The 1,153,433-nt window shown below is 45.6% G+C and overlaps 10 protein-coding genes and 1 long non-coding RNA gene across 23 annotated transcripts in view; 6 read left to right on the plus strand and 5 right to left on the minus strand.

The window, feature by feature from the left end:
• The first annotated feature begins 223 nt into the window (after positions 1–223).
• Positions 224–63,414, plus strand: LOC126955551 (uncharacterized). The gene is made up of 3 exons (XR_007725976.1): positions 224–575; positions 14,380–14,505; positions 63,215–63,414. It is a non-coding gene; the product is annotated as an uncharacterized LOC126955551 (long non-coding RNA).
• A 21,782-nt stretch (positions 63,415–85,196) lies between these two features.
• Positions 85,197–344,619, minus strand: CYTL1 (cytokine like 1). The gene is made up of 5 exons (XM_050792231.1): positions 344,614–344,619; positions 89,812–90,047; positions 87,750–87,794; positions 87,452–87,580; positions 85,197–85,855 (listed from the first exon to the last, which is right to left on the minus strand). The coding sequence occupies exons 2-5, from the start codon at positions 89,962–89,964 to the stop codon at positions 85,772–85,774; spliced, it is 411 nt and encodes a 136-aa protein (XP_050648188.1). The 5' UTR covers positions 89,965–90,047; positions 344,614–344,619; the 3' UTR covers positions 85,197–85,771.
• On the plus strand, positions 123,427–534,518 carry STK32B (serine/threonine kinase 32B). 2 transcript variants are annotated; one of them, XM_050792141.1, is made up of 12 exons: positions 123,427–123,862; positions 210,711–210,766; positions 239,854–240,005; positions 381,665–381,838; positions 443,031–443,068; positions 461,215–461,304; positions 483,011–483,114; positions 493,138–493,254; positions 496,416–496,541; positions 503,913–504,044; positions 505,211–505,275; positions 532,510–534,518. In XM_050792141.1, exons 1-12 carry the CDS (start codon positions 123,811–123,813, stop codon positions 532,646–532,648), a joined length of 1,245 nt encoding a protein of 414 aa, XP_050648098.1. In that variant the 5' UTR covers positions 123,427–123,810; the 3' UTR covers positions 532,649–534,518. The 2 variants fall into 2 exon arrangements, with proteins under 2 accessions (XP_050648098.1, XP_050648099.1); XM_050792142.1 differs by lacking the exon at positions 461,215–461,304.
• A 26,666-nt stretch (positions 534,519–561,184) lies between these two features.
• LOC126955537 (uncharacterized protein encoded by LINC01587-like) lies at positions 561,185–562,436 on the plus strand. Its single transcript, XM_050792243.1, is given in 3 exon segments — positions 561,185–561,503; positions 561,505–561,599; positions 562,318–562,436. Coding segments are annotated over 3 exon segments (351 nt in total). The 5' UTR covers positions 561,185–561,366.
• EVC2 (EvC ciliary complex subunit 2) lies at positions 561,551–746,287 on the minus strand. 6 transcript variants are annotated; one of them, XR_007725944.1, is made up of 28 exons: positions 746,002–746,287; positions 734,947–735,001; positions 731,651–731,817; positions 728,875–728,943; positions 726,814–727,000; positions 723,048–723,157; positions 719,120–719,173; positions 702,188–702,322; positions 700,079–700,218; positions 676,847–677,171; positions 668,072–668,311; positions 664,831–665,006; positions 662,377–662,536; positions 657,804–658,258; positions 653,770–653,974; positions 650,771–650,893; positions 630,632–630,700; positions 624,323–624,550; positions 613,275–613,489; positions 611,759–611,846; positions 605,116–605,312; positions 601,775–601,876; positions 597,578–597,727; positions 596,552–597,166; positions 595,301–595,392; positions 592,054–592,204; positions 571,514–571,663; positions 561,551–561,703 (listed from the first exon to the last, which is right to left on the minus strand). XR_007725944.1 is itself a non-coding variant. In XM_050792075.1 (23 exons), exons 1-23 carry the CDS (start codon positions 746,227–746,229, stop codon positions 599,218–599,220), a joined length of 3,996 nt encoding a protein of 1,331 aa, XP_050648032.1. In that variant the 5' UTR covers positions 746,230–746,287; the 3' UTR covers positions 598,810–599,217. The 6 variants fall into 6 exon arrangements, 3 of the variants coding, with proteins under 3 accessions (XP_050648032.1, XP_050648033.1, XP_050648034.1); XR_007725942.1 differs by lacking the exons at positions 561,551–561,703; positions 571,514–571,663; positions 592,054–592,204; positions 595,301–595,392; positions 596,552–597,166 and adding an exon at positions 598,918–599,485 and having other exon boundaries at positions 597,638–597,909; XR_007725943.1 differs by lacking the exons at positions 561,551–561,703; positions 571,514–571,663; positions 592,054–592,204; positions 595,301–595,392; positions 596,552–597,166 and adding an exon at positions 598,918–599,485 and having other exon boundaries at positions 597,672–597,727.
• Positions 746,288–748,876: 2,589 nt separating this feature from the next.
• EVC (EvC ciliary complex subunit 1) lies at positions 748,877–846,477 on the plus strand. Of its 5 annotated transcripts, XM_050792091.1 has the most exons (22): positions 749,173–749,231; positions 750,013–750,217; positions 757,276–757,401; positions 765,665–765,748; positions 767,806–768,038; positions 769,714–769,798; positions 784,264–784,362; positions 787,692–787,829; positions 790,637–790,795; positions 795,379–795,595; positions 796,399–796,547; positions 799,095–799,193; positions 817,988–818,200; positions 828,126–828,235; positions 831,453–831,663; positions 833,620–833,826; positions 836,927–837,071; positions 839,740–839,851; positions 843,224–843,350; positions 844,562–844,655; positions 845,386–845,497; positions 846,032–846,477. In XM_050792091.1, exons 2-22 carry the CDS (start codon positions 750,137–750,139, stop codon positions 846,111–846,113), a joined length of 2,883 nt encoding a protein of 960 aa, XP_050648048.1. In that variant the 5' UTR covers positions 749,173–749,231; positions 750,013–750,136; the 3' UTR covers positions 846,114–846,477. The 5 variants fall into 5 exon arrangements, with proteins under 5 accessions (XP_050648047.1, XP_050648050.1, XP_050648051.1 ...); XM_050792090.1 differs by lacking the exon at positions 750,013–750,217 and having other exon boundaries at positions 748,877–749,231; XM_050792092.1 differs by lacking the exons at positions 750,013–750,217; positions 787,692–787,829 and having other exon boundaries at positions 748,892–749,231.
• A 92-nt stretch (positions 846,478–846,569) lies between these two features.
• On the plus strand, positions 846,570–852,791 carry LOC126955513 (uncharacterized). Its single transcript, XM_050792197.1, has 2 exons — positions 846,570–847,048; positions 847,107–852,791. Exons 1-2 carry the CDS (start codon positions 846,570–846,572, stop codon positions 847,567–847,569), a joined length of 942 nt encoding a protein of 313 aa, XP_050648154.1. The 3' UTR covers positions 847,570–852,791.
• A 2,570-nt stretch (positions 852,792–855,361) lies between these two features.
• On the minus strand, positions 855,362–927,389 carry CRMP1 (collapsin response mediator protein 1). Its single transcript, XM_050792120.1, has 14 exons — positions 926,812–927,389; positions 901,492–901,580; positions 895,922–896,106; positions 890,961–891,125; positions 886,465–886,526; positions 884,429–884,509; positions 878,110–878,178; positions 876,004–876,124; positions 874,182–874,338; positions 871,444–871,585; positions 870,288–870,458; positions 863,229–863,408; positions 860,133–860,298; positions 855,362–856,430 (listed from the first exon to the last, which is right to left on the minus strand). Exons 1-14 carry the CDS (start codon positions 927,190–927,192, stop codon positions 856,339–856,341), a joined length of 2,061 nt encoding a protein of 686 aa, XP_050648077.1. The 5' UTR covers positions 927,193–927,389; the 3' UTR covers positions 855,362–856,338.
• Positions 927,390–991,665: 64,276 nt separating this feature from the next.
• On the minus strand, positions 991,666–1,056,409 carry C5H4orf50 (chromosome 5 C4orf50 homolog). The gene is made up of 13 exons (XM_050792239.1): positions 1,055,578–1,056,409; positions 1,051,049–1,051,450; positions 1,045,080–1,045,218; positions 1,041,217–1,041,756; positions 1,029,210–1,029,339; positions 1,027,665–1,027,792; positions 1,023,228–1,025,699; positions 1,014,790–1,014,954; positions 1,010,455–1,010,511; positions 1,008,264–1,008,446; positions 1,002,013–1,002,061; positions 999,649–999,770; positions 991,666–994,178 (listed from the first exon to the last, which is right to left on the minus strand). Exons 2-13 carry the CDS (start codon positions 1,051,333–1,051,335, stop codon positions 993,933–993,935), a joined length of 4,518 nt encoding a protein of 1,505 aa, XP_050648196.1. The 5' UTR covers positions 1,051,336–1,051,450; positions 1,055,578–1,056,409; the 3' UTR covers positions 991,666–993,932.
• Positions 1,056,410–1,057,775: 1,366 nt separating this feature from the next.
• The window catches only part of JAKMIP1 (janus kinase and microtubule interacting protein 1), a 180,097-nt gene continuing 84,439 nt past the window's right edge, over positions 1,057,776–1,153,433 (minus strand). For 2 of the 3 annotated variants that reach the window (XM_050792100.1, XM_050792099.1), the window contains exons 2-22: positions 1,150,321–1,150,596; positions 1,143,098–1,143,592; positions 1,121,214–1,121,423; positions 1,120,615–1,120,734; positions 1,117,045–1,117,191; positions 1,115,620–1,115,760; positions 1,114,428–1,114,487; positions 1,099,562–1,099,690; positions 1,096,614–1,096,742; positions 1,094,706–1,094,789; positions 1,090,977–1,091,039; positions 1,088,633–1,088,731; positions 1,084,913–1,085,014; positions 1,084,150–1,084,203; positions 1,083,203–1,083,268; positions 1,076,500–1,076,568; positions 1,074,987–1,075,064; positions 1,070,982–1,071,185; positions 1,062,562–1,062,627; positions 1,059,090–1,059,165; positions 1,057,793–1,057,891 (exon numbers count right to left, since the gene is read on the minus strand). In XM_050792100.1, the coding sequence (XP_050648057.1) occupies positions 1,059,115–1,059,165; positions 1,062,562–1,062,627; positions 1,070,982–1,071,185; positions 1,074,987–1,075,064; positions 1,076,500–1,076,568; positions 1,083,203–1,083,268; positions 1,084,150–1,084,203; positions 1,084,913–1,085,014; positions 1,088,633–1,088,731; positions 1,090,977–1,091,039; positions 1,094,706–1,094,789; positions 1,096,614–1,096,742; positions 1,099,562–1,099,690; positions 1,114,428–1,114,487; positions 1,115,620–1,115,760; positions 1,117,045–1,117,191; positions 1,120,615–1,120,734; positions 1,121,214–1,121,423; positions 1,143,098–1,143,592; positions 1,150,321–1,150,449 (2,496 nt within the window). In that variant the 5' untranslated portion in view covers positions 1,150,450–1,150,596 and the 3' untranslated portion in view covers positions 1,057,793–1,057,891; positions 1,059,090–1,059,114. Of the gene's footprint in view, positions 1,057,892–1,059,089; positions 1,059,166–1,062,561; positions 1,062,628–1,070,981; positions 1,071,186–1,074,986; positions 1,075,065–1,076,499; positions 1,076,569–1,083,202; positions 1,083,269–1,084,149; positions 1,084,204–1,084,912; positions 1,085,015–1,088,632; positions 1,088,732–1,090,976; positions 1,091,040–1,094,705; positions 1,094,790–1,096,613; positions 1,096,743–1,099,561; positions 1,099,691–1,114,427; positions 1,114,488–1,115,619; positions 1,115,761–1,117,044; positions 1,117,192–1,120,614; positions 1,120,735–1,121,213; positions 1,121,424–1,143,097; positions 1,143,593–1,150,320; positions 1,150,597–1,153,433 lie in introns of all 3 variants that reach the window. The other variant, XM_050792098.1, reaches the window with a different exon arrangement.
• The window catches only part of MRFAP1 (Morf4 family associated protein 1), a 572,854-nt gene continuing 528,241 nt past the window's right edge, over positions 1,108,821–1,153,433 (plus strand). Inside the window, exon 1 of the mRNA XM_050792233.1 lies at positions 1,108,821–1,108,824. The gene's annotated coding sequence lies outside the window, so the exon portion shown is untranslated. The remainder of the gene's footprint in view (positions 1,108,825–1,153,433) is intronic.

Here is a 1,153,433-nt window from a genome sequence, read left to right on the forward strand (position 1 = left end):
CTCCCCCACGCCTCCCCATCTGTCACACCATTCACACATTCACACCAGCCACAGTTGGTGGGCATCCACGTTCTCTTGAGGGTCCACCTGCTCCTTCCCATCCTCTCTGTCTCCTCCCTCACCAAGATTTTCTTAATATTCTAGGCTCTAGAGTCCTAGAATGTTCCAGTTTCTAGCACTCTAGAACATTCTAGGCCCCACCAAGCATGTGCCTCTGTGTCTTTGCTCACTAGGTTCCCTCAGCCTTCAACACCTTGAGAGCTTCTTTGGAGGCCCTAGCAGAGGTGCACAGCTACTTATATACCCTTGGCTGAAGACCAGTCCTCTCTGTCGGAGATTGTCTTAAGTGCAGCTTTGGGAGGGACGCGCACGGAGTGGTGAGGGAGGAAGGGGACACCTGCCTAGCCAGCCAGATCAGCCGAATCAACTTTGGCCATCAGTGGGGTGACAGATGTCACAGCCAGATCACCCTCACATTCCCCTAGCCTTGAATACCTTTCCCCATCTTCTTCACCTGGCACTTTTTCTTGTGGCAGGAGATGGCAGGATGAGATTGTGGTCTTCCATCCACACAGGTAAGTGACAGTCCTCAGCTCAAATCGCCTCCTCTGTGAAGCCTTCCTAATCTCACCTCCCCAACCAGGTGGACTCCTGTGCCCCATGGAGAGGTAGACATCCACATCCCACAATGGCCCACCCCATTGCTCCGTGTTCACCTCCAATTTCCTCCCACATAGGAGCTCCTGCACAGTAGACAGCCACTGGGGCAGGCTTGTGGGGGCAACCTCCCACACTTTTTGAAAGACTAAATGAAGGACTAACAGGAGATGGGGAAAACGCTGGCTTGGCAATTAGGAGAGCAAAGCTTCCATGTTCTTCCACACCCCTAATCTTTGTCCCAGACCTTGTCAGGCCTTGCTTTCTATTTGAGGACCCCAGGACTCTGAGAAGACCCAAAGCCAACCTGCTCAGTTGCCAGCTGAAAACCTCAAACTATCAAGAACATTGACCATGGTCTCCTTGGGTACACTCAGGAGCTTTATGAATGCTCCAATTACCCTGTAGTCTCATGGTAGGAGAGAGAGATGGAATTGGGAAGAGACCTGAGAAAGTGTTTTTTTGTTTTTGTTTTTGTTTTTGTTTTGTTTTGTTTTGAGATGGAGTTTCGCTCTTGTTGCCCAGGCTGGAGTGCAATGGTGGGATTTCAGCTCACTGCAGCCTCCGTGTTCTGAGTTCGGGCGATTCTCCTGCCTCAGCCTCCCAGACAGCTGGGAATACAGGCACGCACCACCACGCCCAGCTAATTTTGTATTTTTAGTAGAGATGGGGTTTCATTATGTTGCCTAGGCTGGTCTCAAACTCCTGACCTCAGGTGATCCAACTGCCTGGGCCTCCCAAAGTTCTGGGATTACAGGTGTGAGCCATCATGCCTGGAAAGACCTGAGAAAGTTACCATCATATTTCAGTTAATGAAATCCTTTGACAGCTTTCTGTTTTGAGTCCACTACTGCATGTACATCTGTAGGGAGGCATGGAAGTGAGGTGAGTAGGGGATGTGGGGAGAGGTGGTGATATACCCAGATCCTTACAAACATCTAAAATTATTCAGGATTCATTTTTTAAAAGTTATCCAAAGATTAGATTCCCAGAAATGGGGAGAGAGTTCAGCCTCTGGAAGATTAACACTGTGCAGCTGATTTGTCCAAGTCCGACAGATTTTTCTCCCCGAAAGACTGCTGCACCTTGGGACCCTGTAATGATACTGCTGGGAGCCCCAGCCCTCTTGCTTCTATTTCCTTCTCTCCATTGTCTCCCGAATGTCCCAGCCTCTTCCTGGCTAGTAGATGCTGATGGCCCTGAGTGACCATCCAAGTGGCTCCAAGCCTTGGATTTCTCTCCTAGGAAACAGAGAATAATTTTTCTCTATCATGCTCATAGGGAAGATGAGGGCTGTGGAGACAAAACGGGCTCAAACATGAGAAATAACAAATTTCCTATTAAATGTAAAATGGTGAAGAGGAAAAGGAAGTGGGCAGAGAGCTGGGACTTGTGGATCTGAGCCGTGGCTTCCTCTAGTTCATGAAGGGATGGACCTTGTTTGAGTCACTCACCATCTGGGGACCCTGGTTTTCCTGATGTATAAATAAGTGTCTTGGATCTTCTCATTTGGGGGATGTGGCCAGCTTCCACCTTCCAATCTTGCATACCCCATTTCCTGTCCTAGCAGCCCTGGAGGAGAGGTTCCCATCAGGTTTGGTGAAAGTTTCTTTCCAAACGATATGGCCATGGAATGCTGGGTTGGGATCTACTCAGAGGCTGCGGCTCCCTCCATCTCCGAGACCACGCCAGCAGACTGGGTTCTCACATTTTGAAGCATGCTATGGAATCTGACCTGGCCTGGATTTCCCAGCAGTGGGGTTATGTCCTTCTGACTTGGCCATCTGAAGTAGGACCCCAGGCAAGAGGACACCTTCTCAGAAACTGCTTCTTGTTTATGAAAGTCATTCATCACTGTTCATGGCAGAATTTCCTCCAGGATTGGTTTCTCCAGCAGTGAGCTGTCACACCAATACCACGTAGAAAGCTTGGGGGTTGAGGGTGCTAGAGTCTTGGGCCAATCATGATGTAGATGCGGATATGAGCTCCAGTTCCTTCCTGGTTTTGCCACTTCCTAGCCATGTAGCCTCAGAGAAATCACTTGACATTCCAAGTGGGATGGGGGTGATTGGATCACGGGGGCCATTTCTCCCATGCTGTTCTCCTGAGAGTCAGTGAGTTCTCACAAGATCTGATGGTTTTATAAGTGTTTGGAAGTTCCCCTTTCGCTCTTCTCTCTACTGCTGCCTTGTGAAGAAGGTGCCTGCTTCCCCTTAGCCTTCTGCCATGATTGTAAGTTTTCTGTGGCCTCCCCAGCCATGTGGAACTGTGAGTCCATTAAATCTCTTTCCTTTATAAATTATCCAGTCTCGGACAGTTCTTTGTAGCACTGTGAAAACAGACTAATACACCCCCAAACCTGGCTACCCCATCCATCAAAGAGGGACAATAATAGTGTGGCCAATAATTAGATTGCATTCCCCCAAAGCAGATCCCAATACATGGATTTGATTAAAGTAATTCATTTGGTGATGACTCAGGAGTCAGGGGTCAGGACTGAGAAGTGAGACAGGAAGGGAGGTAAATTCATTCAAGTGGGAAGATGGGCAGGTCTTCACCAAGGGCAACCAGGCTTGATCCCCCTGGAGCCTCTGCAGGAGTACATGGCACACACCTCAGAGCTGCTCCACTGTGGGGTGAGGAACCTGGGTGTTTATCCATTATCTGTAGGCAGTTCTTAGGATGTTAGTGCCTCAGAACGCCCACCTACCTTGTGTGTGGACCAAGCACGCCCCTGTGACCAGAGAACACCCTCAGCCACAGAGATGCAGGAAGTCAAGGCTATGTTTGGGAAGTCTAGGGTAGGCAGAGGGGCATGGGCCAGGTGCTGATGGTGCCTGCTGTGCCAACTTGGTTGCTATGAGGGTGACGCTTACAACAGTGCCTGGCATGTGACCAGCTCCAAAGAACTCACTTATTATTACTATTAGCTATGCCCCAACTTCCTCCATTCCAAGTGAACCCAGAGTTTGTTTCAGCATCAACCTTTCTCCTCGTAGCCATGGGTTTCAACGGAGGCTGACTCCAGCCCAGCTCCATGGCTGGGGTCTTGGCCGGTATAAATCAATCGTGGCCCCCATCTATAGTACCTTTTCTAAAATTTTCCTCAGGAGAGGAACCAGAGCACAGGTTTACCTCCAGGATAAGCTTATCACCTTCTCACAGGGTCAATATCTGTGTTTCCTTCTTTAAGAGAACAAAAGTCTAGGTTGGGGAAGTTCTCCTGGATAATATACTGAAGAGTGTTTTCCAACTTGGTTCCATTCTCCCAGCCACTTTCAGGTACACCAATAAAATGTAGGTTTGGTATTTTCATGTAGTTCCATATTTCTTGGAGTCTTTGTTCATTATTTTTCATTCTTTTTTCTCTAATCTTGTCTTCACACTTAATTTCATTGATTTTCAATATCTGATATCCTTTCTTCTGCTTGATTGATTCAATTATTGATACCTGTGAATTCTTCATGAAGTTCTCATGCTGTGTTTTTCAGCTCCATCAGGTCATTTATGTTCTTCTCTAAACTTCTTATTCTAGTTAGCAATTCTGCTAATGTTTTTTCAAGGTTCTTAGCTTCCTTGCATTGGGTTAAAACATGCTCCTTTAGCTCAGAGGAGTTTGTTATTATCCACCTTCTGAAGCCTACTTCTGTTAATTCATCAAACTCATTCTCCATCCAGTTTTGTTCCCTTGCTTGCAAGAAGTTGTAATCCTTTGCAGAAGAAAAGGTATCTGGTTTTTGGAATTTTCAGCCTCTTTGCACTGGTTTTTCATCATTTTCATGGGTTTATCTGCCTTTGGTCTTTGATGTTGGTGACCTTCAAATGGGGTTTTCGTGTGGATATCCTTTTTGTTGATGTTGATGCTATTCCATTCTGTTTGTTAGTTTTCTCTCTAACAGTCAGGCCTCTCTGCTACAAGTCTTCCACTCTAGACCCTGCTTTCCTGGGTATCACCAGTGGAGGCTGCAGAACAGCAAAGATTGTGGCCTGTTACTTCCTCTGGAAGCTTCATCCAGAGGGGCACCTACCAGGTGCCAGCTGGAGCTCTCCAAGATACTCCTCAAGAAGAGCAACCCCAAGACACATAATCATCAGATTCACCAAGGTTGAAATGAAGGAAAAAAATGTTAAGGGCAGCCAGAGAGAAAGGTCGAGTTATCCACAAAGGGAAGCCCATACATTAACAGCGGATCTCTCTGCAGAAACCTTACAAGCCAGAAGAGAGTGGGGGTGAATATTCAACATTCTTAAAGAAAACAATTTTCTGTCATCCTGATACCAAAGCCTGGCAGAGACACAACAACAAAAAAAAGAGAATTTTAGACCAATATCCCTGATGAACATCGATGCAAAAATCCTCAATAAAATACTGGCAAACTGAATCCAGCAGCACATCAAAAAGCTTAGCCACCATGATCAAGTGGGCTTCATCCCTGGGATGCAAGGCTGGTTCAACATATGCAAATCAATAAACACAATCCAGCATATAAACAGAACCAAAGACAAAAATCACATGATTCTCTCAATAGATGCAGAAAAGACCTTTGACAAAATTCAACAGCCCTTCATGCTAAAAACTCTCAAAAAATTCGGTATTGATGGAATGTATCTCAAAATAATAAGAGCTATTTATGACAAACCCACAGACAATATCATACTGAATGGGCAAAAACTGGAAGCATTCCCCTTGAAAACTGGCACAAGACAGGGATGCCCTCTCTCACCACTCCTATTCAGCATAGTGTTAGAAGTTCTGGCCAGGGCAATAAGGCAGGAAAAAGAAGTAAAGGGTATTCAATTAGGAAAAGAGGAAGTCAAATTGTCCCTGTTTGCAAATGACATGATTGTATACTTAGAAAACCCCATCATCTCAGCCCAAAATCTCCTTAACCTGATAAGCAACTTCAGCAAAGTCTCAGGATACAAAATCAATGTGCAAAAATCACAAGCATTCTTATACACCAATAACAGACAAACAGACAGCCAAATCATGAGTGAACTCCCATTCACAATTGCTTCAGAGAGAATAAAATACCTAGGAATCCAACTTACAAGGGATGTAAAGGACCTCTTCAAGGAGAACTACAAACCACTGCTCAATGAAATACAAGAGGACACAAACAAATGGAAGAACATACCATTTACATGAACTGTAAACTAGTTCAACCATTGTGGAAAACAGTGTGGCGATTCCTCAAGGATCTAGAACTAGAAATACCATTTGATCCAGCCATCCCATTACAGGGTATATACCCAAAGGATTATAAATCATGCTGCTATAAAGACACATGCACACGTATGTTTATTGCAGCACTATTCACAATAGCAAAGACTTGGAACCAACCCAAATGTCCATCAATGACAGATTGGATTAAGAAAATGTGGCACATATACACCATAGAATACTATGTAGCCATAAAAAAGGATGTGTTCATGTCCTTTGTAGGGACATGGATGCAGTTGGAAACCATCATTCTCAGCAAACTATCACAAGAACAGAAAATCAAGCACCACATGTTCTCACTCATGGGTGGGAATTGAACAATGAGATCACTTGGACACAGGAAGGGGAACATCACACACTGGGGCATGTTGTGGGGTGGAGGGAGGGGGAAGGGATAGCATTAGGAGATATACCTAATGTAAATAACAAGTTAATGGGTGCAGCACACCAACATGGCACATGTATACATATGTGACAAACCTGCACATTGTGTGCATGTACCCTAAAACTTAAAGTATAATAAAAAATAAAAATAAAAATAAAAAAAGAAAACAATTTTCAACCCAGAATTTCATATCCAGCCAATCTAAGCTTCATAAGCGAAACAGAAATAAAATCCTTTACAGAGAAGCAAATGCTGAAGGATGTTGTCACCACCGGGCCTGCCTTACAAGAGCTCCTGAAGGAAGCACTAAGTATGAAAAGGAAAAACCAGTACCAGCCACTGCAAAAACATACCAAATTGTAAAGACCATCGACACTATGAAGAAACTCCATCAACTAACAGGCAAAATAACCAGCTAACATCATAATGACAGGATCAAAGTCACACATAACAATATTAATTTTTGCTGGGAATAGGCCCCCAAATCTGGCCATAAACTGGCCCCAAAACTGGCCATAAAGAAAATCTCTGCAGCACTGTGACATGTTCATGATGGCCATCACACCCACACTGAAGGTTTTGGGTTTACCAGAATGAAGGTAAGGAACACCTGGCCCACCCAGGACAGAAAGCTGCTTAAAGGCATTCCTAAGCCACAAACAATAGCATGAGCAATCTGTGCCTTAAGGACATGTTCCTGCTGCAGGTAACTAGCCAGAGCCCATCCCTTTATTTCAGCCTATCCTTTTGTTTCTCATAAGGAATACTTTTAGTTAATCTATAATCTATAGAAACAATGCTTATCACTGACTTGCTGTCAATAAATACGTGGGTAAATCTCTGTTCAGGGCTCTCAGCTCTGAAGGCTCTGAGTCCCCTGATTTCCCACTCCATATGCTATATTTCTGTGTGTGTGTCTTTAATTCCTCTAGTGCCACTGGGTTATGGTCTCCACGACTGAGCTGGTCTCGACAACTTTAAATGTGAACAGGCTAAATGTCCCAATTAAAAGACACAAACTGGCAAATTGGATAGAGTCAATACCCATCAGTATGCTGTATTCAGGATACCCATCTCACATGCAGAGACACACAAAGGCTCAAAATAAAGGGATAGAGTAATATTTACCAAGCAAATGGAAAGAAAAAAAAAAGAAAAAGAAAAAGAAAAAAAGCAGAGCTTGCAATTCTAGATACACAAAGGCTCAAAATAAAGGGATAGAGGAATATTTACCAAGCAAATGGAAAGCAAAAAAAGAAAAAAAAGAAAAAAAGCAGAACTTGCAATTCTCGTCTCTGATAAAACAGACTTTATACCAACAAAGATCAAAATAGACAAAGAAGGGCATTACATAATAGTAAAGGGATCAATGCAACAAGAAGAGCTAACTTTCCTAAATATATATGTACCCAATACAGGAGCACCCAGATTCATAAAGCAAATTCTTAGAGACCTGCAAAGAGACTTAGACTCCCACACAATAATAGTGGGAGACTTTAACACCCCACTTTCAATATTAGATAAATCCACGAGACAGAAAAATTAACAAGGATATTCAGGACTCGAACTCAGCTCTGGACCTAGCAGACCTAGTAGACATCTACAGAGCTCTCCACCCCAAATCAACAGCATATACATTCTTCTCAGCACCACATTGCACTTATTCTAAAATAGACCACATAATTGGAAGTAAAACAGTCCTCAGCAAATGCAGAAGCATGGAAATCATAGCAAACAGTCTTTCAGACCACAGTGCAATCAAATAAGAACTCAGAATTAAGAAACTCACTCAAAACCGCACAACTATATGGAAACTGAACAACCTGCTCCTGAATAACTACTGGGCAGAAACCAGGAAGTTCTTGGAAACCAATGAGAACAAAGGCACAACGTACCAGAATCTCTGGGACACAGCTAAACGAGTGTTTAGAGGGAAATTTATAGCTCTAAATGCCCACAGAAGAAAACAGGAAAGATCTAAAATTGACACCCTAACATCACAATTACAAGAGCTAGAGAAGCAAGGGCAAACAAATTTAAAAGCTACTAGAAGACAAGAAATAACTAAGATCAGAGCAGAACTGGAGGAGATAGAGACACAAACACACACACAAAAAAATACTTTCAAAAAATCAATGAATCCAGGAGCTGGTTTTTTGAAAACATTAACAAAATAGATAGATGACTAGCCAGGCTAATAAAGAAGAAATGAGAGAAAAATAAAATAGACACAATAAAAAATGATAAAGGGGATATCCTCACTAATCCCACAGAAATACAAACTACCAACAGAGAATACTGTAAACAGCTTTATGCAAATAAACTACAAAACCTAAAAGAAATGGATAAATCCCTGGACACATACAGCCTCCCAGGACTAAACCAGGAAGAAGTAGAATCCCTGAATAGACCAATAACGAGTTCTGAAATTGAGACAGTAATTAATAGCCTACCAACCAAAAAAAGCCCAGGACCAGATGGATTCACAGCCAAATTCTACCAGACATACAAAGAGGAGCTGGTACCATTTCCTCTGAAACTATGCCAAACAATCAAAGAAGAGGGACTCCTCCCTAACTCATTTTATGAGGCCAGCATCATCCTGATACCAAAACCTGGCAGAGACACAACAAAAAAAGAAGACTTCAGGCCAATATCCCTGATGAACATTGGTGTGAAAATCCTCAATAAAATACTGGCAAACCGAATCCAGTAGCAAGTCAAAAAGCTTATCCATCATGATCAAGTTAGCTTCATCCCTAGGATGCAAGGTTGGTTGAACACACGCAAATCAATAAACAGAACCAATGACAAAAAACACATGATTATCTCAATAGATGCAGAAAAGGCCTTTGATAAAATACAGCATCCCTTAATGTTAAAAACTTTCAATAAACTATATATTAATGGAATGTGTCTCAAAATAATAAGAGCTATTTTGACAAACCCACAGCTAATGTCATTCTGAATAGGCAAAACTCGAAACATTCCCTCTGAAAACCGGCACAAGACAAGGATGCCCTCTCTCACCACTGCTATTCGACATAGTATTGGAAGTTCTGGCCAGGGCAATTAGGTAAGAGAAAGGAATAAATGGTATTCAAATAGGAAGAGAGGAAGTCAAATTTTCTCTGGTTGCAGATGACATGATTATATATTTAGAAAACCCCATTGTCTCAGCCTAAAAACTTCCTAAGCTGATAAGCAATTTCAGCAAAGTCTCGGGATACAAAACCAATGTGAAAAACAACAAGCATTCCTATATGCCAATAATAGACAGAGAGCCAAATCATGAGTGAACTCCCATTCACAATAAAATATCTAGGAATACAGCTTACAAGGGATGTGAAGGACCTCTTCAAGGAGAACTACAAACCACTGCTCAAGGAAATAAGAGAGGACACAAACAAATGGAAAAACATTCTATGCTCATGGATAGGAAGAATCAATATCATGAAAATGGCCCTACTGCCCAAAGTAAATTATAGATTCAATGCTATCCCCATCAAACTACCATTGACTTTCTTCACAGAATAAGAAGAAACTACTTTAAATTTCATCTGGAACCAAAAAAGAGCCCGTATAGCCAAGACAATCCTAAGGAAAAAGAACAAAGCTGGAGGCATCACGCTACCTGACTTCAAACTATACTACAAGGCTACAGTAACCAAAACAGCATAGTACTGGTATTAAAACAAATATATAGACCAAAGGAACAGAACAGACACCTCAGAAGTAACGCCACACATCTACAAACATCAGATCTTTGACTAACCTGACAAAAACAAGCAATGGGGAAAGGATTCTCTATTTAATAAATGGTATTGGGAAAACTGGCTAGCCATACACAAAAAACTGAAACTGGACCCCTTCCTTACATCTTATACAAAAATTAACTCAAGATCAATTACAGATTTAAAGGTAAGACCTAAAACCATAAAAAGCCCAGTAGAAACCCTAGGCAATACCATCCAAAACATAGGTATGGGCAAAGACTTCATGACTAAAACACCAAAAGCAATAGCAACAAAAGTCAAAATTGACAAATAGGCTCTAAATAAACTAAAGAACTTCTGCACAGCAAAAGAAACTAGCATCAGAGTGAACAGGTAACCTACAGAATGGGAGAAAAATTTTGCAGCCTATCCATCTGACAAAGGGCTAATATCCAGAATCTACAAGGAACTTAAACAAATTTACAAGAAAAAACAAACAACCCCATCATAAAGTGAGCGAAGGATGTGAACAGACACTTCTCAAAAGAAGACATTTATGTGGCCAACAAACATGAAAAAAAGCTCATCATCACTGGTCATTAGAGAAATGCAAGTCAAAACCACAGTGAGAGAGTGTAAATTAGTTCAACCATTATGGAAGATATTGTGGCAATTTCTCAAGGATCTAGAACCAGAAATACCATGTGAACTAGCAACTCCATTACTGGATATATACCCAAAAGATTATAAATCATTCTACTATAAAGACACATGCACACATATGTTTATTGAAGCACTATTTACAATATCTAAGGCTTGGAACTGACCCAAATGCCCATCAATGATTAACTGGATAAAGAAAATGTGGTGCAGATACACCATGGAATACTATGTAGTCATAAAAAAGGATGAATTCATGTTCTTTGCAGGGACATGGATGAAGCTGGAAAGCATGATTCTCAGCAAACTAACACAGGAACAGAAAACCAACAACACATGTTCTCACTCATAAGTGGAAGCTGAATAATGAGAACACATGGACACAGAGAGGGGAACATCAGACACTGGGGCCTGTTGGGGGGTGTGGGGCTAGGGGAAGGATAGCATTAGGACAAATGCCTGATGCAGATGATGGGTTGATGGGTGCAGCAAACCACTATGGCAGGTGTATACCTATGTAACCTGCACGTTCTGCACGTGTATCCCAGAACTTAAAGTATAATAATAATAAAAAAAGAAAACAAAAGGCTTTGGCATTTTTCCTTTAGTACCCTCCCTGTCTTCACAAAGGTCTCGGGTTTGCAGTCAATGTGCCTGTTTCTTGTTCTGACGTCTGGAGGGCTGGGCCTAGAAAGGAGGAAGGCAGTCATTTGTGATGAAACTGAGAAAGTTGAATGAAGCTTCCACATTCTTGCAAATTCACACCTTCTCTGAGTGCTGCACTTAGCCACATGCTAAGTATTTTGGTGCCTTCTGGGGGCCTGGGAGGCTGGATGAAATTATTGAGTTATGAAGTAATTTTACTTGGAATGAATACTGAATTTTTTTCTTGCAACAAAGAGACACCAACATGTATCTGACTTTTTTTTTCTTGGTAATTAATTTTAGGAAGTACTTGTGAATGCAATCAAGATGAGGGTGGACAAAGTCATACTGGGCGTCGTCTCAGAGCTGTAGAGCCAAACAACAGCCTTAATGAACAAAGCCACGTGGTCTTGGGGTTGGAGGGAAGGTTAATAACTGACTCTAGGCCTCAGCAATGCTGGAGGGACACTGAGGGCTCACTCAGGCCCAGAGATGTGGGGAACCCTGGAGGCTGGGAGTCTCCTTGACCCCTGCATAGAAAAACAATGCATTAGGGAGAAAGTCCTTCACTTTTGCTGCTTTTTAATGGCCTGATAAGGCTGTGTGGATCCTTCTGGTAAATTGGGACATTGGCTATTATAAAAGAGGTGCCCAGGCAGTGAGGGGGAGAAGTTAATAATATTAATAATAATTCTGATGATTACTCTGCATGAGGCACTATTTCTATTCCCTATAGCTCTCCTGCAAGATAGACATTATTAGGCCCATTTTTATATGCAAGGAAATTGAGCCTCAGAGCATTAAGTGACTTGCCCTGGAGCATGTGTCTGGTAGCAGGGCAATCAACTGTCCCAATTTGCTTGGGACTGGTGTGGTTTCAGCACTGAAATTTCTGCATCTCTGGAAACCTTCTATTCTGGGCAAACTAGGACAGTTGGTCACCCTAGAGGAGTCAGGGCCTATGTGATGGCCAGGTTCACGTGGTTCCCAAGACTGTTGCTCTCAACACTGTGCCAGCCTCATACGTAAGGCAAAGCTCTTTCCTGTAAGGCCGCATGAATAGGAAGCTGCAGAGGAAGAATTTGAACCCAGGACTGTCTTCCTCCAGAGTGGGTGTTTTCTCACCAGGCCATCAAGACAGGAGCACCTGACTGTTGATACACAATGACAGAAGGTTCCAGAATGCCTTTAGCCCTGTGGTGCTGCTGTGAACCGATAGGTAGGCCTAGTAGTTATGCCTTTCTAGGGGGCGCACATATTCCTGGGGGAGAAGCTGGAGTCTTTGTAGCATCTGCATCCTGGTCCTGGCTTGGGGCCAGGCCTGGTGAAAGCAGGGATGTCCTAAAGCTTTGAGGAATGAAGGAGGGAGGAGATTGCACACAAGGTTGCTTTCATTTAAAGAGCAACACCAGGCTGGGCAAGGTGGCTCACGCCTGTAATTCCAGCACTTTGGGAGGTCAAGGAGGACAGATCACCTGAGGTCAGGAGTTTGAGACCAGCCTGGCCAACATGGTGAAACCCTATCTCTACTAAAAATAAAAATAAAAAATTGTCCGAGCATGGTGGCGGGTGCCTGTAATCCCAGTTACTTGAGAGGCTGAGGCAGGAGAATCACTTGAACTCAGGAGGCAGAGGTTGCAGTGAGTCGAGATTGTACCACTGCACTCCAGCCTGGGATGACAGAGAAAGAGCAAGACTCTGTCTCAAAAAATAAATAAATAAATAAACAAACAAACAAATAAAGAGCAGCACCAATGTTCAACCGCTCAATAATCAGCAGACACAAATACAGATATAAAATAAAGACCAATTTTAGTTGAGGTGTCACTTCTCTGTGTCTCTCTGTCTTTGTGTCTGTCTCTCTCTCTATATATATATATGTATAAATAATATATAACATATTCTGTCACCATATTTATATACTCACAAAAGTTTTTCAAGCTGTTTCTCCTTCCTTGAAGCTGTTTTGAATTTATGAGCAACTAGAGTGGAAAACTTGTTCTTCATTGTGGCTGGCATTAAACATCACATTTAGCTGCTTGTCCTAATTATCCCTAGATTTGTTTCCATGTTTTGCTACTCCCAGGAAACCCTGTCTTTCCAACCTTCCTGGTTCCAGGGCCCCTGTGTTCTCCTTCCTTGTAGCCAGAACAGAGCCCAGATGGAAAGATGTGCCAGCCGAGTCTATTTCAAGTGACTTTACACCTTGGCTGTTGGCACGCTGCTGGTGTGTTCTGATATCCGCTCTCCTCTCTTTCTATGGTAATACAAGCCTGACGTTTTGGCTGAGCCTACAGCCACCCCAAAGTAAAGACTACATTTAGCAGCATTCTTTGCAGCCAACTGTGGCTCTTTGAGTAAGTTTTGGCCAAAGGGTATGAGTGTGACTTATACAAGCTCTGAGTTATGCCCGTAAAGGGAGGCCTTGTACCCTCTCCAGCACCATTTCTTCTCTCCCTGCTAGTTGGAATACAAGTGTGTTGGTGAACTCTTTGGGAGAATTTCTCCATTTATTTAACTGGGATAATCCTGAATGAAAAAGCAAACAAAGAAATACGACTCCATGGTGGATAACCAGCAGAAATAAAAGACAATAGAAATAGACCTACAAAGATGTCAGATATTGGAATGGTCAGAGGCTGACCACAAAACAACATCATAGAGATGGCAGAACAACATCCTGGGAGAAGCTTGGGTTCCTGTTACCTTGGGGGCTGCCTGGCTAGCCTGCATATATAAGGGAGAAGTCAATGTCTACCTTGGGCCTCTGCTATGGTAACTGACTCCATATCCAAGTAGCATACTGCTTCTCTGTAGCAGCTAATTTCACTCCGGAGTCACTGTCTTCCAATCAATATGTTAGTAGATGCTATGGTTTGGACATGGCTTGTTTGGCCCTGCCAAGTCTCATGTTGGAATTCGATCCCCAGTGTTGAAAGTGGGGTCTTGTGGGAGGTGTTTGGGTTGTGGGGGCAGATCCCTCACGAATGACTTGGTGCCATTCTTGTGGGAGTAAGTGAGTTTTCATTCTTAATTCCTGCAATATCTGGTTGTTGAAAACAGCCTAGCACCTCTTTCCATCCCTCTCTCAGCTTCCCCTTCATCATGTGTTCTCCACATACCAGCTACCTTTTGCCTTCTGACATGAACGGTAGCAGCCTGCAGTCCTCACCAGAAGCAGATGCTGGTGCCATGCTTCTTGTACAGCCGGCAGAACTGTGAGCCAAATAAGCATCTTTTCTTTATAAATTACCCAGCTTTGGGTATTCCTTTGCAGCAACACGAGTGGACTAATAATAACGTATTTAGTAGCATGGCCATTTTCAGAAATAGCTTAGGCTGACACCAAACAGAATCTTCAACTTCTAGGGCTTTTTAAATCATAATTTTGGTGAGAACCTGACCATTCTTTTTTTAACAGACGGCAATTGCAAGGGTCCAGAAGGCTCTAGAATTGGTTGGAATTGGTAGAAAAAGAGAAGGAGATGATGATGGTGGAGGGCAAAGAGAAGGCATGATAGCATCTAACCTTTATTAAGCAATAACTATGCACCAACACTATGCTAAACACTTTACATGTATACTCCTGTGAATTATGCACTATTACAACTTCCACTTTATAAGTGAGGAAACTGAGACTTGCTATGCTCAGTCACACTGGCTTCCCTGCAGTTTCTCTCTAACATTGTGCTTCGTCCTATGATCATCACTTTGCATATGCTATTCCCTCTGTCCTGAATACCCTTTCTACCTCAGGTTGTCAGATACACAAACAAAACTCAATGAATAAACAAAAACAGGAGGTGCAGATAAATGCGGAATATCAGATCAACAATGAGTAAGGTTTTATTATAAACACATCTCATGCAATATAATAATGTTATGCTAAACATTATTTGTTGTCTATTTGAAATTCAAATTTTTTTTTTTTTTTTTTTTTTTTGAGACGGAGTCTCGCTCTGTAGCCCAGGCTGGAGTGCAGTGGCCAGATCTCAGCTCACTGCAAGCTCCGCCTCCCGGGTTCACGCCATTCTCCGGCCTCAGCCTCCCGAGTAGCTGGGACTACAGGCGCTGCCACCTCGCCCGGCTATTTTTTGTATTTCTTAGTAGAGACGGGGTTTCACCGTGTTAGCCAGGATGGTCTCGATCTCCTGACCTCGTGATCCACCCATCTCGGCCTCCCAAAGTGCTGGGATTACAGGCTTGAGCCACCGCGCCCGGCTGAAATTCAAATTTAACTGGGTGCCTGGGCAGCCCCATTTATTTTTATTTTTATTTTTTATTTTATTTATTTATTTATTTACTTACTTATTTATTTTTAGACAGAGTCTCGCTCTGTCACCAGGCTGCAGTGCAGTGGTGCAATCTTGTCTCACTGCAACCCCTGACTCCCTGGTTCAAGCAATTCTCCTACCTCAGCCTCCTGAGTAGCTGGGATTACAGGCACATGCCACCACGCCTAGCTAATTTTTGTATTTTTAATAGAGACCGGGTTTCACCATGTTAGCCAGGATGGTCTCGATCTCCTGACCCCGTGATCTGCCCGCCCTCGGCCTCCCAAAGTTCTGGGATTATAAGCATGAACCATCGCGCCCAACCCTGGGCAGCCCCATTTTTATCCCAACCCTCTTACCTTTTGTTTGTTTGTTTGTTTGTTTTGTTTTGTTTTGTTTTAAGAGGGACTCTTGCTCTTGCCCAGGCTGGAGTACAATGGTGTGATCTAGGCTCACTGCAACCTCTGTCTCCTGGGTTCAGGTAATTCTCATGCCTCAGCCTCCCAAGTACCTGGGACTACAGGTGTACACCACCACACCCAGCTAATTTTTTTGTATTTTCTGTAGAGACAGGGTTTCACCATGTTGGCCAGGTTGGTTTCAAACTCCCGACTTCAGATGATCCACTCACCTCAGACTCCCAAAGTGTTGGGATTACAGGCGTGGACCACTGTGCCCAGTCCCAATCCTCTTACTTTACCTGGTTATTTCCTGCCTACCCTTCCAATCTCAGCTTGAGTGCAACTTCCTTAGGGAAGCCTTCCCTGACTCATAGCCCAGAAGGAGCCCCTTGCATATAGCTTCTCCAGGACCGTGCATCTTGCCCTCACAGCCCTTATCTCCATTGGACTGTTTGATTAACTTGCTCTCCCTCAAGTGGACTGCAATGACCTTGATGGCAGGGTGCGCACCTGCTTTTGCTCTCCATTGCATGTCTCCCCCGCTCCTAGCACATGCCTGGCACATAGCACATACATGAAAAAAGAGTTGTGGAATGAAATAAAGGGCAGTGGAGTAACTGGCCTAAGACCCCCCACTTAGCAAGTAGGAGAATTCACAGTCGGTGCTAAGAAGCAAAGGCAAGAGATGTTTGAACGGAAAACCTCCCTCCTTAGCATGGCCTCTCGGGCCTGCCACCTGCCTCCGTGGCCCCTCTTGAGGAAGGCAGCTCCGTGGGTTAGTCACGGTCCCTGGAGCAAGACTGCCCGAGATGGAACCCAGGCTCCGCTGCTGAGTATCTGGATAGTCATGGGCTGCCACCTCACCTCCCTGGGTCTCAGCTTCTCTGTCTGTAAAATGGTGAGCAAAACCTCTCATAGGGCTTTTGAAAGGATTAAGCGAGCCAAGACCTATGAAGCCATAGAACAGCGCCTGGCACCTCCTATGTGCCCGGTAAATGTGAGCGACTGTGATGCCACCTCCACCTCGCTCGCTGTGTTCCAGCTGGGCCTGAAGAGTGCCTTCAGACCCTGGGGACTTTGCATGTGCTATTTCCTCTGCCGCTGAAGCACTTCTCATCTTTTTTTTTCCCCTGGTCAGCTCCTTCCCATTCTCTAGAGCTCATCTCTGCTCAGAAAGGTCTTTCTTTGGCCGGGCGTGGTGGCTCACACCTGTAATCCCAGCACTTTGGGAGGTGTAGGCAGGCAGATCGGGAGGTCAGGAGTTTGAGACGAGCCTGGCCAACACGATGAAACCTTGTCTCTAGTAAAACTACAAAAATTAGCCAGGCATGGTGGTGTGCACCTTTAATCCCAGCTGCTCAGAAGGCTGAGGCAGAACTGCTTGAACCCAGGAGGCGGAGGTTGCAGTGAGCCAAGATCACACCACTGCACTCCAGCCTGGGTGAGAGAACGAGGCTCTGTCTCAAAACAACAATAACAACAACAACAAAACCTTTCTTCTTCCCACCCACTGAAGGTTCATACTCTTTCCCTCCCCATCCTGTTTCACTGGAGCCCTGTGTGCAATATGTAACGAAACGAATATTTGGTGTGTATTTGTATAGGGTCTGTTTTCTTCTACCAAACTGTAAGTTCTACAAGGACAAGGACCTCTCCTGATTTGCTCCCCATGACATCCACAGTGGCCAGCATAGCACCGCACCAGTCATACAGTAGGCACTCATGGTGAACTAATACACAGTGACAAAACCTGCAGGACCTGGTGGCTGATGGCACGGAGTAGGGAGAAGAGAGGAAAAGGAGGGTCCTGAGAAGTGGGGGACAGCTTTGCCTTTAATGGAAGCAGGGCATGGGGAGGGCCCTGGATGCCGTTCAGTTCAGTAAATGTTTATTGAGTGTCTGCTAGTTGTTCTACTTCTTTCCCATCAGTTAATCACACAAGCTAAGTCAGAACATGGAAAATATCTCATGGGCCAAATAACGCAGATGAAAGCTCTATGACCTTGGAAGATACTCCCATAGCAGCCGCCTTGAGATCTCTATGTGTATCTAGGGACAGATGGAAATAAGAATCATAATTGATGCCAGGAATTGCCAATTTAAAAATACAAATGATATACAGTGATTTTTTAAAATCCCATAAGATACATATATTTTCCATTTTGCTGAAATGATAACTGAGTCTTAGAGGCAACAAGTGATTCGTCCAAAATCACAGAAAGTAGCAGGACTGTTGAGGTTTTACCCTTTGTCCATCTGGCTCTAATGCCTGTGCTGTTGCCCCATTTACCCTGCAGCCTCTGAAAAGCTGAACCTTGACATGATTGGTCTGGCTGCCAGTCCCAGCTTAGCTCGATACAACAGGAGCCAGAGGTCTCACGGTTCATGCATTCAGCGCTGACCAAGCACGCCCTCTAGGACCTACTGCTGGGGGAGCAAACTCAGCAGTCATTATTCTGATTTGCTATTCTTTCGTTAATTCTTTCACCTTTTGATTTACTGATTAATGCATTCATTCATTCATCAAAATGAATTGCACAGGCAGACATGTAAATAGGAAATCATAGCAAGATGTGATTACCTGGGAGTGGCAGTGCTGGAGCAAATTGGCCCTTGTGCTACCAAAGTTCCCAGGACTGGAGGACCAGACCCGTTCTTGAATCTCTAGGACGGGGTGCAGAAATGGAAATCCACTGGAGACATCAAGCATGGTGGCTCCTATTGGATCCCTGGGGAGCCTAGGCATATCTCATCTCTTGTTAATCCTCATGTCCTTGCTGCCTTAATCAAAAGCAATCACAGTATGTGTGACTTAAAAGGAATGGCCAAGAGGGATTTAATTCAAAACAGGCATGTCTAAAACTAAGCACACCACTGGATGGGAATCAAGTGATTATGTGAACAAAGAGAAGGTAGCAAGTCAGAGGCCATCTGTTCATTCACAGGCACTCCTCAAGGACTCCTCAGTGCCAGGGCCAGGGCTTCATGGGGCCTACAGTCTAGGGGGCAGAAGAACAATGAACAATGACCATGTGCAAGCCACGTGCTGGAAGGAGGGATAAACGCAGAGCTGTGAGCCTGGCAGTCTGTGGCTATAACTGTCCATCTCACCACTGTCCACACTCAGGACCTGGAGGGCAGAGTGTGCCTCTTCGTAGTGTCTGTCTCCCCAGGCAAGGCTGCTAGAGTGCAAAGTGAAAATGGTGGGCCCCTTTTTCAAACTGGAGAAAAGATGTTGACATAGATGTGGTGAAAAGGGAACACTTTTACATCGCTGGTAGGAATGTAAATTAGTTCAACCACCATGGAAAACAGTGTGGAGATTCCTTAAAGAACTAAAAGTAGAACTACCATTCAATCCAAAAATCCCATTACTGGGTATCTACGCAAAGGAAAAGAAGTCATTATATGAAAAATACGCTTGCACATGCAAGTTTATAGCAGCACAATTCACAATTGCAAAGATATGGAACCAACCTAAGTGCTCATTGACCAACGAGGGGATAAAGAAAATGTGGTATATATGCACCATGGAATACTACTCAGCCAAAAAAATGAACAAAATAATGTCTTTTGCAGCAATTGGACAGAGCTCGAGGCCTTTCTAAGTGAAGTAACTCAGGAATGGAAAGCCAAATATCATATATGCTCACCAATAAGTAGGAGCTAAGCCAAGAGGACATAAAGGCATAAGAGTGATCAGGGACTCGGAGGAAGTTGGGAGTGGGGTGAGGGATAAAAAACTACATATTAGGTACAGTGTAACTGCTCAGGTGACAGGTGTACGAAAATCTCAGAATCACCACTTAAGAACTTATCCACATAGCCCAAAACCACCAGTATCCCAAAAACTATTGGAAAAAAAAAAGTTACTGAAATATAAAGCATCTTTCCTTTTGTGGTTTTCTTCTTGCTCTGTGATAGTGTTTCTTTAAATTTACTATTAAACTGCAATCATGGCAGGGTGACGTGGCTCATGCCTGTAATCCCAGCACTTTGGGAAGCTGAAGTGTGCAGATCACCTGAGGTAAGGAGTTTGAGACCAGCCTGACCAACATGGTGAAATCCCATCTCTACTAAAAGTACAAAAATTAGCCGGGACTAGTGGTGGGCACCTGTGATCCCAGCTACTCAGAAAGTTGAGGCAGAAGAGTCACTTGAACCTGGGAAGTGGAGGTTGCAGTGAGCTGAGATCACACCATTGCACTCCAGCCTCAGCAACAGAGCGAGACTCCATCTCAAAGAAACAAAAACAACCAAACAAAAAACCCTGCAATCTAAGTTAAAATAAAACTAAAAATCATTAGCATGAATTTTATCACTTATCTTTATATTGTGTGATGCCAGTCTTCCATACAAATATGAGTGCATCGATCTCTTATATAGAATCTCAGGAATTACACATTCCTATTCTATCTTGTAGCTCCTCTAAGCACATGTATTTCATTCTTACCTAAACACTGGAAACAAGGCACAAAACAAACTCATTGGTTTTGGTTGCACCTCTGACACAGGCACATTCTACCAATGCTCTCTATCTGTGCCTTCCTGCTGAGTAAGGAAAGACTGGGCAAAAAGGGAATTGTGTCCTGCCCTGTCTTTCTTTCAATGCCATCATCTCCAGTGTTGGTGACTGGTTAATTCAGAGAAGCAACATCAGCACAAAAGGATTGGACAAGGTCCCTCCGTCATTCATGTTTCTTTGAACATCGTGGCCTTTTTTCTGCATTTTGACCCAAGTTTGGGTTGTAACAAAAAGCATGGGCTCCAGCAGCAGTCGGAGTCGCTGTTACTGAGATGGAGAGGCCTCATGCTTGCGGTGCAGTTGCTCTGGGTCGTGCTAAACGCTCATGCATCATGGATCCATCAGAATTCTGGACCTGCTGAGTGCTTCATGGAAACGGGGTGGCAGGGAATGGCGGGTACACTGCATGCTGTGGTGTCTCCTCTGCTCATGTGCAGGCTCTATTGTCCCATCAGACTTCACTCACAAAACACAAGTTCAAAGACAACGCCCTTAAGAATTTCAAGACTGTGATAGCAAAACATTAAACCAATCATGGGGCCCAAGGCCTTGGTAAACTTTTGCTGATGAAAGAAAACTTTCCCCAACGTGATCATATTTGACTTAGGATCAGTAGGTTAAATGGAAGTCTTCCAGGCAGGGAAGGGGGTAAGATAGGCCTAACTGGAGGCAGGAGAAAGTATAGCATGATGGGAAATTGTGGTCAAATTGGCAAGGCTGACAGGTCTTGTGCCTGGGAGGGAGGGGCACTTATGAGGCTGAATAGGAAAGCTAGAGCCAGATTGAAGCCATCTTTGTCTTCTAAACTAAGGACATTGGAACTCTACTCACTGTCAATGGGAAACTAGTGAAGATACCATTAGGTCTTGGGTTCAGAAAGAGGACTCCATTGCAGGGGAAGCTGAATTAGAGGAACTGGCAATGAGACTGATGCAAACAGTCACAGCCTAGGGCCATGGGGGCTGGACCTGGATGGCGCTTCAGGACTGGCAAGAGGGTTCCATTTGAGGGAGAATTCAGAGAGACAACCAAGAGAGGGGGTGAGTAGCCTGCAGGAGGCAGAGAGGCAGGTGGGAGCTGAGGGCAATCCATGGCTTGCTTTCCCATCTGGTCGGCTGCATTTTCTAACTTCTGAACTCAAGAGCTTGGAGACACTACAGGGTTGAGAGACCTCTGAAAATTCCCTTTGGATCCCACTGCCTGCAATTTCTTCCATTTACTGTTTTCTTCTGCTTAGGATGAGCGCATTTAAGCAAGGGAAGGAAAACATTGCACACGGCATGTTATTTTTTAGAAAACCCATGGCACAAATAAAAAATATAATATTTCAAGGCTCCGTTTATTTGCAAGGAAGAGACCGTGTCTGCCTATAGGTTCTGGATAGCGCCCCAAACCCCACTGGCCTCTGTAAACACTCTTGGATGGTAAATAATAGTAGCACCAGTGTTAAATCTATTCGTTAGGGTCTTGGCATGAGCATACCATGATTTCAGAAGTCCCTCTTGAATTCTAGGAAACAAAACTTACTGCTTGGGGTTTCTATGCAGAGTTACTGCTGGAGAAAGGTGGAAGGTCGTGTTCGTGCCAACGGAAACTTGCTATTTTTATTTACTTATTAGGTCATGAGCATCATCCATACCTTATGCTTGCAACATAAACTCTCTCATATATATAACTATATAGCATGAGAGTGAGATTTTCCTCACACTCCTAGGTTGGAGCCTGGGCCCCCCTCTCTTATATGAGAAAACAGGGGCTTCTGGAGGCTAGTGACTTGCCTAGCATCATACAGTTGGAAAACACTAGAACTTTCTCTCAGTGCTTCATGGTCCAAGTTTCCACTAAACCAGTGTTTCGTTTTTCCATGAAAACATTCCTGTTAAAGAGCAAGGCCGTTCTGAGGGTTCTGGGAGAAAAGTTTACAGTGGGTTCCTCTAATGAGAAAAATGTGATAAAAATCTAATACTTTATCTTCATTCATGCATACCTTCCGTCTTATTGTATACTACACCAAGTCTGTTTTTGACATACAAATAGTGCTTTGAATGACTTCTCAGAAGGATAAATGCTTAAGAACACATGTCACATTTATCTTGTGTCTTGGCCACTAGGTAAGTCCCTGCACTACTCAACCTCACACTGAGGTGAACTGCTCCATACTGTAGCTGCCACTGAGCCCTAAAAACAGGATGAGAAGATATATATCACCCACAATAACACTACCTAACCAACAAACCCAGAATCTCAGCAGCACACAACAATCAGCATTTATTTAGCTCAGAGGTCAGCTGGAGGGTGACTGATCTCGGCCCATGCTCAGCCAGGCTCCCCAGGGGCAGCCCAGCTCAGGCCCCACAGACCTCTCATCCTCCTCCAGAGACCAAGGCTCTAACCCAGGTGTGCTCTTCTCATGGCAATGGTACAAAAACCCAACCACCCAAACACATCCCGACCACTGGTCATGTCACACCTGTTAGCATTCCACTGAGCAAGGCAAGCAAGCTATGTGGCTGAACTCCAAGTCAATGGGTGGGGAAATAGTCTTGTTTGTTTGTTTGAAGAGATAAAACTGAAATAATAATATGGCAAAGAGTGTGGATACATGGAGGGGTGAGGATTTGGGGCTATTAATGAAATCTTCCATAATTGTGAGATAACTAGCCAGGTTATTATCTGACAGTCCTACTGACTTGTGTCAGGGACCGACATTTTAATGACAGCTCAGCTACTTTTTAGAAATGTGACCTTCTACAAGACCTTTTCTCTCTCTGAGCCTTAGTTTTCTCCTCTGTATAGAAGGAAAAATAGCTCTTTTTTAATAGAGGTCTTACCAGGATGAAGTAAATGATTTTATGGAAAAGCATATTATGAGAAAGCACTGTGAAGACATGCTTACTATTAACCCATGTCATAGGTTTCTTGAGTTGCTATACTTAGCTCCAAATAACTTCTGATGTTAAAAATAATCAAATCCAGACTATTGGCTGCTTTAGAACAGGGATATAATTATCAAAAGTAATGAAAGCAACAACTACAGCCTCCGTGACAAAATAACAATAGGAATACAGTTGGCCCTCTGCACCCACTGGGCATTGGGTCCAGGACCCCCGAGGATATCAAAATCCATGGATGCTCAAATACCTTCTAATCAGCTCTCAGTACCCATGGGTCCCATGTGGACACCGAGGGCTGGCTTTACTGTCATAAAAAGTAAATGTACTTTACTGTACTTTAATGTCGTATTTACAATTGTACTTCCTAGCGGTATCTCAACCACTAAGATGTAGTACTTATTCCAATGAGTGTTTGCTGGGTGAATGGATGGATGGATGGATGGATGGATGGATGGATGGATGGATGAATGAATTGGAAACAACAGTGATGCATTTGAGAAACATTTCTCTGGTTTTAAAATTGGCTTTCAAAGGGGAACTCTAGAAAAATATCTAGGTGAAGCACCCTGGGAAGCCAGAGTTTTACCTGCTTTGAGGAGTAATTACTCATCTCTATAGATAGATTGTAAAGGTTTTCTTCAAAAATCCCTAGCAGGCTTGCAGAGCCACACTTAGTGTTTGTCTTTTCCCTTCAGCCAAGTAAAACAGTTCTTCAAGCCAAAAGGTCTTATCTTTATTCTCTGTGACACGGTCAAGCCCCTAAACTTTGATAATTAGAGGAAAGAGAAATTGGCATATTATTGACAACCACAGATGTGTCCAGCATTTCCAAACGTCAATTCCTTGGTTCTCCCAAGCTCAGAGGGAAGCATTAGAATTCACAATTTACAGATGGGGCTCTGAGCTCAGCAAGATTGTGGAATTTGAACCCAGGGAACAGTTTAGGCTGGTTCTGGCTTTTTCCCTGGCCCACCATGGCACTAAATACTTGCTATTTGTTTGCTTATCAGTTAACTGAAGCTACTATTAAGGCAATAGCAATTTGGCATGGAACAAAATGATATAACACCTCTCAGCACCCCAGCTCTCATGGCAACATCCTGAACCCCACCAGGCTCGATGAATGTTGATTCTGACAATGGTGTGGTCCAAGCCCCTCATTTTCCAGATGAGAAAACTAAGCTCCAAAAATGAGTGACTTTTTAGGGTCACACAGCTAGTTAGTGGCAGAGCTTGAGTTTGCTGGAAAGTTCTCTCTCTCTCTCTCTCTCACACACACACACACACACACACACACACACACACACATAGCCAGGCTGAGGCAGGGGTTGTGGGGTGGGGGTGTGGTACCACCAGCTTCTTACTGTGAGGGACCAGGCCGCAAGCAATGCTTGTCATCCCCCCCTGCCTTTCAGAGTGGGGTTGAGAAACTGATGGAGGCTGAAGGCCTCTGCACCCTGGAGGACAGGGGAGTCTGTGGACACTGAACACATTTGAACGGCAGCCCCTCAGCCCGTACATTTGTGCAGTGCTCCCCGGGACTGATTTCCCCAACCGGATCTTTATCAAAAGCATGACTGAGCTTCAGAAGCAGCCCAGCTGGCAGAGGAGACTTGGGAAAGAGCAGTGGCACGGTGGATTGTAAGTTGTCAGAACAGGAAACAGATTCGCAATGGTGGTTTCAGGCTGGTTGACTCCGTGTGCGAGGGCACCAGTCCGTGACGTGAAGGTCTGTTTTGGCAGGCTGTGGGCAGCTGAGGCATTTCTATCACATGGGTTGGGGCCTTCAAATGGTCCGGCAGCTGCCCCTCTTTGCCTCTCAGAGTGAATGGCTGGGTAGATCTGACTCTGCATAAAGACCAGCTCTGCTTCCTGAGAGAAAGAGCTCTGCCCTGTGCCCTGTGCAGAGTTTCACCACTCTCCTGCTGTGTGAGCTTGACATATCACTTAGTCTCTCTGTGCCTCGGGCTCCTCCTCTTTCAGATGAGGGCAAGAGTAGTGGAGAGTAAATGAAATGCATAATTAAATGGTTCGTCCTCTAATATCATGGAGATTAAGTAATTTCAAAACCAGAACAATGCAAACAGAGGCGCTCAGCACATGTTGGTTAATGCTCTTACTGTTTCTGACCCTGTACCTTCTGATGCAGGCCAATGAGACAGAGTTTTGGCTACTTCAACTCTGCCTGGAGTCATCAACCCAAAGTTTTTGGACCTGAGCATTTATCCCTAAAATTAACATCAACCGCTCATTGAACAGCTCCGGTTTGCCTGGCACTGTTTTCGTCCCTGTATATAGCATCTCATTTAATTGAAACAACGAATCTGTGCACTAATCATACAATAAAAATAGCCAGTGAGCATTATTTGAACATTGAGGTGGACTTTTAAACACTTTGCATGTATTAACTCTATTAATTAAGTTTTAGGTCTTATTTCCCCAATTTTGCTCGTAGAGAAACTTGCAGCTTAGATAGCTGAACTGAACAGACCAGGTCTGGACACTGCAGATCACAGGGAGACTTAATTTCCTCTGGATAAAACCTCTCTCTCTCTCTCTCTGTCTCTCTCATACATCCCCGCCCCAGTGCCCCGCCTCCACACACACACTGTCACACATGTGTGCAACTGTGCATGGAAATAGTATTGTAATGATAGGGAAGGGGTTCCATGGGCTATCCAGGCAGCCTGCCTTGGCCTGTAATCTCACCTACCTGGAGCCCAGTGTAGGATGGAAGTGGCTGGGGGCCAGGAGAATGAGCTAAAGAGGCCCATGAGCAGCAGAGGCAGGGGCTGTGCCATAGCAGGGCAGGCTAGAAGCTGGAGCACAGTTGAAAGAGATGGTGTCCATTTTCACACTGCTGAAAAAGACATACCCGAGACTAGGTAATTTACAAAGAAAAAGAGGTTTAATGGACTCACAGTTCCATGTGGCTGGTGAGGCCTCACAGTCATGGCAGAAGGCAAAAGGCATGTGTTAAACATGGCGGCAGGCAAGAGAGAATGAGAGAACCAAGTGAAAGGGAAAACCTCTTATAAAACCATCAGATCTTGTGACTTATTCACTACCACAAGAACAGTGTGGGGGAACCACCCCCATGATTCAATTATCTTCCACTGGGTCCCCCCCACAGCACGTGGGAATTATGGGAGCTACAATTCAAGATGAGATTTGGGTGGGGACACAGCCAAACGGTATCTGATGGGATGGGGGCTGGATGTCCTGCTGGGCCCCGGCTTGCCAGTGTTTCTGGCATCAGGAGGATCTACAGGGGAGTCTAGATTTTCTGGCAAGCCAAAAAATAGCCATGTTTCATTGGCCCCCTCTACTCTGAATGCACTCATCCCTCCCACAGCCCAAGCTCTCCCTAGTGAGTGAACTTTTATTCATTATTTCAGATCAGTTTGGGGGTTCCTCCTTGACTGCCCGAGAGAGTGGTTCCCTGGGCTCCCATGGCATTTGGAACTTTCTTCCACCTGAGCATCTGCTTGTAGTCTGAGTTCTGCCTTGACTGAAGAAACCCTCAGGGCCATCTGGGTTCTGCCCAGCTTAGCACAGGGGCGTGGGACACAATGGGAGATGAATAAAAATTGGTTGACTGATGACAAATAGAAGCCTTGGGGAGCAGGATCCAAAAGGAGTTTTTAATTAAAAAGGGAGAAAGAGGAATGAATACAACAATCTCATCGTACAGATCAGAAGGCTGGGACTTGGCCAATATTATGGGGCTGAACTGTGTCCCCCCAAATCCATATGTTGAATTCCTAACCTCCAGGACCTCAAAATGTGACAGTATTTGGAGATAGAGGCTTTAAAGGTGTAATTAAGTAAAATGGGGTATTAGAGTGGCCCCTAATCCAATATGACTGGTGTCTTCACAAAAAGGGGAAATTAGACACAGAGGCACATACAGAGAGAAAACCACGTGAAGACACAGGGAGAAGACAGCCATCTAGAAGCCAAGGAGAGGGGCCTGGAACTGATCCTTCCCTCACAGCCCTCAGGAAGAACCAACCCTGCCCACACGCTGATCTTGGACTTCTGGTCTCCAGAACTGTGAGACAATACACTTCTGATGTTGAAGGCTTCAAGGCTGTGGTACTTTGTTACACAGCCCTAGCTGATTCATACAGTGAGTTGAAGGGACTTGTTTATTGCCACAGGTCTTGTGGTGGCAGAGCCAAGAGTTAAACCCAAGTCAGCTTACTCCAAGGCCCATTTGTTAATCTCCCCACTCTATGCATCTTTCTTAGGAGTTCTCCCAACTTCCTTTTGGGATAAGAACCGTTCTTGCATTTACCCAGCCTCTACTACTGGTACTCAAGTAAAACTCCATTTGATCAGGAGGAGAATGGTGATTCTGAAGCAGGATGGTGAATGGAAGAGTTAAATTCAATGGGCCGGGCATGGTGGTTCATGCCTGTAATCCCAGCACTTTGGGAGGCCAAGGCGGGTGGATTACCTGAGGTCAGGAGTTCAAGACCAGCCTGGCCAACATGGTGAAACCCCGTCTCTACTAAAAATACAAAAATTAGCCTGGTATGGTGGCATGTGTCTGTAATCCCAGCTACTTGGGAGGCTGAGGCAGGAGAATCACTGGAACCTGGGAGGCAGAGGTCTCAATGAGTTGAGATCACGCCATTTGCACTCCAGCCTGGGTGACAAGAGTGAAACGCCAGCTCAAAAACAAACAAAAAAATTCAATGAACAAAACATGTGCTTACTATTTTATCTTGATGAGATTTTTATTGTAAAGACCATCAACCTTTACATTGACCCTTTCTGTGCATCTTATCTCAGGAATGAAAGCTTTACAACTGTATTGAAACAAATGTGTCTGCGTTAAGTCCCTTCACATATGAACTAAAGAACACACAATGAGGGGGACATCAGTGGTGTCTCCAGGCCTGGGGCCCAGCATCTGGACCAGGATGGTTCAGAATGTGGACTAAGACATAGACTGTCTGGGTTCAAATCCTGCCGTTGCTGTTGTAACTTGAGGTAAGGCATTCAATCTCTCTATGTCTTAATTCCCTCCTCTTAAGCATAGGGGCAAAGCCAGTACCTACCTCAGACACTTCCTTTGTGTTCCCTGGGAGGATTGGCTGAGGTGGGTAGTGCATGCCCAGTGCTTACAATAGTGCCTGTTCTGCACTAAGTACTCTAGTAGGTGGGTTATTGCTATTGTTCTTACCATCATTGAGATCAGAGGTTCTTGAATGTCTCCACAGGTCAAAGGGGCTACGAGAAATATTAAAATAATTTAAAAATCAATTATGGGTCAATCACACAAACACACGTAAAGGTTTGATTTTGTATTTTGCTTCCAAACATGGCTGATATAGGAATGCAGACACTTTGTGAGGCTGGCTGCTCTCCCTATTATTACTACAAACACCTCCCTGTGCCTGGAGTTTTACTTGGCACCTTGCACATGTTGAAGCTTCCTTCTCAACTACCTAATTCTGTGTTACGTAGTACTGAAGTCCATTTCCCAGGGCAGAAAAGGCCAGGAGGCTTGCCTGATGCAGGACCTAGGGAAGAGGCAGATTCCAGATTCTAACCCAGTTCTATCTTACTCCAGAGCCCTTTTGGGGGGATTATTTCTATAGGGTCAGTTTCTAGGAGTAAACGACTTCTAATTCTCAGAGCCCATTTTCCAACCTCTTGGATCCCTCTTGGAGTGCTAAGAACGTTATAATTCCTCAAAAACCCAATGTCTGGATTGAATTAATGAGAAAAACAAAGCAACAAAGCAATGAGTTTAATTCATGCCCTGCCATGGGTTGGAATGTCGAGTTAGGCATCCTCATGCTTTTAATTACTCAGCCAAGTCGTGGTAGGTTCTGCATTCAGACTGAATGCCCTGGTCCTGTTCCTCTGTCTCCAGTGCACCAGGGGAATTTGGATTCCACCTTGGAAGGCTGTTGTTGGCACTTGGTTTGCAGAAAGGAGTCATGATTTTGCCTGTATCCAACAGTCATTGTGGAAGGGGGTGATGGGGTTCAGATGTTTCTGGTTTTTTCCCAAGAGTTTTCCTCCATCTCTGGTTGTCATTCGTTTCTGGTACTAAACATTCCATTTTCTAGGAACAGCTTGGGGATCTGACCATCTCCAGGAGCTGAGAGACAGAGAAATCGCGGATCCCTCAAGGATACCTTCAGGGGCAGGGAGAAGAGAGATGTATGAATTCCCCAGCCTCAGAGCTCCCAGGAATTGCAATGTGTTTCTCCTGGGAACAGTTTGAATAGTTAAATAAATACTGGCTGTTAAACCATTATGGAAACCAGGCAGTACTTGTCAATAATGGCAATTGCTAGGAATTGGAGGTGATGGCATGGGCTCAGAGAGATAATGGAGAAAGATGTAAAGAGCCATCGGTCTAAACGTAAGGAGCTGGATAATAATGATAAAACCAACAATAACTAGCAAGGCCAAATTGTCTCAGTCTTCCTGGAATTTCCCTGATTATAAAACCAAAAGTCCTGTGTCCCAGAAAGCCCCTAGGCTCTGGGCAAACCAGCACAATTGATGACCCTAATAATAATTAGTGTCTTAGATTACATGAGTTCATTCAAATAAAGAGATATATTTGCAACACCTTTTAAACAACAGCTAAAATGCATCATCCTGAAATGTCTCAGGAAAAGGCATTTTGCAGTCCTTGGTTGATAGTTCCACCATGAGCCCTGGAAAACCTCAGTTGCTTTCAGGCTCAGCATCTCAAAGCCAGCCTTCTCAGGACATTTAGCTCTGACCTATCCCCTGAGACCTCAGGACTCACCAGAAGACCTGAAACCGTCAACACAGCCCCTTGCAATCTGCAAAGGGATGTGTCACCCATTATTCTACATCAGTCTCCCAGCACCCCAGGAAAGCAGAAATAGTGGGCATGGCTGTTCCCATTTTTTAGATTAGCAAACTGAGATTCAGAAAGGTTTAGCCACTTGCCCAAGGTCACATAGCCAGTTGGTGACCAAGCCAGGATTGAAGGCCTGGTCTGGCTGACGCCAAAGTCTGGGGGCTTTTCACTGTGATATCTACAATTTCCCTGAGTTATTTCCTTCATGTGAAAAACCAAGATCTCATGCATCCAACAGACCAAGGCCAAAATTACCTCCACTCGAGGGAGTCTAGGGAGCACCTGGATGAGCCAAACCCCCACACTCCTGTGCCGGGCCATGGGGACAATGACACGTTTTCAGGAACCTCAGATCCTCCTGGGGCAGTCACATATGCTTAATGACACTGGCCAGCTGTGCATGGATGTAGCATTGGCTGCAGTGGATGGAGAGCGGCTTTGGAGTGAGATTAAGTGTGGTTTACACCCAGCTCCATCCCTTACTTGCTGGGAGCCTTTGATTCCCCATCTGTAAAATGGCATTATGGTAACTTTGCAAGGTGATGGTGAGAATTAAGTGGGAGGACTTTTGTCCACACAGGAGACGGGAGAGTTACCATTCACTGAGCACTACCCTCGTGCCAAACATGGTTCTAAGCACTTTGATGGATGAAATAATTTAATAGTCTCTGCAGAGATGGGTTAGGCTGGTATGTGAGTTAGATGCAGGTCAGCAGAAATGGTACTGGAGCTGGGACAGGCAGGAGCAGCAGCTGCATAGGGTTGCTAGACACAAGTTTTTAGTCTAAGTGTGCTCCATGCAATGTTTGGGACATACATAGATCGAATAAGTATATGAAATTCCAATTTAACTGGGTACCCTCTATTTTTATTTGCTAAATCTGGCAGCTTTAGGTCTGGACAACTGTCTCCAATAAAACCAAAGCATTTGTGGCTCACCTGCACTGTTCCTTGGGCACTAGAGAGTTAGAGGGGCATGCAGGGGGTCAGAAAGCCTTTTAAGCCTTAAATGTACCAAGTCAGGGCATCCCTGCAAGTAATTAATTTTGCCCATTTTCTCCAGCTTTCTACTCAGGCCAAGTGGATGATTTGTCAAACTCTCAGGTTTGTCTAACTTTCTTTTTTGGTGAAATCCATCATTCATCTGAATCCCCGTTTCTTTTCTTTCCTGATGCCAATCAAAATGATTTGTGTAGCTCCCCATTTTTCCTGCTGGTCCTTGCTTATACCCCACAATTATTTTGAGTGTGAATAAGGAAGGAAATATTCTCTCTCATGATCTTGTAAGAAATGTTTTAGGGTAGTGATTCTCAAAGTGTGGGCCTAGGACCACTGGCATCAGCATCACCCAGGAACTTGTTAGAAGTGCAAATTCATTGGAAACTCTGGGGTAGGGCCCAGCAATCTGTGTTTCCACAAGCCCACCAGGGCCTGCTGAGGCTCATTCAAATTTGAGAACCTCTGGTTTAGGGGAAGCACCTTGCATTAGGCAGCAGGAGAGTTTGGATACCAGTTCCATTCCTCCCAAGCTGATTCAGCTTATGAAAAGCACTCATTCTCCTACTCTGTTTCCTTCTGTTGAGAGCAATGGTGGAACCAGGGCTCCTATTTCCTTGCAGATGAAGGCGACATGCAGGGGATCCCTCAGCACTGTGTCTGGGAGGAGGAGCAGTCAGCTAGGTGGAGGCCCATGGTGCTTCTTGTCCAGACCTAGACACTGCCTGTTCCCTGCCACCCAGCCTGCAGATCCCCAGCCAAGAACAAAACGACGCGTGCTGCCAGTTGGCCTTGCAATGGGAGGTGGCCCAGCGCCAGCCCTTACTAATTGCTAATTTGCACTGAAACAGCAAACAAAGCCCTTCATGTGAATGCCCTGATTATTTGGCCAGTTCTCCCCCACCCAGGGGGCCGTCCCCCAAATCTGGAGCCATTCACCCCAGGATTCCAGGAGGCCACTTGCGCCGGGGGTTCTTCCCAGTTCCAAGAAAAGTCAGTTTCTCTCTGCAGCTAATTGAGATTGGGGAGGAGCTTGCTACTTTTCTGTTCTTTTTCTTTCCAATGTTTATGCTTCACCACAAATAAGAGAATATAATGATTTTTCCCCTGTGGGCAGAGCTTTGGAGACAAAGCAGAGAGGTAGGAAGAGCAAGATCCTCAGCTCATTCACATTCACGTTGTAGCCTTGTGAATTTCCAAGCTTTTCAGCCTTGCAGAGATTCACTTCCATACCTGTTTCAGGAGTGTCCATTGGTGCCTTCCCAGCACTGAGACCTAGGTAGGAATGCCTCCAACTGCAAGTCATGGTCCAAGGACCTCCAAGTCTCCCCAGTGAGTCTGTTAACCGTGGTTTCACTTTCTCATGGCTCAACTCCCACATCCTCATTCTCTTTCATTCTCCCCCATTACCCTGATGCACAAAGTGCAATTCCTTCACCAAGTCAGCAAGAAAAGAGGAATCCACAGGTTCCAAGCATTCTGCAATCTTGCAGAGACAGAAAACTGGCAGGGGTTGGAGAGGGTGGAGGAGTTGAGTCGGGTGGCATTTCCCACCCTCTGACTACCCAGCCCCTGCACCCAACCCTGTCACATGCAGCTCCCCCAGGTCTCTAGAATTTTCAGAGCTGATCAGGCCATTCTTCCAGCAAGGGTGACTGTGTTTCTCAGAGGAACTTGGTTCCAAGAGCATGAACTTTTCTTCATCTTGTTACATCTCATCAATGAGAGTGGACTAAGTCCCTTTCTTTTGAAAGCTTACGTTTTAGTGGAAGGAGAAGAAAAAAACCCACACAAATGAGTAATTATAGAATGTGTCAGGTGGCGATAAGAGCCAGTGAGTTTGGATTTGGACAGCCTTTCTTGTACTTTCTATTTTGCATGCCACTAGCATGAAAGCTACAGGAGACAATATTTTTTAAGAGTAGCTTTATTAAGTATGATGGAATATGATAAACTACACGTAAAGCATACAATTTGCTAAGTCCTGACAAATGTAGACACTTGTGAAGCCACCATCACCATGGAGTTAGTGAACGAATCCACTGCCCCAAGTTTCCTGTGCCCCCTTGTAAATCCCTCCTTTTGCTCCTCCCATCTCGTCCTCATTCCCTCTCATCCTCAGACAACCACTGATCTGTCTCTCACTGCAGATTGCTTTGCATCTTCTAGAATTTTATGTAAGTGGACTCATCTGGTGCATATTCATTTATGTCTGGCTTTCTTTTTAGCATGATTATTTCGATGTTCATCTCTGTTGATGCATTCATCATTAATCCATCTGTTTTTATTGCTAAATGTGTTCTATTTATGGGTATACCACTGTTTGTTTCTCCATTTACCTGTTGATTGACATTTGGATTGTATTATTATCATTACTTTGAAACAGGGTCTCACTCTGTCACCCAGGCTGGAGTGCAGTGGCACAATCACAGCTCACTGCAACCTCTGCCTCCCAGGCTCAAGTCATCCTCCTATCTCAGCCTCCTGAGTAGCTGGGACTACAGGAAAGCACCACCATACCCGGCTAATTTTTGTAGAGACAGGGTTTTACTATGTTGAGGAAGCTGGTTTCAAACTCCTGGGCTCAAGTAATCCTCCCACCTCAGCCTCACAAAGTGCTGGGATTACAGGCATGAGCCACCATGACCAGCCTATTTTTAAAGCTATTAAAAATAAAGCTGCTGTAAACATTTGTGCATAAATCTTTGCACAGATGCATATTTAATTTATCATGGTTAAATATCTAGGAGTGGAATGGCTGAATCATAGGGCAGATGTATGTCTAACTTTTAAAAAAATTTCTGTTTTCCAACGTAATTGTGCATTTTACATCTTCACCAGTGCTGTATGAGGGCTCCAGTTGCTGCATATTCTTGTCAAAATTTGCTATTAATCAATTTTTAAAGTTATAGACACTGTAATAGGCATGTAATAGTGTTTCGTTGTGATATAATTTGCATTTCATAATGACTAATCATGGTGAGCATCGTTTCTTGTTTATACCATCCAGATATCATCTTGGGCAAAGTGCCTGTTCAAATATTTTTCCAGTTTAAACAATTGGGTTGCTTTTCATAGTATTGTAAATGGACTTTTATTTCAATTTCTGATTGTTAATTGCTAATATTTAGAGATACAATTGAATTTTCTATATTGATCTTATATACTGCAAACTCAAAATAAACTCACTTTACTCCAGTAGTTTTTTCTCTTTTTTTTTTTTTTTTTTTTTTTTTTTTTGGTATATTGCATCAGATTTGCTACATAAGGGATCATGGCATTTGTGAATCAAAATATTTACTTCTTTTTTCCCCATTCGGGTATCTTTCTTTTTTCTTGCCTTATTAGAGTGGCTACAACCTCCAGTACAATGTTGAAGAGAAGAGATTATACCAGAAATCCTTTTCTTGCTCTTGGTCTTAGAAGGAAAACAGTGGATTATTCACCATTAATTATAATATTGGGTATAATTTTTTAATATGTTATCATTATCTATTGAAGAAGTTATCGTATGCTGACTTGCTGAGATTTTTAAAAATCAGCAATGAATGTTGGATTTTCTAAAATGTGTTTCTGCATTTGTAATGATATTTGTTTTTTCTGATTTGTTCCATTAATAATGTGAATTACATTGAGCAATTTTTAAATGTTTTGTTAGGCCATTTCTGCATTGCTATAGAATACCTGAGGCTGGGTAGTTTATAAAGAAAGAGGTTTAATTGGCTCACCGTTCTGCAATGTGTTATCTTTTTTTCTAATTTCTTAAGGTAGAAGTTGAAATCATTGATTTGAGGCCTTGCTTCTTTTTAAATACAGACATTTTACATTATACATATTCTTCTGAGATTGCTTTAGGTGAATCCTAGAACTTTTAATATGTTGTGTTCTCATTTTTATTCAATTCAAAATATTTCAAATATCTCTTTTGATTTCCTCTTTTACCCATGGGTTCTTTATCAGTGCATTATTTAGTTTCCAAGTGTTTGGGGATTTTAAAAGACACTTTTCAGTTATTGATTTCTAATTTCTATTTTAATTCTGTTATAGTGAGAGGGCATACTTTTTATGTTTTGAATGAGTTTAAATTTATATATTTATTTATTTTGAGACATGTTCTCACTCTGTTGCCCCGGTTGGAGTGTAGGCATGATCACAGCTCACTGCAGCCTTGACTTTTTAGGCTCAGGTGATTCTCCCATCTCAGTCTCCATAGTAGCTGGGATTACAGGCCTGTGCCATCACGCCTGGCTAATTTTTACTTTTTTTGTAGAGACAGGGTTTCACCATGTTGCCCAAGCTGGCCCCAAACTCCTGTACTCAACCAATCCACCTGCCTCAGTTGGCCAAAGTTCTGGGATTACAGACATGAATCACCATGCCCAGCCAAGTTTAAATTTATTGAGACTTGTTTCATGGCCAAGAATATGAACTACTTTGGTTAATATTTTATATGCACTTGAAGCACTTGAAGATAATGTGTTCTGCTGTCGGTAAGTAGGGTGTTCTCTAAATGTCAATTAGGCTAAGTTGGTTGACAGTATGGTTCAAGTAATAGCTATATCACTAATTTTCTGTTTACTTTTTCTATCAGTTATTGAGACAGGAGTGTTGAAATCTGACTATTATGGATTTCTCTAGTTGTCCATTTGTCCTTTTAGTCCTGTCAGTTTTTGCTTAATGTGTTTTGAAACTCTGAGATTATGGGTCCATAAATGCTTAGAAGTTTTGCGTCCTCTTAATGAATTTACTCCTTTATCATTATGAAATTACTCTATTTGTTCCTGGTAATCTTCTTTGCTGAAATCTACTTTGTCTGATGTTAATATAGCCACCCTAGTTTTCTTTGATTAGTATTAACATGGTGTATCTTTTTCTAATCTGCTACTTTTAACCCTATTGTGTTTTCATATTTAAATATTTTTTTTTTTTGAGTGGGTTATTTTTGGTTTTCTTTTTTTCTTTTCATTTTGGTGGTAGCATATAGTTAGGTCTTATTTTTTTCCTTATTTGATAATCACTCCCTTTTAACTAGTGTAGTAAATGTCATACATTTAAAAGCATTTGACATTTAATTTGTTTACTGCTATCACTGAGTTTAACTTGCTGCTCATTTGCTATTAGTTCCATCTGTTTATAGATCCTTTTGCCTGGTTTTGGATTAAATGAGTATTTTTACTGATCCCATTTAACCTCTTTTGTTTACGTATTAGATATCAGTATGTATGTAAATGTGTGCAAATGTGTATGTGTGTGTGTTTAGTGGTTGCTTTAGTTGTTTATATTATTTATCTTTAATAGATCAAAATTTACCTTGTAAGAACAGTACACCACTTTGTGTACAGCATAAAAACCTTACAACAGTATACTTCTATTTCTTTCCAGTCTTCATGCTATTGTTATTATACATTTGGCTTTTATATATGTTATTAATAAAAACACCACATTAATATCAGTTTTAATTGGAAGAGTTCATTCTTTTTAAAAAGAGATTTAAATCACAGGAGGAAAAACTTTTCCTGTTTATCTACATATTTATAATTTTGAGTGCTCTTCCTTTCTTTGCATAGCTTCAGACGTTACCTGATATTATTTTCTCTTTGTCCAAGGGACTTCCCTTAACATTTATTGTAGGGGAAGTCTGCTGTTGAGGGATTCTTTCAGCTTTTGTATGTTTAAAAATATTTCAATTTTATCTTCATTTTTTGAAAGATAGTTTTGCTGGGTATAGAATTCTAGGTTGACATTTCTCTTTTTTTTCTATACTCTAAAGATGTTGCTCCAGTGTCTTGTGGCTTCATTATTTCTGACTAATAGTCTGCTTGTAATCCTTATCATGTTTCCTGTATATATGACATGTGCTCTTTCCTCTGGTTGCTTTCAATGTCTTGTCTTTATCACTGTTATTTATGTATTTATTTATGTTATTTGAAAGTTTTTTGAGACAAGATCTTTCTTTATTACCCAGACTGGAGTGCGGTGGCAGGATCATGGCTCACTTTACCCTTGATCTCCTGGGATCAAGTGATCCTTTCACTTCGGCTTCCTGAGTAGCTGGGATTATAGCCATGTGCCATTATTAGTGACCAATTTCAAAGCAGAAGAGGGAGGTAGAAGCAGTATAATCAAAGATATGACAATATCTCACTATGTTGCCCAGGCTACTCTCAAACTCCTGGGCTTAAGCAAACCATCCTCTTTGGCCTCCCAAAGTGCTGGGATTACAGGTGTGAGCCACTGCACCTGGCCTATCACTGGTTTTGAGCAAGTAAGTTTATGATGTTTCTTAGTGTTGTTTTCTTCAGGATTTTTGTGCTTGTCCTGTGTTGAGCTTCTTGGATATGTGAGTTTATGGTTTTAACCAACTTTGGAAGTTTTTGGCTATTATTCCTTCAAATACTTTTTCTTCCCATTTTTTCTGTCTCCTTTGTTTCATGATTCCAGTTATGCATGTCTACTTTTTAGGGTAGAAGGGTTCTTTTACTCTACTTGTGTCCATTTAAATAGCTTCTGTTAAATCTTAAATTTAACAAATTATTTCTTCCATGGTATCAAATCTGTCCTTAATCCCATCCAGTGTACTTTTTATCTTAGAAGTACTTTTAACCCCCAGAAGTTCAATTTGGGTATTTTAAATATCTTTTGTGTTGCTTCTTAATATGCTCAATCTTTCATCTACATTTTGAATACATAAAATACAGTGAGAATAATTGTTTTGATGCCCTTGTCTACTAATTCTACAACTCATGTCATTTCTGGGTCCGTTTCTATTGATTGCTCTTTCTCTTCATTATATGTTATATTTTCCTACTTCTTTTCATGCCTGGTAACTTTTTAGTCAATGAAGGCATTGTAAATTTTACCTTGTTGGGTGCTAGATATTTTAGAATTGCTATATTTTTGTGCTTTCATTTGGGATACAGGCACGTTACTTGAAAACAGTTTAATTATTTTGGTTATTTCTTTTAAGCTTGTGAGGTGAGACCAGACCATCATTTAGCCTAGGATAAATTTCTCTCCACTACTGAAGTAATATGTTTCTGATTTTTCTACGGGATGTTCCACAAATAATAAGGTTTTTCACTCTGGCTGGAGGGAAGAGGAACTCTTCTCATACTTAAATAAGCTCCAGAGATTGTTCCCTCTAATGCTTTCTAGTGGTTCTTTCCCTAGTCTCAGGTATTTTTCTTTTATTCCCTACTTTTCCTTATTCCTCTTTTGTAATCTCCTTTGTGGATTCTACCTGCTTTAGTTTCCCTGGACTCTCAGCTCAATCACTTCCACTCAAGGCAATCCCTGGGCTCCATCTGGGCTACTGCTTTCCCTGTCACTTCATGGGAATTCTCTCCAGGCTGGGTGTGGTTGGCAGGAAAATGGCTGCCTAAAGATTTCCATGCAGTGAGGTGGTTTGAATTTGTATCCTCACTCAAATCTCATGTCACATTGGAGGAGGAGCCTGGTAGGAGGCGATTGGATCATTGGAGCAGATTTCCCCTTTGCTGTTCTCATGACAGTGAGTGAGTTCTTGGGAGATTTGATGGTTTAAAAGTGTGTGGTACTTTCCCCTTCATGCTCTCTCTGTCTCTTGCCACCACATAAAGAAGGCGCTTGCTTCCCCTTTGCCTGCTGCCGTGATTGTAAGTTTCCTGAGGACTCTTAGTCATGCTTTTTGTTAGGCCTGCAGAACTGTGAGTCAATTAAACCTCTTTTTGTCATAAATTGCCTAGTCTCAGGTAGTTCTTTATAGCAGTGTGAGGATGGACTAATAGAGATGGCAAAGGGGAATTAAGGTTGCAGATGGAACTAAAGTTCTAATCAGTTAACCGTAAAAAGAGAAGCTTATCCTAGTTTATTTGGGTGAGCCTTTGAATAATCACAAGGATTCTTCAAAGCAGAAGAGGGAGGCAGAAGCAGTATAATCAAAGATATGACAATATGAGAAGAACGTGGTCCAACATTACTGACTGAAGCTAGAGGTATAGGGCCACAAGCCAAGAAATATGGGCAGTCCCTAGAAATTGGAAAAAACAAGAAAATGATTCTCCTCTACAGCTTCTAGAAGGGAATGGAGTTCTGCCAACACCTTGGTTTTAGCCCAGTGAGATCCATTTGGATTTCTGACCTCCTAAACTGTAAGATAATCAATTTTGTTATTTATGCCATTAATATTGTGGTGATATGAGACACCAGCAATAGGAAACAATAATACATGTTTGGTACCACAAATGGGGTGCTGCTACAAGAAACACCTAAAAATGTGGAAGTCTCTTTGGAATTGGGCAATTGGTGGAGTTTGGAAGAATTTTCAGGAGCATGATAGATGAGGCCTGAATTGTGCTGAACCCACTCTCAATAGAAATAGGGGTGTTGAGAACTTGGCTGGTGAAGACTCAGGATCAAGTAAGGGGCACAGCAGGGAAAGCCTATATTGTCTTAGAGAATAACTAAATCATCATATATAGGCTGTTGGTAGATGGGTGCTGCTGGAGAAGACTCAAAAGGAAGTGAGGAGCATGTTATTGGGAACTGGAGTAAAGTGAGTCCTAGTTACAGAGCAGCAGAAGACTTAGTGGAATTGTGACCAACCATTATTTGGAAAGCAGAACTTGTAGACTATGAAAGTGGACATTTAGCTGACAAAATTCCAATCAGAGTTGAAAGTCTGGACATTACCCCCAACATATTCCCTCCCACCCCTTCCCCAATTGATCCCTGCCCCCACATCTGTAAAGGTAACGTCTGTTTCCTCAACAGTAGATTAGATTAACTTGTTTTAAAACTTTATATAAATGGAATCATCTAATATGTACTCTTGTGTAAGGCTTCTTTCACTCACATCATATTTTGGAGATTATCTGTGTTTGTGGGTGTATTGGCAGTTCATTTTTTTTTCTTGAGTAGTATATCATTGTTTAAATACCACAGCTTGTTTACCTGCTTTCCTATGAATGGACTGTTTCCAGTTTTGGCTATCATGAATAAAGCTGCTGTAAACATTCATGAGAATATGTTTTCATTTTTATTATTTCATCTTTAAGTTATGATGTTAATTGGGAAACAGCAGGGCCTTGAGAATTGGAAATGGACACATGGGCAGATTCCAATGACAATGAAAACTTTGAACTTCTAGACTTTGCCAAGCTTCCTTTGCCAGCAGAAGCAGCACTCCTCCCCTGTCTGAGGAGGTTCGCCTCCTGTTGCTTGCAACTCTAGTGAGATTCACTGAGGTTGTTGCTGATTGGGGGACTGCCAACCCTCCTCAAGACCTCCTGCAAAAACACTTCATTGCATCTAAGCCAATAACAACCCTCAAATTCTGTCATTATCCAGTGGGCCGGGGCAAATTGTGACCAGGGAGAAAGAATCACACATAACAAGACAAAGTCGAGGATGCTTCCAATGTATGTAAGAAACTCAAAACACATCACATTATTTTTGCACATTAAGGAATCAGTATAAATTTGGTATTAAGATAATTTGATATTTTAGAGTGGTAGTCTTTTGACTCCAATTAAATAAACAGTTCAATAATTGACTTATATTTGTGATTTTAAGTGGAAATCTTACTAGGCTTATATATATTATATATGTAAAATATATCTTATATAGATATAAGATATAGATCTTGTATCTGTAAGATGTAGATCTCATATCTTATAGATGTCATATCTATGATATAAGATATAGATCTCGTATCTTATATATCTCATATGTATATCATGTATATATACTTCACTATTTATGTAAGTTTATCTGATGTATAAGAAGTACTTCAGTATTGGGAAGAGTTGTCAGATCATTGAGATATTTAAAAGCAAATTGAGTGTAAGCAATTTATAAATGTAATTCAAAGTCTTGAAGATGTTCAATTTTTTGATTTGGTTAGTGGGATCCAGCATTATTTTTGGATCCCTTATAAGTGATTAATTGCTGGGCATAGAACCAGCTTTTAAAACACTAATAGAAAATGATAGTGGCTCATCAAAATCCGTGTCTTTTGCTCCTTGGTGGACACTGTGTTTCCCCATCTCGTGGCAGTGAAATTAGCCAAGTAACTGAGTTCTAGCCAAATGGAATTGAGCAGAAGTGATGTGGCCATTTTCCTTCTTGGCAGATGAAAACCTCTCACAGGCCTTCCTCCCTCCTACTGGCTGGAATGGAGATGATGGAGGCAACTTTGCCAGCAACTAGTTTGAGGGGGCAAAGCCTTGGTCAGCTTGGGTCCCTGAGTGGCTTCATCAAATAAGGGGCATTCCCACATCCATTTTTCACTTGTGCTATTTTGGCACCACTGTGGCTGTTACATAAGCAAGAAACACACTTCTATTGTGTTGGGCTACTCCACGTTTAAGACTCCTTGTTACCTAGCCTTCCCTGATGAATACATTAACAGAATACCAAAGCCTAAGAGACAATTAGGTGTTGGTGAGCCAAGCACTGCAGCACATGCCTATAGACTGAGGCAGAAGGATCTCTTGAGCCCAGGAGTTCGAGGCTATAGTGTACTATGAATGCATCTGTGAGTAGCCACTGCACTCCAGTCTGGGCAATATAGCAAGACACTATCTGCCTAAAAAAAAAGATTAGGTGTTAGAGTTTGTATCTTTGTAAAGAGCAAAGCAAACTTCTGCTCAGACTTTTCTTGGCACAAGAATTACCTTTTGCAAAGCTTCACGTTGGTAGTGATTTTTCACTTGGGAGCTCATATCTAACAGAGCTGTTGGGGAACGTCACTTTTTTCTTCCTCTGTAGTCTCACTTCTGATTTTCTCCCATGACAGATCTAAACCCTGTTGTAAGGGAGTTCGCAGATGAAGCGTAATGATGAGGAGAATGTTAAAATAAAATCTATTTCAATTTTTAAAAGTAATATGCACTCAAAACATTTGGAAAACATAGAAAAGTCAGAAAAATATCATAGAAAGTCAACCACTGACAATATTCCCGTACTCAATATTTCAAGTTATTTTTTATTTTACATAGTTGATATCATATTATATACAAAAGGTTATTCTTTTTTTTCTTTTTTATTTCTTTTTTTGAGACAGGGTCTCACACTGTTGCCCAGACTGGAGTGCAGTGGTGCAATCTCAGCTCATAGCAACCTCCAACTCCTAAACTCAAGCGACTCTCCTGCCTCAGCTTCCTGAGTAGTTGGGATTATAGGTGCATGCCACTACTGCCCAGCTAATTTTTGTATTTTTGGTAAAGATGGAGTTTCACCATGTTGGCTAGGTTGGTCTTGAACTCCTGACCTCAAATGATCCACCCACCTCAGCCTCCCAAAGTACTGGGATTACAGGCATGAGCCACCATGGCTGGCCCAAAAGGTTATTTTTATGTTGTGATTTAAGGAATTTAAAGTCTGGAAACAAGTTGGAAATCGATTCAGGAGTCAGACAGATCTTAGCTTCACTACTGGAGGGGAGAATTCAGCTTGATTTCGCCACCATACCCAGGCCTGCTGAGGCCTGCCTTAGGGCCCTCTATGGGGAGATTTTACCTATAGCAGGACATTCACCTGGCCAACTGCAAGGTGAATCACCACCTCACATACCTTGAAGCCTTCAGAGGTGAAAGAGAGATGGAAGACACGGGAAAGTAGTTTTTAACATATTAACATACCCACTTGAGAAAAGTAGATGAATGCATGGTAGCCTCTCACTGCTTAAAAAGTCTGCCTCTGCTGTTTTGGTTTTTTTTTTTTTTTTATGTTTGACTGATGACAGCTTTTAAGTCTCACCCACCCTTTCCTTATCTGGGCAAACTGATTTAAAAAAAAAAACTGGGTTCTCTCTCCATTGCCATTGGTGGGAGGTTTAACTAGGTAAACCCTTGCCCACAGTGCGCAGGAACCTTTACCCAGCCCAGCACCCTAGCCACAATGAAATCTCCAAGCTAGTCTCCTTTTTCCAGTCTCTCAAGCCATTTTTGGACCTGTTGGAGAGGCCTGTCTGGCTCTCCCCAGAGACATCCATGATGTCAGTAGCAAATCTTTTGATACCCTTGGGGCATTCATGTGACATCACCAGCCTTAACCTTTGACTCTCTTGGCTGGGGGCCCACGTGCTCTGCAGATGACCCTACAAGTGCCATCTCATCTATCAAATAAATCATTTCTGTGTATATCTGTATGCATGCACATTTATTTATTTTTCTAACTGACACTACCCTCAGCAATGCTGTGTATAAAGACATCTCTGGACCTGGAGTTATCCTGTTCCCTTAGGATAACTCATTAGAACAGGGAGTACATAGAGGAAAGGCTGTGCTCATTTTAAGTTTCCTGAGATGTATTGGCGAATAGCTTTTCAAAATGTTGAACCACATCTCAAGGGAACCGGACAGTATGGCAATCATGAGTGTGCTGTGAAGACCTCCAAGACAAGGAGCTATGGACCAAGGGCCCCAGCGGCTGCTCTCTGAGGGTTGGGAGAAACTGAAGTTCCCTGACAGTGACTTTGGTTTGAAGACGTGACAGTGGCTTTGCTCAACCCTCTCTAGGCTGCACCTCTAGGGTACTTCCACCAACCTCCCTTCCCTCTCTCCTTCATGGGGGCACCTGGCCATGTAGTTCCCCAGCCTTCCCTGTGTCCTCTTTCAGCTGTTTCCCCTAACAAAAGAGGAAGATGTTTCCCCTTTGCACATTTCATCCCACCTGGGCATCTGCTTCTTAGAGTATCTGGACTGACACAGAGGGAGGAGTGGGCAGAGTAGCAGCTCAGAATCTGAACTCATGAGTCCCAGGCCCAGTTCTGCTCCTCCCTAGCTGTGGGAATGTGGCCAGTTGACCTTCCCTCTGAGTTCTTCTCAGTTCCTACCTCTGAAGGATAGGGATTCATGAAACATGTTTGACAATGTCGCTGTGAAAACAGTGAAACTCTGAATATGCAATGCACACACACGGCCACCTTTTCGTTCCTTTCACATTTCATAGAAAATCTGGCCTCTTTATTTATTTATTTATTTATTTTATTTTATTTTTATTTTTTTTTTTGAGACGGAGTCTCGCTGTGTCGCCCAGGCTGGAGTGCAGTGGCCGGATCTCAGCTCACTGCAAGCTCTGCCTCCCGGGTTTTTACGCCATTCTCCTGCCTCAGCCTCCCGAGTAGCCGGGACTACAGGCGCCCGCCACCTCGCCCGGCTAGTTTTTTGTATTTTTTAGTAGAGACGGGGTTTCACCGTGTTAGCCAGGATGGTCTCGAACTCCTGACCTCGTGATCCGCCCGTCTCGGCCTCCCAAAGTGCTGGGATTACAGGCTTGAGCCACCGCGCCCGGCTATCTGGCCTCTTTAAACATGTACAAAGGTATACATGGCACAGAGGCACCCATGTGCCCAAGATTCAGTGTGAACCTGAGCTGTCACTGCAGGCACCTCCTGATGGGAAACTGTAGAATGTCGCCTTCCAAGTGTCAACCTTGGCCCATGCTTTAGTGACTCATGGGAACTCAGGCCAGACTCCGCCCTGGGCGCCTGGTCTGCGTGAGTCAGGAACACAGATCTTAGCCCATGGCCTTTGCCTCATATCTGGACAGCTGACCTAGGGTGGGGTTTCTAGGAGAGATTGTTTGGAAGACAAGACCACATGGCGAGAAGATTCGGCAAGTCCCTGAAATCTGAACAAACACAGTCAGGCTAACAGAATCTGTACTGGAGGTAGGGCAGGGACCTATCCCGAAGAATTATTCCAATGACTCTAAATCTCAGGCTGGGAGGCTTTTGGCAAGTCACTCTGAAGCTTGAGTTTTAAGTCTGTGGCCAGAGACGTATTCACTGCTGCTTGTTCTCCATTGGTCATCTTTTCATATTTAAGACGTCCTGGGTTTGACCTCCAGCTTAAGAAAGAAAGGTCATGAATGAAGAAAGTCCTTAGGGCACTTGATTTTCCTCTTCATATTTGGTAAATATTGGGGATAAGAGATAACTAGTGTAATAATGCTCACAGTCAGAAGGCTGTAGCGTTTGCTGGGATTGCGATGAACCAGAGCTCAGTCCATTCAATTCTCACCAGTCCTGTGAGGCAGATGCTCCATCGTCCTCATATTACAGATGAGGAAACCGAGGCTTAGAGAGGGGAAACAAACAGAACCAAGTGTCAAGGTGAACTTTCGTGAATCTCTCTAACTGGACCTGGGGCGCCTCTTGGTTTCGTTCCCTGGGGCTTTAGGCTTCCTGCTGGGACTGAGGGAGGCTGCAAAATGTTCCAGAGAGAAATCTTGGATCCTACTGAGGATAGAAGCCTTTCTTTTATTTTGCTCTTGATTTAAATGTTCAAACACAAAAACAATTACTGAGGGCAACATAACAAAGACCCATGCTCCACAACCAAGATTTCCTAATGTTAATATTTTCTCCTATTTGCTCAAATTTTTATTTTCAAAAGAAATTAAGCACTGTAGACATAGCTGGAGTCCCATCTCTGCCCTCCTCTGGGCCCAGTCTCTCTGTGGTATCTCAGAGACAACTATTTTCTGAATATGAGGGTGACTTTCCTATCCAGGTTTTCATGTTTTTACAGTATATGCATGTGATCATAAAGAATACTGCATATAATATTGTTTTCTGGGCTTCAAATTTTACAGATGTTTCTTACTGTACATATTTTTGCACAGCTTATCTTTTTCCTACTTGATCTTCTTCCCACTCTCTAACCTTGCTGATCCAAACAGATCTGGCTAGTGCATTTTAACTATTATGTGGCATTCGGTCATATAACTATAGTACCACTGATCTTTCCATTTCCATATTGATTGGTGTAGATGTTGCTGTCAATTCTTTGACATTATAAACAGCACTGAAGGAAACATCTTTATTTGTGTTTTCTTGTGCATAAGTTCTTCTAGCATATAGACCAAGGACTGTACCTATTGAGTCATAGAGAATATGCATTTTCCTTTCTCCATCTCTCCCTCTCCTGTTGTTTCTTTCTTCTTTTATTACTGCACAAAACTAAACTATTTATCATTCTTGATTCAACAAACTCTCATTAGTGATCTATGCATGGCTCACTTATTTGCTCTATCTATCTATCTGTGTATCTATCTATCTACCTATCTCTCTCTCTCATCTCTCTGTCTCTTTATGTATATATCTATCAATGTAGGTCCAAATGTATCCCCAAAAATTTATATGTTGAAACTTAATCTCAGTGTGATAGTAGTAAGAGGTGAGACAGTTAGTAGGTGATTAAGTCATGCAGGTGAAAGCTTTTGGGTGGGATTAAGGCTCTGTGAATATGGGAATAAACAAACTCACTTTCTCTTAATAAATTCTCGCAACATATTTCTGTCACTAGATATGTGGGGTTTTTCCTTCCACACATCAAAAAAGCAGTCAGTTCTGTAGTGGACACCAGCAAAGTGTCCTGTAATTCAGTTCGGTTCTGACATTGTCCACCTGGAAACAGTGTCAGATCCCACAGGTTGAGGGCTCAGTCCCACAAGGCTGCCTCCGACTTCAGATGCCAATCACAAGCTCCAGATTGCCTTATCTGTGCTTCTGACCCACTGGCTATAAATTAGGATTCCCAAGACCCTGTCTTTGGGTTGAATTAATTTGCTAGAGTGGCTCAAAGATCTCAGGGAGATGCCTACTTACATTTACTGGTTTGTTATAAAGGATATTACAAAGGATACAGGTGAAGAGATGCATAGGCTGAGATATGGGGAAAGGGGCCCAGAGCTTCCATGCCCTCACCAGGTGCATCACCCTTCAGGGACCTCTATGTGTTCAACTCTCCTGAAGCTCTCCTAACTCAGTCCTTTTGTTTTTTTATGGAAGCTTCATTACATAGCCATGGTTGATTAAATCATTAGTCATTGGTGATTAAGATAACTTTTAACCCCTCTCTCCTTTCTGGAGGTGGGGGTTGGGGGGCTGAAAGATCCAATCTTCTAATCTTGCCTTGGTCTTTCCAACCCCTGATTTGAAGCAACCTAGGGTTGCCAGCCATCAGTCAACTCATTAGTATACAAAAAGGCACATCACTTTGAAGATTCTAAGGATTCTAGGAGTTGGATGCCAGGACACTGGGATGAAGACCAACAGCAAATACATATTTTACAACATCACAAGGGACCTTATAAAAGGGCTTGAGAGCATGGGATCTCTTCTGCCCATGTGAGGACAGCATCTATCCCTTTTGCCCTTCCACCCTGTGTGGACACAACAACAGGGCGCCATCTTGGAAGCAGGGAATAGACTCTCAGCAGATGCTGAATCTACCAGCATCTTGATCTTGGATTTCCCAGCCTCCAGAATTGTGAGAATACATTCTATTGTTTATAAATTACCCAGTCTCAGGTATTTTGTTATAGCAGAACAAACAGACTAAGACACTATCATCTATCTTTTAATTATTTTTAATAACTTAATAAGAAATTTGAAATCCATCACTGAAACAAAATCTAACCTATATCTAACACGTTTCTGTCTCCTCCTGCCTTAAACATCCAGCCAGCCAGAGACAGAGGGACTTCATGGTTTTCTTTTTGGTGCTTTTAGGCATCACAAGGGATCTGAGAGTGGCTATAATGTAGCTGTTAGATGGCTCTGTAGGTACAGTTATATATTTTTGGTACAAAGTCTTTGTCAGTGATGCATATTTCAACTAAATATTTCAACTTCTTCAAATTGTGTGCATTTTCCATTTTGCTGAATATTGCCAGTTGCTCTCAAGTCACTGCATAGGCATACCTTTCTGGAATTGTGCAGAAGTTCCCATCTGCAAACATCCCATCCATACTACTGTTATCAGGCTTAATATTGTTTGCCTGTCTGGTGACACTAGTATGGTATTGTCATTGCTTGATCTTGTGGTTTTATGATTCCTAGCAAGAACGAGCATGTTTTTATATGTTTATACACCATTTGGACTTTCTGTTCTGTGGATTGTCTCTCATATATTTTGTCCATTTATTTTCTATTATGCTGTCTGTCTTATTCTCAAGGGCTTAAAAGCATTTTAATTTGTTGCCTATTCTAAAGGTTGCTAATATGTTCTCTCAAGCTGTCTTTTACATTTTTGTGGTGCTTTTTGTCTTACATGCATTAAACGTCCATGTAGTCAGTTATTCATATGTTTGTGATTTGTGGTTTTTATTGTTATAAAATACACATCACATAAGACTTACCATTTTAAACATTTTAAAGTCTATAGTTCTGTGCCATTAAGTATATTCACGTTCCTGTGTAACCATCACCACCATCCATCTCCAGAACTTTTTCATCCTCCCCAGTTGAAACTCTTTCCCCATTAAATGCTGACTCCCCATTCCCCTTCCCCTATCCCCAGTACCCACCATTCTACTTTTTGTCTCTATGAACTGACTATTTTATGTACCTCATTTAAAAGTGGAATTATAAAATATTTATCTTTTTTAATTGGCTTATTTAACTGAGCATAAGGTCTTCACAGTTCATTTATGTTGTAATGTATATCAAAATTTCCCTTCTTTTTAAGACTGAGTAATCTTTTAGTGTGTGTGTATGTGTGTGTGTGTTTGTGTGTGTGTACCACATTTTGTTTATCCCTCATCCATTGATAGACAGCTAATATAGTTTGGTGTCCCCATCCAAATTTCATGTTGAACTGTAATCCCCAGATGTTGAAGGAAGGCCTGGTAGGAGGTGATTGATTCATGGGGGCAGACATCCCCCTTACTGTTCCAGTGAGTGAGTTCTCATGAGATCTAGTTGTTCAAAAGTTTGTAGCACTCCCCTTATCTCTCTCTTTCCCCTGCTGCCATGTGAAAAAGGTGCTTCCTCCTTGCTTTCCACCTTGATTATAAGCTTCCTGAGGCCTCCTAGCCATACTTCTTGTTAAGCCTATGGAACTGTGAGCCAATTAAACCTCTTTTCTTGATAAATTACCCAGTCTCAGGTAGTTCTTTATAGCTGTGTGAGAACGGACTAATACAGAAAATTGGTACCAGGAAAGTGGGGCATTGCTATAAAGATACCTGAAAATGTGGAAGTGACTTTGGAACTGGGTAGTGGGGAGAGGTTGGAACAGTATGGAGGGGCCAGAAGAAATGGGAAGATGTGGGAAAGTTCGGAACTTTCTAGAGACTTGTTGAATGGTTGTGACCAAAATGCTGATAGTGATATGGACAATGAAGTCCAGGCTGAGGTGGTCTCAGATGGAGATGAGGAACTTATTGGGAACTGGAGAAAAGGTCACTCTAGCTATTCTTCAGCAAAGAGACTGCCAGCATTTTCCCCCGTCCTAGAGATCTGTGATACTTTGAACTTGAGACAGATGATTTAGCATATCTGTCAGAAGAAATTTCTAAGCAGCAAAGCATTCAAGAGGTGACCTGGCTTTTTCTAAAAGTATACGCTCATATGCGTTCACAGAGGTAGTCTAAAATTGGAACTTCTGTTTAAAAGGGAAGCATAGGGTAAAAGTTTGGAAAATTTGAGGCCTAACCATGTGCTAGAAAAGAAAAATCCATTTTGCAGGGAGAAATTCAAGCTGCTGGCTGCAGAAATTTGCATAAATAAAGAGAAGCTGAATGTTAATCACCAAGACAATGGGGAAAATGTATACAGGGCATTTCAGAGACCTTCAGGGCAGCCCCTCTCATCACAGACCTGAAGGCCTAAGAAGGAAAAATGGTTTTGTGGGCTGGGCTCAGGGCCCTGCATCTCTGTGCAGCCTCAGGATATGGCATCCTGCATCCCAGTGCTCCAGTTCCAGCTGTGGCTAAAAGGGGTCAAGGTACAGCTCAGGCTATTGCTTCAAAACGTTTAAGCCCCAAGCTTTGGCAACTTCCATGTGGTGTTGGGCCTGTGGGGGCACAGAAGGCAAGAGTTGAGGTTGGGAATCTCTGCCTAGATTTTGGAAGATGTATGGAAATGCCTCAATGTCCAGGCAGAAGTCTGCTGCAGGAGTGGAGCCCTCTTGGATAACCTCTGGTAGGACAGTGTCAGGGGGTGCAGGCGGGGAAATGCAGGGTTGGAGCCCCCACAGAGAGTGCCCACTGGGGCACTGCCTAGTGGAGCTGTAAGAAGAGGGCCCTCATCCTCCAGATCCCAGAATGCTAGATCCACTGACGGCTTGCACCACGCTCCTGGAAAAGCTGCAGGCACTCCGCACCAGCCTGTAAAAACAGCCATGGGGGCTGTACCCTGCAGAGCCACAGAAGTGGAGCTGCCCAAGGCCTTGGGAGCTCACTCCTAGCATTAACATGCCCTGGATGTGAGACATGGAGTCAAAGAAGATTTTGGAGCTTTACAATTTAATGACTACCCTGCTGGGTTTTGGACTTGCATGGGGCCTGTAGTCCCTTTGCTTCAGTCAATTTCTCCTATTTGGAGAAGAAATATTCACCCAACACCTGTAATCTGTATTTATGCAATGTCTGTACCCAATTATATCTTGGAAGTAACTGACTTGTTTTAGATTTTATGGACTCATAGGCAAAACGTACTTGCCTTGTCTCAGATGAGACTTTAACTTGGAATTTTAAGTTAATGCTGGAATGAGTTAAGATTTTGGGGGACTGTTGGGAAGGCAGGATTGGTTTTGAAATGTGAGAAGGGCATGAGATTTGGGAGGGGCTGGGGTGGAATGATAAGGTTTAGCTCTGTGTTCCCACCAAAATCTCACATTGAACTGTAATCCCCATGTGTCAAAGGAGGGCCTGGGGGGAGGTATTGATTCATGGGGGCAGACTTCCCCCTTGCTATTCTAGTGAATGAATTCTCATGAGATCTGATTGTTTCTTCTCAAAAAGGAGGTTGTTTAAAAGTCTGTAGCACTTTTCCCATCTCTCTATATCTCCTGCTGCCATATGAATAAGTTGTTTGCTTCTCCTTTGTCTTTAGCCATGATTGTAAGTTTCCTCAGGCCTCCCAGCCATTTTTTCCTGCAGAACTGTGTGTCAATTAAACCTCTTTTCTTCATGAATTACCCAGTCTCAGGTAGTTCTTTATAGCAGTGTGAGAATGGACTCATGCAACAGTTGAGTTACTTCCAACATTTTGGCTATTGGGAATAATGCTGCTCTAAGCATAGGTGTACAAATATCTGTTTGAGTCCCTGCTTTCGCCTCTTTTAGATGTAAACCCAGAAGTGGAATTGCTGGATCATATTTTTAATTTTTGGGGGTAATTTCTATTATGTTTTCCACAGTGGCTGTATCATTTCACATTCTTATCAATAATATACAAGGGTTCCAATTTCTCCACTTTCTCACCAACACTTGATTTTTCTGTTTTTATTTTTTTTAAATAATAATCATCCTAATGGGTGTGCAGTGGTATCCTGGTTTTGATTTGCATTTCCCTAATGATTAGTGATGTTGAGTATCTTTTCATATGTTTATTGGCCATTTGTATATCTTTTTGTGAGAAATGTCTATTCAAGTCCTTTGCCCATTTTTGAATCGTACTGTTTCTTTTTTGTTGTTTTTGAGTTCTAGGAGTTCTTTATTCTGGATTTAAATCCCTTATCAGATTCATAATTTGCAAATTTTTTCTCCCATTTTATGAGCCACCTTTTTACTCTGTTGATAGTGCTCTTTGATACACAAAAGCTTTTAATTTTGATGAAATCCTGCTTATCTATTTGTTTCTTTTTTAGATTGTGCTTTGGAGTTCATATCCAAGAAATCGTTGCCAAATTCAATGTCATGAACTCTCCTACTCCTTTTTTGCATTTTAAGGTATCTTTGCCTTCAATAAACTTTTATTTTAAAGTGTCTTTTTTATATTTAATCTTTTGTTGAGGAGAAGTATATTTTTGTGAATGAAATGAGTAAGGGATCCAATGTATTTAATTTCATAAGGCTTCCTGATTATTACAAACCATTTCTTGAATAATAGTTTTTCTCCAAAATTTGTAATGCTATCTTTGTACCTATATGTGGGAGTGGGGAAGTCTACCTCTCTCATGCTCTTTATTCAGTTTTACTAATCTACATCTTACCCCTGGGTCAACACTACACTGTCATTAATACAGTATATAATAAGTTTTGCTCTCTGGTCAGACCTGTTCCCCTTTGTGGAGAAAAGAGCTCATATAGCAGGCCTGACACTGCTCTCTTTAGAAAGTCCTGCTTACAAAGTTGGTCCTAGAATGATGTCTGGGAACCTGGATTTGGGGATGGTTGCCACCATTTCCAGAACTGATAAGAGTGGCTCACTGTGCCTAAACCATTTGTGCAAACACTAGGTTCATGTTGGCCACCTGCTTTACTTCCAGGAGTCTGGAAGTTCGGTGCATGTCAGGCAGAGGGGGCCCATGTATCCAGGCTGCAGTAAAAACCCTAGATGATGAGTCTCAGTGGCCTTCCCTGATAGATGTGCTGTCATAGCTCATTGCTGGAAGAATCAAGTGAGTCCCATGAGACTCTACTGGGAGAGGACCCTTAGAAGCTTGCACCCAGTTTCCTCTGGACTTTGCCCCTGTGCCTTTTCCCTTTGATAATTTTACTTTGCATCCTTAACTGTCATAAGTTATAGCTATGAGGGTGACCACATGTCAAGTCCTGTGAGTCTCCTGGTGAATCATTAAACCTGGGGTGGTCTTGGGACACCCTTTCTCCTTCTCTGGTGCCTCTTTCTTCTTCCTTTTATTCAACAATATCTTGGTTATCCTCACATCTTCATTCGTTTTTATGACTCTTACAATTCTCAAGGATTCAGTTGACATCTCATTGCATTTGCCGATAAATCTGGGGGTGGAAGGAGATCAATATCTATGTCTATGCCAAATATTGTGTGTTCATTCTCACTACCAGCCTCACCATCCTGAGCTCTTCCCTGTGCCTCTGGATCACGGAGCCTGAAAACTACGTTTCCCAGACTCTGTTGTTCATGGGCCCAGTGAGAGTCCATCATGCGAGGCACTGGCATGAGGTTGGAGGGAGGAAGTGAAAGCCTCTTTCTTCTCTCTGGGACTCTGTGTGTATTGCAAAGCACAGACATGGAATTTTGACCACAACTTTGAGCATCTTTTTGAGAAGCACTCACATTAGGCTCCAGCATCTGCCCTGTGATTCCAGAAACCTCAGAATTCCTGACCATGCCCTTCCTGGGTTTTGCTCCTTCAGCTTTCCAAAGACTATGAAAACCTCTACTTCTGTATCATATCTCTTCATCCTTAGAGTTCCCAGAATGGTTTCTCTTTCCCTGGCCAGACCTTAACTAATATTGTTAAATCAAGTTTAGCCTAAAGTTGCCTCCTTATATACTTTAAGTTCAGTCTAAAGGTTTCTCTGTATATAATAAACTGCAACTGAATCAACTGAATTGGATGTGTAAACAGACTAACCTACTCTAGTGCCAGTCACTGTGTTTGGGCGAATTAAAGACAGCCAACTGTTCAAACTGTTCAAATAAGGCAAATGCCAAGCTATAACCAATCTAGCTGTTTCTGTGCCTCAATTCTATTTTCTGTAGGTCACTTTCCTTTTTCTGACCATAAATGTTCTTCCACCACATGGCTGCACTGGAGTCTCTGAGCCTACTGTGGTTCGGAAGGTTGCCTGATTTGCAAATCATTCTTTGTTCAATTAAACTCTTTCAATTGTCTACAGTTTTGCTTTTAACAGTATAACACCAGCTGGGCACAGTGGCTCATGCCTGTAATCCAAGCACTTTGAGAGGCTGAGATGGGTGGATCACTTGAGGTCAGGAGTTCGAGACCAGCCTGGCCAACACGGCGAAACCCCATCTCTACTAAAAATACAAAAATTAGCCAGGCGTGGTGGCACCTGCTTGTAATTCCAGCTACCTGGGAAGCTGAGACAGGAGACTTGCTTAAACTCAGGAGGCAGGGCTTGCAGTGAGCTGAGATCCCAACATTGCACTCTATCCTGGGCAACAAGAGCAAGACTCCATCTCAAAAACAAAAACACAAAAGCAAAAAACAATATAATACCATTCTGGTTCTTCCGTGCTCCATCATTTCATTTATTTAGGTCTTTTTTATATCCTCGATAGTTTTATAAATTTCTCTATAAAGTCCGCCAGCAGAATTGAGCTCCCTTTGCCCACAGCAGCATTCATGGTAACTGTTATGATCTGAATGTTTGTATCTTTTCAAATTCATGTGTTGAAACCTAATCACCAATATTATAGTATCAGAGGGTGGGGTCTCTGGGAGATGATTAGATCATGGGGGTAGAGACCTCATGACTGGGACAAATGAGGCCCAGAGAGCTCCCTTGCCCCTTCCACAATGTGAAGATGCAGCAAGAAGGCCTCATCTAGAAACCATAAGAAGGCCTCATCTAGAAATCATAAGAAGGCCTTATCTGGAAACTATAAAGCAGGCTTCTCAAGACACTGAATCTGCAGTGCTTTGGTCTTGGACTTGCCAGCCTCCAGAACTGTAAGGGATAAATGTCTGTTGTTTATAAGCCACCCAGTTTATAGAGTTTTGTTATAGCAGCGTGAATGGACTGAGACAACAGCAAACCCTCACACTGGTTTCCTTTTCTGCTTTCCTATCTCACTCGCCTTGTTCCCCTACTCCTGCTTCCTGGGATCATCTTCCTTAATAAGGGACGTGTTTAAGTCCATTCTCACACTGCTCTAAAGAAATACCTGAGACTGTCATTTATAAGGAAAAAGTTTAATTGGCTCACAGTTCCATGGGCTGTACAGGAAGCATGGCTCTGGCACCTGCTCAGCTTCTGGGGAGGTCCCAGAAAGCTTACAATCATGGTGGAAGGCAAACGGGGATCGAGGCATCTCACAAGACAGGAGCAGGAGCAAGAGAGAGAGGGAGGAGGTGCTCCACACTTTTAAACAACCAGATCTTGTGATAACTCACTCACTGTCATAAGAGCAGCACCAAGGGGATAGTGCTAAACCATTCATGAAGGACCACCCCCACGATCCAATCACCTCCCACAGGGCCCCACTTCCAACTTTGGGGATTAGAATTTGACAAGAGATTTTGGTGGGGACACAGATCCCAAACATATCACTGCTTATGCCTAAATCCCTGTCTTGGCTTGAAAGAAACCCACACTAAAATATGCATTTACTCAGAAGCCATAATAACAATAGCTACTACTACTGGATGGGCATGTGGTTATGCTGAACAAACAGTATCTCCCTTAATTCTCCCAGAATTCCCATGGTGCACTTACTTTATGAACAAGGAAACCAAAGCACAGAGAGCTGAAATAACTTGCTTGAAGTCAGAAAGCAAGGATCTGGCAGATCCTGGGTTTTAACCCAGGACCCTCCAACTCCAAATTTTTGAACTTGCCCCACCCCTACTCTGATGTCAAAATCCAGATCCTTCCACGAGTGTGTTGTATGACTTTGGTTACGTCATTTTAAATCTCTGAACTCGCCTGGGTCTGAACTGGATGATCTCAAAATCTCTTTCTACCATTAGCAGATGATAGCCCCGTGACACCAGGATGCAGATCACCTTCCAAGTGACCCTTCCGCAGTGGTTTGCATGGAACAGAGGACACAGTTTCACCTCCAGCTCTACAGTCCTTGCAGATCCCCTACACCAGGGCTGTCTCACTGATAAAGGCCAGAGCCCAAGTCTGGAAATCCACAATCCACGCAGAAAGATGGAAGGAGCCTGGGAAGAGGGAATGAGCTCCCTCCATGAGGCCCAGGGGCACGAGGAGCCCCTTACTGTTCCAGCCCCACAAGGGATGGCTTTATGCTTCCTGCAGAGGGTAGCCTTGCAATGTGCATAAATTAAGCACGGTTCAGTCTTTATTGCCATGCAAAGCCTTGGGAGGACTGTTTTATATGTCTCTGTTTGCATGGCGTTAGCATCATATAGGCTGAAATTAATTCCACCAGACGGGCTGCTCACAAGCAGAGCCAAGAATTTCCTGGGAAGGAGTTAGGTCTGACTTTGGCAGCCGCTGTGTGCAGTGATAAAGGCCTCTCAGACGGTCTCACACAGCCGGGGCATCCAAGGGTATTATATTCTTTGGCCCCCGAGGGCTATTTCTCCCTCTTCCAGAAAACTGGGTGTGGAGTATGGACTTGGAGTCAAGGCTGATCACAGATGGGAAATGGACCCTGGCATTCTCCCTCATCCCCTGGATCATTTGATCGATGAGGCTAGCGAATCCCAAACAGGCCAGTCATCGCCCCTGTCTCAGAGCGCCAGAGCCATTGGGTCTGACTTCTGGGCTGGCTCCCCTCCCCTGAAACCAGACCATTGCCCACAGGAGATGGTTCCCTGAGCCCTGTGGCCTTGTTTCTGCCTTGTGTTGTGTTGATCCTTTGTTTTGCAAAGAACTTCTAATATGTTGTCCTATTTGAGGCCCCCCAGAGGTGGGGAAGTAGGGGAGGTGATGTTATTAGGCATGCTAATCATCATTATGATAATCACCACCATTTACCAAGCATTTCCCTCTGTACCAGCCCCCTTGGAAGCACTTTACATCCATGAACACGTTGCTCTGCAGAGAGACCCAGAGAGGAGAATGAAATGACCGAGGGCAGAGACACTCCCAGGGAATCTGCTCTGTGCCAGCCTCCTCCCCAGAAATTTCACAATCCAGAACTGTTGCTTGCAGCTTGCCAAACATACTGTGTTAATCTCCATCCCTTTGCTTGTGCTCTTCCATTTATGTGTCTAGCATTCCCTGGAAAATGCCTATTCATCCCTCAAAACCCAGCTCAGGATGCGTTTCCTTCTGCAAGCCCTGTTGATCCCCAGGCTGATTGCATTTCCATTCAGCTAGCATGTATTGGGAAGATTTCAAAAAGAGTAAAAAACTGTTGTCTGCACAGGAGCTTAGTTTAGCGGCTGCTGAGTCTAGTCCCTCTTCAGAGCCACTGAAGAGGGCTCTGGGAGCCACCCTCCCTGACTGTCCCAGCCATCTTCCTCACTCTCCATATTCCTGTTGGGTTTGGCCAAGGGGCGACATCCGCAGATCTGAGTGGGGGAGAAGGGTGGGGGTGGATATTGGTTCCCCTAGCTCCCTCTCTGTGTGGTGTATGCACTAGGTGTTTTGTTTTCTGTATTCAGATTATTTGACCTCTGAGGCCTTGCTAATTCTGAAGGGTCTGCCCCTACCAGGGCAGGCTGATCTAGAAATGGTCAACAATTCATTCACTCAAGAGTGTGCTTTACAAATGCCATCCCACAGATCCAGAACCCACATCCTCCACCTCCTCCCCTGTGGAGCTGTCACACTCCACCTGCCCTGATCACCCCAGGGTTGGGAACCAGACGATGCAGGGCAGTAACTCTGCACCCCAGATCAGCTAAAATTATTCAAACCAGCAATCCTAAGCCTGCCTGCCCTGTCTCTTTTTTCCTTCCCATCAAAACCTCAATGGAGGCTCTTGCCTACCATCTCCCCTCCCTGTCTCCTGACCCACTCAGATGTTTCCCCTGTGGATCTTCATAGCATGGTGAGCCCTTTCTCATTGGGAACTCTAAAGGACAAATGATCTTTTCAGTGCCAGTCCTCTCCCAATCTGCTGGCCTTTTCATGCCTAAATAATAATACTATGGCCGGGTGCAGTGGCTCACGCCCATAATGCCAGCACTTTGGGAGCCCAAGGCAGGCGGATCACCTGAGGTCGGGAGTTTGAGACCAGCCTGACCAACATGGAGAAACCCTGTCTCTATTAAAATACAAAATTAGCTGAGCATGGTAGCATGTAATCCCAAATACTTGGGAGGCTGAGGCAGGAGAATCGCTTGAACCCAGGAGGTGGAGGTTGTGATGAGTCGGGATCTCCCACTGCATTCTAGCCTGGGCAACAAGAGCAAAACTCTGTCTCAAAATAATAATAGTAATAATAATACGTACATACATACATGAACACTTGAGGTTGCTTAGGGCTGGCTGCTTCTGTCTGCTGGAACCCCACTGCTCTGGCCCGTTGCTCCCACCTTGTTCTTTTGTCTCTGTTCCAGTGACCACCCCTTCACTCCCCATCAGGCCTAGGAGCAGTGACACCACCCCTCTTAGCTCTTGGGTTCTGCACTGTCTCTTGCTGGTCACCCAAACCTTGTTCACAACTTGATGAGTAGTCTTTGTATTAAAGTCATCTCAGTTACACAGTTTGAGAGTCTCTGTTTCTAGGAAGAGATGGAGCCATGAGCAGACCAGCTGAATACCCTCCTCTCCATCTATCCAACCACCTTCACTTGCTTGTCTCAAAATCTGCCTCCTGCAGGAATCTTGAGTCCAGCCTCTGCTTCCCGCATCTTGGTGTCCCTGCACAGCAAAGCAATCCCCATCCTGCAAGGAGCTGAGACAAGCAGCAGGATGGGAGGACAGCATTTGGTGGTTGGTCCAATGGCGGGATTGATGGAGGAGTCACAGAGGATGCCCTAGCCTCCAGTGTCACCAGTGGTGGGGCCAGACAGAGAATAGGCTTGTCAGGGAAAGGGATGAATTCATTCATGGTGTACTGAGCTGGAGGGGCCTATGGCATCCACGTGGCCAGGCCAGTGAGCCAGGGAAGAGGGGAGTCATGGTGTGGAGAAACCCCCCAGGAACCATGCAGAGAGGAATGAGAGTGGGTCTAGGGGAGCCAGGCTGGCATGTGGAAGCAGCAAGAAGCCACTGCTGGGGCAAAAGGCAGAGAGAGAAGAGGAGAGAAAAGGAGAGGAGAGGAGAGGGCAGAGTCCAAGGGCCAGGCAAGGCAGGCTCTCATGGCGAAGTCCCAGGGCCGTGGGCTGAGAGGAGCCTTTAGATTTGCCAGCTGAAACATCATGTGGGCCTGTGGTTTTTGCAGCAAGGAGGAGGGGGCAGAGATGCGTTTGAGCAGGCGAGGATGACCGTCGAAGGTGAGTGAGTCCTGACATGGACGTGCTCAGAGGATAGCCTCGGATATGCGCAGGTGCGTGAGAAGTGTTGAAGGAAAACAAACACAGGCAGGAGGTGTATTGGGGGCTAAATTATGTCCCCCTCACCCACATTCACATGTGGAAGCCCTAAACCCCATACTTCAGAGTGTGATTATCATTGGAGACAGGGCCTTTAGGGAGGTGATTAAGGTGAAATGAGACCATCAGCTTGGGGCCCCAATCTGGTACAGTTGGTGTCCTCATAAGGAGAGGAAGAGACACCAGAGCCCTCTCCCCTTGAGCATCCACACAGGAAAGGCTGTGTGAGGACACAGCAAGAAGGCGGCAGTCTACAAACCAGGTAGAGAGGCCTTACCAGGAACCAACCCTGTTGCACCTTTATCCTGGACTTCCAGCCTGCCGAACTGTGAGAAAAGAAACTCCTGTTCTTTAAGCTGCCTGGTCTGTAGTGTTCTGTTAGAGCAGCCTGAGCTGACTAATACGAGAGGTACGGCCACCTGGCCTGATCGGGGGCAGGTGGGGGAAGGACAGGAAATGGAGACAGCTGAAGGATGGGCAAAGTCAAGTGGCTGAAAGGGTGGGGAACAGCATTTCATGCAGAGGGAATTGCATGTCCAAAGCCAGGCATGGAGCAAGCATGGCTCATTGGAATAATCAAAAAACAAGTCATTTTTAAAGTAGGATTTGCCTCTCTCTCTCTGTCTCTGTGTGTGTGTGTGTGTGTGTATGTGTCTGTATTTAGTTTTTCCTTATGTTTTATTTCTTATGGGGCCTCAGATGCAGAGGGTTGTGGTGATCGTTTCCTGACCTCATCCCCATCTAGTGGGAGAAAGCCTTTATTTTCACTGACTTCTTCTCTCTTAGCTCCATACCCCAGCTCTGTTCCTCCCATAGTCAACCGTTCTACAGTTTTGACATGTACTTTTCAATTATAAAATATGTGCTGCTATTTGTATACATATATATTTTTTGTAGGATATATTGGGTCCCATATCTCGATTTCTCCCTGTCTTTTTTCTTTCCTCCTGTCCTTTCTTCCTTCTCAGGCTTGTGTGAGGTCTTAAGATCCATCATGCTGCTGTGAAGTGGTGAAATCTGTCACTTACATGCCAGGGCATTGCATCCTCTCCATTTTCCCCATAATGGACACACAGGGTGTTTTCCTCTCCTTGTCCTAGGGTAGAGATTTGCAGAGTGTCTGATGAAGGAGGGAGCGAGACAGGAGGCCAGGAGCCCCAGGGATGGCAGGATGGGGAGGGTCTAGTTCAGGACAAGGGAGAAGAAGGAGGTCCTATGCCCTTGTGTGATTTCTCCAGGGACAGTGTGAGTGGATGGATTTGCCCAGGGTCGGAAATGGCTGGGACCCACGAAATGACAGGGAAGGGAGCAGATGCCGGCACCTTCCAGAACACCCTTTCATTTCACCCAGTGAGTAGGGGAGGCCCAACTGAGACTGGCTAGTTGCTCTGGGAGGTGGACCAGCTGGCATCCTTTCAACAGATTGTCTTTAAATACTTGTGGAACGCTTATTTGGAGGGGTGCAGAGAGGAACTTATTTTTATTAATAAAAATTGCATGCCTCTCTATGCTCAAAATAAGAGATTTATTATGTGCATTTATTATAGGTGATTTTCCAAACCAGACAGCATCTTGGGAGGCATATTAAAGAGTCTAAAATGTAGATAATAAAATAAAGCCCTCATCTGGGGTCAACAGCCCTACATAATACCTCGTTCTGTTTCTGAATCTCAGCTGGCTGTGATTTGCAACTTCACATTCCCTCTTGATGGCTGCAGCCAAGTGGATACAGCTTGCAGAGCCTGGCACAGAAATCTACGGCTGAGGTGGGTCATCCAGGGAATAGCGTGGTTTAATTTCCATTCCAGGCAGCGTCCACACTAGCAGGACCAGGGTTCAACCTCCCATTTGGCCAACTCTGTAAGCTATCGTGACTGGAGACCTGCGCTAACTGGAGCTGGATTTCTGATTTATGCCAGTGATGTTTTCATGCCCTTACTGAGCCATGTCCCAGGCAGAGGCCTGGCTGGCCACTCTTGACACACCACTAGAGGTAGCTGCTGTAGTCCTCATTTTACAGCCGATAGCACAGGGACCAGAATGGCTAAGTGACTTGCTAAAAGCCACATAACAAGACTGTGCATGGTGGTTCATGCCTGTAATCCCAGCACTTTGGGAGACTGAGCTGGGAGGACTGCTTGAGTCCAGGAGTTCAAGATCAGCCTGGGCAACAAAGTGAGACCCCCGTCTCTACAAAAATAAAAAAGAATTAGCCAAGCGTGATGGTACATACCAGCTACATGAGAAGCTGAGGTGGGAGGATTGCTTGAGCCTGGGAAATTAAGGCTGCAGTGAGCTGTGATCACACCACTGCACTCCATCCTGGGTGACAGAATGAGACCCTAATTCAAAAAATGAAAATTAAAAAATGAAAAGCCACCAACACGAAAGCAATGAAACTGAGATTTGAATTCAGCTGATCTCAGAGCCCTGTTAATGCACTGGGCCTCATAGTATATAAACCATGTCTTTTATTTTCTGTATTCTGATGCTTTCATGTCTGGGACCTTGCAGACCGTAGAGAGACTGCCCCTTGCCAGGGCTAGCCAATTTCTATAGATTGGAAACCACTCCTGTGAGTGTGACTTTCAGATGTAAACCAACCAGTCCAGATCCCACACCCCAACCACCTCCTCCATTGAGCTCTCAGTCAGGACCACTGTTCCCCTCTATGCCCCTAGACAACTCAGTGTAGCTACACTGCCTTGTCCATTCCTTCCCATGGAAACCACAGCAAAGGCTCTTACCCACGTGTTTCTGCCCCCTCTGCCTCCTGACTGACCCTGGTGACTTGCAGGGAGAGCTGTGCCTCTCATTTCTAGGGATCTGTGAGATAAAAACTTTTTCATTCATGACAGTCACTTCTTTGGGTCTTACCATAGTTGATTAAAACAAATCCTGGATCACCTTAAGAATGCATGCATTTTCTAACAATCAATATCCTGTTGATGCCAGGTACCTGGCTCAGAGCTTTCACCCTCCCTTTTTCTTTTTGGGTATAATCACATATAGTAAAATGCCACCCATCTTATCTTCATCAACCCCAGCACCACCTCCTATCGTCCCCAGTTTACCCACAAGGAAACTGGATGGCAGAGAGGTTCAGTAATTTGTTGGACATGCAGAATAAACCAGCAGCTGAGAAGGAATCAAGTCAATGTCTCATCAATTCATCTGACTCTCTAACGACAGGGTTGGAAAATAGCCTCCCATTACTTCTCCTTGTGCACCTGACTGAGCCCTCTCTAAATTCTACAAGAATCACTCACTCATTCATTGTCTCACGTGCTCATTCACTGTCAGTGACTCTGCCTAGCCCTACTCAAGGCACTTGGGCAATAGAGAAATGATTCCAGTGTGGTCCTTGTTTTCAAGGCCCTGCAGGCCAGCTGGGGTCAGGCACACACAGAGAAGTTGGGGAGGCTCAGTGGAGTTGGCGCTGGACTGGGGGAAGCAGAAGCATCTGGGGGCCTCCCTGGCCCCGCACGATAGAGGGAACGTGCAGCCCACAAGCCCCGGGCTGACTGGGCTCTGCCCGTGCCCTTGAGATCAGAGCCCTCCATTTCCTCTCTTGTTTTAACAAGCAGGGAATTTCCGCATCTTCTATGACCTGAAAGCAAATTCCACCAGCCCCTCTGCCCGCCGCTTTTCCCTTCTCTTCCCGCAAACCCCTTCTGTCTTTCCTATCTGATCCTGAGGGCTGTATGATGTTGTCTTTTTCCTGCAAATGATGATGTGAACCTTAGTGATGAGGGTATCCAATGCCACCTTCTAAACTCATCACAAATATCAGCTTATCCCCTTATCTGCAGGGGTATGTTCCAAGACCTGCCGTGGATGCCTGAAACCTCAGACAGTACCAAACCCTAAATGCGCTATGTCTTTTCCTATATGCACGTACCTATGATAGAGTTTAATTTATAAATTAGGCATGATAAGAGATTGACAACATTAATAATCCAATAGAACAATCATAACAATCTACTGTAATAGAACAATTATAACAATCTACTGTTATTATAACAATCTACTGTAATAACAATTATAGCAATCTATTATAATAAAAGGTGAACATGGTTCACCTCTCTTTCAAAATATCTTACTGTACTGTACTCAGCTATTTCCAGAGCTCAGTTGATCATGGATAACTGACACAAGGAAAGTGAAAGTGGGTGAGAGACGCCTGCTGAATTGGGACATTGTTAGACAACATTCTGCAGTGGCTGAACAGTGGAACACCATGTTGTCATTTCAGTGCTATACAAGAATATTAACTGATGTGGAAAGCTGTCCATTATAATAAAGTTCAAAAAGAACTTGCAAAATACAAGATGCATTATGATCCCATTTGGTATAAATATTAGAAATATATGCATCAGTGTCTAAGGATTGGGATTCAGGAGGTTTTCCTTTTCTCCCAGCTCATTTGTGGTATTCTCTATTTCCGTAAGAACAGGTATTGTGTAAAACAAAAACATTTGCATTTACTATGGCCCCTCCCTGCTTTCTACCAAGTCTGTGTTACTGGGCACAGAGACGGTCCTGGAAGAAGAGAGATCTTGGGAAGGAATGGGCCTGTTCCAGGAGCCGGGAATGTGATTGTCTGCCCTTTTGCCCCACAGTGATCCCTCCAGGTCCCCAGGTCAGGTTAAGAGCCCTGTCACAGCAACCTTTGGGCTGTTGTCCACCCCCATGTCAGGCACTAGAAGGTTCATCTGTAAAGTAGAAATAATTGCCTCCACTCTCCCTGTTGGAAATTGAATGGCTTTATGCACATAAAGCACCCCGAGGCCTGGTACACACTAAGTGCTCAGTAAAAGCCCAGCCATGGGCACCCTACCTTGTGCTCTTCTCTCAGCTGTCTTTGTGCTTCTCTGCTTCCATTCCTTATTCCTCCTCACTCCATCTTTTCTCACCCTCTGTCTCTAGTCCTTACTCCCATAATCCCTTCTTTGTTTTGCTATCTCAGCAGGACAGGAGTGTCAAGACCAAGTTTTTTCCCAATGGTGTTATCTCATGGAAGCCTCATAACCTTGCAGTCAAATCAGTGGTGTTATGCCCATTTTATAGAAAAAGAAACTGAGGCCCTGCATGATGCACTGTCCATTGGGATTGGTTTTTGGATGGCTGTCCCAAGTCTCCAACAATCCTGTAAGCACTCAGGGTAAAGACTGCGTCCCCTTCAACCTCTGTATCCCACACCCCCTACCCTGCACCCATTTTGTGAAGCCAAAATAGGTGGGGCCTAGGTGAGCAGGAAGGACCTAGTATGATGGTGGTGGTGAAAGGATTATGCCACAGTGTAGACAGAGTAGTTAGATTTAGACTCTTACCTCCTGTTCGGGAGGCTTCAAGCCGATAGCTAATTTTTCTAAGCCCGGTTTCCTCATCTGTAAACCAGAGATAATAGCAGTCCCCACTCTCTATGGGCTGCTGTGATGATTAAATAAGAAATACACATAAAACTCCTAATAGGAGAGCTGGGTGGGCCATGTGTGTGCAGGACAGGTCAGCCGGGTGGCGCTGTGCTCTGGACTGAAGGCGGGGCGGGGTCAGGTCTTCCGCTTCCTTACCTGAGGCAACGACTGTGCCCCAGCCTTACCAGCCTGGTGTTCTGGGGGCTACTGGAGTGGGGGTGGCACTCAACTGAGGGTTGGGGGCTTCACAGCAAATTCATTTCCACTCGCCCAGACCATCCCCTGCCCGCTTTCTTACCAGGACTCATGAAAACCTGGTCGCATTTTCCTTTAGCTCTTGATGAACCAATAACCTTGGACATCTGAAAATAAAACGTCTCTGGCCCCCACAGCCTACCGAGGTTGTATGGCTCTGCAGACATTATAAAACATCAAATTAGATGGAAAATTGCCCAGGGTCCCTGTAAATGAAAATTACTCTTTTTTATAGGGGGAAAAAATGACCCTTAAAATCGCAACAAACAATTCCGGGCTCTTCCTTTTATTAGCCGGCTCACATGGCAAGCAGTATTTTCTCATTCCACCACTTTGGCTCCAGCCCATGTTTTTACCACATTTTGCTTTGCACATTTTCACAGTGTTGTAACGTGAAAATGAGGTTCTGCCCTCGTCTTGAGTTCCTGTTGGAAGGGGATGTTTTGCCTCTGCAAAGTTTTTGCCTCCTGGTGGGTGCTGGCTGGGTCCAGGCTTGGCGTAGGGTATGAAAGAGCACTGGATGAAGGGTTAGATGACTAAGCCTGCTGTGTGACTTCCAGCTAGTTGCTTAACCTCTCTGGGCTGCACTTTCTTCTTCCACGATAGGAGAGGGCTGGATTGGGTTAGGGATGGCACAGTCAATGCCTCTAGGTGCCAGCAAGGTGATGTCCATGTGTGATGGCCTCCACCTCCATGGGGTCATGCCAGGGCTTGTGGCCTCCCATTCATGTCCAAATCCCAACATAAAAACTCAGACATATTTTCTTTTTTTCCTGCAGAACCTCACAAGAAAATTTGGGAAACAAGGCAAAGAGGGAAGATGCTGTTGGCTCTAGTTCAGAGCTTCTCAACACAGGGCTGATTTGGGCCCTGATTTGGCCACGTCTGGGGCGTTTTTGGCTGTCATGACTGGGCCATCATCTGGTGATGCTGCTGACATCCTGTGGGTGGAGGCCAGGGCTGTGGCTAAACACCCCACAGTGCACAGCCCTGCCACTGACAAAGGACTAGGTGGCCCCAAACGCCCCCAGTGCCCAAGGCTGAGAGCCCTGCAGCAGGGCGGGGTTGGGTTGGATTTGGGAGTGGAGACTAGCTGGCCTGGGTGGGTCCCTGCCACTGGCTTGACACCCTGTGAGGCAAAGCAGTGCCCGTGGAGCCTTGGATGGCTGAGTCAAGGCCCACATGAGTCAGCAGGGCCCGAGCACAGCCTCCGCACTCTCTGGCTGTGATGGGCCTGCAGACTGACCTTTGTCAGGGGCTGGAGAACCTCAGACGCCTGCCACCAAACCCCAGGCGGGGCCTAAAGATTTGCCAGGGGTGGGGGTGGGGGACCAAAGATATTGGTTAAGTGTTGAGGAGTGAGGAAGCCACAGTGACTAAGCCGGGCCTGGGCGTCGCGGGCTGATCCTAATGAAGCCCAGCCAGTCTCTCCTTCACAGTTTTGACACAGTTAGAAAAACTTTCTCTTGTTTAACTGGAAACAGCCACCCACACTCACCCTCTCACATACCGGTTGCCTTCTTGCCGATCATAGGAAATAAACGGACCTTTTAAAAAATCACAAGTGAAATGTAAGGAAACAGACTGAGCGGGGGCGTTAGGGGTCTTGAATTCGGCCCCCTGGGCAGGAGAGAGCAGGAGTGAGATATGTGAGGCTGTGTGAGTCCATCCTGCCTCCACTCTGTGCTCCAGTCTGGAATGGGGCGGTGGACACGGGCTCCTCAAGCCTGCTGGCTCTCTCGGTTTAGGTTTCTCCCGATGGGAGTGGGAATCCGGGGAGGGGCTGCTTCTCAGGGCCTTCTCACGGCTCCCTTCTCGGGACATTTCAGTCACAGATTTGTGAACCTGCAGTTTTGGGAGGATGCCTACAGGTCACCTTGTCCAACCTCAAATGCAGATGCGCCCTCTACTTTCTTCCGAAGAGGTCACATTGTCTCTGCTTGGCCGCTCCTGGGATGAGGGGCTTACTCCTATGCCCAGGCCAGCCAATTTCATTCCCGGACACCCCTGGACAGCTCTGGCTTCCATGTGTGCTTTTTTTTTTTTTTTTTTTTTTTTCAGACGGAGTCTCTCTTGCTAGGCTGGAGTGCAGTGGTGTGATCTCGGCTCACTGCAACCTCCGCCTCCTGAGTTCAAGCGATTTTCCCGCCTCAGCCTCCCGAGTAGCTGGGACTACAGGCACATGCTACCACCCCCAGCTAAGTTTTTTGTATTTTTAGTAGAGACGGGGTTTCATCGTGTTAGACAGGATGGTCTCCATCTCCTGACCTCGTGATCAGCCTGCCTTGGCCTCCCAAAGTGCTGGGATCACAGATGTGAGCCACTGTGCCCAGCCTACCCAAGCTTTTGAATGCAGAGCTTGTTTTTAATGTGAAGTCACATGCCAAGTGGCCACCTGCCCTCCTCCTCCTTTTCTCTTCTGGGTCCCTGGACTCCCACATCCTTGGTCCCAGCCACCCTGGTGACCCTGCTCCCTTTCCGGGCACCTTTCTGTGACTTCTACACTTGCTGCTTCCTGGCTTGGACATCTACCTCACCCAGGAAAGCTCCTATTTATTTTGAATCCCAGTTTCTATGTCCTTCTGTCCCCCACCCCAAGAGCCTTGCTGAGGTTAGGAAACTATGAGAAAGGGATTTATGTGCCCCACAGCAGTGAGGACACCCCCTCTTGGTCATTTCATATTCGACGTTAGCTCAGATAAACAATACTAGAAGATAACGTTTGCCAACCCCCCCAAGATTCACTCGCTGATACTAATCCAAACTTGTTCACTCATGTATTTGTTTGTTTAATTAACAAATATTTATCCAGCACCTGCAACGACTTATGTACTACAATAGATGCCAGGGCACAGCCAGGGATGAAACAGACAGAAGTCCTTGTCTCCGTGGAGGTGACATTCTGGTTGGGGGAGGCAGCTGTTAGGTGAAATGAATAAGTAAACTGTACACTGTAATAGCAATAGGTGTGGCGGAGAGGAATGAAGTGCAGATGGTGGTGTCTGGTGACAGCTGCAATTTGAAATCGAAAGTCCAGGGAGGACACACAGAGGGAAAATCTGGAGGTGAGGACGTCAGGTGAGCTGCTACCTGGAGGCTGGGCACTCCCCGGGAAGGCTCGTGTGTTCCAGGACAGGCAGCGGGCGCTGTGTGACTGCAGTGTGGTGGGCTGGGGAGAGGTAGGTCCTGAGATCTGAGAGGTGATGGCCCAAATCCTGTAGAATCCCAGAGGCCATGGCTGGGACTCGGCTTTTCCTCCAGGCGGGGTGGAAAGCACTGGTGGGTGGTGGACAGAGGATGGTGTGGTCCGATTGCAGCGGGATTCCGTGCATCCTCTGGCTGCTGTGTGCAGAAGGAACAGTGAGGGGCAAGGCGGGAGCCGGGAAACAGGGAGAGAGGCTGGAGGCTTGGTCCAGGCTGGGGGCAGCGGGAACAGCGAGCAGGGGCTGGATCTGGGACATAGTCATGGTTATCAGCTGCTGCAAGGAAGTCATTTTATTTTTAGCCCGGTTATAACGATGAAGTAGAAATGCAGAAAGATTAAGGTCACATTGCTAAAAGGCACTATGAGTGGTGCCCACCCCACCCATGCACCTGTCCCTCTCCAGGAGTGAGCTTCCCATGGGCAGGCATGTGCCCCTCACTGGGCACATTGGGTCCTGACACGCAGTGGGGACTCAGGGCTGTTAAATGTGGATTTCACTGAACCCCATAGCGAGCCCTTTAGGACCTCTGCCCAAGGTCATTCTGGCCAAAGGCCGCTAGAGGGCAGCGGTGCTTTTCCCGCTGCATGAAGTTTGGGACAACATCAGCAGTCAGCCTCGTCTTGTCCCAGGTCACCACTGAGGGCCAAGGAACTTAGGGAGCAGGAACACGATCGATGAGCACCCCACCGCCAACCCCAACACTAACTCTTTGCCCAAGCCAGAGGAAAGGAACTCGTTCGAGGACCCAGGAGGGAGGGCTGGATAGGGCCGTGGAGAACCACAGCATGATCCCCTCCTGGACCCCCTTCTTACACCTGGAAAAGCAGGCAAAGAAGAAGGAAAGGGTTTGCCAAGGTTACTCGGGACTTGCTGCTAGACCCACACTAGCCCTTCTCCCAGGCCACCTTTCCTGTGATCCCAGCGACTTCCATCAGCACAGCTGATCCCGGAAGGCTATGGGGTTGGGTGTGCTGGGTGCACCAGGTTAGATCAGTGTCCTGAGAAGGTCCCTCTGGATGGTGGAGAGGTGGGTGCAGGGGCCCTGAACAGTCGGAGAGGAACCCGACTGGAGCAGCCTGCTGGCAGGTCCTGGCCTGCATTTTATGCCCAGACTGGATGACAATAATTGTGAAAGGCAAACAATGTTAAGTTTCTCAGCTTCAGTTATTGGTGGCATTAACGAGCCTGGATCGATTTTTAAGAATCTACATACCACTGCAACTTGACCTTGGAGAATCGTCAATCACTTTAGAAATGCACATAGAGAGTCACACTGATGCGTTGTGTAAAAACTCCCTGCCTAAATAGTTGCTAGCAGAGAACCTCATTTGCAAGTGTAAATCTGTTTATAATTAATCACTTTTGGCAGGGCTCCCCTCCACAGCCTGGCTGGCTTCGGGGGCTCTGGCTTTTGCTGTCGATGCTCCATGTATCCAGGCCAAGCTTTCACTCTTCCCCTGACTACATTCTCCCTGACCCTTTTCCTGTCCAGGCCCTGCTCAGGCTCCTTGATCTGTCTGCCGCCAGCTTTGTCTCCCTGCTTCCTGGGGGCACTCTCCTGAGGACAGTTGCTACCATAGGCGGTGAGCCATTGATGTGTGCCAGCCTCTTCTCCAAATGTTCTCCACGAAATAACTCACACAACTCTTCACACAACTCTATTCAGTAGGTATTATTATTAACCCCATTTTACAGTGGAAACTGAAGCCAAGAGATGCTTCGAGGAGTCAGCATCAGTATTTAAACCTAGACTTCTGGTTCAATTTATACCTAGTCTTCTGGCATTTTTTGTTTGTTTGTTTGTTTTATTTTATTTTACTTTAAGGTCCAAGATACATGTTCAGAATGTGCAGGTTTGTTACACAGGTATACATATGCCATGGTGGTTTACTGCACTTATCAACCTGTCATCTAGGTTTTAAACCGTGCATGCATTAGCTATTTGTCCTAATGTTCTCCCTCCCCTTGCCCCCGACCCCCAACAGGCCCCAGGCCCCAGCGTGTGATGTTCCTCTCCCTGGTGTCCATGTGTTCTCATTGTTCAACTCCCACTTATGAGTGAGAACATGTGCTGTTTGGTTTTCTGTTCCTGTGTTAGTATGCTGAGGGTGATGGCTTCCAGCTTCATCCATGTCCCTGCAAAGGACATGAACTCACTCTTTTTTATGGCTGCATAGGATTCCACGGTGTATATGTGTACATTTGCTTTATCCAGTCTATCATTGATGGGCATTTGGGTTGGTTCCAAGTCTTTGCTATTGTAAATAGTGCTGCAATAAACATACATGTGCTGTGTCTTTATAGTGGAATGATTTATAATTCTTTGGGTATATATCCAGTAATGTGATTGCTGGGCCAAATGGTATTTTTAGTTCTAGATCCTTGAGGAATCGCCACACTGTCTTCCACAATGGTTGAACTAATTTACACTCCCACCAGCAGTGTAAAAGTGTTCTTATTTCTCCACAGCCTCTCCAGCATCTGTTGTTTCCTGACTTTTTAATAATCGCCATTCTGACTGGCTTGAGATGGTATCTCATTGTGGCTTTGATTTGCATTTCTCAGTGATGATGAGCTTTTCTTCATATCTTTCTTGGTCACATAAATGGCTTCTTTTGAGAAGTGCCTGCTCATATCCTTTGCTCACATTTTGATATTTGTTTTTCTTGTACATTTGTTTAAGCTCCTTGTAGACTCTGGATGTTAGACCTTTGTCAGATGGGTGGATTGCAAAATTTTTCTGCCATTCTGCAGGTTGCCTTTTCACTCTGATGCTAGTTTCTGTTGCTGTCCAAAAGCTCTTTAGTTTAATTAGATCCCATTTGTCAATTTTGGCTTTTGTTGCAATTGCTTTTGGTGTGTCAGTCATGAATTCTTTGCCCATGTCTATGTCCTGAATGGTATTGCCTAGGTTTTCTTCAAGGGTTTTTATGATTTTTAGTTTTACATTTAAGTCCTTAACCCATCTCAAGTTAATTTTTGTATAAGGTGTAAGGAAGGGGTCCAGTTTCAGTTTTCTGCATATGGCTAGCCAGTTTTCCCAGCATCATTTATTAAATAGGGAATCCTTTCCCCATTGCTTCTTTTTGTCAGGTTTGTTGAAGATCAGATGCTTGTAGATGTGAGGTGTTAATTCTGAGGTATCTATTCTGTTTCATTGGTCTATATGTCTCTTTTGGTACCAATACCATGCTGTTTTGGTTACTGTAGTCTTATAGTATAATTTGAAGTCAGGTAGCGTGATGCCTCCAGCTTTATTCTTTTGGCTTAGGATTGTCTTAGCAATGCAGGCTCTTTTTTGGTTCCATATGAACTTTAAAGTAGTTTTTCCAATTCTGTGAAGAAAGTCATTGGGGATGGCATTGAATCTATAAATTACCTTGGGCAGTATGGCCATTTCATGATATTGATTCTTCCTATCCATGAGCATGGATATGTTCTTCCATTGTTTGTGTCCTCTTTTATTTCATTGAGCAGTGGTCTGTAGTTCTCTTTTTCTCCAATCTTGTCTGCACGCCTTATTTCAGCAAGGTGGTCTTCAATCTCTGATATCCTTTCTTCTGCTTGATTGATTCAGCTACTGGCACTTGTGTTTGCTTCAGGAAATTATCATGCTGTGTTTTTCAGCTCCATCAGGTCATCTGGTTATTCTAGTTAGCAGTTCCTATAACCTTTTATCAAGGTTCTTAGCTCCCTTGCATGGATTAGAACATGCTCCTTTAGCTCAGAGGAGTTCATTATTACCCACCTTCTGAAGTCTACTTCTGTCAATTCATCAATTTCATTCTCTGTCCAGTTTTGCGCCCTTGCTGGAGAGGAGTTGCGATCATTTGGAGGAGAAGAGGCATTCTGGCTTTTGGAATTTTCAGCATTTTTGCACTGGTTTTTCTTCATCATGGATTTATCTACCTTTGATCTTGGAGGCTGATGACCTTTGGATGGGGTTTTTGTGTGTGAATCTTTTTGGTTAATGTTGTTGTTGCTTTCTTCTGTTAGTTTTTCTTCTAATGGTCAGGCCCCTCTTCTGCAGGCCTGCTGCAGTTTGCTGGAGGTCCACTCCAGACCCTGTTGGCCTGGATATCACCAATGGCAGCCGCAAAACCACAAAGATTGCTGCTTGCTCCTTCCTCTGGAAGCTTTGTCCCAGAGGGGCACCAGCCTGATGCCAGCTGGAACTCTCCTGTATAAGGTGTCTGTCAACCCCTGTTGGGAGGTCTCTCCCAGTTAGCAGGCACAGGGCTCAGGGACCCACTTGAGGAGGCACTCTGACCTTAGCAGAGCTGTTGCGCTGTGCAGGGAGAATCCCCTTTGGCAGGATCAGCTGCTCTCCTCAGAGCCAGCAGGCAGGAAAGATTAAGTCCGCTGAAGTGCATCTGCAGCTGCCCATCCTCCCAGGTGCTCTGTCCCAGGGAGATGGGGGTTTTATCTATAAGCCCCTGACTGAGGCTGCTGCCTTTCTTTCAGAGATGCCCTGCCCAATGAGGAGGAATCTAGAGAAACAGTCTGGCCACTGCCGCTTTGTCATGCTGGGGTGAATTCCACCCAGTCCAAACCTCCCAGTCTCCTTAGCAGGGAGGGAGTGCATCTTCTTAGTCTGGATCCTGTCCTGTGCCCAGCACTAAGCCATGTGATAGCCTTCTGGACCCTCGGGCTGGCTCACCCTGCCATGCCATCCGTCCCCCATGCCCTTCCTGCCCCTCTTTTCATTGTCTGGCAATTCAGGGTGTCTTCTTATGTCCTCCCCTCCAGGAAGTCTTCCCGCATCAGGCCCCTTGTTGGTAACTGTCGGGAGTTCTGTGCTCATGGTTCATCCAGCCGAGGAAGATAGCTTCCCACACCGCTCTCTGCGGAACAGCTGCGTCCCTTCCCAGGCCCACCGCGGGCCTTCGCTCCACTCTGTGAGTCCTGACGTGTGTCCACTTCTTGATACCACTGTCCCCTATGTGATACCAGTGCACAGTCCATGGGTTGTCAAATTTGTTTTGTTTTTGTTTTTTGACCAAGAAGCAGCCAGTAGGTTGGAAGACTTCAAGGTCAAAACAATCCTCACTCCATGCAGCTGGACGCCTCCTGTGGAACCCCAAGAAGTATCCCCAGCTCCCCTCTGCCTCCTGCCCCAGCCACCCACCCACCTAGGGGTGGCAGCATTTAACCATCTCACTCCCGAAACACAGGACACAAGAGAACTTTGTAATACAATCTTTGAAAACATAGAGGCAGGGCCAGGCGCGGTGGCTCACATTATAATCCCAACACTTTGGGAGGCCGAGGCAGGCAGATCGCTGAGGCCAGGGGTTCGAGACCAGCCTGCCCAACATAGCAAAATCCTATCTCTCTAAAAACACAAAAATTAGCCGGGTATGGTGGCATGCATCTGTAATCCAGCTATTCGGGAGGCGGAGGCACGAGAATTGCTTGAACTCGGGAGGCAGAGGTTGCAGTGAGCCGAGATTGTGACACTGCACTCCAGCCTGGGCAACAGAGTGAGACTCTGTCTCAAAAAAGAGAAGAGAAAACATGGAGGTAGGAGGGAGTGGGGTTATTCTACAGCTGAGAGGCCAAGGCGCTTGGTGGGAAGAGCCTTGTGTTCAAACTAGAGGAACTGGCCCAAAGCCTGCTTCTGCCAGACACCTGTGCCTTCAGGTGAGCCACATCACTGTCTAAAAATCCCATTTCATCATCATCTTTCGAATGGGAGATATCCACTGTGTTCTGAACACATCTCTCATTCATTTTGCATTTTGAAACACAAGGTGTAACATCAGCCACCGTGTCTGTCCATGTTCTGTAAACTGCAGAGCATTAGAGAAAAAAATAGAGGTGCAGTGAGGATGGGGGTGGCCCACAGGTTTGAGGCTGGACTGGGGAGGGGCGGCAGCTCCTTCCTCTAATGGATCCCCGCTCTGAAGGGGACACTTATTCCTAGGGCCCAGTCTCCTTGGAGGAAGCACCACCTGTGGCCAGAGATAAGCAGAAGCTATAAATTCATTTTACAGAGGTCACTCAGACAGCAAGTGTGGCTTTATGGCATCTGGAACCCTCCTCCCAAGCCAGGCTGCAGTGCAAGAGAGGCCAGGCCAGATGTGAGAGGCTTATCAGTGATTTCAGGTGGTCTGCAACACTGATAAGAGGCTCACGACACCACAGGGGCTGGCGGTGGGGAGCCACGGAGGGCCGGGAAGTGAGACAAGGCTGTGCTGGCCAAGGTCTCAGCTCAGCAGACCAACAGAAGTGGAGGGCGTCCTCTCCCTGGTGGCCCATAACCCTCTGCGCTGATCCTCCTCAGAACAGGTTTTCAATTTGTCACCAGGGTACTATGGCTCCAGATAAATTCTCCAGCGTCAAAACTGTGCTTACAAATTAATTTTCTTTGCTAGATAAGTGTCTTACCCATGATATTATGCCTTCATAAGAGTTACTGTATTTGAATAATTTTACAGTAAACGATTCCTTGTTTTCCCACTTTTAATCAAAACAACACTTAAAAAAATAAAATACACTGCTTGAGGGTGTGAACTTGCGGAACGATTGCAGACCTTTCCACGTGCAGTTCAGCAGAGGAGAGGTGGTTTGGGAGGGAAGCATGGGGGGTCAGGTGCTGGGGGTTTGGAAAATGTACGAAGCAGAGCCTTGGAGAGCTCGTGGATACACAGGGGTGGAACTCAGAGGGTTGGTCCAGAATTTACGGACTTGCACATGGAGAGGGGAGGAAAGAGGAAGGACGGAGGGAGGAGAAGGTGGCAGACTTGTCTGGTGGGAACAGCCCATTGAGTCCGTGGCTGGGGAAGGGAATTCTCACAAGTGGCTGAAGACGTGAACACAAAGGGAACACAGAGTGAAAGTCCACACCCAACAGCAAAGGATAAAGAGCCAGGGGTCCGCAGGGACAGCCAAACCAGCAGGGATGACTGGATAATCATTTCGAGGCCTGGGATCCTTCGACCTTTTTTTTTTTTTCTCCTTTCCTCAGGGAGGTAGGATGCCAGGCTGTGACGTGGGTCTGCTGTAGATGATGAGGCGCTGTGAGGAAGGCAGGGAATGTTCTTCCCACAGGAGGTGAGGAAGGGCGTCTCTCACTCCCACAACTTCTTCTGGTACTTCCTGGTAGATGAGCCCAAGACCCCCGCTTTGGCCCAGTGGGTGAGTGGATGGCCAGCAGGGGAAGGGTGGGCCCGGGAGGCCACCGACTATCCCAACACACCTTGAGGAGGGGTGGGAGTTGTGGGGCACCATATCCTCTTCCCTACTCTGCAGAAGCAACTGGTTTCACGCATGTGATGTGTTTCCAGTCCATTCGCCCAATGGACATACAATTTTGCAACTGGTTTTCTTATTAGGCAAAGGTTTTTAAGATCAATGCAAATTGAATCTTGGGCATCTGATTCATTTTCTCCCATTCTGCAGGTTGTCTCTTCACTCCTGATGGTTTCCTGTGGTGTGCAGAAGCTTTTGAGTTTGATGCCATCCCATTTGTCTATTTTTGCTTTCATTGCCTGTGCTTTTTGGATAATACTCAAGATATTGCCCAGACCAACTTACAGCATCAGCCTAAGTTCTCCATGGACAGAGGATAGATAAAAAAATGTAATATATTGGCCGAGGGCCAACCTCCCCGATAGCACTTGGGTTTTCCTGTCCAGAGGTGGGACTGGGAGACAAGACTTGCTGTCTAGATTTCACAGGCCGACTAAGAATCCCTAAGCCTAGCTGGGAAGGTGACCACTTCCACCTTTAAACAAGGGGCTTGCAACTTAGCTCACACCCGACCAACCAGATAGTAGCTCACTAAAATGCTAATTAGGCAAAAACAGGAGGTAAAGAAATAGTCAATCATCTATTGCCTGAGAGCACAGCGGGAGGGACAATGGTCGGGACATAAACCCAGGCACTGGAGCCGGCAATGGCTACCTTCTTTGGGCCCCCTCCCTTTGTATGGGAGCTCTGTTTTCACTCTATTAAATCTTGCAACTGCAAAAAAAAAAAAAAAAAAAAAAAAAAAAATTTAAAAAGTCTAATATATGTACACAATGGAATACTATTCAGCCAAAAAGGGGGAAAAACCTTTCATTTGTGACAGGAGGGATGAACTTCAGGGACATGATGCCAAGAGAAATAAGCCAGACACAGAAAGACAAATGCCATGTGATCTCACTCAAACGTGGACGCTGAAAACACTGATCTCATAGAAATAGAGTAGGATGGTGGTACCAGAGGTTGGTGTGGGGGGCTGCATAGACATTGATCCAAAGATACAAAATTTCATTTAGACAAGAGATCTATTGTATTGTATACTTGAAAACTGTGAAAAGAGTGGATTTTACATGTTTTGCCACAAAAAATAAGTGTGTTAGGTAATGGATACGTTAATTACTCTGATTTAGTCATTCCACAATGTACACATATTCCAAAACATCATGTAGTACACCATAAATAAATTTAATTTTTATTTGTCAACCTAAAAAAAAATAAAATTTAAAAAAGAATTTGTATCAATTTACTATGTCAAAAGCAGCTTATGAGAGTTTCTGTTTTTCTTATCTGCACTAACAGTTGATATTATCAGACTGTATGTTTTTCTCCCTATTTGATGGGTGTAAAACTTTATCACATAGTTTTAATATGTCTCTCTCTGGTTACTAGAAAGGTTCAACCTCTTTTCATATATTTAAACAGCCATACAATTTATTCTTCTAGATGGGGCAGTCTGTATCCTGGCCATTTTTTTTCTCTCTTCCTTATTGATTTGTAGGCAATTTGGATAAATAGAGTTGTGAATTAACACATTACCTTTCTAATTTCTGTTTTCTTTTCCTTAGCTTTTCTTATTGTGCCTTTCAAACGTTTTTATACTGTCTTTTTATACCGTCTTCTCAGTGTTTTTCTTTCGTGGGTGTACTGTTTATGTCTTGTTTAAGGATTTTTTCCTTATCTTAATACACAAAGATATTGTCTTGTGTGTTATATGATACTATTGTTTTACTTGTTAACTCTGTCATCACTCTCAAATTTATTTTTGTTTATTGTGTGAGGAAGAGATATGATAAATTTTTTTAAGTGGATAGCCTATTGTCGTAACACTGTTTATTGTATTGTTTATTATATTCCCTCTGACTGGTCTTGTATTCTCAGCAATTTACCGAATTTCTATGGGTCTGTTTCTGGGATCTCTCTTCTGTTTCACTGGTTACTTACTATCTTTGCATCAATACCTTATTTGGTTAATTTCTATAACTTTATAAGGAATCATGATACCTTATAGGGAAATTCCTTTCCCTCCCATTCGTCTTTTCAAAACTTACTGATCTTTTACATTTGTCTGTAAATTTTAGAGTACATCAAGACCCATCCTGTTGGGATGTCCACTGGATACACAGAATTTATGTTAATTTGAGATTCATAAACATGACTATCATTTTAGTTATAGAGGATATTTTTAATGTCCTTTAACAAAGTTTTATCACTTTCTCCATAAAGTTTGTATACATATTTTCTTATATTTATTGCTAGGTACCTTATTTTTTCTGCTATTATAAATAAGATTAATTTTAAAATTGAATTTTCCGATTAGTTTTTAATACTTTATGTGAATACCATTCATTTTTATTATAAAATATTAATTAAATAATTAAATAAATGTATAAATGTGTATGTATATATATGAATGGTAAAACAGTGACCCATTGTGTACCTACTACTCTGCTTAAGAATAAAGAATTGCTATTAATTTTAAAGTCCTTCTTTAATATTATTGTTCTCCTCTATCCCATCCTCTTCCTCTGCTCTTCAGGTGGATTCTGTCCTCAAATTTGTTTTAATCACTCTCTTTAATTTCTTTGAAGTTTTAACCCACATATTTCTAGCCCCAAAATATATATTTTATACTTTTCCTGTATTTGATCTGTATATCTTCTTCTGCTGCTTGTATTTTCTTCCTCACTTTATGTACCTGAGATTCAGCCATATCATTACATGTTATTGTAATGTATTAATTATCATTATCATTGTATGACTCGACACCAATTTATATATCTGCTCTATCATTGATGGGCATTTGGGTTGTTTCCAGTCATTCGCTATTATAAACATTCTGCCATGAGCATCCTTAGACATATTTGCTGGTCCATAGGTAAAATAATTTATCTAGGGTACATTTTAGGGTTACAGCTTGCTGGGGTATAGGATATGCACATTTCTAAATTTTCTAGGTAACAAGAAATTGCTTTTCCATGTAGCCGTATTACTAGCAGTATGTCTGTCCAGAGGACATGTTGCCTTATGTCCTCATCAACACTTGATATTGTCAGATTTTGGATTTTTAAGCATGTTTGTAGCTATAAAAGGATATTTACTTAAAACTTCACTTTTAAATCTAAAGATAGAGACAAACTGTCCTAATCCACTCATTCTAACTTCAGACCCTTCCTCTCCACAGGAGAATAATTTCTAAACTCAGAATATGTACAACTGCCCAGGCCAGAGGAAGGACGCCGGCTGCTGAGAAAGTGCCAAAAACTTGAGCCCATGTTCTGACTTAGGAATGCCTTGAGCTGGATTGAGGCAGCAGAAGTGGGATCGGAATCAAATGAATTAAGAAGCAATGACTCTGGAGAAAGTTTCCTTGTCTTTGTGTGGCAGCCAGGAAATTATCAAAAAAATAAGTAGACTTGCAATTCAGGAATTTGATTGCAAACATTTTAGAATGCATATCAAGTGCCCATATAATGCCTGGGATGCCTTCACCATGAAGAAACATAATCTAAGTTATGACTCTGCTGACTTGAACATTTTCCACATAATTGTACTCTATTTTTTTTTTAATCTTCTCTCCTCTAACCCTTAATTGATGTCAGGACAGTCCCTTCCTCTATCCTGTGCATTCTTGATCTGACAATCTACAGAACTGAACATTCTGTAAATGCAGAAGGGGATTTTGCTTTTTTAGCACTTTTGCAAATCAACTAGGCTTAAATGATGAGAATTTTTGCCTAATAATTCTCAGTTGGTTTAAATTGCCCCTGGGTGTGAAGGTGCAATACTGATTTCAGCAGTCAAAGGACATGATCTGCCTTCCATTTTAATGGCTCACCTTGACCACTGTGCTGAGAATAAGCTGTGTTGGGGCAAAGACGGAAGCAGAGAAACCATCTAGGTAGCCACTGCAGTCATCTGGGGAAACAAATTTGAGTGAACTTGGATCAGGTGGGCAGCTGGGGAAATGCTAAGAATTGGTCACATTCTGGGTTATTTAGGTATTAGAGAGAGCAGGATTTCTGATGCCTTGGAAGTAAGTTATGGGAGAAAGAAAGGAGCCAAATTTAGCACCACGCTTTGTGGTACAGGCACAAAGATAGTCTCTAAAGCCACGAAGCATGAGATCCCAAAGAGTGTAAAGAGCACGCAGAGGAAAGGAAGGGAGTGAGGGCTGAGCTTGGATCACCCCAATGCCGAGAGGTCATGGGAAGAGAGGACCTAGAAACAGAGGTGGAGAAGAAGTAGCCAGTGGGGTGGGAAGAATTGGAGAGGTGGGGCCCTGGACGCCAAGTGAGAAAAGTACATCAAGGAGGAGGAAGTGATCAGCTGGGGCAGGTTTGATGATGAGTATGATGAACATACAAGGATGAAATAAGTACAAGAGAGAAAGGTAGTCCAGAAAAGAGAGTTGTTCCTTCTATCAGGGATTCTGCAAAAGTTTCAGGGTGCAAATTACACTTGAGCAGTTGAAAGACTGTAGGGGTTTCCAAGGGTATGGGAGGTGGGAAGGCAGCCCGGCATGTGCTTAGACATGGAGGTAATGCTACATTCAGAAAACACTTTGTTGTGAGGAGTGGGCATGTGTGTGGGTGTAGGGGGGAATTAGCAGTGGGTGAGATCAGGGAAGGCCAAGGCCAGATGAGGTGAGTCTTAGGGGAGCAACTGGTGGGCATGAAGCAGAGGAATATTGGAAGCAGATCTGCACCATAGGAAGATTGCTCTGGTTTGTGGGTGGAGGGTGGATTTGGAGGGAGGGAGGAAGACATGAGGACATACAGCAGGGAGCTGTTGCTGTTGTCCAGGTAGGAGGCTGGAACAAGGGTTTATGTTCAACTGTGCTCTTATCTTGGAAAAGGGAGTGCATGAACTTTTGTACTGCAGGTGCTCTCATCCAAGAGTAACCTTGGACTCTTCAGCAACTACTGTGTTGGCGTTTGATGGTAATTAGAGCTGATTAGAACTCTTATTTCCATCAGATCCTATAAGTGCTTGAAATGTGTCAATTCATGTCACCTCCCAAATAAGCCTATGACATTTGTATTATTGTCATCCTCACTTCTCAGAGGAGAAAACTGAAGCACAAAGATGCTAAGTAAATTGTGCACCTGCACATAGCTAAGCAGCAGCAGAGCTGGACGAAAGCTCTGCACTCACCACTTCCGTGGCTCTGCTTTGTTTCACGAGGTGAGGCAAATCAGCTGAGAAAGTAGAACACAGGCCCTAAAGACTGACAAGCCCATGAGAAGCAAGTCCCCTTTCTGATGGGGAAGCCTCAGGGGAGAAGGACCAGTGATTGGCAGACCCTCACTTGGGACAAGAACTAATCGTGGGGTAAGACCCACCAGAGGATTGAGTCCTGAGCACAGACACAACCCGGTGTTTGCTCTGAGAAGCTTCTGAACTAACGTTGAGTCAGAACAAGCCAATGGAGAAGTCAAGAGATACAGAGGAAACAGGGATAACCAGCTGGTTGTGGAAGAAGCTGGAGAAGGAGTCCAGGGTGGTGGCCATGGGCTGGGACACAGAGGGAGGAGCAGTGTCCTTGTTTTGTTACTGTTTTAACCCAAATCAACACCCCTTCAGGAAGTGACAGCCTCCAACCATGTCCAATCTTTCTGCCCAGAAAAGGATTCTTCTTTACGTGACCCTGGTCATGCAACTAGTGATGGGGTAGGGATGCACTGCATGTCAGGCTTTACTGCAAGTAAAACCATTTACATTCGGATCCCTCTACATTTTCAGCTCCACTTCTCGACCTCCCTAACCACACAATGGCATCCAAACCATGCCATTCACCTCCCCTGGAAGATTCCATGCCTGTGGCGATACTATAGCTCCTGCCTCCACCCCTTTTCAGCTCAACAAGCTCCCCGTTGCATTGCATGTCCTTGCCCAAATTGCAGATCCTCTAAGAAATCTTTCTGCCCGTTATTTGTGCCTTCCTGTGCTGTCTTTCAGATTTTGCATTTGTCTCCCTTGGTAACCTAAAAAGAGAAATTCTTTACTTTTCATCTCAGTGTTTGTTGAGTTCATAGTAAGTACTTGGTAAATACTGAAGAAGTGAACAAACAAATAAATGTCCTTTGAAGGAATACAGATGGAGCTGGAGGCCATTATCCTTAGCAAAGTAATGCAGGAAGAGAAAACCAAATATTGCGTGCTCTCATTTGTAAGTGGGAACTAAATAATAAGAACATATAAACACTTAGGGAGGAGCAACAGACACAGGGGCCTACCGGAGGGTGGAAGGTGGGAGGAGGGAAAGGATCCAGAAAAATAAAATAGACACTAGGCTTAATACCCGGTGGCAAAACAATCTTTACAACGAATCAGCATGACGAGAGTTTGCCTATATAAAAAACCTGCACAGGTACCCTGAACTTGAAAGTTAAAAAAAATTTTTTTAAAACCACAAATAAATCCCTGAAATGCTTTAATTAGTTCTTGTCTTCACCGGTTTGCTTTTACCGCCTGAACCTAGTAAAGGGTTAGCAGAACTATGAAATGACTGTGGCACTTGCCTGTTTGTCTGGAATCCCTTCACCACCATGTATTAGCTGTCTGGAGAAATAACTTAACCTTTGAACCCCATTGTGTTTCCTTCACTGTAAATCAGGGCTTATAGCCCCCATCCTGCAGCATCTTTGTGAAGAATCAGTAGGCTAAGGAATGCTGTGTGCTGAGTTCCATGCCGCCATATTCGGTATCAGCCAGGAAGTGGCAGATGACAGCGGCGGTGGTGATTAACAAAAGAGTCAGTCTGTTGTGTTATTTTCCTTTGCGAAAAGGTTATTTACTGAAAGAGTGACTGTTGTGGGTTGAATTGTGTCTCCCAGAAAGATGTTGAGTCTTAACCCTCTGTACCTGTTAACGTGACCTCATTTGGAAATAGGGTCCTTGTAGATGTTATCAGATTAGGATGGGATTATATTGGATTAGAGTGGCTCCTAATCTAATAACTACTCTTTTTATAAGAAGAAACCATTTTGAACAAAGAGACACAGACACACGGAGAACACCAGATGTTGAGGGGGCAGAAACTGAAGGGATGCATCTAAAAGCCAAGGCATGGTGAAGACTGCCACCAACAACCCTAAGCCAGGAAGAGATGAGGAAGAATCCTGTCCTGAAATCGTCAGAGGGAGTGTGTCCCCAATGAAGCCTTGATTTCAGAACTTCTAGCCTCCAGAACTATGAGACAATACATTTCTCTACTTTCAAGCAACATAGTTTGTGGTCCCGTATTACGGCAGCCCCAGAAACTAATAATTCTGTGGACTTGCGCTTCTAAATAGAGAATAAAAACTTATAAATCTTTCTCATATATCATTTGAGAAGTTAGAGGCATCGAGGATTAAGGTGGAAAAGCCTGGCCTATATGTAGAGAAAAGAGGAAAAGAAGCCTAGCCATATGTAGAAAGCTGAAACTGGATCCCTTCCTTCACCTTATACAAAAATTAATTCAAGATGGATTAAAGACTTAAATGTTAGGCCTAAAACCATAAAAACCCTAGAAGAAAACCTAGGCAATACCATTCAGGACATCGTCATGGGCAAGGACTTCATGTCTAAAACACCAAAAGCAATGGCAACAAAAGCCAAAATTGACAAATGGGATCTAATAAAACTGAAGAGCTTCTGCACAGCAAAAGAAACTACCATCAGAGTGAACAGGCAACCTACAGAATGGGAGAAAATGTTTGCAATCTACTCATCTGACAAAGGGCTAATATCCAGAATCTACAAAGAACTCAAACAAACTTACAAGAAAAAAACAAACAACCCCATTGAAAAGTGGGCAAAGGATACGAACAGACACTTCTCAAAAGAAGACATTTGTACAGCCAACAGACACATGAAAAAATGCTCATCATCACTGACCATCAGAGAAATGCAAATCAAAACCACAATGAGATACCATCTCACACCAGTTAGAATGGTGATTATTAAAAAGTCAGGAAACAACAGGTGCTGGAGAGGATGTGGAGAAATATGAAAACTTTTACACTGTTGGTGGGACTGTAAACTAGTTCAACCATTGTGGAAGACAGTGTGGTGATTCCTCAGGGATCTAGAACTGGAAACATCATTTGACCCAGCCATCCCATTACTGGGTATATACCCAAAGGATTATAAATCATGCTGCTACAAAGACACATGCACATGTATGTTTATTGCGGCACTATTCACAATAGCAAAGACTTGGAACCAACCCAAACGTTCATCAATGATAGATTGGATTAAGAAAATGTGGCACATATACACCATGGAATACTATGCAGCCATAAAAATGGATGAGTTCATGTCCTTTGTAGGGACATGGATGAAGCTGGAAACCACCATTCTCAGCAAACTAACACAAGGACAAAAAAACCAAACACCGCATGTTCTCACTCATAGGTGGGAATTGAACAATGAGAACACTTGGACACAGGAAGGGGAACATCATGCACCGGGGCCTGTCATGGGGTGGAGGGAGTGAGGAGGGATAGCATTAGGAGATATACCTAATGTAAATGACGAGTTAATGGGTGCAGCACACCAGCATGGCATATGTATACATATGTAGCAAACCTGCACATTGTGCACATATACCCTAGAACTTAAAGTATAATTAAAAAAAAAAAAAAACTAGAAAAAAAAAAAAGAACCAAAAGTAGAACTGCCATTTGATCCAGCAATCCCACCACTGGGTATCTACCTAGTAGAAAAGAAGTCATTATACAAAAAAGATACTTGCACACGCATGTTATAGCTTCACAGTTCACAACTGCAAAATCGTGGATGCCAGTTGAGGGAATAAACTGTAGTGTGTATATATATACACATATATATATGTGTGTGTGTGTGTATGTATGTGTGTGTGTATATGTATGTGTGTATATATATATGTGTATATATCTGTATATATGTGTATATGTATATATGTGTGTGTGTGTATATATATATATATATATATGTGACGGAATACTACTCAGCCATAAAAAGGAATGAATTAATGGTATTTGCAGTGACTTGGATGAGAATGGATACTATTATTCTAGGTGAAGAACTCAGGAATGGAAAACCAAACCAAAAGACCAAGAACTGTATGTTCTCACTGATATGTGGGAGCTAGGCTATGAGGACACAAAGGCATTAAGAATAATACAATGGACTTTGGGGACTTCAGGGGAAGGGTCGGGGGGGGTGAGGGATAAAAGACTACAAATAGGGTGCCGTGTATATTGCTCAGGTGATGGGTGCACCAAAATCTCACAAATCACCATTAAATAACTTACTCCACTAAATAACTTACTCATGTAACCAAACACCACCTGTACCCCAATAACCTATGGAAAATAAAAAATAATTAAAAAAAATAAAAATTAAAATAAAAAAGAGGAAAAGAAGCCAAAAGACTCCAATATAACATGTGGAATTTAGCAAAGTCAACATTTGAGATATTTTTTCAACAATCCCGTTTCTTAACTGAGATTTTATTGTTGGGTTCATAAATTAATTTAACAAGCATGTTTCACCTGCAGCGAGCTGGGGTGGCTACACTGCGAAGGGCATGGGCTTTGGAGTTATACAGGCTTGGGTTCAACCCAGGCTTCCTCACTTAGCAGCCAGTGGCCTCGGACAAGTTACTTGACCTACATGAGCCTCAGCCTCCTTCCATGCCCATCTCCATGTTTGCTGTGTGGAGTCAATAGCTGATATTCGTGATAAGTGCAGCAAAGCACTGCCTGTGGGTATGATGCAATCTGCCCCCAATGTAGATCCCCCAAAGGAAACAGCTGTCCTCCACAGAAATCAGCATCCCCAACACTTAAAGAGCAGACATTCATGCAGGTGGATGAAGCAGAACCAGAGACACCTGAATCTGACTGAAAGCGGGAGAAAGTTGCATCATGCTTAGAGCAGGAGTTTTCAAGAGAAGTGTGAAAAAAACACAACCCTGACACCCACCTTGGACAGATACAGCAGGACACGTGTTTCTCATTGTGAAGAGATTTTTTTTATTTGATTTTCATCACCTTTCAATGAAAGAGTGAGTCCTGTCAGTACTACATAAAAAACTTGCAAATATATCTTAAGAGCATTAATTTCTTTTTAAATGAAAGAAAATGAAGAAAGTTTGTGTTAGAAAAAGGCATAAGAGAAGCTTGGTTAAATGTAAGCAGGTTTCTATCAAGAAAGACTAAAAGTACCATTACTCCATTAAACCAGTAAAAAAACATACTATTTTGTGTGTTCTCAAGATAGTTGCTTATAAAAGAGAAGCTTGTTAGTCCTTTTCTTCTTTTTAGTGACCAAATCAACACACTGTGTATCTAACCATCCTGGCAAGACATGAGTCAAGGGAATGAGAAGCATGGTTGCTAACTCTATGCTCAAAGGAGGTTTCTGGGTAGGAATACCACCCCTATTTTCCAGAAGGTAGAGAGACACAAAACAGTTTCAGATACAACTAACACAAGACCTGTGGGGGTCATGGCTCTGGCCCATTAAGTCTGAGTAGTTGACATAACTTCAGTTCTCTTGGGTTCTTTCTCCAGTCTGGGCTGCCTTAGCGCTGATGATCTGGCAGGACTGTAGTCACTGGAATTGGGTATTCCAAGGCATTGCAGTCATCTAACAGGAAGACCAAGTCCTGAAAAAGATGTGCAATGAGCAGGAAAATTACTGAAGGTGGCCACGGAGTCCATATGCAGCTGTAGGGCTCTTGGTTATCCTCAAAGGTCGTTCAGTTGTTCCCCTTTGTGTGAAAACTTCCCATCCCTTACTCTCCCCAAAAAGAGCTAGTCACTTCTTGCTTCACATTCTAATAGAATTTCATGTTTTTTAAAATTGTTATCACTTACGGAATTCACACATACATTGGTTGACCAGATGGATAGATGAATAGGTGAGGGAGGGAATAAATGAATGAACCTTAGTTGCTGAGCAGCATCCTGGGCCAGGAATTGGAATGACCAGGAAGATCAGGCCAGCTCTCACCTCCCCTCACTTCAGTCAATAACACTACTCATCACACTGTTATCATAATTGTATCAGCTTCCTATCTTCCCCCACAAACCAAAAGGAGCAGGGAGGAGGAGGAAACTGGGTGTGGGCATGGGGGAAAATTCATAACACATCTTTCATATAGGATCAAGAAATTATAACTTAATAGCTAATTACTACGGTTTCCAGAGGAGCTTACTCTGGGCTAAGCATGGTGCTAGGAATTCCGTATTTAGTCACCCTACTAGGCTTCTTAGGATCAAGGGAGTTACTGCAGAGCCCACACAAGATATGGGTGTAGTTATTATCATCCATCTCATGAGATGGCACTACTGTGTCCTCAGTTCAGGACTGAGGAAACTTTGCCTCAGAGGAGTGAAGGGACACTGCTGTGATTTGAATGTGGTCCCAAAAGTTTATGTGTTGGAAACTTAAACCCTCTGCCTTTGTACATGAACTAATGTAGGCTTTGACTTAATGACTGGATTAATGAGGGCTCTGCTCTTATGAATGGATTAATGTCACTACCTTGAGAGAGGGTTGCTTATTGCAAGGGTGGCTTTGTTAAAAAAGTGAACTCTCTCTGGCTCTTACCCTCTTGCTGTGTGATGACATCTGCCATGGTATCACGCAGCAAGAAGGCCCTCACCAGATGCCAGCACCATGCTCTTAGACTCTACACCAACCTCCACCATAAGCTAAACAAACTTCTTTTTTAAAAAATAAAGTACCCAATCTGTGGTGTTATGTTATAGCAGCAGAAACAGACTAAGACAGGCACTCCCACTTGGGAAGCAGGGAGATACAGACTCAAGTTCAGGGCTCTCTGATGCTGAATTCTGCGCCCTGCAATCACATGCCTCTACTTTTCACATTTCAACTATTGCTGATTTTCTGTCCTTTCTCCTCTCCTACCAGAATCCTCTTATCAGAGCACACCTGAACCCCCTCCTGCAGGGTCTCCTCTAACCTGCCTCACTTGGCTCCTGGCAGAGTCTATCCATGTGGCTGGGGTCTGGTCCTGGGGTGTAACCCCTGCATCAGTGTGCAGCTCATGGAGACAAAGGGCCTTGTCCTGAACCCCATCAACAAGGCAACCACGGTTGAGAAAGGGCTTTGTGAACTGAAAGCATCTGCGAAACATCTCTGCTCCTCTTCCTTGTCCCTGTCTCCTCCCAACCCTCCTCTTTGAAAAGTTCTTTGATAGCAAGTAGAAAATGGATTTTCAATGGCATCCACTTACCCTCCTGCAGAACGAGTTCATGATGGTGTACAGCTTCCGTGCTTTGTCCTTCAAGGAATCCACCTGGGCCACTTTCCAACACTGGGGCGAGGCCACAAAGTCCCGCAGCTTGTCCAGCACACAGTAATTCTGGGAGTGGGCAACGGGGAGGGGGCTTGTGGGAGAAGTTAGTAGCAAGAGGGACGGGGCTGAGCTGCGTAAGATCTCTCCCTGACTCTGTGCCACACAGCCAGCAGCAGAGGTTCAGACCTGAGTCCCTCAGCCCCAGACTTCCCTCCCCCAGGGAGAGCCCTCTTACGTGTATGTCCAGGTACAGCCTGGGCAGGTATCTCACACACGGCTCCTGTGGAAAGGGATAAGGGGTTCTGGGATGCCTACAGGGGCACACCTGGTCACAAAAGTCTCCATGGTGGTCCTCTCAACAGCCAGACCAGCCCAGATCCTTGGGGCCCTCCCTCATGCTATGACATGCACGGTACTTTCTTGTGCCATATGTCACTCCTCCAGAAATGGGCGACTGCGCTTCCAGAATTAGACTTTTAGAATACAACCTTTATATCATTTGCTATGAATTAGGGAGATGTTTTCTATGCATACCCATTCAGAAATATACATACACGTATATACATAAAAGCAGTCCCATAACTGTAATATAGAAATAGTAATATAATACAGGAATACAAGTATATATACACAGTATATATGTACATCTATAAAACAGTTCTATAACTATTTAGTTACATAACAGTTGTATAACTGCATGTAATTATAGACATTACATATACTTACATAAGATATATGTAATTATATGTATTAGTTATGTAGGCATTCTATAGCTAATATATTGTTGTATATAGTGTATAATATAGTAATATCAAAGTGCATATATATGCATACTTTTATATTTCTATATTGGGCTTCCATTTTCGTGCAGGGCTGAAGGGCAAAAGCCCTCGTGCTCTGCCCTCTCAGTAATCCCCGTGTGACCATGGGCAAGTGCCTTCCTTCAGTTCTCAGTTGTGAAATTAGAGAGTTAGAATGCATAATCTTTCTACTTTCTTCCCGCTCCGCAATTCAGAGCCTCTGGATTTTTTAAACCTTTTAAAATCAGATTCCTTTACAAGATGATTGCTGTCTATATTCGATAACAAGAAACTTGTGGGTAAATTGTGGTGAAACTGTACAACAAAATGTTAAAACAAAAATTAACTTATTTGATAGTGTCATTAAAAAGTAAGTGGCAAAACTGCTTGTGCTGTTTGACCCAAATTTTGTTTACACACACACACAACACACACGTATTTGAATACCTATATGCAGACAGAAAGCTGAAATATGATCCTCCAGAACGCTACAGCAGCAGCTACCTCTAGCTGGTAGAATTACAAGCAAGATTGATTTTCTTCTTTGTACTTTGTACATTTTCCAACTGTTCTACAAAGTACAATACTTTTACAATTAGGAAAAAAAATACATGTTATTTAACTTTTAAAAAGAAAATACCAAGAAGGTGTTACCTAGGGCATTGTAAACCCCAACATCTGAGAAACATTATGTTTTGTTTGAAGCATTTGCAAGTGATTAAAAGACACTTTTAAACTTTACCAAAGCTTTTAATGAAGTTTAATGCATTTTGTTTCGATGGAGAAGCAGGCAGAGGCCTGGGTTCTAGTCCCCAACAGCCCTTCTGGGACTTCCCCTCTCTGAGTCCCCAGGTCTCCCTCTGAAGATCGTGATCACATCAGCTGGCATCTGTTGAGTACTTGTTCCTGTAGGCTTGGCTCTGTGACCCGTGCCTGGGTTCACATCTGCCTTTGATTGTCAAAGGCACGCTAAACGTAGGGGTGCTACTGTCATCCCATTTTACAGACAAGAAAACTGAGAGGCAGAGGCTGAGGAATTTGCCCGGGTCCCTCAGCAGATGAGGGGTGGAAGCCAATTCTGTGCCACCTCTTCGGGCACACTCCTCACCAGGCTAACGAAAGGAATACACAAGTTTCATTCCTCCGTTCTCCTTAACTCTGATGTTCCAGACTCTATGGGGAGCTGTTTTTCTCCCCCTCCTCCCACTCCTTTTTTTTTTGTTTTTTACATTTTACAACAGATCCTTTGATATTTGCTAGTAAGTTTCAAAAATTGTGATGTCTTTACTTTTTCTTGTGTTTTGAAGAAAGCAAACCATTGGTACCATATTTAATAGGAGATGAATAAAACACAAACACTCCTGAGATTTACATTTACTAGAAAAGAAAAATATCCTTCTCTCTGTCTTTTTTTAATTTTTTTTTTTTGGTCTAAAGGCAAGGGTTTAAGAACTGAATGGGTCATGCACCCCTGTCCTGGGCGCGCGGGGGACTCACCGAGGGCTCCGAGCTCTGCAGGAGCTGGAAGTCGCGGGTGATCTCCTGGCTCAGGGCCCGCATGCGGGAGTAGCAGGTCGGGGGAGTGGGCCGCGCGGCGGGAATGCCCGCCAGGAGCAGCAGCAGCACGGGCAGAGGCCCAGGCGTCCTCATGGTGCCAGGCGCTAGTGCAGCCTCGCTGCCCGCCCCTTTATGCAGGCTGGGGGTGGTCCAGCGCGGCTCCACGCCTCCACTTCCTGTGGGGCCAGCGCAGGCTGCCGTCCATCCAGGGTGGGAGAGAGGAAGCCAGCACGCCCACCGGGCAGGGCAGGGAGAGGAATCCTCTGAGACACGAAAGCCCCAGGTTAAGAGGAGGGGCTGCCTGGAGGAGGGGGTGACAAAGGGTGGCTTTGCCTGCCCTGCACTTTCAGCAAGAAATTTCTCTCTCCACAGGGACTTTTCCTGAAATGGCGGGAACAGCAGATGGAGAGGGGTGGGGGATAAGAGGAGGACAGAGATGGAAGGAGGGGAGGGTCGGGGTAGAGGAGTGGGCACCAGGCCTGGGTTTGAATGGCACCGTTTGTCAAAACGGATATAGTGCCAGGAGGGAAAGGGACTAGAGGGGATGACTGGGCATCACTCCCTCCAGGCAGCCCGCAGTAGAGCAGGGATGCAGGGCTGAGGTCAGGCCACCGGTGTTGGGGTCCATCAATCACTAACCAGGTAGGTGAGCCTTGGGCCAGGCGCCCCCCACCCCCCCAACCCCACCAGCCTCTGAGAAGCCATGTGTGTGACTCTCGGTCTGAAGAACAGTCTCACTCAGCGACTGTATGTGTGGGAGTGTGAGTATCCCCACCCTCTTCCACCTCAAGCTGCTAGCACAGGCCCGGATGGAGAGCAGTCCCTCAGGAAGGGTTAGTTTTCAAGAAGTGCGTCTCCCTCAGGGCTGCCCTTCCAAGACAGTGGTAGGTAAAGGTCTAGGCTCTCCACTTAGACGCCCTGGGTGCAAAGCAGGGTCACTCCCTTCTGGCTTTGACCTTGGGCAGATTTCTTCAGTGTTTCCTCCATCTCCTTATCTGTGAGATGAGGATGGTAAGAATGGCTCACTCAAAAGGCCATAGTGAGGAATCAGCGGGAGACGGCATGACTAAGCAAGCCTCATGCCAGGCTCATTGTGTATTTCCAAGGGATTGGAGCTAAAAGCATTGTCTCCGTTAAATCCAGCAGTGTCTCTGTGAGGTAGGTGTCACAGAAAAGAGTCCCATTTTCCAGGTGGGAAAACTGAGGCTCAAAGAGTGCCAGCAACTTGCTGGAGGTCACAAAGCTGGAGGCATATGGGTTGGGATGAGACTTCATGCTCTGTCCTCCTGCCATTCTTCCACCCCACAGTGCAGAATGGGTGAGGAGCAGGACTCTTGCAGGCGGAGATGAGCTGGGGTCCTCGGGCTGCGCAAGATCAGGTAACAAGCAAGAAGGAACTGTCAAAAGGGAGAAGAAGATTCTTCCTTAACACTGAATGTGACTTCCATACCAGCAGCCACCAGGCCAGCTGCCATCGGGAATGCCATGAGCCTCACAGCCAGCCAATGAAGTGAATGGGGTTATTCCCATTTCCCAGGTGAGGAAACTGAGGGCCTCAGGGGATATGAAGCTGGGAAGAGTAGTGGAGCCCTAGAACTATGTCTGGACCTTCCTGTCCCCAAAGTTTCCTCCAGCAAGGGAGGAAAGGGGAGTGTCCTGGGCAAGCTGCACATTCCTAGAACAAAACAACCAAAGACGCAGCCCACAGAGATGGGTGAACCAGAGCATGGCATCCTGGACACAGGGCTGGACTGAGGATCAACCATAGGGATGAAGCCCGGCTCCAGCTTGTCCCCACTGTATTTGCCAGGAGAAATCCTTTCTCGACCTGGCCTCCATTCCCTGTCCGTAAACAGGATAGCATCACCCTGGGTGATGTCTGAAGTTCCTTCCAGTCCCAATGTTTTATTTATCTACTTTCTGGTGGTAAAAGCCCTGGGCAGGGACTGTAAGCTGTGCCTTCCTGTTTTGTAGGTGAGAATGTGTTCTGCAAACACCTTTAGCAAGATGACACACGGACTGCGGCTCTCAGGGCAGAACTGTGTGTGCTTGGAGGTGGCAAGTGGAGGCACAGATGTGTTTTCTTCTGGGTGAATGAGTCTCCACACTCCGTCCATGGTAGTGCCTGGGGCATAGGCCTCCCTGGCAGACTAGCTGGCCCCAGCTGGGGACTTTAGGTCTGCCGTAAAATGCTCCAGGGCTTCTGGATGTGCTCATGGAATGGGCTTAAATTCAGAGCAAGGAAGAAAAACAAGCCCATGGACCAAATAAGTCCGTTTGATCAAGGAGACATTGCTGTGCTGGAAAACAGGAGTCGTCTGTGAGTCCGAAGTTGGGATAAATGTGCTGCTGGGAGATTTGACCTTGTTCCACCCGCAATACCGTGTGCAGTTATTCATGGGACTTCTTGGGTAAATCAGCTGAGTTCAGAGCTGCAAGGAGGCTTATAGGCCTTCCCGTTGAGCATGAGAATGAATGAGTGACTGACTGTAGCCATCTGCTGTCACTGGTACCAACTGAGACATAGTGGATGCTGGGCCCCTGAGGGGTCACAATCAGTGGGGAGACAAGGAATGAGGCTGCTGTGCACTGGGCCAGGTGCAAGAAAATCGCCACCTCTCACTCTGCCAAGCCGGGAGTGGGGTGAACAGGAAGCACCCCAGAGGAGAGCGTGCCTCGTGCTGATTCCCAGGGCAGATGGAGACGAGGAGGATTAGCCTGTGCCGAGCCCAACATGCACAAGTTTGCATGCCAAGCCCAATGCGTGCCAGTGTGCATCCGGGAATTCTGTCTGCTTTCTGGCCCTTTCCAGGGCTCCCCCCGCATCCTGAGCATGATACATTGACTTTCCCCCAGCATCTGTCTCCTTTAATGACCATGCCCTTCTCCAGGAGAGAGGAATAGTCTTCCTCCGCACCCAGCACACAGCCAGGTAGAGCGGATGAACAGTACGGTGTAACTGAATGGACTTGGTGACTACTCATGTTACTCAGAGATTAAGGCACAAGCCCACTAAGAAACCTACGCAGGACAGCCTGTCGTGGTTCCCCACCATGAGCTCCCTGTGAGACGCTGCACTGGATACAGGCTGGTGGAGCCCCACACGTGTGTTCTGTTCTCAAATGTCTCCTTTACCACGAGTCACCTGAATCCTCCCACCAGCTCTTTCTCTGCCCCCTTCTGAGGCTCCTTCAGCAGTTGCCTGCTCTGAGTGTTAAAAATCCAGGCAGGAATTTTCCCACATATCAGGCAAACCCTTGTCTCTGCCAAGAGGTCTCTTCTGGTTTTCTTAATGTCTTAGATCGGGCATAGACCCCATCATGCCAGAAGAGCTGAAGAGTCAGAGTTAACGAGCAGGTGAACATCTCTCAGGTAGATATTGGCCATTGTCTTTGGATGGATTCTTCATTTGCCAGATGTGTGTCTATTTATCGAGAGTCTATTGTGTGCCAGGCACTGAGAAGGGTGAAAAGACAGTGAATGACAGAGACAGAGTTGCTGTCCTCTCGGAGGAGACTGACACTCTGGGTAAGTGGTGTGACGGCAGAAATCCTGGTGTTTCTGGAGCCCCTAACCCATCACTGGGAGCTGCTCCCTGTCAGGTGAGAGCTGAAAGATGAGGAATGCAGCGGGCAAGTGGAGTGGGTATGAAGGACTGTGTGTGTGTGTGTGTGTGTTTTGTGTGTGTATATGTCTCTGTGAAAGACAGAGAATGAGGGAGATTGTAAGATACTGTGCTGCTGGCTTTGAAGATGGAAGAAGAAGCCACAAGCCAAGGAATTCAGGAGGCCTTGAGAAGCAGAGAATGCAAAGAAAGATTCCTGCCTAGGGCCTCCAGAAGGGGCCCCGTTAGACCCCTCTGAGCCCACAATTGTAAGATCATAAATTCGTGATGCTTGCAGCCCCTCGGTTTGTGGTGATTTGTTATGGCATCCACAGGAAACAAGCACACCATCTCTCTGGGGTTTGGTAGAATAACAGAAATTAATGTGGGAACCTAGAAATTATCCAGATCTACCTACCTCCTGCTTATCCTTCCTTTACAGCCTCCCTGTCAAGTGCTTGTCCAGAGTCTGCTTGCATCCCTCCCTGGACAGGGAGCTCTTTGCCTCTTACGACTTCCCTCCAGTCTCTGGGCAGCTCCAACTTCTTCCCAGGGTGGAGATGAGATGTGATGACACCCTGGCGCAGGCCTTCAAGTCCTGTACCTTCTTACACAGAACAGAAGTGTGGTGATGTTAAAACCATCTCATTCTTCAGTGTCTCTACCTCCACTCCTCCCTGCCCCTCAAAACAGAGTCAACTCTCTTTTGGAGCTACCATCCCCACTTCTTGAACCCTTTTAATGAGAAGTGGCCTCAAGATCCTTCAACTACATCACGATTAACGCCTCTCTGCCTAGACCCCTATCTCCTCCCAGTGGCCATTTCTAAAGCAGAAATTCAATCTTGCCCCTCCTTGTTTCAAAGTCTCCCCGACTCCCAGACAAAAACCCTGTCAATGAGTCTTACACTATATGGGACCCAGACTGGAACACAACCCTTCTTGGGAGATCTGATCAGAATGAAACTATCACCTCCTTGTTTTGAGCCTTTCCTATGTCAGTTAGGACTGTAGGTTGCATGTTACAGAAAATTCAGCATGAGACACCAAAGTCTGGGTTTTCTAGAAAGTGCAATTTGAAAATACAGCGGGAGTGTGGAGCTCAGGAATGGTTTGATCCAGGAACTCAATGAAGTCACTAAGAAATTCTCTCTCTTTCTTTGTTCTATATTGTGATAGTGTTTCCATGGGTCATCTTGACTAGGCTACCATCCTCAGTTATTCTAACACTAATCCAGTGTTACTGTGATAGTGTTTGTAGATGTGATTAGAGTCCTTATGCAATAAGCTCTATGTAAGGGAGATGATTTCAGATACTCTGGGTGTGCCTGATTTAATCAGTTGGAAGGTCTTAAGAGCAGAGCCAAGGCTTCCCTGAGGAAGAAAGAGTTCTGCTTGTGGAGTAGCTTTGCCTGTTCCAGTGACTTCCAGCTTGCACTTCCTGAAAGCCTACCCTACAACAATTTTGTACTTGGCCAATGTCCACAATCATGCAGGCCAATTCCTTGTAATAAATCTCTTAATGTCTTTCTTCTACTGGTCATGCTTCTTGGGTTGAACTCTAACTGACACATATACCATTAGCTCCATCCCAAAGCCAGGCCCTGTCCTGAGAAGTAGGGTCTCCCTTGTGACCACTGAAGAAAGTCCTGAGCTTTGTGCTGGAAGCAGAGCCTGCCTATGCCCTGTCCAAGCCTCCTCAGCCCCGACATTTAAGGGCAGTTGGGCTAGGCTTCACCTGCCAGCACCACCCTCTGCCTCAGGCCTTCCTCTAGCCATAGGTGCCTGCTCTGCCCACATTAGAGCAAGCCAGAGTATTGGGGACTCTTAATGCCCCCGAGAAGTAGCCCTCACCCGATGATTCACGAAAGTTGGGAAGAGTCTGGCTTCTGGTTAAAAACCTATGTGTCATCCATGGGCAGTTACAACGGCTTTACACAGTGGGCCCCCAAGGGGATCGGGGGAGCTGCCCTCCCAACCCCAGGCTTGGGACAGAGCCAGAGCTTTGCATGCAATCTCTGAAGGGGGTTGCTATAAAACACTCAGGTCCCCAGGCTGGCCAAGCCCTTTACCTATTTACCTGGCACCTTCATTCATGGGTCTCTTTATCTGAGGACTTGGGCCAGGTCCTTCCCAGGCGCCTCTGCAGAGATCTCCGAGTATGGGAGGGGGAATCCTTGACACCATTTCCCCCTATTCTGACTCAAGACCCAGCACTTTTCTACTCGGGGCCCTTTCCCTGCCTCCCACTACCATGGGGTCCATAGACCAGCAGGAACCTTTGGCTGGGGCTCCTTCAACAGTGAGACGACCCCCACTTCCACATCTGGTCCACTTGATCCCCCATAGTGATGTGAGGATGTGAGGATGCACCAGTCCAGGGGGTAGATGGAACGGGGGAGCTGAGCTTCCTCTGGTTTGGCCTCTTCCTTAAACAATTGCAGTGAGTGACCAAAGGCTAACCTCTCATTTTTGGCTGTTGCTTTAACTTGGCTGCTCAGACACCTGCAGCTCAGCTCTGTCTCAGCTCAGCTGAGCTCCTGACTCATTGGTGTATAAATATCCCTACTCTTTTGCCCTGTTGGTGGGATAACTCTGAGGTGAGTTCTACAGGGTCTCCCAAAGTCCCCCAGCAGGATCAAGCTCCAGGGGTCCATGGTAAAAATTTGCTTGGTGGTAATCCATGGATGTATTGGCTTTCTGCCCTTCTGTGCCTCACGTTCCCACTTCTCTACAGGTGTTTTCTGGGCTCACTCTCAAAGAAACCTCTTGCACTCAAATCCTTGTCTCAGAGTCAGCTTTTGGGAAAACCCAAACTGAGACTATGGTACTGGCGCAACAGAGGAGCCCTCCCCCCCAAACTAGGGCAAGACCAATGTGATCACACATATTGGCCTAGCCCACTAATGGGCCATGAAGGTGAGATACCCTGGGATGGGGTGAGTTAGGGGCAGAAACATCACCACAATTTCAAGTACGCTTGTCTTTCTCTAACACAGCGCAGGATGGTCCAAGACACCATGTCCCATGACTGACACCTCTCTTAAGCCGCCTCCCTTCCAGGCCTCCACAACTCCCTCCCAGTGCAGGCCTTATCCCAGCAACAGACATACATAGTATAAGGAGATCCTTCTAGCAGGTACCAAACCTCAGCTCACCGTTGCTTAATTATGTTCTGTTTTCTTCTTGTGATCTAGTATTTTCAGGATCTGAGACTTTTAAAAATCATTTCAGGAGAAAGAGTATTTAACCCTTTCCTGCTAGCTGTTCAGACAGGCATATTCCAATAAGTGATACAGGTAACCAGGGAAATACTCTTGGTTTTCAGTCCTGAGGGTTTGTGGGATGTTCCTCAGTTGTATTAGTCCATTCTCATGATGCTATGAATGAATACCCAAGACTGGGTAATTTATAAGAAAACAGGTTTAATTGATTCACAGTTCTGCATGGCTGGGGAGGCCTCAGGAAACTTACAATCATGGCAGGAGGCATCTCTTAGCAGGGTGGCAGGAGAGAGACTAAGAACTGAGCAAAGGGGGAATCCCCTTATAAAACCATCAGATCTTGTGAGAGCTCACCCACTATCACAAGAACAGTATAAGGGAAACCACTCCCATGATTCAATTATCTCCACCTGTTCATGCCCTTGACACATGGGGATTATTACAATTCAAGGGGAGATTTGGGTGGGGACAGAGAGCCAAACCATATCACCAATGAACTGTAAGAAACAGCAACCTGCTGTTGGCTCTGGCCTCTTGTGACATGGCTGGAACACAGAATATCACCTGTCCTGCCTGCTCCCTGTGTTCCCATCCTGTGCCCACTTGTGATGGAAACCCAGGCTGAAATGGACATCCCCAATCTCAAATGGCCTCTGTTGCCCAACCTGCAGCCAATAGCTATCTTTGACAAGGATTAGAAGAGTGCAGCAGCAGCTTCCATTGCACTAGACCACACGAAGAGTCTGAGTGCTAAGGTAAGAGCCTAGCATTGAACACATCAATGCTTGCAAAGGGTTACTTCTTGTCCCCTTACTTCTGCCTGCATTTGAGGTCAGGAGCCACTAATCAAGCTGACAGCCAGGAGGTGTTGGGATTGGGGTAGACTGAGTGCCTAGCTGGACATTGCCTCTGGTGTTCCTGTTGATATTGGTATTCCTTTGGTTAAAAGCAACACATCTTCCCCTGTTTATGTGATGTGTTTTTGAGCTTGTTGCTTTTGCTCTTGGCAAACCCAGGTGGAAAGTTGGCCCACACGGCCCAGAGTGAAGGAATGAACACAAACACCAAGGCTGGGCTTTGCTTTTGGGCAGCGATTATGAAAAGCGATTCATGTTTTAGAAGAGAGATTCCTTCATAAGCCCCCAAAACATGGACTTGAACTTTAACGAGAAACAGCAGGCAGGAGGAGCTGTGTCCCAAACATTCCCCCAGGCCTGGTACACAGAAAGGACTCAGAGTCCTTCAAGAAGAATCCCAGCTTGTCCTAGGAGAAAGACTACAGGCTTTGGAGTAATACAGACTTCAATTTAGATCTCGTTTCTCTTACCATGCAGCTGTGCAAATGTGGCCATTACTCATGCTCCTTTGATGTGGGGTTTATAACACTTAATTGCAGTTTTTGTGAAGAAGAAATAAACATGAAAAGCTGGAGTGACTGTGGTTTTTGTTTTTGTTCTTTCTGGTTATCTGTTCCATAATCCCATCCTGGTCTATTTCCTCCGTCCTGCTACAGGAGTGACGACGGGCCCGTGGTCCAGGAGGGACTAATCAGTGTCTCTACCTGGGGTTGAAAGATGCACACAGGATGAGAGCTGCCCTCTCATGCCACTACCGTGGCTATGCTGTGGTTGCCAGCAGTTAAGTCTTCTGCCCTGGAGTGTGCAAGACCAGGAGGTACACAAACAGAGCTGGGAGGTGGATGGAGGAAGAGGATCTGAACGGGCTGCATCCCTGCTTCCAGACCCAGAGCCTGAGACCTGCGTCTCCTTCTTGGACATCATCAGCTGCCCTGTGGTCATTTCTGGCTACAGAGCAGGGTTCCTTCAGCTTGAGCTGATTTCAGTGAGGTTTCTTTCTGTCCCTCGCAAATGAAAGAGTCTGACCAATACAGCACCCAGCAGAGGGCTTGGCGTGGAACTGGAGTTCTTACAGCAGTTACTTTGTTTTTAGAAACAGGGCCTCCTTCCGTCACCCAGGCTGGAGTGCAGTGGAGCGATCTTAGCTCACTGCAGCCTCAACCTCATGAGGTTAAGCCTCCTTTTGCCTCAGGAGGATCTGGGACTATAGGAGTACAGGTGCTCACCACCTCGCCCAGCTAACTTAGTTACTTTTCTTGGATGATTTTCTATTTGTGCGAATCCTCAGTGCTGGTCATCAAATATGTTCCGTCCTCTCTTTCCTGGACCCAGGCCAGGATTGAGTTTCCCTGTCCCCTTGAAGTTACATAGAGTCACATAGGTTATTTTATACGAAGCAATGTAAGAGAAAGTGATGGGTTTACTTCCAGGTGGCAGCTGTAAGAGCCTGTGCTTCCTTTTCTACATGCTCTACAATGCTATTGCTTTCTCTCTGTCATGGGACCACCCAAGTTTTGCTTGGGCTTTGCTTTTGGGCAGAGATTATGAAAAGCAATTCATGTGGTGGATGCTCTATCAGCCTCAAACTGTGGTGGAGAAGACCCAGAGTGATGCCCCAGTCAATCTGTGGTAAGGACTAGGAGTTGTTTGTTACAGCAGTGTAATCTAGCCCATCCTGACTGTGGCAGGCAGAATTCTACAATGATCCCTGTACTAGTTCATTCTCATACTACCATAAAGAAATACCTGAGACTAGGTAATTTATAAAGGAAAGAGGCTTAATTGGCTCATGGTTCTGTAAGCTATACAGGAAGCATGATGCTGGCATCTGCTCAGCCTCAGGAAACTTACAATCAGGGTGGGAGGTAAAGGGGGCACCAGCACATCCCATGGCTGGAACAAGAGGCAGGAGGTGCCACACACTTTTAACCAACCAGGTCTCAGGAGTACTCACTATCATGATGACAACATCAAGGGAGATGGTGCTAAACCATTCAGGAGAAACCATCCCCATGATCCAATCCCTTTCCACCAGTCCCCACCTCCAACATTGGGGATTACAACTGAACATGAGATTTGGGTGGAGACACAGATCCTAACCATATCATCCCCAATGACCCTTGCAGAACCCCCTCCACTGAGTGTGAGGAGTCCTATGAATAGAATGAGATCTCTCCTGTGGTTAGGTTAGTTACATGACAAAGGGATCTTGCAGTTGTAATAAAAGTCACTTAGAGTTAATCAAAAGAGAGATAAGCCAGGTGATGCTAATGCAACCACATAACCCCTTTTAAAACAGTAAGTTTTGCAGGTTGGTAGCAGATGAGGGAGTCAGAAATTTCAGGTGTGGAAAACATTCAACCCAGTGTTGCGGGCTTGACAGTGGAGGGAGACACAAGAGAAGGGATGCTGGCGGACCCCAGAAGTAGACAGTTGCCCCTGGTTGACACTGGCAAGGAAATGGGAACCTGAGGCCTGTGGCTGTAAATATTGGGGCTCTGTTAACAATCTGACACACCCAGGAAAGGTCTGTTAACAATCCCTGGAAGCGGGTCCTCCATGACAGCTCCTGCAGAGGAGCCCAGGCTGGCTGACACCTTGATTTTGGCCTTGTGAGAGCCAGAGCAGGGAACTCAGCAGACTCCCACCCAGACACCCATCTCCAGAGCTGCAAGCTGATAAATGGTGTTGTTTAAGCCTTCAAGTTGGTGGTCATTTGTTACACAGTAATATAGTTAGGTTTTGTGTTCCCACCCAAATCTTATCTTGAATTGTAATCCCCATAATCTCCACATGTCCAGGAAGAGACCAGGTGGAGGTAACTGACTTATGGGAGTGGTTTCCCCAAGCTATTCTCATGATAGTGAATGAGTTTTCATGAGATCTGATGGTTTTGTAAGGGGCTCTTCCCCCTTTGCTCAGCACTCTCTTTTCTGTGTCCTTGTGAAGAAGGTGCCTTGCTTCCCCTTCACCTTCTGCCATGATTGTAAGTTTCCTGAAGTCTTCCCAGCCATGCTGAACTGTGAGTCAATTAAACCTCTTTCCTTTATAAATTACCCAGTCTTGAGCAGTTCTTTATAGCAGTGTGAAAATGGAGTAATACACACAGCAACTCATTAGAAAACCAATACATGGACCAATGCATTATTATTCGAAGTTATTTACTGAGGTTGATGATTTTTCAAGCTAGTAACACATGTGCCATATTACCCATGCTGCCTTCTAAGGATGTGTCAATTTCTTTATCAGATTTGGGTTTTCCTGATAGCAGGAGCTGAGCTGGTCTTCTCCGAATCCCCTAGACCTAGCATGGATACTGAATGGAATACTTTTAGAAGATGTGAGTGGCATCTGGCAACATTGTGAAGTTGATGAAACTTTTCTGCCATGTTGTCATATCCTGGCATGATGGTCTGGGTGCCTGGAAATGAACAATAGTTAATGTGGATACAGTGTGAGCTGGGTGTCTGGTGCTTTTCGTAGGGCATTAGGCACTTTAACCAAAGCAGTCCTCATAAAATCCTTACAAGGTAGGAGTTGGTATTATCACAGCCCCACCTCACAGAAGAGGAACCAGAGGGTGGGAAGTTAAGTAACTTACTCAAGGTCATACCATTAACTAATAGTGGAGCCCAGGTTCAAATCTAGACAGCTAGGTTCAATCTGTGTTCCTAACCACCACATCATCCTGCCACTTAAGATGAGGGACTCAATACGTATTCACTGAAGGGTGGAGAGAAGGCAAGAAGGAAAAAGGTAATTTACATGAATGCTAACAAGCTATGTGTATTAGGTTCTCCTGAGGAAGAGAATGTGTGCGTGTATACACACATGCACACACACACATCTATACATATACATGGAGAGAGAGAGAGAAGGCTGATTTTAAATAATTGAGTCACATGATTGTGGAAGCTCAGCAAATCCAAATTTTGCAGGGCAGACTGACAGGCTGGAGACCCAGGGGAGAGGTGATGTTGAAGCTCTAGTCTGAAGGTCATCCAGAGGCTGAATTCTCTTGCTCTTGGTGGGTCTTAGACTTTTTCTGGGCCTTCAACTGATTGGATGAGGCCCACCCACATTATGGAGTATCATCTGCTTTAATTAAGATCTACTGATTTAAATGTTCATCTGATGTTAAAAACACCTTCACAGAAACGTCCTGAATAATGCTTGATAAATAATAAAGATATTTCTCTTGAGTACTGTGACCCAGTCAAGTTGACACATGTAATTAACCATCACACTGTCGGACTCTGGGCAAGTCCCTCACGTATCTTTGAACTTTACTTTTCCATGGAAAATGAGGGATGACTTTATTTAGAGAGTTTGAGGCCAGTCTGGGCAACACAGTAAGACATTGTCTCTGTTAAAACAAAACAAAACTTAGCTGGCTATGGTGGCACATGCCTGCGGTCCTAGCTACTGGGGATGCTGAGGCAGGAGGATCACCTGAATCCAAGAGGTCGAGGCTGGAGTGAGCAGTGATTGCATCACTGCACTCCAGTCTAGAAGACTCTGTCTCCAAAAAAAAAAAAAAGAAAAAAAGAAAAGAGATAAAGATGTTTGGGGTCTGTTCTCCATTATAAATTTGGTGATTCATTGCTTTTAAGGGGCCAATCATGAGAATGCCAAGTCCTCTTTGCACAGGGACATATGAAGCTGCACACTACAGTGGCCTGAGTGTGGGTTCATGGGCAGGGCAGGGTCCCATTTAGCAGGCCTGCAATATCGAGAAGGTGCTTGACACCAGGGCCGCAGTGCCCTCCTCAGATCCCTCGCCCAGCTGTGGGTGTGAGGATTTCAGTGGAGGCCCAGTTTCAGACAGACAGGGGCTGCTTTCTCAAAGCTGGTTGCTCTCCCCAGATCTGTGACTCTGGAGCACTTAGAAAATTCCCCAACTGGGAGCAGATTCCACTTTGCATTCCAGACTGCATGTTTTCCCCACTTTGTTTTGCTGATAGAATGCTGAATGGTTCACCTAGCAGATTTTTTAAAACAAATTAACAGAATTGACTTAGCTAAACAAATATGTTTTCTGTATCAGTTGCACATACAACGTATATAGGTCCTTTGAAATTAGAACTTGAGACCAGTAGCCAGTTATGACTCCTGAGCTCCTAGAAAGAAAAAAAACAAAAAAAACCTGGCTGGGCGCGGTGGCTCACGCCTGTAATCCCAGCACTTTGGGAGGCCAAGACTGGCGGATCACTTGAGGTCAGGAGTTCGAGAGCAGTCTGGCCAACGTGGTGAAACCCCGTCTCTACTAAAAATACAAAAATTAGCTGGGCGTGGTGGTGCACAACTGTAGTCCCAGCTACTCGGAAGGCTGAGGTGGGAGAATTGCTTCAACCCAGGAGGCAGAGGTTGCAGTGAGCCGAGATTGTGCCATTGCACTCCAGCCTGGGCGACAAAGCAAGACTCTGTCTCAAAAAAAAAAAAAAAAAAGAAAAAGAAAAAAGAAAAAAACCCCTACACTGCATTTTCCACCTTTAATGATTTCTGTTATAATGAAAGATGACCAATTTCTAGAGCTATATTATTTTCCCTCTGTACCTATGAAAAAACATTATTGTAGTAAAATATGCATAGTATAAAATTTATCATTTTGACAATTTTTACAATTTGGTGTTAAATACACTCATGTTATTGTACAACCATCACCACCATCTATCTCTAGAACTTTCTCATCTTCCCAAACTGAAACTCTGTCCCCATTAAACATTAACTCCCCACTCGCCGCTCCCTCTAGACCCTGGCAACCACCCTTCTACTTTCTGTCCTTTAGAGGCCCAGTTTGATTTAAAGATTGAAACTCAAACCAGAGAGTTGAACTCTCTGAGCTCACAAAGCAGCTCTTTCCATTCCCAGCTGTGTGGCTTTATCTCATTTCTTCATCTATAAAATGGAGGCCACACTTTTACCTCTCACACGGGGCTGAGAGAGGATTAAATGGCCAATATATACAAAGGCATGAGGCTACTGCTGGTGTAAGGTAAGTACTGGAGATTTGCTATTATTATTTATGTAACTTCCAGCCCCACAGACACAGTCCGCAACCACCAAACACCCCACACACTGGCCTATGAGGGCCCCAGGGTCAGGGTCCTCGTGGGAGGAAAAGAATGCTGGCGGAATGAGGGAATGAATGATGCCCTTGGTTGCCTTTCCACTTACAACATGGTAGGTGACATGGCATCCGCAGCTGCAGCACGGTCACCATAAACAAGCATTTCCCTAGCTGGGCCATGGCCCCTGGAAACCCTGCTTCTCCCTCCAGGTTCCTGTGGACTCCAGCTTCTGGGAAGGTAAGGCTTCCTCCCTCGGGAAGCATTTTGAGTGTTTTGGCCTGTGTCCTTTCAGGAAGCCCCGTAGCCAACACATACCCCAGGGCAGGAAGTGGGCGAGAACAACTTAAACCTTGGACAGAAAGCAATTCAGAAACTGGCTCAGCCTATTCTCGTTGCTGGCACGGCAAGCGGTGTTAAGTGTGAGCAACTTTTTTTTCTTTTGAATTTGAATGGTCCCTTTTTTTCCTTCGTGAGGAGGCCATAGTTTCTGAGAGTGGGGCTTGCATGTGGCAAAGAATAACGACGACAAGAAGGGCGGAAGCACCCCTGAGCACTGTAGCTGTTACTTCCGGTGCACTCTGTTTACAACCACCCTGAGAGATGAGAAGAAAACCTTCAGATTATACTTGAAACGCTGAGGCTGGAAGAGGTGACAAGACATGGCAAAGTCACACAGCTGCCAACTGATGGCCTGGCCTGCTGGATCCCAGAGCCAATGTTCTTTGTGGTAGGGGAGGTGTCTAAACCATCTTCATTTGCTGGGGGCACGCAAAAAAATGGAAACTCACATCGGCTATGTACTTCTCACAAACTTTCAAAAGGTGCTTTGTGAATTGAGCTAAATTCACTGCTGTGCAGGAGATGTGAGGCCCTAAACATGGTATAAAATTCTGTAATGGACACTTTACAAAGAAGAAGAAGAGGGAAAAAAAGCAGATTGAGGAATGTCGCATACGTTTCCAGGCAGGGACGTGGATTTCATGCTGTTACACCGCTTTCCTAATTCCATTTCACCTAGCTGGAGCTTTGGACTCTTACGTAGAAAGTTGCTTATTCATTTGTTCAGCAGAGATTTATTAAGCAGCCACTGCGACTCTTGCAACTACGGAATTAAGTCTTTTGAAAAATGAACCAGAAAATGTATGGAAATTAATCCGGCCTTTCTCACCAAACACACTGTAGTGATAACCTCTCTCTTATATGTGGCGTCAGATGTTTACAAAACTTGTGCCTTCCATCTGTCACTTTCCTGCTGGCCGCTGGGCCTCTGCACACACAGTTCCCCTGCCTGCCTGCAGCACTCCAAAAATATTCTACGTGCTCCCCTCCCTACAAATATTTGATGAAGGAATAGCAGAAAGAACACAGTCTTTCCATGGTTTATATAAGCACCACACTCCTGCAGGGCTATCTGTCTCGGCTTTTTCCTTTTCACGATGAATAGTACCACAGTTTGTGCCTGATGCTCTGCAAAAATTGATCTTAACACTTAAAAACAACTTTGCCTGTTGGGTACGTGTCAGATGTTTTACAGAGTAATCTTCACATTTTCCTGCTTGAGCGATAGATTCAGACATCCCCACACTCATTCAGCTGATGAGAATGTTGGTCTCAGCCCTGGAACAAATCCATCAGGTAGGCGGGAGGGGTATCTTGGATTCTTCTCCAGGCTCCATCGTCAGACACTGGTTCTAAATGAATGTTCATGGCAGCCTGGTCATAGAAGTCCTGGAGTAATGTCAGTAGCACTGGATTTACTGGGCTTTTCCCTGCTGGGGTCTGCTCCCAGCCACTCCACTGGCCATCAATGACTTCCTTCGAATGGTGCTAACAATGCATTTTCACAGTTAGATGTAAATTTTTTTCTGGAGTCCCAGAAGTACCTCCCTGATGTCTGGAAACCTGTGCCCCATGGATTGACTCCAATGGGGAGATATTTTAGAGGAATGTGGAGCCCTGCAGGCCTTGGTTCGATATGCTTGGTCTAGCCACTTACCAGCGACAGAACTTCAGCACCACGTTGCTTCACAGCATCATGAAGTTGTTAAGCACCACACACCTTTTCCTTTTTATTTTATCCCCAACACCTGTCAGTGCCGGTTTCATAGTCTGCATATACATTCATTGAAGACATGAATCTGTGAATCAACTTCTTAGCCTTATTCTCACATATTATAATGGAAAAATAATCTTTCTAGCTTGAGTAAATGATTAAATTAAGAAGATGTTTGCAACATGCTTAATTATAGTACTTGATACATAGCAATTGCTCAATGAGTGGGTAATGGGCTGGCACACCACACAGCACCTTCGAATATCTTGGTCTGAAGCCCAGGTTGGATGCAGTGTGATGTGTATCACGTGCTCACTGCAACCTTCTACCCCATGCACCCCCAGGTTACAGCGATTCCCCTGCCACAGCCTCGTCCGATAAAGCTGGGGTATACAAGTGTTGCCACCAACCCAACCCGGCTAATCTTTGTATTTTTAGTAGAAACCTAGTATTTTTGGCCATGTTGGTTAGGCTGGTTATGAACTCCTGAACCCCCCCTCAGGTGATCTTTCCGGCCTCCAACTCTCCCCAAATCCAGGATTATTACAGGCATGAGCCCATTGTGCCTGCAACAATAAGCATAAATTTAATGCTTTTAAATCCTAATTAAATTTTAGCTCAAAAAGTGTAACTTCCTTAACACCATGCACCCAATTACCCACCAACTCCTGCCTTAAGCCGAGGGCAAGATGAGTTGTGTAAAGGAGAGAATAATACTAGTAATGGGCTAAACCAATCCGAAAAGCTGCTGGGTAGCAGGTGTGGACACAGGGACCTCCTGCACCTTGTTTTGTCAAACCAGCCTGAGCAGTAGCTGAGTATAGCAGAGGCCCCCTTCCCCCCCCCCCCCCCCCCCCCCCCCCCCCCCCCCCCCCCCCCCCCCCCCCCCCCCCCCCCCCCCCCCCCCCCCCCCCCCCCCCCCCCCCCCCCCCCCCCCCCCCCCCCCCCCCCCCCCCCCCCCCCCCCCCCCCCCCCCCCCCCCCCCCCCCCCCCCCCCCCCCCCCCCCCCCCCCCCCCCCCCCCCCCCCCCCCCCCCCCCCCCCCCCCCCCCCCCCCCCCCCCCCCCCCCCCCCCCCCCCCCCCCCCCCCCCCCCCCCCCCCCCCCCCCCCCCCCCCCCCCCCCCCCCCCCCCCCCCCCCCCCCCCCCCCCCCCCCCCCCCCCCCCCCCCCCCCCCCCCCCCCCCCCCCCCCCCCCCCCCCCCCCCCCCCCCCCCCCCCCCCCCCCCCCCCCCCCCCCCCCCCCCCCCCCCCCCCCCCCCCCCCCCCCCCCCCCCCCCCCCCCCCCCCCCCCCCCCCCCCCCCCCCCCCCCCCCCCCCCCCCCCCCCCCCCCCCCCCCCCCCCCCCCCCCCCCCCCCCCCCCCCCCCCCCCCCCCCCCCCCCCCCCCCCCCCCCCCCCCCCCCCCCCCCCCCCCCCCCCCCCCCCCCCCCCCCCCCCCCCCCCCCCCCCCCCCCCCCCCCCCCCCCCCCCCCCCCCCCCCCCCCCCCCCCCCCCCCCCCCCCCCCCCCCCCCCCCCCCCCCCCCCCCCCCCCCCCCCCCCCCCCCCCCCCCCCCCCCCCCCCCCCCCCCCCCCCCCCCCCCCCCCCCCCCCCCCCCCCCCCCCCCCCCCCCCCCCCCCCCCCCCCCCCCCCCCCCCCCCCCCCCCCCCCCCCCCCCCCCCCCCCCCCCCCCCCCCCCCCCCCCCCCCCCCCCCCCCCCCCCCCCCCCCCCCCCCCCCCCCCCCCCCCCCCCCCCCCCCCCCCCCCCCCCCCCCCCCCCCCCCCCCCAGGGATGAAAGGAGGACAATATGCTAGACTATGTCTGGCTCCTCAATATTTTGGGTGAAGGCCCCCACCCACAGCTGTGCCTGCACCTAACCATAGGCTGCCCAAAGTGCTGTCCTGGCAGGAGAGGCACTCTGCTCTTTGTCAGAGTCAGGGATCAGGGTGGAGTCACTTCCAGACGAGGAGATGGTGGAGACTGACATTGGAGGCTGGGCGACGGACTTCCCAGCAGAGACGTGCATGCATACTCGAGCTGAAGGATCTTTTTAAACATTTGTATTCAAAGTCTGTACAATGAGAATGTATTTTCATCAGAAATACAAATTAAAGGATCTATAAATGTTATTTTATTTGTTTATTTATTTATTTGAGACGAAGTCTCGCTGTCGCCCAGGTTGGAGTGCAGTGGTGTGATCTCGGCTCACTGCAACCTCTGCCTCCCAGGTTCCAGCGATTCTCCTGCCTCAGCCTCTCGAGAAGCTGGGGTTACAAGTGTGTGCCACCACACCCGGCTAATTTTTGTATTTTTAGTAGAAACAGGATTTTGCCATGTTGGTTAGGCTGGTTTTGAACTCCTGACCTCAGGTGATCTGCCGGCCTCAGCCTCCCAAAATGCTGGGATTACAGGCATGAGCCATTGTGCCTGGCAAAAAAAAAATTTTAATGCTTTTTAATCTATGTTTTCAAAAAGTGTAACTTCCTTACCTTTAACAAATACCACTCCTGCCTAGCTCAAAGTTTGTGTAAAGAGAGAATAATACTATAGATGCTAAACCAATCCGAAAGCTGCTGGGTGCAGTGTGCACAGGGACTATGCTTGTTTTGTCCCCCACTGAGTACCCAGCACTGAGCAGAGCCCTGACATGTAGTAGGTGCTCAGGAAAAAATACTTCAATCATCACATTTGCACTGGAAATCATCATCCTCGACACAGCAGGCCCCTTTTGGTTCTGATTATGCAAATTGGGTCCAGGTATCTCTCTGAAGTCAGAAAATAAACTCCACATTGCAGGCCAGAGTAGAAAATGCTGCTGCTTCTTGCTGAGTCATCAAGGAGGCCTAAGAAGTTAAGATTAAGTTCTGCCAGCAACAGTTCACATATAGCTATAAGGAACTAAAGCTGTGTCACTGGTATGTTGAGGCAAAAGCTTCCAAAATTCCAGTTGAAAGGCACAGAAACACTGTTTTATAATTATATATTAAATACCAAGGCAAGGGTGGAATCTTTTTTTTTTTTTTTCCGAGGAGTCTTGCTCTGTCATCCAGGCTGGAGTGCAGTGGTGTGATCTTGGCTCACTGCAACCTCCGCCTCCTGGGTTCAAGCAATTCCCCTGCCTCAGCCTCCCGAGTAGCTGAGATTACAGGTGCCTGCCACCATACCCGGCTAATTTTTGTATTTTTAGTAGAGACGGGGTTTCACCATGTTGGCCAGGCTGGTCTTGAACTCCTGACCTCGTGATCTGCCCACCTTGGCCTCCCAAAGTGCTAGGATTGTAGGCGTGAGCCACCGCGCCTGGCCAAGGGTAGAATTTAAAATTGCACACAACAGCTCTCTAGCAAGAGTGTAGATGCATCTTGTGGAAATTGGCATTTTTGAGGGTCTGGAGCAGGGTGTCTGAGCTATTGACCCTATGGACACTTTGGGAGGGATATTCATTTGTTGTAGGTGGCTGTCCAGTGCACTGTAGGATGCTAAGCAGCATCCCTGGTCTCTATCCACTAGGGCCAGTAGCACCACTTCACGCCATCCTAGTCATGACAATCAAAAATGTCCCCAGACATTGCCAAATGTTTCCTGGGTGGGGGATCACCCCTGTTGAGAAGTCCTGGGCAACAGCAATATTTCTCATGCTAACAAATCAGCACCCATTCATTTTTATTAAGCCCCTGGTAGGTGACAAACACTCTATTGGGTACTTAGATTCAAAGCTCACAAAGATAGGAAAAATTGTCCCCACTTTACAAATGTAGACACTGAAAGAAAGTAACTGTTCAAGTTGAGTGACTGAATAAATTAATGGGTGTCCGACAGCTACTGTGGTCTTGGTCACAACCAACTCTTCTGATTCCCTAGCTGGAACCCTGAGCCCTCCAGAACTCCCGGTTCACTGCTAATAAATGTCAATTACTCCACAGACAAAGGAAGTGGATTTGGACTGAGGGTGCCTGGAGGACTCCAAGAAAGGGTTCTGACAAATGAACTTCCCTAAAGCAAACCCTCTTTCCCGTCTGTGTTAAAGTTGAAGATAAAGATGGTTTCCTAGATAGTGCCTCTGGGGACACATTGAAGACTCAGAGATTAAAATGTCACCATGTTTCAGCCTGTTTCAGCTTCTACTCAGCGATGGCACTGCTTTTATTTACCACTGCACTGTTTTCCTCACTGGGCTGTGAGGGTGGGCATGAGGACCTATTATTCATTTGTATTCCCACTGGTGCCTGGCATGTAATGGGCACATGTTTGTTGGGTGAATGAATGGAAAACTGAAGGAACAGAAAGGGGAGGGAGTGTGTGTTACCTTTCTTTGCTCCCTCTAAGACCTCCCCACCCATCCATCTTTGCTTTGCCAGACCCTTGGCTAAGAAAATGCCAGCCAACACTGTGTTCTCAAGTGACTCTCAGTTCTTAGAAACAAAATGATGGAATTTCAGTATTGGAAAAATGCTTAGACATGACCTCATCCCTACCCAAGCTAGTTCATGAATCATCCCCATAAAATTCCTGGCATGCCAATTAACACCATTCAGCTGTTCATTCATTCTTTCATTTTGCTGAACATTTGTTATGTACCTACATCGTTCTGGATGTAAGGAAGGATGATGATGACAATGATGACCTTGGCCTCATTGAATCTGCATTTGTTTAGATATGGATTAAGCTGATGAACCAAAGGAATCCCCAAATTCAAAACATAGTCATGCATTGCTTAATGACGGGGATACATTCTGAGAAACGTGTGTCGGGCAATTTCAGCATTGTGCAAACATTGCTGCACAAAGCATAAAGCACACTTACACAACCCTAGGTGGTGGAGCCTACTATACGCCTAGGCTACATGGTCTAGCCTACTGCTGCTGGGCTACAAACCTGTGCAGCATGCTACTATACTGGACACCATAGGCAACTGTAACACAATGCATTTGTTAACATAAAGTATTCATGTATCTAAATCTATCTAAATACAGAAAAGACTATAAAAATAAGGTATAAAAGAAACAATGCTAAACTTGGATAGTACTTACAATGAATGGAGCTTGCAGGACTGGAAGTTGCTCTGGGTGAGTGAGTAAAGTGGTAAGTGAATGGGAAGGCCTAGGACATGACCGTACTGTACTTTAGATTTCATAAACTCTACACTTTGGCTACACTCAATTTATAAAAACATGTTTTTCTTTCTTTAATAGTAAATTAACCTTAACTTACTGTAACTTTTTTATTTCATAAACTTTTTAAATATTTTTAAACTTTTTGACTCTTTTATAATAACATAGCATAAAACACAAACATATTGTACAGCTGTACAAAATTTCTTTTCGTTTTTTTTTTTGAGATGGGATCTTGCTCTGCTGCCCAGGCTGGAGTGCAGTGGCATGGTCATAGCTCACAGTAGTCTCCAACTCCTGGGCTCAAGTAATCTTCCCACTTCAGCCTTCTGAATGGCTGGGATGGCAGGCATATGCCATCATGCCCAGATTTTTTTTTTTTTTTTTTTTTGGGTAGAGATGGGGTCTTGCTATGTTGCTCAGGCTAGTCTTAAACTCCCAGACTCAAGTGATCCTCTTGTGTACCTCAGCCTTCCAAAGTGTTGGGATTACAGGCATGGGCCACCACACTTGGCCACTTTCTGTCTTTATAACCTGAATCTATAAGCATTTTTCTACTTAAAAAAATTTTAGAACTTTGTGTTAAAAACTAAGACACAAATACACATATTAGCCTAAGTCTCACAGGGTCGGGATCATCAACTTCTGCTTCCACATCTGGCTCACTGGACAGTCTTAGGGGCAATGACATGCATGGAGCTGTCATCTCCTAAGATAACAATGCCTTCTTCCAGAATCCCTCCTGGGGGACCTGCCTGAGCCTGCTTCATAACTAACTTTTTTCTTCATAAATAGGAGGCACACATTTTAAAATAATGATAAAAGAATAGTAAGTACATAAACTGGTAACATAGTCATTTATTATAATTATCAGGTGTTAGGTACTGTATGTAATTCTATGTGCTAAATTCTATGATTGACAGTGCAGGAGGTGTGTTTACACCAGTACCACTGCAAACACGTGAGGAATGCATTGTGCTACGAAGTCTTGATGGCCGCCATGTCACCAGGCAATAGGAATGTTGAGCTCTGTGATAATCTTATCGTACATGTGGTCCATTGCTGCCCAAAATGTCATGATGCCGCACACGACTGTTAAGTGGCATCACCAAGACAGTGTTTATCCTCTCTTAACAGTCCAGAGGCAGGTAGGCGGTCCAGGTCAGGTAGTCCCTTCTGCTACATGAGGCTGTCCCAGACTACGGCTACTTCCGTCTGGTTCCTCTGTTATTCCCTGGAGTGCCGTCCTCCCCAGCAGGTGTTCAGGTGGTCATCACAGCCTGCAGGAGTGGGAGGAGATGCAGTGGGTACACATGTCATTTCCTACATCCTGTTGGCTGGAACTTAGTCCCATGGCCACTCCCACCTGCAAAGGCAATTGGAACATGTGGTCTCTAGCCCAGTGGCCATGTGCTCAGCTAACGCTGGGGGTGTAGGTTCTATTTGTAAAAAGAAAGAAGGGGTAAGTGGATACCACGAACAAGTAGGTGTCTCTGCCACACTGCCCAACTCCTTCATTTTACAGATGGGGAAAATGAGGCCTGTAGAGGGGAAGTGACTTCTCTCAGGGCACATGATGAGGCGGTGGCAGTAGAACTTTTTTTTTTTTTTGAGACGAAGCCTCGTTCTGTCGCCAGGCTAGAGCGCAGTGGCGCGATCTTGGCTCACTGCAACATCTGCCTCCTGGGTTCAAGCGATTCTCCTACCTCAGCCTCCTGAGTAGCTGGGACTATGGGCACCTGCCACCACGCCCAGCTAATTTTTGTATTTTTAGTAGAGATGGGGTTTCACCATGTTGGCCAGGATGGTCTCAATCTTTTAATCTCGTGATCTACCCGCCTCAGCCTCCGAAAGTGCTGGGATTACAGGCACCACTGTGCTTGGCCAAGCAGTAGAACTTTTAAGGCCTGTCTCCTGCCTTGTAGGCCACACACTGGTGTTGTTTCACCATGGGACATGGTCTGAGATATGCGTTGTCGGGGGATTTCATCATTGTGTGAACATCATAGAGTGTATTCCACATGCCAAGATGGTACAGTTGACTACACGCCCCGACTATGTGGTGTAATCACTAGCTCCTAGGCTCCAAACCTGTGCAGCATGAATACCGTAGGCAACTGTGAACTGTGACACAATGGCAAGTATTTGTGTATGCACACACAGAAAAGGTACAGAAAAATACAGTATTCTCATCTCCTGGGACCACTATTGGGCGTGTGGCCCATCCTTGATGGAAACGTCGTTATGTGTCATGTGACTGTGTCTAGTGCCTTTTAGTAAGTCATTGTTATCACTTCTGCTACGTGTGTTTCCTGCCTTCTGAAAGATGAGTCTCTTCTCGTTGATATAAACGATTCTTTACATCAGTGCTTCTGAGTCCTTTTCTTCAGGGAAATGGGTGGGTTCATGGAGCCTTTTTAAAGAGCTGTGACAGATTTTGACTCTCTTCCTATAAAAATACTTAAATACGTGCAAGCAGACAACACATGCACACACACACAAGTTCAAGTACAGTTTCAGAGTGTTCATGACGACTCCCTTAAGCCCCTAAGAATCCCTATAAACCCAGGCAAGAATACAATGAAATACATTGCATGGATGTTGCGTTTGGCAGCTACGGAGCCTTCCTTCTGACACAGCCTGGTTCACATTACAGCTAGAATTCTCCACAAACACTTAATTTGAGGTCACCATGGAGCTACTATGCAAATCGTTTTAATGTAAGAACAAGAAGCTCAGAATTGCTGGGCTACCAAGTTCCCAACTATGAAAATGCCTCTAGGGAAGTTTTATAATGCCAAGAAATGCAGACACACCACATTAGTAGCAATTTATAGACCCCTATTTTGAGTGAGCATTCATGCACACACACACACACACACACACACACACGACTCTTAACAATAAGATTGCTCTTGAAATTATTTTTAAGTCATTATGGATAATTTGCTATCTGAGTGAGATGATTTTCAACAACAGTACTGGATGTGCAAACTATTTCTTATCTTGGTGTGCCACAAAACAGCCTTTATCTTTTTTTTTCTTTACAATGTACAATGCTGCCAAACAGAACATATTGAAATTGAGTGCAAGCAGACGGTATTTACTCTAAGCAAACCAGACTCAAGTTTTAAATAAAATAGGCTTAACATAAACGATAACAAAATCTGATATAGCAGACTCTACAAAATGGCTTGGCACAGAAGACACCCTGCTCCAGGGAATCACATTAGCTTCTACAGCACGATCGTGTTACGTAAAATTAAATGTTACGGTTTTAGGGTTTATGGCTCCAAATGCAAGTATGGTGATTACTTGATTGTGTTCTCAGCGATAGGAATAGCAGCCACAAGACTCTACTCATGTACATGTAAGTCAGGAAAAGAATCCCAGTTCATATTTCTGTGCCTACATTTGGGATTTGAGAAGTAACAAGAGTCATGTGCTCATCCCCTTGTTAGAGTCACAGAACTCTTAAACCATAATTTCCACGATCTTTCCATAGTCAGCGTTCCAGGAAAGCCAAGCAGACTTAGCACAGATAAGTAGTTGCTTTATATTTTATTGTTTTGCACAGAATTAGAAGAACCTTATAAAACTTCATCCATCTGTGAGCCAGGCAAGAGGGCAAGACCTGGAGCCGACTTCATCTGGAGCACAGCGGACCCTCAAGTTCCGCCATTCTCTCTTGCGGAGACTGGATGGCACTTAACATTATGTAAGAAGTAGAAGGAATGTGCTTACTTCAAAATAATTCATCCAGATCATGTCAGTGTTAGGTGACCAATTCCTTCAGCCATGAAGAGCCATGGCTCGCATTTCTGGGGGCTTACACCCTCTGCTGTCTGCTAAGGAGACCAAAGGTAAGCGAGGTAGAGTTTCACTTGTCATCCTTTGCATGAACCTGGAGGCTTCTTGATTGAAAATGAGCCTTGCAGGGGGCTGGGAGGAAGTCCAGTTTAGGGTGGCCAGGTTAAACGCATGATCCCATCCCTGACAAAAAGCAATAGAGTAGCCAATAGCTACGAGGCTACAAACCTGTGCAGCATGAATACCCTAGGCAATACCTGAGTCTTCGCTCAGATACCAGGAGAAGGGAGCTCTCATCTGCCTTCTTTTAGCAGCAGGCTTTGGATTTCAAATGTTCATTGAGTCTCCCTTGTCTCAATCCTTTCCAATAATACCTGGAAAATTTATTTCTGTGGATATTAGAGCTCTACTTGCAAAAGTTAAGAACCGGACTCTCTATTTGGAATGAAAATGCATACATTTACTTAGTTTTCAAGCATATTTATTATGTATTATTCTGGACTGTGCATATAGTTTTGCTTATATCTCTCATAAATCTAGCTATATGTCTCATAGTCCTTGCAACAAATGATTCCTTTAAATAGGACTGGACACCCAGAACACCTGTAAAGCTCCTGCTTTGCTTCCATGACATCTTAGCAGCCTGCTCTCTTAGGAGGTGGTGTATATACTTACTCCAGGCCAGGTAGGCCATTTTGCTACATGAGGTTGTCCCAGACCATAGCTACTTCTGTCTGGTTCCTCTGTTACTCCTTGGAGTGCCGTCCTCTCCAGCAGGGCTTCAGGTGGGCATCACAGCCTACAGGGGCTGAAGGAGAAGCAGCCAGTGCACACATCATTTCTCACATCCTGTTGGCTGGAACTTAGTCCTATGGCCATTCCCACCTGCAAAGGCAGTTGGAACATGTAGTCCCTATTCCAGTAGGGCTACCTGTCTTCTTGGGCTCCCAGCCCAGTGTCTGACACATAACACAAGCTCAGGGCATGTTGGCTGAAGGAAGAAATGAGAATAAGGAAGCCTTTCCCAGGCAGCAGTCTAGCCATTGCCACTGCGTAGGTTTTTATCAGATTCATTTCTTGAGTTGTCTTCATGGACAATAACAAACACATACTGATGGTTTACAATTTACCAGGTGCTGGTAATCTTTCTAGGCATTTAATTCTCACAGCTATTTTCCGAGGCAGGTGATCCAGCTCTCTCTCAAGCCCTGCCTCTATGAGGGCTCTTTCTTCCTGTCCCTCTCTGTCCAAGCTGGCTGCCTTCTCCATCTCCCCAGCGTCTTCCTGTTGGAGTTCTAGGGTTGATCCTTGCATCTCCAAGACAGTCTCCTCCAATCTCTTGGCGTTAAACATCATCAATATGCTCAGGGCTCCCAAATTGTAATTCCTATTGTCAACTTACCTCCTAAACCTCAGATACATCTGCCCAGGGACTGCTACACACCCACCACAGACCCTTTAAATTTAGTAAGTCCCAGATGGGACTCCCAATCTCCACCTCCCCTCCCTCTGCCCTGCCACACCAAAACACAGGGATCCAGTCCCACCCTCAGCCTCCCCTGTCTTCATCCTTCCAGTTGTTCAAGCCAAAAGCTTTGAGCCATCTTTGACTTGTCTTTTTCCTGCCTCCTTCAACCAACCACCAGGAAATCCCATTAGGTTTTCCTCTATCCAAAATATGTTCAGGACTGTTTGGGCATGTCAACTCATGCTTCATTTCAGCACTTTGGGAGGCCCAAGGCTGGAGGATTTCTTGAGTCCAGGAGTTTCAGAGCAGCCTGGGCAACATAGTGAGACCGGTCTCTACAAAATAAAAATAAAAAGTCAGCCAGGTGCGGTGGTACACACCTGTAGTACCAGCAGCTGAGGTGAGAGGATCTCTTGATCCTGGGAGGCTGAGGCTGCAGTGAGCCACGATTGTGCCACTGCACTCCAGCCTGAGTGACAGAGTGAGACCCTGTCTCAAAACAAACAAAATCAAAAAACCAAAAGCCCAAAATAAGTCCAGGACTAGCCACTTCTCCCTACCACCCCAACTCCCATTGTGCTGATGCCACCAGCATCTCTTGCCTGGATTATTGCAGTAGCCTCAAAGCAAGGGTTCCCATTCATACCTTTGCCTTGCCTCAGTCTACTCTCAGCAGAGTTGGAGGGGTCCTTTGAAATGATGTCAATCATACTGCTCTGTTCAAAGCCCTCCAGTGTGTGCCCCTTTCATTCAGAAGAAAGCCCCGAGTCTTTGAGACACCTGCCAGGCTCTGCCTGAGCAGGCTCTGTACCTCTCATCTCTTTCATCTGCTCCATCTCCTTCTGCTTCACACATTCCAGCCTCCGTGGTCCCTTGCAGTTCCCAGAGGAAGTATGTGCCCCCCTGCCTTGGGGTTTTTTGCACTCACTGCTTCCTCTGTCTGCAATACTTTCATTCCTGACATCTGCACAGTCAACTTCCTCACTGCCTTTTGGAGTTCCTTCTGGTGTCAGCTCAGTGAAGCTTCCCTGACCACTCTGCTTAAAAGTCCAGAGGCAGTTTGACAGAAATAATATTGAATCTATAGATTATTTTGGGCAGTATGGCCATTTTCATAATATTGATTCTTCCTATCCATGATGGTGGAATGTTTTTCCATTTGTTTGTGTCTTCTCTTATTTCCTTGAGCAGTGGTTTGTAGTTCTCCTTGAAGAGATCCTTCATATCCCTTGTTAACTGTATTCCTAGGTACTCTTTGTAGCGATTGTGAATGGGAGTTAATTCATGATTTAGCTCTCTGTGTGCCTATTGTTGGTGTAAAGGAATGCTTATGATTTTTGCACATTGATTTTGTATCCTGAGATTTTGTTGAAGTTGCTTATCAGCTTAAGGAGTTTTGGGGCTGAGATGATGGGGTTTTCTAAATATACAATCATGTCATCTGCAAGCAGAGACAATTTGACTTCCTCTCTTCCTATTTGAATACTCCTTATTTCTTTCTCTTGCTTGATTGCCCTGGCCAGAACTTCCAATACTATGTTGAATAGGAGTGGTGAGCTATTCCCATGAAACTACCATTAACATTCTTAACAGAATTAGAAAAAACTACTTTAAATATCACATGACATCAAAGAAGACCCTGTATGGCCAAGACAATCATAAGCAAAAAGAACAAAGCTGGAGACATCATGCTACCTGACTTCAAACTATACTACAAGGCTACAGTAACCAAAACAGCATGGTACTGGTACCAAAACAGACATATAGATCAATGGAACAGAAGAAAGACCTCAGAAATAACACCACACATCTACAACCATCTAATTTTCAACAAACCTGACAAAAACAAGCAATGGGGAAAGGATCTCCTATTCAATAGATGGTGCTGAGAAAAGTGGCTAGCTATATGCAGAAAACTGAAATTGGACTCATTCCATACACCTTATACAAAAATTAACTCAAGATGGATTAAAGATTTAAATGTAAAATCCCAAACCATAAAAACCCTAGAAGAAAACATAGGCTATACCATTCAGGACATAAGCATGGGCAAAGATTTCATGTCTAAAACAACAAAAGCAATTGCAACAAAAGCCAAAATTGACAAATGGGATCTAATTAAACTAGCATCAGAGTAAACAGGCAACCTAGAGAATGGGAGAACATTTTTGCAATCTACTCATCTGACAAAAGTCTAATATCCAGAATTTATAAGGAACTTAAATAAACTCACAAGAAAAAACAAACAACCACATAAAAAGTGGGCAAAGGATATGAACTGACACTTCTCAAAAGAAGACATTTATGCAGCCATCAAACACATGAAAAAGAGCTCAACATCACTGATTATTAGAGAAATGCAAATCAAAACCACAAAGAGATACCATCTCACACCAATCAGAATGGTGATTATTAAAAAGTCAAGAAACAATAGATGCTGGCAAGGCTGTGGAGAAGTAGGAGCACTTTTACACTGTTGGTGGGAATGTAAATTTGTTCAACCACTGTGGAAGACAGTATGGTGATTTCTCAAGGATCTAGAATGAGAAATACCATTTGACCCAGCAGTCAAATTACTGGGTATAACCCAAAGGAATATAAATCATTCTACTATAAAGACACATGCACACATACGTTTATTGCAGCACTGTTTACAATAGCAAAGTTGTGGAACCAACTCAAATGCCCATCAATGATAAACCGGATAAAGAAAATGTGGTACATATACACCATGGAATACTGTGCAGCCATAAAAAGGAATGAGATCATGTCCTTTGCAGGGACATGGATGAAGCTGGAAGTCATCATTCTCAGCAAACTAACACAGGAACAGAAAACTAAACACCACATGTTCTCACTCATAAGTGGGAGTTGAACAATGAGACCACATGGACACAGGAAGAAGAACAACATACACCAGGGCCTGTTGAGGGGTGAGGAACGAGGGGAGAGAACTTAGAGGAGGGGTCAATAGGTGCAGCAAACCACCACGGCACATGTATACCTATGTAACAAACCTACACATTCTGCACATGCATCCCATAACCTAAAGTAAAAATAAAATAAAATAAAAGTCCGGAGGTCCAATTGGTGGTGAACAGAGAGGTGGATTTCACAACATTTCTTTTTTTTTTTTTTTTTTTTTTTTTTTTTTTGAGACGGAGTCTCGCTCTGTAGCCCAGGCTGGAGTGCAGTGGCCGGATCTCAGCTCACTGCAAGCTCCGCCTCCCGGGTTCACGCCATTCTCCGGCCTCAGCCTCCCGAGTAGCTGGGACTACAGGCGCCCGCCACCTCGCCCGGCTAGTTTTTTGTATTTCTTAGTAGAGACGGGGTTTCACCGTGTTATCCAGGATGGTCTCGATCTCCTGACCTCGTGATCCACCCATCTCGGCCTCCCAAAGTGCTGGGATTACAGGCTTGAGCCACCGCGCCCGGCCTTGATTTCACAACATTTCTCACAAAATCTCCATTTCAACACATCTGAAACCATCCTCATTCACTCATTCCATCAACATATATTTGTGAAGCATCAACTCTGTACCAGTGCTGAGCAAGACCCTGGGGGCACACAGCTCTGGCTGCCCTGAAGGGCTCCTGGATGACGGGAAAGCCAGGTAGAAATCAGGGAGCAGTGCCAGGTGGTGAGTCAACGCATGACCTTGAGACAGCAGCTTAGCCCTGGGTAGATGTAGGGGTTGAACAGTGGCCCCCACTAGAACATGTTGAAGTCCTAACCCCTGGAACTGTATGTGTGATCTTATCTGGAAAAACAGTCTTTGCAAATGGTTAAGGATCTTGAGAAGAGATCATGCTGGATTATCAGAGTAGGTCCTCAATCCAGTAAGTATCTTTACAAGAGACAGAGAAGAAACGATGCAGGGCGAGAGGAGGTGGCCATGTGAAGATGGTGGCAGAGACCAGCATTCTCCAGCCTCCACCCATGGAAAGTCTGGAGCCACCAGAAGCTAGAAGAAGCATGGAGCCTCTAGAGCTTGATTTTGACTTCTGGCCTCCAGAACAGTGAGGGAATAACATTCTGGTTTTTTACTTGTTTGTTTTTTGAGACGGAGTCTCACTCTGTTGCCAGGCTGGAGTGCAGTGACGCAATCTTGGCTCACTGCAACCTCTACCTTCCAGGTTCAAGACATTCTCCTGCCTCAGTCTCCTGAGTAGCTGGGATTACAGGCATACACCACCATGCTTGCTAATTTTTTTTTTTCTTTTTTTTTGAGATGGAGCCTGGGCTAGAGTGCTATGGCGCAATCTCAGCTTACTGCAACTTCTGCCTCCCAGATTTCAGCAATTCTCCTGCCTCAGCCTCCCAAGCAGCTGAGGTCACAGGTGCCTGCCACCATGCCTGGCTAATTTTTGTATTTTTAGTAGAGACAGGGTTTCACCGTGTTGGCCAAGCTGGTCTCAAACTCCTGACCTTAGGTGATCCACCTACCCTGGCCTCCCAAAGTTCTGGGATTACAGGTGTGAGCCACCATGCTTGGCCTACCTTTTGTATTTTTAGTAGAGACAGGGTTTCACCACGTTGGCCAGTCTCGAACTCCTGACCTCAAGTGATCCGCCCACCTAGGCCTCCCAAAGTGCTGGGATTACAGGTGTGAAACACCACACCTGGCCAGTTTCTGCATTTAAATCTTAGGTCTTTGCACTTCTCAACCATTTGAGTTGGCTTAGCCTATTTGTGCCCCAGTCTCCTCCAAAGCGGGGATGGTGACACACCTACCTCTCAGGGTTGCTGTGAGAAAGAAAATATCCATGCAGAGCGCTTGAAGTAGCAGAGCCTGGCATATTCTCTATGGATGGGGAGCAGAGGAGTGAAGCGGTTGCTGGAGGTCCTAGTATCCTGCAAAGAGTTAGCACAAAGCTGGACATACAGAGAGTTCTCAATACACATGCACACTGTCACTGAACACTGCACTCCAAGACTGATTCCAGCCGTGTGGAACATCTCCCAGCTTCTGCAAAAGGTCCCGCTCTCTAGGCCTGGAGAACTTTGCACCGGCAGCCATCTTTCTTCTTCCTACCCGGTTGATTCCTTGCCCTTCCAGTCTCAGCTCCAGCACCCTCTCTGCCCAGTGCCTTTTTTTTCTTTTCTTTTCTTTTCTTTTTTTTTTTGAGACAGAGTCTCACTCTGTCGCCCAGGATGGAGTGCAGTGGCACAATCTCAGCTCACTGCAACCTCCGCCTCCCAGGTTCAAGGGATTCTCCCACCTCAGCCTCCTGAGTAGCTGGGATTACAGGTGCGTGATATCACTGTCATGCATGTCCATGTGAAGAGACCACCAAACAGGCTTTGTGTGAGCAATAAAGCTTTTTAATCACCTCGGTGCAGGCGGGCTGAGTCCGAAAAGAGAGTCAGCGAAGGGAGACAGGAGTGTGGCAGTTTTACGGGATTTGGGTAGGTAACAGAAAATTAAAGTCAAAAGGGTTGTTCTCTGGCAGGCAGGGGCGAGGGTCACAAGGTGCTCAGTTGGGGAGCTTCTGAGCCAGGAGAAGGAATTTCACAAGGTAATGTCATCAGTTAGGGCAGGAACAGACCATTTCCACTTCTTTTGTGATTCCTCAGTTGCTTCAGGCCATGTGGATGTATACGTGCAGGTCACAAGGGATATGATGGCTTAGCTTGGGCTCAGAGGCCTGACAATCACACTCAGCTAAGTTTTGTTTTTTTTTTAAATAGAGATGAGGTTTTTCCATGTTGGTCAGGCTAGTCTCAAACTCTTGACTTCAGGTGATCCACTCGCCTCAGCCTCCCAAAGTGCTGGGATTACAGGTGTGAGCCCCCACGCCCGGCCTAGCACCAATATCAATTCATATATTCCTCATAACAACGTTAGGAAGGGAAAGTACTCTTATTAGCACCATCTGGACTCAGATGAAGAAACTGAGTCCAGAACAGGTTAAGTAATTTATCCAAGTTAACTGGCTAATGAGGGGCAAAGCAGAATGAAACCTGGGTAGAATGAGCCCAGAGCCCATGCCTGTCCACATTCCTCCCTCTGCTCCTTGAGCCAGGGGCCAGCTCTGTGTTCAGGGCATTGCCTGCTGCACACTGGCCACTCAGTGTATGCTTGTTGGTGGAAAGAAAGGCAATAAATATTTATTCATCATTTATTATATGCCAGGCACTGTTGCCTGCTTTTATAAATATTACCTGATATAATTCTCACAGCCAGCCCAGGGAGTTAATATCAATCAGCCCACTTTGCACATGAGAACTCCAAGGTGGGACACATTGCCAGGAAATGGTAGAGCCAGCTCTGGGTCATAGTGGGTGGGCCTGCCTCAGAACTTCTCAGTTCTTTCTCATTGCCTTTAGGAGTTTTTTTGTTTTGTTTTGTTTTCTGTGTTAGGCTCCCCGGCTACCCTCACCCTTCCTCCAAGAAAAAGAAAGAAGGGGAGAGAACTGGAGAGAAAGACCAGGTAGGGGATGGGGACTGGGGGACGAGATAGGACGAAGAGACTCACAAAGAACCCCTGTTTTCTAACAAAGCGCGGACAGTGGTTCCAGGCGCCCAGCAGAGGGCAGGATGTGGCCAAAGATTCCCTGCAGTCTAGAGAGCTGGGCCCGCAGGACTGCAAGGCAGGGGGACCTGCCTGTCCCTCAGGGAGAGTCCTGGGAACCCGCGCTCACCCTACAAGCTTCGGGGCGCATCTGCTGCACCCATTACTTAGGCACCCGCAACTGTGGCGTGTATCTCCCCATCCAGGCTCCCCAGCTCCCGCCGCGGAAGCCCAGGGATTCTGATGCTAGCCTTGCCCCTAAATCGGACGCCGCTGCTGCCCAATTTGGGGGGAATCCCGAGACTCATGCCCTGCCATTCCCAGGGATAATGGTTTGGGGCAAACTACGGTTGTCTTGGGCCTCAGTTTCCCCATGTACAATGAAGGGGTCAGATTAGTCCCAGAAGGTCTAGATACTTTCATTCATTAAACACTGAGAAAAATCTTAAGAGGAACAGCGTCAGTTGGAGAGCCAGCAGACACTCCATTGCCCGTCCCAATACGAATGGGCAAATACAGCCTAGCGGGGAGTCCTGGGACTCACTTCGCAGCCAGGGCCGACTAACCACAGACCTAAGAGCCCCTTTACTTCTGGACCTCCGTCTACCGCGCTCTAAAATATGAACGATGCTTTCTTACTGCTGGGTTGTTGGAGGCGGATGTGGGATGGTGCTAACAAAGCGCGTAGCCGGGGCCTGGCCATAGTGGGTGCTGACAAACCGCTTACTGCCTGGAGGGACTGAGTTCCCTACCGACGGAGGGCCGAGCAGGGATTCAGATTCCTCTGGGCCGATCCCTTTCTCAGCTCCTTCCGCCCTGCCACCGCCCACTGCGTGCTGCTTTCGCCCGTCCCCTCCTCCCCCGCTCCTTCCCCTCCTTCCCCTCCTTCCGCGCCGCCTCGCGTCTCCCGCCCGCTGTAGCCGGCGAGGAGCGCCGCACGTTGGCCCCGGCGCCAGGAGCTCCCAGGTTCCCGGGCGGGCACCGGAGTAAGGACCTGCGAGCGCACCCCGAGGCGGGGCACGGCAGAGGACGCGGCGGGCGCGGGGTCCCGGCGAGCGCATTCCGAGGGGCGCCCAGGAGAAGGGGAACGCAGTCCCCGCCCCTGCACAGCGCTCGGCCCCCTCGGGCTCCGCGCGCGGCTACAACCTGGACTGGGCGCGCCCCCGGCATCCCGCATCTCTGCGCGCGTCCCACATCCCGCATCCGGCTTCCCAGCGGCCGGGCATGTAGCAGCGGTAGCAACGGCGGAATATGGGCGGGAACCACTCCCACAAGCCCCCAGTGTTTGACGAGAATGAGGAAGGTAAGAGGGCCAGGGGTGCGACTTCCCGCCTCGCGCCGCCCCGCTCGGGCAGGGGCCAGGCATCCCCTCCCTCCACCACACTCGGCCGAGCCCTGCGGGGCACCGCATGCTGCCCGGCGCGGGGACCCAGGCACGGCCACTTCGCCCAGCGAAGGCAGTGTGTGCCCGACCCCGTGCCAGGCGTGGCGCTTCTGCTGAGGCAACTCCTAGGTACCTCGTGCCGTTTAGTGGTCGGGACGGTGCCTTAGCGCGGGACTGGGGAGGCGGCTTCAGAGTTGAACCGGAAACCTGCACTTGGGGGTGTGGAAGGGAGGAGTTGACTTCGGAGACTAGTCTGATGTTTCTAGGCTCGGGCTCCCCAGGAAACCGAGATTTCTTTGAGAGCCTGAGGCTGACGGAGGTGGCCTGGGGGAGCGGATTGCACCGTGTGTGTGTGTGTGTGTGTGTGTGTGTGTGTGTGTGTGTGTGTGTGCGCGCGCGCGCGCCCACGACGTATTTGGTCTCGTGCAAGGGCCTGTTGGATGCAGCTCTCTTCAGTCTACCCAGGACAGCCCAGGGAAACTTTGCTAAACTCTGTGGTTCCGTCCTGCTCTGGGCAGCCTCCCTGGCGCAGAAGTGGTGTAGGCTCTCCAACCGCATCTCAACTTCCTGGCTGGGGCCTTGCAGTTCAGGTCGATAGAGCTCAGTATTGGACTAGCAGAACCCTCTTTTCAGTGCAGCGTGTCCCTGGAAAACTTACTTCACCTCTCTGAAACATTAGTCCCCTCATCTATGAAATGTAAGTTATGATACCACTTGCTACTTTATAGGGTTGTTTGAAGCTTAACCACTAGTAATCCACGTGAAAATTGCCTTATAAATGCAAGCAGTACCGAGCTGTGCCGTTATCTGTTAAGAGCCCTCTGCCTCTCAAAGCTGGTTTCCTACTGTGCTGACTCGCCAGTCTCCACTGTGCCCCAGATAAGAGCTGAGACATAGCACTTACTATGTTCCAGCCATGCTAGCACGCAGTGTTCACTCAGTCCTTTTCATGCCCCTTGAGGTGGCTGCCTTAGAAAGGGGGCTGTCCTGGTCACTGCTGGTAAGAAGTAGAGCTGGGCTTGAGGCAGGACAGTCTGCTTTGAAAGCTGTGCGTGTCATCATTACCCAGGGCATTGGCTATGTGCGTACATCATGGATGGCTTCTAGAACTCCCAGGGCTGTCAGTGCTACTCATGTGCCTGCTTGGAGAACCCTTCTCAAAAAGATAGATGAACACAGTCAAGGTTAAGGGAGCACCTGCTGTGTCAGGCCCAAGAGAGCCTTCCTTAAAGGAATTCCTAGGCGAATGGCCCTGAATGACCATCCATGGTGATAAGGGCTTTGAGAAACCAGTGCAGGGTCTTGGGGGCACTGAGAGGCCCCAGCTTTTCCTGGTCTTTAGTCTGGAGCACATGCAGGTAAGGAGCCAGTTTTGGACAGAGGAGAGGTGGGCACAAAGGTGATGGAGGCTCTTGCATGTCGCAATAAGAGTTTGAACACTATGCAGCATCACCCTCAATTGCAGGGGTTTGTGGTTCTAGCCTGGGTCAAAAGTCATGCTTTTGCTAATTTTCCCAGCATCTTTCTCTTTTATTTATAGAGGAAATTTGCCACCCTTATATTGAAAACCGTCTTTGTCTTTTATCCCCAGAAAATATTCATTGGCAAAATAGTTATCTCTGGTGTAGCCAACCTTTTGATTTTCCTGTTCCTTATTCTATAAGCAGATCGGGCCTAAGGTTAACTGCCTATTTTGGTGCTTGTTAAAATACAAGGTTAGGAGGCCGGGCATGGTGGCTCACGCATGTAATCCCAGCACTTTGGGAGGCTGAGGTGGGCAGATCACCTGAGGTCAGGAGAGGCCTGCCTGACCAACATGGTGAAACCCTGTCTCTACTAAAAATCAAAAATTAGCCGGGCATGTTGGCAGGAACCTGTAATCCCAGCTTCTTGGGAGGCTGAGGCAGGAGAATTCCTTGAACCCGGGGGGCGGAGGTTGTAGTGAACTGAGATCGCACCATTGCACTCTAGCCTGGGCACCAAGAATTAAGCTCTGTCTCAAAAAAAAAAAAAAAAAAAAAAAAAAAAAAATATATATATATATATATATATATATATATATAAGGTTAGGGCTCTCCTCATTTTGCCATCTTCCAGCCCAATGAAACATTAACTTGTTTGATTTTGCCAGTATATTTCTCACACATTTCCTTGTACAGGTAAAACAGTATTACTTGCCACCAACCGACTCATTTATTTAGTAGGCATTTACTGTTCATATTTTCTGCACCCACCCCTGTGCTGGGGACTAGGAATATGAGGAGAATGAAGGCAAGTGTTAACTTGTTAACAAATTGTTAGCAATTTGTTAACAATTTGCTCCCAGCGCAAGTAAACCACCAGGACAACACAGGGTGTGTAAGTGCCCTGACATGGGTGAGCTCAGGTGATGCTGATATCCTGGAGGAGGGTCCCTAACTCAGAGTGGGGAGGAGGGATCTGAAAAGGCCTCCTCTTTTAGACTGGCATCTTGCAGAAATGGCAGGAGTTACCTGGGGGGAAGAAGTGGCTGATAGAAGGAGGAAGGACGTTTCAGAGAAAGGGAAGAGTATGTGCAAAGGCAGATGGTAAAGAGTAAGCCTGGCTCATGTAGGGGCATTGAGGGAGCTTAGTACTCCTGCACTGTGGAGTATGAAGCTGGAAGGCATAAAAAATGAACCCTGAATGCCTGGCCGGCCTTAAAGGGCCCAGTGGCCATGGTCAGGTGTTTGGACTTGATCTTATAGGCATTTTGGAGTCACTGAAGGGTTTTAAGCAGGGAGTGACATGGTCCAGTGAACAAACAAGCTCTCCCAAACCTAGTCATTGCGTGGTTGAAGGTTGAAGATGTAAACACCTGCCTGACCAGAACAAGTCTGATTTAAATACTTTGAAGCTAAACCACAGCTAAATATTTGCCATTGTGTAATTGTGACAGGACCATCATCCACATTCTTTAGGCTAAAGTTTAATTCATTGTGTGCAAGTGGTCACAGCTGTTCACGCTCACATGATATATAATAAACAGAGACAGGATCATGCCACAGATTAATTGGCAGAGTTGCTTTTCTTCAAAGTGTTGCATAAAATAATGGTGGCTTTACTGTGGATGTCGTCTAAGATTTGGTGAAATAGGGCATGTTAGCTGAGCCTCCTCCAGTTGCAAATGATGGAAAAGCAACATTAAGTGCTTTTGTTGTTTTTTAAAAAACAAAAGGTCTCACTCTGTCACTCAGGCTGGAGGGCAGTGGTGGGATCTTAGCTCACTGCAGCCTCAACTTCCCAGGCTCAAGGAGTCCTTCCGTCTCAGTCTCCCAAGTAGCTGGGACAATAGGCTTGTACCATTATGCCTGGCTAATTTTTAATTTTTTTTAAATTTTTTTATTTTTAGAGTCAAGGTCTCACTCTGTTGCCCGAGCTGACAAAGTGCTTTTAGGGGAATAAATTGGCTCTGGCCATTTCTTGCCTTCTCCATCATTACCATTCTTGTCCAAGCCGTGGTCATAGCTCTTGTTTGGATTATTATAGTCACCTCCCTAAGTCCTTAAATGGTCTGTCCTTACTCCTGTCACTGTCTCCTCAATGCAGCAGACAGATTGATCCTGTTAAAATATGCCATGGGCCAGATCAGTCCTCTGCTCTGCTCAGTCCACCCTCAAATCCTCCTTCCAGCCCTAGGCACAATTTGCATCATTGAGAAAATAAAAGCTGAAGTCCTTATGGATGCCCACCACGGCTACCCTCTGAGACTGCACCTTCCTCTGTCTCTCCCGGCTCACCTGCCTCCTTCCTGTTTGTCCAACATGCCCTGCATCCTCACACCATAGCCCTGGCACCTGCCCCTCTTGCCCGAGGGCATCTCCCTGACAGTCCACTCTCGTTTCCTTTAGGTCTCCAGGAAAATGTTATTGACTCATTAGACCCTCATCGATCACCCTACTTAAAATGTCATTCCAAATCCTTTTCCTTGCTGTATTTTTTTTTTTTGGTGGCAATTATCACCATCTATCATAATATTTATTTTACTTATTTTCTTGGTTATTGTCTGTTTTTCTCCACTCAGTGCAAGTACCTTAAATCAGGGATCCCCAACCCCTGGGCCACAGACTGGTATCAGTCCGTGGTCTGTAGGAACTGGGCCGTCAGCAGGAGGTGAGTGGCGAGTGAGGGAGCATTAACCCCTGAGTTCTGCCTCCTATCAGATCAGCAGCAGCATTAGGTTCTGGTGGGAGTGCAAATCCTACTGTGAACTGCGCATGTGAGGGATCTAGGTTGTGCACTCCTTACGAGAATCTAACCAGTGCCTGATGATCTCAGGTGGAACGGTTTCGTCCTGAAACTGTCCTCCCTCTGTCCATAGAAAATTTGTCTTCCATGAAACTGATCCCTGGTGCCAAAAAGGTTGAGGACCACTGCCTTCAGTAGAGGGATCTTATGTGATTGTTTCTTCCTAAGGAATTGCAAGCTCCTTGAGGTAGGGGTTTTACATAGTTTATTCACTTCTATATCCCTAAGGCCTAAAATAACACCTGTAACATAACAGATGTCTGGTAATTTTTTGTTGAATAAATGAATGAGTGAATGAATGAAGGTGTCGATCTCGTCAGCCAAGGCTGGAACCAGGCTCCCTATAATATCAAGAATCTTCATTCCTGGATTCTGTGCTTTATTCTCAGGCAGACTGTCTCTTCACGGGGCTCCCACAGCCTCCATGTCGATAGCTCCAGAACTCTGAGTATGGAAAAGAGAGTATCTTTCTCGTAGTAGTTGCAGAAAATGTCCCATTTTCTATTGCAGAAAAATAGAGCCTTTGATGGGCTCTAATTGAGCCTTGGGTATTCTTGAATCAGTTACTGTGAGTAGGGAGATTTGAGGCTCTAATCAGCTGGACTGGGTCACATGCCTACTTTTAGATTCAGGCGGTAGCGTCAGCTCCACTTGAGGCATTTGGAATAAGGGTCTATGTGAAGAATTTTCCCAAGGGATATTGGAGTATCAACGGAAAAAGGGCAAGTGGATGCTGGGCAGGCAGATAGAAAGAAAAAACATTCATCCCCCACACCTGTTGTTATTGTGTTCCTTGGAGCACAGGCTGGGACCCTTTGGCGTATCCTACTTAATCATTTGATTCCACGTCCACCTTTTGCACTAGACTACAACCTCCTAAAGAACAGCACTCAGTTGTTTTCCACCTTTGTATCTGCAAGGCCTAGAATAAGGCCAACGAGGGCATAGAGCGGCCATCTGTTGAATGGAAGATGAAAACAGTCACTTATTGGGGGCCAATTTCTTGCATTCCTTTGGGTTCTGAAGCTGTTGAGAAACAAACTGATTTATTTTCAGTAAAGTCATTGGAGACTATGCCTTGGATTTGAGACCAGAATGGCCTTCCTACTCTTGTCCTTCAATTTTGACCCTGAGACTTGCTTGAGCAGAGAACTGGTTTTTCAGAGTGGACCCTACACTGCCAGTAGCTTGGTGGCTCTTAATCATGGTGCACAGAGAACTCATAAGAAATTCCCAAAAAGAGATAGGACACAGCTAAATGGCAGCCCGTGATGATTTCTGACTGTTGCATATCATGACTCGGGATGTCACCTCTCTTCCCAGTGAGAGAGAAGGCAAAGCTTTTGCCTGCTCCTTTCTAGGTAAGACAAAATTCCTGCTTTGTGGGATCGCAAAGGGGCCTAGAGCTCGGGGGTTGGCTTTTCGACAGTATGAGCTGAAGTGAATAGGTGTTAGGATAGAGGCAGGATTTATGTTGAGTCTTGAGGGAAGGGTTTAAATGCCTCAAGAGATAAAGGATAGTATTTTAGCAGGATCAAACAGCATAATCTGGTGCTGAGCCTAGGCATTTTTCCGGGAGAATGGGAAGAAACAGATATTCTTAGCATTACACCCTTAGCTAAAATCTGGACTTTGAGAAATGGCAGACTGAGATGAAGAAACTGTTCTACAAGGAACGTTGAGGGTCCTAACACCCTAAAAGGATATTCTAGTTTAGAGAACAGTGAGGACACATAGTTTAGGATACCAGAGGAGAATTTCTGGTTAAGGCAGACCTGAATTACCTAAGAAGAGAAAAACAGACTCTGTTAGACTGAGGTCATTCCCTTAGCTGGAGCCAACCAAGGAAAACATGGATGTCAATGTTGTTAGCAGTCCTGGAGTCTTCCTCTTCTCAGTCCTTGATTTTTGTGACCTCCTCGGAGTACCCTTATACATTGAAGATTTTGGCCTCTGCTTCATCTCCCACAAGTGCTCCATCTGTGAAGTCATCAATATAAATATCTCATTCTTTCAAGGCAGGACATTATCCTGTTTGAATGTGGGAACATTATCACTGTTCACCAACATCCTGTTCCCCTGTACTTTCATACACACACACAAAATTATACCTCCTTGTCCCCTTGAAGTTATGTGAGACCATGTGACTTGTTTTGGTCCATTTGAGTAGAGATGATATGTGTCATGTCTTGGAGAAAGTATTGAGGACCTAGTGAGTGTCACTTTATATCACTCTGTCTTGGAGCAACCACAGTGATCTACATGGTGGAACTTATCTCAGTCTGGTTCCCAGAGTGAGAACATGGATCAGAGATCACACTCACTACTAGCCAGCCTGCAGTGAGATATGGCATGAGTGGGACAGACTCTTTTGCCATCTTTTTTTTGTTTTGTTTTGTTGTTTGTTTTTGAGACAGGGTCTCAGTCTGGTGCCCAGCTGGAGTGCAGTGGTGTGATCGTGACTCACTGCAGCCCCAACCTCCACGGCTCAAGCAGTCCTCCCATGTCAGCCTACAAAGTAGACCACAGGAACGCACTACCATGCCCTGCTGGTTTATTTATTTATTTTTAATTTATTTTATTTATTTATTTTTTGATACAGAGTCTCTCTCTCTCTCTGTCTCCCAGGCTGGAGTGCAGTGGCGTGGTAGCAGCTCACTGCAACCTCTGCCTCCCAGGTTCAAGTGATTCTCGTGCCTCAGCCTCTCCAGTACCTGGGATTACAGGGAGGTGCCACCATGCCCAGATAATTTTTGTATTTTTGGTAGAGATGGGGTTTCACCATGTTGGCCAGGCTGGTCTCGAACTCCTGACCTCAGGTAATCTGCCCACCTTGGCCTCTCAAAGTTCTGGGATTACAGGCATGAGCCACCATGCCCAGCTGCTAATTGTAGAGCTGGGGTTTTGGGGTTTATGTTGCCCATGCTGATCTTGGATTCCTGTGTGCAAGCAGTCCTCCCACCTCAGCCTACCAAAGTGCTGAGATTACAGGTGTGAGCTACTGCTTTTTGCTATCTTAAGTCACTGAGATTTGGGGCTGCTCATTACCACCGTGTACCCACGCCTATCCTGACTGGTACACCTACCCAAACCAGCCCAACCTCAAGGAGAAAGCATTCGCTATTTTACAATTAAGTATTATATTGGCTGCATTGTTATTGTAGATACCCTTTATCACACTGAAGATGTTTCCTTCTATCCTGATTTGCTGACAGTTTTTATTGGTAATGGCAGTTGAATGTAAACAAATGCCCTTTTCTGCATCTATTGAGACAATATGTGACCTTTCTCCTTTTTCTGATCAGACAAGAATTATACTGATTGATTTGTAAATGTTAAATCAACTTTTCATTCTTGGGGTAAACACCACTTCATCATGATGTGATATATTCTTGGATTTGATTTGCCAATATTTTGTCTATAACTTTTTAATAAGAAGATATTATAAACTTTATGCCAATACATTTGAAGTGGACAAAATAACTACTCTATAAAAACACAACTTGCTGAAAATAATACAGGGGAAATTTAAATATCAGAATAGAACTAAATCTGTAATAAAACTTTCACGTGAAGAAAAGTCTAGGCTCAGATGTCTTCATAGGTAAAGTCTTCCAAACATTAGAAATAATAATAATATTCTACAAACACTATCAGAGAATAGGAAGGAAGAGACATTTTTTAATGACTTTATGAAGTTTTTGTATCAGTGTTATACTGATCTCATTAAAAGAATTAGGAAGTATACCAAACTTTGGGATAATTTGTGAAGGACTGTTGTTATTATTATTATTTTGAGACAGAGTTTCGTTCTTGTTGGCCAGGCTGGAGTGCGAAGGTGTGATCTCAGCTCACTGCAACCTCTGTCTTCCGGGTTCAAGTAATTCTCCTGCCTCAGCCTCCCAAGTAGCTGAGATTACAGGCATGTGCCACTATGCCCAGCTATGTTTGTATTTGTAGTAGAGACAGAGTTTCTCCATGTTAGTCAGGCTGGTCTCAAACTCCCAATCTCAGGTGATCCACCTGCCTCCGCCTCCGTAAGTACTGGGATAACAGGTGTGAACCACTGCACCTGGCCAGGACTGTTATTATTGGTAAGTTTCAAGTTTATTGACATAACGTTATTCACAATATCATCTTACTATCTTTTCCAGTGTTTGTAGGATCTGTAGTGATATCTCCTTTTTCAATTCTGATTTTGGTAATTTGTGCTTTCTTTTTCACTTTTTTTAATTGGCCTTTCTTGGTTTATCAGTTTTTAAATTTAAAAATAACTTTTGGTTTAATTTTTATTTGTTTTCTTTTTGATTCACTGATTTTTTAAAAATAGTTTTCTTCTGTATACTTTTTGGTTTAATTTACTGTTCTTTTTCTAGGTTTTTGATATAGAGCCTTAGATCATTGATTATATTTACTCACGTATTCTATACTTTATTTTTTATTTCACTTAGGAGTTTCTGATGGAATTAATTTCCTTTGATGAAGTATTCTCTTCATCATTTCTTTTATTGCATGCTTTGTAGTGACAAATTTTCTCACTTTGTACTTGTCTGAAAATGTCTTTATTTAGACCTTACTTATGAGTGATTCTTTTGCCGGTTATCAAATTCTATGTCAGTAGGTTTTTTCTTCAGCATTTTGAATATGTGGTTTATTGTCTTTTGCCCTCCATTGTTTCTGAGCAAAAGACAGCTGCCAGTTCTATTTTTCCTCCTTTTAAGCTTGTACGTTTTTCTTGCCAAACTGCTTTTAAGAGTTTATATTCCCATTCAGAAACCTAACGATGGTGTGCATAGGTATAATGATCTGGCCATCTCTGCTTGTTGTGAGTGCTTCTTGGATTTGTATCTTAGGGGCTTTGTTAGTTTTGGAGGATTTTAATTTTGTCATTTAACATTGGTTGTGACATTTTCCCCTTCTTACATGATCAAACTCAAATTGCAAAGGCATTAGACCTTATCACTATGCCCCATCTGGGTTTGACAATACTTCTGTGTCTTTTGTTCTTTTTTCTCTCCTTGTTTTTAGTCTGAATATTTTCTTCTGTCCTCTTTTTTAGTCACTTCAGGTCTGTCTGCTATTAAGTACAGCCATTAACTTCTTAATATTATTTATTGTGTTTTTTAGTTCTAGAATTATCAGTGGGTTCTCTTTTATGTCTTTCAAATCTCTGCTGAAATTCTCAAAACTTGTCTTTTGTGTCTTAAACGTATTACCCAAGTTCATTTAGAAGGTGTGTTTGGTAACTCCATTATTTAGTAACCCTGTGGGTCTATTTCCATTGTCTATTGTTTCATTTTAAACCTATCTTGTCCTCTAATTTGCCTTTTTGTAAAAAAATTACATGCTGGGTATTATATAGGAAATAGTATAGAGAGAATTTGAGGCTTTGGACGATATTATATTTCCTAGAAAGATTTTCCTTCGGGTCTTTGCAGGCATCTGTGCTAGAGGTGATAGGAATCATGCGTCATCTTAAATCCTCACAGAGACTCAAATGGTTTGAAGTCCTGTGAGGGCTGGTCTATATTTCACACTTACTGCTAGAATGTAGCTCTGTGGTGTTCTTACCAAAGCCTGGGTGTTTACCAATCCTCCTCCTCTTTGGTAGTTTCCGATGTTCAGTGTTTGTCCCCCGCCTGAAGCCTGCGAGTGCTTCCAAAGTAGCGCCTCACCTTCTTGGAATCTGCTTGCCTGATTGGCAGATTCCACTTGCTGTGCCCATTTCTTTGAATTTTCCTTTCTCCCAGATATTTGTCCTGAAGTTCTTTCTTCCTTTGATAGTTCTATAACTCCTCCAAACAGATTTTTCAAAAGTGTATTTTGTGCAGTTATATGTAGTTTTACTTAGCAGGAAGGTTGACCGAAAATATTCCAGTCCACCAGAAGCAGAGCTCCTCTCCTCAGTATTTATCTGTACACAAGCGCCTTCTGTTTTAAAGATAAGCTCTCCCTAATCCCTGTGCTACCTCAGATCTACTACCTAACTGTCCTCACTCTCATAACAGAGCTTCGTGAAAAAGCAGTCCACACTTGGTGTCTTCACTTTCTTAGTGATAACATATTCCTCACGTCACTACATCTAGCTTTTCCTCATTTGCATTAAGCAGCTCTGACTAGGAGCTTTTTGTTTTTGAAGGCAGCAGGTAACTGTAAGTCGTGTCTTTTTGGGACACAAAAAATGAGCCAACTCATGAACCTCACCATCCAGCGGAAGAAATAGAGCATGTACAGTTCCCCTGAAGCTCCTTGAATGTGCTCCGCTCCCTTTACCGTTTTTGAACTCCTATACAATACAGTGTTTAGTTTGTTTTTTGTTTGTTTGTTTGTTTTTTGAGGCAGAGTCTTGCTCTGTCACCCAGGCTGGAGTGCAGTGGTGCGATCTCAGCTCACTGCAAGCTCCGCCTCCCAGGTTCAGGCCATTCTCCTGCCTCAGCCTCCCGAGTAGCTGGGACTACAGGCGCCCGCCACCACGCCTGGCTAATTTTTTGTATTTTTAGTAGAGACGGGATTTCACTGTGTTAGACAGGATGGTCTCGATCTCCTGATCTCGTGATTCACCTGCCTCGGCCTCCCAAAGTGCTGAGATTACAGCGTGAGCCACCACACCCGGCCAGTTTTTGTTATTTTTGAAATTTATAAAAGTGGTAGCATGTTTAATGTGGTTTTGTATAGTTTGCTGTTTTCACTCAAGATTGCACTTCTAGAATTCATCCATGCTGCTGTGAGTAGCTGCCATCTATTCATTTTCATTACTATTCCATTCAGTTACTGTAGCATAACTCATTTATTTTTTCTTTGGACCCTGATTGTACTGTACTGCTTCTGGTTTTTTACTATTATGAACCATACAGCTGTGAACAATTTTGTGTATGTCTCCTGTTGCACATATATCAGATTTTCTCTAGGATGAATGCCACAGGAGAGCTGCTAGGTCATAGTATAGTTGTGTGTCCAAATTTTATAAGATGATGGCAAATTGTTTACCAACGTGATCATATTAATTTATACTCTGACAAGCCATGCGTAGGCATTTCCATTGCTCTACATCAGCACTGTTCTATGGAAATGTGACTCAGTCAACAAATGGGAACCACATATGTCATTTTTAATAATACATTTTATTTAACCGAACATACCCCAAATATTACCTTTCTTTCTTTTTTTTTTTTTTTCCTTGAGAGAGTCTCACTGTGTCACCCAGGCTGGAGTGCAGTGGCGCAATCTTGCTCACTGCAAGCTCCACCTTCTGGGTTCACGCCATTCTCCTGCCTCATCCTCCCGAGTAGCTGGGACTACAGGTGCCCACCACCACGCCCGGCTAATTTTCGTATTTTCAGTAGAGACGGGGTTTCACCATGTTGGCCAGACTAGTCTCGAACTCCTGACCTCAAGTGATCCACCTGCCTTGACCAGTGCTGGCCAAATATTATCATTTCATTGTGTAATAAACCTCAACATTGTTGAGATATTTTACATTAGTTTATTCACACTGTGTCTTTGAAATTGAGTGCATATTTTACACTTGCAGCATGTCTTAATCTGGGTTAGCTACATTTAAAGTGTTCCAAAGTCACATGTGGCTATTAGCTAACTTATCAAACAGCATACGTTTATTTTCTTGCCAATATTTACTACTGTTGACTTTTCATATTTGTCAGTTGATTGAGCAGGCAGTAGTATTTCATTGTTTTTAATTGCATTTTGTCACTATTGAGGTTGAAGTGTCTTTATATATTAAGTTTCCAGTCATGTTTCTGGTTTTGTGACGTTCCTGTTCATAACTTTGTTATTTTTTAAATTAGAAGTCTGTCTTCTTTGATTGACTTGTAGCTCTTTATACAGTCTACGTGACATTTCCTTGTCAGTTATGTGTTGCAAATATTTTATTCTATTTTGCAATTTCACTTTTCAAGCCCTTTATCATATCTGTTGACATCATAAATGTCTTCATTTTAATTTAGTAATACCCATTAAACTTTCCTTGTTTATATTTTGTGTATAAATATGTATATGCATAAATATGTATATTTATACACAAAATATATAATGTATAAAAATATTATATATGATACATTTATTATATTACATAAAATATATTTATATATTATATATTTATATAATATGATAATATAATTATATATAATATATAAAAATCTATTTCTCCATAAGAAAACCTTCTCCACCTTAAGATTTATGCATATTTTTTATTGATGCAATATTTCCTCTAGTTTTGGTGACATTACTCCCTCCAAAGTTTCCCCCTGCTTTTCTGGCTGTTCCTTCGCCTTCTTTGCAAGGCTGGCTTCCTCTCACTTGCAATGAAGGCTGGAGTTCCTCAAGGTTGAGCAGTTGGACCTCTTAGCTTTCTGTACTATCTCCCTAGGTGATCTTGTCAACCTCTGCCTGTTCAGTCACTCTGTATCAGTCAGGGTGCAGTCAGGACTCAGAACCTATACCAGTTTTCAAAAAGGGAAAATGTAATTCCAAGAACTGTCAACCGATAAAAAGGTTAACTACTAAGTAGAGTCAAAGAGGGCTCTAGGAGGTATAGAAGCAGCAACTTAAGCAAAACACCTAGTCTCTCTAGGGCTGAGGAAGAGTGAACACGTAAAAGAACTCAGAAACTTAGAAGGTGGCCCCCTTCTCCACGAAGTCTGTGATTCAGATGTCTCTGGAGAAGGCATTGTTGCCGGAATAGGCAGCCTATTGGCAATGCCTAACACGAGGCCAGCTGGAAAATGTCTAGAAATGTCTACAGGGTCCAGCTCCGATATCACAAATCTGATTTGGAGCTGAGAGTCAATAAATTAATAACTGTCATATATTTCTATATGACAGTGACTCAGTAATTTTTTTTTTTTTTTGGAGACAGAGTCTTGCTCTGTTGCCCAGGTTGGAGAGCAGTGGTGTGATCTTGGCTCACTGCAACCTTTGCCTCCTGGTTTCAAGCAATTCTCCTGCCTCAGCCTCCCAAATAGCTGGGATTACAGGCATGCACCACCACACCTATCTAATTCTTGTATTTTTAGTAGTGACGGGGTTTCACTATGTGGGCCAGGCTAGTCTCAAACTCCTGGCCTCAAGTGATCTGCCCACCTCGGCCTCCCAAAGTGCTGGGATTACAGGTGTGAGCCACCATGCCCGGCCAGACTCAATAATTTTTTACCTTAATTCATATTTCTCCTCTGATTTCCAAACTTCCAGTTTCCTATTTATAATTCCATTTGGATATCTCAAAATAATTATTATCTCAAATTCAACATGACTTCACTGAACTAATTTTCTTCCAGAATTTCCTAGTTTTGTGTATAGTGTCATTATCCATTCAGTTACAGAAGCCAACGTCTCAGGTTTTTCCCTTATCCCCCTAAATCCAATTAAGCACCTGGCTATGTCGATTTTGTCTCCTGAATAGCTCACAAATCTGCCCGTCTTTCCAGCCACACCATCCTCAATTCAAACATCACGTTTCATGTGGACTTCCCTGGGCTTCCTGACTGGCCTCCCTGTCTTCTCTTGCACTTTCAGAATATCCCCCACCCAACAGCTAGAAAATAGCTTCAAATCGCAAGTATGATCGTGTCAGTTCCTTGCTTAACATTTTTCAATGGCTTCCATTGCTCTCCGGACAAAGATTATAACCTGTAATACATCCTTCAAAACCCTGTGTAGTCTAAAACCTGCCCAGCTCTCCCACCTCACCGCAAGCTGTGTTCCCCTTCACTGCGCATGTTCAATTAGTCACTGTACTTAAAGTTTTCAGCCAAATCTCTCGCAGATGACAACTGTCCCATAAATTTAGCTATTTCTTACTCTTATAATCAATGTCGTTATTCATACTCTTCAACCACACAGCCATTCTTTCAGTTTTTAAAAAGTTTACTCCTGCCCCAGGACCTTACTCTGTGTCGTTCTCTCTACCTGAAACACTCTCCATCTTACCCCATTTGACTCGGTCATCTCCCTCTTATCTTTCTTCAAGATGCCTTATCTGCTTCCTAGACTGAGTAATTCCTCCTAGAAGTCCCCCTGAAATTATCGCATGCTCATTCATAGCATTGAACACAGTTGTAATTCTGCATTTACTCTTGTGGCTATTTCATTAAGTCAGTATATTAGTCTGTTTTCACACTGCTGATAAAGACATACCTGAGACTGGGTAATTATTAACGGAAGAAGCTTAATGGACTCACAGTTCCATGTGGCTGAGAAAACCTCACAATCGTGGTGGAAGGCAAAAGGCACATCTTGCATGGCAGCAGGCAAGAGAGAATGAGAACCAAGTGAAAGGCTTTCCCTTATGAAACATCAGATCTCATGAGACTTATTCCCTACCATGAGAACAGTATGGGGGAACTGCCCTCATGATTCAGTTATCTCCCACTGGGTCCCTCCCACAACACGTGGGAATTATGGGAGCTACAATTCAAGATGAGATTTGGGTGGGGACACAGCCAAACCATATCAGTCAGTCACCCCCACAAGACTGTAATCGCCACAAGGACTGGGTCTATGGCTCTTGAGGTGTCTCCTGTGGGCCCCACTGCTTTAGAAAGTGTCTATCATTGTAGCTGCTGGTTCTTGAGTATCAGAAAAGGCTAAGAAAAATCACTGTGTAACCTTATAAAGGTTACAGGTTCCTTCCCAGTATTTAAAGGAGAAAGCCTAGGGAAAGGGAAAATAAAATTATATTTAACAAACACCTACCATGGGCCAAACATTTTTTATACATAACATTATATGATCTTTATTTTTATTTTTATTTCAATAGCTTTAAGGGTACAAGTGTGTATTAGTCCATTCGCACATTACTATAAAGAAATACCTGAGACTGGGTAATTTATAAATAAAAGAGGTCTAATTGGCTCATGGTTCTGCAGGCTGTATAGGAAGCATGATGGCTTCTAGGGAGGCCTCAGGAAACTTAACAATCATGGCGGAAGGCGAAGTGGAAGCAGGCACATCTTCCATGGCTGGAGCAGGAGGATAAGAGAGAGGGAGGAGGTGCCACACATTTTTAAACAACCAGGTCTCATGAGAACTCTATCATGTGAACAGCACCGAGTGGGAAGTCCTCCCTCATGATCCAGTCACCTCCCACCAGATCCCACCTCCAACACTGGGGATTATAATTCAGCATGAGATTTGGGCAGGGACACAAATCCAAACCATATCAAAGTGGATGAATTGTGTAGATTACTTTCAGTGGCAAAAACCACAGTAACTTTTGCACCAACCTATACAATTCATCCATTGTAAGTTAACTTTCAATGGCAATAACTTTGCACCAACCTAATATAATGGTGAAGTCTGAAATTTTAGTGCACCAGTCACTGAGGTAGCATACATTGTACCCAGTATGTAGTTTTTCATCCTTCACTCCTTTCCCATTCTCCCTCCATCTGAGTCTCATGTTCATTATACCACTCTGGAAGCCTTTGCATACCTGAGCTCCCACTTACAAGTGAGAACATACAACATTTGGTTTTCCACTCCTGAGTTACTTAGAATAATGGCCTCCAGTTCCAGCCAAGTTGCTGTTATCTAATGTTTAGAATAACAGTGTGAGAGAGGTTTTGTTCGCTCCATTTTATACCTGGAGATATTGGGATTTCCAAGAGGTTAACTAAGTTGTCTCAGGTGATGTAATTGTGGTGCTTGGTCTCACTTCTTTCTGTATAACTGAAAAGCTCTTCCCTCAAGTTGGCCTTTCCCAAAACTCAATAATTTGCATCCCACCTGCAGAATTATTATTATTATTTTTTACCATAGCCATGTACTACCTGTACTATTGTTTAATACTTTTGTCTATCTTGACCATGACTTTAATGGAAATTTTTTGCAAGGAAACTTTGTTTCTTTCTACTTTCTACTAAATTGGAGCCAGATTGTGACTACTATAAATGGAAAATGAAATAAAATAAAAATTAAGATGGATGCAAAACAATGATATTCAGTGTAGTAAGATTTTTTTCATTAACATATTCATTATTTGCATAGTTACCTATTGTGTGTGCATATGTATGTGGCAAGAACACGTAAGACCTACTCCCTTAGCAGATTTCCAGTATATAGTATGTTATTATTAACAACAGCCACGATGATATTGTTAACCTTTTGTAGACCTTTAGTTTGTGACTTGTTCCATGGATAATTTTGCAATGGATTTGTAAATGTCTGAATGAGCAGTAGTGCTGCATGGCAGTTGTACAGATGCAGCGTTGGAGCTGTGGAGAGGTCTGCAAGGTATGCCAAGCTTAAGGGTTTGTGTTTAGTTCAAGGTAATGACAGGTTTTTTTTTTTCTTCTTTTTTTTTTGGAGACGGAGCCTCGCTCTGTCGCCCAGGCTGGAGTGCAGTGGCATGATCTCGGCTCACTGCAAACTCCGCCTCCCAGGTTCACAACGTCAGGTTCTTGAGGGAGTTTGAGGGAGTTTGAGCCCCACACTTTCTTTTCGACACTGGAGTTGCAGCATGTGCTCTTTTAGGCAGCTCTCTCTAAACTACGTTCCACCTTCCAGCCCAGCTTAGAGATAGGCTATGGGCCTTGTGCTTATGTGTATCTGTGATGTACCAGGACCCCTGTCCAGGTCCATCATGGAATCTTTCAGCAGGGATGCCCCTGACATAGCGTAGTGGTTAAGAGCACGGACTCTGGAGCTGGATTGCCTGGTGTTGAAAGCTGCCTCCGGCCGGGCGCGGTGGCTCAAGCCTGGAATCCCAGCACTTTGGGAGGCTGAGACGTGCGGATCACGAGGTCAGGAGATCGAGACCATCCTGGCTAACACGGTGAAACCCCGTCTCCACTAAAAAATACAAAAAACTAGCCGGGCGAGGTGGCGGGCGCCTGTAGTCCCAGCTACTCGGGAGGCTGAGGCAGGAGAATGGCTTGAACCCGGGAGGCAGAGCTTGCAGTGAGCTGAGATCCGGCCACTGCACTCCAGCCTGGGCGACAGAGCGAGACTCCGTCTCAAAAAAAAAAAAAAAAAAAAAAAAAAAAAAAGGAAAGCTGCCTCTGCTACTTCCTAGCTGAGTGATCTGTGTAAGTTTCTTCACCTCTCTGACCCTCAGTCTCCTCATCTGTAAAATGAGGGTTAAATGGTACTTCATGCATTGGTGGCAGTACTAAATGAGTTAATGCACGTAAAGTGCTTACACAGTCTGGCAGTAATAAATACTATATAAGGTTTATTAAAATTTTATGACTGAAGATTCTATGTGGAGGTCAAAGGCACAGATTTTGGGATCACGCAAGTCTGGGTTCAAATCCTGCCTTTTCTGTGTGTTGGCTATGTCACCTTGGACCAACTACTTATCCTCTCCAAGCCTCAGTTTCTTTTGCTGAAGAATGGGGATGCACTCTGACATGGTCCTTGTGAGGATGGAGTAAGGTAACCATTTGTCGATGGCTTCATCATACAGTGTGCAGCACTTAGGAGGATGCCTTACTCAACACAGGAGGCACAAAACATGGAGAGAAGGCAGGCAGGGGGCTGCTGTTTATTCAGCCAGAAGAAGGTGGCTCTGGCTTCCTCCCAGCTCACATTCCATCCCAGCTGTCAGACAGTTCTTCCTCATTTCCATTCTCCTAGGAAACAGCACATTCCGATGGACTCTGCCCTCAAAGCTTCTTTGGCTGAACCCTCATGCTACCTGTCAGGAAGGCGGAGGCCCGTTCTTAGAAGCCTGACTCTGGCAAGTCGTGTGGAACCGGTGGTTGGGGAGCAGCGTCCTCTTGTCATGTTGTTGCTGCTGATGTGGATCAAGCTGACTTTTGTGTCGTGGAGTGTTGTTTTTGCTGTATTTTCCCCTATGGAGAGACTGGGGGCTGGAATGGGGGCTTAGGGAGGATTAGATAATGAGCCCCTGTCCTTTAGAAAATGTCTGTCATTTTAGGTGCTTAAGGGGAAAACAAGGAAAGTCCTTGGATGCCTAATGCTCTATGTTCAATTGTGTCTCCCAAAATAAGACATGTAGAAGCCCAAACCCTCATGACTTCAGAAGTGATCTTACTTGGAGATACAGGATAATCAAATTAAAATGAAGTCGTTAGGGTGAGCCCAATACAGTCCAAGTGGTGTCCTTGTGAAGAGGTGGAATTTGGACACAAAGACACGAATAAGAAAGGATATGGTAGAGTTCTTTGGCGGTTCCATTCTCTCAGAGCACCATTGCTCCCTTTCTGTGTTTGAAGCAAGTTATTCTGGTTGGAACAGAACATGCAACCTTTTAGAGCCGTCAGTATCCCGAGCTGTAGATAAAACCCACTCATTTTGCACTCCCTTTGGATCCGACAGAACCTCCTGAGTCCACAGAAGGCCGTCCCACAAGAAGGCGTTCCTAGGCATGCAAATGGAGGAATGGTTGATGGGTGCACTGAGCATATAACCTCTGCTTCTGTGCATGCTCCATGGTAATCGCTTCCAGAGCAAAATCTCAAAGACAGAAGAGCAACAGCAGATCATTAAAACAAGCACCGGGCCCTCCTGAGCGCAGAATGCTGTGTGCACAGGTTGCAGGTCCCTGAAGCTGGCTTTGTTAGTAGAAAATGAGGAGACACTTAATGGTTTTTAATATGGCGAGTGATGTGACCAGGTTTTCAGTTTGGAATGATCACGCTAGGTGCAGACTGAGGATGGTTTGGCAGGGGAAGAAATCGGTCACCAGGAAAACATGTTAGCTCCGCAAGAAAGAGGAGGGCCACAAACGCCCGTACTGTTGGCTATGTTTGCATATATGTATACAGTTATTTTTAACCACTGTATGTTGATGTACATATGAACAAAAAATATGCCTACAGATGCTTTACAAGCCTTCTATCTCCTTGATCCTGTGGAAAATGCCGGTGAGTTCTCACTTATAGGAAATAAATCTTTTCAGACTCAACATAATTGTGCTGCAGCAGAATCCTCTACCGTTCATTTAAGTGGTATAAGATATTTATAAATTCCATTTAAAATGTAATTATTTTTAAGCACACTTTCCAAACAAAATCGAAAAGTCATTGCATGTCATATTTAATAAGTTTCAACACAGTTTCTTAACCCTTCTCTCCAGAGTATAATTACGCCATCAATCTTCCCGGAGAATCAAAGGAGCTTAGCAGAACACACCTTTCATGCATTAAGCAGAATTATGCTTGCTTAGGATTTGCATTTGAAAGTGATTTGCATTGGCATTTTATTTCTTCCAGAAAATAACAAATGTTTCTGATCTTTCTGAGGTATCATGGTCTTAAACTGTGGCTATAAATCTTTCAGAACTTACATTTTACCAGTTCCTTTAATTTCTGTGATGTGATGGGTAGGAAGAGAAACAAAACTATAATTTAGAAACATTTTTTTTTCTTAGGCAGAAAACAAAACAAAAGATCAGGCCCTGGCCTGCAGGTTGCCAATTTGATTTGTTTCTTGTCTTACACCCCCTAGTGACCCTTGTGTGAGATGCCCCGACTCCTCATCTTTCTGGATGCATTTATCTGTTTGTAATTAATGGGAATACAGTCTGTTTGTAATTAATGGGAACACGGTGTTAGATTCTGATGTAAATTTATGGCTGAAACCTATAGGACAGAGGTTCTCAAATAGGGTGTTAGTTTGGGATGAGTTTAAAGTAATAGTTTTTTCAAATACCACTAGTATATTCTACGCTGACAACTCTCTCTGTGTTGTTGTTTGTTTGTTTGCAGGCTCAACTTTTCCCTGCAGACTCAAAATTTTAATTGGCAATCCCACATTTTTACATGGGAATCTAGTAGAAGCCTCCAATTGCACTCTTTGCTTCTCTTCCTATCCCTAAATGTACCCCTTCCTCAGTCTTTTCTACTTCAGCAAGTAGAGATTACATTCCTTCAGTTCCTCAGGCTCACACTTTAGAGTCTTTCTTGACTCTTTTCTCTTCTTTGCACATTGCAAAAAACCCCTTACCTGTGCTCTTGTCATTCATGTCCCTTCACTCTCCTCTTTCAACCTCATCATTTCAACACCAAGACACTGAGAAATCTAGAACAGGAGTCCAGACAGACTCACTGCTGTCATTTGTCTCAGGCTTCCACTCCCAATTCTGTTTATTTGCAATCATTTGGAATTTATTCAGACTTATAACTCAGCATTTGATCTCCCTTGGCAAACATGCCATCTTTACTTGAAAGAAATATATATCCTATAGCTTGTGTAGTGTTTCATAAATCTCACTTAGGGTAAGTCTCCCATATCCTTACGGAGTTTTTTTGCTTTTTAAAAAGATAATTACTGAGAAAAAGGTGTTAACATATTTATGTATGATTGTGAATTTTCTATTATATTTAATTTTGTCAGTGATTATGTATTTTCAAATTCTGTTAATAATTATATGCACATTTAGGATTACTGTGTTCCTGATGAATTGACCCTTTTATCATTATAAAGTATTTTCTTTATCTCTGAAAATACTGCTTGTTTTGAATTTGACATGGCTGCTATTAATGTGATCACAGCAGCTTTTAAATTTGCTTGTATCTTTGAATACAAGCATTACTTTAAATAGCATATAGTTGGATCTTCCTTTTGTATTTTGCCTGGAAACCTCTGCCTTTTAATTAGAGTATTTGGTTTATTTATATTTAATATGATTATTGATGTGGTTGGATTTAATTCTACCACCTTGCTCTCTGTTTTCTATTTGTTTTCTGTGTTCTTTGCTCTATTTTTCCTTTTCGTATTTTTTGTTAATCTAATGATTTTTAAAAATTCGATCACAACTATTGGCTTTTAAGCTGAAGATGCTATAGGGATTTACAACATACATCTTTAATTTATCACAGCCTTACTTGCCTTATTATGCTACTATAAATGAAAGTTTAAGAACTTATATTTTCACATTTGTTTTCTTATTTTGTAATATATTTTTATTTCTACATGTAATATAAAACTCATCATATGTGATTGTTATTTTTTCTTTAAGTACCAGGTTTTTCTTTAAGAAAAGAAAAATGTTTTGTATCTACCCACATATATAACGTTTCCAGTGCTCTTAATTTCTTCCTATGGATTCAAAATTTTACCGTATATTATTTGTCTTCAGCCTGAATAATTTCTGTTACTATTTCAGATAGTACAGGCCTGCTAGGATCAAATATTTTCAGCTTTTATTTAATTAAACATCTTTATTTTACTGTCATTTTTGAAGAATATTTTCACTGGACGTAGAATTCTCGGTTGATTTTTTTGTTTTGGCAATTTGAAGGTATCATTCCATTATCTCCTTGACTTTGTTTTTTCTGATAAGTCAACCATCATTCAAATAGTTGTTCTTCTGTAGGTAATGTGTTTTTTTATTCCTGAATATTTCTTTATCTTTTATCAGTTTGCCTATGATATATCAAGATGTGGTTTTCTTTGCTATTCTTCTTCTTAGGGTTTGCAGAGCCTTTTGGATTGTGGACTGATATTTTAAATCAAATTTGGAAGATTTTCAGCCAATATTTTTTCTATTTTCTGCCACATTCTCTCTCTCGTCTCACACATCCCCCACCCTTTTATTTGTCTCTCTCTTCCTTTTAGAACTTCAGTAACATGTATTTCAGACCACTTGATAGCATTCCATAGACTCCTGGAGATTCTGTTCATTTGTGTGTGTACATGTGTATATGTGTGTGCATGAAATATATTTTCTTATTCGGCTTCAGTTTGGATACAGTTTTGATTGATCTATCAAGTTCACAGATCCCTTCTTCATTGTCCACCCTTCTCTTTCTAGTCAATGAATTTTAAAATTTGAGATATTATATTTTCTAGTTCTAAGACTTGCATTTTTCCCCCAAAATTTCTATATCTCTGCTGAAATTCCTCATGCCTTTGTCCACTGTATTTATTTTTTTCCTACAAATTCTTTAAAAATTCTGCTAATTTCAACATCTTAATCATGTTGGGTCTCTTTCTATGGATGTTGTTTTCTTTACCATGAAACACATTCTTCTGTTTCTTTACATACCTAATACTTTTATTTGTATGCTAGATATTGTAGATGGTATATTATAGATGATAGCATGTGTAAAGCATTAAACATATGTCTGGCACAATAAATATTAGCTAGCATTATCATTTCAGAATGTTTTAATGAATACTACACTATTTTATTCAATGAACTTTTTATTTCAGATATTGTATCTCTCAGTTATGTGATTTCTACTAGATTATCTTCCTCTGAAGAGTGTTCAGTTTTATTCTACTAGGAAATCAATTTCTGGAAGTTCATTTTGATCTTTAGATACGTGGTTTTAGGCTTTGTTAGAATGGGTCTCTTTTGGTTTTGCTTTTCATTCTAGAGTATATCCTTCTCTTCTGGGACTTGGTACTTACTCTTACTACACTTAATTTGAACTTAAAACTCTATGTCTGCAACATTGGGCAGCTACTGAAATCTCTACTAAGCTCTTTCAATTTTTCACCCGTTGTTTCACTGGGCTCCTTGGAGTTTCACCCCATGCATACCTATTTCAAGAGACCACCAGGGATTTGAGGGGAGCTTTTATGCACATTTTGGGCACTGAAATTAATTTTTGTGTATTGTTATTTCTTTAGTATGAATTCCCAACAATGTGATTATTGGAATAAAGGGTATAAATGTATTTATAATTTATAGCTCATAAGACATTGGCATTCCATTTTTCTTAAGTTTTGTTGCTACCAGTACAGCACAAGTGTGATCATTCTGCCATAACTTCTCGTCAAAAAAATTTTAACATTGTTGAATTTGTTTTCTTAATTTGGTGGATTTGAAATGAAACCTGAAGGTTTTATTAATGTCCATGACGTTGATTCCTTGACAATGTCACTTTTATTCACTTTTTTATATGTCTTGTGTGAAAATCGCCTTATAAATGTTTCTCAATCTTTTTGCTGTGTTTTTGATTTCTTAAAAATATATCTAAGTATGTTCATAATTCATTTCAGCCATTAACCCTTGTGTCCATCTTGTGTACAATTTTATTTTCTCCTCCTTTTAATATTAGTTTATCTTTGGATAAATTGAATCTTAACCAAATTTAGTTTTGGTGCAGCATTTTGATTCTTTATATTAAAATACATGCTTATTATAAAAAAAATTGAAAAATTTAGGAAACCTGAAAATGGTCATTTTGATAGATTTCTTATTGCTCTCTTTTCAAGCACAGGTTTTTTTTCTTTATTCTGCAAATTCACTTTTTATTCCATTTTCCACTTAACAATGTCATGTAAACATTCTCCTGTTCTTTCATTAAATATGTATTACTTTGTCTCTACCTTGCACAGTGCAAGGGTCCATGTAATTACATGTTTGCCTGATTGTTTCAGTCAGTTTTTGCTGCATAACATACCAGCCCAAAATTCATTAGCATATAGCAATAAGCATTTATTTGTTGCTCATGCATCTATGGGACTGTAGCCCTGGCTGGAAATGCAAAATTAACATGGACTAAGTGCTCCTCATGGCAATGGCAGAAGTGCTAAGAGGATAAGCCCAGCTGTACGGGACATTTCACATTTCTGCTTGTATCATGTCTGTTACCATTTCATTGGCTGAAGAAAGTCACATGACCAAGAGAACCCAAAGTCAAGGGTGGGGAAGCATATTGTGCTGACCAAGAGTTGACAGCATCCATGTGAATGTAGAGTACGACTACGGAGAAGTGAAGAATTGGAAGAAATAATCCAATCTACCCCAATAATAGATTAATGTTCTATTTTAACAATTGCATATTATCCTAAGGAGGTACTGTAATTTTCTTCACTTGTCCCCTATTTTGGGGGCATTTAGCTTATTCCTAGTTCCTCTTTCTCATAAATGATGCAAAATTTTTTACCTTGCATTCATGATAATTTCCTTACAGTTATCAATTCCCCAGAGTGGAATTACTAGACAAAAGCATAGGGGCATTTTTAATGTCTTCTGAATCACAATTTGTTGCTCTTTATTGCTGGCAAGCATTTTTTCTACATTGTTTTTTCATTGGCTAGTAAATACTGCATATTCACAGGACTGATCTATACCGACATAACCTGCATTTCGCTTCTTTTCAGCGAATGCTGTGGAAAAGGTACTAAAAATATGTTGAATTTTAAGTTGATGAACTCTGCGTGGTAATTACAGGTTGAAAAATGGAAATGCTGATAAACTTCGCATGCATAAATCTTTGCCACAGTTACAGTGGCCACAATTTTGAGAGCAGATACTGATATCATAGGATCCTTGGACTTTTTTTATAACTAAGTCTGGATCAAAAGAGAAATATTTATTCCATCATTGTAAAATTTTACTAGGCAGTGAATTTTCTTCCTTTGTATTGTTATGGAAAGTTTAGGTCACTGGGGGAAGAAGTTCAAAGAGGAGAGACAAAGGGAGGCTTCCTTGGTTCAGGCCTCATCTGTAGTGATAGCCTCTCAACAGACTATGCTTTTATGTGGAGGACTCCAGATTACCTGAGATACATCCCAGAACTGTAAGCGCCATGTGGGCAAGAACCTTTTCTGCCACTTTTCTTTCTGTACATGCAGCAACTAGAAAACTGTGTGGCAGTCATTCCTTTTTATGTAATATTTGTTGAATGAATAAACGAGTCTGCTAGTGTACTGTACATTTAACATGGTCTCCCATGTCAGTTTACCAAAGAGAGACAAAGTGGAATATCAGCAGAAATATTATCTTACTACCTTGTCCATCTCCCTGCTGCATGGAGGCATTTCCTTTTTCAGTTCAACCCTCTTGATGGTGCTTCCTTATCCCCCAGTCTCACCCTAGGCATTCAGATGTCACTGCCGTTGCCACAGTTTCCCCAACGAGCTGTGAGGGCAGACACCCACTGAACTCAAAACAGCTTTGGAGTTCTCTTTAAGACACTTCCAGGAAGCTTCTCTGCAGCAGTCAGAATGGGTGCTTGAGGTAGAGCCTCTCCCTCGCTGACCCCATTGCACAGCCTTCCTGTGGGTACACCTCCCCAGCCGTTTTCCCCAATCTCTTCTCTTCTCCCTTGCAGCCAAGGTTAGATGCTCAAAATACCTCTTATCTATTTCCTAGCCTAAGACACCTGGCAGCTTTATATAACAACTCCAATACCATGCAATCCATAGCAAAGAGGCAGCGGGGGAAGGCAGGAAATCAGGTTTCCCTTATGACATCAGGGAGTCTTAGAGCCCTGGAGAATCCCAAACATTTTAACAGTTTCAAGCCTATTTTAGGGCAGACTCTATGGCAGGAGCTCCTATCCTGTAGGATGCTTTTGTTTTCAGGTAATAAAAAAGGCAACAGATAATAACTTAAATTGTGAGGATATTTCTTGTGTAATTAACAAGAAGTCCAGAAGGAAGTGGCCCAGAATGCAATAATGTCATTGAAAACTCTGGTTCTTTCTGTCCTGCTGCACTGTTGTCTGATTGTGGGTTTTTTCACGTATCTCTTCTCTCAACATCTCAACATGGCTGCCACAGCCCCCACAAATCCCCACATGACAGTGTCCAGAGCAGGAAGAGCTGAAAGGAGGAAAGGGGCCTTTTCTTCTCTTGCCTCTTTTATCAGGGGGCACAATACTTCCTGGAAGCTAGGTGCAGACTTACCCTTGCAACTCATTGGTCATAAGTAGGTCATGTGTCCACAGTCTGGACCAATCACTGGCCAGAATGTACTGGACTTCCATATTTGTCCTGAATCAACAAGGATTCACTCTCTAGAACTTTGTCAAAGAAAACCAGGAAGAAATTAGAATGGCTTTAGGGTAGAAAAACTAGGGTCTGTTAGCCTGAAAAAACAAAACAAACAAAGACTAAAACAAAACAAACTGACATGGTATGAAAAGAGAAAGCTAAAAATTCAGGTAAAATGCAAGGCCACATTATTGTGAAGTTAATATGTGCAAGGTGGATCTTTCCCAATAGCCAAATATTGATAAATTCTGGGGGTCTAGAATATTAGGGATTCAACTACGTCCGAACCTGTTTGAGCTCTGCATTCTGTCTGGCATCTCCTGGTGGCATTTGTTCACTCTGATTTAAGTATTACTTGGGATGCCTCCTTGTTGGATTCAGAGAGAATTTTGGAGACTGATGGAGCACCCTCCACCTACCTGCTTCCCAAGTCAAGGTTGCCAGAGTTTCCCTGCCTGGCCTTGGCCTCCCCTTTTCTCCCCTGCCCACCTTTCCCAGAAGACCCCCTCCACCCTCTGTTACTCCTCTCCCAGAAGATCAAACTCTGCCTTTGAGAAGGGGGCCAGCGCAGGGAAAAGAGTGTCATAGTGAAACTGATGCTAGCACAGGTTTTAGAGTTTTTCAGTTTCTGTCACAACCACTCATGAAATTAGAATAACTATCTCTGTTAAAAGTAAAATTTTTTTTAATATAAAATGAAAGTAAAAATGTTGACAACGCTGCAGTTAGAAGAAAAAAGCATTCTCACCACCCAGAGACAATTGTTATGCCTTAGCAATTCCTCTCCAAACTTTTTTTAGTCAACTTTTTTTGTATTCTAGTCACACTGCATTACATTTTGTATTGCCCGAATATGTTTTAAACTCTTAAAAATGTGTAATGGCTGCAGAATACTCCATCGTTGGGGCATACAGTAATTTATTTAACTATATTCCTGTTGTTGGATGTTTGGGTTCTTTCCAGTGTTTTATTTTTAGAACTAAGAATGTATAAATTGTATACATAAAACTTTGCACTTTTTGCTGTTTTCTTAGTATAAATTTATTGAAGGGAAATTTACAAGGTGAAATTTATAAGCATTTTTCTAACAGTCTTGACTTTATTCCCAAATTATTATTCATAAAATTTATGCCAGTGCTTGGTTTACCACATCCTAGCCAGCAAAGAGACATATTTTAAAGTTTGGCTCATTAAGAAGGCAAAATTTCAATCTCATTGGTTTAAATGAGAGTTTTGTTGCTTAGAGAGTTAGAAAATTTTCATACATGGTTATTACTATGTGTCTAAAACTGAAATCTTTACCTTCACCCTTAAACAGCTGCTGCCTGCAGTTAATGGAAACTCCGTCTTTCCAGAGGCCCAGGTCAAAATTTTGGGGTCATCCTTGATGCTTTGATTTCTCTTCCACCCCTCATTTCTCACTCAGTCTATGACGAATCCCTCTGCATGACCCCCACTGTTCCCAGCCGGGCCAGGCCATTGTGCTGTTTTGTGTGAGTCACTGCTGTAGTTTCCTGATTGGTTGCCCCACAGCCAGGTCTCAGCACAGCAGCCAGGGTCTTCTCATTACACCGTAACTAAGATCATGTTACTCCAGTGCACAGAACCCTCTGTGGCTCCCTATTACTCTCAGTGAAGAAGCCCAGGGATCAAATTCTCTAAGGCCCTTTATGATCAAGCCCCTGCCACCTCTCAGACACCATTGTCTTCTACTTTCCCCGTCACTCTCTTGCTGGACCTTGTATATACCAAGGCCGTACCTCCCTCAGGACTTTTGATCTCATTGTCTGCTGCTGTCACATTTGCTTTCTTGCTGTTCTTTGAACACTCAGGTGCTGCCTCAGGACATTTGCACTTGCTTCTCCTCCACCTGCCTGAAAGTATCTTTCCCAGATACTTGCATGACTAGTTCTTCCTTGCTTTTTTTAGATCTTTTCTGAAACGTCATTTTCTCAAGGACCCCTTCTCTGGTTTTCCTTTCTCAGCTTTTCACTCTTGCTGATATTTCACTTTGCACCTAACTAATATATGCTTTTTTTATTATTCTTAATTGTCATTTACAACCCCACTAAAATTAAGCTATTATAAGGCAGATATTTTTTCCAACTTTATTGAGATAATTGACAAATAAAAATTGTACATATTTAAGGTGTACAATGTGATATTGCAATATACATACACACTGTGAAATGATTATCATAATCAAATTAATTAACATATATATCACCTTACATAGTTACCTTTTTTGTGTATATGGTGGGAAAACTTGAGATCTACTCACTTAGGAAATTTCAAGCCTACAATACATTATTAGTAACTCTATTCACTATGCTGTACCAATAGATTTCCAGAATGGTTTGATCTTATGTGGGAAAGTCTGTACCGTTTAGCCAACAGCCCCTATATTCCCCAACCCCCAACCCCTGTTAACTACTATCCTACTGTCTGTTTTTTTGTTTGTTTGTTTCTGGCACCCTTGGCTTTCTGTCTTTGCATTTGAAAAAGCAGCCCCTCCCAATTTTTAATGTCTCATTTTAGCAGAGAAACACCTGCACTAGTCAGCCCAGCTATGAGTTTTTAGGCTTTCTTAGACCTCTTATATACAGGTCTACCTGCTCTACATATTTTTTTTTCTCCCTTGGAGGGATTTCTTAAGATTGTGTTCTTAATCCTGCAGATTCAGGCCAGGTACTGAGAGCCTCCCATTTGTTGTCCCAAAGGAGGTATCCTGACATTCTTAAGTTTTTGTGACTTTTCTCAATCCTACAGAGTCAGGTCAGCTGTCTGCATGTGCTCATGAGTCTTCTGCAGAGGTTCACACTTGCGCAAGTTCATGGAGGTGCATGCAGATGGCCAACCTCAGGCCAGGGAGACAGGGATGAGGCAGATGGAGCATTGTAGGTATTCATGTGCTAATTAAGGAATCCACAGGTGAAGTATTCCAAACAGCCTATGAAAAGACTTTTTTTATGAAGTCTGTGAAGCAGTTAGTAGGAATTGCAGTCCTTTGTTGAGGAAAGAGCCCTGTTTTCATGGGGATTTTTGTCTATCTGATTCATTCCTATATCCCTAGCTATTACCTGCTGGAAATGTAATGACATCAAAAAATGACATGTAACTTTTTGACAATGAGTGAATATGTGTGCATTTGCTTTTCAGTGCATTGTCTACCTAGGTTCTTTGTGTTTTTGTTGTTTGGAATACTCATTAAGTTTTCTTCTGTCATGAAAGTAGTACATGTTCATAGTAAAAAAAAATTGGAAAACGTCCCAAAATCACAAAGTAAAAAACTCGACTACTCTAGTCTTAACTTTGAGTGGGAACCAATGTTAAATTTTGCTTTATTTCCCAGGAAATTTTTTTTTCTCTCCTATGCATAGATATTTTGAAAATGTGTTCATTGTGCAATGCAATTTCACATTCCACTTTTCAACTTTCCATTGATTGGTATGTATTTTCCATGAACAATAGCAATTTTTACATAGTTTTTTAGTGATTTCAAAATATTACAACAAATGAACACTTTATTTTACCTAGTTTTTATTGTTGGCTCTGTTATTTCCATTTTGTTTGCCACTGTAAGTAGTGTGATAAACATTCTAGTGCATATCACTGCCTCTGTCTTTCAGATAATTTTCTTGAACTTGATTTTCTAAAGTAGAAAATGATTATGAGCAGTTTTAAGGCTCTAACATTTTTTCAACTTTAAGACTTTGTTTGGAGAGACCTTGGGGTGACTAAAGTTTAGCTTTAATTAATAGTTCCTTTTCAAAATGGATTTGGTTCATGTTGTTTGGGAGATGTTTTCATTTTGGTTTATGGAGTGTGTTGAACAAAGTTCACTTGATTGTGGAAGGAAACAGACTCTTGACTGAGTTGTATTTTCATCTTTGGCTCATTCACATGTTTCTGAAAGACCTTGGGCAAGTTACTCAACTTTTGAGCCCAATTTTCTGAATGTGTCACTTGTTTATAATTACATCTGCTTTGTTGTGAAGATTAAATCAGATGGACTTCATATAGCCCCTTACACAGAGACTGGCAAATAGTACATGCTCAATAAAGGGACATGGACTTTACTGCTATTTTAAACTATTAAAGGCTAGAATTATTCCCAGTATTCAGTATGTACATAAGTAATAACTGGGCCACTCTTTATTCACGTGTGTTTAAATGACAAAAGGAAGAGATAGTATCTGTTTTGCTTCCTTAGGTATAGACTACTCTTCTTTTACCTATTTTTCTTTTCTTTTTTTTTTTTTTGAAACAGAGTCTCATTGTGTTGCCCAGGCTGGAGTACAGTGGCATGATCTCAGCTCACTGCAACCTCTGACTCCCTCCTGGGTTCAAGCGATTCTGCTGCGTTGGCCTCCCCGAGTACTGAGGTTAAAAGTGTCCACCACCACATCTGGCTAATTTTTGTATTTTTTAGTAGAGATCGGGTTTTACCTTGTTGGCCAGGCTAGTCTTGAACTCCTGACCTCAGGTGATCCTCCGGCCTCAGCCTCCCAGTGTGCTGGGATTGCAGGTGTGAGCCACAATGCCCAACCTATTACCTGATTTGTTATACTTTCTATGTCTGTTTCTCTCTGCAACACTACTTTTTAGTAATTGCTGTCCCTCCAACCTCTGTATTTAAATCCTTGTAGTTTTCTTGGATATCTCATATTTTAGATATAATTTGCTTTGGTGAATTTTTGAATTTCTTTAGTATTTCCACAAACCTCTCTATATCATATTTACCCCATTTTGACTTCCCTTCTTTGCATTGGAGAACTGGCTGCCACATGTAGCCTTGTCGACTGACATCTCTGTGTGTTTGGCTGAGCGCCTTCTGCCAAACTTCTGTATTACAAAAGACGACAGCATTATTTACAGCAGTGAAAGATGGTTAATAAACTGGATAGTTAACATGAGTGGAAATATTCAGTAAATTATGATCATTCCCTAAAATGGAATATTTTGAAGACATGAAAAAAATGATATTTATGAAGAATTTGTAATGGTGATACGTTGATTATAATAAAAATATTTATGACAAGATTCCAAGTATGAAAAGAAAATAAGATCTTCAGAATGCTTGAGTTATGGTAACAGAAACTGGCTCTGAATGCAAGGTGTTAAGATTTTTGTTTTATATTTCTTTAAATATTTTTATTTTCAAATATTTCTGTGCTAAGAACAATTGTTTTTTCTTTTGTTGGAAAAAGTAACTTCCGTAAAAAATTGAGGAAAACAAATCTGTAAGATGAACTTAGTCCACTTAGTTTTTGTATTGTTTCATAAATTAAAATTATCTTTTTAAACTGTCTCAGAGTAGAATTTTTTTTTAAAGACAACTTTTAATGCTTATGCCAGAGAAGACACTAAAATATAGAAGCTCCTTTGTAATGATAATCTGTAGGTTGAACAACTCCATGCCCCATTTTTCAATCAATATTTAATGTTGTAGCAAGGGCCTCTGGCATGATTCATGACAGTAAAAGTGTTGAGAAAGCACAAATCAGTTCCCCAGTTATTAACTGTGCTTTAACTCAGCATTTTCCAGAATGTACTCTGAGACACATTGACTTTCAAGATTCTCTGAACAAATGTTTCTGTGGTCAAATTAAGTTAGGGAAATCCTGCACTATGACTTATAGGACAGCCTGGAAGCTAATTGATTGAATTTCTGTCTCTGGAAATTACCAGTTGTAAATTTTTACTTAAAATTTCTATGCCTCCATTTCTTTGTCTATAAAATGGGAAATATGTTGTATGCTGGTATGAATAACAAATGATATAATAAATATAAAATGCCTGGCACAGTGCCTGGCCCACAGTTATCTATGGTAATTATCTTTATACTCTTTCCTCTTCTTGAAGCTGCATAGGATTGACAATATAGCATATTAAGGATTCTGATAAATTGTACAGTAAGGAGACATGTTTAACTTTATTTAAGGTTAATGTCACAAACATTTCGCCACGGGATGCGGTACTGGTTATTTCCCCATGGAACTGATGTTCTAGAAAACACACATTGGTAGCATGGCTCTGGATGGTTCTAAGGAAGCACCCAATAACATGCAGGTGCATTCTCTACTATGTTCAAAACAAACACCAACAGGTCATTAGTGAAAATGGTAGAGTAAAGAACTCTGAAATTTCCATAGTTTCATAAAAGCAATAAAAAAGCATTGATAAAATTGTTAGAAGTAACTTTTTTGGAACTCTGGAGATTAACTAAAAGCTTAGACAAGCCAAGAGGCACTTATTCAAGAAAAGCAGCTGAACTTTGTTGAGAACATCAAGCTTTGTGGTATTTAACTTACCCTAGTCTCATTCCCCATTTACTAGCTCAGCATTAGCCTTGAAAATAACAACCTATGTGCCTTGTACCAGAGACAGCAGAAGAGACCTTTTTCACACAGAATTATAATTACTTGGTATGTTTGTTAGCTCTCTGGAAGAAGACTAGCTGGAATCTAGTAAAATCTTTATTTTACTCAACTTGGAACTTTCCCATGCTACTTGGGAGGAGAAGGGTAATTGTCTAAAACATTTACAGGAAAATATTTCAGTCACTATTGCATGAAGTGATAGATAATAGTTGGTGCAAACAATAGACTAAAAAGCTTTAGAAGAAATTCTGGGAAATGAGATACTTAGGGAAATAGGGCTCAAAAGCTTCTCTCTATTTCTGGGAATCTATAGGTTCATGTGCATGCCAAGGGTTGTGTACCTGCCTCAAGAAGGACTTGAGGAAGTCCCAGACTTTCACCTCTGCCTAACTTTGAGGGTCTGTGCCAGCAGGAAGTGAAGGCTAAGGCAGAGCTGTCAACTATCTGGCTGAGTGTTGAGGGTGTGCTCTCACAGACCCAAAGCTCTTCTGCAAATGCTGGAAGATTTCTTGGTTCTAAGAGTTTAAGGAAATCTCTTTATAGTTGTTAGATGACCGCTAAAGCTAATGGAACAGAAATAAAAGAATGAAGAGAAATGAACAATGTCTTAGAGACACGTGAAGTGGCATCAAGTGTCGCAACCATAATGGCAACCCCAGAAGTAGAAGAGAAAGAGAAAAGAGAAAAAATAATGTTTGAAGATAATAATGGTAAAAAGTAATCCAAATGTGACAAAAAACAATAAGCTATACTTCCAAGAAGCTCAGTGAATCCCTAGTAAGATAAACTAAAAAAGAACCACACCAAGATTAATTAAACTGTCACAGTTAAACACAGAGAGAATTTTGAAAGCAGCAAGGGAGAAGTGACTCATCATGTGTAGTAAGATTAACAGCTGATTTCCCATCAGACTCTGTGGAGGCCAGTGAGATGACGTACTCAAAGTGCTGAAAAAAATCTACTGTCAATCAAGAATTGTGTATCTGAAAAACTATCTTTAAAAATGAAGAATAAATTAAGACATTTCCAGATAAACAAAAATTGACTTTGTCACTAGCAGACTTGTCTTGCAACAGATAGTAAAGAGAATCATTCAGAAATGAAATGTAAGGATAGTATAGAGTAACTCAAAGCTGCATGAAGAAATTAAGAACACCAGTAAAGTTAACTACATGGATAAATGAGACACAGCGTAAATGTATTTTTGTTTGCAATTCTTTTTATTCCATGTGTTTTTAAAATTGTATAAAGCTATTAAATCTATATTGATAGGCACATAATAAATCTATAATGTGTTGTAAAAACAGCATAAAGGGGATGAATGAAGAGATATAGTAGTATAGATTTTGTATATGTTTGAAATTAAGTAGTAGTAATAGAAACTGGATTATTATAAATTGAGATGCTAATTATAATACCCAGGGCAATCACTACAAAAAATAATAGTGTATATAAAGAGAAACAAGAAATAAATTACTAATGGTGCACTATAAAACATCTATTTAACAAAAAGAAGGCAGTAATACAGGAATTGATAAATAAAATGTTATGAGTTATAGAAAGCAAATAAAAATAGTAAAAGTAAATTCTTCCTTATCAGTAATTACATTAAATGTAAATGGATTAAACTCTCCAATTAAGAGGTAGATATTGGCAGAATGGATGAAAAACAACTATATGCTATCTAGAAGAAACTCATTTTAAATTCCAAGGGACAAATAATTTGAAAGTCAAATGATAGAAAAAGATATTCCATGCAAATAATAAATAAAATAGAAGCAAAGTGGCTAGACTAATATCAAACATAATAGACTTTAAGAAAAAATAATTACTAGAGTAAATAAGGATATTATATAATAATAAGGTCAACTCACCAAGAGGACATAATAATTACAAATATTTATGCATCTCATAATAGAGCCCCAAGATGTATGAAGCAAAAAGCAACAGAATTGAGGGTGGAAATGACATGTGAACAATAATAGTTGGAGACTTAAATACTCTACTTTCAAAAATGAAAAGAACAACTAGACAGAATATCATCAAGGAAATAAAAGACTTGAACAATATAAATGAACTATACCTGATGGACATGTATGTAACAGTCCACCTAACAACAGCAAAATGCACATTCTACTTAAACGCTCATGAAACATTTTCCAAGATAGACCAAATGTTTGACCATAAAACTGTCTAAATTTAAAAATATTTAAATTATACAATGTATGCCTGTGATCTCAACAGAAAAAAGTTAGGAATCAATAATAAAAGGAAAGCTGGAAAATTCACCAATATGTGGAAATTAAACAGCGCATTCCTAAATAACCAAAACTAGAAAATAGTTTGAGGTGAATAAAAATGAAAACACAGTGTATCAAAACTCATGGTATGCATTTATCATAGATTTGTGGGATCTAAAAATCAAAACAATTGAATTCATGGACATAGTAGAAGGGTGGTTACCAGAGGATAATGAATGGGTACAAAAAAATAGTTAGAAAGAATGAATGAGGCCTACTATTTGACAGCACAGCAGGGTGACTGTAATCAGTAATAATTGTATGTTTTAAAATAACTAAAAGAATATAATTGGATTTTTAGTAACTCAAAGGATAAATACTTGAGAGGATGGATATCCCATTCTCCATGATGTGATTATTAATACCTAGTATTTGATCATACAACAGGGTGAGTGCAGTCAAAATAAGTTTAACTATACATTTTAAAATAACTAAAATAGGCCGGGCGCGGTGGCTCAAGCCTGTAATCCCAGCACTTTGGGAGGCTGAGGCGGGTGGATCACGAGGTCAGGAGATCGAGACCATCCTGGCTAACATGGTGAAACCCTGTCTCTACTAAAAATACAAAAAAACTAGCTGGGCGCGGTGGCGGGCGCCTGTAGTCCCAGCTACTCGGAGGCTGAGGCGGGAGAATGGCGTGAACCCGGGAGGCGGAGCTTGCAGTGAGCCGAGATCGCGCCACTGCACTCCAGCCTGGGTGACAGAGCGAGACTCTGTCTCAAAAACAAAACAAAACAAAACAAAAAAAAAACTAAAATAGTATAATTGGATTGTTTGTAACACAAAGGATAATTGTTTGAGGGGATGGATACTTCATTTTCCGTGATGTGATTATTATGCATTGCAGCCTGTATCAAGGCATCTCATGTACCCCATAAACACACAAACCTGCTATGTACCCATAAAAAATAAAAATTAAAAAAACCATGTTATAGTATACAGTGAAAGCAGTGGTCAGAGGGAAATTTATAGTTGAATGTTTACATTAAAAAAAACAAGGAAGATCTCAAATCAATAACCTAATCTTTCACTGTAAGAATCTAGACAAAGAAGAACAAACTAAATCCAACACAAGCAGAAGAAAGGAAATACTATGAATTAGAATGGAAATAAAGGAACTAGAGAAGGTTAAACATAGAGACAATCAATGAAGCCAAAAGTTTGCTCTTGGAAGAGATCTACAAAATTGTCAAGCCTTTACCTAGACTGATTGAGAAAGAAAGATGACTCAAAGTACTAAAAATAGGAATAAAAGTGGGGACATTTCTACTAACCTTACAGAAATAAAAAGGATTGTAAGAGAATATTGTGAATAATTGTATGCCAATAAATTAGATAACCTAGATCAAATAGATGGATTTCTTTTTTTTTTCTTTATTTCTTCTATAAAAAAAAAAGGTATACATGTGCAGAGCATGCAGGTTTGTCACATATGTATACATGTGCCATGGTGGTTTGCTGCACCTATTGACCCGTCCTCTAAGTTCCCTCCCTTCAACCCCACCCCACAACAGGCCCTGGTGTGTGTTGTTCCCTTCTCTGTGTCCATGTGTTCTCATTGTTCAACTCCCACTTGTGAGTGAAAACGTGCGGTGTTGGTTTTCTGTTCTTGTGTTAGTTTGCTGAGGATGATAGCTTCTAGCTTCATCCATGTCCCTGCAAAGGACATGATCTTACTCTTTTTTATGGTTGCATAGTATTTCATGGTGTATGTACCACATTTTCTTTATTCAGTCTATCATTGATGGGCATTTGGGTTGGTTCCATGTCTTTGGTATTGTAGCTAGTGCTGCAATAAATATATGTGTGCATGTGTCTTTATAGCAGAATGATTTATATTCCTTTGGGTATATACCCAGTAATGGGATTGCTGGGTCAAATGGTGTTTTTGGTTCCAGATCCTTAAGGAATCACCACCCACTGTCTTCTACTAATGGTTGAACTAATTTGCATTCCCACCAAAAGTATAAAAGCATTCCTATTTCTCCACAACCTCATCTATTTCTCCACAGCATCTATTGTTTCCTGACTTTTTAGTAATCGCCATTCTGACTGACATGAGATGGTATCTCATTGTGGTTTTGATTTGCATTTCTCTGATGATCATGATGTTCAGCTTTTTTTCATATGTTTGGTGACTGCATAAATGTCTTCTTTTGAGAAGTGTCTGTTCATATCCTTTGCCCACTTTTTGATGGGGTTGTTTTTTCTTGTAAATATGTTTAAGTTCCTTGTAAATTCTGGATATTAGACCTTTGTCAGATAGGTAGGTTGCAAAAATTTTCTTCCATTCTGTAGGTTGCCGGTTCACTCTGATGCTAGTTTCTTTTGCTGTGCAGAAGCTCTTTAGTTTAATTAGATCCCATTTGTCAATTTTGGCTTTTGTTACAATTGCTTTTGGCATTTTCATCATGAAGTCTTTGCCCATGACTATGTCCTGAATAGTATTGCCTAGGTTTTCTTCCAGGGCTTTTATGGTTTTGGGTTTTACATTTAAGTCTTTAATCCATCTTTTTTTTTTTTTTTTTTTTTTTTTTTTTTTGAGATGGAGTCTCGCTGTGTCGCCCAGGCTAGAGTGCAGTGGCGCTATCTCGGCTTACTACAAGCTCCACCTCCCGGGTTCACACTATTCTCCTGCCTCAGCCTCTTGAGTAGCTGGGACTACAGGTGCCCGCCACCTCGCCCGGCTAATTTTTTGTATTTTTAGTAGAGACGGGGTTTCACTGTGTTAGCCAGGATGGTCTCGATCTCCTGACCTTGTGATCCACCGTCTCGGCCTCCCAAAGTGCTGGGATTACAGGTGTGAGCCACCACTCCCGGCCTTTAATCCATTGTGAGTTAATTTTTGTATAAGGTGTAAGGAAAGGGTCCAATTTCAGTTTTCTGCAGATGGCTAGCCACTTTTCCCAGCACCATTTGCTGAATAGGAGATCCTTTCCCCATTGCTTGTTTTTGTCAGGTTCGTGGAGGATCAGATGGTTGTAGATGTCTGGTGTTATTTCTGAGGTCTCTGTTGTGCTCTATTGGTCTATATGAAATTTCTAGAAACACAAACACTACCAAAACTTATTTAAGGACAAATAGAAAATCTAGATAGACTTATAACAAGTAAAAAGGTTTTGATAATTTTAGAACTTTTAACAAAGAAAAATTCAGGGCCAGATGGTTTCTTGCATAAATTCTACAAATATTTAAATGAAAATTAACACCATTCGTTTTCAAAGTCTTTGAAAAATATAAAAGGAGGAAACACATCCTAACTTATTCTGTGATGCCAGTATTCCCCTGATACCAATGCCAGATTTCGCCTTGGGCAAGTGCTTCTTACAGTTGACTCCAACAACACAGTAACAAAAAAGTAAAAATAAAAAATATAAATTAGATTTCTTCAAAATTAAATATTTTTATGCATCAAAGGACACTATCAAGAAAGGGTAAAAACAACCCATAGAAGGGGAGAAGCGATGTAAAAATCATGTATTTGATAAAGACCTAATAAACAGAATGCATAAAGAACTCTTATAATTCAACAATAAAAGGGCAACTCAATTTTAAAATGAAAAGAGGATTTGAATAAATGTTTCTCAAAAGAATATATACAGATGGTCAATAAACACATGAAAAGATGCTCAGCGTTATTAGTAATTACAAAAATGTAAATCAAACCCACAATGGTACACTACTTCATACTCAATAGGACGGAATAATAAAACAGAGTAGCAGATATTGGCAGTAATGTGGAAATATTGGAATCTTTACACATTGCTAGTGGGAATGTATAATGGTGCAGGGGCTGTGGAAACAGCTTGACAGTCCCTAAAAATTAAAGATAGAGGCCGGGCGCGGTGGCTGAAGCCTGTAATCCCAGCACTTTGGGAGGCCGAGACGGGTGGATCACGAGGTCAGGAGATCGAGACCATCCTGGCTAACACGGTGAAACACCGTCTCTACTAAAAATACAAAAAACTAGCCGGGCGAGGTGGCGGGCGCCTGTAGTCCCAGCTACTCGGGAGGCTGAGGCAGGAGAATGGCATAAACCCGGGAGGCGGAGCTTGCAGTGAGCTGAGATCCGGCCACTGCATTCCAGCCTGGGCGACAGAGCAAGACTCCGTCTGAAAAAAAAAAAAAAAAAAAAAAATTAAAGATAGAATTACAGTATGATCTAGCAAATCTACTCTTAGGTATACATGCTGAAGAGAATTGAAAACAAGTATTCACATAAAAACATGCAGAATGATTCATAATAGCCAACAAGAAGGAGTAAGGCAAATGTTGATCAGCTGATGAATGGATAAACATAATGTGGTATATCCTTAAATGGAATATTTTTGAGCCATAAGAGGAATGAAGTACTGATACATACAGCAATATGGATGAACTTTTAAAACTTTATGTTAAGTGAAAGAAGTCTGTCAGAAAAGGTCACATATTGTATGATTTCATTTATATGGACTGTCTAGAATAAACAAATCCATAGATATGGAAAGTAGATTACTGGCTGGAGAAGGGAGTGGAATTGAGAGTGACTGCTAACAGGTACAGTGCTTCTTGCTGGAGTGATGAAAACGTTCTGGAATTAGATAGAGGTATGGTTGCCCAGTATTGTGAATATGCTCAAGTTCAATGAATTGTACACTTTAAAATGGTATACTAGTTTATTCTCACACTGCTATAAAGAAATACCAGAGGCTGGGTGCAGTGGCTCATGCCTGTAATCCCAGCACCTCTGGAGGCCGAGGTGGGCGGATCCGAAGTCAAGAGTTTGAGACCAGCCTGGCCAACATGGTGAAACCCTGTCTTTACTAAAAATACAAAAATTAGCCTGGTGTGGTGGCGGACACCTGTAGTCCCAGCTACTCCGGAGGCTGAGGCCGGAGAATGTCGTGAACCGGGGAGGCGGAGCTTGCAGTGAGCGGAGATTGCGCCACTGCACTCCAGCCTGGGCGACAGAGCGAACCTCCGTCAAAAAAAAAAAAAAAAAAAAAGAAAAACAAAGAAAGAAAGAAGGAAAGAAGGAAGGAAGAAGGGAGGGAGGAAGGAAGGAAGGGAGGGAGGGAGGAAGGAAGGAAGGAAGGAAGAAAGGAAAACCTGAAACTGGGTAATTTATAAAGAGGACAGGTTTAATTGGCTCATGGTTCTGCAGGCTCCACAGGAGACATAGCGGCTTCGGCTTCTGCTTCTGAGGAGTCCTCAGGAAGATGTCTCATCTGGCGAGAGCAGCAGCAAGGGATGGTGGGGGGTGCTACACACTTTTAAATGACCGGATCTCGTGAGAAGTCACTATCCCGAGAACAGCACCAAGTAGACGGTGCTAAACCATTCATGAGAAACCACCCTCATGGTCCAGTCACCTCCCACCCGGTCTCACCTCCAGCAATAGGAATTTCAATTTGACATGCGATTTGGGTGAAGGACACAGATCCAAGCTGTATCATATCTTGAATTTATATTATGTGAATTATATCTCAATAAAAATATTGGAAAAATAATAAAAAGAGGGCAAAGGAAAGAACAAATGTAAACAAACACCATATATGGTTGATCCTTGAACAACATGGGTTTGAGTTATGCAGGTCCTCTCACATGTAGGTATTTTTCAATAAATATATTGGAAAAAATTTTGGAGATTTTCAACAATTTGAAGAAAGCTTGCAGAAGAAAAACTTGTGTGGCCTAAAAATACTGAAAAAATTAAGAAAAAGATATTTCATGAATACCTAAAATATATGTAGAGACTAATCATTTACTACCATAAAATATATACAAATCTATTATAAAATGTTAACGTTTATTAAAACACACACAAACACAGACTATATATGGTGCCATTTGAAGTCAAAAGAAACGTAAACAAATATGAAGATGCTGTATTCAATTGTAGCTGCATGAAACTTAGTATATATTGTACTACTGTAAAAATTTCATAGCCACCTCCTATTGCCGTTGTGAGCTCAAGTTTTTCGAGTATCTGCTTAAAATGCCATGTGATGCTAATAATCTCCGGGTGAGCAGCTTGTTGCCCTACTAAATGTGTATCACCCGTGAATAGTGATCTCTTGCAGTTCTGGGATATTTTTCATCATGTTTAGTGCAATACTTTGAAAAACACCATGAGACCTACACAAAGTGCTAAGAGTGATGCTGGAAGTGCTTCCAAGAAGCAGAGAAAAGTTCTGACATTACAAAGTTGAATTGCTTGATATGTACTTTAGATTGAGGTCTGCAGGGCAGTTGGTTGCCTGCCATTTCAAGAAAAAGGACCAATGTAAAAAGAGGGAGTTTTGTGAAGCCATTGGTGTAGCTACACCAGCAGGCATGAAAACCTTGCACTTTTTGTGAAATACCTTTTATCTCACATTGAAAGTGCAGCTGTTATATGGGTGCAGGATTGCCACAAGGAAGGCATACCCATAGCATGTAATGAATCAAGAAAAAGCAGTCACTATATGAAAACTAAAGCAAAAGGAAGGTGAAGGATCTAAAACTGAAGAATATAACGCCAGCAAAGAATGGTTTGACAATTTCAGAAAGAGGTTTAGCTTTAAACATGTCAAGTTAACAGGAGAAGCGCTTCTGCCAACCAAGAGCCAGCAGGTGAGTTTCCAGACACCATTAAGAAAATCACTGGTTGGCATGGTAGCTCATGCCTGTAATCCTAGCATTTTGAGAGGTTTAGGTGGGAGGTTTGAGCCCAGGAGTTCAAAGTCAGCCTGAGCAACATAGCCAGATATTGTCTCTACAGAATATTTTAAAAACTTGTTGGGCATGGTGGTGTGCACCTGCAGTCCCAGCTACTCGGGAGGCTGAGACAGGAGGATTGCTTGAGCCTGGGAGTTCAGGGCTACAGTGAGCTGTGTTTGCGTCACTGCACTCCAGCCTAGGTGACCGAGAGAGACCCTGTTGCTATAAAAGAATACACTATACAATACTTATAACATACAAAATATGTGTTAATCTATGGTTTATGTTATTGGTAAGGCTGCCAGTCAACAGTAGGCTACTAGTAGTCAAGTTTTTGGGCAGTCAAATTTGTACACAGACTTCTGAGTGCATAGGGAGTTAGCACCCCTAACTCCCACATTGTTCAAAGGCGTATATGTTTTCTGCCCTCAGTGATGTCTGATTCAACAGTGCAATCTTAGGGCGAGTATAGCATTTCATTAATTCATCCAGCCTGCATTACTGCACACTACTAGTTGCCAGGCCCTGCTCTGGGCACTGTGGGCTCAGAGAGGAATGACACTGGACTCAGAGAGGAATGAGATGCAGGCTCTTCCTTGAAGAGCTCACTGCCTGGCAGGTGAGTGACGTAAGGTGGTGCTAATGGCACTGAGACCAGGTGCTCCTTTAGGGATGAATTCAGGGGGGCAGCTACAGCTCTGACTGGCAGGAGAGGGCTGTAGGAATGAGGGCTAAGGACATTTTCATGAGGATATATTTATGGCTGGGGTTCAGGTTCGGGTGGGTAAGGGCAGGCTGGGAAGAGATCACCCAGCCTGGGGTGGGCGAGGTGGGTAGATCACTTGAGGCCAGAAGTTCAAGATCAGTCTGGCCAACACAGCGAAACTCCGTCTTTACTAAAACTACAAAAACCAGCTGAGCATGGTGGTGCACACCTGTAGTCCCAGCTACTTGGGAGGCTGAGGCAGGAGAATCGCTGGAATCTGGGAGGTAGAGGTTGCAGTGAGCCGAGATTGTGCCACTGCACTCCAGCCTGGGTGACACAGCTTGACTCAGTATGAAAAACCAGCAAACAAACTGTAACAGGGTTCATTTATTAAAACAATATATACTGGTCTCTTCTGAGTTCCAGACCTTGTACTTGACTTTGGGTAAATGGTGGTGAGTAAAAGAGACATGTCACCACCTGCATGACCGACCCTTTGATTGCGTGATTAGAAGTCTCTGTGGCAGCATGGCTCACAATGAGTAATATACATGATGTGTTTCAGTAGCCAATGCCAATGGAATGGTTAAGTCATTTGGGGACATAGTATGATGGAACGTTATTAATAATTCAAAGTAGTGTTCATTGACAATTTTGATGTCATATGTTCAAGATTTAAGTGAAAAAGCTGGTTACATACGAAGTGGAAAAAATTGCTACTGGATATTATATTAGTGATTTCATGGGGTGTGTAATTATGAAGATTTTCATTGTCTTCTGTGTCTTTTTCTGTATTTTCTATTAGAGAAATATTTTTCTACAATGAGCATACTCTGTAATAGTAAAAAATTGTTGAAAACATTCTAAGAATATTTTCCACAGTGAGCATGTGCTGTAACATAGTAAAAATGTTGTTTAAAACATCATTCTAAGACAGCTAAAACTTTGGCTTTACCCTAAAATATCCTTTTAGAATTTTCAGACAGCTAGGATGAAGTGTAAAGGGAGTAGTATCGCAGTGCTTCAGATTTTTTGCACTTTCCTGTTAAAAATACTAATAAAACATTCTCTCCTCTCCCAGCATGATAGGCTGTTGGTAATGTTGCACAAGCCAGCAGGCGGTCAGCATTTCTGCATCCCCACTGTTGGGAGTGGCCCTGCGAGCCAAGGAAATTGATCTGCATGTTTCCCATACTCCAGATGGCCTTTTGACAACAAAAAGCAAACATTCCAACAGTCACCATGCACATCCTCTCAATTAGACTCCCTCCTCCCACCCTGGGTCTGTTGGAGGGGCTGCATTATTTCTAGATCTTTACTTTGAATTTGAGGTGTGCCTTTGGCCAGCGACAATCTTAGTGGTGTTTTTTGTTTGGTAATTCTTAGGACCTTGGCATCTATGGCACCTACCGGAGCCAGTCGGGAACACCCTGAGGCTTGCCTGAGCTTGTGGGAAGGGGGAGGGTGGCGTTTACATTTGTCAGCCCATCTTCAGAGACCCCCAGCCCACTTTGCAGATGGGCACTTCTGTGCCACCAAAGGAAGAGCCTGGGTGACTGCCAACAGGCAAAAAGGAAGGAGCAGATATTAACACTTGTAGTAACTAAGATTGATTTCCAAGGTGTTGGCCATTTGTAAAGGGAGGAAAACACCAACATTTATGGAGCTCCTGCTAAGTGCCAGGCACTCCACATGGAAGCCCATTCAATCATCACAGTGTCCCTACGAGGTAAGACTATTTATTCTTCCTCTACAGAAGAGGAAATTGAAGCTGAGAAAATAAGAAACTATCCACTGGCCAAGTGGCAGAGGTAGGATTTGCACCCCAACTGGTCCAATTCTTCTTCTTGTCCCAACTATTGCTTTATGAATGTGAAAAGTTGTTTATTTAAATTACTTTCTTGCCCATGGTATTTTTATTGTGGAATGGAAAAGGGAATGTAAAAGTGGCCATTAACTAACTAGGGAAGCCTGTCTGCTTTCTGCCGTAAATGGACGTGGACATGCTTCGTTCGTGTTTGTTGAGTGAATGAATGATACACTTCTAATGCATATAACTTGAAAATGGCACAAGTGACTCTTCTTGTTATTCCTTGTATAGAGTTTACTCTTTGTTCACAGTTTGCTGAATTTAAATGAATCCATCCAATTTCTTTCTTGCTCAAGAGAACACATTAGCTTCATTTAGAAGGATGCTGTTTCACCAGAAATGTCTACACAACAAGAAAGAAAGAGCCCTTACTTGTTCCTTGGCAGATTGCTAGGATCTTACCAAACATCTCCTCTCTCTCTCATGTGTTGTCCTTGATGTTTTCACTTCCAGACACTGGATAGCCAAGAAGGGGAGGTCAGGAGCTTGGTTCTTTTCATGAAGTGACATACGAATCTTAGTCTCTAACTTGGATGACTCCAATCCAGACTCTTCAGAAGGGCTTTTTTTTTATGGTTTCTGAAAGACTTAAATGTTAACAGGACCCTGATCACTAACTCATTAATCATGTCAACATGTGATTTAGATGTTGCTTCAGTCACTAAGTAAGGAGGGCAGTGTATCAGTTAGCTATTGCTGCATAACAAATTGCCCTGAAAACCAATGGCTTAAAACAATAACCTTTTTTTTTTTTTTTTTTTTTTTTTTTTTGAGACGGAGTCTCACGCTGTTGCCCAGGCTGGAGTGCAGTGGCGCGATCTCGGCTCACTGCAAGCTCCGCCTCCCGGGTTCCCGCCATTCTCCTGCCTCAGCCTCCTGAGTAGCTGGGACTACAGGCGCCCACCACCGCGCCCGGCTAATTTTTTGTATTTTTAGTAGAGACGGGGTTTCACTGTGGTCTCGATCTCCTGACCTTGTGATCCGCCCGCCTCGGCCTCTACTTAATGTGTCTACAAGTCAGCTGGGGAGTTCTGCTAACCTGGGGTAGGGTTAGATCATCTCAGAGGGGTTCACTCATGTCTCTGCAGTCAGCTGGTTGTTCAGCTAGGTACTGGCCAGTCTATAATGGTCTTGGCTGGGATGTATCATCTATTCCACATGATCTCTTATCTGCTAACAGGCTAACCTGTGCTTGGTCGTCGATAGTGGCAGGGTTCCAAGAAACATCACTCCCATTATATTTTATTGGTCAAATCAGGTCTCCAATTCAGCCTGAATGCAAGTAATGCAGAAATAGACTCCATGTCTTGATGTGAGGACCTGAAAAGCTGCATTGCACATAGTGTGGTATGGAAAGCAGTGAAAAGTGTTAAAGACAGTGATTTGGAGCAGAAGGAGTTATGTTTAGTTATGTTTACAGTACTACAGGAAAGTAGTTGGGCTCTGTATGTATTATTCATGTAACAGGAGGACCCTGGGAACGAGTATGCCCTGGGGCTAATCACCACCCCAGCATCTCTTGGCTGAGAATGAAAGTTATTTCCTTGGTTACAAAACCCACTATCAGCAGCAGAGAGTGAGTAGAAATGCTGTCCTAGGAGTTTCATCATGAGTATGTGGTATGCATGTGTGTGCTAAGCATTTGAAATAAATCTCATGACCGCATGCTTGAAGTGTACCAGTTCCTTCTCATAAGAGTTCTGTAAGGAAGTACTGCTAGCTCCACTTTGTAGGTGAGTAGATTGAGACTTCTCAAGGTGAAATCACTACTTAAGGTCACCATAGCTAAGTGTAGTCCATGATTCTAACTTCCAGTTTCTGAAGCCAAAGACTCTTCCCTCTTCCTGTCTCCCAGCTGTTCTATCTTTTGCAAGCTGCTTTGTTAGTAGGAATGCAGTCATGTACCCTAGTAACTCAACGGCATGGGGTGACATATATAACACAGCCTTGCCCTGATGTGATTATGGGACCCAGGGAAAGAAGATGCTATCAGATTCAGCATCCATTGGAATATGTTCAGCACTACTGTATGGAAAGAGGGAATATCAGTATCCTATTGCTGCCATAACAAACTACCATCTCCAGTGGCTTAAAACAACACACATTTATTTTCTTGCAGTTCTGGAGGTCAGATGTCTTTTGTCTACAGTGTGTTTCACTAGGCTAATAACAAGGTGTCAGAAGGGATAGTTCTTTCTCGAGGCTGTAGGGGAGAACCTATTCATTGCTTTCTCCAGTTTCTAGAGATGCCCATATTTCCGGGCTCATGACCTCCTGTCTTCAAAGCCAGCAATGGCTGTTTGAGTTCTTCTCACACCCCATCACGCTGACTCAGTCCCTTACGATTACATGGGGTCCACTCAAATAATCCAGGATAATCTCCGCATCTGGAGGTCAGAGATTGACAGCCTCAATTCCATCTACAACCTTAAGTCCCCTTTCCCAGGTTCTAGGAAGTAGAATGTGGGCATCTGTGGGGACCTTATTCTGCCCACCATAGAGAGATTGTGCTAAACCGACAAACATAGATGAATTGAAGCATCTATCAGCAAGACTTCTGCAGTCGTGTGTGTGTGTGTGTGTGTATGTGTGTGCCCGTGCACATGCACATATGTGATGTGTTCACAACTAAGTGGAGTAAAAGGCTGCCTGTGAAAAGTGGTGTGGCAGGGTTATGCCCAGGAGTTAGGGGAGGGTCATGGAAGAATATTGCTTCAAATTTTGAGTGGTGGGAAGGTAGACAGAAGCTTTGTGATGGAGGTGGTCTATGAACTTGGCCTTGAAGGACAGATAGGATTTGAATAAATTTGGTTGGGAGAACATTCTAGGCAAAGGAAATATCCCAGAAGCACAGTTCCTACCAACAGAATGAGTGTTGTACTGTAGGTATATGTGGTGATACCCAGCTTGGCTGCCTTCTAGGGACAGCAGGCACATGAATGAGAGGAGTGCCTGTTCTGCTCATGAGCTCCCGGGTTTCCAAGTGGGACCTGTCTGAGCCAGGGTGGGCAGCCAGCACCCAGCTGTTGTCCTGCAGGAACCTGAGCCAGGAGTGACCAGATGCTTGGTTTTCTGAAGAAGCCAGAAATCTGCATCTTTATTTGAAATGTTCAGATTTTAAAAGTTTATGTTTAATTCAGTTCTTAAAAAAAAATAAAGAAAACACTGAATAGGTCAAATAGAAATCAGAGGGTCTCCATTTGTAACCTCTGAAATGAGGCACAGAGAGGTGGAATGACTTGTCAAGGCCACACAGCTGAGAAGTGATAGAGCCAGCACAGTGAGCAATCCCTCTTGATGCTGCTGCAGATTCCACGGCCACCGTGAGCCTCCTCTCAGAGATGGATGGGCTGTCGTCTCTGGGCCGCAGGAGGTGTTCAGACCAAGAGAGGGTGGCCACTGGCTAGAGAGGCAGTACTATAGGAGCACTGCTGCGGAAGGACAAGGTTACCCCTCCCTCCCTCCCTCCCTTCATTCCTTCCTTCCTTCCTTCCTCCCTCTCTCCTTGCCTTCCTTCCCTCCTTCCTCCCTTCTTCCTTCCTTCCCTTCCTTTCTCCTTCCTTCCTTCCCTCACTCCCTCCCTCCTTCCTTCCTTCCTCCCTCCCTCCTCCTTCCTTCCCTCCTTCCTCCTTTCTTCCTTCCTTCTCTTCCTTCCTCCTTCCTTCCTTCTTTCCTTCCTTCCTTCTTTCTTTCCTTCCTTGCCTGCTCTTTCTTTTCTCTCTCTCTTTCTTTCCCTTTCTTTCTTTCTTTCTTTCTTTCTTTCTTTCTTTCTTTCTTTCTTTCTTTCTTTCTTTCTTTCTTTCTCTTGTCTTTCTGTCTTTCTCTCTCTTTTTTCCTTTCCTTCTTCCTTCCTTCCCTCTTTTCCTTTCTTTCTTTTCTTCCATTCTTTCTTTCCCTTCCTCCCTTCCTCCCTTCCTCCCTTCCTCTCCTTTCCTCTCCTTTCCTCTCCTCTCCTTTCCTCTCCTCTCCTCTCCTCTCCTCTCCTCTCCTCTCCTCTCCTCTCCTCTCCTCTCCTCTCCTTTCCTTTCCTTTCCTTTCCTTTCTCCTTTCCTTTCTCCTTTCCTTTCTCCTTTCCTTTCTCCTTTCCTTTCTCCTTTCCTTTCATTTCTTGGATCTCACTCTGTCCCCCAGGCTGGAGTGCAGTGGCACAATCATAGCTCACTGCAGCCTCGAACTCGTGGGCTCAACTAATCCACCTGCCTCAGCCTCCTGAATAGCTGGGGCTCTCAGCTAATTAAAAACATTTGATTGTAGAGCTGGGGTTCTCACTGTGTTGCCCAGGCTGCTCTTGAACTCCTGCCCTCAAGCAGTGCTCCTGCCTCTGCCTCCCAAGTTGTTGGAACTGATGGCATGAGCCACCATGCCTGATTCCAGAGGACAAGAATTTTTTCAGCCCTCAGAGATGCTGTCATTGCAGGAATATTTGGGGCACACACAGTGGCTTCCCGGGAGGGTCTGCACTGTTCCACATCATGACATCGGGGACGTTCATTTAGGAATGGGATGTACTCTAGTTGTTTATCTGAAAGAAAGAGAGGAGAGACAAAAGAAAGGACAAAGAGGGGAAGAGGCAGGAGAAGAAGAAGAAAAATAAAAGAAAATTACTTCTTTTGTCAATGCCTAAAGAAAAGGCATTTGGCTCACAAGAAGGGGATGGGTAATTAAGACCATCATTGCTATGAAAGTTCACTGGAAGTGCTGTTATTTTTTCAAGAATGGAATGATAGAAATTATTCCTTTATCATTTTTTCTGATACAATAGAAATTTTATTCCATCTTGTACCCCAATTACAGGCTATAATGACTTAGGCTTCTGAAAGAGTTTTCTTTCTTTATTATTTTTTTAAATTCAAAGCATTTCTTTAATTTGCATTTCCACCCTCTGGGCTGTGTGATGATAAAACTGCAACCAGAATTCCTGTCCAATGTGAATTGTAGATTAACACTTAGAAGCTTGGCTTTTAAGCAAACACATCCTGTCAGTAAAATTCAGTTTTGTAAATATGCCTTGCTCAATGGCATGTGGTAGTTAAAATCCTTCAAGTAAGACAGGCCTGAGTTAATTCATTCAACAGACATTTATTTATAAAGTAACCTTCCATCCTGGTTTGCCTAGGACCATCCTGTTTGTCCAGTGTCCCCTCAGGTTCGTGTCCTCTTCTGTTCTCACTTGTGTCCTGGTTCAAACAATAAAGTGTGTGGTCATGCTGATTATGGTGGCATGGCTCTCAGTCCAGAGATAAGGAGTGAACTAGTCAGATGATCCCTGTCCTTTCCTGGTAGAAAGAAAGAGAGAGAAAGAAAAGGAAGGAAGGAAAGAAAGAGCTTTGTAGTCTCACAGCAGTGCTCCTCTCTAGCCAGTGCCAGAGCAGGGCCGCCTCCCGAGCCAGTGGCCACCCTCTCTTGGTTTGAACACCTCCCGTGGTCCAGAGGAGCTCATGGTGGCCATGGAATCAGCAGGATCATCAAGAGCCCAGGATTGTTTACTGTGCTTGTTCTGCCACATCCCAGATATAACTACCTGCATTTTACAAATGAGGAAACTGAGGCACAGTGATGCGAAGTAACTTGCCCAGGGTCAGAGGGCTATATGAGGGGGTTCTACCAAACCATTCTCCTGCCTCAGCCTCCCAAGTAGGTGGGATTACAAGCATGCGCCACCACACCTGGCTAATGTTTTTTAAAAAAAAATTTTAGTAGAGATGGGGTTTTACCATTTTGGCCAGGCTGGTCTCGAACTCCTGACCTCAAATGGTCTGCCCACCTCGGCCTCCCAAAGTGCTGGGATTACAGGCAGGAGCCACCACGCTCGACCTCTCTCCTCCCCCTCCCTCCCTTCCTTCCTTCCTTCCTTCCCTCCTTCCTCCCCTTCCCTCCTTCCTCCCCTTCCCTCCTTTCTCCTCCCCTCCCTTCTCCCCTCCCCTCTCCTCCCCTCCCCCTCCTCTCTCCTCTCCTTTTTTCCCCTTTCCTTTCCTTTTCTTTCTTTCTGCCAGCATCCATGTACTGGCTGCTTTGACCAGCTCATAGGAGGAGAAATGTTCAAATGTACCACTCCAAATGTCTTTACATTTGTGGGGAAATTGTGAGACCTCCGGTGTGATCAAGTAAAATTGCCTTTAGAATCCTTCATGGATTTGGGGATCCACGAGTAAGATTACTGTTTTGTAAAAGATTTTAAAAATGAAATGTGTCAAACACACAGACGAGTATAGAAATAATATAACACACACCCGTGTACCCTGCCCTTATCTTACGAAGTGAAACATAGACATGGTTAAAGGCCCATGTTTGCCACATCCGAATGCTTCTCCCTTCCCAGAGCTTACCTTGAGCATTTCCATGCAGGTTTTTATTTTTCTGTCTAATGTTATATAACCCAGAGGGATATGTCTTATTTTTAAACTCTACCGAACTGAAATTAGATCATTTTGAATCTTGTTTTTCTCCCCATTATTTTTAATGTTTACTCATATGATGCAGTTCATTTAATTTAACTGCTCTACAGTATCACCTGTGATTATGGCATAATTTATTGACTCATTCTCTTATTGACACTGGATGGGAACATTGTTGTTTGGGTTTCCTTGTGCACATCCGTGGGAGTTTCTGTAGGGTGCATACTGTAGGATACACTCTGAGAAATGGTAGAATTCCTGGGCCACAGAGTTTGCCCATCTTGGAATTATTTGTTAATTACAAGATATTAACAAATTACTCCATAGTGTGGTAATTTGCATGTCCACCTACAATTTTAGTAGCTGTCGTTTACACAGATGTAGCCCACATGTGAATGATTTAGGACTTCAATTGTTTTTGCCAGTACGACGAGTATGAAATGGTGTCTCATTAATTGCATTTCCTAATACTAGTGAAATTGAGCCTCTTGTGAAATAGTGTTCACTCAGATACCTCAAGTGGCAAAGGATATTGACCATATGCTTGCCCATGTTTTTCTAATAGGTTGAATCGTTGAGTAGCATCTATAATAAAAGACATCTTTGTCTTATTCCTGACTTTGGTGGAAATGCCTCGAACGTTTTAACATTAAGAATGATGTTGATTGTAAGTTTTTGATATTAACTATTGATATGGTTTGCCTGTATCCCCACCCAAATTTCATCTTGAATTATAGCTCCCATAATCCCCGCATGTCGTGGGAGGGGCCAGATGGAGATAATTGAATCATGGGGGTGTTTTCCCCCGTCCTGTTCTCATGATAGTGAGTAAGTCTCACGAGATCTGATGGTTTTATGAAAGGGAGTTTTCCCTGAACAAACTCTCTGTCTGCCGCCATGTAAGACATCCCTTTGCTCTTCCGTCATCTTCCACCATGATTGTGAGGCCTCCCCAGCCATGTGGAACTATGAGTCCATTAAACCTCTTTCTTTTGAAAATTACGCAGTCTCAGGTGTGTCTTTATTAGCAGCATGAGAACAGACTAATACAATTATTATGAGGTTAAGGAAGTTAACTCTGTTTCTAGTTTGCTAAGTGTTTCATAAAGCATTATCATGGATACTAATTCCAACTTTTAAATAAAATATTACATACAGAAAAGTACATAAGGCATAAATATAAAGCTTGATACATTTTCAGAAAGTGAATATATACATGTAAGCAGCAGCCAATCAAAGTACAGAACATTAACAGTATAATTCAGAAGTCCCTTTCATGACTCTGTCTTCTTCTCTGAGGTCATTCTTATCACAAATTGTAACACTACTGCTTAGTTTTGCCTGTTTTTGAACTTTATATAAATAGAATTATGAATGCATATTAGTTTGTGCCTTGCTTTGTTTCTTCAACATGTTTATAATGTTCATGCATGTTGCATGTAGCTTTAGTTTGTTTATTTCCATTGGAGTTCCATTGTAGGACTATACTACAGTATATTTTTCTATTCTGCTCTCAGTATGTATTTGATAATAGAACAGCACTCGTTGTTTGAGTATATGCCTAAGAGTGAAATTTCTAGGTCATAGAGTATGCCTGTGCTCAATTATCTAAAGCATTTGCAGGAATTTACATTTTTGCTTGTGGCATAAGAGGGATCCCTTTGCTCCATATCCTTACTGACAATTGTTGTTGTCTGACATTTTAAATTTTAGCTACTGGTAGGTGTGTAGTGACATCTCATTGCAGTTTTGATTTACATTTTCTATCATTAATGATGTTGAAGCCTGGGTGCAGTGGCTCATGCCTGTAATCCCAACACTTTGGGAGGCTGAGGTGGGAGGATTACATGAGGCCAGAAGTTCAATACCAGCCTGGATACCAGAGCAAGACCCCGTCTCTACAAAAGTAAAAACTAAAAAACTAAAAAATGATTTTAAAATAATATTGAATAGCTTTTTATATGATTATTTGCATTTAGATGTCCTCTTTAGTGAAATACCTGTTTAGTCTTTTTTCCAATTTTTCTATTGAGTTTATCTTTCTTATTGATGAATAGGAGTCCTCTGTATACTCTGGCTGTAACTTCTATCACTGAGATCTTGGCTCTATGATATAAATATCTCCTCCTATTCTATATTGTGCATTTTTACTCTCGCTGGTGTCTTTTGACGAACAGATGTTCTTTAAGTTAATCTAATGAATTAATTTTTTCCTTAATGGTTGCTTTGCCTCCTCTAACGTTGTGAAGATATCACAGATAACAGAAGTATAGCCTTTTTGTATTAATTGCCCATTTTCCCCAATAGATTGAATGTTGAGTAGCATCAATCATAGAGGACATCCTTGGCCAGGTCTGGTGGCTCATTCCCCTAATCCCAGCACTTTGGGAGGCCGAGGTGGGGGGATCACTTGAGATCAAGAGTTTGAGCCCAGGCTACCCAACATGATGAAACCCCATCTCTACTAAAAAAAAAAAGAAAAAAAGAAAAAATAAAAACCTGGGCATAGTGGTGTGTGCCTGTGATCCTAGCTACTTGGGAGGCTGAGGCAGGAGAATCACTTGAACTTGGAGGCAGAGCTTGCAGTGAGCCGAGATCACACCACTGCACTCCAGCCTGGGTGACAGAGCGAGACTCTGTTTCAAAAAAACCTTTTTTTTTTTTTAAATCATAGAGGACATCTTTGTCTTATTCTTTATGAAAATGCTTCTAAAGTTTTAACATTTGCAATGATGTTTAAAGTTTTTTTTTATTTTATTGCCAACTATTACCGTGTTAAGGAAGTTTACTATATTCTCGGTATTCCCCTAGAAGACTTTGGTTTTAACATTTATACTCAGATCTATAACCTACTTGGAATAGATTTTTGCAGAGGTGTAAAATAGAGGTCTTTATCATACTTAATAAAATAAACAATAGTTACTTCATGTCATTCAGTCCATATTCAGATTTCCTCCATTGCCTAAAATATGCCATTTATAGACTGTTTATTGAAATCAAGTCCAAACGTAGGTCCATTCATTCTGTTTCTTAGATCCTGCTCCTTAAGTTTCATTGTCTCTTTTAATCTGTAATAGTTGTCTCTCTTTAAATATTACTTTTCCATATTTACTTGTGTAGAGGGCCAGTTGTCCTGAAAAATGTTTCATTTACTAGATTTTATTATTGCTTCCTTGTGGTGTCTTTTAACTTGTTCCCCTGGCCCTTAAATGTCCTGTTGAATCTAAATTATATATAAAGTGTGGATTTGATTTAAATTGAATATTTTTCAGCACGAATTCCTCACTTGTGCTATACATCGTATCCAGTGTTGAGTTGTATCACTTTTCGTGATCCTAAAGCAGGGTTCCGCAACCCCCAGGAACCCGGCTGCACAGCAGGAAGTGAGAGGCAGGTGACGCTTCCTCTGTATTTACAGCTGCTCCCCATGACTCTCACATTATCACCTGAGTTCTGCCTCCCGTCAGATTAGCTTCTGCATTAGATTCTCATAGGAGCACAAACCCTATTGTGAACTGTGCATGCGAGAGATCCAGGTTGCGTGCTCCTTATGAGAATCTAATGCCTGATGTTCTGTCACTGTCTCCCATCACCCCTAAATGAGACCATCTAGTTGCAGGAAAATAAGCTCAGGACTCCCACTGATTCTACATTATGGTGAGTTGTGTAATTATTTCATTATATATTACAGTGTAATAATAATAGAAATAAAGTGCACAATAAATGTAATGTGCTTGAGTCATTCCGAAATCATCCTCCCCTTCCCCCGTCTGTGGAAATTGTCTTCCACAAAACTGGTCCCTGGTGCTAAAAGGTCGGGGACCACTGCGCTGAGGGCTTGATCAGGGAATTAGGTAGAGACAATCTTATGAGGGTAAAATCCCTTATCAACTTTCCACCTAGTAGTTTTACCAGGCATCAGTGACCATTGCTAGAATTGATTATTAACAAGAATTACAAAATGGTAACATTTAATATATCATTCTTTCTATATTTTGTAAGTGAAAGAACTTTACCTCATCGTCTGCTATTTGGTTCCCTGAAATAAAATTCATCCCAGAATGGCAGAATAAATGTTTAAGTATTTCCCTTTATTGATGAAATTTCAAAGAAGTTGGTATCTTTACAAATTCCAGTGTTATCCCGTGAGTTTTTTTCTCCTGTTTTATAATTGAGGCTCATGTGAACTCATTTTTTTGTAAATTCCATGTATTTTAATAAATTGCAATCTTATTTTTATATAAATGTTTATTGAAGCATAGCAAACACACAGATGACTGCACAAATTATTAATCTACAACCTGAGGTAGTCCTCAGGGTGAACACACCTTTATAATCACTGCTCATATCAATAAATGCAACATTACCAGGCCACAAGAAGTCCCTCTCATACTCTTTTCCACGTAGCCACTCCTGAGGTAACCACTGCCCTGATTTTACCACCATTATTTAGTAATTTTCTGGTTTGGAACTTTATAAATGGAAACTTGCGCTGTGTCACTCTTTTGTATCTTACATGTTTCTGGTGATGATGACCTGTACTGATTCACAAAGTTGTAGACTGTTTTGGCTGCTACATTGTATACCAGTCAGTGTTTGAATATATTGCAGTCTGTCCATTTTGCTTCTGAGGCAATTTGGATTGTTTCCAGTTTGAGGCTGGAATCAATCTTGTATATGTCCTGCACGTGCTCTTTGCTGTACCCACAATTTTTTGGATATTCATTTTGGAGGGGAATCGCCAGCTCATGTGTACATTCTCAGTCTTGGTTGGCGCTGTTAAATGGTTTTCTAAAGTGCCCTTCTCATGTTTGGGTGTTGAGGTTATGCTGATCTCATAAAACACGTTGGGAAATATTCCCCCTTTCTGTTTTCTGGAAGAGTTTACTTAATGTTGTTGTTTTTTATATTTCCATGAAAGAGTTCTCCATGGAGGCCATCAGAACCTAAAGATTTATTTGTGGCAATATAGTTAATTTTAGATTCAACTTCCAGGTAGAGGATTATTCATATTTTCTACATTTTTTTTTTGTTAAGTGGTCCAGTGACTTGCAGAGTGGGTGGTTCAAGTTCATGTGGTATTCCAAATGTCTTAGACTTCAGGATCTCCTGAAAGCCTGAAATCTGCCAATGCTGTGAGTCTGTTGACTCCACAAAGTAGGCTGTTTTTCTACCCTCTAAAATCACAAGTAGAAATCATGAGCAAAAACAGGAGAGTGGCTAAAACAATAATTAGGGAAGAATAGTTATGTTAAATCTGCAGCACTCATTAGTCTTGAATAATGCAAACCTTAAATGGCAATTTCTATGCAAACACGCCCAAGGCTGGAGCTGCGTAAGGCTGCACTCTGTTACTGACCTGCCAAAGACCACTGCTGAGGAGGATTTTTCTCTTTCCTTCTTAATTGCCATGGTCTCCCCAGCTTCCTTGTCCAATTAATGCAGACTAAAGCCACATTCTTATCCAGAGCCTTGTCCAGCAACAAAACTATGTGCTTTATTATCCTGTGAGCCCTGACATCTCAGAATCTCAGGATACAAGACCCAGAAGCAACTTTCCAGGTGTCATGCACAGCTGCCTCATTTTTCTAATGAAAAAACTGACTTAAGAGAAGGGAAAGGCAAATGGAGAGGACTAGTTAGCTATTCATTCATTCATTCATTTATTCATTCATGTATTCATCTGATATTTATTGAACAACTATTTTATGGTAGGCACAAAGGACACAAACAGGGACGAATGCTTTTGCTAAAGACCATGAGCTAACAAATGAATACATAAAAAATTAGCAAACATAATATGTACTAGGAAAGAAAAATACAGAATGCTGTGATAGAAAATGATGTGCATGTCCACATGACCAGAATTAGGAGCAAGGACCATATATGATCGTCTCAGTAGGTACAAAAAAAGCAGATTGATAAAAAGCTGGATTTTATAAAATCCAGCAATCCTTCATGATAAGAGCCCTCAATAGGCTAGATATAGATGGAACATACCTCAGGATAATGAGAGCCATGTATGGTGAACCCACAGCCAGCATGAGGAAAAGTTGAAAGCATTTTCCCTAGAGACTGGAATAAGGCAAGTTCCGCTATTCAACATAGTACTAGCAGTCCTAGCTAGAGCAGTCAGGCAGGAAAGAGAGATAAAAGGTATCCAAATTGGAAAAGATGAAGTCAAATTATCTCAGTTCTCTGATAACATGATCGTATACCTAGAAAACCTTGAAGACTCCTCTAGAAGACTCCTAAACCTGATTAGCGACTTCAGTAAAGTCTCAGGATACAAAATTAATGTATGAAAATCAGTAGCCCATTTCTGTATATCAATAACTTTCATACTGAGAACCAATCCCATTTACAATAGCCACAAAAAATAAATACCTGGGAATACATTTAATCAAGGAGGTGAAAGAGCTCTATAAGGAGAACTGCAAAATACTGATGAAAGAAATTGTAGACAATAAAAACAAATGAAAAAAACATCCTATGCTCATGAATTGGAAGGATCAATATCATTAAAATGAACATATAGCTCAAAGTGATCTACAGATGAAATTCATTTCCTATTAAATTACCAGTGTCATTTTTCACAAAATAAAAAAAAAAAATCCTAAAATTCATATGGAACCAAAAAAAAAAAAAAAAGAAAAAAAGCACAAATAACCAAAACACTCCTGAGCAAAATGAACAGATCTAGAGACATCACATTGCTTGACTTCAAATTATACTACTAGGCCATGGTAACAAAAACATCATGGTACTGGCCACAAATAGACACATGTATCCGTGGTACGGAATGGAGAACTCAGAAATAAAGCCACATACCTGCAACCAACTTATCTTGGACAAAGTCGACAAAAATAAAAAATGGGAAAAAGACATCCTATTCAATAAATGGTACTGGGAAAACTGGCTGATCTTAACTGGAAGAGTGAGGCTGGACCCCATCTCTTACCACATACAAAAGTTAAGTCAACATGAATTATAGACCTAAATGTAAGACCTGAAACTGTATAAATCCTAGAAGAAAACCTAGGGAAATGCTCTTCTGGATATCAGCCTAGGCAAATAATTTATGACAAAGACCCCAAAAGTAAATGTTACAAAACAAAAAATAGATAAATGGGACTTAATTAAACTAAAAAGCTTATGCATAGCAAAAAAAATAGTCAACAGAATAAACAGACAACCTACAGAATGGGAGAAAATATTTACAAATTATGCCCCCAACAAAGGATTAATATCCAGAATCTACAAGGAACTCAAGCAACTCAACAGGAATAAAACAACACCATTAAAAGCTGAGCAAAAGACATGAAAATACATTTTTGGAAAAAAAAAAAAGCTTCCACAAACACATAAAAATGCTTAACATCACTAATCATCAGAGAAATACAAATTAAGACCACATTGAGATATCATCTTACATCAGTCAGCATGGCTTTTATTAAAAAGTCAAAAACAACAGATGTTGATGTGGATGTGGAGAAAAGCAAATGCTCATCCACTGTTGATAGGAATTCAAATTAGTTCCACCCTTATGGGAAACAGTATGAAGATTTCTCAAAGAACTAAAAATAGAATGACCATTTGACTCAACAGCCCCACTGCTGGGTATCTGCTCAAAGGAAAATAAATTATTACACAAAAAAGACACCTGCACTTATAGGTTTAGTGCAACACTATTTATAATAGCAAAGCCACAGAACCAATGTAAGTGTCCATCAGCAGTTAATCAGATAAAGAAAATGTGGTGTGTGTGTATATACACACACTATGGAATACTATACAGCCATGAAAAGGAAAAAAAAAAAAACACACACATTATGTCCTTTGCAGCCACATAGATGGACCTGGAGGCTATTATCCTACATGAACTAACACAGAAACAGAAAATTAAATATAACTATTACATGTTCTCATAAGTGGGAGCTAAGTGAAGGCTACGCCTGGACATAAAGATGGAGAGAATGGACTCTGGAGACTCCAAAAGGGGTTGGGAAAGGGTTGAAAAATTTTCTATTGAGTAGAACATCCAATATATGGATGATGGATACACTGGAAGCCCAACCCCGTCATTATGCATCTAATACCCATGTAACAAACAAGCACATGTACCCCCGAATCTAAAATTAAAAAAAGAAAGAAAGAAAACAATGTGCATGGACCTCCTTGATGATTGTTTCTCCGTTTGGGTTTCCTTACGAGCAGATTCTGAGACAAGGATCCATGTGCAAATAGTTTGTTTAAGATGTGTGGTCCCAGGAAACATATGTAGGAAGAGAAGTGAGACAGGGAAGGGAAAGCAGCAAATAAAGGAGGTGTTATCATGCAGGTACCACTGTGGGCATGTACAGACTTTAGTAAGCAGTGCACAACAGGTCTTTAAATCATCCCAACCTTTGTTTAAGAGACTTGGGACATTGACCCACCCATGTCCATCAGTCACCAGGTAAGAGCTACTCTCAGAGTATTTGAATCCCAGACATTTCTCACCTGCTGTGCAGTGCAGAAGTGGTTCTCACTACAAGATAATGACCTACAGCAAAGAGAGAGGCAGATACTTGCAGTGTGTGGATTGAAACAGTAAGGACAGAGGGGAGATGGGTGGGGGTGTCTGCTGTGAGATTGTATTTGTCAGCATTCTCCAGAGAAACAGTCAATGGAATGTAGATCTGTATAGAAAGAGATTTATTATGAGGAATTGATTCATGTGTTCAGGAGACGAAGACATCCCAAGGTCTGCAGTCGGCAAGCTGGAGAGCCAGGGTGGCTGCTGGGGTAGGTCCAGTCTGAAAGCCTCCAGGCTTGAGACCCAAGAAGAGCTGACATTTCAAAGCTGAGTCCAAAGAGGGTTGATGTCCTGGCTCAATGCAGTCAGGCAGGAGTCACCTTTTACTGAAGGAAGGGTCAGCCTTTAGTTGTCTTCAGACTTTTAGCTGATTGGAAGAGGGCCACCCACATAGGGAGTCAGTCTACCAATTCAAATGTTAATCTCATTTCCAAACACCTTCATTGACACACTCAAGATAATGTTTGATGAAATATCTGAGCCCCCCACGTCCCAGTCAAATGGGTGTACAAGTGAACCATCACAAAGCTCATCCAAGAAAGCTTCTCTGTGAAGGAAAAATCTAAGCTGATATTGGAAAAATGAACCACAGTGGGTTCACAAAGAGCTGGTGAAGAACATTTCAAAAGAAAGGAAGAGAAGAGTGATATGATCAGTTTTGCCATTTAACAACATAGGTCATTAGTCAGTATGGCTAGGTTATGCTATGCAGTAAACAAACCCAAAACCTTAATAGCTTATAATGAGAAATACTTATTCTTCACCCATACTATGTGTCCACACAGATCAACAAGCAGCTCTGTGTGCTGCATTCATGCAGTGTCTTCGTCCATTTGCACTGCTATAACAAAATATAGCAGTATAGGTGAAGAACATTTCAAAAGAAGGGAAGAGAAGAGCTTGGCTTGCTCTGGAGGTTGACAGACGAGTGTGACGGACCAAAGTGAACAAGATTCATGTATTCAAAAGATATTATTGAATACTGACACTGTACCAGACACTGGGGATAAAGAATGAACCAAACAGGCAAATATGCTACTTCTTAAGGGAAGAGACTGACAATAACCAAAGAAGGAAAATGTATAGTAGATGAGATGGAGCCTCTGTCAGCTGGGGTCCTGAGTGCTGTCATCTGAATGTCTGTATTCCCCCCAAATTCTTACATTGAAACCTAATCCCCAGTGTGATGGTGTTAGGAGGTGGGGTCTTTTGAGAGGTGCTTAGGTCTTGAGGGTGGAAACCTCATGAATAGGATTAGTGTGCTTATAAGAGAGGCCCCAGATAGACCCCTCGTCCCTTCCACCATGTGAGGACACAGCAAGAAGTTGGCTATTTATGAACCAGGAAGCAAGCCCTCATAAGACGTTGAATCTGCCATACCTTGATCTTGGATTCCCCAGTCTCTAGACTGTGAGAAATAAACTTCTGTTGTTTATAAGCCGCCCAGTCTATGATATTTTGTTACAGCAGTGCAAATGGACTAAGACGCTGTGTGAATGCAGCACACAGAGCTGCTTGTTGATCTGTGTAGACACGTAGTACGGGTGAAGAATAAGTATTTCTCATTGTAATCTATTAAGGTTTTGGGTTTGTTTGTTACATAGCATAACCTAGCCATACTGACTGATGACCTATGTTGTTAAATGGCAAAACTGATCATATCACTCCATTTCTTTAATGTACACACACTTTCTTCTACTACTAAAAACCCTGTAGGGTTCAACATTGCCCTCAATATAAGAAATAACATGCTTATCAAAGCCTGCACAGCCCCGCATGGTCTACTCCTGCCTACCTGTACTAATCTATTTTCATGCTGCTGATAAAGATATACCCAAGACTGGCCAATTTATAAAAGAAAGAGGTTTAATGGACTTACAGTTCCACATGGCCAGGGAGGCCTCACAATCATGGCGGAAGGCAAGGAGGATCAAATCACATCTTACGTGGATGGTAGCAGGCAAAAAGGAAGAGAGCTTATGCAGGGAAACCCCCCTTTTTAAAAAACCATCAGGTCTCTTGAGACTTACAATCACGAGAATAGCATGAGAAAGACTCGCTCCCATGATTCACTGCCACTAATTCACTCCCACAACACATTGGAATTGTGAAGGATACCATTCAAGATGAGATTTGGGTGGGGACACAGCCAAGCCATATCACTACCTCATCAGCATCATGTCTTTGACCACTCCCATTCTCTCCAGGCCAGTCCCACCTGAACCTGTCACTCTCCTTCCCATCTCAGTGTCTTTGAACTTGCTATTCCTGCTGCTTGGAATAGATTCTCATACTTTCCCCAGTTCCACCCCTCCTGCCCTTCATTCTGACTACTTTGCCCAACTCCTACACATCCTTCTGGTCTCAGCTTAAAGTTCACTTCTTCAAGGAGCCTTCCTGGACCCAGATATATTTCCTCCCGTAAAACATCTTCTTATAGCACCCCTTCTCCAAATCTCAGGTGAAATTCCTGTTTAGTGTCAGGCGTCCTCTTAGCTATCGGGCTCACCAAAGCCAGAGATGATGTCTGTCTTATTTCTCCTGGTGTCCCCAGAACGTAGCACTGACAGTGACAAAGAGTGAGCTCCCAGTAAATATCCGTTAAATGAATAAATAAAAGGTTCTTCTGGCACTTTCCCACTAGACTTTTAATTAAATGCCAGGTTTTCTTTTAAAGGGAGTCTTGAGCAGAGACATATAACTTACTTTTGTTCAGTTCAGATCTTTTCAAACAACTCGCTCCCGTCTTCCAATAAAAGGGAGACGTTCATATCCAAGCAGTACATCTCCAGAACGTGCCATTCCTCCCGCAGAGGCCATGTAACTGTTCAGGAAGCCATGTAGTGCTCTAACCGGGAGAGCCCAGGCTCGTTATTCCACGGGGTGGTGCCCTGCTGCATGTCACAGGTTGGAGCCTGTCATTCGTTCCTCAGCACCCTGCAGCCCAAGCCTCTTCCCATACCCTGACCCCATATGATGAACAAGAGCGGGGAGAGAGCCACTGTTCAAACAACTTTGTAAAGTTACGGGCTGCAAGAAAACCTGCTCGACGTGGGGGAGGGCCCCTGGAGACATTCTCTCAGACTCTGTCATCTGTTTGCAAAGATAATAGTGAAATTATGACTTATTTTGTTGGAAGCTAAGGGATTTGGGCAATTCTCTGTGAGTGTGAGATCTCAAGCTGTCCTGCATTTTTGGTTGAGTTTACTGTGTTGGCTTATCATCCAAATGTGATTGTCACTCTCTAGATGGGAGGAACTCAGTCTCCAACTCGTTGGAACTCTCTGATGCCCAAAGGACCTCACACAATGATTTGCACACATTGGATTAAGCCCAAGCCCAGTTCTAATCTCTGCATCAGTATGCTTCCCAGAGCCCCTGCCCTGGGGAAAAAAAAAAAAAAATCAGAGTTTGTGGGGTAGACACGCATGTGTGAGCTTGAAAAATTGCTTTCCTACAGCATTACAGGAAACATTTGAATTGGCTCGGTAGGCACTTTAAGTATAACAGGATGGCACATATGAGCATCTGAACAAAGACAAAGGAGAAAAACAAAGACAGAAATGTGTCAGGGGCAAAGCTTGAAATGTGCATGTTAAAAGCCTTCTCCCAGATTTGAGCTTCCTTGAGGGCAACTGGGAAAGTGCAGCCTGGGCCGTTATCCACACAGGGAAACCAGTCCCAGCGTAGAGCAGTGCCTGACCCCTGCCGAGGGAGGAGTTTCTCCTAGGGGTGCCACAGGACACGTCCTCAGGAGAGCTGGTGCTTTGCTGGTGGTGGAAACTTGGCAATTCATTTGACTCCTCATTAAATCAAGGACAAGCATCTCTGCTCTTTTCCCCTCCCAGGGCTGCCATGAAGGTCAAATAAAGGTGAAAATGCTTTCTGAATCAGAGAGAACGACACCAGCATGAAACATTATTATCTCTATGAAATTGATAGTATTAATTAACCTTTCCGAGCTTCAGTCATCTTAACTGTAAAATTGAGGGTAATCAAAACCTCACCAGGGTTTTGTAAGAATGTAAATCTTCTGCTACATGGCAGGACTGCTACTAACTTTAATTCTCTCCCTCCTTGGCTTTCTTTCCTTCATTAAGCGGGAGAGTCGGACCCTTAGACTAGGGAGGGTGAGTGGATCCAAATTAGAGTAACATGGTTTCCATTTATTGACTCTATTAAACACCGCTCGTGCATCAGTTGCTCTATATACTCACTCAGATGTTTGTGTGCGTGCACACACGGGATGTTTTCCTACATTACCTGCAAGCAAGGCCAGCTTTATGGTGTGTGACCTGGGCAGTCACACAGGCTCTGTAGTTAGAACGGCCCCATGCTTGGTTTAATGCTCTGTCATCACCATCTTACACTTTGTAATAATTTTTTGTTGTTGTACATTTTATTTTTATTTGAAAATAAAATTTGTATATATTTACAGTCTATGGCGTGATGTTTTGATGTACATATATCTGTGGAATAGCTCAGTCAAGCTAATTAATATACCTATCAACTTATATACTTATTTTGGGGGTTAGAACACTTAATATCTACTCTTAGCATTTTTCAAATATAGAATATATTGTTTAACCATAGTTGCCATGATGTATAATGGATCCCTTGAACCCATTTTGCCTCTCTCTCCATTGACCAACACATCTCCATTGCACCCTCCCCACGACTCTCCCCTTAGTCTCTGGCAACCACCATCTACTCTCTGCTTCTGTGAGTTCAGCTTTTTACAAGATGCCACATATAGGTGAAAAATTTGTCTTTCTCTGTCTGCCTTATTTCAATTAACATAATATCCTCCAGGTTCATCCATGTTGTTGCAAATGATAGGATTTCTCTCTCTTTAAAGCTGAATAATATTCCACTGTGTATATACACCACGTTTTCTTTGTCCATTCACCTCTTGATGGACACCTAGGTTGATTCTGTATCCTGGCTATTGTGAATAAGGCTGCAGTGAACATGGGAGTGCAGCTACCTCTTTAATATACGGAAATGATCTCATTTCCTTTGGATGTAATACTCAGAAATAGAACTGGTGGATTATATGGTTGATCAGTTTTTCTTTTTTTTTTTTTTTTTTTTGAGGAAACTCTATGCTCTTTTCCATAATGGTGGACTAATTTACTTTCCCATCAACAGTAGGTAAGGATTCTCTTTTCTCCATATCCTTGTCATCTTGCTACCTTTCCTCTTTTTGACAATAGCCATCCAAACGAATGTACGGTAATATCTCATCATGGTTTTAATTTGCATTTTCTTGATGATTAGCTGTGGTAATCATCATTTTTGTTTGTACCTATTGGCCATTTATACGCCTTCTTTTGAGAAATGTCTATTCAGGCCCTTTGCCCATATTTTTAATTGTGTTATTTGTTTCCTTGGCTGTTGACTTGTTTGAGTTCTTTATGTATTTTGGATATTAATCCCTTATTAGATGCATGGCTTGCAAATATTTCTGCCAGTATACAGGTTGTCTCCTCACTTTGTTGATTGCTTCCTTTGCTGTGCAGGAGCTTTTTAGTTTGATGTAATTCCATTTGTGTATTTTTGCTTTTGTTTCCTGGGCTTTTGGTGTCATGTCCAAAAACTCATTGCCAAGTCTAATTCCAATGAGTTTTCTGCCTATGTTTTCTTCTAGAAGCTTTATGGTTTCAGAGCTTACATTTAAGTCTTTAGTTCAAGTTAATCTTTGCATATTGTGTAAGACAAGGGTCCAATTTCATTATTCTGCATGTGGATATGCAGTTTTCCCATCACTATTTATTGAGGAGACTGTCCTTTCCCCATTATGTGATCTTCATCTTTGTTGAAGATTATTTGACCATAAAATCATAGATTTATTTCTGGTCTATTTTGTTTCACTGATCTATGTGCTTTTTTTTTTTTTTTTGCCAGTACCATCCTATTTTGATTTCTTTGTTGAGGATTTTTGGAATTTTTAGGGGAATTTTTTTCTTCCCGATTCAGTCTTTCTACTTGTTACTGGTTTGTTCAGATTTTTTTTCTTTATGACTCAGTCTTGGGAGATAGTATGCTTTTAGGCCACCATGCCCGGCTAGTTTTTTGTATTTTTAGTAGAGACGGGGTTTCACCATGCTAGCCAGGATGGTCTCGATCTCCTGATCTCGTGATCCGCCCGTCTCAGCTTCCCAAAGTGCTGGGATTACAGGCTTGAGCCACCGCGCCTGGCCCAGACTCACTTCTAGTATTCATTTCTTCTAGGTTATCCAGTTTTGACTGGCATGTAAGTCTTCATAGTAGTCTCTTATGATCCTTTGTATTTCTGTGGCATCAGTTGTAATGTAGATACACAAACCTTTTCTTGGATTCTCAAAAATACTGAACTCACTCCTGCCTCAGGCCTTTGCCCGTGCAGTTTTCTGTGCTAAACATGAATGAGCTTCTTATCAAGCATGGCTGGGGGCTCCTCTCCTTCTAGGTCTTGTTTCAGAAGCCACATGCTCAGAGAGTCCTGTCCCGGCCACCTGTGGTAAGCCACCTCCCTTGCATGACTCACTGACACCACCGCCACTTTGTCTCCCTCTGCGGAGAGTTGCCACACACAATTGTCCCTCTTATTTGCTCCCTTGCTCTTTGTCTTCCTGCTCAGAAGGTAAATTCCACAGGGAACTGGGGATCTGGTCAACCCTGGTCACTGCTCTTTCCCCAGCACCTATCCCATGTCTAACACAGGTGGGCTCTCCATTATGGCAAGTACCTGTTCACCAGTAACTATGGAGACTTCACCCACATTTGGCCAAGGGGCAGCAGAAGACCGTGTGTTGTGCTGTCTTCCTCCTGTGCCAGCCTCAGCACCATAGACTAGTGCTTCTCAGCCCTTCTTTCCTTACCACTCCCACCCCACACCCAGGAGCCTTTTTAGACATTTTATTTTCCTAATTGTCTTCCCTACCTACTGTGAAATTTTGATGCCATAGATATACTACCTATCTGTTTATGTAATCTGTATGTATCTGTGTTTTCCACATAAAAGGGTAAGGTTATTGTGTCCCCCAAAGCCAGCCTTCACCTTGCTGGGAAGGCAGGCTGCAGGCTCTCCTGATGGCTAGCAGATCCCGCACCCTCACAGGCTGGTGGTTTGGCATAATTCCCACAGCGTTTAGCCAGCACTTTCTGTGCCTTGTCCTGTGTATGAAATTCTACGGCTACTAGACGAGAGAAGCTTGGTATTCTCTTAACTAGAAGGGCTCAAGGCAGGAGCAAGAGCACCTCCCACCAATGGGGCTTTAGAAACATTTTAGTACCGGGCCAGAACATTTTCCGTTTCCACATGGAGAAGAGGGAAATAGTTTGGCCTTTCTCTTAGCAACCTTCTGAAAATGAATGCCTGGGAGCTGTGCTTGACAGTAGGAAGCACGAGAATTCCAGAAAGCTTTCATGTCATATTTTTTCCCTCTCAAATATTGTCAGTATCTCCAGGCTTCTGTTCTCAGGGTTTATCTCCTTCCAAGAATCTGACAAAACCTGAGCATACGCTCAGCAATTTGTGTTAGGACTTGTGCAAAGCGTTCTGCTTCTTTTCCCTTCTGCTTCTAAAATCAATTAAATCAGGACGTTTTCAGTTCTGAAGGAATGCAGCCAGCTTATCAACATGAGGGAGGACATCGTATGTGAGCAACCTAAATCTCAGATGACATGCTTTCATGTTCTGAAGCTAATGTGCTGACTGGAGCTACAAAAGTTGCTATTTTTTTTTTTGCATAAACTCCATTTTTTAAAAGTTGTAATAATTTTTCTCTTTTCTACATGCATTTATTTCAATATGCAATCTACGCATAGGCATTCAGGACTCAGGTACGGTAGTCCCCCTTATCTGTGGTTTCACTTTTCTCGGTTTCAGTGAACCTCGGTCAACCATGGTCTCAAATATTAAATGGAAAATTTCAGAAATGAACAATTTTTAAGTTTTAAATTGCATGCCCTTCTTCTAAGTAGCATGATGAAATCTCATGCTGTCCTTCTCAGTTCCACCCAGGACATGAATCTCCCTTTGTCCAGTGGATCCACGCTATAGACACTGCGCCAATGACACTGGTAATCATTGACATAATCTGCTCCTGACATCTGGCCATCAGCATCGTCATGGCTTGATGATCCAGGATCGCCTGAATCAGATTGATCGATACAGCAGAAGGCAATAGTAGCCTAATGCTCTGTCACAATGCCTGTGGCATTCACTTCCCTCATCACGTAGACATTGTATCATCTCATATTGTCACAAGAAAGGAAAGGGGGAGTGCAGTACAAGAAGATATTTTGAAAGAAGGAGAAAGCGTACACACAACTTTTATTACTGTACACTGTTATAATTTTTCTATATTTAGTTATTGTTAATCTCTTACTGTGCTTAACTTATAAATTAAACTTTTTCATAGGGAGGTACGTTATAGGAAAAAAATAGTATACGTAGGATTCAGTACTATCCAAAGTTTCAGGCATCCAGTGGGAATCTTGGAACGTATCTCCCTTGGATAAGGCGGAAATACTGTACAAAATACTTGTGGAGTGAATGTAATGTTTAGAGATGATGTGTGTAATCATGAGAATTTTTGAGATTTCCTGTGTTAGTGACAAATTACAACTAAAAGCCTAATGACTGATTGAGAAAGTATCTGATGCCAAGCTTTTTTCTAAGCACTTTACATATATGTATGAAATATATATAGAAAATATGTATAGAAAAATAAACATAATTTCTATATATTATAAAATAATATAACATTTCGTTTAAGAAATTATATTATAAAATTATAATACATATTTCATTTAAGAATATTTGGTTTTATTTCTTCTTTTTGTTTCAGTAGTTTTTGGGGTACAGGTGGATTTTGGTTACATGGATAAGTTCTTCAGTGGTGATTTCTGAGATTTTAGTGCACCCATCACCCCAGCAGTGCACATTCAATCTAGTCATTTACCCAATATCTAGTCTTTTATCCCTCCCCACTTCCAACCTCCTCAAAGTCCATTATGTCACTCTTATGCCTTTGCGTCCTCAGAGCTTAGCTCCCATTTATAAGTGAGAACAAATGATATTTGGTTTTCCATTCCTGAATTACTTCAAATAATGGCCTCCAGCTCCATCCAAGTTGCTGCAAAATACATTTTGTTCCCTTCTATGGCTGAGTAGTATTACATGGTGTATATATACCACATTTTCTTTATTCACTCCTTGGTCAATGGGCACTTAGGTTGGTTTCTTGCAATGGCAAATTGTAAGCACTTTACATGTATTAAAGAATTTGGTCCCACAACGACCCTGTTATATAGCTGTTGTTACAATTCTTCTATTAAGGATTAGGAAACAGGTCATAAAACTAGTGAAAGAGGAAAAGCTAGCTCCAATTCTGGCTGTGCAATCAGGTCATTAGAATACTATTAATGAGAATAGGACCAACCAGCAGTAATCATAATTATGATAGAATAACACCAAGGGCAAAGGATAACAGCAGGCATAATTTGTTGAGCAGGTTTGATCCGCCAGGTAGTGTACTGGACTGGGTGTTAATGACTTCTGAAGGTGAGATGTATTATTGTTTCCACTTCACAGAAATGGAAACAAAGCCTCAGGTTCTAGTGGGTGGAAGAGATGAGGCTGGAGTGGGGCCTGCCTGGCACCAAAGTCTGTATTCAGTCTCACTGTTACAGCTAAGGAGACTGCTGCTCCCAGGGACAGGCCGGGGACAGTCATCGTGTAAAAGAGACTTGTCCTGGGCACCACTTGGCTGCCAGCCACAATTGAGGGGCCAGAAAAGTTGAGGAGAACACAGCCCAGGCCTGTGATCCCACTGTCGGTGGGAAATAGGGACAGAGGGGATCAGCCTCCACAGAACCATGCAAGAGTGATTGTGTGTTCACAGTGTTCACCCATTCACTCACTCATTCATTCACTCATTGACTCACTCATTCATTCACTAATTCACATACTCATTCTCCCACTCATTTACTCACTCATTCACTTACTCAGTCACTCACCCATTCATTCACTCATTCACTCATGCACTCATTCTTTCACTCCTTCACTCACTGCTTCACTCATTCTTTTACTGATTCACTTGCTTAGTCACTCATTCATTCACTCACATTTGCTCACTCATTTACTCATTAATTCACTCATTCATTCATTCACTCACCCATTCATGCATTCACTCACCCATTCATGCATTCACTTATTCACTCACTCGTTCACTTGCTCACTCATTCATTCACTCGTTAACTCACTTCACTCATTAAATCACTCATTCACTCACTTATCCATTCACTTATTAACTCACTCCTTCACTCATTCACTCATTCACACACTCATTCACTCATTCACACACTCATTCACTCATTCACACACTCATTCACTCATTCACACACTCATTCACTCATTCACTTGCTCATTCATTCACTCATTATGTTACTCATTCATTCACTCACTCACTTGCTCATTCACTCACTCATTCACCCACCCATTCATTCACTTGCTCACTCATTCACCCACCCATTCATTCACTTGCTCATTCACTCACTCATTCACCCACCCACTCACTCACTCATTTGTTCCTGACTCATTCACTCATTCATTCACTCAACTCATTCATTTACTCATTCACTCATTTACTCACTCAGCTGTTCCTTTGCCAATGCTTGGAGGACTTCCTATGCACAGGTCCTAGCTCTCACTGGGGTTGCTGGGCTGACTGCATCTGGTGTTGGCCTTGCTGGACCCCTCCCTTGCTGCACTCTCCTGCCTGGGTTCCATGATATTCTCCCTGGTTCTCTCCCACCTCTCTGTGCACCCCTTCTCCGCCTGAGTCCCTTCTCCACCTACTTCAGCTGTTGGTGCTCTTCCACCCTCGGCCCCTGCCTTGACTCTCTATTTGCTCCACCTGCACCAGCTCATGCATTTCCTCCCGTGGCTGCAGATCCCAAATCCCAGCTCCCTTCCTCGTTTCTTACTGCTGGGTCTCCTTCTTTATCACCACAGCTGCCTCAAACTTAACAGGCCCCAAGCCAACTTGCCCCACCTCCCCCCAGAGTGGTTCTTCTGTCTCCTGTGGGCTCTGCTCCCTGAGGACTAGCTGTCCATGCCTCACCCATGCCCCAAGCTGTGGAGCCAGAAGGTGTTGCCCCACGCTTCTCTGGCCATGTCCCGTGGTCTTGCTGGTCAGTTTCCCGTGTGTCTCTCAAGTTTCCCTCATTTCTTCACTGCCTGGATCCTACATGCCTCCCGGCTGCTCTCTTTGCTCCCAGCCTCATCTTCGTTGGAGCCTCATGCAGCCGGCATAAATGAGGATTGAAGGAGGAGTTTTCCTCCATAACCCAGGGTCCTGATGACACCCAGCGCTGTGCTTTTTCAATCACAACGCCAGCATCGTTGTTATCATATTTGCGTGCTGAGACTGCTGTAACAAAGTGTCACAGCCTGGGGGGCTTCAACAGCCAACGTTTATTTCTTGTAGTTCTGGATGCAAGAAGTCTGAGATCAAGGCGTGAGCAGGGTTGGTTTCTTCCAGGGCCTCTCTCCTTGGCTTTATACGGCCACCTTCCCTCTGTGTCCTCCACGTGGCCACCCTGGGTGCGTCTGTGTTCTTATCACCTCTTTTTACAAGGACACCAGTCATATTGGATTAGGACCCCACCCTTTTGACCCATTTAACCTTAATTACCTCCTTAAAGACCACATATGCAAATCCAGTCACATTCTGAGGTACTGGGGGTTAGGATTCAGCACATGAGTTTTGCGGGGGATACGATTTGATCCGTAACAACTGTGATTACCACCACCGCCACCATCAACCTCCTCATCCTCCTATCATTTCACCTTTTCACCATCCTCCCTCCTGCCTTTTATTGATCACTTAGTATGTGTGGGGCTCAGATCAAAGCCTGTTAACTTTTTCATGTGTGGTCTTATTTAATTTTCACAACACACCTGTGACCTCTATTTTATAGGAGCAGAGGAGAAGAGAGGTAAGGTAAATTCTCACATCATCTGTTCAAAAAAGTAGGTTTCTCATGCCCTGGTTCTGCCAAAATGTCACCATCCTCCCAGTTTTTTGGCCAGGGGAAGTATCACAAACCCCATCAGCTTGTAAAGTTGAACTCATTTCCTCAAATTACATAATTTTGCTCTCTCACAGAGAAAAAGTCCCGAAATCTCTGGCTGTTCTAAGTTCATCAGATGTCTGAGTGAGCAGAAGGCTTCACTGTGTTTCTGAGAGCTATGTGCTTTCTACTCCTCTCTGTAAAACCATCGGCATTTTCTTAGTTCTGAAGCCTCCCTGACTCTCCTGGAGGTGGGTGGACATTCCCTTCTTGGCCCCCAGCCCGTTGCCTCCTGAGGATTTCTCTCTTTTCGCATATCTCATGCAGGGTTTCCTAATCCACCAGAAAGTGAGGGCTTGGGTGGCCAGGACTGAGTTTGGTTTGTTCCTGTCTCAGGGCCTGGAATAGAGCCAGATCCTCATGGAAGGTCAGAAAGGAAATGCAAAATACATAGAAGATCTTAACTCTACAGGGACACCACAGGCCATAGATAGAAATGGTCTCAATGAGGCTTCCCATTTTATTATTCCAGTTTGTGTTAGGCTAGTAAGGAAACAAGACTGCGTGTATGTGTGCACACATGTGTACATATGTGTGTGTGCATGCACCTGTATGCATGTGTGTGTTTACGTGTGAGCATGCATATAGGTGCACGTGTGTGTTTCAGGGGACATCCTTACTCTTTGGCTGTTCATAACAAAGAATTCAACACTTACTGGGTAATGTAGGAGGCAGAATGTTAAGATGGCCCATCATGAACCTTCCCCTCCAGCCTTATTCCTGGGTCATGTTCCATTACATTGTGAAGAGGATATTATGCAGATGGACCTAACCTAATGACAGGAACTCTCTCAAAGCAGACAGATTTCTTCAACTAGTAGCAGAAAGGAAAGTAAGGAAGATTTGAAGCAGAAGAGGGATTTGTTGCACTATACTAGACAAGCCTCTAGGTGCTGAGAAGACTTCCAGATCACAGCCAGCAAAGACACAGGGACCTTAGTCCTATAGCTGCAGGGAACAGAATCCTGCTAATTATCTTAATGAGCTGGGAAGCAGATTCTTCCCCAGGATATCCAACAAGAGCAGCTTGGTCAACACCTTGATGCTGGCCTTCTGATATCTTAAACAGAGAACCCCATTGATCTGCTCCGATTTCTGACGTACAGAACCATGAGCTAGTAGATGCATGTTGCTGAGAGCTGCTGAATTTGTGATAATTTATTTTGTAGCATAGAAAACTAATACAAGGCTTTCCTATGTGTGGCCTCGGGCTAGGAACTGAGAATGTAGAAATTAATGTGACAGGTCCCTCCAGCCCCCTCCCTGAGCAGCTTATGGTTAGAGACAGGAATCAAGGGATTCAGGCAGAGTCATGGGGGCAGCTGCAGCAGCACCTGGTGTGGTGGACATGGTGGACCAGAGCTGCCTTACTTGGCCTGAGGCCAGCGATGCAGGAAGATGGCCAGCAGGCTGAGCCTGCTGCTGCACCCAATGTGGGCTTTTGGAAGCTATCGGACCACATGCATATGTCTGGGCTCCAGGTTCATCCGGGACACCTCTCCCTGGCTTTCCTCTCTACTGTCGTCCCCGCACCTCTATTCTCTCTCTCTCCATCTGCTTCTGCTTTCATCAAGGGGTCTGCTTCCTCCTTCACAGTGAACATAGCTACTCCCCAACTCCTTGCTTCAGATCAGTGACTTCACTGCGTCTGTAACTCTGCCTCCTGTGGACCTCCCTCTCCCACAGACCCCCACGAAGGGACTGCCTCTCATTCCCATCTAGGAGAATTGTTCAGTGATCTGCCCCCAACAGATCTACCGGAGGCCCTTGCCTCAGCCTAGGTTGAGCTTCACGTTGGCTTGTGGTTGTCCAGTTGCCCTGGCACCATTTGTTGAGAGGCCGTCCTCCCTCCACTGAATTGCTTCTGTACCTCGATCAAAAGCCAGTTGGGCATATCAAGTGGGTCTGCTTCTGGGTTCTCCATTATGTTCCATTCCTCCATCTGTCTGTTTGTCTTCTCATATCACCCAGTCTTGAGTACTGGAGCTACAGAGAAGGCCTTACTATTGGATAGAGTGGGTCCTCCACTTCTTTGTTAAAATTGTTTTAGTTCTCCTGTAGCTAAAATACCTGGCTCCTCTTAGGATAGTCCTCATGCCCTTTAGCTCCATCCCTTGTTGTCGTTTTTCTTCTCTCCCTCCATCCCTCCCTTGTTCTCTCCACCTGCTTGTCAGTAATACTACTTAGCAGCCACTCCAGCAAGCCTTCAGCACCCCACTGCTTTGCAGGCCAGCCCTGCTGAGCTTGGCTGGGCTCATTCACTTATCTGGGGGTTGGCTGGTTGTCAGATAGTCTAGGGTGTCTTCACCAGGATGGCTGCGCTACTAACACTGCCCAGTGTCTCACTGTCTAGTGCTGCCTGGGCGTGTTCTCATGGCAAACTAGATGTGCACCTGTGTATGTTGGAGTTGTAGAAATAAAAAGATATTTTGGAAACAAAATGTTGTCATTTAGCTCTTCATTCTGGTAGAGTCGAGTCAGAGCTGACAGTGCCAGGTGAGATAGCTTTAGTTGCTTAGGCCTTAAACCAACCTTCAGCAGTGCAACTTAGGACAAATCAGGTGAACAGAAAGTATCATGACTATATCACCTGTAAAAGCCACCTATCTCTGAACAAATGATTTGAAGGGCAGCTCTGCAATATCTACAGCATGGCCATTTCTACTGAAAACCCAGTTTTCAATTTCCTGATCTTTTTAGGGAAAGAATAATACAGGGTCTGGGACCTAATTGTGGTTTAGAGTCCACTGATGTTTTTCAGCTCGATACTGAGCAGCAGAAAAAGGGGAGTGGTGATAGGTAATAGTTGGGATAATGTCTAGTCCTCCTTTTGCACAGATGACAGCATTACTCACATAATGCTCAGAATGCTCAATGCTGAGATAAAGGTGCCATGGACATTGGTGCTGCCTAAGCGCTTTATTCATGAGCCATGAAGGGAGTTTAACCAGATGAAAATAAACAAACTAGGATCTTGATGCCGATGATTACATTTTTACTTATCTTTCCAGTAAACATAAGCAAACATCCTCCATTAGCTGCCATACAATTGGGCGTCCCAGAAAATTTAAATGTCCTCATTGTGTAGAATGGATATTAACCACATTAAGTACTTAAACAACTGACTGCTGGGAACCCAATCTTTCCTGATGAAGTTGGCCTTGTGTAAGGGTCTGATAACCAGGCAGCTCTTAAGTGCAGGGGGCAGAGGGAAGAGTTCGGGGCTGTGGTTAATTGACAGTATTAATTGCCCTGATTCTTCATAGGTGGCACAGATGTAGTTCATTCAGTTACATCCAGTCATCATTTATTGAACCTCTTATTTATGTCAGGTGCTATTTTAGGTGAGCAATTCTCTCAAAATTATGCCCACCCAGAAACTCAGAATGCGACCGTATTTGGAAATAGGGTCTTTGTATACGTAATTAGTTGAGAATCTTGAGATAAAATCCTGGATTTAAAATAGGACTTATAAGAAGAGAAAACAGAGACAGGCACACAAAGGGGAAGGCCATGTGAGGACAGAAGCAGAGGTTGGAGTGATGCAGCTGCAAGCCAGGGAAGGCCAAGGATGGCTGATGATATGGTTTGGCTGTGTCCCCAGCCAAATCTCATCTTGAATTATATCTCCCATAATTCCCACGTGCTGTGGGAGGGACTTTGTGGGAGGTAATTGAATCATGGGGGTGGGTTTTTCCCATACTGTTCTCGTGATAGTCAATAAGTCTCACGAGATCCGATGGTTTTACAAGGGAGAGTTCCCCTACACAAGCGCTCTTGCCTGTCGCCATATAAGACGCGACTTTGCTCCTCATTCACCTTCCACCATGATTGTGAGGCCTCCCCAGCCATGTGGAACTGTGAGTCGATTAAACTTCTTTCCTTTATAAATTACCCAGTCTCAGGTATGTGTTTATTAGCAGCGTGAAAACAGACTAATACAGCTGGCAACTCCCAGAAGCCAGAAGAGACAAGGACAGATCCTCCCCTAGCACCTTCGCAGGGAGCATGGTCCTGAGGACACCTTCCTTTTGGACTTCTGGCCTCCAGAACTGTGGGGCAATGAATTTCTGTTGTTTTAAACCGTGTAGTTGGTGGTAACTTGTTACAACTGTCCTAGGAAACATACACATTGGGAATGCAGGAAGGAGGTATGCATAAGACCGTCTTTGCTTTCGAGTAATCGATAGTTTAATTCTTATTGTCTCTCAAACATGTGTTTGATTCTTTTCTTATCCTGAATTCCACATTTCCACCAGCATCCAAATTATCTTCTGTCCTGAGGTTATTGCTGTGTAATATTTTCCTGTATGAATTCCTGAATGCTTATAGATTCAGTGTTTTTGCTGATAAAGAGTGTGGAGGGAGGGGTAAAAAGAGGTTTTAAGGCTTCACGAAGCACATTAATCAACTAGAAAACAAAACAATTTTTAATGAGGCAACAAGAGGTGGTTGCAGCTCAGCTTAGCAAATACGGCTGTCTACTTTGTGCCAGGCAGTGCCTCAGGCACATGGGGAGTAAACGGGAAGTGGAGGAAAAGTTCCTTCTGAACAACTGGTCGGCTACTGGCCCTGGCCAGCCAGAATGGACACTGGCCAGGAGCTGAGTCTCGCTCTGGCTGCTATCCACTCAGGATATGAATGTGAATGAGGTGAGAAATGGAGGCTGTGTGCAGACTGCCGTAATCAGGGCCATGAATGTTAGGATTGGCCTGTAAACAGGGTGTAGTTGGAATTTCTGGGGTGAAACATCACCTTCAGCGTTTGGAGCGAAGGACATACACATAGTTTCTCAGTGCATATTGCCTGGAGAGCTGTCGATTCCAGCCCTTGTGTAGCCTGTGTGGCTGTGGCCTTGAACTAATAGATTATCTGCTGAGAGGCAAAATGACACACCTAAATAGTTGTCTCCATGAGTTATGGAGAAGGGAAGAGACTGATATTTATTCAATGCTTTTCATGTTAGGCAGTGAGCTTTATGGCTTTTATGTTGTTACAAGTAACTCCGACCACTCAGGAATTTATTTTGGAGTCTAGTGAAAGGAGAGACACTCATTTTATTTTATTTTTCCCCCATAGCTAGCCAGTTCTTCTTGCCCTGCTCACTGAATAACTCTTCTCTTTTTTATTCGAGTCCAACCTAGGTCTGTTAACCTCCAAAGCTGTGTTCTTCCCTTCACACCTTCCTCAAGCTCTGGTGGACATTTTTGTGACTTGGTTTCTGGTAGAACACATATCACTAGAGGTTCTGTCTCTTTTGTTCATTGTAGGTGTCTTATCCTGTGCAATGATTATTTGTTGAATGAATAAACTATGTATTCTTATATCTGGTAGGATGAAACTTTTCAAAACTTATTTGGCAGAACATTTGACCTATTCTCACCTATTTATTCTCCTAAGAATAATTTTGTCAATTTTGGGGAACAACCTTGATTATAATTATGTTCAATGTGAACACGAACTTGAGAGGTACTGACATCTCTCTCTTTTTGTGTGCCTCAACCTTTAGTATCTTACCCCATTAATCACCTTAACGACCCTAAGAAGTAGGTATCATTGTGCCTATTTTTATCAATGACTATGGTGAGATACTTCCAAAGATATCCTTTCGCCCGCTAGGCAGAAGTGACCCTCTCATTGCAAATATGTACAGCCAGCACTCCTTTGGATTTCTTCCATTCAATATTTGTTCATTCACTTGTTCTTTCTTTTTTTTAATTCAATAAATATTTATTGAGTGCCTATTGTATGCCAGGCACTGTTCTAGGTGCTTGGGATGCTGAAATGAATGAACCAGGCAAAACTCATAGTCCTCAAGGAGCTGACATCCCGAAAGAGAGGTGCAGACAATAAACTAGTCAACAGGAGAACAGTAAATGTTTCTGTTCATGACATTTCCTAAAACAGAAGTAAAAAATACAAAAGAAACTGCAGTGAGGTAGGGAATACTGAGGGAGGTGACCCAGATGGGGTGGTCAGGGAAGACCTCTCACCTTCTCCAGGGGAGGGAGGCCTGGGGGATGGGAAGGAGTCAGCACTGGGGCACCAGGGCCAGGCGTTCCAGGCAGAGGAACATCAGGGCAAAGGCTCTATGATAGTAGAGTGCCTGAGCTGTGGGGCACAGCTAGGAACCATATGTGGTTGACACACACTGTGGTGAGGGCAAGGAGAGTGACGGTAGGGAGGTTTGGTGGGAGGGGTGACTGGGATTCTTCTGGGCCATGGTGAGGAGCATGGATCTTATTTCATGCACAATGCGATGCTACTGAAGAATCTAAACCGGGCTTGGGCTGTCGACTTTGAGAAGATAGGCAAAAGGAGAAGAAAGTAATCTCTTGGCCTTGGACCTGTGAACAAACTCAGCACCCTGGAACCAATAGGTTCACACCAAGGGGACACCTACCTGAGAACTGCAGTGGTCTAATCTGTTGTCCAAAATCACCCCTTTCCAAAACCTGAAGTCCCTGGGAGGCCAAATCAGGCATTGGAGGGAAACTTGGTAAACAAAGGGAGGTAGGGCCCCTTGAGCAATGGTTTTTTAAGACTCTGCTGAGGCCTGACCCACTCCTGCCCAAGGAAATGTCTACCAATCCAGTGGGTTAAGCCTTCCTCCACCCTGCCCCACTCATCCCTTCCACTCATACTTCTGTCTTGCTGTTCATGGAACTCATTCTGCTCTTTCATGCGACTGCTGAAGATTTCTGAAATCCTTTCTTCTCCTCATACCCTGGGGAATTCTTGTTGTTCCTCATATCTATGCTCAGTGTCTTGTGCTTTTCAAAACTTTCCCTGATGGTCCCAACAGGATGGAGTGGATTCTTCTCCCTGACCTTGTGCCTGACTCTGCTGCTGCACCCATCACCCCCTTTTGATGTCTGCCAGGACCTGGGCATGCCTCTGCTAGGCAGAGGGTCCTTGGGAGCAGATCCGTCACACCAGAAGTCCTCCACTCCTGTCAGGGAACTCAGAAAATTTGAGGAGAACAGACCTAAATCGAGTAATGGAATGTCCCTGTCACTGCTTCCCACGTGTGCACAGGCTGCACCAGCACTGCCAAGGGCTTGCTCTGCCTCCCCCTTTTCTGGGCTGATGTCTGACCACTCACCCCATGTTTTCAATCAGCTTTCATCAGGCAGGATGAGATTGCTGTACAATCACTGAGATCCTGCTTCCTTAGTTACCGTCATGTGGCAATTTTATCTCTACTGGATTATATCTAAGATGCTTTGATTGAAGTTTGGATATTTCCAAACAGCTTAAACAAACATCGACAAACCACATTTTTCTTTCTCCTCTTCAGAACCCTGTAGTACCTTTTCATCGTGTTTGAAAAACTTCCCAGAGCCCTTACCCCAGCCTGTGAAGCCCCCAGCTCATGACCTCTCCTCTGACCCTGGCTTGCCCACTTTCTCTCCTTCCTATACAGCAGTCCAGCCATCCTTGCCTGCCTGCTACTTCTAGGGACTGTGGTGCATGTTTTTGCCAAGGGCCTTTGCACATGCTGTTCTCTCTGCCTGAAATAACCATCCCCCTCATATCAGCATGGCATCTTCTGTCACTTTATTTACGGATCTGCTCTATTATCCTCTTTTTAGAAAGGGTTGCCCTTACCACCCTGTCTAAAATTGCAGCTCCTGTCCCCAACACAATCACTATCACCTTACCTGACGTTTTAGGAAGAATAACTGCCCCTGAAATGTAACTATGTCTTAAATGTTGAACTCTGTATATATTACATGGCAAAAGGGACTTTTTAGATGAGATTAACTTAAGGATTTGAGACGGAGGAGAGCATCCTGCATTATCCAGGTGGCCTTAAATGTAATCAGAGTCCTCACAAGAGGGAGGCATTTGGTTTTCTGTTCCTGTGTTAGTTTGCATGGGGTAATGGCCTCCAGCTCCATCCATGTTGCTGCAAAGAACATGATCTTCCTCTTTTTATGGCTGTGTAGTATTCCATGGTGTATATGTACTACATTTTCTTTATCCATTCTATTGTTGATGGGCATTTAGGTTGGTTCTATGTCTTTGCTATTGTGAATAGTGCTGCAATGGACATCTGTGTGCATATGTCTTTATAGTATGATTTATATTTCTTTGGATATCACTTATAAGTGGGAGCTGAACAATAAGAACACAGGGGCACAGAAAGGGGAACAACAAACACTGGTTGGAGGGAGAGGATAAAAAAACTACCTATTAGGAACTATGCTTACTACCTGGGTGATGACATAATCTGTACCCCAGTGCCCTGTGACATGCAGTTTACCTAAGTAACAAACCTGAACATGCACCCCTGAACCTAAAACAAAAGTTAAATAAATAAAAGGGAATGCATAAGGGTGAGAGAAGATGTGACAACCGAAGCAGAAGTCACAGTGATATGGGATCACAAGCTGAGGAATGCAGACACCTCTAGAAGCTGAAAAGACAAGGAGACAGATTCTCCCTAAGATCCTCCAGAAGAAACACATATCCTGCTGACAGCAGGATTTCAGTCCAGGGAGACTTCCAGGACTGTAAGATAATAAGTTGGTATTATTTAACCTACGAAGTATGTGGCCATTTGTTATAGCAGCACCTGGAAACTCATACACCTGGATTTACTTTCATTCATAGAATTTACCACTTCTTTTTTTTGGGAGGGGGGAGGGGACAGAGTCTTGCTCTGTTGCCCAGGCTGGAGTGGAGTGCAGTGGTGTGATCTTGGCTCATTGCAACCGCTGCCTTCTGGGTTCAAGTGATTCTCCTGCCTCAGCCTCCCAAGTAGCTGGGATTATAGGCATGCACCACCACTCCTGGATAATTTTTGTATTTTTAGTAGAGATGGGGTTTTGCCATGTTGGCCAGGCTGGCTCAAACCCCTGACCTCAAGTGATCCGCCCACCTCAGCCTCCCAGAGTGCTGGGATTACAGGCTTGAGCCACCATACCTGGCCAGAATTTACCACTTTCTATCATTGAACTGCAGATTTGTCTCCTTGCACCAGAAGGTCAGCTCCCCAGATGTAGGTCCATTGTGTGTTTTGTTCACTGTTGGTTTCCAGTACGTAGTACAGGACCTGGAAGACGGCATACACTCAGTCATCATTTCAACAAGTGTTTACCCACTCACTAAAAATGCATTTATTCTCCCCCAAATATTTTTTGAATGAGTGACTAATGGAAGCTTTTCATGGTAGATGCCTGCCGCAGCTTGGTCAGCCCCCTTTCTGTGTAAACTTCCACAATTTCCTGTAGAGAGGGTGATCTCGTTTCCCACTCCCTGGGAGATCCCCCTCCCCATTCTTCTACTACCCAATGTAGGTCATTCATTCATGCGTATGTGTCATTATCTTGACTGAGTACTTAACATAGCACCACCTGCCTGGCACCTGGGGTCAGCAGTGAACAGGACTGTGGCCCTTTCTTAAGGGGTCACCTGGTTATCTGGATTATTTCTGTACTAAGGAGAGACAAAAACAAATAATCATCATCATTATGTGCTGATTGTATAATAGTCTTATTCCAAGAAAAATCTTAGCAGAGAGGTGTTAACCTCATTTTACAGATGAAGAAACTGAGATTCTGAGATGTTAAGTGACTATATTGAAGGCCCATAGCTGGACCAGGGGATTGGGTGGCCACTCTTCAGTGGCTTCTGTTTGCTGAGTTGGCCTTTTGCTATGTCACTGTCTGTGGCCCTCACCCTGACTTGTGGATGCAGGCATCACTACCCCCATTTTATTAAATGGAAAATGAAGGCTTGGAAGTTAACTTATGTACTCAGGTTCACACTGACTCAAATAGTGGGACTGGGTTTAAACCTTTGTTTAAACCTTTGTCCAGGAACACCAAACCCTCCTTTTCATCCATGACCCGACTCTCTCCCCATCAACAGATAGGACCTCTCTCTGCTACAGCCCAACAACCCATACCTCAGATGCTTACAGAATCAGGCAGGAAACAGAGATGCATAAACTGGGCCAGGTGTGACAGTGGTGAATCAGAGAGAATGTTGTGGAAGGGCATCATCGGCCCACTTTTTTTTTTTTTGCAAATCTTCCAATTTCTTGTGGTTTTAATGTGTTCCCCAAAGTTTATGTGTTGGAAACTAAATCTCCAATGAAACAGTGTTGAGAGGAGGGGCCTAACAAAAGGTGATTAGGCCATGAAATCTCTCCCCTCATGAAGGGACTGCTGTCATTATCCTGCGAGTGGATTAGTTATCACGAGAGTGGAGTTACAAAAGCAAGCTCAGCCCCCTCTTGCTTGTTTGCTGTCTTGTACTCTCCTGCCCTTCACCTGTGGGATGATGCAGAAACAAGGCCTTCATCAGATACCAGCACCTTAATTTTGGACTTTTTAGCCTCCAGAACTGTGAAAAATAATTAAAAAAAATAAATTACCCGGTCTGTGGCATTGTGATAGCAACACGAAACAGACTAAGACATGTCAGAAACAAGAATTTTGGGGTGACATTTTTATAACTTTTAAATACTGTAACTTACTCAAAACAATTTTAATCAATGGACTAGCTAAACACACGCATGACCCACCCATGTGCAATCCTGTGCCCAGCATCAATTCTGCAAGAAATGAGCTGCAGGTTTCAGGTTTTTAGGAGGGCAGGAACGGGATGTTTGCTTACTTTTCTTGCTTGATACACACAGTGCTTGAATGCATGTGTTTGTACAGGATGTGGACTGTGGTTTACTTTCCATTAGAGATTGTTTGAAAGAATTACTAGCCATCTTGAAAATTCACTCTTGGCTGTTTGAATAAACAGCTTCATGAATATTGCAGTGTTGAAAGCGTGCTATGAAATTCATTAGAAATAACTGGTCTAGTGGAAATGAGAAAAGAGCCCACTGGCATGTAAAGTAGGACAACCAGAGTTACCCAGCGTGATCAGTCACGATCAATAACTAATTGGCACTAATATACTTCTAGATTTATCAGTCGTGGAATATTTGGTCATGATTTAATCAGACAACTGTTGTATCACAAGGGTGAAATATGAGGAAAAGCCACTAATATGGAATAATATTCATAGTAATACCTAATACTTGTAGTCATTAGTTCATGCTTGGTACTATTCTAAATGTTTAACCTATATTAGTTAACACACCGTGTACAACACCATAAGGTAGGTGTTTTATTATATCCATCATATAAGTGTGGAGGCTGATGCACAGAGAGCGTAAGTGGCTTCCCCAGCATCACCCAGCCACTGAGTGTTGGAGTGAGAATTCAAATCCAGGCAGCCTGGCTCCTATGTTGTTGTCCCAGATAACTCTTGTTCTTTGGCATCTTAGTAAAATCTCAGTAAGCCTGGAAATTTAACAATAAAATAGCATTTACTAAGCCACTGCTATGTGCCTGGCTTTGAGTATCAGAAAAGAATGTTTCTGGCTTCTAATAGTAGCCAGCCTGACCCACTGAACAAATATAATTGTTTTGTTATTTTTTCTAATATATTAAGTCCCAAGGTAAGTGGTTGCTGGCACGTGTTCAGAGGCTCACAAGGAGGAGTGGCTTCCCTGCATCTGTGTTGGTCTTTTGCTCATGTTTTTGGCTTTATAGTCACAAGATGGCTGTTGCAGCTCCAGATATCACGTCCACATTGAAGGCAGGAAGAAGCGGGAGGGTGGAAGGGCTGCTCCAGCTCAATGTGCCCCTTTCGTCACATACACAAAAAATACTTTCCCAAAAATGTCTCCATCTCATTGATTAGATCTCATTGATTCGATCTGGATCACAAGGTCACTGCTGGCTGCACAGTGGCTGGAAAAGTGGGGAATGCAATTGTCCAGCTTAATTAGATCGGTAGTTCCCAAAGCGCAGCCACAGAACCCTCAGCGTCACCTAGAAACTTCTTAGAAATGCAGATTCTCTAATGCCTTCTTAGAAATTCAGGAGCCGAATTCAGGAGGTGGTACCCACTGATCTCTTAACAAGGTTCCAGGTGATTCTGAAAACGCCACTGGATTTGATCAATTATGACTTTATTGGGGATGGGCAGCTTATCATTCATTGCCTGGGGCTGGCCACAGTGATCCCTAAGGAGAGCTGGGGTTTTGTTATCAAGAAAGAAGGGAGAATGGAGCCTGGCTGAGCAAATAATGCCCCCAATGTGTTGTTCCATTTTCTTCATGATGCCTGGCAAGGCAGGTGCCACTGTCCTTGTGTTTTTGGCAAGGACACTGACACTCCTTGTCTTTGCCTTTGCAGCAATTTGTTGCCCATTTCTATCCTAGTGGTACACTTTTAGTGGTGTCACCCTTTGCAACTCTCTCTGAGTCTGGTGGTGAGACACCACTTTTCAAGAATATACTTCACCTTCAGTCCAGTCACTCTGCCAGCCCAAGCAGTACTTGTGGCTTCCTCAGATGGAATGGGTTCATGATAAGAAACCAAGGGTGCCAAACTAGTTTTCCCCAGACTGGGTAGTTTTCAAGGACACAGAAATTCCCATGCTAAAACCAGGAAGATTCCAAGGAAACCAGGATAAGATGGTCACCCAAAGAAAACATTCTTCAACCCTCTCACACCCCCGGCTAATTCTTCCTACTCTGAGCAGGCAACCTCACGTGACAGTGTGATTCTAGGACCCATTATTGGCTTGGCATTTTCATTGACTGAAGCCGTTTTAATCTGTTTATCAGCCAAGTGTTAACTTGCCACTTATTCGAAGTATCTTTTAGACACTATTATGTAAGTATCAGTGTAGTACACTCCAGGGAGATGCCAAATAAATAGGAACCACAGGCTGTGTGCTCAAAGTCATCTAGAACCAATCTAGTCCAATAAGCAGACAAGCATTCATTAAGTGCCTTTTGTGCCCCATACATTGTTAGTTTCCCCAAAGGAGCCCACAATTTTGTAGGGGATATGGATGACATGGGTGAGTGGGAACATTTACAATGTTATCACACTAATTGTTAATAATGGCCTTTGGCGTTTGACCATTTGCCCAGTAATTAACACCTCCCTCCAGTTAGGAGATAAGACAGAAGAGGAGGTTGATAGAGAACCAGCTCTCACCTCTACAGCAATAAAGCTGCAGCCAAGGAATGTAAGGGAGGCAGTAATCATGTGCTCCCTAATGCTGAAGCCCAGAATTAGCTGGACTTTCCCACCTGGCCAGTGCTGGATCTGGACCCCACAGACCTCTCCACATGACAGCTGGTCCTGAAAAGCTTCTGGCAAGAAGGAGCAGAAGAGAGGCTGCTCTCTAAAGTCAGACAGACTCCACAGAGAGGGCACCGTGAGCATCCATATGGTGGTGCCATTCCTTTTCCAATTCACCACTCGGATAACTTGCACCACCTTGGATGGGAGAAGAGGCCACGGATGTGTGGGGCAATATCCCAACTGCAAGAAACCAGAAAAGAGGGCGGGGATTACTCCTCACCCGCTAACACAGAGCTAGCACTTTTTGAAAGCTTGTGGTATGCCAGGCATGATTCTGAGCTCTTTATGGAAGGTAGGCCGCATTTTCTCTATTTTACAAATGAGATAACTGAGGCACACAGAGGTTAGATGATGCGGCTAAGGACACACTGAGTAGAACTGTGTTGAGGACCTGAGCAGTCTGACTCCAGGGAATGTTCTCCCAGACTGTTAGATGTCTACAGAAGGTTCAGAGTTACCTCTAAGGAAAAAAATCGTTAGTTGGGTGTTGGGGAAAAGCTTCCCAAGAGAGCAAGCGCATGAGCTGCATGTCAAAGGCCAATGAAAAGTTTTCCCCAAAATAAGGGGTGTTGGTTCATGGTCTTGCAGGCAAGGGAAACAGCAGCATGAAGATATGGCAGCGCGCCGCAGCATGGTGCCTTCAGGGAACCTGTGATGCTCATTGCTGATTTGAGGACCCGACAGTGGTACCTGCCCTGTGGGGACCTCAGGAGCTTCTCGACAGGACATCTGCATTTCCCAGCATGCTGCTGGTTACATAACAAGCTGCAGTGCAAGCTCATTGCTTTTTTTTCCTCTTCTCTGACCTTTGGTAAATGAGTAAGAGGTGAAAATATGGAATCTCTTTCTTGGCAAGTTATCCTGAAAGGAAATAAATCTAAGTCAAAGAACCAAGGTTTTAGTAAATTAACCATTAACTCCGTCTCTCTATTCTAAGCACGTTAGGCATTCGACCACATGCTGTATTCTGACTTTGGCTTGGCAGGGACACAACTCAACATAATTATCCTCCATTGCATAAGTTTAATATACAAGGAACTAATTGTATTCATTTACTTCCTCACATCCTTGCTTCCGTTATGTGGTGAACTAATCAATTCACTTCATTTTTTTTTTTTTTGTAAATAACATGTCTTTTCTAGTTATTGGAAACTGGCTGTAATTCAATCTAATTCAAAAATATTTACCGAACACTTATTATGTACCAGGAGTTGTGTTTGGCACTGTGAATATGGAGATTAGTTCATTCAATCATTCCTTCTGTTAATGAATATTTATTGAACACTAACTGTGTACTAAACACTGTGCTGAGTGCTAAGGGTACAATAGAAAAAAATAAACATGGCCCTTGAACTCAGGGAGCTTAGAGTCTAATAGGGAAAAGTGAACTTAATGAAATATACAAAGGTAAAATTATACAAAGTGATGTATTTTGGGGAAAGTTCCACAGTGCCATGAAAGTGTATCGTCGGGAGCCAGACCTAGTCTGGAGGGTGAGGGCAGCCTTCTGGGGATGTAGAGAGAACAAGGGTAGGGCAAGGAGGAGAGCACTCAAGGCCTGGGAGTGGCTGTTGTCACATGTCTGGCATTCAGTAGGTGATGGGAGTGAGCAGGGAGGGGAGGCAGGAGAAGCAGCTGAAGCCCTGCAGCCCTGGGGAAGGATTTCCTTTTTCCACTGAGAGCAATGGAGGGGACATCGGAGGGGAGGAAGCAGAGGACAAGCAAGATCACTCAGCTCCTCACACATTTCCCTGAGTGGAAGAGTCAGGTGAGGATATTGGGAGGCCACCATAGGGGTCCAGGAGACAGAAGATGGTGGATTAGACCAGAAAAGTGGCCGTACGGCGGACAGGTATGAGATACTGTGCAGAGACAACATGGAGCTACCCGATGAAAGATCGGACATGGGGTAAGGGGAGAAAGGAGTCAAGGATGAGTCCCAGGTTTTGCACATATAGTGCCCGTGAATGTTGAGACCACTCATCCTGCATTCTGCTTTGGATCTGTTGAGTTCACGGTGGCTTTGGAACCTCCATGAGGACCTGTGGCAGGCACTGACACATACAGTCAAGGCTAGAGACACCTTGGAGAGCCACTGCCAATTAGATGGTCATTGCAGCCTTTGGAGCCCATGACAAGAGAACGGTTGTAGGACAAAGGCTTGACAGACTCTAGTATTTAATGCCCGGGAGGACAGGACTGAGTGTGCATAAGAAAGTGAAGCATGAAAGGGATAATTGAGAGAGTGGACAAGTCAAAGGAGGGGAGGATGTCCATGGGATTTACTGGCAAGGCCATGCATTGTTGACCTGTCTTGGTGTAGGGAAGCATGTAGAAGCCAGGCGGAAGTGGGGTGGAGAGTGAAGCAGCAAGACTGCAGAGCCCCATCAAGAAGTGTGGTGTGAAGGGAAGGCTTCAGATGGACAATATGTGTGCTGGGGAAAAAATGGAATGTGCTGCAAATTCCCTTGTGGATCCCTTCAAGGGTGGACAGCTGCTCTGGCAAGTATAGCGCACCTGACCCAGGAGCCTTTGGAATAGGTGGGTAGGTACATAGGTAAGGATATTCAAGGAGCAATACCAGGTTTAGCAAATCTGACTTGTTTCCTTTTTTTTTTTTTCTTTTGCAGTCAACTTTGACCATTTTCAGATTCTGCGGGCCATTGGTAAAGGGAGTTTTGGAAAGGTAAGAATATAAATGTCTAGACCACTGGGCTTAAGTATGTGTGTATATTTGTGCGTCTGTGTGTTGGTTGCTGGGCACTGGGAATGTTCTGTTTGGCAGTAAGATTTCGACTTGACAAATTTGAAATGTGAAAGGAAGTCTGAATAGTTTCCTTTGGATCTGGTGTAATTTTTTTCTGAAAATTAAATTACCACAACAGCCCTGGTTTAGGTGAATTACAGTGGTAATTATTTCAAGATTGCCAATGCCATTTGTTCCTTGAGAATCTAAATGAGGAAAGTTGAAAAAAGCCCATAAACATCACAAAGGCAGCTGTTTCCAGCAACATAGACATTTGTTGTTTTGGAAAGTTCATATTTGTGATCTTTGACTGTTTTTTTTGAAAGGGTATAAAAGACTAGGAGAAGATGGCAGGAGTTTTTAGAAAACAAAAATGCTCCCCCAGTCAAGCCCCAGTCTGTTCCCACATATTCAGAAATTTTTTTGGGTAATAATTTCTTTGAGTACCTATTGAATGCCAGATATTCTGTTATGTTTTTTTCATAGCTGTTGTTATTTCCATTTTACAGATGGAAAAGCTTAGATGTAAAACGTAGTCTCTATAACTCAGAAAGATGGAGCAGGTTACCCTTGACCGCATAGGCAGGAAGTATCAGAACTGGGATTTGAACTGAAGGCTGACCAGGGACCTCCTGTTTCAGCAACCCACACTCTTGATTAGACTATTTAAAACTCATAGAGCTAAACTGAGGCATGTGACTTAAGAAGTTAGATAGACCCAGACAACTTCCCTCCGTCCTTCCCTGCTTCTATTAATCCAATCCATGCATACTAATTGAATGCAAACCCTGTACCAGGCACTATTTTAGACTCTCTTGATCAGTAGTAACCAAAACAGACCCAAGTGTCTTTTCTCCTAGGGCTTACATTTAAAAAAGTGAGAAAGATGAGAAACAGATAATCATATACCTTTACGGTACATTAGATAATGATAAGTACATTAAAATACAGTAAGGTAAGGGGACTACGGAGTTATAGGAGAGCGGCAGGGAGAAGTTGCTGTTTTGTAGAGCCGAGCTATCATTAGGGTGGCCACTAACCACATGTGGATATTTAAATTTAAATTAATTAACATTACGTAAAATGATAACAATTCAGTCCGCAGCACACTAACTGCATTTTAAATGCTCAGTAGCCACGTGTAGCCAGTGGCTACTGTATTGGAAGCTCAGGTTATAGAGCATTTCCGTATCATAGACAGTTCTGCAGGACAGTGCTCTCATACAGGGTGTCAGGGACATCCTTGATAATAAGATGACATGTGAGCAGGGCCCTGAAGGAAGTGAAGGAGGAAGACAGGCAAGTTCCAGGCAGAGGGAACCTCAAGTGTACATTCCGTGGAAGGGAGTGTGCTCTGTGTCTTTGAGGGGTTTCCAGGCAATGGGAGTGGTACAAGGTAAGGTCAGTGAAGTCGGCAAGGCCCAGGTCTTAGAGGACTTCATCCATGTGGTAAAGGCTTTGGTCATTTCATGGAGTGAGAAGAGACGGTTGGGAGGTTCTGGGGGAGGAGTTGCATGATCTGTTTGTAGAAGTTCATAGAAGTTCACTTTGGCTGCCTTGTGGAGAACAGCCTGGGAGTGGCCACAGCAGTAGCAGGGAGCCCTGTGGGGGGAGGAGGTGGTGGCCTGGGGCATGTGGCGGTGCTGGGGGTGGTAAGAAAGAGTCAGATTTTGGATATATTTTGAAAGTGTCCCCAAATCAAGTGGTCAATAGGTAGGGGGTCTCTGCAGTAGCTCAGAGGCTGTCTGATGTCATCACAGGTCTGGACACTTTTCATCCACGCCCTCCACCTTCCTCAGTGAGATGAGACTTTCTCCTCAGGTTTCCTATCTAATGGTTTAGAGGTTGCCGAGTTCTGTGTATCACATCTTCACACAACTGCTCCTCACTTGTGCGACTTTGTTAGAGAAGGACTTCCCTCCTGGAAACCTCCCAGCCAACCCTTGTTTCGTTGGCTGTAATTGGTCACATGACCACCGCTTGCTACTGAGGGAAGCATCTTCCATTTTCAGCCTGTAGCTGGGAGACGAGCTCTTCCAGTAGAGAAGGGCAGGAGGATAGTTTGGGTGGACACAGAAAAGTGCCCTTGGGAATGTCTGATATACTAACTATCCTTGTGCCCGCTGCTTGGGGAGCAAAGTTGAGTAAGACGTGGTCCCGACTGACCAGAAACTCGTCGTTTGATGGGGTAGACAGTTGTGTGGACCAATATGTTCAATGGTCAACTCTATTCCTGGGAAAAATCTCTTCTTCCGTGGGGAATATTTTCTGATGATTTCTGCTTCTCTTTTGCTTATGTGGACCTTCTTACAGAAGCCTCTCCAAACATGACACATTTGGGGTTAATTCACTAACCAGAATGGTATTGAGTTGTGCTGCGTTCTGCAACTTTAATTTGTCTTTTCCACACAATCCGGACTTCACCGTAGGCACATAGACGCACCACAGAGCTTCCTGCCTTTTCAGAATCTCATTCCTGAGTTCCTCTACGTGCACATTTAACAGTGTTGGTCATTCATGTTGTCAGGTGAATCGGGTCACTGGATAATTTAACAGACATTCACTGGGCCACCGAAGGGGCCATGTGCTGCATTAGACTCTGTTTTCCTGGCAAGACTTGGAACTTGCTGAGGGCAGAAATCTTGTTTAAAAATCAGACATAAAAAACAGTAAATTTTGTTACAGTATATGATGGTTAATTTTATGTATCAACTTGGCTAGGCCATGGTGCCCAGATGTTTGCTCAAACCTCGATGTAGATGTCACTGCGAAGGTGTTTTTTTAGATGAGATTAACGTTTAAATCAGTAGACTTTAAGTAAAGAAGTTGACTCTCCACAATGTGGATGGGCCTCATCCAACCAGTTGAAGACCTTAGGAGAGAAAGGCTGACTTCCCTTGATGAAGGAGGAATTCTGCCTCCTGGTGGCCTTCGGAAGGGAGTTGCAGTATCAGCTTTTTTCTGAATTTCCAGCCTGCCAGCATGCCCCGTAAAAGTCAGAAGTCAGATTTGCAAGCCCCTACAACTGTGTGAACCAGTTCTTTAAAATAAATGTGTCTTTGTCTGTCTGTCTATCCATCCATATTCTGTTGATTCTGTATTCTGGAGAACCCTGACTGACACATGGCATGCTAGTGGGACAACAAGAGCATGTGCAGGCTCCAGCCCAGGTAGGGAAAAGGAGGATTCTAGAAAGAGCCAAAGAGAAAAGAGTTCACATGTACAGCAAACTGTATGAGTTTAAACCTCTTGTCTCCTTGGTGCTTTTGACTCTCTGCAAGTGATTATTCAGAAATCGTGTTGTATATCTGACAGGTGCCCCTTTGGATCCTGGTGAGCTTCCCATGCCTGCTTTTATTCTGGAGCCCATGCATCACACCAGCCCCTCACTTCCTCCTTCTCACACTTCCTCATGGGTCAGGAAGGGAGGATGTTCAGTTCTCCAGCCCTGGATTGTATGGTGAAGAGTTGAAGTTTCCCTTGTATGGTGAGAGGAGCCACGTAGTCCTGCAGACTGATAAACCAATCTCAGGACCAGTTCACAGACATACCTCTCAGCCCTTCCTCCTGCCTCCACTATGTTCCCATAGGCATTTGCTCCCAGCCTACTGTCCTGTCTGCTTGGCACTCACACTATCCCTGAGAATTCCCTGCCTCCGGCCAGGCGCAGTGGCTCACGCCTGTAATCCCAGCACTTTGGGAGGCCGAGGTGGGCGGATCACGAGGTCAGGAGATTGAGACCATCCTGGCTAACACGGTGAAACCCTGTCTCTACTAAAAATACAAAAAAAAAAAAAAAAAAAAAATTAGCCGGGTGTGGTTGGGGGGGGCGCCTGTATTCCCAGCTACTCGGGAGGTTGAGGCAGGAGAATGGTGTGAACCCAGGAAGCAGAGCTTGCAGTGAGCCGAGATCACACCACTGCACTCCACGCTGGGCAACAGAGCGAGACTCTGTCTCAAAAAAAAAAAAAAAAAAAAAAAAAAAAATTCCCTGCCTCCAAACTGGCCAGCATGAGGACCCGGACTCTAGGTCTCCTATTTCCTTTCTTACCTGCACTTCCTAAGTGGAAGGAAGTGCCAGGCAAAGTCAGGACCAAGCTCCCAGAATCCCTAGAACTCCAGGACCCTGAGGCTGCCCAGTGGTCCCTGCTGCCCTCCCAAAGGGGGACCCAGGTGCTCCCACTGCCTTCTTTTTCTCCAGAAGGTGGATCTTAGCAAAGCTTCCCCTTACTTTGTCTGACCTTCCGTCATTCATGCTGGCTTCTTCCTCCATTAGCACCCGTCTAAAAATGTGTCTCCAGTGAGTAACTTGTATTTTGAATGTCCACTCCAGCCTCCACCAGCCAAGATGTTGTGATGTCAATGACATTTTCCCTCTTGAAGCAAGTTTGCCATCTGTACCTCCACCTACTCCCCTGACCCAGCTGGAATTAGGCCTCTACCTTCAGAGTGGTTTCCAGAGGAGTGATCGGTTAGTCAGTGTTTAAAAGGAGTAGCTCATTCTTACATAATATCTTGGGCAGACACAAATTTCCCCTGGGATAGTTACCACCACTGGGAAGTCAGCTCAGCAAGTGTTTATGAGAGTGCAAGGCAGTGTGGCATAGCACAGGGAGCAAGCAGTTTGAAAACTAGACAAACAAGGATTCAAATGCCATTCATGCACGCACTTTGAGCCTATGCGTCTTCACATGTAAAATAGGCATATTGATGTCTTCTATATAGGGCTGTTGTGAGAGGTTAATGAGATGGTATAGTAGAATGCCTAGCACAGAGTCCAACCTGATATTCAATAAATATTGATTCTCTTGTTGCTTAAGGCTCTTTTTCCCCTACGCAGCAGGGATTGAGGAAGGGAGACTAACTGAATGTGCTTTTTGGCAGTTTGTGGCGTGAAGAGTTCTTGCTTGGAGGGGCACTTGTCTGGACACAAATATGGTACTGGGACAGGCAGAGCTGTTGTGTATACTTAAGTTCCCAGAATATCTCACCATGTGACATATGTCACTGCTGATAAACGGTGGGATAAGGCCTAACAAGACTCATGATCTTGCATGATACTCATTCTTCTTGGAAACTGTACAGCTCTGGGCTTAGCACTGACATTGTCTTTGTATTTTCTCTAAGTCTGTGTCTTTTCTGGTTATTGGAAATTTGTGTGGAGTTGATATAAAATCAGGCAGCTTAGGTTCATTTGTTAATTCACTCATTCACTCATTCATCCATCCATCCATCCATCCAACATACGGAGGACCAAGTTGCTCTGGGCCCTATTCTAGGTACTGAGGTTACAAAAATGAACCAGATATGATGCCTGCCTTTGAGGATCTCTCAGATACATGCAGGAGGCAGAGAAATAAACAGTTAACTGTAGTCCACTCTGAAAAGCATGGTAGGGGAGGAACGCTTATGGTTTATGGGTGTACAGGGTTGGAATGGAGGATGCCTAATTCAAACTTCAAAAGCTGTGATGCCCTTGCTGTCAAGGGCAGGGTTGACTGGATACCCATATGATTTTTTCCCATCATTTTAGTATGAAAATGTGCAAACACACAGTGAAGGTGAAAGAATTTTACAGTAAGCACCAGTGTCTTCCACCTACATTCCCAATTAACATTCTCCCAAACTTATTTTATGAAATACCTGTCCTTCTACCCACACATCAATCCATCTTATTTTTTGATGCATTTAATAGTAAATTGCAAATATTTGTACATTTCGCCTTAAATATTTCAGCGTAGAGATTTACCTATAGTTTTTCTTTTGATGTAAAATGTACATACAACAGAATGCACACATCTTAAACTTAAATTTGTTGACTTTTGAGAAATGCATGCATCTGAGTAACCTAAACCCATACCAAAATATAGAATGTCACCATCCAAAAGTTCCCTCTTGACCCTTTACAGTCAAAACCTATCCCAAACTCAACTATTCCATCCATTAAGATTAGAGTTGACTGTTTTAAAATTTTGTATAAAATGAGATCATACAATATATAGTCTTTTGTTTAAAGCTTCATAATGTTTTACATTTTATATAATTTTTTTCAGCATAATGTTTTTGAGATTCATTTGTGTTGCTTTGTATCAGTATTTTGCCCTTATTGAGAAATAGTATTCAATCCCATTAATATATCACAGTTGGTTAATCCATTTTCATCATAATAGATTCCAGGTCTGCTTCCAGTTTTGACTATTTTGCAAAATGTTGCTATGAAAATTTGTATAGAAATCTTTTTGTGGACATATGATTTTATTTCTTTGGGGTAAATGTCTAGGATTGGAATTTCTGGGACATAGGATAGATGTGTATTTAATTTTATACAAAAATGCCAGAAGATTTTCCAACGTGTCTGTACCATTTTATTCTCCTACTAAGAGTTCCATTGTTTCATATCCTTGCCAACATATCATACTATCAATATTTTTAACTTTAGCTATTCTGATGAGTGTTTCGTAGTATCTCAATGTGATTTTAACTTACATTTCCCTGATGACTTATGACAATAAGCATTTTTCCATATGCTTAATGACCAGTTATATATCTTAATGGCCAATTACAGAAATTTGGTAAACTGCCTGTTCAAAACTTTTTGCTATTTTTAAAAAAATGGGTTGTTTGTCTTGTTATTTAATTGTGGGATACATATCTGGATACATTCTGTCAGATATGAGACTATTTTCAACAAGACTGGTTTACCTGTTAATTTTATTAGTGGTGAGTTTTGATACATGAAAGTTTTCCATTTTGGTAAAATCTAATTTGTAGAGTGTTTTTGCTTTTAGGGTCATTGTTTTATGCAATTTGTATAAGAAAACCTGGCTCACCAAAACATATTCAATTCACAAAGATATTTTTCTGTGTTTACTTTCTAAAAGTTTTATAGTTTTAGCTTATAAATGTGTTTCTATAATTCATTTTGATTTGGTTTTTTGTGTGGTGTGAGGTAGGGTCAAGTTTTTTTTTTTTTTTTTCTTTTTTTTCCCCCCTAGTGTGGACGTCACTTTCTTGAAAAGGATTTTTTTTGTTTATTGGATTGTGTACTAGGGTTCTCTAGAGGGACAGAACTAATAGGATATATGTATATATGAAGGGGAGTTTATTAAGGAGAATTGCCTCCCATGATCACAAGGTGAAGCCCCACGATAGCCCATCTGAAAGTTAAGGAGCAAGGAAGACAATAGTGGCTCAGTTCAAGCCCCAAAACCTCAAAACTAGGGAAACCGACAATGCAGCCTTCAGTCTGTGACTGAAAGCCTGGGAGCCCCTGGCAAACCACTGGTGTAAGTCCAAGAATCCAAGAGCCGAAGAATTTGAAGTCTGATGTTGTAGGACAGAAAGCATATCCAGCACAGGAGGAAGATGAAGGCTGGAAGACTCAGCAAGTCAGTTTCTTGCACCTTCTTCTGCCTGCTTTTTCTAGCTGGACTGGCAGCTGATTGGATGGTGCCCACCCATGCTGTAGGTGGGTCTTCCTGAGGGGGGTCTTCCTCTCCCAGTCCACTGACTCAAATGTCGGTCTCTTATGGCAACACCCTCACAGACGTACCCAGATACATCCAGAACCAATACTTTGCATCCTTCAATCCGATCAAGTTGACATTTAGTATTAACCATCACAGATAGCTTTGGGGTTCATATGAAAAAATTAGATGATTTGTATGTCTTCTTCTGTACTCTGAATTTTGTTCATTTGACCTACTTGTTGATCCTTATGCAAGTACTAGTCTGTCTTAATTACTGCAGGTTTCTGGTGTGTCTTAAAATCAAGTAGTATAAGTCCTCCACATTTATTATTTTTCAGGATTGTTTTGGATATTCTAGATCATTGATTTTCATACAAATTTTGGAGTTGCTTATCAATTCTACAAAAAATCTGTGGAATTAAATTGGTACATTAAACCTGCACATCAATTTGGAAATAATTATATCTTAAGAGTAGGGAGTCTTCTAATCCATGGACACGGCATATCTCTTTATTTCTATTTATCTCTATTTTTATTAGGTATTTAAAATTCTATTTTAGTGATGTTTTGTAATTTTTAGGGTAGAGGTTTTGCCCTTTTTTGCACTAGTGTTTTTCTCAAATAGTTCATGAATTTTTTTGTGGGGGGACAGGGGAAGACATTATTGTAATGAAATTGTTTTTAATTGTTTACTACTAGATAGAAAAATACAATAAAATTTTTGTATCCTAATCTCATGCCCTGAGACCTTGTTAATTAAATAATTAGTTGTGATAGTTGTTTTATAGTGTTTTGGAGATTTTCTATGTCAACAATCATTCCATTTGCTAATAAAAGGTTTACCTATTTTCTCCTTTATTTATGCTTTTTAAATCTTTATTGCAGTAGCTAAAACCTTCAGTACAATATTGAGGAGAAGTGATGGGAGCAAGCATCATTGTTTTGTTCTTAATTTTAGGGCAAAAAGTGCTCAGTCTTTCACCACTAAAAACATGTTTATTTCTAAGTTTTTCAGAGATACAATTTATCAAATTGAGCAACTCTTTTTAGTTGTAGTTTTCTGGAACCATTTATCATGTTTTGTTGTTGAATTCTATCAAATACTTTTTCTACATAGATTGAAATGATCATATTTTTTCTCCATATTTTGTTACTATGCTAAATTACATTGATTAATTTCCAAATTTTAAACCAACTATATATTACTGAGATAAATCCTACTTGAATATGATACCTTATTCTTTCTATGTATTGTTGAATTTGATTTGCTAATATCTTATTAGAGAATTTTACATCTACATTCATAAGGAATATTAGTCTGCTTTTTTGGTAATATCTTCGTCAAATTTGTCTTCAGGGTTATAGTAGTCTCTAAGATGAGTTCAGTCATTTTCTTTCTCTATTTTCTGAAAGCACTTGTGTAAAGTTGGTGTTACTTCTTTAAATGTTTGGTAGGATTTACAAATGAAATTATCTGGGTATAGAGTTTTCTTTCTAGTAAGGCTTTTGACTACAAAATTACCTTCTTTAGTAGATATAAGGCACTCAGATGTTGTGTTTTTTCATATCCAACTTTTGGTAAGTTATATTTTTCAAGAAATTAGTTTTCTCTATGTTGGCAAATTTGTTGGCACAAAGTAATTCATGATGTTCTCATACGATCTTTTTAATTGTTGTAGTGTCTGTGGTTGTAACTCCTTTCATTTCTGATACTAGCAGTTTGCCTTCTTTCTCTTATTTTCTTGTTCAGTTTATAATCTTAACTCTTCAAGATAGAACCTTAGGTCATTGATTTTAGACATTTTATTCTAATATAAGCATTTTAAGCTATAAATTTTCCTCTAAGGATTGCTTTAGTTACACCCCCAAATTTGATATGTTGTATTTTGATTATTATTTAGTTAATATTTTCTAATTCCCCTTGTGATTGCTTCTTTGACCCATGAATTATTTAGTTATGTGTTGTTTAACTTCCAAATATTTGGTCTTCCTCGAAGCTTTTTATTGTTACTGGTTCTAATATTTTTCACTGTGGTCCAAGAACATACTCTACAATTTCAATTCATTTATATTAATTGAGACTCATTTTATGCCCAGCTTATGATCTACCTTTGTAAACACACTATGCCCACTTGAAAATAATGTGTATTTAAAAGTTGTTGGCTGTAAGATTCAGTAGATATTAGTCCAGTCAAAGTGGTTAATATTATTCAGAGCTTCCATGTCATTGCTGATTTTTAAAATCTAGTTTTATTAGTTTCTGGACGGTTGTGTGAAATATCCAACTAAGGTTGTGGAATTATTTCTTCTTCTTTTAATTCTGTCAATGTTTGCTTCTTATACTTTGAGATATGTTGTTAGAGGCATGCGTATTTATGATTATTTCCTTATGATGAATTGTCCCTATTATTATAAAATATCCTTCTCTTTTTCTTCTAGTACTCTTTATTTTGAAACTTATTTTGAGATCAGAGTACCCATTCTAACCTACTTATGATTACCACTATGATCACTACTTATGCTTATTGAGTTCAGACATTTTTCTTCTTTATTTTCTTAAAGTGCTTGTGTAAAGTTGGTGTTACTTTTTAAAATGTTTGATAGGATTTACAATGAATTTATATAGCCATTCTAACCTACTTATGCTTACTGTTTCCATGACATATATTTTTCTCTGCATTTATTTTCATTCTTTGTTTTTATATTTAACATTAATTTCTTGAGGATAGTGTATAGTTAGGTCTTGCTTTAAAAAAAATCCATTCTGACAATCTCTGCTTTTTAATTGTATTGTTGAGTTCATGCACAGTTCATGTAATAATTGATACGGTTAGACTTAGGCCTATTGTTATTTTATTTGCTTTCTTCTTACCTCTTCTTTTTTTCTTGTCTCTGTTTCTTCTTTCCTGTATTGTGGATTAGTTGAATATTTAAAACTATCTTTTAATTTATCTATTGACTGTAAGTGTACATTCCAGTATTATGTTTTTAAAATGTTTCTCTAAAGGATTATACTGTACATTCTTGATTTATTTCACAGTCTGTTGAGGGTTAATATTTTACACTTTACATAAAATGTGAAAACCTTACAACTGTAGAGGCCCATCTACCACCCTGTCTGCCTTATAGTATAGGTGTCAAATGTATTGCAGCTTCTTAAATTCTAAGTCTCTAACACAATGTTATAGTTTTTGCTTTAAAAATATATATGTATAATTAAATAGAAATAGCTAGAATATATTGTTATTAGGTATAAGATTTTGCTTTTAAAAATTAGGAGGAAAATAGTTTTTGATATTTATCCATATTTTTAAGGAAAATCTAAGTTTCTTTCTGGTATCATTTCCATTCAGCCTGAGGAATTTCCTTTAGTATTTTATGTGGGACATGTCTCCTCTTAATTTATTCTCTTTATTTTATCTGAAATGTATTTATTTCACCTTCTTTCTTTTTTTTTATTATTATTATACTTTAAGTTCTAGGGTACACGTGCACGATGTGCAGGTTTGTTACATAGGTATACATGTGCCATGTTGGTGTGCTGCACTCATTAACTTCTTTCTTGAATAATGTTTCTACTGGATACAGATTTTTAGGTTGACAGGTGTTTTTCCTTCCATTACTTTAAAGATTTTGTCTCATTGTCATCTAACTTTCATAATTTCTAATGAGAAATCATCAAAGTTTGAATTGTTATTGTCCAGTATGTAATGTGTCACTTTTGTCTCCCTCCTTTCAAAAAGTCCCTTAAAATTTGACTTTTAGAAGTTTACCTATGATATGCATAGGTGGAAACTCTTGACTTAAAAAATAGTTTTTCTTGCTTTGTTTAGATTTCCTATCTTTTCCTTTATTTCAGTCATATTGCCCTTTATATCATGTAGCATAGTCATAGCAACTGCTTTATTGTCCTTTTGCTAATTACAACATCTGGGTCATCTTAAGATTTGCCTCCATTGATTATCTGTTCTGTAGAGAATGGGTCACATTTTCCTGGTTCTATATGTCAAGTAGTTTTGTCTTACATCCTGGACATTGTGAGTGTTATTTGGTAGAAACTTTGAATTCCATCGTATTTTTTGAAAACATATTTTTAACAAGCAGTTAACTTGGTTGGACTTATATTGCATATTCTGCCTCTTGGGCAGGCATATAAATCTCAGACCATTTTTTTTTTTACTTAACTGAACTGCTTTCAGCTTGTTCTATGTCTGTAATCTTTAGGAGTCAGCAGTAGATTTGGTCAGAGGTTATTTACCACATTTGAGGCTCCTCTTGGATTTCTCCTCTTGGATCCTCTTGGATTTCTCAGAAAAAGTTGTGGCCCAGTGAAGTTAGGAGGTTTGACCATAATCTCATGAACAGTGACTGAACTTAAACAACAGCAAGAAAAACAAAAATATTTTAGAGTAGTGTCTCATCTTAATGTGTAGAATTCATGGCTTTAGGACAATTGAAGCATTCCTTTTCAACCCATGACCCAGTTAACATCACAAAGAGGCATACCACTTTCCCCCCATGTCATTGAGAGTTTTGTTCCTGAACCTTTTGTACTCCTTCATGACATACGACCAAATCTGTTAGTGTGTGGCCTCAAGATTTTCAAATTGACTGTAGCCTGTCATCATCCCTTGAAAATGGAATGGATCTTTTGAGAAATGTAAGCTTTCTAGAAGGTCTATTTCTAAGTTGCTTTTGGGTGGTAGCAATTTCTTGATGACACGCACATTTATATAGAATGTCCACAAATGTCCAGTATTCAGCATGAGGTTAGCCTACTTTAAGGGAATAAAGCATAGCTTTACTCTGGTCAAAATGCTAAATAATCCCTGCCTTTCATAATAAATGCAGGTGAAGTCTACATGACTATCATTCAAGTTAAGGTGGAGGGGGCTGGCATAAGATGAAGAAAGCCATCCTCCTCATATTGAATAAATATTTTGGCTTTGCCGTCTGCCTTTGGCAGTTTTGATATCTGGCATTTATTAAGAGTTTTCCAAAGACATTTCATTGTTAAACTATGACAGTAGCCTTGGTTATCAGGAAAGAACACATGTGAATTCACAGAAATCTCATTTTACTGTCATGCTGGGAGAAGTTGTGCCTCCCAATATAGCACCAAAGTAAACAACTGCTGGCAATCCATTGATTTTTAGCAATAATTTACTCACATTTTAAATAACCATTTTATGACTAAATTCTGGGACAGTTGAGGCACACCAGATTAATTTGTGTATAACCAGTGGAAATGGTTTAGATTTTGGAGTCAGGCCAATGCTGATATGTGTTAGTGGTGGGTACCTAGGAAAGCAAATTAACTTCTCTGCAGCTTAGTGTTCTCATCTGTAAAATGGAAAGGGAATGGAGAACCGTAGTACACTGGAGTGGCTGTTTTTGACTCTCCAGCATGCTTCTGGATCCCTTTTTCTTATTATAATAACATTCCTTCCCTTTGGAGAACACCTGCTCTCCATGTCACTGTGGTCCCCCATTCATGTTGACTGTGTGATGTGCCTGTGCCAGCCACATGGACCATATTCAGCCAGACATAGTGCCTGGTCCAAGGTGTGGCCGTGTGATCCAAGCCCAACCATTCAGAAACCTTCTGTGGAATCAGAGGTGAAAAACTTGCTCTCAGTTATCATGCGCTGTAAGAAAACAGGTCTGCATTTTTTTGGTCGTTGTCCTTAGCAGTTGGTGAAGATGAAGGTTTACCTGTAGAAGAAAAGAATGAAGCTTAAAGCAAACAGAAACAGATGTACGAGGTGGGTGAAGAGATGGCGTTGTTGGTGAGGGTTGAGATTAAGGTGAGGCAAGTAAGTTAAACATGTACCTTGCTTTCTTAAATTTTGCAAACGCAGGCTTGGCACTTGCTTCCTTAAATTTTGCACCCTGGGCACATCACTGGCCTCACCCTGGTCCTGGCTCTGCTGATGACTGTCCTCACCTGGATTCCTCCAGAAGTTGATTTTGAGAGAAAGAATTTAGTGCAAGCTGTTTGTTCAAAGATGATCCCAGGAAACATTTGTGAGAGAGTAGCGAGACAGAGGAAGGAAGGCAGTCAATAAAGGGTTTTTGATCAAGCCACTCACCCCCGTGGGCTTCTGGAGCTTACTTTCATGGAGGGTGTCAGGAAACAGTGCAGAGTGTGTGGCTGGTGGCCGCAGATGAGAAGCTAATGCATGGATGCGCAATTTTCATTCAGTGACAGTGGAGGGCTGCCCGTGCAGCATTGCCTCTCCTGACCTTTGGCTTGCTCTTTGTGGGCCATTGCAGGTGTCACAGTAAGCCTGAGGTGTGTGGATGTGATGAGAGGGACCTGGGTGGACACAGCAGCGCTGCCACCTTCTCATTTTCCTGTTCCCGTGAGTTACTCACTGTCCTTACCAGCTACAGGAACTAACAACCTTTTCTGCTCAAGTGAGATCATGTTGGGCTTCCAGTGTTTGCCACCTAAAGAGTCCTGACTAATCAGGAACTAATAATGATGGTCCTGGCAACTGGAGACCCATTGTCTCCCTCATCCCACTAATAGCCCAGTATGCTGGATGTTATTATCTCCGTTTTACAGATGATGAATCCGAGGCCTGGAGAGGACCCCTCCGCCATGCACAACCCATTTTATTTTCACATGTCCCTCTCAGATGCAGAAGTGACATTGAAACTGGCTTCTATCACAGGCACATCTGCTGGAAACCAGTGGGGTCAGGAGGAAAACGTCCATCAGTGTCCAATGACAGACATTTGGTTTTGGATGCAACAGGGCGTAGAGGAAAGGGTACAGGCTTCCAGATGGGGGAGGTCTGGCTCTGGGTCAGAGCATGCTTCTTCCAGTCATGGAAACTTGGACCATGTGGCTCCTGCAACCCTCCCTTTTGTCTTCTGAGGAAAAGTAATGATTATAATGGACTTCAGGTTCTTATGTGAGAATAAGGGGGCAAGCAATGTTCAGCCCTCAGCATGGTACCTGGTGTGTGGATGGCCTTTTTCTTTTTTTTGTTTGTTTGTTTTTGTTTTTTTAATTTGGTAAAATTCAGCCTTCATTGATGAAAAAAACAAAAAACAAAAACAAACAAACTGTAAGGAAAGTAGGGCCTAGAAGGAACACTCTCAACCTGATAAAAAGCGTTTACCAAAAACATACAAAAACATTTTATATGATGCTGAAAGATCAAATGCTTTTCCAAAGTAGAAACAAGGCAAAGATATGACTCTTGCCACACCTATACCCATCAACAAATGTCCTAGCTATTACAAAAGAAAATAAATAAAATCATACAGATTTACTATGAATAAACAGAACTGTCTCTATTCTTAGACTCATGTTTTTTCTACATGGAAAATATCAAAGAAACTACAAAATGTGTACTAGAATGAAAATATGAGTATAGCAAGCTTGAAGAATACAAAGTCAATATACAAAACTATGTTTATGCTTTGGAATATTTATTAAGATAGCAATTCTCTACAAACTTATATACTTACAGATTTGATTTTGATTCTGTAATCAAAGTCACAGAAGATTTTTTATAGTTGTCAGTAATAGATTCTAAAATTTCTGTTGAAAGTAAGGGACCTAGAAGAGCTAAAACAATTTTGTAAAACAAGATCAAAGTTATAGAGGTATATTACCCAATATCAAGATTTACTGTGAACCTACAATGATTGAGACAGCATGTTATTGATGAAAGAATAAGCACAAATAATAATGGAATTTGAGAGTCCTACTAATCTATGGCTGGGTGGCCTTTTTCAAATGCCTTCCATCTTCTTTTATTATTTTTTTGTGACTGAGTTTCGCTCTTGTTGCCCAGGCTAGAGTGCAGTGGCACAATCTTGGTTCATTGCCACCTCTACCTCCCCGGTTCAAGCGATTCTGCTGCCTCAGCCTCCCAAGTAGCTGAGATTACAGGCACGTGCCACCAGGCCCAGTTAATTTTGTATTTTTAGTAGAGATGGGGTTTCACCATGTTGGTCAGGCTGATCTCGAACTCCTGACCTCAGGTGATCCACCAGCCTCGGCCTCCCAAAGTGCTGGGATTACAGGCATGAGCCACTGTGCCTGGCTGCCTTCCATGTCTTCTTGAAGCCAGCATGGCTAGGATTTTACTTGGCTTGGGGGTTCTAGAAGGATTTGGGTATCCACATGGAGGAACATTCCAGGGAGAAGACCTGGGACTGAGGCCCTTCCTGTGTCTGGTGCTCCTAGTATTGTCCTCACCATCTCTGCCACACAGCAGCGCCAGGCTGCTGATCTGCCATCCCTATATGACTGAGATTCCCAAGGGGCTGGGACCTGGTCATGCCCATCCACACTTAGCTTGGTGTCCAATGTGCGGTAAAGGCTCAGTAAGTGCTGGTTTAGTGAGTGCTCGGGTGAGAGAGGGAAGAGGATAGCAAGTCTTGGTCTAGATAGCAGCCAGGGATGTGTGCAAATCGTGAATTAGCTTGCCTGGTTGCTGCCTCCCTCCCACTTGGGATATGCGCCAGTCCCTCCATGCCAGCCCACGAGGTCATGCAATCTGGCTTGTGCCTGTTTTTCTGACTCTGCTTTCTATCCCCTCTGTCTTCCTGCTCATTCTGCTCCAGCCCTTCAAGTCTCTTGACCATACTGGAGTTATTTCTAACTCAGAACCTTCACACTTGCTCTTTTCTCTACCTCAGTCACCTTTTCCCCAGGTGTTTGCAAGGCTCACTTATAGCATACAGGGCTCTGCTCAGATGTCCACTCTGCGGCGCCTTCCCAGAATGCCCACCCTCTTCGTCTCCACCTCAGCCTTCCATGTTTCCTTGCCCTTCTCTTCCCCTTTTCTTTATAGTACCTATAACTACCTGTGATTCTATTATGTGTTTATGTCCTCTTGGTTATGGGTCTCATGCATCAGAACATAAGCTCTTTGGAGGCAGCAATGTTTCCTCTTGTTCCCTGTTTTATCCCTAGTTCCTGGTAAGCAGTATATATGCACACACACGCACATATATGTACATATACACACCTGTCAAACAGTTCATAGAGACACACATATGTATATGCATATACATATTGACATATCCGCTGATATGGTTTGGCTCTGTGTCCCCACCCAAATCTCGTCTCGAATTGTAATCCCCACATGTCAAGCGAGGGGCCTGGTGGGAGGTGATTGGGTCATGGGGGCGGTTTCCCCCATGCTGTTCTCATGATAGTGAGTTCTCACGAGAGCTGATGGTTTTAAAGTGTGGCACTACCTTGCTCTTTCTCCTCCTGCCTTGTGAAGAAGGTGCCTGCCTGCCCTTTGCCTTTTGCCATGATTGTAAGTTTCCTGAGACCTCCCTGGCCAAACGGAACTGTGCATCAATTAAACCTCTTTTCTTTATAAACTACCCAGTCTCAGGTAGTATCTTTATAGCAGTGTGAGAACAGACTAATATATCCACCAAACAGTTCACATATATATACAGTGTCTAAGCAATATATACACATGTGCATATACATATACATATATACCTCTCTACATGATATATACAACCACTAAACAGTATATATGTACATATACATATAGATCCACCACAAAACATACAGTACACATATTCATACATACACATACATGTATATGCACACATATATACACTCACATGTATGTATATAACTATACATATATACATACACCATTAAAGTGGTCTATGTGTACACACGTACACATATAGCATATATGCACATATATGTATCTATGATACAGATAACATATATAATGTAAATGAATGAATATTATAGAAATAAATAACTATAAATGAATGAAGAACTTAACAATTAACCAGTCAACAGATACGATTTTCACAAATGGTTTATATTGATTTGCTCAGGGTTAGTACCCAGAGGTGAGTTTCTCCCACTCCTCTGCATGCAAATTCATTTCTCACAGACACTCCTCTTATTTCCACTCGCCCTCCTCCAGCCCCTACTCTCCACGCTCCATCGGCTCCTCTTGACCTGTTTGATGGCTGAGCCAGCAGGAGCGTCCAGGGTGAAGTGCTCCACTTTGAGTTAACTGTGTGGCCAGCAGGCCTTCTTTATTTCCGAGGGACGGAGGAGGATACCTTTGGGAGGACTCTGAGGAGTGTGCTTCAAAAGTGTCTTCTTGGATTGGCACGTGGGCCTTCTGCTTGAAGAGCTGCAGGGTCAAGTGAAGTAAACATGGAGTTAATTAAAATTCATGGGATAGCTGGAGGTAGTCTGCACATAAAATGGCAGAAAGTGGCACAGTGTTATATGATAATAGCTCTTTATGCCCTTCAAAGGAAGATTCTGGATAAACTTGAGCAAGAGTTGCACAAATGATAATTCCAGACTCTATACTGCCTTATTATGCAATGATGATCATTTCCAGACCCAAGCATATTATTACTTGTCTCATTCCACATGAGAATGAGGAAAGCCTCATTCCAGGCTCTCGCAGCTGCATGTGAATTCAGAGTGTGGAAAAAAAAGATTTGATTAATAGCAGACTAACCAACTTAGTGCTCAGACTGCAACAAATCCATTTGGGAATTAAGCAGGGATTCGATTTTAGATATATGTTTGTAAGTTTCAATGTTCAAAAGCATTTGGCTTATCAGGGTTTTTTTCCCTTAGAAATGTATTCTTTTAGAATCTTTTTGATCTTTCAAGGTACTGGGTCTCCAAGATAATGGCAGCATGCTGGAATGCACAGCAGGATACTGAGTTCAACAGTAAATGTTCACGGATCACTGCTCTGCCCTAGCCTTATTTTAGCTACCTGTGAGGATGTGGCAAAAAAAAAAAAAAAAAAAGCTGAACAAGGTTCCTGACACTGAAGAATTGACAGTTTCATAGAAGCAGCAGACCAACATACAAACAATAAATAAGCATGATGATTTACATTGATGATAGCTGCTCTGCAGAAAACGTGTAGTGCAGTGACCTGGGAGGGTGGGACTGCTTCATGGGGGTGAGGGCAACAGAGACAGCCTCTCTCAAAGGAGAAATTTGAGCTAAGATCCAACTGCTGAGAAGGAAATGGGCCACGTGGGGATCTGGGGAAAAGGTCATCACAGACCAAAAGAGCAGCAGATGCAAAGGTCCTGAGGCAGCAACAGAGTTAGCAATGGAGCATGTAGCAGCCTGGGTATCTCCAATGCCCGGCACTGTGTCTGCCACAAGTGAAGACTCAGAATGTTTGGTTGCTCTTTGTAGTGAGCTGAATGAGTTAATTAGCTAAGAGCCTATTAGTTAAACAGTTTTGACTGCAAAGGTTGACAGAACCAAGTTGAAATTCTGGCCCAGCCACGTGACTCTGGTCAAGTTGCCTAACTTCTCTGAGCCTTGAGTTAGCTGCTATTCCTATGTAGGAATCGTCTTTAGAATTCTTAACAATGATGCGTTTACTAGAAGCCTTCATTGTTCGTGCAGACATCTTCATGAAGGATGGAATCCATTTCTTTTTAATGAAATATTTATTCATTTCATATTAATTAGGTTGTGTTTGGCTTGAGGCATACTTTGGAGGAATGTGTCAGCTCCTGGGGATCACTTTATTAGGAGCTAAATTTTACAGGAAATGCAGACACTTGCAAATGCTTGCAGACATCGGCCAGAGCAGATGATCCATTACTGACCAGCTTGGTGGACCTCGTTGCTCATCTGCACTTCTTAGCATCTTCTCATAATGACGTCTCCTTCCGTCCAGCAGCCAAGCGTTCTCAGGCCTTTGTCCATCTACAGAGTGTTTCCCAGCTCCCTTTACCCTGAGGGCACCAAGGGTGCCAGTGGCACAGCGCTGGTCCTGGGGTCCCTGTACCCTGCTTTGCTGTGAAGTTTCCTGACACTGTGATGTCCTCCAGTGTGTGTGAGCAGGGGCATTCACTTATTTTTATTTTTATTTTTTATTTTTATTATACTTTAAGTTCTAGGGTACCTGTGTACAACATGCAGGTTTGTTATGTATGTGTACATGTGCCATGTTGGTTTGCTGCATCCATTAACTCTTCATTTACATTAGGTATTTCTCCTAATGCTATCCCTCCCCGCTCTCTCCCCCACCCCACAACAGGGCCTGGTGTGTGATTGCAAGGACAGAAAACCAAACACGGCATTCACTTATTTTTAAAGCACACTATCACCTCTCTTTGTTCCCCTCCACCTGCCGCCAGAAAGAGCTCCCCACCCCCAAGCCAAATTCTCCACGTAGTTTGTTTATTCCCTTATTCATTCATAATTGTATACTTAGGATCCTCTTTTAAGACAGCTCCCCAGTGCTCTCAGAACAAAAGTCAATGGTGTTAGTCTGCTGGAGCTGCCACAACAAAGGACTACACAGTGGGGGGGCTGAACAACAACATGGAGTTTTCACAGGTCCGGAGGCTGAAGTCCGAGTCAAGGAATTGGCAGGGTTGGCTTCTTCCAAGGCCTCTTTCCTTGCCTTGCAGATGCCCATGTCTTCTCCCTGTATCCTCACATGGTCAGCCCTCTGTGTGTGTGTCTGTCCTGATCCCTCTTCTTACAAGACACAGTCATATTGGATTGGGGCCCACCCAAAGACCTCGTTTTACCTTAATTACCTCTTTAAAGCCTCCATGTCCAAATACAGTCACATCCTGAGGTGCTAGGGGTTAGGACGGCAGCATACGAACTTGGGGGACATACAGTTTAGCCCATGGCACCAACCCTTTAAACATGTCATTCAAGCCATCTGTCACCTCCCCCATCACTCACCTCTGTCATCTCATCTCAGTGATGTCAGTTGTACAATGTTGCAGGTGAATACCAGCAAGCTTTGGCCAACACGGGCTGGAACTCACTGATAAGGGGCAGGAGGATACTGCTTCTCAGCTCTCCATGGGCGGGCCTGCTTTGCTGGAACACGGTTCGGACACTGTAGGGCTGTACTTACCAAAGGGGTGCCCCATGGTGCAGTCTCTCTGTGTACGCTGACTGAGGAAAACGTATTTTGGAACCAAGTAACAAGCTGTTTGAGCTTTGTGTGCTTACTCTTTAAGGGACTATGGAGAAATGCCAAATGCCAGTACTCATGGCTACAGTGGCTCTCTAGGCTGGTAGGAAGTTGAATTCAGGTGCTGAATTCTGATACCGGCTGTCTCATTACCAGATGTTTTACTCGAGGTTCTCTAGTGAAACAGAACCGATGGGGTGTAACTATAAGTTATTGGAGTTTGATTGATTTCATTGATTATATGATTATGAAAGCTGCCAAATCCAAATCTTTAGGATAAACAGTCAGGCTGGAGACTCAGGAAGAAGCTGAGGCTACAGATCAAGTCTGAAGGGCATCTGCTGCAGAATCCCTCTCATAGGAAGTCAGTCTTTTACTTCATTCAGGCCTTCAACAGATTGAGGAAGTCCACCCATCTTACAGAGGGCAATCCTGTCTTCAAAGTCCACCAGTTTAATATCAACCTCACCCCAAAACACCTGCACAGACACATTCAGAATCATGTTTGACAAAAAAAATCTCGGCAGCATGGCGCCGCCCAGTTGACACAGAAAACTATCCGTCACACCAGACAAGCACGAACTCATTCCTGAAGCCCTTCTTGGGCCACTTTGCGCATCTCCACAATGGCCTGTGTTCCTCAGAAGAGAGATGGATGCCGATCACACACACCCGTGATGAGCAGCATACTCAGTGCTTACCATGGAGTCTTTATAACTGCCCATTAAGGCAAATACCACTCATCCCCACTGTACAGATGGGAAGTTGAGAAAATGACCAATGTGTGAACATGTGCCACGGCACGTCTCATCTCTCTGAACTTCCACAGAGGCTGTGCCCTCTCCTGGTAACCCCCTTCCTTCTCCCCCTCCCCATACCTCTGTCCTCATGAGACCAACCCTTGCTGACTATGCTAAGGTTCAAATGCTACCTTTTCCAGATTGCCTTTCCTAAATCCCACATCTGGTTTAGGATCCCCCTTCTGGGGTCCCTTAGCCCCATGTACTCACCTCTCCCATGTGTTTTCTAAATAGTAATGACTCTTTCATTCATTCAGCCACAATTATCAGCTAGGTGCCTGCTGTGTGCCAGACGCTGAGGATGATACAGTGAACATAAGAGAAAAATCCCTGTTGTCATAGGGTTCACAACTCAGTAGGGGAAGTGAACAATGTATGAATGAAGCAGGAAGCATGTCTTGTGATGGGAGCGCAGCAGAGAGGGAGGCTGGGGTGCTGGGGAGGGCTTTGCCCCTTTGCACAGGGAGGTCAGAGGTGGCTTAGCTGGTAACATGACCAGTGAGCAGAGCCTGAAGAAGACAAGGGCCCAAGACCTGTGGATGCCTGAGAAGAGCATGGTGGGTACAGGGAAGGAGCAGAAGTCACTGTGGGAAGTAGGAGGGGAACTAGGACCAGGCCACTTAGGGCCTGGGGATCCACAGTGAAGGACTTTGGCCTTTATTCCTGCATATTGTCTGATTATCCCATTATTCCTCGGGTTCCCAGGGGAGAGTGATATCCTCATGGCTGACATGGTACCAGGCCCATGGCACGTACTTAATATATGTTTATTGAGTGACATGTTCATCCAAATAAGTATTTTTCTTGAGACCAACTTTTGATCCCTCCGATGAGACTACCATTGATCAGAGCCCACATGGGATTTATGTGCTGTGAAAAGTCATAATTTGTGTATTATTTGTGGTGGACTCAGCAGCAAGGAACGAAAAAACCTGCCTCATGGTGGCTTAAACAAAGAGGGGTTTATTTTTCCCACATAACAAGAAATCTGAAGGCAGGAGGCTCCATGATAGCAAATTCAGCGTCTCTGAGACTTTCTTGGCCTCATGGTCACAAGGGGCTGCTGCTGTTCCAGACATTACATCTGTGTTCAAGGTAGGAAGGACAGGAAGAAAGCTGGAGAAGAGAAAAAGGTGAGACCGTCTGTAGTTACTCTCTTTTATGCAGAAAGCAGGACTTCCCCTAGAAACCTCTAGCAAACTAACATGTCCTTGGTTAGAACAGTGGCTGTTGCTGGCTGTAAGTGCGTGTAGAACAGATCACATTGCTTTCTTGAAGTAAATGGTCCTGCTGTAAAGGAGAAAAGGGGAGGTTGCATATTAAGTAGTAAAAAGCTTCATCTGCCAAAGATAGTCGTCTTTTAGTGAATTATTTGAGCAATAGTAGCCAGCTTGATTATCTCTTTAGTAATCATGTTTAATTCTGTTTTTCTTACCCCCCACCCACCCCAAATTGGTCATTTCCCAGAATCTTGTCCCTGCAAGCACAACCAGAGTCTTTTAATATCACACTGTAGTGGTTTATTCATTCAACAGTTTTTGCTGTGCGCTACTCAAGCTGGGGGATGGTAGAGGTGGGCAGCACAGAGAAGAACTAGCCCAGTGTCTGCCTCAGGTCCCGTTGATGGGGTAGAGTCAGACCCACAGCTGGCCAGCAAGCAAGATGAGAAGAGGGCAGCCCAGGCTTACTATGAAAGGATCCTTGAGACTTTGTATCCCATAGTCCTGGGTTTCCGGCACAGCTCTAGCCTCTCTGTTGTGTACTCGTCTGTCGGCCTGGAGCTTGGGTTGCCTGAGCTGCTAACCAGGGATTAGAGTCCTGACCATAAAGGATGCTGTGAAGACACCAAGCAAGGACTTTATTGAAGATTCGAATAAAATCATTCTCAACTCGGACTGTACTTCAGCCTTCGCTGGGGCACATCTAAAAATTGCAAAATCCCAGGGCCTCCCAGAGCTTTGGGTGTGCTGCAGAATCAACATCGTCAGCGCCCCGAATATACTGTAAAGTCAGGACTGTGACCACCGCGTTGCAGGTTCTCAGTACGCTCCAGCCGCCTTCTCCACTGACTCAGGATCCATTCCCAAATTTCTGATGCTCAGTGTGCTTGGCATGCCTTTCCTACAGCAAATCAGCTGAAATCCGTGCTAGCTAGCATTTATCTATCTGTCCCATTAAGTCGTAATTAATAATGATGACATCAGATCCTAATTGAATTAGACTAATGAGGAATGTTAATTGGGTGCTTGCCTTTCAGTAGTAGCTTGGGTGGCTTTGGCCAAATTGCTTGTTCTCACCTCATTAACTGTGATTTCCTGTAGAAGAGGGCTCTGGGCAGCCCTGCCAAGGACCCCAAACTTGGGCGAGGTGCCACTCGAGATGTAGCTCTTCTATTTTGAAGTTGAAGGTTCCCAGGACCTGGATAGAGTCTGCCGTTGGTGACAAGTGTTCAGCTTCCTTCTAGGGCACCTGTTGTGAGCTCTGAGGCCAAAATGCAATATCAGTTTCAGCAGATCCCTCAATCACATGGTTGTCATGGGATTTGGGGCAGGGACGTATGGAAGCCTCTCTTCCTACACTGTAAATATGGAGTCACTGAGGACCGCTGACCTGCTCTGGGCCATGTGGGACATAGTAGACCAGTGTGTATGAAATTCAGCTGCTTTGAGGATTCAGACTTGGAGGTCAGGGCCAGGGAAGCATTGAGGTCAGTCAATGGCAGGCAAGGAGTGAGGCAGGAGAAGGCTTGCAGGGAGGGTATTCCAGGCAGAGTAAGTGAAATATGCTAATGCAGAAAGGTGACACTTTCACACGTGTGAGCCCCTGAACAGGAACTGAGTTGACATGGCCTCTGTCTTCAGGGTGCTTGGAGTCTGACTGCCAGATGATAACAGGGTTTTATAATACAGTATGTCAAGCCTTACAGTAGAAACAGGGCTTATGGCAGCTCGGTGGGAAGGGCAGCACATACAGCTTCTAGGATTAAAGGGAAGGTTCCGGAAGATGTAACGTCTGGGCAGAGATGGAGCTAGCCAGTCTGGCAAGGCCAGATTGGGTGGCAGTAGGTCAGGGAAGGAGGTAACAAGGGCAGGAGAGGTTGGTACTAGAGACAATCTACAAAGAAATTCTAAAGAGTTTGAGATAGAGTGAAGGGGGGTGTGTGTGTGTATGTGAGAGAGAGAGAGAGAGAAATACGTTGGAGGGGACAAAGTCTTTGAATGCCAAGACCTTGACCTCGAACATTTTCTGAAGGCAAAAGAAGGCCCTTGCAGGCTTTAAGTCTTTGATTTTTCAGACATTCTCATCAGGCAAAAGGACATCTACAGAGACCAGAGCAGAGGTGGGGTGGCCAGTTTGGAAGCTATCAGTGAATTCTCCGTATTTCTGAAATTCCAAACATTAAGCCTTAAAATACCAGAAATCACTCTAGTTACAAGGAACCCATGGAGAGAGGACACTTTGCCAGAGGCTCCGGCATCAGTCCGCCCCTTACTCCACCAGCCTGTGTTTTCTGCTGCTTCACATGGGCCACATGCTGTGGCTGGCTCTTGCCACTCTGTCCCATGGAGACCTGACTGTGGACCTGGGAGGGGTGGCTCTGTAGACCCATTTCACAGTGGAGGAGACTGAGGACCACAGAGTGTTTGGTCAGGTTATTTAGCCACTAGTGGGTGGCAGTGGTGGACACTTATAGATTGTGATAGCTTCTTAAACCAGGTGGCTTAAAACAATGGAAATTTATTACCTTACAGTTTTGAAGGCCAGAAGTCTTGAATCCAGCTGTGGGCAGGATAGTTTCCTTCTAGAGACTCCGAAGGTGGATCTGTCCCATGCTGTCACCCAGCTTCTGGTGCTGCTGGCCAGCCTTGGCATTCCTTGGCTTGTAGATTTATCACTCCAGCCTCTGCATCCGTCCTCACGTAGCCTTCCCCCTGGATGTGTCTCCTCCCCTTCCCTTATAAGGACACTTGTCATTTAATTTGGGCCCATCCTAATCCAGGATGATCTCATCCTGAGATCCTTAACTATTACATCTGCAAAGACCCTTATCCAAATAAGGGCACTGTCTTGGTCTGCCTGGGCTGCTGTCACACATGCCATAGACTGGGTGTCTGAAAGAACAGAGATTTATTTCTCCCGTTTCTAGAGGCTGCAAGTCCCAGATTAAGGCAGCAGCACGGTCAGATTCTGGAGTGGGGCCTTTTCCAGGCTACAGGCTGCAGGCTGCTAGCTTCACACCATATTAGCACAGGGTGAACAGCAGGAGCTCTGATGAGCAGAATGAGGCTCAGAGACGGTAGGCGACTCGCCTGTGGTCACACGGCAAAGAGCTGGAATTTAAGCCCTGCTCAGAGTAGCCCCTGAGCTCAAACTCTCTGTGACTTTGACTCCCAGGAAGACCCTTGTCTCCACTCAGTGCATTGGATATAACTTGGCTCTTTTTTTTTTTTTTTTTTTTTAAGCCTTTATCTCCTGGTCAGGTTAAGTCAGTTGTTGTTACCAGCCCTTCTTGGTCAGTGAGGAAGCAAGTCCAGAGGGGCCAGGATTTGTGTACAGCCCCACTCATAGTCTGCAAGAGGGCTAGGTTCAGAGCCCAGCTCTCCTGACCCCTGGTCTAGCCCTCTTTGCTCTGTGTTCCTGAGAAACGGAATGCTTCTGAGGTGCCCTAGAGAGCATGTGGTCTTAGCCCTCAATTTACCGGGGAGGTCGCCAAGGTCCAGATGATTAATGGATCCCAGCCGCACTCAGAGCTCTGCATCCAGCTGGCCAAGACCCCTGATCCTTGGTCTTTCTTATTTGCAAATCAGAACTTCCAGACTGCATCCAATATCCTGTACCAACCGCCTGCTTTTGCTTGAATTGAAAAGTCAAACTTCCAAGCTCTATTGAAATCATTAGTTCTTCTTTGAAAGGCAGTTTTAATTTTGGAGAATCTCTTCGAGTTCCTAAAATGTCTCTGAGCTGAGGTGAGAGCCATCCCTTGAAACCCAGGAGCGCCATGGATGTCTTTATCTGAAGGGACGCGGTCCCCGGGGGCGCTGCGCAGACCCTCATTCCAGTCTAAGCTTTTCACAGTGATGCAGCCAGCTGACAGTCAGGCCCCGGCCCCGCAGAGGCAGTGCCCGCCGTCTCTTCTGAGAAGGCAAATGAGAAGTGAGAGAGAGTGACAAATTCTAATTAGTGGGATTATCCTCCCACGACATGTCTGGCTTCAGATGTGGGTCTCAGGGCCTGGTGCCCGGGCCTCCAGAAGTCCTTGCTTGGATTCCCACAAAGCCAGGACCCCTGAGGGTACATTTGTACATCATACCTTTGCCTCCTTGCATTTTATATTCTCATGTTCACTACTGGAAATGGGTGTTCCGTGGGCCTTCGACCTCATGCTGCAAATTGTACTCTGGAAAGACCATCTTTTTGCAGATTTCATGAAACATGCTATTTAATTGAGATGCAGTTGACATTTATCATCCCACAGTGCCGCCTGGCACTCCCACTTCCCGGTCCTGTTTAGTTTCACCCCAGTGGTGCCGGGTGGGTTTTGCTGACTCAGTTCAGACATATGCTGAGACTGAGGCCAAGAGAGGCAGCAAGAACCAAAGCCAGAGTCGGAATTCAGGCTTCTGCCATCGTACTGTATCTGCCTCGAATAGATTTGCAACGTGTCAGAGCTGAATGGGGTCCAGTTTTCAACAGAAGAGTGGCTGTGATGCCAGGAGAAAAGCCTGAACTCCTTCGCTGGGTCCTCAGGCCGACGGTGTTATTGCTGGCGTTTTCCAGCATGTCCCATTTCTCAGGGAGGCCGCGCTGTGGTTGAAAAGTGAGAGCTGGGGAAGCAGAGAGCCCAGGTTGGAGTTGAGCCTTCAGAAAGCACTAAAACCTTTCTAGGCCTCACTTTCCTTTCTCTGTAAAGCAGGGATAGTTAATAGTCATTGTCCTTGATGGAACGGTGTCCCACTCCCTCCAAATTCAAGTCCTCTTGGAACCTCAGAATGTGGCCTTATTTGGCAGTGATATCATTGTAAGTCTAATTAGTTAAGATGAAGTCATACTAGATTAGGGTAGACCCTAAGTCCACACTGACTGGTGTCCTTATGAGAAGATGAATGACGCAGAGACGTAGGGGAGGATGCCATGTGACAACGGAGGCTAGGACGGAAGTGCTGCAGCTGTAAGCCAAGGGCAGCTGTAAGCACCAGGGGTTGCTGGAGCTGCTCCACTCTGGAAGAGGCAAGGGAGGATCCCCCCAGGAGCCTTCAGAGGGGGCAGGGCCCTGCTTACACCTGGTTTTGGACTTTAGCCCTCAGAACTATGAGCCAATAAATTTCTGTTATTTAAGCCCCCCAGTTTGAGGTACTGTTATAGCAACCTGAGGAACCGACACCATCCCTCCTCGAGGTGTTGGAAAGATTAACTCACACAATCCTTGCTAACTGTCCAGGGAACCAATACAGTCCTTCCTTGGGGTGTTGGGAAGACTAGCTCATACAATCCTTGTTAACTGTCCATGCCACGTGGTGCGTGTCAGCCCTGCTCACTTTTCCTGCCATGCTTGCTGTGTCTCCTTGGCTCCACGCCCTCCTTTACAGGGTTCCCTTTCCTTCGAAGCCTCTTCCTTCACCCTTACCGTCTTCCCATCCTTTAGAGCTTACCCCCCCGGTTTTGATCCTGCGGAGAGCCTTCTCTGACAGCTCCCATCTTCCCACCCTGCCCCCAACTGCCCCCAGGTAAGGCAGTCACTCAAAAGTCCAGGCCTTATGGATTTGAACCCCCACCCTGCCACTTGGTGGTTTGTTGAACTCTGAACAAGTTAATTAGTACACTTGGGGCTACAGCTTCCTCATGCCTTATCCATAAGGTTCTTAGAGGGATTCAGTGAGATGATTAAGGAGATAATTTGCTCAGTGTCTGGCCTGCAGTAGAGTGTTCAATACAGGACCACTGTCGTCATAGCTGTCCCCAGCTTCTCCTGTGCTCCCCCAGAACCCATGTGCCTGAGTTTGGGTTTCTCCAGAATCAGGCTCCAAGGCAAGGATTTGAGGACAGGGCATGGGAGAGGCAAAGAGAACACAGGGAAGGATAGGAAGGGAGACAGCCAGGAAAGGGTGTGCTGTCAAGCCTGTTACCCCACTGCGGGGCTGGGCAGACTTACAAACTCCGGGAGCCAGTGTAAAACACCGGCTTCAGCCTCATCCCAGGTGACGGGCAAGGGAGAGGGGGTGCTGATACTCCAGTTTCTAACAGTCGTGGATTGAGTGTTGCTCTGAGGACATTAATTCCCTGGCTTGGCTGGTCTGCTGCATGGGCAACAAAGTGGGCCCTACTGGCAAAAGAGAGTCCTCAGGGAGAGAAATGCAGGACTGGTGGATGGAAGTCAGGCAGGTGGGTGCAGAAGTAGGAAAGGTGAGGAGATTTCAGGTGGGCACAGAAGTCTGCAACACTTGTGCATGCCACACATCTCAGGGTTATAGTCACTGGTGCTTTTTGCTTTTATCTATTTTCTTCATGGGCTGTGAGCCTCTTGAGGGCAGGCCTGCTTCTTCCGTCTTCTGTGTTTGCATCTCCTCTTTCAGCACTTAGTACCTGGCCAGTGCTCATGTAAATATTTAATAAACCGATGAATCTGGTCCAACTCCTCCATTTTGCAGATGCAGAGAGGTTGTGGCTCACTTAACAGAGCTGCTCCGCTAGCAGATTTTAAGAACAGGGACGTGAATCCAGAAGTAAAAATGCAGTGCGGGGTGGCTTTTCTCCTTTGTCTTCCTTTTCTATTGTTGGCCTGAATGTTCTCCCCTTTGGCTGTTACTCAGGTATGCATCGTGCAGAAGCGAGACACTAAGAAAATGTATGCAATGAAGTACATGAACAAGCAGAAGTGCATCGAGAGGGATGAGGTTCGGAATGTCTTCCGGGAGCTGCAGATCATGCAAGGGCTGGAGCACCCCTTCCTGGTCAATCTATGGTGAGTGTGGCTCTATCCAGGGCTCCTATGGGGAGCCAAATGCAAATTTGAAGGACTCTTCTGCATGGTAAAGAGAAAGGGATGAAATGTTCTGGGTTCAGTTATTCTTAACTATTTTGTAGAATACGTTTTCTGATGAAGTCTATAGGCATATGTTTCATTTTCATTTTAATTCTGTCCTCTTATCTGATGAATCGGAGTGGAAAATAAATGGAGAAAGGTTTTGTGTATTTGAGAAGATATGTGGAACGTTATAAGAGAATGCCAAGGATAGGCTACTAAAGGGAGTGGGGAGCTCAGTGTTTCAGAAAGTCACAGCCGTAGAGCTGATGGCAGGAAGGGCCACTGGGAACCAGTATTCTACTTCAGTACAGATGGCTGCCCATCATGGAAGTACCAAATTCGGAATTCTCAATCCAGCCCCCAAAACCTGCCATGACCCATGTTTCAGAACTTTCACTCCAGCCCATCCTTGGCTATTATCTTCACTTTAAATTTGCATCCTAGAAACACAGCCTGTTGGTGGTTCCCTGCCTCTGTGCTTTTGCGTGTGAAACCTCTTCCTAAAACACTCACGTCCCCGTCTCCAGCGTCCCCTAACCAACACTTGTGCGTTCCTGGCACCCACCTTAGGAAACCCTTAGGTTCCTAAGAGCCCTTGAAGACCCACAGGCCAGCTGAGTGCCCCTTACGACCTGTCTTGTCCTGTGTTTGACCTAACACCATCTTTATCACAGTGAACCCAGATTATTGCATTACTTATCTGTCCTCACACAGAAATTGCTTGTTTCTGGGAGTCTAACACAGTATCTGACACATTGGAGGGACTTAGCAAGTGTTTCCTAAGCTGGGTTGTGTTGAAGGGGAGAGAGAGAACAGGCTGCTTTAGGAAACGAATTCTGACCGTTTCATTCAGCGGCTCAGTTGACCCACTGACCTTAAGAGCTGGGACGGCCACCCTGGAGGGGTGAGTCTAGCTTTGCACGTACTTTACCACCACTGATTTCGGTTGCTCTGCACACTTAGAAGCACTTTGAACATTGAATGATAGCAGAACAAAGAGGAACACAGATTGTCCCATTTGAGAAAATCAAGGTGTGAGTACCAGGTGCCACAGACGTGGGCATTGCCATGGAGAAAACCCAAACCAAGTCTTGTCTGCCAGAGTCTCAGTATCCACTCAGAGTTCCTTGTGTCTCTACACAGTGATCTAAACACTTTGATTGTTTGGGATAAATAAACCCCTTTGTGTTTTGATTGCTATGCAAGGGAATTTTCTAAAGTGAATCTTTAATCCAAACAGCAACATATGTTCCTGGCAAAATATAGAGAATAAAATACATAAGAAAACAATAATTACCCAGCATCTCTTTGGGTTCAGATTAAAATTTCATGTGTAATTATTTTTATACTCCTTTTCTTGTATTTTTTCATATAAATGACATATAACTGTATGTGTTATTGATATATAAACATTCAGCTAAATTTTGTATTTTTTTTTTCTGAATTAATATCTGGCAGGAGCACTATCTCCTTATTACTGCAAACTTTTTGTAAATCATTTTTAATGGCTACATAATATTCCACTAAGGGAAAGCACAATAAACCATCTAATCAAACCTTCATTCTGTCACGTAGGTTACTTGGGCTGTTTCTAATTATTTTGCCAATGAAAATACTTCTGAGAGGAATATCTCTGAACCTGAAGTTTTTCAGGTGGGACACCTTTAGGTGGACTAAGAAAATCAGATGCCTAGTGGAGCTTGTATGATGTGTGTTAAAGGAGAGGAATGTGTTGGAGCAGCCTTTTCTTAGGCACCATTTTTTTTTTTTTGAGGTGAAGTTTTACTCTTGTCACCCAGGCTGGAGTGCAATCGTGCAATCTCAGCTCACTGCAATCTCCGCCTCCAAGGTTTAAGTGATTCTCCTGCCTCAGACTCCAAAGTAGCTGGGATTACAAGCTCCCGCCACCACACCTGGCTAATTTTTATATTCTTAGTAGAGATAGGATTTCACCACATTGGCCAGGCTGGTCTCGAACTCCTGACCTCAGGTGATCTGCCCACCTCAGTCTCCCAAAGTACTGGGATTACAGACATAAGCCACTGCGCCCAGTCTTAGACACCATTTCTTGATCCTCTGTTCATGGTCTAGCAACAGATGCCCTTTGGTTACATGACAGGGCTGGGTATATAAGAAAATTATCTGCAAATGTCAGCCTTTGGTGGCTTTGTATTTTATTTCCATCATAAGCAAGAAAGGGGTGAGCCTACTGCTTGACTTTGGAGTCACCCCTCAGACTCTGGGCCTCAGCTTCCTCACTTGTCATAATTACGTAATAATGCCTTGTTTACCACTAGGACTGTTTTGAGAATTAACTGAAAAGAAGACATGAAAGTATATTTTCTGTAAGTAAAACTGTTGTTCACTGTAAGAGTTATATATGTGTGTATGTGTATTAGTTCACTCTCCTACTGCTATAAAGAACTGCCCAAACTAGGTAATTTATAAAGGAAAGTTTAATTGACTCACAGTTTCACATGACTGGGGAGGCCTCGGGAAACTTACAGTCAGGGCAGAAGGCAAAGGAGAAGCAGGCACCTTCTTCACAGGGCAGCAGGATGGAGTGAGTGCCAGTGGGGAAAATGCCAGACACTTATAGAACTATCAGATCTTGTGTGAACTCAGTATCACCAGAACAGCATGGGGGAAACCACCCTCATGATTTAATTACCTTCCACCAGGTCCCTCCCATGACATGTGGGCATTATAGGGATTACAGTTCAAGATGAGACTTGGGTGAGGACACAGCCAAACCATATCATTCTGCCCCTGGTTGCTCTCAGATTTCATGTCCTCACATTTCAAAACACAATCAAACCTTCCCAACAGTCCCCCAAAGTCTTAACTTATTCCAGCCTTAACCCAAAAGTCCAAGTGCAAAGTCTCATCGGAGACAAGACAAGTCCCTTCCACCTGTGAGCCTGTAAAATAAAAAGCAAGTTAGTTACTTCCTAGATACAATGAGGGTACAGGCGTTAGGTAAATATACCCATTCCAAATGGGAGAACTTGGCCAAAACAAGGGGGCTACAGACCCCACACAAGTCCAAAATCCAACAGGGAGTCATTCCAAAATGATCTCCTTTGACTTTATGCCTAACATCCAGGTCACGATGATGCAAGAGTTGGGCTCCCCAGGGCTTGGGCAGCTCTGCCTCTGTGGCTTTGCAGGGTACGGCCTCCTTCCCAGCTGCTTTCACAGATGGCATTGAGTATCTGTGATTTTCCAGGTGCATGGTGCAAGTTGTCAGTGTATCTGTCATTCTGGAGTCTGGAGGACAGTGGCTGTCTTCTCACAACTCCACTAGGCAGTGTCCCAGTGGGGACTCTGTGTGGAGGCTCTGCTCCCTCATATCCCTCCTGCACTGCCCTAGCAGAGGTTCTCCATGAGGGCTCTGCCCTGCAGCAGACTTCTGCTTGGACATCCAGGTGTTTCTGTACATCCTGTGAAATCTAGGCAGAGGTTCACAAACCTCAATTCTTGATTTCTATGCATCTGTAGGCCCAACACGACATGTAAGCCACCAAGGTTTGCGGCTTGCACCCTCTGAAGCAACAGCCTGAGCTGAACTTTGGCCTTTTATAGCTACAGCTGGGACACAGGGCACCAACTTTCAAGACTGCACAAAAAGTAAGGCCCTGGGCCTGGCCCATGAAACCATTTTTCCCTTCTAGGCCTCTGGGCCTGTGATGGGAGGGGCTGCTGTGAAGGTTTCTGACATGTCCTGGAGACATTTTCCCCATTGTCTTGGTGATCAGCATTTGTCTCCTCATTACTTATGCAAATTTCTACAGCCGGGTTGAATTTCTTCCCAGAAAATGGGTTTTTCTTTTCTATCATGTTGTCAGTCTGCAAATTTTCCAAACATTTATGCTCTGCATCCTCTTGAACATTTTGCTGTTTAGAAATTTATTCCACCAGATACCCTAAATCATCTCTCCCAAGTTCAAAGTTCCACAGATCTCTAGGGCAGGGGCAACATGCTGACCGTCTCTTTGCTAAAGCATAGCAAGAGTGACCTTTACTCCAGTTCCCAACAGGTCCCTCATCTCCATCTAAGACTACCTCAGCCTGGACTTAATTGCCCATAACAGTATCAGCATTTTGGACAAAACCAACAAGTCTCTAGGAGTTTCCAACTTTCCCACATCTTTCTGTCTTCTTCTGAGCTCTCCAATCTGTTGCAACCTCTGCCTGTTACCCAGTTACAAAGTTGCTTCCACATTTTTGGGTGTCCGTATAGCAGCGCCCTACTAGCTTGGTACCAATGTACTGTATTCATCAATTCTCTAATGCTGCTGTGAAGAAATATCTGAGACTGAATAATTTATAAAGAAAAGAGGTTTAACTTATAGTTCTGTATTGCTGGGGAAGCCTCAGGAAACTTACAATCATGGCAGAAGGCAAAGAAGAAGCAGGCACCTTCTTCACAGGGCAGCAGGATGGAGTGAGTGCCAGTGGGGAAAATGCCAGATGCTGATAAAACCATCAGGTCTTATGAGAGCTCACTCACTCACTATGACAAGAACAGCATGGGGGAAGTTGCCCCATGATTCAAATACATTTCACTGGGTTCCTCCCATGATGCATGGGGATTGTGGGGATTATAATTCAAGATGAGATTTGGGTGGGGACACAGCCAAACCATATCAGCCATATCAGATAAATAGGTGTATCTATCACTTATTTATATAGTATCCACCTATTATCGTATATACATGCCTATATGTATGATGCATAGATGATAGATAAGTACATAGATGATAGACAAACAATAGATGGATATATTAGATAGATGATAGATAAATGATAGGCTAGATTAACAGATGATAGAGATGGTAGATGATAAATAAATGAATAGATGATAGATAAATAGATAGATGATTGATAGGTAGATTGATAGACAATGGCCCTTCAAGCTACAAGTTAAAAGGAGAAAGGTCACCAGATCATTGGTCAGTGCTCAGAACTTTGCACACGACAGGGGTCAGGATTTATTTTGTCATGAAGGAGAAAAACCTAAACTTGCGTAAGCACAAAAGAGAATTGGCTTTCATAACTAAAACGTTTAGACTGAGAGCTGATGTTGGTCTTGCACTGCCTTCTTTTGCTTTCCCCTGTGTTAGCTTTATTTTCAGAGCCACGAGTCACGCTGAGTCCTGGCAAGTCCCATTTCTCCTGCCAGCTGAACAGCCGCAGCAGAGGCTGAGGCTTGTGGGCAGTGACAGACCTGGCTTGGGTCACACGCCCATTCCTGACACAGCGGAGGACGGTGCAGGAGGTTTGTCCCATTGAGTCTTATGGACAGGTAGTGAGGGAAGGAGCTCTCCAGAGGGAAATTCAGAGCTGTTTCCAGAAGAAAACAAGTAGAGTCTGTGCGGCTCCCGAACTGGTGCCTGCTACCCACATGTGCGTGTCCTTATCCAGGAGACTCCATATCAGCCCTGCTCATTTCTCAGAGACAGAAAGCAGGGCCCCAAGCAGTTCACTATCTTGCCTGAACCATGTGATTTGCAATTCAGACTCAGACAGACCCACCATGCCTTAATGCTTCCAGTTCTTACAGGTAGCTGACCACTAACATCTCCTGGGCACTTGATATGTGTCTTACTGAACTTCTTCAATTCTCCCCACAGCTCTTTTCATTTCCTACTATTATCCCACTATTTTTGGTCCCATTTTACAGATGGGGCAACTGAGTCATGCCACTAGTAAGTGGAGGAGATGGGACATGAAGCCAGGCTGTCTGGTTTCATGGCCCACTCTGGTCACCTCCCTACCACAGCTGCTGTGATGGGGCCCTGGCCCCTCCCTGCTTGGCACCGCACCCTACCTCTTCCCTGATGGATGTCTTCCAGCTGTGCTAGTCTTTGGTGGCCTCTCTCACCCCTAGTGGAAGAGGACACAGTGTGGAATTGCCTGTCGGGGTCATAAGGACACCACCACTTCATATTAATGATACATCAGCTTTTCATCACTTTACATGGAGGGTGAATTATTGCAGCCTTGGAAATCCTGACTGTGCACCTTCTCATTATTCTTTTTTGCTGACATGCTCCGTAACTGGCAGAGGCAAAGGCCTGCATTGATTAATTTTCATAGCAGTTTTGCCTCTAAAGAATGAATGATTTGTGCTCCTAAGCCTGTGATGACCCAAGTGGAGTTGTCACGTGCAATATTTTCACTTGTTCTAATGCAAAGCTGTTTTACCCTCTTGGGTTTAAGACAACGAAGGCAAAGGAGAGAGGAAAAGCAAAGCCATGCCCCAGAGAGTGAGGGTGGCCCAGTAGTGGGAGCCCTGGTGGGATGGGTGTGGCAGAGGAGGAACGCTGAGGGAAGAAAAGCAGCGTGAGTGTTTCATCACTTTGGCTGTAAGGTCTGACCTCCCAGGTTCTCATCCTAGCTCTACCTCTTGATGGCTATGATGCTGCTATGCACCAAATTGTGTCCCCCTGCCTCAAATTCGTATGTTGAAACCCTAGCCCCCAATGTCTGTATCTGGAGATAGGGTCTTTAAGAGGTAATTACAGCTAAATGAAGTCGTAACAGTGAGGCATTAATCTGATAGGACTGTGGTCTTATAAAAAGAAGAGAGAAAGATGGATAGTGAGAGAGAGACATACACACAGAGAGAGAGATCTCATTAAGGATGCAGCAAGAAAGTTGCCCCTGCTGGCACCCTGAGCTCAGATATCCAGCTTTTAGAACTGTGAGAAATAAATTTCTATTGCTGGAGGCCCCCAATCTATGGTTTTTTGTATGGTAACCTAAGGTGACTAATAAAGGTCTCTGCTGTTACTGCCATTACAGGCATATGTCGGAAATATTGCAGGTTCAGTATCAGACCACAGTGAAGCAAATGTCACAATAAAGAAAGTCACACAATTTTTTGGTTTTCAGTGCATATAAAAGTTGTTTATACTGTAGTCGATTAAGTGTGCAATAGAATTATGTCTAAAAAACAATGTACATGCCATAATTTAAAAATACTTTATTGCTAAAAATACTAATGATTATCTGAGTCTTCAACAAGTTTTAATCTTTTTGCTGGTGGAGTGTCTCGCCTTGATGTTGACGGCTGCTGACTGATCAGAGCGGTGATTGCTGTGGCAACTTCCTAAATTAAGACAACAATGAAGTGTGCCAAAATGATTAACTCTTCCTTTGACGGAAGATTTCTTTGTAGCATGAGATGCTATTTGATGGCATTTTACCTATGGTAGAACTTCTTTCAAAAATAGAGTCAATCGTTTAAAATCCTTTAAAACTCTGCTGCTGATTTCTCAACGAAGTTTATGTGATATTCTAAATCCTTTGAATTGGTTCAGAAATATTCATGGCATCTTCATATGGAATAGGTTCCATCTTCGGAAACTACTTTCTTTGTTCATTCATAAGAATCAGCTCCTCACCCGTTCAAGTTTGGTCATGAGATTGCAACAGTTCAGTGATATCTTCTGGCTCTACTTCTAATTCTGGTTCTCTTGCTACTTCCACCACATCTGCAGTAACTCCCTCCACTGAAATCTTGAACCTCTCAAAGTCACCCATGAAGGTTGGAATCGGTTTCTTCTAAACTCCTGTTAATGGTGATATTTTGACCTCCCATGAATCACAGATGTTCTTATGGCATCTAGAATGGCAAATTCTTTCCAGAAGATTTTCAATTTACTTTGCCCAGATCCATCAGCAGAATCATGATCACTGGCAGCTCTAGCCTTACAAAATATCCTTTTTTTTTTCCCTTTTTTTTTTTTTGAGACGGAGTCTTGCCCTGTCACTCAGGGTGGAGTGCAGTGGCGTGATCTCAGCTCACTGCAACCTCTGCCTCCCGGGTTCAAGTTATTCTCCTGCCTTAGCCTCCTGAGTAACTGGGACTACAGGTGGCCGCCACCATGCCCAGCTATTTGTATTTTTAGTAGAGACGGGGTTTCACCACATTGGCCAGGCTGGTCTTGAACTCCTGACCTCAGGTAATCTGCCTGCCTCGACCTCTCAAAGTGCTAGGATTACAGATGTCAGCCACCGCGCCCAGCCCCAAAATGTGCTTCTTAAATAATAAGATGTGAAGGTCAAGGTTACTCCTTGATCCACGGACTGCAGGTTAGATGTTATGTTGGCAGGCATGGAAACAGCATTCATGTCCTTGTACATCTCCATTAGAGCTCTTGAGTGACCAGGTGTATTGTCAACAAGCAGTAATATTTTGAAAGGAATCTTGCTTTCTGAGCAGTGGTATTGTTTTCTCAATAATGAGCTTAAAATATTTAGAAAACCATTCTGTAATCAGATGTGCTGTCTTCCAGGCTTTGTTGTTCCATTTATAGAACACAAGCAGAATACATTTAGCAGAATTCTTAAGGGCCCTGGGATTTTTGGAATGGTAAGTGAGCATTGGCTTCAACTTAAAGTCACCAACTGCATTAGCCCCTCGCAAGAGTCAGCCTGTTTTTTTGAAGTTTAAAAACCAGGCATTGGCCGGGCATGGTGGCTCATGCCTGTAATCCCAGCACATTGGGAACCTGAGGCGGGCAGATCACCTGAGGTCAGGAGTTCAAGACCAGCCTGACCAGCATGGAGAAACCCCGTCTCTACTAAAAATACAAAATTAGCCGGGCATGGTGGTGCTTGCCTGTAATCCCAGCTACTGGGGAGGCTGAGGCAGGAGAATCGCTTGAACTCAGGAAGCAGAGGTTGTGGTCAGCTGAGATCGTGCCACTGCACTCCAGCCTGGGCAACAAGAGCAAAACTCCATCTCAAAAAAAAAAAAAAAAATTAAATTATAAAATAAAACCAGCCATTGACTTCTTTATAGATGTAAAAGTCCTAGATGGCATCTACCTCCAGTACTTTTATGAAGTGAGATGGTGGGTGGCCAGTGATTTGGAGCATTCAGAACACACACAACAGTTATTAAGTTCGCCTTCTTATATAAGTATAAGGTTGTTTTGTTTAATTGAAAAAGCTCTTGTTTGGTGTAGCCACCTTTGTCAATGACCTTAGCAAGATATTCTAGGTAACTTGGGACAGCTTCTCCATCAGCACTTCCTGCTTCACTGTGCGTTTTTATGTACCGGAAACAGCTTTTTTCCTCTTTAAATCTCCTGAACCAAGCTCTGCTGCCTTTCAGCTTTTCTTCTGCAGCTTCCTCACCTCTCTCAGCCTTCATAAAATTGAAGAGAGTTAGAAACTTGCTCTGGATTAGGCTTTTGGCTTAAGGGGATGTTGTGGCGAGTTTGGTTTTGTATCCAGACCACTCCAGCTTTCTCCATATCAGTAATAAGACCGTTTCTCTTCTTTATCATTGGTGTGTTCACTGGAGTAGCACTTTTAACTTCTTTCAGTAACTTTTTCTCTGCATTCAAAACTTGGCTAACTGCTCGGCAAAAGAGTCCCAGCTTTTAGCCTATCTTGGCTTTTGACATGCCTTCCTTACTAAGCTTAATCGTTTCTAGCTTTGATTTAAATTGAGAGACACGGGAATCTTCCTTTCACTTGACCACTCAGAGGCCATTGTAGTGTTATTACTTGGCCTAATTTCAGTATTGTGTCTCGGGGAACAGGGAGACCCAAGGGGTGGGAGAGAGATAGGGGAACAACCAGTGATGGAGCATTCAGAACATGCACAATATTTATTGATTACATTTACCTTCTTATATGGGTGCAGCTCATGATGCCCCAAAACAATCACAGTAGTAATATCAAAGATCATTGATCACTTTGGGAGGCTGAGGTGGGCGGATCACTTGAGGTCAGGAGTTCCAAAACAGTTTGGCCAACATGGTGAAACCCCGTCTCTACCAAAAATACAAAAATTAGCTGGGCATGGTGGCGCACGCCTGTAATCCCATTTACTCTCGGGAGGCTGAGGCAAGAGAATTGCTTGAACCCAGGAGGCGGAGGTTGCCATGAGCCAAGATTGCAGCGCTGCACTCCAGCCTGGCGACAGAGCGAGACTCCGTCTCAAAAAAAAAAAAAAAAAAAGAAAAAGAAAACAAAGATCACTGCCACAACAAATATCATAATAATGAAAAAGGTCAGAATATTCCAGGAATTATCAAAATGTGGCAGAGACACAGAGTGAGCATGTGCTGTTGGAAAACATGGCACCGATGGACGTGCTTGATGCAGGGTTACCACGCACCTCCGCTTTGTAAAATACGCAGTATCTGCTAAGTGCTGTCAAGAGAAGCACAGGAAAATGAGGTGTGCCTGTACTGGCACTTGTCCATTGAAGCTGGCTTCTGGCTGGTTGAGCACCTGAAGTGAGGTTGCTCCACGTTTCCGTGTGACTATGTGTTCTCTCCTCCCCCTCCAGCATCAGACGTGGGGACACGGACTTTTGGAAAATGTGTCTTGCGTTTTTAGCGTTAGACTGTTATCCTGATTGAATGTTAATGGGTCAGTAGTTCATTCATATGTTTGGAACATATTTTCAAATTCCGTTTCTACTTATCTAATTGACTGTATTTACTAGACTCACTGTTAATCTGTTTTGTTTAAAATTGGAGGGGGAAGGCATCTGTCCCTGTCTACTGCCTAAACAACCGAGAGAATGAATGAACGTTCTCAGGATGAGAACAGATGTCAGAACTTAGTTTAAATGGCTCTCAGGGCAATGTAGGTTTCTAGAATCATCTTTGAGTAGCAATGGACTGAGTCCATACACGGATATCTACATGCCAGTCTAAGCCAAGAAACAATCACTTAAAGGCTACATTTTAAGTGTTGAGAACTTTGATTAAAATAAAACTATATTAATTATTTGAAGGCAGAGCCGATCTGGCTGAAGCAGTGGAGGGCAGGAAAAGGGACTTGGGGGAGGACAGAGACTGGAAGGCCCCAGGGAAACCTTTGACAAAGCGTCTCAGCCTTACAGACAATTTCTCCATGCTGAGCAGTGCCATTTCCACGGAAGCAATTGTGCCTAGCCTGAACTGTTGTTATAGGCTCCTAACTAGTGTTTCAATGCCCAGCCAGTTACCCATCACCCATGTGCCCTTCACAGGACAGGTCGTGTCAAAGCGTAAGTCTGTGCTTACTATGTCTCTGCATAAAATACCACAGTGGCTCCCGAAGCCCTCAGAATAAATGTCTTTCTCTGACCTAGCTTGTAGCACTATGTCCAGTCTCATCCCCTGACACCCACCCCTACTACCATCTTGGGCCATTTTTGTTCTCATCCACTAACTGGTTTGTGGTGATCTGTAATACATCCTGCTGTTCTCATCTCTCAGGCCTCCGCACAGGCTGTGCCTTCTGCCTGGAACACCGTCTCCTCTTCGTTCACTGTGAGAACTCCTGCTCATCCTCCACAGGAATTCATTCATTAAGTCGATACTCACTGGGCTCTTACTGGGTACCAGGCACTCTTCTAATTTCTAAGGGTGCTGTGGTGAAGACAGTCAGTATGGCTCCTGTCCTCTTGGAGTTCATAGTCCAGGCCTCACCTCCTCGCATCAGCCCTCCTCGAGGCACCAGCCCCAGACAGTGGTGCTTTCTCCCAGATCCTGTTATGGCACAAAGGCAGCTCTGTCATGATTATCTGCTGGGGGGTGTGTTTCCTCCATGAGCAGTGGGCTGCTTGAGGACGGAGACCATGCCTTATTCATCTCTGTCTCCCCAGCAACTGACGTTTAGTAGATTAATTCATGCAGTGCTGTTAAGGGCCCCTGACATGCCAAATGCTGTGCTAGACCCTGGTGGCAACACTGTGAGGAAGACAGTTCCTCCCTGTCTTACAAGTGAGAGAAGACAGATGCTAACCGGCAGTCACTTGTCTTGCTTGCTCTCTTCCCTCCATACTGGGTGGTTATCGTGCTTTGGTGTCCTGGGGTAACTTAAAAACTATAGAGGTTTCAAACACCCACCATGTCCTGGAGGGTTAAGTGATATCCTGGTCCATCCCCGACACACAGAGACGGAGAATGTCCCTGGGGTTTTCCCAGTTCCAATTAGTGATGTCTTCGTCAGTCTCCAGTGCCTCCCAGACACTCCCATCACCATGGTAACATCCATAAATAGAGGGGTAAGAGGTGATGCTCTCCTGTCTGGAGTCCCTCTCTCATTCTTGACTGTTCCAGCATTTGTAGCACCATGGAAACTTCATCTTATGCTTTAAAAATACCAGATGTGTAATGTTTTCTTTGTAAGCGACATGAGTTTGTTACTCTTCAGGGGGCAGGATTGGAGGCTGTGAGTGTGGGTCACAGGATACACCTGACTGCACTCTGACACTCGGGCCTGTGCTGAGCTGTTTAGAGGGCTGTATGAGGAGCCAGAGGACACGCAGTGCAAAAACAGGAATTGGGGAAATCACAGCTGGGCTTGGGGGATTGGCTCTGGTGTGTCAGGCAGTTCCTGCAGGTGAGTGACGGAATCTGTCCAGTGGTCAGAGAAGCCATGGGGTTTACCCAGGGTCATGCGGAAGAGCCAGGACTCTTCCAGACCTGTGAACCGTGTGTGGGGTACTCTGCTTCTCCGTCACCACAACACAGCACCTTCTTGTCCCCATTTTCCTGACTGCTCTTCAGGCTTTCCCAAGGGTCTTCTGAACCAGAACTCTCTTGGTTCATGGGGAATTATTAAATTTATTCCACACCTATTTGGTAATAGTAGTACCAGTACCATTTATCTATCACCTACAGTGCATAGCTCTTTTCATATTTTATCTTGATTAATCCTCAGAACCATCATGCAAGGTGGATGTTACTATCTCTAGTTTACAGCTGGAAAAGCTGGAGACTAGTAGATTATTTGTGCAAAATATATAGCCAACAAGTGTCAGTACTGGGATTAAAAACAATGGTGTGCTGGTAAATGCTTAACAACCAGCTCTCCAGGATGGAGTGTGTTGGGGCCGGGAGGCGGAGGAGGTGGTAGGGACAAGCCCTGTTTGCCAATTTCCATGGTGTAAATAGTTTTTCATAATGGTTGATTTCAAACTAACAACGTGGTGTTAGACAGCCTGCAACATTTCTGAAGATTTAGCATTTGATCATGATGAGCTAGTATAAGCCGGCTCCAGCACAACCCTGCCAGACTCAGATCTAACACCAAAGCCTATCCTCTTTCTAAAGCCAACTTCTGAGAGTTAGGCCCAAAGCTAAGCCTTAAAAATAAAAAGATGAGTAAGTGTAAGTGATGGATCCCACTCTGAGGGAGAGGAAGGAAGCATGGTGATTATATACTCAACAATGTAGTAGACGTGGAAAATGGCCATTCCTCTTCCTAGGTGTGAAAGCCTCAGTTTCCTTGTGTAGGACACACCTACAGCTCCCTCCCTTTCATGCTTTGTGAGCTTCAAACTAAATGAGACCCCGTGGATGGAAGCCCTGTGGAAAAGATGATTTGCTGGAGCAGTGTACATTATTATTCTTCCTTCTGAGAAAATCCAAAGTGTGAATAATACCCTATAATTTTGCTGGAGAGTTCATGTGCATGAAATTGCTAGTGGGAGGTGGCGACTGTGCAGACAGAGGCCACGGTGGTCGATGACCGAGCAATTTTATGTGAAGCTCACATCCCAAAGAGCGGCAGAAATAGCATTTGAATGTAATACATTTTAATGGAAAGTATTCGCCTGCTGTAGCGAGCTTAATTAAATTGGAAACGGTGCCGCCCTTGATCCTCAAGTGTTTGAAAGTCACATGGCAGCTCCCCACAGTTTCCCTGACATCAGGCACACATGTCCCTTCTCCGACCCACCCCCCACCCCTGCCAGGTTTTTGCACTCACTGTGCTGTCTGGCTGGATGATTTTGTCTGGAAATCTGCAAGACATACCCCTTCACTTCCTTCAGCTCTCTGTCTGCTGTCACCTTACATTTCAGGTCTTTTTCAGACCTCTCAACTAAAATTGTAAGCTGCTCCCCACCTTGGCTGTCCCTAACCCACTTCCTGTGTGGCTACACTTTCACCTGGGAACACATTATGCATTTTACTTATCTTGTTTATTTTCTATGCCCCTTTCTCCTCCCACACACAACTAGAAGAAAGATATCTCTCCATGAGGATAACTGCCATTTTTTTTTTTTTTTTTTACTAAAAAGACTGTATTTAAGAAAAACAGGTATAACATGGATACAAGGCAGGGAACATCACACACTGGGGCCTGTCATGGGGAGGGGCTGGAGTGGGATAGCATTAGGAGAAATACTAACGTAAATGACGAGCTGACGAGTGCAGCAAACCAACATGGCACATGTATACCTGCACATTGTGCACATATACTCTGGAACTTAAAGTATAATAACAAAAAAAAAAAAAAAAAGAAAGATGTAAAAGTTCACAGCAAAATTAAGAAGAGATTTCCCATGCACCTGCTGCCCCCACCCATGCAGCACCTTCCCCACCACAGTGGTATAATTTTTACCTTTGATGAACCTATGGTGGTACATCATTATCACAGAGTCCACCCTTGGTGTTATACATTCTGTAGGTTTGGACAAATGTATAATGACGTGTATTCACCACCGTAGTGACATACGGAGCAATGTCACTGCCCTGAAACCCTCTGTGATCCGCTGATTCATCCCTCGCTCCCCTCCACCCTGGCAACCACTGATCTTTTCACTGTTTTCAGAGTTGTGCCTTGTCCAGAATGTCACCCAGTTGATATCATACAGTGTGTAGACTTTCCAGATTGGCTTCTTTCACTTAGCAATATGCATTTTAGTTTCCTCTATGTCTTTTCATGGCTTGATAACTCATTTCTTTTTAGTGCCAAGTAATATTCCCTTATCTATACACACTGCAATTTATTTACCCGGTAACCTACCGAAGGATGTCTTAGTTGCTTTCATGTTTTTGGCAATTGTGAATAAAGCTGCTCTAAACGTCTGTGTGCAAGTTTTTCTGCAGACGGACATTTTCAACTCCTTTGGATAAATACTAAGGAAAGTGATTGCTGGATTGTGTAGTAAGAGCAGGCTTAGTTTTGTAAGACATTGCCAATCTGTTTTTCCCCACCAGTGAGGAATGAGAGTTCCTGTTGCTCCCTCCACGTCCTCACCAGCACTTGGAGTTGTCAGTGTTCTGGATTTTGTTCACTCTAATAGGTGTGTAGTGGTATTCCATTGTTTTAATTTGCATGTCGTCTACATTTTTACCACTCTATTCCCAGCATTCAGAACCATGGCTGGCATCTAGTAGTTGCTCAGTAAGTAGTTGTTGAATGAACCAGTTGAAAGAACAAATGTCCTTGTCTTCCCCACAAGTCATATGCGGAGAGCTGTACACGGTCAGCTCACTTGGTTCCTCACTCACATGGACCCACACTGAACTGGAAACCAGAATCAGAATAGAACACTTTAGTCCTCTAAACCCAACAGAAATGCTTTTGCTAGCCTGTACATTGACTGAAAAACTGGGATTTCAGCCTCCACACCTCTGATTCGGGGTAAGTTTGTGAAGGGAAGGAAGGGAGGTAACCTTGTATATGTTGGTGGGTAATGGTGACAATTTTCATAGCTAACATTTGTTAAGCACTTACGGGGTACCTGGCACTCTGTCAACATTTCACAGGCATCATCTCATTCATTCTTCACCAGACCTCTGTTAGGCTGGAACTTTGCTTCTCCATTTTGCAGAGGAGATAATTGAGGCAGAGGGAGGTTAGAAAACCTGTAAAGGAGTGGGCCACGTGCTTGACTAGTGCGATCAGAGTGCCCTTTGCCAGGATGCCACACTGCATTTGGTGTCATGGCTTCATTTATTCCACATATTAAGCACCTACTGTGTACCGGGCACTGTCCTAAGTACTGGTGACATAGGCAGAGGAAAAGAGTCATGGCTCACCCTGAAGAGTGCCCGCTTTCTCATTCTGGACAGGGAGATTGGCAAAACTCAAACCATTATAAACAGAGCTAGAATTCAGAATTCCGGCTGGTGTGAGTAAGGATGCTCACAGGAAGCTTTGAGACTGTGAAGTAAAATGAACCTTGTCATCCCTTGCAGACATCAGGGGCGGCTCCTGGAAGAAGTAGCACCTCTTGGGTTTTGTGACATTGGACACTCGGAGCAGGTCTCCAAGGCAGGTGCTATTACAGATGGGGAAACTGAGGCTCAGAGAAGCGAAATGATTGTCCAGGGCCACATAGTTAGCAGGAAGCGGGCCTGCGATTCATAGCCAGCCTTTGTGACTCCAGAGCCTGCACTCTCTACAACATAACACTGCCTGCACTGTTCTTCCTGATGCAATAAAAGTTGTTTGAAATTGTGAGGAATTTCAGAGGGAAAACTGAGCCCAGCTAGTGGCCTCTTATCTGCTAACTCGAATTTTGAGACCTTTTCCTTCTCTGGGCCTCCTTTTTCTCTGCTGTGAAATAAAAACCTTAAACTCTGGTTTTCCCTGGTTCCCACGGTGCCATAGGGGGTCCAGGAAGTTCCTTAGGGTCACTTGGGGGCCAATGGGGTTGAGTTTGTGGACCAGGCCTCTGCTGTGTCTTATCCTGCATTCCTTTTTTAACCTGTTGGTGTTCTACATTTGATTTCATTTAAGGAAGGTTTCTGCTGCTCAAACATTTTGGCAGCTGGTAGCCTAGTCTGTCCTGCTCAGCGAGTCTGAAAGTTGACCACCCACAGCCTGCTTCGTGGGCTGAGAATTGGGCCCAAGCGTAGCCGATTTTGATGAGTGGAGATAGATGACTCAGACTATGTGATCAAATCAAAAAAAGACTTACAGGCTTGACAAAATAAATTGCAATTTGTAAAATTGAAGGCAACACATGAATGGTTAAAGAAAAGGGTCCTATTCCAAATCCATATTAACTACTGTGCTCCCCGGTCAGTGACCGGCACAGGCTGAGGGAGGGGGGAATACAACAGGGGCATGGCACGTGCTCCCTGCAACCCCACACACCTTCCCTGTCCAACCAGAGGCCGTGCAGTGCCTCAGGGCATCAGGACCCATGTCCAACTGTAGAGACATAGAAAATAGCACGGAGTGAACGTCTGCTGCCAGGGAGGCATGCTTCACTAATAAATGGCCACCTGGGCTTCTATTGTGTAGAACACTTTGAGATGCCAGCACTGAATGACAGCATCCGTTTAAGGTTCACATTGGAAGGTCCTGAGTCCAAAATGATGATGTTTTCTTAGAAAACCCATCACAAGGGAATGTTGTGGATTCAAGACATTCCTCGTGTTACTGAATTCCCAGCAAGACCCCTGCTGTGTGCAACTCCAGGACACCTCATGCAACACAGCAGCCTGGTCCTCGGGGCCCTGGAAGATCAAGCTCAAGACTTTTCCACCTTAAAGTAATAATGGTGCTTTATTAATAAAAACATAGCAGAAGGTGCAATTTATTTAGAAGACACTAGCCCCAGGCTGTTCTGAGTTCATAACATTTACACACACACACGACAGAAAGTCAAATCACTAAGGGAAATAATGAAGCTGACTCACAGCGTAAGTTTAAACATGATCACAATAGGACATTTTTAAATGAAACAATTTTTCTTCCAGCTTTATTAACGTAGGATTGGCCAATAAACGTTGTATATATTTATGGCATCCACCGTGATGTTTGGATATGTGTACACACTATGAAATCATTACTACGCTCAAGCTGATTAACCCATCCATCACCTCACACAGTCCCCTTTTTTGTGTGTGGTGAGAACACCAAGTTCTACTCTCTTGGCAAATTTCGAGTACACAACTCATTCTTATCAGCTGTAGTCACCATGCTGTACTTTAGAGCCCAGGGCCTGCTCCTCCTATAACCGACAGTTTATAGTACCCTTTGACCGGCATCTCCCCTCCACCCAGCCCCTGGCACCCTCCGTTCCACTCTCTGCTTCTGTGAGTGTAACGTTTTTAGGAACACACATAGGTGGAAGTGCCCAGTCCAGCCTTTGGATCGCCTCTTCTTCCTCCTGTCGGCTATGGGGGGATGGTCCCCAGTGCCTCCCAATGCCTTCCCTCCCTGTGGCCCATGAAGAAGAGGAACCCCCGGCCACAGAACTTTCTAAGGCTTGGCTGCCCATCCCTGGGGGAGCAAGGGCAGAGAGTAGGGTGACGAGGTGATAGGTATAGGGTGGGCCACTGTCCCCTCGTGCCTCCTGATGCTGTCTCTGAACCTGACCCTTAAGAGCACGTTGGAATCCGCTCTCAGCTTGTGTCACTGCTGCTCTGCAGGACTGGACCTCATCTCCTCTCCCTCGCCCCTCATCCTCCTCCCTCAGCAGATCATGAACCTTCTTCCCCTGCAAATGTGAATGAAAGGGAATGCTGTGAACAGGTAGCTCAGCTTAGTAGATGAAAGACTGAGGCCTCAAAAGGTGGAGTACTTCCCCCAGGGTCCTCAGGCCTTTATGCAGAGGAGTCAGTATTTCAACCCATGTCTGTCTGACTCCAAGCTTGAGCATTTCCCACCACAGACCTTGCCTCCCGGGCGCCATGGAAGCCTCTGCGTCATGCAGCCTGCAGAGATGGTCAGCGGGAATAACAGGTGTGCCCGTTGCTTCTCCTCCAGCTGTGCTTCTGCATCCTGGCAGAGTCAGTGCCAGTGTCCTGGCCCCTGCTCTTGCAGAACAGCCCATAGCCGTAGGGGCTTCTTCACAAGTGAGATTGGGTTTTTATTTCCAGCCACATGTGTGAAACTAGAAGAAATATCTTGGAAGGTGATGACACGAGGGCCCTTGTTCCCAACAAATGTGCAAGGATTTCAGAGCGTTTGCTGATTCAGAACACAAGTGCGTTTATGGGATGGTGGACACAATGAACTGAAAGCTTACAGAGACTGCTGCATTCGGGAACCCACATGCTTCAGAGACACCTGTGCTGGGCACCTCCTTCCAGAAGCAGAAATCCTTTCCCTACCCTGCTGTCTTGGCAGGGCGCACGTCTCATGCCCCTGCACCTCTCAGGCTCTGCTTTGCACGTGTTCTATCTGATCATCCTTAAAGAGGGTTCACAGTTTGTTCATTTCAGGGAGGCCGTCCCAAACCATCTGGCCTTGTCCACTCATAGGCATTCTCCCTCTCTCACCTGCCTGTTTGATTTCAGCACAGCCCCTTTTTGTCTCTGAGGTTGTGTTTTCTTACTTCTTTGCAGAAATTTTTTCCATCCCCAGAAAAAAATGTGAGCTTTCTGAGACCAATGGTCCTGTGTATATTGTTTTCTGCTGTGTTCCCCTAAACAGTATCTGGCACATGTAAGCATTTGATCATATGTTTGTTATGTTGAAGTAGATATTTGTACTTGGTCCATAGCTTGGGACCTAGTATGTTCAGAAGTTCAGAAAGAATAGGGTGGAAGAAATGATGAGGAGCCACCTGTCCTCCCGTTGGGCAGAGATTCTCAAGGGTGGAGACCTTGCCCTTTGCTCATCCTTATCCTCAGATCCCAACACAAGACAGTGCCCTTTGCATGGGTGATAAATTACCCCACAGCATGCTGAGTTTACTGTGAAAATGTATGTGCCAGAGCAGTTGAAAGATGAACTTCAATGCATCTTGATCTCAGGAATTCTCCTTAGTTTTTATTTTTAATTATATTCTCTATAATTCGTACTGGAAGTGTGTATCGGGCATTTCTCGCACTACTGTAAAGAAATACCCGAGACTGGGTAATTTATAAACAAAAGAGGTTTAATTGGCTCATAGTTCTGCAGACTGTACAGAAACCGTAGCTGCTGCTGGTTCTGTGGAGGCCTCAGGAAATTTACAATCATGGTGGAAGGCGAAGCGTTACTAAAAATGTCTTACATGGCAGGAGCAGGATGAAGGAGGAGAAGTACTACACACTTTTAAACAATCAGATTTCAAGATAACTCATTCACTCACTATCACAAGGACAGCATCTAGGGGGTGGTGCTAACCCATTCATGAGAAACCACCCTCATGATCCAATCACCTCCCACCATGCCCTGCCTCCAACATTGGGGATTATAATTGAACATGAGATTTGGATGGGGACACAGATCCAAACCATATCAAAGTGTGTGTGTGTGTGTGTGTGTTTTTTCTTTTTGGGGTGGTTTGCTTTTATAGACGAGGTTGTCTCTGTTTTTTTTGGGCTGGAATGCATTCGTACAATCATAGCTCAACTGCAGCCTCCAACTCCTGGGCTCAAGCAGTCCTCCGGCCTCAGCCTGTATTTTCTTTTTGATTGGCAGGACATGTACCTTTGATTTGCCAATATATTCTTCAAGATAGGGCTGTGGCTGTTTGCTCACATAGAAGTAGGGATATGAGGCATTTATAAAATGTACTGGATTTGTTCTTGCTACCTCTTCCCCTTCCTCCTTCTTAGGCCAACAACCTGCTACTCCTGGGCACTTTTCAACCAGTAAAAGAATATTGGAATGGGGTGGTTGCAGTGGCTCACACCTGTAATCCCAGCACTTTGGGAGGCTGAGGCAGGTGGATCACCTGAGATAACGAGTTTGAGACCAGCCTGGGTAACATGGTGAAACCTTGTCTCTACTAAAAATACAAAAAATTAGCCGGACTTGGTGGTGGCCACCTGTAATCCCAGCTACTTGGGAGGCTGAGGCAGGAGAATTGCTTGAACCTGGGAGGCAGAGGTTGCAGTGAGCCAAGATCACGCCACTGCACTCCAACCTGGTGACAGAGTGAGACTCCATCTCAAAAAACAAAAACAAAAACAAAAAAACAAACAAACAAAAAAAAACAAAGAATATTGGAATGACCCTCCAAAGTTATTATTATGTTCCAGATGATAATTGATTCTGTGACGTCCTGGAAAAGAAAGCAATTCTCATGCCTCAGTCTCCTGAGTAGCTGGGATTATAGGCGCATGCTACCATGCCCAGCTAATTTTTGTATTTTTAGATGAGATGGGATTTCACCATGTTGGTCAGGCTGGTCTCAAACTCCAGTGACCTCACTTGGTCATATATATACCACCTTCCTGTCTGAGAACCACCTGCACTATTAGGGACTTGACCTTTTTATCAGCTTACTTGAACTGGATTCTTAAAACTTGGTATTACCAATGTAAGTAAAAAACAATCTTCAGTTGTCTTACATAGATGGAAACCCTAAACATACATATATATATATGAAACTTATATGGCATCATTAAATTCTAACCTTACACTGTTACCTACCAAAGTTCTGGCCTGAGACCGGGCCTTTCATTGTTTAAAATGGAGATTGACAGGGAGAAGGAAAGTGTTAAAGACAGGCTAGCTTTAAACTGAGACTTTCTCCTCCATATGATCAAGATGGAAATGCAGGTGGAGAGGGAGGGAGTGGTGTTTTTGCTCTGCGTTCCGCAGGCACCTGGGATCATCTCATGGGTAGCGCAGGTGGTGCACAACCTACATCCTCAATGACACTGAATGCTGACAGCCTACATGGGCTGATGCCACCCCACGAGGTTCTTTTCTTCTTCCTTTTCCCTCTCTTTCCTCCCCTCTCTTCTTTCTTCAGTTTTTTTTTTTTTTTTTTTTTTTTTGGAGGGGGGCCCACCTCAGTTTTGTTCTGAACATACTTAAAACCACTAACAGAAATATTTAAAAATTCAAGATAAGGGCCGGGTGTGTTGACTCACGCCTGTAATTCCAGCACTTTAGGAGGCTGAGGTGATCAGATCACGAGGTCAGGAGTTTGAGACCAGCCTGACCAACATGGTGAATCCCCATCTCTTCTAAAAATACAAAAATTAGCTGGGCATGGTGGCGCATGCCTATAATCCCAGCTACTCAGGAGGCTGAGGTAGGAGAATTGGTTGAACCCGGGAGGCGGAGGTTGCAGTGAACTGAGATCGTACCACTGCACTCCAGCCTTGGCGACAGAGCGAGACTCTGTCTCAAAAAAAAAAAAAAAAAAAAAAAAAAAAAAAAAAAAGATAAGAAATATTACTCCTAAGTGAGAAAACAAAAGGAAGAACACATGTAGGGGATGAAAATTCAGCCAGGAATAAATCCAGGTCCAGGTGAGCGCAGCACTCCACAGCCCTGGACGGCTGCAGCGTTGCTGCTGGTCACGACCATCTGTGATACAGTTAGGGTGGGTGCCATGGCAGATACGATGCCCCATCCTCTCCTCTCAAATCTCTAGAAGCATCAGGTATCCACCCTGCCAGGACTTAAGTTGGTTTCCTCCCACGAGCAGGTGGGCTTTAGAAATGGTCTTCACCTTCAGGTCTTTAGGCCCAAGAGATGTACCAAATTGTGACTCAAAAACTCAGATGTCTGTAGGGGCAGGCAGGTGACAAATGAATGAAGAAGGACAATAGGAAGGGACAATAAGGAGTGGTGGAGACTGCGGCTAGCAAAGAGCTCACCTTGGCACATCATCACTCTTTGGGAAGCGTTCAGGGTGGGGTTTGGTGTGGAGCTGGTCGGAGGTGCCCAGCTCTGTAGATCACTCATGTCTTGGTGACTCTGTGCTAACTTGTCATCCTCTTGGAACCACTTTGCTACATAGCATGACTGAGTTGACTGATAGTTTTCAAGCTGAACTCGATTGGAGTTCCTTTAGCTGCTGCAGCAGGAGTCAGGGAGCATATGCAGTGGGGAGCTCTTATGGCCACCCAGTCCTTCAGTCTGTTCCTCATCACTCTGTGTCAGTTTTTTCAGATCGTATGTTACCATGGGAAATTATCTTGTTCATTTGTTTGGTTAGTTCCTTATTTATTTCCACCAAAACGAATGCACTATTTCTGGGCTGCCAGATTTCATCACAAAGAATTCATTCAAGAAATATTGGTAGAAGGCGTGAATAATTGCATGAATAGTTGAACATAGTCTGCTTTTGCAAGTTATACCTCTTAACTAGTTCCCTTGTTTGGTGCATGGATAATCTTTGGATGCTATCCTTTCAATCTTGTTTTCTTAAGAGATTTTTATCTTTGGAACTGATTTTGAATTTTATCAGAAGCTTTTTGAAAAATTATAAAAATGCTCAGATGTTTAGGTTCCTTGCTCTTCAATTATGGTTAATGACAGTATTCAATTTATCAATAGTGAGCCATCCTGCCTGGAATAAGCCCCATTTATGTTTCATGGTAAAACATGCTTCCTCCCCCGCCCCACAAATAATAATGATAATAATGAAAATATCTAGAATTCACTGCATTTTTTTCTGCATGTTAGTTTTTCTTCAAAATGCTTGAAATGTGCTATCTCATGCCATACAAACTACACCCTTGAAGAACTGTTCTTACTTCACCAGAGTAGGGGCTTCACAAAATCTATATAAAGTGAGGGCATGTTGCCTAATAATGGATACTTCTCAAAGTTAGCTATTACTATGATGATCAAACTTTGTCTGCATCCCTGATTATCTGCACAGAACATAAACGTCTAGATGTCAGCCAACACTCTTGTCAAAAAGCTTTTGAAACATACTGCGAAACTGCATTTCAGAATTTATACCACTTGACACGCCACCTGTGGAAAGGCCTCTTTCACCGCCTTCTCACCAACTAATTTGTAATTTGATGGGGCATGTTGGTGGGAAGGTGGTAGCTTATACTTGTTTTAATACATGTGCCTTTGATTCCCAGTAATACTAATAATTTTTTTCGGAGGATTAATGGCTATTTGTTCAACCAATGCTTTCTGCATGAAAGTTTGAGTTGGGTACTGAAGGACAAGGGGGAGAAAGCTGCTATGCTTCTCCATCTGGGGGAGTTGGTCTGTCTGGTAGGAGTGAAGGGTAGAAATGGACCTCTCCCACTCTCTCTGCAGCATATTTAGGCCCAAGGCCCACCTGGAATCCCGATGATCCATGGGGTGGTGATGCCACACTCTCTCTTAAAAGAGGCAGGGTTTCAAGAGGCAGATAAAGGAGAAAGGCGGCACCTGGCAGAGGACTCGACATGCACAAAGGTCTGGGAGCTTGGCCTTCATTCTCTGCTGCATCCAAACATTGTGTCCTCGTGTCACTTTTCAGTGGCACTGCTTGTGTGGGAGTCACATGGTAGTTCTTTGTGTCAGGCTGGCTTAAAATCCCTGCTGTGCACAGTGTTTATACAGAGGTGGCTGATCCTGTCTTTCCTTCCTAATTATGCACTTTTGTATGAGGTGCAGTGAAAGGAAAAATCAACCTAAGCCACTCTGACAATTTCCATTTTGTCCACACCTTTCAGGTCTGTACTGAGAGTAATGAGATTTCTGATGAAGCACAACCCGTTCCCAGGTTTTGCGTCTGGCGGTTAATCTCAGGGAGTCCAGGGCATTACAGAGATCCTTTACAGGACATTATAGAGATCCTTTACAGGACATTATAAAGCAGATTGGTGACCGAGGCTGCCTTTCTCAGTCACAATTCCAGCTAAAGGTACACATAAAATGAGTATTACTTTAATTAAAGATGCAAGGTGGTTGTTTGGACAGAAGCAAGCCAAGCAAGGCAGGCTTGTGCATCAACATTGTACAGAAAGTAGAAAGACTAATAAGGCGTACCTAGGAGTGGTACCACAGGACCACAGGGACCTGTTGTAATGAATATGTTAAGTGCTTATCATTAGCATATCTTTGTTGCTGTGTGACCATGCATTCCTGAATATTTGAAAACCTATTGGTGCCTTATGTGACTTTGAACTGCTGCCTCCAATCTTGCTTACGTTATAAATTAGCTTTGTGAATGCTTTTTTTTTTTTTACATCTCTGAATCACTGCATGTTCCACATTAGTGAAGCCCACCTTAATAAGATTGTATTCTATGTCTTTAAATTAAATTTTCTTTTCACTTCTCTTTGGTTTTCTAATTTGACTAAGGTTTAAAATGCTATTAGTTAACCTCACTTTGTGCTTCATAAACTTTGACCTTTTTGTAGCCTCCAACACCAGATGGTTTCTTTTAATTGTCCAGGTCTTTAAATGTGCCGTACATTTTCCTAAATGCTCTCCCACTCCTGCCCACCTGGTGAACTCCCACTTATGCCACAAAACGCTGCCCTCTGCCCATCTGTGACGAAGCCTTCCCCACCCCCACCTGAGGAATGCCATTTTTGAATCGAGTGATTGAGGGAAATACTGCTTTTCCTGGGGAACTGGAATGCTTCATCCTTTCTGATAATGAATATGTTTGTGTCTGGCTATGTCAGTCTTCTTCCCTCTAGTTGAAGGGAAGCTCAGGGCTAAACCACTTAAGCAAGGTCTTGAGGTGCCATAGGAACAAAGGCCCCACCACAGGCAGCCTGAATGTGACTCTCGGGTCACCAGCTGCCAGGCTTCAGACAATCTGTTAAGTCTCAGTTTTATCATCTGTAAAATGGGAATAACGTCCAGTTCTTACACTCAAAATGTGTGTTATCGAATCAAGCAATGCCCAGTTACTCTTAACAGGTTGAAGTGTCTCAGTATATACACTGCCTGCTTTGTTTTTGATCTGCACTCCTCTGCTTTTTTTTTTTTTATTGCCTTGCTCTCTACTTGACATTATAATTCCTTGGTCCAAAATCTCTATTCCTATTTTTATAATTATTTTGTTTTCTACATTTACAGTATAAGCCACCTAAAGTCATTTGGTGAACTGGCCGAGATACACTGAAGTAAGTGATTCTGTTTTTAAAATGGTTGGAAGTCCCCAGTGTTGTTTGCCAGGAAGTCGTGGCGCCCAGTTCCTCCCACTTGCTCCCCTTCTCCTCCAGGTTCAGGACAGTAGAGCAGGCCCACAGGGATCCTGCAGCAGATGGGAGAGCATGGCTTTATTAGTATACTGGCAAAACTCTCATGCCTCATTGCACTGTTCTGCCAAAAGCAGGTTTGAAAAACATGGCTTAGGCTCAAGGCCAAAATGGAAACTTCTTCCTCCAGCTTAAATCTAGTTGCAGGGATCCAGGGAACCAGATGTAGCTATGGAGATAGGAAAAGCCATGGCAAGTGGCCGCTGAATGTACTCGTCCAAACAGATTTCACCAAGCATCACATCAATGGGGAAGCCTTACAGACTCCAGGTCATGGGTCCCCATTCCACAGGTTTCCGTGAATCTGAGACTAAGGTTCAGGTATCAGCAATTGGAAAGCTCCCTGGATAGTTCCATGGTGTAGCCAGGGTTGAAACCACTAAGCCACTGAGCCCCTCAGCAGGCAGGTGGTACATACTGGATCGGCAGAGGAAGTAGAGGCCAGGCCTCTCAGAACCCTGTAAATGAAGAAATAGCTGGCAAGAAAATGCACCAACAAATGGATTTTTGAAGCAGTTGCCCCACTCAATAGTAAAACGTGGCTCAGCAATGGAAAGTCAGGCACTTATCAGTGGAACGGGTCTCTCTTCCTTTGTTTTGGGAGATGTGAGTGAATGGGAAGGAGAGAGATCAATTATGTGCTTAGCAGTATTCTGGAGTGAGGAGGGGCATGAGATCTCTCCTGTGCCGAAAGTCAGTGTTGCTCACAGAGAGGCCTGTGTCCTTGTCCCTGCTTCTGTTTCTGGGGATGTAGTGAGCATCCTGCAGCTCCATTTGCCCTGGGAGACCTCAGCACTGCAGGTTGCCATGGGGCCTGACAGGTTCGTACAGGACTGCCACAGTATAGGCACAACTGTGGAAGCTTCCAGCTCAGTGTCTTGATTCAGGAAATGTTTCTTTTGATATCCATACTCAGATCAGTGATTGAGGGATGAGTTGCACTCCCCAGTTTATTGTATCCCACTCCTAAAGAATGGAGAAGAGCAGAAAAAGGAAGCAAAGTGCTCCGGTTCAGGACATGTATTAGCCCATTCTCATACTGCTATAAGGAGCTACCTGAGATTGGGTCATTTATAAAGGAAAGAAGTTTAATTGACTCACAGTTACACATGGCTGGGGAGGCATCAGGAAACTTACAATCATGGCAGAAGGTGAAGGGGGAGCAAGGCACATCTTGCATGGTGGCAGTAGGAGAGAGAGCCAAACACTTTTAAACCATCAGATCTCCTGAGAACTCACTCGCTGTCTCGAAAACAGAATGGAGTAAACTGGTCCCATGATCAAATCACCTCCCACCAGCTCCCTCTGTCAAAACGTGGGGATTACAATTTGAGATGATATTTGGGTGGGGTCACAGAGCCAAACCATGTCATTCTGGCCCTGGCCCCTCCCAAATCTTATGTTTTTCTCACATTTCAAAACACAGTCATGTCTTCCCCACAGTCCCCCAAAGTCTTAACTCATTCCAGCATTAACCCAAAAGTCCGAGTCCAAATTCTCGTCTGAGACAAGGCAAGTCCCTTCTGTCTATGAGCCTGTAAAATCAAAAGCAAGTTAGTTACTTCCAAGATAAAATGGGGGTATAGGCATTGGGTAGATGCTCCCATTCCAAATAGGAGAAAATGGCTAAAACAAATGGTCAATAAGCCCCATGCAAGTCTGAAACCCAGCAGGGCAACCATTAAATCTTAAAGCTTCAACATAGTCTCCTTTGACTCTGTGTCTCACATCCAAGGCATGCTGTCGCAAAGGTTGGGCTCCCAAGGCCTTGGGCAGCTCTGCCCCTGTGGCTTTGCAGGGTATAGTCCCCATGTGACCCCACCCAAATATGATGGCTGCTTTCACAGGCTGGTATTGAGTGCCTGCAGCTTTTCCAGGTGCACGGTGCAGGCTGTCAGTCGATCTGTCATTCTGGGGTCTGGAGGAAAGTGGCCCTTTCTCACAGCTCTGCTAGGCAGTGCCCCAGTGGGGACTCTGAGAGAGGGTCCCAACCCCATGTTTCTTCTCTGCATTGATTGCCCTAGTAGAGGTTCTCCATGAGGGCCCCACCTCTGCAGCAGACTTCTTTCTGGACACCCAGGCATTTCCATACATCCTCTGAAATCTAGAGACAGGTTCCCAAACCTCAACTCTTACCTTCTGCACACCTAAAGGCCCAATGACACATATAAGCTGCCAAAGCTTGGGGCTGTCACCCTCTAAAGCTGCATGGCAGTCCCAGGTGTCATTGGTTCCATCTCCTCGTGTCTGTAATTTCAGGAGTCCCCTCTGGGAACTTTGGGTAAAATGTAACTATTGATGTGCATCCTGGAAGTAGATGACTGGGCATGGTGTCACATAAACATGGTGGGTGTCAACAGAAATAGCTTATTTATTAATATTAACCTCAGCATAGAACACCTCCTGTGGGCCACAATACCTTGGTTTGGGAAGCAAATTCACAGTGTGGAATTGTGGAAAGGGCTTGGATGTTGCCAAATGGGAAACCTGAAATGAAATCCCAGCTCTTCAGCTTGGCAGCTGTGTAATCTTGGGCAAGTTAGCCAACCTCTCTGACTTCAATTTCACTCTTCTCTAAAAAGATGAAGGTATTTCTTGTTGCTGTAACGAGTAAATAAAATAATGTATAAATAGTGCAGCCTACTTAGGACACGAGTGCTGAACAAAAGATCATCTCCCATCTCATCTTTCTCAAATGCACCTTTTTAGATTTTCTTTTGATGATTTTCCCCTGGAGGAAGTAAATTACCGAAATTATTGTTTCTGACATTCATTCATTCATCTTCTCATTCATTCATTTAATAAACAATTTGCATATTCTATTCCCCCGTCCCTCAAACGCAGCTCTTTCCCCTCCACACCTACTGTATCTATGTCTCCTTTAGACGTCTCTTTTTTCAAAATCAGCTGACAACCCGTTTCCTGGCCCCACCTCTCCCACATTCTTCTAGCACATGCTCCTGTCTCCCTTGTAGTGCTGAGCACTGTTGTGACAGTACAGGGGTTGGGTCCTGCTTTTGATTAGTGCCTGCTTCTCATGGTGAGTTCCATGAGGACAACAACAAGTTCCTTTTGCTCTGTTATTTCTTCAGTGCCTACCATACTGCCTGGCACACAGTACCCAATCATTATTCACTACAGCCTAGAAGTTCTCATTCCTAATTTTGTTGTCATTCCTAATTTTTCTATTCCAACCCAGATCCCTCAGATCATTCCTTTGCTTCCATGTGCTCACCTTCCCCAGCCTCATTATGCATCACCTCCAAGAGCGATCACTTAAACCTACTTCAGGGGGCCGCCCTTGCACTCCTGCAGAGATGCAAGTGCCTGGGAATTCACACACCCCTCCCAGGTGGCCCCATAGCTAGTGACTGGTGGGCCCAGAACTGTGAGAGCCCAGCTGTCTTGCATTGAGGTGCAAAGTCGTAATGCATTCTCCATAACACATTCTCCATAACGCATTCTCCAGAGAACCTGGTTTGATCAGGCTGAAGCTGGGTCTTACTTACACCACACTGTAGCTTCTTTTCTCTACTGGTCTCCAGGAAGCACTCCTTAATAAATCACTTGCAGATGAAGCCTCATCTCAAGGTCTGCATCTGGAAGAACCCAACTAAGAAAGTTACGTATTTGAAAGAGCAGAATCATGGGCAGAATTGTATTAACAGATATCTCGAGTTGGCTGGAGTCCTACAGGTTAACTAGAGATCTCCATAGTTCATTTATTGAACATGTGTTCTGTGCTGGGCTGCAGATGGGGAAACTGAGGCTCAGATAAGGGAAGTGGTTTGTCTGGGGTCACAGAACACGTGAGTGTTAGTGACAAGACAACAGAGTGTCCTGGGGTTTTTTGTTTGTTTGTTTTTTATTTTTTGTTTTTTGTTTTTTTGAGATGGAGTCTCACTCTATTGCCCAGGCTGGAGTGCAGTGGCGTGATCTCGGCTCACTGCAACCTCTGCCTCCTGGGTTCAAGTGATTCTTCTACCTCAACCTCCCGAGTAGCTGGGACTATAGGTGCCTGCCACCACGCCTGGCTAATTTTTGTGTTTTTAGGAGAGATGGGGTTTCACCTTATTGGCTAGGCTGGTCTTGAACTCGTGACCTTGTGATCCGCCCGCCTCAGCCTCCAAAAGTGCTGGGATTACAGGTGTGAGCCACTGCTCCTGGCGTGTCCTGGGTTTTAAGCAAAATATAGTCTCAGCTCCGGTTCTTCATACTCCTTTATGGACCACTCGTAGGGAGGTGCTCTCAGGACTCCTGCCTCTTTGCCTCTTGATGGCTAATTTTTTCTGTCAACTTGAGTGGTCTACAGTTTGCTGCAATAGCTGGAAAAATCATTTCTGGGTGTGTCTGTGAGGGTGTTTCCAGAGCAGATTAGCATTTGAATCAGTAGACTAAGTAAACAAGATTATTCTCCCCAGTGTGGGAAGTCATCATCCAACCCCTGGAGGGCCTGAGCAGAGGAAGAGCACATTTTCCCTCTCTTCTAGAGCAGGGACATCCACCTTCTTCTGCCCTTGGACTCTCAGAGCTCCAGGTCCTCAGACCTTGGGACTGGGACCTATATCATTGCCTCTCCTGGTCCTCAGGCCTTTGGACACCACTGGGACTTATGTCGTTGCCTCTCCTTTGCCCTCAGACTGAATCACAACACTAGCTTTTCTGGTGTCCAGCTTGCAGATGACAACAGTAGGACTATGGATGCAATACAATCTCCATAATCCTGTGAGCCAATGTCTATAATTGATCTCTTGTATCTGCAAATCTCTTATTGTTTCTGGTTCTCTGAAGGACCCTAACTAATACACCTCCCCTCCCTCATTCTCTCCAAAGACTTGGCAAGGTTCAGGGCACACAGAGACAGGGAGGAGGGGTTGCTCCAGTTATCACTGACAGCACTGTGGGTGTGTGGAGCCTGAGGGCCTCCCTGGCTGGCTTCTCTCGGTCTTCCCAATCTCTGGCTATCGCAGATACGGTTTTCCATCTCTGTTGAGCTGTAATTTCAGAGATTTGGGGCTGCAGAGGTAGAGGTGACAGAGGAGTGAGTGAGGTGTTAGCAGTGACAGTTCTAGACCAGGCGTGTGTGTGTGTGTGTGTGTGTGTGTGTGTGCACATTTAGTGTTGTTTGAACTGTGTAAGCCTGAGATTGGGCAGTGCCCATGTTCTATACTCTGGGCCTTGGGGAGATACCCGTTCTTGCCTTGGAGGAATTCTCTTTTGCTGATTCTCATCTCCCTTCCTCCTTCCATCTCGTTACTGGGACAAAAAGTGAGGGCAGGATCCTGGGCCAAAGGAATGGAAGAGGCTTTAATTAGCCTACTTGGGCTACCTCTACCAAGGTCAAAAGGAATATTCCGCGCACCAGGTGCCCTAGCCCAGTCCAGTCAATGTGGGACCAATACTTTCTAGTTGGAGGTTGAACCAAAAAGCTTTCTAGTACTACACCAACAGATTTGGTCTAGAGTGTCCCCTTTGCTATTTCCTTCTCAAGCCTGTGACAGTGATAGAGAAGTAGTTATGGGTCACAGTCAAATATCTTTCTATGTCATCATACCCAGCAAAAAAGCAGAAACCACAAATAACCCTTAGAAGCTAATGAAAGTGATGACTTTCTTCTCTTAGGGTAATTAATCAGAATCTTCCTTTTCACTCCTGATTCCCCTCCACAGTAGGATGGTCCTAGGACAGGCAGTGGCTTCCATGGGAGGGTATTTGCAGGAATATCCCACTCAATATTCAACTTTAAATATGCTCCAATGTTTCCCACTGCTCTGGAGAGCCTCCGTACCCCTCAGAAACAATAACGTGGTCAAGAGTTTACGACGGTTATTGCTTGGAGAGATCACAGCAATTCCCCAGTCTTGAGCTAATGACAGAGGCGTGACTTCTCCCAACAACAGTCAATTACCTCTCAGTAGTGGTGGCTGGTGGCTGGCGAGAGAGTGCCTGGCAGATGGATAGGCTGGTGAATGGAGGCCTCAGTAATTGAAATGACGAATGGTGAGTCATGCACACACAAGCAGAGTGGGAGTAGCTGCGGAGGGGCATATGAAAAGGCCCATCTGCAAAACATTTCCATAAACCCAGATCTGTTTCTGCTGAAGTGAGGCAGCATCTGCCAGAACCATTCTGCACCCACGAAGACAAAGACACATCCAAGAAGGAGTCTGCCCCTGGGTCTCGGAGAGAACAAGCTCAAGGGCTGGGGTTTGGGTCTGGAACGCCTCCATCTTCTCTCCTACTTATGCAAATCATTATTTTCTCTTTAACTCCTTCTGTATTATTCTTCCCACCCAAAGTGCCATTCCACACCAACCCGTTCTTGACCCAATTGTTTCTGAAGTGCTTTAGATGCTTCTGGACTTTGTTAGTCTTAGTGAGGTCAGCAAACTATGGCTCAAGGGGCAAATCTGGAGTGCTATACATTTTAGTAAGTGGAGTCCTGTTGGAACACAGTCACATGCCTTCATTTATGTATCCTGTGTGGCTGCTTCTATGCTGCCATGGTGGTGCAGAACAGCTGGGACAGAGACAGGATGACCCAAGAGCCTGAACCAATTCCTTCTGAACTGTATTACTCTGGATCCACCCTAGCCCTGTGATATGGTGGCTGTGTCCCCACCCAAATCTCATCTTGAATTGTAGCTCCCATAATCCCCATGTGTCATGAGAGGGACTCAGTGGGAGGTAATTTAATCATGGAGGCGGGTTTTCCCATGCCGTTCTCATGATACTGAATAAGTTTCATGAGATCTGGTGGTTTTATGGTTTTATAAAAGGCAGTTCCCTTGCACATGCTCTCTTGCCTGCCACCATGTAAGACGTGACTTTGCTCCTTCTTCGCCTTCTGCCATGATTGTGAGGCCTCTCCAGCCATGTGGAACTGTGAGTCCATTAAACTTCTTTTTCTTTATCAATTACCCAGTCTCAGGTATTTCTTCATAGCAGTATGAAAATGGACTAATACACCCTGGGACACTTGTCCCAGCCCAGGAGAGTGACAGAGACCAGAGAGGGAAAATACTATTTTCTCAAAAATGCAGTCTCACATGCAGTCTCAGACACTTTCTTAATGCTCCAGCATTGTTTTTAAAGAAAGTGTTTGAGACTGCAGCTGAAAAGAAGAAGCGTCCCTCATTGGGAAAGAGGACTGTGATCACTTTTTGCTGCCTGCTCTGGGAGTTCCAAGATGGAGTTGCATGACCTGTGTCATATGTTTGTTTTTTATCTTCTGGACATTTAATTTTATTACTTTTCTTTTGCTTGTCCTCTACTTTTAAAATCCCTGCTTCCTTCTCTATACATTTATTCACAAAGGAAGCATTTTCTGGGTTGATGTTATGGTACAGGCATGGCTGTATCTATCAGTCAGGATGGGCTAAGCTATGCCGCAGTAAAAAACAACCCCCAATTTTCAATGGCTTAAAAGAACAGAGGTCTCTTTCTTGTTGGATATACTACAGTATGTCCAACCTGGCCTGGGAGAAGGCCCTGCTCACCAGGTGATTCAGGAATGTAGATTGATGGTACCTCTTGAGCCCTGACCATGTGAGGGCCTGAGGGAAAGGGAACTCAGCCCAGAAGTGGCCCACACCCATTTATTTTCCCCATTAGTTGGTTTACATGGCTTCCTCCAGCCACAGGGAGTCAGAAAATAAATTTATACCCCTTGCCTAGAAAGGAGGGAGCGCCAGATATTGCTGAGTAGAATGATTGATCGTCAAACACTGGTGCTGTGGAAGTAAATAAGAACAAACCATGGTCTGGGCTCTGGAGGAGAACCGAGTCTCATACATGATTTATTGAGTTCTCATGGCATGTACAACACTTTGTAGTTGTTATGGCATTTGATCTTCACATTAGTCATGAGAAGTTTTCTAACTTCAATTTCAGGGCAGAAAACCTAGTCCCGGCAAAACTAAATGACTTTATTAACATCACTCAGCTGGTAGAACTTGAAGGCAAATTCTGGCTTCAGAATATGAGCTCTGTGTGGTGCCCCAAGGACTCATGTCTCCCTACTTGAACGTTGGATTTCCACCCATGACATCCTGAATGCTGCTGATTGACACGGTAGTCTCGGGGTCTCTTAGATATTCTGGGTAGGGGAGAATTCAGTGATCACCCCATGGTGGGAAGGGAAAAGATCAGAGATTAATTTAGGTAAATCCATTCTGGCTTGATTCACCCAAATCAAGCCCATCTGGTAAATATGATTGTTTTGTCTTGTGTCAGATAAATGATCACAATGCCTCACAAGCAATCTTCATAAAATTTCATTCTTTATAAACCTTTTCCCTGCTCAGTGGGCTTCATCAGTGATTCCTCATTGCCTTCAGGAAGAAGTCTAGTTTTCTTTGATTTTCAAAGTCCTGCCCAGTTGGGCACATGCCCCTCTCATGGCCCCTTTTCCTTGTCCAGTGTGCTCTGTCTGGAGCTTCCAACCCAGCTGCCTCCCCTCAGCACTTTTGCATATGGAGAGATTTAGGTAACAGAAAATTGTGAGTCTGGACTAACATATTAACAGTAGGGTGGATGGAGGGGGAGAGATATTGGGAGACTTATGTGTCAGGAAATAGAGTTTACATTTCTTTTTTTTCTTTCGAGACAGGGTCTTGCTCTGTCATTCACGCTGGAGTGCAGTGGCACAATCACAGCTCTCTGCAGCCTCAAAATCGCAGGTTCAAGTAATCCTCCCACCTCAGCCTTTCAGGTAGCTGGGACCACAGGCATGTGCCACCATGCCTGGCTAATTTTTTTGTATTTTTGTAGAGATGGGGTCTTGCTGTGTTGCCCAAGCTGTTCTCAAATACTTAGGCTAAAGCGATCTTCCTACCCTGGTCTCCCAGAGTGCTGGGATTATAGGCGAGAGCCACTGTGCCCAGCCTAGAGCTTGCAATTTCTTGATTGGGGCAACCAGTGGTCAAAATTCTGAAGACAGTGAAAGGAAGAAGAGTGGGCAAGAGAGTATCTCCATGAAATTGCTTTATCCCCTCAACTGAACTGAATTGATAATGATGATGTTAGAATCCCAGCACCTGCCATCTACACCAAACACCTCTGTGCTGGTCTCTGTGTTAGATCCCTCATCAACATTATCTCACCTAATTATCATAAAGTGCCGGGGCCTAGGAAGTGTTTATAATACTGCTGTTGACATTTGAGAAAGTAGGTTGGATACTTTAACAACCTTGTCCAAAGCTGCAACATTGAAAAGAAACAGAATCAGGATGTGGCCCCCCAACTGTCTACTTCCAAAGCCTAGGCCATTTCCTCTATATCACTGCATCTTCAAGGGCAATAGATTTCCTGTTGCTGACACAGGGATTTAGGTCAAATATGTGAATTTGTAGAGTCCAACTGCCTGATTTGGATGTACCAGCACAATTCCTGGAAGGCTTAAATTATGCGTCATTGAAGCTCTTCCATTGGAAAGTTGAAATGTCAGACACCCACAGCTCAGCACATATGCAATTCAGGAGCCATTTCCTTGAAATTAGCATCTTGTTACAAAGGCATAATGTTGAAGACTGAATCTCCAGCCTGTGTGTGCTATGTGTCCTCTTCCCCTTGTCTTTCTCCTCCTCCTCCTCCTCTTTCTTCTTCTTCTTCTTCTCCTCCTCCTCCTGTTTTCCTCCTCCTCAAGGCTTTCCATATGAGGTCTTTCACCCACTGTTCATACCTTGCCCACCTGACCTTCTGCCCTTCCCCCTCTCCTCTGCCATGCACAACAGCCTGGGCCTGGTGTTCCCAGTCTTCTTGCACTTCTTTGTCACTTTTCCTCCATCCCTCTCTGCACATTCGCAGCATAGCTAGTCTTTCATCAGTATCACAGATAATTCCCTTTCCATGAAGACTTTTCTTGTCCTGCCCTCACCCAAGACAAACCTGCACTGTTGTACTGTTGTGCCCTCTTATGGTGTGCATTATGAACTCTACTTGTGGGCTGTGTCCGTGATTCCCTTACTAGACTTCAGATTCCATGAAGGCAGGGACCAGGTGTGAAGTCCACTGTTATGAGCCTTGCCCTACAGAAGGCATTGTCAGGCATTCAAATTCAAAAACAGATAAATGGGCATTTAATCCATTTTAAAATCTATTCCTTGGAACACTTATAGTTGCAAAAGTGTTTTTTATCCAAATATTGGTGAAATAAAGTAAGTTTTAGAAATACTTTTTTTTTTTTTTTTTGAGACAAAGTCTCCCTCTATGCCGCAGGCTGGAATGCAGTGACGTAATCACAACTCACTGCAGCTTTGACCTCCTGTGCTCAAGTGATCCTCCCACCTCAGCCCCATGAGTAGCTGGGACTACAGGTATGCACCATCATGCCTAGCTAATTTTTAAATTTGTGTAGAGATGAGGTCTAACTAAGTTGCCCAGGCTGGTCTCAAACTCTTGAGTTCAATCTATCCTCCCACTTTAGCCTCCTAAAGTGCTGGTATTACAGGTGTGAGCTACCATGCCCTGCCAGAAATACTTCTTATATCCCCTGTCTTGAAGAGTCCCATGAATAGTGGCATACCAAAGGCTCTGAGAATTCCTTCAGTGAAGAACTTCATTTTCACTTTTTAAACTAGTAAAAAACAAACTTATTTGTCTATTGGCCTGCTTTTCCATACATACACATTACTCCTCAGAACTCTTCTCTAGGTATGCTGTAAGAATGTAAGAAGACAAGGCCTTCTTGGTCCAAGGCTAATGGAAAAGATTTGTAATTCTGGGAGAGAGGAATAGATAAAGAATAGGAGCTTCAGCTTCCTGGCAGTACAGCTGCCACATGGGAGAAATGGCAGTTTCAGGAGCCCCCAGAGGTAGTCTTGTCAACAATGGAATGACCAGAAGAGTTACTTCTCCAAGGAAAGAGCCAAACCACTGGAGGTTCCCAGGAGGATGAGGGAGAAAGCACCCGTGTGTGAGTCTGGACTCTTTCCAGGGAGGTAGGACTAGGGGAGGGTGGGGACGGAGGCTTATTTGCTTGGGGAATAAGAGGCTGTGAAATATGGCCCATCTCCTCCATGCCAACCTTCTCTCTTGTGTTAACTCATCATGCGCAATGACCTCATGAGGTCAGTATCATCCTCTCCGGGGAGAAAGAACAAACACAAACAAGCAAACAAACAATCATGCTTCACAGTGTAGAATACACATTTGTTCAATTGAAAAGTAAACAAACTTGCATTTTACACTGTGAATCACACAAGCTCTAAAATGATCAAGGGACAAGTCTCTCTGATTTTGTTTTTACTTCAGTAAATGGGGCTTTTACAGTTCATTTTTTTTACAGTTCATTTATTTATTGGGTATTTGCCATAGTATTTTATCTTCATGACAACATTGAGAGTTAAGACTCACCAATGAAAACTGACGCTGAGGGCGTAATGGTAATTCATTCAACACTCGTACAGCAAATAATTGTTTAGCTACTACTGTGTGCCAGGTGCTAGTACAGAGCAGGACACAGGTGATTTTATTTAATGGTCTTATTACCTACTAATCTTTGTTAAGCATTTACTGTGTGTCAGGGACCGCTCTGATGTTTAATAGAGGCCATCATTTTTAATCCTCACAATTAATAAGCAAGTAGATGTGATTATTATAGACATTTAGAAGGTGGGGAAACAGAGGCATAGCATGCAGAAAAACACATCTAACATGACACAGCTGCCATAGGTCAGAACCAGGATTCAGACCTGAGCAGTCAGGGTTATTTGTGCAAGTAATGCTCAGATGGGACATCTCTCAAAACAAGTAATTTTTCCCTACAGCCTGTGGCCTTACTGTCAGCCTTTTAAAGAGCTCTGAAAATGTAAGTCATGATTTTCTGCACCGAAGTAACTATGTGGATCATGTGAAGGGTACGAAAATTGGGGATGAACCGCCGTCCCCACAAAGGTTTTCCTGCAGAAGCCCCCCCCATGACTGTTTAATCAAAGTAAACTGGCACCTCATGAAGTCAGAATGCCCTCCACATCCTGTGATTTCATCCAAACTTTCCAATTTTGTTATCTTAGCAAAGGCCACCAGGCAATTTCTCCCACATTTGTCATAGTCCCTTAAAACATTATATAATTGGAAGTTGCTGTGTTGGTGAGGGTAGGATGACATTTTATGTGCATTGAATTTGGACATAAATGTCATATTTGCACAAGGTTGGGGCTGCTGGCTGTAAGAATAAAATTTCATAAGTGATGAGTTGGCCTGCAAGAGATCTCGATGAGTGAGACAAAACACGCTTTTTATGACCCTGGCAGAGAGAAATCAATGATCGCAGGCAGAAAGTTGGCGTTGTTTTTTTAAAATCAAGTGTCTACTTTCTTTGCACTTTCTAATTCTGTCTCTACAGAATATATTCTCTGCATCCTCTATTCTAAACTCAGATAAAACCTGATCAGCACGAATTCACTTAAATAGTTGTATTTAAATAATATATATGTACATATAGATAATCTTGAGGAGCTGTTGTGCATTAGCACTGATCCTCAAGATTTTTTAAGACACTTTTAACCCATTATTTCTTTTCACTGTGATTTAATTCTGGGGCTGCTCTTTGATTCCTTCTTTTCCCTCATCCATCACCTCATTCAGTCCAAGAGCAAATACTATTGGCCCTGACAGCTTCTGATTCTTCTACTCCTGCCACCAAGCTGCCATCAACCCTGTCCTGGGTTAAGGTGGAAGCCAACTAATGATCATTTTGCTTTCATCCTTGTTTCATACAGTCTATTCTCCATACAGCTGCCGGGCTGAACTTCAAACAAGCTTGAGTCAGACCATGCCCCACTTGTTCAAAACCATCCAGAATGAAATCCAGATTCCTTTCTGTTGGGATTGGAGCCTCATAAATAAAACCGCACTTCCTTTTAGCTTCTCCAGCTTAGACACAGTTGATAAATAAGACTAGAAGTGAAGCAGATAGAGATCAATGTATCATGTTTATTACTGGTGAAGAGGTTATTGATGAACATGGCTTGGGTCTGCTTAGGAAATGGATTTCTTATATGCATCTTGATTAAACTTTCTCCGCTTTAGTAAAAACCTGCTTCTTTAAAATCACAAATGCTTCCTTCTTAGAGAAGCTTCTTGTCTCATTTCTGATTGCAGCCCTCCCACCTATACTTAAGGTGTTTGCTTCTTTTTAAGAAGGCTGCCTTTTTCCTTGTTGATTTATGGGGGGATTTATATGTGATGAATATCTTCTTGTAGTTTATAGCTTGTATTTATACTTTATGATGACTTTTGGTTAAAAAAGTTTTAATGAGATTAAATTGCCAATTAAATTAAAGATAGTGATTTTATGTCTGCTTTGAAAAACCACTCCCAATCTTGAGGTCACAGTGATATTTTCCTAAATTTTCTTTGAACAGTTTGAAGCTTGGCTTTCACCTATTTAAATTCAGGATTCTGTGCATGGTATGAGGTGCTGATTTTTGTTTATGGTGATTGATATGGTTTGGCTCTGTGACCCCACCCAAATCTCATGTCGAATTGTAATTCTCATGTTGGGGGAGAGACCTAGTGGGAGGTGATTGGATCATGGGGGCGGATTTCACCCTTGCTGTTCTCATGATAGTGAGTGAGTTCTCATGATATCTGGTTGTCTGAAAGTGTGTAATGCTTCCCCCTTGGCTGTCTCTCCCCTGCCGCCATGTGAAGATGTGCTTGCTTCTCCTTTGCCTTCTGCCATGATTGTAAGTTTCCTGAGGCCTCCCCAGCCATGCCTCCTGTAACAGCTTGTGGAACTGTGAGTCAATTAAACCTTTTTTCTTTATAAATTACCCAGTCTCAGGTAGTTCTTTATAGCAGTGTGAGAACAGACTAATACAGTAATGTGTAGGTCCAGGTTCATTTGTTACTTATAGACAACTCACTATTCCAGCATTATTTATTATAGACATTCATGGTCTCCAGGCACCTGCAGTGCCATCTGTCATTTCCTTCTCTGGGTGGGTTTTTGTCTGTTCTGTTCCAGTGCTCTATTTGTCCAACCCTGCACTACACGCACAGTATCTTAATTATTACAACTTGACAATAACACAAGACACTTAAGACGAAGTTAAAAATCACTCATGATCTCATAATCTAAAGACTATCTCTGTCTCAATTTCTTTGACATTTCCTTTTGGTCTTTTGCTTATTTTCAGACGATACTGTATATACAGATTTGAATTTTCATTTTTCCTTAACATTATGTGTTGTCACATATTGCCAAATGCTCCAAATTTTTGTTTTATTGTGAGAGAGGTATGAACAAAGTGTTAAAGTTTTAAGAGGAAGCAAGAGAGCATTTTTATCTTGGGAGAAATCGGAGAAGATTTTATGTCTCCAGACTATATAGTTACATAGGTATTTTCTTCTTGATAAATGAGCTGTGACAATACATGAAAAGAGATGGATCATTGATGTTAAAAAACAACACAAAGACATTGGGAACTGATGGATATACTGAAAATCTAAACATTGCTTTTCAAGTTTTTTAGATGGGAGCAAGCCATTTGCTAAATGGGATCTTCATTGAACTATTTCTTTGGGAACAAACAATGACACAAAAATATGTGGAATCCTTTCCCTTCTGCAGTGGGCCCAGAGCTCTGAGAACATAGTGTTTTAACTGGGTTCGAAGTCAGAAAGGAAATTTCTTGGAATCTGCAGGGACAGTGATGTGAACTGCAGTTCTCAACAGGTAGTTGATGTATTGATTATGGTTGGTTGGGAATTTAAAGATCTTTAGTCACTGCAATCAGATATCACATCTGATTTTTATCCCTAATTTTACTGCAGGACTTCCCACATCGTTTTGCCTCCAAATGAACCTATTCAGTCAGCTTCAGTTAAGAACTAGAGGGTAAATGCAGAAGGGGCACCTTTCACGTGAGAACAGTTTTCCTTTTGATTTCCAATAGAGGCAGTTTCTCCTCTTCAAGTCTCCTGGAGACAGGGGCTTCTTTGTTCTGTCAAATGGCTTCCTATTTGCATTTAACTGAGTTTTTTATTTACAGTCATTTATAAAATCCTTATTGCTTGGCTTCTGCTGGGATGAGATGGGGGAGTGTTAATGGTTTTTGTCATATTTATGCAACATTAGATGTTTAAACCAAAGCTACTCTGTACTTTATTACAATCCTTTAAACCCTCAGAGCAGGCACAATTGTGGCATCTCTAAGAGTCTTAGAGATGGATGGGAACTTAGACACAGCTCACCTTGCCTGACTCAGGACTCCCTTCTTTGGTGTTCAATCAATATCCATCGAGTGCTGCCTCTAGGCCAGAAGATGGACCTGCACAATTAGGTGCCCGTTGTGGTCTGCTCACTTTACTCAGTCTGTTTTGTTATAGATTTTTTTTAATTGTGAGAAAATCCTGCCTGTCCCTTGTCCAAAGTTGGCCTGCAAAGAATGTCTACCCATTGGTTCTAGTTTTGCTTTTTGTGATTGCAGAGTGAAAGTCTTGTCCATTAGACTATGAGTGCCTTGATATTCTAGACTAGTGGTTCTCAAACCTCAGTGTGCATGAGAATCACCTGGAATGCTTGTTAAAGACCAGATCACTGGACCCCACCTCAGAGTTCCTGATTTAGTGGATCTCGGTTTGGAACTAGTGGACTTGCATTTCTAACAAGTCTCTAGGAAATGCTGTTGTTGCTGGTTTGGGGAGCTGCACTTTAAGAACTGCTTTTTTGTTTGTTTGTTTGTTTGTTTTTTGAAACGGAGTCTCGCTCTGTCACCCAGGCTGGAGTGCAGTGGCCGGATCTCAGCTCACTGCAAGCTCCGCCCCCCGGGTTTACGCCATTCTCTTGCCTCAGCCTCCCGAGTAGCTGGGACTACAGGCGCCCGCCACCTCGCCCGGCTAGTTTTTTGTATTTTTTAGTAGAGACGGGGTTTCACCGTGTTAGCCAGGATAGTCTCGATCTCCTGACCTCATGATCCACCCGTCTCGGCCTCCCAAAGTGCTAGGATTACAGGCTTGAGCCATGGCGCCTGGCCAAGAACTGCTTTTAAAGACCAAGGTAATCCCTTTATCTTGGTACCAGGCACTTTGTTAGGGGCCAAGGATGAAGCAACAGACACAGCAGACACAGTGCGTACCCTCACGGAGCGTATGGTCCAGTGGAACTTACTGGACATATAAACCATAAAGTGAAGTGTTTGTTATAACAAGCAGCAGTTGAGAAGCTCTGAGAATATAAAGTAGGAGAACTTATCTGGCATCAGGGTCTGAGTCAGGGAAGCTTTCTTGCAGAAACCTGAAAAATAGATAGGAGATGTTTGTACGACTGAAAAGAGGAAGGTGGGGAGGGAGAAAAAGAAGCTCTAATGTGAACAGCATGGATGAGGGCACAGCAGAGGGAAGATAGACAGTGCAGTCTGTACAAGGCACAGAAAGACAGCCAGTGCGATGGATGTGCAGAACACAGCGGGGAAGGCTGAAGGAGCTGGAGGTGCCTTCTGAACTAGCTTAAGAGGGTTAGGTTTGTACTTCAAGGTTAATGGGAAGCCATGAAAACCCCACCAGGCTTTAAACCAGGTGTGGTGGGTGTGATAGGAACAGATTTGTTACTTTATGAAATAAAGTCTTATTTGGCTCTGTTTCCAGTGCCTACCATTGTAAGTATAAGTGCATGGAGGAGCTTAAGTGCTCTTTGCCTTGTGTATAGTGAGCGCTCGATAAATATTAATCACCTCACATGGTGTGTATGTGAGTGTGTGTTGAACAAGGCAGCATTTTAGGCATCCATGTGTAGTTGTATGCCAGTGACACAGGAAATAAATACCTTAGGCTCAGCAAAATTGAACTTATGTGGTAGCATGGACTGCCAATGCTCAGCTTCCTTGAGGCTGATTATGCATTGCCTTGTGGGTAACACCATGGCTCTGGGCCTCTTATACAACACATAACTTGAATTATAGATTTAAATGATTTAGAGGAGGCATAATCTTTCATTATTTCAGGCTTAGAGGTAGGATTATGATTGACTGATATAATTTAAAGTCCATAAAAATACTGTTGACCTGTAGAACTGAAATATTTTCAGTTCTTCCTTGCCAGGAGGTCATTCTGCATTTTATGAGAAAGAAAGTCTGAAGAGCAACGAAGGTGAAGGCGGCAGTGGGGGAGGAAGCATTAAAAATGACATTGACCACAGATTTTGCTGTTACTGAAGTGATACAGGAATGCCAGTGTCCTTTTACCTCATTGGCAGTTTTTGGAGAACATTGAGATTTGGAAAGAGAGAATGTACAAGTGTGTTTAGGGCATTGGTTAATATATGGCTTCAATTACAAGATTCGGCCCTTGCACTTATGGGGAGTTTCTTAGGGCAGAACAAATATCATAGTCATACAAAGTGGCATCCAAGAGCCATCTGACTTATTGTTTTAATAATTTGGAGAACATAAGATCTTACCAACAATGGGACTTGTCTCTTGAGTCTAATGTCTGAACTTGGGGAAGAACATTTGTCAGAGTCCCCAATAGAAAGGGAGGAGGACTTGGAGATTTCTCATTCAGGAAGAGACAGTGGAAGGAACAAAAGTGTCAGCTTCAGGTAGCCCTTCATTTGAATGCTGGCTCTTGTTTATTGAGAAAATTAGTCTACCAGCACTATAGTATTCTCATGCGGTGAAAGTACTATGAACCTGACACATAATGAAAATTATACATAGAAGGTCTCAGGGTTTCTAAGAATTCTTCTTAAAAGCTGTTATTATTATTATTATTACTGTTGCTGTTTTTTTTCCTGTGTGATGTATCAGTGGGTCAAGTGCCTCATTACCAACCTTTCAGGACTCTTTAAATTGCTTACATGTATACACCTGCCATTCAAGACCCAGTCCTGGAAGTTACACAGAGACACTTCTGCTGCATCCCACTGGTAACACAGGCCACTGGACCAGCCAGACTCAAAAGGAAAGTAAATTGATTCCACTTCTTGATGTGAGTAGTGGCAAAGAATCTTGGGGCCATCTTTCATCCACCAAGCTGATTTGTAGTTTTAAAAGATCACTCTGACTGTTATGTGGAAGATGGATTGAGATATGAAAGCAAGTAGCCTATTTAGGAAGTTTCAGTGATGGCGCAGGAAAGAATACCATCTTGAAATAGGCTTGTAATGAAGAAATGGAAAGTAGATATATTGAAATATATTTTAGATATATTTAGAGCTAACTAATAGATTGGTTCTTGAGGGTAAGACTGCAAATTCCTTTGGCCAATTCCTGTAGTTAGGACTGTAACCTGAAAGGGAGAGGACATGGCTCCAGGACCTTACCCTCAAACTGCGTCCTTGGCTGGTTCTCATTCCAGACATGCTGGCCTCCCCATTCAAGTGCTAATTCCTTTTACAACTTCGTAGGAGAGGTGAGGTGAGGTGGATTCCTTTAGCACCCCTTCTTGCTAGTCAGCCTTTCTCTGGAAAAGTTCTAAAAAACTTAAAGCAGTAACGCATTCTTTTTCTTTTTAAATGCAGAGTAGAAAGCAGTTTCCTTGCTGGGCCAAGAAAACGGTCAAGTATTCTCCTGCTCCTGCCAGGCACGTGGCTCCAGGCTCTCCTGGCTGGCCTGGCCACTGGGACTGGGCACCACCTGCTCCCCTTTGTCTGCCTGGCCCCAGCCGGGCCACAGGTGGTGCGGGCCCGCCGAACTCCAAGCTTGTTTTATCAGCCAGGCAAGGAGGCTCATATTCCCAATGCTGCCCTCGGTACTCCAGACTAGCCCCAAATTGTGGTGCCTGGAAAGCCCCCGGTTCACTCGGGTCCATTGATGGTGGACCCCACTGCTGTGTCTGTTGGCTCTGTGCCTTGTGAATGCTGTGTCTTTTTTCTGATGTCACTTAGAAAGCTTCTCCAAGGTGGAGTCTGACCAATGTTTCAACCCACAAGGGCTCTCAGCAGTCTGACTGAAGAATGGTTTTCCCCCTACACCCGGGAGGGGCCACAGTCCTGGGGCAGGTGCTGGCCTCTGGAGGCCCCGGGTGGCCAGGCCCCCTCATGGGAAAGGACTGGGCATCCCTTTGGTGTGTGGAATTGGGACCTTCCAGCTCCTTCCTGTGGAGGAACCCAGCAAACATGGGCCTGACAACAGTACTTTCTTTTTCGGGTTATCAGTTTTAAAAGTTGGAAGCCCAGGAAAAGTGAAGAGCTTTGAGGAAGGTCAAGCTTTCCGTGTTGTGATTTGCATGTTACTTAATTCACTCAGCTTGCTGAAGTTGGTCGTGTGTGTGAAGACAGACAGCAGAGGGTCACAGAGGTTGAGAACGTCACCAAGGTCACACAGCAGTGCATGAGTATCAGGACAGTCGGCCTGACTTCCAAGCTGGTCCTCTGGGTGCCCTCCTCAGGGCAGTGCCTTTCAGGCCCTATGACCTTGACTTGCAGTAAGAAGTCCCTGTTAGGGCTGGACTGGACCAGCACCTGCCTGTGTACTTGTCATTGACAGTGGGTCTTCAGGAAGCAACCCCAGCTCACTGCTCCACTGTGTGCACTGCCCTGAGATGCTGTCTTGTCTAATTCATTTGTCAGCATATGTTGGCCCTCAGGATCTGCATTTCTGTCACTAGCTGCTTTTTGGAGATTGTTGCTTTGGTGCGGGCCTGATAGGGAGCGGACCCTCTGGAACAGGACAGTGGTTGAAAGAATAAATATGTCTGCAGGATAATTCATAGCTAAAGGCAGTATGGGAATGCACCCAAGTTTCAGGTTGTACACATGTGCTGTAATTATAAGGCTGTGGACAAGTCCAATTTTATTCCACACACTAAGGCTTTTAATTTTGTTTAAAAGGAAGAAAAGACTACAAATTCCAGTCTAAAGGATTTGAGAGCTCTCTAATATAAGTTTAGAGTCCCAACAAGAAGATGTACACCGAGTGTGTGTAGTAACCATTAGAGCCATGGCATGCCCAGGAACTATCCAGGGTCCTGAAGCATTCACTCCGCTTTACCCATTCATCCATCCAGCAGTCTCTGGCTTTGTGCCAGGCATGGTAATACGTACTAGGAGTGTAAAGACCAGTAGGACAGGGTCCCAGCTCTCAATGAGCTCACAGTTCTTTCGTGATGATTGGCAAGAAATCCCAGGACAGTGCAAGGAGTACTAAGATAGAGAGTAAACAAAGGGGACACCTAGGCCAGCATGAAGAGTTCAGATAGGGTTTTTGGATGAAGTTGACCTTTGAACTGAATACTGAAGGATTAACGACAGATGTCCAGGTTATAAAGAGGCAGGGGGAAGGTATTTCATACACAAACAGCTTGCAGTAACAAAATTATAAGATGCAAAAGGTTAAATGACTAGAATTGAGGCTGGAAAGGCAGGGAGAATGTCACCAAGGACCTTGTATGTGAGACTTGGGAATTTAGATTTCATCCTGCAGGCAATGAGGAGGCACAGAAGAGTTTGAAGTAGGGAGAAAGACATGGGATGATGTCTACCATGTTAGCTAGATCTCCGTGTCAGCATAGAATTGAGTGGAGGCAGAAAGAACAGAGGCGGGGAGATCTCTATTGCAGTAATCAACTAAGGTGGTGGCAGTTGGGATGGAAAGTATGAGGAGGATTATTTTCTCCCTTTCCTCTTTATCAAGTTGACTGCTCAAGAATTTATGCTGATAATTCTATTAAGGAACTTATTGGGGAAAGTTGCTGCCATCTCTTTCTACCTCTTGTAGCCTTATTGGGTTTCTGAGTGATTGAGTATCTAACATAACTTAGGTGTCCTTTCCCTTTTGGAGATAATTGTCATATTGAAGTTGAGTGTTCCTCTGAGGGTGCCTGGCCGTCTCAGTTCTTCAGAGACTGGAAGCAGTTGATGTTCTTCTCTCTGTTGCTTCCTCCCTTCCCTAAATTGATGGGTTAAGAATCTGCTCTATAGATCCAACTCTTTTAATGTTCCCACATCCATTTTTGGAAGGCAGTAATAGGAGGCACCTCTACCTTCACAAATAGAATGAACTGTATTCTTCACACCAATTTTACAGCAATAAAATGCACTCAGCATTTTTAATGGACGTGCATTCCTGAGATGTCAAGGAAACAAAATTAGCAGGAGTTGGTGGCCAAGTTCCTATAGGATATAGGATATAGAAGATAGAGAAGAGATGGACTCTTAGATAATACCTGTGTTTAAGGCTTAGAATGATGTTATCGTTTGCTGGGATGGATAATACAGATGCTAATAAAGATAATCTGTCTTTTCAGGGAAGACATATTTAGGTGGGACAGAAATAACTAACCTCAGATGTGAAATGGGGATATAGCAGATGCTCTCATGCTTCATGTCCATGTTCATGGTTGCTTTGATTCCTACTATGGTTTTAGTGTGTGTCCTCAAAAATTCAGGTGTTGTTTGAGACCATCCTAGCCAACATGGTGAAACCCCGTCTCTACTAAAAATACTAAAACTTGCCAGGTGTGGTTGCGCATGCCTGTAGTCCCAGCTACTCAGGAGACTGAGGCAGGAGAATCGCTTGAACCGGGGAGGCAGAGGTTGCAGTGAGCCGAGATCGCACCACTGCACTGCAGCCTGGAGACAGAGCGAGACTCAGTCTCAAAAAAAAAAAAAAATTCAGGTGTAGTTAATGTGATAGTATTAAGTGGAGCCTTTAAGAGATGATTAGGCCATCAGGACTCCTCCATCACAAATAGGATTAAGGCCCTTATGAAAGAGGTTTCACACAGTGTTCAGCTAGCTTGAACTTCAGCCTTCTGCTATTTAAGGACCTAGTATTCCACCCCTCTGGAGGATGTAGCATCAAAGTGCCATCTTGTATGCAGAGAGCAGTCCTGACCAGACAAACGAACCTGCCAGTGCCTTGGTCTTGGACTTCACAGCCTCCAGAACTGTGGCAAAACTAATTTCAGTGTTTCTGAACCACCAAGGCTCAGGTATTTTGTTATAGCAGCATAAACAGACCAAGACAGAAATTGGTACCAGGAGTGGGGTGTTACTATGCCAAATACCTAAAAATGTGGAAGTAGCTTTCAAACTGGGTAATGGGTACAGGCTGAAACAGTTTTGAAGTGAATACTGTAGAAATTCTACAATGTCCAGAATTGACCATTAAGGGCAATTCTAGGGAGGGCTCAGAATAAGAGAAAAGCTGTAGTGACAGCTTCAGTCTTTATAGTGGTTACCTAAGTGGTCATGATCCGAATGTTGGTAGAAATATGGAGAGTAAAGACTGTTCTGATGAGCTCTTAAGTGTAAATGAGCAATATCTTATTGAAAACTGAAGGAAAGACAACCTTTGTTACACAATGACAAAGAACTTGGCTGAATTGTGTCTGTTCCCTGGGACTTCGGGAAAAACACACCTTAAGAGTGATGAACTAGAATATTTGCTGGAAGAAATCTCTAAGCATCAAAGTGTTCAGAGTACAGGTAACTTCTCTTAGTTGATTACAATAAAATGCAAAAAGAGAGAACCTATTTAAGGATAGAATTTATAATCAAAATGAAAGCAGAATGTAAAGATTTGGAAAATTCTCAGCCTGGCCATGTATACAGTAAAAAAGTGTGGTTAGGAGAACAAAATCAGGGGAATGGTCAAGTGATCATTTGATAAGAAGGTTAGTATGGATATAAGGGAACCAGATATTATTCACAAAGATAATAGAAAAGTGACCCAGAGATCTTTTGGGCAGCCATGCCCATCACAGGCACAGACTTCCAGGGCCTTGAGGCATAGTGGTTTTGAGGGAGAGTCCCAAGGCCCATGTGAGGTCTTAGAGCTCAGGACCATCTCAAGTCTCTGGTTCCCCACATTCTTGTACAGCAGTCTTTGGCTACCATAGCCATAGCTTAAGAAGACCCAGATGCAGCTTGGACTGCTTCTCCCGAGGGTGCAGATGGTAAGCCTTGGTAGCATCCATGTGGTGCTAATTCTGCAGGTTTGCAGAGTGAACAAGCTATGGAGGCATGACTTTTTCCACCTAGATTTCAAAGAATGTCTCAGAGTCCTGAGACTCATGCAAAGATCTGCTGCAGGGGCAGAACTGCTGCACACTGGCACAAAATGGCAGCCTGGGAGAGCTGTAGACTCCAACCTGTAAGATCTGGGGCATGGGTTGTGCCCAGCAAAGCTATGGGGCGGGGTCCCCTGTAGCCAGTATGTACAGAAGGAGGACAGGGAGTCAAAGAAGATTATTCTCAGCTGGGCACAGTGGCTTATGCTTGTAATCCCAGCACTTTGGGAGGCCGAGGTGGGCGGATCCCGAGGTCAGGAGATCGAGACCATCCTGGCTAACACGGTGAAACCCTGTCTCTACCAAAAATACAAAAACAAAATTAGCCGAGCATGGTGGCAGGCGCCTGTAGTCCCAGCTGCTCGGGAGGCTGAGGCAGGAGAATGGCGTGAACCCGGGAGGCGGAGCTTGCAGTGAGCTGAGATCTCGCCACTGCACTCCAGCCTGGGCGACAGTGCAAGACTCTGTCTCAAAAAAATAAACAAATAAAAATAAATAAATAAATATAAAATTATTCTCCAACTTTAAGATTTAATGTTGTTTACCTTTTGAGTTTTGGACTTTTGAGACCTGTTATCCCTTTCCTGTTGCCTATTTCTTCCTTTTGGAATGGGAATGTCTAGCCTATACCTGTCCCACCATTGAATTTTGTAAGCACATACTTGTGTGATTTCACAGGCTCACAGCTAGAGGAGAATTTGCTTCAGAGTAAATCTCACCTTTGAATCTCCCCCATGTCTTATTTAGATGATATCTAGATGAGATTCATGACTTTAGACTTTAAAGTTGATTCTGGGATGAATTAAGATTTTGAGGGGCTATTGGGATGAAATGATTACATTTTGTATGTGAGAAGAATATGAATTGTGGAGCCCCAGGGGTGGAATATCGTGGTTGAATGTGTTCTTTCCAAAATTCAGTTGCTGCCAATGTGATGATATTAAGAGGTGATTAAGGGCTTACATGAGGGCTCCTCATGTAACCTCCCAATGCACTTAGCTCCAGCTTGTCAGAACCTGCATATCTTTTTTGGAGGGCTTCTCTTAGACTACTAGAACGTTCTTTGATGCATAAAAAGCTGGAATTGCCTCTGGAGATACTTGAGTATAAATTTGTAACTCCTCCAGCTCCCTTGTAGCCCAATCAAGGAGCCTCTGAGAAGTGACTCGCTGTCCCCAGTCTCTCCCTTGGGATTTCGCTGGAGACTCGGCTTGATATCACATATTTGCTGCTGGTCTTTTCCTTCTTGGTTCCACTTCTCTACTCCCTGGTGGTTTTCCCAGGAGAGCTTACTAATAACTACTGTCAGACGAATCTCAGGCCTGCTACTAGGGAATCAAAACAAAGACTGGGAATATCACTAATGTTAATTAATATGATATTAATTATATCAATTCATCATTAATTAATATTAATGACAAATAATAGTGATGTATTAATCATATCAACTCTGAGTATAAATCATATTAACTTATAGAGTTGATATGATTAATTAATAATACTTATAGAGTTGTCAGGATTAAATACAATCATGCTTACAAAGCATTTGATTACAATACTTGGCACATAGTAAAAATTCAGGAATTGTTAGCTAATTTTTATTAAAGTGAGATTTTAGGAATGCCTATTTGAAGTGTTCGTGGTCATTCATGCAGACATGAAATAGGCATTTTAGAGCAGTGGTTTTCAAAATGTTTGTTCCGAGTACCTCTTATGCTGTTAAAAATTATTGAGGACCTCGAAGAGATTGTTTTTGTAGAATATATCTGCCGATAATTACAGTTTTATAAATATATAAAAACTGGGCCAGTCACAGTGGCTCACGCCTGTAATCCCAGCACTTTGGGAGGCCAAGACAGGTGGATCACTTGAGGTCAGGAGTTCAAGACCAGCCTGGCCAACTTGGCAAAACCCCATCTCTACTAAAATTACAAAAATTAGCTGGATGCCTATAATCCCAGCTACTCGGGAGGCTGAGGCAGGAGAATTGCTTGAACCCAGGAGGTGGAAGTTGCAGTGAGCTGAGATCACGCCATTGCACTCCAGCCTGGGTGACGGAGTGATACATCTCGAAAAAAAATAATAATAATAAAAATAAAATAAAGCAAATAAATAAAAACAGGAATTTTGAGAAAATATTGATTTATAAATGCATTTTAAAATAGCTTCCCCTTATCAGCAGTTTCACTTTACATGGTTCCAGTTACCTGCAGTCAGCCAGTCTTTATCTTCTGGTTGGGAAGGAGGGCTGTAGGCACCCCCGGTGGCTGACAGGTTCAGAACCTTAGAGGGTTGGTGATTTGGTGCCATTTTCGCAGCCTTTAGCCAGCACTTTCTGTGCTTTGTCCTGTGCATAAAATTCTGTGGACATTAGACGGGAGAAGCTTCATATCCTCTTTGTTGGAAGGGCTCAAGGAAGGAACAAGAGCATCTCTAACCAACGGAGTTTTAGAAGCATTTTAGCACTAAGCCAGAACATTTTCCATTTCCACGTGGAAGAGGGTAATAGTTTGGTCTTTTGCTTAGTAACTCTCAAAATGAGTGCTTAGGAGCCGCACTTGACAGTGGGAAGCATGAGAATTTATCCAAAAAGCTTTTGGTCCTTGTTTTTCCCTCTCAAATATTGTCTGTTTCTTCAGACTTCTGTTCTCAAGGTTTGTCTCCTTTCAAGAATCTGATAAAACCCAGTGCTCAGCACTGTGTGTGATAACTCGAACATTGTTACAAAATATTCTGCTTTTAAAATCGATTAAATAAGGACATTTTCAGTTGTGAGGGAATGTACTCAGGTTCTAAATGTGAGGAAGGAATATCACATGTAAGCAAACCAGTTCTTAAATGACATGCTTTTATGTTCTGAAGCTAATGTGCTGACTAGAGCTACAAAAGTTATTTTTTGCAGATGCCATTATTTTCTTAAAGTTTTAATAATTTTTCTTTCCTCCCCATTGCATTTGTTTTAATATGCAATCATTGTAAAATCCTTACACATGGACATCCAGGACGCAAGTATAGTAGTCCCTCATTTTTGCATGGTTTCATTTTCCATGGTGTCAGTTACCCACAGTCAACCATGGTCCAAAAATATTAAATGAAAAATTTCAGAAGTAAACGATTCATAGGTTTTAAATTGCCCACCGTTCTGAAAAGCATGATGAAATCTCATGCCTTCCCCATCCATCCCACCTGGGACATGAACTATCCCTTTGCCCACTGTATCTATGCCATCTGCGCTATCTGCTCGTTAGTCACTTAGGAGCAGTCTTGGTTAGCAGATCAAGTGTCACAGTTTTTCAATCCTTGTTTTCAAGTAGCCCTTACTTTACCTAATAACGTCCCCAAAGCACAAGAGAAGTGAAGTTGGCAATTTGGATATGCCAAAAAGAAGCCAAATATATGCCGAAGAGAAATTGTTAATCTCTTACTGGTTCTAATTTATAATGTACACTTTACCAGAGGTATGTATGTATAGAAAGAAACCTGGTATATATGGGGTTTGGTAATATCTGTGGTTTCAGGCATACAGTGGGGGTCTTGGAACATATCCCCCCCATGGATAAGGTTGGACTACTGTAACATAATGTTAACATAAATAACATTTTAACTAAAAATACTTATTTTTTTCAAAATGAAAATACAGTGAGGAAATGCCATTGTTTGCATTCTTGCAAATCTTTTTAATATCTGTTTTTATTGAAACCAGTAGTCTTATGTCTGCTTCATCATGTATTCAATTGCAATGTCATGTTTTAGTTGAAATATATGAAGAAAACTCAACTTCTGCCAGATATGTAGTTGAAGAAGTGAGAAATATTTTAATAGTTTCTTTTTCCAGGTCATTTTGAATATTCTTTGATACCATGCCAAAACCCAACAAGCAGTGTTTTCTTAAAGATTATTTGAGATGCAGAATCCGAAATCATGTCAATGAGATTTTCATTCTCTCTCACATTAAAATCCTTTATTCCATCTTGAAATTTAAGTGGTTCTTTTACCCACGCATGATTTTTGTAATACAATATATTGTTAATTTGGAAAATAGTCACTGACTTATTTAGACTTTCCACGTATTGGCATATTCCATTATAAAAATTTTAAAATTTAATTTATTAATACCACCACCGAACTCATTAGGAAAGTCTTTAAATAACTGAAAAGCTGTCTAATTCATATGACAGACACACATTTTCTAAAAGATGAATTGTCACTTGAAAACTCAAATATTATTGGCAACAAATACATTCAGATGTTTTTCTTGAAATGACAGGCTTCTTTCAGTCATACTCAGGTTTGCAGGTCACACATTCTGTGAAGTAAAAATAATGTACCATGCAAAAAGTGTCAGTTCAGCTTACAACTCAATTGCAAAAGTGCTTTCTTCTCCCCTGGAGAGAAGTACTTTATATGTACTTTCTGTTTTGTCAGACAGAATATTAAAAAGCATACTCAAGGATGAAAATTCAGTAATTTTTTATCCTGATTCATCCGTGCCATTCTTAAGTGAAATTGGCTTTTATTTATGAATTTGAGGTAGTGAGAAATCCAATGACTACCTGGAAAGTAGTTTGGTACCACTGCTTGAATTTGTGCAAAGGAACCAGCAGTTTTGCCCCATCACTGAGTTCACAGTATCTGGGAGAATATTTGTTTTATCATTTATTCTTGGAATAAATGAGATCCAGTATCTGGGAGAATATTTGTTTTATCACTTATTCTTGGAATATTCATGAATATACAAGAATAAATGATAACCTTGAGAATAAAAGGTTATTCAGCACCTTGAATATTTCAGCACTGCTGTGTTTGTGCAAGGTATTCACGTAAAAGGTCTTTGGTGACTAGTTGTTGCTGATACCAGACAACTGCAAGCAAAACTGCGAGTCCAGTCAAATCTGTAGACTTGTCCGTTTGTAAGACAAGAGTGAAATTCTACAGTGAGCGATTGAGTCAGTCTTCATGTTTGCAATTAAATCTTTAATTGGAAGGGTTGCTATATGTCAATATCACTGGAAACTGGCCATGCTGCGATTTCTTCTGCTGACTTTTGACCCAACAGGGACACCCACGTAAGCCTTCATCAGCCTCTGAGCCACCCTTTGAGCTTCTTCAGCCAGTGCACTGGATAGCTTATCCTGTAATATGCTTCAGTGGCTTCTTCATTTATGGTTTGAAAAGCTGTAATAAATTTTTTTTTGTCTTTTATGGATCTTTTTTTTTCTGTATTTAACATAGAGACATGCCTTGGAGATAGTGCAGTTCAGTTCCAGACCACTGCAATAAAGTGAATATCACAATAAAGAGAGTCACAATAGTTCTTTGGTTTCTCAGGGCATATAAAAGTTATGTTTAGGCCGGGTGCAGTGGCTCACACCTGTAATCCCAGCACTTTGGGAGGCCGAAAAGGGTGGATCTCCTGAGGTCAGGAGTTTGAGACCAGCCTGGCCAACATGGTGAAACCCCATCTCTACTAAAAATACAAAAATTAGCTGGGCATGGTGGTGAGTGCCTGTAATCCCAGCTACTCGGGAGGCTGAGGCAGGAGAATTGCTTGAATCCAGGAGTCAGAGGGTGCAGTGAGCCGAGATCCAACCATTGCACTCCAGCCTGGGTGACGAGCGAAACTCTGTCTCAAAAGAAAAAAAGAGTTATGTTTACACTATATTGTAGTATATTAAGTGTGCAACAGCATTGTGTCTAAAATACCAATGTATATACCTTAATTAAAAATACTTTTTTGCTAAAATATACTAACAAAGTCAGCACATGTCTTTGGAAAAATGACGCTGATAGACTTGCTTGACACAGGGTTGCCAAATACTTTCAATTTGCAAAAAAATGCAGTATCTGCAAAGAACAATAAAATGAAGTATGCCTTTATTAATTTTTTTTTTCTTTTAAACTCTGAAAAAATTGGCCTCAAAATGATGCCACAACTTAAGTAGTACCACAGTATTATTCTAAAATGAGCTGTTTGGGTTATAGCTACACTAGAAGCCCAGACCTCACCACTACATAATGTATCCATGTCACAAAACTGCATTGGTACCTCTTAAATCTACATAAAAATTCAATGAGAAAAATTATTAGTATCTATGATGATGGAGGAAAGAAAGTATTTTTCTTCATTTTCTGACCTGGTTTCTTTGGCATAGCTTCCTCTACTCCAAAATCAGAACTCCCTGATATGTCAGTTTTACCTTTTCCAGCACGGTTAGACATGTATGATACAGCTTTGGGCTGAGGAAGCATGTATTTTAGATTTTCTAAAGCTAATGAACTATCCTTCAAGATAAGAAAAATACACTGTAAATAAATGTTTATTTATTTTAAAGTAAAATTTATTAAATTATAGAATAATGGTTTTAGGCAAATTGAAAATTATATATATATATATATAATTTTCTGGAAGTTATCTTAAAATTATTTCCTAAACATTGACAAAATGAAATGGTAAAATGCATTTCATGTTTGTGTTTCTAAGTGAGTATAAGGAAAATTTTAGAATTTCATATGAACAATTTTGGGAGATGATAATGAGGTTACAGAGATCAAGTAGTTACACTGAAGATGGCTAATAAGGACACAGTAGAAGTTCTGAGAACAATTGGAGATCATTTTTGAATATGCACATTTATGCCCCAAATCTACTACTTTATCTTATTTTATTATATTTTAAGATGGAGTCTCGTTTTTGTCGCCCAGGCTGGAGTGCAATGGCACGATCTTGGCTCACTGCAACCTCCACCTCCCAGGCTCAAGTGATTCTCCTGCCTCAGCCTCCCAAAACCTACTACTTTAGAAAACTCTAGCAAACAGAAGAACACTCAAGCATGCATTCCACTTTTTTTTTTTTTTTTTTTTCAGTGTAGTCTTGCTCTGTCGCCCAGGCTGGAGTGCAGTGGCATGATCTTGGCTCACTGCAACCTCCGCCTCCTGGGTTCAAGCAATTCTCTTGTCTCAGCCTCCAGAGTAGCTGGGACTACAGGCGCCTGCCACCACGGTCGGTTAATTTTTGTATTTTTAGTAGAGATGAGGTTTCACCATATTGGTCAGGCTGGTCTCGAACTCCTCACCTCAGGTGATCCACCTGCCTTGGCCTCCCAAAGTGCTGGCATTACAGACATGAGCCACCACGTCCAGCCACATTCCACTTTTACAGGACATTGTCCTATGTCATGTAGCCTCAGGAGAACTCCATAATACACTCACGAAGACTATGAAGCTTTGGGCAAATAAAGTATTTTTATTATGAAAATCATTTTGAACTTCTAGACACCCTGGAAAGGTCTGGTGCAGCCCCAAAAGCCACATTTTGAGTGCTGATATTACCACACTTTGGGCTGGAGATGTGGTGTTGAAGCAGCACCTGTGTGCATGTATATGTGGAAAACGCTCGGTGCAGATGCTGGCATAGAGCACTCAGGAAACCTTAGCTGCGACCATTACAGAGGGGAGATGTATCCACAGAAAATTTCCCTAGAACAAGATGGGGATAAGAGAGCATAAGATGAGAAAAGTGTTCTGAATGGAACCTTCAGGACCTTCACTATTTATGGAATGAATTGGGTGTTCCAGAGATGGGTGTGAAATTGCCAACAGACAATTGAGAGTCTGTGGAAAAGGATATGGACACTGCAGACAGTGACAAGGAAGCAAGTGATAACCTGCAGATGTAGGTACAGCTCAGGTGCCCCAGAGTTCCCCATGGGGTTGTGTGCAGTGGCTCACGTCACCTGCCAGAGTGAGGACCCCACTGCGTGTGAGGAACTCCACTGTCACTCTCACAAGGATTTTATACCCTCCTTTGACACCTTTCATCATACTTGATATTACTTGTTTGATGTCTGCTTCCTGGAGCTCCAAGAGGGAAGAGCCCATACATGTCTTCTTCCCTGCTCTGGCTGCCTCGCCTCCAGGCAGCAAGCACTCAATAAATATCATTTGGCCAAATGAATGGATGGACTTGACCTTAGAAAGAGTAGTTCTTAGCCAGGCACGATGGCACATGCCTGTAATCTCATCACTTTGGGAGGCCGAGGTGGGAAGATCACTTGAGGGTGGGAGTTTGAGACCAGCCTGGCTGACATAGTGAAACCCCATCTCTACTAAAAATACAAAAATTAGCTGGGCGTGGTGGCGCACACCTGTAATCTCACTACTTGGGAGGCTGAGGCACAAGAATCGCTTGTACCTGGGAGGCAGAGGTTGCAGTGAGCTGGGATTGTACCACTGCACTCCAGCCTGGGTGATAGAGTAAGCCTCTGTCAAAAAATCAAGAAGAAAAGAAAAGAGAAAAGAAAGGGGAAGGAGAAGGGGAAGGGGAAAGGAAAGGGGAGGGACGGGAGTTCTCAGTGAAATAGATGGAATAGTTGCGGTTGGAAAAGAAAAAACAGATGACCAAGGGCTGAGGACCGATGGTCAGGGAGGAAGCAGAGGATACAAGGGTGACAAATCTTCTAAGAAACCTGATAGTGAAGAGTTGAAAAGAAAGAGACAAATAGCCCATGAGGATCAAAGGACCACAGTGGGTATTTTTTGAGGTGGGGAGGAAGGATTAGCAGAGCCTTGTGCTGAGATGAAAGAGCCAATAGAGAAAGAGAGAACAAAGATACACAGAAGAAAGGATCCCATAATTAATGGTAAAAATTGCTTCCTTCATTCAGAACATACTAGCCAAGTGCCTGTCATGTGCCAGGGCTTGTGATGGTTACTTGGGGTGGAGTGGTGAAGAATAGAGGCACGTCCCTTCCTTCACTGAGCTGACAGCCCAGCCCAGACATTTCTAAAGAGGTGTGTCCTGGACCTTTTTGATAGTCTAGGGAAGGCTATGGGGTCCTCTCTCAGAATAATGCTTTTAATTCTATATAATAGAATGCACAGAATTACAAAGAAAATTGATGACGGTCTATTAGATAAAATTATTGAAATATTTAAAAATAAATTTGTGATTTAATAATATATGGACTTTGATTAATGTATTAAATAAGATCTAAGAGCATGGCAAACTAGTGATGACATATTTAGAAATATGTGCAATAACTATCATGTGATATGAAAATATCTGCACTTTGAACTCTACAGAACATAGACACTGCTAATGCAACTGTGATTTGTTTCTTTCACAATTGAAGGATATGATAATTTCAGTCAGATGTGAAAAAATACATCTTTATATTCACTGAATTCCAAGTTAAGGGACTCCTTAAATTCTGTCTAAATACCTAAGGACTCCAGGTCTAGAATTCCAGATGGAATATTGGATGTACTGCATGTGTTCCCCGGGCCTGGAAGGGAGACCCTTCAGGATGGTCAGGGGTGGTGTCAATGGTCGGTAAGTTAGGAAGCAGTGAGTGGGAGCATTTCCATGTGAAGCTGGAGATGAAGCCATTTGCTGAGTGTTTGCATGGCAGGGATGGCCTGCGTGCTGGACAGCTCTCCTTTGCCCCTTTAGGTCCACTCTCCACCTGCCTCCTTCCTGCCCTGTGCCCGACACCAATAGGCTCTGTTTATACCTCCTTCTGTTTGGGACAGGCCAGTGGGAATACCAGCAGGAGATGAAGTAGATGAAGAATTCCAAAGTGTAGCCAAGGTAGTGGATAGTTGGAGTGAAGGAGAGAAGTTATCACTGGGGATGGGGACATCTAGTAAGCCAGAGGCCAGAGAGGTGGACAAGCCATTCACATGGAGGCTGGGGTCACCCATGCTGGAGGAGGGACTTGGAATAGAGAGGAAAGCTGAGATCAGGAGGTGAGGTCTGTGGGCACAACATGGAGGTTGGTAAGTGGCAGAAACAAGAAGTGATAACAGATGGTGCTGCCAAGCAGTAAGGTCTCCAAGAAAAAGAGTCTTTATCAAGAAGGTGGAGCAATATCTGGAAATGAGATGGCCAGAGTGTGCACAAGTGCCCCCTTCTCTGGACCCGATCTGACCTGTGTCTTGCTCTCTGGACCTCCCTGGGACTCCCTCTTGCCCTGACCTGGATCTGCCCTGACTCCAGCTAAGTCTAGCCTGACTTAGCTGACCTCATGTGATCTGATGAGGTTTGTTCTGTTCTGGACTATCTATCATCCAGGTTCTTGACCTGGTTCATTTACAAACATAAATCGTACTTCATTAGGAAATGAGGTTAGATTACTGGAAGCATTGGGTAGTACAAGTGGCCACTCTTTTGAATCAACTCTGCTACTATCTAGCTTATGTACAAGTTAGATACTCTTACTGCTCTTGTTTTTTCTCATCCGTAAATAGGTATAATAAATAATAAGCATGTCTGAAATGAGCTATTATATACCAAGTGCACATTGCACTTTGCCTGGCATGTAGGAAAAGTTTGGTAAAATGGAAGCTGTTTCTTAACCCCACATCTTTTACAGATACTGGCCTAGACAAGGTTAAGTAGCCTTCATGAGGATGGAGACTTGTCTCTCTTGGTCACTGCTCTATTTCCTAGCTCAGTGCCTGGCACATAGAAGGGGCCCAATAGAAGATATTAATTAAATCTGTACCAATCAAAGCTCATAAAATAACTGTATAGGCTTATGAACTCCTTCCTTTTTATTTCTGTATTATAAGTGGAAAGGACAGATATGGAATCTTTTCACTCTTATAGACTTTGTTGTTTATTTTTTCCAAGCACTTTTACCTGTGCTTTGGTGTTGGGGCCACAGCAGTCCAATGACTTAGCCAGAGAGTATATTCCTATCATCTTTGAATGGGAAGAAATTGGAACAGAAAAACTACATTTCTTGTCCACAGGCACTCAAAGCATAAATGGCTGAGTTGGGTCTCCCAGCTGGGATACATTTTTCTAAGAAATCTTTATGCCCAACAAGTTTGAAATAATTTAGAAATACTTTCAAGCCACAGATTGAATCAAAAGAATGAATGTTAACAACACATAATTAGAAGGAAAGAGGTGCCTTTCCTGAGAACTTCCCATAAACCAAGCACAGTGCCAGGAATTTTTACATATAGCAATTGAGTTCATTGTGGTGTTAAGTAAACCAGAACATTTCGTTTCTCAAGCAGTCTTGCCATAGAGTGGGAAATGTGTGGATTTGGAGATAAGATAGACTTAGATTCATCCTTTACTAATGGGTCACCTTGGGCGAGAAGCTTAATGTCTATAAACTTAAGTTTTCTGGCCTATAAAATGGGTATTGTGCTGCCTGTTGCACATGGTGGTTGTGCAAAATGCTGTGTACACTCTACATGTGTGTACGCAGCGGGCACTGGGCAGCAGAGTGTGGTGGTCAAGAGCATGTTCTCAGGACTCTCAAGAGCATGTTTTCAGGAATACATGATTTTGAATCTCAGCTCCATCATTTACTGGCTGTGGGACCAGGGGTAAGTTACCCAGCCGCACAGTCTTCCATTTCCTTACTTTGGAAAGAGAATGACAACGGGATGCCACTCCTACTGCTTTGTTGACGATGAAATGTGTTAATATATGGCAAGCACTTAGAATAGTACAAGGTACACAGATTATCCAAGATAGCCTATCGAATTAGCAACTTTATCTGAGAATTTCAGATAAATAGAAGGTTATACCTTAGCCAAATATATCCGAAATTTGCCTATCCTTAAAAAATTGGCATCCTACTCTAATAAATCCAAGTTACACAACGACTTGTTAAAGTACTTGTCATTGTGGAATGGAGTCTGCTCAAAGCAGTCTGTTCCAGCCTCATTTTGCTAAAAATAGAGTCTTCAATTTGAACCTTTGAACCCAGCAGCACTTCAGATGCTTAACAAGGCTAATAACGCTTAACAAGTTCTCCTGCACAACTTTCTCCTCCTGAAAGTAGGGATGCAGAAGTGAGGACAGAGAAGCCTGTAGACACATAGGAGAGGAGATGGTCTTTCCAGGGGGCAGTAGCTTCCTGCCTGTCGCATACAAAGTCTTTAAAGTAAGCAGGGAAAACTGAGCTTTCCACATGGGGGACCAGCAGGAGGGGATGGGAGGGGATTAGACTTCAGGACAACAAGCTCTGACACAGCAGGAGCAGCCAGGAGGGGTGGGTGCCTGCAGGGGCAGTGTCTGGGAGCATCTGGACTCTTACTGGCATGTCAGTTATGGTGCATTGGTGGCAGAGCTGCCTCTCAAAGTAGCATAGCTTCCACAGGGAAAAGTCCTAATTCTCAAAAAGCTCACCCTACACTGAGCTCCATGTGTCTCCCAGTCACTCTCACCATGTTCCACCTTTACTTTTCTGAACTTCACACCTTCCACCTGGCACTCACTCAGATATGTAAAGACCTACAGTCATGCCTCCCCTCCAAGACTCTCCTTTTCCCCAGTGAATAGCCTTTGTTCTTTAAAAAAAAAAAAAAAAGCAAAAAAACTTACTTAAAAAACTTAAATACATACAGAAAAGTGCACTTATGATAAGTGTACAGCTTAAAGAATTTTCAGACATTGAACACACTCACGCACAAACGGGAACAAGAATCAGAACATATCGGCACCCTAAGAAACCACTTCTAGGCTGTATTGCCAAAAAATTGCTACTATTGTGACTTCCAACCACATCAATTAGCTTTGCCTGCCTTTGTACTTTATATATATGCAATCATACAGCAGGTCTGAGACGTATGTAAAGTACACACAGCGCCATGCCTGGCACATGGCACAAAGTGACAAGGGTCTTTGTGTCTGGCTTACTTTGTTCAACAGTGTGTCTGTGAAATTCATCCGGACTGTCACAGGCAGCTGTAGATTGCTCCCATGCATTGCTATATGGTATGGTGTAGCATGAATACACCACAATTTATTTATTCATTCTACTGTTGATGGGCTTTTGAGTTATTTCCAGTTGGGAGCTATTAAAATTACTGCTGCTAGGGACATTCTAGTATGCTTTTTGGTGCAAACATGTACACCCTTCTATTGGATTTACACCCAAATGTAGAATTACTGGGTGGTAGGCTGTGCTTATGTATAGTTTGAACACATGCTGTCAAACAGTTTGCCAAAGCAAATGTACCAACATCCACTGTTCTTTTCACCATTTGTCACTGATTTTGCTGCACAGGAAGCTCTCTGATGAACTTGGTTTGTAGGAGGAGAAGTGGGGCACACAGAGAGAAAAGATAATCTGGAACTTCCAGGAGTTTGCCAGGTAGGAGGCTGAAATCCAGCTGGAATTAAGGTGCAACCCCTGAAAGTCCTGAAAAGATTGGCTAGGCTTGGTCATGCACCTATCCCTGAGCCACTCCCTGTGTTGGGAGGGAGTCACCATCTGATTGGCCAGCTCAGCTCACGCCAGATTCCTACTTCTCTTCCTGGGTGGGACATTGTGATTGACAGCTGCCTGCAGGGGACTGTTGGGCACATCAGATGAGGGCTTGGATGTGAAAATGCTCAGTGAACAAGGAAAACACTACAGATGTTCATTATTACTGTCCTGCTTCCATCTCATTTATTATTGTGAAGAGTTTTCATACTCGGGAGATTAATGAGAAAGAAACCCAGCTTTTTCAATGAGGTCTCCAGGCCCAGCTGGGTTTTATTGTTGGGAAATAAAGAACTGGCAGATGTTTTCTCTGAGTCTTGATCAGAAATATGAAGACAACAAATCTAGGATGAGGGAAACGACTTCTTAAAAAGAGAAATGGAAATCTGTGCAGGAAATGAATGTGAGGCTTGATGAGAATGGATCATTGCAAGGTGGTGTGTGCCCACAGAGATGCAGATAGCCAGTGCCTTTTCATCAAGAACACGCCATGAGAAAGCAGCCTCCCTCCATGATGGCCGTCTCTTTGTGTGGCACAGAGTCTGTGTTGGATGTCTCTACTGCCAGGCGTCATGTGTGAGGATGCTGGAGATTGACAGTGAGTTTTCTGGTAAAGGACCTAGGACTCTCCTTTTTCCCATATGACTCATATTTTTCAATATTTATTTGGATGGATAAAATTGAAACAATCAGAATACCTTGGCCTGGATCACAGTTGGAGGCCTTTCTTCCCCACTCTAGACTGTAGTTTTCTTATTTGAAAACGAGAGAGTCTGATTTAAAAATATCCATGATTGCTCTTACGCTCACATCCTGTGATTGTGATTCCTTAATGAACACATAGGAAGCATGAAAAGTTGTGTTTGTTTCCTAGGACTGCCATAACAGATGACCACAAACTGGATGTCTTCAAATAACATAAATGTATTCGCTCATGGTTCTGGAGACCAGAAGTCTGAAACCATGGTGTCAGCAGAGCTGTGCTTTCTCTGAAAGCTGTGGGAGAGGCTCCTTCCTTGCCTTCTTCAGCTTCTAATGGGTGGTTCTAGGAATTCCTTCGCCTGTGATGGGATCACTCTAATCTCTGCCTCCTTCTTCATAAGGCCTCTCTGTTTCTTCTCCTTTTTTTTTTTTTTTTGTCCCTTTTAAGGACACATCTTAGAATCAGGGCCCACCCGAATTCAGAATGATCTCCTCTCAAGATCCTTAATTCCATCTGCAAAAAAAAAGAGTGCAAAGACTCTTTTTAAATTTTTCAAATAAATTCACATTCTCAGATTCCACATGAACGTGACCTCCAGGGAGTCGGCGTTCAACCTGCTACAGAAGGTGTAAGTGGCATCCTCTTAAAGGGATGGTTTAGACTGTGGATGGAAAAAATCCATTTGTATCTGTTCTGGCTTAAATTCCAGGTTGAAAATTGGCAATTTAAAATTTGCTTTTTGTTTTTTTTGTTTTTTTTTTTTTGAGACGGAGTCTCACTCTGTCGCCCAGGCTGGAGTGCAGTGGCCGGATCTCAGCTCACTGCAAGCTCTGCCTCCCAGGTTCACGCCATTCTCCTGCCTCAGCCTCCCGAGTAGCTGGGACTACAGGCGCCCGCCACCTCGCCCGGCTAGTTTTTTGTATTTTTTAGTAGAGACGGGGTTTCACCGTGTTAGCCAGGATGGTCTCGATCTCCTGACCTCGTGATCCGCCCGTCTCGGCCTCCCAAAGTGCTGGGGATTACAGGCTTGAGCCACCGCGCCTGGCCGGCAATTTAAAATTTAGTTGTGAAAAATATAAAAGTCAGCATTTAGAATCAAGTATGGTAGGTGGGACATGATAAATTTTTCATTCAGTCATTCATCATTCAACAATTGTGTTCTCAGAGTCTACTGCGTGTCAGCACCACAAAGCATAGATAAGCATATGCCAGTGTTTCTGTACTCAAGGAGTTTAAAGCCCAGTGGGAATATGGATGAGAAAACAATTTAAAAGTAATACATTGAGTTATGTAACAGCAATTAAAAGAAGTACAATGGAAAGTACAAGAGGAATTGCTTAATGCTTTTGGAGAGATTTGGGAGGTGTCCAGAAGACATGACATTTATCTTACATTTTGAAGGATGAAGGAGTAGGGATTAATCAGAAAAGCCCTTTTGGTGTGGAGATGCATTCCATGCTGCAGGAGCAGTGCATGAGAAGCCCTGAGGTGAGAGCGTAGTGAAGGTTGGTGTTACTGGAGCCCGGCGTTTGAGAGGAGGAGAGTGGGACAGGAGACAGAGAGAGGTGAACAGGGGTGGGTGTTTGGGTTTCATTCTGGGAGGCCACTGGAGGGTTTGAACTAGCACAGAGAGATATTTTGTAAAGATTTCTCTGGCTGCTGGGCAAATAATGCATGGGTGAGAGTGAGGTTATCCCAGTGGGGGACCTCTAGGGGAAGCCACACGGTCATTAGAATTGGAGGCAGGCAGGAGGCCAGCACCATGTCTGTCTAGGTGATTTGTTCTCTACCTGCAGACCCCTGCTTGTAGCCTGAAGGTGAGGGGACAGTTGCAGGGACCAGGATTCAGCCCCTTGGTGGCAGTGTGGCTACAGTGAGGTACTGGGCTCTGGCTCTCCCTAAGCGTGTGGGAGATTCTAGGTCTGGAGAGTGAGGCTTACTTCCAGGGCACCCCAGATACTGGCACTGAGCGTGCACCAACTGATGCTGGGCGGGGCTGAGCCAAAGGTGGCTGCATTCTCAGGAAGTCCAGAGGCATGAGAGGGGTTGTGGAAAGAGACTCAGAGGCAAGTTTACAAGATGGGTGTTCGCTGGCAGCTTTAATTATTTATATGGCTATACTAAATAACAGTTAGAATTTTTTTTCTGGAATGAATGACTACAGGTTAAAATCTGGTCCCTGGTCTCCAACGTCATCCCCCAGCTTTACATCTGGGCCCCAGTAATATGAACTACTTGATCGGTTCCAAATGCATCTTGCACACTCTCCACCTTATCTCTGCTGTTCCCTCGGCCTGGGATTCCCCATCCTCCTCAAGGTTAACTCACCTGGCCAATCATACAAGGGTTAAATTAACTGTACCTGTCATTCTTTCCCGTCTTTCTCTCTCCCCTTTTTTTTTCTCTTTCCCCCCTTCATTTCTCTTCTCTCTCTCTCTCTATCCACCCCCCCGTATCTCATATTTTTCTCTTTATCTTTGGATTTGACATGTTTGATTTCCATGTGCCTAAATATGATTTCTCTGTATTTATTCTCCTTGGGGTTCATGGAATTTTTTTACTCATCTCTTCAAATAGTTCTTCTGTAGAATTCTGGCCATCGATTGCTATTACTCAAATATAAGAGATATATAGAACGGGATTCAGAGAAGTTAATTTTATTAAGGTCGCACAACTAAGAAGGCTCAAAGTTGAGTGTCAAAAATCTTGTTAAATACATAGATTAGTGAATGGATTATGACACGGGATCTGATGTCTGCCTGTCTTTCCTTCCTTCCTTCCTTCCTTCCTTCCTTCCTTCCTTCCTCCCTCCCTCCCTCCCTCCCTCCCTCCCTCCCTCCATTCCTTCCTCCCTTCCTCCCTCCCTCTCTCCCTCCCTCTGTAACTTCCTTACAGATCCTGGATATTAGACCTTTGTCAGATGCATAGTTTGCAAATATTTTCTCTCATTATGTAGGTTGTCTTTTTACTCTGTTGATAGCCTCTTTTGTGGTGCAGAAGCTCTTTAGTTTAATTAGGTTCCTTTTGTCAATTTTGGTTTTGTTGCGATTGCTTTTGGCATCTTCACCATGAAACCTTTACTAGGGCCTATGTCTAGAATGCTACTTCCTAGGTTTTCTTCAAAGGCTTTTACAGTTTTAAGCTTTATATTTAAGTCTTTAATCCATCTTGTGTTGGTTTTTGTATATGGTGTAAGGAAAGAGTCCAGTTTTAGTCTTTCTGAAAAGGGTCCAGTTTCAATCTTCTGCATATGGCTAGTTATCCCAGCACCGTTTGCTGAATAGGGAATCCTTTCCTTATTGCTTGTTTTTGTTGACTTTGTTGAAGATCAGATGGTTGTTGCTGTGCAGTTTTATTTCTGGGTTCTCTATTCTGTTCCATTGATCTAGTATTTTTGTACCAGTACCATGCCGTTTTGGTTACTGTAGCCCTTTAGTATAGTTTGAAGAGTCTCACTCTGTCGCTCAGGCTGGAATGCAGTGACGTGATCTTGGCTCACTGCAAGCTTCACCTCCCGGGTTCACGCCATTCTCCTGTCTCAGCCTCCCAAGTAACTGGGACTGCAGGCACCCGCCACCACGCCTGGCTAATTTTTTGTATTTTTAGTAGAGACAGGGTTTCACCATGTTAGCCAGGATGGTCTCGATCTCCTGACCTCGTGATCTTCCCACCTCAGCCTCCCAATGTGCTGGTATTACAGGCGTGAGCCACTGCACCCAGCCTTCAGGCTCTCTTTTGGTTCCATATGAATTTTAGAATTTTTTTTTAATTCCATGAGGAATGTCATTGGTAGTTTGATAGGAATAGCTTTGAATCTGTAAACTTTTGAGCAGTATGGTCATTTTAACAATATTGATTCTTCCTATCCACGAGCATGGAATGTTTGTCCATTTGTTCATGTCATCTTTGATTTCTTTCAGCAGTGTTTTGTAATTCATGTTATACAGATCTTTCACCCCCCTGGTCAGCTGTATTTCTAGGTATTTTATTTTATTTTAGTTTATTTTTTCTTAATTTGTTTTGTAACATTTAATAACATGTCAAACTGCATCTGGGCACCAATTTCTTCATCTTGAAGATGACAGTTCTGTCCTTGCTGCTTCTCAGCAGGTAATGCAGAGGTAGAACAATGTCCATGAAAGCAACTTGAGAAGGTATAGTTGTAACTGGATATGTTTAAGGATTATGTTAAGTTCACATTCCTTGAACTTTTCCAACCTGAAGATCCCCAACTAGTCTTTGAAGAAATCCAGCTCAGGCAGCAACAACCCCCCATCAGATGTCTCAGTTGAGGCGCTCCTAGGAAGAAAATTTAAAAAGAATAGTTTCTGTGATTAGATACCTTTTCTATACTCAGAGTCGCTACTTTTTATCCCCTTCCCTACATATAAATACTTGCCAAAGATTTGTCATTATTGGCCATAAAAACATTATTCGGTGACTGTCTGCCATGTGTCAGGGCCAGTGCTAGACACATTGAATAAAGACCCTCCAGTTCTTATAAGAACATTGTAAGATCAATTTCAGTGTTCCTGTTTTACAAGAAAATAAAGCTAAAGCTCATGGCACAATGTCCCATTAGTTGTTCCCATTGAAAGAAGCTGGACCATCAGTGGCACCCACTGGAAATGATTGCCAGTGCTGCTGTACATCATCCCAGAGTATATTACTGGGAAGGTAGATGATGAGTGGCACCATCTGCAAGTCTTTGTTTCTGTGTCCTCCTCTTGTCCCTTGCAATTTGGTCAATCTGTTTTCCAACCTGTCCACTCTATTACACTCAGCCATCCCCTCTACCCTAGGCTGTCATGGTCACTTACCTGCTTTTAGGAGAATGAAAAAGAGTAAGGAGAAAGAGCCTGTGCTGTTTGAAGTCACACCTGGACACAAATCCCAGTAGTACCACTTCTAACCTGTGTGGTCTTAGGCAATCATTTTAGCCTATGCTTGGGTTTCCCTACCTGCAGACCGGAGGCAGTAATACCGTAGAATCAGCATGAGGGTTACATGCAGTGATTCATAAAGTGCCTGGTGTGTTGCCTGCCATTTAGTAAGGGCTGAGTATACGCGAGATTCTTTCCTCTTGTCTCACCAGGATTGTTGTAACCCGCTCTCTGTGCACCGTGTCTCCATTGTATTTGTCTATTTGTCTCTTCTAATCCTTCTGCCACCACTGCCAACTGACTCTTCCTAAGGGCTTATCCTTGCTCTTCTTTGTGGCCCCAGAAGATCTACTAAAATAATTCCAGACTTTTCATCCTAGGTTGTCAGGATTTACAAAATTTGGCCTCAACTCTTTCCAATGCTGTCTTCAGGAAGCCTCTGGGAAGCCCTCCAGCAGCATTGGGTTGATCCACATGCCCTGTTGCTTCCTGGGTACAGCTTACGTTGCTCCCTCTGTCTAGAGGGAGTTTCTTTCAACTCTGGGGGTTTTACCATGTTGGGCAGGCTGGTCTCGAACTCCTAACCTCAGGTGATCCACCTGCGTCAGCCTCCAAAGTGCTTGGATTACAGGCATGAGCCACCACGCCTGGCCTCCAGAGTTTCAGTTTTGCATGAAGGAAAAGCTCTGGAGATCTGTGGCACAATGTACATAGAGTTAACACTACTGAACAATTATATGTTTTTGCCACAGCTAAAAAGAAAAAGTTTTACTGGGGATGGATAATAGTATCTACTCTAAAGTGTTTGTTATGAGCATTACATGAAATAATATGTGTAAAGTGCCAGGCAACAGGTCCCAAACAAGGAACTGCTCAAAAAATTATAGCCACCGTGCCCAGCTAATTTTTGTATTTTTAGTAGAGACAGGGTTTCACCATGTTGGCCAGGCTGGTCTTGAACTCCTGACCTCGTGATCCACCTGCCTTGGCCTCCCAAAGTGTTGGGATTACAGGCGTGAGCCACCATGCCCAGCTGAATCATTTTTATAGGTATAGGACTACCTGGATATTCTATTTTTGCCCATGTTAGTTTTGGTAAGCTATGTTTTTCTAGAATTTTAAAATTTATCTATGTTTGTAAATTTATACCTCTTTACTATATGTTTAATGTCTGTAGGCTCTGTAATGTACCTTTTTTCATTCCTAGTGTTATTTATGTCTTTTTCCTATTTTCTTTATCAGTGTTACTACGGGTTTACCAATTTTATTGGTGGTTTTCAAGAATTTGCTTTTGGGTTTATTGGTCTTCTATATTGTATATTTGTTTCTATTTCATTGATCCCACCCCTTAAAAAATTATGTCCTAACTTGTCATTTTTAATATTCTTTTCCTAATTTATGTATATACATGCTTACATTCATACATCACTGATTTTCAGCATTTTTTTCTAACAATGCACTTAAGGTGATAATTTTCTTCCCAGCATTGTTTTATATCAGTCACATAAGTTTTAATATGTCATATATTCATTATAGGTGAGTTCAGATGATTTTCCAATTTCTGTCTTAATTTCCACTTCTACTAATTTTTGAGAAGTGTGTGATAAAAGTTCCAGACATTTGGAGATTGTTTTGTTTTTTCTTGAATTCCAGCTTAATTTAACTGTAACCAGATTGTAAACTGTACGGATATAGTGGACTTGGCCAGAGTCAGGTCTTGTTTTCTGGCCTCACAGGTGCTATGTTCTTTGACACAGGATTTTAGGTTTTACCCGTACATTTTGTAAGGTTATAAAAAATAGAATAAAGGAGGATACTCATGAAATAAAGTAGATGTTCTTTGTTTTTCTTTTGAGTTATCCTCAAGCCTCAATAAACTTTCCATATATAGGATTCTTAGCTTATTACTAGTTGATATCTTTCACTAAAATATATATATATATGTTTATTGAGCATCTTATGCCCATGAGGCATTTAACTAGATATTGGGTATTTCACAGTGATTAAAATCAGACACCACCCCAGACCTCACAGCCCAGTAGGGCAGACTGATAGTAATCAATTGAACAGCAGAATGGTGTGTTTATAAACTAAGATGAATAGTGTGTTACTTTAAACTAAGATGAATGCTTTAAAGAAAATGAACGTGCTTCTCTGAAAACATATAGCAAATGAATCTTGCCTGCTTGTTCAGGGTTGTAGGGGGACAGGAGGGCAATTCTCTTACCTATGTATTAAGTTGTCATTGTATGTAGAAAATTTAAAGAGATTTGATGTCTAAAAAGATTAATTGCTTGCATGTTGCAAAGCTCTTGTATTATTTTTAGATCATCACAACCATTTGATTTTCTCCTACTGATTAATATTTATCTCATAGGTTCTTTAAAATTTATTTTTTATTGAGGTAACATACATACAGCAAAGTGAATTAATCTTAACCAGACAGCTCAACTCATTTCTTACATACATATGCACGTCAGTGACAACCACACAAATCAAGATACGGAGCATTGTCAGAGGGCCCCTTATGATGCCTCATTCCCAGTCAGTGCCCCACCAAGAGGCTACTACTGCTATTCCAATCTCTAACACAAGCCATTTGTGTAATATCTTTTTAACTTAATGTGAATGGGATCATATAATAACTATTGTTTTATGTTTGGCTCCGTTCACTTAACATAATGTCTTTGAGATTCATAATGTCATTGATATACTATTGTATATAAGTTTATTCTTTTCCGTTATTGCCTACTATTCTGCTATATGAATATAATCTAATTTATTTAATCATTCTACTGTTGAGGGACAGTGGGGTTGGTATAATTGGGGGATTCTATGAATAAAGCTGCTATGCACATTCTTGTCCGTGGTGAACATGTGCATGCATGTCCCTTGAGTATTTTATACCTCATAAAGTTGTTGCATGGAGTGACACACACAAAGCCCATAGCATGTGTGAAGCTGTCACATGCCCCAAAGCACTGTATTGACTATACTGAATGTAAATGGTGACTTTGGTTGTCTAATACTCTGAGATTAGAAGAAGGAAATTGTGGGACCTGAGCTGTGGGGGTGATGTTTAATCTCATCACACCTTCCCATCCATGTTAGAGAGGCAGATGCTGAACCCAGAGAGAGGACATGCCCTTCCCGGGACCACACAGTCATCAGTGGCCTCTGATCACCACATGGGACTTGCAGATGTTTCATCTCACAAGCTTAGTGTCTTTTAAGCCCGAGACCATCTTTCATAGATGTGTGAAATTTACTTCACAGAAAATTTTATCTTGGACTAAAACCTATCAACAGAGTGTTCAAGCTTGGGCTCCCAGGAGAAGGGCTGGAGGTCATCTAAGGAAGTCGTGGTTGCAGGGTATGGATCTGGAAGAAGTTTGATACTTAAAAGAACACACCCACAGCAAGCATTCTTCAAATAATTCTTCCCTGGCCCTAGCTTTCCACTTTCCCACTGCCTCCCTGGGTGAGTAAATGAGCTATATCCATCAGTGTAAACTCAGAACAGTACTTGCCCTCTGAACCCTCAGCCAGGTTTAAGCACCAGCTGCCCTGTCTAAATGCTCCTCCACTGCTTTTCTAGCCTTAAGGCCTGAGTCAGACATCCTGTCCCCTGGGAAGTCTTCTCCTGCCTCCTGTCTGAGCCTGAGTGACTGACTCTCTCTGTGTTCCTGAAGCCTTTTATTAGCTGACCTTAGCTCTGGGCACAAGATGGACTAGGCTTCTTGGATATATGCTCCATGGAACCCTGAACTTCTTAAAAATGAACTGTGTCAGGTGTATTTCTTGTCTCTTTTCCTGGTGAGATGGAGCTGTGAGGATGGATATTGGGGATGCCTTGACTCCACTAGCTCCTTGACAACTAGCACAGAGCAGGTACCCAGTGAATGAGTGAGTGGATGAATAAGTGAGTGAGTGGATGAATAAGTGAGTGAGTGGATGAATAAGTGAAAGTGGATGAATAAGTGAATGAGTGAATGAATACATGAATGAGTAAATAAATGAATGAGTGAATGAATGAATGAGTGGACAAGTGAACATGAGGGTGAATGAGTGAATGAGTGAGCGAGTGAATGAATAAGTGGCAACTGAGTGAGTGAATGAGAGGGTGAACGAGTGAGTGAATGAGTGAGTGAGCAAGTGATTATGTGAGTGAATGATTGAGTGAATGAATGAGTGAATGATTAAGTGAGTGAATGAATGAATAAATGAGTGAGCAAGTAAGTGGGTGAGTGAATGAGTAAGTGAATGAGTGAGTGAATGAATGATTAAGTGAGTGAATGAATGAGTAAATGAGTGAGCAAGTGAATGAGTGAGCAAGTAAGTGGGTGAGTGAACGAGTAAGTGAATGAGTGAGTGAATGAATGAGTAAATGAGTGAACAAGTGAATGAATGAGCAAGTAAGTGGGTGAGTGAATGAGTAAGTGAATGAGTGAGTGAATGATTAAGTGAGTGAGTGAATGAGTGAGTGAGTGGGTGGATACAGAGCACTGTTCAGAACATGGCAGCTCCTCCCCACTCCGCCATAACCATCTCAGCAGCCACCATCATCAGCCCTATAGGTCTTCTTGCTTCTACCCTTGGGCTCCTGCATCCTCTGCTCGCAGCAGCTAAGGAGACCCGTTTCCATCGTATCACACTACTCTTCTGCCCTGATCCCTTCAGTAACTCCCACTTCACTTAAACAATACAGCGGGGGCTGGGCATGGTGGCTCACGCCTGTGTAATCCCAGCACTTTGGGAGGCCAAGGTGGGTGGACCAAATGAGGTCAGGAGTTTGAGACCAGCCTGGCCAACATGGAGAAACTCGGTCTCTACTAAAAATACAAAAATTAGCTGGATATGGTGGCAGGCACCTGTAGTCCCAGCTACTCAGGAGGCTGAAGTAGGAGAATAGTTTGAGCCTGAGAGGCGGAAGTTTCAGTGAGCCAAGATTGTGCCACTGCACTCCAGCCTGAGAGACAGAGCAAGACTCCGTCTCGAAAAAGAAAAACAAAACAAAACAAAAAACAAAAAACAATACAATATGGAAAATGTGAGCTGTGGTTAGATTTCCCGAGTTCAAATCTCAGTCCTTTGTGTGACTTGGCTCAGTTCCTTCACTCTCTGTGTCTGTGGATGGTGCATGGAATGTTATGTGGCTCAATTCATAGGAAACCCTGAAAACAGCACCTAGCGGATAGTCAGGGACTTCATCACTCTTCATTATCAGTGTTGTGAGAATCAAGTTCAGAATAAAACAAAAAATTATAGTGATATTGAGAAGTGACACATCTGAGTTAAGCGTCCAGGGGGACAGTGCCTGGGTTCAAGCCCCAACGTGTCACTTACTGCTCATGTGCCCTTACGGTACATTGGGGTGATAATAGTTTGTGCCTCACAGGTTTTCAGATAATTATGAGATTGAAAGTATGAACATAACTTGAACAGTACCTAACATACCCCCAGTTCTCAATAAATGTTGCTGGTGAATGTTCATTTCATTAGGCTCCACGGCCTCTCAGGGCTCAGACAGCCTGTGCCCCGCCTCCCTGTCGCAAGCTTTCTGTGCATAAAGCTAAGCTCTTGGCTGCTCCCAGAACTGCTCCATTCTCCCCTGTGTGAGCCCTCAAACATCAGTGATCTGTGATTATCCTCTTCCTTTCCCACCCCACATCTAATCCATGAGGAAATCTTGTCTCCTCCTTCAGCACACCCGGGATCCAGCCACTTCTCAGCACCTCCCCAGCGTCCACCCTGGTTCAAGTCACCATCACCTCTACCCTTGGTGATTGTGACAGCTTCATGCCTGGTTACCCCAATTGTCCCTTTGCCCCTGTTAGTCAATTGCCAGTGCAGCTGTGGGGGATCCTATTAAAACCTCAGCCAGGTCATGTCGTTCCTCTCTACTCAACCAGCCCAAGGTTCCCCATCTCACTTGGAGGTAAAGCTAAATTGCAGGTAATTGTCTACAAGGCTCCATGTGGTCCAGTGCCCGTTATCTCTCAAGCCTCATCTGCTTGCCTCACTTCTTTCCAGGCTTGTGAAAGCCTGTTTTTCAGGCACCTGCCTTTGAGCTTATTGCACCTTCTTCCTAGAATGCTGTGTCCCAGAGTTTTACATGACAACCTCCCTGTCTCCTCCAGTCTACTCAACACCACCTTCTCAAGAAAGCCTTTCCTGGCAACCTCGTCTAAAATTGCCACCCTCAAAAATTACCCACACGCCTCCTATATTTTTTTCTATAGCAAAAATCAACATGATGTATTGATACTTATGTTTACCTTTTTATTTACTGGCTACCTCATTTAGAGTGTAAGCTCCATGAGGACAGGAATTCTTATGTCTGTTTCTTCTCCAAAATGTTCTCAGCACCTAGAGCTATGCTTGGCACACATTAGGTGCTCAGAAAGTTCACATCACTTGGTGGATATTCACAGAATGCAGCCAGAGGCAGGGTAGCTTTGTGATTTAGAGCCCAGGCTCTGGCATTCGACTGCTAGAATTTGATCATGGTTCTACCACCTATTGACTATGGATTTCCGTTAAGTTACTCAACATCTTTGGACCTCAGTTTCCTTATTCTGTCTTTATAAAGCAGAGAGAATAACAGTACTATGTCACCCAGTTACATAAAAATTTAATGAGTTAACATTCATGAAGCTCTCATAATATTGCCAGACACACAGTAAATGCTCAGTGAGTGTTACCTTCACTATAATTTTAAAAACCTGTTTCCTTCCTCATTCTTTCTAATAGCCTTTAGGATGCCAGGCAGAAACCACGTACTGGGATGAGAGATCTGAGGCCCGACTCTTCCTTTAAGAGGATGCACTCTAGTCAGGGACACGGATGCACCAGACTATTTTAATGCAAAATAATAAGGGGTATATTTAGGAGGGTCTCAGAACACAGAGTTTGGAGCTTATAATCCTGCTCACAGAGGTCAGGAAGGGTTACTGGAGAAGATGCCATCTGAACAAGACCTGGGAGTGTGGTGGGTGGGGATGGGGCAAGAGTTTCCACACTGAGGAGCCTAAGTGTGCGGAGCTAGGGGAATCCACTTGGAGGGGGCTCAAGTCATGCTGACCTGCTTCTTATCATTCTTATCCTCCAATGTGGAAACCATATGCAAACATATACACACATGCACGCACACACACACACACACACACACACACACACACACACACGGAGCCATACACACTAAAATTTACAGCTTCACGAGATTTTTTGCAAGATTATATTAAGTGAAAAAGGGAGGAAGCTACCAAATGCTTCATGCTCTGAGTTTTCCCAACATTGCAAATTAGCGACACCCTTACCGAATGTCCATGAAGTTCCCAGCATTGGTTATGGCAAGATTTTCATACATTAAAGAGAAATTTTCTAAGCTTCTGACATGTACCAGACCCCAGCTGAGCGCTGAGATGATTGAGATGGGGCCAGAAGGAGCGTACAGCTGATAGCTAAACAGGAGATGACAATACAGTAAGATCAGTGCTCACAGAGACACAGACAGGCCCCTCAGGACACAAAGGACCCAGCCTTTAACTCTGCCTGCAGTGATCAGGGAGGCTTCCTGGAGGAGGCGCCATTTGATCTAAAACTTGCTGGGGGAATAGGAGTACACTAGGCTACTAACTTGGAAAGGGCCTTCTGGAAAGGGAGAGAAACACAAGTAAAGACAGGGACCTGAGAAGTGAATGGCCTCTTGGGGAAGGAAAGACATCTGGCACATGTCAGATGGGAGAGGTGGGATACCAATCTGGAGAAGTAGCCTGTGTTGCATGTTGGTTTCTCAGGAAGCAGACTCTGAGGTGAAAATTAGCAAGAAGGAGGTCTACTAGGGGGTGCCTAATTAGGAGGTGCCCTAGGGACCAACATTTGGGGAAGGCAACAGAAGGGAAGGAGGGAGAGTTGTTTAGAGGCAGTAGCTGGCCTTGGTGCAGTCTCAGTGAGGCTTCAGTGGACCCCAGGGTGGTCTGAAGCTGGATGGCTCTTCAGAGTTGTCCTGAGTTGGGGTGAGGGGGCAAGGCTTTTATGCACCCATGTCAATCAGCCAATCACTGTGGGCTGCCCAAGGAAGGGGGACACGTTGGTCAAGGTGGTTCTTTAGCAGAGACAACTCCAAACATGGCTGATAGCTGAAGGCTGTCTCCTCTCAGTACATCCAGCAGCTGGGGGGCGAGCCTGCAGTCCTATAAGGGGGTCCGGGTAGCACATCATGGCATCCTTCACTAGAGCCTGGCCCTGCTCATGAAGGTGGCTGCTCATGAAGGCTTTGTGCACCAATTATGAGGCTTGCAACTTATCCTGAGGCTGCAGACAGCCATCAAAATTCTATGACCATGGAAAATATATGCATCCAGATTTGTTTATTAGAAAGACTTGCTGTGTGTCAGCTGGAGGAGAGAGGAAGGAGACAGCAATACCTGTTAGGAAGTTATTGTGTCAGTCTAGGTGAATGGTGGTGAGGCCCTTAGCAAAGATAGTGGCAATGGGGACATAGAGGATTTGTGGGTAAAGGAAAGTAATGGCAATCATGATTGATTAAGACCCTGTCACACATCAGACTCTTTAACCTATTGTTTCTAACCTGCCCAATTGTTCTGCAAAGTTTACATTTTTACACATAAATTGAAGATCAGAGAGGTTTAATAACTTGCCTACAATTACACAGTAGTAAGGAACAGAGCTCGGAATAAGCCCCAATTCCATTTTTAAAATTCTGTGCTATTTCTTATGAACTAGCACCTAGGACAGCTCCCCCAAACACCGGACACTCAGAACAGTAGTTCTTATTACTATTGTTATTATTACTATGACTACTACTATTGCCAACATTATCTGAATAAAATCAAGGCCCCAGTACCAGATCTGCATTTATTAAGCACTGAGGATTGCTGACGGCTAATGATGATCTTGACAGTATTAGCAGCAGAAATATTCAAATGCAATTAAAAACTGCAAATATAATAATCAAATGTAAATGAGCGGCAGCCAACAATTACTGGTGCATATACAATTAGCACATATGGTAATTTAGCAGGAGGCATAACTCGCTCCATTTCATTGCTTCTAACAAATTGCTAATTCTCCACCCTCCCCTTCCTCCTTCCCCTCCTCTTTGCTGCGAACAGTTTCCTCCCCATGTTTGTCCACTCTCTCTGTTGGCAGACACAAGTCTAATTAACTGGACTCTCTTGGAGCCAAGATGCATCCAGTTGCAGCTCAGCAGAAGGGCAGGTCCCATTGCCTGTCTGGAGCTGGCAGGCGGGCATAATTTGAGAATGTAGCATCCTCTCTCCCTTGCTGAAAAATAGCTAAGCTTATAAAATAGCTTCCAGTGTGGAATTCTACACAGCCATTAAAAATGGCAGTGTGGACTCATACAGACATGAAGAGATAGCCACAATTTATGGTTGAGTATTAACCAGTTTTTTAAAAGCATATGAAAACAGCATGTAAATGTGATCTCATTTTCATATTAAATACATAGAGAGCACTTTGCTGGCAGGAAAGACACCATTATAATCATTGCAGTGATAACTTGTTGGTTGATGTTCATTTAATACTCAGTGCTTTTTTTCTATTTTATGTGTATTTTTCACAGTAAACATTTATTACATTAATAATCAAAGACAAGTCATTGAGTTCGTTAACACCCACATGGAAGAAGACTTAGCTCAAATATCGACTATCCCCTGAAGGCTTCCCTGATCACCCTCCCAGCCATCCCAAAGACTTGAGCGTCTCTTGCCCATACCTCTATTTTAGCATCTTATTTTATTGAGTTGGTTTGTAGAGCTCTCTTTCCACTAGACTGTGAGCTCCTAAAAGACAGCAGGGGCTTAGATAATGTTTGTGGATATGAATTGGTGCTCTCTAAGATAGTGAAAAAAGAGGGACCTCTCACTGGAGGATGGCCCATGTGTGTCAGTGCAGTCCCATATAATTCATATGTATCATCAGTGCAGTCCCATGTAATTCATATGTATCATCAGTGCAGTCCCATGTAATTCATATGTATCACCAGTGCAGCCCCATGTAATTCATATGTATCATCAGTGCAGTCCCATGTAATTCATATGTATCATCAGTGCAGTCCCATGTAATTCATATGTATCATCAGTGCAGTCCCATGTAATTCATATGTATCATCAGGGTGTGTCTGAGGCTTGATTTGGTTTTCACTGGGCCAGTGGTCCCAGCTGATGATAAGATCACATTCTGCCCAGTCTCCTAAAGCCACAGCAGTGGTGTCATCCCATGTGTTCCCATTAGCCTCTCCCTGCAGAACTCTGTGAAATGTTGACAGTTTGTTGGAGCATTGATGTCCATCTCTGTAGTGAAAGGCAGAGGATGTCCTACTTATTATCCCCAAAATACAACTGCCACAGAACTCACCTCCATCCACCTATGCAAAATCACCTGGCCTGGAAAATCGTCACAGTGGCTAAGAGTGATCAGGAAAGCATGTCCTTGTGTTGGATGGCTTCATTTTTTTCTTTTCCCTAAACAGTATTTTACATATTATGACATGCAGATATCTTAGCGTCCTGTTTGATTTTGACGTATGTATTCGTTTGATCAGTTTTGACAAAGGACCAGTTTTGACAAAGGTACTCTTGTAACTCACACTCACTTTATAGAGTATTTCTATCATCCCCCAAATGTCTTTGATGTAGCCTCCTTGTTCGCTATCACTGTTATCACTGCCTTCCGGGAAACCACTGTGCTTATTTCTATCACTATACATTGGTTTTGCCTATTCCAGAATTTTATATGAATGAAAATATTGTGGGCCTGGCTTCTTTCACAAGCATAATGTTTTTGAGATTCGAGTATATCATTGTATATAGGAGCAGTTTATTTCATTTTATTGTGTAGAATCCCACTGTATGAAAATACTGCAATTTGATAATTCATTCTTCGATAGATACACATTTGGGTTGTTTTGGGTTTGGACTATTATAAATAAGTCTGCTGTGAGCATTCCTATGTAAGTGATTTTGTGAACATATGCTTTCATTTCTCTTCAGTAAATACTTAGGAGTGGAATTGTTTGGGTGTACAGTAAGCATATTTTTAGCTTTTAACTGACAAAGAGTTTTCCAAAAGTCATCATAAAATTTTACTGGAGTTTTGGTTACTCCATATCCTTATCAACATTTGCAGTTGTCAGTTTTCTTAATTATAGCCATTCTAGGCAGTGTGCATTGGTATTTCTTTGTGGTTTTAATTTCCTTTTCTCCAATGACTAGTGATATTGGGTACTTTTAATCTAATTATTAGTATTATGTATCTTCCTTTGTGAAGTATATGTCTAAGTATTTTGCCTATTTTTAAAACTTTTAAAAAAATTGCTGTGTTGTGCAAGTCCTTTATACATTCCTGATGAAAGTTCTTTGTCATGAATGTATTTTGTGATTTCTTTATCTCAACATATGGCTTGCTTTTTATTTTATTAGTGATGTCTTGATGCCATTATGAATAATATTTAATATTTGGATGAACTGCCATTTTTCTTCTTTATGTTCATTGCTTCCTATCCCCTAATAATTATTACCTACCTCATATCACAAAGGTAGTCTTCTGTGTTCCTTCTAGAAAATATACTTAACTAATAGATCCATTATTGATCTCACATTATTTTTGTGTATGGTGTGAAGTAGCCATTGATATTTTTCATCCCATATAATCCGTTGTTCCAGTCCTAAATGTCAGAAAATCTTTTTCTAATGAATTTCTCTGGTCCTTCGTTAGAATCTGGACAATGGTGCAAAGCACCCACCTCAGAATTACAGCACCTGACACGTGAGAATGCATGGGTGTTTCTACAACTCCTGAGAGTAGCTGAAGGCTGCTCCTTGGAAAGCGTTAATTCTTTGTTCCTTTTAACCTGCTGCATACATGGGCTTCTGCAGGCCCAGATAAATTTTCTCAGACAGAGAAATGTGGTACCCATGTGGAAGAAGACTTGGCTCAAATATCAACTACGCCCCGAAGCTTTGCCTGAGCACTGCCCCCTTTCGTCCACCTCCAGTTGGAAGCACCTCAGAGCTAATTGAAATGATGGGGTCCCAGGTATATGGACAGGCAGTGACATATTTGCTATAGAGAACTACTAATGTAAATATTCCAAGCCACACCAAGAACGTCGAGATGTTTCTAAAATATTTTGAGTTATGGTAGTCTCACTTTTATTTGTTGCATATTTATTAACTTAAAATTAAACATGCTAATAAACCTTTCCACATCTTGTAATTCAAAATTGACTGTTTTCATTTTTTCCCTGTCATTTCAGTCTTCGGCCTACTTTTATGTACTCTAGTTGTTGTAAACTTTACATTTTTTATCCTCTTTATTTTTGGCTTGATATTCTAAGTGTTTTCCTTGTCATAGCATAGTGTTGATTTTAATAGCACATGATATTCCATAATTTGGATGTACTAAAATGTATTTACTCACTGTCCTACTTTTAGATAATAGGATTAGGTACGTTTAATATTTGGTAATATATTAAATGATGAGCATCTTTGTACATAAAAATGTTCAGTTATTTAGTTTCAGTTCTTTAAGGAAACTTTCTAGGTGTCGGCTTCCTGGATGTAAGGGATAGTATACATTTAGCCTCTTAATATACATGTAGTTTCCCAATAATCAAATTCATTAGTAAGTTTAGGATTTAAGCCACGAATGCTACAGTGAATTTTATCAAGGATTTCTCTTATTACCCAAAAATAATAACAATAGCATCACTATCATTCGGACACAATGTCTTTGTTGGGATTTTGACAAACAGGCTCGCAATCTGTCCCTAGAGAAATCAGCTTTTTAAGATAGTGCAGTTATAAAACTCACTCTGCAAACTGAGCATATAATGTGGGATTAAAATATACCGCTCTCTTCAGAGCTGCACAAATGTCTCCGGGGAGTGACTGGGGGTAAAAGGGTTAGGTCTGGTTTCAAAAACAATATACAGAGATCTTAATTAATGCTCTGGGAGATCTCGCAACAATAGCTGGTTAATTAAATTCACAGATGGGACTCCACTGAGAGGTGGTGTGAACTCCGGGAAAAGGTGAGGAAATTAGAGAAGGAACTCTGTGAAGTGGCCAAGGAACATACAGTGAATCTGAAGATGTGTGGTTTTCTGAATCAAAATTTTTTAGTCTCGTATTAATTCAGTGTTTTACCTCAACCGCTCGTCCCTCTTAGCTTGGCTTGTTTAAAGGACCACTGAGTATGGGTGGGAATCTGGGTGGGGGTTCCTTCCTTTCATCTTGATGATGTTTAGCAATTCCCCTTGGCCTCTTTGAGATCCAGGTTCTTGTGTCTTTGCGGAGAATAATAGTTACATTTACTTTGCAAAGTTAAATGAGAGCAAGAGTAGGTAAATGCCTGGTCAACTCCAGCATTAGTTTAAAGTTGCTCATAATTCTTTTTCAACTCAAGCATCTTTTGCCTGAACTTTGATCATATACTTTAAAATATATATTTTTGCCCACTGCAGTGCAGGTTAAATAAAGGCCAACCAGAGGGCTCCCCATCTCAAACATCTATACTTTTTGGGGTCTATGGACCAAGATAGGACCTGGGAGGTGAATTCCTGAATCCTAAAACCAGGGTGGCATGCAGTGCTTGGATGGAGGACATTGTACTAAAAATGTCATCGTTTGCAAAAGAGAAAACCACATTTGCAGTCATCTTGTTGAAACTGTGAGTGAGGAGGATCTGAAAGATTCCCAGTGAGCAACGGGTATTAACTGGGAAAGAACTGTCCAGTGTCCATTATAGCTGAGTCAGGCTGGGTGCAGTGCCACTGACATGCTCTTAAATTCAGTTCAGTCTTTATAGTTTGAAAATTGAATAAAAGGAAAAACATTTATTAGTCTGTGACCTTGATGCTTTTACCCGCCCCTTCCTGCTTTCCCTGAGTTTCTCAGCTCAGTGCCTAATTTTCTTACACGGAGGTTTGTTTGTACCTAAGCCTTGTATCTGGGTAGGGAGGGACTCCTGTGTTATCAATCTGAGTAACAGCAGCTCCCCTGGGAGAGTGTAGGAAGATGAGAGCATTCTCACATCTCAGGAAAAGAAATGAAAGCTCCAGTACATTAAATGACTCGCCCAGGGTCACGCAGCAAGTCTGGCACACAGCAAGTCAGTTGCACAGCTGGGATGAAAATCAAGTTTATTCATATATTCTGGTTATGCAAGTCTCCTGATGTCTCATCCAGTCTCACAGCCAAAGAGTAGAGAGAGAACAAATTACACGAGAGTGCGGGGGAAGGAAACTGAAAAATGGTCCCATTTATTATTGTAAATGGCAACCCACTTTAAAGAGACGCTGCCTGTACCGTATTTTCTAATGAAAAGAGAATCTGTGAATCCTTCATCTGTTCCTCAGCTCCACCATCTCTGGAAGCTGCTCAGAAGCCGACAGCTCTGCTGCCTGTCTTTGGGGGATAGAGAGTGGGGAGGATGGTTACCGACTCTGAGAAGGGCTTGCCAGCGATGCTTGGGGCATGCTCTTGGGAGGTTGCGTTGGACAAGGTACAAGAATAGTTACAGGACAGCAGTTGGTTCAGGAGCCATTCCATTCTGCTTGCCAACAGCCTGTAGGCTGAAAATGCTCTGCTGTTGCAAGGAAAGGTAAGCCAACTTCTCTGAGGTTTGTTGAGCATCATTTTAGGGAGAGGAATGTAAAGAAAGTCTCACTTTGATATTTCTTTGTGTTTTGGGGCACAGTTCTACCACACTCCACTGCATACCTTTTTCTCTGATGTGGAAAGTTCAAGCAATCTAACCCCTGCTTCTCTCACCACATGCCAGCCTCTCTGGCCTCATTATATGCTGCACATGTGCTAATCTCATTCCCTACTCAGGACTGTAGTGTTTGCAAATTTATCTGCTTCGACTGCTCTGCCCCAGGACCTTTGCATAGCCACCTTCTCCTCCTCATGCAGCTCAAATCCTTCCTTATCAGATACACATTCCTTGATTAATGTTTGTCCAGCTGCTTTCCCAGCTCCTTTGGTCACTCTCATTACCCTAATTTACTAAGCACTATTTGAAGTTGCTGTGTGTGTGTGTGTGTGTGTGTGTGTGTGTATGTGTGTGTGTGTAGCAAATACATATGCTTTATGTTGCTTGGCTTTATGTTTTGCTTTATGCTGGTTGACTGCCACTAGACTGTAATCTCCAAGAGTGAAGGGACCTTCTGTCCTGTTCACGATATATTCCTGCACTTGCACATGACACAGTTGTCAATTTTATTAACATTCCTTTGAAAAGTCTCCTCTGTAGCAGAAAGCAGGCTAAGGGCTTCTGCTTCTGGTTGAAATGGGATAACAGGGACCAAATTTACCCTCCTACCTTAAACAAACAAAAAAGGGGGAAAAACAATAAGCAATAATTTGGAAGACACTGGACTGGACATCAAGCAACAGAGAACAGTGATCCCTGAGGGATCCGAAGTAAAAGACAGGAGCTTTAGGATGACCCCACATTACTGACTTGAGGGAGTTTCCAGGCTGTGACTCTGGAAGCAGGAACTGAGGAAGATCCCAGAGTTCTCTCTGAGTAGAAGAGACGGAATTGAGAGTCTAGAAAGACCAAGGCGGCTAGAGTTCATAGATCAGCGTACCAGAGAGCAGAGCATGTACAGAGACCTTGAGAGAGATGAAGATGGCCTGCCTCGAGTATTCAAGTGAGTGCTGATCAGTGGATGTGAGGACCATCCAAAAGAATTAGTTATAAATGGGCTGAGAAAAGTGCCCGTGCCCACCAGCCAGACCGGAAAACCTCAGAATTCAAGAGGGATCGAGTAGAGAACATAGAAGGGTCTCAGGAGTAGGGCATACTAAGCTTTAGATTAAGTATTATTCCTGCAGTCCTCTCTAACAAAAAGCAAGACTTACAAAGATCAAACTATTTCCAACTAAATAAACTGCCCTTCAAATTAAGGCTCAAGATTAGGAACACAAAAAGGTAATATATACAATGTTTGGCATGCATGGAAGCAAGGCAGTGTGAGGCATTGTGAGGTAATACAGCAATCAGCTGAAACAGACCATTCGTTAGAATTAGCAGACAAGGGCGGTTAAGTGGCGGTTATGACCGTATTCCTCATGTTCAAAATAGATGGATGTTATTTAAAAAAGGCCTAAATCATTCTTCTAGAGATTAAAACTGCAATATTTGTGCTGAAAAACACACTGTATAGAATTTACAGCATATTACACATTACAGAAAAAAATTAATGAACTTAAACATAGAGCAATAAAGGAAATACACCGCAGTTCATTCTATGAGTCTAACATTATGTGATATGAAAACCAGACAAAGATATAAGAAAACTGTAGGCGGATATTCCTCAGGAACAGATACAAAAATTCTTTACAGTATTTTAGAAATTCAAATTCAACCATATATAAAAGAATAATAGTGAGATTCATACCAAAAATTTAAGGTTAGTTTAACATTTGAAACACAGTCAGTGTAATTCAGTATATATACAAACTGAAAGACAAAAGGCACGTGATCATCTCTATAGAAGCAGAAGAAACATTTGACAAAATCTAACATTCATTCCTGGTAACAGAAAAAAAAAAAAAACCTCAACAAATTTGGAATAGAAGGGAACTTCCTCAACACAGTTTGGGGCATTGTATTAGTCAGGCTTCTCTAGAAGGACAGAATGAATAGGATAGATATATATATAAAGAGGAGTTTATTAAGGAGTGTTGACTCACACGATCACAGGTGAGGTCCCACAATAGTCTGTCTGCAAGCTGAGGAGCAGGGAAGCCCGTTCGAGTCCCAAAGCTGAAGAACTTGGAGTCTGATGCTCGAAGGCAGGAAGCATCCAGCATGGGAGAAAGATGGAGGCCAGAAGACGAAGCTAGCCTAGTCTTTCCATGTTTTCTGCCTGCTTTTATTCAGCACCGGTAGCTGATTAGATGGTGCCCACCCAGATTGAGGGTGGGTCTGCCTTTCCCAGTCCACTGACTGAAATGTTAATCTCCTTTGGCAGCACCCTCACAGACACACCCAGGCACACCCAGGAACAGTACTTTGCATTCTTCAATCCAATCAAGTTGACACTCAATACTGACTATCATGGGCGCCTACAGAAAAAGTACAGCTATCATGATACTTAATGAGGAACAATTGAATGCATTCCCCTTGAGATCTGGAACAAATATCCGCTCTCACTACTCTCAGTAAACATTGTACTGGAGGGCATAGCTATTTCTGTAAGGCAAGAAAAAGAAATAAAAAGCATTAAGATGGGAAAGGATGAATAAAACTTTATTTGCTGGCAAATGATATGCTTATGTCATTTATCTGAAAAATCAGAGTTTACCAAAAAGGTGGTAAAACTAATAAGTGAGTTCATCAGGGTTGCAGACAAGATCAATATATAAAATTCAATTCTATTTCCATATAGTGGCAACATAATCAGAAATTGAATTTTCTTAACTCTGCCCCCCCACCTCCCTGCCCAGAGACAGAGTGCTTGGTCACCCAGGCTGGAGTGCAGTGATGCGATCTTGGCCCACTGCATCCTCAGCCTCCCAGATTCAAGCAATTCTCCTGCCTTGGCCTCCCAGGTAGCTGGGACTACAGGCGCATGCCACCATGCCCAGCTAATTTTTGTATTTTTAGTAGAGATGGGGTTTCACCATGTTGGCCAAGCACGTCTCAAACTCCTGACCTCGTGATCCACCCACCTCAGCCTCCCAAAGTGCTGAGATTACAGGTGTGAGTCACCACACCCAGCCTGAATTTTTTAAATATCTTTATAATAACAACAGAAATATGAAATAGGGATAGATCTGGATAAACATGTAAAAAAAAAAAAAAACCTGTACACTGAATACCACAAAACATTACTAATAGAAGGCTTAAATAAGTGGAGATGGATGCCTTATTGATGGGTCTTAAGACTCAATATTGCTAAGCTGTCAGTTCTTCGCAAATTTATCTATATATTCCACACAATCTCAATCAAAATCCCAGCAAGATTTTATGTAGAAATCGACAAACTATTTCAAAAATGTATGTGGAAATGCAAAAGACCTGGAATAGCTAAAACAACTTTAAAAAGTGAACAGAGTTACAAAATTAACCACTTAATTTCAAGTTTTATTATAAATAAATCGAGACAGTATAGTATTGGTGCCGAGATATACAAATAGATCAATAGAACAGAATAGAATTTTAAAATAGAACTACAAAGATGTGATCAATTGATTTTTGACAATGTCTCTGCCCTCATGAAGCTGCCCTTTTAATGGTAGGGGGTAGGGTGGGGCAGACCATATTGAGATAAACAAACTGAGAGACAGGACTAGCTGGATTTCCTAGGCCAACTAAGAATCCCTAAGCCTAGCTGGGAAGGTGACCACATCCACCTTTAAACATGGGGCTTGCAACTTAGCTCACACCCAGCCAATCAGAGAGCTCACTAAAATGCTAATTAGGCAAAAACAGGAGGTAAAGAAATAGTCAATCATCTATGGCCTGAGAGCATAGCGGGAGGGACAATGATTGGGATATAAACCCAGGCATTCCAGCCGGCAACAGCTACCCTCTTTGGGTCCCCTCCCTTTGTATGGGAGCTCTGTTTTCACTCTATTTCACTCTCTTAAATCTTGCAACTGCACTCTCGTCTGGTCCGTGTTTGTTACCACTCAAGCTGAGCTTTGGCTGCACTACTGTTTGCCGCTGTCGCAGACCCGCCACTGACTTTCATCCCTCCGGATCTGGCAGGGTGTCTGCTGTACTCCTAATCCAGTGAGACGCCCATTGCCACTCCTGATCGGGCTAAAGGCTTGCCATTGTTCCTGCACGGCTAAGTGCCTGGGTTCGTCCTAATCGAGCTGAACACTAGCCACTGGTTTCCTTGGTTCTCTTCCGTGGCTCGTGGCTTCTAATAGAGCTGTAACACTCACTGCATGGCCCAAGATTCCGTTCCTTGGAATCAGTGAGGCCAAGAACCCCAGGTCAGAGAACACGAGGCTTGCCACCATCTTGGAAGTGGCCCCCCGCCATTTTGGAAGTGGCCAGCCACCATCTTGGGAGCTCTGGGAGCAAAGACCCTCAGCAACAAAACCAATTATATAATATTAAGAGATGATGTAGGTTCAACTTAGTCACATCCTGTCTGGCCTTTTTGTTCTGTTATCACAGAGAAAGAGAACGAATTGATTTTGTTCCAGTTTGGCAGATCTTATTTTATGGTAGATAATTCTTTTCCAGTCGTGATTTTAAGAATCTGTTGTGTTCATTTTATTTAAAACTGCTGCTAATCAATTTTGATGCAAATATCTGTTTATCATGGTTCATGTCTGGGCGCTCTCTCACCCAGACTGGGAGGAGAAGGAGAAGAAGCTCTCTCAGAGGAGGTGCACCGTCTTTCAGGATCATTTCATGTCTTCACCATCCCGTCGAACCCTCTGTAAATCCGTTGCTTGCTAACTCCTGTTCATGCCTCAGATCTTGGCTTTGATGTTGTGTCCATGATTACCTTCATGCCACCCCCATCAGTTTCCACAGCATGTGGTGTGTAGTGGGTGCTTTGGACACCTCGGAAGAATGGATGGAGGAATGAATTGGGATTGAAGTCTGAGTTAAAGACGTTCTGGAAGGGTCCTCTGTGAGCAGAACCACCCTGAGAGTGGCCCACACTGAGTAATGCTGGTGGTGCTGAGGTCACTGGTGGGGTGAGGAGGAAGAAGTGGGGGCCAGTGACCTCTCATGTAAGATTTGTAGTATTTTAAATAGGACCTATTTTGGAGCCATGCATCCAGTTACCTGCTAGGAGACCTGCTAGTAGAGACTCCAAGTCATCTCTTTTTGTCAAAGAACAAAATGAGAGCACAGCCAGCTATATATTAAAAGATATTTAGGCTGAGTGTGGTGGCTCATGCCTGTAACCCCAGCACTTTGGGAGGCCAAGGCAGGCGGATCACCTGAGGTCAGGAGTTCAATACTAGCCTGGCCAACTTGGTGAAACCTCATCTCTACTAAAAACACAAAAATTAGTTGGGTGTGGTGGTGCATGCCTGTAGTCCCAGCTACTTGGGAGTCTGAGGGAGGAGAATCGCTTGAACCCAGGAGGCAGAGGTTTCAGTGAGCCAAGATTGCACCACTGCACTCCAGCCTGGGCAGCACAGCGAGACTCCATCTCAAAAAAAAAAAAATACATTTAACCAGTTTTATTACATTTTCCTGTCTTTTAAAAAATTATCCAGACTCGTTAAAATGTGCATCCTACTTTGGGGAGGTCAGCGAGGGGCCCTCTCCTAATATACCACCCTTACCATGCAAGGGTTTCATTCTAGACACTTCTTGGGGCTGTGACTTCGAGATAGAAAATGTGATGTTTCCAGTGCCTCTTATGTGAAATCCTGAAGGAACTCAAACAAAAGGGTTGTTATACATTATGTTGCAGCTTCCTTGCTGACAAGAAAACCAAAGGACTGAAAACAAGCAGATTCTTTTTTTTATTTTAATGGAATAGTAATTGCGTCTGTTTTTCATAAGGCGTCATGTGTTACAAACTGCTGCCACGTGCATCTTTTCATCAGCTTTTCATCACGAGGCTGAGATTTGTTATAATTTTTACAATAATCGTATTACCAAGAGGGGAAATGCAGCTCAGAAACATGATGTGCTTGCCCAGAGAGGCACAGCTGGCCAATGGTAGGGTGCGGTTTCCACTTCTACGCTGTCCAAATGCCCAGCCCTTGTTTTTTGTCTCAGCACTGAATTGCCTCCCAGTGAGAAAAAGAGCCTACAGGCTTTTCCAATTTCCTCATTAATTGAGTCATATAGAGGACACTCTATAAATACTTGTTTAATGCCATTCATTTGGACTGGTTTCCGCTGAAGATGAATGCCAGACTTTGGAATGGGCACCGATTTCTCCAGATAAACTTTTGTCTTATGGAGTTTGTTCTCCCTGACTCCAAATCCTTATAATACATGTGGGGCATTCGAAAGACAACAGGTTGATTTGTTTGGGTTTTTTTCTTTGTTTGTTTTCAAAATAGGACATAACAAGCTTGTTTAACTGTCTGTTTTAGGAAGACAGTGCTGTGGACAGAATGGTGCAGAGAGTCATGAGCATTCTGGCATTGGCTTCAACATGCCTCCTTCATTGGAATCATTGTTTGTGCAAGTGCATAACTCACTCTTTCTTTTCAGCAAGGACAATGGAGAAGCTATTAGAGAACAGGTCATTTCCAGAACAAGAAAGCTGTCTGGAGTATTTTTTTTTTTCAGCCAGCCAATTCATTCTTTTTAAATTGCCGTAGAAGCGTTAGAACATGATAGTCAGACAGTAGCAATTTTACTGGGGTTTCAGTGGATCAACTAAAATAGACATTGAGAAGCTGAAGTGTCTGATTCTTTGTTTGCTTATGAATGCTCTCTTGGACTCATTGTCTCCATCTGTAACATGTGGATAAAAATCTCTTTTCACCTGCCTACTCTACTGTGATGTGAAAATTAATAGGATGTGTTTTACTCACTAAAAAAAAAATTAAAAGATATTAAAAGCTGCACTTCCTCATTTATAGCTGTGCAGTTCATCTTTGTATGGTTTCCGTAGTGTTCAGATTGCCAGATTCTTTAAGAGCCTTTACATTTTATTTTTCTTTCATATCTGAAATGGTTACATTGACAGATATGGATTTTTTTTTAAATGATATGTTCCTGGCAGCCTATAATCTGGTCCTTTGGAATATGTCTTTGACCATCCATAAGAATATTTTGACCCACACTAAACCTGGCCTGTCATTCAGCAGGTGTTCATTATCATTTGTTCAATGAATAAATGAGTGAGTGACCTAGAAACGAAACTGTTTTTAAGGCTACATGCGACACTTTACCACGTAGCCACCATAAGGCTGCCTAAATGAAAGCAGTTGATCAGGAAGACACACTTTGTTGTACTTATCACTGGCAGTCAGTGATGAGGTGACTCAGGTGACTAAAGACAGGCCCCAGGGGTGGCAGGTAGAAGATGATGTGGGAGGTTTTGACTTCTGGAAAGTGATGGGCTAGTCTATGACATGAAGAGCCTGTCAGTAAAAATGCTGAGGAATGGTGGACAAAATACATTTAAAAATTAAGCACAGAACTGAGCTTGAAAGGAAAAATCTTCATGCACCAGGAAGGAAGGAGGCTTCTGAAAACCAGAGCATTAAGGGTCTGAGCCCATGCTGTAGCTACCCAGGGGGCAGGTCAAGGAGCTGAGCTGGTCTCAGTTATGTTGGGAGTTGGGGTTCAGCACATATGTGGGTGTAGGAGATGAGACCTTGGGCCCTTGTGAGACAGGGAGTATGAACTGAGATTGCTACATAAACTGAGGACCTGCCAAAGACTGTGCTTTCATTAAAGAGCCAACTAGAACAACAACAAAAATCTGTCCATCAGCATAAGAGACAACAAGAAGTCTCTAATGGACTCTAGTAAGAAAAGAAAATTCACTTGTGAATTTGGAAACCTAGGCATATATCTCATAAGCACTGAGGCCTGAATCTATATTACCAATATTGTTATAGAGAATAACACTACTACTATAAAGACATACCTGAGACTGGGTAATTTATGGAGAAAAGAGGTTTAATTGACTCGCAGTTCCACAGGCTGTACAGGAACCATGGCTGGGAAGACCTCAGAAAACTTACAATTATGGCAGAAGGGGAAGCAGGAACAATCTTCACACAGTGGAGCAGGGAACAGAGCAAATGGGGAAGTGCTACACACTTTTAAACAACCAGATCTCATGAGAACCCACTCACTATCATGAGAACAGCAAGAAGGAAATCTGCCCTCATGATCCAGTCACCTCCCACTAGGTCCCTACCCCAACACTGATGATTACAATTTGACATGAGATTTGGGTGGGGACGCAGAGCCAAACCATATCATTCTGCCCTTGACCCCTCCCAAATCTCATATCCTTCTCACATTTCAAAACCTTCCCATGCCCTCCCAACAGTCCCCCGAAGTCTTAACTCATTCCAGCACTAACTTGAATGTCCAAGTCCAAAGTCTCATCTAAGACAAGGCAAGTCCCTTCCACCTATAAGCCTGTGAAATCAAAAACAAGTTAGTTACTTCCAAGATACAATGGGGGTACAGGCGTTGGGTAAATGCCCCTATTCCAAAAGGTAGAAGTTGGCTAAAACAAAGGGCTACAGGCACCAGGCCAGTTTGAAACCCAGTAGGGCAGTCATTAAATTTTAAAGCTCCAAAATAATCTTCCTTGACCCCATAATTCACGTCCAGGCCACACTGGTGCAACGGATGGGCTTCCAAGGCTTTGAGCAGCTCTGCTCTATGGCTATGGAGGGTACAACCCCCACAGTTGCATCCACAGACTGGCATTGAGTGCCTATGGCTTTTCCAGGTACACAGTGCAAGCTGCCAGTGATCAACCATTCTGGGGTCTGGAGGATGTTAGCTTTTTTCTCACAGCTCCACTAGGCAGTGCCCCAGTAGGGACTCTGTATTGGAGATCCAACCCCACATATCCTATCTGGACTGCCCTAATAGAGGTTCTCCATGAGGGCTTTGCCAGGTGTTTCCATACTTTTTCTGAAATCTGGGCAGAGGCTCCTAAAGCTCAACTCTTGTGTTCTGTGCACTCGCAGACTCAACACCACATGGAAGCCACCAAGACTTGGGACTTGCACCCTCTGAAGCAACAGCCCAAGCTGTACCTTGGCCCCTTTTAGTCACAGCTGGAGCTGGAGTGCCCAGAATACAGGGCGCCAAGTCCCAAGGCTGCACAAAGCAGCAAGGCCTTGGGCCTCACCCACAAAACCATATTTTCCTTCTAGGCCTCCAGGCTTGTGATGAGAGGGGCTGCTGCGAAGGTCTCTGAAGTGTCCTGGAGGCATTTTCCTCATGGTCTTGGCTATGAACATTTGTTCTTCTTTACTTATGCACATTTCGGAGCCTTGATTTCCTCCCCAGAAAATGGGTTTTCTTTTCTACCACAAGGTCAGGCTGTAAATTTTCCAAACTTTTATGCTCTGTTTCCCTTTTAAATATAAGTTCTAGTTTCTGGTCATTTTTTTGTTCAACATTTCTCTCAAGTTCAAAGTTCCACAAATCTCTAGGGCAGGGTACAATACTACCAGTGTCTTTGCTAAAGCATAGCAAGAATGACCTTTACTCCAGTTCCCAGTAAGTTCCTCATCTCCATCTGAGACCTCCTCAGCCTGGACTTCACTCTCCATATGACTATCAGCATTCTGGTCACAAGCATTCAACGAGTCTCTAGGAAGTTCCAAACTTTCCCTCATCTTCCTGGCTCTCCCTCTTCTCCCTGTCTTCTTCTGATCCCTCCAAACTGTTCCGAACTCTTCCCATTATGCAGTTCCATACCTGCTTCCACATTTTCAGGTATCTTTATAGAAATGACCCACTTTTTTGGTACCAATTTTCTGTATTAGTCTATTCTCGTACTGCTATAAAGACATACCTGGCTGGGCGCGGTGGCTCATGCCTGTAATTCTAGCACCTTGGGAGGCCGAGATAGGTGGGTCACATGAGGTCAGGAGTTCGAAACCAGCCTGGCCAACATGGTAGAACCCCATCTCTACTAAAAATACAAAAAAAAAAAAAATTAGCCAGGCATGGTAGTGAGCGCCTGTAATCCCAGCCACTTGGGAGACTGAGGCAGGAGAATCACTTGAACCCGGAAGGCAGAGGTTTCAGTGAGTCGACATCGCGCCACTGCACTCCAGCCTGGGGGACAGAGCGAGACTCCATCTCAATTAAAAAAAGAAAAAGAACCATACACACACAGACATACCTGAGACTGGGTAATTCATGGAAAAAACAGGTTTAATTGACTCACAGTTCTGAAAGCTGTACAGGAGGCACGGCTGGGGATGCCTCAGGAAACTTACAATCATGGTGGAAGGGGAAGGAGAAGCAGACGCAGACATAATCTTCACATGACAGAGCAGGAGAGAGAGAGGGCAAAGGGGGAAGGGCTGCACACTTAACCAGATCTCATGAGAACTCACTCACTGTCATGAGAACAGCAAGGGGGAAATCTGTCCCCATGATCCAGTCACATCCCACCAGGTCCCTCCCCCAATATTGGGAATTACAATTTGGCATGAGATTTTGGTGGGGACACAACCAAGCCATACCAGTCACTATGGTATAATAATAACATGATGTCCATTCTCAGCAAACTAACACAGGAACAGAAAACTGAACACTGCATGTTCTCACTCATAAGTGGTAGTTGAACAATGAGAATACATGGACAAAGGGAGGGGAACACCATGCACCAGGGCCTGTTAGGGGTTGGGGGTCAACGGGAGGGAGAGCATTAGGACAAATAACTGATGCATGCAGGGCTTAAAACCTAGATTACAGGTTGATGGGTGCAGCAAACCACCATAGCACATGTATATCTATGTGACAAACCTGCATGTTCTGCACATGTATCCCAGAACTTAAGGCAAAATTTTAAAAAGAAGAAATATAATAAGCAAATAAATAATAATACCATGATGTAAATTTTAAATCATGCTAAACTCAGCAATAAAATTGAGAGATATGCACTGTTGTGTTAATGCTTTAAAAAGGCAAGACAAGAATAAATGCAAAACTCAAATTAGTGTTTCCATCTGGGGGATGGAAGAGGACATAATTGAGATGAAACACACAAGGTTTAGGTACCATTGGACAGGTTCTGTTTCTTAAGTTGGATAATGGCTATACCATTTATGTAATTATATTTACAAATCACAGATATATATGTTACATAGTTTATTCTTTGAAATATATTTTTAAAAAATTGATTTACCTATTTTTAATTCATTAATATTGTTTTTTATTGACAATTCATAATTACATATACTTATGGGTTATAATGTGAGGTTTTGATATACATATACAATATTGAATAACTAAATTAAGCTAAGTAACATATCCATCACCTCACTTACCTATCATTTGATGATGAGACATTTGAAATTTACTCTCTTAGTTAGTATAAAACAGTCCCACTTATCCGTGAGGGATACGTTCCAAAACCCCTAGCAGATACCCGAAACTGCAGATAGTTCCAAATCTTATATATATCATGTTTTTTACCTATACATTAAACTGGCCCTCTGCATCTGCAGAGGATTGATTCCAGGACTCTTTACAGATGCCAGAATCTACAGATTCTCAAGTCCCTTATACAAAATGCCACAGGATAGTTAGCCTTCCATATCTATGGGTTCTGCATCTGTGGATACAGAGGGCCTACTATATATACTTATCATGAAGTTTAATTTATAAATTAGGCACAGTAAGACATTAACAGTAATAACTAACACTAAGAACAGTTATACAATCTACTGTAATAAAAGTTATGTGGATGTGATATTTCTCAAAATATCTTACTGCGCTGTACTAATGCTGCTTCTTGTGGTGATGTGAGATGATACAAAGTTTATGTGATGAGATGAAGTGAGGGGACTGACACAGGCATTGTGAGGTAGCATTTGGCTATTATTGACCTACTGATGAGACAGAAGAAGAATCCTCTGCTTCAGGTGATCCCGGATTATCAAGCCATGACAATGTCAATGACCAGTGGCTGGGTAGCATATACAGCATAGATACACTGGGCAAAGGGATAATTTGTGTCCTGGGCAGGACAGAGCAAGATACTATGAGATTTCATCACATTACTCAGAACAGCACTCAACTTAGAACTTATGAGTTGTTTATTCCTGGAATTTTCCATTTAATATTTGCAGACCACAGTTGACTGTGGGTAACTGAAACCACAGAAAGCAAAATCATGGAGAAGAGGGGAACTACTGTATACAATACATTATTATTTACTATAGTACCCTGCTGTTCCATGGGTCTCAAAACCTATCCTTCCTGTTTATTTGAAACTTCATACCCTTAGATGAACAACTCCCCATCTCCTTCCCTGACCACCCCTCCCTAGCCTCTGATAACCACTCTGTACTTCTATGAGTTCATCTTTATTAGATTCCACATATAAATGAGATCATGTGGTATTTCCCGCCCTGTGCCTGGCTTATTTCGCTGAGCATAATGTGCTCCAGAGTCATTAGTGTGTCACAAATGATAGGATTTCCTTCTTTTCATTAAAGGCTAAATAGTATTCCATTGTTTATATTACCCAGTCAGCAGAACAAAAAGGAAAAAAAGAATAAAAAAGAACAAAGAAAGCCTATGGGAATTATGAGACACTATCAAGATGTTCCTGAAAGAGAAGAAAGAGAAAAAGTCTGAGAAAGCGTATTTAAGGAAATAATGGCCCCCATATTTCCCAAATCTAGGGAACGACAACAAAAACATCCAGGTACAGGAAACTCAGGTTGCCAATCAAGTTTAATCCAAAGAGGAATTCACCAAGAAACTGCATAATCAAATTGTCAAAAATTAAAGACAAAGAATACTGAAAGCAGCAGGTCATAAGAAACAAATCACATTCAAGGGAGCCCCAAGATGGCTTTCAGCAGATTTCTCAGCAGAAACCCTGCAAGCCAGGAGAGAGCGGGATGATATATTCAACATGCTGAAAGAAACACAAATGTAAATCAGAAATATTTTACCTGGCAAAGTTGTTCTTCAGAAATAAGGGAGAAGTAAAAATTCCTGGACAGACAAAAGCTAAAGGAGTTCATCACCATTAGACCTGCAGAAATTGCTAAAGGGTGTTTTTTGTTGTTTTTGTTTTTGTTTTTTAAGCTGAAACAAAAGGCCACTAATAACAAAAAAATATGAAAGTAAAAAAAAAAAAAAAAACTCAGTGGTATAAGTAATATACTGCCATACTCAGAATTTTCTAATTGTACTCTAAGAGTGGTGTGTAAAAGCAATTTTATTCCTACTCGGAGGGTTAAAACACAAAACTATTCAAAAATTGTCTAGGGATACAAATTACAAAAACAAATGTAAATTTTGAAATCAAAATCATAAAAGAGGGAGAGGGAGTGAATGCATAGAGCTTTTGTATGTGATTTAATTTATCTTAAATTAGGTTGTTATAAGGATAAAATATTTTATGTAAGCCTCATGGCACCCAAAAAGCAAAAAAAAACTATAGTAGTTGCGTAAAACACAAGAAGAGAAAACCATCAAACCTCAAAAGAAGACAGCAAAAAAAGAAGGAAATAGTTTTAAATGGCAACAAGTAAATTGAACAAGATTAAGACAAAAGTAAACTTTAACTCTAAAAACTAGGTTTAAGAGACGACTTAGGCAGTAATAATAGAAGGGATAGAATACAATAGTAATAGAAGGGATAGAATAATAGAAGGGGTGATATAGTAAAACTACTCGAGGGTTCTTATGGTTTATTTGGCCTTATCAATTACTATGCTAAAATGTACATTAATCTATTATAAAAAGTTAAAATGTATTCAAACTTACACACAGACCTTTACAGACCATACAGGGGGACATTCGAAGTCGATAGACATGTAAACAAATGTAGAGATGTAGTGTGAAATCGTAACTGCATAAAACTCACTGTAGCACATACAGTACGACTGTAATAATTTTACAGCCACCTTCTGTTGCCAATGCAGTGAGCTCAAGTGTTGCTTCTGCTTAAAACATCATATGATACTAATCATCTCCACGTGAGCCGTTCATCTTTCCAGTCAATTGCATATCACAGAAAAAGTGATTTATCTCTCGCAGTTCTTGTGTATTTTTTCATCAAGTTTAGTGCAATACTATAAACCTTGAATAACACCGTGGAACCCATACAAAGTGCCACTTGTGATGCTAGAAACACTCCCAAGAAACAGAAAAGTCATGATATTACACGAAAAAGTTGAATTGCTTGATATGTACCACAGCGGCAGCAGTGGTTGCCCATCATTTTAAACAAATTGTTCATCTTATAAACAGAGATGTAAACTTATAGTATCAATATACAGTACAGTATTATAAATATATTTTCTCTTAAGATTGTCATAATAGCATTTTAATTTCTTTCTTTCTTTTTTTTTTTTTTGAGATGGCGTCTCGCCCAGGCTGGAGTGCAGTGGCCGGATCTCAGCTCACTGCAAGCTCCGCCTCCCGGGTTCAGGCCATTCTCCTGCCTCAGCCTCCCAAGTAGCTGGGACTACAGGCGCCCGCCACCTCGCCTGGCTAATTTTTTGCATTTTTAGTAGAGACGGGGTTTCACCATGTTAGCCAGGATGGTCTTGATCTCCTGACCTCGTGTGATCCACCCGCCTCGGCCTCCCAAAGTGCTGGGATTACAGGCGTGAGCCACCGTGCCCGGCAATAGCATTTTAATTTCTCTAGCTTACTTTATCGTAAGACTACAGCACATAATACATATTACATACAAAATATGTGTTAATCAACTGCTCATGTCCTTGGTAAGGCTACTGGTCGACAGTAGGCTATTAGTAAACTCTTAAGACAATCAAAAATTACACATAGATTTTTTAGTGTTGTGGGGGTTGATACCTTTAACCCCCATGTGGTTCAGGGTCAACTTTATATAAAATGATAAAAATATATCTGTGACCACAATAGTTATAAACATTCTGAACTTACTAAAGAATACCCAAACTCTCAGTCTGAATATTTTAAAAACCTATGTGTAGCCTGTTTACAAGCATCATGATGAAAAGCATGAAGATAGTGAAAGACTGGACATAATGGGATAGAAAAACATAAACCAAGAAAAGAATTATAGTACAAATCGACTGCACTGCAAAAGGAATTTTTTAGGATCCTGAGAATAACTGCGGCAATGATAAGAACGATTCACATTTCTGAACTTGTATGATCCTCACATAAAATTGAGAAATATATGAAGGAAAAATTGCCAGAATTACAAGGAAGAGTAAGAAATCTAATATTTGGTAAGAGATTTTTAACACACCTCCCTTATTGGCAGATAGATCAAATGGTAAGTAGCGCACAATTTAAAACTTCAAGCTAATGGATGGAAATACAACTCTGCATGACACAGTAAAACTGCATGTCAGTAGACATCAGGCTCACTCTGAATTGCGTTCTCCCCAAAATTCTCATGATAAATTGCTAACCCCCTGTACCTCAGAATATGACTGTATTTGGAGACAGGTTCTTTAAAGACATAATTTAATTAGATCCCATTTGTCAATTTTGGCTTTTGCTGCCGTTGCTTTTGGTGTTTTAGACATGAAGTCTTTGCCCATGCCTATGTCCTGAATGGTACTACCTAGGTTTTCCTCTAGGATTTTTATGGTATTAGGTCTAACATTTAAGTCTCTAATCCATCTTGAATTAATTTTCGTATAAGGAGTAAGGAAAGGATCCAGTTTCAGCTTTCTACTTATGGCTAGCCAATTTTCCCAGCACCATTTATTAAATAGGGAATCCTTTCCCCATTTCTTGTTTCTCTCAGGTTTGTCAAAGATCAGATGGCTGTAGATGTGTGGTATTATTTCTGAGGACTCTGTTCTGTTCCATTGGTCTATATCTCTGTTTTGGTACCAGTACCATGCTGTTTTGGTTACTATAGCCTTGTAGTATAGTTTGAAGTCAGGTAGCATGATGCCTCCAGCTTTGTTCTTTTGACTTAGGATTGTCTTGGAGATGCGGGCTCTTTTTTGGTTCCATATGAACTTTAAAGCAGTTTTTTCCAATTCTGTGAAGAAACTCATTGGTAGCTTGATGGGGATGGCATTGAATCTATAAATTACCTTGGGCAGTATGGCCATTTTCACGATATTGAACTAAAGAGCTTCTGCACAGCAAAAGAAACTACCATCAGAGTGAACAGGCAGCCTACAGAATGAGAGAAAATTTTTGCAATCTACTCATCTGACAAAGGGCTAATATCCAGAACCTACAAAGAACTCAAACAAATTTACAAGAAAAAAACAAACAACCCCATCAAAAAGTGGGCAAAGGATATGAACAGACATTTCTCAAAAGAAGACATTCATACAGCCAACAGACACATGAAAAAATGCTCATCATCACTGGCCATCAGAGAAATGCAAATCAAAACCACAATGAGATACCATCTCACACCAGTTAGAATGGCGATCATTAAAAAGTCAGGAAACAACAGGTGCTGGAGAGGATGTGGAGAAATAGGAACACTTTTACACTGTTGGTGGGATTGTAAACTAGTTCAACCATTATGGAAAACAGTATGGCGATTCCTCAAGGATCTAGAACTAGATGTACCATATGACCCAGCCATCCCATTACTGGGTATATACCCAAAGGATTATAAATTATGCTGCTATAAAGACACATGCACACGTATGTTTATTGCGGCACTATTCACAATAGCAAAGACTTGGAATCAACCCAAATGTCCATTAGTGACAGATTGGATTAAGAAAATGTGGCACATATACACCATGGAATACTATGCAGCCATCAAAAAGGATGAGTTTGTGTCCTTTGTAGGGACATAGATGCAGCTGGAAACCATCATTCTTAGCAAACTATCACAAGAACAGAAAACCAAACACCGCATGTTCTCACTCATAGGTGGGAACTGAACAATGAGGTCACTTGGACTCGGGAAGGGGAACATCACACACCGGGGCCTATCATGGGGAGGGGGGAGGGGGGAGGGATTGCATTGGGAGTTATACCTGATGTAAATGACGAGTTGATGGGTGCTGACGAGTTGATGGGTGCAGCACACCAACATGGCACAAGTATACATATGTAACAAACCTGCACGTTATGCACATGTACCCTAGAACTTAAAGTATAATAATAATAAATAAATTTTTTTAAAAAAAGACATAATTAAGTTAAAATGAGGTCACGAGGACCCCCATCCAATATGACTGATGTCCTTATAGAAACAGGAGATTAGGACCCACAGAAACCCAGAGGGAGGATCATGTGATTACATGGTGAGAAGACGAGCCATCAAGGAGAGAGGTCATTCAAACCAACCCTGCCAGTGCCTTGATCTTGCACTTCCAGCCTGCAGAACTATGAGAAAATAAATTTCTGTTGTTTAAGTCACCTGGCTGTGGTACTTTGTTATGGCAGTTCTAGCAAACTAATATACTCTAATCAAAGAAACTCAAATTGAAACTACATTAAAAACCATTTTACACCCAACAGATGAGCCACAAAACTAGACTTCTCAATAACATGTGATCTATAAGATGTGATGAGTCAGATACTTTAATATAAGTTTTATGGAAGTATGGATCTATGGAAAATTACACAAACGACTGAGTGTACATATTGAGTTTCACCTGGGAACACCCTAAGTGTTCTCCATGTAGATCAGTGGCACTTCAAAGTCCTCTTGCCCCCTTCCAATTACTATCCTCTTCCTCCAGGACAAACACTGTAGTGATTTTTAATGTCAAAACTTAGTTGTGCTTAGTTTTGAATTTTCTATCAAGAGAATCATGTAATGACTTTATCTGGCTTGTTTGTTTCCCTTAATGTAATACCTGTGAGATCTATCCATTTTGTTGCATGTAGCACTAGTTTTCATTGTATAATTATAGCACAATTTATTTTTGATTCTTCCGTTAATGAACTTTTAATCTGTTGGAATTCAAAATAGGACTGTTTTTGCATTGTTGACCTGTACAAATAATTTTGCTGTGAACATTTTTGCATATGTATTTTGGTAAATACAGGTGAACTTTTTTTTTTTTTTCTTTTTGAGATGGTGTTTCGCTCTTTCACCCAGGCTGGAGTGCAGTGGAGTGATCTTGGCTCACTGCAGCCTCTGCCTTCCAGTTTCAAGCGATTCTCCTGCCTTAGCTTCCTGAGTAGCTGGGATTACAGGCACCCGCCACCGCACCGGGCTAATTTTTTGTATTTTTAGTAGAGACGGGGTTTCACCATATTGGCCAGGCTGGTCTCTAACTCCTGACCTCGTGTTCCGCCCACCTTGACCTCCCAAAGTGCTGGGATTACAGGTGTGAGCCACTGTGCCCGGCCAGGTGTACATTTTTGTTGGGTATATTCTAAGGAGTGAAATTGTTGGATCTCTGGGCTTGTATATGTTCAGCTTTAGTAGATACTGCCAAGTCATTTCCCAAAGGGTTTGTACCCGTTTACATTCCAGTCAGCAGTGAATGAGGGAACAGAATTGATCTTCATCTTTAGCAACTCTTAATATCGTCAGTCACTCTTTCTTTAGCATTTTTGTTGGGTGTAAAGAGGTATCACATTTTCATTTTAATTTGCACTTCTTTGATGTCTAATGAGGCTGGAACACCTCTTTATATATTTATTGGCCAATTGTACATCCGTTTTAAAAGAACCTCTTCAAGCCTCTTGCCCATTTTTTCAGTTTAAATGGATGAATATAATTCTAAAGTTTTTTTATTTTTGAATAGATACATTTATATGGTTCACAATTTAAAAGATGGACATGAGTGTACAGTGAAATGTCTCTCTTTCATCTTTGAAACCAGGCCATCTAGTGTCGTTCCCACTCCAATCAGTTTCATGAATTTACTTCAAGACATTTTATGTACATGTAAATAATACATATGTTTTTTTCTCCTTTTTGTAAAATTTTTTTTTTACACAAATGGTAGTATATTAAACATTGTTGTGCATATTGCTTTGTGGGGTAGGTAAAAGTTTTATTGAGGCATAAATTCACATGCCATAAAATTCATTGTTTTAAAATGTACAATTCAGGAGTTTTTAATATATTCAGTTGTGCAATCATTACCGCTGTCTAACTTCAGAATATTTTTATCTGCCCTAAAAGAAATCTGATCTCCATTAGTAGTTACTGTTGATTCCCTGCCCCTCCCAGCCCCCAGAAACTACTAACCTACTCTTTGTTTCCATAGATTTGCTTGTTCCATAAAAATTGAATCATATAACATATAACCTATCAAAACTGATTTCTTTCATTCATCATGATGTTTAAAAGATTCACCCATGTTGTAGCATGTATCAGTACTTCAATTCTTTTATATGGTCAAATAATCTTCCGTTTTATGGATCTACCACACTTTATACTTGATGGAGTGTTTCAATTGTTTCCCTATTGTGAGTAATGCTACTAGGAATATTCGTGTCCAGGTTTTTGTGTGGGCATGTGTTTCACTTCTCTTAGGTATATATCTAGGAGTGGAAGTGAAGGATGGTATAGTAACTCTTTGTTTAACATGAAGACTCGCCAGACTTTTCTGACTGTGTTTACAGTGGTTAACCATTTTACAGTCCCATCAGCAACGCATGGAGGTTCAGATCCTATGTGCACCTGTGTCATTGTCCATCTTTTTCATTTTTGCCCTCTTAGTGGGTATAAATGATGTCTTATTGTGGTTTCGTGTTAAGTATCCCTGATGATTAATGATGTTGAACATCTTTTCATGGGTTTATTGGCTATTTTGGTATATTTTCATTGGGAAAATGTCTTTTCAAATTGTTTGCCTATTTTTAAAATTGGGTTATTTGTCTTTTTATTATTAAGTTGTAAGTTTTTAAATCTAATTCTGGATAAACATCTCTTATCAGATATGTAATTTGCAGGTGAGGTTTTTCATTCTCTGGATTTTCCACTTTCTTGATAGTGTCCTTTGGAACACAAAAGTTTTTAATTTTAATGACAACCAACTTTCTATTTTTTTCTTTTATCATTTGTGCTTTTGGTGTCCTATCCAAGGTCTTGGAAACCTACACCTATGTTTGGTTCTGAAAGAATCTCTCAGTACAAAACAACTATGTTTTAAAGTTTTAGCTTTACGTTTAGGTCTATGATTTATCTTGAGTTTAAAGCAAGTTTTTGTATGGTGGCAGCTAAGAATTCACCTTCGTTCTTTGCAAGTGAATAAATGGTGTTTCTGCACCATTTGTTGAAATAGCAGTCATATGTCGCTTGATAGGGATACATTCTGAGAAAGATTTCATTGGGCTGTTTGAGCACTGTGTGAACATCATAGAGTATACTTGCACAAATCTTGATGATATAGGGTACTACACACCTAGGCTATATGGTATAACCTATTACTTCTAGGTTACAGATATATGTACGATGTTACTGTACTAAATACCATAGGCAGTTGTAACACGATGGGAAGTATTTATGTATCTAACATAGAAAAAGCATAAGTGTGGTATAAGAGATGAAAAATGGCACACCTGTATAAGTCACTTACCATGAATGGAGCTTGCAGGCCTGGAAGTTGCTCTGGGTGAGTCAGTGAGTGAGTGGTGAGTGAATGTGATGGTCAAGGACATTATTGTACACTTGGACACTACTGCAGACATTATAAACACTGTACACTTAGGCTACACTAAATTTATTTTCTTTTCTTTTTAGAGCTTTGATTTTCGGTTCAGGGATACATGTGCAGGTTTGTTGTATGGTAAATTGTGTGTCATGGGGTTTTGTTGTACTGATTATTTCATCACCCAGCTAATAAGCATAGTACCCAATAGGTAGTCTTTCAATCTTCACCCTCCTCCCAAACTCGGCCCTCAAGTAGCCCCCCGTGTCTGTTGTTCCCTCCTTTGTGTTCATATGTACTAATTGTTTAGCTCCCACTAACAAGTGAGAACATGCAGTATTTGGTTTTCTGTTCCTGGGTTAGTTTCCCGTTGCAGTGGAGCCCAGCCACGGACGCCCATCTTCCAAGGCTCACCTTGCTCCCCTAAATTTATTTTAAAATGTTTTTCTTTCTTCAATAATAAATTAACCTTAGCATACTGTAACTTTTTTAACTTTATAAACTTTTAAATATTTTAAATTTTTTGACTCTTTTCTAATAACAACGTAAAACACAAACACATTGTACAGCTATACAAAAATATTTTATTCCTTTATATGCTTATTCTATAATATTTTTTCTATTTCTGCATGCATTTTTTTCTATTTCTGCATACTTTGTCGTTAAATACCAAGACACAAACACAAACATTAGCCTAGGCCTGCACAGGGCCAAGATCATCAAGTTACCACTGGCTGATAATACTCTTTAGCTCCATTATAATCTTGTGGGACCACCGTTGTGTATGCAGTCCATTGTTGACTGAAACGTTACACAGTGAGTGACCGCATTCTTGAATTAATTACTTAATTTTAAAAAAAATTTACTTTAGGTTTATACATGTGAACTTTACTTTTACTTTAAGGATACATGTGCTGAATGTGCAGGTTATAAATAAATTTAGCAAAAGGAGTATAAGACATTTACACTGAAAACTATAAAACATCATTAAAAAATTAAATAAGATATACATAAATGAAAATATTCATGGATCAAAAGATTAAATATTAGGAATGCAGTACTCTTGAAACTGATGTACAGGTTCAACACAATTATTTTTAAAATTTAAGCTATAATATTTGCCAATATTGCAAGCTGATATTAAAATTCATATGGAAATGCAAGAGATACGTAATAACCAAAATAATCTAGACTACATTCTTTCTCCTATTCATTTGTCTTAGCACTCTGGTCAAAATCAATTCATCATAAAGATGTTTGTGTCTGGACTCAATTTTGTTCTAATGATCAATTTTCCTATCCTTATTTACGCCAGTGCCACACTGTCTTGCTTACTATAACATTGTAATAAGTTTGAAAGTTTTGCCATTTTTTGAAGGATTGTTTTGGTTATTATGTATCTCTTGCATGTCTATAGGAATTTTAATACCAGCTGGAAATTTTGGCAAAACTTACAGCTGAAATTTTGAAAATAAGTGTGTTGAATCTGTAGATCAATTTTAAGAGTATTGCATTCCTAATATTTAATCTTTTGATCCATGAATATTTTCATTTGTATATATCTTATTTAATTTTTTAATGATGTTTTGTAGTTTTCAGTGTAAAAGTCTTGTACTCCTTTCACCAAATTTATTTATAAGAATTTGAAGGGGCGGAGCAAGATGGCCGAATAGGAACAGCTCCAGTCTCCAACTCCCAGCACGAGTGACACAGAAGACCGGTGATTTCTGCATTTTCAACTGAGGTACTGGGTTCATCTCACTGGGGAGTGCCGGACGATCGGTGCTGGTCAGCTGCTGCAGCCCGACCAGCGAGAGCTGAAGCAGGGCGAGGCATTGCCTCACCTGGGAAGCGCAAGGGGGAAGGGAATCCCTTTTCTTAGCCAGGGGAACTGAGACACACAACACCTGGAAAATCGGGTAACTCCCCCCCCAATACTGCGCTTTAAGCAAACAGGCACACCAGGAGATCATATCCCACACCTGGCCGGGAGGGTCCCACACCCACGGAGCCTCCCTCATTGCTAGCACAGCAGTCTGTGATCTACCGGCAAGGCAGCAGCGAGGCTGGGGGAGGGGCGCCCGCCATTGCTGAGGCTTAAGTAGGTAAACAAAGCTGCTGGGAAGCTCGAACTGGGTGGAGCTCACAGCAGCTCAAGGAAACCTGCCTGTCTCTGTAGACTCCACCTCTGGGGACAGGGCAATAACAAACACAGCCGAAACCTCTGCAGACGCAAACGACTCTGTCTGACAGCTTTGAAGAGAGCAGTGGATCTCCCAACACGGAGGTTGAGATCTGAGAAGGGACAGACTCCCTGCTCAAGTGGGTCCCTGACCCCTGAGTAGCCTAACTGGGAGACATCCCCCACTAGGGGCAGTCTGACACCCCACACCTCACAGGGTGGAGTACACCCCTGAGAGGAAGCTTCCAAAGCAAGAATCAGACAGGTACACTCGCTGTTCAGAAATATTCTATCTTCTGCAGCCTCTGCTGCTGATACCCAGGCAAACAGGGTCTGGAGTGGACTTCAAGCAATCTCCAACAGACCTACAGCTGAGGGTCCTGACTGTTAGAAGGAAAACTATCAAACAGAAAGGACACCTACACCAAAACCCCATCAGTACATCACCATCATCAAAGACCAGAGGCAGATAAAACCACAAAGATGGGGAAAAAGCAGGGCAGAAAAGCTGGAAATTCAAAAAATAAGAGCGCATCTCCCCCGGCAAAGGAGCGCAGCTCATCACCAGCAACGGATCAAAGCTGGACGGAGAATGACTTTGACGAGATGAGAGAAGAAGGCTTCAGTCCATCAAAGTTCTCAGAGCTAAAGGAGGAATTACGTACCCAGCGCAAAGAAACTAAAAATCTTGAAAAAAAAGTGGAAGAATTGATGGCTAGAGTAATTAATGCCGAGAAGGTCATAAACGAAATGAAAGAGATGAAAACCATGACACGAGAAATATGTGACAAATGCACAAGCTTCAGTAACCGACTCGATCAACTGGAAGAAAGAGTATCTGCGATTGAGGATCAAATGAATGAAATGAAGCGAGAAGAGAAACCAAAAGAAAAAAGAAGAAAAAGAAATGAACAAAGCCTGCAAGAAGTATGGGATTATGTAAAAAGAGCAAATCTACGTCTGATTGGGGTGCCTGAAAGTGAGGGGGAAAATGGAACCAAGTTGGAAAACACTCTTCAGGATATCATCCAGGAGAACTTCCCCAACCTAGTAGGGCAGGCCAACATTCAAATCCAGGAAATACAGAGAACGCCACAAAGATACTCCTCGAGAAGAGCAACTCCAAGACACATAATTGCCAGATTCACCAAAGTTGAAATGAAGGAAAAAATCTTAAGGGCAGCCAGAGAGAAAGGTCGGGTTACCCACAAAGGGAAGCCCATCAGACTAACAGCAGATCTCTCGGCAGAAACTCTCCAAGCCAGAAGAGAGTGGGGGCCAATATTCAACATTCTTAAAGAAAAGAATTTTAAACCCAGAATTTCATATCCAGCCAAACTAAGTTTCATAAGTGAAGGAGAAATAAAATCCTTTACAGATAAGCAAATGCTTAGAGATTTTGTCACCACTAGGCCTGCCTTACAAGAGACCCTGAAGGAAGCACTAAACATGGAAAGGAACAACCGGTACCAGCCATTGCAAAAACATGCCAAAATGTAAAGACCATTGAGGCTAGGAAGAAACTGCATCAACTAACGAGCAAAATAACCAGTTAATATCATAATGGCAGGATCAAGTTCACACGTAACAATCTTAACCTTAAATGTAAATGGACTAAATGCTCCAATTAAAAGACACAGACTGGCAAACTGGATCAAGAGTCAAGACCCATCAGTCTGCTGTATTCAGGAGACCCATCTCACACGCAGAGACATACATAGGCTCAAAATAAAGGGATGGAGGAAGATTTACCAAGCAAATGGAGAACAAAAAAAAGCGGGGGTTGCAATACTAGTCTCTGATAAAACAGACTTTAAACCATCAAAGATCAAAAGAGACAAAGAAGGCCATTACATAATGGTAAAGGGATCAATTCAACAGGAAGAGCTAACTATCCTAAATATATATGCACCCAATACAGGAGCACCCAGATTCATAAAGCAAGTCCTTAGAGACTTACAAAGAGACTTAGACTCCCATACAATAATAATGGGAGACTTCAACACTCCACTGTCAACATTAGACAGATCAACGAGACAGAAAGTTAATAAGGATATCCAGGAATTGAACTCAACTCTGCACCAAGGGGACCTAATAGACATCTACAGAACTCTCCACCCCAAATCAACAGAATATACATTCTTCTCAGCACCACATCGTACTTACTCCAAAATCGACCACGTAATTGGAAGTAAAGCACTCCTCAGCAAATGTACAAGAACAGAAATTATAACAAACTGTCTCTCAGACCACAGTGCAATCAAATTAGAACTCAGGACTAAGAAACTCAATCAAAACCGCTCAACTACATGGAAACTGAACAACCTGCTCCTGAATGCCTACTGGGTACATCACGAAATGAAGGCAGAAATAAAGATGTTCTTTGAAACCAATGAGAACAAAGATACAACATACCAGAATCTCTGGGACACATTTAAAGCAGTGTGTAGAGGGAAATTTATAGCACTAAATGCCCACAAGAGAAAGCAGGAAAGATCTAAAATTGACACTCTAACATCGCAATTAAAAGAACTAGAGAAGCAAGAGCAAACACATTCGAAAGCTAGCAGAAGGCTAGAAATAACTAAGATCAGAGCAGAACTGAAGGAGATAGAGACACAAAAAACCCTCCAAAAAATCAATGAATCCAGGAGTTGGTTTTTTGAAAAGATCAACAAAATTGACAGACCACTAGCCAGACTAATAAAGAAGAAAAGAAAGAAGAATCAAATCGACGCAATTAAAAAGGATAAAGGGGATATCACCACCGACCCCACAGAAATACAAACTACCATCAGAGAATGCTATAAACACCTCTACGCAAATAAACTGGAAAATCTAGAAGATATGGATAATTTCCTGGACACTTACACTCTTCCAAGACTAAACCAGGAAGAAGTTGAATCCCTGAATAGACCAATAGCAGGCTCTGAAATTGAGGCAATAATTAATAGCCTACCAACCAAAAAAAGTCCAGGACCAGATGGATTCACAGCTGAATTCTACCAGAGGTACAAGGAGGAGTTGGTACCATTCCTTCTGAAACTATTCCAATCAATAGAAAAAGAGGGAATCCTCCCTAACTCATTTTATGAGGCCAACATCATCCTGATACCAAAGCCTGGCAGAGACACAACAAAAAAAGAGAATTTTAGACCAATATCCCTGATGAACATCGATGCAAAAATCCTCAATAAAATACTGGCAAACCGGATTCAGCAACACATCAAAAAGGTTATCCACCATGATCAAGTGGGCTTCATCCCTGGGATGCAAGGCTGGTTCAACATTCGCAAATCAATTAACATAATCCAGCATATAAACAGAACCAAAGGCAAGAACCACATGATTATCTCAATAGATGCAGAAAAGGCTTTTGACAAAATTTAACAGCCCTTCATGCTAGAAACGCGCAATAAATTCGGTATTGATGGAACGTACCTCAAAATAATAAGAGCTATTTATGACAAACCCACAGCCAATATCATACTGAATGGGCAAAAACTGGAAAAATTCCCTTTGAAAACTGGCACAAGACAGGGATGCCCTCTCTCACCACTCCTATTCAACATAGTGTTGGAAGTTCTGGCTAGGGCAATCAGGCAAGAGAAAGAAATCAAGGGTATTCAGTTAGGAAAAGAAGAAGTCAAACTGTCCCTGTTTGCAGATGACATGATTGTATATTTAGAAAACCCCATTGTCTCAGCCCAAAATCTCCTTAAGCTGATAAGCAACTTCAGCAAAGTCTCAGGATACAAAATTAATGTGCAAAAATCACAAGCATTCTTATACACCAGTAACAGACAAACAGAGAGCCAAATCAGGAATGAACTTCCATTCACAATTGCTTCAAAGAGAATAAAATACCTAGGAATCCAACTTACAAGGGATGTAAAGGACCTCTTCAAGGAGAACTACAAACCACTGCTCAGTGAAATCAAAGAGGACACAAACAAATGGAAGAACATACCATGCTCATGGATAGGAAGAATCAATATCGTGAAAATGGCCATACTGCCCAAGGTAATTTATAGATTCAATGCCATCCCCATCAAGCTACCAATGAGTTTCTTCACAGAATTGGAAAAAACTGCTTTAAAGTTCATATGGAACCAAAAAAGAGCCCGCATCTCCAAGACAATCCTAAGTGAAAAGAACAAAGCTGGAGGCATCACGCTACCTGACTTCAAACTATACTACAAGGCTACAGTAACCAAAACAGCATGGTACTGGTACCAAAACAGAGATATAGACCAATGGAACAGAACAGAGTCCTCAGAAATAATACCACACATCTACCGCCATCTGATCTTTGACAAACCTGAGAGAAACAAGAAATGGGGAAAGGATTCCCTATTTAATAAATGGTGCTGGGAAAATTGGCTAGCCATAAGTAGAAAGCTGAAACTGGATCCTTTCCTTACTCCTTATACAAAAATTAATTCAAGATGGATTAGAGACTTAAATGTTAGACCTAATACCATAAAAATCCTAGAGGAAAACCTAGGTAGTACCATTCAGGACACAGGCATGGGCAAAGACTTCACGTCTAAAACACCAAAAGCAACGGCAGCAAAAGCCAAAATTGACAAATGGGATCTCATTAAACTAAAGAGCTTCTGCACAGCAAAAGAAACTACCATCAGAGTGAACAGGCAACCTACAGAATGAGAGAAAATTTTTGCAATCTACTCATCTGACAAAGGGCTAATATCCAGAACCTACAAAGAACCCAAACAAATTTACAAGAAAAAAACAAACAACCCCATCAAAAAGTGGGCAAAGGATATGAACAGACATTTCTCAAAAGAAGACATTCATACAGCCAACAGACACATGAAAAAATGCTCATCATCACTGGCCATCAGAGAAATGCAAATCAAAACCACAATGAGATACCATCTCACACCAGTTAGAATGGCGATCATTAAAAAGTTAGGAAACAACAGGTGCTGGAGAGGATGTGGAGAAATAGGAACACTTTTACACTGTTGGTGGGATTGTAAACTAGTTCAACCATTATGGAAAACAGTATGGCAATTCCTCAAGGATCTAGAACTAGATGTACCATATGACCCAGCCATCCCATTACTGGGTATATACCCAAAGGATTATAAATTATGCTGCTATAAAGACACATGCACTCGTATGTTTATTGCAGCACTATTCACAATAGCAAAGACTTGGAATCAACCCAAATGTCCATCAGTGACAGATTGGATTAAGAAAATGTGGCACATATACACCATAGAATACTATGCAGCCATCAAAAAGGATGAGTTTGTGTCCTTTGTAGGGACATGGATGCAGCTGGAAACCATCATTCTTAGCAATCTATCACAAGAACAGAAAACCAAACACCGCATGTTCTCACTCATAGGTGGGAACTGAACAATGAGATCACTCGGACTCGGGAAGGGGAACATCACACATCTTCTGCAGGTCTGCTGGAGTTTGCTGGAGGTCCACTTCTGACCCCGTTTGCCTGCGTATCACCAGCGGAGGCTGCAGAACAGCAAAGATTGCTGCCTGCTCCTTGCCCTGGAAGCTTCCTTCCAGAGGGCCACCTGCAAGATGCCAGCTGGAGCTTTCCTGTATAAGGTTTCTGTCGACCCCTGCTGGGAAGTATCTCCCAGTCAGGAGGCACAGGGGTTAGGGACTCACTTGAGAAGGCAGTCTGTTCCTTAGCAGAGCTCGAGCACTGTGCTGGAAGATCTGCTGCTGTCTTCAGAGCTGGCAGGCAGGAATGTTTAAGTTTGCTGAAGCTGCTCCCACAGCCACCCCTTCCGCCATGTGCTCTGTCCCAGGGAGATGGGAGTTTTATCTATAAGCCCCTGACTGGAGCTGCTGCCTTTCTTTCAGAGATGCCCTGCCCAATGAGGAAGAATCTAGAGAGTCAGTCTGGCTTCAGCAGCTTTGCTGCACTGCAGTGGGTTCCGCTCAGTCTGAACTTTCCTGTGACTTTGTTTACACTGTGAGGGGAAAACTGCCTACCCAAGCCTCAGTAATGGCAGATGCCCCCCACCTTAACCAAGCTTGAGCATCCCAGGTTGACTTCAGACTGCCGTGCTGGTGGCAAGGATTTCAAGCCAGTGGATCTTAGCTTGCTGGGCTTTGCACGGGCGGGACCCACTGAACAAGACCACTTTGCTCCCTCGCTTCAGCCCCCTTTCCAGGGGAGTGAATAGTTCTGTCTTGCTAGGGTTCCAGGTGCCACTGGGGTACAAAAAAGAAAAAAAAAAATCTGCTGCGGCTAACTCAGTGTCTGCCCAAACAACCACCCAGTTTTGTGCATGAAACCCAGGGCTCTGGTGGTGTAAGCACCTGAGGGAATCTCCTGGCCTGTGGGTTGGAAAACCATGGGAAAAGCGTAGTATCTGGGCCAGATAGCACTGTCTCTTATGGCACAGTCCCTCATGGCTTCCCTTGGCTAGGGGAGGGAGGTCCCAAGCCCTTTCTGCTTCCGGAGTGAGGCAACATCCCACCCTGCTTCTGCTCGCCCTCCATGGGCTGCACCCACTGTCTAACCAGTCCCAGTGAGAAGAACTGGGTACCTCCATTGGAAATGCAGAAATCACCCACCTTTTGCATTGGTCTCACTGGGAGCTGCAGACCAGAGCTGTTCCTATTCAGCCATCTTGCCAGATCCTTCTTTTTCTCTTTTTTAAAAATCATCTTTTAACATTGAAAAGGGGGAGGAAACAAGAAGCACAAAGGAATTTCCTTCTCTCTTCATGGGCCCAGGGCCAGTCCCAAGCAAAGTGCTGCAGTAGTGCCCTAGGATTTTTATAGTTTGAGGTCTTACATTTAAGCTTTAATCCATCTTTAGTTAATTTTATGTATTGTGAGACAGGTCAAGTTTTATTCTTCTGCATATGGCTACCCAGTTTATCCAGCGCCATTTATTGAATAAGGTGTCCTTTCCCCATTGTTTATTTTTGCCTGCTTTGCCAAAGATCAGTTGGTTTTAGGCAAGTGACTTTATTTCTGAATTCCCTAGTCTCTTCCATTGGTCTGCGTATCTATTTTTGTACCAGAATCATGCTGCTTTTGTTACTGTAGCCTTGTGCTATAGTTTGAAGTCAGGTAATGTGATGTTTCTTGCTTTGTTCTTTTTGCTTAGGATTGCTTTAGCTATCCATTCTTTTTTTGGCTCCATATAATATGTTATGAAATTGGATCAGTAATTTTAAAAACCTGTCAACCCAAAAAAGCTTTGGACCAGATGGATTAACAGCCAAATTCTACCAGATGTATGAAGAAGAGCTGGTACCAATCCACTGAAACTATTCCAAAAATTAAGGAGGATGGTTTCCTGACTAACTCATTCTATGAAACCAGTATCATTCTGATAACAAAATTCAGCAAAGACATAACAAAAAAAGAAAGCTACAGGCCAGTATCTCAGATAGACATACATGCCAATATCCTCAAGGAAGTACTAACAAACCAAATCCAGCAGTGCATCAAAAAGTTAATTGACCATGATCAAATAGGCTTTATTGATGGGATGCATAGATGATATGCAAATCAATAAATGTGATTCATCACATAAACAGAATTAAAAAATAAACCATATGATCATCTCAATCGATGCAGAAAAAGTATCCAATAAAATTCAACATCCCTTCATGATAAAAACCCTCAACTAACTAGCCATGGAAAGAACACACCTCAAAGTAATAGGAGCAATCTATGACAGATCTACAGCCAACTTCATACTGAGCAGGCAAAAGCTGAAAGCATGAACTGGAATAAGACAAGAATGCCGACTGTCACCACTGCTATTCCACGTAGTACTGGAAGTCCCAGCCAGAGCAATCAGGCAAGAGAATGAAAGAAAAATGCATCCATATAGAAAAAGAGGAAGTCAAATTATCTCTCTTTACAGACCACATTATTCTATACTTAGAAAACCCTAAAGATTCTTCCAAAAGACCCATAACCCTGATAAATGACTTCAGTAATGTTTCAGGATACAAAATAAATGTAAATGTACAAAAATCAGTAGCATTTCTGTCCACTAATAACATTCCAGATGAAAACCAAATCAAGAATGCAATTTCATTTACAATAACCACAAAAAGAATAAAATACCTAAGAATACATCTAACCAAGGAGACGAAAGATTTCTACAAGGAGAAGTACAAAACATTGCTGAAAGAAATCATAGATGGCACGAACAAATGGAAAAACATTCCATGCTCATGGATTGGAAGAGTCAATATTGTTAAAATGTCCATACTGCCCAAAGCAATTTGTAGATTCACTGCAATTTCTATTAAATTACCAACATCATTCTTCACAAAATTAGGGGGACACCTCCTTCCATTCCTAGTTTGTTGAATATTTTTATCATGAAAGGGTACTGAATTTTATCAAATGCTTTTTCTGAATATATTAAGATGATCATATAGGTTTTATCTTTTATTCTATTAATATTATATTTTAGATTGATTTTTGTTGTGTTAGACCAACCTTGCATTCCTGGCATAAATCCTACTTGGTCATGATGTATAATGCTTGTATATGTTGCTGGATTCTGTTCCTAGCGTTTTGTTGAGGATTTCTGTGTCTGTATTTATGAAGGATATTGATATGTAGTTTTCTTTCTTATGATGTCATTGGTTTTGGTGTCAGGTTAATGCTTGCTAGAAAGCATTGGAAAGCGTTTCCCTCTATTCTGTCTTTTGGAAGAGTTTGCAAAAGATTATTATTAGCCCTTCTCTGAATGGTAGAATTAATCAGTGAAGCCATCTGAGTCTGGGCTTTACTTTGTGAGTATTTTTTAAATTATTATTTACATTACTAATTCAATCTTTTCACTTATGAAAGTCCTTTTCAGATTTTCTATTTCCTCTTGAATAGTGTTGATAATTTACATAATTCTACGAATTTGTCTGTTTCATCTAGAATATCTAATTTGTTGGCATAAAATTCGTTATACTATTTTTTTATAATCCTTTTATTTCTGTAAAGTTGGTAGTAGTGTTTTCTTTTTCATTTCGAATTTAATAATTTGAGTTTCTTTTTTTTTTTTTTTTTTGGACAATCTAGCTAAAGTTTTGTAATTTTTTTCACTTTTCCAAAGAACCAGATTTCAATTCCATTAGTGTTTTTTGTTTTGTCTTGTGTTTTTTTTTTTTTGGAAAGCCATTAGTTTATTTCAACGAAGTAGAAAATACTCTAATCTTTATCATTTCCTTTGTTTGCGTTTAGTTAATTTTTTTTTTCTAGTTTCTTAAAGTAGAAGTTATTAAGATGTGTCTTCCTTTTAATTGTAGTGTTTAGTCCATTTGTATTATGTAGTCACTGATAAGGTATTATTTATGTAGCTACTTTGTGATTTTTTTCTATATGTCTTGTGGGTTCCCCCCATTATTCCTCCATTACTTCTATCCTTTGTGTAATAAAAACATTTTCTAGTATACTATTTTAATTACTTTGTTCTTTATTTTACTGTATTTTTAAGTTATCGTCTTACTGGTCACTTTGAGAATAACATTTTTAAGTTAAAACAGTCTGATGTATGTGTGTATGTGTTTTAGCAACTTTTTATTTCCATATAATTTCAAAATTACAAAAATTGTAAAAAAAAATAAAGAATTATATATGCTTTCAGTGTACCCCCAGATTAATTTTTCCTCATTTGCTTTACATTCTGTGTATGTTTTCAGAACTAAAATTCCTAATTTTAATCAAGTTTAACATATTCTTATTATTAGTTCTTTTAACATCCTGTTTAGAAATCTGTCTACCCTAAAGTCATAAAGATTTTATTTTATGATTTTTCTAGAAGGTTTATTGTTTTACATTGTACATTTAGATCTACAAGTCATCTGAAATCATCTGCATATAATTTGTAGTTTGTACCAAAATTTATTTTTCCCTGTATGGATACCCAATTAATACAGAACCATTTGCTGAAAAGATCAACATTTGCCATTGGTTAATATATTCCTTTCCCCTTTGTTTTATTAAATTTTAATTGGTTTTGAGGAAACAGTTAGTATTTGGTTAGATTAAGTTCTTTAGTGGCGATTTCCGAGATTCTGGTGCACCCATCACCCGAGCAGTGTACGCTGTACCCAATATGTAGTCTTTTATTTCTCACCCCCTCTCACCCTTCCCCCAAAGCCCCCAAAGTCCACTGTATCATTCTTACTCCTTTGCATCCTCATAGCTTAGCTCCCACTAATGAGTGAGAACCTATGAAGTTTGGTATTCCACTCCTGAGTTACTTCATTTAGAATAATGGTCTCCAGTACCATCCAGGTTGCTGCAAATGCCATTATTCCATTTCTTTTTATGGCTGAGTAGTATTCTATGATATATGTGTGTGTGTCTGTGTGTCTGTGTATATGTATATGTGTGTATCTGTGTATGTATATCACATTTTTTTATTCACTAGTTGATTGATGGGCATTTGGGCTGGTTCCATATTTTCGCAATTGCGAATTATGCTGCTATAAACATGTGTTTGCAGCTATCTTTTTTGTATAATGACTTCTTTTTCTCTGGGTAGATACCCAGGAGGGGCATTGCTGGATCAAATGGTAGATCTGCTTTTAGTTCTTTAAGGAATCTCTGTGCTGTTTTCCATAGTGGTTGTAGTAGTTTTCATTCCCCAACAGTGTAAAAGTGTTTCATTTACACCACTTCCATTCCAACATCTATTATTTTTTGATTTTTTGATTATGGCCATTCCTACAGGAGTGATGTGGTATGGCATTATGGTTTTTATTTACACTTCCCTGATAATTAGTGATGTTGAGCATTTTTTCACATGTTTGTTGGTCATTTGTATATTATCTCTTTATAATTGTCTATTCGTGTCCTCAGCCCACTTTTTGGTGGGAGTGTTTGTTTTGTTCTTGCTAATTTGTTTTGAGTTCCTTGTAGATTCTGGATATTAGTCCTTTGTCAGATGTATACATCGCGAAGATTTTCTCTCTCTGGGTTGTCTGTTTAATCTTCGGATTATTTCTTTTGCTGTGCAGCAGCTTTTAGTTTAATTAATTCCCATTTATTTATGTCTGTTTTTATTGCATTTGCCTTTGGGGTTTTGGTCATGAAGTCTTTGCCTAAGCCAGTGTCTAGAAGGGATTTTCCAGTGTTATCTTCTAGAATTTTTATGGTTTCAGGTCTTAGATTTAAGTCTTTTATCAATCTTGTGTTGATTTTTGTATAGGGTGAGAGATGAAGATCCAGTTTCATTCTTTTACATGTGACTTGCCAATTATCCCAGTACCATTTGTTGAATAGGGTGTCCTTTCCCCACTTTGTGTTTTTGTTTGCCTTGTCAAAGATCAGTTGGCTATAAGTATTTAGCTTTATTTTTGAGTTCTCTATTCTGTTCCATAGGTCTGTGTGCCTATTTTTATACCAGTATGATGCTGTTTTGGTGACTATGGCCTTACAGTATAGTATGAAGTCAGGTAATGCAGTGCCTCCAGATTTGTTCTTTTTGCTTAGTCTTGCTATGGCTATACAGGCTCTTTTTTGATTACATATGAATTTTAGGATTGTTTTCTCTAGTTCTCTGAAAAATGATGGTGGTATTTTGAGGGGAATTGCATTGAATTTGTACATTGCTTTTGGCAGTGTGATCATTTTCACAATATTGATTCTACCCATCTATGAGCATGGGATGTGTTTCCATTTGTTTATGTCGTCTATGATTTCTTTCGGAAGTGTTTTTACTTTTCCTTGTAGAGCTCTTTCAGCTCCTTGGCTAGGTATAGTCCTAAGTATTTTATAGTGTTTTTTTGTTTGTTTGTTTGTTTTTTGCAGCTATTATAACAGGGATTGAGTTCTCGATTTGATTCTTGGCTTGGTTGCTATTGGTGTATAACAGAGCTACTGATTTATGTACGTTGATTTTGTATTCAGAAACTTTGCTGGATTCATTTACCAGTTCTAGGAGCTTTTTTCAATTAGTCTTTAGGGTTTTTCTAAGCATACAATCATGTCATCAGCAAACAGCAACAGTTTGACTTCCTCATTACCAATTTGGATGCCCTTTATTTTTTTTTTCTTGTCTGATTGCTCTGGCTAAGACTTCTAGTACTATGTTGAATAGAAGTGGTGGTGAAAGTGGGCATCCTTCTCTTGTTCCAGTTGTCAGTGTGGGTGCTTTCAACTTTTTTCCCATTCAGTAGAATGTTGGCTGTGGGTTTGTCATAGATGGCTTTTATTACCTTAAGGTATGTCCCTTCTATGCCGATTTTGCTGAGAGTTTTAATCATAAAGCAATGCTGGATTTTGTCAAATGCTTTTTCTGCATCTATTGAGATGATCATGTGGTTTTTGTTTTTAATTCTGTTTATGTGGTGTATCACATTTATTGACTTACGTATGTTAAATCATCCCTGCATCCCTGTTATGAAACTCACTTGATAATGGTGGATTTTTTTTTTTTTTAATATGCTGTTGGATTCCCTTAGATAGTATTTTGTTGAGGATTTTTGCATCTAGTTCATCAGGGATATTTGTCTGTAGTTTTCTTTTTTTGTGATGTCCTTTTCTCGTTTTGGTATTAGCATGATACTGGCTTCATAGACTGTTTTCGGGAAGATTCCCTGTTTCTTTATATATATATATATATATATATATATATATATATTTTTTTTTTTTTTTTTTTTTTTTTTTTTTTTTTGAGACAGAGTCTCGCTCTGTCGCCCAGGCTGGAGTGCAGTGGCCGGATCTCAGCTCACTGCAAGCTCCGCCTCCCGGGTTTACGCCATTCTCCTGCCTCAGCCTCCCGAGTAGCTGGGACTACAGGCGCCCGCCACCTCGCCCGGCTAGTTTTTTGTATTTTTTTAGTAGAGACGGGGTTTCACCGGGTTAGCCAGGATGGTCTCGATCTCCTGACCTTGTGATCCGCCCGTCTTGGCCTCCCAAAGTGCTGGGATTACAGGCTTGAGCCACCCCCCCGGCTGTTTCTTTATATTTTGGAATAGTGTCTCAATAGGATTGGTCCCAATTCTTCTTTAAATGTCTGATAGAATTCAGCTGTGAATTCATCTGGCCCTGCACATTTTTTTTATTGGTAACTTTTTAATAACCATTTCAATCTCACTATGTGTTATCGCTTTGTTCAGGGTTTCTATTTCTTCCTGGTTTAATCTAGGAAGGTTGTGTATTTCCAGGAATTTATCTGTCTCCTCTAGGTTTTCTAGTTTATGTGTGTAAAAGTGTTCATAGCATCCTTGAATGATCTTTTGTATTTCTGTGGTATCAGTTGTAATACCTCCCATTTAGTTTCTAATTGAGCTTATTTGGATCTTCTCTTTTCTTTTTGTCGTTAATCACACTAATGGTCTATCAATTTTATTTATCTTTTCAAAGAACCAGCTTTTAGTTTCATTTATATTTTATATTTTTTTTGTTTGTTTCCATTGTATTTTGTTCTGCTCGAATCTTGGCTATTTGTTTTCCTCTGCTGGGTGTAGGTTTGGTTTTTTCTTATTTCTCTAGCTCCTTCACATGTGACCTTGGATTGTCCACCTGTGCTCTTTCAGACTTTCTGATATAGGCATTTAATGCTATGAACTTTCCTCTTAGTACTACTCTTGCTGTATCTCAAAGGTTTTGATATGTTGTATCACTACTATTGTTCAGTTCAAATAATTTTTTAAACTTCCATCTTGATTTCATTGTTGATCTGATGATCATTCAGGAGCAGGTTATTTAATTTCCACGTATTTGCGTGGTTTTGAGGGTTCCTTTTGGAGTTGATTTCCAATTTTATTCCACTGTGAACTGAGAGAGTGCTTGCTATAATTTTGATTTTCTTAAATTTGTTGAGGCTTGTTTGTGGCCTATCATATGGTCCCTCTTGGAGAATGTTCCATGTGCTCATGAAAAGAATGTATATTCTGCAGTTGTTTGGGTGGAATGTTCTGTAAATATTTGTTAAGTCCTAGGGTATAGTTTAAGTTCATTGTTTCTTTTCTGTCTTGATGACCTGTCTAGTGCTGTCAGTGGAACATTGAAGTCCCCCATTATTATTGCATTGCTGTCTATCTCATTTCTTAGGTCCAGTAGTAATTATTTCATGATTTTGGGAGCTCCAGTGTTATGTGCATATATATTTGGATATGTGATGTTTTCCTGTTGGACTAGTCCTTTTATTATTAAATAATGTCCCTCTTTGACTTTTTTAACTGTTGTAGCTTTAATCTTTGTCCACCCCTTTACCTTAAGTTTATGAGAGTCCTTATGTGTCAAATGATTCTCTTGAAGAGAGCAGATACTTGGTTGGTGAGTTCTTACCTATTCTGCCATTCTGTATATTTTAAGTGGAGCATTTAGGCCATTTATATTCATCATTAGTATGAAGACGTGAGGTACTGTTTTATTCATTGTGCTGTTTGTTGCCTGAATACCTTGCTTTTTTGTGTATTATTGTTTTATAGGTCCTGTGAGATTTATGCTTTAAGGAGATTCCATTTTGTTGTGTTTTGAGGATTTGTTTCAAGATTTAGAGCTTCTTTTAGCAGTTCTTCTAATGCTGGCTTGGTAGTGGCAAATTCTCTCAGCATTTGTTTGTCTGAAAAAGACTGTACCTTTCCTTCATTTATGAAGCTTAGTTTTGCTGCACACAAAATTCTTGGCTGAAAACGGTTTTGTTTAAGGAGGCTAAAGATAGGACCCCAATCCCTTCTAGCTTGTATGATTTTGGCTGAGAAATCTGCTGTTATTCTGATAGGTTTTCCTTTATAGGTTACCTGATGCTCTTGCCTCACAACTCTTAAGATGATTTTCTTTGTCCTGACTTTAAATAGCCTGATGATTATGTGCCTAGGTGATGATCTTTTTGTGATGAATTTTCCAGGTGTTTTTTGAACTTGTATTTGAATGTCTAGATCTTTAACAAGTCCAGGGAAGTTTTCCTTGATTATTGCCTCAAATATGTTTTCCAGACTTCTAGATTTCACTTCTTCAGAAACACGAATTGTTCTTAAGTTTGGTTATTTAACATAATCCCAAACTTCTTGGAGGCTTTGTTCGTTTTTTAAATTCTTTGTTCTTTGTCTTTGTCAGATTGATTTAATTTGAGAACCCTGTCTTCAGTCTCTGAAGTCCTTTCTTCTACTTGTTTGATTCTATTTCTGAGACTTTCCAGTGCATTTTGCATTTCTCTACATGTGTTCTTGATTTCCAGAAGTTGTGATTGTTTTTTATTTATGCTGTCTGTTTCACTGGAGAGTTTCCATTCCTGTTCTCTTTTTTTTTATTTTTTTAAGCTGGACTTCACCTTTCTCTGGTGTCTCCTTGATTACTTAATAATTGACCTCCTGAATCCTTCTTCTGGCAATTCACAGATTTTGTCTTCATTTGGATCTATTGCTGGTTATCTAGTATGATCTTTTGGGGGTATTAGAGAACCTTGTTTTGTCATATTGCCAGAATTACCATATTTTCTGGTTCCTTCTCATTTGGGTAGAGTGTGTCAGAGGGAAGATATGGGACTTAAGGGCTGCTGTTCAGATTCTTTTGTCCCGTGGGGTACTCCCTTGATGGGGTGCTCACCCCTTTCCCCTAGGGATGGGGCTTCTTGAGAACCAAACTGCAGTGATTGTTATTTCTCCTCGGGATCTAGCCACCCAGCAGAGCTACCAGGCTCTGGGCTGGTATTGGAGAGTATCTGCAAAGACACTTGTGATCCATCTTCAGGTCTCTCAACCATGGACATGAGCACCTACTCCAGTGGGGGTGGCAGGGGAGTGAAGTGAACTCTGTGAGGGTCCTCAGTTGTGTTTTTGTTAAGTGTGCTGGTTTTGTGTTGGTTGGCCTCCAGCCAAGAGGTGTCACTTTCAAGAGTGCATCAGCTGTAACTGTATGGAGAGGATGAGGAGATGGGCGGGGCCATAGAGCTCCCAAGACATTATGTCCTTTGTCTTCAGAGTTCTTGGCTGTCCCACAGAGCCTGCAGCATCAGTCCACTTCCTTCAAAAGGTCTTTGGATTCTTTTGGCTTTCTTGGTATGTTTCTCCAATAGTTCTTGGAACAAGAGTTCACGAGTGGTTCTCCACATGCTACTCTGTCCATCCAAGTGAAAGCTGCAAGTTAGTCCTGACTCCTATCCACCATTTTTCCCAAGTAGGTGACTTTAAGTAATCTACACTCTTCCAACGCCTCAGTTTCTTCCTTAGTAAAATACGTATTTTTGTGTATTCCTCTAGAGTTACTATAAAGATTATAGGAGTAAGTACATGCTATGTGTCAATCACTCTGTGTGCTTAGCATCGGAAAGTTAGTGTCATTCATTTAGTCACTCATTCATATGTGCCAGGTGCCTTCTTCTTATCAGGTAACACCATGGAGGCAGGGACATGATTCCTTTTACTTAATATTGTATCCAGAACACCTAAACCAGTGCCTAGCGTGTAGTTGGTATTCAATGAATATTTGTTTAATAAATTATCTTGTATATCTCAACAAAATGAAGGCTATACATAACAAACCCATAGTCAACATCATACTGAGCAAGGAAAAGTGTAAAGCTTTCCTCTAATATCTGGAACCAGACAAGGATGCTCACTTTCACCATTGTTATTCAGCTTAGTACTAAATGTCCTAGACAGAACAATTATGCAAGAGAAAAAAAAAAATAAAGGGCATCCAAATTGAAAAGGAAGAATCAGATTGTCTCTGCTTGCAGACGACATGATCTTATATATAGAAAACCCTAAAAGCTCCACAAAAAAACTCTTAGGAGTGATAAATGAATTCAGTAAAGTTGCAGGTAAAAACTGACATACAAATGTAACAGCATTTCTATACACCCACAAAAAACTAGTGGGAAAAGAAATTAAGAAAACAATTTCATTTACAATAGCTACAAAATAATACATATAAATAAATTTAACCAAGGAGGTAAAAGATCTCTACAAGGGAAACTATAAAACAGGGGCGAAAGAAAATGAAGAAGACACAGAAAATTGGAAAGTTTTCTCATGCTCATGGATTAGAAGAAGTAATATTGTGAAAATGACTATACTACAAAAAGTGACCTAAAATGGAATCCTTATCAAAATACTAATGACATTCATCACAGAAATAGAAAAAAAATCCTGAGATTTTTATGAAACTAGAAAAGATGCAGAATAACCAAAGCAATCCTGAGCAAAAAGAACAAGGTTGGAGGTATCACACTACCAGACTTCAAAATGTACCGTAAAACTATAGTAGCCAAAACAGTATGGTATTGACATGAAAACACATAGACCAATGGAACAGAATAGAGAATCTAGAAATAAATCCACATATCTACAACCAACAAACTTTTGGCAAAGGTACCAATAACATTTACTGGGGAAAAGGACAGTCCCTTTAATGAATGGTGCCAGAAAAACTGAATATTTTAATGCAGAAAATGAACCTAGACACCTATCTCTCATTATATAAAAAACAACTTAAAAGGGATTAAGGATTTAAATGTAATACCTGAATCTATGAAACTTCTGGAAGAAAATATAGGGGAAATGCTTCAGGACATTGGTCTGAACAATGATTTTTATGGAGAGGACCTCAAAAGCACAGACAGCAAAAGCAAAAATAGAAAAAATGGGGCCGGGCACAGTGGCTCACGCTTGTAATCCCAGCACTTTGGGAGGCCAAGGCAGGTGGATCACCTGAGGTCAGGAGTTTGAGACTAGCCTGGCCAACATGGTGAATCCCCATCTCTACTAAAAATACAAAAATTAGCCGGGCGTGGTGGCAAGCTGCTGTAGTCCCAGCTACTCGGGAGGCTGAGGCAGAAGAATCGCTTGAACCCAGGAGGTGGAGGTTACAGTGAGCCTAGATCACATTACTGCACTCCAACCTGGGCAACAGAGCAAGACTCCATCTCAGAAATCAAAAAAGAAAAATAGGATTATGTCAACCTAAACACCTTCTGCACATCAAAGGAAACAATCAACAGAGTGAATAAACAACCTTCAGAATGGGAGAAAATATTTGCAAATTATTCAACTGGCAAGGGATTAATATTCAGAACATAAAAGTAACTGAAGCAACTCAACAGCAAAAAACAAGCAAATAATCTGATTTTAAAATGGGCAAACGAACTTAATAGACATTTGTCAAAAGAAGTCATACAAATGGCAAGCGTATGTGGAAAAAAATGTTCATCATCACTAATCATGAGGGAAATGTAAATGAAAACCACAATGACATATCATCTCACCCCAATTAGAATGGCTATTACCAAAAAGACAAAGATAACAAATGCTGGCAAGGATGTGGAGAAAAGGGAACTTTTGCACACTGTAGGTGGGAATGTAAATTAGTATAGCCATTATGGAAAAACAGTATGGAGCGTCCTAAAAAAATAGAAATAAAATGAACTATCATACTACCCAACAATCCCACTACTAGGTATATATCCAAAGTAAAAGAAATCAATATGCAGAAGAAGTATCTGCACTCCCACATTTATTGCAGCACTATTCCTAATAGCCAAGATATGGAATCACCTTAGGTGTCCGCAAATAGATGAATGGATACAGAAAACGTGGTATATGTACATGATAGAGTACTGTTTAGCCATAAAAAAGAATGAAATTCTGTCATTCATGGCAACATGGATGAGCTTGGTGAACATTATGTTAGATAAAACAAGCCAGGCACAGAAAAGAAAATGTCTCATATTCTCTCTCATGTGTAAGAACTAAACATTTGATCTCATAGAAGTAGAGAGTAAAATAGTGGTTACTAATGGTGGGGAAAAGTGGCAGGGAAAATAAGCATGGAGGGAGGATAGCCAAAGCTTGGTTAACAGATATAAAAATACATCTGCCTAGGAGAAAAAAGTCCTATGTAGATGTGGTATAGAAAAAATCCTGTACCACTATAAAATTACTTTAGTTAACAACAATTTATTGTATATTTTCACATACCTAGAAGAGCAGATTTTGAATGTTTCCAACACAAAGAAGTGATAAACATTTGAGATGATGCTTATGCTAATTACTCTGATTTTTATCATCATACATTGCATACATGTATCAAAATATCACACAGTACTTCGTAAATACGTACAACTATTATGGGTCAATTAAACATAATAATAAAAATTTAAAAGAGCAAAATAAACCCAAGGCAAGCGGAAAGAATGAAATAATAAACAGTAGAAATCAATGACATTGAAAACAGGAAAGCAATAGAGAAAATCAATGAAAGGATAAGCTGATTCTTCAAAAATATTTAAGAAAGTTGATCAAGCTCTAGCAAGACTGGCAAACATTAAATGAAAGAAGAACAAATAATGAAAACCAGGAATTAAACAGAGGCTGCCAATACAGATTCTGCAGCCATTGAAAAGATAAGGAGAATATTGTGAACACATTTTTACTTATAATTTTGACAGCTTAAAAGACATGGACCAATTCCTCAAAAAGCACAAACTACCAAAATTCAACCAAGGAAAAAATAAACACTCCTATATCTGTTAAATAAATTAAATTCACAGTAGCTCCTGAAAATTAAATCAGGTTCAGATGGTTTCATGAGAGAATTCTATCAAATGTTTAAGGAAGAATTAGCACCAGTTTTACACAATTTCTTCTGGAAGATGGAAGAGAAGTGCATACTTTTAAATTCATTTTATGAAACTTGTATTATCCTGATAACAAAAGCAGATGAAGACAGTATGATAAAAGAAAGACCAACATAGCTCTTGAATATAGATACAAAAATCTAAACCAAAATATTATTAGGTTGGAGCAAAAGTAACTGTTTTTTTGCAAAAACCACAGTTACTTTTGCTCCAACCTATTATCGAGTAGAATCTACCAATGTGCAAAAAGAATTACACACCACAACAAATTGGGATTCACTGTAGACATGCAATGCTAGTTCAATATTTTTAAAGCAGTCGATGTAATCTACCATGTTCAACAAGCTAACGAAAAAATCCTATTGTTATATCAATTGATGCAGAAAGAGCATTTCTGCATCTAACATCTGTGGTAAACATTCATGATAAAAACTCTCAGGCAACTAGAAATAGAGGGTAACTTTTTCAATTTATAAGGAACATCATGGTGACAGACTGAATGCCTTCCCCCTAAGACTGGGCATGAGATAAGGATTTTTGCTTTTACTACTCTTATTTAGTAAACTACTGGAAGTTCTAGCCACTGCAGTAAGTCAAGAGAAAAATAAGGCATATAAATTAGAAAAAAGAAAATAAAACTGTCTCTATTTTCAGATGGCATCGTTGTTTACATTAAAAAATAACAACAAATTTATTAAAATTAAAATATCCTGGAACTAAGAAGTATGTATGTGTGTGTGTGTACAATTGTGACAGCAAGGTTGTGCTCTACAACATTCATGCATAAAGATCAACTTAGAACTGTGACAACAACGTTACAGTATACAGCATTAACATCTAAAGATTAATCACACTTCTATATACTAACAACAAACATGCGGAAAGCAACAATTTAAAAATCCCATTTACAGTCATTGCATAGATAATAAACTACCTAGATATAAATGTAACAAAAACATTTACACTATTTATATGCTGAAAATGATAAAATGCTGATTAGAGAAATCAAAGAAGACCTAAATAAGTGTGGAAACACACCATGTTCATAGATTCAACATAGTAAAGATAACAATTCTCCTCCAAGTGATTTAATGCAGTTGCTATCAAAGTCCAAGAAAAGTTTTTTGCAGACATGGACAAACTTATTTTAAAATTAATGTGAAATGTCACAGGGTCTATAATAGCTAAGTGATTTTGAAAAAGAAAAATAAAGCAGAAGGAGTCAGCCTACTCAATGTTAAGTGTTATTATGTAACTACAGTAATCAAGACAATGTGGTATTAGCATAGGAACAGACACATAGATCAATGAAACAGAATTTGAACCACACAAATATGCCCAACTGCAAAATTTCAAAAGCAATATCATGAAGGAAGGATACCTTCTTCAACAAATAGTAACTGGACGACTGTAAGCAGAAGAATGAACCATACCCAAACCTCATGCCTTACGTATTTTGAAACAACTCAGCTGGGCGCTGTGGCTCACGCCTGTAATCCCAGCACTTTAGGAGGCCGAGGCGGGTGGATCACCTGAGGTCAACAGTTCAAGACCAGCCTGGGCAACATGGTGAAACCCTGTCTCTGCTAAAACTACAAAAATTAGCTGGGCATGGTGACAGACGCCTGTAATCCCAGCTACTCAGGAGGCTGAGGCAGGAGAATCGCTTGAACCCAGGAGGCGGAGGTTGTAGTGAGCCAAAATCAAGCCATTGCACTCTAGTCTGGGTGACAAAAGCAAGACTCCGTCTTAAACAAAAACAAAAACTTAAAATGGATCATGGATTGAAGTGTAAAGTGTAAAACTGTAAAATTTTGAGAAAAAATATCATAGGAGAAAATAGAACCAGTCACATAGCCAACAAAGTAGCAAAACGGGCTGGGAAATTTGCAGGGTATTTTAAAACTTTCTATTAAATAAAGGAGATAAAATAAAAATACAAAGTTTGTTTTAAAAATTTGACATTGATAGAAAAAGTGAAGAGTGAAGAGCTAAGTGAAGAGTCTTCAGACTTGCTTCAGACCAAAAGCATGTTACATAAAGGTAAAAATTCATAAACTGGACCTCATTAAAATTGAAGATTTATGCTCGGCAGAAGACTCTGTGAAGAAGGATTAAAAAACAAACTACAGAGTAGAAGAAAATATTTGCAAACCACGTATTTGACAAAGGACTTGTATCTAGACTATATAATGAGTTATCAAATCTTAACAGTAAATTTTTTTAATCCAATTAAAAATGAGCAAAAGACATGAACAGACATTTCACAGAAGAGGACATACAAATAAACACATGAAACAGTGTTCATCTTCCTACGCCTTTAGTGAAATGCACATTAAAATGCAAAATGTCCATTAGGGAAATGCAAATGAGATGTGACCACACACCTGTCAGAATGGCTAGCTTAAAAATAGTGATAACATCAAGCGAAACAAACAGATCTATATGTATCTTGGATAAATTTTACAAGAATTTCTTTAAGAGGGAAGATAAGCCACAAAACAGTAACAATAATACTCAGCAATGCTTACTGAGTATTTAATTATATGTCAAACACTGCTTCAAGTAATTAATATGCATAAACTCAATATTATCTAAAACCATATATTATGTTTATCTGTTTCACAATTTTCTATGATTTATGGATGCATATATTGTAGTAAAAGTAAAAAGAAATAAGGAATATCTCAACATCAAGTACTAATTGTTAATACCTCTGGAAAGAGTAGATGAAGGAAGGAACGGATGGAGTAAGCCAATTCTTGAGTGTTTTTTTGTTTTTTTGTTTTTTTGAGACGGAGTCGCCCAGACTGCAGTTTCCCCTGAGACTCCAGCACCCAGGCTGCAGTGCAGTGGTGCGATCTCAGCTCACTGTGACCTCTGCCTCCTGGGTTCAAGCTATTCTCCTGCCTCAGCCTCCTGAGTAGCTGGAATGACAGGTGCATGCCACCACGCCCAGCTAATGTTTGTTTTTTTAGTAAAAGTGGGGTTTTGACCTCTTGGCCAAGCTGATCTCGAACTCCTGACCTCAGTTGATCTGCCCGCCTCGACCTCCCAAAGTGCTGGGATTATAGGTGTGAGCCAGCGGGCCCGGCTGAGTATTTTATTTTTTAAAGAGAGCTGACATTAATAAGGCAAAATGTAACGTCTGCTTAGTTTTGATGGAGAATATGTATGTGTCTGTTATGCTACTTTCTGTATAAATATGTTTATATATTTTTCAAGTTATAGATATATAAGTTGAAAAAAAAATTTGTAAGGAGGACATTAGGCTTAACCACTGAAGCAACACTCAGTGAACACTCCTGCCCTGGACCAGGCCCTGAGTGGATACTGGAGGATTCCAGGGAGGTCAGACAAGGTGCCATCTGCAAAGAGCTCCTATTCTTGTTTGGGAGGCTTCTTGGAGAAGGTGACAAGTGATTTCCTTATTTGAAGGATAAACGAATAGATAAGAGTTATTGACTTAAAAATCTATTGATGAGCTTCTGTGTTCATTAGGAATTCATCTGAGTGTTCTGGATAGAACTGTGAAAAATGTAGCTCAGCACTTCTCAAAGTGCTGTCCCCGTACCAACGGGATCAACATCACCTGAAGATCTGTATGTATAGAGTTGCCAAATTTCAGGTTTTATCCCAGGCCTACCAAGTCAGCAACTCTGAGGTGGGGCCAGCAATCTGTGTTTTCACAAGGCCCCCAGGTGCTTCTGAATGCCTGCTGAAGTTTGAGAACCACTGGTAGAGAAAGCCTTGGCTCTCAGGGCTTGCATTTGTGTGTACTTGTGCACATGCGTGTGTGTGTGTGTGCGTGCATGTGTGCGCACGCTTGTGTAAATGCATCCGTGTGTGTGTGTGCTTGTGTGAATGCATGCACGTGTATATGTGTGTGTAGGGGGAAAGGGCAGACAGGACACAACGAAACAGGTGAGTAAATGAGATTATTTTGCGTAGGGATAAATGTTATGAAGAAAGGTTTAAAGGGGCTTAGAGAAAATTATAGGATGTCAGAAAGAAGTGGGGCTTCTAAAAATAGGCTGTGAACGAAGGCCTGCCTGAGGAGTTGTCTTAGGAACTAAGACTAAATGATGAGAAGGAATGATAGGAAGATGGAGCAGGGGTAAGAACTGCAGGCAGAGAGACCAGCAAGTGCGAAGATCTCAACCCTGGAACAGAAAGAAGAATGAAAGTCAAAATAAATAGATGAAGAAAACAAAGTCAGGAGCAAGATAAAATGAGATTGGAGAGTCCTGATCACACAGAGCTTTGTAGGCTGTTAAGGGATCCTGAATTTATTCCAGGTATATTGGGACATCACTGCAGTGATTTAAATGGTGAATTGGCTAGGCCCAGAATCACAGGGTAGGTACTTTCAGACAAAGGAACAGCATAAGAAAAGGTACAAAGGTATGAGAGAGAGAGCATATTTGACTAACTCCAAGTCCTTCAGGGTGACCGGAGCAGAGTTCATCCTGAAGAAGGATGCAGTAGGCTGGATTCATGGGAAAGCTCTTGAGAATAATAAAAATAGCAAAGTTTTTTTTTTTTTTTTTTTTTTTTTTGAGATGGAGTCTCGCTCTGTCACCCAGACTGGAACGCAGTGGCGTGATCTCTGCTCACTGCAAGCTCTGCCCCCCGAGTTCACGCCATTCTCCTGCCTCAACCTCCCAAGTAGCTGGGACTACAGGCACCTACCACCACACCCGGCTAATATTTATTTATTTATTTATTTATTTATTTTTGTATTTTTAGTAGAGATGGGGTTTCACCATGTTCACCAGGATGGTCTCGATCTCCTGACTTCATGATCCGCCCACCTTGGCCTCCCAAAGTGCTGGGATTACAGGCGTGAGCCACCGCGCCTGCCCAAAAATAGCAAGTATTTTTCAAGCACTCATTATATGTCAGTCAGTTTTCCAGTCCCTTGACTCATAATAACTCATGAAATCTTTGCAGCACCAGGACGTAAACACCACGATAATCCCTGTATGACTAATGAGGATATGGGGCCCAGAACCTAGGACTTTGCCTCCAGAGTCTGTACACTTCAATAGGGTTTGTGTACTCGGCTGAATGGGGCTCATCACTGCTTACCAATGAAGCAATAATGACTCAACTGCTCTCCTGCCTAAAGCAAAAGTCCTCCGACTAATCGGATATGTAGCCGCCAGAGCAGCTGTTCCAAAACTCAGATCTGACCAGGACTTTCTCCTGTTTCCAACTCCTTCGTAGCTTCCCCTTGTGCAAGAATAAAGTCCAAACTTCTCATCATGACGTACAAAGCCCTTCTTGAAGGGTCTCCTCCTCACTCCCATCTTACCCCTCTCCAGCACTCACCCCAGCCATCCAGAGCTTGAACCCATGCTCACTATTCCTCTCAGCCTTTGTTCATGCTGTTCCTTATTTCCGGACTATTGTCTCTGCTCTCTGCTCTTCTCTGGTTGTAGCAACCAGGGCTCAGCTTCAAGGAAGAGAATACAGTCTAGTTAGTTCAGAGAAAGGGATTTGTTACAGGGTATGAAATGTCTTCTCAGAATCCCTGGGAGGCAGAAGAACTGACTCTGGGCTGAAACTCAGAGCTCTGCCCCAAGTCACAGGGAGAACTGACCTGCAGAGGATGTGGCTGCCCCTGCTGCAGCTGAGAAGCTGCCTCCCAGAATGAGACCTCAGACATCGCCCCACTTTGCTGAGTCTTACGTGGATGCAACTTACTGAGAAACCTACATCATGAAGGAGCTCTAGCTGCATGGAGTCTGGGAAATGAGCTTGGCAGATTTCTAGCCTTTGCAGTTACAGGAAGACACTCTTGCAGGAGGGTGGAACAGACATTGATGAGCCAATTCAAGTCTCCACTCTACCTAGACGTCTCTTCCCTTTCAGAATCCCTCGCCTTTTTTGATAGGTCCCTCCCCTATGTGTTTCTACGCTACCTTGTCCTTCCCCTCCTAGAGTACAGTGAGCACCTTGAGTAGAGCGACCACATCTGGTTGATGAATGATTCCCCCTCCCATGATAGGGCCTGGTACATAGCAGGTGTTCAGCAAACGTTCAGGCATACTCACCCTGCAGAACGCCTCTGCAGTTAACATTTTCCTGGTCCAGTGCCTCTTGATTTTTATTACTAAGGCTGTGTGGACTGTATTAGATTGAACCATATGAAATTTACTTCTGTGGTCAAAACTGGGTAAACACTGGCAATTTCACATGACTCAACCCTGGATGTATCTATCAATACTTTTTCAGCTATTGTTTATATGGAAAAAATTAGATTTACAGTCCTGAAACTCAATATAACATTTTTACAATGTGATATCAGGGCAAGTCTCAAGTTACATTTCAGGTACAGCTAGTGAAACGTCAGCACCAAGTGTAGTCAGTTTGAAAAATCATATTAAGTATCTATCGCCACAGGGATGTGGGTCTCAGACACTGCTGAGGGTAAACAAGACCCTGTTACTGCAAAAACCCAAAACTAAAACATCATTCACTATATTTAGTGTTTGATCATGAGGATGGAATGGAAACACTTGACATATTAGCAGATGGATCTCCTGTCTATTTTGTTGTGTTTACCTTGTGTTTGAAGAAATTGGTTGAGAAATTTGGTTTGAAGAGCGATGCATTGTAATTTTTCCCACTTAAAGTAGTGGGAAATATATTTTCAGTGTCTTCAAACAGAATGACTGGTTTTTAGGAACAGGTTGATTATATTCAACAAACGATGCATGTGTCCTGAATGCTGAAAAGTTCATCACTGTAGACTCAGAAGGGTGTGTACTGTGTGGCTGAAGGGAAGGGTCTTTGAGAGAGTATAAAAGGGCTTTGAAGGTGTGGTTGGCAAAAGGATTTCAGAGGGAGGGGGTTGGAGCAAAGCTGAGTGCAACACTAGGCAAGTTACTCAGCTTCTCCGAACCTCAGTTCTGTCACCTCTAAAATGGCCATAATAATGCCTGCACTAAAGCATTGGAAGATTAAGTGACATCTCCAATGTAAAAAGCTCACATAGAGCCAGGAGCCTCCGTCAATGGTATTATAAAAAGCACTTAGGACCATGGCTAGTACATAGGAAGCACTCAGCGTGTGTGAGTTATCATTATTCCTTCCCCATTCTTTCATTCAATGCCCCTTGTAAGAGAATGCAAGTTATAAATTTCTTTTGGAATTTGGCCCAAGAACAGCAGTTTGGCTTCATCTTATTTAATCAAGTGGTGAGAGCTGCATTGGTCATTCTGCATTGCCCTTTGCTTTCTTTCCACTGCTAAGGGAGCTGGAGCTACTGTTTCAGGCTCACTGTCCCCGTGAACAGTATGTATGCCTCTCCTTTGTTGTGCATTTATCCCACTGTCTCCTCTATCAAAAGCCCCTGGTGCCTGTTTCAAAGCCCCTCCATGGAGTGGGACGGGGGCAACGTGGACCTGTAGCCTGCCTTCGCCTCATCACACAATCGCTTCTGCCCCAAACTGCCTCTGCCTGGAAGTGCTGGATGGCTTTGAGAGGTTCCTATGTTGTTGCCTTGGTATACGGGAGGCAGTTGGAAGCTAACCAGCTTCCTTCGGCTTCCTGGAAAGGAGATAGGAGGTGAGAATCAGTCCGGTGTGAAGAACGATGAGAGCTATCATGTTTGAGTGGCTTTAAGACTCTTGCACCTCAAGTCAAATTTAAAAAAAGGTGGGTGGGGGGGAACGGGGGGCTGGCTGAACACAGTGGCTCACACCTGTAATCCCAGCACTTTGGGAGGCCAAGGCAAGAGGATTGGTTGAGGACAGGAGTTCAAGACCAGCCTGGGCAATACAGCAAGACCTTGTCTATAAAAAAAATAATAAAAACCTTATCATTGTGAATGTTATTAAAGACATGTATCAAGCACAAGTCAGGCTTGATAAGCTCTTTTTTCCTTGTACAATATGAGCTGTCAGAAAGCCCAGCGCTCCATAGTTGGATTTCTGTAGCCTGTGAGGCTATTCTTAGCTCCTCTCTTGCTGGCTGTTACATTTTTAAGAATCGCTAGAGGTGAGCATAGTGGGTGAGACCTCCCCTCCATCTGCTCCCCTCAGTGGTCAGATGGAATGGAAAGTGGCCTGAGGAGATGCCCAGCTCATTGCTCCTGCAGATGCCACCCAGTAAAAACACAGGAGATGAGTGTTGTAGACATGTGGCTTTTCCTGGCTGCACAGATTTTCTGAACCCCACAGAATCATCTCTGGGCACCCAGTGACTTTTGCCTCAGGAAGAAGAAGAAAGGTACCTGTTTCAAATAGTTCAAGTGGCATCATGCTGCCTGGAGACTAAAAAGGTTTAGGGTTTTCTCCAGACTCTTCCTTTCCCTTTCCACTTCCCCTACCTTTAACAACTGCGTAAGTTTTGTGGATGCTCCACTGTTGGCCAGGCCCTGGGCAAGGTGAGATGGAGAGTCAGTCCCTCATCAGGTAAGAGGAGGAGCTGAACCAAGCTGTTCCAACTCCAGATTTCCCCCAGCAACAGGCACTACCTCCCTCATACGTGTTCACGTGTATTTCCTGTGTTATTAGCATGGCTGACCTTTAGTTTGTAAGCAGCCTTCGAGGCTGATGATGACATGCTTTCCAAGAAAACTGACCTAGGGACCTTGGACCAGTTAACCTCTCCTGGACTTGGTTTCCTCCATTGGGCAATTGAGGGTGATAATGCCCACGTCCCATGGTTAGATGGGACAAGTGTTAAGGGATGAGCAGGGGGTCTATGAAGAAAACCTCTTCTCCCTTCTTGATTTTAGGACTAACAGAGAGACCAGAGTCTGACAGGTAGAGGTGGAAGTATCCAATTCATGCTAACGTCAATCAGAGCAACCCACTGTAGATCAGCAGCCGAAACGGCTTGCTAACTCTTGAGTTCTGAAATGGAATCACCTCTGAGGCACAGGAAACGGTGGTCACCTGCAAGTCCCCCTCCACTAGCCAGGCCCTGGCTGTTGGAGAGAGCAGGCAGGAGTATAAGCCCTCTGTGGGCAGGTCCTGAAGCAGAAGGGGAGCCCGAGGGAGCTGTGCTGAGCACGGCTGCTGCTTCTAGACTCACTCATCAGATCTATCACTTCTGCACCCTGCAAGGGAGGGAGAAGGCTATGGAGAGAGACCGGTGAGTCACTCAGGCTAATGGGAGTTCCTGTCTATGTGACAACAAGAGACCAGAGAAAAAGCAGGTTCCTGTAGGCAGTGACATAAACAGCAGGGCCTAGCACCCTTCCTTCGCCATCAACCCTCTACCCTCTGTCTTTTTTCTGTACAATGCCCCACTTTTGTGTAGACATCATTGACTGACCCAGTGTGCCCCACAGAATGTGGGTGCTTCAGGTGTTTGTGGCCCATTCATTCCGGAGTGTGTGGGATGCTCCTGGCTATGTGCTAAATGCAGGGGATGGTGCTGAATTAGCTAGGTCCCTGCACTCAGAGTTCACTGGCTGGTGGGGAAAAGAGACCAGGAGAGCGATGGTGACTTGGCCGCAAGGAAAGTGCTATAGGGCATCAAGCACAGAGTCTGGGTTCTGGACATGGACTATCTTGGCTCAGTCCCAGCTCTGCCATTCCCTGGCTGCCATCTTGGACATGTTACTTAATCTCTCTCAACCTCAAGGTCTTGAGCTGTCCAAGGTAGTTTGTAATAACTCCTACCTCAAAGGATTGTTGGGAGCATTAAATGAGTGCATATACATAAAGCACTTAGGCTGGGCATGGTGGCTCACCCCTGTAATCCCAGCACTTTGGGAGGCCAAGGCAGGCAGATCACTTGAGATAAGGAGTTCAAGACCAGTCTGGCCAACATGGTGAAACCTTGTCGCTATTAAAAATATGAAAACTGGCTGGGCGCGGTGGCTCAAGCCTGTAATCCCAGCACTTTGGGAGGCCGAGACGGGCGGATCACGAGGTCAGGAGATCGAGACCATCCTGGCTAACATGGTGAAACCCCGTCTCTACTAAAAAATACAAAAAACTAGCCGGGCGAGGTGGCGGGCGCCTGTAGTCCCAGCTACTTGGGAGGCTGAGGCAGGAGAATGGCTTGAACCCGGGAGGTGGAGCTTGCAGTGAGCTGAGATCCAGCCACTGCACTGCAGCCTGGGCGACAGAGTGAGACTCCGACTCAAAAATATATATGTGTGTGTTTGTGTGTGTGTGTGTGTGTGTGTGTATGTGTGTGTATATATGTGTGTGTGTATATATATATATCTATAAACTAGTCAGGCATGGTGACACGCACCTGTAATCCCAGCTACTGGGGAGGGTGAGGCAGGATAATCGCTTGAACCCAGGAGGCAGAGGTTGCAGTGAGCCAAGATCGTACCACTGCATCCCAGCCTGGGCAACAGAGGGAGACTGCATCTCAAAAAATAAAAATAAGAAAATAAGGCACTTAGAATGGTGTCTGGCAGAGAGTATGCATCACATCACTGTTAACTGTTATTATCATAAGGGACTAGGGGGTTGCCCGCCTCAGTTTCCAGAGTTAGGGAAGGCTTAAAGAAGGGAGCATCAGTCTTAACCAGGGTTTTTCAACCTCAGCGCTGTTGCCATTTTGTAGTAGGTAACTGTGGTGGAGGCTGTCCTGTGCATTGTAGGATATTTAGCAGCATCCCTGGCCCCAACTCACTAGATGACAGCAGCACCCCTCCCAAATGTGACAACCAAAACTGTCTCCACACATTGTCCAGTGTCCCCAGGGGAGCAAAACTGCTCTGGGTTTGGGAACCCTGCACTAACCTGAGAAGTGAGTGATGGACAAGAGGACAGAGGTGGTGCTCCAGGAATAAGGAATATTGTGGGTGAACGTGTAGAATTGTGAGAGTGTGGGTCCATCCAGGGACTTGTCCTAACATGACAGCTCCCTTATTGAAGATCTTAAGCCCAGTTAAGCACTCAAGTGCTGACTTCTCCCACTAAATCCTTGGCTTCTGGCAAGAGCCAAATGCATAGGAGAAGCCTACTGAGTACTTGCTGCTGTGTGTGTGAGCCCGTCTTTGTGAAGTCGTCCCTGAAGAACATTCACCTCATGCTCTGCTCTAAATTTATCCTGTTCTGAAGAAAGTTCATCCGTGAGCATGATGCACAGTCTCATTGCTTTGCCCCATGTAGCAGTGCTTCTATGAAATTGGATTTTTAATGCCTTCAGCCTACCTTGAAGCACATCATGCAAAAAATTCCTGTTCCACTTATTACTGTGTTTAGAGTTATTTTATGTGGACCCATAGTTCACCACATTACAGAACACTATCTTCATAAGAATCCAGTGGAAGAAATTTCCCGCTGATTTCAGTACCAGGACAAAAATCTTGCTTTTCCTAAACAATTGGTTTTTTTCCACATCAGCTCTGAATCATGTGGCAGATCGCGTTTCTCTTTTTACTCTGTGTGCTGGGGAGATTTGAGGCACATTGATGGCCCATTTCAGGCAAGCACACAGGATCTTGAGGCATAAATTGGGGTATTTTTTCCTGATTCTATTTTCTTGGTTTCCTTTTTTTCTGTGAGTTGATCTTTGTCTTCCTTATTTTTAATTCCATTATGTTATATACATTTCACAAGTCACCTGAATCCTTTCTGGAATAAGGTAGGAAATTAATAATTTTTTTAAAAATAAAACATGGAAAATCGCATTCTTTATGTTGTTCTATTGCAATAGCCAGGCAAGGATTTATGCCTTCACAGCACACAATTTTCTTTGCTCTTGCAAAGAGAGCCTAATTATCCAGATTTTTCCATTAGGTCAGAGTTACTGTGATAGAGCTTAGCTCTCTTATTTGTGATCTCCATCATTTCCATGACAATGTTCAGCACTATTATGAGAATATAATTATAATTCTAATACGAGAAGAAGCAAAAGGGACAATGTCACAAAGCTGTGGAATAGTGCAAAACTACAGAGAGAGAAATGAAAGGTCATTCTCTGTTCTCCAGTAATAATATTGAGTCTCCTGGGGAATGTAGGGTCTGTGGCCTGGGGCAGAATGTGGATCTGCAGTGAGAAAAAGCTACAACCTGAATTATTGCTTAAATTATTGTTCTCTTTGCATTTTGGTTTTCCTCTTTAGGATTCATTCCAGTGTGCAAGTTTCCCTCTGAAAATTCATGTTGCTCCTTCAGAGAGTTCTGATGGAATACTGAATGAGATACCCTTTGACAGTTTAGCTGTGACTTGAGAGTACAGAACTCACTGGTTATTAATGTAATGTTTCAACAGTCCATCAGCTATTAGAATACAAAATTGCACATCTGTAGGAGGCATATTATATTTGATTCCTGTGGTTTCTTTTGGGGCATCTATATTCTTCTATCCAGTAGCAAATACATGAAAATTTGTATCAGGTAACTGAGTTCCAAGTCACAGAAACTCAAAGTAAAGTAACTTAACTTTTTAAAAAAACAGTCATTGCTCATGTAAATATGAAGTTTAGGGATAGGTCTTTCTTCTGACGAGGTGGGAGCCAGTACCTCCAACAGTGCCTCTTTCTGCATTTAGCTCCCAGCCCTGCTTCCCTCTCTGCAGGTTCTCTCCCCAGTCAGGTCTTATTGACATTCTTTTTTGTTTCCTAGTGCCTATAAAAGTTATGTTTATACGATACTGTACTCTATTCAGTGTGCAACAGCATTATGTCTAACAAGTATACATAGCTTCATCTGAAAATACTTGATAGGTACAATGCTAACACTCATCTGAGTCTTCCTTCAACAAATCACAGTCTTTTTGCTGGTGGAGGGTCTTTCCTCAATGTTGATGGCTGCTTACTGATCAGGGTGGTGGTTGCTGAGGGTTGGGGTGACTGAAAATTTCTTAAAATAAGACAACAATGAAGCTTGCCACAGTGATGAACTCTCCACTTCATGAAATATTTCTCTGTAGCCAGTGGTGCTGTTTGTTTGCATTTTGTACACAGTAGAACTTCTTTCAAAAGTGGAGACAGTCCTCTCAAATCCTACAGCCCCTTTATCAACTAAGTTTATGTAATATTCTAAACCTCTTGTGTCATTTTAACAATGTGTACAGCACCTTCATCAGGAGCAGATTCCATCTCAAGAAGCTAGTTTCTTCACTTATCCATAGGAGAAGCAGCTCCTCATCTTTTAACATTTTATCATGAGATGGCAGCAGTTCAGTCACATTTTCAGGTTCTACTTCTGATTCTAGTTTTTCTGCTACTTTTACCATATCTGCAGTGCCTTCCTCCACTGAAGTCTCGAACCCACGACTTCATCCATGAGGGTTAGAATCCACTTCTTCCAAACTCCTGTTAATGTTAGTACTTTGACCTTTTCTCATGAATCACGAATGTTCTTAATGACATCTAGAATGGTGAATCCTTTCCAGAAGATTTTCAATTTACTTTGCCCTGATCCATCAAAGGAATCACTATCTATGGCAGTTATAGTCTTTCAAAATGTATTTCTTAAATAATGAGTCTCAAAGGTCAAAGTTACTCCTTCATCCATTAGCTGCAGGATGGATGTTGTTTTATCATGAGCTCTTGGGTGACTAACAGTGGTAATATTTTGAAAGGAATTTTTTTTTCGAGAAGTAGGTCTCAACATTGGGCTGAAAATATTTGGTAAATTTTGCTGTAAACTGGTGTGCTGTCATCTGGGGTTTTTTATTCTACTTACAGAGCACAGGCAGAATAGATTTAGCGTAATTCTTAAGGGCCCTGGTATTTTCAAAATGGTAAATGAGCATTGACTTCAACTTGAAGTGACCAGCTGCTGAAACAAGAGAGCCTCCCTAACAAGAGAGCCTGCCTTTGAACCTTTGAAGCCAGGCATTGACTTCTCCTCTCCAGCTATGAAAGTCCTAAATGGCATCTACTTCCAATATAAAGCTATTTGCTATTTTTTTTTCTACTTTGCAAATCTCCTGTTTGGTGTATTCACCTTCACCAATGATCTGAGCTAAATCATCTGGGTAACTTGCTGCAGCTTCTCCATCAACACCTGCTGCTTCACCTTGTGCTTTTATGTCCTGGAGATGGCTTCTTTTCTTAAACCTCATGAACCAACCTTTGCTAGCTTCCAGCTCTTTTTCTGCAACTCCCTCACCTCTCTCAGCCTTTACAGAATTGAAGAGAGTTAAGGCCTTGCTCTGGATTAGGATTTGGCTTAAGGGAATGTTGTAGCTGATTTGATCTTCTATCTAGACCACTAAAATTTCCTCCATATCAGCAATAAGGCTGTTTGGCTTTCATGTCTTACATGCGTACATTGGAGTAGCAATTTTTATTTCCTTCAATAACATTTCCTTTGCATTTATAACTTGGCTAACTTTATGGCGTTAAGAGTCTAGCTTTCAGCCTGTCTTGGCATTTGGCATGTCTTTCTCATTAGGCTTAATCATTTCTAATATTTGATGTAAAGTGAGAGATGTGCGATTCTTCCATTCACTTGAACACTTAGAGGTCTTTGTAGAGTTATTAACTGGCCTAATTTCAATGTCGTTGTGCCTCAGGGAATAGAAAGGCCCAAGGAGAAAGTGAGAGATGGGAAACTACTGGTCAATGGAGCATGAGAACACATCCAACATTCATCCATGAAGCTTTGGGTGCTATACGGATGCCATTTGCAGTGCGTCAAAACAATTGTAATAGTGACATCAAAGACCATTTATCATCGATCACTATAGCAGATATAATACTGTTTGAAATATTGCAAGAATTACCAAAATGTGACACAGAGATACAAATTGAGCAGGTGCTATTGGAAAATTGACCCTGATAGACTTACTGGAGGCAGGGTTGCCACAAACCTTTAATTTGTAAGAAAGTGAAGTACAGTAAAACAAGGTAGTCCTGTGCTTCCCAGCGAGACTGTCACTTACGCGCTCCTCTTTGTTGAGGGGAAGGAGCATGAATGAGGTTATACTGGCCCTGAAACAGATCTAAAGTCCAGCTGGTGGCCGGGCTCGGTGGCTCATCCCTATAATCCCAGCACTTTGGGAGGCCGAGAGTGAGAGTGAGAATAATAATTAGTAATATCAACAGTAATAAAAGCTTTCTGGGCAAACAAAAATATTTTCACTGAAACTTCTAGAAATAGTGCCTTGAAACTATGACAGAAATATTGGGAACGTCTGGGCAGCAGTGAGGCTTTGGGCTGCCCCTGGGTACTCTGGGTGCCTCTGCCCAGAAAGGCAGAAGGGCCTCTCAGCACGGGACAGCCTGGGAGAAAGACGGCAGCTTCAGCCCTGCCCCCTCCACCCTCGCAGCACTTCCTGTGAGTCTCTGACCCTACACACTTCATTCCATCTCTGAGGTTTGTTCCGGTCTCTAATTCCATGAGGAGCAGGGACTGTATCTTACTCCACTCCTGCTCATCCATGTCACCACGGTGACTCCCAAAGGTGGCCCTCCACTGTTTGTGCAGGTTGTGGGTACTAGGCCATGATCCAGCCTCCCACCATGGATCACGCTGTTTCCCTCTCTGTCTGAGTCACACAGCCTGTGTGTTCCTGACCCGGTAAACCCCTTATGGGCAATGACTTTCCCAATTCCTCCCGCCCACCTTCGCCTCCTGGAGCACTGGCCTCCTCCCTTCCCACACTCCCCCGCACCCTGGAAAGACTCCTAGAATGCCCACCCGTGCATTGTCAGTGACTGTCTGCCTGGCCCCTCCCAGGGCACTGTGCACTCCTCCAGGGCAAAGACAGTTTCTTTGTCCCAGTGTCCCCAGCACATAACCCAGTGCCTATCAGACAGTAGGTGTTCCGTAAGCACCTGGTAAATTCATGATCTGGGGACACAATAAATAGCCCCCTTCCTTGCCTTAATTTCTGAACAATTATAAACAATGGGTAAGACACACAAAGAGGATAGATACGACTTGTGTCCAGCCATCTCCTCTCGCCTGGACCCCAATCTCTGCAACAGGAGCTGAAGAGGATTAGAGGTCCTTCCAACCCTGGAATTCCCTGTCCTGTAAGCATGCAGTTCTGTTGCCTGTCCTGGGACCAAATCATACATCAGGCTCCCTCCCCAGGGCTGCACACCCAGGATACTGGAACACAGTGGGGGTGCATTACAGCAATATCCCAACAGTGTATGGTCATCAGGGCACTGCAGCGAGTGAGAGCCAGGGGATTTGGGTTCTTGTCCCCATACCTACACTGACTCACCAAGTCCCTTCTTCCCTCTGGGCCTCAGTTTCCTGTTCTGTTAAGTGAGGGGAAGGACCTAACTGATTCGGACTAATATCTAAGGATCTAAGACACAGATCTAAGCTTCCATGATTATATTCTGCAATTCTGTGATTATGTTACATGATTCCATTATTATACCCCATGAATCTACAAGGAACTTGACAACATCTTGTGATGTGATGCTATCCTACAATTGTTTAACAACAGTCTCAGATTCTATATGTTGGCTCTTCAGTCCTTAGAAAGCCCAAGTGCATTTTTTAAAAATGAATTTGGTACTGTATCAATTTTCTACTGTTTCAAAAACAAAACAGAATACCACCCTAAAACTTAATGGTGTAAAAACACCACCATTTAATCATCTCATGTTTTGTGGGGTAACTGGGCTCAGCTGGACTGTTCTTCTGCTCCACATGCTGTCTGGGGCTGCAGTGGAATATCAAAATGCTCAAGGCGGCTGACTTGTGTGGCGGCCAGTGGCTCTGGCTGTCACTGGGAACTCAGCTGGGGATTCGGTTTTCCTTCTTTTGTCCTCTTCATGTGGCTTGGATCTGGCTGGGTTCCAAGAGGCAAGAATTAGAAACTGCCCATTCCCTTAAGGCCTAGACTTGGATGTCCCGTAACACCACTGCGTTCAAGAGCTGCAGAAACAAGCTCCACGTGGGGAGCAGCATGCATGTGCAGGGAATGGAGGGAGTGTTTGGGAGGGGAGTGTGTCTTTGGAGGCTAGCTCCTGCAAACAACTGACACCATCTCATTAAAGCACCTGCTAAAAACAGATGAAGAAACATGCTGGAGTCCTGTCGTAGTTGAACTATCATCTGTCTGCCAGAGCTTGGGAACTAATGCTGGATACTCCTGCTTGCCTTTGCTATGTAAGAAGTGAGGAAACCCCAACAAATGTGGAGGCAGCCTGAGAATTAAAAGCCTTTGCCCCTTCCCCTGCACTCCCATAGCACCATGACTCAGGCAACTCAGTGCCTGTCTCTGAGCCTCAGTTTGCTCTTCTGTAAAATGGGGGCATTGGTCTTGAGGGTGCTGAAGGTGCCTCCACCCCTAATGTTCTCTGTCCCTCTGTGCTCCTAGGTACTCCTTCCAGGACGAGGAGGACATGTTCATGGTGGTGGACCTGCTCCTGGGAGGAGACCTGCGCTACCATCTGCAGCAGAATGTGCATTTCACAGAGGGGACTGTGAAACTCTACATCTGTGAGCTGGCACTGGCCCTGGAGTATCTTCAGAGGTACCACATCATCCACAGGTAACTGGGCTGCTGGCGGGATGCCTGGGACAGAGGCACCATGGGCTAGGGTGTCATGAGCAGTCTGCGGTAGTAGGGGGAGAATTTTGTCTTTGACATGGTTTAAAAGTGGTAGTGCATCAGGGAAAGAAAAGCAGAACACTTTTATTCCTATTTTTTTTATGTTCTTTACAACCAGCACGTATACCTCCCATCCTGTACCCATACACTACTGCTTAGAGATGTAACTGGTGGCTGGCCTTATCTTCTCTGCTCCAGTATGCCTGGGGAAGCTGGAACATTCTGTCCCCCTTGTCTCAAGTCAGAAAAGTTATAGTAGCATTATTATACTAGTGAGTTGGGAGTGTGAGGGATTCTACTCTCTTTTTTTCCGTACTTAGAAATCAGTGCTGTGCATTGTGGAGGATTTCTTTCTCTTGGGAAGCCTCAGTGCTGGCTCTGGGCTTTGCATAAAAGCTCTGAGTTTCTGCAGCCTCCTCAGGGACCTTGCTTCTCCCTGCTATGCACAGCAGTGCCGTGTCCTACACAGATGAGCAAAGTGACTTTGTCTGCAGAAGCTGGAACTCAATGAAAGGCTTTGGAAAGTGATGGTGTCATTCATAACTCTTCTCACTGACCCCAGAAGAGGTAGCTGGTGTGAGGGGCTCCAAATTGGTTTACCCATGGTCTTGCGCTGTGCTTAGTTGATCTCCTTGTAACTTAACTAATTTTGGAAGATTTGGAAAAGATGAGGACTTGAACTTCTAGGTAAAGATGACAGATTAAGCACATATGTCTACATTTTACCCTTCTTAAACTCCATTAAATGACAGTAAGGAATATTTTAAAAGTGATAAAGTTATGAAGATAGGGAACACTGGAAGGGGGCCTCAGTGAAAACAGTGGGGAAAGGTGGAAAGAAAGATGTAAAGTGATCGATGACTTAGGATACCAGAAATTGAATTTAATGTTGCTGCTGAGAGTGTCAAGAACTAATAGATACTAAAGAATTCCCCCAAAGCTCAGGAATTGGCAGCACCTGGTTATCTATGGGATGGGGGCAGTTGGTGAAAAGAGGCTATAATAAGGTGAATTGTTGAAAACTTCTTAAGTAGTATTGAGAAACACAGACCTGTTTCCCAACTCCACAGAGCTGGGCGGTTGCCCGCTTCCTTACCCAAAAGAGAAAACTAAATGTGAGTCTGCTAATGAGGGTAAAATGGAGAGTGTCTGGGCTAAGTGACATCAAGCCTGCCTGGGTTGGGATACTGTACTAACAATGGCAAGATTATCTGAACATATATGTACTACATACTGAAATGACAGCACCCTCCCCCCCACACACAACTGAGAGAATGGTGCCTTTATGCCTTCATTGGCTACGCAGGGAACTCAAGTGATTTCAGTGGAAATGTGACTGAGCCCAAAGGAAAGAGATTGTGCCAACAAAGGTTTTCCAGGACACCTTAGAGTATAGGTTATAGTAAACAAGTGCCATTTATTCATTATCAGCTCCCAATTAAGTTAATGACAGCATGGGATTATCAGACATCCAAGGAAATCATCTAACTTGAACATCAAGATCCAATCAACAAAATGGGAAAAAAATAATAAAGCTTAGGCTAAACAGCGACTCTGGAAACATCAGAATAACTGATCAGTATTTTCAGAGGATAAAAGAAGAATTTTGCATGTGTGAAACAAGAAATAGCAGTTTTTTTTTTAAATTCAGGGAACAAACATCAGAGCTCTTATAAATCAAAATTGTAACAGCAGAAATTTAAAGAATTCAAAATATATGTTGGAAGATAAAATCTTTATACTTTTCTATAAAGTAGAGTAAAAAGGCAAAGAAAAAATATGAGAGAAAACATAACAAAGTTAAAGAATCACAGGTTTCAACACAAGAAATAATAAAGACAAAACATAAAGGAAGAAATCATCAATGAAACGATTAAAGAACCATCTCCCAGACTTGAAATACATGATTTTCCATATTGAGAGAGCCTACCAAGTGCACAGAGTAATGGCTAGAAACAGACACATACCAAAACAAATGTCAGATCTGATCAGCTTCCAGAGAAGAGCCACATGTCATAGAGGCTGAAGAATCAGGATAGTTTCAAATTTTTTTTGTTTCTGTTTTTGTTTTCTGTTTCTTGAGACAGGGTTTTGCTGTCATTCAGGCTGGGGTGCACTGGTACGATCGTGGCTCACTGCAGCCTCAGCCTCCTGGGCTCAAGTGATCCTCCCACCTTGCCCTCCTAAGTAGCTGGGACCACAAGCACACACCACCAGCCCTGTCCAATTTTGGGGGGTATTTTTTTTGTAAAAACAGGTTTTCAGCACGTTGCCCAGGGTGCTCTCAAACTGCTGAGCTCAAGCAATCCACCCACCTTGGCCTCTCAAAGTGCTAGGATTACAGGTGTGAGCCACAGCACCCAGCCAGTTTAGAGTTTCTTAAATGCTCAAAGGCAGTGCAGACCTGCTACTCAACCATGTGTGAGGGTATACATTTTTCCCAGTTCCAGGTTTCAAAAAGCGGTCCTCCCATATACCTTTTCTCAAGTACTAGGAAAATGAGATGGACTCCAAAATGAATGAATGAATCAAAGAGGACAAAGACATGGAATGCAGAAAGCTGGAACTCCAGCCAATCAGGTAGGCATAGGAAGTCTCCAGGATGATGCTGACGGGGTGTCAGTTGTGCCTCACATGTATGCCATGACCAGTTCTGATTAGTGTGGATCAGAGACCCTGGGAGGGACTTATTCAGGAAAAGTGAACTGATAGAATTCCTGATGCACCTGGCCCTGAGAGATTTATTTAGCTAGCTGGGAAAGAATCTGAAGTGGAGTTATGAGAGGTTCGGGGGAAAAAACTCAGTAAAAATAACATCATTAATTTTAGGGAAGGAAAATGTTGCACATGACAACATCTGCATAGAGTACAGCTTACTAAATGGGTCAGCCCTGGATATAATACCTAGTCCTATCACCTAAACCCTGAAAATCTAACCAAAAACTCAATGATACTCCATTGAGAAACTGGGGAAATGGGAAGGATGACTGAGTCTCCTGGGATTAGAGAAAGACGGCTAAATCTTTATCTTCCCTAGTAGGAAGTCCAGTCTCCAGGGAGAGCCTGGAGTTAAAAAGTGAAGGAGTCATTAGAAGTCTGTCATTTAGAGATAAGGAGTTAGATACCAAAATTATAACCTGGAAGAGATGAGTGGATAGAGGATAAATGGGGGAGAAAGTGATAGGATTAATGCTATTGTGACAAAATGTGTTTGTAACAGAAAGTGATAGGGATTGTTGTATTGTAACAAAACTTGCAAAACGATTGGCTCTTTGAACAATTTGCATATAACATTGATACAAATAACAGTAGCAAACGCAGCAAAATGAAAAGGAGGAGAAGGAGAATAGTAGTAGTAAAGATATTGTTCAGCGTAATACACAACTGTTCATTCACTCAGTCATTCACTAGCTTTTGAATAAATGCAGGCATTCTGGTTGTGGAATCTGTGCGTGTCAGTGTGATGCTGTACTTCCTAAAGAAGGTCACACCATGGTAGAGTATGCTTCTGTTCCTTGATGGGGCTTCTTTCAAGGTGCCGAAAGAGTTCTTTACAGATCAGTTGTATATGTGTCATTCATGAATTACTGTAGCCATTCATGAACTAGAGTGCAATAGATAGATGATCCATGTGTCCAAATTCCCTGAGACACTAAGTCATGTGGACATTGGTGAAATAAATGCCAGTGTTCCAGAGCTGAGCTGGATGAACAAGGCAGGAAATGGAACCATTGCATGACAGCATGGCTGGCTGGAGCCATTTCATTATGATTCACCAGATTTCAGAAAAAGTTTTAAGTCATTCTCAAATATTCCTCTGGTAGAGGTCATCTGCTCTTAGATTCCAGATCTACCCTGGGGAAAGGAGCTGTCCGGTAATTTATGGGAATGTTTTAAAGTTTACTAAGCAAATATGTAATGATTAATTTTCTATGTCAATTCGACTGGGCTAAAGGATGCCCAGAGAGCTGGTAAAACACTACTTCTGAGTGTGTCTGTGAGGATGCTTCCAAAGGAGATCAGCATTTGAATAAGTAAACTGCATGAAGCAGATGGCCCTCCCCAGTGTGGTGGGCATCAGCGATTCCTCGGAGGGCCTGAATAGAATGAAAAATTGGAGCCATTCACTCTTCCTACTTGAGCTGAATCATCCGTCTTCTCCTGTCTTCAGTCATCACTGTTCCAGGTTTTTGGGCTCTCAGGCTTAGACTGGGACTTACACTCACAGCCTCCAAATTCTCAGGCCTTCATGCTTGAACTGAATGGCACCGCTTGCTATCCTGGGTCTCCAGCTTGCAGATGCAGATCCCAGGACTTCTCAGCCTCCAAAACCAGCCGATTCCCATAATAAATCTCTGTTATATATGTTTATCTATATTCCATTTCTTTTGTTTTTCTCGGAGAACGCTGACTACTGCAGTTGAATTACCTTCCCAATTCTAAAATTATAAACTTGGCAAGGCTTTGAATCAGTCTTTTTTACCCCCTTCCATATGGTTCCTAAATCCCCCTTTCAATGTGTGTATGTGTAGATTTGAAACTGTGTATCTGAACACAACCATGTGTAAGGATGTATGGAAATGCTGTGCGATGTTTTGCATTAATTCAACAGCTAAATTGTTGAATCCTCTACTGCGTCTGTACCAGACACTTTCAATGCCATATTTATACCCTCAGATGAGTGTTGCTTCTTTCAAAGTAGCCACACTTGGAAGTGGAGGAATTATCCCACAAATGCAAGCCTGGGTTGGATTGCCAAGGATATTTATCTTCCATCTTATTGGACTTAGACGGGCTACCAAACTCTGCTCAACTTTTTGGACCTCGATTTTCTAATCTGAAAAATGCTCCTGGCCGGGCGCGGTGGCTCAAGCCTGTAATCCCAGCACTTTGGGAGGCCGAGATGGGCGGATCACGAGGTCAGGAGATCGAGAGACGATCCCGGCTAACACGGTGAAACCCCGTCTCTACTAAAAAATACAAAAAAATAGCGGGGCGAGGTGGCGGGCGCCTGTAGTCCCAGCTACTCGGGAGGCTGAGGCAGGAGAATGGCGTAAACCTGGGAGGCGGAGCTTGCAGTGAGCTGAGATCCAGCCACTGCACTCCAGCCTGGGTGACAGAGCAAGACTCCGTCTCAAAAAAAAAAAAAAAAAAAAAAAAATGCTCCTAATTAAACCTACTTCTTGGGCTGTTATGCAAATTTTATGAGAAAATGTTCATAAAGAATTTATCTATGCCTGGCTTCTTTTAGATGCCTCATTCTTATTTCCTCTGTCTGGGGGAACTGGACTTGAAATCTGATGTTCAATCTTTCCTATATACTCTGTGTGACAAAACTCCACCCTTTGAGGGTGGTGTTATAGACCTTTAGAAAATAAAAGATATTTTACGGCATAGCCCAGTGACTTTGATAGTGCCCAAGCAGGGAAATACCACTATCAGTCCCAAACAAATTGTTTTAAAGCAATGAGAAGATTTACTTTTCATAGCATTTGAATTGGCCCTTCATTCTTTAAATACCCATCTGGGCAAGGCTGTGTACCAGCTCCCAGGAAGAAAATGATGAATGGGACTCAACTTTCTGGGTAGAACAGGCACCCCCACAAATGATTGCAGCCAAGGCTGCTGACCATGACAGAACACTACACAGCACCAGTGGGAGCTTCAAGGAGGGGCGCCCAGCCAGCCTGAGTTGGGGAGTGGGGCAGGGGCTGAGTTGGCAGAGAAGGCTTCCTCTGCCATACTCCGTCTGTGATTTGTGGGATAATTAGGAATTAGAACTGAGAAAAGGAATGCAGAAAGTACTGGGCAGAAGGGCCCAAACTTGAGAGGCCCCAGGTGGGTGGACCCTGTATTGCAAGGCTCAAGGGTGGTAGGGAGCACACCCTAACAGGCCCTGCTTTTCTCATTTATTGATGGGTTGAAGCTTGGGAGTGACATGGTCTAACTTGTCATTGAGAATAATCTTTCTGAAGGCCCTAGAAGTGCATCCCAAGGTGGATCTTCATCCAAGGCAGGACTCCTTGGCTACGTATCCAGGGTATACAAAACTAAATAAATAACAGCAGTGACAATGAATCAAGTTTATTAAGCAATGAATCAAGTTTATTAAAATGTGTTGACACTACTTTAAACTATATACGTATACATATGTGTGTTTGCATATGTGTATATATGCACATGGGGTATATACATGTGTATGTACACACATCGTATATATAAATATTTATAAACACCCATACATATATAATACACACACCCACATACATGTACACACACAAATATCTTATTTAATCCTTACAGCAATGAAATGAGCTAGGTAGTATAATGACCCCATTTTGCAGAGAGATTGGGTGATTTGCCCCAGGACACACAGCTGGCGGGTCATGGAACCCTGGCTTTGAAACAAGGCTTTCAAACCCCAGATCTCAGGCTGATGACCACTGAGCACACAGCTCCCTTGTTCCAATTGCACTGAACTGTTTACAAAATGCTCATAGGAGTGAGTGCCTGCATATATTAACATACAAATGAGCACATATGGATTTCATCGACTCCTCACATCCGCCCCAGAGGAAGGCACTGTTCCCATGGTGTGGATGAGGCAGCAGGCATTTCTGGGAGCTAAGCCTCTAACCCGGGGTCACACAGCTAGTTAGCAGTGGAATTGGAGCTTTTAACTGGAACATGACTTGTAGTCAAAGGCTCTCTGCACTACACCTTGTTGCCTCCCCAGATGCAAAAGCAAAGCTAAGGTTATGTCCTGTTCACAGTCACATCAGCTAATTGTTCATAGATACCCAAAACAGGAACCAGATGCTCGCTTCTTCACGGAGTGTTCCTGACCACATTTTATCTAGCTAGGTTCTCACTTTATTGCTCACCACATACTTTCCCAAAGCACTTTGTCTACTTTCTTCCTGGCATGTAATCCTAATTGATAATGATTTAGGCAATAACTTACTTCTAGGCATCCAAGGAATAAATTTGCTATATTAGGCTGTTCTTGCATTGCTATAAAGAAATACATGAGACCGAGTAATTTATAAAGAAAAGAAGTTCATAAAGAAAAGAGGCTTAAGTAGCTCATGGTTCTGCGGGCTGCACAGGAAGCATGGTGCTGGCATCTGTTCAGTTTCTGGGGAGGCCTCAGGAAACTTGCAATCATGGTAGAAGGCAAAGGGGGAGCAGGCACATCACATGGCCAGAGCAGGAGCAAGGGAGAGAGGGGAGGTGCCATACACTTTTTAAAATATACTTTAAGTTCTAGGGTACATGTGCACAATGTGCAGGTTTGTTACATATGTATACATGTGCCATGTTGGTGTGCTGCACCCATTAACTCATCATTTACATTAGGTATATCTCCTAATGCTATCCCTCCCCCTCTCCCCACCCTATAATAGGACCCAGTGTATGATGCCAACAGTCAGGAACAACAAGTGTTGGAGAGGATGTGGAGAAATAGGAACACTTTTACACTGTTGGTGGGAGTGTAAACTAGTTCAACCATTATGGAAGACAGTGTGGCAATTCCTCAAGGATCTAGAACTAGAAATACCATTTGACCCAGCAATCCCATTACTGGGTATATACCCAAAGGATTATAAATCATGCTACTATAAAAATACATGCACACATTTGTTTATTGCGGCACTATTCACAATAACAAAGACTTGGAACCAACCCAAATGCCCATCAGTGATAGACTGGATTAAGAAAATGTGGCACATATACACCACGGAATACTATGCAGCCATAAAAAAGAATGAGTTCATGTCCTTTGTAGAGACATGGATGAAGCTGGAAACTATCATTCTGAGCAAACTGTCTCAAGGACAGAAAACCAAACACCGTATGTTCTCATTCATAGGTGGAAATTGAACAATGAGAACAGCCATACACTTTTAAACAAGCAGGTCTCGTGATAATTTCCTCACTATCAAAAGGACAGCACCAAGGAGATGGTGCTAAACCATTCATGAGAAATCTCTCCCCAGGATCCAGTCACTTCCCAGCAGGCCCCACCTCCAACATTGGTAATTACATATCAACATGGAATTTGGGCGGGGATGCACATCCAAACTATATCACCTGCCTAGTCTGTAAATTCTCTAAGGGCACACAATTTTTCTGCCTTGTTCATCTTCATATCTTCAACACCTAATATAATGCCTGGCACATAGTAAGTGCTTTAGAACTATTTGTTAAATCAGTGAAGAAATAATAAAGAAAGTAAGAGCCTACCTTACTTGAAGTTGCTTGACAATAGAAGTTCACATTTAATAAATCAATATCGATATCCTGAACTGCTTTCTAGAACTTTTCTAACCAAATATTCTTTGATATATGAGAAGCTAGCTCCTGAAAAGTTTGTGAGGGAGGGGTGCAAAGTAGCCTATCACAAGTATGACATTCCTTTGAAGTCTTAGATATTATGTTTAAAATTTCTCTAAGTTTTGCATTCTGCTCTATGATGTAGTCATGATTCTTTTAATATACAAAGTAGTGCTTTAAGCTATGATTCATATGAAAATAGAGAAAATGAACAATGAAGGCTGTTCAGAGTCTCCACCATCCATAGGCAGTGCTGTTGCATTGCGTCCATCAATTTGGGGAAGGTGAGCTGATTTGAAGAGAACTCATGCCTCATGTGAAGTGCAGGACCCCGGTAATTCTCTCCTTTCTCTGGCCTCTTAAAAATCCAATTCAGAGTCACATAAATATGAAGCTATGAACAGCAACCATTTGTTCACTGTTTTGAACAGAGCACTGATCTAAATACTAATCAAAGTGGGTTTGGTACATTTTCAGGCTTTTTTTGGTGAAAATTTTTACCAGTAGGGTTACCTACATGAAATCGTGTCTGAAATGCCTGAAACCTATTGCGTAGTGTCTCTTACTATCTTGGGAAACATCTTCCAGCGAAGTCCAATGACCTATGATGCACTGCGTTTTTCTCCTGACCCTGAATTTGCATCCCATATAAATTAACTAACAGTCTCAGTACTGATGACCCACTCACTTCATCAGACTCACAGTCTCTTTTTACAAGGGAGGAACCTTGACATGTATAAGAAAACCTTTGCCTTGGAGTTGCTGATTCCAGTCTTGGGAAAATATCTGCTTATTAAATTAAATATTTGTGAAGGCTTCTTTATTGAGTGAACTATGAATCTTATCTGAGTTTTTTCTTTTTTCCATTTTTTCTTTTTGGCAAACTTTGTCAGAGATCTTTTTCTTTTTTTTGTCTTTTAATTATTAAGAGCAGTAATAGATTACTTCTGAAACACTCTCCAACACCTTTCTTTAGTTAAAACAGTATTATCTATGCAAGCATGCAAAGACACTTCACATTTCTCAAGGCCAAGTGCGGTGGCTTACACTTTGGGAGGCCAAGGCAGGAGGATTACTCAAACCCAGAAGTTCAAGAGCAGCCTAGGCAACATGGCAAAATCCCCTCTCTACAAGGCTACTTGGGAGGCTGAGATGGGAGGATCACCTGAGCCTGGGAGGTCGAAGCTGCAGTGAGCCATGATAGTGTTGCTGCACTCTAGCCTGGGCGACAGTTGAAAAAGATTAAATAATTAAAAATAATACTTAAAAAAAAGAAAAATGCTTCCTGTTTCTCTGCAAAATTACCTAAAAGATAAGTATAGAAATGCTAACTTTTATACAATTTATCATTTTTATCATCTTATTGAATTCAACAGGAACATTTTAAAGTAAATTCTTTTTTTTTTTTTTTTTTTTTTGCTATGACAGTGTAACTGGGTTTAAGCCCAGATCTTATTTTAAATAGATAATATGTGTACATATTATAAAATTTAAAAGATTCAAATGGTATCAATGAAAAATAAGTTATAATTCTCACTTTTTTTTTGCATTTTCATGAATTTACAGCAGATGCTTCAAACTCTGTCTTTAAATTCCTCTTTCCTGTTCCCATAGACCACTTAATTTTAAAATGTTAACACATTAAGGCAAATAAAGGATACACTAAAAGCACATGCATGTTTGAGATATGTTATTGGAAATTAGAAAAAAAAAATTGTTTATGAGACATTAGACCATAATGACAACCAACATTTCTGAGCATTTTGCAACTGGTTCTGTGTTAAATGTTCTGCAGGTGTGAGTTCACCTAGTCCTATTAGTAGTCCCATTTTACAGGTGAGACCACTGTGTCTCGTGGAGGGTGAATAACTCACCTAAGGGCAAACAGGAAGTGACCACCCCAAGTCACCAAGCTTGAGAGCCTAAGCCCATACTGTCTCTAGTCTGATAACCTATGGTAATCAAGTTGTCCAACAACACGTATCCATAGAAGTGATCTGATATCCAAGCTTTCATGACGGAAACGTCACATGGATGACCCTCATGGAAAAATGAAATTCTTTTCTTTTGCTTGTGCGTGAAACTAAATATGTATTTTAAGTGACACTATTCAGCGTCCTCCCTCCCTGAAATTCTTGGCATTCCCTGTCATATTGTGGGACAGTGGTCCTTTCCCGTTGAGTTTGCATGAACTGACAGGAATATCATTTGTGTTCCTACATTGAAATGCTTGTGGGTGTATGGTTGTTATTTTCACATACGGATTTTGAGCTTGTGCCTCGTGAGTTCTGGAAGGCAAACTATCTTGACTCCTGATATTTTGGCAAAATTTTCTGTGTCTGTCTTAGAAAACTAATTGCAGGATGAGGCTGGGGTAGTGGCTCCCATTTGCGAATACTACCTTACTGAGAAGTCAAGTGTGTTTAAGCTGTGGGGACAAGAATTATACCAAGTAGCAAGTATGATCAGGCTTCTGGTCCCATGACCTTTTTGGCAAAGGCTCATGACTCATTTAATAGCAGTATACGTGAAGAAGATTCCAGGTTTTCCCAAACAGTGGCTTTAGTGGCTTAAATTGGGCCTTGGGCAGTATCCTGCCCTCTCTGGGTCCAAGTCTGGGTTCCTTCTGATGAGCAGTGGAGTTTGTAAACAAACAAACCCAAACCTCTGACTTAGTTCCCAAAATAATGGGACACAGGAGCAAGACTGTGAAGTGGACAAAACCCAAATTGCATAACTGACGCAGGGAGGGATTGGGGTTACCCTTTGTGTAGACAGGGTCCAGGCCTGGCCACTCACCACTGTAAAGAGTAGTGCTAAGAGCCTTTACATGTTGTTCTAGCTCAGAGACCATGGGTAAGTCAATGACTGCTCTGGACATGATTTTGCTCCTATTAACAAGGAGGAGTGCTCACCTCCCACAGAGTTGTTGAGGGATTGAATAAACTGAATTGAGTGTCAGTCACTGCCTTAGTTGATTTTCACACTGTAATAAAGAAATATCCAAGACTCAATAATTTATAAAGAAAGAAGGTTTAATTGACTCACGGTTCTTCATGGCTGGGTAGGCCTTAGGAAACTTACAATCATGGTGGAAGGGGAAGCAAGCATGTCTTACATGGTGGCAAGTGAGAGAGAGCGCATGTGAAGGAGGAACTGTCAAACACTTATAAAACCATCAGATCCTGTGAGAACTCACACACTATCATGAGAACAGCATGAGGGAAACTGCCCCTATGATCTGGTCACCTCCCTCTAGGTCCATCCCTAGACATGTGGGGATTATGGGGATTACAATGTGAGGACATGAGATTTGGGTGTGGATACAGAGCCAAACCATATCAGTCACCATAAAAAGTGTTCACCAAGTGCAGCTCATTTGTCTTGGGGAGCTAGAAGGGAGCTAGAAAACTCTACAGTTAGAAACTGGATTCAGCTAAGAACAGAGTGTGACTCTTAGATTTCGCTAAAGACAGCTGACACCTTTGTTGTGAGTTCAGGCACATCATCTAATCTCCCTGAAGCTTTGGTTTATTTTCTAAGGTTAAAAATACTATCTACAGTGAATGTAAACATGATCTCCCCAAAATATCCACATTTTAATACCTAGAACCTGGGAATATGCTATGTTATACAGCAAAGGGGAATTGTGGTGCAGATTGAATTAGGGTGGCTCATCTGCCATTATTGAGATGGAGGAGATTGTCCTGGATTATTTAGTAGAGCTTATTTACTCAAAGAGCCTTAAAACTGAAAGGGGGTGTTTCAAGATTGCTGACTACATACATCTGGTAGTCACTTCATCCATGGAGAGTGATATGGCTTGACTCTGTGTCCCCACCCAAATCTCATCTTGAATTGTAATCCCCACATGTCAGAGGAGGGGCCTGGTGGGAGATGATTGGATCATGGGGGTGGATTTCCTCCTTGCTGTTCTCATGATACTGAGTGAGTTCTCACAAGATCTGATAGTTTAAAAGTGTTTGGCACTTCCCTCTTTGCTGTCTTTCTCCGGCTCTGCCATGGTAAGACATGCCTTGCTTTCCCTCACCTTCCACCATGATTGTAAGTTTCCTAAGGCCTCCCCAGCCATGCAGAACTATGAGTCAATTAAGCCTCTTAAAAAAAAAAAAATAAATTACCCAGTCTTAGGTAGTTCTTTATAGCAGTGTGATAATGGACTAATACAGAGAGGAAACAAAATAATGAGTAGATAATCACTCTTTCAGTAGATCATCTAAGAGAGAACACAGGAGTTCAACAGAAAAGTAATGGGAAGCACCAAAAGCAAGGAAGGAGAGGGAAGCAGGGCAACCCATTTGGCTGGGATAGGCTGTTAGGAGAGGTTCCCTAATGCTGGAAAATAAAGAGACCCCTGAGGGGTCCAGATTCCCACAGCAGATTCCTACAATCCTAGGCATGGGAGAGCCCCTTAACCTTTCTGGCCCCTGAGACTAACACAAGGAACTGCATGGAGACTGTGGGAAGGCACTGCTCCAGAGAGGGAGTCCATTCTGTGTCCCACACCTTCTCCCCAGTCCTACGCAGCTGCAGCAGGCTGCCGTTTTGAGAGCCCAGCCACACCAGACTGCATGCTTCCCTGGGACCCAACACCCCTTGCACTTTTGCATCTCTGGAATCCCCTGGACATTCCGCACCCATAGCCTTTGCTGTAGGAACCAAGGAGGGAGCAACAACTGGCAGTGACATCACCCGACCTCCAGTGAGGGGTGGCTGCGCATTTTTTTGTGTGTTGAGGACAAATCCCCACCTACTGCTGCAGGGTGCTGTGGGGCTGAGGTGAAAGCAAAGTGCACACCCCCAAGTTGCCTGCTTACAGCTGCTCCCACTAACAGCATCCCCACACTACTCAGTAACAGAGCTTCGGCACAGCCACTGCCACCTTCACCTGAGCATTCCATCAGAGGCCTGAGGATCACCACAACCCTACCTACAATAGGCAGCGTCTGCATGCACCATCGAGGGGCCTGAGGGCAGTTCTGCCTTTCCCAGCTTCATCCCTCACCAGTACCTGAGTATGCAGTTGAGGGGCCTGGGGGAATCATCTAACCCAGTCCACCACTGATGGCACCTTAACACTCCTCCCAGAGTCTGAGGTCAGGCCCAGTCGGCCTGCCACTACCGTCACAGCAGGTACCTACCCACATGTGCCACCTGTAGGTCTGAGGGCTGGCCTGCCCAGCCCATCATTGCCACTACAAATACCAGCATGGACTGCTTGGGTTCCAAAGGGTTGTTCTACCATTGCTACTGCCCATCATTCATATCATGCCTGCTGCCCAGGAGCTTGAGAACCCGCCAAACTTACTGGCCCACTACTGCCATTCTCGGCACCTGAGAAAGCCACCTAGAGGCCCAAGAGCTGGCCTGCCTGGAACAAATAAAACCAATGCCAGTATATGCCACCCTTGGGCCCAAGGACGGGCACACACACTGCATCACTGTCACCAGTGTGACCCAAAGACTGGCCCACCTTGTATCCCAGTGCCCAACAGAACTTCAGCAACAACATGCTAAGCCACAAAGGAAACAACAGACACTATCAGTGCTGTTTCATACCTGAAGAAACCATACAGAGACTACACTGCTGCACCCACCCAGAATCAAAGCCAAAGTTCTCTACACTGCCAACACAATATACACATCTTTAGGAGAAAGTCTTCCCCTATGAAAGATGCCAGATGCACAGATAACAATGTAAGGACACAGGAAATATGAAAAAGCAAGGAACTATGACACCCCAAATGAACAGAATAATTCTCTGGCAACACAGATCCCAATCAAAAACAAATGTATTGAATCCTAAAAAAAGAATTCAAAATATTGATACTAAAGTTCAGTGAGATATAAGAGAATATTGAAAAGCAACGCAAAGAAATCAGAAAAGCAACTCAGGATATGCATGAGAAATCTACCAAAGAGATAGATATAAAAAACAACGAAGCAGAAATTCTGGAACTGGAGAATTCATTTAATAAAATACAAAATACATTAGAAGGCTTCAGTAATAGACTAGATCAAGAAGGGGAAAGAACTTGAGACAGATCTTTTGAAATAAACTACTTAGACAAAAATAAAGAGAAAAGAATAAAAAATAATGAGCAAAGCCTATTGACATGTGGGACACCATAAATCAATTGGATATTCAAATTTTCAGTTTCCCAGAAGGGGAATAGAGAATGAAAGGGAAATAAAACCTATTTAATGAAAATTCTTCAAGTCTAGCAAGACATTTAGACATCCAGATACAAGAAGTTCAAAGTTCCCAGCATAGATACAATTCAGAAAGGTTTACTCCATGGCACATTATAGTCAAAATGTTAAAAGTCAAAGATAAAAATTAAAAACAGCAATAGAAAAGCATCTAGTCACTCATAAAGGACTTCCCATCAGGTTAATAGCAGATTCTTCAGGGAAAAAATTAAAACTGCAAGTCAAGGATGCTACACTCAAAGTTATCTTTCATAAATAAAGGAGAAATAAAGTCTTTCCCAGACAAGCAAAAGCTGAGATAATTCATCACCACTAGACCAGCCCTACAAGAAATGCTTGAGGGAACCCTACCCCTGGGAGTGAAAGAATCATAACTCCCACCATGAAAACACACAAAAATATTAAAACCACTGGTAGAACAAGACACAAACAAACAAAAAAAAAAAAGGGAAAAACTCAAATGTTACCACTAGAGAATACCACCAAAATGCAATGATAAACAGTAAAAGAGAAAGGAACAAAGGATGTACAAAACAACTAGAAATCAATTGAATGACAGGAATAAACCCTCACATATCAATAATAACCTTGAATTTAAATGGATTAAACTTTCTACTTAAAACATATAGACTGGCTGAGTGAATTTAAAAGCATGACCCAACTATATCCTGCCTGCTAGAAACTTATCTCATCTGTAAAGACATATATAGACTGAAAGTAAAAGGATAGAAAAAGATACTCCATGCAAATAAAAACCAAAAATAAGCAGGAGTAGCTCTACTATATCAGATAAAACAGACTTTAAGTGAAAAATGTAAAAATAGATAAAGAAGGTCATATAATGATAAAGGGCATAATATAAAAATATATGTACCCAGTAGTGGAGCACCCAGATACATAAAGCAAATTTTATTAGCTCTAAAGGGAGAGATAGACTCCAGTACAATAATAGTTGGGGAATTTAACAACCCACTCTCAGCATTAGACATATCACTTAGAATAAAATTAACAACAACAACAACAAACACATTGGATTTATGCTCCACATAAGACTAAAAGGACCTACCAGACATTTAAGACCATTTCAACCAACAGCTACAGAATACATCAGCACATGGAATATTCTCTAGGCTAGACCATATGTTAGGACACAAAACAAGTCTCAACAAATTTTTAAAAATTGAAATTATGTCGAATGTCTTCTTAAGGCATCAATGGAATAAAACTAGAAATCAATACCAAGAGGAACTTTGGAAACTATACAAACACATGGAAATTAAACAACATGCCCCCTGAATAACAACTAGATCAAGAAAGAAGTTAAGGAGAAAGTCAAAATATTCTTAAAAGAAAATCAAAACACACATGCCAAAACGAACATTAAAAGCAGTGCTAAAAGGGAAGTTTATAACAATAAATATCTGCCTACATCAAAAGAGTAGAAATATTTCAAATAAACAGTCAAATGATTTACCTCAAGGAATTAGAAAAAAAAGAACAAACCAAATTCAAACTTAATTAAAGGACAAAATAATAAAGATCAGAGCAGAGCTAAATAAATGAAATAGGGACAAAACAAATACAAATGATCAACAAAAAGAAAAGTTGGTTTTTTGAAAAGATGAAATTGATATATCACTAGCTTGACTAAGTAAGAAAAAAGAGAGAAACCCAAATAAAATCAGAAATGACGAAGAAGACATTACAAGTGGTAACAGAAATATGAAAGATCATCAGATACCATGATGAACAATTATGCACTAACAAACTGAAAAACCTAAAGGAGATAAATTTCTGAACACATACAACCTACCAAGATTAAATCAGGAAGAAATAGAAAACCTGGGCAGACAAACAGCAAGTAATGATACTGAACTAATAATAAAAAGTCTCTCAAAAAAGAAAAGTCCAGGACCAGATGGCTTCACTGCCAAATTATACCAAACTTTCAAAGAACTATCACAGTTTTCCTTAAACTATTCTAGAAAAGTGAAGAGGAAGAAGCTCTCCCTAACACATTCTATGAGGCCAGCATTACCTTGATACCAAAACCAGGCAAGGATGCAACAACAAAACAGAATTATAGGCCAATATTCCTGATGAACTTAGACATAAAAATTCTCAACAAAATACTTACAAACCAAATCCAGCAACACATCAAAAAATTAATACACATGATCAAGTAGAATTTACCTCAGGAACACAAGGATGGTTCAACACATGCAAATCAGTAAATATACTACATCACATCAACAAAATTAAGGGCGAGAAACAAATGATCATCTAAATAGATGCAGGAAAAGCATTTGATAAAATTCAACATCCCTTCATGATAAAATCTCTCCATAGACTAGGCATAGAAGAAACATCCCTCAACAAAATAAAGGCCATATATGACAGAACCCCAGCTAACATCATACTGCATGGGGAAAAGCTGAAATCCTTTCCTCTAGGAACTGGAATGAGACAAGGATGCCACTTTTTCTGCTCTTATTCAACATAGTACTGAAAATCATGGCCAAAGCAATCAGAAAAGAGAAGGAAATTAAAAAAAAAAAATCCAGACTAAAGAAGAAGAAGTCATTTGTCCCTCTTTGCTGATGATATTATGTGATATCTAGAAAAACCAAAAGACTGCACCAAAATACTCTTAGATCTGATAAATAAATCTAGTAAAGTGGCTAGATACAAAATCATATAAAAATCATCAGCGTTTCTATTCACCAATAATTAACTAACTAATATTGTTAAAATGACCATACTACCCAAAGCAATCTACAGATTCACGGCAATCTGTGTCAAAATACCGACATCGTTTTTCACAGAAATAGAAAAAACAATCCAAAAATTCATAGGGAACCACAGAAGAGCCCAAATAGCCAAAGCAATCCTGACCAAAAAAGACAAAGCTGGAGACATCAAAATAACTGACTTCAGAATATCGTAAAGCTATTATAACCAAAACAGCAGATTATTGGTATGAAAATAGACACGCAGATCAATGGAAAAAAATAGAAAATCCAGAAATAAATCCACATATTTAAGGTAACTGATGTTTGCACAAGATGCCTGGGGAAACAACACCCTCTTCAATAAATGATGCTGGGAGAATTGATATCATATGCAGAAGAATGAAACTGGACTCATCTCTCACCACATACAAAAAACAACTCAAGATAGATTAAAGACTTATATGTCAGACAAGAAACTATAAAACTACTGGAAGAAAACAAGGAAAACCCTTCAGGACATTGCTGTAGGCAAAGATTTTGTGGCTAAGACCTCAAAGCCTAGACAATGGAAGTGAAAATAGACTAATGGGACTATATTAAAATAAAAAGCTTCTTCACAACAAAGGAAGCAGTTAATACAGAGAAGAGGCAACATTTTGAATGGGAGAAAATATTTGTAAACTATTCATCTGACAAGGGCCTAATATCCAGAATATACAGGGAACACAACAGTAAAAAAATAAAAATAAAAAGTGGGCAAATGACATGAGCAGATATTTCGCAAAAGAAGACATAAAAATGACCAACAGGTATATGAAAAACTGCTCAACATCACTAATCATCAGGGAAATGAAAATCAAAAGCACAAGAAGATATTATGTTACCCCAATTAGAATGACGACTACTAAAAGGACAAAATAATAACAGATGCTGGTGAGGATGTAAAGAAAAGAGACCTCATACACTATTGGTGGGAATGTAATTTAGCACTACTACTATGGAAAACAGTATGGAGATTTCCAAAAAACTAGAAGTAAAACTACCATCCGATCCAGGAATCCCACTGCTGAGTGTTTATGAAAAGGAAACGAATCAGTGTATCAAAGGGATACCTGTGTGCTGATGTTTATTGTCACGCTATTCACAATTGCGAAGATACGGAATCAACCTAAGTGTCCATCGGCAGACAAATGTATAAAGAAAATGTGGTACATAGACACATTGCAATTCTATTCAGCTGTGAAACAGAATGAAATCATGTCATTTGTAGCAACATGGATGGAACTGGAAGTCATTATGTTAAGTGAAGTAAGTCAGACACACAAGGACAAATTGTGTGTTCTTACTCATGTGCAAGGCCGAAAAATGTTGATCCCATGGAGGTTGAAAGTAGAATGGTAGATACCAGAGGCTGGGGAGGGTGTGTAGATTGCAGGGGATGAAGTAAATTTGATCTCTGTGTACAATTTTAGATGGAGTCTCACTCTGTGGCCCAGGCTGGACTGCAATGGCACCATCTAGGCTCACTGCAACCTCCATCTCCTGGGTTCAAGGGATTCTCCTGCCTCATCCTCCCGAGTAGCTGGGATTACAGGCATGTGCCACTATGTCCTGCTAATTTTTATGTTTTTAGTACAGACAAGGTTTTGCCATGTTGGTCAGGCTGGTCTTGAACCCCTGACTTCAGGTGATCCGCCTGCCTCGACCTCTCAAAGTGCTGGGATTACCAGCACGCCTGGCCCCAATGGAAGGCATAAGTTCTAATGTTCCATAGCAGAGAAGGGTGACTCATTAGCAATATTATATTGTATATTTCAAAGTAGCTAGGAGCCTGAACTTAAGTTGTTCCCTTAAAACTTAAAATACTTAAAATACTTTGTATTTATGATAAATATGATATGATAAAATACTTCTATGATAAAATACTTCATATTTATCATAGACATGATAAATACTCAAGGTGATAGATATCCCAAATATTCTGACTTAAACATTACACATTCTATGCACCCCAAATATTCTGACTTGAACATTACACATTCTGTGCACCCCATAGGTCAAATATGTATCAATTAGTTTTTTAAAAATTAATATAAAAACTAAAAAATAAAGTGAAAGAGGGAGGCAGAAGAGGGTGTCAAATTGATGCGACATGAGAAGGACTCAAACCTTAACCCACTATACCTGGCTTTGATGATTTCATGAGCCAAGAAATGCCGACAGTTCTAGAACCTGGAAGAGGGAGGAAAACATTCTCCCTGAGAGCCTCCAGAAGGGAGACGGCCCTGACAACACCTTGACTTCCCATGCTGGTCTTCTGACCTCCAGATACATTTTGTTGTTTCAGTCCACAAAGTTTGGAGTAATTTGTTAAAGCAACAACAGGAAACGAATCCTCTACGTCACAGGGATGTTGAGAAAACAAACTGAAATAATGTGTGCTGCATATTTAAGCTTAGTACCTAGTGAGTGATCAACAAATGTGAGCCACTGTGAAAATGCTCACTGCTGTTATCGTTAGAATATATGAGGACCTTATATATAAGCCTGCCATGCCCATCTCTCCAGACTTGACTCTTGCAACCATTGTCTGGCTCCATGCACAGACCCTAGTAGTCTCCATGCCAGGACTACCTACATTTCTTTCAAGTTCACGTGTTTTCTACCTCTCTTCTTCCTTTGCATGATTATCTCTCTTTAAGACATGCTTTTATTTGTCCTATCCACCTGATTAACTTTTTCTTATCTGTCAGAACTTATGATGAGATTCTGAAGGCACTGGCAGAATTTCTCAACCTTGGCATTATTGATATTTTGGACCAGACAATTCCTTGTCATGGGGGCCTGTCCTGTGCACTGTGGGATGTTTAGATGGGGCAGTGGCTTCCCTACCCTAGATGCCTGAAGCGTCTCCCACTCCTTTCCCCCAAGCTGTGATAATCAAATATGTCTACACACATCATCGAATGTGCACCAGCGAGTGACATCACCCCTGGAGGAGAATCACTACATTAGGAGGATATGATACCTGAATCCTTCCCTGAACCACAGCTATGCAACCTCTCAACTTCCTTGAGGAACACGATCTTCCAGAAACTTCAAGTGCCACTTTATTTATCGCTGGACTGGAGCTCCAAACCTTGATGAAGACATTTCTAGTAGCAGCAGTGGAGGACAGGAAACCTCATTCTGCTGAGCTGGTTAGGACTGAGCACCTTCAGACCAGAGGCCAAATGTACCCAGGAGGATGCCACTGAGAGAGGCAGGCACTGGGATTGGTTGGTCCCATGGCAAGCGCAGAGCAGATCCATACCCTGGCTGCAGCCACCTCCCTGGGCAGGGCTGCAATGTGAGAAATAGATCATGGAGGAGGTGGCTTTATATCTGACTGCATGGGAGGAAGAGACAGATGAGAGACTCCTTTCTTGCCTTCTGGTAACATTCCTCAGCCTGTGGCAGCATCAGTCTGATTTCTACCTCCATCCTCACATGACCACATCCTCCCTGTCTTCCTGTCTCAAATCTCTCTTTCCCTTAAAACAGCACCAGTCATTGGGTTTAAGACCCACCCTAAATCCAGGATGATTTCATCTCCAGATACCTAATTTAATTACATCTTCAAATACCCTATGTCCAAATAAGGTCACATTGAGAGTCATCAGGGTTAGGACTGGGACATAGATTTGAGAAGACACAATTCCACCCACTACAATCATGTTCTGACTCCAGGACTGCTGCTTTGGGAAGACTCCCAACTGCCTCAAGAAGAATTGGGTGGACCCCTCTTTGAGCCTCTTTATGAGCTACACTAACCCCTTCACTAGGGCTTCCCTGCAGTCGCTTATTGTGTATATGAGACATCCAAATTTGCAACCAGGCAGTCCTTCTGGAATTACCTCTATTTCCTGGTTACCTATTGTAGGTCTCAGCACATGGTAGGTGTTTAATAAGTGTATATTGCTGGGCGTGATGGCTCACGCCTGTAATCCCAGCACTTTGGGAAGCTGAGGCAGGTGTATCACCTGGGGTCAGGAGTTCGAGACCAGCCTGGCCAACATGGTGACAGCCTGTCTCTACTGAAAATACAAAAAATTAGCCAGACATGGTGGTGCACACCTGTAGTCCCAGGTACTCAGGAGGCTGAGGCAGGGGAATCGCTTGAACCCGAGAGGTGGAGGCTGCAGTGAGCCGAGATTGTGCCATTGCACTCCAGCCTGGGCAACAACAGTGAAACTCAATCAATCGTTAAATCAATCAATCAATGTATATGCCTTGAGTGAAGGCTTGAGGCCCCAGGAATTGAAAGGATTTGCTCACACAGTGAGTTCTTTCTGCCCTGGCAGGCTCTGAAATAAACCAAATGGCAGGTTCACATTCAGTCAGTCACATTTAATTGGCACATACTGTGTTCCAAACAGTGCAGTAGAAACTACAATGCATAAATACACTGTCCCTTTCTTCAAAACCCAGACGCTCTGTGAGTGTGCATTGAGCACCTACCATGTGCCTGCCATAGGGCTCGCAGTTGGCCTGGGGGGCAGGTGTGTGATGACAACTTCAGTTGATTTGGGAGGTGCTAGGTCAGAGTATGGAACATGAAGGAGCAAGGATAAATTGTGGCATCAAGGATCAACCGGGCTTTTAGGAGATGATGACCCAGATTGGGTTTTGCATTTTGAGGGAAGGGGATGTTTCCTAAGACAAAGCATTCTGGAAAAAAAAAAAAATTCTCTGGGCAGTCTGAATGTATATTTACTAATGGCAGTGGAAACTGTTACAACCCTTTTGGAATAGTATCTGGCAATAAGAATCAAGTACTTTTTAAATATTCACACACTTTGACCTGCTAGTTTCACTTTCTGGTGCTTTCCGGTGTTACCAGCAGTGAATCCGTCCAGGTCTGCAGCAACCTCAATTCTTTGCTTCCCCAGAAGAAAGAATTTAACCAAGGAGGCAGAAGGCAGAAGGAGAGACTGAGGCAAGTTTTAGAGCAGGAGTGAAAGTTCATTGAAAAGCTTTAGAGCAGGAATGAAAGGAAGTAAAGTACTCCTGGAGGAGAGCCACGCAGGTGACCTGAGAGATCAGGTGTGCGGCTTGGTCTTTTGACTTGGGGTTTTATACATTGGCATACTTCTGGGGTCTTGCATTGCTTCTCCCTGAATCAGATTCTTCCTTTGGGGTGGGCTGTCTGCATGTGCATGCTGGAGCCAGCTTGCCCCTCTCCTGAGATCCTATCAGAAAACTGCTGATCACCCGTTTCAGGTGTTTTCTATTAGGAGACGGCCTTTCTCTGGCACCAGCCATGACCAATTATTATTTTAGAGACTGTTAACAACTGCCTGATCATCACCTGATGGTTGCCTGACATTACTGACGTGTATGTGTAGGTGGGGTGAGCCCTCTTCTGCCCTGCTTATGCCTAACTACCTACTGTAACACTGGAATGTATCAAACGGCTCCAGTCTGGCCTGCACAGAAAGTTTTGAGCATGAGGATATTTATGACAGTATTGTTTGTGATAACCAGTAATCTTGAAATAAGCTAAAGGAAAGGAGTTTGCTTAATAAGTCATATACATCCTTTTAAGCAACTATGAGACTGTGACGCATCCTTATCTAACGCTTACTATGAAAATCCTGCAATATTGAAAAAGGTTATTTTTACAATCTTGAGAGAAAATTATAGCTTATAAAATGTGTGACTGTGTAAGGAAATGTCTGCTTATTAAACCAAAAAAGACGAAGAAGCAGTTTCGCAATTGCATTTGGGTAAAAGGGAGATTCCATGTAATTTCCCTTGTCTTCTTTTTTATTTATTTCTAAGGTTTTTTTTTTTTTAATAAGCATGTCATCCTTTTAACAAAGAAAATCAAAGTATGATTAACTTTCTCCCTAAAGGGAAGGTGTTTATCAAGCATGAGTTTTAGATTAGACAACCTGGATTGCAATCCTGGCGCCACCACTTAAGCCAGCTGTGAAAGCTCAGGAAAGCGAATCTCATTATGCCTCAGTTTTGTCATCTTTGAAATGGGCTATGTGAGAGTTGAATGAAATGATTCATGTGGAACTCATAGCACAATTTTGTCTATCACATACTGAGCCTCAATAAGATCAATAATGAGATAGTGATAATTAATAAACGGGGGAAAAACGGGTATAACCTATTTTTGTATCCCAGATAGCTCCCCACCACACCTCCCATCACTGTACCAAAAATAAATTGCCAATTGTCATCTGGTTAAAGAACTACTTAAGCAGTGCTCTTTCATTACCCTGTGGTTCAGGAGTCATATCAGCTAGAAAGAAATATTCAGACAAAAAAAGATTGAAGACATGCAGATGTGTCATTTAGGATGAAAATTCCAATTCAATTTAAGGCACAACTTTGTCATTTCTGGACACAGAGCTTTGGTTTCCCTTATGTTGCAGGCTAGCATTTTCAGAATTTATGGTTTTGTGATGATAGAAAAGTGAGATACAAGAGAATCCAATTTATTCCTTAAAGGGATTGTTCCATCTCCTAGGTATAAATTGCACCCGCAATTGGGTGGAGAGTGTTTACGTTAGATAATAAATTTTGGAAATAGGGACTTGGGTCTTAAGTTAACGTCAAAGAAACTGGAATGAAATCTGAGAGTAGAATATGAAAGCAGGAAACAAATCTTTAAAAGGATCCAATAAATTAGAAGCTGTTTTACAGGAGATGTTCAAAAGCAAGACGATGAATGTGGCATCAGGAAATTGGGTCAGCGTTTTCGAAATGTCAGCATGCAGTCAGAACAGTAAGATTGTTAAAGCTTTATTCCCGTGTTCTCCCCGCCGCCCTTCCCCAAGTGGAATCTTTCATTCATTAATCCAGGCACTCAATACACAATAATGGGGACGTTTCAAAGCTTGAGCATTAAGAACAAAGACATTAAGATGGAAAAAAACCCCAAAAAACTCTACCCTTGAGAGGCTTCAAACCTTGTGGAAGGAGACTATTGGATATTAATAATAACAGATAACATATTTGGGCTGTTACCTCCAGGAGATGCCAGGACACATTCACACACACACACACACACACACACACACACAAATTGCACACAGTTGCACATATTTATATCTTATTACTATCCAGTGCAGTCTCCCTTTCCCCATCTTGAAAGTGAGGAAAATGTAGGGCTAGAAAAGGTATGATTCATAACAGAGACAGGTAGTGACAAAGTGCTCTGAGACTTCTAAGAAATGGGGTAACGCATATGCTTTATGTTTTCCCTGGGCTCATACAGAAGCTGAACGTTGAAGTCTGAATAGGATGTTGACAGGCACAGATGGTGGAGAACATTTTTTCAGGAGGAGAAATTAACACAGGAAAGGGGTTGGCAGATTCATTGACCAGCAAATGTTCTACGTGGGCTCACTTTAAGTCTTCTTGTGCAGGATCTTGAGTGCACAGTTATTAAACGTGGGCTTTATCTAGTAACAATTGCCACAAGGATTTTTGAAATCATTCCTTAAAGTCAGATTGTGGTTAAGAACAGGAAATAAAAGAGGAAAATGCTGTATATTTTCCATATTTATAGGTTGGTGATACTAACCATGGAACTTGCTGTTGTCTTCCTCATGCTCAACCTGACAGCTTGTGCAGTCTTGAAAATGCGGAGCTATTCATTCATCCACTCACTCATCTACCCATCCATCCACCCATCCACTCATCCACCCACTCATCCATCATCCCTCCCTCCCTCCCTCCCTCCATCCATCCACCTGTGCACTCAATAGTGACGTACCAAGCACCTACATCGTGCCAGTCTCATGATGCAGCAGTGAACTACTGATCACGTTTCTGCCATCTTAGTGCATGTGTTCTAGTGGAGGGAGGCAAACAACAAAAAAAATCTGTGTATATAGCATGTCAGGCAGTGATAAGTGCTGTGAAATGTTACAGCAGCATAAGAGGACCACAGGAGGGGGTCTGTTTTGCTGCTGTCTTACAGAGACCAGAGAAAGACCTCTCTGATACAGGGACATGTGAGTAAAGAGCTGGAGGAAGTGAGGGATGAGATGTGACAATTCAGGGCAACATTTCCAGGCACAGGTATGGAGGGTCCAAACGGAAGTGTGCTTGGATGCCTCAGGAACAGTGAGCAGACCAGTGCACCTAGAGCAACGTGAATATTGGGAGAGTGGTAGGAGGCCAGGCCAGGGGGAAAGGTGAGACATGAGGTAATAGGGACTCATCAGCGTCTGTTTTTACTCTGAGAGAGTGGAAAGCTATTGCCGGTTTTCAGCAGTGGAGAAACATGATTTGATCTGTGCTTTTGATAGAGCACACTGGCTGCTTTTTGGAGGGTCATTCAGGCTGCTGTGTGGAAGATGGACTACAGGCAGGAGGGGGGCGAAGCAGCCTTTCTACCTACAGGTGATGAGAAGGCAAGGCTCTTGCTGGAGATCAGAGGAATATCCCAATGGAAGCTCAGATAACCCGCCGTGTACATCTTTTGGCCAAACTAGCCATAGTTCAGTTGCTTGGAAGGACAGACTCAAAGAACACTTGTCCATTTCAAAAATTCCATTGTGAAGTGCCAGACCCAGTGCCACATTCTGGGATGACAGAATTAGGGCACAACCATGCCAACTTGAAAAACACTCCATGGGGGCAGAACCATGCCGGCCTTCAAAGTACTCCATGCCCAGCAGGGAAAAGACTAGATGCGCTCACAGATTACAATAACAATGAAGACAGTGCCAAGTGCTTTGAGAGAGAAAGCCCTATGTCAAGAGAATGTCACTGGACCAGCCAGAGGAGGGAGTGCAGGTGAGATCAGACAACCCTTTGTGAAATAGACCGTGTGTGTGCTCTACTGTGAGGGGCTGGTTGTTGTCTGATAATCGGAGATGTGGGGTGTTGGGGGCATTACTGATGCAAGAGGCTCATAGCATGTTTGATAGTTTTATAGCTGGGAAAGAATGAAGCTGGAAAGCTGGAATAAAGATGTGGGTTTTTTTTAAATTAGCTGTGCATGGTGGCACATGCCTTTAATCCCAGCTACTCGGGAGGCTGAGGCAGGAGAATCGCTTGAACCGGGGAGGTGGAGGTTGCAGTGAGCCGAGATTGTGCCATTGCACTCCAGCCTGGGAGCAAGAGCAAAACTCTATCTCAGACAAACAAACAACAACAACAAAGCTGTGGTAAAATACACATAACAGATAATTTACCACCTTAACAGTTTTTAAGAGTATTGTTAAGTCCATTCACAATGGTGTGCAACCAATTTCCAGAACTCCTCATTTTGCAAAACCAAAATTCTGTACCCACTAAAAAACTCACCCCTCCCCCCAGTCCCTGGTAACCACCATTCTACTCCGTCCCTATGATTTTGACTATGGGTACTAGGTACTTCATATAAGTAGAATCATACAGTCTTTGTCCTTTTGTGACTGGCTTCTTTCACTTAACGTAATATCTGCAAGGTTCATCTATGTTGTAGCATGTGTCAAGATTTCCTTCCTTTCTAAGGCTTAATGATATTGCGTTGTATGGATGTATCGTATTTTGTTTATCCATTCATTGGCCAATGGACACTTGGCTTGCTTCCACCTTTTAGCTATTGTGAATAATACTGCTATAAACTTAAATGTACAGATGTCTCTTTGACACCCTGCTTTCAGTTATTCTGGGTATATACTCACAAGTGGAACTGCTGGATCATATAGTAAATCTATTTTAAATTTCTATTTTTATTTTTCATTTTATTTACTGTGTCATCCAGGCTGGAGCACAATGGCATGATTGTGGCTCACTGCAGCCTCGACCTCCCAGTCTTAGGCGACGCCCCACCCCACCTCAGCATCCCGAGTATCTGGGACCATAGGTGTGTGCTATCATGCCCAGTTAATTTTTCTATAGAGATGGGGTCTGACTATATTGCCCAGGCTGGTCTCAAACTCCTGTGCTCAAGTGATCCTCCGACTTCAGCCTCCTAATGTACTAGGATTACAGGCATAAGCCATTGTACTTGGCCTATTTCAAATTTTTGAAGAAGGGGCTTAGTTGACTGTCTGTGGTTTATTTGTGCCTTCATATCTGCAATTCCAACTTTAAATCGAAGAACACAAGTATATTTTCTATTTTCAGCACCACGGAGAGTTCCTCAGCATAGAATGCTGACAATGAAAGTATACAAATTTTATAAATACGTCTTTTAGATAGATGTTTCAATAGTTTGAATTTAACTTTAAAGGGTCTCGCATCATTTAATTTAATTTATGCACCTATTATTTTACTAGAATTCTGTAATAAAGAGCTTAAACTGCTGGACTAAGGAATTCTGATTTTATTACATAGGCCATGGGAAGGCAATGGTGTACTCTGGGCAGACACACATAGCGGGTATTCTAGGAGGGTAAAAGTTTAGGTCGGGGTAGAGCATTAGGAGATGGCTACAAATATTAATATCATGTGATATATAAAACAATGTCAAAATCAGCATTGCATTGTTAATTCTAATGCTCACCATTAGAATTAACCTGTCATATTCATAATAATTGAGATTGCTTCCTTTTTTCACCACCATGAAACGGACTTGCAAATTATAAATGTTTTGGTGCAGAAACTAAATTTATCTCTGGAATAATAAACAAGATTACTTTAATGTATGAAAGACTTCATGATCATCAAGATGTATAGAACACTTTTTTTAAGCAATAAAAATTGTATGTTGGGAGCAAGGAACTCTCCGTGGTGCTGAAAATAGAAATTTTACTTGTGTTCTTCGATTTAAAGTTGGAATTGCAGATATGAAGGCACAAATAAATCACAGACAGTCAACTAAGCCCCAGGCATTGAATGAATAAATTTCAGCCTTTATGCACTCATGATCTATTTGCAAATTGTCAGGTGCCCCAATTCTTCCTCTCCCATTCCAACATCCACTGAAATTCAAAACCCTCCTGTTTCAATTCTCTGCCTCAATGCATCACCATCTCTCATTTGGGCTAATTGATTGGCCTTTGGATAGCTAAGGGTACAGGTAGATGATAGAAACCACATGAGTCTTTCAAACAGAGGGCACTTTGTACAAGAAATTAGTGACACAGATGCCTTTCTTCTGTATTGTGGAGCAAATGGGATGATGGAACAACCCCAAGATTAGCAGCAGCCAGGTCCCTGCAATGGAAACTACACCTTCAGAAGACCTGCTCGGTGAAAGCTGGGCAGCCACCACAGAAGCAGGGGCTGTGTGACAAAAGCTGTAAAAACAGCAGTGGAAGAGTTACAGTTCTTCCAGAGGCATACCCAAAGAAGGCTGGGGTGAATACCCTGAATCCTCCCCAATTTTCACTCTCTAGTCGTCCATCTGTGCCTTCTCTGTGGCAAAGGCACCTGGACACTGGAGATCTGATCACTACCAGGCACATGACTAGTATAACCTTGACTCTATGGTTATACTTAGCACTTTCACCAATTCAGCTTCCATACTGCCTGCCTGGGTGATTTCCCAAAAACATTGTTGTTATGTTGTCACTCCAAACTCAGGCACTATGCCTTCCATGACAGCTACCATGACTTCACAGGAAACACATTGGGGATCTCAGTGTTTTTCCCTCTCTGCTGCCAAAGCAGGTGGAGGTCTACCAACAACCACATTCCTGCAGTCTTCACTTAACACATTTCTCCCACTAGGTTTCTGTCCCATGTTCTCATCATGATTATATCCCCAAGCCTAACACGGTGTCTATCAGGAAAGTTTAAAGGGTGAGCATAGAATGCTGTCATGAAAGTATACAAATTTTATACATACGTCTTTTATATAGATGTTTCAATAGTTTGAATTTTAACTTTAAAGGGTCTCGCATCATTTAATTTAATTTATGCACCTATTATTTCACTTTGGCTCTATTTTATGATTCCACTTTTTTTTTAGGGGTGTAGAAAATAAAGACTCAGAAGCTATGACTTGCCAAGGCCACAGGGTGATCCAGGGTTGGCACCAGATCCTGCCACTGGTGTGTGACTGAGAGTCCAAAGCCTTGATGAGCTGTGTCCTGTGGGTTCTGGGCATGTTTTAACCATTAAAGGCAGACTGCAGACTTGGTGCTAGGTTCATGCCTTAGCCCAATTACTAAGCCTGACATTGCTTTTTTTAGAAATTACAGAGCTTTTAGGCCACAATAGAATGACTTCTAGATCAGGACTAAGAAGATCAGCTGGAGAAAACATGCTCTCATCAGCCAAAGAATTATGGGTGGAGAAAAGCATTTATGAGCCTTCCTATTGTGACTATTTTTTGTTTTCTTTATTAATTGATGTGCTTGCTAATTGTGACACATGTCCTCTTACCTATGGGGGTTCTGCTGGGTGAGAGATTTTCCTTTGAAGTGTTACCCATTATTTACCATAGAAGAATCCAGTTTTCATTGCTAATGAAATAATCTTAGTTACTGAGAAGGAAAACTGCCTCCTGGCATATTCAGATGAAATTAGCAGTTTCAGAATATGTATTCTCTCTCTATCCCTACTAAGTAGGTTGAGGCTCTGTCAATATTTACATGAACTGATGAATTATGAGAGATATATTGATCCATCCCCCTGCTGGAGACATCCTTTTGAAACAAAATCAGACCATATCACTTTGCTTCTTAAAAACATTCACTGACTCCCCATTGTCCACAGGACAAAGTCTTAATGCCTCAGCCCTGTCATTGAAATCCTTCAAGATTTCACTCCCTTAATTCTCATCTTTCCCTCTGGTGCTTTAAGCTACCAGGGTACAGCATCTTGTCATAATTGTTTGCACAAATTCAGAATGATAGAAACCCAAATCAAGCCAGCTTAAGAAAAAAGAATTTTATTTTAAAAATAAAGTTCAGCATATCTGATATTATTATTATTGGGCCTCAGTGAAAGAGACAGAGAGAGAGAGAGAGAGAGAGAGAGAGAGAGAGAGAGAGAGATCCTGCTTTGCAGGTCCCTGCTAGCTTCATTTGTCAAGCATGCACTCTTCAGTGGGCTGGCAACATGCCTGCCAGCAAATCCACACTGCCTGTGTCCAGCTGGGCTGTTACAGTGGAAGGGGGTTTCTCTTTCACCAAATTCATATACCAACCCAACAGAAGACTCTGATTGGTTATTTTTGAGTCACACAACTAGCCTAGAGAAAATTCTGATTGGTTCTGCCTGAGTCACGTGACTGTCCCTGAATGAGTTGAACCACGTACCACCTCTCTAGTGGGCTGTGCCCCAGGGACAGCCCCTCTGGAATTATATTCAGTAGGGAGAGGGCTCCCCAAAGGAGCTAGAAGAAGAGAACAGGAAATCATGCTAAGCAGAAAAACATGCTACTCCAGCCCCAACCCACACATATACCTTCAGGCCTCCTTGTGTTCACAATGATCTTTCAGCCTGAATGTCTCACTTCTAGCATTCTAGCAACCCTGTCTGGAAAAAATATATTATTATTATTATTATTATTATTAGACAGAGTGTTCGCTCTTGTTGCCCAGGCTGGAGTGCAATGGTACGATCTCGGCTTACTGCTACGTCTATCTCCTGGATTCAAGCAATTCTCTTGCCTCAGCATCCCGAGTAGCTGGGATTACAGGCATCCACCACCACCACGCCTGGCTAACTTTTGTACTTTTAGTAGAGAAGGGGTTTCACCATGTTGGCCTGGCTGGTCTCAAACTCCTGATCTCAGGTGATCCACCTGCCTTGGCCTCCCAAAGTGCTGGGATTACAGGCGTGAGCCACAGCATCTGGCAAAAAAAAATATTATCTCTTTAGGAAGCCTTACCAAATTCTACTGAACAATGTAATTACTTCCCCTTCTATGTTTCCACAGAACTTTTGCATACTTCTGTAACAGAAAAGATTTATTTACATATCTGCCTCCTCCACCAGATCAAGGGTTTATTCACTTGAACTGTTTGGCACATTTTGCTCTCTTCAGTGTGTCACACAGTGCCTGGCACACAGTAGGTTCTTGATATGTCTAGAGGAAGTGAGGGAATTGAGCAATTAGAACCTTTAACGTTTCTCTAAAGGAAACTAAATATAACCTCTTTTTATTCTTATTTTAGAAGTCTGTCAATGTTCTCACCATTCATTCTGTTCACCTGCATTCTTAAAAAGCTGCATATCAAATAGCATTCTGTTTTACAGCAGTGAAATTAGAGTCTGGGCTGGAGAGGAAACTTTCATGTTTGCAAACCTTCAACCCCACCAATTGCATGAAAGTACAAAGAATTTCTATTGAACGTGGAAGCAGGTGGCATTCTCAACATTTTAACACCCATTTTCCCATGGAGCATTGAAAAGTTAACTTGGGAGCTTGTCTTTGCCGTTGATGTTACTCATTCTTCAAAAGGAACTGATGAGTGAGTCACTAGGAAGAGGAAGTTACAAACGCGAGCGCGTGTGTGTTTGCATGTCACAAAGGTGTGCTGGCAAGAGTCAGACCGCCGAGGGTGTGGGATTTTAAAGGGCAGCCTGAGAAAGGACTTGATTTAGAAATTGTGACTCAGCACTCCACACTCCTTAGTGTTTACAGATGTGCCTGAAGAGTTGATGGGCAACTCACAGTTGTGCAGACTCTGGATACATTCTCCTGCCCTGTATTTATTTCTGTAGGATGCATGCCTACCTGGAACCTACTTACAAAAGAAACTAGGCCAACCTGTCAATGGAAAGAGAGCAGGAGAGGTGGTGAGCCAAGGACCCTTGATCCCCCACCTGTTGACTGTGCTCCTAGTGGAAAGTGGCCTCAATCCCTTGGCCCTTGATAGAGTTGTCATCCCTAAAAATGGGGATGGGGATGACAGCCTCAGAAATGCCATGAGGATTAAAGCGATAAAGGAAAAGAGTGCTGAGACTCAGGTGTGTCCTGTCACAGCTCAGTCTGTTTGCTCGCACCTCCCTCCTCTTAGCTTCCCAAAGGGTTTGACAAGGAGGAAAAATTAAAACAGAGTGGAATATTTATTAAGTAAAGCTTGAACTTGGAGCTTGGCTCTGCCACTTGGTCTCTGAGTCACAGGAACAAGCTTATTAATCTCCTGGATACTCATTTTTTTTCCATTGCTGACAGTGGAGATGAGACAAGATAACACAGAAGATTCTGGGTGCTTTGGAGGTGCCAAAGCAACACCCGTGAGGGAAAAATGTGCACAGCATCCCCACCAAGGGGGGGAAAGAGGCACAGGTGGCCCAGTCACCCGGCCCAGGCGATGACTGAAATGGCTTATTAATGGGCTCTTTGCAAACATCACATTGAGTGGAAGCCCTGGGCATTTCACAAAGACAGACATGGGTCAAAATCCTGACCTTGTCTTTGTTGAACTTGATGCCAGATTCCTTGACTACTGAGTTTGGAAAGCAAATCCGAGTGAACGATATCAGTAGTGGCCCTGATGGTAGCTGCCATCTGTTGCATACCCAGTGCGTTACAGGGGTCTACTGGGTGCATCCTGTGTACCTTCTCATATAATCCCCACAACTACCTGGTTTGTTAGCATTCTTAGCCACACCCTCCCATTTTGCAGCTGTGAGCATTAAGGCCCAGAAAAGTTAAGTCGGTTGTAGAAGATTAAAACAATAGTAAGTAGTGAAGGGAGTTTAAACTCACATCTGCCAACTCCAGTGTCTTCCACTTCCCTTCTCTCCACGTTTAGATTTTAATTGCAGAAGAAAAAAAAGAAAGACTTCTTTTTCTCCTGGAAAGAATTCACATTTCCCCCTAGAACTAAGCTAAAATAGAAACGTAACACATGGGCCTTTTGTAAGGTATTGAAGTTGCTCTTGTTACTGTCCAGTGAAATGTTGGTTGGCCCCATGGTTTGGAAATACCACAAGGCAGCTCCAGGATAGTTCTTTATGCCTTTTGATTTGTCAAACAGAAAAGGAAAGGTGCTTAAATGTGTGGTTACACAGATAGAACTGGAGCGAAAGGGTGAATGTGATGGGGGTGCTGGGTGGACTCTGCATCAGGTAGAGCAGGGTTTCGAGCTGTCCATCCCTGTGGCCAACACTCTTTTGAGACTGCAGCTTGCTCCTCATTGACTGCATGTCATTGGAGGCTGGTGGGGTCACTGAGTAGGATGCTGTAGAAAGGACGGATACATGGATGGAGCACAGGGCTGGAAGGCCAGCAGACTCAGTTGCCTCAATGCTAAAGCTCCCTCTGGCTCGTTGATACCAACCCAGTCAAGCCACCCATAGGGCTACTAAACCCAGCTGAGTACAGGTCAACTTTTAAAAGAAAAATGTGAGCATGGCCAGTTTATTATGTGATCTCTGCCACTGGGCTATTTAAATAAAATAGTCTTTACTTTCCTTGTATCCTTTCCCATTTGTGCCATAGAAAATGTCGTTTCTCTGCTGGATAGCAGAGCCCATCTTGGGTAGATCCCATCATATCCCAGAAAACTTTAGTAATTACAAGTCCAATCTAGTCCAGTTTAAAACTCCAATCTCATATAAGATTCAGACCTCTCCCCACCCACATTGCTGCCCAGGTGTGGCTTAAGGAACCTGAGGTGGGGAGGGGGCTTCCCTGCTCTGTCATTTCTTTTCCCTCTGTCTGTCACTTTGAAATGTGAGTGTGGAGGTCAGGGTCTGCCTCTGAGATACCCACCCCCAATTTCTACCTCTTCTGGGTTTCTTGGATCTCTAATGTGTAAATCGAAATGGGGAGAGATGGAAAGGAAATGGAAAGCACAAAGTCCTTTTGCTGTGGGATGACTGGATTTTGACATCCTCTACCTGGAGGTGTCCCAGTAATAATCACAACAGCACATTCACCACTTGCTGGGTCTGCTTCTAAGGGCTTTGCTTTCAATAACTCACTAATCCTACAACAACCTCATGAGTTAGGTCTACTATTATTCCTAATTATAAACGAGAGCACTCAGGTACAGAGAGGCACTGCAGTGTGCCCAAAGTCATATGGGATGTAAACCCAGGTAGCCTTGGTGGGTGATGGACCCTCCATCTTCCACCTTCCTGCAGTTCCTGTCCTCTGAAAAGCACCCCAGAAATCCACTGCTCGTGTCCTCTTGCCTGGGGACACTGCAAGCCCAGCTAAGTGCTTTCATATGCTCCGCAGGAAGCTCATGCATCCTTGCCATGCCAGATGCTGGGGCAGAGGAGGGGTTGCCTTCCCACTCTCCTCTTCCTCTTCCCTACTGTGGCAAAGATGGCGACTGTCCTCCAGCAGCTGTCCTTCCCATGGTGTGTAGTATAAGAATTGTAGCTGGGCACGTGGACACACAGCTGTCCACAATGCACCCCACACTCCCTGCCTCCCTTGCATTAGCTGTGATGGTGTGACTGGGTTCTAGCCAATGAGATGGGAGCAGAAACATGGCAAGGCAGCTTCCAAGAACTTCTTGAAGATCCGGCTGACACTTACTCTTTGCCTCTCCTCCCGCCCTTCTTCCATCTCGCTGCTTGGATTAGTGATATGAGTCCTGGAGCTTCATCCTAGTGGGTAGAGAACCACACCCTAAGGATGACAGAGTGAGCCTTGTTCCCCGAAAGATTTCACAGTGCCCAGCTGCTGGACCAGCTCCAAATCAGCTACCTCTAGATTTCTACATGAGAGAGACATAAACTTCTTCCTTTAGTTAAGCCACAATTATCTAGGAGTCAAAACTAATTCTTGCTCATCTGTCTACATCTCATTTTCATTCTTTCTTCTGCTGCTTAGATCAGCAGAGGGCAGGCAGCAGGCTCACTGCGCAAGCAACCATGCAGCCAGGGGACAGAATGCAACTCATCAGTTCTTGCAGGCAGCTCTGATACCTACCTGTGGGACCCTTTAGTCCCTCTCTTGGCTTCAGAAGGTGGGCGTCCTCATGGGCAGGGGAAGAAAAGGTATAGCTCCTTCTCCATGCTGGCACATTATGACTGCTGGTTTCTGCTCTACCCTCATGGTCTTTGTATTAATACATGAGAGTTTGGGGTGAGGGGTGAATGGTTGCCGGGAGTCAGACCAATTGTGCCAAGATTTGACGCGTCCCTTCCTTGAGCCTGGTGGCCAATTCTTAGGCAACATGAGGATTTCAATTATGATCCTATTAGGTGCAGTTTCTAGATATGGGCCAAGATTAATCATCAAGGTAGCTATGAAAGAGTACATTAAGCAGAATTATATGGAGCAGTTCACCAGGCTGCAAGGTCCTTACAGACATCTTGTTCACTGTGGTATTTCATTGCCGATTTGGTACCTGCCACATTGGAGCTGCACCATATTTGTGAATGAATAAACAAAGGAATGAATGAATTCTTTAGAAACTCTTTGGAGAGAGACAAATCCTAAAGAGTGACTAATGACACCAGTGGGTAAAGATGGTTGTGAAGAGACTGAGTCAGAGGTTTGTTTACACTTCTGTCATGATGAACAATCTTACTCAAGCAAATGGAAGCCCCAAATTCAAGCCCAGCCTTCAGTGTGTAAAAGAAGCTTCTGGGCTTGGATGCTTCCAAGAAGCAGGTGACACAGAGCAAAGTCACTGTGCTTCACTGCCACAGAATCTGGGTTGGAGCCCTGGTGTTGCTATATACTGGCCATGAGACCTCAGATGAGGTTTTCACCTCATCTGTTAAAAAAAAATTGTTTAAAAAAATTATTCTGACAACCGGGCATGGTGGCTTTTGCCTGTAATCCCAGCACTCTGGGAGGCTGAGGTAGGTGGATTGCTTGAGGCCAGGAGTAATCCTATCTCTACAAAAAATAAAAATAAAAATAAATACAAAAATTAGCCAGAGGTGGTGGCACATGCCTGTAGTCCAGCTACTCAGGAGGCTGAGTTGGATAGATCACTTGAGCCTAGGTGGTCGAGGCTACAGTAAGCCATAGTCATGCCACTGCACTCCAGCCTAGGTGACAAAGCAAGACACTACCTAAAACATATATATATTTATGTTTATTCTAAAACACACACACATATATATATATGTATATTCTAACACTTGTTAAAATGGTAGGGAAGACTTTATTCAGGACTATTACAGTGAGTATGAAGATTATCACAGTATCGCAGAGAGATGGAGTTTAACTCAGAACCACAGCAAAGACAGCTGGGATTCCAGGCAATGAGCAGAAGGAGTGATCAGTAGAAGGAAAATGACTAAGAGGAGACATCAAGGTAGGGAGCTTCTTGATAAACTGATTTAACAGGATTCCTGCTAAAGACAGGCCAAGGGCTTATACATCAAAGGTGGGGGAGAGGAATTTGATCAGGTATGGAGGGTGATCCAGTATCAAAGGTGAGGGCCTCTTGCTGAAGCGACTTAGCGGGAATCTTGCTAAAACTGGATTTAGCAAACCAAAGATGGGTCTCGAGGATGAGGCCTAGGAGAAAAGCAGGTTCAGGGGAGCCTCTCTAAAGTTTGGTCAAGGAGAGTCTTTGTCATTCCCGAGCCTGATTCTTGTCGTATTTCCCTCACGCGGTTGTTGTAAAAACAACACCAGGCCCAGCTGGCTGAAGGGGAGCTGGGAGGCTGGAATCCAGCTCTGGCTGTGCTCTGCATGCCAAGCAAACATTTGCCAAAGGGGCCAGATCATAAATACTTCAGGCTTGCAGACCATAGGGTCTTTGTCACAATTACTCAACCCTGCCACTGCAACAAGAAAGCAGCCCTAATAAACAATGCATCTGTGAACAGCATTGACTGAGTTCTAATGAAACTGTATTTCCAAAAGCAAGACTTGAGCCCCAGGACAGAGTTTGCTGACCTCTCTCTCTGGAGGGAGACTTTTGCCAATTCAGACAAAAGTACTGTGTAAGCCCATTCCCCGGGTGGTGGCAATACCCCATGGGGCTGAAAACACTTCCATGCAGAACACACACAGATGACTGCAGAGATGTCCTTCTGGGCACAAGCCACTTATCTTCAGCCCTGGAAACAGGCCAGGATATGGGCTGCATTGGTCACACTCACGCCTGCAGGCAGGCAAGCAGATACAGCAGATGGCACAGAAGGAACGAACACTTAGCCAACAGCTGAGCAGCCCCTTGGAGGAGAATGCATACCAGCAGTCAGAGGGGCGTACATATGAGGAAGTAAAGTCAAAGGATTGGGAACCGTGGCAGGCAGCAACAGCACAGTAAATGTGGAAGCAGAGGGTCAGTTGCAGATTCTGGTGAACGTCTGAACCATGAGTGAAGGAGGAGCAGCACCTTTTGAATCATGCTGCAGCCCTGGGTACTCCCCTGGGTCCTGCCACCTCTATCCAGCCGGGCTGTAGGTGGACTTGGTTAACTTACCAAAAATACCATGTTGGTGCTGTCATTCGTTTTGCAGGAGCCCTGAAGCTTCAGGTAGCCCAGGACTCCCGACCTCTCACTCCCTTAGCACGCATTCGAGACACGGCCATTACTATTCAATATTACCATCCTATTAAGGAATGTGTCAGTAATCTAATATTTCATCCTACACTAGACCAAATTTCAGAATGTTTGAAAAGGAGAAGATGACAACTCTGTTCCCATCTTTTCTGGGTCAGTGGACTATTTAATAAAATTTCAGCTTTACCTCTATCATTACAGTAATAACTGCATCTACACACTTTAAGCTTATGGCCTCAGCAGGAGAAGGAGGGGCATTATTTCAGACTAATAGGCCCAGCTCTTCCTTTCTGCCACGCATCTGTATTTCTTTCTTGAATTCAGATTGATTTTTGCAAGGGATTTTATGCTATGGAGCATGAAAGCCTAGATTTCTGCCATGAGCCCCAATAAAGTTTATGATTGGGTTCAGCATGGTTGAGCCTCTTCAAGACATAAGACCTATGACCCAAATGAGGAATCCTCATTTCATTCATCTGAAGTCAATAAAGATTGAATATTGAATATACGTCAAGCATTTCATTCACAGCAGTTGGGAGATGTGATTGGAATTGCTGTGGGGTCAGCCTATAAAGCCAGAAAAAGCTTTGTTGGAGGGTGGGGAGGGGAGAAAACTTTGAAACTGTGATTTGGCCACAGCCTATAAAGCCAGAAAAAGCTTTGTAGAGGGTGGGGAGGGGAGAAAGCTTTGAAACTGTGATTTGGCCACAGCCTATAAAGCCAGAAAAAGCTTTGTAGAGGGTGGGGAGGGGAGAAAGCTTTGAAACTGTGATTTGGCCACAAGTGGGACTCAAACCGAAAACAGTAAGGAAAAGATGCTCCGGTTTCTAGGCACTCACGCGTATAGTTTGCCCGTCTATATCAGGATTCTCCAGAGAAACAGAACCAATAGGATGCGTGTGTAGGGAGAAAGGTTTATCATGAGGAATTGGCTCAGATGACTGTGGAGACTGGCAAGTCCCAAGATCCGCAGTGGAAGCTAGCAGGTTCAACATCCATGTGAGCCGATGGTGTTGTTTCTGCCTGAAAGCTGGCAGATTCAAGACCCAAGAGAAACCCGCATGTTTCAGTTTGAGTCTGAAGGTAGTAAAAAGCCGATATCTCAGTTTTAAGGCAGTCAGGCAGAAAAACTCCCTCTTTCTCAGGGGAAGATCAGACCTTTTGTTCTAGCCAGACCTTCAACTGATCGGACAAGGCCCACCCCCTCTTAAGGGGGGCAGCCTGTTTTACCCAGTCCACCAATGTAATTATGAATCTCATCCAAACACCTGGCAATCACTGGGACCAGACATCTGCATAGCAGCCCACACACCTTTGTGCCCTCCTTATCTCCCATCTGCGGGGCCCCTAGGAAATATCTCAGGAATCTGCCTCTCTCCCCATCTCACCAATCTTGTCCCAGATCTTGACTGATGCAGTCTTCCCTGCCATTCTCACTCCACACAGCAAAATGCTGAGTCTGCAATCTGAGCATGTGGGTCGCTCATAATCATGCTTCCAAGATGGTTTCAACCTTTATGATTTTTGCTCTAGCTACACATCATCAAATATTACGTACTGTAATTGAATCGTGTTCCCCCAAAAGTAATGTCCACCTGAGACTTCAAAATGCAACCTTAATTGAAAATAGGATCTTTGCAGGTAAGAATGAGGATGAGGTCATACTGGATTACAGTGAGCCCTAAATCCGATGACTGGTGTCCTTGTAAGAGACAGAAAAGGAAATGCAGAGGGGAGAAGGCTGTGTGAAATGGAGGCAGGGAAGTGAGTGATGCAGCCACAAGCCAAGGAATGCCAGAAACTGAAAGAGGCAAGAAGAGTTCTCCCCTAGAACTTCAGGCTAACACCTTGACTTTGAAATTCTGGCCTTTGTACTTTGAAACCACTCAGTCATGGTCATTTGTTACAGAAGCCCTAGGAAACTGATACTGTATCTTCATGATTTTTACTTTATCTGGAAACTGTCTGTACTACTATTTGAATAACATTCTATAATAGACAAAATGCTTTTTGCTAAGATAAGTGTGTTTCAGAAAAGACGCTTCATATCAGTCCCTTAAAGAGGAAAGAGGTTTGTCATAAATATAAACACTAATAATAGAATAGATTGATGTCTTAGCCCATTCAGGCTGCTATAACACAATACCTTAGACTGGGTCATTGATAAACAGCAGAAATCTATTTTTCAGAGCTGTGGAGGGAGGAAGTCCAAGACTGAGGTGCCAGCAGAATCGGTGTCTGGTGAGGGCCTGCTCCCCACAGAAGATGCTTCTGTGTGTCCTCACATGGTAGAAAGGACAAGGCAGCTCCCTTCTGTCTCTTTTATAAGGGTATTAATCCATTCACAAGGGTGGAGTCTTCACAGCTTAATCATCTCCTAAAGGTTCCACCTCTTATACTGTTGCATTGAGGCTCATGTTTCAGCATATGAATATTGGCGGGGGGGAACACCAATGTCCAAACCACAGCAGTGACCCTAAAAATAAATACAGCGAGACCAGAAAGATGCTCTTAAGTGCCAGCTAACACCACTGCCTGCCAAGGGTGCTAATCCTCATAATGTCTGTTTTTTCTTCCCTAAAAGGGGAGGTTAGCAAGCATCCAAAGTTAAGGAGATACTAGAATCCAAATGAGACTCCTCTTTGAGGTAATTAGAAGGACTGAGTAGGAATTTCTAGAGAAGAACCTTCTCCTCCCATGACCCTATGAACCAATGAACCTGAGTGAAGTCAATGTGAGCGCCTGTAAGTCACTTCCCACCCCTGGTGGTCTCACCCCCTGGCTTCTGAAACTCCAGGTGCCCAGCCTGCCATGCACGGCCTTCCGTGATCTCGCCGCCCCCACTGCTGCCCAGCTTCCTCCCCTACTGTCTCTGCTGGTTCCACCCCTCAGTCCGTCCAGCTCACTTGCAATTTCACAGCCATGCCCTTCTGCTATTCCCCACCATGTCTGTGCACAGCCTGCTCCTAGAACCCCCACACTGACCCAGGAACACACAGACCCCTCTGCTTCCATGGTGCTCTCTGCCCCAAACTCCTATTATTTGGACAGTGGACTGGTTGATAAATCTGTTATTTTTCTTTCTCATTTTTCTCTTATTTTTCCATCTCTGGGACTTTTTATCCTACTTTCTGAGAAATTTTCTTGACTTCATCTTCCAAACATTTCTATGGAATTTTTTTTTCAGTTCACATATACTTCATTGCCAAGAGCTCTTTCTTGTCCTAAAATTACTTCTTTTTCATCACATCTTCTGTGTTTTATGAACACAATATCTTCTCCTACCTCTTTGAGGATATTAATTTGAGTTATTATGAAACTTCCTCTTTGCTGCCTTTGTTTCTGTTTCCTCTGAGGTCCTTTTCTCCCTTTGTTTTGGCCTCTGTTTTTTGAAGGCTTTCCTCAAACGTCTACTGATCACCGATGACTGTTCCTCAATATTTAAAAATGAGACAGTAAAAAGTTGATTGCTCAGTCCGGGTTGGAGAGTTCTCCACAATGGAGAATCAAGCAGCAAGAGCCTGGAGGGTGGTTCCTCCGTGGGATGATGAGGAGGGCAGGGAAGGAAGTAGGGGTTGGAAGCACTACTCACAGTTCAGACCTTGGTTTACTCCCCTACCCATTTTCAGCCTATGCCCACCTCCACCCTCATCTCTGCATGGCCCAGCACCACAGGACTGCAGAGTAGATTTATGAGTCCAACACTCTGGACGCAGAGTTCCCACTATCCATCCCCCAGTGCACCCCATCTTCAGTGGTCCCCTCCCCTTCCAGGTCTGGAGATTTTCCAAGGTCCTGTGGGGGTGCTCTGCTTTGCTGGGATCCCCTCTCAGAGCCCAGAAATAGTTCTTCCACTCTGCCGGACCGGATTCTCCACCTGCTTTTGCTTTTTAAACACGTGCTATAGGAGTTTGTCCTTTGTCCCTGTGGATTTATACTTCCTTTATTCTTTTACAGTCTTGCTAGGGGACTCATTCATCGCCAAATAAATATTTACTGTATGACAGGTGCTCAGATAGCATTGAGCAAAAATACAAAAATCTCTGCCTGCCAGGACTCTCTCTCTCTCAGTCTCTCTCTCACTCTCTCTCTCTCTCTGCGTCTGTCTCTGTGTGTGTGTGTGTGTGTGTCTCTCTGTCTCTCTCTCTCTCTCTCTCTCTCTCTCTCTCTCTCTCTCTCTCTCTCTCCCCCTCCCCCCCCCCCCCCCCCCCCCCCCGCCGTTATTGCTCCCCTTTTGGCCTAGGCTTCCACCTGACAGACAGCAGGTTAGAGAGGGATCCACTCAGAGCACTGGCAAGACCCAGGGACCAGGGACCCTACCCATCTTAGAAAGGCCAACACTTGGTGAGATTTACCTCTTTCCTCCTCCGTAAGGGCACATGGATCCCTGGGAACTATCACAAATAGGCGATTTGTCAGCATCAGGATGATGAAAATGAGGCTGGAGGGAGCAGAGGACCCCCAGGATATTAAGCCCCTTTTCAGGTCATTGGTCAGACTTCGTGTCCACGCCTCCACCCCACACTTTCCAATGCCAAATAGACAGGTCACCGCCATGTTAGAAATTCTCCAGTGGCTCCTCTTCAAAAAGCCTAGCCTCCTGGGTCAGTTCTCCCCACACCCTCTCTGGCCCCATGCTCTGCCCTCGGCCTGCCCCAGCCTCCACCTCTGCCATACCCACCTGCTCTCCTGTTTGATGGTGCTCTGCAGTCTGCCCAGAGTCTCTGCCCCTGCTTCGATTTCTGGTTAGTTCCCAGCTCTAGGAAGTCCCCTCTGAGCCCTCCCCACCAAGAAGGGCCTGAGTGCCACACCCCTGCCCCCAGCTCTCCCCATAGCCACCAGAGATTCCTGGCGGCTCTCTGCACTTCATCCTGAGGACTGCAGTGCTCTATCTATGGCCAAAGGAGTCTTGATTCTAGAGGGGGTCATTGGACTTCTATATGGTGTGGTGTGATGTATGTAGAAATATTCTCCAATTTAAAAATTCCCAGCCCCAATGCTAACATTTCTCCCTTAAAAATGCACACTTTTTAATTGAGGCAGAGCAAAGAGTCTCAAATTAAAAATAACAGCAAAAGGGATGAAATATTAAGAACTTACTTTCAAAGGGATTAGATTCCCACGTTGTGTTCTAGGCTGGCAGACGGTTAGAGAAATGGTTCCCAATTTCAGATTCAGGAAACTCTTTCTCAATGTCTGTCTTATCACAACACCTATAAGCACCTTCTTACTTTTTTTGTCAATTCTTTTTCTTTCACTTAATGCACTTATTTTAAAGGAGAACATTATGTCAGTATCCTCAATGGCAAACCAACCTCACTTACTTTCCACAGAAGATATCCAGTGATATGGTTTTCCTTTATGTCCCCACCCTAGTCTCATCTTAAATCATAATCTCCATAATCCCCACATGTCAAGGGAGGGCCCAGGTAAGAGGTGATTGGATCATGGGGGTGTTTTACCCCATGTTACTCTGGTGATAGTGAGTGAGTTCTCATGAGATCTGATGTTTTATAAGGCAGTTTTCCTTGCTCTGGCTCACTCTCTCTTGCCTGCCGCCATGTAAGACATGCCTCTTCCCTGTCTGCCATGATTGTCAGTTTCCTGAGGCTTCCCCAGCCATTTGGAGCTGTGAGTCAATTAAACCTCTTTTCTTTATAAATTACCCAGTCTTGGGTATGTCTTCATAGCAGTGTGAAAATAGACTAATACAACCATAAAAAATAAATAAAAACAAAATAGTAGTACCAAATTCTGATTAGATCCCACCAAGGATTTGAGGCTGGATTCTACTCTCTATGTTAAAAAGGGTAATGGGAATTAGCAAATGTTATTGAGATGTTAAAGACGTAGTAGTACCAAGTTGAGACATTCTTCCTGACATAATTAGGAAAATTAAAAATAACTGGAAAAGGAGTAACTGCCTCCTCATCTGCCTGAGTGCTTATTCATGTCCTGTCCAGTAGCGCCCACTGGTGACAGCAGGCATTCTATGAAAGACAGGCATTAGAGGGGAGGAGGGAACTGATGAGAGGGGATGAGGATGACAGTCCATGGTGATGGTTTTCACACTTAAGGCTGCAGATCCATCACTTGGAACCTTCTTTAAACAAAAGGCAGACCAATAGCCAAGCTCCTAGAGATTCTAAAGCCCTGTGCCTGGGTCGTAGCCCCGGACTCTGCATTTTATTTTATTTTTTTCCTTTATTATGTCAGTTAAATCATTTACATTTATCATGATTCCTGATACATTTGGACTTGTTTTTTTTCTAATTCCTATGCCCTTTGTCTTTATGTTTTCTTCTTTTTTGCATTCTATAGTATTGATAGTGTTTGTTATACCCCTTGTCTTCTCCGCTGGTTTGGAAGTCCATTTCTAATTTTTATGGGTATGTAGTAGGTGTGTATATATATGTATGGGGTACATGAGATGTTTTGATACAGATACGCGATGTGAAATAAGCACATCGTGGAGAATGGACTCTGCATTTTAGTCAGCACCCTGCTGCTGGCTGGTGGAAACTTCTTTGAGAAACGCTGGCTGGGTAGATGAGTTTGTGATGGGGAAGGTCTCTTGGAGCCCCATCCCAAAGCCCCAGGCTTCACTGCTGACTGGGGCTTGTTACCCTGGCACACTGCTGCCATCCTTGCAACATTAAAGGCGTCATCTGCCAAAGGGGTGACGATTCTACCCTGCCTCTGTGAGACCCCAGGAGATGGCTGACAGAAAGCTCTGTGGAGAGAGGTCAGGCCCTGGCTGTGCTGATGGTGAGCTCTGAAAGAGATTCCAGGGTCAACACTAAGGTCAGGGAGAAGGGAACACCAAGGAAAGAAGTTCCAGAATTTAGCCCTGAACCAGGCTGCCCCCTCCCTACCTGCTGGTCAGTGGTAATGTTGAGGTTGGTAGTAGCAAATGATTGGGCATCTACTGTATTCCTTATGAGATTGTTGGCGGAGCTGGACTGGAACCCACGTCTCCAAAGCCTGTGGCATCGGCCTTTGTGCTACCCCTGGCTGCCCTTCCCCACGTTCCCTTTCTTTCCAGAACGTTCACCAGGGCCCCCTTGTATCCAGCGCATGGTCCACACTCTCCAACAGCCTTGTCTTTGTGCTGACTACACACTCTGCTCCTTGATTTCAGGAAACACAGCTCCTCCTGGGCTCTCTATTCCTCAGGAGGTGTCCAGAGCAGGAGGCCCCCCGACCCTGGTACCCTATGGTCCATGGGGTTCCCATCTCTCCACATAAAAGTCCTATGAGAGAGTGCTATGAGATGGATTGTGCCCACACCCCCCCCAATTCATACATTGAAGCCCTAACCCCCAGTACCCCAGAATGTGATTGTATTTGGAAACAGGTCTTTACAAAGGTGCTTAAGTTAAAGTGAGGTCATTAGGACGGGCCCTAATACATGCAATATGCCTGGTGTCCTTATAACAAGAGGCCATTAGAACACAGACAGGCACAAAGGGAAGACCGTGGGAGGACACAAGGTGAAGATGGCCGCCTGCAGTCAAGGAGAAGGGCCTCAGAAGGAACCAATCCTGCGGACACCTTCATCATGGACTTTTGGACTCTAGAATGGTGAGAAAGAAAAGTCTGTTGTTCAAGACCCCTGGTCCGTGGTGTTTTGATATGGCAGCGTTCTGTTCTCCTCCTGCTGCACATGATAAAACTTTGGGATCACCTCGCTTTGGGATCACCTTAGGGATGACTGCCCAGCTGGGGACAGTTCAGAACAGCTCCGGGCTATGGCACTGTGACTCCCAGGGTTGCAGCTGGAGCCACCACCGTCAGAGACAGGTCCTGAGGAAAGCCACTGCCTGGATCACAGGGCCATGCTCACTGCGCAGAGCATCTGCCCAGCCCACTGCTTGCTTCTCAGGGACAATTTGAATATGTTTATTATTCTGGTGAAGCCGCTCCTAACCAGACCCATCCTGCAGCTGGCTGCGAGCTATTTCATTATCTCTTCACTTAGCAGATAATAAAGAAAATGGAACTGAACATGCTATGTCAGAGCAACCCCATCCCCATGGCCACGCACACCCTGGTCTGTCTAATCCAGGCCCTCGCTTCCTTCCCAGCCTTCCTCCCGAGCCTTTCCAGCGCTACCCAAGAGAATGCAAGAGGTCAGCCTTCTTAGAAGAGCGTTACTCTGAAGAGGTACAGGAATTTTACTGCTGCCATATCTAATTTTGTGAACAGATATTTTGTAAAGTAACTTGGGCAAGAATCCTGTCCAAGCAACACACTAATGGGATCTTGAGCCAGCGACTTCTCGCTAAGCCCCTGATGGTGTGCAAAGCAGGAAGTGCAAGTCCCACCCCACAGGAGCAGCCGGGACTGAGCACCCATGACACACAGATGCCTTCACCAGGGTGGCTGGTGACACAGGGCCCCACACGCAGAAGCGTCCGTGCTTGGTTTAATGCCCATCTCTTGCCATCTTGAAATCCTTAAAGCTTTGAGCAAATGGTCCTGCATTTTCTTTTTGCACTGGACTCCACCCGTTATGTAGCTGACCCTGCTGTTACCTGCAATCATGCAATCCTTAAAACAGCCTACAAGGTAGAGCTCAGATCTTCATGGTGTGGTAAAGAAATTGAGACTCAGAAGAGGAAAGGCGCCCGTACAAGGTCCTGCAGCTCATCATGGTTGTCGGTGCCAAGGTCATCGTCATCCTCTCCAGCAGCCTGCCCCTCCTCCCAGCGCTCTGGCCCACCCCCTGGGAAGCAATTTGCAGAGCAGTTACACAGCGTAAATGATGATGCTGATCATTTGTTTTTCTCCCATTCCTTGTCTTTCCCTATTGGAATGTAATCTCCATGTGAGTAAGAACTTGCCTGAGTTTTGTCCACTGTATTTTGAGTAGACAGTAGTGCCTGGCACACAGTAAGCTCTGAATACGTGCTAGAATGAATGGAAATAGATGATTTCCCAAGACTCCCTGGTTAGGAACTAGGCTGTGACCTTGGGTCCTTTATCTTCATTATTCTCCAGGTCGACACCTCAAGGAAGAACTGTTGTCCCTGTTTGATGGATGAGGAAGCCAGACTTAGAGAATTTAAGTCTCCAGGTCAGATTGTTAACAAGAGGCAGAGCCAGGCTTAGAACCCAGGTCTCTGATGCTGTCGGAGGGAGCGTCTGCTCGTGGTGTCTTCAGCCGAGCACCAAGCAAGACAGCAGCAGCCCTCTCATCTGCAGTACTAGCACAGTGGCAATCCCCACAGCCCCAAGGGGCTTTAGAGTGAATGAGATTATGCCTGTGCAGTAGCCAGTTCAGTGTGGCATGGAAAATGTGGTCAACGCATGCTGGGGGCTGGCCACCTTTGTCCCTGTGCCACCTCCACCATCCTATATGGAACTCTGTTTCCTTCTTGCCTTCCCTACCCAGAGATGTGGATTCAGGAAATGGCCCATGGATTATTTGTAATACAATTCTTTTTTGGAAAGTGGCTCTGCCATGTCTGCCCCCACCTTGCTCCCACCCTGTGTCCTTGGGGCCCCGTAAAGATGGTAATGGGCATGGGTTCTGGGAGCAGCTGTCTGGATTTTTAATCCTGGCTCTTCCAGCACTTACTAGTTGGGTGTGGTAGTCAAGATTCTCCAGAGAAACAGAACCAACAGGATGTGTGCATATGAAGGAGGGAGGAAAGGAGGGAGGGAGAGAGATTTATTTTAAGAAATTGGCTTATGCGATCATGGAGGTATAAGTTCAAACTCTGCAGGCAGGCCAGCCAGCAGGAGACTCAGGAAAGAGCTGATGTTGCAGTTCAAATCCAAAGGCCATCTGCTGGCATGATTCCCCCTTGCTTGCGAGAGGCCAGTTTCTTTTCTGTTAAGGCCTCTGACTGGTTGGATGAGCCTGCCCGCATTATGGAGGGCAATGTGCTTTACTCAAAGTCAACTGACTTAAATGTTAATCCCACCCAAAAATACTCCCACTGAAACATGCAGAAGAATGTTTGCACGAATATCTGGGTACTGTGGCCCTGTCAAGTTAACTCATAAAATAAAGCATCCCTCTGGTGACCCTGGGAAAGTCACTCAAATTCCTTGAGCATAAGACTCCTTCTCTGTAAAATAAATAAAATGAGTCAGCATATCCTATACCACACAAAACTGCTATGAGAATCAAATGAAATAATACATGTAAAGTGCCGTGAATGGTGCCAGACAATATAGCCATAGTGTCGCTGTGGAGTCATCTGCATTCCTCCACGGGCACTTGGCTCCTTCCCTCTCATCTGTGCCCTCCTGCCCCTTGGGTGGCAGGAATGCAGGAATGAGATGGTCCCCTGGTCCCTCTCTGTGGTCTTCCTAAAGGGAAAAATTCCCAAGAGTTCTCAGTAAAAAGACCCCAGCTTGTATCCCAGTCTCAGTTTTACTGCTTTCTGTAAGACTCTGTCTGGCATTTTTCTTCTCCCAAGCAAGGTTTTCTTGTTTGGAAATTGAACATGTTTAAATGTTTGATGTATTCATTAAGCTCTCACCATATGCCAAGCCTGGACTCATTCTTTTGTATGCATCATTCCTTTTCATTCTCACAACAGCCGATACAGATGGACATAATTAGCTCACTTTACAGATGAAGAAACTGAGGTTCACAGAGGTCAGGGACCCGGGGCTCTTGCTTCAGAAAGAGTTAGGGTCCCTTCCAGTGTCGGCAGCCAGGGCTCTCTGACTCTTATGCGCTTTGGCAGTATGTCCCCTTGGAGGATACTCACGGAGAGACTGGGCCCTAAAAATAGCAATTCTTAAAATATTAATTCACTGGAAGGTCTCCACGTCGACTCTGCTTTCAAACCAGGGCTCACATTTCTAGTAAAATCAGGAAAAAGAAATCTCTGGTTTTGTGAGGCCACCCTGGGCCCTGCAGTCAGCTGTGGGTGGGTGAGTGTGTGTGTCCAGAGCTGGAGGGTGCATATTTTTCCACTGATCTGTGCCCACCGCACCAGCTTGTCTGACTCCTACACGCATATTCATGCTGTGCCTCAAGAGGTGATGCTCCGGCCCTCCCCCATCACACGAGTCAAACTGAACATGCCAGACTCCTGCTCCACCTACCTGTGGGATTCAACAACTATGACAGTCATCCCAACCGGCTCCCAGAGGAATCCGAGCTGACCACTGGAGCCTCATGGTTTAATGAGGCGATGCCTATGTGCTGGGTGTTGGAGACTAAGAATTCCAAAAAAGTGGTCCCCTGAACGAGCCCAGGACTCGTGGCGTCCCATTGTGAGCCACCTCAGGTGGTCTTTCTTGCCCTAGCAGCGGAGCAGAGCTCTCAGTCCCCAGGAGGCATTGGAACTGCACAGGGGCTTGTGGGAAATGCAGGTACCAGGCGCCGCCACAGAGGTGGAGGCTGTGACTGGCCTGGGGTGCTGCACTGGTAATAGAGACCCTTATTTCTGAAACCACTAGGCAGTGGACTCACCCTGAAAAGATAGGTGATGAAGCAGTTCTACCCACAGCCCCACCTACAGCCCCACCCATAGCCCCACCCATAGCTCCACCCATAGCCCCCACCCACAGCCCCCACCCATGGCTCCACTTGCAGCCCCTACCCAGAGCCACCACCCACAGCCTCCACCCACAGGCCCCACCCACACCCACATCCCACCCACAGCTCCACCCACAGCCCCTACCCAGAGTTCCCACACACAGCTCTACCCACAGGCCCCACCCACACCCATATCCCCACCCACAGTACCCACAGGCCCCACCCACAGTTCTTGGCCCACAGCTCTGCCCTGGTGAGCATGTGCTGGAGAGGAAAGGGAAGATGCAGGAATACTGGAGGGGAAAGTGCTCTGCAGGTTTGCTATTCAGGCGGATGTGGGGTGTGGACAGTGCAGTCAATGGTGACACCAAGACTTCGGGAGTAAAAGGTGCTGGCGGTTTGAAAAGAAAGAGAATGCCTTCTAAAGTGGAGAATGAATGGACCAGGAGGATATCCCGGGGTTGGGGCAGCTTGAAGGACCCATAGAGACACTGTTAGGGATTGGGGATTTAGAGGGAAACTCACTTCCCTGCTTGTATTTTTCTCCAGCCACGTTCAGCTGGGTGCCTGCAGTGCGGAGTCATCAGGAAGTAGAAATTAACCAGGCTTTGGGTTCCAAATGAGGCTGAGGGAGAAACACAATTATTTCTTAGATCCCTTTTGGCTCTAAAATACCTTTCCCAATGACTCAGATAAAATCCACACGGTCAAGAAGTTTACAAGAGTCAGGAAAGTAAATTTCAAATCCCAGCTCTGGCACTAATTTCCCAGACAACTCAAAGGAAGTTTTAACTCATCTACACATAAGTCCCCTTAACTGGAAAATGACCAGGTCGTTTCTGGTGGTGGCTGGACCCTCCATTGGGTCCAACTCTCCGATTCCAATAGAAGTCATGTGGATAGAGTCAGATTCAGCCTTGATACGGACTTGAGATCTTTCCCACATTGCCCTCAGAAAGCTGGATGAGGAACATGAGACCATGGCCTGAGCATCTTTACAGAAACAGGAAGCTCTCGACGAGTCGCAGCGTCTCACAGGCCCAGCCACGTGGAGCCCGTCGGGAAGGCCAGATCCAGGAGGAAAATGAGAGACCACATGATCGTGGCAAGATGCACACTGCTGAAAGTGAGTGACATCAGACGAGAGCTGGGCGGTGGCCCCTGGGAAAGCTGGGGCTCACAATGAACTATGATTAACTGTCAGCAGGAAGTGCTCAGGGACCCCAGCCTGGACCAGGGCCTGAGCCCCAAGCCAGGACCTGATGCTGATTGGCCTTCTACGGAACCCTGGGCCTCTCTGGGGACCTCTGGACTCAAATGCTATGGAGTTTTCGCCAACATTCACCCAGTGCCTCATGACAAATTTACAGACGGGATAATGCCACCAGTGTCTGTTGAACAGCTGCTGGGTGCTGGGCGCTGTGCCAGGGCTGCAAATCTAGGAATGGGCCCTCATTTGATGGAACTCAGCACCTCCTGGGAAGGACAAGCATCCGTCAGATAATCACACAAGCGCATATACCCCGTGCTCACTGCCAGGCCAGTGACATACAGTGAGGTACAGGGAAAACACAGACTGTAACCTGGTGCACCCAGGGCTTGAAGGAGGGCTTCTCAGAGGGAGTGACACCCGAACAGAGCTGATGGGCACAGAGGAGTTGACCAGGCAGAGATTGGGGGCTGGAGGAGGGCACTCCAGCCATGCACACAGACACAGGACCCTGGTGTATTTGAAGCATGCACAGGTCGGTCAAGCAACTCTGCCCCTAACATCTCTGCCTCACCCAGAGGCTGGAAATAGAAGAGCACCAGATGGGCATCAGAGGAGCTGGGCTCAAATCATGCTTCTGCCACTGTTTTGTTTGTTTTTGTTTGTTTTGAGACAGAGTTTTCTCTTGTTACCCAGGCTGGAGTGCAATGGCACGACCTCAGCTCACTGCAACCTCCGCCTCCCGGCTTCAAGTGATTTTCCTGCTTCAGCCGCCCGAGTAGCTGGGATTATAGGCGCCTGCCACCACACCGGCTAACTTTTGTATTTTTGGTAAAGACGGGGTTTCACCATGTTGGCCAGGCTGGTCTCGAACTCCTGACCTCAGGTGATCCCACCCGCCTTAGCCTCCCAAAGTGCTACGGGCATGAGCCACCACTCCCGACCCCTTCTGCCACTTTTTAACTATGACCATGGAGAAGTCGCTTCACCTCTCCAGGCGGCAGTTTTCTCATCCATCAAAAAGAAGATAGTGCTGGGTCTCTAGGGCTGGCAAGTGGATTAAATAAATCACAGTATGGGAAGGGGCTTTGTGAACTGCAAAACTGCACAAATGTGACACATGGTCATCATCATTTTGGAGTAAACTCCTCCATGTTTCTTTCTGCCATCTCCTTTTTCTTCTAAACTCCCTGCTAAGTAGGGATGGGTGCAGGGGATGGGAGAACTAATCGTCACTTACTGGGCTCTTCTGTATGCTAGGAACTGAGTAAGTCCTTGACATACATTATTTCATTTTATTCCCATTTTACAGATGAGAAAAACGGAGACCCACACAGTATTGGAGTAAGGATTTGAACTGATGTTGGTGTGTGAGGGGCTTCAAAACATGACCCATACTCACAGGGTGTCTTGCAGTCACTGCAGGACCGTAGGACCCCAGCTCTCCATACCCTTCTGTTGTTTTCCGTGTGCTACTATCATGGCTCCAGCCTTGGGGAGCTCAGGGTCTGGTGTAGCAGGCTGACTCACAGATCTGTCATTGCAATTTAGTGTTCTAGTTGGAAGTAGAAAGAAAGAAAACTGAGATGGGCGGGTCTGTGCAGGCTACGTGGACTGAGAAGGTCCGAGCTTCTTAAGAAGATGACTCCCTCATTGGGCCAAGGGAGGTGTGTCACAGGGCTCATCCATTCATGAAGGAATTAATTGAGCCTGGTGCATCCTTGCACATGTTTGTGAATCCCAAAAGCTTTGAAATCTCCATAAGATATACTTGGGAATAATTAGCTGAATGCAATTGCCTTAGTAGCCAAGTTAACATCCAGGCCCCCGTGGAGTGGCACAGCTTTTGAACTGAATTAATCATTGTCAACCAGGCTGATGTTTGTTCTTTGCAGGATTAAAAAATAATAATCAACAACCCCCAAGCATGACTTGACTGGATTCATTTTCTCTCCCAAAGGACGAAGCAAGAATAAAATGATTTGAATAGCAGCATGGGGTTTTACAATAGATATAAGACAGAACTACATTTTTAGGCTGTGTGTACATTTAAAAAACTGCTTCCATGCCTTCAAATTAAATCATGGATCTCTAACTGGTGTATCCGGGCTGTCCCACATACGGACTCTGTGACAACTCCTCTCACCTTGGTTTCATTGTACAGTAAAATACGGGTAACAAAACTGCCTACCTGTGATTGTCTGCTAAAGCTGCTGTACAAAATACCACAGGCTGGGCAGCTTAAACAACGGAAATTAATCTTCTCACAGTTCTGGAAGCTGGAAGTCCAGGATAAGGGCGCCAGCAGGGTTGGTTTCCTCTGAGGCCTCGCTCCTTGGATTGCAGATGGCCGCCTTCTTGCTGCTCTTCACAAGGCTGTTCCTCTGCACACAGGCCCCTAATGTCTCTCCATGAATACTACTGTCCTCTTCTTACAAAGACACCAGTCAGATTGGATTTGAGTCCACTCTAATGTCCTCACTTTACCTTAATCACCTCTTGAAAGACCCTGTCTCCAGATATGGTTGCATTCAGAAACACTGGGAATAGGGACCTCCACATAGAAATTTGGTGGAACAGCAATCCATCACACTACCTGGAAGGGCTGTGCAGTAGACTGAAAATGTCCCCCCAAAGATGCCACATCCTAATCCTCATAACCTGTGCCTGTGTCACCTTACAGGGCAAAAGGGACTTTGCAGGTGTGATTTAGGTGAGGATCACCATGTAGGAAGATTCTCCTGGATTATCCAGGTGGGCCCAGTGGAGTCACAAGGCTCTTGCCAACAAGCAGGTGGTAGAGTCAGAAAAGCAGTAGGAGATACAGCTGCAGGAGCAGAGGTGGGAGTGCCTCAAGGAGGTGCTAGCAGTCAGGGAACCTGGGCAGCCTCCAGAACCTAAGAAGGCAAAGAATAGAGCTCCTCTGTTGACTTAGCCCCTGAGGTTCACTTTAAACTTCCACCCTCCAGAACTGTGAGAGAATGAATGTGAGTTGTTTGGAGTCACTCCATTTGTAGTGATTGTTATTGCAGTGGCGAGTCCCTGATATGGGTAGTTGTGAGGATTACACGAGGAGCACATGCCAAGTGCCTGGGACAGTCATTGGCAGAGAAGACACACTCAGTGGGGCTCAGGTCTGCTGGCCACAGCCATCCCAATTGCAATGGGCAGTTTGGGCAGAGGCTGCATCTACAGGAGCTGCAAAATTTCCCCTTTCACATTGGTGCTTCCTGCCCCATTTGTCAAGGTGAAGTCAAGGTCCCAGAGGGTTGAGGACCCTGGGAGCTTCACAAGCTTCAAAGTTGGAGGAGGCCATGTGCAGCCCTTATGTAAGGTCTTTCATTTTTTCATATTTTCAGTAACCCTTTTCTGAATAGCAGCCTGGCCCCACTCAGAAGGCTGGTGCTCTTCTGGTCCCTCTGCGTCTGTCTTCACGTGGCCTTCTCCTCTGTGTGTACCTGGTCTCCTGACAGCAGGGAGTAAATGGACAATGTCAAGCTGTACCATCAGTACCAGGAAATAGGAAAGCAGTGAGGTGCAGGGGGCCAGAGGAGGTCTTTAAGTAGCACAGACTGGGTGGCTTTAATCAACAGAAGTGTATTTGTTTGCAGTTCAGGAGGGGAGGCCAGAAGTCCAAAATCAAGGTGTGGGTACAGTTGGTTCTCCTGGAGGCTCAGAGAGAAGTCCCCCGCCTCTCTCCCAGTTTCCAGTGGTCTTGGGCAATCCGTGCTATGCCATGGGCTGTTAGATGCATCACTCCACATGCTACCTCTGTCCTTCTCCTCTGTGTCTCTCCTCTATGTGGCCCTTCTCTTCTGTGTCTACCTGTGTCTCTTTTCTCTCTTCTTATAAGGGCACCAGTCCCTGGATTTAGGGTTCAGTCTAATCCAGGACAACTTCCTCTTAACTTGTATGCAAGACAGAACTACCTTACTAGCAAAGTAATAGTTTTCTGGCAAAGACACTATTTGCTGGCACATATAGACACACACTTTCTTGCAAAGACCCTATTTCTAAATAAGATCACATTATCAGGTAGCTGGGTGACATGAATTTTGCAGAGACATTCTTCAACCCTCGACAGTATCCCAGGAGGAGATTGCAGCTGAGCTGTGTCCTAAAACCTGGGTCAGAGTTCAGTAGGAAAGAGGATGTGCCATCCAGAGATAAGGCCAGGGAAAGACTGAGGCACCCAGAGCACTCAAGGTGGTCTGGCCTGGCTGGGCCACAGGGCGCAGAGGGCCAAGCCTAGTGGCCAGATAAGGAAATGCCTGAAGGCCTTTGGAGTCTGGCCATTGGGTCAGTGCTTTCTAAACACATGACCATGAATGGGCCCGGGACACGTGACAACTGTGCTTCCATCTAAAATTGTGTCTTTGTGACTCTTCTGAGCTAGAATGGCTCCCTCTGCCTCCCCTCTCATGCACATATGATGGCAGCACTTGGCGGTTATCATTAATGACCTTAGTTGTCAGATTTTAAAGCGGACAAGTACACCTCAGTGTTCACTTTTCATCTCTGAGATTATATTGAAACATCAAATCTGGAGTCTGGCCCCAGCACCATAGGCACCAAGGCCATTTGGAGGATTTATGTAAAGAAGGGACAGGATGAGATTTGTGCTTTGTAAGGACATTTGAGTCATGTTAAAAAAGAAATGCAACCTTGCATGTGGATTGTGTAATAAATGAAAAGTTTCCTGAAATGTGAATAACATAATTTTTAAAAATCAAATCAGAACAAGCACGGTGGCTCACGCCTGTAATCCCAGCACTTTGGAAGGCCAAGGCGGGTGGATCACTTGAAGTCAGGAGTTTGAGACCAACTTGGCCAGCATGGTGATACCCTGTCTGTATTAAAAATACAAAAATTAATCAGATGTGGTGGCACATGCCTGTAATCCCAGCTACTTGGGAAGCTGAGGCACGAGAATCACTGGAATTCAGGAAGCAGAGGTTGCAGTGAGCTAAGATCACGCCACTACACTCCAGCCTGGGTGACAAAGCAAGACTGCATCTCAAAAAATAATAATAAATTAATTAATTTAAAAATCAAATCAGATCTTTATTATAAGCATGTTCCTCAGATTATTACTGCCTACTTTAGAATTCTGGGAACACTCATTTATTTTTTTTCATTTCCCCACCCACAGAGAGAGAACATTGATCTAGAGACCAACGTGAGAGTAGGTCTTATCTCTACCAGTGTTTGACCTTTGATAAATCACAAGGAGGAACCAGACACATCACTGACCCTCTGAAATAGTTCTCTCTTTATCAGTAAAATAGGAGTAGCAATACCTGTCTCTAAGAGTCGTGTCAAGATGGTGACATATGGAGTGCCTCCCCAGCACCTGGTAACAAGTATCTACACTGCACATGGCTAAATCCACATAACACACTTCAGATTGTCCCTGACATATGACCAACACTCAATAAAGTTTAGCTGTTAATACTGTCAGTACTGCTGTTAACACTGAAGCATCGTGTTGGGGGCTGCTGTTTGTACATGGTCCCCACCTCCACAAGAAGCAGGAGACAGAAGGGTGAAAGAAGTGATATTTAATGAGTAGAGCTGATGTGTTGTCATTTCTTAATTGTCACTCAGTTTCTAGGAGAATGATCCATGCCAATACAGTGAGAGATTCTAAAACTTGAGAACCAAGTTCCTTAGCATCCTATCCCACATCAGCTTGCTGATGGATGGGTGCAAAGTCCCATTCAAGCTGGCTAAGGCAGAGGTCAACAGCCAAGGTGAAGCCCTCCCATTCCTCCCCTACCCCCAATAAATGCCTTTGGTCATCCTTCCCCAGTGCCTGTTCTGTTGGCTCAGCCTCCTACTGAAATGTCTTTGCCCGACTCTGTTATTATTAACAATTGTGCCTTTCCATGTGGCTGGCCCTGTGCTGGTTGCTGTCGTAAGAACCATCTCATCCAATCCTCACTGTAGCCGTAGAGAGGGCATTATTACCCAACTTATAGGTGAGGAAGCTAATGTTCATTGTCTTAGTCCATTCTCACATTGTTATAAATACTGGAGACTGGGTTGTTTATAAAGAAAAAAGGTTTCATTGACTTATGGTTCTGAAGACAGTACAGGAAGCATGGCAGCATCTGCTTGAATTCTGGGGAGGCCTCAGGAAACTTACGATCATGGCAGAAGGCAAAGTGGAAGCAGGCACGTCTTACATGACAGGAGCAGGAACAAGAGAGACATTGGGGGAGGTGCTACACACTGTTAAACAGCCACAACTCACTGTCATGACAATAGCACCAAGGGGATGGTGCGAAACCATTCAGGAGAAACCACCCCCATGATCCAGTCACCTCCCACCAGGCCCCACCTCCAACACTGGGGATTACAATTTGACATGAGATTTGGGCGGGGACACAGATCCAAACCCTATCATTCACCCAGGGCAGTGTGCTCCTGTCTGCATGGTCAGCAAGAGGCAGACTCAGGACTGGATCTCAAGTCTCTCTTCTCTGTCCTTTACTACCTCCCTTTCCCTCTTGCATGAATATGGATAGCATGTTCCCTTCACTAGTGATAAAATAGCCACAGATTTTTACTTCACTTAGTTTAGCTTTCCCCTCCAGGTTTTTGTATTTCTCTTTGCTGCTGCTTAAGATTGCCAGCATAGAATATTGAGAAGCCCCCTGCCAAAAGACACATGCAGAAACATCCTGGTGGCCCTGCTTGGCAGTCTGGGCATGGGTACCTCTGGATCAGAGCCATTTCTATGCTGTTTTTTAAAATAGCCCAGCTGACATTTTATGCTTTGTTTTATTTGAGGGCTGGGGAATAATTCAAGAGCAGCGCTGGGTTTTATAGCTCTGCATGCATACTTTCCATCAAAGTGTCATTTTGCCCAGCTCTGAAATTATGGGCCTGTCCTCAGAAAACATCGTCACCGCCTTCCCATCCACGCAATGCTCCTAATGCCCTTTCTGAACGTTCAAACCCATTTTCAACAGGATGACGCGCTGGAGCTGAGATATGATCGATGTGAAAAATAGAGCTGGAGGAAACGGTCCTGAAACTGGCTAAACTAAAGGCTCTGCTAAGATGCTTTCCCCATAAAATGCTATTCTTATTAAATCTCAAGTGATTGAGATTCTCCATCTCCTCCACGCAGCTTTGCAGGCGTCTGTCCAGCAAGTCTCCTTTGAAAGAGACCTAATTTGCTAAAGGCTCAAGAATCTGCCAGTCTGTCTCTGAGTTCTCCCCAGCTGTTTTTGAAAGAGCAATGACAGTCCCATCACTGTGACTTATTTCAGCACTTCTTCCACACTGCACTGGGACTGTGTGAAGCACTGAACAAATGTCATTGTACACTCAGCAACAGTGAGATGGCTGCTGCTGTGTTCCCATTTCCCAAATGAGGAAAATGAGGCTCAGAGTAAGTGGCCCAAGATCATATAGCTAGAGAATTAATTTTCTGTTGCTGTGCAGCTAATTACCACTAACTTAACAACTTAAAATAAGTTGTTATTTATTTTCCCTCCATTTCCATGGCCCAGGAGTCCAGGTGAGCTTAACTGGATCGTCTGCATAGGGTCTAACAAAACTACAATCCACATGCCCAGGCTGCACTCCTTTCTGGAACAGGGTGTGGGGTCCTCTCCCAGGCTCTTGTGGTTGTTGGCAGATTCAGCTCTTGTGGCTGCGGAACTGAGGTCCCGTTCTCTTGCAACACATAGGCCAGTGGTCATTCTTCCTCCCAGGGACACCTACATTCCCCGCCATGTGGCTGGCTCCCACATGGCAGCTCATGTCTTGAGCTCTCACTCCAGTCTGCCAAGACAGAGTCATACAATGTAATATAATCCCGGGACTGCCATCCCACCAACTTTGCCCTGTGACATAACCGAATTAACAGGGTGACACCCATCACCTTTGTCAGTTTCCATGGCTAGAACCACATCACAGGCCAGATCATTTATTCTCTCATCCTCCTACTTCCTCATCTGCAAAATGAGAACTTGCTCACTAGATGGTACACAGCTGACCTTTTCTTGCCATTCAGTTGTCAACCCAATGTCACCTCTTCTTAAAGGTCTTCCTGAGCATCTACCAAAACTAGGGTCCCTCTATTAGTCTTTTTTCTAGACTCTGGTTTGCCTTCTTCACCTGCCCCAGTTTACAATCCTGCCATTGATTCCTGTGCCTTCTGGCCTGCCTCTCCTCCTAGAATGCAAGCTCCATTTGGCTGGGTCTGTCTTGTTCACGACATGTCCTTCGTGACCACAAAGGGGATACCCCGTAAATGCTTGAGATTCAACTCTGTGCTAAGAGCCAGCACAGAAGCAATGTGTGTTATGTATCAGGTATTTAATCCACACAGCAAAGGAAACTGAGGCAGAGGCAGGGATCATGCAGATAGTCCAGCTCATGGACTGAACTCTCCCAAACAGAACAGCCCCTTTCCTTGGCTCTGTGGGGTCTAGGAACCAAGCTGGGCACATCTGTGCCCCATTCTGTTCTCAGGATATGAGACACTGTGAGCTGGTGCAATGTGGATGTGGGGGCGCGGCCAGGCACTGGGCTTGTCCAAGGCCATGCTGTGGTTAGTGGGGCCCTAGCTGCCCTTTGAGGTTTGCCCTCCCCTCTATCAGCTCTCCTTCCACCGTGCCAGTTGTGTTAGGTTTCTGGGACTGCCACAGCAAATTACTGCAAAATTGGTGGCTTAAAACAGTACAAATTTATTCTCTCATGATTCTGGCCAGAAGTCCAAAATCAAAGTGGAGTCATGGCTGTGCTTATTCTGGAGGTTCAGGAGGGAATCCACTCCTGGCCTGTTGCAGCTTTGGGTGACTCCAGGCATTCCTGGTTTATGGCTGCATCACTCCAGTCTCTGCTTTCATCTCCCCATGGCCTTCTTCTCTCCTGTGTCTGCATCCAAATCCCTCCCCCTACTTTGCTCCTATAAAGACACGAGTCTTTAGAGTCCTCCCTAAATCCAAGATAATTCATCTTGAGATCCTTAAGTAATTGCCTCTGCAAAGACTCTATTTCCATATAGGGTCCCATTCTGAGGTTCTGGGTGGACATGAATTTTGGAGGGACACCATCAACCCAGTACACCAGATCACATCTTCTTGGGTCTGTCATCCCACCCTCACCTCACCTGTGTCCTGACTCTAACTCTATCTTTAGGCTGTGGCCCTTGTAGGCATTTTGTAGCTCACATTCCCTGGGCCACAGCCACATCCTCCCTGGTCCCCACACCACACATTAAATCATCTCAGTCCCGGTGATACCTTAAGAGCTAAAGCTTGAGCATTTGCTGCTGTGTTTTCATTCTTGACATGTATTTTCTTTTCTCTTTTCTCATCTTTTGTTGAGAAATCCTGCTGGGAGCCACCCTGGGCAGGGACCAAGCATTTGCTGACTTCATTCATAAGCACTTGACTCTAGGCCTTCTGCCTTTTGTTTTAGTTTTATAAGTTATCAAGTTCATCCCTCCCATGTTGCTCCATGTGTGTCTCTGCAGTAGTCTCTTTGTTCACAGTGGAGGCTTTGTGACCTCGGCAGCAGGGGCCCACATACTTAGTGCTCCTCAGTACTCATGGGCTTGAAAAGTCACAATGAAAATAAAAATTTAAATGTATAGGTTAAGTGCTTCTTTCATCCCCAAACCCATAGGCATTGCATTGCATTACTACCAATTACCACAGTGTGTTTTCGGGTAGAGTTAATATTTGATAAACTCAGGAGCAGTTGCTCTTTATTTTGAAGAAAGCTATCATTAGTCTCAGTAGATTTGACATTTGTTATAAATGAGTGAAAATGTATGCATTTGTAAAATCTATGGTTTTAATGCAGAGCTTCACCAAGTGTGTACGCGTCAATAATAAGTAAGCTGGGGCTGAAGTTGTTCTTCTCTCACTTTCATTCTTCCATCCTTATACTTGGTAGTGTTTCACATGTGTCTACCACCGTGTCAGGCACTGTGCTAGGTACAGGCATGTAGACGTAAAGAAAGCAAAGCCTCAGCCTTCAAAATGTTTCACTTGGAATTGAGAGGCCTTTTGTTCTAATGGTGATGTAGAGCAGAACTTTCCAGAAACTCCTCAGCCCAGATTTTGCCCCATGTGTGTCACTATGTTACTCTTAAAAGAGGTCAGGAAACTTTCTCCATAAAGGGCCAGATAATCAACACTTGAGGCTTTGACGACCACGTTAATCTCTGTTGCATGTTCTTCTGTGTGTGCATGGGTGTGTGTGTGTGTATATGTTGTTTTGTTTTTACAGTGCTTTAAAGATGTTAAAGTGATTCTTAGCTCCCAGGCCATACAAAAACTGGCCCAGGGCTGGATTTGGCCAAGAGCCATAGTTTGCCCATCTCTGACCACGACAACTTCCAAACCCTCATTGAGCTCAAGTGGATGCCATGACACCTGCAGGGAGCCCTGGTGGGATGGCTCAGCTACCTCAGGGTGGGCAGGTGCCTCCCTTTGCTGGCACTGATCACATGCTCAGTGAGTAATCACTGCTGTTACCATTACAGCTGGAGCTGAGAGGCTAAAAATTAAGAATATTCAGGAAAAAAATATTCAAACAATCTACTTGCACTTCCAGGAAAGAGAAGAGGCGATAAGAACACAGGCATCCCATTATCTTACCAATTACTGTCACGCTCCCTGTCTGAGGCCTCAGGTCAGGGAGAGGTGAGCAGCCTGGGTGTTGCCAGCATTTGTCCTGATGTGGCGCTTGTGGATGTACTCATCTGTGGGCTCAGGAACCACATTGCCAGCTTCTTTGTTTTCTTTTACAGAGACATCAAGCCAGATAACATCCTGCTGGATGAACACGGTAAGCCTGCTATGAATCCTTTACAGGGACTCTCAGTGGAAAGTTTGAGGCACTGGGAAATGGTGCGGGGGTGCGGGTTGGGTCTTGCTGAGTTGGACATTAGTATTGGCTAGAAACCTTCTCTTGTTTCAATCCTCGTGGACGAACATCTGTGTAAATTTCTGGTCCGTGTTCTGCCGTGGTAAGTTGAATCAAATTATTTAAAGTGTTCACATCGGAAGTCATTGCTGTTCGTATCCCTGTGTGAGGACGACAGAGCCGCTATGAGGATGAGCATGGGGTCCTGGAGTTCCAACCCCAGCTCCGTCACCTATGAACGTGTGGCTTCAGAAGTCACCCACCTCTCTGAGCCTCAATGTAATTTTCTGTAAAATGGGGAAAAGGCCCCTCCCTTGCAGGGTGTTCACGGGGGTGAAATGAGAGTGCACACTCATTTCTAGCAAGCAGAGCTTAATACTTGATAATCCACTAAGCATTTACTCATCTATCGGCTATGTCAGGCTTCTCAAAATTTCCTTTATGTGCACACAGATCTTCTAGACATCTTCTCAAACTGACTTAGTAAGTCTGAGATGGGACTAGACTCTGCAAACTCCAGAGTCTGCAAAGCTCCCAGGTGGCTGATGCTACTGGTCCGTGGACCACACTTTGAGTAGCAAGGCACCAAGTCAATGGCTCTCTAACTCTGGCCTTACCAGAATTTTACCTGGGGGGACCTGGTAAAAATCAGAGGTCAGGCCTGGTCCTGCTTCAGCAAGCCTGGGCTCCTGTGTTCTGGATCAGAATTCTGGGGATGGGATGCCCAACAAAGTTTAAGAACCATGAGCCTAGGGCTCAGACCAAGAATGCTCAGTGGACTTGACAATACAATTGCGGCTAATGCCAACAGGAGCCTTATAGCCTTGAAAACTAAATTCACTGGCATTGCTTCAGGGGCCCGTCTCTCAGGGCCTAACACGGGGTTCGCTGGAGGGAGCAGGTGGGGATTCTTCTAAAGTAGGGATTATCATCCCTGCTGAGTCCTTCAGGGATGAATGAAGGGACGTTTTCTACATAGCTTTCCCGCCCTCCTTTCCCACCCCTGCAGACTGAGGTCATGGTTCTATCTAAGCTCCTCTCGAACCTTCCAGGTGCCATCAGCATAGCTTGGGGCATCCTCACCTCATAGTGTGCATCCCTATGTACAGGAGTGGTGGATGGGACCATTTGCATCTCTGCATCAGATGCTGGAACCAGACTAAGTGCTTTGGGGGCAGTAGGATTGAACTCACTGTGCTCCTGAATGGAAGGTCAGCAGTGGCCCCAAGATGCTTGGGGCATGGACAGAGCTGAGGATCCAAATCAAGCCTGGAAAGGAAGCAAAAGCAACGTCTCCAGTTTGTATCTAAAAGTCAGGATCTTCAGATGTGGCACTCAGCTGAGCCCCCAGCCAGCTGAGTGTCCTTGGGCCAGTGGCTGTGCCTCTGTGTCTCAGCCTTCCCAGCAGTGACGCAGAAGTAATCGACCCACCTTGCAGGGAGGTGAAAGTCTCGTCTCAGGTGAGACTCAAAGGTCAGCCACCCATCACAGTATGCAAGTGCTCGGGAAGGGGTAGGTAACTCGCCCTCTTCCTGTCCCGTTTCTCTGCTTAGGTCCAGGCAAGGTCAGATCACAGGAGCAGGGTAAAGAGGTGAGAAGACACAGAGGCTGGTTCTGCATGGCTGTCTGGAAAGCAGGGGTTTGCAAGACTGGGTTCCGGGCAGCAAGGCTCTGTCCTGTTGATTAAGAGAGACTGCTAGGGGGAGACTTCCAGGCCCTACAAAGCGGTGCAGAAGCAAAATTCAAGCAGAAACATTAATAGCAATAAGCCAGCCATTGCACTGATGAGAAAACATGACACAGAGAGTATGGAGGTAACCCAGGACTGCCTGGCTTCATAGTTCTGGCTCCATACTCATAGCCCCTGGCCACAGCTCCCCTGAAGCTGCTGCACAAAAGATACAGGCAGGTGAGCTGCTCCCAGGTGGTGTCCCCTAGGTTTTCTCTTTCCTGTCTTTGGGATTTCCATCCATCCCATCCCACCTTCCTTTCTGCACCCATTCTCAGCCTCCACCTCAGCCTTTCCCACATTCTTTCTGGATCCTATTCTGCCCCCTTGAGCTCCTCATCTTTTGCCACCCCCTGCTTGGCCTTCACAGTGTCCCAGCCCTGCCTTCTGGCTATGCAGCACCCCACACACTCCCCAAGTGCCCCTGCATCCAGTCTTCTCTCTCTCCAGCCTCCCATTTCATCAAAAAGTCTCTGCTAGCTGGTGGGACTGAGCATTGAATATAATATTTCATACTAAGAGGTGACTGGCTGATAACCCTTCCCCCCTTCAACACTCAATGAGTGGCTTTGCAGGTGGTACCAAATATAAATTTAGGAGCAAGGAATTTCACTCAGAAAAAGAGGAGTCTCCTTTCTGGGGAGAGAAGGGAAAGAGGGGAGTCTATGCCCATGGCCCTCCTTTACCTGCTCTTCCAAGTGGAGAAGCTGATTGGCTTTTAGAGCAGAGCCTAAAGCTGGACATTCTTGCCTTTGTCTTTCCTTCAGTAAACAAGTCTTGAGCACCTGCTGTGTGCCAGGTTCTGGATAACAGAATGATGAACAAGGCAAATAGGGCCCAACGCTGGTGGGTTGCATGGTGTTGGGGAGATTGTGGGGAAGCTCAGAAGAGGTCAGGGGCAGAGGGTAGAGGGAAAGGTGTCTGCAGGGGTTGTCTTAGAGGCAGCCCCATGACAGTGGAATCCTAAAGGCATGACAAGGCCAAACAGAGGAAGGTTCCTGGATGGACAGGTGGTAGAGACGGTGGGGCAGAACTGCAGAAACAAGAGGGAAATGGCTGTTTGAGGAATACAACAGCAGTTTATTTTGTAGGATTTTAACATTTACAATTAATCTTATGCCTTCAAAGCCTTTACTATGACACATGACCTAGCCATAAGACGAGCAGTACAGTATGTGTTCCTAAATGAGTCCTAAGGGCACCCCATTTGTGGTGGCATCTACTTGTACCTTTTGCAAACTGCATGACAAAACCTTTCACAAACCAATAACTGTGTATTGCTATTTCAAGAGTTCCATCACTGGTTGCATTAAATACTTTCTCAGAGAACAAGTTGGTCAGTTGTGTTTCAAGTGAAATATAAACATAATTAAACAAATGCATTAATATTTTATTAATGATGTCCAAGATCTGCTAGTTACACAAAATCCAAGCATCTCTCACAAGCTTCTCTGCTCCCCTAGTGTCTTCCTTGCTTTCTGATCTTTCAGGGTTTTATGTCTTAGAATGGACATTTTAATTCTGCTCAGAGATTTGAGTTTTTGAGCCAGCTGCAAAAGCAGAGAGAGACCATGCATTGAGGTAAAGTAGAGTGAAAGAGAAGATACGCACCTCAGAACAAGGCAGGGAAAAGAGCTGAGTTCATTTTAGGCTAAGGATCGTGAGATCAAGACAATGGGGAATTTAAAGACATAGAGGAAGGGAGAAGCAACTGAATTAATTTTCTGTTGGTACAATAAAGCTGAGTAATGAATAACCACATAGCTTAAATGGCATAAACAAAAAAACATCCATTTAGCTCACAGTATCCTGGGGTTGAGAGACTCTAGGCTGGGCTGGGCTGATCTTGGCTGGGCTTGCTCCTAAGACCAAGGTTGGGTAGGCAGTGCTGTTGATGTTGGCTAAACCCACTCCAATGTCTGAGGCTCAACTGGCTGTCAGGCGATCCCCTCTGGCCTTGGCTGGCTCACTGGGTGACTCAGCCCGGCTCCTTGAGCTCATCCCCTGCAAGTTCATCTGCATGGTCTGCTCATGGCCATAGCAGCAGCAAGAGCAGGAGAGCCCAACCACTCAAACCTCCACCTGTGTCGTGTTTGCCACCAATGCAGGAGACAAAGCAAGTCACTTGGCCAAACCTAGAGTCTGAGGGAGAGGACACTGCAAAGGCACATGGCAATGGGGTGATCCAGAGAGGGGTGAAGAATTGAGGCCATTAATGCAGTTTTCTACCATGAGGGTGATGGAAGAGGCCAGTGGAAATGGAATGGATGGAGCCACATACACAGGCAGGTGGGCTAGTGCTTTCCACACAGGAGCTGGACTTCCCCAAAGGTGGGCAAGGAGAGAAGAGTGAGAGACAGAAGGAAAGAGGCTGTATTTTGCCCTTAAGTGCCACTGAGGGCTCTGGTTCAAAGATCATTGATGATGACAATGAAGAATGTAGTCCTCGTCCTCTTCTGTATTTGGGAAGTGGTTCGCTTGTTGCGAACTGGGCATTGTGCCCAGTGACCACAGGAGGCAGAGTCCCTGTGGCCGAGGACCTCATGGTCTGGGGTGGCTGTTCTCTGTCCTGGTGGCATGTCACCTGGGTCCCAAGGCCCCACCTCCAGAAGCTCTCATTTGATTCCTATACAGAACAGGGTGCTGAGTAGTGGGATCTTTTACTGTTCCCAGGTGGATCTAATCTGCAGCCAAGGCTGTGGGAGGAGTGGAAATGTAAACAGTTGATGATGACCCATTGGGGTCAAGGCCAGGACAGAGCAAGCATGGGGCTGTGGCCAGCAGGTCACTGAGGCCAGGAGAGTAGTGCAGGAGGGCTTCCTGGAGGAAGGGACATGTACATTGGATCCTGAATCATACTGGAGGTCAGTAGAGCCTTTGAGGGATGGCATTTCAGAGGTACACACTCATTTCTTGTGACTGTGGGACGGGCACAGTGGGGTTCAGAAACCTGATCTGGATCTTCAGCAGCTGGCAATGCAGCAGCCATGTGGTCAGAGTGGATTTGTTTTCTTTATTGAATGATCCATGTCTTGTATTTTCTGTATTCTGAAGTTTTGACCTCTGGAGCCTTGCTAAACTGATTGACTGCCCTGCCCAGGGCTGGCCAATCCTAGAGCTGGTAAACAACTTGCCCTAAGGCATACTTTTCAGATATCAACCAACCAATCCAGAGCCATACCCCCAACACCTTCTTTATCTGCTGTCCTAGGAATTTTATGTTCCAGGCCCCTCCTCACCTCCCCTAATTCCCCCAGGTACCGGAAAACTAGAGACAGCCCCTAGAACCCAGAGTCCACTGAAATTACTCAGACTAGTCAATCCTAAGCTTGCTAACCTTGCCTCACCCATTCCTTCCCATGGAAACCACAATAAAGGCTCTGGCCCACATTTCCCCACTCCCCATCCTCCTGAGCGGCCCTGATGCTTCCCTGATGCTTCCCTGTCTCCCCTGCCCATGATGTGGCCTGCCCCCATTCTTGGGAACTGTAACAAACTATCAGTCATCTCCTGATCTGGTGACCTTATTGCACCTCAAATTTTCTGTTAATGTACTGTATTTTATAACACTCATTAACTGAACTCGTTTCAAAGAATTGCCTCCCCATCTGTTGCTAACATATTTGTTGATAAATGTGATGAGTGCTCCCCAAAATGGCCATGGCCAGCCATGTCGACACCCCCTTTTCTCTTGTCAAAACATTGTATGTGCTACCCCCAGCATGCCAGGAGGAAGAGACTACAGGAAACTAAAAACTTGGGCATGTACTGTTTATGAAACATCAGACGTGGGGATTGTAGCAGTTGAGAAGAAAGAGAAAGGAAGCCACTCATACAATTTGGAAGGCTGAGATGTTTCTGTTAAGCCTGAGGAGCCAATGGTGGATGTCTTGGAACCATATGGGTCCCAAGACTGTAAGAATAAGCACATAGTAATGCACTTTAAAGCTGTTCTGCGTCTCCTGAAGAAGATTGTAGTAAGATTCTTTCCAGTGAGCTGCCAGAAACGGGGCTTCTGCTGCAGCACTGTGCCAAGGGAGGGTGTTAAAGTCTTGAAGACATGGTATGTGAGACACTGAGGATGCCAGCAAATAGCCTCTGTATTTTCTAGGGCTACCATAATAAAGCCCCACAACTGACAGGCTTAAGCAGCAAAAACAATATTGTCTCACAGTTCTAGAGGCTGAAAGTTCAGGATCATGGTGTCAGCATGACCCTGCTTCCTCTGAAGTGGGTGGGGAAGGCTCCGCTCCAGGGCCGCCTTCTAGTTCTGGCAGCTTCTTGACTTGTGGTAGCATAACTCTGCTCTTCACATGGCATTCTCCTTGTGTGCATGTCAGCATCCAAATTTCTCCTTTTGATAAGGACACCAGTCATACTGGATTTGGGGCCCACCCCATTTCAATATGACTTCATCGTAATGAATGACATCTGTGATGACACTATTTCCAGATAAGGCCACATTCTGTGGTACTTGGAATTTGGACTTCGGTGTGTGAATTTTGGGGGGAAAAGGGACACAATTCAATTCATAACACCCCTGTCTTCTCTGTATGGGATTTTAACAATAAGAAATAAAACAAGAAAGTAACAGACAGAGACCAAGATATCACCCACATCCCTGAGAAAGGCTAGTAAGGGCTTCCCTAATAAGGGACCCAGACAGAGACAGATTCACCACCAAGTCCCCCCACCCACCCAGTATGGAGTGAGGGACTGCCCAAGTCAGACCAAGAGCTTGGAGGACCAGGAGAGAGGTCCCATTCCTGGTAAGAGGAACCTAGGGAGAGCCAAGCTAAGTAGGGCCAGTTTGCTCACCCTAAATTCACCCTTCACATAATCACTGCACCTCCCTTGGTGGGGGAGTGCTATGGCCTGAATGTTTGTGTCCCCCCAAAATTCAAAGGTTGAAACCCTAATCCCCAAGGTGATGGTGTTAGGAGGTGGAGCTGTGTTAGTCCATTCTCACACTGCTATGAAGAACTACCTGAGACTGGGTAATTTATGAAGAAAAGAGGTTTAATTGACTCACAATTCCACAGGCTGTTCAGGAAGCATGTCTAGGAAGACCTCAGGAAACTTATAATCGTGGCAGGAGGTGAAGGGGAAGCAAGCACATCTTCACATGGCTGGCAGGAGTTGGGGGAAGTGCTACACACTTTTATAAACAACCAGATCTTGTAAAAACTAATTCATTATTACAAGAACAGCAAAGGGGAAATCCACTGTCATGATCCAATTGCCTCCCACCAGGCCCCTCTTCCAACACTGAGGATTACAATTAGACATCAGATTTGGGCAGGAACACAGACAAACCATATTATTTCACCTCCAGCCCCTCCCAAATATCATGTTCTTCTCACATTTCAAAATACAATCATGCCTTCCCAACAGTCCCCCAAAGTCTTAACTCATTCCAGCATTAACTCGAAAGTCCAGAGTCTCATCTGAGATAAGACCAGTCCCTTCCACCTATGAGCCTGTAAAATAAAAAACCGGTTAGTTACTTCCAAGATACAATGGGCATTACAGGCATTGGGTAAATACAACTGTTCCAAAAGGGAGAAATCAGCTAAAACAAAGGGGCTTCATGCAAGTCCAAAACCCAGCAGGAAAGTCATTAAAGCTTAAAGCTCAAAAATAATCTCCTTTGACTCCATGTCTCACATCCAGGTCACATTGATGCAAGGGGTGGGTTCCCAAGGCCTTGGGCATCTCTGGTTCTGTTGCTCTGCAGGGTACAGCCCCCTCAGCTGCTTTCACAGGTTGGCATTGAGTGCCTGTGGCTTTTCTAGGTACACAGTGCAAGCTATGGAGGATATATCATTCTGGGGTCTGGAGAATGATGGCCCTCTTCTCACAGCTCCATTAGGCAGTGCCTCAGTGGGGACTCCGTATGGGGGCTCCAACCCCACTTTTCTCCTTCACACTTCCCTAGTGGAAGTTCTTGATGAGGGCTCCACCCCTGCAGCAGACTTCTACCTGGACATCCAGACATTTCCATACATCCTCTTAAATCTAGGTTGAGGCTCTCAAGCCTCAACTCTTACCCTAAGCACACCCACAGGTTTAACACCACATGGAAACTGCCAAGGCTTATGGCTTGCACCCTCTGGAGCAGCAGCCTGAGATGTATCTGGGGCCTTTTAGCCATGGCTGGAGCTGGAGTGGCTGGGATGCAGGGAGCAGTGTCTCAAAGTTAGGCAGGGCAGCAGGGCCCTGGACCTGGCAGCAAAACTAGTTTTTCCTTTTAGGCCTCCAGGCCTCTGATGGGAGGGGCTGCTGCAAAGGTCTCTGGAATGCCTTTGAGGCATTTTCCCCATTGTCTTGGCTATTAACATTCGACTCCTTTTTACTTATGCAAATTTCCGCAGCCAGCTTGAATTCCTCCCAAGAAAATGGATTTTTCATTTCTACCACGTGGCCAGGCTGCATTTTCCAAACTTTTACATTCTGCCTCCCTTTTAAATACAAGTTCCACTTCCAGGTCAATTTTTTTACTCATGAATATAAGAATAGGCTGTTAGAGGCAGCCAGACCACATCTTCAACATCTTGCTGCTTTGAAGTTTCTTCTACCAGATGCCCTAAATCATCACTCTCTTCTACCAGATGCCTTAAATCATCACTCTCAAGTTCAAAATTCCACATATCTCTAGGGCCTCCAACCTCTTTGCTAATGCATAAGCAAAGTGACCTTTGCTCCACTTCCCAATAGGTTCCTCATCTCCATCTGACACCACCTCAGCCTGGACTTCATTGTTCATATCACTGTGCATTTTGGTCACAATTTAACAAGTCTTTGGTAAGTTTCAAACTTTCCCTCATCTTCATGTCTTCATCTGAGACCTCCACACTCTTCCAGCCTCTGCCAGTTACCCAGTTCCAAAGTCACTTACACATTTTCAGGAGTCTTTATAGCAATGCCTCACTCCTGGTACCAATTTTCTATATTAGTTTGTTGTCACACTGCTATAAAGAACTACCTGAGACTGAGTAATTTATGAAGAAGAGGTTTAATTGACTCACAGTTCCATAGGCTGTACAGGAGTCATGGCTGGGGAGGCCTCAGGGAACTTATAGTCATGGTGGAAGCAGAAGGGGAAACAAGCAAGACTTCATATGACTGGCAGGAGTTTGGGGGGTGGGGGAAGTACCACGTACTTTTATAAACAGTCAGATCTTGTGAGAACTCACTCACTAGTACAAAAACAGCAAGGGGAAAATCCAACCCTATGATCCAATCACTTCCCACCAGGTCCCTCTTCCAACACTGGTGATTACATGAGATCTGGGTGAAGACACAGACCTAAACCATATCAGAGGCCTTTGAGAGGTGATTAGGTCGTGAGGGTGGAACCTTCATGAATGGGATTAGTGCCCTTATTAAAAGGACCCCAGAAAGTTCCCTCACCCCTTCCACCATGTGAAAACACAGCAAGAAGTTGCTACCTCTGAACCAGGAAGCAGGCCCTTCACAGACACCAAATCTGTCAGGGCCTTCATCTTGGACTAGCCTCCAGAACTGTGAGAAACACATGTCTGTTGTTAATCAGTCTATGACATTCTGTTACAGCAGCCCAAATGGACTAAGATGGGGAATGAAGGAGTGGAAAGAAGCTAATAAGGTACTTAGGACAAATCATTCTGATATGGTTTGGATCTGTGTCCTCACCCAAATCTCATGTCAAATTGTAATCTCCAGTGTTGGAGGTGCGACCTGGTGGGAGGTGATGAGATCCTGGGGGTGTTCTCATGAATGAGTGAGTTCTTGTGAGTTCTGGTTGTTTAAAAGTGTGTAGCACCTTCCCACTCTCCCTCCTCCTCCTCCTTCATCCATGTGACTTTTCTGCCTCCCCTTTGCCTTCCATCATGATTGTACATTTTCTGAGGCCTCTCCAGAAGCCAAGGAGTTGCCACTATGCTTGCTGCACAGCCTGTAGAACCATGAGCCACCAATGATACCTCTTTTGTTTATAAATTACCTAGTCTCAGATATCCCTTTATAGCAATGCGAGAACAAACTAATGCATCCTTCTCATGGAAATTGAAAGTGAAGGACAGTCCTTCCCTCCTATATTCCTGCTACCACTGGGTCCAATTCCAGCTTGGCCTGGTAAGAATAATCTTAATTACCCACTGTTCCCAGGACAGTATTTGATACTGATCTGGAGAAACATGTGACCTAGCCCCTGGCTCCATGAGGCACACCTGTCTGGAAAAGAGCCCCATATGATGGAATGAGTTAGGAGCAGAGTAGGGGAAGCAGTGGTCTTGCCACCCCATGACCCAGGGTGGAGGCAGCGCCATCCCTGGGCAGCTGCCTATTCTCAGTTCATTTTGCCTGTCGGAGCTTCATTGCCCCCAAAAGACAATGGCTTAAAGAAGTAGGAAGACAAGAGGGCTTAGAGTGAAACCTACCTGGGGCTTGAATTCTGGCTCCAGGAGCTTGGATGAGAGGGTCACTTTCTCAACTGTTTACACCGTGGATGGCATGACTAGACAATGTTCAGACAGGCCCTACCCCAGCAAACTCCTTCATCTATTGAGATTGCTCTGCCCCAAAAAGTTGGCCTCTGTTTGGCTTTCACAAATTCTCACCTGAGTGCATCTCATCAGCAGAATCGAAATCTCGGCCAGAACCCTTGCTGCAAGAGAGTTAGAAAATGCATTTCCCCCTTCTGGCTCTTGTGATACAGGAGGTAGCAAAGAAAGGAGTGGGAGAGGATGCTAAGTGTGAGAATCTAGTGTCCAGCATGGCACCTCCTGGAGTCATTGCAAGGAGCACATCATAATAGGGAAAGTGTTGCAAAAACTTCTCCAAAATGTTACTAATTGTGATTAATATGATTCATAAAATCACACGCTCACTACAGTGAGATAGAAAGGAAGTGTATTAGGGAGCCTTGGCTCTGCAGCCCTAATGAACGTCAAAAGCTACTGGCTTGACATTAAGAACCATGGACCTAGAGAAATGGTGGAATAAAACTAAAAATTTCTGAGCTCTCTCAAAAGCCTTGGACTGGGTGCTTCCCATGCAGCATCAGCTCAAACTGGGGGCACATGCCTGGCAGGTTTTATGGAATCAAAGGGCATGGGGGCACCGGAATTAGCTGGGGATGGAAGTGTCCCTCCCAAATCTCAGCGAAGGAGTTCAGTAAAGCCCAGAAATGTTGCATTTCTTGTCACTGGTTGTTTTCCATTCTTCACCTGTGCATGGGAGCAGCCTGGAGCAGACAGATGATTTTTTTAAGGCCCTGCATTCCCACCCCACGACCAAGGTACAGAAGGAAGCCAAATTAAATGGAACAGAAAAAAAAAAAAAATCAAAGGCTCATTTTATTCTTTATCAGGCAAAGACACGTGCCGAAAACATAGTCTTCCTACCGTCATAAGCCAAAAGAAGCTTGGATAAGCTAGTACCATGGAATTTGATTGGGTTTCTTTTTCCCTTTTGCCATTGTCCTGTGATAAGTTTGCTGTGATCTCCATGAAGATAAATGGGAAGAAAAGAATAGTTCTATGTGGTGCCCAGAATGTTTGATCCTGTGTCCAGCAGCGGCAGCCAGTGTTACAATCAGTGCCCACAGCTCCAAAGTGCGATTATTATTAGCAGAGAGCCAGGGTTGCTGGAAATAGCCGGAGCCTACCAGGGGAGGGAGCTGCAGGGCCCACAGCCCTGATTCTCATCTCTTTTGGGCTTCTGCTGCTTCTTTGAAGCAACCCCACTTTGACCTCTGGCTTAGGCATAATTTGGGTCCTGTAAACCAGCTGAGATGGGGACAGATGTTCACCTGAGACTTACTCCAAATTCAAGAATGATGAAAGTGAAACAAGCCAGAGAATACTTGAAAGGAGACGACTGCTTGTAGATTCCCTTTCATCCTAACTCTTGGTCTTCCTTCCTCTAGAGGGAGCTATATTTGCACCCACTCCCAGGAATTTCTAGGGAAGCATGGCACCCATAAAAGTGTTCACAAAAGGAGCAAGGCCTGCCCCTACAAGCAGATGTTCTATTCTCCCAGGCTGTGGCCTTGGAGGTCCCAGTAAGACAGCCATACTAGGCTACAGCCAGGCTCAAATTCCTTTGATAAACACCACGTGGAGTTATTCCATCAGGTTGCTGCAGTCTTAAAAGTCAAGAGTTAAAATGGAATGTTGTCTATACTCCTGTGACTATTACGATATCCCTACAAACAATAAGGAATGAAGAAAGGTGATAGGATTCGACTGCCCCAAGGTCTCTTTCATTTCTGGGTAGTTTACAAATAATAGAAATTTATTTCTCACAGTTCTGGAGGCTGGGAAGTTCAAGATCATGGGCAGATTCAGTGTCTGGTGAGGGCTGCTCTCAGCTTCCGAGTTGATATCTTGTAGTTGTGTCCTCACATGGCAGAAGATGGAAGATCAAAACAGTGAATGCAATGTGAGGCCTGTTTCATGAGGTGAATAATCCAATCACCTCCTAAGAGCCCCATCTCTCTTTTTTTTTTTTTTTTTTTTTTTTTTTTTTTTTTTTTTTTGAGATGGAGTCTCACTCTTATTGCCCAGGCTGAAGTGCAGTGGTGCGATCTCAGCTCACTGCAAGCTCCGCCTCCCAGGTTCATGCCAGCCATTCTCCTGCCTCAGCCTCCCAAGTAGCTGGGACTGCAGGCGCCTGCCACTATGCCTGGCTAATTTTTTGTATTTTTAGTAGAGATGGGGTTTCACCGTGTTCACCAGGATGGTCTCCATCTCCTGACCTTGTGATCCACCTGCCTCGGCCTCCCAAAGTGCTGGGATTACAGGCGTGAGCCACCGCCTGGCCAGGGCTGCATCTCTTAATGTAGTTGGCCCTCTGTATCCATGGGTTCAATTCAACCAACCGTGGATAAAAAATGGTCAAAAATAATTTTGTAGCAGACAAAAAATAACAATACAACAATAAAAAATAATACAAATACAAACAATATATGTAACTAAAAATAGCTACTTGCATAGTCTTTCCATTGTATTAGGCATTATCATTAATCCAGAGATGATTTAAAGTATGTGGGAGGTTGTATGCAGGTTAAATGAAGTACTAAGACATTTTATTTAAGAGGCTTGAGGTCCACAGATTAAGGTATTCCTGAGGTGTCCTGGAATCAGTTCCCCATGTGAATACTGAGGCATGACTGTAACTTATCACATCGGTGATTAAGTTTCAACATATGAATTTTGACAAATACATTTAAACCGTAGCAGGAGTCCTCACCAAGAACCCAACCATGCTGGCACCCTGATCTCAGACTACTGGCCTTCAGAACTGTGAGAAACAAATGTCTGTTGTTTAACTCACCCAGTTAAGGGCATTTTGTTGTAGCAACCCAAACTGACTAAGACTTAGAGATACCACTCTCTGTGGTAGTGCATTTCCTGGTATGAGCACAAAAACTAGAGTAGAAAATCAATAGTGTAAATTCTATCACTAGTCTATCAATAGTGTAAATTCTGGGGTCAGTTTTGAAGAATTAGTGGAAATCTACTAGGAAGTCAAGAGGGAAGAACATTCCAAGGGGTGTCAAAAGCTTGGAGATGAGATGCATTTCCATGTGTTCAAAGAAAGGAGAGATGCATGTCTGGAGTACAGGGTACGTAAACAGGCCTGGGAGCATGATTATTGATTATTGATACTCTATTAGCACTTGTATTAATGGGTCATACACAATGTCCTGGTCTCCTTCTCTTTGATTTTTGGATGTTTTCAGTTTATGGAAAGTAAACCAGTTCATATTTTCACATTTTATAGTAAACTTTCATTCTCCTGAGAGGGAACTCATAGGAAATCTTGTTGGGCACTGATTTTCACTTTCCTACATCTTCAGTCGCCCATTAGATGAGGCCCACTGGGAAGTCACAGCTTGTCAATTAGCACAGCCAGGGGAGAGCAGAAGTGGAATCCTGCTGTCTGTCATGCAGCATGTTGCCCACTGTGCCTGAATTCCTGGGTGAAAACAGCACGTCTCTTCCAGAGCATCCCTGAAGGCCAGGAGGTAACAAGGTGAGGACCCAGCTCTGTAGGAGGAGAGTGGGACAGGGGGAAAAGCCCCACTCTGGCTTCAGCACATATCAGCCTTGAGACCTTGGTCCTGACACTAGTGACTGGAACCTCAGGTTATTCTTCTGTAAAGACAAGGATAGTAATACCCTACCCTCAGGACCACTTGAAGGATTAAGATGAGACTTGACATCGATCCCACACCAGTTATTAACCCTAAATAACAGTGGCTTAAAGGAACCAGGGGTTGCATTTTTCCCCCTCTTTATGAGTTTCCCTGCTTTGGTTCTTGCCCCTGTAATCCATTCACAGCAGCTGAAAGAGTATTCAAAATTGAGTCCGATCATATTGAAACCCTCTCACATGGAGTAAAAGCCACCATCCTCTCTCAGCCCAGAAGGCCTGACACATTTTTCCCTTCCCTTCCTGAGCTCCTTTCCCACTGCCTCCCTTTTTCTCCCTGGCATCTTTGCTGGCCCTTGTGTGCTGACAGTCCCCTCCACCAGCTGCCCTCTTCCTCCAGAGTTTTGAAACTGTGTTGACAGCTTGCTTTCCTCTTCTTCAGATCTTTGCTCAAATGTCATGTTCTCAGTCCCTAACCATCCTGTTTAGCCCTATAACTGCCCCACAAGGCCCCTATTAATATTAGCCTCTTCTTACAGATGAGGAATCTGAGGCTTTCAGAGCTTAAATAACCTGTCTAAGTCACATAGCCATTAAGTGTCTGCATCAGTTGGGATACCACCAGTGGAAAGGAACAAAGAGCCCAACTTAAACAGTCCTAAATAGTAAAGGGTATTTTTTAGCTGAAGTTCAGTGGAATGAGGCTTCAGGCAGGGTTTGATCAGGCTCTGGCACCATTTCTCTGCTATACTTGAAGCTTTACCTTCTCCATGGACAGCCTACATCTTTATACTGTTTTTCCTTGTGGTCACAAATAGCTTCGGCAGTTCTAGGGAATCATATCCACGCATGACACTGTCCAAAGACAAAGGATATCATTCTGGGTAGCTCCTGAAAATTGGAAAATTACAAGAGAAATAACACTTAACATATTATTTGCATTTTTAAAACTTCCTTATAGCAAAAGGCACTATAAACAAAGTCAAAACACAAACAATAGGCTAGGAGAAAATATTTGCAACACACATAGCAGAGAAAAGGGCAAATGTATCTTGAAGACAAGGAGCTCCCAGTGAAAACTGACCAAGGTTCCGAGAGGCTGATCACATGGGAAACGGACAGCCTCCTCTGCGGCGAGATAACATTTCTCACCATATAATTTGCAAAACATGAAATCACTGATAACAATGAGTGCTGGCAAAGTGCAGAGAAATACACATCCCCTTATTCTGTTTATAGTGCCATCAATTATGGCTTTTTAGAACATAATATGCATACCCCTGAACTCAGCAATCCCACTTCTGGGATTTATTCAGTCGAAATAAAAGTACTAATGTATAAAGATGTATTCAGGAATTCTTGTCACATATTCTATAGTAACAAGACAAACAATTAAGCAAGCAAAGTTGGAAACAACATGAATACCCATAGTAGGGAATTGCTGGATAAATGATACATTGTATGATACAAACATACTATGGAATACTGTGTAACTATAGGTCCATGGCTTCTTATCTGAAACCCTTGGGGCTGATATGTTTTCATAATTCAGAATTTTTTTCAGAAGTAAAAATTCACTTAGATAATATATATGATAATAATATAAAATAACATGCTTAACATAATATGTAATAATATCTTAAATAATATATTTTTATACTATGTAATACTCCATATAGGTTTGTGGGAACACCTTGTAATCAAATACGTTAATATTTGATTTTATTGGATATTTATCCAACAAATAAATTTATATGGATAAATTTATTGGAATAATTTATTCCATTCATCCAAAATGGAATAAATGAAACTGAAAAAGAATGTTTCAGGTCAAATCTTATCACCAAAATAATTGTGGAAAAAACTGGACTTAGAATGGAGGATAAAGGATTGTGGATGTCATAGGTAGACCTATGTATACTAGCTTGGGGGACATTGGGGGGCATTGTGGGTATACATTCTTAGACACACTCCATGATACATGGCTAAATTCAAAAGTAACTTTTAGAGTGACCCATGAAGTATGATCTCATTATTGCAAGAACAAACCAAAGCCCCCATATATATGGATATGCATTTGCATAAGCCAAGAGAAATCATGGAGGAGCCAGATGAATTGTGTGATTGATTACATGGGGGTGGGAGAGACATTGAGGGGCTTAAAGGGGTAACCCAAAAACATGTCTGTATTCTTTCACTTATTTTAATGAGCTGGCATCACTTTCATAATGAAAATACCAAACTTTTGAAAGAGGGGGAAGGTGCAAGAAAACCAAACAAAAGCCATATTTGAAGGCTTCATAATCCTCTTGCAATGCTGACGTGTGCCACCGTGTGTGGAACTATGTGGGTGTAGGGCACAGCAGTGACCACAGCATACACTCACCTTCACATGCCTCAAAGGGCAAAACAGTAATGAGTTTTCTTTCTTGTTGGTATTAGAAATAAGGGAATAGGAGGGTGCAGGGGATAGACTGGTCCTCACTGGAGAAGATGGGTTTTGAGTCACTCCTTGGCAGGATAATAATGCTAAAGCAAACACTTATGAGAAGCTTCCCTACTTCCTGCATGTCAGCCTCACTCTAACCGTTTCATGCATATAAACTCCCTGATTTCTGCGACAGCCTTCTGAGATGGGTATTTTATTATCATCATCCCCATTTTATAGGTGAGGAAATTCAAGCCCAGGGAGATTAAGTTATTTGCCCGAGGTTATACAGCTACTCCCAACAAAGCTGAGGCCCAAACCAAGGCAGTCTGGCTCAGAGTGTGTGCGCCCAACTACTACTACACACTGCCATTTTTCAGACAGGACCATGGATGGTTGAATGGAGACATACCCATTGCAGCCACAGGGAGGGGCCTGAGGAAGCCCCAGAGTCTAAAGCAGCCAGGGTATGTTCTAGAAATGTTACCTATGTAGGAATACTGTGCCTCCCAGCAAAGACCTGGCTGGATGCCTTAAGCTTCATTCACAAGTACCTGAGAGGATTATGGATCCTCACTGAATCCTCACTGATGCACCTTGCTGCTGCATCTCACCTAGGATCACTGGACAGATAGCTGGCTGAGCAGCTTGCTCACACGTCAGTGCTGGCAGTTCAGTCTAAGATTAGACGGTTGTATGTTACACTGCTGGTGCTTTTTTTGTCCACTGTAGCTGATCACATCGGGCATACCTCTCCCGTGTGTAGTCCCATGGGCTTCTCAGCATGCCTCAACGCACCTGCTCCAAAATGTGTTTTCCCATCTCTTGGTGATGCCTTCCAAGTCCCTCAGAGTCAATTTTGCATGTGCCACCCATCTATGCATTTCAGTCCCACATCCCAAATACCACTGTCAGGTTTGGTGAAAATCCAACCAGCCATTTTCACATGATATGATGACAGACAAATAGAGAGAAATGTAATTGAAGTTATAATTATTATCCAAGGCTCTCTGAGCTGGAGTCGTATGTGTACCAAATTCCCCAAAAAGCAAGTACTGACCAAAATTTCCCAGAAAACAAGTACTGACCATTTGGGTGTTTCCTTCCTCCCTGTCCCCTTCCTTCCTTCTCTTCTGTTTCCCTCCTTTACCTGCACATCACTGAGTTTCCTTCTCTCCTTCTCTTTCCCTCTACCTTCCTTGTCATGTTTCTTGAACACCTACTTTGTAGGTACACCCAGCCTATCCATGCCCATCTGCTGCCATCACTTCAGCCTGGAGGAAAGGTGGTCTCAACTCCCCACCCTTCTCCCTACTAAATTCATCAGCTACAGTACTAAAGTCTCCAGTAACCATAGCGGACAAACAGCACAACAAGCAGTGTCCTCTGGGTGGGAGAATCCTTCACCCACCCCTGCCCCAGCCACGGCCCACCTACAGTTTTCCTGAGAGAAGGCGTCTGGAGTGACCTGTCTCATTTCTTTCCAGGAGCTTTAATTCGCCACATCAGTGTCTCCAAACTTTTAATCCATAAAAAAATGTATCCTGCCCCTCAATATATTTAGGTAAAAATAATATGCATGTTACCAAATGAATTTACATTCTGAAACATGCACACAAAATAAACATTTGTAAAGTATCATGTAAGATAGTATTATAAATAGAAGTTCTAACGTTTTATTCCCAGTATCCCACCTTGCAAACCACAGCTTTAAATAACCCAGCTGCCTGCAGCCCATGCTAACTGGAGTTTCTGTTTCTGTATTTGCAGGACATGTTCACATTACAGACTTCAACATAGCGACGGTAGTGAAAGGAGCAGAAAGGGCTTCCTCCATGGCTGGCACCAAGCCCTACATGGGTGAGTGTTCCAGGCCCCTTCTTTTCATGTGATCAGGCTCAATGCCTAAGACTCAGCATCCTTCTCTTGTTTCGTCTGCCACTGCCCGCTGCCACACACCCTCCTCCCATGCTCCCATGAGGCCCCACAGTTCCCAGTAGATACAATGCTCTCTCGAAGCTCTGGACCTTTTCCAAGCTGTCTCCTCTGCTAGACAACCACTCCCCTCTTGGTTTTTCTAGAGAACTCCTGCTCAGCCAGAGAGCCATGGCTCAGGCTTGAGAGGGTGGCAAACAAAACAAGTACTTTCTTTTCCATTTACGTTCAGTATTTTCCAGAATTTAACTTGGTGATGGCCATTCTGGGTCTATATTCTTAGACACACAGTGTTCTTTCAATATGCAGTTTTAAATCGTTTTTTTAAGGAATTTTTATGGAATTATCATTTTTAGTATGCATTCTGTTCTCTTGCTTTTATTTTCTTGGTTATGGATGCCTCTTATCTGAATGCTGGATCTTCTTTGCCAATCTTCAACATTTCTCACTGTCTCAAATCTTTACTACCTCTTCCTTCATTTCTTTAAAAATGTTCTCATTGTTATATTTCTCTTTCTCCCAAGGCATTATCTATTGTGTTTATTTGTTTCGTGCATTTTCTAGTGAAGTCTTCATTTCTGAAATCATTTGCCCTTGATTTCTTTCTCCCTAAGTTCTCTCACCTGATTTCTGAGTTTTTTATTCTAATTTATGTTGTTTTTCATGTCTTATATAATTTTGTTAATGCTTTTATTACGTGTTAATTCTGAATATCTATATTGTTATCAATTGCTGTGTAACAAACTGTGGCAAAACATAGTGGTTTAGGACAATCACAATATTATTTCTCGCAATTCTTTTGGTTGACCAAGTGTTTTCTCTTCGGGTTTAGCTGGTTCACTCATGAAAATGCATTCAGCTGGTAGGTCAGCTGGGAGCTGGGTTCAGCTAGGACAGCTGAGATGAACGTATCACTGTTTCTCTATGTGGTCTTTCATCATCGAAGTGGCTAGAGTGAACTTCCTCACATGCAGTTTCAAGATGGTAGAGCCAGTTCCCCCATGCTTATCAGGACTCTGCCTGCTTCACATTTCCTGATGTTCGGTTGGTCAAGGCAAGTCACATAGCCAACCACGTGGAAGGGAACTGTATGGAGCATGGTTATCAGAAGGCTGATGCATGGGGGAACCGTGAATGAAACAACCCATCACTGTGTCTTTTAACTCCTTTGAAACGTAGTCTATAGGTTCGTTCTGTTTTATCAGCACATCTTTCTGTGTGTTTGTATTGCAGTGGTGTTATTCTGCTCTTCATTCTCCTTTTACTTGTAACAACTTGGTATGGAATTTGACTTTGATACTTTTCTGTTGCTCTTTTGTTTCAGTAATTGTTGATGATTACTAATATATCATATGCATGAGTTTTATGCCTAGATAATCCACACTTACCATTACAAATAATAAAAGAAATACAAGTTTAAGGCTAGAAAATGTAATCAGTGCTGCACAAAAGGTACAAACACATTTACAGCCCAAATTTCTCCATATCTTTCTTCCAAAGGTTACTGCTTTTAATGTTTTCCTTTTATTTTCCTTTTTCAAATGGAAGAAGGAGGCCTTAGGAAGCATAGAATCTGAAAAATGGATGAAGCATTAATAGGTGATACCAAACCAGAGGTGCAACTTTTGCTGCAGAAAACTAACCACTGGGATGAGGAGTCCACCATCTCGGCTGAACTCTGTGCTGCTGTCTGTCATTCAGCAGTGAAAATGCCCTGTTTGGCCTCACTTACCTCTGGCCAGATTGTGCCTTATAGGGCACCGTATATTGAATTAAACAACCAAAATCTTTCCTCCCCAACCTCATAAACAGCGCCTAAAACCGCCTGGAGGAGTTAAGAGTTGCACATGGGTATTGGAGTGGAGGAGGAGGCTTAGTTTGGACGTGGTGGAGGGTTTGAATTCCACATGGCCTGCGGAAGAAGAGACCTCCCTGAGCCCTTGGCAAAACCTAAATTCCAATCTATCTTCATGAACACTAGGGTTTTGGGGATCCACTATATCCTTCTTATTATCTTCCTTACAGATTTAAAAAGATATGACTATTTCCCTGGAAGGATAAATTCCACCTTTGGACTTGAGATCAAAATAGAGCCAGCTGAGGGGCCTCCAGCAAGAGAGAGGGGTAGAAATTGCTCATTTTATGTGAACTTTGTTCTTCTAAACTTTTAGAAGATGGTGTGGTTCAGGATCGCATTCCTTACTTAACAGACCTGTCTCTTGTGTTGTTTTGTGAAGTGTCAACATCTAAGGCAGCTTGCTATCCAGGTTTCCTGGCTTTGTTCTCCTCTCCCATTTTTATCTGGAGTTCCTCTTTCCTTTGTCTGTAGGGTCCTTGTCCTGATGCATTTTGGTTCCACGTCATACAGTTTTTCCTTGGGGCTTTTTCCTGGAAGGATTTGTGACTGGGTGGATTATAGACTTTTGATGTCCCGATTCTTCCACCTCCTTAGAATTTATCGAGAGCCCTTTCAATGCCCCTGATACTAGACTGGGCAAACTCCTACCAGCTTCAGCTGCTGTGCTCAGAGTGGTCAGCTGTGTTTCCCAGTGAATACCTGCTGAATACCTTGGAGTTCTTTGTTTTCTGGTCCATAGAATGCTGCTTTGCTGCTTCTCTTGGTTTCTGTGTAGAAATCACTACCATGCACTTCTTGTCACTGTGGGTGTTTTGCTCCTACCCACCTGTATTTTGAGGGTTGTGGAGACAACTTATTTTTGTAGCAAATGCATGCATGGGTTTTTGGTTTAGCAATCTGTTTGCTCTGTTTTATATGCAGATTTGGGGAGATTCAAAATCTATACCATCATCTCTCTAGAATCTACTACTTATGTCATTAATCTTTCATTTATTAAATAAATTGAATAAATAAAGTTTGGCTACAAATAAATTGAATAAATAAAGTTTGGCTACAAATACCCTCAATGGTATAAATAATAGGCAACTTGCTTTTAAGTATTGACTACATGTCAGGCACTGAGCTAAGTGCTTTCCACCTAAAATTTAACGTGAAGATAGGCCCATTAACTATAACCTCTAAGCTCTTCTAATGCCCTCGAACATGGGATAGACACAAGTATCTCTTTCCATTTTAGAGTTAAGGAAATGGTGGCTTAGGAGGTTGGGTGACTTCCCCATGTTGACATTGTTGGCAAGAGTCAGACCCAGGTAAACGTGACTCCAAAACCTAAGCTCTGAAGTACATCTCAACCTGACCTCCCATGGCAGCAACTCCTTTTTAGCAAAAATACCAGCAGATATCCATATAAGTGAATTCATTCACTTACAGGTAGTCTTCATGGGAGCCTGAGCACTTACTCCAATAAGGCTTTTTTTTGTTGACGACCTTTCTGAGATCCCTTTCCGGAAGGATCTAGAGCTGGGGCAAATCTGACCGAAGAAGTCACTGCGTTGAGAGTCAAGAGAGATCAAATGGGTGGGATTCAGCAACTGATGGGATGGAGAATGGGGGCAAAGGCAACTTCCCAGGTCTCTGGATTTTGCAGCAGAGTGGTGCTCACTCTGTAGGGGACACAGCAAGACCAGTAGGTTTGTGGAGTGGCATGATGCAGACTGGACATGTGGATGGAGAACCTGCCGGCACTGAGATGCAGCACAGCCAAGGAAGTGGGCGGGATACCCCAAGAAAGATGCAGGAAGGCAGAGAACCAGATTCCAAGGCTCAAGAATGCCGTGCTGGAAGGGGCACGTGGAGGCTGAGGGGGACATCCCACAGGGGAGTGCCAAGAAGAGAGACACAAGGTAAGGGCAGCAGCTCCCATTAGAAGCCTCCTCGTATTCCTACAGATTCGTTCTGACTGCTTTCACGCTGTTTCCAAAAAGCAAATTGATGTCAAGGGGTGTAGATCCTGGACCACTGGAGAAGTTCAAGACAGTTTTTGTTTTTGTTTTGTTTTGTTTGAGACAGAGTTTCACTCTTGTCACCCGGGCTAGAGTATAATGGCATGATCTTGGCTCACTGCAACCTCTGCCTCCCAGGTTCAAGCGATTCTCCTGCCTCAACCTCCCAAGTAGCTGGGATTACAGGCACGTGCCACCACGCCTGGCTAATATTTGTATTTTTAGTAGAGACAAGGTTTTACCACGTTGACCAGGCTGGTCTTGAACTCCTGACATTAGGTGATTCATCTGCCTCAGCCTCCCAAAGTGCTGGGACTACAGGCATGAGCCATTGTACCTGGCCAAGTTCAAGGCAGTTTTCTGCCAGCCCTGATGTCCCTGCCTGCACGTGGCACCATGCCTGACAGACTCACCCGAGCCTCCTCAAAGGCTCTACTTGGGCTTCCTGGCCCCGCTCTCTGCCTCACACTGTCTGAGGCAGCCCAGTCCAGGTTCTTAGTCTCCAGGAAAGCAGAGCCATGGGGACCCAGCTGGGCACTCTCCTCCATGGCCCTGCTTTCTAAAGGGAGAAGAAATCTGGCCTGTATTGGGACCTCGCTACCTGCCTGTCTTCACATTTAATCCTCGGAAGATTCACACGACGTTTCTACATCTCTCTTATTTTATGTGTGAGGAACCTGAGGTCCGGAGAGGTTAATTAGCCTGCCCAGGGCCACACAGCTCATCAGCGAAGGAGCCGGGATTTGAAGCCAAGTCTGTTTGCATCTGAAGTCTATGCTTTTGCTGCTACAACAAGCTGCGTTTTTGACGCTGAGCTCCTGAATTATAAAGACGACTTTCTCAGCCAAGAAATAAGTTCATTGTCCCAGCTGTAGGTGAGAGTTGGGGCTACTGATGTCCTTCCAATTAGAAAAGCTTCAGGCCTGACTTAATGGCCAAATGTACAGAAGAGATTTTTATAGGCTTTAGAGGACACAGCTGATTTTTCCAAATGGTTGTATTTTCAGACATTGTAGTTGGCGAACAGTACCAGTCTGTGGGAGTTTAGTGGGGAAGATGGGGTTAAGGGAGAGCTCTCTCAATAAAGTCAAATCTTGCAGCTCCTGGGGCTGTAAATTCCTAATGCCAAGTGGCAGGTTTGTTTATTTCACTCACTTGAGCTGTTCAGTTCAAAGGCCCAATAACAAGTTCCCAGAATGTTCCCCACACAGATTCAGAAAATGGGCTGATGAGTAAGCTCCCAGAGGTAACTCACAAAAGATGATCCCGGAAGAAAAATTTGCATAGGGCTGAATTTTCATTAATTAAAAGAGCAGATGGAATTTGCAATTGGAGAAAAAAAAGATCTCTCTAAAATGTGCCAGATTAGAAGTCAGAATGTTCCAGCAGCCACACGGGGCTTCAGAGTTTATTAATTTGAGGTGAAATGAAGAGCAGGGCATTCATTCAGTAAACATTTGCAGAGTGTTTAGGAGGTACAGGGCTTAGTTAGGCACTGGGACTGCAGAGGGAAATACTGCTCTCCCAGTCCTTACGCAGATCGTATGAACATAGTCGTACACAGGTCACAGTCAAGGAGGATGATGGTGTAGCTACTGGAAGGAGGTGCTTCTGGCATGAAAAGGGGGAGGTGAGATCGTTTTGAACAGTTTTAAGACCGGTTCCTGGAGAAGGTGACAATCTGAATTAGACTTTAAGGAGGTGCTCTGTTGGGTAACGATACAGAGAGGACATTTACACAGATGGAACAGCCCATACAAAGGCATGGAGGAGTGAAGCACCATTGTGTGAAGGGAGATCTTGGCAGCTCCATTGTTTTACAGCTTCTAGGACAAGAGGAGGTGGGGAGGGAGAGAGGAGACAGGCCAAAGCACAGGAGTCTTGAATGCTGTGGTAAGAGCCCAGGGAACCAGTGGAAGGTTCAATGCTGGAGACCACTGAGATCAGACTTATAGGATTAGGGCCTCAAGAGTGGTGACCTTGGAGAAATAGATGAGTAACAGGAAAGCATTAGGGGTCAGGCTCACGGAGGGTCCAGGTGAAGTGTGGGCTTCAGCATGGGGTGGTTGGGTGTCTTCCACTAAGTGGCTGAGTGAACCTGGGTGAATCTCATTACCAGACATAGTGCGCATAAAGCACTTACCATGATGAACACTCAGGAAATGTTGGCCGCTGAACCACAGGACCTCTCAGAATCCTCGTCTGAGAAATGGGATTAATGGTTTATGCAGTCAGCCTCAGGAGGTTGCTCTGAGGATATATTGACATTAAGTATGGAAGGCATATAGCATAATGCCTGACGAAAGGTAACTACTCAAAACCAGTAGCCAATATTAATGTTTGTTCCGATTGCTAATAGTTCAATGATTATTTGGTGTATGCCAAAGACTGGGAACACAGGACTAACTTCAACATTCCCCTGCCTTATGGAACTCACACTCCAGTTGTGGAAACAGACTAACCAAATCCTAGTTCCCTGCAGGGTCTCGGTTGGCCGGGGGATGGTGGGTGCGCTAGGGAGATGATAGGGCTGTTGCATTGTCAGCACTCACCAAATGTCAGTTCCCTTCCCCCAGGACACTGCAGTGAGCACAGAGGGATGCTGGTGGTGATGGCAGCAGTGGCCTGTCTGCAGTGGGGGAGGTGCAACCAGGGCTCTGTGCTCCACGGAGCCAACAGGAGCCAGGAACAGGTGGAAGCCCCGCCGCCCCCTTCTGAGTTGGAGAGGTGAGATCCCTGCCCTCCTGGGTGCAGCTGTAGCTGCTCAGCTGCAGCTGCAGACCTGGGCATCCCTGTGCTCTCAGGGAAACCCCATTCCCCCCATAGGCTCAGGGGCACCTGTTCCTGCTGCCTGGACTCTCCCTGCTCCTGGTACCCACTCTGATTTCAGAGTGGGGTTGTGGCCAAGCCTGGGTACATACCAGCTAGGTATGCACATACTCAGGGCAGCACTGACATGCCAGCCCCCTGCTACCTTGGCCCCCTCCAGACATTGGGCACTGACAAGCATGAGAGGGAGACTGAAAGGGTGCTGAGAATGGCTCATAGCTGGTCTGCAGGAGCCCATCAGCACAAACAGCATGGGCACCATGAACAGTGGCAGGAGGCAGACAGGCTACTGGGTGGAAAGGAGTGGGTCCCCATGAAGCCCCACTTTCAAGCCAGGGATGGTCTGAAGCCTGAGGGCTGGGCTGCCAGTTCTGCTGACCGGAGTGAGAACTTGTGATGCCTTTTCCAGGCCCACCCATGGCCACCCATGGACCAATCACCACGTACTTCCTTCCCTCTGAAGCCCATAAAAACCCCAAACTAAGCAAGACTGGGGCAGATGTTGGGACAACCTGCCTGCGGAGAGGAGCTACCCACTGTGGGTCTCCTCACAGCTGACAGCGGAACAGACATCTGCACAATCTGCCTGTGGAAAGGAGCTACCCACTTCAGGTCTCCTGAGAGCTGTAGTGTAGCTCAATAAAGCACCTCTTTGTGTTGCTTACCCTCCAGTTGTCCATGTACCTCATTCTTCCTGGACACAGGACAAGAACTCAGGACCTGCCGAATGGTGGGAGTGAAAGAGCTGTAACACAAACAGGGCTGAAATATGTCCCCCACCTGCTCACCACGTTGTGAACACAAGGAGAGAAGCAGAGAAGAACTGTAACCCTTCAGGGAGCCCAGACTTAGGAGCTCCCCAAGCCAGGGCTGTGATGCCCTCTTTGGGGTTCTGCAGTTCCTGGCATCTCCAAGCTTCTAGGCACCACCATGTTCCCCAGTGCCCACAGTGAAAGCCACTCTCAGTATGCCTGGTCCAGCTGAAGCCTTGCAGGGAGCTGGCGCTTGTGCCAATACCTGGAGCTGTCCACCCCACCACAGCCAGCATGCCTTCCTGTGTGCAATGCCCGGACCCCCATGCTCGCTCGCTCATGCAACCCTCACTGCTGACTGCCTGGCTTGCCCTTGGCAGGCATGGGATCTGGGCCGGTAGCACAAGCCGAGTGCAGCCTGCCAGGCCGAGCGAGCAGAATGAACCATTCAGGCCCGAGGAAAAACTCAGGTGAAGGCACCACCAGCCATGGGGGTTTCCGGCTGGGGAAGCAACACCCCAAGGATCCCGTGACAGTGGGGCCGCCATGGCAGTGTCGTGCTCTCCTTGTAGATATTATTGAGGCCAGGGAAAGTGAAGTTTGCTTCCCAGAGAAAGTGGCAAAGCCAGCATTCGGCCCTAGGTCAGTGAGGCTCCGCTGCCCATTATCTTTCCTGAGAACCATTCATTCATTCATTCATTCATTCATTCATTCATTCATTCAACAGAGATTTGCTGAGCACCTTCTACATGCTAGGCAGTGTTCTATGAGCTGAAAATGCATGTGTGAATAAAACAAAGTATTCCTGCCCTCATTGGTTTGGCTGTTCGTGAGGGAAACAGTCACTTTAAAAATCATCAAACTGATAAATATGTAGTTTGAGATGCTTAGTTTTGAGGAATAATTTTCATGCAGTAAAATGTACTCCTTTAGTGTATAGTTCTCTGAATTCAGACAAACACATACAGTCATAGATAAACACCACCATGATAAAGATATAGATGGGTTCCGTCACCCCCACAAAAGTTCCTCATTCCCAGTCCCTGGCAACCAGCAATTGGTTTTTTACCCCTATGATTGTGCCTATTCCAGAGAGTCATATAAATGAGATCATATTGTATGCAGCCTTTTGAATGTGACTTTTTCACTTAGAATGATGTATTTGAGACTTACTCATGTCGTGTGTATCAGTAGTGCCTTCCTATTGCTGGATATACATACACATGTTTTATCTGTTCATCAGTTGAGGGACACTTGAGTTGTTTAGAGTTTTACATATTTATGATTAAAACTATTATGGACATTTGCATACAGGTTTTATATGAGCTTAAATTTCCATTTCTCTGGAATAATTACCTAGAAGTAGGATTGCTGGATCATTTGGTATGAAACTGCGAAATTGGTTTCTAGAATGCCTAAACCACTTTACATTCCCACAAGCAACAAATGAGAGACACAGTTGTTCTGCATCCTCCCCAGGACTTGGTATTGTCCTGTCATTGAGGTCATTAGGCATTCTAACAGGTCAGTCATGATTTCAACTTGCAAATCCCTAGTAACTAATGGGGTTGAGCATCTTTTCACTTGCCGATTTGACATCCACATATTTTCTGTGTGGAGTATATGTTCAAGTCACTTGCCCATTAATTTATTGGATTATTTTGGCCAGGCACACTGGCTCATGCCTGCAATCTCAGCACTTAGGGAGGCTGAGGCGGGCAGATCACTTGAGACCAGGATTTCAAGACCAGCCTGGCCAACATGGAGAAACCCTGTCTCTACTAAAAAATACAAAAAATTAACTGGGTGTGGTGGCATGCACCTGTAATCCCACTTACTTAGGAAGCTGAAGCCCAGGAGGCAGAGGTTGCAGTGAGCCAAGATTGCACCACTACAGTCCACCCTGGGCAACAGAGCGAGACTCCATCTAAACAACAATAAAAAAAACAAAAAAAGAAGGAAAGAAAGAAAAAAACATTTACTGGATTATTTTATTTTATTACATTTTGAGAGTTTTAAAATATATCCTGGATAGAATTCCTTTATCAGATGTATATTCTAAAAATATTTTCTCCAAGTCAGTGGCTTGTCTTTCTATTATCTTAAAAGAGTCTTCTTAAATTTATTTTTATTTGACTATTCAAGTGAAGCAGTGGGACTGCTAAAGGAACAAAGAAGTTTGTTACCAGTTGTGATCAATTAGTTATAAACACCACTGTACTTAGATCAATTTAAGAGTCTTTTTTAAAAGCAGAAGTTTTAAGTTATGATGTCAACTGTAAGGTTTTTGCAGTGCTTCATAAGGTGAAGAAGTTCCCTTCTACTTCCAATTTATTCAGTTTTTTTAAATCATAAATGCGTGTTGAATTTGGTCACATGGCATTTCTAAATCTGTCGAGATAATCCTGTGGTTTCTCTTCTATAGTCTGTTGAAATACTGCTGACTGACTTTGAAATGTTGCACCAGCCTTACCTTCCCAGAAGAAACCCTGTTTGCTCATAACATATCTTTTACATATAATCCTGCAATCAGTGTACTAATATCTTGTTCATGATATTTACATCTAGGTTCTTGAGGAATTTTTGTCCGTAGTTCTATTTTCTTGTAACAACTTGGTGTGGTTGATATTTAGACCACTTATATTTAATGTAATTATTGAGATAATTTTATTTAAATCTACTATCTTGCCTTTTCTTGTATTCGTTTCGTTTGGTCTTTGTTCCTCTTTTTCCTCCTTATTTTGGATTAGTTAATCCTTACTTATGGTCCACTTTAACTTCTCCATTAGCCTAGTATTTATACCTTTTTAAAAAGCAATATACTTCTTCAATTAGTCAGAAAACACCTTAAAATCTGTTACAGCATGTGTAATCTTATAATATACCCAAATTCATTATATTCATCCCTTTTTACTATAAATATATAATTCATAGAATTTATTTTTGCTTTACATAATCAATTATATTTTGTAGTGGTTAAAACTTAAAAAAAAAACTTTACATTTACCTTCTTTTTGCTATTTTCATATTCTTTCTTTGTGTAGCTTCAGTTTTCTAGCAGTTATTATATTCATTCTACCTGGAGGACTTCCTTTAATAATTCTGACTATTAAAATCTACTGGTAATGAATTCTTTCTTCTTTTGGTTTGCTTATATAAGGAAAAGAGTCTTTATTTCCTTACATTGTTACAAGATATTTTAACTAGATACAGAACTCTGGGTTAAGAGGGTTTTTTTTTTTCCTTAGTCACTTCAATATTGCCACTCCATTGCTTCTGATTTGCAGTGTTACTGACAACAAGTCTGCTGTAATTCCTATCCCTGTTCCTCTGTAGGTCATATGCTTTTTTCCTTCAGCTGACTCCAAGATTTTCTCTCTCTCTTTGGTTTTAGATATGAGGTACCAAGGCATATTGGAAATTTTTTCTTTTTGATGTTTATTCTGGTTGGTGTTTTCTGAGCTTTTTGGGTATGTGGTTTGATTACTCATCATTTTTAGAAAATTCTTGGTCATTATCTCTGCAAATGTATATATTTTTGACCCATTCTCTCTCTACTCTGTTTCTGGGATTTCAAAAGTGAGATCTTTGATATTTTCCCTCACAATATTTGCATGCTCTCTTCTCCCCATCCCCCACCACACTTTTGTCTCTTAGTGTTTCACTTCAGGCAATTTCTTTTGACCTATCTTCAAGTCTATTGATAAACCTATTGGAAGCATTCTTTATCTCTGGCACTATGTTTTGGCATTTGTTTTTAGCATTTCCATCTGCTTTTATAGTTTCTGTCTTTCTGTTGAAATCCCCGTCTGTTAACGCATGCTGTCTACCTTTCCACTAGAGCCTTTGAAATGTTTTAAATTCCTTGTTTGTTAGGTCTGACATCTAGTCATATCTGAGTAGGATTCTATTCATTTCTTTGTCTCTTCACAATGAGTTTTTGTTTTTTTGTCCTGTGTCCAATAATTTTTTATTAAAATATTTGCATGATATAAAGGAAAATGTTTAGGCCTGGAAATTGACATGTTTCTTTTAATACTTTGCATTTAGTTTTTTTTTTTTTTTTTTTTTTTTTTTTTTTTTTTTTTTTGAGGAGGTAGCATTGAGTCAATCTAATTAGGAGTTGAGCTCGTCTTGAGTTTTGTTGTTCTGTGGTTATTTTCAAAAGATCGGCTTTAGAGTTTGTTTTCAGTGTGGTTACCAAAGTGTTATCCTCAATGTTCCTGTTCCACCTTTGACTTAGTGTTTCTCTGTGAATCTGTGCCTTAAATAGGGTCTCTCTTTAAGCTCCTGTTCCCTAGCAATAGACTTCTGTTTCTAGTTCCTTGCCACTTGCTGATGTGGCAGGGGGTGGGGAGAGTACATGTCCTCTGCTGCTTTGGTTCAGCCTGTCTTAGGTAGGCTCTGTGTCAATGGGTCTTGGGGATCTTAGGGGTATGTCACATTGATCCTATCTTTCTCCAGCAATAGGAAAACACTAATGGTCTGATCCCAGGATCTTAGCAAGGAAATGAAACTGCATTTGCTAAGGCCCTGAGGCAAAAGAAGCTTGGCCCATGGAACCAAAAGAAAACTAATGTGACCTGAGCAAAGTCAGCAAGAAAGATAACCCTTGAGAGACCTGTAGGGCCAGATTATGTGTTACCTGTGTGCTGCATTATAGCTTTTGGTTTTTTATAGCAAGTTCAAGGGAAAATTTTAAAGAACATTAATTGTCTTGGATAAATAGAGAATTTGGCATCCTTTAAGAGAGTGGTACTGGATAAACTAACTTTTCTATCATCTCATATGCTATTTAGAAGTTCATCTCAAGTTTCACATATTGACTGTAAAATGCGCCGACTCTAATTCTGTGCTTCCAGTTAGAATATCATTTCTCCATGAAAACTTCCAAAAGTCTTTTTTTTTTTAATTTACTAGTTGAATCGGACGCATTTAACATGAAGTATCTTTCTGGCACTGGTGCATCATTTATTTCTGCCCTTTATCAGAGCTTACCTATTTACTCATTAGCCAATTAAGCTTTCTTTCCTCTTCTTCTTCCTATGCATACCTGTGAAATACTAATGGTCAACAGCTGAGCAGTTTCTTGCATACATTAGTGAAATGAGTTTTCTATTGCTAGCAATGTTACTAGCATCTCCCCAAAAAGAAAAATTATCAGACTGATGCAGTGGTTTCATGTTATCTCAAATTAATATGTAAGCGGGTGACACCTGAGTTCATCTGAGTAGCCGAGAGCCAAAGAAATATAAATTACTCCCCAAAGGATTAAGAGAGAGGCCAAGCATGCTACTTATCTCTTCTTTCCACAGCTTCTCAGCCCACTTTAATGCAATGAATTATGGCAGAGCTCTTGAATCATTTGGGGAACATGTACAATATGTGCCTTGATGAGTTGGGCTTCCATTTATGCATTCATTTCATTGTCCATTCAGTAATAATGAATTACTATAACAAAAACTAGCTAACATCTGTTGAGAACTTACTTTATGTCAATCTCTGAAGTAAATGTGTCACATAAGTTGTCTCATTATGGGGTAAGGGCTATTATATTCCATCGAATCTGAAACTCAAAGTTAAATGCTTGCCCAGTGACAAACAGCCAGCAAAGGTACCCATTGAGATTCAAAGCCAGGATGCTGTGACTTAAGTTATTTGCCACTATGACACATTAAGCATCTACTTCTAGATCAGCTACGTGCTAATCCTTTGAATCTGGAGCTGACTTAGGCATGTCCCTGCCTTCAGAGAGCTCACCACCCAGTGGGGGAGATGGACATGTATACTATTAATTAAAATAGAGCATGATAAGTGCTGTAAGGAAGAAATGAGCAAAAGTTTAGTGAGAATCTAGGCCATAGATTGATGTATTAGTAATATGCCAGGAGAGAGGGTAAGATGGGAAACAGGAATAGCAAGGGACTTGGTGAAGATCCCATAGTGAAATGTGGTCTGAGTCTCGAAGTATGAATAGGAGTTCATGAGTATGAAAAGCAGGCTAAAGTCATTGATGATTCAAAATATAGTATATCCTATTGTTTGAAGCTGGCACAATGGGTGTAAAAAGAATAGTGGCCAAATATGAGGGTGGCTGGGGCCTGCTTTTAGGAAGTTTTTAAACTTTATAGTAAATAGGAAAGTTGTAATGATTTTGAGCAAGTAGTTTAAACATGTGAATAATAACAACAATAATACTAGATACCATTTATTGAGCACTTACCATGTGCTTAATCAACAGATACATAGCCATTTTCTCTTCACAATAAGATTATGTAGCAGACATTGTTATTCCTTCTTGCAGATGAGGAAACTGAGGTACGTATAAGAGGTTAAGCAGCTTACCCAAGGTCATTGTGCCAGTAAACATGGGAGCTGAGGTTCAGTTGCAGGCCTGAGTAATGACCACGTTTGTAATCCCTCTGTTTCACTGATTCTACTACTTAGAAGTCTCTCAGGGGCAGGTGGAGTTGGGATTGAAGAGCCCCAGGCTGGAGACAAGCAAGTGGTTGAGGGAGCAACAATGAGACCAGACACAGATGAAAAAGGACCAGAGTGGAGGATAGAGAGGAGGGTAGAGAGGAAGTTTCTGGAAGGGAAAAATGGTAAGTCTTGGTGACCAATCTAATTATCAAACACAAAGGCTGAAAGAGTCCTAGAGTCCAAGTTGATGCCCAGGTTTCTGACTATGCAGCTGAAAAGACCCTTGTGGCTGAGATTGAGAACTCAGGAGAAGGGGCAGTTCGAGAGCTTAGTTCAGACAGGTTGAGTTGTGCCCATGGGACCGTAGGTGGAAGTGTCCAGTGGGTGTTGGCTACCCAGATCTGGCCATCCTGCCAGCCAGGATGTGCAAGCTGGAGACATGGTCTTGCCTTGAAGAAAGTATCAATGGGTAGGAGACTTGGGTTCTAGTCCCAGCTGGGCCAGAAGTCATTTAACTCCTCCATTCGGCCTTGGCCTCCTTGTCCATAACATTTAAGGGAGGAAGGAAATTACCTTGAAGGCCCCGTCTAAGCCAAAATTTAGTAATTCTGTGTTCCCAGTCAAGAAGAGAGCAAACACCTGTGGAAACAGATCCTGGAAGGCTGTCAGCTCGCAGGCTAGATGTTGAATAGCATTTCACACTCCACTGCAGATATCAAAACCTTCAGCAATATTCACAGAGCTCACTGCAGCAGGCTAATAATTATACTTTAGGAGGTGATTATATGCTTTTCGTATTTTTAGTCTAATGAGGAAGTAAACTCTGTGTGGTTAGTGAGGGGGCAAATCCCACCACATGCGCATCTACATTTCTAAGAGAAAGAAAGGTGATCTCTCATTTCACACCCCATGTTCCTGCTTTTCTAGAAGGCCCATTATATGATGCCCTAATGCTCCTTGGCATCAAAACTCACTTTTCATTTCAAACTTTCATTGGCAGAATTGCCTCAACCACTGGTAGAGATGGTTAGCAGGAGGCGAGGCTGATCTTTCCAGGCCATTGCAGGGCAGCCAGAGTTCCCTGGTGCCCAGTGTCCGCCCAGTGTATTTTGGACTCACAAGAATCCATAGAGCATGCACCATGCACCCCATGCAGTGAAAGCTAGTGGGCAAGAAAGCAGGCACTGTCAGGGAATGTGAATCAAGATCCAGTTTCAAGAGGATTTTAAATCACTTTTATTAATAGCAAAACCACATTTATTATCCTCCTTTTATCTGCTAATTCAATTGGAACCAAAACAAATAGATGACTAATTCAGTTGCAACCAAAACTAAGAGAGTTTATGAACATCAGGACATTTTGGAATATGAAACATAGAGAGTATATGCTATATGTGTGCACGTACATGGATAGATATGATTTTTATATGCAGCATGTTTATAAAGATGGCATAATTGCTGGAAAATGTATGGCCTTTGAAGGAGACAGAACTAGGTTGTCATCATTCTGGTTGATCTTGGGGAATGGAACTGGGTTCAAATAAGCCTCGGTAGCTGTGTCACCTCAGGTGTGGTACTTACTGCCTCCAAGCCTTGGCTTCCCGAAATGGAGGTAGTACTGACCTGACAAGGTCCTTGTGAGATAAAATGAGATAACGCATGGACGCTCAGCACAGTCCCTAGCATCTAGAAGTGCTTGCCAAGGTTAGCTTTTCCAAGACATGAATAGCATATGTAAAGAATTAAGAAGAGCTTCAGGCACATAGGAGGCTCAATAAATTGCCACATTACTATTGCAACTATTGGCATTGTCAGTAAAGCCACTATTCATAGTAATAGTGGAACAGCTGTGTTGAGCCCTGGCCTTAAAGTCATAAGACTGACATTCCGGTGTGGGCTCCTTCACTCATTATCTCCATGACCCTGAACATACCCCCTAATCTCTGTGGGCCTTGGTTTCTTCATCCGTGGCCTATGCTTCAAGGATGAAAAGACTGACATGTGAAAGAACTTGTTCCTCACAAAGCCCTGCACAAATGCTATGGACATGATGGCAGTTACAGTTGGCATTTCCAATGGCTGATAAACAGATTCAGGGTTGGCCATTCCCCTTACCAAAGCATTGGAAGAAGTTTTAGTTGTCGTTGTTGTTGTTGTTGTTGTTGTTTCGTGGAAGGCCTTGGGGAATTTTATTCATCCATAATCCAAGCAGGTGTAACTAGGTCTTGGACCCTGGACAACCTTTCTGGGCATAGCTACACCCTCCCCCGATTATCTGCTTGGTTTGTTGTTTGCTGCCCCTAGAGCTGCCTTTATCACACAGGTGCCCCAGGGGGTCCTCAGTCCCGGCCTTTTCTGTGTCATCCCAGAGCAACTGGCTCCTTCCTCTGCAAGAACCCTGAGCAGCAGCTCAAAGCCTATGTTGTTGTGAAGATGAATCAGTACTCTTAAAACAAGACTTTGCACAGAGCAGATGCTCCTTAAACATTAACTCTTTTAATTAGCAGGATGTAAAGATCTTAGACAGTGCTTGGCACGCAACAAGGGCAATAGAAGTGTTTGCTATTTTTATTATGACCGTTTATTTATTTAGTCAGTCAACAGATTTTTCCTTTGTATCTTCTTGGTACCAGGCAAGGGATGAGGCACCAGAGAGAACAAGACAGTCTCTGCCCTCAAGGAGCTTGCAGTCAAGAGAAAAGGGAGACAGATAAGCAAAAATGCATGAGGAGATGAAGAGCATGGGGGAAACGAGGAAGCCCCTATCTGGCTTGGGTAGGGGGGAGACGGCAAGGAAGTGATAACAGCAGAGACTTATTCTGAGGAGTCCACTGTACCTGTGAAGATCCTTGTCTGGCACATGGTAGGTTCCTGGAGGATGTAACCCTAGGGCTGCACCTTCTGTGAGCTGGGAAAGAGTGGCAGGACCAGAGACAGAGAGAGGGTGTTCCAGGAACAGCACTCAGCGTGGAGCCAGGCAAACGAGGCAGCACAAGACAGCTTGGGGCCTCCATGCTGGGCTGTGGATTTGAACTACCCTCTGGGCCAGACTGGTCCCCAGCCCCTAGTACTTTGTGTTCCGCCAAAAATTAAAACTAGGAAAGATTCCAGGATCAAGTCAAATACATTTCCAAGCCATGCCTGCTATTGAGTTGGGCCTCTGTGAACATCACCAAAGCACATCAGCACACGAAAGGCTCCAAGGATGATGATAGAACACAACAATATTGATGTCATAATCCCTGTGCCACCAAAATGATGTCATTGGCTGCTCAGAATCCCAGCACTTAGACGCGAGAGAACTACACAGGTTTAGAGCTGGAAGGACATGGAGCCAGTGGCATTGCAAGCAACACAGTTTATGAAACAGCCACCGTGATGGGAAGATCTTTTAGCAGGGAATACCATCATCTGTGGCATGTCAGAAAACTGACTCCCCGGTCAGCAGTGAGAAGGACAGATTGGAGGAGTCTCAGGGGCCAGAGGACCAGCTTGGAAGCTATGCTGGTCCTAGGGTACTAGAAGGGAAAGCGAGCATCGGAACATGAGCAGCATGTGAGCAAAGGCGAGGAAGGGAGGGTACACACGCGATTAGGAGGTAGAATCATGCAGACTTGGTGAGGAAGGGAGGGTACACACGCGATTAGGAGGTAGAGTCATGCACACGTGGCGAGGAAGGGAGGGTACACACGCGATTAGGAGGTAGAACCATGCAGACGTGGCGAGGAAGGGAGGGTACACACGCGATTAGGAGGTAGAGTCATGCAGACTTGGCGAGGAAGGGAGGGCACACACGCGATTAGGAGGTAGAATCATGCAGACTTGGCAGCTGAGTATCACTGTGACAGTCATGGGAATTCCCTGAACCTCGGAGTCAGGACCAAGAATTCTAGACTTGACTTCAGAGGCACTACTGGGTGGTTGAGGCAAGCCCCTCTTCCTCCTCGGGTCCAGTGTCCGGTTCTAACAAGGACATGTGTGAACACGATGAGTTTCACAGGACCCTTCGGCCCTGCGATGCTGACATCTCGAGAGGCTGTGAGCTGTTTCCACCTCTGATGCAGACATCAGTGAGCCAGACAAGCCCTATGGCATCAGGGTGAAAGAGCCAGTCCACACATTTATTAAGTGCCTTCTGTATACTGGGCTAAGCACCAGGCCCTGGGAGGGAAGGAAGGAGGGTGGAAGGGTGTACCAGGGCACCAATCCCCGGGTAACTCAATTACTTCTGTCAGTTACCCAGAACAGGGGAAAGGTCCCTGAAGTCAGAAAACCAAGAGGTGCTAATCCCAGCTCTGCTATGCTAGCTGGGTGACCTTGGCAAGTTCCTTACCCCTTGTATTCATTTCTTGTGGCTGCAAAACAAATTACTACCGAGTGGCCTGAAACAATGGAAATTCATTTTCCCACAGTTGTGGAGGCTGAAAGTCCAATATCAAGGGGCCAGCAGGGCCATGTGCCCCTCGGAAGACCCCACAGGAGGATTCTTCTGCCTCTTTCAGCTTCCAGGAGCTCCAGGCCTTCCTGGGCTTGTGGCCGCATGGCTCCTATCTGCCTTTGTCTTCACATGGCCATCTTCTCTGTGTCTCAGGTCTTTCTTTTCTCTTATAAAGACATCAGTCGTTGGAGTTAAGGTCCAATCTAAATCCAGGATGATTTTATCTTGAGATACTTGATTACATTTACAAAGACCTTATTTTCAAATATGGCCCTATTCACGGGTCCCAGGAGTTAGGACTTGAACATAGCTGTTAGCGGGCAATGATTTGGCCCACTACACCTCCAAATGCCTCTGCCTCCTCATCAGAAAAATGAAGATCATCGTAGCGTTTATCCTGTTGGGTGGCTGGGGGAGAACTAAAGAGGTAATACACATGTAATCCTTAACATGGCAGCTGGTAAATCATGGTTGCTGTTGTTCAGATATGTGGCTCACACCTGTCCTTCTAGCTCTAAACCTGTATAGTTCTCTCGCGTCTAAGTGCTGGGATTCTGAGCAGCCAGTGACATCATTCTGGTGGCACAGGGATTATGACATCAGTATTGTTGTGTTCTATCATCAGCTCCAAGTGTGTATGTGGGGCAGGGGGAGGGAATGTTACCCTCTCTAGGACTGCAGACATCTGTCGCTTGACTGGGCATGACAGCCAGGACAGGATCACTCTGCTGCTGCTTCTATCCTGAGTTCTAAACGGACTTGGGGCTGCCAGGTGTGACAAGGATTGATGGGGAACATCTCAGCACACACAGCCATTCTGCACTGCTGGGTGCACCCTGCGCTATTGGAGCTTGTGGGCTGGGCCAGCAGCTGTCAAGGCCCTGGGAACACACAGACAAGCATGACGGGACTCCTTCTCTCTTGAGCCCTCAGGATTGAGAACAGGAACAGGCACACACAACGGTGCAGGGAAGGAAGTCCCTGTAGGCTCAAGCTCAGCTTCGGGCGCAGTGGTAGGATCCAGGTGGGATTCAGAATAACACAGCACAATGCCCAGCATGTACTAGGAAAGCATTCAATATTCACTCATCCAATGCTTAATGAACAAGTGTGATCACTGACTTTGGAGACAGGATGATCTATCATTGATAGGAAGAGGCAGACAAAAAGATGCTGAAGATACAAAACACACAGAATTTGGAGACTGATCGTTCATGAGGCTAAGGAGGATGGCATTTAGGAGGGTTCCCAGATTTCTGCTTTGGGTAACTATGGACGATGGGGAGGCATGGCAGAGGAAGCAGAGGTTGGAGTGATGATTCGACTGTTAGTAATGCCTGATGTTCATGGAGCACTCACTACGGGACAGGCATCCTGCTAAACTCTTGGTATAGATTATCTTATTTAATCTACTTAATCCTCACAACAGCCCAATGAATAAACCATTATTATTATCTACATTCTACACAACTGAGGCAAAGAGAAGGTACGTAGCTTATTACTAACGAGCAACTCCAGCAGCACCGGCAGTCTTCCTGTTTCCCAGGGTACGATGTCAGTTCCTTTTTAAGGGCCAAATCTAAGGGGCATGTTCTTGAATTCCCAGTTGCACCATTCTACCATGTGGCACTAAGTATGTAGTTTGTACCGAACGAAATGTTGAGACAAGTCTTACTTCAAACAGGAATTCAGCAGACCTGTAACGTGTGCATCTCAGCTTTGCATTTCCTGACTGTGTGACCTCTTCATACTGCTGGCCCTCTCTGAACCTTCCCTTAAAACATGTCCCCAGAGGCTGTTGTGAAGAGAAAAGGAGAGCCCATGGGTGAAAGTGCACTTAGAAAATGTGAACCAAATGGAGAATATCACCAGGGGGCAGCTAGAAAGTGGCTGCTGGTCAGATTCAAGTGTGAAGCTGCCCAGCCAGCGCCCCCAGGTCAACTCATCCTGGATCTTCTTTCCATGCCAAGTGAATGCCCATCTAGAAACTGAGTTGAGACAGTTTTAATCACAACAGGTTGTGACTCCCCAGGGCAGATTTCGGCTGCTCTGACAACTGTAAAATGGAATTATGCCTGCAAATTAATTTACTAGAAATAATCAACAGTTCACAAAATGTTCCTGGAAGCCCACATGGACAATTAGACCCTACAGTGCACTCCTGGCCTAGTGAGGTGGGGGTGAGGCACTGAGATCAACCCACCACTCAGCCCCTTGGAGAGTGATCAGGGACAAAGACTCCAGGACAAATGCAGTACCCTGAAGAAGAAGGGTCCACCACTCTTGGGCCTCCATCACCTTCACTGTACTTTTTCTATTGAGGTGAAATTCACATAAGATAAAATTAGCTATTTTAAAGTGAAAAACTCAGTAGCATTTAGTACATTCACAGTGTTATATGACCACCACCTCTTTCTTGTTCCAACCCATTTGTTTTCACCCCCAAAGGAAAAGCAGTACCCATGAAACAGGTGCTCCCACCTTCCCCTCACCACCCACAGCCCTTAGCAACCTCCAATCCGCTTTCTGTCTTGCGGATTTACCCATTGTGGGTATTTCATGTTAGATGCCACCTATGCTAAAACAGAGTTGTCCCTGAGATAGGCCCCAGGCACAGAGAGCTCTAAGTGTTCATTTATCAAGGTTCTCAGCCCCTTGGGGGCTCTGTTCCTCTTCTTCACTCTGGGTTTACCCCACCAGTTCTCCCAGTGAACATGCTCCACCAGTCCACCCCCTCCAGGGACATGTCTTCACTTTCACCAAGCCCTTCCGTGCCCCCTCAGGGCGTCCCATCTGCATTCCACCTGGCAGTGTCACTCCAGAGCCTCTGGTGATGCCTGTAACTTGTTCTCAGGCAGTTCATGGCTTACTGAGGGTGTAAACCATGTGGCATAGTGAAAAAAGTACAGGTTTTACTGTCCAAAAAAGCTAGATTTCTGGCCGGATGTGGTGACTCACGCCTGTAATCCCAGCACTTTGGGAGGCTAAGGTGGGCGGATCACCTGAGGTCAAGAGTTCGAGACCAGCCTGGCCAACGTGGTGAAACCTCATCCCTACTAAAAATCTCAAAATTAGCCAGGCGTGGTGGCAGGTGCCCGTAATCTCAGCTACTCGGGAGGCTGAGGAAGGAGAATCACTTGAACTCGGGAGGTAGAGGTTGCAATGAGCTGAGATCGCGCCACTGCATTCCAGCCTGGGCGGCAGAGTAAAACTCTGTCTCCAAAAAAAAAAAAAAAGAAGCTCGATTTCTCTCTTTGTCCCCTCTCTAAGGGGTGGTGGCCATAAACTGGGATACACAATGATGTTCTGTTTGTCCTCTCGTTGACAGCCCCAGAAGTATTCCAGGTGTACATGGACGGAGGCCCCGGATACTCGTACCCTGTCGACTGGTGGTCCCTGGGCGTCACAGCCTATGAGCTGCTGCGGGGCTGGGTAAGACAGGCGCCTGTGTGGTGCACACCAGGGGCTATGCAGTGGGGGCTCAAGTTGTTCCTGGGCAGGTGGAGTTGACAGGGCACGCGGTGCAGGAAGGAGAACTGGTGGAAGAGTCACTGCCCCCCAGGTTTCAGTCCTGATGCCTGTGTGCCGCCTATGAACGCCCTGAGCTTCTGGTCCAACCCCCTCATTGTACAGATGGGAAAGAGGCATCCAGAGGGGGAGGGTCTTACACAAAGGCCCACAGCGGATCAGTGACAGGTCAAACATCAAAGCGCCTTGGCCTCGTCGTTTCAAACACTGTCCCCTTTGAACCCACAACACAAGGTCTCCATGTCTGATTTTCTAGCTGATTGGAAAATCTTGAAGGGTGAAGACTATGCTTCTTTTTTCTCTTTGTTTGTTTTACATCTTCCCTGAATATGTAACTCAGTGTCCTATAAAAATGAGACATTCAGTATGTATTTGTATTTTATTACATTTACATTTACTAGCTGAAGATGATTAATGGGACTATTTGGCGGCGGTAATAACACGTACTTTTATTTGAGCAGAAAGTATTATGTCTTGGCTGGACGCAGTGGCTCAGCACTGTAATCCTAGCACTTTGGGAGGCTGAGGTGGGAGGATTGCTTGAGCCCAGGAATTTGAGACCAGCCCGGCAAACATAGGGAGATTCCATCTCTACAAATAATAATAATTTAAAAAAAAATAACCGAGCATGGTGGCACTCACCTGTAGTCTCAGCTACTTGGGAGGCTGAGGCAGGAGGATCACCTGAGCCTGGGAGGTCAAGGCTGCAGTGAGCCATGATGGCACCACTGCACTCTAGCCTTGGTGACAGAATGAGGCCCTGTCTCAAAAAAAGAAAGTATTTTGACTAAAATTAATTTTGAGGTGTTATTTGTTTGCACAAGTATCATTTGAAAAGGATGTCACTTCACCATGTCTCAGGACCATGGTTTCCTCATTGGTACAATGGGAATCATAATATCCTTTCTGTCTATTTAGCGGAGCTGGAGTTTTAGGATTCTTGGGTTCCTGGACTGTGGGAGACATGGTTTGCCTGCGACTCGTCTCCACAGCACCAGTGCCCAGCACAGAGCTGACAGAGGCAAAGAGCGAGATTCTCCCACCAACTACAATTTTAATGTTGTTTCAGTCATTTGCATACATGCATATTCATGCATATAGAAGGTTCCTTCCTTGAGGGCATGGTGGTGTCTTATTCATTGTGGATATCCCATTGCATGGTTATAATGGATGTTGAATGAATGTTTGTTGAATGAATGAATGAATGAATGAGTGATGAGAGCAGTTTGTACACCATGAACACTGTGAGCGCAAGTAAGTATTACTTATCACCCCGTAGTCCGGCAACAGTTTTCTGCTCTTGATCTCAATTATTTCCCCTAAATTCCTCAAAAACATAATTACTATACATTGCATTCTTAGAATGCAAAGAAAGTATGAGCTTGTTGACTGAATGAAAAGAATTAATGTCCCACAGGTTTACTGTGAGCTGCTGCGGGGCTGTGTAAGACGGGTGCCTGTGTGGTGTTCCTGCTTGGTTCATTTCTTGTCAGCTGTTTCCTTTGATATATATGCTCAGAGGAGGAATATGAGGGTGGAACCAGAGCACACAGGCATCCGCCAGAGGCTGTTAATCTCATGTAATCAATCACAGCAATGACCTTGGCGAGCAGTTGCCCTAAACGTGACTGGCCTCCTGCCAACAGAAAGGATATTCGCAGTCATTCCTCATGGGTCTGTGCAATCAAAGATGATAGCTTGGCAAAAAGCCCCAAGGATGGAGTGGTCCCTGCTGATTCACAAATAAACTATTTTATTTTTTAATTCTTCTGAGTTTTCTGCTTAAAGATCCAGATGCTCTTTTTAAGGACGATGCTTCTTGGAAGAGGAAGCAGCAAATGATGGGGCATCCAGGCCTTTGACATGGCAACAAAGTAATGGAATGAAAGAACACCACCTGTTATGTACTACTGTAAATCTTTCTCCCAGATATTCTTGACGGGCTTCTTCTTTGACCCAAAAGACAACAAGTTTATGCAAATAATTTATTCTCTGTTTTTCATACTGGAAACAGTTGATTTAGTCAAAAAGCTGTGCTGAAAAACACTCGTATTTATCCATGGACGATGTAAATTTAGGAGTTACCCCCAACTCTTGCAATTCCTCAGTCATGTCAGTGACAATATCCTTGGGTAGGATCCAGGAAGCTCCTTACGTCCAAAAGAGGAAAGAAAGTCACAGTGGAGGCCGGGCGCGGTGGCTCACATCTGTAATCCCAGCACTTTGGGAGGCCGAGGAGGGCAATCACCTGAGGTCAGAGCTCGAGACTAGTCTTGTCAAGATGGTGAAACCCCGCCTCTACTAAAAATACAAACAAAAAATTAGCCTGGCATGGTGGTGAGTGCCTGTAATCGCAGCTACTTGGGAGGCTGAGGCAGGAGAATCGCTTGAACCTGGGAGGTGGAGGTTGCAGTGAGCCAAGATCGCGCCACTGTACTCCAGCCTGGGTGTGACAGAGCAAGACTCTGTCTCAAATAAAAAGGTCATAGTGGGAATTCCCAATATTGTTCTAGGATCTTAAAGTTGGAACGCATTGAAAATAATGGGTGGAAAACTGGTACTATGGCTTGTTGGCCAAGGATCCAGAAAAACAGCTGTTTCTCCTCACAAGGAGCCAAGCACTCTTTATGGACAGCAGAGGGGCCAAGTCCCATTGGCAGGTTTGAGACCACAGTGCAGAGCAGGGTTCTCCAACCCCGGGGGCTGGGTACCGGTCTGTGACCTATTAGGAACTGGCCGCACAGCAAAGCAGGGAGTGAAGGTGAATAGCAGGTGAGCCAGGGAAGCTTCATCTGTATTTAGAGCCACTCCCCATCACTCACATCACCACCTGAGCTCCACCTCCTGTCCGGTCAGCGGTGGCATTAGACTCTCATAGGAGCACAAACTGTCTTGTGGACTGCACATGCGAGAGATCTAGGGTGCGTGCTCCTTATGAGAATCTAATGCCTGATGATCTGTCACTGTCTCCCATCACCCCCAGATGCGACTGCCTAGTTGTAGGAAAACAAGCTCAGGGCTCCCACTGATTCTACATTATGGTGAATTGTATCATTATTTCATTATATATTACAATATAATAATAGAAATAAAGTGTACAATAAATGTTATGCACTTGGATCATCCTGAAACCATCCCCCCAACCCTAGTCCGTGGAAAAACTGTCTTACACAAAACCAGTCCCTGGTGCCAAAAACGCTGGGAATCACTGATGCAGAGAACCCTGTGCTTTTGGTTGGAGCTTATAGGCTGGACAGGAGACATAAGTAGGATCCAACTTCTCACTGAGCCAAACTAGAATCTTAGCTCTTACCCTGGCAGGCCTGCTGAGTGAAAGAAAAAGGCCCAAGTAGGTGCCACTCGTCAGAATTCCTTTTGGTGCCCTAGTCACCCTGGCATTCTGACTACTGCCTCTCCAGAGAACACTATGGAAAGAGATATGAGGAGATCTCCCTTCCCCTGACCATATCCACAGAGAAGAGATGGACAGATCTTTAGCCAGCCATTGTCCCAACAAACCTCAAAGTCTCTCCGACAGGTGAGCACCCATCTGTTCATTGATTATCCTCAGGATCCAGGGGGCGCCGTACTGCCAGAAAGAATCTTTTTCACTCTTGGACAGCTCTAATGGCTAGAAATTTTTTTCCCCTTAACTCAGTCAAAAGCTGCTTCCTTATAATAGAGAAAAATAATCTTAAGGGAATCTCACAGGTTCAAACCCTGGCTCTAACCAGGTACCCCATCTGGGATCCTAAGCAACTCTTTTAAACAGACCGAATATTCAGAATCCTTTTGTGTTAACAAGAAGAAATTAGTAATTATATCTACCCAATAGGATTGCTTTGAGAATTAAATGATTTTGATTATGTTAGTTACCCAGCTCCTTGACTGATGAATGGCTGGCACTCAGGAAACATCCCCCTAGGACTTCTACCCTGGAAGGACCTGCTGGAAAGCCTGTGTCCTTCCCAATTTAGCGTCTTTCAAGCACTAGAGGCAGGCACTGAGAGCAGAGGCTGGATCACACCTGCTTCCTGACCATTAGCAAGTAAGGCCAATGGGCTTCATGAGCAGAGATGGGTTCCCATCCACACTCTGTGCTTCTTGGTGCTGTGATTTGGGCTAAGTCACTTACCTCATCTGATCCCTGACTTCCTCATTTATAAAAGAAGGTTTATCAGGCCCACCTGCAGGATCAGTGTGAGATTACATGAGAAAATGTGGTCAGGGCATAGGCGGTGTCTGGCACATAGGAGACATGCTGATTATTATGCAAGTAAGTAAATACACCCACAGCAATGATTCCACAAGACTGGTAGATGCAGGTGAAGTTCTGCTGACCTAGGTTTAGAGGAGCAGGGGAGAATTTCAGAGGGAGGAGACATTGAAGTTTGGTCACATATGAATGGTTGGAAGGAATAGTGTGAGCTCAGGTAGAGAAGTGGAAGCTAGGGCTGATTCGACAAACATTTTGGCTTACCCACTGGTCAGAAGGATAGTGAGGAGACGTCTGTAAAGGACCTGCAGCCAGCTGGAGGCATTTGGATTTACTGTGTAGGTAGTGTGGTACTATCCATGGTACCTGAGCAGGGAGGTGACAGCACCGTGGTCATATTATACATAGAACCATATGTGTCTGGGTTCAAATCCTGACTTTGCCACCTAGACTCTCAGTGATCTTCAGTGAGCCTGTTTCTTATCTATAAAATGGGGAGAATAGTAGTACATGGCACAGGTTTCTCCACCTCGGCACTATGGACATTTGAGGCCAGATCATTCTTTGTGGTGCGGGGCTGTCCTGTGCATTGTTAAGATGTTCAGCAATATCACTGGCCTCCACCCATCAGATGCCAGCAGAACTCCCCACCCAGTTATGACACCCCAAAATGACTCCAAACATTGCCAGATATCCCTTGGGGGACAGTTGTCCCTGATTGAGAACCACAGCCATAGAACAACCAGGAGAACTAAGTGGGATCCTGCGTGTAAGGCCATTAGCACATTGCATTGCACCCCCATGGAGTGGGCTTTCAAGGACCCCTCACCCCTTTCACATCTCCCTAGGACTTCTACCCTGGGAGAACCTGCTGGAAAACCTGCATCCTTCCCACTTTAACACCCTTCAAGCACTAGAGACAGGTACCGAGAGCAGAGGCTGGATCACACCTGCTTGCTGACCATTAGCATGTAAGGCCTGTGGGCTTCATGAGCAGAGATGGGTTCTCATCCATATTCTGTGCTTCTTGGTGCCCACTCCATGGGGACATGAGGACTTTGCCCTCTTTACTCACTCCCTGACCTGGTGTTACCCTTGCCTTTGACCCCAGTCAGCACTTCTCCTTAGGAATGGGTGGACAGAGAAGGTTGAAGGTACAGAGAGGCCAGCAAGTCGAGGGAGGGTACCCAGAGCTCCCCCTAGAGGTGAGAGTGCAGCACTGAGTACCGATGGTTGTGAAAGGGGTGGGTGGGCTGAACCGGGAGAAACAGGACCGTGTAACCTCACCAAGGGGGCCAGTAGAACTGTGCCAGGAGTCACAAGCCCGGGAGGTAATGGAGTCTGTGATCTCCATTCAAAGGAGGAGGAAGGACCATTTGTGAATTTTTCAGTGTTTTCAAGCTGTTTCCCAGACTCTAGGACCCTGCAGAGATGATCTGACAGTTCCAGAGGCAGGGAAAGTGTTTCTCCAGGCTTTGGAGGTTTAAATTACCTAAGGAACTGTTCTTCACTGTCATCTGTTCAGTGTTTGGGATTTTGAATAAAAAGATTTTGGGGAAAAAAACATTGGATTAGATGGTCTCCAAGGCCCAGCTCAACTTTAACAGTTAAAATGACAGACATCCGGCAATTCTTTTCCTCTGTCTTCTATTTTTTTGGTAAATTGGCATTTTGTTTTTTGAAACCGAGTTTCCTGGAATAGAGACACACCTGCACTCGATAATAAGTATATCCAATGTCCCACTGCTAAAATTGCTTTTACCAGCAGTACATGGAATTACTTTACCTTGTAACTACCAGCTGGTGTTCTGACTCAACACATCCTAAGGCCAGCGAGTGAGAACTCAGCATCAGTACCAGCAGACAGGATATTGATCTTAATATTTGTGAATCTTCTTGTAAAAGAGCCTACGTTTCTCTACAACCACCCAAACAGATGAGGGCTGAACCTGGTGCCTAAAGCTGTGGAACTTGTTTTAGTCATGATGTTCCAAATTCATTTCTAAATGTATGTCCTGCACTGGCTTCCTGGCGCATCAGAGTTATTATTATCATCATTGTTTTTGTAATTGGTCCGGTTGCCTCTAGAAGGAGAGAGAATTACAGAGATTAGGGAGAAAGAAACAGAGAGAGAGAGAGAGTGAGAGAGAGAATAGCTCACGTGGAGGTCCAGTGGAACAGCAGAATTGATGAGCACCTTGAAGTGACCAAGAAGGAAATAGGGAATGAAATGTAAATGATGGGAAAACATTTACATTTGTTTCTGGCTGGTGTTCAGGTTGGGTGCTTGGATCCTCGGTCTCTGGTGGCACTGCAGAAAGACCAGGGGATGAGAATCGGGGACATTGGGAAAGTCTCTTTTCATCTGCCAGCCTCAGTTTCCTGACGTTTGAAATGAGGGATGAAGTGCTGCGTCGTTGTCCAGAGTCTTTGCACCTCCAACAGCTGGGTTTTCAGGGTAGGGGTGGGACTGTGTTGGGCAGAACTGTTTATTGAAAGGTAAAAAAGACAGGAAGGAGCAATTCTAAATAGTCCAAAATGGCCAGGTGCAGTGGCTCATGTCTGTAATCCCAGCACTCTGAGAGGCTGAGGCGGGCAGATCACCTGGGGTGAGGAGTTCGAGACCAGCCTGGCCAACATGGTGAAACCTGGTCTTTCCTAAAAATTAAAAAAATTAGTGGGGCATGGTGGCACACGCCTATAATCCCAGCTACTCAGCAGGCTGAGGCAGGAGGATCTCTTGAACCCGAGGTGGAGGTTGCAGTGAGCCGAGATCACACCATTGCACCCCAGCCTAAGCAACAAGAGTGAAACTCCGTCTCAAAAAAAAAAAAAAAAAGTCCAAAACTGAACTCAGCCCCAGCTCATCTCCCAGTGGTGGCCCTGAGCTCTGGATCTCCTGCCCCTATCCCTGTGGAGATTATAGAGAACTCCCCTTCCCTAAACGTGCCCAGCAGCCCCATAGATTCCCTCCCCAGCACTGATTCCACCCCCGACCACTCTTTATTGCCCATCTCGCTCCAAGTCAGTGAGCTCAGTGCGGGAGGGACCATGTCTGTCCTACTCACGCCAGGCGCCATGTACAGAGGGCACCAGCTCATCACAGGAGCAGAGTCAAAGTCAGCCACCTCCAGTGAGAGCTCTGTGTGTGGACGGTGAGGGCTGCTGTTCATTACCTGTGATGGCCGTAACTAAGATCCACACACTGGGTGGCTAAACAAAAATTATTCTCTCACAGTTTTGAAGGCCAGGAGTCTGAGATGAAGTGGTTGGCAGGGTTTGTTCCTCCTGAGGCTGAGGGAAGGACCTGTTCCAGGCCTCTCTCCTTGGCTCGTGGATGGCTGTCTTCTTCACATTGTCTTTCCTCTGTGCGTCTTTCTGTGCCTTAAAGTCCCCCTTTTATAAGGACTCAGGTCTTGTTGAATTAGGACCGACTCTAGTGACTCGATTGAATTACTTCTATAAAGAGCCTATGTCCAAATGAGGTCACATTCTGAGGTCCTGGGGGCTAGGACTTCAGCATATGAATTTGGGGGACACAATTTCCCCTGTAACAGCAGTGATCAGAGGCGAGCCTTGGCCATTCACACTGCCTGGCCTTTCACCTCGGTGCCCAGCTCCAGGACATAGTGCCTCGGTTTTGTCTTCTGTGAAATGGTCGTGTTAACAGTCACCAGTTCATAACGATTCTAAGGGGCATTTTCAGTTGAGATCGGCTCTCATCATTCTAACTATGGTGGTTGTTTCTGGCGAAGTGCGAAGGGGTCTCACACACGCACTGGTGGGCAGAAAATGCTCATCCATGGAAGTCACCACTTCCCATTAGATTTTTTAAAAATTGAAGAAAGATTTTTAAAATGTTAGTGTATCCAGTTAATTCACCTTTCTAGAGAGCCCCCGGGTTTTGGTTTTGCTCTGCCTATGATACGGTGAAATGGACAGGCCCTCGTTCAATTCACAGATAAGAGAGAAGGCTAAAAAGTCAGGAAAAAAAGCTCCTTTCTGGGTGTGCACATCTGAGCGGGCACAGGCGCACCCCTCAGGGCCAGCGTCTTCTCCAGGGCCCCCTGTTTGGTAAAGATAATGGTGTCCCTTCCCTCCAGGGAACCGTAGCCCTCCAGGGATCAGACCCCGTGCCCCTTTGGGCTGGCACCCTCTATCTGCAGCAGCGCTGTGGGAATTGCGCTTCCATGAGGCTGGAGCCAGAGCCTTAAGTGCCACGGTGTTACCCACACAATGTGTGGGCTTGATCACGTGGTGGGTGACAGTCCAATGAGCACAACCTGGGAGGGTGGCCAGTGAGGTTGATGCAAGCAGATGATGCTTCTACATACGCCGCATGCAGAGGAAATCAGCTCCTCCCTGGGTGGGGTTTTCAGGATGGTGATCAGGGGAGTTAGTTTCCAACTCAGGCATCTCCGGATCCTACCAGTTTGCGGGGCTGGGCTTCTTCTTGGAACTTTTCTGAAGCAAGAACTCAAAGTGCAGCCAGTACAAGTGATTGCTTTTTCACAGTGTGTACCTGGAAACCCCAAACCCAGGGACCAAGGTGGCAGTGGAATCCCAGTGTGGTGTCTGACTCAGGGTTAGTGTTCGCTCAGCACCTGCGGAGGGACTGAGACGGTCGCCGTCGCCGTGCTCTGGGACTCTGCTCGATGGCAGACACTCCTGGGGCCCTGAGAACACAGAAATGAGCGTGGTCAAATTCCCCCTTTGAGCAGGCCACAGCTTCGTGGAGGAGACAGACAGCAATAATTGTATTGGCACATATTAATGGCAGTCAACTTCATATGGGTTAATCACGGATTCATCGCTCAGATTTCTCCAGGATCAGTTTGTTGCACCACCACACATGCCAGGGAAATTGTTGCTCTTGTAATCCCAAGACATGTGGCCATGATACCAACCTGAAAACATCTTGGAGCGCGGTTCAGCTGGAGAGGTTCCAGGAGAGACATTCATGGGGGCCGGGGCAGAGGGAGCGGGGGCCGGGAGTGCACTGCTGCTCAGAAGCACTCCAAACCTTGTCCCCAGGGTCACAGTCAAGAAAGTCTGCCCGAGCTTTGAGAGGGGCTTAGAAGCAAGAAACTGCACACAGCAATGTTGAGAAAACATGGTCAGGAGGCTTCATTTTCTACCAAGTTCGGAAACTGGGGGAGAGCAGAGCTTACACGTCCTCATCGTGAGGAGGGGAGGGCAGGCGAGAAGGCAGGGGACGAGGCTGGAGTCCTCCCATCCCTCAGCCCAACCACACCCAGGCACTGGCCATCTCAGCCCTGCCCACCCCATGGGCCAGTTCAGCCAGGACAGGGAAAGTGGCAGCCAAGGCCCAGTAGCAGGTGGGGGCTATGACTGGAGATGTCCCTGGATGCCCCAAGCCAGTGACTGGAGCAGGGACTCTGGTGTTAAGCTGCTGAGAGTGAGTCCTGCCTCTGGCATTTATGGGCTGTGTGACCTCGGTGAGCCACTCCTAACCTCCTGTGGCCACAGGAGCAGCACCCACCTGCCGGGTCCTTCCTGCATTGGCCCCTGGGCCCGGTTACTGTTGGCACATGGGTTCAGGCCACCTGCTCTGCTGTGAAAGAGAAGCACCCACTCTTACTTGAAGAGGAAGAATAAACCGTCCCTCATAATCACACAGTCTTAAAGTGTGTGGATGGTGCCTTCTGATGGCCCTCTCTCTGATTCTGGCTGTTGTCCTTTGGTTGCAGAGGCCGTACGAAATCCACTCGGCCACGCCCATCGATGAAATCCTCAACATGTTCAAGGTGGAGCGTGTCCACTACTCCTCCACGTGGTGCAAGGGGATGGTGGCCCTGCTGAGGAAGGTAAGGGGGCAGCTGCCAGCCTGCCCCACCAGGGAGCTACAGTGAGTGTAGAAACAGCCATATCAGCAAACAAAAGGGTGAGACTACAAATGGCATACCAGGGGTAGAAATGATCAAATCAGCTGCATTCAAATGCCAAATGCCTTGGAATAAGCACTGTTATGGGGGTGCTTGCAGATCAGCACACCTCGGAGGACAGTGGCAATTGTGACAGCTCTTGTCACTCTGCTACGAGCTCCTAATAAATACTTAATGCCTGTGGGGTTTTTTTTTTTTTTTTTTTTTTGTTTTTGACGGAGTCTTGCTCTGTCACCCAGGCTGGAGTGCAGTGGTGCGATCTCAGCTCACTGCAAGCTCCACCTTCCATATTTACGCCATTCTCCTGCCTCAGCCTCCTAAGTAGCTGGGTCTACAGGCCCCCACCACCACGCCCGGCTAATTTTTTGTATTTTTAGTAGAGACGGGGTTTCACAATGTTAGCCAGGATGGTCTCGATCTTCTGACTTTGTGATCCACCTGCCTCGGCCTCCCAAAGTGCTGGGATTACAGGCATGAGCCACCACGCCTGGCCTGCATGTGGGTTTTTAAAATCTGCTGTACATGGTCTTTTCACTCAATGACCTTTAAGAAATTGGATATCTCGGCCGGGTGTGGTGGCTCAAGCCTATAATACCAGCACTTTGGGAGGCCAAGATGGGTGGATCATCTGAGGTCAGGAGTTCGAGACTAGCCTGACCAACATGGAGAAACCCTGTCTCTACTAAAAATACAAAATTAGTCAGGCGTAGTGGTGCATCCCTGTAATCCCAGCTACTCGGGAGGCTGAGGTAGGACAATCACTTGAACATGGGAGGCGGAGGTTGTGGTGAGCTGAGATCACACCATTGCATTTCAGCCTGGGTAACAAGGGTGAAAGCAGAAAAAAAAAAAAAAAAAAAAAAAAAAAAAAAGTAAGAAAGAAAGAGAGAAAGAGAAGGAGAGAAAGAGAAAAGAGGAAAGAAGGAAGGAAGGAGGGAGGGAGTGAAGCAGGGAGGGAGGGAGGGAGGAAGGAAGGAAGGAAGGAAGGAAGGAATCTCCTTGACTTTCTGCAGGAACTGTTGCTATTAGAATAAAGCAGTGGTTCTCAAGGTGTGGGCCTAGGACCAGCCAGCATCAACGTCACGTGGGAGCCTATTAGAAATGCACATCCTCAGGCTCCACCCAGACCTGAATCAGATGCCCCGGGTGTGCCCCACTCTCTGTGTCTCCATGAGCTCTCCAGGTGGTTCTGGTGTGCACTCCAGTCCAGCATGGGCAGGAGATCTTGGTGCCCTGCCTTCAAGGCTCCCTTCACATCCTCCATGATGCATGGAGCTGAGTCTTGCATGAGGTTGGCACCCAGTTGTTTTTAAAGCAATGATGACAACAGCAGCCAGCACTGTTGAGGGTCCTGTGTTCTAGGCCATGTGATTGCTCTTCTCCCTTACCCCTCTCAAGCCCTGTGAGCAGGGGGAGTGTCATTATCCCAGTACCAGAGATGAGAAAGCCAAGGCATAAGAAAGCAAAATCATTCAATCAATGCCACAGAGCTATTAAAAGGCAGAAGTAGGATTTTAATCCAAACCCTCCTAACTCCAGGTCCCAGCTTTTAATCCCTACATGGCTATAATGGCTTGTTGAATTACTGATCAGTTAAATTACTTTAAAGGAAATCCACCACCTGGTTCTTGAGAGCTTGTTTGGAGGCTGTAGCAGGGGAGCACAGCTGCTCATATACCCTTGACCGAAGACCGGTCCTCCTCTGTTGGGGATGGCCGTCCTCTTTGACCGAGTGCACAGCTTTCGGAGGGACACACATGGAGCCATGAGAGAGCAAGGGCACACCTGCGTAGCCAGCCAAATCAGCCAAATCAACCCTGGAAATCAGTGGCGTGGCAGGTGTCACAGCCAGGTCGCCCTCACATCCCATCACTTGGTTCTTATAAGTCAGTGTCTCTTAACCCTGATTGCTTATTAGAACCATGTGGAAGCCTTACGTACCACCAATGCCTGCACCTCCCAGCCCACCCAAGTGGCTCAGAATCTGGCCCTCGGGTCTGGGCATCAGCATGTTTTCAGAACAGCCACCCTGAACAGTGAACTTCCAGATGGCATTGAAGTGGAACCTGCTTAAGTTGGCACCCATTGTTTTGGGACAGTCCCTAAAGAGTGGCAGCCATGATCAGCAGATGCAACCCCTGCTAGCTATCCCTGTGGGCTGTGACTCCAGCCACTCAATGGGCATAGCTGGAAGATTTCTGCAGTGACAGGTGTGTGAGAACTGACAGGGGGCTCTGACTTCCAGCTCCACCTGTGGATGCTGCTGTGCCTCCCCTTTCTAAGTATGTGCCAGGTCCTTACCAGTCCCATTTGGTCTCGTCCTACCATGAGCTGGAAGTGAAGTGGAGGAGTCTCCATTATTTCCCCTGCTTTCGGGGGAGGCAGTGAGGCAAGTAACAGCAGCTCGCCCAAGGTCACAGCTGTTAAATGGCAGTCCCAGGGCCAGGCCTCTGAATTTTCATTCTTGGCCCCTGTGCTTTTTCAATAGATAAGCTGCAGGGTTTTGGCAAGTTGGGAGCCCCGCTGGGATGCCAGGTCATAGTCTTTGGCTGTTCTTATCCTGCGTCACTCCTTATTAGCTGAAACTCAATTAGAAGAGAAGCTAAAAAGTGTCCCCTTGGCTACAAATGAGGTCACTTCATTAGGTCACAGAGGTCACCTCGTAGCTGTCCAGGGACAAATTTTATTACAACTTGGTGCCTCCCGTTACCAAGTTGGAAATCCTAGTATGAGGCAACTAATTCTTTCTATTTGTAATTGGATGCTTCTGCAGACATCAGAGAGGCCGCCTGTTACAGGCTCCAGTCCCAGAAAGGAACGCGGGGGCTGAAAGTCTGGTCCCTGCCCCAACAGCCCCTCACTGGGTGACCTCGCAGAAGCAGCCTGACCTCTCAGTTTCTCCCTGGCTATAAAGAGATGAGTGCAGATGGCGCTTCCAACAACAGTGCCCCACACAGGGCACGACATCAATAGGGCATGAAGAGCAGAGGCCCATTAATTGCCGTGAGACCCCATCCTTCAGAGTCCCTGCTACCCTTGAGGGATGCCCAGTTCACGGAAGCTCATTTGTCCTCTGACTGCAGCTCCTGACCAAGGACCCTGAGAGCCGCCTGTCCAGCCTTCGTGACATTCAGAGCGTGCCCTACTTGGCCGACATGAACTGGGACGCGGTGTTTGAGAAGGCACTGATGCCCGGCTTTGTGCCCAATGTGAGTAGAAGTCCCACCTGATGTCATGCCACCCCTCTGCAGGGTCCGGTCCATGCCTTGGTGCAAAGCAAGACTTTGGCAGCTGGCCAGTGAGCCCTCTGCTGGCCACGGCTACCTGAGCACCAAGGGCTTATGTCTTGCTGGAATTCGGGGTGAACTTGGACCTGATTTCCAGGGTCCCAGCCGTGCAGCTTCCCTCCTTGTGGTAGGTCTTTTGGGGGTGCCAAGCCTTCTCTCTGTCACTGAATCCTACCCCCCTGTGCTCAGGTCCAGGTGTGGGGGTAGCAGGCTGATCTACTCTTCTGCCTCCACGGAGCTGACTGCCCAGTAGAGGAAGACAGGCGATGACCTACCCCGACAGGGCAGTCTGCACTTGTTGCACAAGCTCGGAAGAGGGAGAGGTGGGATGGGAGGGCCACAGGCAGGGACTTCTTATAGGGAGAGTCGGCAGAGACCTAGAGGTGAAGTGAGGGAACCAGGACTGCAGGGATGGGCACTGAGCCCTCCAGGCAAAGGGATCGCCAAGATCACACTCTTGAAGGCAGCAGAAAGCCTGGGTTTCAAAGAATAGTTTTATAGCATTTAAGGGAATAAACCAGAGGGAAAATAATAGGAAATGGGGCCAGGAGGGAATATATGCCACACCAAAAAGGCTTCCAGAGGCCACGGTCAAGGTTTTAGGTTTTGTCCCCTGGAAACTGGAGTGTTTAAGGCAGGGAGGTGAAAGCAGTGGATTTACATTTTAAAGGAGGATTCTGGCAGGAGCTGCAGGCTCCTGGGTCCTCCAGGAGAGACGCTGAAAGTTTGGACCTGCCTGGAAGCCTCCTGTGGTCCCTTCCTGCTGGGCAGTTGCATTTCTCCTGGAGAGAATTGCAGAGAGCACCTGAGGAATAGTGACAATTGGGGCAGAAATCCTGGGTGACATTCTGGTTCAGCCACCTCTGCCCTCTGTGACGGAGGAGAGCACAGCCCCCCCCACCCCCGCTCACCTGTCCTTGCCCTGCCCGGTGGCATGGTGACGGAGGAGAGCACAGCCCCCCCCACCCCCGCTCACCTGTCCTTGCCCTGCCCGGTGGCATGGTGATGGAGGAGAGCACACCCCCCCCACCCCCGCTCACCGGTCCTTGCCCTGCCCGGTGGCATGGTGTGAGCAGGAAAGAGATCACAACATGTGCTCTTTGTCGTTGCCTGTTCCAGCCCCGTATGATGTGAATGGAGGTGAAGACTCCAGCCTGGAAGGCAAGAGATTTCTTGGGCCCACTAGGCTGGTTCCTGGGGAGCCTCAGACGTTCCCGGCTGGTGTTTCACGTCATATTATTTTAAAGAATTCTGCCACTCCTTTTGGTGCAAAAGTAATGTTTCCCACATCAGTTTCTCCAGGAGTGCCAGGCTTCCAGACCCTTTTCGCAAACCGTGGTAGCAGCACACGCACATTTCTGAACACAGACCCTCCCCACAGCCTGCCCAGTGTTCACCACTGAATCCAACCGAAGCCACGCCTGGCTGACGCTAGTCTGTTCCTGTCCTCTCCCTGTAAGCAGTGGTGCATCCTCACCTGCTTAGCCAGTCCACCTGGTCCAGGGCTGGCCCTGCTCTCCCCTGAGCCCACCTTTCTCCCCACTTCCCTCCCAGGCAGGGCTCTAGACAGGCTATGTAATGGCAGGTCGCACAGTGCTGCGTCCCTGTCTCCCAGGCCTGGCCATGTGCCGTTCCCACTGCCTGGACCTCCTTCTACCCGCCCAGACCTGCCTGGCCTTGGGGACTCTGCCCGGCTGGAAGGCTTCCTTGACCCCGGGGTGGATGTGATGCTGCCTCTGAGTCCAGAAAGCTCCCTGGCTCTGCAGACACCCCTCGGACTGCTGTGGGAAACAGGCCATGGGGACAAAGTGTCCAGGGCAGGCTTAGCATAGAGTGGCTGTTCAGGTAGAGCTCTCCGCTGTTCTCCCAATATAATTGTTTTAGGGTTTCACTTGGCCAACTGGGAGCTCTGTGTGAGCTGTGTGTGCCTGTGTGGGTATGTGTGGAAGTGTGTCTGTGTGTGTGCCTGTGCATCTATGTGTGCCTGTGCATCTGTATGTATCTGTGTGTGCATGCCAGGGCACTTGTGTGTACCCATGTATCTGTGTGTCTGCATGTCTGTATGTCTGTGTGCATGCCTGTGTGTGTGCCTGTATGTCTATGTGTGCCTGTGTATCTGTGTGTGTGTGTATCTATGTGTGCGTGTCTGTGTGTACCTATTATGTCTGTGTGTGTACCTGCTTGTGTGTCTATGTATCTGTATGTCTGTATGTGTCCGTGTGCCTGTGTGTGTGTGTGTGCCTATAGGTCTGTGTGTGCCTGTGCATCTGCGTGTGTGTGTGCCTGTTTTTTTGTGTCTGTGTGCCTATGTGTCTTGTGTGTGTCTGTGGGTCAGCAGGTGTGCCTTGGGGCCAGGAGGGGCAGCTGCGGGGGCAATGGCAATGGCTTCATGCTGGGGACAGGCAGTCTCCATCCCATTTCCCACCCTATTCTGCTAGCCAATGAGAAAGTCAGTGTGGGTGAAAGCGCAGACCTGACTGTCACCATTCTGTGTCCGCCAATCACCTACACCCACCAGCACTGTCCTCACTGTCACCATTATGTGTCTGCCGAGCACTTACATCCACCAGCACTGTCCTGCACAGGAGCTGAACCCCTGGGAAGAAAACAACCCCAGGGCCAGCTGCCAGGGAGCTTACAGATGACAGTGGGCAGCCCCCACTGTGGATGACCTTTGGGGAGGGATCATTCTTTGGGATGGGGACTGTCCTGTGCCTTGTAGGGTGTTGAGCTGCACCCCAGGACTGTACTCATGAGATGCCAGTAGCATCCCCTCTGTTGTGACCACCAAAAATGTCTCCAGACATTGCCAAGCATCCCCTGCGGATAAAGTTGTCCCCAGTTGACAACCACAGGGCTAGGGTTTTGTGGAGCCATAAGCCAATAAGCCTACAAAGACAGAAAATAAACCATGGGGCAGTGCCCTCGGAAGGAGACCAGCAGGCTCCACTGAGCCGGGAGTTAAAGTTTGGGTCTCTTCTGCCATCTCTGTGACCTCAGGCGGCTGCACCCCAATTCTTCACAGATCAGAGGAGAAACCAGGGAGCCTGGGGAGTAGTGTCCGGAGGCTTCCAAAGCCTCAGCTCTGAGCCTGTTCCCCTGTGTTCAGAAGGCTGACTTCCTTCTGAACACAGGTTTTGGACAGCCCAGAGAAATATGCCCGCCTTCTCCATGGGCTCTGATCTGCCAAACTCAGGGTGAGACTGACGAAGGCTAGGAATCCCGATGCAGTCCTGCACATCAGGCACAGATTGCCTGATTAACGCTTCCTTGCGTGGCGTCTGAGCCTTCCCCGAGGCTGTGTGCTGGGATGCCCTGGAGGCAGCCAGGGCCAGCCTGTGGCTTTGCCATATTGTGTGCCTGCGCCTGTTGGCAGGTGCCTGCCTTTGCAGCCCCCTGGCCTGCCGCTCCTCCTCAGCCCCTCTCCTGCACACACCCACAGACCGTTGCACACTCACAGTCACACACACACGCACACTCATTCCCACGCACACATGCACACTTGCCCCCACACACAGTCTCACACACATACATACCCTACACAAACACATGCATTCACATATACACTCACCCACACATACCTTCACACACATGCACACTCCCATACAAACACACACGCAAGCCCCCCACCACATGCTCACCTACAGGGTCATGAGCCTCAGCCCCACCCACAGGCCCATAGCCTCCCTCTGGCTGTGCTGTCTCCTAGCGGGAACCTTGCACAGGCCGCTTCCTCTTCTGGCAATCCCTTCCTCTCCTTGTCCACAAGGCAGTCTCCTACCCCTCCTTCAAGACAGCACAAAGCAAGGACTGGCCCATTTGCCAGTCTCAGCGGAAGCCTTCTGTCTGTATTAGGCCATTCGTGCATTGCTATAAAGGAATAACTGAGGTTTGGTAATTTATAAAGAAGAGAGGCTTAATTGGCTTACAGTCCTGCAGGCCGTACAGGAAGCATGGTGCCTGCATCTGCTTTGCTTCTGGGGAGGCATCAGGGAGCTTCCAGTCACGGCGGAAGGTGAAGCAGGAGCAGGTGTGTCACGTGGCAGGAGCAGGAACAGCAGTGGGAGTGGGGGGTGCCACACATTCTTAAACTGCCAGATCTCTCACGAGAGCTCCCTCACTATTGTGAGGACAGCACCAAGCCATGAGGGATCCATCCCCATGAACCAGACACCTCCCACCAGGCCCCACCTCCCAAACCGGGAATTACATCTCAGCATAAGATTTGCAGGGAACATGCAAATTATGTCACCTTCTGAGTGAAAGACAAGCCCAAGCCTGGCCGCCCCTGCAGCATTCCCAGCCAGCGCCACCACCTCCCTGCACAGAGCAGGCCTCAGCCTCTCCCGAAACCCTCTGCACGGGTGTCTAGGGATACATCAGTGGTCAGAACACTCTGTCACAGTGCGCCTGCCATCCTGCTGGGAGCTTCGGAGGGTGGGGGCCCCGGAGTGTTGGCTGGCCTTTGCCTGAGCCAGCCCCCAGAACAATGGGTGACGATCGAAGGCACTAGAAGGCCTAAGTGTGTACTTGTCATGTGAGTGAACGAATGATGATGGCCAACAGGACTGAGCATGTTCTGTGTACCTGGCATTGTCCTGATAACTCTGTGTGCCTTATCTCGTGTCAGCTTCACACCAGTCCTGGGAAGTGGATCCTGTTAACGGCAATCTCAGCAAGGTTAGGCAACTTGCCCAAGATTTCCCAGTGAGAAATTGACAGAGCTTGAATTCAGATGGTCTACATCCAGAGTCTGCATTTTTATGAATGAATGAATGAGTGGCAGGCAAAACAGGGCAGAGCCTGCATTTTTATGAATGAATGAATGAATGAATGAATGAATGAATGAATGAATGAATGAGAGGCAGGTAAAATAGGTCTGGAGAGACCAGGGCCTGAAATTCAACTTGCTTTTTGGGGGAGGGCAACTTCTGGAGGACAGACATGTGAAATCAGGGAAGGGGATTATAGTTGAATTCCAGGAGTTGGTGATGATGGACAAAGCCCAGTGCCAGGCAGGGGAAGGGAGAGGCCACTGGCACCGCGAACCCACGAAGGGCCCACAGTAGGTCACAACAGAAAGGATGAGGCCCAGCCTCTAGAACTGGGAAAGCAAGGTGCAAAGGACATAGGACTCCACTCCATCAGCCCACGAATGACACAGTAACAACAACGGTAACATTTATTGGGCACCTACTGTGTGGCAGGGGCCAGGCTAGGAGCTTTTCTTGCATTTTCTCATGTCAGCCTCACAAACTTGCACTAGTGCCCTGATCTCACAGTGTGGAAACTGAGGCCCATAGAGGTTTAGGGAGTTCCTGGGGGTTAGGGAAGCCAGGACTTTCCTCAGTTCTGTCTGCAAAGTCCCTGTCTTCCTCCTGCCCCCAGGTCATGGCAAAGGCACTGACTGCCTAATCAAGTGGATTAGGCAGCATGGCCAAGGCAAGTTCAGCCTTAGGTAGCGAGACCCTTTCTTGTAAATTGGGTTCAAGGCCAGGAATCCTAGGGCGGTGAGGGGACAGCAGAGAAGCAGAGGGAATGGGCAGTTGTGGAAGGGCCACCGTGGTCAAGCAACCACTGTTCTGGAAGCTTGGCAAACTCTTCTCATCTGATCCCTCAGCAACCTCTGAGCCTGCCATATTTCACAATGATGAGGAAACTGAGGCAGAGAGAGGTTACAAATCTCCCTCAGCGTCACGCAGGTAAAAGGAGAGGACACAGGGCCCAGTGGCAAGGCTGGCTGACCCCAAGGCTGTGCCTCGCCTCTCTCCTTCTTGGCCAAGTCACAGCAGGCCCAGGTCCTAACAGGCCCAGGGACCACCACTGTAGGGAGGACTTGCTTCGTGCCTGGCCCTACTTGAAGTACTTTATAGATATTATATTATTAATTCCCTATATGGGAATGATTGTCACCTGAACTTTACAGATAATGAACTGAGTCCCAAGGAAGTCATGAAACTTACAAGGTCAGGAAGTAGCAGAACTGGGATTTTTCCCTGTGCAGCTCCAGAGCTGCTGTCATAGCCACCGGGCTGCATTGCCCTTGGGGACCGGCACCTGCGGCCGTCATCTGGGCTGCAGCTCAGGAATGAAAGTGGCTACCAGGAATCTGGGTCCAAGGCCCAGAAGTCAGGGAGACCTAAATTGCTCCTGACCACAGCGGGAGGAGCCCCTGGCCAGGAGCAGGGCCAGGCCTGAGGGTCAGCTGACTCTATCTAGCTCCCCGGGAGGAGCAGGGAACCAGGGCAGGAAGTTGGGCAGGTTTTGAGCTAAAATTGTATTCTTAAGTTATTTAGAATGATTTTTCTAAAAAAGATAGTCATGGCCGGGCGCGGTGGCTCAAGCCTGTAATCCCAGCACTTTGGGAGGCCGAGACGGGCGGATCACGAGGTCAGGAGATCGAGACCATCCTGGCGAACACGGTGAAACCCCGTCTCTACTAAAAATACAAGAAAATTAGCCGGGCGAGGTGGCGGGCGCCTGTAGTCCCAGCTACTCGGGAGGCTGAGGCAGGAGAATGGCGTGAACCCGGGAGGCGGAGCTTGCAGTGAGCCAAGATCGCGCCACTGCACTCCAGCCTGGGGCACGGAGCAAGACTCCGTCTCAAAAAAAAAAAAAAAGATAGTCATGACAGGACAATGTGCATAGGATAAAATAATAAGTGAAAAAATCAGATTCGAAAACTGAACTCAACCTAGTATGAAAAACAGGCATAGAGGCCGGGCGCGGTGGCTCAAGCCTGTAATCCCAGCACTTTGGGAGGCCGAGACGGGCGGATCACGAGGTCAGGAGATCGAGACCATCCTGGCGAACACGGTGAAACCCCGTCTCTACTAAAAAAATACAAAAAACTAGCCAGGCGAGGTGGCAGGCGCCTGTAGTCCCAGCTACACAGGAGGCTGAGGCAGGAGAATGGTGTAAACCCGGGAGGCGGAGCTTGCAGTGAGCTGAGATCCGGCCACTGCGCTCCAGCCCCGGCGACAGAGCGAGACTCCGACTCAAAAAAAAAAAAAAAAAAAAGAAAAACAGGCATAGAAAGGGGCCTAAGGAAATACCTAGATGTTAACAGGAGTGGGGTTGCCCCAGGGGGACCACATGTGTAAACAAATGATGTATACAGTGAGAACGTGTTGCTTTTTATCATCAGAAAACAGAAACAAAGGTCACCCGTGTATCCCACGGGGGTAGTTCATCATTACTTGTTGAATGAATGAATGATTGAATGAATGAAAAGAAAATTCAGTGATGGGTGGAATGCAGACAGACCATGTTTTCTTTTCTACTCCCCTTTAGAAAGGGAGGTTGAATTGTGATCCCACATTTGAGCTTGAAGAAATGATTCTAGAATCCAAGCCACTTCACAAAAAGAAGAAGCGGTTGGCAAAGAACAGATCCAGGGATAGCACGAAGGACAGCTGCCCGCTGGTGAGTGCTTCGCGGGAGAGAAATCCTGTGCTCATAGGGTAATGACTGAGTCAGGCCACCGTTTAGCAAAAAGCGGACGTTTCACTCCTCCCTTCCAATTACCTTATTTTGCCGTAAATAAAATGCTACCATCAAACAAGTAGGGCGAAAGAGTGAAGGAAGGCATTCACGCTCCTGGCATTCCTTGAGTGCTATTCCTACAGCAGGAAGCTTATGTAGCTCTAAGGCACAGGGAGGGACCCAGTGGTCCCGCTGCACCCTTGAGAAAAATGTTGTACTGCAGAGGCCCCCAGGGCTGCACGATGACCTTTGTGGGTCCTGGGCATTTTGCCTCTGTGGGCCTCTGTATTCGTTTCCTGGGGCTGCCACAAGCTGGGTGGCTTATAACAACCCACATGTATTCTCTCACAGTTCTGGAGGCCAGAAGTCCAAACTCAGGGTCTCCACAGAGCCTGGCTCTCTCCAAAGGCTATAGGGGAGGGGTCGTCCTTGGCTCCCCAGGCTTCGAGTGGCGGCCAGCCTCCTTGTCCTTCGCTAGCTCACTGCTGCATGACTCCAGTCTCTCCCTCGATCACCGCATGGCCTTATTCTGTGTCTTCACGTGTCTTCAGATGGCCTTCATATAAGGACCCCAGTCATTGGGCTTAGGACCTACCTAATTCACTGTGACTTCATCTTAACTGGATTACATCTGTAACGGTTCTATTTCCAAATAAGGTCACATTTATAAGTACTTGGGGGTTGGGACTCAGGATACATTTCAGAGGACACAATTCAACACACAACAACCTCTCCTCTATAAAAGTCTATTCAAAGTTGAGCCCCTGGCATGATGGTTGTGAATTTCTGGTTTTCCATGCCCCTCACGTGGTCCTTAAGTGGTCAGGGAAATAAGCTCATGAATTTCAGCCCATATTCCATTCTAACGTGGCTTTTACGTTGGATTTAATGGCTTAACTTGGAGAAAAGAATCTTTGTCCACCAGGCTACTCTTGGACACAGCCGCCCATGCAGTCAGGCCAGCCCCAGACACTTAGCTTGTCTTGTGCTGGTCCCAAGCATCTGAGGTTTCCATCTAGATCAATCTGCCATCCTCTGATGCTCCATCACCGTGTCTCCCTGGAACATGCTTTGTCATTTAGTCACCTCTCTGTGCTCTTTGACAGAATGGACACCTGCAGCAGTGTTTGGAGACTGTCCGGAAGGAATTCATCATATTCAACAGAGAGAAGTAAGTTCTTCATGCTGTACCCTTTGGGCAAAGCCCATCCTAAGTGACCCAGGGTCCCCCTGGCAGAATCACAGTCCCTGTCCCCCAAACCAGCCTTGACGATGAAAGGGAAGGTATTACTGGAGTGAGTCACAGGGCCCTGGTGGGGATGAAGCTCCTGGATTTTGAATTAGACAGGGCTGTGTTCTAATCCTGCCTTGCTGTGTGGCCTGAGCCAGTCTCTGGGAGCTCCCATGAGAGTGGGGGGCTGCAGCAGCCCTGAGCGGGCACACGGGAACACAGGCGGCAAGGCAGGCTCACTGTGATGAAGAGCAAGAGCCTGGAGTCAAGTTGCCTGGGGCCAAGTCCTGGCTCTGCCACTGCAGAGTGACCTTACCCTGCCTGAGCCTCCTCGTCAGCATCAGCATAGTGTGTCCACTCCTTAACACGTGGGGCTGTGAGAATTAAATGAGGCTGTTGTCCCACAGCACCTGGTATGGAAGGGGTTGTCAACACGGGAAGGTAATGACTTGTTATTAATATTTACTTGGGTAAGGTGGGTGGGCGATGCTGGAACCTTAGCAGCCTGGGATGGCAAAAGAGACACAGGGAGTCTGGGTGGGGCTAGATGGGGTGTGCCCTGGCCGTGGGACTGCCCTCTAAGGGGCTGGTCACAAAGCAGGCAGACACCTCAGGTTGGGTTCCAGCCAGTGAAAATATCTAGGGGATTTGTGGCTGTGGCTGACTTGTCAGAGCTGGGGCCCCAGCAGAGGCAGCCGATGAGCCCCATTTGACCCACACTAAGCGAGGCTTTGGGTTGGTAGAGGCAGATCAGAGATGCTTCCTGCCCTCCAGGAGATTCAAATATTCATTGACTCAAAAATTCATTGACTGCTGGCCCTTATGCAATCCCCAGTATTCAACCGTTTTGGTTTTCAGCAGATGCTAGCAGCACAGGGGATACGTTGTGAGGCCAAGGGCAGCCCAGGGCAGCCCAGGGCAGTGCATATCACAGCAGACACCTGGCTTAGCCTGGATGGTTGGAAGTTCTCTAGTTGCCGTGCTGAGCTGCGTCCTAAGGGACACGTAGGGGAAGACGTGGCATTCCAGGAGTGGGAACAGTGCACAGAGTAGGAAGATGGCATGGCCGACGCAGGGCCCTGCAGTTGGTTAGGAGGCTTGGATTACCAGAGCCTAGAGAGTTGGGAGAGGTGAGGGCTGGGGCAGGGATGGGTGTTTGGATTCCAGCCATGGGCCAGTGGGCAGGACAGGGCCCCAGCCCCAGTCGACACTGGGGGGACAAAGGAGGCAGCAGCCTTTCACTGACCCTGGGTGGCTACAGCTCTGAAGGCCAGTAGGTGCCCAGATCAGCACAGACACAGACACCAGGCTTGGGCAGCAAGCCTCACCTGCTTAGGGGACCACATGCTGGGGTCTCCTGGCTCCAGCCAACAGCACAGAAAGGGCCTGTGCAGCCACAGCCCATCAGACTTGGGGAAGGTGGGGGCTGACGTCGTGAGTGGTTTTGGAGCTTATCCCAATTTCCCTGCAGTCCTGCCCGCTCTGAGGCTCGTGGCCCTTCCCCCTGACTTACAAACCCGGACCCAGGAACTTCTGCTCAAAGAGCATCAGTGATCCTGGGCTCAGGCAGCCTTCATTCTCTGTGTCTGGGCCATGGAGTCCAATGAGAGCAGCTGCTGGCAAATGTGAGCCTGCAAAAAGCTAAGCTGTGCGGAACCCAAGCAGACAGCAATCGCATTTCACCTTTTGCTGGGTGCCAGCACACGCTTCAGTTTGGATTCTTCCTTTTAAAAGGAAATGAGAATGAGACATCCTTCCCTGTGTCATTTAGGAGTTGCGTCTGGCTGCTTTTAGCAGAAACCCCACTGTATAGGAGCTTCAACCAAGTCGATGTTTTCTTTCTCACATGGAAATGTGAATTGATGAGGGAAATGCAGTCGGCCTATGGACACCATTGAGATGTGTCATCGGGAATTGGAAGTGAGAGTGAGGCTGGCATAGTTTACAGGAGTTGGCAAAAAAGAAAGAGGGGAGAAGTCATGTGTTCCTGACAATGGGGAGCCAGGGAGAGCATGGCCATGGGGGAAGCTGTTGGCTGGGGTCTGAGCTGCAATTTCTGCTTCTTCATCCTGTCTTTGCTCACCTATGTGCTTTCTCCATGGCCCTGATGGCTGATAGGCTTCCTGTCACAGCAGGCATACAGGCTTACTGCCATATAAAGATATCCAGGTGAGAGGGCTTGGCCGTGTCCCCCAAGATGCTATATGAGCATCAGCTGACTCCATCTCCACCTCGTCTCGTGGGAAGAGAGCCATGCGCCATCTACGCACAGCCCTCCCTGCTGCAGTTTCTCAGCAGTAAAAAATGCCTATGAGAAGCTGATTCATGATGCATGATTGCCCCAAACCAAGCATTTTTCCTTTAAACAAACAAACAAAAAAAAGTGAGACCTGTTTATTCCTCCACTTCTGTCTGGAATCCCATGTTAGAGGCACTTGCTGTGCTGGCACTTGAGTAGCTGGAAAATTAAATCGAGCACCTTCTTCCCCACTTGAGCAGTGTGGTGAGTCGAGGGCTGGTTAGGGGAAGCCAAGCACCAAGCTGGGCTTGTCATCATGCTCCGCCTGGCCCACGTCCCTGGTGCCCAGCAGTTCTGCCTCCTTTCAGTCTCCGCAGACCTGGCCTCAGCCTGACACTGACTGCTCCTGCAGGATGTGCAGGCTCCCTGCATAGTGGGGGCTGCGGAGATAAATCACACATCATGCAGGAGTGCCACAGTACAGGGGCCAATCAGAATTGCCTGGGGGCCTGATAGCGTCTAGAGATGCTGCACCCGGCCATCAGTCTGACACTGACTGCTCCTGCAGAATGTGCAGGGGGTTGCCGGCTCCCTGCATAGTGGGGGCTGCAGAGATAAATCACACATCATGCAGGAGAGCCACTGTCCCAGGGGGGCAGTCGGAATTGCCTGAGGGCCTGTTAGCATCTAGAGATGCTGCACCTGCTGCAGGTTGCATGGTGTCCCTCAAAAGACGTATCGAAGCCCTAAGCCCCACTACTTCAGAATGTGACCTTATTTGGAAATAGGGTGGGTGCAAATGTAAGGAGATGAGGTCAGACTGGAGTAGGGTGGGCACCTAATCCAACATGACTGGCATCTGTCCTGACAAGAGAAGAGATGCAGGCATGGGGAGAAGACCATGGGGAGATTGCAGTGATGCAGCTATGAGCCAATGAGCGCCCAGCATTGGCGGCCGTCCAGAGCTGGGAGGAAGGACTGGAGCGGATTCTCCCTCAGAGCCCTCAGAAGGAGCCAGCCCTGCCCACACCTTGATTTCAGCCTCTAGAAGTCTGGGGAATACATTTCTGTCGTTTAAAGCCACCCAGTTGGTAGTACTTACTTATGGCCACCCTGAGACACTAATACAGACAATACAGCTCCCTAATCCATTCCTTCCCAACCAGAAGCTGAGAGAATAAGCCTGGGGATCTGCATTTTAATATATCCTGCAAGCCATTCTGATGATTAACAGTTTGGAATCTTCTGCAGGAGACAAGGGTGTCTAAGTGGTGCATCCTCTAGGGGGTTCTGAGTTGAGTCACAAGGACCCTGTCTAAAGCTGCGAACCCTCCCAGCTCCGGCTCCTTTGCCCTCAGGTATTCATCTGCAACTCCTATACTGAATTTATCTTGAAGATACATTCCTGCTATTCATGGTTTTAGCAAAAGTCTACTGGCTGCAGGATGCTCCTGGGGCCTTAACTTCCCTGCACAGCTGACTTCCTCTTGCATAGGCCAAGTATGCTTCCTCAGAAAGCTCTCGGGCAGAGGGACGGTTCCTGCAACTCCCACTGTGGTAAAGACACCATCGTCTGCATGAAGCAGCAAGTGGGAGCTGAGAGGACACGGGCAGGGCGTCCACTGTGTCAGCCCTGCGGGACAAATTCATTCAGTCATTTGACAGCTAAGTCATAATCCTGGAGTGGGCCTCACACAGAAATGTGTCTTCAGGACCCGTGTGCTCAGAATGTGCATAGCCTGCAGCAGGGAGGATTACCAAACAGTGCGGTGTGTGTGCCGTGAGGCAGACACACAGGGGCCACCGTGGGGACAGGAGGACGTGCCCTGGGGCTAACCTCTCTGGACCCTTGTTTTTAAACAGAGAACAAAATTAAAATTAGCACTGCCGAATTTTCTGGAAATGCAGCTTATTATTGGCTAATGGTCTCAGCTGGCAAAAGGCCACTGAGCCAGGTGGAGCATCTGCTTCCAGGGCTGGTCAGGGCTTCAAAGGCCTTGGCAGCTGAGACTTCCAGTGGGTTGAAAAATGCACCGGGGAGCCCGTCCTCCTATTCTTGGCCAAAGATCTGAGCAGGCCTGATTTTTCCAAGAGGTCTTTTCAATAGCATTTGACAACATTTTGCAGAATAAGAAGCTCCTGGTGAGGAAGGAACTTAAGGGGCATTTTCTATCTTTGCTATCTCTTGAAGAAACAAAAACAGATTTAAAATCATATAAAACTACCCTTGGAGTCCTTGAAAATATCTCATTTAAAAACTCTAATATTGCATTTGTTACACCAAAGAATACTATTAATACCAATAACAATCATCATTTGTATGTGACTTTATGGTTTTCGATCATGTTCCTTTAATCTAGGGTTTCTTAACCTTGGCATTGACTGTTGACATCAGTTCTTGGTTGTGAGGGCCGTCCTGTGCATTGCAGGATACCTGTAGAATCACTGCCCTCTACCCACTAGATACCAGTAACACCTTCACAGAGTGGCAACCAAAAATGTCTCCAGATATTGCCAAATGTTCTCTGGCAGGCACAGTCACCCCCAGTTGAGAGCCAGTGCTTTAGTCCTTACTTATCACATTTCCCTAAAAGAAATATCATTGGTATTCTCAAGGTCTTGTAATATGAAGAACCTGAACTCTAATCTCCCATCTCCTAGTTCCCAGGCTCTTTCTGCTAGCTGTGCTTTCATCCAGTGGTTTGGCAGATACTTACTGAGCATCTCCCTGGGGTCAGGTACAGGGGATACTGTTGGGAGCAAGGCCCCTGCTCTCATGGAGCTCATACCCCGCTGGCATGAGCTTTCATACGTGCAGGAAGGATTGCTTCGCACAAGTCGGTGGCCTTGAGGGTTCTCTCCAGTGCACCCAGTGGGCAGTGGCAGGTGTGGCAGAGATGGTCATGAGAGCTCCCTTTTATTGGGTGTTCACTCTATGCCATTTAGTCTGTATATCCATCCTCTGAGCTGGTTATGTTTATTCCCCCACATTTCACAGGTTAGGAAGCCCAGGCCCAGACTGGATTGACAGCACACAGCCAACAGGTGGCAGAGCCAGGGCTCCATAGAGACAGTCTGGCTCCAGAGCCCCAGGCTGAATCAAAATAGCCCCTGGCCATGTACATGAAATGTTGGGCAAGGAATTGCCATTCTCTCTGTAGACACCATCTGTTGGCGAACCCAGATGTTTCGGGTGCAAGATTATACAAATTAACATGACCTCAATGCATCCTTCTTACCCCTCCTTAGCCCCAGCTGGCTGTGGATGGAGGGTGCCCTGACTAAGGCCACAGCAGGGTAAACAGTCAGAAGATATTTAAAGGCTGGGCGCAGTGGCTCACGCCTGTAATCCCAGTACTTGGGGAGGCTGAGGCGGGAAGATCACCTGAGATCAGGAGTTCGAGACCAGCCTGGCCAATATGGTAAAACCCCATCTCTAGTGAAAATACAAAAATTAGCCTGGTGTGGTGGTACATACCTGTAATCGCAGCTACCTGGGAGGCTGTCAGGAGAATCGCTTGAACCTGGGAGGCAGAGGTTGCAGTGAGCTAAGACCACGCCATTGCACTCCAGCCTGGGAGACAGAGCGAGACTCCATCTCAAAAAAAAAGAAAAAAAAAAAAGAATGGTGACTTCATCTGCTTAGGTGGCCTCCCTGGAGGACTCTGGCCTTGGAGGATCCCAGCAATATGATAGGGACCCTCCAACATGGCCTGGAGCCCTTGTGAGCCAGAGCCAATGAGGCATGAGGGGTGCAATTCATCACAGGCTTCAGAATCTGATGGGCCTGGTCAAGTCCTGGTCTTGCTGCTCATGGGCTGTGACCCCAGTGAAGGCCCAGCCTCTCTGAGCCTCGGACATCTCATCTGTGCCATCAAGGGGCTGAACAGATATCAATGACTCTTTGACTTTACCAAGGTCTGTGCCATCTGCAAAGTGCTCTAACATTTCTCGTATCTCTTCAACAACCCCACTAGTAAGAAAAGCAAAGGTTAGTCCTTATATTAATCTGCAAAATGGGGAAAACCCTTTGCATTTGGTCCCTTCCCCACAAACCTCATTGCTGGGAAGTAGCAAACTTCAAAACTCTAGGCCTCCCAAAGTTAAGGCCAGCACATGCAGGTTCTGTCTGGTCTTTGAATTAAACATTGTGGTCCAAGCTTAATAGAAAAGGCAGTTAACAGAGAAGACCACCTTCCGTGTGCTGGCCATGGGGGAGCTGCCCGCAGCCATTTTCTCATTCCATTCTCCTTGAGATTCTATCCGTAGATATTTTTATTCCCGTTTCACAGTCAGCTACACTGATTACAACGTAATTCTGACTTGAATGGTGTCTGTGAACCTCAGAAGTCTAGAGGATTTACTGCCCAGTGAGGTGGAGGGGAGGGCAGAGCTCAGATAATTGAGCAAGGCGGGGCTGGGCTTTCTGGGAACCCCGACACACACAGCAGAGCAAATGCCTTTCAAATGACTGGGAAGAATCAGCTCAGTGACCTGACGCAGCGGGAGGAATTCCAGCCAGAGATGAAGGTAGCCTAAAAGTCTGCGTGGATTGCAGAATGTTAATAGTGCCACAAAACTCATAATCAAGACGCTGCACGGGAATTAGGGCCCGGTTTCAAAAGTGTGGCCAGGCACGGTGGCTCATGCCTGTAATCCCAGCACTTTGGGAGGCCGAGGCTGGCAAATCACGAGGTCAGGAGTTCGAGATCAGCCTGGCCAACATGGTGAAACCCCCGTCTCTACTACAAATACAAAGAATTAGCTGGGTGAGGTGGTGGACCCCTGTAATCCCAGCTACTCAGGAGGCTGAGGTAGGAGAATCGCTTGCACCCAGGAGGCAGAGGTTGCAGTGAGCTGAGATCGCACCACTGCACTCCAGCATTGGCGACAGTGCAAGACTCAGTCTCAAAAAAAAAAAAAAAAAAAAAATTGTGACTGGCCAGGCACAGTGCCTCACACTTCTAATCCCAGCACTTTGGGAGGCTGAGGCGGGTGCATCACTTGAGGTCAGGAGTTCAAAACCAGCTTGGCCAACATGGTGAAACCCTGTCTTTACTAAAAATACAAAAATTAGGTGGGTGTGATGGTACACACCTATAGTTCCAGCTACTTAGGAGGCCGAGACGGGAGAATTGCTTGAACCTGGAAAGCAGAGGTTGCAGTGAGCCAAGATCACACCACTGCACTCCAGCCTGGGCAACAGAGCCAGACTGTTTCCAAAAAAAAAAAAAAGTGTGACTGATTCAGACAAATCTCAGCCAATAAAAGATGTGGAAAAAAAAAAAAAAAAAAGACAATACTACATTTTTAAGTGTATTGAAAGCTGTTATGTGCCATGTACTGTGCTTGGCATTTTATATATGTTCACATTTGATCTACAATTCATCCTCACCTTTATTTTTTTGAGATGGAGTTTCACTGTTGTCACCCAGGCTGGAGTGCAATGCTGCAATCTCGGCTCACCACAACCTCCACTTCCCAGGTTCAAGCGATTCTCCTGCCTCAGCCTCCCAAGTAGCTGGGATTACAGGCATCCACCACCATGCCCAGCTAATTTTTGTTATTTTTTTAGTAGAGATGGGGTTTCACCACATTGGCCAGGCTGGTCTCAAACTCCTGACCTTAGGTGATCTGCCCACCTTGGCCTCCCAAAGTGCTGGGATTACAGGTGTGGGCCACTGTACCCAGCCTCACAATCTTGATTTATAAGTCTTAATGTCTGGAGAGAATAAGTCATTGGCCTAAGGTCAATAGTAAAGTGTTTTAGCTAGAGTGGAGATCCCACACATAGATCTGAGGGATTCTCAAGCCCATGTTCTGTTTCACTATCCCCCTTCTAATGCTCACTTTTAATTTTTTAAAAATACAGAACCTGTAATCACAATATCCAAGTGAAGTAAAGGAGCGGTACTGCTGGGAATGTATATAAAATACAGAATACAAACACTGAAGTGTTCTGAAATAAGCACACAGGGGCAACTTGTAACTTCTCTTATGGGTCCTTAAAGTTGATTTCCACTGCTTAATCTAGCTGTTATCACACACCCTGGCTTCTTATGAAAAAGCCTTAGACTTTGCCTGAGAACCCTGTGTTGTGAGTTGAATTGTGTCCTCCTAAAGGATATGTTGGAGACATATCACCTAGCACCTGTGAAGATGACCTATCACCTAGCACCTGTGAAGATGACCTATCACCTAGCACCTGTGAAGATGACCTGTTGCCCAGCACCTGTGAAGATGACCTGTCGCCTAGCACCTGTGAAGATGACCCGTCTCTTAGCACCTGTGAAGATGACCTGTCACCTTGCACCTTTGAAGATGACCTTATTTGGAAACAGGATATTTGCAGAAGTATTCAGTTTATGAGTGAAGATGAACTTATTTGGAAACGGTCTTTGCAGAAGTATTCGATTTATGACGAGGTCACACTAGATTGGGGTAGGCACTAAATCCAATGACACATAGGGAAGAAGGCCATGTGCAGGTGCAGGGAGAGACAGAAGAGAGGCTGCCACAACCCAAGGGATGCTGCCACCAGATTGGTGGCCACCACCAGAAACTGGAAGAGGCAAGGAAGGACTTTCCCCCTCTGCCCTCTAAGGAAGCGTGGCCCCACCAACACCTTGATTTCCAACTTTCTGTTCTCTAGAAGCGAGGATATATTTCTATTGTTTTAAGCCACCGAGTTTGTGGAAACTTGCTAAGCAGATCAAGGAAACAGATATACCTTCCGGGAACTTAAAAGGCTGCCCATGGTGGGTAGTGCTGTCTCACCATGGTAACCCTCGATTTTTCCTCAAAATTTCAAACAAAACGTTAAGCATGGCTATTATTATCAGAAAAGTTATTTTATAAATCAATCATGTAAGACAAAAACAACAGTAATTTAGAAAGTATTGACATTTTACACAAATAGAGATTTTTTGAGACACACGTACACACACATATTTAATAGAGACATTATTAGTGACTATAAAGTGCCCTATTCTCACTGGCTGACTTCTGGACAGTTGCCGAAGCTCTTTTGCATTCCTTATCATATGAAAATCTGTTAGAAATTGGCACTGTTGGCAAGGTTGAACCATGACTCCTATTTCACATGTGTGCTCAATGCTTAGCTACCACATGTAAGTGAGAACATGCAGTATTTGGTTCTCTGTTCTTGCATTAATTTGTTTAGGATTAGGACCTCCAGCTCCATCCATGTTGCTGCAAAGAACATGATTTCATCCTTTTTTTATGTCTGCATGGTATGGTATTCTGTGGTGTACATGTAGCACATTTTCTTTTCTCTTTCTTTTTTTTTTTTTTTTGAGACAGTTTTGCTCTGCAGCAGAAATACTGTTTAACTGTTTCTGCTTTTATTTTTTCTGGTTATCATCTTTATCATCCAGTTTTATATGTTCATATCTGTGTGCTTTGATATTATATATACATACTTTTTGGTTATTATCTACTTATTCATTACATTGGAAAAGAAGAGATCTATTCTGCTTGCTCTATAATCTACATTCCCTTCCCTCCTACATTTTTTTAGTTTTCTTGATTTGGTTTCTTATTGAAACTAGAGGTAGACTGACTGTAAATAGAAAGTAGTTTAAGCTTCAGGACCTTTAATCTCTCAGGCTCCTTCCAATGTTCTGGACCTAATTTTGTTAGGTCTCAGACTCCTTTCAATGTTCTGGACCTAATTTTGAATGTGCAATATGTACTCATGTTCTTTAAAGACAGCCTCCAAGTCAGATAAGCTCCAGCCATTCAAAATCTAGATCTGCCCCATTAACTTTATAAAGTCAGTATAACAACATTAACAAGATATAATCACCGGAAAACGGCCTACTTGATTGGGCACCAAGATGGCTGAATAGGAACAGCTCCAGCCTCCAGCTCCCAGCGTGAGCAACACAGAAGGCGGGTGATTTCTGCATTTCCAACTGAGGTACTGGGTTCTTCTCACTGGGGCATTTCAGACAGTCAGTGCAGGACAGTGGGTGCAGCCCAACAAGCGAGAGCCGAAGCAGGGCGAGGCATTGCCTTACCCAGGAAGCACAAGGGGGAAGGGAATTCCTTTTCCCAGCCAGGGGAAACTGTGACACACAACACCTGGAAAATCGGGTCACTCCCACCCTAATGCTGAGCGTTACCAAGGGTCTTAGCAAATGGCACACCAGGAGATTATATCCCACACCTGGCTCGGAAGATCCCACGCCCACAGAGCCTCCCTCATTGCTAGCACAGCAGTCTGAGATCTAACTGCAAGGTGACAGCGAGACTGGGGGAGGGGCGCCCGCCATTCCTGAGGCTTAAGTAGGTAAAGCCACTGGGAAGCTTGAACTGGGTGGAGCCCACCGCAGCTCAAGGAGGCCTGCCTGCCTCTATAGACTCCACCTCTGGGGACAGGGCATAACTAAACAAAAAGCAGCAGAAACCTCTGCAGATGTAAATGTCCCTGTCTGACACCTTTGAAGAGAGTAGTGACTCTCCCAGCATGGAGGTTGAGATCTGAGAACGGACAGACTGCCTGCTCAAGTGCATCCCTGACCCCCGAGTAGCCTAACTGGGAGACATCCCCCACTGGGGGCAGACTGACACCTCACACCTCCCACAGCTGGGTACAGCTCTGAGACAAAGCTTCCAGAGGAGCAATCAGACAGCAACACTTGCTGTTCAGCAATATTCTCTCTTCTGCAGCCTCTGCTGCTGATACCCAGGCAAACAGGGTCTGGAGTGTACCTCAAGCAAACTCCAACAGACCTGCAGCTGAGGGTCCTGACTGTTAGAAGGAAAACTAACAAACAGAAAGGACATCCACACCAAAACCCCATCTCAGAATAAATTTCCATCTCAGAAATTTATTCTGAGCCAAATATGAGTGACCATGGCCCATTCCAGGAGGTCCTGAGAACATGTGCTCAAGGTGGTTGGGGTACAGCTTGGTTTTAAACATTTTAGGGAGGAATGAGACATCAATCAAATACGTTTAAGAAATGTATTGGCTTGGTTCAGAAAGGCGGGACAACTTAAAGCAGGGTTGGTGGGGGAGCTTTCAGGCTATAGGTAAATTTAAACATTTTCTGGTTGACGCTTGGTTGAGTTTATCTGAAGACCTGGGATCAATGGAAAGGAATGTTTAGGTTAAGATAAAGGATTTTGGAGGCCAAGTTTTATTGTGCAGAGGAATCTCTCAGATAGCAGACTTCAGAAAGACAGCAGGTTGTAAAATGTTTCTTATGGGAACTGAAAGGGTGCCTGGCTCTTAGTTGACTATCTCCTGGATCTGGAAAGAAAGGAAGGAAAACAAAGGGGAAAGGGAATTCTCTATAGAATGCGATTTTTCCCACAAGAGACTTTGCAGGGCAATTTCAAGGTATGACAAGGAAATATATTTTGGGGTTAAATATTTTTTCCTTGTCTCTTAATGTTATGCCAGGGTCAGATTGAAAGTAAATCATGATACATGGGGTCAAATAAAATCCATCTGATGAGAATTTATGATTTATAGAGCATGACTCCCCAGACTCTTTAGATAGGAATTTGGGCAAGATAAAAAGTCAGAGCTTAGTCCTACACACACACACACACACACACACACACACACACACACACACACACACACATAAGAAACCGCCTATCCCAACTCTTTGAGCTACAAGAGCAAAAGCTTCATGTATGTTGACTTGCCAGTGTCCACACAGCCTCCCAGATTGCCAGTGCTGCAAATGGAAATCCAATTTTTGTCGTACTAGGATGCCTTGTAGGACATTTAATTACAACTAGCTTCCTTCCCTCTCACAATGTTGAGACAGAGTTTGCCAACCTGTATACACAACCCCTGCTAAAGAGAAGTAAAAACCATGCTGGACCATTTATTCCCTTACTCACTTTCCCATCTACTCAGCACACATGGATGGTGCACCAGCCCCAGGTGCTAGGGGCTGTGAAACCACAGGTGGTACACACCCCCTGCTAATGAAAAGTAAAAACCACGCTGGATCATTTATTCTCTTACTCACTTTCCCATCCACTCAGCACACATGGATGGTGCACCAGCCCCAGATGCTAGGGGCTGTGAAACCACAGGTGGGACAGTAGAAAGACACTGTGGTCCTTGCCCAGTAGAAGACAGACCCATCTCAGACCAGAGACCAGTTTACCATTGCCAGTTCCATGCCCTGGTCTTCCCTGGCTTTTGGACCTCTCTGGAGACCCCTGTGACTCCTGGGGCTGGATTCCATCCCCTTCGCCTGTTTGTCTGCTCACCCACTTGAGGTCCTGACCCTCAGACACTCTTGTATGTACTCCCCCCTAACACTTTCCATTCCTTTGGGCCTTCTGCCCTGACCCCCCAGGATAAGGCCTGCAGAACCAGCTGGGGTGGAGAGGCATCATGAGACATTCATTACAGTGATGGCAGGAAATTAGCTTTACCGATCTTCATTTTCTCCATCTGAAAAATGGGAGGATGTCCACGCTGCAATTATCACAAAAATAGCTGCCCTTCATAAAGTACACCCTACACTGCAGGCCGATGACACACATTCATTCATCTTACCCTTTAAGGAGGTATCATTGTCCCCGTGTTAGAGATAAGGCAACAAGGTGAAAAGAAGTCAAGTGAGCTCCCCCAGGCCACTCAACTAGTAAATGGCAGAACTGGGATTCTGATCTAATGCTGCCAGACTCCAAAGCCTGCATTCTTCCCACTGTATCTCACTGCCACTCAGAATTCTACAGAGCCAGGAAATGTATAGGGAAAGAACAAGAGAAATGGTATGAATGGGTATGGAAGCCTTTTTAAATGTTTTTGTTTTTTAAACCACACTGCACAAAGCAAGCTGGTCTCTCTCATCTAGGAGGCCAGGCCTCACCTGTGGGTAGTCTGCTGTGGATTGATGTTGATGTTAACTGACTCCATCCTAGATGTGTGTAAAAGCTTGATTTGAGGTTTATTTGCTGGACATTTTATTCTACTCCTACATAGTGCCTTGCCTTCGAAAAATGCCTCTAGCCTGATTTATCACAAATTTCACTATGTGTCCCACTCTCAGTGATCAAAATTCTCTGTCACAGAGGACTTCCTTCTGGCATCTCATGGTTGAATCAGGAGGATAAGGGCACACACATTCATCACTCAGGACTGTGGTCACAAAGCTGGCAATTAATTTGATAAGTTGTCTGAAAAACTGAATGTGCCTGCCATTGAGGAGATAACTAGCCAATGTGTATCAGTAGAATTGAGCTACCCCTAGTAATATATGCAAAATCCCTTTTCATTTCCTCCCAAGTTATAGATAACTGGACTGTGGGCTAGTCCTATAACTGAGCTCTCAGGGCCAACCGTAAGTGCTTCATACCTTTGTCTTGGTTCATGGATTTCTATTTGAGCAATGCAAGCATTTCTAATTCCTTTGGAGCATGGAAAAGTCATCCCATGCTATCTTCTTTCCAGGTTCAGATTGAATGACCCAGGATTCAGTGGGAAGAGGCAGACTGCCCTGGGTTTGACTTCAGCCTCCCAAAGTCGCATGATGACTAAGTGGCAGACTCAGGGTTAGGACCAGACAGTCTGACTTCAAGCCCAGGCCCTTAACACTGTGCCATGCTACTTCGTCCTGCAGAGACTTTGTCACCATGAATGCTCACTGTTTGCTCTCTGCCCTGCCCCCAGTCCTTTCAACAGTGAGCCTGGCACACAGATAATGCTGGTGGAAAGGAGGAGGGGAATGATGGGGGAGGGAGGGTGGCATCAGCAAATGGGTAGATAGTGAAAGATAACAGTGATGGATGGATGGTGAGTAGGTGGATGAGTAGATGGATGGGGGTTGTGGACAGATGGATGTATTGATGGGTGAGTGGATGATGAATGGGTGAGGTGTATAGATGAATGGATGGGTGAATATGCAGATGGGTAGGTGTATGGGAATTGCACAGGTGGGTGGGTGAATGTGTAGCTAGATTAAGGGGTGTTCAGGTAGTTGGGTGAGGGTGGACAGGAGGGATAGATGGATGGACATATCAGAATGGATAGATGGAAGGATGGGGTAGATGAATGGGCAGATTAATAAGTGGATGGATGAGTTAAGTGGATGGGTGGGTGGGTGGATGGAAAGATGGGGTAGATGAATGGGTAAATGGATAAGTAGACAGATGCATAAATAAGTGGGTAACAAATGGATGAGTGGGCAGATATGTTCATGGTGGTAGATGAATGGTGGTTAGGTGGACAGTTGAGAGTACAGATATAAGAAAAACACAGGCTTTGAAGCCCCCTCAGAATTAGATTAGAATCTAAGCTTTATAAGCCTGCAGGTAGATGGGTGGATGCCTCTAGAAGAGTATGTCCTTCTTGATTCTGCCTCCTGGCTCAGAAATAGAACCTGGTGGTGAGACATTGCCCACACCTCATTTAGTTACTGTTACAGGCCTCCAATACTCAGGGTGACAGTGTGCCATGTGTCAAAGTCTAAGAAAATATATAGATAAATCTCTAAAATTAAAATATTTTAGGGTATCTGTGTTAGTCTGTTTTGCATTGCTATAAAGGAATACCTGAGACTGGTTAATTTATATGGAAAAGAGGTTTATTTGGCTTATGGTTCTGCACTCCATACAAGAAAGATTGTACCAGCATCTGCTTCTGGTGAGGCCTCAGGAAGCTTCCAATCATGGCAGAAGGCACAGAGTGAGCTGGCATCACACATGGCAAGAAAGAGAGTGAGAGAGAGGAGGCGCTCCTAGGCTCCTTTAAACAACCAGCTCTCACATGAACGAACAGAGTGAGAACTCACTTACAACTGCAAGGACAGCACAAGCCATTCATAGAAGGATCCACCCCCATGACCCAAATACCTCTCACTTGACCCACCTCCAATGTTGGAGGTCACATTTCAACATGAGATTTGAAAGGGACACACCTCCAAACAATATCAGTAGCCATCACCCAAATAGCATACGTCGTACGCATTAAGTAATTTCTCAGCATCCATTCTAAAGCCCTGACTTCACCACTGTGCAATCTAGCCATGTAACAAAATTACACTTGTACCCCATAAATTTATACAAATGAAATTTTAAAATCAAATTAAAATGTTTTATTTGGGAGGAAAGAATTGCAATTCAGGGCATACATGCAGATCGAGTGGTCTTTAGTATGTCCAAAGAACAAAGAGAAGGTTAGAGGTTTCATAAGGAGAAATGTTACCTATTGCTCTTTGAGAAGTTTCATTGGCACTAGTAGGATGTTGAGGAGTTGGCAAGTTCTGATTGTTAAATAATAGCAGTGGGCAAAACTAGTCTTAGAATTGCAGCAGGTCATTTACTCTATTTCATTTGGGAATGACAAGAATGACCCAGTTCATATGATTAGTTTTTGCATGTTCCCTTTTTGGTCTGAAGCTCTGTCTCTGAAAGTGTCATTGATCAACCATGCTATAGTTAGGCTTAATTATCCCTCAGCACCAGGATGGATCTGTCCCAGTTGTCTCTGTCCCATGTTGCGGGGAAGATATGTGGGTCTTTGTCAGGGATCCAGACCACAGTAAAGTAATAAAAAGGCCAGAAGGAAAAATTGTCTCAGAGTGAGTTTGTCTGTGGTCTAGTATTGATTTCCATCTTATTAGTCCACGGGCATGAGCAGTCATCTTGAAGTGTTGAGTTAACATGATTCTGTTAGGAGAGTTGGCATCACAAAGATTGGAGAGGCAATAAGAGTAAACTTTAAAAATTATAATACAGGAATTCCAAAATTGACCACATAATTGGAAGTAAAGCACTCCTCAGCAAATGTACAAGAACAGAAATTATAACAAACTGTCTCTCAGACCACAGTGCAATCAAACTAGAACTCAGGACTAAGAAACTCAATCAAAACCGCTCAACTACATGGAAACTGAACAACCTGCTCCTGAATGACTACTGGGTACATCACGAAATGAAGGCAGAAATAAAGATGTTCTTTGAAACCAATGAGAACAAAGATACAACATACCAGAATCTCTGGGACACATTTAAAGCAGTGTGTAGAGGGAAATTTATAGCACTAAATGCCCACAAGAGAAAGCAGGAAAGATCTAAAATTGACACTCTAACATCACAATTAAAAGAACTAGAGAAACAAGAGCAAACACATTCAAAAGCTAGCAGAAGGCAAGAAATAACTAAGATCAGAGCAGAACTGAAGGAGATAGAGACACAAAAAACCCTCCAAAAAATCAGTGAATCCAGGAGTTGGTTTTTTGAAAAGATCAACAAAATTGACAGACCGCTAGCAAGACTAATAAAGAAGAGAGAAGAATCAAATAGATGCAATAAAAAATGATAAAGGGGATATCACCACCGACCCCACAGAAATACAAACTACCATCAGAGAATACTATAAACACCTCTACGCAAATAAACTAGAAAATCTAGAAGAAATGGATAATTTCCTGGACACTTACACTCTTCCAAGACTAAACCAGGAAGAAGTTGAATCCCTGAATAGACCAATAGCAGGCTCTGAAATTGAAGCAATAATTAATAGCCTACCAACCAAAAAAAGTCCAGGACCAGATGGATTAACAGCTGAATTCTACCAGAGGTACAAGGAGGAGCTGGTACCATTCCTTCTGAAACTATTCCAATCAATAGAAAAAGAGGGAATCCTCCCTAACTCATTTTATGAGGCCAACATCATCCTGATACCAAAGCCTGGCAGAAACACAACAAAAAAAGAGAATTTTAGACCAATATCCCTGATGAACATCGATGCAAAAATCCTCAATAAAATACTGGCAAACCGGATTCAGCAGCAAATCAAAAAGCTTATCCACCATGATCAAGTGGGCTTCATCCCTGGGATGCAAGGCTGGTTCAACATATGCAAATCAATAAACATAATCCAGCGTATAAACAGAACCAAAGACAAGAACCACATGATTATCTCAATAGATGCAGAAAAGGCTTTTGACAAAATTCAACAGCCCTTCATGCTAAAAACGCTCAATAAATTCGGTATCGATGGAATGTACCTCAAAATAATAAGAGCTATTTATGACAAACCCACAGCCAATATCATACTGAATGGGCAAAAACTGGAAAAATTCCCTTTGAAAACTGGCACAAGACAGGGATGCCCTCTCTCACCACTCCTATTCAACATAGTGTTGGAAGTTCTGGCTAGGGCAATCAGGCAAGAGAAAGAAATCAAGGTATTCAGTTAGGAAAAGAAGAAGTCAAACTGTCCCTCTTTGCAGATGACATGATTGTATATTTAGAAAATCCCATTGTCTCAGCCCAAAATCTCCTTAAGCTGATAAGCAACTTCAGCAAAGTCTCAGGATACAAAATTAATGTGCAAAAATCACAAGCATTCTTATACACCAGTAACAGACAAACAGAGAGCCAAATCAGGAATGAACTTCCATTCACAATTGCTTCAAAGAGAATAAAATACCTACGAATCCAACTTACAAGGGATGTAAAGGACCTCTTCAAGGAGAACTACAAACCACTGCTCAGTGAAATAAAAGAGGACACAAACAAATGGAAGAACATACCATGCTCATGGATAGGAAGAATCAATATCGTGAAAATGGCCATACTGCCCAAGGTAATTTATAGATTCAATGCCATCCCCATCAAGCTACCAATGAGTTTCTTCACAGAATTGGAAAAAACTGCTTTAAAGTTCATATGGAACCAAAAAAGAGCCCGCATCTCCAAGACAATCCTAAGTCAAAAGAACAAAGCTGGAGGCATCACGCTACCTGACTTCAAACTATACTACAAGGCTACAGTAACCAAAACAGCATGGTACTGGTACCAAAACAGAGATATAGACCAATGGAACAGAACAGAGTCCTCAGAAATAATACCACACATCTACAGCCATCTGATCTTTGACAAACCTGAGAGAAACAAGAAATGGGGAAAGGATTCCCTATTTAATAAATGGTGCTGGGAAAATTGGCTAGCCATAAGTAGAAAGCTGAAACTGGATCCTTTCCTTACTCCTTATACGAAAATTAATTCAAGATGGATTAGAGACTTAAATGTTAGACCTAAAGCCATAAAAACCCTAGAGGAAAACCTAGGTAGTACCATTCAGGACATAGGCATGGGCAAAGACTTCACATCTAAAACACCAAAAGCAACGGCAGCAAAAGCCAAAATTGACAAATGGGATCTCATTAAACTAAAGAGCTTCTGCACAGCAAAAGAAACTACCATCAGAGTGAACAGGCAACCTACAGAATGGGAGAAAATTTTTGCAATCTACTCATCTGACAAAGGGCTAATATCCAGAACCTACAAAGAACTCAAACAAATTTACAAGAAAAAAACAAACAGCCCCATCAAAAAGTGGGCAAAGGATATGAACAGACATTTCTCAAAAGAAGACATTCATACAGCCAACAGACACATGAAAAAATGCTCATCATCACTGGCCATCAGAGAAATGCAAATCAAAACCACAATGAGATACCATCTCACACCAGTTAGAATGGCGATCATTAAAAAGTCAGGAAACAACAGGTGCTGGAGAGGATGTGGAGAAATAGGAACACTTTTACACTGTTGGTGGGATTGTAAACTAGTTCGACCATTATGGAAAACACTATGGCGATTCCTCAAGGATCAAGAACTAGATGTACCATATGACCCAGCCATCCCATTACTGGGTATATACCCAAAGGATTATAAATCATGCTGCTATAAAGACACATGCACACGTATGTTTATTGCGGCACTATTCACAATAGCAAAGACTTGGAATCAACCCAAATGTCCATCAGTGACAGACTGGATTAAGAAAATGTGGCACATATACACCATGGAATACTATCCAGCCATAAAAAAGGATGAGTTTGTGTCCTTTGTAGGGACATGGATGCAGCTGGAAACCATCATTCTTAGCAAACTATCACAAGAACAGAAAACCAAACACCGCATGTTCTCACTCATAGGTGGGAACTGAACAATGAGATCACTCGGACTCGGGAAGGGGAACATCACACACCGGGGCCTATCATGGGGAGGGGGGAGGGGGGAGGGATTGCATTGGGAGTTATACCTGATGTAAATGACGAGTTGATGGGTGCTGACGAGTTGATGGGTGCAGCACACCAACATGGCACAAGTATACATATGTAACAAACCTGCACGTTATGCACATGTACCCTAGAACTTAAAGTATAATAAAAAATAAAAATAAAATTAAAAATAAAAAATAAAAAAATAAAAAAATAATTATAATACAATTATAATAAGATAAATAATTAACAACAATACAATTAGTTTGTACAATGATTTTGAACTCAGAGCCGAAGCCTAAGGGCAAAAAACTAAAATCTAAAAGACCGTGGGGGAAACTGGGTGAGACGTGTTGGAGCCATTGAGTCACATTTTATGACTGGGTTGAATTAAAGAAGAAAATGTCAACTGGACAAAAGAAATCACTAATATAACTTGACCAGAAAGCTGTGCGAGGGTTATTGTCAAAGCTGCCTAGAGCAATTACTTATTGTGAAATGTGAATTACAGCATTATCCTGCCAAATGAAAAAGGTAGCATCCGGGAGGGGAAGAGTCTTATTCTGATATGGAGTCTTGTGCTGACACCTTAGGATAAGCTGTTTACAGTGTGGAAAACACGCCCTTCTTATTTTGGTTTGCAGTTTAAATGTCTCTGGTTATGGCATCAGGAAGCTTGGTGAGCCTTCTTTGTGGCCCACACATGAGGCATGAAACCTGCTCCTTAAAATGTATCTAGTTTCAGTGTATCAGGCTTTAGGAACAAGCAAGTCTCATTTTAGTAATTTTATTTAAAAAAGAAAGAAAGTTGAATTGGAAGAATTCCAGTTTAGGACCTAGGCTAGTCTATAGGTAGATAACAAGAATTCAAAAACAATGTACAGAGTTACAACCCACTAACAGGTGTATTATGGTTTTTCTTTGGAAACTTTTTCTCTATAGTGATCATATAGGGATCTCAGATTTAAAGTCTCTTGAGGCTAGGAAGCCACACCAAGGCAGACTTTAGATTTTACTTAGAGTCTTGTATTAGTCAGGGCTGCCTAGAAGGACAGAACTAATAGGATTTATGAAGGGGAGTTTATTAGGAGAATTAACTTACACGATCACAAGGCCAAGTCTCACAACAGGCCGTCTGCAAGCTGAGGAGCCAGGAAGCCAGTCCCAGTCCCAAAGCCTCAAAAGTAGGGAATCCGATAGGGCAGGCTTCAGTCTGTGGCTGAAGGCTCCAAAGCCCCTGGCAAATCTAAAACTGGAAGTCCAAGAATCTAAAAGCTGAAGAATTTGGAGTCTGATGTTCAAGGGAAGGAAACATCCAGCATGGGAGAAAGATGGAAGCCAGGAGACTTAGCTAGTCTGGTCTTCCCATGTTCTTCCGCCTGCTTTTATGGTGCCCATCCAGATTGAGGGTGGGTCTGAGTCTCCCAGTCCACCGACTCAAATCTGAATCTCCTTCGCCGACACCCTTACAGACACACCCAGGAACAACACATTACATCCTTCCACCCAGTCAAGTCGACACTCAATATTAACCATCACAAGTCTTAAGGTTCCTGGGCCCACCAGGAAGTGACAATTGTTATTTACTCATTATAAGATGGGGATGCTTAAAATCAGGTACTTTGTGCATATTTTTAATATGACATTTCAGTCAAAACCTTGATAACATACCCCATGTTTGAAATTGTATTCAACTATAAAGAGAAGGCAGAATTTTATTGGATTTATGCAAATAACCATATTACCATATGAATACTCACATATATTTCTATGTAGAATTTTAAGAAAATAACCAGAATTATGCCTGATAACCTATCAGATTTCTATGAATTTACATAATTATTGAAACATTCATATCAACAGCATGACAGTGTTTCTTATATGATTTATCAAATAAACCTAATCATTTACTGCCTCTGCAAGATGAGAGATGTATCCTTTGGTACCTTCCAGGCGTCCAACTAGAAAACCCTAAAGTCAATTTTAAGTAAAAAAAAAAAAAAAAAAAAAAAAAAAAAAAAAAAAAAAAAAACCCTTAATGTAGGATGTGATTATGGGGAAGTTTGTTAAAGATCTTAAAAGGCTCAAAACATTTGATCAAAACAGAATCACATGTCACTGTAAAATAATAGTCATTCACTTAACCAAAGCGATAATCAAAAGACTCCAAAAGCAATACAGAAAACTACAAACCCTTTCAAAGCTCAGTTTTCTTATGCAATAAAAACCTAATAAAGGCCACACAGAAAATTATCTTGTTAAAACATAAAATCTTTCTTTCTTAGGACAAATACCAAAAAGATAAAGAAAAACCTTCTGCAGTGTGATTGTTTCTCCTTATAGGAAGCTCATTTAGATAACCTGGAAGTATAGGACACAGAAATAATGTATCCAATGATATGAGTATACACTTAAAGTATAAAGGAATGTAAACAAGAAAACTAGTACCTTAAGCAGAGGAATACATGGCTCTGAGTAACAACATTTGAGGTTTCTGGTTATGACGAAAAGCTCAGACATATCAAGAAAAACCAAGAGTACAGAATTAAGTTATACTGAAGAAAAACATTGCCTTTTTTAGACCTTCAGATAAATGTTCCAGCATCAGGCCATAACAGCAGAGTTAGAACCGGAGAAAGATTTCATGGGAGCTGACAAAAACATTGAAGGAAAAAATTCTCATCCCAGGCCTTCTGAACGGGAGAAAAAACTGAGGTCAAAGACGTATGACTCCGAAGGCACATACAGGGAGGTATAGCAAAAGTTGAACCTCTGGGAAATTTCAAAAGTAAAACATTACCTCAAGAATGAAATGACCATTTTGAATGAAGAGAACAGCACTTTTAACCTGAAACTAGGGAAATTAAATAGATCTCAGGAATAAGATTACTGTGAAGAAACAGATCTTACGCCAGGTGTGATGGCTCACACCTGTAATCCCATTTGGGATGCCTGAGCTCATGAGTTCGAGACCAGCCTGGGCAACATGGCAGGGAGGCTAAGGTGGGAGGATCAGTGGAGCCCAGGAGGTTGAGGCTGCAATGAGCCAAGATCACTCCATTGTGCTCCAGCCTGGGTGACAGAGGAAGACCCTGTCTCAAAAAAAAAATAAGAAAAATACCTTAGAATTGAAAATCAATGTAAGATTCGTGGGGTACAGTGGCTAATGCCTGTAATCCCAGCACTTTGGGAGGCTGAGGTGGGCAGATCACGAGGTCAGAAGATTGAGACCAGCCTGACCAACATGGTGAAATCCTGTCTCTGCTAAAAATACAAAAATCAGCTGGGCTTGGGGGGGCGCATGCCTGTAATCCCAACTACTCAGGAGGCTGAGGCAAGAGAATCATTTGAACCCGGGAGGTGGAAGTTGCAGTGAGCCGAGATCATGCCACTGCACTCCAGCCCGGGCGACAGAGCAAGACTCTGTCTGGAAAAAAAAAAAAAAGTAATGTAAAATTGTATGGTGTAATGGTGAACACTCTGGACTTGGAATCCAGAATTAAAAATAAAAACATCTTGCAGTTTTATTAAGAGCAGATCAATACTTCAAAAACATCTTCTTTTTATTTAAATATAGGGAACTTTTTTTTGTAGTTTTTTGCTAATGTATTTTGAATATCAAAGCTCAATTGTTAGAAAGGTTATCACAAATAATTCCTTTTAATTGTAGCCAACTTGATCACATACAACATTACTTTCATACATTTCCCTTTCACAAGCCTTTCTGTGACTCACACAGACCATGCATGACATGCCTTAAATATTCTGCTTTGTCTTCTGCCTCCTCCTCCTTAAATAACTCAGTCATTTTATTTTAGGACAAAAATTTACCACACAAGATTCTTTCTTATTCAAAATTAGTCTCTTTTCTTTGCAACCTTCCTTACCAAAAATTTACCTTCATATCTATAACTTTCTTCACATCTTTCTCTCCTACTTACTGATTCTTTTATATCTTGTTTCTATTTTCTTGTTAGATCTATATTTTAAAACCACCTTTAAATAGCCTCTGAATTAGACAAAACATTTTTTCTCAATAAAGAACATATTTTATGTCTTTCTTATAATTCTTATTAAAAACTTCATATTTTTGTATATTTTATATACAAAATTTTATATATTAATTAAAATTTTTAACTCTCAGTAACCTTGAATTTTAGTAAAACTCTAGGAAGCAAGATCTTTAATTGTCTGTCATGTATCAACATTGTGAATGAGAACCAGTTTATAATTTGAAGTCTTAGTTGAAAATGACCCAGACATTTAATGAGTACCTATTAATTAAACATAACCTTAAGATTTTAAATCACATGAAAAGTTTACTTATAGACATTTGTCCAGTTTACATTTTTCTGCTTTATAGCTTACCTAAATTACTTATGAGAATTGAGATATTAGACAAAGGTAATCATCATTTCAAGTTATTTCTCTATTAATAATTTTTTAGCCTGTAAATATCAATTGTTTACCGAAGCAAAAACCCTAAAGTTAAATGCATGGTGTCCTGTCAATAACTCAGAAAATATGTCTGCTTTTATTAAATTAGCAATATTAAATTATTTCTATTCATCAAGTAATTGCAGGAAGATCATTTTGTTTTAGGCTGGGTTCATAGCCTTATGATCTTAAAACATATAGAAAAAGCAAAATATAAAACTGTCTGACAAGTAAACCCAGGCAAAAAAAAATGTATGTAGACAATTATGAAGACATTTTAATTTTATTTCATTAACAATTTTATTTTTATTTTATTTACTTTTTATTTATTTATTTATTTATTTATTTTGAGATGCAGTCTTGCTCTGTTGCCAGGCTGGAGTGCTGTGGCACGATCTTGGCTCACTGCAACCTCCACCTCCCAGCAAGCGATTCCCCTGCCTCAACCAACTAGTTTACCAAAGATTTACTTAAGTGACATGAACTTCATAAAATTGATTAATTACTGTATATTTTATATGAGTGCTCTTTTAAATCAATCAAAATAAAATTTCTTAAAGAGATTTCTGGCTGGCTACATCAGATTTTATTATGTAGACAAGATACAATGTAATACGTGTATATATACATAAACACATCTAGATATATATACATACAAATGAAGATCTTGTGGTTTTTATTTTAGAATTTTGTCATGGGATGGTAATACAAACTCACCAGTTTACAAATGATGGTTGGATCCAAATTATTTTTTGAAAAAAATGAGGTAAGACTAAATTTTAAGATTTTTTTTTTTAATTAGGTAATCTTTTTTTTTTTCTTTTTTTTTTTTTTTTAAGACAGTCTCACTCTGCCACCCAGGCTGGAGTGCAGTGGCATGATCTTGGCTCACTGCAACCTCCACCCCCTAGGTTCAAGCAATTCTCCTGCCTCAGCCTCCCGAGTAGCTGGGATTACAGGTGTGTGCCACCACACCCAGCTAATTTTTGTATTTTTAGTAGAGATGGGGTTTCACCTTGTTGGCAAGGCTGGCCTTGAACTCCTGACCTAAGGTGATCCACCCACCTCAGCTTCCCAAAGGGCTGGGATTACAGGTTTAACCCACCACATCTGGCCTATTAGACAGTCTTATGAAGGCTGTGAACCAAATTTGGGGTAAGGCAGTTTAAGTTGCCAATATACTGAATTGGACAAAGAATAATGTGACTAAATTATGTCAGGAGGCCCAAAAGATAAGTTATTTTATTATAGCAGAGTTTGTATCATATTTTCCTGGTCTTAAGTCTTTGTCCTTGAAGATCAAAATGTTGCAGTTCCTTTTTAGTATGAAGAGAATGTCTTTTACATGGAAATTTTTTCTTTGCTTTAAAAAAAAACAGCATGAAGATCAAAGTGATTTTATTTCATTTCTGCTGGTTTGCAAGCGTTCTTCACAGATATTATGTCAGACTAGCTAAGGAGTTTTGGACAAAGAGAGTTTAGCTTAGAGAAGGATAAAGAAAAGAAATTGTGAGAAGGATGGGAAGAGCTCTGGAGAGAAAAGAATTTCAACTAGTTTTAAGACAGTATATTGTAGTAAGGCAATCTTTGAGTACTGAACAATTCTTTTTTTTTAGCCTCAAGATATCAATGAGGTATCATATCTTATTTGAAATCCATGATTTTATAGTCATGGTATTTTAATTCAGTTTTAAGAACGCAGACTCTTTAAATAATCCTTGCAGTGTTTGAACATGTTACCAGCTGGAGTCCCAGAAAATATGTTGGCCTGCCTTTGAACTTTGAGAGCCCCATTTTGTGAATGTTCTGGTCTAATATCAAATACACAAAAGCCAATTAAACACAAGTGCTGAAGGCAAAAAGTCCAAATAAATGCCAACACAGACAGAAAATAAAGTATATTTTTACTAAGAAGGATGATAAGCCACCTCTTCAACTGAGGGTAAGAGGAAATATCCTATCACCAAGGCCTCAACCCGAATGGAGCCTCCCAGCTCTGTCCTCTGGCTCCTGCCCACTTCACTAGGATGATGTATTTTAACCATGACCACCTTTCCCAGTTGCCCTATCTGGAGAGCTGCAAGCCACGGTGGCAGAGGAACTGCCCACCTTGGTCCTGGGCCTTTGCATGAAGCATTGGGGGAAGGAACCACCAATTCACTGTCTTATGAAACACAGTGTTGCTGCTGGTATTTCAGTGTTATCTGAAGGACTTATACAAGTACCAGCATTGTTGCAAACACTAGGCATTCCCACTTTGCACACACTCACATTCACACACACAACCATGACCTGTCTAAGGGCATAGACTGTTGTAGTCATCTCAGGATAACCCTGAGGACCCTGCATATAACAAGCATACACAGAGGCTTGCTGGGTGAAACAGCTCTTTCATTTAAATCAAGACAACAGGTGTTGACAACCCGCTCTGCAATCTGTTGGAAAGAAACATACTAGTTTTAAAATTCAGGCTAAAACCTCTTTTTCAGAACAGGGTAGAACTAAGAGTAATTATTATTATTCCCAGCCCTATACTAGATATTTTACACGTATTGTCTATGATCCCCTTAGCCTCCTGCAAAGTGAACGATATAATTCCTAGTTTTACATAAGAAAGCTGAGGCTAAGAAGAAGATAAAGCAACTTGGCTAACATAACCCAAGTAGAAAGTGTTGCAAGCCAGGATGTGAGTTGAGTTCTTCCTTGCTCTAAAAATTCTCACTGCCTCCTTAAATGTCTCCATTCCGTACTTGCTGCCGCCATCCACAGGCAGTGACAGCTGTGGTATAGTGACTGAACTTTAGCTTGAAGATCAGAAACAGAGGGACACTGACATCTTCCAACATGTGAAAGGTGACCAAGTGGCCAACTGCTAGGAAATGCAGTGTTCGGAATCACACCCCCTCAACATAGTTTGTAATAGGATATTTTGTAAGTCTGTGTTTAACTGTTTGGATATTTACTTGTGGGATTCTTTCATTAGTGCCTGTCTCCCCTTTCGACATTGAGCTCCTTGAGGACAAAGAATATAACTGTTTGGCTTGCCAGAGGATCCCCTGCTCCTAGACATGGTGGCTGGTACACTAGTGGGCAGTTAATACATATATACTGAATGAATGACAGCTGGGACTCACCACCTTTACTGACTGTGAGCCTAGGCAATATAAATATATGATGCAAACAAAAATATAAATATATGATCTCAAGTAAGCATCACAAGGAGCCACAGGATGGGAATTATTATCTCCATTCTATAGACAGAGAAATTGAGGGTCTATGCATTAAGTAACCCACCCAAGTGTGCCTCAGCTGTGCTTTGATCCCAGGCCCATCTGGCTCTAGTCCACAGCACCCTGGATGCCTTAATGATCAATCCTTCCAGGCAGGGGAGGGTTTGAGCTGACTGCCTGCCCAGTGTGTCTCCTGGACGTGCCTCCACAACCCCGTGCCGCACCACTAACTCAGATCTGTGCTTGTTTGCAGGCTTAGGAGGCAGCAGGGACAGGGCAGCCAGCTCTTGGACACCGACAGCCGAGCTGGAGGCCAGGCCCAAAGCAAACTTCAGGACGGGTGTAACAACAACCTCCTCACCACCACCTGCACCCGCGGCTGCAGCAGCTAAGCCCACACTTGTTGCTGCTCAACAGGACTGCACTCGTCTCCGCCCTGCCCACCCAGAGCCCCTCTTTATGCCCAGAAGGTCCCTGTCTTGCCCCTGAAAACATCAGATGCAGAAAGAGCCCCGGACTTGGAGCTGGGAAGCCTGGGTTCTGGTCCCATCTCCATGACTGATTCACTGTGTGACCTCAGACAAGTCACGCCCTCTCTGTGCCTCAGTTTTCTGCATCTGCCAAAGGGGTGAAACACTTCTGCCCCACTTCAAATTACAAGATTATGGGGAGAGCCCAATTAGATAGGAAACATGAAAAACCTCTGATATTTATAAAGTCATTTTTACGTGCAAAATGCAACCTTAATATGTAAAGTGAACCCCCATTCCCCAAAGCAATTAAACCATCATGACTGCAATTTGGCACATCCTAGCTTGTTAGAGAGCACTTTCGAAAAACACCGCCCCGACAGCAAAATAAATATCTGATATTTTGGTCCCTTCTGTGAAAACAACACTCCCAAATCCTGAAGCAAAACCTGAAGTGTCTTCATGTGCATTCTCTGGCAGGCCACAGTCCTTCTGACCTTGTAAGATGGTGCAGCATGGAGACCAGCCTTGTCCCCAAGGTCTCAGCGCTGTGGTCTCGCTCCTCCCCTCATTTAAGAAGACCAGCCTTCTAATTTCAGCAGTCCTCACCACCACCATATCCTTTGTGCTGGGATGGCACACAGGTGTCCATTCAGATGAGAGTCGGCTTACTCCTACAGAGTGTAATCAGCACCCCATCCAACTGGCCCGAAAGCCCAGACCTGCAGCAGAACTCTCCAACTCTACCGGCTTTCAGGGTGTTCTCTCCTGGGAAGGGTGTAAAATCAGCTTGTCAGCATCTTCTTACAGAGAGTACCCCATCTGTATTGGTGGGGCGGCTCCCTCTTTATACATTAGGAAGCATGGGTGCTTAGAAAGTTTATTTCAGGAAGAAAATGGGTTCACACAAAAAGCAAACTACGATCTGCTCAGGGAGAAGCTTGCCTTTGAACTGGAAGATGTTGGGATAAGCAGGGAAAGTTTCGACTTTGGAGTCAGGTTTGTGTTGAGAATCCAGCCCTGCTGGCTACTAAGTGGGAGACCTTAGGCAAAGCATGCAATCGCTCTGAATGGCAGTTTCCTCATTTTTAAATGAGGATGGTAAAACTAACGTTGCAGGGGAGTTATAGAGTTAAAGAAGATCCTGTGTGTAACCGCAAGCATTGGATGACTCATTGAATGGCCTTTTTTGTCAGCGTAATTATCATCATTATTTAGATACTTTCTTCCTTCACTCACCTGCCAGTCAGTTTTCTGTGCAAACAAGCCTCCTGTGTAGGATTCTTCCAAATGGTCTTCCTGGAGTCTTTGATATTTGTTACATCCTGCTGAAGTTCGATTGTGTTTTTATTTTTTCATCCACCTTCCATTGTTCACTTTTTACATGATTACTCAATCCTTGGGGCTGTCCATGTCATCTCTTAGATTTATTAAAAGACATTTTAATGTATGGTGAGGTTTTATATTTTTGTTTTTAAAAAAAGAAATAGTCATTGTTTTCCTCCTTTGAACTGAGGCTATTTCTGGATTGTGTGGTCCTCGTCAGTCGGCTTGTTTTGCACACTTTACTTCATGTCCCCATCAATAACCAACCTGCTCCCCACCTCCCCCAGGAAATAATGGGCCTGCTCCTCTCCTCACTGTGACCCTGGAGGCTCTTAAGATTTTTTTTTTTTTACTGGGCTGAGTTCACAAATTAGGGGCAGGAGCTGGAAGTTGCCCTAGGAACACCAGATTTTCTGGTTCTGTTCAAGTTGGCATTTGTTGTTTGGAATAAACTATTTCTTGGACATTCCTTCTCACCACTTTGTTCTTACTTCAGGGTTGGGTGGGATGGGCCACATTCCTCTTAGAGTGAAGAGACTCAAGTTTAATTAGAAACACAGAAATGGTTGGTGGACACCAACCATTTGATGAAATCACTTTGCCCACAGATGAAATCAAACTTAGCTTGGCAATTCGAGACTCTACCTAACTTGATCACAATCTACATGATTATTGTTACTATTTTGTATTTCCTAAGGTACCATCTATTCACTAAGGAAAAAGTACAGAAAATTCTTCATCAAGAGAAAGACACTTTAACATTCCCTCACATTACCACTCAAACCTTTATACAGCACACACGCACAGGTGCCAATAAACCAGTATTTTCCTTTTCATACCCACTTTTTGATTTTCCACTTTCCTGCTTTCATTCGTCCTGTCCTCTCTATTGGGGATGCCTTTCAGCGCTCATCTGTACATGTTAAAATTCCCATTTCTCAAAGGCCAATTCCATTTCTCCCATGATGTCTTCTGGGGCTCATGGCACCACCCACCCAAGCTAGACGCCACCTCCTCCACGAACTCTCGCGCACACTTGCTGTCACTTATGGCTCTGCTTGCTTTACATCATGCCTTTGCTTGCTGACAACTACAGCATCACGTTACTCTCACCCATGCCTCACCCTCCTTACCTTCAGGCTCCCTCAAAGAAGCCGGGTCAGATTCATGTCCATCTCCTGATCCCACCCTCCTGTCCTGACAGTGCCTGGCTCCTAAAGGAGCAATCAACAAACTCTGCTTAGGGACGACTTACTTCTGGCACCCTCCTGTCTTCCACCTGGCTCCACTGTCACTTCCCAGAGCTTTTTCCTCTGCAGGTCGCAGTGTTTTCCCAGGGGCTACCCTCCAGTGGCATGCCCAGTCCCCATTCACCCCCTTCAGAGCCACCTTTCCGTGATCTCCAAGTTCCAAATGAGTTTCGCCCTTCCCTCATCCGAACCCCCACTCCCAGTAAAGCACTGCCAAGAAAGCAATCTGATTAAAGAAACCCATTGCCACGCAAGAATCTGTGTTAGGATTTACCTTATGAATGGAAATTCAGGTGCACCGGGACCAGCTGCAGACCAGTGGTGCACCAGGACATGCTGACAATACTGAGTCAGGGCCCATGGTGTGAGTCGCAAGGATCTAGAACTAATGTCTGTAGCCAGACCAGCCATGCCTGTTGATTTCTGTATAGTGTATGGTTGTTCTCTTGCTACAACTGCAGTGCTGAGCAGCTGCAACAGAGACCCTGTGGCCCACAATGCTGAAAATATTTACCGCCTGGCCCTTTAGAGAACAAGTTGCAGAGCCTTGATCTAGAAAACACATCTGGGACACTAAGTGGGCGGATGGCAAATGCACATTTGCTTCACTCACCTGCAAACGCCAGTGGGTCTCAGAGCTTGGCAATTCAGCCCTGTGGGTTCCCAGCGGGAAGAATTTGCAGGGGAATGTATAGTCGATTTGCCCTCACCAGTTGACCCTTGAGCTTTTTCCAAACTGGAGCCTTAACCAATAACACTTCCCAGGTCAGTATTACTGAAAGTCTCTGTATTAGTCCGTTCTCACATTGCTATAAGGAACTGTCTAAGACTGGGTAATTTATAAAGAAAAGAGATTTAATTGACTCACAGTTCCATAGGCTGTACAGGAAGCCTGGCTGGGGAGGCCTCAGAAAACTTGGAATCATGGCAGAAGGTAAAGGGGAGCAGGCATGTCTTACATGGCTGGAGAAAAAGAAAGAAAGAGTAAATCAGGAGATGCTACATACTTTTAAACAACCAGATCTTGTGAGAGAACTCACTATCAGGAGAACAGCTAGAGGGAAATCCACCCCCATGATCCAGTCACCTCCTGCCAGGCCCCTCCCCCAATATGGGGAATTACAATTTCAAATGAGATTCGGGCCGCGTCCCGTGGCTCACGCCTATAATCCCAGCAATTTGGGAGGCCTGAGGACCACCTGAGGTCAGGAGTTCGAGACCAACCTAGCCAACATGGTAAAACCTCATCTGTACTAAAAATACAAAAAAATTAGCCGGGAGTGGTGGCGCATGCTGTAATCCCAGCTACACAGGAGGCTGAGGCAGGAGAATTGCTTGAACTCAGAAGACAGACATGGCAGTGAGCTGAGATCATGCCACTGCACTCCAGCCTGGGTGACAGAGTGACATTCTGTCTCAAAATAAATAAATAAATACATAAATAAATAAGATTTGGGTGGGACGTAAATCCAAATCGTATCAGTCACCCTCTTCTTGTGACCCTCCTCCCATGGAACCAGGCCCTCCCAGAAGTCCGCTACACAGTCTCTGCTTCATGTAGTTTGCTTTCCACGGCACTTGTCACACTGCCCAGTTGATGGTTTTGTGCCCCACTTCTCCCCGCTGGAGACTGTGGGCTCCATAGGGTGGGCTGTGCACAGGCAGCCCCCAGCACAGAGCTGCCTCAAGGTGGGTCCTCAGTGGATACGGAAGTTGCACAGACATGCCCACCCCAGCCCCTAACTTGAGCCACGTTTAGCAAACACATGTCACTTTGATGATTCAGCCCACGCACTGTACCTCTCCTGTGGCATCATTTGCTATCTGTCCCCTTTCCTCTTCCAATCTCAAACGTGAAATCACAGCACAGTCTCTTCCATTAGCGACTGCCACAAAGAACAGATACCTGTTTCTTCCTGGGTGATCACAGACAAACATGATTAATGGATTTCCCTGTCGGTGTTTTCTGTGTTTCATGTTTATCCCCTGCCACTCTCAACACACGTTTTCTAATTCTTTCCACCTAGCAGGGAGAGTGGCGAGTCACACATGAGCCTTTCCCAGGCAACAGAGCTGCCATCCTTGCATCATCCTATTTCTAAAAATCCATTTGTGCAACCACCTTCTGTGCTTAATTCAATAGCATTTTCTAAATAGAAATTAATTTCACACATTGCTTTAGTCTGAATGTTTGTGTCCTTTTAAATTTCATATGTTGACATGTCAACCTCCAGGGTGATGATGTTGAGAAGTAGGGTCTTTGGGAGGTGATTGAGCTATAAGGGTGGAGCCCTTATAAACAGAATTAATGCCCTAAGAGGTCCCAGAGAACTCTCTGGCCCCTTCTACCATGTGAGGACACAGAGAAAAGGTATCAAAAAGCGGATCCTGCCAAGACACCAAATCAGCCATAATCCTGAACTTCCCAGCCCCCAGTACTGTGAGAAGTAAATTTCTGCCATTTATAAACTACTCAGTTTATGATATTTTGTTATAGCAGCCTAAACATACTAAGACACGCATCATATTTTTAATCCTTAACAATTAAGAGTGAGGTTGGGATGTTCTCTAACAGAGTTTTGGCCAAGACCAAGAGAAACCTGAGTCCTGCCTGACCAATCAGCTTTCTCCATCTGTCTCAAAGCTCTTTTCTGTTCCCTACCACCACACCATGTTCCCAAGAGAGTTAGGGAAACCTCAAAATAGGAATCAAAATGACTATATCAATATTGAAGGTCAAGTCAAAGCAAGAAGCACAGTACCAAAGCCTTAGCAAGGCCCTGGAATCGTCCCAAAATTTCACCTTGGTACCAGCAGACTCAAGGGTGCCAAGCACAGCAGCCCAATCCATTAGTAATAGTGGCCCCATCAATGGCTCAGGTTCAGACCTATCAGAAGGGACATTTCTCTTTCATTGTGGGAGAAATGAGTAAGGTACAGACATGCCTGGCAGAGGAAAATGTGCAGAGATTCCCTTCTAAGCTGTCAGAGAGTCTTATTCTCTCACAGAAACCAAAATCAAATAACCCAGAATGTATTCACTTGCCTTCTAGACATCTTCTTCCATAGAGTTTCCCCGCTCACTCTTTGTGGTCATGACAAGAATGTATTGGTGGATATGCTTTTCTATATGACATTTTATGTCTATACCTCTGAAGTATTAGCCCCAGAGCCCTCCAAACCTCCATCTTGGAGGGCTCTGGATGTTACTAAGGTCTTGACACTGGCCCACCTGCCCACACAATAACAGGGCGACCCAGAGAGGGGAGCTACCTTGGTGTGCTCAATGAACGCCTCCTTTGCCAAGACCAGCAAGTTGGAAAAGAGATGATGGAGGATGCATTCCAGGCAAAGAAGACCAACAGGCAAAGGGCCCTGAGTTCAGAGTTACCCTCAGTTCTTCCAAGAACAGTAAGGAGGCCAAGGTGCTGGAACTTAGTGAGTTGACTGAAAATTGGTACAGATGTGGCTGCTGAGCCAAGCAGGACCAGATTATGGAAGTCCTAGGGAACCCCAGGGAAGATTTTGGATTTGTGTGATGAGATGCCCTTGAACTGTTTAAGGAGGGGAGTGGCTACTGTGTAGACAAAAGACAATGGGGTAGGGGTAGGGACAAGGGTAGAAACTGGGAGGATATCAGTTGGATAGATGAAACAGCAATCCAGGAGAGACACCATGGCGGGGTGGCTCAGTGGGGGAAGCCTGAAGATGTAGATGGATCAGTGATGTAGAGCACATCACCGTGATCTACCACTACATCACAGTGGCTCTCAAACAGATGGATTTGAGACATTTCTGGAGAACTTGAAGGTTGGATTCAGGTGATAAAGGAAAGGAGCAGGACTTTAGCATCAGAATGATCTGGCTGTGTTACCTTGGACCAGTAACTTGAGATTTCTGAGCCCCAGTAATAATATGTTAGAAAACCAGCATACAGATTAAATAAAATCATGTATTTAGAGCTCCTATTGCCTGACACGCAATATACTCTGTGAGACATGTCCTTCATCTCTCTTGCAAGAGCAATAAAAGCTTTAGAAACTTTGGGTTGAGCTCTTTTCTCCCATCTGCTTCTCTTCTTAGGGAGTTGGCTTTCCCTCTGCCCAACGCCCATATCCTGCTTCTTCTTCCCCTTCAATCCCTGATTCCCATACTTTACCTCTCAGATAAAAACATCAGCCTTGTTGAAAGGAGATCTTAGTAACAGTCTCCACTGAGGTCTTCTGAAAAGATTGCTTGTTTGCAAGAGGATTTTTCTAAAGGTATACTGTATCTATTTGCTTTCTGCTACAAGCAATGGAAAACCCAACTCCGACTGCCTTAAAGGAGAATAAGGGTTATCCCACTTAATAAGGAGTCCAGCCAGGCACAATGGCTCAACCCTTGTAACCTCAGCATGTTGGCAGGCCTAGGCAAGAGGATCCCTTGAGGCCAGGAGTTCAAGACCACCCTGGGCAACAAATTAAGACCTCATCTCTACAAAAAGAAAATTTAAGAATTAGCCGGACACAGCGGTATGCATCTGTAGTTTCAGTTGCTTGGGAGGCCGAGGCAGGGAGATCACTTGAGCATAGGAGATTGAGGCTGCAGTGAGCTATGATCACGCCACTGCACTCCAGGCTTGGCAACAGAGCAAGACCTGATCTCTAAACAAACAAACAAACAACAACAACAAAACAATGAGTCCAAGGGAGGGAAAATCCATGGCACAGAATGGGCTTTAGATCAACACCATCAGAGCCCAGGTTAGTCCATCTCACTGCGGTGATGTCCTTAATGTGCTGGCATTGTCTTCAAGCTGGCAGCCCTCATGGTTTTAGGTGGTGCCACAAACATGTACATACTATCCAGACAGAAGAGCACTCAGGGGACATAGAAGGGGCTCTGCCTTCCTACGGATCTTTCTCAAAGAAGAGAAGTCTGTCCCAGAGTGCCCCAGACTTTCCCTTATAACTCACTGGTCAAATGTGGGTCACATGCCCATCCTGAACCAGTCATAGGCACGGGGATTGGGATTGCTATTATTGGTTTATGCCAATTACAATCCACTCTCTGAACCAGGAGATCGGCACCCCCTTGCCCTGTGTGATGTGGAAATGAGAGATGCATGTGGCCCACATTGAAGTTCTGTAAGGAAAGGGGAGAAGACATGTTGGCTAAACACATAGCTCTTAACAGAGGGAAACTGAGACTTCATTGGATTTGAGAGAAATCATTACAGTTCTGTTAGCAATGGTGCCCACATAGACCTCTCTAGCTTTGATTTACCAAAGAGAGACAAAAGGCACAGAAATGATAACTTTGTGTTCTCTTATTGTTTCATCACATAAAATCCCCTTCTGTGAACACAGTTAGCTCATAGTCGTTTACACTGTATGGTGGCTATAACTTGCCAGGCTTCAGCGCATCAGAGGTGGAGGACCCATGAAGAGCCTGGACAAAGGGAAACTGATGTTTATTGAGAACCAACCACATGCTGGGCCCTGGGCCACGTGCTCTGCCTGGATCATCTCATTTGATCCTCAGGTTTCTGCAAGGCCAATATTGTTATCCCCTTTTCACAAAGGTGGAAACTCAGACCCATTGTCTCATACCAGAGAGTAGCTTTCTGTACATGATGAACTGAAAAAGTGCCCTCAGTGGGTATCTAATTCCAAAAATTAGGCACCTGGAGAGAGAGCGAGAGAGAGAGAGAGAGAGAAAGAGAAAGACAGTCTACTGTGTCTTCCATGTCCAAGGTCTCAGAAAATGCACTCATTACCCAACTTGGCCGGGGAACCAATCCATCTACCAATCAGGAGCTGCCAGGGGGATGTACAGGGAAAAAGCATGGTAGTCATCCTGGAACCCTTTGGGCTGAACTCAGAGACTCACCTCTAACGAATAGAGCATGGAAAAAGAAAACAAGTAATGTTGGGGTAGAGAAACCCAGCAGACCCCACCTAACCAAGTGATCAAAGATACCATTGACAGAAAAAGTCACGTTGATATCATCTATTCCCTGAAAAGATATGATGAGAAGGGCACTTCCGTTCTGTCATACACTTCCAAAACTTCCACAACTTCATTTCTTAATGAAAACACATCAGATAAACCTCAAGTGAAGAACATTTTACAAAATACCTGACCATCACTTACCAAAAGTATCAAAATCATGAGCGATAAGACAACAAAACAAGAAATTACACAGATGACAAGAGATGAAGGACACCTGACAGTTAAATGCGATGAGGTGTCCTGCATTGGATCATGCCACAGAGAAAGTGCATTAGTGGAAAAACTGGTGAAATACATATGAGTCTATAATTTAGTTCATAGTAACGTCTCAATGCTAATTTCTTAGTTTTGACAAATGTGCCATGGTTATGTAAGATGCTGGAATTAGGGGGAGGTGAGTGAAGGGTATATAAGAACTCTTTTGTGCAGTCTCTGGAGCTCTTTGATACAACTAAAATGATTTTAAAATACAAAGTTTTTGAAAAATGTCTGTAGAACTTCCTGGCATCAGTGCCCCGACATCATTCCCTCTACCCTCACCCAAGCAGTAGCATCATTTTTTTCTAAGACTGACCTTGGAATTCTGCTTTCTAAAGAAACAGAAAGATACTCCTGAGAAAGGCAAACTTTCTAATTGTAGGTATTGGTGGAGTTTACATGTGCAAGAATCTTCACCTCCTCTGTCTGTCTTGGTGTGTACAGACTAACATCAAGCCTGCTGGTTGAGAGGCCCCATTCCCAGGTGGAAAACTCAGTCAATCTTCCACTTGTTGGGGAAGCTGAGAGACCACACACAGCCACACAAGCATGGCAGAATCCATAGGGCCATCTATGTTCATCAGGTTGGTCCTTTATTGATCAATTGAAAGCACAGGCCAAGATCACCCAGGCACTGGGGGGAATCAATAGCACAAAGGAAAGGGAGCAGGCAGGATACACCCAGAGGCGTTCTTCACAAAAGGCATAGTTGATTTGGGGAAGAGAAGAGAACTTAAAAGATTGAATTCATCTCCTCAAAAAGATTTGAGAAGACATTGCAGCCATAAAACAATAGAACAAGCTACTCTGAAAAAGAATGAAAGAATATGAAGGAATTTTTGAAAGGTGATGGGTATCCCAAGTACACGGAGAAATCCAAGACCACACACATTATATGGATGTATTAAATGATCACTTCTACCCAAAGACTATATACATCTATTATGCATCAGTAAAAGTTTTTCCAATTATTGCCAAAATAGAAAATTCAATAAAAGAGCTGAAGGAATAAGTAGAAAAAATTCCACAGAACTTCAATCATCTCGATAAACACAGAAAAAGCTTTTGATAAAATCCAGCATCCCTTCATGATACAAACTCTCAACATCCTGGGGATTAAAGGAACATACCTCAAATAATCAGAGACCATCTATGACAAATCCACAGCCAACATCATACCGAAGGGGCAAAAGCTCAAACCATTCCCTCTGAGAACTGGAACAAGACAAGGATGCCCACTCTCACATTCAGCATAGTACTGGAAGTCCTAGCCAGAGCAATCAGGCAAGAGAAAGAAACAAAAAGCCTCCAAATAGAAAAGCTATCTCCCTTTGCTGATGACATGATTCTATACCTAGAAAATCCTGAAGACTCTGCCAAAAAGCTCCTAGAATTGATAAGTCAATTTAGTAAAGTTTCAGGATACAAGATCAATGTAAAAATTCAGGAGCATTTCTACACATCAACAATGTCCAGCCTGAGTGCCAAATCAAGAACATGGTCTCACTTACAATACCCACAAAGAAAATGAAATGCCTAGAAATACAGCTAACAAAGGAGGTGAAAGATCTCTTCAAGGAGAACTACAAACCACTTCAGAAAGAAAACAGAGACCACACAAATAAATGGAAAAACATTCCATGCGCACGGATTGGAAGAATCAGTATAAAAATGGCTATACTGCCGAAAGCAATTTATAGATTCAATGCTATCCCTATCAAACTACCAATATCATTATTCACAGAATTAGGGAAAAAAAACTATTCTAAAATTTATATGGAACCAAAAAAGAGCCCGAAGAGCCAAAGCAATCCTAAGCAAAAAGAACAAAGCTGGAGACATGACACTATTTGACCTCAAGCTATACTATAAAGCCACAGTAACCAAAACAGGTTGGTACTGGTACAAAAACAGACACATTGGCCAATGGAGCAAAATGTAAAATTCAGAAATGAAACTGCACAAGTACAAGTACAACCATCTCATCTTCAAGAATGCTGACAAAAAGAAACAATGACAAAAGGACTCCCTATTCAATAAATGGTGCTGGGATAACTGTCTATCCATATGCAGAGATTAAAACCCCCTTCCTTTTACTATATAAAAAATAATTAACTCAAAAGGCATTAAAGATTTAAACGTAAAACCTCAAACTAAAAATCCTGGAAGATAACCTAAAAAATACTCTCCTCGACACGGGCCTTGGCAAATAATTTTTGGCTAAGTCCCCAAAAGCAATTGCAATGAAAACAAAAATAGACAAGTGGCAGCTAGTTAAACTAAAGAGCTTCCACACAGTAAAAGAAACTATCAATAGAGCAAACAGACAACCTACAGAATGGGAGAAAATATTCACAAACTACACATCCAACAAAAGTTTAATATTCAGAGTTCATAGGGAAATTAAACAAATCAACAAGTAAAAAACATATAGCCCCAATAAGAAATGGGCAAAGAACACGAACGGACACTTCTTAAAAGAAGACATACAGCCAGAAAACATATGGAAAAATGCTCAGCATCACTAATCATCAGAGAAAAGCAAACCAAAACCACAACGAGATACCATCTCACATCAGTCAGAATGGCTATTATTAAAAGGCCAGGCAACAACAGTTGCTGGTGAGGCTGCAGTAGAAAGGGAACACTTATTCACTGTTGGTGGACATGTAAATTAGTACACCCACTGTGGGAAGCAGTCTGGAGATTTCTTAAAAAAAAAAAAAAAAAAAAAAAAAAACTGAAAACAGAGCTACATTCAACCCAGCAATCCCATTACTGTGTGTATACCCAAAATAAAACAAATCATTCTACCAAAAAGACACGTGCACTCATATATTCACTGCTGTGCTATTCACAATAGCAAGGACATGGAATCAACCCAGATGCTCATCAATGGTAGACTAGATAAAGAAAATGTGGTACAGGCTGGGCACGGTGGCTCGTGCCTGTAATCTCAGCACTTTGGGAGACTAAGGCAGGTGGATCACTTGAGGTCAGAAGTTCAAGACCAGCCTGGCCAACATGGAGAAACCTCATATCTACTAAAAATAAAAAAATTAGCTGGCCATGGTGGTTCACACCTGTAATCCCAGCTTATAGGTGTGAACTGTAAGCTCACATCCCTCGGGAGGCTGTGAGCAAGCCTCGGGAGGCTGGGGTGCAAGAATGACTTGAATCTGGGAAGTGGATGTTGCAGTGAGCCAAGATTGTGTCACTGCACTCCAAACTATGAGACAGAGCAAAACTCTGTCTCAAAAAAAAAAAAAAAAAGAAAGAAAAAAGAAAATGTGCTACATGTACACCACAGAATACCATACCATGCAGACATAAAAAAAGAATGAAATCATGTTCTTTGCAGCAACATGGATGGAGCTGGAGGCCCTAATCCTAAACAAATTAATGCAAGAACAGAAAATCAAATACTGCATGTTCTCGCTTATATGTGGTAGCTAAGCACTGAGCACACATGGACATAAATATGGGAACAATAGACACTCAGACTACTAGAGGGTGGAGGAGGGGATGAGTTAAAAAAAAAAAAAAAAAAAAAAAAAAAAAAAAAACTACCTAATGGGTACCATGCTCACTACCACAGTGAAGGGATCCATACTCCAAACTCCAGGATCACACAATATTCCCATGTAACAAATTGGCATATATGCTCCCTGTATCTAAAATAAAAATAAAAGCTAAAATAAAAAAGGGACTATGAGAAAAATCTGACTGGGAAATTGGGACACAGAAGATCAATAATATTAATAACAACAATGAGGTGTACTGAGTGTTCACTATATGCTAAGCAGTGTACTAAGTACTTTGCACACACATACAGGATTTCTATTTTATAGAAAAGGAAACTGAGGCACAGAGATGAGGAATGACTTTCCTTCACACAGCTAGTGAAGGAAAACACCAGATCTCAAACCTAGGCCTAAGTCACTTTCCTACTCTGATATTTTCACCAGTGGCTTCGTCTCCTTGGGTCTAACCAAACTACTTGGCTCAGTACATGTATTAGTCATTTCCATATTGCTATGAAGAAATACCAGAGACTGGGTAATTTATAAAGAAAAGAGGTTTAATGGACTCACAGTTCCATATGGCTGGGGAGGCCTCACAATCATGGTGGAAGGTGAAGGAGGAGCAAAGGCACATCTTACATGGCGGCAGGCAAAGAGCATGTGCAGGAGAACTGCCCTTTACAAAACCATCAGATCTCATGAGACTTATTCACTATCATGAGAACACCATGGGAAAGGCCTGCCCCCATGATTCAATGATCTCCCACCAGATCTCTCCCACAACACATGGCAATTATAGGAGCTACAATTCAAGATGAGATTTGGGTGGGGACACAGTCAAACCATATCATTCCACTTCTGGCCCTTCCCAAATCTCATGTCCTCACATTTCAAAACCAATCATGCCTTCCCAACAGTCCCCCAAAATCTTGACTTGTTTCAGCATTAACTCAAAAGTCCACAGTCTAAACTCTCATCTAAGATGAGTCAAGTCCCTTCTGCCTATGAGCTTGCAAAATCAAAAGGAAGTTAGTTACTTCCTAGATACAATAGGGGTACAGGCATTGGTTAAATACACTCACTCCAAATGGCAGAAAGGGCCTACAGGCCTCATGCAAGTCCAAAATCCAGTGGTAGAGTCAAATCTTAAAGCTCCAAGTGATCTACTTTGACTCCATGTCTCACATCCAGGTCACACTGATGCAAGAGGTGGGTTCCCACAGTCTTGGGCAGCTCTGGTCCTGTGGCTTTGCAGGGTATAGCTCTCCTCCTGGCTGCTTTCACAGGCTGACATTAAGTGTCTATGGCTTTTCCAGGCGCACAGTGCAAGATGTTGGTGGATCTACCATTCTCAGGTCTGGAGGACACTGGCCCTCTTCTCACAGCTCCACAAGGGAGTGTCCCAGTGGGGACTCTGTGCGGGGGCTCCCACCCCCCATTTCCCTTCTGCAACTGCCCTAACAGAGGTTCTCCCTGGACATCCACGTGTTTCCATACATCCTCTGAAATCTAGGTGGAGGTTCCCAAACCTAAATTCCTGACTTCTGTGCACCCAAAGGCTCAGCACCACATGGAAGCCACCAAGACTTGGGGCTTGCATCCTCTGAAGCAATGGTCTGAGCTATATGTTGGCTCCTTTTGGCCATGGCTGGGACGCAGGGAACCAAGTCCTGAGACCGCACAAAGCAGCAATGCCCTAGGCCTAGCCCAGGAAACCATTTTTCCCTCCTAGTCCTCTGGGTCTGTGGTGGAAGGCATGAAAGTCTCTGACATGCCCTGGAAACATTTTCCCCATTGTCTTGCTGATTAACATTTGGCTCCATATTACTCATGCAAATTTCTGCAGTGGGCTTGAATTTCTCCCCAGAAAATGGGTTTTTCTTTTCTTCCGCATCATCAGGCTCCAAATATTTCAAACTTTTATGCTTTGCTTCCTCCTGAATACTTTGCCACCTAGAAATGTCTTCTTCCAGATATCCTAAATAATCTCTCTCAAATTCTAAGTTCCACAGATCTCTAGGACAGGGGCAAAATGCCACCAGTCTCTTTGTATAGTACAGGTGACCTCTACTCCAGTTCCCAACAAGTTTCTCATCTCCATCTGAGACCACCTCAGCCTGGACTTTTTGGTCAAAACCATTCACAAGTCACTAGGAAGATCCAAACTTTCCCACATCTTCATGTCTTCATCTGAGCCCTCCAAACTGTTCTAGCATCTTCCTGTTACCCAGTTCCAAAGTTGCTTCCACATTTTCCGGTATCTTAATAGCAATGACCCACTCTACCAGTACCAATTTACTGTATTAGTCCATTTATATACTGCTATGAAGAAATTCCTGAGACTGGGTAAATTATAAAGAAAAAGAGGTTTCATGAACTCACAGATCCACATGACTGGAGAGGCCTCACAATTATGGCAGAAGGTGAAGGAGGAGCAAAGACATGTCTTATATGACGACAGACAAGGGAGCTTGTGCAGGGGAATTGCCCTTTATAAAACCATCAGTTCTCATGAGAACTAACTCACTGTCATAAGAACTAACTCACTGCCATGAGAACAGCATGGGAAAACCTGCCCCCATAATTTAATTGACTCCCATTGGGTCCCTCCCACAACATGTGGGGATTATGGGAGCTACAATTCAAGCTGAGATTTGGGTGGGGACACAGCCAAACCATATCAGTAAAAAATTATATTCATATAAACATAACATTGCAAAAGCTTTTAATGGCTTAAAAATTTTAGAATCAAATCATGGACAAAGCACAGATGCTTTCCTTGTATTCGGTAAAGAGGATGTCCTTGTGAGGTAGCTGATAGAAGTCAGGAGTGGTGGTATGGAGTAAAGAGAAAGAATTGGCAATGTGCTAACCAACTTATTTTTCACAATGGGAGTCCACGGGCACACTTTCAAGGTGATGAAATAAGAAATAGAGTTTATTACCGTCCCCATTATATTATGGTGATTATATCTTTTTTTTTTTTACACTTTATGTTCTAGGGTACATGTGCACAACGTGCAGGTTTGTTACATATGTATACATGTGCCATGTTGGTGTGCTGCACCCATTAACTCGTCATTTACATTAGGTATATCTCCTAATGCTATCCCTACTCCCTACCCCCACCTCACAACAGGCCCTGGTGTGTGATGTTCCCCTTCCTGTGTCCAAGTGATCTCATTGTTCAATTCCCACCTATGAGTGAGAACATGTGGTATTTGGTTTTCTGTTCTTGTGATAGTTTGCTGAGAATGATGGTTTCCAGCTGCATCCATGTCCCCACAAAGGACATGAACTCATCCTTTTTATGGCTACATAGTATTCCATGGTGTATATGTGCCACATTTTCTTAATCCAGTCTGTCACTGATGGACATTTGGGTTGGTTCCAAGTCTTTCCTATTGTGAATAGTGCCACAATAAACATACGTGTGCATGTGTCTTTATAGCAGCATGATTTATGATCCTTTGGGTATATACCCAGTAATGGGATGGCTGGGTCAAATGGTATTTCTAGTTCTAGATCCCTGAGGAATCGCCACACTGTCTTCCACAATGGTTGAACTAGTTTACAGTTTCACTAACAGTGTAAAAGTGTTCCTATTTCTCCACATCCTCTCCAGCACCTGTTGTTTCCTGATTTAATGATCACCATTCTAACTGGTGTGAGATGGTATCTCATTGTGGTTTTGATTTGCATTTCTCTGATGGCTAGTGATGATGAGCATTTTTTCATGTGTCTGTTGGCTGCATAAATGTCTTCTTTTGAGAAGTGTCTGTTCATTTCCTTTGCCCACTTTTTGATGGGGTTGTTTGTTTGTTTGTTTGTTTTTTGTAAATTTGTTTGAGTTATTTGTAGGTTCTGGATATTAGCCCTGTGTCAGATGAGTAGATTTCAAATTTTTCTCCCATTCTGTAGGCTGTCTGTTCACTCTGCCGGTAGTTTCTTTTGCTGTGCAGAAGCTCTTTAGTTTAATTAGATCCCATTTGTCAATTTTGGCTTTTGTTGCCATTGCTTTTGGTGTTTTAGACATGAAGTCCTTGCCCATGCCTATACCCTGAATGGTATTGCCTAGGTTTTCTTCTAGGATTTTTATGGCTTTAGGTCTAACATTTAAGTCTCTAATCCATCTTGAATTAATTTTTGTGTAAGAAGTAAGGAAGGGATCCAGTTTCAACTTTCTACTTATGGCTAGCCAGTTTTCCCAGCACCATTTATTAAATAGGGAATCCTTTCCCCATTTCTTGTTTTCGTCAGGTTTGTCAAAGATCAGATGGCTGTAGATGTGTGGTATTATTTCTGAGGGCTCTGTTCTGTTCCACTGGTCTATATCTCTGTTTTGCTACCAGTACCATGGTTACTGTAGCCTTGTAGTATAGTTTGAAGTCAGGTAGCGTAGCGTGATGCCTCCAGCTTTGTTCTTTTGACTTAGGGTTGTCTTGACAATGTGGGCTCTTTTTTGGTTCCATGTGAACTTTAAAATAGTTTTTTCCCAATTCTGTGAAGAAAGTCATTGGTAGCTTAATGTGGATGGCATTGAATCTATAAATTACCTTGGGCAGTATGGCCATTTTCATGATATTGATTCTTCCTATCCATAAGCATGGAATGTTCTTCCATTTGTATGTGTCCTCTTTTATTTCATTGAGCAGTGGTTTGTAGTTCTTGAAGAGGTCCTTCACATCCCTTGTAAGTTGGATTCGTAGGTATTTTATTCTCTTTGAAGCAATTGTGAATGGGAGTTCATTCATGATTTGGCTGTCTGTCTGTTACTGGTGTATAAGAATGCTTGTGATTTTTGCACATTGATTTTGTATCCTGAGACTTTGCTGAAGTTGCTTATCAGCTTAAGGAGATTTTGGGCTGAGACGATGCAGTTTTCTAAATATACAATCATGCCATCTGCAAACAGGGACAATTTGACTTCTTCTTTTCGTAATTGAATACCCTTTATTTCTTTCTCTTGCCTGACTGCCCTGGCCAGAACATCCAACACTATGTTGAATAGGAGTGGTGAGAGAGAGCATCCCTGTCTTGTGCCAGTTTTCAAGGGGAATGCTTCCAGTTTTTGCCCATTCAGTATGATATTGGCTGTGGGTTTGTCATAAATAGCTCTTATTAGTTTGAGATACGTTCCATCAATACCGAATTTTTTGAGAGTTTTTAGCATGAAGAGCTGTTGAATTTTGTCAAAGGCCTTTTCTGCATCTGTTGAGATAATCATGTGGTTTTTGTCTTTGGTTCTGTTTATATGCTGGATTATGTTTATTGATTTGCATATGTTGAACCAGCCTTGCATCCCAGGGATTAAAACCCACTTGATCACGGTGGATAAGCTTTTTGATGTGCTGCCAGATTCGGTTTGCCAGTATTTTATTAAGGATTTTTGCATCGATGTTCATCAGGGATATTGGTCTAAAATTCTCTTTTTTTGTTGTGTCTCTGCCAGGCTTTGGTATCAGGATGATGTTGGCCTCATAAAATGAATTAGGGAGGACTCCCTCTTTATCTATTGATTGGAATAGTTTCAGAAGGACTGGTACCAGCTCCTCCTTGTACCTCTGGTAGAATTTGGCTGTGAATCCGTCTGGTCCTGGACTTTTTTTGGTTGGTAGACTATTAATTATTGCCTCAATTTCAGAGCCTGCTATTAGTCTATTCAGGGACTCAACTTCTTCCTGGTTTAGTCTTGGGAGAGTATATATGTCTAGGAATTTACCCATTTCTTCCAGATTTTCTGCTTTATTTGTGTAGAGGTGTTTATAGTATTCTCTGATGGTAGTTTGTATTTCTGTGGGGTCGGTGGTGATATCCCCTTTATCATTTTTTATTGCGTCTATTTGATTCTTCTCTCTTTTCTTCTTTATTAGTCTTGCTAGCAGTCTATCAATTTTGTTGATCTTTTCAAAAAACCAGCTCCTGGATTCATTGATTTTTTGAAGGATTTTTTGTGTCTCTGTCTCCTTCAGTTCTGCTCTGATCTTTGTTATTTCTTGCCTTCTGCTAGCTTTTGAATGTGTTTGCTCTTGCTTCTCTAGTTCTTTTAATTGTGATGCTAGGGTGTCAATTTTAGATCTTTCCTGCTTTCTCTTCTGGGCATTTAGTGCTATAAATTTCCCTCTACACACTGCTTTAAATGTGTACCACAGATTCTGGTATGTTGTATCTTTGTTCTCATTGATTTCAAAGAACATCTTTATTTCTGCCTTCATTTCCTTATGTACCCAGTAGTCATTAAGGAGCAGGTTGTTCAGTTTCCATGTAGTTGAGCGGTTTTGATTGAGTTTCTTAGTGCTGAGTTCTACTTTGATTGCACTGTGGTCTGAGAGACAGTTTGTTATAATTTTGGTTCTTGTACATTTGCTGAGGAGTGCTTTACTTCCAACTATGTGGTCAATTTTGGAATAAGTGCAATGTGGTGCTGAGAAGAATGTATATTCTGTTGATTTGGGGTGGAGAGTTCTGTAGATGTCTATTAGGTCCCCTTGGTGCAGAGTTGAGTTCAATTCCTGGATATCCTTGTTAATTTTCTGTTTCGTTGATCTGTCTAATGTTGACAGTGGGGTGTTAAAGTCTCCCATTATTATTGTGTAGGAGTCTAAGTCTCTAAAGACTTGCTTTATGAATCTGGGTGCTCCTGTATTGGGTGCATATATATTTAGCATAGTTAGCTCTTCTTGTTGAATTGATCCCTTTACCATTATGTAATGGTCTTCTTTGTCTCTTTTGATCTTTGTTGGTTTAAAGTCTGTTTTATCAGAGACTAGGATCGCAACCCTTGCCTTTTTTTGTTTTCCATTTGCTTGGTAGAGCTTCCTCCATCCCTTTATTTTGAGCCTATGTGTGTCTCTGCATGTGAGATGCGTCTCCTGAATATAGCAAACTGATGGGCCTTGACTCTTTATCCAATTTGCCAGTCTGTGTCTTCTAATTGGACCATTTAGCCCATTTACATTTAAGGTTAATATTGTTATATGTGAACTTGATCTTGTCATTATGATGTTAGCTGGTTATTTTGCTCATTAGTTGATGCAGTTTCTTCCTAGCATCGGTGGTCTTTACATTTTGGCATGTTTTTGCAATGGCTGGTACCAGTTGTGTTCCTTTCCATGTTTAGTGCCTCCTTCAGGAGCTCTTGTAGGGCAGGCCTGGTGGTGACAAAATCTCTAAGCATTTGCTTGTCTGCAAAGGATTTTATGTCTCCTTCACTTATGAAACTTAGTTTGGTTGGATATGAAATTCTGGGTTGAAAATTCTTTTCTTTAAGAATGCTGAACATTGGCCCCCACTCTCTTCTGGCTTGTAGAGTTTCTGCCGAGAGATCTGCTGTTGGTCTGATGGGCTGCCCTTTGGGGTAACCCGACTTTTCTCTCTGGCTGCCCTTAACATTTTTTCCTTCATTTCAACTTTGGTGAATCTGACAATTATGTGTCTTGGATTTGTTCTTCTCAAGGAGTATCTTTCTGGCATTCTCTGTATTTCCTGAATTTGAATGTTGGCCTGCTTTGCTAGGTTGGGGAAGTTCTCCTGGATGATATCCTGCAGAGTGTCTTCCAACTTGGTTCCATTCTCCCCGTCACTTTTAGGTACACCAATCAGAGTAGATTTGGTCTTTTCACATAATCCCGTATTTCCTGGAGGCTTTGTTCATTTCTTTTTACTCTTTTTTCTCTAAACTTCTCTTCTCACTTCATTTCATTCATTTGATCTTCAATCACTGATACTATTTCTTCCAGTTGATCGAGACAGTTACTGAAGCTTGTGCATTTGTCACGTAGTTCTCGTGTCATGGTTTTCATCTCTATCAGGTCATTTATGGACTTCTCTGCATTGGTTATTCTAGTTATCCATTCATCAAATCTTTTTTCAAGGTTTTTAGTTTCTTTGCGCTGGGTTCGTAGTTCCTCCTTTAGCTCTGAGAAGTTTGATCGACTGAAGCCTTCTTCTCTCAACTTGTCAAAGTCATTCTCCGTCCAGCTTTGTTCCATTGCTGGAGAGGAGCTGCATTCCTTTGGATGGGGAGAGATGCTCTGATTTTTTGAATTTTCAGCTTTTCTGCACTGCTTTTTCCCCATCTTTGTGGTTTTATCTACCTTTGGTCTTTGATGATGGTGACATACAGATGGGGTTTTGGTGTGGATGTCCTTTCTGTTTGTTAGTTTTCCTTCTAACAGTCAGGACCCTCAGCTGCAGGTCTGTTGGAGTTTGCTTGAGGTCCACTCCAGACCCTGTTTGCCTGGGTATCAGCAGCAGAGGCTGCAGAAGAGAGAATATTGCTGAAGAGCAAGTGATGCTGTCTGATTGCTCCTCTGGAAGCTTTGTCTCAGAGGTGTACCTGGCTGTAGGAGGTGTAAGGTGTCAGTCTGCCCCCAGTGGGGGATGTCTCCCAGTTAAGCTACTCGGGGGTCAGGGACCCATTTGAGCAGGCAGTCTGTCCTTTCTCAGATCTCAACCTCCATGCTGGGAGAGTCACTACTCTCTTCAAAGGTGTCAGACAGGGACATTTACATCTGCAGAGATTTCTGCTGCTTTTTGTTTAGCTATGCCCTGTCCCCAGAGGTGGAGTCTATAGAGGCAGGCAGGCCTCCTTGAGCTGCAGTGGGCTCCACCCAGTTCAAGCTTCCCAGCGGCTTTGTTTACCTACTTAAGCCTCAGAAATGGCAGGCGCCCCTCCCCCAGTCTCGCTGTCACCTTGCAGTTAGATCTCAGACTGCTGTGCTAGCAATGAGGGAGGCTCTGTGGGCGGGGGACCTTCTGAGCCAGGTGCAGGATATAATCTCCTGGTGTGCCATTTGCTAAGACCCTTGGTAAAGCTCAGCATTAGGGTGGGAGTGACCCGATTTTCCAGGTGTTGTGTGTCACAGTTTCCCCTGGCTGGGAAAAGGAATTCCCTTCCCCCTTGTGCTTCCTGGGTGAGGCAATGCCTCGCCCTGCTTCGGCTCTCGCTTGTTGGGCTGCACCCACTGTCCTGCACCGACTGTCTGAAATGCCCCAGTGAGAAGAACCCAGTACCTCAGTTGGAAATGCAGAAATCACCCGCCTTCTGTGTTGCTCACGCTGGGAGTTGGAGGCTGGAGCTATTCCTATTCAGCCATCTTAGTGCCCAATTGAGTGGGCCATTTTCTGGTGATTATATCTTGTTAATGGTGTTATACTGACTTTATAAAGTTAATGGGGCAGATCTAGATTTTGAATGGCTGGAGCTTATCTAACTTGGAGACTGTCTTTAAAGAACATGAGTACATACTGCAAATTCAAAATTAGGTCCAGAACATTGAAAAGAGTTTGAGACCTAACAAAATTAGGTACAGAACATGGGAAGGAGCCTGAGAGATTAAAGGTCCTGAAGCTTAAACTACTTTCTATTTACTTCTATTTACAGTCAGTCTACCTCTAGTTTCAATAAGAAACCAAATCAAGAAAACTAAAGAAATGTAGGAGGGAAGGGGATGTAGATTATAGAGCAAGTAGAGTAGATCTCTTCTTTTTCAATGTAATGAGTAAGTAGATAATAACCAAAAGTATGTAATATAATTATCAAAGCACATAGATATGAACATATAAAACTGAATGATAAAGATGATAATCAGAAAAAGTAAAAGCAGAAAAAGTTAAACAGTATTTCTACTGCAGGACTCACCTGGAGGTGGTGTAGTGGCAATGGGGAGATTTTATTTTTCACTTCATCCCATTCAGAACTGCTGTGGGAAAAACTCGCCTCCATCCTCTTAAGGGCCTGGCTGAGTTCCAGAATTAAACTGAGAAGATAGAGTAACACAAGTTTTGTATCGCCTGGGAAACTTCATAAAGGAACAGAGACCCAAAGAAGCAGTTACAGTCAGTTACAAGATTGAACAAAGAATAGCAAACTGTGAACATGTGATAAAGCAAAGCGTCCTGGGCTAGGGTGGTTAATTGGGTAAAGTAGCCAGGATGGCAAGGGTTAGTTTAACAAAGCTTGTTTGTACAGAATTCCTTCAGCCTCATCTATCCTGTCCTTGATGATAAGAATGTTGCCTCTTCTCTAGTGTAGGGAGGACATTTTTCACATGGGAATCTCATCTTCTGCTTTTAAGTCTTGGAGTCCAGAGGGCAGTGGTTGAGATGTCTAGATGTTGGGTTCAAAGAATCTCCAACTGGAGTGGGACAGGCAGTGACAATCTGGCAGGTTACCCTGGTTTGCCATTTGCATGTTGAAAAGGTTGTTCATATATGAGCTGTTACAGTGACTTCGCTGAAGTCTGTATTAAAGTGTCCAGTTTCAGCTTACAGGAATTCCAGAAAAGGACATTTTTAATTTTTGATGATTCCAAGTCAGAAGAGTGGGAGAAAATTGGAAATATTAGTTTGGATACTAATAGCCAGATGCTGGAGGAAACTAAAAGAATTTACAATCTAGTCACTATTATATAGGTAAATAAAAACCTCAAAAACAATGAGTAGGTCTAATGTATCCATCTAACAATGGATACAGTATAGTTTTCTCCTGAAATATAATTTTTTTCTCTTTAAAACTGAGACAGCCAGGTGGGAGGGGGGTCCCTGGCAAAATTCCAACTGGCCTGTGCACTGGGAACGTGCACTGGGGTGGAGCCAGAGAAGTTCACACAGTTTGCAGCCCAGAGGAGCCTGGCCCCTCCTCTTCCTGTGTGGGGACCTGGGATTCAAGGTGCGAGGTGGGAAGCACACTAGAGGAAGTCCGGCCTTACAGAGAGTCCCTGTTCCCCCCTTTATTTCCTTTTCACCCAATAAATCCCTGCACTGTGCACCCTTCAATTTGTCTGCAAGCTTATATTTTCGCGGTCACGTGGTGAGAACCCCTGCCTTTAGCTGAACTAAGGGAAAGGCCTGCAACATGGTCACCGCATTTTTACCAAAGGTAATCAACATAAAACTGATTTGTTAGTCAAATAATGTAGTCTCATTAAACTTGGCCTGATTATTTACATAAGTGCAGCAAAGAATAGTGATGGATTATTTAGACTTTTTTAAAAGTCTACTTTGCTGGAATCTCAGATTGTACCTTTAAAAGCCTCTAAAGGCCAGGAAACCAAGCCAAGGACTTAGCATTAGACTTCATCTGGGATACCTATAGATTTAGTGAATTCCTCTCTTCTTGAAGTTCCCAAAATATCCTGAGGGTTTGGGGCCTGTCAGAAAGTGACATTCCTTACTCAGCTATAAAGCCAAGAGCCTTTTTTTTTTTTCTATAAAGAGGAATATGTTTGAATATATTTTGCTACATCAAAATAATAGCAAAAAATATAATATTGTGCAAAAGAAGTAGGAACACTTATTTTCATTGGCTTGGAAAGCTGTATATTATTGTATTAGCTTTTTATTCTTGTGTAACAAATTACCACAAATTTAGAAACATAAAATAACACCTAATCATCAGCCCATGTCTCTGTAGCTCAGACATCTGGCATGGCCTTTTTAAGCCAGGTACCAGGCCAGCTTTTCCAAGAAAGCTTTATAAGCATTGGCTCCATAAAGTCAACCTTAGTTCCTTAACGTTATCTAGTCATATCTGGAAATGTGATATTCCAGTCAAAGCCTTAATAATATAACCAGTGTTTCCAATTATATCCTGTTGTAAAGAGAACAGATTCTTATTGAACTCATGTAGGCAGCCATATTGCCATGAAAATAAGAATACTCACTGACAGTTTCTAAATTTGGGGGGGGATCTGGTAGGAAAAAAAGATAAATATCTCCTTTATGTTTACTAACGTATGCCTTACTAACTTAATACATCGCTAAGAGAAAAAAAACAGAAAACTTTTGTTAAATCTGTAAAGCATAATGTTAAAGAATAATCAGTGTTTCAGACAAAAGGCATAAAAATTATCTTTATCAGTTTGTTTAGTCCCATGTCATTAACTCTTATTCTGCTTGATTTTGTGATAGTACTTTCAAGAACTCATCGGTTTCTTCATTGGAGTTCTGGAAATTCTTACCCAGTCTGGCTATAGGGTCTGAAAGTTACTAGAAAACCTGTGTTTTAGAGTACTTGCAGAGGCTTTTTCTATGACTCTGTTTGAAAAAGGAGCAACTTTAGACAGTAGCTGTTTGTAAATTCCTTCAGGAAGAATCAGAATAAACAACAGCTGTCTGCGAAAAACGACAGCTCAAAATGGCCATGGTTAAGGATCTGATAAGAGTTCACTAAAATAATGATTAAATTGACAAGGAATTTGGTTATATCTATGACATACAACATTTTAACATGCTAACTAGAATCATTACTGATAATGTATTAGAACGTATAACATTTTTAGAAATTTTATATAATTTTTAGAACACTTATATTAATGATATACATTCATATAAATATAACATGAAGGTTAAATATCGTTTTTGACTATGTTTTCTGTATACTTTAATATATCAAATAAGCTTAATTGGTTTAATATCTCTCTTTTTATAAGGAGAGAAAACAAATCTTTTGTAATCCTCCAGATACCCATCTGGAAAATTCTAAAGTTAGCTTAAGGTCAAACAGATTTAATTTGGGAAGTTTTCGAAAATATCAAAAAGTTAAAATTATTAATTAAAACACGATCATAGATCATGAAATAACACCAAAGTGACAAAAGATTTCAAAGGCAAATACAGAAAGTTACATCATCATTAAAAAAAAAAAAAACTTTAGCTTTGTTAATATTGAGAACACTTAGTTTACTTAAGTAATCAAAGACAATAAAGACAATATGAAGGAGAGGAAATTATTTTAATTAAACATGAAATCTTTGTTTTCTAGGCAAATTACTTCAAGCATAAAGAAAAACACTTTGGCCAGGCGCGGTGGCTCACACCTGTAATCCTAGCAGTTTGGGAGGCCAAGGCAGGTAGATCATGTGAGGTTAGGAGTTCGAGACCACCCTGGCCCAACATGGTGAAACCCCGTCTCTACTAAAAATACAAAAATTAACTGGGCAGGGTGGTGCATGCCTATAATCCCAGCTACTCAAGAGGCTGAGGCAGGAGAATTGTTTGAACCCAGGAAGTGGAGGTTGCAGTGAGCAGAGATCACACCACTGCACTCCAGCCTGGGTGACAGAGTAAGACTATGTCTCAAAAACAAACAAACAAAAAAAAAAAAAAAAAAAGAAAAGAAAAAGAAAAAGGAAAACATTTCAATAAATCTCTTATCAAGAGCAGATCAGTGCTCAAAAAAAATTTTGTCCTTATAATTGAGAAGACAAAATTCTAGTTTTGCATCAGTTTGCTTATGATATTAAGGGTCATTTTTAAAACATTTATAATAAATTCATTCAGTTTAGTCAGTTTGACTAGATCCTCTCTTTAGCTCTCTCTGTCTCTCTAACATTTTATATCCATCCAGTTTTTATCCTTTATTCATTGATTCATCCTGAAGCAACCTTTTGAACCTCGAAACCGACAAAATTATTCTTTTCCTCAACGATAGCAAAAAAACACAACTTTATTCCTTATAACATCTCACCTTCATTGTAGCTTTTCATATTGAGGTATTTCCTTCATGATTTCTAGCAGTTTTTGTATTAGAATTCTTAACTCTTAGTGACTTTAATTTCTAGTAAAAACTAGAAAGCCAGGAAATAAGCAATTATAAACTTCTATGGATTTGTGAATATATTATTTCATTACTCCTGAAATATATATGCTTTATTGTTGAACAATTTTTCGGTGTGGCACAGGACATATTTATTAACAGATCCAAATATCTTTTGTTATTCTGTAAAAGGAAGCCAAAAGAATAGAAGGTTAAACTTATATTCAGCAATTAATGTTTCAGTATTACATCTTATTTGGAAATGATTATGATATTCAACAAATGTCAGTCATTTAATTTAACCAAGTATACTTTTAAGGTTTTAGCTTGCAAAAAATATTTTGGAAACTAGTTTTAAGTACACATATTTTATTTTATTTTATTTTATTATTATTTAGAACTATTTATTGTCCTTTGTTCTTTTTTTTTTTTTTAATACGTTAAGTTCTAGGGTACATGTGCATAACGTGCAGGTTTGTTACATATGTATACTTGTGCCACGTTGGTGTGCTGCACCCATCAACTCGTCAGCACCCATCAACTTGTCATTTACATCAGGTATAACTCCCAATGCAATCTCTCCCCCCTCCCCCCTCCCCCCTCCCCGTGATAGGCCCCGGTGTGTGATGTTCCCCTTCCTGAGTCCAAGTGATCTCATTGTTCAGTTCCCACCTATGAGTGAGAACATGCGGTGTTAGGTTTTCTGTTCTTGCGATAGTTTGCTGAGAATGATGGTTTCCAGCTGCATCCATGTCCCTACAAAGGACACAAACTCATCCTTTTTTATGGCTGCATAGTATTCCATGGTGTATATGTGCCACATTTTCTTAATCTAGTCTGTCAAGTACACATATTTTATAAAACGTAACCATTGTTGAAAGGGTCATTTATAAACTTTTGCCCTGTTTACATTTATTAAGTCTACTTGGTTTTAACAATTATGTCTGAATTGTTAATTAAGACTTCATGAGACATTAAACAAAGCTAGTCATTGTCTTATTTTCTTATAGACAAATCAGCCAAGTCACAAAAAAAAAAAAAAAAAAAAAAAAAAAAACAGAAACAAAGACAAAGGTACAACATATGGCTCTTTTCAATTTTTTAAATTGTCATGTTTTTCATACATCAAGCAACTTATTATTTATTATTTTGTTCTTAGGTTGAATTTATAATTTTACACTCTGAAACATACACAAGCTTTTAGATTAGTAAGTCCAGGTAGAAGAAGTTGTGTGTGCGCATTGTATTTAATGTTGACAATGCAGCAAACGTGCCTGGTTTAATTAAATCAACAAACTTTAAGTAGGTTTTTATTTACCAAAGATTATCTAAAACCACATGAACTTGAAAAACACTTAGGTTAGTTTCTCTTTTTCTGAGATAATAATTTATATAAGTTTTTTTTTTTCTTTTAAGCCAAATCTTCACATTTATACCAACAGGACAGTTGTTTAGGATGAGGGTTCTCTTAAAAAAATACTTTTTTTTTTTTTTTTTTTTTTTTTTTGAGACTGAGTCTGGCTCTGTCGCCCAGGCTGGAGTGCAGTGGCCGGATCTCAGCTCACTGCAAGCTCCGCCTCCCGGGTTTACGCCATTCTCCTGCCTCAGCCTCCGGAGTAGCTGGGACCACAGGCGCCCGCCACCTCGCCCGGCTAGTTTTTTATGTATTTTTTAGTAGAGACGGGGTTTCACCGTGTTAGCCAGGATGGTCTCGATCTCCTGACCTTGTGATCCGCCCGTCTCAGCCTCCCAAAGTGCTGGGATTACAGGCTTGAGCCACCGTGCCCGGCTAAAAAAATACTTTTAGATACAAAAGTCCAAATCTTCAAAGGTATACTTACTTCAATTTTCACTCAAAACTGATCATCCTTTTATGGTTTAATCATGGACAAAAGAGGCATCCATAAAGAGGGTACAAAAATCCCACCCCCCCAGATTCAAAGTTTCCTCCAAGGATACCTAAGAAAGTAAAGACCCTCATTGTTAACAGGGCAACAAAGGCTGAGACGATTATGACAAACTCTCCTGAGAGCTGGCGCAGTCATACAAAGAGACACTTTGTGTTTCAGAATCCTGGAGAGCTGGCTAACTGCTGAGCAGAAGCCCAACAGCTCGGGCCCCAGGCTGATAGAAACCAAAGAGCACGTTTCCACTGATGACAAAGCCACGCTCTTATGACTTCAAAGAAGATGCAGGAGAGTCTGATGCAGGACAGGTGAACCTCAAAATTGGGGATCAACCTGAGAGGGTTCTTGACTTCACCCAGGAAAGAATTCAAGGGTGAGCCAGTGGTGAGAGAAAGCAACGTTTATTGAACCAGGCTGCTACTGGCAGAGCAGGGCTAACCCATAAGCAGCGTGCCCAGAGTCAGCAATGTATAAGCTGTTGGCAGGTGTATTTAAACCCACTTTTAATTATATGCTAATTAAGAGGCAGATTATTCAGAACATTCTGGAAAAGGGGCAGAGAGCTTCCAGAACCATATACAGTAACTTGTGGGCCATTGCTATGGCCTGTTGCCATGGCATGTGTAAACTGTCATGGCACCCATGGGAATGTCTTTATGCTAATGAGTAGTGAGGGCAACTAGAGGTCACTTTCATGGCCATCTGCTTATTTTGGCTGGCTTCTTCACTGCCTTCTGTTTCAACCATATCCTTTCAACCAGATCAGCAGGGTCATGACCAGAAAACAAGCCCTGCCAGCCTCCTACCTCAAATCTAATTAATTATAATTTTTCTCCTTATGACAACCCACACAAAAAAGACAGAGATAAGAAAAACAAGGACTTCCTGGGAGGCTGTGGATCAATTACCAATGGACACCCAGAAGCAAATTCACAAGACTCACAATTCAAAGAACCAATTTTTAACAAATTTTTTCCCTGTCAGTTGAATTTGGGCAGGAAGGAACATGCAAAAATTTTTACCTTCTTCTTTCAACTGGACGCTACAGACAGAAATCCAGGAGAGCTGACCTTGATAAGAATTGCTACTTTCTTCTATCGTTTATTAGGCCCCTCAGGATCCCATTTGCAGGCTCCACAGTGAATCGGAAGGTGCTCAGCCTTTTAGGACAGAAACTGTTGGGACAGAAGAATATTCCTTCACCCTTTTAGGGTCCCAGGTGGGTCCAAGAATTAAATTGACATAACATAGATTAACAGGAGCAAAGCACAATACAAGTTTTACATAGCATAGGAGCCTCATAAAGAAATAAAGACCCAAAGAAGCTGTCAGAGTCAGTTAATTCTATACCAGATTTGACAAAGAATTATGAACTGTAAACATGTGATCAGGCAAAAGGTCTTGGGCTAGGGTGGTTAACTGGATAGAGAAGTAGCCAGCATGACAAGAGTTAGTTGAACAAGGCTTGTTTGTACAGAATTCATTCCACTTCAACTTTCTTGTCCCTGATGATAAGAACCTTGCTTTTTCTCTAGTGCAGGGATGACATCTTTCACACGGGAATTTCATCTTCTGCTTTTAAGAAAATGAAGTTCAGACTGATCTCCTTGCACCTGCTGTTTTTCAAGTGCCTTTAACTGAATAGTCAACCTACCAAAATAGCATATTTTAGCCCCTTCGGGAATGTTAATTTTGTTTATTTTCATGCATTGCTTTTATAATTATAAAAGCTCATTTTATAATTATATAAAAGGAGACCTGGGAACACCAGCCTTCTTCCCTCCACATATAGGAACTGCAGACGCTGCAGATAAAACAGAGCCAGAATGCTTTGCTGCCAGCTGGAACTTTGACCCAAACCCCAGTGCGACAGTCTCCAGTGCTCACTCAACTGGAATGCATCAATGAAGGTCACTTTCTGTCCACATCATGGAGTCTGCATGAAAAGAATCAATGTAATCCTATTTTTTTTTTTTTTTACTGCGCTCTCTCAATTCTTAAAGAAAAACATAGCAGACTCTGAGGGTGCCCAGCTCAGACCCCCTCTGAAGCCTTTTACTAGCCCTGTGCATCCAGCCCAGCTCCTGCATGCCCTGATGCTAAGAAAAACAAGGACTTCCTGGGAGGCTGTGGATCAATTACCAATGGACATCCAGAAGCAAATTCATAAGACTCACAATTCAAAGAACCAATTTTTAACAATTTTTTTCCCTGTCAGTGAGCACTGGGGCCTTCCCTGGAGAACTGGAACAACTTGGCAACTCACTCTCAGCCCTTCCCATCCCCCCTAACCCACAGCCAGTGACCACCAGTGTGGGAATACAAAAGCCCAGCACCTGTGCCTTGGAGAGGACAAACCCTGAGATATCATCTCTGCTTCAGCACACCACTTAAGACCAAGATGAGGCTGGGGTGTCACCCAAGATGATACACTTGTTGAGTCTCTTCTCCTCCCCTATTCGTCCTCCACCCTCCACTGCCTCACTGGTATATCTTGGGAGCACTTCCTCGACAAATCCTTTGCATTGAATCCTTGGCTCAGGCTCTGCTTCTGGGAGAATATGACCTACTGGGGACAACAGTAATGGTGAATACAGTGGGAAACCAAACAAAGCAGACTTTGACTTCATGAAGCTAATGGGGAAGAATAACTACCATTTCATTGATTGGATGCTTGGCACAGAAGGAGGGGTGAGTACCTATATTCATAGATGAATTCTGTCAGCCAAGGTGGGGGAGTTGCTTCAGCCATCCTCTTTGGTGCTCATTCTAAGTATGCTGTTTCCAGCATACCAGCTTCTCAAAGGCACTGTGCTGCCTTCAGACACAAGGCTTCCGGAAAGTGTGTCCACATTTAATGGGAGGTGGAGAGCCAACCTTAGCCTTTGTGCCAAGTCTCCTGAGAACACACATGCAGAGCCTGCTCCCAGTTGGACAAAGGTCCAATTCCCTTTGTCTTCCCCTTAGAAGGCAGTCTCCTGAGACTCTGCCTTGAAGAAGTAGGATTGTATCTGATGCATTTATGTTTGTGGGGTTTTATGTGTTTTCTTTTTATCTTCCCTAGGAAAAAAGAACTGAGCATCGGCAGAAAGCTGAGGATGACAAGCGTAGGGGATGAAAGGCTGCCTTTCCCCCCCACTTCTGAGCTTTTCTGACAGCTCCCAGCTGGGAGAGACCAACACGATGAAAAGACAAAGAATACTGGAGAAGAGAGGGGGTGGGCAGAGCCACAACCTCATCCTCCCAGTGGTTCCTCTTGAGTCTGATTTGACAAGATGCCTTCCCACCCAGGTGACCCCATGGGAACGTGCCAGTACCTCACCCCACGACCTCACTGAGTCCTCATGACAAATCCAGGGTGCAGTTTTTTTCCCCATTTGGAAATTACAAATTGAAATGCAGGAAAGTTAAAGAGCTTGCCTGAGGTTGCTTAGATAACAAAAGAATATGGATTAGAACCCAGACCTACCCAGCTCAACAACTGAGTCCTTTTTTACTGGATTACACCTATCTCATGGGCATAATTTTATCTAGTCTCTCTCTATTCCACTGTTTAAGATAAATCCTGTGAGGGTTAAATGAGATCATGCATGTTCAGTACTTAGCCTGGAGGTTGGTGTGAGATAAGCACTCTATAAATACTACCTAGCTTTGTTATTGCTATTGATGGTGTTGCTGCTGTTTTTGTTATTGTTACTGCTGCTGCTGCTACTGCTGTTGCTATTTTTGCTGCTGTTGCTGCGGATTATGTTGCTGCTGTTTTTGCTGTTGCTGATGACAATGTTTTCACTACTGTTCTTATTATTGTTAATACCACTGTTGTTGCCATTTTGTGGCAGCTGTTGCTGCTGATGTGCTGCTACTGTTGCTGTGATGATGCTGTTGACATTGTCACTGTGGATGTTGCAGTGATGCTGTTGACAGTGTTACTGTGGATGTTGTGGTGATGCTATTGACACTGTTACTGTGGATGTTGTGATGATACTGTTGATACTGTTACTGTGGGTGTTGTGATGATGGTGTTGATGATGTTTCTCTGGATACTGTTATGTTGCTGTTGATGTTGTTACTATGGAAGTAGTGATGATGCTCTAGACACTGTTTCTGTAGATGTTGTGATGATGCTGTTGGCATTGTTACTGTGGGTGTTGTGATGATGCTGTTGACACCACGACTGTGGATGTTGTGATGATGCTGTTGATGCTTTACTGTGGATGTTGTGATGGTGCTGTTGACACTGTTACTGTGGATGTTGTGATGATGTTAATGTTGTTACTATGGGTATTGTGATGATGCTGTTGACACTATTACTGTGGGTGTTGTGATGATGCTGTTGATGTTGTTTCTCTGGATTTGCTGTTGATGTTACTATGGAAGTAGTGATGATGCTCTAGACACTGTTTCTGTAGACGTTGTGATGATGCTGTTGGCATTGTTACTGTGGGTGTTGTAATGATGTTGTTGATGCTGTACTATGGATGTTGTAATGGTGCTGTTGCCACTGTTACTGTGGATGTTGTGATGATGCTGTTGATGCTTTACTGTGGATGTTGTAACGGTGCTGTTGAGGCTGTTACTGTGGATGTTGTGATGATGTTGTTAACACTGTTACTATGGATGTTGTGATCATGCTGTTAACACTATTACTGTGGATGCTGTGATGGTGGTGTTGACACTGTTACTGTGGATGTTGTGATAATGCTAATGTTGTTACTATGGGTGTTGTGATGATGCTGTTGACACTTACTGTGGGCGTTGTGATGACGCTGTTGATATTGTTTCTCTGGATACTGTTATGTTGCTATTGATGTTGTTACTGTGCAAGTAGTGATGATGCTCTGGTGATGCTCTAGTGATGATGTTTCTGTAGATGTTGTGATGCTGTTGGCATTGTTACTGTGGGTGTTGTTATGATGCCATTGACATTACTATGGGTGTTGTGATGATGCTGTCGACACTGCTACTGTGGATGTTGTGATGATGCTGTTGGCATTTTACTGTTAATGTTCTTGCTGATGTGGTTGACAGTACTATTGTTGCTATTTTTATTCTTGTTGCTGAGATGTTATTCTATTATTATTGTTGCTGCTGTTGGTACTACTGCTGTGCTGCTATTGTTGATGTGATAATGTTGTTGATGTTATTAATGTTGATGTTGTTGTTGATGATGTTGTTAATATACCCATCCAGAATCACTGCTTTTGTTACACACTTCCAAACCAAATTTAATTTAGGCATAACTTACTAGTCATACAAGGATATATGTATAGCTTACCCCTCATGTTTCCACAGAGGCCAAGAATTTCCATTCCACTCTCCGGGAGAGATTCTGAGAGCCATCTGTAGCCTCTCTTTGCCTCCTCGCTGAATGGGGCATGCTCCTCTCAGCCATTCCTTTCAGAAACCTATGCTGGTCAGTGGTACATATGACTGGCAGAATGAGTCTACCTCATTCAGGGGGGAAAGTAGGAGGAAACCCATGTGGCTACCCACCTCAGGTACATGGGTCAATGCAGCCTTTTAGCGTGATATTTTCATCGCCATCTGTCTCGCTCCTGTGTCTTAATTGGTTCAAAATTAGGAGGTGAAGAAAGAGGTGCTATAGTTACCTCCAAGACACCAACAAAGTCTTCATGATATAATTCAATTCATTTCTTACCTCCCCAAAGAATCCTTTCCTTATTTCTATAACCCACAGTGGTCTCACCCACCTATGAAGTTTTATAGCAGTTTGTTATTTACTCACATGCCAATAAATATTGGGAAATATGTGAACCTGGCTAGACTGTGACCTCCTTCAGACTAAGAACATATCTTAAACATCCTCTCACTTAATGTGGTTCTAGACACATAGTAGGAGCTCAATAAATGCTTGTAAGGTGAAATACATTGGGAGCTTAATACTCAGGAATGTTCCCATGTGGCTGAGTTTTTATGTCATCTTTTGTTTTTGAATTAAAAAATATCAACTGGAAATTTGTGTTCCAGAACTTATATATGATGCATGAATGAATGCCCTTGATGGTACAGAAATGGGAAGAACTGATTCAGTTCCTTACGTTGTTTTGTTTTGTTTTTTGCGTTTTTTTTTTTTTCTTTTTTTTTTTTTTTTTTTTTTTGAGGCAGAGTCTCGCTATTGTCACCCAGGCTGAAGTGCAGTGGCGTGATCTTGGCTCACTGCAAACTCCACCTCTTGGTTCAAGCAATTCTCCTGCCTCAGCCTCCTGAGTAGCTGGGATTACAGGTGCCCACCACCACGTCTGGCTAACTTTTTTACTTTTAGTAGAGATGGGGTTTTGCCATGTTGACCAGGCTGGTCTCGAACTCCCGACCTCAGGTGATCAGCCCGCCTCGGCCTCCCAAAGTGTTGGGATTACAGGTGTGAGCCACCATGCCTGGCCAGTTCTTTAGTTTCTAAGGTCCATCAGTTGGTATTAACTTCTTGTCATTACATGCAATTCAATAAAAGCATAAGTCCTTACCTGTAGGGGCACTGGGATGGATGCCAGGCTTCCAAAATTGAGCATAAAATCCCAAGGGGTTTCAAGGTAGGCCACTCTCCAATGCTTCCTTTTACAACAGACATTGTGCCAGCAGGCATGGGGCCTAAGGAGGATCCCATGAACCTTCCCACAGAATCGAGTGTGTGGCTTCGTATGATACTTACCCCTCATCTCTCTAGGATAGTTGTTTATTAATTATTGTATCTATTTCATGTGTACAGCATGATGTTCTGATACACATGGTGAAATAACAACTACAGTCAAGCAAATTAACATCTCAATCTCCTCACATAGTTACTGTGTGTGTGTGTGTGTGTGTGTGTGTGTGTGTGGTAAGAACACATAAAATCCAGTCTCTTAGCAAACGTTCAGCATACAACACAATATTATGAACTACAGTCCTCCTACTGTGCATTAGGTTAGACTTATTCATCCTACATGACTGCAAGTTTGTACCCTCTGACCTAGAATCTCTAGGATTTTTCAATTCCTGAATTTGCCAGCAAATTTCAGCTGATTGAGGTTACCAGACAGCTGACTACCTCCTAAGGTAAATTATTGTTTCCCAAGTATTTTAGGCTTTTTGTAGGTCTGGGTTCAATTCATACTTATCTGGTGAATAAGATTTCAGTAATTTACAAATAAATATTGTGTTAATAGTACCATCTAACAGGTGCCGAGAACTTGGTGTGAGCTGCACTCACCTAGCAAGCTACTAACATGCTGAGCAGTTTCATGGATTTTCTCAATCCTTATGTCCTGATAGTAAAGACCAGTGCATCTCTAGCCTTCAGCACTCATGGGCACTAAAGGATTTAATTCTCACAGTAACGCTCTGAGGGTGGCACTGTTACTACCCTCCCAACTTTGCAGAGGAGCCTGGAGCACGCAGGGGTTCACTTATGTGCCCAAGGCCAGGAGCCAATGAGGGAGTGGGGACTCACATCAGCTGGCTCTGGAGGTATCACCAGTGACAAGCAAACTGAGTCCCAGGTTCACTGAGGCATGAAAAGACTTCTCTTGTATTACTCAGGGTGCTCCAGGGAAACAGAACCAATAGAATGTGTATATATGGTCCTCCCTTGGTTTCAGGAGATTGGTTCCAGGACCCCTCACAGATACAATAAAATGGTGTGGTATTTGCCTGTAACCTACAGCACATCCTCCTATGTACTTTAAGTCAGGGGTCCTCAACCCCTGGGCCACAAACCTATCTGGCCTATGGCCTGTTAGGAACCGGGCCATACAATAGGAGGTGAGTGAGGTGAGTGCTGGGTGAGTGTGTGAAGCTTTATCTGTATTGACAGCCACTCTCCATCACTTACTTGCATTACTGTCTGAACTCTGCCTCCTGTCAGATCAGTGGTGGCATTAGATTATGTTAGGAGCACAAACCCTATTGTGGACTGCACATGTGAGGGATCTAGGTTGCATGCTGCTTTTGAAATTCTAATGCCTGATAATCTGTCACTGTCTCCCATCACCTCCAAATGGGACCATCTAGTTGCAGGAAAACAAGCTTGGAGCTCCCACCGATGCTACATTATGGTGAGATGTATAATTATTTCATTATACATTACAATGTAATCATAATAGAAATAAAGTGCACAATAAATATAATGGTTTGAATCATCCTAAAACCACCCCCTCCTGCCAGTTCATGGAAAAATTGTCTTCCATGCAACTGGTCCCTGGTGCCAAAAAGGTTGAGGACCACTGCTTTAAGTCATCTGTAGTTTACCTATAATACATTATACAATGTAAATGCTATATAAGTAGTTGTTAAATGTATTGTCTGGGGAATCATGACAAGGAAAAATCTGTACACAACTTTCACGGGCCTAACTAAATTTTTGATCTGCAGTTGGTTGAATCCACAGATGTGGAACCATGGATACAGAGGGCCACCGGTATGTTGATAGAGATTTACTTTAAGGAGGCTGGGAAGTCCAAAATTTACAGGATAGGCAGGAAGGCTGGAGACCCAGAGGAGAGCTGAGGCTACAGCTCCAGCCTAAAGGCCATCTGTGGGCAGAAAATTCCACTTGCTCAGGGGAGGTCAGTCTTTTCTCAGGGGAGTTCAGGCTTTCAACTGACTGGACGAGGCCCATCCACATTACGGAGGGCAACTTGCTCTACTCCAGTCCACCTACTTAGATGTCAATCTCATCCAAAAACACCCTCACAGAAGCACCTAGAATCATGTTTGACCATATCTCTGGGCACTATGACTCAGCCAAGTTGACTCATAAAATTAACCAGCACACCCAATATCACACAGATATAAAAGACCCAGGACTCAGGCCCTTGCAGTGTAACTGAGCCCGCATGTTCTTACACACAGGACTTGGAGCCTCTGTTTTCATCAGCTCTGCAGCCCACCCCGTCTGCCAGCAAGCAGAGGTCAGTTGTGTCCTTCCTTCTAAAGCTGACTGTCCTTGTCCTCTCCCCAGCAGCTGCCTAAGTGTGGCCTCTGCACTAACCATCTAGCAGAGAGAGCTTAGCTGCTGATACTTACTGGCTTTAAGACTTCGTCAAGCACAGCCCTCAGATGTTCAAGGTGAAGAGCACTGACTGAATCTGTTTCCGGGGCTGCTTGTCTTGGGTAGGAAGCCAAGCGTAAGAGCTGAGCAGGGATGGGACCAGAGATGGCCAGCACCGGCAGGCAGCATGCTGGAATCTAATGCCTGAGTCTCACTCCATACTCAGTACCCTGATATCAGGAAGAGACTCTGACTATCCACTGCAAGGAAGAGGAATAAAGGAACCAAACCTTGTCCACTCATTCATTCAGCCGATCTGCCCACCCTGTGCCTGCATTCTAGATGCTAGAACATTATCACTGACAAAACAGAAATCGTTTCTCATGGAGCCATCATTGTGGTGGAGGGAGACAGACAATAAACCAGCAAATAAGCAAATGACAGTACGTGACAGGCTGATGAGTGCTAAGGGGAGAAATCAATGAGGGAAAGGGACAGGGGTTGGGGAGGAGGTGGGGTTGCAATTTTCAATAGGGCAACTAGTGAAGGTCTCGCTGAGATGGTAATGCTTGAATGAAAACTTGAAAGCCACATGGGTGTTGGAGGAAGAGCATTCCAGAGAGAGAAAGCACCAAGTGCAAAGGCCTGGAGGCAGCCACGTTCCTGGCTGCTCAAGGAACAGCAAGGGCAGAAGTGGCTGGAGCAGAGCCAGTGGGGGATGGAGTGGGAGAAGAGGTCAGGCAAGGAATGGGTCCAGTTGGATGGCTTTACAGGGCAAAGAAAGGAACCTGACTTTTTCTCTGCCCGGGATGGGAAGCCCTTAAAAGGCTTTGAGCAGAGGAAAGACATGGTCTGGTTTCCATGTTCCAAGGACTAGAGAGATTAAGATGCTTGCCTCATGCCTTGCAGCCAGTAAGGGGCAGAAGAGCAAGCCAGTACATCTAGCTGTGAACGAGAGCTTGTTCCCCTGCACCACCCCTGTATCTGCCAGAGTTCGTCTGCTGGAGTCCATATTGCTGCTAAGAAAGCTCACTGCCACAGTCATGTGAGAAATAAAACAGGGCATGGGGGAAAGAGGGGTGGGTGTGTGCTAATTCAGGTAAGGGGACAAGTCCCAAAGGCCTACTGGAGGAGGTGATATTTGAGCTGAAACCTGAATGGTAGAAATCAGCCAAGGAAATACACAGAGAGCAAAGTGTTTGGAAATAGATGGTGCAAAGGTCCTGAGGCAGGACTCCGCTCAGAGTCCTGGGAGAGCAAAGAGAAGACAAATGTGGCAGAACTGTGATGAGCAAGGGGTAGATGAGGTCACAGCGGGAGCCAGGAGGCATATCCTTCACGGTCTTATAGGCTCTGGTAAGGAATTTGGATTTTATTCTTCAGGGCAATGAGGTGGCACTAGAAGATTTTAAGCAGGGAGTGATTTACATTTTTAAAAAAGATCAGCCTGGCTGCTCTGTGGAGAAAAGACTGGGAAAGGGCTTACAGGCTGCATGATCGGCACCTCGCTTTTTTGTTTGAAAAATGACACTGATTTTAGAGAGTTGCTGCATGAAGCTGTGAGAGAATGACATGAGAATGTTAACTCATTGAAGGGTGGGAATTTGTGGGTCCTGTTCACTGCCACATCCCCGATTCTGCAGCAGTGCCCACAGCAGATGCTCCAGCAACTATTGGTTGAGTGAGTGAGTGGATGGATGGATGGATGGATGGATGGATGGATGGATGGATGGATAGATGAAAATGGAGGCATCATATAAAGGTGAGAGTCTGGGATGTTTCCATGACCATCAAAAGGTAAAGCACTGCCCGATAGAAACTTCATCACAGCAGTGGGAACTAAAGGGTTAATGTGACCTCTGAGGATTTTTCTTCCAGAGGATTCTGATGCAGGGCTAACAAATTTCCTGTGACCTTGTTAGGGGAAAATAATCAGACCCTGCTAATGTATCACATTAACATGTTTGGACTTCCTGTTCAGAAACCTCAAACATCTCACCTCCATGTGGTCCGCAGAAAATTATTTTTTAGATGCAATTGCGTTGAGTGATGGAGGCTTTGTGGCCTCTAATATCCCCACCGGTGGAAGAGTTCTGACATCCTGGTTTTTCCTCTGCAGTTCACAGTGGTCTGGCACTTAGCATAGCGTCTGGTGCAAAAAAAAAAAAAGAAAAAAAGCTAGATTCCTATTTGAATGAACAAAGGAAATGGTTAATGGCCATAACACAAGGGTTTTCTCTCATCTCTGTTTTCTAGGGAAAAGAGGAGAATTTTAAAAAATTTATCTCCCTTTTCTTTTTGTCGGCTGTGAAGAAGCTGCAAGTTTCAAATACGTCAGCTTCCTGGTGAGCCTTAAGTGACGGGCAACAGGCAGAGGTTCCCTCAATACCAGTTTAAAGACATTAAGGACCCCCCACCCAGACTTCTCAAAGAATACCATATCCAGGATGAATGTTCAAATCCCCTGGCTGGTCACCTGCAGTGAGGACCGCCCATTGCCATTTCCAGTGAGCACAGACATCTCAGCTCCCAGTGCCGACTGGGAGGCTGGACCCCAGAACCTCTGCCCTGCTGCCCTCTCTGAAAGTAACCTCGCTGTAATCGATACCAGAAAGTGGATTTGTCAATGTGCGTGCCTCATCCAATTATTTTTCTCTTCCAAATCAAGGTTTTATGTGAGTGCATCTGATTCATGAGGCCCAACTCACCTACCTGTCCTGAATGTCGAGGGAAACTGAGAAAGTGAGCTTCTGCTTTAGGGAGGCATGTATGGTCTCAGTCAGCTCGGACTGCTATAACAAATTATTATAGACTGGGTGGCTGAGACAACAGACAGTTATTTCACACAGTTCTGGAGACTGCAAGGCCAAGATCAGGGTGCAGCATGGTCCTTGGCGTGTGCATGCAGAGAGAGAGAGATTGAGAGAGAGAGAGAGAGAGAGAGAGAGAGAGAATCTCCTGCTCTTCGTCTTTCTTTACGGGCACTAATCCCACCATGGGGGCCCCACCCTCATAACCTCATCTAAACCTAATTACCTCCCAAAGCCCTACCTCAAAATACCATCACATTAGGAGCTAGGGCTTTAACATATACATTTTGGGGGAGGAGGACAGAGTCATTCAGTCCAGAGCGAAATCATAAGGAGGGATATTTTCCAAATATAGGCCGGATATTCCAAAAACAAAGTAGCCCCAAAGATGTTCATACCCACTGCAGCCTTTCTCTTCTACATCTGTCTCTTACACAGTGCCTGGCACATAGCAGATGCTCAGCAAGTAACAGCACCTCCTTTCCCTTGCTATGCTTCCCTGTTTAGCCTCTGCCCATCTCTACCTACAGGCCTGTCTGCTTGGGTTCCTGTGCTTGGAATTTTTTCCCATGGACCCTTTCACTACAACCAGCACTTTAAAAGAAAGAACAATTGAATACAACAAGCAAGGTTCACCATATCCAGCTTTAGCACCAATTTTAAACATAGACCCATGCAAATATACAATGCAAATATATTTCTAAGATATTATTCTCTAAAAAATGTGGGTATTGACAATCTACCTATTATATCAGAACCTAGTGCCCCTCACTCAGGAGAAGTTTAAAGAGCTTATTTGTATTACTTGGTTTCCACCTATTACTCGGTTTCCACATTAGGTGGAAGACATTATTTATGTCTTTTGTTTTGTAAGAAATATATTTAATAATTTAGAAGCAATAAGGGAAAATATTTTTACATAAAAATTTAAAAACATTTGCATGACAAAAAACACAAAAATTAAAATGACAAACATTACACTGGAGAAATATTTTTAATTTAAATCATAATACATTAAAAAAGAGTTATTATTCCTAACATACAAATCTCTGTAGCGTTTCCCAAAGCCTCAGGAGAAAGAAAAACCCTGGAGAAAAATAAGCTAAGAAGTGAATAGACAATTCACAGAAAAAGAAAAAGCATATTAATTGTATGAGAAGATGATAACCTTGTCATCTGAGAAAGGTAAATTAAAACTAGTCTAAGATTGTCAACAAACACATAGTAATAAGGATCAGATTTATCTTACCACTTGGAAAATATTTTTAAATGGACAAAAGGTGCAAAACAATAGTTTTCAAGATGTTGGACGTTAGACAACAAAGGACAGTGACCCTGAAAGGCAGGAGAGAGATGAGGTGAGCCTAGAGTTGCCCCGATTTCTGCCTTGGGAGACTTTCCAGACACTGCTGCAGGCAAGGGAACCCAGGCAGAGCCCAGGGGAGCTCAAGAGATTGCAGGGCAGAGTTTTGGAGAGAGGAGAGCTATGGAGAGCCAGAACACTGGAATCTGGAGAGAGGAGAGCTATGGAGAGCCAGAACACTGGAATCTGGAGAGAGGAGAGCTATGGAGAGCCAGAACACTGGAATCTGGAGAGAGGAGAGCTATGGAGAGCCAGAACACTGGAATCTGGAGAGAGGAGAGCTATGGAGAGCCAGAACACTGGAATCTGGAGAGAGGAGAGCTATGGAGAGCCAGAACACTGGAATCTGGAGAGAGGAGAGCTATGGAGAGCCAGAACACTGGAATCTGGAGAGAGGAGAGCTATGGAGAGCCAGAACACTGGAATCTGGAGAGAGGAGAGCTATGGAGAGCCAGAACACTGGAATCTGGAGAGAGGAGAGCTATGGAGAGCCAGAACACTGGAATCTGGAGAGAGGAGAGCTATGGAGAGCCAGAACACTGGAATCTGGAGAGAGGAGAGCTATGGAGAGCCAGAACACTGGAATCTGGAGAGAGGAGAGCTATGGAGAGCCAGAACACTGGAATCTGCAGGGGGCTATCCTCAACTATTTAGTAGAGTGACATCAGTACATGCGTTGAGAAAAGTACTTGAGGCCAGGGAGAGAATCACCCAAAAGGATTCCAGGGAGCAATATTCAGTGCTCACAACAGATGGGAAATAGCGCTGTTTCCCACCAGCCAGACTTGAAGACTTTGGAAGGCAGGGGTCATTTGGTAGAGGACTCAGAACAATCTTGTCTCAATAGTGAGGAATCATTAGCCATAGACTAAAAATCTTAATAAATTATAAAAGTTAAACTCAAAAGGATCAAAGTATTTCCAAATTCTTAACCGCATACCGGAACAAAGCCCAACAAAAGGTGCAAGAATACAAAATTCAGCACCCAACAAGTTAAAATGATTGGCATTCAATCAAGGAATACTGGGCAAGTAAAGAAGCAGGAAATGTGATGCAAAATAGAGAAGAAAATAAATCAGTTGAACTCAGTCCAGAACCGACATTATTGAAATTTGTGGGTGTCACTAACATATTTACTAGAGAGAAATTTATGGCACCAAATCCTATTTAGAAAAGAAACCTCAAGTCCATGACTTCAGATTCCCCTTCAAGAAAAAAAAAAGGAAAGAAAAGAAGGAATGAAAGCAGGGAGGGAGGGAGGACATAGCTTATCAATATCAGGAATAAAAAAACTGGTATTACTATAGATTCCACAGAAATTAAAATAATAAAATATTACGAACAGCTTTATGCCAATAAATTCGACCACTTAGATGAAATGAATAAATTCCTTGAAGTACATACATTACCAACTGTTATTCAAGAAGAAACAGATACTGTATACTCAAACAAATTTAACTTTTAGTTTAAAATCTTCCAATAGAGAAAATGCCAGGCACCAAAGTTCAAGGGGGGAATTTGAACAAATATTTAAGGAAGAAATAATACTAATTCTTCTCACACTCTTCCATAAAAGTGAAGTGAGAATACACTTTCCAACTCATTTTATGAGGCCAGCGATAGCCTGATTCCAAAACCAGACAAAGACATTACAAGAAGAGAAAACCAAAGATCACTATTCCTCATGAACTTAGATGCAAGTTCTTAACAAAATTTTAGCAAATAGAAACTAACAATAGATTGCAAAAAAGAATAGTATATCATGACCAAGCTGAGTTTATCCCAAGAAGGTAAAGTTGATTTAATGTTTTTTAAAAAATCAATCATTGTAATTTACTCTATAAAATGATTTTTAAAAAGTAGAATATATGGCCATCTCAATGGGGAAAAAGCATTTGACAAAAACCAATGTCCATTTCTGATTAAAATCATTGTCAGAGTAGGAATGAAGGGAAACTCTTCCATCCAGTAAAGGTTATCCACGAAAAACCCACAGCTAATATCACACTCAATGGTGAACAAGCAAATCAGAAACTAGTGGGTTATATCTGCTCTCGCCAACTCATTAAACATTGTCCTAGAAGTTCTAGCCAGTAAATAAGGCAAGAAAAAGAAATAAAAAGCATCCAGATTGGAAAGGAAAATTAAAAACTGTCTTTATTCAACAACACCATGGTTGTCTAAATAGGAAACCTGATAGAATCCACAAAAAAGCCACTAAAGCTAATCAGTGAGATTAGAAAGCTTGAAAGATTCAACTAAACCAACAAAAATCAATTGAATTTCTATACTTTAGTAATAAAAAACAGAAACTGGAATTTTAAAAGGCAGTATGATTAATAATAGTATTCCAATACTTAATACTTATGGATGAATCTGACAAAAGTACACTGAAACCTACAAAACATTGCTGAAGGAAAAGTTTTTTAAACACTTAAGTAAATGAAGAGATATACTGTATTTGTGGATTGGAAGACACAATATCTATTAAGATGTAAATTCTCCCTAAACTGATCTATAGATTCAACACAATCTGAATCAAAATCACAGCAGGATGTTTTGGTCAGAATTGACACGTAATTCTAAAATCTGCATGGAAATGCAATGGACCTATAACAGCCAGAACAACTTACTTTGCAAAAGAAAAAAATATATATATACCTAACACAACCTGATTTAAGACTTATCATAAAGCTACAGTAATCAGGAAATGGTGCTATTGGTGTCAAACAAATAGATCAACTAAACAGAAGACAGATGTAGAAATACACTCACTCATATGTATATGGCTGATTTTCAACAAAGGTGGAATTCAATTCAGTGGAAAAAATAGTCTTTCCAAAAAATGATGTTGTACAATTGCATGCGCAAGAAAAGAGAAATAAACTTTGATCCATAGCTTGCACCATGTACTACAAAAAAACCCACACTTTAAAATGTGACCTTGGGTTGAACAAATATGTCTTAGATAAACGCCAAAGCAAAATCCATGAAAGAAAAAGTTGACAAATGGGACTTTATCAAAATTAATAACTTCTGCTCTTCAAAAGATACCATTGAAAGAACGAAAAGACAAACCGCAGAATTGGAGAAAATATTCCCAATCCATACATTTGACAAAGACTTTGTATCTGGAATACATCATGAACTCTCAAAACTCAAAAATAATAAACAACCCAAAAGATCTAACCAGACACTCCACCAAAGAAGACAAATGGTTGGCAGACAAACACATGAAATCCAAATTAAAACTGCAACAAGAAATCACTGCTTGACTATTAGCATAAGTAAAATTTAAAAGACTGACCACCCTCAAGGTTTGTGAGAATGTGGAGGAACCGGAACTCTCCTACATGGCTAGTGGACTGTAAAATGGTGCAAGCACTATTGAAAGCTGTTTGACAGATTCTTACAATGCTTAATATACACCTGTCATATGTTCTAGCCATTCCACACAGATATATATCCAAGAGCAATGAAAGCACATGCTCACACAAAGACATACACAAATGTTCACAGCAGCTTTATTTGTAATGACTACAACCTAGACCGACCCAGATTTCCATCAACAGGTGAACGTGTAAATAATTTATGGTACATCCACACTGCTCTGCAATTAAAATAATGAACATTGATGCATGCAACACGTGGACGAAACTGAAAATAATTATGTTCAGTGAAAGAAGTCAGAGTATATGCTGTTTGGTTCCATTTATATAAAATGCTTTAAAATGCAAATGAATCTACAGTGATAGAGCAGGTAAGCTGTGGCCTGGGCGTGGGCAAGGGGATGCCCTAGAGGGAGGAATTACCAAGGGCCACAAGAAATTTTTGTGGAGGATGGAGATGTTCATTGTCTTGATTGTGGTGATGGTTTCACAGCTATACCACATTTCAAAGCACACCAAAGTGTATATCTTAACTATGTGCAATTTATTATATATTAATTATACCTCAATACGGTTTTTTAATTGCCTGAATATACAATGTCTCACCCATCAGATTGCCAAAATCCTAAAACATGGACACCATCTACTGCTGGCAGGCTTGTGGGGAGGTAGAGTTTCTTTTCAGAGAAGCCCTTTAGATTTTAGGCTCCCTCCCCTAACCAAGGACTAAACATTCCCCATCATTGCACACTCATCTATGCTAATGAATTTTTAAATTTTAATTTTAGCTTTTCCAGCTGCCTCTGACCTTTTCAGACAGCAGAGTGTTAGTCTGACTATAGTGATAACATTGCTTTGTAAGAATACACATTTTTAAGGGAGGAATCAGGGTATGCCAAAAAAGAAGCAGTTTCATGGATTCACTCATTTGCATTCATTCCACAACTATTTATTGACTGCCTAGGAGGTGCCAGGCACTGTTCTAGGCACTGGGGATACAGCTGAGAACAAGCCCCACAAAGTCTCTGTTCCCATGATGCTGACAGCCCAGTGTCGGCTACAGACAATAAAAACCCATCAGATCAATAGGGAGTGTGTCCAGTGATGACGAACTGAGCGGGAGGGAAGCGCAGAGGAAGTTGTTATTTCGAAGAGTAGGTCAGGCAGGTCTCAGTGAAAGATGATGTTTAAGCAGAGACTTGAAGAGAGCGAGTGCTGGAATAAGATGATTCGGAAAGGTTGAAAACAAGCTTCTTTGAAAGCATGTGGCTTCCTTTCCTTCTGCACGTGTTTGGAATACGTAGGAAGGACTTCACATCCTTGTGTCTCAGCCTCTCCACCTCTCCACCATGGCTTGAAGCAAGGTTTTTGATGTGTGCGTGTGTGTGTTTGCCACTGTAAACTCAGCGTCCCAGGCCTCGCAGTGCCTGTCGCCAGCTTGGCGAGTCTGGGCAGGTCAGTTCACCTCTCTGAGCCTCGTTTCCCTTTTCTGTAAAAATAGATGATTAGGAATTCACCCATTCATTCAACCAATATGTATTAAGCACTTACATGGCAGGGCCTCTGCTAGGTAATAGGACATAGTGGAGAACAGGACACAGTCCCTGCCCTCACTGAGTTTATGTCCAGAGCAACGGACTGAACGTGTGTGCCCCTCTCCCCAAATTCAATTTATATGTTGAAACCCTAATTTCAATGTGATGGTGTCAGGAGGTGGCAATTTTGGTAGGTGGTTAGATCATGAGGTTTGGCCCTCATGAAGGATACAGCCTTATAAGAAGAAGCCAGAGAGCCAGCTAGCCCTTCCTGCCACATGAAGATAAAATGAGAAGGCGGTCGTCTGCAACATGGAAGAGAGCCCTTACCAGTACCTGACGATGCCGGCACCCTGACTTCCTGTTTGCAGGTGGGGTGTGGTGACTCACACCTGTAACCCCAGCACTTTGGGAGGTTGAGGTGGGAGGATCACTTGAGCCCAAGAGTTTGAGATCAGCCTGGGAAACATGGTGAAACCCCACCTCTAGAAATAATTTTTAAGAAATTACCCAGGCATAGTGGCGCACACCTGTGGTCCCAGCTACTCAGGAAGCAGAGGTGGGAGGACCACTTGAGCCTGGGAGTTTGAGGCTGCAGTGAGCGGAGATGGTGCCACTGCACTCCAGCCTGGGCAACAGAGTGAGACCCTGTCTCAAAAAAGAATCCTCATTTGCCAATGTCCACAGCTTTCATGGGGACCTCTGGGGCCACAACTCACCCTTGTCATCTGAAAAGGATGCAGGTTTATGGAGTAGACTGCCCTACTCTATGGAGTAGACCTACACACTGGAGAGTCTGTGCCCAGTATTGGATGATCATGCCTCAGTTTCCCCATCCATAAAATGGGATGATAATAGTAGCCCTGACCTTGCAGAGCTGTTGTGAGGCATTCACGGTTATTACACATTAAGTGCTACTCACAGTCCCCGGCAACAGGGTCAGTTGTCAGGACTGGCTCCTCCAAGCCATCCTCGTCACGAGGGCCATGGCATGGTGTCGGGGCAGTGTGCCCACAGCCAGGAACAACAGCAGCTCTCCCAGGCCCTTCCTTGGTTTATCAGGGCCCAGTGCCAGGCTCAGCAGCATCGGTCACCAATGATTTTCTCTGCCCTGCAATGTAAACAAATCCTCCTGCACTTCTTTCCTCCACCCGCACTGTTAAGTGAGGTGGGCGGAGCAGAATTCCGTATTTTTCTGACTTATTAGTATGCAAACAGAGGCTCCAAGGATTGCAGTGCTCAGTCCAAGGTAACTCAGCTATGCTTGGGACAAATCTGCAGGTAAGTTCTCATTTTTCAGACATCCACTCACTTACCCCAGTCTCTGGAGTCCCTACCAGTTACTGCCAGAAGCTCTCTGGGTTCCCTGGCCTGGAACAGGATACAATCCTGGTCTAACCAAAGTCTCTCCCATCCCTACCCACACTGTACCATCACCATCCACCCCACGCTGGCAGGAGCACTCCATAAACACACTCTTCCCTCTGAATGACACAGTGTAGATCAGGGTTAAATTCTCAGCCATTGACTTCCAAAATAAGCTCTTGAAATCCACAGAAGACACAATTTTGAAGCCCAAAGCATTCAACGGCAAAAGGCTAGCTTACAGGGTTCAAAGTGTTTCACACACCTAGGAGTTGGTGGGGAGGGGTTCTTAGTATACAGAGTATACCACAAATAACAAAATTGGCAAAAATATATTACAAATAAAAACCAGTTTCCTAGCCCAACAGGAGGTAAAGTGCTACGGGGACGAGGAAGAGAGGAGAATTGGGAAAGAGGCTGATGGGAGCGTGTTCCAGAAGGAGTTCCACACCAAACCCCTCCAGGCAGAACCACGGGGGTGGATAATAGGGAATATTATAGAAACCCCAGGTAGCTAAGATGTCAGGGGAACTGGAGAAGGAAATGGCACCTGCTTCCTAACTACAGTTCCAGCCCCTGTGGGGCTGGCACCAGGGCTCCAAGGGGCATCTGGGCAGGACACTGTCACAGCATCCACCACCCCTGCATAGCACATTTCCTGTACCCAGAAAGGGGTGCAGGCCTCAGGCCTCAGCTAAGCCTGAGGGCTCCAGGGCCATCACAAGGAGACCCAAGCACAGGTGACAGTGTGGGTGCCCTGGTGACCAGTGGAGAAGAGATCAACCACAGAACATCAGACCGGCAAACTGCGCGCCTCCAGGTGCTCACAGGGTGGAACTGGGCACCAGACACCCACTTGCCACGTGAAAACTGAAATATATGGGAGAAGAGGGAGGGGGACACCCTGCAGTCACCCGAGTTTAAACTAAAATTAACTAGGAAATCACTGAATTTGACAGGGCTTACCTGGCCACAACTTCAGGCTTTTTGCAAAAGGAATGTTGGCTAGATATGGAAATGAAGTTGTTATAGAAAAAGAGAAAATTCTGTTTTCACAACCTCTATTTGCAAGTTGTCGAATAGTGGATCAACAGCAGAAGGAATTGATCTGTCCCTGCTTTCACAGAGCCCTCTGAGATTCAAGTTTATTTTCTCTGGGAATAATTTGATTATCCATCTCATGCTACCCCCTCCACACACATGCACACACACAAGAGGTGCAATTCTGTGGAAAGTTTGGGTACCTCCCATATTAGTTAGCCTTCAAAACAAGTGCAACGCAATCCGTGCAGGAGTCAGAGAGCCGAGAGTGACTCATGGGAAGCCCTTGGCTAGTCAATCCTCCCAGGTCCCCAAGAGGAAAGAGTAAACTCCCATGATTCAAAACAATGAAACAGCTTCAGGACAAATCACCAGAGTTCTCCGCATATCACATTGGATGTTCACTTTGTAAACTCCAAAAATAGAACCACAGAGAACTAAACAGAGAAGAGAGTGGGTGAGGAGTTACCAATACTATGGCAAAAACATAGAGTGACCACCGTTGGATGTTCAGGATTGAGACCCACAGATCCAATCTCGGTTTCTCAACTGGTTCCTCCTAAGGACATACAGGTCCAGCCCTACAGCCCCCAGGACCAGCCCTGCCCACCCTGGCTCCCTTAGCTTCAGAGCCTCCTCACTCCCGTCTCTCCAGCCACAATCAAATCCCTACAGCACTGGCATTGCAGCTCAAGCCTGAGCACACGCTGTTCCTTCTGCTTGCAACACCCTTCGCTGACACAGCCTGCTCGGCCCTCCAGGCTCAGGTGCAACGTTCTATTCTCTGTGTAGTTTTCCTGAGGCACTCCCAGAAAGGGGGCTTCCGTCCACAACGCTTCACAACACCTATAGATGGCCCTGTATGGGATTTGTGTCCCCATGTGGATAGTGAGCTCCTCTCCAGGAGACATTCACTCATTCACTCATTCATTCATTCATCCATTCATTCATTCATTCATTCATCCATCCATCCATAGAACAAACATTTACGGAATATCTACTAGATGCCCATAAACAAATGACACACAGAAATGGTTGAAAGAATAAATAAATAAGGATTCCATTTTCAGGCCAGGGAAGTCAGGATGGTGTATTGGAAAGAACACGGCTTCCGAGTAGTCAGACAGATGAGTTAGAAGCCTGACTCTGGAATTTGCTAAGCTGGTAACTCTGAGGGAATTTCTCCTCTGAGCCCAGTTTCCTCAGATATAAAAATGAGAACAGTAACAGGTAGCGTTTGCTTCTGATATTATTATTTGTTACTCAAAACACAGAGTTATCAGGAGGAAGCGCGAATCTGTGCAGAAGATGGGAGCTTCCTCTCCCTGTAAGAGAAGAGGCTGGACCATCTCTGGTTCCCTACTGGCTACATGGGAATTTGGCAGAGACGAGCTGCCTACCCAAACCCTTTCTCCCTTTCTGTCATACTAGAGTGTCTCAATTTAAAATGACCTTTCTTATCATCCCTTGCAAGCTGGGGTGGCCATGGGACTCAGTTCTGTATAAAGATTTAGTATAAAGATTATACCACAAATAAAAAAATTGGCAAAAATACATTACCAATAAAAATCTGTTTCCTAGTCCAACAGGAGGTAAGGTGCTGCAGGGATGAGGAAGAGAGAATTGGGAAATGCTTTGCAAGCAGATGTCACTAAGTGGGGCTTCTGGAAAAGCTCTTTAAAGGGAACTGACATATCTTTTATAGTTTGCTCTTTTGCTTTCTCCATCTGATGGCAGCAGCAGCCTGTCTAGAGTGGCTGCTGCCATTATGCTGGCTGCAGCAAGGAGGCACACCCCATGGAGCTGGTGGGAGCCAGGGACAAGTGGGAGCCCTGCACCTTCCAGATTGGTGGGGCAGGGGCCTCCCTGGTGCAGCCACAGCTGCCCAAGTTGTGACCGTGGAACCAGGCCTCCTACTCCATGGAGCAGGCAGGAGCCCCGCCCCGTGGGCACAGCTGCAGCCTCCCAAACCACAGCTGCAGACTCAGGAATCTCTGCACTCTCGGGGGTCCAGGAAGGCCCCCATGCCCTTGCAGGCTCCGAAGTGCCTGCTCCCACTGCCTGGCTTCTCCCTGCTGTCGGTGCCTGCTCCGATCTCAGAGCAAAGTCAGGCCCAAGTTACAGCTTGGCCAGGTGTGCACACACTTTCGGCAGTGTTGACATGCCAGCCCCCGGCTGCCTGAGCCCCCTCTGGACTCTGGACACCAATAAGCATAGGAGGGAAACCAAAGGGGTGCTGAGGGCAGTTTCTGGCTGGCCTGCAGGTGCCTCTTGGCACCTACAGCCTGGGTGCCATGAATGGCAGCAGGAGACAGAGAGGCTCCTGGGTGCAAGGGGGCAGATCCTCAGTGAGGCACCACCTTCAGGCCCTCCTTAAGGGAGGGAGGATCTGAAGGCTGGAGGCCCGGCTGCCGGTCCCACAGACCAGAGTGGGAACTTGTGGTGCCTTTTCCAGGCCACTCATGGCCACCCATGGACCAACTGGCATACACTTCCTCCCCTCTGAAGCCCCTACAAGCCCCAGGCTCAGCCAAAACTGAGCAGACATCAGGATGACCAGCTGCACTCCTGGGCCTCCTCTGAGCTACTGTGTCACTCAGTAAAGCTCCTCTTCACCTTGCTTACCCTCCACTTGTCTGCGTACTTCACTCTTCTTGGACGCAGGATAAGAACTTGGGACCTGTGGAAGGCAGGCTGAAAGAGCTATAACACAAACAGGGCTGAAACACACCCCTTGCTCGCCTTGTTGTGGGTGAAGAGGAGAGAAGAGCTGCAGCCCTTCAGTGAGCCCAGACCTGGGAGCCCCCTGAGCCAAGGCTGTGACTTCCTTTTTGGGGCCCAGTAGTTCCTGGATTCTCCAAGCTTCCGTGTGCCACCGCATTCCCCAGTGGCAGTCATGGAAGCTGCCTGTGGTGCACCCGGTCTAGCCACAGCCTCACAGAGAGTTGGTGCCCATGCCAGCACCTGGAGCTGCCCACCCCACTGCAGCAGCTGGTGTGCCTGACCGTGCACAGTGGCTGGACCCCTCACTGGCTCACTCACGCACCCCTTGCCACTCCATGCCTGGCTGCCTTTGGCAGGCATGGGATCTAGGGTGGTAGTGTGAGCCGAGCACAGCCTGCCAGGACAAGTGGGAAGAATGAACCCAGCAGGCACCAGCAAAACTTGGGCAAAGGTGCCACCAGCCACAGAGATTTCCAGCCAGAAAAGTGATACCCCAAGATCCCTGAAAACTTCTCTTCACCTGGAATGAAGAAGAAATGATGGGAGCTGCAGCAGCCACCCTGAAACCATCAGACACAACCTTGAGGGTGGAAGCCATGCGCCTAGAATGACCAAGCAGAAAGACGGCTTTAATGACATTGTGGAGCTCTTCTCCAGCCCACATTGCCTACTTCTACATTGTGCATCACATGTGAAGAAATTAAACACATATTTTATTTACATCACTACTATCTACATGCAGTGGAACTCAGTGTTTATCTGATGGAGAGTGTCTGCAGAAAATTTACCTGATCATAGAAAAGTACAATAATTGCTAAGAAGAATCGTTTCGTGGTTGATTATTGTTATGTGAAATGGGTTTTAGATACTCCTAAGCCAGAAATATGATTACAAGGTAAAATATGAAAAATTATTTTCTCTATTCCAAACCTGTGATTTCAGATATAATTTTTTGTGCTCTTATCTGATGACAAAGGCAACAGATTCATTTACACAAATTTGGAAGCTACCAGAAGGCACAAAGGAAAAATAAAAGAAAATCACCTGTAGACAACCCTCCAGTGACAAGCAGTGCTAACATTCACTCTGCTTTCCTCAAGTTATTTTTATTTATATGTACTCACTGAACTAAAACAAGAGCTCTTCTTTCCTTCCTCCCTCCCTCCCTGAATAGACAGTGATTGAAGGCTGGGTACTATTATTTAATACTGCTTCTTTTTTTATTACCCTTATTTACTAAATAATTTTTAAATTTGATTTCTCAGGTCATCAGATATTCATTAACATAATTTTGAAACTGAATAGCAACAATAAAACTAACCTACAATTTTTATATTATGATATATTGTTATGATGTGAATATAATTTCATCAATAATACAACACAACTAACCATCTTTGATTAGGCACTTAACCTGTCTTGGTACCCGGGCATAGGAGTCTGCTTTCTATTTTACTCCTTGCAATAATTGTAAGATGAGGACTGTTTCATATCCTCCTTTGATAGGCGAATACAGTGAGTAGTAAAGAGGTTGAAGAATTTGTCCAGGGTCTCATAGGTAGTCCGAGGGGCAAAGTAGAGCCTAACATAGGGGCTGTCCCCTGACAATGCCCACATGTGCATCTCCTATTCTGCCACACAGATATTCTTCATAGTGATTTAAAGCATTTACCCATTTTCCAGTTGATGTGCTCAGCATTGGACATTTAGTCCTTCTGATCTTTACGACCAGCTTACTTGGCCAATGATACGGTCTCCATTTTATAAATAAGAAAAATGAAGCTGTGAGAGGTCAAACCCTCAAGAAGAGACAGAATCCAGAATGAACCCAGAACTCTGATTCCAAATACCAAGGATGTTGAGGTTTTTAACAAAAGTAATGCATGTCCAAAGTATAAAGGTAAATAACTGAATGAATTTTATGGCATAAGACAATAGGCCCTGCTCACTCTTCCTCCCCTTTATATGGTTTTGCTGTGTCACCCCCAAATCTAATCTTGAATTCCCACATGTTGCAGGAGGTAATTGAATCGTGGGGGCTGGTATTTTTCTGTGCCGTTCTTGTGATAGTGAATAAGTCTTATGAAATCTAATGGTTTTAAAAACGGGCATTTTCCTGCACAAACTTATTTTGCCTGCTGTCATCCATGTAACACGTGACTTGCTCCTCCTTGCCTTCTGCCACGATTCTGAAGCCTCCCCAGCCATATGGAACTGTAAGTCTATTAAACATTTTTCCTGTATAAATTGCCCAGTCTCAGGTATGTCTTTCTTAGCAGTGTGAAAATGAACTAATATGGTAAATTAGTACTGGGAGTAGGGTGCTGCTGAGAAGATACCCAAAAATGTGGAAGCGACAAAAAGGTAAATTAGTACTGGGAGTAGGGTGCTGCTGAGAAGATACCCAAAAATGTGGAAGCGACTTTGGAACTGGGTGTCAGACAGATGTTGGAACAGTCTGGAGGGCTCAGAAGAAGGCAGGAAAATGTGGGAAAGTTTGGAACTCCATAGAGACTTGTTCAATGGCTTTGACCAAAATACTGATAATGATATGGACAATGAAATCCAGGCTGAGGTGGTCTCAGATGGAGATGAGGAACCTGTTGGGAACTGGAGCAACAGTGACTCTTGTTATGTTTTAGCAAAGAGACTAGTGGTATTTTGCCCCTACTCTAGAGATTTGTGGAACTTTGAACTTGAAGAGATGATTTAGGGTATCCAGTGGAAGAAATTTCTAGCAGCAAAGCATTCAAGAGGTTACTTGGGTGCTGTTAAAGGCATTCAGTTTTAAAGGGGAAACAAAGCATAAAAGTTTGGAAAATTTGCAGCCCGACAATGCAATAGAAAAGAAAATCTATTTTCTGAGGAGAAATTTAAGCCAGCTGCAGAAATTTGCATAAGTAATGAGAAGCCCAATGTTAATCCCCAAGACAATGGGGAAAATGTCTCCAGGGCAGGTCAGAAGTCTTCAGAGCAGCCCCTCCCATCACAGGCCCAGAGGCCTAGGAAGAAAAAGTGGTTTTGTAGGCCTGGCCCACAGTCCCTATGCTGTGTGCAGCCTAGGGACTTGGTGCCCTGCATCCCAGCTGCTCCAGCCATGGCTGAAAGGGGCCAATAGAGAGCTTGGATTGTGGCTTCAGAGGGTGGAAGCCCCAAGCCTTGGCAGCTTCCATGTGGTGTTGAGCCTGTGAGTGCATGGAAGTCAAACATTGGAGTTTGGGAACCTCTGCCTAGATTTCAGAAGTTGTATGGAAAGACCTGGATGGCCAGGCAGAGGTGTGCTGCAGGGGTGGGGCCCTCATGGAGAACCTCTGCCAGGGCAATGTGAAAGGAAAATGTGGTATTGGAGCACCCACACAGTCCCTACTGGGGCATCGCCTAGTGGAGCTGTGAGAAGAGGGCCACTGTACTCCAGACCCCAGAATGGCAGAATGGTAGATCCACTGACAGCTTGCACCATGCACCTGGAAAAGCTGCAGACACTCAATGCCAGCCCATGAAAGCAGCCAGGAGGAGGGCTGTGCCCTTCAAAGGCACAGGGGTAGAGTTGCCCAAGACTAGGGGAACTCACCTCTTGTACCACCATGACCTGGATGTGAGACATGGAACCAAAAGACATCATTTTGGAGCTTTAAGATTTGACTGCCCTGCTGGATTTTGGGTTTGCGTGGAGCCTGTAGCCCCTCTTTTTTGACCAATTTCTCCCATTTGGAATGGCTGTATTTACCCAATGCCTGTACCCTCATTGTATCTAGGAAGTAACTAACTTGCTTTTAATTTTACAGGCTTATAGGAAAAAGAGACTTGCTTTGTCTCAGATGAGACTTGGGACTGTGGACTTTTGAGTTAATGCTGAAATGAGTTAAGACTTTGGGGGACTGTTGGGAAGGCATGATTGATTTTGAAATGTGAGGACATGAGATTAGGGTGGGGCTGGGGGAATGATGTGATTTGACTGTGTTCCCACCCAAATCTTATCTTGAATTCTCACGTGTTGTGGGAGGGGCACGGTGGGAGGTCATTGAATCCTGGTGGCGGGTCTTTCCTGTGTGCTGTTCTTGTGATAGTGAATAAGTCTCATGAGATCTGATGGTTTTAAAAACAGGAGTTTCCCTGCACATGCTCTTTCTCTTTGCCTGCCAACTAGAATCCATGTAAGACGTGACTTGCCCCACCTTGCCTCTGCCATGATTGTGAGGCCTCCCCAGTCATGTGGAACTGTAAGTCCATGAAACCTTTCTCCTGTATAAATTACCCAGTCTCTGTTATGTTTTATCAACAGCATTAAAATAGGCTAATATACCCTTCATTTCTTTTTCCAGAAACAAGTAGTTTCAATTGTTTAGCTATTTCTTATGATTTTAACATTTATATTTCTAAAGGAACATTTGCAACTTCTCAATGTTTTGTTAATTTTACATATTGACCTTCTACTATGGAGATGAGGACTCAACTCTCCTTCTTACATGTATATACACACACACATTCTTCCTCTTTTTCCAGATATCTAATACAATTCAAGCACAATTTTAAGTAAATATTTGGCATTTACAACATTATAACTAATAACTAATACATTTTTATTTAAGGCTGAGCCATACAGTGCACTTGAATTAAATTTCCTTCCTGGTGTACCTTTTTGTATTTCTTAGAGTTAATAACTGGCTTGTATAAAAAGGACTCATCTTTTGTAAATGTACACAAATATTTATGGACGAAGTTATATGGTATCTGGGATTGGCTTCAAAATACCCTGGAAGGGTTCCTGGCTATGATAGAGTGACAGAGGTTGAGTCTACACTTTCAACTTAAACAACTAGAGAGCTGGCCAAATTATAGGAAACAGCTATTCTCAGACAGGCAACAGATGGCACAGGACCATGAATAAATGAAGCAGAACCACAGCTGCCTTTGATTAGTGCCCAGAGGCAGTTTTAAGTCTGCAGATCAGGGAGGGGAAACCCAAACAGAGGCCCCAAGTCTGGATGGGTTGAGGAGACAGACAATAAACTGAGACAACTAGAATTTATGAGACAGAATACTGAACAGGAAGGTGAGGTAGAGAGAGAAAGAACACTCGATAGCAACAGAGGGGCCTCCATAAGCCTTTGAGTGATGATCTGTGCATACAGAGAGGAAACTATCAGAGCAGGAAAAGAACCACGAAACAGTAGTTCCAAGCAATTCCCAAAGTTCACAAAGAGCCAGAAATATTTCATCTTCCTTCTGGTGTGTGATAGATCAGCTAGAGCTCTCTGATGGAAATTGCTGGTATTGGTCCTTTCTCACATTGCTATAAAGAAATACCTGAGACTGGGTAATTTATAAAGGAAAGAGGCTTAATTAGATCGTGGTTCCACAGGCTATATAGGAAGCAAGATGCTGGCATCTGCTCCGCTTCTAGGGAGGTCTCAGGAAACCAAATCATGGCAGAAGGAGAAGGGGAACAGGCATGTCTCACATGCCAGGAGCAGGAGCAAGTGGGGTTGGTGGGGGTGGGTGCTACACACTTTTAAGCACAACAGATCTTGCGAGCACTCACTCGCTATTGTGAGGACAGTACCAAAGGGGACGGGGCAAAACCATTCATGAGAAATGGTTTTCTCATGATCCAATCACCTCCCACCAGGCCCCACCTCCAACACTGGAGATTACAGTTCAACATGAGATGTGGTGCACATGGACCCAAACCATATCATTGCCTTAATACTGGGAATAAATTAACTCTGGACCTAACCATGACAAGGCTAAAGATCAAGTCTCAACAAATCTGTAGAGACAAAAAGTCTCTAGGGCTGGGATGAGGGTAGGCAGGAACATAAAGTTTTAGGTGAGTGACTATAAGCAGATACAAGATTTTTGAAAGAGTAATAACATTTCTTGAAAATTAGATTATAGTTTCGATTGCACAACTCTCAAAATACCAAAGTTAAACTGTTCACTTTAAATGAGTGAACTCTAGAATATATAAATTACATCTCAAGCTGTTAAAAGAAAAAATAAAGCCTTAATCAATTCAACTGATCCAAATAGACTTCACAGCATGCCAGAACAAAACCCAAAACTATTTACAAGTATCCAATAAAATCCAACACCCAATAATGTATGCAAGCAATAAAAAATCCCCAGACATGCAAAGAAACAGGAAAAGATTACCCATATGCATAACAAAAGTTCATCAACAGTAACTGACCTGGAAATGACAGAAATGAAAGAATTCACAAGTGAGGACATTGCAACAACAAATATGCATTGCCATATTTGTTGGCAAATTGGCAACCAGAGGAAAATTGGAGGAAAAAATAGGAATATGATGACGAGAGAAATGGAAGACAGAAAAAGGAATCACGCCACTTCCAGTTTCAGTCCCAACATGTAAAGAGCTGGGAAGTTGGTGCTCCCACTCACAGGACAAGGAAAAAGTTGAGAAAACTGAAAATCAGTGTCTTTTCTTGGACCCATCTGAGAACTGAGATCACAAAGCCAGCCACTACCTCCAAATCTGGAAAGACAAGCTCACCTACAGCATCACAGCTGAGACCTGCTTATCTGGAGTTAGAAGCTGCTGGAACCATAACCAGTAAGAAAACTTCATGGTCATTTTGATGAATTGCTGAGGGCTGAAAGTAGACTCCCATAACTTGCCCTGTAAGAAATGTTAGAAGCTCAGGAAAAAACTGTAAGGGCCTAGAGTCTTAGGGAGGCCCTCACACCTTGTTTGGTTTTACCGATAGCAACCTCACCAGATGCTCACGATAGGGATAAGAAAAATCCCCCAGTGGCTCCGGGAGAAAGAGTAGAAAAGCAAGCATTGTATAATAGGCCTGAAGCATCTGCATGACTTTAACAGACCTTATCCCCTTCCCCACCACACGGCCAGAGGGAAGACATTTTCCTGGCTCCAGCCCCCTCAGTCTTTCCTGTCTCACTTGAGGGAACTGAAGAGAAGCTAAGAAACACTTGTGAAGGTCACAGCTTGGAGACAGAGAAGACTGGGAATACATTAAGTCTATCATAGCCAGAAGCCCTTCCAGAATATTTTGAAGCCAATCCCAGATAACATATAATTTCATCCATAAATATTTGTGTGCATCTCCAAAAGATGAGTCCTTTTTCACAAGCCAACTATTAACTCTAATAAAAACAAAAAGTTACACAAAGAAGGAAATGTATTTAATTCAAATGCACTATGTGGCTCAGCTAAACATAAAAATTTATTAGTTATTCATGTTGTAAATGCCAAATATTTACTTAAAACTGTGCTTTAATTGCATTAGATAACTAGAGAGAGGACGGGTGTGTGTGTGTGTGTGTGTGTGTGTGCACATGCATGTGTATAAGAAGGAGAGTTGAGTCGTCATCTCCATAGAAGGTCAATATATAAAAGGGGATAAAAGGGAAATAAGTACAGCCCCAAAATCATTTTAAGTATAATTGATATTTTAAGAGAGGAGATAAAATGGAGTAAGAGAAAATGATTAATCAAAACCAGAGAAAGGAGAAAAAGGGAAGGGAGGGAAACAAGCAATTCAGCAGTGAATGGAAAACACTTGAAACATGGCTGATATTAATCCAACTATACTAATAAGCACTTAAAATGTGAATGGACTAAAAACATCTATTAGAGATTGTCAGATGCATTTTTAAAAAAGATCCAAATATATGTTGTCTACCAGGAACCCACTCTAATTATAAAAATGGAGACAGGTTAAAAGTAAATGGAAAAGTAAATGGATGGAGAAAGATATACCTTGCTAACACTAATTGAAAGAGAGCTGGGATAGCTATATTGCCTTGAGGCAAAAGAGACTTCAGAACAAGAAAATTAAGGAAAAAGAAGCAGAATACATATGGTAAAGGGATCAATTCATCACCATATATAAGGTGTAATATGATAGAAGTGCAAGGAAAAATTTACACAATATTTTTAACAATATATGCAAATTCAACATACACAAATCCACTACTATAGTTGGAAACTTCAACACCCCTCCTTCAGTAATTCACAGATTAAGCAGGCAAGAAATCGGTAAGAACATAGTTGGCCTGAACAGCATTCTCAATCAACTTGATCTAACAGTTACAGAATAATCTCTTCTATAAGTACAGAATATAAAATCTTCTCAACTTTGCTTGAAACATTCACCAAGATAGGCCACATAACAACAAACTTAATGGCTGGGCATGGTGGCTCATTCCTGTAATCCCAGCACTTTGGGAGGCCGAGGCAGGCAGATCACGAGGTCAGGAGTTCAAGACCAGACTGGCCAACATACTGAAATCCCATCTCTACTAAAAATACAAAAAATTACCCAGGTACAGTGGCAGGCATCTGGCAGGCAGTAATCCCAGCTACTCAGGAGGCTGGGGCAGGAGAATTGCTTGAACCCGGGAGGCGGAGGTTTCAGTGAGCCAAGATTGCACCACCGCACTTCAATCCTGGGTGACAGTGTGAGACTCCGTCTCCGGAAAAAAAAAAAAAGACAAACTTAAAATAATAGAAATTATACAAAATATGCTCTCAGATCACCATATAATTAAACTAGAAATCAATAAAAGAGAAATAAATAGAATATACCATAATATATGCAGATTAAATAACACATTTCTAAACAACACATGGGACAATGAAGTCTCAAGAGAATGGTAAAAATATTTTGAACCACATGAAAATGAAAATACAACTTACCCCAATTTGTGTATTGCAGTTAAAGTATTGTCTAAAGGGAAATTTATACTATTAAATGCATAAATAAAAAAAGAATAAAGATGTAAAATTAATAATCTAAACTTCCACCTTAGGATACTAAAGAAAAATGAGCAATTTAAGGCTAAAGCAATCAGAAAAAAATGATAATAAAAAATAGAGCAAAAATCAGCAAAGATGAAAACAATAGAGAACATTTTATGAAACCAGAAGCTGGTTCTCTGAAAACATCAATCTAATTGACAAACAGCTAACCCAACTAACCATAAAAAACAAACAAACAAAAAACAACAAAAAGAAAATACGCAAATCACCAATATCAGAAATGAAAGAGCAGTCTCACTATTGATCCCATGGACAGTAAAAGCATCATAAAAGAATGCTGTGACCAACCCTATGCCCATAATTTTGGTAACTTAGGTGAAATGAATGAATCCCTTGAAAGACACAAACTACAAAAATTCACACAACGTGAGGGAGATAAACTAAATAAACCTATATCTGTTAAAGAAACTTAATCTATAATTGGTACCCTTCCAAGAAAAGAAAGCTCCAGATTCAGGTCATTTTACTGGTGAATTTTAGTAAACGTTTACGGAAGAAATAATATCAATTTTCCATAATCTCTTCTAGAAAGTAAAAGCAGAAAGAATACTTCCTAACTCACATGGTGAGTATAACTGTAATACAAAAAACAGATAAAGAAAATACAAGAAAGGAAAACTAGAGACCTATATCTCACATGAACATAGATGAACAAATCCTGAAAAATATATTTACAAATTAAATCCAATAATTTATAAAAAGAATGATATACCATGACCAAGTGGGATTTATTCCCTATGCAAGCCTAGTTCAACATTCTGAAATAATTTAATGTAATACATCACATCAACAGGCTGAAGAAAAAAAATCCTATCAATTGATACAGAAATGTATTTGATGAAATTCAATAAACATATATGATAAAATCTCTCAGCACACAATAGAGAGGCACTTCCTCAACTTGATAAAAAATACACAAAAAACCTATATCTAATCTCATACTTAAATAATGAGAAATTGGATGCTTCCTCTTCAGATCAAGAATAAGGCAAAGATGGCCGGACGCAGTGGCTCACGCCTGTAATCCCAGCACTTTGGGAGGCTAAGGCAGGTGGATCACGAGGTCAGGAGATCGAGACCATCCTGGGTCATACAGTGAAACCCCGTCTCTACTAAAAAAATACAAAAAATTAGCTGGGTGTGGTGGTGGGTGCCTGTAGTCCCAGCTACTTGGGAGGCTGAGGCAGGAGAATGGCGTGAACCCGGGAGGCAGAGCTTGCAGTGAGCTGAGATCCGGCCACTGCACTCCAGCCTCGCTGCACTCCAGCCTCGGACAGAGTGAGACTCCATCTCAAAAAAAAAAAAGAAGAAGGCCAAGATGTGCTCTTACTACTTCTATTCAATATCATATGGGAATCCTAGCTAGTGCAATAAGACAAGAAAAGGAAATAAAACATATACAAATTGGAAAGGAATAAATAAAATTGTCTTTGTTCTCAGATGACAATTTAATTGTCTATACAGAACATTTCAGAACTGACCAAAAACAAACAAACGAAAAACCCCTGAAACTAATTGGTGAGGATAGTAAGGTTGCAGGATACAAGGTTAATGTTCAAAAATTGACTGCTTTCCTATATATCAGAAATAAATTATTGGAATTTGAAATGTTAAAAATACCATTTAAAATACCACCTAAAATAATAAAATAATCAGGTTTAAATCTAAAAATATGTACAGGATCTGTATCCAGAAAGTATAAAACTCTGATGAAGGAAATCAAAAGATCTAGACAAATGGAGGAGTAATATTTCATATTCATGATTTGGAAGATTCAATACTATGGAGACGTCAATTCTTCCCAACCTGACCTATGGAATCTATAGATCTTTACAGAATATCAATCAAAATTCCAGCAAGTTATTTTGCAGATAATGACAAACTGATCCTAAAGTTTATATGGAATGCCAAAAGACCTACAGAGTTAAAACAATGCTAAAGAAAAACAACGTTGGAGAACTCATACTAATTTCAAGATTTATTATATAGCTACAGTAATCAAGATAGTATGTAATTGGTGAAGGAACAGGCACACAGATCACTGGAACAGAACAGAGAGCCCAGAAATAGACCCACACAAATACAGTTAACTGACCTTTGACAAATTCCGATTATAAGGACATTCTAGGAAAGGCAAAACCTCTAGAGTTAGTAAAATGATCAGTGATTGCCAGCGGTTCAGGTGGAGGAGGTAAAGATTGAACGTGTGGAACACAGGAAGTTGTTTAGGGTAGTAAAACTACTTTGTATGATAGTGTAATTATGGATACATGGCAATATGTGCTTGTTAAAATGATTATATATCATTTTATACAAATTTATATCATTTTATACAATCATTTTAACAAACACATAGTGCCATGTCAATGCAAAATTGACTTTATCATATGCAGATTAAAAAAATCATTTAAGAAATCCAGAGAATTCTAAGAAGCAATGCAGAATGTGTCAAAATAATCTAACTGCATTTCAAATGTAAGAAACAACTTCACTGAAGAGGTTGGAAGAAAAAGATGTCGACCTAAGTAACTTTGGAAATGAGTGAAGTCTTTAAATGCAAAAGAAACTGCACATAAGTACTCTACTGAGAAATCTGTTTCCCACATGGGTCCAGGTTATCAAAACCCTGATGATGCTCCACACATGTAGTGGACCTGACCACTTAAGTAAATGGCTGGGAAATGATGGGAGCCACGTTTTTCACTGTTGGAATGGAGAGGAGAAGGGCCAGGTGTGGTGGCTTATACCTGTAATCCAAGCACTTTGCAGGCCAAGGCGGGAGGATCATTTGAGTCTTGGAGTTTGAGACCAGCCTGGACAACATAGTGGGAACCCATCCCTACAGAAACAAACAAACAAACAAACAAAACTAGCTAGGTGCAGTGGCATGCACCTGTAGTCCCAGTTACTTGGGAGGTTGAGGTATGAGGATCACTTAAACTCAGAAAGTCAAGGCTGCAGTAAACTGTGATTGTACCACTGCACTCCAGTCTGGGTGACAGAATAAGACCATGTCTCAAAAAAATAATAATAAGAAAAGGGGAGAAGGCCAGAATGATCCATGTGGCAATAGATTTGTGTTGGAGACATCAATAAATTCATATTCAGCATAATATAGACACAGATTATTACGTATGAAAGTATTACTGGACATGTGTATATAAACAGGTTAGTAAGCACACATATACTTTCTTGCTCTGTCAGCTTAGAGGGCCTAGAAGTAACAACACTCCAGTAGCAATAAGCACATCTAGGGCTCAGAGTTTAGTTTCTAATACCATTCTCCAACAAAAGGAATCAGACTCCTTGGAGAATGTCTGATTCTAGGACTGGAAACATAAAAGATGAGAATCTTTTTTAGTGCTTATCTTTTATAATGCTCACCTTTTAGAACATCTTCTAGTGCCAGAAAATAAGGAAGTACTCAGAAAAACTTAAAAATCTGCACTGATGGGGTTATGTTAAAGTGATATGGGAGACAACAGAAAGAGCTCCCAATGTTGAAAGCTGGAACAATTAGAGCAACAAATTATTATTGGATTATAACTCAAAGTATAAAATAAATATCCATGAGTCCACACCAATAGAAATAAATAATTGAAAAAATAAATGGAGAGGAGATCATCTCCCATGCAAAATTCCAAATTATCTATGTAGACACTTTACCCTCAAGGAGGTAGACTTACGTCCCCATTCCTTAAATGTGTGCTGCTCATAGTGACTTCCTTCCAAAGAGTGCAGTGTGGAAATGTGGAGGAGTCGTAAGCACAAAGCTGTCCCCAGTTGACCCCTGCCAGGTTTGACCTCACTCCCAAATTCCCACGGCAGGATTTTTGTATGTGTGTCTTACAACTTGTATTTACCAATTATTTATTTTTGTGTTAGTCAATGCAACTAGATCAAACTCCTTGAAGACAGAATACACAGGGAGCTGAGCCCCCAGAGAGGCTTAGTAAATTTCTCAACTTTGCCCCACTTTTAAGTAACAAAGCCCAAACCTGAGCTCAAGTCCTCTAAATCCAAGTTCCTTGGAGCTTCTCTCTCATGAGTAGGCTTCTGTGTGAAGATACAGCCCTTCAAGAAAATAGCCTTCACCTAGAATGGCAAAAGGAATGAAAGAAACACTTCATTATCACGTTGCTGTAAGGAAATACATGAGCCTAGGTAATTTATAAAGAAAAGAGGTTAAATTGACTCACAGTTCCACATGACTGGGAATGCCTCACGGAACTTACAATCATGGCAGAAGGCGAAGGAGAAGAACAGCACCTTCTTCACAGGGCAGCAGGAAGGAGAAGGAGTGCCAGCAGGGGAAATGCCAGATACTTATAAAACATCAGATCTCATGAGACTCGCTCATGAGAACAGTATGGGGGAAACCACTCCCATGATCCAATTACCTCCACCTGGTCCTGCCCTTGGCATGCGGGGATTATGGGGATCACAATTCAAGGTGAGATTTGGGTGGGGACACAGAGCCAAAACATATCAGATAGATTTTTGTAAAGATGTTAAAATATAATAAAATAAATAAGCTACCTTATTGCACACCAACATTTCATCAGACATTATAGACATAATATCTAGTATCTTCACTCTTTACAACATCCCTCCTGTAAAATAAGGCATCAGGACCTTTGTTTTACAGATACAGAGACTGAAGTTCAGAGCAGTAAAATGACTGCTAAAAAGTTGTAGAGCCACATTTAAACCTGGTCAATCTGACTCCAGAAACACAGGCTTTCCCCAACACATGCTGGCATTTTTTGTGCAGTGAGTTTACACAAGGTAAATCAGTAGTTAGTCTTTCTCTATTAACATAAGGAGTTGTAATTAGGTTCCACTGCTAGATTTTGAGCAGCTTGGGCACCTCCTGTTGTTGCTAACAGCCTCTTCAATCAGGCTTCAGCCTATAATTTTGAGCCATTTTTTTGAAATCTTTGCATGCAACCTACTTTCAACTATGCATAATTCTAGCAGAGCCCTTGTAGAAACAGGAAATTATCAGAAATGCAGACAATTACCTTAAAAAGCTGGAGAAGGACATAGATGTGGTGGACTTTACAGATCCAATTGTATCTGCTTGCCAAGAACACGTGGCCATCAAGCAGTGGTGCAGGATGAGAACTCCAGTCTGCTTATTCCCAAGACCATGCATTCTCCACTCTGCTGCCCTGTGTGTAAAAATCACTCCTCTTTCTCTGTCCTCACTCGAGGCCCACTGCACCTTCTGATGGATGGGAAAACCGGCACCATCATCTCTTCTCTCCTGCATTCAAACCGTTTACCTGCACCTTCCTGCCAGTGTAGCCATGTAGTCAAGTGGCAACTGAAGACGGTGCACGGTTGCTGTCCCCTGGGAGAAATGCAACCCCAGCAAAGGTCCTTGTCACGGTGCTGCATGCATGCTGATGGGAAACTGCAAATAAGACTTGGTCTTCTGGTTGCCAATGGAAACGGGACATCCAAGGCAGATAGCATTTTAGTTAGAAGACTCAGGATTCCTCCCGTATAGGTGGTTTGATTATAGGCAAATTCTCTAAACTCTGAGTCTCAGCTTCCTTGGCAGTAAAATGGGAATAGGGATACTCACCTTGCTGGGGATATTAGTGACCATTAAAAAGTAAAGTTGTTGGAAAGGTCTAGCAGCAACTCTCATGTGAAAGATGTGTGATTTTTTTTTATCAATCATCCCTCTTTTCCCTTGCTGGTGAGAGGACTCTCATCCTAATCATCCCCTACTGTCAGAAAATACCCATTGTAATTGTACTATTTGCCTGGCTGATACCGTGATGTGGCCCAGCCCTAGTGACCCATCACCGGCCTCACGCACTGCTGTGTGGATGAGAAGGGTTAGCACTTACACAAGCACTTGATAAAACACAAGCACTTGTATGGAGTCTGTTTATAGGTAACTGTGTGAGGGCTGTTATGTGTCCATGGATCAAGGCCAGGAGAAAGGATAAGGTTTGGGGGCCATAAAGTGTGAATCTTGATTTTGCTATTTATGAGCTTTATGATCTTGTAAAAACCACGTCAGTTTTCTATGCCATTGAATTTCCTCATTTGTAAAATGGGAAAATAACCCTGATTTGAATTGGTGACGGTAGACCCCAGGAGCTGGCACATGTTTTGGCAACTGGAGTGATGGAGGGTGAATCTCTCTATTGAACACCACACAGGGAACAAAACGCAAGACACAATTACAAATAAATGCTTGCTACATAAAGCAAACATGGCTTTTGTTATAAAGAGCTTTGTGCAAAACACATTTATTTTTTTAAGTTCCCTTTATAAAAATAGAATATATAACAAATACAAAACATAACAGCAGAGAATCTGGCTGTCACCGCACAGTCCATACCTTATGCAGCGGAGGATGGGGTGTGGATCACAGGGTGGGGGTCTCCTCCAGGGCCCTGGGAGGTGAGGCTGAAAGGACGGAGTGTTTATGTCCTTGTGATACGGAGGAGAGTGGGCCATCTGGAAATTCATGAGACAAGATTAAACCGAGTCCGTGAAAGTCTGCATGCGTTGGGGGCTCTGTGCCTTCTGCATGTGCAATTTATACTTATGAGTTGTACATTATAAACAGACAACACTGGTGGGCAGGAGAAAATAATCCCTTCTGTCTTCAGATGCTCCCACGGGGCTTTCCCTGGGGCTAGTCCATGCCCAAGGCCCTCGTGGCCTTTTTGGCATTCAGAAAGTTCTTCTTTTTCCTGGGAGGAACATGCAGCGAAATCTCTGGCTCCTTTGGATTTCTGAATATAAAGAGCTTCTCTCCTGTGTTTAATACATCAATGGTTTCTGCCCCGACAATGGGTACAGGGGCCAGTTCGCCAATGGGCTCCAGTGACAGGTGTGGCCAACTTCCTTTTCCAGAGAATATCATCCTCTCTCTGAGAGGGAGACATGACTTCTTTAATATGCTAAAGAAAGAACAAAAGATCAAATTCAACATTTTTGGCAATGTACCCGCTGGAGTGTTCTGAGTTCTCCGAGAGAATCTCTCTCTGGGTCCTGAATTCCCCAACCCAGTGCCATTTTAAAGAAAGGTTATTTTCCCGCTTGGTCACCAGATTGCTGTAGAATTAGCTGAAGCCTGTAACAGCGGTGCACTGTAGTCAGCTCTTCCTGGCTCATGACCATTCCATTTTCAGGAGTTTTTTGGTTTGTTTTGTTTGAGATGGAGTTTCGCTCTTGCTGCCCAGCTGCAGTGCAATGGTGCGACCTTGGTTCATTGCAACCTCCGCCTCCTGGGTTCCAGAGATTCTCCTGCCTCAGCCTCCTGAGTAACTGGGACTACCCACGCGTGCCACCACGCCCAGCTAATTTTTGTATTTTTTTTTAATAGAGACGAGGTTTCACCATGTTGGCCAGGATGGTCTTGATTTCTTGACTTCATGATCCGTCCACCTCGGCCTCTTAAAGTGCTGGGACTACAGGCGTGAGCCACCACACCTGGACCATTTTCAGGGGTTTTGCAAACTGTCGTCATGTTGTTAGTGTGACATCAGATCAGCCATGGTGGGAATACCTATACCATGGACACTGGCAAATGCTACCAATCAGAAACCACTGCCCGCCTCCCCACCAGCCAATTGTTAAACATTTATGAGTACACCTATGGGCCTCACCCTAAAAGCAGGCTGGTGAAACCTGGTGACAAAGCAACAGTTAGAAGTCAGGCAAAATGTGTTTGCCATAGTAGACTGTGGCACACTTTGAGAATGTCCCATAAAAAGGTTGCTGGAATCCTGGCCGTGGGCAGTCCAACCCCTGACTCCCAGGCTGCTCTTGATAATGATGGTGACCACCACCAAGAGCCCTGTACATCCTGAAAGCCACAGCGCTCGCTCTCTGCCCAAGCAGGGCAGGACAAGGCCATGTCACTGGGGATGCACCTGCTCCATGTCACTGCAGGCTTGCTGAGCCTCCCAGAAGGCATGTGGTAGATTCCGCTCCATTGCCATCACCACTAATTACTGCCCTTGCAGCTAGTAAGTCTGCACAAGGATTCAAACCCAGCTCCATCTCTCAGCCATGGATCCATGGTGCCTCTAGGCAGAGCAAAGGCCCACAGAGGGAGCCAGGACAGTGGGACCATCGTGTCTCTTGATCTGTATCCACTCCACTTCTATTAGTGCAGCCTAGGAATGTCCCTAATGGAATATTTTAGAGTTCTATAAAACGAATTTAATTTTCTTTATCTAGGACTGCATGTACTTCTCTTGGCCAATATCCTGATCTAACTTATCTAAGACTATATTATGATAACCAGGCTACTAATGGTTCCAAGCTTTTTATCACGAACAATCCATGAAGCTTGGTCTCAGCGCCTTCAACTGAGCTCTGAGAAATTGTGGAAGGGGCAGGACTGAGGTAGACACGTCCCTTGAACAGCCACTGTTTCCGGAGTACACACTGACATCACTGTTTAACCCCCTGTGAATCTACCTGATGTTGCTTTTTGTTTCTACATCTTCGCTAGCTGGAATCACAGGAGACACTGGTCAACACTTTGCAGCAGTTTAAGACCACGCACACACTGATATCACTGTTTAACCGCCTATGAATCTACCTGATGTTGCTTTTTGTTTCTACATCTTCCCTAGCTGGAATCACAGGAGACACTGGTCAACACTTTGCAGCAATTTAAGACCACTCTGCCCCTCACTTGCTTCTGTTCTCTAAGTGTGTGATAGCCACAACTAAGGAAAAAGGCATTGGGGTGAAGGTAAAAAGCGCAAGGCTGGAAGTTTAAGGAAATAAAGGGGTCAGTGAGGCAGCCCCAGATCTCATGGCCACTGTTTACCAGCTGCTGGCCTGGGGCCTCTTGTTGTGACCTCCCTGAGCTTCCATTTTATCATCCCCACTGTCTGGAAGGCTCAGTGCAGCAAGACATGAAAGGGCTTTGTGAACAGTAGCTATAAGGAATTCTTCTAATTATATTCCATTAAAGATAGCCATTAGCTAAAATAAATACAGTAATTTAAATGTTAATAAATATTGAGAACATTCTCTCACTGCTAGCCACAAGCCCATCTTCAGCTTCTAAACTCAGCCCACTGAATAAAGATTTGTGGTCTTCAGGGTCACAAATCTTTGTCTGTTTGCAGCAACCTCCTTTTCCTTGTCATCTCCTGCCTCCCCAGCCTGGCCCACAAGCAGCTTAGCTCACCCGCTCCCCCGCCACACGGGCAGCGGCCCATCATTACCTCTGCTTTCTCTTGCGGGCCCACAGCATCTTTTCTAATCCTCTGCTTATCAGATTTCCTCGCAGTTTGCTGTCGAAGGCTTGCCACCAGCTCTGGTGTTTCCTGCAGGCAAAAAGCGAGTCTTATAGTTTCAAAAAGAATAGAATCTTTGGCCAGGTGTGGTGGCACACGGCTGTAATCCCAGCACTTTGGGAGGCCGAGGTGGGCGGATCACCTGAGGTCAGGAGTTCAAGACCAGCCTGGCCAACATGGTGAAACTCAGTCTCTACTAAAAACTACAAAAATTAGCTGGGTGTGGTAGTGGGCACCTGTAATCCCAGCTACTCAGGAGGCTGAGGCAGGGAGAATTGCTTGAACCCGGGAGGCAGAGGTTGCAGTGAGTCGAGATTGCGCCATTGCACTCTAGCCTGGGCAACAGAGGGAAAGTCCGTCTCAAAAAAAAAAAAGAATAGAATCTTTAAGTGATGAGTAATCCTACCCATCTCTCAATGTCACCTTTGGTTGCCACTAGGACTCCTGCATCCCCAAAGCATTCGCCATTTATTCTTTCACTCATTCACTGCAGATCCATCAAACGCCTTCTCCAGCCTCATCAAGACGCAACCTCTGCCCTCAAGGGGCCAAGTCTAGGGGATCACAGACAGAAGAAAGCTGACTGGGATTGGGGGAGACATTTGAGCAAAGGGAGCCCTTGGGGCACTCACAAAGGAATGGGACCTGTGCGCTGACTTACATACTGGCTGCCTCCCCCACTGGGATGAATGCTCTACGCAGGCAAGGCTTTGTCACTTACCCACTGCATAGCCCTAGTACCTAAGACAGAGGACACAGTGGGAGCTCCACAAGTGCCTTATGCATATACAAATACAGAACTTGGGAAAGCACAGGGGAAGCCTGGAAGGTGGGCTAGGCAGGGAGCCCTAAAGCCACGAAGGTGTGTGGTCCTAGACTGAAGCAGAGGGCATTGGAGAGTGTTGCCCGGGAGAGTGGGAGGTGTCAAGTCTATAAAGGAAGTGCTAGACTCATTCCCCTGCCTTGGCAGCTCACACCTGCCCAGCTGGTGGTGGAGATGGAGCCTCTCCCACACTGGGCCAGGCAGGCCGTCTCCCAGGAGTCTAACTCCTGGAGCAGAGAAGGGCGGTCCTCTGAAGGCAGCACCCCAGAGAGGACGCCCCGAGTGCTTCCCTGGCCCTGCCCTTGCTGGGGCCTGAGCACTGGCTCTTTCCTGGATTCTGACATGGCCCTCAATACAACCCATTCTTGCTTGGTTTAACTATGCAGTTCCTATTGCTTGAAACCCAAGACTCGTAACTGATGTAATGGCCAGATGCCAGGTGCTGGGGACACAAGAATAGTGTATGCCTTGCCCTCAGAGACTGGGTTAGTGGCTTGGGACTCCTGAGTCATCCAGGCTGCCCGGCCATGAGGCTGGGCAAAGAAAGGCCATGCTCATGCCCATGGTGACACTGACCTCAAGCCCTCTGGCCTCGTCCCAGCTTAGCCTGTCCATCTCTCCCCACCAGCCTCCCAAACTAAGCTGGCTGCAGGGGAAGCACCAAAAACAAGGTCCACAGGGGTGGCAGGCAGGCGCAAGTGGCCTCCCTGCAGCCACACACGTTCCTACTCCAGAGTCACCTCCTTGAATACTTGCCACCTACATGTCTGTGCAGGCAGGCAAACAGTGCACTGGGAAAACCAGGCTGCAAAACCTGGTTTTATTTTTAATATTATTAATAATATTAATACGATTGGCTCCTAATATTCCATGGAGGAGCGTAGCATAGAGCATGTAACTGTCATCCTGTCACTGGACACTCAGTTTGGCAGAGGTGGCCTCCCTGTGGCTCCCTCTTGTTCCTCTGACCAGCCCACACCCAGCCCTCTGACTACACCCACAATCAGACCTCTGGCCCCTAACACCTAGCCAGCCTTCTGACCTCAGGCCCCTGACCATGCCCAAACCCAGCCCTCTGACCTCAACCCACAGCCAGCCCTCTGACCATTTCCACACCCAGCCCTCTGACCACGCCCACACCCAGCCCTCTGACCACGCCCACACCCAGCCCTCTGACCACGCCCACACCCAGCCCTCTGACTAGACTAAACCCAGCCCTCTAACTGCGGTCCACATCCCACTTCCTGACCATGCTGGGCCCCAAAGCCACTAGGAAGGCTCCTCGCCCCTGTAGCCTCCTGCCCACACCCGCGGCTGTTGTTCCCTTTTCCCCACCCTCCCCCTCTCCCCAGTCAGACTCTATTCACCCTCTGCAGTGCTTCTTGGCTTTTTGAGTCAGATACTCTGATAAAAAGTATCTCTGATAAGGAAAACATTACCCCTTTTCTCCGGACAAATGCTATCTACACAATCATGACAGTTCAGCAGGCTCTCGGGCTCCCAGATGCCCTCCCGGCCTCCTCTGCATCCTTGCTGAGGCTGTGAGCTCTGCAGCCTGGTGCTCAACATTTTCATCCTGGCCATGGCTTTCCTTGCAGCCTCATTCCCCACCTACTTCATTCTCAAGGGGCACTGCTGGCTGCCCCCTAAACCCGCCTTACTCCACACCCCTTCCTGCCTTTCCCCATAGAGAACCTTTACTGACCAAATTCACACGTGGGGCCCCATCTTAAAGGAGACTGTCTATGCAGAGTTACCCATAATTAAGGAAAAAATGGGCCCAAACCGAATGTCCAGTGACAGAATGACAGTTACATGCTCTATGCTGCACCCATTAGCATGAGGAGCCAGTAAAAATAATATCCACCTGTGCCAGTGTCAATTACGTTGAAAGAATAAAATTTAAATTAATAACACTAGGAGGAAATATAATCTAGTGATGGGATAAGAATTATATAGGGGGATGTTTGCATGAGCGTTAAAAGGTAAGGAGCAAAATCGCTTCTGCTATAAGATTCTGAAATGCAGAATGTAGCAAGGCTGTATCCACAGTGTGTGCACTCCACACTTGACAAATACACATATTTACATACACAACACACACACACGTACCAACACACAAACACATGCTCCCACACTTGCAGAGAAACACATTCTGGAGGAAGAAATGTAACAGGATGCTAACAGTCATTTTTCCAGGTGGTAAAACCATGGATATTTCTCTCTCTTCTTCCTTGTTTATGCATGTTTTACATTTTCTTTAATGGGCATATATGAAATATTTATGGCTGTGTGTAAACTTATTAAGATTCTATTTAAAAAATAAATTGGTGACAAAATTAGAAAGTATGGGCAAAATACATGGGCCTCCCATGACCTCGAGGACTCACGGGGCCCCTTCTGGACAGCGACGTGCCCCGGGAGGCAGCCCCTCCACGGCACTCACCTCCGCCTGCCCACATCGGCCTGCTCCGCTCCGCCATCGCCCTCAGCTGCGTGGTCCGGATGTCTCTCGCTACCCGAATCCAGCAGGGCCAGCAGCTGAGGCTGTGAGGCCGTGGGCAGCACCACACTCAGGAGCCGGTGAAGCGTGGCCCCGGGCACCACGGCCATCCTCGCCAGGTACGATGCCAGTCTCAGCTCCTACAGGAAACAACGGAGGGAGCTCAGATCCTGGCCGCCTCTCACCTTGAACCACCATTTTTAATTTATCACATTCTGAGGACATTCTGTCCTGGAGTGATGAATATTTCAGTAGCTTCGTCTGGAAAACATATTCCCGAACTTTCAGAGCTGTCAAAAAAAAAACCTATTTGGTCAGCAACCTTGGCTCCCCAGGACCCTTCTAAAGCCTCCGTCCATCCCGTCCAACTGCTCTCAAGTCACTGGGGCAGTGCCCAAATCCCCACAGCAAAAGCCCTGCAGCAGGGTGATTCAAAACGAAGGTACTTTCTCCTCCCGCTCCTCAACATTCCGTGAGGCCATTAGGCACCAGGAGAGCAGTGCGGACTCTGGAAACAACAGAAGTGTCCCTAAACCAGTGGACAATTAAAGACACTGTGCTATACCCATGCCACAGGATACCACTCCGCGGTCAGAAGAAAGAACTGGAAGGATCCCAGAGGCATTATGTCGAGTGGAAACAGCCGGTCTCCAAAGGTCTCATGCTGCGTGACTCCATGCATGGAACCACCGGGGCGTGGTGAGACTTGAAGCTGGAGAGTGGCAGTGGATGCCAGGGGTGGGGCAGGGGAGGTGGGTGTGGCCTTAAAGGGACAGCCCAGGGTGGCCTTTGTGGTGGTTGACAGCTCTGTGTCTTGATGATGGTGCTGCTGGTTACATGAATGTACATAGGATAAAAATGACAGAGAACTATACGTACATTTTACATCGATGTCAACTTCCTGGTTCTGATCCTGTCTGACAGGAACCATTGGGGGAAACTGAGTGAAAATGGGGAGCAGGGCCCTGAAACTCTCTATACTAGCTTTGTAACTTCTTGTGAATCTAAAATAATTTCAAAATTAGAAGCTTTGGCCAGGCATGGTGGCTCACATCTGTAATCCCAGCACTTTGGATAGCTGGAGAGGAAAACAGGCCCAAAGACAGAGCTCTCAGGCGTCCAACACACAAAGGCCATGAGAAGGAGCAGTGTCCAGCAAGGGGCCTGCACAGGGGCAGCCAGCGGTGGGACGGAACGAGTCCAGGTGCCAGAAGCCAAGGAAAGAATGTGTTCAGAAGGGTGGGCTGGGGGATCAGAGACCACAGGGAGGTCAGGAGAAACAAAGACAGGGACTCGACCACTTGGAAACATGGGGTCACTATGACCTTGGTAAGTGCTTTCAGTGAAGGCACGGGACAAGGTGCTGTTCCCAATACCAAAGCTCCTTCCACGTCCTGACGCTTCCCATCCATGGCCTCCCAGCACTGTCACTTGGAAACATGGGGTCACTATGACCTTGGTAAGTGCTTTCAGTGAAGGCACGGGACAAGGTGCTGTTCCCAATACCAAAGCTCCTTCCACGTCCTGACGCTTCCCATCCATGGCCTCCCAGCACTGTCACACTGAACTACTCGTTCTTCCCTGACCATCCTGCTCGCCCAGGCCACTAAGCCCTTACCCATGAGCTTCCTTCAGCCTGGGGTATATTTCTCCCAGGCTACTCTCTGTCTCTCTCCAGCCCATTCTTTTGGACTCTACATGAGTCTTCCCCGACCCCATCTTCTGGGTCAGGTGTCCCTCGCATTGGTTTTAAGCAACTCTGCTGTAACTGTCCCATTCCTAGTGTGCCTCTGGAACTAGGCTCTTAGGATGAAGTCAGTGACACGTGCTTCTCTGTCCCTAGCACTTAATCCAGTTCCTGGAACAGACAGAGTGACCAACATTTGTTGGATACAAGATGGATAAACAGTAACTTCATAAACACCCTGCATATTCACCTCTTCCTGAGGCAGGGGTCTAAACCTTTATAGCTGGGATCCCACCAGTCAATGTAGGGACAGGTCAGCCCATTGTCACAGCCCTTCCAGTTCCAGTAGTCCCCGATCAGTAATCCTCCAGACAAGTCAATTCACTGGGTCAAGTCTTACTAAAATTGGTGACACAAAAAGCATCCACATGGGTCATGAGCTTTGAATGGGATGCCACTATCTACAGACAGAAATGGACCACAAACGAAACACTTTTACACTGCTGGCAGGGATGTAAACTAGTTCAACCACTATGGAAAACAGTATGGAGGTTCCTTAAAGAACTAAAAGTAGAAGTACCATTCGATCCAGCAATCCCACTGCTGGGTATATACCCAAGGAAAAGAAGTCATTATATGAAAAAGACACATGGACATACATGTTTATAGCAGCACAATTCACAACTGCAAACATAATGGAACCAACCTAAGTGCCCATCAATCAACAAGTGGATAAAGAAAACGTGGTACACATACACCATGGAATACTACTCAGCCATAACATGGAATGAAATAATGGCCTTTGCAGCAACTTGGATGGAGCTGGAGGCCATTATTCTAAGTGAAGTAACTCAGGAATGGAAAACGACATATTGTATGTTCTCACTTATGAGCAGGAGCTAAGCTATGAGGATGCAAAGGCATAAGAATGATATAATGGACTTTGGGGACTCAGGGGGAAGAATGAGTGGGGAGGTGAGGGATGAAAGACTACACACTGGGCTGGGTGTGGTGGCTCACACCTGTAATCCCAGCACTTTGGGAGGCCGAGGCGGGTGGACTGTCTGAGGTCTGGAGTTTGAGACCAGTATGGCCAACATAGTAAAACCCTGTCTCTACTAAAAATACAAAAAAATTAGCTGGGCGTGATGGCATGTGCCTGTAATCCTGGCTACTCGGGAGGCTGAGGCAGGGGAATCGCTTGAACCAGGGAGGTGGAGGTTGCAGTGAGCTGAGATCGTGCCACTGCACTCCAGCCTGGGTGACAGAGTGAGACTCCATCTCAAAAAACAAAACAAACAAACAAACAAAAAACCAAAAAAAAACTACACATTGGTACAATGTACACTGCTCGGGTGGTAGGTACACCAAAATCTCAGAAATCACCAATAAAGGACTTATCCATGTAACCAAAACCACCTGTTCCCCAATTAAAATAAAAAAAAAAATTAAAGAAACGGACCATAAAGCAACACAGGGACACAGCTCTCTAGGCAGACGAGGGTGACAGAGAGGCCCGGAGTGGCCAGTGGACAGCCTCTCTCCCTACTTTCTCTCTGCTCCTCTCCTCAGGATGAAGGAGCAGCAGGAGGAAGAAGGACAAAGAGAGAAATGGGGAACTGAGCTGCTCTGATGATTCTTTTCTCTGGTACAAAAAGAAAATGGCAAAATATGGCTTCCATGAGCATTGTTGCTGGCCTTTTTTATGACACAGGGATGCCTTAGGGTATGTGATAAAATCTACAAGCCTTTTCTCCCAAGAAAACTTCAAGTACTGAGTCATGCAGGGCCTGGTGTGCTTGAATCCTGTGTGGCGGCCCTTTTGTTTCAGAGTTCATTTAGTACCTATTTCTTTTGCAGATCTGCGATGAGCTGGGAGTGAAGTGGCCATCTTCCAGACTGGATGTGCTGGTTCATTTTATGTGTCCATTTGGCTGGGCCACTGTGCCCAGATGCTCAGTTAAGCATTCCTCTTGCTGTTTCTATGGGGGCGTTTTGGGATGAGATTAACATTTAAATTGGTGGACTCTGAGGAAAGTCAATTGCCTGCCACAATGTGGCTGGCCTCGGCCCATCAGCTGAAGGCCTGGAGAGAACAAAAAGGCTGACCAGCCCTGAGCAGAAGATAATCCTTTCAGCAGATGGCCTTGGGATTCGAATTGCACCTCCTTCCTGAGTCTCCAGCCTGCAGGTCAACCCTGCAGAATTTGGACTCACCAGCTTCCACAATCATGGGAGCCAATTCCTTCAATAAATCTCTTTCTCTACAGGGACGCATCCTATCAGTTCTGTTTCTCTGGAGGACTCTTTTTATTACACGGGAGTTGGGAAGAAAGAAATGCAGCTGAGTAGATATTATTGGGCAGACTATACAAAGCACCAAGTTGGGGACAGAGAAAAACAAGAGCCTACCTGCTCCCTGCTGCCCACAGCTTCCGGTCTGGCAGCATTTATTCCTCATAGAGCCAATTCTTCAGCAGAATGCTACTGTTTGAACATTTGTGTCTCTTCCAAAACTCATGTTGAAACTTAACTCCAAATGCCACTGTATTAGGAAGGGGGGCCTTCTGAAGGTGATGAGGTCATGAGGGCTCTGTCCTCAAGAATGGGATTAGTGCCTTATAAAAGGGCTCCAGGGAACTAGCTTAGCCCTTTTTACCTTCCCATTCCCTCTGCCACATAAGGACACAGCTTTGCTGTCCTCCAGAGGATGCAGCAACAAGGGACCATCTTGGAAGCAGAGAGCAGTTCTCACCAGACCCTGCATCTGCAGGTGCCTTGATCTCGGACTTTCCAGCCTCCAGAATTGTGAGAAAATTGATAAAGCATTTCTATTCTTTATAAATTATCCAGTCTAGGAATTTTATATAGTAGCAGAAACAGACTGAGATGCATACAGAGTTCACAATTTAAAAGGAACCACAATCTAGAAATGAACCTGGGTGAAATTCCACTGGTGACGCTGGCTTTCTGTGAAGTCTCAAAGTAACAAAGAAAAAGGCGGGGGAATCAAAGTTGAGAGTGGGAGATGGCCCAGTTTCGCAGAGACACAGGCCGGAGTGGTCATCTGCTTCAGACCCTTCAGAGCCGGTCAGGAAGAGCCGAATCTGTGCAGCACCATGCTGGGCTGAATCCCAAGCCCGCCACGAGCAGTGGTGAGCTCTCCTGCCCTCACCACCCCTCTGTGCCTCAGTCCCTTTATTCATAAAACCGGGGAATCCTGCCTGTTTCCCATCTTTCTGTAAGGATTAAATGAATAACAGACAGAAGTGCCTAGAACAATACTCAGGGTATGGCAGTGTTCAGGAAGCACCAGCTCCTCCCCTGCCCTGTTTGGACACTGTCACTCCAGTGCTAACACTGGCACCTTGTTTGGTACAGTCAACAGAATAATGACCCCTCCCCAAAATGTCCATGGTCCCATCCTGGGACCTGCGAAGATGTCATGTTACAAGGCGAAGGGTACTTTGCAAGTGGGAGTAAGGTTAGGGGCCTTGAGATAGGATGGGAAAGTGGTTATCTTAGATTATCCAGGTGGTTCCAACATAATCACCACGTGGGTCCTTAAAAGCAGAGACCCTCCCTGCTGTGTTAGGTCAGAGAGAGATGTGATGAGGACGCTTGCTGGCTCTGAAGATGAAGAAAGGAGGCCATGAGCCAAGGAATGTAGGTGCCACCAGAAGCCAGGAATATCCCCTGGCTGGCAGCCAGCAAAGAAATAAGGACCTCAGTCCTACAACCACCATGGGCTGAACCCTGCCAATTACTTGAGTGAGCAGGAAACAGATTCTCCCCCTAAAGCTTCTGAAAGACAGGCAAATCTGCCAACACCTTGAGTTTAGCCTGGAGAAACCCATGTTGGATTTCTGACCTACAGAACATTAAGGTAAGTTTGTAGCTGTGCTAAGCTGCTGTTGGTGGTCATTTGTGACAGCAGTGATAGGAAACGAATCCATTCGGGAAGCTGGGTGTGCCTGTGGACGCAGCCAGCTGGACACGTAAAAGCGCCCCAACTCCTCCTCCCTGCTGACTCCCTTCTCGGAGGCTGGAGAGTAAGTGACTCGCACCTCCCCTGCAGCGAACAGGGCCCAGGGTCAGCTCTCAGGTTGTGAGGGGAATCTGCTGCAGGGACTTGGAGGCATTTGCTTCCTTGATGAGAAAGAACAGACGTGGTGGCAGTTCTTTGACCTCTTACCTCCTTGCTCTGAAAGTTATGGCAGCTGGAACTGTGGAAAGAATTGCAGCACATGACCCTGATATCACTGCATCAGCAAGCACCTCTCCAGAGGCATGTGGCTTGCATTCACCACCGTCTGAAGTCATATTTCCTGCTACTTACAGACACCAGAAGCACAGGAAACGCATCGCAGGATGTGTATAAAACCTGAATGGTAGCAGGCAGACAGGTACATGACTGCATAAGGCTCAGCGCACAGCCTCAGGGCTCTGTATCAGGAAGGGAGGTGAGTCTGCAGCTCTGGCCAAGGATGAGGAAAGTTGACTGATCTCAACTCAGAGGTGTAGTGTGGGGTGCAGTCTCACTGATTGATGGCTCTGGCCCAGTTTTCTCTTACCCACTTTGTTCCTGGTAGAACCTACTTTTTGTATATTAAACTTAGTTAAAGATTGAGAAGAAGGAGAATATTTGGGTGCCTGCCAAATCACAGAAAAGACATGACCGGGGCACACGTGATTACAGTTGTGGTTGCCGCCATTAGCACTGATTGAGCGTCCTCTGTGTGCTGGGCCCATGCTAGAGGCTCTGCACACATCTGCTCTGCAGGTTCCAAGGCTGGTTTTTCATCACCATCCTGGAGGTGAGGAAATGTGAATTCTGAGAAAAACATGAAATGACGTGCTGGCAAGGGGCGGCCTCAGACCTGGCCAGTCGGTTCTCACCTGGCTGCACAGGGTTGCAAAGGTGTCTGCCTCCATATTTTCCAGCAAGTCTTCTAGCACGACACTGTTCTGTTGCTCCTCTCTCAAACTGGAGTGAAAATACAATATACGTGAGTTCGGTTTTGTTATAAAGTAATACTATGGGATGTTACAAAGTTATACTATGAGATCATCTAGTTACTTAAATAACAAAGAAGCACACATCTAAGCCACATGATTTTAAAAATATGTCCACAGAAAGAGATGGCCAGAAAGACTGCCTTCTTTTTCTTGCCTAGGCTAGTTTGCAAATAACGTGTCAAGGAGGGTCCCCCAGGAGGAAGGCTCCTCAAAGTGAAAAGTTTCATGGGAGCTATAAGGAGACTTTCCTATAGCTTTACAGGCCGATCTCTGTGATGCTGCTTTGAAAACTCTGCATCAGTCCTTATGGTGATGACCAAGAAGACTGGGGTCTACACCCACCATGTGCCCTTGGGTTGAAGTGGACCCAGAATCAAAGGATGGCACCTTTTCACATGAGGCTTCCTGATGCCCACACGAGGGGGTCTGCTTAACACATGCCTTGGCCAATTCAAGTCAGCTTCCTGGATCTGCCTCACGCTCTTACTGGCTAATACACCCCAAATCTTCTGCAGATGCAAATCAAATCAAAAGTTTGATCACAAGTCATCTCCTCCAGGAGCATATGAATACTATATGTCCTAAAATCCCAGGTTAAATCAAATCAATACAGATTGAGCCCCCTCACAATTATTTCAATGGGACAGAACTGCACTTTGATGCATTTACACAGAAGAGTGTGGTAGGATAAAAGAAAATAATCTGTAATCTGAAATTTGGTCTATTTCCTTCCAATTAATGTGTATGCGAGTGTTTGCAAAAATTAACCACACTGTGTACAGACTTTGCCTCCAATCCTTTCCATGTCCATTTTTTATTCACAGTGGAAAATTATGAAGCTGTTAAAAATTGTGTTTTTCCAAGGATTCTTAATGCCCCAGCCAAGGCTAAGTGTCTAATGTGAACTGAAAAACAATATAAAGAACAACAAAAAGACTAGGGGTCTGTCTGTCTTATAATTTTACAAAAGCAGAATATAAAATACTACGTTTACGGTAAAATTGGAATAAGGCCTGTAATCTAGTCCGCTGTCTTGTGACAATGTCAATTCACGTACCGTGATTATGTCAGATGTTACCGAGAAGGAAAGCTGGGGGAAGGGTATATGGCACTCTCCCTACTATCTTTGTAACTTCTTGTGAGTCTATATTTCAAAATAAAAAGTTTAAAAATAATTATGCTTAGTAAAACGTCAATGATATTAAATTTAAAAAAGAAGGGTGTCAGGGAAGAAGGAGTACGCTACAAAGCTAGCAGCTCGTGTGGAGCAATGGGATGACACCTTAGGCAAGAGGGTGAGAGCCCAGGTGTGTGCGGTCGGGCTGAGTTGGAGATGCAGGTTCTCCAGGCCTGCTGGGGACTAATATCTTCGGGTACCATGGGGCACACAGCGTACCTCTGCTGATGTTGCTCCAGTAACGTCTGGCTCTTGCTCAGGGCTTGCTGCAGGACAGTAGAGACCTGTCGTTCAGAATCCACCTCCCCAGGTTCGTTCAGAATCCCGGGCCCATCGGCCACCCACTGCTGCCAGCTCGCCAGGGCCTGCTGCTGCTGGGCCGCCTCCTGCTGCACCAGCTGGTCCTCCAGCTTCCTCTCCAGCTCCTGGAGCTCCTACACAAGGAGGGGGCAGAGGGTGAACCCCACTGCACAAGGCGGATGGGCTGCAGGGCAAAATCTGACCTCCTGGGTGTCTCGCTACAAGCCTGGCATGACCCTGTCTTGCCTGGTTCCCCATCCAGCTGTGCCACGTGGTGCAATGTGAGTGCACCACGATCGCTCACCCCTGTGTCACCTCCATGCCTCCACATAGGCCGTTCCCTCCACCTGCAGTGCCTTTCTCTGTCTGCCTGACCAATCCCCAGTCTTGTTTCACCCCTCGGCTTAAGAAAAACCTCCTTGGTGAAGGGCTCCTCAGTGAAAGGATCCCTGAGTTCCTTGGGAGACGAAGATGCCCTCTCCTCACGTGCCCACTCACTACCCCTTGCATGCACTCCGTTTCCTGTCACCTGAAATCACGGTCCTGTGCTTTTCTGCTAGAGTGTGAGCTCTTTGAGGGCAGGGCTGTGTCTCCTTCTCCCTGTCTGCAAAGTGCCTGGTGGCTGGCACCTGTCACTGCATATGGTGGGGTATCTGCATGCACCCACCATGAATGAAAGCCAAGTTGGAACACAGCAACCATGGCTAACACCACCATTACCGTCAGGGTCCTGGGCACTGCTCTGTGTACTTTTCATACATGAATCTCACTGAACCCTTATAACAACCCTTCAGAATATATACTGTTAGTTCTCTTGCTTTATAGGTAAAGAAACAGGCAGACAGAGTTAAATTAATTTGCCAGATGATGCAACTATTGAGTGGCAGATCCAGAATTTGAAGCCAGGCTAGCTGGCTCTGAAACTGTGTTCTTAACCACTAGTCTACACTGTCTCTTCTTGGCCAAACAGAAGTAATCTGCATTCTTAGGCCACCAGGATTAGATAATCTCACACAAGAAACTGTCCACAGCCTGCTTAGGTGGGTGGTGAGGGGAGGCAGGAGGGCCCCAGGCCTTGGAGAATGCAGGTACATTTAACCCAGTATTTACCAGATTGGTCAGTACTATAATTAGGACTGGAAGGTGAACAGGGTGTTAAATCCTAAGAGGCCTTGGTTGGACTTCACCAGGGGAGGATGGTCCTTGATCCTCCTAAATAGGTACAAAATGGTCTGCCTTTCTGCAGAGAGGCCAAAGCTTGCATCAAACACTCAAAAGGGTCTCAAAGCCCCCTAAAGACTGAAACACTATCCAAGAACCATGACAGAAGAAAATCAGCCAGAGACAGACTGCATCTCTTGGTAGCATGGAGAGCCTTCTATCCTACCCAGGCATTTGGGTGCTGAGCCTTCGAGAACTCCTGAGCAGGGCTCCTAGTATGCTGCGATGTGGAACTATGACTATCCCTCTCGCTGCAGCATCCCACAAGGAAACACAGTCCAGTGGAGTTCCAGCAGTATGTGCTGTCATGCTGTCAGCACGGCCAGGAGCTGGAGGCAGAGATCCCACTTCTACCCAGATGCCAGCCCCAGCCCACCTCGAGGAGAAGGGAGGCTCACATCTGAGCCTGTCTGTGTCACCAGAGGAACAGTGGAACATACAGAGCTTTTCAAGCACCAGGAGAGCCCTGGTCAGGAATAGAATATAAGGTGGAAATATGTCCCATGGTTTATAATCTGCTGATGGCGTCCCCAAACCCCTGCACCCTTCCACCTGCCTGCCACCTGGCACAACTGGAATCCAAAACTTGGTTCTGGAATTGTCTTCCCTAACAGCTGATTTCCTCGCCAGATTTTAAATGCTGAGGGCAGGGACTCAGGGGCATCGCTGACGTGTTCTCCTTTCTCCCCAGCAGTCAGCACAGTGCACGGCTCATGGAAGAAGAAACAGCAACAATAATAACAATGACAATGATGAGGGGGATGACGGCAGCTGGCATTTACTGAATGCCAATATGGTGCCAGATTGTATCAGCAGATTATAAAAGTTACAGGTATTAGTGGTTTAATCTTCAAAAAATAACACAAGATAGGAATTTTTTTGTCACCTAATTTTATATATAAGGTCACTGAAGTAAGAGACTATAATGGAATCTCCTGAAATCACAGAGCTGGGCAAGAGGCAGAGTCGGGGTGATTTCAGGTGTCTCTGACTCTGGCTCCCATCACTCAGCTCTAATGCCCTTAGTAATCACTCCACAGGTATCTGCTGAATGAATGGATATACAGATGTTGATGATGGATGGAAGCGTGGATGGAGGGAGGGAAAAGGGATGGAGGGGAAGAAAGACACAGAGAGAGAGAGGGAGAGAAAGAGAGATAATAGGTAGATTGGGGGATTCAGGGGTGAGTGAGACATGAAAACTCACTGTCTAGTGAGGGAGAGACTCATGTCAACAGTTGCAGAGATGAGAAATGCCATCATCTGCTTTGGGATGGAGGGTTACGGGAGCTGGAAGAGACCAGCTCTGCCAGAGGGAATCATGGATGGCTTCACAGAGGAAGTAACATTTGGGTTTGTCTTAGAATATGGAGAGGAGTCTTCAAGGAGGTACAGCAGAAGCATTCTAGGCAGAGGTCCTTCAAAGGGACACATGCCTGAATGTGTCTCCAATGCTCAGGGGGCAGCAAGAAGGTCTAAGGGCTAAAATGCAGGATCTGAGAGAGGGAGCGGTGAAAGGTGGGATTTTTTAATGTAGAGCTGGGGATGGGGCTGTGAATCATCACTTTTATTTTTCAGAAACATCCCCTTGGTCACCGAGCAGAGGGGTAACTAGAGTAGGGAGAAAGGGAGGTAAGCAGAAATTGAAGTTAGGACAGGAGCATGGGCTTTGGAGGGAGGTTTAAAGTCTGCTTTTCAGCTGTGGGACCTTGGTGAAATGACTTAACCTTCCTAAGCCTCAGCTCCTCTATCTGTAGAGTGGGTATGAAAACATCATGGGATGGACATGAGGTTTAAACACTTAGCCCACTGCTTTGGACATAACGAGAGCTCCACTGATGCTGGCTAATATCAAGGTTATTTCTGTTGTTCCGGTCTAGATACATCAGACTAGTGAAGCTGAGCAGCCAAAGGTGGAAATGAGAAAACCCAGGCAGAATCAACAGATGGTGGCCAGTGGTACATGAGAAGAAAGGCAGAGGGAAGATCAGAAGATGCCAAGGCTGGGCGCAGTGGCTCACGCCTGTAATCCCAGCACTTTGGGAGGCCAACGTGGGAGGATCACTTGAGGTCAGGAGTTCAAGACCAGCCTGGCCAACATGGCCTTGTCTCTACTAAAAATACAAAATTAGCTGGGCATGGTGGTGCATGCCTATAGTCCCAGCTACTCGGGAGGCTGAGGGAGGACAATCAATTGAACCCAGGAGGTGGAGGTTGCAGTGAGCTGAGATCACACCACTGCACTCCAGCCTGGGTGACAGTGACTCTGTCTCAAAACAATGAACAAAGAAGAAGATGCCAAGTGAGGCTCAGGAAGGTAAACACACAATTTAAACTGAAATGCAAATACAGTGGGTACCATTTGTTTGGGGTCACATTATCTGTTAGGAGTAAGTCTATCCCATTTAAATTTGCCTATCATTGTCACTTGGCCCTCTGATCCAACTAAGCCTTGCATATGTTCCAAGTTCGCAAAATGAGTCTAAATCTTTCATCAGATGAGGTGCACTTGATACAGTTTTCTTAGGAGTAATTTCTTCCAAAGCATTCTATTTCATGCTTTTTTAATTCTCCTGAATGTTCAACAGCCTAAAAGCCCATTCCCAATAGGAAAGTGGTTTACACAGAATGAGCAAATTGCAGAATGCAAGTCTAATATCTGGAACAAAACAACAGGCTGTCTTCATTTCAAATGCAAACTCAAGTAAGGGTGCAATAATCATATGCATTGCCTTACCACCCATTTAATAATACGGCATCATCTGATTTATCAGCTGCTCCCAACTCAGGACACACTAACTCTGTTCTAAACAAACTGGAGGCAGGAGTTACTCAAGAGTTTCAAGATAAAAAATGTAAGTGTTGTACTCTCCAATTATTATACGAATAGAAATCAGTGTGGTTTGAAGTAAAAAGCACAACTATGTGTTTTAGGGCTGTACTGAGGGTGTTTCTTGGGCACTTAGGATGAGCAGATGAATCATGCACTGAAGGCTAAATGTTCCTGGTGTCTCCCTCTGCCCCTAACTCACTAAATGACCCTGGACCTGCTCTTCCCTCTGCAGGCTCTATTTCCTCCATCTGGAATTCAGGGCAGTGATCCGCCTCCATGCTAACCACCTCGAGTGTAATACTTGCTGTGGGCTTTGGAGGTTTCCTTCTATTATTAATTTGCTACGGAGTTTTATCTTGAATGGGTGTTAAATTCAGTTAAGGACTGATATGGTTTGGATTTGTGTCCCCACCCAAATCTCATGTTGAACTGTAATCCCCAGTGTTGGAGGTGAGGCCTGCTGGAAGGTGATTGGATCATGGGGGTGGATCCTTCATGAATGGTTTAGCGCCATCCCTTTGGTGCTGTTCTTGTGAGAGTGAGTGAGTTATAATGAGATCTGGTTGTTTAAAACTGTGTAACACCTCCTCCACTCTCTCTTCCTTTTGCTCCAGCCATGAAAGATGTGCCTCCTTTCCCTCTGCCTTCTGCCATAATTGTAAGTTTCCTGAGGCTTCCACAGAGGCTGAGCAGATGCATCATGCTTCCTGTACAGCCTGCAGAATTATAAGCCAATTAAACCTCCTTTTGTTACAAATTACCCAGTCTCAGGTACTTCTTTATAGCAATGTGAGAACAGACTAACACAGAAAATTGGTACTGAGGAGTGGGCACCGCTACAACAATACTTGCAAATGTGAAAGCAGCTTTGGAATTGGGTAACCAAAGGAGGTTGGAAGAGTGTGGAGGGCTCAGAAGACCGAAAGATGAGGGAAAGTTTGGAACTTCCTAGAGACTTGTTACATTGTTGTGACCAAAATGCTGATTGTAATATGGACAATGAATTCTAGGCTGAGGAAGTCTCAGATGGAGATGAGGAACTCATTGGGAACTGGAGTAAAGGTCACTTTTGCCATGCTGTAGCAAAGAGACTGGTGGCATTTTGCCCCTACTCTAGAGATCTATGGAATTTTGAATTTGAGAGTGATGATTTAGGGTATCTCGTGGAAGAAATTATCTAGCAGCAAATCATTCAAGGTATGACCTGGCTGCTTCTAACAACCTATGCTCATATGTGTGAGCAAAGAAATGACCTGAAACTGGACCTTATATTTAAAAGGGAAGCAGAGTGTAAAAGTGTGGGAAATTTGCAGCCCACCATAGCTAAGAGAATGGGAAAAAGACCTTAAAAGCATTTCAGAGACCTTCACGGCAGCCCTTTAATCACAGCCCCAGAGGCCTAGGAGATAAGAATGGTTTCTTGGGCCAGGCCCAGTGCCCCGCTGCCCTGTGCAGCCTTGGGACCTTGCTCCCTGCCTCCAGCCTCAGCTTAAAGGACCCCAGGTGCAGCTTGGACCACTGCTCACAAGATGCAAACTGTAAGCCTTGGCATCTTCCATGTGGTGTTAAGCCTGCAGGTGCACAGAATGAAAGAGTTGGGTCTTGTGAGCCTCCGCCTAGATTTCAGAGGATATATGGAAAAGCCCCAATGTCCAGGCACAAGCCTTCTGCCAGGGCAGAGCCCTCATGGAGAACCTCTACTAGGGCAGTGTGGAAGGGAAATGTGGGGTTGGAGCCCCCACACAGAGTCTCCACTGGGACACTGCCTAGTGGAGCTGTGATAAGGGGGCCACTACCCTCTAGACTCTGGAATGGCAGATCCACTGACAGCTTGCATCCTGTGCCTAGAAATACTGCAGATACTCAATACCAGCCCTTGAGAGCAGCTGTTGGGGCTGAATCACAGGGGCTGAGCTGCCCAAGCTTTGGGAGGCCATCCCTTGGACCAGCATGACCTGAATATGAGACATGGAGTCTAAGGAGATTATTTTGGAACTTTAAGATTTGATGACTACCATCTGCATTTCAGACTTGCCTGGGGCCTGTAACTGCTTCTTTTGGCCAATTTCTCCCTTTTGGAACAGGAATATTTACCCAATGCCTATGGCTCCATTGCATCATTGGAAGTAACTAACTTGTGTTTTAATTTATAGGCTCATAGGCGGAATGGGCTTACATTGTCTCAGATGAGACTTTGGAATTTTGAGTTAATGCTGGAATGAGTTAAGACTCTGGGGGACTGCTGGGAAGGCACAATTATATCTTGAAATGTGAGAAGAACATGGTATTTGGGTGGGGGTACATCTCATGTCGAACTGTAATCCCCAATGTTGCAGGTGGAGCCTGGTGGGAAGTGACTGGATCACGGGGGTCCTTCATGAATTGTTTAGCACAATCCCTTTGGTGCTCTTCTCGTGATGGAGTTATTATGAGATCTGGTTATTTAAAAGTGTGTGGCACCTCTCCCTACTTCTCTTCCTCCTGCTCTGGCTATGTAAGACATGCCTGCTTCCCCTTTACCTTCTACCATGATTGTAAGTTTCCTGAGTCCTCCCCAGAAGTTAGGCAGATGCATCATGCTTCCTGTATAGCCTGTGGAATCATGAGCCGATTAAACCTCTTTCCTTTATAAATTACCCAGTCTCAGGGTATTTCTTTATAGTAATGCAAGAATAGACTAATATAAAGACTTATTCTCTATATACTAAAATGATCACATGAGTCACTCCCCTTTAATTTGTTAATCAGGTGAATTTTGTAAATGGATGTTTTAATGTTAAACCAACCTTATCTTCCTAGAATAAACCCAACCTGTCCATAATGTATTAATTTTTTATAGATGGCTGTATCCTGCTATTTTGTTTTCAAATGGTACATCTATGTTCACATGCAAGATTGAAGTACAATTGTTCTTTCTGGTGCTGTTCATGTCTGGTTTTGGTGTTAAAGTTATCTAGCATGATAAAATGAGTTGAGGAATATTCCCGATTTTTCTAACACCAGGAATAATTAATATATGAGATTGGCAAAATACCTTAAACTTTGGCAATGAGTTGGGTGTCTTTTGTGTGGGTTTGGAAGATTTTAAAGTACTGAATCAATTTCTTTCATGACAACAGGGTTATATAGACATTTTTTTTTTCTACTTGAGCCAATTTTGGTGATTTGCATTTTTCTAGTTTTTGAATTCATTTCAGTTTTTGAATTCATCTGTATAAAGTTGTTGACAACATTCTCTTATTTAAAAAACTCTACTGCATCTATAGTCATGTTGCTTTTTATATTCTTAATATTATTGTCTTTTATATTTCTTAATGGTTGCTCTTGCCAAGGGTTTGTATATTTTATTAGACTTTTCTCAAAAAAATCTCTTCACTTTCTCAATTCTATGGTAGTCTTGTTTTTTATTTTGTTTATGCTGTATTTCAGAAGAAACACACTTTTTTTTTTTTTTTTTTTTTTTTTTTTTTTTGAGGGAAACTTGCTCTGTCTCACCCAGGCTGTAGTGTAGTGGCATGAACTCAGCTCCCTGAAGCCTCCACCTCCTGGGTTCAAGCAATTCTCCTGTCTCAGTCTCCAGAGTAGCTGGGACTACAGGCATGTGCCACCACACCAGGATAATTCTGTATTTTTAGTAGAGACAGGGTTTCACTGTGTTGGCCAGGCTGGTCTTGAACTCCTGACCTCAGGTGATCCACCCGCCTCAGCCTCCCAAAATGCACATACTTTTAAACATATATTTATTGAGGTATAATTTCTGTATGTTTTAGAAGAAACATGTTGTAAACAAAATAAAAAACAATACATGTGTTATTTTCCCCCTTTTTATATAATCTTAATTGTGAGCCTTTCTTCTTTTCTAATATCAGTTTAGGGCACAAATTTTCCTCTTAAAATTGCTTTAGCTGAATTTTACACAATTTCATATATCACAGTTATTCTCTGTATTTTTAAATTTCCATTATGTTATCCTTGACCTGTAAACTATTCAAAAGCATGTTTTAAAATAAATTTGTAAAATTGGTTTTTTCTAAAATTTTGATTTTTTTTTCTAAAATCAACCTCTAAAATTGAATTTTTTTTTTTTGAGATGGAGTCTTGCTCTGTCACTCAGGCTGGAGTGCAGTGGCACAATCTCGGCTCACTGCAAGCTCCACATCCTAGGTTCACACCATTCTCCTGCCTCAGCCTCCTGAGTAGCTGGGACTACAGGCGCCTGGCACCACACCCAGCTAATTTTTTGTATTTTTAGTAGAGACGGGGTTTCACTGTATTAGTCAGGATGGTCTCGATCTCCTGACCTCATGATCTGCCCGCCTCAGCCTCCCAAAGTGCTGGGATTACAGGCGTGACCCACCGTGCCTGGCCTAAAATTGATTTTTCAAAATCAATTTAAAAATTTCCAAAGTCCAAATTATGGACACTTTATAATCATCTTTTTAAAAATGAATTAAACTTAATTTCCCCTTGTCAAAAGGTATTAAAATAATATTGTATAGTCAATTATTTTTAACTGTTCTGATGTGTGCTGGAGATATATATTCATTATTTTTTTGGCTATACGATTATTTATATGTGCATTAAAACACCTTGTTAATTGTGTTGTTTAGTTCATCTATATCTTTACCTGTGTTTCATTTGATCAATAAATCAACCACTGACAGAAGTATGCTGAAATTTCCCACTATGATGACAGATTTATCAATTTCTCCCTGTTCTAGCAATTGTTCTTGTTGTTATTTTGAGTCTTTTATTAAATATATGCAAGTTAAACTCACTATATGCTCCAGGTGAATAAAATTTTTAAATCACACCTGTAATCCAAGAACTTTGGGAGGCCAAGGCGGGAGGATCATTTGAGCCCAGCTGAGATGGGGTAAAACCCCATCTCTACAAAAAATACCAAAAAAAAAAAAAAAAAAAAAAAAAAAAAAAAAAAAAGCTGGGTATGATGGCACATGCCCATGTGGTCCCAGCTACTTGGAGGGGTGACGTGGGAGGATTGCCTGAGCCCAGGAGGTCAAGGCTGCAGTGAGCCAAGATTGGGCCATTGCACTCCAGCCTGCTCGACAGAGGAAGACTCTGTCTGAAAAACAGAAAAAAAAAAAAAAAATTTAAATCACTTTTGTAATATCTTTAACAATTTCACAAATTATTATTATTTTAGATTCTGTGTTGATAATTTGGATCTCTAAAGTATTCAGGGATCGTAATCTGGCTTTGTTTGTTTCTCCTGTATGCAGGTCATCTTGCCTTGCTTCTTTATGTGTTCGGTGACTTTCTTCTTCAATTGAGAGCTCACATTCGGCTGAACTTGATCTATGGAAATCCTGAGCTACTCCACTGAGAATATTTTTTTTCTGGAGAGGATCTGTCTTTGCATGCAGACAGTGAACTAACCTGGAATTATTTTAATTTATCACCTCGGAGATTTCGTGACTGGATGGCTAAAACGCATTTGGATTCGTTCTTCATGTTAGCAGAGGCCTTCGATTAAAAACTCACAGGAAGAGCTTCACCTGGAGCAGGTGTGGAGATGGGTTCTGCCAGCAGGCGGCTTTCTCCTCCCACCCCTCGCTGGGTGTTCTCACTAACTGAGACATCCCACAGCCTCATCTCCCACTCCTCCAAAATTAATCCCAAGTCTCTGTGCTGCAGGTTTCAGCCTTTGTTCCGAGGTAAACCTGGCTCCTGAAGTTGCCCCCACCTATCTCCGTGAGTTCACCTTATCTAGGATATATCTTGCATATCTTCAGGGATTTTCTTCCATAGGTCCTTGTGAGCTCACAAAGCATTAAAAATATGTTCATTTTTATATGTCCAGCATCTGGCTATTTTGTGCTAGAATTACTTACAATGCTTTTGCTTCCTTTCTATCCCTGAAATAGTTGTTACAGTGCAGGGTGCATAGTGTCTGCCCACTCCCGAAATACTTTTAGACTTTTCAGCATCTACTGTTGCTACGTTTTAAAGAAAGTAATGGGAACCTCACATGGCAAACTCAACTGGTGTAGTCCATAGACATGACATAATGGGTTGAAGTCAGAAACAGATTCCATTCCTGGCTCCTTTCACAATCAGTCATGTGGTCTTCACAAAGAACTTGACCTGCCATCTGCCCCAATCTCAGTTTCTTTACCTGAGAACTAAGTATAATAACAAGATCTACTTTACTGCACAGCTAAATGATGAATATAATGACAAACAGCGTAATTGTAAAGTAGCATAAAATTGTACCTTCTTATTAATTATGCTTCAGTAATAATCTTAAGTATAACTAAGTAAAGAATTACGTACACTTAAGTGAGAGCATGTCTATTCACAACTTAGTAGCGCTTCCCTCCCCACACTAGGGTTTCAATAAATGTGAGGGGTTTTTTCCTCACTATATGTAATTATGATAATAATATATAATAAATGAAATTCTAAAATCTACACATAAAAGACCTAAAATTAGTCACCAAAACAGTTATTACAATAGCTTTTGTTTTATGGATATACCTCGCACATTTTGGAAAGAATGTAGCACATTGCGATAACGCTAATAACTAGAATTTTTAAAATAATAAATAACCCAATATATTGTTGCATTTAGGATGTGCTAATTGGAAGATACACTGTTGTCCTCCCTAGTATAACGAAAGAAACAATACTGCCAATGAAACCATGGCAACTGCCAAGGTTCAGAGATGTTAAAATCCAAAAGGGTTGCTTCTCAGAGCAATGAAATAGAGCCATCTTTGGTTGAGAGAGTGCAAAGTACTCTCCAATAAGTCACTTCATTTAATCCTCATCACAACACTGCAGCATAGACAGGACAGGGGTTGCAGCCTATTCCACAGGGGAAGATGCAGAGGTAGGTACCAGAAAGAACCAGCTCTGTCTGCCTCTCCTTCCCAGCGCCTGCACTCACCCGGCTGTGCGATTCCAGGATCTGCGTGCAGGCCGACTTGGTCAGCATCTCAGACGCACTTAGCTCTTCCAGGAGCAAGTCCTGGATGCTGAGGAGGGCGGTGTAGGCTGACAGGGTCTCGGTCACCCGGGCCGCCTTCTGGAACTGCAGAGCAACAAGCGACTGTGCAAAGCCTCCCTCCTGTGCCTCCAGCCGCTGCACTCTCTCCCGCAGCAATTCCCCTCGAACCTGGAAGGGGACAGGAATGGACCCAAACCCAAAGAACAGTGAGTAGAGGAGGGTGGAGGAGAACAGTCTTTCAGAGTTCACAGACCTGGGATTCTGAGGACCACCAAAGGTTTACAATGGAGATGCACTGGGAACCTGGAGGGAGCAACATCAGACAAGACTGTCCCTGCTTATGAAGACTCCAGGAGGGTTGGGGAGCCCAGCCATCCTTCATTCCATACATATCATCCTCAAGAGTCACCCGAGCCCATCGCTCTCCTGAAAACACTTCTAAGTCTTTCCATGTCCTAGCGGATGGAAGTTCAACTCCTTAGCATGGGATCCAAGGAGCTCCCTACGCCAATCCCAGCCAAGGTCCCCCTGGACAGGTCTGGTCTGTTCTTCTGCCCCTTCCCCACTCACACATGCACATCTGGGACTCCCATTCCCAACTGCGCACTGTGCCCTACACGCCATGCGCTTTGTGTCTGTGGTTCGTGCTCTCTGAAATGACTGAAATGTCCTCCTATCCTCCCTTCCTGAAATTCTACTATTTGTCCTTTGGGTCTATGGTTCCCTCTGAAGCGGTCTCACTTCTCTTTGTTTGTTTTGTTCCATATAGACTTCAAGCCAGGTGCCCAGGGTTTACTTGACCTCAGGCAAATCATTAAGCTCTGCATGCCTATGCGTCTTCATCTATACAGTGGAGAAAATAATACCATCCAACACAGAGTAGTTGTTGTTTTAATCAAAACAGCTTTATTGCGGTATAACTTCTGTACAATAAGCTGCACATATTTACAGTACACAATGCGATAAATTTTGACATATTTCTACCCCTATGAAACCATCACCACAACCAGGGTAGTGAACACATCCATGTTCTTGATAAACCTACCCCCTGCCCCCCACTTAGCAACCACTGATGTGTTTTCAGTTACAATCAACGAGTCTACATTTTCTAGTTTTTTTTTTTTTTTTTTTTTTAATAAGGGGAAATCATACAGTATGTATTTTTTTGTCTAGCTGTTTTTCTTTTTCTTTTTTTTTTTTTTTTTTTGAGACAGCGTCTTACTCTGTCACCCAGGCTGAAGTGCAATGGTACAATCTCGGCTCACTGCAACCTCCGCCTCCTGGGTTCAAGCAATTTTCCTGCCTCAACCTCCTGAGTAGCTGGGATTACAGGCGTGCACCACCATGCCCGGCTAATTTATGTAATTTTAGTAGAGATGGGGTTTCACCATGTTGCCCAGGCTGGTCTCAAACTCCGGGCCTCAAGTGATCTACCCGCCTCAGTCTCCCAAAGTGCTGGGATTACAGGTGTGAACCACTGTGTCCAACCTATCTAGCTGTTTTGACTGAATATAATTATTTTGAGATTTACCTTTTACCATCTTCTTCTGGGTTGAGGAGCTCTTATGCTTCCCCCTTCCCTCCTTTGGTGCTTTATTAGCTATAGCTCTGTTTTGTTATTTTAGTGGCTGCTTTAGGGTTTATAGTACACATCTTTGACTTATCCCAGGGTAACTTCAAGTGATATTATATCACTTCACATGGAGTACAAAAACCAAAAATAAAATTCTAAGCCCCCCTCTCAACCATCTGAATGGACTACTCCTCTCAGCAAGGGGATTCCAAAGTCAACCTGAAAAACTAGTTCAGGCCATGATGGGAATGGGGAGCTGAACATGCCTCCTTATACCATCCTTCCTTCTGGAATTTCAGATTGAACAGACTCTTTAAGTCTGATAAGAAACATTTACAATCTATTCTCTCTGAAGCCTGCTACCTGGAGGCTTCAACTGCATAATAAAACCTTGGTCTCCACAACCCCTTAGTGTAACCCAGATGTTCCTTTCTATTGACAATAACTCTTTGAACCAATTGCCAATCAGAAAATCTTTGAATCTAACTATGATCTGGAAGTCCCCACTTCAAGTTGTCCCGCTTTTCTAGACCAAACCAATGTACATCTTACGTGCATTGATTGATGTCTCATGCCTCCCTAAAACGTATAAAACCAAGCTGTGCCCCAACCACCCTGGGCACACGTCATCAAGACCTCCTCAGGTTGTGTCATGGGTGTGTCCTTAACCTTGGCAAAATAAACTTTCTAAATTGATTGAGACCTGTCTCAGATACTTTTGGCTTACAAACCTTATGCTAATTTACTTCCATTTCTTGCTTCCTGGTCTTTGTGCTATTTCTGCCATACATTTAATTTTATATACGTTATAAACTTCATACTACTTTGTCATTATTTTCATTGAAACAAGTCAATTAATCTTTAAAATTTTCTTGTATTGAAGTGAACTGCACATAACATAAAATTTACTACTTTAAAGTCAACAATTAAGTGACATTTAGGATTAAGTAGCCCCCACCTCTATTTAGTCTGAGAACATTTTCACCATTCCCAGAGTAAAAGAAAACCCCACACCTCTTAAGCAATTATTCCCCAGTCCTCCCACCCCCAAGTCCTTGGCAACTACCTATCTTCTGTTTCTATGATTTTCCTTATTCTGGATATTTCATATAAATGGAACTACAGAATAACCTTTTGTGTCTGGCTTCTTTTACTTTGCATAATGTTTTCAAAGTTCATCTACTTGTTGTATCAAAACTTCATTTCCTGTTTATGGTGGATAATATTCCATTGGATGTACAGTCAGTCAATTTTTGGAAGACTTTTAAAATTAAAGGAGAATCTAACATAAGTACCCATGTAGTTACCATTCCCATTGCTCATTTTTTTGTGTGGATCTGTAGCAGGAAGAGCCACAGACAAAACCCCTCAGACACTGGAGTTAAAGAAGGAAGGGGTTTATTCGGCCGGGAGCATCGGCAAGACTCCTGTCTCAAGAGCTGAGCTCCCTGAGTGAGCAATTCCTGTCCCTTCTAAGGGCTCACAACTCTAAGGGGTTCTGCATGAGGGGGTCATGATCAATTGAGCAAGTGGGGGGTACATGACTAGGGGCTGCATACACTGGTAATTAGAAAGGAACCAAACAGGGCAGGGATCTTCACAGTGCCTTTTTTATGCAAATAACCAATTAGGTCAGGGGTTGATCTTTAATTACCAGGCCCAGGGTGTGGCGCTGTGCTGTCTGCTTGTGGATTTCATTTCTGCCTTTTAGTTTTTACTTCTTCTTTCTTTGGAGGCAGAAATTGGACATAAGACAATATGAGGGGTGGTCTCCTCCCTTAGTTCTAGATTTCTGTCTGTTACGAAAATCCTTCTGCCTGATTTCCTATAACATTTCTTGCAGTATGAATCTCCTAGTAAGGAAAACTTTCAGCATTGTAAGTCTAAAACATTTATTTCATCTTCATTCTTGAAAGATGTATTTTTTGAATAAAGAATTTCAGGTGGCAGGTTTTCCTCATTGCTTTGAAGACATTGCTCCATGGTCTCCTCACTCGCATTATTTGAAATAAGAAATCAGCTGTCACCCTGACCTTAGCTTTGTAGTGTACATAATGTATCTTCTTCCTTTAGTCGCTTTTAAGATTTTCTCTTTATCAATGGTTTGGAGCAATTTGATTATGATGTACCTTGGAAAAATTTTCCTCAAGGTTCTTATGCTTGGGATTCACTGAGCTTCTTAAATCTGTGAGTTTACAGTTGTCATCAAATTAGGCAAAATTTTACCATTAATTCTTCCAATATGTTTTCATCCTTCTTTTTCTGTCTCCTCTTCTCCAGGAATTCCAATTACCCACACATTAGGCCACTTGAAGTTGTCTCATGGCTCACTGGTACTCTGTTCACTTTTCTCTGTTTTCATTTTAGATAGTTTCTATTGCTATTATCTTCAAGTTAACTAATTTTTTTCAGCAATGTCTAATCTGCTGTTAATTCCCATACACACACACGTATATGTTTGTGTGTGTGTATATTCAAATCAAACTTTTAGAGAAAAAAAAATGTGTGATATAGATGTAAATATAGACATATAGATATCTTTTTACGTCTTCCATATCTATACTTAACCTTTTTTGAACATATGAAACACAATTATAATGACTGTTTTACCCCATTTAGACTGGAGGTTGCAATTTTTTTTGTGTGAAAAATCACAACTTGGTGATGACCTTGAGCAGTAGGATATAAACAACTCCCACAAGCTTACCATTCCAATAATGGAACACTAGGCATAAATGGGTTAATGCCATTCTCTGTCAATTCTAACATCTGTGTCAGTTCTGGATGGGTTTCAATTGATTGCTTTTTCTCTTCATGAGGAGTTATATTTTCCAGTTTGTTTCATGCCTGGTACTTTTTAACTGAACTACAGACATTGTAAATTCTACCTTGTTGGGTCCTGGATATTTTTGTGTTTCTATAATTATTCTTTAGCTTTGTTCTCAGATGCAGTTAAACTACTTGGAAACAGGCTGACCTTTTGGGTTATGTTTTTAAGCTCTTTTATGTAGGACCAGCATAGGGCTCATTATTTCCACTGCCGAGGCAAGACCTTTTTGAGTACTATATTTGATGCCCTCCGAATTGAGGCTTTCTAGTCTGGCTGGAAGAAACTGTCACTATCCCCAGCCTGGTGTGAATGCTGGGTACTCTTCTCTCTAATTATTTTGGGTGGTATTTCCCCTGGCTTTGAGCAATTTTCTTCCATGGAAGTGCTGAGCAGGTCTCAGCAGAATACTCAAGGGGACCCAGTGGACACCTCTGGAATTTTCTCTGTGCAGCTCTTTCTTTTCTGGGATTCTGTCCTGTGAAATCTAGCCGACTTGGCTTCCCCAAATTCTAAGCTTTGCCTCTTCTACTCAAGGGGTCTACCCTAGTAGACCTGCTGTGACTTTGCCTTCTTGCTGTGCCTCAGCCTAAAAACCCTTTCAGGTCAGTAAGCTGGGACAATGACAGGGCTGAATTCCTTTATTTCTTATTTCTTAGGGATCAGTTTTGACTGCTGTCCAGTGTCCTGAAAATCACTGTTTCATAGATTTTGTTTGTTTTGTTTTAGGTAAGGAGTAATTCTGATACCTTTTATTCTGTCTTGGTCACAAGCAGAAGTCCCTCATAGGGTTATTCTGATTATTAAATAATCTAATACTTTTAAGTGCTCAGAACAGTGCCTGACACATTGGAGTGTTTAACAAATGTTGCCGTTGTTGTCCTTGGTGGTGGTGATGGTGTTAATACTCTTATTACCAAAGGTGGAATATGGTGGGTTCCATAACGGAGGTTCCATATATGGTGCTATGTAGTTTAGAGAAAGGAGAAGGTGGAGGGGTCAGGGAAGGTCATGACAACATTGGCATTTGAAGCAGACACTGAAGGATCCAGGCATTCAGGAAGAGGAACAGCATGACCAAAGGCACGGAGGCAGGGGGCCCTACAGAGACTTGTGAGGCTGAATTAGATAAAAGCTAAGAGGGAAAGTGGGAGATGAAGCCGTAAAGGTGGGGAGAAGAATCCATACTGCAGAGGCCCTGAACTGTCAGGGACAAGAAGGCAGAGCTTCCCCTTAGACCGTGAGAAGGGCAAGAGAGCCGAATGTCCCTGAACAGGAAAAACTTGAGTGATGGGCGAGGCATGGCAAGAATTGGGTAAAAGGTGATCAATAAAAATAAAATTCTAAGCCCCCTAACTGACTGAATGGGCCCCATGTCGGCCAAGAAGACCCCAGAGAAACCTTGGAAGCTGAGTTCCCAGCCATAATGGGATGGGAGGTTGGACACACCTTGCTACACCTCCTCCCTCACTAACCATCATTAGGCTTTCTTCCCTAAGGGCTAAATAGAAACCAGCTCTTTCAGAAGACTCCACCCCTGATATTAACCAACTACCTGACACTGCCCCTCCTTTTTGCTGTTTTGACAAAGCAACCAACTAGCATTCCTTCCTGATAACACACACTGACCACAGATTGGTTCTGGACAGTCTATGGAGGAAGCTCAGTGAGGGTTTTAGTGTCCTCTACTTCACATTTTGATGTCAGAAGGTAGAAAACACCACCCTCAGATCATGCCAGCACCACCATTATTTTGTACATGGGACCTGTATTAGTGCGTTCTTATGCTGCTATAAAGCACTGCCTGAGAGTGAGTAATTTATAAAGAAAAGAGATTTAATTGACTCACAGTTCTGCAGGACTGGGGAGGCCTCAGGAAACTTACAATCATGGCAGAAGGGGAAGCAAACACATCCTTCTTCACATGGCAGCAGCAAGGTGAAGTACCAAGAAAAAGGGAAAAAGCCCCTTAAAAAACTATCAGATCTCGTGAGAACTCAGTCACTATCACGAGAGCAGCATGAGGGTAACTGCCCTAGTGATTAAGTTACCTCTCACCAGGTCCCTCCAATGACACACGTGGGGATTATGTAAACCACAATTCAATATGAGATTTGAGTGGAGACACAGGACCCATGAAGGGGCATGAAGCTCAATGACGACACTTGTGCATGTTTCTCCTTTCATAAATATTCATGACTTCTCCTATAGCTTATTACATATGTATATTAAGCCACCCTGTTTAGCACAAATTCCTGTTTCCTTTGCCCCTTTCTCTAAGTGCCGTTTTCAGCTTCTAACCAGATGCTATGCTTCCTAGCCTGTCAGAATTGCCCCCCTGCAGGCTGCAACCTGTTACGAGAAATAAAGGTCTCCTTTCCAAATTTATGAACCTCATCATTCAGCCAATAGAGGTCTTCTTTATTACATGCCTGCCATGAGCTAGGGTTTTCACGTTATCTTTGGTGGTCTCCATCTTCCCCTCTTGGGTGGGTGGTGGTCCAAGTGTCCCGTAAGACCCAGACCCCTGCAGACATGCAGAGCAGAGGGCAGAGTGAGGTGGCCATGAGGGATAGCTCAAGTTTTATTTATGCAAATGCATGCACAAATGTGGGTGAAGTGTAAAGCTTTTTGTATATAATATATGAACAACATGGACAGTGAAATTAAAAAGAAAAAAAAAAAGCTTCTCCAAAATTCTTTTTTCTTCTTTGGAAAGCTTAGTTTGTTAGTTCCAGCACCATGAAAATGTGTCTCTAGAGAGGGTTTTAATCCTTTTCTAGAAGAAATCCTGGGAAACAACACAGATTTGCATTTCTATGAGGTATTAATGACAGGCTTCATTAAATATTCAAGCCACTGAGAATAATACAAATTCATTTGCAAAATGATATGCTGCTAAATACTCTTTAAAGGAGAAGTTCAAACAACTTTCTTACACTTTTTCCCTGACAACATGTGGATTTCAAAGGAAAAGTTTCTTCTATGCATTATAATGTCCTTTAAACATATAATAAAGTCTACCTGTATCAACCAGCAGAGAGTTATTGGGATTCTAAAGAGTTCAATACATCACACCTCTCCTTGCCCAAGTTTGGAAACAAATACAACTAGATGAAAGGGTGACCCAGACAGACACCAAATGTCAGCTTTGATATTGAAAACTAGATTAGAGAATGTGGCTCAGATCTGTATCCAAACAAATTCACAATCCCCCAAACAGTAGGCCTCCCTACCAAATTCATCACTTAATAAACAGATAAGAGGGGCTTTCCTATAGGCAGGCTGGTTCCCAGAGAGGAGGGGGCTGAGCTGAGCCTGTCCCATTCCTTCTTTAATCCCACCAATCATAAATGCCCTCTTGCATTTATGATTATGATCATTATGATCAGATTATGATCTCCTCCTTGGAGAAAAGTGGGCAAGGGAAGGAGAATCTAGGAGTGCCACTAGCAACATCCTTCAGTGGAAAGAGAGGTATTTAGAGAGGTTTTGTTACAGTAGGTAACTAGTCAGACATGAGCAGGGCAGGAGAGAGCCCCCCAACTACCAGGAATGTCAGGTGGCCATCAGGTGATGGTCAAGTGGTTGTTAACTACATCTTTAAAATAATAACTGGTTGCAGTTGGTGCCAGGGAATGGCAGTCTCCCAACGATAGAAAAAACCTGAAATTGGTGATAAGCACCTTCCCGATAAGAACTCAGGAGTCGGGCAAGTGGGCTCACGCATGTGCACTAAGAAGCAAAATGGCAGAGTATAACTAGTATATGACCTTCTAGGAACATTCTACTGGTAAGGAAGAACGCCTCAAGTGAGCATGTGCATAACGTCAGCAAAAACACTGCGTATGCGGCTCCTCCCAAGTGCTGGCAGGCCACTGTGCATGTGAACAGCCCACCCCAAGGGAAGAATCATGGGAGAAGGGATGTGATATGGTTTGGCTGTGTCCCCACCCAAACCTCATCTTGAACTGTAGTTCCCATAATCCCCACGTGTCATAGGAGGTAACTGAATCATGGGAGTGATTACCTCCATGCTGTTCTCTTGAGAGTGAGTGAATTATCATGAGATCTGATGGTTTTATAAGGGATTTTTCTCCCTCTTTGCTCTGCACTTCTCCTTGCTGCTGCCATGAGAAGAAGGGTATGTTTGCTTCCCGCTTCTGCCACGATTGTAAGTTTCTTGAGGTCTCCCCAGCCCTGTGGAACTGCGAATCAATTAAACCCCTTTCCATTATAAATCACCCAGTCTTGGGTATGTCCTTATAGTAGTGTGAGAATGGACTAATACAGTATGCAACCCTCCAGAGGTATGCCAATGTATAAAACCCCAAGTCAAAGGTTAAGCTGTGCAGTTGGTCTCTCAAGTCGCCTGCTTGTCCCTCTTCCAAGTGTGCTTTACTTCCTTTCCTTCCTGCTCTAAAGCTTTTCAATAAACATTTACTCCTGTTTGAAAACTTGCCTCAGTCTCTCTTTCTGTCTTATGCTCTTGGGTTAAAGTCTTTCTTCTTAGGAGTCAAGAATTAAAGTTGCCACAGATTTGTACAGATTTGCTGCTGGTAACATTATCAAGAAACTTGCATCCAAACATTGGGAGAATAAGGCTAAAGAAACGCTGCTGAAATATAAATGTGCATTTGAAGATTCCCATTCCAGTGGCTGGTCCCCTTAAAAAGCAGGTAAGTTTAATCCATGTTCTGTTGAATGGGTTCAAGATACCCAGAGCAGGTAAAAAGATGGGAAATGTTTAAAACTCCCTGTGGCATATTGTATCAGGAGGAAAGTAGATTCACTGATGGTCCATTGGGTTAATATTTGTTGAATGAAATACTATCTTGCTAAATAAGCATCATTAGTGCTTAAATTTTAGACACAGACAAATTAATTTATATGCCTAGAAAGTTACTTCTACCACCCCTATCATCTACATTATCAAAGTGCAAATTCCCCAAAGAAATGAGGGGCATCACCTCACATCACTTAGCATAGTTTTGCTTTGTTGTATTTTAAGGTTGATCTATTAATTCTTACATACAAACTTACCACTGACCTAGCTGTGTGATCAGGGCAAGGTGCTTAACCTCTCTGAGTCTCAGTTTCTCCTGTGAAAAGGAAATAGTATCTGGTAGCTAGTGAGTACCTAATAAACAGTAGCTGTCATCATCATTGCCACTTTATTATTTTTACTATCATCATTATTAAATAGGATTTCTTTCAAGTTGCACAAAAAAGATAAAAATAATGGTTTGCTAATAAACAGTAGCTGTCATCATCATTACCACTTTATTATTTTTACTATCATTATTAAATAGGATTTCTTTCAAGTTGCACAAAAAAGATTAAAATAATGGTTTGCCATATTGAATTTTTCCCCCTATTTTAAAGAGGTTTCTTCATTTCTAATGATAAAATACATGCACAATATAAAAAAATCTTTACAGTGGAGATTCCTAGTGAAGAACAGTAAATTTTTAAGATGCATCCAGTGCTTTCATTAAGGCAGAGGGTAAATATGGGGGAAATGAGAGAGGAAACAACAGTGGCAAAATTTTGAAAGTTAGAAACTGGATGACTGATTGGGAAAGAACTACATAGATCCCCCCAAAAAACTGAATCTTAAGTAAGTCATGGAGTAAGCAAGAAGCAACATAATTTATACTGCAGAATCTACCTTCCCAAGTCTCAGAAAATGTAGTCATCAGATACATCTAGAAGTGGGAGGTAAAAGATGGAGCTAAAACAGAAGAAAAGGGTAAACACCTCATTAGGAAATAGGCTCCTAGAATTCCCCCCACCCATCCTCTGCTCAGCAGGGCACTCTCTTCCCTATACCCAGCAAATGACTGGAGATATAGTCTCAGGAAAAGTCTCTGAATTTAGGGGAGGAAACCCAGGCACATCTGAAAACAGAGGGCCCTATTGCAAGTTTACATACTGACTACTAAAACCCCAGCTCTCTTCCTGCATTTGGCTTCCCAAATGTTGGGCAGCCAGGCCTTTACCATCTAGACAAAAGACTTGGAGTGGTCTTTGGGGGATTCAACTAGCCTTGATGAAAGAGCTAAAGATACTCACACTGGGGATTCCCCCACAGAGTGGCCCAGCCCAGCCACCAGAATGAAGGCCACAATCTACAAGCCCTGGCTGTAGGCTCAGAGCCTTAAGGCAGTTTCTTATTATCCCACTCTTAAATATCGTCAGACCATCAAAGATGACCACATACCTGGGAAAGTCTCTAATGAACACAGAGGTTAAGACTGAATATGCAGGAACACATTATTAGGTTATAGAAGTGAGGAGATCGAGGCCATCCTGCACACGGTGAAACCCCGTCTCTTTACAAAAAACTAAAAGGCTGAGGCAGGAGAATCGTGAACCCGGGAGGCGGAGCCTTAAGATCATGGGTGGCAGAGCGAGACTCCGTCTCAGAAAGATATAGCAAGTTATAGCAGCCTCAAAACAATAATTTTTTTTTTTTTTTTTTTTTTTTTTTTAGGAAGACAGCATCAGGATGGTGGAGGAAGATACTCTTGAAGAATTAGAAATTGAAAACATAAATGAAAAACTCAATTAAAGGCTTATAAGATAAAACTTATGCTATCTTCCAGCAAGTAAAGCAAAAAGACAAATAGTAAAAAAAAGGAAAAAAAAAAAAAGAAATAAAGGACAAGAGGTCAACCTTGGAATCCTGAGAGTTCTATAAAGACAAATTAGACAATAGGAGATGTAATCATTAATAAAACTCAGGAAAATTTCCCAGAATTTTAGATTGGTCAAACTATCAGTCAAGTATGAGGGCAGAATAAAAACATTTTCAGTCTTGGAAAAATCTGAAAAAATCCAAAATATTAAGTTTCCTATGTGCCCTTTCCCAGGAAACTAATAAAAGATGTGTTTCACTAAAAACAAGGATGAAACCAGGAAAGAGAGGGATGAAGGGAATTCATAGTGTGACCCCAAGATGGTAATTGTACATGAGGCACAGATGTCAGTTTCCAACTGGAACACAGCAGAAGGCAGAGAGAGAGAGATGTATCCTGAAAGATGGGATTAGCAGAAGACGTGACATGTGTGATGGTCCTGATAGGGTATTTGGTCTACTATCAAGAAGTGGGTTAATAAAGCTGGGCATGGTGGCTCATGCCTATAATCCGAGCACTTTGGGAGGGCAAGGCAGAAGGACTGCTTGAGGTCAGGAGTTCAAGACCAGCCTGGGCAATGTAGTGAGAAACCTGTCTCTATAAAAAATTTTAAAAATTAGCCAGGTAGGGTGGTGCATGCCTATAATCCTAGCTACCTTGGAAGCTGAGGCAGAAGAATCACTTGTACCACCCAGGAGTTCAAGGTTACAGTGAACTATGACTGTGCCACTGTGCTCTACCCTGAGCTACAGAGCAAGACCTTGTCTCTTAAATTAAAAAAAAAAAAAAAAAAGTAAAAAGGAGTGGATTAAATTGGTGATAAATACATAAAAAAGTAACCAAAAAGGAAACTAAAAACAATATTAACTCCAGGAAAGCCAAAAAGTTACAAAGTAGAGAAAAAGGATCCCAGTTTTCTACAAGATTCAACTGTGAATAACATTTAAGTGCTTATAATCATAGAAACCGCAAATACTGATCTAACTATGGTGGGGGATGAGGAAAGAGCTGATATGTGGTCCAGGTTTAGAGAAGAAAGAGAGTAAAACAGTTTCCTAAGGAAACTAAAGGACAATATTAACTCCAGGAAAAACAAAAAGTTATACAGTAAAGAAAAAGGATTCTAGTTTCCTACAAGATTCAAGTGTAGGTAACATTTACATGCTTATAATCATAGAAGCCATAAATACTGACCTAACTATGGTGGGGGATAATGAAAGGGCTGATATGTGGCACAGGTTGAGTGAAGAGAATAAAATAGAGTAAATCCTCATCTTTCATATGGAAAAGGAAACAGATAATCCCAAATTAGAGAAATCAAGAAATAGCAAAGCAAGTATGCTATTTAGAGTTATGGAGGTCAGCACCAAAAGACCAAGCTAAACAGTTGGAAGTCGTTAACTCTGGGGAGCTGAAAATGCGTGTGTGTGTGCGCACGGCTGGAGGAATCTACTCTTTTTTCAGCACAAGCTTTGTAGAATTATTTGACCCTTTAAAAGAAGGCATGCATATGTTTGATAACAATGAAAAAGAAAATTAAAAAATAGACAATCTAAAAAAGTAGGAGAAAAGTTACTAAATTAAAACCATCCCAAGATAACCATGGTAATCTTCTGGCATATGAAAGGTACAAACTGAATAGATTAGAAAGGTAAGATGAAGTCTGACCATGAGGCCTTGAATGCCAAGCTCAGGAATGTGTATTTTATTGGGGTCAGTGGGAAGCTATGGAACATCTCTCAAAATGGTGCTTCAGGGAGATGAATTTGACAGAGGCTGCCTCAAGGGATAAGATGGGGCAAGGGGAGATGTCAGGATAACTGTCTGTAGGCTTTCCTAATCTTTATGGATGGATAGATTTTTCTCTTCCCTTCCTAAATGGATTCCCTTTCAACATGCCTTCTTTTCTGAGCTCTTTAAGGACCACCAGGGTTCTCTCTTGTCAAGCCACTGAAAAGCAGCACATTATTCTGATGCTTAAACACTAGTCCCTTCTGAAGTCAGAGAGTGTGAAGGGCCATTCCTGACAAGTACCGACTACCCCTACATAATTGCTGAGGCAGCCGCAGAAACACAATAGGATGCACCATCGCTGGCAATCAGGAGCTCCACTTCTGAATGAAGGCATTTCTAGTGAACTGTGCATGCATGACACATCACGAAATCTGGAAATAGTGAATGAATAATGGATGGGTGAACAGACACGTGGCAGATGTGCCATGCAGACAGAGAGCAAGATCATTAAAATAAGACCAGAAATGATGGGTGAAGAGGAAATATGGTTATGTCATTGTCATTTACATTTAAATGTTCCTAAAGTTATTTGTGAGGGCCAGGCGCAGTGGCTCACGTCTGTAATCCCAGCATTTTGGGAGACCAAGGCAGGCGGATCACGAGATCAGGAGATCAAGACCATCCTGGCTAACACGGTGAAACTCTGTCTCTACTAAAATACAAAAAATTAGCCGGGCGTGGTTGCAGGTGCCTGTAGTACCAGCTACTCAGGAGGCTGAGGTGGGAGAATGGCGTGAACCCGGGAGGCAGAGCTTGCAGTGAGCCGAGATAGCGCCACTGCACTCCAGCCTGGGTGACAGCGAGACTCCATCTCAAAAAAAAAAAATTATTTATGAGAAATTTGTGTACACGCTGTTCAAACACAGCACAAGAATCACACCAAAGAGGAACTGAAATGTCCTTTCATTTGTGGATCCATCAAATAGATCTGCTAATCAAATGTAGGGATGGTAATGGAGAGGCCTGTGCTTTAGTCTCTGTTCTACCATGTACCAGCTTTGTGACCCTGGATAAGCCTCTTACTCTTTCTGAGCCTCAATATTCTCATCTGTGAAATAGAGATAGTAATAGTTGCTCTGCCTGCTTCACTACAGAGGGGTGTAGGATATATGCAGAGGGTCTAGGATTGTTTAAAATATCAAGGGGTTGAAAACAACCTAAATATCCATTAGTTGAGGGCAGACGAAATCACTTAAGGCTCACATATACAGTGAAATGCTATGCTGCTGTGAAAAGCAATAAGGGAACTCTCATATAGTGGTATCAAAAATCTTCAAGTTTTGGAGTAAAGCAAAAAGCAGAAATAGATAATAGGTAAGTAGATAAGCAGTTGACTCTTGAATAACTGGGTTTGAATTGCCTTTTTCCACTTACACATGGATTTGCTTTCAATTAAAGTTACGTCAATGTTAAGTGAAATAAGGCAGCCACAGAAAGACAAACACCACATGTTCATACCCATATATGTGAGCAAAAAGAACTGATCTCATGGAGGCAGATGGTGGAAGGATACTTATCACAGGTGGTGAAGGGTGTGGGGGAGATGAAAGAGGCTGGTTAATGAGTACAAACATACAGTTAGATAGAAGAAATAAGACATAGTGTTCAATAGCAGATTAGGGCAACTATAGTTAATAACAATGTATTTTCTATTTCAAAATAACAAGAAGGGAGGACTTAGATGTTCCCAACACATAGAAATGATAAATACATGGGGTGATGGATATCCTAAATACCCTGACTTGATCATTATACATTCTACGTATGTAACAAAATATTACCATGCACCCCATAAATATGTACAAATATTGTGTATCAATTAAAATATTTTAAGTTACACTGAGTGTGCCTGCGTTTCCTGCCTTCCCTTCCACCTCCTTCAACTCTTCCACCTCAGCCACCCCTGAGACAGCAAGATCAATCCCTCTTCTTATTCCTCCTCCTCCTCAGCCTATTCAATGTGAAAATGATGAGGATGAAAGTTGTGGGAAGTCAGGGACCTCGAATGGAGGGACCAGCTGAAGCCACGGCAGAAGGACATAAACTGTGAAGATTTCATGGACATTTATTAGTTACCCAAATTAATACTTTTATAATTTCTTACACCTGTCTTTACTGCAATCTCTGAACAGAAATTGTGAAGATTTCATGGACATTTATTAGTTACCCAAATTAATACTTTTATAATTTCTTACAACTGTCTTTACTGCAATCTCTGAACAGAAATTGTGAAGATTTCATGGACATTTATTAGTTACCCAAATTATACATTTCTTACAACCTGCAATCTCTGAATACCTTATCACTTGTGATTTTCTATGCCTGTTTTTACTTTAATCTCTTAATCCCAACATCTTCGTAAGCTGAGGAGGATGTATGCCACCTCAGGACCCTGTGATGATTCCATTAACTGCACAAATTGTTTGTAGAGCATGTATGTTTGAACAATATGAAATCTGGGCACCTTGAAAAAAGAACAGGATAACAGCAATGTTCAGGGAACAAGGGAGATAAGACTCTAAACTCTGACTGCCAGTGAGCCAGACGGAACAGAGCCATATTTCTCTTCTTTCAAAAGCAGATAGGAGAACTATTGATGAATTCTTTTTCTCAGCAAGGAACATCCCTGAGAAAGAGAATGCACCCTGCGGGTAGGTCTATAAACAGCCCCCTTGGAGGTGGCCGTCTTTTATGGTCGAAGCCAAAGGTATGAAATAAGCCCCAGTTTCCTGTAGCATTCCCAGGCTTATTAGTACGAGGAAATTCCTGCCTAATAAATTTTGGTCAGACAGGTTGTCTGCTCCGAAACCCTGTCTCCCGATAAGATGTTATCAATGACAATGCGTGTCCGAAACTTCATTAGCAATTTTAATTTCACCCCATCCTGTGGTCCTGTGATCTCCCCCTGCCTCCACTTGCTTTGTGATATTCTATTACCTTGTGAAGCCTGTGATCTCTGTGACCCACACCCTATTCGTGCACTGCCTCCCCTTTTGAAAATCACTAATAAAAACTTGCTGGTTTTACGGCTCGGAGAGCATCACGGAACCTGCTGACATGCAATGTCTCCCCTGGACACCCAGCTTTAAAATTTCTCTCTTTTGTACTCTTTCCCTTTATTTCTCAAACCAGCCGAGACGCTTAAAGAAACAGAAAAGAACCCACGTTAACCAGCGGGGGGGGGGGTTCTCCCAAAAGATGAAGACCTTTATAATGAGCCACTTCCACTTAATGAACAGTAAATATATTTTCTCTTCCTCATGAGTTTCTTAATAACATTTCCTTTTCCCTAGCTTACTTTCTTACACATATTTAATAACACACAAAATACATATTACTCACCTGTTTATGTTGTTCGTAAGGCTTCTGTCAACAGTAGGTTATTCGTATAATGGCATATTTGGGGGGACTCAGATGTTACACACAAGTTCTACTTATGCACGTCATACGCAGGACTTAGCTGAAGACTTGAGGATGCCCTGCAGATCTCTGGAGTGCACTCTGTCTCTCTCTGTTGGAGCTACCTTGTCTTTGGGAACTCTGCCCTACAAATCATAGGCACAATAGCCTCTGAAACTTTGATTTTTGTTTGTTTAACGTGGTGAGCCCGCTGGGCTCCACCTGTGATGTGTGAGGGGTCAGCACCCTAACTCCCATGTTGTTCAAGGGTCAGATAGACAGATGGCAGACAGATAGGCAGATGGATGGATGGACGGATGGATGGATAGATAGACAGATAGATGCAGACAGACAGATCTATTTCCAATCATGGGTAAGTAAAACATTAACCACATAATTTGTGCTGTGTCTCCAATCTGCTTTGTGGACTCACTCAGACATTGAGGCAAGAGAAAGAAGGCACATTATCTATCCTGGCCAGGAATTCAGCAAAGAAGGGCTTGGCCAGGAGGCATTTTGAGCGATAGCCTTACAGTCCAACAGATCTGACAAACTTGCCCCAAGCTGAGGAGACTGGCTTGAGGCCAGGGCAGGTGGCCAGAATGTCCCTACACTGAGTGGACTCTGTGCACTGGGGAGGGTGGTGGGACTGACCCAACCGAGCATCACTTACAGCAACTTTGACATCTCCCCCTCAGGTCAACCATATCCTTGCTGTGGCATGAGACCTTCCTGTGCCACGGGAACCTGTAGGTTCACAGAAGCCAATCCCCTTCCCGAGGGGACTGCCGTAACTTTCAGCACAGGCTGACACACAGAAGGAAAGGACTAGGTCAAACTAAGATGAGGCCCAAACCCCCTAAGCCAACCACAGGAGAGGTTAGGAGAGGAGGATGGACCAAGAGACCTCCCCAATGGTACTCCCCACCAAATATTCTCTACAAAATGACTAAATCTTGTTGATTTTACTTCAAAACATCTGAGCTGCTATGTGCAGCCTTGCAGACCTCATGACCGGCTCCCACCCACCTCTTAATGCTCCCTTTTCCATACTCAGCGGAAAATACTCAGCCTTTTTGAGAACAAACCTTTTAAAGCAGACCTAGTATAACGCCTAGTATAAATACATTCCAAAGAATCTTTATACATACTTTGATCTCTAACTAAGATGCAATGACATTAGAAATCAATAACAAATCAATAACACTTCTGGCAGAATCCACAGAAGGGCATCACCTTGGTAGTGGGAATAAATTAGTCTTAATTAAACGCAGCTGTTAACCCAAGCTAACAGCGCTTAAAAGCAAGTTTTCAAAGAATAAAACTGATTCCAGGTAATTCAACTACTTGTCAGAGCTCTAACTCTATTAAAGAGAACACAATGAAATCCAGTACGCAACACATAAAATTTATAATGCCCAGCATCCAATCAAAAATTACCAAGCATGCCAAGGAGCAGGAATATATGATCCATAAACCAGAGAAAACCCAATCAATAGAAATGAGAGAGATGGTGGAACAAGCAGATAAGGACATTGAAACAGCAATTAGAAAAAGAAACAAGGTGTAAGAATTGGCAGGCTACAAAGCTGTAGTCATTTGTTGACATTATGACTGCGTAAAACATCAATGGAATCAATAGATAAATCCTAGGAGGTAGGCGCTTCTATTATCCATACTTGAATGATGAGTACACTAAGGTGGAGAGAGGTTAAGTAACTTGCTCAAGGTCACACAGCTAGAACATGACAGAGACAGGACTCTGGAGCCAGCAGTCTGGCTCCCAGGATAGCATACGGGAGTCTAGAAAGGCTTATAAAAATTAGTTACATGTTTTATGCCTGCATTGAATAATATAAAACATATAATCGAATCATTCACAATTACAGCCAAACCTATACTGTGTATGGGAATCACCATAAAGAATATACAAGACCTTATGCATAAGGTCATCATATGATTTCTCTCCTAAGCTGAGAAAGAAATGGGAAGGAATGTGGGGATGATAAGGCAACTGGGACTGTCTCAAGCAAATTGAGATGTACGGCCACCCTACTCATGAAAACAATTGTAAAATTTCACTAGAGGTCCTAAAAGAAGCTCCAAATAAAATAAGCAATATTCTACATTTTTGGATAGGATAGGCAACTGCTAAATGAATCTGTAAGTTTAATGCAATCATAATAGAAATTTATTCAGAAACTTGATTAACTTATTCTAAAATGTATATGCCCTCCAATGTCTTCCAGGCTGTAAATTCTGTATCTGCGCATTTGCAATCAGTCCATCAGAAGGACTGGGCATCTGTAGCTGAGTTTCCCATTTCTCATCTGCTCACTTTGGCCCCATGGGATAGCTACCTGTGACCACAGCTGACGCCTTCCTCCCTTAATCTACCAGCTGTACAAACAAAGCGGCCGCCAGAGGCTCATATTCGTCGGTCTCTCCTTTCCTCCAGGAATCAGTCATACAAGTCTTCCTGAATTAGTCACAGAGACACTCTTTCAAGGTAGAGCTACAGAGTAGTCAGGTGGGTTTTCCATGTGAAAGCAGGATGCAAACTTCCAAATGCTTGATGGAAGAATTGGCTGCTTACCTCAAACTGTGAACATCTCAAAAGCAGAAACTTTAAACTGCCTAGCGCAGAGAAACCACCACACAAAACATTCCCTAAAAAAGGAAGCAGAAGGAACAGGGATGGGGGAGAGCAGAGAAGGGCAAGGAGAAGACAGAAAATGGGAGAAAGGGGAGGGGACAGGGGAGGCAGTGGGAAGAACACAAAGAATCACCTTGGGAGGTGAAGGCCTTCTCATCCCAACAGTTCCCTGCAGTCCCAGCCACAGGCCTGGGCTACGGAGGCAGACACACCAACTCCACCACTTGATGCTGGTGTGGCTGCGGACAATTCTCCCAACGCCTCCCGGTCTCTCTTTCCCCTTCTGTTGGATGGAAGAGTCCAGACAAGAGCCGTATCAATTTGGGGCTGAGGGTTGGCGTGGATATCTGCAGAAGATTTCAGTAAAGGAAGGGGTCACCCAGCAGGTGCTCCTAGTCCCAGCATACTCTGCAGCCCAACAGTGAAGTCAAAGTCCCTCTGGGGACAGCACATGGCCTGCCAGGCTTGGGCTCCACAGTGGGCCTCTGGGGCAGTGTCAGCAAGATGCAGCTCCATCTTTCCAACTTCATGAACCCCAAAGGACCTCCCACTCGCAAGACATGATTGTGATGGTTAATTTTATGTGTCATCGAACTGGGCTAATAGGCGCCCAGGGGGCTGGTAAAATGGTATTTTGGGGTGTGTCTGTGAAGATGTTTCTGAAAGAGATTTGCATCTTTTTATTTTATTATTTTATTTTATTGAGACAGAGTCTCAGTTGGTCGCCCAGCTTGGAGTGCAATGACGCAATCTTGGCTCATTGCAACCTCTGCCTCCCAGCTTCAAGCAATTCTCCTGCCTCAGCCTCCCAAGTAGCTGGGATTATGGGTGTACACCACCACACCCAGCTAATTTTTCTGTAGTTTTAGTAGAGACTGGGGTTTTAACATGTTGGCCAGTCTGATCTCGAATTTGACCTCAAGTGATTCACCCGCCTCAGCCTCCCAAAGTGCTGGGATTACAGGCATGAGCCACCACACCAGCCTGGAAGAGATTAGTATCTGAGTCAGCAGATAGTAAAGATTACCCTCCCCAATGTTGGTGGGCATCATTGAATCCCCAGGGCCTGAACAGAACAGAAAGTTGGGAAAAGGGTGAATTCTCTTTCTCTTCCAGAGCTGGGATATCCGTCTTCTCCTTGCCCTTGGACATCCAAAGTGCTCCTGGTTCTCTGGCCTTGGGTCTCTCAGGCTTACACCAGCAGCTCCCCTAGTTCTCAGGCCTTGAGACTGACTTATACCACCAGGTTTGCAGGTTTTATAGCCTCTAGATGGCAGACAGCGGACCTTCTCAGCCTCCATAACTGCATGTTCCAATTCCCTGAATAAATCTGAATAAATCTCTATCTATCTATCTATCTATCTATCTATCTATCTATCTATCTATCTATCTGCCTGCTATGGACTCTGTTTCTCTGGAAAACCATGATTAATACCATGATCAAGCAACTCTTAGCTATGGGCATTCACAGAACGAGAGCTGTCATTTTTCCCTCTGCAATTATCCTGCAAATAAAACATCTGAACAACTGCCATGCAAGTGCTAAGAGATGTAATCGATCAATTTCAGGAGGAACATCAAAGCTGTCAACTCAAGAGTGCCTATTCTCTTGGCACCTGCCACAATGAAATGGCCGAATGTGAAGATGGACTGTCACGAAAAGGTCACAGATGACAAATGCCTCGTGTCTGCCTTTCTATGTGAGGCCTGGATCACGTAGCATGTGGAGCTGCTTCATTAGTGGGAAAGAAGATGAGCACTGCAGCCCACTCCAAAGTTAAAAGGCACCTCACAAAAGCCCTGAAACGATTGGGCTCTCATTGTCACAAGCCGCATTTCACAGTTGTAGGAGCCAAGGCACACTCACCCTGCATTATGAAACTGTGGGAAATAACCGCCATTGTTTGGTGAAAACATTCTTTGACATTTCTGATCAGGGCATGTGGTCAGGAGGTGGCGTGACAGTGACAGCACAGAGAGCTTCTGCTTCCTGTGCCAGGTCTGCTACTGCCTGGCTACATAAAAGAACCTGGGCAAAGTCACTAACATCTCTGAGACTCAGTCTCCACATCCATAAAACAGGGATGTTAATGGTTCTTACTTGTGGAAGTTTGGAAGGGTAAAGCATGTAATGAACAAGGCACAGGTCAGTAGAGCAGCAAGAATGCAGGGTCTGAAGACCAGTCGTGACCCTGGAGTCACTTCAACTCCCTGTGCCTCAGAGTCCTTATCTCTCATAGAGCAATAACAGTGGCACTTCTGTTAACGCTGTGTAAGGATTAGAGTGGATAGATGGAAAGTGTTTAGCTCTCCATACACCTCACTAGCATAAATATGGACTATGGACATACATATAGGTACTCATACGTAGAACTCACATGTGGATGGCTCATATGTACACACACACACATACATATACCTCTATCATATGCATATATTAATACATACACATACACACATATACAGTGTCTAGCAAGGTGCCTGGCACTAAAATGCAAACAAAGGAAGTAGGCACCATTCTTATTAAAATGCCATCACACTTTAGGAAGGGAGGTAAGTTCTTCAATCAGTGCATAAGACAAAAACGAAATCGAAATCACCCTTGGAAACACCCTGGGGAGCACCAACTGGCCAGTCCTTCCTCCAGAGCCGGAGCAGATGGCTGTGTCTTCAGCCCAGGACCAGGTGAAGGGTCTGGCTTGTGCGTGTGGGCTGGGAGGTAGGACAAAGGTCTGCCCCAAATGTAAACCACAGACGTGAGGTCAGGGCAGGGGAGGGTGCTGAAACAGGCTCAGGGAATCGCAGACCTCCAGCTCCCTTCACCTCCCGTCCTTGAAGGCCTCTGCTCACCTGCTGGGCTCACCTGCCTGGTTCAGCTGGTCTTTACTCTTGCACTATGTTCTTGGTCAGTGTCTTATGTCTTGCTCCTTTTTTTTTTGTTTTCCACAAATGCCTTTTGTGGAACTTCCTTAGGTGTCTATGAATGTGTGGCAAGTAGATCAGGATGGGTGAGCTGGAATCAAATGGATGTGGCTTTGAGTTGTAAGGGTCACAACCCATTCGTTGGATGGTCCTGAACAAGTCACACAGCCCCCTGGTGATGCTGTCTCTCATGTGTCAACTGGATAAGGTGGCCCAGTACACAAGGATTCCCAAGGCAAGCTGTCATCATGTGTACCCTCTGTAGCATGGAGATCCTCAGATGTCTCCTCCCCATCTGCCTTGGATCCCTTGTTCATGCTATGGAAGAAGTGATGACTAGTATGTTACTTGGGACCAGGATGCCAGTGTGAACTAGGAGATGCTGCACAGAGGGCCAAGGCAGACCAAGTCCGATCACATGCCTGGTGGTGGACCCTGGGTTGGGCACTAACCTTTTTGAGCTTAGAATGGACCTCAAGATGCCATTCTTGTAGCAATGTTGAGTATGGAGATTCACGCTCATATAAGCCTGGTATCTGATAGCAATTTGATAGAGGGTAGCAACAGTTTTTTTTTTCTTTTTTTTTTGAGACGGAGTCGCGCTCTGTCACCCAGGCTGGAGTGCAGTGGCCAGATCTCAGCTCACTGCAAGCTCCGCCTCCCGGGTTTAGCCATTCTCCTGGCTCAGCCTCCCGAGTAGCTGGGACTACAGGCGCCTGCCACTTCGCCCGGCTAGTTTTTTGTATTTTTTAGTAGAGACGGGGTTTCACCGTGTTAGCCAGGATGGTCTTGATCTCCTGACCTCGTGATCCGCCCGTCTCGGCCTCCCATAGTGCTGGGATTACAGGCTTGAGCCACCGCGCCCGGCCGCAACAGTTTTTTAGTATCACTATGCCATATTAGTATAGTGTACTGATTGCCTTGTAAGCCTAGTTAATTATACACAGAGCCGTCTTTTATACATTATGATGAAAGCAGAGGCCTGGGAGAGTAACAAACTTCTAAAGGACCATGGGTGACAAACAAAGAGAATGAGGTGAAGGTATTTTCAGTAATAATACTGAGTATTGGAATTAAAAACTAAAAAAAAATTGGAAGAACCTAAGAAAGAAAAGTAGTAATGTGAGATATAAAGCATTGAAATGTCTAAATAAAACAAAAATCCTGAACAGAACAAAAACAAAGAGAAAAAAACTAAAAGGCAAAGAAAACAATATTCTACACTTGCCACCAAGAGAAAATGTAAATAGTCGTGAAAATAAGTAATTTGAAACCTAAGTTGCAGAAACTTTAAATTATTGGGTACCATAAAGGAATGTGATTTTCGGGCCTGAGTCACGTGACAGGAAGCTGTAACCTACGGGGCTGAACTTTTGTTTCTCTGATTACCGATTAGCCTTCTTCCCAGCCTACATTGTTGTGTAAAATGCCGTAAATGACTAGAGGGCGCCAGAAAAGACGGCTTCCTTTTGATCTTCCTTACAGATTAACTTCCCTCTTCTCTCACACACAGACCTCATGGCTATCTCATTTGCCAAGACGGAATGTTAAATATACTCTTTTAAATTGGAAAGGAAATGAAAACGAGCCATACAGAAAAGAAAACAAACCGTAACTAATTAAACTTGTAACTTACAAACTAACCTTGTGTAAAAATGTTGTAATCCTGTTAAATCTCTTTGTTTTGTTCTTATATAAGCAAGACCTTAACTTTTAGCTCTAGAGTGCTGACCCCATTTCTCTGCAGCCTGTGTTTCCCAGATGGCAATACCCAGGTTTTCTCTTGGATAAACTCTCGAACACTGGGTTCTGATTCTTTCAATTATTTCAGGTTGACATGGTTTTAAAAAAAGAAAAAGAAAAAAAAACTACAGGAAGGAATGTGCTTAGTTCCTTCTATTAAAATGACTAGTTTGGGAAAAAAAGGAGACGGGTCTGCTGGTTCAGGATCCATAAGGGATTAGAGCTGGGCTTTAGGAAGAGGATGCTCCCTGCTGCAAGGAGAACCAATTGGAAGGAAGGGGGAACAAACAGGAAGCAGTAGGGAGCCCACTGTATGTATCTAGGCAAAAATGGTGCTGGGCACAGCCGGAAACAGAGGAGATGGATTAGAAATAATTATGAGACAGAGCAGGGGGAGATGAGGTAGGGGCAGGGAGGGGTTATGGAGGATGTTGAGGTCCAGCCTTGAGCCGCTGGATGGGAGTGGTGCAGTCTGCACCTGATGTCCCCATGGGTTGCCACCTCTGCATCACCTTCTCGTTCAAGACATTCATCCTGTGACTATGCTCCAAGGGTGCTGGTGAGATGGCCTTTTTCTTTCTCAGTCTGGTCTTTGAGAAGGTTCCTCCACAGGGCTGCTCCCCTATCCACTGGCCATGACCCAGCACTCCAGAAAAGCAGTCTTGTCACAAGGCTTCAACCCTCTGGGTTCCCTCGGTGCAGTGTGGCCTCCAGCACAGTTCACGATACCCATTCCCTCTGCCAATCCAAACCCCAGCTTTCCCTTCACCAGCAGCTCTTCTCTGACAACAGTCACCTTCACTCTGGTGGGTTTCGCCTCTTACAGAGGATCACAAAGCAGCCGGTACTCACGGAAATGCTCCCTCTACCCCCAAGTGTGGCTACTTCCTCCCTGTGCCAGGAGCTCAATGTGCGCAGGACCTGACCTCTCTCTGGCTCTCTCCTCTTCTTGCTGTAAACTGGGAATAAACTGGGACAGCTTGGCTTATCTCTCTTGCTTCTCTCTGGGACTCCGACTTCTGCTCTGCTTCCCTAGGGGTAGGCTGCCCCCCACAAGGAACCCGCTAGTGATACTGTGATTGGATGATGGAGTTTGTTTAACTCTCAGGTAGTTTGGCAAGCCCACTGGCTCTCACATTGATGTATAGCTCTTGGAATTAGCCTTTAACAATAGGGAAGATGACATTCTGCCCCTATCTGCCTAATCTTTGTCTTACTGTTCAATTTCATACAGAACCTGGGTGGGAATAGAGTTGCCACTTCCTGGATCCCTTAAGACATCAACAGCCTGGACACACCTGATGGGAGACACTGAGCCCAGAGCAGTTTCTGTGGCTCTTGGCCAGATCACGCATTCGTGTTCTGAGAAGTACACCGGCACTAACATAAAACCAAGCAAAAAAGCTAGAAAAAGGAGATAGTGGGAAGGTAAGAACAAAAACAGCAGCTCTAAAGCATGGCTTCATACATTCATTCACTGAACATACTCCTGTTGGGAATCCACCCTTCACAGGGTGCTGGGAAAGGCAGACAGGCACCCAGGCTGCGGTCACATAGCATCTACTCTTAAGCAGCACCTTTGCAGAGGAGACCTTGCCTCCTCCCCTACCTACAGTCCACCCCGCTGCCAGCCTCCTTCACCTCTAAGGCCACATCATCTAATTTATGTCCTTAATAGCACTGATGACAGTCTATCATTTTAAGTGTTTATCATCCATCTTCCCCAACTAGAACGTGCTCTCCTCTACTGGAGAGCGGGGACCAGGGCTGCCTCAGTCACTGCTGCAACCCCAGAGTGCACTGACACAGTGCCTGGGACACTGGTGCCTCCCCAAAATACTTGTGGAACAAATTAACCATGTGATAGGTACTATGGTAAGGAAGAGCTGGAAGTGGGGTGGAACGAGTGGGAAAATCTAGGGTGTTTGGGGAAGGCTTCTTGGAAGGAGAGACATCCAAGAGCTGAGGGAACAGCTCAGGACAGCAAAGGACACAAGTTACTTATCCAGGTAAACAGAGGTGGAAAAGTAATTCCAGAAAGACAGAAGAATACAGATTAAAGCATCCTAGGAGACTGTGTGGTGTGTGCTAGAACATCACGTATGTAATGGGGCTGCGCCAGGCACAGTGGCTCACGCCTGTAATCCCAGCACTTTGGGAAGCTGAGGTGGGCGGATCATCTGAAGTCAGGAGTTCGAGACCAATCTGGCTGACGTGGTGAAACCATATGTCTACTAAAAATACAAAAATTAGCCTGGTGTGATGGTGGGCGCCTGTAATCCCAGCTACTCGGAAGGCTGAGGCAGGAGAATCACTTGAACCCGGGAGGTGGAGGTTGCAGTGAGCCGAGATGATACCATTGCACTCCAACCTGGGTGACAGAGCAAGACTCCATTTCAAAAAAACAAAAAACAAACAAACAAAAAATGGGGCTGAAGGGAGAGCCTGGTGAGTTTGTGGGAACATGGAGGAGAGTGTGAGAGAGAAAAAGAATGTGATGGAGGTGAAATGGCAGATGCACACGCCCCAGGATAGAGTCAGGTACAAATACAGCAAGTGACTCAGCCAGAGAGGTAGCACCCAAGGGGAAGCCTGAAGGATGTGGTGAGATCCCCAGGCTGAGAAGTGGAGGGAGAGGGCTCCAAGCAGAATGCACAGGGGAAAGGCCCAGGGGGAGGGTCTTCCAACTCTTTCTTACCATAGCACCTGAGTGAGTGAGTGGTTGGGTGGAAATGCATGGCACAGCCCCAAGGCCTCTGTGTACCTGCAAATACATCAGCTATCAGCCCCGCCATGTGCAGAGAGAAACAGTGGGTGAAGCAGAAGTACTGACCTTTTCCACCAGGTCTTCAGAGGCCTGTTCCTCACAGAGGTGAATTTTGTCTTCGATGCACTTCTTCAGAAGCTCTCCCTTGCTTTTACTCTTGGACCGTGACTTTCTCACCTTGGACTGTTGCTGGAGAGGGGTTGGGGAAGACACTAGTAAGAAGGCTATCACCAGCAAGTCCATGCAGCCCCCCAGGGCTTTGCAGGTCACGAGAAGTTTCTGCAGCTCCCAGAACCGCGAATCTCTGCCTTAAGCCAGACAGGGGAGGAGAGAGGTATGTTCTTCTGGAAGGAGCTCAGCTTCAGAGCCTTTGATCTTCACACAATCTGGTGGGCAGAACCTCAGCTCTGCAGTCAGACAGCAGAACCAAGCTGTGTCCACCTCCTAACTAGCCGTGGGACCTCAGACCTGTCAGCCTCTCTGAGAAGGGGATGTGATGAATGAGGTCCCTGTTCTTGCAATGCTTCCATGACAGTGGAGAAAACCGTCTGAAAACATGGAAACTAAATAAGGACACTAGGAGTAGAGCCACATTGGCAGACAGGACCTGGAAGCCCAGGGTACAGACTGGGGTTGGGAGGGGATATCCCCAGAGAGGGCCAGGCAGGGAGCCCATTGTGCACATCTCTGCCCAACTACCAGGCAGTGATGTCAAGCCGGTAGCCTGAAACTGGCCTTAGGAGGAGGATTTACACTATGGAAATGGGTGAATGCTACAAGTCAGGATTCCCCTCCCCACCTTCCCTCTCCCCTGAGAGCCTTCCCAGCATGGGTCTGGTCAGGGCCCAGGCCACAGGGAGCCTTGAGGTCATGTTGGAACTTGGATCCCAGCTCAGAGAGCTACAGAAAGGGCTGAAGGGTGGTGAATCTGACTTGCACATCTCTTTAGAATTTGCAAGTGCCTTTGAAACTCATGTCCGTGAATGGTCTGGGAGCCCTGGGGGCCACCAGCAGATGAGGGCAAACAGTAGACACTACCTGTTTTGCGGGCCTAGATCAAAGAGAAGTGTGCGCGGAAGAAATGCAGGGGTTCTCTGGTGGTGACACGACAGGTGGGTGAGGACGGCCAAGGGATGGAGAATGCACTAAGCATCCACTAACATTGCTCCACCTGGCCCCATATATCCTCATGATACCCATTTTACAGATGAAAACATGAAGACTAAAACAACGATTTTCTCCCCAGGCCTTGGTGCTTAGGAAACTGAGAGCAGGCTCTCCCGCCACCTTCTCTGCTGCTATCTCGGGGCTGAGCAAGTGAAGGGAGCTGTGACTCCATCGGTGCAAAAGCCTGACCGTGCTGGCTCAGCCTTCCCTCTGGAGAATGTGGAGCGAACAACTTCATGACATCTGCCTCCTCTGAGGCAATGGCCAAAGCCATTTCCATCTGAAAACCAAGCACCTTGGGCAACTTTGAAGGTAGAAACTTCGTTCCTGCCGGGACTCACCAGCTTCAAGGCAGGGGAACCAGCAGCTCATGGACTCCCTCCCCTCACTTCAGTGAAGTGAAAATTATTTTCCCCCATTGTTCAAAATTATTTAAAATTTTTATAATTTACCCGTTACTCTTATTCTGTATCTCCTACCTCCTTGTAAGAACGGAAGTAGGAAAAAAAACAACAGTACTTTAAAAAAAATTAAAAGAATGTCAAAGCTTCCAAGTGGTTTCTGCATCCACTGGTTTATATTCCGAAAGGATGTGTCTGAGTTTTTTTCTTTCTCTAAAGGAAAAGAAGTGAGTTTAAAGTCAGGAAACACCAGCTCCCAGCCCAGTTCTCTACCTCCTATAGGGCTACTCCCTTTTCCTCTGCTGGCCTGTTTTCTCATCTGTAAAATGGGACACCACATTGACCTCTTAGCACTGCTGTGAACTTCAGGGGAGATGATGTCAGCTTCGGTGATTTTAATATGTTTTCAGTCTCAACTATTACTACCTTAAGAGAAGTCTCAGATGTGTTTTGCACACATCTGGTGCTTGGCTGGTGGGATGTTTAGGCCAACAAAATTGACTGCACACCTACTATGCACTTGGCACTCTTGAGTGCTGAATGGGCCGGGGAGCTTATTTTTAGTGAAAGCACAGACAAAGGGGAAGTCAAGGAACCAGCACATTTCAGATAATGATAAATAAAATCATGAAACCCAGCATGTGATAAAGAATGCCTAGGGAGAGGGTAATTTTAGACAGGTGCTCAGGGAGGGCTTCTTGGTGGAGGTGGCATTTGAGCCGAGACCTCAATGGGCTACAAAGCATATACATGGCAGAGAAAACAGAGGTTCGAAGGCCTTATTTTATGTTGGGAGCCCCAGAAGCAGAGCCTGAGGCAGGGATTAGGTGCACGTGGTTTCCTGAAGGAGGTCTCTTTAGGATCACCCTCTTGGGGAACAAGGGAACACGACAGGAAAGGGAAGAGCCAAGCAAGGCTGTGGTCTCAGGTGAAGTTGAGCCTAAATTGGTCCCTGGGGGCTTTGAAGCAAAAACTGCACCAAAGAGTTGTCTGTCCTCAGGCACATAATAGCTGCTCATTAAAAGGCAGCTGCCAGTCATCATCCTTTAAGATCTTGTGCAAGAGCCCCTCCTTCCCTGACCCACCTGAGCTGAGCTGAGCATCCCTCCTCCATGCCATATAGAAAGGCCTTTTGTACCCAGAGTAAGTCATTAGCTGTGGCTGGAGGAGTGGGCAGGAGAGACAGAGTAATATCTCAGGCCAGGCAGCTTCCATCAGGAGAAGATTGTGGCTGGGCGAGGCTGCTGGTGGATGGTGCAACAACCCAGGTGTCAGGATCAGGGCACAGCACCAGCGGTGTCCACTATAAACTTTAAAGTTGGGACAACCCTGGAGATTCCTGGAATAGCTAGACACCAATGCGGCCAGAGAGGAGAGGATAGGTGAGCATGAGGTGAGATGGACTCAGGGTGGTGGAGAGGCCAGACCCTGTAGGCTCAGCAGCTGGCAGACAGCCCTGCTTCTATAATCGAGAGGCCACTGACATGTCCATCCTACCTGCAGCTCGGGGGCAGCCAGGGCCTGGTCCAGCTTCAGGAACTCTGCTTCTCGCCACGCAGTCTGAAATTGCTGCAGCAGAACTCGGGCCCGGATTTTGGGGAGGGCCAAGCTCCTGTCCATCTGAGCAAAGCAGCCATGGACCTCCTGCCTCATCCGGAGCAGCTCCTCTTCAGACAGGGAGAAGACTGAGGAGCAGAGCTTCCTGGAAGGAAGAACAGACATGCTCTTACAGAGAAAGCCTGGGGGCTGGGCTGGGGTGATGAAGCTGAAGATGCAAAGCTCATTCCTCAAATCTAGGTCTGCAGAAAAACCTTGGCTCCCTAATCATGCATTCCTGCCACAGGCATTCCTTGAGCACCTAATGCACGTCGTGCTGCACAGGACATTGTATTGGAGCTAAGAACAAGAGCTGGATGAGGCCAGGCTGTGAGGGTGTCTTTGAGGAGGTAACAGGCCTTCCAGTGTCCATGACTTTCAATTAACCTGGTCTCGCTTCAGAAACAGACACGTAAACAAAGCACTGTCTGCGGAGCCTGGTCAGCAGCATTCTCTACGTAGGACCAATGGACAGAGGAGAGACGCACAATACTCAGCTCAGGGAGGTCAGGGAAATGGGAGTCCCTTGTGATTGGTTCCGAAGGGTAATGATTGACAGCTATCATTCAGTGAAAACCGATTCCACGCTGGGAACCATGCTGAGTGACTTAGTGTTATGGATTGAATTATGGCTCCCAAAAAGATATATTCAAGTCCTAACCTGGGACCTGTGAATGTCAGTTTATTTGGAAATAGGGTATTTACAAATGTAATTAAGAAGTGAGCTAAAATGAGGCCATATTGGAGCACAGTGGACCCTTAATGCAGTATGACTGGTGTCCTTATCAGAAAAGAGACAAACACACAGGGAGGCCATCTGACACGGAGGCAGAGATTGGGGTGTGACATCTACAAGCCAATGAATGCCAAGAATTGCCAGAAACACCAGCAGTAAAGGTATGGAACAGATTCTCCCCCGGTGCCTTCAGAGGGAGCACGGTCCTGCCAATGCCTTGATCTTGGACGTCCAGCCTTCAGAACAGTGGGAGAACACATTTCTGTTGTTTTAAGCCACCCAGTTTGTGGTACTTTGTTACGGTAGTGCTCAGAAACAAATGCAATGACCTACATCATTGCTGTTCCTTACACCAAATTACAGACGAGGAAATGAACAGTCCCTCTTCCTTTCCAGCAAGGCCCATAGCCCACTCTAATGGAGAGAATGGCCACACAATTGCTTTCTCAGCCTCAACGGGGCTGGTTCTGGCCCATGAGATATAAGAGGAAATCTGTTCAGAAAGTCTGGACAGAATTATTCAATGAACAAAGATTCTCTGTAGATTTGTTTGAATGTTCTGGTAATGTTCTGTCAATGCAGCCAGCATCGACGGAGGCTTTAAAATTCAGAATTATCTGCAGAACACCCGACGTGGTTGGCCAGAGTCAGGTTTACCATACCCAAATCTCAGTGTGGGAATGTGGGGCTGTGGCTCTGCCAGAAAGGTCTCTGGAAAGGGAATGAGACCTTCAGAGACCACACGGGCCCTCTGCTGAAAACAGTCTGAGGCCTGACCCCATGTCATGTGACACCCATCTTGGGTTCCTCACTTCATGGGGCCCCACGATTTTTAAAGCAACCTTTGGAAACGGCAGCAACCCCCTTGCACCTCCCCTTGTGCAAAGCCTTCGCCCCACTGTTTGCTGATTACGCCGAACCCAAAGTAAAAGCAACTCTGAGATGACTCTCAGTCATTATTCCTGTCACTTTCAAACCAGATCGGCCCTGAGCACTCTTGTCTTAATCCTCTGTTACGTAAGTGCCAAGAGAATACAGAAATAGAGGAGGCGAGATCTTTGCCCTGAAGGAGTTTGAAATCAAGACAGGAACTCAGGAAAGAAGGCTCGAAGACACGCTTTCTCTTGCAAAGATATTCCTCATTAATTCCTACTTTAGCCAACCAGTTTTACAGCAACCCCATCTTGGTTGAAATTGGAAAGCTTCTAAAAATGTGTTTCAAATCTATTGTGCAAAGCCATTTTTGCATAGTGCCTCGGAAATAAATGCTGCAACCTTTTAGAATCTTAAATAAGCAAAGTATATGAGCAGACTCGCATTGCGAGTTGATCCTCTTTAACCCTTGGAAAAATCATACACTTTTATGATAGCCAAGTGAGAGTTCTCTTTTTCCCGTTAAATGGCTAAATCAGCAGTGGCTTTGGTAATACTCCCTGCAAAATGAATCCAAATGAAGTTGAAGAAAATGACCAGCTGGTAATAGGAATGCCAAAGTTAATTCACTTGCTACGAAGAGTCCAAAGTCAATTTGAACATGAGAGGAGAATTTTCTGGAATGTAGGCTAAGCTGAATAAATACTGTTGAGGGCAATTCATGGGAATAAGAAATGGCATTTAAGGATCTGATTTTTATGGACTAAGAGAAGACAGCATCTTGTTTTCCTTGTCAAGAAAGCAAAAGCTAACAAGCATTAAAAAATAAATGAGGCCAGAATCACAAAAGAGAGAGACGGGAAAGGGCCAAACTTCACTTAATGCAAACCAAGACAGTATCAATCTTTGCAAACACCTGGGGACCTATTTTCCTGGTAGCAAGGTCAGACTCTGGGGATGAAAACTGTGTGGGAAAGGAAAGGACGTTAAATCACGAAGGCCAGCAAGATTCTAGGAGATAACTTCTACAAGGGAGGAGGGAAATTGAAGACAGATCCTGTGTCCTTTAAAGCGTCCAAGATGAGCCCAGGCTCTTATATAAACATTGTCTTCACATTTAAACTACTCGATAGTGACACTGTAATGCCAAAAGCACCTTAAATGATTTGATTTCATTTTTGTGGTCTTCATTTTACAAGCGGGAAAGCTAGGGCCCAGAGAGGTTAAACAAGTTGCACAAATGTAAGTGGTGGTCCTGGGTATTTTGGTCTACATCGCCCAAGTCTCATTCTACACTGGCTATGTTAGAGGTCCCTCCAGTTTCCAATCTGTTGCCAGCCACAAACAACCACCAAAAGCTCTGTTGGTCTCTATTACAGCACAAAAGGCTCCCTTCCTGGGCCAGGCCAAATCCCAGCTGCACAAAGAGCTGGCAAATGTTTCAGGGAAGTAAAGGACTGTGGGCACTGGCCCCTCTGGAATACGACTCCAACTTGTCTTCATTGTTTCCACCACTCTCCCATGTCTTTAAAAAATTACTGGTGAAATTTATCTTGGGAGGCAGAGGCGGGAGGATTGCCTAGGCCCAGCAGTTCGAGACCAGCCTGGGCAACAGGGTGAGACCCCCCCTCTACAAAAAATAAACTAAATATTAAAAATAAATGTATCCATTATTTTCTAGTTACTGCAGCAGGAGTGTTAGGTGTGGTCCACTGCATCCCACTCAGAAGCGGAAGTCATTACATGGTTCCTGAATTAATAATAAAGATACATAGTCCGAGAAATGGACCAGGGATGAAAGGGCCAGGTGAAAGGATGACGTAGTGTGGTGGAAGAACTAACATGAAGGTCAAGATCATGAGCAGCCTTGATGCCTGGTGAAACGAGCAGGGCCTGGAATGGCCTAACCACAAGCTCCCCTTCCCCCTCTGTTCCCGTGGATCATGTCCCCTCCCCAGGGGACATTTCTTATTAGGGGAATCAGCATTTATCCCTGAGTACTCAGCTCCCTGGAGTTATTCAGCCCAGGGAATTATTCAGACAAGCTAATCACATCTTCCCTTGGAAGCCAGGGGCCACCCATCCTCTTGTTACTACAAACCCTATGGTCCTGGTTCTGCACTCTGCTCAATCCCTGTAGGGTCCCGTGTGACATTCGAGGTCCTCCCCCGCGGGGGCGTGAGTTCCTATGACTAATTAACGCTGGTAATGTCATCTGTCTGGTGCCAGGTATTTCATGCTTGGCCATCCCCACAACCACAGGGGAGGAATCTCCCTGGCATCAATGGGGTGGGGAGGTGTCATTAGGGCGCGCAGGAGCACTCACATGAAGACCAGGTGCTCCCAGCGTCTCAGCTCCGCCTGCTCCTCCGTGGCAGCCTCAGGAGCATCGTCCTTCAGTCTCTGCCTCACGCTCTGGACACCCTCCTGGTCCCTGTCCCTCTCCTCCCCCTCCAGCTGCTCGGCCCGCACGGCCATCTCCTTGCCGTGCTCCTCCAGGATCTGCTGCAGGAAGAGCCAGGGCACGCTGCGCTTGAGCAGCTCCTGGGTCATGGCTGAGTTCTGCAGGCGCCGCAGCTCGTCGGTGGCCTTCTCAAACAGCGAGAGGGTCAGGGCCCTGAGATCGTCCAGGGCAGCCTGGTCCAGACGCTCCTGCAGCTCCTCCAGGGCGGCGCCCTGCTCCTCCATCAGGCTCCTCCGCTGGCGCAGGTACTGGCTGGCATCCTCAACCGCTTGGAAGGCCTCGCTGATGGAGAGCTGCTCCCTCCGCTGCTCCCTGTGCTGGAGTTTCAGAAAAGAAAATTAAGTGGGGGCGGGGCTTGGCGGGTACAGCTCTTTGGCTGAAACACTTTGGTGCAGGAGGCACAGAATGTTTATAGCCTTTGCTCACATTTGGAAAGTTATTCTGTTTATTATTTATTTATTTATTTATTTATTTTTTAGATGGAATCTCGCTCTGTCGCCCAGGCTGGAGTGCAGTGGTGCGATCTTGGCTCACTGCAACCTCCACCTCCTGGGTTCAAGCAATTCTTGTGCCTCAAACACCCAAGTAGTTGCAATTATAGGCATGTGCACCGTGATGCCAGGCTAATTTTTTTAAAAATTAATTTATTTTATTTTTAAATTTATTATTTATTTATTTTTGAGATAGGGTCTCCTTCTGTCGCCCAGGCTGGAGTACAGTGGCACTACCTTGGCTCACGGCAACCTCCGCCTCCCAGGTTCAAGTGATTCTACTGCCTCAGCCTCCCCAGTAGCTGGGATTACAGGTGTGTTCCACCACACTCAGCTAATTTTTGTATTTTTTGTAGAGTTGGGGTTTCACCATGTTGGCCGAGCTCCTCTTGAACTCCTGACCTCAAGTGATCTACTCACCTCAGCCTCCTAAAGCGCTGGGATTATAGCTGTGAACCATTGCGCCAGGTCTAGAAAGTTACTGTTTTTTAAAAAAAAATACGGTAGAATCCTTATGTGTTCACCATTCATTAAACATGTATTTGTTGAGTAGGTAAAGCCCAGGAGACAGACCGCCTGGGTTCGGGTCCTGGGTCCCCCATTCACAAGCTGAGTGATCCAAAGCAGGTATTTTACCCTCTCTGTGCCTCCATTTCCCTATCTGATTGGTAAAATGGGGACAATAATAGGACCTCCCTTTCAGAATAGTTGCGAGGATTATGTGAGTTACTTCACACACGTACAGCTCATAGAAAAGTGCCTGACATAGTTTATGCCAATAAATATCTGTTAGTGTTATTACTATGTGCTAGGTACACAGGATCTGCAAGCTATAATATTATAAAGGGGAATCAAAAAGCTAAGAGACAACTTAAATGAGGAGGTCAGCGAAGCTTTTAAGGAAGAAGATCTAAGTGAGACCTAAGGAAGGAGGTCTCATCTGAATCAGGTTAAGAAATGGGGAAAGAACATTCCTGGGAGAAAGAACAGTTGGTGCAAAGGCCCCGTGGTGGGGAAAAAAAATTGAGATGCATAAAGATGTCCATTATGGTGCTCTTTATAACAGTGGGTCCACATGATAGTCTCAGGTCTATTTTTTTTTTTTTTTTTTTTTTTTGAGATGGAGTCTGGCTCTGTGGCCCAGGCTGGAGTGCAATGGCGCAATCTTGGCTCACTGCAAGCTCCGCCTCCTGGGTTCACGCCATTCTCCTGCCTCAGCCTCCTGAGTAGCTGGGACTACAGGTGCCCGCCACCGCACCCGGCTAATTTTTTGTATTTTTTAGTAGAGACGGGGTTTCACCATGTTAGACAGGATGGTCTCGATCTCCTGACCTCGTGATTCGCCCGCCTTGGCCTCCCAAAGCACTGGGATCACAGGTGTGAGCCACTGTGCCCGGCCTCTCAGCTCTATTTTGAGAGAACATAAGATGCTCTTCCAAAGTAAGAACTCAATAAATGTTAGCACCAACCATTATCATTAGTCACTCAAACCAGCACTCCTATTTCCTTGCCCATGCAGACATTACTAGTATACCATAACCCGTGTTTATAGGTCCTGGTGACCAGAGAGTGTCAATTCATTCATTCTACAAATATGTATTGAGCACCTACCAGGTGTCAGGCAGTGTTCTCAACAGTGGGGATGCAACCTAAGTTTTTGCCTTCACGGAGCTACATCCTAATTCTGGGCCATTTGTAACGTTTATCAACAGTAGCTGCAAGAAATAATAGTCACAGAAGACTGCCAGAATCTCCTATAGGATATGGAGTTCATCCTTCTTTCTAGACACTGACCTTCAGGTAAGACAGTAGGGAAATGGAGCCCTGGGCCCCACTGTTTTAATCCCTTAACCAGTGGCTCAGTGATGAATGGTGTGATGCTCAAAGATGGGGTATGCATCAGTGATCAAGGTCAGAATCATGGCTTTCTGTTGGGTTCCAAACTTAGTAATAAAGAGCAGAGTTTCCATTGATCAAATTTGAAAGTTATTATTCATCCCCTCCCTGCAAATCATACCAACCAACTACTTGGGTGTCACCCTGCATGCCCTATACATTCCCTGAATCTGTCCTTATCCCCTGTACTCAGGGGTCTGCGCCAGTTTAGGCCTTCATTTGCTCACACCTGGACAAGTACCAGAACCTCCCATGGGGTTTATATTCCCAGGTTCCTCAACTCCATCTGACAAGGTGCTCACCTCAGCTTCCTAAATCACAGATCTGATGTCTCTCTCACCTCCTGAAGACCCTTCAACATTCCTCAGTATCCTTGGATGGAGGGTAACCCCTTAGCCCGGCACACCATGCCCCCATTGACATGCTGCTGCATTCCCTTCTGGGGCCTACCCTAGTCCCTCTGCGCATTCCAGCCTCATCATATTCTTAGAGTCCCCAAATACATGCCATGCATGCCACTTACTAGATAACTGACCTTGACCACACACACACACAAACCCAGTAGTATCTCCCTCATAGGGTTAATGTAAAGATTAAACAAGATATCTTATATAACATGCTTAGCACAGTGCTAAGTAAGCACCCAACAAATGTTAGCACCTACCATCATCATTAGTCACTCAAACCAGTATCAGGAGAAGCCCACGCCCGATATTCAACGTGGGTTCTTTTCTATTTCCCTAAGTGTCGGCTGGCCTGAGAAATAAAGGGAAAGAGTGCAAAACAGAGAGATTTTAAAGCTGGGTGTCTGGGGGAGATATCACATGTCGGCAGGATCCGTGATGCCTCCTGAGCCATAAAACCAGCAAGTTTTTATTAGTGATTTTCAAAACGGGTGGGAGTGTATGAATAGGATGTGGGTCTCAGAGATCACATGCTTCACAAGGTAATAAAATATCACAAAGCAAATGCAGCCAGGGCAAGATCACAGGACCACAGGATGGGGAGAAATTAAAATTGCTAATGAAGTTTCGGGCACGCATTGTCATTGATAACATCTTACCAGGAGATAGGGTTTGAGAGCAGATAACTGGTCTGACCAAAATTTATTAGGTGGGAATTTCCTTGGCCTAATAAGCCTGGAAGTGCTACAGGAGACCGGGGCTTATTTCATCCCTTTGTCTACAACCGTAAAAGATAGCTGCCCCCAAAGCGGCCATTTTAGAGGCCTACCCTCAGGGGCGCATTCTCTTTCTCAGGGATGTTCCTTGCTGATAAAAAGAATTCAGTGATATTTCTCCTATTTGCTTTTGAAAGAAGAGAAATATGACTCTGTTCCGTCCGGCTCACTGGCAGTCAGAGTTTAAGGTTATCTCCCTTGTTCCCTGAACATTGCTGTTATCCTGTTCTTTTTCCAAGGTGCCCCAGATTTCATATTGTTCAAGCACAAATGCTCTACAAACAATCTGTGCAGTTAACACAATCCTCACAGGGTCCTGAGGCGGCATACATCCTCCTCAGCTTACAAAGATGACCGGATTAAGAGACTAAAGTAAAGACAAGCATAGGAAATCACAAGGGTATTGATTGGGGAAGTGACAAGTGTCCATGAAATCTTCACAATTTATGTTCAGAGACTGCAGTAAGGACAGGAATAAGAAATTATAAAAGTATTAGTTTGGGGAACTAATAAATGTCCACGAAATCTTCACAATTATGTTCTTCTGCCGCGGCTTCAGCTGGTCCCTCTGTTTGGGGCCCCTGACTTCCCGCAACAAACCAGCACTCCTAATTCCCTTGTCCATGCAGACATTACTAGTCTACCATGATCCTCTGCTGTGCTTGGGCTGGATAAGAACTGTAGCATCCTGCTGAACACAGCATTCCGAAAAGTTGCTACCAATCAACAGTAGATGGCACATCATGGTGCCTGCCCAGCTGCCCTTCTGATCCTAGTGCATCAATGGCAATGTCTGGCACAGTACCTCCACTTGATAGGTATTAGAAAGTGCTTATGCAAATAATAAATAGCATCGTGCCTTATATACCTTTTGTAGCAACTCTCGTCTTCTCTTAGTTATTAATTTTTGCTGGAGTTTTTTCTTTTCCTGCTTTAAGTCATTGTCCAACTTCTGCTTGATTGAAAAGACTTCTGTCTGAGCCCGCTCCAATAGCATTTCCATTTGGTCTTCATCCAGGTACCCTGCTCTAGATGGAAAGGATGTAAAGTTAGGAATGTGGTCTCCAAACTCACTTGTAGCTTAACTGCTATTGTGCCTGAGCATTCATCTCCATATTAGTTTGGTTTGAATCAGAAAATCTTTACCCTCCAGAAGAATTAGGAGAATGGGCAGCAAAGACATTACTAAAGTACTAGCAGCATAAGGGCAGAGAAAGCTCAACACAAGAGAGACGTTATTAGGGTGGAAGTGGGCAAGAGTTCTGGGAGAAAGTAACATTTGAGAGGACCACTCTGGTGCAGACGGAAGTTTCCAAGGGGAGATGGTGGATTAAAAATCCTGGTGGATTAAAAATCCAGAACAGCACAAAGAAAGTCAAAGAGGCAAAAGCAGGGAATCCTCTGTGTGACAGTTAATTTTATGGACCAATTTGATGGGCCCAGATGAAATGTTCTTTCTGGGTGTGCTGTGAGGGTGCTTCCAGTGGAGGTCAGCATTTGAATCAGTGGACTCAGTAAAGCAGATGGGCCTCCCCAGTGTGAGCGGGCATCATCCAATATGCTGGGGTCCTGAATAGAACACAGAGGCAGAGGAAAGAGGAATCTGTCCCTTTTTTTTCTGCCTTACAACTTACAGTGGGATCTCTCATCTCTTCTCCTGCCCTTGGACTGGGACTTACACCAGCAGCTCCCTCTGGTTCTCAGGCCTTCAGATTTGGACCGAATTACACCCTTGGCTTTCCTGGGTCTCCGGCTTGCAGGCAGCAGACGAGGGGATTTCTCAAACTCCATAATTGCTTGAGCTAGTTCCTATTTATATAGGAAGCTATTTGTATGGCAAGCTGGAAACAGCAGACGATGCTGTCTATATGTTTATATATCCTGTTGGTTCTGTTTCCCTGGAGCACCCTGACAAGTACATTCTGCTACTAGCATCACCACTATCATTCCTAGACTGCCTGCATCCCTGGGCTGAGTCCCCAGCTTGGCCCAGGGAAGACTCTCAACAGAGGTTCCTTGAAGGAATGAACAGGTGAAGGATAATTATGTCTTTTAAAATAGAATTTGAAAAGAAGAGATGAAGCATCTTTCCCTGGTGACTGCTCACAACCAGCTGGCAGGCCCTTAATTTCAAGGCAAAGAACTGTTTCTTTCACTTGAGTGCAAATTAAAATCAGGAATGCCAAGTAAATTGCAGTGATAAATTCATTAGCATCTTTAGGTGGGGAGTGTTTGCATAATTTGCACCTTACCAAATCCTCATTAAACAGAGCAGGAGAGGGTCAAAGTCCCAATAAGGTTACTTAAGTAGCAGAACCACAGTAAAACAACAGATTGTCATAAGAAAGCCATTTTATAGTCATGTCCCTATTCATTTCAGAGCTTCCTGTAACCTAAAAGAATAAATTTTGTTCTTTACAATTAAGTCACCTCAAAGAATAGCTGAGAAGGAATGCTGGAGAGAGGCAAGGGATGGCACTTAGAACTCTGTGACACCACCATATACCTGACCACACGGAATCCCAGGTGCTGCTCTGAAAAGCCATTTGGAATCCGAGACAAGCATCTCTGTGTTTGTATTTAGTGTCAAAGGTGAATGCAAGAGCCAGCAGTGTGCTAGATCTTAAAGAGAAGTAGGCTCTTGATCACATGGTCGACGTGAGCCACATCACTGATTTCTCCAGAATATGTTGTTGGGATTCTGCTTCAGAATAATCCTGTGTGGGGACGTGTAGCTACATCAAAATTGGCCATGAGGGGGGTTCATTATACAGTTGTCTAGACTATTGCATATGCTTTTAAAATTCTGTAACACAAAGGATTTTTACAAGATAATTCTTCTTTAGAAATAATAAGTGAGGAGCAGTCAGCACATATGCTGAATAAACAGAAGTAGTAGGTCTCCAGTGAGGAAGGTTTGTGTCAGGCAGTTCATTTGTGCCATGGTGTGAATGTCACCTCCAAAACTAGAAATTTAATTGCCATTGTGACAGTATTAAGAGACGGGACTTTTACGAGATGATTAGGTCATGAGGGATCCACCCTCATGAATGGATTAATGCCATTTCTGTGTTAGTTATCACAGGAGTTTGACCCCCTTTTTCACTCTGTCTCACACATGCACTTCTTCCCACATGATGCCTTTCTACCATGTTATGATGAAGTAAGAAGGCCCTCATTAGATCTTGAACTTCCCAGCCTCTAGAACTGTGAATCAAATATATCTCTCCTATTTATAAATTACCCAGTCTGTGGTATTCTGTCATAGCAGCAGAAAACAGACTAAGACAGTTTGCACTGTTGGGACACTGTTGGGTGGTACCTCTCGTGCTTCTGAATGAGGTGAGTCAGCTGGGCTGCAGCGGTGCTCAGAAGGCCCTGCACACGGGTCTCTGATGACTGGAGGTTCTGAACCAGATATTCCCTGTGGCCAAACCTTTTACTTAGATGATACCTCTTACTAGCCTGGAAAAAGTCCATTAACTCTTCTACATTCTCCTGTCAATAAAAAAAAAAAATCAAGAAAATATGCCTAATTAAAATTTAGAGCATAATCTTTCTAGACATTTAAAATATTATTTTTCCTTTTATAAGAAAAACACAAGAAAAGAAACATGACAATTAATACCTTTAACTTACCTGCCTATAACAAAGGCTTATGAGAAAATTACACACAAATAAGAAATGAGGGCTTTGAAAAGGTGCATTCTAGACCCAGATGGTAAAGAGTTAACAAAACAACTTTACTGCTCTGCAGAACATAAATTTCACTTATTCATTTATCCGTCATCCATGCACACACCCCTCCCACCTGTGGAGTTCCCACAAGTGCTGAGCACCAGGAGGACGTGCTAAAGTTCTGGGATAAGTCAGCCATCAGCCCAACCCCAAGGAGCTCCCATCACCACAGATAAGACAAGACCAGGGTGGGCACAAAGAAAGCAAGCAGGTTTTCCCTCAGCCTGCAAAATGAACAAAACCCAATCAAACACAGACGAGTAATAACCTAGCTAATGTGAGGTGTGTTCTCTGGACCTAACACTGGGCCAAGAGTGTTTCATGTCTCATCTAACTTAACCTAGGGAGACAGTACTATTATTCCCATTTCACAGATGAGGAAACTGAGTCCACATCAGACAAAAGGCTGAGCAGGGATTTGAACTCAGCAGTCTAATTCCAGGACCTGTGCTCTAACATCATAATAGGCTGCTTCCAAAAATCCCACTTTAACCAGAGGCATAGTAATTAGACCAGGAACATCAGTAGAACTACTCTATGGACTGGCTTGGTTGTCCTTTTTCCATCTGTGTAAGTATCACCCATACAATGGATAACCAAAAGTGTCAACGCTTTGTTCAATGGGGAACATACGATGGCATGGGCGTTCTCCTTTCCACGTAAGAGCTGTAACATCTTCACATCTCGACACTTGGGAATTAGCACCATCCAGTCGTTGAAAAGCTGCATGGTCAGTCAGGTGTGGCTTCACACACACTAGCATCTCCCTAAGAGCCACTGGCACCAGAATCCATACAATAGGAAGGTTGTGGCAATGTTCCTGTTCTCCACGGAATGGGATCCATGCGAGTTGATTGATGGGTCATAAGGAAATTCAGAATTGGCATCCTTAAATACTCTCATAGCTCTGGTCAAAAAAGCTTGTATGGTAGTACTGTTATCACCTGTGGAGTTACTTCTTCCGGCATAATATCATTCACAATAGCATGCATTCTTTTTAACTTGAGTGCTCTGGTATTGAGAGTCAGCCATTGCTCATCATGAGAGTAAAATGACAACAACTCTGTAAATATCTAAGTAATGCCATGATGTCTGAATACCAAGCTACAAATACGACAGAATTTGTGCTTTATGTGCGTATATGAATCCAGGAAAAACCTAGATTAAATGGAGCGGGGAGCTCGTTCTCTTTATGTCCTGGGTGCCTTCGGGGAGTGGGAGGCTTGTGACCATTACTAGGTCTCCTCCCGGGACGGCCCTAATGTCATAGTCCTCATGCACTCAACCTGGTGCTGGCTGCAGGTCCCTGGAGGATGGGCAGGGCCAGCCTTTGTCTTTGTCAGTAGTTGGGAGAATGCTGAGGATCTGCTCACAGATGCAGGGACGGCTGCCTGTGCCCGCACCTCCTCTGGATGTTCCAGTTCATCTTTCGCCACTGTCTTAGCAATGGAGTAACAGAGCCTGGTCGTTAAGCCCTGATTCCCTCTAGGTGGATGTGGCTCATTCTGCTATGGGTGGAGTCTGTCCTTCTAGTACAAACAGGGAATTTCACAGTGGGAAAATTCACCAGCAAGCCAACTTTCTGGAACGATTTTCACTTATAAAGATAAAAATGAGATAGCAGTGTCCACTACATCAGAAAAAGCACTGCTCAAGAACCACAGTGAAGCACTCATGACTGTGAACACATTACTGGACTGAGGAACGAATCAACCCCTGTGGACCTGACTCTGCCAGATGCTGCTCCAAGGCCTCCAGCACTATTCAAAGGTACCCTTGCTGTTTTAGAAACAGAGGTTGGCTCAAAACCTGGAAAAGGCAGCCTGTCTAAACAATGACATTTGCATTTCTCAAACATCTTACTGACATTCGAGATAGAAAGTTCCATACAGTAAAATAAGAGTGTGCTCACAATCACCCTTATCATCAGCTACAGCAAGCTGTCAGCACCAGGGATAGTGCTGGAGCCAAACAACAAAGTGCATTCTTGTAAAGCAGTGATGTCACTCTGTGTGCCTGTGTGTGCATGCACTTGTGCACGTAAAATACCTCACACAGGCCTCCTAAGAAATTCCACAGTGATGTGCACGGTTTCAGATAGACTATTTTCACTACTGCCTAATAAATTATTCTGTTGGACTAACAACATTCTCACTCAAGCTGACATGCAAAAATACACAAATCCCTCCAAGTAAATCCAGGCACAGATACTAAACCCTACATATACATCGACACATGCACACATACATGCATATATATATATATATATGTATTTATTTTGAGACAGGGTCTGGCTTTGTCACCCAGGCTGGAGCACAGTGGTGCTATCATGGCTCACTGCAGCCTCCACCTCCTGGGCTCAAGCAATCCTCCCATCTTGGCCTCCCAAAGTGCTGGGAGCCACCAAGCCTGGCCTATATTTATTTTCCACTGCTATTTACATTAAACATATGTTATGCCAAGCACTAACTTTCCATGAGTCAGCTCATCAAATTTTCATCACACCGTTGAGAGTGTGGGCATTCTATCACACTCATCTTATAGGTGAGGAAACTCAAAGAAGTGAGGTAACTTGCTCAAGTTCACGCAGTAGACCAGTGGTGGAACTGAAATTCGAATCCAGGTTAGCCTGAGTTCAAGACCTGTACTCCAAGCCACCATTTTCCTTGCTTACTGGAAACCCACACACCAAGAAATAGAAGAGAAAGCTCACTAGTGCACAGTACAAAGGAGAGGCAGGACTGAACTCTGAGAGAGGAGACACTTACTGAAACAATTAAGAAAAATTACTTTTCCATCACAGCCAGGCTGATTTGAGGCATTACCTGTATTTTAGAATAATTTTGCAGCAGCGTTTTAGCCGCCTCTGGCTTCAATTCCCCTTTCAAAATAGCACTTTTTATCTGGGTAAAAAAGATACGGTGCAGTTCGTTTCTCTGGAAAACAGCTAGCTGTCTGTGAGCTTTGGCAAAGTCTTCTTCTTGCTGCAAAGCAAGAGACTTCCTCAAGTGCTCCTGTTCCAGGCCATGGAGGGTCCGCAGAAGGCTGTTGCACTCTACAGCAGACTGCAGAGAGGAGAGGGAGCGTGTGAGAAACTGACACACTGAACATGCACCTACATGTGCATGCAATGCAGTGTGTACAGGCACATGTGCACACACAATGTGTACATGAACACACAGGTGCATGCACATATGCATGACAATATATATACACATGCACATGCAGTATGCGCACGCATATCTGTGCACATGCACACACGCAATGTGTAATGCAATGTACACACATGCAATATGTACACACACACGTGCACACACAGAACATGCACACACACAAGGCACAAGTACATGTGCACACACAGCATATACACACACAGCAAAAACAATGCACACACATAGACACACAAACAGTACCAAGCTGACAATAATGAGGTTACTAAGCCCTGGAATATGCTGTTCCAACCTCTCCTCCCCTGTTATCTAAATGTTTTCTAGAATAATCTTAAAGCAGAATATTTACAGGGGTGGAAATGTGCAAATCAAACTGCTAGAAAATAGCCTGTAAAAAATGGAAATCTTTTTTTTTTTAAATGGAAATCTCTTCACTATCAATGGATCATGCTGTCAGGCTCACAAGATTATTTCCCCTGTCTTTCATTCTCAACTTCGCTGAAGAGAAAAATACCAGCAATTAGGCCCAAGTGGAGATCCTTTGGGTAAGGAGAAGCAAAAGAGGCGTTAAGAAATGGCTGCTTGGATGCCTGCATAGTATGAGGTCCTGCATGAGGAAAGAAAGGAAGCTTACCTCTACTCAGCTCCTGATGCATTTGCATACAGCCTCCCCGCAATTTCTCAGTAAGACTCATGCCCTCAGAGGGAGCTGCTCTTCACTCCACATGGGTAGGCGGGATTCTAGAATGGACCCTGAGTCCCAGTCCCCAATACACACGCCACATAAATTCCCTCCCTTTGAGCATGGGAATAAATCTGATTAAGTCACTCCTGTGGTTGGTTTACATTATATGGCAAAGCTGAGGGTGTCTTGATGATGTAATTAAGGTCACTAATCAGTTGACTTTGAATTAATCAAAATGAAGACTCTTCTGGGTGGGCCTGACTCCTTAAAAGCACTGGAACCTTCCTAAAGACAGAGACCGTCTCCTGCTGGCTTTGAAGAACCAAGCAGCCATGCTGTAAACTGTCTACGTAGAAGGGAAACTTCTAGGAGCTGAGGGCCTCAGTCTTGTACCCACAAAGAAGTGAATTCTGCAAACAGCTTGAATGAGCTTGGACCAGGACCCCAAGCTCCAGAGCAGAATGCAGCCCAGCCAAGACCTTGATTGCCAGCCTGCAACACCTGAGCATAGGTCACAGTGAAGCTGTGCCCGGACTCCTGACCATGGACACTGAGACAGTGTTACTCAATGTGTGTGGTTGGTTAGGCAGGAATAGAAAACGGACACCCTCCATTTTATAGGAGAAGAAACACAGCTCAGAGAAGGGAAGAGTTTTCCCAAATTCTCACTCATGCTCAGCAGGGGAGGAAGGATGTTGAAAGCAAGTGTCCAGGCCCCAAGCTCTGAAACTACACAGGCAGTGACAGTGGAGCTTGTTGGTGAAGCGAAGGCAGGGAAAGGCTTACATGTGCAGGAGGTGTGGGTACAGCCATCCCAAATGGCCAATAGAGGCCTGGCCTTGGGAAGCAGGCAGGTGTGGCATCATGCCATAGCTGGGCTGAGCAGAGGCCCAGGGAAGGCAGAAGGGGCTCCAGTGCAGAGGGCAAGGGCCAGAGCTCCCTCACGCTAAACGAGGTCGGAATGCTCTATCACCCACCGGAATTCTCTGGTTGCAGTAAATAGCATTACCTGCTCCCCAATTTCCCAAGTCGCAGACCTGCTCACCTCCACTTCCAATAACTCACAGAAGCTCATAAAGGTGATATGCTGATCTCTAGCTTTCTCTGTCTCTCCAGCTCCTTTTACTTACTGTTTGATTTGTTCAGAATCCGGGCCAGAAAGAGAAACATTATTTGGAGCCTTCCAAAGAGGTCCAAGGGCCAACACATGGCATCCCCTGCCCTGCAGGTGCTCACAGCAAAGCCTAGTGGATGACAGCAGGGGCCACAAGGCTAGAAGTCAAAGGTTTTTACATGCATCCTCTTGACAACTCTGTCAGACCCATGCCCATACCAACGGTTTGCCTTGCCCCCCAAAGAACAATTCAGTCTTTTTAAAAAGCTGATTTCATAACAAAGGATTAGATTCGACAAAATGAGTCACTCTATATCAGAGAAATGGTATTCACAACTGACTTGATCTAAATCAAAGGATGCAATTCACCAACAACCAGGAGGGTGTCAGGACCCTGAGTCTGGGCACCGCAGGGGCATTCCGCTACGAACGACTAGCTGGTGCCCAGTTATGTCGGTTCATCCATCAAAGTGACCTTTTTTGGACAGTATAGAATTTGACAAGTCACAAACTTCAATTTATTCTAATTAATAGAAATGAAGTAAGGGGTAATTTCCATTTAGCTTCTCACAGACAAGATAAAAAGCAGACACACACAAATCCTAAAATAAAACTTTGGGGCCTTTTTTTAGAATTATATGTCTGCAGAAGAATAAAGTATGAGGCAATAATGTATTTGTGCCATAGTGAAACACTCTCTAAAATACATGTGGACAGGACTCTCATGCCCACTCCGAATGGGAGTTCAGAGCCTTGCAGATGCTAGTTCCACCCCTGACCTAGTTCAACCTCCTGTGACAGAGATGAGAAAACTAAGCCCTAAAGCAGGAGAGGTACACCCCCCGGCCTGCCAAGTAGGGGAGGTCATGTTTGCAAACTAGTGAAGCTGCCTGATGTGACAGGCACTAGGAAGTACTAGCGACTGGGACAAAGAGCAAGCCCTGCTTGTAGGGGCAGCCTCTATCCCGTCCACCAAAGGGCTCCGCAGGAATACGGACGTAACACAGCTCAGTCTTCCCATCCTTTAGTTGGAAATCTGGGTTTTCTTATATAACAGTTTACATTTTAAATATTGTCAACAAATGTGCTTTTTTTTTTTTTTTTTTTTGAGATAGAGTCTCACTCTTCCACCCAGGCTGGAGTGAAGTGCTTCGATCTTGGCTCACTGCAACTGACGCCCTCTGGGTTCAAGTGATTCTCCTGCCTCAGCCTCCCGACTGGCTGGGATTACAGGCGTCCACCACCATGCCCAGCTAATTGTTGTATTTTTAGTAGAGACAGGATTTCACCATGTTGGCCAGGCTGGTCTCAAACACCTAACCTCAGGTAATCCACCTGCCTCGGCCTCCCAAAGTGTTGGCATTACCACACCTGGCCACAAATGTGCATTATAAAGGAATGTGAAAGTAATGATTACTCACCCCCAACACCTTATTGAACTTCTCAATAAAATAGACTTCAGGGAGATAAGGCACATGTATCCTATGGTTTCCAACACCTAGAAAAGCAAGTGTCCCATGGAGGGAGTGTCCCATGGAGGGAGTTGGGGGGATAAACCTGAAGGGAGGGTACAGAAGTTCCAGTGTGAGAAGCACAGGCCTGTATCAGGCTGGCTGGAGCAGCTGCTGTGCATAATATTGACTCTACAGCATTACAAAGTGAAATCCCGCTCAAAAGCCTTGACTGTGCTGTCATACTCCCCGTACTCAACTTAGCAAGACAGGCACATTGTAAAAATATTTTATAAAAACAAATAATCAGAAACGGTGAAAATGTCAGAATTCTTGTGCTGAAGGAATCTCTTCCTTTAGGACAAAGACTCACACAGGGGTTAGAAAGCCTCAGGCAGCCCAGGACAAGACATCTACTGGGCCTCCACTTTAAGTGGCAGAAAAGCAGCGGGGAGAGCCTGGGTAGAGAAGACGAACCCCAGAGGAAGGACCCAGCTCTGAACCGGATGCGGGAAGCTGGATTGCCAGTCACTTCCCCTCCGGGCTTCGGTTTGCCCACCTTCAAGTAGAAAGAGTTCACATTCTGTGTTCTATGCCACGGGCATCTTTAAAAATTACATTCAGTTATGAATCATAGTAAACCCTTGTCCAGGGTTGACTCTGTGCCGAGCAATGGCTGAGATACTATATGAGAATTAACTTACTTATTCTCACAACAGCCCTCTAAGACCTCAGGTTTCGTGATTATCCCTGTCTTAAGGATGGGGAAAGGAGACCCAGGGTGACTGGGCAATGTGCCTACTGGAGGAAAAGAGTGAGGAAATAATCCCCAGCTACCTGCCATCCGTGCCTATATCCCCCAATACTCTCCCCAGGGCTTCTCAATGGAGAAATGCTTTGAGAACTATAAGGCATTATATATGCATTTAAATATTATAATATGAACACATTTCAGCTCTCCACTAATTTTATAGGAGATTACAGTCAGCTCTCTGTATCTGTGGTTCTGCACCCATGGATATAACCACCTGCAGGTCAAAAATTTCTGTGCGTATTGAACATATACAGACTTTTTTTTCCTTGTTATTCCCTAAACAACACAGTACTATTTTTTATACAGCACTTATATAAACTACTTATAACTGTATAACATTTATATCATATTAAGTATTACAAGTAATAGAAATGATTTAAAGTATACAAGAGCATTTGTGTAAGTTATGTGCAAATTTGACACCATTTTAAAACAGAGACTTGAGAATTTGTGGATTTTGGTATCCATGGGGTGGGACGGTGGGGAGGGTCCTGGAACCAATGCTTCCTGGGTATCGGGGGAGGGATGACTGTACTTTACTCAGTATCGTACTAAACTTTACTCAGGAAAGCTGATACTGCTCCTTTTGCTTTTCTTTTTTTAAAACCGATTCTTGGTGGAATAATACATCCAAAATATTTTTATGTATTTTATTTAAAGATGACTATAACACATGATGGATAATTATAAAGTAGTCTGTGGTTTTGTGAGATGGAATCACTTGCATGGACTGGAAGGAAACTAATTCTATTAAATTCTGCAGCTCAGATACTATTTCTGGAAACAGACTGGTTCAAATAAGGTGGCTGCTTGTCTTTGAAAAGGGTAACCTAGGAAATCGAGAGTGATGGTGCCCACCCACTGCACGCTGGTGGGCAAGGTGGTGTGGGTGGGAGAGAGGCTGCAGAAAAGTCATGGAGAATACAGGGTCAGGAAGCCCTGAGGAGGAGAGGGACTGTGTGACAGATGGGAGCAAGGCATAGTCCCAGCATCCTGTCCTCATGCTCTCCACATAAAAAAGCATTGCCCCAGGCAGTCTTTTGACCGCAAAGGCACTAGAAACATTCTAGATGCCCCATAGGATGGGTTCACATGGGGCACACAGCAGAGGCATGTAACCTCCACTGCAGGAGGGGGCAGTGTGCACAGTGGTTGGTGGCGTGCTGCCGAACATGCGGCTGACTGGCCTCAGGTTGGTGAACCTTCCCCAGCTCGGTTTCCTCACCTGTCAAAGTGAGATCCTCTCAGTCCCTACCTCACTGAGTTATTGGGAACAATAAAGAGACGGTCAATGGGATGTGCTTAGAACAATGCCAGACACACTGTGCATGCTAAGGAAGAATGAGCTGTTATTTTTATACATCATATTTTGTAAGAGTATTTAATAAAATCAGCAAATGTGTATACTGTGATGTAAAGTGAAAACAAGAAACATATACAATTATACAAACTGCATAATCCTTACTTTGTAAAAACAAATGGATAAAGCAAAAGGCTAAAATGTATGCTGGCACCTGAGGGCAGCTGTGAAGGCAGCCTGAGCCATCCCTGTATCTCCAGGGTTAGGTATACAGTAGGAACTCAATAATGGGCCAAATGAATGTTCCTCTGCCATTGAGTGGTGGGATGGGCTTCCCTTTTTTTTTTTTTTTTTTCCAGGGCTTTTTCTTTTTCAGCTTTGGATCTGAAATCAGATAGGCTTTCTGTAAGGAGCCATATTTTAGACTTTGCCATCTGAGGTCTCTGTTACGTATTCTTCTTTCTGTTTGTGTGTTTGATTTTTAAAACTCTTTAAAAATGTAAAAAACATACTCAACTTGTGGACCACACAAAAACAAGCTGGGCAAGATTGGGCTTGTGTGTCCTTGTTTGCTGACTGCTGCCTTAAGGTACTGTCCAGGCCTCCCTTGTTAAGCATGTATTATTTTTAAAGGCAAAAAAAATTGGCCATGCATGGTGGCTCATGCCTGTAATTCCAGGACTTTGGGAGGCCGAGGTGGGCGGATCATCTGAGGTCAGGAGTTCGAGACCAGTGTGGCCAATGTGGTGAAACCCTGTCTCTACTAAAAATACCAAAATTAGCTGGACGTGGTGGCAGGCGCCTATAATCCCAGCTACTCAGGAGGCTGAGGCAAGAGAATCACTTGAGCCCAGGAGGTGGAGGTTGCAGTGAGCCAAGACTGCACCACTGCACTCCAGTCTGGGTGACACAGTGAGACTCTATCTCAAAAAACAACAACAAAAAAAATTGTAACAGATTCTGGAAGGAATCAAAAGAGAGATAATGGGATCATTTAGAGGCTGAATCACCGAACAGTGCATTCAATACATTCTTCCTAAGGGCCCGGTTCAAGGATGCGTGATGTTGACCAGCACAGTCATAGACAGGGCATCAGAGGCCAGTGTCGGTGAGGGAGGCTGCAGTGGACTGAATGGTGACACCCCCACCCCCTAAAAAAGGTATGTCTAGATCCTAACCTCAGGACCTTATTTGGAATAAGGGTCTTTCCACATGAAATTAATTTAAGATCTTATTAGATCATCCCGGATTATTTAGGTGGGACCTAAATTCAATGACAAATGTCCTTATAAGAGACAGGAGATGAGAGGGTTACCTGGGAAAAGTCCACAGGAAGACAGAGCAAAGATTCAAGTAATGCAGCTACAACCCAGGAACACCTGGAGCCACCAGAAGCTGAACCGAACACGGAAGGATCCTACTGACAACTAGATTTTGGACTTCTGGCCTCCAGAACTATTATATAACAGAATAAATTTCTGTTGTTTTAAGCCACTAAATTTGTGGTGATTTATTAGGGCAGCCACAGGAAACCAGGACAGGACAGCCAAAGAGTACACAAGCCACACCCTAAAATGAGATGGTTCTGAAGGCAAGGGAGGCCCCAGGAGCAAGGGAGCAGATGCGGGCAGGACAGTGAGGACCTCGCCCCTTTTCTTTACTGCTCATCCCACATCTGACTACAGATGACCATCTGTGAGTCACGAGCTGTTAACAAGAGAGCTGTAGATGGCCACAGTCTGCGGAAGGGAAGCTGAGTTCAGAAGCTTGTTCTTAAGTAGTTGGAAGCCCTCCCTAGGGGAGTAAATGTTCAGAACAGGATTTGCAGGCTCAGGTCACATGAACTGAATAAGCCATCTCTTTCACAGAGGAAAACAGAAATCAGGTTTGATTTTGTACATTCAGGAAAAACTCTAGTTCTTTCAAGGCAGCAAGTGACACAACTTTTGGAAAAACAAGAGCTGACTTCTGAGCAATCTGGGCCAGCCCTGGGAAGGCTGAGTGATGAGAACTCCAGCTGAGCACTGTGAGCTGAGAGCCTTCTGCAGCCCATAGGTGCCGGGCAGCTGCTTTTCCTACATTGCTTCTCCCACCCACCCTGAGAGGTGGCTGCCATTAGACTTGTAGTGCCTAATTAAGGCCTTTAGGAACAGAGCTGGAATGTACTAGACTGTGAGTCCAGGTTTTTCTGACTCTAGAGCCTGTGCTGGAGAGAACTGTAACCTAACAGGCTATAGTCCAGAAGGGGACACATGCACTCTGACATCACAACTTTCTGTGAACCATGCCCTCTACAGACGTGCTCTGCTATGAATGAAGCCTTTCTTCTCTACCCATGAATTCTATAGCACTGTGAACATACCTCTATTATAACACAACTGAATAAAGTCTCATTTTTTATGTGTATAGATTTTTTTTATAAGACTATGACCTTCTTGAAAGGAAGAACCATGTCTCATTGTTCCCTATACCTTCACTGCCTAACCCAATGCCTGACGGACAGTAAGTAATCAACACATTTTTGCTAATGAATTCTGGACAGATGGATGGGTAGATGAGTGATAATGGGCAGACAGGTGGATAGGTAGATGGATGGAGGCATGGGTGAATGGGTAAATGGATGAGTGGATGGGTAGATGGCTGGATGGGGAATGAGTGGATGGGTAGATGGATGGTTGGATGGGTGATGGGTGGCATGGATGGGAGGGTGAATGGATAAATGAGTAGGTGGATAAATGAACAGATAGATGGATGTGTAGATGGACAGATGGGTGAATGAGTGGGTGGATGGATGGACAGGTGCATAGATGAATGGATGAGTGGGTGGATGGATGAGTGGATGAGTGGGTGAATGGGTGGATGGGTAGATGGATAGATGATGATGGATGGATGGTGGGAATGGTTGCATGAATGAATGAAAGGGTGAATAGATGAATGGGTGGATGGTTGGATGGGTGACAGGTAGATGGATGGAGGCGGCAAATGGACAGATGAGTGGGTAGATGGATAAATGACAAATCCCTGAGAGAAAGGGAAGTGAATGCCTTCCTTTCAGACCTGTCTTACCCTCTCACTAGCACGTTTCAGCAGCTCTTCTGCTTCCTCCATTGCCATCATCTCTCTCTGGTACTGGTTTTCCATCTTCTTTCTTGTTTCCAGGTCACATTCAGCTGTCAATGCCACCATCTTCCGATCGTACTCCTCTTGTATTTCATTTTCCAGCAACATAAACTGCTTTTTGAAAACATCACTCATTTTTCTCTCTACTTGGGGTGAGAGGTGGCCACTGCTGGTGAGATTTTTCAGTAGAAGGGCAATGATATCCTTGCTGATTTGTGTTCGACAAGCCTCCAGATCTGCATCTGCTCGATTCAGGGTTGCAATCTCCAACCTAGGAAACACAAAAACCAAAAGAAGTCCATTACATGAAATTGCAACAGAAACCAACGGTCTTTCAAAGCTCTGAGGTTTTAAATTATGTGGAGGCAAGGGCTTTCTTTGTCCTCCTTTTCTTCCTTTCCCCACTCACTTCTGCTTCATCCAATTATTGAAGGCCGTTAGCTGACTCTTACTTAGTAAATTTGTAAGGTACCACATGATGTACAAAAAGGAATGTATAAGACATGTTTTTGTCAACAAGTAACAAGTCAACAACGACAAGGAAACCAAGGGAAAAATGGATAGCTAATATATTTGGAGGATTTAAAAATAAAGTTTATTTTACTTTTCTTCCCATTAAAAATTAATTTATGGACATGACTACTACATGTAATGTCATATCCTGGATGGAATCCCAGAGCAGAACAAAGGACATTAGATTAAAAACTACGAAAATCTGAATAAAGCATGGACTTTGATGACAACTGATACATGATCACACTGTATCAACATTGGTTTGTTAATTTTAACAAATGTAACATAATAATAGAAAATGTTAATAATAGGGGAACCTGGGTGCAGGATATATGGGAATTATCTGTATTATCTTCTCAATTTTTTTGTAAATCTAAAACTGCTCTAAAAATAAAGTCTACTTGAAAGTATGTATGAGGCAGTTCACAGAGTCACAGTGTTCTGAAACTTGACTGGTGGTAGTTGCAAAACTGTATATACTTCCAGTAACACATCAGACTGTACTCTTAAAATGTGTGAATTTTATGATATATTAATCATACCTCTATAAAGCTAAGAAAAGCTACATAGGAAAAAAAATAATTTATGTTCATGGTAAAAATAAGTCTGGAAAATAAAGACAAATAGAAAAAGATTTCATTCACTGTGAATCCATCATTCAATCAGAACTAATGAAGGCATTTTGTTATTTTATTATTACTTTTTATTTTACTTTAAGTTCTGGGATACATGTGCTGAACGTGCAGGTTTGTTATATAGGTTTACATGTGCCATGGTGGTTGCTGCACCTATCAACCCGTCATCAAGGTTTTAAGCCCCTCATACGTTAGCTATTTGTCTTAATGCTCTTCCTTCTCTCACCCCTGACAGGTCCTGCTGTGTGATGTTCCCCTCCCTGTGTCCATATGTTCTCACTGTTCAACTCCCACTTATGAGTGAGAACATGCAGTATTTGGTTTTCTGTTCCTGTGTTAGTTTGCTGAGGATGAGCGTTTCCGGCTTCACAAACGCCCCTGCAAAGCATATGAACTCATTATTTTTTATGGCTGTGTAGTATTCCATAGTGTACATATGCCACATTTTCTTTATCCAGTCTATCATTGATGGGCATGTGGGTTGGTTCCAAGTCCTTGCTATTGTAAATAGTGCTGCATGTCTTTACAGTAGAAGGTCATGATTCAATTCAAACTAATGAAGACATTTTGTCATATTTCCTTCCAGCCTTTTTTCTATGCATATTTTTTCATAAATGTCCACTATTTACACAGATGCATGCAGGTACAATTTTATCCTTTTTTTTTCCAATTAACATTGCTATTTTCCAATTAACATTGTTATAGGTATCTTCCAGTGGTATTTAAAAACTAAATGCTTCTTTATAAGGGTTGCAAAATATTTTGTCATGTGATACAGCACCATTCAATGACCATTCTTCTATTGTTGCACATTTGGATTACTTGCAAATTTCAAAATCTAAAATAATCCTGAAGCAAATCACTTTTTACAGAGCTCTTGATATTCACAGTAATTTCCTCAGTACGGATTCCCACGAGAGGAACTGCTGGGTCAGATATCAGCGACATCCGTAAGTCTCCTGGCACATCCAGACAAACTGCTTTCCAGAAGAGACCCCCAGCCATACATCAGGATCCTCACACTTAGCCCCACCCTCCACCATGTCAAACATCTTTGATCATTTGAATGGTGTACGATTGTAAAAATACAAGGGTTTTAAGAAAACTATTATAAAATTTGCAAGGGCTTCAATATATGACTTCCACATTAACCAGGTTCAAAACTCGTCAATATTGACCAATCTTGTTTTCTCTACTGCCTTTCATGTGTGAGCAATTTAAAGCAAATATCAGATCTGTCATTTTACCTATAAACACCTCACCGTGCTTCTTTAACTGTCAAGGAGTTATATGTAGACAGACCGATCAACAGACAGATAGATGTGTGTATGTCTATGTATCAAGTAACTTGTCTACATGAATATGTACATGCATTATCTACTTTACCTAACCTTGTTGATAAAGGGTGGTAAAATATACTATCCCAAAATGTGGTGTTCTGGCATACTGACTATTTTCAGCTAAAGATGCCTCCAAAGACAAACAAACTAGCAAATACCAGATCACTCTGAGCTTCAGCCTGTTTCTTTTTTTTTTTGAGACCGAATCTCACTTTATTGCCCAGGTTGGAGTGCAGTGGTGCAATCTTGGCTCACTGCAAGCTCTGCCTCCCGGGTTCATGCCATTCTCCTGCCTCAACCTCCCGAGTAGTTGGGACTATCGGCGCCTGTCACCACACCCAGCTAATTTTTTGTATTTTTTAGTAGAGACGGGGTTTCACCATGTTAGCCAGGATGGTCTCGATCTCCTGACCTCGTGATCCGCCCGCCTCGGCCTCCCAAAGTGCTGGGATTACAGGCGTGAGCTACCGCGCCTGGTCCAACCTGTTTCTTAAAAGTAGAGGGATGAAATTCCCACATGAAGGATGCCATCCCTATATTGGAAGGAAAGCAACATTCTTATCATCAAGCATGAAAAGTTGAGACCAACATAATTCTATAAAAATAGATCTTGGTAAAATAATTCTTACCTGCCTTTAGCCTCACCACATAATTTAGTTGTTTTTTCACAACGTGCTATTCTTTGTCCAGCTCAGCATATTACCATTCACCTCTAACCACGTCTTTGGGTCTTCATTTCCTTACGTGGGCTCCAGTGTCATGTCAAACTTATATTAAATTTGCATGTTGTTTTCCTGTTAATCTATCTCTTGTCAATTTAATTCTCAGGCCCAGCTGGGACCCCTAAGAGGGCAGAGGTAGAGTGTGACTCCCTACACTGTTATTATTATATATAAAATATTTAAAACAGGCCGGGTGCAATGGCTTACACCTATAATCCCAGCACTTTGGGAGGCCAAGGGGAGTGGATCAATTGAGGCCAGGAGTTCAAGACCAGCCTGGCCAATATGGTGAAACCACGTCTCCACTGAAACTACAAAAATTAGCCAGGTGTGGTGGCAGGCGCCTGTAACTCCAGCTACTCGGGTGGCTGAGGCGGGGGTTGCAGTGGGCCAAGATTGGGCCATGGCACTCCAGCCTGGGCAACAGGGGCGATACTGTCTCAAAATAAAAAAAAAATTAAAACAATCCCAATAAGTAGAAATGTCTAGGTATCTGTCATTATTCAGACTACCTCAAGTGTCTCAAAATGTCTTTTTACAATTGAACATTTAATTCAAGAACCAAACAAAATCCCATAATGCCAGTTAAGTTTCCTTTATTCTAGAACATTCTGGCCTTCCATCTTTCCTTCTACAGCATTGATGTATTAGGGAAGTCAGGCCACCATCCTGCAGAATGTCCCATGTTCTGGATTTGACCAGTTGCTTCCATGGGTGTCACCGTACCTCTCTCTATTCCCTGTATTTCCTGTAAACTAACAGTTAGATCGAAGATCTTCATTCAATTGGTTTTACTTCTTTTTTTGAGTGACCTTTAAAAATTGAGACAAAATATACATATATAATTTACCATTTTTTCTTTTCTTTCTTCCTTTTTTTTTTTTAAGACTGAGTTTCACTCTGTCACCCAGGCGAGAGCGCCATGGTGCGATCTCGGCTTACTGCAACCTCCACCTCTCAGGTTCAAGCGATTCTCCTGCCTCAGCCTCCCAAGTAGCTGGGACTACAGGCGCCCGCCACCATGCCCAGCTAATTTTTGCATTTTTAGTAGAGACAGGGTTTCACCATGTTGGCCAGGTGGTCTCAATCTCTTAACCTTGTGATCTGCCCACCTCAGCCTCCCAAAGTGCTGGGATTACAGGTGTGAGCCGCCCCGTCCGGCCACCATCTTTTCCTTAAGTGTGCAGTTCAGTGGTAATAAATATATTTTATTTATATTCTTGCTTTCCTTCGTCTAAACCTACCCCTTCCCATGCCTGGGCTCCAGTAACCACTATCCTATTCTATACCTTCACAAGGTCCACTTTTTTAGCTCTCACATGAGTGAGAACATGCGATATCTGTCTTTCTGTGACAGGCTGATTTCACCTGACATAATGACCTCTAGGTCCATCCATGTTGCTTCAAATAACAGGAAGTTGTTCTTTTTTATGGTTGAAAAACATTCCATTGTGTATTTATACCATATTTTCTTTATTCATTAGGGCACTTAGGCTGGTTTCACATTTTGGTTATTGTAAATAGTGCTGTGATAAACATGAGAATGCAGATATCTCTTTGACATATTGATTTCCTTTCTTTTGGACATATATCTAGTAGTGGAATGGCTGGACTATACGTTGGTTCCATTTTTCGTTTTCCAGCATCCCCCACAGTGGTAGTATATTTGTACTGTGTGCTTCCTTTATATCCATACTACAGGGTAAGGTTAGGGTGAACCCATAGGTTCAAGCAGTGTCAGCATGATCCCTGCATTCTAATATTTCTTATCAACCATGCGTCTAATGATTTTAACATCCACTTATTTTTTTTTTTCTTAACTTTTAAGTTCAGGGGTATATATGCAGGTTTTTCATACAGGTAAACTTGTTTCATGGGGGTTTGTTGTACAGATTATTTTGTCACACAGGTATTAAGCCTAATACCCATTAGTTATGTTTCCTGATCCTCTCCTTCCTCCCACTCTCCACCCTCTGATAGGCCCTAATGTCTGTTGTTCCCCTCCATGTGTACATGTGTTCTCATCATTTAGCTCCCACTTATAAGTGAGAATATGCAGTGTTTGGTTTTCTGTTACTGAGTTAGTTTGCTAAGGATAATGGCCTCCAGCTCCATCCAAGTTCCTATAAAGGACATGATCTCACTCTTTTTCAGTGGCTGCATAGTATTCCATGGTGTATATGTACCACATTTGCTTTATCCAGTCTACCATTGAGGGGCACTTAGGTGGATTCCATGTCTTTGCTATCGTGAATAGTGCTGGAATAAATATACACGTGTATGTGTCTTTACGACAGAATGAGTTACAGTCCTTTGGGTATATACTCAGTAATGGGACTGCTGGGTTAAATGGTAGTTCTGTTTTTAGGTCTTTGAGAAATTGCCACACTGTTTTCCACAATGGTTAAACTAGTTTACAGTCCCATCAGCAGTGTATAAGCATTATTTTTTCTCCACAACCTCATCAACACCTGTTTATTTTTTTATTTTTTCAGATGGAGTCTCGTTTTTGTCGCCCAGGCTGGAGTGCAATGGCATGATCTTGGCTCACTGCAACCGCTCCCTCCCAGGTTCAAGTGATTCTCCTGCCTCAGCCTCCCGAGTAGCTGGGATTAGAGGTGTGCACCACCACATCTAGCTAATTTTGCATTTTCAGTAGAGACTGGGTTTCATCATGTTGGTCAGGCTGGTCTCGAACTCCTGACCTCAAGTGATCCACCTCCCTCGGCCTCCCAAAGTGCTGGGATTGCAGGCATGAGCCACCGCACCCAGCCTATTTTTTGACTTTTTAGTAATAGCCATTCTGACTCGTGTGAGGTGGTATCTCATTGTGGTTTTGATTTGCATTTCCCTAATGATCAGTGATATTGAGCTTTTTTTCATATGTTTGTTGGCTGCATGTATATCTTCTTATGAAAAGTGTCTATTCATGTACCTTGTACACTTTTTAATGGTTTTTCTTTCCTATAAATTTCTAATTGTTACCTAGATCCATGATTTCATTAGGGGTTTAAAAATGTACATTGTCTAATTCTATCATTTCTTCTGCATTTTTAAGCTGAAATTCTTCAAAAAGAACTTTCATCAACAATTCTGTTACTCTGACATAAAGTTCAGAGAGCTGCATAATTATTTCTCTTGTATTTTATCAATTTTTTAATTAAAGGGTTGATGTCTAGCAGCCTTCAATGGTGAATAATGAGTTTGGGTTTGTTTGTTTATCAGCTTGTTTTGTTATGTTTTAGCATGAGGGCAAAGGTTTATATAACTTTTCTCAGCTTCCTGAGAATCTGAGCTTTAGTTAACTCTTACTCAGAAACGTACTAAGAGGAAGAACATCAAATAGGTTACCAGGCAACATGGCTTTTAGCAAAAATAATGGCCGGGCGCGGTGGCTCAAGCCTGTAATCCCAGCACTTTGGGAGGCCGAGGCGGGCGGATCACAAGGTCAGGAGATCGAGACCACAGTGAAACCCCGTCTCTACTAAAAATACAAAAAATTAGCCGGGCGCGGTGGCGGGCGCCTGTAGTCCCAGCTACTCAGGAGGCTGAGGCAGGAGAATGGCGGGAACCCGGGAGGCGGAGCTTGCAGTGAGCCGAGATCGCGCCACTGCACTCCAGCCTGGGCAACAGCGTGAGACTCCGTCTCAAAAAAAAAAAAAAAATAATGCCAGATTGGTAAATTACACATGGATGAGAAGACTGGTAAATAAACTAAATACCTAACAGGGATGCCGTACCTTGTACCTCCCTGAGGAAGATGCTTCTTTGAACTGGGCATATCTCTTGTGGGACCCTTGGAAGCGATGTCTGTGAGTTGTTACAAAAGATATTGCCACCTGTGGGGTAGGAGTATTTTAAGCCAGAAAGACTCCTGCACCTGCTTGATGTGGATTGCATCTCCCTGAACCTGACCTGTGTCACCTGGGAGGAAAATGCCCCCCAAACAGTTGTGTAGGCTGCTGTGTGACCTGTGGTGAGGACACCCACAGGGAAATAATGCTGTCCTCACAGCAAGTGGTGTTGCAGACCCTCAAGCCTTCTGAGGAGATGAGGCCACGAGTGCCCTGTGAGAGTCTTCTGAGTCCCAATGTTTAACTAAACCTAGGAAGCCCTCTCTCCCTCTGCATAGCGTCACTATGAAATCGAAGGTTTTTATACATTTGGTAGGTTTTGATCAACTACAGTCATTATTCTTTTTGATGCTCAAATTTTACCATCTTAGATTAAAATAGCTTCCATTCCCTTAAGACACAATTTAGCCTAGTTTTAAACAATAGGTCATTCATTTGCTTCTTTCATTTTCTCAAAAAGTGCTTATTGAACATGTGTCTATGCAACGAGTGCTTTGCAGGTTACAAAGCAAGAAAGAAACACAAGAGCTGCCTCAAGGCAGTGTGTATATGGCTAAATGTCAAATGAACTCAACAATCAATGTTGTACAAGCTCAGAAAACAAAATCCCTTCTCTACTCTGAGGCATACAGAATGGATTTCACACCTTAAAAGAAGCCTCATGTGGCAGGGAGGACAGTGCCCCTGCCAAAGACATTCACAGCCTAATCCCCAGAACTGCAAACATGTTAGGTTTCATGGCAAAGGGGAATTAAGGCCACTCATCAGCTGACCATAAGATTGAGATCAAGAACAAGGCCTTTTAAAATAGGAAAACAGGCAGAAGCAGGGTCAGAGTCGGAGAATGCCATTCAGCGAAGGAAGCCGACATAGGAGTGATGACGTCAACTTTGGAGATAGAAGAAGGGGTTCCAAGTCAGTGAATGTAGGCAGCCTCAAGAAGCTGGAAAAGGCCAGGAAGTGAACCTCCCCTAGAGCTGACATCTTTTTTTTTTAATTGACAAGTAACAGATGTACATTTTCTGGGCCCATGTGATAATTTAATACATTCATTTAATGTGGCAAGATTTAATCAGGTTAATTGGGATAGACATCACCTTAAATATTTGTCTTTTCTTTATGCTAGAAACATTAGAATTATTCCCTTCTAGCTATTCTGATATGTGCAATGGATTACTGTAAATGATAGCCACCCCACTGATCTATCTACAACTGACATCTTGATTTTTACCTGGTCAGACCTGTATTGGAGTTTGACCTCCAGAACTCTAAGATAATACATTCATATTGTGGTAAACCACAGAGTTTGTGGTAATTTGTTACAGCTGAATAGGAAACTAACACATCTTACTTGACCACTCCATCCATCATTCATTAATTCATTAAGTTACACGACCAAATGTGTGGCTGCTTGTGTTGGGAAAACAGCAGGTGCTGTACCAGTTGCTTTACCAGTGGTTTGCTGTGAAAGCACCTGCTAGCTAAGGGGCCTGGGTAAAGAACTGAGTTTCCACACCAGCACAATGAGGACCACCCTCATAGGTTGCTGTTCAGAGTTAAAGAAGAGAAGAAACAGAAGGCACACAGCACAGCCTGGCCCTTTGTTGGTTCTAAATAATAATAGTTTCCTCATTCTTGGTTCTTCCCTCTCACAGAAGACTGGCTGCAGAGTAGAGTCAGTGCCCACAGCTCACCTTCCCAGTTGCCTGGGAAGACAGTCCCAGAGGCACTCTTCACTGTAACAGTTTTAATGTTAATCACTATGGATAATCTGTCAGAAGAGGCGATGATAAAAACTGTCAGGGTGTTCCAAAGCCACAAAAGAAATGTCCCTTTAAATCAATTAAAATACCATGCCACTAATGAAGCCAACTCTTATCCATTAATTTCCCAAAGGGCTGCAAGAGAGGAAAACAAATATTAAGAACTCTTCATTTCCATACAGAATCAGGTTCACTGGTAAAGAGTTAAATTTTCATTGCCCCCTATGGCATTTTGCCATTTTTAATTATTCAGACAACAATGAAATACACATATTTTTCCACTCCCCTAAAAGTCCCTAACGATCCCATGAGGCGGACAGAGACATTTTGGGCTACATATGCAGGGCTCTGACTCTCACGTGTCTTTACTACTTCAACAGCTCGGCAAAGTTAGCAGGATTCACCCACTGCTTTCTCAGGAACAATTATTTTTTGAGGTCGCAAAATCGAGGTCACAAAAATGTCATCTTGTCACTGTGCTTCAAAGATGAACATATTTTCTCTGGCCAGTTTTGCTACATATACAAACTGTCCAAGTGATATTCCTCTTGGAAGTGACTGACTTCACACAGGAGTTTAGAACCACGTCCAGCACACAGGAACCACTTACTAAATGTAGGCTATTAAAACTTGGGAATAGGTTTGCCGATGATAACATCTTCTAAGGGGAAACAGTACTGCTTAAATTATCCAAGACCTGATTAATACTTCGATTAGCTATTGATGATTTAAAAAAAAAGAGAGAAGATGACATTAATTCTTCTTTCTTTCTTCTTACTTATTTCACATAAAAATTAATCAAGTTCTCACCAAATGGCAAGCAAGGTGTCAGAGCAAAATTAGGATAGAATTTGATGCACATGCAGCAAATGTTTTCCAGAAATTGAAAGAGGACTCATTAATCAACATGGTGGATAATTAATTCAGAAGGAAAATGAAATCACCATGGCCATTTTTTTTTACAATATAAATTTGGCATCTTCAAGGTAGCAGGTGTAAGCACAACAGACCCCCAAAACCAATTCAATATGAGTGAAACTGAAATTTTCCTCATCAGAAGGTAATTCCAATGGACAGATAATGCTGCAAGATTCCTCTCTGGGACCATCAATCATGTTTATAAACTATCCATTTGCAAGCATGGACAATGGAAATTTGAGAAGAAAAATACCTCCTGAGTATATTAGCTGTCCAAATTGTTATGAGAGGTTAAATGAGAGTAAAAATAGTCACCTACATGAGCAAAACACCAATAAGACTTATGACAAACTATTAAATTTCTACTTTGGTAAAACCTAGACTCTAAGGTATAAGAGGTCAGCAGTTTGCATCTTTCCTCGCTGACAATTTTCCTCTTAAAGATTCTATGTTTAGAAGTGGGACTGGGCCTTCCCTCTCCAGGCCCTACTCCTTAAAGGGGCAAAAGATGCAGACAGATGCCACTAACTCTTCCCTCCTGGGGTTTCCATATCACTGCCCACTGCCTACTCCACCCACTGCCAGACTGTGACAGACCGGTCAGCCCTGGAAGAGGCAAAAAGGAGAAGTGGAACTACCTCTCTCTGCCTCAAATCCTCCCTGTCCTTCCTGTGCTTCCCTCCTAACTCTCTTTTACACATATCCTAATCAACTTTTCCTGGAAGGTAAAATTTTGTTATATTTGGAAGCATGGGCTTGGAAGTCACATTAACTTAGCTTCTAATTTCAGCTTTACCCCTCAGGAACTGCATGAGCTCAGGTGGGTTACTGACGTCTCTGAGCCTAGTTTCCCATTGGCTATGTGAGAATATGATCACCCACAACAAATGACAGTCACTGAGAGGATTAGTAATAGTGCCTTTTATGATCAGGCTTTGTTTTAATTGCTATATATATATAAAAGCCATTTAATCATCACAAAAAAGTCTTATAAGGTAGGTGATTAATGTCTCTCTTACAAGTAAAGAAACTGAGGCACAGAAAAATTAAAATACCTTGTTCAAAGTCACATTACTATTAAATGACAGAACTGGGATTTGAACCCATGACATGTTGCTCCAGAGTCCTTGCTGTACCATCTGTCCTACTGTCTCAAAACAGTACATGAAGCACTTAGCCCAGTCTCTGGCACAGAACAGATGCTGGAAAACATGACTTCTCATTGCTGTGGCTGTTGTTATGTCTGACATGTCTTTCTTGATCTCATTCTTTATGGCAGAGAAAAGAAGATGCAGGGGAAACATGTTAAACCCATGGATGGATGGGTGGATGGCTGCAAGGGTGAATGGATAGATGGACAGATGGGTGAATGGATAGATGGAAAGATGGATGAATGGATGGATAGATGGAGGGATAGATGGATGAATGGATGGATGGATATGGATGAAATGAATGGAGGAATGCATGGGTAGGTGAATAGATGGGTTGATAGATGACTGACTGGCTGGACGGAAGATTGGATGGGTAGATGAAGGATGGATGATAGATAGAGAGATGGGTGAGTGGATGGATATATAGATGGATGGATGACAGGTGGACAGGTGGGTGAATGGGCAAATTGATAGATGGGCAGATGGGTGGATGAGTAGAGAGAAGGATGGATGGATGAATAGATGAATGAAAAAATGGGTGGGTGAAAAAGATGGGTGGATGGATGCATGGGTGGAAGGACAGATGAGTAAATGGATGATGGATGGGTGAAAGAGTAGGTGCATGGGCACATGGGTAGGTAGAAGAACAAGTGAATGGGTGAGTGGGTAGATGGATGGATGGATTAGTGGATGAATGAATGATTGATAGGTAGGTAGAGAGATAACATTTGAAACCCTTATTTGAAAAGGCAAATGTGCTCTACCTGATGGTTAGATGATGATCATAGGAAACAACTGTAGGATGGAAAATGTATAGGTGGCTTTAGAAATGGGATAAACCTTGGATGTCAGCTAAGTCACCTTTCCAATCAAGACCTGGGTTTTCTCAATATCTTCTCTGCCAGGCAGTCCCCAGCCTCTGCCATGTGCACCCACCACAATGGGGAGCTAGCTGCCCCTCCAGGCTAACTCCCCTTATAGAAGAGCTTAGAGAAGCAGAAAGGCCTTCTTCATAATTAGCTGACATTTATATCCCTAAAATTTCCATCACTGCCCCAGTTTCCACTGTCTTATCCATGACAACCTTGCAGATATCTGATGATTATGATCAGGTGAACACAAAATATCACCAAACCAGGCTAAACAGCCTTAGGCTTCTGACACGGAGTCTTGCAGGCCATGGTGGGGATTTGGGTTTTACCAGGGAACAGGGTAAAGCTGGTGAAGGCTTTTCAGCACAGGTGGCCCAACCGGATTCACTGAAAAGGTACCTCTGGCTGGTGTGTGAATGGACTGGATGGTCAGGGATAGACGTGAAGTTGGTGGCAGAGGCCAAGAAAGAAATGGCAATGGCTGAGATTCAGGTGCTGCTGATGAGATGGGAAGAGGTGGAGAGCTCCAGGAGGGAGAGGGGAGAAGTCCTACATAGGGACCAGTGTGCAGGTGAGGAGAGGCTGCATTAGGATGGCACCGCAATTCAGCCGCCTGTTTGTAGTAAACACCATGTTTACCACATGTGACACTGTATAAATGGATTTCTGGTTATGGACAGATGCACCCTCTGGGAATGTCAGCTGCCCAGCACTGAGATGGAGAACTGCATGTGTTTCCTGTGACTGCTGCTGTAACAAAGTACCACAAAGTGGGTGGCTTCAACCAACAGAAATGTGTCACTCGGAGACCAGAAGGCCGAGATGAAGGTGTTGGCTCATGCAAACGGTAGGCAGCTGTGCCAGGAAATTAAGGTCCTCAGGAGCATCCTCCAGCCGGCAAGGGCTGCTGGTGGATAAAAACCCCAAGGTGAGGGAGGTAGCAGGGAGGGTCTGCAGCCTTAGATGAGGATTCTTGTGACTCAACTTTGAACCAACTAGAGGATGCATCTTTGGGGTACTCTGCTCTCCTGCAGAAGTTCTCAAACTATTAAACATCAGAATGTACAAGAACGATCTGAAGATACAAAATGCAGCTCCCCAGGCCTGCTCTCAGGTTCTGGTTCAGAAGGTGTGGCTTAGGGAGATGTACTTGTTTCCTAGGGTACTTTCCTATGTAGCCAAGTACCATCAGCTGGATGGCTTAGAACAACACTTATTCCCTCCCAGTTCTGGAGGCCAACAGTCCAAAGTCAAGGTGTTGGCAGGGATGGTTCCTCCTGCAGGCTGTGAGGGAGGATCCGTTCCATGCCAGCTTGGTGTTGCCAGCAACCCTTGGTATTCCTTAGCTTGTAGCTGCATCATTTCAGTGTGTGCTTCTCTTCACATGGTGTCCGTCCTGTGTCTATGTCCAGATTTCCCTCTTCTTATGAATATACCAGTCATGTTGGATCAAGGCCCACCCTAATAGCCTCACCTTAGTGAGGTTACAACTGCAAAGATTATACTTCCAAATAAGGTCACACTCACTGGTCCCAGGAATTATGACTTCAACATAGCTTTGTGAGGGGACGCAATTCCACCCACAACAGCAACCCTGAAAGTACTGCAGTCCCTCTCCATCCATGACAACATCCAAGTAGAAATGGGTTGGCCATCATTAGGCATACCAGAGACTATTCCTGCCCTAGCTGAGAATTTGGGCCAGATGACCACTAAGATCCTGTGCAGTATCCAGATTCTAAGATTCTGTTTTCCTGGGAAGGTGTAAATTGCTTTATCTTCAGGTTAGCTCTTAGCTCATGAGCTGGGAAAATGTTCTCTCCCCTAAGAAAGGTAAGGCCCTGGTAAAGTCTTTTCCTCTGGAGAGAAAAGGGGCATTTGGTAAAAACGAGGGAAATCTGAACAGACTGTGAACTTTAGCTAATAATAATGTATCAATATTGGATCATTCACTGTAACAAATGTAGCATGCTAATATAAGACATGAGTACTAGGGTAAACTGGGTAGGGGAGATAATGGGAACTCTCTCTGTGTTCTCCTCTCAATATTTCTACAAATCTAAAACTGTGCTAAAATATAATCTATTAAGTAAACAAAAAGTAGAGCTGGACTCCTTAGTATGTGCCTGTTACAAATGAGGCCCACCCTCTCTTCAGCACTGAGATGCCAAGAATCTGGAGCTGCAACGGGAACTTGAAACGAGGTTGAAAACAGGCCGTGCCTGGTGGTTCATGCCTGTAATCCCACCACTTTGGGAGGCCGAGACAGACAGATCACCTGAGGTCAGGGGTTCGAGACCAGCCTGGCCAACATGGTGAAACTCTGTATGTGCTAAAAATACAAAAAGTAGCCGGACGTGGTGGTGTGTGCCTGTAATCCTAGCTACTCAGGAGGCTGAGGCAGAAGAATCGCTTCAACCTGGGAGGCAGAAGTTGCAGTGAGCCAAGATTGTGCCACTGCACTCCAGTCTGGGTAACAGAGTGAGACTTCGTCTCCAAAAAAAAGAGGTTGAAAACAGCCTATATATCCTATAGGGAGAAGAGGGAGCCTGGAGTCAGTCCTGGAGCCCAGGGAAGGCCCCGCGGCAGAAACTGCAATTTTTGAGGGGTCTCTCAGAAGCTCCTCTTTGAGAGAAGAGGGGCACACATGAATTTCTCTGGGTTCTGGAATCCACATGCCAGAGCAGACCTCTCACTGGAGATGCCTCTTCCTTGCATTTACATCCTTGAGGTTTCAACTTAGCAGTCAGCTTCTCCGTTCCCTAAGGCGACTCTGCCCACCTACCCTTCCCTTGCATTTCCAAGGGTTTCCTCCAATCCTTGGTGGGCAACAGCAGTGCAGGCCTGGAGCCCAGGGGCATCACTGCGGGGGTGGCTGGAGTTTTGCTGATGTTTTCTGAATTCCACCCGGTGCCTGGAGTGAGGAGAATCCTATGGACTGTGCCGTTGAGGAAACCTGGAACCCAGGCTTGGCCTGGGCGTGCGGGGCATGGTTAATCTGTGTCCAGGAGTGCAAGAGCACCATTCCAGGCCGCTGAAGGAAGCCACTCTGTCGTTGAGTCGGGCCCCGCTGGCCATAACTGAGCAGAATGAGCAGTTGGGGACGGAGTGAGACACATGCTGAGTGTCACGGGTTGGGTGGAAGCTGCCATTGCAATGGTGGTTCCACCTTGTGCTATACCCTGCACCATGCCTCTCGGCGCATGAGCCCTCTCTCCCTGTAGACGGTGGGGATGGACAGGCTCCCTGCTTTTCTTGGCTTCCTCCCCAGCACCCAGCCTACATCATGCCTAGCGCTGAGGGAGAGCACAGTAAACACTTGCCAAAAGAACAGAAGGTGTTTGTCAGACAGAACTCCTCAAGAAACCCTCACCTTGCTGGAAGGTGACAGTGAGAGTTGCCGTGGGAACCCAGCAGGCGTTCCCTCTGCTCTGCTCTGCTCTGCTCTGCTCTCCAGCGGCCCCTTTACAAACTCCGTAAGAACCCCGCCATGTCGGGTGCTGCACAGGAACCCACCACCTGTCAGGAAATCCAGAAGCGAGGATCCGGTTTGAGGACAGGGCTGCTGTCCACCTTAGCTGACCTTTGCTCCTGCCAACCATCTGGTGCTCCAGGTGAACTCTGATACTGATCCTTCCAGAAAGGTAGAAGGGCCTGGACACGGGTTATCTGTATCATGGGGCTGGAGTGAGGAGAGATTCAAGGGTCCACGAGGACCTTCTTTCAGAGAGTAAGGCCTCTTCCCCACCACCACCCACGTGTCCAGTCTCCTGCACATATTCCTCTGGCACTCGTTCCCCCTGCTGGAAATGCCCCATGCACATTCTGACAAGTCTTAATGGCCCTTGAGACCCAGCCCAGACGTGCTTTCTGAGGTTCACCTGGTGCCGCCAGGCCTGCGCCACCAAAGGGACAGGATTTGATATGGGAAACAGTCACAGTCCGAGCATCACAGACCGTGCTGAGAGCCTCGGAGGGAGAGCACGCACGCACAGTCCCTGGCATGGACCAAATGCTTAATCCATATGGAAGAAGAAATGGAAGGAAGAGAAGGAAGGGAGGGAGGAAGGGAGAAAGAAAAGAAGAGAGGGAGGGAGGGAGGGGGTCAGAGTTTTAAAATAGCTTAGAACTTGGAAGGGAAAGAGATGGGCATTATTTTTAAGCCTTGAAAAACTGACCACCACCCCACAAGGACCTCCAGTGGAATATCTCACAACGGGTCATGAAGTGAGATGATTCAATTCCAGAAGTATTTCCTGAGCATCTGCCATGTGCAAGGAACCATGTCTATCCCACTGAACCCTGAGGGAAGCAGGGGAGGTGGGGGAGCTGCGCTCTGGTCTCAGAGAAGTGCTGCCTCCACGCAGACCTCGGGCCCTTCCCTCTTTGTGAGTCTCCTCTTGCATGATCCAAGAAGAATCTCCACCAAATGGTCTGCAAACAGCCAGGAAGCACCAGAGGATGTCCCAGCCTTGGAGTCAGAAGACCTGGGTTTGAGCCCTGGACCAACCATTGCTGATGGAGAGGTAACCGTTCCCAGCATTCCCGTGTCTAAAAACACCCCTCAGCTCCTCGGAAACATTCCAGAAACCATTCTTTGACACACCCCTTCGAGTCCTCTAACCCACTGACCTCCTCCTTTTACTTCTTCTCAAGGCCCCTCAAGTCTCCACTTCCTTCCTCATCCTCTTGAGATGTTGTGATCACTTCCACCCAAAGATTTGTAGCCCTAATTCCTGGAACCTGGAAATGTGACCCTCAAAGGGAAAAGGGCCTTTGCAGATACAATTAAGTGAAGGATCTCGACACGAGGAGACTATGCTGGATTATCCAGTGAGCCCTAAATCCAGTCCCGAGTGGCCTCCTAAGAGAGAGGCAGAGGGAGATTTCATACATACAGAAGAAGGGGAGGCCACATGCAGGCAGAGACGGAAGTAAGTTGGCCACAAGCCAAGAAGTGCTGTGGTCTTGGAAGCCCCAGAAGCTGGAAGAGGCAGGAACAACCCTCCCAGAGCATTTGAAGGGAGCATGGCCCTGCTGATACCTTGATTTCAGCCCAGAGCAATTGATCTGGGACTCTGGCCTCCAGAACAGTGACAGGGTGAGTTTCTGTTGCGTGAAACCACCAAGGTCAGGGTCATTTGTTACAGCAGCCACAGGATACTAATATAGCTAAGTCCCTATCCCTCTCCCTCTCACCTGGAAAAGCTCTCCAGGCCAGCTCTGGTCCTGGCACCGGGGTAAGGTCAGCACTGCATCCCATTGTATAGATAAGGCAACTGGAGTCACCAACGCAGTAAGTGGCAGAGCTAGGACTCAACCCCAGCAGTCAGGCCTGGGTTTTAACCACTGGGCTCTATGCCATGCCCTCCAGTGGCCTCCATGCCTCCATCCAGACCACTGAGACCACTGCAGGCGAAGGCACCTCGTCCAGGCAGGGAGGCCCACCAGCCTCACATGGGCAGTCCATGCTGCTCAGCAAGTCTGGGTTTCTCTAGTAAGCCCCCTCCCCATGGTCAGGACTGTTTCACACTTTTCTACATTCCCACCTTTTCCTCCCCTGTTGTCCTCACCTTGAACTTCATTGAGAAGCATCTGACAGGTTCATCCCATGTTCTCTCCCCAAGTCACACACCTGCTACATCTACATAGACTCTGCCATCCTTCCTATCATGACAGATGATGGCCCAACTCTTGTCCAGTCCTTCCATCAAACAGAATCTCCCTGCAAGGGTGTCCCAGCCACAGGACATCCTTGGAAGAAGCTGGGTAGCCTGAAGGACCACATCACATCTGGAAACATGTTGTGTTGTCTTCTGGTTTCAGTAATGCTGCACCTCCTCCTAGTCTTTGCTATCAAGTACCTTATAGCCTCAAGTTTTCTCTGCAGGTGATTTTCAATTATAGCATTCCACCAAGTGTAATGTGTACCTACTGTGTAGTGGCACCTGCTGTGCCAGGCACTGTTGGAAGCACTGGGGATGAATCAGTGAGCAAGACAGAAGGTCCCTGCACTCACAGAACTTACTGCCCAGGTGGGTAAGACGAAATACAACAACATTAATTTGAAAACATAAGGTAGTTTCCGGCAGCCTTGAGTGTTGTGAAGAAAATTAGAATTTCAGGATAAAGAATGGAGGCAGTGTTGCTTCAGGGAAGGCCCCTCACTGGCTCTAATGACTCTTCAATCTCTGTGCCATCTACACCTCCCACCCTGGCCTGGTCCTCTTTTGAGTCCTCAAATGTCCACATCCCTTCCTACCTCCTATGCATGCTGCCCACTCCAAAATGCTCATCACCAGCTCTCAGCTTAACAAGCCTCCCTTAGAAGCATCCTCTCCAAGATTCTTTAACAGAGCCCCTTGTCCCTTCATAGCTCTGACCACAGTGTAAAATCAAAGAATTAGCAGTGTACGGAGTTGTGTGTGCTTGTGTAAGCTCTATAAGGACAAAAACCAAGACACTTGCTAGTGTCCGGCAAACGGGAGTCTTGGATCTACCACAGTGCTTGGTGCAGAAGGAGCCCTCGGCAAGAATCTGTTGGATTCATCAATCCATTAATTACTTTTTAAAAAGTACTGCATGCATGAACCAGCAACCCAATCAAAGAACAAGTGAACAAAAGAATCTTGGATGAGTTGTTTAATTTCCCTGGGCTTCAGGTTTTTAGAGATGAGGAACAAAATCATTTCTCTAAAGTGTTTACAACGAATAAAAAGAGTAGAAGTTGTAAAAATATACCATATGGTTGGCACATAAAAAACTACTAAACACACATATTTAAAAGCCTCAATTCGACAAATACTCATGAAACACTTACTTTGTACAAACACAATTTCAAGACAGTTTAGAGGCAATGTTGGTAGCATCCAGAAAGAGTCCTAAGCTTGTTCTAATAATAGAGGAAACAGACATAGATCTGAACTTCTTTTTTTGCCTTACTTTCTTTGACTCTCTGAAACATCTAAGCTCAGTCTTTTTAAAAAGCTGTTCGGTCAATAGAAGAAAAGATTGAAAACACTAAGGCCTAAGCCAAATCCATTACTACCTGTGTGACCTTAGGCAAAAATCAATAAGCCTTTCTGAACCTCAGCTTCCTGGTCTAAAACGGGAGAGTTGTGAGAATTAAATAAGATCACAGGCGAGAGGTGTGTGGAGTGGTCAGGCCTAGAGTAAGGCTGGAGCTAAAACACGATCAGCACTCCATGCCCCTAGAAGCTTCCAGAACCAGCTGGTCCTGCCTAGTTCCTCCTTCCTCCTAGTCCCAGCATGTGCTGAGACTGAGTCCACCTCCATTATAGCTACAATCAAGGAGCCTGATAAAAATCAAAGGAAACAGTCCTTCCTCAAATCCTCTCTGTAAGACAGCCTATGAATAAGCAATGTAAAAACCACCACGCACACCTAGGAAATGCGCCTCATCAAAAATAACTCAGCAGGATAGAGCAAAGTTATGGCTCTGATGGGGCTTGAAATGAGGGGGTAATCAAGTCACCTAATGGCATATTTCGAATCCCAGCTAAGCTTCATGTTAGAATTACAAATGGGATAACTGATTTGCCAGAGAAAAATGCTATTTTTAGTGGGGAGTGTATCACAGATTTCCACGCATACTAAGCTCCTGCCATTCTGAGTGACATTTTCTTTCTGGGAGCATCTAAGCAGGACTATACAGCAAGATGGAAAGATTAAAAGTAATTGGCAATGCTATAACTGAAAAAAAAAAAAAAAGACTGGGTTTCTAAAACTAGTGTCCAACCACAATGCCTGAAACAGAACTGGAGTTCAATAAATATTGAATGTGGGACGGGAGGGAGGATGGGAAGCTGGGGGAGAGGAAGAGAGGAATGAATTTGGGACGGGAGGGAGGATGGGAAGCTGGGGGAGAGGAAGAGAGGAGTGAATTTAGCTCACAAACTGAACACTCTCAGTGCATGCTTGATAATCAATGCTAAACACTCTTCAGGCAAAATAAGAGAAGCTCCCAAGGAAAATGAATATAAAATTCCAGAGGTGCAAGAACAAAACCATTATAAACTTCAACATTCCTATTGTACTCAAGCATCAAGACTGGCAAACCGCAGTGGCTGCTTATAATTTCATATAATGTAGGGATAAAGACTGGGCTTCTTATGCCCCATTACTTTTTGAATAAAAAACAAAAGACAGGAGGATTAATACTTTCCTATTTTAAAGTACTAATTACTTTAATCGGAAAGTTATGGAGTACCACATACTTGCAAATTAAATATCCAGGTGCTGATTGCATGATCCAAATCTTTTCACTCTACTTGTCATTTTCATGTTTTGTAAGAAAACAGATTTTTAGCTCTGAAGTCATTTGATAATTAGCTGCTCACACCACTTAATATAGTAAGTGACATTTATGAACCTCTGCCAATAACTTCGCCTTCCACTGCTCGTCCATTTCTCCCTACTACTTCAGACAAGGTGGCAAATTTTAATTTGTAATCCTTGGCATTCTGATTAGGGAATTAAGTGAAAATGAAGAATGGCATCTGGATGGCTGCACAAGGCTTAATTAACCAAGCCATACAACTGGCACCCAGAAACGGATGAATAAGCCCTGACTCCCCTCTTGGTACAAGGTCAGCCCTGCACTTACGAGGCTCCAGGCCTGGCTCTTCACCAGGCACCCAGTGAAGAAGGAGCACCCATTCAAACAAGAGGGGAGTCCCTTTCTTCTGAGAACAGTCATTGAGCTCACAAAGTGGAATGAGTCAGACATAGTGGGGCTCTTCTCTCAGGCCAGTAGGTAGTTGCTCCTGAAAAGCATGACACAGAGCTGCTTCTGGTTCTACCTAGGATCTACATCTTTGTGTCACAGGACACCATTTCTCGGACCCAGGGAGGATCAGGAAGCTGCTCAGTTTTGCTCCCCAGGTCTCCCATGTTCAGTATGCTTTCAATTTTCTTGAGAAAGACTCAAGGAAGGGCAAATCACCCTGACCACTTCTCTTTAGGGTCTGCTAATCTGACCAGGGCTCACAGCAGCTATTCGCATAAGGACACGTCCCTATCACAAGTCTCTTTCACATCATTACACATGACAGTATCCCGAGGCTCTAGGTTATGGGTTCCCTGTTTGAGAGATGAGAAAACTGGGCTCAGAGAACGTCTGTAAATTATAAATGTGCCTGAGTCTAAACAGTGAGGAAGCTCAAGTCCCATTCTTCACTCACCAGATGTATTGCTGTGGGTAAACCTCTCAACCTAGCTAAGCCTCAGCTGCTTTGACTGTCAAACACTGAAAATAAGATGCCATACCAAAAAGCAGTATGATGAGCACCAAATTAAATAAGGGGTGTGCACATTTCTAAAAGTGACATAAACATAAGGTATTTTATCTGAAAACATAAGGCATTATAGTTTATCGTTATCTTGATGATTCCAAATTCCCAGAAATTACCCTCCAGTGGGCAGTGAGTGGGCAGAGAGCTACAAATCTTGAACCTAGAATAAAAAAGGTTTCCTGTAAATGACATCCCATACGAAGAGTTCACATTTGGCCCCATTATTAATCATCAGCAGTCTAACAAAAAGCATGTTAAAATAAAAATAATCAGATACAACCAAATAAGAATTTGATCTGGGAGAAATGAAGCCCAGCTTTGAATGATCTCAATCTCTGATTGGATTAATATAATCCATAATTATGCTACTAGCGTCTTAGAAGAAGATAACATCACCCTCGTCCTCAGATTGTCTTTTCAACTTCATATACAATGTCTAGCACATATTAAAAAATACACAGAGATATGAGACAAGAAAACATGATCAAACACTGAGTGTATGCCAGATAACAGACACAGAATGAGGGTACAGATAATAACGTCTTCAGACAGCGACTTTAAAATAATTTTGTTTGAGAGTAAATTAAAAAAATAAGATTGAGATTTTTGGCCAAAAAAAAGGAAAATTAAAGAAAACATAAAGAAGTCATCTTAAATATCTGTTGAAAGGAAAAAAGGAATGGTAAGGCCATGCTGATGAACCTTATCTAGTTAAGGTTACCTATTAGACTGTGAACCATGTGTCCATCCAGGAGAAATCTTGGACAATGATTAAGAGCCTGGACCACGGAGCAGATGATCTGAGTTTAAAACCTGACCCTATCATTTACTAGTATACGCCCTTGAGCAAGTGACTTAACCTCTCTCAAGTTCTCATCCATAAGATGTTACAGAGAGCAATACCTACTTCATAGGCTTGTTAAGAGGATTATATGAGTTAGTTCTGTAAAGTTCTTAAACAGTGTCTGGCACTATCTGCTATTGCACATAGGAAGTATGATGTTAATATTCATTAACTACATAAGAAGAACTGAATTCAGTTCAGCATACAGTCACATCACCTGGTCTGGCCTTTCTCCCCTGCTGCCTCTTCTTTATTTTCTATACTTAATACCCCAATCTGCACATCAGCCACACTTGGCTACTGACATCTCACCAAACGCACCTTGCCCCCTTCACGTCCTTACATCTGCCCTTTCTTTCCTCTGTCTGAAAATCGTTTCCACGCTTAATCAATTTGGAAAGCTTCTTCATAAGCTTTCAGAATCAATTCAGATTCTCTCCCTCTTAACTGAGTATTAGACTTAATACCTGGATGATGAAATAATCTGTACAACAAACTCCTGTGACATGAGTTTACCTATATAACAAGCCTACACACATATCCCTAAACTTAAAAGTTAAAAATAAATAAAAAATTTTTAAAAAAATAATTAGTTCAGCCCGGGTCACGCCTGTAATCCCAGTACTTTGGGAGGCCGAGGCGGGCAGATCACGAGGTCGGGAGATCAAGACCATCCTGGCTAACACGGTGAAACCCCGTCTCTACTAAAAATACAAAAAAATTAGCCGGACGTGGTGGTGGGCGCCTGTAGTCCCAGCTACTCGGGAGGCTGAGGCAGGAGAATGGCGAGAACCCGGGAGGCGGAGCTTGCAGTGAGCCGAGATCGCGCCACTGCACGCCAGTCTGGGCGACAGAGCGAGACTCCATCTCAAAAAAAAAAAAAAAAAAAAAGTTCAATGCCACCTCCTCTGGGAAGCATTTCTATGACTTTCTCAGAAGTAATTACTTCTTCTTCTGTGCTCTGCCAGCCCTGACCCTCCCATTAGCATGGTAGTCACCCAATTTTGTGGTCACTTCTGTTTATGTTTCAGTCTTTCCCACTAGATCAGACTTCCTTAGAGCAGGAAGTATGGCTTCTACACTTCTTTTCCTAGATGCCAAACATTCAGTGCATAGCCGTTGTTGAATTATGACTACAGAGTGACAAATGATTAACTGAATGAATGAAATATACTCAGTGTTTGGTCTTACGTCACTGTCATTAAAACATTCATCACATCTGTGGAAGTATAATGGGATTTAGAATTCTTACTCTTCTAAGGCTTGAAGCATGCTACCAGGGTCCTCGGAAGACAGAATGTCTATCATTTGGTCGTTAAGGGAAAGGTCCTCATTCACGCCATCAGCTGAGGTGAATGGCAAGGGTTCCAGCTTGCTGTCGTACTGCCAAACCTTCAGGAGAATTGCAGAAATAATAATTGATTAGGCCTTCTTGTAAATTCCATGTGCTGAGAAAGCCAGGAGGGAAGGCCAGGGGTCTGCAGTCAGAGTACCCAATCAGCCACACCACTGGAAACACGGTAAACTGAGACAAACTTTTGCAAATGTCCCTGAGCCTCCGTTTTCTCTGCAAAGAAATGGGATCGTAATTCCAATAGCCCTGCGTGAGGACATTGTGTGAGTAAAGTGGAACAATGGAAAGAAAGAACTTTTCAACCTGTAAGACCTATAAAATATTTCACTGTCATCATCTTTATCATTATCAGGTAGAGGAGACCTCACAACGGGTATGGTGGACCTCGACATCAGAGATCTGGTTGGTTTCTAATCAGAATACAGGATTGGGCGGGGCATGGTGGCTTACACCTGTAATCATAGCACTTTGGGAGGCTGAGGTGGGTGGATGACTTGAGGTTAGGAGTTTGACACCAGCCTGGCCAACATGGTGAAACCCCGTCTCTACTAAAAATACAAAAATTAGCCAGGCGTGGTGGCAGGCGCCTGTAATCCCAGCTACTCAGGAGGCTGAGGCAGGAGAATCGCTTGAACCCAGGAGGTGGAGGGTGCAGTGAGCCAAGATTGTGCCACTGCACTCCAGCCTGGGCGACACAGGTGAGACTCTGTCTCAAAAAAAATAAAGAAAAAGAATATAGGACTGTGAGCTGGAAGTGACATTAAAGATAACTACGCCCAACCCTCTGATTGGATAAGAGATAGATCTGTTTCGTCTCCAATATCATTAACACTGCAAAAATGCATGATAGTTATAGCTAACCTATACTAATTCTTGTCCCTGTGGCAGATATTATTTTCAGTGCTTTCCTTGTGTTATCATGAAGCTGTTACAACAAGGAAGTGTTGGTGCCCCCACTTTACAAATAGGAAAACTGAGGCTCACAGAAGTGAAATAACGTTATTGAAGGCCACACAGCTCAAAAGAGTCCGGTTGATTTTTGATCCCAATCCAACTCTGAAGGCTGCCTTCTGTTTTACAGCAGACCACTGACCACTACTATGCTGGCAAAAAAATAAAGAAAAATGTGAAAAGAGTTCATTCTGCGATGCCAGGAAATAAGTACTGCAAGGGTCTTTAGGCCTTAAATCAAATTCATACTCTTGCTTCCCTCTGTGCAGTTCTCATGATCTGCCCTAATCTCTGGGAAATGAATCCTGCTCCGACATCAAAGCAGCAGGGTGTGTTTAGTTCCTCTGATTGATAACAGCTTTGGGAGAATCAGTACAAGGTCTGATTAGATGGGCCGTTTTTCTTCTCACTTTTGCCCGCCAAGGAGACTGTGGGCTGACCTCATTTTGAAATGACAATCCTCTCCTCCAAGAAGCAGGGACAAAATGCATAACAGGCTCCTCACCTAGGCTGGGGTGGAATTTTCAGCCTCCAGGGAGAGGGGGTCCCCAGAAGCTGGGTCCCAGCCTGTGCCTGGCCATGTTAAGCAAGTTGTTTAACCTCATGGACCTCAGTGTTTTCAAGCTAAAGTGAGGGAGAAAGATGACATATGTTCCTGCCAAGGTGGTGCACCTCTGGGTGACAATGAGTCACAGCAGGGGCCCTTGCATAGTTGGTTCTTTGCCATGTCCCCTCCTTGAGCACTGCAGTGCCCACCAACCCAAGACCCACCAGCCAACACCCCCAGTCCTTCCCTGAACGGTTCATCCCGTCACCCCACACACATCCCGTCACCCACACTCATCCCGTCACCCCACATGCATCCCGCCACCCCACACACATCCCGTCACCCACACTCATCCCGTCACCCCACACACATCCCGTCACCCACACTCATCCCGTCACCCCACACGCATCCCGTCACCCCACACGCATTCCGTCACCCACACGCATCTTGTCACCCACACTTCAACCTCACATCCACCATCTTCCAAACCACCCTCAGGGCAGACTCACCCGATGTCTGGTGAGCATGCTTCCCTTCAGACACTGATAGTGAACCATGAGGAAGAGGGCAGCCCAGGTCAGCACAAGGGAGAGGAGGAAGGCAATGAAGAACCCCGCTGCATGGAGGCCGTGGTGCGGCAGAACCTGTGGAGACAAGAGGAGAGCAGGATTCATGCATGGTCAGACTGCAGGTCTCCCAGGCCACACAGATGATCCAGTGTCAGAGTAGACCAAGCAGGGAGCCAGGGGACTCACTTGCATTTGAGTCCCGCTCTGCCAGCTGCCAGCTGGCTGCCTAGAGGCCCTCACTGGTCCTCTCTGAGCCTGAATTTCCTCAGTGCTTGACAAGTCTTTCAAAGAAAGACCTGAGGCATGGTGATTTGCACACAATAGTGCCATCCAGCCCCAAGCCTAGCACATCACAGACACTCAAGAACGTTAAGTTCCCAAATCAAATACATGATAATCCGAAGGATTCGTGGCATTTTTTGAGAATCATGGGCAGAATTTTGCAAAGGCCAGAGGAAGAACCCATGGCACCCTCACCTTCCCACTACACTCTATAACTTTAAATAATTAAACCCCAAGTTTTATGGTATTACACTTAGAGAAAATCTCTTGTCTTCTGACTAGTGAGATTAGTGGCCCACACTTAACTCCACCCCTCCTTCCCTGCTTCTGCCTTCCAGCATTTATTAGGTTTATAACATATAAATTTTGTTCTGCAACCAGAATTCTGATTATTGTTTATAGGTTAATTCCAGCAACTATAAATTTTAAAAGACAATATTATTATGATTAGGCAAATGTTGCTTACTGCAGAGTAAAGTAATTGGATCCAATCCTGTGTCACTAAATATCTGCCCCTCAAAGGAGTATGTTCCTAATTCAGTCCCTTTTCTCACACTTGATCAATGATTTCAAATCAGGCTACATTTTTAGTTTGCTTCAGTGTGAATTAGCATTTCCTTGTGTGACTTTTTGTTTTTCCTGAAGTTTTTCACGGCCTATCTTTTTTCTTCCTAGCATAAACCCATGTTCTTAATAATACTATCTGTTACAGGGAGTCAAATTTACTTTTTCTTAAAGTCATCATTCCCAGAGTTCTTTGACTTTCTGATTTAATCAGACCTGGCTACTTTCTAGGTTTTCTGGTATCATAGAGAGATTTTCTTTTTCTTCACTGCCTTCTATATTGTCACAGCATTACTCATTGAAGAAAAACTGTTTCTTGGATCCGATTTCTTCCTTTTTCTTGGATAATTCTTTATTATTTTGATGAAGTATCCTAAGTATCTATTTATTCTCAAGTAAGTTTGTTTAGAGAAGATATTCTTTTCTCACATCTAGCAATACTGTCACTTAGTTCTCAGTTTGATTGATAGTATGGCTGGCTACATAATTCAAGGCTCAAAATAACTTTCCCTCAAAATGCTGATGGTGCCACTCCACTGTCTTCTGACAGAAGTGTGCCTGATAACCTTTTGAAAGGATCTGTTTTTGTTTTCTGGGTGCTTTTTAAGATTTCCCCCTTTTCCCTATAGTTCTGAATATCCTACCATTTAAAAGAAGATTTTTGAATACATTTCTAATAATATATAAAAAGGCTTATATACTAATGTAACTTTGCAAAAAAATACATACAGTATAATCTCCATTTCATTAAAATAAAAATAATGTGCATATATACATATACTTGTGTAAATTATAAAGAAAATCCTCCAGAATTTTATTTGAATGTAATTTCTTGACGTTTTTCACTTTCTTTATGCTTGTTTTCTAATATTTCTACAACGGGTATGTATTACTTGTGTAATAAGAGACAATAATTATTTTTACTACTATTATGATGATGATTATAAAAAAATGTAAAGGCAACTTTGATAGATGAAAATCACCCAGACTGCTGAGGCTTTGTCAACCCAAATCACAACTCCACTTCTTCCTATTTTCAATCCTGCTCCTTTCCGTTTCCTTTTATAGGGGGTCACTGATTGTACCAAGGGTCCCCAAGGCCACCTGCATACAATCCCACTCACAAGTATGGTTTATTACAGCAAAAAGATACAAAACAAAGTCAGAAAAGGGAAGAATGTAGTAAAGTCCAAGGTAAACAAGACACACGCTTCCAGACTCCAGAGGAGTCACAAAATACGTGCTTAATCCCCCCAGCAAGGGGTTGTGACAACTCATGTGAAATGTTCTCTACCAGGGAAGCTCATTAGGGACTCAGTGTCCAGGGTTTATATTCAAGGCTGATCACATAGGCACCCTGGCATGTACCAAAATTTCATACTCCAAGAAAAACAGCAAGTAATCAGCATAAACTATACTATATGTAAAAAACAGTTCAGGCACAGGGAGCCATTCTTATCAGTTTTCAGAAGATGGGAATCCTGAAATTCAAGTTTCCAGTCACCAGCCCAGGATCAATCTTGTAAGCAAGTTTTTCTAAGGATAGCAGCCTCCAGCTGGATATGCTAATTCTTCTCTGCACAATGGAAAGCATATTATACCCCAAACTCTGCATCAGCATCTGTCTCCAGAAAAGCCAACCTGTGACAATTAGTTTAATTTAAAATGACTCCAGACCACAGGCCACCGAATGTTTTGTTTAGGACCTGGAAGACAATTAGCCTATTCCTCATTCTTGTGGTCACAATGCAGATTGTAGTCAAGGTTACATTTTTTCTGACAGACCAATGAGGCCACCGTGACGTTCTAGACTGTCAAAGTTAAGTTAGGTCAAAAATAGGAGCTTCAGTTCAAATGTTTATTGAAACCTGAATCGAAGTGTGATGTCACTTATAACTTGCCTTTGATAAATCAGCCTCTGTCCACAGAGGCTGTTATCAGAGACTATCAGAGAACCAATTATGTTTTCTTGCTCTAACATCCTCCTGATCCTAAATCTTGAATTTTGATTAGCACCAAAATGAAATCCAAGTACTCCATTTGTTCTGGACATGTCCCTCTGTTCCCTGAGCCCTGACTGTGTACGTACTAGACAAGAAAAGAATCGATAAGCTGAATAAACATAAATAACATTGCATGGAGGTTATGTCAAAATACTGATGGAAAGGAAACCAAAAAAAATCTGTCTGTAAAAGAACACAGTAGTTAAAGATCAGCAATCTGTTTTCAAGATTGTTAATCCCCTTTACCTTCAAAGAAGGCAAAAATTTGTCTTTTCATCTTTGAGAAGAAGGAATGGGAGGTAAAGGGGATTAACACTTTCAATCACCTACAATACACCAACCTCTGGGCGAGGTAAATGTAGTGAGTTGAGTTGAGTTGTGCCCTCCAAAAAGACATGTTGAAGTCCTAACCTCAATACCTATGAACGTGACCTTATTTAGAAATTTTCTTTGTAGATGCAGTCAAGTTAAGATGAGGTCATACTGGGTCACAGTGAGTCCTAAATCCAATGATTGTGTCTTCACGAGGAGAGGGAGATTGTAGACACACACAGAGAAGATGGCCATGTGAAGATGGAGGCAGATACTGAGTGATGCAGCTATAAGCCAAGGATTTCAAGGAATGTCAAGGATTTCTGGAGCCACCAGAAGGTAAGAGGCAAAGGAAGATGTTTCTCCAGGGTCTTTAGAAAGAGCATGGCCCTGCCTGCCAACACCTTAATTTCAGAATTCCAGCCTGCAGAACTGTGAGAAAATTAAATTGTTGTTTTAAGGTACCAAGCTTGTGGAGATTTATTATGGCAGCCTGAGGACACTAACACAATGCTTCATAAACTTTATTTCATTCAATCTTCTGTAATCCCCTGGAACACGTATCATCCCTGTTCTACTGATAGACAAATGGAGATGCAAAGAGATTAAAAAATTAATTGAAGTTCACAGCTAAAACAGAATTAGCTCTGCTGGACTCCAATGTCTACGTTTGCCCCACTACAGCTGGACACTACTTACTGTCCAGGGGGCTGCATGTTTTTCTAAAATGTTTTTAATCCTAATCTCCCATACCATGGTAGAAGTTAGTTGTATGATTGACATTACATATGGGCAGCATCACTCTACTGTAAAAGGCAGGAAAAGAACTCTCTCGTATGTTCCTTCTCCCCTTCTGTCTCCCTGCCTCCCTCCTTCCTACTTCATGAAGTGGAAATGGACAGCTGAGTCAGGCTACCTCAAATCTCTTCCTCTTTCCACTTCCACCTTCTAAATCCACATCTTGAGATCTTCCTTTCATTTTGCCACAAGGGCATTGCCAAGAGAAACTGAAGAGTAGAGGTACTGTGGGCAGTTCAGTGGAGCAGGGTATAGATCAATGCTTAAAGTATCAACACAGTTGTGGGAATGGAAGCCTGGATCCAGGAAGAGGGAAAAACCAGAGCCAGTTCTGCAGATCCCATCACCTTTCACCCCCTTCTCTTACAATTCCTGCTTTCTGACACCAAGTGACAAGCAAACCTAGGCAGAGCCTACCTCCATGGGGCAAACCCACTCATGACCCTCACTTTCTTAATTTATCTGTTTTGTTAAATTACGCTAGGCCCTGCCCTGCCTACAATGCCTCTACTCTTCAATCTTCCTCAATGAAGAATGACCAAAGAAGAGTAAAATCTCAATATGTAATTTTATGAGGAGAAGGCTCCACATAATCACTACCATCACTATAATCATCACCAACATTAACATTACCACCATGATTATCAACATCATCAATATCCCCATCATCACTATCTTCACTATCACCATAATGATCAACATCTTCATTAACACCATCATGATCACCATCAGCAGCAGCATCACCATCAAATTCATCATCACCATCACCATCACCACCATCACCATCGCCACCTTCATTATCGACATCATCAATATCTCTATCATTTTCATCTTTACCATCACCATCAACAGCATCATGATCACTATCAGCAGCATCACCATCAAATTCATCATCATCATCACCATCACCACCATGACCATCACCACCATGACCATCACCACCACATTATCAACATAATCAATATCCCCATCACCATCATCTTCACATTGGCCAAAACCACCATCACTATCAACATCATCAATATCACCATCACCATCATCTTCACCATCACCATCACCACCATCATTGTCAACATTAACAATAGCCCAATCACCTTCACCATGACCATCACCACCATCATTATCAACATCATCAATATCACCATCACCATCATCTTCACCATCACCATCAACACCATCATCAGCAGCATCACCATCAAATTCATCATCACCATCACCATCAGGACCACTACCACCATTACCATAGCCACCATCATTATCAACATCAATATCTCCATCACCACCATCATTATCAACATGATCAATATCCCCATCACCATCATCTTCACATTGGCCAAAACCACCATCACTATCAACATCATCAATATCACCATCACCATCATCTTCACCATCACCATCACCATGATCATTTTCAACATTAACAATAGCCCAATCACTTTCAACATGACCATCACCACCATCATTATCAACATCATCAATATCACCATCACCATCATCTTCACTATCACCATCAACACCATCATCAGCAGCATCACCATCAAATTCATCATCACCATCACCACCAGGACCACTACCACCATTACCATAGCCACCATCATTATCAACATCAATATCTCCATCACCATCATTATCAACATCATCATCACCACCATCATTGTCAACATTATCAATATGCCAATCACCTTCACCATGACCATCACCACCATCATTATTGACATCATCAATATCTCCATCACCATCATCTTCACCATCACCATCACCATCATCATCAGCAGCAGCATCAAATTCATTATTACCATCACCACCATGACCACCATCACCATTACCATAGCCACCATCATTATCAACATCATCAATAATCCCATCACCATCATCTTCACCATGACCATCACAATCACTATCATCATCATCAATATCACCAGCACCATCATCTTCACCCCCACCACCATCAATGCCATCATGACACCATCAGCAGCAGCATCACTGTTACCATTGTCATTTCAGAGAACATGTATTATGCAGATACTAAGCACCAGGGATGGATCCAAGTGCTTTACATGTATTAATCCATTTAATCTCCATAATAATACTCTGTGATGGGAACTATTTTAACCCCCACTTTATAAATTATAATGTCATTGTAGAAATAAGCTTTTAAAATGGCCCAAGGTCACAGAGAGAGTAAGTAGTAGACCTGAGACTCACATCCAGCAGCTGAGGTTAGTGGCCTTCACACCCCACCTGCCTCTCCTAGGCTGGCCCTTTATCAGGAGCCCTGCATCGAGCCATCAAGGGTTTGTGCCACTGTTAACACTTTCATTCCCACTCTGGGTATGCAGCTCACCTTTTGGGGGTGAAGGAGTAGCAGCAAGGCAGATTTTGGAACTCCTGAGTCTCTGGCCAAAAGCCTTCCTAATCCTTTCAAACTTTAATTTTGAATTTTGTCCAGACCAGGCTTTATTCCCCTTTCTTTTATTTCTTTCTTCCTTTCCCTCTCTCCCTCCCTGCCTCTCTCCCTCTCTCTCTCTCTCTTTCTTTCTTTCTTTCTTAGATGGAGTCTTGCTCTTGTTGCCCAGGCTAGTGTAATGGCACAATCTCGGCTCACTGCAACCTCCACCTCCTGGGTTCAAGCGATTCTCCTGCCTCAGTCTCCCAAGTAGCTGGGATTACAGGCACCTGCCACTATGCCCAGCTAATTTCTGTACTTTTTGTAGAGATGGGGTTTCACCATGTTGGCAAGGTTTGTCTTGAACTCCTGACCTGATAATTCGCTGGCCTCAGCCTCCCATAGTGCTGGGATTACAGGCATCAGCCACCACGCCTGGCCTCAAGCAACATTTTAAGTGCATAATTCTTACATCCATTTCACATGTGCAGAAACCAAGGTTTCCTATAATTTTGTTTCCCTGAAACTCTCTATTGAAGTGGACACATCAAGTGGGCTGCCAGGACTGACTCCGTGTCTGGATATGACACTACACCTGCCTGACTCACAGGAGTCAATGGAGCCCTGTACTGGGTGCTGGAAGAACAAGGAGGAACCAAAGCCAGGCCCTGCTCAAGGAGCTCACGTCCCACAGAGGAATGAACAGGCAGGCAGATGCTGATGCCACAGTGTGCCTGGGCTGAGGCTGGGGAGCCTGGAGGACTCGGGGAGAGGGGGGAGCTCCTCTCTTAGCTCAAAGGACAGGAGAAGGCTTTCCAAGAGGTGATCCAGTGGGCAGAGGAGAATGAGCTGGGCCAGGGGGAGGGCGAGCTTCGAGAAGGACTGGCCTGAGCAGGGCCTGAAGCTGGCAAGAGAAGCAGCCCCAGCCCAACGGGGCCTTTGAGAGCACATTAGGGATTTGCTGTGTCATCCTAAGGGAATCAGGGGAACAACTGAGAGGCTTTAAGCCATAAAGAAACATGGTTAGATCAGTATTTTAGAAAGATAACTCTGGCCGCCTTATGACTTCAGCCTGGAGGAAGGTAAACCTGGATGCCAAGAGAGAAATGGGGGGCATGAAAAGAGGCTGCAGGAGGCAACAGGACACGCCAGCAAAGACCATGGACTTTGGCCTTTGATGAGGGTTCAACTCTTAAATCCACCCTCTTCCACACTGTGGGAGGCTGGGTCTCCCCAGCTCTGAGAGGCAACAGGTCAAAAACAGAATTACCATACAACCCAGCAATTTCACCCCTAAGCACATACTCCAAATAATTTAAAACAGGTATTCAAATAAAAATCTGTTCTCGAATGCTCACAGCAGCACTGTTCACAATAAGCCAAACATCCTGATGAATAAAGAACATGTGTATATCCATAAAATGGAATATTATTCGGCCATAAAAAGGAATGAAGTTCTGGTGCATGCTACAACATGGAGGAACACTGAAAACGTGATGCTAAGTGAAAGACGCCAGACACAAAAGGACACATACTGTGTGATTCCGCTTATCTGAAATGTACAGGGTCGGCAAATCCAGAGATAGAAGCAGAGGAGTGGTTGCCAGGGGCTGGGGGAGAAGGAAATGGGAAGTCACCAGTGGGCACCAAGTTTCCTTCCAGAGGTGAAAATGTTCTGGAAGCAGACAGTGGTGATGGCTGCACAACACTGTGAAAGTAGTAACTGTCAATAACAGTAAATGTTATGCTGTGTGTACTTTACCACGCACACACAAACAGTGCCTAATGTTTAGGGTTATGGTACACAGAAGTCAGTAAATCTGAGCCGCTATTACTACTACTGTTATTGGCTGGTAGGAAGGGTACAGACTAGGAGACGGAGTCAACGGAGTGTTGTGATGGAATGGATATGTAAGAGGCCAGACACAGGAGGAGCCAACAATGTCCCTGAATCCAGCTCAGGGGACGGGATGCTGGTAGCACCCACCGCTGCAGTGACAAGTCCAGAACCGGAAGTGGCTGAGAGCACCAGAATCAGCTCCACGTTAATCATACTTCTGAGAATCCCTTAAACATGCTGCAGCCAAACTCCACTGAGAATCACTGTAAGTTCAGATTCCAAAGAGCATCTTTACCTTAAACCTCATTGTCTAAGAATAAAGAAAAAGATGGTTATCCCGGCTTCCCATCCCCTAGAGTCTTCCTTACTTTCCTTCTTGTCTCTGGAAAAGAATCATCCACGATTACCACCCCTTTAATCACATATTAGCAGGAGCAGATGCCTTTGATGAATTCTGTCACTGCATTTATGAAGAGCGATGCTGGATAAACAGGCCTTTCAAAATGAATGCTTTAAATGCTCAGAATTCAACACCAAGTTACAAAAGCCTGATGAAGAATTGTTTACGGAGTTTGACTTCAATTATGTACTAAATATATTCACAGCCTTGTGGATGGCGAGATGCGAACATGTTAACAATGGTTCTCCCTGCTGGTGGGATTACGGCATGAAGCTATTTTATTCTTCCAACTTTTCTGTATATGGAGGGTGGTGGTAAGGAGAGGACATTTCTTCAAAATGCCCATAGTGGCCTTATATTAAATCCCACCCAACCAACCCTTCAAAACACAGAAAATGCTTGATGAACATGGGAGATGACGAATGTTTTCTCTGGAATAGAGTCTGCGAATCATTTACTTGAAATCTTTTACTTTGAGCTTGAGACCCAAGAAGCAGAGGGGTGAGTGGCTTGCTGGCCCTTGTCACACAGTCCTTGAGGGGCAGTCCTGAGGGCAAAGAGACCCTTGGCCTCCCAGCTGATAATTCTGGCAAGACTGAGATGTCAAAGGTAATCACAGGCAGAGACAATCACACCAACGCAGCTTTGCTAATTTACCAATCTAGCGAATAGCATCTGGAGTAGAGAACGCATCACACAGCATGATTCTGACTGCAATGGTGTTGAGTTCTGAACCTGGCCAGTTTCCAGAGCCTCTCTGGACCGGAGGTTTTTACTCTAAAATGAGAAAGTGGGACTAGATAACCTTTAAGGTCTCTTCCAGTTCAACAATTTTATTCTGATGTCAACAAAAATGGATTAAGTGCCATCCAGAGGACTAATCTCAACTTCACACAGTGCCAGGCTTTAATAAATGATCCAATGCATAGGACCGCAGCCAAGGGTACAACTAGCTGGCCAGGGGAGGGCTAGGGCATCACAGAGTGCAGATGCTGGTCAGGGTCCAGCAGGAGGTTTATAAGTTACCCAAAGAACAGGTAAGATAAGAACAGCATGTGCAAAACCAGAGCGTAATGGAAAACAAAGGCACCCAGTGGCCCTGGGAGATGGTTAGCAGGGATCAGCTTTCCTGACGGATCCTGAATGGGGGCCCCTCAAGAATAGAAAGCAGGCACGTTCATGTTTTAGGGAAGACCACTCCAGCGTGGACAATGGGTTGGGTAGGGAGTAAAACTGGAGGCACAAAGGATAGGACGCTGGGGCAGTCATCAAAACAAAAAATGCAGGTTAGGGCAATGGTTAGTGGGCTTGGAATGTCCACGGAGAAGGCAAAAATGATAACGTGCAATTGTGTGCAAACCCCCAAGCCTACAAATCCAACTCACAGGCACGTGATTTTGCCTACAGAGTGACACGGGCCGCCACTGTGCTTCAAGGGCACCTCGTAAGCCTCATTTTTGGGAAATTATCATACCATAGATAGCTGTCTATTGTGGCCTTCCATCTCTTATAAATTAATATTAAGATTCTCTTTATATATTAAAAACATTAATCTTTTGTCTCTTACGTATATTACAAATATTTCCCCAAGTTACTCATTTATCTTTCTGAGTGCAGTTTTTAAATGTAAAGTTTGCAACTATGTGTACCTAAATCCACAGTTTTCTCCAGATCGTATCCTATTAGCCCATATTTACTTTTTACAAATTGTTATATTTACTTAGATTTTAATCTAATTAGGAAACTCATTTTTGTCTTTCTTTCAAAAGACCCAGTCAGTTGTTACTAAATTCATGGATGATACATCCTCCTTCTCCCATTGGTTTAAAACATATGTGTAGATGTGTGTGTAGATTTTATCTTTTGTTCCACTGGTCTGATGTTTCTTGTAGCAGTCAAATGCTGCATTACTGTAGCTTTGTAATATTTTTTTTTTTTGAGACGGAGTCTCGCTCTGTCACCCAGACTGGAGTGCAGTGGCCGGATCTCAGCTCACTGCAAGCTCCGTCTCCTAGGTTTACGCCATTCTCCTGCCTCAGCCTCCGGAGTAGCCGGGACTACAGGCGCCCGCCACCTCACCCGGCTAGTTTTTTTTGTATTTTTTAGTAGAGATGGGGTTTCACCAGGTTAGCCAGGATGGTCTCGGCCTCCTGACCTTGTGATCCGCCCGCCTCGGCCTCCCAAAGTGCTAGGATTACAGGCTTGAGCCACCGCGCCCGGTGCTTTGTAATATTTTTAATATCTGCTAGGGTAAACCCTCCCACATTACTCTTCATTTTCAAAACCTTCCCATCTGGGTTCATAATTTATATTTTCAGGTGAAACTATTTTTTTCACATCCCCTCCAAAGTCCCATTAAAATGAGTATTGGAGGCTGGGCGTGGTGGCTCATGCCTGTAATCCCAGCACCGGGAGACTGAGGTGGGTGGATCACCTGAGGTCTGCAGTTCAAGACCAGCCTGACCAACATGGTGAAACTCCATAGCTACTAAAAATACAAAATTAGCTGGGCCTGGTGGTGGGTGCCTGTAATCCCAGCTATTCAGGAGGCTGAGGCAGGAGAATTGCTTGAACCCGGGGGGCAGAGGTTGCGGTGAGCCGAGATCGTGCCATTGCATTTCAGCCCGGGCAACAAAAGCGAAACTCCATCTCAAGAACAACAACAACAACAACAACAAAATTAGTATTGGAATTGCACTCTGAATGAATTGGGGTACCATAACAATTGGTTTAAATGTCTCTCTCTGATTAGACCTGAGATCCTGGCAGCAGAACACTGCAACCTGTTCTCTTGGTGCCTGGCACAGTACCCGGTCCTTTCATGGGCACATGTGATGAACACAGAAGGGGCTATCTAGTGCCATCTGAGACCTGCACTCAATGTGTGATTCTCATTTTCTCTCAAAAAGACAGTACTTTCATCCAGGAGACAGAAAGGGGAAGACAACTTCTTGAGAAAAAATGAGAAACAATTTCTTGGGGCCTCATTTTCCTTGGCTGACATGTGTCAGTTTCACCCTCAGGGAAGTAACAGGAAATTAAGGAGATAATGGGGTGGGGTAGCTCCCAAATGCGGGAGAATCTCTATTTACACGATGGAAGCCTCCCGTCTTTACTCTGTATTTTTAAACTGCCTGATGCACACATCAGGGGCACTGCCACCCTCCTGGCGAGCTCATCCTATTCATCACCACCACACCTGTCTGGTGTAATTCCACAGTCTCTGCAGGATCCCCCGTCAGCCCTGCTGGAACACACGCCATGACTGCCACAGCCTTGCCTCACCCTTATGTGTGTGTCACCCAGCAGTGCTTGGTTCATGCCTGTCCGGCAGTCAACACTGGCTTAACCTAGAAGTCAGATCTTCAGCTGCTCCTTCCCCAACTTTAATTAAATCTTACCTTCAAGACCCAATTGAATTCTTCCTCCTCCAGGAAGCCTGCCAGTCCACCCAGCCCATGGAGTTCTCTCTCTCTCTGCTGTCAGTGTCCATGGTGCAAGCAATCTATATTTCAGGTCACAAACTCACAAATTCAGCCAGTGCTGTGCATTCTTCGGTCCTTTTTTTCCATTTACTGCCTCGGTGTGAGGGTGGGGATGGTGGGTGACAGGCAACCCGAGTGTCCACGCTGCTGCACGCTACATTACTTCCTAGAATCTTGCACTGAGCCTGACATACACTTATAGCACCTGTGTGACCCCGATGGGCATTGGAGCATGAGGCCCTGATGCAAAACATTCATTGTCAGCATCACAGAACACTTGGCACAGCTGTGTTGTTCTCATGTGTAAATAATAATAATAATACTGACGATGATAACAGCTGATGTTTATGGAGCCCTCACAGTGCCGGGCACTGTGTTGAGTGCTTTACATCCCTTGATCCATTTACCTCAACAACCATCCTGTGAAGTGAATATTGTTATTACTCTCATTTCACAGTTGGGGAAACTGAGGCCCTCAGAGGTATGTGATGTGCCCAAGGTCACATGCAATCAGTGAGGGACAGGGATTCAAAGCCAGGCCTTACGGTCCAAGAGTCTGCTGGGCTCACACAATACCACAGGGCCACCCTGTGCGTACACCTCTCCCCACTCAACAGGGAGCTCCCTGAATGTGGTCCACAGCCTGGGGGCGCCTGTCCTGGGGGCCGATGTGGCTGAAATTCAGCGCCAGTTCCAAGGCCAGGACTTGCATCCACAGGTTTGCATCCCACGGGGCAACTATTCCTCTTTCTCCTGAAGGCAACATGCAGGTGACGGGAAGCCTGGAAGACCTGGGCATGGCTCAATTCCATCCACAAGTGAGTCTGCGGCAGCGGGGAAGGGCTCGCAAATACCCTTACATGAGTGTTCTCCGCCTTTTATTACACTCATGCAGCGACCAGCCACCTCCTCCTGAGCAGCAATCATCGTCATTGATGACAACAAGCTCCATCATGGGATATTTACCTGCTGAGTGCCATCTACAATGTACCGCGCAGTGGGGGACATGGGTGAATCCGACATGGCCTCACCCGCCAGGAGCTCACAGACCACCAGGGAGACTTGTTACCAATGCACCTGACAGCCCCACTAAACCGAACACTCACCTAAGGCCAGCCTTGTACTTTCTCTTCATCTCTTCTGTGCAGGACTCTGGCTCTCTGGGAGGCGGTATGGCCCAGTGCCTGACAGCAGGGATCCGGAGCCAAACTGCTGGGGTTCAAATCCTAGTCCTGCCACTTACTAGCCATGCAGAAAAGAGTTAACATCTTCAGCCAGAGACTGGCATCCTCTGAAAGCCCTTCCTGTAGGGCTGGGCCTCAGCGGATGTCTGGGAACATGGATTTTGGGAGGGTTTCCACTATTTTCTGGTAAGAGTGGCTCTCTGCTTTCAAACTGTCTGTGCAAACAGTGTGGCTTAGGCCGAGCACCTGCTTTCCTTCTGGGAGTCTGGAATCCTGGTGTACGCCAGGCAGAGAGTGCCTACGTGGCCAGCCCCCAGTAAAAATTCTGGCACTGAGTCTCTAAGGAGCTTCCCCGGTAGACAATACTTCACATGTGTTATCACAACTCGTGCTGGGGGAATGAAGCGTACCCTCCATGACTCTGCTGGGAGAAGACTCTTAAAACTTGCAGGTGATTTTCTCCAAACTTCTCCCCATGCAACTTTCCCTGTGCTGATTTTGCTTTGTATCTTTTCATAGTAGTAAGTCACAGCAGTGGGTACAACTACAGGCACGCATCACCTAACAATGAAGAGATGTTCCTAGAAATGCATTGTTAGGTGATTTCCTCATTGTGCAAACATCACAGAGTGACTTACACAAACCTAGATGATCTAGCGGACTACACACCTAAGCTCTATGGTATAGTCTATTCCTCCTAGGCTACAAACCTGTACAGGATGTTACTGTACTGAATACTGTCGGTAACTATAACACATGCTAAGTATTTGTATATATAAATAGATCTAAGTATAGAAAAAGTACCAAAGCCTGTAATCCCAGCACTTTGGGAGGCCGAGGTGGCCGGATCACTTGAGGTCAGGTGTTCAAGACCAGCCTGGCCAATGTGGTGAAATGCCATCTCTACTAAAAATATAAAAACTAGCTGGGTGTGGTGGTGGGCGCCTGTAATCCCAGCTACTCAGGAGGCTGAGGCAGGAAAATCGCTTGAATCTGGGAGGCAGAGGTTGCAGTGAGCTGAGAACGCACCACTGCACTCCAGCCTGGGCGACAAAGCAAGACTCTGTCTAAGAAAAAAAGAAACAAAGAAAGAAAAGAAAAATACGTATAAAAGAAAAAAAAATACACTTGTATAGGGAATTTACCGTAACTCGAGCTTGCAGGACTGGAAGTTGCTCTGGGCGAGTCAGTGAGTGAGTGGTGAGTGAATGTGAAGGCCTAGGGTATGACTGTACACGACTGTAGACTTTAGAAACACTGTACCCTTAGGCTACACTACATTTATTTATTTATGTTGAGACAGGCTCACTCTGTTGCCCAGGCTGGAGTGCAGTGGCATGATCTCGGTTCACTGCAACCTCCACCTCCCAGGTTCAAGCAATTCTCATGTCTCAGCCTCCCGAGTAGCTGGAATCACAGACATGCACCATCTTGCTCAGCTAATTGTTTTTGTATTTTTAGTAGAGACTGGTTTAGCCGTGTTGGCCAGGCTGATGCTGAACTCCCGGCCTCAAGTGATCAGCCCACCTCGGCCTCCCAAAGTACTGAGATTACAGGCATGAGCCACCGTGCCTGGCCACTAAATTTATTTTTAAAATATATGCTGTGCAGGTTTCTTCAGTAATAAGTTAATCTTAGCTTACTGTAACTTTTTATATTTTATTTTAGTTTACTTTAAGTTCTGGGATACATACGCAGAACATGCAGGTGTGTTACACAGGTGTACATGTGTCGTGGTGGTTTGCTGCACCCATCAACCTGTCATCTAGGTTTTAAGCTCCACATGTAATTGCCTTTGCCCCCCACCTCTCGACAGGTTCCAGAGCGTGATGTTCCCCTCCCTGTGACTTTATTACCTTTGTCGTTTTTTTTTTTTTAACATGTTGACTCTTTGGTAATAACACAGCTTAAAACACAAATACGCCGTACAGCTGTACAAAAATAGATCCTTTCTTTATATCCTTACTCTGAAAGCTTTCTATATTTTTAAGGTTTTTTTTTAAAAAAAAAACTTCTTAAACTTTTTTGTTAAAAACTAAGACACACGCACATTAGCCTAGTCCTGTACAGCGTCAGGATCATCAATCTCACTGCCTTCCACACTGACACCTTGTCCCCCTGGAAGGTCTTCAGGGGCAGTAACAGGCACGGACCCGTCATCTCCTAGGATAACAAGGCCTTCTTCTAGAATCCCTCCTGACGGGCCTGCCTGAGGCTAATTTCTAGGTAAGCTTATTTTGGATTTGATCAGTGGAAGCAATACACTCTAAAATAACAATAAAAAATATGTATAGTAAATATGTAAACCAGTAGCATAGTCTTTTATTGTCATTATTACTTTTTTTGAGACAGAGTCTCGCTCTGTCACCCAGGCTGGAGTGTAGTGGCATGATCTCCACTCACTGCAAGCTCCGCCTCCCGGGTTCACACCATTCTCCTGCCTCAGCCTCCCGAGTAGCTGGGACTACAGGCGCCCGCCACCACGCCTGGCTAGTTTTTTTTGTATTTTTAGTAGAGAGGGGGTTTCACTGTGTTAGCCAGGATGGTCTCAATCTCCTGACCTCGTGATCCACCCACTTCAGCCTCCCAAAGTGCTGGGATTACAGGTGTGAGCCACCACGCCCGGCCAAGTATTATGTTTTGGACATAATTGTATATGCTAGACTTTTTACGATTGGCAGCACAGTAGGTTTCACACCAGAATCACCAAACAGCTGAGTAAACACACTGTGTTACAATGGATGTTACACAATCACATGATCATTAGGTGACAGGAATTTTTCAGCTGCATTGTAATCCTATGGGACCACCTTCATATATGCAGTCCACTGTTCACCAGAATGTCATTATGTGGTGCGTGACTGTACATGTAAGTCCCGTGAGTCACCCTAGAGAATCATCGAAACTGGGGGTGGGTATTGGGGACTCTGACATTCTAGCCATGGGATCTTGAGCAAATTACTTGACTTTAATGTGCCTTGGTTTCCCCATCTGAAATGGCAGAGATTTTAAAATAGAATATGTCTCACAAGACTGTGGTGAAGATGATGTAATTCCACATATGTAAATTGCTCGGAATGCCTGGCACCCAGTAGGTGTTTAAGAAACGTGAAGTGTTGTTACCTGGTGAATTAACACTCAGTTAATACATGAACGAGTGAACCTGTGAGATGCAAATGATTAAACTGAAGAACAGAAATGGAGAAGTATTAATGGTGAACAGCAGAAGCAGAGAGACCCACCCACAGACTGCAGGCTTTGGGAAGATCTGGGAAAACACAATGTCACCAGCAGCTTGACCTAGGGGCAAACACTGGGAACAGGTAGGAGCACAGCTGGACAGTAGCACAGACAAGCAGTGGAACCTCAGCCTGTCCAGCCCATGACCCACCTGCCTTGCCCAGGTGGAGGGTCGTCCAGGGAAACCAGTCAGATAGCCTCAGGGCACACGGGGGACCCAAGAGACAGCAGAGTCCCAGCCTCAACGCATAACTGGGGGTCCAAGGCCAGCAGCCGCCCCTCCCCATGGCTCCAAGGATAGGCAGGACCCACATGGCACAGGTGTGAAGAGACACAGATAGAAGGCAGGGGGTGCTCAGGGCATGTCATGTTTCCTACCGTTATGCTTTCTTCTGCTGTTATGGAAAAAAGCGCTTTCAGCTGTGTTCTGTTCTAGAAGAGGAAAAAAAAAAACGCTTTCAGCAACAGTTTGGGGTCTGACACACGGGGTAACATTTGGTGTGATTTCCAACCTGCCAAGCCTGGAGCTATAATCAGCCCTAACTGCTGCACAGGTCAGAGCTTGTGAAGGTCTCACTGTCAGGGGGAAGGGCATGTGGGGATAGGATCCCTCCCTCTCTACCGGAGGCTTTGTGAAATCCAAGCACCAGCTTCGCTAACATCCAGAGAAAGGCATGGCAGCATGCCCTTGTGGAGAAACGCTTGGGGTTGGGGTTGGGAGCTGACTCCAAGCCTGTGACCAAGGTAAGTCACCTCCACTCTCCCAGCATCTAGCTCCTTCACAAAGGTAGATGCAATCCTGGGCTCTGACTGCACTGCATGTGTTCTTCTCTTACTCAAATGCACTTGATTCTCCAAGCCCCAACTCCCTGTGGGTCTATCCGTAATGTCCTCGAATATTCCTCTGCTGAGAAGATACAGGAAACAGCAAAATAAAGTGTGTGATGGTATCCACCTGTCTAACCGCATGGTGACCGAAAAGACCCACTGTGAGAACATGCTTCTTCCTGGGGGTAGAGGCACAATAGCTTGCCACTGACAGGCAGTCTATAGGGTGGTGATTAGGGCCAAGCTGAGTTAATACAGGGCTCCACTGCTCACAGCAGTTGAAACTTGGGCAATGTATTGGCCTCTCTTTGCCTCTGTTTTCTCATCTGTGAAATGGTAATCATATTTCAGTTCACAGAATTGCTATGAGGATTAACTTAGGTAATATAGAACCTTGAAGAGTGCCTGGCACTAGGGAGTGCTATAAAATATTACTGCTATTGGTGGCTGTAGGTAGTAGTAGTAACATTAGCAGTAGCAGCAGTAGTAGTAGCAATAGCAGGTCAGGCGCGGTGGCTCACACCACTGTAATCCCAGCACTTCGGAAGGCCAAAGCAGGTGGATCACCTGAGGTCAGTTCAAGACCAGCCCGGCCAACGTGGTAAAACCCCATCTCTACTAAAAATCAAAACTTAGCCAGGTGTGCTGGCAGGCACCTGTAATTCCAGCTACTCAGGAGGCTGAGGCAGGAGAATGGCTTGAACCCAGGAGGCAGAGGTCGCAGTGAGCTGAGATCATGTCATTGCACTCCAGCCTGGGTGACAAGAGTGAAACACTGTCTCAAAAATAATAATAATGAAAAAAAATTTTAAAAAGCAATAGCAATAGTCATAGCAGTAATATTATATAGAACCAGACTGGCTGGGTTTGGTGGTTCACACCTGTAATCTCAGCACTTTGGGAGGCCAAGGCGGGTTTATCACCTGAGGTCAGGAGCTTGAGACCAGCCTGGCCAACATGGTGAAACCCCGTCTCTACTAAGAATACAAAAGTTAGCCAGGTGTGATTGTGGGCGCCTGTAATCCCAGCTACTCAGGAGACTGACAGAGGATAATTGCTTGAACCCAGGAGGCAGAGGTTGCAGTGAGCCCAGACTGCACCATTGCACTCCAGCCTGGGTGACAAGAGCAAAACTCTGTCTCAAAAAAAAGAACCAGACCTTGGGATTTAGAGCTTGCAGCCCAGTGAGCTCAGCAACTCATGTAATTCTCATTATAGACATGACTAAGGCATGTTTCTGTAACCTGAGCTATGCCCCTCCCGAGGTAACAAATCCCCTGATCCATGCCCTACAGATGTTATGGCAGCAGCACTAGGAAGCAGTGGGACTTCCCAAATCCACTGTGGGCCAGCAGGGTGACCTCATGGAGGCTTCGGAGAAAATCAAAACACTGTAAGTCTTCTTTTCATGGGAGGGAAATGGAACAGTTTTAGAACATGACTGTAAAGAAAAGACACCTCTGAGGCATTCATTCACTTTGCCCTTTCTGTTCTTGAGTCACCTCTGCTTTGGAATATGTATGGTGTCTAGGAGTCTCAGGGTCTCTTGAACTGGAGCCTGAGGCTAAGTTCAGAGCCCACATTCCAGTACATTCTGCTGTGTTCCCACAGATACGCAGATAGGAGCCTAAAGTGTGCTATCAAAGATCATCTTCAACTCTTTACAAAGCGTAAATCCTCACCCCAGTAAATGCATGCAGTTACGACATAAACTTCAAGGCTTCAGAAACATGTTTTAGTTCCTGGCACGAAGCCAGAAAACATGGACCAAGTGGGATTCAACACATTGTTACTGAGCACCTACTATGTGCAGGGTTCTCTTTTTGGCACTGGAGACGCAGCTGTGAACACGGCACACGAGGCCCTGGTTTCACGGAGCTGACATGTTAGTGAGGGAGGGAGGGGGTTCCTAGGGGGTGGAGTCAATATCACAGACAGGAACCAAACAAAGTAACAGGCAGGACTATTTCAGCTTGGGGCAGGGGAAGCCACGAGGAATGTCCTCCTGGAGCATGATGGGAGCCAGGCTCTGCCGAACCATAAACCTCCCCCTGCCCAAGCCAGCCCGGCCCAGGAACACACACAGCTGCCCGGGGTTTTAGCTCCTGAAGCTTCCATTTCATTTTATTCAGAGTTTCTGATTTGCTTTCTGATTCTTACCTTATCTTTTCCTTATCATTATCTTATCTTTTCTTTCTAATTGACTTGGTTTCCTGTCTTCTGAAATTGTTGGGATTTCTTTTGGGAAACCTTTTGGAATTTTATCCTTAGTTTCAAAAATCTGTCTTTGTTCTCTATTTTTTTAACTTTATACTAAATTATTTCCTGAGAGAATTGTCCTTCCCAATAGTTTCATGTCATTTTCTTGTATCTTGTATTTAGCCTCTTTCCTTTTATCTAAATTTGTCTAAGGTTTTTTGTTTTGTTTTGTTTTGTTTTCCCCTCATTGCAGCAGAAACGCCACAGTGGCCTTGCAGCCTCAGGGTAGAAGGAGGCCTCAGGAGGCAGCTGCAGGGTACAATCTGATCCTGTTATGGGACCTGGGGCAGTCACAGTCATGCTATGAGCCGCATCTTCCATGGCCATGAATAGGGAAGACTTTCTCCAGGGGCTGAAGCCACAATAAAATGGCAAAAGGAAGCAGAGCATCATGATCTCCTTGAAGTCAGAGACCACATCTCCTCCAGCCTGTACCTGGGGCGTGCAGCACCTGCCAGGACAGGCAGCCAGCCAGTTCATTGCATAAGTGAACCCACCACAGGGGCAGTGAGAGATGGGGAGACTCACAGTAATGGTGTTATGGGCCAGACTGTTTCCCAAAATTTGTATGTTAAAGTCCGAAGTCCCAGTGCCCCAGGATGTGACTGCATTTGGAGACAGGGTCTTTACAGAAGTAATCAGGTAAAGTGAGGTTGCTAGGCTGGGTCATGGTCTTGCATGACTGGTGTCCTTACAGAAGAGGTTAGGACAGACGTGCAGCCACGGAAAGTCTTAGGAAGACACAGGGAGAAGGCAGCCTCCACAAGCCAAGAACAGGTCTCAGAAGGAATCAGCCCTGCAGACACCCTGATCTCCGGCTTCCAGCCCCACAGACAATACATTTCTGTTGTTTTTAAGTCTAGTCTGCGGTACTTTGTTACGGTAGCCCTGGAAAATGAACAGTAATGGTAACTACTGGTTAGGTGCTTACAGTGTGTAGGACACAGTGAAAAGAATTCACATGTATTGATTACCTATCCTTATGAAAACCTTGTGTGAGGCCCAGAGGGGTTAAGTAACTTAGGCAAAGTCACAGGGGCATTACTAACGGAGCCCGGTTCACGGCAAGGTGTGTGAGACTCCAGGGCCTGTGCCCTTATCTGCTAGGTGGCATCACTGAAGGAAGGAACTAACAGGTCTTCTGTCTGAAGCGTCCCTGTTTCTAAAACAATCTCTCCTGGCAGTGGCAAGACAGAGATTAAAGTAACAAAGGTAATACCTGTGACGAGCTCTGAAAGGTAAGTTGGGCAGGAAGCTTGAGGCTCTCCCCGTTCCCAAGGTCTCCAGCCTGGAGTGTGGCTGCATAGCTGACAGCAAAGGCATCTCCCACTGTGCAGAGAAAAGCACGTGTGATTCAGTGAGGGCTCAGCCATGCCCCCGGCCGTGCCCCACCACACCCCAGACACATCCTGGCCCTTGGCTTCCCTGGTTCCAAGGGAGGCCACCATGGCAGTGATGCCTGCAGCAAGGAAGCCTTTTGTATTGCACACAGCTAGGTGCGAATTCTCTGAGTGGTAAACTAGGGACAGTGAGCTGGGCGGACTCCTGGACTCCCACTCCTGACATTTCCATTCACGAGCGGGGGTGCACTACCTGCAATAGGGCTGGCTCTCCTAGCCCTTTCTCACTGTGCAGCACGCCTCATCCCATAGGTAAGTTTGGGTGGGCCGCACTCAGCCCATCCTGCTCGGACGAGGCTGTACCAGGACTGGAGGCCTTTGCCCAGTGTGGCCAGGTGGGTGACAGAGCCCGTCTAACTCTGCCAGTCACTGTTCTCACCTAAGCTTGTCCTCCAATCTTGACTTTCTCCCTAACAGAGGTTACTTATAGCCCTAAAATGCCACAATATGCCTCATTTCTCAATGTATGCAGACCTCAAATATATATATATATGCACACACACATATACACATATATACACACATACACACACACATATATATGTGTGTGTATATATAGTAAAGAAAAGAGGAGGAATGCTCACTTAGCCTAAGGAATCACTGGCATTTTTGTTTTAAAAATCTTCAACATTTTCACTTTTATTTTAAAATTTTTATTTATTTATTTCTGAGATAGGCTCTCTCTATGTTCCCCAGACTAGTCTCGAACTCCCAGGCTCAAGCAATCCTCCTGCCTCAGCCTCCTGCGTAGCTGGGACCTTAGAAGTGGATCATGCCCATCTCATTTTGTTTTCATATATCCTAGAGCTAAGATAATGAACGTAAAGTGATAAAGATAATGGCAGTGACAATGACAATGACGGGGAAGGTAGTCATAGTCAGACCTTCCCCATACAGTGGTTTGACCACTCTCCATGCGCTGCACCTGCATTAACCCAGCTGATCTCCACGCACTGCCCCGAGATGGATGGAGAACACGTGATTTTCTGCAACATACAGAAGAAGAAACTGAGACTAAGAGACAGTGACTGGCTTAGGATCACCCGGGTGATGGACAGGGAGCCACCTGACCCTCTGGGTCCCATCATCTTTTCCCCAAACAACACTGGCTCTCATAAAAGAAAAGCATCAAATAATAATGATGATGAGGTCAGAATGTCAATGAACTGGGACCTGACTGGTCATTTGATTTTAGTTATCCACTTATGCTTTGGGGAAAAAAAAAAAAAAGTCACCTGAGTCCCAAGGTGAAAGTCAATGTTATACTCCTTGGCATAGCGGTGAGTTCACAGATAAATATGATTTGGACACTGCCCTCAGGGAATATACAGCCCAGTAGGCAGAGCCAAGCATGGGCATAAATAACAAGAATGGAGCAGTAAGAATAAAAATAACACCAACAGTGGCCAGGCGTGGTGGCTCATGCCTGTAATCCTAGCACTTTGGGAGGCCAAGGCAGGAGGATCACTTGAGGTCAGGAGTTCGTGACCAGCCTGGGCAACATAGTGAAACCCTGTCTCTATGGAAAATACAAAAATTAGCTGGTCGTGGTGGCACACGCCTGTAGTCCCAGCTACTCGGGAGGCTGAGGCAGGAGAATCGCTTAAACATAGCAGGCGGAGGTTGCAGTGAGCCGAGATTGTGCCACTGCACTCCAGGCTGGGCGACAAGCATGAAACTCCATCTCAAAAAAAAAAAAAGAAAAGAAAAGAAGAAAAAAAACACGAACAAAATACCTCCTAACACCAGGAGCCCAGGAGCACTTTCCATAGCCAGGCTGCGTCACCCTGCTTTAGCTCCCTTACCTTCACAGCGCCTTCCTGGGTAGGTGTTATTAGCATGCCCAGAGGACAGATGGAGAGCCAAGGTTCAGAGACACGCAGTGTACACGTGCCAGAGCAGAAGTCCATGAATTCACGTGTGGAAAGTGCCTAGAATGGCACGAGGCTCCAAGCAGGAAGCAGGAAGGGGCAGGTAATCTCTGTGGAAGTTTGGAGGCAGAGGGGTGACTTTGGGGCAGTGGATTGGGTGGGGCTTTCTAGAGAAGGTGACACCAGGGCCAGGTCCCAAAGAATAGAGATGATTTGTATATTCAGAATTGGGGAGAGGTGCTTTCTTGACCCACAAAAGAGCAAGAGTAGATGCTAGGAGATAGAAGAGTAGGAAGCTGGGTCTGGCAGGAGCACGGACCATGAAAGGTCGGCGGGGAAATTAGAAGAAAGATGTGTAGGACCACAGGCTGGAGAGGGTGTTGGACACCTTCCCTTTACCAGACAGAGGGCCTGGGTGACACTGTCTCCTTGATTCAATCTCTACGACTCCACAATGGACTGACATTCGCACGACCAGAGCACTTCAATAGCTTTCCAGAAGCCATGCAGCTTCTCAGTCACAAGGCTGGGAGTCACCCAGGTCCATCTGAGGCTGCGTCTGTGCTCTGCTCGTGGCCCCATGCTCCATGCTTTGAACACGAATTGAAGAATAGCGGATTCATTTTTATATCATTGAAGGCATGAAAGCACTGAAGGTTACTTAGCTGGGACGTCTCATAACAACTTTTATGACATCATTTAAATCAGAGCCAGCAAAAAGGTCACTACGTGTGGGCAAGCTCCACTAGTAGCTTCTGTCAATAATAATGTGTTACGCAGTATTCTGAGGCCTTATCTAGGCTCAGAGGGAAGGAGCAGCATGTAATCCTAGCAATGTGTGCTGTGAGTACGGAGGCATGGAGTTGGGAAGAGTTCCAGACATGTGAAAAGCACGACAGTTTAATGGTTACCAGGGTGCACAGGGAGCCTGAGCTTGACTGTCAGCCTTGACAGCAGCCAGCCCTATGACCTCGGGCAAGCTTCTCAGCCACTTTAGTCCCAGTCTATTCATCTGTAAATGAGGTCCTATGAAGAATAAAGGATGTCTTTGCCTGCCTAGGGAAACTGAGTTCTGAAGCTATGGTACCAACTGAATCCCAGAATTGGTTTTAAACCTGCTTAATTGACCAATAACAGCCCACCTCAGGAATCGAACCTCTGAAAGCCAACCAGTGAGGGTGGCAGAGTCTACAAATCAACCAAGCAGCAGTGGAGTTACTCCAGTGAACACGTTCGAACACACCTGGACACACCTGGACATACCTGGACAGCTCAGGAACATGCTACTGAGATGGATGTCAACCCACTCCCACTCTGTCCAGCACAACCCAAAACAAACTTTTCATCTTCCTGAGTGATGATTAATTTCAGTGATGTGAGTGACACGTATACTGGGATCCACTGTAAACTCTATTTTTGTGTATGTTTGAAATTTTTCATAATAAAAATTGACTATATATTTTTTAAAAATTTCCACAACTCTTTCCCCAAATCTAACATCTTATTAAGATAAATGAGAAATTCAGCTTTTTGGTTACAGATATTGAATGTGGTCTCTTTTTATGATACCCTGATAGTAAGATCCATTGTGAGGATTAAGTGAGTGAACACATGTAAGTCTTTAAGAATATGCCTGACCCAGAGCACATTCACCTGGAAGTATCTGTACATATTCTCATTTGTCATCCCTGGCTTCAGACTGCTCTGCTGTTACCTTGCAAAAACTTCTTGCTAAAAGCCTGGAATCCTTCCGAGGTCTTGTTTCCGATGGACTCCAGAACAGTGAGACCAGCGATGCTGTCCAGCAAGAGAAGCTCCGAGAGGTTGGCTGACGAGGGTGTCTTGGTGTTGTTAACAAGCAGCCATATGTGGGCTGTCTGTGCTTCGCTTGGCCCAGACACCTAGGGCAGGAGGAGAAGGCATGAGGGCAGATTTGCTGACAAATCCAGCTTCCTCAAATGGGGCACGAGCCCAACCTGTGCACATTAGGCATCCAGGAAGAAGGAGGGTAGCACAGCCTCACAGAGGTTCTGGGAATGTATCAGGCTCCGTATGATTTCAAAGACCCCCAGCAGGGTTTTGACCCACACTTGCCAAGCTGTTGCTTGGAGACAGTTTCAAAGAAACCGAGACAGCGAAATCATCCCTGCAGAGAATCTTAGAAGAAAAAAAAGTCCAAGTGCAGAGCTAGTCAGGCTGGGGAGACTGTGACAACCAGCATTACCGAGGAAAGCAAACAGTGGCTCTTTGGTACTTAGTTATTTTAAAGATTCAGCCTCAGCCCCGGGTCTCTGATGGCCATGTGATCTCCAGGAAGGACCTGAGTAGCTCATCTGCCTCTTGGATCATCTCCCACACTCAGGCTCTGCCCAACATGTGTCTCAATGGCTCTGCTGCTAGAAGCCATCCAGTGGCCAATGCAGCAGGCTCATCACCTGGGCTCTGCACTCTTGCCCTCCCTTCCCCTCTAATCTTGTCTCCCAGCCCTCCTGCACCACCTTCTCCCCAGCTCTGCTGAAATACATGCAGGAGCTGGAAAAAAGAGAAGGAAGCAACGTGTGTGCTGAGAAGAGTGAGCTCTGGAATATAAGTGATAAAAGCAAGCTTCAGAACTGTGTGTGTAATATACTGCCACCTACGTGAATTAAAAAAGTGGGGGAGAAAGAAGGTACACATAGTAGGCATGCATGTGCACACACTTATAACTGCATGCACATGGCAGAAAAAGTCACTAGAAGGATATACAAGAAACTACTACTAACACTGGTTGCATCCAGGAAGGCAAACGATGTAGATGAGGGCCTGTGATAAAATGAGGGTGGCACAGGGAAGGCTTAACTCAGCAAGCCTGGGCTGTCCAAACCCTCCACATTCAAGAGAAAGGAATGGCCCTTGACCAGCTCCTGAGAGATAATCTCTAAAGCCTGCGGAATATCCTTGCCTGGGTCCTTTGACCTCACCAGATAGCTGATGCCAGTGATTTGTGGTGGGTGCCTTGGACCCTGCTGTACTGAAATGACCTCTGGAGGGGCTGGAGAACAAACAACTGAGGTCAGTCTCATGTGTGCTCCATGCCTATGTGACTGAGCCTGAGAAAAATCTGGACCTCAAGGCTCCAGTGAGCTTCTCTGGTTGGCAATATTCTATCTGCATTGTCATACATCATTGCTGGGAGAACTAAGCTCTGTCCACACGACTCATCCACTGAGAGAGGACAGCTAATGCTCATGCCTCGTCTCTCCTGGGCTGTGCGACATTCGCCTTTTTCCTTTGCTGGCTTTAATCTGTACCCTTTCTCTGTAGTGAACTGTAACTGAGCAGAATGGCTCTTCTGAGTTCCGTAAGTCCTTCTAGCAAATCACTGACCCTAAGGCAGGTGCTGGAGACCCCTGACACAAGGATAATATGTAGGATTAGTAACCATCTTGTGGGATTAGGAAGGTTAAAGACCTAAAAAACATTAAACAACTTTGAAAACTGTCAGGTACCCTAGTAATGATTAGAATCTGAAACAAAATATATCACACTTTTTTCCCATTCGAAATGATCACTGTGGATTTTTACTGACAATTATTTAATTGTAACAAAAATAATCTCAGTCCTAGTGTTGCCATATGAGATGTAAGAGACCTTGCTGTTTGTTCACTGCTCACGTGTCCAGACTTGTGTAGGTAAGCCCATGTTTTTCAGTTCTTAAACACATGACTCTACTGAAATGATGTGGGCAAAATCCAATTATTTTCTCTTCAAATATAAACCACCAATGGAAACTTACCAGTGCACATTTCTGAAAAATTACTCCATTCTCAGAAGTCCCTTGAACTTCTCTTGAAACGTCCCCATACTACAATAAAACGTAAAAGTTATTACAAAATGAGAAATATTTCATGCTATACATATATTTAATAAAAGTACAAGATGATGACATTTTTACAGGAGGGTAGAAGGATTACTGCTACTAATCCTTAAGTAATCTTGAAGTCTTATTTTTAAAAGAGCATTAAAGGATTGGAAATTAAAACTTACGGAAAGAAGAATGTGGACATGAGCTTACACCACAGTGTATTCCCAGTCTGGATGCATGTGTGGGACACCTGTTGTCACAGGGACTCAGCCAACCAAGATTGACATACCAGCAAGGGAGATGTGGGCAGACGAGTGAAGATATCATTTTACATGTACCATGTGCTTCCCAGGTGGGGGCTGACAGTACTCCTGTGCACCACGGTGCACTGGGACAAAGGGCAGTGTGTCTGGGGGCAGGGGCAGCCTCTCTGTGAGCTTGATCCCTCATCAACATAGGGAATCCCCCTGCCAAGACTTGGCCTCCTCCAACCCTGCAATGGCTCCTATGAAAAGGTTCCAAAGGAAAGCCAGGGCTCATCCATCAAATACAAGCCTCCTGCTGCCTTTGAAACTTCAGGTTTCCTTTCCCTTTGACTAATAACAAGTATCTATTCATTTCTGCCCTTGCCATGCTCCCTATCCCAGGGCCCTGGCCCCTGCAGTATCCACACACCTCCTTTAAATGGGACTGGACCCTTACTTCATCAAGGAAGCTCTCCTCGGTTCTCCTTGCTGTGATGGCCACGTCTTTCCCACTCTCTGCCTTGCGCACCTGTCACCTGCAGAGGGACAAGCTGTATTCTGGGTCCCAGACTCCAGCAGCTCTCAGTAATATTAATAATCATATGTCTTGTTTATTTTTTACTTATTTTTCATTTGTGTAGACATGGGGTCTTGCTATGTTTCCCAGGCTGGTCTTGGACTCCTGGCCTCAAGTGGTTCTCCTGTCTTGGCCTCCCAAGGTGCTGGGATTATAAACGTGAGCCACCACACTGGGCCTGATAAACTGTCTGTCATTGGCTGAGGGCCAGGCATGGCACCCATCACTTTACATACATGAGTTCTATTACCCCCATTTTATAGATGAGGAAACCAAGGCTCAGAAAGGTTAACTCTCTTGCCAAAAGTCACACAGGCAGGAAGCTCGAGACTCTCCCCAGGCCTGGTGACTTCAAATCCTGTGATCTTTCCACAACATGAATTCCCTCTCTACAGCGTAGAAAATTGTGTAGAAAATTAACAAAAATGCCATTTTCAGAAGAACAGACCAACGATATGCAACGGCATCAGACTGACCCAGGCCTCTGATTCAGTTGAGCTTCTGTCCACCACACCCACTCGAATGCCTTTTTAACATGCTGGGACCGTAAGAGAATTTGCCAAAGCCCTCAAGCAGGCTTTCTCTTCTTCTGACCTTCATAGAACATCTTGTAAACAATAACTGATAAATACAGCTTGTGAAGCAAATCAACACAGAAAGGACGACTGAGTATGGAGGGTGCTGCCCTGTGAGGTGACGAGTTACCTGTTACGGGAGAGGACTGGAAAGAACAATGAGTATTTGTAGTGGGGTCAGTGGTGGCCCCCAAAGGATATGTCCACGTTCTGATCCCCAGAACCTGTGAACGTGTCCGTCTTTGGAAAAAAGGTCTCTGAAGATGTAATTAAGCTGAGGATCTCAAGAGATCATCCTGGACTACCCAGGTAGGGCTGACATCCAATGACAAGTGTCCTTATAAGTAGCACATAGAGAAGACACAGACACAGAGGAGGCCAAGAACAGATGGAGGGAGACAGTCAAGCGATGCAGCCACAGCCAAGGAAGGCCTGGAGTCACCAGAAGCTGGAAGAGGGAGGAGGATCCTCCTCTAGAGCCTGCAGAGGGAACGTGGCCCGGCCAGCACCGTGATTCCAGACTTCCAGCCTCCCCAGCAGTGAGAAAATACAATCCTGTTGTTTTCAGCCATGCTGTTTGTGGTCATCTGTTACAGCAGCCCCAGGAAATTCACATCACTACTTAGCAGGGAACCCAAAAAAAGGGCTGTTGGCCATTGTAGCTCATTGGCCAAGCTTAATGGTTCTCAATACCACGTTACGTCACTGAACCTACGTGATATAAAACAGAATAGAAAACAATAGCAAGAGCATGGAGTAGTGGTTAGAGAAGAAGCTTCGAATCTTGGTTCTGCCACTTCTACCTGTGGGACATGGAACTGGTTTTTTAATCTCTCTAATCCTCAATTTCCCATCTGTAAAAGGGGAATAAAAATACTACTGTTTAAGAAACTCATAACGAGGCTCAAGTGAGATTATGCATAGAAAGTGCTCAACCCAGTGCCCGGCCCATAGTAAATGCTTGTGAAATGCTCACTGCTATTATGGGCACAGTCATCTTTAATAGCTGGGAGTCACTTGGTCTGGTCGAAGCACAATCCAATCCCCGCTTTGGAAACACCAGATGAGGCAGCCTAATGCTTGACTCAAACCTCCTCTCCATCTAAATACTGTATGTCGTGTAGCAGAAATAGCACCTTGGAAAAATAAATGGATTCACTCCCCAATGATAACTATATTTAGTCATCATTAGAAAGAGGAGGAACAGCGTTTTTTAAGCAACAAAAGCCTGTGCCATTTTATACGCAGCCCAAAATTGGTTTCTTTCCAACTTCTGGTATTCACGTTAAAGCACTGAACTTACTACTTACCAGGCGGTGTGTTACAGGAGACTCTCTTTTAAATAAGTTCTTCTTAGGCCAGGAAGGTATAAAAGCAAATAAGGAATGAGCCCATGGCCCACTAGAGGCTGCAGAGGTTGAGAGTGGGATAAAGACTTCCATTTTCTTATCCAATTTCATTCCAAGTGGTGCTTCCACTGCAAAACAGCAATGTGCACATCTTATATAATGCAGAAAGACAGTAAGGCATAGAGCTTAACCTCTAGAGGCAGACTACAGGGTACACAGAAGGCATCTGAAAAATGTTTGCTGGGTAAGTAAGTTAATGAATGAATGGTATCATCTCTTTGCCAGGAAAATGAGACATGCTCGTTGGGAAGCTACAGAGCTTAAACACAGTATTTTTCAAAGCTTGGTCTCCTTACCTGGGTTGTGCAGCCCCACCTAGGAATCAGAACCGCTGGGCAAGAATGGTGCCTGGGGTGATTCTTACACACATGACATGAGACAGCCCTGGGCTCGAGTCCTGGCTCTGCCCCTCCAGCTATGAGTCCTTGGGCATAACCTCTAACCTCTCTATACCTTGGTTTGCTGAATTCTAAGGCAAACAGTATAGGTATTACCTTACTAGGTCCTTCTAAGCACCCGCCTACTGCAGAGTAAGCCCTCAGTGAACACCACCAACCACCATCCTAAAGAGGCTGTGTGCATGGCCAGACACAAACGCTGCTGAGCCCTCCAGTAGCAAATGACTCCCAGGCCAGGCGCGGTGGCTCACGCCTGTAATCCTAGCACTTTGGGAGGCCAAGGCAGGCAGATCATGAGGTCAAGAGATCAAGACCATCCTGGTCAACATGGTGAAACCCCATCTCTGCTAATAAATACAAAAAATTAGCCTGGCGTGGTGGCATGTGCCTGTAGTCCCAGCTATTCGGGAGGGTGAGGTAGGGGAATCACTTGAACCCGGGAGGCGGAGGTTGCAGTGAGCTGAGATCGCGCCACTGCACTCCAGCCTGGTGATAGAGCAAGACTCCGTCTCAGAAGAAAAACACAGTAAAATAAAATAAAATAAAATAAAATAAAATAAAATAAAATAAAATAAAATAAAGAAATTACTCCCTTAGATTTTTCTCTGTGTCAATACATTTGGAAAGTTCATGGGCATTGTGTGTAAAGCACAGGAATGTCACTTGAAAGGTCCTGGCTGGGCGGTCAGGGTCCCTCTTCAGTGGATGCAGCCTAGATGCTGATCAGCTGTGGGACCTTGCACAGGTCAGCTGAGTTCTCCAGGCCTCAGTTCCCCTCACCTGGGAGTGTGGCTAAGATACCAATCAGACAGGGCTGTTGTCTGAGCAGCCAATCAAATGCCACACTGCACGTGAAAGTGCTTAGATGTATCTAATGCTTCAAGTCAGCAATTTTAGTTTTGAAATGGCCTGGATGGTGGCATTGTGCCTTCTTCAACATTTGTCTTCTATTCTAATACACACTAATTTGATGGAAAATAAGATGTACTTTTCAGTCTTTCTTACCCAGCACATTGATGGTAAAGACTACGAGTGCTCTTGAAACTTTCTATAGAATTTCAAAATATATGCAGAAAAAAACCCTAAAATTTGGTTAAAAAAAGATGTGGATCTGGGTCCTAGATCCAATTACAGTATTTTTTTTCCTTCCTTGGGTTGTATCTGGGGGTGATTCAGTTCCTCAGGTTGGGATGGGATAAGGGTTCCTGCTGCATCAAGCATCGGGGGACTGATGGCCCTCGCCATGGAAACAAGCGAGTGCCCCACCGGGTCAGCAGCTGATTCAGAGCATCAGGAATGTCTGAGTAGAGCGTATGGGTGCAAGCGAGACCGGACATCCATCTCCGGACCCCAGCACAGCACCTTGGGCTAGGGCACAAATGCTTGGGCAGCAAGCAGGCAGAACATAAATTCTTAAGGCCACACCTTACCCTTAAGCGCTCCATCTCTGGTCCACCCATTTATGCTTCTCTGGCTCTCCTGGTCCCCCGCTTTAATGAAGACTCCAAGGTGATCCCTCCCTTCAGAGAGGACCCCTCCTCTATTCAGCAAGAATCCTGCTCAGTCTAGGGCAAGTGGGGCCCACCCGAATCCCAGCCCATCCCATTCCCCAGGACACCAGAGTTAGGCACAGAACCCAGAAAACCCTACGCATTGGCCCTAGGGAGAGTTTCAGGGACAGGTCAGGGACCCACGCTGAGCCCAGGGGTCTGCACTGAAACTGTCACAGCCACTGGGAAAAGTCTACACTGCAGGTGCCAGATATCAGACTCAGGAGCCGGGGACTGCCCACCGCATCTTTCCCACCACAGGGCAAGGATGTACCTGCCTGCGAAGGATGCTCGCCAGAGGAAAGCAGGGCGGCTGAGAGGGAAGGAGAAAGGCAGAGCCGTAGGAGCATTGAGAACCTTGTGCTCCCGGGTCCAGCAGTGCCAGGGCCTGCGTGTTTCAGTTACAGATGCCAATCAATTCCTCTTGATGAAATGAGTGTCAGCTGAATTTCGACCACTGAGTGTGGCAAGCTGAATAAAGGTCTGCAAAGATAGCCAGGTCCTAACCCCATGAGGCTGTGAATGTTATCTTAGGGTCACAGATACTTTGCAGATGTGATTTGATTAAGGGCCTTGAAATGGGGAGATTGCCTGGATTATCCTGGTGGGCCCTAAATGTCATCACAGATGTCCTTATAAGAGGGAGACAGAGATTTGACAGACAGAAGAGAAGCAGGCCAAGTAACTACCGAGGCACGATGCCATGCTGCTGGCTTCCAAAATGCAGGAAGGCAGTATCCCTAATCCATCCCTAAGGAACGCAGGCAATGTGGCCATAGATGCTGGAAAAGAAGAGGAAATGGGCTCTCTTCTGGAACCTCTAGAGGGACCAGACAGACACCCTGACTTTGCCTAGTGAAACTGATGTTGGACTTCTGACTTCCAGAACTGTAAGGGAATAAATGTGTGTGTGAAGCCACTAAGTTTGTGAAAATTTGTTAGGGAAGCCACAGAAAACTGATACACCCAGTTAATTCACACATTCTGTGTTTCATTCACCAGATGCCTTCAGCGGATATCAAAAAGGGCCTACCTCACCCCAGGTTCCACTGTGCACTAACACTTCGGCCAGCTTTGAGGCGGAGGCACACTGCCCTAGTTGTGTAAGGTCAGGGAATGATCTACGTGTCCAAAGTAGAGAGGTGCTGGAAGGATCAGCAGAGTGTGAGGGAGCTGGAGGAAGGAGGACTTCGGGCTTCTGGTTTTTCATGCTCAAAACAGGAGAACATCAACCAGAAGCAAAACTCACCTGCAGTCTTAAAGCGGCAGCATTCTACTTTGGGCCCAACCATACAGGGCAAGTCCTAAAAAATTCAAAAGACAGAGAGTCAACATGGAACACATACTTGTGAGAAGTGGCGATAGGCCGGGCGCGGTGGCTCAAGCCTGTAATCCCAGCACTTTGGGAGGCCGAGACGGGCGGATCACGAGGTCGGGAGATCGAGACCATCCTGGCTAACACGGTGAAACCCCGTCTCTACTAAAAAATACAAAAAACTAGCCGGGCGAGGTGGCGGGCGCCTGTAGTCCCAGCTACTTGGAGGCTGAGGCAGGAGAATGGCGTGAACCCGGGAGGCGGAGCTTGCAGTGAGCTGAGATCCGGCCACTGCACTCCAGCCTGGGCGACAGAGCCAGACTCCGTCTCAAAAAAAAAAAAAAAAAAAAAAAAAAAGTGGCGATAAATAATCTTTGTAAATGGCTCACATGGAGAGGACCTGCATTTTTTTTTTTTTTTTAAAGACAGAATCTCACTCTGCCGCCCAGGCTGGAGTGCAGTGGCGTGATCTCGGCTCACTGCAGGCTCCGCCTACTGGGTTCACGCCATTCTCCTGCCTCAGCCTCCCGAGTAGCTGGGACTACAGGAACCCGTCACCACGCCCGGCTAATTGTTTTGTATTTTTAGTAGAGACGGGGTTTCACCGTGTTAGCCAGGATGGTCTCGATCTCCTGACCTCGTGATTCACCCACCTCGGCCTCCCACAGGGCTGGGATTACAGGTGTGAGCCACCGTGCCTGGCCAAAGACTTGCACTTTTATCCGGAGGTGTGAAGTAAACTTTTCTAAGTCAGCCATCCCCGCCAGCTTCTGAGTAGAGAATTCTCTTCCCTTTCCCAGGGAGAGAATCAGCGCCCTCATGAATGCATTTCTGGGAGCTGTCAAGGGAGGATGCACCATGTGGTTAAAACGTCTTATCATCAGACAGACCTGGGTTCAAACCTCAGCCCTGCCCTCCATCAACTCTGTGACCCTGAGTAAGCCAAGAGCCTCCGAATTCCCAAGATCCTGCAAGTTTCCACAGTGTCAGATAACACACTAGATGGGAAGTGGAGAGAACTGGACTCCAGCTGGAACCATTTATTCACTGTGTGTCCTTGGCTAAGTCTCAGCCTCTCTGAGCCTCAGATCCCTCTTCTGAAAAGTGACCTCAAAGCCTCCCCTGAGTCTGCTCAGCCTCGTTGGTGATAAAAATTGGTCTAAACTGAACCTGGCCAAACCCTTCCAATTTATGTTTGTCAATCACTGGGCTCTAGAAAGACTCGGACCTCTCTACTGAATAATAATAAAAGCTCTCCCAGATGGAACCTTCTCCATGAACCAGTGCTTACACTATGTGCACTGAGTGAACTGCACAAGTAGTCCCTATAGTAACCCATGAAGCATTATCCTCATTTTACAGCACCACCCCCAGTCTACGGTAACAAGGTAACACTCCAGAGCCTGGCATGCAAGCAGCCTGGCCCAGCACGTGTGCTCACCGGCACCTGCACGCAATGGCTGGTTTCTGTGTAACGGAAGGAGAAAGGATGTGTATGCGAGCTGAGCAGCATGCTCAGGACTGGCTTTGGGGTCCAGTTCCGATGACTAGTCCGTGTGGCTACCGTTCACTTGGCTCTCACGTGGGCCAGACACCACGGAAAGCATGAGATGGGACGGGATCGATGGGACACTGTTGTGGCCACCGTCTGTGTGTTTCAGGCCCAGTCCTTACAGACCTCCAGGACCCTACCTAGGGCAGTTCTGCTGGTGTGACGTAAGCCCAGCCGGACTGGAGGTTGATTTTCCCCCAAAAGTATGGAGGAGGCTCACCCACAGAGATGGAGACTTGTGGAGGGACACAGAGGAAATAATGGAAATTGCAGAGACAGAGGCAGAGACAGGCAAGAGGTGAGGGAAGAGGGAAAACGGGTGCAGCTCAATCCAGCCAGTCTTCTCCCAAACCCACCCCAGCATTCCCCGTTGATGGAGCCAAACATTTGGCTTCAGTTTTTTCACATGGAGCTTATGTTATGTTACGGGCAGCATAAATAATTCTATTTAAAATAGTAAATTATGGTACAAACATTCTATGGAGTACCAGGCAGCTATTAAAAAGAATAAAGCAGCATGATTGAGAATTCCACTTCTGGGCATATACGCAAAATAACTGAAAGCAGGATCTTGTAGAGATATTTGCACATCTGTGTTCACAGCAGCATTATTCACAATAGCCAAAAGTGGAAGCAAGCCAAATGTCCATCGATGGATGAATGGATAAGCTAAATGTGGTCTATTCATAAAATGGAATATGCAGCCTTGGAAAGGACAACATAGGGAGACCCCATCTCTACAAAAAAATAAAATAAAAAGAAAATTAACCAGAAGTGGTGGCACATGCCTGTACTGCCAGCTATTTGGGAGGCTGAGGCAGGAGGAATTACTTGAGCCCAGGAGGTCAATGCTGCAGTGAGCTATGATCATGCCACCGCACTCTAGCCTATAAGATAAAGTGAGACCTTGTCTCAAAAAAATATTAGTAATAAATAATAAGCTGGGTATAGCGGCTAATGCCTGTAATCTCAGCACTTTGGGAGGCTGAGGAGGGCTGATCACTTGAGGTCAGGAGTTTGAGACCAGTCCGGCCAACATGGTGAAATCCTGCCTCTACTAAAAATATAAAAATTAGCCGGGCATGGTGGTGGGTGCCCGTAATCACAGCTACTTGGGATGCTGAAGCAGGAGAATCACTTGAACCCGGGAGGCAGAGGTTGCAGTGAGCAGAGATCGTGCCACTGTACTCCAGCCTGGGTGACAGAGCAAGACTCCGTCTCAAAAAATAAACAAAAATAAATTAATTAATTAAATAAAAAGAAATAATAATAGGGGAAACTATGTATGTGTGTGGCAGAGGAGGTATATGTGAACTTTCTGTGCTATGTGTTCAATTTTTCTGCAAACCTAAAACTGTTCTAAAAATTACAGTCTATTACTTAAGAACAAATATATCCATGTGGTCTCTGATATGAACATGTGCCAATAGATGGCAAGGCATCCATTGGATGGTGCACTGAACTCCACACAAATGTACCTTTGTACAACCTCTGTCCCCTGGAACTTTCTATCCATTCTTTCAGCCAGCATCTTCTGCCTGTTAGACACTGTGCTAGGGATCACATGTCAGGCAAAGCAGACCTGGCCCCTGACCTCACACAGGGACAAAGCTCTCCTTACCAGTGGACATTGCCACTTGGGAGGAAGAGGCAGGTTCCCAGGGAGCAAAGGACCCAGGCTGACCTCCATGAGAAGCCCTTGGGTAGCCCTGGTGCCAGGTACCCTCGGCCAGGCCTCCCAGGGCAATCTCGCTGGTTTCTGGGCATCTCTGATTCTTGTCCTCACCGCAGTCCCCAGCCTGGGGAGGTGCCTCTCTGGGGACTCTGGCCACCCTGGGCAGCTGCTCCCATAAGCACCATGCCAGGTGCAGCCAATAGCACCGTCCAGTGGCCAGCCTGCTCCTCCCTGTCATCCCTCTCTTCAAGCTGACACAGCTACTGTCAAGGTCACCACAGCCACTCCAAGCTTCCACTTAATGACCAGTCCTCCTCATTGCACACACTTACCAGCAGCATTCGATATGTGCTTATTCCAGCTTCCCGTGGCTGCTGGACAAATTACTGCAAATGTAGTGCCTTAAAACAATACACATTTATTCTCTGATAGTTCTAGAGGTTAGAAGTCTGACACAGGTCTCAATGGACTAAAGTCAAACTATTGGCAGGGCTGTGCTCTTTTCTGGAGGCTCCAGGGGAGAACCCATTTCCTCCCCTTTTCCAGCTTTCAGAGACTGCTGCGCTCCTTAAGTTCATGGCCCCTTCCTCCATCGTCAAAGCCAGCAGCAGCTGAGTCCTTCTTACATTGCATCTCTCTGACCTTCTTCCAACATCTCCTTCTGACTCTCTCCTCTGCCTGCTTCTTCCGCTTTTAAGGACCCTGATGATTACATTGGGACCATCAGATAATCCTGAATATATTCCTTATTTTAAGATCAGTTGGTCAGCAACCTGAATTCCTTGTATAATGTCAACTCCCATGGCCATGAAACCTAACATATCCACAGGTTCCAGGGGTCTAGATGCGGGCATCTTTGGGAGTCATTATTCTGCCGACCATGGTGAGCCCCTTCTCCCTTCCTGAAATGCTCTCCACCCTTGACCTTTGGGTCGCATTCCTGGTTCCCTTTTATAGAGGCCACACGTTCTCTGCCTCCTCTGTTGGATCTTTTCCTGTTCCCAGTCAAAAGACCTGGGGTTGCTCCAGGGCACTCTTTCCAGTCGAGAGTTCCTCCTGAGGTGAGCTCATCCAGCCCCTCAGATGTTAAAGGTCATTTATACACTGACTATCCCCCATGTAAATCTCTAGTCCAGATTTCTCCCCTCAAATCCAGACGTGAACGCCTAAGAGACACGTCGAACTCAACAGCAGTGATTTCCAACCCGAGGCTGCTGCACATTAGCCAGTGGCATCTCCTTTCTGCTATTTGCTCAGGCCCAAATCCTTGGATTTGTCCTTGATTCTTCTCTTTCTCTCTCTCAACCCAGAACCAATCCCAGTAAACCCCACTGGCTCGACCTTGAAAAAACATCCACAGTCCAGCAACCTCTCAGTAGCCCACCATTATCTCCCAAGTTTAGCTCCCCTCCATGGCCCCCGGGCCTCCCGCCTGCCTGCTCGCCACTTTCCTGCTCACCCCTCTGCCTGCCATCTGTTCTCACCCCTGCCACGGGGGTGCTTGGAAAGGAAACATGAGACAGGGTCACTTTCTTGCTCAAAGCCCATCCACAGCATCTCATCTTACTCAGAACAACTGTCGGAGTCCTGGCCAGAAACACGGCCTTGCCCGTCCCTCACTCCACTCGGAGATCTGCTTAGCTGTCACCTCCTTGAAGCACCTTTCCTGCCTGTCCATATCACAAGCGCTGCTCATCTCTCAGACCACTCTGCCCGCTGTGTGCATCTCTCCAGCCCCCAACCACCGGTGGACACACCACAGAGTAACATGATTCCTGCCTTTTTCCAGCTCCAAGAATGCAGGCTCCTTAAGAGCAGGGGCAGGTCTTGGTCTGCCTTGCCCTGTTGTATCTCAAGCATTTAGGACACAGCCTGGCACCTAGAAGGCCCTCAACAGCCATTGCGAATGAATGGCCCAGAGGCCTGGTCTCTACTCCCCTCCACTGCCTCCTCCCCTTTCAATCAACTTCCAGTAGAACAGTCTGCATTGATGAAAATGGTCTAGAATCTGAGCTGTCCAATATGGTAGCCACTAGCCAGATGGGGGCCACTGACATGTGAAATGTTTAAGTTTAGTCATACATGGCGACTGTAGTGGACAGTGTCCTTTTAGACCATCTGGGAAATGGTTGTAATTTCCTTAGTTCTCTCTCTGTAAGAAGGGATGATAAATTAGCACAAAAATCTTGTGTTCAGGTTTACAAAGCACTTTCTTGTAGAGCCTAGACACTGACAACAAGTGCGTTGGGATAGGCAAGTCTTGGTGGGCATATTCACCTCACCTGGAATCACTGAGGCCTCAGTTTCCTCATCTGTACTATGGGGATATTATACCTTCTTCATAAGGAATTTTAAAAGATTAAGGCCGGGCACGGTGGCTCACACCTGTAATCCCAGCACTTTGGGAGGCCGAGGAGGGCAGATCATGAGGTCAGATCGAGACCACCCTGGCTAACACGGTGAAACCCCGTCTCTACTAAAAATACAAAAAATTAGCTGGGCATGGTGGCGGGTGCCTGTAGTCCACTGCACTCCAGCCTGGGTGACAGAGCGAGACTCGGCCTCAAAAAAAAAAAAAAAAAAAATATTAAACCAGAAAATAAATGTAAAGCTTTAGCATAGTGCCCAGCACAGAGTAAATACACAGCAAATAAACAATTGTTATTATTGCTATTATTACTACATATTACTATGTATTGCCATCCAGTAAGTCCTTACTTAACATCATTGATAGGTTCATAGAAACTGTGACTTTAAGCCAAATGGCATACTGTATAGCAAAACCAAATTTACCATAGGCTAGTTAATACAGACAAGAGCTGTTCCTATAGCATACAGCGCTTCTTTTGCTTAAAGTCAAAGTATCCAAGAATCTACTGATGTCCCGTGAGGAGTTACTGCATATCATCATAACTATTATTATCACTGCTCTTGTTACTGTTCTTATCATCACCATCATCATCATTTCTGATAATGCCAAGAAGTAACTATAAAATCACCACTTTGCAGATGAGGAATGTGAGTCTCCGAGCTGGACTGAGCACCAACTTCAGGAGAATGGAGACTCAGGCACGTTGAGTGCTATATCCCCAGGAGCCGCACAGAAGCATCAAGACTACCCAATAAATATTTATAAATTGACACATGAAATATCCAAGTGTCCACAGCTAGTAAACAGTAAAGCTGAGGTCAGAACTCATGTTTCTAGACTCTTAGCCCCGGTTCCAAACCCTCAGCCACTGCCTCACCACTTCCTGCCAACCTCAGTTACTTCACTTGCATTCACTCATTCAACAAATACTTTTGATCACCTACTATGTGCTATTTTGAAAATGAGGATACATCGCCAAAGGAGACATCAAATGCTCTACTCTCAAAACACTATTTAGGAAAATTACCAGCAAAATCATAGTATACTATATATAATTCAAACAAAACAGTAACATACCGTAAATAGTATATTAGAAGGTGATAAGAACAGTGGAGCAAAATAAAGAAGGAAAAAGGGACAGAGAGTAATGCTATTTTAAATGGGGTGATGTTGAAAGGGCTGTCGGGGTATCGGGGGAGGAGCATTCACTTAGGCAGAGGAAAGACATGTGCAAGGGCCCTGAGGTGAGAACACACCCAGGTGTTCAAGGAACACAAGGAGGTCCGGGTGCCTGAGCAGGGCGAGTGAGTGGTTTCTGCTCTGGGGACAATGGGAAACCACCATGAGCTACTCTGTGATGAGTGGCATAATAGTCATTTTAAATGGGACACTCTGGCTGCTCTGTTGAGAACAGAGAAGTACTCAAGGGGAGACGCAAGGAGGTCAGTTAGGTGGCTCCACAATAATCCCAGAGAGAAGGTGGCAATTCAGATGAAGATGGTGTTTGTAAAGAGAGTGAAAACTGTGCTAATTGTGGGTGTGTTTTGAAAATAAAACCCACGCGATGTGCTGACTAAATGTGGGGCTTGGGGAGAGGGAGGAGGCTAGGAGGGTGCCAAGGCCTTCGGGTCCAGGAAGAAGAAAGACAGAGGAACCACTGGCAGGAAGGGAGCCTAGGGGCAGGATTTAGGTTCTGCCTTGGTGCATCAGTTGTGGAGTGCCCATGAGTCTCCACGAACCATGGCAGGTAGGCCTGCAGATCCATGGTGGAGCTCAGATAAGGTCTTGGCTGGACATGGAAATTCGGGAGCTGCCAGTGGATAGATAGATCACCAAGGATGTGAGTGTTGACAGAGGGAAGAAGAGAACCCAGCACTGAGCCCTGGGGTGCTCCGGCCATTAAAGATCAAGTGAAGCACAGACACCCTCAAGATCTCCATCTTTCCTGACCAAGCTCTCAGGAAGTTTTGTTTTGTTGTTGTTGTTGTTTGAGAGAGGGTCTTGTTCTGCCATTCAGGCTGGAGTGCAGTAGTGAGATCATAGCTCATTGCATCCTCACACTCCTGGTTTCAAGCCATCTTCCTGCCTCAGCCTCCTGAGAACCTGGGAATACACAGGCATGTGCTATCACACCCAGCTAATAAAATATATATATATATGTTTTTGTAGAGGTGAGGGTCTCACTGTGTTTCCCAGGCTGCTTTTGAACTCCTGACCTCAAGCTATCCTCCTGACTTAGCCTCCCAAAGTGTTGGGATTACAGGCGTGAGTTTATTTGACTAATAGTTCCCTTAACTTGGAATTCCAAGGCTGCAATTTTGAAAGCTATAGTAATTACACAGTGTAACAGATAATGTTACATCGTATCTGGCTGATTTTTTGTTGTTCTTTTCTACAAATTTGGGACACACCCAATCCACTGAACTTGGCATCACAACCAACCTAAATTACTGTTGTGTGGTGCTTCAAGTAAAATAACAAAATGATACTATTAGCATAATGAAATGGTGAAAATGATGAAAGGATCCCATTCTGAAATAGACACTTATCTTTCAAAGGGGCTGGGTGGTTTCTTTCATCTGAATTCTTAGGACATCAGATAAGGCTTGCTACCGAGCAGTGATTTCTCAGACTTGTTGGTCTTGGGACTTCTTTACAGATTTGCCAATTATTGAAGGCTCCAAAAAACTTTTGTTTGTGCTGATTATATTTATCAACATGTACTCTCTTTAAATTAAAGGTGAGAATATTTTAAAGTGTCTATTAATTCATTTTAAATAGCAATAACAATGTCATTCCATATTAACATAAACAGCATATTTTCTGAAAACTAAATAAACTAAAACTTTTATTTTCTAAAATAAAAAAGTGAGAAGAATTACTTTTTTTTTTTTTTTTTTTTTTTTACATTTTTGCAAACCTAATCTATGTCTCACTTAATGGAAAGAGTTGGATTCTTAAATCTGCTTGTACATTAAATCTGCTGCAATATCACACTTCCTGTCACCTTGGAAAACTCCATCACACAATTGTGAGAAAATGAGTAGACAAAGTAAGTAATATCTCAGCATTACTGTGAAAATAGCTCTGACTCCATGGACCCTATAATGGTTCAGTGACCCCAGGGAGTCCCTGGGCCCCACTTTAAGAACCACTGGGGAATAAAATGCATTCCCAGTGGGCATCAAATGATGAAATTAAAAAAGGTAAAATCCCCGCCCACAGTAACTCACAGTCCAGCAAAGGAAACAGACAAGCAGCCAAAACGATGTGTTAAATGTTCTCACCAAGACATGTCCCAGTATCAGGGTGCCAGAGACTTGGAATATGACAAGCCCCTCCTACATGTGGGCCGCACCCACGATGATTCCTCCACCTGGGATGTCCTCTCCCCACTCTTTCCCTGGCTAAACCTGCCCATCCTTCAAGTCTCAACTGACCTCCCAGACTAAATGATCTCCTTCCTCCGCCCTCTCTCATGGCTCCCCATCCTCCTCCTTCCAGCAATCACAGTGTGCAATTAGGCATTGGTCTCCCAGCCCCCTGCACACAGCACGGGACTTAGCAAAGGTGCAATTAATATATATAGAGAGATATAGATATTGAATGAATGGATGGATAGATGGCATCAAATAATTACATGAAGGCATCAAATAATTACAATAGGAAGAACTAACCTGTGCCTTAGGGAACTGTGCTCTGGAAACAGCCCTTACACCACTGCTCAGAAGAGAAAGCAGAGACCTGAGGGCTGTGACTTGCCCCAGGCCCCAGAAGAGGGAGTGGCCGAGGCAGGGACACACATGGCTGGAGCTCTTTCCTGTACAGTGTGCAGAAGGGCTGTCCAAGACAGGCCCAGAGAGATGGAGGAAGGCTGGTCCCATGGACAGCTGGGATGGGTGTGGGCAGGGCCAGGGCCCAGGGGATGTGCTCAAGATGCCAAGGGCACCTGAACACAGGTGCTCATTCCCAGATTCCTGCAAAGGCAGGGGCGGCCCTTAAGGGTGAGGTGCTCTAGACCCACCATGGTCCTAGATAGCTTCAGGCCCTTCCCAGTAGGCACCGTCCCTCCCTTCTGGCAGGGACCACCCTCAACATCACTGTGGCTGACAGAGACCAATGTGCGCCAGGATCTTGACGCTGGCTTCCCAGAAGGAAGAGTTTGTGCAAAGCAGGTGAGGCCAGGCGCACGGGCTCTGAACTCGGGGGCCAGGGAGAGAGCACAGGACAGGCCTGGGGATTCGACTCCCTGAGCCTTGGTTTTGTCACCTGCAAAACCGGCCAGATACTCCCACCTCACAGGGCAGATGAAAGAACCCAGGGAACATGTTCTGTCATTAGACTTTTGAAAGCTCAGGACACTGACATGGCATTTCTCCAGTGAAAACCTAAAGACAGAAAGGGAGCAGGGTCTCTTTTAAGGCTAAACTTCTGGAAGTGTCGCAAGTGCCCTGGGGTAGAGAACACAGCAGGACAGGACCTACCACCCGAGGAGAGAGGTGGGAGGACCTCAGGGTAGCATCAATGGCCAGACCACTGGCCAGGGCACTTCTGGGAATAGGAGCCTGGGTGTGCTGCCAGGGACAATAAGGTGGGGGAGGGAGGAGTGCCAGCATGGGACGGGAGTGGTGGGATGTCTACCAGGACAGACCACCCCAGAGGTCTGGGGGAAAATGGATGCAAGAAGTGGGAAAACCATCACCAAGGGCTAGAGGTGAGGTGGTGGGACGTGAAGCCAGGGGGTGGCAGTGGGGAGGGAGGAGGGGCAGACATCCGAGCTGATTTGGAGGAAAAGGCACTAGGACTGGTGACCAACTTTGTGGGGGGAGGTCAAGTCTAGGGTGACAGGCAGGGATCCACGCCTTTCGAGTTTAGGACCACAGAAGGAGGGCCAGGGTGAAGTAGGAAGTGGCTAAATCCATCAGCCAGGAGAGTTCAGTCACCTAAGAATCCAGCCAAGAGTCCCCACTATCAACAACCGCTGCAATCTCCCAGTGCTGGCCTCTGCAAGGCGCTCTGTATGCGTGAGCTCATCTAACCCACTTCCACCCTCTGGGGTGGACGCCGCCACGGCCCTGTTTCAACGATCAGGAAACTGGGGCACAGGAGTGACCTGCCCTAAGTTAAAGTTCGTAAAATGGAGAACAGGATTCGAACCCGGGTCGCTGGTGAAGTCCAAGGCCGCAGGTGCCACACCCCGAGGAAGGTCTCTAGTTTCCCTGAAGCTTTCTGGCCATGAGCGGGATACACCTAAGGGCCGCGAGGCACCCTGTTCAGATCCTGCCCTCTCGCATTCTTTGCGAAATACTAAGGGTCCTCCCTGCCACCACCGGTGTAGACGAAGTCAAACCACTAGAGTCAGACCGGAGCCTGGGGGCGGGCCCTCCTTACCTGCGTGCTGCTCTCGGGCCCCACCCCGCTCCGCCCGGGAGGAGTCCTCAGGCCAGGCCCAGACCCGGGAGCCACCTGGGGATGCCGGGGTAGCTGCGCGCCAAGGGGACGCCAGCGGGGACTTGAGCTGGCGTCGAGACAGCCTCGGTCCCCCAGCGCCAGGGCTACCGCCAGGAGGCCCCCGGCCAGCACCCACGTGGCGCGCCCCCGGGAGCCCGAGGGGCCCATCGCCTGCCGGGACCCGCTACCTCAAAGCGGCGGGTGCCGCCGAGTCGCCGGAGCTTCCGGACCCCAGGCCCGCCCCGCCGCCGAGCATGCTCAGTGCGAGCCGCCGCCGAAAGTTTTCTGGAACAAACACCCGCATCTGGAGCTCGGCGGGCCGGGAGGTGCCGGACGGGCGTGGGAGGGGAAGAGCAAGCTGGCGCGGCCCGGGCGCCCGGCGGCCTGGCCTGGGTTTGCTTCCGCCCAAACCAAATCAGAGCGGGTCACTCCCCTGCTCCTCAAGGTTACCAGGGCCCCAAGGGCCCCTCCGCTACCACCTACCCGGGTCTGTAAGCCTCTGTTCAGACGCACTTCTCCTGGGAACCGTTTCCTGACACACGGATGTGAATCCGGAGTTTCCTTATCCCCGTTTAGAAAACCGAGAAGCACTTGGAGCTCGGGGCCACGAGTTCTGGAGCACCCAGAGGGTTCAGGACAGCTCGGGGAGGAGGGGGTGGCGGGGAGAGAAGGAAAAGGACCCTCACTTCCGGTTGCGTTCAGTGCAGCCCAGCTGAGCACCCACTGCCCGAGCCTGCTGTGGCTCAGCCCTGGGCCTGCCCGGGTGCCCCTCGCATTCCCAGTGGGAAACAGGCCAGCCGCTGGGCCACCTCTCTGGAGACCTAGAAAGAGGGCAGCTGGTGTCTGAAGTCGCAGCACTGAGCAAGCTCTCCCTGAACTCTCCGTGGGGTCAGGGGTTTGCTTTGCCAAGGGAGGCAGGAGGAGGAGGAGAAAGACACAAAAAAGGGGGACAGGTGGAGCCTTTTGTCTGCTTCCTCATCCCTGCCTAGGTCCTGAGTGACAGCTGACACCTGTTGATGGGAGAGGGCTCCACTCCAGCCATCCTTCCTCCAGGGCAGCCTGTTAGGCTGTCTAAAGTCTCAGGCCAGTGAGCCTGGCCCCTGGCAGCCTATCTCCCCATAACCCAGACCATCCAAGGACAGGCCTTTCCTGAGCTAACATGGACAAGGCCATGGGGTTTGAGAAGCTGAGAATTTATAAGCCAAGTTCCCCACACCAGGGGGTACGTGGCAGCTGTCAGGCATGAGACAAGGCCACAGGCTAATTGCCAAGCCTGTTGCTGGACCATTGGTATTATTTGACAGTCGGTAATTTAAAGGTTAATTTAATAGTCAACTTTATCATAAAGTAAAATGCAAATAACCCTACATTTAAAACATCTTCTTATTACTATTTTTTATACAGTCAGGGTCTCACCGTGTTGCCAAGACTGGTCTTAAACTCCTGGGCTCAAACAATCCTCCACTTCAGCCGCCCAAAGTGCTGGGATTACAGGTGTGAGCAACCACACCTGGCCCAAACACCACATTTTAAAAACTAAAGCCTAAGCATTCATGGAAATACCCAGCGTAAAACAACAGCATCAAGTTACTGCCCTCATATGCGTCCCCAGGAACTTGGAGATGCTTCTAAGGAAATATATAAGAAGCTCCCCATAGCGGAGAGTTTGTCCTGAAGCCAGACAGACACAGGTGTAAATGGGACAATAATTCTGTCCCACTCCTTAATTGCAAGACCTTAAATGAGTCACCTCTCCTCTCTAGCTGTCAGTTTCTTCGTTTATAAAAAGGATGAAGAATTTGGGTAACAGTTCTCATCTTGCCACGAGGAAATGATGAAACAAATTAGAAACAAGCTGGACATCCAGGCTGAAAGGGCAAAGCCTTCCTCTGCTGAAACAGATCCACATGGTGTTCCCTAGCCTGGCCCACACAGGTAATTAAGCTCCACAGGGTAGGAGTGTGTGTGTGTCTGCGTGTGCCCTTGCGTGCAAGTGTGCAGTCATGCACATGCATGTGTACTTTACCCAGGCACCCAGGACAAAAGCAAACATCTAGTAGCTACCCCATAAATGTTTGTTTAAAGCAAACACAGAGTGATGAACTGGTCTAATTGTTTACCCCTCTACACAACTATGAGATACTCACTACCCTGGACACTGCCTGGTTTGTGGCTGACCTATCCCCCAGCCTGCAACACACAAATAGATTCTCCCCAAGTGCTGAGTAAATGAATGATGGTGCAGTGTACTAGACCTAGTGGGGACCGGGTGTAAGGGTCTCTCTACACAGCGTCTCAGTGGGGACTGGGTGTAAGGGTCCCTCTACCCATCCTCCTAGGAGAGACTGAGGGTAACGGTCTCTCCACCTATTGTCTTGACCTTCCCTGGGAGAAAATAAGATTAAAACGGGAGACTTCGCGTGAGCAAGTTCAGAGGCGTGGAGGGCGGTGTGGCTCCGGGAAGGTTGATGGGTAGAGGTTAGGGGCAAGGGCAAGGGGTTGGACTTGCATTGGTCCCAGCGTTTTCATCAGGAGGATGGGCGGAGCACCCACCGCAGAGGGTTATGGAGAAAGTTAATGAGATTATTAAGCTAAATGCTTAGCATATTCTAAGCCTCAATACAGTTAAAGGAGACTTCCTCGGTGATAAAGGTCTCTCTTTCTCCCCAGGAACCCAGGAATCCCGGTGGAAACCGTGCACCCTCCGGAAGGGTCCGGGGCTGGGAGGCGCGCCTCTTGCTGGGCATGCTCAGTGCAGGGGCAGGGCTGAGGCGGGGGTGGCTGAAAGTTTTGAGCGGTGATCCAGGCTCCTCCCTCCGGCTCGGCGAAGCAGGGAAGGGGAGAGGAGTAGGAGTCGGGAGACTGCACAGGCCGGAAAGTCTGCGGGGCGCGCCGCGCCCCTGGCCCGCCCGGGCTCCGAGTCTCGCGTCGCCGCCCTGGCGGGGACGGTGCAGCAAGCAGCGGGATGCGGCGGGGCGGCCGCCTGAGCGCCCCAGATGGCCGGCGGCGGGGCGGCCTGCAAGAGCGACGCGCGGCTGTTGCTGGGCCGGGACGCGCTGCGGCCGGCACCCGCGCTGCTGGCCCCCGCCGTGCTGCTGGGCGCCGCGCTCGGCCTCGGCCTCGGCCTCTGGCTCGGCTGCCGCGCGGGCCGCCGGAGCCCGCGACACCAGGTGGGTCGGCGGAGCAGACAGCGGTGGGGCGGGGGGCGGGGGGCGGGGCGCGGGGCGCGTAGCTTCTCTGTCGTGCGGACCTGGAGACCTGGCTCTGTGACTCCTTGAGCCTGGTTGGGGACTTCGCGCGCAACTGCTCAGGCGTCGGGTTCTCCTGCTCCAGGAGGAAGGTGGCGGGGTGACTAGAGGGCATTGACCTGAGGTCCCCTGCGGTGCCTGTTACATCCCGCTCCTTTGGGTGATCCTAGACAGCAGCCCATCCGCGCCACGCTTCGGTCTCCTTATCTGCAGCATCAGGGGTTTGGGCAGGATGCTGACCCCGCTCACCGTGGTGGACAGAAGGGCTGCTGGGACTCCCACGCCTGAATGCCTATTCCTGCTTCTGCCTTTTCCATCCTTCTGGTATGGGTTACATCGTCTGGCCTGAGTTCCAGCCGCCACATTGGCATTCGTTTTTTCATTCATCAGTAAAAGTTTTTTCACAGTAAAAGTTTTCGGGCACCTTCTACAGCCAGTCACTGGCCTAGGCACCACATTCGTGAGCAGGAGAGACCCTGCCTTGCCTGCTTGAGGTCCACAGCCTCAAGGAGAACGACGAGTTGCAAGTTTACAGCTATCAGTTATGACACCGCATGGGGAGTCTGCGATGGAGCACTGGCAATGCTAGTGTTTATTGAGTGCTGACTGTTTACCAGGCACTGAACTAGACCCTCTGCCTAAATGATCTCGATGAATCTCCACAACAGTTTGAGTTGATTTCATGAATGTCTCTGCTTTGCAGATGAGGAAACTGAGGCACAGAGGAGTTAAGTAACTTGCTAAAGTGACAGATGTGTCTAACCCCAAAGCCACTGTGTTCTCTGCATGGATGAGGGACGGGGTGGCTGCTTGAAGGAGACCAGTGGATGCTTCATATGCAAGTGGCCCTCATGGAATTGGCTGTGCATGGCAACGCCTGGCGTATGGCAGGCATTCCATCAGTAGTGGTATGGCCACTATTTTAGATCCTTGCAGCTTCTGCCTCTTTGGGGCGGGGGAGGGTAAAGTCTGTGAGATCAGAAACAAGATGGCATGGTCTTGCTGCCCCAATTTCTGGCCCGTGAGAAGAGGAGACAGATCCTGTGCGGGTTCCATGTAGGCATCAGAATGTGGTGACTCATGGGACGCGTTACATTGCAAAGGGCTGATCAGGGCTGAAACTAAGATAATGCAAGATGCTTGTAGGTGAGTTGGGGGTTGTCAGATCCTGCTGGTGATTAAGAGACACTAAGAGATGCTGGCTTGTTGCACAGAGACAGAAAGGAAAGCAACAGACAGAGACTTTGCTGGGTGCCCTATGCAGTGTTTGTAGACATCTGGTTCTTTATCCTTCACCCCATGAGGTGGAGGAACTGCCATTATCCCCACTTTACAGTGAGGCAGTGGATGCTCTGCAAAGTTATTTGACCAGGGTGCCACGATGAGTAAACAGTGGGGCTGAATTTCAACCCTAGTTGGTTTGAACCCCAAACCCAGAGCCTTAAGCATCTGCTACCTAGTCAGGTGGTGGTTAGTATCCCATTTCCTAGCTGAATCAGCTGAGGCTTACCGGGATTAACCAAGCCATCTGGGTTTGCACAGCTAGTCAGTTGAGGGTGATGATGGCTCAGACCAGGGTGGCAGCCATGGAGAGGTCTGTGGCTCAAAGTAGGACTAATAGGATTTTCTTACAGTTTGATGTGATTCTTGCAACAACCTTCTTTCTAATGAGATTCTTTTCCTCCTGTCTCCTCCGTCTAGTTTTTATTTATAAAATGTACGTCAGACATTATGACCCTCCTGGTTAAACACCTCCAGTGACTCCTGGCTGCCTGCAAAAGATAATGCCCATCCAGGCGCTGTGGCTCATGCCTGTAATCCCAGCCCTTTGGGAGGCCAAGGCAGGCTGATCAACTGAGGTCAGGAGTTTGAGACCAGCCTGGCCAACATGGTGAAACCCTGCCTCTACTAAAAATACAAAAATTAGCTGGCGTGGTGGCAGGAGCCTGTAATCCCAGCTACTCAGGAGGCTCAGGCAGGAGAGTCACTGGAACCTGGGAGGCAGAGGTTACAGTGAGCCGAGATCGTGCCATTGCACTCCAGCCTGGGCGATACAGCAAGGCTCTGTCTCAAAAAAAAAAAAAAAAAAAAGAAAAAAGAAAAATTAGAGACCAGTCTGACCAACATAGAGAAACCCTGTCTCTACTAAAAATACAAAATTAGCCAGGCATGGTGGTGCATGCCTATAATCCCAGCTACTGGGGAGGCTAAGGCAAGAGAATCACTTGAACCCGGGAGGTGGAGGTTGCAGTGAGCCGAGATCATGCCATTGCACTCCAGCCTGGGCAACAAGAATGAAACTCCATCTAATAAATAAATAAATAAATAAATAAATAAATAAATAAATAAATAAATAAAACAATACCCAGTTTTCTAGCATGGTGCATACAGTGGCTTACCTTCTCCAGAGCACCCATCCTAACGCACAGGTGCCCAGCCACTTGCCTCATCCTGCTCTCCAGCCACTCAAGACATCTCACTGTTCCCTGTCACCTCTGCACTTCTGTATATCTGTTCTCTCCACCTGCACTGGCCTTTCTCAGACTCCACCCTGCTCAGCCCTCAGGACCCAGAGAGATCGCCTTATTAACCAGGGAAGTCTTCATGACCTTCCATGCTAGATCAGGTACTTCCCTGCTTTCTGGGCATTCGTTGTTCTCCTCCTCTGTTCCAAGTCACAGTGTTATCTTGCACTGCTTTCCTTTTGCTGTTTTTGTTTTATTTTGTTATTTTAACTTATTTCATCATTAAACCTGTTTTATTTACATCGAAGTTGTTCATGCACATAATTTAAAGTATTAGTTCAAAAGGAGCAGTAGCCCCACCCATTTTCTACTTCTCCACAGTGGCCTTGTTAACTCCTTCAGCTGATTATTTTGAGAATTTACTTCCCATTTCTGAATAACGTGCCTATATTGCTGCTGCTTGCTTTTTTTTTTTTTTCTGTGTGTAATAGCCGTTGACCCTCCAATGTGGAAAGGAAGAGGACTTAGCTCTGTTGCCTCCCCTCCTCCATAAGATGTTCACTCTTCCCAACACCACTACCACCCTCCCGGTAGGGAGATTATAGGGGAATTTGGTTAAATTAGTATTCAGTGTTTCCATTATTACAATTCTGCAAACATCATTTACTGTAAGTTAAGGATCAGTTATGGTTATGAATACCTTCTTTTCTTGCACAACATTTTGTTTTTCCTGAAATTAATAGTTATTCTCTTTTTTTGTTTTTTGTTTTGTTTGAGATAGGGTCTCACTTTATTGCCCGGGCTAGAGTGCAGTAGCATGATCACGGTTCACAGTAGCCTTGACCTCTTGGGTTCAGGTGATCCTCTCACCTCAGCCTCCCAAGTAGCTGGTACTATAGGCTTGCACCACTATACCTGGCTAATTTTTTTTTCCTGTTTTTCGTAGAGTTGGGGTTTTGCCATGTTGCCCAGGCTGGTCTCAAAACTCCTGGGCTCAAGCAGTCCTCCTGCTTTTGCCTCTCAAAGTGCCAGGATCACAGGCTCATCACAGATGAGCCACCACATCTGGCCTCGGTTTTTTCATTTGTTTAGATTCTGTGTACTTATCATTCATTTAACTGTCCCCCATATATGTGCCTTTCTGTTCAAGACAATTGAATACATTAGATATTTGATCCATTTTATCTTCTTGAGAAAAACATGTCTCCGAGAAACATTCTGACAAGCTCTAGTTTGAGCTGGTTATTCTCTAGACAGCTCTCTAAAGTGTGGACCAGACCAGCAGCATCAATATCTTGGGGAGCTTGATAGAAATGCAAATTCTTGGGCTCTACCCCAGACTCACTGAATGAGAATCTCTGGGTCCAGCAAGCTGCGTTTAATAAGCCCTCCTGGTGATTTACATGTTCTTAAAGTTTGAGAAGCAGCTACTCATCATGCTGGGACTTTCTCATGTCTCTCCTGGGTTGAATCCTGTTTCAGGGATTCCCCTGCACTCCCCTTTCATTAGCTAATTTCCTTGCATGCCGGGAGCACATCCTTCAGTAGCTTTTTCAAAAAGGGATGGATGCAACTCTTTTGAGAACTTCTGTGTCTGAAAATATATTCTTCTATCTTTATACTTAATTTGGTAAGAATAATTAGATTGGAAATAATTTTCCTCCAGAATTTCGAAGGCATTTTTCCATTGTCTTTTTTTTTTTTTTTTTTGAGATGGAGTCTCACTGTGTCACTGAGGCTGGAGTGCGGTGGTGCGATCTTGGCTCACTGCAACCTCCACTTCCTGGGTTCAAGTGATTCTTCTGCCTCAGCCTCCCAAGTAGCTGGGACAACAGGCGTGCGTCACCATGCCCAGCTAATTCTTGTATTTTCAGTAGAGACGGGGTTTCGCCATGTTGGCCAGGCTGGTCTTGAACTCCTGACCTCGTGATCCTCCCACCTCGGCCTCCCAAAGTGCTGCGATTTCAGGGATGAGCCACTGCATCCGGCCTCCATTGTCTTAGAACTGTTGTGGAACCAAACTGGGTCCCACTCACCTCGCACAGTAAGACCAGATAGCTACACTGAGGTTTTGCAGTGGTAAAAAGGAAGGTGTTTATTCACAGGGCACCAAGCCAGGAGGACTAGGCAGCTCATGCTCAAATCCTGACCTCCCCAATGACTTGCACGTGAGGGTTTTTAAAGGTATAGGTAGATTTCAGGAAAGCAGAAGTTATAGGCAAAATTGTAAATCAGTACATGAAGGTTACAATTGGTTTTGGCCTAAAAGGGCGGGACATCTTGAAGTGAAGGCTTGTAGGTCAGAGGTAGATTCAAAGATTTTCTCATATGCATTTTGTCAAGGAAGAGAAGCTTTGTTTTAAAATGTGGGTTCAGCAGAAAAGAACATTAGCTCAGGCTCCTGGGCATGACTTCCTCCGGGCCCCCCAGGAAGAACTTTCAAACAAAGAATGGTGCTCAGAGTTCAGATCTCAGATAAGGGGCAGCGGAGGACCTCAGCCTCTGAGTGGATCCATTTGATGGGGGTCCAGGTTTCTGAAAAACAACTCAGGACATATGTTAAGTGTTATCTTTAATTTCTGTAGGGAAACCAAACATCTCCTGACTCTAACTTCCTGGCTATTGTTTTAAGTTACTATTACCTTCTTGCTTATCAAGTTGCTGATAATTTCCCTTGAAGAAAGTCAGGATTTTCCTTTATTTCCAGGCTAAGGGCAGGGGATTTGCAGGCCCATAAAAGGTGGGGACTCTGCTTCATCTCATAATTTCCATGGTTGCTGTTGAGAAAACTGATTCTATTCTGATCCTTGATACTTTATATGAAACCTCTTTTCCTTTTGTTCCTCTGTAGAATCTTAAAGAACCTTTACCTTTGCTCCTAATAAATAAAATTGCACCAGGATGGTCTTGGTGAAAGTCACTTGTCATCCACGGTGCCAGGCATTTGGAACGTCCTTTTGATAGAGAATCATTTTCTTGATATCTTTGATGATTCTTTTCCTTTTGTATGTTCTCTTCTTCCAAGAACTCCTATCATTTTTTTAGGTTGAATTGGGCTTCCAATCTTAGTCTTTCTCTCTCACTTCCCATCTCTGTCTTTTTTTTGTTTGTTTTTGAGACGGAGTCTCGCTCTGTCACCCAAGCTGGAGTGCAGTGGCCAGATCTCAGCTCACTGCAAGCTCTGCTTCCTGGGTTTACGCCATTCTCCTGCCTCAGCCTCCCGAGTAGCTGGGACTACAGGCGCCCGCCACCTCGCCCGGCTAGTTTTTTTGTATTTTTTAGTAGAGACGGGGTTTCACCGTGTTAGCCAGGATGGTCTCAATCTCCTGACCTCCTGATCCACCCGTCTCGGCCTCCCAAAGTGCTGGGATTACAGGCTTGAGCCACCGCGCCCAGCCCTCTTTGTCTTTTTTACATTACCGTCAGAAAGACGTTTCTTAACTTTGTACTTGTATTGAGTTTTTCATATTTTCAATTTTCAAGAGTCCTTTCTTTGTTCTGAGAATGTTCTATCCTGTTCTTATTTCATGAATGGAATACCTTCTCTGATTTCTCTGATAATATTTTAGTTGTTTATTTAAGGTGTTTTTTTTTTCTCTGCCTTGCGTAGTGTGTTCCCTGCTTGCTTTTTCCTTTTGTTTGTTTTGGATTTTATCTTTCGTATTAGAGTCTGTCCTCAAATGGCTGGTGACCCTCTGGACATTTTCAAGTGATGCTGGTGCTCCTTCTGTGGGATAGGTATTTTTTTTCGTCAATGTCTTTACTGTAGGACTATCTGACTGGGTTCTTCTTTGCAGGACATTTGTACAGGCCAACCATGCTTGGTAAACAACCCCCCAAATCTCTGGCCTCATCATCTACCCCAAGACTCACCCCAGACTGCTGCATCTACACAGGTTTCTCTCTGTGCCCAACATGGGCCTGCCTCAAGGCCTTTGCACTTGCTGTTCTCTCTTTCTAGAATACTCCTCCCTGAGATATCTCAATGACTGATGACCTCACTTCTTTTAAGTTCCTTCTCAAATGCCACTTTGTCCAAGAGACTTTGTCTGCCATCATCCTTCATTCCCCCACCCTCCACTATTACTCTAGAACACGATTGTCCCTGAATTACTATGTATTTTTTCATTTATTTGTTTGAATCTTTCTTCTCTCACTGCAATGTCAATGCCACAAAAGCCAAGGCTGTGTATTTTGTTCATTACTCTATTCCCAGTACCTAGAACAAGGCTTGACACAAAGCAGATGCTCAGTAATAGTAGCTGATTAACTCAGTGACAAACTGGTGATATTTCTTTACTTCAAAGATTATATTCATGAGCAGCTAGTGATTAAAGAGGAAGTTGAGAAGTATCCAGGATAACAGAATTTTAAATATCGTCTATTCTCCTTATTTGTGGTAGTTATGTTCTGTAAACTCACTGAGAACACAGCGTTAGTGAACACTGAACCATTGTTCCTAGGGGAGAAACAGGGTTAGGTTCCTACAAGCTTCTGGTCACAACATTTCCATTAACCAGTCAATATGTAGCATAGTTCTATGTATGTTTCAGTTTAAAGATATCTTATTTGATAGATATTTTTAATTTATTAACATTGGACTCACAGACATCAGCACTGTAACTCATACCTGAATGAATCTTCTGTAACACACCCATTTCTCCAGAGGGCATGCCATAGCTTTCTTGTGTTTTGGGAGACTAGATAGCACTTCTGCACTGTGTTTGGTGATTATTTTAAACGGTAAAGTCACCAAGAAAAAGCACAGAAATGCAAAAACTGTGCTACTAGAGTATGAAAAGGATGTTTACAGCATGAGAGCAGAGACAAGAAGGCAAAGTGCTACCTTGTTCCATCTCAACTGAGCACATGCATGCCGGGCAACTCAGATTGTTCATCCTCTGTGTGTATCCGTGAATAACTGTAAAAGCACCATGAGCATTGGTTTGGGGGTTATAAATAAATTTTAGCAAGTACAGGAATTGGCAAATACAGAATCCATAAATAATGAGCACTCATTGTAGTTCAGAATAGAAACTACTCTATAACTTCAGGTCACCTAACATATTTTCTTAAAAACCATTCAATGAAGTGATCAAAATCAACAGGAACATTAATATGCATGTGCCATTTCCCGTGCTTTGTTGTTAAATCCAAGGAGCTCCCAGTCCACTGGGGGTCCCAACCTAGAAGAAAAATGGAACAAGCTTTGCTCTGCATCTTAGCTCAAGTCCTGAAGGTGCACTGAAATGGGGGCATCCTGGAGGCCTTAGGGGGACTTCTCAGGAAGGTGACCTGTGCAGTCTTGAAGGATGTGTAGCAGACCCCACATAGGGTGGGAGGCATTACACACAGAGGACCAAGCTTGAGAAGCACAGAGGCGAGCAGAAGTGGCCGCTGGACTGGGGGAGTTAACTGGCAAAAGTCTTGGTGGGGACTAGGCCAACTGACCTCAGTGTTGTGTTTCTATCTACCCCCAACTCCTGACCTTTGGGTTTTAGAAAGACGACACTCAAAATCTGCTCAAGAATTTGGAGTCTAATGCGCAGACCCCCTTGGAAACTGGCTCCCCATCAAGGAGGAGGAAGAGAGAAGTGCAGATGTCAAAGGACAAGGAAGCTGTTGATGTAAGCTCGGTGTTGGTGTTTGTTTGTGGAGGCACATGTGGGAGGTGGGGTGTCCCCCTGGCAGCCAGGTGTCACGTAGACAAGCCTCTGACAGATATAGTTTCCCAATGGGCTGCTTTTTTTAGGCATAATTTACATACAATCAAATGTGCAGACTTTAGGTTTTACAGTTTGATGAATTTTGAGAATTGCACACCCCTTAGAACCAATATCCCCGCTGAGAATGTTTTCATCACCCAGCAAGTCCTCTAGTGCCCCTTTCTGGTCACTCCCCACCCCCACACACTTCCAGAGGCACCCATGCGTGGGATTTCCGTTGGTTGGTTCTGTGGTTCTAGAACCTTATGCAAATGGAACTGTGCTGTTTCGTGCCTGTGTTTCCTCCACAGAATGCCTTGAGATGTTTCCCTTTCATTGTGTATATCAATTCTTCCCCCATTTTTATTGCTCAGTGGCAGTCAACTGTGTGCATGTGCCACGCTTTGTTGATTGCTTTCCATTTGGTGGGTGTGTCATTGGTGGACTGGGCCGGTTTTAGAATTTGGCTGTGATGAATAAGCCTACTATGAATGTTGGTGCATACGTTTGCTTATTTTCATTTCATTTTACTTCCTTTAATTAAATCTCTAGGAGTGGGAGTGCTGGGCCTCTGGAAGAGATGTTAAAAAAATTCTCTTTGTTCCTGCCTTCCTGGAACCCTTACTCTATCCACAGAACATCGCTTTCTGGGTGAGCCCCGTGGGTGGAGAGGATGTGACATTTCTTGTCACCTCCTTGTCCCCTAGAAAGTACTGCAGGCTTCGTCTTCTGGGATAAGGGGAATGAACTAGTATTATTTTTTAGCATCTACTCATGCCAGGCAGTTTTACACCTCTCACCTGTGAGTGATGCCAACACTCACGTGAGTGATCTCCTGCCCTTCTCTCAGCAGCCACGTGAGGCTGATCTGAGTTATATTCCCGTTTTCCAGATAAGGAAGCCGAGCCTCAGAGGTAGGCTACTCTCCTGAGTCCCGCAGCTGGAGAGTAGCCAAGCTGATATTTGTCCTTGGGTTTGCCGGGCCCCTGCTCGGGAGTGCTACGTCTGCACACCTGACTCCTAGCCTCTGCCCCTTTCCAACCTGTTCCATCCTGTTCCGCAGCCTCAGCTTACCACAGAAGAAAGTGGGCTGGGGATTTAAAAACGGATTTCCCCAAAGGTCCAAAGTCAGTAGGGCTCAGCTTCTAGTTACTCTGAACAATCAGCTTTTGCATCAGCCCTGCATCTCCCTCCCTGGCTGGCGGGATCCTGTGGAGGGGGGCACTGCCCTGCTCTTGGCCAGCGTGGAGTCGGGGAGAGATGGGCAAGCCTCTGCTGCTATCCCGGGACATGGCTTGCAGGAGATGAGTCTGGAACAAGCAGATCTTTAACTTTACCCTTGGTAATTGTTAGCTTGATAATGGGTATCTGCTAGGTGTAGCCGAATAGTGAACAGGTAAGACATTACTAGGCAGGAAAATATGAGTTAACTTTACAGTGGGGTAGAAAGACTTAGGCCTCCCTACAAACACTGGTTGAGCCCCTATTTGGATGTGCCCTGTGCTGTCTCTGACACCGTGTGCTTGCCTCTCCACGTGTGTCTGTGTATGTCCCAGTCCATCACTCTCTCATGTGTCTCTGTGGGTCTTTCTGTGTGTGTCTTTATGGCAGTGTGTGAGCTGCAGGTACACAGCATCTCCCTGTCTCTGTGTCTCTCTTCCGCTCATCTCTCTCTCTACTGCTCTGCCCCATCCCACCCTCTCACACTACTAGAATGTGCTGATAGATGTGAAAACAGATGTCCACCCAAAAACTTGTACACAGATGTTCAAAGCAACACTATTCACAATAGCCAAAATGTGGAAACAACCCGAATGGAAAAACTGGAAAAATAAAATGTAATATATGCAGACATTGGAAGGTTATTTGGCCATAAAATAAAATGAGGGGCTGATCCATGCTACAACCTGGATGAACCTGGAAAACATGCTAAATGAAAGACGCCACTCACAAAAGACCACATGTTATAGGATTCCATTCCTGTGAAATGTCTAGAACAGGAAGATTTATACAGACAAAAGTAGATTAGTGGTTTCCGGGGGCTGGGGCAGAGGAAGGGGAGGGATGGGGTGACAGCAAAAGAGGACCGGGTTTCTCTTTGATGCCATGAGAATGTTTTAGGTTGACTATAGGCTGGGCATGGTGGCTCACGCCTGTAATCCCAGCACTTTGGGAGGCTGAGACGGGCAGACACTTAAGGTCAGGAGTTCGAGACCAGCCTGGCCAACATGGTGAAACCCCATCTCTACTAAAAATACAAAAATCAGCTGGGCATGGTCGTGTGTGCCTGTAGTCCTAGCTACTTGGGAGGCTGAGGCAGGAGAATTGCTTGAACCCAGGAGGCAGAGGTTGCTGTGAGCCAAGATTGTACCACTGCACTCCAGCTTAAGTGACAGAGCGAGACTCTGTCTCAAAATAAATAAATAAATAAATAAATAAATAAAGTTGACTATAGTGATGGCTGCACATATTTGAAGATACTGAAAACTATGAAATATTATGCTTTACATGAATGAACTGCAGGGTGTGTGAATTAAATCTCAAAGCTGTTAAACAAACAACGCAGCTCACACATAGGGTGTCCTTGAATGTGATAAAAACAGTGCTGGCTTTAGGACCTACAATCCTGGAACCCAGTCCCAGCTCTGCCACATGTTTGCTGTGTGATGTTGGGCAGGAAGCATAACCTGTCTGAGCCTCAGGTTTCTCATTTAAAATGACAGCAGTGATGGTGCTCCCCCTGCCATCCCCGAGTCACCCAGGGCTGAGTTAATGCGTGTGAACGTTCCTGCCACAGAATGGGTGCTCAATCAGTGTTTGCAGGGGTGCCTAAGTCTTTCTACCCTGCTGTAAGGTTATTTTTTTCTGCCTAGTAATGTCTTACTTGTTCACTATTCAGCTACACCTAGCAGATGCCTATTATCAAGCTAATAATTACCAAGGGTTAAGTGAAAGATCTGCTTGTTCCAGTGACCGGCTTGTCAGAATGCTCTTGCTTTCTGCAGACTGAGCTTGTCAAAATATGCGGTCAGGGCTGCTTTGGCCCAGTGGGTTGAGCTATAACTTTCTTGTCCTCCAGTGCACAGAAAACCAGGGCCTTGTAGTTCCTGCCACGCCTTGGATGACCTCTGTTTAATGAACAACTCATCTCAGCTGAAAACAAACAGAAAATTCCAGAAGGCTCTGAGGCATGCTATTCCACAGCCTCCGTCTCTCCATCCCATTCCTTTGCTGTGGAGGGAGGGAGAGTGGGTAGAGCCTGTAAGGATGCATTTACGCATTCTCTGAAAAGAACTCCTTTATATTGGTTACGGGAATGGCTTTTCCTTTCCTGCAATTATACTTTAACCAATTTGCTGAATAATTGCATTGCTCTAGCTGAGGAAGTTTTACCTTGTAGATTTCGCTGCAACCAATTTTCTAAATAATTGCATTGCTTTGCTGGGGAGACTCTTGGAATTTGGAGGACACCTGACCTTAATGAGGAGAGCTTTTAAAAACTAAAGGCAGTGGCTCCTGTTCAGGTAGCAGAGCCTGCTCCTTCCCTGATTTCGGGTATCACATGCTCCTGCATCCTTCATCCCCTGCCAAAGACCATGACCGTCCTTGGGCTGGCCCTGCAGGGGTTGCAGTCTGCAGGTAGACAGATCAGGTGGAGCCTTCCTGCCAGCCAGGGTGTGTGTCTGATGCCCATTTCCCGACTCCTCCATCCCCAGGTGCTGCACCCACAGGTCTCAGGTGGGCCCTGCACCAACATCCTTTCATTCTTTTTTTTTTTGAGATGAAATCTCACTCTGTTGCCCAGGCTGGAGTACAGTGATGCGATCTCAGCTCCCTGCAACCTCCGCCTCCCAGATTCAAGCGATTCTCCTGCCTCAGCCTCCTGAGTACCTGGGATTACAGGTGTGTGCCACCACACCCAGCTAATTTTTGTGTTTTTAGTAGAGACAGGGTTTCACCATGTTGGTCAGGCTGGTCTTGAACTCCTGATCTCATCATCTGCCCACCTTGGCCTCCCAAAGTGCTGGGATTACAGGTGCGAGCCACTGCGCCCGGCCCTTTCCTTTTCATAATTAGGTTTTTGTTTTGTATTCCCCTCTTGAAGGTAAACTCCTGGGAAGCAGGGATTTTGCTTTTCTCTCATGGTCACTCTTTTCTTTGTCCTTTCTTTTCTCCCCTGTTTGTAGGAAGTTTAAAAATGCACAGGGCCCTTTTGCTTTTGAATCTTTCCCTTGAGCAAATGTGTCTCCCCTGGATAGTCAGCCAGGGCTGCTGTCCTGGGTGTGACCTGTGAGGTCACAGGGACCATGCTCAGATACGCCCCCTCTTGGCTGGTGGACTCTGCTGTCACTGTCTTGAAATTCTTAATCATTATTACATAAGAATCCTCATTTTCGTTTTGCAGTGGACCCTGCAAATTAGTCCTGAGTTCAGCCTTTTCCATCTTCCTGCCATTCCTTGTTCACTGACAAAACTTCAAGCAGAAAGTGGGCCAGAATGCAGGGCATTGAGAGCAGGCCAGGCTCTGTACCCTCAGGTCAGAGGGAGGCCAGGAAGGGTTTTAAGAGGTGCATCGATGGAAATTCATGCTTAAAAAGACCATTCGGGCCGGGCGCGGTGGCTCACGCCTGTAATCCCAGCACTTTGGGAGGCCGAGGCCGGCAGATCACGAGGTCAGGAGATTGAAACCATCCTGGCCAACATGGTGAAACTCTGTCTCTACTAAAATACAAAAAGTTAGCCAGGCGTGGTGGCGGGCGCCTGTAGTCCCGGCTACTTGGGAGGCTGAGGCAGGAGAATGGCGTGAACCCAGGAGGCGGAGGTTGCAGTGATCCCAGATTGTGCCACTGCACTGCAGCCTGGGCGATGGAGTCTCAAAAAAAAAAAACAAACAAAACATTTGATTCCCACGTGAAGAATGAATTGGAAGGTGTTAACCTCTGATCCTCAGTTCGCAGCACCATAAGGTGGGCGTGATAATAATAGTCCCCACCTTCCCAAGCTGACTCATGTGTGTAATTAAATGGGCAACCATGCATAAGGTGGCTGGACACGGTAGACCCTCAATACATGGATGAGGAGCTGGTTAGGTAGTGATTGCAGCCCTTCAGGGTAAATATGCTGGAGGCATAGGCCAGGGCCATGGATTACAGAGAGATTTAGGAGGTTAAGTTGATGGGATTGATTGGTGGTTGGTTGGATGTGGGGACTTGGGATATGGGAGTGTGCGGTGCCTCAGTATCTGATGTAGGTTCCTGAACACGGTGAAGCCAAGCCCAGGGACCTTCTCTACGAACCCCCACTTCCTTTTAAACTTCATGGCACTTACTCTTGCTGTTATTCGCATCATGTTGACAGAGCCAGCTTGGCATCGGCTAAAGAGGGCGGACCTGGGGCTGCAAAGCTGAGTTCAGATCCTGGTTCTAGCGATGATTAGCTGTGTGGCCTTGGGCATGTGGCTTCACCTCTCTGTGACTCATTTTCTCTGTCTGGAAGTGGAGACAGTGACCTCTGTGGCAGGGTCCTTGGAAGCTTAGGGAGGTAGCGTATGTTGGTGGTCTTCCCTGTTAGTTTTTTTTTTTTACTTCTTAAAACCTTTTCTTCAACTTTTATTTTAAGTTCTGGGGTACATGTGCAGGATGTGCATGTTTGTTACATAGGTAAACCTATGGTACATGTGCCATAGTGGTTTGCTGCACAGATCATCCCATCACCTAGGTGTTAAGCCCAGTATCCATTAGCTATTCTTCCTGATGCTCTCCCTCTCCTCACCCCCTCACAGGCCCCAGTGTGTGTTGTTCCCCTGACCCAGTGTGTCTATGTGTTCTCACTGTCCAGCTTCTACTTATAAGTGAGAACATGCGGTGTTTGATTTTCTGTTCCTGTGTTAGTTTGCTGAGGACAATGGCTTCCAGCTCCATCTATGCCCCTGCAAAGGACATGATCTTGTTCCTTTTTATGACTGCATAGTATTCCATAGTGTATATGTACCACATTTTCTTTACCCAGTCTATCATGGATGGGCTTTTGGGCTGATTCCATGTCTTTGCTATTGTGAATAGTGCTGCAATAAACATACGCGTGCATGTATCTTTGTAATAGAATGATTTCTATTCCTTTGGATAGATACCCAGTAATGGGATTGCTGGGACAAATGGCATTTCTGCTTCTGGGTCTTTGAGGAATCGCCATTCTGTCTTCCACAATGGTTGAACTAATTTACACTCCCACCAACAGTGTAAAAGTTTTCTTTTTTTCCGCAGCCTCACCAGCATCTGTTGTTTCTTGACTTTTTAATAATCGCCATTCTGACTGGCATGAGATGGTATCTCATTGTGGTTTTGATTTATATTTCTCTAATGATCAGCCATGTTGAGCTTTTTTTCATATGTTTGTCAGCCGCATGAATGTTTTCTTTTGAGAAGTGTCTGTTCATATTCTTTGCCCACTTTTTAATGGGGTTGTTTTATTCTTGTAAACTTGTTTAAGTTCCTTATAGACTCTGGATATTAGACCCTTGTCAGATGGATAGATTGCAAAAATGTTTTCCACTTCTGTAGATTATCTTTCACTCTGATGATAGTTTCTTTTGCTGTGCAGAAGCTCTTTAATTCGATCGCATTTGTCAGTTTTTGCTTTTGTTGCGATTGCTTTTGGTGCTTTTGTCATGAAATCTTTGCCTGTGCCTGTGTCCTGAATGGTATTGCCTAGATTTTCTTGTAGGGTTTTTATAGTTTTGGGTTTTACATTTAAGTCTTTAATCCATCTTGAATTAATTTTGTATAAGGTATAATGAAGGGTCTTCCCCCATTCTTGTCACCCAAGTCTTTTTGTGAGTTGTAAGGTACAGAGAAATGACAAGAACAGGAGCCCCTGGTGTGGAGTGTCCCTCTCGTGTTGCTCACAGGGCGTCACGATGCAGCTCTTCCTGGAGACCTATCTAGGTCACAGTTCTGGCTCAGTGGAGGCTGTGTCAACACCCCAAATTAGGAGCAAGTGATCAATCCTTCTGTGTTTCCCACAATAGGGTGTCTTATTCCAAGGTGAACTTTGTGATTGAAAATCGGTCATTGGTGATGGAGCTCACTCTTCAAGATGTGGTTGAGAAGCACTGGAATTGACGTAGATGTAGTTTTCTTCCATTGGTGTGTTCAGAATTGCCCAGTAGAGATTTCTCATGGTCTGCAGTGCCAGGCTCCAGGCTTGCCTGTCTGCTTATCTTCGTTCACTATCTGGTTGTTTCCAAAGCATTGAGTCAGCACTGACTTTACAAAGTGCAGGGCTGGGGTGGGGATGACCCAACAGGAGAGAGATGCAGAGGATGTGGGGATATAGGGCAGGCCATGGATAAGTCCATCCAGCTTCTTATTAATGAGTCAGGAGAGGTGATTGCTGAGCAGGATTTGACAGTGGTTTTTGTGCTACTATGCACAGTGGCCCACTGATGAGTTGCTTCTCTATTCTAGTGACTTAGCAGGGTGCTTCGTGTATGTGGTTCTTGAGGGCAAATACTCTGCTGGTTTACTATCTGGCAAGACTGAGGTTCAGAGAAGTTAGAAGACTTGCCCAACCACTTCCTTTTGTTTAAGGGTCTAATCCCAACTCTTGTGTGAATATGACTGCATGTGCTTATACCCCTGGCAATGCTAAAATTATTTTGTATGTTTGCTTTTTCTAATTCCTTAGGAGACTCTCTTGTTAATTATTCTCAAGTTATTCAAATCTTTATTTCTTCCAAAGCTGAAGAATTGTAATTAAATGAACATTGTGCCATTCTCTTTTGATAGCATTTGTCTGTTCGTCCGTCTGTCCATATACCCATCTATTTTTTTATCCACCCATCTATCTCTCTACCTTTTCATTCACCGATCCGTCTGTCTGTCCATCCTTCCATCCAACCACCCATCTATTCTTCTGTCTACCTATCCATCCATCCACCCATCTATCCATCTGCCCACCCACCCATTCATTCATGCATCTATCCATCTATCCATCCATCTGTTTGTCCACCCATCCATTCATTTTCCTTCTGGCAAGGAAGAGCTAACATGAATCTAAATATACCTATCATCGTCCCTTTCTGAGGCTGCTATTACAAATGGGATGTGGCATTTTGGAAAAACTTGACAACTTACCCTTCGTTTTACAGAAAGTTTCCCACACCATTTGTGTCTTTCTCTCCCAGGAATGTGAGCCGCCTTCCAACAGCAATATCACAGCATTCGCCCTGAAGGCCAAAGTCATCTACCCCATCAATCAGAAGTTCCGGGTGAGAGTCCTGAGCGCCATCGTAGAAAGCCAGTTACTTCGTCATGTGCCAGAGATTGGGAGGAAAGTGGGGGGATTCACTGTGCGATGTTTAGTCCTGTTTGAGGGTTTTATGGCAAGTTGTTTTAATAGGGATAGTTTTGAGGCTTTGTAATGGAGCAAAACTTAGGGTTAATCTGTCTTACAGCAGTGTTATCAGGAACAGGACATGCCCATGGTAACCACGGTAAGGAAGTTTCATGGTTCCTCGTATCCCCAGGGACACGAGGTGACAGCACAGTAGGACAGCTCCCTCTCTGCCTTTTTAACACTAATACAAACACTGATACCGACTCAGTTCTGAGCGCTAATCCTCATTCACAGAGCCCTGGACTAATGCCAGCAACTGGCACTTACTGAACACTTACGTGCACTGGGCCAGTGTCGTGCTCAGTATTTGTCATGCATTAGGCAGTTCAACTTGGTGTTATGCCTATCAGGTAAATAATATTGTCTCCACTTTACACATAAGGAAACTGAGGCCCAGAGTGGCTAGTGACCTGAGGTCATGTGACAGGAAGTGGCAGAGCCTGAGTCAGACCCCAACACTTGGCTATGGTTACACCTTCCATGGCGCTTCCAGGAGTCCTCAGCCTGGGAGGTGCTTTGTGCAAAAAAGTTTCCTAGTGAAATAAGTTTGGGCTTGCCTTCTCGGTGGTCAGGATGACGAGCTCTGGAGTCACAGCGACTCAGTCCTAACCCCATCTCAGCCATTCACTGTGTGGTGCTTCCTGACTTCTCCTGCCTCAGTCTCTTTATCTGTGAAATGGGGATGTTGGTGCTCCTGCCTTGCCCAGTTGTTTTGTGTTACACAGGATAACATACATAAGAGCTCAGAACAGCACACAACATCTAAGCACTCAGAACATGTTAGGATCTTTCAATTATTATTTGCTTTTGAAGACAGCCAAAGCCTGTTGAAGGTTCTGAGAATTCCTGCACCAAAGGAATATGTCACCTTGTTTAACACAGGCTTTCCCGAACTAATTTTTCCATGGAACCTTTGTGGTGAGCAGTAACTGGCTCATGGAACTATTCCCTGGAACCCACATTGGGAACCACGTCCTTCACATGGTTGAAGGGTGGGACGGGTGGTGGATAAAGGGCATTTCTGCATCCTCTGGGTAGGCCCTGCATGGGCCCTGGGGATCACGCTGTGGTCAGCAGAGCGTCAGCCCCACGCTGGAGGCCCTCACTGCCTGGGTGGATCAGAATACACTGAGAATGCAGGACAGTACGTGATGAAATAGGCAAGAGGCAGACGCCCAGGGACCTGTGGAGCCTGTACGGCGTCCGAAATCCATACCTGGAGGGAGGGACACTTCCACCCAGCAAACAACAAATGGGGGGTGTTTCAGGCAGGGGGACCAAAGTCTGGAAAGGCCCAGAATTATGAAGTGACCGGGAGTGTATAAGCCAGAGCCACTTCAGTGTGGCTTGGGCCGCCAGAGGTGGAGGCTGACATTTGCTGGGCCCTCTAGCCGTGCCAGGCCCCAGGCTGTGACCCCCTGTGGGCCTGGTGTGCATGGTGCTCCAGCTTCTTGATTAGGAGCGTGGAGCCCGTTGGTGGGCAGGGGACAGGAGGGTGACTCCTGCTCTGTGCAGGCAAAGCACAGGTGGTTGGCAGGATTCATGGAGGGAGCAGGCCAGGGGGTCGGACAGCAGCGAGAGAACTGGGTCAGGGCAAGCACTGGCTGTGGAGGAAGTCAGAGTTGGCAGCTGGGAGGAGGGTGCAGCTGGGTGTCCGGGGAACAGATCCAGGTTGGCAGTTTAGGAGGAGCCTGCTGCAGAGGGGCTGACCTCATGAGGACAAGTGAACTGTGATTCGGGCCTTTGGGATGTGGGTGTGGCAGAACCTGGGATGGAAGCTCTGTGGTATCTGCTGGCACCCTGGCCAGTCTCCTCCAGCCAGGCCTTCCTGTGAGCGGCTAGCATGAGTCACTGGTAGAATTATGAATACTAGATCAAATCCCTGAGGCATCACATAGAATGAGTGTGACTTTCCTACTGTCACCCCAGCCTCTGGCCGATGGCTCCTCCAACCCGTCTCTGCATGAAAACTTAAAGCAGGCTGTTTTGCCGCACCAGCCGGTAGAGGCCTCCCCTTCCAGCAGCCTGGGGAGCCTGAGCCAGGGTGAGAAGGACGACTGCAGCTCCTCATCCAGCGTCCACTCGGCCACCAGCGATGACAGGTTTCTCAGCCGCACCTTCCTCCGGGTGAACGCCTTCCCCGAGGTGCTGGCTTGTGAGAGGTAAGGAGAGGGGGCGATGGAGGATGAGGCTTCCGGTCCTCTTGGAGTGGGCCAGGGAGTCACACCATTGTCAGAGGAGGAAACAGAGGCCCGGAGAGGTTCAGTGACTCTGCCAGGGACACACAGTGACCCAGCGTCACCGTCGGAGCCCCAGATGCATTTGTCACTTCCTGTGCTGTGTTGCCCAACACTGGAGTTATGGAGTCAGGCCTGATCCCCGGGGAGAGATGACAAGGAGGCCTCATTTAATCACTGGCATGCCCTTAGCTGCTGGTGAAGTTGATTAAGTGGGCAGAGTGCTAATCACTTTACAGGGATTGATGATCTCATGAGGATTTTGCCCAGTGAGGGGGAGCCTGGGACAGGTTCAGCAATCAATAAGTATTAATCAGTGAACGAATGAATTTCTTTTAATACCCCTGTGAAGTTTGTACTGTCATTTCCCCCAGTCCACAAAGAATAAAGGGAAACGCAGAGAGGTTGCGTGACTTGCTGGTCACACAGCGGTTAGTGACGGAGCCAGGTTTGATCCAGCCCAGAACAGGGCTCTGCACATGGTAGGGGCTCGAGAAACTCAGGCTGGCAGGTTCACACACCAGGCCTCAGGCCTCTCTCTGCTCCACAATTCTGTGAATCCAAGGTGTGGGATGAGCCAGGGCACGGCCTCTGCTCAGGGCTGCTGCAAAAAGACTGGGCTCAGCGCCTTGAGCCTGAAAGTGGCCCAGGCAGAAGGGACTTCATTGAAGAGGGGCCTTCTCGGATTGGCCAGGCCTGGCTTAGAATGGCTTTCTTTCAGCATTTGGACTTAGAGGATTTGAAATGGTTTGGGTGGGAGAGTCATCATTTAAAATGTATTTGCCTGAAGGGAAAAAAGGTCAAAGACTTTTACACTCTGCCGTGTATCTGCCCCCGCTGACCCTCTGATGGTCACTTGATTTCTCTGATTCTCTCTTCCCTGAGTCAGTTTCTGCATCTGTAAAATGGGCATGAGTATGTCTCCGCTAAGGCACTGAGGAAAGATGACATATGATGATAGACATGAAAATGCTTGAGGTTGGGCACCGTGGCTCACGCCTGTAATCCCAACATTTGGGAGGCCAAGGTGGGTGGATTGCTTGAGCTCAGGAGTTCAAGAACAGCCTAGGCAACATAGTGAGACCCCCTCTCTAAAATAAAATACAAAAATCAATGGGGTATGGTGGCACACGCCTGTAGTCCTGGCTACTCAGGAGGCTGAGGAGGGAGGATTGCTTGAGCCCAGGAGGTGGAGGCTGCAGTGAGCTGTGATTGTACCGCTGCACTCCAGCCTGGGAGACAGAGCAAAACCCTGTTTCTGAAAAGATAAGTAAATAAAATGTTTTTTAGAAAATACTCAAAGGAGGAAACGTCATTTTTATTTCTCTCCCTTCTCTCTCTCCTTTGGTTTTCTCTTGGAAGCCCCAGGCAGCTATGTCTCTGACACCAGCTGTTCTCTTCCGGCCGTTAGTGGGTTTCAAATAGCTCATTAGATCCCTTCTTATAAACCTGGAGTAAGTGTAAGGACCTCAGTGTGCTGCAGAATGAGAGTCTGAGGCAGGGTGTGCTGTGGCTTGCACTGATTAGGGACATGCCAATATCCTGACTCATCATTTCTGATACCCTGAAAGTCTTTTCCGATTCTCATTTTATTTTGCAGCGTAGACATCGACCTATGTATCTACAGCCTTCACTTAAAAGACCTGCTGCATTTGGACACAGCACTGAGGCAGGAAAAGCACATGGTAGGTGGAGATGTTCGCATTCCCTCCTTTTCACGGGGACAGGAGCTGGGCACAGGGCCTCTGGGTGCAGTGAGTCCCAGGTACCCTTGAGAGGCAGATGTCAGTGGAAACGGAGCCGCTGCGAGGTGGGGAAGGCAGCGCTGTCAGGCATCCAGACACACAATGGAAAAGCACTTCATGCCTGTTGGTGGGGCATGGCCTTGACTTTAACCAGAGCTGTAGGGGCCTCAGCAGAAAGATGCGTGCCTCCTCCCGGGGTACCACCTCCTGCTGCAGATAGAGATAAGAGATATTTAAAAGAGAATAATATTTTTAAAGGAATGATAATTATGATAAGAATATTTATGAACATGAATTTTCTTGAGTCTTGCTATGTGCTAGGTCCCAGGAGTATCACCCTTAAACCTCAGCACAACCCAGAGGGGCGGGTGTCATTATCATGTCCACTCTGCAGGTGAGAAAACTGTGGCACAGGGTAGATGACTTACCCAAAGTGATAAAGCTGCAGGGGTGGCGCTGAGATGAGACGTTCAGTACCTTTTTGTGGGGCCACGTGTTCTCTTGACTGAATGAACGAGAACTCAGAACTGTGGATGTGGGGAAAACAACATTAGTCTCTGCCAGGTGCACCTGGCCTCTTATTGCATCAACTGTAGACCTGAGCTATGGGAAACCAGAGAGACGAGTCCCAGTGTAGCTGCAGAACCCTGGTGGGTGTATTCAGGCATCAAGACAACAGCGGTTAAAAATAAGTGTTATTTCTCCATAAGGCACATTCTCTGAATTACTGATTGAGGGATGAGACCCTACAGAGAGAAGGCAGATGAGAGAAAGGGGACAGCTAGGAACAGAGGTGGACAGACACACAGATATGTCTACAGGGCACTCTTACAAACTGGAGAAGGGCAAGAATGTCACATTGGAGGCGAGGTGTGGTGGCTCACGACTGTAATCTCAGGCTTTGGGAGGCTGAGGTGGGAGGATTGCTTAAGCCCAGGAATTTGAGAACAGCCTGGGCAACATGGCAAAACCATATCTCTGCCAAAAACACAAACAAACAAACACTTAGCCTGCTGCAGTGGTGCATGCCTGTAGTCCCAACTACTCAGGAGGCTGAGGTGAGAGGAATACTTGAGTCCAGGAGATGGAGGCTGCAGTGAACTGTGATCACACCTCTGCACTCTGACCTGGGTGACACAGCGAGATCCTGTCTCAAAAAACAAAAACAGAACAAGAATAGCACACTGGGGATGTGCCTGAAAGAAACTTGGGCTCTGTGTAAGCAGGACTGACTGGCCTCATAAACGGGTGCCAATGTTTGAAACCGTAAATATGCTAGAATTCAAGAAATAGAGCATGGCCCTTCATCCCCTCTACCCCCAGCCCCATGGAGGTCCCTGGATGGGGGCCACCAGGCAGCCTGTGTCTGCAGCCTGCCTCAGTGAGCTACACCCGGCCCTGGCTGTTTTCTCCAAGGCTCCATGCTCCCTGGGAGGACCAGTTGTTTCTGGGCTCAGAGCCTGTCCAGTTGGCGAGCAGAGTAGTCCTGGCCAGCCTCGCCCCACAGCCAGCGAGTGACCACAGGGAGCAGCCTGCAGTCCTGGAGGGAGTGTTCACCATCACTCACCATCCAGCACAGGGGCCCGGCCTCTGCACACTGCCAGGCACGGTGTCAGACACCAGGGGCGGCCTCTGCCTTTGTGGAGCCCACTCTCTGGGGCAGTGGGGAGGGCGGTAAACAGAGGTCACAAAATAAACAGTGGCAGGCAGCATAACAAAGGCCTGTGACAAAGCACCATGTGAATGTGAAGGGGGCACCTGAGGGAGTGTAGAGCTGGGGAGATGGTCAGGCTTCCCTGCGGGGAGTCTCATGGGCGGAAACCCAGGGAGGTTCCAGGAACACTGGATTAAGGGAGAGAGACCTGGGCTCTAGTCCACCCTTTGACAACTAGGAGCTGTTTGGGTAAGTTGCTTCACCTCTCTGGGCCACTTTAGGAAAGGCTTAAAGAAAACATCCTTTCAACTATTGCTATATGGAGTTACTGGGAAGTCAAGCTCTCCCACTTTGAGAGGGTTCTGTGGGTAGAACCCTGGGCTCCATGTCACAGCTGTGTGACTGGCATGGTCACAGCAGCGATTATTCTGCATGTACACTCTGGTAGGCTCGGTGCTTTAAATCTTCTTTAAAGGTTTACATGCCACTTCACTAACAAGGAACCTGAGGCTCAGAGAGGTTAAGTCACTTGCCCAAGGTCACACAGCTGGTGATGGCAGAATCAGACCTGGACAAGGTCTGAGTGCAAGGCCCCTGCATGCCCAGGTGTAGTCCTGCACCCTGCACGTCAAAGGTGCTCAGGAGAAATGTGTTGCACGTGTGATTGGCACCGCCCTGGGAGAGCTGCTTCCCAGCACAGTCTTTCCTGCTGTGAGGAGCACAACTCTATTGTTGAGTGCCGGGACTGTAAGAACCTGAGGAGCCGCTGGGAGCTGTGCTGCCTGGAGACCTAAAGCTCTATATCCCTGGGAGAGATGAGCTGGGGTTCAGAAATTATTCAGACCACATGAGGCCCTCATGCATCCCAGAAACTTGGAGCTCCCTGGCTGGCCCTGAGGAGGAAGAAACTGGCTCTGGGTTTGTCCAAGAGGCAGGAGAAGCTGGAGTGTAACCTCTATAAAAAGAGTGGCCAGGATGAGAACAGATTGGGGGGCACCAGCACTAGGGGGTTCTCATGGTGCTGGAATATTACTTTGATTGTGGCTGCATTTATGTGAATCTATACATGGGGTAAAATTGCATAGAACACACACATACACACGCACACACATGCACACACGTAAATGTGCATAAAGATGGGTGAAAACTGAATAAGGCCTGTAGACAGCGGTATTCAACCAGTGGCAGTTTCCCAGTTTTGATACTGCACCATGGTGACATCAGAACCACTCCTGGGGGAGGAGCACACGGCACTTGGTGCAGACACACCTGGCGTTATTGCATTTCACTTAATTGTGCTTCAGAGATGCTGCAAATTTTTTTTTTCTTTTTTTTTTTACAAATTGAAGGTTTTTGGCAACTCTGCATCCAGCAAGTCTATTGGCTCCATTTTTCCAACAGCACATGCTCACTTCATGTCTTTGTGTGACATTTTGTAATTCTTGCAATATTTCAAACTTTTTCATGATTATTGTATGTGTTATGGTGATCTGTGATCAGTGACCTTTGACGTTATGATCGTAATTGTTTGAGGACACCACAAACTGCATCTGTATGAGACAACGAACTTAATAAATGTTCTGTGTGTTCTGACTGCTCCACCAACTGGCTATTCCCTCTCCTTGGGCCTCCCTATTCCCTGAGACACATTAATATTGAAATTAGGCCAGTTAGTAACGCTGCAGTGGCCTCTAGGTGTTTGAGTGAAAGAGAGTTGCATGTCTCTCACTTTTAAGTCAAAAGCTAGAAATTATGAAGCATAGTGAGGAAGGTAGCTCAAAGCTGAGATGGGCTGAGAGCTGGGCTGCTTATACCACATAGCCGAGTTGTGAATGCAAAGAAAAAGTTCTTGAAGGAAATTGAAAGTGCCGCTCCAGTGAACGCACGAATGATAAGGAAGCAAAACAGCCTTATTGCTGATATGGAGAAAGTCTGAGTGGTCTGCATAGAAGATCAAACCAGACACAACATCCCTTTAAGCCAAAGCCTAATCCAGAGCAAGACCCTAACTCTCTTCAATTCTATGAATGCTGAGAGAGGTGAGGAAGCTGCAGAAGAAAAATTTGAAGCCAGCAGAGCATGAGGTTTAAAGAAAGAAGCTGTCTCCAGAACAAATAAAAGTGCAAGGTGAAGCAGCAGCAAGTGCTGATGGAGAAGCTTCAGCAAGTTACCCAGAAGATCTAGTGAAGATCATTGAGGAAGGTGGCTGCCCTAAATAACAGATTTTCAACATGTATGAAATAGCACAATGTGGTCATGGAAGAAGATGCCATCTAAGACTTTCATAGCTAAAGAGGAGAAGTCAGCACCTGGCTTCAAAGCTTCAAAGAACGGGCTGACGCTCTTGTTAGGGGCTAATTCAGGAGATGACTTTAAGTTGAAGCCAGTGCTCATGCACCACTCTGAAAATCCTAGGGCCCTTAAGGGTTATGCTAAGTCTACTCTGCCTGTGCTCTATAAATGGGGCAACAAAGCCTGGATCACAACACAGCTGTTTATAGCATGATTTAAGCCTACTGTTGACACCTACTGCCCAGAGAACAAAATTCTCTTCAAAATGTTACTGGTCATTTTCAAAACCCCTGGCCACCCAAGAGCGCTGATGAAGATGTACAAGGAAGTTAATGTCATTTTCATGCCTGCTAACAACATTCATTCTGAGCCCATTGATCAAAGAGTCATTTCAACTTTCAAGTCTTATTATTTAAGAAATACGTTTCTTAAGGCTGTGACTGCCATAGATGGTGATTCCTCTGAAGGATTTGAACAGTATAAATTGAAAACCTTCTAGAAAGGATTCACCATTCTAGATACCATTGAGAATATTCATGATTCATAGGAGGAGGTCAAAATATCAACATGAACAAGAGTTTGGAAGAGGTTGATTTCAATCCTCATGAATGACTTTGAGGGGATTCAAGACTTCAGTGGAGGAAGTCTTTGCAAATGTGGAAATAGCAAGAAAACTAGGATTAGAAGTGGAGCCTGAAGATGGGACTGAGCTGCTGCAATCTCATGATGAAACATGAATGGATGAGGAGCTGCTTCTGATTGATGAGCAACAAAAGTGAGGTTTCTAGAGAAGGAATCTGCTTCTGGTGAAGATGCTGTGAACGTTGTTGACATGACAATGGATTTAGCATATTATATAAACTTATTTGGTAAAGCAGCTGCAGGGTTTGAGAGGATTGACTCCAAGTTTTAAAGTTCTACTGTGGGCAAATTGCTATCGAATAGCATGGCATGCTGCAGAGAAATCTTTTGTGAAAGGAAGAGTCAGTTGATGTGGCCAACTTCAGAGTTGTCTTATTTTAAGAAACTGCCACAGCCACCCTAACCTTCAGCAGCCACTACCCTCATAAGTCAGCAGTCATCAGCATTGAGACAAGACCCTCCACCAGCTAAAAGATTACAACTTTTTTTTTTTTTTTTTTTTTTTTTTTTGAGATGGAGACCTCAGCTCACTGCAACCTCTGCCTCCTGGGTTCAAGCGATTCTGCCATCTCAGCCTCCTGAGCAGCTGGCACTACAGGCCTGCGCCACCACACCCAGCCAATTTTTGCATTTTTAGTAGAGACGGGGTTTTACCATGTTGGCCAGCATGGGTCTCGATCTCTTGACCTCGTGATCTGCCTGCCTCCACCTCCCAAAGTCCTGGGATTACAGGTATGAGCCACCACACCCAGCCCAACAACTTTTTTTAAATAATCATCTTAGGCTTAGATGATCATTAGCATTTTTTAGGAGGAAGGTATTTTTAAAATTAAGGTATGTACATTTTTTAGACATACTGCTATTGTACTCTTAGACTACAGTATAGTGTAAACATAGCTTTTATATGCACTGGAAAACCCAAAAATGTGTGTGACTTGCTTTATTGTGATATTCACCTTACTGAGGTGGCCTGAAATCAACCCTACAATATCTCCATGGTATGCTTGTATTATTTTTGTACCTTCATTTGAGTCTGTAACTATGTCAGAGTTGGCACTATGGAAAGGGAGAGGATGAGGGCTGTAAACATTACTGATTCATTTGGGGTCAGGAAGAAAGTAGATTCGAAACTAACATCTTGCAAAAATAATGTTATTATATCTTACACTATATCAATCTTCAGTGGGTAGAAAGCCACTTTCTTCTTAGAGCTCATTGTCATTGGCAAATACAGTGAAGGTTGGTGGGCAGAGTTCTGGGTTCGAATCTCAACTCTATCGCGTGTGGCTGTGTGGCAGGAGGCAAGTGGCCCCTGCAAGTTGCTGGGCATTTTCTCATCCGCAAAATGGGGAAGATGGTACCAACCTCCCCGCATGCCATGGAGATCAAGTGATAGTATATATAATACGTACATTAGGCTGGCACAGAAGAGTGATTAACAAGCCTTAACCCATTAAAAGAAGGATCAAAAACTGTGGCCCTTGAGCCAAATCTGGCCATGCCCCTTCTTTTCCATATTGCCTGTGCGCCTGTGTGGCATATGCCTCAACTGCAGAACTGAGTAGTTGCAAAAGAGATCATATGGCCTGCAAAGCCAAAAAAAATTTGCTGTGTCACCCTTTACTGAAAAAGCGTGCTAAACCCTGCATTTAAAAATGCCTTACCAGGCTGGGTGCAGTGGCTCATGCCTGTAATCCCAGCACTTTGGGAGGCAGAGGCAGGCAGGTTGCATGAGCTCAGGAGTTCGAGACCAGCCCAGGCAACACGGAGAAACCCCGTCTCAAAAAAAGAAAAAAAAAAAAAAAAAAAAAAAAAGCCTTACCAGTTCATAAAAGAAAAAGAAAATGCCTTACCATACAATTATATCTAAATGACCTTTGACAAAGAGGCAAAAGCACTTCAATGGAGGAATGATGAGCTTTTCAATAAATGGTACTGGAGTAATTGGACATCCATAAACAATAAAAACGACAAAAGAACCTCAACCTAAACTTCACACCTTATACAAAATTTAGCTCAAAAGGGATCACACACTTAAATGTAAACAATAAACTATAAATCTTTTAGAAAAAATATTGCCAGGCATGGTTGGTTCACACCTATAATCCCAGCACTTTGGGAGGCTGAGGTGGGTGGATCACTTGAGGTCAGGAGTTCAAGATCAGCCTGGCCAATGTGGTGAAACCCCATCTCTACTAAAAATACAGAAATTAGCCAGGTGTGGTGGCACATGCTTGTAATCCCAGCTACTCCGGAAGCTGAGGTGGGGGAATCGCTTGAACCCGGGAGGTGAAGATTGCAGTGAGCCAAGATTACACCACTGCACTCCAGCCTAGGCGACAGAGTGATACTCCATCTCAAAAAAAAAAAAAGGGGGGGCGGAGCAAGATGGCCGAATAGGAGCAGCTCCAGTCTCCAACTCCCAGCGCGAGCGACACAGAAGACCGGTGATTTCTGCATTTTCAACTGAGGTACTGGGTTCATCTCACTGGGGAGTGCCGGACGATCGGAGCTGGTCAGCTGCTGCAGCCCGACCAGCGAGAGCTGAAGCAGGGCGAGGCATTGCCTCACCTGGGAAGCGCAAAGGGGAAGGGAGTCCCTTTTCCTAGCCAGGGGAACTGAGACACACAACACCTGGAAAATCGGGTAACTCCCACCCCAATACTGCGCTTTAGGAAACAGGCACACCAGGAGATCATATCCCACACCTGGCCGGGAGGGTCCCACACCCACGGAGCCTCCCTGGTTGCTAGCACAGCAGTCTGTGATCTACCGGCAAGGCAGCAGCGAGGCTGGGGGAGGGGCGCCCGCCATTGCTGAGGCTTAAGTAGGTAAACAAAGCTGCTGGGAAGCTCAAACTGGGTGGAGCTCACAGCAGCTCAAGGAAACCTGCCTGTCTCTGTAGACTCCACCTCTGGGGACAGGGCACAGTAAACTAAGACACACAGACACCTCTGCACAGACGCAAACGACTCTGTCTGACAGCTTTGAAGAGAGCAGTGGATCTCCCAACACGGAGGTTGAGATCTGAGAAGGGACAGACTCCCTGCTCAAGCGGGTCCCTGACCCCTGAGTAGCCTAACTGGGAGACATCCCCCACTAGGGGCAGTCTGACACCCCACACCTCACAGGGAGGAGTACACCCCTGAGAGGAAGCTTCCAAAGCAAGAATCAGACAGGTACACTCGCTGTTCAGAAATATTCTATCTTCTGCAGCCTCTGCTGCTGATACCCAGGCAAACAGGGTCTGGAGTGGACCTCAAGCAATCTCCAACAGACCTACAGCTGAGGGTCCTGACTGTTAGAAGGAAAACTATCAAACAGGAAGGACACCTACACCAAAACCCCATCAGTACATCACCATCATCAAAGACCAGAGGCAGATAAAACCACAAAGATGGGGAAAAAGCAGGGCAGAAAAGCTGGAAATTCAAAAAATAAGAGCGCATCTCCCCCGGCAAAGGAGCGCAGCTCATCGCCAGCAACGGATCAAAGCTGGACAGAGAATGACTTTGACGAGATGAGAGAAGAAGGCTTCAGTCCATCAAATTTCTCAGAGCTAAAGGAGGAATTACGTACCCAGCGCAAAGAAACTAAAAATCTTGAAAAAAAAGTGGAAGAATTGATGGCTAGAGTAATTAATGCAGAGAAGGTCCTAAACGAAATGAAAGAGATGAAAACCATGACACGAGAAATACGTGACAAATGCACAAGCTTCAGTAACCGACTCGATCAACTGGAAGAAAGAGTATCAGCGATTGAGGATCAAATGAATGAAATGAAGCGAGAAGAGAAACCAAAAGAAAAAAGAAGAAAAAGAAATGAACAAAGCCTGCAAGAAGTATGGGATTATGTAAAAAGACCAAATCTACGTCTGATTGGGGTGCCTGAAAGTGAGGGGGAAAATGGAACCAAGTTGGAAAACACTCTTCAGGATATCATCCAGGAGAACTTCCCCAACCTAGTAGGGCAGGCCAACATTCAAATCCAGGAAATACAGAGAACGCCACAAAGATACTCCTCGAGAAGAGCAACTCCAAGACACATAATTGCCAGATTCACCAAAGTTGAAATGAAGGAAAAAATCTTAAGGGCAGCCAGAGAGAAAGGTCGGGTTACCCACAAAGGGAAGCCCATCAGACTAACAGCAGATCTCTCAGCAGAAACTCTACAAGCCAGAAGAGAGTGGGGGCCAATATTCAACATTCTTAAAGAAAAGAATTTTAAACCGAGAATATCATATCCAGCCAAACTAAGTTTCATAAGTGAAGGAGAAATAAAATCCTTTACAGATAAGCAAATGCTTAGAGATTTTGTCACCACTAGGCCTGCCTTACAAGAGACCCTGAAGGAAGCACTCAACATGGAAAGGAACAACCGGTACCAGCCATTGCAAAAACATGCCAAAATGTAAAGACCATTGAGGCTAGGAAGAAACTGCATCAACTAATGAGCAAAATAACCAGTTAATATCATAATGGCAGGATCAAGTTCACACATAACAATCTTAACGTTAAATGTAAATGGACTAAATGCTCCAATTAAAAGACACAGACTGGCAAACTGGATAAAGAGTCAAGACCCATCAGTCTGCTGTATTCAGGAGACCCATCTCACACGCAGAGACATACATAGGCTCAAAATAAAGGGATGGAGGAAGATTTACCAAGCAAATGGAGAACAAAAAAAAGCAGGGGTTGCAATACTAGTCTCTGATAAAACAGACTTTAAACCATCAAAGATCAAAAGAGACAAAGAAGGCCATTACATAATGGTAAAGGGATCAATTCAACAGGAAGAGCTAACTATCCTAAATATATATGCACCCAATACAGGAGCACCCAGATTCATAAAGCAAGTCCTTAGAGACTTACAAAGAGACTTAGACTCCCATACAATAATAATGGGAGACTTCAACACTCCACTGTCAACATTAGACAGATCAACGAGACAGAAAGTTAACAAGGATATCCAGGAATTGAACTCATCTCTGCAGCAAGCAGACCTAATAGACATCTATAGAACTCTCCACCCCAAATCTACAGAATATACATTCTTCTCAGCACCACATCATACTTACTCCAAAATTGACCACGTAATTGGAAGTAAAGCACTCCTCAGCAAATGTACAAGAGCAGAAATTATAACAAACTGTCTCTCAGACCACAGTGCAATCAAACTAGAACTCAGGACTAAGAAACTCACTCAAAACCGCTCAACTACATGGAAACTGAACAACCTGCTCCTGAATGACTACTGGGTACATAACGAAATGAAGGCAGAAATAAAGATGTTCTTTGAAACCAATGAGAACAAAGATACAACATACCAGAATCTCTGGGACACATTTAAAGCAGTGTGTAGAGGGAAATTTATAGCACTAAATGCCCACAAGAGAAAGCAGGAAAGATGTAAAATTGACACTCTAACATCGCAATTAAAAGAACTAGAGAAGCAAGAGCAAACACATTCGAAAGCTAGCAGAAGGCAAGAAATAACTAAGATCAGAGCAGAACTGAAGGAGATAGAGACACAAAAAAAACCCTCCAAAAAATCAATGAATCTAGGAGTTGGTTTTTTGAAAAGATCAACAAAATTGACAGACCACTAGCCAGACTAATAAAGAAGAAAAGAGAGAAGAATCAAATCGACGCAATTAAAAATGATCAAGGGGATATCACCACCGACCCCACAGAAATACAAACTACCATCAGAGAATACTATAAACACCTCTACGCAAATAAACTGGAAAATCTAGAAGAAATGGATAATTTCCTGGACACTTACACTCTTCCAAGACTAAACCAGGAAGAAGTTGAATCCCTGAATAGACCAATAGCAGGCTCTGAAATTGAGGCAACAATTAATAGCCTACCAACCAAAAAAAGTCCAGGACCAGATGGATTCACAGCTGAATTCTACCAGAGGTACAAGGAGGAGTTGGTACCATTCCTTCTGAAACTATTCCAAGCAATAGAAAAAGAGGGAATCCTCCCTAACTCATTTTATGAGGCCAACATCATCCTGATACCAAAGCCTGGCAGAGACACAACAAAAAAAGAGAATTTTAGACCAATATCCCTGATGAACATCGATGCAAAAATCCTCAATAAAATACTGGCAAACCGGATTCAGCAACACATCAAAAAGCTTATCCACCATGATCAAGTGGGCTTCATCCCTGGGATGCAAGGCTGGTTCAACATTCGCAAATCAATAAACATAATCCAGCATATAAACAGAACCAAAGACAAGAACCACATGATTATCTCAATTGATGCAGAAAAGGCTTTTGACAAAATTCAACAGCCCTTCATGCTAAAAACGCTCAATAAATTCGGTATTGATGGAACGTACCTCAAAATAATAAGAGCTATTTATGACAAACCCACAGCCAATATCATACTGAATGGGCAAAAACTGGAAAAATTCCCTTTGAAAACTGGCACAAGACAGGGATGCCCTCTCTCACCACTCCTATTCAACATAGTGTTGGAAGTTCTGGCTAGGGCAATCAGGCAAGAGAAAGAAATCAAGGGTATTCAGTTAGGAAAAGAAGAAGTTAAATTGTCCCTGTTTGCAGATGACATGATTGTATATTTAGAAAACCCCATTGTCTCAGCCCAAAATCTCCTTAAGGTGATAAGCAACTTCAGCAAAGTCTCAGGATACAAAATTAATGTGCAAAAATCACAAGCATTCTTATACACCAGTAACAGACAAACAGAGAGCCAAATCAGGAATGAACTTCCATTCACAATTGCTTCAAAGAGAATCAAATACCTAGGAATCCAACTTACAAGGGATGTAAAGGACCTCTTCAAGGAGAACTACAAACCACTGCTCAGTGAAATAAAAGAGGACACAAACAAATGGAAGAACATACCATGCTCATGGATAGGAAGAATCAATATCGTGAAAATGGCCATACTGCCCAAGGTTATTTATAGATTCAATGCCATCCCCATCAAGCTACCAATGAGTTTCTTCACAGAATTGGAAAAAACTGCTTTAAAGTTCATATGGAACCAAAAAAGAGCCCGCATCTCCAAGACAATCCTAAGTCAAAAGAACAAAGCTGGAGGCATCACGCTACCTGACTTCAAACTATACTACAAGGCTACAGTAACCAAAACAGCATGGTACTGGTACCAAAACAGAGATATAGACCAATGGAACAGAACAGAGTCCTCAGAAATAATACCACACATCTACAGCCATCTGATTTTTGACAAACCTGAGAGAAACAAGAAATGGGGAAAGGATTCCCTATTTAATAAATGGTGCTGGGAAAATTGGCTAGCCATAAGTAGAAAGCTGAAACTGGATCCTTTCCTTACTCCTTATACGAAAATTAATTCAAGATGGATTAGAGACTTAAATGTTAGACCTAATACCATAAAAATCCTAGAGGAAAACCTAGGTAGTACCATTCAGGACATAGGCATGGGCAAAGATTTCATGTCTAAAACACCAAAAGCAATGGCAGCAAAAGCCAAAATTGACAAATGGGATCTCATTAAACTAAAGAGCTTCTGCACAGCAAAAGACACTACCATCAGAGTGAACAGGCAACCTACAGAATGGGAAAAAATTTTTGCAATCTACTCATCTGACAAAGGGCTAATATCCAGAACCTACAAAGAACTCAAACAAATTTACAAGCAAAAAACAAACAACCCCATCAAAAAGTGGGCAAAGGACATGAACAGACATTTCTCAAAAGAAGACATTCATACAGCCAACAGACACATGAAAAAATGCTCATCATCACTGGCCATCAGAGAAATGCAAATCAAAACCACAATGAGATACCATCTCACACCAGTTAGAATGGCAATCATTAAAAAGTCAGGAAACAACAGGTGCTGGAGAGGATGTGGAGAAATAGGAACACTTTTACACTGTTGGTGGGATTGTAAACTAGTTCAACCATTATGGAAAACAGTATGGCGATTCCTCAAGGATCTAGAACTAGATGTACCATATGACCCAGCCATCCCATTACTGGGTATATACCCAAAGGATTGTAAATTATGCTGCTATAAAGACACATGCACACGTATGTTTATTGCAGCACTATTCACAATAGCAAAGACTTGGAATCAACCCAAATGTCCATCAGTGACAGAGTGGATTAAGAAAATGTGGCACATATACACCATGGAATACTATGCATAAAAAAGGATGAGTTTGAGTCCTTTGTAGGGACTTGGATGCAGCTGGAATCCATCATTCTTAGCAAACTATCGCAAGAACAGAAAACCAAACACCGCATGTTCTCACTCGTAGGTGGGAACTGAACAATGAGATCACTCGGACTCAGGAAGGGGAACATCACACACCGGGGCCTATCATGGGGAGGGGGGAGGGGGGAGGGATTGCATTGGGAGTTATACCTGATGTAAATGACGAGTTGATGGGTGCAGTACAGCAACATGGCACAAGTATACATATGTAACAAACCTGCACGTTATGCACATGTACCCTACAACTTAAAGTATAATAATAATAAATAAATTTAAAAAAAAAAAAAAGGAACGAGATAAAAAAAAAAAAAAAAAAAAAAAAAGAAAAAAAAAGAAAAAGAAAAAGAAAAAATGATGTAAGAGAAAATCTCCAGGATTTAGACCTAGGCAAAGAGTTTTCAGACTTGACACCAAAAGTATGACACACAAAAGGAAAAATTAACTGGAATTCATTAAAATTAAAAACTTTGCTTTGCAAAAGACCTCGTTAAGAAGATGAGAAGACAAGCTACAGAGTGAGAGAAAACGTTTGCAAAACAGATGTCCACCAAAGGACTAGTACCTAGACCAGATAAGGAAATTTCCAAACTCAGCTGAAGACAGGAAGCAATCCAGTTAGAAAATGGGAAGGACATAAACAGATACTTCACCAAAAAGGATATATAGGTGGTAAGTAAACACATTAAAAAGGTGTTCAATGTCATTAAGCCAGCATGAAAATCCAAGTTGAACTCACAATAAGATATCACTACACACTCATCAAAATGGCTAAAATAAAAAATAGTGACAACACCAAATTCCGGCAAAGATGTCGGGAAACTGGATCACTCATACATTGCTGATGGAAATATAAAATGGTACCTGCAGCCATACTGGAAAACGTTTTGGCAATTTCTTATCAAACTTAAATTGTAATTACCAGAAGACCCAGCAATTGCACTTGTGGGCATTTAGCTCAGAGAAATGACAACTTACATTCACACAAATGTTCACAGCAGCATTGTTCATAATAGCCCCAAACTGGAAATAATCCAGATGTCTTAACAAGGGTGAATAGATCAAGAAATTGTGGATACAGGCCCCTGTTTACTTTCCTGGGTATCCCTACTTATGGGACGGTCCTTCCTGGTTTAAAGGACGTCTCCATCCATTGAAACAGGAGACTGACATGGATAACTTTGCATTTCCAGTTCCATACAACCATCCCCCTGATTCTTCCTTCAAAGAAGCATACCCTCCTTTGCTTTTTATATTTGCTTCACAGATGGAAATGGGGATGTGGAGGGCCTTGCACAGAATAAGCACCTAATATTTGTTGAATACATGCATGAGGAAGAAATGAAGCTTTTTAAGGAAGCTTCATGAAAATGTAATCCATTATGGGCCACTGTCATAATTTATAATCTGAGATCCTTTCCTTCAGCAAAAAACATGTGTGAAGAGAGGGTGAAAGAGAAGAAAAGAAGGAGAGAGCCAGTGAGGGAGGGAGGAAGAGACAATAGAAAGCAAAAGACAAAAATACCATTGGTTAAACTTTTCTTTCGTTATCTTTCCTTTCTTGGCAATAGATGTTTATTCAGATTTTTAAAATGTGCCTCCTTGACCTTCTTCCTAAAAAGAAGTCAGATGATGAATTATACCAGAAGATCCTTTCAAAACAGGAAAATGTAAGTCTTCAACCTATGTTTCAAGGTAACTTAAAAATAGTTTATTATAATATATACAACTTATGATACAAAAGTATTTTTCTTTTATGTATAAAATAGCTTATTACAATATATACTTTTTAATACAGTATAGTGAAATATAAAAGTATGTATACAAATATTTTGAAAAGTGTATTATTAAAATCTGGAATGCTATTTACAATGAAGAAAAGAATATTGGTCATATCTACTACTCAAAGGCGGTCACTGTTAATTTTTTTTCTGCGTAAGTGTGGGATATTTTTAAAGACATAATTTGTTTATTGGTTATAGCTATGTATACTACTTTGTATTCTATTCTCAGTCTTTTATGGAAAGTTTATTTTGTTTCATGCGCAGCAAAGAATCAGGGCTTAGAGTCAGATTGATTGAGGCTGGTATCCCGGTTTTATCTTTTACAAGCTCTCAGAATGGTAGTTTCTTTTTTGTGCAATGAGATAATTCTTGTTCTGTGAGAGTGCAGAAAGGATAAGAGAGATGTGTATGATGCACCAAAGCAACATCATAGTTAGAGTTAGACTGTGAATTTGTGAAGGCTGCTATCATCCTCATTATCACAACCACCACCAAAAGCATCATTATCTTATCACCACCGTTTTTATTTTGTACCATCATCACCATCACTACTACTATCACAGTTCTCTTTTTCATCATGTCATTGTTGTCATCACCATCACCACCATCATATTTGCTATTGTCACCACTGATATCATCATTCTTTCTGTCTTTTCCACCATCATCATCATCCTCATGACCACTATCATCACCAACACCATCACCATCCTCATGTCCTCATTACCATCATCATGAGCATAATTTTTGTCATTGTTGTAATCATTGGCATTCTCATTACTACCATCACCACCATCATCGTCTTCATTACCACCATAATCATCATCCTCGTCCTCATTGCCATCACCACTACCAGTGTTGCAGGGCAGGCAAGCTCCAGAATAGGGTGTAGCCTAGGAGGGTACTTGACTTCACTTAGGAAGTCTTTTAGTGGATGGTGCCACTTCTTGCGGAGCAGGACCAACCCATAGATAGTGTGCCCAGAGTTGGTAACATATGGGTGCTTGGCAACTGTATTTATACTCTTGTAAACCCACTTTCAATTACATGCAAATTAAGGGGCAGTTCAGCACAAATTGAGAGACAGTTTATTTAGAACTTTCTAAAAAGGGGATAGTAACTTCTGGGTTGTTGCCATAGAAAGGAGTAGTAACTTTTGAGTTGTTGACATGCCATTTGTAATCTGTGGTTGTGCTGGTGGGAGTGTCTTATGCTAATGCGCAACGAGGGCAGCAAGGGATCACTTTCATCACCATCCACTGGTTCCTGCTGGTTTCTTCACTTTATCCTGTCTGGACCAGATCCCGTTTTGATCAGCAGGGTTGTGATCAGAAAACAAGTCCTGCCAGTCTCCTATCTCACCTTATCCTCACCATCATTGTCATCATTATTCTCATTACTGCTATCACCAGCCTCTTCTTCATCATCCCCTGCCATCATTTTCATTATCACCATCATTGTTACTGTCATCATTCTCATTACCACCATCATCATCGCATCATTGTCGTGATAGTCTTCATCAGCACCACCATCATCACCATCTTTATCATCTTTACTGCTACCTCTACCTTCACCTTCATTAGAGTCCTCATCATATCATCATTGTCCTTGTTCCCACCACTGTGAGACCTGGGGGTTTGGGAAGGGATGCTGCTTCTTTACTCCACTGGATTCCATGAGGAAGGATGACTCACTGCATCCCAGGAAGGAGGAAGGACATCATTGTCTTCACTGTCATCCTCAGTACCACCACCATGGTCATGGTCCTCAGGCAGTGCACATGGTGCTTGACATACATTATTTCATTTAATAGTTATGACAACCCTGTGAGTGGCCATTATTATTTTTGTTTTACAGCTGAGGAAACTGAGACTCCATGAGTTCAAATGACTTTCCAATGGCAAAAATGATAATGATGATGATGACATTTATAATTGTATTAGGAATAATGAAACAATACTGTCTGTTATAATGGAAAGAATAAGAGCCCTGAAGTCTGCAGACCTCATCTCTACCAGTTAAACAAGGCTGTTTGAACTTAAGCAAGCATGTTAATTATAATAGTGGCTACTATTTGTCTAGCCAAGTGATTTAAATGCATAATTTCATTTAACACTTGCAATAACCTTAAAACTTTCAGAAGAGGACAAGGAGTGCCCAGAATTTGGAAGAGTAAGGACAAGCCTAGCACTGCCCCTTCCTGCCTGGGCATCTTTGGACAAACTATCTTACCTTCCATAAACCAGCTTTCTCACCTGGAAATGGGTCATAATTTCTCTTTTGCAGAGATGCTGTGAGGATTAGAAAACACATATGGCCTCAGCTTGGGTCTTCAATAGTAGTTTATATCAATGTTATTTTTCCTAATGTACCTGGACCCATTCCACACTGTTGGCTATGTGACAAGGAACATAGAGAAAATGGAACTGTCTCCCACACTCTATATTGGGGTTTGTAGGACTCTATTCTTAGGACTGACCTTTTCCTTCCTGAGTTCAGAATCATTTGAGAGAGTCAGGAAGACAGATATGGAAATGTAGCTTTATTACTGATTAGAGGCCAGCTTGGAGGACGTGGCTTCAGTGCACAGCTATCATGGCTTCCTAATACTGAATCCCAGAATTCACTCAATTACCTAGCTAGTAATGGGCAATGCTGGGCCACCTCAGGCTTCCCCACACAGAAACAAGGCCTTGGCTACCCAGTTCACTCTAGGCTGAGATCACACTAGAGCAGTGGCCTCCCCTGACTGGCCCATCACAAACAGGAAGAGGCTGGGCAAGCTTCTGGCTTTTAAACCAACCAATCAAATACACACCACTTCCGGCCCCGGGGTGTCCTTCTTTCCCAGGAAAACCAGAAGAAGAGCAAAGAAACATTCCTTTCCAACCCACTGGATGTCATGATATTTTCCAGGACTTCAGAATGATTGAAAGATACTATTTTATTGATTTTGAAAGTATGGTATAATTTTTTTTTGAGGGAGGATATAGAAGAAAATAATTCATTATTCTTGAGGCTCTATGTTTAATGAGAAAATGAGTTTGTTGCTAATAGGTTTATTATCAAACCTCATGTACAACAACCCCCAGAGCATTTAACTATTTTTAAAAAATATTTTGTGAAATGTGAAAAATAAAAACATTTATTTTTCTAGAATTTAAGACACACTAAACTTTTTCTTTGTTTATTTGGTTTCTTTTTTTCTTCTTCTTCAGGATTTGGAGGATCTAGAAAAGGGACTTCAGGTCAAACTGTCAAACACAGAAATGTCGGGGGCTGGTGACTCTGAGTACATCAGTCTGGCTGATGTGGAAAAGAAGGAGAGGGAATACTCTGAACAGCTAATCGATAATGTGCGTGCCAGACTTTCTTTCCTGTACACAAATTTTGGTTTCTAAAACAGTTAAATTGGCTAAATTAGAGAGATGATAGTTAGAAGTGTGCCTAATATTTGAATTCCCCTATCGCATTCTGCCCTAGAGGCAGGATCCAGTTTCTGATGCTAAGTGATAGGGAAGAAGTAATTAAGCAGCAACAATTCACAAAGGGAGGTTTATTTTTTATATCATGAATTATCCTCATTTAAATTTCAGATTAGTCTTTCTGTCATTCAAAGCAAAGATTGCTATAACCCTTGATGTCATCACTGCCCTTTGGAATAGAGTAGAAGAAAGCTGCTAGGCATCGCTCATGAAAGCATGTTTTAAATTCTAGACAGAATGGCTTCCCTGAAACATCTTTTTCTTTTCTTTTGGATTCTTCCACCCCCTGTTCGTATACTATGTATTAAACAAACATGTCCTTGGCACTCGCTCTTCACCAGGGATTGTGCTGGGCACTGGGGACTCAAAACCATTTAGACATGGCCCTGCCTGAGAGAGGCCGGGAGAGATGAACAGGTGAGCAGGTGAGGGCTTCACAGGGTGACATGTCTTGTAATAGAAGGAAGCACAGGAGAAGGTCCAAGGCAGGCACAGTGGAGGGAAGAGTTCGTTTTACCCCAGGCTTAGGAAAGCCTCCACAGAAGAACGGGCCCTGGAGAGGCTGGCTGGGAGAAGTGTGGGTGCTGGCCAGTGATGAGGCAGAGACAGGAGCTAAAGAGGGCTGAGAGCAAGTCCAGGTAAGGTAAAGCCAGAGGGATCTGGCCAGAGGGCTTCTGTCTTATGCCAGCGAGGTGGGATTCACTGAAGCTTTGAAGCAGGGAGTAGCTGGGTTCAGCTTCTCCTTTAGAAGGGCTGCCCAGGCACTGAGTGGAGGGTGGTGAAGAGCTACTGGCCTAGTCCAGCGGGAACTTTATTAAGGCAACTGCAATAGGACGGAGAGGTGAGGAAACATGTGAGAGAAGCTATGGTGGTCTACCAAGGGGCGGGAGGTGGGGAGGTGGAGGGGGTCCAGGGTCAGTGCTGCTAAAATAAGGGCCCCAGAGCAAGAAGCTCATGGGAGGGAGGGAGCCAGTGCTCCTCTCCTCTGAATAGGTCCAGTGTTGAGAGGAGAGGCTTGGAGATGGAGGGTCTCCATGAGAGCCCAGGTTAGAGGACCTGGAGGGCTAGAAAGTTCTTAGAACTGTGGACCAGGATGCTAAGGAAGAGGGCACAGCCTGGATTCCCGTGGTCCACAGAACCCCCAATGCTGTGTGCAGCATCTTGTCCATGTCTGCCTTTCTCAGGGTGAGGGTTCGGAGTTTTCATAAGATTCTCCAAAGTATTGGTGACCTCCAAAAATGGTGATCTCTGGCCTAGAAATGTGTGTAAATTGGGAAGAGAAAAGAGCTTGGTGTCAAATCTTGAATCCTGCCCGTATTTAAGGAGGAGGGGATGAGAAGAATTGGGACAAGAAAGCAGAGGAGGAATTGGATGGGCTTTGCAGAAGCAGGAGAAAGTCAGGTCACAGACGCCAAGAGAATCAGAGCAGGGTGTGCAGAGTTGGCGTAAGCAGTTGGTGTAAGCAGAGCAGGGTGTGCCGAGTTGGCGGTGTGACAGTCTGCAGTCTCATGTCAGGTGGGAGGCATGTCATTTGATGGCTCCAAGGGGAAGAGCAAGGTGAGAACATGAGGGTGCCAGGCAGGTTTGAGGTCCCTCTTGGCAGGGATGGGAGGAGGAGCTGACCAGCAGCATGTGTGGGGTTTACTGGGAGGCAATGGGGCCCTGAGATGGGAAGCTGCATTGATAGGGGGCATTCATCTGGGTGCAGGCTTCCTCCTGGCAGAGCCAGACCAACGCCGCAGTTGAGGCTGACAGAGTTTCATGACCTTGAGTCACAGCAACAAGATCAGCATGGGTTTCTGGTGTCACTAACCCCTGCCCCCTCCCATGCCTGGTCCAGCCAGATGTGTCCATTTCAGCCTCTGAGAGGCTGAGCTGAGATGGAGGCAACCCCAGCGGTGGAGTTAAATGGGACTGAGCCAAATCCTGGCTTTCATTGGCTCCATGACCTCTGACAAGTGACCTGACTCCCCCGAGCCCGTTCCTACATCTCCGGATAGATACTTTATCATGATATCAAATGTGTGAAGCACAGAGCCTGATGAACAGCCTGTGGGCCATGAGGGAAAGTTGTTCAGATTCCTAGTGTCATTGTCCTTAGAGCTCTGACTGGCTGTGATGACACAATTAGACCTCCTGCATTCTAAGCCACTTAGGAATTCCCAGCTCTGCTCCTGATAAAATGAGGGGGCGGGAAGATTTTAAAGCAAAATGTTTTCATGGTCAGCATCATCTCTGCCATATTAAGCTTTTGTACTTTTAGAACAAAAACTAACATTTAAACGTCAGTTTATACTTTTACTTCCAGGAAGTATTTAATCCCTTTTAAAATTCCCAAAGCTTCTATGAGCGCATTGTCACATTTCATCTGCCCCTAGGTAGCTGTAATGACCCATGCAAGAGTCTGTAGGCTGGACAAGCTACCGCTTTCTTACCTTAGCAGCAGTGCTCTTGTGTCTGCTGGAACACCGTCGCAAAACTGACTGGCACTTGCAATGGAACCAGAAGGAACTTTACTGTAGAATGTGATTGTTGCCAAGATAAACTCACTGAAATTGTAGAATCGTTTAGAATCCTTATTTGTGATAAGGAGTGAATTGTAATTCCCAAGCATGCACCGTTTGGCTTTCTTAAGTAAGTTTTTCCCTCACTTCATGTTGCTTGTGCTCATTTCACAGATGGAAGCTTTCTGGAAACAGATGGCGAACATCCAGCACTTTCTTGTGGACCAGTTTAAGTGTTCCAGCTCCAAAGCCCGACAGCTCGTGATGACTCTGACGGAAAGAATGATTGCCGCCGAAGGGCTATTGTGCGATTCTCAGGAGCTGCAGGCTCTGGTAATGCTGGAGGGGGCGGCAGGGAACATAAAGATATTCAGACTAGAGATTTGGAATCCCGAGGCTTGACATCATTAAATCTAACAGATTCATGTTGTAGCTGGTTATGTAGAGCCTCAGGGAAAAAAAAAAAAAACCCAGTAAATTCATTCATCCATGTATTCATCCATTTATTTATTATCCATCCATCCACCCAGCCATCCACCCATTGACCCATCCATCCATCCATCCATCCATCCATCCATCCACCCATCCACCCATCCACCCATCCATCCACCCATCTACCCATCCACCCATCCATCCATCTACTCATCCATCTACCCTCCCACCCATTTATTCATCCATCCATCCATCCATCCATCCACCCATCCATCCATCCACCCATCCATCCACCCATCCATCCATCTGCCCTCCCACCCATTTATCCACCCACCCACCCATCTACCCATCCACCCATCCATCCACCTACTCATCCATCCATCCATCTATCCATCCATCTATCTATCCATCCATCCATCCATTCATCCATTCATCCATCCATCCATCCATCCATCCAATGAGTAAAGATTCTGGCCAGCTCAGTATTACTACAGCATAGAACACTGGTCCTAAACTTGAAATTACACATTGAAATTATCTGGGGAGCTTTAAAAAGTACTGATTCTTGGGCCCCAGATGGGTCTCCATCCCAGAGTTTCTGACTTAATCAGACTGGGGTGCAACCTGACTGGGCACTAGGGTTTTTAGAGCTCCCCAATGACGACAGTGGGTGCTGGGGTTGACGCCCACTGGTGTAGACACAGCATTGATTTACTTTCCTGACTGCCCTGTTTTGCCTGCAGAGTTCTTAAACAATGCCTTTTCCTGGCCTTAACTCTGAGGTTCTTATGTGATTGGTCTGGAGTGGAGGCCCTGGCATTGTGGGTTTTAAAACTCTGTGAACTATTCTGATGGGAGGCCAGGGATACAAACCCCTGGTACATGAGTGTCCAACCTTTTGGCTTCCCTGTCCGCATTGCAAGAAGAATTGTCTTAGGCCACATATAAAATACACTAACACTAACAATAGCTGATGAGCAAAAAACCCCAAAACACAAAAAAGGTCCCTGCTTATTTTTGTGAAACCTGCCAACCACAGATAAGCAAAAAAGTCCTCACATTCAAAGGGTTGGACACTCATGGGAGAGAAATCTGCAAATGCAGCTTTGACTCTGGGCTCTGTTGTTAGGAGCTGTGTGATCTTGAACACATTACTTAGCCTCTCTGAGCGTCTGTTCCTCTATTTATAAAATAATAGGGCTAAGAGTTGCCACAGACAGGGCCTGGGTAGATGCTGAGTGACTCCTAATACCCCAGTCACCATTGGGTTCCTCCTGGTACACATTGGGCTTGTCCTGTGTGCGCCAGTCAGTGTGTACTAGGCCCAGGGAATGAGTCCCCTGATGCTGCTCTGCACCCATTTCCCTGTCCTGTGCACCAGCCGCTGTGGCTGCTCGGCTCAGAACCCTCCAGTGGCCTCCCCGCCCTCAGCACAGACTCAGCTCCTCTGACCCGTGAGAAAGCCGAGCCTCGGCAGACCCTCACCACCCCTTGCACACCGCAGGCCTCTCCCAATCCGTTCTGCTCCTCCAGGTGTGATCCACAGACCACAGCATCGGCAGCACTGGGAGCTGGTTAGAATGCAGAATTCTGCCCTCCACCCCTCCCACACAGGTCTACACTGTAACAAGACCCCCACGTCCACACAGTTGTTTGAGAACTTCATATGCTTTTTCTCAGCATATGCACACATGACCTGCTTTTTCTCTCAACACTACCGAAAGCTAGGCTTGGAAGATATTTGATTCGCAGCGTACTGATAAGGAGCCCACTCAGGGACCCACCTAAGATCCCTGTCCTGTCTAATGACATCGCTGAGCCTGGGCCTGAAGCTGCCTGGTTTGCTGCCCAAGCCCCTTTGAATTGGATTTCAGTTTGATAGGGCTGCTGACTCATATTAATGCTCTGCAAAGGTGAAAGATTTTTCTTCCTTTATTTTTTTCTTTTGCTATCAGCAGGATATTGATGCAGAAAAAAGAAAATACATCCTTAGCTGACTCTGGCCAGAGTATCAGCCAATAACTTCCAAACAGGAAGACGAAAAGGGATCATCCAGTTTAACAGCATGACTGTCCTTCAGCCAGTGTTTAATGAGCACCTACTGTGTGCCACATGCTGTTAATGGAAACCATATTGCAGAGGTTAGGAATGCAGGCTCGGGGAAGAAACTGGAGCTCCCGCTGCAGTCTTGCCACTCGTTAGCTAAGTGATCTTGGGCAGATAATTTAACCTCTCTGTGACTTGGTTTCATCATCTGTGCAATGGGGGCTGTAATAGCACCTGCTCTCTCACAGGGGTAGTTGAGAGTGTTAAAGACTCGTCTGTATATAGACTTTTTAGAGCAGAGCCCAGCACATAGGAAGCATTCAGTACTTGTTAGTCATTAGAGCCCCACAGGCCACATGTCAGCAGAAGAAACAGACAACAACAAATTATTGTAATGATGCGTGGACAGGGCTACACGGTCTATGTTTGTATGGAAGAGGGATGGATTCACTGTGCCTGCATACCGGGTACCAAAGGGGGAAAATATGGCTTCTGTATCTCAGAACCCAGAAGAGTTGGAATTCCCACAGTGGCATCCCATCTTTCTGGCCTGGGCATTTGGAGCTGGAATGTGCATCTCTGAATATTAAAACTGGAAGAGCCCTTCAAAGGGACCCTGGCGGTGATCAGATTCAGTTTCTTGAGACACACAAGAAATAAACAGCTGCCAAGACAAATGTGGGGACCGGCTGTAGATAATGATGAAAACAGCTAACACTCAGAGGCTCACAGTGCCCCGGCCCTTGTTCTCAATGCTTGACATATTTTGACTTACTTAATCCTCACGTCAAATCTATGTGGCGGGGGTCAGGTGAGGAGCTTGTGCCCAGGTCCAAGGAGCCAAGTCTGAGCCCGGCACCGTCGAGGACTCAGCCATACTCAGAGCAGGTCGGGGCCCCCATCCCACATCCCACATCCCTTTTCTCATGCACCTCTCTCCACTCTCATCCTCCCTCCAATATAAGCCCATCGATTGCACCCTACCCTAGTCAGCCTGTGTTGGGTTCTCAACATCCTCCTGCGTTCTTTAGAGGTGGCCAGAGCCGGTCTTCCTGTGGTCCACCCAGCACCTCCGCTTATCCTCGTGTGCCCTCTAGTGGTCACAGGCTGCTGGAATGAGCCTCGCCATCCGTGTCCATCACTGGGGGATATTCTTGCCCTGGTCTTGTGGGAACAGAGGCCAGTGCAGCTCAGTGCAGTGTGGCCATGGCTGGTCAATGGGGACATGGGCAACTCAGGCCTGGCCCCTGTCTTCAAGGGCTCTCAGTCCAGGCTAGGACTGCCCCTCACAATCACCTCCTCGAAGACAGGAACCCTGGGGCAGTGGGGAACAGAGCAGGGGACCAGTGAGGGTGGGGACAAGCAGGGAAGGACCACAGAACCCGTGAGGACGAGAAGAACCTGGCCAGGCAGGGGAGTGAGAGGAGGCAGCGAGGGTGTTCCAGGAGGAGGGCTCCGCATGTGCAGAGGCTGGGTGGCCGGGAGCAGGCAGGTGTGCGGGACAAAGCCCCACAGAGCTTCCTGCACCACGCCCGGGGCGTTGGACTTGATCTCAGGGCAGCAACAGGAGGGTTTGGGGCCATGGCTGACAGAAGCATCAGCATCTCTGAAAGGCCCCCTGGTCTGTGAGGCGGGGTCAGAGCCTGAGGCAGAGATGGGAGGCTGGGGAGCAGGACTGGCCCGTGGCCTCGGCCCAGCACTGAGGACAGGCCTGAGCGAGGCGTGGTTGGGTGTAGGGGGTGCAGAGTCTGTGCGGAGGGAGATGCCGAGGCCCCCGCCCGCTCCTCCTTTCCCCCTTACTCTCATTCCACGAGCAGCCGCTCTCGGGTGTGCAGGGCCTTGGCTGCCTGGGTGGACATTTCCCCCTGTCTTTTCTAAGGGTCTGTGAAATGATGAGGTGGGGCCGGGGAGGGCCTTCTGCAGAATCTGACTGTGGGGAGTCATGTTGGAAGCCAATCAATCCCCTGAAAATCTCAGCCATCCCCAGTCAGGCTCTCTGGGGCTGGAAAGAAAGCCAGAACTGCTGGCATTTTACGTTTCCTCCCCAGCCCTGTGGGGGCCACAGGGCCAGATTGGCCAGGGGAGGTGACTCTAAGCAAGGTGGCTTTTCCTCCTTGACTGTTTGCAAATCTGGATTCTCTCCTAGGAAAGTGGCTCTCTGGGGAGCGCTACTGGCGACTAAGTGCCTATGTGCTAACCAGCGTCACCCTCCCTGCACCCCTAGGAGAGGCACTTAATCCTCACCTGGGGAGCAGACCCAGATCTCACTCATGAAGGAGAAGGGGAGTTCATTCCTCTGAGCTCTGCTCTCCCGGAAGCCGATCGCCAGGCAGTGCCATTAGTTAATGACCCTGGCAGTCTCCTCCCAGCCATGAGTTAACGTGCCCTGGTGGTTCCCAGGACACCCCAGCTATGGTCCTGTGTGTTTCTTTCTGCAGGATGCCCTGGAGAGGACGATGGGGCGGGCACACATGGCAAAAGTGATTGAGTTTCTGAAGCTGCAAGTCCAGGAGGAGACGAGGTGCCGGCTGGCTGCCATCTCCCGTGGCCTGGAGCTGCTGGCCGGTGAGGGGAAGCTGTCCGGGCGGCAGAAGGAGGAGCTGCTCACGCAGCAGCACAGGGCCTTCTGGCAGGAGGCGGAGCGCTTCAGCCGGGGTGAGCCGTGGGCGCGGGTGCCGTGGTCCACGACGCTGGCCTTCTGGGTCCCTGGGGCTGAGCGGTGTAAGGGCTGGCAGCCTGGGGCAGTGTGCCCATGACGTGGGCACAGGCGGCCTTTCTGCTTCTGCCCTAGGGACTGGGTCACTGGGCTGCTCTCTGGGGCTGTCTTCCCTTCTCTGGACAGCAGAGGCCATGAGGACCAGTGCCCAGGGCAGGGGTCACCTGCTGCCCTCACTCACCAGGGATTCGGGCTGATTGAGCCCTCGTGTCCTGCAGCAAAGTCACCGGGAACTGCAGAGGGACACAGGAGGGTGAGGGTCTCACACTGGAAATTTACACAAAGTGGCCCGTGTCGCCCAGCGGCCCCTCACGGTCCTGCCGGAGTCATGTGGCCCTGCTCAGCGGCAGGGTGGGCAAGGGTGGGCCATCGTCCAGCGTGTGGGGCAGGAAGGGGAGTCCAGGGTGGCTGAGCCGTGCGGGGCGGCTGAGCCGTGCGGGGTGGCTGAGCCGTGCGGGGTGGCTGAGCCGTGTGTGTGTCCCACGCATGCTCCTGTCCCAAGGCTGACCCTGGGGTACGGGTGGGGCAAGGCTCAAGACGTAGAGGCATCTGGGCTTAGCTGAGGTCACACTTCCAGTAGGACCCACAGAAGGAAACCCAGGTCTGTCACCGGCAGGGCGGGCACTATCTCTGTGGCCAACACAAGCTCCCCCAGCCTCTGGACAGGAGAACACATGAGGGTCCCCACTGAAAGTCTGGCTCAGAGAGTCACCTCCTGTGCTGTGGCTTTTTTCAATCCCAGAGTTTGTCCAGCGAGGCAAAGACCTGGTCAAGGTGTCTCTGGCTCACCAGGTGGAGGGGACGGCAAAACTCACGCTGGCCCAAGAGGAGGAACGGAGAAGCTTCGTGGCTGAGGCCCAGCTGACTGCTGACCCAGAAAAGTTTCTCAAGGTGACACACATCCCCGGCCTCTGCACATGTGGGTGAGCTGGTGGTAGCTCTGTCCCCGTGACTAAGCACGGGGAGCCGGAGGTATTCATCAGACGTGAGGTTATCTCCCTACTTCCCGTGCGTCAGCCGAGTGACCGAATCTCGGTCCCTTAGCCCCTACATCGCTAGTGTCCTAGTAGACTGTAAGCGGGTGATAAGAGCAGTGCTGCCCTCACTGGGCTGCTGAGAAGAGGAGGGGGTAGGATCCGTAGAGAGCTTGGCAGAGTGCAAACGCATAGCAGGGGCGCACAGATGGTGGCAATGACGTGAAGGAAGCAGTGTGTGGCCCAGAGGGGACAAGTGTGTCGCGGAGAGTAAGGCAGGCTCACACACCCAGGGACAGGGCCCTTGTGGGTCGGCTGCAAGTCCAGGAGAAGGAAGGGAGCCCCCAGCCTTGCTTGGGTTGAGTGGGCAGGGCCAGGAAGTGGTCAAGGTCGGAGGTACCCTTGGTCTTGCCTGAGAAGCGGACAAGAAGACCTGAAGGAGGACAGAAAGCAAGACGTCACCCTCCAAGGAAAAGGAGTCAGCTGGCCCCAGTGCAGGCTCCAAGGACCTGAGCTCGCCAGTTCTCAGAGAGACCACCGAGCTCTGGTTTCGCTCTGCTTGCTTTCCCTGGTAATGGGCAGTGGGGCTGGGGGAGGGCCAGCTTGTCCGTGACCATCTTGCAGGCTGGTTAAGCACTGAGCACTGAGGCCAGCCACACCTGGGTTTGGGTGCTGACTCTGCCACTAAATAGCTGGGTGACCTTGGGCATGTTGCTTATCCTCTGGCCCTTAGCTTCCACATCTGTGAAATGGGCATAATGGCACCTGTATCACAGCATTGTTAGGATTCAGTGAGTCCAAGGAAGGGGCAGCCCCAGCCTCACTGTTTGCCTGGGTTCGCCTGCCCTGCATCAGCACTCGGTACAGCGCATCTCAGTTCTGCCAAGAGGTGGGTGGCACCCTGTCGGGGTCCAGGCTCAGCCCAGAATAGAGGCCCAGGGGCCCTCCCCGGGGGCCAACCTGGTGGTGGTGGCACCACTGCAGTGAGAAGCCAATGGGGGGGTCTCCTGAGAACAGAGGAGAGGCCTCTCGGTCCCTGTCTAGCTGCCTCCCTTACCCAGGGAGCCTCTTCCAGGGCCACACTGGGAGCTTCTGGGTTTGCCACATAGGGGTAGGCTGGGTTTTTCTGTCTTTGAGAAGACCCGTTTGAAATAAGAGGAAGATAAGGCTATTCAGCTCTTCATTACTTAGAGATTTCTGGGCCCCTTTCCTTGATGTCACAAAGCCCATTGTGAGTCCAGAGTGTGGAGACAGTGCCTGGGTGACCTCGGTGTCCCAGGGTCCCGGTACAGTCCTCGGAACGCCTCGGCGCTGGCGTTCAGGATACGTGGGTCGCAGGCCGGGAAGGGTGAATGAGCGCATGAGTGCGTGAGTGAACCAGGACATGGACAAATGGGCAAACGAGTGAATGAAGGAAGGAGGATGGAATGGGTGGGAGAATGAATGAATAACACCAGGCTCCCAGCACACACTCAGCACCCACTTTTTTCCAGTCCCGCCCTTCTCTCTCATCTCACCTCCTGCCCGTAGCGTCCCCAAAGGTCCTATGGGGTCTTACCTCTTGGTCTCTGCTGCTGCTCCGAGCATGGCTCCCCATCTTCCCTCCAGGGAGCCATTCCTTGTCCTTAGAGACTCCATTGAAACACCTCCCCCACAGGGAATTTTCTGCTGCAGCCTTTCCCTGAGAAGAGTCTGTTCCTTTGTCCTTCTGCCCTGCCTCGCCCCTCTGCTGGTGCCGGGGCCTCTGATGCTCTGCCTAGGGCTGGCTGGGTCTCCCTGTACTGGTGCCGGGGCCTCTGATGCTCTGCCTAGGCCTGGCCGGGTCTCCCTCTGCTGATGCCCGGAGCCTCTGATGCTCTGTCTAGGGCTGGCCGGGTCTCCCTATGCTGATGGCGGGGCCTCTGATGCTCTGCCTAGGGCTGGCGGGTCTCCCTCTGCTGGTGCTGGGGCCTCTGGTGCTCTGTCTAGGCCTGGCCGGGTCTCCCTCTACTGATGCCCGGGGTAACCCAGTCTCCTGCTGCTCTGCTGGGGTCCTCAGGAAAGGGCCTCTGCCACATGGTCAGAATGGGGCCTGGCTGGTTGCTGACTGCACTGACCTCCAATTGCCAGTCTGCGTCACCCTTGCTGGGCTCCCATCAGTGGGTCTCCTGTGGCCTGGGTGGTCAGAAAGTGACGTTTGGGTGGCTGTGGCCAGGGCAGAAGGGTGACAGAAGTGGCCCAGTGGCCCTGCTCATCCTGGGTTTAACAAAAGCATGGTGGTTTGTGGTATTTCCTGGAAAGCAGATTTGCTGGCCGTGGCATCAGCTGTGAAAGCCATGTGACGGCTCCATGCCTCCGTTTCCTTGTGTGTAATACAGGGGCCAACATCCTTCTTTCTGACCTGAGACACAGGAGACAGTTGGAGAACCTTCTGGGAAAAAACCCTGCATGTTTCTAGAAGACTCAGCTCTCGTTTTCCTCACAGGCTTTTCACGAGGTCCTGGAGAGGCAGAGGCTGATGCGATGTGACCTGGAGGAAGAGGAGAATGTCAGAGCCACCGAGGCTGTGGTTGCACTCTGCCAGGTACATGGTCTCTGCGGGGACCAGCACAGAAGGTCCAGGGTCTGTGTGTGTGCGAGAACCTCACATCCTCCTGGCCGGGGACCCCAGAGGTGGTTCAGGTCCAACCCCGGCACTCGTTGGCCGGTGATCCAGGCAGGCCGCGTCCCCTCCATGCAATCCTCCTTGTCCACATCAGAAACCGAGGTGGTTGGCCTCGGTCCTCTCTGAGGCACCGTCCATTTCTGGGGTGCTGAGGATTCTTGTCTCCAAACATCCCTGTTAGCAAAGCTCTTTGGAAATCAGTTCTCCTCAGGTAAGAAATAGGCCCAGGATTTCTGGGTGTCATCGTGTAAAGTGGTGATGAAGAAGGGGTGCCGAGCTGAAATGGGGATGTCGGAGATCACGTGCCACACCACCTCTTTCCCATGTGCAAGCGTGTGCAGGTCTGGGGTGGGGAGGTGAAGCCGGCTGTGCTTGCCCTGCAGGGAGGCTTTGAGAGAGCAGGAGAGGGCACCTGAGCCCTCCTTAGAGGCAGGAGTCACAGGATGCCATGCTGAGCCAGACAGAGCCCCAGCCTCAGGCAGCATCGTCAGCTGTCAGAAAGGCAGGAGTATGGACACCTGGCTATGAAGGAATCAACAAGTGGGTGCTGGGCAGCACCCGGAGGAGGAGAGGGCCTGGGTCTGTGTCCTGGCTCCCCACTTCCTCACTGTGTGACCACAGGAGCATCACCTGGTCTCTAGCTCTCAGTTTCCCCATCTGTGAAATGGGGACGGTCATAGTTCTTCTTCATGGTGTGCCAGGAGGACTGTGTATGGGGCCCCGAGACAGCAGCTGGCACTCAGGACATGCCAGGGTATGTCGTCTCCAGTGACAGCTTCCCTGCTTCTGAGTATAGAGGAGAGGCAAGGGGCTCCTGGGTGAAGGGGAGGTCAAGGACAGCAGGCTGCAGGAGGCAATGCTGAGTCAAGCATTGGATGAGACCAGACCCAAGTGGACAGGGAGTCAGCGGACATCCCCAGCAGGGAGAAGCTCGTGCAGTGGTGGGAAGTGCAACTCCTCATCTGGATGGGAGCTGCACTGGGGCAGTCGTGTCTCTGTTAACCTCTGTTAACCGTGTCTCTGTTAACCTGATGAATACCACTGACTGGTATATTAAACAACAGAAATGTGTTCTCTCAAGGTTCTGGAGGCTGAAGCCTGAGATGACAGTGCCAGCAGGGTTGACTTCTGGTGAGGCCTGTCTTCCAGGCTTGCGGACAGCTGCCTTCCCATTGCCTCCTCACACGGTCATGTCTTTTATTTTTTTTTTTTTGAGATGGATTCTTGCTCTGCCACCCAGGCTGAAGTGCATCTAGGCTCACTGCAAGCTCTGCCTTCCGGGTTCACGCCTTTCTCCTACCTCAGCCTCCCGAGTAGCTGGGACTACAGGCGCCCGCCACCACACCCGGCTAATTTTTTGTATTTTTGGTAAAGATGGGGGTTTCACCATGTTAGCCAGGATGGTCTCGATCTCCTGACCTTGTGATCCACCTGCCTCGGCCTCCCAAAGTGCTGGGATTACAGGCGTGAGCCACCGCGCCCAGCCACACAGTCATTTCTCTGTGCTTGGAAGAGTAGAGGGCAGGGGAGAGAATGAAAGAGAGGGCTCTGGTCTCTCCCTTTTCTTATAAGGACACCAGTTCTATGGGATTAGGGCCCCACCCTGATGACCTTAATTACCTTAATTACCTCCTTAAAGGCCCTGTCTCCAAATACAGTCACATGGGATATTGGAGGCTAGGGCTTCAACATAAGAATTTGATTACTTAATTACCTCCAGATACAGTCATATGGGATACTGGAGGTTAGGGCTGCAACCTAAGAATTTGGGAGGGGACACAATTTAGTCCAAACAGTGTCCTTCAAAACATCATGTCCATCTGGAACCTCAGAATGTGGCCACACTTGGAAATAAGGGCTTTGCGGATGTAATTGGTTAGATTGTGCAATTGGTTAGGTCCTACTGGATTCAGGTGGGTCCTAATTCTGATGGCTGGTGTCCTTATAAGAAGGCCATGAGAAGACGTAGAGACACAGGGAAAGAGGCCGTGTGAAGACGGAGGGAGGGCCTGGAGTGATGCAGCCGCAAACCAAGGAACACCTGCAGCCCCCAAAAGCCAGAAGAGCCCAGAAAGGGCCCCTCCCGGAGCCTTTGGAGGGGGGAGGCTCTGCCAACACCTTGGTTTCATACTAATGCCTTCCAGAACCATGACAGAATAAACTTCGTTGTCTTAATGCACCCAGTTTGTGGCGCTTTGTCATGGCGGCCACAGGAAATCAAACGGAAACCGATCTTTGTTCAGGGCTAGCTCCTATCTTAAGTGCCTCTTGAGTATTTGATTATTTAATTCTCATGAGATTCACGAGGAAGACACTGCATTTTCCTTCCTTCCCAGAGGAGGAGTGAAGAAGTGTTTTCTCCAGAAATGCGTAGGATGGGGCTCAATTTGTCAAAGCCCTGGGGCCCGCAGGCAGGAAAAGAACAACTTTGTCCCCAGAGGAGTCAAGACTCAAATCCCCGGCTGGGCATGAGGAAACCAAGTTCTAATCTTCCTCTGAGTACTAACATGCTGTGTGACCTTGGCTGGTTACATAACCTCTCTGTGCTGGCCCATGTATCTTGCCCAGGTTTTACACAGCCAGCAAGCGGGGAAGATGAGATTTAAAATAAAGACTTTCTAATGTTAGTGCTGGTGTGGTCACCCCAGCCATGCTGCTTAGCATGTTGACGGCTGTTGTGAAACCTCAGTTCTTTTTAGTGTAAAAGAATATAAACAAGAGACCGCAGCAAAGGGGATGCAGCATAGAGCAATTTGCTGCAAAGGAGAAAGAATGTTCTGAAAATGAGGTGCAGAATAGACAGGACACCCTGGGAGATATTCAGAGCAGATGAGACAGCCTTAACTGTTACCGGGGAAACTCCCTTTCTGGGGAGTCTTATGTGATTATTCATAAGGGGGTGGGAAGAGGCATCACTAGTAAGCATGTTCTGGCGGGGTGGGGGTGGTCCTCCGAGTGCACATGTTCAGTAGCTGTACACACTTGTTCAAACATCACATGTCTCATTAGCATCTTAAGTCTCCGCCCAAGGGTATGTTTTTTACTATTATAATGAGCAGAGGGTCAGTCTGAGGACAGATAAAGTCAAAGTGCTCGTGCCATCTGCAGGGGACGTTCCCTACTCAGATAACTGTGCTTGAAAGAGCCGGACTGCAGTGTGAATACTGGGACTTATTGTGTTGACGGTTTGGTCACCGCGTCCCAAGGACATGGTCACTTCCTTGACTACCTATCCTGCCTCAAGTGCGGGCTGTGGAGCGTAACAGCAAAGCCCAGGCTCTGGAGCCAGACATCCTGGGCTCAGATTCCAGCCGGGCCACTTACTGTGCCCTGCCGGAGGTGAGCCCAGGCGGCCCAGAGGCTATGGGGTGGGTACCAGCAGCATTGTCCTCCTCACCCCCCATGGTAGCTTGTTGGCTTCTCACCCATCCTCTCTAAAGCAGCTCTCAAACCTTGCTGTGCATCAGAGTATCGCCAAGATTGCGGAAAGTGAGGTACAGGTTAGATCGCTTGCTCACAATTACACAATGATTGCCGCAAAGGGTAAGGCAAGCAGCGTATAAATGTAAACCCAGAACATCGGAGGGAAGTCTCAGTTAATTTAGAAAGTTTATTTTGCCAAGGTTGAGGATGCGCACCTGTGACAGCCTCAGGAGGTCCTGACGACATGCGCCCAAGGGGGTCCGGGCACAGCGTGGTTTTATGCATTTTAGGGAGACAGGAGACATCAATCAATATATGTAAGAAATACATTGGTTCGGTCAGGAAAGGTGGGACAACTGGAAGCAAAGACAGGAAGACTCCAAGCGGGGAGGGGGCTTCCAGATCACAGGTAGGCGAGAGATAAACAGTTGCATTCTTTTGAGTTTCTGATTATCCTTTCCAAAGGCAGTCAGATCGGCATTTATCTCAGTGAGCAGAGAGATGACTGAATAGATGGGAGGCAGGTTTGCCCTAAGCAGTTTTCAGCTTGAGTGTTCCTTTTTGCTTAGGGATTTTGGGGGCCCAAGGTATTTTCCTTTCACAAAGGAAAGTGCCCGGCCAGCCCCAGCGGGTGCTGGTAAATACATCGGTTTCAATGAAGGGTTGTCAGTGATGCCTAAATGACATCCTTAGGAAGTTATGCATTTGGTTTTTCCCTGTGTGGGCCTAGTTGCTGGGCCTGTGAGAGCTTCAGCGAAGAAAGTGAAGACAGCCTTTTAATGTAACATCAGGAGAGGGTGACGGGTGTGCCGAGGGGTGATACCTGCTGGAGTCTGTCTTCTAGAAGGAGGTACATGAGATGTACTGCATATGAAAGTGCCGTGGGACACAGTGGAAATGGGCGTGAAATGTTTTTTTTTTTTTTTTTTTTTTTTTGAGACAGAGTTTAGCTCTTGTTGCCCAGGCTGGAGTGCAATGGTGTAATCTCGGCTCACTGCAACCTCCGCCTCCCAGGTTCCAGAGATTCTCCTGCCTCAGCCTCCCGAGTAGCTGGGATTACAGGCAAGTGCCACCACGCCCAGCTAATTTTGTATTTTTAGTAGAGACAAGGTTTCACCATGTTGGTCAGGCTGGTCTCGAACTCCTGACCTCAGGTGATCCGCCCGCCTTGGCCTCCCAAAGGGCTGGGATTACAGGCGTGAGCCACCACTCCCGACCTGGCCCAAGGCCTGTGTCAGTTTGTGTCCCAGAATTATTCTGGAGGGATTTCCTTAGATTTATTTACTTTGCCATTTCATCACAAGCCTTTAGGTTCCAGGACGCTTGGTTTATTTTACATTTCCTCAATTGGGAAATCGTTGCCCTTGGTTACTGGAAACTGCTTTACCTAATATTCCATAGGAGCGGGCTAAAATCCTTCATTGCCAATTGGAGAGCTGGTTGCTCCCTCCTGGCCGGGCATCCGTGGGCCAGAGCCTGGACTGCTCTGAGCTCTGGTTTCCTTCTCTGTGCAGCAGAGACTGGGAGCCCATTTACCTTGGTGGCTGGGGGTGCCAAGGAGAGCAGGTCCAAGGCCCAGACCTGGCACATGGTAGGTGCTCAGTGAACGCCTCCTCGCCTGCCCCACAGGGAGCATGATCTCAGCAGATGTTGAGTCCAGGGGGGATGAGCCCAGATCTGGGGCCAGGGTCCTGGGTGTGAATCTCAACCACCAAAATGAACGACTGAGGCAGGTGTCACAATCAATCGCAGTTTATTGAGCCAGCTTGAGGGTGCACCTGGGAAAACACAAGTCACAGACTTGGCTGTTTTTTCCAAAGAGGTTCTCAGAAGGTTTAGTATTTATACATTTTCCTTTAAAAAGGGGAGGGTGGGTGGTTGTCGGGGGTGGAGCAGCAATGAAAGGAACAGTTACACACTTGGGAGACTTTAGTTAATACCTGGTAAATCTACATTTTCGGTAAGATCAGGTGAACGTTTGAAGAAAAAGAGAACAGAGGAAGCAGGCGTCTCAGGAAGGGGTGAAGGAAGCATCCATCTCGTCTTTGTTCTGTGCCTGGGAAGATAAGCCAGCCATCAATATGATCAGCATGGAGTCTTTTGAAACAGCTGATTTCTGTTTAGTCCTTAGGGAAGAAAGCCTTATGGTGGTTGGCTAGTGAGGGAGGGGTACGATGAGGAGTGTTCAACCTCCCATCCCGTCCTTTACGGCCCTGGGAAGTCAGCTTCCCAGCTTTCTCTGGGGTCCCATTGGCCAAGAAGCCCCAGCTATTTAGTCAGTTGGCAGCTTAGAGTTTTACTTTTCTTCCTCAGTCCCAGGCACCTTGGGAGAGTTTGTTCATTCATTCATTCATTCATTCATTCATTCATTCAACAAGTATTGTTGAGCACAGTTTTGTGCAGCATGTGTATGCTTGGGGTTGCAGCAGCAGCAGCAGCATTGAGGCCAGTGTAAGGGCAGTGGGGAAGCTGGGGATCAAGGCAGGGAGGAAGGGGCAGAAGGTGAGGGGATGAGTCCAGAGAGCCTCATCTTGGAAGGCTTTGCAGACTGTCCCAAGATAGTTGCATTTACTTCTGAATGAGACAGGAAATCACCAGCATGTTTTGAGCAGGGAGGTGACTTGCTTTGTGTTTTATAAGGATCACTGTGGTTTCCATGAGGAAGACAGACTGTAGGAGCAGAGGCGGAAGCAGGGAGCCCTGGTAGGAGACTGCTGTGGCCCATGAAAGAGATGGTGCTGACTGACGGGGCAGTGAGAAAGCCTGGAGCTTTGTGTCTGTTTGGACAATCGATATCCCACCTCCTCTCTGTTAAAGTGGAACTAATAGGCCTTCTTCATATGGCTATCAAGAGGTTTAAATAAGCTCACATGGGTGAAGCATATAGAAGAGTGTTGGGCACACAATGACACTCAAAATATATTCTCGGCTGGGCACAGTGGCTCACACCTGTAATCCCAGCACTTTGAGAGGCTGAGGCGGATGGATCACTTGAGGTTAAGAGTTCGAGACCAGCCTGGCCAAGAGGGTGAAACCTCATCTCTACTAAAAATACAAAAATTAGCTGGTTGTGGTGATGGGCGCCTGTAATCCCAGCTACTCGGGAGGCTGAGGCACGAGAATCACTTGAACCCGGGTGGCGGAGGTTGCGGTGAGCCAAGATCACACCACTGCACTCCAGCCTGTTGACAGGGCGAAACTCCATCTCAAAAAAAAGAAAGAAATATTCTCCTTCATCATCATTCACTGGATAGAAAGGTGTCTGTGCACAGAACACGCTCTCAAGGTACCCTGCCTTGCTGGCTGGCTGGCTGTGCCTAGGCATTAATTTACCCCTTCTTTGGGCATGGCACTTATCATGATATTGCAGGCACAGTGGCTGTGAGATAAATTTGATGGTCACCTGTATTAATCTGTTCTCACACTGCTAATAAAGACATACCCAAGACTGAGTAATTTATAAAGGAAACAGGTTTAATGGACTCACAGTTCCACATGGCTGGGGAGCCCTCACAATTTGAGCTCCTCAAATGAGGAGCAAAGTCACATCTTACATGGCAGCAGGCAAGAGAGAGCATGTGCAGGGAAACTCCTCTTTATAAAACCATCTGATCTCATGAGACTTATCCACTAACACAAGAACAGCACAGGAAAGACCCACCCCAGTGATTCTGTTACCTCCCACTGGGTCAGTCCCATGACATGGGGATTATGGGAGCTTCAATTCAAGATGAGATGTAGATGGGGACACAGCTAAACCATATCATAACCTAATGGTTCTCAGGGCTCCAGAGAAAAGTGCATTTTTCTGAATCCTCACTGTCTTTCAGCCTTAAAACAGTCCATTTTCAGTTCAGTGGGGATGGATGCCATGCGATTGCATGAGCTCTGTGGCTCAGCACCTCACGAACAGGTTGCTGCACCAAACCCAGCATCATCCCAGTAACAACGGGGCTCTTGGCAGAGTTTGCCATCATCCCATTCCAGGGACCACACAACCCACCTGTCCATTTGGATGTCATGTCTGACTGTCCCCCCACTGCCATTTCTCTTGAAAGGCTCCTGGGAGAAGGTGGTGAAATCACAGGCCTGTCATGTGGGTCCTTCTCAGCTTCAGGCTGTCCCAGGAAGTTAGGGCTGAGAAAAAGGAGAGAAAACATGGGACTCCGTCCTTGAAGAACACAGTCATAATAGCAGGTGCTTATGAAGTGTCTGAGAGTAGTTCCCAATCCAACTTCACTTCTTCTGATGTCAGATGCAAGTTTAGGGGTCCTGAAGATCCCCCTCAGGCTCTTCAACTCACCAGAAGGACTCCCAGCACCCCCTGACAGCTGCTGTGCTCCGTCCGAGCTGGGCTGATGATAATAGAAGGCTACAGACCAAAGTCAGTCAAGGGAGAGGCATAGGGCTCCAGGAAGGCTCCCTGCACAGAGCTTCTGGGTGTCCTCTCCTGGTGGAGTTGGGGGCAGCACTAACTCTCCCTGGCCACAATATGTGACAAGGCACACAGAGTGTCACCAAGCAGGGAAGCTTGCCCAAGCTTAGTGCCCAGAGTTTTTACTGGGGCTCAGCTACATTGGCATGGCTGACCCACACCCCGACAGCTGCCCTGAGCCTCCAGCCCTTCAGAGGTCAAGCTGAGACCACATGCCCTAAGGCCTCCCTGCCATAAATCACCGTGTTAGTGTAGACTGTCAAGGTCCCCAGGTCAGCAAAGACACTCCAATCAGGCCAAACATTCCAGGGGCTGAGAGGTGACCTACTGGGGGCCAAGGACAGAGGCCAGACCCCTCTTTGGTCAAGATTAGGTGCTGCACAGCACTGGAAGTCTAAAGTGTCTGTTCAAGGTCACTCAGCTGGGGCCTAGGAGTCAGGCCCAGGACTTGTAATATTCACGTGGGAAATAGTGATTCGGGAAACACAAGAAGGGAGAAGGAATGTGCCCTCCTTGGTGCCCTCCTTGTTCATTTCTCCATCCCTGGGGTCATGCCCAGGGGATAACCCACTCTAGACAATCAGTCAATATTGATGAATACACAAATCAATCAATCAGTTAATGTATCAGTGAATTGGCTGGGTGTGGTGGCTCACACCTGTAATCCCAGCACTTTGGGAGGCCGAGGCGGGCGGATAACACCGGAGGTCAGGAGTTCAAGACCAGCCTGGCCAACATGGCAAAAGCCCGTCTCTACTAAAAATACAAAAACTAGCCAGGCATGGTGGCGGGCGCCTGTAGTCCCAGCTACTCAGGAGGCTGAGGCAGGAGAATTGCTTGAACTTGGGAGGCAGAGGTTGCAGTGAGATGAGATCGCGCCATTGTACTCCAGCCTGGGCAACAGAGCGAGACTTCATCTCAAAAAAAGAAAGAAAGAAAAAAAAATATATATATATATATCAATGAATCAGCTAAACTATTGTCATTCTGAAGATGTCATATGAGGTATTAGTTAGTATAGTTATACTATATTATATATTAGTATAGCCACCGTAACTAACGACCACAAACTCAGTGGCTTAAAGCGACACAAAGTTATGTTACAGTTCTGGAGGTCAGAAGTCTGATGTGGATCTCACTGGGCTAAAATGAAGGTGTCAGCTGTGCTGATTCCTCCTGGAGGCCCCAGGGTAGAAACGGTTTTCTTGACTTTTCCAGTTTCTAGAGGCCACCCACATTCCTTGGCTCAGGGCCCTTTCTTCTATCATCAGGGCCAGCTATGGCGCCACTCCTGCCTCTGCTTCCTCCATCACATCTTCTCTGACTGTGACCCTCCTGCCTCCCTCATTCACTTATAAGAACCCTCTGATGACACTGGAGCCAACTGGGTCATCCAGGGTCATCTCTCCGTGTCAGGATCCTTAACTCAATCCCACCTGCAAAGTCTCTTTACCGTGTAAAGTTCCATGCTCGAAAGTTCCAGGGATTGGGAGGTGGACATCTTGAGGGAGACATTCTGTGAACCACAGAGAAAAACGGTACGTTTCCCAAGAGTGAAAGAAATCTGTTTCTTGAAGACCATGAAAACCCTGATTTTCTGGGCAAGTAACGTATTGGAAGCAGATCTTGAGAGGAAATGATAGAAGCTTGGGCACCACAGACCTCCCCGTTGCTGGGAAGCAGGTGTCCATGGGCGCTGCAGACTCAAGGCAGTTTCCATGGTCCTTATTAGGCTTAAAGGGTTTATACACCATGACCAAGGATGCAGAGACTCAGAAAAATAGGCTGGGTGATGCATATCTACCTTTACAGTAACAGGCTAAGGAAATGTGGCTTTTTATTTTGTTTTATTTTATTTTATTATTATTATTATTATTTTGAGACAGAGTCTCTGTCGCCCAGGCTGGAGTGCAGTGACGCAATCTGTGCTCACTCACTGCAGGCTCCGCCTCCCGGGTTCACGCCATTCTCCTGCCTCTGCCTCCCGAGTAGCTGGAACTACAGGCACCCGACACCACTCTCGGCTAATTTTTTGTATTTTTAGTAGAGACAGGGTTTCACCGTGTTAGCCAGGATGGTGTCAGTCTCCTGACTTCGTGATCTGCCCGCCTCGGCCTTCCAAAGTTCTGGGATGATAGGAGTGAGCCACCGTGCCTGGCTGTGGTTTTTATTATAATTTAGTAAAACTACTGGGGTAAATCTGTTGTGTTTTCTTTACAGAAGTACAACGCAAAGTGCCCTAGTATCACATGCTACCCCTCTTTCCTTTTGGTAATTTTCACAACCATCTTACCTCCCTGCAAAGAGGTGCAGAGGGGAGAAGAGTCATTCAAGAAGCAGACAGACCAGGTTATGGGCCCATTTCAGCTGCATACCTGCTGTGTGGCCTAGACCCTATCACTTAACCTCTCTGATCCAGGAATTCTTGGCTACCTTCCTTTTAAGTTCTTAACCATATGAAAGAGCCAGTGAACACCCCAAAATGACTCCTGTTGCTCTCAAGAAGAAGTCCAGCATCCTTAATCTGGCCCAGGATGACCATGACCACTTAGCTTGATCCATGAGGCCCATCCAGCCTGTCCACAAGATGCCGCCAACCTGACCCACAAGGCCTTCCTGACCTGACCCATGACACTTCCACCCAAGCTGGCCCACAGGATCCACCTGTCCAGCCTGGCCCATGAGGTCCACACAACCTGGCCCACTCATCACCCTTCCTAAAGTTCTGTCCCTTGCTCCCTGACTTCCAGCTGACCTCAGCTATCTCTTAGTTCCCCCAAGGGTACCCTTGTCCCTCCCACACCAGTGCCTGAAACTGTCTTCCTTCCCTGGGCTTTGCCTGGCCAGCTCATTCTTGCTCTTTGAGTCTCAGCTGAAATGTTACTTCTTTAGGGGAACCCTTCTCTGACCTCTCCTTAGACCTGTCTAACTTAGGACTTCCATCCTCCTGATCATCACATGTGTCACAGCCTGTGGGGAGCATATGTGCAATGTCTGACCCCCTGTTGGGCTGTGAACTCCCTCGGGTCTGGGTCCACCCCTGCCTCGGTCACCGCAGTGTCCTTGGCACAGGGCCTTGCCTGCAGTAGGTGCCAGGAGACATTTGCAAAATGAACGTATGCGTGCTGTGAGGATGACACACATATTTATCCCAGAGCTTTCACTTTTAGGACCCCCTCCATCTCCTGCTGTCCAGGTAACTATGATCACAGTCATGCTGTGTAACAAGACACCTGGAAACCCAGGGGCTGAAAACAACAGTGATTTGCACTCATGGTCTGCAGCTCGGGAATTTGGCTGATCTACACCGGGCTTGATTAACTTGACTCAACCTTGCTCCATGTCTCTCCCATCTTCCCCCTAAGACCTGTGGACTAGCCTGGGCATGTTCTTCTCATAGCAATAGCTGAGGTCTAGCCTCCAAAGCAGCACACTTCCACCTCATTCTCTCGGTCAAAGCAAGTCACATGCCTGAACTCAGTGTAGCAGTTAGGGAAGTGCTCCCCACTCACTTTGAGAAGTCCCTGCAATGTTATGTGGCAAGGGGCATGGGTGCCGGGAGAAAGAGTGGGAGGCAGTGCACTGAGCTGCCCAGGTGTTTCGTGGGATCCCCCATAGTCTCTGCAAGTTTATAGCACAGGTATCCTCCCCTCCTTTTTTAATGGAGTTGGCCCATGGTCACGCTGCTGGTGGATGGCCCAGTCCTGCAGATGCTGGAGCTCCTACCCCTTGTTCAACCCACTTCCCATTTTTAAGAGATCCAAGCTCACCTGTGCTCTCCAGGACCCACTTGTCAGGGGAACCTGAGCACACTTTACTCTGAAGTCGTTAAATGTGCATCTTCAAAACAGTCGGGCTGGGGTCCCTGGGGAACATTCTTGATTCCTATGATGAGGAACAAAGGACTCTCAGGGACTGGGCTGTGTCCAGGGAATCCCGGAAAGATCCATTCCATGGACTCTGAACCTTCATCAGTGCATCTTCAGCCCTGGCCACATCCTTGCCTTGCTTGAACCCCACCATGGTCCAGTCTGCCAGGTCTCTACTTGGCAGTGTGGCATTTGGGTCCCTCGTGTGATGCTGGCCCCTCACTAGTCCTGTGCCTCCCCAACACCCTATACTTCAGTCCCACTGGGCTGTCTGCCCATTTCTGGCCTTGTACTTCCCCTCCCTTCCCTCCCTCCCATCTGTCCCCTCCTCCTGCTTGCCTTGCAAACAACTGAAACAAAAACTACCTCTGCTCAGAGGGAATTATTCTCACCTATTTTCCCCCAAATGCTTTGTTCCTAGAATGACAATAGCAGTGGATAACACTTCTTGAGAACCACACACTAACTTTTCCAACTTTAATGATACTAGCTAGCATCTATTAAGTGCTTGCTGTGTGCTCTGAGCCAGCCAATCCCCATAAATCCTTTCTCATCCTCATAATCAGCCCTCAAAGCAGGTATTTTCAGCCCCCTTTGACAGATAAGAAGACTGAGCCTTGAGTAGGTTACGGAAGCTTTGAAAAGCTCTGGAGTATGGGTACCTTCTTTGCCCCAAGTCCCTGCTCTGTGAGAAACCTGGGGAGGGCAGCTGGTGGTTTGGATGAGGCTGCAGAAGAGACACCTGAGTGAAGGAGCAAGTTCAGAGTGAGCCGTTTGTCTTTGCCTGGACTGTGTGTGCTACTGTTTGAGGGGAAGGGGACATCCTCCTAAGCTTAAGAGGTAAGGCTCAGGGCCAGCTTCCATCCCCCATCGGAGTTCCCCTCTGTCCTGACCCCTTTACACGTACTGGGAAAGCAATAATGCAAATTAATTCTGGTTCTATTTCAGGCACAGAATAAATCTGTATCTCCCAAGTGACACGTGCCAGCTTTAGTGGGAAGCGATGTGTTTTATGGCCTGTCAGACCATGTGACAAAGAATGCAGACTTGAGTCTTTCCAGGGAGCAGACAGGATCCAGCATATTTTTTATTAGAAGGAGCCTAAGCTAATGGACTGTGTTGCTTTTACAAAGCTAACCCTTCTCTAATTTACAAATCCCGCATATTGTTGTGATTTGACAGTTGTGAACAATAAAGAAAAAGGTTTGTCCCAACCACTGCTGTAGAATTGGAGAGTCCAAGAATGAGAGTCAACTTAAAAATCTGTCTCCTGGAAGAAAATTGGGATTCTCAGAGGCTGGAAAACAATGTCCATCATCCCCATTCATTGAAACTGGTTTTATTGTGAAATAGAACACATATGAATAAATACAGCATAATCTTACGAATCAACAAATGATTATTGTAAAACATTTATGAAACCATGTGGAGCAAGAAAGAGAATGTAGCTGGGACCCCAGAACACCCCCATGCTTCCTTTCCATCCTAACACCCTCCCCGCTCCCAGGAGCCATCATCCAGCTGATACAGAAATCAGATCCCTGGTTTGATTTACAGTTGTAAATCTCAGAGCACATCCCCGGACATTGTTGTGCAGCTTTGGCGGTTTTTGAACTTTATATAAATGGAATCGTACAGCATGTGCTTTGTCCCATTGGCCTTTCACTCAACTTTATATTTGAGAGATCCATCCATGTGGTTGTATGTGGCAGTAGTTCATTCTTCCTCATTGCTGTGGAGTGTTCTGTTGTGTAAATACAATGCCATACCTTTACCCATCCTACTAGTGATGGGCTTTGGAGTCTTCTTGTGTTACACATTGGCTGACATGAACTTTCTTGTAGAAGCTGTGTGCACGTATTTCTTTTGGATATACCAAAGAGTGGAATTATTGGATTAAAGAATATGTGTAGCTTCAATTTTTATCCCATATAGTTATTGATTAAGATTTGGAATTTATAGGTCGATTCGAGGAGAATTAATGTCTTTGCAATATCAAGTCTTCCAATCCGGAAACATGGATTGATACATTTATTTAGGTCTATTTAATTTAGTTTTTCTTAATATTGCTTTGTGGTTTCTACCATTAGATATAATGTGTAATATAGCTGTTATTTTTTTTCTTTAATCATGTTAAGGAAGTTTCTTTCCGTTCCTAATTTGCTAAGTGTGTTCCTCATGCATAGAAATTAAATTTTGTAAAATGCTTTTATCTTCCTCTATTGAGGTAATCAGTGTAATATTTTTCTCCTTTATTCTGTTAACTTGGCAAATTTTATTGATTTGGTAATGTTATTAAGTACTTACAAGTTTATAACTTTTTCATTTTTCCAGTGAATTAAACCTTTCAGCATTAGGAAATGACCCCTTTGTGTCTAGTCATGTTTTGTTTTATTTTTCTTAAAGACTATTTTATCTGCTATTCATGTAGCAAAAAGTGATCCTGTGTTTGCTAGGTGCTGGCTATTCATTTATTCATTCATTCACGCATTCATTCTTTAAAAAATATTTACCTGAGTAGCATCAAGGTCATGGGCACTGGACCCCAACTGTCAGAGCTGTGTGTAAATTTGTGCAACTTATTTAACTTCTCTTTTACATGTAAAGAGGAAGCCTTGGTTTCTTTGTCTGTAAATTTCTTCCATCAGTTTGGGAAATTTTGTTATCTCTTCAAATACTGCTTCTACCCAGACTTTCCCTCTAACCCTTCAGAGACTCCGATTTAACATGTTGGACCTTCCCATTGTATCTTCTATGTTGTTATCTTTTCCTCCATATTTTTCATCCTTTAGTTTCCCCTTGCTTTGTTCTGCTAGTTTCTTCTGATCTATTTTCCATGGTGCTAATTCTCTCTTCAGCTGCGCCTAAATTGCTATTAAACCTATACATTGAGTTCTTAATATTGGACAATATTTTTCAATTCTAGAACTGCTAGTTGGCTCTTTTTAAACTAAGTAGTGTCACTTTTTATAATTTCCAGCTCCTTGCTTAAATGTTTAAGAGTGGCTTTTAACTTCATGAGCATAATAACCGTTGATACTTTAAAGACCATGTCTTGTAATTACATGCTGACTTGTAATTACTCTCTGAAATACCTGTGGGTTTGTTTCTGATGCCTATTGTTTGTGTAGGTCTTTGATTATGTTATCTTATATCCTCATGTGTCTGTTTATATTTTGTATACTATGTTTAAAATTTGCACATTTATTTGTAGAAATAATTTCAGGTATACAATGATACTGTCAGATATCAGCAGCTCTAGTGGTCCAGGGTCACCTTAATTCGAAGTCAGGGCTTAAAATATTCTGGGCAATCTAAATAACTTGACTCCAGGTTACAGTCTGTATACCCAGTCTGGGCTGGTTCTCTTCCATTTTGCTAATATTTCTCCAGTGTGCCTTTTTGGGTCCCAACCCTAAGTGTGGAATGGTTTACCAGGCCCCTACCCATAATGAACGATGAACTCAAACTTCTGTCTCCTGACAGCTTCAGGCTGTCAAAAGACCTGCTCAGCTGTTCATTCATCTCCTCTGAATCATCCAACACTCCCCAGGTAAAAGCAGCCCAAAGGCTGAGTATTACCCTCCAGATGTGTCTTCTCAGCCCTTGGCCTATGTACTCATCACAATGTTGTTAGCTCTTTGCAACTTTTATGAAGATTTAATAATTATTTTGTTCACCTATCTTTTTCATTCACCCCCAGTGAAAGAATTGATCCAAGTTATCTGGTTAGCCATATCAGAAATCTAATCTCTAAATCTTTTAAAAGAATGTGGGTTCCATATGCCCTTGTCATGATCACTTTATTCTGACCGAAGTCAGGGTTGGCCATGAGCTTAAGAGTATGGCATTCATTAGGTTGATTTCACATTGATTTGAATGAAATTTAACTTATATTCATTGAGCACAGCAAGTATGACCTAGGGACATACACAATACTAGGTCTATGTGTGAGAATATGTTTTTTTCCTTTCAAAAAACCAATTATCCGTGTAGCACACTGGCTAAGGGTATGAGTCCAAGAGTCCAATGGCCAGGACCTACCATCTGTAAACTGTGTTCCAGTTACTCATCTTCTCTGTGCCTCAGTTTCTTCATTTATAAAATGATGATAATTATAATAGAATGCCTTGATTGAACTGTTGTATGGATTGAGTGATATTATGCAAAAACAGTGTTCTTGACTCAAATTAGTAATTCTTAACAATTATATTTATTATCACCTGTCATTTCCTGGGGACTCTGCTAGGCCCTGCAAATGAAAAGGTGGTAAGAAGAAACTCTGTGGTTTTGTCCATGAGAAGGACAATCACACAGCCAGTGCCTGCAAAGGGTGGTGAGTGCTGGAGGGGCAGCAGCAAAGGAGGGGCACCTCCTCTGGGGTCCGTAAGACCACCAGGTTCAGTGGTTCACTAGGACAGCTCACAGACTCAGCCTATAGTTGTACCTATGGCTAGGACTTATTGCAGTGAAAAGATTCCAAGCAAAATCAGCAAAGGGAAAAGCTACAAGGGGTAAAATCCAGAGGAAGCCAGGCACAAGTTTCCAGAATCCTCTCCCCATGGAGTCACACGGGATGCACTTAATTCACATGAGTTGTGGTAGCATGTGTGAAATGTCTTCCAGGGAATACATCCTGAGCTTAGAGTCCAGGGGTTCTGTTGGAATCAGTCATACGGGCACACCTCTTTCCTGTCATGTATCAAGATTCCAGACTCCAGGAAGGAAAGCAGATGTTCAGCTAAGCCACGTTGCACCTAATGAGACCCTGTGGTCAGGGGGCCTTGCCAGAAAAGGAGACCTTGAATTGATTTTTGGAACATGCGAGGAGAGTTCCTGGGTAGAGGGGGACGTGGGTGCTCTAGTTGCGTTGGGGCATGGCGTATTCAGGGACTGCCGGCACGTGCTTGGTTGGGGAGGATATGATATGTGGGTGCAGACCCTAGTGTGACAAAACCGCTATATCGGGGAGCTGTGGTCTTGGGGGATGACAGATAAACTGTAGCTTAGATACCGTGGTGGGCTAACCAAACGGCTGGTGGGAGCTCAGGGTCAGAAATGCCCATGTTAGTGGCCCAGGGAAGGTTCCAGAGAAGGGATTATTTTGGAGGAATTTTTCAGGGTGAGGAGTCCATTCTAGGTGTGAAAGTAATTGGAGATGGGGCAAAAGGAGTGGCTTTAAAAAGCTTCTGGGCCGGGCGTGGTGGCCCACACCTGTAATCCCAGCACTTTGGGAGGTCAAGGCAGGCAGACCACTTGAGCTCAGGAGTTCGAGAGTAGCCTGAGCAACATGGCAAAACCTCGTCTCCACAAAAAATTATAAAAAAATTAGCCAGGCATAGTGGCATATACTCCTATAGTCCCAGCCATTTGGGAGGCTGAGGTGAGAGGATCACCTGAGCCCAGAAAGTCGAGAGCGTGATCACACCCCTGAACTCCAGCCTGGGCGACAGAGGAAGATCCTGTCTCAAAACAAAACAAAACAAAAAGCATCTGCATAATGAAACATGCAATGAGATGCCATTTATGGGGTGAATGAACACACACACCAAAAGCCACCTTTATGAACATGATATGCAGGGAAAGTGTAGACGTGTAAACTGGAGAGAGGGTCACTGCGTTCATGGGGATGGCTGTCTGAGGCTGAGAGGGTGGGGAAAAGAATTGCAGGGAACCATAAAGAATTCCAACTTAACCTGTAAGGTTCCATGTTTTTTGTTTGTTTGTTTGTTTTTGTTTTTTTTTGAGATGGAGTCTCTCTCTGTCACCCAAATTGGAGCGCGGTGACACAATCTCAGCTCACTGCAACTTCCGCCTCCCGGGTTCAAGTGATTCTCCTGCCTCAGCCTCCCACGTAGCTGGGATTACAGACCTGCGCCACCATGCCCGGCTAATTTTTGTATTTTTTAGTAGAGACAGGATTTCACTGTGTTGGCCAGGCTGGTCTTCAACTCCCAACCTCAGATGATCTACCCGCCTCAGCCTCCCAAAGTGTTGGGATTACAGGCATGAGCCACCATGCCCGGCTACCTGTAAGGTTCCATGTTTTAAATGAAAAAAAAAGAAAAAGAAAAAGATGTGAGTGGTGGATTCACAGGTGTTTAATATTATTATTATGGTGTGGGTTTGTTTTTCATAGTTTTTAGAAAGATATCAGGGTGGGGGAGGTGGGGGAGGAAGGCAACAGAATGATGAGACAAGAAGCAGGACAGCTGGGGCCATCTCTGAGCTGCCCGGAAGCCCTGCTGGGTGATCCTGAGTGTAAGGGGAACAGAGATCTTCCACGTTATTTGAGCCAGGAGGACTCATGATAAGACGTGAAGTTTACGAAAATAACTCACTTAAGCATGGAGGGTGGAGGGGGAGACAGACTAGTGGGGATTGTGAAAATAATCTAGACAGTGACCCAGGGGAGGCCCAAATGATGGTTTTGAGGAGATGCCAGAGATGAAGAGCTCACTGGGGGAGAAGAGCAGGCGTGAAGCTTGGCAAGGAGAGCAGGTGTGAAGCTTGGCGAGGAGAGCAGGTGTGAAGCTTGGCTGAGTGGAGCTTGAGAGTGGTGCATCTCAAGGCTATGCATGTGTGTGTGTAAGAGTGTGTCACTGTGCAAGTATATATGAGTGTATGTGTGTACGTGTGCACTTGTCTATGCATGGATGTATGTAGGAGTGTGTGCAGGGCTCAGATGTGTATGAAAGCATGCATGTGTTCGTGTGTGTGTGTGCATGTGTGTATATGTGCCTTGTCTGCATGCATATGTGTATGAGTACATGTGCATGTGTCTGTGTGTACAAGTGTGTGTGCCTGTGGGGGAGTGTACTTGTGTATGTGTCTATGCATGCTTGCATATGTGTGACTTGAGAGTTCCTGTCTGTGGGTCTCCTTGTGTCTTGTGGGAGGCTTGTGGAGGAGAGGCAGAGAGCAGCTGAGACCCCACACAGGGTCCTGCCATGACCTGTGACCCCATCTGTGGTTCTCGGCTTCAGGAGCTGTACTGCAGCACCATGGACACTTTCCAGAAGTTCGTGGACGCCCTGTTCCTTCAGACGCTCCCTGGCATGACTGGCCTCCCCGCAGAAGAATGTGACTACTTGAGGCAGGAAGTCCAGGAGAACGCTGCCTGGCAGCTGGGGAAGTCAGATCGCTTCCGGAGGCAGCAGTGGGAACTCTTCCAGGAGCTCCAAGAGCGAGACCAGCAGGTGCGGGCATTTGGGAACCCGGGGGCTGGGGTCTGCATTGTAGAAACACATGAAGAAGTGTGAGAGACCTCACATCCTGAACACCCACTGCTGCCTATTGTAGGTGCTCCACGGAGATGACTCCTGCCTCCCTTTCACAATGGCCCACCACGGGGGCGGGATGAGAGAGCAGAGCCATCATCTCCCTCAGCGGGAAGTCGGAGATCATACCTTAAGTTAATTGATCAAGAAGAGCAGCAAAGCTTGTTCTTTAGAACGACAGAAATGAGTAACCAACCAAATAGCAGGAAGGAAAGCGGTTCACAGGGAGTGGACTCGGTGGGGGTGGGGCAGTGGCACACACGGGACTCCTGTTTTTCAGTGAGAGTCTGAGTATGAAGATCATGGATTTATGCTGAGACAGAATCGTTACCCCCAAAGAGATCTACGCTGTGTTCCCTTACATGGCAAAAAGCAGGTGCGGTTGAGTGAAGGATTTTGAGGTAGGGATGCTGGTAAGCCCAGCAAGGGTTCTTACAGGAGACAGGCAGAAGGGTGGGTGGGAGTCAGAGAAGGAGGGTTGATGTTCTAAGCAGAGGTCGGAATGTTGTGACTGTGAGCCTAGGAACTCTGACTGTTTCTAGAAGCTGGAAAGGTCAAGGAGCATATTCTCCCCTATAGCCTCCAAAAAAGAGCACAGCCCTGCTGATACCTTGATTTTAACCCATTAAGACCCATTTCAGCCTCCTAGGCTCAAAACTGTAAGGTAATAGATTTGTGTTGTTTTCAGCCACAGCTTGTAGCAATGTGGGACAGCAGCAATGAGAAACTAATAATACAGATTGATTTTTTTTTTTTTTTTTTTTTTTTTTTTTTGGAGATGGAATCTTGCTCTGTCACCCAGACTGGAGTGCCATGGTGCAATCTCAGCTCACTGCAACCTCCGCCTCCCAGGTTCAAGCGATTCTCCTGCCTCAGCCTCCCGAGTAGCTGGGATAACAGGCACATGCTACCACACCTGGCTAATTTTTGTATTTTCAGTAAGATAGGGTTTCACCATGGTGGCCAGGGTGGTCCCAAACTCCTGAACTCAAGTGATCTGCCTGCTTCAGTCTCCAAAAGTGCTGGGATTACAGGCGTGAGCCACTGCGCCCAGCCGTATTGATTTTATCTTTAAAAAATGAAAAACTGTTAAATGAAAGAAGGCATTTCCAAATTCAGCATCCACCAAGACCGCCCACAAGTCCTTTCTCCCCTGCCTTCGGCCCTCTAGAGACTGTGAAACTAACATCCTCAATATCCATATCCCTTGCAACTAGCCATCCCTGAGTGACACTGCTCTGGCCTTTGAAACAAGGCAAAGGGCTTCTGTTTCCTGATACCAAAGCTGGTTTTGCTTGGAGCAGCCCCCTTCTTCAGTGTCCCATTCTTCCTTCCTAGAACGCACGGGAGGCCTGGAGGTGTATCAGCCTTTCTCTGCCCTAGAAGCAGCCTGTGTGAGCCTGGTGGGCTCCAGTGGTTGGAACAGTTTCAGACAGCCCCGAGCCTCTGGCGGTGCTGTTAAGCCACTGCTGTAGACCTGAACCGCCAGCCCCTACATGCTTATTGTCAGAAACAAGCCCTGTTTCTTTAAGTTGGGTTTGCAATTAGTTACAAAAGATCAGTCTGACTGATGCATCCATCTAAAAGAGGTTTCCTAAAACAATTCCTTGGGGCAATAGAAAGTACAAAGTAGATACAGGAAAGCATTGTGCAAACGCATGACCAGTCACAGCTGTGGGGACAGGCACAGGGCCTAGTTGCCTGCCCGAATGAATTCTTAGACCTCCTTCTAGTTCATTCAGTCCTCTGTCAGTAGCATCTGGTTGCCCTGTCATAGGTGACTTGTCTGTCTCCTGCATTTGGCTATGAGTTCCTTGAGGACGGCAACTGTGATTTTCATCTTTACACTGCCTATTTAAAGCCCGGTGGCTGCAATATGGCAAATGTTCAGGAAAACTTGTTGCATTTCCAGCAACAATAATGCAGCTTTGGAAATGATGACAGTGTTGCCTTTGCCTTGTATTCTTCTAAGGGATCTAAGTGAAGCTGAATTCATCCAATTCATTCCAAATCCTGGGCTGCAGACCAATTCATTTACAGTCTCTGGGGAGGGAGCAGGACCTGAGCCTCAGTGTCTTAGAAACCAAGTAAGCCTAATGGGCATCTGAAGTGGACCCACTAAATGAGTGTAGGGGCCTTTTAGAGACCATTGTGGTTTTGCAGCCAGGCCCATAACCTCAGAAGCCTGAGACAGGGGTTTGAGCCAGAGCAGGCACGTTAACGGGCTGTGTGACTTTAGCCAGTGAGCTGACCTCTTGCAACTCTGATTTTACACAGCTTGCTAAAGATACCTCAGAACTCCAGCTTCTGTGTGAAAACTAAGGGTCACAATATCCAAATGACTGCATGGAGATAATGCAAGTTAAGACCTTTTGCACAGTATCTATTGACTCATTTAAAAGACTTTTTGCACAGTATCTATTGACTCATTTAATGGCATTGACAGTGAAGGAATCCAGAATTTCATTTCTGACAAAACACCTATGATTCATCTAAAACTCTCTGGTTATGAGTCTTAAGTTATTTTAGGCAAATAGTAGACTATGCACAGCTCTGTTTGTAATGTTTTATTTGTTTACTTTGTGAGCATATGATTGTGAATTTTTCTTGGCATGTGGGGAAGATTTCCAGCTGAGTTTTGCATGCAGGAAGGAAGCAGGAGAATTAATTACCTCATCAACTGATTACATAAGTATGACCCAAGACTGTTTTCTCAAGGTGTCTATGTCATAGTTAACTTACTGGTTACTTAATTGCCTTAAATTAACACATGATAGTTGGGCACGGTGGCTCACGCCTGTAATCCCAGCACTTTGGGAGGCTGAGGCGGGCGAATCACGAGGTCAGGAGATCGAGACCATCCTGGCTAACATGGTGAAACCCCATCTCTACTAAAAATACAAAAAATTAGCCGGGCATGGTGGTGCGCGCCTGTAGTCCCAGCTACTTGGGAGGCTGAGGCAGGAGAATGGCGTGAACCCAGGAGGCGGAGCCTGCAGTGAGTCGAGATTGCACCACTGCATTCCAGCCTGGGCGACAGAGCGAGACTCTGTCTCAAAATAAATAAAATAAAATAAATTTAATTAATTAATTAACACACGATAGTTAGAGATCTACCTGCCATATTTCCTCACTGATGAAAAAAAGGAGAAATGAGCTCTCTGTGGTTCAGATGAATATTAGCCATGAAAAGAAAAGCACCAATGAGGCTATTCATGGAAAATCAAAAACACATCAACTGCAAATTGCCTTTCCCACATTGTTTTCTATGCAAAAAGACAGTTGATTGTTTCATATCCCATTGCTCAGGGAAGTGGCTAAAAATTATGGAATTTGTGAATTACACTGTTGGAACAGGTTGTAGAATGGTGTTTTTCAAAATTTAATCTGCTCTAATGTAGATGTCTGGGCTTCTCCCAGTCCCTTTGCGGTAGGTGGCTATAATGGCCCCCCAAGGAGACCCACATCTTAATCCCTAAAACCCGTGAATATGTCTGGCTACAAGGCAAAAAGGACTTTGCAAATGTGATTAAGCAAAGGATCGTGAGATGGGGATATTCTCCCTGTGATCTGGCTGGGCCCCATGTCATCACAAGGGTCCTTATAAGTGAAAAAGGAGCATCAGTGCCAGAGCGAGGCAGTGAGGAAGACTCTGCAGCCATTGCTGGACTTGAAGACAGAGGAAGGGGCTGTGAGCCTAGGAATGCAGGTGCCCTCTAGGAACTGGAAAAGGCAAGAAAATGGATTCTGCCCCAGACCCTTGGGGAGGAGTGCAGACCTGCCGACCCTCATTTCAGGCTTCCGATCTCCAGAAGTGTAAGGTAATAAGTGTTGTTTTAAGCCACCAAATTTGTAATAATTTGTCATAGCAGCCACAGGAAACTAACACACCAGTGGTAGGAGTGGGGCAGGGAATGTGGCAGTTGGTGCACTCCTTAGCATAAACAGTAAAGAACACCAGTGCTAGAGGCAGTCTGTCTGAGTTTGAATCCTGGCTCCCCACCTCACTCTCCTCTCCCTCTCTCTGCACCCCACTCCAGGTGGTTTTCATCATTTCATCACCAAGTCTGCTCTCCTCTGTGCAGAGCTTTCAGGCCTCCTCTTACTGGACTCAGGCGTGGTGTTTGGCCAAGTTGGTCTCTTCTCTCCTCCTTGAAACACCCACTTCACTCTCTTGCTTCTCCTCCCAGCTCACTTCTTTCTCCTTCTCAGTCTCCTTTGCTGGCCCCTTCCCAACTTCTTAATTTCTGAACACTGGAGAGCCCTGGAGTGCAGTATCCAATCCTCTTCTTTATCTACATGCACTGTCTCAGTGTGATCCCATCCAGTCACACACCATCTGTATTAGTTTTCTAATGCTGTGTAACAAGTAACCCCCAAAGTAGAAGCTTAAAACAACTTGCACTTACTGTCTCACAATTTCTGTGGGTCAGGGGTCCAGGCACAATTTAACTGGGCCCTTTGTTGAGGGCCTCTCACAAGGCAACATCCAATCCCTGGACTGGGGCTGGAGTCTCATCTGAAGGCTTGACTGGAGAAGAGTCACTTCCGTGCTCACTCACATGGCTCTTGTCAGGTTTCAGTTCCTCAAGGGTCATTGGACTGAGAGCCAACAGCTTCCAAATTTACACCCTCAGCTCAGGATCGTTCCTGAACTCAGATCTACATGAAGTCTCCATTTAGATGATTGATAGATCTGAGAAATTCGTGCGTCAAAAAGAGCTGTTGCTCTTCCTGCCAACCTGCCTTACCCACAGCCTTCCTCCGTTTTTGTACTAAATTGGGGCAGAAACCTTGGGGTCATCCTTGACTCCTCTTTCTTTCACACCCTACATTGGTTGACACAAAATCCCATTGGTTTTACCTGCAGTCTAATCCTGAATGTGACCACTATTCAGCACCTCCCCTCTTAGCACCCTAGTCAAAACCACTCTGGTCTGGGTTACTGCAATAGCTGACCAACTGCTCTACCTCCATTCTCAACCCCTAGCTAGAATGATACTTTTAAGACAAGCTTGTCCAACCCACAGGCTGCATGCATCCCAGGATGGCTTTGAATGCGCCCAACAGAAATTCATAAACTTTCTTAAAACATCATGAGATTTTTTTGCATTTGTTTTAGCTCATGAGCTATCATTCCTGTTAGCGCATTCTATGTGTGGCCCAAGTCAGTACTTCTTCCAGTGTGGCCCAGGGAAGTCGAAAGATTGGACACCCCTGTTTTAAGACATCCTATATGCCACTAATTTTTAGGATACACATTTAAAAATATTTTAACACCCCTGAAATCAAGATACATTTTAATTTAATTGGCAGTGACTTTTCTCTGTTAGTGATACCGGAAATAACTGGGCATCTTACAGTCGTCAGCACAATAGATTTGATAGGGAACACTAAGTCACATCATGTTGCTTCTCTGCAGAACCCCCAGTGGCTTCTCATTTCCCACAGCATAAAAGCCACAGACCTCACCACACTCTGCAGAGCCCACCATGTCAGGCCCTGGCTGCCCTCTGACTGCACCGGCATGCTCCCTGCAGCCCCGCTGGTTCCTTGCACTCCTGTGGCTCCTGCTGGAGCCACGCTCCTGCCTCATCCCACCCTGCTACGAGTCTTTGCTCCATGTCACCTTCGCTATGAGGCCTACTCTGACCATGCTGTTTAAAACTGCAGTGCCCCCCTCACCCCCAGCACTCCAGTGTTTCCCTCAGGAGTTGATTTTAGAGCCCACCCCACCTAAAAACCCTCCCTGTTTCCAGGAGGACACTCCCAAATTTTCAGCACATACTAGGCATCAATCAATAGCTCTTTCCCTTTCGCCCCATAATACATGAGAGTTTGAAAAAAAGAGTAAAACTTACCCGAGGCCACAAAATGACCTGGTAGCAATGACCAGCACTCTAGCCCGAGGAAGCACCTCTTCTGAATGTCAGCATGTACAAGCCTGCATTTGATAATGCTGAAGAGGTTTGAGGTTTGTGTGACAACTGCAGGCACCATCTGGTCCAGAGATCTTGACCTTATCAATCATCGTTAAATCCTGTTGCTAGTTTTAGCTACATTCTCAAAACACACAGCAAAGACCCGTATATACTTTAATGGCAATGCAAACTCACCTTTCAAAGAATCAAGACTGGTCAGGCGTGGTGGCTCACATCTGTAATCCCAGCACTTTGCGAGGCCAAGGCGGGTAGATTGCCTGAGGTTGAGAGTTCAAGACCAGCCTGGCCAACACAACAAAACCCCGTCTCTACTAAAAATACAAAAATTAGCCAGGCGTGGTGGTGCATGCCTGTAATCCCAGCTACTCTGGAGGCTGAGGCAGGAGAGTCTCTTGAACCCAGGAAGCAGAGGTTGCAGTAAGCTGAGATCGCGCCATCTCCAGCCTGGGCGACAGAGTGAGACTCCATCTCAAAAAAAAAAAAAAAAAAAAAAAAAAAAAAGACTGTGCCGAATTTTCTAGAATGTTCTGGTTTCCCTAGCACTCTGACAGATTATTGTAAACTCCTCACAAAGAGGAGTCAGAGATGGGATTTAATGAAATGTTCCAGATAGCATAGTGTCGTTTTGTGAGAGTTAAGCACAAGTGTTACGAATCACAGCGTCCACCAGAACTGAAGTCTAGGCTGCTGGTGCTTCTGTCCAGGCCTCTGTGTTTAATATGCATTCCAAATGCAGTGTGCGCCATCTCCAGGCTGCCAGAGGTAGAGCCTTTTAAAAAGCCATGGAAAAGGGAAGGACTCTCACCTTAAGGATGGAGTCCTTGGTTGTAGCACGGTCTTGCTGAGTTAGGTGCATCTCCTGGTGATGTGAGATCGTCAGGGAGGAGCATGGGGGATTTAGAAAATATTTGAACTTTGTAGACAGAAAGATGTAGATATCAGTTCCTGCCTCACTGTTTATTAGCTGTGGGACCTTGGACCTCGTTAGAATGTGCTTGTAACGTGTGTTCTTTTAAAAACAGAGGAGATTAATAGCCCTAAAAACAATATACTAAGAAACAAGACAATACATTGAAAAGATATACTTTGTGAATGAAAATTATAGTAATGAGGCCAGGAGTGGTAGCTCACGCCTGTAATCTTAGCACTTTGGGAGGCTGAGGTGGGTGGATCACCTAGGTCAAGAGTTCAAGACCAGCCTGTCCAACATGGTGAAACCCTGTCTCTACTAAAAATACAAAAATTAGCCGGGCATGGTGCCAGGCACCTGTAATCCCAGCTACTCCAGAGGCTGAGGCAGGAGAATTGCTTGAACCCGGGAGGCGGAGGTTGCAGTGAGCTGAGATCTCACAGGAGACCACTCAGCCTGGGGACAGTGAGACTCCATCTCAAAGAAAAAAGAACATTATAGTAATGAAAACAGAAATCTAATTGGATTAGTTAACAGAATAGCAGATTAAATGGTGGCTAAAGAAACTGTGTGTGAACTGGAAGATGAGTGTAAGAAGGTGGTCCCAGAAGACAGCTTAGAGGTCTGAAGAGATGGAAAATATGGAAGAAGAGACATGGAGAATAGGATGACAAAATCCTATAGAAGTAGAACATATCTCATTCTGTAGAAATAAAATAGGCAATTTTTAAAACAGTGAGAACAGAGGGAGTGAGGGAAATAACAAATCATACCCGGGCAAAGGAACATTGATGGTTCAAACAATGAACTGAAGAGTTTAGAAATGAACAGTTTAGATGAAGAATTTAGAAAACAGCACAGAACCACAATAATGGAGAGCGGTATCCCAGAAGGCAGAGAGAACACTGGAATCCTCTTTCTCCTTCTAGTCTGGAGGAGGGCAGAAGTATTAACTTTATATTTACAAATTAAATAGACAACTTAAAAACTGAAGAGTAATCACATGGGAGAGAAAAGAACAGCGCCTCCCATCCAGAAGCCAGCCCATTACTCACAGCGGGGCCTGGGTGTTCTCCTATTGAACAACCAACCACTGGGCATCAACAAGATGAGGCCCCTCTGTTCCATGAAAGGTGGAGCCAAAAATGAGGCCAACCGGCCACCGTACCTGAACACAGACCAAACATGGACATCGTCCAACTCCCCACCCCTAACATGCCCAGACACCCCGTCCTGGCTGAGCCAAGCCTGGCTTCATTAAACCCTCCCCAGATCACCTCCCACAGCCCACACCTGGGCCTTTCTAACCCCTCTACACGTTCTCCCTCGCTGCATGAAGTGATAACCCAATCTGTTCAGCCGCAGGGGAGCTCTGACGGTCTTTGCAGTGCATTGACAGAGTAAAATAACGAAGCAGAATATATGACTTTCAAGGGAGAGAAAAAAGTATCCCAAAATGCAGGTTAGAGACCTAAAAGATGGTGAATCCAATAAAAGAGAAAAACAAGTTGAGAAGAATGCACTTTTCATAATACCTAGAAAACACCAGATTGGATGGTGGGAATAAGTCCAAGCCTACCATTAGTCACAATAAATACTAGCAGATTCATTTCGATTGCTAAAAACACATTTCCTAATCTAGCTATGTGGCATTACAGGAGACACAGCTAGATCATCAGAAGTTAGAAAGCCAAGGGAAGGAAAACAATATCCCAGGCAAATATCCCCCTAAAGAAAGTGCATGATACTAAGATCTGACAAATTATACTTTAGGCAGAAAACATGTTTTAGGGATGAAGAGAGTCATTACATAGTGTGAGAGGAACATACAACAATTTAGCCACAAAACACCTAAAGCAAAATTTGACAGACTTGAAAGATGAACAAATTGAAACTATGGTGGGAGATTTTAATACCCCATCTCACAGAAAATAACAGACCAATCAGACAGTAAGTCAGGCCATGAAAAGATCTGTTCTGAACAACACAGTCAATTAGGATGAGCAGAAGCTCCTACATCGAATTTTGTGCACCATATTTGTGGATAATATGAATGTCTCTATTGAAAAGCCAGAAGGATCTACAAACTGTCACAACTATGAAGATTGCTCTGAAATGTCACCACATACAAAATCAATATCCCAAACCAGTAGATTTCCTCCATACCAGCAACATCCAGTGATAAAGAAAGATCATCTTCAGAATAAAAGCCACAAGATGCCTAAAAATAAGTTGACCAATATGTATACAAGCTTAAGGGAGACGTTTTTAGAATGTTATTGAAGGCATAAAGAAAACTGAGAGAAATGGCATGTCTTAGGGTGGAAAACTCAATTTTGCAAAGATGGCGATTCTCTCCAAATTGATCTGTAAAATCAACCCAATTGTGAGAAAATTCCAAAGAGACTTTTTAAACTTGACCAGCTGATCCTAAAAGTCATATGAAAGGAAAAGCAACCAGGAATAGCTAAGGCAGCTTTGAACAAGAGGATAAGACAGGACCTACCCTCGCTGCACTGATGTTTAATTGCTGCAACGTTAGCAATCATGGTATTGGTGCAGAAATAGACAGACCAATAGAAGAAAATACAGAAGCTGGGACAAGATGTGTGTGTATATGTTAATTATACAAGACAAAGTGGCATTGGAGGAAAGCCAGAAATAAATAAATTATTTAATAAACATTGTTGGCACAATTAATTATCCATTTATCCAGAGAAAATTAGATCCCTTCCTAACTCCACAGAAAATAAATTTTAGATACTTCAATTTAAAGTATTTAAAATTTTCCCATTTGCATTTTCCCTAAATGCAGATAGGAAAGATTTTAAGCTTTTAGAAGAAAATGCAAGAGAAAATGTTAATGAAATCAGAGCAGAAAGGGATTTAAAAAAGAAACACACACACAAGAAACAAAATGCACAATCTGAGCAAGGAGGATTGTTGAAATGAGTAACCACATACCCGATCTGTCCCTCTGTCCTGAGTTCAGGTGTGGATGGAGGAGTGTGCGCTGTCCAGCGTGCTGCAGACACACCTGCGGGAGGACCACAAAGGCACCATCCGCGGCGTCTTGGGCCGACTTGGCGGCCTCACTGAAGAGTGAGTACAGCTCCCTGAAGGCCTGGGGCTTTGTGTCCTGCATGATGCTCTGTCCAGCCTCAGTGTCCTCATCTGTACAGTGGGCACACTGACTGCCCGTCGGCTTCCTTTGAATGTAAATGACTTAATGTTTCTTAGCCTCGATTTCCTCATCTATAAAATGGGCTAATGATATCTACTTCATAGAGTTGTCTGTCACAGGAACTTTTTTAAACAGCTTTCTTCAGGTATAATTTACAATACATTTATTTTATGAGTACAATTCAGTGATTTTTAGTAAATTTACAGAGTTCTACTCCATCACCACAATCCAAATTTAGAACATGTCCATCACCCCAAAAATTGCTACAATGCAATTTTTAAAAGATGTCTTGTGCCCTCTTGCAGCCACTCCCCAATTATCAGTTTTTATATTCATTTTTCACATTTTTGCTATAACTATTAGTGCAATATGGTCTTTTCAATTTGCTGGTATTTTTTTCCTTCTTTCATATGAGAAAAAAAATACGTGTATATATATATGTGAGGTTTTTTTGCTTTTTTGGGTTTTTTTTGAGACAGAATCTTGCTCTGTTGCCCAGGCTAGAGTCCAGTGGCGCAATCTCGGCTCACTGCAGCCTTCCTCCGCCTCGCGGGTTCAAGTGATTCTCCAGCTTCAGCCTCCCGAGTAGGGGGGATTACAGGTGCCTGCCATCATGCCTGGCTAATTTTTGTATTTTTAGTAGAGATGGGGTTTCACCATGTTGGCCAGGCTGGTCTCAAACTCCTAACCGCAAATGATCCACCCACCTCAGCCTTCCAAAGTGTTAGGATTACAGGCATGAGCCACCATGCCCAGCTGAGAAAAAAAATTTGATATAGCTATTTTTTAGTTTTATTTTGCAACTTTTATTTTAGATTCAGAGGGCACATGCGCAGGCTTGTTACAAAGGTATATTTCATGATGCTGAGGATTGGGGTACAGCTCCCATCACCCAGGTAGTGGATGCAACACCCCATAGATAGTTTTTTAACACTTGGCCCCCTCTTGTAGTCCCCAGTGTCTGTTGTTCCCATCCTTATATCTATATGTGCCCAATGTTTAGCTCCCACCTATAAGTGAGAACATGCAGTATTTGGTTTTCTGTGTCTGCATTAGTTTCCTTAGGGTACAGCTTCCAGCTGTATCCATGTTACTAAAAATAACATGATTTCATTATTTTTTATGACTGCATAGTATTCCATAGTGTATATGTACCACATTTTCTTTATCCAGTCCACCATTGATGAGCACCTAGGTTGAATCTGTGTCTTTGCTATTGTGACTAGTGCTGCAATGAACATATAAGTGTATATATCTTATATATACACTTATGTATATATATGTATTATGTATAAGTGTATATGTCTTTTTGGTAGAATTTATTTTCAATTTATTTTCTTTTGGGTATTGATATAACTATTTTTTAGTTGTCCAGCCCTTTACAGAAAACAAATTGTGTATACCATCAAGAAGCAGGTGTCTAGCTATGGAATTGGATAATACAGGGGAAACATCAGAAGAGGATGGAGGCCGGGTGAGGTGGCTCATGTCTGTAATCCCAGCACTTTGGAAGGCTGAGGTGGGCAGATCACCTGAGCTCAGGATTTCAAGACCACCCAGGGCAACATGGTGAAACCCTGTCTCTACTAAAATACAAAAAATTACCTGGGTGTGGTGGCGGGTGCCTGTAATCCCAGCTACTTGGGAGGCTGAGGCACAAGAATCACTTGAGCCCCGGAGGCGGAGGTTGCAGTGAGCTGAGATCGCACCATTGCACTCCAGCCTGGGCTACAGAGTGAGACACCATCTCAAAAACAACCAACCAACCAAGCAAACAAAGAAAAGGATGGAAACATAAGTAGGCTCAGACCAGGGACACCTGGTGAGCTATACTGAGGACAACAGAGAGCAACTGGGGAATTTGTCTAGACTGAAAACCTGTGTCTTTTAATTGTATTAATGTCTAGTCCATTTATGTTTAATGTAAATCCTCATGCTGGTATATATTTGGGTTTTCATATCAGTTTATGGAAATTCTCAGATGTTTTCTCTTTAGATCTTCCACTACCCATTCTCTCCCTCCTCTTTTTCTGGTACTCCAGTGACAGAATTTATGAGGCTTTTCCACTTTATCCCATATGTCTCTTACATGCTACTCTGTATTTTTTATTCTTCTCTGTGGTTCAGCATGGACATTTTCCTTTGAGGTATGTTCCAACCACTCTCTCTTCAGCCATATTTTATCAGGTGTTAAACCCATCTCCTGAGTTGTTCATGTCAGTTATTGTGTTTTCAGTTCTAGGATGTCCATTTGATTCCTTGTATAGTTTCCAGTTATCTGCTGAAATTATTCATCTTATTATTTAATTTCTGGAACATATTAATCATAATTAGTGTAAAGGTCTGTCTGACTATTCTGTTTTCTGATATCTTGTGGGCATGTTTCTATTGTCTGTTTTCCTTTTATTTTTAGTTAATTCTCACCTATTTGCATGTCAGGGTATTTTTATTGGATGATGACCACTAAGCATGAAAAATTGTAGAGATAATTTAAGACTTCAAATGATACGATCTCTTTCCAGAGAGGATTTTATGTTACTTCTAGCAGAAATTTCAGATAGTGGAAGATTCATTCCACCACGTTGGAATTCAGCTGATTCTGAATTAGGTCTTTGTTGGGAATGGCTTTTATTCCTAGGATGAAGGCAGCCACCAAAAAGCCTGGAGTGTTTGCCAGCCTCTTCTTGGCAGCTGACTGTTAGACCTCTCTGTTCACCTCTCAGCCTCTCAGCGGACACCTCAAGTTATACAACCAAATGCTGAACCTCTGGCAGGCTGAGGTTTTTTACATGAATCACTGAAATAGGAAGTCAAAAATAGCTCAAGATTTCAGTTTTGGATGTGCTGATTTTGAGTCATGCCATTAATACTAGTGGCTGCATACCACAGGCTGCTGTACACATGCGTTGCACAGCTGGGCAGGATGTGATGAGGTTAAAAAAATTAATAGACAAGCAGATGGTGGTGTGGTGCCCAGGGAGCACCCGTGCCTAAGAGGATGGCATTAGAGGGTGGTGATTCCAACCCGCTTCCTTTTGGAGGGGTTCCCTGTGGGCTGTGGCTATTTGGGGAGCTTGTCACTGGCTCCGTGAAGCCAAGAGCATTGACCCCACCCCCGACCTGCTTTCCTCAAAGGTCCACGCGGTGTGTCCTGCAGGGGCATGACCTGCTGTTGCGCTCAGCCCTCCGGAGGCTGGCACTCCGTGGCAACGCCCTGGCCACCCTGACACAGATGCGGCTGTCGGGGAAGAAGCACCTCCTGCAGGAGCTGCGGGAACAGCGTGCGCTGGAGCAGGGGTCCTCCCAGTGCCTGGACGAGCATCAGTGGCAGCTGCTCAGGGCCCTGGTAAGACCAGCATGGTGGCCCCACCCATTCCAGACAGGCGGTGCCCCTGCAGCAGGCCCCAGCTTCCAGCACCCAAATCCTACCACCCCTGGTGCTGCAGGGTTGGGTAATCATTGGCTGGGGCTGCCATGGCAAGGCCCCACAGACTGTGTGGCTTACACAGCACACATTTCCCTGCTCACCATCCTGGAGGCCAGAATTCTGAGATCAGGGTATGGGCAGGGCTGCTTTGATTCTGAGACCATTCTCCCTGGCTTGTATCTGACTGTCTTCAATCTGTGTCCTCCAGGTCCTTCCTCTGTGGGTAACCCATCTCTTCTTATAGGGACACCAGGCATATTGGATCACAGCCCAAGCTAATGACCTTACTTTACCTTAATCACCTCCTCAAAGGCACTATCCACTTACTGACCTGCCATTTTGAGGTACTTGGGGTCAGGGCTTCAACATACGAATTTTGAGAGGACACAGTTTAAGCATAACAAGTGAAGACAGGCCGGGCGCGGTGGCTCAAGCCTGTAATCCCAGCACTTTGGGAGGCCGAGATGGGCGGATCACGAGGTCAGGAGATCGAGACCATCCTGGCTAACACGGTGAAACCCCGTCTCTACTAAAAAAATACAAAAACTAGCCAGGTGAGGTGGCGGGCGCCTGTAGTCCCAGCTACTCGGGAGGCTGAGGCAGGAGAATGGTGGGAACCCGGGAGGCGGAGCTTGCAGTGAGCTGAGATCCGGCCACAGCACTCCAGCCTGGGCGACAGAGCGAGACTCCGCCTCAAAAAAAAAAAAAAAAAAAAAAACAAGTGAAGACAATGGAGCCCCCGTAGGGCCACCCATGTACCAAAAGTTTTTAGTATCACTGATATAATGAGAAATATACTGGAAAAACTGTACGGACAGGTGCAATTGTCATTGGGGGTGTGGTAGAGAAGGCCTCTGTGGTCTCTTTGAAGTGTGATGACAGATCGAAAGAAAGAATTAGCAAGTTGTAGAGCTGGCATTGACACCCAGGTAGGCTGACTCCAGGCCTCCTGCATGTAGCCCCCAAGCTCTGGGAGCAGCTGCTGCTCTTTGACCCACGAATGCGGCCCAAACCCACAGTCTCTTTAGCTCTATCCAGGAGAGCTCCAAGGAGCACGCAGGACTCACGGACCTCTCTCCAGCCCCACTGACTTCTTTCTGTCTTATTTCTACAAATAAAGGCAGTCCTCAGGGCCCTGTGTGCCCTGCCTCAGCTTCTGTGATGTCCTAAGAGACTCACATCTGGCTCCAAAACCTGGCTCTGCTGTGTGACTTTAGAAAGTTGCTTAACTTCTCCGAGCCTTTGTGTCCTCCTCAGTGCTAGTGTTCAGGTCTCATGATGTTCTAGAAGGATGAGCAAGGCCCCCCATCTTGTGAGGGGTCATAGATGGTACTGGGCGTACAGTTGGTGCTCAATAAATGCCCTTTTTCTTTTTCTTTTTTTTTTTTTTTTTTGAGACGGAGTCTCGCTGTGTCTCCCAGGCTGGAGTGCAGTGGTGTGATCTCGGCTCACTGCAAGCTCCGCCTCCTGGGTTCACGCCATTCTCCCGCCTCAGCCTCCCAAGTAGCTGGGACTACAGGCTCCCGCCACCACGCCCTGCTAGTTTTTTGTATTTTTAGTAGAGACGGGGTTTCACCATGTTAGCCAGGATAGTCTCCATCTCCTGACCTCGTGATCCACCTGCCTCGGCCTCCCAAAGTGCTGGGATTACAGGCTTGAGCCACCGCGCCCGGCCAAATGCCCTTTTTCTGGGGACACAGACACCTAACAGACACCTAACCTCATCCATTGATTTTTGCAAGCCCTTTCTGCCCTTTCTCCATCCCTTTTCCAATCCCTGGGCCCTGAACAGGAACAACCCCACATCCCAGTCCTGGCCAGAGCTTCTCTGTGAGGGGCGCACTTGGCCCGCACTCCCAGTACTTTCCCTCCCAGGAGACACGCGTGCTGGAGGAGGCCAGCCGGCTGGAGGAGGAGGCGCAGCAGACGCGGCTGCAGCTCCAGCAGCGGCTCCTGGCTGAGGCCCAGGAGGTGGGGCAGCTTCTGCAGCAGCACATGGAGTGTGCCATTGGGCAGGCGCTGCTGGTGCACGCACGGAATGCGGCCACCAAGAGCCGGGACAAGGACAGGGATGACTTCAAGGTATGCACTGATCTCTGTCCCTGGGGACACCGAGGGCAAGAAGGATCAGGGTAGGGTCCATGCCTGGGTCTGCTCCTTGCCACACCCTTCATGGAGCTTGTGGCCTAGTAGACTTTACCTGACTTCTCCATGACTTGTTTTTCTCATCCATAAGATGGGATCTTCTCCCTCACAGAAGGGGAGGATCAGTCGCAGCAGGTCACAGGTTCTCCTCCTGCTGTTAGGCCCTGCATTGCATCATCCTTAGCACGGGCTCTGTCTTTACAGCAGCACTGAGTGGGATGTGGTTTCACCCAGAGCCACACAGCCGGTCAGTGGCAGAACCAGGATCCGAACCCAAGTCCCTCTCTCAGAAAGAGACGTGTGCTTTCCGCACCCCTGGCCGCCTCTGCTGAGACACTGGAGCTCTCTGGAGTTCATCCTGACGGCTGAGCAATGCCGCGAAAAATCAGTTCAGCTGGAGTAGACAGTGGTTTAACTCCTTATCTATTGACGATAATCATAAACAATAGTGATAAAAATGATAACAGTAAGAAGTCACATTAGTGTTGCACTTAAGTCTAATTAAGTGCTTTTTCCAATCTCATCTTGTTGGATTTTCCCCACAATCCTTGCCTGGTCAGGATCACTTTTCTCCCTGTTGGGAAAAAGAGGCCTACGATTGGGCAAAGGATATATTCCAGCCTCCCACCTAGTGAGTGGCAGCGCTGGGGCTGCAGGAGAATGACCAGCACACACGCTGCGTCTGCCTAGTGCCTCCCTTACAAGCTGTAAGGAGAGGTGGGGTGTCCCTTACAGCACCTCGCTCGCTGCAGGCCACTGCAGGAAGGGTGTCTGTGACTGGCAGACAGCAGCAGGTTGCAGCCCTGTGCCCAGTAGGCAGCCCTGGCATCGGGAAGCACAGGAGCTCTTCCAGGAGCCTTCCAAGGGGTTCCTTTCATCTCATAAAGTGAGTCACTTTGTGCGTCTGTGCAGCAAAGAGGCTGGACCCACATTTCTGCAACACCCTGTCTTATTCTAAATCTCACATCTGCCTCAGATTATCCAAACATTAGGGCTGTGCCTGGCTGCTGATCTTGGGAATGTCACCCTGTCCCTGAAAGTGTCCACATGTTACCTAATAGGAAATGCTCGCTGCATGGAAATGGAATAAGGTATAAGGGTGTCGTGTTTTGTCCTCAGGTTTCCAGAGGGATTTTGAGTTGAGATTGGAAAATCAGTACCACCACAACTTCACACTTACAAAAAAGTAAAGTGAAGTGAGGCCAGGCGAGGTGGTTCACGGCTGTAATCCCAGCACTTTGGGAGGCCGAGGTTGCCAGATCACGAGGTCAGGAGTTTGAGATCAGCCTGGCCAACACAGTGAAACATGTCTCTACTGAAAATAGAAAAATTAGCTAGCTGTGCTGGTGTGAGCCTGTAATCCCAGCTACTGGGGAGGCTGAGGCAGGAGAATCGCTTGAACCTAGGAGGCGGAGGTTGCAGTGAGCCAAGATCGCACCACTGTACTCCAGCCTGGGTGATATAGCTGGATTCTGTCTAAAAAACAAACAAAAAACAAAACAAAACAAAAAAACAAGAACATTGAGTTTAGTTTCTAGAAGAATGCTCATTTATTCAACCTGTATTCAGAAGCTTCCTGGAACACTAGTGCAAATGTGTGTGCCTATGGGTACGGGAGACTGGCCAGAAGGAAACTGAGGAGGAGGAGAGAAGGGGTGGCCAAGGATGGAGGGCCTGGGGAAGGGAGGAGAGGTAGGTGCAGAGTGGGGTGTCCGCCACTCTACTCTGGCAGGAAGGCAGGTGCACACAGGATGTGAAGATGTGGGTGGGCTTGCTGACCTTCGGGGAAAGAGGATGGGAGCTCCCGATAGGAAGTGCAAAGCCGGAGCCCGGGTCCTTGGAGGGGTAGAGTGGGAGCCCCCTTTGCAGATGGGGCAGAGGAGAAGGAAAGAGCCATTGGCAGTAAGGGACGAGCAGGGGCTCGGGAGTTAGAAGACCAGCTCAGACCTGCGCGGCCACCCCGGACTGTACAGTCTCCTCACCTCCGCAGCCTCTGCTCCACACCTGTGTGCTCTGGTACCTTTCTCAGATGCTGCGGTGAGAGTAAGTGGGCATTTTTTCTTACCCAAAGCCTAGCACCATCCAATAAATATTCATTGAAATGGAGCTTTTCTGGTTTTTGCCCAACCTCTTATGAGGAAAAGGATGATAATTGTCAGTGCACAACCAACACATCCCCAATGATGGGATGTCTCAGGGTCTCCTGTCTTTTCTGCTTTGGTCTGAAGATGTATCACGTAGAAATGCATGTAGCTGCAAGTAATATGGCTCAAAGAAATAGCCCATAGCACAAGAAATGTGGAGGTGCTGCCACAGTGGCTTTGTGATGTGACCAAGGACAAGGCTCTTTCTTTCTCACCCTGCATTCTTGCTGTTAATTCGTTGCTTCATAGTCTTAAAATGGCCACTGTCACTCCAGACATCAGGCCTGCATTCCAGGCAGGAGGAGGGAACAGCAGTCTTTCACCTGCTGATCCTCCACCTTAATGTTTAGAAACGGAAGGCCTTGGCACTTTGGGAGGCCGAGGTGGGCGGATCACCTGAGGTCAGGAGTTCGAGACCAGCCTGGCCAACATGGCAAAACCCCATCTCTACTAAAAATACAAAAAATTAGCCAGGCCTGGTGGTGCGTGCCTATAATCCCAGCTACTTGGGAGGCTGAGGCAGGAAAATCACTTGAACCTGGGAGACAGAGGTTGCAGCGAGCCGAGATCGTGCCACTGCACTCCAGCCTGGGTAACAGAGTGAGTCTCCATCTCAAAAAAAGAAGGGAAGGCCTCTTAGCAGACTTTCCCTAACATCACATTTCATTGGCCAGAACTAGATTAAACAGCCAGCCCTAGACATCCCTGACCTAAGAAGATAGGATTCCCGTGACTAGCTTAAACCAGCCGTGCACTCTGCCTGCTTCCTGACCAATCCAGGTTGGTGAGCAGGCGGAAGATCTGAACCAGGGCATGGGGAGGCAGGGACTGGATGGGCCGTGGGTGGCTCCCACGTGTGACTTCTCTGCTGTCCCCGTCCTTTCTCCCCTCAGAGGACACTGATGGAGACAGCAGCGGAGAGCGTCTACGTGACCAGCGCTGGTGTCAGTCGCCTGGTGCAGGCGTATTACCAGCATATCGGAAGGATCATGGAGGACCACGAGGAGAGAAAACTGCAGCACCTGAAGACCCTGCAGGGTACGGGACCCCCCTCGGGGAAGCCCCAGAAGAGGCTGGCAACGTGTGCTTTTAGTTTGGGGCAGAACAGGATGTCAGATGTTGTGAATTTTATTTTTGGGAATTTAATTCTTTCAATGTTTTAATGTATTTATTTATCCCCTGCTTTGTCTCAAAAAGCCTTTTTCAAAAGGCACTTAAAGAACCATATGCACGAGGACACATCCAGTGCAATGGGAGTGTTTTAAGTCGATCACTCAGGACAAGGATAGGATACTGAGATGGAGTCAGGGCCAGGGCTTATCTAGGACAGCAGTCCCCAGCCTTTTCAGCACCAGGGACTGGTTTCATGGAAGACTATTTTTCCACAGACCAGGGTGAAGGGGAAGTGATTTCGGAATGACTCAAGCACATGACATCCATTGTGCACTTTCTATTATTATTACATTGGAATATACAGTAAAATAATTATATAACTCACCATAATGCAGAATCAGTGGGAGCCCTGAGCTTGTTTTCCTGCAGCTAGACAATCCCATCTGGGGGTTATGGGAGACAGTGGCACATCATCAGGCATTATATTCTCATAAGGAGCACACAGCCTAGATCCCTCGCAGGTGCAGTTTGAAATAGGGTTCATGCTCCTATGAGACTCTAATGCCGCTGCTGATGTGACAGGAGGTGGAGCTCGGGCGGTAATGTGAGCGATGGGGAGCAGCTGTAAATACAGATGAAGCTTCGCTCACTCATCTGTCACTCACGTGCTGCTGTGTGGCTGGGTTTCTAACAGTCCAGGGACCAGTACCAGTCTGTGGCCCAGGGTTGGGGACCCCTGATCTAGGACATCTGCCTGCAAATCCTAATTAGACATTCAGTGATTTTGTCTGTGAGCTTCCTGGTGGTCAAAGAGATGGAGGCCTACTTAGTTAAAGCTACCACAGTGACCATGAGCCCAGTGGCCCAGGGGGTGTTCGAGACCCCAAGGATTTTCCCGCATGGGTTCTTGTAAAAGGCCATCCTGGGGTGATGGAAAGGACAGTATCCCCAGTTCCGGGAACATACAGGTAAGGATGGTTGGAAGCCAGTTTCATAAATGCCACTTCTTATAACACCCTCCCCTGAATCCAGAGCTTCCGAGCAGGTGGAATTCCTCTTCTCTGATGGGCTTTGCCTGGCATGTCCAAGGACCGGAGTTGGAATCGATCCCGGGAGAGGCTTCCCTGAGTGTTTCTCCTCTCAGCTGAGCCCAGAGGCCACCTCTGTCTGCCCCTTCTCCTGAGGAATTTGAGGCCTAGATTCAAATAAAATCTTGGCATGTGCCCAGAGATCTGCCAGGTTTTCCAAAGGAAGAGCTGGGCTCATTTAGCAGGAGACAGACATTGCTTGCTGCTGCAGAACATTCCAGAACTGGGGCATGTCTCTTTCCCTCGGTAGGCCTTGGTTTCCCCATCTGTGGGACTAGGGTTGGAGACTGCCGCGCCCCAGCCCCCATCCATCCTCTCAGCTCTTATTTCCTGCTTCCTGATACCCCAGCTCTAATGCAGGGATTTCACAGTAAACACATTGAAACAATATAGCTTAACTTAAGCCACATCAACTCCTTTTTCCTTATTTAGTAATCTGTTTTATTTAAGAGTCATACATACTATGTCCCAGAGGCCATCCAGGTTAAATCTCCCTGTAAGTGCCAGCAAGCTCACCCAGCTAGTTAAGTGTGATGGGCCTCCTGCCATGGCCACCGATACTTGAGTTGGGTTTTCAGCTGAGAGGTACCTTGAAGAGGTAGTCTTATAGTTAGTTGCCTGTCCAAACCAGGGGCATTATTAATAATTATACTGGGATGACCAGGTCTAAACCATGCCTGTCTCAGGCAGCCTCATCACTTTCCTTTTTTTTTTTTTTTTTTTTTTTGAGACTGAGTCTCGCTCTATCGCCCAGACTGGAGTGCAGTGGCATGATCTCGGCTCACTGCAACCTCTGCCTCCTTTGTTCCAGCAGTTCTCCTACCTCAGCCTCCCAAGTAACTGCGATTACAGACACATGTCACTACGCCTGGCTAATGTTTGTACTTTTAGTAGAGACAGGGTTTCACCATATTGGCCAGGCTGGTCTCGAACTCCTGACTTCAGGTGATCCACCCATCTCGGCTTCCCAAAGTGCTAGGATTACACGTGTGAGCCACCTCACCCCGCCTCACTTTACTTTTAAAGCTTTTAAAAGTCAAGAGTTTTCTGAGCAGCTTAATCTGCAAACAAGAAGGAGTTCCAAGATACGGAGCATGACTTCAGAGCCCAGACTTCCTAACTCCCTGGAGGGCACCCACTTCAGCACTGTGCCCTCACTCCGCCTGGCCAATCGCTTTTCCTTTACAGTGTGGCTTTTGAGTTCTTTGTGGTGCCCTCTCAGTGTGGACTTTTTCTTAGTCAGCCCCCCTTTCTCCTGATACAAGAAAGCTGGAGGTGAAGCAGGTGGACAGGGCGCATCGTAGATAGTTTCCTTCTGCGGTGCCTGGTCCGTGATGGAAGCCGTGTTGTTGGCACACACAACGCCCTGTCCCTGTGTTGGTGGAATGACACACTGTTTGAGAGCTGGTGTGTCCCGCTCACCCTGCACCCCGGCATCTGCCCCAGCCCTGGCACAGTCGACCTTCCAGACAGAGCCCCTGATTGTCTTGTGTTAAATGGTCTAGGTGAGAGGATGGAAAATTACAAGCTGCGGAAAAAGCAAGAACTCAGCAACCCTTCATTGGGCAGCAGGACGGCAGGTGGTGCTCATGAGACCTCCCAGGCGGTCCACCAGAGGTGAGGTCCCAACTGAGGTCCCATGTAGGGACGTCCTCTACCCCTTCACATGTCTGTCTGTGGCGCCGTCAGCAGGTGCCATCGTGTGCATTGCCCGTGGACTTGTGCGCTATCAGCCTCCCTCACCCACTGCCTCTGTCCTGGTCTCTGCCCTCCACGCAGCACCTGGAATGGCACCTGGCACAAATGAATGAGCAGGTCAAAGTGTGGTGGCAGCTTCATTCCAGGTTTAAGTGGCATTCGCAGCCCGGACATGTGCCTCCCTTCTCGTACTTGGGGCATTCTCAGAAGCAGACCTTGGCGAGGATTTGGGGGCAGGTTGTTTACCTGGGAGGTGACCCGCAGAAGCACAGTGAGAGGACAGGGAAGTAAGGAAGAGGTGGCTGCTTCTTGTAACTGTGACCATCACAATGAGTGCAAATGTAACAGCCCAAGCCATGCAGACTTCCTATCCCGCCATGCTGGAGGTCAGAAGGCAGGCTTGGCTCTCCTGGCTTCTCTGGGCCTCACAAGGCCTGAGGGAAGGGGCCAGCCGACCGGGCTGTTCTTAGGAGGCTCAGTAACAGCTGTCAGGAAACACCCTGCTGCAGGATTTGCACAGACTGAACTTGCCCTGACTTTCCAGGCTCCCAGCAAACTACGGTCCGGCAAGTCCTCAGATGTGGGGCGCAGAAGCATCACTCAGCTTTCCTGCTAAACTTGCAGGTTCTGGGCCCACACTTGGAGACTTGGGCTTAGAAAGTGTGAGGGGAGCCCAAGAATCTGAATTTTAGCCGCACCCTTCCCCACCAAGGGATTCTGATAGATGTGGTCCAAGGGCTTCACTTTGGCCCAGGTGATCCAAGAGAAGGAGCCTCAGCAGCCACCTGGGCCAACCTGCTTTATGGAAGAGGAAAAGGAAGCCCAGTGTTGGGAGAGGGGGTACATGAGGCCATCTGTGACTCACAACTTATATATGGCTGTTGACACCCTTTCCTCCCAGCCGCACCTCCTTGAATTCAGAGAGGCAGTTTCTTTTCTTTTTATTTTTTTTGAAGGAGTGCAAGTACAATTTTGGGACATAGCTATATTGAATAATGGTGAAGTCTGAGCCTTTTATTGTAACCACCACCCAAATAGTGTATGTTTTACCCATTAATTTCTCATCATCCACTCCCCTCCCATTGTCTCGCCACCCTTCTGAGTCTCTGTTGTCCATCCTTCCACTCTTTTTTTTTTTTTTTTGAGATGGAGTCTTGCTCTATTGCCCAGACTGGAATGCAGTGGTGCGCTCTCAGCTCACTGCAACCTCCGCCTCCCAGGTTCAAGCAATTCTTTTGCCTCAGTCTCCCGAGTGGCTGAGATTACAGGTGCCCACCACCACACCCAGCTAATTTTTTTTTTTTTTTTGCATTTTTAGTAGAGATGGGGTTTTGCTGTGTTGGCCAGGCTGGTCTCAAACTCCTGACCTCAGGTGATCCACTCGCCTTGGCCTCCCAGTGCTGGGATTACAGGTGTGAGCCACCATACCCGGCCATCACTCCACTTGCTGCGTCCATGTGCACACATTATTGAGCTCCCACTCATAACTGAAAACATGAGATCTTTCTGTTTCTGAGTTGTTTCACTTAAGAAAATGGCCTCCAGTTCCATCCACGTTGCTGCAAAACACATGATTTCATTCTTTTTTATGGCTGAGTAGTATTCCATTACGTATATGGACCACATTTTCCTTATCCAGTCCTCCACTGATGGACACTTCAGTTGATTCCATATCTTTGCCATTGTGAATAATGCAGTAAACACACGAGAGCAGGTATCTTTCTGATATATTGATTTATTTTCCTTTGGGTAGATACCCAGTAGTGGGATTGCTGGATCAAATGGTCATTCTATTTTTAGTTCCCTGAGAAATCATGCTATTTTCCATACAGGCTGCACTGATGTACATTCCCACCAGTGGTGCTAAGTGTTCCCTTTTCTCCACATCCTCACCGTGTTATAGTTTTTTTAGCGATAGCCATTCTAACTGGGGTAAAATGATCTCTCCTTGTGGCTTTAATTTGCATTCCTCTGATGATGGGTGATGCTCAGCGATTTTTCACGTGCTTCTTGGCCATTTGTGTGTCTTTTTTTTTTTTAAGAATGTCTGTTCATGTCCATAGGCACGGTTTCTAGTGGAACTCGGCCTCCTTGAAGGTGTGAGAGAGGCTGCACCCTGGAGCACTGGCCTCAGCTGTGCCACATGAGTGATTTGTTTACTGTCCACCCCCCTTCCTGCCACTCAAACTAGAGCTCCATGAGGACAGGGACTGTGAGTCTCTGTTCACACCTGTGTCTCAGAACCCAGCACAGCACTTGACAGGCCAGAAATACTTTAATGTATGAATGAGTGCATGGATGGATGGAGGGAAGGAGGGAAGGAGGGAGGGGTGGAGGGATGGATGACGGGGTCTTGTAGGATGCACAGGAATTTGCTGGGCAAAAACACAGAGATGAAAGGTGTTACTGGCAGACAGAAGAGCATGAGGTAGAAGCAGGGTGGCATTTTCACACCTCCGGGCACTCCACACGCACAGCTGCCTGTCCATGCTAAAGGTGGCCCTGCCTTCAGGTCTGGAAATTTGAACCCTTTTAGAAAATCTGCCCTAAAAGATGGGAGGGAAGCAGGCAGGCAGGGAGTAATAATGGAAACAGGGTGGCTGGATTTGGATGTTCCTGTTTGCTGAGGAACTGAGGGCATCCAGAGAGGTGGGTGGGCCCTGGGGCTCAGGGACCTGGCCTCTGCTCCAGCTCTGTCCCCCTCTCTGAGAGTAACAGGGCTGCCTGCCATATTTGGGATTTCCCAGAGGCTGCATCCCAAGAAGCTTCTCATTTTACAAGGGAGGGGCCAGGGCAATTCTGAGATTTAAAATCAGGGATGGGTAGCGGGTAGGCCTCTGCTCCTTTTAGAAGAATGCCCCTCCCTGGGGGTAAGACTGTTTTCTCATGAGAAGATGCCACCTTCTGCTCAGCCACCTCACAGATGTGTGTCCTCAGGGAGGCCCCCACCTCTCTGGGCTTCTTCCCCCTGGCTTTTCTACTCTGCTGCTGGTGTCATGAAGCTCCTCCAAAGATCACATGGAAACTGTGGGCAGGACTCTGTAAACTTCCATGTTGTAAAGGGCGTCCGCTTTGCTGGAGAGGCAGCTGCCTGCGGGGACTGGAGCTGGAGCTACTGTGAATGGTGCCCCTGATGGCCAGGCCCCTCTTGGGGCTCCCAGGGGTCAGCGGCCTCCCTGCCTTCCTTGTCCCTCCTTCCCTCCCTCCCTTCTCCTTCCTTCCTTCCTTCCTCCCTTCCTCCCTCCCTTCCTGCTTACCTGCCTCCCTGCCTGCCTGCCTTCCTCCCCGCAGGATGCTGTCCCAGCAGAAGAGGTTCCTGGCCCAGTTCCCGGTGCACCAGCAGATGCGTCTGCACGCCCAGCAACAGCAGGCAGGAGTCATGGACCTTCTGGAAGCCCAGCTGGAGACCCAGCTGCAGGTACAAGTTACAGAACTGGGCCTTCAAAAAGCAGTGGTTGACAGAGGAGCAGAACTAGCAAAAGCCAGCCTGTGACCGTGGGTCAGCCATGGGGACTGTTGTGAGGGGACTCCTTGGTCCCTGCACTTCCCTGTCTGTGGCATCGTTGACCCGCCAAGTCTCAGCTGCTAAGGGTGCGTCAGCCTCACCTTGGGACCCTGAGCCCCTGGAGGGCAGGTGTGGCCTGTGTGGATCCCTCCAGTGGCTGCAGCACCCCAAGCAGGGCCAGGCCCTGAGCAGCTGGTCAGGCCTCATCTATGGACCTGACAGAGAATTGGGCAGTTCCCTGTGTGTGCATGGCCACCAGGAGGCTTCCGGTGTAATGGTGACCTCTGTGTCACTCAGGCAGTGTTGGCGGTAGCTAAAGTTTACACTTTATTTACAGCAAACAGGAAGCTCAGCTCTCATGATAGAAGGTGCATATTTCATCACAGAAAATCCCATCTGTGTGAGGTTCTACAGTGAGATGTAAGGTGAGAGTATAAAGTGTGGCTAAGCAAAGTGGCTGCCTTTAAAAAACTCAAATCTTCCAGAATGGAAGCATCTCGCAGAGTGTTGGCTCTTTCTGAGTGTTCTCCACTGGCGATGGCAATCGCAGAGTACAATGATAACAATCCAGCAGTGGTGCCGATAGGTACTTACTGAGGGTCTATGATAGACAGTCATGAGCTGAGAGCTTTACACACTTTCCAACAAAAGAGGTGACTGCTACTGTCCCCATTACAGATAGACAAACTGAGGCACACACGGGTTAAGTTGCTATCCAGGGTCACACAGGTAATGCGTCATGGAACTCTGGTGTGTCTGTTTACACCACGGTGTTGGCAGTTAAGAGCCCAGCCGGTGGAGTCGGGCAGAAGCGGGTCCCATCCTATTCTGCTGCACCTGCTCCGGGCAGGTCACTGAGGCCCTCTGACCTCAGTGTACTCTGTCAACTGAAGACCGATGGCCGGTGTGAGTGAGGACCCACAGTTACGCAGCAGGAGCTGGTAGATGTCAGTGCGTCCTCCTGCTCCTCTCCTCTCTGGGATGTATCTTAGAAAATTCTCCTCCACGTTGGGGACATGGTGGCCAGCCTCGAGTGTCAGACTTCACCAAGGGGAGAGGGATTTAGAGAAGTCCGGAAGGCAGAGGGAGGTCCAGCTGAATGCTCCTCTCTGCTTGCATTTCAGGAAGCTGAACAGAACTTCATCTCCGAGCTGGCAGCCTTGGCCCGAGTGCCCCTCGCTGAAAGCAGACTGTTCCCCGCTAAGCGTGGGCTGCTGGGTGAGTCGCAGATGCTTGCGCTGCAGCGGGAAGCGCTCTGGGCTGAGAGATGTGGGTTCTAGTTCCACACTGGCTGCTCACTCGCTGTGTGGCTTTAGGCATTGTGCCTAGCCTCTCTGGGCTTTTGTGACCTTGTCTGTAAGTGAGCAGGCTTGGCTAGGCCACCCCGCAGGCCCGCTTGCTCTCTAGCATTGGATAATTCCAGTTCCTAGGTCTGGTGTTCACTGGCCGTGTCTCCTTACTGACTCCATTTTTCCATCTGCCAAGTGGGGATAATAAGCCCTCCTCCCACCCCTGCCAGCGACAACTTCAGTGACATCACAGGATGTTTTAGCCTGGTAATGGGAGAGCGACTCAAAAGGTGGTATGAGAACACAGAGATCTGTTAAAACAAAAGCTATCACACTGGTGCTGCGTTTTCAGTTGCTTGCTGCTTCGTTAAGTCTTCCAGTCAGCTGAGTGGAGTGGAAACCCAGTGGGAACCTAGCAGACTGCAGCTCAAGCCACGGCTCTGCCACTTACTGGCTTGTGCAGGCTTGGGAGAGTACGTCACCTTCCCGGGCCTCAGTTTCCTCATTAGTTGAGTGGCTGTAATAGCATAAGGTACCAAGCACACATTTGGCCCACACAACATGCTCAAAAACGTCAGGCTGGGTTGGCGTGAGGTTGCAAGAAGTTGTCACTTGTCTAAAGTCGCAGAGCCATGCCTGAGTTCATCTGTCCTCTACAGAGAAGCCCCTAAGGACTAAAAAGAAGAAGCCCCTGCCCCGGGAAAGAGGGGACCTGGGGGTGCCCAACGATGAGGACCTCGCCTCCGGGGACCACACCTCAGGCTCACTCAGGTACGACTGGGCCCCGGGCCTATTGCCTGTGGCTGGGTTTGGTAAATGCACTCAGCTGCTATGTGTCAAAAGTCTGGGCAGGAAAATCAGTCCCCTCAGAGGCATTAAATGTGAAGCTTCAAGAAATGATGGATATGAATGCAATTTGTGGGCAGTAAGCCATGATGATAGCAGGGGTGCCACATGGCTGATACCCTTCCTGTTTGTGTCTCATTTGGCCAGATGAGCCCTGACCTACCTCCATGCCCCATTGGCATCCAGCCTGAAGTGTTGGGCAGTCCCCTGTTTGACCAGGGCTGGCTGTGGTCATGGCACTTGCATGACCTCCTACCCAAGAGAGGGAAACAGGGATTCTATTTGTTTCTTAATGACTCAAATAAGATTGATTTGATCTTGTCATTTGATCCATGTCAAAGTGAAAATTGTTTTGACCACCTCTGGCTGCATTTTCATTTAATCCGATTGGGTAAGTTACGGCATCAGGATGGGCATGGAGTCAGCATCCTGACTGGCTGCCTTTCCTGTTTTCCGCAGCAAAAGGCTGAGTCAGCAAGAAAGTGAAGCTGGGGACAGTGAGAACTCAAAGAAGATGCTAAAGAGAAGAAGCAACTTGTAGTTTAAGACCAGACAGCGGGACAGGACCCAAAGCCCTGGGTCTGGGTGTGAACTCCGCCTTCCCTCCCACAGCGCCTACAGGTGGCGAGGAGGGAGAGGACAGTGGCATCTCTACATCACAGGCTCCTCTGAGAGGGATGGAGAAAGACTAGAAATGTGCCCTAAAAGCATAAATGAGTATGGTGGGTGCTGTCACCTGAGAAAACTAGGCATTCCCATGTTGGAAACACGTCTGTGTGAGTTTGCATCTCATTTGGCTTGGAGCGGTGGCTTGATGCCTCATGGATCCTTCTCCCCCAGGAGGGATGTCTTGAGGGGTCCGAGTCTCAGGCCAAGGACCCCTGATGCAGACCCTGCAATCCCTGGGCTGGAGGCCTGTCCTGGCCCACCTGGAGCTGAGGACACACAGATACATAATGACACCTGCAGAAATGTATTCTCTGAGGACACTTAGAATATGAGGAAGAGGGTGTGGCCCCACCCTCGCTTCACCTGTGGGGTGGCTTCTTCCAGACAGCAGACCCCCTCCCCCTGCAGAGAGATGTCATGGGGGTGCCTGCTCTCCCGGATAGATGCTGAGAGCATCCAGAAGCTTCCAGACCAGCTCCTTGTCCACCACAGCCAGGAGAGGCCTTTCCCACCTGGAGAGAAGCGAAGCTTCCAGACCAGCCCCTCACACCACAGCCAGGAGGGACCTTTCCCACCTGGAGAGAAGCTTCCAGACCAGCCCCTCACACCACAGCCAGGAGGGACCTTTCCCACCTGGAGAGAAGCTTCCAGACAAACCCCTCACACCACAGCCAGGAGAGGCCTTTCCCACTTGGAGAGAAACTTCCAGACCAGCCCATCTCACCACAGCCAGGAGAGGCCTTTCCCACTTGGAGAGAAACTTCCAGACCAGCCCATCTCACCACAGCCAGGAGAGGCCTTTCCCACCTGGAGAGAAGCTTCCAGACCAGCCCATCTCACCACAGCCAGGAGAGGCCTTTCCCACCCTGAGAGAAACTTCCAGACCAGCCCCTCATACACTACAACCAGGAGGGGACTTTCCCACCCTGAGAGAAGCTTCCAGACAAGCCTCTTGTCCACCACAGCCAGGAGAGGCCTTTCCCACTTGGAGAGAAACTTCCAGACCAGCCCCTCTCACCACAGCCAGGAGAGGCCTTTCCCACTTGGAGAGAAACTTCCAGACCAGCCCATCTCACCACAGCCAGGAGAGGCCTTTCCCACCTGGAGGGAAAATTGTTCCTTTCGTGGAGGTTAGGGACCGTCACCCTCAGCACTGTGAACATTTCGGGCGAGATCATTCTTCAGGGGAAGGAGCTGCCCGGAGCATCACAGGATGTTCCAGTGCCCCGGCCTCTGCCCACCAGATGCCAGCACTCCCACCAGTCGTGGCAACCAAGAATGTCGCCAGACACTGCCCTGTGTCCCCAGGGTATCACCCACTGCGCTGAGTCAAAGGGTGCCTGCCCTTGTCAAATCCAGGACATAGGCGTGGACATGTCCACAAATCCCCAGAACCTAGTGAGCCCTCTGGCTCTGGGAGCCTCTCTCAGGGATTTGCTGGGCCATTTGTGACTTCTCATTTCTTAAAACCTGAAATAGACTCTCTTAGTCAGGAACGAGTGACTCTTTCCCAGAAGTGGCCAAAACTTAATATCAGCGTGCTTTCTTCAATTTCCTCACCCATCAGCCAGTGGGCTCTCCAAAGTTAACCGACAGCTCCCTCTTGTGGTTCACTAAAGTATTTCATTATTCCATGGAGTTGTGCAAAGCTGTGGCTTCCTCGGTGCAATATTCTCAGAACCTGCTTTGCATAGAAATCCTTTTTTTTTTTTTTTTTTTTTTTTTTTTTTTTTTGAGACAGAGTCTTGCTCTGTCGCCCAGGCCGGAGTGCAATGGCACGATCTCGGCTCACTGCAAGCCCCGCCTCCTGAGTTCAAGCGATTCTCCTGCCTCAGCCTCCCCAGTAGCTGGGACTACAGGCATGTGCCACCACGCCTGGCTAAATGATTTTGTATTTTATTTTAGTAGAGACGGGGTTTCGCCATACCGGCCAGGCTGCTCTCGAACTCCTGACCTCGATCACGGGACCCCTCTCCTCTAAGAAGGCTCCTGGCTGTCTCCCCGCCACCAAGCTTGCGGCCAGACTCCCTGGCTGTTGCATGGAGCATTTTGCTTCCGGGGTGGCTTCCTCAGCCAAAGGGAATGTGTCATTTGCTGCTCGACCCTGCCCCACCCTTGCCGCCCAGCTGTTGTGCTGGGCACAGTCTGGGGCACAGGCCTCCATGATGAAGACACATGGGCTGTCGGTGCTTTCATCCGTCACAAACTGGCACCTGTACCTGCCAACGGGAGCATGATGGGGACTTCCACGCTGGAATTGCTCCCTGATTAAAATGAGATATGGCTATCTGGAAGACACTGCATGCCAGCCAGTGTACCTGGGCACAGACTCGGGGCCACCCTGGAGCTGATGAAGGCTTGAAGGATGGAAGGGCTGAGCCACACAAGGCAACACTCAGGGCCAGGGGAGAGAGAAGAGGATCAGCAGTGCGGCCCCAGGATGCCTCTCAGGTGCCCTGCCTCCACTTTGGTTACCATCCCCAGTTCTTATTATGGGCTGTGGGCTGTTATGGTGATGGACGGATGTGAATTTGGAAGGGGACCATGAGAGATGATGTATTATGATGAATTCATGAATTAATTCTTTGGTGAAAATAGCACCCTCTGGCCTGAGACCCCAGGATGAAGCCAGTGCGGTTCTTTGTACCCTCCCAGGGTGAGTGCACTCTCCCAGGACCCTCCCGGCCAGCCAGGGGTCACGTTCTGCACAGCGTTCCTCCTGAGGCCCTGGCCAGGGCGGTGCTGATCTTGCTGCCTCTCCTGCTCCTGCCGTCTGCCCATCACATGTTCTCCAACACAAATCTGCCTGGCCTTATGGGCGGCGTTCCCTGGCTCTTAGGAGAAAAAGCCAGATCTTTACCATGGACCATGAGGCCCAGAGAGGTCTAGGCTGAGCCCACCCCTGTGGCCCAGCAGACGCCCTTCCCCTTCACACCCGGCCCCTGTCTCCTCTCATGGCGTCACGTGGGCCACACCCCTTCCCCGCACTGGGCCTTTGCTCGTGATGTGCATTCTGTCTGGAAGACCCCTGCCCCCTCCCCAGCCCTCTGCCCAGTGGCTCCTAGCCACTCCTCACATGGAGGCAGGACTCACATCTCCAGAGATCCCCCTCTACCCCAACCCTGAACAAGGTCAGGGCCCCCCTTAGACTCTAGGTCCTGTGTGCTTTTGCTGCTGGGATCGGGGTTGGGGCGAGATAAATAACCTTCCTCTATTTCTTGTCCAAGTTCAGAACTATACACAGAGGTGTACAGTGAGACCCATGTAAACAATCCCATGAAACCCAACTCAACCGGCCCTTACCCAGATCCTCCAAATGTCCCAGGCCTCCCTAGTGTCACCTGATATGCAGTGGCATCAGCGGGAAAGGGAACAGTGGTCTTAAGGATTGCAGCTAAAAGATCTGACTGTGGCATTGTAAGCTATAAGGAATGTGTTGGTGAACCTGTGGCTAAGGCCAATCCCGGGCCTTGGTGGGGTCTGTGCACAGGTGTCAGAAGTGTGAGTTCCATTAGCTTTACAGTGAATCAGCTGTGGGGCACAGAGGGCAAGCTTTTCCTCCACCCTGTGAAGGCTCCTTGAGAAAGAACTGACCAAGGCAGACCAAGAGGAAAAAGAAAAGCATTCCAATGTAATGTGCGTGGCAGGGGGAATTGCAGGAGAGTGACGGCCCCACAAACCAGTGAGGTCCAGGTGCTTCCACACCCCTCCTCATAGGGAGTCGGGAAATGGGGGAAATGTGACTGTTTAGAGGGTAAAACATGATTTATAGGGGGAACGAATTGATCCAGAGGCAGGCACTGTCTTGGGAGTAATCCTTTCCAGACTGGCCAATCAGGTATTTCTCCTCCTCCCCAAAGAAGATTAAAAGAGAGAGAGGGAGAGGGGCCGGGGAAGTCCCCTGTGCTCTCCCCCAGACAGTGGAAGCCCCTCCCTCTATGGAGACCAGAAGAGTGGGAGAGGGGATTCTCTATTCTCCCCTAAATGTTTCCTCTATAGCCCTTAACAGAGTGTGCAATTTGGTGCTTTGAGGAATCATTTGATTTGCACCTGACATCCCCCCTGGAATGTACACCATTGACCGGCCACATGCCACCTGGTGTATAACAGGCATTCATGGTCACCTGGTGGAAGGGAGGGAGGGAGGCCTGGGAATATTCCTTTCCTCCCGTGGCATATGGATTGGAAGGAAGGGAGGGAGGAAGGCTGAGTATATACTTTCCTCCTGTGGTGTATGGATTGGAAGGGAAGGAGGGAGGGAGGGAGGCTGGGAATAAGTTCTCCCCATGGCATATGGATTTGGCTGTGTGTCAGCATTACCCAGGGGCTCATTAAAAACATTCTTAGCCCCATCCCAGAGATCCTGAGTCAGCAGATTGGACAATCTATTTTTTCCCCACTGGGCTCCCGCTGATGGGCTTGGTCCATTTCTTGATGCACCTCCTGCCCTCCAGCATGGCCTGCAATGCAGCCACCGGACTTGGTCTGAGGTCAGCTCTTCATCCGCCTTGTTCTGGCTGTGGTGGCTATGAACATGTACCTCTTGGGTCCTCAACAGCAAGGAGCAAAAACAACCAACATCCTGGGGATTTCCTGCCATGCTCGGAAATCCTTCCCTGTGTGAGCGTGGAGGTCACACTTCCTGCAGGGTGCTCCCAGTGCCTGCATGAGGCAGGGATATGGAGGCCTCCTGAGTCCGCATGACAGGGCTCCTCCAGAGGACAGCCTGGGCTCCAGGACCTCTTGCTCTACCTGCTGAGACTTAGAACTGTGCAGCCCCAGAGTCTTGCTTCCCTCCCTCCTTTCTTCACTCTCTTCCCTCCCTCCCTCCCTTCTTCCCTCTCTTCACTCCCTCCCCTCCCTCCGTTCTTTCCTTTCCTCCTCTGTCCTTCTTTCCTCCCTCCCTCCCTTCTTGCCCTGTCTCCCCTCCTTCCCTCCCTTCCCTTCTTCCCTCTGTCCCCTCCCTCTCTCCCTCCATCATGGGGCTCCCAGCTGCATCACAATCTGTGGACTCTGCCTCCTCTGGCTCCCTCCTCATTTCCCTCACAGGTATTTCCCCTAATACACATCTCACCCACATCTAATCCTGGCTCAGTGTCTGCGTCTCAGAGGACCTGGACTAAGGCACTTGCCGTCTCAGGCTTAGGGACCCTTCAACCTCCTGAGAACTCTGGGCCCAGGCAATCCTAGAGAACTGGCTCCTGTCCATGTTCTCCTTTCTCTGGAAACTGCTTAGACACCTCCTTCATGCTCTGAGCAGAGGCAGGACAGGTCAGGAGAAGGAATAGGGTGAGACCCCAGCCTGAAGGTCACAGGGACACCTGGTCCAGGAGAAATCCCCTGCAGCAGGCATTTGCTCACATGGCTACAGGTGAACGCTGGGATACGGAGTGTTCTTTTTTGCTACGAAACTAGAGTCATGGAGGTCCTGGTCAACATTCTTCCTTCCAAATACAATGGCCTGGATGGGGGAGGGCAGTGGCTACAGAGGCTTCCTGCTTCGTGTTGGGGGTCTTGTCCATTGCAAACTGGCACCAGCCGGGACCCCAGGCTACCCACGTGGTGTTTGGCTCCTGTCTGATAGCGAAAGGCTTTGAAGACCACATCCAGGCATAATGGATAGCCAGGCTGCCTGAGTGGTTTGATAGATCTCCCAGAAAACTCCCAGATGGACCCTGGACACCTGGCACAGCCATGCCACAGCTTTCCTCCTCCTGGGAACAGGCTACCAGTGAGAGGCTTTTACTCTGAAGCCAGGTGCACCAGGGCCCCGGGATCCTTTCCTCTAAAATCTCTGCAGGTCTGAGCTAAGAGAAAAATAGAAACCTCAAGTTGCTAAGAGCCCCTTTTGCTTAGGAAACTTCATGCTTTTTCACTTCATAAATGGACTTGATTGGAATGAACGTTTAGGCAAATAACATTGTCAATGGGCATCATCAAGGCCACATTCTGCCTTGGAAAGAGTAACACAGAGGAGGGTTACGTGCTTTTGTCAGAAGAGTAGCTCTGTTGAGTCTATAGAGATTTGGCCACAGGCTAAGGGTAGCACCTTCTCTTGTCCACTGTTTACAATCAAGGTGGTCAAACCAACCCTGGGGGCTAGAACATGGTAGACCCTGCTGGTGACATCTGAAAATGGTTTGGCTTTACGTAGATGAGGGAAGAGTATGTGCAAAGACCTTGCCCATTCTGTCTCACTTTTAAGAGTCAATATGCAATCTGGAGGCAAAGATAGACAAACCAACTGATATGGTTTGGCTGTGTCCCCACCCAAATCTCATCTTGAATTGTAGCTCCCATAATTCCACGAAGTGGGAGGGACCTAGTGGGAGATAACTGAATCATGGGGGCAGTTTCCCCGCATACTGTTCTTGTGGTAGTGAATACGTCTCAAGAGATCTGATGGTTTATAAGGGAAAACCCTTTTCACTTGGTTCTCATTATCTCTCTTGCCTGCCATCATGTAAGATGTGCCTTCTGCCATGATTGTGAGGCCTCTCCAGCCACGTGGAACTGTGAGTCCATTAAACCTCTTTTTCTTTATAAATTACCCAGTCTTGGGTATGTCTTTATCAGCAGAGTGAGAACGGACTAATACACCAACAAATGCAGAGGGGCCAGAACCAGCCCCTCCTGGGACATCAGAGCCAACGGTTAAGTGCTCTGGATCCAAGCCCATTTACTTCATGTTGATAGGTTGAAATTGGCCATGGCGAGAGACTTACGTTGAAACTTAATACCCAATGTGGCAGTACTGAAAGGTGTGCCCTGCTAGAGGTGATTGGGTCATGAGGGCTCTCCCTTCATGAATGGATTAATTCATTCATAGATTAGTGTATTAATGAGTCAATGGATTAATGGGTTATCATGGGAGTGGGACCAGCAGCTTTATAAGAAGACGAAGCGAGACTTGAACCAATACACTCAGCCCCCTCACCATATGATGCCCTGCACTGCCTTAGGACTCTGCAGAGTCCCCACTAGCAAGAAGGCTCTCACCAAATGCACCACCACCACCCCAACCTTGAACTTCTCAGTCTCAAAGTCTGTAAGAAACAAATTCCTTTTCTTTATAAACTACCCCATCTCAGGTATTCAGTTACAGTGATGCAAAATGGACTAAGACAGAAAATTGGTACCAGAAGTGGGGTTCACAGAACCTAACTAACACTACAAACAAGGGCTTTCTACCCCACCCACCTTCACCCATTGTTCAACATTGATTTGGCAGCACACTTCTGGACCACTGAATCAGAAGGATCCACACAGATATAATCACCTGACTTACAACAAAGGCCCCACTGCATCTTAATGGGGGAAAGAATAGTCTTCGCAATAAATGGTGTTGGGTCAATGGGAGATGATATGGGAGATGGAGAACCTTCAGTCCTACCTTATATTGTACATAAAGATTATTGAGAGATGGCTCATAGACCTAAATGTGAAAAATTAAACTTATAGAAAAAACCTAGAAGACTACTGTGGTAGGCAGAATAATCCTCGCCATCCCTGCCACCAAGATGACCACATCCTAGTCCCTGGGCCTGTGAGTATGTTATGTGACATGGCTAAAAGAATTGGGGTGCAGATGAATGAATGAGAATAAATAGCCTTCCTCTAAAACTTTCTGAGAAACTCTCTCTCCCTCCTTCCAAGATCTCAAGAGGTAAAAGGAAGTCACATGCCTTAAAAGGAGTGTTGCAGCTTAGTCGCCAAGAACTAAGGATTATCTGAGCCACCAGGTCTCCTATCCCCGGTAACTGTGCCTCTTGGAGGTGCTGGGGAACCTGAAGTTCGACATGGGCTCCAGATTATGCTGGCTGGACAGTGGTTCCCATGACCTGGGAGTCAGGCAAGCACCCCATCAGAGTCTGTCTTAGAGAAGGTGCTAGGGCTGCTTCTGCTTCCACTTCCACCCTGACAGGACTGAGGAGGTGAGGCCCAGAGAGCAGACTGGATAACTTCATCCTGCTAACTTTACTCTTCTGGAAGTTTCCCTTTATTAGTCCAAATGGGCCAAAGCTGAACATCAAAAATCCTTACCATCCATTCTTGGTCTTTCCATCCAAAAATCCTTACCATCCATTCTTGGTCTTTCCATCCAAAAATCCTTACCATCCATTCTTGGTCTTTCTCAGTAGTTAGTTAACCTTGTTTCAAGGAAGTCTATAACTGACCCTGAGCCAGCACTTCTTTAAACCTTAACGAAGGTATCCACACGAAGCTGAGGAGTAGGGGAGGAGAAGGACACATGAAAAGCACTGAGTTGATATGGGAGCAGACCATCCAAAGCCATCTGCCTCAAATGTCCTTGGAGCTCAGTAATTAGGAGCAAGGAGCTTTGGACTAGGGCCCAAAGTGCCTGGGTCCTAGATTCAAATCCTGGTCCCATCACTTCCTAAGTGTGTGATCCTAGACAAGTTATTGATCTCGCTCTGACTCAGTTTCCTCATTTGTACAATGGGGATTATAATCCCTACCTCATAGAGCACCTGGCATATAGCAAGCACTACACAGATATTAACCCATGTATTTATCATTTCCGCCAACTTCATCACCATCACCAACACCACCATCATCATCATCACCATCATCACCACTATTGTCACCATCATCACCATCACTGTCATCACTATTATCACCATTACCACCATCATTACTGTCACCACCATCATTGTCATCACTATTACTAATAGCTAATGGAAGCAAGCAACTTTGCCTGGTGTTTTGCCCCTCCTTTATTGTATCTCTAGCTCATGGAAATGGAGGGAATAAATGTGAAGTTTAGGAGACTGAAGTTTCCAGTCTGAGGCTGATCCATACAATATAAGAAGAAAGAGAGCCAGTAAAGGCCAAACAGAATGGAATAGATGCAAGAGTTGAGCCTATTTTGTGGAAGCCCGCCCATCAGCCATCTTCCCTCTCTTCTCCTCCTTGGGTCTCAGGAACTCAGCCTTCAGAAGTCATGAACTAAACCTCTCCTCCCACCCCCACATCCACCAGTCTGTAAGAGTGAGTCCTCAGGAAGCAGCCGCCACCATTCATTACCATGTGGGGGGACTGCCAAGTATTTGTACACAATCCAGATACTACCACTGAAATCAAAGTGCCCCAGTCAGGTCAGTGGGCAGTTCATTTTCTTTATTTTTTCACAAGCTTTGAATTCAGAAATAAGAGCCACAACAAGTTGGTTGTTAAGTAAAAATGGGAGTGATTACAAAGGAAAACTTTGTACAAAACTTTAAAAATCTGACTGCCCCATCAACTGCCTCGGAGGGACCAGGACTCAGGCCACCCAGGGGCAGCCATCACCCCCCCATTGTCAGCCCCGAATGGGGATGGGGAGACCTCTTTCTGAGTGTGAACCTGGCTCGGCCTGAAGCCTAGAGCTGGCTTGAAGAACACACACAGACCAGAAGACAGCACGGTGAGTTACAAGTGCCACGGAGACCAGGGTTTCTGACACAGGATGTGGAGGATGCTTCTTTGCAACCTAGTGCAAGGCTTCCCCTGCCATTCCGAGAATTCACGGATCTCACGGGTGGGGGTGGGGCGAGCTTCTTTCTAGTGTGGACCAGAGGTGGGGGCAATGAGTAAACATCTTCACTGCAAGAGGTTTGGGACTGTCTCTCAGGGCTTGAGGTCTCGGCATCGTGTCTCAGTCAGTCCTTGGCGATGTCCCCTCAGACGCACTCACAGACTTGCATACGTAATTTAGTAACATGCATCAACTATCCTAGAACATCTACAGGGTGCAAAGGAACCACCACTCAGAGAATCATGGAGCCAGTGGAGTTAGAAGTGGAAGGGACAGAACAAGACAATGCTAAAACCTGTGGTTCACTAGGAAGGGGGAATGAAAACACCATGCTCCGAGGTGGATTCAGCATGAACACAACTGTGGGGCAAGGAATTTCCAAGCAAACACACCACACTAGTACCACTTCTTCCTAAACAGAAAAGGGAAAGAGCATCCTTCGACTTCCCCCTCCCTCCATCAGCACCAACTAAAACTGTGGGTTTCAAATACACTGACAGGAAAAGGGATGGACATGATTCCCAGAATCCTTCACGCTAGCTCCTCTGCGCATCCGCGTTCAACCGAGGCTGGTGATGTTGGAGCGGCCACCAGGGGGCGCCACGATGCGGTGGCCGGTGCGCCTGGGATTGTTGTCATCTATCTGGGCACCTGAAAGAGAGCGCCAGTCGCTGCTGGATGGGATCGGTTAACATCAGCTCCACGCTGTTCCTGGAGGCCATGTACTCTGCCATGCCCCGCACCTTAGCGGAAGCCATGACCCCTCCCCGTCTTCAGGTGTTCTCCACTGGACCGACCTTCATTCAGGGCTCAGTCCAGGACCAGCCATGGGAAGCCCCCCTGGCCTCTGCAGAGTCCACTGCTCCCTCTTCTATGCCCCTCAGTCCTTGGGCTCTCCCTCCTTCAGCCCTGACCACCTTGTGTTGTTCTTGTCAAAGTCCCCAGTAAAATCTGACATTGCTGAGACAGGTGATCAAACAAGTTACTGAGTGCCTACTGTGTGCAGGCACACATTTGGTGCTTTAACATGTTACTGCATTTAGGGCACACAATCATACTATGAAGGGGGTGTTTGTACTCCCATCTTACGGGTGAGCAATTTGAGGCTCAGGCCACGTGTCCTGCGGGACACAGGTGTTGGGTGGGGAAGCCAGGATTAAAGCCCAAACTGGTCGGTTTTCAAAGCCCGTGCTCTTAGGCACAGTGTCCCACACTCCAAAGGTATTTTACATATTGTGTGTGTGCACATTTGCATATGCATGTGCATATGTGTGTGCACGTGCATGTGAACTATGCAAGCTGGATTTACTTCCCTCGGCAATAGGTGGATCTGGAGGGGCGTGCGGTGTGCAGAGGTTCTTAATTTTAAACTTTCAAAACCAACCATTCATTCTAATTTTACGTATTCTCTTGCATAAAGATGTAAAATTCTAGCAGCAAACCCAGTGCCTGGAGCTCAACAAACATTCTATTAAATGAGTAAATCATGAAAGATGGATAATGCTGAAAGGTGGGAAGTATAGAGTTCTAATCGGGGAGGGGATGTTCAGCTGGTGGAACCAAGGAAAAGCAAAAAGATAAAAGCAAAGAAGCTGTAAGTCTGCCTTTCTTCATGGTCTAGAACACAGCCTTCCTGCACAAATAACTCACAATCTTCCTGCATGCAACTTACCACCAGACCCTTGGCTAACAGAAAAACGTAAGTTAGCTCACTGCATCCACAGCATTATCAGTACTGCACAAAGCCCTCTTCAGTACACAGCACAAGCACCATCCTATACAATCTCCAGCAAGCCTTTGTTTCCTTGCAGTCAGCTCCTTTCTCGCTGACCTACCCACTGCACCCTTTCGTACTTTTTCTAATAAATCTGACTTTCTTTACCTACAACGGTCTTGGTGAATTCTTTTTACTAGCTGCAGAACACTGGCCCCACATAGTTGCCACCTGCAACAGGAAGGAGACTCAAGTTTTAGTGATGTCTTGAATTTAGTAATTCCTTGAATTACTAGTAATTTAGTAATGCCTTGAATTTGGGCAATTTGGAGTAAGACACCACCCCACTCCCTTGGCCTCATTTTCTTTTCAGCACAATTAGAACAGTAGACTAGACAAGCCCATTCCAACTCTGACATTGTATGATTTGTCTATGTAAGCCACTAAGAATTTGGTTCAGAGTACTGACTTTTCTTTTCTCCCACTGTTTCACTGGTAGACAGTATATGTCTTCTTGCAATACGAGAATCCCCTAAAGGCCTGGAATCAGGCCTAGCACTTAGTACCTTTTTCCTTATAACCATCTGTACCTTGCTGGTTACGTGTCTGTACTTTGAAAATACCTGCTGGAAACCTCGTATTGAAATTTGACCCCAAAGTTGGAGGTGGGGGCTAATGGGAGGTGCTTGGGTCATGAAGGACAGATCACTCACGAATGGCTTGGCGTCAGCCTCATAGTAATGAGTGCATTCTTGCTCTGTTAGTTCTCAGAAGAGCTGGTTGTTAAAGAGCCTAGCGCCTCCGCCTTCTTCCTCTGTCTTCCTCACTTGCTATATGATCTCCGCACACACCAGCTCTCCTGCGCCTTCTGCCATGCTGGAAGCAGCCTGAGGCCCTCAGCAGAAGCAGATGCTGGCACCATGCTTCTTGTACAGCCTGCAGAGCCGTGAGCCAAGTAAACCTCTTTTGTTTAATTACCCAGCCTCAGGTATTCCTTTATAGCAATGTAAATGGACAAAAACAGACACTAACCCATGCTACAGCTCTATAATGTAACAATATGCAGATATTTAAAAACGGCATCTGTGAGGTTGTTACTGATGTTGGAAAGCATCTATGCTGTTGGTCACCTATCAACCTGCCTTGAGGCTGGCTGAGAGCAGTGGTGCTGTGGGCCTCAGGAGGACTAAGAGTGAAACTGGGAGAACAAGGGTGGGGAGTGGCCCTTCCAGGAGGCTTTTAACTTCATTGTTATTCTTGTTCTAAGAACAATGGGGAGGAGGATTTTCTGTCCATGTTTAATTGCAATTGAGCAACGTTTAATTGCATAACTTCAGAGAAGAGGTCCAGTTTGCAAACTCCTTGAGAGCGTGTGTCTTGTTGGCAACCAGACAGCTTTTCCCAGGACTGAAGCCAATCCCTGTTTTGCTGATTGAGCATCACATGACTATTAGCATTCTATTTAGGTTCCATTTTGTACAAAAATATTAAACACTGGAAGCTCTTCCATGAAAGTCTTATGGAGAGTGAGATGAATGGGGAGGCTTCCCTGATTCATGCCCCCTCTGCCTGATCACTGAATCAGACACTTCCTGAATGGATGAGAGGTTCTGCCACCACACAACCTAAATTGATACTTCATCCTCTCTCTCTCTTTGCCCCTTCCACTCTCTCTTTTGCTAAGTATATCGCCTTTCCTGACCAGGAGTTAGCAAGCTGGTCCATTGACTAAATCCAGCCCACCGTCTGTTTCTGTACAGTCCATGACCTGAGAAGAGTTTGTACATTTTCAAATGGCTATTGAATATAACATCCTAGATGTTGACATCCTAGATGTTGCCTCTTAGCTTGCAAAGCCAAAAGTATTTGCTATCTGGCCCTCTAAGAAAAAAAATCACCATAGGCTTAGTACCTAGCACAGTGTGGAACCCATGCAACGCCTCAAAGAGTTTGCAGGACAAAATTCCAATTTAACTTTCTCAACGTGTGCGTGCCTGCCCTCATGTGGCCATCTGTCGAAATTGCAGACACACTGCCCTGGGGCCTTAAGAAAGTCAGGAGGGATCAAGTAGGTATCTAATTTTGTTCCCACACATTTGTTGAGCACCAAGTCCTGGTATTTTGATACTGAATTTCTTGGGTCTTCAGTTTCCTCTTTAAATAAATAGATATAATGTCACTCTATGGAGTAGTGAGGATAAAATAAGATCACGGGTTATGAAAGTACAACACCACAGTGGGCAAACAGGCTAAAGACGTGCGCAGACCACACGCCCTGCAAATGGCAGCTACTCCCATCTCTTGCTCATCCCCACCACTTCATGTTTACCTTCATGAGGAAGAGTGAAAATGTTCCCAGTGTGTGTAAGGATGAGTACTGGGACAATTTTGGTGCCACTCTTTGTAAACCCAGGTCAGGTACCACCATGTTGCCCCCCTAACATGGACCCCCCTCTGCTTGGTGACCATACCAGCCCACTCTGCCCCACTAGTGAGAACAGGCTCGGGCAGGGCATACTCCCTTCCCTGCTTCTTCATCTAGTGTCCAAGGCCACGTGTCCATTTCCTCAGGAGCAGCAGGAAGGACTTGGCCTGAACTGCTGCACGTGTGGGGAGCCTGGGCCGCCACTCATTCCTACCTGATAAGCTGAAGTTGGACTGGTGGAGGTTTCTGATGGGCGGGGGCTGGTGTTTGGAAGGCGAAGATTTGGCTGAAGGAGCGGGAGTTGCATATTTGGGTGTAGCTGGCACCTCGTACACAGGACCGTCATACATGCCCCTGGAAACCCCTTGCAATCCAAAAACCTAAACAGAGGATGGGAGAGTGTGATTGATCGACACTGTGCACCTGTGCCTTTCTGGGCAGACAAAGCAGAGCCCTGCGGGTGAGAGAGAAACCTGAGGTCACTTCGAATGTGCATGCACACATACACAACACACACACGTATGACATGTGCACATCACACATATGCACCCACACTCACACAGGCGTTCATACACACAAGCATGCATACATACACATATACATACCCACATGCATACACATACGTAGAAGCACACACCACATGCACTCACATATATGCAGTCATGCACATATATACACATGCACATGCAGTAAATATGCCTACACAGTAGCATACACACGTGAACATGCACACACACTCTGAAACACATATACAGATATTCACACTCAAAGGCATACACTCACATATGTATACACATGCATACATGCCCACACACATACACACTCAGATATACACACCCGTATATACACTTACATACACATTCATACACATACACACAAAGCTTCATGCAGGAGGACCCCAAATGCCTTCCAAGAAGAAATCGCTTTCCCTGCCACTACCGCCTACCCACCCCCGGAAAGGACCTCTGAATCCCAGACACGCAGCAGCAAAGGCCCCATCTTCATGTACGTTCTTGCAGAAGTCAATGGCAAGGCAAAGATTCAGGGGGCAGGTAGTTTGTTGGAAGATGGTTCCAGAAAGGGGGAAGAAGTGGGGAGGTGAGACAGGGAGGGAGAAAACTCAGTACAGAGGGACAAGGAGTGGGCCAGGTCTGTGGGGGGCAGGGCTGGGGACGCTGTGGGGAGCACACCTCCGCACCAGCCTGCAGGAGGATGGGGAAGGAGGACAACAGAACCACAGCCCCAGCCCCACTGGGAAAGGGCTATGGGGGCGGAGACCATGAAAGCAGCAGGGCTTCCAGGCAGGAGGCTGTCAGCCCGCTAGGAACTGCCGATAGCAGCCCAGGTGACCTCAAGGGTGGCCAAGGTTGGGAGGGCACCTGCTCCAGGCACTGGAGAACAGCATGTGTTCAGGGACCTGCCCAGGGTCCCAGCATGGGTCAGTGGCAGCGCCCTACCCCAACACGGGGCTTCACCCTCTACAGCAGGTGACAGTGTCCTGACCCCAGCCCCGGCTCCCTCCTTCTCCATAGCAGGTGACAGCACACTGATCCCCAACTCTGGGTTCCTGCCTCCCCATAGGAGGAAGCCTCAATTTTAGCACTAAGTTCAAAGACCCACCACCTGCCTATCACGTTGACGGCCCTCCCCTCTGTCCCTGGAGCCCTGCTCCCTGACTCCCTGGGCCTCATTGTATCCTGTCCGCTTTTCTCTGTGGCTTTTGCGTTGCTTCCTGGGTGAGGCCCTTCATCACTCCCTGAAGCTCAGGTGGCCAGAGGCAGGCTCTGGTGCAGGTCTCTCCCTCACCTGGCCTAGCTCCTGCAGGCGTGAAGGAATCCCCGTGCGATGGGACCCCTGGTCTTACTGCTCCTGCAAACTGCTGTCTCGGCGTTTGGGGTCACATATCTGCTCTCACGGAAGCGGACAGTTAACCGCAGGCCTCAGATTCAGACCAAGAAGGAAATGAAGCCCGCCAAGGGCTGTTTCTGCCTCTTCGGTGGGTGTCCCAGCCAGGGATTTCCAGGAGTCCCCCTGTCCACAAGTGGCCTGTCGCCTGTGCTTGGCCTTGTCCCGGATCTGACTTGTTTCTGCCCCATCCCTTGTTCCCCCATCCGGTGCGAAGCATCTGTGCAATCTGGTGTCTTTGACTTGGGTGCTACACCTTATGGAAGCTGGGGAGGGACCAAAACCAGACACAGAGCCTCGCAGTTGGGGCTGGAGCCTGGGAATGCAGGAAGGCCTCTGGACTTTTCCATCTCAATTGGTGCCACTTATGAAGCACACAAAGAGCAGGACCACACACGTACACACATGCCCACACACACATGTACACACATGCCCACACACACACACGTACACACATGCCCACACACACGTACACACATGCCCACACACACATACATGCCCACACACACACAGCCCCCCCATACTCGCATATACACACACGCACACACACTCCAACACATGCACACACATCCCCATATGCCTGCATACACACGTGCACACATAACGCACACAAAATGCACACATACATGCACACATACATGCACATGCACGTGCACACACACACAACACATTAAGCTGGCCTTTCTGGCAAACATCAGCTGTCTCATGGGGAAAGCAGGTGCCATGGGGATGGGAGGGCCTGGCTAGGGAAGATGTTGGCTACGGGTGGGAGTCTATCTCAGCTGTAAGAAAATTCCCTCCTCTGAGTTGCTCTGAAGTTAGGAATAGAGACTGCTCCTTCCCTTTGATAGATGTCCTGAGGTCAGCGCTAAGGTTGTTCAAGGAAGATAAGGAATGACAGGGCAGAAATGTCAAGGGAGGAAGGACGGGAAGAAAGGGCAGATCTGAAGGGAGCCCTGCCTGCAAGACGCCAGGGATAACGCCTTGCTCCAAAGGGCCAGACCCGAGGGTTTCTGGGCTGTGACTCTGGCTAAGTCCTTCCTGGCTCTGGGTTGCAAAAGAAGGATCACAGCACCTCCAGTGGGTGGGCAGGATTGCTTAAGATGACGCAGGACAGCGCCCAGAGTAACTTGGTAAGCATCCCTCCTATGATCCACCCACCCTCAAAGGTGCACACCCCTCTACAGTTTACAAAGCCCTGGAACTTGCGTGTCCTCATTTGATGCTCACTCCTGTCCTCAGACAGGAGCCCAGGCCAGCGTCTCAACCCACTTAACAGACAAGGAAAGGGAGGTTCCCAGAGTGATGACATTATTAACTCTGCACATGTCAGATCTCAATTCCCCAAGAGACACTGTCGGCTCTGGTCCCACAGGTGGGCCCGCTCCCCTGCAGACACACTGACCTTATTCCTGATTTTGACGCGCTGGTAGAGGTGCTCCGGGAATGGCTTCCGCGGAATGAAGCGGCCCATGCCCTTGTTAACGTTGATGTTTCCATCTTCAAAGACGATCTTGCCCTGGCTGATGACCACTAGTGGCGAGCCGTGGCACTCCATGCCCTCGAAGATGTTGTACTCCACTGCCTGCACCAACAGCCTCAGCGTTACTTCCCAGGGTTTGCTCTGCTCCAACCGAGCTGTTCATAACAGCGATTTTGCCTAACATTATATCATAAGCGTGTTCCAGTGTTTGTTTTTTTCCTCTCTAAAAACACCTTTTATTGACTGTCTAATATTCCACTGTATGGTCCACAATGTATGTAACCAACAGCTCACTGTTGGGCATGTAGGCTGCTGGTAGCGTTCTATAATCAAATCAATATTGTTCTGGGGCATCACGAACAGGAAGGGGGTCCCCCTGGGGTTATGCAGTGTGGCTGCTTTGACTATACTGGACATAAAAATAAATACAATGTTCTTTGTTTTATTTAAAATGTCTCTTTAAATAAAATATTTTTTTCTCTAGGATAGGTTTCTAAAATCAAATGACTGGGTGAAATAATATGAGCTGTTTTAAAGCATGTGTTCCCTATGGGCAAATTATTTTCCCAAGGGATGAAACTAACTGACACTGTATCAGCAATAAGGGAACATTTTGGCCGGGCGCGGTGGCTCAAGCCTGTAATCCCAGCACTTTGGGAGGCCGAGACGGGCGGATCATGAGGTCAGGAGATCGAGACCATCCTGGCTAACACGGTGAAACCCTGTCTCTACTAAAAATACAAAAAACTAGCCGGGCGAGGTGGTGGGCGCCTGTAGTCCCAGCTACTCGGGAGGCTGAGGCAGGAGAATGGCGTGAACCCGGGAGGCGGAGCTTGCAGTGAGCTGAGATCTGGCCACTGCACTCCAGCCTGGGCGACAGAGCAAGACTCCGTCTCAAAAAAAAGAAAAAAAAAAAAAAATAAGGGAACATTTCATGTTAGCGCCCTCCAGCATTGGATAATGCCATTTTTTTCTTTCTCTGCTAATTTGAAAGACAAAATAACATTTCCTTTAAAACATACATTTGACCATGCACAGTGGCTCATGCCTCTAATCCTAGCTACTCAGGAAGCTGAGGCATGAGAACTGCTTGAACCTGGGAGGCGGAGGTAGTGAACCAAGATCACGCCACTGCACTCCAGCCTGGGGGATAGCGTGAGACTCTGCTTCCAGAAAACAACAACAACAAAAAATAAAACCCATATGTTCCTTCCATCACACTTCAAGTGAATACTTGAACTTGTGTGTCAACTGTCACCAGCCAACTGCTTTTATTTATTATTTTAAAAGTAGGTCACATATATGGTTGAAAAAAAAAATCAAATAGTAAAAAAGATATTTGATAGAAAGGTAAATCTGTCTTCTACTTGAGTATGAGACATATGCCTTGAAGAGTTTCTTCTGTATCTCTAGGTATGTCCAAGGCATGAATAATTGTCTGACATACACATCTCTACACAGACATTTCTCACCATATTTTTCTTTACCTCAGCAATTGTTCCATATCAGCACACATACAAAACACTTTTACATTGCTATACCGTATTTCATCAGGAAGATGTACGACCATTTATATGCCCAGTTCCCAAGGATAAACAGTTGGGTCATTGCCATGCCTTTGCTAAAAATAATGCTGAAACAGACTTTGCATCCACAATCTGCACACATGAGTATGTTTTGAGATGTGGAGTCTGGGGCCAAAGAGTAAATGGATTTTCGCCTTTGATAGAGTTGCCCTCCAAAAAAAGACAACACTAGTTTCCATTTCCAACAAAACTCTGTGAGCCTACCTGACAGCCTTTGGTAAACAGTATCTTTGTATATTAAACTCCTGATCTCAGTTGCTGGCACAGGTGAAAAATACTATCTCTAGGTTGTTATTTGCATTTGTGACTGAGACTGGGTCTCTTTTTAAATCAATACATGCCGTTTCTATATTTCTTACTGTGTCACTCCGTTTTGCACATTGTTCTACTTCTCAGGGTCTTGCCACTCTTACTGATTTCTAAAAGTACACACTCAATGTTAAAGAATTTATCCTTTGTTATGTGTGTTGCAAATATTTCCTCCCTCCCTGGTCCTCTGTGTCTGGAACTCATATGAAGTAATTGTTTTTGCCACACAGATTATTTTGTATATTTTTTATGTAGTCAATGGTCAAACGGACCATTCTTTTCCTTTACCATTTCTACGTTTTGTGTCTTGCTTAGCAAGATCCTTTCCCCTTCAAAATTATCATTTTTTAAAAAAATGTGTGTTTTATTCTAATCCTTTCATAGTTTAATTTTATCTTGATCTTTGATCCATGGTTTGATTTCTTTGGTAGTAAATAGCAGGGCAGAGAGATGTTAAGCATCATGGGCCAGGTGTTCTAACACATTTGGATGAGTAACTATCGTTTCCCAATTCTAATTGTCTCCTTTATTGTAAGCCAAATTCTCATAGGCAGTCAGTCTATTCCTTGGCTCTCTTTTCTTGTACTCATGCCAAACTGTTTGGTTTATTGCAGCTTTATGACATGTTTTAATAACTAGGATGACTGACACTCCCGGCCCAGTCTTCCCTTTTTTCAGAACTATTTCAGCTACTCTCACATTTCCCATCTGGGAACTCTGCTTTCCTAGCTAAATAATTAAATTTTCTGATGGGATCACATCAAATTTATAGATTAGATTAGAAAGAACTGATATGTTCACTATATTGAATCTTCTCAGTGTAAAGGTCCTTGAATTTATGTAAGTCTTTAGTTTTTTATTTTTTTGGTTTGTTTGTTTGTTTTGAGACAGGGTCTCACTCCGCAGTGCAGTGGCACAATCATGGCTCACAACAGCCTCCAAGTCCTGGGCTCAAGCAATCCTCCTGCCTCAGCCTCCCAAGTAGCTAGGACTACAGGCATGCACCACCATGCCTGCTTAATTTTTTTTATTTTTTTGTACAGGCAGGGTCTCATTATGTCACCCAGTTTGGTTTCAAACTCCTAGCCTCAAGTTCCCCCACCTGAGCCTCCCAAAGTGCTGGGTTTACAGGCATGAACCACTATGCCAGACCAAGTCTTTAGTGTTTATTGCTATTATAGGATTTTGATTTCCATTCTATTTTCCAAAGTGATTTTTTGATTCTTCCACAGAAAAACTATCAATTCTTTATATTGGTTTGTAATCTGATGGTGTTTAATGATTTTTAGGTGCATTCTTGGGGGTTCCAGGCAATCACGTCTCCTACACACAGCTGTTGACACTGTGCCGGCCTCACAGGACCCAGGCAGACAGTGCATTTCCAGCGTCAGCATTTGCTAACCTAATTCTCCCTCACCCTAAAGGGGCTCCACTATGGAGTGATTCATAACTGTGCCGAGGGAAACGTGAATTGTGAATACGGAGAGGTGGTGCAAGGAACCAGTCACCCATCTCCCAGCTGAAACTGGCCAGCCCTTGGGGATCTGGGCTGCTGTCCCTACGCTTGGGTGAGGAACATGCTTTGCTGTGGTGAGAGTCTCAAGCTGCGAGATGTGAGGAGGCCCCGGTCCTATCACAAATATCACACCCTGCATTTCACAACACCACCAAATTTTAAATGTCAATTCCTTCTTTTCTTAAAGGTAATATACAAACAATGTAAAAATTTAAACAACACAAAACACCGTGATTAAAAAACCTCTTGTCTCTCCCATCCATGAGCCCCTGTTCCCTGGTTCCCTCCAGGAAGGACTGGTTTCTTTTACACCCTTTGAAAAGCAGCCAGTCAGCTGATGTGTGCATAAACAAAACGTGGTTCCTCCCTACAAGGGGATATTATTCAGCCACCAAAGGAACATGGTACCCATCCATGATATAGCATGGATGATCCTCAAAAAAATGATGCTAAGTAGAAGAAGCCAGACATAAAAGGCCACATACTGGATGATTTCATTTCTATGAAATGTCCAGAATAGGCAAATCCACAGAAACAGAAAGCAGGTTACTGGTTGCTAGGGAATGGGGGAGGGAGAGGGGGACTGATTGTTCATGGGCACAGGGTTTTGTTTTTTTGGAGGTGATGAAAACCTTCTGGAATTAGTGATGATTGTACAACCTTCTCAATGTACGAAAAGCCACTAAATTGTACACTTGAAAATGGTGACATTTATGGTACGTGAATTATATCTTGATAAGAAAGTTTAAAACATCCAGATAGTCTATGATATACAAATATGTATGCACACCCATGACGTGGCACTTTGACGTGAATGTTTTCCACAACGATAGGAAAGAATAAAAGGTGTGTTTTATAGAAAAGTAGATCTAAAATCTAATCACTGGTCAGTATTCAAGAAATGATCTCTCTTCATTGTTAAAAGTAATTTTTAAAAAACATATAAAAACAAAACTAACCTCTAACAACATTTCTCAATCCATGTTCTGAAAAAAATTGCAATTATGTGCATGGCATTGCTTTGGACAAAGAAAATGAAACAGACAAAATCCTTTGGTCAAACCACTTCATGGTATCCTCAGTTGCCCTCTTGTTGCTCTGAAAATAATTCAAATCTTGCCTCACACAGAGAAGAGATGCTTCCCCGAGTTTAACCTGAAGACAATTACCTCCCAGATGGGTACCCTGGGTATATTACATATTGTTATGGGTTGAATCGTGCTCCCAAAAAAAGATATGTTGAAGTCCTAACCCCCATGACCTCAGAATATGACCTTATTTGGAAACAGAGATTTTGCAGGTGTAATTAGTTAAGATGAGGTCACACTGGGGTGTGGTGGGCCCAACATCCAATGACTGGCATCCACAAAAGGAGAAGACACAGCAGAGAAGGCCAGGCAATGACAGAAGCAGAGATGCAGGGATGCCTTACACGCTGTGGAACCAAGTACTGCGGGGGACGTCAGACACGAAGAGTGGCCTGGAAGGGATCTGTTCCCAGAGCCTTCAGAGAGAGCACACCTTGCCAACACCTTGGTTTCACCTTCTACCCTCCATAACTTTAAGAGACAAAATTTCTTTTGTTTAAACCACCCAGCCTGTGGCACTTTGTAACAGCATCCAGAGGAAACTTAACGCACATGTCCTCTGTCTGTCCATTTTCTCATTTATCAATAACAACATACCTAACTTAGAAGATCCTGAGGATTAAATGAGATGACGCATGGAGAATGCTAAGCACGGAGTAACTACAAAACAGTCTTTGGCTGGATTGTGATGATAATCCAGGAGTGCCCACTCCTAAGCATGGAATCTGGTGTGGCCCCTGATCCCACATTGAAATAGTGAGACAATCCCAGCTCAGTCTACTTCCTTCTGGGTCCTCTTCTGCTGACCTTTGACTGGCTAACTCAGACATTCACGTTCCTTTCTAGATGAGGATCACCTTACGAAGCAAGGAGCAGCTCCCACAGCCAGATGGCAGTGGGAGTGCACACCCTCTGCTATGGTCGGAATATCCCCTCAAAATTCAACTGGACACTTAATTGCCATTGCAATATTACTAAAATGTGAGATCATTAAGAGCTGATTAGGTCATGAAGGCTCTGCCCTCATTAATGGGTTAATGCTATTATCACAGGAGTGAGTTAGTTATTGTGAGACTGGGCTTGTTATAAAAGTGAATTCAGCGTCCTCTTGATATTTCTTTCACACTTGTCCTCTCTTGTCCTTCTGCCCTCCGCCATGGGATAACTCAGCAAGAAGACGTTTGCCAGATGCCGGCATTTTAATATTGAAATTCCCAGCCTCCAGAACCATGAGTCAAATAAATTTATTTTCTTTATAAATTACCCAGTCTGTGGTATCTATTACAGTAGCACAAAATGGACCAAGACACCCTGTCACTGACAAGACCCTCTCAGATGTTCTCCCATTGCTTCTCCTATGTGCACAGACCCCAAGCAGTGTGTACACACATGAAATAATTCATAATAATAAATAGTAGAATTGCATGCCCTGCTGGACTGTACATGTGAGTGGCAGAAACCTTTCTCCATGAGAAGATGATCTCAGGCACCCTGTTCCCCGGAGATGGGGACTGTGAGAAGCAAGTGTTACCAGGGAGCATTGTGTATTGTAAGAATGACCTGGATTGGTGAGCCGGACAAGGTCAGTGAGCAGCTAAGACCTCTGCTTCTGTAGGCCGTGTCTCTTGCAGCCAAGTGGATACTCCAGGGCCATGCCCATGAGCTGCTACAAGTGTTTCCTGTGGCTTTCTTATGAAACTTCCTTGTGCCTGGCGTCCTGTCCCCATATCTGTGGTCTCCTTCTCCAGTATGTGAGCCCAGGGACTATGGGAACACCCACTGCAGCTCCATCACGGTGTGCATATGCCCTGCTTCTGGCCTGTGTGCCTGCACAGACTCCGGTGAGCCAGGGACCACTGTGGCCTCTTGGGTCTGTGCGTGTAATTGTTAATCCAGACCCAAGGCCACTGCTGGCCGTGCACAAGGTGTTAAAGCAAGCCCTTCAGGGAGGCACAGGTCTCTTCTGCCATCTCTGCACGCGCCCTTTCTGTGCATGCATCTTTGGTAGGTTGCTGGATGAGTGGAGAAATCAAAAGCATATAAGATACAAAGCAGAAATGGCCCATAATGATAGGCATGGAATGTGAAAAAGTATGCACTTTAGGGCCAACCTTTTCCTGTCTATGAGCAGCCAGCCGCAAAACTGAGTGGGAGTTTTCTAATATACCAAATAAAATCCTTTCTAGCTTGATAATTAAATGGAGAACCTTAGACCTAATACTTTCCCTCGCTGAGCCCTGAAGCTTACACATTAGAAGCAGTATCAGATGGCTGGCAACGCGTGCATCCACGGGCAGGACAGAGAGAGAAGGAGAAACAGCTTAACTGAGCCTGCTCAAATCCCTCCTCCCAGTCTCTCCAGTCAGGCTATGTATCAGATCACATTCTAGGTGGAAAATTCATAAATCATTTTAATTAGTCTTTTAAAATGGTTACAGTGAAGAATCACTTATCTCAGCAGCACAAATAGGCCAGGACTTACCGACTTGTGACTTTTGGCTGTTATGGTCTTCACCTTGTCGGGGTCCCAGATGACCACATCAGCGTCCGAGCCCACAGCAATCCGCCCTTTCCTTGGGTACAGGTTAAAGATCTTGGCTGCATTGGTGCTGGTGACAGCAACAAACTGGTTCTCATCCATTTTGCCAGTAGCCTAAAGGCAAGACCCACAGATGAGAAGAGCATCTCATAATGGGGCCAGGAGGAGGGGTGGCTGGGCACAAATGGAAGCCTGCCAGCTGGAGTCCTTGCAAGGCTTGGAATTCCCTCCTCTCCCAGCTAAAAACGTGCCATCGTCAAGAACCCCAAAGGGCCCAGCCTCATCAGAGAGGACATTTAATTAACCGCACAGAGGTATGTTGACACAAGAGCCACGATGACATCTTGTCCATGTCACCAGGCCCAAGTTTAACAGAAGATAAAAATCTTTGGTTTCAGGTCAGTGATCAGAGTGAAACCCAGCTCTTCCTCTGCAGCTCTTCTTCTCTCTACCCACTCCACACCCCAACTCCTAACACGTGTGCCCGTGCATACACACAGAGTTACAGAGCCATTTTTTTTTTTTGAAACGAGTCTCGCTCTGTCGCCCAGGCTGGAGTGCAGTGGCCAGATCTCAGCTCACTGCAAGCTCCGCCTCCCGGGTTTATGCCATTCTCCTGCCTCAGCCTCCCGAGTAGCTGGGACTACAGGCGCCCGCCACCTCGCCCGGCTAGTTTTTTGTATTTTTTTTAGTAGAGACGGGGTTTCACCGTGTTAGCCAGGATGGTCTCGATCTCCTGACCTCGTGATCCACCCGTCTCGGCCTCCCAAAGTGCTGGGATTACAGGCTTGAGCCACCGCGCCCGGCCCAGAGCCATTTTCACATGAACTAAGACGTGGTTGGGAAACAAAACAAAACAAAACATTTTTCAATCTTAAGATATAAAGGACAAGGGTGACATCCGCGAATGCAGAGGCCTCTCCTGGACTTGAGCTACTTTCTCACAAGTTACGCGTTCCCTCCTGCGCCCTCCTAGTATATCTGCTTCTGCCTCCATGTAAGAAGGGAACTTTTAAGAACCCAGCGTGCGTAATGCATTGGCTTTCACAGGGCAGGTAGGGTGTTTCTCGAACGCTCCTGAGAACAGATCCAGCCTTACCACCGCCTTGTCCCAGACGACGGTCATCCGCTCCTCTATCCCGTTGACACCCTCGGGGATCAGGGTGAAGTTGTCCTTGCCCACCGCCTTCTGGGCAGTGCTGTAGGGACAGTGGCCGCTGCCTGTGACCTGCAAGTCCCCACTGGCAAGGACAAAACAAGGTGGAGTTCAGACCTTAGTTCATTTTGAAGGCAAATCCCGACTTCAGACAGGTACATGCAGTGCAGCCAGTGAATGAACGAATAGATAAGGAAGCCAGTGGGTAACAGAGAAACTCTCCAGCGTGTGCCTGCACGCCTCACAAGTCCCAGGGATATCACTGGCCCCATGCTCTGCATGTTACAAAGCGAGAAATGTGTGCTGACATTTGTCTTCTTGACACAAGGCAGTTGGCACAAGGGCTGGCCAGTGTGTTTGTGCTGTGCTTGCAGAACAAACACTATTCACTGGTTATAGCAAAGTGGCACAAGTTCACTGGGATTTACCCTTTCATCCCCTGGTGTTTCAAAAACTGTTTCAAAAACATATACTCTTTGATACATCAGGTGCCCTGAGCTGAACACCTAAGACAGTAAAATGAATGGAAGAGGCCGAGTGTGTTGGCTCACACCTGTAATCCCAGCACTTTGGAAGACCATGGCAGGTGGATCACCTGAGGTCAGGAGTTTGAGACCAGCCTGACCAACACAGCAAAACCTTGTCTCTACTAAAAAACAAACCAAAAAAAAAAAAAAATTAGCCAGGCGTGGTGGTGGGCCCTTGTAATCCCAGCTACTCAAGAGGCTAAGGCAGGAGAATTGCTTGAACCCAGGAGGTGGAGGTTGCAGTGAGCCAAGATTGCGCCATTGCACTCCAGCCTGGGCGACAAGAGCAAAACTCAGTCTCAAAAAATAAAATAAAATAAAATATAAAAACGAATGGACCATTATTTGTGGTTCTAAATGAAGGGTGAAGAGGGTGAGGCTGTCCTCCAATCCAGAGGCCCAGGAAATGTTAGCCATTACCTAAATGCAGAGGAATATATTTAGAAGTTATCTTCACTCATTTATTCAACAAAACTGTGTTGCGTGCTTCCTAAGTGCCTGGTACAATTTAAGGCATAGGGAGTGCATCTAAGAACAGAAAGAGAGAGCTTCTGCATGTGTCAGCTCTACTGAGGGACGGAGGAGACTGGCAATAAGCAGAGGCAAATGGGGCACATGGGCGCTGTCAGAGCGAGTGTCAGGGATTCAACTAAAGCAGGTGGGGTGAGGCGTGCTGGGGACAGGCTGGGGATGCCGTTATCAGGAGGATAATCAGAAAATTACATCACTGAGAAGGAGCCTTCCAGCAAAGATCTGAAGGAAGTCATAGAGCAAACCATGTGGTGTCTAAGAAAGAGAGAACTAGCCAGGGGTTCCCATGAGTGGAAAGGCCCTGAGGCAGGGTCCTGCCTGGGGTTCAGGGTCAGCATGAAGCCGGGACTGGACCAAGGGAGCCAAGGGCAGAGGAGGCCCAGGGAGGGAGGTTGGTCAGGGCATGTGCACCGGATTGAGTTCTGCCTTGTGGGACGTTGTGGGGACTTGGGTTTCACCGGGAGAGGACTTACTGGTTCCGAGCAGAGGGGTGTTTGATCTAACCTAGGTTCTAAATGTCTGAGAGCAGACTGTGATGGGTAGCGGGCGGGTGGGCCTGCGTGGAAACAGAAAGGCTTAGTAGGGAAGCCAGGGAGGACGGTGGCCTGAGCCAGGATGGCCACAGCAGACAGGTGAGGCATCGTCAGACTCCAGGGCCTCTGGTCCGTGTTCCTGGCATTTCCTGAGATGGGCAAGACTGCGGGGGTAGCAGCTTTACGGGGGAAGATCTGCAGTTCTCTGTAAACGTGAGCTGCCCACCAGACATCGGACTGCAGATGTTGAGTAAGTCCTTGGCTATGCCAGTCAAGGGTTTCTGTATCATCAGGGGGACAGTGATTTCCACGTGGGTGCACACCGCTGCCCCCTCCTCCAAGGTTCCTTCTGCCAAGAAGCCCCGTCTTATCCTCCCCTATTGGGCAAACTCTTACGCATCCCCGAGCCTTAGTCTCGATGCCACCTCCTCCAGAAAGCCTTCTGCAAACCTCCCGGTGGGTTCTAAGCATGCATCTCTGCTTCCAGAGCGGCCTGGACACTTAGGCTTGCTGTGTGGCCTTGCTATTGCTAAGTGCTCGTCCCTTGTGGTGGCTAACAGAAGGGAAGGGGCTGAGGTGCTGGGCTGCACGGTGTGCGTGCACCACAGCAGGTGCGCAGCAGAGGCAGCAGCGGCCACTTCTGGAGCCCTCGGTTCCAGGTCGTTTTCCTGCACTGTCTCATAGGCAGCTCTGCCACAGGTACTGTCTGCTCCCGCTTTGAGTAAAATGAGGGGGACCAAGAGGTGTTACGGGTGATGTCCCAGGTCCAGGGTGACACAGCCTTGTCTCCATCCCTAATCCTGAGTGCTTCCCAATACACCATGGTGCCTGCCACAGAGCAGGTGCTTAACAGTAGCTTGGCTCAACAGGAGGAGGTCAATAGATGTGAATGGAACAGTCACTGGACGCCACAGATCTTCAGGTCCCTGAAGGCCTGTTGTAAGCCACACAAGCGCTGTCCTTTCAGAGCACGGGGCAGAACCTCCTCTATAATCATGAGTCCAAACCAGCCTGCAGATTCCCACCATTAACTCTCTGCCTCCAAAGGCCCCAGCTGCCTCCCCCAGCCCCACATTCTCACAGGTCTCACCAGGCCAGCAGGGAGGTCAAGTAGTCCGGCGTGGTGGGGTCCGGGCTCAGGGGAGGGGAGGTCACAAACGCCGCAGCCTTGGCCCAGTTCTTGCTCCAGTAATGGGTGCCATCGGTCCCCAGGCTGGCGGCAATGGGCTCGCCAAACACTAGGGGCCCTTGGGAGGGGCAAACACAAACAAGCCTGGTTAAAAGCAAATACTCTCTTGAGGCAGATGTCAAAGGCACAAAATCGGAAGACTGTGGAGGGAGAACGGGGCTGGCTGAAGGCCGGAATACTGGCCGCCGTTCTCACAGGCATCACCGCCTGCACCGCAGGGACCTTGGGTGTCAGGCCCGGTTCCATCACATTGTCCACACCCCGCCAAGCGCTCCGTGGGGCGGACGGCAGCTGACTCACCCAGCAACCTTGTGGATACAGCTGTTGCTTTTAGGGTTTGGACATTATTATGTCCTTTTATAGATTCGTAAGCCAAGGCACGGAGCCACGATTTGCTGTCTCGGTTTGGGATCTGCTGGAAGCAGATCTTAGGACTCTAGTTCAAGCATCTTATTTGGGAGGTGATTCCAGGAAACACTGGCTGGGGATTGAGGAAGTGACATAAGGCAGGGAAAGCAGCCAATAAAGGAAGATTTCTCATCGAGGCACAGTGGAGGGCCTCGGCACTCAGTCCTGCTCGGGAACACGCCTCGGGGTCGTCCCACCCCAGGGGAAAGCGAGTTGGATGTGTTTCTATCAGCCCAGGGCCAGAGGGCGGCTTCCCGAGTACCAGCATCCCGAGTACCAGCTTCCCAGAAGTTCCCACTTGCCTTTCATGGAGTGGGCCAGGCGGGTTTCTTCCAGAAAAGCCTGCAGGCGGAAGCTGGGGCTCCCAGGAAAGATCTTTGCATTAGAGACCAAGGGCAAGAGATGTGGCCCAAGAGACCCTGCTGCCCTCGCCCGAGGACACCTGCTGCCCAGCAGGAGAGGCGGCTGTGAGCTCTGCCCGGCTCTAGGGCAGCCCATCAAGCAGCGCTCTCTGCAGTGAGGCAGGTGCCCTACATCACAGCTGCCCAACCAGCAACCACTAGCCACATGTGGCTCTTAAGCTGGTGTGGCTGGTGCCACTGAGGAACTAACTTGTTCATTTTATTTAACATTACTTAATTTAAATTTAAATAGCCATGTGGGGCTAGTGACCACCTTATGGCTTCCTGTGGCTCCAGAACCTGCCTGCTCACCCACTCCCGGCTGGTACTGCTTCCAGATTTCCATAACCTCTCTGAGCCCGGGTCTCCTTATCTTCAAAACGGGGCTAGTTTCAGGCAAGCTGTGCTGTTCTAGCCTCTACTTGTCAGCTTGCCCTTAAAAACACTGAAACAACGTGTTTGGGGTCCACGGCTGCTCTGTCCAATAAGGCAGTCCTGAGCCGCATGTGGCCACCAATAACCTGAGGCTGTGGTTAGTCTGAACTGAGTTGTGTACATGTAAAATACACACGGAATTTTGAAGAGAGTACAGAAAACATCATGCAAAATATTAATGATTTTTACATTGATGACATGCTGAATATTTGGATCCATTAGATTAAATATAATATATGATTAAAATCCTCTTTCAATGGAGCTGAACTTATCAAGGTGAATGTCCTAGGGTCCTAGGGTCCTAGGGTCAATGGGACCAAAGAATTCCAGCCACCATCCTTGTGTCAGGAGCATCCCCCCTTCACCTCTCCCTCCTCAGACAGAACTCTGTCTGAGTTCGGGAGGGAGTGAACTTGAACCTGCAGGACACCCCCTTCCAGGCCCCAGCTGCCCTAGAAGGCCCAGGGCCGGCTGCATACCTTTCTTCCTGGCCAGAGCGATGATGTCAGCTGCACTCTTGCTCATGACCTTGGTGATGTACACAGGGCAGTTGATCCGGCCCGCAATGGTGATGGCCCGGAACACCGCCTCGGCCTCCAGCTGAACACAGCACACACAGTGTCACAGGAGGGAAGGCTGGGGGCACAGCTACCACCCATCTCCATTTTCCTTAACTAAATGTGGTCAGAAGGGAAATCTGCTCCATCGAATGAGAAGGACATACGGAGTCCAACAGCGCTTGACAGTGCCCTTGCTCTCTGGGGCGGGGCACTGGTCTCACGCTGGGATACAGCTGCAACATCCAAGCGCTACACAACTTTATACCACTGCCTCCCGGTTCCGTCCTGACCTCACTATGGGCCAGGAACACACAGCTCGTGGCCATCCCTGGGCCATGAAGCTCATGAAGAGCACTGGGTGGGATCTCAAGCCCCTCAGGACATGGAACATGTCCACTCACGTCTGTGTCCCGTGTCCGGCAGACACCAGGCCCAGGGCACGGGCCCAGGAGACTCAGTAATGACCTGATAAGGGCAACAGAAAATGTCCTCAACTTGGTCAGGCACGGTGGCTCACACCTGTAATCCCAGCACTTTGGGAGGCCAAGACGGATGGATCACTTGAGGTCAGAAGTTTGAGACCAGACTGGCCAACATGGTGAAACCCAGTCTCTCTTCATGAGATCAGAAGATTAAGACCATCCTGGCTAACACGGTGAAACATCATCTCTACTAAAAATACAAAAAGTTAGCTGGGCGTGGTGGTGGGCACCTGTAGTCCCAGCTACTTGGGAGGCTGAGGCAGGAGAATGGTGTGAACCTGGGAGGTGGAGCTTGCAGTGAGCTGAGATCACGCCACTGCACTACAGCCTGGGCGACAGAGTGAGACTCCATCCCAAAAAAAAAAAAAAGAAAGAAAGAAAACACACAAATTAGCCAGGTGTGGTGGCACAGGCCTGTGCCTAGTAGTTCTAGCTACTTGGGAGGTTAAGGCAGGAGAATCACTTGAACCCAAGAAGTGGAGGCTGCAGCAGTGAACTGAGATCAAGATCATACCACTGCACCCTAGTCTGGGCAACAGGGAGAGACTCCATCTCAAAAAAAAAAAAAAAAAAAAAAAAAAAAAGGAAAGAAAGAAAGTAAAAAGAAAGTGTCCTCAACTCAAAGGATGGCTTCCAGGGTGCCCACTCCATTCCATGCCAGATCAGCTTGCCTTCCTCCTTCCACACTCCCTGTGGGTGTGTGCACATGCACACACACCCACTCACACTCACACACACACATACACACTCTCACACACACTCTCACACACACTCGTGCACTCACACACATACACACACACGCACTCACACACATACACACACTCTCACACACACTCTCACACACATACACACACTCTCACACACATACACACACTCACACACACTCACACACATACACACACTCTCACACACATACACTCACACACTGTCACACACACACACACTCTCACACACTCTCACACACATACACACACACTCTCACACACATACGCACACACACTCTCACACACATACACACACACACACTCTCACACACATACACACACACTCTCACACACATACACACACATACACACACTCTCACACACATACACACACATACACACACTCACACACACACTCTCTCACACACACACACACAGATACACAGAACCACTCCAGGGGAAGTCATCCTTCTTCGAGGCTTGGGAGCAGGGCAGGCAGTGGGCGTTGTCTCCCGGGTGCTGGGCTTGGGCATGCGGCTCCACTTTCCTATCATCCACTATGCAAAGTCCTCCGTGAGAATCCGTATCCACTTGGGACACTGAAGCACCCACGGGGCCTTGGAGTGAAGTTCCAGGACCCTGGGAGAGGCAGCACCTCTTCCTGGCTTCTCCAGCCAGCAGGCCCCAGGGTTCCCGGGGAAGACAATATGGTTTGGGATGGTCTGGGAGAGGACATGGGAAGGAGCCAGGTCCTGGCTGGGCTGTTCCAGCTGGAAGAGCATCAAGGTGAGTGCTCAGTGGTGAGTGTCAGAGTTATGCCTGAGTTCGGGAGTCCTTACCTCTTCAGGTCTGCTCAGGGCATGGCCCTCGGGACCCGTGATGCCCATGTCTAGGATCCGCTTTTGTTCCTACAAGACAAGAACGAATGAGTCAGTGATTAGAGGATGCCAGAGCTGGGAGAAGTGACTCCTCCAACCCCCTGGTTAGACAGAGGGGACAGCTGGGTCCCACAGAGGTGAGTGGCTTGCACCAGGTTAACAGTGTGGCGGCAGTGACCTGTGTCCCCTCCACTACACACCCATCCACCTTCCCCTTTGCAGCCCTGCATGGCTCCATCTGCACCTGCTTTATATTGAATCTCCCGGGATCAATGAGAGGCAGCAGGATTATAAGACACGAGCTTCCAAGACCACCCACCACCCTCTCGATCTCGGAGTCTCCCTGCAGGGCTCTCCTCTGAGAAGAAACGTGGTGTTTGGGTACAACATGGATATCTTCAACTAGGAATCCTACTCCAGTCTTTGACATTGAAATCAAAGGTCCCAAAACTGGAAGTCCAGATCCAGAACAGCCTCCTCTGTGACTTTGGGCAGGTTGGTCAAGCTCTCTGAGCCTCAGTCTTCTCTTCTGTACACTGGAGATACCAGTGCTTGTATTGCAGAGTGACTGCGCTGATCAGATGAGCGAGCATACGAAACACGCTCAGCACAAAACCTGATGAGCGAGCGCCCGCTCATTAATCGGCAGCCGGCTCTCATCTCTACTTCAGCTGCCTCTTCTTGGCATCTGTCTTTCTGGCAGGAAACCACTACCTCAAACTTATCATATAACCTTGAAATGGCTCCCTGAGCTGATGGCCCAGATTCAAATCCATCTGGCCCAAAGTTGCTTTGTCCCAGGAACACTTTAATTTCTAAAAAAAAAAAAAAAAAAAAAAAAAAAGTTTGACATTGCCCAGATGCCAGCTGTGCTGTTGCTAATTTTAACTTCCTCAGTGTGTGTGTCATTGTTCTTGGACATGACCCCGTCATGAACCCTGGGCCCCATCAACCATGAAAGGAAATCACAATTTCAACTGTGCGTCTGTGGTTATTATGCTCGAGGCTGTTACAAGAATATAAATGGGAAACCATTTCAAAGTCTAACAGCTGGGTAGATTTAAGTAAACAATGGAATAATTTCAGCTACTGAAGACGCTGTTTACAAAGCATTTTTAGAAAATGTTTACAAAAGGATCTTAGAATACCGAGAAATCCCTATGTGAAATTGTTTAGATGTCAGTTACCATTCTGGAAGGAAAGAGGAAGTAAGGAGGGGGAGGGCAGGGGAGGGAAGGGGAATAGAGAGAAGGGGAGGAAGGGAAGAAAGGCAGGAGGGAGGGAGGAGAGGGGAAGAAGGGAGGATGAAAGATGACATAATGAGGAAAAACAAAAATGAGAGTAGGATTTCTAGTCGAAATAACGGACTACACATATGCATTTGTTTCACTGCCTTCCAAAACACACTGAAGTCACAACAGAACTTAGAAATACACAGGATACCAAGGATACACAGGAACCAAGAAAATACAGAGAAGACCACAGGAACAAAATGTTGAAAGCTGGAAAGCAGATGTCCAAAAGATGTGCTGCAGCTGGAACAGCGAAATCTCTGCTGGCAGTGAGGGCAGTGAGGAGAGCCAAGCCCCTGATGTGTCACTCAGGAGCTGGGGGCTGGGCCTCTGCCACACTGGTGGGGGTGCGAGTGCACGTTGGAAAACTGTGTAGTAGTAACCACCAAAGCTGAATCTACACACACCCAGCCATTCCTCTCTTAGGTATATACCAGCGAAAGATGTGAACCTATGTTTAATAAAAGGCTGAACAAGAGTGGAGCAAGAACAAGCACCGAAGCCTCACGCGTCACGGTCCCAAATGTGAAACTATCCAAATATCCAACAACTGGAGAATACACTGTGCAGATTCGTGCAATGGAATTCTACACAGCGATGAAATAGAAAAAGCTAGTGCTACGCCTGGCCAAAGGATGGATCTCACATGCCTCGGATTGAGCAAATGGACCCAGACATAAGAGAGTGTGTGTGCTGTATGGTTCCATTTTTAGAAAGTTTAAAATCAGCTAAGATTTGTGTGGCAGCAACTTCTAAGACGACTCCCAGTGATCCTGCCTCCTGCTTTTCAAGACTCTGCGGGGTCCCCTCCCCTGGAGTATGGGCTGGACCCAGCACCTTGCTTCTGATGAGCAGAGCAAGACAAAAGGGTTGGGCTGTCACTCCCAAGGTCAGGTTACAGAGACTCTGGCTGCCGACCTGCTCACCTATTGCTCTTTGGTTAATCTGCTCTGAAGGAAGCCGCCTCGCTGGGGCTGCCCATGTGCAAGGAACTGAGGGAGGCCTCTGGCCAGCAGCCAGCAAAGAACAGACCATCACATTAGCCTGACAGCTAGCAAGGAGCTAAATCCAGAAATACACCACCTACGAGAGGCTGGATGCAAATCCCGCACGAGTTGAGCCTTGAGATGCTCACCGCCCCACCTGCCACTCACTATGGCCTGTGAGACCCTCAGCCAGAAAGAGCTGAGCTGCACCTGGAGTCCGGACCCATAGGACCATGAGATAATTTGCTTTAAGATGCTATGTTCTGAAGTAATTTGTTATGCAATCATGGATGACTAGTACAGGTTTTGCTACCAGAAGGAGGGTGTTACCATAAAAGATATCTAAATATATGGAAGAGGCTCTGGAACCAGGCAGAGAATGAATTCTGAAACAGCATTTTAAATAGCCTTGAATGGACTCTAAGAAGAAATAGGGCCTCTGAGGACATTGCCAGTGAGTCCTCACAGGAGGCGAGAAGCAGCCATCAACAGTCTTGGGATGAAACCAAGGATGTGACTCTACAGTCCCTTGGTAAGAACTCAGAAAGGTGAGGGGTGGTGCCTCCCAGTGTTATCAGTCACAGTAAAGAGATCCTTTAAATAGGAACCCTTTAGGCCGGGTACAGTGGCTCATACCTATAATCCCAGCACTTTGGGAGGCTGAGGCAGGCAGATCACTTGAGGTCAGGAGTTCGAGACCAGCTTGGCCAACATGGTGAAACCCGTCTCTACTAAAAATACAAAAATTAGCCAGGCGTGGTGGCGCATGCCTACAGTCCCAGCTACTCAGGAGGCTAAGGCACAAGAATCAGTTGAACCCAGGAGATGGGGGCTGCATTGAGCCAAGATTGCACCACTGCACTCCAGCCTGGGTGACAGAATGAGACTAAGTCTCAAAAAAATTAAAAAACACATTTTTTTAAAGAGACATTTCAAAGCGATGAAGGCTATGCCTGTGGACCGTCTCAGTCAAACTACAGGGCCTCTAGGAAGCTTGCCGTTGTGTCTCTCAGCTCTCTCATCAGGGTAGCGGAGGGATTATCTGAAAGAAATTGGTGGGTGCCTTTTGTCTTACGGTGTGAACCCCAGTGAGATTCACAGGAGGCCCACAGATTTTTAGGAGAGTTGCCTTAGCAAAATACTTGAAGCTGAGACTGAACACAGGCATGTGATATGAAAAGAAGCAGTTGGATCCCAAAACTCTTTTTTTTTTTGAGACGGGGTCTCACTGTCACCCAGGTTGGAGTGTAGTGACATGATCTCATCTCACTGCAACCTCCACCTCCCACATTCAAGTGATTCTCCTGCCTCAGCCTCCCAAGTAGCTGGGATTACAGGCAACTGCCTGGCTAGTTTTTTTTGTTTTTGTATTTTTAGTAGAGGTAGGGTTTCACCATGTTGGCCAGGCTGGTCTCAAACTTCTGAACTCAGGTGATCTGCCCGCCTCAACCTCCCAAAATGCTGGGATTACAGGCGTGAGCCACCATGCCTGGCTGATCCCCAAAATTCTACTGAGCAAGAAGCAGGCTGAGAAAACCACTCAGCTGCGACAGACATGCACGACCTTTCATGAAAAACGATGGACGACTCAAAGGATGGAAGCAGGAGCTCAGAAGGTAGAGCCAAGAGCTATGGAGACTTATTCTCAGGCTTTGAGACTCAATCAAGGAACTGCCAACATTTCCCAGCGAGATGGCAGAACCGCCATGAACCAGTGACTCCTTGGTGCCTTCTATTTTCCCCTTTTTGAATAGAAATGTCAGGTCCACCCCTGCATGTTGTATGTCAGGAGGGTCGAGAAGATATCTTCCTTCTTTAGCTTCATAGACCTACAGATTATGGGAAATACAGCCAAGGAGCCTCATCCACACCTGGATCTGGTTCGGATGATGAGATTCCAGACTTTGAGCTAATGCTTTCATGAGATTTTTAAGAACCATGGGAGGGGGTGATTGTAATTTGCACGGGAGAGGGTCATCAATCATGGGGGCCAGAAGACAGATTGGGAGGAAGTCTCAGATGTGGACCTAGTAATTCTCACTTCCTGACATTCCTGCCCTTGTATAATCCCTTCTTTTTGAGTGTGGGCTGGATGCAGTGACCTGTTAGCAATGAACAGAATACTCTTGCATGATGGAATTAAGGCACTGTTTGTTTTTTACATTGAATTTGAAAGAATGTCAATTGTGCAGAAAAACTATAAGGACCCAGATAAGAAGAAGTGAAGTCAACAGAAGAACCTTAATGGTGAAGCTTTAGATCTCCAGCACTGAACCATTATGCTGCTCTTCCACTGTGCTCCGGAACCAGAGGGAACTGGTTAACATCCTGGCTCTACTGCCCCGTGAGCAACAGTGAGCAACTTATTCATATCTGAGCTTCGTTTCCCTATCTATAAAATGGGAATAATTATATCTACCATATGGAGTAGTTGTGAGTATGAATATGTGAAGCCCTTTGCATCAGGCCTGGCATGAACTACCTTTACTGGCTGCATCCAAACCTTCCCCTATGTGCCTGGTCTTGATTTACAGCATTATGACCAATCCATGCCTCTGCACCAGAGACCCAGAAGCTCCCCTGACTTCTTTCTCTTCTTCTCCACCCAATCCTGTAGATTGGGTCCTGTAGATTGCGTTTCCCTCCTGTCACACTCACCTCTTCCATCTCCTATCTCCTTTCTTCATTTCTTATGAGAACTGCTGGAATAGAACCTAGCTGGTCACGCTGACTTCTTTTTTTTTGAGATAGTCTCGCTCTGTTGCCCAGGCTGGAGGGTAGTGGCACAATCTCAGCTCACTGCAAGCTCCACCTCCCAGGTTCAAACAATTCTCATGCCTCAGCCTCACACCTGTAATAGCTGCATTCTCACCTGTAATAGCTGTCTTCCCACCTGCAATAGCTGGGATTACAGGTGTGCTCCACCACACCCAAACTAATTTTTGTATTATTAGTAGAGATGGGGTTTTGCCATGTTGGCCAGGCTGGTCTCACACTCCTGGCCTCAAGTGATCTGCCCACCTCAGCCTCTCAAAGTGTTGGGATTACAGGCATGAGCCACCACTCCCAGCTTGCATTCTTTTCCCAACATATTCTCCACCTCATAGCTAGAATTATCAAAATATGTTCATGTCTCATTTTATCCAAAACTTTTGCACAGCTGCAGTCAATTATGTGTAGATTCTGAACCTCATGTACATGATGTCTTAATCTGTTTTCTGATGCTATAACAGAATACCATAGACTTGGTAATTTATACAGAAAATAAGTGTATTTCCCATGGTTCTGGAGGCTGGGAAATCTAATAACAAGGTGCCAGCATCTGGTGAGGGCCTTCTTGCTGCATCATAGCATGGCGGTGGGCAAAACATGAGACAGCAGGTGCATGCCAACTCAGGCCTCTCTTCCTATCCTTATAAAGCCACTAATCCCATCATGAGGGCCCCACCCTGATGATCTCATCTAACCCAAATTACCTCCCTAAGGCCTCACCTCCAAATACCATCAACTTACTAGCTTGTGCATTAAGTTTTCAACATATGAACTTTTGAAGGACACATTCAAACCACGGCACATAATATCATTTGATCCACACAATAACACTACCAGGTGGGTGTCTCTGGATGAAAAATGAGAGCGTTCATGGGAAAAAGTTCCTTGCCCAAGGTCACATGACTAGGAGATGGAGGAGGCTGGCCTGGAACACCTCCTTGGGGTTGGCAAAGCATTTCATTCACATCCTCATTCTCTCATGCAAACCCTCCAAGGTTCACAGGGCAGTTATATTGTGCTCATTTACAGGTCAGAAAACAGGTTCTAGAGTCAATGCGGCCTGCCAATGGTGTGTGAGTGACTCTCACCTGGTGTGTCTGATATGACACCCGGTTCCTGGCTTGACCTTTCATTGTATAGCCTCCCCACTAACCAATGCTCTTTTATCAAATCTTTTGCAACAAGAAGAATCAGACTGAGGTAGAAGGAGTGGAAATTCACGCCACTCACCTGAGCTATCAAATCTCCATTTTCTGCATGGACCAAGATCACAGCTCCCAGCCCCTTAAGGAAGGTAAAGGCTTCGTAGAGCTATGGAGAGATAAACAGGGGTTGGTATGAGATTTAAAAAAAACAAATCACAGCAGGTGCATTCACGAAGACCATTCTTCTCTCACACCCATTCAGTCATTCACCTGCCAGCCTCTGCAGACACATTCATATGGATGGAATGTGCTGCTATACAAGTCAGACTTGTAAGGACCATTCCTTGACCCTGACATCTTGTAGATCCAAAAGCAGGGAGCTGAGGATGGGGCACAACTGGTCCAAGTCACCCCAGGGCATGAAGACAGACTCAATCTCAGTGCCTATCTGTGCCTTTTGCTGTCTTTTTGGGTTGGCTTTTTTGAAACACCTGTAGGTGTTAATGGCAACAACTGGTCCTGAGAAATCACGGTTAGTTTTACAGAAATTGTCTAACTAAATCTGCTGAGGCTGTACCATAGCCACCCACATGCCACAGAAGATGTGTGCATCCTTACAAAAATGTGAACCCATACCATTTTATAGACAATGGTGGGGTGGGGAAAACAAGCTCTCTAATCATTCCAATACTCAGATAATATATAGTATGCTAACCATCCTCTCAATTAGCCAAAACAGGCCCGGCCCACTGCCCAGTGTTCTCCTCCTACCTGAGGAGAATCTGTATTTGGGCATTTGCTCCTGGTAAGGGCCAAAGCCATGAAGCTCCCTCTCCGGGGTACTTGAATCTCAACTTTGTTCTCCATGCATGCAAGACAACATCCCCTGGGATGCCTGCTTTCCGACACACATCCCTATTTCAGCAAATAGGGAAGACATGTGGAGGCATGAAGCACTTTTGAGAACCTGCACCCAGAGGCTGCTCGATTCCATCCATGCCCAGGGCTCCAGTGGTTACAATGAAACAGGTGAAAATCACAATTATGCCAGCACATCACATGCTATGTTTTCTATGTAACTGAACCAATTTTCAGCTCTTTGAATGTCTTTTGTTGATTGTATCAAAGGCCTCCTGGACATCTTGGGATAAGTTATTTTCTGTAACCCCAAGTGTTTATTTGAAAGGAAGGACATAAAGTGCTTCTCCCATTGCCCATCTATCTCCATGGTAATAACCAGTTACCCTGCTTACTGATGCCTGTATGGCAGCATTCTGTGCTAGGCACCATCCTAGCACTTTACTCGTCTTATGAAATCATTCAACTGCCTCTATAAGGCATGGCTATTATGAGCCTAAAGCACAGAGAAGTTGGGAGAGCTGCCCCTGGCTGCACAGCAAGCAGCCAGTATGGCCAGGGCTTGCAGCCTGGCTTCGCTGTAGCCTCCATGATTTTCTGCACACACTAACAAGCAGAGCAAAGGAAAGTGACAATGAAACAAAACTAGGAGACCCAGTAGTATAAGAAGGCCAGGTGTCCTGTAAGTCGTAACAGCTACTCCTGAAGAACAACTTGCGGCTCCATCTCCCTTGACTTGCTGCATCTACGTAATAATTGTTTGCTGTTGGCAGGGCCAGAAATGTTCCATCTTACAAATGTGACAAGGTGACTTGCCTAGCCTGTTGCAGTTGCTGTGAGGGAAGGCCAGGCAGTCTGTCTTCCTGTGTCAGAGCTCAGAAATGGTCCCCATCCTTGCCTGAATCCCAGAATCAAATGCAGAGCTTTTGGGAAGTACAGGTTCCTGAGTCCAACACCCAACATCCGTAACGTGCACTAAGAATTGGTATTTGAGTGAGCTCTCCAGATGATGCTGAGGATAAGCCAGGTTTGGGAGCCGCCAAACCAGGGACCCCCTTCTACATGCCACTCACACGGTCAGAAAAGAACACAAGGCCAGCAAGGGCAACAACTGACACCATATCACACAGCCACTCCGTGCCAGAATCAGGACTCGAACCCCGTGGCTTCTCACAATCTCCCTTGCCCTGTGCTGCCTGGACTGGCAAAGCTGGCCCAGTCCTGCCCAGACAAGAGGGGAGAGGGCGAGTGTGAGGGACCTACCTGGCTGTCGGACATTTGGTAGAGATCCTTATAGGCCATGTAGACTTGGAAGGAATTGACGCCTGTTTCAAGATAAAAAGGATAAAAAAAATGTTTAAGAAAAAACAGAAGCATATCTTTCCAATAAATCAATGACCACAGAGCAGAGTGGTAGTCACCAGGAGAGATGAGTGCCATTGGGATCCCCAAAGGGGCACCTATCCAGCCTGAGGGTGTGGGTGAAGGTCAAAGGAAGCTTCCAGGGAAAGTCACACCTAAGCAGAATCTGAAGGTGATGAAGAAGAAAGGGAGGAGGAGGAGGAAGAGGAGGAGAAGGAAGAAGAGGAGGAGAAGGAAGAGAAAGAGGAGGAGGAGGAGGAGGTGGAAACTCCCCAGGCTGAGAGGGAGGGGTGTGATAAGGATAAGGAAGGTGTAATAAGAATCTGCAAGGAAGATGAAAAGACATTAGTCATGCAGCTTCTAGAAATGTCCTAAAGCACATGCTTTTTTATCCCATTTTTTAAAAAATTGTGCTTGCAATTCCCATAAAGACATCAACAGTGACAGCTGCTCTGCCCGGGAGAGCTGAGTTCAGGCCTCAGTTGCTGTGTAGCACTGGAGAAGTTACTGCACCTCTCTGGGTTTCACTTTCCCCATTTCTGCAAAGAGGACATTACACCAAATGTGCTGGTTTCCCATCCTGGAAATGCCCTGCACTGGACTGTACAGTACGCTCAGGACGACTATCAAGATTTCTGGGGAAGGCCTTCTGACTTAGAGAAGGATGCACTAAAACGTTTTAGGACAAAGGAAACCAGGTGTGTTCCTCCTTCCCTTTCTTTTCTCCCTCCCTGCGTCTCTCTCTCTCTTTTCCTTCCCTAACTTATTTATTCATATTATAAACATTTATTGAGAGCCTGCTCTATGCTAGGCATGTGCTAAGCGCTTGGGATACAGAAGTTACTAAAGGCATCTTTCGGGAAATCAATCAGCTGGTTCGCTGATATTTGATGCATCTCTCCGTATGCAGGCACCGGCCATGCAACTGTGAGCAAGACGACAAGTCCCTGCCCGGAGGGGGCTCGCCATCTGGGCTGGGGTGTGGGAATACCAGCAAGTCAACGGGCAAAGACAACTCAGTCTGATGATCCCTATGTGGGGGATGCATGGGGGGTTGCATCTGTCAGGGGGCTTCAGGGAAGGCTTCCCAGGGGAGTGCAGCTCAGCACGAACAGGAGAATCGCTAGGAAAAGGCAGGGAGAGTGTTCCTGAAGGGGCCAGCGCTCACTCACACAGCCCCAAGGGCCAAGGCAGCCTCCAGCAGATGGGAAACGGAGGTGCAGGGGGCCGGGGCTCTGGGCCCGAGGAACTGGAATAAGCCGGCCTGGAGGAGTGGGCGCATCCTCACTAGCCAGGCGGACATCTTGTGATTTATTCTGAGGATGATGTGGAGCCGCTGAGAGTGTTTAAGCTGATTAGAAAATAAAAACCTGGCCGGGAGCAGTGGTTCACGCCTGTAATCCCAGCAATCCGGGAGGCCAAGGTGGGCGGATCACTTGAGGTCAAGAGTTCAAGACCAGCCTGGCCAATATGATGAAACCCTGTCTCTTCTAAAAATACAAAAATCAGCCAGGCGTGGTGGTGTGCACCTGTGATCCAAGCTACTCTGGAGGCTGAGGCAGGAGAATCACTTTAATATGGGAGGCAGTGAGCTGAGATCTCGCCATTGCACTCCAGCCTGGGTGACAGAGTAAGACTCCGTCAAAAAAAAAAAAAAAAAAAAAAAACCCGCAGAGAGAGAGAGAGAGGAAGGAAGGAAGGAAGGAAGGAAGGAAGGAAGACAAGACCAGACCTGCATCTAAGAGATAGCAAGTGTTGGCAAGGATGTGGAGAAAAGGAAATTCCTGAGCACCCTTTGTGGGAATGTAAATTAGCACCACCACCTTTATGGAGAACAGTACAGAGGCTCCTCACAAAACTAAAAACTGAATTACCATATACTTCAGCAGTCCCACTACCGGCTAAAAATCCAAAGGAATTGAAATCAGTATGTCCAGGGGATACCCCCGCTCCCGTGTTCATTGCGGCATTATTTACAACAGCCAAGATTAGGAAGTAACCTGGGTCCATCAATGAATGAATGGATTTTATAAATGTGGTAAATGTACACAATGGAGGCCTTAGTAAAGAAGGACATCCTGCATTGCAGCAACAAAGTTGAAGTTGTGGAACCCTATGTTAAGGGAAATAAGCCAGGCACAGAAAGGCAAATACTGCACCATCTCACTTATATGTGGAATCTAAAAAGTTAGTTGATTTCGTAGAAGCATACAAAGTAGAAAGGTTGCTGCCAGGACCTGAGCACAATCGCCATTCGCCTGCTGGTGACCCAGCCCAGATGCACACAGCACAGGGCTCCCTGGATGCCTGCAAGCAGCACAGACCCACTAGGCCCCATGGAGCCCAGTGTCTTTCCCTACAAACTCCACTGCCACTCCAGAGACCCTCGCATCTCAGTGAGGGGCGCCCTAAACGACCATTCACTTAGGGCAGCAACCTAGGGAAAATTGCTCAGAACTTAATATTAGGTAAGGGAAGTAAGATACAAGACTGTCAATTTCCTTGGATTATTACTGTTATGTAGTTGCGGTGAATCACGCAGCAATTGCAATACAAGGATAATGCCTTTTTCTTTTAAAAGATAAGGTCTCGCTCTCTGAGCCAGGCTGGAGTGCAGTGCTCACTCCAGCCTCAACCTCCCAAGCTCAAGCAATGCTCCCGCTCAGCCTCCCAAGTAACTGGGAGGCTTGCACCACCACTCCCGGCTATGTTTTTTTTTTTTTTTTTTCGCGGTCTCACTATATTGCCCAGGCTGGTCTCAAGCTCTGGGCCTCAAGCAATCCTCCCTCCTCAGCCTCCCAAAGTGCTGGGATTAGAGGCATGAGCCACCATGGCCAATAATGCCTTCTTGATAGAAAGAGCTTAAACAGCTATATGAAAATGCAAATTGATGAGTGGGCAAAGAATACAATCAGATACTCACATAAGGAAAAATGTATGCAAAATGTTGAATGTAATCAGTAAAGAACTGCCACGAAAACCACAATGGTGGTGTCTTTCACCCATCGAATCGGCAAGAATTTCATAGAAGCAGTAACACCCAGTGGTGCAAAGGTGCAGGGACTAGAGATTCTGGCATAGGATTTGCAGGGGTACAAGGGGATGCATCTTTCAGGAAACCAACTTGGCAATAAGCGTCATAATCTTGAAAAATGCTAAAACCTTCGACCTTCTAATTCCACTTCTGGAAATCTGAAGAAAAATTAGAAATGCAACCAAATGTTTATACATGAAGATGTTCACCATAACAGGATTTATAATAAAACAAATAGAAAGCCTAAATGACCAATAAAAAGAAAATAGCTAAGCAAATTAACCATTATATTGTACATTAGGAGCCATTAAAAAGTTACTGATGAAGAGTAATGTGACTCGTAAAATGTTAAGTGAAAAAAGAAGGGTTCCACATAACAGCTATTGCACAACCACATAGGGAAAAATCATCCAAATACACAGGGAATGGAAAGCAATAATCCTTCACATGAAGAGTAAATTGTGATTGGGGATAGAACCAGAGGAAAACAATTTTTTTCCTTCCATTTTCTGACTTTCTTTAAATATTGGGGAAACATACCCTTGCTCTCCTTGAGGCACCACCATTTGAGGCTGCCTCCTCAGAGGGGCCCGGACTGCCCCTTTCTGTACAGATCGCTCATGCCCTGACTCTTTCCGTTCTGTTGTTCTTCGCTTCCTTGGTGTCTTCTGATCAGTTCCCCTCCATTCGCTGTAATGCACACCATGAAGTGTCTACATTGTGCTGGTGTGAACCCAAACAGAGGGGAGCCAAGGTGGGAAGCAGGGACATACAGACACGGTCCCCTCCCTCACAGAACTCAGGGTTTGACAGAAGAGCCAGACAGACAACATCCCATAATCCAGGAACAATGGAAAAAGGGCCCCAAAGGAGGCCTAAGTAACCAGCATTGGCTACTCAAGGAATGAAGCAATTCTGAGTGGGGAAATGGGAGAAGGTAATGGTTGAATTGGGTCTCGAAGGTGAGGAGCACTGGGCAGGCAGAGGAGAAAGGGCATTCATTCCTGGCAGGGGATCTGCATGAGCAAGGGCCTCGCAGCATAGCCAGTTTCAGAGATGGCAGCCAGGCTAGTGATCAGGGTGACAGGAAAGAAAACTGAGGTTAGATCAGCAAGGGCCTAGCATGGCAGGCTGCAGAGACTGGATCTGCTTCTGAGAACAAGGACAGCCCACAGGTTTTCAAGGAGAAAAGGATGGACTCTGTAAAGGGACTAGCCTGTTTCCTCACTGTCATGGGGCAGAGGGCAGCTCATAATCAGGCTCAGAGCAGATGCAGACAGGGGGATTTTTCACTCCACGTAATCCTTGGATCTACCAAAGAACCAGGGATTCCTCAAAACCCCGTTCTGAGGCTTTAACTGACCTTTGTCCTGCACCAGCACGTCCAGCTCCTCCCGAACGCCATCATACCAGCTTGTGACGTCCACGTGGAGGGAGTAATCACAGCAGGATTTGGTGTCAGCTGCTTCGTGCCACTTCTCGAAGGAGGTCAGTAGGCTGGACCCAGGCTCAGGAACAACATGGTCAACTGGGACAGGGAAATACGCATCATAATGCTTTAGACTCAAGTGTTCCAATGGTAGCCACCATCATTACCACCACCACCATCATTGCCATCATTACCATCACCACCATCATCATCATCACCATAATTATCACACCATCACCATCATCACTATGACAGCCACCATCATTATCACCACCACAATCATCATCACCATCATTATCAACCCATCACCATCACCATCGTCATTACCATTATCACCACTACCACCGCCATCATCACCATCATTATCACCCCATCACCATCATCACCGTGACCACCACTATCATCATCATCATTATCACTCATCACTATCATCACCTCCAGCACCATCACCATCATCATAATCACCATCATCACCATCATCATTACCATTACCACCACTACCATCGCCATCACCATCACCCCATCACCATCATCACCATGACCACCACTATCATCACCATCATTATCACTCATCACCATCATCACCCTCGTCATTACCATTATCACCACTACCATCGCCATCACCATCATTATCCACCCATCACCATCATCACCATGACCACCACTATCATCACCATCATTATCACTCATCACTATCATCACCTCTACCACCATCACCATCATCACCATCACCATCACCATCATCACCCTCGTCTTTACCATTATCACCACTTTACCATTATCATTTACCATTATCACCACTACCACCACCATCATCACCATCATTATCACCTCACCATCATCACCATGACCACCACTATCATCACCATCATTATCACTCATCACTATCATCACCTCCACCACTATCACTATCATCATCACCACCATCACCACCATCACCACCACCACCATCCACTGTCATCACCGCTATCATTATCACTCCACCACCATCACCATCCCATCACCACACCACCACCATCATCATCACTAACATTATCACCACCACCACCATCACCACCATCACCACCATCATCACCATCACCACCATCATCACCATCATCATCATCATCACCCCATCATCATCATCACCATCACCATCTTCATCACTACCATCCTATCACCATCATCATCATCCCAATTATCACCCCATCACCATCACCACCATTATCATCACCACCATCATCACCAACCTTTTCATAATCACTCTCACCATCATTATTGTCATATTGCCATCACTGTCACTATCATTAACCATAACCATTAATTAGCAATGACATCATCACCATTATCTTCAGTCTTCATTACCAACATCATCGCCACCATTGTCATCATCACCACCATCGCTCACTATTTGTCAGATAGTGCCACAAAAGCTTTACATAAGCTCGTTTATTCAATCCTCACAACTGTCCTGTAAAGTGAAAATTAGTATCCCCATTTTGCAGATGAAAAACTTGAGGCTCAAAGAGGGTAAAGCAATTGTCCAAGAGCATACAACTAGTAAGCAGAAGAAGGAAGGTTATCCAAGACTTGTCAGATAGTCTGAACTCTTACCCACTGCTCCAAGCTGCCTCCTTTGGCATAGAATGCCAAGATAAAAAGGACCTCCGAGACCAAACAAGTTCACTTCATCATCCTTTTTTCAAATAAAATCTTAAATGTAAAGTAGATGAGAAAGGGGAGCCTCCAGTCTTTTAAACCTCCCTTGACTTCATATACTCTGAAGCTTACTGCCCTGTTTCTTCACACCCCCACCCTTCACAGGCAGATGTCAAAAAGAGAAGTCTCACCTTTCCTCCTCCCACTCACACCTCCATCCACCTAAAGCATCAGCCTTTGCTAATATGACCCTCACATCTCTAGGTCTAACGGGAGCATGCAGTCCTCAGTTTCTTGGCCTCTCGGGGCACAGAAGGTCCCTCCCTCCTTTCTTAAACTCGCTCCTCTCCAGCTTCCATGGCAACGCCACCTTCTGGCTTTTTCTTTCCTTTGTCCTACTTCTTTGGCTGCCACTTCTCAATCATCCTGAGGACTCCATCCCCTACTGTTCACTAGGCTCACTGACTGGATCCCTTTTCTTTGCACCAGCTCATTGAAACACACCACTTGCTCTGAGCTACAGAACTCTGAACCCGGTTGTGTTCTTGGCTTCTCCACCGAGATGACTCAAAAGCTCCCCCAAACCAGAATGTCCAAAACCCCATGCGGTACTGTCCCCATCCCCACCCCAGCTGTGGTGGACATCACCAAGTAACGGTTCCACAGCCAGAGGCCCAGGCCACCCGTGCCACTTCCTTTCCCTCGCATGCCCCCATGTCTGACCCAGCACCGAGGGCTGTTGACTGGCCTTCATAAAACCCAGAAGCTGTCCACTTCTGCCCAGCCCACGGCCACGCCACCCTCATCTCTCAGCTGTATTATGCCATGGCCTCCCAGCTGGTCCTGCCACATCCCATCCCGGCCACTCTATTACTGTCTCACCAAAACACGGAACAGTTCACATCTCTCCCTGCTTAAAATACCTCAACGTTGCCTGTCACCCATATGAGAAAGAGCCACAGCCTCATCAGGTCATCGAGGCTCAGGGTTGTCCTCTCCTTGCAGCCTTGCCTCACAGGATGTCATCCCTCAATCTCCACACCCCTGCCCCGCAGGCCTCCCTGCAGTGTCTGGAATGGGAGGTGTGTTCTCACCTCAAGGCCTTTGCATATGCTATTCCCTCCTCCCGGGGCTCTGCTCTTCTCTGCCCCCTTCCCCTGGTTAATTCCAACTCATTCTTCAGATCCCTGTACAAATGTCGCTTCTTCAGAGAACACTTCCCTGAGGCCCTGCCCCTCAGTTCAAAGCACTGTGCACCCTTCTTTTGCAGCAGGAGTCACAGTTTCTAGTCATACATGTGGATGATTAGTGACTCCCAGAGAGATGACAGGCCCTTGACAACGAGCATCTTTCCTGCTTTTGTTCACCTGATACAGCACCCGGTGCGGACTCTTAATTAACATTTGTTGAATGAAGATGGGGAAGGGCGGGGACCCTTTCAGAGCCCCGGACTGTGGTCCTCGTGTGCTTTCACAGGCTCTTGGTGTTCCATGAAACACACTTTGGAAACTGCCCTTCACAGGCGAGGAGGATAAGGTTTACAGGGCAGGGCTTCCCAGGATCTCACAGCTGGTGATGGAGAAAAGCAGGGGACGTCCCAGGAACCCTGGCTCCTCATCCAGGACTCTTTCCCCTGCCCTAGGCAGTCCCCCTGAGCCCGGAACTTCCGTGCCCATCTCTCAGAACTCTCATGTCCCATGCACTACATGAAGGAATCTCATGTACGTCTCCAAACCACCCTAGGCGCTTCCCACGGTAAGGCCCACATTACAGACAAGGAAGCTGAGGCTCAGAGAGGCCGAGTGCCGGCCACAGTCATGCAGCTGCCTGCCGAGTGCCAGTGTGCTTGGGTTCAAACCCTGGCTGCTGGGATCCAAGTCCAAGTCTAGATCCTCCTCCCATTTCCCATCCAGCAGATCCACGGGCTGCCCTTTGGAAGAGGGATCAGGACAGTGCTTGCCTCAGAAGTCAAGCCCCACTCCTGGCTCAGGGACTTGGCAAACTCTGCCCATAGCAGTGGGCTTCAGCCCACAGACCACGCTTCCAAAGGGACTCCTTTGTGAAGAAGTGGGAGAGACGGGCAGGGTTGGGGCCAGCTTACAGACAAGTAGCCTGGAACTGAAGAGCCTAACAGTTGACAGAACATTTACAATAAACTGTGGCCTATTTAGTTCAAATTGCTTATTAAAATGAATTCAAGCAAAAGCAGCTCTTCAAAATCAACACAAGAAACAGCAATCGGGCTGCACAGGGCTATGGAGGAGGAATCCAGTTTCCCAGACCGAGCACTGTTGGGGACTGGTCTCATTGCCCACAGTATTTCCTTCCCTCCCCAGCCTCACCAGGGCTCTCTGTGGCACAATGTGCTCCTGTCAACTTTGGGCTTGGCCACGTGACTGACCTTGGCCAACAGAATGTGGGTGGAAGCTGCAGCATGGAAGTGAAGAGATGAGGCAGTGAGAGGAGGCAAGTTTCAGCCAGAAACCCCTGCATTCTGCCATTCACCAGGAGAACAGAGTGGCTGGGGAGTCACTGGGTCCAGAATGGGAGACCCATGGTGTCCGAGTCCAACCCGCAGCTGAGCACAGCCACTCCAGCCCCATGCCCACTCCTGCACACCCTCAAATGAGAAAAACAAGTGTTGCTTGAGATTTGGGGGCTGTTTGTTACGCGGTCTTATCACAGTATTACTGCAGCAATACTGACTAATACAACCACTTCCCAGCTATGTCTCCTTGGGCAAGTTGCTTCACCTCTCTGGGCCTCTATTCTCCCATCTGTCACAATAATACCTATGTCACGGGTTCTGAAACCACAGCCATCTTCACATCACATCATGTTGAAGGGTTTTCTTTTTTTTTTTTTTTTTTTTTTTTTTTTTTGCTTTATCTCCCTATAATCCATGTCTTCTTCCCTTAATGCTTTTCTTTAAACAAATTTTGTTTCTAAAAATCTAAATGTGACTTCAGTCTGATGCTAAGCAATTATACCAATGAGATGGTATTTCAATATTTTAAAAATATTTTTTTTAAATTGGTGCCTATAAAACCATGTTGTTTATTAAGCCATCTTGGGTAGCCCCAGTGGCACACATGGTGTGCTCTGTAAAACGGCGACCTGTGTCCTAGGGCTGCAGTGAGAATGAAATCCAGTGGCACCCTGCGCAGACAGCCTCGAACACACTGAGCACTTGTGATGCTGGTGATGAAGAGGGGACCTCACAGTCTATGTCCCTAAGGCAGGGGACTGTCACTCACTGATCATCGTGGTCCCGCCCACCAGGGCCGCCCTGGTCCCTTGGAAGAAGTCATCAGCGGCAGTCATCCCCTGGGAGGGCTTCTGCAGGTACGTGTTGACATCGATACCTCCGGGAATAACCATCCGCCCGTTGGCTTCAATGGTCTTCACTCCACCAGGAACGATTAAGTTCTCTCCTATTTGTCTGGAGGCAAACAACAGAGACAGCCTTGGTTCTTAAAGGAAAAGTAGAATGGGCAGTCAACCCACAGCTTCAGTTCTGTTAAATAAACATTTCTGAGTTAGGACCTTCACAAGGCCCCGGGTAGACAGATAACTCAGGCAGGGCGCATGCCCTCAGGGGGCTCACAGTCTAACAGGAGGTAAGGCAGGTGGGCAGACTGTTAAGAGTCCAGTATAGCAGAGAGAGCCAGGGGACACGATGAGGGGCTCTTTCATCCAGCCCGTTATCTAAGAAGGCTTCCAAGTGGAGGGGGTGGCAGAGCTCAGTCCAACAGAGGTGAGACCAGCATGATGAACACGCTGACTGTCACATCTATTCCGATGTAGCAGGTGCCGGAAAACTTCCTCCAGAAGGAGGGTAAATTCCAAATGGGGAAGGAGGGAAAGGAGCCTACGAAAAGAGAAACCAAGCCCCCGGGGATCTCTGTAGGTGACTTATTGATGACGGTGGCTTCTGGTTTTTATTTGCTGGCACCAGAGTCAGGAGGTCTATCAAGGCGCTGGGGGAAGAGGCTCAGCCAGAACCAGGAAAAGGACCCAGCAGCATCCAAGGTCAAGGTCTGGCTCAGACCATGAGATCTGTGAGTGATTTTTACTTAAAAAAAAAAAAATCCAATTGTTGTGAACTCTTGAGATTGGGCAGTATATTAATTTTCTAAGTCACATGAAACACCAGTAGTAAAGACCCGGGAAGATGCTGCTTCAGTGACCAAAAGTGCAGTTCTAGACAGAACCCACAGCCAGGCAACCAAGACAGTAGCCCCTGCCCTCCTGGGCTCCCAGGAGAACCTGGGCCAGCAAGCAGATCCCAGCTGGGGCTCCCCCGAAAAAGTGGGTGCCACACACTGTGCTCTTAACCCAGGAAATAAGCCTAGGACCGCACAGTGCCAGGGACAAGGTGGACACTCAGAAAATGTTACCACACATGTCCACCTCCACCAGGATCACCACCGCCGCTGCTTTTAATAACCAATCCCTTACCTTCAAAATGTCCACCGCCGCTGCTTATAACCAATCCCTTACCCCCAGAATGTCCACTGCCACTGCTTATAATATCCCCAGAATGTCCACTGCCACTGCTTATAATATTCCCAGAATGTCCACTGCCACTGCTTATAATATCCCCAGAATGTCCAACTTGACTGAGGGAAATCCTGTCTTCCCCAATCCTTCTGCCGTCCTCTCCAAACGTGTGGGCTTGCCAACAGCTGAAGGGAAAGGGGTCAGGAAGACACCTGGCCCTTAACTTAAAAGGAACAGCAACAGGAGAACAGCGTCTTCTAAGCGCATCACGGCTTCTCTCATTGAATGCTCACAACCAGCTCTAACAGAGGACAGGGTAGCACCCCAAATGCCAACCCAGGCAAAGACCTGGGCACAGTCCAGTCAGAAGAGCCACTGGCTGTAGACATGCACATGGTGTGTCTACACATGGGCACGGACCTACGCATGAGTGTCAGCAGAATCACAGCTCAGTCTGATTCAAGCCTGTGACCGAGTCACCATGCTGTGGGGGCCAACAAGTACTCTGATGAGAGGTTCTTTTATTTATTTTTGAGACAGGATCTCTGTCAGTCAGGCTGGAGTAGAGTAGTGCACGTCATGGCTCACTGCAGCCTCACTTGCTGGGCTCAAAGCGATCCTCCTGCCTCAACCTCCCAAGTAGCTGGAACTACGGGCGTGTATACCACCATGCCCAGCTAATTTTGTTTTTTAATTTTTTGTAGAGATGGGATCTCCCTATGTTGCCCAGGCTGATCTGGAACTCCTGAGCTCGAGGGGTCCTCCTGCCTTGGCTTCCCAAAGTGTTTGAGCAAACATGCCTGGCTTTTCTTTCTTTCTTTTTTTTTTTTTAAGAAATAGCACATTTCCTGAGCAGCCTGGTTGGCCACAGTCCTAAGATGCTTGATGTTCAACAATGAGTGCCATCTCTGCAGCCAGAGGCTCTTTCCTACCAGGCACAATCATAGCCTCTTAACAAACCCTCTCTGGCCTCCCGCCAGCAGCCCTGTGAGGTAGGAGGTGTTCCCATTTTGCAAAAGAGGACAACACAACTCAGAGAGGTGTAGTGACTCATCCAAAGCCACCCAGCAAGTCAGTGATGGGCCTGGATTTAAGCCCAGGTCTACTCAAGACTAAGATCAGAGCTCTGACCAGCGGGCTTTACTGTTGCCCTGCTTCCCGTATATAGAAGCCAGATTCTCCCTGAACTGGGTTTAAACTAAACGGGACTCACTGAATGGTGCTCAATAGCAACGTGCTTGAAAGGGAAAGAGGAGAGAGGAAGCTCAGTTCAGTGAATGAGACAGACGCCCCTCCCCCAACACCATCACCCCACAGTGCAGAAGAAACTCTCAACCACCGGCACCTGATTCACCAAGGCTAAGTGAATTAAATGGAAACCCCGATGAATCATAATCCAATGAATCACGACAGCTGAACGGTTCTTAAGAAAACTTGGCAAATGGCCACAAAATTAAAGGATTCTTGGGGTTTAATTAAAGTGGAGGAGAATAATTGTGCCTCTGCGTGCCAGGTGGTCCCTGGGGTGAGCACAGCTGGTCCCTGGCTCTTCCACACCTACCCTTCTCCGCCTGCAGGATGCACATTCAGAATAAACACCCGAGGGCCGTGTGAGGTCTCAGTCACTGTCACTCGCTCAGCTTCACAAGGCCAGAGGAGAACTGCTGACACTCAGAGAGCTTCTCAGCAACGGATTCAAGTAAAAGGGGTTTACGACCAAGAGGGGCTGACAGATAATGAATTTAGGGAAACTGCAGATTTCCTCAACAGCCAGGTTAGCCGGAGTCCTAGGATTCTTGATGTTCATACATACAGCAGGCACTTAATGAATGCAGCTCAACCCATGGCCACTTGCTCCATCTGTATACCCCCTGGGATTGCAGGCCCTCTATAAGGGGGCCTGGCCCGGGAAGGACGGGCGTGGATGTGGTCAGATCAAAGCAGCAGGTGGTGTGTGGGAGCGGGGAGCCCACGAGATCATTCTAAGGGTCATTTTACCTTTCAGGCTTCAGAAGCCCAAAACCCCACACAAAGGGGTGTTCCCTCGGAGTTGCTTTCTCTATATCTAAGCCATGGTTGAGTTAGAAAACCTCATTTTTTGACGCATCCTGACACCCTTCCCCACCCCCCATCTGCCTTCCTAACCATTCGGGATCCAGGTGCCCTGCATGTGACAGGAGCACCCTCACCACCTGATGGCCAACATTCATTTGTTTATGCTTTCCCTGAATTGGCGCTCCAGGACCTACTCCGCAGGCCTGGTGCTGGGCCCCAGGGTGGGGGCCACGAGGCGAGGCCCTGGTCAAGGAGCAATGCAGTGTGACGAGGGCTGCAACAGACAGCAGCTCATGGGCTCTGGGGACGGAGGGATGCACCCCACACCATCTTGGGGTCAAGGAAGGCTTCCTGGAGGAGGAGTCGCATGAGCTGGGCCCACAAGGACAAACAAGAGATGAGGGGAAGGCAGAGGGGCAGGGAGAAAAGGTGTTCCAGGCAGGGGACTGATGGGTGCAAGGCTCTGAGATGACAGCAGCCTGCAAGTCCTGTGAGTCCCAAGTTTTCATTATGGCCAGAAGAGTAAGCAAGGAATGAAGCCAGAGGAGGGGAGGTCCGAGCTGGACTTGAAATGGTCAAAGTTTAGGACTAGAACTGGGGGGTGAGCTGGGGGGAGGCAGGGAGGGCTCAACTGTTCTGGGTACCCCTCTTCGCTGGGTGATTTGCATATGTAGTCTCTTTCAATGCCCCCAATACTCCACAGCCCCTTTCCCCCAGCCTCCTCCTCCTCCTCCTGCATCATCATCCCCAAAGCCCACACGGGCCCCAGGATGATTCTGTTAATGGTATCAATCCCCTTCTGCCTTCCCCTAGCTCCAATTCCCCTCTGCCTTTCCTTCTTGTGCCAACCACTCATGCTGGATCCTGAAACAGTGTCCTTCTCTCCTCTTCCAGATTTCAAGGGAAGAGGCTGAGCACCCAGCAAATCCAGGGCACAACTCCCAGAAGGAGAACTGTACCGATCCTCACCCACCAGTAAAATGTTAAGGCCAGCCGGGCGCGGTGGCTCACACCTGTAATCCCAGCACTTCGGGAGGCTGAGGCAGGTGGATCACGAGATCAGGAGATCGAGACCATCTTGGCCAACATGGTGAAATCCCATCTCTACTAAAATACAAAAAATTAGCCGGGCATGGTGGTGCATGCCTGTAGTCCCAGCTACTCAGGAGGCTGAGGCAGGGGAGTCGATTGAACCCGGGAGGCGGAGGTTGTATGTAGTGAGCTGAGATCGCACCACTGCACTCCAGCCTGGGCAACAGAGTGAGACTCTGTCTCAAAAAAAAAAAAGAAAAGAAAAGTGAAGGCCACCTACAGACCCCTGCCTGGCGTTATGGACAGAATTTTGTCTCCCAAAATTCATGTTGAAGCCCCAGCCCACCCCCATGGGACTACCTTTGGAGACGGGGCCTTTAAGGAGGTGATTAAGGTTGAATGAGGCCACAAGAGTGGGGCCAGAATCCAACAAGACTGGTGTCCTTAGGAGAAGAGCCCCCAGGAGTGTGCACACACACAGAAAGAGCCCGAGGACAGCCAGAAGGTGGTGTCTGCAAGCCAAGGACAGAGGCCTCAGGAAGAACCAACCCTGATGGCCACTTGATCTGGGACTTCCAGCCTCCAGAACTGTGAGAAATAAACTGCAGCTATTTAAACCACCCAGCCTGTGGCATTCTGTTCCGGCAGCCAGAGCTGGCTAAGACACCTGGGTTGTCGTAAGCAGGACTGAGGAGGGAGCCAATGAGAAGAAAGTAAAGGAAACTCCAGCCCCAACGTCCATCTTTTCTTTAAGTGCCAAGGCCGGGCTTGGAAGCCACACATTCCTCCTTCCTCCCTGCTCCCCTCAACCCAATTCCAGAAACTGTGGGTAGGTGGAAGGAAGAGCTGTGAATTCAGTTGTCTTAGGGTGGAATCCGGGCCTTGACCCTAACTCACCCCGTCATATGGGGCCAGGTACCCAGACTCATTGGCCTGCTGCCTCCAAAACCACAAAACAGGAAACATGTCTGCATTTTGCAGCGTTTGTGTGAGCATTGCATGAGAGGAGCTGCCTCAGCCATGTGGCAGGGAGCCTAGCCCAGGGGGGCACCTGAGAAATGCCAGCCCCTTGTCCACCCGCAGCGTGCACCTCCCCCAACCTCCGTGAGGTCTCTACCCCTGAAACACAGGCACACAGCCCTGTCATTCCAGGGCAGAATGCCAGCCTTCCATTCCATCTAAGGCCAGGCAGCCTGGCGACACAGGTTTCTTAAAAGGTCCGTTTTGATCAACCCACTTGATAAGTCCATCCTCCAGGTAGACGTCAGCATAAAGGGACTGGTCATCGTTGATGATCCGTCCACCTTTGATGAGGAGTCGGTCACTCTGCAAAGCAAGGCAAAGTATTAAGGTTCCTTGGAGAAAAGCCAGGAGAAATTTTTTCCTTTTTAATTTCGAATGAAAGAATTATCAAATATTTTCAAAAGTAAAGGCATTTAACTTCCCCCATCCCAGATCCATCACCAGCTTCAATACTTCTCTATCCAACACTTCCCGTTCTCCTTTCACCTTTCTCCCCTCTCACTTTGTTTTGTTTTTGCTGAGATGTTTTAAAACAAAGTCCAAGCACTGTATCTTTCCACCTAGAAATACTTTACTAGATCTCTCTCACTGCTAACCCACTTCCCGTTTGCCCCGAGAAATGAGTGTGGGCAGCAAGATGCACTTTTTTTTTTTTTCTAAACAGGAAAGGGGTAAAGACTTTTTAAAGAAACAAAACCAGAATCCATTATCCCAACGAACCCAATTAATTTAATAGCTTCCCTATCAGTCAATAATCAGGCCCTGTTCAATGTTCCTTGATTGACTCATGGATGTCTTTTTGTAGTTGGAAGGTTTGAATCAAGAGCCATACCAGACCCCGTAGCACACCTGCCTCATCATCTCGGCAGTCTCTGTCAGCATCTGCACTGGCCCCTCCTCCCTTTTGAATGTCATTCATTTGTTGAAGAAACTGGGTCATTTGTAGAACAGGGAGTTATCAAGGTATTATTAAATATGATAATGATCAACTGAGAGACATTTTAAAAGATAGTGAAGAGACTAAAAACCCCACTTTCCCAGTATAACTCCCGGTTGACATTCTGATGTCTCCCCACCCTTTTTCCTCTGTTTTCTTCCCCACAGTGCACACATCCGCTCACTCATCCAAGCACCGATCAGCTACCAACTGATGCTCTGAGTGCCAGAGGGGACCAGGCATAGAGCTGGAATCTGCTTTCCGGGGTTGACAGATGGAGAGACAGATGTTTATCAAGTCATAGGGTATGTGGGGTTGAAGAGGAGAAGAGTGGGGACCTGCCATGGAAGCCAAGCAAAGGCGCTGCCAACCTTATCTGGGGGGTTGGGCAGAGAAAGCGTAGACCCAGAAAATAAGTCTAAAAAACAGTCTATTTATATTTTCTATATCTACACTCTGTATGACTATGGATAGATAAATGGATGTGTCATTAGAGGAAGGCGGATAAACACACACACACACACAAACAGGACTGTATGAATATGTCTATGTAAATATTCATGTATTCAGATGATGTTCTCCAAAGGGCATTTTCAATCCCCCAGCCTATCCTAAGGGCACAGACCTAGGCTTTCAACCCTCTTCTACTTGTCAATACCATTCCAGAATGGAACTCAGCCATAAACATGTTTATGCATAAACACAAACAAAGCTTCACCATATGGAGTGTTCCGGGCGGAGGGAATGATATGCAAGTCAGAAACCAGAATATTATGGGAACCAAAAAGAACACAATTCTGTCCTTCCTGCATTTTACCATAATCACATCCCAACTTGCCGCACATTCTTCATGACTATGTATATATATACATATACTTTTTTTTTCTTTTTTTTGAGACGGAGTCTCCCTCTGTCGCCCAGGCTGGAGTGCAGTGGCGCGATCTTGGAAACAGGGCCTTTGGCGTGAACCTCCACCTCCTGGGTTCATGCCATTCTCCTGCCTCAGCCTCCTGAGTAGCTGGGACTACAGGGACCCGCCACCATGCCCGGCTAATTTTTTGTAGTTTTAGTAGAGACGGGGTTTCATCGTGTTAGCCAGGATGGTCTTGATCTCCCGACCTCGTGGTCTGCCTGCCTCGGCCTCCCAAAGTGCTGGGATTAATTACAGGCGTGAGCCACTGTGCCTGACCCCCCCACTTCATGACTATATTTTTTAAATAATCATAAAATATTCCATCTTAGGGATACATAATAAATTGTTTAATAATTCCCCCATTGTTGGTTACTGAAGTTATTTTCTGGTTTTTACAGTGATATGTATTGCTGCAAAAAACATTTTTGTGCATAAAACTCCTTCCTTAGTTTGAATGATTTGTTAGGCAAGGCTCTCAGAAGCTTAACAACTGAGGCAAACGACATAAACCTTATTTACAGCCCTTGATAAAGATGACCAAACTCCTTTCCAAAAGGAGTGCCCCATTCTTCGCATGAAAACACTAAGCACTCTTTTTTATTATTAATGTTTGTTAATTTGTGTTCCTTTTCTTTTTTCTTTTCTTCGAGACAGAGTCTTGCTCTATCACCCAGGCTGGAGTAAAGTGGCATGATCATAGCTCACTGCATCGGGAGGTGGAGCTTGCAGTAAGCCGAGATGGTGCCACTGCACTCCAGCGAGCGCAGAGCGAGACTCCGTCTCAAAAAAAAAAATAAAAGTAAACTGACAAGAACAACCCACAGTAGGTGGTACTCTGATAGCAGAGCCTCACTCAAGAACCTGGAGGCAAGTGGTGCATCTGGGAGGTGGCTCCAGGGACTGCAGGGAGGGTATCCTGTTCAATAGAGTGCATATTGACCTGGCTAGCACTGTGGGCAACTAGAGCTTGATCTTGCCAAGGCCATCTGAGGAAGTGTACAGAAGGCACTTCAGTGTGCCCTTGGACCAGGTCCCATGGTTTTACAGCATCCGCCACAATGCCCTGCAAGCCCAGAGAAGAAGAGTTTAACCCAAACTAAGGAATCAGAAACACATCATGCAGTTAGCTGCCCAAAGCTTCTTGCATCAGAATCATATTTCCCTCAGAGTGAAAGCCACGGGCAGCGAGACCCCAGTTCATCTCGAGTCCCAGGATCCTGGCAGTCTTCCTGCTCCTACTTCCTTTGGGCCCTGCTTGATGTTACTTATCTGAGTGCTGTCCCCTCAACTTGCCCTGTTTGGGACAACACACGCCACCACCCCACCAGCTGACCCTACATCCCTTACCCGTTTTATGTATTCATAGTACTTACAGCACATCTGGCAGACTATGTATTTCTAGGTCTGTCTAAAATGTGACTTGCTGCACTGGAATCACAGCTTTGGCATGTTACCCCATTGGCTGTGCGGGACACAACTCCCCGGGGACGCATGACACGGGTGTTGGTGGGGACGGCACTGCCTGGAGTTTGCATAGTAAACTTGTCTTTACTAGACCGGGAGCTCCACGGAGGCAACGGACTTTGTTTTCTTCACTGCTGCCTCTCCGGCATCTTGGACACAGCCAGGCTGGCTGTCTGGGTGACTGAACTGATTCTTGACAGATGAATGGGTGAAGATGGAGAGAAAGACGTCACAGCTGGGAGTAGAGGAAAAGCAGTGTGACAAGGCACATCCTGTTCTTCAGCAGGAGGGTCTCTGGAGGAAGATGCTTCAAGGTAAGTTGCTCCTAGGCCCCACAACCTATCTGTATCCCTAAAAGAGATGTGTGCATCCCCAGGGAGGAAACTCACCAAGCCTCTTGACGGCATTCCAGGACCAATGGGAAAAAGAGGCCCGGGCTCTGCACATCCAGGAAGCACCCACAAGCTGGCGTGCATGTTTCCCCGGCTCCAGAACAGGAAACATAAGTCACCAGCAGCTGGTGCATGGCTTCCGGAACACGGCCACCCTGCAGGCACCCGTCTGCCTTGTCACATTTAATAGGGGGCTTTTCAGGCTCAGTCTGAAAGGTGGCATTTTAATGCACTGTGTGCCAGAAGATCGGCCCAACCTGCTATGTTCTTCCTAGAATCACATGGTGGAGCTCGTGTTCAAATCCACTCCCTCCCCAACTACCACCACCAGACACTGCAAGCAGGGGCGCCCAGGGCTCCAAGCCCTTAGTGTCTCTCAGGTGCTGGTCTACTTCCGAAAAAAAAAAGCCCATAGGAAGCCAAGTGCTGATTCAACCTCGTCATGTTCTTTCTTAAAATTAGTAGTTCCTTTGCCTCTTAAACAAGCATTTTCAAAGCCATGTGCTTCAGAACTGAAGCTCAGAGAGACTTTAGTAGGTACGGGCCCAGACAGGGGTTCCCTGGTGCCATGAGTTTAGAGATCTCTAGGTTAAGGCTGGGTGCGGTGGCTCACGCCTGTAATCCCAGCACTTTGGGAGGCTGAGGCAGGCGGATCACAAGGTCAGGAGATCGAGATCGAGACCATCCTGGCTAACATGGTGAAACCCTGTCTCTACTAAAAATACAAAAAATTAGCTGGGCGTGGTGGAGCACGCCTATAGTCGCAGGTACTTGGGAGGCTGAGGCAGGAGAATGGCGTGAACCCGGGAGGCGGAGTTTGCAGTGAGCCGAGATCGCGCCACTGCACTCCAGCCTGGGTGACAGAGTTAGACTCCGCCCCCCCCACCCCCACCAAAAAAAAAAAAGAAATCTGTGGGTTAAACGGAAGCAATGATGTCTTTACGACAGAACTTTTCAGATCCTTGCCTCTGCTGATATTTGATATGGATATTCCAGAGGAGAACTGAGTTGATATCTTTTCCAAACTCAGGTCCCTTTGTGGTGTGGAAAATCTGAAGAGATACTTTCCCACAGAAGAGACTGTGGGAAACGGGCTTTGAAGGAGTTACGCGCTTTGTGGCCATGTGCACTGAACGGTCTGTGCGGAATGTTAGTATGGAAATGAGCTCCTCGTATGGAAATGAGCTCCACAGACAGGTGTGACCTCCAAGTTCACACAACTAGTAAGGGTGCAGCCTAGAGCCAAGGGTTCCTAATGGCCTGTCCAGCATTCCAGCCACCAAGCCACGCTTCTGTCCCATGTCTAAACATTCTCAAACTCTAGAATCCATGACACCTCATAAAAAGATAGAACTTAGAATACCCCCTACAAGTTTTAAGATCAACGGGCCTTGCCTTCTAAGGCTGCCTTTCTCATGCAGGAAATACGAGTGCACAGAACTGTATACCAAAAAATGTAAATGTTACATAATGTATGTTTTTAAAATTAATAATACCAAATTCACACACTTACAAAAAAAAATACCAGTGCTGTCTGTTGCCTCTCACACGATTACTGTGAGGGGAAAACAGCAGATGTGAAAAATGGTATGCTCTGCATAAAAATTATTATGTAAAAACTAGGCTGGATGCAGTGGCTCACACCTATAATCCCAGCACTTTGGGAGGCTGAGGTGGGTGGATCACCTGAGGTTAGGAGTTTGAGACCAGCCTGGCCAACATGATGAAACCCCGTCTCTACTAAAAATGCAAAAATTAGCCGGGCGTGATGGTGGTCACCTGTAATCCTAGCTACTCAGGAGGCTGAGGCAGGAGAATTGCTTGAACCCAGGAGGCGGAGGTTGCAGTGAGCTGAGATGGCGCCACTGCAGTCCAGCCTGGGCAACAGAGCAAGACTCCATCTCAAAAAAAGTTATTATGTATAAACCTTGAAGAAATAAAGCATTTCATGAAAAACTCAGCCAAAGTCTAACAGCTGAATTGATTAGCTCGGGCATGTCAGAGATGCCAGTTCGTTCCATGGTGACAGCAGTGACCTAAAGCAAATCATGTTCTTGTGTCAGTGCTGCTTAAAAGCAAAACGTCCACACTCAGACAGAGGTGGGTTTGGATCCTGACTCCACTTATTATCCACGTGATTTACCAAGCCTCCGTTTCCTCATCTATAAGATGGGGATACCAAGCCCAACTAATTTTTGCATTTTTATTAGAGACAGGGTTTCACCATTATTGGCCAGGCTGGTCTCAAACTCCTAACCTCAGGTGATCCACCCACCTCGGCCTCCCAAAGGCTCCTCTGGGCTCTGCGTTCTAGGTGTGTATTTGAAGTGCTTCCTCAGCCCAGGTCTGGCAGGTGAACAGCTCATTGTTCATTCTCTGTCCTTTTCTGTGGCTAGAACTCCACACTATAAATCATTGTTTAAGGATGGGTGTAAGCAACTTAAATGCAGCTTGTGTCCTCAAGGGGTGCTCAGGCCAGTGAGGGAGGCTGAATCAACAGCTGGCCTTTGCCCCCAGTGTGGGAAGTGCAGAGGGCCACAGAGCACAGAGGCAGCCTCTACATCAACCCTGCTAAGGGGAAAAGCATTTCCTCTGAGCTTGGAGGCTGAGTAGGTATTAGCCACACAGCAAAGGCAAAAAGGGATCCCGAGAGAGGGAAGCACACGGTGTATTAGTCCGTCCTCACAATGCCATAAAGAAATGCCTGAGACTGGGTAATTTATAAAGAAAAGAAAAGAGGTTTAATTGGCTCATGGTTCTGCAGGCTGTACAGGAAGCACTGTGCTGGCATCTGCTCGGCTTCTGGGGAGGCCTCACGAAACTTACAATCATGGCGGAAGGCAAAGTGGGGGGTGGGTGAAGGCATGTGAGTACCTCACATGGCCGAGCAGGAAGAAGAGAGAGAGTGGGGAGTGCCACACTTTTAAATAACAAGATCTTCTGAGAACTCACTCACTATCACGAGAACAGCACCAAAGGGGGAAATCCGCCCCAACGATTCAATTACCTCCCTCCAGACCCCACCTCCAATACTGTGCACTACAATTCAACCCGAGATTTGGGTGGGGACACAGATCCAGACCATATTCCATGGGGAAAGACACAGAGGTCAGAAGCAGCCTGGTGCGTGCCTGGGGGTCTGTAAGTGGTTTCCTTTGGCTGAAGGGTGACCTCAAAGTGGGGAATGTGGAAACGACTGCAGAAGCCAGATCTCAGGGACCCCAGTGCCGTGTGTACAGGGGAGTCTGGGCTCCGTGGTGAAGGTCATGGAGGGGTTTTCATCAGGGAGGAACCAGAACATAGAAACGTTTCCAAGACAAGACATCGCATGAGCGCTGGGTGGAAATGGGAGAAGTGGGAGAAATCGTCTTTATCTTCTCCTCAAAGCTGGGATTCCTCAGTAAGAATATGTGGCAGCCAAGTTTGCAACAGGTATCAAAGGCCTTAACAATGTTCATGTCCTTTGACCCATAAATTTAGTGCTGGGAATTTGTCCTCCAGAAAATGTCCAAAACAGGGTCAAAAAATGACACACAAAGACGTGATCCAGAATTAATGACAATGGTATAACCACACCAGTAATGAGGTATCATTCAGCTACTACAGCTACTAAAATATTTTCCAGGAAGTTTTAAGCACGAACAAAAGTGCTAGATAATAAAATGTAAGGAGAAAATGCAAACTACAAAATTCTCTGTTAGGAATGCAAAAGGAAGTGGATCTGGAGTAATTGGCTTCCCCTATGGAGATTTTGGGGTCCACTCCCATGATCTAACCGCCAGTATAATGCACAGCCCTCTCCCAATGCACAGCCCTCCCCCAATGTGCCCATCTCTCATTGAGGTGGACACCCCTTCATGGCCGGGGGAGTTCTGCGTATTTCATCTCTATATCCTCAGGAACCAGCCAGGAACCTTACACAGTGTTTAGCAGATGTTTGCTGGGCAGGAGGGGAAGAGGGAGGCAACAGACAAGAGACAAGGGAAGGAGAAAGTAGAAAGAGAAAGTTTGAAAAGACAGAGGGAGTGCAAAGGAGAGAAAAGGAAGATGAGATTTAAAAAAAAGGATAAAGAGGAAATGAAAGATGGAAGGAGGAGGAAAGAAAGGAGAGAAGAGAGAAACAAAGGGAGAAAAGCATAGGTGGACACATAGTAAATCTCTCTTTTCTGCTTTTCAAATTCCTGAAAACCTAACCCCACTGGCTGGGAGAGAAGTCTGGCAAGTGCAAAGCCTGCACACTACAGATGATGCAGGAGGGCATCCTCATGAAGACTCTACCAAAACCGTGCTGGGCTGCAGCCGTGTTTCTACTGCCAAATAGCTCATGAGTCAGAGGAGCAGCCAGGCAGGAGACAGGGATTCTTCTCCAAACCTACTGTTATCTCCCATCCAGCCCCCACTGGGAGGACAGAGCTGACAGTGGCAGGACGCTTTTGTTCTTTTCACAAACATTAAGCATTAGGTTGAGCTCTGCTTACAAAAACTAGCCTTTAAAGCTTCAGGCATTTTTATCCATAGAACAAAAAAACAAACAGCAGCAACCGCAGTCAGCCTCAGCTCAGAGGGGAGGTTCTGGATGACAGTGAATTTTCTGCATCACTGTCTATTCCTGAGTGAGGCATTAAACCTCCACGGGTTCTGTTCTCCCTCCTGCAGAGTGGGAATAAATCTGTCATCTCCACCATGAAGGTGGCTGTCAGAAGGCATACAAAATCTATTAAGGTCTAGATTTTAGAAAAAAAAAGAGATGGGATGCTATTCTTATCCAATCAACCTTTATCCAAAAATCACTAGTTTAGCAACCTTGGCTATCTGGAAAATAGCAGAGAACCAAAGCTGTTATTACAGTGACAGAGAAAAGACTGTGGCTCTGTCATCAAGGAGGGGAAAATTGAGCTGAGTTCCAAAATATAAATAGGAGTTCAGAAATCTGGAAAAACTGGGAGAGGAGAAGGGAAACATCCCAGCCAGATAAATATTAGATACAGAGACACCGTCTTCTGAAAGTTCCAGGTACTGTGGGTAGGTGAGGAACAGGTGGGGATTGGTGCTGTCCGCGGTCCTGAATTGACACTGGGCACAGAGACTGAGTTTTCTCCAAACCCTGACGCTGAAGACCCCTCAGCCCCCTGCCACATCCAGCCTTGTAGTTCCTTACTGCTTTTCTTTCTCAGCTTCTTAAAAAAGTCTTGTTTCAAAAATTCTTCTTTTGGCCTTGCAGAGTCAAAATAATCATGATTTATGTTTCCAAATGGACATAGCTGGCTTCAAGTACTTCTCAGTGTTGGTAAATGAAGACCTGACACTACTTCCAATACTTTAATTCTTCCACCCCAGGAAGTTGGGGTGAGGGCAAGCAGCTCCCATGGCCCCCACGTGCTCCACTAGGGCAGTCATTGGAGTCATGAACAGGCGGGTGTCAACATAGGGTCTCAGAGGCCACACAAATTCAGATGAGGTTGCCTGATTCCTCAGTGGGAAGGGCAGGAAAGCTCAGGGTAACTAAAAGACCAGTCTCTTCTGGAAAGATGAGGAAACCCTTTCTTTCCAAAGAGCAAGCAGGGAAATAAGCCTCAAAAAGATCAAGGGAGCCCATTTTGTAGAAATGTGCTTATCCAAGCATTGAATGCAGCGGGAATCGCTTTCTTTTAGAACAAAGGAAATGTCAAGGTGGGTTTTGAAAGTTTTTAGTCCTTTAAAACCACATACTCATGACATTGAGGCTGACATTCGCAATTCAAAACTTCAAGATGATCGGTAGGCATACCCCCCTGCCACCCCCCACCCCCTGTCGAAAACTGACAGCATGACACCATGGCCCAGCTGGTCCTCAAAATGCCCTGGAATTGCCTGCTAAAAATTCCCTTCGGGGCTTTTATCAAGATATTCACTCACCAGATCTAGATTACAAGCCAGGAATTTATATTATTAACAAACATCCCCAGAAAATTTCAACACAGACCCTCTGTGGCAAGTCCTCACCCAAAGTGGGTGCAGTGCAGCCCCCTGCCCCGCTGACAGTGGGTGTGCTGCTCATGTGACCTGCTTTGGCTGGGGGTGCACCAGTCCGAGCACAAGCTTTAAGGGGCAGGTGGGTTCAGCTCTCCCTGACAGTCCACTCCCCGGCCATGAAAACCACAGGACCCAAGGAATGGCAGCCCCAAAATGACAGGATATGAGGAGCACACCTGACCCCAACAGAAGACTGAAGACAAATCAAGCTGAGCCCTGCTAAGCACCTACCACCCACAAACCCAATGCCACAAATAAATATTTGTTGCTGTAAGGCACAGGGTCTAGGGGGATGTTTGTTAGGTAGCATCATTGCATCAAAGCGAATTAATACATCAGAAAGGTTCTGTGTTGGGAGTCACAGGGTTTGCTGCATGAGAGGTTTTACAGCTCAAATACGTCAAACTTCCATGGCTTGGTCCCTACCTTGAATAACCAGAGCCTTCTCCTTCAGCAAGCTCTCCACTCTGGCCTCCCTGAAACAGCAAATGCTGCCATCCCATTCAGCTACACACTCATATTTATTCACAGAAACCATCCATTTGCCTTTGATTTTGCCTCCGGGGACAGCCTGTCAGCCAGTGGCCCTTTGCCACACTATCCAGGCATGCAATCCACGAAGTGGCAACTGGTATAAGCCTGAATCTAATTAACACACATTCGTTCCCCCTCTCATGGATAGGGGACAGTGTGGCTTTCCCCGCTTCATGAATGGAGACACAGGTGGTCCCCATGGACTGCAGGACTTTTTTTTCCCGAGCTTATGCCTGTTTCTATGACAACTGCAGTTATAAGCGCACAATTTCAGGTCCCATTGTACCAGCAGACTTTCAGGGAGCACTCCCTGATGGACTGAATATCTGATTTTAAAACAGCACTCCTCTGTCACAACCCCAAGAGTGGGCCTGCACGCTGCATGGGGAAAGATGATGCTAGCTGCATGTGTGATCGGTGACTTGACCCGTTTCTCTGTGTTCTGGTCTGTGCTTCTTGCTCTATAGAAAGAAATCTGGATAGAACTCCTTTGCCTTAAGAAGTGCACATTCCTTGAACTCATATTAAGGATCAGTTCTGCATTACATGGGTTTTCATTTTTAATTCTTAAATCACCTTAAAAGTGGGAATAAGTATGACAAGTGAGGAAACTCAGAAGTAATTTGCTCAAGGTCACACAGCCAAGAGATGGTACAGCAGCTAGGATTTGAACCGAATTCCACCTGGCACCTATACAGAGACCACCCCACCGCCTCTCGGTGGTGAGACTAGTACAGTGTTCTCTTCAGTGTACCTAGTTGATGCATCTGAGCCTCATTTCCCCCCTCTGTAAAACAGGGACAGGCAGCAACAGACTACACTTATCTGTTCAGTGTTTATCAAGTACATACTCCAGGCCTGGCACCTCACCTGCCCTCTTGACACGATTATTGTGAATGTGGTCAAAAGTGGTTAAGGCAGATTAAAGGCTTCCGAAAACTGCAAAAGGCTTTCTAGGGGAAAGATATTACATGCAGAGACCTATGACCTAATAAACATTGCCGATGCCTCCTGGGAGCCAGGTACTTATATTTACTCTCTCACTGCATGCTCGTTTAACAGAGGCGATGTTTGGACATGAATGCAGAGGTCAGACTGCACCTAACAACATGGGTGCAGAGGGCAGACTACCTAGGCTCTTATGTGGCCCCACACCTCCAAACTGTGTCACATGGGTTAGTTCACCTCTCTGTGCTTCTGTTTCCAACAAATGCAGAGGAAAATTTTGAATGTGAAATGAATTAACCCACGGATAGCACTTCACACAGTGCCTTATTTTTTTTTTTTAATCCTTGCAATGTGGGGTAACAGATCTCATTAAAATGCTCAGTTCCATTTTCAGCTTCTGTCTAATCTGTCCCACCCCAAGCCTAACTCTTTTTTAGATCTTGTTGCATCTACTCTGGAACTGTTCTAATACCTACCTGCTGACTTTCACCTCCCAGTGTGCACTTGCCCCCAGTAAGCCCTCGCCCCATCTCCCTGCCACATATCTTGTCCACTCCATATGATAGGCAGTGACCTTTCTGAAATGCAAATCCAACCGTGCGTCGCCTCTCCTCAAAATCCTTCACCAGCTTGTCCTCGTCTGTAGGACAAAGCACACCTCCTAGGCTCTTCCTGGCCTGAGCCCTGCCCTCTCTTGGCCGCGCCCCACCACATCTATCTATGCACACCACACTCTGCCTCCCTAACTGCACCTTCACAACCTGTACCTTCGTCTATGGCCTCCCTGAAGCATGGATCTCTGGCCACATCTGCTCTGCTCATTGCTTTCCAACTCCTTAGTCATGTGCAGTGTCTTGAGTCCAGGATCACAAGGTCACTCCTTGGAGTTCCCACAACATGAGGCTTGCATCTCTGGTCAGCATTGGTTCATGACAATCATTTTCCAGCTCATTTTAATGTATCTTATTTCCTCCATGAGACTGAAATCCTTGGCATCGGATACGGCAGCTTATTCCCACATAGCTTCTTAGCAGGGTGATCTTTGGCAAGATACTTAATCTCTGTTGGCTTCAGTTTCCTCGTCTATAAATGGAACCCATCAAAATACCTACCTCACAAGATTACTTGAAATAATATGTAAAAGCACCCAATACACTGAACACTGGCCTATGAAGTCTAACAATCTATGCCAAATGCTCTAACATTCTATGCCAAATGCTCACGCATTTGAGGACTCAGGAAAAACCTTTGATTGCTTTTATCAGCTTCCCAGAGGAGTTGATGGCCTTAGAAAGCCTTTAAACTAGTTTAAGAGGTCCCCAGTAATTAAAGTTTTATTTGGATTGCTTTTTATTCTGCACATTCAGAAATAAAATATAGCAAAAAAGAAATGAGATCAAAGGAAAGGAAAATGAAAGAAGGTAAAGGAAAACCTAACACCGTATGCAGAAATCATGCTAGAGGAGGAATAAAGAACTGGAGTGGTGTTGGAAAAGAGAAGGTCCTAAGTAATGGAGAAAACATCTTCCAGTGCCTCTAGGAATAGCAGTGTGGAAGAAGAAATTTGGGAAGATTCTGAGAACAAAAGTAGGGCACGAGGCAGAATCCCACTCTACATAAAGAAGAGCTTTCCAACAACAGAGCTGTACAAGAGTAAAGCAGGTTGCCATGTAAAGTGGTAATCTCCCTGTCATTGGAGGTATGCAAAGAGAGCATATTGGGAATTTCTGCACTGAGGGGAGAATGGTGGGGGCAAGGGAGAAGCAATAGACTGACAATTTTTCTTCCTCCTTAACTGTACAACACAAAATTTTACATAATTTAGAAGTTTCATTCAACCTTGAGGTTATAGAAATCAAACATTTGCTGAGATGTTATCAGACCTTAAGCCCTAAGGGTTTATGGATATGGTATGATTAAAAAATACATGGCAACATAATTTGGGGGCAGATTCAAAATTTCCTCAAATAGCCACCTTTTTGCCATATGCAATTCTGCATCAGATCCAATGAGTCTTCCCATGGAATTGACTCCAAGTTCCAACACCAGGTCATTATTCAGTCAAGGCCCTGGGGAGAGGCGAAGATGTGCAATGTGATGATCCCGCTTGTGTGTAAAAAGTACCTTTTGCAAAAGCTTCCTATTCCATGTGAAATGCAGTGAAGCCCATTACTAAACCAGATCTGCCCTCTCCCCATTGTCGAAGCACCACTTCAGAGGCCCCCACACCTTTTCTCTTTGAGCTCCAAACTCCTCATGCCACCTTCTTCTCCTTCTGCATAGTAACTACCTTCATGTTAAATCCACAGATAGGGCCTTGTTAAGGAAGACTAAACGCAGTTGTGGCTGAAACCTTGTTCAGCAAGGAAGGCCACAATCTTGGCCCCATTCACTCACTCACACAGTGTGGCATCCCCACTGTGAATCCCCAGTCTTCCTGAGGGGCTCCTGAGGAGAATCAGACAATTTCCCAGTCTTCCAAGTATCCATGGTCAAGTGGAGCAGATAGACGTGAGCAACAAGCCAAAGTTACTGGAATCAAAGTGCTCGCCACCCCCAGCCCAGGAGGAGGGATCCTCTATGGATAATGGGCACAGCTGATACAAAGGCAGAGGGCCACACATGGTGTGCCAGGTCAAGGAGAATGCTCTGGATGCCTGGGACACAGGCCCAGCGAAGGAGTGAGGAACTGCAACCTCATATAGCCACAAACGTTGCTTTCTTCCTTTTAGCTGCTTGCTCTTGTTTTCTAGACCAACTTCTCTATGAAGCATCCAAGATCCCACTCCACTTCCCAAACTACCAACACCAACTCAGAGTTGTTTCTTCTCAGAGCAAAGCTATGATTTGGTCATTACAGCTCTCTAGGGCAATGGGTCTCAACCTTACTCTATTCAGGACATACTTTCAAGTCATATAAAATTTTGCAGCACTCTTGAAGGATTAAAGATCTAAAACTACACCAAGTATGTCTGCAACCATCACCATGCCCTCCCACTACCGTGTGACTGTGGCTGTCTTACAGGTCTATAGTAGCTGTGATTACACTTGGTTACTGTTCAGCACCATGGTGCTGTCCACCGCCCTCACCATGTTCTTTTATATGCCCTCAGGGCAAAGTCCTCTGGTGTCCCTCTTCCGTGGCAAGAGCTGACTTTTACTTACAGCAAATTAGACTCTATTCAACATCTCTCTGCTTGTGAATACTCAGGGCTCCACCTGCGAGATGCTACAATAATTCATAAACTTGGTTGTAGTAAACATAAATTTTAAATGCTGATCAAAATTTAGCAGTACATCTGCAGAGAATTTTTTTCAGTACACCACTGTGCTCACAGCACATAGGCTGAGAACCACTGGGTGTTGAAATAGCTTGCATTTTTCTGTCTTCTACCAATACCTTTTGTACATGGGCCCCTAATTTCTATCTCTGTCCCCTGCCTCTCACCCTCATTCCAATCTATTCCTTATTGTCCATTGAGACACCTCAATTTGGAGCTTGCTCCCAAATCCAGTTCAACCTAAGAACCAATGGTGGGATTTTTCTCCCAACCCAGTCCCTGTGCTTCCTGACCACCTCATCATCAGCTTCCACAGGTGTGTACTAGCATCTTTCACGTGTCAGGACTTTCACATTTAATCCTCACATCTCCTCCAGAAAGACTGACTTTGTGCTTCTCTCCCACTGATTTAGAGCTTGATCATACAACTTGCTTTGGTCAGTACACTATCGGCAGATGTGAAATATGCTATATTTGAGTAGAAGTTCTTAAAGATATTTCAGGTTGCTGCCAATCTCTTGTGCTTTTCTCCTCCTTCAGCCTGGGTCTCAAAGTGAGGAGATGCACAGAGCAGACTCACTACCCACCAGTAAACAGGGCAAAGTTCCAGCCAACCCACAGCCCTCATGTAGCATGAGCAAAAAATAAGCGTATATTGTTGAGACCTTAGGTTGTGTGCTATGGAGCAAAGCTAATACACCATCCCACGGTAATAATAATAAGAGCTAACCCACATTGCATTTACTATGTGCAGGCAGTATTTTAAGCATCTTACACATATTAGGTCATTTAATTCTATGGGGAAAAAATCTTAGGAAATATCATTCTGATTTCCAAACATAAATCTGTACGGAGAAAACTGATGCATAGAAAGAATAAGTGACTTGTCCCAATTACACAGCTAGTAAGTAAAACAGCCAGGATTCAAAGCCAGATAGTCTGAGTTCAGAATCCACATTCCTACAAGCTGCTTTCATAGTACCAGCCTCTTACCTCAAGAACTTCCAGTGTCTTCCTATTAACCACGGAAGAAGATCAGAGTGGCCTAGAACTTGGAACTGAATTATCTAATCCAACTCTCCCTGTCAAGAAAAGGAATCTGAGGCCCAAGGAGAGAAAGTGACTTGGTCAACATCAAATAACCCATTCACATCTGAGACACACTTAGAACCCACGTCTTATTTCCATCCCCTTGGGTGCATTCTGCCTGATTTCCAAAACCTTACAGAATCCCCCCATAGCCCCACCCATTCACATGTATTTCCAGTTCTGCATCCTCTGATTCAGTTGTGTGAAATATTCCACCCACCTTGCATGCCCTTCCCTTCCCTCCACCAATCAAGTCCCTTAACACCTGGCTGATGTCATCCTCCAAACCCCAAGAAGCCACCTCTCATTCCTTCTGCCAGGGCTGAATCATCTCTTCTCTGAATTCCTCTGACACCTGTGCCCTGTTCTGCAGCCTGCCTCCCTCCCTCCCTCCCTCCCTTCCTCTTTCTCTCCCTCCCTTCCTTCCTTTCTTTCTCTTTCTTTCTTCTTCTTTTTTTTTTTTTTTTTTTGAGAGAGTCTTGTTCTGTCACCCAGGCTGGAGTGCAGTGGCATGATCTCAGCTCACTGCAACCTCTGTCTCCCAGGTTCAAGCAATTCTCCTGCCTCAGCCTCCTGAGTAGCTGGGATTGCAGGTGCTCACCACCATGCCCAGCTAATTTTTGTATTTTTAGTAGAGACAGCGTTTCACCATGTTGGCCAGGCTGGTCTCAAACTCTTGACCTTAAGTGATCTGCCCACCTTGGCCTCCCAAAGTGCTGGAATTACAGGCACCCTTCAGTCTTTCTTAAGTTGTTTTATGTACATGCACTTTGTTACTTAGATGGCAAGATCATTAAAATCAGGGACACACACACACACATGCTTTCTCACCACACCTGCTGGTTAGCTACCATTCTGAATTTTCATTTCCTCAAAGACACAGCCTGAGTTTTCAGAATGGAGCTATGACCTGTTAAACATTTACTATGTGCCACGCACACTCATGTACGTTGTATTGTGTGTGCTCCATGTATTCAGTCTTGGCCATGTTCATTAGAATAAATGGGCATTCAGCGTTAAGGTGGCATAGTTATGTCACTTTCACTTTTATATCCCCTCTGAGACATTTTTAAGAACTTGATTTAAACAAAATAATGTTTTCCCTAAAAATGGTCCACCTCTCCCTCTCTGATCATGACCTTGACATCATGAAGGGTGTTTGCTTCTCTGCCCTGGATGACAGATGCTCAGAGTCAGTAGTGGATGACTAATCATGGCCACTCCAGTGTCCTCATCACTGGCACATTTGTTCTGTCCTTCCTTGATCCTCAGTCCTGCTATTCGACTTCCATCTGATTTCACCATAGGCATGACAAATCACTGTGGACATCTCAAATCCTTTATGCAAAAAGGCAGGGAATAAACTGGGTATCCATAGATAGGCTGAATGTCACCCTTGAGAAAAAGCATAATAGGCCTCACACGTTTTTTGTGTACTTGCAAATTAGAGCAACTATTCAGCCTGATGTGATTTTTACTTGATCTTTCTTTTCTGGTCATCTTCACTGTTTTATCAAACACACACACACACCCACACACAAACACATTTACACACCAAAGGCATACACTTATATTTACATACAGACACACACTGGCACTCACACACACAACTATGCACACACACACACACACACACACACACAGAGGCAGTGGCTTTCCTAGCATGCAGACCAGCCCATCTACCCTCCCTGCTTGAACGTAAGCTCTCCTTCCTCCACTGGCCAATGAAGAACGTTTACAAGCCTCTGAATCTCTCTGAGCCTCAGTTTACTCTTTGGAAAAGAGAGGTGATCTACCTAGGCTGCCTTTCTCACAGTACGATGCATAGAACTAGGTGAGAGGTAATGGCAATTGTGACGAATGCTTGGGCTACAGCAAAAACACGTGTGATCGGTACTCATGAAAGCTTCATTTTTAACAATACTCTGTAATCATTATGGGACACTCCTTACTCCTCTCACAGCTGAGCAGGCCTCCCCTCTTCCGTGGCTCTATTAACAGCCAACAGCTTCTGCAGGGCTAGGAAGCCATGTGCCTTTGTTTGCTCAGAGCCACACCCAGGATGCTCTACTCACTGCAGTGGGCACAAGAAGCTGCTTCAGCTAAGTTAATCCCCAACTGTGCCATTCATTAAAAGAAAAAAAAAAGCCACGCATGAAAGAGAGCTTTATAAATATTTCAAACAGTCCTTGCGGGCAGGAGCTAAGTATTTCCGCTTTTTCGCTCTTCCATCTCTAACTGGCTACTATATTATCTCAGAAAAAGGCTGAGATGGAAAAAAGAGGAAGAAACCACCATCATCGTCAACATGAGCAGAACGATCAGCCTCCTTGCCTTTGCCCATGTTGTGCCCCTGCCTGTGATGCCCCTTCACCTCCCCCACTCTAGTTCCCACCTCTCCAGTCTCTGAACTCATTGGCAGAGCTACACCCTTATCCCCACTGTGCAGATGAGACAGCTGAGGCTCAGAGGGGCACGGGATGGTTCAGCAACAAGCAGGTGGGGACCTGGGGATGAAGCTGAGAGCTATGCCTGCTACCCCAGCACTTCTTCCCATGAACCACACTTGATCCTTTCTAAGCCCCCAGGCCTCTCCACAGGCCACACACCCTCGCTATCAGAAACATCTCATCTGCCTTCATGATTTGATCTAACTATGCAGAGGTTGCCCTGGGAAGCAGAGGGTGGGCTCTCCCAATGCCGTCTTTCCTTCAGTTTCTCCAGCACACCAACTCCTTTGCCTCTGGGGCCCCACGGGCTACACGAAGAACCCCTCCCTCCTCCTGTGCCCTCTGCCTCCCCTAGGACCAGGCTGAGTGTCCCTGCTGGGGCCTCCTTTGCCCCTCCGTGTGATACCTTTAACACTTCACTACCATTTCAGGCTGAAATGTCAGCCTTGGCTAAGCTCTAGAAGGACCAGGGCAAACCCATTCATCTCTTTCCCACTGTTCCTGGCACCCAGCACTGTGCCTGGCATGGCAGTCATTTGACAAACCCAGTCATTTGACAAACCCATTAACAGCCAATGGGTTTGCATTAACTTGTCAAATGACTACTATGGAACAGGTTAAGGTGCAGCCATTTGAAAAGCCACAGTGCTCACCCATTTGTTACATGGCATTTAAGGCAGGGATCTGGTTCCTGTCACAACATGTGTATGTGTGTTATTAGCAAAAGGTCTTCAGGAAGATGAAAGGCCCTACCGTGAAGCCCCATAGAAGTGGATGTTCTCTGATTTGTTGAAGGTTTTGATTTGTTTAACATCACAAACCCTTCTGGCTGATGTGAGCCAAATGAACACAAATGATCCTCATCAAGTCCCTCTTTCCCAGGAACTAAGCAGAACTTACAGCCTCTCTCCTTCCCATGCTCATTGAAACCAGAGGCTGCTGGAACCACTCATTTGATTTCTCTTTACATAGAAGTTGACTAATTGTTTCACATGAAGAACTAAAGCAGCAAGACCTGTCAGCAGATCTGAAGCCCTTATCATGCACCTAGCACACTAAACGCTTTGGCAGGGTCACCTAGGATGTTCAGGAGTCCTGTGAAGGGGCCTACATTGTACAGCAGAGCACTGAGGTTCAGAGGCATCGGACACCCAGCTCCATCGGCTGGAAAAGCCAAGGCATCTCCACTCCAGAGGGTGAGAGCCAGTAGGCCCGGTGACCACTTCAGCTTAGCAGACTGGGACTGCACACCTTCTAAGGGAGCATCCCACAGACCTGCCTTGCAGGCCATCCTGTTAGGTTTCCACCTTGGAGACTGGGGACCTGAGAGCAGCAAAGACCTGCTGTGGGCACACAGCCTCAAACCCAGAGCTCCTAACTCCTGAGTCACTGCATCACCCCTGACCCCATCACCTGCCTCAGTTCCCTTGGGAGGCAGGGTTAGAGGGTCCCAAGGCAGGGACTTGCTCAAATATCACCTGCCTTCTTCTCACATTGCCCAGGAGGGAGCAACCATACCTCTTCTGGTGATTCTCGACCAACTACAGTGTTTACAAATGGGCCACCTACACCTCTATGTCTCAGAGGGCAGAGCTGAGGGACGGAGAAGAGGTGGTGACCACCTCTGGATGGGGGCTTGGCAGAGGCCTGCTGGCAACAGCTGAGGCTGGGCCCAGGAGGAATTTTCTAACTCAAGACTCGGCCCAGAGCTGGGGCGGATGCAGAACAGTGCCGGGGACGCAGGGGGCCTGGGTTCCCTCCTGACCCTCTGGTGGAGGCCCTCAGCCCATGCTTCAGCCTCAGAGAGCTTTACATGGATAATGCCACCCGCAAAGCCTTGCTGCCCCGATTCAAAGAAATAGGCCTGCAATACAGGACAGGCCACTGGCAGGTGAGTGGAAGTGTCAAATCCCTCTGCCTACCCAAGGCTGCCCTCTGGCAGGTGCCCTGCGACTGTCCAGGAGCCTGAATTTTGCATAAATGAGCAGGCTCAGTCTCCAGTAGTCAAACCTCAGGAGTTACCCTGGAAGATTCCACCACGCCCAGAATCCCGCCTCCAGGCCCCGGGCTGCTCCTGCATACATGGGCTCCAGTGGTCCACATCCCTCAGGAACAGTCAGGCTCCACCTTGATGCCAGACAGGAACTGGCGCGGAGGGCCAGCTCCTGACCGCTGCGCCCCCAGCTCCCCACCACGAGACAAAGCGTAAAGACGGGGGTTCCTTTGTTTCCGGCCACACCCAGGGACGCAGCCCTGCTGTTCTGCCTCCACTACCATCCCCACACTCTTGCGGCCCAGCGTCGGCAGCATTAACCCTTCCCGGGCCGCAGCCGCCAGCGTCACCCCATTAGGTTATTTTTAGCTGCGGGGAGAGGTGGACCCAGCTTCCATCATGGCGCTGTCCCTAGGTCCCGACTTCCACTCCATCAGTAGGGGCGGGGAGCGGGGAGCGCTGGTCTTTTCCCTCCTCTGGCGGGGGAGGTACCCGGTTGTGAGGTGCATGGGCCGGACGGTGCGGGGCCGAGCGAGGGAGGCTCAGTTCGCCCTCCCACCCCCGCGCGAGGCCTGCGGGGAGGGGGTTCGGACCCCGCCCCTCCCTCTTTTGTTCGGCTCCGCATCCTCCCTGTCCACGCCATCCTCTGGCACATCCCGTGGGGGGAGGGGGCGGCAAGCCCGCGGGGAGAGGGACTCCCAGCTCCAGCCCCGCCCCGCCACACGGGGCTCCCCCACCCCCATTGTCCCCAGAGGCTGGGGGAGGGGGCTGAAATGCCGAGACCGGCCCCGCCCCACCCGCGGCGACGCAGGAGGCCTCGGGGGCCGCCCCTGCAGGCGCCCCACGGATCTGGACCCTGCCGGGTGCCCACCCCCAGCCCACGAAGGCCAGAGTGGGGCAGCGGGGGCGGAGGCCGCTTACCGTGATGTGCGGGATGCTCTTCTTGCCCTGGTACGACATGGCCCCCTCTGGCGCCCTCGGCCCGGCCGCTGACCTGCGGGGCTGTCTGACTCGGTCCGGCGCTCTCGGCCTCGCTCCCCGCGGGCGCGCTGACAAAGGCCCGGGAGGGATGGAGAGAGGGACGGAGGCTTGGCGCCCGTGGATGCCCACGCGCGGCTGCCCAGGCTGCTCGGCCCGCCCGCCGCCGCTCCGGCTGCCAGCACCGCCCGGCTCGGCGAGGAGGGCGGGAGAAGGAGGAGGGAGAGGCGAGGGCGGGAGGAGGGGGCTGCAGACAGCTCCTCCCGGCGGCGCGGAGCGGAGCCCGATTCGCCCCTCTCGGCTCGAACCAGGAAGCGCTTCCCTTCCGATCTCCCACTCCGCCCCCGCCCCCCACCCGCCCAGCCCCGCCGACCCCCGCCCGGCGCACACGCCCTTGGCGGGCCCTGGCCTCGCTCTCGCGATCTAGAGAGTCTGGTTTTCAGGGCTTGTTTAAAAGAAAACGACGGCGCGGTCAGAGCCCGCTGGCGGTGCCACAGGTGTGCGGCCGCGCATCTGTAGGCCTCCCCGGAACATCTGCGGGGGTGTGGGGGGAGGGAGTGTGGGACTCGGGCCAAGGACCGGCCCAAGCTGCTGGGAACGTTCTTGGCCCTCCAGGATCGCACCCAACGACCGCTCCCCTCTTGCCTCTCCTTCCATAGCCTCCGTTTGTCCTTTCCGAGTGCCTCTCCCTGAATGCACCAAGCAATTTTTCCATCTCGGACCCCAAGCCTTTATTCACGCTGTACCCTCTCCCTGAATAGTCTTCCCCAGACAAAAGGCTGCCCACTCCCCTAGACCCATCTCCACTGCCTTCCCCACCGCGAAGCCTCTCCCTGACACCCTCTCCAACTTAGCATTGAACCAGCCTTCCCTGGGGGCCTCTAAGGTGGAATCTCCGTAACTGGCAGAGGTAACAGCAGGGACAGAAGAGTCCGGCCTTAATTAATGCTGACCTGTTCTACTCCAACAGCAGCTCCCTCACCACACAGCAGCCTGGCATTGGGGTTGTAGCAGGACGAGCTGCAGACATAACTCCTCAGACACCTGATTAAAGAAGGAAGTGGTTTATTCGTCAAGGAGCATTGGCAGATTCGCGTCTTAAGAGCCGAGCTCCCGGCCGAATAAAAAACCACTTCCTTCTTTAATCCGGTGTCTGAGGAGTTTTGTCTGCGGCTGGTCCTGCTACAGGGCCACCAGGTCACCCCGCAGAATTGCCTCCAAGACAGCAGGTGTTTGCAGGGCTGGGCCACTGGCACCAAGGTCTCCACAGCCCTGGGGACAAGCTGGGAGTCAGGAGGATTAGGGTGCTCCTGCCTCCCAGCAGTGTGGACACCAGCCCCGGGGTCCATGATCCAGATGTTGCTCCAGAGGGAGGTGGGCAGGAAGCCAGGTCACAGCTTGACAAGGTTCATAACAGCAGAGGGGAAAAGATGAAAGATGGAGGAAAAGGGGGAGTCCCAGCCAGCCCCCACCTCACTGAACAGGTGCCCCAAGTCCCCAGGCAGAATAAAACACCAACCTTATCCACCACTTCGCTGTTCATTTTCTGCATGCGAAATCCAACCCCACAGGTCCTATGAAATAACTCATCTTTTCTGCTTCCAAGTTGTCATCCAGAGCGAGGGTGGCCAAGTCTATGATACAGCTCCACCAGCACCCTGGTTGGGGGTTGGGGCCCTGACCTCCACCATCCCAGAGGCCATTCCCCTAATCCAGGGCAGGAGGCCAGAGACACCTGGGCCTTAAAATAGAGGTGAGGTTTTAGCTTCACAGATAAGCCAGCTCAGTATCCCCAGGAACACTAGGCATAATTTTCCCATTTTACAGATAGGAAATTGAGGCTTACAGAGGTAAAATGATGTACCCCAGGTGCAAAACATATTAGCTGCAGCAAAGCAGCATGGAGAAGCCAGGTTTCCCCACACTGTTTACAACTCATTTCCCTCCACGCATTCATGCATTCCTGGCTCTCAGCGAGGCCTAAAATCTTTGTCAATGACCGGAAATTGCAGGTGGGGACACTGTCCCTCCCCAAATCCTACATTCCCTTCCTTGGAGTTGTTAAGTCCTATGTTCCACATACCAGGGCGTTCCCTGGGGTCAGTCTGGAGATTTGAGCAGAAAGCCCCCAGAGCAAGGGACAAGACCACGTGCGTATCAGGGGGAGGAGCATCCGCCTGCCACTGGCCAAACAGATCGCTGCTCCCAAGCAGATTTCGCCGGTACAAAGCGCCGCAGACGCTCAGCCTCCAGCAGCGGCAATCGTTGCGCCTGCGCCGCAGAAACCCCTCCTGCAGCCCAGGGAGAAGCCATGTGGGCGGGGGGGAAGGGCCGGGGCACCCGTTGCAAATCCCTGGAGCGGTGAGGCCCGCCCCGGAACCTGAGCCCGCTGTAACCCAAGCCTCAAGGCTACTCTGCCAGCAGAAAGTAAAACCCTCCCTCCGTGGAGATCGGGAGCCCCTGAGTTCCACAGTCACGAAGCTCGAGTGCTGTCGGAGCCCTGGGCGCGCCAGAGCGGCTGCCTTTTGTCCGGTCCCTGAGAAGCCATGGAGAAAGGCAGAAGGGGCCACATGGAGAAGAGGAAGGAATAGGGGAGAGGAACCGGAGAGGTGAAGCGAACAGCGTCTCCAAGCCTCAGGGCGCAGCTGTGGGGCTGGCCCAGCCTGCGCCCTCGGGGTGATGCTAGCGTTGGTGACATTGACCGCAGCTCCAGAGGAACTCTCCTTGGGACAGCTACGGGCAGTGCACAAAGCGCCCTCGCCTCTCTGGTACCCCACCACGCTTTGAAGAAGGCCAGGAGAAGACGGCCACCCCCATCTGACAGATGGAGAAGCTGAGGCTCAACAGAGCAAAGCGCCTTGGCTGGAAACCCGGGTTCCCTGGTGCTGGTCCGGCTTCTCCGCCCGCGACCGAGAAGCCTCCCCATTGGCCTCGGGGGTTTGGATCCCAAGAGAGGTCGGAACACCAGGGAAGGTAGTGGATGGGGGAGATAAAGAAGGGATGGGGGAAGAGGAGGCTGGACTCTCGCACCATCTCCCTTTCTGACCACCCCCACCACCACACACACACACACACACACATACACACACACGCACACGCACACGCACGCACACACACACACACACACCCTTGCTGTTGGACCACACACACACACACACCCTTGCTGTTGGACCTCTCCCTCGCAAGGCGCCGACTTCAGGACCACGGAGAGCTCTGGAGCTGCAGAAAGCCCGCCCGGGAAGGGATGGGGCCCGAAGAGGCCCACCACCGTATCTACCAGCCCCCTGCTCCTATTCCTCCAGGAAGCCCTCCCAGATATCTGCCCCGATCAAGTTCTGCTTCCCTCCAGGCTCACTCTGGGTCACTCACAGCATTTAAGAGGGGAAGGTTTAATTAAAATGATAATGATTGTAATAAAAGTCAACAACAAACATTTATTGAATGCTCACTACCTACGGGCATTAACTGATTTAATTATCACAATGAATCCGTCGCTCACCCTAACCTGGGAACTTCTGGAGGGTGGGGCCAGGTTGCTGAGCCAGGGACCTAGCGCCTACCCTGGGCCCGGCACCTAGCAGTGCTCCGGCTTCCAGGTCTGGACCAATTCGAAAACTCCCTAGCCCTGGGGTGCTTCAACTTCCGTTTTTCCGGCACCTGACCCTGGATCTTGTCGGTCCAACCAAAGGCTATGCCGTGCATCGACCCTTCTTCCCCCAGTTCCCTGGTGACCCCCAGCTCAAGAAAGAATACCCACAGGGCCCAAGCCCTAGCGTTCCCTCTCCCTGATCCTCCCGGCCCCATGCTCAGGTCTAGGAGGCTAGAGATCCCGGTTCAAATCCCAGCTCTACCTCCACCTTGCTCTGTGAAGCAGGCACATTGGTGTGTGCTGTGGAGCTCAGAAGTGACCCTTGAATATATTGACGCTTGAGGACAGGGGTTTACGGCTCCAACTGCCCGACGACCTAAATCCTTAGTCAAATCCTTCCCCCCAGCAAGCATGAGGGGAGCACTCGGGAAAAAGCTCCTTCCAGCTTGAAGCTGTGTGGCCGCAGGCGACTCGCGGAACCTCTCCTGGGGCTGGCACACAGTGGGTGCTCTATAATTACTACCGAGTGAGTGGACGGATGAATGGACCAACGCGGAACGGAGCTCCAGTTCTTTTCACAAAATAGAATGAGGGATCTGGGTTAGATTCATCTCAGAGGTTCCTTCGCGTTTTAAGCGTCCATGCGGTGGCTTTAGCCAACTTACTTCCCCTCTCAGAACCTCGCTCTCCCTTTCTGCAGAAAAGGAGCCCGGACTGGACCCGGGCGATCCCTTCCGAGTCTCACGGACCACGCCGGCCAGCCCTGACCCAGTCGCCCCAGCTCTAGGAACCTCTGGCATGATGAGGTGGGGGAGGGGCCGCGCCGTGGCTCTCCCCAGCCTGGCGGCAGCTGCCCCAACACCCGAAGCGCAGGCATGGCCCTCGGGCGCCCCATGCCCTGGGTCCTCCCGGGCCCCGCCCCCCTCGTCCGGCCCGCGCGCGCCCCGAGGGTACCTGGCCATTGTCCCGGCCGAGGGGCAGGTGGCGGGGCGCGGGGCAGCGGATGCGCAGCGCCGGCGGCCGCTCGTCGCGCTCTCCGGGAGAGCTGACCGCGGAGCCCGAGGGCTCGCTCACGTCGCTGTTGGTGTCCTCGCTGCCGCCCGGCCCTGGCAGGCCGACCGCGTCGGGCCGGCCAGCGCTGCGCGGCGTGCGGGCCGAGCCGCGGCGGCCCACGCTGTAGGCGTCGAAGTCGATGGTCTTGTTCTCGTAGGCGCCCTCCACCGCGGCGAACATGCCGCCGTACTTCTGGCGCGGGGTCTGCGCCGCGCTACCCGGTCTCGCCAGGTACACGGGCAGGTCATCCTCCGTGTTCCACGCACGCCGCCGGTCCGCCATACCCGTCCAAGGCCGGCCACCCGCCGCGCTCCCACCCGCCCGCCCGCGGCCCTGGCCACCGCCGTGCCCCGCGCTCCGCGCCTCGGTGCGGGCCCGCGGCGGCCCCGGCGCGACTGCGGCCCGGGGAGGGGAGAGGCGGGGCGGGGGCGCGCGCCGGGGCGGGACTGGGGCGGGGCCTCCGGGCGGCTGCGGGCTAGCGGCGCGGCCAGCTACAAAGGACCGGGAGGCGGGGACCGCGGCTGGGGCGGGGAGGGATGGTGACGCGCCCGAACCGCAGCGCGGAGGGCGGGCCGAAGCACCGCAGTGCCCTCGCCGCACCCCCATTCTCCGCCCCCAGGCGGAGCGCAGGGCGCGAGGAGAGCGTGGGGCAGGAGCCGTGTGGGTACACTCGCGCGCCCATACGCTCTGGAGGCACACGCGGGTTCATACCTGCACACCAATTACGCCAAACACATGAGAGATGCACAGACATGCTGGCACACACAAGAGAGTCAATTACACATGCTCTCCCGAGATACACAGGGGCTCGATAATGCACACCATACTCAATGTTGCACACACATACATATATATGCTTGTGCACATTCCAAGTTCATTACACGCAACAGAAATCCTCATTGTCTCACAACCCCACTCACACACAGCATCACACCAAGATTAATTGCACAACTGGAGAGGCACATGCGTTGGACACACCGTTCATTCCCTCAGTATTATTTTGCTGAGCGCCCACTAGTGCCTAGCACTGTTGTAGGAGCTGGAAACAGAGCCATGGACAAAATAGACCAAGTGCCTGCCCTCCAGGAGCTGACCTGCTGAGGAGGGGAATTGGAGACAAAAGCACCCATATGGTGGGCCAAGGGGTGGTAAGGTCCAGGAAGGGTGGTGCAGCAGCCAAGAGGGACATGCTAGGGGCACACTCCGACAGACACATAAAAGAAATACATTCTTGCGTGAGAACCAGTGACACACACATACAGGTGCATGACAATGACACCACACAACACACCAATATCAAAGGCAAGCTCAAGGCAATTCCACACTTGTGCATCGTAAACTGGCAACAGGACACCCACACACAAGTCCACACCAGGAATAAAGGAAGTCAAAAGCTTAAATGAAAACTCTCCAGAGAAAGACACACAGAGACAGAGATGACCACACACACACAGCTGGCAGTCAACCAGATGGACAGATATTCCCTCATTCGAGGGGCACAGTCGAACTTTGTTGCTCCTGGAGCTTGCAGTCTGGGTGTTCTGGGGTTCCTCTGTCGTGGAGGTCGCTCTGCTGGGGCTCTCCTCTAAGGCCAGGCACCACCTGCCTCCTATAGACACCTTCCCGTATTTCTCCACGATTATCAGGCAGAGGATCCTGCAAGTCCCTGGGGACCCTGCAGTCCCAGCTGCACTTCCTGGAGAGGCAGAATTGCCAGCTGCCGACCCCCTCCTTGGGCCAGTCTAGACAAGCAAAGTCAGGACTGGGTGGGGACTGCAGAGGAGAGCATCAGTGCTTCTTGCAATGCCCCCCCACCCACAGCCTTGCGTGCTGGGAGCTGTCCCTTCAACCCCCGGCCCTGCCAGCTGCAAGCCAGAGCTCCCGCAGTGTGCCCAAGCTCCAAGAATACCAGACAGACAGATGGATTCATGTTCTTGTTTTATGACTCTTCGGCCCCATGGACTGAGGATCCTGGGGCCATCAGATCCATGGCCTCAGCTGACACCTCCCTGAATCTACTGTCTTTCAACCCTGCAACAAGGGGTCTGTGCAGAAGGTAGGTATTGTTACCTGCCCACTCTTGGAAGAGGAAACAGGAGGGGAGATGTGAAATGGCTCCCTCAGGGCCTCAACCTCAAGGAGATTCAGCCAGGCCTAGAGTGTGGGCTTATCCACTTGGTGGGAATTTAGCAAGTTCTTTTTCTGTGCTTGAGAGAGAAGCTAGTGTGGGGACACAGATGAGTATTTCTAAGTCTCTGCCTTCAACAAGTGTATACTCAGGGCCGGGCGCGGTGGCTCAAGCCTGTAATCCCAGCACTTTGGGAGGCCGAGACGGGCGGATCACAAGGTCAGGAGATCGAGACCATCCTGACTAACACGGTGAAACCCCGTCTCTACTAAAAAATACAAAAAACTAGCCGGGCAAGGTGGCGGGCGCCTGTAGTCCCAGCTACTCGGGAGGCTGAGGCAGGAGAATGGCGGGAACCCGGGAGGCGGAGCTTGCAGTGAGCTGAGATCCGGCCACAGCACTCCAGCCTGGGTGACAGAGCAAGACTCCGTCTCAAAAAAAAAAAAAAAAAAAAAAAAAAAACAAGTGTATACTCTAATGGGGGAGAGTGCTGAATGCGAGAATAGACAGTTCCACACACAGCCTCCATCTGCCTTCCACCCACCACAGCCGCATCCTGGCTCCTCTTTCCTTGTGTCCCTGGGTCCACTGTGCAGATTTGCCACAGGCATTCCTGTTGAGGCCTGTCGGCCTCCAGGCTATCACGCAAGTGTTTTCGATTTTTTCAATGAAAATTTTTCTCTGTCTGGTGAAATACTATTCCAAGCCCATTCCAGGCAAGAACAATTCATGTTGAAGACCACATAGAAACTTCTTCTAAAACTCCACAAATGTTCAGGGTGACATAACCCAGAGAAATATCAGAAAACTCAAGAATCTGAGTTAGGTGGAACTTTGGAGGCCAGGCCTCCTACTGCATGCTTGAATCTGTTCTCAACATCTTGAGGACACAGTTTCTCAGGCTTTGCTGGTGGTGATGGAAATCATACTGTTTTAAAGAAAACACTTGCCATTGTGAGAAAGGGCTGGGCAGTTGCCAAGATTAGAGGGAGTGACACAAGCAAGGAGCTGAGAAAGGGCTGACTTTATGCACAAGCAGGAAAGGATCTTCACAGCTTCTGCTTATAGAAAGCTTACTATGTGCCCGGACCATTGTAAGCACTTAACAGATAGTAACTCTTTTATGCCTCGCAGCAACCTTGAAAGTACCATTTTAGCCTCATTTTACAGATGAGAAAACTGAGGTTCAGAGACATAAATAACCTGTCCAGGGTCATAACTGGCAAGTAAGACTTCAAGGTTTAAACAGAGTAATCTGGTGCCAGAGTCCACATCGAAACAACTACCCTTTCCTCTCCCCAAGAGCCTGACTGAGGTGATCCCACTGGGAGATAAGAGACAAAGGGACCTGGTTTAGGCAGAAGAGTCTAGGTGGTTGAGTTAGAATCCCGTTTTCTATGCAGTCTTGGGCAACGAATCATTCGACATTCATCTAACACACCTTTGTGGCGCCCACTGCGTGTCACTGACTTTATATCCCTTCCTCTCACTCTGTTCTCCCCCTGCAGAGGAGGCAATCGGACCCTCCTGAAGCTGCCTACTGTGCATAAGGGTTCTTGCACACACAGGTCATTTCTGCGCATCATGCTCCGCCTTACACACTGCTGGATTCCTCAGACAGCCCCACGTGGCGAACCAGGCCACCTCCATCTTCAGGCTGGAGTGCTGAGGATGACAAACCTTAAGCCCATTGCTCAAGTTAACCACCGGGAAGTGACTAAGCTGGGATTTCAACTCAGGTTTGTCTGAGTTTTTTCCACACCATCTCATCTCAAGGTCAGTAACCCAAGTGCAACAGAGAAAGGGAGGTAGGAAACAAAACCCAGGGTATAAGGTTGGAAATGCACCCTCCAGCTTGCAGGGAGACAGAGAGGAGCAATATCTGCCAGGGACCAACAAAGGCAATATCTGAGAAAATTGCCCCCATCCTGACGACAGCTGTGACCTCCCCCATCCCCCAACCCATCCCTCAACTGCTCCCAGTCCTCCTGGGAAAGAGTTCTTATAAGTGAATTACACCACTACATTTGGCGAAGGACAAACCTTGAGCTCATCCTGTCAGACATGAAACCTTCTTCCTGGGTGATGGCAGAGAAATGAAAGGGACATGTCAGATGGGAGAGGACAAGAGGCCAGTTCAGGTCCAATGTGGATTTTGTTTTGGCAAACAAACAAACAAAAAATTAATTCATTGCAAAAAAGAATGTTTTCAAACAATGAAGGAAAGGGGATTGTAGTTTATCATTAGGTATATAGTAATGGATTATTGTCCTCATCTCAGATATAAGAAGAGATGTTCAGAGAAGTTAAACAAACTGTTTGGTTACATGGCTAGCAAGTGACAGAGATGCAGTTTAAATACAGGCTCATTTGATTTTTAAATGTCTGCTTTTTTCTGTGGCCTCCAAATCAGTACATATGGGAACTGTGGTGGGCAGAATAATGATGCTCAAAGATGCCCACACCTGAATCCCTAGAATTACTGCCCATGTTACTCCACATGGCACATGGGACTCGGTGGTTGTGCTTAAGAATCTTAAGATGTGGAGATGATCCTGGATCACCTGGTGGAGCCAGTGTCATCACAAGAGTCCTTTTAAGTGAGAGAGAGGCAGGAGAGTCAGAGTCTGAGAACAGGAGATCAGAGAACAGAAGCAGAGGTCAGAGTGAGAGAGATCTGAAGAAGATGGAAGGGACCACAAGCCAAAGAATGTGGGCACTTCTAGGAGCCAGAAAAGGCAAGGAAACAGTTTCTCCCTGGAGCCTCCAGAAGGAAGGCAGCCCTGCCAACGGTTGTAGCCCAGGGACTCTGACTTTCAGAACTATAAGATAATGAATGTGAGTTGTTCTAAGGCAATGAGTTCATGGTCATCTGTCAAAGCAGCAATCAGAAATTACTACAGATATATAATGGATTATAAAGGAAATCATTTAATTATTTGTGCAAAGTGGATTTGAGTATCAAGAAAAGCATTTATTCCCCACCAAAAATCAAGGGACTCCTAGCTCCATTGCCTTTTTATGTTACGTCAGGGTCGACAACACTTTGTAACAAACCATCAATAAATAAAACATTCAAAAGGGAAAAAAAAACCCTTTAATTGTGAAAAAGCATACATTTTAATGTACAAAATTACACAAATTATACATTTAACTAACATAGAAAAATACATCTCAGTAACAAGAGAAAATGCCGGCCTATTTTACACAAATGGAGCGATCATTACAAATCCTGAAAACCCAAAGGGAGGGTTGAGCCCAACCCACAACTGGTCGGGAATCCAGTGAACATCTTCACGGACTGATTATTTCACTGCAGGCAGGCATCGGAGGACAGCTGCCCCAGGACCCGAGGCAGGTCCTGCTGAAGAGCTTCTGGAGGGGAGGCGTCGGGTGGTGTCGCTGGACCACTCCCATGTGAACCAAGGCAGCTCACTCTGGGGAGGGGCAGGACTTGGCCTGCCAAAATTCTCAGCCTTGAGTTTATTAATGAGGACGCATAGGAGACCTTGTAGATTCATGCAACCGCAAGGTGTAGAGTTATTGTGCATTTGGGATTCAGCAGGAAAGTACACAATTTCTAAACTGATGTCTGTGCTTCACAGCTTTCATGTGACTTCTGTCCAGGATTTAACCTGGAAGAACTAAGGAGACCACCAAGATGAACTTGCCAGCCTTGCTTATCACTCTGCCAATGACACCCACGCCTCTTCCCTGCCTTTCCTGCAAAAGCTGGTTGTGGAAACCTGAACTGCGAAGAGATCATCTTATTCCCCCAAGTCAGGTTGGTAGGATAGGCCCCAGCCTCCCACCAAAATGTGTTTGTGCAGAGCCCATTTTCAAAGGGGTCAGGGAAGGCTCCCAGCATCCACTGACATGCTGAATGCTTTAAGAAATGTGCTATTTCTTTAATCCTCACACCTTACCCACTATTTCCATGGAGGACTTTGAGGCTAACAGAGGTAGGTACCCTGTCCAAGCTTGCACAGTTAGTCGGTGGCAGAGCCGTCATGTGTCTGGCCCCATAACTCACTCTCCTACTTCTGTTAGGTGCACACCTTGTCCTTGTCCACTAAAGAATTAATGGTTATAACGTCACTGCATAGACATTTATTTCCCCCATCACTTTCAATGTCCTATTTACAAATATTATATTACTGACTCAAAGGTGATATCAAGTTTTCCGCCATTTTTAACAATCCCATTCATTTGTCTCTCTCTTCCCTCGTTCTGTCATCACATAAAGGGATCATCAGCCCATGCTTGGACACAGCCTGCTGGTGTTTTCAGAGACCAAAAAAAAAAATGTGTTGGAAAAAACTCATTTTTGAGCTATCAATTCTTCTTTTAGTCTTTCCATGACTTAAGACATTACATTTACACTAAGGATGCAGAAGTCAGGCTTGTATAGGAGCTGTGCTTTCTGAAGCCAGAGTAGGATTTAGGGAAGTTCACACTGGAAAGAGAAAACCCAATCCTTCAATCCCAAGTCTACTGAATTCTTGAAAGCGGTTTTAGGTCCAAGGTACAAATTATCTGTTTTTAGAAATTCCCATAATACAGAGAAGAGGACTGAATACATTAACAAACCCCACGGATTTTTTCCTTCTACACCACCTTAAGGCACCAGATAATTTATTTCAAAGTCAAGTAGGAATACAGTTGGCCATTGGTGCACATGTCGAAGATAAATCTACTTTTGTTTGCTTACCCAACTGGTAGATATATCTATCATAGAATATATCTTTCTGGATATTCTGGAGTTTAGGATGCAAACAACTGCACCCAAGAGATTCATTTAGTGTGTCTATTGTACCACCCAATTATATTATCTGAACCTTCATGGAATTGTGCAGTGACCAGTTACCAAGAGCTCAGCTCCAGTCTCTGCCACAGTGGAGCTCAATGCAGTAACACATCACGCATTTCATTTCCATAAGAAACATCAGCTGTTTAAAAGGCCCTCTGAGGGTAGAGTTACAAAGCCAACTCATGGTCAAAAATACTCCAAAGATAAGAAGTTTCCTCCTGTCGACTCTGAGGGCACATTTCTTTCCTAGCCATGAGTATAAATAAATATGAGTCTAACACAGAAGAAACCACAGTAGTATTTTAGAACTTAATTAGCACAGGGAATGGGAGAATGGAAAGAGACTATGTGACTGTATTCCCATGGTTCTCCCCCAGCTGCCCATTAGAATCACTGGGGAGTTTTTCAAATAGATCTCTGCCCAGGGCCCCACTCAATACAACTTGATTTAAGTGGCCTGGAGAGAGGCCTGGATATCAGATTTTTTAAAAGTTCTGCAGATGAGTCCAACATGCAACCAGGGTGAAGAATCACCACTACAGAATGCAGTCTTTACATCCTTCAAATGACCTGGAGGGGGTAAGTGGCAGGGCTGCAGCCCCTCTTACCCTGCCTGGACTCCCAGCCCAGAGCCCTTCCCAACATATGGCACTGTCTCAACAGAGAAAAAAAGATTGTGTCTAAAACATGTCAGAAATGTCTAGCACCCTATTCTCAGAAGTTGGCTGAGTTCTCAGAAGGTTTCACATTTCAAACCTAGAATTTCACCCTGGAATCAAAGGGGAGCTGTGAATCTCTTTAAAAAAGCTCACCAGCCTGAAGGTGAAAAGCCCCTCTCAAGTTTACAAAAGTTTACTTGATAAATTGCTGAGTAAAACAAATAGAAAGGACCTCATCTGTAAAAGGACTTGGGTTCCCTGTTCTCTGCAATGGTGGGTAACTAAGCTCATATAATCATCTCATTCCAAAGCAATTCAAAAACCTTTGATCAGTTTTGATGCTTGATTTCACACGGAGAAACTAGGTAAGGAAGGCTATGGAAGGGTGGATTGAAAGCTCAGTCATGTAAGTCTATCCAAAAAGTAGGTGAGTTTCCAAGATATCCTAGGATTCAGGGCTTCCCCAGGGTGAAATGCAGGCATGAATTCCACACAAAATGAAAGAATTCCTTAAACTAATATCTATTGCTAGATGATGCCATATAGATTGGAACCCAGTAGAAAATTAATTGCATCAGACCAAGACCTAAAATTCTGAATCAGAAGAGCCTGCCCCATGGCACAGCTGGAGAATACTGCATAATGACATCCGAACCCAGGTTCACTCCCATCTGCAGTCAAGTGGTTTTGTCACTGGACCGCAGATGTCAGGTAACCTCTCTGGGAATCAGTTTCCTTGCCTGTAAAATGGGGAGGAGAAGGATGCTTACACTAGATGAAATCTGAGGCTGTCTCCAGCTCCAACAGTGGATGTTTCTGGATCTGCCACCTTAATCACTGCCCCACTGGCTTGCCTGGGAAGGGTAATGGCAGGGCCACTCTGAGCACACAGCCCACATTGGTCTGCAGAGCAATCAAACCACACTACCTCAGCGTGTCCCCGCTGCCGCCACACCTCCAACATACCTATTTTAAGAACAGTGCCTAGCAGTTCACGGGGAAACGTTGCCATGCCAACTTGCTGGCTGTTGCTAATCATAATCTATGAATGTGCGGTACCACCATCTGACAAGTATTTCTTCTCTTCCCTAGCCTGTGGACTTTCTTCCGAATTGTCATATGACAGATCACCTTGTTCACAATGGCACACAGTAGGTGTATAATAAATGTGCATTAAATTAATGACATGAGTAGAGTATATGCATAAGACGTAAGTCTGCAAAATGCCTTCCCAACCAGTTTTTCCATTACTGCGCACAGTAGGTGCCGAGATGGGTCTCTTATTACCTCCATTTGCCCAGCAAGTAAACTGAGGAGGGCAGGCCACTTTCCCTAGTCTCAGAACTAATAAGTTGCAGAACCCAGATTGCAGCCTAACTATGCTGGTCTCAAACCCTAACCTCTTTCTCCTACATCAGGTGGTCTCTGTCATCTCTCTAGATCAAAGTCAAATAACACCAATTCTGTATATACATGTAGATCTTACAAAGAGCTTTCCATCCATATTCCCATTTCATTCAAAGCCTAAAGGTAAACTAAGAGGCAAGGCTCTCTGGGGCCCACACCTGGCCCACAGGGTGTCCTGTGTGCAGTGGAATGGAGTGTTCACCCCAGGAGTGCTTCACTGGCCTTGCCCAGGGACCCTGGAAAGGACTGAGGGGGTAACAGAAGCAGCACAGGCGGGCAGAATCACCATGCTGTCTAAAGGTCTGGGGCCCAAGACAGGTATGTTCTCTGGTACTGGCAGAGAAGTGGGTGGGGTCCAGATATGCAGGAATCACACAGACAGCAACAGATGAGCCTTCCAGGTAAAGCCAGGGCCCTTAGAAAGGCAGCTCAGAAGAGGCACTTAATGAGTACTCATGGAGCGACTGACCAGACTTACGCAGAAGTCCGCCCACCAGGCAGCAATTTGGTCTACTCTGTTCTCTCCTAGAACCCCCGGGCCTACTGTGGTGCCTGGCGCTTAGTGGTGCTCAATCAATGCTTGTTCCTTGAATGAGTGAATGAAACCTGATGACTGACAAGCCTCAGTGGGATGCTGGAAACCACACTTTTCCTTGTTCCGTTTTTTGAAGATATTTGGAAAACATGCCATCTTTTTAACCTAGAAAACAGATTTCTGCTGGGGAAGGCAAGGAAAGGAATTAGACGTTATTAAATGTCTGTTATGTGCAAAGTGCCTTCCATTTCTCATTTCTCCCTGTGCTGTCAAGGACAGTGATATTTTCCCCACTAAACAATGGAAGAGTTTGCAGTTCAGAGAGATGGGCTCACCTGCCCAGTGCCCTCAGTGGCTAACGCATCAGGCCTAGGTTTTGAAATCAGGCCAATAGACTCTGAAGCTGGTCATTCCTATGATGTTACACCTCTTGCCGGGTTGTGTTCTGCAGGAAGAGGATTTGGAACCCTTGGACATGACCTTACTTGTTAAAAAGTAGCATTTATGAAGCATCTGCTGGGTGCCAAGCCCTCGCCAGATGCCTTTCCTTCCCTGCCTCAGTTAATCCTTGGAATAGCCCAGTGGGGAAAGGTATGGCCCCCTTTCCTGTCTTGCAGATGAGAAAACAGAACCCCAGGCGCTAGGTTGCCTGACATGGCCTGTGCTTTTAGTAACACCCCTTCCCATCCCAACTGCATTTGACGGCCAATGCACATCCTTCTGTCTTCACAATACTTCATGAGGCTGCAAGAGAAGGTGCCATTTCTCCCATTTTCCTCCAAAGAGGAAACTTAGGTTCAGAAAGTTTCAGGGCTTTGTCCCAGGGACCTGGGACAAGCAGGTGGCAGAGTTGGAAGTAGAATCAAGGCTTTGCAATGCCCAGTTGCAGGCCCTTCCTGCGTTTCGGCAGTTGTATCACTTCCTGGACAGTGAGACCTCAGGCCGCAGCCACCCGTTCTCCCTGGGCCTCTGCATTTTCACCCATAACGGGAGGGTGCTGGGCAGACGAGGTGTCACCAAGCCACAGCCTGTGGAAACCAGACAGGCTTTGCAGTGAGTGGAGGGGAAAGGAGCGGGGGCCCTGCAGTCCACTGGGTGGGGTGCCTGTCAGCGGGGGAGGGACCGAGCTGGCTTCATTCACCTTTGACTGTGGCCAGGAAGATCAAGGCCCAGTGCTGTCAGATCCACTGATTTTCCACGAGAAGCCAGAAATCCAGATTCGTATATGAAATCTCTTGGTTTTTCAATGTCACTTGCTAACTCCAATGTTAAAAAATGCAACATAGGTTTTTGTACACCTGTGTTCATAGGAGCAATATTCACAATAGCCAAAAAGGTGGAAGCCACCCAAAGGTCCCTCAATACGTGACTGATAAACAAAATGTGGTCCATCCACACATTGGAACATTATTCAGCCTTAAAAAGGAAGGAAACTCTGACACATGCTGCCACATGAACCTCGAAAACATTGTGCTAAGTGAACTCAGTCATGAAAGGACAAAGACCGTATGATTCCACTCACACGAGGTCCTAGAGTGGTCAAATTATAGAGACAGAAAGTAGAAGGGTGGGTGCCAGCAGTTGTGGGACAGGGAAATGGGGAGTGAGTCTTTCATGAATATGGTGTTTCTAATTTTGCAAGATGAGAAGGTTCTGCAGATGGATGATGGTGATGGTTGCGCCACAGTGTGAATACACTCCGTGCCACTGAACTGGATACTTAAAAATGATTAAGAAGATACGTTTTAGAGTTTTAGAGAAACGTACCTTCTGAACCATTTTTAAGTATCCAGCTCAGTGGCACGGGGTACATTCACAATTAGAAAAAAATAAAATATAAATAAGCCAACCATGACACATTTGTGGGCCAAATCTGGCGCAAGGGCTGCCAGTACCCGCTGTGGACTGGAAACTCTCTAAGGTCTGTAATGTGATGTGGGGCCTGCCTGTTGCTCACCCAGCACTGACCACGGCCCCAGGTTCTGCGGAGACCTGGGACACCCATGGCCAACTCCATCCACCAGGCCTGACTTCCGGGCACCGCCCACTGTCTCACAGCAGCCAGGGCAGGAAAACATGCGGCTCACTGACGTTTCCCCACTCAACAGCTGGATTTTCACTGCATCTTCCTGGGTGATGCTGAGATTTCACAGGTCCCTGTCAGGCCCCTGGCTGCCAGTGTAAGCAGGTCTCACAGCCCTGCAGTTTACAGGGAAATGGTATCAGAGGAAGCAGACTCCCTGGGTCCAGGCACAGCAACTGGGCCGCGATGCTTTGTAACTGCAGAGCGAAAGGAGTTGAAGTGAGGCTGCGTGCCTGGGCACTCTGGGGTGCCGTGGTCAGTTGGGCGCAACTCATGGACACAAGCTGAGAGAAGAAGAGCTCTTCGCTTACTCTGGAAGCAAGAAGGCTGGGTGTGGAAGCTTCTGGTCTGGCCAGAGCCTGCCCCTCAGCAGGAACTTAGCAACTGGAATACTGTGCCACACCCATTTTACAGATAAGGAGCTGGGGTGGATAGAGGCCAAGGGACAGCCTTAAAGTCACCAGCAATTTGGAGGCAGAGTCGGTCTCTGGGTTTCTGGACAGAGTCCTTTCTGCCTAGACTAGGGGGCTTGGCTCCTTGGTTGCTTGTCTACCAGTCTTCTTTGCAAATCTGATTAAATCCATGCTCCTTCTCCCTAGGAAAGAGTTCACATGCATACAACTTTTTGTGCAGGTTGGGAACTCCATCCTAGCCCAAGCTTCTTCAGGAGCTCTATAATATCAAGATAACTACTACAATGATTTTTTTAAAACCGTCATCCTATCATCCCCTCATCACCCATCTTGGATGAAAGCTATGCAGAATGGTAAATCAATGAGTGCTTGATTGATTGATTTAGAGTGTGCTCCAGGACAACCGTCAGTGAAGTACCTAAGATGAAGGAACTCCTTTTTACCAACACAACAAGGACCCTGACATGTGAGAAGAATCTTACAGTGTTCAGGCACTTTTCCAGCCATTAGCTCATTTGGCTATCAGGGCAAAACTGTCAAGTAGGCATATGACCCTCAAACGGATGAAGAAGAAGATGTTGGAAGAAGGTAAGTTATCTGTGCACAGCGACCCAGCGTAGGAGCAGCAGAGCCGACAGGTCCTTGGGACTCCAGACCCGGCTTCCTGCCACTCACCCATGGCAATAAATATGGGCTTCTTACAGTCAACAGCCATCTCTTGGGTCCTCAGGTTGGTATCATACAGAGTAGAAATATTCCCTGTTAGTGACCTGAGACAGGAAGATGGTTGCTTGGCTTATAATTTGGCTCACTGGAAAGGATCATAAATCATAGGCCACCTCTGCCGTGTCGGTCAGTTGAGAAGGATGTAAGTATTTTCCAGCTTGCTGTGTTTGCCCCTGTGCTGTCTTCCTTCCTGCAATGACAAAATCAGGGAAACCGGTTCTTAAAGGGAACATAGCAACCAGTGCGGCTTCCACATGAAGCCATCCACACACACACACGCCTTTACATCACTGGGAGACCCACTTTAAACTCCGTATGTGGTGGACCTTATATCATGGAGTATCTATCATGCAATTATCAGCTGCTCTCCGGAAAAGAATCTTAGCTTGGAATTATTAGATAATGCTCTCTTTATTTGGGGGGGGTTCACACCCTTGAAATGATATAGAAATTTTATGTAACTAAGCATTCATGAACATTGTGTAGAGAGGGTTTCTAGCTTTCAGAAGCCTCTCAAAGGGGCCAATGGCGAAAAGAAGGTTGAGAACAACTGAAGGAGAAAGAGACAAACTGGGGTGCTCTGACATGTCTTCATTTGGGCACCTGCTGTGTAGTAGTCTCTGTGCTAAGCAGGGGGATGCCCTGCTTGCCCTCCTCAGGTTACAGAGGGTGACATAGGAATCACAAAACAAGTGCAGGTAGCAGGTGCTGCTGTAGAGGAGGAGGGGTAACACTGGAGGTAGGGACAGCAGAAGTCAGTGTCAGGTGTCAGGGGAGGAGCCTGCAGCCTGTGCAAAAGCCCTGGAGAGAGAGGGAGGGAGCAGGAGAAGCCGGTGTGACGAAAACAGAGAAGCAAAGAGTGATGTGGCAGGAGATGAACCTGTGACAGTTGGCAGCATGGCAGATGCTGGCATGGAGAGAAGTGGGGGGCGGGGACTCCAGACATGGTAAGGACTCAAAAATGATTTTGCAAGGATGACAGGAAGGAAGAACATGAAGGAGGGTGAAAGAAAGACTGTCTGGAGAAGGTGACATTTGAGCAGTCTTGGATACAAACAGGAGTTTTCTGGGCAGCGGAAACAGTTTGGGCAGAAGCCAAGAAGTATGGGAGAATACAGGCTGGGAGGGGCTCAGCATAGCGTGAGTAGTGGAGAGTGGGTCTAAAGAGCTCAGTTTGCCAAGAAGAGCCTTCATGGATGTGCCAGATTAATAAACATATCTGAGCAATGTGACAGTGTGCAGAGAGGGACCCTAGGAAAAATAAAACCCTGTCTGTGCACAGCATCCCTTTGCAGTTCCACAGTTGCCCCATGACTGATTTCACCAAGCCAGGCTTTGCTGCAATGCTAAGGGTCTCAGAGCTGGGCAGAGATGGCTCACACAGCTCGTGGTCTCATCCATCCCAAGGGTGTTAGCAAGGAAGCCAACCTGCTCAGGGCATTATTCGTGTAGGTGTCTTTAGTCTGCTTTTCAAAATGTATTTTTATCTATCTGCAGGTACACAGCTTCAAATCCTTTTTGGGGAAGGAATAAGCAAGATAAAAATAAACCAAATTTAAATCCTCGAAGCTTATAAGTCTATTAGTATCCAAACTTATATAAATCAGAATCACTTGGAGAGCTTTATAAGAATTCTGATTCTTAGGCTCAATCTCAGATTTATGAATTCAGTGTTCATGAGGCAGGTCTCGGAAATCTGTGTTTCCAATGAGTTCCGTGCTCCTGCATTAAGCTGGGGGAACTCTTACGTGTTAAGCTCAGAAGCACCTGGCATCTGGGTACTGCTGCAGTCAGTGATGCTCCACTAGGAGGACAAAGCAACAAGTTAAGCTTGAAGTAAATGTCACTAGAAGCAGGTGAGTGATATCAAACACAAGAAGGCAATATTCTTTCCCTACATTATGCATGATAACATATAGATGCTGCATTCACCATTAAGTTAATGGAACAACATTTAAGAAGTAATAAGTACCACAGGGTCACTTCCAAAACCCATGTGGGACACTAAAAGATGATAATTTCTGATAAAGTTTCATCTAAAAAAATCACAGGAATTATAGATATCCAACATCTGAGAGACAATCATCAGATACAACAAATAGGATAGATCACTTTTGGCGGAGGGAGGGAGGGTCATGCAATAGGAATTCTAAAGGAAGCCTTTAAAATATTAATGATCACAATATTTGCATATATGTTCTATAAATGAAAAACAGAATAACTGATAGACGATCTCTACAGGCAAGCTAAACAGTAGACTAGACACAAATGAAGGCAGATTTAGTAAATTGAAAGGCAGATCTGAGGAAATCATCCAGAATTCAGCCCAGAGAGATAAAGAGGCGTATGAGGGCTGAGGGCTGAGGGCAGAGGTGCTCTAGATTGAGTTGTTAGTAAAGGTCTTTCTGAGAAGGTGACATTTGAGTTGAGACCCAAATGACAAAGAAGATCCAGCCGTGGAAAGCAATAGGGCCAGGGATCTTGGGCATAAAAGACAAAAGTGCAAAGGCCCTAAGGTGGGGTCAAGCTGGGCAGAACAGGTTGGCCTGTTCAAAGAACAGAAAGCAGAACCCTGAGGCTCCACTCTACGAGAAGGTGCCACGAGGAAGAGGAGAGTGTGCTGCGTGGAGTCAATGAGTAGAATCAGCTCAGAAAGCTGGCTAACAGGAGACATATTTCAATTGAAGGTAAAGAAGGACTTTTTAACAACAAAAGCTGAGCAATCACTGATTCATTCATTCATTCATTCATTCACTCACTCATTTGCTTGTTTATTCATTCACTCATCTATTTGCTCATTTTCAAGTACCTACTATATGCCAGGCACTGTGTTCAAGGCTATGGAGAATGTTGAGATGAATAAAACCCAGACACATGTGTCCTCAAGGGCCTCATATCTGAGTGAGTAAAACAGACAAGCAAGCAAGTATAATGCCAGAAAAGAAGGAAATGCTAGGTTAACAGAAGTAACAGTGTGCTAAAGAGAGTCAGATGAAGGATCCACTTGAGAGAGCTGACTGAGACTTTATGACAGGGTACCTGCAGGAAGCTCATTGCACTGCACTGCACCTGTGGGGATATCAGAGAGGACCCCTGACTTTAACCAGTGGGCTCTGTGATGTGACGATTCTATAAAACCATAGCAGGCATTCACACGCCCTGGGGAGTTGGGAGCGACTAGGCTATAGCCTCCCTTCAGAGTCCAGTGGAGGAAGCAAATGTGTGAAGCAGACAATGGCAGAGACTCCAGGCAGGGAGACGACCATGTGATGGGAGGGGGAAAGCCCTGGGGTATCAGAAAATGAGGGCAAAAATGGGGACACCAGTCCATGACCTACTTAGTTCCAGACCTTTGTGAAGACAAAAGCTCCTCAATGAGAGATCACCATCCGATAGGAGAGACCAATACATATGCAACTGCCCTTGACACCATTCACCTAACCCCCAAGGTCATGCAGCCTTCAGTGAGGATGCATAGAGGATGTGGGAATATCATATTTGGGGACCATTTTGTCACTGCCCTTTCTCTCACTGTGATCTGTAAACCAAAGAAGAACCAGCCTGACCTACTTCACAGATTTAAAATGCCTGGAAAGTATAGAATGGGGATTACCTGCTCTGTCACTCACTCCCCTGAATGGCCATTCTCCCAGCCCAGCCCATGACTGCTTCTTAGCTGGACCACAGGGAGTTTCCTAACCAGGCTCCCTGCTTCAGGCTGTCCCCACACAATCCACTCTACACAGCAGTCAGAATTCCTGGGAAGCTGATGACATCATCCCATTGCTTCAAACTACTACATGTCTTTCTCTGTTTTTAGGACGCAGCCAAACTTAGCAAGACTTACAGAATATCCTGTCATGTCTAGCCCTGCCTCCGTCTTCGAGTTCGTCTCTTGAAATTCAAACCCTTCAACGTCATGCAGGGGCCACATGACCTCCTTGTAGGCTGAGCACACTGGCCTTGACCACCAAAAGCAGGGTTAGGTGCCCAGAGGGAAATAAATCATCTAGCTGCTGACTGCAACCAGATCTTTTGCCCATTTTAAAATCAAGATTGTTTGCTTTTCTGTTGTTAAATTGTTTGAGTTCCTCGTGCATTCTATATATTAATGTCTTGTTGGATGTATAGTTTGCAAATATTTTCTGTCATTCTATAGATTGTCACTCTACTCTGTTGGTTGTTTCCTTTGCTGTGCAGAAACTTTTTAGTTTGATATAATCACAATTGCATATTTTTGCTTTTGTTGCTTACACTTTTAAAGCCTTATCTATAAAATCTTTGCTCAGACCAATGTCCTGAAGCATTTCTCCTATATTTTCTTCCAGTAGTTTCACCGTTTTGGTCTTACATTTAGGTCTTTAATCCATTGTTGATTTTTGTAAGTGGTGAGAGATAGGGGTCTAGTTTCAATCTTCTGCATGTGAATATCCAGTTTCCCTATCACCATTTATTGAAGAGATTGTTCTTTTCCCAGTGTATTTTCTTGGCACCTCTGTTGAAAATCAGTTGGCTGTAGATATGTAGATTTGTCTCTGTGTTCTCTATTCTGTTCCATTGATCTATATGTCTGTTTTTGTACCAGTACATACTGTTTTGGTTACTATGGTTTTGTAGTATATTTTGAAGTCAGGGAGTGTAGAGCCCCCAGCGTTTTGTTTCTCCTCAGGATTGTGTTAGCTATTTGAGGTCTTTTGTGGTTCCATGTGAATTCTAGAATTTTTTTTCTATTTCTGTAAAGAATGGCATTGGTATTTTGATAGGGACTGCATTGAATCTGTAGATCGCTTTGGGTAGTATCATAATTTTAGCAATATTAATGGACCTGGGATTTTAAACAAAATCTGTCAGACTTCAGGACCCATGCTCTTGAGCAAGACACAGAGAAACATACATAAAACAACCCCAAGAGAAACTGTTCATGAGAAAATGTGAACAGAGCAGGTGCTGAGCAAGGACAGGTTAAACCCAGTTCAACTTAATGTGATTTTTACTGAACGCAACCTGGTTCCAACGTATTTCCTCAGGGGATAGTTAGCATTTCTCACAGGGAATGAAATATAAAATTTAAGCCTTTCAAAAAGCTTCAAAATTTAAGAATCTCGTCAATCTGTTCCATCTGGTCACTAATTTTTATATTTTAAGTAATGTTTGTGTTTATGATCCACACTATGCTATAAACAGAATTGGTGTGAATTGTGGTGTTTTTAATTAACACACTAGTTATTCCTAAGGAATTATCTAGAGCGTGTCCTTGTATAATCAGTTGAGGGAAGAGATTTTCAGAGAGAAAATGACCCCACAATAATCACCCAGCTCGATCATGGCTGAGCTTAGAGTGGCCTCCCCAGTTCCTCAACCAATAACCTCTCTACCTCACCCCCTGCCAGCATTCTTCAAGAATCTTCTATGTGTGTAGCCCTGGGCAAGAAGCTTTTTTGGTGTTTGAGGGGAAATAAGGTAAAGTCCCTGCCCTCAGGTGCTCTCTTTTTTTTTTTTTTTTTTTTTTGTCATTGGGGTGGGGGGGATGCCTCTCTATTGAATTTGAAAGTAGCATCATGTCCCTGTTTGTCTAACAGATATTTCATCAGAGCCAATGGGCTTCTTCCTTTTCTATGCCTTCTGAACTTGTGGGGTTTTCTGGTCCTTCTCAAACCCAGAACCCCCACATCAAGCATCTGTGGTGGATGGTTGCCCAAACATGGATGTGTCCTCTGATGGGGAGCCCACCAGCTGTGCCAGGGAAGCCTGTTTCATGGACAACTCTAACTATTGGGGAATTCATTCATGAATGAAGTTAAAACGAGACTTGCCAGAATGTGTGTGAAGCCAGGGAGGGAATGCCTCACATGCCACTTAAAACCCCAGCAAGGGATCCCTTTACAGAGAAGGGTCTATTCAGATAGGTGAGCCTCGTTCCCTGGCTGCCTACAGGTCCCTCAGAATGAGAAAACATGCAGAAAGGCCCAGCTTGGCCTGCTTCACTGCTCAAGGTGGCAGGATCCATTTTGCCTGCCCCAGGTGAAAAGACAAAGAGGAAACTTGTTGCCCTCAGGTCCTGGTGGGGAACAGAAATGGAGAACCACAGTGGTGAGCTAGCAAATGTTTAACAACTGGCTCTCAAAACAAAAACAAAAACAAAAACAAAACAAACAAAATGCTGAGTGCGGTGACTCACACCTATAATCCCAACACTTTGGGTGGCTGAGGCGGGTGGATCACAAGGTCAAGAGATCGAGACCATTCTGGTCAACATGGTGAAACCCGATCTCTACTAAAAACAGGAAAATTAGCTGGGGAGGTGGTGTGTGCCTGTAGTCCCAGCTGCTCGGGAGGCTGAGGTAGGAAAATCGCTTGAACCTGGGAAGCTGAGGTTGCAGTGAGCTGAGATCACACCACTGCACTCCAGCCTGACAACGGAGTGAGACTCCATCTCTCTCTCTCTCACACACACACACACGTGCACACACACACACACACACAGACCTGATTTTTGGCATTTTTAAATTTCTGTGGTATAAACACTCCCACTATGGCTGATTTTAAGCCACTGATATGTTGGTAAGAGATGGATGCAGTTGGCTCTCAAAAGCCAGGAAGAGCCAGCTCCAGTCCAGCACTCCACTGTGTGTGTGTATGTGTGTGTGTGTATGGGGGTGTGTGTGTGTGTGTGTATTTGGGGAAGACATACATGTAAAAATGAATGAATGCATGGATGCAGGAATGAATGAGAGCAGGATACCATTTTTGCAAATGTAATAGGAAATAACTGGAATGAGCAAAACATTTTTATAACTGCAGTAGATAGGCCTTTATGAGGAAAATGAGCTGGGATCAGTGTACAAAGCATTTTCAGCAGTGTTTCCACCAAATTACTTTCCAGGAAATATATCTGCCCTTATGAAAGAGGTATGATGGTAAAAGAGTGCACCAGTGTTCTAAAATGCACCCAGGATTTTGTTTTAATCAGGTATGGTAATGTGACAGACTTAGAGACAACTGTGTTTGAAAGAAGAGTTTATTACTCACAGTTCCCTAGAGGAAGGGGCATGCCACGTCATGCAGGGCCACAGAGGGAAGCAGGAGGCGAAGGAGTGCGGAGAGAGCCTGGCCCAGAGCCTTTATTGTGGGTTCTGCGGGAAGAAATGAGTGAGGCAGGGGAGGCAAGACTGAGCATGCCAAGGACTGGAGAGTTTTAAAATTGTTGCATGCTCTGGGTTATATTTTTGCATGTTCTCTGGTTGTTTGATACCTGGGATGACATGGGGCAGGGGAAATGTTGGCTCGGTGTGTTAGATAAAGGAGGAGGCTGGAAACCTGCCAGGCTCTGGATTGTCTGACTTGCATATGAAAGGCATGCTCACAGGGGAGTCATTTCCATCACTAGAAATTAGCCAGCCCTGGCAGGGGCCATATCTCTCTGGCCAACAAGGCACCAAGATGGCAAAACATCACAAACTATAGAAAATAAAACTTTATTCGTATAACCAGCTTCGGAACCGACTACCTGTGTGGCCTTGGGCAGGTTACTTAACCTCTTTCTTCCTCAGTTTTCCCATCTGTAAAATGAGGATGACAATGCCTCCCTCATAGGGCTGGTGTAAAGAAGGAGATACTCAGAGGCCTTAGCAATGGCAGAGCTGCCATCTGATCCTGGGAAACTACTGAAAACACCAGACCATAGCTCCTTAATGAGAAGGAGGCCATATCTCTAGTGCTCTGCACAATGCCTGGGGAATGGCAGGCAGGCAATGACTATTTTGGGAATACATTTTGAGTGAGGGTAGTGGGGGTCAGAGCAAGCTCTAGTGTGTAGAAACAGCATATACTATGAAACAGAAGAAACTGTTCAATTTCCACGAGCTTCCTAATCACACAGGGTATGGAAAATATAGATGAGATAAAATGCTTTCTTCTCAAAATGCCCTAATCTTTGTTTCAATATCAAGATTCATTAGGGCCATTTTCACTTTCGCTGTTCTTAACATTCTGGTCCAATTGATGGATTCGTTCAGGAGTCGGGGTCCCTTTGAATCTCATTACACTAAGGCTCCTGGGTGTATTGATCCTATTTGGAAATAAGGCAATAAATCGTCCAGAGACGTTGGGACCAAACCTCCAGGCTGCCAAGGGAAAGAATACAGAAAGCGGGGCCTTCTCGCTGCATTGTCTGCTTTTGATTTAACTTTTATCACAAGTTTGAATTTCTGAACCAACAATAGGTATCAACAGCTTTAAAAATGTTTATTCCCTTTGAGAAAATAATTCAATTTCTGAATAATCAATAAATCAATCTCCAATAAATAATCTTCTATGAAGACAAAGATTTATAGACAATGATAATCATCTCATTATTTATTATAGCAAAAAAAAACCCAAAAAAAACCAAAACAAAACAGCAGCCCAAATGTTCAATAACAAGGGTTGAGAAAGGTTCATGCTATGTAATCATGAGAAGTAAAGTTTATGAAGACAATGTTAGCATGAAAAAATGCCTACAAGACTAGATGAAAAAGTAGATAAAATTGTATACTGACTATAATTATGATATTGTATGGAAACTTACCCACAGGGATAAAAAAGAATATGAGCCAAGAGGTTAATAGTGATTTTGTTTTTATGGGTTTTGTTTTTGTTTTTGTTTTGCTTTTTGAGGAGTCTCGTGTCGACCAGGCTGGAGTACAGTGGCGCAATCTCGGCTCACTGCAAGCTCCACCTCCCGGGTTCACGCCATTCTCCTGCCTCAAACTCCCGAGTAGCTGGGACTACAGGCACCCGCCACCATGCCCGGCTAATTTTTGGTATTTTTAGTAGAGACGGGGTTTCACCGTGTTAGCCAGGATGATCTCGATCTCCTGACCTTGTGATCCGCCCGCCTCGGCCTCCCAAAGTGCTGGGATTACAGGCATGAGCCACCGCGCCAGGCCTTTTATGGGTTTTAATGTTTTCTTCTTAACTGCTTTTCTCTGTTTTCTAGTTTTTCTGTATTTTTTTTTTTTTTTTTTTTTTTTTTTTTTTTTTTTTTTTTTTTTTTTTTTTTTTTTTTTTTTTTTTTTTTTTTTTTTTTGTTTTTTTTTTTTTTTTTTTTTTTTTTTGTTTTTTGTTTTTTTTGTTTTTTTTTTGTTTTTTGTTTTTTTTTTTGTTTTTTTGTTTTTTTTTTTTTTTTATAAGCATACATCACTTAAAATTGATTATCACAGTTTGAATTTGTAACACCTATATAAGTATACCGTGTCCTCTCTTACAAAGCCAGCAGATCTATCTGAAGAAAAGTGTGCAATGGTGCTTCTCATTTTTTATTTGTTAGAAATACTTAGAGGGTATAATGTCCTATTCTATAGCATTAAAGTTATTTGTACTTGATCTCACTTGGACATAATAACCTTGAGCTTGTTTTACAAGGCTGAGTCAGTAACTTAATGTAGCCTGGAATTTGCTTATGCATGCAGAAATGCAAATAAAAGCCCTTTCCATCAAATCAAAAATCAAATGAAGGTGCCATCTCATAGTCTATTTCCCCAGTAGGATAAATTCTCCTGTATTTCTAATGAGTTTTAGTTTAATCTCGATTGTCTGTCCGGTCACTTCCTTGATCCAATAAGTAGCTCAGAAAGTAGTTACTCTAAATTCTACACCTAAAAATATTATCTTCAATACACAGGACAGGCACTGCAAATGTCTCTGCCCTGCTTCCAATTCAACTCTCCTCCTAACCACCCTCCAGGACAGCCAGAGGGATCTTTCTAGACTGTAAATGTAGTCCTGAAATATCCACTTCCTGGGTCCACCTGCCTTAAGAGCCTCAGTGGTCCCCAGGGCCATGGCAGGCTCCCCTTCATCTTGCCTGTCAACATCACCATTTCCCATCATTTTGTCCACACACTCTAAGGTTTGATCATATCCAGTTCCTGCCATTCTCAGACACAGTTTGTTCTTGATACCATTATGTGCGCACATGCTACTGGGGAAAGACGTGGTTCGTTGGCCAACCCACAGCTACTCCTGGTTCCTTTTTCCTTTGTCTTCTCCTAGACTAGAGCTTGAAAAAAGGGATCTTGGCTTTCAGGTAGGAATGACCATGGGACACATTTGTGGGCATACCTCACCAATGTATGCTGGAGGTTTGCCTTTTCCTTTCTTCTTGGAACATCGTTGTGAAGACTGAAGCCACAGCAGCCACATTATGACACGAGGCAATGACCACCAGGAAGAAAGGCTAGCAAACTGAAGACAGTGGTTCTGAAGGATGGAAAGCAGCTGAGTGGTTGGTGGCATCACCAAGCTACCAAACCACCCCTGATGCCATGCTCTTCGGTCTCCCTGATAAGTAGGTAATAAACACATGCTAGTTTCAATAGGATGTGTCCTGTTTCTTGCAGCTAAGTGTCTCCTGCTTGACTCACTCTTCCCTCACAGGAGGTAAGTTCAGTGCCTGGAACATTCTAGAAGCTCAATCCAGGTTACTTCCCTCTCCTTTTTTTCCTGAGTGTTCCTTTTAGGCTGCTGGGAAGTACACTGTACCTAGAACCACAGATTTCACTGAGATAGACCAGGTTTCGTATCTGCATGCGCAATTTGGCTACCTAGAACCACAGGTTTCACTGAGATAGACCAGGTTTCGTATTTGCACGTGCAAGTTGGCTACCCAGAATCATAGGTTTCACTGAGATAGACCAGGTTTCGTATCTGCATGCGCAATTTGGCTACTTGTGAAAGGAACCAAACTGAAGTTGCCTAGGCAAAAATGGCACAGGAAGGCGAAGCTAGTCCTGTAACAAGGGATGGGTGTGCAGCTAGCACAGGGGCGGAGCTCGGCTCCACACAGCCGTGACCAGGGACCCAAGCACTGCCAAGAAGCCCTACCACCTTCCTGATTCCCGTGGGCTGTGACTTCTCCTTTCTTATTCTGCCCTGGCTTCCCTCACTGGACAGGGAACAGACGCACCAACAGCTCCCGGTTACTCTGGGGGGCCCATGCAGAGAGAATCATAGTTTCAGAGTGAAGAATTCCCATCGCCTTGCCTGGATTTGGTGTCTGGCTGTTGACCAATCAACTAGGAGAGGGGTGGGGCTTAACCGCGCAGAACAGATGGCCTTGGGTCCTCGCCCACCACAGAGAAGGCTGGGAGCCAGGACCTGCCCCCAGAGCTCAGACCCTAGGCACTGGGTTGTTCTGCCTCACATCGCAGCACCCTCCTTTCTTCCGCAGGACACAAAGGAGAACCAGGTTGCCTTCAGGGCAGGGTGACTCACCCAAGGGCAAAGGTATTACCCTGCAAGTTCCTAAAAGCTGCCTGTCTTGGATTGGGCGCCCTCAAAAGCGGAGCCTGAGACCCAGACGGGGTGTAGGTGGTTTATATGGGAGGAGATCCCAGAAGCAGCAGTGAGGGAGCAGGGAGGTGAGACAGGGAGGGCGGAGAAGACAATATCCAGATGGGTATTGAGGTCACTCCTGCAAGAAATAGGGTCACGGCCCTGAAAGTGCTTCTGTGGAGTGCACAGAAGGCCTTGCAGATCCTCTGCTTAGAGGACAGGAGCCTCTGCTTGAGGTGGGCACAAAGAGAGTCTGAGATTGCCAGCAACAAGGCACTGCAGCTGAGAGCAGAGGCAGGTTGGGGACAGTGCCATCAGGCCCCAAAGGCATCACTATGTGGACTGAGGACGGTGGAAATCCAGGGCTGCCTTTCCCTAGAAGTTGGAATTTTCCCTGGTTTGACACCTAATTAGCCAAACCTAAGTAAAGATTTGGCCAAAGGAAAGTGGACCCAAGATTTCCAGGTCACCTACATCATGTCTGTGCTACCAGATGCCCCCACATGTTTTGATGTAATTCTCAATTTGTATGAATACGGTATCCTTATCTCCATGTTATAGATGAGGAAACTGAGGCTCAAGAGACACTGAATAACTTATCCAAAATCTGAGAAGGTGGGCTCATTCACACAGTCCTGCTCAGCCAGCCTGGGGCTGCAAAAGCTAGACATTTTAAATCTTTAAAATAAAATGTGCTTGTGAACCATAATATACAGGAAAGTATAACTGAAAAATATATGGATGCTGCTTAAAAAGAATAACAACCTCAAGCCATTGATGCAGGAGAGTTAGAGGTTTCAATTCCTGTATTTCTTTTCTTTTTTTCTTTTTCTTTTTGAGATGGAGTCTTGCTCTGTCGCTAGGCTGGAGTGCAATGGCATGATCTCAGCTCATTGCAACCTCTGCCTCCCGGGTTCAAGCGATCCTCCTGCCTCAGCCTCCTGAGTAGCTGGGACTACAGGCACGCACCACAATATCCAGCTAATTTTTGTATTTTTAGTAGAGACGGGGTTTCACCATGTTGGCCAGGATGGTCTCGATCTCTTGACCTCATGATCTGCCCACCTTGGCCTCCCAAAGTGCAGGCATGAGCCACTGTGCCCAGCGAATTTCTGTATTTCTACTGAAAGCTATAATATGTTTCTTTCTTGAGCCTTGAAAGCACACACCCAACCCCAGAAGGCATTTAATTATAGAGCACTCCAGCGTTTCAGCTGAGCCCACCCCAGGTCCTGGTTTGCACACGTCATTAGGAGTCATCCTGCCTTCGACTTCCATAAATCATCCCAGGCCAAGCAGGGGCCCAGGCGAGAGGTGACGTGCAATTGGCACAGAATGCAATGAGATGCGGCTGGTCATTCATCAGAGAGGCGAGGACTGGCCTGACACAAATGACGACTAAGAAAAATGGTTCTAGGGCCCCGAGGGTGAAGCAGGTAATCAAAGGGCAACATTGGATAAAGCAACTGTGCTGTCACTTCTGCTGTCAGGAAGCTCCGGGAAGAAGCCCTCAGAAACAGTAGGCCCCCCAAAACTCAAAACTCAACCACAAGAAACAAAAGAGGAGGCGAGGTCATATCGTACAAGCACCTCTCACCGCAGCAGGGATGGTGAGCTTCAGTTATCACACAGCAGAAAGAACATTCAGCCAGTTCAAATCCAGGTAGCACAAATCACACCTCACCTCCCATTTCACAGATGGGGAAATGGACTCACAGAGTGGGAGGGCCTCGCTCAAGGCTGTGCATCTATCATAGAGAGCAGTGTTGTTGGAATTCAAACCTGGATAACTTCACTTCAGAACCACATTCCTAACTGGCTCACACCATCACCTTTGGAAATAAAAACAAACCAATGTCCTCCCACAGTTAAGTGGCTTAAGTGGGCTCATTCGTTGGTCATGAACTGGGCTCCTGGTCCGGGTCCAGCCACAGTGGCTGCAGCCCAGAGAGGCGTGGAGCTCAGGGCTGTGCCTGGTCTGGGCTCACCTTGTGATTTTCAGAAGGAAGCTCGAAGGGAAATGAGAGAGCAAATCACATCTTAGCCGGGGCTTGTAAATCGACTTTTTGCTGCATCCAAGCATCCCAAAGGCACACTAAGGAAAATGATGACCTGTCTCAGCCCTTCTGCATTTAACTACTATTGTACATCCCTTGCAAGTGGGCCCCACTGCAGAGGTCACCCAGCCGGTGCTTCTCAGCCTGGAAGCATGCCAGAACCACTGGGGAACTGCCAAAAGTGTCCATCCCTGGACCATTCCAGACCAAATGAATGGAGTCTCCTGGCGGGGGACCCCAGCATTGCTATCTTTTAAAGCACATCCCTCCCAGGTGATTCTAATGTGCAGCCAGGGCTGAGAATCACCAGTCCAGAATGCATTCCTCTGCACAGATGGGGAAACTGAGACCTGGAGGAGTCAAAGGGCTTGCTCAAGTCTCGGTGCTTCTCAAGAGAGCTTGCTGCCATGGCTTCTGGTTGGGACAGACATGGCTCCCTCTTTCCCAGGTGGGACATTGCTAGTGAGTGGCAGCGGGGGATGCTGGAGTTGGGGGGCAACGTCGGATCGCAGGACTCTTCTGTCATTCAGGGCCCCTGGCTGTGCCATTTCCGGAGCTGGATGTACTCAGGGGCCTGTTTCCAGTTCAGAGGAAGCCCCAGGCTTGAGAGTTGGCAGATCCAGTGCCCGGTTTCCATGGCTACCACAGCTCAGGAAGGTTCTAGAAGTCTGGACGAACTGGCTTGGAGTGTGTATCCCCTTCCAGGTGACACATCAGATCGTCTTCCATTCACTCCCTGTAGGCAGTGGACAGAGGCAGCGGCAGGTGTGGGTGGGGGGCACACCCTTTCCTAAAGGGGAATCACCTGCCTCATGCCTCAGCAGCCCCACAGAGACCCTGCAGGAGGCCATGTCGAGGACATCTCCCAGGAAGGTCTGCCTGAGCAGCTACCAGCAGAAGCATGGGTGGGGAGGACAGCTGCTGTCTCCAGAATCTCCCTTCCAACGCAACCACCCTGACCCCAAGGCATTAACCCTGGGTCAGCAAATGCCACGCTGAGACAATGAGCAGTCCGGCCTTTGCAGGGCTGGCTGCTGCAAACAAGAGTCGGTGCATACTGGGCCCTGGAGGGACCACACCAGCTGAAACCGCTGCCACGGCAGACAAGAAAACGCTTTCTCGCTGAGCTCCCACAAAGCCCATGGGGGAAGACGCTTCACCAGAATCAACTCTGAAATAGTGGTTTCTTTGGGCACAGGTGACCCTCCATATCCATGGGTTCCACATCCATGGATTCAACCAGCCAGAGATTGAAAATATTCAAAGAAAACTTAGTCTGTGTTCAACATGCACAGACTTTTCTTGTCATTATTCCCTCAACCACGTAGTATGACAACTATTTACAGAGCATTTACATTGTATTAGGTATTACAGTAATTATAAGTATTTTAAGTAATAGAGATGATTTACAGCACACAGCGTGTAGGTTATATGCAAATGCCGTGCCATTTCCTATCAAGGACTTGAGCATCCTCGGATGCGGGTCTCCTTAGAAGGTCCTGGAAACAATGCTGCATGGATACCGAGGATGACTCTATGTGCATTAGTGTTTGTTGCATAGAAATTGGGAGCTCAGGCTCTGGAACGAGACTGCCAGGTTCAAATCCCACCTCTGCCACTTACTAGCTGTGAGATCTGTTTTTACATCTGTGAGGAGGGTATGACAGTCATGTCTACTTTGGAGTTGGTTGTGATGATGAAGTGGGTTGAGGTGTGCCTGGTGCCTACAACAGGGCCTGAAACATGGCAGGTACCTACTCCATGCTGGTTGTGATGATCATCTCTGCGTGGAGGATGAAGGGAGAGAATAAATATTGCTTTTTTTTTTTTTTTTTTTTTGAGATGGAGTCTTGCTCTGTTACCCAGGCTGGAGTGCAGTGGTGCAATTTCGGCTCACTGCAACCTTCACCTCCCAAGTTCAAGCTGTTTTCCTGCCTCACCCTCCCAAGCAGCTGGGACTACAGGTATGTGCCACTGTGCCTGGCTAATTTTTGTATCTTCAGTAGAGATGGGGTTTCACTGTCTGGCCAGGCTGGTCTTAAACTCCTCACCTCAGGTGATCCACCCATCTTGGCCTCCCAAAGTGCTGGGATTACAGGCATGAGCTACAGCACCTGACCAAATATTGCATTTGGTTTTCCAATCACAAGTACCATGATCATACAGCAAACGCAAACAATTCTGTGCTTACTGCAAAGCTGTGCTGTGAGCTCCAAGGGGTCCTAGATTTTGGTCTCACTGGTCAGGGCAGAATGGCTGAGCCCATGGGAAGCCTCGGGTTGTAAGGTGCTTCCAGGAGTGGAAGGAGCAGTGGACAGTCACCGTCACGCTGAAGAACTCTGACCACAGCCAGCATTTCTCCGGGATGTGGCCTGCTTATCTGAGTGACCTGAGACCTTGACACCTGAGCAAGCAGCTGGTCCAGGAAGAGCCAGGCAACGTCCCAGGAGCAGTACCAGCTCCCCATCCATTGCTGGACCCTTCCACGCTGAGGGAGGATCCCAGGGGATGAGAGGTGTCCGGCGGGAATGTTCGGTTGCCTGTCATAGGCTTGACGACGTGTCATCCTCCTGGGCTCCCTGACAGACTCCTCAGTAAATCTGCATTGCTCAGTCCTTCCATGCAAGTGGATTCTGTTCAGGAACTCAGAAAGAAGCCAAGAGCCGCCTCCCAGTCGGGTGGTGGGCTGGGGGAGGAGCCTGAGGCCCTGGGACAAATGGCGTCCGGGATATATATACACACATGCGTGTCTGTGTATGTAGATGGTGGCACATGTTCTGTGCACATACGGGGGAAAGGATGAATGCCGTGAGACAGTGCAGATAAAGTAACAGAATGCAAAGTTAGAGTTGGCTTCCAGCTGACGGACCCTGCCAGCATCAAAAACCAGGAGGGCTTCGACGTGGGGAAAGCTTCCAGGGAGGCTGGGGGGTGAGGAGATGCTGACTGTGTTTCGGGAGGTACCACCGGGTGGGTAAGTTGGCAGGCAGAGCTGGAGAGAGGAGGAGGGGACACTTGAGAGGGTGGAAAGCTTCCATGCCAAGGTAGAGAGTTTGGATTTTACCCTGCAGATAAGAGGGGGCGGATATAAGAAGTATTTTTGCACACAGGAGTGATATAAAAAGTGCTGCCTTTCTAAAGAAAGAGCAGTCTGACGGCCGGTGCTGGGAGGTGAGGAAACGGGGCCAGGGAAAGCTGTGATAAGGGTGTGGCCAGAGGGCTGCCTGTGAAGGCAGAGAAGGCTCAGCTACTGCGTCAGGCACTAAAGGCAGCAGAGTGGCTCTCTGACCCCATTTGGAAAAAAGCCCCCGAAGGAACCTAGTAACTAGAAACAGCAGCCCCCGCTCTGCCTCCAGCATGCTGGTTTCTGGTCAAGCAGGAGAGTGATGAGAGCCCAGAGGAAATACACACTTGAGAGATCCCAGGGTGGCTGCCCCAGCTCAGATCCCAGTGGCTGGAAGACAAGCCTGCAGGATGGAGGCTGTCAGAGCCCAGAGCACAGGGGCCGCATGCAGGGAAAGCTAATCCCAGAGCGGCCGGCCAGGGCCCGCTGCAGTGCACGTGACAGTGATGGACGGGGACAGAGGATGGGCCCTCCCATCTCCTCAGAACCCCAGGACTTGTGTCTTTCAAAACAACTGCCTGAAAAGATGCAAACCTTAACTCCGTGTTTCCTACACAATGAAAAACAAATAACGTTGCGGGTCGGGTAACACATGCCTGGTCCTCTACCGCACAGAAGTCAGCTTTCACTGAGTTGGTCCAATCCGACACTTACTTAGCAAACACCTTCTAGGTGCCAGGCCCTACATCAGGTGTTGGGGCTATGCCGGGAAATAAGACAGAGTCCTTGGGGGAATTGGGCCCACAGAAAGGGGCAGGCATGGCATGCAATGGGCGACTCTGCAGAAGAAGTCTGCGGGGAGTGTGCCTTGCTTGTAAACTGCCTATCTAACCATCTCACTTGTAGATGGTAAGCACCATGAGGGCAGGAGAAGGGTTGTCCTCCTGTCCCCTCCAGCTCCTGCATCCACGGCAGTGCCTAGCCTGGAGTGGCCCTCGTGGCATGCTCATCAAATGGGTAGATGGATGTCAGACTCCAGGGTGGGAAAGGACCCAGGGAATTTGCTGGACTCCAACCTCCTGGCTCCAAGTAACACACAACTCATGGTCTCCTCATCTGCTCTGTCTCCTCCCAACCCTGCCCTATGGCTCCGAGAGGCCTTTGAAAGGCAGGAGCCTAGACCTTCACCTCACCCCAGCTTCTCTCCCAGCTGCCCTAGACTGTAATTAGTAATCATCATTCTAAACGTTTTTATAGCACTTCAGCATTCACAAACCACTTTTCACCCATTACCTCCCTGGGAGCCCACAGAAACTCTAAGGAGGGACTCAGAATGAACTTTCCTGGAGTAGACGCGATTTTACCTGTTCCAGGAGGGAAAGGCACCTGACATTTTGCACGTGTAATTAACTTAATTATCTCAGCAACAATGCAAGGGAGCGATTATAATTCCTGTTTTACAGATGAGAAACTGATATTCAGGGAGGTTACAAATGTGGCCCAAGGACTGCAGCTAAAGGATGGTGGAGTTGGGATTCGAACCTGCTTCTGACTCCAAGTCCAGTAATAACAACAGGAACGAAGACAGAAACAATGGCAGCAATGAGCCCTGAGTGTGAACTCTGGGCCAAGTGCAGAGCCTGGTACCTCACGTGTGCTACTAATTGTGTTCATTGCTAACAAGGGGAAGGGGGATGCAGATTAGGTAGACAGACTCAGGGAGGAGGCTTCTGTGGCAGGGGCGGCTGGGGACAGGTAAGCATTAGTGCCTGGACCCCACCCCACCAGCACAGGTGCAAGCAGATGGAGAGAATGATAGAAAGGAGGCAGAACCCACAGGGCTGCGTGAGGAGTAGGGAGTGGGTGTTGGGGGGAGAAGGCTGGCCTGGTGCCAGGCATGATCCATGAGTAGGGAATATGTGACGCTGTGTGGTCACTCCTAACCCGCCCCCTCCCACCAATCTTCCTCCCAATGGCTCCAACCTGCAGACTTAGGCCACACACATTGAGAGCTGTGATGGTTAATATTGAGTGTCAACTTGATTGGGTTGAAGGATGCAAACTATTGATCCTGGGTGTGTCTGTGAGGGTGCTGCCAAAGGAGGTAAACAGTTGAGTCAGTGGGCTGGGAAAGGCAGGCCCACCCTCTATCTGGGTGGGCACCATCTAGTCAGCGGCCAGTGCTGCTAGAATAAAGCAGGCAGGAGAAGGTAGAAGAGCAGACTGGCTGAGTCTTCCGGCCTTCATCTTCCTCCCATGCTGGATGCTTCCTGCTCTCAGACACCAAACTCCAAATTCTTCAGCTTTTGGACTCTTGGACCTACACCAGTGTTTGCCAGGGGCTTTCAGGCCTTGGGCCACAGATTGAAGTCTGCACTGTCGGCTTCCCTGCTTTTGAAGTTTTGGAACTCGGACTGGCTTCCTGGCTCTTCAGTTTGTAGACTGCCTATTGTGGGTCTTCACCTCCTAATCATGTGAGTCAATACTCCTTAATAAACTCCCCTTCATATCTGCATCTATCCTATTAGTTCTGTCCCTTTAGAGAACCCTGACTAATACAAGAGCCAAGAGTCAAATGGAAACCAAAATCATCCATTTCTGATTAAACTCCAGGAGCTGATGGCTTAGGCTCGAGGCCAAAAGTGGGGGCTCCTGGACCCTCCCCATATCCAGCCCTGGAGGCCTACCTTAGGGAGAACTGGGACAGGCACAGCACATTCCCAGCCTGCCCCACACCCAGGGCCAGCAGGAGCAGAGAGCAGGAAAGGCCAAATGAGTGCATTTGTTGGAGGCTGAGCAGGGATAGAGAACCCTCCTGGCCTGGCCCCGAGCATGAGCCGCTGAGAAGCCCCAGTACCTGGCTGCAGGGCTGTAAGTGCTGAGGACTCAGGGCAGGCCTGGAGCAGCAGGCCAGGTCTTCTTCCATCAGAGTGGCCAGCCGCCTCTCTCGGGGAGGAAGGAGGAGGGGCTCCTGGGCTGGGGACCGAGATTAAGTTCCGCGTGGATGTGGGGAGGGGGGTATCCACTTGCACAATACGAAGCGGCTTTATGGATGAAGATGCCAAGTCCAGCTGCAGCTCTGACTTTCAGTTGCCCATGGAACATCCGGGTGGGAACAGGAAGGTGCATTACTACAGAACAGCAGGTCAGAAGGTCTGGAGCTCAGCAGGGAGGTCCCAGGGGACGCCACGTGCCAGGGCAAGGGTGGAACCCTGGGAAGGAGCACTCGGATGGCAGGTGCACAGCTCGGGAGGAAGCCTGGGAATTCCCTGACCAGGAAGGGGAGTGGGAGAGGTTTGGAGGGTGGGGCAGGAGGTTCTCAGCAGTGGCCATGTACCAGGTAGGGGAGGACCAGGAAGCTGCCCTTGGGTTTGCCAAGATGTTGGTCTTGGCCACTCGGGTCGGGAGGGAGAGGCCAGCAAAGGAGTGGAGACAGACCTCACTGAGTGGGGAAGAGCTGGGACCAGCTGATGGAGGGCCTTCTGAGATGGGCAGAGGGGAGGGATATGGCAATCGGTGAGGGGAGAGCCACATCCCCTGAAGCAGCAAAGAGGTGTGGTGGGGAGTGAGCTCTAGGGGGGAGGGCTGTTGGGGGACCCCCAGGCCCCAGGCTCCCCGACTCCCTTTGCGAAGGACCATTCCAGGCAGGGAGGCACGGGGAACCCTGAAGCTTGTGTGGGAACTGGTGACCGTATGTTCTGAGAACTGGAAGATAAGCTTGAGACAAGGCCACAGGGCCTCGGGACTGATGGTCGCCCTGTCGGGAGGACGCTACCAGCGGACAAGGGCTGGCAGAAGCAGCCAGCCTGGCTCCGGGAAATGCCGAGAGGAGAATGGTTGCGTCCCATGGGCAGATCCTGTCCTTTCACCAAGCATAACACTGGGTTTCTATGGTAACCTGCTTCTCCCACCAATGTGAGCTTCCACCCAGCACCGCCTGAGCACGACCCTGTGGTCACAGAAATGCCCAGGTATGGCCCTGGCCTTGGGGGGCCCACGGTCTGGTAGGGGAGACAGACACCTAGACCAGGGTTTGGGAGCGAGGACCAGGATTGGGGAAGCACTGAGCCAGGCCCAGGACCCACCCTTAGGAGTGGGGGTTGAGCTAGAGTTCACTAGGTGATGTAAGTTCAGAAGGGGGTCTTAAGGACTGGGGAGGGCTGGGAGGAGATGCAGACCCAGGGCAAGATCTCAGCAATGCAGAGAAACCTGAGGCCTCACGGGGAAGGCTGTGACTGTGGGCAGAGAGGGGCTCCTGCGGGCGTCAGCAGCTGAGTCTGCCATGGGGAAAGTGGAGTCACACACAGATCCATGCAGATGACATGATAGCTGGAAGGAGGGGATCCAGGGGATTTTCCTTTCGCCCAGTGTGTCTTTCAATAAAGTTTAGATTTTTATAATGAGCACATATTAATCTTGTGACCTAAACACTCATAATAGTCAGAAAATGGAGACAACCCAAATGTTCACCAGCTGATGAATGGCTAACCTACATGTGGCTCATCTATCCAGGGGAACATTACTCGGCCATGAGAAGGAATGACGCACTGTCACCTGCTACGGCGGGGACTGACCTTGAAAATGGGACACTAGGTGGAAGGAAACAGATACGAAGGCCACGTGGTGCATGATTCTGTTCACATGAAGTGTCCAGAGCAGGCAGACCCACAGAGACGGAAGGTGGGCCGCTGGATGTCAGTTACCCCAGAGCGGGGAAGGAACAGACAGGGACTGCCTCAAGGGCCTAAAGGGGACAGTGTTTCTTCTTAGGATGATGAAAATGTTCTGAAATTAGTGGTGATGGTTGCACAACACTGTGAAGGCGCTAAAAGCCACTCCGCTGTGCACTTTAAGGTGGTTCAAATGGTGAATTTTATGTCATGTGAATTTTGCCTCAATTTTTTTTTAAAAGGGCAGATGACCCAGCACAGGACCTGTGTCCCCGGGCCCACAGACCATATTTCTAAGCCAAATGACAAGCACAATAAAGTGGTTGAAATAAACCAGGCTGTAAGTTCAAAAGCTGCCCCCAGGCCCACCCTGCCTGCATGACCACTCATCCTTCCAGCTGTTTCCCACACAAACAGGAAACCTGAACTCTGGCCCCAGGGGAACCAAAGTGGCTCTGCGGCTCATCCATATTCATTCATTCACTGACCATTTATCCAATCAGCAAATATTTCATGACTGCTTTCCCTGTGCCCATGTTTCTGGTGAAATACATGGAAGGTTCTGCTCTTATAGTGCCTACTGTGGAAGGGGAAGACAGGGAGCAGATGCATGCTTGTCAGATGGTGGTGACCACAAAGCAGGAGATGGAGGTGGCAGAGAATGATTGGCGGGTGCAGTCTCCCCTGGAGCCAGCTGTGCCTGGAGGCCAAAGGACAGGCCATGGGAGAGAGACTGCGGAATCAGGGCCCAGAAGCAGGTCTTATGGCAACAGCTCAGAAGGTCATGTGTCCAAAGCCTCCAGGCCTTGCTCCTTTTCCAGCCCATCTCTGACACTGACCACTCCCCACTTCGACCACACTCCACTCCCTCCGGTCTTTCTAACCTCTCCCCCATGCTCCTTTGTTCCCTCTGCCTGGAGCTTACTCTCTTGCTTTCTGTCTCTGCCCTCTGCTTGACGACTCCTACCCAGTGATATGGCTTGGGTATCCCCTAGTTTCCCCCATGCTGTTCTGGTGAGAGTGAGGGAGTTTTCATGAGATCTGATGGTTTGAAAGTGGGAGTAACCCTGCTCTCCCTCTCTCTCTCTCTCTCTCTCTCTCTCTCTCCTACCGCCATGTGAGATGTGCCTTGCTTCCCCTTCTGCTTCTGCCATGATTGTAAGTTTCCTGAGGTCTCCCCAGCCATGCAGAACTACGAGTCAATTTTTTGACTCTTGAAAGGTAACTCTTTCCTTTATAAGTTACCCAGTCTCAGGTAGTATCTTTGCAGCAGTGTGAGAACAGACTAATATACCCATTTTTCACGCCTCAGCTCAGACATGGCCTCCTCCAGGAAACCTTCCTCAAATGCACTGCCAATCCCCTCCCCAACACCTGCCTGGGTACCTCCCCTGGGGTCCCAGAACCCCCATGTGTCCTGCCACTGATATGTCCTGAGTCGACGAGCTCCACTGCACAGGAGGCCTGTCTCACTCACCTGAGTACCAGTTACAGCTTCCTAGAGGCCTCTGCAAATATGGAGCTCACATTAATGCGTGCAACTTGCAATATATTAAGGAACATAATGTTTATGGTCATCTATAAAGGGTAAATGTTCATAATACACCTGAAAATTTAATTCAGATAGAGCTCATTAAGGCAAAAATAAAAATCTTTCACAAAATTACTTGGAAACAGTATCCATTTTCTATTCACTGAGTGTCTACCATACACAGGATCCTGGAATAAAAACTGCAAGGTAATCTTATAAGGACAAAGGCAAAAACTGTAAACAAAGCCCGTTCATGGGCTAGCTCTTGCTCTTCCCCTCTCATACACACACACACCCCCATACACAGACACACACTCACCCACACACCGAAGCTACCTCAGACAGCAGCAGCTGGGTTCCCGGCCACCAAGGGAGTTCACAGAGCAGATGATGAAAGACCTTTGTTTGCTCTGACCAACTGCTTATGGAAACCAGCCGGCAGACCTGTGTGCTGACAGGGACGGGCAGGGAGAAGTTGTGGTTTCCCATGAAGCTCTGGAGGAAGAAGGACGGGTACTGGGATGAGCTGAAGGCATGAACACCCTGCATGTTTCCCGGTGATAAAACATCTCCCTGGGGCCAGCAGCTATTCTACTGTGGACGGCACCTTCTCCTGTCACTTCCAAAGGTGCAGTGACTTCCGGCACACAGACACAATTCCTAACAGGGGAACCTCCAAATGAACACATCAAATGCTTTTTTAAAAACTTCCTTGTTTTTCCCTACTAGAGATGTTTTATATGTGCCTTACAGATATTTGGAGGAAGAGATAAAAACAAAAAATAAGTCAACCTTCCCAGTGTTTTGTGTGCTTTCAACAAAATTGAGATAATAATATTTCTGGGGGGGTTTGACTTCGTATTATAAGATTTCCCCAAAGCATCATCTTTGCAGCAGTGATTGCTAACAACTGCATAATTTTCCCACTCATCATTGCATAGCTACCTCCTAACACTGTCCCTGATATCCACAGTATTCAATAAATATGAGCTCAACAAATTTGAAAAGGCCACTATTTCATGGAGTGAATATATCATTTACTCACCCATTTCCTGGCAGCTGGACATTCAGATTGTTGCTAAGAACTCACTATTATAAATCATACCATGATAAATTGTGCATTTAGTTAAATCTGTGTCTCAGTGACCAATCAAGAACCCCCAGAGCAGCTAGTACCCGTCAGTTTTCAAAGGTGTGAATACTTTTCAGGCTCTGATGTGCCTGTCAGCAGACATTTTTTTTCAAGCCCATATCTGCATCACTTTGAAGGCGGGAAGTTATGTAAATATTCCTTTATCCCAAACCCAACAACCAAGGTAGCCAGAATTTACATTTTGTTTTGCAAAAGCGAGCACATTCTCCTTTAGGAATAACATTAAATTTCCTTGACTTTTATGCTCAGTATGAAATATGCACTTCTATAAACCCAAGAGAACTGACTCTGAAGTGAATTGTGTTTTAATAACAGTGACTTGTACTGGAAACAAAAGGACAGAAGGAAAGGGGAAAGGAAATGTATAATTTACCTCTTATAAGCAGAAAAAATGAAAGTGAGAAACTCTAAGAAATGCAGCTTTTATGAATCAAGCACGCCCTGAGTAAATACAGTGGTAGTGAACTCCAGGCTGCCCAGAGCTCTGTGAGCGCCAGCCCTAAAAGGCACTTGTGAAATTCCCCATCTGTGTGCACCACCAAATAAATAGGACAGAGTCAGAAGTTCAAGTGCTTGGTCCAATTATCTCATTCTGCAATGATCTAATAAAGGGCAATTAAGCATTGAAGATGCTAAACCATTAAAGTCTGTTGTGACAATAACCAGCTTTAAATATTAGCTACCCCGCAGTCAGCAAATTTTATTGGGCTCTACTAGAGATGCCAAGTTTGAGGTGGCGTTTACTTGATAGGTTTATATCCTCGTGAATGTTTATGGCCTTTAAATTGTGCTCCTGTATCTAACAGGATGCAGGTGATACTTCCAGGCATGGTGACAACCAGGTGTTGATAGAGAAAACATTGGGCTCATGACAGAGGCTGCTCTGTGTGGTGGAGAGTGTGGGTGCACAGCGCTGAGAATCAGGGAGCCTGACTCAGTGTCCTGTGGCTGCCTTCCCATTGACATCTCTCTGGGCCTCAGATTCCTCCTCTGTTCAACGAGGATGTTAGATTGGATGGTCTCTGGGCACCTTCCTTTTCTTTGGAAAACAGTAACCAATTATAAGAGGTAACATTACCCACTGAGTGTCTTGATGTGTCGGGTGCTATTTGGACAGCTCTATAGGGATTAACCCTGACTTCCGGTCCCCGATCCTTGCTTGACTTCCTACCCCTGCAGGCTGACTCTAGCTTCTGGTATTGGCTCAATCTACCACCAGCCTTTTTTGAACCCCTTTTTTATGTTCAGCTGACCACCTCACAAAGTTGCTAGAAGAACCAAAGTGTTCAGGTTTTCTGAATCTTGAAACACTAGACAATTTTAACAACTTTAATCAATGTGTCTGAACCGTGCCTCCTGTGTCTCACTGTGGGCATGTGTGCAGCAGCTCTGCACACAGCGGGCATGCAGCAAGCGCCTCTGGGGCCCTGCCCACCCTAGGTGGGTCTGCTCATCACCCTTCAGCTCTCTCCAGAGCCGGATCCCCCTCCATGAATGAAATATATGTGTTACAGTTTACAGTGTTGCACTCAACTCCAGTGCCTGTCTCCCCTGCAAGCACGTGAGCACCATGAAGGCAGGGACCATGCTTAGATTCACCTCTGCTGTCCATGATGCCCAGCATGGGCCTGGCAGGTGCTCCTCAAAATGTTGGAAGATATAAGTGGAAGAAGAGTGGTGGGAAGCAGAGAGGCAAAGGGGTAAAGGGATAAAGAAGGAAAGAAGGGAGGGACAGTTCTGGCTAGGAGTGCACAAATGCCTCGTGCATAAATGAGCAAACAGTTCAGGTCCAGCTGGCAAAGCTCACATGAAAGTGGGAGTGCCTAAATCTGTCTCAGTGAGACTAGAATGAAAGAGCCATATCCCGGATTCTGCAGGTCACCGGAATCCATCTCTGTCGGGCTCAGTTGAAAAGGAACTCCCCAAGACTGGGGCTGAGCTGAAAACACGCCCTGGAATGAGTCCCTGCAGACTCAACGTCCAGGCTGCTTGGCTGGTGTGTTCCCATGACCTCACGGGTTTGTATTCAGGGCAAAGGAAAGAGAACCAAGAGGCAGCCCCCAAACACTGATGCACAGGTGCAAGGGACACCTAGCAAGTATCAGTTAGGGAATCTAGGAGTGGTGTTGGCTTCCCATGTAGAAGAACACATCTTTGCATTTGAACAGAGCTTTACGGTTTGCAAAAACTTTTCACTGTCAGCCTCTCGGGTGCAAACATAAAGTGATTTGCCAAGATTCTCATTTCACAGAAGACACAAAGGAAGTTTAAAAACATAGAGCAATTTTCCCCAACGTCGTGCAGCCCTGGAGAGGCCGAGCTGATCTAGAAACCTGCCCTCTGCACTTCGAGTCTGCCATGTTTCCATGCTCCAAACACAGGCTCTGCGCGGCTGTTTTCCTCCCGTCCTTCCACACGCCAGCCATCAGTAGCCCCTGTGATGTCTGACGGGGAGGCCCACTCCACCCTCTCTGCAGGGAGATCCCTCTCGTTCACCTCTGCCTCCTCCAGGAAGGTTTCTGAGGAGCCTAAGGTTTGCACACCCCTCCCTCCCATCCTCCCCGTGGATCCAGGCTCTCCTTTAGGCTTTGACACAGAAATCACCACCCCAGGGTGTCACTGTCTCATTCAATGTCACTTCCTCCTTCTGTTCATTGATTCAAGAAAATCAGCAGAGCACAAAGAGAAGGGGAAAGTGAGGCTGGAAAGGGGAGCCAAATTGTGCAAACCACACAGAAGAGCAGAGGAGAAGCCAGGCAATGTCACCAGCTCAGTAAGTATTTACAGAGTTGTCAACTGACCCCGAAATGCTAAGCTCTTCCCAATGCCACCCCCACCCCCTGCCCCCACCAACTGTCTCTAATTTCCATGCAATGTTTGGCCTCCTGCCCCTCCTCTCAGGTGAGGAAGGCAGGTGTAACTCACTAACCTGCCAGGTGTAAACTCACTGGCCGGCTGTCTTCACAGGCAGGTGAACCACGCACACAGTCCCTGGCTGAATGCCCCAGAAAACAGAAGCGTGTCGCATTTCCACTCTGGCACACTGCTTCCTTGGCCCATTTATGGAGCATGCATCTGAGTAGCTAGGCTGGGCTCCGTAAAGAATCCAGCCATCAGAGAGGGAGGCAGGCAGGGGACAGCTTGCCTGGTGCTGTCTGGGTGACCAGGTCCTGAATCTGAGGTGGCCAGGTGGTCATCTACCTGGAAAAGCAAGGCACCAGACTGTGGAGGGGACATTACAGTGTTCGTTGGTTTTGGAGACTGGCTGGAGTGCAGTGGCTCCATCACAGTTCACTGCAACCTCGACCTCCCAGGCTCAATTGATCCTCCTGCCTCAGCCTCCTGAACAGCTGCAACTACAGGTACATGCCACCATGCCCAGCTATTTCATTTTTATTTTTTTATAGAGATGGAGTCCCCTATCTTGCTCTGGCTGGTCTTGAACTCTTGGGCTCAGGCAATTCTCTTACCTCAGCCTCCAAAAGTGCTGAGATAACAGGTGTGAATCACTGCACCCGGCTGCATTACGGTATTTGAAAAGCAAGAGAGCTGGATTTCAATCCCAGACCTGCAGAAATAGAAGGTATCTTTTTTGAACCTCAGTTTCCTTCTGCCCAGAGGAGAATATTACTAGTTAGCTTCACGAATTGTTATAGGGTTTAAATGAGATAGTGCATTTTTAATGGTGGTGCAGCTCCTGGCATACAGCAGGCACTCAATAAATGGTGGAAACCATATTATCATTAATATTAAAGATCATCATTTTCTCTCTGCCTTACAGTTTTTGTAAACAACATTCTCCTCAGAAGAGTTGCCCCCAGCACCAGGGATCAGGACCCTGACGCCAGAGCCCTGGACGGGAGCCTGGTGCTGTCTTGTGCATCCTGAGCAATCCCAGTGAGCCTCCTCTCTGCCGCTGGATCTTCTCTTCCATGCGATGTCTTAGCTGCCCTCGTCTCTCACAGAGGGTGGAGGAAGGAGCAGATGCTGGGATGCGTGTGAAAACACTTCGTCAAGAGTGCTTTTGAAAATTAGCTTCATGGAACACACGCGCAGCGTTTGCTTATTACCACCCCACTTAGAAACTCTGCAAGGCTCCCTACTGATTCTGGGAAAAGATCCAAGGTCCTGAGTCTGCCACTCACGGAACTTTGTGCTGGGGCTTTTCCTAATTCTCCAGCCTCTGTGAATGGCAGGTCCTCCCTCCACCTCCCGTCCCTTCTATATTCCCCATCTGCTGTGGGGCTGACCCCTGACCCTGACCTTTGGGCTCTCCTGGCACACACTGGGACACACCAGACTCCACGCCAGTTACCTGCTCATGTGACTGGAGCCCCCGAGTGCTGGAGCTATGTGGCTCATCCCCGTGTCCCCGACACCAGCACTCAGCCAGCACAGACCCTCTAATGTCTGCTACTAAGTGAGCTGGGGGTAAGAGGCAGGCTCAGCAGGAGTTGTTTTGACTATAATCACGCCTCCCTGTGGGGCTCAGGTGCCCATGGGAAACCGGTTGGGCATAGCAAGGTCCTCTCTGGCCCAGACCCCCTCGAAGGATGCTATTCCCAAGACCTGCACTGATGCAGCCCTGGGAGGCATGGGAGTGAGCCAGGGATGGTGAAGTCCCCTCCAGGATAGAATAAAAGCCAATGTGGGGGTCCTAGTGACAAGTCCGGTGGTGGGGAGGGTTGGGAGGAGGAGGTCAGGAAAGGGGGAGAGGGGAAGAGGAGAGGGAAGGAAGAGATGACAGAGAGGAGAGTAGAAGCAGGAAGAGAGAGAAGGGTGTCTGTGAGCGAGAACCACCTCCCTACTTTTTTCTTCTAAAACTGGAGCAGCAGCATGGTGTAGGGTTAAGGACACAGGTTTAGACGCCCTCCCGCTCTAACACAGCCGCTGGCAATTCACTTCGCCTCTCTGCACCTTGGTCTCCTCATCTGTAAGAAGGGGTGAGCACCTCGCTGGATGGCTGTGGAGAGGAGACGGCTGCATGGTAAGGCAAGGTGGACAGTTTGGCGGCGACACAGGTGTCACGGCTGCTCTGAAACTCCACGACTGCCCACACACATTGGCCCTTTCCAGGTCCTCACTATCGTTATTCTCTTCCTGCTCAGAAAGCATTGCCTGCAAATTCCTCTGCAAGCTTCCTTATATTGGAAAACTCAGCGCAGAGTTCAGCCTTTTAAATAAATCAAGCTCCACTCCTCCACAAAAGGACTTTGTGTGGCTTGTCATCCCTGCAGGAGAAGCTCCAGGCTCGCTGGTCTGGCTCAAGCATCCTCTACCGTCTGGCCCCTGTCTACCTTTCCTCTGTGTCCTGCCGCTCCTCTCCGCACCCTCCTCCTGGCCACACTGACTCCTGGCATGTTCTTTACCCATGCTTTTTCCTCAGCTCCAAACCACCTGCCCCAGGCCAGCTACAGGCCCTGCACACTTGCCACAGCCAGGCTGGAGTGCAAGCCTCCCTTCCATGTGTGTCTGGATGTCCTGGCCCATGAGCTCCTAAAGCCTGGAACCAGGGTTTACTTGTAAATAACAGCAGCAGCAACAATAATAATGCCATTTACAATAATAATGCCAACAGCTATTATCGTGTACTCACTTTTAGGGCCCAAGAACCAGGCAAAGTGTCTTCCCAGAGCCTGAGAGACAACCCGGTATAGGCTTAAGCGCATACATGTGACCCTAAACTGCCTGGGTTCAAATCCCAGCTCCCTACATTTCTGGCTGGGTGACCCCAAGCAAGTTACTTAACAGCTCTATGCTTCAGTTTCTCCAGCTGCAAAACATGTGTGCAGATCCAGTTGTCATGAAGGCTAAATGAGTTAAAATATAGAAACTGCTTAGAACAGCACTTGACACATAGGAAGCTCTAGGTTCATGATTGCTGCAGTTAAGGTGGCCTTATTTTTTCTTCTATAGGAGGAGCAGGTCTCACAGGTCAGTAAAGGAAAACCCACACAAGTGATGATGCCACTGCCACTCCTGGAAGGCTGCCCTGGCCTCTGTAAACCAGGGGATGCAGTTCGACGTGGACGCAGACAGAGTCAGGGAGCTGGAACCGAACCAATGTCCTTGGAGGGCTGTCCCCTCAGTAACAGGGGGAATTAGAAGATAGAGAGGAAGTTTGTCCTGGCTTGAGTTCTAGGTGAGAAGAAAAAAGCCATCCTTAAGAAGATGTAACCATAGCCCTATATCTCATGGGAATTTGGGGTTGAACTCCCTTGAGCCTGTGATATACTCGGGGCTGACGTTGAGACACACAGGATTCCTATAGATAAAGCCCCAGGGCTAGGTGCGGTGGTTCACACCTGTAATCCCAGCACTTTGGGAGGTTAAGGCAGGGGGATAACGAGATCAGGAGTTTGAGACCAGCCTGGCCAACATAGTGAAACCTCGTCTCTACTAAAAATACAAAAATGAGCTGGGTGTGGTGGCGGGCACCTATAGTCCCAGCTACTCGGGAGGCTGAGGCAGGAGAATCAATTGAACCTGGGAGGTGGAGGTTGCAGTGAGCCGAGATTGCGCCATTGCACTCCAGCCTGGGAGACAGAGTGAGACCCTGTCTTGGGGAAAAAAAAAAAAAAAAAAAAAAAAAAAAGCCCCAGAAGCCAACATTGCAAAACGCCCAAGAAAGCAATCCTTTATGAATGAAGACATAAGATGTATTTATCAGGAAGGTTAAGTTCCCCCAAGAACATCAAACAGTAGAACTATTGAATAGAGACCATAAGTGGATTCTTAAAACAATTAAGATAATGTCTAACTAACTTGGATACAGCACTTACGATGGGACAGTACAACTCTAAGAGCTTTATCTGTATTGACTTATTTAACCTCAAAATAATTTTAGGTTATTTTGGTAGGTAGGTGGAAGGAACCCACTTTGGTAGTAGGTGGAACTCCCACTTTAAAGATGATGAAACCAAAGTACAGAAAGATCACATGACCTGGATTTAATCCCCAGCAGTCTGGCTACAGAGTCTTCATGCTGCAGAAAAAAAAAAAAAACAACAACAACAAAAAACAAAAAAAATGAGCTTCAGGATTTATCTAATGAAATTACCTAGAATATAGCTTAGAAAGACAGAAAGAGGATGGGCGCAGTGGCTCACGCCTATAATCCCAGCACTTTGGGAGGCCGAAGCGGGTGGATCACCTGTGGTCAGGAGTTCGAGACCAGCCTGGCCAACATGGTGAAAATCTGTCTCTACTAAAAATACAAAGATTAGCCAGTGTGGTGGTGTGCACCTGTAATCCCGGCTACTCGGGAGGCTGATGCAGGAGAATTGTTTGAACCCAGGAGGTGGAGGTTGCAGTAAGCCGAGATTGTGCCCTTGCACTCCAGCCTGGGCAACAATGGCGAGACGCCATCTCAAAAACAAAACAAAACAAAACAAGAAAGACAGAGTGAGTTATAAGTTAGATATAGCGGTTATGAGCCACAAAGGAAAAAACTGAGTCAATCTAAAACTGTTAATATGAATTTCAGAAGGAAAGAGAAGGGGTTGAAGGTGTAATATTCAAATATATAATAACAATTTTTCAGAAATGCTGAAAGATACAAATTCTCAGATTTAGAAATCATAGGCCCCAAGGAGGATAGATAAAAATGAATATATGTCTTATAGCAACACTCCAGAATCACAAAGACAAATAGAAGATGCTAAAAGCAACCAGAGAGAGAGAAACAGATTACCTAAAAGTACATAGCAGTTACACCAATAACAGGCATCTCGATGAAAGCCAGAAGCCAGTGGAATAGCATTGTCATATTACAAGAAGAAATAATAGAGAATCTAGAATTCTATATTCAGCTAAATGATCACCTAACCATAAAAACAAAATAATGACATTCTCAGGCAAAGACTAAGAGGTTTTTACTGCTAAATGCCTTGCTAAAAGAATACTCGTAAGGAATGTGCTCCAGGGAGAACTAAACTAAACTCAAAAGAAAAAAAAAAATCAAGAAAGAATGGCAAGTAAAGAAACTGGTAAATCTAAAAATGTATTAACTATATAAAATAATAATAGTGGCTAATGTGAAAAGTATAAAAATAGAGTGAATGTCTATTCCTGGGAAATATGACAGATGCCAGGGGAGGTAGGAAAATTAAAGCCTTCTTAGGATTCTCTGTGCGTGGGGAAGTTAGAGACGCCAAGCCAAGAATGCACATTGAAACGTTGAAGGGTGGCCACTAAAATAATAGAAATAACATGTACACCTGGGGTGAAAAGTAGACTAGAGGAAACTTAATCAGTTTTGCATAAAGCAAGAAAAGAGAAAAATTACAAGCATAGCAAAGGCAGGGTAAACAGTAAGCACACAATAAGATGATGGAGATATATATATATATATATATATATAAGCTATAACATATATATTATGATATACATATATCAGTTATCATAATCATTATAATGAACTAAACTTTCCATTTAAAAGACAAGGATTGTTCTCAGCTTAAAAAATTTAAAATATAGCTATATGCTGTTAACAGAGACATACTAAAAACATAAAGACAGAGAAGGATTGACTGTAAAATTATGGGAAAATGTGTACCAAGCAAATACTAGCCCAAGAAACTCAGAATAGCCATATTGACATTAAACAAAATAGAATCAAAAGCACAAAGCATTATTAAAGATCATAAAGGTTACTGCCTAATTGTAAAACAAAGATTCATAGTATAATAGAAAAATACTAGACTTATATGCACTAAATATTAATAATATAGCCTCAAAATGTATAAGGCAAAAACTAAGAAAATTAGAAAGAGAATCGCCATAGTTGGGTATTTAAACACATCTTCCTCAGAACTTGACAGATCAAGCACACAAAGATACTAAAGAGGAAACAAAGAAAATTTGAAGACCACGATGAACAAGTTTCATGTAATGGATATATATATATATATATATATATAGTCTGAAACATTATTATAATAACCAAATACATAATATTTTCAAAACATACATGGAACATTTGCAAAATGCATTTATAATCTTGGAAATAGAGCAAGCCCTGACAAGCAAAAAAAATGGAAATTATATGAACCATATTCTCTCGTTACAATGGAATTGAAACATAAATAATAAGAACAAAATAAGGAAAGCCCCACATATTAAGAATTTGAAAATATCCTTCTAAATGACTCATGGATCAAAGGGACCATAACAGGAATTAAGAGAATCATATAGTCTTTGTCACCAAGGGGCTCTCTCTTCAATAACCCCCTCCAACAACTTAACTATTACAAAGTGCTAAGTGGGACCCAAGGATCCAAGGGTCACAGAAGGAAGGACCCTCTGATCTAAGGAGGTGGCCTTAGGATGGGGAAAGACAAGCCTTCCCACCACTGAATAAGAAACAATATTAGGGTGGTTTTGCAATCAGTTTACTAGGTCCCTTGAACAGGCCATTTTTTTCCCTCTGGGCCTCAGTTTCCTCAAATGAGATGGTTGAGCTGATTCATCTCCAAGTCTCAGATAACCTTTTTAAAATTTAATTTGAACCTATCCTCAGTTTTAATTCTACTTAATATCACGCTAATCAAGAGAAATTCTTCTCTCCTATTGCAAAATCTATCAAACTTCTTTCATAGTATGATGTCAACTTTTTTTTTTAAACATTTAAGACAAATGATGCCTCTTTTCCACCTTTGCTTTCCCCTAATCCTCCCAAGTTTGCTGGTGTGACAGATGGCGTCTCCATCAAATAGCTTCCCTTCCTCTGTCTGCTCATGCTTCTCTGCTTTTCTGATTTATGAAAAAAAAGGGGGCAGGGCTCAGTGGCTCACGCCTGTAATCCCAGCACTTTGGGAGGCCAAGGCAGGCGGATCACCTAAGGTCAGGAGTTCAAGACCAGCCTGGCTAAAATGGTGAAACCCCGTCTCCACTAAAAATACAAAAAATTAGCTGCGCATGGTAGCGGGTGCCTGTAATCCCAGCTACTCCGGAGGCTGAGGCAGGAGAATCGCTTGAACCTGGGAGGCAGAGGTAGCAGTGAGCCAAGATCATGCCACTGCACTCCAGCCTGGGCAATAAGACTGAAACTCAGAAAGAAAGAAAGAGAGAAAGAAAGAGAGAGAGAGAGAGAGAGAGAGAGAGAGAGAAAAGAAAGAAAAGAAAGAAAGAAAGAAAGAGAAAGAAAGAAAGAAAGAAAGAAAGAAAGAAAGAAAGAAAGAAAGAAAGAAAGAAAGAAAGAGAAAGAAAAGAAGGAAGGAAGGAAGGAAGGAAGGAAGGAAGGAAAGGAAGGAAAGAAGGAAGGAAGGGAAAGAGAGAGAGAGAAAGAAAGAGAGAAAGAAAGAAAGAAAGAAAAGAAAGAAAGAAAGAAAGAAAAAGAAAGAAAGAAAGAAAGAAAGAAAGAGAAAGAAGGAAGGAAGGAAGGAAGGAAGGAAGGAAGGAAGGAAGGAAGGAAGGAAGGAAGGAAGGAAGGAAGGAAGGAAGGAAGGAAGGAAAGAGAGAGAACACCACAGTCACCACTTGGCACATCAGCCACTGTCCACAACCAGGCAACATCCTCTCTCCCTGTCCCCTCTACACTCGTTTCCCATCTCTTTCAATCCTTTCTCCACAGGGATCCAAAATGGTCTTCCTAAACCACAAGAAGTCCTTCTCTGTTTGAAACTCCCCCTTGACTTTGAGGGCACCATGGGGTCAAATATCAACAGCAGCCAGGTGAGGGCCCAGTGTGCTCACTGATGGCTTCTCTGGCAGAGTAACACTGATCCTTTTCTTCTGGGCATCTAGACTATGGAAAACTCTGCTCTGCTGTTCAGAGGCTTTCTCACTGCATTTCCTACTCCCCACTCTGCACAACTTTGGAATGTGACAAACGTCTGGAGGAGAAACCCACCCTGGCCTTTGAAGCCACTCAAGTCTCTAATTTGTCTCTCCAACCCCATCAGTGGTCATTGCACTGAACCAGGCCTGGATGCTCAGCCCTGTTCCCGGTCCCCAGACTGTAGAAAACCCCAGCAGGAGAGCAGCACCGACTCTCAGAAGATCTCCCCTCTCCAGGATTTGGCTCCTTTAGTTCTCACTGCTTCAGCAGTGATAAGAGACCACCAACCATGAAATGGTTCTGGCCAGTCTACAGACAATATGCAAAAAGGGTTTTTGCATCCTCTGCCCCACCTTTTGATGTCAGACGGCTGAAAACACCCTCCAATCATGCTAATGCTGCCATTTTTGAACGTGGGTCCCATGGAAATGCATGAAGCTCAATTGCACATGTGTATGTTTATCCTTTCATAAATATTCATGACTCCTCCCATAACTAATTAAATATGTATATCTGGCCACCCAACTCAGCCTAAATTTCTGTTCTCTTTGTCCCTCACTGGAAGTGTCTGTTTCTGGCTTCTGGCTGGAGATTATGCTCCCTAGCCTGCCAGAATGGCCACCCTGCAGGCTGCAATCCTTTATAGGAAATAAAGCTCTCCTTTCCAAATGTATGAACCTCATCATTCAGTTGACATACTTGATAGAAATCTTACTTCTTATCTGTAATTCATTTTACAATTATGGTTTTCCTAGAATTCTGCAATTCTCACTGACAGAAAGAACCCAGGTGTCCTTCCCCCAGGTCCTGATCTGCAGCCTGAATCCCACCATCTCAGATGCCTCAATGGCTTGGCAGACTTGGCCTGAATATAGTATTCCTGGTGACGGTGAAGTCTTCGCCTCACCATTTTGCTATGTGGATACATCTGTGGAAGCTGAAGTGCCTGGTAAGTAATCAGGGCCTCAAAAATGTCATTTCCTGCCAGTGAAGGACTGTTTGCAAAGCTGATTGCAAGAATCCCTCCCACCTCTGTGTGTACATTCATTTGTAATGTGACTCCCCTGCCCCTCCCAGCTAGAGGTGGAGTCTGGTTCTCCATATCTTGGACTGGCCTTGCCACATGCTTAGACCAACAGAAAGATGCAGAAGTGACATTGTGGGAGATTTGAGCCTGGGCCTCAGGAGACCTTGAAGCTCCTGCTCTCTCTTTTGGAACCATGCCTTTAGACCACCATATGCACAAACCTGAGCTAGTTTCTGGAGGCTGAGGGGATACAGGGAGCAGAGATGAGCATTCTAGCTAAAAAACCAGTCAACTGATGGCTAGCACCAATGGCCAGACACAAAGCCCTCCTAGACTACTCAGCCCCAGTAGAACTATCTGATGAATGACCTAAGTGAGACCAGCAGAAAACCACCCTGCAGAGCCAATCTACGTCTAATGTGTATACATGAATATATAAAATGGTTGTAGCTTTAAGCCAGTAAGCTTTAAGGTGGTTTATTACCCAACCATATCTAATTTATCTTTTTTCTTCTAATTAATAAAATGTTATGATAATGATGATGATGATTTACATTAATTGGGTGCTTTCTTTGTGCCAGACTCTATGCTGAGTGTTTTATAAGTTTAAAGCTCTTGTCATTCTGACAACAACACTGCGAGTTAAGTACTATCGCTGTCTCTATTTGCTCACCCCAAGAGATAAGGCAACTTGGCTACAGTTATAGAGCTTGCCAGTGGCAGAGCTGAGACTGGGACTCTGGCATGCTGGTTCTGGTTCCTGCACCCGTTGCTACTCCTTACATTGCTTATTTCTTATTCTACCATCTCCTCCCCCATCTTCTCACACCCTCATCTCGCATCCTCCTAACTACTCCCTGGAACCTGTGCAGGCTGGTAGGGAGGGAGAAACTAACTTTTATTTGTTAAATATTCATTTGTCCAATAACATTTCCTCATGCCTGCCCAATACTCTTCTAGAAACTAAGGGCACCAATTTCTACAACACAGAAGACAGGGCTTCTGCTCTTAAAAGTCTAAACTCATGCCCAGCACACGCTAAATAGTCCAAACACATTCTCTCCTATTGTCCTTACCGCAGCCTTGTCCCCATTGTATGGAGGAGGCTGGGGGGAATAAACTCACTCAAGGTCACACAGGGATTGGAACTAAGATTGGCCTGGCCCCAGGCCAAGGCTTTTCCAATTTACAATGGGACTCCTCCTCCTCTCGCTTTCACTAGGTACTCCTTGGGGCAGTAGGTTCCAAGTCTTCTCTAAATGAAATACCCCATCTCTTTTCTTTGTCTTTCTTGGGTTTTGGTTTCAGTCCCAAAAGCATCTCCAGTTATCAATGTTTATTTTTTAAAAGTGGCTTTCAGCTCAACTGTGCATGCATTTACGGAACGCCAGGCATCTATCAGACACTGGAGACAGGATTGCTCCTGGAGGAATCTCAGTCCCAGCTGTCTAAGGAAGCTTTAGGGAGAGGTGGCAGCTGATTTGAAATAACCAGAGGTGTGGGCTGGGTTACAAATGGACTGAAAAGGCCTCCTTTCCTGCATACACAACCCTAGGTAGTAGCAACAATCAATGTCAGACAAATCAATAGCAGCATCCACAGTGCCAATCTGGTTTGTTTAGAGCTAAGATCGGGAGCAGGGTGGTCTGGGCACCGTCCAAAGGCTTGGGGGTCATACAGGACCTGAAGGGGTTTGATTCTGGCTTGCCGGTATGAGTTGGCAAGTGACCTGTCTGCCCCAAGTTTCAGTTTCAACATCTGTGAAATGGGAGGCAATATCAGTTTCTTGGCATCATTTAGAAGTGCAATGTGACAACATGTGTGAAAAGACCCTGGAAAATGCCCAGCATGAAGTAAGTAGTGGGGATGAGCGAGGAAGGCTTAAATAATTTTACTGAAATAATAATAACATCAAACATTTAGTGAAAACTTGCTCTATGCCAGGTCCTGCTCTAAGCACTTTACATATTTAGTTTGTTTACTCCTACAAGAGTATGAAAAAGGTGCTGCTCTTATCCTCATTTTATTTAGGAAGAAATGGAGGCACAACGGGATTAAGCACTTGCCCACAGCTTGAGAGACTATTCCAGAATCCATTATCTTAACCAACATGCTATCCTGCCCCTACAACATAGCATGTCGATACTGCATGTTGAAGGAGAAATGCTTTAAATATCATCGCATACAGTACGATCTCGTGTTTTAAAAAGCCTGGATGCCTAAGGATAAATGTCAAAATGTTGAAAATGAACATCTCTTGTTGGTAGAATTCCATGTGTTTTTGTCACTTTATTTTTTTTTATTTTCCAAATTCACTCAAATACATATATATTAATTTTTATAAGCAGAAAAATGTTATTTAAAATATGTTTCTTTCTCTCTGCCGTGCCAGGCTTGGTTAGGCACTAGGCACATACGAAAGGATATTTGATTATCCTAGTGTTCCAGGCAGGATCTTGGAAAACTTCTAGCCTGAGCCAGAATCGATGCTCAATGAACATTTGGCCTCGTTCCTCACAGAAGCGGCAGCTGTTTCTGTGATGCTGTGTGTCTGTTAGGCACCCGCAGTAGGCTTCTTCTTAAAGTGATCACATCTTTTCTAAAATTGCTCTGAACACAACAGAACCGAACAGTATCTTAATGGTTTTGTTTCTTTGCATTCACTTTGAAGTTAAGCCCCTGAGTTTTTCTAGGGGTTCACATTTGGAATAGCCACATTTGATTTTTGGATTTTACTGGCTGTGCACCTTTGCACTGATGTCCAAGCACCAGGGGTGAAATCTGGGACAGCCCGAAGGTCTGATTTCCAGGGAGCTGGGGGATCAGAGGAAAACCAGCCTCTCCCCTTCACCCCAACTGTGTGATCTTGGGAAGATTCCCAGACCTCACTGTGCCTCAGTTTTCTGATCTGCAAAATGGGCATCCTCTTCCTTGATCCTCTCTCCTCACAGCTGTGAGACTCAAACAAGAGCACACATTAGGAGATGCTTTACAAACTGTGAATGCCCATCTAAGAGGCAGGAAGTACTTTTGAGTGTCTCAGCTATGAAGCCTCTAACATGTCAAAAAATGTTGGAGTCAGAAGAAGGACAGGAAATTGAGAACCTGACAATAATCCCTTATCAGCTCTAGAAATCACATTCAATTAGCAAGCACTGCCCTACGTAAGATTAGACTCATCATACTTCATCTTATTTCGTTAAACGACAAGTTCCTTTTGAGAGTGAAGATAAAGCCCGTACAGCTGTCTAGACATGAAGATGGATGCTGACAAGGGCAAGGCCAGACAGTGGGGAGCCAAAGGTTCCCCTCAAGCAGTCCTTGCTTACCTGTCATGTTACAGCTGGACAGTCCCACAATGGGCTCTTTGGGAGGCCTCTGGCAGCCCCTGTCTGAACCCTGTCTCTCGTGCCACATGTCTCTGACATACAGAGACAAATAGACACATAAAACCCTGGTGAGGAAGTCACAATACTTGTGCTCCGGGGATCAAGTGTCCCTGCCTCCTGGTTCCTCCCTCCCCAGAGAGAGTCACAGTGGACAGTCTCTAAGTGCCCTTCTTCTCCCAAAGGCTGGGCTCTCAGCTTCTCCTAGGCCTTCCCTGGGGAATTCCTCCCTCAGCCCCCCATGGAGGCTGGAGGCCCCTTCTTGCCCCTCAGTCCTCTGCAGGGGAATGTCTTGTTTATATGGCTCATGATTCTCTCTCTCATATTCTCTCGACTTCATCATGTTCTCCCTGGAACCTTGGAGACGCTAGGTGAACCTTTGTGGAATGAAATGATCGATGGAACAAATAGAAGGAGTGAGTGAGGGGGCAGCCCCCAGATAGAAAGCATGGCCCAGAGTCACATGGCCCACCATTCGCTATAGCTGGTGAGCACAAGCCCCACCCTGGCTCATACCTCGGAGAATCTTCTGGAAGCCCCAGTGGAGGAAATGCCATCCCCCACACCTGGCCTGTGCTGGAATGGAGGATAAAGATTCAGCTTGGTACCCACAGGAAGCAGATGCACCCACGTCCTTGAGGAGCAGGCAGCCTGCTGGGAGACAGGCAGGTGACAAGGAAACAGAAGAGGGCAGCTGGGACAGGGCTCAGCGGCGCCGTGGGAAACGGAAGCCAGGAGTTCAGAGGCCTGGGGTGGAGGGATCTGGGAAGACCTCCCCAGGAAAGGGAGATCAGAGCGGAGGGGACTAACACTTCCAAGCAGCAAAGATGGATAAGCCAGCCAGCTGCCTGATTGACTTCGTCCTTACCAAAGGCTATTTCACAGGGAAGGAAATGGAGGCACAGGACCACAGAGACACCTGCCCCAGGTCTTGTAACTGGTAAGTGGCATGACTGGAATTCACACCAAGGCTCCACAACTGTCCTCAGATTTCCAAACTGATTTGTCACAGGCCAGTGCCTTTAGCACTGGAGTGTGCATGGGGAGATGCCCTGGGCTGAGGGTTTTGCGGCCCTTCCTGGGAGGAGGAAGCTCCAGGCCCTCCCAGCCCCCCAGTTCCCACTGCATGAAGCAAGCCGAAGCAGAGGGCGAGGGTTTCCCTTAGTAAGCAGCATTTGGATTTGAATGCCTGCCGCTGGCATGACATCTTAATCAATCTTCCTACAGGGCTATTCACGATTCGGCTATCCACATTCCCGGGGGACCCCACAGCTGCTAGAACCCAGGCCCTGGCTGAGGCCACATCTCAGGGGACTCACTTCATTTTCTTCTGTGTCTTCTCCTGCATTTAAGTAGCCTGGCCAGAGTGTCAGTGCCCGGGAGAGGGGAAATCTCCCATTTCATTGACAAACATGGTTCCTGAATGTGAGTCTGGCACCTGCAGATCGGAGACCCACATGGAATCAAACGAGCAAAATGAGTCGTGGGGCCCTGTGGAGTCGAGGCGGCGAGGTCTCTTCCAAGGCCTTCACCTTGGAGAGGAGGAAACAGAGGCCCCGAAGGGTGAGGCCTGCCCAAGGAGGTGCAGATCAGACTTGCCCCGGCCCCTGCCTCCTTAACATCAACCTCCTTGTCGCCATCTCGGTTGCTTCTATTAATCATTTGAAGGAAACCTGCATTTTTCTTGACCAGCTGGCAGGCTGGGCCCTGGGCTGGGCTGGACCCTGGGCTGGCGCATGTGCCCTCTGTGTTTTTTCACACTCGGCTGTCCTGCTGGCTGTTGTTCTGCCCTCTTGGTCCCAGTTTCATCCATTCTCTGGCCCCAGGAGGCTGATCCCAAGGATGATATCCCTGGCTTCCTTGGCCTCTGGCTTCCAGCTGGGCTCAGCCAATGGGAGGCACAAGGAGGAGGCTGGAGAAAGGGAGGACAGAAGGTTCTAGAACTTACTCTCCACTCCATCAGGAGTAGGTCTGGCAGAGGCCAGGCTCCTCTATGGCAGCCCCCAGTTCTAGCTCTCCCAGCCTCCAGGAGCGGCCCCGCCCTCTCCTTGCCCCTGACCCTCGGGTCGTCACTGCTTCCCACGCTTGCCACCCTGTTCACCCCTTGTCCTGTCCCTGAGCAGGACACACCCTCTGCTTCCCAGGAGTGCACAGTCAGCTGCAGAAGGAGCTCCCGGGGTGGGAGGACAGCAGCCAGGCCAGGGCTTGAGGGGACCTGGAAAGGACAGGTGGGAGGGTTTAGTGCTTTCTTCACAAACCCCAAACCCCTAGACCTTCAATGCGTCCCCTGTGCTGAATGATAAAAGACGTGTATAGAAAGTAAAATTTCCTCTTCAAAGTTTCCCTTCTTGTTAAATAATAAACATAAGTGTTAGAAATAATAGTTTCTTTTAAAGACTAACTTTATGCTAGACATGCTCACAGGCACATAATACATTCTATGTTCTTGTATTTTAATGAACATATCCACGCTGGACGTACTCACAGGCATGTCCCAGCTCACAGCCTCTGCCCTTCCTTATTTGGGAATGTTATTACTTTTCTAAGTCCTTTCATAAGCAACTTCCTCTTTTCCTTTGTCTTTCTATTGCCTTTACCTATTTAGAAAAGTTTTGAACTGTTAGCCAATCAGGTTTCAGTTTAAATTGTGCGGTCTGGCTCCAGCCAATGGAGACAGGACACAGTAGCAGGGACAAACTGCGTGAGGAATAAAAATTGCTTCCCTCCTTTGCGCGGATGTGCTCTCGCCATTATTCCAGCTGCGATGAGCACCCTTTCTGCAGAAAGTAAACATTGCCTTGCTGAGATAATTACATTTATGTTCAAGTGCTATTTCTTTGTGGCACCCGGGAATAAGCATTTACATATAACAACGTGGGAGGTGATAACACACATGGTGCTCTTGGCCAGTGCCTTTGGAGAGACCATCATCTAAATAAAGATGACAGCCATGAAAGGTCACAGGCTTGGCCTCTACCCCATCAGAGTTCCCACCAACTCATTCATGGAACCTGTTTAAGATGAAAGGTGGAATTTTATGAACAGTAATGTCTTATTTTATTCTTCTTTTTATTATTTGAACAAATAGACTCCCTCAGTCACCTCTTTCCTGCTGAGACCCCATTCATGAGATGAGGAAACTGAGCTGCGTGACCTCCAAGAATGACCTCCCTTCCTACTGACTCCACTTTTAGCAGTTGGAGAGTTTTATATCAAGCCCCCAGTAGGGTTGCCGATGTGTTGAGAACTCAACACCCATGGGCCTGGAAGAGGCAAATGCTCTTAGATGAGGTGGCTGATGAGAAAGGAAGTTCAGCATAGGAGGAAAAGACCACAGTAATTATGATGCTTGGGGCATCTCGGGGAAAAAGAATGCAGCCTCCAGAAACACCCGTGGCAACCAGGCGACCTGTCCATGTGCAGAATGCAAGCTCAAGCAACAGATGGGAAAATAGTCCCTGAGAGGCTAGGGAGCCCCTTCAAATCATCGACTGGTGAGAGAGGCAGAGGAAGCTCCCGCACTGCAGCCCTGAGGGCCTCCCACACTCACAACCCTTCCTTTTGCTGCTTCTGAGGTCCTTTTCATCCCCACTGGAGCCCCGGATGTGGCCTCACCCAGGCTGTAGCCTAACACTCCTCCAAGTCCTGGAGATGGAAGGAAACCCCAGGATACCAGCTGGATTGTCCCCCTGGGAGCCCCTGACAAAATTGGGACTGCTTTATCTGCTTTCAGTTTCAAAAAACTAAACTTAGAAAATCTAAAAGTGGGAGCTGTCAGCCCAGCCCCTGGGGTCTCTGCCAGCCAGCTGAGCCTCTGCAGGAGATCAGATGCATCCAGACGCAGGCACCTCTTCCAGGCACCCCTCACTTCCAGGAGGGTCTGTCCCCTATGTGCACCCACAGGATCGTGTCAGTACCTCTACCTTCATGGTCACTTTGGGACGAATCCACATATGTACCTGTTTTTCTCTCCCACAGGTCTGTGACCACCCACGGGGTTGGGGACACTTCTCTCTGTGACCCCAGCAAGAGGCACAAACCAGGCAGTTAGTAAATGCTGGGAACTGACAGAGCGAAGCTCACACAGCATGTAAGCTTTGCAGGTGTGAAAATTCAATTAAATGAGGAACTGAAGAAGAAGCAATGGGAAGTGCTGCTAGAAGGAGTCTTTCAGCGGATAAGTGATGAAAGAATGATATTATAGGACACCTCGAATTCATAACTAATGAGTTCATGATCTAGGTATTGGGCAATAGGGATGCTAACGTCACAAAAAGAGAGACAGCCAGGACCGGGCATGGTGGCTCATGCCTGTAATCCCCACACTTTGGGAGGTCAAGGCGGATGTGTCACTTGAGGTCAGGAGATCAAAACCAGCCTGACCAACATGGTGAAACCCCGCTTCCACTGAAAATACAAAAGACCGGGCGCGGTGGCTCACGCCTGTAATCCCAGCGTTTTGGGAGGCTGAGGCAGGCGGATCACGAGGTCAGGAGATCAAGACAATCCTGGCCAACATGGTGAAATCCTGTCTCTGCTAAAATACAAAAAATTAGCTGGGTGTGGTGCCATGCACCGGTAATCCCAGCTACCCGGGAGGCTGAGGCAGGGGAATAGCTTGAACCGGGAGGCAGAGGTTGCAGTGAGCTGAGATTGTGCCACTGCACTCCAGCCTGGCGACAAAGCAAGATACCATCTCAGAAAAAAAAAATATATTGCCAGGTGTGGTGGTGGGCACCTGTAATCCCAGATACTCGGGAGGCTAGGCAGGAGAATCACTTGAACCCAGGAGGCAGAGGTTGCAGTGAGCTGAGATTGCACCATTGCACTCCAGCCTGGGCAACAGAGTGAGACTCCATTCCCCCCACCCCCCAAAAAAAAGAAAAGAAAAAGAAAGAAAGAGAGAAAGAGAGACGGCCAGACATGTGCCCCTGATGGAAGAACTTAACACCACCTTTAAAGCAGTCTTGAAAATAACACCATTGACTCTGGATAAAATCAAAGCTCTAGAGCCAATGGCCAATTTAAGGACAGACAGTGGAGGGGAGAGGATAGCAAACACCACCGCAGGGGCACAGCAGCAAGACCCCCGCCTTGTGCACATGAAAAACTGTAGCACAGTGACCTGATTTCCTCAACAGCATGTTGCAAGAAAATAAAAAGATAAGGAGGCAGAAGCTATAGATGAAAAGACTTTAAAGACATGCCACCAGTGTTCACAGATGCATGAAGGAACAAACAAGATGTGCTTCTTCCAGACAAGGGAAGATTATTCACCCTCAAAAGAAGGAAATTCCGGCCCACGCTCCAACATGGATGAACCTCAAAGACACTATCCTAAGTGAAACAAGCCAGTTGCTCACAAAAGGACAAATATTGTGTGATTCCATTCAGATCAGGTCCCTAGAGCAGCCGGACTCATAGAGACAGAAAGTGGATTGGGGGTCATCAGGAGCTGGGGGAGATGAGAATGAGGAGTTAGTGTTTAATGGGAACAGAGTTTCAGTTTGGGAAGATGAGAAGGGTTCTGTGGTGGATGGTGGTGATGATTGAACAACAATGTAAATAAATGTATTTAAAGGTTAAAATGGGATGTAAATAAATGTACTTGAAGGTTAAAATGGGCCGGGCCAGTGGCTCACGCCTGTAATCCCAGCTCTTTGGGAGGCCAAGGCGGGTGGATCATCTGAGGTCAGGAGTTTGAGACTACCCTGGTCAACATGGTGAAACCCCCTCTCTACTAAAAATACAAAACAACTAGCTGGGTGTGGTGGTGGGTGCCTGTAATCCCAGCTAATCCAGAGGCTGAGGCAGGAAAATAATTTGAACCTGGGAGGCGGAGGTTGCAGTGAACCAAGATCGCACCATTGCACTCCAGCCTAGGCAACAAGAGTGAAACTCCATCTCAAAAAAAAAAAAAAAAAAAAAAAGGTTAAAATTGTATAGGTTGGTGCTACTTTTAAATAGCAAAAACCGCAATTATTTTTGCACCAACCTATTTGTTCTGTATATTTTGCCACAGAGAAAGACAATCACAGTGTGAAGACCTTATTTACATTCTGATTCAAACAAAATGCAAATACTTTTTTAAACTATAAATCTGACAGGCCACTTAAAAATTTGAACACTGATTGGATATTTGATGAAGCGAAGGAGTCGTCATTTGTTTGAGGCGTGACAGTGGTATCACGACTATTTAAAATATGAATTAAATGATACGATATCTAGCTTCAAAATAATATGATTGGAGAGAAGGGGGTGGTGTAGAGATGAAACGAGATTGTTCTTGAATTGGTCATTGTCGACGTTGCTGATGACTATGTGAGGTTCCTTTTATTATTCTGTGTACTTTTGTAAAGGTTCGAAATTTTTCAAAACAAAGTATTTTCAAAAATGGGGCTGAATCTGTTCTTTTACTCGCTGAGTTCTCCTGGGCAAGCTACTTCACCTCTCTCCTGCCTTCCTTCTTCAACCAGTTTTCCACTCACAATGGCACTTCCTCCAGGACGCCTTGACTGACAACATCCAATAGAAAAGCTCACCTCCTTGTTTCTTACCCACCCCCTGTTTTTCTCCCCTCACAACATCCATCAGGACTTGAAATTATACAATATATATAAATCTGTGTGTAGCCTTTCTCTTCTTGATGACTTGTTCATAGCTGAATCCCATACACCAAGAAGCAGGACTGCACATAGGAGAGGATCAGCAAGCACTGGCCATGGGAATGAATGAATGAATGGGTGGATGAATGATGAATGAATCACCCACGGCATTAAGGCAGTGACAAGAGTCCCTCCAGGTCAGCATAAGCATGAGTGAGACAAGGTGCTCAGCCCACAACGCAGAACACAGTAGAGGCTCATGGCCACAATGTCATCCCCAAAGCAGCACGTGCTTTCCTTGCCTGGTTTTCATGGACCCACAGCTCCTGGCTGGCTGGCTGGCTGTCTTCTGGACCAGAACTAGAGTCCCGTCAAGAGTTCCCTCGTTCTATCTCACTCCTCCCAAACCTGCCAACTGAAATTTTCTCTATGCCATGAGCGTCCTCTTTACAAACTACAAAAGGTAGTTGTCTGTACAAGGTTGAGAGACTATCAGTCATTCACAACTTAGTGTGAAATAGCTAAACCAAGTGACTTTTCTCCTAACAATAGAGTAAAGCCACCTGCATTGAGGGAATGATTGCGGGGGTGGGTGGCACATGATTGTGAAGCAGGAGAGACTCTGGAATGAGAAACTGAGGCTCAGAGAGGTTATGTCACCTTAGCTCCCAAAGCTAGTTAATGACAGACCTGGTACTGGTATCCTAGCCTGCCTCATTCCAAGTTGTTAATTACCCTGCAAACCAACACTCGGATAATAACCCTCATGAACTAAGAAATACAAATGTGAAGCTGAGAAAGGAAGTCACTTTATCTATGAGGTGAAATTTATGGCCCTAATAATAATGGCACAGATAAAATTCCATAATAAATGGTCCAAGACAGACGGTATGAAATAAATAACAGTCCTTCCAACAGAAAAATTAAATTTCAAAGCTGAAGAGAGTCTAAAGTCTCCCTGCTCTACCGCCCTCTGCACCTCCTGTTTCTTCTCCATTCCTTCCTATAATGCGTTCACTCTCTGTCCAACCTACATTCTTGCTAATCCAGACCTCTTCCCCAACCCCAGCGAAACCTGGGCTCTCTCCTCCTTCAGCGGCAGGTAGCAATGTGGCAATGTGCAGGGGGAGCTGCGTTCCAATCCTTCTCCTCCCCTGCTCTTCCCTGAACCATTGCCTTCCTATCCCCTCTACTCCCAAAGCAAAAATAAAAAGGATGATAATATTTTCTCATCTAAGAGAACTTGCACTGAGACAGTGAGATACAATAAAATATGTGCTTAGAAGTGTCATTCAAATAAAACGAAGCAACTGGTTCATGGAGTCATTCAACAAGCATGTATCGAGCCCTGGGAGGAGGCAGGCACTGTTCTAGGCACCGGGGATGGAGCTGTCAACGAACCAGGGTCAGGAGTCCTAAGAGGCAGCTGGATCCTGGGTGGAGGCGACAAGACCTGCTGATGGAGGGGATCTGAAGATAGATGGATAGGTGATAGATAGATAGATAGATAGATAGATAGATAGATAGATAGATAGATAGACAGACAGACAGACAGACAGACAGACAAGGAGGAGGAGAGAAAAGAAGTTAAGCCACTTTTCAGCTTTCTTTGCTCTACTGATTTTGCACAGAAAGCCAATGAGAAGCCAGCCAAATTTCACCCCAGAATCCTGGAAGGGCTGGCAGTGGGGGCAGCAGGTGCCTCCAGAGCGAGGGAGCAGGGCGAAGTGCGTGAGCACTGACTGACCCCTCCTCAGAAGCAGCGGGGCTGGTCTCTGGCTCTGGGTGGCACAGTCAAGGCACCACCGCTCCCCACCTGGCTGCGGGTGGAAAGGTGGAAGGTCCTTGGCTGGGGACCTCCATCCACTCCATCCACCCCTTCCCTCACCACTTCCCTGCCTTAAGGGAACTTGCGGGGAGATATTCCAAACTTCCTAAAAGGCCAAGTGCTAAAGAAAGAAACTGGCTGGCTCCTTTGAGGACTCCATCGTTCTTTTTTGCACATCTCTGCTTAGATCCTCAGGGAGAAGCCAGAAGCAAAGCCAGGTTTCCAGGAGAGGAAGGAGCGCACTCAGAGAGGCCCTGGACATGCACAGTTACCGGCACCGGGCACTCCCGCCTCCAAGAACGACTCGTTTTGGCACCGGCTGTGTGCGTCCACCCCTGACTCCACTTGAATTCCCTATCATAAGTTTTGGTTTTGTCTGGAAATATTTTATGCCACTGTGAAGATATTTGAGGAAGAGCCAAAGGGAGCCGAAAGCTGCTTGGAGCCTCCTCTGTGATGAGCACTGTTCTCAGATGGCTGCTTCTGGTCTTGACCCCTGTCCTGCATGAGGTGTGCTAGGTCCGCTGTGAGAGGCAGGAGGCTGGATGCCGTCAGTTCCTCCTCCTCCTGCCATAGCAGAGGAGTGTGAGTCCCCACCCCACTGATGTTCACACGACTTCCCAGGGCATGGGCGGGCCTGAATCCCAGCCCTCTGCCTGAAGCAAAGCCTCCCAGCTGAGCGCAGCCTGGTCAGCCGAACCCTAACTGAGCTGTAGACCACAGAGTAAGAAAAAATGGTTGGGAGTCACTGAGTTTGGGCTGGTTTGTTACACGATAATATTGCAGCCACAGTTGACTTACACAGAGAGGTTAAATGACTCACCTAGAGACACACAGCTATGAAGCAGCAGCCCCGCGATCATCCCCACCGCCCTGGGTCCTTGTACTAACTGGCCTCAAGCTGGGCATGGGTGGAGTCACAGTAACTTCCTAAAGGAGGACCCAGGATGCAGGTGCTGGGACTACTTGGGGATAAAAGGCAGGACTCAGTGACAGCAGTATCCTAATCCCGCCAGTGAGCAGAGAGCACTGTCCCACCATCCCACAGCAGGGCTGTTCGCAGGCCAGGTCCTGGGAGAGTGCCAGCCTCCTGAGTCTGGCGGGAGGGCGCCTGGGGGCAGGTCCAGCCCCCCTGGCACTGTACAAGCTGGAGGGCCCTGCTGGGAGGCCTCGGGGACTCCAAGACCTGCCCACACCAGGCTGCTGACTCAGCACCACTAGGTCTGAGTCAGCAAAAAACACTGTGCTGGGCCACACAGTGCCTTTGTGCAGAATTGCAAAAAGATGCCCGCTCCAGATGGACATAGGTGGCAGGGCTTGGCCAGGATGACTGAGGCAGCCTCTGCAGGAACTTAAAAAAGGCGTTGTTTCCTCCAGTCAGGCACAGCCCAAGGAGAGAGTATGGCTGGATTTCAGCCCCTTCTGCCCTTGGACCAAGTGCCTTGCTTAGGACACAACCTGAACAACCAGACGCAGTAGCTCTGGAAGAGCGGGGTCGATGCCTCTTTGGCTCCTGCTGCCTGACAGTGAGCCCCACCCAGCAGTCAAGCTAAGAGCCGGCTCTGTCTCCCTGGCTCCCAGGACAGCAGCAGCACACAGTAGGCCCAGAGCAGTCAGTGTGTGTGCCATGGATGGACTATCAGTGACAATGGGGAGTGGCTACTCTAGGCTCCCGTCTGCAGCGTCCCCTTGTGTGTGTCAGGCTGGGGGTGGGGTATTGATCTGGGGTCTGGTCCAGTGTCCAGCAAACACCAGGAACCCAGCCCCGGGGCTGGGCATGGGTAAGCAGCAGCAGCTGGGAGCCCAGCTCCCCCAACCCCTGCTCTCAGCCCCGCACCTGCTGCCCGATGCTAAATTACTCTTGGCCACTCAGACAGAGCCATGGCTTGAGGGCCCCAGGGAGCAATGGGCAGAGGAGGGAGTTGATATGTGTTGGGAGGGAAAGGAGAGGAGAAAAGATGCGCTGGGAGGATGGGGGAGGGGGATCAGCTCCAGGCAGCAAAGCTGACCTCGACTCCCACCTAGGCTTCCCTGGGCAGGCAGTGCATGGAGAGGAGAGGGCTCTGGAGCGTCACGTGCCAGCCTGTATTCGATTCGTTCATTTTAAAAAGGGTCAAATCAAGTAAAGGTACTGGCCTAAGCAGCAGGGATGCAAATTCTTCCGGATAAACAAACGTGGACATTTAGGGAACAGAAGATGCCCAGATCAGCCCACCTCCAGAAGGCCCAGACAAAACAACCCTCAAATCCAAGGGAAAGGCAGTTCCAGAAAAGACGGACCAGTGGAACGGACCAGAGATGCTGGCTGGGAGAGACCCGAGAGAAGCCTCAGCAGCAACACGCGTTGAACTCCTGTTACTTTCAGGATTAAAGCTGAGAAGGAAACCTCTGGACAGGCTCGTTACAACCCCTGCAGACCTCCGCTGACCTGCCCTGTGCACAGGCCCGAAGCAGCAGCCTTGCTTCCCTCTGACCCCTGCTGTCTTCCTCCTGAGCTCTTCAGCTGTGAGCGTATCTCCCTCTGAGCGCCCCCCCCACCTCTCCTTCCCACCCGCACCTTAAGTGATTTGTTTTCATTCTGTTTTTTAAAACTGACACACATGGAGATAAAGCAGTGGCGGCACTTCCGTAGCTCTAAGCATGTCACAGGGCCCCCCCTTGAGCGCTTCACAGATGCTAACTCACTCACGCCTCACCACCGCCCTTGGAGGCAGGCATCCCCATTTTACAGACGAGATCACCGAGGCGGGGAGAGGCGGGGTAAGGGGAAGAGCTGGGATGCAAAGCCAGGCGGAGGTGTGTGGTTGGCTTCTGGGTCACCTGCCTCCAGCGTTACAGGGGAAAGGACGAGGGGTGGTCACACACCTGGGCTGTGAATGCCACCGCCGGGCACTGGCCACGTGATACCTTTCAAGGCTCCACGAGATAAGATGATGTCACAGGGCTGTAATTTCCATTTTCCCAAGAGGAAGCCAGGCCTGAAGGGGCCTGGGCAGAGGGTCCACAGCCGCTGCGTGGTGGATGGGGATAGGAACGCAGGACCATATCAACCTTCCTGGCTCAGCCCAAAGGCCACTTCTCAGCCCCTCACCAGCCTCCAAACTGCCCAGTGCTCTATCAGTCATCTCCGGCAGCCAGATCCCAGTCTCCCACCTGAGATCACTCCTGCCTGTGAGCACCTGCAGATGGAAACGGAGCTGGCTCCTCCGGTGGAGGCAGGAAGCAAACACCTGCTTGCTAACTCCCATCTCCCCTACTCAGAAGCATCCCCGTCAGCACAGGGCCCTGTCTGTGATGCTAAATGGAATCCACACATCACAGGTGGGTGCTGGCAGGGTTGGGGGCCCCAGGCACCCCCAAGCTCTGCAAGTAGATTCAAAAACCGCTACAACTTCAAAGAGAGGTGAGGAGTCAAGTTTGGTCAAGGCCAGCAAAATGACAAATGTTAACCTCCTCTGACCCAGGATTCCCTCTTAGCAATTTACCCTCAGATACACAGTCATGCATATAACCGTGGGGATAGGTTGTGAGAAGTGTGTGGTTAAGTGATTTCCTCATTGTGGGAACATCAGAGAGGGTCACACAGTAGGATCACAAAAAAGGCAATGTCTTCCTTCTGGAACCTTCCACTCCAGGATTACAGAAAGCCATGTATCTCTACCACCATTTCCTACCCCAACCCCACCTGGGCTTTTGCTCATGATTTCTCCTAGCTTGGAGGCCTCCTCTCCCAGGCTGATCCCTACTCATCTCCAGGGCTCAACTCAGAGGGCACTTCCTCCAGGAAGCCCTCCCTGACTGCTCACTGGTCAGCTGCCCACTCCATGGCCCCTGGGCCTTGTGTTGTCCCTGTTCATGTCACTCAGTCAGAGCAGACTCTGGAGGACAGGAACCTGGAGTGAGACTCCTGTGATTAGACCCCAGGCCTTCACCTGTCCTGACAAATGCTCAGAGAAACATCTGCTGAGCAGAACTCCTTTGCGGCTCAAGCAGAAGGCCTCCCAGGAGCACAGGAAAATGAGCCAGGCAGCAGGGAGGGACCTTACTCTAACGCTTCTGCTGCTTGGCCTCGGGCCACGCCAACCCTCTCCTCTGATTTGCTTCAAAGCCGAGGTGGGGCCCCTTTGTGCAGTGGGGGAAGGGTGCATTTACCTTGCAGGGTTTAGGACTCCGCCTCCAGGGAAGTCCACCATTGTTGTTTGCTGACAGTCCGTGTGACAAATTGTTTTCTGCTGCAGAGCCAGACTGGATGTCTGGCTGGTCTCCAGAGGCCTCAAGGTCACTCGTAGAGTCATTCCCTGCCGTGGGGCAGCCTGAGACCAGCTCCTGTGTGCCAAGTTCCTGCTTGAACCCGCTGGGTCGCCAGAGCAGGTCCTGCCCTGGAGCATCTGATGGGTGGCAAGGAGTCACTGTGTGCCCTTCCAAGAGCTGGGGTCTACAGACCAGGTAAGGGGAATGCAGGAGTCCGCCATCCTGCACTGTAAAAGCGTCCCAGGGAGCCGCGGCACAAAGCTTGAGCCAACCCAAAGCGCTAGACAGACCCAGATGGGAATTCACGGCCTGAGAGAGTAAGTGGCTTCTGCCTTGGAAACATGATTTATTAGGGGATCGTTGGGTTAAGCTGCAAAGGTCATCTTGGCTTGCTTTACTGGATTTCCTGGGTTGCCTTTCTGCCCAGGCCCAGCACGTGAGCACAGCAGGGGGGAGCATGAAGTGACAAGACGCCGGACGTCTGAGCTCCTGGGAGTCCTGGAGACCAGATGTGGTGGCACCACGCTGCATCTCACTGGCTCAGCAAGGGCTCAGCTGGCTGTCCTCAACTGTACTCGGTTTCTGTCCTCTCTCCATCATGTTCCTGATGCTCAAAGCTAATGACGTTGTCCCAAAATACAGAGCGAGGTAGAAGGCGGATCACCAAACCAGTGCGGCAGGTCACTTCCAGCTTGGAAATTATAGGGAAGCCCTGGGGTGGTCGAATCGACAAAGGGATCACCGCAGTGGTTTTCAATCTGGGGATTCCTTGAGGGGTGGTAACAGGGCCACAGGGTCTCCAGGGGGGTCCCTGAAAACCTAGGTGGACAGCATCATCTTTACTTCTTCCCCAGCAGCATCTAGCCAGACACTCGCACAGCAGTCACTAAATGCATACTGAATAAATAAATAGACAGATCTGTGGGTAAATCAATCCGGGAATACATGGATGAATGTGCTAACCCATCAGAAAACCCCATAAACGAATTTAAAGGGTGGAACTCAATGTGCTGAGGCTGCCTTTCTTACGTCTCAATGGCTCCCCAATTTTCCTCAAAATAAAACCCACTAGCTTCTATAATTGTACAACATAAGTCACATGAGATGCTAACATCAAGGGAAGCCCGGGAAGGAGTCTGTGGGAACTTTGTGTAATTTTCATTTCCAAACAAAAAGCTAACCTACGTTAAAATAAATCTACGTACTTTGACACTTCCTGGGGAGCCCTCAGTTCCTCGTCCTCGTCCTTGTTTGTCCTTCCCGGAAGGGACAGCCACTTCCAGGAGGGGACAGAATTGGAGAGGTAGTGGCTTTGGGCTTTTCCTTAAGCCCCTCCTCGGCCCCTTCCCAAAGAGAGAGGTGGCATCTCTGGTGGGTGAGCCTGGGTCAGGGTCTGGTGTGTGTCGTCCAAGCCCCCTGGACTCTCTCTTTGGGGGGCTGCCCTCAGGATGGAAGTGCTCTTCTCCTGGGTCACCCACCTGATTCGGGGCATGAGTCTTTGTTCTCGGGGGAAGGAAGGGGTGCTGGATGGAAACGAGGCAGTGACTGCTTGTAGCTGGCTTGACAAGCACATGCTTTACCCACTTCCCCTCCAGGGGAACATCTGCAGTTCAGTTTTATGCCTCAGGGCCTTTGCACATACGTTCCCTCATATGGCAGCACCCTTCCCACCTCACCCACAGGACGCTGCTCAGCCATTCCTTTGTGGCTGACTTCCAATTCTCCCAAGCCAAGTAGAAGTGACCCTTGCCTTCATCCTGTCGCTCAGGGCACAGGTGACACTTGTGTGTGTGCTGATTTACTCACAGGAGTATCTCTCCCATTGTCCTGTGAGGTCCTGGAGCTGGGATCAACATTGACTCATCTCTTCTCCTACATACCACATGGCCTGGCATCCAGTGGATATCGACAGACATTTTTGGAGTGAATGGACTGATTAGAAAGTTCTGGTTGGTTTTAATGTTTTTAAATGTAAAATATGTAATGATTTAAGTTAGGGATTTCACTTAGTAGACAAAAAAAATCCTTTAAAACATGGGAAGGACCCCAGGGGCAGAAAAATCACAAAACAATTCTTCATGGCTGATCATGTTCAGAGCTGCGAGATCCGTCCTGGGCTCTTGGCCTCAGCATTGGCGAACCTCGGGCTGTAATTCTTTGCCGCAGGAGGCTGGCCTGGGTATTGTAGGATGTTTCATAGCATCCCTGGCCTCTACCCACCAGATGCCAGTAGCAGCGTCCCAGCTGTGACAACCCAAAATGTCTCCAGACATGGCCAGATTTTCCCTGGGGGCTAAAACAGCACCCAGTTGAGAACCTCTGGGCCAATCATTCAATAGGCTTTGGTACAGTAAATATTTCCTCTGCTGCCTCGACATTGCCGAAGCCAAACTCCTCAGAATTTGCCAGGCACAGGCCAGCATTTCTCTCAGGCTCTGACATTGAACACAAAATCCCTAAGCCGAAGGCAAAACCACTTGCCACTAAATGAGGACTTTGATTGCTACCAATTTCTTAAAGCACTCTCTGAAGGTTCTGCTTCAAATATTTATGGAGTCTATGAAACGGCTCCGGAGAATGAGTGGCCCTATTACATTTATAACTCCAGCGGTGATTTATGGACCTGGGAATTGCCGCAAATGCTTTGTCTAAGCTCTTGGTGAAAAGCCAGGATCCTTGCCGGGCTCAGGAGCTCGGAGGGTGCTGGGACGTCATCGGCCTGGAGGGCAGGACAGGGCATTCCGCCTTTCTCTTGCAGACGTTGTGCGTGGAGTCCTTGTTCCACAGTGACCGCTGCCAGGCACGTTCCAGGATCAAGCGTGGACACCAAGGACAGAGGGAGCTGCAGGCAAGAGGACAGTGAAATGGTCTCTGCGTCCAAATGTTTGTAAAAGCCCCTCCGTTCACACGTTTAATCAAAGGAAGAGACGACAAGGATAGCTAACAGTTACGGGGCACTTTCTGTGCCTGGCACCAAATACTCTTCACACATTGGCTCACTTCCTTTGGTGACAGTTCAGTGAGACACACGCTGTCCTCACTGTGTTCTGGGTCAGAAAATGAGATTGGGGCAGCGTGAGACTCCCCCTCCACGTCATGCAGCAGGTGCTTGACAATACAGTCAAGAGTCCTGTAGAGTGGATGTCCTCTATAAATTTTCTGCTTCCCAGTGACGAGAGAAAGTGACCTTCCCTTGAAAGAGGAACTAATGTCTTGCTGGTTGCAAACCTCATGCCCAGCACATCTCAGGGCTTTCCCCAAATGTGCCATCTTACTTGCCTTCACTTAGTTCCCCCAACAAGCTATCATCAGGCCCACTTTATAGATAAAAACCCACTTAACAGTTTGAGATTCTAAATGCCTTCACTAAATGCATTAGCTCTGAAGTGGCTGGCTCAGAGTTCAAAGCTAAGCCCATCTGATTTCAAATCTCCACTCTTTCTACGTCTCCTTTCCAGTCACTATTGTGCCTGTGATCCCTTCACGACCAGCATCTCACACCTCTCAGGCACCTTTTCTGCAAACGACAGGAAGGACCGCCTCACCAGGTAACATGTGAGTCCTGCTAATGCCTCTTCTCCTTCCTCTAAAGGGTGTGTCAGGTGTGTCTGTGCCTTGCCAGACAGATCTGCAGAATGGAGCCAACTTCTCCACCAGTCCCAGGAGGCAAGAGCAGCCGCAGGTTTGCAATGTGCAGGGCCTTCTGCCTTGCCGGTGGAAGACGGCTGAAGAAGAGGCTGCACAGCAGAGGCAGGGAATCGGCGATCACTATGTGGCAAGCCTGACCCTGTCCCTGCCCTCAAAGCACTTCCAATCCAGTGGGGGAGGCAGACACATAAACTCGATATTATGCTGCAGTGTTCAAGCCCAAAGAGAGACCCACGGTGCTGACGAAGCCTCCAGGACAGAAGTGACGATTGCACACTGAAGATCTGGGAAGGCCTCATGGAGGCAGTGTCTGAGCTCGGCTTTTGGGGAGGAGCAGGATTCTGTTATGTGTTTAAAACGCAAGGTCATTCTGGGCTGACTAATGTGTGCATAGAGTCTGGACTCCATCTTATTATTATAATAATAATAATAATGATAATGATAGTCGGCCTGGCTCATGCCTGTAATCCCAGCACTTTGGGAGGCTGAGGTGGGTGGCTCACCTGAGGTCAGGAGTTCGAGACCACCCTGGTCAACATGGTAAAACCCTGTCTCTACTAAAAATACAAAAATTAGCTGGGTGTGGTGGTGCACGCCTGTAATCTCAGCTACTCAAAAGGCTGGGGCAGGAGAACCGCTCAAAGCTGGGAGGCAGAGGTTGCAGTGAGCCGAGATCGTGCCTCTGCCCTCCAGCCTGGGCAACAGAGGGAGAATTCATCTCAAAATAATAACAATAATAATAATAATAATGATGGTTTAAGCAATATGAAACTACTGTTTTTGAGGGAAAGAGTAGTATAATATTGGCAATTTCCTAGGGTTCGATCTACAACAGTTTACTGAGTTCTTACGATATATCTTTCCAAGGGCTTTCCATGTATTGATTCATTGCATCTTTACAAAATACCAAGGAGATAAGTGTTATTATTATTATTCCATCATACAGATGAAGCAACAGAAGCTCAGAGAGGTGAAGTGATGTGCCCAAGGCCACACAGCTAATAGGAGGCTGCTGCAAGATTTGAACTCAGGCCATATGGCTCTCAAGCCTGCATGAACCCCCACCACAGTAACAGCTGAACCCTGGGATGCAGTGTTGGATGTTCAGTGGGTGAGTGATAGGATGAGGCTGACATTACAGAGGGCTAAACATTTCCTCATTCACTAAAGATTTGTCAGCCTTTTCAGGACATGTTTGTATACTCTTAAGCTCTCTTCTCTTTTCGCTAACCTCAACCATACAGTAATAGAATTATGTGACATGTGACAAATTTAGTTACTGCCCTTCAAAACTCCATGCCTCATTTTCCTTGTAGATCACGAATCTCCTGGTGTCATTACTTAACAAGTTTGTTTTCAGCATGGGAAGCTCTTCACAAAAACCAGCCCAGATATGTGGCTTGCGGTCTGTTTTTGCCCAAGGCAAGGAGCTGTGTTCCCAGATGCTCATGATGACTGGACAGAACCAAGACTGCAGTGAAAATGTAGTGCTGGGAACCAGGGGCAGGTGCCGTGCGCCTTCCAGAGAAAGAGCCTGATGGCCCCTGTCTCTGGCTAACTACTCACCCAACAATTGCTTCTGAAGGCCTCCCGCGGGCCAGGTACCATGCAAAGCATGGGGAAAAAGTTTAAATTGACATTCTGCCATCTTGCTGCAAAGAAACGGAAGTCCCCTATGGACTTGAAATGATTTCCAACAGAGGAAATCATTTCAAGTCCATAGCATTTCCAGTCCAGTGGGATTCTGTGTTTGTGGTGATGACTTTGACGAAAGCTGAAGAACACTTGACAAACTTGGAACCATAAGGGTATTGAGATGCGTTTTTGGTTTATCCGTTCATGCAACATGTTACTTCACCTACTTCCTCAGAAGCTTTGCTACAGGTTTCTGGCCAGTATCCCGAGAGCAGACACTGGAGAGTTTGTTCTCACACTGAGCTCCAGATTGGAACTTTGAGGGAGGGAGGAGGGGACTGTTCCTTTCCCCCTAACCCCGCCCCATCCGGGCCACGCACCATCTGGCCACATAACGATCAGAGGGTCAGAGGGAACCAGGCGCCCTGGGTTGGGAGCCCAGCCTAGCCCAGCCGCTTATGAGCTGGGTGAAATTTGCCCCCTCTGTGCCTCATCTTTTCTCACAGGTAAAGTGGAGCTGATGCTGATATCTGTTTGGTGAGCCCTTTGTGGGACTGGATGAGCCAATGCCGGCGCAGTAAGATTTGGGTGTGTTTTCTGTTTCGCTGCTGTTGCCATCACTGTTGTCATTATCCTCTTCTCATCTCCTCTCTACCTCCTCATACTTCATGCTCCAGCGATGTTGCTTGCCATGCCTCCAAATGCCTCATGGGCACTCACCCTCCCATCTCTTTGCAAGTGTTCCCTTCACCTAAGATGTTTTCTTCTTTTTCTTCTCTTTCTTTCTCTTTCTTTCTTTTTTTCTCTCTCCTTCCTTCCTTTCTTTCTCTTTCTTTCCTTCCTTCCTTCCTTTCTTTCTCCTTCCTTCCCTTCCCTCCCTCCCTCCCTCCCTCCCTCCCTCCCTCCCTCCCTCCCTCCCTCCCTCCCTCCCTCCCTCCCTCCCTCCCTCCCCCCTCCCTTCCTTCCTTCCTTCCTTCCTTCCTTCCTTCCTTCCTTCCTTCCTTCCTTCCTCTCTCTCTCTCTCTTTCTCTCTTTCTTTCTTAGATGGAGTCTCGCTCTGTTCCCCAGGCTGGAGTGCAGTGACACAATCTTGGCTCACTACAACATTGGCCTCCAGGGTTCAAGCAATTCTCCTGCCTCAGCCTCCCGAGTAGCTGAGACTACAGGCATGCACCACCATGCCCAGCTCATTTTTGTATTTTTAGTAGAGATGGGGTTTCACCATGTTGGCCAGCTAGTCTCAAACTCCTGACCTCAAGTGATCCGCCCACCTCGGCCCCTTGAAGTGCTGGGATTATAGGCGTGAGCCACTGCGCCCAGGCTGCCTAGAATATCTTCTACCCACTGCCGATAAGGTAGATCAAAATTAAAAATCAGAGGTAATTAACCTTGGAATGATCAAAGCTTTGTTATTATTCCTAGATAAGAAGTCATTTAAAATGAAATTTACCAGTCAGAAAAAAAAAGTTTAAGGTCAATAACAATAGCTATCATTTTTTTTGATTCCAGGCACTATAATAAATACTTCATATGCATGATTTCACTGAATTGTCCCAACAAGCCTGCGAGGTAAATATTATTGTCTCTTTCATCTTTTAGATAAAATGAATTAATGTAATCATGGAGGCAGGAAAGAAGCCATAGGGATAAAAGAAGGGAGAAAAAATACAATCGGCTGAAATAAAATAAGAGCAGTTTTCCTTCTGAGTAACGGCTGCTTTCTTTTTTTTTTCTGTGAGCACCTCTGATGTGCCAGGCACACACTCAGCTCTGCCTGCCTGATTTCTCCTCCTAACAGTAACAGACAGGCAGCCGCATTTCACAGCTGAGAGTTACGTGCAGGCAGAGGAAGTACTTGCCCAACGTCACAGGGAACTAAAAAGGGGTAGGACTGGGACTTGAGCTCAGATCTGCCAGACCCCAAAGCTCATAAGTAAAATAAGTGTTCTCTGGGAAGACAGAGGGGAGTGCTGCTCTGGCAATGACTGATTAGGATCTTCAGGACCAAACCTGCAGTAAGCGCAACTAGAAAAGCTCGGGGAACTGTAGCAAAACATTTGTCTGGAGCCATCTGAGAGCTACCAAGGATATGAGGACTTGTGGGACCAAACTTGAAAACAGAAGAGAAGCCAAGAAAAGCGAGCAGGACACTTGAGGACGTATTTCCCCTCGAGGTGAAGGCAGGGTCTGTGCAGGAAAGAGCCAACTGAGAAGGTGAAAAGCTAAGGAGAGCTCTGAGCGGCCTCTTGGGTCCGACAGGGGAAAGGGCTCTGAAATACTTGACAGGCTTTTATGCCCTAGGAGTGAGCGTGAACCAGAAACGCAGCAGACCTCCTGAGCACTGGAACTCCTCGTTGACTCAGCCCTGATGTGAGGAAGATGATCTGCCCTGACCAGAACAAAGGAAGTCCTCTGTGGATGGAGAGACTGTCAGGCCTCAAATTGTATCGTCAATGTTTCATACATGATGTCCAGCATCCACTAAAAGTCACCAGACAGCTGGGAGTGGTGGCTCACGTCTGTAATCCCAGCACTTTGGGAGGCCAAGGTGGGCAGATCAGGAGGTCAGGAGTTCAAGACCAGCCTGGCCAACAGAGTGAAACTCCGTCTCTACTAAAAATACAAAAATTAGCTGGGCGTGGTGTTGGGCACCCGTAATCCCAGATACTTGGGAGGCTGAGGCAGGAGAATTGCTTGAAACCAGGAGGCAGAGGCTGCAGTGAGCCAAGATCATGCCACTGTACTCCAGCCTGGGCAACAGAGCAAGACTCCTCAAACAAACAAACAAACAAAAACAAAAGTCACCAGACCTAGGACACATGATTTGACCAGAAACAAACATTAAAATTAGACCATAGAGACTGAGGGTGAAACCTGGGGAGCTGTTGGGGAGTGGGTTGTGTTCTATTTCTTGACTTGGTGCTACCTTTCCAGGTGCATATCGCTTGGATAATTTGCTAAGCTGTAAATGTGTTGTACTTTCAATAACAAAGTTCATTTACGAAATGAGGTGACAGGTGCCTTCTCACCTTCAGAGAATCCAGTTGGGCTGTCTGTGCTGGCCACTCCGGCTTGGGAACAGGGCAGGACTCTGAAGACCATGAGCTTTGCAGGACACTGTCCATTTCAGGATTCAAGAGATATGTCTGAGCTGGAAGGGAAAATTCTCAGTCAAGCCTCCACCCAGGAACCAAGGTGAAAAGTCTACAAGTGTCTGGGCCCTGCCATAACCTTCTTCACTCTCTAGCCATGCCCAGATCATTCCTAGATCCCATGCCCTGGGGCAGAGGCCCTCTCAGATGCCTTTGAGCTCTCCAAGCACGTCACCCACACGCCTCTGATGGTGCTCTCATGATCTTGGAACATCCCAGAAAACTGCCTGCCTGCCTCGCCTTCCCCTACCTGGCTGCAAGCTCATTCCATGCAGGGACCACAGCCTTCGCAAGCCGGCTTAGCTTCGTAAGCCCAGAAACACCTATGTGGGATCTGGCACGTGGTGGCCCTCCAGACATGTCCAGTGAAAAAATAACCCAATCGGTCTAGTACATGTCCTTCTTTGAAAGGGGATGAAGCTGAGCCAGAGAGGGGAGGAGACTTGCCTGGGGCCACAGAGAGAAAATTAGTGACAGAAGCAGACCAGCTAGGATCTGTGCCTCTCCAACTGTGAGAACAGGTGCCAAGTCAGGGTGTAGGGACAGAAGGCCAAGGTAGAGAAGGACAGGCCCATCCTGAGGCGTCAAAGACTGAGAACAGTTTTCTCTGCTTGTGTACTGACATCATGCTATGTGCCAGGGGCCAGACACTCCAGAGGAAGGTCATGTTTTCCTCCTGTTAAAGAGTGTATGGCTCAGAGAGGTTAATGAACTCATCTAAGACCACACAGCTGGCAAGAATAGAATCTAGAAATAAGAACCACTAGATGAACAGATCTCAATAGCAGCTCGGTCTTAAAGGTAACACCATCCAGATGTTCTACATGTTTTTATCAAGCACCTGATCCAAACACAACACTAAACAAATCCTTGGGACCCCCATTCCACCCCCACGCTGAGGGTAGTAAGCTGCGCTTAAACAAGACCCAACCAAATACCACCTGTTTCCCCAAAACTATTGAAATAAAAAAAAGTAAAAGAAGGCCCAGGAAAATTCTGTCTGGTCAGGTAGTGGCTTAATTTTCTTTTTAATAATAAAAATAGGCCAGGCGCAGTGGCTCACACCTGTAATCCCAGCACTTTGGGAGGCCGAGGCAGGCAGATCACATGAGGTCAGGAGTTCCAGACCAGCCTGGCCAACATGGAGAAACCCTGTCTCTACAAAAACACAAAAATTAGCCAGGCATGACAGTGGGTGCCTGTAATCTCAGCTACTGGGGAGGCTGAGGTGGGAGAATTGCTTCAACCAAGGAGGTGGAGGTTGCAGTGAGCCGAGATCACGGCATTGCAATCCAGCGTGGGTGACAGAGCGAGACTCCATCTCAAAAATAAATAAATAAATGAATAATAAAACAGAACCAAAAAAAAAAAGCACTCATGTTACCATCTCTGAGTAACCATGGCTAGTACTTTAGTTGCTGTCCTAGCCTAAGTTGCAGATCAGACCCAGACGTGCACATAGAATCATAGTTATAATTATACGAAACATTCCATATCCTAACAGCTTTTTTTTTCTTTTTTTGAGATGGAATTCCACTCTTTGACCAGGCTGGAGTGCAGTGGCATTATCTCAGCTCACCTACAACCTCCTCCTCCCGGGTTCCAGCAATTCTCCTGCCTCAGCCTCCCGAGTAGCTGGGACTACAGGCGCCCACCACCACGCCTGGCTAATTTTTGTATTTTTAGTAAAGACGAGTTCTCACCATGTTGGCCAGGATGGTGTCAATCTCTTGACCTTGTGATCTGCCCTCCTCGGCCTCCCAAAGTGCTGGGATTACAGGCACGAGCCACCATGCCTGGCCCGTATCCTAACAGTTTTAAACTTAGTAGAACATGGTAATTCCCATGCTGTTGCATGGCGTTTTTCAGTACCATTTTAATGACTATGTTGTAACTCACTGATTATATGGGCTCGTTAACAATATTGAGGGTTTCCCCCAGTTTTTCACTATTGTAGATGCACTGGCAGGAACATACAGAATTATCTATCTAGGATGAGTTTCCAGGAGTGAAACTCTAGCGCTGAGGAATTTGAACGTTTGTATTTTTCCAGTGTGTTCTCATTGTGAAATAAGAAGACAACGCCACACAGGAAAGGAGGAGGGAGAAGTGGGTCCCATTCCTTTTAGTAGCATGAACATGACAGTGGGCATCTCCCCCCTGGCCCACCAGTCACAGCGTCCTGCTGGCCTGGACTTTTTCTGAGTACACACGCTTTTCCTGATCAAAAATCACACTGACCTCTTAGAGCTGCCGTCATCTCAGACTTTATGTCCAGGTGGTGGCTTGTCTGCAAGAAAAAACATCTTGGCAGTTATTCCGTGTGGCACTGGAGGGACAGCCTTGCACAGAGGACGGCAACTGGGCCAAGCAGGGCCATCACCCCTCCCCGAAAAAACTGCATTCTGTGTAGGACCAGCCCTGCCTGTGTGCGTGAAGGCCTCCCTCCTCTTCTCTCCAGGATGCTCGGAGGAGAACAGGAATTGGTTTTGTTCTCAGGAAACACGGGCACAGAGAAATGATTCCATTTCCTTTTCTCAAATTAAATCTCCAAATGGAGAGAGTAATAAAAGTGCTTTAGAAATCGCTATTAAAAAACATTTTAATGAGGACATCCGGCGCTCTGATGTCTCCCCTGGGGCCCCTGATTCAATCACCCGGGAATTCAGGTCGGGCTTGGGTCTGAGTGCACCACCGCACAGACCAGTGTCCTCCTGGTTCCGCACTGCACGGGGCGGGTGAGAAGTGAGATGGCAACGATCACTCAACCGATTGGCCCATGGCCCCCAGGTGGTTGAGCAAGAACAACGGCTGCATCTTCAAGGCAGGTGAGAGTTGTTTCCAGACCGGCAGCCTGGATCTCGCTTCCTCCTGGGTGTTTCCGAGGGGGCAGGGGCCTGTGTGCAGTGCTGCTGCGATAACTGTCTTCCCTGTCTCCACTTCCTACACCCTGGTCACACTCTTCCTCCAGGTGTAGGAGGCCATCTCCATGTCTGGAAGGGCCCTGCCCTCTCTTTCGGTCTCTGGTGAACTTCTACATAGATGTCAAGGCCCAAGTCAAATGTTGCCTCCTCTGAGAAGTCTTCCCTGACTCCACCTGGCAGAGTTCAGCCACTTGCCTCTCACACAGCCCCTCCTGTGCTGCAGCCGCACCTGGGCTCTGTGAGGGTCTCCTCTAACCTGAATTGACTGGTGCAGGGCCTAATACTCAGGGACATGGGTAATGGCTCAGCCGTCTTCTGGTAGTGACTGGATCACACCAGCACCCCTGGGAGCCTTCGGTACCAGGCACAATGCCTGCTCCTGAACGGTGCTCTTAGAGCACTTTGCTGTCGCCCCTATCAACACTGCTGTGGCTTCAGGCATCATGGACTCTCCCACCCCCGTGCCTGTGCCCAAGCAGGTCTCGCAGCCTTGAGACCTTCACTCCATCCTTCCAGCTGTTAAATCCTGCTTTCTGTCCTTCAAGGCCTGGCCTGAGTGCTTCCTCCTCCTGGAGTCTGTCTCTCTCTCCTCTCTGCTTATTTCCAGCGCTTTGAATGAATGCCTTTTATTGCCCCTGGGCTTAGAGTCAGGTGTCCCCTCATTAGATAGAGGCTCCTTCAATGAGAGACTGAGGTTCTGTTTGCCTTCGTAGAGGATACACTGGCAGAGCAGCCTCAGGTGCACTCAACTGACTTCTGGGTGGCCCTGCATTCAGTATGTGATTGGGGTGCAAGGACCCTTGTCTGCTTCCAGCTCCTCAACTACCGCATGGGCCTGGAGTGGCTGGAGAGGGGCTGTGTGAGAGGCAGAGCTGGGCTTTCTCAGACTGAGTCCTGGCTCTGCCACTCACTGATTCCGTGATCCTGGTCAAGTCAGTTGAGTTCTCTGAGCCTCACCCTCTCCATCTGCGGAACGGAAATACAGGACCAATATGTTCTTTGTAGGAGTCCACCAGAATGAGATGAGAAGGAACGTCCACTAAATGCCAGTGACACAGAGTAAGGGACAGATGAAGACTTGTGCTACACTCTCCCGAGCCCTGCCTCTCTCCCCACGCAGACTTTTAGGGGAATGTTCTAAGTTTCATAAAGGCAGGAGTTAAAGAGAAAATAATTGCCTGGATCCTTGGAGGCCCAGGCTTGGGGATTTGCAGATTTAATGAATTGGGGGAGTTCAGGGTTTTGAGGGACAATTCTTCAATCATCTGAGTATGACTGCCCCTTTTTTAGACCAGATTCCATTTCCAAAGGCCCGCAACTAGATCTCGTTGACAAATACCCAGAGGAAAGCAGGAGGTGGCAGGGGGAGGAAACAGCAGGGCGAGAGGAGGTAAAATTAGCATCTTCCTTACTAGGTCACCTACCTCTTTGCCCCGACCGGATGACTCTCCCCTGCTAGTGTGCCCAAGGCCCCTGGCTGCTCCCAGGGGAGCAAAACTGAGGGTTTGCTTAGAGGTGCCCCAAAAGCTGTTGGGTGCCTGTGTGTGACAGGTGCGGTGCCAGGCATCTGACATGGGGTCTTATTCAAACCTCACAGAGCCCCATGGGAGGACAGCAGCCTCCACCCGGCCGAAGACGACAGGTGGCTTAGGCAGGTGAAGGGCAAGTGCCAAGTTCATGAGATGGGTAATTATTGAGAATGAAGGTGTCATCATCTGCTGGTGAATCTCCGTGCCCAGAGAGAGGACAGGAAACCACCCCTAGGAGCACAGGAAGCTCGGGAGTCCTCTGTTCTCTGATGGGAACTTCCATCTGTAGATTGGACCTCAGGGTCAGACCCTAGGGGAGGGCAGGAGAGCCAGCTGCCATCGTAGCCAGTGCTGTGACCCAGGTGAGCCCCGGCACCCCTCTTCTCCTCTCCTTTGGTACCCGGGCCTCTGCCTCCAAGGTCTCAGGGACAGGGTAACCGAGTATAGACAGCAAAGGTGTCTCATTTCACGCTTGTGAATATCAACAGACTAGGTCCAGGCAAAACACAGGAAAAATAAAAGGCCCCCTGGGGCTAGGGGTCGGTGGGGGGATAGGAGAGGAAGCAAAGCAGGCCCAGCAAGGTGCCCTGAGCCCTGCTCACTCAAGGCGTCCAGGGGACAAGGTGGAATTAAGAACTCCAGAGAGGTTTTAGGAATCTGAGAACAGCTGGAGCCTGCCTTCCCTGAGGGCCCATCTCCAGCTAACATCAGGGAGGTGGCAAGACCCGTGTTCCCAGCAGAAGGAAGAGTGACTTTTGCCATGGCCAGCCTGACCTCGTGGGATTCCCTCCATCTCCAGAACAGGCGCCTGAGCTGGAGAGAATCAGCACAGCAGGAGGAAGGAAGCCAGGGCGGATACAAGGGTGACCCATGGATGCTAGTGACCCGGACGGTACAACAGCAGATGCCAGCACAGACGGCGGCGCCAGCTCCCATGGCCCCCCAGCCCATCGCCACATGCCTGTGGAAAGGGCACTGGGGCTGAACCGACTGAGGCTCAATTTCCACCACCCACCCAAACCAGGGCAAGCAAAGAAAATGGAAATACAAAGATTCAGTCACATGCAGGGAGGGGAGGTGGTCACCGACGGCTGCCTGCATGGGCACCAGGCCACGCCACCTCCTCCTGAAAGGGTAGAGCTTAGTGGCCCCCGCCCGAGGCCCAGCCCCCACCCCCTCAACAGCCCTGGGACGTGCTGAGGCTCAGGGTCCCCTGTGGACCCTTGCAGCAGGATGCTGGGAAGGTGGAGTAAGCAGATCCAGGGAGAGCGTGCAAGTTGGAGGGCAGCGTGCCTTGGCTGGATAAATGAAGGCAGCCTGTCCAATTGGGACCCTAGCCCAGCCCATGCCCCCGTCCCAAAGGTAGGGGCCAGAGAATGGGAGCGTCTCAGGACACTGTGGGCACCAGGAGCCCAGGACCCTCCAGGGGTGTTCCTGGAAGGTACATCAACCCTCCACTGCCTGGCTGGAGTTCCCAGGACCTGTCCCTTGCTGCTCTGGCACTTCCCACCTCCAGCCCATCAGAGTCTCCTCAGCCATCCTGGCAGTCCTCCTGGGCTCTTATCCAGAGCCCAAAGGCCTCCATCGGGAATTCCATCTGTGTCCTCTGAATCGACAGTTACTGTCCATCAAGCAAGCAGCACTGGATCCGCTTCCTGCCTGGCTACCAGTAGGAGGAGCCGCCAACGCCACTCCCACCCTGCTCTCCACTAAGAACTGAGATGCAGACACCCCGCCCGGGCACAGGTGCCTGTGACCTCCCATCCAGCCCAGCCTCTCCCCACTCCTCCCCATGGCTTCCCATCAGCCCAGCCTCCCCCCACTCCTCCCCTGGGGATCACTCTGCAGCCTGGAGTTCTCTGAATTTCTGAAACACATCATACTTTTTTTTCACTTTCAAAAGGTCTGTCAGGGATACCCTGGTCCATGCAAGCATGTCCGGGCCCAGAAGCACATCCTTATAGGAGATGAATGAATCCGTCCGATGACATTATTATAATAACTCTCCCTGCTCTCATTCTGGGCACTCAAGTGACAGATGAGGAAATGAATGAAGAAATTTGATTTTCCAGATAATTCTACTATAAGGAGAGAATATGCTGACAAGTTTTCAGTCATCCATCAGATACTTCAACCTGCGTAATAGTTCTATTTCTCATAGGAAACTTAAAAATTAATGTTCCAGTGTATACATCATTCTCTGTGAGTTTGGTCATTGTAAGTCAGTCTATCCAACCCCAGTGAACATTTCAATTCTAGCTCCATGGCCTATGAGAGTGGGGAGCAGCCCTTGAAAGGTGGGCCACTGCTATGATGTCCCCTCAGCAGACAGACAGCTGGCCTTCCAGGGTGACACCAGCTGCATTTGCTATTTGATACTTTCACAACCTGGAACTCTGCTTTCGATTTTTTTTTTTTTTTTTTTTTTTGACAGAATCTTGCTCTGTCACCAGGCTGGAGTGCAGTGGTGTGATCTCAGCTCACTGAAACCTCCACTTCCCGGGTTCAAGAGATTCTCCTGCCTCAGCCTCCTGAGTAGCTGGGACTACAGACATGCACCACCACACCTGGCTCATTTTTGTATTTTTAGGAGAGACGGGGTTTCACCATGTTGGCCAGGATGGTCTCGATCTCCTGACCTTGTGATCCGCCTGCCTCGGCCTCCCAAAGTGCTGGGATTACAGGCGTGAGCCACCGTACCCAGCCTGCTTTCAGTTTTATCTCACTTAACCCCCAGATATCAGGTCTGTAGTGGATCTCAAGGACTATGAAGGCACTTTGACAAAATTCTGCTCTCTTTTCTCACCCCTATTCTAGTTCTGAAGGAGTCTTGTACCCCTTGGGCAAAGAGAAGAGCAAGAGACTGGGAGCTTGGGGCTCTGGATTCAAGTTCTGCCTATGGACCGAGTCAACAAATGGCCCTGAACATGCCTCTTGGCCTCCAGGCCTCCATCTCTGCTGTGCAATGATTTGGACCAGAAGGGACCTCTGAAGGCTGTGAGGGAAAGGAAGGGTCAGAGGAGGTTGGCCTTGCAGAGACCAGGCTGGGCAGAGCTGCAGAGGGAGACTCAGACCTGGTGCCGAGGGACTGAGAGCAAGTCCCATAGGCAGAGCCTGGAGGGACTGTGGAAAACAGCCCTGGCTGTGTTTACCGTGGGAGCTGTGTCTCGCCCGCGTACATAAGGAGCGGAGATGGTCTGGCACGGGCGTTGCTGGCTTGTCCCTAGGAACGGGGCTGCATGTATGTGTGTGGGCAGGCGTGGCTGGGCACCCATGGGTGCCGACTGCAGTCAGGAGAGCTGGCATTCATCTCCACTTGCACTGCCTGTGTTACCCGGAGCACATCTCCTAACCTCTCTGGCCTCAATTTCCTCTTCTGTTGACCACCGGAAGAGGAGATTCTCATTCATTTGGTTCATTATTTCATTCATTCAACAAACATTCTTCCAGGTTTGTGGCAGATTCTCAGAGCCAGGCACTGGGAAGACAAAGATGGCTATGGAGCGGCTCTGGGCCCACCGGAGAGCAGCCCGCAAACTCCTGCAACAGCCGGGAGAGCTCCCTGTCATGCCCCGTCATGCGCAGCCACGTGCAATGGAGCACAGGGGAGGCTGTGGCTAACTCTCTGGTCTGCAGGGCTCAGAGCAGGCTGCCTGGGCAAGGTCATACCTGTACCTTGAAGGATGGACAGGAGGTCCTGGGGTGACTGAAGCAACCCGCCAGAGGAAGTGGCCGGTGCACAGGTCCCGGCACAAAAGATCCATCTTGTGACACATGCAGTGAAGCTTGTATGATGCTAAATTACAATCACGGTTTGCATCTGTGCACTGCACCATTTCCTGAGCACTGTAAAGGGTAAGTATTGCCAGATGCACCTTCCCATGACCACCCAGGGCGTGGGCACGGGCACAGAGGAAAAGCCGTGTCCGTGGATGGAGACAGGGAGGAAAGGAGGGGCTGTTCGGGCCAGGCAGGGGCATGCAAGGGACGTGTCCACATCCCATAGGAAGCAGAGACAGGGTCGTCTCTGGGACTCTACCTCTGGGACTCCCGGAGCCAGGAAGGTGGCCGCGTACTCAGCCAGTGCCACGTCGTTGAGCATGTTCTGTGCCAGCTCAGAGAGCGGGAGGTTCCCCAGCCCGTGTCTGTGCAGCTCCTGCAGCAGGTGGGTGATCAGGCGGTTCCTCTCCCGGCACTTCTGGACCAGGGAAGCTATCTTGGCCTGAAAGGGAGGGAGGCCGTGGATGCAGAGCTACCACCAGGGCTGTGTGGCTGAGCTGGGGGACTGGGGGCCGGAGGGTCAGCTGAGGCCCCTACTCCTCACCATCCCCAACTCACCATCCCCAACTCTCCTTCCGCTCAGCGGAGCAGGCTCCTCCCTGCAACGCCTCCTTGCACCCAGAAGCCAGGCTGCTTTCGGAGCAGACGGCCACACACACCCAGGGGCTCCCCACTGCCCTCCCCATGGTCTAGGCTCAAGGCAGCAGGGATCGAGAGCGTGGATTTGGGCCCCACCACGGACCAGCTGTGTGAGCAAGCTCCCCTCTGCACCTCGACTTGCCCATCTGTACAATGGGGGTTGTCACGGACACCAGGATAAAAGGAGATGGGGCAGGGAGGCACCTACCAAGTGTCATGTTTCTATCCTTATCTCACATTTAGATAGCACTTTATAAGGGATTGTGGTCTTCATTTAAAGAAACGCTCCGCAGCAAATGATGGCAATGAGAGGGAGGAGGAGGGAAGCCTTGCACTGCGGGAGCTTCACGGTCTGCTCTGCACCTTCCCAGCTACCACGTCTGCAGAGGCTCGGCAGGAATTATGACGATTTTCATTTTACAGGCGCCAACTCGAGGCTCAGACAGACACGGAAATGTGGGGTGGCAAATAACTTTAGGAACTGTGTAGCTCATGTTTCTGATTTGACGGCTGAGGAAACTGAGGCCCCAGAGGGAGGATGACTCTGCAGGTCAGTGGGAGTCCAGGGCATAACCGGGTTCTGCTGATGCCCAGCCCAGGGCACCTCCCTCTCCACTCTGCCCGGAGACCAGAAAGAAAGAGCAGAGCCCCCAGCTTCTCCCAGATCCAGGCCCATGTTCAAGATGAAATGTGTTACCTTAACCAAATTCTGTGTCCTGCTAGCAAAGAACATATTAAACCCAGTGGGCGAGTAATGACATTTCCTGGAGTTGATCTTAAACATAAATGTCTAGATATGTGGAGAAAACCTTTCTGAGAAAAACTGTACATCGGCTGGGTACAGTGGCTCACGCCTGTAATCCCAGCATTCTGGGAGGCCGAGAGGGGGTGGATCACGAGGTCAGGAGTTCAAGACCACCCTGGCCAACATGGCAAAACCCCATCTCTACTGAAAATACAAAAATTAACCGGGTATGGTGGTGCACGCCTGTAATCCCAGCTACCTGGGAGGCTGAGACAGGAGAATCACTTGAACCCGGGAGGCAGAGGTTGCAGTGAGCCGAGATCAAACTATTGTACTACAGCCTGGGTAACAGAGCGACACTCCATCTCAAAAAAAAAAAAAGTGCATCACAGTGTTTATATACAATTAATGATACAAAAGAGAGAGCGAGATAGAAAGGAAGGTGCTTGAGCACACAGTGCAGTGGTGACGATTTTATGAACCAAGGCGTCTCGCGCTTCACCTCCTAGGTCACCCCATCGAGTGGGAACAGCAGGAGGCAAACGTACAGACATCGTAGGCTCTCAAACACATGGGAAACACATCGAAGGAGAAGACACGGAAATGCCATGTGCAAGCAAGGGCTACTGCTTTCTGTCTCCTTCATTCTTTCCAGTTTTTTTGTTTCGTTTTGTTTTGAGTCAGGATCTCACTCTGTTGCCCAAGCTGGAGAACGTGACGTGATCTCGGCTCACTGCAGCCTTGACCTCCTGGGTTCAAGCAATCCTCCCACCTCCGCCCTCCCAAGTGTCTGGGACTACAGACGCACGCCACCACGCCCGGCTAATTTTTGTGTTTTCTGTAGAGATGGGGTTTCACCATGTTGCCCAGGCCAGTCTCAAACTTCTGAGCTCAAGCAATCCACCCGCCTCAGCCTCCCAAAGTGCTGGGATTACAGGTGTGAGCCATCGCGCCTGGCCCTATTCCAACTTTTATACAATAGAGGTGGATTACATGTCTAATAGGAAAAATACTAAGCTCCCTGTTTTGAAAGACGCATTTCATATTGATTTTATGGACATATTACCTTCAGGGGAGTCACCGCCAACTTTGCTTCATGTTGCTTTTTCTGAAGTTCTTCAAGCTGAAATGAAAGCAACATTTTTGACAACACTGCACTGTCATTTACCACTGTCCAGAGTTTCCCCAGGCAAGCCGGGCTCAGAGCAGCTGGCAGTTGCCTGCCCTCTTTACCCTCATGGGGACTCAGTGCTGGGAACAGGGGCCTTTCCCACCACCTGCCTGGCAGGATCACGGGAGGACAGATGTTCTGAATACTCAAGAATCAGCTCTGCCCAGCTACAGTGTCCGGGGCCAACTCCAAGCTCTCTTCTGAGTCTCCAAGCAGCCTGGCAGTTTTCCGGTCTTGTGGTAAATATACAAGTTCCTGAGCCAGACACCAGGGGTCCTTAATCCCGGCTCAGCCAGTCGCTGGAACTGAGATCTTGTGCAAGACACTCTTTCTGCCTCAGTCTTCTCATCTGTGAAGGGGGCTCACATGAGTGCACCCCCCGCTGGTGAGAACTGTAGTGAGGATTCAGTGAACCCATTCATGTAAAGTGCTTAGAACAAGCCCTGGCATCTGTCAGTGATCAATAAACTCATGTTACTATTAGGGGCAGATGAAAGCTGGACACAGATTCTTTGAGACTGCTCCCCGTGGAGGGGGTTCCTATCCTCTTCTCTCAGATCTGGGCTGGCCTGAGAAGCCTTGACTCACAGAATGCAGTGGAAGTGGCCCTGGGGCCTTTGTGGGTCCAGCCTTGAAGAGGAATGGCAGCTTCTACTTTGGGTCTCTTCTGTTTCTGAGCCAGGATTTAAGAATCCCAAGTGCCCACTGGGGAGACTGTGAGACATGACAGAAAAAGGGAAGACACCGGAGGGGGCTGCCTTCCGCCACCCTGCAGAGGGGCCAGGACGTGAGTGAGGCCGCCAGGGATCCCCCAGCCAAGCCTGGCATCCAGCTGGATACCACTGAGTCATGCCCACTGATCCCTTGGAGGGCAGAACAGCCTGGCCGAGTCCTGTCTGAATTCCTGAGCCATAAGATACAACAAAGCAGGTGTTGTGTGAGTTCTTCTCTCTCAGTCCCTTTGTAGTCAGTTAAAAAAATCAAATAAAAAGCCACAAGCCTCTTCCTCATCCCCAACCTCTTCTGACCAACATACCCATATGGGTCAGAATGTGTGTATATGAAATTATACTACGCAAAAGATCTTGCATCTTGCTTCATAATGAAATAATATGCAAGACTGTAAAAGAATGAGCTCAGTTTGTATGTGATACAAAAATTTTGGTGCTATTTTCATATTAGCACATAGAAACTGACCTCATTCTTTTAAAATCTTGCATATTATTTAATCACGAAGCCGAAACAAATTGATTTGACTTCAATTTGTTTATGGAAATTTATATTAGTTCTGTTTCTTTGTTTTACAAACAAGATTTCAGTGAACATTTCCATGTATCTGTTTTTGGCACACCATTCCTAATATATTCAAAAAGTAAAATTCCAGCTTTAAGCAGACTGTCTTATATTCAAAAGGCACTCAATCATATTTGCAGGCTTGGATTAAACCTTCTGTCTGCTTCAGTTTAGGAAATAACATAAATATGCCACAGTGAGAGAAGTATTGGGCATTTGCAATCAAAATGCGAACGAGAAGAAATTAAAAAGATAACCTACAGAATTGGAGGAAGTATTTGTAAATCATATATCTAATAAAGGACTTCTATCTAGAACATAAAAGGAACTCTCACAACTTAACAAAAAGAGAGTCAATTAACCCTATTAGAAAAACGGGAAGAATCTGAATAAACTCTTCTTCAAATAAGACATACAAATGACCCGTAAGCATGTGAAAAGATGTTCCACATTATTAGCCATCAGAAAATACAACTCAAAACCAATGAAAGACAATTTCCCACTAACTAGGATGTCTATGATTAAAAAAGACAGCTAGTAGCAAATGCTAGTGAGGGTGAAAAGTTGGAACCTTCCTACACTGCTGGTGAGAACATGAAATAAAGTTATCAGAGACACTCTTCCTCTTTAAATCAACTGCGATTGAGATGTTCAGGAATTATATTACAAAAATTTCATCATAAAACTGAGAACTGCTAAAAAGAATCCTAGGGAAATTCTCAACCTGCAAAACAGACGAACTGAAATTAAGAACTAAAGTGAGTTTAAGAGCAAATTAGATTCATCCAAAGAGTACTATTTAGCTGGAAGAGAGATTTGAAGGAAATACTGAAACTGAGCAGAAAGAAAAAAGAATGAAAATAATTTAAAATATACTTAAAGTCTAATTCGTGTGTAACTGAAGTTTCCACACATACCCCCTCCCCACAGGCCAGTAACAGATAAGAGAAAAAAGCAATACTAGCTCTTGTGTTGGTTGAAGACCCAGTGAACGAGACACACTCATGTATTGCTGGTGGCATGGAAGTGGATACCACTACTTTGGAAAGCAATTTGTGATACGTAGCTAAGACTCAACAATATTCCCACCTTTGGAGCCAGTAGTCCCAGTTCTCCGAACTGTTATATATAAACAGTTATCTGTAAGTTCATAGAAATAGCTCTAGATGCAACAATTGGGGAATAGTTAAGGAAACCACATCCACCCAATAGATTACTACACAGTCAATCATAGACAAAAAATCATAGATTACTACACAAACAGTCACACGTATGAGGACTATGCAGCCACATGGACAAATGAACATAAAACTCTACATATAACATGCTTTGATCTTACAAAAAACACATGGGAGAAGAGCCAGAAATTATACTGTAATGCTGAGGCTGTATTTTTCAACTATCAACTTGTCCAAAAATTGTAAAGTTGCTAACATTCAGGATAACAAGTTATGGGCAAATGAGTAGACTCGTTGCTAATGATAGCAAAAGATGCTATCATTTTGGAGGATTATTTGCAATTACCTATCACAGTTAATGATTTATACATCCTTTGTTTTGCTGGAAATTTTCCATTTAGATATACAGCAGATGTATATGCCAAGAGACAAAAATGTTCATTGAAGCTGTGTTTGTAATGCAAAGAAATGGAAACAACTTGAATTTCCACCAACAAAAAACTTGATTAAACAAGTTATGATTTGGCCTCATGATGACAAAATACACACGATTTTAAATGAATGAGGTCACTTTGTATGTGCTGATATGAAAATACCATAAGATTCTTAAATGAGAAAATGAAGATGCAGAATAGTTTTGTACGGTATAATTTCAAACATGTACACATCTATACACATTCAGAAAGTGGGTAGATAGGGTTGAAAAAATATTGGAAGTCAGAAAAGGTTGAGGTTGAGAAGAAGGAAAGCTTTTACATTTTTTATTTAAAAAAATTTAGATGATTAAGATTTGCAGAGAGTTGTAAGAAACAATACAGAGAACTCTCTCGTACATGTTTTTTGAGACAGGGTCTTGCTCTGTCACCCAGGCTGGAGTGCACCCTTGTACATTTTGCCCAGTTTCCCCCAGTGGGAATATTTTGCAAAACTATAGTGTCATATCACAACCAGGAATTGAAATGGCCGCAATTCACTGAGCTTTTTCAGCTCTCTCCAGTTTTACGCGTGTGCATCTGCGTGTTAAATTCTGTGCAATTCTGGTACCTGTATACTTTTGCATCTGCACCGCCGTGTCATGGACACATCCACTTCCCTCCGACAGAGGAAGGGCTTTGACTTTTATTTATATGACACTGTAAACCTGCTTGACTTTTTTTTTTTTTTTTTTTTTTTTTTTTTTTTTTTTGAGACCGAGTCTCGCTCTGCCACCCAGGCTGGAGTGCAGTGGCCGGATCTCAGCTCACTGCAAGCTCCGCCTCCCGGGTTCACGCCATTCTCCTGCCTCAGCCTCCCGAGTAGCTGGGACTACAGGCGCCCGCCACCTCGCCCGGCTAGTTTTTTGTAGTTTTTAGTAGAGACGGGGTTTCACAGTGTCAGCCAGGATGGTCTCGATCTCCTGACCTCGTGATCCGCCCGTCTCGGCCTCCCAAAGTGCTGGGATTACAGGCTTGAGCCACCGCGCCTGGCCTCCTGCTTGACTTTTTAAAGAAACCACATATGTGCATTTTTAAATTTAACAGAGAAGGGATCATAGAGTCTGTGTTTTCCTTCCTAGTACTGTCCTATACTTTAAAAATCCAGTACCCTAGAACTTAAAGTATAATAAAAAAATAAATAAAAAAATAAAAAAAAATCCAGTACCTGCTCCCAACCGGCTGGAAGGGTGAGGGAGCGCTCAGCTCGTCCTTATCCACTCCCCAAACGGCCTGGGGTGTGGGAGCCCTGACTGACAAGAGGGGAAAGAAAGTGCTTCCCACACCTTGGTCTGGAGCTCCTCCTGGAGGCGGGCGGCCTCATCCCGAGATGCCTGGTGGGCAGCGCCCTGGTCCCGGAGCTGGCACTGCAGGGTCAGCACCTGGTGATGGAGCTGCTGGGCGCGCAGCCTGGGATCCTCCTCAGTAACCTCTGCCTCTGAGTCCTGGGGCTGCGGAACGCACGGATTTGAAAGAAATTGTTAGGTTATCTTCCAAACAATTTGCCTTAGCCAACAAACTGTACCTGTTTCCCCACTCCTTAGTTTGTTTTTTTTTTTTCCACTTACATTTCCCTTACAGTAAAACAGTTTTAGAAAATAGGGTAGCAGAAATCACTCCCAATCCGATTATCCTGCAGAAGCTTTATTATCCATAGATTTTCTGCAGACTTCCTGCTAAGCCCCTCAACATGTGCATGTATAAGAGTGGGTGGTTCTGCTTGGTTTCCGGAGGGGGACGTTGGGGAGGGCCTGGAGAGTCCCAGAATAACAGCCTGGAATATTAGCTTCAAAAATATATGCAGTGGGGTGGCATTCCAGAATCTGCTGTAATAGATGCCAGTCACTGTTATACTGAAACAGGGTGATGAGTGAAATTGAATGTTCCAATCAAATTATGAGATGCTTATTACGCTAAAGCATAATACATTTATATAAAACAGAAGACACTATATCTCCCACAGGCACTTTTCTTAAATCAATACACAATTGCCTCTTACTCTTCTTGGATCTAACATGAGAGTAGCGGGTTTCATTCAGATGGCAAAGGGAAATTCTGGGAAGGAGGACAGTGAGAGGGAAGAGGCTGGCTTTGCATTGTGGGAAGTGTGGCAAAATGGGAGAGGTGCTACTGCCCCCAAATGGTTTTGAAGTCTAAATTCTTATTTTTTAAAATAACTCACATACATACACACAAGTATACAAATACATACATATTAACACATATTTTTCTATATAAAATTTAAAATACGATATATTTCTTTTGTTTTCTGCTTTCTCCCTTAATACCATGTCCTGGGCGTTTTTCCATATTACCAAATAATGTTGAAAATGCTGTTGTTAGTATATGCGCAGCCTCCTGTGGCCGTGCTGAACACTCGGATTATTCTAACATTTTGCTGTTATAATTGGAACTGTGACAAAGACCCTTGTACATAAATATTTGGACATACCTCTGACGCTTTCCCTGAGATCATCGGGGGTATTTCCGGGTCAACAACGTGAGCATCTTTTTTTATTTTTATTTTTATTGATTTATTTTTTTTTTGAGATGGATTTTTGCTTTTGTTGTCCAGGCTGGAGTGCAATGGTGTGATCTCGGCTCACCGCAACCTCCACCTCCCAGGTTCAAGCAATTCTCCTGCCTCAGCCTCCTGAGTAGCTGGGATTACAGGTATGTGCCACCACACCCGGCTAATTCTGTACTTTTAGTAGAGACAGGGTTTCTCCATGTTGGTCAGGCTGGTCTCGAACTCCTGACCTCAGGTGATCCACCCACCTTGGCCTCTCAAAGTGCTGGGATTAAAGGCAGGAGCCACCACGCCCAGCCCGACATGAGCATCTTTAAGCTCTTGGTTCATGCTGCTAAGGCGGCCTTAGAAGGGAACAGCACTGCTGAAAGTTCCATTTGTGAAGATTTAGGAGCCCAGAAACTCAGATGCTTCTCAAACGCCCTTCCCCCTTGTGAAGGCAGCTTCCCTGGGAGTTGTAAGACCCCCAAAACTCATCCCGACCTAGCAGGGGTAGGTAGGGGGGGAACCCAAGCTACCCTGCTTGGGAAAGAGAGATGAGGGAGAAGCGGAGGAGAAGGAATAATACAGGCAACTCTATGGCTGCTGGGGCATCTCTCTTGTAATAAAATATACAATAGCAGGCCGGGCGCGGTGGCTCAAGCCTGTAATCCCAGCACTTTGGGAGGCCGAGACGGGCGGATCACGAGGTCAGGAGATCGAGACCATCCTGGCTAACACGGTGAAACCCCGTCTCTACTAAAAAATACAAAAAACTAGCGGGGCGAGGTGGCAGGCGCCTGTAGTCCCAGCTACTCGGGAGGCTAAGGCAGGAGAATGGCGTGAACCCGGGAGGCGGAGCTTGCAGTGAGCTGAGATCCGGCCACTGCACTCCAGCCTGGGTGACAGAGCGAGACTCTGTCTCAAAAAAAAAAAAAAAAAAAAAAAAAAAAAAAAAAATACAATAGCAGAAGAAGATATTTTTAATTAATAGAAATATACACCACGTGGGCCTAAGATGCACAGGCTGGGCCCTGTCAAGAACAGATGGGTGCTCCGAATGGTCCTGTAAAATTCAGCTCCAAGACTTCAAAACAACTTGGCCTTTCTGGGAAGTACGTTGCCTCCTCTGCCTCCCTCCTCTGGCAGTGACTTGGACTGGGGCTTTTTCCCATGGGTCCTCAGACAGCACCCAAGTATCCTCTAAAGAGAATGGCTGTGCAGGTGGGACCAGCCTGTTGTCCCATGGGACCGCCCCACACAGTAGCCCTGTGAGCTGCCCAGTGAGTCTCCTGCTGTCTAGCAGACATCATGAGCACATGTGCTGGCTGTACACTGGCCTGAGATGGGCGGTGCTGACACTGCCCTCCGGGAGCTCAGGCTGGTGGGGAGAATGACAGGCAGGTAATTTAACATTCAATACAGCCTGATAAAGGGAAGCCAGGAGGCTGTGACGACCTGAAGGGGGCACTGAACAGAGACATCATCCAGTTGGGGGGTGGCAACTGTACAGCAACCACATTCTGGGTTGCGGGGACAGTACCAATTTGTAGCATTTGCCAGTTTCCATGGTGTAAATATTCCCACCATGATGACTACAAGCTACCAAAATGGTATCATTGAAGGCAGAGTTGGGAGGAGATGCACATGAGTTGGCTCTGACTCATCTCTTCACAGAACCCAGCCTGGGGGTGGGGAGAAGCTTTCTGGAGGAGAGGCCCCCCAACAGGAGACCTAGAGGAGAAAGCTGGGTGCAGGGAGGGGTGGATGAAGACGGTGAAAAATGAGGGTAGAGGTGGCAGCATGGAGTGCGGAGGCTGGGGGTGTAAGCAGCAACAGTGGAAGCTCCTGAGGGTCTCAGGGCCAGAGCACTGCTCACTGTAGGAAGCTGGGATCTCATGTCCAGTGCAGTAGGAAGCCACAGAGGGTTTTAGGTCAAAGAGTAACACATTGGGTGTTGGTGACTTCTTGCCCATCACCAAGTCCCATGGACTCCAGCTCCAGTTTTCACTCCAAATTTCTCAACCGCAGTGTCACCTCTTGGCTATCCAGCCACCAACTCCTCTCAACCTGTTCTCCTTCAATTCACCCAAATCATTGTTCTCAGAGCAGGCAGATCTTTTTGCAGTATAAATTGGGTCACATCATTCTGCTCAAAACCCTCTGATGGCTTCCTATGACATCTAGAAAAGATCAAAACAAGGGCCTGCAAGCCTTCTACAGCCTGACTTGTGACAGCTTCTCCAACCTCATCTCACACTACACCCCTCCTTGCCCATTGGAATCCAGCCATGCTGGCTACTTTCTGTTTTTCCAATGAGCCAGCCTCTGTCCTGCCTCAAGGCCTGGCCACTCGCTTTTCCCTCTACCTGGAATGCTCTTCCTCGCTGCTCTTTTATAACCTTGAAAGTCTCAGCTCAGTATTCAGCTCCCCAGATTTCCACACTCCTACTCACTGGTGTTGGACAACTATAGAATCTGGGGAGAATATATACAAGTAATGTTTTGCAGGCATTGGAAGATGACTGGTGCAGGGCTACAATCCTTAAGAAAAAGCATGCACAACAAGGCAGGCTCCACATTTTCCCTGGATTTCTCTTTGAAACATTTTCCAAATAATGGTCCTGAAAATAGAGCCCAAGCTGAAAGTGGTGGTCCTTCTAGATGGAGAAATAGAGCTTGGAGTTTAGGGATGCTAAGACTGCTGGGGTTTGTGGAACAAAGTAACAGGGAAGAGAGAGCTGCAGAGAATAAAAGCCCAAATATCGTCCTAGAAATGTCCCTTGAGTCCTTGGCAGAATCATAAGCTCTGTGACACAGTAGAAGACTCTAAGCCTTGCAAAGAACAGCAGCTTGGAGGTTAATCGGTGAAATGTCACAGGTCACACACTTCTGAGAAGATGGCAGAGTTCTGGCAAAGCCAAAATGGAGAGGACTTGGTGAATGCTGTGGAACTCAGCTGATGTCACTGACAGGCCAAGTCCTAAGAGCAAGGGCCACACCTTAGGAATAATATCAAGCCCTACTAGGTCTGAGGGCAAAACTTAAATAGGCCTACACAAGAATAAGATGATCTGCTGATCATGCAACTACCTGCCAGAATAAAATTCACTCAACATTCTTTGGAGAAAGACAACAATCAGGAATCTTCATAACATATTATACATAATGTCCAACATAAAAGTTTTTGAAAGTCCTAGACATGAAGAAGCAGAAAAATGTGACTGTTCACCAATAAACAAAATAGTCAATAGGAGCAGGCAAAGAGATGATCCAAATACTGGCGTTAGCAGAAAAAAAAAATCCTCAAGGTCTTCAAAATAATTATGATCTCTATATATTTTTAAAACATAGGAAAAATAAAGAAAATGGATGTACAGATGGACTATTTCAACAGAGAACCAGAATCTCTTTTTAAAAGAATAAAATGGGTATTCTAGAACTGCAAAATATAATAAATGAAGTTAAGAACTCATTGAATAGATTTAACAGAAGATGGGACACAGTAGAATACAGGATTAGTGAATTAAAAGGTAGGTCAATAGAAAATCCAAACAGAAACACACATTTTTTAAACTGATACAGGATTTTTGAAAGATGTGAGATAGAACCAAAAAGTCTGAATTTCTAGAAGGAGAGGAAAAGAAAACAGAAGAGAATGAAATATTTGAAGAAATAATGATCAAGAATTTTCTAAGTCTGACAAAAAAGACATAAACACACAAGCTCAAGAAGCTCAAAAAAAATTTTTAAAAATAAAAACAAGCAGGACGAAAACAAATAAAACCATATCTAGGCACATTATAGTGAAACTGCCAAAACTCAAAGATAAATAGGAAATTATAAAAGCAGTCAGAGATAAAACAACACATTTATTTCAGGGGGAGTGAGGGAGAAAAACAATGACAATTATGACTGATTTCTGGACAGAAACTATGAGAGGCAGAAGACAATGGAATGAGACTTTGAAGAGCCAAGAGAGTGAAATACCTGGCTACCTAAAATTCAAAACCCAATGGGAAGAAAAAAAATTAATGAAGGTTAAAAAATTGTTTTCATAAAAGAAATATGAGAAAATTAATCACCAGAAAATTCTCGCTACAAAAAACCCACAGTTCTTAAGGCAAAAGGAAATCAGAGCCACAAGAGTAAAAAAGAATGAACAACACAAGAACATGTAAAGATATGGGTAAATGAAAAAGATACGATGTTTAAAATAACAGTGACTTATAAGATTTATTCTATATAGGAGTAATATATAACAAAAATAAATAATAAAAAGTAAAAAGAGAATAAATGAAGTTAAACTATTGAAAAATTTTTGCATTAATCAGGACATGGTAAGAAAACTAATTTAAAGTGAATTTAAATAATTACTAGATACATTTTTGAAATGCCTAGGGTAACCACTAAAAGAATAATACTAAAATATAAGCTAATGGAGAAGAAAAATAAATAACAAAATATAATTAATACCAAAAACAAAAGGGCGAAAGAAAGAATAAAAGAAAACAGAACAGATGAGACAAATAGAAAAAATAGTGAATAAATAAAATAAATTGGCTGGGCGCAGTGGCTCACACCTACAATCCCAGCACTTTGGGAGGCCGAGGCAGGTGGATCACCTGAGGTCAGGAGTTTGAGACCAGCCTGGCCAACATGGTGAAACCACATCTCTTCTAAACAATACAAAAATTAGCTGGGCATGATGGTGGATGCCTGTAGTCTCAGCTACTTGGGAGGTTGAGGCAGGAGAATCACTTGAACCTGGGAGGCAAAGGTTGCAGTGGGCCGAGATCACACTACTATACTCCAGCCTGGGTGACAGAGCGAGACACTGTCTCAACAATAAATAAATAAATAAATAAACAAATAAATAAGAATTAAAGAACATTATAATATATAGATTTTTAAATAACATAACTAAAAAGAGAAATACACAAGTGCACACTCAGAGTGGAAGGTTTTAAAACATGCCTTGGTTAATAGACAACATATCAGCAAAGACAGAAGAAATTTGATTAGGACAATTAACCAGCTTGGCCTAATTGATATGCAACAATCAAACACTGTTCATTCTTTACAAGGGCATGTGGGATATACTGTTGGCCATAGACCATAACCTGGTCAATAAAACAAGTCTCAACAAATTTTGGAAGACTAAAATAACATACTGTATACTTTCTGACAGGAATGAAATAAAACTGGAAATCCAGGACAAATGTATAACTGAAAAATTCCAGAGATGCTTAAAAATTAAGCAACATGTTTCCAAATAACCCATGGGTCAAAGAAGAAATCATAATAGAAATTAGAAGCTATTTTAGTTTTTTTTTTTTTTTTTTTTTGGTTATTGTTGCTTGTTTTTATTTCATCCTCTTTGACTTTAATTTCTAAATCAATAAAATAGGGCTAGCTATAACAATGTCTTTTTTTTTTTTTTTTGAGATGGATTCTCGCTCTGTTGCCCAGGCCGGAGTGCAGTGGCACAATCTCGGCTCACTGCAACCTCTGCTTCCCAGATTCGAGCGATTCTCCTGCCTCAGCCTCCCAAGCAGCTGGGACTACAGGCGCGTGCCACTACGCCCAGCTAATTTTTGTATTTTTAGTAGAAATGGGGTTTTACCATATTGGCCAGGCTGGTCTCGAACTCCTAACCTCATGATCCGCCCTCCTTGGCCTCCCAAAGTGCTGGAATTACAGGAGTGAGCCACCGCGCCTGGCCCTAACAATGTCATCTTGAGGCAATTTTGAGGAATAAATGATAGTACATAAATTTCCTGGCACATAGTAGATAGGCAATACATATTCCTTACCTCTAATCCTTAGAAACTATTTTGAAGTGAACAGACTTCATCTCAAAATGTGTGGGATGCTTAGAGAGACATTTATAGCTTTAATTGCATAGATTGCAAAAGAGGAACAGCTGAAAATCAATGACCTAAGTTTTCAACACAAGCAGCAAGAAAAAGAACAGCAAATTAAATCAAAAGAAAGTGGAAGAAAGAATATAATGAGGCCAGGCACGGTGGCTCACGCCTGTAATCCTAGCACTTCAGGAGGTCTAGGTGGGCAGATTGCCTGAGCTCAGGAGTTCGAGACCAGCCTGCGCAACATGGTGAAACCCCGTCTCTACTAAAATACAAAAAGTTAGCCGGGCATGGCAGCGTGTGCCTGTAGTCCCAGCTACTTGAAAGGCTGAGGCAGGAGAACTGCTTGATTATGGGAGGCGGAGGTTACAGCGAGCCGAGATAACACCACTGCACTCCAGCCTGGGTGACAGAGTGAGACTCTGCCTCAAAAAAAAAAAAGAACATAATAAAGATCTAAGAAGAAACCAATAAATAAAATACAAACAATAAATAAAATCAATAAAACTGAAAACAGATTCTTTGAAATGATTGATAACATTGTTGGGGGTGGGGAGGAAAGAGAAAGGAAAGAAGGAAGAGAGACAGAGGGAAAGGGGGGCAGGAGGGAGAGAGCAAGAGACAGAAAGATGGAGAGATAGAGAAGGAGACACAGAGAAGGGAAAGGAGGCAGAGAGGGTGGAGCAAGATGGGAGAGAAAAACAGAGATAGAAAATGGAATGAATGAATGCCAGGGTCTCAACACTAAATATCCTACACATGGCGAAGGCCACCATAGCAATATTATGAGTGTTTTATTGCAGGACTCCCAACAGTCAAGAACTGTCCACAGATGAGGAGAGGGACTCAGAGAAGTCTGCATGTGGCCTGAAAGTCACAGCTCTGTAAGCACAGAGCCTGGTTGGAACCCCGTTTTATCATGCTCTCCAGCCCATTGTTCTTTTCATTGTAACTTTCAAGACCCAATATATAGAATTAGGACTTGGGCTGCTTAAAAAACCCCAGGGTTGGAAAATGCAAGGTCTGATCTTAAAATATGAACACTCTCTGGGTGCCCCGCTGGAGCCTAAGCAGAGGGGCAGGCTTGAATCTCCCATGGCAGGTGGGAACAGAGCCCCTGGGACCAGAGCACCAAGGTGTGAGTCCCTGCTCCACCCCTCACCGGCTGTGCGACTGCGCTACCTGCATTTCTCTGTTTTCTTTGTACCAACCTTCTGTCATCTGGTAAGTGGTGAGAATGATTGTACCTCCCTCACAGGACTCTGGTGAACTGCATAAGTGAATGGGGTGGACCCTGGAACAGAGTCGTGTGTGATGAGTAAGCTGTCAGGCAGACCCAACCTACCGCGGGGCCATTGCTCAGGGACCTCAGAGCTTGCCCCTGAGCCACAGAACACCTGGGCCTCTTATCTTTCTCCATAGGTGCTTCTTTCACTCCTGCTCCACCGACATTTCCTTGCAGGTTGTTGGCTACATCAGTGTTTCTCCAGACCAGTGATGGAGGGGGAGAATCAGTACCGCATCTAGAATTCCCAGCGCCTGTGGAAGGTCCTGTCTGCCCTGCAGCCAGACCCACTTCCTCCGCCAAGAGTGGCCCACAGGCCCTTGAAAGCAGCTGCCCTGCGAGTGGAGTTACCTGCACCTCTTTGTCTACAGTGTGCGTCTTGGCTTTTCCCTGGAGGTGCTCCCTTCCCCTCACCAAACGCCCCTGATCCGTGCTCCTCTGCAAGGTGACTTCCCTCTCCAGGACATGGACCCTGCGTAGAAGGTGCTCGTTCTCCCCGCTTAAGGCCCGGATCATGTCTTCTATTCCCAGCACGATATCCTTTATCAGCTCTTTGTAACTAATGCCAAGCTCCGAGATCAGCGCCTGGAGCTTCCAGTTTTCCAGAGTGACTTGCTCCATCGTGTCTTTGGATTTCCCGATACTCTCAGACATGGATTTCTGAAGTTGGCCCAGATTCCCTTTCAGTTTTTCATTTTCCTCTTCAAGCTCCAAAATTTTGCTGTAACTCTTCCCATTGCAGTCTTCAAGGTCGGAGATGACCTGTAAATATTGGTCCAGTTCTTTCTTTAACTGAGAGATGTCCCCTACCAGCCTGTGGTTATCCCGCTCGAGCCTGGATATTTTTGTCACCTCTCGCTCTCTCTCTCTTTCAAGGGCGCACACTCTTTCATGGCACCGCTCTTGGTCTCCGTGAAGTTTGGTGGTGTCGTGTAAAATCTGGCGTCGCTGTTTCTTCAACCCAGAAATGAGCTGACGAAACCTGCTCCTCACTCTCTCGAGGGCACCCCAGGGCTCCGCGGGCCCCTCTGAAGGGTTTGGGCTGGCTTCATCCCAATCAGGCAGTGTCCCTGGGTTACCAGGAACTTCGCTGGTTCCCAGGGCCATGGTCTTTCCCGGCTTATCACCTTCATCACTCTCTTTAGACTTTGCTTCTTCATCAGAACAAATACCCCGATTTCCCCAAACCTGCTGAGAGTGAGCTGTCTCCCCGCCACGGTGCCACTTCTGAGCAAAGCTCCAGTTCTCTCCCCGACATGCAGAGGCTGAGCGCCGCCAGCCCCCACGGCCTGGCTGCAGGGTGGACAGCTGCTGGAAACAAGCCTCCACCTCCTGTGCAAGCTCATCGATTGTGAGTGCACACCTGTCGTGTCCTTTGCTCACAGCCTGTGGATTGTGACCAGTGGGTTCACCCCTGTCAGCTGATAAGGCAAATCTGGGAAACAGAGGCAGACCTGTCTCTCCTGCGAAGAAAAGCATTTCCTTGCTCTCATGTCCCTGGGAGTCAGGCTCCTCCGGGGCACCCCTGCACCCTGGATTGGATGCTTCTTGATGCGATGCCTCATCCTTCTCCTCTAGCCCTTCGTCCTCCGGGCTTTCTCCTTGCAGAAGCAGAGCATTTCCAAGCCACATTTGGTTTTCCTCCTTGTCCCTAGCTGTCCTCTCAACGGCTCTGCCTCTTCCTGCGCGGAGCTGACTGTCTGTTGGCCACAGCTCTTTGATCTCGTGAGACCTGGAGAAGGTGGCTAGGGGCGCCGCTTCCTCCTTCTCTGATGACAGTCCTCCTCGGAGACCCCAGACATATCCTTCCACCCTTTCCCTCCTTCTCAGGGATTCGGGACCCTCCTTTGATACTGAGGCCTCCTCCTGTAGAAGAGACATCAAAAACTCCCGCCAGGTCCCAGGGTGGCAGGTGGCAGCCCTGGTCTCTGAAGCCCCATTCTGGTCCTGCACGCCCTCTGTGGCTCCAGCCCCGTTCTCTAAGCTCAGGTTCTGACGGCTTTCCTGACTTGGCTGGTGCTTGTCACCAAGGTTTTTCCCCTTCCTGCCCAAAGTCCCCCTTGCCTCCCCCTCTTCAGTTCTCCTCCCCAGGCTTCCTCCTCCATTGTTCCAAGTGTCTTTCAGATCCTTGGGGTATTTTTTTGGAAATTGGTGATTTGAAACGTGGGGGGCCTCATAGGAGAGGGAGGCACTGCAGTCTCTTGCCTGGTGACAATCCCAGCTGGGGGGTCCTGTGGCTTTGGGAGGAGGTGGGGACCTGGTGGCCAACTCTTCTTGGGTTTGTTGTCCATCTGAGGGAAGCTCCTGGAGCAGAAGTGGTCGCCAAGAAGCGGAGTCCCCAGCCGGCCCCCAGAGAGGGAGTGCAGACGTCTGCACCAGGAGAAAGGCCTCTGTGGCCGGGTCAGCTGCTAGATTTTCTGAAATCCGGGCCAGGTCCATGGGGAGGAGTGACTTGTCCAAGCACTCCCCTGGGGGGCAGCCACAGACCAGGAGAAGAATCTGTTCATCCAAGCCAGGCTCTGCCAGAGTAAGCTACGAATGGAGAGAGAAAATGAGGTGTGAAGCAGCCCTTTCCTCCATTCAGCACCCCCACCTCCACTCACCTCCTGGGGTTCTCCATGTCTCCTCACCAGTTGCACAGGGGACAAGCTCTTTCCCACACAGGACACAGCTGGCACCACCCTAGGGCCTTTGCACGTGCTCTTCACTCTACACAGAATGTCCTTGCCCCAGATGCCCTCAGGGCTCGCTCCCTGGCTCCATTCGTATCTCAGTGCAAATGACTTCCTTGAGAAGGCCCTCCCTGACTCACTCTCGGGCCATCCACCCCATGTCATCTTCCCCCACAGCACCCTCCATGCCCTCACACCATATTATATATTTCTGTCTGTATCATCTAACTCCGCCTATAGCCCTGCCCCGTCCAATCCACTAGTCATGGGCCACATGGAGCTCCTAAAATGTAAAGTAATTAAATCAAGGTTAACACTCAGTTCTGCGGTGGCACTAGCCCCGTGTGGCCCGTGGCTACCGTCTTGGGCAGCACAGATGCAGACTGTGAATAGCGCTGTAGAAGGCTCTCATGGATGGGGCTCGTGCAGGCCGTCCACTCCCTGAGGGCAGGACTTCATCTTTGTTCAACTCCTGGGCCTAGAACAGTGCTGGGCACACAGGAGGTGTTTCCTTGATATTTTAAATGTATTTTTATCTTCGCTTATTTGATGTGTTTATCCAGAGAGGAGGAGCCCAGCTCACAGCAGAAGCCCCGGCTGGGCTGGGGAAGCCTGAGGATGAATTTTGGTTTTAGCTAGGCTCACTGTGAGTCCCTGGGGCTGCTCCCAGACCTGGCAGGCTGCAGGCAGTTCTCAGTGGAACCCCTAGAATAGCTGGGAGAGGCTCAGCTGGTCTAAGACCCAGAAGAGAAGGACAGAGGGAGCATCTCAAAGGACAGAGGGAGTCTGAGCCTTTACAGGTGGACATACAAGCAGCAAAGCCCCTTCAGGCAGAGGGGGCTTGAAGGCCAGGAGCGCTGCCCCTGCCTGGAGGGGTCACCACCTCCCTGCTCCCTGGAGCTGTGGGTGGGCAGCACCCCTTCCTCTGTTGCCTTTGCCTCTGTCTGCAATGTCCTTCAATCCAGACACCAAGCCCCTCTCCCAGCTGCCCATAGAGAAAAGAGCATTTGCCCCAGAGAGGTATAGACCTAGAGACCTGGCTTCAATCCTGGGTGTGACCTTGAGCAAGTTCCTTAACCTGCTGGAGCCTCAGCCACCTCACCTGTCAAATGGGGCACCTCTGTGTTCTAAGACATTGCCCTGGGCTTCAAGGGAAGGGGGTGGTGAGGAGTGAGACATATAGGGATGCAATGGCCAACAACAAAAATAAGAGATGCATCATGAGCAGGACGTGAATGAATGAAGAGATAACGGAGGGCCTCTCTATTTAGAACCACACAACCACAGCCGGGCTCGCGGGTCCCAGCATGGCTCTGCTTCTCAGGGACAAGAAAATGGAAGTGGAGAAAGGCTACGACTGCCTCAGCCTCAGAGCAAGCCACGGGAGGTGAGGCGGGACACAGGCTCCTGACCCTCAGGGCCAGCATGGGGCAGTGTGGGCTGTCGAGCCTGGATCTCGGGGTCCACCTCCAAGCGGGGGGCCTTGGGGAGTCACAGCAGCCCTTGGAGTCTCGTCTCCTCTCCAGAGCAGAGGTGGCAGCAACGCCTCGTGGGTGTCAGGAGGTGCCAATGAGAGGAAGTCTGTTCCATGGCAGCCCAGGCCTGGCACCCAGCTGACCCCCTTCCTCCCCACTCCCCATCCAGGTCTCAGGATGTTTCATTTCCTCTCCTCAAATCTCTCTCTCAACTCTTTCCAGAATGTTCTTCCAGACCTGGAGCTTCTTTACCCCTCCCACCTCCTGTGAGTGGCCACACACCCCGCATGAGACAGGGCTGAGGGGACCCAGGAGTACTGCACACGTGCACAGAAAGCCTCCATCCTCACCTGTTCACGGTTGGATCCCGCCAGGTCTCCGGGGAGCTCGCTTGTGGTCTCCGGGCCTGGAGCCAAAACAGAAGAGGCCCGTCCAGACCCGATGCAGCTCCAGGTGCAGGGCCCCTCCAGGAACTGGCCTGGAAAGCAACAAGACCCTGGGGGTTACAAAGACGCTCCCAGGAGCTCTGCCATGATTGCCTCTAGGGACCACGTCCCCCGGGCTTGGGTAAGATGGCACCCCCTGCCACTCCCGACTGTGAGCCTCATCATGCCTCCCAAGGGCAGCCTGATAACCACTAGCACCTTGGTCAGGGGAGGCAGCTGAGGCTCAGAGATGTGAAACAGCCATCAGTAGGTGGGCAGAGGCCCCAGGGCTCCAAGCCACCTCTGCAGCCCACAGACTCCTGCACGGGACAAAATCCACCAAACCTTTCTAAGCCTCAGCATCCTCATCTGTCAAACAGGGTAATGAGCCTCACCCCAGCCCTGCACAGCTGGCATGAGGACACATCTGACCTGGGTCGACGTAGCAGCTCTGCTCCCCAGAAATGAGATAACGGGAGAACGCTGGCTGCATCAGTCAGCAGCACCACTGTGTTACACATATGCGAGATAATGCCATCCCTAAACAGCCCTTGAGGCTGGAGGGCTGGAAATAAACCACAGATGCCCAGTTGGCCTCCATGGCTGTCAGGTTCTCTGAGTGCAGGGGCTCTGGAATCCACGGCGGAGGTGGTTATGAGATATTATAAGATACTACTCAAGCCCGGCACGGTGGCTCGTGCCTGTAATCCCAGCATTCTGGGAGGCCAATGCAGGCAGATCACATAAGGCCAGGAGTTTGTGACCAGTCTGGCCAACATGGCAAAACCCCGTCTCTACTAAAAATACAAAAATTAGCCGGGCGTGGTGGTGGGAGCCTGTTGTCCCAGCTACTTGGGAGGCTAAGGCAGGAGAATCACCTGGACCCGGGAGCTTGAGGTTGCAGTGAGCCGAGATCGCACAACTGCACTCCACTCCAGCCTAGGTGACAAAGAGAGACTCCATTTCAAAAACAAAAACAAAACAAAACAAAAAAAATGAGAGAGAGATATTGGTTCACATCAGGGACAAGAGGCTTCTAAGCCCCAGCAGCTTCCAGACCTGCCAAGTGCGATTCTCACTGCCTCACACTGGAGGTGTCACGTGGGAAATGGGGGGACAGGATGGCTCCTGGTCATCATACGGACTTCTGTGAAAGCATGTCCCTGCTGCCAACCTGCTGGCCTGTGAGGCCCCTTGGCTGGCACCCTCCCGAGGGCCAAGGGTATGAGCCTGTGTTCAGCTGAGCCTGAGCCAAAGGCCCCTGGTGGGAGTTGCATACTCTGATCCCCTCTGCAGCAGCTGTGTGACCCTGAGTGAGGGACCCTATCTCTCTGAGCCTCGATTCTTGTCTGTAGAGAGGGGGGACCACCCCTTCCCCCTGCATCACTGGGACATGAGGAGGAAGCAAGCTAGCCCTTTGGTGGGTGTTGCCTGGGACCCTGTCCTCCATGCACCGCGGTACCCACGCACCTTCTGAGGCCCTTTGTCCAGGGGCATCATCGGACCGCAGGGAGCTCCGCCAGCCTTGGCTTCTGCAGGGGTCCAGGGCCTCCTCCCTGGGCAGGGGCAGTGAGTTACCCTGAACACAGCCCAGAGCATCCTGGAGGAAGACAGAGCAAGTCAGGAGCCGTCAGTGTCCTGGCTGAAGAGTGCACTCCAAGCCCATCCCCGGGGGACCCTCCCCAGCAGGGAGCTTGAGTCCCTTCCATAGGTGAGGAAACTGAGGCTCAGAGGGCAGAGAGCTCACAGCCTGGCAGCACAGCCCCGGCCTTGTGCTTTTGGTTCACCAGGCCAAACTGTCCCCTCTTAGCACTTGGACTCCTGTCCACAGATAACAAGGGCAGCGTTCAGTCCTTGGAGGAGTGTGTCTGTCCAGCCAAGAAGCATCCAGGTCCCCTAAATCAGGGTCATGGAGCAGACTGGTACAGTCCATGGCCTGTTAGGACCTGGGCCATACAGCAGGAGGTGAGCAGCAGGCGAGCAGGCATTACTGCCTGAGGTCCGCCTCCTGTCAGGTCAGCAACCTGCATTAGGCATTAGATTCTCGTAGAAGCGTGACCCCTATTGTGAACTGCGGAAGTGAGGGATCTAGATTGGGTGCTCCTTATGAAAATCTAATGCCTGATGATCTGAGGTGGAACAGTTTCACCCTGAAACTATCCCCCCACACCCACTGCCCATGGAAAAAGTGTCTTCCATGAAACCAGTCCCTGGTGCCAAAAAGGTTGAGGACTGTTGCCCTAAAGGGCACCAAAGGCTCCCAGCTCCACCCTTCCTGTGCAGGGGTCCAGAGCCTCCTCCCTGGGCGGGGGCAGTGAGTCACCCTGAACACAGCCCAGGGCATCCTGGAAGAAGGCACCCTTCCTGTGCACGGGTTCTTTCCATGTCCTGCCCAGGGAGGAGGGTGTCTGCCCAGGGAATTTGGACCGTCCTGTCCTTCAACTGTCAATAAGCTCCAAATGCGACTGCCCGGTACTTTGGCAGCACCCTACCCCCTGGGCTCCTCCACAGCTTGGAGCTTCCCCAGCTGCCACCCTGCTGCAGATCAGGATAATTCAGAGGCAGCTCCTTTCCCCCTGCCATGGGGGACAGGCGTGGGACTGGCAAACAAAACAAAACAAAACAAAACAAAAACAGCTGTCACCCACCACCCACGAGGGGCTGGGCACAGGTCTCCTCTGGGTTCCCATGGCCCTGGCTGCTTCCACTATGGTGCTCCAGCCTGGTGCTGTTGGCTGGCTCACCGACCTACTCCACTGGACTGTGGGCTCCTTTAGGAAGAGAACTTGGCTTCATTTTGTCTGCACCCTCACCCTAACCTGTATACAGTAGGTGCTTAATAAATGTTTCATTATCGGGTGGACAGATCGAACCTGAGGAAAAGCAGATGTTTTAGATTTACGAGTGCAGTCATTCAGAAAACATTTATTAGGCTCCTACTGTGTGCCAGGTGTGACTCTCGGCCAGGAGGAAACAGAATTGAGCAGGTAAGTGCCCTGTCCCCTTCTCACTTGCTCCCGAGGTCCTCACCTTCCCTCAGCAGACCCAGCATCTGACTCCTGGCTGGTCCTCCCACCTCCTTCAGGTTCTTGCAGCTACGGGAGACCTGCTGATCTTCCAGGCTCCCCTTGGCTCCCCTCTGGCTACAGGGTCAGCATGAATGCTGAAATCAGGTGCTGCTGCCCGTTTATGGGCTGTCATTGCTGCCTGGGCACCTTGTTCCCACCCCTGCAGCTTTGCACCAGCTTTCCCTCTCAGCAACCTGCTTGCCTGCCCCAGGGCATCCGTGCTCTCTCCGGTCTCTGCACCTTCCCGTGTGCTGTTCCTGCCACCTGGCTGGCACATCCTTCTTGGGAGGGGCCTTGATCGCTTGCTTGCTGCAGGCAAAGCTTTCTCTGCTTCTTGCTCCTGGCCCCTCCCTTCCACCCACCGTTCAGGCCCCTGCAATGGCACTAAAATGGAAACTGGACCTGGTTGCTCCCTGCTTCTCACCCTTCAACGCTTCCTGTTACACTGAAACCCCCTCCGGCCTCACTGCCCCTACCTCCACCCCGCCACCCCCACCCACGTCTGTGCTCCTGGAAGGGACTCTTCTCCCCACACCTCAGAGCCTTTGCACACTGTCTGGATCTTTCTTCCCACCCTCTGCCTGGCCAACCTCCTCCCCTTCTGGGACCTGCCTAAAGGCCAATCCTTAATGAGGCCTTCTTTAGCCTTCATCTCCTCCCACTCTGGGTTGCTGGCCTCCTGTGGATCTGTATGATGGTTTGGGTCCTGTCCATTTTCTTCTCATAGGCCAGGGGCCTCAGCACTGGCCACATCATGCAGTCACCCAGAAGCTTTAAACAAGAACCTGTGCAGGAGGCTCAACCCGAACCAATTAACCCAGAGGGCCCGGGCAGCGGCACCCTGTCCTGACGGCCACCTGCCTGCACCCAGAGGGCCTGGCTGACTGCTGCAGCTGTCCACATTCTCACAGTCCCGTTCAGCTACTTCCTGTCTTTATCCATTTGGTTCCCACTCAACCAGAATTGTGTACCTTGTCAGCTGCTTAAAATCATCATTGGAGTGAGAGGGAAAAGGGAAAATGAAAGAGAGAAAGAAGGCATCAAAGAAAGGAAGTGAAAGAAAGTGAATGACAAAGGAAAAGGAGAGGGAATAGGATAGGGAAAGGAAGAGATGGAAATTCAAAGTGAAAGGAGGGAGACAGAGAAGTTGAAGGAAGAGGAAGGACTACATAAACAGAAAAAGGAGGAGGCTGGGGAGGCAGTGTGGAGGCCACTCCATAGCTCAGAAGGTAGAAATGGTTACTGGTGGTGTACTTTTTGGATTTTATTATCATATCCAGGCTGACTTCAATGCAATTCAACAACTGCTCGCTGAGAACCTACTATGTGGCAAGCCCTGTTCTGGAGCTGGGGACACGGCCATGGATAAGCATACCTAGATCCCTGCATCGAGGAGGTGATATCCAGTGGAGACAACCTAGAAGACAACGCTGTACTGAAACATTGCCCATTGTCTAGTTTACCCCTTCATGTCCCAACCGATGAAGGCAGTACTCAGAGAGGGTGAGTCACTTGTCCAAAGTCACACAGTAAGTCGACGGGAGAACAGGAGCAGAGCTCAGGTTTCTAAACTTGATCTGGAACTTTCTCTCTCCCTGCCTGCTCTATCAGTCCGTCCTACATTTCAACCCTCAAGAAAACATTTGCCTGTAACTTAGTCTGGACTCAGCTTTCATGTGCAATTATAAGCAAAAAAAAAAAAAAAGAAAAGAAAAAGAAAATGAGGAATATCAGGACATCCAGGCATAAACACGAACGTGTTAGAGGCCCTTCTGGGCTTTTTTCTATGCATAGACATTTTCCTAGGCATAGACATTGTGTAAGTTCTATTTATACAAAATGTAAATTTTTACTTCATGAATTTTGCATTTAATGATATAGAAGGATCATTTCTCTACAGGATCTTCTGCAGTGTGGTTTTTATAGCTACCTAATATTCTCTGCTATAAGGGAGAAAGTTCCAGATCAAATCAATTCCCTCGTATTGGGCAGTCGAGTTATTTTGAATTTTTACCAACTACAAGCAGAGCTGAGATACACATGACTGTATATGACTCTTCTGTACCCTCCGATCACTTTTTGGATATATTCGTGGAAGTCAAATGGCTGAGACTCAGGCATAAACCTTTTTTTAAAGGCATTTAATACTTATTGGTTGACAGCTCTTCCAAAGGGATGTGTTCATTTACACTCCTGATAGCTCCAGCACCACATGGCTGCAGGCCCTTTCAACCTTCGACAAATGTTCTGAAGAAAATGAGATCCTGAGGTTTTTCTCATTGGCGTTATTTTTTAACTAATGGAGCTGACCATATTTTTTTATAAGACCATTGGCCATTTTGTACTTCCTTTTATATTATTTGCATGTTCATCCCTTTTGCCTGTTTTATTTTTTGACATTATTAACACTTTTTTTTTTTTAAAGCTCTTGCTTGCTGCTGGAGAAACAAATGTGTAATATGCCGTTCTGCACAAAAGCAAGCAGCGAGCAAGGCTGCCTGGAATTTCCCCAACAACAAAGAGATTCACGGAGCTGCCACCAGGGGTCACTCTACGCACACTGCCAGGGCACAGAGGCTGGCGGGATCATACAGTAATTCGTAAAGCCCCTGACATTGGATCGTGATCTCAGCTCTGGGATGACAGTGGACAAGGACTTTTTAAGAACCCGGCTTTTCATCTCTCTGCACGAGCATCTCTGGGACCCTCCAAGCCAGGCACAGCCCTGTGCCGACCTCTGCCGTAGCATCATTGTAGTGTCATGGTTTGCAACTGTGTCTGTCTCCCCTATAAACTTTTGGAGGGCAAGATTCATGCCTGGCTCACTGCACCTGGGACATGGCAGGTGCCCAGTGCACACTCACGGGAAAGAATTCAGACCCGTCTGCAGATAAACCACGTTTGTCTTGCCAACTATGAATGGTTCTTATTTCCTTTTACCCTGAGCAGAAACCCTGTCCCCAAACTCCTCCCCAGGTCACGGTTTGTCCTTGCAGTGGCTCATTCCAAGTGACTTGCTCTAAAACATATGACCTCAGGAGGAAGCATATGACCCCAGGCAAGCTACGGGAATCCTCCAGACTGCAGGTTTGTGGACAGGGCACTGCCCCAGCTACCTTGCAGAGTCCATGAGTTCCTGTTTAGGAAAGTGCTTTGTGAATATGAAACAAACAAAACATTTTTATAATGACTGCCCTTGCTGTAGTTCACACCATGGCTCCCAGAGCACATCAGACATAGCCAAGGGGTCACTGCAGGTGGGGCCAAGCCTGTGCCTCCTTTCAGACGCTGCTGATTCCACTTCCTTGGACAAGTGACTTTACCTCCCTTCCTCAGTGTCCTCCTCTGCAAAATGAGAATCAATAATTCTACCACCTCATAAGCTTGTTGTGGGGAATGCAACACATTACCACGCTGGACAGGCAATAAGCACTCCAAAAACTGACTAAAGTCAGCTTTTGTGATCATTTTCTATCTGTGGCATACATCTCTGGGACTAGATCCTCGTCACCGTTTCCCCATTTCTATGCTTCACTTCCAGCATTGCCACTCTGAAGCAGTCCCTTCAGCCAGAAGCTTCCTTTTTCCCAGGGGCAGGGGAGCAAATAGCTTCACTGGTGCATCAAGGCACTCACTTACCAAGCACTTCACAGCTGGTGGCCAGGGACTGGGAATGGAGCTAAAGTGAACCAGTTTTGGATGATGAGGGGCACACAGCTGAGGGGGTGGGCATCTGGGCACAGTGGACATCAGGACCACCAGAGGTGGCTCATGTCACCATGGGGGCACTGAGTTGACGTGAGATCAGGGAAGTCTTCCAGAGGAAGCAACATTCCTGACGAACAAAGAGAAAGTCGCAAGGCCTTCTAAGCAGCCTGAGTGGGGATGGGCACTAGAAGCTTCTAGACCCACGGAAGGCTACAAGGCAGAAGAGCCTGGCACATTCAGGGACCTGCAGCTCAGTGTGACTGAAATGACATATGGGGGACTGAGCTTGAAGGAGCAGAACACCAGGGGCCTTGAATGCCATGGATAGGAGGTTGAACTTGATCCTGAGGCCGTGGGCAGCCATGGCAGGGTGCTTATATGGAGGGAGATCCTTTGACAGTCACCACCGAAGGGCCGCATCTGGCTCTGCAGTTTCCTTATCGATGGGTTCTCACACGTTAATTTTTAAATTCCAGGCTACATTCATCCTGAGAGCTGGTAGCTGGCTGGCGCTTCATGTTTCACAGTGGCCCTCTCAGGAGGGATTCTTCCTTTCCAGGCAGCCCTTTTTGACCTCAAGATGCTCTTTGTGGACCATCAGCTTCCCTCTGAGAGATGGACAGAGCCTGGCAGCCTTGTCACACGCTGCAGCCTGGGTCCAGCCCCCACTCCAACACCAGGGTCCTCCCCCAGTGACCCACGGACTCCACAGGGCTCATTTCCTTGCCCTTCCTCTGCCCCACCCCCTTCCCTCAATCTGTTTTGTCATCCTGTGGGACAGAGTCTTGTCTTACTCCCCAGCCCCTGTACTGAGCTCAGACTGCAGCCAAGCACAGGCACCAAATGGATGCCATCAAATCCTGACTGTTGACCTGTTGACCAGTATTTACTGAAGGAATAGGGCATGGGACACAGTGATGGGATCAGCCCACCAAAGGGCAAATCCTGGTCCCACCATATTATGGTCTGAACTTTCATGTTCCCTCAAACTCATCCGTTAAAACCCATATACCCAAAGGGATGTTATTAGGAAGCGGTGCGGAGTCCCCTCCAAGGGCAACCCATCGGTAAGTGGCAGGAGAGCCCACCTCCACCGAAAGTTAGAGCAAGCCATACCAGAAATGCAAAAGCCATGATAAAATGGATACACAAACACAGCCAAAGCAAGCCTCTCGCTAGTCGAAATTCTCCTAACCTGGTTTTTCAAGGGCCACGGTTTTAGATTGCTCAAAGGCAGGATCAGTGATTACCCAATGACATTTTTTTTCTTTTACTTTTTTGAGACAGAGTCTCATTCTGTCACCCAGGCTGGAGTGCAATGGCATGATCTCAGCTCACTGCAACCTCTGCCCCCCGGGTTCAAGCAATTCTCCTGCCTCAGCCTCCCAAGTAGCTGGGATTACAGGCACATGCCCCCATGCCCAGCTAATTTTTGTATTTTTAGTAGAGACAGGGTTTCACCACGTTGGCCAGGCTGGTCACTTTAGGTCAGGAGTTCGTGCTCCATGATATTTTATGCTGAGAATGTTATCCAGAGTTTGTTCAGCAGGGTCCTGTAATCACACTCTCTTGGGTTCTTCCCTCTGACACCACGAGGGACACAACTGCTGCTCTTTCTCATCCAGTAGAAATCCACTGGGGAGGTCACACGTCCCAAGACTAGTGTCCTAAACAAGCCCAGAAGCCAGATCATCTGTTTTTAGCCTCACAGGGCTGAAAAGGGGCCTGAACCCACACAGGCTCCGGTAACTGAGAGTCAGCGCTATCTTCCCTTCTCCCTCCTTGCACTTAATAAATATTCACCCAGCACCTCTTCCGTGCCAAGGACTGTGCTAGAGCTGGGAATGCAGCAGAAAATAAAGAAGACAGTGCCTGTTTTGCAAGATGCATGTTTTGTTGGCAGTCAATGAACAAATAAATAAATGTATAGCATGTCAGTGTGCCTGCGGCACTCAGCAAACACTGGGAAGGCAGAGTGCACCCAGCCCCAGCCCTGCCCTTGGGAGGCTCAGCCCAGCACTGACAGCCATGCATGTGAGGGCCCTGGGAGGACAGAAGAGGCTCCTGGGGTCAGGGAATACCTGGAGGAGGAGAAGAGACCAAAAGCCGTCATCTGCCACATAACTTTGTGGAGTGGGTTGAATTGTGTCTTCCCAAAATAAATCATACCTGAGAGTGTGGCCTTAGTTGAAAATAGTGTCATTGCAGATGTGATCAAATTAAGGTGAGGCCATACTGGATTAGGCTGGGTCCTAATCCAATAAAGATCTGGTGTCCATATAAGAAGAGAAGAGACACAGAGACAGACACACAGAGGAAAGAGGCCAAGAGAAGATGGAGGCAGAAATCAGAGTGATGCGTCTGCAAGCTGAAGATTGTCAGGAGCCACCAGAAGCTGGGTGTGGCAAGGAGCAGACTGTCCCCTAGAGCCTCAGGAGGAAGCATGGCCCCACTGCCACCTTGATTTCCGACTTCTGGCTCCCAGACCTGGGAGAGAATAAATGTCTGCAGTTTTAAGCCAGCAGGTTTGAGGTACTTGGTTACAGCAGCCCCAGGAGAATAACATGCTGTGCCTTGCCTGTTTCCTCAGGGCCCAACCTGCAGCCCTGGGAATGCCCCGGGTGACCTGGCCCTTACCTGCAGCAGCTAGCTCCAAACCAGCTGGGAACACCTTGCCTGCTGCTGTCACACTCTGTCTCCAGACCTGTGGCTGGCTGGGGCCTCTCCTGCTGACTCAGACAATGCTCTCCTGCCCCAGCGTTTCGCCCCGCCAGGTGGGCTCAGAGCCCCGGCAACCTGACTCGGGGTCACTGCTGGTGCCTTCCCCACACCCTCAGAGGGCGGTTCTCAGCTGCATGAGCGCCCACAGCTGCCTCTGGGAAACCCCCAACCCAGGAGGCTGGGTGGATACGACAGGAAAGTCAGGGAATGGGAATTACATCGGGTCCTCGCTCTTTGGTTGTGTCACCCTGGACAGGGCACTGCATCTCTGAGCCTTCTGCCTCCTCTATGAAGCAGACAAGAGGACACCTACCTGGCCATGTCGCTTGAGGATTAAGTGAGTAACAGATGGGCAGCTCCTAAGATGAAAGCCAGCCCCTTCCCCTCGCCCCCTCTCACATCCCAGGTCTTCTATCAGCCAGGGGGCTTCACCCACCTGCCCTGCCCTGCAGCAGACCCAGGTAAAGGTTCTCAGCTCCTTGGCCCAGAGAACTGCCCCCAGATAGCCCTTTGCACAAGGTCACTGCAGTTCTCTCAGCCTTCCCAGCCTATCCACAGGCTACTGGGATACAGGAGCTGGTAACCACAGGCCCCGTACACCCTGGGGACCTGTTGGCCTGAGCTCCCACTAGCCATTCTGACAGCTCAATGGTGACAAACTACACTCACATCTAACCTACTCCAGTCCAGGATAAGCCCTCAGGGAAAACAAATAAAAAGTCAAGAGAGAGAAAATTACAATGTAGGTAGTGAGGCTGACTTACCCAACATCCTACTAGATGAGCACAAGCCCAGGAAGAGATGAGGAGGAGGGTGGCAATGGTCATGATGATGGTGATAGTGATGGTGATGATGATGATGATGGTGATGATGGTGATGGTGATGATGATGGTGATGGTGCTGGTGATGATAGCGATGGTGTCACTGATGGTGATGATATGATGGTGATGATGGTGGTGATGATGATGTTGATGATATGATGGTGATGATGGTGATGATGATGATGATGGTGATGATGGTGATGAGATGATGATGGTGATGATGGTGATGGTGATGATGATGGTGATGATGATGATGGTGATGATAGTGATGATGGTGATGATATGATGGTGATGATGGTGATGGTGATGATGATGGTGATGATATGATGGTGATGGTGATGATAGTGATGGTGATGATGATGTGATGGTGATGATGGTGATGAGATGATGATGGTGATGATGGTGATGGTGATGATAGTGATGATGGTGATATGATGGTGATGATGGTGATGGTGATGATAGTGATGGTGATGATGATGTGATGGTGATGATGCGATGGCGATGGTGATGGTGATGTTGGTGATGATGGTGATAGTGATGACGTGATGGTGATGATGGTGATGGTGGTGATGATGCTAACAGTGACAGAAGCTAGATTCGATTGATCACTCAAAATATACCGGGCACTAAGCTAAGAGCTTTCCCTGTGCTTTCTCATTTCATTCGCACAGTCACACCAGGATGCACTAGTATTATCATCATCCCAGTATTAATCCCATTTCACACTCGGGAAACTGAGGCACAGAGAATTTAGGAACCTGCCCGAAAGCATCTCAGCTGGTAGGAGGCAGAGCTGTGCTGGAATCCTCCATCATCTCCACTCTCATTCCCGCCTGCACCTCTAAGTGTGAGCACCTTGCTCCACTCCAGTGTTGAAGGCTCAGCATTCTACATTCCACAGGTTCCTGAGTTGCAACCCTGCTTTCTCAGCTACTCTGCTGATGAGAGACCGAGGCAAAAGTGGCTGGGGACCACACTTGATGGGCAATTTATGGAACTTTCAAGAGAAGTGTGACTGTGCAGGCCAGCCTGCAGTGCAGCGTTGAAAGCTGAGCCCCATGCGAGGTGCAGTTCCCCTGGGCCACCGGGACTTTTACAAGAGGAAGATAGGATGAATGGAGAGATTGGGGGAAGAAGGACTTAAGCCAACAGTCTAAAGTCTTATGTTTAGGAAAATTACAAGAGAGAATTTTAAATGACAATTTCCATCTAGGCACAATTTGTTTTCCAAAATTACAACAAGTTGCCAATGTTATACACTTTGTTTTCCTTTTATCTGATGAACATAAGGAAGAAGAATGAGCAGGAAATGTACAAGAGCGAGAATAGGAGGATAAAGCAGTAAAAAGGTCAACTAAGACCACCAATAAAGCCCTTACTAAGATAACCTGGATAAGACACACATCGTTATCCTGAGAAAATTCAGATCATTTAAGGTTCCAGGTAATTTTAAATGGATTGTCCAGGTTTGAAGATAAATTTTATTTCCAGAAAATGAGCACTCCTTTTTGGGCTACAGTTGCTCACTCATTTTTCCTTAAATGCAAATTGAACCACAGGGGAGAAGTGGGAGCTGAATGAGTGCTTTCATTGCAGAAGGTAGGCTGTTACAGTAGAAATGATAAACTTTGGACTCTCATGAAATTTTGATTACATTCCAGTTTGGTCCCTTAATATCTGTGTGACAACAGTTAAAAGATGCTGTCCTCTGAGCCTCGGCTTCTTCAAATGCAAAAGGAAGACGCTAATATCACCTTCCTTCATAAGCATTAAATGAAATAATGTCTTTGCAAACACCCAGTATGGAGCCGAGCACACGGTAGGAATACATAAAATGTAAGCTTTTACCCTCCCCTCAATGAAATGAATCAATACATGTCCAGCCTGCCCTCCAGAGTTTAAGAAGTTTGTCCAAGGTCACACAGCAAGTAAATATGCAAACCAGAAAGGGACCCTACCCTGTGTGCTCTCTACTCCACAGTCCTGAGGCCCTCCTGTGTGCTGCTATGGGGGCTACAAAGACCATCATGTCTGGACCTTGCCCTCAAGGAGCTCACAGTCTAAAGAGGGAGAACTGAAGATGTACGCACAGAATTGCCACCAGGGAACCGTTGTCACCTTTGGTGCTACAGGTGAAGTGGGAGAAGAGGTGACTGCTTCCAGAGGAGGGGGACCAGACTTCACAAGCACATACGAGTCCTGTGGCACAGCGTGTTGAAGATCTTGTCTAGCGTGGGGCCTGGCAGTCAGCAGGAACTCATTGGATGTTGGATAGATGGATGGACAACAGTGAGTGGACAATAAGGGATATAAGGTGGTTGGTTAGCTGCCTGGCCAGTGGCCAGAGGGGTAGATAGATGAACAGATGGTGTGGTGAATGAGAAGATAGTGGAATATGGCTAGACAAGTGGGAGGGTGAGTGCTAGGGTCTGAATGGCTGTGTTGCCCCCACCAAATTTATGATGAAATCCTAATCCTCAGTGTGAGGGTGTCAGGTGGTGGGGTCTTTGGGAGGTAATTAGGCTGTGAGGGTGGAGGCTTCATGGATGGTATTAGTACCCCAGAAGTTTCCCTCTCCCTCCTGCCCCGTGAGGACCCAGTGAGAAGGCCCTTCCCCCACACCAAATCTGCTGGTGCCTTGATCTTGGACCTCCAGCCTCCAAAAGTGTGAAAAATAAGTTTCTGTTGTTTACAAGCCACCATCTATGATACTTTTTTTTTTTTTTTTTTTTATAAAAGCCCAAACAGATTTCAACAATGGGAAAACAAGTGGTTTAGTAAGTGCGCTCATAAGTGGCTGTGTGGACAAGCAGCTGTTAGAATGAATGGGAAAATGATGGTGGGTAGGTGGGTGAGTGGTTGGATAGGTGGATGGATGGATGATGGGCAAGTGTGTGCATCTGAGGATGGACAGGTGGGTGGACACGGTTGGTGGATGGGTAGTGAGGTGGGCATGCACTGAATGAGTGTGTGAGGTTAGATGGAAGAGGGGGTGGGGAGGTGAGTAGATGCAGTGAAGGACGATGGACAGGGCTGGCAGGGTTGGACGGGTGTATGAAGAGGAGCCCGGGAAATGAATGGGTCCAAGACTTGACCAAGTGGCTGGAGGAGAAAGAAAAAGGCAAAAGATCACTCCTGCCCTGGGTTGCTGCCACTTACCAGGCTGCAGTGACCAACAGGGGCCTGGGCTCCCAGCTCCTCTCGCAGGCACTGGTTCTGCTGGGCGAGGTCCTCCACCTGGCACTGCAGGCCGATCTCTGACAGTTTCAGCCCATAGATGAAGCAGCGCAGCTCCTCCAGCTGCCCGCGGAGCTGGCGCTCTGTGGCCCTGTGCTGCTGCAGCCTGCGCGCTGCCTCCTCTCGCTCGTGCTCGCTGCGCTCTGCCCTCGCCTGCAGGGCGCGCAGTTCCGCGGTCGCCTCGGGGGCGCTCTGGAGGCCCGAGGCCGCGATGTCCCGCTGGGCCAGCAGGAGGCCCGCGGCGTGGCAGAGGCGTCGCACGTCGAGCTCCAGCCGCTGCACCTGTGCCCGCAGGACGCATTCCTGCTCGCGCACCAGGCCCAGCTGGCGCCGCTGGGTCCGCCGGCAGCGCTCCAGGGCCGCCGCCTGCTGCCCCAGTGCCTCGTCCTTGCGCCGCAACCGCTCCTGCAACCGCCGCAGCCGCCACTGCTGCCGCCTGGCCACGCTCTCCTTCTCCCGGATCTACAAGTTGGCGGTGGATGAGGGCGTCAGCAAGCCCGAAGGACACGCCATGGCTCATATTGATTCTGTCTTGACTTAACATTTCCGTATTTTGTGCATGGTGCGTTTTTGCATTTTGTGCATTATAATAGTGCATCAAAATATTATCTCTTTGACTGTTTTGCATCATTTTAAATTTTGCACGGAGGCAAGTGTCTCCCTCACCTCATCCACCCTAGTCTGGGCCCTGCACCCTCAAGAGCTCCCTGAGTCCTGGGAGGGAGCTGGGCAGGTGGCAGGATGGCCATCAGCGGGTGCACACCCTGAGGGCCGCTGGAGATGTCCGGATACTGAAAACATCCGCACCTGAGGGCACACAGCTGCTCCGGAGCCTCCCGGGTGTCCCCACTTCCACCCCAGAACTGCCCAGAGATCCCCATTTCCTATCTACAGGGTCAATGCTTGGCCCACCCAGGGTCAGCTGGCTCCAGCAGGTGAGTCAGGACACCAGTACCACAGTAGCTGTCATTACTGTGGACACTCCACCTGAAGGGAGGTATGTTACTAGCCTGAGGGATACTCAGAAGTGACTTGCATATCATGCAGCTAAAATTCACTGCGGCCAGGATGCCAAACGCCCTGTACCTGACTCAGACCTTTTCTTCTTTCATCTGCCCACCTGCCTGGCCAGGGAACATATCTGCCTCTTCCCACCCATGGGCCGTGAGCTGGACTGGGGTGAACCACCCACGGCGAAAATTAGAGCTGTTGCCTACTTTTCAGAATTAACTCAAGCAAAGGGATAGAACTGCCTCTATGTTAATCTTTCAATTGCCAGCACTTGCTGCTGCTCTTCTGCCAGGGAGCTTCCGGAAAACAAAAACAAACAAGCCACGAGCAAACATGAAAGAGGAAACCTGGGAACAGCTCAGACAAGCTTTGTTTGATAGTTTTGGGGAACGTGGGGCAGATAAAAGTTGGGGTCAGATTCCCTGGGAGGAGAATTCTCCCGGTCTTCCTGAAGGCATGTATTCTGTAATGATCTTTGCATGGTGCCCGGCGGAGGGACTTCAGAGCCTGGATGGTCTGCCTTTGACAGCTTTCAGAATGACCGCAGCTCGCTACAGAAACAAGGCATCTCCATATGCAAATGCTTACTGGAAACACTGACAGCAACAAAGCAGAACTGCTATCTGGTACATACCGGTGAGAAGGGCATGGAAAACTTGCTCATGCACTCCTGCAAAACTCGCTTCAAAATACAAATGTTTGCAGCGAGAGATTTAGGGTTAGAGGGTTGGGGTCTGGGTGGCAGCTGAGCCAAGGGGCAACTGAGAGATCCTAAGCAATTCTGCTATCACTTTGAACATCTGCCGCCCATCTGGAAATGGAGTTTTGTGATGAGTCTTTCCCAGGAGCATACACAGCACATGAGACAGATTTAATAAGACGACGCATGTAGAAGAGGGTTTGGTGTTCCCTTGTAGAAACTGCTGGTCCCTGCAGTACCTTTCACTCCCTAACAGCGTGTCACTTGCTGTCACCCTCATCTTTTGCCCCTCATCACACTGTGAACATCATTACAGGGCTGGGTCCAATTCACCTCGGAAATTCTATAGGCACATAGGGCACAGCTCAAAAAGTATTTATGACAGCATTTTCCACGAGACATCACATCAGTGGCGGAGGAGTCCCACTCAACACCACTCTACCTGTGTTAAAACTCCCCTCAGGACGGTAATGAGGAGGTACTATGAGCCAAGGAGGAGAAGTAACTCGATTTTCTGCACCTGAAGTTCAGTATAAAGGGAAAAAAAATTCCACTAGGATATCTCCCTGGCATCTCAAGGACTATTTTCCATTTAATTGGAATCCTTGGATTTCCACGTCCAATTCTATTTCCGCTAATAGCTATGCCAAGTGCTTTTGCAGCTTTTTGAGTTTCCCACTGTAAGAAACATGTATGAAACACCTATGAACATCATGCCCATTATACACACCTGTGTACAGCCGAAACAAGTTTCTCAAAACAGTACTCCCTCTAGCACATGCGATGTGCTTTTACATTTCTTAGTTTCTATTGATTTGATTTTTAAGTGCCAGTTGTGAGCCCCTGAATTGAATTGATCTCACCTCCCACAGATGGGTTGCAACCTGCAATTTGAAAATCTCTGGCTGCATTCTAAATAGCAGCAGGCTAGAACAGGATGCCTCCAGGGACTGTTGGGCGCCGCATGCGGCTACCTTGGAGTTTTGCGGTTTTTGCCTCTGCAGCCTTTCCTAAAAATGGCCTACCCTCCAGCCCCATCATCCTTCCCCTGGAAAATTTCAGTAATGGCTAATAATTATAAAAGCAGATAGTGTCATTTAAATACCTACTGTTGGGAGTGTTTTACATGTATCAATTCAACCCACACAACAATCTGAGGGGGTTGGTACTATATCATTCCCACTTCACAGATGAAGAAACTGAGGCCCAGAGAGGTTAAGTCACTTGCCCAAGGTCACACAGCTAGTGAGTGGCAGAGCCAGGGTTTGGCTCTAGGCCTCTGCCTCCAGAGCCCCCGACCCTTAACTGCTCACTCGTTCTCCAGGGAGCTCTCCAACTTCTCCCCCTGCCTCCGCCATCTCTCTCTGCCATGCAGGGAGAATGGCATTCCCCAAATGACCATCTGACCCCGAGGCTTCCCTACTTAAGTCCCCTAAAGCTTGTTCCCCATTGTATTCAGAATTGGGCCATGCAGCGGAGTTGGCCATCTGGCCCCTCTGGAACTTTCCGACTCACCCACTCCATCCCCAGCAGGGTGATATCCTCTGTGTTCTCCCACACCTCTGTGCTATGGCCCATGCTGTCACTCACGCCTCACACGCCCTTCCCAACAAGGCCCAACTCACACGGCCTCAGCTCTCTGTAGCTCTCCTCAACTCCCCCAGCCCCCTGAACACACGCCAGGGGGGTTCCCACACTCCCCCATGTCACCCCACATCCAGGTTTAGAGTTACTTGTTTTTTATCAGTCTCCCCCATCTGCATAAGAGCTCCAGACCCCAGGAGCCCTGCATCAGCCAACTCTTGTCCTCAGACTGTGGCCTGGAGCTGAGGTCCTCAGGCACAAGAGCTTCCAGCAAGTGTGCAGCCCCCACAGATCACAGCCCCCACCCCCACATCCCTGCACGCCCCAGGCCCTGCAGTCACTACCATGCACCATGAACTTAGGATCTCTCTAACCCTCCTGACTGGGCTCTCCCAGGCCCACCCTATACTGTCTTTACCTGCAGCTGCTACTGAGTTCCAGCAGCTCTGCAGTCCGGGAAACAGGGACTGGAAAGAAGAAGGAAACGTACCTGGCTGGCCAGCTCCCCCTGCAGCGCTGCCAGCTTCTCCTGGGCCTGCAGCCAGGCGCTTCTCTCCTGAGCCACGTGGGTGTTCAGCTGGTCCACCTTCCGGAGGAGTTTCCTCTCTGACAGCTCCAGCTCCTGAATTCTGCAGCGTGAAGAGCAGGGAGGCACTTGCTCAGGTGCAGTCAACATGGCCTAAGGCTTTTGCAGACCCCGGGGCCAAATTATTATTATTATTGTTTTTGTCATTTGATCAATTCGATGTTCTGGCAAAATGACGTTTTGCATAATATTCATGCATATAGTTCTAAAGATTATCTACAATACTTCAAAGACGTTATTTGAACAATTAGGTACCATGCATCAGAAATCTTCAATGTCCTCACACCGAAGCCAGTAATTGCAGATTCAGGTAATGCCAACTAAGAGTGCCTGAGCTTGAGCCATTTAGGCTAAGAGCTTTAACTTGGTGGTTTCAATGAATCCTCACATTACCAGCTGCAGGTGGGTTCTGCTACCCCTAAGTCACACAGCATTATAGAATCTAGTTGGTCTTACTTCCGGACTTAGCATTGTCAGCCTCTGCTCTGCTGTCTCCCATTTTAGCTACATTCTTGTAAACCTAAGGAATGATTGAAATTCAGAAAAAGATTTCTACAACTGAAAAAAATTAATCTCTGCATTACTTACTCTTCCAGATGAGAAGCTGGAAGTGGCTTAACTGTCTATTAGGAATGGCTAAGTCACAGGAAGGCTTTGCATGGTCTTGCAAACACACTGGAGCTATGTCACAAGCAGATGTGAACTCAGACTGGATGTGAACCCTGATTGCAGCTCTGTGGGAGGGAGACACAAGCAGGGTGGGGGCAGAAAGTCCAGAAAGAAAGCCCGGGCTCCTGGACCCATAGGGTGAGAAGGCACTGAGAAGACTGGCCTGTCTCCCATTGTGCCTAGTTTCCAAGTCCCCTTAATGTGTCAGTCTTGCCTCTATAATAGAAACCATGATACACGTGAAGGTGCACTCATAGCCTCCGTGCCTAAGCTCTGCATATCCTCACTCCTCCCCAAGTCCCCGCTGGACACCTGCACATCCAGGACAGATACTGCTGGCCTGGGTGAAGAACTAGCTTTGCCTGCCGGCTCTGCCATTCACCAGCCATGGGGCCTTAGCAGGGCTAGTTCAGCACTATGACCCTCCGTAACTTTATCTATAAAACAGAGGTCATTAACCTTGTTCAGTAGGTTTTCATGAAGATTAAATTACATGATGCATTATTATTAATGATAAGGCCAAGAGTCCCTCTCCTATTCCAGTTCTCATGCCCTGAGGAAAGGTCTCAAGGATGGCAGACCAGAGCGTGCTTTCTCGTGAGGATCATAATCAAGCTCCTTCCAAACTGGACCACAGGAGCAGCTCCAGTTAGCCAGTCAGGCTGAGTGCTTTCCAATGCGTTATACGATATGGGGAGATTTGCTAGGAAAAACAAAAGCCTTTCTTTCTAGTTCTGAGACCAGTCTGTAACAATAACTATGAGAACAGTATTTAATTCTGATACAATTCCTAATCTTAAACGAAGCAGAAAATGACGAATTTCACTTCGGCAGAGCAAATTTTGGCCCCAAGTTTATCCAGGCCCTAATCCCTGGAACCTATGAATGTTACCTTAAAATGCAAGAGAGACTGCAGATAGGATTAAGTCAAGGATGGTGAGATGGGGATATGGACTCGGATTCGCCGGCTGGTCTCTAAGACCAATCACAAGTATCCTTGAGAGAGGGAGACAGAGAGGGTTGAGTCTAGGGATGGCAGTGTGGCCACCAATGCAGGATTGCATGCAGCTGGCTCCAAAGATGGAGGCAGGGCCGGGAGCCCAGGAATGCAGCTCTAGACCTGGAGAAGACCAGGAAATGGATTTCCCCTCCAGCCTCGGAGAGGGCTTGGCTCCACCCACAGCTCGACTAGCTCAGGAAGACTGATTCCCACATCTGGCCACCAAGCTTGTGGTGATGTGTTACAGCAACTGTGGGAAGCTAATACACTCACAAATATGACATTGACAGTGAAGTATCACTGTTCCCCAATTAAACCAATGACAAATGTGGATGATACTTTTACTGTGTTTTTAGGTTTTTTTGTTTGTTTGTTTTGTTTTTTTGAGATGGAGTTTCACTCTTGTTGCCCAGGCTAGAGTATAATGGCACGATCTTGGCTCACCGCAACCTCCACTTCCCAGGTTCAGGTGATTCTCCTGCCTCAGCCTCCTGAGTAGCTGGGATTACAGGCATGCACCACCACCCCCAGCTAATTTGGTATTTTTAGTAGAGACAGGATTTCTCCATGTTGGTCAGGCTGGTCTTGAACTCCCGACCTCAGGTGATCTGCCCGCCTCGGCCTCCCGAAGTGCTGGGATTACAGGCACCGTGCTGGCCTAGTATCATTTTACGGATTAATTATGTTAATACTTGTCAAGCCTGTGAACAGTGGCTTGGTACTGAACAAGTACTTGGTAAGTACTTAGCTGTTATTAATTTTACTGCATGTAGACGAGGAATAAATATGCAACATGATAGTGTTATGAAGATGGGAGTGGGATTTCTTCACATTTCTAACAAAGCTGTTATATTATTTTGAGAAGAAATACTTCTGTGCTTCAACTCTTTATTTAAAGCGAATCCAAGACATACTACCTGGCCTTCCCCCGCTAAACCCAAACACATTGTGACATTCGTCTGAAATCCGTGCTCAGAATCGTGCTTTCAGACCCTGGCCTCAGCTTTTGGCAGCCCTGAATCACTTAGTATTTCATCCCTCAGCCTCAGTTTACTCATCTGTTAAAGGCGCTGATGTCACTCTATGCATCGCAGGGTCCAAGAGAGCCAAGATGGGGCAAGTATGGGAGGGCTTAGCCCTGTGCTAGCTCCCTTTCCTCCTCCCCTGGCCCTCTCCTGCAAGATGGTGTACCTCATCTTTAAAGAGAACAGAGGATGAGCCCTCATTCCCCCACAGGCCCGGTCAGAGGCTCCTCCTCCCCACGGCTCGTGGTGTCCCCCTGGGCACTCTGTCTCCCCCTCCCGTGGAGGGGTCCCCTTTGGCTGAGGTTCCCTGCCTGTCTTCCTGGGGTCCATTGATCTTCTGGTTTCCACCACCAACCTTTCTAGAAGATTTGAATGTACAACCCTGTATGGGCCTACGCTGCTAGTCTCTTGGGCCAGGGCCCTGCCTTTTCCCAGCTCTCAGCACCCAGGACTTCTGATATGGGCTCAGTGCATCCCTGCAGAGTTCCTGTGTTGAAGGCCTAACCCCCAAGTTCCTTAGAATGTGATTATATTTGGAGATAAGCCTTTTCAAAGAGGCAATTAAGTTGAAAGAAAGTCATGAGCGTGGGCCCAGATTCAACCCAACTGGGGTCCTTGTAGGAGGAGGAGATGAGGACACAGACACACACAGAGGGGTGCCCATATGACAACACAGGGAGAAGGTGGAGTCCACAAGCCACGGAGTGAGGCCTCAAGAGAAACCAACCCTGCCGACCCCTCGAGCTTGGGCTTTTGGGCTCCAGAAATGTGAGAAAATAAGTTTTTGTTAAGTCACCCAGGTCTGCAAATAATGTCATTTCATTATAATGCTGATGAGAAAAAAAAAAAAGATTCTCAGCCAGGGCCACTGTCTATGTGGAGTTGGCCCATTCTCCCCATGTCTGCGTGGGCTTTCTCGGGGTACCCTGGTTTCTTCCCACAGCCCAAAACTGCACATTAGGTGAGCTGGCCTGTCGACACAGTCCCGGCCTGCGTGAGTGTGCGCGTGGGTGTGAGTGTCCTGTCCAGGCCTTGCACCCTGAGCTGCCGGGAGAGGCCCCAGCCACCTGTGGCCCTGAACTGGAACAACTGGGTAAATAATCATCTTACTTGTGTTTTTTTTTGAGTCTTTCTTAAATTTAAATTTGTTTGAGTCTTTCACATTTATTTCAATGTTTAACATTAGAAGTGGTTGGGGTCTTTATTTGAAAGTTTGGTGATGTTTTTGTGACCTGAAATATGCTGTAGGAACTTAACTCTTATTTGTATCAATTAGCCTATGGTCAAATTACTTTTGTGGCGGGGCGTGGTGGCTCACGTCTATAATCCCAACACTTTGGGAGGCCGAGGTGGGCAGATCCCTTGAGGTCAGGAGTTTGAGATCAGCCTGGCCAACGTGTTGAAACCCTGTCTCTACTAAAAATACAAAAATTAGCCTGGCGTGGTGATGGGCCCCTGTAGTCCCAGCTACTCGGGAGGCTGAGGCAGGAGAATCACTTAAACCCAGGAGGTGGAGGTTGTAGTGAGCCAAGATTATGCCATGGCATTCCGACCTGGGTAACAGAGTAAGATTCTATCTCAAACCAAAGCAAAATAATAAACAAAAACAAATTGGTTTTGTTGTATGTTGGTTCACTTAGTCACAGTTTCCAACAACCTATGGACAACATTCAGTGAGGCCTTACTGTGCTTTGTCATGGCAACCCAGGCAAACTAACATAACTTAGTATATGACTCTTGGAGGGTAAGTGTGTTGCTGAATGAATGAAGGAATGGGCAATCACATAGAGTAACAGAAGAATTTCTCTGATTTGTGAATTTCTTCATGCATAAAATTTCACCAAAGGGAAGAAAAGTGAATCACATGTGTATCCACATTCAATGGCCTGCCTTTACTGAAACAAAGGCAAGTACAAGAAAATGGGGAAGTCCTACAAAAATCCAAGGCACGTGGCTGCTGGGATATGAGTAGCCTGTCAGAATCGATCCCCGCCACCACTTCACTGTGCTTCCATGCTGGGTGTCTCTGATCTACATGCAAGGCCTAACCTCGTTCTGCCAGTCTGGGTGTCAAGACATCATCAGGAAACAGGATGGGCTTTAGAGAAAGACCTGGATTCAAATGCTCCACCTTGAGACCAGGTCAACTACATCAGGCAAACAGAGCCCACACCAGGAAGTTCTACAGAGAGAAATGAATGCAGAGAACCTATTTCAAAGATGACAGCAGAGTCCAAAGGCCAGACAGAGATGACAAGCAGCCTGGATTAGCAACTGCCAGAAGCCACCTCTGCCCTGGGGGCTGGACGGTCACACAAGGAAGAGATGCTGTTACCAGGGCAGGGCGGAGCAGCCAGGCCACCTAGTGGGAGCTGGGACCACAGAGGAAGCCGAGAGCACGTCTGAGTTACAGCCACAGTGGGAGATGTCACTGTGGGAACAAGAGCGACTTTATTTTAAATGCTAATCCAGCACGTGACTCTTGACTAACCCTGAGTCCACGAATGCCTCCAAGATGTGGACTTGATGTAGTTCTCTTTACGTAGAAACACCTATTCATTGTGAGTTTCCTCCAAAACAACCCCTGTTGTTGCAGAAACCACAGGCTGTGATTCCTGTAGCCACCTATGCAAGCCTTCCAGAGCACATACGCTTTTTCCCCAGGATATAAGCCCTGGGTTGGGGGTGGAAGGTTTGCTGCATGGACATCTATTTGTCTGGCAGCTGCCTAAAATCATGCTTCTGTCTGCCAGTTCCCCGAAAAAAATCACCCCAAACCGACCAACTGGATTTGTCTGCCTCTTTCTCTGGTTTCTCCGTTCCTTCTGTCCTTCTGGGTCACTTTGTACATATGGCCCTTTCATGGAACAGTCACCCAGAGCAGAAGAGAGGGAAAGGACCTGGCTTCTCCCCGCCTCCCTCCATTTCAGGGCCTCCCGTTGGCTGCACCTCCATGGAAGCTTTTGAGCAGAGGAGCCCAGGCAGCCTCGCCTGCAGGTACAGAGCCGAAGAAGGAAGGCGGGAGAAGCAGAAGGCAAGTGACTGAGTGGGCAGGTTACGTGCCTGTGGAGAGGTGGTTTCCCCAACTGCGTGGTGTGATTCAACACACTATGGTGACACACTCTGATGGCCCTGGGGTTTGTGAAATACACACAGAGAAATCAAAACGGCATCGCTACCTGCTTCTCAGCCCGGACTCTGATGTCACGTACTTGTCCACCGCTGCTGACAGCTTCTGCTGGGAGGACTCCAGCTGCCTCCTGAGGGCCCCCGTATCCACGTCTGGGTGACCAGCTGCTTCTTCCTGAAGACCTGCCTGCTCCTCAGCACTATCTTCCATGTCCTGGAATATCCAGGATGTGTCAATCTTCACATCAACGTTCATTATGTCGAACCCCTCACTGCTGGGGGCTCTGATGACATAGCTGAAACTCTTCTCAGTCCGTCCCTTAGCTGTTGGCTCCATCTCGCAAATATTTCATGGGGCAAGACTTAATAATAAAATTAAGTGAGTTTGCAACATTGACTTCCTGGAGGTTTCAAGGTGGTGGTTGTGACTTCAGATTGTTCAGGAGAATATCCTTTGAGAAGGGCAAGAACAGGTGGATTATTCATGAGTGGGTGACTTGGGTTTCATCCGCACAAGCATCATACAATATGAATGAAAGCCTCTCATTTTACAAGTCAGCATGCCAGAACTCACGCGAAGCAAGAAAAAGTTGCAGAAAAATCACATGAGATGAAATGCCTGGTGATGAACACAGAGAGGAAAAGTAAGATCTCCAGGTAAGGCCATCAGATGTTGGAGACGCCCAGTAGTCAATGAAGCTCATCTTTTTACCACATAATGAATAAAGTTCCACACCTCCTCTCTGAGTACAGCGCATACTTTTCAAGGACCTAGAGTTTGCTAGGGGAAGAGGATGGGAAATTTATGCTGCCCTGGGTGCCGTCTGCACCAGGGGCGGGGGCCTCTCTTGCCTTACCCAGTCCAATTCTCCCAGTGACCCTATGAGGTAGGCGTTAACATGACCATTATACAGATGGTCCGATGGAGGCTCTGCAAGGTGAAGGAGCTTATCTGGGCCTCACAGGTGGGATGGGAGGTAGCAGAGTCAGGATTCAAATATGGATCTGACTCCCACACTAGAGAGTGTGCATTCTGACACAGGAGATACGGTAATAGGTGAGCAACAAGACCCCAAAACAGGAGCAAATGCATCCTTTGGGCACCCGGAGGAGGGGGAGGGAGCTCCAGGCTGAAGAGATCGTAGGAGGAATGGGGGATTACAGCAGAGAGAGGTGGGGAGGGGACTCCCCCAGGTGGGGAGCATCCTCAGGCCACTGCCCCGCACAGAGAGGCAGGACAGGTGAAGGGAACGGGAGGACCAGACTGAGCTGGCCCGGTGGACACACAGAAGGAGGAAGTGGGGAGTGAGGACAGAGGAGGCTGGGTGCCATCCTCTTACAGGCACTCAAGGACTCTGGCGTTTCTGTGGGCCCCTGGGAGAAGGGAGGTGCCTGGTCAAATGTCATTTTGAGGATCGAGCACTCCGGGTTGGCAGGAGCAAGATGGAGGCAGACAAACAGAAAATAAGAGGCTTCCATCTCCCTGTTAAAAATAAGAAACGTCCCCCCTCCCTTTTCTTAGAGCATTTACTTTAGAAAATTTGTAAGTTCTTTCTTTGTCTCTTTGAAATATGTGTAAATCCTTTTTAAAGCGAAATAAGCCTTTTGCCAGCTGTATGACCCGGGAATGTTTTCCTGAAGGACCTGGGCACCGCCTCTTTGGGATGTAAATTCCAAGGAAAACAGCGCCCCTAGTGTTCAGTGGGAGGAAGGAGCCTAATTGGCCAGGCGCCTGGCTCCAAAATGCAAAACCTGTCACAGGAAGTGACAGAAGCGTGGAACCCAGGTGCAGGAGACGTTTTTTTTCCCTTTGTATAAAACAAATTAATGAACACAGAGGGTTGCCCTAGTTGCCAGGTGAGTTTAGGATGAACCATGTGAAGCAATGACGCTATCAAGTCCTTTTCCGTAGGGATGAGGGTGAGAGAATGTGTGCATGCATTGTGCCTGCCTAGCTATACAAAAGGTTGAAACTTCTTTCTGTCTTTGCAATCTCTCAGTGGGTTGCCTGTAATGCATCTCATATCTTGGTTTAATGCTTATTCAATAATAAAACCTTTTTTTTTTTCTTTTCTTTGTGATGAGGTTTTCTGCGCTGGGAGAAGCTTTTGTCTTTAATCATATTTTCCCAACAGTGGCCAATGTCTTGGTGGCCACAAGGGGTTTCAGTGGACCTGGGGCGGTCAGAGGCGGGGGGCGGGGGTGCAGTAGAGCCACTCAGATCCCAGGCGCTGGGACCAGGCTGCCTAGGTTCCAGGCCTGTCTCCATCGCTTCTCAGATGTGATTTTGGAAAATTACTTAACTTCTCAAAGAAAAAAGGAGGGTAAAAATCGTGCCTAAGTGAAGAGCTGTCGAGGAATAAATAAGTCAATCCCTGCAAAGCCCTCAGCAGAGCACCCGGCACACACTAAATACGCATGCTGTCTGCTGGATGGGGGGCAGACGCAACACTGTCCAGCTGCGTCCAACTTTCAAGCCTGCTTGCCACATGATCCTAGGCAAGTGACTTGGCCCCCTGCAAGATGAAACTGGCAGCAGTCCCCGCTCCCCGCTGTGGCGATGACTAACTGAGCTCTGGGGAGGTGGCGGGGGGTGGTGGTCGGTCCTGTATCTGCACTGCACCATGAGCCCTGAGGAACATCAGCCAGGAGGAGCCAATGCAGAGCAGGAGGATTGAGTGACAGCTGAAGGCAGCAGCAAGAGACTGAAAAATTACCCCAGGCCCACCAAGGAGGAGGAGGTGTTCCAGCCCTTCCTTGGGAGCAGCCCTGAGGGAGGGCACGTCCTTCCTTCTCGCCTAAGGACAGTGAAGCAGGCGGGGCCTCTCCAGGGAAGTGTTCTCAGGTCTTTTAGGTAAGTGACGGAGGCTCTTGGGGGAAGAAGAAGGTCAAACAGAGAAAATCGTGGCCTGCCTATGGTTTACCAACCTCTGTGGTAGCCTGGGGTGGAGATCTGAGCCTGCAGGCCCCTCAGAAGTGACAGGGCCTGGGCAGGAGAAGGGGACAGATTGATGTGCAGATGTAAGGATGGGGTTCTGACCCCTTGGGATCCTTGGGGAGGTTCCCTGAGACTGAGGGTGGTAACAGGGAGAACACAGGCTATGGAAGAAATCAAGAGTCCCTGTTTCTACTGGAACAACAGCCCCTGAGAGTTGGGGGGAAGCTGGGAGGGAAATAAGGAGGTCTGGCCGTGTGAAGACCTGGACTCCACCCTACTTCAGAGCCGGAATCTGGGGCGTAGAGAAGGGCCCTACAGAAGGCCCCAAGAGTCCCTACAGAAGGCCCTAGGAGTCCAGACAACCAGGCAGGGCGGGAGGGAAGAGGACCCCACAACGGCATGTTTGCCATTTCCCACCCAATTTGGCAGAGCCCTGGCAAACCCTGTTTAAATGTGAGAAAATAACCAAAGGTCAAACTGGCCACTGTTTGTCCTGGGGGTGTCAGGCAGGATTGCTACTGGTTACAGAGGGGTTACAGCCGGCGAGGAAGACCCGGGGGCCACAGTCCTGGATGCTCCCGGCGGATAAAGGAGCAGCGGATGGGAGCAGATGTTGAATTTGCTTGGGAAGGATGGGGAAGCCGGAGCTAAAGCGGGGCATGCAACCAGCCAGGGTGAGCCTTGCTCCTGACTGGGAGAGACGCCCGCCCGCCCACACATTTCTATTCCTCCCCTCCCCTCAGGGCCCAGCACCGAACTGGGGGCAGGCTGTGTAGGATTTCACACCCTTGAGCGTGAGCTGGCTCTCAGGGCATTCGTGTGAAATACAAAGCCCATTTCACCTAAGTTGCTCGGCACAGGCACTGCGCTTCAGCCAAAACACCTGCAGCCAGTTGCAGACCCGGAAGGGAAGTGGGGTTCGGTGAGAAAAGCCTCATACCCGTGGGGTAATGACCTCCCAGTTTGCCCAGAACCTCCTCCATTTTAAAACAGGAAGTCCTGTGTTCCCAGAATCCCCCGCCGTCCTGGACAAATCAGCCCGGCTTGTCCCTGCATAACTGGTCTCCCGGCCTCAGTCCCGGCCTTGGCTCCTCAGCCGGCAGGAGGCGGCCAGAGTGGCGGTGACAGAACGCAGTCTGACCCCTTGACTTCTCTGCCCCAGCTCCTCCCTGGTCGCCTTTGGCCTACAGAGGATTGAGGTGTCAGAGAGAGAAGTGGAAACCTGTGTTTGCACCACGGATATCTCTGTGCCAGGAACATTCGGGGCTGGCTCTCCGCTGAACCTCCCAGCTGACCCGTGGGGAGGGCTATGCTAAAGTGTGGAGCCACACTTCTCCTTTCTACCTGAGGAAGTGACCTTGGGTTCCCCAGACTTTGTAACTCTGCTGCCCTGGAAGCCACATACGTGTTACTAGACAACAACGTTCAAAGCCCTGGCAGATGTGCCTGACCTATGCACAGGGCTGTGGATGAGGGGTGAGTGCACTGGGGCGCAGCACAGCTCTGAAGCTTCCTGAAACTGGGGTCCTAGCAGCCAGGACTGTGCCTAGCAGGGAGCCGGGAAGTCATGGCTGGGACTGTGACAAGAAATACTGGTTCCTAACAGGGACTCTGCATTTCTATGCAGGGAAACCCTCATACCTGCCAGTGTGAGCCTCATGCTTCATCCTGCACCGCCTCGTGGAGGGCCAAAGAGAACAGGTCCTGGCCCCGGGCCGGCTGTATGGACTCCTCTGAGGACAACTCCCAAGGAGAGAACAGAGGATGCTATGTCTCCCACCAGCAGCCACGGTGGCCTGCAGGAGCCTGCAGATCTAACCCTCCAGCTCAGACCTCTCCCAAGGCCTCACATGGGAACTATCACCACCATTCCTCAGAGTGGCAAGGACATTGCCAGTGTCCGCAGCAGGAAGAGGCCAGGCTGGCAGGGACCAATGGGTCTGACTTCAAAGCCAAGGCCATTTCGGTCACATGATCTCAGTGGGAGAGCCCAGCAGACACAGACACTGCCCTTCACCCAATGAAGGATGGGGACAGGCAGGCGTGAGGACCGCACTCCTGCAGTGGCTACAAGAGTGCTGGACCGACATTCCAGAGACCCATGGGTGCCCCTAGACTTCTGCCCGCAGAAGTTAGCACAGCAATGCATCCTGTGCTTCCCGGCCGGAAACAGTAGGCGTGCCTTTGTTTTCACTCACTGTGTGATCCCACTCTCCCATTGCCCCCTGGGCTGCTAGGATGCCTATGTTTTCAACCGACATCAGTTTGTTCATATTTCACCAAGTGTTGGTAAGTTACGGAGGCTGAGCTAGTGGGTGCTTTGCGGTTTTGATTTCAAAAGAGAATGAGTAATGCTGGGCCATCCTGGCGCATTTCTGCTTAGAGATGGATCCTGGGATGTGGTGTGAGCAGCCCTCCCCGGCTGGCAGGGCCCTTTCTGTGCAGGGCACTGTGTCCTTCTCCATCCGTGGATCTGAGAACTTCTGAGAACTTCTGAGAACTTCTAGCTCTTCTGTCGCCCTCACCCCATGAGTTCCCTCAACTGCCTAAATTTCAGTCATTTCCCTTTTGTCCAAAGGTCCTTCTCACCAGAGACCACAGACCTGTTCCTTCCACCTGATGAGCAGGGCCTGAGCCTGTCCACCTGCAACCAGCTGAGGATGACCCGGCCTGGCCTTCAGCCGGCTTTTCCCATGCAGACACAGCCAGCCTCCTCATCACATTCAGTCTTCTGTTTCACTTCATCTATTCTAATTCCAAACGTCTTCCCGTGCAGAAGTTTGGGAGAAGCATCCTGTGAGCAGGTGGCTTCTTCTGGAGATGCCCCCACCCAGCCTAGAATAACAACAGGAACAACATCGGAAAGGAACTTGGGGAATTGCCCCCTGGGCTGACCATCCTCAGCTGGTGTCTGACTCGCTGTAGCTGCCCCACTCCATCCGCTCTCCAGGGAGGCCTCCAACACCCTGACAGCTCTTCTGGCTCCATCCAGGGGTGGCCTCCCAAGGCAGGAAGAGCTCACTTCCTCCCCACAGTGGTGACAGCAGGACCTGGTCTCGGGGCCGCTGTGGAAATAACCTAGTTCCTGCAGGTGCTCCAGCGTCTCCTCCTTGGCAGCCCCTTGCAAATTACCACCGAGATGCAACATAGGCCTGAGTGTGGCCTGGTTGGTGGTCACGTCTGCTCTATCAGTCCTCAGTCCACCTGGTCGCAGGGACAGTCATGCTCTGAGACTTTTGCCGTGTCACACCCACAAGAGTGACAGAGCCTTCGGCCTCCCCTCGGAAATCTGAGGTCCCTGGGGTCAGCTCCTCCATGATGGGCAAGGCTCCAGCCCCTCATCAGAGTCCTGCCCTGTCTCTCTGGCTGCCAGCTGCTGAATCCAGCTGTGAACAGATTCAGAGGTTTTGCTGAGCAGAACTTGAACTGGGATTCACATTACAAGGACACTTGCAAGTCGCTCCGGCAGACAAACTCTGGGACGAACACACCACGGTTCGTGGAGATTTATGTACACAGGGCAGAGACGGCACCCACCCGGGTCCAGCTGGACACGCACACTGTGGCCTGGGGAGGCATCTAGCGTGGGGATGAGGACTCGGGCCTGTCCCCAGACAGTGCAGTGGCTGCCGATCCCTTGGTTTCTGGTAATTGCACTTAGTTTCCTGGCATTCAGGTCTCTGCCCCCTTGGGCCTTCAAGGTGCCAGAGCTGGGACATGGATGTGGCTCCAAGTTTGACAAAATCCCCATCGTCCCTGCAGAGTCCTTACGGCTTGGGCTGGCCAGGACCCAGCCATGCGTCCAAAGGCTTCCCCTTAAAGCTATTGTCAAATATACATAAATTCTGTTTGCAGTCTCTGGACTTTGAATAGCTTGTTTCGCTGTTGAATTTGGTTTGAGTGGGGTTGGGGTTGCCGTAGGGACTCAGTTTATTCCATAAACTCTTTTTCTATCCTGAAAGATTAAAACATAATTTGAAACGACACAAGAACCAAGGGTTAAAATGACTGCAGGATCCCTTGGCTTTATCTGCCCCCTCCCCCCACTGCTGTCATGAACACCCCAGCTGAGCCCTGAGGGACCTTCCCCCACAACCCAGGAGAGGCAGCAGCAGCAGCAGGATCAGATCACCCATCCCCTAACACCCACCCACCCCCTGTGGCCACCCCCACCCCTGATCAGATGGGACTGAGTGTCAGCTAAGACCTGAGATCTTTCCCTTACTCAGTCCATAAACATCGAATGAATATCGACCATGTGTCCAGCACTGTCCCAGACACTTGGGTACAGAAGGTACCAGACCAAAGCCTTTGTGGACTGGGGTCAGCCTCAGGGACGCCCATGAGGACATCAGGCAGGGCCCTGGCCTCGGAGCTCAGCCCAAGGGGTCCAGGTAGCTACCTGGTGGGTACTGTAGGTATCCCCGGAACCCAGGGGGCCCTCAGCCTGGGCTGGATTCAAAGACAGAATTCTAGAGTCTATGGGTCCTGGCAGCCCCTGGCTCTGAAATGGTCACTCTCAGGGAGAATGTGCAAGGGCCCAGGTGTCTAGGGTGGGAGCTGGGTCCTGGGGACACACAGGGCTCAGTGGTCAGAGGAGGACCAGATGCTGAGGTGGCCTTGTTCCAGAGGTCCCTGAGCATGGCACAGGTGTCAAAACCCAGCACAGGACAGGGGTGAGAGGGAGCTGGATGGCTTCTTACATGGGCACCCTGGGGCACTTTGCACATAAGTGGCAGTCTGGGCCCATGAGCCATTTGTCCAGCAACCTCCTGCTCCTGCAGCCCTTGAACCTGGAAGCCAAAGACTCTGGACTCTACAGAGGACTTACTGGTCCACATGGCAACTGAGAGCACCAGGGACTGAAGCCAAACTGGAGAGAACCTTTAGAATAAAACAGAGTCCCCCTTTGTGGATGAAACTCCACAGGGGAGAATCTTCTTCGCAGTGAGCCTCCCTGATGCCCCTCCTCAGGGCGGTCTCCTCAGGGCGGTCTCCCCCGCTGACCCAGCCCCATGAGCTGAGGCGTCCAGCACAACGCCACCTTCCACAGTGCCTCATCTCTCAAGGAACGGGACCGTCAGGGACTGGGGAGGACTCCTCCCGTTTTAGAAAATCATCATTTTCATCTGCGAAAAGGAAAGGATACCAACCCGAGGTCTTGGCTCACTGAAGTCATCAAGGCCACAGAATGAATGCTAGTGAGAAAAACAAAAAAAGGAACAAAAACTATAAAATAATACCAAAAGAAAATGAGGAAAAGAGAAGAAAAAGAAAAGAAAACAGATGTAAGATATGTAGTATGGAACTCAATGACAGCATTTTACAAGAATTATGACACTGAGTTGTTGGGTTGGGAAAGAGAAATGGGAAGTAAACAGGCCTTAGGGACTGATCTCCCCTGGGAAACGCATCCTGGGGCCTTCCACACTCAGGGTGGGTTATCCCGACCCCCTCCCCAAACATGCGGCTAACTCAGACAGGGGAGACTGACACTCTGGACCGGGACAGGTCTTTTTGGTGCTGTGATGTGGACTTCACGCAGAACGTGGGCAGGCCAGTATAAATAGAGGAAGGCCCAGCCAGTGGTCGTGGTCAGTGGCTCCCACCAAGAGACGGGGGCATGATGTGTGCACCAAAGATCAAGGTAAATTCCACTCAAGGTCACCCAGTCCAACTTACAGACCAGCAGAGCCCTTTCCCCTACACTGCGCTTGCCCAGCCCGCTACCCACGGGCCCCATGTGGCTCAGGGCAGCTTTGAATGTGGCCCAGCACAAATGTAAACTTCCTTAAAACATTATGAATTTTTTTTTTTGCAATTTTTTTTTTAGCTCACCAGCTATTGTTAGTGTTAGTGTAATGTATGTGTGGCCCAAGACAATTTTTCTTTCAATGTGGCCCAGGGAAGTCAAAGACACCCCAGCCCTATACCAACTTTACCAGGGTTCTTTCTTCCAAGAGAGTCACTGTTTAAAATCTTTCATGTCATTTGATTAGTTTACTTACAGAGAAAAAAAATCAGGGAAAAACGGTCTTAACAGGAGGAAAAATTAAACATGTCGACTTAAAAGTAGAATTCTTTTCTTACCCTTTTCAGGACTTGCTTTGTTGAAAAGAAGTTGCAAGTCATTAGGTGAAACATATCTGAACATCAGCTGGGGCTTTTGAAAATAATCCTTGAGTTGGCCTTTTTTCCCCAAAAAACAAGGTAATATCTCCTTATATTATTTATTGGAAAAGTCCAAGCTGACAGCCGTCAACTTCTAAACAAGGTGTAGGATCACTGGAAGTCAGAGCTAGAAGGGGCCTTGGGAATCACCCAGCCCTTCATCTTCCACATGGGGAAACTGAGGCCTGGGGAGAGGGAAGGATTCATTAAGACCATCCAGTGGGGTGTGGCAGGAAAGAGTTTCTGGCAATGACAAAGGGACTGATGAGCCAGGGATAGTGGTGGCTGGAGCTATTTCCACGGTCACAGACCCCAGTGCCTATAAGGAAATGAAGGTGGCATGAGGCATCTTGGAAGGTTTCCAGCCCTACAGGCCTCATCAGGCGTCCATCCTGGCCAGTCCCTCCTGCTCTACATGCCAGCCTCCACAACTCCCTTCTGCGGCAAAAGGAGACAGACCAGTCCCCAAACATTGGCTTTGAGAAAAGAGTCAAAACAGAGCCAGAAAGAGGATTCCAACATTTCCCAGGTATTCTCACTGCTGAGGATATAGTGAGTGTTATTTTAAGTGTGTGCTCATTGCACCTGACTTTTAACATTTTCATCAGCAAGGATGACCTTGGGCATGTTTTAAGCCTTTCTTTTATCATATCTGGCTCTGTGACCCATTTTACCAACAGAAGTGGTAGAACTACCTATGAGATGGGAAGAACTGGTGCTGCCAGTCCACATGCCTTGCCTGGGCCCTGGGCTGCGAACTTTCATATCCTCAACCTAATTTCATCCCTACATCCACCCTCAGAGACAGAGCACCATTCCTAGCAGCACATGAGAACACCAAGGCCTGGGGCAGAGGGGTGAATTTCCCAGGCTCTCTGGGCCCACTTGGGCAAGACCAGAGGAGAGCCCAGGCTCATCTATCTGCAAAGCCAGCTTATGCCTCAAGCAATTCTTAAATTCAATCATACTTGAGACCCCCTTGAGTTCTCAAAATATCCTTGGGGAGTTGGTGGGGGGGGCATCTGGCAGATGGGGACTCTAGGAATCAGCTAAAACTGGGGTTCCCATGAGGGTAACCAGGGAACTGGCAGGCGAGCCCTGCCCCCACCCCTGTGCACAGATCCTCAGTCCACTTGCGACCTGGCAGGGCCCTACGCCTCCAGCAGAGATGGGAAGGTGATTTCCTCTGCAGGGAGCCGACTCTCACAAAAGAAGGGAGAGGAAGCATCTGAAACAGAGGTGAAATCTTAAGAGCTGTCCCATCTCTCTGGGCACATGATTTGATTCTCTACAGGACTGGAAAGGCTGTTATCCCTTTTTTGAACAGCCCTGGAATCTGCCTTCCAGAGACTTCTGCCCTGGTTTGTCCCTGAAATGAGTCAGCTTCCTGTCTCACAAGACTGGCCTCAGACACATGAAGCCCAGAGATGCCCTTTCTACCTCCTCTTCCCAAGCTGATCCCACCATGACCTTTGAGATTCAGGTGGGACCCCCTCTTCGGGCAAAGGCATGCCGGCCCCCGGACCTCCTGGATGGGTTCAGCGGCCCTCCATCTTGTTGCCACACTTGAACTTACCTCTGTGACACTAAATAGGCAATTATTGTTTTTCTGTACTCATCTAGGATCATTTGCTTACTCATCCACAAACATTTGATGATGCCCTATCCTGCGGCAAGAAATGTCTTGAATCAGATGAACACCACGTAGACCCTGTCCTCAAGGATTCACAGCCATCAGGTGGAAGAAGATGAAGGGCAATGCCATGATAAAGCTGCTTTGCGTGTGTCCTGAGCAAGACTCATGTGTGTGTCTGGACCAACGTCATATGGAGGGGCAGAGTGGGATGGCTATGACGTCCATGGAGACCCCAGCCATCCCTTCCTAGCTGCGGGACCATGGACAGGTGTCCTAATCTATCTCTGCCTCAGTTTCCTCACCCATAAAATGGGCATCATGGTAAATGGGCTGGTGGAACATACCCAAAGCCCAATGAGAGGCCAGCCTCACGTCCTCTGGGATGGGAGAGGCTGCGTCTTCCAGGAACATGCGACTGGTTTGGGGCATACAGAAGGTATTTAAAAATGAATGAGTCCCTGGACGAGAACCTGTGTCTGTGGTTAGGGGGATGCCACCGACCTCAGTGGGCTAACATGCTTCACCTCTTTCCTAGTGAGACAGCAGGGGAGGGATTCTGGGGAAAGGCTTTGGTGAAAAAGATATACAGAGTTGCCCCAGCCTGCAAATTTTTGACAGCCATTGAGAAGGAAATGCCTTTACCAGGAAGGAATTTTGAGGAGCTACCAATTTCCATGAGGTGCTGATTTGGGGGAAGAAGGGCAGAGAAAGGAGGGCTGGAGACAGAGTCTATGCTTTGGACGTTATGAAATAAAATGATTCCGCGCTAACATTTCATGGAAAGAAACCTGGGGACAGTGTGAGCTGCAGTCACCTACCTTTTCCTCCAGTTCTTTCAGGTGCCGCTTCTGAAACTCCAGTTTGTCCTCCAGTTCTCGGATTCTCTGAAATACACCAGGCTATGTGTCAGAAAAAGTACATTTTCCAGGTTTAAAACCTCTGCTTTTATTTTTATTTTATTTTTTTATTGTGCTCTAGCACAGAAGCCATAAAGGATACAAACACTGCGGGCAGCTTGGTGAGCTCTGATACGTGCACAAGCCCGTGTCACCACCGCCCAAAGCAAGACAGAGAGCGTCCCAGCTCCCAGAAGGCCTTGGTCCCCTGGCTCAATTCCAGCCCTGCAAAGGGATTCTGTTCTGACTTCTATCGCTAATAATGGATCGTGCCTGTTCTAGAAGTTTGTGGAAATAGAATTACACAGTACCCATTCTTAAGAGGGGATCTTTTGAAAATAAAACATTGAGACTGGGCCAAAACATGTAGGCACCCTGAGCAGCTAATAAAGGGCATGGGTGGGATGTGACACCAAGTCACATACTTGTCCAAGATTTATTTAGCTGCAGCCTGGGGGCTGGGGGGAGGAAGGGAGAAGGGCAGAGGAGGTGTTGGTGGGAACCACTGCACCAGCATCCACCCCACCCTCTTAGAATGCCACTCAGCACGTGGTACCATGGTGACCAACAGATCCGGTTTGCCCAGGACTTTCCTGGTGTGAGTCCTAGGAAACCCCTCCATCCTGGGCAAACCGGGACTCCTGGTCACCTTCCTTGGTGCTGCGCCTGCAGAATTAATTCCCTGGGTGGTTTACCCATCATTCCTTCCCGTGCCACGCAGCCTCTCCACCAAGGGAATCTGGTGAACTCCCCCGTGAACTCCCCCGTTTCCAGCTCTTCATGTGCTCACAGGGCTTCCGCCCCATCAAGGGCCCCACCAAAGTGGGTTCCTCTGGGGCAACTCTGCCCAGTGGGCTGCTGCCCCTTGTCCGCCCTGAATGGGATACAGAGCTCATGCACTGAGACAATGCTGGGAGGTGGAAGGGTGGACGATTCCAGCCAGCAGAAATTAAAAGTGGAGTCACCACAGGCCTTTATTCAGGCCCAGAGAAGCCGTCTTGCATTCTGTAGGGCAGTGGTTCTCCAGTCTGTGTCAGCATCACCCAGAGAGCTTATTTAAATGCAGATTGCCAAGCTCCGCCCACAGAGCTTCTGACTCAGCCTGGCTGGGGTGGGGCCTGCATGAAAGGTGCACGCCAGCAAGCTCCTGGGTGATGAGGACGTGGATGGTCCAGGGCCCCTGCTTTGAGAACCACCACTGTGGGAACATTTAGTCACTCAGTAAATAGGGCTCCATATGCCTGGGCGTGTTTCAGTCCTGGGGAGAAAGGCAAAGTCTCTCCCCTTATAGTCCAATTATGGTTCAAACAATAGCAGCATACAAATAAATAGAAAGGGCATCAGATGAACGCAAACGCCATCAAGAAAACCAAGAGGGGCCAGGCGCAGTGGCGCAAGCCTGTAATCCTAGCACTTTTGGAGGCTGAAGCAGGTGGATCACCTGAGGTCAGGAGTTCGAGACCAGCCTGACCAACATGGTGAAATGCGTCTACTAAAAATACAAAAATGAGCCAGGCATCCGGGTGTGGCGGTGTGCTCCTGTGGGGAGGCTGAGACAGGAGAATCGCTTGAACCTGGGAGGCGGAGGTTGCAGTGAGCCGAGATCATGCCATTGCACTCCAGCCTGGGTGACACAGCGAGACTCCATCTCAATAAATAAATAACTAAAGAGGCGTGAGGAGGGTGAGGGGTGAGGGATTGAGCTGTGGGCTGGAGGAGACGTGGAACCCAGCAGGGACCTATGACAGTTCACCAGATGCACAGCAGGGGAAGGGAATTCCAGACAGAGGGAACGGCACATGCAGGAGGCCAAGGGGCCTGAGGTGTGGGGTCGGGGACAGAGCTCAGAGGGTCTGGAATGGCCCATGTCCCGATGAGGTGCTCACAGCTTTGGGGTTGCCATGGGGAGCCAGTGACGGGTTCTAAGCAGGGACATGATGAGCTTTTGATTTCAGGATGATCGCAGGGGCAGCCAAACAGAATGGATTCCATGAAGGAGACAGAGAAAAAAAAAGATTCTCTTGGATCTGTGACCTCGGGCCATTATTCCGCCTCCCTGAGGCCTGGTGTCCTTATCTATAGACGGGTGCCGCCCACATCTAAGGATTTAACAAGCAAAATTGTACCAAGTGTTTAGAGCAGAGCTTGGCATTGAGCACACCATAAGTTAGTTTTTACAACCGGTAATTTTCTACTCTCTCCCACCCTAAGGGAATGGTGTGACCTCAGTCTGGCAGTGGCAGGGGTTTCCCGGCAACCCCCTCACATGCAGGGCGGCCGAGGAGCTGCTGAGTCAGCGGGCATGCGGCCTGAACCTGGCTTGAATTCTGGGCCCTGAATGTAGCAGCTGTTGGGCTCTGGGTGAGTGACACGATCTCTCTGTGTCTGGAACCCTCTGCTGTGATATCTGTGTGGGACTCCGTGACTCGGAGGGCAAAATGGGATCTGTAGGACAAGGCTTTGTAATCTAATGTCCGGCTTTACAGTTTCCAAACAACTTCTGAGAATCCCCCAGGAACAACTTCTGGGCTTTACAAATCAGCCTGAGAGCCTGGCTGTCATTCTGATCTTTCTTGACGTTCATGCTTAGGAAACAGTCTCTCATCAGAGTGTGGCAGGCCAGAAGGAGCAGTGGGTAAGAGTTTCCTGATCTGATGACCTGAGTTCACAGCTGAGCTCTGTTGCTTCCTGGCTGTGTGACCTTGGACAAGTTGCTTACCTTCTCTGAGCCTCACTCTGCTCTCCCGTGAAAAATGGCATCAATGACCTGTCTTCATAGGACTCGTGTGAGTTTCATTCAACCAACATCTATAGAGCGCCTTCTGTGTGTCAGCGCCACCCTGTCTCCCTGGGCTGGAATATTGCCCCAGCACCTAGAACAGTACTTGGTACACGAATGTTACAACTGAAAACAAAACAAAATAAAACAAAACAAAACACAGTGCCATGATGGCCAGCAGGGGCATCTTTGAGAGGTGGACGATGCAGCTAGGGCAGTTGGAAGGGGCTCTAGAGGGCTTCGAAGGTCAGACTAAGCAACCTAGACTTTGTACTCTGGGCACTAGGGAGCCAGTGAGGGTTTCAGGGGAGGTGCTGTGGTGGTGCTGTGTGTTAGGAAGGCTTCGGCAGAAAAAGAGACAATGGAGAGGGCATTGCCATCGTGAATTGTCCCAGCAGATGTCTCTGCAGGCCGACTGTGGCTAGGAAGTGAAACCAGTGCTGCTGAACCCTCAGAGAGGGCAGGACAAAGTGAATTTACCCCAATGGCTTCACTCCAACCTTCACTCAGGCAGAACCTTTTACAAAAGTGCAGAATCATTCTGTCGGGAAAGGTGCCATCCACTAATGGATGTTTTCACATCCTCTTTTCCTCTGAGTTAACAGGGCTGGAAAATGCCAGTTTCAGCTGGGGCTGGGCAGGGGACATCGCTGTACCCTGTGGGCCGGATTCCAGGCGAAATACAATGGCAATGTCCACAGCAAACTGGGAGACTGGGAGGGTCTGTCCATGGTTGAAGCAGGCAGCCAGTGCTTGGGCCAGATCAGAAGTGGAGTGAGTGTTACCAGGGCACCTGGCTGTACTATGTCATGTCGCCTGTGTTGAATACATGAGTGTTAGGGACTATTATAAATATAAAGGTGAGAGAAGACACGATAATGATTAGGTTGGGTTAGAAAGGCCAAGTGCAGCAAATGTTAGCTGATATTCCTTGAGTGCTTACTTTGTGAGCACTTTAGATAAATTCTCCATTGACCACAACACTTCAAGACGTGTGCATTGATTGTACCCATTCTACAGACAAGAAAATTGAGACTCACAGAGGTGAACTAACTTGCCTCAGGTTACATCATCACTAGGGACAGGATTTGAATAAAAACCTGTCTGACCCGAGAGCCTGTGGCTTCTAATGCTACATCATAGCTTTCCATATATAAACTTTAAAACATTAATTTTTATGTTCCTGGAGGGGAAAAAATCACGGTAATGCAGGTTTGAATTACTTCCCTTTGGAAAAAAAAATGTAGGTTTTGCAATACTCTTTTGAAAATACCAGATTTCTGGAGACTATCAAATGATAGCAAAGAATCGCAAAATATGAATAGGGAACCCTCAGGGGGTCATGCAGTGTGGAGACCAGGGCTCTGGCAGTGGACTCAGGACAGGCCTGGCCTGGAGGGGTCATTCTGTGGCTGGCTGACCTTCATCCAGCTGTTTTGTCTCTGTGCCTTCATCTCTCCATCTGTTTAAGCCGGTTTGAAGACTTAATTAGGTAGCCAAACACCTGTTTTCAAACAGGTGTTTTAATGATGCTCTTTACAACCACTTTCAGGGTGGTGGTTTCTCCGTAAAATCCTATACACAGGGTACTACTTTTGAAAATTGCAGCTGTTAGAAAACATAAAGCATTTCCTCAACCACAGTCAACTATTCCCACCTCAGGGGCTTTGTACTTGCTGTTCTCTCTGCCAGGTGGCTGCCTGGCTCACCTCCTCACACCATTTTAGCCTCTGCCTGTTTCTGACATCTTCAGTATTTATTCGAGTCTTGCTTGTTTCCCCTCCCCAGAATCTAAGAACATCCTCCCCATGGAAGCAGGACTTTGTCCACTGTTCCACTCCCAATAGGCAGCACTGTGCCTGGCATGGGGTGGGTGCTCTACGCATAGTTGTTGAATGGAAGCCAGAAGCAGCAGCATCTCATTTCCCCAGCACCATGTGGCCACTGGGGCTGGCTGGAAAGTCTCCCCTTTGCCCCGGAGTCATACCTAGACCACCCACTTCCAGGAAGACCTGTTGAAGGAAGCATCCAGTAAAACAGACGCACTCCTAAGTTTGAAGGCTCCGGGCTACTGGTTGGGGGCTCCGGGCTCCCGTTGCTACTACACGTGTGCAACACTACGTGGAGAAGGGGAGCGAGAGTCGGCACACATCACGGCATCAACAGTTACACTGGGAGAGTTTGGCCAAGCTTTTTCACCTGCAGAACCACACCGGAGCCTCAAGGCAATGCCTGGAGGCGCAGCCGCTCAGAACTACCCATAGTACAGATGAAGAAGCTGAGGCCAGCAGACGTTAAGCCTTGCTGACCGTTCTGGAGCTGAACTCAAAGCAGGGAGGAGGTAGGTACTGGATTCTCCTGCCTGGTGTGCTAGAGGAGGGAGACAGGGTGATGGGGAAGGGAAGGAATAATAACTCATTTTCTTACTAAACCAAAAAAGTAACAAGACCCTTATATCCCCCTAGAACTCACAGCCATGCGTCTATAAGACAAGGTTTGACAACTTGAAGTTGCACAGAAGTCACCATGGGATCTTCTTAAATGTGGAATCTGATTCCATAGACCTGGGGCAGGGCCTGAGAACCTGCATTTCTAGCAGGCCTCAGCATCATGCCAATGTCCCTGGTCCCTGAACCACACTGAGTGGCCAGGGGGCAGCATACTGCCTTGGGTATTGACATCCACGCATTATGACATAAAGAGAGTCCTCTTTCACTGAAGACCTACCAGGTACCAGGTGAATTGGTTTGCATATCTTATCCCATTAAAGCCTCAGAGCAATGTATTGTTGAATAAATGTATTGACTTCAGCTTATATGTACATATCACTGTATTTTTTTTTTTTTTTTGAGATGGTGTCTTGCTCTGTTGCCCAGGCTGGAGTGCAGTGGCCGGATCTCGGCTCACTGCAAGTTCCGCCTCCTGGGTTTATGCCATTCTCCTGCTTCAGCCCCCTGAGTAGCTGGGACTACAGGTGCCCACCACCTCGCCTGGCTAGTTTTTTTTAGTATTTTTTTAGTAGAGACGGGGTTTCACCGTGTTAGCCAGGATGGTCTCGATCTCCTGACCTCGTGATCCGCCCGTCTCAGCCTCCCAAAGTGCTGGGATTACAGGATTGAGCCACCACGCCCAGCCTATCACTGTATTTTAATAAAACTGAGGTCAGGGAAGTTTCAATATTCAGTGGGAGAAAGGAGTGTCTATGAATTACCTTCAGCAGAATTCTCAACTAATTTGAAAATGATCCAAAGATAAAGGAAAAGCAATATCAACCCTGGTTAAACTACTGTTCAAGCTTCTCCATGCAATTGACTACACAGTTTGGTAAAAGGAAGTTATTTGTCCCGTATGATCTTACATAAACACCACAAAACACTTGCGTTTTAAATGACTGTTTTCTTTAAGGGATGCGAGTCCTCCACTGCCCAGCAGGCAGACACTGCCATGGCTTGCTCTTTGGCTTTTAAAAAAATCACTCAGATCCTGGGTTCATTTCTCAGCATGTGCAGCATGGGGGCTTTTCCAGGAGTCACAGTGGAATGCGGCATTGCCCTGTATCTTTACGGTGTGCTCTCTAACCCATCATACATTTCAGACTTAGGCCACCAAAAGCAGCACATTCCATGAGACTTGAATCTTTGAGTGGGGTAACGATTTTTTTTGTTTTTTTTTTGGCTCAAACACACAAATGTCGCTCTGTCCTTTGAGCAGGATCTCCTGAACACGAAATCAATTCCTTTATTTGCTGCATACTCAGTGAGCAAGTCCTGGAAAGAAGGCACAGTGCTTGGCCTTAGAGACAAACCGGCACCCAGCTCCTAACTCCCCATCTGCTCCTGCTACCTCCACCCATAGACTACACTCAGCAAGAATCCACAGTGGGCTGCACTTATTGAGAGCAGTTTACAAGTAATAATTATCTAAACCTTACCATGCCCCGGTGAGACAGGCATTGTCATCATCCCCATGAGGAAGACATTGAGGCCCAGAGAGGTTAAATAATGTGTCCAAGGCCACACAACTAAGTGGGAGAGCGAGTTCAGAGCCAGGCCGTCTGGTCCCAGTGTCTGTGTTTTCAGCTTCTTTGCTGCCCTAAGCTGACCCACACCACGCTGCTCTGCTGCCCAGAATACCCTTTCCCTTTGATGGTGATGATGATTGATTTTATGTTAACTTGGCTAGGCCATGGTACCCAGATATTTGGTCAAGTATTCTAGATGTTGCCGGGCATGGTGGCTCACACCTATAATCATGGCACTTTGGGAGGCCTAGGTGGGCGGGTCACTTAAGGTCAGGAGTTTGAGATCAGCCTGGCCAACATGGAGAAACCCCATCTCCACTAAGAATACAAAAATTAGTTGGGTGTGGTGGCGGGTGCCTGTAATCCCAGCTACTCAGGAGTCTGAGGCAGGAGAATTGCTTGACCTGAGAGGTGGAGGTTGCAGGGAGCTGAGATCGTGCCACTGCACTCTGGCCTGGGTGATAAGAGTGAGACTCCATTTCAAACAAACAAACAAACAAACTAGATGTTTCTGTGGAGGTCTTTTTTAGATGAGATAAACATCTAAATCAGTAGACTTTGAATGAAGCAGATGAGCCTCCATAATGTGTGTGGGGGGGTTCATTCAATCACCTGAAGGCCTTGAGAGAAAGACTGAGCTCCCTGAGGAGAGGGGCATGCTGCTAGCAGATGGCCTTCAGGCTTGAACTGCAACAACTCTTCCCTGGGGCTCTGCTGTGCCCTGCAGATTGTGAACTTGCTGATCTTTATCTACAGTTGCGTGAGCTAGTTCCGTAAAATAAGTCAAACTCTTTCTCTCTCTCTCTCTCTCTGACCATATCCCCCTTCTTTTTTCCTTCTGTGACATCCCTCCCCGCCAGTAATCTAGATCCTTACTATCTGGGTGACCTTCAGTCACATGAGTTAACCTCCCTGAGCCTCAGTTCTCTTGTCTGGAAAGTGGACATCCTAGTGCCCACCCGTAGGGTCCCTGAGATAAGGGATCTGCAGTGCAGGGAGCCACTGCCCAACACACGGTGAGCGCCCAACAGATGCTCTGCATGCTGCTACTTCTTTCCCTTCACGGTCAATCAGGAGTCATGAAGCCCCCAGCTCCCTGTGTGCTCAGTAGCACATGAAACTCACATGCAACATGGAACCTTGGTTCCACTGAGGTTTTCAGACCTCAATGGAAGCTGGAAGGCCCAATCCTCAAATGAGCCACCATCACAAAAGGCAGCAAAAAAGCAAACCATTCAGCTGATGCCTCCCTGTGACCAGCATCTGACCTGGAAACAGCGTGCAGTTGCTGGAGGAGGAGGCCCGAGGGAGAAGGCACTTGGTTTGGATGAATGTTTCAGTGTTTGCTCTATAGAATGTCTTGCCCCATCACAGGGATTTATGACGGGCATCTATGAAATCTTGCTTCTTAGAAACTTGCTTTACCACCAACTCTCCCTGGAAAGAGCCTGGGGCAGTCAGGGGTCCATCAGGGTGCCAAGGTGCACACAGGACGACGGGGATGCCGGGGGTGCTGTGGGCACAGCAGCTGTTGACGCCTACCTGCTGGGCCTGCTGCAGCAGCTCCATGCGCTCCCGCAGGATCTGGCTGTCGAACTCGCGGCTCTGCCTGAGGATCTGCCTGCGCACCTTTTCCACAGCAGCCTGCAGGTCCTCCCGCTGGCCCTCGCTCAGCGCCTCACCGGCCCTCCGCCCCGGCTCCTGCTGCAGCGCTGTGTACAGTGTGGCCTCCAGGTCTTGGATTTTCTGAGGAGCCCAGATCACACAGACAGAGGAAGGTCACAAGGAGGTGAACAGGAACCACCAGGAGGCTGCTGCCAGTGGAGGCAGAGTCAGGGAGGGGGTTTTGGGCAGGGAGGGGCATCTGGCAGGGGCCAAGCACAGGGCCAGCAGTGCCCAGGGGAGCAGGCTGTGAGGGAGCAACTCGGCCCCACGCACATGTTATCTAGAGCATTTTTTACTCTATTCAACCCAGACGCCCCTACTATGCACAAGAGGGGACAAGGGCAAGAAGAAAAAGTAATCATAACCTTCCCTTAAAATGCATGACTCAAACAGAGGTGCAAGTCACCTGAGTTTTATTTCATCCTTGGCTTCCAATCGACTCTCCTCACCTTGGGAACAAATCTCCCCTTTTCTAATGGGTGCCAATGGGAAAATATGTCTGGATTTGCATTTGGTTTTCAGCTGCCTTAAGAATGCAACTCTAGCCCAAAGCAAATAGTGGCAATGTTTTAATTGCCCCAACCCCTCACAAAGGAAGACACCCTTTGTTGGCAAAGCTGAATGAGACATTAGTGACCAACTGGGGATCCTTGCGAAAGCTGAGTTTTCATCATTACAGGATGTTACTCCTTTTCACAGCAAGACACTTAAATATAGCTATCTTATGGGAATGTCTAGGGACAAAAGAAAATTAGCTCCTTTTCTGCCTTCCTAAATCCCCACCCACAGTCCTTACTAAGGGACAGCTACTTCTCTTCCAAAGAAACTACAGGTGGTATAGAGGAACCATGAGTTTCAATAGAAACATGCCACTGAGGCAGAGGTTAACCATTAGCCCTCCATCACCAAGGCCGAGGCTAACCGGTACCCCTCCATCACTGAGGCAACCCAGTAGGCCTCCGTCACCGAGGCAGAGGCTAACCAGTAGCCCTCCATCACTGAGGCAGAGGCGTAGTCACCGAGGCAGAGGCTAACCAGTAGCCCTCCATCACTGAGGCAGAGGCTAACCCAGTAGCCCTCCGTCACCGAGGCAGAGGCTAACCAGTAGCCCTCCATCACTGAGGCAGAGGCTAACCCAGTAGCCCTCCATCACCAAGGCCGAGGCTAACTGGTAGCCCTCCATCACCGAGGCCGAGGTTAGCCCAGTAGCCCAGTAGTAGCCCTCCATCACCGAGGCAGAGGCTAACCCAGTAGGCCTCCATCACTGAGGCAGAGGCAGAGTTACCGAGGCAGAGGCTAACCAGTAGCCCTCCATCACTGAGGCAGAGGCTAACCCAGTAGCCCTCCGTCACCGAGGCAGAGGCTAACCAGTAGCCCTCCATCACTGAGGCAGAGGCTAACCCAGTAGCCCTCCATCACCAAGGCCGAGGCTAACTGGTAGCCCTCCATCACCGAGGCCGAGGTTAGCCCAGTAGCCCTCCGTCACCGAGGCAGAGGTTAACCCAGTAGGCCTCCATCACCGAGGCAGAGGTTAACCCAGTAGGCCTCCATCACCGAGGCAGAGGTTAACCCAGAGGTTAACCCAGTAGGCCTCCAGAGGCCCCAGTAGCCCTCCATCACCGAGGCAGAGGTTAACCCAGTAGGCCTCCATCACCGAGGCAGAGGTCAACCCAGTAGCCCTCCATCACTGAGGCCGAGGTTAACCCAGTAGCCCTCCATCACCGAGGCAGTCTAACCCAGTAGGCCTCCATCACCGAGGCAGAGGCTAACCCAGTAGCCCTCCATCACTATCAGGCCACTTGCTTCTCAGGTCTCCTCTGACTTTTCCCTGCTGGGATCCAGGACCATTGAGCCAGACTGATTTTAACCAACAAACATGATCATCTTCACCTCTGCCCACCCCAACGGTTGCCCCTGGGGAATTAGAAGACCGGAATCTGTTTCCCGGCAGAGCTGCAGGGCCCCCAGGTGGGCTCCACACGGAGCAGAGCTTGCTGGTGCCTGCAGGCTCACCCCTTCTCTACTCAGCAGCCAAGCTCCCAGGAGACCCCCGCGTGGCCAATTTCCAGATGGAAACGCATCACTTGATTCTGGAAACCCCGTCGCGGGCCTGCCCCACCTCACTCAGCTCAGTGACAAAGGGACACAGGCTTGCATCTGGCACCTGCTGTCCTGGCCCCAGCATGGACACACGACCCTGCCACCCTCTCAGAGCATTTCACTTCCTGACTGTTCATGAGAGTCCAGAGCTGCGTCAGAACTCCTGTCTACCCGTGCGACTGAAATCCCACTGGGAGCACACTGCCCACGGCAGGCTTTCAAATACTCCAAGTGTGAAGGTAGCTTCTATATGGTGGCAGAACCAGCATGCAGGGGCCTCTTCTGCAGAGTCAGCACTCTGAGGGATCCCTCAGGCCTCCCTGAGTTGGTGCTTAGACAAAGGAAGGGTGGACCCCAAGGTGTTCCAAAGTGTGTTTTCAGAAATGCCAGTTCTGCAAGATGTCCTTTGAAAAAAGGTCCAATGATCCAGTGAACTTGGCACACTGCTTGCTTACATTCCTCTCAGAGCCTCAACTCACCCTTTAGCACACTAAGACCCCAAGAGGTCCTTCAGAGTTTTCCAACTTACTCTATTGCGCTACGCTTCGCAGGGCCCTAGGGTCCATCTACAATCACATTCCTCGGCGTTTTTTGGGAAACGCTAGGGGAGAACAGGGATGTGTGATAGGGATGGCCCATCCTGCAGGGTGTTTTCAAAAGGACCAAGCCAGGACCAAAACAAGGAAAAACCTAAAAGATTAGAGAGGCAGGAGACAGACCAGGGTATAGATGAGAATGTCTCCATTCGTTAGTTGCCCTCAACACTGCTGATACATCGTGTGCCCAGAAGGAAATGTGTCTTGATAAGGCTTAGTCCATTCTGATCGTCTGCATCTCCTGCTCTCAGTCTGAAGGGATTCAAGCCTCACAGCCTAGACAGGAAGGGCCAAGGGTCATAGCTAGTTGCACCAGCCTTCACGTCTAGAATCTCCTGTCCATTTGAGCTAAGCCCAGGCTACCTGCTCTCTGTCTTCCTGGAGCCTCTCATGGGAAGCAGAGTTTTAAAGTCATTTTTTTAGTGATTGGCTCTGCATTTTGTAGGTGCCAACCCATTTTTGTAAAATGACTTTAACTGCAAATGATCTGGGCACAGATTTGCTCAAGAGTCTCTACCACACTAGCTTCTTCCTACAAGGAACGGCATTGAACTCTAAATTCTCTCTCCTGCAGAGACACGTTTCCATGATCTTACTCAACTCCCCGCCTCCCCCAAGGAGAATTTCTCTCAGTGCCAGGAGCACTTAGCTTTGAGTGTGAGGACACAGGACCCTGAACATCATCTCACTGTACTTTAATCACCAGGATGCACAGAACCAATTTTGCAAGCCAAATGCGATATTACATCCAACCTTACACCTCGTCCCTTCGGTTCTGAAAATCACCTGGCCTCATCTAATTGCTTTACCTCTGCGTTCCTTTGTGATCATCTCTTTTTCCTATTTATGGGAAAACTTGCTTTGGGACTTTAAGTCCAACTATTTAAGTATCATCAAACATATAAGAAATAGAGGTTCTTCCCATTCATCCCAAATGATTACTAGAATTTAAGAAGCACGTCTAAGAAAACCATTAAAGTAACTTTGAATATTTTTGAAAATCACGATTGATTTGGGAAAAGGGACCATCTGTACAGTCATTCCAGCCACACGGTGGAGATGGCATTGTTGTCGCTCCTGTTTGGCATTGGGGAGCACCCTAAATGCAGTGTCAGCCCCGGAGGGAAAAGCAGCCTCTAATGTGGAGTCTAGGAATCCAAAGTGTCAAACCCACTTCTGGTCCTACCAGGTAAGCCTGGTCAAGGGCTTGCTTCCGGTAGTCGAGCTCCTCTTCCAGATAGCCCTTCTGCCTGCTGAACAGGTCCTGAGAAAGAGGGAGGCGCCATCAGGGACCAGCGTCAGAACAGGAATCCATGACAGCTTCAGAGCCCGTGTGCTAGACAGTGGCAGTCTCACCGAATTGGGGGCACTCAGATGAGAAGGGACTTGGTGGTCTTCCCTGTTTGCCCCACGTGAATCGCCCAGCGGGAGCCTCACTGACCCGGGGCACCCTTGACAGCCCCACATGGATCCTCGGTCAAGACTATCCCCTTCCTCCTGCTTCCCTTCCTCTTGGGTACCTGACTGTAAAGAAGGGACCCACGTCAAACCCAGGCACAGTTCACAGGAGTCCCTCTGGGTTCCTCCTGCTGCGTCTTAGTGGCCCCAGAAGACTGTCTTCATGGTCCCAGATGTGGTTCTTTCTTCCTGCCTGAACTGCCTCACCCACCTCCCAATCGGTCTCACTGAGCACACTTCTCACTGCCTCCCATGTCCCTGGATCACTCTCTAAGACCCGGCAAGCCTGATCTCTCCAGAGTGCAAATCTCTTCTTATGACTGATTTTCGGGTTTCAGGGTTAGAGTTCATCTCCTGTAGCCACTTCCTTTTATAGACAAGGAAGGAAAGAGCCAGGGAGGACCAGAGCCTCACCTTAGATGCCGCAGTTCGGTGATGGCAGAGGTGGGAGTAGAAACCCAGGCCTTCTGGCCCCAGTCAGGGCTCTTTCCGCACCACTCCCTGCTCCTAGGCCCCACGAGTCCTTCCACCTTCCTCCTTCTCCTCCCATTTCCATTTCTCCTTGGAGAACTCGAATCGGCCTTTGACTACTCAAGAACCACGTCTTCTGGGAAACCTTCTCTGTCCTCCCCAGGCTCTCCATACATCCATAACCCCAGTGAATAACCTCCACCACCATTTATCAGGTACCCAAGGTGCCAAGCACAGTGCAACCCTGGCTATGTACCTAGCATTTCTCATCCCACAGCCCAGCAAAGCACAGATTGGAGTTTCCTGTTCATCAATGAGAAAACTAAAGTCCAGTTTCCCAAGCTTTCATGGCCAGCAAAGGTTTGAGCCCTGCCCGTGTGTTCCTAGAGTCACTGCGCCAGCATTTCAATATCTGGGCTGTGTCTCTCCTAACATCCTCACGCTGCATTCACAGGAGCTCATGACCGCACGACCCTGCGGGCCTGTGAGCTTGCTCCTGGTGGCAGGGACCCCACTTATTCATTACCAAGCCTCTAATCCTGGCATAGCACCTGGGACACAGCAGAGGTTCTGAAAATAGGTATTCAATGAGTAACTGAGCAAGTGAAAGAGTAAGTAAATGGGTGATAATTACTCAGAACAAACACTGGGGCAAAAGCAAAATTGAGAAATGCATGCAAATCATTAGGAAAACACATGCAAAGCCTTCCTGCAATCGACTTTGCTCTTCGAACCCTCTCCCCCCACCCCCAGGCAGTCAAATCTTTTACCTTCTCCTTCTCCAGGTCCAGCATCTTCTGGGTCAGGGCGGCCTCGGTCCCCTCTATTTGCTTCAGCCACTAGAAAACAGCAGGGACAGGAGGGGTGCAGCAAAGTGAGAGTCAGAACCCAACGGGCCCTGGAATTTCACAGGTGTGTGAATTTCATAGATCGGCTTTTTCAGGGTGTGCTCAGGAATGGATCACGTCACGGCACACACATGCCTGCACCTGCGGATGGTGTGGTTGTGTGTGCATGGTCCAGCCTGTATGTGCAGGAGGTCATAGGTGTAAGTGTGACATGTACGTGGTGTGGAAGCTGGATTCAGAGCCTGGGTGGACCCAAGTGTGGACGGCTGCGAGTGTGTACAGCAGAGGAAGTGGCGTGGTGTAGCTGATGTCACAGAGTGCCTGCTCTGTGCTGATGCTTCACTCAGGAGACCTCATCTGACCCTCTTACGACCACCCCATGCAGTAGGCAGCATCACCCCCATTTTGCAGGTAAAGACATGGAGGCTAAGTTAAGTAACTTGTCCAAGGTCACACAGGTGCAGAATGGAGACTTGGAACCCAGCCTGCAGGACGCCAAAGCCCTCATCCCTCCAGCAACGTGAGTTGGAGCAGCCCAGAGTGCCTGGTGCCACCATGAGAGGAAGTGGAATCACACACAGGATAGGGGGTGTAGGAGCATGAAAGCAGGGTTCGTGCCAGGACATGAGGGTGCAGGCACAGAATAGGGGGCAAACAGGTAGGGCGTGCACCTGAGTGCCAGGTAAGGGAGTGGGAGCTCTGTCCACGTTCCCTCTGGGGTCTGGGCTGGGGGTGAGCACGGAAGCAGGTGTCATATGCAGATGTGTCTCTATGAGGAGCCCCTAAGATGGGAGGAAGTCCAGGCCAGCACACGGGGGCTGCCATGTGGGGGAGGGCTGCGGGGAGGTCAAGGCACCGAGGGATGTCCAGGCTTGACAACACCACTGACCTCCTCATTGCTCAGGTTGTTGGATGGCCTCCCGCTGCCAGGCCCCAACCGCAGAGCTCCCTCTTTCCCGACCCCAGGCCCCGGCTGTGGAGCACCCCCTTTCCTAACTCCAGGCCCCAGCTGCAGAAAGCCTCCTTTCCTGACCCCAGGATCCCCTAGTTTCCTTGTACTCCTTTCTTTCCCCCTCCTCTGGCAGCAGCTGGTTACCCTCATGAGGTCACCCTGCCCTTGTGAGGTCCTGGAGCCCTGCCCTCCGCCTTCCCCACCTTACTCTGCCCTCCCCCCGGGATCCACCCTCCCTACCCTTTCTGAAATGTCTCCCACCCAGATCTGCCCCACCACACCCTGTGTGCCGCTGCCTCCTGCACCCCTCCACTCCCAAGTCTCAAGGAATCTCCAGGGCCTGCCAGGACCCCTGATGGGGAAGAGTGCCCCCTCCTTCCTTCCGTCCACTTCCAACATACTGGCTTCACCTCCTTCTGGTTCTCAAACCCACACACAGCACTCCTTCGCCATCACAAACCCCCCATTCCCCTTTCAGCCCCCAGGTTCATATCTGAAACCTCCCCACACACCACAAATCCCTTTCTGCCCCCCAGCCAGCAAGTTCCCTAAAAACCACACATGGGCTCACGGAACCTCCCTGCTCTGCTCAGAGCCCTCCAAAGACATCCCCTCACTCCCGACAACACCGGCAAGGCCCCAGCGTGGGGTGGCCTCTGCAATGCTCACAGTCTCATCAGTCAGCACTCTCCTGTCCCTGCTGAAATCCCGGGTCCTGGTCATCCTAACTACACAGAGCTCCTCGAACATGCCCAGCCTTTCCCTGTGCCGTCCCTACCTCTCCTGGCCCCAGCCTCAGCCCCAGGCCTTTACTGAGCTAGCATCACTCAGTCTTTAGGCCCTGAGCTAGCTGTCACCTCCTCCAGGAAGCCTACCCTGCTTGAGTCCATGGGGTCAGTTACCCTCCATGGTGCCCATGTCAGTCACCTTGTGAATGTCTGGTCACAGCACTCACCTGACAGGCGCTGTTGTCTGTTTCACCCTGCTGCCCCCCTTGAAGGTGGGGACCACGTTTACCTCCTGTTGGACTTCCTTGACTGGCACAAGGCCTGACACAAGCAGGTGCCTAATAAACTTCTGTTGAATGAAGGAGAATCGAGGGTGTGCAGGTTGGTGTGGTGTGTGCTGTCTGTACAAATGGGACTAGAACTGATCGAGTACTGTCACAGAACTCCCTCCCTAACGTCACCGTGAGCTCGGCCCCCAGTATATACTCTAGTACAAGCCACGGAGGCAGCACCCAGCACCCTGTGCCAGCCGCGGTGGCCGGCACTTCCTCAAACAAGGCTCAGACAAGATGCGTGTTTTCTTAGAAACAGATAAGCATATTTTGGATGAGGAGTTACAGGTATTTCCTTTTTAACATCCTCATGCAAGCAGTCAAAAAATGAATGAAATGAAAACGGGAAATCCATTTTTGGATGATGACAACAAGCTACTCTCAGAACGGTTTCTACAGAACACAGTGTTGAGCTTTGTTGTTGCTGTCGTTTAAAAACTTGCATATAAAAAATAAATTTAACAAGACCTTTTTAGCAACTGGGAGAGAACACAAGAGAAGAGCGAGCTGGCCATGAGGACCCCCGGCCACGTGAGATCAGAAATTTAATATCAAAGAGTTTGGCCAGAGAGCTATGGGGCCTCAGTCACTCCTGGGAGAAACAATGTTCATGGTTATGCTCCAACCCCAGGAGAGGGGGTCTCAGGCTGGGGAGGAGAAGGGAGTCCACCCACAGGGAGGTGCTAATGGGAATCTGAGCAGCCTCATGGGGGTGGCCTGTTGCAGGGTGGGGGCCGCTCTCTGTGCCCCGACTCCCAGGACCCCTCAGGTGCAGAGCCTAGATCCCCTGCAACTGGTGGGGCTCATCTCTCTCCTCTCCCTTTGGGGAGGGTCCCAAGGCTTCAACTCGGGGCCAGCTATTAGAAAGTCTGACTATGGCTCAGACCTATGCCTCATTCTCCTATCCATCGTTACCAGCGAAAACACGGCCTTTAAGGCATTCCCACCTGGCTGAGGCCAGTGTCTTTTTCTCGATCCACTCTGAACTTGAGGGAGAAGAGATATGACTGCTATGATTTATAAACCCTCCAATGTCTCATGGTTCAGTTTCTCTGCAGGGCACGTGCCATGTGCTGAGGCGAGTGAGACCTTGCCCTGATCCTATGCGTGGCTAACCGGAGTGGGGCTGACGGGTGCCAGGATGGATGCCTGTGCCTTGATGACTGGGCAGGGCTTCAGTGGGTGGAGATGAGGAAGGCACGTGCCCGGTGCAAGATGCTGTTTGCAGGGAAATCAACACAGGCACATCATAGGACATTCCTTCAGGTTGCACTTCACCTACACACTGAGAAATGGGCTTCAAGGCCAGGTGAGGTGTCTCATACCTGTCATCTCAGCACTTTGGGAGGCCAAGGCGGGCAGATCATTTGGGGTCAGGAGTTTGAGACCAGCCTGGCCAACATGGAGAAACCCCATCTCTACTAAAAATACAAAAATTAGCCAGGCATGGTGGCACATGTCTGTAATCCCAGCTGCAGGAGGCTAAAGCACGAGAATCGCTTGAACCCTAGAGGTGGAGGTTGCAATGAGCTGAGATCATGCCACTGCACTCCAGCCTGGGCAACCAGTGAGACTCAGTCTCAAAAAAAAAAAAAAAAATTCATGCCTCTAAGGGAACATTGACATTGACTTCCGCTTATTCGGATACTAGTATGGAATGACAATTTTTAAAATAAGGAGTATTTAGTGGCATGGGGGTTAACTGGGCCTGTCTGTGAAAGCCTTCTCTGGCAGTGACATTGCAGGTGCCCTCCCCCTCTGCAAACTTCCCTGCAGTGCCTGTCGGCTCTAGGGTGACCAGCTTGTCCCTGTTGGCCCACGACTGTCCCTCTTTTAGCACTGCAATTCTCACGTCCCAGGAAAGCTGTCAGTCCCAGGCAAAGCAGACCGTCAGTCCCCTAGTGGTCCTGCCAGATTCTCAGAGGGTCCTGCTGATGCAGTTCCCACCCCACATGAGGGTCCACTTCTGGACCTGAGGAGCTCTCACACCAACAAGGCTGGGAGAAGACAAGTGGCAACTCCCAAGCTTAGTGGACCTTTATCCACAGACAAATGGCAGGGCCAGTGTCTCCTAGAACCCAACCTGAGAAAACCATGGTTTAAGTCCAGTCCTCAAAGACAGGGAGCTGGGCACCTCTGTGCCAGGCTCAGAATCGGGGCCCCATAACCATCAGTAGGGGTTGTGAGGGGCTGGCAGACTAGGGCAGCCGGCATGGCTCTCTAGTGTGTAGGGCACAAGGCACGGCACCAGGCTGACCGGCTTGGGGAGGTTAGTGGGCAGGGGCAGGCGGGCGGCGGTGGGGGTGGGCAGGGTGCAAGCGGGGAGGTCGGCAGCTGCCAGGCAAGCACAGCATGGTGAGGGTCAAGCAGACAGTGGCCGGATCCCAGACAGGCTCCCCCTCCTCATCTGTCCTAGAAGGCTGCTAATCTCACAGATGCCCAGAGGATGAGGAGCGCTGGGGACCTAAGGTGTGGGCCTGGAACACCTGCTGTGGGTTGGGCGTGGGGAGGGGTGCATCAGGAATGGCTCAGGTGGGAGAACTCAGCGCCCTGCAGAGGGCTGCTCTCACGGAGGCTGGAAGCCTCCTGCCAGCTGGCGCCCTGGCCCTCCAACGCCCTCTGCCCCAGCCCCGTAACGAACCAGCCCCCTGAGTCACTGGCAGGTTCCTGCTCCTTGCTCACCCGATCCACAGGCATTGACCAAGCATCTCCAGGAAGTAAGCATGGCCCCAGGTGCCTGACTGAACCAGATGGCAATGCCTGATGCCACTGAAATATGCAGCCTCGCGGATTCTGACAGAGACTGTGAGCCACCAGGATGCTCAGTGTCATGGCTGAGAGAGACGTGGTGAGAAACCGGCTGAAACCCCTGCAGCTGGCAAGTGGTGTCACCAAGACCCAAGCCAGGAGAGGCCTCCCCGACATCAAATCAGACACTGGTGGATGTGACATCTCCACGTCTACCAGGGCTGTGCTCAGCACTTGACACTAAGATGCTCTCTCTCAGTAAATGTTCCAGTGGATGTTGGGTAAACTGAGTCATAAACGTCATAAGTGTTTAATCAGCACTTTGTGTGACTCTACACGGAGCACCGTTGGAGGAGCCTAGACAGCCATGGAGGGTTTTGCTGCTGGAAAGGAAGGTGTTCTGAATGTGTCTCATGTGCCCCACCCCATGCCTGCACCTGCACCTGCACCTGCACCTGATGGCCACCAGCCGGCCAGGTGTGAGTCATCCCCGTCCCGCAGTTCACCTGAGGACACAAGCTCAGCCAGGTTTAGTGATGATAGGAATAGGAGAAAGCTGAGTTCCAATCCTTTCACTGCCTACCAGTGTGACCTTGGGCAAGGTTTGGCCATAAATCTGTTACCAACATTTAGTATCCTTTACTTGATTGAGGGATTGAACAAATGCCCTGGGAAGGAAACTATTTCTAGTTTAAATGCCCTTCCAGAGATTCAGGAATGAATCCCAACTAAGATCATTAAGACCTCATCACTGCAAAAATAGCATTTTAAAGTTGAACTCATGTGCTTTGAAAGGAAAAGGTCTTTAGCCCTAAACAGTTGTGTATTTCTAACACACCCTAAACCAATGTAAAAGGCAAACACATCGGGAATGTGTTTTGTAACAAACAGGTCAAAAAGCTAATATCTTTAATATGTAAAGCACGCAAAGAAGTCAGTAAGAAAGACAATGACAATGAATACATATTTGTCAAATGAATGAATGCATGGATGGGTGAATAAATCCAATGGAAAACCCTCAAAATAAATGCAATTACAATTCACAAGGAAGGAGAAGAAAATAGATAATACATACAAAAAAACCTCAGTATCACTAGCACTCAAATAAAAATTAAAACAATGACATGATACAGTTTTCACCATCCAATCGACAAAGTACTCGGCAGCGGTAACATGCCATGTCAAGCATCAATCAACGACGTGTAAGGCTGTGGGTAGAAGGGTAACTGGTGCCGCTTTTCTGGACACTGTTTTGACCATGCCGAAGTCCTTCAAGACATTCTTACTATTTGGCCCAGTGATTCTGCTTCTAAAACATATCCTATGGGCGTATTTTAAGATGTAGATAGAAATTTATGTGTAAAAAATGTGCAGTTTACCACTGCATGATTGTAAGGAAAAAAAAAAGGGGAAACACCTGTGATATCTAACAGCTAAGAGGGGCTTCAGTAACTAACAGTATAACTGTGTGATGGAGAGATGCACAGTCATTTAAACACATTTATGAACCATGTTAAATGGCATGGAGGATGCTTCTAAAGCCTGATTGAAAACCGGATGTTAAGCATCATTTCGACTAAGTTTAAAAACAACAGACACAGGGAAACCACTGGAAGGAAACACACAAATGTGACAGACGGTTTCCTCCACCGGGTTTTGATTTCCTCCTGCATCTCTGGGTTTTCTACAGCGAGCATGTGGGACTTCCTTCATGAAGAAAACGGAAAGGCATGCACGGGCACGTGCAGACGCAGACGGACTGGAATGCATGCTCCCACGCAAAGCAAGACGCCAATGTACAGTTTCTTGTATGGTGCTGGGAAGCCGGGACAAGGTGTGAGCACAGAAATGCCGCTGGCTTCTACCTTTTCACACAGGGCAAGCACAGTTCCAGCTTGGATTATTGCAACCTGTTCTTCATTTCTCAAATTCTAAAACACAAAAATGGGCAAGGGCATTTGACACTGGATCCCAAATCCACGTGCAGACAGTCAGCACCAAGTTTTTTTGTTTGTTTTTGTTGTTGTTTGTTTGTTTTGAGACAGAGTCTCTGTCACCTGGGTTCGAGTGAGGTGGTGTGATCTTGGCTCACTGTAACCTCCGCCTCCTGGGTTCAAGTGATTCTCTTGCCTCAGCCTCCCGAGTAGCTGGGATTACAGTAGCTGGGATGCACACCACCACGCCTGGATAGTTTTTGTATTTTTAGTAGAGATGGGGTTTCACCATGTTGGCCAGGCTAGTCTCGAACTCCTGACCTCAGGTGATCCGCCCACCTCAGCCTCCCAAAGTGCTGGGATTATAGGCCTGAGCCACCATGCCCGGCCAACACCAAGCAACTTTCTTAGCTTCTCTCCGAGCTGCACCCGAGGGTCAGCTCCCTCTCGCTAATGGGGCCAGCACATCAGGCACACAGCTCCTGTCCCTCTGTTTGGGGACATTTCACAGAGTGACACTAAGCTTTTGTGAAACATGGCTACATTCAAGTTCATCTTTCAGGATAGCCAAAAGATCCCTTTCTGATTTCAGAAATCTCATGTGACTCCACCTGCATTCTGGGTAGGGGTTCTCAGGCCTTCCCATCCCCTCCTCACTCACAGGCCAGGGGAACCTAACTTCAGAACCCCACTTCTGACGAATACCAACCCCTCCACCCACCCAGGAACACGGCCATACAAAAGCCTTACATTGTACTTCTTAGATCTCTTATATCAGAGAGAAATTTTAAAAAAAAACAAAACAAAACGAAAGTCACACAGAATACACCCAGATCAAAACAAGAACACGAAAGCAGAAACCGATCGCTCATAGTTACCCCGTTATCGCCAAGGATATCTAATTTCTTCATAAGTTCAGAAACATTCACATCCTGGAAGAGATTTCCAACGTTCATTTTTGTGTGAGCTACAGAGACCAACCACACCAATTTCTAGGGCCACGGCCTTTCCTCTCGACAAGACACCGTGCTCTTTCTTTTCTTTTCCGGCCAAGTTTTGTGCCCAGCCGTTCCTCTGGGGAGTGAGGGAGAGAAGGCATAACTGCTGCTCATTTGCTGAGTGTTACACCAGCACAAACACTGCTTTCTAGAAGGGCCATGGAACTGGGTGAGTCAGGACACTGTCCCTGGTGCTGAGCAGGGCTTTAGGACATGGCAAACCCCGGACCCTTCTAGCCACCACAGCCACCCTCTACAGAACCTTGCTATGCCAGGCACAGGGCCAGGCACTTGGCATCTGTTCATGATCTGATTTCATCATCACCCCAGCTTCATGGTGTGGGTATTGTCATTTGGATTTCATAGCGAAGAGGCTAAGGCTCAGAAAGTTTACAGGCCAGAGCAGCGGTGGAGCTGGGGTTCACCCTCGGGGCAATACACCAAGCCTCTGCTGTTTTAAACACATGGGTCAAAATAGAGTCACATTTGGTGACCCCTTAATAAATGGTCAAACTATGACTTTTAACACAAGGGATATCTCATGAAAATCAATTCTATCCCAGCACTCCCCCTTTACAACTGAGCCGGGCACGGAGCAAGCCCTTGGCTGGCATTTAGCAGAGGCACCCCCCAGGCACGCTACCTTAACTCCTTCCTGGTGACAGAACAGCTGGAGAGCGCTGCTGTTGTTCTCAGGGAAGGTGGTGATTTGGAGGTTAAATGCTGGCGACCTCCTCTCTCTCTCCTGGGGAAAAGATTCGGTTTAAAAACAGAATGTGACCGGATTATTTACCGCTTGCCATTTTCCCACGTTACTCAGCAAAAATCAAGGAATTCCAGTGGGCACAGATGTTACTAAAAAGCGCGAGTTCGGACTAGAAGCAGCCTCGTCCGTGAACTACGACGTTTTCACGCCTTCCCACGCAGCAGTTCTCCTTTGGAAATGTGTTTACTTCTTACCTATTCATCTAGGGAGAAATGGTTAACAGGGTACCATGGCTTTATCCATTGCGAAGTCACAGAATTACAAAATTTAAAAAACACAGTTGCACTAAATTTGAATAGATAGCAAAAGCCGCCAACTATGGTTTATTACCCTGTGCCAGGCACACCACTCTCCCGTTTAATCCTCACACAACCCCAGGAGGCAGGCTCATTGCTTTCATTCTGTAGACAAAGGGGAGGCAGTGGCTCAGGGAGGCTGAGTCTGAGGTCCTGCACTCTGAGGACCCAAAGGCTGACTTACTTTCTTTTTCTTTCTTTCTTTCTTTCTTTTCTTTCTTTTCTTTCTTTCTTTCTTTCTTTCTTTCTTTCTTTCTTTCTTTCTTTCTTTCTTTCTTTCTTTCTTTCTTTCTTTCTTTCTTTCTTCCTTCCTTCCTTCCTTCCTTCCTTCCTTCCTTCCTTCCTTCCCTTTTCTTCCTTTCTTTTCTTTCTTCTCTCTCCCCTTCCTTCCTTCCTTCCTTCCTTCCTTTCTTTCCTTTTTCTTTCTTTCTCTCTCTCTCTCTTTCTTTCTTTCTTTCTCTCCCTTCCTCCCTCCCTCTCTCTCTCTCTTTCTTTCTTTCTTTCCTTCTTTCTTTCTTTTTTCGCTCTTGCCGCCCAGGCTGGAGTGCAATGGCACAATCTTGGCTCACTGCAACCTCCACCTCTGAGGTTCAAGCGATTCTCCTGCCTCAGCCTCCCAAGTAGCTGGGATTACAGGCATGCGCCACCATGCCGGGCTAATTTTGTTGTTGTTGTTGTTGTTGTTTGTTTGTTTGTTTTGTTTTGTTTTTAGTAGAGACGGGGTTTCACCATGTTGGCCAGGCTGGTCTCGAACTCCAAAGACCTTTGGTGATCCGCCCACCTCGGCCTCCCAAAGTGCTGGGATTACAGGCGTGAGCCACCTCGCCCGGCCCCAAAGGCTGACTTTCTGTTCTTTCCAGTACAATCTGCCAATAACATTCACAATTTTTTTTGAACCAAACTAGCACAACCAGTGATCGTTCTACCCCTGCCTTAGACTTACAGCAAAGCTCAATTACTAAGGGAGGAAGAAGAGCAAGTCTTTTCCCAAAATAGGTATTTATTAATCATACATAAGTGATGAGTTTTTAAAAGGTCGGGAAAACCTAGTTACTTACAGGGCTAAAGCACAGAGGCAGAACAGGACTCAGGTCTCAGATGTGTTTCCTGCACAGAACGCACTTTAAACACTTTAGCGATGGACAGATTTGTCATGGCGGGGCAGCAGAGAAGACCTTTGCAAATTACACCTTTCAATCAAACTGCTTTGGTTTGAGCAAAGTTACAGTAAGGTACAAAATAACACACTTTGGGCCATTCTAGCAGAATCTAGCTACGGAACCAATGGGTGTCTTGAATAATTCAACAAAGAGATGTAGCCAAGAGAGGCACGAATCTAGACGGCAGGGCTTAAGAAGATGCTCTGGAGTGAGACTGAAGGAAAGAGGGAGGACTGGGTAGTAATTCAATTAATTTCCATGAAGCCCTAACCTGACTAAACTAGGTTTGAAACAGTCTAGTAAGAAAACCCTATTTCCCCTTATTAGTCAAAAAAAAAAAAAAAAAAATTCATGATGGTTCCATTCCACAGATGCCTTTGTATCAGCAAATTTACTTAAATGGCGTCTCCATAGAAAAAGTGGCCCCAAAAGCTCAGATTTTATATGAACAAAAGTCATTTTGTAGGCCGGGCATGGTAGCTTATGCCTGTAATCCCAGCACTTTGGGAGGCTGAGGCAGGTGGATCCCTTGAGGTCAGGAGTTTGAGACCAGCCTGGCCAACACGGTGAAACCTGTCTCTACTAAAGACACAAAAATTAGCTGAGTGAGGAGGTGTGTGCCTGTGATTCCAGCTACTAGGGAGGTTGAGGCAGGAGAATCACTCGAACCCAGGAGGCAGAGGTTGCAGTGAGCCCAGAGCGCACACCACTGTCCTCCAGCCTGGGTGACAGAGCAAGACTCTGTCTCAAAAAAAAAAAAAAAAAAACCATTTTGTTTCTGGTGGTTCTGTAGGAGGGTGGAGACCATTAAAGAAAACTTTAGTGAACTGGTTAGTGCCTATAGAATTCTCATGAGAAAGACTCATAACAAGGATTTGTGAAAGGTTCTCTAACAGCGGCAGGAGTATTAACAATGATCTCACATAACTTCCAATTCTGCCGCACAAATAAAATGCTCGTGTCATGCTGAGCCAAGAGCTGAGTCACACTTGGTGTGAGAAATACTCAGGCCACAGGTCCCTGCCCACACAACAAGGTACACATGGTCAGTTCTAATGCAGACAGAATTGTAACTCAAGCCGGGAGGAGAAAACAAAATTGGGGAAGCCACAGACACTGTGAGGGTGCTCACTTTGAGGGTTTCACGCATGCAAAGGTTTCAGCTAAGAGACAGCAGAGCCGCGCCACTACAGGTGCTTAGAGAAACTCATCACAAACTTAAGTGATGTTTAAAATGCCAATGATTTTTCAACAGAAACAAAAAGAAGGATTATGACGTACCATGAGAGCAAGGCAATACAGTAACACACCCGAGGTAAGATTTCAGTTGGAAGCAGTAAGACCATTAGTATTGTTTCACTGAATCTCACTCGGTGCATTGGGGCAGTTCCCGAAGGAACGGGATTTCTACACGTGAACAGCAACTGATCTCCCTCCAGTAGTTTTGAGTTGCAGTTTGAGTTGCAAATAGTAATTTCTTTAGCCCAATATTGCTGCAATGCCTGGGTCTGTATTTACTGCATAAAAGAGTTTGAACAACGTAACTAGTTTTCTTAAACGCCTATGCAAATACATCCTTCTACCCTGTCTTTACTTACCTTGTGTTTACCTTGGCAAATAGAAAATTAGCCCAAACTGGCATTAAACACATTCTAGAGTCAATTGCTGGCTCAGGTCAGACTCTGCTATTTCAAAAGGTGAGATTTACTGCATGCAAGATCACTTAAAAAGGTGTGTTATTAATTGCAACAGTGCTTCCGTCTGGGTGTGCAGAATGCGTACCCGGTGACTATGCATGCAGGAAAGAAGTAGTTATGGAAATGAAACACAAATAAAAAAGGCAAAATATTGCAAAAACAAATTATTTTATTAAGTGCAAAACAAGCCATAGGCAATAAATATATTAGCTCTGGTACATGTCCATAGACTTGGGTGGGCACTCTCTCCAGAACACATTAAGGCAGTGAAATTATTCTGAACATACAGATTTAAAAAAAAGAAAGAAAGAAGAAAGAAAGAAACTAGAACATGTCCCCTTTCCACATGCTTGAAAACGTCTGGGAGCTTTACATGAATTTCAGTTTGGGTTCAAAGAGAATGTCTGCTCCGTTTGAGAGCTTACAACAGATAGAGTCTCTTACTTCGAGTTCTAGCACTCTGAATTCTAACAGCTCGTTCTGATCCTTGGCGTCTTGCATTTCGTTCTTCAGCTGGTTCTCTTCCATTTCCAGTCTGTAAATCTAGAGCAAAGACACCTACGGATTAACAGGATGGGCGAGAGCACTGGGGTCCCCTGGTCACAGGCCACCTGACTGAGTGGCTGGAGGGAAGCAGAGGACCGGCCATGTGGGCAAGGGGCGGGAGAGGGCAGGGTTTGTAGCAAGGGAGGCAGGTGCTGCAGGTCCTTCTTGCTGATGCATCTGGGAATGAAGGAGACAGAGGCTGGGCCAGGTTCACCCCTGCACCTCTGAGCCTGGCCCAGTGGAGTAGGGGCTACTTATATATTTGCTGAATAAATGAATGATGGGGAAACTGAGGCATGGGGCTATTAAGTCCCTCCCTTGCGGCCAAACACTGGGAAGCAAGGTGCCACACCCAAAGCCTGTCCAGGTCTTTCCAACTCAAGCCCCACCAGATTCAGCCTACCCAGACAGCGGCCCAGCCAACTGCGGCAGGGAGGCCCCCTCCTGCTTCCCCACAGAGCTTGCAGAAGAAGCCGTAAAGGCAAGAGTTCTCTGAGAGTGCAGATCAGTGTGGGAAGTGACACTGCCTGCATCCCAGTCCCAGCTGGGAGATGCTGGATCACTTAGCCAACTACTCCAGCCCTCAGCTTCTGTCCAAGAAGGGAAACAGTAGCACCTATCACCTGGCAGCAGCGAGAAGTCACTAAAATAACACAAGTAAATGAGGGCTTTGAGTAAAGAAAGCCTCATAGCACCATTACAGAAGGCTACAGCGGGGCCCTATAGCACCATTACAGAAGGCTAGAGCGGGCCCTATAGCACCATTACAGAAGGCTAGAGCGGGCCCTATGGCACCATTACAGAAGGCTAGAGCGGGCCCTATAGCACCATTACAGAAGGCTAGAGCGGGCCCTATAGCACCATTACAGAAGGCTAGAGCGGGGCCCTATAGCACCATTACAGAAGGCTAGAGCGGGCCCTATAGCACCATTACAGAAGGCTAGAGTGGGCCCTCTGCCAGGTGATCCCACCCCCGGGAGACCTTTAGAAATGGCATGAGGGGTGAGGTGAGGGCTTTCCATGGCTCCCAGAATTTAGTGAACAAGACACCAAAGATGCTAAAATTCTCCCAAGGCCTGGGACTGCTTGCCGTCCCAAATGCCCTTGTCCCAAACGCTCTTGAGAAATGTAGGGAAGGGAATGGGGTCACATGCTGGTTAGCAGCAGAGAGGCGGCTGGGCCGAGGCCCCCCACCAGGACCAGGCCAGGTTCCTCCAGTCCTCGTGCTCCAGGACGCTCAAAAGCTGAGGCCTAACCTAGGGTCTGGCTCCACTTACTTGCAATATCCAGAGACAGAGTGGACTGGAGGCTGCCAGGGGCCGGGAGGCAGGGCAGAGGGGGGACTGCCCATGGGCAGGAGGGGTCTTTACCAGGCCGATAATGTTCCAAAACTGCATTGTGGTGATGGTTGCACAACGCAGTAAATTTACAAAAGGAATAAGTGAATTGTACACCAATTAGGAAAAAATAAGCTACGATTTTAATTCCAAAGCATTAGAGCTACCCCCAAGCAGACTCCCCGAGAGCTCTGGAAAGTTCCACAACCAGAAAGAGAAGAACAGAGGCCCAGTTCCCATTATGGGTCAGCTGCACTGGGTAAAGATGGCCTGAGGATCTGCCCATGGACCTGCCTCGGGTGCCCACCACACTGGTGGGTGAAGGGCTTTGGACCATAAAGCCACAGCAGAGGTGGCCTGGAGCCCAATGTCAGGAAGATGGACCAGCCCAACAATAGGCCAGCCCTCCCCATTTCTGCAGGTGTCCCCAGAGGACAGGGCAGCTCTTCACATTTCTGCAGGCTGTCCCCAGAGGACAGGGCAGCTCTTCACATTTCTGCAGGTGTCCCCAGAGGACGGGGCAGCCCTCCCCATTTCTGCAGGCTGTCCCCAGAGGACAGGGCAGCTCTTCACGTTTCTGCAGGGTGTCCCCAGAGGTTGGGGCCAGCCCTCCCCATTTCTGCAGGGTGGCCTGGGAAGACAGGCCAGGCCTCTGCATTTCTGTGGCGTACCCCAGGAGGATGATCTAAACCAACTCTGCAGACCTGGTCGCAGAGGACAGAACCACGGATGTGGCTTTGATTCCATGTGAGGAGGACATTTCTCCTCATAGGAGGCGTGAAGGCCCTGAGGCCCTGGTCACCAGAGTACCCAAATGGCGCTGGGCACGACCCGTGTGGTCTGAGCAGGCCTGCGGGGTCCCAACTGCCCTGGGGCTCTGTGCTTCCCTGAGGCGGGTCACGCACCTTTTCCAGCAAGTCTTGGTTTGTTCTGATGAGCAGCTGCTTCTCTTCAACCCACTTGGAATCCTAAGGAAAAGCACTAAATACGGTCACATTCATGGAAGCAAACAGATGGCCAAGTAACAGACTTTTAGTGAGAAAGGCCACTTTCTATGAAACTGACTAAGGAAAGGTCATAGAAAATGACAGCCGTGATGTGTCCTCATTGTCCCTGTCAACTTTTAAACCCCCAAAAGAGAAATGGCTGGTTTGTGGGGCATCCCTTCTCCACTTCATTCACGTTCCCCAAAGCTCGCGATGACTCCATTCTGTCAGTCTAATTGACAGAAACGTGGCTCCAGGGTGACTGGTCCACACTGGCAGACCCTCCATGCCTGCGGAAGGCTGACCTCATACCCCGTGGACTGGCCAGAGCCACAGATATGCTTTTGTTCATTCTACTCTCTCTGCCTGTGACACCCTTCCCACGTTTCTTTGCCTGGCCATATCCTCCTGGATAAGTCCTGTGAGCACATGGCACCAAGTCCATCTTGTCACTGTGGCACCCCGAGCCTGGCACAGTGCCTGGCACACGGGGACAGGGGTACTCGGTGAATCGCGGAATGGGCAGATGAAGGAATAAGTAAAGGCATGGGAAGCCCTCTCCAACTCCCTCCTCCCTTCTCTGCTGGTCAGCCACAGAGCTGGGACTGGGCAGAGGCCCCTCCCAAGCACCAGGCTGGGCTGGGCTCACAGAGTCTTGGTGTTCTAGGATGCTGAGAAGCAGAGGCCTGGCCTAGGGTCTGGTCCCAAGTGCATGGAATGCTCAGAAGAGGCCCTGGTTGCCTCCAGGCTTCTGTCTCCCTGGCACCTGGCACCTGCGTCATTCCCATGCTGACCCACATGTGGGCCTCACAGGCTGCAAGCACCTGTGAGGAGTGGCTGTGCTCCACCCACCTTTTGTCTGTGGCATATCGTGGCCAAAAATGGCTGCAACCCCCCCTCCCACCTCTGTGTCCACCCTCTTTGCCATGTGACTTGGCAGCTCCTCCCAGCAGGTAATGGGGTCCATTTCTCCAACCTCAAAGCTGGGCTGGGCCATGCCATGCTCTGGCTACCGGGATGTTAGCAGAGGTGACCTGAGCAGAGGTTTGGACCCTGCTAGGGCCTTGGGCTTGCCCATTTTCCCCGCCCCAAATCATGGGGAAAGAAGCCAGGTGGGCCTCCCTGAGGCAGAGGCACCTGGTCGGCAGCTGGCAGGCTGTGCCCAGCCAAAACTGCTGATCCACAGAACTGTGTGCAAATAGAATCCCTGCTGTTTTAAATAACTAACTGTTGGGGTGGTTTGTTACTCAACAGCAAACTGACCCAGTGTCCCAGGTACCAGCACTGGGCCTGGGATGGGTGAGGGTTCTGGGAAGTGCTTGCTGGATGAACAGCCACAGGCTTTGCCCCAGACTGGCGCCATTCTCCAGCAGGCATGGAGGGCAGAGCAGGCCACACAGTGAGGACCTACCCCCCTGGGGGAGGCCAAGTACAGAAAGTAAAAAAGTTCCTCTTCAAAGTTTCCCTTCTTATGAAAGAATAAATCATAAGTGTTAGAAATAATAGTTTCTTTTAAAAAACTAACTTCCTTCAAGCCTCCTTGCTTTTGTACTAATAACTCTTTGTTAAGCCCCTCCTATGTAGCTGTTAGATATAAGGGAATAAGTACATTCTAGGTCTTTGTACTTTAACGAAGATATTTGTTATAGACATGCTCAAACATGTCCCAGCTTGCAGCTTATGCCCCTTCCTTATTTGGAAATGTTATTACTTCTCTAAGTCTTTTCACAAGCAACTTCCTCTTTTCCTTTGTTCTCTATTGCCTTTACCTATCTAGAAAAGTTTTAAGTTGTTAGTCAGTTGGGTCTAGCTTAGACTGGGAGGTCCAGCTCTAGTCAATGGAGATAGGATGCAGCAGTAAGGACCCAATGTGTAAGGAATAAATATCCCTGCTTTGCTTTGTTCAATGTGTCTGATTGCTGACAGGCAGCACCCTTTCTGTGGAAAGTAAAATTGCCTTGCTGAGAACATTTTTGTCTGAATGCTGATTTTTCCTTGCAGCACCAAGGAATAAACATTTACTTACAACACTAAGTTAGTCATAGACTGTGATCAGGCAAGTTACAGATATGTCAGCTCAGCCTAGAAGAGGGAAACTGAGGCTAGCAGCCTAAAAAAAAAAAAAAAAAAGCCTTATCATCTGGCACCTGGATCTCTGCTCCAGCTACTCCTGGGTTCTCCTCTGTCCTCCTGCTTAAGGTATTAGGAATTATTATTAGCCCCATTTTAAAGATGAGGAAACTGAGGCACAAAGAGATTATGTAACTTGCCCAAGGTTATGCAACAAGGAAGTGGCAGAGCTGCCCTCTGACCCAGGTGGCCAGCTATAGTATGTGATCTTTGCATCACAATCCCACCACACGGAGGATGCAGACCACGGTTTACAGAAGTCATTCCAGAGGGCTGGGGACTCACATTCCCCCACGCAGTCCATTGGTAAAGTCTGCTGTGGCGACCTACTCTGTGCCAGGCATGCATGCTGGTCGCTGGCCGTCCACCTCCATGGGAACCTCAGTCTCAACCCTGAGCCCTGCGGCAGCCATTCTGAGCTGCTGGCTTTGCAGCTTTGCAGTGCTTTTCCGGAGCTGCTTCTGTTAAGCTGCCTGGAATCTTTTACACCCCTCGCTTCACGCCTGCTTTCTCCCACTGTGTCCCACTGGGCCTAAGACCTGTAGTAGACCTTGCCCGGCCTCCTCAGTCCCCCATAGATGCCTCTCTGCAGGTGGGGTGGGGGCCACCAGACACTCCATCTGCCCACACCCTCCTTGGCACCCTCACTGTTAGTGAGGCCATGTGACTGATGAATTTTGCTGAGGCAGCAAACAGCCAAGCAGAGGAAGAGTTTGGGATGGGGCAGTTCCAAGACGATGGTGCCTCCTGTCCTGCATCCCTGAGAGGCCCCAGGGAGAAACAGGAGTGTGAACAGAATACACCTTGTCACATGGGGCCAGGGAGACGTTCAGGTTATGTCACCTATGTCACCACAGCAGCACTTCTGACACAGAGGAGGCCGACTCATACTAACCTTTGGATGCCACCCCCTGAGAGGCCAGATTTCCACCCAGAGCCCCCTCTGGCATCTCCCCGACTCCAGGGGACAGGTCTAGGCCCAGGCATTGCTTTTCTGCTGTGTCTTACTGTCAACCGGGCCTTGCCTAATCAAATGCAGTGGATGGGTAGGTGCAGGTGACTCTAACCTGAGCAGCACAGGATCAGACTGTTCTAAGACACAATCAGAGACCAGAGGTGGGGCCTCTGCAATAACCCAGGGTTAGTCATGGGTGCTGGTTCTTTTTCACAATTAAAATCTTGATAGGAAGTGACAGCTCTTCTTCAGGTTCAAGTCAAAAACAGTTTTGATCACACCGTTGCTTTTGGAATTACCTCCTTTTTGTGCATTTGGTAAACAAACAAAGAAAAGGCCAAGTTAGATTGCCATACCTTGTTTTGATTTTTTAAACTCGGCACGCAGGCTCAGTAGGAAGCACACCCGTGCCTGGGTTCTGCTAGTGTTTTTTCCTCTAGTGTCTCTGGAGCTCCTGATCCAGCCCCACAGAATATCCCCCTCGGCACACGGGCGAGCCCTGGGGACACCACCGAGGGGACAGAAAAGCAAAGATCCACAGAGCACAGATCATTCCTGCTCACCTGTCCCTTCTCAACCAGTAACTTCTCCAAATCTTCAATTTTGGCCTGACACCTCAGCAGATCAGCTTGTAGCTGCTCCCGAGTCTGGAAGGGAAAAGACCAGGCAGTGAGCTGGTCACCTCCAGTGGGTGACAGGGAAGTGGAAAGTGTCATGCCTCGATGCAAGCAATGCCTAGGATCCTTATAGGCAAACCTTAGGAGCAGGTTCACTTTTAGGAGCACATATTCCACCTTGCCCTACTAGAAGCATGGCTCAGCTTCAAACACAAAATCATTAAGAACAGAACAGCCTTGAGAGTTTGACAGGTCCGACTTGCTTGGTTTTATAGTCAAGGAAAATGAAGCCTGGAGAAGGGACCCTGTTTTTCAAGGGGGTGAGTGAGCCAGAAGCCAGCCACACTGGGGGTGCAGGACCAGCTCTCTGACCAAGTCCAGTCCTCACTGAATCTGAAGCTCATTCAACTATCATCAAACTTCAACACGCTTGCACACTTGTGTAGCCCCCGTCCAGGCTCCTTATCATCTACAGCAGGGGCTGCGAAGCAAAATACTTCAAGCACCAAGCAAGTCACAGAAACAAGGGAAGTCAACAGGGTGTGGGGTAACGGGAGTGGTGGGGACTGTGGCAAACCAGAGGCACATGACCCATCTCAGGGAGGCGCTGCCACTCAGCAGCAGCCACATGAAATGGGATGCCTGTTGCTGCCAGACGTTCTGACCTTTCAAGAGAGGTCACAAACCTGGATTTCTCTATGGAATCTCTTGACTTTTAAATGTTGGCAAGTAGACGAAATTTAAAAAGCAAAACAAAAATGATTCCGCCCACACAAAGCCTCACAGTTTCCCTCCTCTGACCTAGATGATAAAGACTGGGCCTTTTACGGTGGGACAAGAAGCTTCCTACCCTGCTGACTTCACTCCCCCTTACTCCTGACTCCCCCTTACTCCTGGCTCCCCCTTACTCCTGGCTCCCCCCACACAGGGTCACTGCTGCCCCTGGAAGAAGCTCCATGTGGGCATGGCCTCTCCTCTCTGCCTTTGCCATCAGATCTGCCAGGCAATGTCCCATTCTGGCCCATCACCTTTAAGACCACCAAAATCCATCCCTTTGTGGAATTCCCAAACAGGGCTCTGAAAAAGAGCACAGGCCCTCAGTCCAAGAAACCTGGCCTCGACTCCCAGCTCTGCTAGGTACCATCTGGGCATTTGGGGGCAAGTTGCTCAGTTCTGAGCCTGTTTCTTCATTTGGAAGATGAGGTTAATTCCCCCTGCCTCAGGGGACCAGTGTGGGGGTGAGATGGGAAAGGGGATGCAGGGAAGCACGTGTGTGCTCTCCGGGAGTACCCCACACTCACAGGAGGAAGGGAGAGCAGGACCCAGTCTATGTGACTCCCAAAGGTGGGAGAAGGGCCAGCGGGTGGAGGTTTCCAGAAGGCAGAGCTCAGCCCAGCCTGAGGAATGGCGTGTCCTGGACTGAGGTGGCCACAGGGCCCAGAGTGCCTTGGTGGCTGGGGAGCACCCCAAAGTCCCTGCAGTGTTCTGGTGGATGTCCCGGAGGGCGGGGTCTCGCAGCCCTGGAGGGAGAGGAGCCTGAAGCCCGCAAGCCGACCACGTCTGTGATTTCATCACTTAGTCTTAAATTCTGGACACATGCTCTCCTCCAAACAGACGGCACGGGTGATGTGTAGCGTTGCTTCCTCTAACAGCTCAGCGTTCCAGAGCTCCTGACATCACACCGAGGATGCAGAGAGGGATCTAGAATGTCACCACAGCAAAGACCTTGCTCTGGGTTCCCCACCACCTCTCAGAATGCCCTCTGAGTGTCCAAGCCAGGGTATGTCACACTTCTGGAAAGGACCTGCATGATCTGGGGCCCCTCCCTCGAGCCCTGAGGCTGGCTGCACTCACCCGGGCCTCCCTCTCAGCATCCAGGGTGCCCCCCACCTGCTCCTGGAGCAGGGCATAGGCACGTTGCAGGGCCTGGTACTCCCGGGTCAGCTGGCAGAAGCGCAGGTCAGCCTCCTCGCGGGCTGTGGTCTTCCCATAACAGAGAAGAAAACAAATAAGTGCATAATTACAATAATAAATGATTGATGATTGATTTTAATAATAAACATAAATAATCAAACACTTGCTGTGGCTTTGAGTGCCAGGGTCAACTTAGGCAACATCAAACGGCCACATCTCACAGTGCTGCCAACAGGTACTTAAGGAGCTTCGCATTGCCAGGAAGCAACTAGGGACTGGAGGAAAAGGCTGCCGGGAGGAGGCACCTCCTCAGTCATCAGCGCTCCTCCCAGGAGCTCCCACCCACAGGAATCACTTGACTTATGTGGCAACAGGTGGGAGAGAAAGGGCTGATACCATGGAACCAGCCCCAACTCCAGAAGCAAAGGTCCCCATTGTAAAGGGTGACGCCTCCCACTCAGCACCTCCCATTCTGGGAATTTATCCTAAAGAGAAGACTGGGCATGGTGGCTCACGCCTGTAATCCCAGCGCTTTGGGAGGCTGAGGCAGATCACCTGAGGTCAGGAGTTCGAGACCAGCCTGGCCAACATGGTAAAACTCCCTCTCTACTAAAATACAAAAAACAGCTAGTCACGGTGGTGGGCACCTGTAATCCCAGCCAGTCGGGAGGCTGAGGCAGGAGAATTCCTTGAGCCTGGGAGGTGGAGGTTGCAGTGAGCTGAGGTCATGCCACTGCATTCCAGCCTGAGCGACAGAGTTAGACTCCGTCTCCACAAAAAAAAAAAAGGAAGATGGCCACGTAAGTGTGTAAAGACACAAATACGATGGAGCTCCATGCACGGTTCACAGGTGTGGAAAATGACACAGCATAAATCCCCCATCAGTGCGTGATGCTCATCCAAGACAAAGCCCCACATGGCCACGAGAGAGGAGGAGGCAATCCCTTGTTCTGGCGCTGAAAGATGCCTATTACGTATCACTGGCTGGGAAAAAGCAAACTGAAAACACGCGTCCTGTTTTAAGTTAAACGTAAAAGGCCCATGGCTGAGAACAAGACCCTAAAGGCTGAGTAGCCCAGTCCAGACCCCTGTGCAGGACAGGCTGATGGATTGTGGTGTGTCTCCAGCACCGGCCAGGCCCCTCCCTCCAGTCGGCACTTGGGCTGAGGCTGCTGGGCTCTCGGGGAGGATGGTGTGTCTGTCTCAGCATGAGAAGGGATGTCAAGGGGACGACCTGCAGAGGTGACACGTGTCCCCTAGAGTTTTGGCACAAGATGGAAAAGCAAGGAGAGGGCCACCTTGGGGTCGGATGTGCCAGCACCCACAGCACTTGCCACATTTTCCTACGGCAAATAGACCCATGGGAGGAAAGCAGCCTAGAACTCATTCCAGATGGGATTCCACAGAAAAGTCCGCCAGGAGGGGACGAGGACAACGAGCAGAGGTGTGTGGGAGGCGGACCATTCAGAGTCTTGGGACATTGGGGCGCGAGGAGCTGCAGTGCCCAGTCCCTCACCAGGAAGCTGTGGGGTGCAGCACAGCAAGCGGAGCTCGTGGAGACCTGGAAAAGTGTTCCCCCAAGAGGCAGCACAATCCACTTGCCCCTGCCAGAGGGCACTGCCCTGAGGGCCAGCTACCCCAGCACATCCGCACCCCCTTCCCACTCTTGCCCTTCCCTGGGCTCAGAAAAAGCCACCAGGGGCCTGCATGGGAAGAGGCAGAAGAGCGAGCTAGGGAAACAGCAGCCAAGCCTGACACAGGCCCCGGCAGGGAGCAAGGGGAAGGTCTGCACTGAATGAAGTCTACAGTTTAGGAAATTAATCAAATGTGACTATTCCTGTCACTGGAAGGCATAGTAGCCCACAAGGTCTGCCTGAGATGTCATCAGCACGCCTGAAAGAATTCACCTGGGGAAGGTGAGTGGGAACAAAGCTGGTCTTTGCCCCCTCGTGAATCCACTTCGCTCAAGAACCTGGCTATGCACCCATGGGCACAGGTGGTCGGGACAGGGTGAGGTGGCGACTTTGGGGTGATGGGACTTCAGGGGCTCTTCACTTTCTTCTTTATATATTTTTGGATTATATACTTTATCTTAGTCAAAAAACAATGATGCCGTTTCTGCCCTGCGGTGTGTGCGTGTGTGCGTGTGTGCGTGTGTGCGGTGTGTGCGGTGTGTGCGGTGTGTGCGTGTGTGCGGTGTGTGCGGTGTGTGCGGTGTGTGCGTGTGTGCGTGTGCGGTGTGTGCGGTGTGTGCGCATGTGTGCGGTGCGTGTGTGCGGTGTGCACGTGTGTGCGCGTGTGCGCGTGTGCGGCGTGTGCGCGTGTGTGCGGCGTGCGCGCGTGTGCGGTGTGTGCGCGTGTGCGCGTGTGCGCGTGCGCGCGTGTGCGCGCGTGTGCGTGCGTGTGCGCGTGCGTGCGTGTGCGCGGTGTGTGCGCGTGTGCGGTGTGTGCGCGTGTGTGTGCACGTGCACGTGTGCGTGTGTGCGTGTGTGCGGTGTGTGCGTGTGTGCGTGTGTGCACACATGTGTGGGGACCAGGGAGAGACCATTGTGCAGCAGTTTTAATTGCAAATGGTGAGGAAACCCAAGGTGACATTCCGCAGTGACCCAGCTTGAACTTGGCAGACACAGATTTCCTTGGTGGGGAAATCAGTGCCGGGGAAAGAAAGGGTCCCCACGTGCTGCCCTCCCATCACCATTCATGGAGCCCACGGCCGCGGGGTTCGCCTTCCCTTCACGCCATTGGCTTTGATAATGCACTGGTAAGAATGGGTCATCTGGGGTTCAGAACTACAGGCAAGGGAGCGAAACTTGCAACCACCAAAAGCAGGAGGTGCCACCCCGAGAGCATCTGGGGTGAGGTCTCACTCCCTCTTCAGGTTTGCTTACATCGTCCAAGTCTTCTTCAGGCGTGGCTGGAGTCCTGTCCGTCCTGTCTGTGTTGTAGGATGTTTCGGACAATGTTTCTGAGTCCACAGACTCCTCATCAAATCCAAAAAATGTCTCCACAACATGCTTCTGTAAAATGCAATTTGTATGATGTTAGCAATGACTGAGGATTGCCAGAGTCTACCAGCCCCTGGTCGTGGGCATGCCAATGCAGGGGGGCAACGATTCATATTTGGGCCACTGGGGCATTCCAAGATGCTGTTGGTGGGCTTTGTAACTGACTGGGTGGGATAAAAGGTGGCAGCAGGTGGCAGATGACCCTAGGGTTTGCAGCCCGAGAAAGCTAGTCTGGCCCTGGCCCTGGCTCTCCAGCTGTAGACCTGTGCAAGCCACTTGGCCCCTGGAGTGCCAGCTCCTTCTCTAACAAATGGAGTGAGACGCCACCACACCTGTGAGCACAAAAGGGGGCCATGCGTGCCCTGTGCCCAGAAAGCAGCCCAGCACTCTGTCACGCTCCATGAGCAGCGCACTGGCTGTACCAACGAGAAGGGGGACAGGGCCCAGGGAGATGTCAAGTTCCAAGGAGAAGAACTGGATGAAGATGGATACCAGAGGGGGCAACAACTTGAAGGAGTGGAGAGCCCAGCCACAGTCCCAGTGCTCTGAATAGCATGGCAAATGCATGGCCCAAGTCCCAGCCAGACCTACATTAAGAGACAATCTCTGCTTAACTTACTATAGAAAACTGGGAACATTCACAGAATGAGAAGGAATCGTGTAATAGACCTTCACGCGCCCATCACTCAGATCCAGAGACAAATCGTAAGGCGCTATATGCCGGCCTCTGAGTTACCCTGCTGGCACTTCTCCCACTCCAAATATCACACAATATGGGGCTTCATTCATCTGTCTATCCATTCATTCACTCACTCGGCAAACACTGGCAAAGCTCCTTCTATGGGCCAGACATGGGGGCAGGCCTGGGGAATACAACAGGATCAAAACCAGGCCAGGTCCCTGCCCCAAGGAGCTTGCACCCATCCCCTGGGGGCTGCAGACATTGACCCACAATCGCCAGATCAGTGTCCCTTATTTTAGGAACATAGCTTTTTTGTTTTTTTCCCAAACAGCCCCTGACAAGGATTTTTATTTGTTTTTACAATCAATGAATGCTTTTCAGACCATAAAGAAGGAATCAAAACTAAATTCCAGAGCCCAGCCCGAGGCTCTGCTGGCTCACCCACAACACGGCTTCACCCAGAGCTCCCCAACCCACAGAGAAAAGCCAGGCACTCCCCACATACTAAGGGCCCCTCCCCGCCCGTGTGTTTTACTCAAATTTACTATAAATGTGAGAAAAATGTGACTGGCACCAGAGTTAATAATGTGATTAGGAAATAATTTAGACATAAGGCAGGGAAGATGCAGGGACATCCTTGTCACCTTACACAGTTTCCGAAGGGGCTTCAAGGGAGGCATCCACCACCACACGTCACCCAGAACGTTCTTGCATTTGGCACCTGTCTTTCTGCGCACTGCATCCCCCAACCCCCATATTCCTCCTTGCTTTTTAATATGCACGGGGAATATGCCTCTCCCTCAAACTCCAGACTCATATGTCAGCTGCGTCCTCCATGGCATTGTGGAATCCTAGTGGGCAGTGACTTACCCCTGACAACATGCCTCCCACAATCTAACCTGAGTCCAGCAGCAGCAGCAGCTCATGCTTCAGTTGCTCAGGCCCCCATCCCAGGAATCCTCTCTCTTTTCACCTGTCATGCCTGCCCTTTCTGGGAGAAACGCTGTTGACTTTACCTTCAACTCAAAATCCAGCCCTCTGACCCCCTCTCTCCTTGGCACCTTCATCTTGGTCCCAGCCACCAATATCTCTGTCTGGAATTATTAAAACCACCAACATCCATGCAGGCTACAAGTGGTCTGCAAGGCCCTGCGGGATCTACCTCCCATCCTGCCCTGGCATCATCTCTCCCTCCTTCTCTTCTCCTCTCCTCCTGCTCTCCAATCCTGCACCCCACACATGCCTGCCACGGGGCCTTTGCACTCCGAGACACTTTCCCCAGAATCCACATGACTCCTTCCCTAGATTCCCTTAGGTCTCTGCACAAATGCAATCATATGAGAAAAGGCTTCCTGGCCACCATGCCCAGGTCCCTCCTGCCTCATCCCCACCCCAGCCTCTTGGGCCTCCTTCTTTATTCCTTTCCATAGCATGTCTCCCACCTGACGTAAGATCTAGCAAGCTATTGTGTTTACTGATGGTCTTCCCCCGACCCCTTGAAATGGAAGCTCCATGAAGGCAGGGGGTTGGCCCTTTTGTTCCTGACTGTATCTCAGGGTGAATGAACTCAAAGCCACACTAGTTTATCTATCCACAAACAGATTTTGTTTTGCACATGACACCCTTTCCATTCATTCACACAGCTGGCATCAGTTGGGCACCATGTGGTTACATGCCCCAGATGAGTCTCACTGGCAGGTACGTGAGGACTACGGGCACCATCGACTTCAATGTCATTTCTCTCCTTGCAGAGGCTGGAGACGATCATCTACTCAAATCTCCCCTCCCGATGGGAAGCCCACCTGACTTCAGGCATCATGGACTCTTCCAACGGGCTCTAGAGAGCAGTGGTAGTGCCACCCCATGGTGACAATGGCACCCACAGGAGTGATGCATCTGCAGCACTCAAGCTCTTCTGCACACACAGGTCATCCCCCTGAGCTCCAGGTTCCACATTTTTCTGAGCAGCTGCTGAGCTGACCTTATTTCTTGCAAACACCACTAATCGCAAGGCCTCTGGGGATGGGTCTATTTGTTGCTGTAGCCCAGGAAGCATCCTCAAGTCACACACTTTCCAAACATTTAGGACACACTGCTGGGCTGTGACCATCCACGTCAGCGTCAGGGGCCCTCCTGGGGGTAATGACTCAGTGTTCAATTACCTAGGACGATCCATTGTGAAGGCCTCACAGGACTGGACCAGTTAAAGACTCAACTCTCAAGCCCTAATACAGGACATTAACTACTGATGCTGTCAAAGACCCTGCAGGACTGCTAGTTAAGGACTGAACTCTCAAGCCCTAATACAGGGCATTAACTACCGATGCTGCCGCCTGTGTTTAAAGTAGAGCAGCCTTTGCAAACAGCCTAACTTCAGACGCAGTGGAGCCCCTGACAGTATCATATCATATGGCCCCAGAGACCAAGACTCCACGGAACTACGCTGCTTTGAGGGAAAGAGGAAGCAGCTCTTAGGGCAGAAACCAAACACAAAACGGCAGTCCAATTTGAACCCTGCCGCAATGGAGAGGAATCCATGGCCAGGCCCAGCACACACAGAGTTCCTATAGCAGCAAGGGGTTGTCTGGGACCCAACCCCTCAGGTTTTTATGCAGAGTATTTTTAAAAAACATTTTAACTTTTCTTTTCTTTCTTTTTTTTTTTTTTTTTGATACAGAGTCTCCTTCTGTCGCCCAGGCTGGAGTGCAGAGGCGCAATCTCAACTTACTACAACTTCCATCTCCCAAATTCAAGCAATTCTTCTGCCTCAGCCTCCTGAGTAGCTGGGATTACAGGTGCGTGCCACCACACCTGGCTAATTTGTGTGTATATATATTTGTTTTAAGTAGTGACAAGGTTTCACCATGTTAGCCAGGCTGGTCTCAAACTCTTGACCTCAAGTGATCCGTCTACCTAGGCCTCCCAAAGTGCTGGGATTACAGGCATGAGCCACCACTCCCGGCCTTAACTTTTTTGTAACATTTTATAACACTGGGTTAGTTTGTTTCCTTTAGAGAAAAGTTTCGTTGAGTGATTATATTACACAGGAAGCCTGCATGTACTCGATATCTTGATATATTTGTGCCTTTATTAACAAAAAATAGAAAAGATACATTAATGTTTAAAGTGAAAACACAGTGGCCGTCTTCCTTGAAGGCAATGCAACTGGTTTTGCTCTGCATTTTCCACACATGCAGGAAATAATTCACCACCTGCTTCTCAAGGAATGAGGGGAGAACCACCTAGAAAACATTGTTTCCTCTCATGATTGGCACACACTGCACTTTAAAAAAAAATGGCAAACATGAAAGACACCGTTCATTTTTCTGTATCTCCACTCTTCTAAGAGTCTCTGGGTTTTTCCTCACAAGAGATACATTAGAAGCAAAAATGTCCATGATTTGCTCATTCTGAGCCCATCTACTGAGTAAAAAGGTAATTCCTCTAGCCTTCCATGTTCCTTGCAACCAAAGCCTCTTCTTGTGGACTTGTTTTTACAGATGAATCCAGATTCAGATTAAGATTCAGTTTTGGCTGGGCACAGTGGCTCATGCCTGTAATCCCAGCACTTTGGGAGGCTGAGGCAGAAGGATCTCTTGAGCCCAGGAGTTCAAGATCAGCCTGGGTCACACAATGAGAACCCATCTCTACAAAAAGTTATTTTAAAAGTTAGCTGAGTATGGTGGCTGACGCCTGTAGTCCCAGCTACCTGGGAGGCTGAGGTGGGAAGATTATATGAGCCTGGGAGGTTGGGGCTGCAGTGTGCTGTGACTGTGCCACTGCACTCCAGCCTGGGTGACAGAGCAAGATCCTGTCTCAAAAGAAAAAAAAAAAAATCAGTTTTGGCAAAATGAATGAAGAGTAAACACGTCTTCTCCATTTACACTCTGAATATACAGAGGAGCTCCTCCTTAGCGGGTCAAACGAACCAGAAGGAAAAAGAGAAGGTACGCCCAAAACAAATAGCCCCTCAACCAGATCCAGCCTCTCTCAACCACCTGTCTTCTCGTCTTCTTTTCATTTTCAACAGAGCTGCCTGTCACAGGCGGGAGCATCAGTCGGTCACAGCCGGGGACCTCCACAGAACCTCAAAAAACAAAACCCCAAGCCAGCTGCCTACCTTCATGCTTATAGGTCATCTCCTGGCAGCCGGAGAAGTACAGGCACACCAGGGCGCAGAGACACAGGAAGAAAGAGAAACACAGCACAAAGAGGGCATATTCCATGGTGGCGCGATGCTGCAGACACGCCAGCCCCCTGTGTGTGGGCTTAGGCAAAAGCCACCTCGTCGGTATCCATTTTCAGGGCTTCCTCCAGTCCGAGGAAAAAGCACCAATTCTCTCCCCACACACTCCCCTTTCCTCTAACACATCCTCCCTAGTGTCTCCCCGGCTTCCTGTGGATCCGTCTGCTGCAGAGTCCCGAGAACAGGAGTGTGCCAGAAGATGCACCTTCAGTAAAAGGGAAGCCAGCTCCAGGGCACAGCCCCGATGCTGGCCCCACAAACCGTGGGCTGAAGGGAGAGGTTTCCAGGGGCGGGCTGGGGTGCATTCGTCACAGAGGACAGCTTCCGAGCCAGTTTATTCTCTGGGGACCTTCTTCCCAGATCCCATCCTCCCTGAGCCGAGAGCCTGTTGTCAACACCATGGCACAGGCCCCGGGTCCCCAGACAATCACAAGGCCCCCAGGGCAGCACTAGCAATGGCAACGCCATGAGAGATTCTCCCTCAGGATCAAACCGAGGAGCTGCCCCTGTCCTCATGTGTTTTGGAAATTTCTCTGCTGTCCCTGGACCACCTCATACGCACCCTAGACTCGCCAAATTCATTGGCTTCTCTACCATCCTTTTGTCAGCATTTATTTTACCATTTTTTATAGGCCAAAACAAACCATTATCTAACAGAAAAACTAATTTTTTGAACTAGATCAAAGTCTTCAGATTCCCCTGCCCAGAAGGGGTGTCTCTGAGAGTCTTCCATCTCTCGGAGAAGCGTCACCAGACATAACATCCAAAGCAGAAACTGTCATGCTGGAGAAAAACTAGACAGACTTTACCATGAAAAACTAAAATGTCTGTACTTTGACAGATACCAAAGCAATATTAAAGGGCAATGGGCAATTCATAAAATAAATGCACATAGCGAAGTTCATGTATGTTTCAACTTCAACAGTGCATGATGCTCTAGTCCTTTGGAAGTGACTGTCAGATGAACTGTGTGACTCGATTGTGCTACTCAATCTAGTGCCAACTACCCTTTAAGCCATGTTTCCTAATGAGGCACCATCTGACCAGGCAGTGCAGACCTGAGACAGCTGGGCCTGACCCAGGCAGTGTAGACCTGAGACGCCTGGGCCTGGCCTCAGGCAGTGCAGACCTGAGACAGCGGGGGCCTGGAGGGACAGGGCTACAATCTGGAACCTTTGCCTCAAGCCCCTCCCCACGGGGCCTGAAGTCACCTCCTGAAACCAGGCAGGAGGCCAGGTGCCTAAAGGCCCAGCCTCTGCAGCAGCTCCTCCCTGAGTCCAGGACTCACTACCCTGCTCACTCCTGGCGCTGGGGTTTCCTGCCCTGTGTGAACAAATTACCTAGAACCACCATAGGTAATGGCCCCTGTCCATTCCCAAGTCTGCAAATGGGAGCCAGATGTCCCCATGGTGTTTGCTACCCTGGACAAAGTACCCAGGCAGCCTCTGTGGCCAGGTCAGCCTCCCGAGCTCTGCTCCACCCACACCAGCTGCGGCTCCTCTGGCAGTGCCTCCAGGACTGGCACAGACGGTGTGTGTGCTTGTCTGCTGAGCTGCCTGGGTGTAGTCCAGGACACAGCTCCTGTCTCGTCATAATCGTCCCAGTGTCCTATCCCCAGGACCCACATCTTCCTGAGTCCTTTACCAAAGGGCCCCCAGCAGGTGGGACATGGAGCAATGCTCAGAGGGACGTCCCATGCTTCTGGCATGGAGCCTGCTATGAAAGAAAAATAAAAACTCTGAATCCCACTTCACTACACCAAAAGGAAAAACTTAAGCTGAAAGCTGAGCCATACAAGAAGCTGCCTTTCCCTTTGTTCCTAAGCAGAGAGCTGCAGAGAAAAGGTTAAGCATCTCCACAGGTAGCAGTTTCATGTTCACCTTATCTTATGTAAAGTGCTGATTTACTGAGCATGAGACAATTACATAATCTGGACTATTCCCCTACCTGCTCCTTTTCTCTCACAACCTGTGGATTCAGTCATGTGACCACACCCTCCCTCTTTCCCCTCCAGCCTGCTTTTCCCCTTTAAATACTGAAGCCCTCAAAATCATCTTTGGAGAAAGGTTCAGATCTGTCTCCAGGGTACATTCTTAATCTTAGCAAAATAAACTTCTAAATTGATTGAGACCTGCCTCAGAGACTTTTTGGTTTACATCAGCCACTCAGCTGGCAAGGCTGGCACAAAGTCCTGCTACCAGTGCCCTCTCTACCTTTGATCAGAGCTGCATGAAATGAATCCTGATGGCTGCTGTGGAGGAGGGACCAGGTGACAGGGTCACTGCTGAGCTGGGGGGAGCAAGCCCTTGCCCCTCCCAGCAAAGGGCCCACAGTTGCACACCAACCGAGGCCAGCCCTGAAGACAGACATGAAGTAGCCACTGGTTTCACACAGTTACTACTATTAGCCCCTCTGAGTGCGAGGCACTGTGCCAGCAGCTTCGAGTAGCTGGATCCCAGGGCACCATCCAGCCTTCATGAGCTCACGGACCAGTGACAGCCGTGGGGAAGGAAGCCTGGGAATAAGGTCAACTGCAAACAACCACGAAGGAAAAAATAGGTAGCTTTGGCAAAACTTGCAAATGAAAAATGCATGCACATGATGAAAAAATGTTTGACTTTGAGAGTCCAAGGCAGGCAGGTCACTTGAGGTCAGGAGTTCGAGACCAGCCTGGCCAATATGGCGAAACTCTGTCTCTACTAAAAATACAAAAATAAAAATAAAAAAATAAAAAATAATTAGCCAGGCCTGGTGGCATGTGCCTGTAACCCCAGCCACTTAGGAGAATTTGGCTGAACCCGGGAAGTATAGGTTGCAGTAAACTCGCCACTGCGCTCCAGCAGGGGCGACAGAGCAAGACTTTGTTTTTGTTTTTTTTTTCCAAAGATACTTGAGTGTCCCAGGCAGGCAAAGGTACCGCATAATCAGCTGCCAGCACCTGTCCTTCCCTCCACCAGGCAGCAGGCTTGGCCTCAGGCGTGTGGGGATAGGGGTCAAGTTTAGATAGGTCCTACGTGTTTTGATAGGTCCTATCAGAATGGATGCAAGAGTCATTGACAAAAATGACCCACCAGACCTCAGGCATCCTCCAACCCCTGGCAACAGCAGACCCAAGGTCATTCGGGGAGGAGGGGACATGGCCCTGATGCACTGGCTCGAGAAAGGACCTCTCCTTCCCATGGTGCTTTGATGGTTCCCAGTGCACAGCCCTCCATTGAAGAATGGTTACTGCAAAAGACATTGAGATCCCACCTCACTATTATAAATTAGTGGGGGAGGCGGGTGTGGGCATGGCCTGGGAATCTGCATTTTACAGGCTCTCCAAAGGAAAGTTATTGAGCTGTAAGATAAAGGAAGAAGGAGACACTCTGACTTCCTGATCACCTGCTATGCACCAAGCAAAGAACCAGAAGCTTCCTTTGATCCCATGGATGTAATGTTCATTTTACGAATCAAACTGAGGTTCTGAGAGTTTAGGTGACTTGGCCAATCCCATCCAGCTAGTAGCTAGGGTCTGACTCCCTTACTGCTTGGGGCTACGATTTCCCAACCTTATCCAAAATGATCGGTCCTACCTTCAACCAAAGTGTGTGAGTAAACTGTGCTGATTTTTAGCCATTATGCATATGCTTAGAACTCTAAGATGATATAACTTCTGTGCAAGTTTCAATGGCCTGCAACCCAATTTACTGCCACATGGCCAGAGGTCTAGGTCCTGAGCAAGCCCCGTACCCCAGTCCCCAGGACACGGCCCAAGGAACCACTCAGGAGCCTTCTCCCCCAGCCTCTCCCTTGGGGCTAACATGAGCCCACGCTGAACCAGCAGGCTTCCTGGAAAATGAGATAATTGACACCAATCTTGTCCCTGGAGGAGATCCCAAAAGGGGACCATTGGACAGGCCCAGTAAGACTGAGTCATGGCCCTCAGGGACACAAATGTCCCAGGAAGACAAAGGCTGGCACCCTCTGCTCTGCCCTGACTGCATCTTCTGCAAACTTGAGTGTGGGAGCGGACTGGAGGTGCCCTCCTGCAGGGAGTCCAGGGAGGTTTGCTAGGATCTTTCTTACACAGAGTCAGGAGCTGGAGAGCAGAGATAGGGCTGTCAGATTTCTGGAAAATTCTGGAACCTTCAATGCATTCACCACAGTATTCTGTCAAGCAAAGCCCTGGGCAAAGTGTTACAGCACTTCCATGTGTGAGGGACAGAGTGATGGGGGCATTTCAGGGGAAAAAGAAACTAGTCTAGTCATCCCGCGGTATCCATGGGGGACTGGTTCTAGAACCTCCCACGAATACTAAAATCCACGGCTGCTCAAGCCCCTGATACCAATTGGTGCAGTACTTGCATATAACCTACGCATATCCTCTTGTACACTTTAACTCATCTCTAGATTATTTATAATATTGTACCTAATACAATGCAGATGCCCTGTGAACCCAGTCATGTGCAGCATAACAGCATCTCAGTCCCCAACAGTATACAACGACGGTCCCATAAGATCATAACGCTGTGTTTTTACTGTACATGTTCTATGTTTAGATACACAAATACCATTGGGTTACAACTGCCTACAGTATTCAGTACAGTAGCAGGCTGCACAGGCTTGCAGCCTAGAAGCCACAGGCTAGACTGAATAGCCTAGATGTGTAGGAGGCTAGACCATCTGGGTTTGTGCAAGTACACTTCATGATGTTTGCACGACAAAGTCGCCTAATGACGCATTTCTCAGAATGTGTCCCTGTTGTTAAGGAATGCAGGACTGTAGTTTTAGACTGTATTTTAGTGAATAATGAAAAGGAAAAACGTCCAGGAGGTGGAGATTGCAGTGAGCCAAGAGCACGCCACTGCACTCCAGCCTGGTCAACAGAGCGACACTCCGTCTCAAAACAAAAAGAAAAGGAAAAAAAGTCTGTATATGTTCAGTGTAGACGCAACCATCCATTTTTTTTTCCTGAATGTTTTCAGTCAGAGGTTGGTTGAATCCATGGATATGAAACCCACAGATACAGAAAGTCAAGTGCACTGAATGCCTGTGGCCTGTGGTAGGGAAGGAAAAGAAGCTTCTTAGGCCTGAAAGGCAACTCTGGATTACAAAACCTGCTCGGGCCCAGATGGATCCAAGTACCAATTCCATCCAGCCCTGCACAATGCCAGGATCATGGGAGATGTAGGAACAATGTAGGAACATGGGAGAAAACTTGGTCCACACTGAAGTCTACACTGAATCTTGAGAAAAAGAAAAAATGCTGGTGGGCCCAGGAAACAGTGAATAGAAAAGACCCTAAACCTACTCAGGAAGTTTCTACACAGATCCCCAAATTCGGCCTCCTAATGACCCAGGACTATCTTCATTAAAGTGACCACGCATCGCCGTTCTTGTGGGACAATCCAGTGTCATACAAATACATTTTTCCAGTAAAGGCCATTCGCTTATTTAGCCAACAACTATTTAGGGACTATTTTAGTCAACACCTCCTCTGTGCCAGGCAGTGAACAGCCCACAGTGGGCAGGACAGGCGCAGCCCCTGTCCTTGCCCGTTGTACAGGCAATGTAGCAAATCACGATTCAATTCTAACCCTTTGTGAATTTCTCCTCCCATAAACACATTCAGAAATCAGGAAGAATGGCCAGGTGCAGTTGCTCATGCCTGTAATCCCAGCACTTTGGGAGGCCGAGGCAGGTGGATCACTTGAGGTCTGGAGTTCGAGATCAGCCTGGCCAACAGGGTGAAACCCCGTCTCTACCAAAAATACAAAATTAGCCAGGTGTGGTGACGCATGCCTGTAATCTCAGCTACTTGGGAGGTTGAGGCAGGGGAGTCACTTGAACCCGGGAGGCAGAGGTTGCAGCGAGCCGAGATCATGCCATTACACTGCTGCATGGGCAACAAAAGTAAAAAGTCTGTCTCAAAAAAAAAAAAGAAGAAAGAAAAAGAAAGAAAGAAAAATAAATAATCAATCAATCAATCAGGAAGATGGGGGGAGAGAAACCTCTGTTTAATTCCAGGCATTCTGACATAGATTTTAAAAATAAAGTATTGGCTCAACAATGGATTTTCAAAACCCCACGTGGAAGCTCTATGGGGTGCGTAATGCCACAGCACATCCCGTTAATGGGACAAACTGCACAATCTTTAGATTTGTGCCTTTTAAACGTATGTCCCATGGTGAAAACAGCTGTTACACACACTCCCAGCAGCGGTGCCGAATGGTGCAACTTTTCCGTGAGGCAGTGGGGTGGGGTGGGAGCGATGCTCTCTGGTCAAAGCCTTCTCGCCCTCTGAGCCACATTTCAACTTCAGGGAATCGATGCATAGAAACGATTCTGATTATGGACACAGCTTTCCAGACAAAAGCTGGTTGCTGTGGCGACATTTACAGAAGCAGCAAGTCCAAAGGGAGGGGAAAGGGTAGCTAAATAATGGTGTAGTCACTTAATGACACGTTCAACAGTCAGGGAATAAAATAGAGCTGGGCCAGAAAGAGCTGTCTGTGTCAACAGAAGCACATTTATTGCAGCATCGTTCGTAGTGCCGAGGAGCCGAAAGCAATGTGCCCAACAATCGCAGAACAGTAAACCAGTTTATGGCCCATCTCCTCCACAGATTATGTAGCCATAAAAATTTATGTTTACAATGACAGCTATCACGGGATAAAGGCTGGCAGTCTAATGTTAAATAAAATCCAGGGTGCAAATGTGCATACCGCAGTTCCAGCTGGGGAAATGAATTAAAATAGCAACACCAATGTGCCGGGGAGGCACCGCAGGTGATAGATCACTTTTTTTTCCCCCCAGATATTCTATAATGTGGTTCTATGTCTTCTATAAAAGTATATATTTAAATATAGGATGGGCGCAGTGGCTCACGCCTGTAATCTCAGCACTTGGGGAGGCTGAGGCAGGCGGATCACCTGAGGTCGGGAGTTCAAGACCAGCCTGACCAACATGCAGAAACCCCATCTCTACTAAAAATACAAAATTAGCCAGGCATGGTGGCACATCTGTAATCCCAGCTACTTGGGAGGCTGAGGCAGGAGAATCGCTTGAACCCGGGAGGCAAAGGTTGTGGTGAGCCGAGATTGTGCCATTGCACTCCAGCCTAGACAATAAGAGCGAAACTCTATCTCAAAAAAAAAAAAATAAGTAAATAAACAAAAAATAAAATAAACAAATAAATAAATATAAACAAGCTCTACTCAAACCACCACCCATTTCTGAGTTTCCAAGGTCGATGTGCAGAGATTTGCCCGTGTTCGACTCGGCTTGGTGGAAAAAGCTTGGGACTCGCAGTTCAGACTTGAGTTTGAAACTCAGCCTTGTCAATTTAATTTTTCTCTGAGTTTTTTCTATATTTTAAATCTGTATGTCTTCTATAGCTGTAAAATTGAAAAAATAATACCAACTACACGAGGTGGCTGTGAGAATTCAATGAGATTGTGTAAATACCCACTCATCCACAAATCCAGGACCTAGCAAATCATCAATGAGCCAGGCCACTCTAAGTGGCATTATCTGAACACTGCAGTAAAGGCAACCAGGAGGCAGCCTGGGAGCCAAATTGCACCCATAGCTATATTTTACGTGGCCCACAGGTATATATTTTACAGGCTGAGTGTCCCTCATCTGAAATGCTTGGGACCAGAAGGAATTTTGGATGTTTTCCAGATTTTGGAATATTTGCATAAACAGAATAAGGCATCTTGGGGATGGGACCCAAGTCTAACCATGAAATTCATTTGTTTCATACACACTTTATATATAATACATAGCCTGAAGGAAATCGTATATAATATTTTAAATAATTTTGTGCATGAATCAAAGTTTTGCCCGTGTTTTTACTGCAACCTGTCACATAAGACCAGGTGTGAAATTTCCCTGGCCTCATGTTGGTGCTTAGAAAATTTCAGATTTTGGAGCATTTTGGATTTTGGGTTTTTGGATTAGGGATGCCCAACCTGTATTCAGACCACAGTGTTACGGACATTTAAAATCCAACATTTATGTCCTTCAATTTCACATAAAGTAAGGTGTTATGGATTAAACTGTATCCCCTAAAAAGACAGGTTGAGGTTCTAACCTCAGTACTTCAGAATGTGACTTATTTGGAAATAGGATCACTGCAGATGTAGTTAAATGATCATGAGGCCACACTGAAGTAGGATGGACACCTGATCTAGCATGAGTGGTGGCTGCAAACCAAGGACACCAAAGATTGCTGGGAAACTGCTCTAAGCTAGGAAAAGGAAAGGAAGGGTCTGCTATAGGTTTTAGAGGAAGGGACAATGGCTCTACCGACACCTTAATTTCAGCATTCTGGCCTCTAGAACTGTTAAGACAATACACTTCTTTTCCCTTCTTGTTTTTTTTTTTTTTTTTTGTTTGTTTGTTTGTTTTTTGAGACAGGGTCTTGCTCTGCCACTGAGGCTGGAGTGCAGCGGTGCAATCATGACTCACTATAGCCTTGACCTCCTGGGCTCAAGCAGTCCTCCTGCTTCAGCCTCCCAAATAGCTGCGACTTCAGGCACCACCACATCCAGCTAATTTTTAAAATGTTTTGTAGAGACAGGGTCTTGCTATGTTGCCCAGGCTGATCTCAAACTCCTGGCTCAAGCAATCCACCCACCCTGACCTCTCAAAGTGCTGGAATTACAGGCATGAGCCACTGTGCCCGGCCTTTTTCTGTGGCTCTATGCCACTGATTTTGTGGTACTTTGTTAAGGCAGCCCTAGGAAACTAACAGATAAGGATTTACATTTATCCTGAAAGACTAGACTATCTGATGCCACCAGTCCACCTTCTTATAGCAACCAGGATTCAGGGCCCAGTTTGCCACAGTCCCCACCACTCCCTATTGCCACCTTGACACCAAGACTGTTTGTCCTTGGCCATTCACTATCACATTTGCACAGCCGTTTTCCTTATAGTTGAGAAATATTTCTCTATAACCACATCTCGATCAAAAGATAAACCAAACGGGGCACCTGTATTCAAAAAAAAGGAGAGGAGACCAGCCTAGCCAACATGGTGAAACCCTGCCTCTACTAAAAATACAACAATTAGCCAGGTGTGGTGGCACATGCCTGTAATCCCAGCTACTCGGGAGGCTGAGGCAGGAGAATTGCTTGACCTGGGCGGTGGAGGTTGCAATGAGGCGAGATGGCATCACTGCCCTCCAGCCTGGGCGACAGAGTGAGACTCTGTCTCAAAAAAAAAAAAAAAAAAAAAAAAAAAAAGGGAGAGGAGACCTGTGTCTTTGTGGAAGCAAAAAATAGGTTTATGGGTTTAAAGGCGAACTATGTTTTTGTTTGCTTGTTTGTTTTTGGTATCAGTTCCAGATTGGTCCATGTGGGCATTTGAATTTTACAAGCCCGGCTCCTTCAGACGCTGTTACTAGGAAACGGCAGACCTGTGTTTTCCAAAAAGACGACAGTTCTGCATGATTCCAACACAACACAAAGCTCCTGAGTATTTTCAGAACAGGATATGCTCTGATATAAACCAACCCTCAATGTCCCTTAAATCCTTCAAAAGGTTTAAGTATTTATGTTTTTAATTTCGGGTGAATATACCCTGAGGCCTAAGTAGAGAATTCATCAGGAAGTTTTCCATGAATAAATTACAATAACTGGGTCGCACGACACGGCCATATTGATGTTGCTTTGAGAGACAGCGATGACAGGCTTTTCATCATCAGGCATGCCGAGTTGTGTGTGTCCGCTTCAGGACCCCTGTGAAACCTCCCCCCTCCCACGGCCCATCTGCCCTGCAGATCTGTGACACAGTGGCAAGGCAGGGCAGGTGCACCATCGCAGGCTCACCTTGGGCGGTTTCAGACTTTTCCCTCGATGCCTTTTGGAGCGCAACAGCCGTTCTCTCTCCTAGAAGGAAACACAACGGTTGGCATTTCCAGCCAGCCTCACATCTCATGAATCAAAGCCACTGGCTCTCAAAGGGAGCTGGGCCTGCCCATCCGCACCAGGCATGGCTAGTTCAAGTTCTAAGTGCCCAAGTGATGGCTGCTTCTCTGAACTGAGAGCTACAGGGAGAGTTTATTATCCACCTTTTGACTTTATTGTTATTTCATTGAAATATATTCTTCACCCTAAACTGTATTGAGTCTTTCGTGTAATGAAGCAAAGATGGATGGATGGATAGATGGATGCATAGGTAAGTGGATGGAAGGATGAAAGGATGGATGGATGGATGGATGGATGGATGAAAGGAAGAAAGAGAGAAGTTAAAGAGGCAAAGTGAGATGGAGGCAGGCAAAATGAACATGACAATTATAATCAAAGCCTTTTATAGAATTTTGATCACTAGCTTTTCTATTCTTTGAAGACCAGTACATGGAACCATCACACACCCTCTTCGGTGAGCAGAACGCATTCTGCTTCTAAGATCCAACTAAAGCTCCCTTCAGGTGTTCTCTGCCTGTTGCCTAAGCTCCTTTCACAGAGAGCTGTGGAATTCTCTGGGTGTAATTCCCCACCTGCTTAGGACATGCTCAATCCCCTTTGATAGATCCATGCCCCATATGCACATCCAAAACTCACACAGGCAGCCTTAGCAAGGTGCTGGTCTGATTATAAGGTTCAAGTTTGTGGGCCCAAACTCACAGTCTGCAACTGCTAAGCTAAAAACCAACCAACCAAACAAACAAACAAAAAGTCTTCTCTGGAACAGATCATGCCAACTCTCTAAAGGCCAAAAGACATCCTTAAAACTGACACTGCTTCTTAACCACAGCAAGCCAGGGAGAAGATGTGAGAAAAGGGTAGCCATGGAAACTGTCCCCAGGTTCCAGTGATCTCATTTAAGCCAAGGCTGCTTGATGGCAGAATGAAGCAGGAATGTGCACACCAGGGTGAGCTTGGTGACTCCCAAAGTCAGCACTGCCTGACCCTGACCCAGCTCAGCAGCATCACTCTGAGCGCCAACGCCTGTTCCTGACACCCATGTCACCAGTGCCGCCCCCACCAGGGGCAGCCGCGCCTGCTGTGCTAGATGTACCAGTGAGAGGTCGTCAATGACGTGCTGCTGCTCCAGCACCTGCAGCCTCAGGAACTCGATCTCCTGCTCATCCCTCGTCAGGCTGAGGTCATTCAGGGAGGTGTGCCGCTTCAGAGAGGCCTGCGCTGACAGCTTTTCTTTCTGCAGCCACAGGGAGAGAGACCACCACAGGGTTAGCCGCCAACAACGTCTGTGAGGGACGGAGCTGGAGTGGAGCTCAGGGGTACAGGGACAGAAGGATGGATGGGAGGATGAGGGAGAGGATGGCCTGATAGGGCTGTGTCCCCACCCAAATCTCATCATGAATTGCAGCTCCCATAATTCCCACATGTTGTGGTAGGGGCCCGGTGGGAGATAATTGAGTCACGGGTGCGGTTCCCCCACCCCATGAATAAGTAGTGAATAAGTCTCTGATGTTTTTATACGGGGTTTCCCCTTTTACTTGGCTCTCAATTTCTCTTGTCTGCCACCATGTAAGATGTGCCTACAGCCTTCCACCATGATTGTGAGGCCTCCCCAGCCACGTGGAACTGTGAGTCCATTAAACCCCTCTTTTTCTTTGTAAATTACCCAGTCTCAGGTACGTCGTTATCAGCAGTGTGAAAATGGACTAATACGTGGCCATCTTGTCCTGTGCTGGAAGAGGGGACAGGGAAGACCAAAGCCAAGTCCAAGGTGGGGCTCACCATGCACACTGCTGACAGGAAGGGATGGGCAGGGCCTGGGGGTGGAAGATGACATCTGAAATGAGCCTAGAGAGCTGGGAGGGGAAGGCAGGGGAAGGAGAGGACTCCACACAACAGCAGTTACACACACACACACACACACACCCCTGCACCTGCTACAGTGCAGACAGCAGAGCGTGTGTGCCATCAGAGCCTCTGTCTTCCCGGCTGTAAAATGGGGGTTGATACTACTCTGAACAATGAATCTGAAAGCATTCTGTAAACTGTCAGCTACAAGACACCCGCCCCAACCACAAACACCAGGCATCCTAGCTGGAGGAGAAACCCCTCTGCAAAGCATCACCAGTGATCATCGTAATGGCTTTCACATGCTGGGTGTCCTCTGGGCCTGTTCCCTGTGAGGTCTTTACATGCTGTCATTTCATCCTCTTGATGATCCTTCAGTGTTGATATTTTCATTCCCATGTATGCATAAAGAAACAGAGGCTCAGAGAGAATGGGGGATGTGTTTAAGGACGCAGCTGTCTGACTCCCTCCGGACACAAACACCCAGAGAACAGTGAATGTGAGACAGGTGGAGAGAAGCGAGAGATATCTGTGACTGACGCTGCTCCTGGTGCTTCGTGGGGAGGTGGGTGGCAGGTGGGGCCCAGAACATGTGAACTGGGAGGTTCAGGGCTGGAGAATCCCAGACAGAGTTGGGAGTGCCAGGGCTGGCCCCAAGGGGCCCACAGCTCACCATTTCCACGTTTTCCCGCGTGAGGTTCTTGATTTTCTCCTCCATCCTCTGGATACTCTGCAACAAATCCTCATTTTTCTTGTTCATCCTCTTGTTTTTCTCCACCAGGGGCTTCAGCTGAACCTCGGTCTCTCGCGAGCGTTTCAGCTGTGGTTGGAAACAGGTACAGAGACTCAGACAACTTGACAACAGACGGCCAAGGTCACAGCACCAAGGTGAGCAGAGACTCAACCCGGTTAGGACCCCTTCTGAGGCCAGTGTCCTGGGTGACACATTTGTTTGCTAGTTGCATGACAATGGGCAAGTTCTCAGCCTCAATTTCCTCATCTATCAAATGAGAATCATGGCAGCTCCTGTATCCTAGGCACATGGTGAGAACTGAATGCATAGTGGTAGTCTCCCCAGTGTTATTTTCATGGAAAGAATTAGGAACAACTTAACTATCTATCAATATTATGACAACTACAGGCACAGCCACCACATGTGAAGGGGACACCTTCCCCATCCCCATGTTATAGACAAAGAACCTGAGCCCAAAGAGAGGAGGCAATGGGCCCACCTTCACAAAGAAAGTGCTAAGAATGCTTTGCACTCTTGCAAAGATTGGTGGTTTGAATTCACCAAGAATTAAACACAAGGGACTGACTCTAGACCCCTGAGTTTACTCCCCAGGCTGTAAATGTTAAGGTAAAATATTCTGATGGTATAGGTTGAAATATAAAATGTACCATGTGACCCATGCATTCTACTTCTAGAAACTTACCCACCCCCAAAAAAATGCCATGTAGAAGATACATGTGTGTCTTTACTGACTTGAACCTTTATTTAAAATCAGTAAAGACCCATATGTATCTTCTACATGGCATTTTTTTTTTTGAGACAGAAGGTAGGTAAAATGACATGGGTCATTTTGACAAAGGGTATCACTATGTCACCCAGGCTGGAGTGTCGTGGCATGATTTCAGCTCACTGCAACCTTGACATCCTGGGCTCAAGTGATCCCCCACCTCAGCCTCCCAAGTAGCCGGAACTACAGGTGTGCACCACTGTGCCCAGTTAATTATTTTTTGTATTTTTAGAGACAGGGTTTTGCCATGTTGCCCAGGCTGGGCTCAAACTCCTGAGCTCAAGGAATCTGCCCACGTTGGCTTCCCAAAGTGCTGAGATTACAGGCATGTGGCACCTCACAGAAATCCAGAAAGCAGCAACAGCCTAAAGATCCACCACTGGGAAGAGAGTTGAACAGACCATGGTATTTCCACACAATGGACTACCAAGCCACCGGTAAAAAGACAAAGACAGATCTCTAAGCGCTGATGGGGAGTGCTGTAATTGATCCATGAAGTGAAAAAAGCAAGTTGCAGAACAATACACAGCAGGGGAAAAAAATCCCAATTCACAACCATAAAATAAAAAGTCTCGGCCGGGCACGGTGGCTCAAGCCTGTAATCCCAGCACTTTGGGAGGCCGAGACGGGCGGATCACGAGGTCAGGAGATCGAGACCATCCTGGCTAACACGGTGAAACCCCGTCTCTACTAAAAAATACAAAAAAAAAAAAAAACTAGCCGGGCAGGTGGCGGTGTAGTCCCAGCTACTCGGGAGGCTGAGGCAGGAGAATGGCTTGAACCCGGGAGGCGGAGCTTGCAGTGAGCAGAGATTCGGCCACTGCACTCCAGCCCGGTCAACAGAGCAAGACTCCGTCTCAAAAATAAATAAATAAAAAATAAAAATAAAAATAAAAAGTCTCTTGGTGGGTTTCAAGGTATTTATTTAAACGTTAAAAACATGTAAGAACCACCCCAAACTAGCAGTAGTTACCTCACGATTTTAAGATTGAGGCCGGGCACGGTGGCTCATGCCTGTAATCCCAGCACTTTGGGAAGCTGAGGCAAGCCGATCACTTGAGGTCAGGAGTTCAGGACCAGCCTGGCCAACATGGTGAAACCCCATCTCTACTAAAAATACAAAAATTAGCCAGGCATGGTGGCAAGTGCCTGTAATCCCAGCTACTCGGGAGGCTGAGGCAGGAGAATCACTTGAACCCAGGAGGTGGAGGTTGTAGTGAGCTGAGATCATGTCACTGCACTCAAACCTGGGCGACAGAGCAAGACTCCACCTCAAAAAAAACAAAAGATTGAAGCGTTGGCAAACTTATCAGTTTCTACTTTTAACTACTTCAGTCTGATCTGACATGTTTCCAGAAGCCTATGATTTTTCCTAATCCACTCAGTAAACTATTATGCAGCTCATGAGTATTTATGAGCTTATAAATATTTAAATGAAGAGTGGAGACATAATATTAGATGTACAGTCTGATTAAAGCAAAAAAAAAAAAAAAAAAGCCTTTAAAAATACTGGAAGGAAGCGAATTTATTTTGATCCTGTTAAAGTTGTGGAGAGGTGATACTTATTGACGCTGTTCACCACTCATTTTTTTCAAATATTCTTCTGATATACTTCCCTTCATAATAGAAATTAGAATAAACATAAAAGTTATGAGGCATCTGTCAAGAAGTTGATGTATCAACTGCCATTACATAAAAATTAGTTTTGCTCTTATCCAGAAAATATAAACATATTCATGACATTGCTATTTTTACTGGAGATTTCTTTTTTAACCAGAAGTCTATGTTCATTATTTTTACAAGTAATGTATAAGTTTTAGTTTACAAGTATATACAATTTTATGCAAAAAAGTAAATAGATAAGCACAAATTAAAATTACCCATAATTACACCACCTAAAAGAATAACTTCTAGCCAGGTGTGGTGGCTCACACCTGTAATCCCAGCACTTTGGGAGGCTGAGGTGGGCAGATCACCTGAGGTCAGGAGTTCAAGACCAGCCTGGCCAACATGGAGAAACCCCATCTCTACTAAGAGTACAAAATTAGCCGGGCGTGGTGGTGCATGCCTGTAATCCCAGCTACTTGGGAGGCTGAGGCAGGAGAATCACTTGAACCCGGGAAGTGGAGGTTATAGTCAGCCAAGATCATGCCATTGTACCCCAGCCTGGGAGACAAAAGCAAAACTTTGTCTCAAAAAAAAAAAAAAAAAAAGAATAACTTCTAATATTCAAGATGATGACAATGTATTATTGTTCTGTAAACTGCATTTTTCATTTAATTTACTACGAACACATTTCCATGTCAGTTAAATAGGGTCTCCATCATCAATCTTAATGATAGTCTAGAATTCATTGTATAAATATTCCATGATCACTATGCCCCGTGCTTTAGTATTGAACAATCGGGTTTTTTTGTTTTTTAATTTTTGATTTGGTTTGGTTTGGGTTGTTAATATAAACAACACTGCAATGAACATCCTCTCCATGCTTCTCATGGAACTTCTCCAATTGTTTGCTCAAGATAAGTTCCTGCAAAAACAAATGGCAGTAAGAGATTTCTTCAATGAGCATGTGTTAGATTTTTAATCAAAAAGAAGAAAGAAGTTAAGTTCAGAGAACCAGAAGGCCTCTGCATTAACTTTCTGTGCAGGGCATGTTTCGGGGACTCGGGGCCCCTTCTTTGCACCCTGTGAGGCACCGCCTGTCTCTCAGGGCTGCTTACCAGTTCATTCCTCTCATCTGCCAACAGCGTATTTCTGTCTTCCAGCTTCCGTATCACTGAATTCAGTTCAGCAATTTTTAGTTGAAATCGCCTCACATCTCGCTCGTCCATATGTTGATCCTAAAAAAAAAAAAAAAAAAAAAAAAAAAGTCAAGACGTAAATGTACTTTGAAGAAGTTGTGTGGAGCCTTCTTAGAAAATTCACATGACATAATGGGTGAGATCCTTATTCAGGGGCCCACATGCCACACAGCAAGGTGGGGAACACGCAAGGCCACTGCACACCTGCGGAAGACTCCACCTAGAAGGCCACTGAGACTTCGAATCCTTCCGTGGCTCCTGGGGACCTTGTGATCAGGCCCTTCCCACCCTGCATCTCTTACAAAGGCCACCATGCACCGGCCCCTCACACAGTGTCCAGCACTTTATAATTTATAACAGGAATTTATCCAGGAATTTATAACATCCCCTCCAATGCTGAGTGAATGAGTGAATGAATGAATACATGCTGCCTCAGTGTCCTCTGTGGCTGACCAGAAGAATGCCCCGTAAATGGATGGGGGACCAGCCTGAGGCTGGCACAAGCTGCTGCCCCTCACCTGGACGCCCATGAGCTCCACCATGTCCCCAATCCCTGGCGGGAGCTCTCTCTTCGGGCTACTGTGGTGCCGCTCGGCCTCCTTGACCTGAACCAGCTGCTCATCCAAAGCCTCTTTCTGCAGAAGCAGCTTCTGGGTCTGCCCAGCCTGCACGCCAAGTTCCTTCTCCAAGGCCAGAATCACACGGTCTTTCCCTTTGATCTCATCCATCTGAAAAGGAGAAAGAATAAGCAGTCAGCCCTAGGGCTTGTGACCAAGGAAATCTCTCTCCTGCTTGGGGCCTTCAGCCCAGGGAAAGGTCAAAGCAGTGTCTCGGGCCTGAGTCAACTGAATTCAGTAAACTCCAGATGCAGAGCAAGCATAGCCCACAGCCCAGGGCTTGTTCCCTGTCACTGCCCCAAGACAGAGGAGACAGAGCTAGGGGTTAAGGCACGTATATATTCAACCTGACACACGTACTGACATCAATGTATGCTCCTGTCTCTCTTATGTTAATGAAATAAAATAAAACACTGCCAGCCCCCAGCCACGCCTCTGCAGCTCAGCTTCTTGGCAGAGTTGGCTTCTCTCTCCGTCTCCAGGCCCATGTCTCCCTCTCAGTCATTGACCCTCTCCTGCCTGGCCACAGCTCCCCAACACTCACCACCAGACAGCTCCTGCCAAGGTCACCAGTGCTCTCCTGGCCACCGAACCCACCAGATGACATTCTGTCCTCCCGCCCTGACTCCATCACTCACTCCCTGACTTCATGACCTCCTGTTCCCTCTCCCCAAGATCACTTCCCAGTTTCTATATTCTTTATAGACTGTCTTGCTCTGGCTGTCATTGAAGCCTGGAGTTTCCAAGGTTCAGGTCTCTTCTCACTCTGTATCCTCTCCAAGGCAGCCAGGTCCTTCCCAATGGTATCAAGCCCACGGATGCAGCAGATCTTAAACACATGCCTCAGCCCTGACTTCTCTCTGAGTTCCACAATCACAGAACCAGCTGGCTGCTTCACACCTCTGCTTGGATCTCGGAGGGACCACAGCTTCCCCACCTACAAACCTGAACTTAATCTTCAGTTCACCCCCAGCCCTGTCTTGTCCAGCCTTCCTATGGGGGAGTGTCAGAAGGGACACAGGCTCAATACAGTGGGCCGGGTGACAGTGCGGAAACCACACCAAAAAAAGTATGCAGAGGAAGTGTCAGCCCCAGGTCATCCACTCTGGCTTTTTCTGGATGCTCCAGTGAGGGCACTGTCCTGGTTAGATAGCAGCCCCCCAAGACCCATGGCCTTCCCGGAACTTCAGAACGGAACCTTATTTGGAAAGAGGGTAACCGCAGGTGCAATTAGTTAAGATGAGGTCATCCTGGAGCAGGGTGGGCCCTTATGACTGGTGTCCTTATCAGAGGAGAAGACAGACACAGAGGGGAAAGCCGTGTGAGGATGGAGGCAGAGGCTGGAGGGACGCGGCCTCAAGCCAAGGAACTCAAGGTCAGCTAGCAACACCAGCATCAGGAAGAGGCTGGGAAGGATCCTCTTCCACAGCCTTAGGGGGAAGTGTGGGCATGCAGACACCTTGATTTCAATCTCCTGGCCTCCAGAACTGTATGGGAACACATTTCTGTCATGTTAAGCCATGAAGTTTGAGAGTATTTGTTGCAGCAACTGCAAGGAAACAGATGCAAAGGCTCCTCCTGCTCAGCCCGCTCATGTAGCAGGTTACATTTCAGTGGATTACGATCCAAAGCTCTTACTTCTAAATCATATACCTTGATTTCAGACACAGACTGCCACAGCAGAGAATTTTAGGTGAAGGGCCCTGTTCTGATAGCAGAGAGAAACCAGCTAAAATCCCACCCACCCCCCAACCCTTACCATATGGGCAGGTTGGGCCACCTCTCTGACTCAACTTCTGTCTCTGTAAAATGTGGACAATAAGAAGACTTTAGAACCAACTCTGCCTAACTGTTGAGCAGCTTTGGAGCAACCATGGGAAGAACCTGGCACAGTGCCTGGCATATCGCAAGCCCGCCATCAGTGTTCGCTGCCACTCTTAATCTCTTCTAGCCCCTAGGTAACACGAGGCTATTTTATTTTAAAAGAAGACCGCTAAAAACTGAAAAAATAACATAGCGATGAGAGAAGAAAGGAAATGGTACCCCTAGATTCCAGACTGACAGGTTTTCCAGCCAAGTACCACAGTGCTACAGTTCTGATGTGGAATTTCCGTCACTTGCAACCAAAATAATCCTAATCAACATAGAGCTCAGGAAAGAACAACAAACTTGCCAGGGGTATCACTTCTCTCTTATGTGCTAGTTGGGAGCTAGGTACTAATTTATACTTCAGCACTCTCTGAGGCACCTTCTTTGGAAGACAAAAGGCTGCTTCCATCGGCCAGGATGATCTCTTGGCCCCTGCAATGGGTGCCCCATGCAGTTTCTCCTAAGCAGCCGCTGAATGTGCCCACTGTTCTCCCTGGTGATGGTCCACCAGCATCTACCTGCTTGGGCCAAATCCCAAATCCCGTGTATTGCAGTTTCCAAATGGGTAGGAGCACCGTCCGTTGCCCAGGAGGAATCTTTAAACATGCTGAAAACACCACTGCCAAGGTAGATGCCAACCCCAAAGCAAAAATCATTATGCAGAAGGAGCTTATTCATTTAATTCGCTCAAGCACGCTTTCATTAACTCAACACACACTGAGCTAAGCACTATCAGTGGGTGCTGAGAAACATTAGTGAGCAAAAGAGATCAGACTCCCTGCCCTGGGAGCTTCCATTCTGCGGGACGGGGGAGTAGGCAATAAACATATTAAATAAGCAGACATGGTAGCGATTCAGAGTGATTTGTGCTATGAGGAGAAAAACAACAATAACAACATCAAAGTGAGGGAAATTGGTAGGGGCAGCTAAGGGTGTTGCAAGCCAATAGTCTGTCCATCATGGGTAAGAGAGGGTTCTCATCTGCCCCTCAGTGTCAGCTTTGCAGTGAAGCCCCCACTAGCTCCCCACAAAAGGCAGCACCATCGCGAGCAAGACATCTCCAGGATCCCAAATTCTCCACCTGGAGGAGCACCAATTCCCCCTTGTCCTAGTAAGTGAGACAGAGGGCTTCTGCCCCAGCCACCACAAGAAAGTTTCCTAGAAAATATTCTCAAACAGCAGAGACAGCATCTAGAAATGGCCGGCCGGCCAATGCAGAACACGTTCCAGAGCCAGCATGAGAGTCCTGAGGCCCCAGAGGTTAAGACACTGGCAAGCTCATGTAGCAAGAGGCAGGCACACTCACAGTTCACTGACTTTACTCCTGGATCACAAGCTGAGCTCTCAGTGATCCTACCTCACTGCCCTTGGGACCCGGATGAAATCCTGAGCTTCCTGGAACTGCTCACCTGACCGTATGGAACATCCCTCAGCTTCCTTCCTGCATCCATCTCCCCTTCTCCCACACACCCAGTCTTAGCATGTGCAGTAGGAAAGGGGTGGAACTAACACCACTGTAAGTTCCCAGGGCAGTCCCTGATTGGCTTATGCCACCCAAATGTCCCAGCCCCAACAGTAATTGCTTCAGGATGGATGCACAACCCAATCAGAACCAATGGCCAGAAGAGGGCAGCGCCAGGATCCTCCTGTTTTTCTTTAGGAGCTGAGAAAGGGACTCTGGGCGGTGTGGTGTAAGAACACAGGACCTGGCATAGTGGTGGCATCCCCCCAACACAGCATGAGAGCCCACAGCCTGGGAATGACACAGCGGGAGGCAGAGCAGAGCCCAAGAACCCAGGATCCTGGATAACATCGTTAGTGCACCTGGAGCTGCTCCTACAGCAAATTCCATGACTTCAGTTGGGAGAGCCAATAGACTCCCGTGGCCTAAGCTGGTTTGATATGGAATTTCTGTCACTTGTGACCAAAAGAATCGCAATCAACAGAGTTCAGGAAAGAATGACAAACTTGATGTTGGCTATCGCTCCTCTCAATGCTAGCATGAGCTAGGTACTATTTTATACTTAAAAGACACTCTCTGAGTCTTTAAATCCTCAAAGTGGACATCATTTACCCCAAGTTACATGCAAACTTGAGGCCCAGTGCTAACACTCCAGTTAGCAGCAGAACCATGACTCAAATGCAGATTGTCCTCTCCAAGCCCTCACTGTCCCCTCTGCCCCGAAGGAACAGAGTCTGGTTGTTTCTCAGCAGTCAAGTATACCAGGAAACATATCTCAGTGAAAACAAGCCCACCGACCCATGACTGATTTTGTGAGCTCCACTTTATTGCAAAGTTTGGGGGACTCAAAGACTGAAGCAGAGGCCACTATCCCAACATCCATTCTCATTCTTGGTACCTGTAGTGAGGTGAATAATGTCCCCCAAAATGTCACGTCTATCCCGAAAATCAGAATGTGACCTTATTTGGAAATAGGGCCTTTGCAGATGAAATGAAGATGCACATTAAGATGAGGTCATACCAGGTTAGAGTGGACCCTAAACCCACTGATTGGCATCCTTAAAAGAAGAGGACACCTGTAATTCTAGCAGTTTGGGAGGTCAAGGCAAGTGAATCACCTGGGGTCAGGAGTCTGAGACCAATCTGGCCAACATGGTGAAACCCCGTTTCTACTAAAAATACAATAATTAGCCAGGTGTGGTGGTGCATGCCTGTAATCCCAGCTACTTGGGAGGCTGAGGCAGGAGAATTGCTTGAACCCAGGAGGTGGAGGTTGCAGTGAGCTGAGGTCACACCACTGCACTCCAGCCTGAGCAACAGAGTGAGATTCCATTTCAAAAAAAAAAAAAAGAAGAAGAAGAGGACAAGATGCAGACATGCAGGCTAGAAGGCCATGTGCCGGCAGAGACTGAAGTGGTGCAACTGCAAGTCAAGAAATGCCAAGGACTGCCGGCCACACCAGAAGCTGCAAGGGGCCGGAAAACACTTTCACCCTAGAGCCTTCCAAGGGAGCATAGCCCAGCTGATACCTTGATTTGGGACTTCTGGACTCCAGAACTGAAGAGAAAATAAATGTCATTGTTGTAAGCCTCCAAGTGTGTGGTAATTAGTTAGTGGGGTGAATAATGTCCCCCAAAATGTTACGTCTACCCCGAAAATCAGAATGTGACCTTATTTGGAAATAGGGCCTTTGCAGATGAAATGAAGATGCCCATTAAGATGAGGTCATACCAAGTTAAGGTGGACCCTAAACCCACTGACTGGCATCCTTAAAAGAAGAGGACACCTGTTAGAGCTGCCCCCAGGAAACTAACAGAACACCATACCAGGGTTTCTCAGAAGCCATAGGCCACACAGTATGGGTTCCAGGATCACCTTAAACTAGAACATCACTGCCCCATGTTGACCATGATCACCTTAAACTTGAGCATCACCGTCCCATGTTGACCATAACCACCTTAAACTAGAGCGTCACTGCCCCACGTTGACCGTGACAGCCTTAGAGTGTCAAAATCCCATGTTGACCATAACCATCTTAAACTAGAGCGTCACTGCCCCACGTTGACCTGCCTTAAACTAGAGCATCACCACCTCAGATTGAAAACTTAAACTAGAGCATCACCACCCCATCATGACCGCCTTAAACTGAGCCATAACCACCTGTTGAAACTAACTGCAGCATCACAGCATCACCACCCCATGTTGACCATGACCGCCTTAAACTAGAGCATCACCACCCCATGTTGACCATAACCACCTTAAACTAAAGCGTCACTGCCCCATGTTGACCATAACTGCCTTAAACTAGAGCATTGCCACCTCAGATTGACCATAACCACCTTAAACTAGAGCATCACTGCCCCATGTTGACCATGACTGGCTTAAACTAGAGCATTGTCACTCAGATTGACCATAATCACCTTAAACAAGAGCGTCACTGCCCCATGTTGACCATGATCGCCTTAGAGTGTCAAAACCCCATGTTGACCATAATCATCTTAAACTAGAGCATCACTGCCTCATGTTGACCATGACCGCCTTAAACTAGAGCGTCACTGCCCCATGTTGAGCATAACTGCCTTAAACTAGAGCATCGCCACCTCAGATTGACCATAACCACCTTAAACTAGAGTGTCACTCCCCCACGTTGACCATGATCACCTTAGAGTGTCAAAACCCCATGTTGACCATAATCACCTTAAACTAGAGCTTCACCATCCCATGTTGACCATGACCGCCTTAAACTAGAGCGTCACCACCCCATGTTGACCATGAGTGCCTTAAACTAGAGCATCACCGCCCAATGTTGACCATAACCACCTTAAACTAGAGCGTCACTGCCCCATATTGACCATAACCACCTTAAACTAGAGCGTCACTGCCCCATGTTGACCATAACCACCTTAAACTAGAGCGTCACTGCCCCATGTTGACCATAACCACCTTAAACTAGAGCGTCACTGCCCCATGTTGACCATAACTGCCTTAAACTAGAGCATTGCCACCTCAGATTGACCATAATCACCTTAAACTAGAGCTTCACCACCCCATGTTGACCATAACTGCCTTAAACTAGAGCATTGTCGCTCCAGATTGACCATAATCACCTTAAACAAGAGCGTCACTGCCCCACGTTGACCATGATCGCCTTAAAGTGTCAAAACCCCATGTTGACCATAACCATCTTAAACTAGAGCATCACCACCCCATGTTGACCACGACCACCTTAAACTAGAGCGTCACCACCCCATGTTGACCATGACTGCCTTAAACTAGAGCGTCACTGCCCCATGTTGACCATGACTGCCTTAAACTAGCGCATCACCGCCCCATGTTGACCATGACCGCCTTAAACTAGAGCGTCACCACCCCATGTTGACCATGAGTGCCTTAAACTAGAGCATCACCGCCCAATGTTGACCATAACCACCTTAAACTAGAGCGTCACTGCCCCATATTGACCATAACCACCTTAAACTAGAGCGTCACTGCCCCATGTTGACCATGACTGCCTTAAACTAGAGCGTCACTGCCCCATGTTGACCATGACTGCCTTAAACTAGCGCATCACCGCCCCATGTTGACCATAACTGCCTTAAACTAGAGCATTGCTGCCCCAGATTGACCATAACCACCTCAAACTAGAGTGTCACTGCCCCATGTTGACCCACCATCTTTTCTTCTTGACTTTTACTACCAGGCATCCTAACGTGTAGACAAAAGTCTAAAAGCCTTCTTGCATTTCTAATCCAATCCAGCTGACAAAGAAATGAAACTGGCAGCCCATCTCCTGAATATGTTGCCATGGGCAACAGGTTTGCTTAAGGAGTGATATTTATCAGACAGGGTGTGGGTGAATAGGAGAAATGGACATTTGATCTTTTCACTCCTTCTCCTAAGTGGGCCATTTTGGGTGAAAACCATCCACACAATGAGATACCTGAATGGGGGAGATTTTTGTTTGGCATTGAAATGGAAACGGAGCCTTTATGATACTAGATCCCTGCTACATTTTAAATTAAGCTCAAACCATCTCTTGTGCAAATACACAGGGATTTTTTTCCCCCATTTTACTTCTCTTACATATACATCTTTCCTATAACAGAGGAACATATTTTACAGGTATCCTATTACAGAAACTATAAGCTGCTAGATGCTTTAGCTCACTTGCTTGTTTAATTCTAACTCTCGGCAGATATGGGAATACCCCATTTTATAGGTGAAGTGCTAAAGGCTTGGAGACAGTAACCACCTGTCCCAGGGTCACATGGCAAACAAACGGGGAACCCAGAATCACCCAGGGCTGCCTCTCTCCAAAGGCTTCTCTTCCCACCATGTGATGACTCCCCCCGAACACACACCCATGAACACATGTGATAGAGAAAAGGGGCTGGAAACTGTTCCTGAGGACTCAGTATTGGTGTGCTTGCACTGTCTATAAATTAGAAATTTTAAACTGACACAGCTCTTCTGCCATTCTTGGCACAGTATGGGGTTAAGGCATGAACTAGTGGTTTGTCACCAACTGTGGGACCCAGGCTATAGCTGAATGAGGACTTTAAAAGGGTGTCTTGTCACCTGCCTCCAGCCCCAAAATCTCTTCCAGCATCTCACCTCCCACAAAGGGCCCCCAGCCCCAGCTTACACCCTCCCCATGCTGGGACACTCACTACCTCCCCAGGAGGCTCTTAGTTTCTAAGAACCTTTGGAATCTCAGAGTTTTTCTGATATTGAGGGTGGGGAATAGATGACTATATCCTCAAATCATCAGGACTTTTTAAAAGGCAAGAAAATGAAAAGAGAGAGCTCCCTTCTTCCCCAGCAATACTCTCAGTGCCTTTCACTGGTGTCCTGCCCCCTCCCTCCCAGCCATCCTCACCTGAAGAGCACATTCCAGGTGTGGTGGAATCCTGGCCAGCCCACAACCTGCAAACAGAGGAGCCCTGTACTGTCAGTGAGAGGGGACCAGTGTGGGTACAGGCACTTCTGTTCTCTGAAGTCATTCACTTTCCCTGGGTCTCCTTCCTGTGCTACAAAATGAGACACTGGGTGAAGAACCATTTCCTGCCAATGGACTTGTGTACCAACGCCCAAGAGGAAACCAGAGCACCACCCCCTGCAGCGGCAGGCTCCCCTCCCCATGGCCACACCCCCTTCCTGCTCCTCTGGGAATGCACGGGGCTTAGCAGAGGTGGGTTTTAAGCCATTGAGAGAACATTATTTGTTCTGCCCAGCTATGAAAGTCTATAGGAGGAAAAGGTAGAATATAAGCAAAATACCCTTTGTCGTTATTCTGTCACTGAAGCTCTCAGTGCACACCATGGTGAGGTCTGCAGGGAAGCATGGCCCCTTCTAAGCGGGTCCTTGACCCCAAGTCGTCGGAAGGCAGAGAATAGAAAACCTTTTCAGCATTCGTTCAGACCCACTACGTCAGTCATCATCACACGCATAGGAGATAGAATCAGAAACGCATTCCTGGGAGTCATTCCCCCAGCTTCAGGTGCAGGGGCCTCGATTCTACCTGTGACACTTCATCTACTGTGTGGCGGGCACAGGTGTTTGTTTATGATCTCATTTATATCTTTTGCCAGAAATACTTCACACTTTTAAAACTTCTATTAAAAGTAAGAAAACAAAGTCTCCAGTACTTGACAACAGGATTCCATTATATTTTCATTTGGTATTTTACTGGGAATTCAAGTATCAGATGTCATCATGGCTATTTTAGAGATATGGTTAAAATGATCACATCATGGCCCTATTACTTCCAAACCTTTGCCAGTGTTTCTCCCTCTGCATAGGATCACCTAACAAACACCTATGCATCCTTCAAAACCCAGCTCAGACCTCACTTCCTCTGTGAAATGACTCCTGCATCTACCCACAGAAGTGACCACATCCTCTTCTTTGCTGCTGCCTCTTTGGCTTGCATGGTCCTATTGCTGAACTGACCTGCTCACACTAGAATAATCTGCTCACACTCCTGTTAACTGTAAGCTCTTTGCTGCCTGGAACCGTGTCTTATTTTTCTCTACAACTCAGTAAATAAATACGCAACTGAGGGGGAACTGTCCTGCCCAGGGCTCTATGTGTTCTTGGGCCATTCTGACCGACAGCAAATTTCATCGCCGTGGATGACTATAAACAGTGTCCAGCTCCCATTAAACTGATTGTTTACTATTAATGTGCAGCAATTGGCATCAAGTCCAGATCATGTGTCTCTTCCAAGGCTGATAACCAACCCAATGAGATGTCCCAAAAAGAGAGCTTCAGAAACTATCACTCGAATTCTTACGCAAAGCAGTCGCCTCATAAAGGTCAGCAGTCTCTTAAAGTTCAGGGTCCTGAACCAGACACCTCCCGTAGTACAATGAATGATGTCCACCTGTACAGGGACGTGTGGCTGCTATGCCCAGAAAAGTATCTTGTCTCCAGAGAGGAATGATACTTACTTGGGAAGAGGTCACTTTCCTCAAAGAAGGAGCCAGGTTTGCAGGTGGTGGGAGTTGGTGGGGGACAAGTCCTGGCTTGGTGCCTCTGCCTGCCACCACACGATGTGTCTGGTCAACCTGTGCCTGGGGCTCCAGAGTCCCACCTGCCCAGGAAGGCTGCATCTTCCCTCTTTTCTGCTGCCCCGGCTGGGCCGGGCAGTCCCCAGATGTCCTGCCCTTCACCTCCCAAGCTGAGATCACATGGGAGGGGGTGTCACCTGTCACCCCTATAGACTGCTAGCTCCCTGCAGAGGGCCAGGCAGGGTTTTGGCCACGGCCCTCCACCACTCCCCTGAGAGGCTGGCCCAGCAGGCAACTATATAGGGAACATGCATCGAACACATGCCACTCTCAGTTCATGAGTTTTAAAAACAACCATTATGGCTTTATAAAAGCATAAAATAAAATCTCAAACAATCTGTGCTAGCCCCGGGTCTAGCTCAGAGCAGGTGCTCACCAAATGGAGCACCCGGAAAATATATAGACTCTCTTCCATAATTTTCTGGCAAAAAAGAAAGAAAACACTCTCCTTTATCTCCCAGATGCCTCAAGCTAGATGCGAAAGGGCCACTGAGAAGGCCAGAAGTGGGCCACTCCTACCCAACCGACAGGAGGAATTGTGCTGAGAAAACAGCCCGGCCCCAGTGAGAGGGCTCGGCCCCAGTGAGAGGGCTCGGCAGACAGTCCTGGGAGTAAACAAACCAACCAACCTCCGGCGCCCCTGGGTTCTCAGGAGCTGCAGGCACCCAGCCTAGGCTGGCCCATCGGCCCCTCTTTTCCTAGTTGAGATCCTCAGGTCCAAGGCCTTAAGGTGGCCTTGATTCCTCCTACCTTGTCAACTAGTTCCCAACAGTGGCACTCTTTTAAAACTAAAGTTTTAACTCTTATTAGGAAAGGAATGCAGATCCATTATAGAAAATGAAAAATACAACTCTTACTAGGAAAGGAATGCGGATCCATTACAGAAAATGAAAAATACAGCCAGACGCAGTGGCTCACGCCTATAATCCCAGCACTTTGGGAGGCAGAGGTGGGAAGTTTGCTTAAGCTCAGGAGTTCAAGACCAGCCTAGGCAACATGAGGAAACCTTGTGTCTGCAAAAAATACAAAAAAATTAGCTGGGCATAGGTGGTCCTGGCTATTCAGGAGGCTGAAGTGGGAGGATTGCTTGAGCCCAGAAAGTAGAGGCTGCAGTGAGCTGTGACTGCACCACTGCACTCTAGCCTAGGCAACAGAGCAAGACCCTGTCAAAAAAGAAAAAAGATAGAAGAAATATATAAAGGAAGAGGGAGGGGAGGGAGGGAGGAAGGAAGGAAGGAAAGAAGGAAAGTGGAAGGAAGGGGGAGTGGGGGAGGGAGGGAGGGGGTAGGGAGGAAGGGAAAGAAAAGAAAGAGGGAAATGAAAGAAAAGAAAGAAATAGCAAAGGAAGGAAGAAGGGAAGGAAAGAAAGAAGAAAGGAAGGGAGGGAGGGAAATAAAGAAGGAAAGAAAAGAAAAGAAAGAAGGAGAAAAGGAAAAAGGGAAGGAAAGGGAGAAAGGAAGGAAGGGAGGGAGGAAGGGAGGGAGGGAGGGAGGGAGGGAGGGAAGCAAGGAACGGGAGAGAGAGCGAGAGAAAGAAAGGGAGGAAATAAGAAAGGAAAGAAAGAAGAAAAGAAGGAAGGAAAATTAAAAATACAACAAAGCACAGAGAAGGAAACGGAAAGCCCCCGTGATGTCAGGATCCCTCATTCTACTTCTGCAAGACAGAGTCCTGTTTGCAGCCTTACATCCTGTTTTTTAATCTTCTGTGTTCACTTTCCCAAGTCCCTATAGCTTGTCATAAATGCCTGAGTCATTGTCCTGACTCAGAAACTCAAGGCAGCAAATGCAGATGCAATAGACCACTGGCAGAACACACACAGCACCATCTGATGTGTATGTAAGATTTTGTGCATGCTTTTGCACATTTCCTTCGGTAGACTCCTGGAAGTGGAATTAGCAAGCTAAAGGGCAGGAGCGTGCTTAAGGCTGTTATTTGCACAGAGACGGGGGGCATCTGCTATGCACCACACTGCACAGGCTCTGGGCTTTCACAGTGAACAAGACAGACTCAGTCCCTGTCCTTACAGAACTTGGATCCTAGTAGGGGGAAACACACAAGAAATAATCAAAGAGAGACAGATAAAAATGTCAGATGAGAAGTGCTGTGGCAAGGATGGGAAAAGGTGGCATGTAACTGAGTGACTCAGGGCTGGTCTAGATGATGCTCAGGCAGGCCTCCCTGCACAAGGGACACCGAGGTGGGAGCTACTCAGTGAGAAAGAACCAGATGTGCAAAGATCAGGGGCAGAGCACTCCCGGCCAAGGACCCAGGAGTGCCTGTGGAAAGGCCCTGGGGCTGAGAACAACCTGCCAAAGGCACCTGCTGTCTTCTCTTTTGACACTTGAATTATACCCCACCTTTAAAAAACAATCCTGACTAATTTGATTGGGAATGATAGCATCCTGCTGTTTTAATTTGCATTTCATGACTGGTGAGGTTAAACTCATTTTTATGTTTAATAGGCATTGCTTTTCTTTTTTGTGAACTGTGTGTTCCCATGGCTTGACTAATTATAAATTATTGTTCCTCTTGTAAACTTGATGAACTTTTTATACACTGAGAATGTTAACCCTGTGCCACATTGTTTAAAGACTGTTTCCCAGGCTAGATCTTCACTCTCCATTTTTCTAAAGGCCTGCATGCCATCTGTCCATCAAATACTCTGTTGAGGAAACTGGGGGTAGAATAGTATTTGTTATTATCATTATAACAAATTCATTTTCAGATCCCATTGGACATTGCTTTTAATCCTGTATCATTCAGAATCGAGTTTTTAAAGAGGATCAATGGCCTGAGGCTGAGTATGAAATTCCCGCTCAACTTTTACCTTGTAAAATGGGAGTATGGATTGAGTATCCCTTATCTGAAATGTTTGGGACCAGAAGTGTTACAGATTTGAGGATTTCTGGATTTTAGAATATTTGCACATACATAATGAGATATCTTGGGGATGGGACCCAAGTCTAAACATGAAATCCATTTATGTTTCACATACACTTATACATCTAGCTGAAAGGTAATTTTATACAGTATTTTTAATAATTTTGTACATGAAACAAAAGTCTGTGTACACTGAAACATCAGAAAGCAAAAGTCTCACTGTCTCAGCCACCCAAGTGGACAGTCTGGGGTTGTCTGGCATCACCATCATTCCTGACAGTGAATTTATTTATTTATTCAAGACAGACTCTTTCTCTGTCACGCAGGCTGGAGTGCAGGGGCATGAGCATAGCTCACAGCAGCCTCAATCTGCTGGCTTCAAGCAATCCTCCCACCTGGGCCTCCTGAGTAGCTGGGACTACAGGAGTATGCCACCACGTCCGGCTAATTTTTAAATTTTTTGTAGGGGCAAGGCCTCACTGCCCAGGATGGTCTCGAACTCTCAGCCTCAAGCAATCCTCCCACCTCAACCTCCTGAAGTATTGGGATTACAGTCATGAGCCATCTCGCCCAGTTCTGACTCTGAATTTAGATGCTACCAATAAGCAACCATTTCTTACACTTATTCACACATACCATTGATATAGCGGAAAAGATAATGTGCTCGGGGTAACATCTAAGCATGCTTGCCTGGGGGAGTCTGGGTGTGGATGGAAGCTATATCACAGCCGAAGTGGGCTAGGGGGATCTTTTTTCCCCTTGGGTATGCTGAATACACTGCGTTGTACACCTGCATTTTGAATGCGATCTGTCACAGGAGGTTGGGTGTGCAATTTTCCACTTGTGGCTTCCCGTTGGCACTCACAAAGTTTCAGATTTTGGAGCATTTGGGCCTTAGGATTAGGGATGCTCAACCTATTTCTATACCACCTTTGCAGAACTCCATAAGGACAGGGGAAGCTGCCCCATTTTGCAACAATAAATGCAATAAGAAGCGTTCATTCTCATCCTCATTTGACAAATGGTGTGAATCAATCATTCCATGGGAAAAGCTAGGCCCATGCTTGCTTAGGCAGCTTGGAGAATTTGATTCCCTTGATCAAAATCACTCAAGATCAGGATGTTAAGTTTTTGTCTGGCTTTGAGTATTTCAAAGGTAGTGAAAGCTCTCTCTATGCAACCGGAAAGAATAATTAAAATGCAATGCCCTTTATGGCTCACTTACATTGTGGAACAGAAAAGCTGTGACTGTGAATTGAATCAGAGATAACGAAAGTGTAATGTGGAGTTTGGAGTTCAAGAACATGGTTCTGATATGCATGAGTCTCATTTAACAAGGTGCTGTGCAAATCCACACCTGCCTGGACACACTTTACGCAACTACCACCCAGGTCAAAAAAGAAACATTCCTTGTCGCGTGTCCGTTGTGTCCGTTCCTCAGTGTCCGTTGTGCAGGGAGGCCTGCCTGAGCATCATCTAGACCAGCCCTGAGTCACTCAATTACATGCCACCTTTTCCCATCCTTGCCACAGCACTTCTCATCTGACATTTTTATCTGTCTCTCTTTGATTATTTCTTGTGTGTTTCCCCCTACTAGGATCCAAGTTCTGTAAGGACAGGGACTGAGTCTGTCTTGTTCACTGTGAAAGCCCAGAGCCTGTGCAGTGTGGTGCATAGCAGATGCCCCCCGCCTCTGTGCAACGAGGAATGTTTCAAAAAAGAAACATTCCTCGTCCTCACACCTGTAATCCCAGCACTTTGGGATGCCAAGGCAGGTGGATCACCTAAGGTCAGGAGTTCGAGACCAGCCTGGCCAACATGGTGAAGCCCCGTCTCTACTAAAAATACCAAAAAAAAAAAAAAAAAAAAAAAAAAAGCCAGGTGTAGTGGCAGGCACCTGTAATCCCAGCTACTCATGAGGCTGAGGCAGGAGAATCGCTTGAATCCAGGAGGTGGAGGTTGCAGTGAACCAGTATAACACCATTGCACTGCAGCCTGAGCAACAAGAGCGAAACTTCATCTGAAGGAACAAAGGGAGGAAGGAAAGAAGGAGAGAGAGAGAGAGAGAAAGAGAGAGAGAAAGAGAGAGAGAAGAAAGAAAGAAAGAAAGAAAGAAAAAAAGAAAGAAAGAAAGAAAGAAAGAAAGAAAGAAAGAAAGAGAAGGGAGGGAGAGGAAGGGAAAGAGGGAGGAGGGAAGGAAGAGAAAGAAGAAAGAAAGAAAGAAGGAAGGAAGGAAGAAAGAGGAGAGAGAAGGAAGGAAGGAAAGAAGGAAAGGAAGGAAGGAAGGAAGGAAGGAGGAGGAGAGAGAGAGAGAGAGAGAAAGAAAGAGAAAGAAAGAGAAAAAGAAAGACAGACAGAGAAAAACGAAAGAAAGAAAGAAAAAAAAGAAAACGAAAGAAAGAAAGAAAGAAAGGGAAAGAAAGGGAAAGGAAAAGGAAGGAAGGAAGGAAGGAAGGAAGGAAGGAAGGAAGGAAGGAAGGAAGGAAGGAAGGAAGGAAGGAAGGAAGGAAGGAAGGAAGGGAGGGAGGGAGGGAGGGAGGGAGGGAGGGAGGGATTCCTGATGTTCGAGAAGGCTGGCTCCTACCGCTTCCTGATCAACCCCACACCCGGAGGTCATCCACACTGTTATTCTAGCACCTTAGATTAGTTTTTACCTTTCTTAAACTTCATGTGAGTAAAATCATGCAGTATGTAGCTTTTGTGCTCATCTTCTTTGGTTTGTTTATGACACCACATCTAGGAAATTCATTCATTTTCTTGCCTGTTTTGGAAATTCATTTTTTCCCATTGCTGTGTAATATCCCATTGACTAAATACACCTTTATCCATCTTATTGCTTCATTTATTGCTCACAGAGCATATTTTCTATCATTTTCCTTTAGGGAAAGCGGGTCTTTATATTTAAAGTGTGACTTTTGTATCCACTCTGACAACTTCTGCATTTTCACTGGTTTAGTCCATTTACATTTGATGTAACTACTGATATGACTTGTTTAATTCCACCATTTTGCTGTCTCTTCTCCATTTGTCCCATCTGTTTTTTTCCCTGCTTTGGTCCTTCTTTGCTACCTTCTTTTAGTGCAAACAGATTTCTTTAGTCTCTCATTTTATTTCCCCTCTTTGCTTTTTAGCTGTGCCTCCTTTTGCTGCCTTTTTGAACCTTGATTTGTCACAGCCTCCTTGAATTCATAGCGTCACACACCCCCTCAGACAAGATTGAAGGACTGTGCAAGAGTACAGATCCATTTACCACCACCCCATCCTTTCTAGATTTTTTTGTGCATTTTACTTCTGCGTATATCATAAACCCCACAATACAATGTGACTGTTTTTCTTTGAACAGTCACTGTGTTTAAAATAAATTGAGAAAAAGAGATCATCTCAGACATTGACTCTCCTTTACCCATTTCTTCTGTTCTTTATTCCCTTCCAAGAGAACTAAATTCCCATCTGGCATTGTTTCTCTTCACCTGCAGAACCTCCTTAAGCATTTTTGGTGGTGCAGCCTCTGGTGACAAATAATCTTAGCTTCCTTTTACCTAAAAGGTCTTTATTTCACTCTTATTGTAAAATAATATTTTTTGCTGGATATGAAATTCTGAGTTAACAGATGTCTGTTTTGCTTTAGAGCACTTAAGTGTATGAGATGCTACCAGGGGGCGTGGCTGATCCACATCCTTGCCATTTCTCGGCACTGTTAGCTTTTTTAATTTAGCCATCCTGGTGCCTGAGTAGTATTGTCTCGTTGTGTGCTTTTCTTCCTCTTATAAATATGCTCTTTTTAAATGCAAATACAAGATCCACTGTTAAACTTTAATCAATCCATTTAAATTTCCAATTTTTCTTGTTTTAAACATTTTAGAGTTTAATTTATATATCATGAACTTCATCGATTTTTAGTAAGTCTTCCAAGTTGTGGAGCCATCATTATAATCTGTTTCAGAACCTTCCTCACCCAGTAAGATCCCTCATGCTCATTTACAGCTAATCTCCATTCCAACTAGTCCCCGTCAGTCACTAACCTACTCTCTGTCTCTATAGATTTGGCTATTCTGGAGATTTCATATAAATGCAAGCATACAATACGAGGTCTTTTGTGTCTAACTTCTATCATTTAGCATAATGTTTATGAGGTTCAGAAATGTTACAGATATTGTAGCATAAATCAATATTTCATACCGTCTCATTGTTGACTCACATTGTGTTATACAGACATGCCACATTTATCCATTCACCAACTGAGGACATTTTGGCTTTTCCCACTTGTTGACTATTAAATGCTGCTATAAGCATTCATGTACAAATCTTTATGTAGATACATGTTTTCATTTCTCTTGGGCAGATACTTAGGAGTAGGACTACAGAGTCCGTAGGTGTCCTTTTTTTAGACTTTTTAAGAAACTACCAAACCACTTATCAAGGTGGCTATACCGTTTTAAAGTCCTATCAGAATGACAGTACTCATTCCTCCACATGCTAGCCAACATTTACTATTGTCTGGTTTTTTTTTTTTTTTTTTTTTTTTGCAGTCATTCTAGTGGATGAGAATTTATATCTAGTTGTAATTTTACTCTGGTTCCCTGATGATCAGTGAGGTAGAACACCTTTTCACATATTTGTTAAGTCATTTAATTATCCTGCTCTTGAAATATTCTTTCAAGTTTTTGTGCATTTTTAATTGAGTTATTTTTTGTATTGTTTTATAGTTGTTTTTATAATCTGCACAAAAGTCCTTTGCGGTATAGGTATTCAACAGCTCTTCTCTCAGCCTGTAATTTGCCTTGTGTCTCTTTTATTGGTGTCTTTTGATGAACAATGATTATTTCATGTCCAATGCACAACCCTCTCTGAATAGTATATTCATGTAAGTAGTGTATTGTGTCCTGCTTAAGAAATATTTACCACGTCCCAAGATCATGAAAATAGTCTGTTTTCTACTAGTAGCTTTATTGTTTTATTTTTCATGCATAGGTCTATGGACCACTTTGAATTAATCTTCTTGGGTAGTACGATATAGACTTCATACTATATACAGACAGAGTGTGTGTGTGGTGTGTGTGTGTTGTGTGTGTATTTCCTGTTTGTTTGTTTTTTTTCTTACAGATAGCTAACCAGTCCAATATTGTCCATTGAAAGATCATCCTCTCTGTAGTGAACTGCCATGCTATCTTTTTCCACATACGTGAAGATGTACTTCTGGACTCTTATGTTCCACTGACCTCTCTAACCTTCAGCCTTACTGTCTGATTATTGTAGCTTTGTAGTAAACTTTGTTACAGGTTGTATGAAACTTCCAATTTTTCTCTTCTTCAAGATTGTGATCCACCACCTTTCAATTTTTTACATCAAATTTAGAATCTGTTTGCCAATGTCTGCATTTTAAAAAGTCTGCTGGGGGCTGGGCGCGGTGACTCACGTCTGTAATCCTAGCACTTTGGGAGGCCGAGGCAGGCAGATCACTTGAGATCAGGAGTTCAAGACCAGCCTGGCCAACATGGCAAAACCCCATCTCTACTAAAAATACAAAAAAAAAAAAAAAAAAAAAAAATTAGCTGGGCATGGTGGCAGCACCTGTAATCCTAGCTGCTCAGGAGGCTGAGGCAAGAGAATTGCTTGAACCCAGGAGGCAGAAGTTGCAGTGAGCTGAGATCACACCACTGCACTCCAGCCTGAGCAACAGAGCAAGACGCAGTAAAAGAAAAAAGAAAAAAAAAAAAGTCTGCTGGGATTTTGGTAAGGGATAGCACTGAATCTGTAGCTCAATCATGGAAAACATGATATCTATACTAAGTCTTCTAATCGATGAAAATGATATCCCTTTCCATTGATTTAGATCTCCTTAAATTTTTCTCGGCAATGTTTTATAGTTTTCCGGGAGACATCTTACACAACTTTCATTAGATTTACTCCTAGGCATTTGAGTTTTTTGGTGCTCTACTGTAAATGATATTAAGATTTCGTTTTCTAATTGTTCATTGCTAATAGATTGAAATAATCTGTGTGTATGTACCTTGTATATATAGACTTTGATAAATTCACTTATTAATTCTAATAGTTTGCAGGGTCTTTCCATGTTCAGAACTTTCCACGTTCTGAACGTGTCCCACAAAAATTCATACATTGAAACTTATCACCAATGTGATAGTATTCGGAGGTGGGGACTTTAAGAGGTGATTAAGTCATGAGGGCAAAGCCTTTATGGAGGGAGTTAATGACCTTATAAGAGAAATATTAGCTGCCTGCCTCTCTTTTGTCATTACATTCCTTCTGCCATGTGAGGACATGGCATTCAAGGCATCATCTTAGAAGCAGAAACTGGGCCCTTGCCAGATACCGAACTTGCCAGTGCCTGGATCTTGGACTTCCCAGCCTCCAGAATGGTAAGAAATAAATTTCTATTATATATAAGTTACCCAGTCTGTGTTATTTTGTTATAGCAACAGTAATGAACTCACACAGGTCTCTTGGATTTTCTACATCACAACCATAGCACCTGCAAATAATGAGTTTTCCTTTTTTCTCCCTCTCTAAAACTTTTATTTGTTTACTGTCTTTTGTATTTGACATTCCAGCCAGTGCAATGTTGACTAGAAGTGGTAACAGTCAACATCTTGTTTTGACCTTGAACTTGGGTGGGAAATGTTCAATATTTCATCATTATGTATATTGCTTGTAACAGATTTTTGACAGAACCACCTATCATATTAGAGACATTCTATTCTATTCCTGGTTTTCTGAGAGTTTGTATCATGAAATTGAATTTTACCAACAGATTTTTCTGCATCTATTAATATGACCACTTTTTTTCTCTTTTATCATATCATTATGTTGAATTACATTCAGCGATTTTAGAATATGAAGCCAATCTTTGTATTTTCAGAATGAACTCGGCTGGGTTATGACTTATTAGCCTTTCTATGTATTGCTGGATTTGATATGTTAATATCTTGCTTGTACTCTTGAATCTATGTTCATAAAAGGTAATCCAAAAGTTTTCTTATCTTGTGATGTTATTGCTTTTGGAATCAGAGTTACACTGGCTTCATGAGTTAGTTAAAATGTGTTCTAATTTCTATTTTTTAGAAGACTTTGGCTAGAATTAGTTTTACTTCTTTCTTAAACACTTGAAAGAATTTACTTGTGAAGCCATCTAGGTCTGGGCCTTTCTTCATAGGGTAATTATTCATTACAGATTTAATTTATTTAGGAGCTATAGGACTACTTAGATTTTCTATTTGCTTCGTGTCAGTTTTGGTACATTGTGCTTATTCAAGGAATATGTTCATTTTATCAAGGTTTCAAGTTTATTGGTATATGCTGTTTGCTGTGGGTTTATTGTCTGTAGGAGCTGTGGTATTTCCCCCTTTATATTTTTGATATTAGTAACTTATTGTCTCTGTTTTGCTTTATCAATATTGCTAAATGTTTGTCAATTTATCAATTTTAATTAATTCTTGAATCTGTTGATTTTCTTTATTAATTTTATTTCACTGTTTCTTGCTCTTCAAAATTTCCTTCCTTCTGCTCTCTGGGGTTTAATTTGCTGTTCTTTTTCTCTCTTCTTGATATAGAAGCTTAGATGCTTGATTTTCAGCATTTCTTCTTTTTGTCTAAAATATGTTTTGCTCTAAGGACTAATTACAACCCACAAATTTTGAAATGTGATCTATTTTGATAAAAGTATGTCACATCCACAGAATTCTGCAGTTATGGAATAGAGTGCTCTGTCAGGTAAGTTCACATTGGTTAATTGTGTTGGTGAAATCATGTCTTTATTCATTCTTTGTCTGTGTGTTCTACTGTTTGCAGATAGCAGTGTGTTCGTCCTGAACCATAACTGTGGATTTCTCTGCTTCTCCTTTTAGTTTTGATATTTTTCTCTTTTACACATTTTGAGGTTTTGTTTTTGAATGCATTCCCACTGAATTGACCCTTTATTATTAAGAACTGTCCTTTTGTGTCTTTAGTATTACTTCTTGCCTTAGAGCCTTTGACATTAATACAGACAGACCAGCTTTGCTTTTGGGAAGTGTTTGCACAGTGTATCTTTCCCCATCCTCTTATGCTCTGTGTCACCATGTCCTCATAATTAAGGTGTCTCTCTTGTAAATATCACTGTTACTGTTTGATCCAGTCTGAAAACCTCAGCTTACTTTACTTCTTAGCCTCCTGCCCCACACAGCTTCAAAGTGTGACAAACGCCCTGAGGGGCAGACTGGCCATGTGTTTGTGGTGGGCCCCCTCCCTTTGCCTCCTACGTCCAGTGAGGGCATGGGAGCTGTCACTCTGCCTTTCCAGCTGGGCTCACCAGCCTTCCCCATCACTGCAGGACTCAGGAGGATCTCCTGTGCAGCAAGCTGGCCTAGGTGGGGCTCCTCTGGTTTCCATTCTTTCATGCCCACCCTGAGATGGCAAAAAATCCTACTCATCTCTCTTAGGACATCCAATCTTCAGCCCACACCCAGAATCCACAAATGCCCCAAGGGAAGAAAGCAGCTGGCAATTCTCAGGCCACCTAGGCAGGGCTCTTTCCCCTTCCCTTCGGAATTTTAGCTCATCCACACTCCACAGCTTCCACAGATCTCCAGTATCTTTCAAAACAGGCCTATTTGCAATTTGTATTTTTCCCTTGCTGTTGCAGCCAGTGGGCCGGCCTGCCCTGACCTGCGGCATCTTACCTGGAGATGGAAGTCTGCTCATGGTAGTTGAAGTAAATGAATTAATAAATGCCTGGCACTCAGATATGCTATCACGATGCATTTGCAACAACCCTCGCTAGTCTCCATTAAACTCCTTTGACAAATGGGGAAACTGTTCTTTGAGCCGATTACCTGCAGCCCCAAAGCCTCCTTACCACACCTAAGACTGCAAGGACGTTGCTGGGGCCCCAGTGCTTTGAACAATGCCTGGAGCACAGCAGGTCCTCGGAGCTCCGCATTTCCCCCACGCGTGCAGGGAGGGAAGGCTGCGTGCCCGTGGGCTGGGGAGAGGGCGGCACGTACCAGCCTGCGGATGTCGCGCTCGCACTCGCGCTTGATGCGGTGCACCTCGTCTTGGTGCGCCTGGTAAGCGGCGCGCAGGTCGGCTGCCTTGGTCTTGTCGGCCTGCATGCAGTTACTGAGCGCCTCCTCTGCCTGCTTGCGCGCTGCCTTGAGCTCCAGGATTTCCTGCTGCAGCCGCAGGCGCTCTCCGTCGAAGGCCCTGCGCGCCTCCTCGCGCGCCTCAGTCAGCAGCGCCGTCTTGACCTTGTCGGCCGCACCATCGCGCAGCACGTTCAATGTGGCCTGCAGCCGCTGCAGCTCGCCCTCCTTGATCTTGGCCGTGCGCGCCGCCTCCTGCTCGTGCTGCCGGATGAGCCCCTCGCGCAGCGCCTGCAGCTCCTTGGTCTTCTCTTCATGCAGCTTGGCCTTGAGCTCCGAAATGTAGGCCGTGTGCCGTCGCTGCTCCTGCTCGCGCTCCAGCTTCGCCTCCTGCAGCCGCTCGCGCAGTTTGCCCACCTGCAGCCAGAGCGGCGAGAGAGCCGGTCAGGGTCAGGGTCAGGGTCAGGGTCACAGCTGGGGGAGCTTGCCCCAGCCTCCCCGCGCCCAAGACACCCACCTGGGCCCACGTTCCCACGGATTCCCCCTTCGGCAATGCCCTGCAGGCCGACCCTCCTGCCAGCCCCACTTAGAATCTCTCCTGCTAGTTCCCCGAGATTTTCCGCGGGGGTGGCAACCCCCCGAGGATGTTGGAGAGGCATTCAAGCCTTTGACATCTCTTCCCGGTTGTAGACATGTGAGGAAGGACAATTGCTCAATCACAAAACACACCCTGCAGAAATCGTCACCAAGACGCCAAAGATTGTAAACCAGAAATACATTTCCAGGGCCCCATGCACGGACTCTGGAGTTGGAAAAGACAGACCAGGCTTCTAAGTCTTGGGGGGCAGTGAGCAGGGGGGGATCATTCTTGTTGAGCGGGGTCCCAAGCTGGGCTGGGGACTCCAATGCATCACCCACATTGCCACATTTACCCCTCACGGTCTTGGGAAGGAGATAGCCCTCTCTCCCTCTCCCCTCTCCCCTCTCCCTTCTCCCCTCTCTCCGTTTTATCACGAGGCAGCCAAGGCTCAGAGAGGGTCTGGTGACCTGCCCAGGGTGAGGGATGAGGACCCTGCTGCTGCCAGGCAACCCACCCTGCCTTGAGCTTATTCATTCTATCAGCAAACAATTCAAAACATTACTTATAAAATGTCCCAAGGGAGTGTGTTCTTAAAACACTTCAAAATGCTTTCTTTAACCTTTTTGTTTCAATATCACTCAACACACATTCCACAGGAACACTTGACAAGCCCTTCTTTCCTGAATTCTGCCCCTCTCTGCAGACCTGAAATGAATTGTCTCTGACGGACAAGCTGCTTCCAGGGAAAATGGCACAATTTTCCCCAGACCACACTCTTGATAGCACAGTAACATGTTAAAATGAATTTTCGGTGAGAAGTTTTACAATGATACCTGAGTATTAATAAATCCTTCCTTATAACAGCAGGTAAAGAAGCAAATAAAACCAAACCAGGAAAACACACAAGAGCAACCTCTCCTTTCACCAGATACTCACAATCATAGGAATGAAGCCAGGCGACCAGTCCATGCTCTGTCCACCTTACCCTGGGGGCAGCAATCAGCATCTTTTCCTAGTGGATTTAGTAGCAGGAAGCCAGAACTTTAAGTATTTAACAGAACTGTCCCGGTTATGGACAAAATGTTGTTTTGACTGTTCTCCCCCCTGTGAGGCAACACTGTCTTAAGTCCCTGGTTAATGCTGACAGTCATCTGGGCTCAGCAGGGTCAGATCCAATGAGATCCTAATCTGTTTTGATGAGCTGCATTTCCCCGGGGAAAATTTCTCTACCTCTATGGTGGTTGATGTTGTGGGTGGACTTGGCTGGGCCACAATGCCCAGTCGTTTGGTCAAACACCAGTCCAGATGTGGCTGTGAAGGTATATTTTAGAAAAGATTAACATTTACATCAGTAAACTCTGGGTGAAGCACAGTGCCTTCCACAATGTAGGTGGGCCTCATCCAATCAGTCGAAGGCTTCAAAAGAAAGACCGAGGTCCCCTGAGGAAGAAGGAACTCCGCCTCCAGACTGCACTGGAACTGGAAGCTGCAAGATCAACCCTTGCCTGAATCTCCAGCCTGCTGGTCTGCCCTACACATTTCAGATTTGCCAGCCCCACAACTGCGTAAGTCGATTCCTTAAAACTAACAAAAAACCTCTCACTCTGTGGTGTGTGTGTGTGTGTGTGTGTGTGTGTGTGTCACAATCTATTGGTTCTGTTTCTCTAAAGAACTCTGACGACACAACCTTCCAGAGCTCCAGTTTCCTCTACTAGGAAACAGGGATGTCAACAGCTGCCCCTCAAAGGCCCGTTGGGAGGAGGAAGATGAGGTGACTGCAGGTGGATGAATGAAGTCTGTTGTTATCGTGGTTCTGACTTTGTGCATCAGGTGTGGGCAGCCTCTCGGGAGAGTCACAGGTAGAAAGGGAATGAGGAACATGGAAGGGTGGGCAGAGGCCTATACGGGGCAGCCCGGGGGGGGAGGGGCTGCTTCTTGGGAGGGGCAGAGGTGCTGCTGAGGCTGGTGATCCAGGTGTGTAGGGCAGGGACGGTGACAGAGAGGCAGGGGCCTGGGGACAGGGCCCTGGTGGGTCCCTCCAGCTCTGCCCAAAGCTGCTGAGGGCCAAGCCCAAGTGACATGACCTATGCTGCAGAAGCAGCAGAGTGAGGCTGGGGTGACCCCTGATGTGCACAGAGCACTCCCCACCCCCACCACTCCACCCAACTGAGCAGGCCAAAAACAGCCACCCAGCACTTTACCTCCAGGTGCCTCCAAGCTACCCCAAGTGTAGAGGCACCCACACCATTCACTCCTAAATGGTGCAGCCGTAGCACAAAGGCCAAGAGAGGGAACATGCCCTGGGGGTGTGGGGGCTGGCATGGAGAAATTATCTCAACCACAAGAACCACCCCCACTTGCCATTCCCACTCAGAGAGTGAGTCAGATTCGTCCCTTTCCATCCCCATCCTCGCCCAATCCGGCAGCACTGGCTCTCTATGTCCAGGCCTGGCCACTTCCCCACTTCCCCCTTGCCCAAGCCACCTGCAGCAGCCCTCCCTACCACACCCTCTAGGCTCAAAGCCCTCTAAATCTCACGGGTACAGTTAACTACTCTGAAACCATCATACATGTATAATGTTGAACAAAGCAAGTGGATGGCAGATGGGGAAGCCAGGTTTCCCACTTGGAGTGAGAGGTTACAGACAAGCAAGAGGAGGCTGAAGTGAGCCATGTGGCAGTGGATTCATCTCGGGGACATCTGTAAGAACTCATGTTTAACTTTGTGTGGATATAGATGTCATATATAGAAATATTTACAGGTATGTGTACATATGCAGGTCAGTATACACATATATTTCCTTGTTCTGGCAGCTGAGAGGGCCTAGAAACAATGACACCCCAGCAGTAATGGGCACACCTGGTGCCCAGATCTTTGTTTCTAATGCCATTCTCCAATAAAAGGGACCAGGACTCCTCAGAGAAATTGCTGGGTCTGGGGCTGGGATAGGAAATATACAAGATGAGCCTGGGGCATCTTTTTTTTTTTTTTTTTTTTTTGAGTCGGAGTCTCGCTCTGTCACCCAGGCTGGAGTGCAGTGGCACGATCTCGGCTCACTGCAAGCTCCGCCTCCTGGGTTCACGCCATTCTCCTGCCTCAGTTTCCCGAGTAGCAGGACTACAGGTGCCTGCCACCACGCCCAGCTAATTTTTTAATATTTTTAGTAGAGATGGGGTTTCACCGTGTTAGCCAGGATGGTCTCGTTCTCCTGACCTCATGATCTACCCGCCTCGGCCTCCCAAAGTGCTGGGATTACAGGCGTGAGCCACTGCGGAGCCTGGGGCATCTTACGATGCCAGAAAGTAAGGAAGTGTTCCAAAAAACCCCCACAAAACTGCCCCTGTGAAGTCTTGGGTTCTGCTTGCCCCTGCACTATTTTCTAAAACCTTTGATGCAATGTGCCCAGGGCTGCTATATTGCTGGTTTCCTGTGAGCCTCTGTACCCATCTGACTTGAGGGCAGGGGCTGTCTCTGAGTTACTTCCAAACACTTCTCACTCAGCCCAGGCACAGAGCATGCGTGCCACAGGCTTGCTGATGAACAGACACATTTACCACCCTCCCTCATCCTACAGTGTTCAACAGGTATGCTGTGCTTAAATACCAGCACTTTAAATGGGACATTGATGGTGATTATGAGATCATATCAAAGTAACACTTCAATGCAATTGTAAAGTTTGCATTTATTCTTTTTGTACCAGTCAATAAGCACACGGCTGAATTCTCAGAGAATCAAAATTCTCCCAGCAGCCAGATGGGTAAAGTCAACCTCAAGGGGCTACAGGGATGGCTGGATTGAGAAAATAAGCAGCCAGGGTACATCCAAGTGGGAATTGCTACATGTCCCAGAGGCAAGGAGGCAGCCTGGTAACAGGGAGGCCCAGCCTGGGGTCCGCATGGGCCTGGCTTTCAACCCAGCAGTACCATCTACTGTGCTGGCCTCGTGTGTGGGGCTAAACTGTGTCCCCTGAAATTCATATGTTGAAGTCCTAACCCCCAGGACCTCAGGATGTGATTGCATTTGGAGACAGATCCTAATGAGGTCATTAGGGTGGGCCCTAATCCAGTTTGCCTGGTGTCTTCATAAGAAGAGGAAATACAGACATGGACACACACAGGAGAAAGCCCTATGAAGATACAGGGAGAAGGTGGTCGACTGCAAGCCAAGGAGAGAGGCTTCAGAAAAAGCCAATCGTGACACCTGGATCTGTGGCTGCCAGCCTCCAGGACTGTGAGACAGCAAACATCTGCTGTGGAAGCCGCCCCATCTGTGGGACTTGGTTACTGCAGCCCTGGCAAGCTAACACACCTGGACAAGTCCCTGCCCTCTCCAGCCCTTGGCTGGCTCACCTGTAACACGGGGGAAGCCGCAGCTGACCTCTCAGTTCCCTGCCAGGGTCATGACACCCTCTAAAGCACCTGGCGCTATCCGCACAGTAGGCATACAAATGTCGCCCTGATGGTCATGTGAGAATATGACAGGCAGCACCCAGGCCCTGTGTGTGACTGTCTCATTCATTCCTCAAACAACCCAGGAGGCAGACACCTTAGAGGTCCCCATCTACAGATGGGAAAACTGAGGCAGGGGGTTACACAGCTTCTAAAACCTCAGGCAGGGGTGGTGGTGGAGAGGGGATGGAGCCCAGGCAGTGTGATGTGAGTGAGCAGCTTTCCCTGTCACCACAGCCACTATTGCTACGTCCAGATACAAGATGCAAGTCCCTGCAGCCCTAACCAGTCAGCCCCAGCCCCAGAGGTGACCTGGCCTCTTGACCTGGCTAAAGGGTGAACAGGTCAATATCACCAGCATCCATGACTAAAAGAGGCCGGATGCACTTGGACTGGAATCTTGAACACCTAGGGGTGGAGACAGGTGCCTCTGTCCCCAAGCTTCAGAAGCCCACTCCCCCAGTCCAGAACTCAGCCTCTGCTCTGTGGGGCCCATCCTGAGCTGGGGGTTGGAGCCAGAGCCCAGGCCCCAGCCCTATCCCCACCTGGCAGCTGGATCTGGCCCAGCACCCCATTGGCGGCCTGAGTCCCAGCTCAACAAGACGGGGATGCCTGATGCAATTTCCCAAGCAGCCTCCACCCATTGCTCCAGGTGCTACATCAGAAGCTGGAGGGCACATTCAGAGCTTCAGTTAGACCCTCAACTGCTTGAGCCACCCAGGAGCAAGCCCGCATCTCCATCCCCTTTCTGTCCTCAGCCTGCCTAGTGGTTCCTCTCTGGGCTCATAGCCCTGGGCTTGCTCTACCTTCAAGTCCACCCAAGTCAGAGCCAGGCCACCAAACAGGACTGCAGCTGGGCCTGGGCACGAGATGTTGATGGGTCTTTTTATTGCATCCATTAATCAGATCCTCATGACCATCTTAAACCAGACAGCTATTATTACACCATAATAGCTGGTGTCAGATGAGCAGACAGAGGTTTCAGAGACTTTTAGTCACCTGGCCAAGATCACGAGACCAGTTAGGGGACAAGCTGAGGTTTGAAGCCAGGTCTGCCTAGAAAGTCTGGGCTCCTCCCCTCTGTGACATCCCATGCTTTAATTAGACTCCCAGCACCCAACCAGGCACTGTCCTGACCAGCTCCAAAGCTCAAATCTGCTCTAGGAGAGAGGAGAGTAGCTCATATCCCAGAGCCAGGCTCTGTTCCAAGCTCTTTACCTAGCCAAGCCCTGAGTCCAGACCACAGCCCCATCATGTCTAAGAAAGCACATATGTGGCTTACAAGATCTCAAGGCAGCATAAACCAAATATAAACTTTGAAGCCTCCTGACTATCTGAACGGACCCCTCCTCTCCACCAAAGGCATTCCAAAGTTAACCTGAAAAGCTAGTTCAGGCCATGATGGGAAGCGGGGAGTGGGACATGCCTCACTATGCCCTCCTCCCTTTTGGAATTTAGGAAAAGCTGGTACTGCCATGACCTTGCTAAATTAAACTAAACTTAGCCTGAGGGTGCCTTCATGCATGAGTTCCTATATAATGAACTGCAACCTAACTTAGCAAGCAAACTAACCAAGAGGCTGACTTAGGAGCATTTTTAAACAAACAGCCGAGGCTCAGCCAATCACAGAAGCTGAGCATCAGTAAATCGCAGGTGACCCACGGATCAAGGGTCAAGCTGTAATCAATCAAGTAGCCTCAGCACCTCTGTTTTCTGTCCCCATAACGAAAGCTGTCTGACCACATGCAGGTTTCTCTGAACCTGGTCTGTTCTGCTCTGGGGGCTGCCCCATCCTCGAATCGTTCTTTGCTCAATTAAACTGTGCTAAACTGAATTTGTCAAACATTTTTCTTTTGACAACCCCCATCTTGCAGGTAAGAGAAATCAAAGAATGGGGTGTTCAGTGGCTCGTCCAAGGTCACAGCAAGCACTGGTGGGGCCCGGACTCCTGCCCACCGGTCTCTGTACTGCAAAGGGACAGGCCGCAGGCTAGAGAGGTGAAGCGCCTACCCTCAGCCCCCCACCTGGAACAGGCTCTCCATACATGTCCCAGGGGCAACACTGCCCAAAGGGACATTTGCAGCCCAGCTGCTGCTGAGCTGGCGCCAGCCCCCACCTTGCTCTTTTCCTGCTGGAACTCGATCTGAATGCTGGTCAGCTTGGCCCGCAGCTCCTCGTTGGCCATCTGCACCGCGTCCGTCTCCATCTCGGGCTTCTCGCCCTTGCTCCGGCCTTTCTTCGACATGCTTCCTCTTGGGTCAAGGTGCTGAGATCCTGCGGTTCACACCCGTTCACGCACGCCAGCCAGCAGGCGTGGCTACCAGCTCCACCGTGCTAACCAGTCGCGCAGGGCTCAGCTTGCCCTCCGAGGAAACCACCATCACTTGGGATCCTGAGGGAAGGAGGGAAACTAAGTTAGCAGAGAGAGAAGGGTGGGGAGCTGGTGTTCCTGCCTAGGGCACCCTGGGCCAGGCAACTGCCTCATCTGGAGGATGACCTGCCACTCCCAGAGCTGACCTAGAGCCTCCCAGATGGGGGCTGCAGCAGAATCACTTGGAGGTTGTTAAGGCATGGAGTCCTGGGCCCACCCATAGAGAATCTGATTTGCATTTCTAACAAGCTTCCAGGTGAGGCTCCCAGGTGACCACACTTTGAGTAGCTTCAGTCCATCCTGCTCCCATCAGGATGAGACCAGCCCATCTCAGCACCCGGTAGACCACAGTCTGCCAACATCAGTGAGCCTGAGTCTCCTAAGATACTTCTTCCAAAAAGCAGGGCCCTGGGCCTCACCCAGAGCATGGTAGGCCAGGGAATCTGCATTTCCATCCACAATCCCAGCAATTCTGGAGCCGGGTCTGAGGACCACACTTAGAGAAATAGGCTTTTTGATTTCAGAGGTTAGTGGTTTCCTTCCCTACTAGATAGGTGATGTCACCCAGTGTTACAGATGAGGAAACAGAGACACACAGAGGCTGACTGCTGGTGATGTCACTCAGCTACTGAGAGAGGAAACAGTATGAACCCGATCAAGGTCCACAGCTGGAAGCGGGTGAGCCAGGACTGAGCCTAACCACCGCCCCGAGCTGCCTCGGAAAGCCCGCCTCTGCTCTCCCTTCCCTTCCCTACATCTCCGTCTCATTTTCCATCTGACAAACTGTAATTGACTTAGTTCTCATCTACATCCCCTACATGAGGATGGATTCCCAGTAAGCAAGGCCTGGGCCTGCTCTGCTCCCGCTGTGTCCTCCATGCCTAGAACAGAGGGCAGCACGTAAGATGCATTCCATCAGGATCCGCCAAGTGCGTGAATGAATGAGTGAGTGACAACAGGAGAGTCATGAGGTGCCCATCATGTACCAGGGCCTGTGGCAGGAGCTGGGAATCCTGTCCTATCATGCTTGGAACACCTGGTGAGAGAGGATTTTACTAGACCCATTTTAGAGATGAGGAAATGAAAGCACAGAGAGGTGAAGTCAGCTACCTAAGTCCACACAGCCAGTGAGTGGGGTGTTGGGATTCGATCACGTAGGGAATGAATGCAGAGCGAGGAGGGAACACTCCGGTGTGGAGGAATGCTAACTTGGGAGGTTGGGCAGATGAGACAAAAGTGGCAAGGCAGGCCATGAACAGGACGGAAGGAGAGAAGGCACAAGGGAGGCTGCAGAAGATCGCGTGTCTAGAAGAAGGAAGGTGCCAACAGCAGGCAGCCCCGAAGAGGTCAAGGTGAGAACCCGAAGCTGGCCATTGGATTCGGCCTCCTGGAGTCCATGTGACCTCAGCCTGTGGGTGGGAGATGCAGGAAGTATAGGACAGGGGTGCCCAGGAATGGTCTGGGGTGGGGTCCCCGCAACACCAGTGCATCCGGCGAGTTGCAGATGCTCAGTGGCCTTGAACTGAAGTCAGGCGGGACCTGCCAGCGCTGAGGCCCTGGGACATCCCTCCAATCTACAAAATCTGGGAGGCAGTGATGGAGGCCAGGTGCCTTTCTCCTGAACAAGAGAGAGTAGTGTTTCTTAAAACACCATGAAGGATTATTCTGGGCTAATCAACATCTCCGCTGATCGATTCCAGAAAGGTACATTCTGTCTTCAGAGAAGTATGAACTCCATTTGCCTTGATCTGACTTAGAGCTTGATACATAATTCATTCCTCGCCTCCGCTGACCTGCCGCTTTTATAACCACAGCAGTTCTCAGAAATCAGCCTTCGGGTCTGAAGTGCACCTCCCCATACCCTGATGGGCAGGAAGACACACAAAATGCAACACCAAAAAAGGAAGCTTGCTCCTTTTTATTCCTTTGTGTGGCCACTTCTAGGAATGTGCTTTAAGGAAACACCAGAGATAAGTCTCTGATAGAAACACTTGGATGTCCATCACAACAACACAGTGCTCGGCCAGAAGGGATAGATGACGTCAATGACGTCTAAGCCCCGACAGAAAACTCCACATGGGGAAAAGGTCAGCGCCACAGAGTGAAAAAGGTGAAATAAAAAAATAGGCCAGGTGCGGTGGCTCACGCCTGTAATCCCAGCACTTTGGGAGGCTGAGGTGGGTGGACCACCTGAGGTCAGGAGTTTGAGACCAGCCTGGCCAACATGATGAAACCGCCTCTCTACTAAAAATACAAAAAATTAGCAGGGCATGATGGTGCACACCTGTAATTCCAGTTACTCGGGAGGCTGAGACAGGAGAATTGCTTGAACCTGGGAGGCGGAAGTTGCAGTGAGCCGAGATCGTGCCATTGCACCGCAGCCTGGGAGACTCCATCTCAAAATAAATAAATAAATACATAAAAATAAAAAAAATACAATTTATAGTCTCGATTTTCTGCTATATATATACGAAGATATATATATATATATATACGTGTGTGTATATATATATATATATATATATATATATTTGCTCATTATTTTCACTCAGTCACAAATACGTGTTGAGCAACTGCGAGGTGCCAGCCCTGCACCCTGGGGACACGGTGGGAAGGACATGGCAGCCACACGCCCAGGATACTGACAGGGACCATCTCGGGGATGCAGTTACAGGTGATATCTATTCTCTTCTTTAGACTCTTCTAGGTAAGTGCAATTTTCTACTTCAATGACTGCTTTTAAGAAGAAACAGTGCAGCTTTTTTTGTTTTGTTTTGTTTTTTAAGAAAGGCAAGAAAAATATCTGCAATTAGCCAGGAAGGACCCCTGAAGAAAGAAGAAGAGAAACAAAATGGACT

The sequence above is a fragment of the Macaca thibetana genome, chromosome 5, assembly GCF_024542745.1.
Source record: "Macaca thibetana thibetana isolate TM-01 chromosome 5, ASM2454274v1, whole genome shotgun sequence".
NCBI lineage: Eukaryota > Metazoa > Chordata > Mammalia > Primates > Cercopithecidae > Macaca > Macaca thibetana.

What these genes read in the sequence shown, in the direction of transcription:
- C5H4orf50 (XM_050792239.1), bottom strand. Translation starts at nt 1,051,335, where the DNA reads ATGGAGCCAACAGCTAAGGGACGGACTGAGAAGAGTTTCAGCTATGTC. An exon ending in CCCTGAGCAATGGCCCCGCG is followed by an intron (nt 1,014,955 to 1,023,227) that starts GTAGGTTGGGTC and finishes TGCGTTCCGCAG; the next exon opens with CCCCAGGACTCAGAGGCAGA. An exon ending in GATGACGGCAGCTCTAAGAG is followed by an intron (nt 999,771 to 1,002,012) that starts GTCAGTGTGATT and finishes TTTCCCTTCCAG; the next exon opens with CTCAGACATATCTCTTGAAT.
- CRMP1 (XM_050792120.1), bottom strand. Translation starts at nt 927,192, where the DNA reads ATGGCGGACCGGCGGCGTGCGTGGAACACGGAGGATGACCTGCCCGTG. An exon ending in TCGTCTGGGACAAGGCGGTG is followed by an intron (nt 870,459 to 871,443) that starts GTAAGGCTGGAT and finishes TCTTGCCTTTAG; the next exon opens with GCTACTGGCAAAATGGATGA. An exon ending in CAGCCAAAAGTCACAAGTCG is followed by an intron (nt 863,409 to 870,287) that starts GTAAGTCCTGGC and finishes CTGTTGGTGCAG; the next exon opens with GCAGTGGAGTACAACATCTT.
- CYTL1 (XM_050792231.1), bottom strand. Translation starts at nt 89,964, where the DNA reads ATGAGGACGCCTGGGCCTCTGCCCGTGCTGCTGCTGCTCCTGGCGGGC. An exon ending in TGCAGAGCTCGGAGCCCTCG is followed by an intron (nt 87,795 to 89,811) that starts GTGAGTCCCCCG and finishes CCCTTTCCACAG; the next exon opens with GAGCCGTGTGTGAGATACCT. An exon ending in GGCTGTACCTGGACATACAC is followed by an intron (nt 87,581 to 87,749) that starts GTAAGAGGGCTC and finishes GCCCACTCCCAG; the next exon opens with AATTACTGTGTGCTGGACAA.
- STK32B (XM_050792141.1), top strand. Translation starts at nt 123,811, where the DNA reads ATGGGCGGGAACCACTCCCACAAGCCCCCAGTGTTTGACGAGAATGAG. An exon ending in GTAAAGGGAGTTTTGGAAAG is followed by an intron (nt 210,767 to 239,853) that starts GTAAGAATATAA and finishes GCTGTTACTCAG; the next exon opens with GTATGCATCGTGCAGAAGCG. An exon ending in AGGTACCACATCATCCACAG is followed by an intron (nt 381,839 to 443,030) that starts GTAACTGGGCTG and finishes TTTCTTTTACAG; the next exon opens with AGACATCAAGCCAGATAACA.
- LOC126955513 (XM_050792197.1), top strand. Translation starts at nt 846,570, where the DNA reads ATGAGGAAGAGGGTGTGGCCCCACCCTCGCTTCACCTGTGGGGTGGCT. An exon ending in CCAGGAGAGGCCTTTCCCAC is followed by an intron (nt 847,049 to 847,106) that starts CTGGAGAGAAGC and finishes GGCCTTTCCCAC; the next exon opens with CCTGAGAGAAACTTCCAGAC.
- EVC (XM_050792090.1), top strand. Translation starts at nt 749,058, where the DNA reads ATGGCCGGCGGCGGGGCGGCCTGCAAGAGCGACGCGCGGCTGTTGCTG. An exon ending in CTGAACAGCTAATCGATAAT is followed by an intron (nt 787,830 to 790,636) that starts GTGCGTGCCAGA and finishes CTCATTTCACAG; the next exon opens with ATGGAAGCTTTCTGGAAACA. An exon ending in CTGTGGTTGCACTCTGCCAG is followed by an intron (nt 799,194 to 817,987) that starts GTACATGGTCTC and finishes TCTCGGCTTCAG; the next exon opens with GAGCTGTACTGCAGCACCAT.
- EVC2 (XM_050792075.1), bottom strand. Translation starts at nt 746,229, where the DNA reads ATGGGCCCCTCGGGCTCCCGGGGGCGCGCCACGTGGGTGCTGGCCGGG. An exon ending in TAGCAAGAAGTTTTTGCAAG is followed by an intron (nt 723,158 to 726,813) that starts GTAACAGCAGAG and finishes TTCTCTGCACAG; the next exon opens with TGGGAGATGCCTTTGCTGTC. An exon ending in CTGGAGCAACATCAGCAGAG is followed by an intron (nt 611,847 to 613,274) that starts GTACGCTGTGTG and finishes TTTTCACTCCAG; the next exon opens with TTTGAGAGAGGAGCAACAGA.